At 45.9% G+C, this 1,153,433-nt stretch overlaps 2 protein-coding genes and 2 pseudogenes across 12 annotated transcripts in view; 1 reads left to right on the top strand and 3 right to left on the bottom strand.

The window, feature by feature from the left end:
- The first annotated feature begins 368,630 nt into the window (after positions 1-368,630).
- Positions 368,631-850,735, top strand: LOC144830993 (solute carrier family 26 member 10-like). Of its 2 annotated transcripts, XM_078688958.1 has the most exons (18): positions 368,632-369,033; positions 521,342-521,452; positions 529,087-529,244; positions 530,455-530,619; positions 595,738-595,890; positions 606,745-606,827; positions 607,313-607,460; positions 639,891-640,004; positions 640,279-640,356; positions 645,612-645,707; positions 706,292-706,398; positions 751,072-751,141; positions 751,502-751,681; positions 753,411-753,471; positions 803,267-803,349; positions 814,788-814,842; positions 815,912-816,018; positions 849,850-850,735. In XM_078688958.1, exons 1-18 carry the CDS (start codon positions 368,763-368,765, stop codon positions 849,886-849,888), a joined length of 2,079 nt encoding a protein of 692 aa, XP_078545084.1. In that variant the 5' UTR covers positions 368,632-368,762; the 3' UTR covers positions 849,889-850,735. The 2 variants fall into 2 exon arrangements, with proteins under 2 accessions (XP_078545083.1, XP_078545084.1); XM_078688957.1 differs by lacking the exon at positions 815,912-816,018 and having other exon boundaries at positions 368,631-369,033.
- Positions 391,822-393,057, bottom strand: LOC144813347 (uncharacterized; annotated as a pseudogene).
- On the bottom strand, positions 518,821-518,939 carry LOC144777168 (5S ribosomal RNA; annotated as a pseudogene).
- Positions 850,736-1,065,790: 215,055 nt separating the features above from the next.
- The window catches only part of B4GALNT1 (beta-1,4-N-acetyl-galactosaminyltransferase 1), a 702,884-nt gene continuing 615,241 nt past the window's right edge, over positions 1,065,791-1,153,433 (bottom strand). For 9 of the 10 annotated variants that reach the window (XM_078688946.1, XM_078688950.1, XM_078688948.1 and 6 more), the window contains 5 exons: positions 1,142,222-1,142,317; positions 1,139,589-1,139,779; positions 1,114,667-1,114,807; positions 1,097,631-1,097,868; positions 1,065,791-1,070,921 (listed from right to left, as the gene is read on the bottom strand). In XM_078688946.1, coding sequence (XP_078545072.1) covers positions 1,070,713-1,070,921; positions 1,097,631-1,097,868; positions 1,114,667-1,114,807; positions 1,139,589-1,139,779; positions 1,142,222-1,142,317 — 875 coding nt within the window. In that variant the 3' untranslated portion in view covers positions 1,065,791-1,070,712. Of the gene's footprint in view, positions 1,070,922-1,070,961; positions 1,072,806-1,097,630; positions 1,097,869-1,114,666; positions 1,114,808-1,139,588; positions 1,139,780-1,142,221; positions 1,142,318-1,153,433 lie in introns of those variants that run through there. The other variant, XM_078688955.1, reaches the window with a different exon arrangement.

Below are 1,153,433 nucleotides of genomic sequence, written 5' to 3'. Positions count from 1 at the left end.
GAGGAGATACAGGAGGTTTTTAGAAGCTACTACGGTAACCTATACGATTCAAGTATAGGGAACGTGGATGGAGAAATTACAGACTATCTGGCGGGAATACAGCATGATATATTAGACACTGCAGCCAAGGAAGAATTAGATTTACCACTAACACTACAGGAGATCAGGGAGGCCGTAAGTCATCTACCGGGGGGGAAAGCCACAGGACCAGATCAGATCCCGGCAGAATTTTATAAAATCTTTTGGGAGCAACTGGGAGGGGATATGCTAGAAACTTTTAGACAGGCACAAGACGGGAGCTCGATACCACGGTCATGGGCAGGCGCAGACATAATAGTGATTCTCAAAAAAGACAAGCCTCCGATGGAGCCAGGGTCTTACAGACCAATCACACTCCTAAATGCAGACACAAAAATCTTCTCAAAATCATTAGCTCAAAGAATTAGTAAAATCATAGAAGGGTTAGTTAGTACTGCACAGCATGGATTCATTCCTGGAAAAGGCACGACCCAACACACTAGGCAGATGATAACCATTCTGGATGCAGCTGAGGTATTGCGAGATCCTGTCGCAGCCATATTTCTCGATGCTGAGAAGGCCTTCGACAGGGTCTCGTGGGACTATTTATGGAGGGTTATGAAATGGTTCGGGATAGGAGAGGGATTCATTAAGGCAATTCAGGCTCTCTATGAAAACCCAATAGCCAGGATAAGAATAAATAGAAACTATACGAAGGAAGTTCAGATCAAACGAGGGACCAGGCAGGGCTGCCCAGCGTCGCCGCTGCTGTTTGCTTTATATTTAGATCCCCTGCTTAGAAAACTTGAGGCTAATAGGAGTATCCACCCAGTGATACTGTACGGGAGGGAGTATAAACTATTCGCCTATGCAGACGATGTGGCCATTATAACACCAAAACCAGGGAGGGCGCTAGTTGAAATAGAGCAGGAGGCTTGGAAATTTGGCATGATTGCAGGATATTCAATTAATAAAGGCAAAACCCAGATCGTTCAAAATAAATACACAATACACCAAGACAATAGAATTGTTCCCGTAGCTACATATCTAGGGATAAAGGTGACTACTGACCTTGATAAATTAGTAGAAATTAATATGACCCCATTAATAGATAAAGTTAAAAGGAACACCGAAAGGATTCACAACCTACACCTGACGCTCATGGGGAGAATAAATGTTATTAAGATGATCACCTTCCCAAAATTCTTATACATTTTTAGAGCGATCCCATTATTTTTTGAACAATCATGGTTTCGGAAACTGGAAGCAATACTTAATAGGCTAATCTGGGCCCAAGGGAAGACGAGAAGAGCGTATCGGTACATGGTTCTCCCAAGGGAGAAGGGAGGGTGGGGAGCTCCGGACTTTAGACTTTACTATTGGGCAGCAACATTGCAATACGCACAAGGGATGTTAGGCGGTGGGAGTATTGAGGAGCAGGACACAAATGTATATAGAGCACTTATTGGGGATGAAGCCAAGAATGGCCTGCTGAAAACAGTGGATTATAACTATTTTAAACACACTAAGTTTAAGACTTTACAAGCGGTTTATAAAATCTGGCGAGGGGTGGCAAAGAAGCTGGGGCTCGGCAGATATAACCATTACACACGACTATATAATAATCATTCATTACCAGGGGAAATATTCAGCGATTCAATTATGAAGGAATGGGATAACAAGGGGATTAGAAAGATAGGAGATCTTATGGATATTGAGGGGACAATTAGACAATTTCAGGACTTACGGGGGAAATATGACATAAGAGGGAACAATTTTTTTAAATATTTACAGCTAAGAAGTTATCTAGCAGATAAAAGAGGTGGACCAATAGGGTTCGAATCTAATAGGATCATGGAGTACATAGAGAAGGCGGATAGATGCACAATCAGACAGCTTTATGCAGAATTGTATACATTAAAAACCGACGATATAGATAAATTTGCCACTAAATGGGTGGAAAAGGTGGGTGCCTCCATGGAGGACTTACAGACATCTTTGAAGTTAGGCCACACAGTTTTATCTTCTGCAACATTACAATCGCAGCATTATAAAACTATATACTCTTTATACCACACGCCAGCAAGAATTGCACAATGGGGGGGGGTCAATGGAATCACATGCCCACGTTGCAACTCATCAGAGGCGGATATTGTCCACATGTTTGCTCAATGCCCACAACTTCACACAGTAAAAGGGGCAATTGAGAACTTCTTGGAAAACTCGTTGGGAATCACACGAAAGCTGACAGATGGTATTATAATCTTAGGAATCGCGGGCGAAACAGAGGAGCACCATATAGAATTTATGTTTATGGTAACAGCGGTGTATCGAATTGGAATCGCGAGAGCATGGCTTGACAAGGTTCCCCCCACTTTTGAACTCTGGATAGCAAGGTTGATTTCCACTTACAATCTGGAAAAAGCTATTTATGAAAGAAAGGGTAGGAGGGCGAGAGTGTTGGGGGAAAGAATTTGGCAACCACTAACCCGCTGGAAGCAGAGTAAGGCTCAAGGCGGGAGTGAGTAGAAATGGATTAAAAGTCAGAAAATAACGCTTAGGATAGGTTTGCACCAGGTTGTACTATGGTATGCAGATAATATCAAAACACATAAGAATATGAGTATTTGTATTACTTTGGGTTCTTTTTTTCGCTTAATATTTTATGAGATTGAACTGCATGATTTGCTCTTCTCTTTTTGGTTTTTATTACTCTTCTTTTCTCTCCGTATATTGATTGTCTTATGTGCTATTTTGGTGTACATTGTAAAAATGGGTTAAAAAATCTTTTAAAAATAAAAAAAAAAAAAAAAAAAGGAGTGTACTCATTAGGAGGTTCCTCTATTTTATAATAGTGGAACTCCTTCGTTACAGCATTTGCTGCTGGAAAGTTTATCCATGAATAGAATACCTCTGTCTGCCGATATTCGTGTGCCTCAATTACGAATATGACTGTACCACCTCTTGGTGTCAGTCCATTGTCTATAAGTTTTAACATTATAGATCTTCTTATGTTGACCGGGATGAGTTTTATATCTGGGTCTGCTTCTTGCATAGTATTATCAGCTTCTATTAGTTCAGCTGCTAATCTAACTCTCTCTCTTTCATCATCACTTTCTGACATTTTACTGTCAGGAAGGTTATTCTGTTTGTTTGCAGATCAGGTTCCTTATGGAAACAAAGATTAGATGCACAATATTTTGGAACAGTGTATCCTTCAACGTTGACTAAACCAAAAACCATACATAGGAGTTTCCTCCTGCGAGGTTTGGCGGATATTACCTTTCACCCACTCCAGGCGTCTTTGGAGTATTATAGGAAAAAAGGGTCTGAGTGAAAGAGCACGACTGAGTTACTCTAATGTCTTGCGTTAGTTTTATCGCCTTTCCAAACGTTGGGCGCCATGTAGTGTAGTTCCTATTATCCCAATAGGCTCTGCGCATTGGAATAATACCTTCAATAGTATAGGCCTAGACCAGACGTTAACTAGGTCTTCTATTGTCGATATTAGACTTAAAGTTTTGGGTTTGCCAGCTAGCTCAGAGTTCACTAGAAACGTTCTCGAATAGGCAAGGAGGAGTTGAACCTCCCTGGATAGACAAGAAGGGATTTAGTTTCTGACAACCATAGAACATGACAACTTTGCTCTCTCCTAATCAAGAGTGTATCTCTAGAGTCGTGTGAAAACAAAAGACAACTTATTTTACTCAGTCAGTACGTGCATTCTTAGTTTCACCAGTTTGTAGAGAAAAGGAAGAGACGGGCGTGTTCAATAAAAGATGGTATCAGTCTCTTTTCTCGTACAAGAGAAATGAATCGATATTATTGCAATACTTATGGTTAAGTAAAGTGCATACAATAAAAGCAGAAGTATAAAATAATACTGTAAAAACATTTATATGGTTTCTAAGCCATATGGTGGTTTAAAATGGATAAAATAGATACATACGTATAAACATTTGACTAATCGTACTCAACTGGTGCTTCTAACTACGCCTACCCCAGTGTACCTGACCTAAGCCTAATACGTGGGCGGGGATAGAAAGTAGCAGTTTAAGTTAAGTTTGTTTTGCCAAGTGACTGATTCAAGAATTCTCTGCAAGGGGTTATTCAGTTCCGTACCTTGAATCTAGGATGGTTGAGGGATGGTATCTCTCATCTTTGGTCTCGATATTCCAGGCTGCCTGCAAGGGCTGCTCGGAAGCGCCGGAGCTGGATTTCTCGGCAGGAGAAAGGCAGCGTCTCGTTCTCAGCGCGTCAGGAAGGCGGGGCAGCGCCAGTGGGCTTCGCTCTCTGCTGGGCTTCGGCAAGTCTCGCTGCTCCGATCTCGTCACCACCGCGTGTGTTTGCTTAAGGCAAAATCGTTAATATTTATACATGTAAGGTGCCGAGATTTACCAAGCAGTATCTGCGAACACTTCCAGTGCACTTCTAGAAGGGCTGGTGCAATTGCGACCTGGATGTGGCATGTAGTAGGAGCCACTGAGAGCACAAATACTCAGCAAATAAGTATGCCAACCAATGAACCAATGAGAAACGAAAACACACCATGTCTCTTTGATGCACAGTTGAATGGCAAATATTAACTAGCAAAAAAGTTTGCAATTAAAAATGTGTCAGTGAAATTCACACATTTTGCACCTTGATATGTTACAAGGTTTTTAACCTTCACACAACTTTTCCTTTCCCCCAAAAGAAAATACGTTTTATCGAATAATTTCGCTTGGTAAAAGTGGATATGGTGAGTTCTCCTCAAGCTAATCACATTTATTTTCAGACAGTCAGTCAATAAAACTTTATTCGGCAATAATAGCCACAAAAGTTCAACACAGCGAAATGCAATCATTCATTGCATAATGCAATACATTTGATGAAGCTAGGAATAATAATTCCTATTACAACATTACAAATCCACCATCAAACATACACTAATCAATTGATCCGTAGAAAAGTCAACATAAAATTTCCTAATAGCAATTTCTGCTAGTTAAAAAATCTCACGTGGCTGTCTTACAACAATATTAACTTAAAATTGTATTCTGAAATAATGAGTATCTTAAAACTACCAATTCTTCGGTTGAGACGCCATACTTTTTCCTCCCTTTAAAGAACATCTTATAAAACTTATCACAGCACAACAAATTTCAGGAGATCTTAGGGGGTGATTACGATGGGGGGCGGACTCAAGTACACCCGCCATCGTAGCGGTGCCTGGGACTGTCCGCCTGTAAGACGGCGGTCCCGCACCCCACTTAAGGATGCAACCGCCACCATGGCTGTCACATGCAGGCACTTCAACATTGCGGCACCCGCTCCAATGTGAAATTGCCATTCCGTGCATTTCCCTGCACTACCTTACAGGCACCACGCGGTGCCTGCCACTTAGTGCAGGGAAATACAGGGGGGTACAATGGGTACCCACCAGAGCACCACCACCTCCCCCAACACATGGGGGAGCCGCAACAAGCCCCCGAAACCAATCACCAATCTTTCCATGGCGGTTCATTTGGTGGACGGTGCCTGCTAGGCACCGCCACCATTTAACAGCTGCAGACCGCTCCACCAGGTAATGCAGATCCATGGCGGGCGGTCTTTTTGACCGCCAAAGTCGCGGTTCGATTCCCCCAGCCATCCTAATTTGGCAGGGGGAAAATTTCTGTCCTATGGCGGAGGGCCCGCCACCGCACGTCTGGCGGTGGCGGACCCGCCGCCATCGTTATCACCCCTTAGTTGTTTCAGGTGGATCAGGCCAATATTATAAGTTCTAATGTTAGCAGTTCGTTTGTTGGAAACTAAAACACATGATTACCATGTGCTATACAATGTGCAAAATGGCATAAAGTGAGCAGTGCTGTGATGAGACTGATAGTCACAGGGACAACGTGGGGGAGCTGTGTACCATACTCCTTGCAAGGGAAATTCTACAGGAAAATATAAAGTGCAGAGGCGCAGATGAGTTAAATATAATCCATATTGTAGATTTTGTGTAAATGTTAAATACATTCCAGATTGTATGCAAGGACCAGGAAAAAGTAATTTGCTACTGATAACAATTGTTGGGATTTAACATGATGTTCATTAAATCAGTGGTCTATAAAGCTCTCTTTATCCCTCCCCTAGCTCAGGGTTAGAGAAAAGCCCAGAGATTCCCATTTTCACAAAGCTCTCCTTGACATAAGGGAGCCAGGGTACTCTAGTCACGTTATCCAGGAGCAAATAGTCTTTTAAAATCAATCTTGAAAAGGACGCCTCTCCGGTGTGTGCCAGGTCTTGAGCCATAACCACAAGGTGGCAAGGCATATGGTGTCCTTCATGTATTTCATCCTGACCTCAATATGGCAAATATATGTTGTACTGCATGGGGAAATGCTAAAGAGTGTCCGCGGGGAACCATTTTCAACTTTTTTAAAACAATGTCAGGGTTGAACTAGACCATCTGGGAGTACAGATGGGCACAACTAGGTGCACCTGAGAGAGACGCACCTTGAGGCAAGTCTGACAACTGGGGTCTCTGCACCATTCGTCTCCCATGGGGCATATAGGGTATTTACCAAGGGCTTGATGAGAGTCCTATTCCTTGGTGGTGTGTGACAAAGGTCCTCCCACCAAGTGGTACCTTCTCACCACTAAGGTTGGTAAGAACGGAGCCCTTTCATTGATCCTGATGAATGGCACGGATCCTTCTGGGCCAAACGTCAGAAACATGTTGACCACCTTCACTACGGTGAGCGGACAATAATTTCCCCATGCTCACCATCTACATTATTTTAATACCGTATACCTACCTTTCCTATTAAAAATGTAATTGGTAACTGTAATGGTTTTTAAACTTCACTCACTTATCACAGGCCCCTACTTAGCTTTAGAGGTGCCTCTCCGTCTTCAGGTGAAGGCTCGCCCTCTACCAAACCAAGTTTCTAGAGGACGAGGACTGCTGATGATGAAGCATGGCACCTGGTGGTGTGTGAGGACAGTCCTTCACTTTTTGTGAGATGCCAACACTCACAGCTTAGGTTTAGAGCACCTTTGGTTACTGTATTAGGAGCAGCTTTATTTGTGTTTAACATTTTGTGTTGGAGGCTAGCTTGCTCCTAGTGCCCTGCTACTCTAGTTCCCTCCCCCTGGATTTCCCTGGGGTTATTATGGTTACAGGGTTGAACTAGCCCCATACTCTTGCTTTGTAAACCCCCATTGGAATATACTTAGACTTATAAACAAAAGTAGCAACTCCCTGACAGGCCCCATTTAAAAGCAAAACGAAACAGAGCTTCAACAACTCTGGAGAGATGTTGCGCTCTCAAAGTCAATAAAAAAAAACCACTTATGGGCCAAATGAAAAGGAATTCCAAAATAATTAAAATTTTCAGCTTTGACAACTAGTACCTTGTCCATGACATGGGCCTTGGTTTAAGTATGTTTAGGGTTATTAGTCAAGGTAAAAAAGTTAGGGCCTGATTACAAGCAAAGTTGCTATGTAGCACACCTGGTAAATAGGGATATCCTGGGGTTCATTATTTATCAGGTGCGATATAGCACCTATCATGAGTTATTAGGGGAATAGCACGCAGATTTTAGCATATAAAACATAAAAATATGCATGGTATGGAAAATACCGTACACAATTCCCCTGTTAAATTTCGGCAGGCTTGACCTGGTGCATTTAACGAATTTTGTGGTTGTTTAATGCATCCAATAATTATCACATGCGTTAAATAAATCCAAACTCGTAATTCCATCCCGTGCGTAAACAGGCATTTAAGCACAGGATGGAATTATCCGCCCAACTTGTAATCAGGGCCTTAGTGCAATTTACCTTCAAATCCAAGTTTTTCACAAAAGCAAAGAAACATCAACCAGGATTTGCAGTACATTTTAAGTCCTTGAAATGAGAACCGCATAGGCATAAAACAGTTTCCTAGTTTTTCAATTGTCCTTCGCATGTGAGAGTAAATAACTCTCTAACCCATTTACATCGATTAAAAATGAAAAAGGGGCCAGAATACATCCCTGCCAGACACCCCAGATACAGTTTATTGAATTAGAACACTCTCCATGTGGATCATATTTAATCTTGTCAGCGGTATCCCAATGTAAGAGTGAAAATAAAGTGACTAGTGCTTTTTCAACATCCATCCATTCTAGCATGGACCATAGTTTAGATTAATTTACATTATGAAAAGCTCTTGAAAGGTCCATAAACCCCATATGTTCAGCGCTCTACTTTACATGTACATACTTTCCTACCAGAAGTGATAGATTTAAACACTGTTCTACAGTTACAATGCCTGATCTAAAGCCAAATTTAATGTCAGAATATTATTGCTCTCTGCCCAGCCTTCCAACCTCAAGAGGGGAACCCTGCCCAATTCTTTTAGTGTAGAATCCAATAGGGATATAGGGCGATTACAGCACAGTAGAATTCCGTTCCCTTTTTTTTAAATTGGAGCAATTATTGCCTCTTACCAGGATGGGATTAATGGGGCCACTATTGCTGTCCAAATCACATTTATAAATAAGGGGACCTAAATCTCAGTGTTTACTTTAAAAATATCCACTGGAACGGCATCGGAACCCGGGGCTTTTCCCAATGAGCTTTTTTGATGTCTGTTACACTCTCCTTTACATTGATAGAAGTACTTAGTGCCAGATGTACGACCATAGCATTGCGACTCGCAAATTGCAACAAATTGTGAGTCGCAAAATGCTATGTACAGCAGTGTCTGAGACACTGTTTGCGATTACCAATGGGGTCGCAAATTGCATACCTCAATAATATTAATGAGGCTGTTGCAATTTGCCGCCCCATTGGGAATGGCTGGCACTCCCAGGGATGGTGGCCTGCTGGGGTCAGCAGACCACCATGTCTGGGACTGCTTTGTCAATAAAGCAGCTTTTTTTTAAATGCAGCCCGTTTTCCTTAAAGAAAAGCGGGACGCATTTAAAAAATAAAAATTAATCATTTCACTTTCATTTTTTAAGGGCAGGCAGTGGTCCCTGGGACCACTGCCTGCTCTTAAAAAACATATTTGCACATGCACTCCCAAAGGGGAAGGGGTCCCCTGGGGACCCCATCCCATTTGCGAGTGCTTTACCACCCTTCTGAGAGGGTGGAAAACTGCGAGTGTTTTGCGACCGCAATTGCGGTTGCAAAACATTTATACATGGGTTATGGACTCGCTATTACGAAGGGACGCCCTTGCACGCCCCTTCCTAATAGTGAGACGCTAACCCTATTTTGCGAGTTGTTAATTGATTAGCGACTTGCAAAATAGGGTTAGTACATTGCCCATCCGTTTTTTGCGGTCACAAAAGGGCCAAATAGCCCTTTGTGACCACAAAAAACGATTGTACATCTGGCCCTTAATTCCTAAGCTTACTGCCCCATCCTTCATGCAAGGCAGTGCCCCCTAAGCAACTAGATGTGCATGAAGGGTTACTAAAAGAGCCATGCACATTACAACAGTTAGTAAAAGGAAAGGAAGAATGGGTAAAAATCCATGTTCCGGTGTAACATAAAAGAATTAGCAGGGGTTAACAAGAACAAAACAAATGTGAAAGGAGGAACAACGAAGCTCTAGGAATCTCAGACGAAACAGACAATACATAACGTATGTCTATTTTTGTGGGTGAAAGTAACTGCTCACATGTTAAAGATCTCACGGGTCAGGACAAACGATCAGCGGTCATCATCAGGGCTAGTGGTAGATAAAGGATTGTTCTTTGTCTGTGGTCAATGTTGTGTATACTATCCCTGCACCAGGTATCAACACTCCAAATCCTGTCATTACGTTGTCTTCCCATTCTGCTGTCCTTCTAGTTCTTCCTGGGTGGTACCCCTGGTACTCAGCCTGTACTAGGTCATTGAAATGAGTCATTTGGGGTAGGATGGAAGCAAGGTACCAACCAGATAGAAATATGCCCCTTGAGATCAATTATTAAATTTACCTTTTCTCCAGGCTCTGGCATGGAGGTAGAATCCAAATCAAATGCCTTTGAAAAATGTGAACCCCAAGTGTCAACTAAAATTACACATTCGGCCTTTGGAGCAGAGCTATCCGAGAAAAAGGAGCGATTCACTGTTTCTCAAACCAATATACTATTTCTTGCGGCTTCTAAGTCATCCCAGGCTAATCTCATTTCCACATTTCTGTCCTTCAAAGCTGCCTTGCAAATTTTACGAGCTTGTAGAATACTTTCTCTAATTTGTGGGGGACAGTTAATAGCTAGCTTTAGTTTCTTGCGTGCTGGAAAACAGGCAGAATTAAGCCATTTCCAAGGAAATTCCTGATTTGCTGTAGGTTTAGCCGTAAGCGACTGGGAAATCGAATGACAGAAATCACCAAAACTATTGATTATGGAACATGCAAGTGTATATACAGAAAGCCTGCAATAACTTCTGTGTCATTTAATATCAAATGTTCCATTAATATTGTCGGATTAATGGCATCCCATTTAATTATTTTACCCTTATTTGCAGAATACTCTATCATAACGCCTTCCTTTGTAAAAGTTCTGGGCACCCTATTTAAATTTATAGAAAATGTCAGGTGATTATGATTGCTATCACAATTTGCCATAACTTTGAAATCAGATTACCAAAAAAAAGGTCTTTTGATAATATAATACAATCGATTGTACTAGAATAGCCCATACCAGTGTATGTTGGGATCATAGGGTCGTGTATTAGGGCCATATCAGTGGCAAAAAACATGTTATTTTTAATGATCAGCCTGTTTAGAGAATTTCTATAAGGGTTACGATGGAAATGGGTAACCTCAACACCATCAGTGTCTTCAAGACGACAGACTGGGTAGCCACTGTATGTACATAAACATGGATTAAAGTCCCCAGCCCATACTTTACAGAAGGGGCAACCAGTTACCATAATGAAATGAGAATTACAATCATCCAATCTATCTACTACCTCAGTGGACTGCTGGTCAATAATATTACAATAAAAATTACGAGTGAAAGCCATCAGTATAAAAGTATAAATCAAATATCCAGGTATCTGGAAGGCAACTTATATAAAATTAGTTTAAAAACATTAATCAATCAGCATTTGTCAGTTTAGATTGTACTGCTGCTGTGTTCCATGATAAAAATGTACACCTTCCAGAGCCTATCTGATTTTTTTATGTTAGCAGTTGATTTTGTCTGGCTCTCCATCTTTTGAGGCAATTAGGACTCAACACCCACTTCAGCAACGCAACCCTCAGAGAAAATACACATCTGAGGGACATCCTTAACTTAGGGGCCGATTACGATGTTGTGCAGAAACGTTCCACCCAAATTCCTTGTTGGAATTGGTTCCGACGGACTCGCGATTGGCGGTTCCGCCCACCCATTACGATTTTTCTGAACACCGATTGGTCAGATGCCCACTTACATCTATGGGAGCCCGTGTTCTGACCCCCAACACTGGATCCAATGAGGAAAATGGGTGTTTGCGGAAAACCTTGCAACCTGTTGTGGGCACCCCATGATGCCTGCCACACAGTGCATGGTTTTACAGGGGTCCCTTGGGTACCCCCACGGCCCCAAACCAGAGGCCTCAACAATGAAGGGGGGTCTGCTCGGGGCCCCAAAGGCCAGTTTCCCACAGCCATTTCGCATCGGACAGTCTGAGTTTGATAGGCTGTTGGAATCCGACATTGTAATTGCTTGGTCAGAAACACTGTCCATAGAGCTGTACGATTCAGCTCAGACCAACACGAATTCTCTGTGAGCTGATAGAAACTGATTTGGAATGTCTGAACAGTTTCCCTTCCGACCGCGAACATAGTAATCGGTTGGGCAGATTGGATTCCTACCGAGTGGAGTGGAGGGGTTCCGACACGGTTTAGGGGAATCCGACTGTCGGTCCAAGGCTTTCTGCACAACATCAAAATCCGCACCAAACAGTCAATCAATGTCCTGAAGCTCAATGAAGGTAGAAAAGTGGTTATACCCTTCCCAAGTCAGGGAGAGCATTTTTGTACTTTTCTCAGACCTGCCCCTGCTCCTTATGGGGGGACTTCTAGATGAATTTATTCAAGGACTCATAAAAATATCCCAAGGGATGGGCCTTGATATTTTCAGACATACTAACTATAGTAGAAACTAGTCCTAGGACACTTGTTTCCAGTCCAGGGAGGAACACGCCTGGCAGTTCGGTCTGGACTGTTCCCATGGGGCACAGAGTCAAGACTGATTTGCATATGTCTGGGTCCAAACTGGGATGGCATAGTGGGCAAAAGAATGCTGGATTTAACCCAGATCTTTTGACTGGTGGAGAATGTGTGCATTATCAACATTTCGTCCATCATTTGTTTGCTGTAACACTTTTTGCTTTAAGTGGGATGGGTATGCCCAGACGTGGGTCCCTTGCTCACTGTACCACTGAATTCAAGCTAGCCTGGCTGAAGAAGGGTGACATACCCTGAAAACGGTCCCAGGATGCTTGTTTCCGGTCCAGGGAGGACCTGGCCTGGCAGTTCGGTCTGGACTGCTCCCATGGGGCACAGGGTCAAGACTGATTTGCATATGTCTGGGTCCAAACTGGGGTGGCGTAGTGAGCAAAAGAACAATGGATTTAACCCAGATCTTATGACTGGGGTAGAATATTTGCATTGTCAGCATTCCGTCCATCATTTGTTTGCTGTAACAACTAAATAATTTAGGCAGAGAAGCAAATCCTCCACTGTAGATTTTCTAAAGGTTATAACACAGTCTCCTGAGGTAAGTTGTGGCACAAATCAACCCCTGCCACTCTCCTCACTGTGACTATCTCTCTAAAAAAGTTGCCTGACCAACCTGAGTTTTCTTTCAACCAGTGAACCACCGTGGCTTTAAGGTTAGTCCAAGTCTCCTTCTTGGCAGATATTGGAGGAACTTCCTCTAAGACAATTACATATGGAGTGCACTCAGGTGGTAAAATAAATATTGGGCAAACAATTTAGTTGCGTGTCATCTATGTGGACTATGTCTAGGGAATGGCATGTTTATGAGGGGGGGAAACATCATTTACAACTCACGAGTTACAACGTGTGTCATTACAACACATTTTTACATAGCAAAATCCATTACAACACTTGTCATTATATCGCATAACCCATTACAACGCATTCTCCAAAGTAACGCCCCAGCGGAGTTAGAATAGTAATTGCGTTGTAATGGACATGCGTTGGAACGACATGCATTGTAATGACACACGTTGTAACGCATGCGTTGTAATGTGTCATATTCTTATGAGGGTGATATAGAGTTGTTTTGGTGCTTTCCCTGGGGAGATGGATTTTTATTCCGACGGATTAAACCAACAATATGGGGATTTAAAGTGGTACCGGCTGGCATCAGAAAAATCACTAAACCTAGTGACTTTAGAAGAGGGACTACTCATTAATCTGGAAGGACTGGAAGAACCGGTTAGTTGTTCTGTAGCTTTGGTGTAGTGTGTTAAATAAGTAACTTTGTCTTTCAATACTTTAATCTTCCCTTGGATATCAACACAGAAATCCTTCAACAGTGCCTCTAAATTTGAGAAAAAGAACGAACAATAGACAAGAAGAGCACTTTTCAATGTATCCAAGTCTGGAGTTTGCTGTGAACCTTGAGTCAAAAGACGGGGCCAAATGTTTTTATTCTCTAGAGGTGGAAGACTGCTTTTCCCTTCATTGACTTTATCCTTTGATTAACAATTGCCCAATTCTCCTCTTTCTTTTAAATGGCGGAGGACTTGTTGCTGATTGAAAGGTCTGTTAGCACTTCAATGTTATCAATATTTGGCTTAGAATGACATACAGATTTTTAGCAGAATTGATGGTGTAATTGGGGCTCTTTCTCCCATCATTAAGACTGCGAAGACCACTCCCCTCTACCTCGGGATTGGATATTAAAATTGGAAAGTTTATCTTGTTTGTCGCAATAGTATCCTTGGAAAGAAGGCTGCATCTATTCTCTCCTCCACTAATCCAGTCACTGAATTTATTACCGTCATAATTGAACTAAGATAGCTGTTGATTATTGATGTTATGGAGGCAATGGAGACTTGCCGCCTTTCAAAGAAGAAGCTTTCCTTTTACCAAAAGCACCCAATCAGTCAACAGTGACAGATAAAACCTGATTCTACCTTTATAGTTACTGACCTTTCTTGGGGGCGCAATGTAAAGAAACCAAGGAGGTGGCCTTGCCCTGATTCATCCTGGTGATGATGGGCGCAAGACGGGCTTGTCCCTGGCCCAAGATCTCCAGCGCACGGTCTGCACAGTGGAGAGAAGTCCAGGGCTATGTAGCACATGTTGTGGCGTGACGCTGCCCCCTCTTCTGGGCTGCGCCGCCTCCTGGGACGTATAGTTCCTCTGAAGCTAATGTGGGCATCCTGTACAGCAAAGAGAAGTCCATCACTATTTAGTGCGCGTTGTGGTGTTTCTCCGCCCCCTCTCCTGGGCTGAGCAGCCTCCTGGGATCTATAGTCCCTCTGTAGCGAATGCAGGCGTCCTGTACTGCAGGCAGAAGTCCAAAGCTTTGTAGCACGCGCCATAGTGTGGCTCTGCCCCCTCTCCTGGGCTCAGCATCCTCCATGGGCTTATAGTCCCTCTGTAGCTAATGCGGGCACTCCAAGCAGCAGGGAAAATGAAAGTTGTCCCAAAATGACTAAGAGGCCTTAACCCCTTCGCTGCTAGGCCTTCCCCTCCCAGTGCTAAGCCTTTTTTTGCCTATTTAGGGTAGTTTATGCTTAGACCCCTGTAATGTTTTTCCACATAAGGTATTCACACCAAATTTTTGTCCTTTTTTTCCAGTATCCTGAGGATTCTAAAGGTACTCAGGGTTTGTGGAGTCTCCTGCAGGGTACCGAGAAATTGTCCAAAATACAGCTAAATATTGGATTTTTGGGACAAAATGAGAAAGAAATGCTGCAGAAGAAAGCATCTGTTTTTTCCCTGCAAATTGAATCAACAAAGGGTTTGTAGTGCTAAAATCACCATCTTCTTAGCTTTCAGGAACATGTAGATGTTTGTCAGAAAACCAAAAAGTTCTACACAGTTTTGCCATTTTACTGGGACTTAGCCTCTTTTTCAGATTTTTTGTGCTTTCAATCTCCTTCCATTTAGTGGTAGAAATGGGATTGAAATAATTAATGGATCCCAGGCAGCTATTCATTTCCTAAAAGTAGACGAAAACCTGAATTTAGCAAGGGGTCATTTGTGTAGATCCTTCAAGGTTTTCCTATAGAAACTAACAGTTGAAATAAAACAATATCGAAATTAAGTTGAAAAAACAGTAGATTGTGGCAATGCTTTCACCAATAACTTCTTGTAAATATGGCAGATTTTTTAAAGCAATATACCTTTATATCTGCTGGATCTTTCTGGTTGCTGGTATATATAGGACTTGTAGGATCAACAAGTACCTGAGTTACCTAGAGCCAATAACTGAGCTGCGTCTTGCAAGGGTTTTTCATTGTGTACCGGGTATGTAGCAATTCATTTGGTAAAATGTAAAGAGCAAAAAATAGGTTTCAAGGAAACCTATGTATTTCCTATATGGGAACAAAATATAGAGTTTAGAGCAGTGTAATTTGCATATCTCCAAAATTGTCAATCCTGTACTAGCATGTGAATTAGAGGACATTTTTTTAAATGACTTATTTTTTAAACATTGTCTTACATTTGGGAGGCAGAAATGCATAGAAAGTCAATTGATAATAACACTTGTTCTACTATTCCATGTTCCCCAAAGTTTCCAGACAGAAATGGTGCCTCACTTATGCAGGTAGGCCTAGTGCCCATGACAGGAAATAGCCCAAAATGCAACATACACCCATCATATTTTTGCTATGAAAATGGATCCTTTTTTTCACAATGTGCCTACCTGTGGATTTTGGACCCTAGCTCAGGCGGCAACTAGGGAAACCAAGCAAACCTGTACATGGTTGAAAGCTAGATACCCAGGGAAATACAGGTTGGCGTGACTTGTGCAGCACTCACCAGGTTCTGTTACACTGAATCATTTGCAAACCTCAAACTTTGATGTTAAAACACCTTAGCCTCGCTTATCTGTGATGGAAAGTTCAGGAATCTGTGGGAGCCACACACTTCCACCCACCCAGTATTCCTCCAAGTCTCCCAATAAAAATGGAACCTCACTTGTGTGGGTACACCTAGTGCCTGTGACAGGAAACGGCCCAAAACGCAACTTGGGCACATCACATTTTTCAAGTGAAAATTGACCCTTTTTTCCCAATGTGCCTAGCAGTGGACTTTTGACTCTTGCTCAGTCGGCTTCTAAGGAAACCTAGCAAACCTGTACATTTTTGAAAACTTAACCAGGATGGGGTGACCTGTGTGGCTTACAGCAGGTTCCGTTACCCAGAATCCCTTGCAAACCTCAAACTTTGTCAAAAAAGCAAATTTTACTCACATTTGTATGATGGAAAGCTCTGGAGTCAGCGGGGAGCCACAAACTTCCACCCACCCAGCATTCCCCCCAATCTCCTGATTAAAATGGTACCTCACTTGTGTGGGTAGGCCTAGTTACCGTGACAGGAAATGTCTCAAAAAGTATTGTGGAGACTTCAAAATTATCGATCACAAAAAGACTTGGTTTTGCTAGGGAGACACCTGCGTTTTTGGACCTGGGCTTGGCAGCCATATAGGGAAACCACCCAAACCTAGACATTTCTGAAAAATAGACACCCGGGGGAGTCTAGAGGGGTTAGGCTTCTGTGGATTTGCCAACATTTTCCTACCCAGAATCCCCTACAAACCTCAAATTTAGCTAAAGAAATCATGTGTTCCTCACTTTTTTGTGTGGGAAAATTGTGGTATCACCGGGCCTCCACAAATGTCCTACCACCCAGCCTTCCCCTACGTCTTACAATAAAAATGATACCTCACTTGTGTGGGTGAGCCAAGTACTTGCAAAAGGGAAAGGCCCAAAACGTATTGTGGAGACATGAACATGATCTATCACAAAACAACCTGGTTTTGCAAGGAGGTCATCTGCATTTTTGGTTGCGAGTTCGGCGGACATCTAGAGAACCTACCAAATCCAGACATTTCTGAAAATTTAGACACCAGGGGGAGTCCAGGGAGGTGTGGATCCCCCAAAATGTTCCTACTCAGAATCCCCCGCAAATCTCAAATTTAGCTAAAAAAAATCAAATTTTCCTCACATTTCTGTGTAGAAAGTTTGTCGGATGATCGAGCTGACACAAATTCAGAACTGTCTGGGTTTGGTAGTTTTCCTAGATGGCCGGCGAGCCCTGGATCAAAAATGTAGGTGACTTCCTCACAAAACCATGTAGTTCTGTGATCGATAATTTTGAAGTCTCCACACTACATTTTGGGCAATTTCCTGTTGCAGGCACTAGGCCTACCCTCACAAGTGAGGTACAATTTTTATTGGGAGACGTGATGAAATGCTGGGTGGTAGGACATTTGTGGTGGCCCCGTGATCCCACAACTTTTCCACACAGAAAACTGCGGAAAATGTAATTTTTGTAAGCTAAATTTGAGGTTTGCAGGAGATTCTGGGTAGGTAAATGTTGGGAGATCCACAGAAGCCGCATCTCCCTGGACTTCCCTGGGTGTCTAGGTTTCAGAAATGTAGGGTTTGATAGGTTTCCCTAGATGTCTCCTGAGCCTGAGACCAAAAATTCAGGTGACTCCCTTGCAAAATCATCTAATTTTGCGATCGATAATTTTAAAGACTCCACAGTACGTTTTGGGCCATTTCCTGGAGCGGGCACTAGGCCTACCCACACAAGTGATGGTACCATTTTATCTGGAGATCTGGAGGAAATCTGGGTGGTAGGAAGTTTGTGGCAGCCCAGTGATCCCACAACTTGTCCACACAGAAAAGTGAGGAACACATGATTTTTTCAGCAAAATTTGTCTGTTTCAGAAATTACTTGGTTTCCTAGGCTTCACTAAATGGCAGCAGAGCTAAAACAAATCATGATTTCCTCCGTCATGCGCAGTGAAGTAAGTGCATCTACCACTCCCCTCAGTCACCCTCCTGGCCCTACCCCCAAGACTAGACAAGGAAGGAATAATAAAACAAGTGTTTTTCAACATTTTCGGGTGAGGCAATGCTCCTCTGCCATAGCGGAGGAGTCTCTGCTGCACACACCGCTAGCGAAGCGCCATCCACACTCAACGCCAGCCAGGCACCATCCACACACACCGCATGCCAAGCACCATCCATGCACACCATTAGCCAAGCACCAGTCTACGCTTACCGCCAGTCAAGTGCCAGTCCACGCACACTGCCAAGCAAGCACCAGTCTATACACACCACCACCAACCGCTAGTCCACACCACCACCAAAGTGCGAGCCCACACACACCACCAGCAAAATGCCAGTGTACACACAGTCAGCCAAATGCCAGCGTACAGAGTTTGTCAGCATAACTCCAGTTCACACACACACAGAAATGTTCCCTAGTAATTAGTGGTTTTCAGCTCCCCTTGGAGGGTCAGTTGAGCCTAAAAATATTGCTGATCTGACCCCCAAGGTGGCAGAAACAGCAAAAAAGTATCCCTAGAAAAAAGGGGAGCAACCCTTGTCTATGAGGCCTCTCTCTGACATGCACATAAACAGATCTCTGGTGTCTCGTGGGCTGTCTGCCCCCCTGTGGGGCACATCAGTAGTAATAACCCTTAACTGGTCCCCAAGAGGGGCAGAAAAGTCCATCTAATTTGTGTTTGGGGGCACTGACATGTATATTTTGGGCCGCCCACGCACCTATGCATAAAAAAGCATAATCCTTGGAGCCTAGTGGGCTTTTGGTCTCCCAGGGGGGGCAGATCAGGGGCTATTATCCCCACCGGCCCCCCAGGGGAGGCAGAAAGTCTAACTGTATGCACAAATGTTTGGGGGGAGCCCAAGGGGCTGCCCTTCATCCCTGGTGCCTAGTGGACCGATCACTGCAGTGGCAAAGGGAGCTCAATTATCAGATGGAGGCTCACAACTCCAATATGATATTCCGGACTAGGGTGCTGTAGGACATTTACACCAAACTGTGCAGAGCTTTCCCGGTACCCTCTACCACTTTGTGTGGTCCTACAACATATTGCCGATCTACATCTGCCACAGCCACAAGAAGGGATGCCCTTCCACCAGAAGAACCACCGGCTTCCACTACAGGCCCTTCAATTGTGGATCCTCACAGCTCCCAAAGGAGTGGACGTCCACGTATACTACCAGGAGATGAGGGGTTCACTGACAAAATATCAGTGTTAAAATATAGAAGTTAAACATATTGAGACGGGGGCGTGGCTTGGCGGGCGCGCATGGCGGTCGCAGCCTAAACGAGCTCCGTCCTGCCCTCACATAATCCGGCAATAAATCCTGTTGCCCCGACCCTGGCCGCTACCTAAGTCGACGAGGTGGGGTGCTCCTAGTCCCGGCAATCCTCCGGTGGTGCTCCCCGGGCGCTGAGACCTCCCGGAGCCAAGTGGCGGCGGGAAGCGCACTACGGCCTAGTTGGTCACGGCCGAGCCGGGACCTCGATTTTGGCACCCCCCGAGCCGGAGGCACCGCAGGCGGTCGCCACCATCGCGACCGGGCCCGGGAGTACGAGGGTGGCCCAGCTTGTAGTGTAGTTCCTATTATCCCAATAGGCTCTGCGCATTGGAATAATACCTTCAATAGTATAGGCCTAGACCAGACGTTAAGTAGGTCTTCTATTGTCGATATTGGACTTAAAGTTTTGGGTTTGCCAGCTAGCTCAGAGTTCACTAGAAACTTTCTCGAATAGGCAAGGAGGAGTTGAACCTCCCTGGATAGACAAGAAGGGATTTAGTTTCTGACAACCGTAGAACATGACAACTTTGCTCTCCCCTAATCAAGAGTGTATCTCTAGAGTCGTGTGAAAACAAAAGACAACTTATTTTACTCAGTCAGTACGTGCATTCTTAGTTTCACCAGTTTGTAGAGAAAAGGAAGAGACGGGCGTGTTCAATAAAAGATGGTATTTATTGATCAGTCTCTTTTCTCGTACAAAAGAAATGAATCGATATTATTGCAATACTTATGGTTAAGTAAAGTGCATACAATAAAAGCAGAAGTATAAAATAATACTGTAAAAACATTTATATGGTTTCTAAGCCATATGGTGGTTTAAAATGGATAAAATAGATACATACGTATAAACATTTGACTAATCGTACTCAACTGGTGCTTCTAACTACGCCTACCCCAGTGTACCTGACCTAAGCCTAATACGTGGGCGGGGATAGAAAGTAGCAGTTTAAGTTAAGTTTGTTTTGCCAAGTGACTGATTCAAGAATTCTCTGCAAGGGGTTATTCAGTTCCGTACCTTGAATCTAGGATGGTTGAGGGATGGTATCTCTCATCTTTGGTCTCGATATTCCAGGCTGCCTGCAAGGGCTGCTCGGAAGCGCCGGAGCTGGATTTCTCGGCAGGAGAAAGGCAGCGTCTCGTTCTCAGCACGTCAGGAAGGCGGGGCAGCGCCAGTGGGCTTCGCTCTCTGCTGGGCTTCGGCAAGTCTCGCTGCTCCGATCTCGTCACCACCGCGTGTGTTTGCTTAAGGCAATATCGGTAATATTTATACCTGTAAGGTGCCGAGATTGACGTAAGGATGGACATAGATACGTCAATAAGGATGTCATACGAACTGGTCGTTAGCACATTCTTATGCTGAAGTTCTCGGTGAAATCAAAACAATGGCCGCAGGGTTTTTCCCAGGTTGTCATAGGTTTGATTTGTTTTGAGAACTCCGTATGCCTTATCAGGGGCTGGAGGAATATTGCTTGTCTAATTAGATGGCAAGCGTTATGACCTAATCAGATAACGCGTTCCTGTGCCGTGGTGTGGCTTAATCAGATAACGGTTTCTGCATCATGGGATGGCTGCTAGTTAACTTGTTAACCAGAAGAGGGTCAGGAATAGGGGGATCGATACAGAACCTATAGGAATACATCACACCCACTCCACGCTAACTATGGCCATATTTACGAATCTAGGCATAGTAAAACACACTGTAGAGTATCGTGTATACCTTACCACCCCAAAATACACATAATGCATTTCGAAATTATGTAATATACGGGAGAAAAAAAAATTAGTCACATGTACTATATGCACTCAAGCTGTAGAGTAATGCTAAAGTAATCACGCATATGTATACATTATTACTAATTTGTATATTAGAATTACACATGAAATGGCTCTTAATACAGAAGAAAGGTTCGAGACCACTTCATCACAGTTCAAAAAACATTTACGAACATACCAGCGGGCAGCTAATGTCTATGAAGTTTCTAAAAACAGAAATTAGTTCTTTAAGAATAGTTCCTACTTTAAGCAGAAGATAAGTGTCCCAGAAAAATCGTAAAAAAATATTTGGGGGCTGCTAAAAAAATTGCTGTCCGTGGACTGGAGGAAATGTTGATCTTGCTTACTTTATTATTAAAGTTGAAGGCCAAATTCAAGGTGTCGGGAACGCCGTGTGCTAGCCTGTTCAAGAGTCATTATTTCTGCTCTGGTGAGAACATCATATCATTGAGACTGCTGAAAAAGCTGTCAACAGCTTCCTGTGAGAGTTCCACTAACTCGGAAAAAGATGTAACCATGCATTCGTGTGCATGATTGTCTCCATTGACGTTTTGATTAGTATTGCTGACAGAAGGTCGTACCTGATCGATGCTGCTTTCATCTTGAACTTCACTACCCCTTAATCGTAGTGGTGAAGTTTCCACGAATGCCGTCATCAGGATTGGCAGCCGTTGAGGGCAGCACAATGCATGAGCCGTTACCGGACCCAACAATGTTTCTGCATCCATTGGCGCATCCGATTGTAGCGTCAGACAGGTGTCCAACACGCATTCTTCTCCGCACAGCATGCACCTTAGTACAGGTAAAACACATCTTTGCCATATCGGCCGAAATGAAAGAAACCAAGTCATGTTCAGGTCTCTAAGCCGGGTTAGTCCCAGGATTTTTGATATCTGGTCCCGGTATCCAATGGCTCGGATTGTTTCTTCCCTTGTCGCAGGTGTTTTGTCTGTGACATGGTTTGCCATAACGAAATATAAGGACTAAGAATAGGATTCCTGCAATTAGTCCCAAAATGAGGGGAAGTCCGCCAAAAATCGAATGGACGAAGTCTGGAAAAATACCCAGTATGGCTTTGAATGGTGTTAATGCCATCGAAAATACTGTCTTAAATACATTTGAGACTCCACTGGTATCAGAAATATTTAAGATTTCATTCAGGATTTCTGCAAAATGTATGGGGGAATTAGTTGATAGCAATGAGTGAATCTCTGCAGTCGTCCTTGCGACTAGGAGATCATACGTTTCTTTTGATGACGTGAGCCTGGTCGGCGTCTGAAGAAGCACTGTTTTCATTCTGCTTAAAGTATCAACTCGAATAGAAGTAATTTTCAAGTTAGGCCATGCCCTTGCCTCCCTGTCTGGAAAGGAGCTGGGGAACAATAAGCGTCCACAGCACATGACCTTCGCAGTCGTACTTATGAGATAAGGAACCCCGGGCAGTAGACTACAACATCTGCGATCCACAATTAGAACGTAACTCCCGTTATAGAGTCTTTTAAAGAATGGTTCTATCTCTGTTGCAGGTGCGCCTAGCTGGTGACATGAAAGGTTATTTGAGTTCCCTTCACAGGCTCCATGCAAACTAATTCCATTACACAGAAGTATACCGCTTAGTGACATCGCACAATTATTGCCACTAAGAAACACTTTCTGTCCTTTATTACTGACACATGCATGTGAATAGGGCAAGTTCCATGTTGTCTTAATGTACCCTTTTCCCAATTTTTCGTACATGCCAGCCTGTATATATTTTTGGCAGTATTGAAACCTGAAAGTCGATATTGGAATATTAATTATCCCATGTATTATCCATTCAATGACAGGTCGTTCTGACATTGTCAATGGTAATCTCTCGAGTTTCTCAATGCTCAGGATTGTATAATCAGCACCCTTCTGTGCCATACTGATTTGTTTATCAGTAAGGTTAAAGATATTGAATAGTGACGTTGTGTTGATTAAACGCCAAGGCACATAGCCTGAACGCAGGTTTTGTAACGTCCAGCCAAGCTGTACAATAGAACGCAATTGAGACTGACCGTGTTGTAACAACAGTAAGTCTTGCGATATTATGTCGATTGCTGAAGACACAATACTGTCCAATAAAAAAATTCTGGAGGACAGAGTCATTAACCCATTGTCCACTACAGAAAGCAATTTTTCCAAATTAATACGGTCAATTTCCCGTATACTTTCTGCTGTCTCAATTTGAGTTATTTTCCAGGCCTCGTTGTAAGCTGCATATATAGAGGCTGCTATGAAGCGTTTTTGACGCTGTTTGCGCGGTCCCATAATGAAATCACGCAAGTCAGCACCATCAGTAAGTAAAGTTAGGTGTTGCTTAATTTCTGTCAGTGTGGAAGTTTGTAGCCATTGAAGGCAGAGTTTTCCCACACTGTAGGTGGTGATTATCCCTGGGTGTTGTCTTTGGGAATATCTAGGGTCTGGCCTGGTCAATGTGAACCCCTGTGTTTTGTTCAGGAATCTGTCTTGACAGTTATTAGTATCTGTGGGCCAGATTAACCATTGTTTCCAATCAGGATTTGTTCTGTTTTGGTTTAATACATAGTTTACGTCTATCTCTTCATCTGTAGAGTTATTGCTGTTCATAGTTGGCTTTGGAATAGACGGTTTATTTAAGTCTTTGATTTTGGCTAATCCAAGACAGGTAGTTTGTTGAATAGTGTCATTCAAGAATATAATTTGTTCTGGGATCATGCAGGCTCTAAACAATGATTCTATACCCTGAACTTGCCATTCTCTTGTACCCCAAACACTTTTTTCTTCCACATTTTTGTCCCAATAATCAAAACCAAATGTATTCATTTGTTCAAAAAATGAGTCCGAATATATCAATTTTGTGTTTGTAAGCATGGCTTTTGTTCCTGTCTTATTTGACAATTTAAAATAAAATGTTTCAGCTTTACTTGTATTGAACCCTGAAAAATATGAATATTTGTCATAAACAGTTCTTGAGCTTCCTTTTGGAGGGGTTGCACAATGTTCCCATTGATTATAATTTAAAACATTTCTAGGTTGTGCAGATTTATGTAGAAAATGGTTACCATAGTGGTTGTAGCAGTACATACTATCATAATTAGACGAACCCTGCAAATAATCATGTTTGGTAAATTTAGCAGACATCACTAGGTCAGACATCATGTCATTAATACTTTCAAAGTCCCAATCATCAGCAAATGAGTTTGGTTTTACAAAGTCACTCAACGAGATCTTGATTTGGTGTGGATATTTGAGGATTTCAACCGGACCATAAATTTCATAGTCAGTATTGTCCCATGCTACCCCACCTGGTATAGGATTGGCTGTGAAGTTGACTGAAGAAAGTTCTCTTTTCTCGAAGTGTGAAGACATGTGTGGCTTGAGGATCAAGTTGATTTTCTGGCTTGCTGTGTCCATTTTTGCATATTTTCCCTCAATGAAGCGTCCCAAACATAGTACCATGATGAGCCAAAGTATGAGGATAAATACACCAAAGGACACCCAAAATTCAATCCATGGAGAAATCAGATAGGTTTCTTTCAGTTGTTTCAAAAGTTCCTTAGCTTTGTCTTTAAGGGTTTTTGTTGATGGCTGTGTCTTTGATTCACTGAGGTCTTCAGAGGAATCATTGAAGTTTATGAAGTAGCCGGATGCTGTTCTATCAATTGTTCCAATTGTTTCAGGATTACTGTTTCTTGCATATTCATTTGTTACTTCATTGTAGGTTGGTGTGTCTCTACTAAACGTTTTTATTTGGGTTTTCAGAGGTGTGAGTTCCATTGCATTGTTGCATAGTCCTTGTTGTTCTTCTGTAGGCGTTTCGAATGTGATTAGCCTTTTAGTTAGCACCTCTGTACTTGTAGCAAACCTCGGTGTTCTACTACTTATCGGGAGTCCACTTGGCCTACTGTTTGTTATCGGCCACATGATTGTGGTTTTACCAGGTCGATGGATACAACTCGGTTCTCCTTTTTACCAGCAAGCGGCGGTAGTACAACTGATCTTGTCCCGTTGATGGACAAGACAGGAACTGCTTTTCTGTAAGAAGGCCCAAATTCCTTCTTTACCGCGATCTTTTCTCTGACTAGATCCCCGACTTTTGGAATCCAGACAGGTCTTGCTGGGACAGGTGGTGGTTCTTCAGTGGTTGTTGGCTGCTGTTTCAACTTTATGTTGCTCAGGTCTTTTCTTGTTTCGTTTAAGTCCTGCAAAATAGCCAAACAGTCTTTGATATCAAAGCCTTTTTCTTTCACCACTGAAGTCTGACTGTCAAGATCTAAGACTAACATCCTAGTTCCAAACAACAATTCGTACGGACTGAATCCCTTCAGAGAATTTCTTGGCAAGTTGTTTAGACTACGTTGGACACTTATTAGATGTTTGACCCACCCAGCTCCCGAACCTAATACCTTAGCTGTTATAGATTGCTTTATGTCGCGGTTTTTTCTTTCAACAATTCCGTTTCCCTCGGGATGAAATGGACAAGAATACCGCAATGCAATGCCCATGCTGGTCATGGCCTCCTTATAAGTCCTAGAGCTAAAAGCAGGACCCTGGTCAGAATGCAGCACGCCAATTGTGTATGTGCCGATAAAGATTTGCAAATCTTTTATAACAGTTCTGGCGTCAGCCGATCGCTGGGGCCACATCCATATGAATCTCGTGCATGAATCCACTGCGACCAAGATATATTTATAGTTACCATCCCTTTGTAAGGGACCACAGTGGTCCAGGTAAACACAGGCTAATGGTTTATCCGAGATTAGAAGGGGCGTCTGCGCTGGTCGTCTCACTGTTGATACTTTCATTCTTTGACATATTTCACATTCTAGAACATAGTTCCTGGTTTGTCTTCTCATTTGTGGCCACCAGTATCTCTGTTTTAATAACGAAACTGTGGCTGAGACGCCAGCATGTACAGAAGCAAGTCCTTCGTGTGCCGCTATGATGAGTCCTGACCTATGTTCCATGTTTGGAATTACTCTATCCCCCACTCCAGGGATTCGAGCAAATGGAACATTATTCGCATCAGTTATGTATGAGTACTTTACTGGAAAGCCTTTCGGGAGTGTTTCTATCGCATCTTTTACTGTAGCGCTGACAGCTTGTAATATATCGCTGTCTATTTTTGTTTTTGACCGGGTGATGGCAGCTACGGAAGCCGTTTGCACAGCTGCCTTTGCGGCCTCATCAGCCAATGAATTCCCTGCAACGTGAACGCCATCACGTTGATGACTCAGTGTATGTATCACGTGAGTCTTTGGTAGTTCTTTCTGTAAAAGAACTACTTGTTCCCAGAGCATTTTATGCTTTATTGTGCCTCCTTTTGCATCCTTAAAACCATTCTGAAGCCAGATCTGTAAGTATTCATTGTAAGACTGAACGCAATAATACGAATCACACACTATGAGTGTGGGGAATTCCCGATCGGTATTTTCAAGCGCCATCTTGAATGCCAGTAGTTCTGCTCGCTGAGCTGTACAATCTCCTAGAGATTGTGTTTTAGTGACCGCTGGTTTGAATTTCCCATCGTGCCAGCGACCTTTTACAATCGCACACGCAGCACTGTAAGCTTGTTTACCCCCTACTGCGGGTTGTGCTGATCCGTCTGTATATATTATACAGCCGTAATGTTCTAGAGGCAGAATTTCGGTCGGCGGCGGACATTCGAATTCATATTGGAGAAACTCTTGTGTTTTTAAGTTAGGATCAAATTCGTATGCCACGTCTGTTGCAGCAAGAGAATTAGCCCATTGTATCCATCTCGGATGGAGCGCTTTAGCATTCGGTATGCTTGCTTTCGTTACAGCCTCTAGGGCTGGTATCGGTGTAACGATTATTATTCGTTTACCTTGTGACAGGGCTCGTTCTTTTGCTATAGCAGTCTGTGTTGCAGTAAGAATTTTTTCCGTTGGGCTAAATTTTATTTCAGCTTTAGTGTACAAGTGTGATTTGAATGCAATATAGTACCTTTTCTCCCTCATTAGAGGTCAGGTATGTGAATCCGCATCTTCCTGGGATGACTCGAATCACAAGGTTGCGTGTGTTATCACGTGTTTCTAATTTTGTTTTAATTAACATATCTGTTTGTAAGGATCTCAGAATATCTGTGTGTTTTTGAGTCCAATTGGTTTTTTTAAAATCTGGTTTTATTAGATCATAAAGGGGTTTGACCCTTTCTGCGTAATTTGCAATGTATGTTCTTCCAAAATTTAGGAAACCTAGAATTGACTGTAGGTTTTTTAGTGTTCTAGGTGCTTGGAGTACGGCACATTTCTCTAGGAAATTGTCAGCCAGGCTTTTGCCTTCACTTGATAACTCATATCCTAAGAACAGGACTGTTAGATGGGCAATTCTAGATTTTTTAAAGTTGAATTTGTAACCCTTTGCTGCGAACCCAAGTATTATGGTGTTCACTCTCTTCAAGTGAGTATCCAAGTCATCATCTGTTAGGTATATGTCGTCGACATAAGATAATGCTTCGTCATCATAGGTTTGTAGCAACTCTGTTACCCTCGCTGAGAATAATCCTGGGCTGTTCTTGTACCCCTGGGGTAACCGACAGAATTGTTTTTGAGCGCCATTTATTGAGAACGCAGCCAAGTATCTGCTCTCTGGTGCTATATTTTGACAAAAGAATCCATTAGAGATGTCTAATGTTGTTTTATATTTTTTGCGCACTATGTTATTCATTAGTGCAGCACTATGCGAGTTTTGTACTGCAAAAGTTTTGCAACATGAGTTAAGGTGTCTGTAATCCAAAACTAGACGATATGAATTGTCTGGTTTGGAGACAGGAAACAAAGGGTTGTTCATTTGTGAGGTGCAAGTTTCAATCAACCCCTGGTATTCTAGTTGATCTAGAATTTCTTTTACCTGTTTTTTAGCTTCTTGCTTGATTGGATACTGCCTTTGTGCAGTAGGTTGTGATTTTAACTGGATTTTGTGTGGAGGAGATTCCTCATCCCATCCCACATGATTTTTATATAAAGCAGGAGCTTGAGCTACTGCCCACTTTCTTGCAAGTGTATATTTTTTATGAATTGGAATATGGTTTGAGAAGGCAGGCATAATTATTTCTTCGCCATGTGGGCACTCCCTGACAAACTCTGGTGGCCAATCTTTTTCAGCTAGAAGGATGTCATAGCCCTTGGAGAGATTATCCCAAAAAAGGCCCCTTATTTTTCTAGTCTTATCCCCTTCTATACGTAAAGTTATTTCATATATTTTGTGAGGTTTGCTAACTCTGGTGTCTGCAGTTTCCACTTGAATGTATTCATTCGTGTCCACTGTCTCCAGATGATTCATAAGGACTTTGCGTGCTATGCTCACTTCTGCTGCGCTGTCTAGCATTGTCTGAGCCCACTCTCCGTTTCTCAGCTGTGTCCTCAGTATTCTCGGCATTGTTGAATACTTTAATGCTGGCTACCTTCTTCTTGGGAAACTGTAATTTTTTATTTGGATGAGCAGGTTCCTTGTCTTTGGACTTGACGTGCCCTTCCCTGGGTTCCGATCGTCCTCTTCTTTCCGATTTCTGCGAGGAAGTCTGAAAAGATTGAGAGGGACGTGTATCAAAATCTTGATATCTATCCAGTTTCTTTATGTTATCCCTATTTCTAAGGTTGTATCTTTTCACAGAGGGCTCCCTTTGGGGAGACTTGGGTCCTTGGTCCGGAGATCTTTCTCTCCGCCGAGGAGACCTTCCTCTGGACTGGAATCTTTTTTCTTTTGGATTGGATTGTTTGTTTCCATCCCAGTTCTTCTTTTGACTGTTTAGATTATTTTTAATAAATATTTTTTCAGGACTTTCAATTAGTTGGGGCTTCACTGGTATTCCACCCAAACTATCTCTACCTAGTTCTTCATAGGATTTTTCTATAATTCTGGCAATTTCAGCTGGTTGGTCTGCTATATCTGTCTCTTTTAACCTCTGGCGGATCGCCACATTCGCTGCTTCTCCTTTTATGTTGGCTAGTAATATTGCCGAGACCTGCTTGAAGTCTTTTAGTAATTTCATACCAAGAGTTAAAGCGGGTTCTGGACCGTATTCGTCTTGAATTTGTTTTAGCACATCTGGTATTACTGACATGGATGGAACTCCATGTGTTTTTGTGTAAATGGAAGCAAAGACTGTACCCCAAGTGTCACAGTCCTCCACGTGTGGTGCGATTCCCATTGGAAGACAGATAGTCAGAATCCTGTGTTTATCCACAGGGGTGGTGTCTGGAAACACCGCCTCTATTTGGGTGATATTTTGTGCTAACCAGAATGGTATTTGTTCCCGTTTAGCTGGTACTTTACCTAAGCAGGACTGTATGTTCTGTGGTGTAATTTTATTTGTGTTCCCCTGATGAGGGGTCAGCTGTGAATTTTTAATTGCTGGTTGGATTGTTGAAGTCCGCATTACATATTGGACTAGTTGTCTATATATTTTAATTAATTGTTTTAGTTGTACTAAAACATCTGCTGCAGACATTCTTTCGATGTCTGGATGTGGTGTGTATCCGGCTAGGACCGGCCACGTTGCTCCTGGTCTACCTAGTGGACCGAGCCTGGTCATGTGATTATTATGTTTTAGGGCGCCATTAAACAAGAGCAGGTGCTCTTGGAATTTAAGTGGTACTTCTACTTCCTCGAAAGGAGTGTACTCATTAGGAGGTTCCTCTATTTTATAATAGTGGAACTCCTTCGTTACAGCATTTGCTGCTGGAAAGTTTATCCATGAATAGAATACCTCTGTCTGCCGATATTCGTGTGCCTCAATTACGAATATGACTGTACCACCTCTTGGTGTCAGTCCATTGTCTATAAGTTTTAACATTATAGATCTTCTTATGTTGACCGGGATGAGTTTTATATCTGGGTCTGCTTCTTGCATAGTATTATCAGCTTCTATTAGTTCAGCTGCTAATCTAACTCTCTCTCTTTCATCATCACTTTCTGACATTTTACTGTCAGGAAGGTTATTCTGTTTGTTTGCAGATCAGGTTCCTTATGGAAACAAAGATTAGATGCACAATATTTTGGAACAGTGTATCCTTCAACGTTGACTAAACCAAAAACCATACATAGGAGTTTCCTCCTGCGAGGTTTGGCGGATATTACCTTTCACCCACTCCAGGCGTCTTTGGAGTATTATAGGAAAAAAGGGTCTGAGTGAAAGAGCACGACTGAGTTACTCTAATGTCTTGCGTTAGTTTTATCGCCTTTCCAAACGTTGGGCGCCATGTAGTGTAGTTCCTATTATCCCAATAGGCTCTGCGCATTGGAATAATACCTTCAATAGTATAGGCCTAGACCAGACGTTAACTAGGTCTTCTATTGTCGATATTAGACTTAAAGTTTTGGGTTTGCCAGCTAGCTCAGAGTTCACTAGAAACGTTCTCGAATAGGCAAGGAGGAGTTGAACCTCCCTGGATAGACAAGAAGGGATTTAGTTTCTGACAACCATAGAACATGACAACTTTGCTCTCTCCTAATCAAGAGTGTATCTCTAGAGTCGTGTGAAAACAAAAGACAACTTATTTTACTCAGTCAGTACGTGCATTCTTAGTTTCACCAGTTTGTAGAGAAAAGGAAGAGACGGGCGTGTTCAATAAAAGATGGTATCAGTCTCTTTTCTCGTACAAGAGAAATGAATCGATATTATTGCAATACTTATGGTTAAGTAAAGTGCATACAATAAAAGCAGAAGTATAAAATAATACTGTAAAAACATTTATATGGTTTCTAAGCCATATGGTGGTTTAAAATGGATAAAATAGATACATACGTATAAACATTTGACTAATCGTACTCAACTGGTGCTTCTAACTACGCCTACCCCAGTGTACCTGACCTAAGCCTAATACGTGGGCGGGGATAGAAAGTAGCAGTTTAAGTTAAGTTTGTTTTGCCAAGTGACTGATTCAAGAATTCTCTGCAAGGGGTTATTCAGTTCCGTACCTTGAATCTAGGATGGTTGAGGGATGGTATCTCTCATCTTTGGTCTCGATATTCCAGGCTGCCTGCAAGGGCTGCTCGGAAGCGCCGGAGCTGGATTTCTCGGCAGGAGAAAGGCAGTGTCTCGTTCTCAGCGCGTCAGGAAGGCGGGGCAGCGCCAGTGGGCTTCGCTCTCTGCTGGGCTTCGGCAAGTCTCGCTGCTCCGATCTCGTCACCACCGCGTGTGTTTGCTTAAGGCAAAATCGTTAATATTTATACATGTAAGGTGCCGAGATTGACGTAAGGATGGACATAGATACGTCAATAAGGATGTCATACGAACTGGTCGTTAGCACATTCTTATGCTGAAGTTCTCGGTGAAATCAAAACAATGGCCGCAGGGTTTTTCCCAGGTTGTCATAGGTTTGATTTGTTTTGAGAACTCTGTATGCCTTATCAGGGGCTGGAGGAATATTGCTTGTCTAATTAGATGGCAAGCGTTGTGACCTAATCAGATAACGCGTTCCTGTGCCGTGGTGTGGCTTAATCAGATAACGGTTTCTGCATCATGGGATGGCTGCTAGTTAACTTGTTAACCAGAACAGGGTCAGGAATAGGGGGATCGATACAGAACCTATAGGAATACATCACAAGCTGTCCTAGTGACCATGAGGAGGCGTCCGCGGTCACGTGCCGAGCCTTGCCGGTGGGGCGTGTGAACCCCATACACGGAGGAGAAGCTGCAGACGCTGTGGAACGACCGGGCCTAGCGGTGCGAGCGAGGCCTGGAGCTCGATTTGGGTGACGCCGAGGAGAGGCCTGGAGGACGGCGCCCATGTTCAGCTACCGTGGGGGCAGCGACCCTGGATGGTGCCTGGTGGTGGACGACTGATGCAGAGCCCTGTGGAAGACGTGAGCGAACAGTGATTCGCCGATAGGCTGCGACGGCGGTAAGGGGCCCCCGGGGAGCGACACTGTGGAGAGGGAGCTTGGCAGATACTAAGTGGGGACTGTGCCCTGTACAACATGCTCACCCCCCGAAGCCAGCCGGTACTGGACTTTGCTGTGGTGGGGCCGAGAGGGCCGAAGCCCAGTGGGAGTGGAAGAAGGGGCAACCTGCGGCGTCGCCGCCGCTACTCTGCCGACTACACTGCGAAGCTGGGGGGCAGATCAGACCCCGAAAGAGGTGGCGGGAGCGCATGTATCCAGTGCAGTGAACGCAGTGGACCCTAGGGTCAGAAGAAATCCGGAGGCACACACAGACGCCTACTCGGAGTGGGGCCCGGAGCTCCCCAGTGGAGGCCATCGGGGACCCCAGAGGCGGGTGCAGTGAAGGGTCTGGACGACGAGCCGGCACTGGCTAGATCCTTGGAGCATAACACAGTACTCTAATCACCTGGTGTAGGCGCTCCGAAACTCGGACGATTCCTCCCGTGCCCGGCGTCCCGGCCGCAGCTCACGATGACAAGAGGCGGGAGCGGCGGTGGGACCTCAAAACAGGGTCCCATAGACAAATTCACAAGGCCGAGTGGGAGTGCTGGGGCCGCGGGGGGCCAACAGAACTCGGGACCGGACAATGCAGCCCTGATGGCGGCGATCACTCAATCCCGGGATATGCTAGACGCGAAGATAGGCGCTGTGGGGGCAGATGTTACACTACTACGCCAAGACCTGCGGAACGCAGTGGCCCGAATCACAGAGGCCAAAACACGGATCTCGTGTGTGGAAGACGACGTGGCGACCCTAAAGCGGAAGGTAACAGCCATGGAGGGGATCCAGAAAGGCCTAGCACTCCGGGCGGAGAATGCCGAAGGGAGGGCCCGGAGGAACAACCTGCGATTTGTGGGCTTTCCGGAAGGATGCGAGAAGGGCAGTATGGAAAAGTTTCTGACCCAGTGGCTGGAGGGCTGGCTCCCGCTGGACTCCCTCTCCAAATGCTTTGTGGTTGAACGTGCGCATAGAGCCCTCACACAGAAGCCGCCGGAAGGAGCACGGCAGAGACCAGTGATCGTAAAATTGCTGAACTATCATGATCGGGACACTATCCTACGCCAAGCTCGTGTGAAGGAACCCCTTATGTTCGAAAATCGACAGATTCTGATCTTTCCGGACTATACGCGGCTTGTGCAGCAACAGAGACGATCCTTTACAGCGGCTAAGGCACGACTGCGTGATCTCAAGCTTCCCTATGCTCTGTTATTCCCAGCCCGTCTACGAGTGGTATATAGGTCCCGCACACACTTCTTCGACACCCCGGAGGAGGTGTTCCATTGGACAGATGAGACAGTGAGAGTGAGAGCGCATACTCCGTCGGGTCGCGACTCAGATTTCTCCTCAAGCGGGACACGGAGACAGGCCCCCAGACGCTCACGAAGTGCAAGCAATTGGAGGTCCAGATCTAGGAAGGGCTCCGTCTCAGGAGAAGCAGCAGACGGGAAGAAGAACAATTCAACTCCACCACAGACTGATCCTTGAACTTCTAGACGATGCCTCCATGGTGTGGTGGCAGATGTGGACATCGGTGGTGCCTGGTAGGAAGGGACTACATTGATACGAAATGCTGGCACTGTCTGGAGTGCTGGACAATGACTGCTGCATCACTGAGACGATGCCTGGTAAAGGCGGCAGCTAAGTGTGGGGGGGTAGTTATAAGGGCGGATAGATCCCCCCTTGATAGAAGGTCGTTTTTGGGGGGGTTGGTGGGAGTTGGGGTGGACAGTTCATGGGGAGCCATTGGGGTAGGGGGACCTCGGCCTCCCGTTGGGGGCTGGGCACCTGCTGTCCCGCGACAGGTACTTCAATGTTGTTGCTGAGGTATGGGGGGGGGTGGTGGTGGGGGAGTTGATGAAGAGTTGCGGATGGGGATGTTTCAATTGATTTGCCGGGGAGGGGGGAGACGAGAGGTTGAGGGGTTTCGGGGAAGGGAGTTGTTCTGCACATGGATGTCTCGAGCAGTGCTGCTACTGTGTTCAAGCCCGCTATGCCCGTTGCTGTGCTTGATGTTGTGTTTGCGTCGCGATGGCGGTTGAGGCTCCTGTGCTGAGGCCTACGGGTGCCTCCGTGAAGGTGTTGAGCTGGGATGTACGAGGCATGCTTGATAAGATCAAGAGGAGTGCAGTGTTACGGCTGGGAAAGAGGGAGAAAGCAGATATTCTGCTGTTACAAGAAACGCACCTACTGGGCAACAAAACGCTCAGCCTGCAGAGATATGGATATGACCAAGTCTATCATGCGGGGTTCACGAGGGGATCACGGGGGGTGGCAGTACTAGTGTATCGTAGATTGTACTATGTCCACACAAAACAATGGCTTGACCCACAGGGTAGATATGTGTTCGTGCAGGGGATGCTGGGCACAGAGCCGGTGATAATTGGGAGTGTGTATGCCCCGCCCCCGCTACAATGTGCCTTGATTGAGAAACTATTCACGATTTGGGCCGATATCCCAGAGGGGCTGGTGGTGATTGGGGGGGATTGGAATGACGTTATGTATAGCCGAGTGGACCGGTTGAGGCCCGGGGGCGAACCTACTACAGACACTCCCACCAAACTGAGTAACATGGTACAGGGCATGGGATGGGTGGACACATGGCGCTACCTCCACACACATGAACGTGAATACACGTATGTCTCGGCGGTGCACAACTCGTTCTTGAGACTGGACTACATATTTGTCCCTACCACCGCGATACGCAGGGTTATCTCGGCGTCCATCCTACCGCGTGGACTGTCAGACCATTCCCCGGTCGGGATAGAGGTTACTCTTGGCAAAGAGAGGCAGCCGTTTAGATGGCGCCTCTCGCCTTCGACCCTACAGCAGGAGGACTACCAGCGGAAGATGGGGAGGCTATTGCACGTTACTGGGACGAAAACCTAGGTTCAGTATCGGACGTCAGGATGGTTTGGGAGGCCCTAAAGCCAACGCTTCGAGGGGTGGATATAGCCTGGTGTGCGGTAGCACGCCGAGGACGGAAAGAGAAACTAGTACAGGCCGCAGCGAGCGTTGAAATGTTGGAGACCCAGTGCGGAGTGGCGGGTCGCCAGGAGGAAGTGGGTCAGCTCCTTCTGGCGCAGCAAACGTATGCGTCACTGCTGATGGACAAGGCTCGGCAGGTGTGGCTAGCAACGAGGAACAGGATATACCAGTGGGGCGACAAGTCTAGCACGATGCTATACAGACTCTGCCAGGCCACCTTCCAGACTCAGGCGCTGCCGGGCCTCAAAGATGATACTGGTGCCACGATCTCAGCCCCGGGGGACTTGGCGGGGAGCTTCGCGACCCAATATGCCCCGCAGGAGCGTCTCCCAGCGTCAGACGTTGACAAATTCATAGCGGACCTTCCACCTAGAGCGCTACCAGATGATGTACGGGAGCGCCTCGAGATCCCTCTGTCGGTGGAGGAGCTGGGTACTGCATTGGGGGAACTCAACACCGGTAAAGCCCCAGGACCTAATGGGTTCCCATGCGAATTTTTCAAACAATACCATATCCAGCTCGGATCACATTATAGGGCGGCACTGGAGGCGGCGAGGGAAGATGGCCTACTGCCAGCGGACTGGAGGCATGCAGAGATAGTGGTGTTCTGCAAGCCTGGGCGGCCCCCTGAATGTCATGAGTTTTACCGACCGATTTCCCTTTTAAATACAGAGGCCAAGATATTGGCCAAAGCGCTTGCGAATCGCCTCCTCCCCTATATCACAGACCTGATCCACCCAGATCAGGCGGGATTTATGCCCCATAGAGGGCCGAGACACAATATCAGGCGGGCCCACGTGGCAATAGAGGCGATGGGTAGGACCGGGGATCAGGCGGCGCTATAACTGGCCGATATTGATAAAGCTTTCGATTCTTTGAGCTGGACATACTTGTTCGCTCTCTTGACAAGACTCAACCTGGGACCACGCTTCCTATCATACATACGATTGCTGTACACCGATCTGACAGCCTCTGTGAGGGTGGCTGGAGTGACTTCAGCAGCCTTCCCATAAGGACGAGGCACCCGACAGGGATGCCCGCTCTCGCCCTACCTGTTTGCTCTCGCTATGGAGCCATTGGCAGCGTGGGTCCGGGTAGACGCGCAGCTGAGGGGTTTCGAATGGGAAAAGGGACCGTCTGACAGAATTGAGTTGTATGCAGACGACGTCCTGTTCTTCCTGACCAATGTGAATAGATCTGGGCCTAGGGTTCTGGAGATAATGAAAATCTTTGGAGAGGTTTCGGGATTGTATCTCAATCCCCGGAAATCCACCCTTTGGCTGCTAGATAACCGCATGGAAATTGGGCCGTGGGCATCGCCACTGCAGATCGCTATAGGAGGTCTCCAGTATTTGGGGGTATTCCTGACGGTCTCACCGACAGTTGCTTGGGAACGTAATGTCGCCCCAGTGTGGGATAGGGTGCAACAGGATATGAAGAGCTGGTCTCGTATGCCCCTTAACATCTACGGCAGGTCGGCCATCTTTAAGATGGTTGCCCTCCCGCGCCTATTATATCAACTACAGAATCATCCATATTTTATCCCGCAGCAATGGTTCCGACAGGTCAACTCAGCATTGGGCCGATTCCTGTGGCGCTGGAGCGGCACAGGTGGCCTTGCGTACCGGTTTCTTGTCCACGTACTGTGGGGGCTTGGCGACAGCAGATATGCTGTCATACTATCAGGCTTCCCACCTTGTCGTTTTGAATGAATGGTGGTATAATGATAGAGGGGACCCCGCATACGCCCTAGAGAGATATCTGATGGACCCAGACACACTGCACACTGTTCTGTACTCGGCGAGGCTGCGAAAGAGGCTGCCAAGGGCGACCCAAGTGGTCTTCCAGATATGGCGGCAGGCACTGCGCCGTATGGGATGGTGGGGGAAGCTGACGGGAGAGACCCCACTATGGCACAATGGGCGACTACCGGCACTGGCACAACTGTGGGGCTTCCAAAGATGGGACCTGATAGGGATATCCACACTGGGGCATGTCTTGAGGGGCACAACGCTAAAATCATTTCAAGAACTTAGTGAGGAGTTTTGTATGCCCCGAACACAGTTCTTCAGATACCTACAATTTAGGCATGCCATCACACCCGCACTGGAGGGATTGGACACCCTGCCCGAATTCAGCCCAATAGAGGCAAAACTGTTTATGGAAGACCTGGGAGAGAAGAAAATCTCCAGAATCTATCAGACCTTAGTTATACACTGCTCTTCTGATTTACAGTCACTGCGTGATCGCTGGGCGAGAGATGTGGGGGACATAGAGGAGGAAGACTGGAGAGAAGCCCTTGAATCCCCCAGGGGAGCAGCTATAGCCATACGCCTGCGCTTCATACAATTTAAATATCTCCATCGCGCTTATTATACTAGAGAGAGGTTGTGGAGGGCAGGGCTGATTGAGTCCCCGACGTGTCTGAGATGTAATCACGAAATAGGGTTTTTTTTGCATACAGTGTGGGATTGTGCTGGTCTGGTGAGATTTTGGACGGGTGTATGGAGCTGTTTGTCGGAAGTACTGGGCTGGCACCTTCCCCGTACCCCCAAGCTAGGCCTGCTCCATGTCCTTGAAGGGGTTGGGGGCAACATCTATAAGAGGCACCTGCTCTTGTTGGGACTTACAGTAGCGAAAAGGGATGTGGCCCAGGCGTGGAAGGATCCCAATGCCCCCAAAGTGATTGTGTGGAAAAAGGGCCTGGACTTCTGTATGGGTCTTGAGCGGCCGATATTTGAGGCCAGAGGTTGCCCCACAAAACATTATAAGATCTGGAAAAGATGGGCAGACTACAGAGGCTTGTGGCTGGAACCTCCGGCACCAACTAGAGACGTTGAAGGGGCAGAGGCGACGGGCACATAAGGGGGATGCTTAACATCTAACGGACATGTATATACACAGGCTGCAGAGCGAGAGAGACGTCGTGCAGGGGGTCGGTGGGGGAGGGGGTAGGTCGGGATGGGGGGGTACGGGGTTGGGGGTTGGGGTGTTCTTTTCCTTGTTTAAATACTACTGTAAACTGAATCGCTGATCATTCTGTACTGTATTTGCCACAGTTCCTCCGGGGTGTGGAGAGCTGTATCATCTATGCGATCTGTCAATAAAAAGAGTTGAAAAAAAACCATATTGAGACAAAAATATAGAATGCAAAAATGTTGAATCCCTATACTTAAACAGATAACAACAAAAAAAAGAAAAAAAAAGTATCGATGTAAAAAATTTAGTTGTACAAAATATCGAAATTTTATGTATATATAAAATAAAATAATACATATTAAATATGTTGAATAATAAAATGTATGTAAAAAATAAAGTAGACTTAATATAAATTAAGAAAATATAATAAATACACTTAATTAAAAAAGTTAAACAAACATACATAATAATACATACTAATTCATATATATTTACTTTAAAACCAATACTAAACTATTAATTTTGATTTATTTTATAACTTTAAAATTATATACAAATTTACATATATATATGTATATATATTCACAATCCCGGGAGCTCCTCCTGGGAAATCCGCCTGTGGTTGGGTGGCACGAGATGCCGGTAGAGCTGAAACGGCGTTACTATGCCCAACCAGATTCAAAGAAATCGCGCTCTCAAGATTAGAAGAAAGGGTAATTTTATTGCTCAAAGTTACGTGTTGCGAAAGAAAACTTTCTTGATCACTCAATGAACATTGTGAACAGCGTGCAATAACTAGACTGGGTACTGTGGCCATAAACATGAAAAACGGACTGAAAGTACAAGTCGTAATTCCCTGCATAGTGAATATGGCGGCCATTTTAGAATTGACATATCTATACATTGAGTCATATGTATGCATACCTTTCCTGTGAAAGAATGTGTTTTATATACTGTTGAATCACAATATGCATACATTATTGAAAGAGTATAATGCGAAACACAGACAGAAAGGGGAAGGAAAAGAGTAAAGATTAACTCCAGTATGTCAGCCAAAAAAGAAGTCTGGGAAACTAGTTTGTTAACCTAACCCATTGTTCCGGTTCCGGTTGCATGGAGGGAGTGGTCCCAGAAGTATTTGTTTGTCAAAAAATGAAATACGTCTTAATGTAGGACTAACACAAAATACCTTACGAAATGAGGAGGAAATTCTCACACCAATACCCTCATACTGCATCGTACAGCAGGAATTGCACTAAGTGCATGTGCGCAGAATGTACATATCATGGAAGTGAGGTCCGACAAGTACACCAATAACCCCCAATTTAATATGGCGCGTGCTTGATATATACAGTGCAATAAAAACCATGGTACTGAGTACAGTGACAATGGCCGACGTAACACATTGGAAGACAATCAATCCAATATATAGGCTAACAACATGGTCGGAACAACGTAATCTACACTTCCAAAGAAACATGGCCCAAACCAGTAACTATGCAGATGGAAGCAATACTAGTGCCAAGAGGCAAAATGATCGCGACTCATAGTCACAAGTACCATCAAAGGACAACATAATATTAACAGTGAAAATAGGTGAAAAAGTTCTTATCTATCAGTAGATAGTGCACTCCCAGAAGAGGGGAAGAAAAGGGTAGGTGGCCCGTGGGATGCCCATAGTGAATCGGAGGGCCCCTTCCTTTCCTCCTGTGAAGTAAGAAAAAAGAAAAGAAAAAAATAGGATTAAAAAGTACAGGTGAAAATACAAGTGTATATTACAATGTGCACTTTAAAAACATTACAGTCAGTGTATCAGTAGGGAAAGTGTTGGATAGCGGAGGGGTAAAAATTACTATTCCCACTCCAGTGAGTGCAACAGTAGGGAAAGTGTTGGATATCGGATGGGAAAAATTACTATTCCAACTGCATTGAGTGCAACCGTAGGGAAAGTATTAGATAGTGGAGGGGTAAAAATTACTATTCCCACTCCAGTGAGTGTAACAGTAGGGAAAGTGTTGGATAGTTAAGGGGTAAAAATTACTATTCCCACTCCAGTGAGTGCAACAGTAGGGAAAGCGTTGGATAATGGAGTGGTAAAAAGAGCTATTCCCACTCCTGTGAGTGCAACAGTAGGTACATTGTTGGATACAGGAGGGGTAGAAATTACTATTCCCACTCCAGTGAGTGCAACAGTAGGAAAAGTGTTGGATAGCGGAGGGGTAAAAATTATTATTCCAACTCCAGTGAGTGCAACAGTAGGGAAAGTGTTGGATAGCCAAGGGCTAAAGATTACTAAGACCACTCCAGTGAGTGCAATAGTACGGAAAGTGTTGGATAGCCAATTACTATTCCCACTCCAGTGAGTGCAACAGTAGGGAAAGTGTTGAATTGCAGAGGAGTACCAATTAATATTCTCACTCCTGTCAGTTGAAAATTAAAAAAGAAACAACATTTTAACAACAATAAAAATATTTAAAAAACAAAATAAATTAAAAAATATATAAATATGTACAAAAATTCAAATACAAATATATTTAATATTAATAAAAAAATCATAGTATTGTTAAATCCGTATAACAAATACCCACAAATATTATATTAAATAAAATAAAAAATAATTTTCAAACAAATACATATTTTTAATGACAAATTATTTAGAAACAAAAACATTAATTATTACATAAATTTACTTTTTTACATTTCCTGCCCTATAACATCTCACAATTCACAACCCACATCTAAATAAAAACAAAGTGTACTTCCTCATGAACATAAAGGATTGCCAATTAAAGAAATATTATTAATTAAAAAGCAAATTAAAACTCATAAAATATTTAACTTCCCACATTTTACCACTATAATCCACACACCACCTAAAACTAAACTGTATAAAAATGTATTACACAATTAAAAAACATTTTCAATAAAAAAACTAACAGTATTTAACAACTAATTATAAAGTAAGTAAAATAAATGTACTCCTCTTACTGTACCCCTACAACAATAAAACACACACACAAAAATATAAACAAATGCCCTAATTAAATATGAATTAATTAATTAATGATCATCTAATTTTTAAAAAAAACATTTTTTTAATATTTTTTTTTCTTTTTTGTCTGACATCAGTACAGTATCATTTCAAACATAACCAGACAAAAATGCAAGGATTAATCACTTCAACATAAGAACAGCAAAGATGCAGAAGCTGGTCAAGGAGACCATCAAGAACAAAACAATACAATACATTAAATTTAAAGGGTTCGTGGGTCCATCTAATAAGAAATACATCCAAGAAAGGAAAAGAAATGAAAAAAGACAAGAATAAAGAGAGAAAGGGAAAGACACAAAGGAAAAGGTTCCATTATAACATTTTAAGAGAGAGACACAAGATTGCTTTGCCACACACCTCATTTACAAATCATATTCACCAACTTAAGTCAGCCTGGTCCCACTACTATTAATTTCCATTAAGCTGCTGCCTTCCATCTTATAAGAGGAGCCCAAATTTGCTGCCCCAACAATTTTGCTTTCTTTCCCTTTCTTTCATATATCGCTCTCTCCAACGTAAATGTTGCGAGCAACCGAGCTAACCACTGCTGAAATGTAGGGGGGAGGGGATCAAGCCAGGCGTAGGCAATGTTGATCCTTAGCACTGCCATAGATACAAAAAGAAAGAGATCAACAGTACGAGTCTCACTCATGCTACTTACCCCCAACAAAATTATTTCATGGGTTTATACAACTTTTTCCCAGAGTGAGCGATCAAAGTATTCCATAATTGATTCCAGGATTCCCTGTAACCGCGGGCATGAAGCAAACATATGAACTAGATCCGCCTCTAGCCCACCTCATCAGGGACACATGATCCCCGACACTCCACCCCATTGTGCAATTTTGGCCGGGGTATAGTATAGGGAGAAAGCCGTTCTAAAATGTTGGGCCTGAAGGCTAGCAGAGCATAGCACCAACTGAGCTAACTCCAGAGATTTCGAAACTGCGTTGGAAGCAGCGCCCACACGCTCTGCCCATTTGACATCATGTTTAAGCAAATCATCCAGTTTTAAATGTATTAATTCTCCATATATTGCCTTGATGACCCCCTTAGTCCGGCCTCTGATGGTATCAATTATTACGCTACTGCCAGACCCACTTATCCCCCCATTTTTATTTCCCAAAAAGCTAAGCAGCTGTAAGTATTTGAAAAAGTTAGTCCTGTCTAGCCCAAACTCCATCTGTAGATCGCTAAATTGACGAAACCCTACCTCGTTAATTAGATCACCAATCTTTCGGATCCCCTTTCTGGTCCACCCTGCCATAGTCTCATCTGAGAAGATTCCTGTAAGTGTAGGATTCCTATATAAAACCGTATAATGGTTGAGTCTCCCTAAACAAATCTTTCTTTTTACTCCCCCCCAAATTTTAAAGGCAGCAATCAGAGTCTTAAATCTTGTCCTCTTGTAGTAACTTGGCTCTGTAAACTTAAAAAAGCAATTCTCTGTATTATCTCCCAATAATAATTTATAGACATCGGGAAGATCAATTTGGCCTTCAACATCCATTTCTCCTGAGCTTGTTCCAACCAGTATCCCCATATATTGTAAGGCGGCTGCCCAATAATAGTTTTGAAGGTCAGGAAACGAAAAAAAAACCTTTTCCTGTGATAGAGACATAAATCTAAGTGCCCGCCTAGTTTTCCCCTGTGCCCACATAAATCTATTAACTAAACCCTCCAAAGTAACAAACCATGATCTGTGGAATTCTAATGGAATTGCCCTAAAAAGATACAATATCCTTGGTAAAAACAGCATCTTAATGATGTTACATCTACTGACAAGAGACAGATGGAGGTTGTTCAATCTATCAAAATCCCCTCTTGCTTTCCTTACTACTGATTCAGTATTCATATCTACCAGTTTCTCCAGATCTGCTGTAATCCTTATACCAAGATATACTGCTGAGTCGACCACACGTAGGTCTTCAGAACTTATCCACTGGTTCTTTATTATTTGACTCTTTGAGGTGTTTAATGCATAGCCTGAATACTTGCCATACTCTGTGGCGATAGACTCAACCGATTACAGTGCCATAAGTGGATCGGCAGTGGTTATAGCCACGTCGTCCGCATAGGCAAGGACTTTTGTTTCCAAACCCTGACTTATAACCGGACGTATTCCATTATTTTGCGGGTTTGAACAGTTAACATATGTGGGCTTAATGACCAGCATAAAAGGAATAAGGTGGCTATATGGTTGATAACTCTCCGGTTAGACTTTTTGTGTATACAGGAGATGCATGTAGAGGGCTGTAGAGCTCGTATTATGGAACAAATTGAGTTTAAACTTTTGGCGTTCACAACACAGGGTTCTCGCACTCGGGGTGGCAATTTTTACTCGGAGGAACGATATCAGGGTTCTCAAGAAATCAGTGGATCCGTGGTGGCGTTGGGCTATGATTGAATACTTGGTAAATAATCAGAAGTTTACACTTTGCTCAGTGTACGGCTCAACGTGCGATGATCCAGAGTTAATAGAATATCTAGAATCCAGCTTAGCGATCTGGTATCGTCCGATAAATGTGTGGAGATTTTAATATAAATGGCTTAGGGATACAATGGGGTGTTTCAGGAAAATATTATTATCATATTTAATTTTCAATTAATTAATATTTATTAAGAAATAATTATTAATGAATTAAAAATAAATCACATCCCACCCTTTACCCCATAAACCACACAACCCACACCTAAAAATATCACACAATTACCATAACTATTTATGAATTAATTAGTTAATATATTTAATAACTAATTAATTATTAAATAAACATAAAGTACTTCCCACCCTTTACCCCTATAAACCCCACAACCCGCACCTGAAATTAATAACACAATTTCCATAATACATTTTCAATAATTAATATTAATTAACAACTAATTATTAATTAATAAAAAAAAAATAGTTCCCACCCTTTCCCCTATAAACCCCACAACCTGCACCTATTTTTTACACAATTACCATAATTAATTATCAATTAATTAATTAACAACCAACTAATAAATAATTACAAATAATTTACTTCCACAGTTAACGCTATAAAATCTAAATTAAATAAAAAATAATCATTCATTTATTACAATTAAATTACTTCCAACCCTATTGCCCTATAAACCCGTAACCCGCTACGGAACTAAAAAATGCAAATTGTAATTAAAATAAAATTCCTAACAACTTGAAATGTAACACATATATTAAAAAACATTAACAATACTTATACAAAAAATACATTTAAAATATACATTCAAAATATAAACTAACATACATAACATTACTTAAAAAATAGATATTTTAGACATCAATATTTTTGCAAACACTATTAATGAATTTTATAATTTTTTAAACAATATTTCTCACCTTAAATTTGAAATTCTTTTTTTTTTTTAATAAATTCTTTTTTATTGTGATGAGATTAAGTTACTCAGTACAGTGGCCCTCTCGAGGGAACAAGAAGCCAAATGTCCATATCCATGCAGCAAAGTACACAGCTGTTCAGCCCACATCCCGGGGGCCGGGCGGCACATCAAGAACCTTCCTCAAACCACTGCTGCATGGGAGCATCTCTAGCCAACCGTATCTCAAAATCAATGCGGGAATGATCATCACTTTTTCTGTTTCCCCCCGCCCCCAAAACGTTGTTTCTCAAAGAAAATATAAATACAGTATCCCGTGTCAACACGCAACCATGAACTTACAAAAACTAGCAGCAACACTTCTACCCCCGTCCCCTTCCACCTCAGAGCTCAACGATCCCTCCCCTAATAGGAGTCACATGAGTTCAGAGCCATTGGCACCTCTTGTAAAGAACTTGGATCATCCCAACCCTCTCCCCGTTTCCCTCCCCCAAACACAGTGGCCAGCCCAGCACTTATTCTCTACCCTCACAACCCCCCGTCTAGTCCATGGTGTTGTCGCCATTTTGCCCAGACTCTACTGAATTTCTTGGGGCACCCCCTTGCTTTGTACGTCACCCTTTCAGCTGCCATATAGAGGTCCAACCCTCTCCTCCACTCCTCTATGTCTGGTGGTTCCGGTGCCCCCCAATATCTTGCAATGTCTCTTTTCGCAACCACTAGCGCCAAAACCAAGAAGGTGAGGAGTGGGCGCGGGAGATCCACATCATTTGTCATTCCCAACAGCGCCAACTTTGGCTCTTGTTGCAGTGGGACCCCTAAAACCTCTCTTAATTCCACAAATATGCTTGACCAATAGGTTTGTATCGTGGCGCAGGCCCAGAGAGTGTGATAGAAGTCCCCCTCCTGCTGTAGGCACCTAAGGCAGCGAGAGTCTTCCACTTTGCCCATACGGTGGAGACGTTTTCTGTCATAATATGTTCTATGTAGTACATTGAATTGGATCAGGCGTAACCTAGACTTAATCGTCACCTCCCTGGGATGCATCAGGACTATCTCCCAGTCTAAGTCCTCCATCTCCCATACCTCAGTCTCCCATATGCCCCTAAGTTTCGCTAGATCCCCCAGCATGTTGTTTGTGAGAGTTTTGTAGGTGAGTGATACTGCCTGTCCCACCATCTGTTCCTGGGGAAGTCGCCCCTCTAACGGTGCGTACTCCAGGATATCTGTTAGCAGAATCCCCTGGGCCCTCCATGCACTACAGAACTGCAAATACTTAAACATCTGTGACTCATGGAGGCCGAAATCCCGCCGCAGAGCCCCAAAGGACTTCAGTTCCCCCTTGGCTATCACGTCTCCGATTGTGGAAATGCCTATATCATCCCACCTATTGAATCCGCGCAATTTATGGAGCTCCGCCAGCCAGTGACAATGCCACAGCGGTGTTTGTCGTGTGGGCTTCTTTTCCCACCCCGTGCGCCTTGTGGCCCCGATCCATGCCTTGAGTGTAAGGACCGTCGCCGGGAGGAGCGATGCCCGCCCCGGGCCTCCGTACAGATAGGACAGTATGTTCCTGGGTGACAGTTTCCCCCTTTCCAGGGCGTAGGTCGGGTGCTCCGCTGAGGCGTGAATCCAGGCATTGATCGGCGTCAGATGTTCGGCCCAATAATATGCCTCTAAATTTGGCAGCGAAATGCCTCCACTGTATTGATGCCTCTGAAGCGTGGTTAGGGCTACCCGGGGTTGTTTTCCCAGCCACAAAAAGGCCGTAAATCAGAATGGATTCGGGCGAACACCGCCTTGGGCAACGGATAGTATTCATTTTGCAGAGCATATAAGAATTTTGGTAGGACAATCATCTTGTACATGGCAGCCCTGCCAAGGAGCGTAAGTGGAAGCTGCCTCCAACAAGCCATGTCCGCCACCGCGTTCACTATTACGCGTTCCAGATTTCTCTGGAACGATGAGGCTGCATCCAGTGTAACGTATACCCCGAGGTACTGGAAACCGTCGGTGGTGGTCAATAGTTGCTCCGGAAGCCGTCCCAATCTGGCTCGCCCCCTCGGATCGTAGAGGATAGATTTATGCCAGTTTATGGTGTGTCCCGCCCGCCCGCTGTATCGTGATAATTCCCAGAACAGCTCCGGGACAGTGGTCTCCGGTCTCGTTATGTAGAGGAGGACATCATCCGCGTATAGCGAAATCTTTTCCTGCGCCTGCTCCCCTCCCGGCCTCGTAAAGCCAGAGATGCACTCGTTCTGTCGGATCCTGGCTGCCAGTACCTCGATGGTAAGCGTAAAGAGGAGCGGGGACAGGGGGCACCCCTGATAGGTACCCCTCTGGATCTGAAATTCCCGGGACAGTCTACCGTTTACCCGCACCCTCGCCCTGGGATTAGTATAGAGGAGTTGAACCCACTTTTGGAAGTTCTGGCCAAAGCCAAACCCCTTTAGTACCGCCTCAAGAAACGGCCAGTGTACCGCGTCAAACGCTTTTTTAGCGTTGAGGGAGAGGAACCAGTGGGGTTCCTCCCGCCCCTTCACCTCCTGTAGCCAGTTGTGTGCCCTCCTGAGATTTAGTTTGGTTGCCCTGTCTGGGAGGAAGCCTGATTGATCCAAATGTATAAGGTCCGGGATGGCCCCTCTCAGGCGGTCGGCCAGGATGGTTGCCAGGACCTTCACTTCCGTGTTAAGGAGGGAGATAGGGCGGTAGGACGCACAGTCCTCACGAGGCTTGCCCTCTTTGTGGATCGGCACTATCGTGGTCAGGGAGGGGGAGTTCCCCTTCCTGTAGCGCGTCATCGAAAAGGCCTTTAATGTGACGCGCTAGGAGATCCGTCGTGTGCTTAAAAAATTCCGCGGGGAGGCCATTAGGCCCCGGGGTCTTACCCGGTTTCAATTTTGCAATGGCCTCAGATACGTCATCCACCTAGATGTCCGCCTCCAGGCCCACGAGATCTTCTGGAGACAACACCGGTAGGTCCATCTGGGACATGTAGTCCAGCGCCTCTTCGCATGTCCCCAGGGCTCGTGCTGTATAGAAGTTTTCATAATACGCGGCAAACACATTACTGATCTCCTCGTCCGTGCTGACTAGCTCACCCTCAGGGTTTCTAATACTATCTACCCACCTCGCCGCCCTCTCCTTCTTGCTAAGCCATGCCAGCAGTTTGCCGGACTTGTCCCCCACGTCTTACAGTCGGTGGAGGGTGGCCAGGGACTGTGTCTTTGCCTCATTGGTTACCAGCTCTTTATATCTCCTCTGGGTGTCTAACAGTTGTCTAAGGGTCTCCTTATGTTTATTGTTATGGTGTTCCCTCTCCAAGTCTAGAATCGTTTGTTCCACTGACGCCACCTCGGCCAAGTCCCTACGCCTCTCTTCCCCTAGCCTGCTCTGTATCCTATCTCTCAGGACCGGTTTTAAGGCTTCCCAGAAGGTGACACCGGAATCCACTGTGCCCTCATTTTTGGCCAAGTACACCCTAATGTCCGCTCTTACGCCATGGACTATCGCCGCGTTCTGCAGATCCCAGGCCGCGAGGCGCCAGGAGGCGCCCCTGCCTCCTCGGTCTCGTCCCACTCCCACCAGCAAAGGCGAGTGGTCAGGCACCCCCCTTGCCCTATACTCTGCCATATCAAGCGCTCCCAAGTATTGCCTGGACATGTAATCTAGCCTAGAGAATACCCTGTTTGCCCCGGAGTAATAAGAGTAGGCCCTTTGGGTGGGATGTATTCGTCGCCATATATCAATCAATCCTAAATTATGCATGTGGCGTGATAGCGCTGTCTGACCCCCCCCTATCTACCCCCCCAGATCGGTCCAGCTCCGCCTCCATGACATCATTGAAGTCCCCGCCTACCACTTGGATGGTATCAGCTGTGTCTAACAGAAGGTTGGCGAGGGCTGTCATTGTACGTGCCTGCAGTTTGGGTGGAGCGTACACCGAAATTATCGTGTAGACACCTCTCTTCCATGTCCCCTGAACCCCCACGTAGGTTCCCAGCGGATCCACCCAGGTGCGTGTAACATTGAAAGGTGAGGCCTTTTTTATTATGACTGCCACCCCTCTAGAGTCTGATGTATATCCCGCATGGGCCAACACTCTATAGCGGCCCCTGGCTATGAACGCACAATGACTGCCTTTTAAATGTGTTTCCTGGAGGAGGGTTATGTCTGGGTCCGCCCTTTTGATGTAAGCGTTCACAAGCCCTCTCTTCACCTTGGCACGCAGGCAATTGACATTCCACGTCAGGATGCTAACTCCTCTGTCACCCATTCGCAGTGAAGCATGCGTGTGAGCCATAGTGTCTAAAGTATTCGTATGTATGCACTTTCCTCTGCATATGTGTAAGCCCCAGGCTCCGCCTGATTCGCTGTGTCCTCTTCAGGAGGCTGCCATATCTGCGCAGAATCAGTCTCTGGGGTGGCCTTGTGGTGTGTGGGTTCAAAGTGTCCTGCTGCGTCTTCCCAACTGTTACTCCCCTCCCCCACCTAACCCTCCCGCTCCCCAACTTGAGAGAGTTTGAAAAACCTCCCCCCGCTCCCACCCCCCTCCCCACCCCCCTCCCCACCCCCCTCCCCAACTCCCTCCCCTTCCAGTCGCATCCTAACGTAGGACCAAACTATCCGCGGGAGAAGGCCTGTCGCCCTCCCACGCATCCCTCCCTTCACAAACCAGAGAAAGAACAGAAAAGGGCGTGTCAACTTGCGTGCTCCCATGTGTCGAGCTGCCATCTCCAAAGTCCCAGAGCACCATCGTTCATGAGTGTGAGTCTTGTGTGTCCATTGCGGGAGCGCTGGTCTGCCCTGAAGAGTCATGCTCCAAATGTCGAATTGCCTCGACTAGTGGGTGGACAGAGTACCCCCCTCCCTCTTCTCCCTCTCCTCCAGATGCGCGGCCTTCCGATTCCTCCTCGCCGTCTCCTTCTGAACGGATTTCATTCCGCAGGCAACTGAACCTGGAGCCCGCCAGGGATTCGTTTCCCGGTGAAGCCGATCTACCTCTTCTCTTGCCACCCGTGCCATGGCCCTGGTACGGCGTCGCCGGTGTCTGCTTCCTCACCCTTCGCGATTTCCGTCTCTGTGGCTTCGACATCTCCCAATGAGACCGTTCCCGCATCGATCTATCCAGCTCTTCTCGCCCCACGACCTCTCTGCTGTTCAGTATAGGGCGTTCCTCAAGCCACTGCCACGCTTCCTCCGGGTGAGAGAAAAAGATGGACTTGTCTTTGTATAGCACCTTGAGCTTAGCGGGGAAAAGGAGCATGTATGTGATGTTCAAGGTCCTTAGCTTTGCCTTCACTGAGTCGAACGAGAGGCGCTGTTTTTGAACTTCCTGGCTGTAGTCCGGGAATATCATTATAGTCGCATTCTCCGAACGGATCTTCCCCATTTTTCTGGCCTCTCTCAAGATCAGGTCTCTATCCGCAAAGTTCAAGAAGCGCGCTATGACCGGCCTCGGTCTCGCCCCTTCCGGAGGTTTAGCCAGGAGGGCCCTGTACGCTCTTTCAATGATAAAACAAGGGGAGAACTGTGCTGCCGGGAAGGTGGTCTTCAACCAGGCGTGGAGGAATGAGGACATGCTCGTCCCCTCAATTCCCTCTCTAAATCCCACGAAACGAAGGTTGTTGCGTCTGGATCTATTTTCAGCATCGTCCACCTTCCACTGCAGTTGGCGGTGCGATGCCTGCAACTCCGCCATATCTCTCTTCAAGGGGGATATCGAGTCGTCATTTTCGCTGATCCTCGTTTCGGTCGCCGTCACCCTATCGGATAGTTTCCGAAAGTCTTGCCGCAGCAGTGTTACCTCGGAGCCCGCTTCCCCAATCTTAACCTCCAGGGCCGCCCGAGACTCCTGTATGTCCGTTCTGGATGCCTGGATAGCCTCCATCAACAAGGCCGTGTCCGTCCGCACCCCGGATGCCGCAGACTGAGGCTCCGCCGTGTGTCTTGGCGCCGCAAAGTTGTCCATGGGCCCTTGTTTCGTAGTTTTAGGGATCGTGTCTCTTTTCCCCATGGCTGTCCACTCCTCAGGGGAGGACCCCCGTATCAGATCGTATGCCTCAGACTTCTGGCGCGCCGGTCTTGTGGCAGGTGTACCGTGAGTTTTGTACAGCCCCAGCCTCCTGTGTCGACTTCCCCCCCGCTGGCAGTGATCGAGGCCCCCTCTTTATGCACCTGTCACCTCCACAGTCCTCTGGGCCCGCTCTTGGGTTTCCCTGCAGGGGACAGGTGGTCACGGAGCGAGAGCGACCCCTTGGCACTTTCCACCCAGCCGAAGAGGGGTTCAGTGCCGCCAAATACCAAGGCCGCCCTCACCAGTCTCTGCTTCTGGCTCTCCGGGTCTCTCCCAAAACAGCCGGTGTATAGGGGGTTCGAGCGATCAGCCCTCCAGAGGGAGGTGGGGGGGGCGAGCTCAGGTCTCTCACCGCCGGGCCCCACCTTCACCGGTCTCCAGGTGCCCCCGAGGCTCTCGGCCCCTTCAGATGCCTTTCTAGCACCGCCGCCATGTTGGTAAAGGCGTCAGGGTCTTCTCCAAAGGGCCCCCTGCTACACCAATGTCTCTCGGCCTCTCATGGGACAGCGTCCCTTCGGGGATCGTGCCGGCGCTCTCTCGCTCTCCGACCCCTCAGTCTGCTGATCACACGGCAGGGGGGATGGTGATGACGGCCCTCGGTTCCCTCTTACCGGCTCAAGTTTGCACCGGCCGCCATCTTGGTAAAGGCGGCCGGTCTCCGGTATGTCGCTTTTCTCCATTCCGGGCTCCGGGCTCCCAACACCGCGGACTCCCTTGCGATGTGGCTCCAGGCGGCGGGTTTTGGCACAGCTGGGTCCCGGGCGGGCTTCTAGGAGCTCCGACGACTGCCGGGCGCTGCGGCCGCCATCTTGGCCACACAGGGTCGCGCCGGGTCGGCGATCCGATCTGTTAATTCTACGTGCCCCGGTGCAGTTTCTTCACTGGAAACACCCTCGCCAGCTCCCGGGACGTTGCGGCTCCCGCTGGTAAGTTTTGTGCCCCGGGGGGGATAGTTTTAAGGCGGATCTGGGTGCAGCTCGACAGGAGCTCCGGCAAGGGACTTCCTAACCGGCCATGGTGCTGGCCACGCCCCCTAAATTTGAAATTCTTGACCACGATAATCTTGCTGGCGATATTTCTAATTCACGATATTTCCAACTCGATATTTGTGTAAGTCGACATTTCCAACTGGATATTCTGTCTCTGCAGCAGATGAGGATGGCAAGATCTCAGCTTCAAATCAAATATTTATATCTTCAAGTCTGGCTAAGGAAAACTAGAAAAAGAAGCTTTATCTGACAGAAAAAAAGAGTATTTATTAATTGTAACACAATGTATGTTTTGTGAAGTCTAAAAATGTTTTGTTCTCTCTAGAGATTTGGCTGAATAATATTTGTCCTGATGAAGACACTACTACGTGTCGAAACGCGTTGACAGACAAAAGCCCCCCTCATACAATCTGGGATGACCTTATTGTTCCTCTAGTATCATTATCAGAACAAATGTCTTTTTTAAAATAATAATCAGATTATTTTATTGTATCAAACATATCATGTATATGGGATTATATATGTTTAATCTTTTTTTATCAATATAATTAAATTTGTATATATCAGTACAGTTCCTTGTGTTTCTGTTTGTGAATATCTTGGTTTTTGAATAGCCAGTTCTTGTTTTGTATTTCTGCCTGGGCTTATACCTTTGCATTGAAGATCTCTGCCACCACCAGCAAGAAACCTTGACCCTAATTTCCTCCAGTTGTGCCTACTCTTTACTTGGTGGAATATTTCTGGACACATTTGCCTTTCTGATGCCAGTTATATTTTAGACATTGGACTTAAAACTATTTTTGTGCTCTCATTATTGTTTCATTCAATATAACTGACTTCCTCACTTTTTGGTTTGCCTTTTCATTTTCACCCTGTTTAATTCTTTATGTTTAGTTCAATAAATTCCCAACTCAATGACTCAGACTGGTGTGGTATTTGTTGTCTTCGACCATAACTACAATGACAAAAATCAAAAGATTGTATAAAAATAGATAATTTGCAAGTAGGTTATGTTTATCTCAAGTTCCCAACCATGACTCCCAAAAATGTCATACCATTAAATCATCTTCTGCTATGTTTATTTTATTTCAGAAATAGTTCTCTGGCAACAGAACAATCCAAACATGTCACTGATAGTGTCACTTTTCACATTTCCAGGTCCAGATCTTGCCAACATAGAAGAAAGTGATATATCCAAAGCAATAGGATTGAATAGGCAAATGATCATTGAGTCATGTTATCAGCTGGAGACAGATCTTCTGGCTTACATAAGGAATCCCACATCAATAACACAAATAGACAAAAACATGGTAGTACTACATTTGGTAGACACAGGATCATTCCATTCTACTGTTCAAGTATCTAGCAGAATGTCACAACCAAGGGGTCTATTACGATGGCGGGTGGACTAAGTCCGCCCGCCATCGTTTCGGCAAATGGGACCGCCCACTATGTGTGCGGCGGTCCCGCAAATCCAATTAGGATGCAACCGCCACAATGGTGGGCGCATCCCGCATTTTTTAACATTGCGGCTGGTTGTGCTTTCAGCAGCACCTGCCGCGATGTTAAAAAGGCATTTGTGCATTTGCATGCACAACGTGGCAGGCACCACGCGGTGCCTGCCACGTTGTGCATGCAAATGCAGGGGGTACCATAGGTACCACCCATGTGCACCCCCAACACCCTGGGGGCCCCCACATGCAGACTCTGCATGCCTTTCCATGGCGGCGTTGGCACATCACCGCCTGCATCTTGATATGGATGGCGGTGTCTTGCAGACACCGCCACCATATCAATCCCCTTTTCCACCCGGTCTCCTGTTTGACCGGCAGACAACTGGCAGACGGTCTTTCTGTCCGCCGGGGTCCCCCCCGCCATCCTAATATGGCGGGGGAAATGGGAGGTGGGAGATGAATAATGGCGGGCAGATTGCCACCGCAATACGGGCGGTGGCAATCCGTCTGCAATTATAATAGACCGCCATGTTTCAGTGGTCTGCCCTAAGAAGTATGCTTTATACTGATGAGACACATCAACAGCAACATACCATTACACACAATGAGGATTTTGCCAATGTAAAGGGAGAGTAGCATGATTTTCCCCTCTACCACATGTGGTTTGAGCTAATGATAGCACACATAACCTTAGTGCCCACACACAACAGATTACAAGTCCAATGTAAACTTCAAATCATCCATTCAATCCCATTGTAAATTGCATTGGTACAAGATTTGCACACCCAAAGTCTGTGTCTGTCCTTCCTAGGATCAACCCATGTTCCCTTTGTACTTTGAAACAGCACCATATACCTACATGTCACAACTCTGGAATGTCCAAATGAAGATGATATGGTGAAGGAACCTTAAATAGATAAAAACATAAAGATTACCAATCAAACACAACATGACAGATGAATCATAAAATCAACTTTTGGAGAGCACAGTTTCACAAAACAATCAGAGATAAACAATTTAACTGAACACAGTAGTTAGTGCATCAATACTTTGAACACCAAACACCTTTGGCCTAATTGTCCATCAAAGTGCCCTTCCTAACAAATAACCACCACATACTTCTCTGCATCAGAGATATATCAAATCTCAACAGACAAAACGGAGGTAATGGAGCTCGGGACTGGGGCTCCACTTTGGGATCAATCTTGGTGGCAGGCAGAAGGAGGTCACTGCCCAAACCCTTCGGTAAAGGTTAGGAACCTAGGATTTCTGTTTGATGTCCACCTAAACTTTGCCAGACAGATCAATAATGTGATATCATCCTGCTTCTTTCATTTGAACATCCTGTTTAAAGTCCTACCTTTTATCCCTTTAGCCCTCAGAATATTGGTGATAGTCACGCTAGTTCTCTCCCGTATCAACTACTGTAATGCACAAACGCCAACTGCTAAAACTTTATTCTATGCAAAATGCAGCAGCTCGAGTGCTGCTCAATATTACAAAATACCATCATATCTCAAGTAGCATTAGGGAGCTTCATTGGCTACCGATCAAGCAGCCCATTGAGTTTAAGGCTCTATGCCTTGTGCATAAAGATCTGTATGGTGGAGGGGCTGGGGACCTACAGAAACGTTTTCAGTGGTAGTTACCAAATTGGAATCTTAGATCTGCTAATAAAGGATAACTTCAGGTCCCCAAAATCCATAAGGCCAGATGGGAAGGTAGAAACCTCTCATACTGAGCATCGAAGCTCTGGAATGAACTACCAGCCAGCATTAGGTTTCAGACTTCCAGACCCCGGTTCAGGAAAATGCTTAAGACCTGACTTTTTCCTGTACTGGAATGAAGTCATTTGCACCTGATCATTATTTGCTGCCCTGCTACACATAGCACCAAGAAGCCTTGGCATTCGTGTGCTCTACAAGTTTATTACTTACTTTTACTTACTTACTTTCTCTCATCATCACATCAATAGTTGGTGTAACGGTGAAAGTGATAACATGTAAGATATACTTACACTCACAAGAAGAAGGTTTCAATGGCTTCATGACATAAGACAACTCCTTCCTTTTCACCACTATCATCCTCATGTGGCATTTCAGAATCCTCACCCGGTGGGTCTTCATGGCCTCCATCCTCTGCGATGTGAGGGATGTTCCATCACAAGGCGATGTTGTGGAGTTGTGGGACAGGTATGCCCAGACATGGGCCCTGTGCTCTCCATGCCACTGGAGTCAAGCTATCCTGGCTGATGAGGGGTTAAACCCAGAAACGAGTCCTAGGATGCTTGTTTCCAGTCCAGGGGGGACCTGGTCTGACAGTTCGGGCTGGAATGTTCCTATTGGGCGCAGGGTCAATACTGATTTGCATATGGCTGGGTTCAAACTGGAATGGCATGGGGAGCAAAAAACAATGGATTTAGGCCCAGATCTCTGGACTGGGGTGAATGTATGACATTTTTCTGCATTCTGTCCATCAGTTGTTCTTTTTGCATTTGTCACCCTGAGTGGGACGGGTATGCCCAGACGTGGGTCCCGTGCTCTCCATGCCACTGGAGTCAAGTTAAGCTGGCTGATGAGGGGTGAAACCCCAAAACCGGTCCTAGGATGCTTATTTCCAGTCCAGGGAGGACCTGGCCTGGCAGTTTGGGCTGGACTGTTCCCATTGGGCGCAGTGTCAAGACTGATTTGCATATGGCTCAGTTCAAACTAGAATGGCATAGGAAGCAAAAAAACGATTGATTTTGGCCTAGATCTCTGTACTGGGGTGAATGTATGTCATTGTTCTGCATTCTTTCCTTTAATTGTTCTTTGAGCTCGCAGCAGGCCATGGTGATTGTGCACACCTTATCAGGTGAATAGAGGAGGGCTCCACCAGTTTTGTTCAGACAACCTAATCTTGTCTGTCGGAGCCCAAAAGCCCGCTCCACTGGCCGCCGTGTTCATCCATGGGCCTCATTGAAGCGGACTCACCCCTGGCATTGTTGGATTTCTTAGCGGTGCCAACAACCATGGTAGGTTGGGATAGGATTAGTCAGACATAAAAAGTGCAAAAAAGTAACACAATTTCAGATTATTCAACTAGAAATTCCCAAAGCAATAATATGAAAGATTGTACTGACTAACAAGCCAGGCCCTCTCAGGTCCAAGTTGTGACATTTGTAATGGTATGGATCTGTCTCGTAGTACTACGGAATTATAGGCAGAGCCGGGGAAATGCATACAGACATGTGTGATGTACAAATCCTGTAAGCAGATACCTGGTTCGTTGATTGAATGGGAGTGTAGTTGGAGTTGCTGACATAGGGGGTCCTCTCCCTGTATGGCCAGATGGATGGATCACCGGAGGAACAGGTACAAGTCTGAAATATTTATGGAAATCTGTCCAGCTGTTTTTTTCCATTAACACAGACTTAATGTCCCTTTGAGTTCCTGAGTGAAGTGTAGTTAGTGACATGAACTGTCATATATTTTGTTCCTTACAGAGGGCAATGATGTTGGGGATTTCAGAGCATTTTACAATGTTAAAAAACAAACATATTACAATGTGTTGTGTGTTTACAGCTCTAGATTTGAATTGGTGTGTATGGAGAGATATATCTAGAAATATATGTTTGAATTACATATGCTACATTGAAAACTCACATCATGGAAATCAGAAAACACATTACATACGTTTTGCAACTGTACATAAAATTGTTTACTTTACAAGCAAAACAAAAATGTTGTTGGATATGTGAATGGTCCCACAAACCACTCAGCCTATATCAGGGCTTTCCAAACAGTTGTATGGGAGCTATCAGTAGCGCCCAGACCCCTTTAGAATAGAACACAGTCATGAGGTCATTTGTTAGATGTGCACAAGGTCATTTTTGCATGTAAAAGTTAAGGGAAGGCTGTGTTCATGTGATATCACGATCATCAGGTTGCATATAACAAGGTTTGGCAACAAGCACTGCTCAGTCAGGATAAAAGGCCAGCCTGGGCCAAACGTCACATGGACAAACAACTGAAGCACTGAGGTACATCTGTCATAAACATATGCCATTGCCAGGTCACTTTTTGAGGTGTGTTTAAAAACATTCCCCTGAATGTATTAAATGGATGACAGTACAATTGGAGAGTTATCTAACTTTTTAAGCTAAAACTTAATTTCATTTCACTTCCACTACTATGTGTGCCATGTCCATCTGCAGGACCCTTACTCACAGTAGCCATATACACTGTGCCATAAGTAATAAGTTTAGACTTCAGTAGTTCACAATCTTTTTCACTGATCAGAAGTAGGTAACATAACAGAATTTGTAGGCACCCCCTGGGATAGATGATATCACAGGCCTGGATTGGTGAGTTTAGACCATGGGATGAGGGTAGGCAAAAAATCACTAGAAAAGTGTTTATTAAGATATTGCTTTTGGTTAGCATGTGACAATACACATGTTGTATGCTACTCATGAGTGATGCTAATGATAGATGTAGAAACATTTTGTTACATCAATACAAACAAACAAAAAGTCACAAAACCATTGTTTTTTCTTTCATTTCTTCTATCCATACAGGTCAAATCCATTCAGAAGTGGGACATATGGAAGTCCATCGCCAAGAAGGTTTGGACCTTGGGGGTCTACAAATATATGCAGCATCCATAACCACAAGAGGTCGGAGGATCTACGACGCTGGACCTGAAAGTCAGCTGAATCCAGCTCTGGCAGTCCTCCCAACATGACCTCCCTAATGGCCTGTATTCTTTTTGTTATAAGCATAGGGGTCCCAGACTGGACAAAAGATTATTTATATAAAATTTGCAAATATTTAGGCAAACGGATGGAAACAACAATTCAAATAAATACAGTGTTTTTATTTTCACTGCACTTTTGTTACCATTCAATGGTTAGATGATATGTATCAAAACATTTATATTACAATATTCAATACGCCCACAGAGGGAAGAGGAAGGGGGTGCAAGGAAACAGTTTCAGATAGTTGTAAATCACTAGTCAGTAATTATTAACATACACATAAATTCATGTATATAATCAATTAGTACTAAATGGTCCCCACGAGGGAGGCCACACAGAAAATACGCACAAATCAAAACATTTTTGTGACAATCATAATCCTAAACGGCTGTATGAATCATGCTGATGTTAGGAATTGATAATGTAGATAGCAGTCTACGTTTCGACCCTGAAGTTGTAGGATAGTAGATCCTTACTGCGCGGGTCTTCGTCAGGACGTGTGGGAAGGGGTAGGAAGGGGGCTGATTCCTAAATTGAAAAGGAAAACGAAAGCTAATTAATCAAACCGGTCTCAATAGAGTCCCGTAGTGCCGTAGCGGAAAAACCGCTCGTTGCATGGATTTAAGATACTAAGAGGACTGAGGAATATATACTAAGGGAGAGCCACATACTGTGCTCAGAGACGTTGCAATTATCACAATTACCTGTCGTCTTGGCGGGGCGGAAAGATGTCAAGTGCGGCCAAACGTGGTCCGTAGACAATCTATGTGATCAAGAGAGTCTAATGAAACTCATTTCATTGGGTATAAGGGAACAACACAAGTAAAAATAAGTAAATAAAATTAAATTATGTAAAAGTAGTGACTGGTAAAAGGTTTACCTGTAGAAATGGAGAAACAATTGATATTAATCAATCAGCTGTCCGTATCTGAAAAACGGAAAATTGAGGGCCAGTCTTTTATTTGGACACAATTGCAGGAAAAAGGTTCTAGACATGATTAGCACAAAGCGTTCCGAAAGGCTTACCCGATGGTTCAAGATTACGGGACTATTGTAGAAACTCAGGGCGACTGTCCCCAGCGGCCCCTGTAGCCGAGCAATGCTACCGAGGGGAGGCGTGTGCATTCAAGGCTCAAAGCGGATCGATCCGCTGTCAGTATCTGCAGGATTAGAAATTTAAGGACCAGTCACTACTGGGCACAGCTGTGCGGTGGTCGATCTCTGGCAAGTCCGCACACGGCGTGTTGAAAAACTTGCGGGTAGGTTCACGCATAAAAAATGAACATCTTGTATATGATGAAGGCCCGGGATTGACGACCTATCACGCATTTGAGACATGCATTTCATTCATCTTTTTTCATTTGGTGCGTTTCTAACCTTACACCTTGTAGATGATAATATTCCTTTAAAAATTTGGCCGCTAAGTACCAAGCTATAATTTCTAATCGAATAGGCTATCCAGTAACGCTAGGGGTTACTTAGCAACCATCGCCGCGTAGTCTTTCCTCACTGTTATTCACCGAGCCTTGAATGCTACCTCGTTTCCCCACGGCAGCACTTCCTGGTTACAGGAGACGCGCATAGACGCCGCCCTGAGCCCTCGGAACAGTTCTAATCCTGATACTATCGGGTAAGTTTTTCAACAAGCCTTGAATGCACACGCCCACCCTCGGTAGCATTGCTCGGCTACAGGGGCCGCTGGGGACGGTCGCCCTGAGTTTCTACAATAGTCCCGTAATCTTGAACCATCGGGTAAGCCTTTCGGAACGCTTTGTGCTAACCATGTCTAGAACCTTTTTCCTGCAATTGTGTCCAAATAAATGACTGGCCCTCAATTTTCCGTTTTTCAGATACGGACAGCTGATTGATTAATATCAATCGTTTCTCCATTTCTACAGGTAAACCTTTTACCAGTCACTACTTTTACATAATTTAATTTTATTTACTTATTTTTACTTGTGTTGTTCCCTTATACCCAATGAAATGAGTTTCATTAGACTCTCTTGATCACATAGATTATCTACGGACCACGTTTGGCCGCACTTGACATCTTTCCGCCCCGCCAAGACGAGAGGTAATTGTGATAATTGCAACGTCTCTGAGCACAGTATGTGGCTCTCCCTTAGTATTTATTCCTCAGTCCTCTTAGTATCTTAAATCCATGCAATGAGCGGTTTTTCCGCTACGGCACTACGGGACTCTATTGAGACCGGTTTGAATAATTAGCTTTCGTTTTCCTTTTCAATTTAGGAATCAGCCCCCTTCCTACCCCTTCCCACACGTCCTGACGAAGACCCGCGCAGTAAGGATCTACTATCCTACAACTTCAGGGTCGAAACGTAGACTGCTATCTACATTATCAATTCCTAACATCAGCATGATTCATACAGCCGTTTAGGATTATGATTGTCACAAAAAAAATATTTTGATTTGTGCGTATTTTTTGTGTGGTCTGCCTCGTGGGGACCATTTAGTACTAATTGATTATATACATGAATTTATGTGTATGTTAATAATTATTGACTAGTGATTTACAACTATCTCAAACTGTTTCCTTGCACCCCCTTCCCCTTCCCTCTGTGGGCGTATTGAATATTGTAATATAAATGTTTTGATACATATAATCTAACCATTGAATGGTAACAAAAGTGCAGTGAAAATAAAAACACTGTATTTATTTGAATTGTTGTTTCTATCCGTTTGCCTAAATATTTGCAAATTTTATATAAATAATCTTTTGTCCAGTCTGGGACCCCTATGCTTATAACGATTACTCACCCAGGTCCCTTTTACTATATGGGTCTAACCCATTTATTTATAACATGTATTCTTTTTGTGGCATATCCTAAGCTTGATCGGTAGTTGTGGGCTCAATGGCAGCAATAAGCGGGTAAGTTCTTATCAAAGTTTCACATGTTAGATGGTTTATTATTTGTTACTGCCAGGATTTTTAACATCTACATTTAGGGCGACCATATGTCCAACGCACAAGAAGAGTTCTTGAAGGTGTAAGTTTTGCACAATGTGTACGATGATGAGCTTTGTTCTATTAAGTTGTTGAAAAGGATCCCACCTGATTCCTGTTCACAAACAATGGACTGTTCTGAGCAGACACATGGCTGACTAAACTCCACATATACATCATGTTGTTTGATGTCATCAGGGACAGTTGTACCAAACAGGCCAATAGTGTTTATATTGTCAGATGTGATTCTCCTTCACCATTGTGGATGGTGTAATGGAAATCCATTATATGGGACATAGCATACTAGGCACTTATGATACAATGCATGTACCAAACGTCACATTGGTAAGCTGGTATTCTACACAAACAAGAGTATCCAAAATGACTAGTTAAATCAGTATTAATACCTACATTTTATAATCAAAATATATCTAAATTGTGGCTAGCATCAGAAATACCGTTTCAGACTTGTTAAAAGTGACAGATTAGCATGGTATCTTACTCCTTAACAAATATGTGTATGTAAGCCAGTCTTGGTTTTGACAAATAATTGTGATAGGCATACAATTACTGTTGAATCACCGGCAGGCAATGTGTTCACATTGGTGACAGAGTAACATATACCCTAACCCATTTCTTAATGTCCTTTTTCAGGTCCATATGATAAAGCTATGATGGAGATAAATGGCAAACTTAAAGGGATCTTGCAAGGTGGAATGTTCCATCACATATATGCAGGAGTATCCCATTAGGAAAACTCAAGTTCAGGCCTAACTCATGACTCATTAGGCAATTGTTGAAACGCAACATGGTGTAATATGTTGCATATTGTGATTTACATGTGAATTTTTAAAGCAAGTATTATATATGAATTAGTGTATTTGATAATTAATGTGATGTTCTACAAATGTTTTACTCAATGAACGCCTGCATATTCAGTGAATCAATTTCACTAAGATACAACAAACATCAAATAACTGGGTGTATTTAGGGGTAAAATGTGAAAAAGTGTTTTGCTCTGTACTGATGTGTATTAGAAAAGTTTCAAGGGCTATGTATTTATTAATACTAAATACTTGTTTCTGACTGTCTTCAACAGCAGAGGTATCTACATTCTATGTGATACATTGCTAAACTACTTCAATGCAGAATTCATTTGAACTTTTTGAAAATTGACATATACTTTAGTGACTTGAAGTAAGTGTTAGCATGGTGAAATGCCCAAACAATGGTAACCTGCTTTCAGTTTATGCTAATATTGGTACAACATTTCAGTATTTGTTGACACTCATTTTCATATTTTGCACATTGAGGATGAAAAGTATGCAGATTTTAAGTTCTGCTCCAGGTTCCTGGAATGAGGGGCTCGGGGACTGGACGCACTGGTGATAAATTGGCCGAGATTTCTTCTCTATGCGTTCCCTCCTTTTCCGTGATCCAGAAGGTTCTCTCCAACTTCCAGCAGGAGAGAGGGGACTTGATATTTGTGCTCCCGTATTGGCCATGGAGGTCATGCTTTCTGCTTCTGAAGTCCCTGGCTCTTCTTCCTCCTAGAGCGCTGCCGAAGTCTCCATCTCATCTCAGAATACTGGCCCTGCCCTTCCAGTTCCAACTCACTCTATCGGTTCAGAGATTAAGAAGTCTGAACTTCCAGCCAAGGATCTTTCCCCTTCCATGGTGAAGGTGATTCTGCACTCCAAAAGGCATTCCACTTTGAAGTCCTACTCAAAGTCCTGGAAATCTCTTGACACATGATGTTCTGCTCACAATCATTAAGCGCCCACCTGTATTTTCACTGATGTTTTGCACATTCACCTGAATGTTTCTCTTTTCACTCGAAGAGCTCAATTGTTTGCGATTAAGGTTTTTAGGGACTTTTCTGAACCTCCTTCTGTGTTCAATCATTGGTGTCTAGAATATTCAGGAGGTTTTCTGTGGTAAGGCCAATAGAAGATCATCTCTCTCCAGCTTGGGATCTACCCACTATTTTGCAGGCTTTACAATATCATCCCTTTGAGCCACTAGACACTGTACACTTAAAGTTTCTTTCCTATAAGGTTCTTTTTCCAGTGGATATGACATCAGCCAGGTGAACTGGGGAAATGGGAGCCTTAAAATGCTGCCCTTCGCTCGTTTTGTTTCTGTATGATAGGGTTATTATGAGACCCAACCATGCTTTTTCTCCAAGTAACTTTATTTTGCATAGATCCCAGGAAATATTTTGATTTATGTTGCCAGGTCTCATCGGTTCAGGAAAACTGGTTCCTTGTTTGTGACTTTTGGGCAGTCTGGTAAAGTCAAGATAGTGACCTCTATGACTCTGAGTAGATGGGTTCAGTCTGCAATTTTGCTGGCCTTACATGACATTTCAAGCGATCTTCCAGTTCATTGAAGCTCAACACATCAAGTGGCCACCTCCTGGGCCGAGGTCCAGGGTGTATTGATCCAGTAAAGCTGTAGGGCATCATCTTGATCCTCTGAACATACGTATGTCAAGCATTATCATCTTAATAATGTTTTCTGGTTTGCATACGAGTTTGGGTACAGGTGTTTTGAACTCTGCACTATAATCACTATATTCTCATTTTGTGTTTGTTTCTGGTATTTGCATGTATTAAACCTAAGGTGTTGCATTAATATAATGATTCTTTCCTTTCAGTTCGTGAAAGGACAATTGGCTTTTGTATGCCTCAACTTGTAATGATTGGGACGAGAATGAGAGACGTCGGAGTAATGCCCCGGTTACTTATCGGTAATCTTTATTATCCTTAGCACATCTCGTCCTCATCACTGGTATTACTTCCCGCCCATCCACCCTCCTGTCAGTCCTTTGATGAGGGCTTGAATATGTAAAGGAGGTAAAGGAGGTGCCACGAGTGCCAGCCCCCTTTATGGCACCCAGTTTGGGTGGGAGGGAGATAGCCTTCAAAGATTCGCCTGTTCTCTGTTCCTCTCGCGAGGTGACATCACCTCATGTTGTAATGACTGTGACGGAGACAAGGTGGTCTAAGGGTAATGGAGACTACTGATAAGTGTCCAGGGCATCATTATAGATGTCCTTACATTCTTGTCTATCATTCTTATTAAGGAGCATCCCCTCTTCTCCCTAATTAAAAAAATGCCATCATTTTGCTCCGCCCAATACGAGTTCACCTCCCTCATCATTTGACCACAATTACTGGTGGGAGGTTTACCTGGGGATAGCTGAGAGTCCCTGTAGGGATCACTATATTTGAACTGGATTTAGCTGCTACCAGGGATAAGTGTACGCAGGTATAAACTCACCAGTCCATCCACCAATTTCTCATCAGTTAACGATAACTCTAAGCAATCATATAGGCTTTCATTGGAGGAGTGGAGTTTTGCTCTTAAGATATCTGGATGAATTACTGAGTAGCATTGGCGAATGCTCCGAATTCAATGTATGGATTAGTTAATTAGTCAGTTTTCATGCTCCTTTGCCGTTTAAACACATTACATGAAGAGGAGTCTGATCAAATTATTGAAATTAATTTGGAATTATATTCGCTGACACAATCCTCACATTTAGGTTCAATATCTAATATAACCGATTGTGCTTGACTACCTTCTTAGAACGATTAGGAGGGCACTCAGCTTTTGCTTTAATTTTTTTCTGGTTGAAAAGGAATTTCAGACTACGTATCAGTTGTATGAATTCTGTTAATTTGTTTCTTCTTGTATATATTTGTGTACATATGTATGTATATATGTGTATAATGTAAATTTGAAATTTATGCAAAGTGGAATATTTCCTTTGATCACTATAAATACAATATGTAATCATGTCTTCAAAGATATGTGATGGTGCTTGCATTTATATAATATTGAATTAGTGGACAGTGTCCCTGGTAGAGGAGAATTAATAGTCCCCTATTAGAAAAGACTCCAGATATCTATCCCTCCTTTTCCACATTTGTTCTTGCTTGTTTAGGGCAATTTGGCAACAATAATCTTAAAACCGGATCTACCACGTAGAGGTACAACTTGCTCGGACACATTTTTTAAAGCAGGATGATGTTGCCGTCCTGGGTAACTATCCCTGCTATGTGCTGTCTGCCTTACGTTTAGGGTAAAGGCAGTAGGGCAATTATTATCAGGGCTGATTGTTGCCAGATTGCTGCAAGAGTTTAGTTCCCTGCCCATCACCATTGAGCTTCTCTGTATGCCAGGGATTTGCAAATGGAGACGGAACAGTAATTTTTGCACATCCATCTGCAGATTTGTGCGCACTGGCATATGTAGGGCACCTTGATTCAGTCCTACCCTTTGCTTATTTCCTGGGGTTTTAATTTTTTTCTCGAGTACTGCAGAACCTATTTTTAATAGACAAGCTGCTTTCACAGAGCTCGTGTTTTAACCACTGCCTAGGCAATTGGCATCCTTTGTTACTAGTGCAGTGGTTCTAACAAGGGCACATATAATTTGCCTTAAATATTTAATTTCATCCTTTAGCTCAAATATTATTGCAATCAAGGGGACCTCCATTATCATCTGTCTTTATCTGATTATTCCCCTCCAGGCTGGGTGTACTATAATTCTAACCCCCCCCCCCATCCCCCATCACTCACCCACTGCGCCACACACAACTACAGTGTCTAATGGCATAAATCTATTTTTACAAATACCATTTATTTCGAGTGTGTGTGTGTTGTGGGGCACCTTAACTGAGAACCTACATCTCCAAAGGGTTCCGGTACAGCAGAGCATCCATTAAAGCTGACAACTTAGCTCGTTTGCTGGAAAGCAGTGTATATGATACTTTTGTTTAAAGATCTTCTGTATCGAGGTTTGTTTTTTGGCTGATTACTTTAAAGGTCCTCGTTCAGAATAAAGGATAGAGTCGACTTCTTCAATTAAAACTTCCATTTCGTCCAAAGTTCAACTATCTGAATGTGGTTCAGCTGTTTTTTTCCCATCTGAACAACTGTAAAACTGATTGATAGCACACTTATCATGCACACAATCCAGGTCAGTGTTAAGCTTGCTAGGAATCTTTTTTTAAGTTTTCAAAAGATAATGTTCGAGGCATGTGGGCTGATGAATTCATATCTGTGCATAGATTGTCGCCTAGCGTTGGGTCCGGATGATTGCACTTTGTTGTCCTGGAAGAGTCTTCGAAGTATCACGAGATAGGTGACTCCTCCCCTGGACTACAGTGCCCATGGGCATCCTTTCCATGCTCAGATTGTTTTTTTCCGCCATTGGGTTCGGATGCAAACTCCTATACTCCAACTCAGAATCAAAATAAAACTCTTCTAAAGGCCAAAAGGCCTTCGACTTTGTCGGTATTGTTCTCGTTCGGTACCTCTCTACTCCATACAACCTTCCATCTCGAATCAGTCGTCGACGCGGGCCGTTGGGACTTTTCGACGCCACGTGAGCCGACCGTCGATGGAAAGAAGCCCCTTCAAAAGGTGCCCACAATGCAACTCAAAGTTCCCCCATACTGATAAACACTCAGTATGCAACAAGTGCCTTTCCCCAGACCATAGGGAAGAAACCTGCCCGGCCTGCGCCCAGTTCCGGTCGAAAAAAATAATACGGATCCGACGGGCCGCTAGGCAAGAAATGCAGCGACAGGCACCGGAACCCGACTACATCTTCGATGATGACCAGGACCTACCGGACGCTCCAGACTTGGACCTAGAGATCGTCACAGTTGAGGACTACTCCTACTCCGACGACGAACTCCCGTCGGGCCAAATCGTGAGTACACTGCCCCCGACACCAATTGACCCCTCACCAAAGGCATCGCCATCAGGCCTTAGCCAAGATCCTAAAAAACTTTCAACAGCCCCCCCTTCAGACTCGGCTCCGAAAACGAAAACGAAACCGAAACCTTCAGACACCCCAGGACCTAGTTACCTTGCCCCAACGAAGGTTCCAGAGCCAAAAAAGGTCACCGACCCGAAGGGCGTCGATCCAAAAAAGGCCGTACAGCCAAAGAGCGTTGAGCCGAAAAAGACTGTCGACCCCGCAAAGACCGCTCAACCAAAAGCCGTCGACCACAGAAAATCGGTCGAGCCGAGCAAGGGAGCACAGCCAAAGAGCGCCGAACCAAGGAAGGTCGCCGACCCGACCAAGCCTGCGGTTCCAAACACCGTCGACCCGGCATCCAGTGCCGTACCGAAGCCATCGAAGGCGGACAAACCTGTCGACCCAAAAGTAACAGCTCCGAAGACACCGGTCAATCCAAAAAAGATCGTCGATCCGGTGAAAGACACTCACCCAAAGAAGCCTACGGAGCACAAACAACATGTCGACCCGAAAGTTCCCGTCGTCCCGAAACCACGAGTCGAGCCTAAATCAGGGCCCAAGCCGAAAAAATCAAGCAAAACACCAAAGGTCATCGAAAAACCTGCCTTTGTCGACCCAAAAAGGTCCAAGCCTAAACCCAGGACTGTAGAAGAAGAACTATTCCACCCAGATCCATCCGAGGACCAAGCAAAAATTTACATTAACCCAGACACTGGTAAAGTTACCATCCTGCGTAGGAAAAAGAGACCTTTGGACTTTGCACCTGATTCATCTATCCCACTCAAGAAAAAGGACTTTGGCACTTCTCCCACTAGACCCTCACTCCCTTTTCAACCTATTATGCCCTCCACACCACTTGCACCTACCTCACCTTCTAACCACGATGACGATGAGGGGGACACAGGGTATGAACCACAGCACCTATATGGCTTTCCTCAAAATCCAGATCAAGAGGAACCTTGGGAGGAGCCAACAGACCCTTATGATACACATCCTATCCCTGATGTGCCCACTTATCCTACTAAACCATCACCCACTGATGACACAGTAGTATTTAACCAACTCATAGACAGGGCAGCACAATTCCACAACGTGGACATGCACAGTGACCCTGTAGAAGAGGACTTCCTCTTTGACACTTTCACTACTGCAGAGAAAAGTGTCAAAACACTTCCTATGTTGAAGGGAGTTCTAAAACATGCCCCTGACATATTCAAGGACACAGCCAGGGCACGGGTAATCAATCCCAGAATAGAAAAAAAGTATAGACCGGCTCCTACAGACCCCATCTATATCAAGGGCCAGCTGCCACTAGACTCCCTAGTGGTTGCTAACGCACGAAAATGAGCCAACTCTCAGACTACAGGGGAACCAGCTCCCCCTGCTAAAGAGTCCAAAATCCTAGAGGCATCGGGCAAAAGGGTAGCGGCACTGGCATCCAATTCTTGGAAAACACACAGGCAGTACTGGCTCGTTACGATAGGGCACATTACGATCAGCTCGAGAGCCCTATGCAACATTTGCCCGAGCCGTTTAAAGCACAAGCAAATGATCTTATTCAGGAGGGAAAGTTCATCTCCAATTCCTCCATTAAATGTGCGCTGGACGCTGCAGACAACGCAGCTAGATCCATTAATACTAGTGTCCTCCTCCTCAGACATGCATGGCTGCGGGTTTCAGGTTTTAAGAATGAGGTGCAGTCCACCATTCTAAACCAACCTGTTAACCCAAATTTTTTATTTGGTCCTGCGGTAGACACCATCTTGGACAAAATGAAAAAGGACACAGAAACAGCAAAATCCATGGGTGTACTGCAATTTCTGCAACATAGGGGCTCCTTTCGGCGCTCCTCATACAGAGCAAACACACGAGGAAATGCTTCACAAACATCTACCTCCTACAAAGGTAAAACACAAGGTTCCTTCACAAAGAACACCAACAGAGGTGGTTACAGAGGTAACAATCCTAAGGGAAGGGGGCGGGGAGGCAATAACACCAGAGCCTCCGCCACCACAAAAGAGTGACTTCATTACGCTGCCTCCGGAACACTTAACACCAGTGGGAGGCAGACTACAACAGTTCCTACCTGTCTGGCACGCAATCACCACAGACAGGTGGGTAAGAGGAATTATCCAGTCTGGTTATTGCCTAGAACTGACTTCTACGCCACCAAACATACCACCCAGACATCATCCTATGTCCATAGAACACATCACCCTACTTCAACAAGAGGTGAAAAGCATGCTGGAAAAGGGGGCCATAGAGCCAGTCCCTTTCCACCAGCAAGGGACAGGAGTATTCTCCCTATACTTCCTTATTCCCAAGAAGGACGGTTCCCTCAGACCAATACTGGACCTCAGACCCCTAAATCAATACATACTGTCGGAGCACTTCCATATGATCACACTACAGCAAGTGCTCCCGTTGCTGCAACAAGGAGACTTCCTAGCAACACTGGACCTCAAGGATGCGTACTTCCACATACCCGGCCATCCAGCTCACAGAAAATACCTCAGGTTCACAATAGAAGGGCAACACTACCAATTCAAGGTTTTGCCCTTCTGGGTTACCACGGCTCCAAGAGTGTTTACAAAATGCTTAGCGACAGTAGCAGCGCATCTCAGGAGGCAACACGTCCATGTGCACCCTTATCTGGACAATTGGCTAATACAAGAAAAATTGTACCACAGGTGTGCAGCACACACGCCCCACACTATCCAGTTGCTACACAGCCTAGGCTTTTCAATCAACTACACAAAATTGTATCTGCAACCTTCCCACATACAGCAATACCTGGGAGCCACTATAAACACCTCAGTGGCAAAGGCGTACCCAAACACAGCAAAGATAGCCAGCATGCAGATACTCATCTGCAAATTCCTGCCACAGCACTCCCTGCCAGCCCAATTTTTCATGCAGCTCATAGGCATGATGGCCTCCTGCATATTCATTGTCCCCCATGCCAGACTTCAAATGCGCCCGTTACAGGAATGCCTAGCACGGCAATGGAACCAGGCTCGTGGACACCTAAAAGACCTAGTGTTGGTGGACAGTCGCACACACAAATCTCTGCAGTGGTGGAACCCACAAAACCTTTCACAGTGGCGACTGTTCCAAGAGCCGGTTCCACAACTAGTACTAACAGCGGACGCATCACTGACAGGCTGGGGAGCCCATCTCCTTCAGTACACAGTACAAGGACTCTGGACAAACAAACAAAGAAGGCTGCATATCAATCAACTAGAGTTGCTAGCGATCTTCCTAGTCCTAAAAGCCTTTCAAAAATACGTGTACAACAAGACGGTGTTGATCCGGACGGACAACATGACCGCATTGTACTATATCCAGAAACAGGGAGGAACCCACTCTCCACAGCTGTCCCATCTGGCGCAGAGCATATGGAAGTGGGCAATTCAAAAGAACATCTTTCTCCTAGCAGAACACCTCCCAGGGAAGGACAATCAGATTGCCGACCTGCTCAGCAGGCACAGCCAACAAATACACGAATGGGAGATTCACCCCCAAGTTCTCCAACCATTCTTTGAGGAATGGGGTCTCCCTGAGGTAGACCTCTTTGCCACAAAAGAAAACTCCAAATGCCAGTACTTTGCCGCCAGATTCCCACATCCGTTGTCACTGGGCAATGCGATATGGATGAACTGGTCAGGCAGATTTGCGTACGCTTTTCCCCCAGCACCGTTGATCCCGCTGGTAGGACACAAAAACTGCGACAACACTCACTCACCCTAATCCTGGTTGCTCCCACATGGGCGAGACAACCTTGGTACACAACGTTCCTCGAACTTTCAGTAGTTCCTCATCAAAAACTATGCCTTGCTCCACATCTTCTAACCCAGAACCATGGAGAAATAAGACACCCAGATCCCAATCAGATGAACCTAGCGATCTGGCTCCTGAGGTCTTAGAGTTCGGATACCTTAACTTGCCCCCAGACTGCATGAACATCATTAGGGAGGCAAGGAAACCGACCACACGAGCGTGCTATGCAGCAAAATGGAAAAGATGTGTTTTTTACTGCAGCAATAACCAAATCAACCCATTAGATGCTTCCATACAAAACATTATATGCTACCTGCTGCATTTACAAAGATGTAACTTAGCATACTCTTCCATTCGACTACCCCTCGCTGCTATAGCAGCATACCTTCAGAACAGGCAACACCTTTCGCTGTTCAGGGTACCAGCAATTAAAGCATTTATGGAGGGCTTGAAAAGAGTGATCCCTCCAAGACACCCTCCTTCCCCAGTCTGGAATCTAAATATAGTGTGTATCAGACTCATGGGACCTCCTTTCGAACCTCTACACTCATGCGAATTGCAATTCATAACGAGGAAGGTCGCATTCTTAGTTGCCATCACCTCACTCAGAAGGGTGACCGAATTGCAAGCACTGACAATTCAAGAACCCTTCATGCAGGTACATGCTAACAGGGTAGTTCTTCGATCAAACCCTAAATTCATGCTTAAAGTTGTATCCAACTTCCATATTAATTAAGCAATTGAACTGCCGGTATTCTTTCAGAATCCACACTCAGTAGCTGAAAGAGCCCTGCACACACTAGACGTTCTAAGAGCTCTACTATACTATGTGGACAGAACATAGGGCCCGATGTAGGTAAAAGTCAATTTTAAAATACCGATTGTTACCGAATCGGTATTCTGAAATCGGAAAATGAGATGTAGAGAAAAAAATCGGTAGATACCGAATCGGTAATGACAATACAAGCCTATGGGCCAAAAGTGCCATAGGAATGCATTGGAAAAACCGATTCGGTATTTACCGATTCGGCAAATACCGATTCGGCAAATACCGATTCGGTAAATACGGAATCGGTAAATACGGAATCGGCAAGCAAGTAAAAGTGAAACCAATTAAAACAGCCAATGAGGTGGAACCACCCTCCCCCACCCTACCAGGGAGTGGCTACCCAGGCAGGTGCAACTCATCAGAACTTTCTGGAGAGGCAGCCAGAGCTGAGCAGTGAGAGGGAGCAGCAGAGAGAGTGGTAGCTGATTTTGCAGACAGTGGAAATGGCAAGCAGCTCAGAGAGCCAGAAGGCTGAGAGGAAGCGCAAAGTGAAGTTTAGCAGCATGGAGCTGCAAGTACTGGTGGAGGAGGTGGCGAGGGTCCACAGGCAGCTCTATGGGAGGCTGTCCCTCACAGTCCCAGAGTCTACCAAGAGGAAACTGTGGAGTGCCATAAGTGAGAGGGTCAATGCTGTTGGTGTGACCCCCAGGAGCCTGGAGGACCTCAAGAAGAGGTTTTATGACATCCGGAGCCTCACCAAGAGGAAATTGTCAGAGCTCCACAAGCATGCAGGTCTGGTGGCCATCGAGACGGAGAGTGTGGTGGGAGTAGGGGATATGGACAGCTCAGCCAGAGCTACAGCAAAAGGTAAGAAGCATGCCCAGCATGACACACCCAACCAGACACCTCCCCTATAGCCTCAATGTACAGTCAAACCCCAGTCCAGTACTGCTAGCACCATACATGAGCAATGCATAATGGGAAATGTAGTCAGCTAATGTAGGAACATTTGTCAGTGCACATTAATTTGCAAGGCACTTGAAAAAAGAATCAGAGTAATGAAAGTGACATGTGCAATGCTTTTATTGTAGTGACTGTAAGACATTTGCACTCAGTTCACAAATGCTTCTTTATACCTAGGGGCAACATCAGGCAGTGCAGGCAGTGGAGCATCAGCTGCACAAGCGACAGCTCCAGCGACGGCGCAGAGTGTGGTGGCAGGGCCAAGCACCGTGGATGCCTCGCAGGAGGAGGAGGACAGCAGTGCCATGGTCAATGAGGACGACCCTGTACATGCCCTCGTATTTCCCCACTCCCCCCAACTATCACAATCCCCCCCATTGGTGTTCTCAGCTGAGAACTCCCGCTCACGGTCCCAGCCAGCACCTGCCACATCACCAGCCAGGAGGAGTATTGTGGCCCCAATGACAATCATGGCGGGAGCTGCGGGTCAGGCACCAGCACCCACACCAGTGACACCTGTAGCACAGCAGCCCACCCAGCAGGCCAGCACCAATCGCCGCCCACGCACTCCCAGCAGTGCATGTCCATCAGGAGAGGGCACAGTGTTCCAAGGCCTTGAGGGGAGCATGGTGCGAATCCAGCGCCTGCAGGCAAAACCCATCCTGGCATGCCACCGCCAATTGCGTGCACACAACCTGCAAATGGTAGAAATGGCAAAGGGCTTTGGTGAGTTGGTGCAAGCAACAAGGAGGTGGCACAAACAAAGAGAGACATTGCCACAGGAATGGGACGCATGACAACCGCCATCACACAGCTTTGTGCCAAGATGGAACATACTGAGCACACAAGGCGCAGGGATGCCCGTGTCCAAAACAGGGGAATTAACCGGCTTGCCGCCGCAACGTCCCAGCTATGTCGCCGAGGGGTAAATTTGGAAGAGAGCCTGACACAAAACACTGCGGAGGTGACCAGGGGCATGGCCAGGATCACCAGTGCCATGGAGGCCCTCATCATATCTAATACAGTGGTCAATCCTGCCCTGGACGTGGCCGAGGCTGGGGACAGCAGCAGCCGCAGCAGCCCGGCTAGCGCTGTGTCAGAGCCGCGCAGGAGCAGCAGGCGCTCCGCAGAGGCAGCAGGCCATGCTGAAGGGGGTGATCAGCATCCCAGTGGCACTGTGAAGCGCTTCAGAAAATGACTCTGCCAGTGTGGGTGAGGCAACCCGGGGCATTTCCAGTCCCCAAATACAATTTCATATTTTCACTTGTTGCACATCAGTGCTTGAACGTTCTTCCAACATTAAAAAAAAAAATTCACATCCATAACCTGTGTGTTCATCTGTACTCACTCAGAAATAGTTGTCTGTTATTTCCTCCCGTCTGTATCTGCCATCACTTGCTGTTGACACTCCAGCAGGTTGGGTTTGTGGCACAGCAATGTCGTCGTCATGGTCCTCGTAGTCTGACAACTCTACCTCAGTGCCCTTCTTGACCGCAAGGTTGTGCAACATTGCACAGACAGCAATCATCTTGCAGCAGGTGGTGGGGGTATACTGCCTTGCACCTCCACTCTTGTGCAAGCATCTGAACCTGCTTTTCCAGATGCCAAAGGTCCGTTATACCACATTCCTTGTGCTTTTGTGGGCCCGGTTATACCTCCTTTGGCTGGGTGTTGAGGGGTTGAGGTAGGGGGTGAGTATGAATGAGCGGAGGGCATATGCACTGTCGCCTAGAAGAAAAAGAGGTAACATTACTCACATGCATACATGTACTTCACACTGCTATTTTTGTTATGGGGGTCTGACAATGTGTCTCACCTAGGAGGTATCCTTCACCAAATTCCCCTGCCGTCAGCCGTGCATGGATGTCGCTGCTTTGGAAGATGTAGGAGTCGTGGGTACTCCCTGGGAATTTTGCAACCAGGTCTGTGATGACGCACTTAGCATTACAAATCACCTGCACATTTATGGTGTGCGTTGACTTCCGATTACGGTATATGTATTCTGTGTCAGCAGGTGCAAATCGGAATGTGCGTGCCATCAATGCAGCCAATGATGTGGGGGAATCTTGCCATCTGGTAAAAGTCTGCTTTAGTTTGTACCAGTTCCGCATGGGTTGCAGGGAAGGAAATGTATTGGTCCATCCTCTGTATCATGGCGTCAAGGAATTTGTGGAAAAACCTTGACAGGCTGCTCTGGGTCACCCCTCCTGCCACAGCAACTACACTTTGATAGTTGCCAGACGCAAGCAGGTGTAGGCTGCATAGCACCTGCACTTGTGTTGGGATTGCGTGTGCCCTTGGGGTGTGGTGGTCCAACAGTGGTTGGAGGTCCCTGATAAGGTCCAAAATGGTGTCTGAGTCCAGCCTGTATCTCTGTAGGATCTCTGCTTCTGTGAGCATGCACAGGGTCACCCTCTGCCTGTAGCTCCTCTCTCTGCCATTCCCTCTCTCCTTCCTCCTGTAGCCGTAGCCGTCTTGCAATGACATAAAATGCCGCCATAGTGCAAGAAGAATTGCATTTTGGGTCCGTTTTTATAGGTTGCACCTGGTTACCACCTGATTCCAATCCATGGTAAATACAGACTCTTAAATACCGATTTTTAGGCAAATTCAGTATTTCTGAGCTTACCTACATCTCACTCTTCATTTTTCACACTTCTTATTTACAGAATCGGCATTTTACCGATTCGGTAACTTTACCGATTCTGTAGAATTACCGATTCGGTATATTTTCCGATTCTGTATGTTAGCGAATCGGTAAAATTACTGAATCTGTGTTTTTTCCGAATCGGTATTTTACCGATTCGGTATAATTACAGATTCGGTATATTTACCGATTCTGTATGTTAGCGAATCGGTAAAATTACCGAATCTGTGTTTTTTCCGAAACTGTATTTTACCGATTCGGTATAATTACCGATTTGGTAATTTACCGATTATGACGGATTTCGGACTCCTACATCCCGATGGTTCGATTCCGCTCGGTAACGGCCGAAAATCGGTATTTTCGGCCGTTACCGACCGACCTACATCTGGCCCTTAAATCCTTTAGGAAAAGAAAACAACTGTTTGTTGCTTTTGCACCACAGCACAAGGGAAATCCTATTTCAAAGTCAGGAATAGCCAGATGGATAGTTAAATGCATTCAAATATGTTATCTAAAAGCTAAACACACTTTAACAGTCCCCCCTAGAGCCCACTCTACACAGAAAATGGGGGCATCCATGGCTTTCCTAGGAAATATTCCCCTCTAAGACATCTGTAAGGCAGCCACATGGTCCACCATACACACTTTCACTAAACACTACTGTGTAGACGTGCAAGCAAAACAGCAAGCTGCTGTAGGCCAGGCTGCCCTCAAAACTCTTTTCCAAACTGCTGCAGCTGGCACAGGTGGCCACCGCTAGAGGAGATACTGCTATTCAGTCTATGCACAGATATGAATTCAGCATCCCACATGCCTCGAACGGAAAATGCTACTTACCAGTATGCATCTGTTCTTGGCATGTAGGGCTGCTGACATTCATATCGCCCGCCCTCCTCCCCGGCGCCAGTCGCAGCTGCAGCATTATCTCTAGCATGGACATCTCTTACTTTCCTATCTCCACCTCTGCCACAATGGCGAAAAACAATCTGAGCATGGAAAGGATGCCCATGCGCACTGTAGTCTAGGGGAGGAGTCACCTATCTCGTGATACTTCGAAGACTCTTCCAGGACAACAAAGTGCCATCATCCGGACCCAACACTAGGCGGCGATCTATGCACAGATATGAATGTCAGCAGCCCTACATGCCAAGAACAGATGCATACTGGTAAGTAGCATATTCCTTTATTGGGAAAAATAACGGTGTTATTACAGTATATGAAACTCAAAAACAAATCGTACATGACGATCATCCAAAAAATTACCACAATAACAATATATGAAATGGGCGTAAAATATAATCAGGAAAGCAACATATTTCAGTGGATAAAGTAAACAATAGGGTAATGAAGAAATAAAGAACGCTTAGGGGATTCAAGGAGGTTTTAAGACTTCTTGCTGACTAGGGTGCAGGTGAAAAGAACGACTAGCACAGACATCAAGATACATTGTAACGGGTAACCACAGATCTAGTCGTTTGGCAGCCATATGTAAAGGGTATACAAAAGAGGTGTCCAATCTGTGATTATGGCAAACATTATACCACCAAGCTCTAAAAGAGATTTTGGAAAAATCTTTCCTATTGACCGTAATTTGCTGGAAAGCACCTGCTATTAACAAGTCAATGATTTTCACATTAAGCGTAGTAATTTCCCAACAAGAAGAAAGACTTCCCAAAAAAATATGAGTAAAAGAAAAGGGAAGGTGAGTATGAAAAATCAGATTCATTTGGGACCATACCTGTTTCCAAAAATTATGAACATGAGGACATGCAAATAGCATATAAATGAAATCTGCATTCGGAGAGGAGCATGTCCAACAGACGTCTGGTATTGTAGTAAATCTTGTGGCGTGAGAAGAAGTCTGTTATACAGGAAGAACAGTGTTTGCGTTATAGTAGCAGCCCTAGATGCTTTCCGAATTTTGACCCATAATGTATTCCATAGGGACACTGGCCAGGAAGTAGCAAAGTCACATTCTCATAACTCCTCTGTTTTGGACTTTGACCGGACAGTGTCAGAGTTAGTATTATGAAGATACTTGTATATAGTGGAAGCCTTAGAGGTAGTTCTCAGAAAATTATGTAGTTGTGTTACAGAGTTAGGAGTAGTAAGAGATACAGGTGTTGTGGATATCTGAGCATATGTTTTCAAAACCGCTTCTTTGAGTAGAAAGTATTTGTGGATGAAGGAAGTAGGTAAATGGAATCATTGGCTTGGTGATGAGAAAGCTAAGAATTGTGACTGTGAAAATAATTGATGTATCCAAAATAACCCCCTCTGACGCCAGGATTTCCAATAAAAAGGCTTGTTTATGATGAGTAAACTTTTGTTATGCCAAATGGTGGAATTTAGAAAATCATCTACAGAATCATAAGTGGGGGAGGAAGAGGATAAACGTAGTTTAGATGTTAATTTAATTATGGGTGTGGATAATACCTGTGGTTTACGTGAAAAAGAGAGGTACTCAGCAAAGGTAAAAGGGGACAAGAAGAGACGTTCAATTGTAGTCCATAAAGGACAGTCCTCTGCGGGATCTCGCAACCAAAGAGAGGCTTGGCGTAAAAGGAAAGCCTTCTGATAGGCCGGAAAATCCGGAAAATTGACTCTGCCATCCGACTTAGGTCCCACTAATCTGAAAAGGGACATTCGGGATTTCTTTTTATTCCACAAAAAGGAAGAAATAACAGAATTAATCCTTTTTAAAAATGTTATGGGAATGGGAACCAGGATATTAGAAATAGTATATATGATTATAGGAGACAGCATCAGCTTTATAGTATCAAGGCGACCCCACCAAGATAAGTAAAGAGGGTACCACCTGGCAGTCAAATCTGAAATCTTTTGAAAACATTTATTCATGCAAAGCGACACTGTGTCTGAGATGGAGGAAGTGACATGTAAACCCAAGTATTTAATGTGAGTGGAACTCCAAGTAAGTTAGAGGCACAGAAATCTGATTTGAAAGTGTATTTGGTTAAGGGTAAGATCTCACATTTCTAGTTATTCAATTTATACCCTGAAATTTTGGAGTATTCACAAACCTCATCCAAAAAAAGCAGGTACTGAGTCTTCAGGTTTGGAGAGAAAGAGTAAGATGTCGTCAGCGTAAGATGCACGTTTGACATGGGAGTGCATCGATTGTAATCCCTGTATGTTATGATTTTGGCGCAATTTAGAAAGAAAAGGTTTCAAAGCTAGGTTTAAAAGGAAGGGAGATAGGGGACAACCTTGGCGCACACCCCTACCTAAATCAAAGAAAGGGGATACCAAGCCATTAGTGCAAACTGCTGCACGAGGGCTAGAGTAAAGAAGGGAAACAAGGGATATAAATTTAGGGGCCAAAACCAAACCATTTAAGAGCATAAAACAAATATGGCCATTGAACTCTGTCAAACGCCTTTTCGGTGTCCAGAACAATCGCTTCAAGAGAGTGGTTTAAATGTGAGGATTTAGATAGAATGTTGAAAAGGAGTCTAGTATTATCCGTTATAAAACATCCTTTAACAAACCCAGATTGTTCCTTGTCCAACAAGTCAGGCAAATAGGAGTCCAACCGAATCGCCAATGCCTTGGCAAAAATGTTGTACTCGATATTCACCAAGGAGATGGGCCTGTAATTTTCACAATGCTTAGGGTCCTTGCCTTCTTTGGGTATAAGGCATATGTGTGCTTCGGAGAAGGAACCCGAAGAATTACCCAATGCGGTGAAAGAGTCTAAGAGGGAATGTAATCTAGGCAGGAGAAGTTTAGAAAAGTGGAGGTAAAATTCTACTGTGAAACCATCTGGTCCAGGTGCCTTGTCAGTTTTAAGGCATTGGAGGGCTTTAAGTAGCTCCTGCAATGTGAGGTCAATTTCCAGGGGGCAAAGATCAGGAGACAAGTGTTGGGGCTTATGGATGCTAGAGAAAAAATGTGATAAGGATTGGGTAGTAGGTTGAGTTTCAGAGGTATACAGAGTTTTGTAGAGAAGAGAAAATTCATGTAACATATCAACTTCTTTGCATTGCAAATCAGAGTTCGTGTTGTAAACAGACTCAATATTCAACGTATTATGTTTAACCTTTAGGTAGTTAGCCAAAATTTTCCCCACTTTATTTTTACCCCCGTAACATTTCGTACTAGATTTTAACAAAAACAAAGAGGCATCTTCTGTAGACTTCTTGTTAAATTGCATTTTGGCATTGATGAGGGCTGTTAGGCAGTCTTTAGATTGAGAGGTGTAATAAGAGTGCTCCAATCTCTTGATTTTCTGACGGAGATCCCCAATACATTTGCGGGCGATTTTACATTTTTTTGCAACAAAGCCAATTACGAAGTCTCTTGCAACAAATCTTTTTTAATAAACTATAGGATGGCCTGTCCTCACTTATAAATAGCACACATATCTTGCGAACAAACAAAGGGGGATGGGGGCTCTTTTGGTGAATGACGGGCGAATAGGGGCCGGTCCCTCGGCCAGTCATAGTCCAGCCCCGTCCCCCTCTGCAGGAGCCGACCAACGCTTTTATGTCACTGGTTAAATGCATCCCCCCTCTGGCACAGGTGCACCTGGTTGAATCCTTGTTCCTCGAGTCCCTCGTAGATGACAGAATGTCGGGGAATATTATCAAGACAGGCGATAAATTTAGCAGCAGAAAACTGCCACTAAAACAGCGATAATGGTCTTGATAATATGCTCTATGGAATTCCAATTGAAGCCCATGTTAAATGTGAAGGACATCTAACCTGAGCTTCAATTGGAATACCATAAAGCATATGATCAAGCCCATTATTGCCGTTTTAGCTGCAGTTTTCTGCCGCTAAAGCGGCGATAATTTTATCGCCTGTCTTGATAATATGCCCCCCCTTGCGCTGTTGGAGCCAAGCAGCGGTTTTATGAAGCGGGGTGGGCTGGAACGCCTTCCTATGAAAGAAGTGCAGATGGGTCAATCCTTGGGACCTGGATTCCCCATGTATCTACCAAGGTTGTGTGGATCGTCCACCTCTCCTGTGTTCAGTGAGTGGTAACAATTGCCTTGACCACGGCTCCGTAAGTCTAAACTGGCAGTATGGTGAGAGTTTTCTTCTAGTAGTTTGGTACCTGCATTCCTAAAATGTAGCAGTTGGGGAAGTAGGGAGCCGTACAGACCACTGACACCAGGGGCCTCATTTATGAGAATTGACGCATCACTGCGTGAAAGCAGCGATGCGTCACTTCTCAGTGCGCACTCCTTGCGACATACGTGATGCGTCATATTTACTGTATGACGCATCATGTCGCAAGGAGTTACAGATAAGTCAGTATTTCTGACGTATCGGTGTAGCACAAAAGTGACGCATTGCTGGAGTGTGTCACAAAAGTGACGCCACTCCAGCAATGCGTCCTTTCACATGGGGCAAGCCCCATGTGAAAGGGTCTGTGTCAGTCTTATGCCTGCTGTGAGGCAGGCGCAAGATTTTGACGCAACAGCATCCTAGAAGTGATGCAGTGAAATCTCATAGATTTCACTGCGTCACTTCTACGAGGCTTTTTGCGGAGGAACGCCCCCCTCTGCATACATTATACCTGACGCAGGTATAATGTAGCGCAGGGGTTTACAAAGTGACGCATCTGCTTAGATGCGTCACTTTGTAAATAGTGCGCAACAGAAGGCATGTTTTACGCTGCCGATGCATCACAAAAAGTGACACATCAGAAGCGCAAAACTGACGCAAGGCTTCATAAATGAGGCCCCCGGTTTGTGTGGAAAAGGCTACTTTATTGAAACAGGTGCACATCACAAAACGACCCAGGCCTTCGCCTTACAATACTACAACCTCACTATACAAAGTTAAAAGCCTATGGTAAAGTATACCCCACCCCTAATGTATCCCTCCCACCATCATAACAACTTAATACATCAATATTGTATATTATCAATGGCTGGTCCAATGTAACTAAGACTTCTAAAATCCTGCGCCCGCCGCCATAAACAAAGGGTGGTGGATTGGGTGGGGTCGCATGGGAGGGGTCGCGTGGGGGGGGGGTGTTAGAAATAAAAACAATTTTTAAAAGTACCTTTTGCCGCCATTCACCTCCAGAGCCGTGTTACGTTCGCCACCTCGCCTCTTTCTGGGTCCGAGCAGCCCCTGGGGATTGGTCTGAGCAGGCAGGAAAGATGCTCTGGTCAGACCAGGGAGTCTGTGAGGTTTCTTTTGCCCCGCTGCTCAATGCAGCTGGCAGTACAAACCCTATGTGTGCATACTTCTCTGCCAACTGCCAGACAGAAAAAGGAGGGCAGAGCCAACAGAGCTCCATCCCACTTTTTTGTCTGCCCCATACCTCATGAGGTGGGACACACGTTTAGCTGTTAGTAAGCACCTTTGCCAGTAAAGCTTAATCTGCAAGTGAAGCACTATGCCAATGAATAACAAATGGACTCCGTCCATGTGGAATATTTCCACGTCGTCACAATGGAGGTCTGAATGCTCTATCATACCCATCCTGAGGTCCGTACAGAAGGAACACATTTCCTTATTCAGGTTCCTCTTAGCTCTGTCTATAGCTGTACAAACTCAGTCCATATCATGTGGCAGCCAGCCCAAAGCCTGTGGATCTCTTTCAAATTCGACTTCATGCATTTTATCAGTGCTAAACACTTCTGTGCCACTAAGTTGTTCTCGCCTGAGTGAATCAACTGTATATCCAGGCTTTTTCCGCCCGCTATGAGCCTGTTCAGACAAGGAAGGAGCTCACCCCATCTCTCTGCCCACTTGACAAAGGAGTTTCCCACCATTCATATCTTCAAACCTGCAGCCTGAGACCCAGGAATGGAACCTGAAATAGAAACAAAAGTTGACAACCTGCACAATCACATAGCAAGACCCCTCCTACCCTCTAATGTATCTCCTAAAGAAATTGGATGACCACCTACCCACATTCATCATACACACTTGCTCCCTACTTTGCCTACAGCTTCTGTAACCATGCCCATCCCAAAAGAATAAGTACCATCGCCTTGTGAATCCTCGCCGACTGTATCTAGTGCCTTGCGCATCAGCACCTGCAATTGAAAGGAGGTGACTGGTCTACCGTCCTTGTGTTGAAAAGCCCTTCCCCTCCCAAACACTGCCCCGTGCTGAATGGTTGGCCCCCAGCGGACTGGACGTAGGTATGCAAACGCAGACCCTCTAGCTGTTCACTGACCCCCTCCTGTAGAACACCTCAACACCCACTACCTCCCGGCAGTTCAGAAACCCAGAAAGCTCTAAAGAACATCCATGACATAAGAGTTGAAAATAGCGCTAATTCGCTACCCGATGCACATACTCTTTGAAGGGCCTCCATCACCCTACTGAAAATGTCTAGTCAGTGGACTCATCATGGGCCTTCGAAGCCCTGCTTCCTAGACCCCAACCCTCCAAAATGCTGTTACCGAGCTCAAGCGCTGACAGGGCGTAACCCCATAAGAGCTTACCCATGAATGCTATTCCCTCCAATTGGCCAGCGATAGTCACCCTCGACTGCCGTTTTTCTATTATAGAAATTATGAATTGAACTACGTTCTTTTTCCTGTCCCAACCTCCTTGTCACCTACTGGCCCCGCCCGCTTACAATTTAGACCAGGCCTGTGCATAAGCTGTCTTTGTTGCTACCACTAGAGAACTTGCTACCAGCTGAAGCAACCTTGCTCTTCTATGGACCAAACATCCCACGGCACCCAATTCCAGTGTCTGTCCTCTCCTGTGGCCAGCCCATGGAATCTCTCCCACTGCTAACGAGACAAAGCATCCGCATTGTCATTGTCCGCACCTTGCACATGTCTGGCCCTTAAAATTATGACATGATGTAGACATTTTAGTAAAAAGACCCTCAGCAATTTCAACTGCAGGGCGTCCCTCGCTGATTGCCTATTCAAAGTCTGTACTACTGATATGTTGTCAACTCTGAAAAGGACACTTTTGTGAGACTGCTGGTCTCCCCCACAGAACCAGCACTACAATCAGAGGGGGGAATTCTAGGAATGCAATACTACCGCCCCCAGCTTCCACTCTGATGGCCGCTCTTCTGCACACCAATGTCCTTGCCAAAAGAGGCCAAGACCTGACCCCCCTGCTGCATATGAAAATATCTGAGCATCCCAGTCCAAATCTTTCAATGCTGCAATGGTAATCTCATTAAAGGATTGTAGGGATGACCTCCACATCTGTAAGTACTCCTTGACCCCTGCTGAGAGCCTGTTGTGATGATGCAGTAATGCCAAACCTGACAATTACATGCCCAACCTCCGACAAAATGTCCTCCCTACTCTCACCAGCCCAAAAGCAAAGTTTAAATGCCCCAACAGTACCTGTACCTCTTTTATGGTGACCTTTGCCTTACCTAACAATGTATCCAAGAGCTGCTGCATTTTATGTTTTTTCTCCTATGGTAAACTAGCCTCTATTGCCTGCGAATCAATCTCGATATCCAGAAAAGACAAGACCGTGCTGGGATCTATTGTCTTCTCTGGCGCCAAAGGCACACCTATGTCACACATGAGCTCCTGGAAACTTACCAGTACAGGCTGGCAGTCCGTGGAACCCGGCTTCCCTACAAAGAAGAAGTTGTCCAGATAGTGAGTTACCAGTGTACCATGCCGGTGTACCATGAACAAACCCACTGTAAGAAGGTGCTGAAGTACTCAAAGAGAGAACAGGAGATCGAACAGCTCATTGGCAGCTCTTTATTCTAGTGAAAACAGCCTTCAAACTGTATGCCCAGCAGGCAAAAATAAGCACGGTGTACTGGCAGCAAACAAAAAGCTGACTTAATGTCGCTCTTAGCCATAAGCGTCCCCTGTCCTACTCAGTCCTCCAATGCTAGGGCAATATCCACTGAGGAATACGTCACAGAGACTTGTATTGCGGGTATGTAAACATTGACTGACTGACCTTCTTGCCAAGAAAGATGTTAAATCAGTCGAAACTGACATTGTTCTTTTTTAGGAACCACCCCAATCAGAGACACATTAAGTGTTACATATACGGCTCATTGAAGGGACCGCCATCCTCCCTTCTTGAATCTCCTTTATGAATTTGGCCTGCACAATTTGCCTGTGCTGCGTGGCCGTTTTCAAATTATCTGCCAAACGACGCAGTCTCAGGCCCTCGTAGCCCAGTCCGAAACCCCACTTGAACCCATTCTACAGTAGCTCAGCATCATCAGATTGATCGTAGTGCGAAAGTCAGAATTCTAATCTATTCGGTTTAATAGGCATACAAGCCTTTCCCTGCTGATCCCTGTCCCCTCTCCCAGCCTTGTAGTTATCACCCTTGCCATGCTGCTGCCTTCCTGTAACCCAGTGCTGTTGTCCTCCTGCGCTTCCCTGCTGATGTCCATATCCCCTGAATTGGATGCCCTCCCCCAAACCAGTTGCCTGCTTGCATATTTTTAACATTCATGGGTAAATTTACAGAATTCCTTCTTGCAGACTCCCTTATTGTAATCTCAACAGGCTCCAAAGTGGCTAGAGTGTCCTTTACTTGTAACTTCCACCCATCCCGGTTAGGGCAGCCTTGAAAGGGCTGGTACTTAATCAGCAATCACTTGGTCTGGCCCATCGTATGCTGCCACAAATCTGTGTCTAGCTCACCCCATTGCACTTCCGGGTCGACCACCATTCCTTGTCATACTGCACCCAAGGGTACCCTCCGTAATTTAACTGTGCCTTTCTAATTACATGCATGTATTTAAAAAGTGCAACGGACCTCCCTGGGTACTTTTCACAATGCACCCTTGCAAATATGAGGAAACCTGTCATGCAGTTCTTAATGGTTACCAGTACTATTGGTCTCTTGGAAAGTTACAGCTCCTCTTCTTTTGATCCCGCTTTAGACCTAAGTTCCCACATTTCGGCATATTTGCCCTTCCATATCCTCTCTTAAGTTGCTAACATGAGGTGAGCCCCTAACAGTTTAGAAGTCCCCATGTAAGTCAACTTTTTGACAGGTAAGAGCGTTGGGGCCGATTTGAGGGGGGGATTCGACAGACAACCATGAGGGAACCTAAAATAAATAATTCATTTTCACTTGTCGCCGTCCGTCAAACCCCCCTACCTCCGCGGCCCCACCGTCCCTCTGCACGGGCAGCGCCTGCTTTTTTTAATTTATTTTGTTACTCTCCAGTTTGTCCAGCTTTGCAGATTCCTTCACCCCATCCCCTTGTGTCTCCTCTGCAAGCTCCTAACTTGTACCTTTGTCTTCCTTGCTGGATGACACAGACTGCTCCTTACCTAAGTCGCCCGCAGTCATTTGTAACTTCCTGTTTGCTCCACTTGTTGTTATTCAGCAAGTGTCTCCTGCTATGCCACCGTCAGTGCCCACGCCAGTGTCTTTTACATATAGACCTTTCTGGAGGTAGTCCTCCTCACTCTCCTCAGGCTCTTTCACCTCAACTCCCACTGATGCCATGCAAGAGGGGTATGAACTGCCATACCAAATCTTACCATGCCAAGGTTGATACCCGCTTGGGGCCAACTGCTTCACTACCCTCTCGTGTCACCAGGTTCTACTCCGTCCTCCATGTTGCTGCTACGTAACTGAGTACTACAAAACACTAGCGACATAGCGGTTAGAAGAGCCTCTGTGCCCTTTTGCCACCAGACAGACTCCTCTGCCTGAACCTCATCTTCATCCCTCAACTCTCCTTCTTCTAAGCTTTCAACATCATAGTCAAGTGGTGTTTGCTGTCTAGCATATGTTCCGCTCTTGTTCTGAACCTCATTGCCCGCTCAGCTTTGCAAAATTTACCGACCTGCACAAAGATATCTAAAGCCAACTTACGTGAGGGGCTGTACTATGTCCTCCCCACCGCTCCACTAATTCAGGACGAGCTGTCCTGTGTGTTCCAGTGATAGAGGTTGCTCACAAACCTTCCGCGTGTTGCACTGCTGAGCCCACACCTGACCTTCTTGGGGCAGTGGTGTTGCTGTCCATTGCAGATGTCCCGCTAGCCACCCGGGGCTGTACCTTTTCTTCCACTCGGGACCATTGAGCCATATGAAGCTGTCCCTAGTTAGTCCCTCTCTCCAATGTCAACCTGCAAGAAAGAGGACAATCCCAATGTGCTGGTGAAATTACTAGGTCGCTGCACTTCCCGCTCTGTCCCCTCTGTGATGTCGCAAGACACCTCGCACTTCAACTGTGGAGCAAAAAGACCCTGGGATGCAGAACCCCTAACACACCTTCATGTAGGTGGAACCTAACCGGATAAACAACAAAAGAGAGGTTTATATAAGTTTCAAAAGCCACAGAAAGGAGCAATACACTGGGGAATCACACACCCACTTTGGGTGGTTTAGAAGGCCCTCACACACCGACCTGGTCAGTGTCATGCTTCATCATCGGGCCCCACAAAAGAGGCCGAGTGCTCCTTCCGTGTCCTTGCCCCAAAACTCTGGAATTCCCTCCCTTTGAGCATCAGAAGAATCCAAAATCATGTGGCATTCCGTAAGGCAATAAAAACATACTTCTTTCCTATGTAATCAACTTCCTTTCCTGCTACCCTCCCCGCCCCTCTGTCTGTTTGAGATTAGCGCTGGGATGCCCCTTTGCTGGGGCAGCCATGCGCTTTACAAAAACTATAGCATAACATAACACTATAGAAAATTAAACAGTCACACATGCACTTTTGTGACGCAAAGTGCACAAAGCACAGGATTAATATACAACATTGGTCCTAAAAAATACAAAACTAAATTGGACTGTTCCAATAGTTTTCCTGTCAACATATGTGCCTGAAAGCCGTGATTTAATGGCTTTCACAGTGCTAGGAGCCCAGAAAACATTCTATAGGCTTTCACCAGGGTATAAAAACAGTCCAGGTCTGTTTGATGCCAGATTTACATCAATTGTACAAGAAATTGACTCCGAAGCTTTGACATACATTGATGACATTTACTTCACATATGATGATTTAAACACGCATTTCATCAGGGTGGATCTTATAATTTTAGCATTTGCTCAACATGGCTATAAATTAAAATTTCCAAAATCTAAAATTGTCTTTATCAGTGTCCTGTTTTGGGGGTATGAGTTATCAAATGAAGACAAAAGCCTAGCACCACATATCTTAGAGAAATGTGCTGTCTTGCAAACATCAAATACATTTAAAAAAACGTCAATCTCTTTTGAACTTTCTAAACTTTGGAAGAACATACATACCAAATTATGCACAGCAGGTTAAACCATTGTACGATTTAATTCATCTAGATTTTTCTAATAAACATTGGAATACTGAGCATACTAATATTCTCAAAAACTTACAGACGGACATGCTTGAGTCTAAACATTTGCACACTTGTGTTAACACAACCAACTTGGCAATCCACATAAGTGTGCGTTCCATTGGATACAATTATGTTTTATTCAATGAAGTAGAAACAGTGCTGATTGCTTATAAATCGCATTTATATTCCAATGCGGATATGCGTTTTGCACTGACAGAACATTTTTTGACTGCAATTCAAACAGCTGTTCTGAAGGAACATCCATTGTCTCAGGCAAAACCATAATTGAGGTATCTCCCATTCCACCCTTAGAGGCTGTCGCCAGTGTTCCTAACCCGAAAGCCTTACATCCAAGCTGGATCTAGTGGACCACTTCCTTGACTGCTACTGATGTAGATTATGTTTTTGATTGTACCTTACAAACACAGGAAAACCTCCAGTATGAGAATACCACATGTCTAGTGAAATTATGCCTCTAGATCAGTATGATTTTATAATCTATACTGATGGTTCAGCGCAGTCCGCGGTTGGTACTAAGTACAACTATAAAGCAGCTTGTGCTACAGTGAAAGTTGTCATGAAAGGTGGTGTAATTCAGGGAAAAAAAATGTAAACAGAAACTTTAAGTGACTATACTGCTTAGCTGGCTAAATTGAAAGCTTTGGTTCTGGCTCTTCAGAATACAGATCCAGAATTCCCCACACTTATACAGTGTGAATCCTATTACTGTGTCAAGGTCTTTAATGATAATTTACCTTATAGGTGCTTGAATCGATTCACTGATATCAAGGAAAGGCTATCAAGCATTAATTGCTTTAGGGCAAGGCGGCGGCACTTAAGGATGCTTTGCCACAGGCTCATGTTATTCATATATTGAGTCATCACAGTTTTGGTATAAATGTTGCGGGTAATAATTTTGGCTGATGTAGCTGCCAAGGCAGTTGTTCAGACAGTTTTTGTATCTCTGATTATTCGTTCATGAACTGCGATCGATGTTACCATCATGGATGTGGTCACTGCTTTGGCTAGCGGTCAACTCTTGCCTTGAGGCTATTCAGCAAAATACTCCTGTCTACTGAGGCCTCAACATATCCTGAGTCTGAATTTCCGGGGTGGGTGATTGAGGGATACCCAACAGGGTCTTCCGGTTAGATTTAATATTAGCTGCTCATTAGGGATTAGCGTCTTCCCATGCAGGTGTGGCGGCTTTAGTTTCTTTACTACAGAAACACTACTGGTGGCAGGGTCTTTACAGACAGACTAACAATTATGTCTTTACTTGTGACATTTGTCAGCAATTTAAAACCTCCACTGATGCACGCCCACCGAAGACACCTCTTTTAGTTTCCAACAAACGCTTACAATGTATCTATTTGGATCATTGTGGATCACTCTATTCGGATGGTGCGTTTAAATTTATCTTAATGGTTGTTGATTCTTTTTCACAGCGATCAGCTGATGCTCAAACTATTATTAAAGATTTGCAAGTCATAGGCTATCATTAGCATGGCGCCCGACCGGCGTTGGCGGTCCGCCCGCTAAAAACACCCCGCCGGATGGCCTTTTAACCCCGCCACATTAGCATGGCGGGGGGTACCGATGCAGATGGAAAGACCGTCCGCTGCTTTTCCTCCAGTAGGCAATCGTCAAAATCGCCTACAGGGCGGAAAAGGCCTATAATATGGTGGCGGTGCCTTGCAGGTACCGCCATCCATGTTATGATGTGGGCTGTGTTATGCCTTTCCATGGTGGAGACTCCGCCATGGAAAGGCATGCAGGAATCACTTTGGGGGCCCGTTGTGGGCCCGGGGGTGGGGGCTGCACTTGTAGGATACCCATGATAACCCCCTACATTGGCATACACAAGGTGGCAGGCACCTCGCGGTGCCTGTCACGTTGTGCATGCCACTGCACGCCATGCATTTTCTACATTGTAGCGGGCGATGCTCACAGCACCGCCCATCACAATGTTGAATATGCGGGATACGACCTCCAGGGTGGCAGTTGCATCCTAACTGGCGGTGCTGGTCCGCCGCACCACTGGCGGCCGGTCCCAGCACCACTAGGGTGTCCACCTGCCATCCTAATGGACCCCGTTGTTATTACATATGTAGTAGCAGCATTTCATTCGGACCAGGGGCCGGCTTTCGCCTCTAAGGACTGCTAGGATACTATGGGCACCCTGGATGCAGCTGTGCATTGTTCTCCCCCCCTATCATCCTGAGGGAAATTCAATAGTGGAACGGAAGAACCGCGACCTTAAAGCAGTCCTTCACAGCTAGAGTATTAGGTTCAGGTCGTAGTTGGACCCATCACCTGTAGGAGTCCAGAGAACATTAAATGATCTGCATAGAAGGGCTTTGGGTGACCAGACTCCTTACAAATTTCTCTATGTTCCAGATCTGATAACTTTGGCACAGTGGCTAGAGATGCGTGTTTCGATGTCTTACAAGAATTACTAGACTGCCGAGATGAGCACTCTAATTTGAGTTCTAAACATTCTGTGAATGAGCAACCAGTGATTTCTGGCTTGATTCCTAAAGTCAAAGATCTAGTCGGAGAGAATATTACAGATAAAAAAGAGTTTAGCCCATCATACCATACACCGATTCCTGTCCTTACTGTCAGAGGTACTCGAACTGTGATTTTGACACTGCTTGCTGGTTGTAAATACAACAGACTTGTTTGAATTGATTTGATTAAGCCACAACAAATGGCCAACCCTATATAGAAGGCCACTGGGGTTTTTGGGTAGATCCTTCACACCTCTCCCTACCATGCACAATATCTTTTTACATGCATTAAGCAGTCCTCATATTTCTACACCCCAGCTGGGGTCCACAGAGGTAGAACATTCAATCATACCAGTTAATGATGATAACACAGGATGTGTTCTAACATGAGTTTGCAATTTCCCACTGCTGCTTTTTGCAATGAAGCTACATACTATCAACCACTTTTGGAGGTACCTACCTGCTCTCCTTTGCCCGCTGAGGTGTCTGTTTGTACTCAGACTGCCTCTGGTTATTATGTTTACATTGATGATTTTGCTTCTGACTCTTCTAATACCTCTATACGCGGTATACATGCAATATATGCATTTTTTCTTTGGCTGCATCAGATGTATTTGTTTCCTCTATGGTCCTACTGTTAGATTTTTCTTTCATTATTTTTTCTGTTCCTCTGAATCAGATTTATAACGGCATTCTTCCTACTCTTGAATGGACATTATCTGCCAGAACATACTTCACCAGAATGTGTTGCTGAAGGTGCTTGCGCCCTATTTTTCTTCACATAAGATCCGAAGAGACTTGTCCCCGGTGAACATTACTGCTATTCCTGTACATGATGGTATTGTTTGGGATAAAAACCCCTATGACATTTTTGTTCCAAATGAACAATTGTAAATTCAATATGTTTTTAAGGTTGCTATGGATGACGTTCTCTCCACAGGTCTAATTTCTGATGAATGGGATGTTATGACTGCTTCTAATATGCTGTCTGAATTAGAATCGTACACTGTATTTAAGAATGAGGATTTTTGTATAAATTCTGCGAATTATGGTGAAATGTTTTGTTACCATGATTATGCATATCACTATTTACACAGAGCTAGTACTTCACATGCTGTATTTAACTATACACAGTGGGCAATGTGTGACACCACCTGTGGGTAGTCTTAAACATATTTTTAAAAAGTCCCTTATTTTTCTCGTCATGTCCCCACAGATTATGTTTCTTCTTATTGTAATCTTACACCTTCGTCAGCGAAGAAAAATATGCTCAGCCAATGAATATTGGAAAGACAATGTTGAGCTTAAATCTGATTGGGGAACACAACACTGGTAGGTCCACAGCACTGATGCTTTATTTATGACTTGTCAGATCCCAGACAAATTATTTTTCAGGACTAAATAGTACAACAGACTACATGCCTTGGTTTGGCTAATATTAAAAATGGCACTATGCCAAGCATTCCCACAGTTGCAAAAGTTGATGATTAGCTACTGTTTTTTAATTTCACAGAAACACAGCTGAATGCTGTGTGGAGAAGTGTCGCTCAATGGTTGGAGCGGCAGACCCTGATGCAGAGGTCTAGCCCGGAACCAGGGTTCAATTCCCCGCCTCGGCGGGTCTTGGGCTCAATATTCCACGGACCTGATAATTCTCGCCTCGGTGCCTATTCCAATCATGGAATCCCACTCTGCAACTCTGGGCAATAGCTTGCTTAATCTCCACAACGGCCCCCACAACGCTAAGGATGCCTGGCCTCCACCTTGGGGGTGCCCAGGAGTGGACATCTCACAGGGAAACCAATGTGAATACAAAATCCTAGGACATCCACAGAATAAGTGACCATACACGCTGGAACCAATAGAGAAAAAGAATTGTCGGGAGATAATGTGTATATTAAAAAATATATATATTTAATTAAACATAAAGTAAAAATCATATAGAGACTAGAGTAATAAGTCAAACTATATGATGCAATAAGACATTAACATATTAAAATCTTAAACACAATACATCAAATACATTCATTGAAAAGCAAATACATCATAGTAAAAGCGTAAATCCTGGCTAATTCAAACAATTATATACAAGAGGAAGTGTTTACTGAAACAACAATTGCATCTATTACAAATTAATTCAATAGACTCGACGCGCGTTTCGGCAGTAGGAGAACTGCCTTCTTCAGGAGTCGTTGATTAAACTCTGCAAAAAATATTATAGGGAACAATGTTATACATAACCGTACGTATATCTTTTTACAATTTTATTACATTTATCTACTCACATACCTAGTAGTTCATCACAAAATGAAGACTTTTTAACAATTCTATATCTCATCTAGAGGTCCAGACATTTTGATTGGTCACTTAACGTCATATAATAGACTGATATATGTACAACAGTAGTGCAAACCTCAGCTCGACATAAAGAAACGTGTTATAGGTACACTTAATTGTCACAAACACCATTCCTAGATGATTTCATGATTAGAGACTCAAATATTAGGCTGTTCATACATGATGCATTGTGATCTCACTCCTGGATACATACATATTAAATCACTTACATGGCACAAGAATCGATGATAACTTCCTTGGTAAATTAGAACGGAATGCCAAAAATCACGAATACAGGGACACTTGTTAGAGTTGATACCTGATTTTAAACAGAAATTGTGATGAAACAAACTGTGTAGTGGAAAGGAACAGAGGACAGCCAGGATGGTTTCCACAGCGGTATTCGTACAAGTGCCTTGAGACCCTTGCGGGTGAGTAGTGCGCTATACAAGTATCAATTTACATTTACAATGATATGGTTAACAATGGAACTTACAATTTGTCCTTTTCTAATTCAGGTGGATGGTTATTATGGCCGTTAACACCAATGGCTGCAATGCCCATTTTTTAAACTCTTCCAAGGGCTATACTGTAAGCAGGCCAGACCCCCGGTATGTTAATTTGCAACAATCGGCAGTGACTACTACATATTGCGTAGGAAAGTTATGCCAGCAATCTTTAGAACATTCCACCTTGTCTGCAGCGAAAGATAACTTATCACTCCTCTCTTATAGTACAGATTTACAAGATTTTTTATTAGGTCCCAGAGCGCCTTCTTCAAAACATTTTATTTATGCCACTTACAATTTAATTTGGAAACATTTTCAGCAAGAAGCTGCAGAAAGGTTAAGACAAATTGATAAGGAAAATATTGAAAAAGCATTGGCAGTTGTCGATAATGGAATTACCTCATTGGCTACACATATTTATTTCTTGAATAACATTGGTTCATCTGCATTTGATACTATACGGGATGATACGTTTATACTTCCACAAGGTCAAAGTCAGTTGAGATTGATTTTAAAGTTAAGTTGTTTTTTTGAGTTTTGAAATCTAATTGAATACCATGGAAATATTTAAATGCTACTGAATTGACTATATAATTCGACACGTTTGCAGAAAATCATGTCTAAAAAGGAATTGACTTGTACAATGCTTAACAGGCCACTCCTTCTGTTGCAGGTAGATAACACTTCATGTTGTCGGTAATGCCTCAATGGCTAATCTTGCCTGTTATTTGAATTGTGTTGGCCCTGACATGATCCCAGACTTGTTGGAGATGTCACATTTTAATTTGAATGCCTCCTAGACCAGCTGCGGCCGGTAGTGGGAGTACCAGCCGGGCGGTGACGTGGGGAGGTGGAGGGGCAGGGTGGGGGTAGTAATGTATGGATTACGGACTTTAAAAGGTAAGTAAACATAACAATAAATAAAACGAATTTCGTTGCACACACTGCATCACCAAATGAGATGCGGCGTGTGCTACGAAATTCGTTTTATTTATTTTTATATTTACTTACCTTTTAAAGTTCATAATCCATACATTACTACCCCCCCACCCTGCCCCTCCCCACGTCACTGCCCGGCACTTACTCCCATTACTGGCCACGGCTGTCCTAGACACAATAATTGACTCTTTGTTTTTATAAAATTCTTTTCTTAATTTTTTTATTATTGTGCATGTTTTTTAATGGCCCTTTTTAATAGCTTTTAGCATCTGCTTGTTGTGTTACATTTTTTATGTAAAATGCAAGGCTTTAAATTTCTAGGACACAACCTTTTATAGATTTTATATACTATTGTTTATTTCTTTTTGAGTCGTCCATTTTTCGCCTAATCAGAGGGTGTTATGCGGCTTGCATTTAGCTTCCATTTTAGTTTTTCGTTTTAACTTAGCCTCATTTTTTAATAGCGGTTTTGCACATGTTTTTCTATTGTGAGAATGGGCCTTGCATGCATTTATTCCTTATAGACATTGTCGCCCCATAGTTAGTTCTAGGGTCGCATGATTTGAGAACGTGAGGCATTGTTTTATTTTTGATGCCCGCAAGGAGACGACTACTTTGGTTTAATTAAAACACAGTTTTGCTAAATTGCCACAATATGACATGTTTGCCGCTTTGTTATATAAACCGTATCCGCCCAGAAGTTGGTCTGCCGAAGTCATTACAAAGCACTGCTGTAAGATGCATTCCTGCTGTCCCCGACCTTAATCTTGAGAAATAAGATAACTGTACTCTCAATGGTGCGTCCGCGGAGGCACGGAGCCTAGCTTCCTGACATTAGTACCAAGGTATGGGGTTAGGTCAATCCAACAGGCCTGGCAGATGGGTACCCCCGATATGCTCTCTTTAGCATAAAGGCTAGCAATAGATAGGAGTAACTTTAGTAAAGTTAGGAACAATTACCAAGATTGAATTGTTTGTGTATTTCAGTATTCTAATAATGCTAATAATAATACACCAATGTGCAGCAAATCACAAAAGGGTTTGGCTCTTAATCCGTAAGGCCGGGCCAATAAACAAGAAACCACCAAGAAGAATGACAATGCTGATACTCATTCATTCATCCTTTCGTCCAAAGATCAAAAGATCTAATCAATCTGATCTGAAACAACTTTTCATTTTGATCACTTTTAATTAATTATGTTCTTTTTAAATAGTTTTTTCAGAAAAAGATTCTTTTTTGAATTTTCTAACATAGACATTTAAACATATTAAACATACACTGAGAACACACCAACATAAATCATTAAATAACACAGAATATTGTCAATATACAAACAAATCACATTACATTACAAACATATAAAAAAAAATTTTTTGCTCTGGTTCTGTATACTTTTTTATCCACAGTTTCCTAAACCCACATTGCCTCTGACAATCAGCTATATTGATCATTTTTCAGCTTGTTTCAGAGGCCAGGGCCAATTGGTGACCTTACTCTGCTCACTTTGTGTATATAACAATTACAAAGCAAGTTGGTCACCATTGGAGTAAATGGGTTATTACTTGTCGAAAACTCATGTTTTAAGGTTTTTCTTGTGCTGTTTTAGCCATAACAGTCTCTGTTTTGATCCGCCCGCCATCCCGTCGTACAAAGGGACCACCCATAAGGGCGGCAGAACCGTGGGTGCCATTAGGATGCGCCCAGTACAGAGGAACCCCATTAGGGGAACCCTTCCGGCTGCACAACCAAATTCTGGACTATTATGAGATTTATTAGCAACATCCAATGCATTTCGGGAATATGTATTCCCTTCGTCAGGGGTATCTACAAACCGTTCTTAGTTTAAATTCTTTAATGCAGCCTTTTAACAGAAACTAGTAGAAGAATCATGTTTACTGATGGTGACCTTTGATCTTTTGCTTTGTAGATACCCCTGACGAAGGGAATACATATTCCCGAAATGCATTGGGTGTTGCTAATAAATCGCGACATGTGGAAACGTACACTCCTTCCTTGTTTGGGTCATTTTTTGCAGTATTGTAGATACCCCTGACGAAGGGAATACATATTACCGAAATGCATTGGGTGTTGCTAATAAATCGCCACATGCGGAAACGTACACTCCTTCCTTGTTTGGGTCATTTTTTGCAGTACAACAGACAAATGAGTAAAATAAATTGATTATAAAATGGAAGAAGTGGTTCGAGTACATGAAAAAGAGTACAAAGAAGAAGAATTGACTACTTGATTTATTGGACTCATAATAGTCCAGGATTTGGCTGTGCAGCCGGAAGGGTTCCCTAATGGGGTTCCTCTGTGTTGAGTTTACATTGTATGCGCAGTGGGACAAGGTGCGGACCGTGCTTGCACGCCTTCATAAGTTTAAACCATTTAAGAAGACGAATATTCATAATGACTTTAGAGAATACAAGGTGTGCATCACACAACTTTCCACTGTTTTTCACATTAGGATGCGCCCACCACAGTGGCGGGTGCATCCTGCATTCCTAACATTGTGGCGGGCGGTGCACTCAGCACCTCCCGCCACAATGCCAAGAAGGCATGTTGTGCACTTCCATGCACAACGTGGCAGGCACTGCACGGTGCCTGCCATGTTGTGCATGGAACTGCAGGGGCGTACCATAGGTAACCCCCATGTGCACCCTCCACCTACCCAAAGTCCCTGGGGGACTACAACGGGCCTCCCAAGCAGACTCCGCAAACCTTTTTGTGGCGGAAATGCTGCCACGGACAGGCATTTCAAACCCCACATTCTAATATGGCTGGCGATGTCTTTCAGACACCGCCACCATATTGAACCCTTTTCTGCCCGGTCAAAGCGGCAGGCGGTCTTTTCGCCCGCCGCGGACCCCCCAGCCATTGTAATATGGCGGGAGGTCATTTTGCATGGATGCAGGGCGGATTGCCCCAGCCGGGCCGTCGGTGACTTCCGCCGGCCCGACGGGGGCGATCCACCCCCGATCCTAATGGGGCCCTTAATCTTAAAAATAAGCTAATTGGTCAAAATAGGAGAACACGTGAAAGTATTGATCTGATACTCTGGCTCACTCAACAGAGAAAAAGTGGAAAATCAGAACAAGAAAAGGCAAACCTGAGGTCGCATTTCCCATTACACATAAGCACTCAACTCAGCCAACAAATTTTTTTAATTAATTTTTTTATTTTGACTTAGGTTGACATGACGTGGTAGTCTAAACAGTTTATTTTGGACATTGTTTTATAGTGGTGGATGGTGGATAGAAACCAGGAGATTGAAGGCTGGTTTAAAGAGACTGAGGTAAATGAACTGGAATAATTGGGGTCCAAACGGACAACGTGTAAATGTGATCATCATTTTTGAAATTACAGTAATTTTTCTTTCTTTAAATTTTCAGCTCTATATTTGTTCTGTGTCATGAGGAGAACCACTCCACTCTACGGATTGTTTTTGGCTGAGGTGGTTGTTTGCGTCTCGAACAAGCGTGCATTGAAGACACGTCCTTCATCTTTTTTGGAATCTATCCAGGAAGTGCTGTCCGGATAGTGAGGTCTTATTGGTTGAGATCAGTTCCAAGTCAAGAAAAGATTCTGAGACAATTCTTCCTTCACAACTCCGTAGATCTGATCACCCCAATAACCCTGGGGCACCCTTATTTGCAATAAAACATTTTTCCTGATGATGGTCATAGAGACTACAGCTACAAAGACCGAAATGTCGACCTGCACACCATCTCCTAAGAAATTTATGTCTGGAAGAGCTATAATGATCCATGCTTTTTAGTTGCTCTCACCTGATTAACAGGAGTGGTTGTTTTGTTATGAATTGTTTTGTTGAATTGATTTATACATTCTTTCATGACATTTTACATTAGATTTAAGATTTTATGTATCCCCTCGAATGAATTTGCAATCCAGCATGTAAATACAGAATATATATTTTCTATATAAATAGGCTCTTCCGTGTGTTACTTTTGCTTCAAGAGATTCATAAGTGTTGTTCTGTGGACACCTGCGAGATAGTTCATGTATGTCAATCTCACTGATTAAGGTTTCAACAAGTAATGTGAATGATAGTGGTCAAACAAATCCCTTGTAGACGACTTTACCTTGTACTATATGAGGAGATCCTGGCAAGAAATTGAAGTGGGTTTGAAACAAGTCAACTGTTTTATTGTTGACCAAATAGGTGCTCATGTGGATGAAATACCACTTGTGCTCCCCAAACACCTTTGCTTTGTAATTGTTATATACACGAAGTGAGCAGAGTAGGGTCACCATTTGGCGTTGGCCTCTGAAGCAAACTGAAAAACAAGCATTGGCATAGCCAATAGGTCTCGCTTTTGGGACCTTAGTGAATAGCCATGCAACAGTTGATGTTGTCTAATCTAGGATATTGTGCTGGATAACTAAACATTTCTAATGTCCCAAAGGCGAGGCCTATTGGCTATGCATTGGGGGGCCTTATAAGTGTTTAGGTAGAGCTATTGACTTTGGCAATGTTTCTAAGCTGTGCAGCATGCTGAGAAGTTGTAAATAAAAAGTGTAAGAAGCACTGAGTCATGCTGTGGTGTCGTTGAGTGATTGCTGTGCTGTCCCTGAGTTATGCTGTGGTGGCGTTGAGTGATGCTGTGCTGGTCCTGAATGATGCTGTGGTGGCCCTGAGTGATGCTGTGGTGGTGCTGACTGATGCTGTCGTGGTGCTGAGTGTTGCTGTAGTTGCGCTGAGTGATGTTGTGGTGGCGCTGAGTGATGTTGTGGTGTCCCTGAGTGATGTTGTCGTGGTGCTGAGTGATGCTGTAGTGGTGCTAAGTGATGCTGTGATGGCACTGAGTGATGCTGTGGTAGCGCATAGTGATGCTGTGGTGTTTCTGAGTGATGCTGTGTTGGTGCTGATTGATGCTGTGGTGGCGCTTTGTGATGCTGTGGTAGCACATAGCGATGCTGTTGTGGTACAGAGTGGTGCTGTGGTCTTCCTGAGTGATGCTGTGGTGCTGAGTGATCCTGTGGTGAAGGTGAGTGATCCTGTGGTGGCCCTGAGTGATGCTGTGTTGGTGCTGAGCGACACTGTGGTGGCGCTGACTGATGCCGTGGTGGCGTTGAGTGATCCTGTGCTGGCCCTGAGTGATGCTGTGGTGGCCCTGAGTGATGCTGTGGTGGTGCTGACTGATGCTGTGGTGATGCTGATTGATGCTGTGGTGCTGCAGAGTGATGCTGTGGTGCTACTGAGTGATGATGTGGTTTACCTGAGTGATGCTGTGGTGGTGCCGAGTGATGTTTTGGTGAAGGTGAGTGATGCTGTGGTGGTCCTGAGTGACGCTGTGGTGGTGCTGAATGATGATGTGGTGGTGCTGACTGATGCTGTGGTGGCCCTGAGGGATGATGTGGTGTCGCTGAGTGATGTTGTGGTGAAGGTGAGTGATGCTGTGGTGGCCCTGAGTGATGCTAAGGTGGTGCTGAGTGATGATGTGGTGGTGCTGAGTGATGCTGTGGTGGTGCTGAGTTGCTGTAGTTGCATAGAGCAATGCTGTGGTAGCACTAAGTTATGCTGTTGTGGCCCTGCACAATATTGTTGTGTGCTTGAGTGACGTTGTGGTGGTGCTGAGTGTTGCTGATGTTGTGGTGCCCCTGAGTGATATTGTCGTGGTGCTGAGTGATGATGTGGTGGTGTTGAGTGATGCTGTGGTGGCATTGAGTGATGCTGTGGTAGCACATAGTGATGATGTGGTGGTACTGAGTGATGCTGTGGTATTTCTGAGTGATGCTGTGTTGGTGCTGAGTGATGCTGTGTTGGTGCTGAGTGATGCTGTGGGGGCGCTGTGTGATGCTGTGGTAGCGCATAGTGATGCTGTGGTGGTACTGAGTGATGCTGTGGTGTTCCTGAGTGATGCTGTGGTGGTGCTGAGTGATGCTGTGGTGAAGGTGAGTGATGCTGTGGTGGCCCTGAGTGATGCTGCGGTGGTGCTGAGTGATGATGTGGTGGTGCTGACTGATAATGTGGTGGTGCTGAGTGATGCTGTGGTGGATTTGAGTGATGCAATGGTGGTACTGATTGATGCTCTATCACACAGTACTGAGAAACAGGCCCAGCAAATTCATTAGTCAACAAAAAGAAATGTTTTCAGAGATTTCCCAAAGCACAAGTAATGTGCAATGAGGTGAAGCGAGAAAGGGGGAGATTTCCATAACCTTGCTGCTGCAACAGGAAAAAACACTGCGCCTGATTCTGCATCATCTTCTTTATGAAGGAATGAATGAATGAAAGGCGACTTTTATTGCGCAACTTAGCCCAAGGGCATCAAGGCGCAAAACAGATCATCAAGATGTAATTCCCGTAATGCACCATTACTGGTAAGCCTCAGTAAAAAACCAGGTCTTCAAAGCTTTACGGAAAAGCACAGATGAGGATTGTCCTGTATGTTCAGAGGGAAGAGAATTCCATAATCTGGGAGTTAAGATGGAAAAAGCTTTACCTCCCCATGTAGCTTTTGTAAATCTGGGGACTAGGAGAAGATTTTTATTAGATGAGCGTAGAGATCTCGTGGGGATGTAAGAATGGAGGAGGGACCTAATATCATCTGGACCAGTCCCATACACCGCCCCATGCGCAAGACATAGAATCTTAAAAGAGATCCTAGACTGGATGGGCAGCCAATGCAGGTTTCTTCTCGCCAAAGATGCTGAAGATAATCTGGGAAGACCAAGAACCATCTTAGCCGCCGCATTCTGGACTATCTGCAATTGGTGGATAAGACTCTTGTTAATCCCAACATACAGTGCATTGCAGTAGTCCAGTCTTGAAGAGACAAGTGCCACGGCGGCTTGCTTCCGAGCATCAGGGGAGAGATAGTGGGCGATCTTTCTGAGGATCCGAATGATACCGCAACAGGTGGAAACCATCCTGCTGACCTGACGATTGAAAGAGAGAGAGGTATCTAAAAGAACCCCTAGATTTCTAGCAAATTGGCAAGGAAGTGGGCATTCCCCAAGGGAAGCTGGCCACCAGTCCTTAGACCAGATGTCCTGCTTTCCCCCAAAGATCAAGACCTTCGTCTTCTCCCCATTTAACTTCAGAAAGTTCTGGATCATCCAACTAGAGATAGCCTCCACACAGTTCCTAAAGTTCAGGGCAGAGTCCCTCACTGACTGGGTAAGAGAAACCATAATTTGGGTGTCGTCTGCATACAACAACACCTCAAGCCCAAAAGATCTCACAACCCTAGCAAGGGGGGCCACATAGATGTTAAAAAGTGTGGGGCTTAATGCGGAGCCCTGGGGGACCCCACACTGCACAGGTTAAGATGGAGAAAGGAACTGAATAAGGTGCTGTTGCCTTTTGCTTTATGACAGATACATTGGCTTTTGAATTTGATGCCTTTGTGAACAGGAAGCTAATGTAATTGATGCAAGTGGCTGGTGATAGGTGCCCATCTTGGAAAGCCAAGGAAAACTCAGCGCACATTTTTTTTAAAAATAATTTGAAGCTTTTGAATTTGGTAGTTGTATAAAACCAGATACATATGTTTCAGTAATCAAGACACAATCCCACAATTATGATGTGAAACTCGGTTAACCAGTATCTATGTGCTCACAGTCACACATGGCAAGCGTAACAGAAGGGATAATCGTTTTGCCGTAGTACATATGTGCATCAAACTGACTTTGGGAGCTACCCTTTTCAGATGGTGCCCCAGAACGCCATGCAAACCGGAGTGCTTCATAAACTCGCAGGGTATATGAAGCGCTATATAAATAGTGCAATAGGACCATCCTAAAAGTGGTTTGGGCTTTCAAAGGGTAAGAAAGAGCTTTACAACTAGCAGTACAATACAATCATCCATTGCTGGAACCAGAGGCTTGTGTGCATGTATTGATGTTATGATTTACACGGCTAACTCTTACTAATTGTAACTGGACTTTTGTTTCCTTAATTTAGAAACAGCCACTTTCACCTCAAATCTAAACTGTAATGAAGAAAATATCAGTCACACTTTTCCGTCTGACCTTTAGTGACCAGAGATTTCTGACACAGCTTGGCCATAGCAGTAAATACAAGCACTGAACAAGAAGCTGCTCTGATCTGGAATGAAAGGGGCATATTGGAGGATTAGCATCACTAAGAAAACACAATAGAGGCATGCTTTAGGACAAAAGTGAAGAGAAGCAAGGAGAATTTGTTTAACTGAGGTGAAATTAGTACCAGTGAGGAGTGTAACATCCATTCTCCATTAGTTGCACCCATGTACCTCCATGGGATAAACAAGTGGACAGAGTAGAAATATCTGGATAGAGGAAAATAGAGGACTGTGGGGCCTGTCCTCATTGAGCGCGATGGATTTCATGGTTGGAAAAGACAGTCTAGTGACGATGCATAGGATGGGAAGGCAATGCCAACGTACACAAAGTTCAGTTGTAATAGGAAAGGAAAATCTAACATTGGAGACTAAGGCCCCCATTAGGATGGCGGGCGGACTTTGCCCGCCCGCCACCCTTGCGACAAAACGGGACCACCCGCCTTAAGGCGGGAGCATCCCTCATTTCTAACATTGTGGCGGGCTGTGCTCACTGCACCGCCCGCCACAATGTCAGAAATGCATGCATGCATTTGCATACACGAAGCGGCAGGCACCGCCTGGTGCCTGCTGCTTTGTGTATGCAAATGTTGGGGGGTACCACAGGTACCCCGTGTGTGCACCCCCGACCCCTCCGGCCCCAGAGTGAAGACCGATGCCACCACGGAAAGCATCTGAATTGGCCCATCGTAATATGGCTGGTGGTGTCTATTAGACACCGCCACCATATTAAGCCTTTTCCACCCCGGCCGCAAGGCGACCGGGGCGGAAAAGCGGCGGACGGTCTTTCCGTCCATCGCGGTCCCCCCTGCCATACTAATATGGTGGGGGGAATTCACTTGCGGATGTCAGTCGGATTGCCCCCGCCAGGCCGGCGGTGGCTACCGCCAGCCTGGCGGGGGCAAACCGCCCGACATCCTAATGGGCTCCTAAGTTGGACCGAGTTGGGAATAATGAACAAAAATTCTAAACACTGAAATTCATCAAAATGAAACTGGAAATAATCCGCCAATAATCAATAATCAAGCCAATCGCAAGCAAAGTTTTTAACTTTCACAATTTTGTCTTCATTAAAATGCCAAGCAAAGAGGAAGAAAGTGCCCGACATGGGAGAACGTTAACAGAGGGGCACACTTCACGGGCCTGCATGACAAAAAGTGAAAGTTAAAAAAACAAGCCCAGGAGTTGTGTGCGCGCACGCACCAAAATATATATATTTTTTTAAAGCAAGCGAGTGGTGCGCGCGCGCGACGGCAAAAGTGAAAGTAGACTGGCGAGTGGTGTGCCATGTGAGCACACCATGATGAGAGAGGAAAGCCAGATGGTGCCTCTGCTCGTCATTGTGCGCGTAACTGCACGCTCTATGCCAGACAAAAAGCTGTGGTTGGCTTTTTAAAGCCCACACACTAAATGTCTCGCCAGACAGCGCATGCGCTGGCTCAGGCGAGACCTAACAATCAATATAGATAATTGTTAGAGGCAATGTGGGTTTATGAAACTGTGGATAAAATAGTATACAGAACCAGAGCGAAAAATGTGTTCTATATGTTTGTAATGTAATGTGATTTGCTTGTATAGTGACAATATTTTGTGTTCTTTAACGATTTATGTTGTTGTGTTCTCAGTGTATGTTTAATATGTTTAAAGGTCTATGTCAGAAAATTCAAAAATAATCTTTTTCTAAAAAACTATTTAAAAAGAACATAATTAATTAAAAGTGATCAAAATAAAAAGTTATTTCAGCTCAGATTGATTAGGTCTTTTGATCTTGAGACGAAAGGATGAATAAATGAGTATCAGTATTGGCATTCTTCTTGGTAATGCAATAATGTGTCACATCACGTTTACAATCGCACTTCATGTTTTATTTACAAAGCTTAGAGTTTTTCAATAAATGTTTGAAAATGTAATATTGTATCTTTTATTTGTGAGCACTTTGTGCATGCGAAAGTGACAAACAAAAGTGTTAGATCTGTTTTCACAATTTCCTTAGGAATTGTTCTAGGTTACTGACAATATCTATAACTCTGTAGGTTTGCAAATTTATATGCAGTACAGTGAGCTAGCCGAATAGACCAAGATTTACTGATTATATAAGAAGACTCGGGCCAGAGTCACATAAGGCCTCCACACTCTCTGAAGAGGCCTGCGGTGGTAGCTGGACCTCTGTACTGCAATTACCCATTGCGGAGGTCCAGCCACTAGTGCGAGCCCTGGCCACGGCTGCAGGGCCTCTGCCACTGGCCAAAGGCCCTTTATGAATTGGACCTGCAGTCTCTGTATTATGAAGATTTGTTGTTCTAAATACACAGACCTACTAGATTAGTAAGAACTGCATATTATTTGGGGCAATAGTATCCTTCTGTCCCCTAAAGGCAGTTAGGAGGCTTGTCTCAACTGGGGAGATTGCCCTAAATCTGCTTCCTAGTGGGATAGAATGCCGACTAATTACCAGGGACTTTGTATCTGAGGCAAAAGAAACGGGTGCAGGTATTGCACTCTGGCATTGGCCATACCCCCACCCCAAAACCAGTCTTTCTGTCCTCCCCACAGGGGCACACAGGGGGTTTGCCCCCAGTTGGCCCCTTGTGGGGGGCAGAAAGCCGACTGGACACCAGGATTTAAAAATGGTGCCAAAATAAACTAAAGGATGGGGTGGCCTACACTGGCATCAAGCCAAACTCCTCTCCATGTAGGGGCAATAGCTTCCCCCCCCCTCCCCCCCCCCCCGGACAGATAGGAGGCTTGTCTTATTTGGGAAGATTTCCCCAAATGTGGCCCCTGAGGGGTTAGAAAGCCCAGTAGTCACCAGTGATTTTGTTTTTGGGGCACAAGAAAGGGGTGCAGGTAATGCATTCTGGCATTGGCCATGAAAATGCTACCCCACTTTGTGTGGCTGAGGCTAGTGGTGACTGATACAGAAACGGATTAATTGAAGTCCCACAACAGAAATCCAATTTACCTTGGTTTGATTCATTCTTATTGTGACACTAGGCCTAGTCACAAAAGTGAGGCAGCGTTTTTATCGGAACAAATGGGATTACACTTGGTTCTATGAATTTTGTGGATTCCTGCTTATTCTGGAAGTTTATATCATTGACATGTATGGAAAATGGCAATTGTTGCCACAGCTGGAGGTTTGCAGGGCATTATGGATAGGAAAACCTTGTGGGACTCCCGGAAGGCACACCACAGTGGCATACCCTGGGTGTCTAGTTTTCCTAAATTTCTTTCGTTGGAATGTTTCCATGAGTGGCGGCCCAGTTCGCCGTGGTGATTTCTTGGCCCAGTCTCACAAGTGGAGTACCGTAATATCAGAAGATGAGTGGGTATTCTTGGTGGTGCAAAATGTTTGCATTCCCACAGATTCCCGAACTTTCCTGTACTGAAATATGAGGGAATGTGTGTTTTTAGTCCACGTTTGAGGTTAGCAAGGGCTTCTCGGTGAGAAAACATCAGACGAGCCATGCCACTCACCCCATCCTGATTTCCACTAAGTGTCTAATTTTAAAGAATGAGAAGGTTTGGTAGGTTTCCCTAGGTGCCTACTTATTAGGGAAAAAACAGCTAGCCCTATTGCAAAAAAAGGGGCTTATTTGAGAGAAAGAATTTGATGTGTTTACGTTGCATTTAAGGCCCTTTCCTGTTACGCACAATAGCCCTACCTGCACAAGTGAGGTATCGTTTTTATTAGGAGACTTGGGGGAATGCTAGGTGGTGGGAAATGTGTGACTCACATAGATTTCAGAGGTTTTCCTCACAGAAATTTGAGGAAAATGTGTGTTTTTACTCAAAGTTTGAGGTTTGTAAGGGATTCTGGGTATGAAAACCTTAGGAGAGCCATGCAAGTCACTGCACCCTAGATTTCCCTAGATGTAAAGTTTAAAAAATGTACAGCTTTCCATAGGTGCCGGCTAAGCTAGGGCTCAATATCCAGAGCAACACATGTTGCAAAAAAAGGGTCAGGTTTAGAGGTAAAAAATGTGATGTGTCCATGTTGCATTTGGGCCCTTTCCTGTCACAGGCACTAGGCCTACCCACACAAGTGAGGTACGATTTTTATCAGGAGACCTTGGGGAATGCTGGGTGATAGGAAATGTGTGGCTCACCCTTGGTTTACAGAAGTTACACAAAATTTGTACTTTGCAAAGACTTCTGGGTAAGGAAATCTGCCGCAGGTGTCTAGTTTTTAGAAATGTGCAACTGGAAGTAGGTTGAAAGCCCACAAAATTGGAGAAATGGACTACATCTTTGACAAATGCCAAAACTTAGGTTATAAATACGTTTTTTTTAAAATTCAGCTCGCCATGTTCCTGAAAGCTGAGAAGATGGTGACTTCAGCAACGCAAACCTTTCATTGATGTAGTTTTAGGGAAAAAACAGACACTTTTTTGCGGTCAATTTGTTAAATTTTTAACAAAAACGTACCTATATTTTGCCTATTTTTCTGGTACCTTCCAGGGAAAATCCACAAACCCTGGGTACATTTACAATCCCTAGGATTTTGGAACAAAGGCTGCAAATTTGTTGTGAATATCTTATGTCGAAAAATGTAAACAAAAGAGAATAATAAATGGGCAGCAGAAGTCGCTCATTTATAGATCACGGCTCCTTCAAGGAGTTGCCCATAATACCCTGCAATGGCTATTTACATATTCTTTTTACTATGGTGATGTCCCTAGAAGGGGCAGAGACACCACAGTGTATTTGTTTTAATGTTGTGGGGGGCTTCAAGGAGTGCAGCAGCATCCCAGCAACATTACAAAAACATGGTAAGTCTTCTGGGCCATTACATTATGACCCAAGCAGAGCTTACCATATTTTTTGAAACACTCCTAGCAGGGGCTCTATGCTCTTCAGCTAAAGTACAAGACTCTGTTGTGTTTTTGTTTATGATTATGTTTTGTGGGCAGAAATTTTTTAGTAGAAACGCGCAGAGACTTGGTTTTGTTGTTTTTTGTTTCTTAAAGTAAAACAAAATATTTCTGAGTATTTTTTTTTACATTTTCAGCCCACAAAATGCAATTATAAAAATGATGTTCGAAGAAAGACTCAGACATGTTTTTTTTAATTAAAACTTTATTAAACATTTTTATAATAATCACTGTTATTAAACAGTGCATTGTGTGAATTACTAAAATATACATTTGATCATAGGGCGCTCATAGGGGGCTGGGAGAATGGCTTCAGGGTCCAGCATCTAACCCCATGCCACAGGGCCCAACCACACGTTGGTCTGCCTGGTCTGCCTGCGGAGGTTGGTCTGACCGGTGGACAGACCCTGTGGCCAACTCCGACTGCACATGGACAAAGGATGTGCGTTGCGGTGGGTTGGCTTTACGTATGGTAATAAAATATTACTTTATGTGAAACAAAAACTTAGAAATTCACTGAACAAAAACAAAGATTAAACCAATGTTATAGTTAGGAATTGTAATGGCATCTTAGTTAAAAAAAAATTAAAAACTTTTCAACTCACTGGAAAAAAAACAAAGGTTAAAGTAGCGTTATAGTTTGTTGAAGATTACAGTAACACTGAAAAATTTTAAACTAATTAAACACAAGAAATTCTAACTCTTGCCCTAAAGTAACTATGACTTGCGCCATCACCATGCACTACTAAATATACACTGTGAGCGTCGGTGTGACTCACAGACGGGGTCCTGGTGGTTTGATAAATAAAAGAAACTGACCTATAAATCCTGAGTGCCGCGTAATCTTGTTTAAATAAATAAATAAAGAAATAAATATATACTTTTGTCCGCAGGTAGCCCGACCTCACCAGGGCGGCCTTGGCGCATGGGGGCAGAACACCCCATTAACATCCAACAACAACCTTTACCTCCATCGGAAAGAAGGGCGCCACACACCAGATTTCAGGAAACTTCAGCACTTTTACTATGCGTAGTAACAGCCTGCTTCTTAAACCTAACGCGTTTCAGCTACTATGATAGCCTTGATCACAGGTGAGCACAATCATTGAATTTGCGGTGTGACTACGTCATTTTATACACCTTAGTCAAACTACTTTCTTTCCGGTAGTCTTAACATCCTGCAAGTCCCAGAATGCACTTAGGCAGTACAATCTCCGTAACCAATGTATTCATGCAAACCTTTTTCCCTTAAACTGTAAATGAAAACGGTACATTTGCAGTAACATTTTACATGTAAGAGTCCTTCCAAAGTGTTTGCATATTCCTCATGACAGAGCGCTGCTGTTACAAAAGTTCCATTCATTAGCAGTACCTGTGCGTCCTGAAATCCTTGGAGTAAAGACTTGTGTCCAAAAACTCTCCCTTGCCTCACAGTGACACACAACATATCCCGGCTTTGTGTGTGCATGAATACATTGGTTACAGAGACTGTACTTCCTAAGTGCATTCTGGGACTTGCAATAAAGTTTTGAACATTTGGTAAAAAACTGAACACTAGAACTCCAATAATGCCACTTTAAGGCTGAGATGGGTAGTATAAAAGTGTATAGCGGAAAAATGCTCACTGACTGTAAAAAAGCTGAGTTAGGCTGAAATGCGTTGGTGGAGTGAACGTTTGCTAATGAATTAAGCAAAAAACTCTTTTTATTGCACACTTTGTAGTAACGATATCCATGTCAAAATGGCCGCGCCGTTATACACTACTATATTATACTATATTTCACGCGGTGTATTGTGAGTCCTTCCATCATGTTTAGTAAGGATGTGTATAAGGATGTGCAAACTGGTTTGCTTTACAGCGTGATCAAGACGTAAGTCGAAACGCGTTGCTGTGCAGTCTTTGTATTAAATTTCCTGCAATCCATTCGAGGTGTCCGTGAGATTTTCTTAAGTGGAAATTGTTGGTGGTGATATTACGCAGGGCTGCCGGTGCCCTGATCACGGACCGCCCTGTTAGACGGCCTCTTTCACAACCGGAGCTGTTGTCTTCTCATATATATATATATATATATATATATATTCATCAAAGGTGCCTCTTGATCTTGAAAACGCACTCCCAAGGCTGCAGGTTTCCAACCTCTTTTATTTCGCAAGCGGCGTACTACTGTTGTTCTAATGAATTTGTCCGACGTGTTTCGAAGCTCACGCTTCTTCTTCATGGGACGGCAACTGCTGAAATTGACGAAAGGCTGCAAATATTTTTATCCATTGCGCATGCGCTCCCCAGTGAGCAGCATGCTGGTAGTTGCAGTGAATTGATTCCCCTTTAGTGGAGTCCATTTACTTCAGCCCAGTTCTCGTTGTTTTGGTGTGAATAAAACCCACTACTGTACCCCCTTTAGCTTTGAAGAAATTCCGATCATTGGCAACCACACTTGTAAGACGGAATACGCTGTGTACGTCCTGACGTGCACCTGTGGCCTTAATTATATAGGCAGCACCAAGCTACAGGTGCACGTCAGGATCTTACAACATCTCTGAGCTATTTTACATAGCGATCCGTCTTACCCAGTGGCGCGCCATTTCCAAAAATAAACATAAAAAGGATGTGAATTGTTTAACGTACTATGTAGTGGGAGCAGTGCCAAAACTCCGCAGGGGAGGCAATAGAGAACTTAAATTAAGACAACTGGAGTCCAGCATGATCCTCGAGTTTGATAGCATGTGGCCCAATGGGCTGAATAATACCGAGGACTTGCGTAACTTTCTATAATGGGACTGCCCAGTTACAGACTTCTTTACCCATGCCTTTGATATGCGTTCTGTGACCCCGTGTAGTCAGGTTCCCTGTTGCCTGGGGGGATAATCTCTAATGAAATGATTTTCTGATCCTCTATTCTGACAACAAGATTCCCTATGGCTAGTCAGGTTCCCTGTTAGCCAGGGATCCGTGTCTTCCAGTTCCTCAGTTCCTTTAAGTAAATTTATTTAATATCCTGTTTTTCTAGTAGATCCTTTTTAGCACTTTTTAATACACAGGGTGTTTTTATCACTTTTAAATGATAAACTCCTAAAACAATATGAAATGTTTTTATCATGCTTTTTATCTGACAAAATGAGGTTTTATCTTAATTGTTTAGATAGCATTGATTTATCATATATATACAGGTTGTTTTATCATTCACTACAGCACTTTATCCCGATTTATTGCACGTGTTATTCAGCTTCTTGCACTTTAGACATGGACTTTTTGTCACTTTTAGCAGCACGTTAAGGTTTACCTGCCTGTCCAAGCAACAGATCCCCTACTTCGACATACTGATGTTAATGCATGATGTATTATACAGTAATGAGATGCTTTATTTTGCACAGCCAAGGATTTATCCGGTGATATCTGTAAATTAGAAATATATATAATTTTATTTCTAAATGTTGAGTATGTGGTCGCTTTTAAACGGCAAACTCTAAAGTTATTTTTGCGTATTTGCACATAGAATTATATTGTATAGTATGTTGTCCATGTTCATGGTCACATGACCTGGTCAGAGGGTGGTTGTAGGCGGGCTACCAAGCATTATAAAATCAAAAAAAGTTACAATCAGTCATTGCATGTGAACAAGGGCTTGCTCAGCCCGAAATGCGTCGTGCACTTTCCACCAGCTGAACTGAAATAACAAAGAACCTGTAACTCGATCCAGTGATCCAGTGGTCCGTCTCCTGCTTTCTGCTTCGTTGATCCGAGTGGGGATTAGAAGTGGCGTTTTGGAGTTTCGTATATATATAGATATGTATATATATATATATATTGCGCTCAAAACCCTCCACATCGAGGAGCTTGGCGGGCATCCGAGATGGCCGCGTGAGCACAGCGCTCTCCGGACCCTCGCCGCTCCCGGCATTTTATCCTGGCTGAATCCTGATTTCTTGCAAGAATTCGTGTAGGGGACGTTTGGCTGATTACCCTGGCACTTTTCGGAAATTGATTTGGATCTCGTAATCCTGAGAAATGATGCTCTGAACTTTTGGGCTCCGCCCTTGAGGTGCGCCCGGGACGGGGTGCGGTTCTGTAGCCGTCCTGCAATTGAACAACAACGGCAGGAGATCTGGCCTTGTGGGTCCCCCCTTCCTAAGTTTCGGTTTCGATTCTGTTCCGACTTGGGCCACGGGTGTGGATGTCGTGTTGCCGCTGAGACTTGGAGGCAGATCGGCTGTTGGACTTTCATGCGACCTATTTGCTGGCCTGGCGACCTCTACCCGAGTTGTGCCCCCTTTTTAGTGTACTTTTGATCCTGTACTTTGGGTGTCGGGCCCGTCGACTCTGGTGGCTTGTCCTGTGACGCATCTTCAAAATGGCGGGCAGAGGGGACAGAGAGACGCGCAAGACGAAAACACCTCTGCGCGGAGCTCCGGTTCAATCGAATGTCATGGACCGTTATACCCATTCTAAGGGGTCCCCCGGAGCTGCCCTGCCTGGTTCCAGTATAGCAACCGAACGAGTTTTGGAAGAGTCGGCGGAGCCCTCCCTACAGGATATCATGGGCGCCATCTCGGGTGTGAGGGAATCCATCGGCCTACAGTACGAGGCCTTGGCCCATAAACTTGACACCGTGGCTATTGAGGTGAATCTGATTCGTGCTGATCTCGGCAAGACGAATGAGAGGGTACAATCATTGGATGTTAAATCGTCTAGCCTTACGAAGGACGTCTCGGAGCTCCAGACAGAGATCGGAAATCTCCGTCGGGGGAACGACTTCATGACCCGTCGCCTGGAGGATTTTGAAAATAGGGCGCGTCGCTGCAATGTTCGCCTGGTTGGTGTACCGGAGAACCCTGAACCCCACTCGGTGGATCTCCTGGTTGAGGATCTGGTCTTGAACCATCTGGCCCCTTCTGGTCTTACAAAATTTTTCACGGTGGAACGCGCACATCGTGTTCCAGGGGGCAAATTCAAGCCGGGAGCCCCGCCGAGACCCATTGTAGCGAAGCTTTTTCATTATAGAGACCGGGACGCTATCCTGCAGGCCTCGCGGGTGAAGGGCCCGGTGGCCTTTGAGAATGCTACGGTGAACTTTTACCCGGACTTTTCTCAACAGGTTCAGAGACAACGTATGGAGTTTCGTGGTGCCAAGAAACGTCTTCGGGATCGGGGCCTACGTTACGCCATGCTCTTTCCCACCAGACTTCGGGTCGAATACAATGAACGTACCCTTTTCTTTGATCGGCCAGATGTTGTTAATGACTGGCTGGACTCGTTGCCTGATCGTCCTCCTGAGACTGACTCCGCCGCTCACCCGGGTGGTGCCGAAGGTGGTGCGGAGATCTAACTGTTCGGCTCTTATGTCTTATTTTGAATACACTGTCAGGAGTGTTGGCCGACCTCCCTCTGCATTGTGATTATTTTGTCTTTCATTAGTTATTTTTGTTCTTGCTGAGGTCGGGGGGAGGGTGGAACGGAGACCTTTCCTCCTCCGGGGTCTTTGTGTAGAATAGGGGTTCTTGGGCGACAGGCACACTGCAGGTTGGGGTGGCTCTTTAGCTTTTTGCAGGGGTGCAGGGTGGGGGGTGTTTCTCTTCAGTTTGGGGGAGGGGGGTTGGGAAGTTTTTTCTTTTCTGTGTGTTGTTTTCAAGGCGAGTTGCTCCTGTGTCTGCTGCTGTTTCTGATGTCTAGCTCATGGACGAGGGGTCTTGGCTCGGGCGGCTGGGATGGGGGGTAGAGGGTTGAAATTTCTTTCCTGGAACGTTAATGGCCTGGGAGATCGTATTAAGCGCAGTGTTGTCTTAAAATGTATACGACGTCTGTCACCGGACATTGTTTTTATGCAAGAAACCCATTTGATTGGTAATGTTTGTTATGCAATGAATAGATGGGGCTACCGCCTTGTGGCGCACTCGGGGTTCACCTCCGGATCTAGGGGTGTGGGTATTCTTGTTCGAACCTCCCTTCCCCTGGCGATAGATGAGGTGATTCACGATGATCGTGGGAGATATACTGTCTTGGTGGGTAGATATGAAGGCCGCACCCTATCTCTCTTCAATGTTTATGTTCCCCCGGGTTTGCAGGCTTCTACTTTTACTGATTTGGGCCGTGTTTTGTTAGATCTCCCTGATAGTACTCTCTTTCTGGCCGGTGATTTTAACTCGGTGCTTTCCGGCCTTCACGATCGCCATCCCCCTAGAGATACCCCGCAGGCTCAGCAGTGGTTGGGTGGGTTTCTAGATACCTTTGGCCTTGTGGACTGCTGGCGACTGTTGCATCCTACTCAGCTCCAATACACCTTCCATTCTGGGGCTCATGGCAGTCTGTCTCGGCTGGATTATTTCCTGATGCCCGCCGCCCACTCATCGGCGGTTCATGAGATTTTACATTTGCCAAGGGGTATTTCTGATCACTCGCCGCTCTGGCTTCGTTTCGAGGTTGGGGTAGAGGCGGCGGGCCGAGTGGCTCCCATTAACCCGTGGTATCTTTCCTCCCCTGAGACTCGTACCCTCTTGCTCAAGTCCATGGATGCATATTTCCTGGAAAACGAGGGGTCGGTCTCTTCGGCTGTGTCCCTGTGGGAGGCATTTAAAACTGTGATTCGTGGACAGGCCCTTTCCCTGATTGTTGAGGCTAAGAAGGCTGGGAGGAGGGAGGTGGTGGACCTCGAGGGGGAGATTTCTGCTTTGGAGGACGAGTTGGAGTCTGGCGTCACGCCTGAGAAACTCCATGCCCTGGGTCTGAAACAGTTTGCATACAAATCCTTGGTCACTGACGCTGCAAAGGTGATGTTTCGTGAGCAGCAGGGCAGATTGTATGATGTGGGTGATAAAGCGGGCAAACTCCTAGCGTGGTTGGACAAGAAGGAAAGAGTTAATCGTGTGGTGCCCGTGATTCAGTCTGCGAGTGGTGAGAATGTGATTGATCCGACTGCCATTGTTGATCGTTTTGCGGAATACTTCCGTGTGGTATATGCTCCCGTGTCTGTAAGGGATGTTGCCGACTCCCGCCTTCTTCTACGTGATATCACTTTGCCCTGTGTCACCGACTTGGACCGTATTGCTTTGGACTCCCCTTTTACGAATGATGAGATAGCCACTGCAGTTCGTTCGCTCCGTTCGGGCAAAGCATTGGGCCCGAACGGTTTGCCTATTGAGTTGTACAAGTTGCGCCCCGATAAGGTGGCGCCGTATCTTCGCGCCATGTTTCTAGAATCTCGTGAGCGGAAAATACTTCCTTATGATCAGCGTCTGGCGACAATTGTTGTCATCCCCAAAGAGGGTAAACCGCGTGACCTCTGGTCCTCGTATAGGCCCATATCCCTATTAAATGTTGAACCTAAGGTGTTGGCTAAACTTTTGGCGACCCGTCTCCTTTCGGTTCTTGGGGATTTGGTCCATCCGGATCAGTCTGGCTTTATCCCGCATCGAAACACTGCTCTGAATTTACGTCGCCTCCACGGCGTGCTGGCGAGGGCGGGGCTTTTGACTGAGCCGGCCATTTTGGCGTCCCTGGATGCCTCCATGGCCTTTGACACTGTGGAATGGCCCTATTTATGGGCGACTCTTGAGAAATTCGGATTCGGGTGCGAGTTTATTAGCTGGGTTAGACTATTGTACGCGGAACCTCTGGCACAAGTTGTAGTGAACGGTAGAGTGTCTGCTCCCTTCTCCTTGGGCAGGGGTACCCGTCAGGGTTGCCCCTTGTCCCCTCTGTTGTTTGCGCTCGCTCTTGAACCGCTGGCGGCCTGGCTCCGTTGGGAACCATCCCTCAAGGGGATTCGTTGGGCCCCGGACTTCGAAGACCGCGTCTCGCTTTATGCGGACGATATCCTCTTGTATCTTACTTCCCCTCGCAAGTCTTTATCTGTTTTATTTGACGTTCTTGCATCCTTTGGCGCTAACTCAGGCCTCGTCATCAACTGGTCCAAGTCCTGTGTATACGTTTTATCTGGTATCTTGCCTCCGTTGCCGAGTAGGCTTCCTCTTCAGGTGGTCCGGGATGGCTTCAAATACTTGGGGGTTTTTGTTACCCTGGACCCGTCCCTTCGTTTCGATCGTAATCTCCTTCCCCCGTTGCTTAGGCTCCGTTTGGACGTTGCCCGTTGGCGCAAACTTCCCTTGTCTCCCCTGGGTCGGGCGGCCCTGTTTAAGATGATGTCACTACCGCGGTTTCTCTACGCTCTCCAGAATTATTATGATCCTATCCCTAAGGCCTATTTTCGGGAGATTGAGAGCCTTCAGAGGCAACTTATTTGGGATGGGCGACCGCGCATTGCTCTAGCGAAACTTTCCATCCCGTGGTATGATGGGGGCATGGCGCTCCCCGACGTTAAGAGATACTACTGGGCTTCCCATCTGTCCGCTATTAATCACGCTATGTTCTCGCCAGGTCGTAATCCGGCGTTTGAGATGGATAAACTTCAGCTTCCGGGAGGTGACTTTAATAGAGTGCTCTATTCTCGCTCCGCTGGGCGCCATCTTGTGGGACCTACTTTGATTGCTTTGTCGGTGTGGCGTGCCGCGAATGTAAGCCTGGGCTGGGAGGATCGCTTGACGTTGGCGACGCCGCTTTATGCTTCAGAACGTCTGGGCGGTCTTTGGTCCTCCAAGGGTTTTGACCGTTGGGACTTGATTGGGATCTCTAGGGTTGGGGATGTGTACTCTAAGGGTTCTGTGCGCCCGTTTCAGGCCCTCCAGGCTGACTACGGCCTGAGTAGTCGGGAGTTCTTTCGTTATTTACAGGTCAGGCACGCTTTGGTTTCGGTATTTGCACCTGGTGAGATTCCGCCTGACTCTTCCCCCCTTGAAGACCGTATCCTTGACGAATATCTTCCTGATAGCACTATCTCCCTGATCTATAAGAAGTTGATTAACAATCGGACTGACTTATTGGCCCGACTTCGGGAACAGTGGGTGGGAGATGGGTTGGAACTTGATGATGAGGACTGGCAGTCGGCCCTCTCCTCCCCGAAGGAGGTGGCTATCCCGGCTCGACTCCGTCTGGTCCAATTGAAGATCCTTCATCGGGTGTACGTGACGGGACCGCGACTGATGGTGATGGGCTTTTCCTCAGATGGACTGTGTAAGCGTGGATGTGGTTTGCGTGCTACTTTCCTGCATATTCTTTGGGAGTGCCCGTTGGTGGCTGCTTACTGGGTGGCTGTGCTTGATCTGATGACTGTGGTGACAGGGATGTCCTTGCGTCCGGAACCTCGTCGCTGTCTTTTGAATGTTTGGGAGCCCACTGACTATTCGGTGGCGCAAACTAGGTGGGCCACCCTGGGCTATATGATTGCGAAGCGAGATATTGCGCAACTCTGGGGGGCCTCCAGGCCCCCTGCCCTCTCGCAATGGGAGGATAACATGGACTGGTCCATGTTCCGTGAGAAAACCGTCTATGTGGCCAGGGGCAGACCCGGGGCATGGGTGAAGGTGTGGGGTCAATGGAATGAATACCGTGGCGACATTTGTACTCCTCCCCTTGTGGACACTATTGAGATTACCCTGTCTCCTTAGGCTAGCGTTCTCGGAATCTTCATATAGGGACTGAGCTGGAGCTTCCGGCTCTCCCCCCTTCTTCTTCCTGATCTCTGCGCCCCTTCCCCCCCCCCCCCCTCCGAACTCCTTAGTGCTTAGAATTTTGCTACTGCACTTCCTTTGCTGTCCCCCCCTTGCGTCCCTTGGGCTGACCTTCAGTGATACACTCTCGCCTTTTTGTATGTTTGTTCTTTTATATACATAAAACCTGTTTTTTGCTCTGTATATAATGTGGAGTATAGCATTGTAGATTGACTGTTACCTCTGCGGGCATAAATGATATGTGTCTACTCCTTTTTAGCGGCTGGCCCGTGTGGTTGTAGGCCCATCTTTGTACCTTCTTGCTTGCTCGAATAAAGGTTTTAAAAAAAAAAAAAAAAACCCTCCACATCGGGAAAGGAAACAGCACTCCGGTGGTGACAAATAAACAGCGAGTTAATTTATTTGCAGCAAACAAACGTTTCGGCAAAAAGCCTTCCTCAGTGTTTCAACCATTTACACATAGTTCCGGTTTAAATAAAGTCATGTGTGCAAGCATGGACATCAACAAGGGACCAGCCCTTCCTGTACCAAAATTAGCGCCATCTTGGAATGGGTTCCTAACATAGGAACTAATGCATAATAATACCATGGATTGGTAAATATATATACAAAAATGGGTAAGAGAGCAATCATATGTAAATATAAATATAAACACAATAAGGCCGTGGATCGGCAAATGCCCCTTGACAAAAGATGCACATCAAGCAACAGATAAATGTCACTATACTAGGAACTATGTACATAAGTTTGGCATATTCCATTTAACGATAATTCATTGTAGTCATAATGACATCAGTTCAAAAAATCAATTAATCACTAATTCGAAACAAAAGATAACCATCACAACACTAGAGACGGTCAAACATCCGTCCGGCATGAGACGAAGATTGCCATGTATAACAAACATACTTGAAGGAAAAACATTTCTCCTAAAGATATCTTAAGTTAGTTCATAATAATATGTAGCATAATATTGATTGATAATACAGTTCATACAGAAAACCAAATATATGTACCATAAAGACACGAAAAGTGGAAAGTGCAAAAATGCAGGACACGTTCAAAATAATCGTGAATGATTTCAACAGGTCGCACGATCAAGTGGTGTCCCAAGAAAGGATCCAACTATATAAGAAGGTAGGCAAGCATGGATAATTTCCTACTCATAGTTTCATACATAACAAATAGCTAATAAATAGCAATAGTATCAGGACATACAACAGATGGTAGATGGTGTTATATACATTTTGCTCTAATGCGCCTCAGGTCATCCCATATCATTTGCCTAGGTGGACTACCATGTCCTCCCCGCTATTCATACCCTTCGGGTGCTTGGTGGACAGGTCAATGATATATCTTGACTCAAGACGTCTAAGTCTTCTTAATCTGTCCCCGCCCCGTGGATTGTATGGAACATGGTCTAGCCCAAAGAAGCGTAATTTGTTCCTGTCTTTATTATGATGTTCAGCAGAGTGCCGTGCTACTGGGTAGGCAGGGTCCACTCTGTCTATAGCCCTAAGATGTTCCAGCATTCTTAGTTTGAGTTGGTTGATAGTGCTCCCTATGTATCTCAAGCCGCATGGACATATTAAACAATACACAGCATAGGTAGTGCTACAGGTAATACATTTATGGATCTTGTTCGTTCTACCTGCATCAGGGATATCATAGTGAAGAACCCTCCGGCTATTAGTACACGCCTTACACTTCCCACATGGGAAGAACCCACTCATGTTTTTTAGAGTATTAGGCTGGGTTGTCAAGGGTTCTAGATGACTGTGTACCAGCATATCACCCAAGAACCTAGCCTTGCTAAAGGTCACTATTGGGTGTGGTGGCAAATCTTCTTTTAACACGTCATCCGTGAGCAGGATGTGCCAATTCTTGCGCATCATTGCTCTAAGACTATCAGCGCCCATAGAATATGGAGTAATCATCCTAAAGACAGTCTTTGCGTTGGTATCAGTCCCACCCAGTTTCTTTTTAAGTAGATCCTTTCTAGGAATCTTTTTCACCTTCCTCAAAGTGTTCAATAGAAGTGGTTCATCATACCCTCTGAGCCGGAAACGGGATATGCAATCCGAGGCAGCCGCCTCGAATTCACGGTCTTGGGTACTATTCCTCTTGATTCTTAAGAGTTCCCCATAGGGGATACTCCTAATAAGTTTTGGTGGATGAGCACTTTTAGCAAAGAGAATAGAATTCCCCGCTGTCTCCTTGCGGTACAGCGCGGTATGGACATGGCCGTCCTCAATGTACACTCGTAGGTCCAAGTAGTTGGCTGCCACCCCGATAATTGTCCCAGACAGGTGCACATTGTAGATGTTGTTATTAAGAGAATGGATATATTTCTCGGCCAAGTCCTTGGTCCCCTGCCACACGATGAACAAGTCATCAATGTAGCGGTACCAATGTACCACCTTCCCTTTATCTATGCCTTCATGGTAGCTCCTGGGAACCTGCTCCTCCCACCAGCCAACGAACAAGTTCGCATAGCTGGGGGCTAAGCAGGTGCCCATCGCTGTACCCGAGGTCTGCCTGTAGAGCCTATCCTCAAAAAGAAAGATGTTGTGAGTTAAGCAGAATTGCACAAATTCCATCAGCATAGTATTATGTTGTGCAAAACGAAGTGAACGTTTGCTTAAATAGTACTCAACGGCAGCCAGTCCATGGGCATGATCAATGATAGTATAAAGACTGGTGATATCCATCACTAAAAATAGATAGTCCGGTTGCCAGTCCATATCGGTCACTTTGTTCAAAAAGTCTTTGGTGTCTTGAACATAAGATTCCAAATTAATAACAAGGGGGAAGATGTAATTATCGACAAATTTTGACATATTTTCTGTCAGTCCACCGATAGATTCCACAACTGGTCGACCTGGAGGGAAGATGTTGTTTTTATGTAATTTGGGCAGATGGTAAAACGTTGGTGTCATTGGGTTGTTACTGCGTAGGAAAAAGTGTTCATCCTTTCCTAGCATGGAAAGGTTATACCATTTCAAAATCAAATTGTCATACTCCCTGATACTAGATTCATACAGGTCTTTGGTAGTAATCATATAATACTTAGTATCAGAGAGTTGCCTCATAGCTTCTTGATGATAGTATTTTCTTGTCATTAAAACGACATTCCCCCCTTTGTCCGAGGGTTTTATAATGATTTGTTTGTCGTTCAATAATTCTTGTAAGGCTTGCTTTTGAGATTGAGTGATGTTCCTGATGTTTGTATGGGTAACCTTTCTTTGCTTAACCAGTTCCATCATCATGGCCTCTGAAAAAGCATCAATGGCATCCCACGGAGATTGGGGAATAAACGTAGAGAGGGGTTTGAAATGACTGCTATCTCTTTCTTGTTCAATCCCTTGTGCTGCTGCCCTCTGTACCATATCCATGCCAGCCGTGTCCGTATGTTCAATTTCAGTTCTCAAGGCTTCCATTGCTTCAATGCAAGGCATGGGTTTCCCAGTCAGGGTGTCAGTGGCCGTTAACCTGATCCCAGGTTTTGGTGGTCCCTTGGTATGTGGTCTCATTTTTAAATGCTTATGTAACTTTAGTTTTCTGGTAAACTTGAAAAGATCGATTTTGGTTTGCGTGAATTCGAGATCTGTGTTAGGACAAAAGGTGAGTCCCAGGCTCAGGAGTTCATGTTGTTCATCAGTCAAAGGTTTACTCGTAAGATTGACCACAGTTAGGTTGTTCTCCTTTGTCTGGTCTATATTTCTTACTTCCTTGCTTTGCGGCTGGGCCGGGTTTGGGGTTTTGGTTTCCCCCTTCCTCTTCCTGTTGCTGCCACCCCCTGATCTCCTGGTTCTCCTTCGTCTTGTCGCTCTGGGGGCTTGTTCTTTCCCCCCTCTCAGCCAATTTTGCCGGATTAGTTGGAACTCGGTGTGAAAAGGAACAGTGATTCTTCTACGTTCACTCCTCTGATCTCTCTGTTCATCACCCGATTCATCCGCAGTTACTTCGGACTCTGAAGTTGGTGCACTCGAACCAGTTGTTGTTATTGTACCTTGGTTCATAGCTTTTCTTGGTGCATCATACTTTTTTGCGAACGTTAGGATACGTCCCTGGCGATAATCGTTCTCGTCGCGCTCGAACTTTTTTTGTTTTCGCGCCATTATCTTCTGTTGGTACTTTACCAGGCGTTTTTTCATGGCCTCCTTAAGTTCATTTACTTTGGCTGTATCCTCCTCTGCATTGATGATATCTTCCAGGGATTGAATTTCAGCCAGTGCCTTGTCCCTATCGCTCCACGCATATTTCACTAGGAGTTTAAGAATACCCTCACAGTACGCTTGGGTTTGCTCCTGCCAGTCCGTTAGTAATTGGGGATCTGGATGCTCATAGGCGGGTACAGTATACACCCGCAGTCCCCTCGGTACCATTTTTACATCGATGTAGCTGCTAAGGCTGGAGGCCTCCCACCATTTGCGAATCTCTCGCTCATGTAACTTTTCAAGTTTGTGTATTAGCTCATTCAATTTATTGCTTTCATTTCCTGCCGTCGAAGATGAGGCCGTCACTGTGGATTGTTTATCACGTTTTTTTAACATATCTCGTGCAAAAGCACGTCGTTCATCCTCGCCAAACATATCCATATTGAAATGCAATTTTTTGGTCAATTTCACTAGTTTTAAATGCTCGCGCTCAAAACCAACTTGGTCAAGCCTCGCTGGATCTGTCACCCTCCTGGACGCTCTGCCGTGAATCGCTGCGCTCCCTCACAAATGCGAATAAGAAAGAAAGTGCTCACCGGTGAGACGCGTAGTAGTAGCCCTCATTCGGCGGGTAGAGAGAGTATTCCGGCGTTGCTTCAAAAGCCGTTCCTCTCCAATGCCCATACGCAGTCGCGGCGGTGCTCGGGAGATACCAAAGTCCCACGCTCAAGTCTCTACGAAATTCTCGAACACTCTGGAGCGGGTGCTGCTCAGCGGGCCGTAGACTCCCGCAATATAATGCGCTCAAAACCCTCCACGTCGGGAAAGGAAACAGCACTCCGGTGGTGACAAATAAACAGCGAGTTAATTTATTTGCAGCAAACAAACGTTTTGGCAAAAAGCCTTCCTCAGTGTTTCAACCATTTACACATAGTTCCGGTTTAAATAAAGTCATGTGTGCAAGCATGGACATCAACAAGGGACCAGCCCTTCCTGTACCAAAATTAGCGCCATCTTGGAATGGGTTCCTAACATAGGAACTAATGCATAATAATACCATGGATTGGTAAATATATATACAAAAATGGGCAAGAGAGCAATCATATGTAAATATAAATATAAACATATATATATATTGAAGCTCACTAGTCCGTCTGCTCTCCTTCACTCTCGGCCGGGTGCTCTTGACGGCGGGTGACGGCACCACGCAGGTCACAGCCTGACAAAAGCTCTGTTGCAAAGAAGCATGCAGCACTCGCGGGGACAATTCCAATATATATTTATTGGACAAACACTCTCGCAAGACGCGTTTCGGGCACCGCCTTTCTCAATTAGAGGCCGGCGCCACCTTCAGGCAGAATTTAAATACAGCCAATCAACAAAATAAAGGAAGGACATATTTTGTGCACTATCAGCCACCATTTCTAAGTGGTGTAGGTTCAGTTTCAGTCACTGTGTAATTGTGCCCTGGATGGGCAAATAAGTTTCATAACACACAAATTATATAATAATTTTAAAATTCAGCCCTGAGTGGGCATATCCACAGAAATATATAAGCACATTATTAAGAACATCTTACAGTTTTAAATTTAAGAAAAAATCATCAATGCAGGAGAAAATCAATGTAAAAGAGAATCATAAATGGACTGCTAGCTCCTCCCCAGCGTTCAGGCCACCAGGTTTCTTAGTTTTGTTCTCAATAATGTAACAAGACTCTAGCCTTGGTAGCTGGAGTGTCGCGATTGAAAGCAGCGCAAGAACACGCAAGCGCCACTAACCTTACTCGGAGGACCAGCAGAGACGACAAGATGACAGTCCTTACGACCTCTCTCCACAAACACCAGAACAGTGGGTATTCCACCACGGTCGGCGTGTATGAGGATAGAGGGCGCGAGGTGGATAGGCCACAAGGACTCCGGAAGTGTCTCGGAGATCGCAGGTGAAAGGCTACACAGGAATACACTGGTGCTGCAGCACTGCAATTGGAGTAGAAGACAGAGGACAGGCTATTAGTACCACCAGTCGTTGTCACCTGTTCTCAAATCCCCCCTGTCGCTGCACTCACCGTTTTCCCCTTCTTGTAGGGCCTTGACGGACGTAGGAAGTCTAGGAAGGAGATGACAGTCTACAGGTTTGAGAAGTTGACTCCACTTCTCAATATCAACATCCACCTTGTTCAGGATAGTGATGAAATAGCAAGTGATCTGACTACTAGACGTTAATATGTCACGGCTAGTAGAAACCGCAATACTCCTTGCGGTACAGAGAATTTCTAGGTTATGAGTCCTGGACGAATACGCCACTATTTAGGCGGATCGAAAAGACTTGCGAGAACCCGAGCAAGCCACAAAGCAAATATAGTACAAGACAGTCAGAAAAGCCAAACGACCAAGAAAGGAAAGAACAAAAGACAAGTTTTGGGAGGCGAGTCCGCACTCCTCTAATATACTTGCAGTTACAGGACACGACTTGTACCGACAGATCCAAGCAAACACTGACCGCGCAGGCTCTTTGTCGACGGGCTGAACACACAGTCTCTGACCGCGCGGGCTCTTCGTCGACGGGCTGAACACACAGTCTCTGACCACGCAGGCTCTTCGTCGACGGGCGGGACAAGCAAACACTGACCACGCAGGCTCTTCGTCGACGGGCTGGACACACAGTCTCTGACCGCGCAGGCTCTTCGTCGACGGGTTGGACAGGCAAACACTGACCACGCAGGCTCTTCGTCGACGGCTGGAAATATTCCGAGGGCAAAAACTGGGACCAAGTGAAGTGCTCTGAATTCAACATTGACAAGCACTGTTCTGGGATATGGGAGGGGGCTATATAGAAACCGCCCACTTCCCTGATCTCTGGCGCCGCACAGCTTTCTGGTAGATTTAGTGCTTCCGTGCGGAACGCCCAACAAGGATTCTCTTTCTCATCATTGCGCCTGCATGCGCGATCGCTACAGAACCCCCTCTCGAGGACAGCCGTCCCGGCGGTCGACCCGGTTTGCCCGGGTGAGTTGCATGGAATTGTGCCACCAAGTCAGGGCAATGGAGATTGCCCACAGGTTCCCAGGAGCGGTCCTCAGGGCTGAAACCTTTCCAATCGACCAAATATTGGAGTCTACCACGCACCAAGCGCGAATCCAGGATAGACAAGACCTCGTACTCCTCATGGCCCTCTACCTCCAGAGGCAGGGGGCGGTCCGGCAGACGAACACCCGGAAGGCATGGACGAAGGAGTGACACGTGGAATACAGGATGAATAGACCATGACACAGGTAGAGAGAGTTTCATGGCCACAGGATTGATCACCTCACAGATACCATAAGGACCAACAAACTTAGGCCTCAGTTTATTGACCCCCTTCAAATGCAAGTTTTGGGTGGAAAGCCAGACTTTGTCCACAACCTTATACTCAGGTTCCAAGGACCGTCTTCGATCAGCAACCTGCTTTTGGGCAGTTTGGGCCGTTTCCAGACATTGTCGAGCGTCAAGAAGGATCGCTCTGAGATGGGCGTGATGTTCATGAATGGTAGGAACCAAAGAGGTAACAGGCCACTCAAAGGGAAGCATGTTGGGATGAAATCCGTAAAGGCAAAAGAAAGGGGAACACCCCAAGGTGGTATGCACAGCGTTATTGTAGGCAAACTCTGCCAACCACAAAAGGGTGGTCCAATCAGCGGTGTTTTGCAACGTGAAACAACGGAGGTATTGTTCAAGCGTTTGATTCAAACGTTCCGTTTTACCGTCGGTTTGAGGGTGGTAGCTAGAGGACAGGCGTGCATCGATTTGGAGGATGGTACAGAGAGCCTTCCAGAAACGGGACGTGAATTGCGTGCCACGATCCGTAATCAAAACACTCGGGAGTCCATGCGCTCTTACAATGTGTTGCAAAAAGACTCTAGCCAGTTCCCAGGAGGTCGGTAGACCTGGCAAGGACACGAAATGTCCCATTTTTGTGAGATGGTCAACCACCACTAGGACAACAGTCTGGCCTTCACAGGGGGGCATCTCTACAATAAAATCCATCGACAAGGTATGCCAGGGTTTGGGCGGAATCGGTAATGGGTGTAGCAGACCCGATGGTTTAGTATGACTGGACTTACCCTGGGCACAAACAGAGCATTTCTTTACGTAGTCCTTCACGTCTGCTCGGATACCAGGCCACCAAAAAGACCGTTCTATAGAGGCGGTGGTTTTATAAATGCCCATGTGTCCTCCTAATACAGAATCATGGGCCCAGCGTAACACCTGTAGTTGTAACTCAATCCGAGGTATATACATAGCATGGTAATGGTATGCGAGTTGATCTTTCTCGCATCGATGTGCTGGGTCTTCCTGGATCCAGGTGGGAATATCCAGATCTGATAAGGCAACTTTGACGTCCTCTAGGAAATCCTCGGAAGTGATCAAGGCAACAGACCTGTTCGAATGCCCTGTTTCTTTGAGGATTAGAGGAGGTTCCGTGGAGGTTATTGTCTCTTCATTCCCCAACCTAGAAAGTGCATCCGCCTTTCCATTGCGAGTACCGGGTCTGTACTTAATCACAAAATCAAAGTCGGAAAAAAAAAGAGTCCACCTCAACTGACGGGGAGTCAAAGCTTTAGCCGTCTTTAAAAACAGCAGGTTACGATGGTCCGTATACATTTCCACAGTATGTAAGGCCCCTAGCAGATAATGTCTCCACTCCTCGCAGGCTCTTTTGATGGCAAGGAGTTCTTTATCTGAGATAGTGTAATTGACTTCACAGGGCGAGAGTTTCTTGGAATAGTATGCCACTGGATGTAGCTGCCCAGTGGAAGGGTGTCGTTGCGACAGAACGCCACCGAGGGCAAACTGGGATGCATCAGTTTCCAAAATGAACGGCAGTTGAGGATCAGGATGCCTAAGAATGGGAGCTTGTGTGAACTTCTCCTTAAGAAGTCGAAACGCTTCTTCAGCTTTTTCCCCCCAACTGAATGGAGCATTTTTTCGCAAAAGGGCCGTAATGGGATGAACTGTCTTGGAGAAATCCTGAACGAATCGTCGATAATAATTGGCAAAGCCAAGAAAGCTCTGCACTGACTTGACGTTTCTTGGCGTCTTCCACGATAAAATGGCCTCCACTTTACTCATGTCCATCCTGAACCCTTGGGCGTCGATAACATATCCCAAAAAGGCCACCTCCTGTACATGAAAAAGACATTTTTCCAACTTGGCATACAGGGAGTTCTGTTGCAACCTTTCCAACACGGTCTTTACATGTGTTACATGTTCCGAGTAAGACGCTGAATAAACCAGGATGTCATCTATATACACTAGGCAAAAGGATTCCAAACACCCCCGTAACACCTCATCCATAAAGTACTGGAAGGCGGCAGGGGCGTTACAAAGGCCAAAAGGCATCACCCTGTACTCATAGAGACCAAACTTGGTTCTGAAAGCGGTTTTCCACTCATCCCCCTTCTTTACACGTACGAGATGGTAAGCCCCACGGAGATCTAGTTTGGTGAAAAACCGGGCTCCCTTTAACTGGTCCATCAAGACGGGAATCAGGGGAAGAGGGTACCGGTTCTTCACTGTCACCCTGTTAATGGGTCTGTAGTCGATGCCGGGTCTCAGTTCTTCGCAGTCCTTCTTTGGAATAAAAAACATGGGCGAAGAGGCAGGAGAGGTGGAATGTCTTATGAATCCCGTAGCCAGGTTCTCTTCAATGTATGTCTTTAAATACAGTGTCTCTTTCTCCGTTAAAGCATACACCCTACTGCATGGGATGTCTGCTCCCGGGACAAGATCTATACGGCAATCATATGCACGATGCGGAGGTAGTTGGGTGGCTTTCTGTTTGTCAAACAGAGAGGTGAATTCACAGTACTCTTCTGGCAGAACCGTGGCACAACAAAACAGATCAACAGTACATGCACCAGCAAGGTATGTGGCAGGTGATGGGTCAAGCGGAGAGCTACAAATCGCCTTATCCTGACAATGCTCCCTACAATAATCGGAAGTCATACGGACTGTTCTTGCTGACCAACTCACCACAGGATCGTGTAAGGTGAGCCAGGGCATACCCAAGATCAGACGGAATTGCGGAGCGTCAATGAGATCGAACTGAATAAGTTCACGATGGTCTTTCCCAAACTCCATCAATAAGGAAAGGGTGTTATACACTACAGGACCAGAAGAAAGGACCGTTCCGTCCACGGCCTTGACGGTTTCAGGCGTATGTTTCTTTTCGTAAGGAATGCCCATTCGAAAAGCGTAGTCTCGGTCAATATAATTTCCTGTAGCCCCTGAATCCAACAGGGCATCGATACTTAAAGGGTTCTGGGGAGTCACCCATAAAGACACGCGGACGTTCATATGGGCGACTGCAGGGTGAAGGGTATTCGCCAAGACAGGGGAGACCATGGATAACGGGGGTCTCAAATCAGAGGTCTCAACCTGATCTGAGACGACTAGTTTTCCGCCGGTTCATTCATCTTCATGGTGGCCTGTATTCTGGGAAGGGGATTCCGTCCTGGAACATAACTCCTAGCTCTGCAATCGTTAACGAAATGACCCCCTTTGCCACAATACAGACACAGTTTGAGTCTTCTTCTTCTATCCTTCTCTTCCTTAGTGAGAGGACCACGTATTCCCCCTATCTGCATTGGTTCAGGGCCTTCAGTAGTCTTGGGTTTTTCCTCACCTCCCTGTCGGGGCCGGACCACAGGATACGATAACCTATAGTCTCCTCTGTTTCTGTCACCTTTTCTTTCCAACAATCTATGATCCAATTGGACAGTTAAATCGATGAGTTCCTCACAGGTAGAAGGCAATTGCACCACCTGAGCTAACACGTCCTTCAGTTCACCCCTCAGGCCCTGATAAAACAATGAAATTCTTTTCTGTGCTGGCCAATCCGTTTCTACTATGAGGCGATTGAAAGTGGTGATATAGGACAACAGGTCTTGCTATCCTTGACGTAAGGTCATCAATTCACGGTCCAAGGACATCATGTGAGACTTCCTGTCAAATAATTTCCTTAATTCAAGACAGAACTCAGAGAAATTCCGCAACACGGGATCATCTCGTTCAAGCAAAGGAATCGTCCAACTGGAAGCATTCCCTCCCATATAGGACATCATGAACGCTGTTTTTGCAGCCTCGTCCTGAAACACCATAGGTTTGCATAAGAAATGGAGACGACATTGATTTAGGAAAGTCTCAAATTTTTTAGGGTCTCCATAGTATCTCTCTGGCGGAGCCAGGGGTATACCCTGATTCTGGATGACGTGTATGGTGGGATTGGTCTCAGTTGAAGTAGAAGGAGCAGCGTAAGAACCCCCTGGTTGGAAGGAAGGAGGTGGGGGCAAGGTTGCTGGTCTTATCAATGGTTTAACCACGGGTTCTTTAAGGGCAAGATCAGACATCTCTCTACGCAAGTCAGACACTTCTTTATAAAGGGCTTGGTTCTCTGCTCGAGAGGTCTGCACTTCTTGCTGTAATTCCGATAAACTCTCCAATAAGGAGGCTAGGACTGTGTTCGTATCCATCGTCTAGGCTGGGCAGTATTCTTGGGCTTGTCAATCTGTCGCGATTGAAAGCAGCGCAAGAACACGCAAGCGCCACTAACCTTACTCGGAGGACCAGCAGAGACGACAAGATGACAGTCCTTACGACCTCTCTCCACAAACACCAGAACAGTGGGTATTCCACCACGGTCGGCGTGTATGAGGATAGAGGGCACGAGGTGGATGGGCCACAAGGACTCCGGAAGTGTCTCGGAGATCGCAGGTGAAAGGCTACACAGGAATACAATGGTGCTGCAGCACTGCAATTGGAGTAGAAGACAGAGGACAGGCTATTAGTACCACCAGTCGTTGTCACCTGTTCTCAAATCCCCCCTGTCGCTGCACTCACCGTTTTCCCCTTCTTGTAGGGCCTTGACGGACGTAGGAAGTCTAGGAAGGAGATGACAGTCTACAGGTTTGAGAAGTTGACTCCACTTCTCAATATCAACATCCACCTTGTTCAGGATAGTGATGAAATAGCAAGTGATCTGACTACTAGGCGTTAATACGTCACGGCTAGTAGAAACCGCAATACTCCTTGCGGTACAGAGAATTTCTAGGTTATGAGTCCTGGATGAATACGCCACTATTTAGGCGGATCGAAAAGACTTGCGAGAACCCGAGCAAGCCACAAAGCAAATATAGTACAAGACAGCCAGAAAAGCCAAACGACCAAGAAAGGAAAGAACAAAAGACAAGTTTTGGGAGGCGAGCCCGCACTCCTCTAATATACTTGCAGTTACAGGACACGACTTGTACCGACAGATCCAAGCAAACACTGACCGCGCAGGCTCTTCGTCGACGGGCTGAACACACAGTCTCTGACCGCGCGTGCTCTTCGTCGACGGGCTGAACACACAGTCTCAGACCACGCAGGCTCTTCGTCGACGGGCGGGACAAGCAAACACTGACCACGCAGGCTCTTCGTCGACGGGCTGGACACACAGTCTCTGACCGCGCAGGCTCTTCGTCGACGGGTTGGACAGGCAAACACTGACCACGCAGGCTCTTCGTCGACGGCTGGAAATATTCAGAGGGCAAAAACTGGGACCAAGTGAAGTGCTCTGAATTCAACATTGACAAGCACTGTTCTGGGATATGGGAGGGGGCTATATAGAAACCGCCCACTTCCCTGATCTCTGGCGCCGCACAGCTTTCTGGTAGATGTAGTGCTTCCGTGCGGAACGCCCAACAAGGATTCTCTTTCTCATGATTGCGCCTGCATGCGCGATCGCTACATGGAGCAACCTGTTCCCTCCCCTTATGTCTGCTGGCACCTGATCCATGCAGTAAAAGCTAAGGAGTTCTCGGTTGCTTTGGTGAGACACTTCAAAGTGTCTCGCCACTGGGTGCGTGGGATCCTTATTTTGTATAGCCCTCAGGTGTTCTAAGATCCTGTTCTTAGTTGGGTGAGTGGTACTCCCGATGTAACGCAGCCCACACGGACATACAAGACAGTACACCGTGTGGCTTGTGTTGCAATTCATTAAACTAGTGATCTTTTTGGGCTCCTTCATCCCTGGTACTTGGTAACTAGTCACCTTTTTACTGTTCTTACACGCCTTACATTTAAGGCAAGGATAAAATCCTGTCAGTTTCCCAAATGGTGGAGGTTTCTCCTCTTTCCTACAGTGGCTTTGTACAATACTCGAGCCCACTGATCTTTGTCTTCTGAAAGTTATTAATGGAGACTTGGGTAAATCTTTACCAATGATCGGATCAGATTTAAGTATGCGCCAGTTCTTCACACACTTTTTTCTGATATCCTGGGCATCCCTGGAATAGTTCATAATCATCCTCATACTGTTCTGGTTAGTCTCCTGTCTCTTGGGTGCCTTTGTACTATTCTTTGAGATTAGATCAGATCTCAATTTCTTATCCGCTTTCAATTTTGCCTCCTGTAATACCTCCTTACTCTATCCTCTCACTCTGAACCTCAACATACTGTCACTGGCCGCCTCTTCATAATCACTTTGTTGTGTACAATTTCTTTTAATTCTCAGCAGTACGCCATAGGGTATACTAGATATGGTTTTCCCCGAATGGCAACTCTTCGCGTGGAGCACAGAATTTCCAGCTGTCGGTTTCCTGTGCAATGCAATACAGATTTTCCCTTCAGCTATGAACACTTTAAGGTCCAAAAAATTGACGGTTTCTGTGCTGATTTCTCCAGTGAATCTGAGATTTAAATTGTTCTTATTTAGTACCTCAACATATTCCCTAGCACATTCTATCGTACCTCTGAAGACGATGAACAAATCATCTATGTATCTGTTCCAAGATACCACTCTCTCTGTCCATGCAGCGTTATCTGCCGCCCAGGCCACCTGCTCCTCCCACCAGCCAACTAAAGATTCGCATAGCTGGGGGCAAAGCAGGTGCCCATCGCGGTGCCACAGATCTGTGTATAAAATTGATCCTGGAACAGAAAAATATTGTTACTTAAGCAAAATATATAAACTCCAGTAACATTTCATTGTGTGCCGTCAAATTAATGGGCCGTGTCTCCAAGTACCATTTTACAGCTTCAGCCCCTTGGAGGTGATCTATACTGGTGTAGAGGCTCGAGATGTCAAGTGTCATCATTACCCAATCATTAGTCCAGTTCAAATTGTCTATTTTAAGGAGAAAGTCAGTTGTGTCCTTCAAATATGATCTTAACATTGTCACAAAATCGTAAAGAAAATAGTCCACGAACCTCGACAAATGCCCGTCAGGCTCCCCATAGAAGAAACAATCGGACGTCCTGGAGGACATGTTGCATGCTTATGCAGCTTAGGAAGATGGTAAAAAGTCGGTACCTTTGGTTGCTTACATTCCAGGAAGGCAAATTCCTCTTTACTTAGCATCCCCTTATGGTACCACTTGTTGAGTAGGGAACGGTAGGCAAGGACGCTCTCATCAAAAGTCTTTTTTGTTACTTTCATATAGTTCTTCTGGTCCTCCAATTGGGATAGGGCTTCCTTGACCTAGAAATCCCTCGTCATCAGAACGACATTTCCGCCTTTGTCGGACGGTTTGCACACGATTTTATCATCTTTTCTCAGATCCATTATTGCTTTCCTTTGTTTTTGTGTTATATTTCCATTGCCAAATTTCTTCTCTTTTGTTTCGTTGCAATGGCTCCAAAGGTCTTTGATCATCACCTCCGAGAAAGTGTCGATCGCATCAGCCGGCATCATGGGACAGAATAGTGATTTCGGTTTGAAAGGACTGTCTGGTTTGGTTTGTGTCACCCCAGGCCAACATCCTGCTTATAGAAGGTATTATTGCCATAGGGTCTTCTTCTTACGCTAAGTCATTCATAACCGCAAGTGCTTCAATATTGCCCGCGTTTAGAGCTGGTATTTCTTCAGCAGAAGATATGGGTTAATCAAGGCGTGTCTTGCCTTTGAAGTATTTGAGCAGTTTAATCTTTCTACAAAATTTGAAGAGGTCAATCCTTAGTTGAGTATATTCTGAGTTGTTATTTGGACAAAAATTCAATCCCAGTCGTAGAACCTGTTCCTCGTCCTCTGATAATCTTTTTGACGTGAGGTTAACGACCGTTAAGTTCTGGATTGTCTATCGTCTGTTCCAGAACTTCTGCTCCTGGTCATCCTTGGAGATGCGTCGCCGACGTTTGCTCCACCCGCCACGCCTTGTCCTACGTTTGCTTTCTTTTTCCTTTGTGGCTTTGGTTCTACTGGCTTCCCCCTTCCCCCTGTAGTCCGTGTTTCCCTTATGACCTGAAACTCGTCTAAAAAAGGGACCGATGTGGAGGCCTCTGTGGATGCTGTTGCCATGTCCCTAGATGAACCAGAAGGACCGCCCTCTTCCTCGCTTTGTTAATTTTCTGTGACCTCTGATTCAGAGGTCACTGCTGGTTCCGTGATTTTGTGACTCAAAATCCTTTTCCTAGGCTGATCATACTTCTTTGCGAAAGTAAGAATCCGACCTTGCAGATAATCCCTCTCGTCCCTCTCAAACTTCTCTTGTTTTCGTCGTTTTATCTTCTTTTCGTATGCCTGGAGGCGTTTTTTCATTGCCTCTCGTAGTTCAATTTGCCTCTCCTTGTCTGCATTTTGTGCGATCTCGTCCTCCAATTCTGCTATCTCGTGTAGTGTTACATCCCTATCACCCCACGCAAATTTTATCAGCAGCATCAGCATTCCCTTTGATGAGTGAGTGGATAATTCTGCCCATTCCTTCAGCAGCTGTGGATTGGGGTTCTCGTAAGCCGGGACAGTATATATTCTCAAACCCCGTGGGACTCGGTTGCACTCCACATACTTCTGGAGTGAGGTTGCCTCCCACCATTTGCGGGTCTCCCGCTCGCACAGTCTCTCAAGTTTAGTAAAGAGATCTTTTAATGCATCACTGCTTACTTTTTGTTTGTCTACAACATTCCTTTCTTTGCGAGACTGCGCTCCTGCACCCCTCTAAATATTTCTGTGGCTGCCACCAGCCGCGCCTCCTCGTCAAACATTTTCCGTGATATATTTTATTTATTCTTTCACAATTTTCATCGAGTGTTGCCTCCTCGGTCTGCCAGGTCCTGCTTCGTGCGCACTTCGTGTTGCAAGGCCGATGATTGTATCGGAAACGCCAGAGAATCCATCCCGCGTTTCACTGGAGCCGCTCCACTTCAAAGTGCCGCTCCGTCCCAGGATTGCAACAATGTGTCTCAATGTTTCTCAGCTTTCTCAGCTTTCCGTATTCCTCTTCACCGGTTGATTTAGCTGTGAAACGCCGTATCTTGCTCAGGCGTATAGACGCTGTCTAAGAGGCCAGATAGCTATGAAGTTCGTGCAGCACTGAAACCAGTACAGGGCGGTGAAGGAGAAGTAATATTGAAGCTCACTAGTCCGTCTGCTCTCCTTCACTCTTGGCCGGGTGCTCTTGACGGCGGGTGACGCCACCACGCAGGTCACAGTCTGACAAAAGCTCTGTTGCAAAGAAGCATGCAGCACTCTCGGGGACAATTCCAATATATATTTATTGGACAAACACTCTCGCAAGACGTGTTTCGGCCACCGCCTTTCTCAATTAGAGGCCGGCGCCACCTTCAGGCAGAATTTAAATACAGCCAATCAACAAAATAAAGAAAGGACATATTTTGTGCACTATCAGCCACCATTTCTAAGTGGTGTAGGTTCAGTTTCAGTCACTGTGTAATTGTGCCCTGGATGGGCAAACAAATTTCATAACACACAAATTATATAATAATTTTCAAATTCAGCCCTGAATGGGCATATCCACAGAAATATATAAGCACATTATTAAGAACATCTTACAGTTTTAAATTTAAGAAAAAATCATCAATGCAGGAGAAAATCAATGTAAAAGAGAATCATAAATGGACTGCTAGCTCCTAATATATGTATTCATCAAAGGTGCCTCATGATCTTGAAAACGCACTCCCAAGGCTGCAGGTTTCCAACCTCTTTTATTTCGCAAGCTGCGTACTACTGTTGTTCTAATGAATTTGTCCGACGCGTTTCGAACTCACGCTTCTTCTTCATTGGACGGCAACTGCTGAAATTGACGAAAGGCTGCAACTATTTTTATCCATTGCGCATGCGCACCCCAGTGAGTAGCATGCTGGTAGTTGCAGTGAATTGATTCCCCTTTAGTGGAGTCCGTTTACTTCAGCCCAGTTCTCGTTGTTTTAAAATGTTCAAAGCCCTCCAGTGGGCTACAGAAGTAGTATTCAGCTTGATTCTCTGGCTGCCAAGCGCTGTAAGTAAACTGTCCGATGACAGTAACTCAGACACGCTACCTCATTTCCAGCGGGTGGTGCGATTTGCATGGCAGGGGCCGCCACGTCAAACATTCATCAAAGGTGCCTCTTGATCTTGAAAACGCACTCCCAAGGCTGCAGGTTTCCAACCTCTTTTATTTCGCAAGCTGCGTACTACGGCTGTTCTAATTAATTTGTCCGACGCGTTTCGAAGCTCACCCTTCTTCTTCATGGGACGGCAACTGCTGAAATTGACGAAAGGCTGCAACTATTTTTATTCATTGCGCATGCGCTCCCCAGTGAGCAGCATGCTGGTAGTTGCAGTGAATTGATTCCCCTTTAGTGGAGTCCGTTTACTTCAGCCCAGTTCTCGTTGTTTTAAAATGTTCAAAGTCTTCCAGTGGGCTACAGAAGTAGTATTCAGCTTGATGCTCTGGCTGCCAAGCGTTGTAAGTAAACTGCCCGATGACAGTCACTCAGACCCACTACCTCATTTCCAGCGGGTGGTGCGATTTCCGTGGCTGGGGCCGCCACGTCAAACATTAATCAAAGGTGCCTCTTGATCTTGAAAATGCACTCCCAAGGCTGCAGGTTTCCAACCTCTTTTATTTCGCAAGCTGCGTACTACTGCAGTTCTAATGAATTTGTCTAACGCCTTTCGGAACTCACGCTTCTTCTTCATGGGACGGCAACTGCTGAAATTGACGAAAGACTGCAACTATGGGACGCCATAGAATCAAGCTGAATACTACTCTGTAGCCCACTGGAGGGCTTTGAACATTTTAAAACAACGAGAACTGGGCTGAAGTATCATACAATAGTAATGTTTGGGTCTCCACCGCTGTGAATTTTTCCAGTCCCATTAATTTCCATAGCTTGTGTAGCCAGTCTAGGGGCCCCATCAGGATAGCGGGCGGAAAATCACCCCGACCACCATGGAGGCGGAAAACAACCTCCCGCCGGGACCGCGGACAAACCGGCGGTCAAATTAGGATCAACCACCAAAAAAGACCGACCGCGGCGGTAGCGGGCTAACAAAAACCACCCGACGCGGGCGGTGACGTCCAAAAACCGACGCGGCGGTCGGAAACGCAGCGGAAAAGCTACAACCCGCCGCTAGCAAAGCGGAGACACCGCACCGGAAATTAGGATTTCCCCGATGTTCCAGCGGTACGATCCGCAGTTTCCGACCGCCGCGGTCGCACACAGGAGTGCATGGGAGAGACAGCGGAAGAGCTGCAGCCTAGCCACCGCAGCGGACGGTGCATGAAAAAAAATGGCGGACGATGCCAAAATACCGCAACGATGCCTAACTGAGCACAAATCAAAGTAGCCATGCCCTACAAATACACAAAACACATACCAATGATAAAATAAATGCCCAAAAATAAAATACAATTCCCAGGACAACACCCACAACACACCTTACAGCAAAAGCCCATTTGGACACACCCACACAGCTGAGTATAAAACCAGCCCCTTTACTGACCACAATCCTTTGCAACACTCCAGAAGAGAAGGGCATACACATCTGACAGGAGAGGCAAAACAACACAACACACACCCCACCTACGCCACCACCACTATCACCATAACTGCCACCATCACACCAGCACCAACAATCCCCCAGCACACAACACACCTCACACATCAACACAACACCCACAACACACACCCCTGCACCCACAAACACTGCAAACACCACTCACCATGGCAGCACAGAAAATGCCAAAATTCACAGAGGGTGAGTTGACAGTCATGGTCAATGAGATAGTGAGAGTGGAACCACAACTGTTTGGTAGCCTGGTCCAACAGACACCATTAGCCACAAGGACACAAATGTGGGAAAGGATAGTCCAAAGGGTCAATGCAGTAGGGACCACCCCGTGATCCAAGAAGGAGATCATGAAGCGGTGGCATGATCTGAAGAGGGTTGTCAAGGAGAGGAGGAGCAATAACTGGGAGCTGGCTAACCTGACTAGCAATTGCCCTGCCATCCCACACAAAACATTCACACCATGGGAGGAGAAGGTGCTTGCCATACTGCATCCAGAGAGTCTCACAGGAGTATCCGGGAGAATGGAGGCTGGTAAGTACAAACAAATGGCAACCAACACACTGATAGGTACTTCCTTGCACAACCCAAGCACCATTGCATTGTTCACTCTCACCTAACAGGTAGCTAGCCATCTTGCTTGTGAGGCTTGTTTGGGGGTGGGAGGCCTGTACCACGACTCCCACCATGCCCCCTGTCCCACACCTGAGCAGGATAGAGGCCTCCCCCCACACCACCCAGGAGCACATGGAAGCCATTGTATTGTTCATCAAACAAACTTACAGGTAGGTAGCCATCTTGCTTGGGAGGCCTGTTTGTGGGTGGGAGACCTGCACTCCTATTCCCTTCATGCCCTCTGTTCCACACTCTAGCAGCATGGAGGCCTCCCCCACCCAGGAGCATATGTCAGCCATTGCACTGTTCTCCCTCACCTAACAGGTAGGTCGCCATCTTGTTTGGGAGGCTTGTGTGGGGGTGGGAGGCCTGTACCACGACTCCCACCATGCACCCTGTCCCACACCTGAGCAGGATAGAGGCCTCCCCCACCCAGGAGCATGTGTCAGCTATTGCACTGTTCACCCTCACCTAACAGGTAGGTAGTCATCTTGTTTGGGAGGCTTGTTTGGGGGTGAAAGGCCTGCACTACCACTCCCACCATGCCCCCTGTCCCACACCTGAGCAGGATAGAGGCCTCCCCCACCCAGAAGCATGTGTCAGCCATTGCACTGTTTACCCTCACCTAATAGGTAGATTGCCATCTTGCTTGTGAGGCTTGTGTGGGGGTGGGATGCCTGTACCACGACTCCCACCATGCACCCTGCCCCACACCTGAGCAGGATATAGGTCTCCCCCACCCAGGAACGTGTGTCAGCCATTGCACTGTTCACCCTCACCTAACAGGTAGGTAGCCATCTTGTTTGGGAGGCTTGTTTGGGGGTAGGAGGCCTACACTACCACTCCCGCCTGTCCCACGACTCCCACCATGCCCCCTGTTCCACACTCCAGCAGAATGGAGACCTCCCCCACCCAGGAGCATGTGTCGGCCATTGCACTGTTCTCCCTCACCTAACAGGTAGGTAGCCATCTTGTTTGGGAGACTTGGGTTGGGGTGGGAGGCCTGTACCATGACTCCCACCATGCACCCTGTCCCACACCTGAGCAGGATAGAGGCCTCCCCCACCCAGGAGCATGTGTCAGCCATTGCACTGTTCACCCTCACCTAACAGGTAGGTAGCCATCTTGTTTGGGGGGCTTGTTTGGGGGTGGGAGGCCTGCACTACCACTCCTACCATGCCCCCTGTCCCACACCTGAGCAGGATAGAGGCCTCCCCCACCCAGGAGCATGTGTCAGCCATTGCACTGTTCTCCCTCACCTAACAGGTAGGTAGCCATCTTGTTTGGGAGGCTTGTTTGGGGGAGGGAGGCCTGTACCACGACTCCCACCATGCCCCCTGTCCCACACCTGATCAGGATAGAGGCCTCCCCCACCCAGAAGCATGTGTCAGCCATTGCACTGTTCTCCCTCACCTAACAGGTAGCTAGCCATCTTGCTTGTGAGGCCTGTTTGGGGGTGGGAGGCCTGCACTACTACTCCCACAATGCCCCTGTCCCACTCCCAGTAAGATGGAGACCTCCCCCCACACCACCCAGGAGCACACGAAAGCCATTGCATTGTTCATCAAACAAACTTACAGGTAGGTAGCCATCTTCACTGGTCTGGCTGTTTGTGGTTGTGAGACCTGCATCACTACACACTGCACCAATTGCATGCAATGCATCGATACCTGACATGTATGATTAATTGATGTTCCTCTGCACTATGTAATAACACCCAGTATTGCATTTAACAATAATAGTGAAGTTGTTTCAATTGTGTAGTGCACAGACAGCGGATGACATGCAGCTAACAGAATACTTGCACATTGCCCAACACTGACCATTCCCCATCTAATCCACAGGTGATGAAGATCTCGCTGCTTAGGACAACAATGACCAGCAGAGCCAGTCTTCACCCCCGGTACATGGACTCTCGGATGTTGACTCCCAGGATAGTTTGGACGATGAGCTCCGGGCCGGCCCATCTGGTGTGCCAAGGACCAACAGGTCCCAGGACCCCATCCTCCCCACCACCACGTCTGCTGCACCAACAACAGCACAGCAGACCCCTGCAGTCACGGCCTGTGCCTCCACCGATGCCACATCGGCCACCACCACCACCAGCACCCTCCCTGTCCCAAGGGACGACCAGGATACACCACCAACTGTGGAGGGCAGGGAGAGTGTGCGTGGACCACCGTGGAGAGGCAACAGGTCCTTGGCAGCAGGGCAGGTGGGAGGGCCAGGGTCACCCCCAGACCTCAGGAGGTTGGCACACCATCCCTTGACCACTTCACCAGAGTCATCGGTGCATATGAACAGGTCCAGGGACAAAGTGGCCGGTCTGACGAACTATTACGTGAGCTCATCCTGCTGATGAGGTCCATTGACACACGCATTGGTCAAATTGTGGACCTCATGGCCCAGCAAGTGGCGTTGCTGAAGGACAGGCCTGCGTCCCAAACAACACCTCCGCCCCCCACTGTTGTGCTGCAGGATGACAGTGCACCATCCTCCCCTGCGCCAACAGAGAGGGATGAGTCCTCAGACGCCGCTGGCCATGCAGCAGGCCCCCCCGCCCAAGCGATCAAGGGGGCGTCCAAAGAAGAGCCTGGGAGTCTCTGGAGGCAAAGCACCAGCCACACACCAGTCACGGAGCCAGCCCTGGTGGCAAGCCTCTTACCCACTGCATTGACTGTTTGGACTGTCCTTTCCCACACTGCCTTGTGAATGGCACTTGTCTGTTGGACTGGATCACCACATCCATGTGGTGTCTACTCTTGCATCTCATCTACCATGACTGTCAACTCACTGCTCCATCACCACCATCATGTAAATATGCCCGCACCCCTCACATGTCCACTTTGCAAATAAAATATCTTACGCACTAGAATTTGTGCTGTTTTGTTTTAGTGCAATATTTACAGTTTTGTAAATGTCCATGATGTATCCAAAAGATAGTAATCAAAAAAGGAGGGAGAAAGAGGCTAAGGCTAGGTTCGGCCTCTTGATTCTAAAGTATAACACTATAACCCATACTCAATGGATTGTGAGAAGCTAGCCTGTCAGAAAAGGAAGTAGCAGGTCCTACAAATTTGGATGTACCTGTTTGGGAAAGAAAATTCCTTTCTTTAGTCCCCTCACTCACCAGAGGTTGCCCTTAGGTGACATGCTTCATCATGGGGGCTTCCCAAGCATCTACTGCTTGGGGCGTGCTGTGACTTGCGAAGGATATGTAGGAGCACTTTTTAGTGAAACTATGTGTGGTGCAGTGTATGGTGGAGTGGTGTTTAAATGTGAGTTAAAATACCTAGCTAGTAAGCCAACACATTTATTCTTGCCTCTAGTTAATATAACAAAAAGGGGTTAGATGTAGGAATTAGATTGTTAATGTGGTCAAAAAACATAACTATCTCGTTGACATGTTTCAAGGTGTCCACTACACCTTTTCTTCAGGACAACATGGGGGCCAGCCCCATGTTTGCCACTCCGATTGTAAACCTATAATGAGGTTGACAAATAAATAGAAAGACACACCTAATGTGTGTATCTATCATGTATACATGCGGCCGCCCGAGGGATGATTAGGTTGGAAAAAGACGGAGGGATGCTGAGCTAATGGTACACAGGCCCCTCCACCCAGGCGGACCATGGGGCATATTACTGCTAATAACTAAATACTACGGATTCTTCATTAACCGTATGTATACACGATAGATGGCCACAGCACATCCTGTTAAGGATGTCACACAAAAACAAAGACTGCCATGAGAGATGCGTGGCACACCAGGTTACATGGGTGGACATTTGAGACACACAGAGGGCACACCTCTCCATTTACAATACACAAGTGCCGCAAACAACACAGGGGTCAATGGGAATGCACACATACAGAACACCACATCCCACATGTGCACGCTTCATACCGTACCATCCACAAAAGTGTGTCAAATGAACATGACTGGCTCATACCCGTCTGCTGTACCTGTCACACCTCAATGCATCATGTGAACTTGGCACACATCAAGAGCCCAATGATCACAGTATCAGGAAAACTGTCACTTGTGTGCATGAGCTGATATGGTAGCACAAGTAAGTAACAACACCATACAGTGAGACAAGCCTTGCCTAGGTCAGCACTGACCCACAACACATTGATTTGTCACACTTCATTGACATTAGCTTAACACTGTGAAGCTTCATCAAAAATCAAATGCATAAGTGACATTGCAGGCACCACAGACCAATGTGCGTCACATATAACGTGCAACCACCTGTGCATTATATTGAATAATGGTCCCCAGAAAGTAGGTGAATATATAGGAGCAATAAATACAGATCAAGAATCGATTCTATATTGCCTGTCCAGCCAGACAATGTTTAATAACATATATTTAGGTGTGCAGTCAATAATCTATACAGTATCAAGTGGGACATGGCCTGTTTCCAACTACCATAAATAGACAAGTGTGACATACATAGAGGGTGGGGTTTAGGCAAGAGGAAACAGTCTGTCTAGAATCCAAATTAGCAGACTAATAATTCATGATTACACTATTGTGACTTTTCTAATGATACAGTCAAACATATAGTGTAGGGTGTTGACGGCCAATGAGAGCGATGATTGTGGTGGCATGATGCACATTTGAAAATCGCAGAAGGCGTGCTCCGCTGATAGAGCGCGCAAGTCACCCGACTATAATTTTACCATATACACATTGGGCCCATAAATTCAATTCACCATATTTATTAATCGGGTAACCTTACACTCTACTACCAGTAACCCAGTTCCTTCCTATTTATTTCCAATGTACCCAACTTACCAATCCACTCTTACGGGTACCTATGATCACAATGGATCAGGGAGCTAGCTGTAAAAGAAAGGCAGACAGCAAAATACAAATACCATTTACTATATTTGCACTCATATAATAACCAGAGACAAGGAAAGTTTTCAAAGTCTTTATCTAATCTTCTTCAAAGTCAGAAAGTAAAAGATTTACAGCAATTAAACTATCAATAACCAAGAGCATGAATATCGAGTAGCTATGCAAGTAATAGATTAGGCCAACCATTTAGAATTCTAACGGGAAGGTAAGAACAGGGAACATGCTAGTAATTATTTCAGAAATTAGACTTGGTATGGTGTGTCCAAAGGACGGGAAAGATAAGGAACATGCTAAAATATCACAGTTGAATACCCCTTCAAGGTGGGTAAGGCAAAATAACTTTAATCAGTCTATAGAAAATTCGAAGGTAACATGTAGCTATAGGGAGGGTAAAAATGGAACACGCTATATACTTCAGAGTACCCACATTAATCAACTAAAGGAATGGGTAAAGAAAAGGAACATCTATATTTCATGAACTGTATGTAGGAAATGTACCTATAGGATGGGGAAGAATGGAACATGTAAGATTTTATCATTGGTCAGCACAGGAAGGGTAAGAAAAGGAACAATGAGCAAGTACGATTTTATTAAAAGCAAGGATAATAGAGAATGCGAAATGGGTTTCCTCAGATTTATATTTAACTAGAACGGTGTGGAGACCAACCCTGGCCACGGGTCAGTTAAAGACAGGAGAAACCCCAAGGAAAGGACAGTCACCAGTAGGCCAGCAGGTGCAGAATGGACACCCAGGACAGGACAGGAAAACCAGATTAGGATCAGGACAGGACCACCAAGGAAAAACCAGCACCCGCAGTTCGGTAGCAACGCCTGCGCTACACCCTCTCTGCAGCTATCAGTCAAACCCCGATTGGGTTCTCGAATTCCTTGCTGGCCGTGTCCGTGTCAGTAAGAGGGGATGAGTTACATTCACACCTGGCACCGCTGAGCCTGCACCTGTCCCCCCTGCTGCCCTCAGTGCTAAGTCTGTTGAGCTCCTGCGCCAGCTTTGTGTGGGCCAGACCGCCCTGCTCAATGCCTTCAGTGACCATGACAAGAAATTAGGCCAGGGGGTTGCCTACATGGAGGGCATACACTCTGACGTGGGTGGGCTGCACCGTACAGTCCAAGCTTTGTCATCCGCTGTGACGTCTGCCCTTCAACAAGCACCTGCTCCCATTCCTGCTCAGGTGCCTTAGTCCACCCCTCAGTCAGTGGCCACATCAGATGACAGTGACCACGGTTCGCATGCGTCACAGACACGATACAGCACAAGGAGCACACAGCAGATACAACCCAAGCAGTCCCGGCCACAGACACCATCCCACAGAAGAGCAGAGCCACCCCAGAATGCAAGGACAACTGGCCGTCAGGGAAGATCAAGGCCAAAAAAGCAACGAGGCTGTCATCAGGCTCACATGCCTCAGAGGCTTCACCATCAAAGGACTCTTCAGACCCTAAAACTTCACGCAGGGCTAGGCGTGCAGTGTTTATGACCACTGAGGAGGTGTTGTATAGCAAGGGCACACCTAGGAAGGGCACAGGGCCACATCCCCCCACCACATCAACTCCAATTCCAAGCCCAGTGAAGCAGAAGGAGGAAGGCACTGTAGGGCCACCCCTGGCAAAGAGGCAAAGGAAGACACTGTAGGGGCCACCCCTGGCAAAGAGGCAAAGGAGGACACTGTATGTGGGACACCTGGCAAACAGGCAAAGGAGGGCACTGTAGGGGCCACCCCTGGCAAAGAGGCAAAGGAGGGCACTGTAGGTGGGACACCTGGCAAACAGCGGAAGGTGGTCCAGAGGCGTAGCCAGACAAAGGGTCCACAGGATCCATCACATCACCAGAGGTAGTGCCAGTGTCTGCACCTGATGCGGGACAGTTGGTGTGTGTGCCTGTTGTGTCATCACGAGTTCCCATTAACCCCAAGACAGGGAAGCCATTTCGTATTCCCAAAAAGGGGAAGGGCACCACTCCAACCTCTCCCACCCACACTGTGTCACAGGTCTGCATGACACTACCTCCATGTGCCACTATGCCACCTGGTCCAAACAGCCCTCCAGCTTCACAGACAACAGGTAGCCCTACATCACCTGTGCCTCTGTCTCCACACTCAAGTGTTCCTGCTGTCCCCGACACACAACCAACTCCAAGTCCGCCTGACAGCCAAATGTGAGTGGCAGTCCCCCTCATACACCTGCCTCGCATACAGGTGTGCTAGTCTTGCCCATTGTTTGCCACCTGGGTGTGTTGCTGGTCATGGAAGGGTACAGTCAAATACACTCACTGTGCAGCTTCTCATGTCCTAATTCCACATTTCTCCCTGGCCACTGTTATTGACACTCACTGCTGTGTTGTACTCTCCCCTGTGCCCTGGACATTGGCCCTGTTGCTCTGCTGTGTTGTACTCTCCCCTGCGCCATGGACACTGGCCCTGTTGCTCTGCTGTGTTGTACTCTCACCTGTGTCATGGACACTGGCCCTGTTGCTCTGCTGTGTTGTACTCTCACATGTGCCATGGACACTGGCCCTGTTGCTCTGCTGTGTTGTACTCTCCCCTGTGCCACGGACACTGGCCCTGTTGATCTGCTGTGTTGTACTCTCCCCTGTGTCATGGACACTGGCCCTGTTGCTCTGCTGTGTTGTACTCTCACCTGTGCCATGGACACTGGCCCTGTTACTCTGCTGTGTTGTACTCTCACCTGTGCCATGGACACTGGCCCTGTTGCTCTGTTGTGTTGTACTCTCACCTGTGCAGCCTCTCATGTACTTGCTGTGCCACCTGCCATGGACACTGGCCCTGTTGCTCAGCTGTGTTGTACTCTGCCCTGTGCCATGGACACTGGCCCTGTTGCTCTGCTGCGTTGTACTCTCACCTGTGCCATGGACACTGGCCCTGTTGCTCTGCTGTGTTGTACTCTCCCCTGTGCCATGCCCACTGGCCTTCCTGTTTGTAGTTTGCTTGTGCAGATTATCTTGCATATGGTCAGCATGTTGTGCCTTGCTCTTGTCCACTGTTGTTATACTGTCACATCTGTGCAATATGTGAATAAAGACAGTTACTCCGGTTGTGTGTTTTGTCAGTGTCCTTGCTGATTACAGTTATTGTGGTGTATGCATTTGGTTGCCTGTGCCCCATGCTCTATGTGTCACTTAAACATTGTCAAGCTCTTTGCCCGCATCACATTTCTAAACAGGGGTGACAGGGTCATCAGTCCATTCAAACACTGATACTTGTGTTATCTGTGTTGGCTCTTTTACCTGTGATGCAGTTCTCTTTTTAGTGGTTTGCTATTGTTGGCTATGTTGTTGCCATTTCAGGTTGGGGTACACAGCCAGCACAGGGTGTGATGCTGTGCAAAGGTTTGCATGCATGCTGGGCAATGTCATGATGTATGTGTGTTATTCCTGTATATGTTCCCAGCTGTGTATGTGTATGTTCATTTTGTGTTGGCCCTTAGTCCTGGTCCCCCGGCCTACATGAGATGTGTGCTCTTGGGTGGTGAGGAGGTGTGCAGTGTGAAGGGTGTGACTTTGTAGTGGGTGTGGGTGGGTATGTGCCCCTGTATTGTGATAGACACACATGTGTCAGCCAGGAGTTGTGTGCCTGTAGCTTGGATTGTCCTGCACTGTGTAAATGATTGTATGCACTTGTGTGAGTTGTCTTTTGTGCACTGTGCAGTATGTTGGTGTGTCCATGCAGTTCCTTGTGACTCCTCCTTGTTGGTTTGGTCACTTATGAGTGTGCAAAGTGTGTAACTTGCACATCAGTGTTGTGTTTGTTTGATCATCAATGTGTCTTGAGTGTGTTTGGTTATACTGTGTGGCCCTGCTGCTCCTCACTGGCATTGTGTTTGTGTTTGTCATGCATTGCAGCCACATGGTGCATTTTCTCCTCCTGTATGGCATGGTGTGTGTGGTGTGATGCCATCCCCTATGTGTGCCACTTGTGCCTAGCCATTGTGGGTCTGCACTCCCTCTAGTTGTGTATGGTACACCCCTTACATGTCGACTACTGACATGCAAGTCGGTTGACTTAGATGTCAGCTGTCCCCTTTGTTTACATGTGTATGTGCCTCCCCATCACTTTATTTGTGAGACTGTGCCTTGGGGTGCAGTTCTTGGGCCAGGAGTGATGTTGCACTCTCGACATTGCCCCAATGGTTTATATGTTGTGTTTTTGAGATATTTATCAGTGAGGATTGCCCATGTGCACTTGGGCTGTGTGTGCTGCCCAGTGCTCTGGTGTAGGTGGTTGTGCTCTTGTATCCCAGAGTGTAGCATCCTGTTGTTGTTGTGTTGGATGTCTGTGTGTTGGCTGTGGTATTGCTTCACTTTCTGGGTGTGCAGTTGTCTTTGTGCTGTGCTGATTTGTGGTGTTGTGTTGAGGTTGTGTAAGTCATGTCTGTGTGTACTTGTTGTGCTTGGTGTGCACACACTGCTTGTTGTGCATACAGTGCTGTGTGTATGTGGGCTTGACATTGCCTGATGGGCATCCCCTGATGTCCTGTGGTGTTTGATGATTTGTGCTTTCATGGGCATCTGTGGTTGGTTTGATGTGGCAGTGTAGGTCTGTGCAGGTGCACTTCTTGTGTGATTTGTGGTATGTTGAGTGTGTGTTTTGTTCTTGAATGATGATGTTGTGTACTCATGTTGTGTTTGTGCTCCCATTGCCTTTCCACAGTTTGGCTGACAGGGTATGTCTGTTTCTGTTGGGGTTCTGTGTGTGTTCCTGTAGTATTTGTGTGTTGTTTTTGGGCAGGCATCTGTTCAGGCATCCCTGTGTGTGTGTTCTGTTCATGGCTATACCGAGGGTGTGTGTTTGTTTGTGTGTATATGAGCTGGGAAGTATTGGCAGCCTTCAGTGTGTGAGGCACTGGTGTTGTGTGTTCCTTGTCAGACACTCCTGCAGTGGCTGTCACCCTAGTTGTTTGTTGTGTGGTTCAGGGTGTGTATTGTGTTTGCTTGTTGGTGTGCATGGGGGTGCACAGGATGGGCACCTGACCTGTGACTTGATGAGGTGTGTTGATGTGTGTTTGGGGGTGGTGTGTCCCTGTGGTCTTTGTGCCCCGCCCATGCCTTGTAGTGGCCCTGCCTTCTGCCTTCTGCATTGTGCGCATGTGTTGACCGCTGCGGTGGCGTGACCGGGAACGGGACGTTGCTGCTAGTTCGTGGATGATGTGTTTCCCGGATGCAGAGGGGTGACTTGTTGGTAGGTGAGTAATGTGTGGGTGCCCTTGTAGATGTGTTGTCACCCCCAGCAGGGTGTCTGATGTGGAATTGGACCCTGTGTCAGTCCGTGTGTTGTGTGTTGTATTTGTGTATTTGCATACCTGTACCTGCGGCGGCGTCCGTGGCGGCCCATTTGATGGTAGTGCTGTAGCAGGTACATGACCGGATGCATATGTAGAGCTGGGTCCATGGCGTTCATGACCGGGTGGAGAGGACCGGGTCGCTGCTATCGTGCTCCGCTGTCGAGTTTCCGCCGTGTCTGGTTGGGCGGTGTCTCCACTGCGGTGAGTCTGCCTGTTTGGGTCATCCTAATTTGTGGAGCGGGGAGGACGTCATTCCGCAAGGCGTTGAGTCTCCATTGGCTCCCACCGCCGCGGGCGCACTTTGATGGCAGTGCTCGTCGCTCCGCGGCGGTCAGAAAATGACCTATGTTATGTTATACTAATATGGCGGACGTGAGTACCGCAGCTCGCTGGCGGAAAAAGGCTTCTTTCCGCCCGCCAACACCGCGGTGGTGCCACCGCCCGACATCCTAATGGACCCCTAAGTGTGTTGGGATTGCCTCGGAGCCTCAGTCCAATACTCCAGGAGCCCTCACATCATATGCATTAGTCAGGTGCTGTTCCAGAAACAGCACCCCGTGAGAAAAGAAGATCGGCATCTGCCTCATTGCAGAAAGCGGACAGCAGGGCTCCAAAAGATCACTCTCACTCAGGCGCCATCTTGGTCCACTGGATCAGACTTTTACTCCAGTCTACAGTATTTGGTGTTAAGTGTCAGATGGTGTGATTCAGCAATTATTTTCCTGTTGATATTGTGGTTTGTAAATAAGAAGTGCAAATATCAATAATCACAACTTCATTTTTGTTGAATTTTGTATTGTTAATTTTGCAGTATTGACTGGAAGGCACAGGACAACCAGATGCCCCTCAAAAAATAGACTAATGACCTTGCGCCAGATTCACAGAGGTAAACTTGCACGTTTGTGTAAATGTACTACTTTTCGGAATTCACAAAGTTAAACTTAGATCAAAAGTCTCACTTTACTACTATTTGGCATTCATAAAGGTAAACTTAGACCAAAAGTCTAACTTTACTTCTTTTTCGTATTCACAAAGGTAAAATTAGACTGAAAGTTACATTTTACTACTTTTTGTTATTCATAAGGTAAGTTACTACTAGTAAAGTTAGACTTTTGGTCTCAGTTTACCTTTGTGAATACCGAAAAGTAGTAAACTTATACAAAAGTATAAGTTTACCTTTGTGAAGTGGGCCTCTTGTGTGTAGTCTTATACTGTGTTAAAAACAATTGCATACTTAAAATATGATTGCCACACTAGGCTCTCAGTCTCACTGATAGGTAGCAGTTCTGCAATGAGATCCCAGTTTCACTTTTTGGACCAGAGTTTTATATCTTCTAAGTCTCACTCATTAGATAGGACTGCCACATCTTGGGCCGCAGATTTACACATTAGGTATGAGTCTTACACCATAGATCACACTTCATCACCCTTCACTTCCGAACCTAAAGAAATTATCTGAGGAGTCCCACAAGACTCATCTCTATGCTCCACTCTTTTCAACATTTACATGATACTGCTGGCCAACATCGTCAAATCCCACGGACTCAACATAATCTCTTACTTCAATGACACACAGCTCACCCTCTCCCTCTCAGAAGATCCCACCAACAGGAAAACTTCAAAATGCATGACCAGCATCGCAGACTGAATGAAGGAAAACTGCCTGAAGCTCACACAGACAAGAAGGAAGTGCTGATCTTCGGAAACAAGAACTCTGCTTAGGACTTCACCTGGTGTCCTTCAGAGCTCGACCCCACACCTACCTCGACTGAGTTCACCAGAAAACTTGGAATCATTCTTGAAAGCAAACTTACCATAGGCTCACTAGTCAACGCCATAAAATCCTCTTGCTTCTTTATCCTGCGCATGCTATGCACTATCTTCCAGTGGCTCCCCCAGGATGCAAGGCACAGCATCACCCAAGCCCTTGTCACAAGCAGCAGCGGCATCTCCTCCATTATGGCAGAGGAGTTTCGGCCCGCCTGCTGTGAGCGCAGGAGGCATACACATTAATGAAATGATAATAAATATTATTGTATTATCGTGTCCCAGGCTCGTGCTGGTACAGCGCGAAGGCAGGGTCAGAGCTGGTTAGTGCAATTGAACTATTAATGCAGCCTCCTGCCAGTGCGCATTTGAGTTTGGCCGGCTGTCTACAGCTGGCCAATCTCACATACGTACTTCAAAGCCTGAAATCCTAAGGCTTAAAAACAGCAGCGGGATTGCAGCTGTAGGCCCCCAGCCTCAAAATGTGCTCTGGGTGAACCTGCTCCAACCAAGCCTGGAGCTGCACCGGTTGGTTTCGGTTTACAGGGGAAGAAGTTCCTCCCTTTCCGCCAGAGGCAGCACCATGGAGGAGAGCGCCAGGAGGAGAGCGCTAGGATGGAGACCTGTAGCCAGCCCATGTGGTGAGCGTTTTGGGCATTGCACTGCACCATTTTGTAATGTTGCCAGCCGCCTCTGACAAATGCAAAAAAAACTGTTGATGGACAGAATGCAGAACAATGTCATACATTCACCCCAGTACAGAGATCTGGGCCTAAATCCGTCGTTTTTTTGCTCACCAAGCCACCCCAGTTCAGACATGGGCATATGCAAATCAGTCTGACCCTGTGCCTCATAGGAACAGTCCAGCCCGAACTGCCAAGCCAGTCTTCCCTGGACCGAGATTAAAAGCATCCTAGGACCGGTTTCTGGCTATCAGCCGTCATCAGCCAGGATAGCTTGACTCCAGTGGCGTGGAGAGCACGGGACTCACGTCTGAGCATACCCGTCCCACTGGATGGATGGATGGGTTTTTATATAGCGCAATATCACCACCAGGTCTCAAAGCGCTTTGCATTGGGAACCCGTCCTGGTTTTTCCCTGTGAGATAGCCCCTACTGGGTATCCCCAAGGTGAAAGCCAGGCATCCCGCAGCGGGGGGGCCATAGTGGAGATTAAGCAAGCTATTGCCCAGAGTTGCAGAGTGTGAACCTGTGATTCGAGTAGGCACCGAAGCGAGAATTACCGAGTCCATGGACATTTTGGGCTCAAGACCCTGCCGCGTCGGTAATTGAACCCTGGTCCCGGGTCTGATCTCAGCATCCGGGTCTGATCTCAGCATCCGGGTCTGCCTCCTCTAACCAGTGAGCCACACTTCTCCACTTGGGGTGACAAATGCAAAAAAAACTGTTGATGGACAGAATACAGACCAATGTCATATATTCACCCCAGTACAGAGATCTGGGCCTAAATCCATCATTTTTTTGCTCAAGCAGACACCTTCACTCTACCTCTCTCTCTCACGCAAGTTCCCTGCATGCGCAGTAGCAAAGATGGAGGTCAATCCTTTTAAATATTGTTTATTTCAATTTTTATTTGATTTGATGTTTTAATAAATACGGCCGGGGTTTGTACGACCCCCGCCTCCAAAGAAATCCCTCACATGTCCATCTTTAACCCCCTGGCTGCGGCCGGAATTCTGTGCCTGTGCGGCACATTCCGATCGCGGGCGTGGTCATGACGGCTCCCGGCCGTCATCAGCACACGCCCACCGTAACTGATGACGACTGGGAGCCGTCATCAGCACTGAAGGGGTTAATAAATGTTGGTTAAACACAAGGGGGTGGAGGGGGATGTTCGGTAGTCCCTGGCCATATCCCACCTGGCGGCGAAGTACTAGAACGACCTCCCTCTCCACATCAGGACCTCCACGTCACTGCTGGAATTCGGAAAGAAGACCTGGCTCTTCGACTGGCTCTCTAGTCCCTCCGACGACCACCACAATACTCAGTGCCTAGCATCCTGATACTCTCACAGATGACAAACAGTGCTCAACAAATCCACATAGCATAACATAACGCACGCTCAGACACTGTCCCACACATACGAGCACTGTCTTGTTAATGAATGGCTATGCACCATACACAGATGAACACAGCCCTACTCACAAGATGTGAGTCTCACTACTGGGACCACAGTCTCGTTTAGTAGTTGTCAATCTCAAACTTTGGACAATGGACTCGCGCAATAGGTGTGAGTTTCACACCTTGAATCACAGTTTCAATCATTAAATATGGGCCTCAAACACTGGAGGTCAGTTTCGCTCAGCAGGTGGAAATCAACCACCATGGAGCAGAGTCTCACTCTTCAAGTGGGTGCCAGGCTTTCAACCCTCAGCCAGTGGACTGCTGGACCCCACGCCCCCTAGATCTGATGATGCAGGCCGACAGAAAGCCGCGTATCAAAACAAGGTCTAGGTCTCCTTCCATAATCTGAGGGATGCGACTGAACATAAATGTCTTCGCACTATCTCAGCGGATGCATAAACCCGCTGAGCCTCATGCCTGCCTCCCACACTTCCTCTGAACCCGTAGACGAAGAAGATTGTATTCAAATGCTGAGAATCAAAGTGCAGAATCAAGGCTTGCTGCGCACGGAGTTCGCATGCAATGGCTTTTGTTCGTGTGGATGCCAGAAGCGCTCGCTAAAAATACTTTAAAAGGCGCTTCGCTCCCGTGGGTTGGGCTGTCTGGAGTGTATAAGGAACACAAAGACATTTTCAGGAGCCAGATCTTGGTTGTTAGTTTTTTTTCCCTTCGTTAAATTGCCTCCTGGTAATACAGTATTGTTTGTATAAAAAGTCAATTCCGTGCCCCTTTGCGGTGCGAGGGCGGATGGGGACGGGCCCTTCTCTAGACTCTTCACAATGAGGTTCGAATCTGAGGTGAAGGCTGGGCTTTAAGTGGCATGAAAAAACTGGGGGGATCTCTCAAAGGGGCGGGGCCGATGTAATTAAGGGCGTGGCTTAAAACCATGTAAGCTAAAAATCTGTGGTTAGGATAGTGTTCCACCCAACTTCTTATTTGCTGTTTCTGGTATTGCATTCAGATATATGATACAACAAGGAACGTCATACCTACAACAAGTCAGGACTATTGGCTTTGTCATTGGTTGTTAGTTGTATAAGATAAATAGGCAGCAGCTACGGCTCGTATATATTATTGAAAAAGCTTCCACTTCAAGCCCTGGTGACACCACAGCCATGTTGCTGCTCCTGAGTTTCAAAAAGAGAAGGGAAATCCAGACAGAAAATGACTCTCTTTAAAGCATTTCCCTTCCCCAATAAGGCTCTCCTGGCATGACGTCTTGCCATCACTTCTCCAATAGTGAGAAGTGAGCAGTGTGAGCACACGCACACTAGTGAGAAGTGAGCAGTGTGAGCATGGCTGTCACTGCAGTCTGGAAATAAACGGACCCCAGGGCACAAAACAGAGCCCGATAGAGACCCGTTTCGAGGCCCCCTTTAAATAACTGCCGGTGCTCAGACCCGGAGAGACCCGGCCCACTTAAAGCCCTGGGTGAAGGCCGTCTCCTTCGCAGTTGCAGAAGTTTGTTGACAGTTGTCTTTTATGCATTTCTTAAAGGGTGTGGAGTATAACAGTGTCCTGCTCGTGTGTGGATCAGTCACTTCCAGGATATCAGTATGGTCCTGTTTTTTCTTTCTTTTCTTTTCATTGCCTCTTTCTCTCTGTGTTACTTTCTTTTCTTGCAGTCTTGCTTAATCATCGTTTCTATTTCTTTTCTTTCAATTCTATTTTTCTTCTTTAGTTCAATTCTTTCTTCCTATGTCTCTTTTTCTTGAATGTTTATTTCCCTTCTTTCCCGTTCTTGTCCTACTTTCTGTTTATTTTCTTTCTCTTCTTTCTTGAAATGTTCTTTATCTTTACATTATTTATCTTTATTCTTTCTTGTTTTCTTGCTGTTTGCCTTTTACTTTCTTGCTTTTATCTTATGGGCTTTACTTCTTTCTCTCATTTTTTTATTTGCTTCTTTTATTTTTTCAACCTTAATTTTTGTGTTTCTTTTCCTTAAACTTACATTTCCTTTCCTTTTCTTTTTCCTCGTTTTGTTTCTTTTCTTGGTACTTTTTCCTTTTTTTAAATTCTCAGGTACATACCAAAAACATATGCAGACGACATACATACAATTGCTCATGTGCAGTCTCACCAAATACAACACAAGGTGAACAAAAACATGCGTTGTGATTCGTAACAAGAGAATATACATTTCTTATTTAAATTATTTAAAGTTCTGGGGATAGGCTTCTAGACCCTGTAAGGGTCACAACACAATCTCAACTCTACAGTAGACAGTTTACAGAACAGTCATTGCCGAGGTACACTTAATGACAAGAAGGAGAGGCTTATACAATAATAGGGTGAAATCAGAAAAGAAAGCATAGCGACCACCAGTACAAAAATATGTGAGACCTCAGACGTACTCGTACACACTTTAATAGAACCAAATGTATTAGGTCTGATTTAGTAAATGATTTGTATACTTAGATAAGACAATTGAGAGTGTGGAAGCTAATCTAATATCCTTAAGGAGAGTGTTCCATATCCCGATGGCATTCCCTGACGTGCGTTTGAACATGGAATTTGTTTTGAAACACTATGGGGCATATTCGCAAGGATTTATCGCCGAGTTATCGTCACTTTAGCGCAACCAAAGTGGTGACAAATTTACCGTCCCATTCACAAGCTGGTGCTAACAGCCCTTATCACCAGTTTACCTGCGATAGCAGCCGCAAAAAACATCGGCACAGATGAGCCTGGCAACTAACTCTAATAAGATGCAGAGTTGGCGTTCCTGTGTAAAAAGCTGTGACAACACCACACCGCAACATTCTCAATGACCAGCCAGATCGGCGATAGGATTACAAAACAGGAAATAAGGTGCATTAGCAGCAGGAAATTAACACATGCTCTGACCTAGTGTAAAGTCAGACAACAACCTGCAACATAAAAGGGAGGCCAGCCCAGAGCCACACCTGAAGATCAATAGATGCCATGGAGCTACTGATCATGCAGCTTGGAGCCCCAACAGGGCCACAACACCCACCGCCACCACCCCAAGGCCTGCCAACCCCCCAGAACCCCCTGCCAAGCCCCCCCCCCCCGGAACACCACAGAGGCAGCGCAGACAAAGACAGCGGACCTTCCGGAAAGGCACCAGCCTCACAGACTTAACACTAGAGAATGTCACTTCCCACTACAGGCTCAAAAGGACAACCATCCTCCGCATCCTGAACATCATTGCCCACAGGCAGACGGTACCAACACAGCGGACAACCAACTTCCCACCTCAGACAAAGCTGCTGGCTGTGCTGCACCTGTTGGCCTCTGGTATCTTCCAACCAACAACCACCATAGTCGGAGGAGTCTCACAGCCAGCCCTATCAAAGTTCCTCACACCTGTACGGGATGCCATCATCAGCTTGGTACCCCAGTACCTATACTTTCCCCACACTGCACAGGAACACCTGGAGAGCAAGCAAGGCTTCTACGCCATAGCTTCCCTCACGTGTTGGGGACAATTGACTGCACACATGTCCTACTTGTGCCCCCAGCCTACACTGCACACAATTACCACAACAGAAAGCACATGCATTCTATCAATGTGCAGGCAATAGTGGACCACCGTGGACTCTTCACCAATGTCGCCAACTACCCAGGCAGTGTGCATGATTCCTACATCTTCAGACAGTCCATCATCAACCTGCGTTTCCAGGCTGGCACCTACGGAAATGCGCTGCTCGTTGGTAAGTACCGAATGAACACACCACACACCTCAAATCCACAATCATCCAAATCACAACTCTGGGAATGCACGCTTTGCAAACTCACATACAACATGCCAAACAACATGCCTTCCTACCAGACACAACAGCACCACTTACTGTGGAAACCTGGGCCGGCCGTGTACATAAGCCATCAACGGCATTGCACCTCAGCCACACATTAGCAGAATGTGGGGAGAGGTAGGAACCAGGAATGTGCGAAGGAGGCAAGTGACCGATGAATAAGAATGTACACAATGCCAAGTGTGGCATGGATGTGCTGGACAGACTGCAGTATGCAGACCACAGACATATCCATGTCGACATACACTGCTGGTGGTGGTAGTGTAGTGGACAGTGGACGCAACCATGTCACCCCAGCCAGTGGGGAGGTTCTCCGAAATGTAGCTTGTTATGTCCCCCCTGTAAGCGTGTGCAGAGTGGGCTGGCCCTAGCGTAGGGGTGTGAATAAAAAGCACGTAGCCCTGGGCATGGTTCTCTTCTGGAATGGCCAACGTCTCTGCCAGGGCGGCACCTCTCAGCCTGCCACAAAGCCGATACCATGAGCGGCGGTGCCTATGATCCTGTGCCCCTGCCACAGCCCGGGCCGCTGTTCTCCAAACCAGTCTTGCCCACCCCTGTGCATCCAGGCATCACAGCTCACCTGCCGACACCAGCATGTGTCACAGAGGGCCTACCACGTGCCGGTGCAAGCTCCAAGCCCGTGACCTTGACAGCCTCTTCAGACCATAACGACCTCCACGAGCAGGGCCCGCGGTACTCCTTTCTCGTTGACGTTCTCCACCGGCAGACACAGCGGACAAGTAGGTCACACATTTGGAACGGAGTCTTGATTACACAATGGCAGAGCACATATTTCATGGCAGAGTTTATATCACTTTACTCCCTGCGATGTGGTGCCACCAACTCTGTGCATAGCATTCCAACCACACATGTCTGTGTTTTTATTATTATTATTTTTACTACCCTTGCTGACTTCGGCCTTTGGCCTACACGGTGATCCTGCCGGCCCTCACACCAATTCAATGCAGTCTGTACCAGGCAGGACACGGCATCGTTGTAGGCTGCACACCCGCTCAGCTCTAGTGCCATTACCTTCCTCAGCCACAAATCTTCCCCACATGCCATTCCAACTTCGTGTGTTAGAGATCCAGGAGGAGCTGGCTGGACAGCGGTTGACCCACGCTGACCGCTGTCTCTGGCCTACATTGCGGTCGAGTAGGTCACACAATTGGAACTGAGTATTGATCTCTTCATGGCAGAGTTTATATCATTGTACAGGCCTCATCGCAGACTGCATCCACTTTCAGCTCTGGTGCCACTAACTCAGTGCCCTTAAATTCATGGGCACTCTCGTTGAACTTTGGTGTTGTCTGAGTCTATGGCCTGGGGGTTGTCTTCATCATCATGTAGCTGATACTGACATGGTGGTAAAAATGAGTCTGTAGCATTCAACTCCTCCATATTACCTGTTTCTGCTTGCTTCTGCCCTCTGCATCATGCTCTGGAAGGACACCTTCCACTGTCCCCCGAAACACTCTATGAGATTCTCCTTGGACATCAACAAGAACCCGCTCAGCTCTTGTGGCCCTAGCTCAGTGCACCGCAAGTCACCGTCCCTTGACGGTGTACCTGTGCCGGCCATTGTGCATCCGGGGTCACTAACTCTGTGCAGCTCAAGTCATGGACCCATGCTGTTTGAACCTTGAACTTCTGATTGTCTGATCCCGGTTGTAGTTGTTGCCAGCACCAACCAACCCCTGAGGGGCGGCTTACACTACCCAACACACATCCAGCACAGGCGTCACTGGATATGTGACCCTGGCAATAAAAAGGGCCAGGCGTACGTGCCCGTAGCCAGTTCCACATACTCACTCAGTGTGTCTGTGTGGTCATTATGTATGCATGAGTGCCCTGGGCCATACCACATTACATTGTGAAGTGTACAGCGGGCGCAACCTTGTCACCTCAGGCAGTGGGGTTGACCTGGGACATGTAGCTGTGTCGTACCTCCCTGTGAGCGTAAACTGAGTGGACCGGCGTACGGCAGTACAGCGAAGGGGTGTGGTTCTTCAACAATTGACTCTGGGCATGGTTAAGTTTGGGCCTTGACAAGGAGGGGACTAATGCATGTGTCTCTGTTGTTGTGTCTGCGCCACCCGTCCCACAATGGACAATATTGTTATGTGGCATGCCCCCGGAGTGCGGGTTCGGCCGAAGGGCTACACGAGGGAGCTCATGATCACACATGCCAACTGTTGTGTGTGTTGCTATTAGCGCAGCATAAGCCAAAGGTCTACCCTCAACCGCATGGCGAGGTCAGCCAGGCATGTGCTCAACATCTGTGTCCGCCGTGTCCTTACCATAGACCTACACCCACATAGCCGGCCACCATCAGCGCACAACTTCACTGTGTCGTAGTCAGGCTTGTGGACATGCGCAGGCAGGCATGACAATGGTGTGCCGCAGGGGTGCAAGTGATGCAACCGCACTGCACACACTAGTGGATATGCTCGGGAGAGGGAGGTGCAGCAGTGAGGCTACTTAATACACATTGTTGCCGCTCATTTGCAACAAGCAGTACATGTCATACAGGACTCACTAAGTTATACATATCACTCACCAATGAACCAGTGAGCCTGCCAACACATCATGCAGTACGAAGTCTTTACTCATGTCTCTCTGCACTGTCACAGGTGATCAAGGATATGCACTCTGCGCTTGGATGATGACACCCCTCCAATCCCAGAACACACGGGCCCAGAAGCAGTACAATTTGGCCCACAAACGTACCAGAGGCATCGTGGAATACACATTTGGCATGTTGAAATCATGTTTCAGGTGCCTGGACATCACAGGTGGAAGGCTCCTGAGCAGGCCAGAAATCATGTGCAAGATGATCGTTGCATGTGGTGTGTTGCACAACATATGTATACGTAGAAATGCCCATGGATACAGATGCCAGATGCACAGGACAATGATGATGAAGATGAGGCAGGTGAACCACACCCCACTGCAGCCGCAGAAAGAATAGCCCGTAGGAACACCATCATTGACAATTTCTTCTCATGTTAACGTCACATTGTGACTGTTCTTAGCAATTATGGGACAGTACGATAAATGAAGCAAACACAAGGAGATGATGGACGGAGCGCTGAAACTTTTCAGACACTCACACCCAGTCACAGATCTGAGTTGAATCCATCATCATTCTTTTGCTCACTTCGCCACCTCAGTACGATGAATGACCACAGGCACAGCATGTGCAAATAAATGCATTGCTAGATACCATTCCCTTTGTGCATGTCAATCATCTGTACAGGCACATCACTCAGACAAGTGTGAGTGCAACATGTTATGCTAGCAATTTTGAAATTTGTTAATGGATGGTGTTTGTGTCACCTCTGTGCAGAGAGGCTGTTTAGGGTGTCTTGTATTCGAACTGCTAGTTCTGTGTGTCACAGTTAGTACGGTATCCCACTCTTCGGCGTTTCACATGTGGCCCATCTCATTCCATTTTAGCTGTCATTTGTGGCCTACAAGTGGTTAAGGGCTTCTTTTGTGCTCAGATATGTACCGCCATGATGCAGGGATGCACCCTGGGACTCAAGTGCCACAACATGGGCAACATGTACGTAAGGGGGAGTCACTGCCCCTACATTCGTCCATGCTTTCATGATTGTTTAATCATGGACATGGCACGCCTGTGTGCAGGAGGTGTTGATTGTCCCTCTGCAATGTGAAGGGGTGATGCGGTTTCACAGTGTGTTCCATGTATGTTTTCGCATTAGCGGAGGTTACATACAGAATGCATGTCAATGTACATTGTGACTATTTGTGAGGAGATGCCTATCTGATGCGGGGCAATGGTCATTTGTTCTACGTCATGGCTGTGGGGTTGTGCTCGTACATTGTCATTCATCATTTTTTTACTCTGCTTTTATGGAGCATTTTCCCGCATGATGCGTGGGAATCGCAGGCCTATCACTGGTGATCGCTGATGTTTGTATCTCGATTGGCCTCATCGCACCTTTAGTTACGTTCGTGTTTCGCATTTTTGCGGTGTGGCATTGACTTTATCGTGGACATTTGATACGTTATTTGAGCCTATTGCATAGTACTGCTGTGTTGAGAATACAACGTTAACACAGCGTTCTTTTCCCGCGATAGACTGGGAAGTGAAGAGTTGCATTGAGCTAATTTTGCTGTAATTATCACATGTTCTTGAGAATATCCCCCTTTGTGTTGAAACTGGGAGTGAGGCTGTTAGGATTCTATTTTTGCTAGACAATTCTAGTTTTTAGTGAGTGAGACAGTGAAAGAAATGTAGGTGTAAGGCTCTTTCTTTGAGACATGCAGTCTTATAGGTACACAGTACCAGGTACAGCCTAGGTGCTGAGTGGAAAATGGCTTTGAGGTGGGCAATGCGGGTATTCAATAATCCAGTTAGTAGAACATTCTCATACTTTATGATGGATAGTTCAGGGCACTTTTGGTTGAAGTTTGCATGTTTGGTGACGTTTCAAGATTGGGATATCTATACAGCGCAGAACCAAGAGATTAAGCTAATGTAACCATCTTGGAAAATATGGTTTAGGCTTGCAAATTATCAATCAAGTCTGGTGCGAGCACCCTGGAACTTGTTGATAAAAGAAGATAAAATTAAGTTTTTGGTTCATTTAGCTTGAGTTCCATCAGTGACATCCATTAACTGATGTCTAAGATCCTTTGGGTAAGAGCATCAATGTTTTCAGTGCAAGTGATTTTTAGGGACAGCGCCAGGTCATCGGCATATTGGCGTAAGTCGATTCCAGCATTGGAAAATATTTCTCCAAGAGGTTCATCATTCACATGGATCAGTAGGAGAGTCACAACGGAACCTTGAGGTTCATCAAACGGGACAGCAGAAGAGGCTGACAGAGATTCAGGAGTTTTGACCCATGTTGGAAAGATAGGACTTGAAACAAATTAAGTAAGGAACTGTCAAAGCCCTTTCTGTTCTGTTGAGTATAGAGGAGGATCTTGTGGACAATAGTATCCAAGGCACCTGAAAGAATGCAGAGTACCAGGATGCAGTGTTTGCCTTTATCACAGATTCGAACAGATTAATCTATAATTATGAACTAAGAGGTTTCAGTACTATACCAAACCCTAAAGTCAGCTTGGCGGAAGCCCAGCAGCAGGTTGCCATAAAGAAATGTTCTGGTTGAATAGTGGCACATTTTATAATTTTTGCAAAGAAAGGTAGACCAGTAATGGATTTGTAGTTGTCAGGTGTGTTTTGGTCTACATTTGGTTTTCTTAGGAACAGGCGGAATGGCCCACCATGAGATTATCAGGAAACATACCTTGCACAAGGGAGGAATTAGTGATGTAAAGCCATAAAGCAGTAGGGCATCTGTATTTTCTTTTTATAAGCAACGGAGGCTGGAGGCAATGTGCCTGTCGAGTAAGATGATGGCACCTCTTCTGAGAGGGGATTGTTGCCAAACCCTGTGGCTGCCTGAGAAGGGGGTAACAATAATCTTGGGGTGCTAGGCAGTGCACGCATTCTACGATCTTCTGAACCTTTGGTTGAAGTACTTGTCTAGTGTATTGCTGGTTGGGACTAGAGTTAGGGGTGTAATTTTGTTTTGGGACTGCTTGTGTACAACTGAAAAGCTCTGTGGGCCTGTTTAGAGCCTCTTGATTTTGTTGCTACTTGAGGATGTTGCTAAATAAAGAGGATTTATGGGTCATTTAGACCCTAGTGGATGGTCTGTTGATCTGTCAGGAGACTGAGGTTATGACCTCTGTCAACTTGGCTGTGGACCATCCATCCTATTTAGAGATTCCTGTTTGTCTAACAAGGTTCTCTACGCTTTAAAGGGTGCTGCCACATTGCAAAACTCCCTTTACAGTTCTGAAGGTTTGCCTAACAGATGCAATGTTTTAAGTCCCCATTCATTAAGCTTTTTGTAAAGAGAAAACAAATGGCCCTAACATGCATGGAGTTTTCACCCTGTACATGGGCTCATTCTTCATTTTTCCTCCCTGTTCTCACCATGCACGGCTAGGCGGACACAGGCAGAGAAATTGAATAACATCCATAAAGTTCAATTCATCAAAATGTCAGGGGTAGCAGAAGTGACATCACATGCCATGTGACACCCTCCTGCACAGGAAGTGACATCACACGAAATCTGACCTGGTGATATCACAGGAAGTCGCATCACCTGCCCTTTGACCCACCCAGTGATGTCACCGGAAGTTCAAACGCAAGGCATTGACCTCATGACATCACAGGAAGTGACATCACAAGTCCTTTGGACCCCATGAAATGTAAGGAAGCAACATTGATGACCTTTAGCTTTTTGCTATCACAGGAAGGGATGCATCTAATCTTTGTTTACTTATATCACAAACAGAGGCTGGAAAATCTCTACAAATACAAAAGAAGTATCCTTTAAACAGACATAATTCAATTCCTATTAAAAATGCAGCTGCATACATTGTTTCAGGTAGTATCTTCAAATATACAATTAAGATAATGTAGAATTGAGGTGCACTAGAAAGCCCACAGCAAGATGGCCGCACAGTAGTGTAGCTCTGTCGGCCGGGAATCCACTCCACCAAGTATCTGTCCTTAAATGAGCCATCCATGTTCCAGCAAGGAGGATACACATTTTAACAATACGTTACACCAGATGTGTACAATGTAACGCTAAGAGATGCCTTAGCAGTGGAGGAAAACAAGGCATGTCATTCATAACCAAAATGGTGGGTGGCAGCTGGTGAGGATGGGGCTGGGGGACGAGGGGCACCGAGGTCGGGGTAGCCGCTGCAGAGCTGAAGCAATGTGCCGATTTCTGAGGTGCCGGCCTCCGACTGTGGGACTGTGACGGCTGGCTGATTGCTCTTTGCCCACATTGTTGTGCTCACTCTCTGGAGCAACGTGTTTGTCGAGCTTGAGTGGTAGGGACTGCCGAGCAGACCAAAGATCTGAGGCCGGTGGTGACGACATCTGCTACATTGGTGGCGCACCATATGTGCCTTGGAGAACCCTGAGTGCTGCGTACCCGGAGGTAAGCGGAGGCAACACAGAGCGTGGAGCTGACCAGCAGTGAGGACTGGAGTACCTGCGGGGATGGCTGGTGGTGCTTCCAGAGCCCTTGAGGCCTTGAAGGGGAGTGTTGTTGCCGCACTGAGTCTCCCTGCGGCTTACGTCCACAGTGGTCTGCAAGTCAGGCGCAGTGGCGAGTCTGACTGAGCCACCTTCAAACTAAGTGATTAACCACCATTGAGGAAGGTGTCACTGGCGAAGTTAAAGTTGCCGCCACGTGGAGCCCAACAATACGATCTGCGGGGGAGGGGATAACTATAGAAGCATCTACAAAGAACAAGCCCTTGGCTGTGCAGCCTTTGGATACCACTCACAGCCTTAGAGTTAGAGCTTGCGTGTTTTGAGCTACTGCATAGATAATTCGTGGACCTGGCTGATGTGGCGGGTAGTCCATTGGGATGCCTGGTTCTGGTGATTGCATCATACCATGCTTTACGTGCACCGTTAGGAGATACGCCTTGTAGAGTGTGTGCCAATGGTAGAGTTTCTGTTGTCCAGAAGCGCCCCTCATTATATTGTGCATTGGTAAGATATTAACCATTGACCAGCATGGGCAAGACGGACAAGAAGCAGTCCCGCCTCACTTTCGAGTCCAAGCGGACACCCAGACCTTCACAGCATGTGCACTCAGACTCTGAGTAGGAGCTGCCACTTCAGCCTAGCAATTCATTGGAGAGCACATTACTTGCCATGCAGCAGAGTATGCCACACACCTCACCACACCTAAAAAGTGCATCTCTGGTGCGAAATATGATTTGCAGGCCCTCAACTGCAAGCAGCTAAATATGGACAAAATACTAGCTATCATCCAAGCCAAAAATTGAGGACCTAGAGGTGCGCTCACTCCACAGTAGTTTGTGCATAACGGGCATCTCAGAATCCACTAATGCGGGCCGGCTCAAATGTTATGTGGAATCCATGCTGAAAGAGGTTTTCGTAGTGAGCAATTGTCCCCAGTGCTTATAGTGGAATGCGCTTTCAGGACTCTGCAGGTGCGGCCTCCTCTGGGACCCCCTGAGGCCGATTATAGCAAAGCTCCTAATTTACCGATATCGGGACGCTGTGCTGCGCCGCACTCGAGAAAAAGGCACTACCCAATACCAAGGCAAAGAAATCGCCTTTTATCCGGACTTTACTGCAACAGTGCAAGCTTCTTGGAGAAAATACATTTCAGTGAAAAAGAAACTGCAGTCCTTGGGGATCTCGTATGCCATGCTATACCCTGCCCGGTTACGAGTGGGTCATGATGGCACACAAACGATATTCCCATCACTAAAGGCAGTCATGGATTTTTTAAAGTCCCTGAGCCGCTTCCCTTCAGGCCCTAATCCTGATGCTGTGGATACTGGGGACTAATTGTAGCCGAACAGTTTATTCGTAGGTTCCTGCAGATAAGTAAAAATGCTGGATGTGAATATGCTATAAGGTTTGCAGGTTATGGTAAGTATTTGATGTACGCCTTTGTGGTTCCCTGCGCTTCTTAGGGGCCTCCTGCAGGGCATCACTATACCATACTGCATGCTATGTATTATGCAAGTTGTACTAGTTAGAAATGTTGCTTAATCTAGATAGCAGTGGTTGGATGCCACCGTACTGACTCTACTAAAGCCAGCTGAGCCCAGCCTTATTCCCGGTCCCCTCTGTTCAACAGGAGGGTAACTGACATTTCACTCCCCCCCTGATATCTTTAGAAGAACCCTCTTCTCCCCTTGTTCTTTTTTTGTTTTTCCTTGGATTGTGCTTAATGTTTGATTACAAATATATTTGAATTACTCTTTTGTAACTGGGATGGCTACGGCAAGTTCTTAATGCTAGAGTGCGTGGGGGGTAGGTATATTGTTAATTTGTTTGGACTCCGTGCACACACACCCTACATTTTGGTCTGAATTCTATGTTTTCGTGCCCCACAGCCCTCCTCATTATTAGCATGTGACCGGCTTATTGCATAATGCCTCATTCGGCTGGTTGGCTAAACCTGCTTACCTGGAATGTACGGGATTAAATAATCCCAAGAAGTTTAGGCAGGTGCTTGCATATTTGGGCCGTCATCAGGTTCACGTAGCATTGATACAGGAGAAACATCTAGCGGCGCAGTCAACCACTACTATTGGGGCGCGATGGGCACAAACAAGATTGAAATCCTTCTACTCCTCAATGGGGGTCCTTATTTTTGTTAAGAAAGGTATTCCCTTCACTACAATATATTCCGAGACAGATAACCAAGGCAGATGCATTATTTTGAAGGAAACTGTGGGTGAACTGTCCTTAACATCATTTATCTATATGACCCCAGTGTTGATGACCCTGAGCTGTTTGCCAAACTATGTGCTCAACTGTATGATTTAAAACCCTCCATCATACTTTGGGTGGAGACTTCAACGGCCTACTTGAGCCAACTTTGGATAGATCCGCTATTGATGCATGGCAAGTTAAGCTCCAGACTCATGCACCACAACACTTTCAATCGAGGCTTTACGCCTCAGCTTTATTGAACGCGGTGTTCAGGGATGGGGTGCGCACTGCATGAAACAATATTTTGGAACTAACAACTGGTCAGTTGAGGGGGCAGAAGTGCTATGGGAAGCATTTAAGGCCACAATTAGCGGATGGTGCATTGGGCTCCAGGCTGGGTATTACGCTCCATTCGCTCTCATTTTGCAGTTCCTTGAAAACCCGTTGCGTAATTTGGAAAAAACTTATGTGACCCACCCTGACCCGCAACATTGGCAAATATCAACAAACACCTAACTGAATATAACAAAGCAGAGGAACAAGAGGTTCAATACCTGTTGAACCTGCCAGTGCCTGACCCAGTAGTTCAAGGGTGTATGGTGAGGGGGGGATAATCATATAGTGACCATCACTGCTCCTGATGGCGAACACTTTCATGATACCACCGCTATCCTGAGAAAATTCATCAGTTTTTATGCCCAGCTATATAGTGCCCACTCATCAGCAAATGAGCATGAAACGGCCACGTACTTAAATTATATTGTCCTTACCTGGCTGTCAGCGGGCAGAGAGAATTCCTGGTCCAGCCCATAACTGAGGAGGAGGTGAGGAATGTTATATACCTGCTCCCAACTGGAAAAAGGACTGGAAGGCGATGGCCTTCCTAGTGAATTTTACATGATGAATTCGGATTTATTGGTGCCTCACCTTATGGACATGTATCAGGAGGCCTAAGAGAGACATTCACTGCCACCCACTTTGAAAGAAGCACTGTTAATCACGCTGTAAAAAACAGATAAGGCACCCGAGAGGTGCGACTCTTACCGCTCGCTACCATTGATAAATACGGATGTCAAAATTCTTGCTAAAATCCTTGCTACTCGATTGCAGCCGCTGCTGCCATCGCTGATCCCCTCCAGATCTATTGCCCCTAATCTTCGTGTGCTATTCGCAGTTCTGCACCAACTATTCCCCTCAATCCCGGCTACAATGGTATTCCTGGATGCCACTAAGGCGTTCAATTCCATCCAATGACCATATATGTTTGCCGTGTTGGCTAGAATGGGGATGCTCCAGGCCTTTCTGCACTTGATTCTGTTGTAGTATACGGATCCTATTGCCCATGTGAATGACGTAACATCGGGGACGAGACAGGGATGCCCACTAGCCCCAATATTGTTCACCCTTGCACTGGAGCTGCTAGCCTGTGTCATTCAGCAGAAACACTCTGATGCGGCCCTGCAATTTCGCCAATTTCTTGTGGCCATAATATTATATGCGGACGATATGGTGCTGTATGTGAGAGATGAATATGGCCCCAACAGTTTGATAATATGTAAAATATGAATGGCACTCTGGGCTGAGCATTAAGTGGGTAAAATCAGTTATATTTCCTCTAACTCCGTCCACGAAACTTCATGCTCTAGAATATCCACTAGAGTGGTGTCTTGATTCCCTAAAATTCTTGGAGGTGTGGGTACACCATGACCCGGAAGTCGTAATGCGTTAAAATTATGGCGTCGCCATCTCTAAATTGCAGGACCTGGTGGGTTGTTAGGCCTTTCTCCCCTTGTCGCTGACAGATAGGCTAGCAATTATGAAGATGATTGTATTACCTAGATTTGTATGTCTTTATCAATATTCCCGTCTATTTGATGCAAACATTCTATAAGACACTCCAATCCTGCAAGACGACTCTAGTGTGGGCCCGTAAGGAGCCTAGGATTAGCTGGCAGACACTTACATGTCCTTACACACAGGGAGGATTTGAAGCACCTGACTTTTACTTGTATTATCTGTGCCCATAAGCTCACTTTGCACATTACTGGTGCTACCTCCAGCGCTATGTGCCACACACTCCATTCGAGTACGATGCAGCTCATCTCATCCCTCTGAAAGCCATATTATAATATACTCCTGCGATGAATGCATTTAAAGAGGTTAGCTCACTCCACAGTACACCGAAAGCCAGCAGGCACTCACTAAGCGATTGGTCAACAATCCACTATATGCCCCAACACTCCCATTGTTACATCATCTGTCCCTCAGGAGCCTAGAGCACTCACTATATTACAGGAAGCAGGATTGCAGGAGATGGGTGCGGTCTTCCTCTGGGAATCCTATATTACGCTCACACACTTTCTTGGAGATCGTGATCACACACCCCTACGTGGCTTCATCTATTATAGATTGAGAGCGGCCATGAGAACACAACACACTTCTTTTCTGCAAGAACCGGTAAAACTGGGGTCCCTGCAGATATTACTCACATGTCCATATGATAAAAAGCTTATAGCAAAACTATACAATGCCTCTCAATGTGAAAGGGATGGGTCCACCGACTCTGCATTTGACAAATTTAATTACATTTTTTAACTTATTTTGAAGGTTTTATATAGCGCGGACAAGACCCTTGCGGGTATCAGAGCGCTTTACAGGGTATACAAAAGGAAGCAAAACCAGCATAGAGAAATAGGAGTATGTCTCTTACAAGATAAATATCATATAAACACAAGTATAACGTAATAATAATATTTCTCCTAAAGATTGAGAATTGTATACAAGGTAATATACATGGATCAAGTAAATTTAGCCATTAGAAGGGTTTTCACTTCTTTTTTTAAAGAAGCCGTAGAGGAGTTCAGTCTGGTTTCTGGGGGCAGTGCATTTCAAATCCTGGGTGCCATCCCCGAGAAGGAGCGGTTGTAAGTTTTCTTCTTGGCAAATCGTTGTGGTTTTGGTAGAAGGTTACTGGAGCTCCTGGAGGCTCTGTTGCAACACAATGGCACCAGTTTCTGTGTCAGGTAACTCGGGGTGTTGTGATGTTTGGCTTTATGCATCTCACATGCGATTTTTAGTTGAATTCTGGCTTCGAAGGGTAGCCAGTTAAGGGCCATGAGGTTGGGGGCGATATAGCAGTTTCTTTTAGATCCACATGGAATGCTGTCTTGGACAGCCCACTGACGCAGTCTGATTGGGAATTCTGCTGTGTCCTGCTGGATAGACAAACCTACAATTGCAACCTAAGAATCATACATTTTAAATATCTTCAACAAGCCTACTATTCTCCCCTCCGGTTGCATAGATTTGGGTTGAGGTCAGACGCAGCCTAATTTCGCGGCAGGGGCCTGTGGCCTTGTAGCACAATACAGGTCGCAAATCACACAAACTCTATTGAGTATGATTATGGAACATGTTGAGTCAACCCCAAGAGTGTGCCTTTTAGCCCTTATAAAATCGCTTCAATGTACAAATGGAAATTTGGATCAGTGTCATTACTAAGTGCTAAACGTAGAGCGTCAATGTGCTGGGGCGGGAGGAAGGCCCCTAAACTTGCAATTGGCTCCAATATATGGTGTACTGCAGGGATCAATTAGAAACCTATGAAGAGGAACTTCCACGGACCTCAAGGCCAAAGGACTTCTGGGGTCCATACGTCGCTCATCTATTGCCTAAGGTTGATGTCAATTTGGGTTGAATAGTGCCATCTATAGTACCGTGTGTATGGGGCGTAGGGGAGACGGGAAATGTGCATATTGTATTGTCTTTGGGATTGGAGCATCGGAGTCTGTGTTGTACTGTTTCATGTATAATGTGTCTTATTGAAATCAGAAATAAAATTATAAAAAAATAAAAAAAGATAATGTAGCATTAATCAAGAACATTAGTCAAGCTGAAGTCAGCCATTATCAATATCAAATAACTTATAAAATGGGAAGGTTAATGGGCATATAATGTTCAAAAGAAGTTCACTTTATCATTTGATTTAGAAACTAAGACTGCCATGTAATTTAATCTCAGTCTTGAAAAGTAGATAACAGTGCTATTTAATGCAGGTCAAAATCTCCCAACAACCTTCCTTTCAATGACATAGTACACATAATTCTAAACCTGTGGAGTCATTAAACCTTTCCAGGTTTACTATCATTAATTTCCTCTACAGAGAACATTCACTTCACTGGTACAGTACTTGTGTTGATCAATAATATGCTTGTTCTGAATGACCATGTTTAGAGAGTGTTAAGAAAATTTGGCAGATTTTACTAACATGGAGAAAGATACTGACGGTCATGTTGATATTGCATTACTGATAATAAGAGATGTTGCTGCTCATCTTCCTTGAAAAGGATCAGGCGCTGCCTGGGTGGATAGAAAGAGGCCAACAGTTCTAGTGATGATTTGGGGGTAACTTAATGCTCAGCTAATATGAAATCCAGAATAGGCTGACAGTGCCACAGATACGGTATACAGATCTCTAAATAGGATATTGGCTGGTACAAAGAATATTTGCTGTGCTGATAATTGCCAGTCTTGATGAGAGAACAAATAGGTGGACAGCAAGTGCTTGGCTGCTGGAAACCAAGGTGGCTAACAGTGCTTTATAATATTGTTTCCATATTTCTACAAATGGCAAGCTGATATGATGAGGCTGCATATCCACTGTGACAGAACGAAACGAAATGGAAAGCAAGTTGGTGCTTTGCCAATATGGTTTAGAAGCATGGTGTCTGCTCTCTTTTTAACTTGCATACGTTACCTTTTCTACGATCACTGGCAGATATTTTCATGTGGCATAGGCCTCAAGGAGAATTGGGACTGCCTGAGGAGTAACTGTTGTTTGCCTGTCCATCAAGAGAAGGCTGATACTGCATGGCAGCGTGGCAGATGCTGTCCTCTTTCCCCTGCAGAGGATACTTTCTTCTGTGATCACTGGCTGATGCTTTCTGACAGCAAATTGTTTAAGGTAAAAACAGATTATGTGGAGAGCAGCAGTAGCTTGCCTGGCCATAATGAGGAGGTGGATATACTTGGCAGCATGCTAACTTATGTCTTTATGCCCCTGCATAGATTACTAACTTCTGCGATCACTGGCGGATATCTTCAAGGGGTATATGCCTCAAGGTGAGAAGAAGACACTGACTGGGAAATAGCTGTTGCTTGCCTAGCTATCAGGAGAAGACTGATACTATTTGGTAGCGTGATCGCTTCTGTCTTCTTGCCCCTGCATAGGGTACTGGCTTTTGAGACTTTACTGGCAGATTTCTTCAGGTGGCATAGGCCTTAAGGGGAATAAAGACTGATTGAGCAGTAACTGTTGAGTGCCTGGTCATCCAGAGAAGGCCGATACTGAATGGCAGTGCATTAGATGCTGTCTTCGTACTCCTGCATAGGGTATTTGCTTCTGTGAACAATGGCAGATGTCTTTAGGTGGCATAAGCCTCAATGTTAGAGGAAATTGACTTAAAAGCTCTGTTGCAGGTCTGGAAATCAAGGAGGAAGCTTATAGTGACTGTCAGAGTATTATAAGTAGTTTAAATATTCACTTGGTGCTGCATAGGTTGAAGCAGTACTGATGCTGCTTGTTTGCCTTCATGAGAAGATTAATAAAATACAAAGTGTGAGGCTGATTCTCTGAATGAGGGAAAGGACCAGCTCATTTTTTAAGAGGAAACCTCCGGTGGTGCATTTCAGCAAATCTGTCAATGGCTTCATTCAAATGTAGCTGCTTAAACCCATTAGGTTCCTAAGCCATTATTAGATCACTGAGTCTTTTTTCTCCACATTTCTTGCGCAAATTCTGTTTTACCCTTTTCATACAGGAGTACTATCTATCATTTGTAGCAGTAGTAAGAGGTAATGTAAGATCTAGATTTAAAAGATCCGAAATCTGCTCCTGGTAGATACACAAGAAACTGCCTGACCGAGTGAATACGTGGTACATTCTGATCTGAACGATACGATTTTGCAGTTTTCAGTTTGGATTGTAGAGGACTTTGGTCTTCTGCAGCCTTTGGATATTTGTAAACAATAACTAGTGCAGAGGAAAACTCCAAACAATGTTCAGCTTTTCGATTGAACATTCCAACAGCAGACACGAGACCCATGTTGTCTGTAAATCGAGCAACAAACTCATTTACAAATCTATACAAAGTTGAGAAATAAACTTCCTGCTTTAAGCACCCAGACACTGGATTTTGACCTTCGGAGACATCAAAATGGCTGGATCTTTTCCCTACGTAGGTACTGAGAAAATAATCTGTCAGTTTGTTACTCAATTTATGGTGTCTCAAAGGTGGAGCACTTGGATTGGATTTTTCTTGAATCTCAATTCCACACTGCTTTGCTAAGTCCTTAGCCTGACTTAACAATCCAGTCCACTGACTGTCTTGATGGAGTTTCAATAATTCACTACTTGATGAATTAATTAGATCACATGTTCTTGGCAAATCAAGGTCTTTGCTCCAAAGTACTTCGGATAGACTGTGAATCTTTCAGAGAATGAGTTTCATTTGCTGCAATGTAAGGAAGAAACCAAAGTTTTCAGTGTTCTTAAGAGGTCCTTTGGCTTCTCCTTGTCACGTTGCTGTGATTTTATTACACAGAGAACAAAAATAATAGACTCAATTGCATCTGCATTTTCCACCCAGGAGGACCAGTAAAACCACCTCATACCTGAGAGTCTTTCTAGCTCCATTACATATGTTATGTTATGTTAGCGCATATTTATAAAGTATAGCACCTTGGGAGTAATAATCAAAAGTTGGGATGAAGATCTCAAGGTGCGCTGAGGGAGATAAGGTTGGAATCTATTCCTAAAATAGGGGGCTCCAATCTTGGGGAAGGCTTTAAAAACCAGAACCAGGGCTTTAAACTGAATTATTTTCCGTAGCGGAAACCAATTAAGTGAAGACAGGAGCTGGGTGGAATGGGTTCTAGATCCTGTCAGAAAAATGGCTGTAGCCGCTGCGTTCTGGATAACTTGTAGTCGACCCAAAAGATATTCAGGAAGGCCGAGATACAAGAAATTAACATAGTTCAATCTAGACATTATTAAAACCTGAACCACTGTCTTCCTATGGGAATAGAGAGCAAGGGGAGAAAATTCTGTAACATTCTCAACAACCCGAAGCAAACCCCTGCCACCGAATGCATTTGGGCCTTCAAAGAGAGAGTTGAATCCAACTTGATTCCCAGATTTTTCACGGTGGAAACGGCCGACACAGGCGGGGGGGGGACATATCCTGGGTACACCATGCATGCCAAGTATCTAGTGGCCGAGGGCCAAAAAATAGATAATCTCGGCCTTCTCGGACTTACATTTTAGATGGAGGAATCACTGTCGAGAAAGGAGGAGACCAGATGGTCGAACGCTTGTCAAGATCTAGCAGGCAGTCCCTGCTGTAGGCAATTACCTTGGGCGGCTCCAGAGCAAAACCGGCAGCATGGCCGGCCCCGAACCCTTCCGGGATGCTGACGGGCGCAGACGGGCTTGCCTTAGGCATGCCCGCTGCGCGCATCCGCTGCGCGCTTGCGCAGCATCTCGTTTTGAAGGGGCCAGTGTGCAACCACTAGACAGAAAAGGCTAAAAAGGCAAATAAAGTGCAAAGTGCTCTTGTTTTTATCAGCGAGTGAGGGCGAGATGACAAGCAGTTACTAGGACTGATGAGCTGGCGCAACGTCTCGTTTTGAAGGGGCCAGCGTGCAACCACTAGACCGCGCCGAAGTGAGGAAAATGGTGGCTAGCGGTCACGAAGCTACAAAACTAGGTTGCTCTCTTTCTAACCTTTCGCAAAGAGCTCATGCCTTGATAAACTTTGTGAAAGAAAAACATTAAGTGCTTGTAATGTTGAAAAGAAATGTTTTAATGGTTATATCTTAATTACTGTTTGCACTAACGCAAGGTTTAGGCGATGGGCATGGCAGTGTATATAAATTGCTTGTGATGTGATCTCTCTGATTTTTGCTTGGACACAATCAAAACAGCCACTCATAACGGATGTTCCATTGTAACACTGTGCAACACATTTCTCCCAGTCAAGTCAAGCTTTCTTCATTGCTTCAACAAAGGCTACAGAGAGACTGGAGGCATCTAACTTCTCCATATGGTAACACCCTAGAGCATTTTACTGAACATTTCCATCACAATCAACAAAGCAGATATTAAAACTCAGCTGCTCTTTATGTGAGAAATCTTTGTTTTCATCAACTAGCACCACAGAATATTTTGCCACTTTGTTGACAATATGCTCACGGACAAGTGTTGCCACCAGAGATATCATGTCATTTTGGTAATCAGGAGAGGTATAGTGCCCATACCTCCTGGACATTTTTTCGTTTTAATCTCTCATCTTTATGAGAAATTATCTCTAACAATTCAATGAAATGTCCCAAATTGTGAGAATCCTCAGTTTCATCAGTGGCACGAAATGCAAGCCCTAAACGAACTAAGAAGTATACTACCTCAAGCAGCTGCTCCACATGTTGACTATTTTCCTCAATTTCCCGCTCCGCACCAATGTGAAATGAACACTCAGCACTGTCAGCATGTGAAAAAATATCCCTATGTCAGCAATGGCAGAACTATCACCAGCACAGGGAGAAGCAGCTGCAGTGGCGGATGATGTTTCAGAAATGTCATAAGAATGTTAACATATGCCTTCACTGCTAGATAGAGCATCATCAGACAACTTTTTTGTTCTTTTGCTGCCATTAGAGCCTGTAGGAGAGACCTCGGTACTTGCACTCCCTTTTTTAGTGAATAATTCCAATATTGATTTTTGTTTTGGATCTTGGAGTTTTCTTGTAGGGAAAGACATATTTTTCTTTGTTCCTTTGTTTGCAGCCGAACTCAGCAGTTCTACTGCTAAAATGTCAAAAATACAGAAAAAAGGGTTAGGGCATGGCATGGCACACTGCGCATAATAGTGAGGAAACACAGAGAGCCTTACACGCACATGCATGTGATATTTTTTAACAGCCATTTTGTTAATAAACAGTATACAAGAAATTTTGTATTGCATATATTATTTTCTGTGTGTTAACAAAGTTTATTATTGTATACACAACCATGCAATGGTTACTGTAGCATACCTCCACATTTTGACTGTTTAATGGTGTCATTTCCTTATTTTGTGGCACAACACCAGTGAAATCAATGGAGATACAAAGGGGTGTTGCCTCTGAGCTGGGCCAAGTCCTATTTTTCCAGGGCAGACACAATTGAGTCTTTCAGTGGGATTTGTCATGTTTTGAAATGGAGGAAGTGCCAGAGGGTGGTGGCTCCTTCATTGAAGATGAATTAAGAGGACTGATCTAGCTTTCATACAGTTTTTATAATACATCAATAACAAGTTACTGATATTAGCAAAAACTTTATTTATGCTAATAGACTAGCCCTCATTCTTACTCAACTTTTCATGCTGCGCTCAAGTTTGTGGGAAGCAGACCTATTCCTGCATTTCTGTTTGTACTTACAATAGAAGTCCTGTTAATTCCAATACATTAATAAGAGTTAGGAAATGGTCGCACTCCTTTTTCGGAAAACAGTTAAAGCAACGTATCCAAGTGTATGGGGGCTATGGAGTGTCACCTCCTGATCATGAGGTGTGTTAACGTAATAAGATATAGTAAGTCCTTCACCACGGGAAGGACAAACTCATGTAAGCACTCCTATGCGAAGAATTCGCATTACAAAGTCAACTTTTCATTTGCCGTTTTCAACAATAGTTTATTCAGCAGAATATTCTAATAGTGAAATATCAATCCGTTTTCATAATTAGGTTCTCCATTTCAAGTTAGCATCATAACGTGTAATAATCCACTGTTTACTTCACAGGATTTTTTTTTTTAAACAATGCATTTCGGGTCTAGTCCTTCTTCAGGGGGTAATCCTTCTAAGGTTTCGACCGCCGCGTCTGTGAAGGGCCCTTCACAGACGCGGCGGTCGGATTATTACACTTTATGATGCTAACTTGAAATGGAGAACATAATTATGAAAACTGATTGATATTTCACTATTGGAATATTCTGCTGAATAAACTATTGTTGAAAACGGCAAATGGAAAGTTGACTTTGTAACCCCAATATATTGCCAGTGCCAACATGCAAAGATAGCATTTGCTACATTAGCTCCATCATTAACATACGATATTCAACAGCCCTACCTAATGGATTCCAAGCACAAACTGCTCTTTTTACTGCCTTTTAGATGTACACTCACTGTGCAACCTAGATAAAGGTGAAACATAAGTGGCCATCTAGCATTTCCAGTGTATACTTTTAGTCTGTTCTATAGCTGTTCTACTTTCAAGAATTTGCGGTAAAAGAGGAGCTGTCATTCTCATTGCCCTGCCTCCACTAGCCATACTGAGGCACTCACACCTCTGCCCTGGACTTTGATGGTCAACAGGGCTCTGCAGAAAAAGACATCCTTTGTTGATGCAGCGCATCTGTTGATCTTCCTTACTACCCTCTCAATGCACTCCAGTACAAACCACAAAAGGAATTTTAGACTAATCATGGCAATTACAACCAAAATAAGGCAGATTCAAGTTTTCTTTATACTCTGGGAGTTGTTAAACCATTAATATTAGAAAATACAATTTTATTCAAAGAAAGTGTATGCTTCTTGTTGCATGATACACGTTCCTTTCATATGTATGTGCTGTCCCACCAAGCTTAGTCTCTTAAAAAAACATGGTGCCTCAAAAGCAGATCAGAATTAAAGGCAGCATAACATAGTGTGCCTAATAGAGAATCTTGTTTGAAACATAACTTACCAGCAACAAACATCTTATCTAGCAACCAAAATGCCCAAATGCATGAATGCTTGCTTTACAAATGCATTTAAAAATGACTCAATTAATCATTGCTCCTATAGAAAAACGTTCCAGATGTTCAAAACCCATTACCCATACATACAGAGACAATGAATGATATGTGTTTAACTAAGTGTATAGATAATGTTACATAAGGCAAAGTAGACTGCTGGGTGTAGAATTCACATGTCATCCATACTGGTAGGCACTTTTTAAGAGTGCTTGTTCTGGAGAAGCACAAGCTTACGATTCAGAGCATAGCACAGCGGTTAGGTTTAACTTTAATAATAAGTATTTATTTATACCCAAACATACCTTTCTTAGAAACAAAAGTATAGAAAACTGGGGAAAAAACATAACTTCCTAACCTGTACCATGCAGCTTGCATGCAGCTCTTTAATGGCAGTACATAGCACACTGTGCTAGATTATGGATGTAACTTATGAAGTGCACAGTAGCAACAAAAGCAGTAACCCACAAAGCTATCCACATAAAATGTTGTTCTTTGATATGCATGGTACACGTTCTTTGCAGCAGGCGTATTAACCCTCTGCGCTACCTCAGATAAGTGAAACTGCCACTAGACAAAACTCCCATATCTCTCTAGTAGGTACATTAATAAATCACCAGAGTTAATTTGACAATTTATTGTTGCCTGAAAACTGCTGAATATACAAGGAACTTTGCAGTGCTTTTAAAACTGCTGCATTGCTACAAAACTGGCCCCCATTAACAAAACCTACCCTCACCCTTCCAGCCTTCTGGGGAAATGCCCACCCATCACCAGATGCATGGTACTGCCATTCCGGCCTTGGTGGTTGTTGGACCCGGCCCTTTGGGCAGGTTCACCCCGAGACTTTTTGCTTTTTCCTAGCCTGTTCCTGGAACCTGGGTTGGTGATTTTAGGCCTCTGCGCACTTTTTCCACTGTGGTACGGTGTAAAGTGCGTGTGCTCTCTGTGTATGTGTGGTGAGTGACCTGCCCTCCCATAGGAATGAATGGGGAGTATGTATGCCCATGGTAGTTCCTGATGTGTGGGGAGTGCAGGGTCGAGTTTGATATGTGTGAACTCGAGAGATTGAATGCTGCGTAATGGTGTATGCAGCATGGTTGTGTCTAGTCTAGAAGTGCCACTTTTAGAAGTGGGCATATTTGTGTAGTGAGTCTGCTGGCGCGTGATTGGCTGGTGAGCCTGGCCCAGGAGTGCCTGGGCCTGCTTGTGGATTGACTGTCTGGTTTGTGTGTGACAGGGGCTGCAGAGCCCCAGGAGGTTGTCTGAGTCAGCCCGTGGATGAAAGGCAGCATCTGCTGCCAAGGAAGTGGGTGGAGATCGCACCTGATAGTGAGTGAGGCTGTGCCTGCCTGCCACAATGCTGGCTCCACCCCCCCGCTGGGCGACTGTCACCTCTGTCCCTGATACTGAAGGGACTTCCCTATAACCAGTCCTAGCTGGTTCTCACACTGCCTACACAAAGACTTCAAAGACTTTTCTGGGTATAAGAAGGGGCTGTGTCCCCTTCCAAAATTGTTCTTGTTTCTTACTTGAATCTACCAGGGGCGGGCGCTGCCCAGCCCCTGGATGCCTGGAGGACTTATGGGGGACCCCTCTGCCCTGCCTGGGCTGATGGAGGGACTTGGCTTTGCCTTGGATTCCTGCTGTTCTCCTGGACTCTGGAGACCCTTTTGCTGGGTCCCCTTTGCTTCACCTTCCTAAAGGACTTTATGGAGGACTTTTGGGGGCCTGGCGCCTGAGGAGCGCTTGGATTGTGCTTTTTGCTGGACTGGTGACCTTTGGTTGCCTTTTAGCGCTAGGAGCGCTTTATTTTTCTGTTGTAGCGCTTGACTTGCTATTCTAGCGCTTTGGAGTGCTTTATTGCCCCCAAGTGCTTGAGAGCGCTTTATGTGTGCTTACAGCGCTAGGAGCGCTGTACTTTGCCCCACGCGCTTAATAAGCGCTTTTATTTTTATATTTATTTATCTCAAGGGAGCCCACGCCTCGGATAATGACTCCCCGCCTGCCTGCCTAAGCGGGGCCGCTGTGCTGCCCGCAGCGACCCGGAAGTGGTTGGCCGGCCGGCCGGCCAATCCCAGCGCGACCGGCCGGAATTCCCGCCCCTCAGCCGGGAAGAGAGGAGGAAGGCGCCGGGGAGATGGCGGCTGATGTCGCCGGTGCGGGCCTCCCATTGCTGAGGGAGCCCCGGAGGAGCGGAGCAGTAGCGGAGGGGGCTCGAGGCACATTGCCGGTGCCTGCCCCCGCCGCGGAGAGAAGAGAGCGGTAATGGCCGCCCGGGGCTCCTATTGTCTGGAGGGAGCCCCGGGAAAGAGAAGAGAGGAGGACGCCGCAGAGAGACGGCGCGACGATGGAGCCTCCCCGCAGCAGGGCCGGTGAGTGAAGGGCTGCGGGGGGGGAAGCTTCGTGTGGTGCCGGTTTGAGGCACTTGAATCAGGGCGGCCCCAGATGGCAGTGGGCCGCCCCACCGCATTCTTGTTTGGCCCACGAGGGCCCCGGGGGCATTGTTGGAGGTTCCCGAGCCCTGAGGGGCTCCGTGGCAGTTCTTAGAGCCCCGAGGCTCCAACGATTGTGCACACCAGTGTTTGCAGAGTCCCCAGTGGGGGACTCCAACGATCGGGAGCAGTTGTGCGAGACCCTCGAGGGTCCCAGGGGGCATTTGGTTCTCGAGCCCCCCGAGGAGGGGCTCCAACGACCCCCACAGTTATCTAGGGGGGCATAGTTGGAACAGCAGGGCGGCCCCGGTTGGCAGCGGGTCGCCCCAACGTGAAGTAGAGCCCAGAGAGGCTCTGAAGGGGCATTTGATTTACGAGCCCAGCGAGGCTCGAGGGCCATTTTGTGTTTAGAGCCATGGAGGCTCTAGGGGGCTCAGTTGTTTTGAGATCCTTGGTGGCTCCAGCGACAGGCGCAGTTTTGGTCGCAGTTTTGAAGTTCCCAGCTGCCCAGCAATTAGTGGGCAGCTGCACCGTTTAGGTTTTGTGTGATTCCCAGGTGCCCAGCAAGTAGTGGGCACCTGCACCGTTTAGGCCCCTGACATTGAGACTCAGGGCGTTCTAGCCCCAACAAGGCCAGTTGGCCTAGGGACTGCCACAGGTGGTGGCTTATGTAAGGTTGTGCGCAATTGTATGGTTTTTATTCCTGCACCTCTGAATGTTTTTAGACATCATGTGACTTTTGCGCTATTGTATGGTTCTGGTACCTCTGAATGTATTTTTATTGCATCATGTGCTTTATTCTTAACACCGCTGAATGTGTAGGTTTATGCATCATGGGTAATGTGTTCTTTGCTGATACCCCTAAATGTATTTTTCTTAGGTGGTTGTTCTTTTTGATACAGGTGGTCCTAGTGAGGTCCTGGTCCCCTGCGTGACATTCTCCTAAGGTGTTTAGGGTTGCGTAGGTGGTACTTACCTGTCCCCAGTAGTTACTGGATGTGATTTACAACTGTTATTCTTTTTGCTATACTTATTCTAAGTTCTATAAGTGCTATTTCTATATCTACAAAGTGTTGATTCTGACAGTGGCCCATGTGGCCCTGTCCTGTACATAATCCCTTATGAATGTTGCCCGTGCCAGTTGGCACAATGTACATGTGTGATTTTTATCTGATGTGTTTTGACAATACAAAAGTTATTTTAATATAACCTTGTGTGGATTTCCTTTTGTGGTGTGCCTAGGATGTTGTTGCTGTTGTGTGCTGGCGCAAATGCTTTACACATCGCCTCCGAGTTTAGCCTTACTGCTTGTGCCAAGCTACCAAGGGGGTGAGCAGGGGTTATCTTGGCGTGTGACTTCCTTGCCCTGACTAGAATGGTGGTTTCTGCCTGGCTTTGGCGTCAGCCTTAGCCTACATGAAATAGCCAGTTCTAACATTGGTGGGCAGCGGTGCGGATTTGGACTTGTGTTTGCGCAGTGCCACAGCGACAGCTGGCTACATTACAAAGACTCGGCAATTTTTTTTCAGATAGTCACATGTTTGCGATTATTGTTTTTGGTTTTGTTTTTCCTCAAGAGTGTCATTTTCAGATGGTGTATCTGCGCTTTATGTTTAGTGGCAGATGAGAGAAAATGACAGGGCGGGACGCCAGTAGAGAGGGGAGGTTCCCATAGATTAGGAATCCCTTGCTGGGTCCAGTGCCCAATCCCTATTTCTGTCCCTGTGTGGGTAGATGGAAGAGAGGGAGTGTGGAGGAGAAGTAACTTGCTTGGGAGGGTGGTTATCCCCTGACTGTAGTGTGTGTGTGTCTGGATTCCCCAGTATGGTAGGATCCAGTGGTGGCAGCTTAAATGTGTCCAGTGCGTGAATTCCCATTCCCAGTTCCCAGAGTATGGTGCCTGGTGCTCAGTAAGAGGGTGACAGGTTGAGAGTCAGGGGCAGTGAGGAACTGTCCCACCAGTCTGGAGGGGGAGTGTGTGGATGAGTGGTGTCTTGAACTGGAGGAGTTGGTGTGAGGTTTTTTTAAGGAGCTTGCACGTGAGGTGTACCTCTGGTGGTGTGCAGGAGGTCCTGCAGAGGCACTGGACAAGAAGGTGGATGTCTGGCGGTGTGCTAGATGTCTTGCAGAGACATTAGGGAGTGATTCTAAAAGTAGTGGCTTGTGTATCTGATGATCCTGTGTAGGTGAAGAGGTTCATGTGTAGCCCAGCTAGGTCCCATTAGGATGGTAGGGGTGTAGGGGCTCACGCCCTGTCTCAGTGGAGGCGGAGTGAGTGTGGGACGGTGTGTCCCACGGTGGCCCGAAACCCTGTCTCTGGGCCTGGAGGTTTTCCTAGGGGAGCGCCAGGTCAGGGGCCTAGGCTGTACATACAGGTCATTTGAGGAGGATCTTCCTATGTCTAGAGGACGGGGAGTTTCTATAATCAGAACTCCGGCGGTCCTGGTGTTGGGCTGTACCGCTCCTAAGTGGAGGGTGCAGAAGTCCTGGTTCGCTGGGCATTTGACCGTCCAGAGTGCTTGACCATTTTTTTGGGGCCTCTGGAGGTCGTTCCCCGAGGAGGGGGGAGGCCAGGTTCAGGTTCAGCCTGACCTGGAGGGAAGGGCATCTGTAATCAGTGTCCTGACCTGGTGTTTGGCTTCTAGGGGTACCGCTCCAAGGTGGGAGGGTGCAGAACTCTGGAAGGGGGTGCAGAGGGACGGTGTACTTCTGACCCCGGTGCTACCTGAGGGTTTAGATCCTAGGTTGGGAGATTAGGAAACTTCCAGGTCAAGAAGGAATCTCTGCCAAAGGAGATCAGCTGAAGAGATTGAGGGGGCTGCCCTTGCTGTGTGTTCTGGGGCCCACCTGCAGTTTGTTGTTTCCAGTAAGGTAGAGGAAAAGGGGCTTTGCTGTGTGCTGTGTCCCCACACCTGCTTGAAGAGGGACTGTGCTGTGTGCTTTGTACCTCAGGGGTGAAATAGTTTCCGGGTGGTAGACCAGTGATGGAGTGAGGTCCTGATCTGGTAGGTGAATTGTGTTCTGGTGGGTGCTTCCCTGTGAGGGTGCGGATCCCAGAAGTAGAGGTAGGGTGGGGCATGCTTGCCCGTGACCTCTGGTCAGACTGGGTGTGTGGACCCTAGGTTGTTGGATCAGTGGTAGTTGTAGCTACACTGAGAGGGAGAGTGGAGAAGGGCTATTGTGTGCCAGGGGTTACTGCCCCCCACTCTGTGAAGTGGTTCGGACCTGTGACATTTGGATGGCCTAGGGCCTGGTCCTGGCTGTGGATGACTAGTGTGTACCAGTGGGGTACCCTAGTTGTGCCAGAGAGCTTTTGTTGAGGGAAATCTATGTGGGTTCGGAGTGGCGAAAAACTGGAAGGTGTCCCTGCCGTGCGGGCCCGCGTCCGTGTTTTGTCGCCCAAAGCAAGGAAGCCCATCAGTGGAGTGATTGGTCTACCCTGCGTTTTGGCTGGAAGGGGGTTGTGTTGGACCCGGCCCTTTGGGCAGGTTCACCCCGAGACTTTTTGCTTTTTCCTAGCCTGTTCCTGGAACCTGGGTTGGTGATTTTAGGCCTCTGCGCACTTTTTCCACTGTGGTACAGTGTAAAGTGCGTGTGCTCTCTGTGTATGTGTGGTGAGTGACCTGCCCTCCCATAGGAATGAATGGGGAGTATGTATGCCCATGGTAGTTCCTGATGTGTGGGGAGTGCAGGGTCGAGTTTGATATGTGTGAACTCGTGAGATTGAATGTTGCGTAATGGTGTATGCAGCATGGTTGTGTCTAGTCTAGAAGTGCCACTTTTAGAAGTGGGCATATTTGTGTAGTGAGTCTGCTGGTACGTGATTGGCTGGTGAACCTGGCCCAGGAGTGCCTGGGCCTGCTTGTGGATTGACTGTCTGGTTTGAGTGTGACAGGGGCTGCAGAGCCCCAGGAGGTTGTCTGAGTCAGCCCGTGGATGAACGGCAGCATCTGCTGCCAAGGAAGTGGGTGGAGATCGCACCTGATAGTGAGTGAGGCTGTGCCTGCCAGCCACAATGCTGGCTCCACCCCGCCACTGGGCGACTGTCACCTCTGTCCCTGATACTGAAGGGACTTCCCTATAACCAGTCCTAGCTGGTTCTCACACTGCCTACACAAAGACTTCAAAGACTTTTCTGGGTATAAGAAGGGGCTGTGTCCCCTTCCAAAATTGTTCTTGTTTCTGACTTGAATCTACCAGGGGCGGGCGCTGCCGAGCCCCTGGATACCTGGAGGACTTCTGGGGGACCCCTCTGCCCTGCCTGGTCTGATGGGGGAACTTGGCTTTGCCTTGGATTCCTGCTGTTCTCCTGGACTCTGGAGACCCTTTTGCTGGGTCCCCTTTGCTTCACCTTCCTAAAGGACTTTATGGAGGACTTTTGGGGGCCTGCGCCTGAGGAGCGCTTGGATTGTGCTTTTTGCTGAACTGGTGACCTTTGGTTGCCTTTTAGCGCTAGGAGCGCTTTATTTTTCTGTTGTAGCGCTTGACTTGCTATTCTAGCGCTTTGGAGCGCTTTATTGCCCCCAAGCGCTTGAGAGCGCTTTATGTGTGCTTACAGCGCTAGGAGCGCTGTACTTTGCCCCACGCGCTTAATAAGCGCTTTTATTTTTATATTTATTTATCTCGAGGTAGCCCACTCCTCGGATAATGACTCCCTGCCTGCCTGCCTAAGCGGGGCCGCTGCGCTGCCCGCAGCGACCCGGAAGTGGTTGGCCGGCCGGCCGGCCAATCCCAGCGCGACCGGCCTGAAGTCCCGCCCCGCAGCCGGGAAGAGAGGAGGAAGGCGCCGGGGAGATGGCGGCTGATGTCGCCGGTGCGGGGCTCCCATTGCTGAGGGAGCCCCGGAGGAGCGGGACAGTAGCGGAGGGGGCTCGAGGCACATTGCCGGTGCCTGCCCCCGCCGCGGAGAGAAGAGAGTGGTAATGGCCGCCCGGGGCTCCTATGGTCTGGAGGGAGCCCCGGGAAAGAGAAGAGAGGACGCCGCAGAGAGACGGCGTGACGATGGAGCCTCCCCGCAGCAGGGCCAGTGAGTAAAGGGCTGCGGGGGGGGGGGGAAGCTCCGTGTGGTGCCGGTTTGAGGCACTTGAATCAGGGCAGCCCCAGATGGCAGTGGGCCGCCCCACCGCATTCTTGTTTGGCCCACGAGGGCCCCGGGGGCATTGTTGGAGGTTCCCGAGCCCTGAGGGGCTCCGTGGCAGTTCTTAGAGCCCCGAGGCTCCAACGATTGTGCACACCAGTGTTTGCAGAGTCCCCAGTGGGGGACTCCAATGATCGGGAGAAGTTGTGCGAGACCCTCGAGGGCCCCAGGGGGCATTTGGTTCTCGAGCCCCCCAAGGAGGGGCTCCAACGACCCCCACAGTTGTCTAGGGGGGCATAGTTGCAACAGCAGGGCGGCCCCGGTTGGCAGCGGGTCGCCCCAACGTGAAGTAGAGCCCAGAGAGGCTCTGAAGGGGCATTTGATTTACGAGCCCAGCGAGGCTCGAGGGCCATTTTGTGTTTAGAGCCATGGAGGCTCTAGGGGGCTCAGTTGTTTTGAGAGCCTTGGTGGCTCCAGCGACAGGCGCAGTTTTGGTCGCAGTTTTGAAGTTCTCAGCTGCCCAGCAATTAGTGGGCAGCTGCACCGTTTAGGTTTTGTGTGATTCCCAGGTGCCCAGCAAGTAGTGGGCACCTGCACCGTTTAGGCCCCTGACATTGAGACTCAGGGCGTTCTAGCCCAAACAAGGCCAGTTGGCCTAGGGACTGCCACAGGTGGTGGCTTATGTAAGGTTGTGCGCAATTGTATGGTTTTTATTCCTGCACCTCTGAATGTTTTTAGACATCATGTGACTTTTGCGCTATTGTATGGTTCTGGTACCTCTGAATGTATTTTTATTGCATCATGTGCTTTATTCTTAACACCGCTGAATGTGTAGGTTTATTCATCATGTGTTTCCCTTTACTACTCCTCTGAATGTATATTTATGCATCATGGGTAATGTGTTCTTTGCTGATACCCCTAAATGTATTTTTCTTAGGTGGTTGTTCTTTTTGATACCGGTGGTCCTAGTGAGGTCCTGGTCCCCTGCGTGACATTCTCCTAAGGTGTTTAGGGTTGCGTAGGTGGTACTTACCTGTCCCCAGTAGTTACTGGATGTGATTTACAACTATAATTCTTTTTGCTATACCTATTCTAAGTTCTATAAGTGCTATTTCTATATCTACAAAGTGTTGATTCTGACAGTGGCCCATGTGGCCCTGTCCTGTACATAATCCCTTATGAATGTTGCCCGTGCCAGTTGGCACAATGTACATGTGTGATTTTTATCTGATGTGTTTTGACAATACAAAAGTTATTTTAATATAACCTTGTGTGGAGTTCCTTTTGTGGTGTGCCTAGGATGTTGTTGCTGTTGTGTGCTGGCGCAAATGCTTTACACATCGCCTCCGAGTTTACCCTTACTGCTTGTGCCAAGCTACCAAGGGGGTGAGCAGGGGTTATCTTGGCGTGTGACTTCCTTGCCCTGACTAGAATGGTGGTTTCCGCCTGGCTTTGGCGTCAGCCTTAGCCTACCAGAAATAGCCAGTTCTAACAGTGGTGTTCAAAACAGACAAAGACTTGTTGACCAGTTCACCAGCACTGACCGGCGTTTGCAAGCTGTGGCTACACGGATGCAGTGTTCGACATAAAAAAAATGGCAATTAATGTGTTATTCACATTACCTAAACCATGGCTATACCACTAGAAGGGTTGAACCTGAAATGTGTGCTCTTTAACATTCCTTTTTAGGTTTCGCTGGAGGGCGGAGCTCTTAGCTCCGCCTCCAGAGAAATCTCTTGATTTCCAGTAAGGAAAATGGAATACGCCCCCCTGTCCCATTGGCTAGCTCCATAAATGGAGGCTAGCCATTGGAACAGAGATCTGTCCGTCATTCACGGACCAGATTCGTGGGCGTTCCCTCGATTTTTTCCCTGGGTGGAGTTACGTTGTTTCCCGTTCCCTCCCCTTTCACTAAAAGTGATTTCAGATGCGATGTACATTCCCGCCCCCTCCGTGTGCCTTTCCGCCCCCCCCTCGCTGTCCTGTGCACGTTTCCCGCCGTCCGTGTCCTCTCCCGCCCCCTCCCGCCGTCCGTGTCCTCTCCCGCCCCCCTCCCGCCGTTCGTGTCCTCTCCCGCCCCCCTCCCGCCGTTCGTGTCCTCTCCCGCCCCCCTCCCGCCGTCCGTGTCCTCTCCCGCCCCCTCCCGCCGTCCGTGTCCTCTCCCGCCCCCTCCCGCCGTCCGTGTCCCCCCCCCCCCGCCAACGCCAGCAACCACCCTTCCCACAAGGCTGTCTGGTGCGGTCTGGCAAGAGAAAACACACAGTGGCGCTTTAGCTGTGGGATAGTGGGGGCCTTTAAGTCCTTCTTTAGTTGCGGCGCCTCCTCCCTGTCTCGTTGAGCGCGTCATTTCCTGACAGTTCATCTCTACGGCTACTGGTGAAGATGGCGGCGCTGTGCGAACCTGCTCGGCTGGAGAGAGGTAAACACTGTCCCCGTTGACTCTATTGTCTAGTTCCTTGAGACGTTGCTCTTTTTGGGGAAACCTCTCTTTTTTACTTCGAATTCAGAGTGTCATGAGTGAAGCTGCTTTCCTGAGGGACAGGATGACCAGTACGTGTTTAGATTTCAGATCCCTGCAATGCCCCACGCTGTGCAGGCGACTGTCAGGTTACTTGGCTAGGAGCACAGGGCCAACGTGTGGCCACTGTTAAAGATGCAGGATATTCATTCTGTGTGCGGCATGGCCCTGGCTGGCAGCTGTGCTGTACTCTGGTGGATGCGAAGCCATGTTGCCCGTGACGATCCTGAACTGTGTTTGTGGGGCATGATCAGTGTTTAGATAGCCAGGTTGGAGCAGGATGAAGCACGGACATGTTGTCCTGAGACGATGAGCGGCGGATTTTGGATTGAAATGTTGGTGCAATGGGAGTGTCCTAAACACTGTTCTTTAATTTGTTGCAGGGTGTGCTGCACTTGTAGTATGGGCCAGTGCTTTAAATAAGCCGGTACTGTCCGGACCGCAGTGCCGGCATTTTTTTTATTTTCAGAGAGAATATCGGCACTTCTCAGAAACAAGTAGGTACTCTGATATGGAGTACCTGCACTTCTATTTTCCCATTTGAAGCACTGAGCACGGCGTCAGGTTGCGGAACATAAATACTTTACAGTTGATATGGCTTACGGTTTGTGCGACACTCTTCATACTGCCACTGGAGTTTGTGAGGTTGGGATACAGCCGTGTTGTCCTTAAACCATGAGTTGGAGGAGCTGTCCACTGTTGGTTTGCGTTTAGGGCTTGACGCCTATTTGTGAGGTTGATTTGAAGGCATTCGTGCTTTTGCTGTGGTTTGTGGGTTTGGGATGGATGTGGTTGTGATATACAACCTGGTGCTTCAGTTCTTCCGCCCGGGCGTGTTACAGCGTTAGAGGAGGCCAAAGACCCGATTCTGTGGGACTGGACGTGCTCTGACAGGCCTATGGATCCTATGGAATGTGGGACTGGGTACTGCTGCAGCCCTTTACGTGGGTCTCGGTGCTGCAACGTGTTTTTGCATTATTTGGTATGCGGCTCTTCCTGCCTCTCGTGCCTTCAGGCTACATTTTGATCCTTCCAGACTCGAGCTGATAATCCAGAGCTGCTCACCAAAGAGCTTGTCCTGGAGAGGGGTTAATTCCTGCGCTGGGCAGCTGGCGAGGGTCCGGCTCCCACACTGCAGACTTCGCTCTGCCTTTCTTGGCTGGGGAAGCTGGTCGCCTCTGCGGCCCTCCGTGCTGCTGTCAGCAGAGCCAGTGGAAGGTAAGACCTCTGTGCTGGATCCCCTGTTGTACTGGGTTCTCTGCTAGCATCAGTCCAGACAGGTGGTGCAGGGCACCATCTCTTCTAGTCCTAGCACATGTAATGGCAGGGTCCCTACTGTGTCAGTGTCCTGGGCAGGTGATATAGCAGCTGGCAGGCATTGCAGACCCCCTGCTTTGTGACCCATGGCTGAATACTGCATAACATGTTGTGCTCCTGTCTACAGGCAGTCATTTGTCCTGCCCCCTGGTCCACACGCGGTATTATACAGTGTTCGCTGTACTCTGTCCAGTGGCAGGTATCATGCAGTTTCCCTTGTCCTCCGTTTCATGGACAGGAATCGCAGAACCCTAATGTGCTTGGGTCCATGGGCTAATATTAAAGGGTCTAATCTCACCGAACCACAAGCATGTCTTACTGTCCGCTGATCCAGGGCAGGGTTACAGGGCACCTGGAGTGCTGTCACCCGTTGCAGGTATTATAACCGGCACCTGCTCATCGGTACATAGGTGGGTGTTAATGAGCCTTGCTGTGCCTCAATCCATGGGAAAACACTGGCGAGGCCCAGCTTTGCTACAGCTGACCCGTGGTTGCTTGTGTTCCCATACAGAGGGGTTGTTCAGATTGGAGCAGAACGAAGGCCGGTTTGCTTAGACCTAATCCCTATCAAGAGTGTCACAATAAGCAACAAGCATTTACAATGCAACGGTTTCGCCTTTGGAAAAGTTTGAGCTATTGGCATTGTAAATGACAACATTTGTATTTATGTGTTGGTTTTGAAAACAGATAAATAAATGGCATTGTCATTTACATTGCAAATAGCTTTAACATTTCCAAAGGCGAAACCGTTGCATTGTAAATGCTTGTTTAAGTTTTGCAGTGCATTTGAAAATCTTGTGTCAACTCCAAAAACATATAATCTTATCTTACCTTAACTGTTGCTTTTTTTAGAGGTTTCCCAGGGCCCGCAGATGACAGGAGTTACAGCGACCAGCACCACCATCAGGGGAGCCGATATTCTAAATGACTCAGTCAGTCTCACTGTAACACTACCTGCTCTGCAGCCCAACCTAGGTCCGACCATCTGACTCATTCAGACAGTGGCAATTATGTGAAGCAAGTCACTCACGGCCCGGTCGGGACTGGAAGGCTGTTCCTGAACCTGCTTTAAAGTCAGTCACTTACTCTAGAGACTAGTGACACCCATCGCCCACGCATAAGGCATTAGTCTGACTCAGAAGACATGGGGCATGCCACACGTTCTCTGCAGCAGGCTTATTAACCCTCTGCGCTACCTAGATAAGTGAAAACTGCCACTAGACAGAACTCCTCTCTCTCTCCTGCAGATACATCAATTAATCACCAGAGTTAACTTGACACTTTGATCGTGGTACAAAACTGCTGAATAGACAAGGAACTTTGCAGTGCTTTTAAAACTGCTCCACTGCTATAAAACCGGCCCCACTAACAAATCATGCGCTTCACCCTTTCAGCCTCCCAAGGAAATACCCGTCCATCGCCCAATGCTTGGTACAGCCATCCCAGCCTTGCTGGTGTTTAAAACAGACAATGTCTTGTTGGTCAGTCCACCAGCACTCACTGACTGGTGCACAGAAGCTGTGGCTACCTAGATGCAGTGTTTGACATAAAACAGTGGCAATTAATGTGTTTTTCACATTGCCTAAACGATGGATAGACAGCTAGAAGGGTGTAACTTGAAATGTGTGCTCTTTAACAATCATTTCTGAAGTTTTACAGGGAATTTCGAAAATCTTGTGACAACTCCAAATACAGATAATATTATCTTACTTTAAATTTTGATTCTCTTAGAGGTTTGCCCACGGCCCGCAGATCACAGGAGTAACAACAACTGGTGCCACCATAAGGGGAGACGAGAGCTGAGACTCTAGTCGAGTCGATGTGACGACTCACTCTGTCTCACTCTCACACGACCTCACCTGCCCCGTGGCCCACCCAAGGTCTGACCATCTGACTCAGTCAAGGAGTGACAATTAAGTGAAACAAGTCACTTACGGGCAGGTCCCGAACTTATGTTGATTCTAGTCAGTCACTCTAGAATCTTGATATCCAGCACCCACTAAGCAGGCATGAGTGCAACTCTGAGGCCGTGCCGCGTTTGAGTGGATTTTGCTGCCACGCGGGGCTGGCCAATACTTTTTGCCAGGGCCATCATCATTGTTAGCGTTTTCGCGCTACCCGATTGATGGCCCTGGGACCTGGTCGGTGGTCCCAAACTTGACCAGGCACCACACGCTCAGCTAGGGTAGGGTGCAGCAGGTGCGCGCGCTTGCACTTACACACACATGCTGCTAGCTGTGCATGTTTAGTTAATCACTGTCCAATCATGCACAGCCATGCTGCACGCTCTTCGCTCTGGCTGATTTTATGCCACCAGAGTGGTTGCCAAGGCTGACAAACAGCCAGGGGTCGCAAGCAATGTGGCAGGGGTTACAACTGGTTGCTTATGGTATGCAGTTGCGACCCCTAATTGACGTCCATGATTCACTGCACTATCACTACAGTGGATGTGTGACCATCCATGTGGCCCAGCAGTCCTAAGCAAACAGACTGTTTGGTCAGGAGTTATCATTGGTGGAGCCAGCAGAGGTTCTGCTAACAGTGATCAAACACTTTCCCAGACTCTAAATAGAGCAGGGAACTGGGGATTTTGTGGAATAGGAATAGTACTTGTTTATGCCATTCTTCCGACTTCGCCAACACCTAAAAAAATTATTTTTTGTAAGCTTTCCTTTACTTATGGAGGGGCGAAAGATTAGAGGGGTTGGGGGTTTTGTAAAGGCATTCCTTATTACTTGATTTCTGTATTGAATCTGTGTGCAGGCTTGTTGTCTTTATATCCTTGTTTGATTTCAGCAGGGCCTTATTGAAGATCCCAGCTAACTCTTCTGTATAGCTGTGTCATAAATCAATGGTGTCTAGTGCAGGACATTTGACATTTCTGACAGAGAATACCATTGAGTCAAGTAATGTATGTCAGTGGGTTTATGTCATGAACCTTTGTTGACACCTTCTCAGTGTTAGTATATTCAAACAGAGGGGTGTCTAGACTATAGCGTGTTCATGGTCGAACCAGTTTATAGGGGTAGCGTTATGCAGCAGATACATTTCATACATTGATTATTGTGAAGAGCAATGTCTATACAATTGAAGAAGCTCACAAGGCTTGCCTTGTTTAATAAAGTATTTCCAATCCTGTGATTTGAAATATAATTCAACTTCTTATGTGAAAGAAAAATTAAACCACTTTGAAAAAATTGTTTCTAAAAGAATTATGTTAGCAAATAACATGCAATAAAATATTGAAAGTGCCCATGAAACTTAACTTTACTTTCAATTAGTTTTATTATATAAAAGAAGATAATTCACTAACAGTAAATGCCTAACAGCACTAAGACAGTCAATTCACTCACAGACTTCCACAAAAGTTATACTGTAAACTAGGAGTGGATGGTAAAGTTCTCTCCGTTTTACCATAACTTGAGTGCCAGCAAATGCAGTGTGTGACAATTCCAAGATTGGTGCCTCTCTTAACTTCATAAATAATTTGCTATAGAATCCGACTAAATTACTCGCAGAACAGATCCCTACAAGCGGAAGAATCAGTTTCCCCCTAGCAGTGCTCATGTAATCACTTTCATAGTTCTTGAGCACAAACTTGTAATCGACTCACTTTTAGGTTGTAGAGCGCCACGAATGGTTTGTTTTGCTGGTTATTCAGAGTTATGACTAACTTCTGAAACTTTGTGGCAGAACTTTAGTTAACAAATAACATCAGCATGTTCTGTGGATGATGCTGCTAAGTACTAGATGCTGGGGCAGGGTCATGGAGAAGAGGGGCGCTTGTGTCATGCCAACACGCACTGCAATGCGGCGTGAGTACCACTGTCTCCTAGACAGCCCAAGAATGAACGGGATTTTCAACCCCATGGGCCTTATGTATGAGGCCTTGCGTCAGTTTTTCACTGTTGTTGCGTCACTTTTCGTGACACATCAGCGGCGTAAAATATGTCCCCTAATTACAAAGTGACGCATCTAAGCAGATGTGTCACTTTGTAAACCCCTGCGCCACATTATACCTGTGCAAGGTATAATGTAAGCAGGGGGGGTGTTCCCACGCAAGTAAGCCTCGTATAAGTGAGGCAGTGAAATCTATGGGATTTCACTGCGTCACTTCTAGGACGCAAATGTGTCAAAACCTTACACCTGCCTCATGGCAATCGTAAGGTTGACGCAGTGCTATATCCATAGGCCTTCCCCTGCATTGCTGGAGTTGCGTCACGTTTTAGACACAACTCCAGCAATAAGTCATTTTTGCGCCAACAGACACATCAGTAAAACTGACGTATCTGTCATTCCTTGCGACATGATGCGTCATGAAGTAAATATGGCACATCCATCATTTCGCAAGGAGGGCACAATGAAAAGTGACGCATCGTTGTATTCACGCAGCGATGCGTCCCTTTTCATAAATGAGGCACCATGTTTGTTGTTCCTGCCCAAACATTATCGCTCCGCTGATTACATCAACGTACTATTTACCTGGCAAGCTAGGGACCCGCTTTCATAGCAGGGTGAATTGCAATGACTCAAATTTTACTACCTCTACTGTGTACATTTGAACATTTAAGTCAGAGACGATGTTCGTTTGGAGTCCAGTGAGGTTCGAACTGTTTATCAAGTTTCTCCCAATGCCCAGCTTACTGCACTCTGACCATTTTTTGCAGCCTCTCCTCTTCTCTACATCATGCCAGCATATGGTTCTATCCTAAATCAAAAACCCCCATACAAGGGCCATGAGCTCTGCTTGCCGGTGTTGTTTACCGGGAGGGCAGTTGGGTCTTCCTGACTCGAAAAAGGCAATTGTTTTTGAAACCTTGGCTCTGCTTGGCCAAAAGACTTTTTTACATTCTCACCATTCGAATGGTAGGTGCTGAGCTGTCTCAGAGGCTAGTTTCACCAGAATCAGGAGATTTGATTTTGGAGTAATTAGGTTTTGGGAGAGGAAACCTGACATTGTAGTCTGTCTAGTAACAGTCTTGGATGTCAAGAGAGTTACATGAAATGTTGCGATCTGTGAGTTTAAAATGAGCAGAGCCGGAGCATACGTTGTTCACCTGCCCCGAACCCAAAGGTTTTCAGTCGCTTTGTTTGTTTCTTTGTAAAGTGATCACAAGTTGCCACCTCAGTCCTCTGAGGATTCCGGGAGCCTGAAAACCTGCCGCTATTCCCTTGTTCTTCAGAGGAACCGGGCACACTATTCAGGTTGCATTGATCAATCTGCGCCCTAAAATAACAAGCATTGGCATAGCAAATAGGTCTTGCCTTTAGGACCTTATAAGTGTTTAGCCATGCAACAATTGATGTTGTTGCACCAAGGATATTGTGCTGGATAACTAAACACTTATAAGGTCCTAAAGGCGAGACCTATTGGCTATGCCAATGCTTGTTAAACTTGGTAACACTGTATGGGCATTGGTTGCACCTCATTAGTACCAATTTAACACCCAAATACAGCAATAAACAACAGAAAGATGACCAGTCCAGCTTTCAAAAGGGCCTTCCACTGTGTGTCAACCTGTGTTGCAACTATTTTGTAACTTTTGAACTGTTCGAGCTAGAAACACATTTTTCATTTTTGTAAAAATCTTCAGATTATGTGGCAGATGATGGATTATGTGGCAAATGTGGAAAATCTATAATTATGCAAAAATCGTTGCGGCCGTACAATCACATAATTCCAGTGGCCCTGAGAATAGGAAGTGGGCACAAGTGGAAAGTGTGGAGTAGGAACTTGTGGACAGTGTGGGGATTTGGAACTAATGGCTGGTGCAAGAAACAGACACTGATTGGCAATGAGGCATAGGCACTGGTGGGCAGTGCGAAGAGCTACCATTGGTGAAAAGTGATGAGAGGGCACTGGGTTCGGGGTGCACACTCATGAAAAGGTCTTCAGGCCCCAGTGTTGTCACTCTGGTGCCTTTCACAAGCATCGAATTCACTCCTAATATGAATGTAAATGTTGGGTTGGACAACTCAGGGAGACTGACACAGATGGAGGAGATTAAAATTCACACAATAAGTCATTAAATCTGAGACATTCCCAATTCCTACCTGCTTGTTGCGATAGTAGCCAGACTGACGAAATAAATAGTGAATTGCAATATTGTGCAGGCCCAGTTTTCTGAGTTTCATATTGGTCACATCCTGTACATTAAAACATTAATTCAAAACTTTCGCTCGCATTGGGTCTGCACTATGATGCATCGCCTGACAAGGTTTTGTGCCAAACGTGACAAGTCATATCACACGTCGTCCTAATGTCTTTATTGTCTCTGCCTTTTGAGTCTCATCTCTTTCCTGTGTGGAAGAAACCGCTGAGGTTGATCCATAATCGCAATTTCACTTTACGACTGCTCGATTAGAAAGGGAGTTTTACTGTATATTAACATTTGAGCGTCTGTTAAAAGTTTTGTGTGAAATGTTTCAAAATACCCTGTGACTGGAAGTTGCTCATGCTCTGTTTTCATGCCGCATCGCCATGGCAACGTGAAAACTCTGAAGGAAAGCACGCTCGGGTTCAAAGCTGAGGCAGAGCGTGACGTGAAGTGGGGTAAACCAGTTTGCAGCCTGTGTATCATACAAGGGGAAGCGAAACCAGCTGGTGGATTCGTCTGGGTACCGATGCGTCCAAAGAAATACAAGAACCAACCATATGCAACTCAGTTTAGACCATATCTGAAAATAAATAACGCAGTCAGAATATCTGGGTCACATGCTCCGTGAACTGTAACACAAGCCACACCAGACCTATTTCACTTTTGTTGCCCTAATTGGTGGTTTGAAGTCCGGACCTCCTGGGTGCGTTACTTAGATGTTTGGATCAGAACACAGCAGAAGTAAGCCAAATGTGCATAGGACCCCATGAATTTTGAAACACTTAAGTAATTCTTAATAATCAAGCTTCATGAATCAGCTCTGGGACCTGAGGTATGAGAACATAGTGGCGCAGAGTGCGTCAGTTCTGCGCTGGCATGGTCAGGGTGGCCAGCATTGCATTTCGTTTTTCGTGCTGTGCGAAAAAAATGCTCCAGTCCAAAATATCCTACAAGTGTGGGGACTCATGTGAACGAAGGGGAGTGCAAGTGTCATTTCTGTGGGCAATTTGCATTTAAAAAAAGGCGAGACAGTAGAGACTCAAGTAAAGGGAAGATTTAGGGAAATTTGAAGTAATTGCAAGAGAAGTGGCAACGAGCATAAAAAGAGAAGAAAGAGATAGGTGTCTTGAAAGAAAAGCAAAAGGGCAAATTAAGCTGCAGGGAAACAAAAAAAAGACGAGTAGGGGCAAACAAAATGAGAATGTTAGGAGACCTGACTTAGATTGAAACGGTAAAACGAAAGGGAAATAATGACATGACCGGGAGTGGTGCGCGCGCGTGTGCGCTCTAAAAGGACTTTTTAAAAAAAGCATGGTGAAGGTGCGTGCGTGCTTGTGCGCGCACGCTGGGGAGAGCTCTTTTTCAAAGCACATACTCATGCTTGTGGCGCGCAGCTCCGCACTCCTGCAAGCTGTATGCCGCCACAAGCACGAGTATGTGCTTTGCAAAAGAGCTGAACGACGGCTAAATGTCCTTTTATGTAGCGCATGCATGCTGCATAGGCGAGACCTACAAATGTATATCACACGTGTGGAAAAGTGCTTCTGTGAGTCTGTGTGACCAACAGGTCGGAAAGACTTAAATCGCAGCTCATTTGTGCTTCAATGCGTGCTCTCTCTTGGGGTACACCACAGCTACAACCCTCTGCCACCTGACCCCCACCCCCTCAGAGTTGTCCTTTAACATGTCAGATTTTCACTAGGGTGGGCAGAACCCTGCTGAATCTTGCACTGTTTTTATGTAACTCCGTGGAATTCAGTGGAGTAAAACACAGTGAATTCCGGCCACCCCTAGTTTTGCATTGTATTATATAGCTATTTATATTGTGCTTTCCACCCTCATTGCAAGGCCTAATCTATTTTCCTGGGTTGTCCACTTGTTGTATTTATATAGCACTTCATCCACCTAGTGAGGCTGTCAAGGGTTCCACTTTACATGGAGTTCCTGGGTGCACTTTGTAGTGCATGATTGTAAGAGTGTTGTTTGTTGTTTGCCATATTTGAGCCATGTTGATGAGGTGTTTGAGGTTTGATGATGTAGTGTGTGCACAGTGCACTGGGTATCGCTGTACATAAGCAAAGGCGTTGTAGAGAGTGTATGAATAGATGCAGCCATGCATACAGATACTTACATTCGTTTGGATGGTCAGTATCATACATAGAATTCTATGACGTGCATCAGTGTAGTTGATTGTGGTACATGGAGATCACTTAGTGGCACAATAGCAGCCAAACCTTTGGCAGCACTGTTAAGCCACCACAGAGCTTCATAAGGAGTCTACCCGGAGTGGCAGAAGATCAACCTATTGGAGGCACAGTTAAACTACCATGGCTCATTATAGAGAGTTTTCTCAGGAGTGGCAGAAAAGAAATTCGTTTTAGGCACTGTTAAACCACCAAGCACTAGAATATTGATAGCATGACAGCCAACCTGTTGGACATACTGTTAAGCTATCAGAGATATTACATTGAGTTTACTCAAAAAGGTAGAGGAGCAATCCATTCAAGACACAGTTAAACCACCAAGGAGTATTACAGAAAGCCTTTGAGGGAACACGAGAGAAGCAACAGAAAAGCCACTGATTAGAGGTGCTGCTCAAAACATCAGTAAAAGACGAACAAAAATGACCAAGAATGAGACTTGGGGTGTTTAAAAAAGAAAGTATAGTGATCAGAGGAGAGACCCAGAACAAGGGCAAGAGAAGCAGACATGTACAGATCGTTCCCTGCCGGCCATGAAAGAAATTTGAACCGAGGAGAGAGATGGACTCATGGGAATGACAACAAGAGGGATGTATGGGCCTAGGAATAAAGAAGAGGATGAGTTGGAAAAGCTTAACAATATCCAGAGCAGTGGTGTAATAGAGGCTCAGTAGCCCCTGTGGCCTAAGGGCCCATAACCACTGAAGGGGCCTTCTTTCTAACCAGAGACCTTTGTCTAAAAAGTGGCCTTACTAAAGACTTTGTGGCCATGTGCCAGGCATAACAAAACCAAAATATGCGCCGAAGCCATCAGATTGGGCGTCTAGAGTCCCTTTTGGTGTGGGGTAGGTCAGAATGAATCTTTCCAAATGATGTCATTCGTGGCTGGTTCAGCATCCTGTGATAGAGACATTCCCAGGTAGAGAGTGTCTGCCTTGACTAGAGAGCACAGTGTGCCCACTCCCTGGCCTTCCACTCTCTGTCTGGAATATGGAAACAACTGCAGAGAAAGCAAACTGAGTTGGAATGTAAGAGTACCTTGGGCCCAGTCTCAGCCTTGGTGGGGTTGATCAGGGTGCTGTGTTTAGAGGTCATTGGTACAACTTTAGTTTGGCTCTTTCGTTGACTCATGAGAGGTAAGGTGGTTGTTACAATGAATGATGGGTTATCGTACATTATAAAAGAAGTAGGTTTATTAGTTTAGTTGTAGGTGACAGATAAAGCACAACCAGGAGCAGTATCCTGCTCCTCAGCCCTTCTCACCCCAATTCCCACTCATCCAAGAACAAACCCTCTCCACATTCCAACCATACAATGACCTCACTCACAAGCTGAGCAGCAGGGAACATCAAGACTGTGGGGAGAATGCAAGAGACCACAACAGTGGTCATCAGTAATTTCAGCTAGGCTACACAGTGGCTACTTGCCATTTGCCCTCATGCTATCCTCCAGAAGAACAGTAATCTAAAACAGCAATATTGTCCACTGGATGCATGAAACGTGTGATATTTGCTTCTGAATGAAAGCAACTCCCTTACAGTAGATCCCTCTCAGCTTAAACTGGAGACGGAATATTTTTACAGCAATGTGGGTTCATTAGCTGCAAGTGGTGCTGTGCATCTTTAACATTTGATTTGTACACGGGCGGTTCCTCCGTTGTGCCGGAGGAGCATTGCCCTCTCCTACTGAAAGCCAGCAGAGGCAACCAACAAAAATAAAATGATAATAAAACTTTTTTATTATCAATTTATTTGTTGCCCTACAGGCTCGGCTCGAAAGAGGGGCCATTCATCCTGAGGCTGCAGCTGCAGCACTAGTGAGGAGGGGGAGTGGTGAGTACTGCCAATTGGCCATAATGAATTAGCAGGCCCTCTAGGGCCAACCAAACCGTCATGCACACTTAGCCTTTCTCCACCTAACCGTGTTGTACAGCTGGGTGGAGAAACCAACACAGGTTCCCAGTTCAAGTCTGATCTCCGAACCGAGGCGCTCAGACAAATCCCAGCGCTGCTCACATGCTTGGAATAGGGAGGTGGGAGTGGCTGTGGGAGGTGGGAGTGGCTGTTGGAGCAAGTAAGTGTAATTTTAATATTTAAATATTTTTTCTTTAGTTTGCATCCCCCTGCCCCCAAGGCCCTACCTCTCGGCTCACCACTTCACAATACATATGACCCCTACTGGATCCGCAACACATAGCAGGTAGTGACCCAGTGGATTCATAAAAAGAGCCAGGGAAATCATTTACATGAGGCCCTTTTCTCCCCCCGCACTGTAAAGACGCAGAATTTGTAAACCCCGAGTTTTTACTTATTTTTTTTGTCGGTTTTTAAGTTTTTTTAAAGAATGCTTTCTAGGTCATGTCATCCCCAAAATCTTCAGGATTCAAATCCTATTTAAACAAACCGAGATGCAGATAAGTGTTAGTTGTGCTCAGTGATGGACATCACCGACTGTGCGCCAGCTCACAAGGTGAAGAGGGGGGCATGGACCCTCAGTCTTGCTCTGGTACACCTGCGGAGCCCCTGCCTTGGTCAGGATAATTGCTTTTTGGAAATGAAATGAAGAAATTTTAGTTTCTTAATTTTAATTTTAGGGCCTGATTTTTCAAATGAATTAATTCCATTTTCGTATCAAAATGCACCATATTGCCAGACTTTCATGAAGAGTTACTGTCGGTGACAGACTGTTAACTGTGCAGTTTTTTCAGCTTAATTGGTCCACAGAGGAGGATGGTTTCAGGGGTGGAAGAGCTGTGTCTCCTCATCCAGCCCTCAAACAGCATCCATGTTAGCCCTGCAGCCTGACCGAGGGTGTTCCTATTTTGCAGTCTAAGTTCTGAACACCATACTGGGCGACAGGAAGGTGATATTCTTCTATTGAAGTTATTTAATATTTATTTCGAGAATGTACTTTACATGCACCTGCTGAACAAGACTAATCCCACCTGCCCACAGTATCTGTTCCATGGGCCTCTCTTTACTAAGAAAACACTTGCATGGCAATTGTGTCATACTTGAAACTACTTATCAGGGAAAACAAGCCCACTTCAGCGTACGGCAAACCTAAAAATATGTGGTACATTAAATGATTAAATTAAACTCAGTCACAGGCAATTACTTGAGTCTGCATCCCATCATCTTTTTGTCCATTATGCCACCTCAAAGTAGACTCTGACATATAAAAATCAGCTCTGTTCATGCTCCAATTGGAGCAATGTAGTCCAAACTGCTTTTCTGAACTGGAACACAAGCAACTAAAGACCAGTTCTGGCCTATTATGGCCTATTAGGGTAGTTAGGTGCAGCGTTGTTCCAGTGGCACACTGAGCATGGAACCTATGGATGGACATACCAGTCGGGTGTCACAATAAAAAACACAAAAAAGTGATGGCTGGAATGTTTAAATAAATTCAGCCACTGGTAATTACTTGGGCTACACCCCAGTCCATCGGTTTTTGCCCACCATAACACCTCAGATTAGACCCAGCCATATGCAAATCAAACTTGGTCCTTCTTGCAACAGAAACAGTCCGGCCTGAACTGCCAAACCAGGTCCTCTCTGGCCAAAATCCAAGATTTTTTGGCTTATTTGGCCTCTTCAGTCAGCTGCAGCTTAATTCCAGTCGGACAGTGAATACAGGACCCACATCTGGGCATACCCGCCTCTTGGCAGACTGGTCCCATAGCAGGCTCGGTACTGATTTGCATAAAGCAGGCTTTTGTTTAGAGAGGCGTGGTGGGCAAACAATAATGGACTAGAATGCGACACGAGTGATTGCCAATAACTGAGATTATTTCAAACATTCCATCCATCACCTTGTTATTGTTTCATTTGATGCCCTGAGTGCAACAGTTATGCCCAGATATGGGTGCCGTGCTCACTGTGCCGTAGGACTCAAACGACATCATATTGACAAGCTTCAAATCAGGTGAAAGGTGTGTGGTTGCTTGTGGTCCCTTCTGGAGGGTTCCTCACCTGGTAGTTTGGACAAACTGTTTACTTGATGGGCAGCCGCTGTACTGATTTGCATTACACAGGTCTTCGCCCAGAGTGGCATGGTGGACATAAATCATTGGACTGGAATGTGGTGTGCCATTGCCAGTGGCTAAGATTAATGTAAGTACTACACAACTCACATTGTTGTTTCATTACAGCATATAGCAGCAGACAGTTAGTAAGCGGACTTCAGCCATAACATACCGGTTTTAACAATCCTTGTGTATGAATTGATATCTGTATTGCCCCAATATTTAAAGCAACAGAATAATCAAGTGAATTTCCACCTCAGGATCTGCCCCACTGTAAACAGGCTGTTACCGCCCATAGATACAGCATCACAAGCATGCTAGTATTTGCTCAGTGTGGTCAGCACCCCAGCAAGACCTTTGTCTACAAATCCTAGTATGTCAAGAGGCATGGCCAAGCTAGTAAATAACTGATTTGTAAAGCACCTTATTCAGGGTACTATTGGGACAGTGTGTAAAACCCACAACTACGACACTAATGTACCAGTCAGTAAGAACCTTGGACTGGAACAAAGTGGGGTGGTTCATATCCCACTTTCATACACATTTACCAGATAGGGGGTATGGACCCACTGTTTCGAGTGTCAGAGCCAGTTTGGGTCAGAATTTCCTACATGTCTCCTTGTCAAGCTGTTCTACAGACACGGCCTTTGTGTCCAGGCACAGCCTTTGTGTAAAGTGATGCTTTTCACAGCAGGTAGTGTTGTGGCTGGCTCCAAGTAAGAGCACACACAACAAGGCCACAATGGTTTATGAGTTTTATGCACATAGCTCTCATAAGCCTTCCAGAAGCAATAATCAGAGACAGTAAAATTGTAGGCCTGGTCTAAAAGCTTCCTCACCATGAACAATAGAAACTGAAGTTCCACCCTTCCCCCCATCATTTATCAAATAGCTGTCCTCAGGAAGAACACATCAGCAGCCCTATGCCTACAAAGTCTTTAAGTAATTTCTAAAGGTAGCTCTATCTCCATTCTCCTCAGGTCAATGTATGAGTCTCCACTCTTCAGCCTTAGAAAACCAGGCAATACACTCCCATGTTACGGGGAAGCTACCAACACCTTCCATCTTGTGACATACTACATTGAGGGTGTCAGAATCCCTTTCAAAGTGCCACAGGACTTGCAGGAGCTCCTGAGCCCAATCACAGGGACTGAGGCTCTTTACTCCTGATGTCCCAGGGCCTGACTGACTATGCATCCTGAGTAACTGGGCCAAGTACTTACCTGTCAAGCACTTGATACTCAGTGGTTGTGAGTCAAGCAGTCAAAGGCTTTACATGGTATGTACGTGCTTGGCATACTCAGGTCTATAAGTCATCACATGCACAGTACCAGCAATAAGATGATTGTTCAGACAAATATTATCTGTTATGAAACAAGCATTGGCTAGGCCAATTGTTTTTGCCTAAGTGAGATCTATTGGCTTTGTCAATATTTTTTCAGACAGGTTGCAAAGCAGTGTAAGCTGCTGTGCAACATGGCTTAAAGTTAAGAAAAAAAGCACTATGCTGCGGCCAGTGTTAAGCACATCATAGCACGTTTTTTCTTTACTTTAATCGATGTTGCACAGTAGCCCATGCAACATGCCAGAGTTGCGGGGCAGAAGAGTGAGGGCACCAACTACGGATAATGGGAGGAGTAAGAGGGGGATAAGCAACACAAAGGTAGTGCCAGGGAGGAGGGCGGGAGCTGCAACACAAGGCATGTGGGAGGAGGGCAGGCGGGACCTCTTGGCCACTTTCGACACTGTCTTCCACTGCACCCTAATCATGAGACTCCACGACGTCGTCATCCATGACAAGGCACTGGACTGGATCCACTCCTTCCTCACTGGCTGGACACAGCGAATCAGACAACCCTCGTTCCTCTCAGAATCTACAGGGAACAGCTGCAGAGTGCCCCAGTGTTCCTCCATGAGCCTCACCCTCTTCAACATCTACATGGCCCCCCTCGCAGACACCGTCAGAAGCCACGGACTCATCATCTCCTACACCAACGACACCCAGCTGTTCCTCTCTCTCACCAATTAACCCACAACCACCAGAACCAACTTCCACAGTGGAATAAAGGTTGTCGCCACCTGGATGAAAGACAGCAACCTCAAGCTCAACTCGGACAAGACCAAAGTACTCATCCTGGGTCGCAACCCTTCAGCCTGAGACAACTCCTGGTGGCCAGAAAATCTGGTACATCTTACCACCCCTACGGACCATGCATGCAACTTTGGCAGCATACTGGCCTCATTGCTCTCAATGAACCATCAATGAACCACCAAATCAGCTCAGTTTCCTCAGCCTGCTTCTGCACACTCTGCCGTCTTTGAAAGACATTCAGATGGATCCCTACAGAATCCAGAAAGACTGTCACCCAAGCAGTCATCACCTGCAGACTCGACTAAGGCAACACACTCCATGCTGGCGTCACCCAGAAACAACTCAAGAAACCACAGAACGTTCAAAACACCACAGTCAGACTGGTCCTCAACATCCCCCGCAGCAGCCACATCACACAACACCTGCGACACTTCCACTGTCTCCCGGTGAGGTACTGGGTTTTAAGAAACGGCACAGAACCGGTAACCCAGCGGTGCCAGGGAATCAACACCCAGAGACCTCGGGTTCTCCTGATCCAGACCTACAGAAACTTCAGAGTCTTCTAGGTGAAGTCAAAGATTAGTTTATTGGCTGCAACCAAGGTAACAGGTGTCCTAGAAGTACAATACGGGTATGTTCTCAGGAGACTGCACACTTTTACAAAGTCAGGCTTCTCTTTTTATACATGATTCTAGGCCCTAGGCAAAACATTCTTGGTTGTAAAGTAAATAGTTAACATATTCTGGTTCAAAGAAAAAGCAGAGTCATGATGACATGTCCATATTTCACTTCGTGCTGCCTACAACAAATCATTTGGCAAGGCCCAACATTTCATCAGATATCACTGGACCCCTAATAAAAACGGGCACCTCCCCACCATAAAGTAAGTGAAGCAAAGGAGTGGAGAAAGATGTGAGCGAGATATGGCAGGTGTGCGCGCTGAAATGGTTTTATGGCTGGTTGAGCCTAGATGCTATCTTGCTCGGCCACTGGGAGGGAACTGACCTAACGAGTTCGGCCTGGGGCAATGGTTCTAACTTGTACTGAGGTCAGGGAAAAGTCGATTAAGGAGTATGTGTCCTTGTGGAATCAAATTCAACTGGATTAAGGCCTATGTAAAGGGCAACATATAAATGGGAGCCAAGGGTTCAGAATGTAAGTGACGATTTCGAGGTGAAATCGTCACTCGAACACGCCGAAAATACATGTACATGATGTACTCGTCATACTCGGTCTTTTGATACCAAATTCGTCATATTTCTCGAGTCCAGTATAATTATATGAATCCAGATTTTCCGAACCACAAACCCTCCTTTTGCCCTTACATAGGCAATTAATCTATCCTCATGTTAGTCTGAGTCCAGATCTATATTCCTAAAGTCATTGAGATGTTGCTGTAACATAATTCTAGTACTTAGTTCATCTCTTGACACAGGCTTCCTTACACATGATGTGACACAGAGGCCACATATTGCAGGAGCACACTGTATGCACAGACAGAACAGGAAAAGAATGGCTAAGACCATCCCAATGACCATCAGAATTTTCCATCCCCAGGCAGATATCAGTTCCCAGAACCATCCCATTAACGACCAATCTCCTTTATCCACATGAATAGATTCAGAAATCTTATGTAGTTTGGAGATGGCCCTGTACACTGTTGGAGCATTATCTGGGATGAAAATGCAACAACTAGATTGGATCAATTTGCATACTCCACCTCGGTCCGCAAGTATTACATCCAAAGCGACCCGGTTCTGAAGGGTCATAAGTCGATCCGACTGGAGCTCAGCAGTCAGGTTACTAAGGGCACCAGTAGTTTCAATCATGGTGGATTCAACTACCCTTGTTAATTGCCTTATGTTTCTACTGTTAGCCATGGATCCCCAGAACGGCAGAAAACCCTTTGCAAAGTCCCCAAATTCTTGACCTGCAGTGTCTTCTTTACTCAAAACACCTCTAACTACCCTTGTCCGATGGTAATCCGCCGCTGCTGTGTAGGTGGGAGGTAACAGGAATGAAACAAAACATGAGCCCGAGAAGTCAGGGGGCAACCATGTATAGGCTCTATCATGGCAGATGAAATAAGTACCCTTAGCGGCTAAAAACGCAGGGGAAGTCTGAGATCCAAAAACATAAGTTTCTGTACAGATACTCTTCCCTAGCTGAGCTCTGGGATTCTTCGTGACCGGGAGTATAACCCAACGACTTTTTCAAGGCTGTAGAAGTTCAAAATAAACAAATATGTAGCCATTTCAAGTACACTTCCTTTAACATACGGTATACTATTATACCAAAATTGCACAACTCATGTGGCCCTTGTCATGCAAATTTCTGCTCTTAAGTGTCCAGTTTGGTACCTTACAAGCCGTATTATACACATTTTTTCTCCTCAGTGAATAAGTGTGATCCACATCTTGATAAGGTGTCACATTGACAATGTCCATATATCCACATATCTTTGGTATAAAATAATTTTTTGTTTGAGTATCATTTGAGTAATAGTTAACACATAAAGTACCTCATTATCTTTATAGAGGTCTATGATCCCGTATGATCTGGAGAGATCTAATATCTATAAACCTTATTAAGGCGTGGGTTTCATATCTAAATTTGTGTCGTGACCGACATGCTCTTGATGTGTATTTAGAAACACCCCGGACCTACACCATGTGTCAGGTATTCTCTTCTAAAGTACCGTGAGGTGATTCGTGCCTATGGTTGTCTTAAGTTTACACAACATGTGGTGGTATGTGATTGATATTCCAACCATAAATACCTATTTTCAAATCCGTTTTCTTTTACTGTAAAATAAAGTCATTATTTTGAATTATATATATCAATTTTATAGATGAGTAGCATATTACCATTAATTTTACATTTATTCGCAATGATTAACTTACTTAGTATGCGGTGATAATTCCAACCCGCATAGGGGTTCTACGGGGGTCTTCTGTTATAATGTCCACTCTATTATGTCCAATGGACTCCACTTCACACTTTGGTTAAGTTTGGCTGAAAGGAAGTTCAGTATCCTGTATTAGTATATATTAAGATGCCATTAATATTAAGTAAACTCTTTTATTTCCTTGTACTATTTAAATGGAAAAGATTCCACCCGTTCCCGGAAGGATCCCCTCCTTAATATTCCATCTCATGACAGGTTATCGATATTTACCCGAATAACATAGCATTCGCTAAAACCCATATATAGTTATCTGTAACAATAACTATTTTTACAATGTTTCCCTATTATACTTCGGCCTTATGAGAAATGTCCACTGGCGTGTTAACACGCACTTGTCCTTATTTAACAGTATTGGTGCCACTAGTTTCTTTCCACCCGCTAAGGAGTATCCATTTTATATATTTAAACACCCAAGTCACTGCGGTGTATAAGCGCATTCTTCCCTTAGTACTCGCTCCGTTCCGCGTACCTTTCGCCTCGATAATTTTTTTCTCCGGTGCCCCCGTTCAGGATTAGCGTGTTCGCTCAATCATTATTCTTTTCGAATGCCCCGCGTCTTTATTTAGAAACACTTCCGTGTTTCAAGCAGAGGTACCCGATTGGTTGTTACGGGTCATATGATCCCCGTTTCACACATCTCTATCAATTGGTCCAGAGTAGTCTCGTGGGTCTATCTAAACATAACTTTCCGTGGTGAATTAAGGCGCCATCTTATAATATTCTTTTTGAATAGAATTTTGATTGTAGACATGTAGTTAATAGAATATATCAGTAGTTATGAGGTTTTTCGAGACATACCTCATAGTTTCTATTAGATATTCTCAATTATCCTATCCATCAGATTTATTTAAATGGTTTGATCGTTTAAAACGAGTTTTAGTTTATACTTATTCGTTTTCTTATTGTACCCAATTTATATGTAGCACCACTCATTTTTATGAAAGACATTTTGGCGACTAATTTAATTAAACTAAACGGATTTATTTAGGTTGTTCTTTTAAGTTCAGTCAGAAAATTTATTTATTCCTTTGGTTCATGCGGGCCTAATTAGAGCTATTAATTATTTTGTACATTGGATCAGTTTTCGTGTTCTATAGAAACATTGAGTTGTCATATTCTTCGGGTTTCACAGAAGCACGCAATCGTGTCCCGTGCAGTAAAACATATTATGAGAGGCCACGTCCCGGTTGATAAATGAGATGAATTACGGACCGCTTATTTTTATGTCATGCATATTACCCACGTCGCCCCTATAATTAATGTGCTATTGTGAGTGTTTTGTTTGGGTGATGCTACTTCCATTCAATACTTACCAGTATTCTCAAACGTGTATGATTAAAACAAGTCGTAAAATGTGCCCATATGTGTTCATAAGTGTTTCTTAGTGAACTATTGATCTCTCCAACATGTAGGGTCAGTACATGGTCATGGTACTCACATTACCGGATAGTTATTTTGTCACATCTCATATACATACATCATCAGGAATACATTTTTTATATACATTGGAAACATAAGTGACATTATCAGGAATCATCTTCTATTTTATACTGTCCCCATGTATCTATTATGTCCCTAGAAAGTAGTGTAGCTCATGGTCAATATTTAAACCATGTTCCACACTGCGCATTTTCATGATCCAGAGAGCCTCTCTCTGTCTCAGTGTTAGCTCCCTATTTCCGCCTCTAGGGTGTCTAGGTGTATGCTCTATTCCAAAGAATTCAAACATTCGATGTGTTTTTTGTGCGGGGCAGATTGACATATGGGCAGCCACAGGGTATCGCATATCCCCCTGTTTAACCGCCCTGATGTGTTCATTGATTCTTTCCCTTAACATCCGTATAGTACTGCCAATGTATTTTTTACCACATTTGCAGACAAGGATGTATGTCACGAATTTTGTCATACAGTTGATATTGGTGTGAATGAGGTATTTTCTCCCAAAAGGACCCTCAAATTCTGTCACTTTTTTGCAGGCCCATTTACACGCACTGCAGTTGTTACAACCATAAAATCCTTTTGAATGTTTATCCAACCAACTGTCTTGGGTTTTTACGTTTGGATAACTTGGGCTTAGTAAGTTTCTGATTGTTCTCCCTTTTCTATAAGTCAGTGTTGGTCTTTCAGATATGTAATCCTTGACAACAGTATCTGTTCTAAGCAGATGCCAGTGTTTGGTCAAGCTTTTCATTAGTATTCCAGACCAGTTGTTATAGCTTGTTACTAGTCTTATCTTGTCATCTTTCTTTTTGTTCCTTGACTGTTCTTTTAAAGTATCTGCTCTTTTGATTTTATTTATCCTTAGTTCTGCTTTTTTTAAGATTTTCATATTATAGCCACGGTTCTTGAATCTGTTCAGAACTCCCTTTTTATTGTGTTCAAATTCCTCATCTTTACTGCAGTTGCGTCTGGTTCGTATAAGCTCACCATATGGAATAGCTCTTATTTGGTGTGCAGGATGAGCACTAGACGCATGCAGGAGTGAGTTGCACGCTGTCGGTTTTCGAAATAGTCTGCTGTGGATTTTGTCATTGTCAGCAAAGAGTTCTATATCTAAAAAAGGTATTTTAGTGTTACTTGATTCCATTGTGAACTTGATGTTAAACTCATTGCTGTTTAGATACACATGAAATTCAAGTAGTTTGTCTGGAGTTCCCGTCCAGATCATGATACAGTCGTCTATGTACCTGCCCCAGTAAAGAATTGAGTCATTCCATTCTGTGCCCAATAGGCCCAAGATCATCAACTCCTCGAACCAACCCATTACTAGGTTCACATACGAGGGTGAAAACCTGGAGCCTATTGCTACACCTTGTTTTTGTCTGTACCACTTATCTTTGTATAGGAACACATTATTGTCCAGTATAAGTTCTATAATTTCTACAAGCATCTCGGTATGTAACCAAGAGCTGGCAGATCTTTTGCTTAACATTTTCTTAACTGCCGTTAAGCCTATTTCTCTTTTGATGCATGTATATAATGATACCACATCTAAGGTAACTAATGACATGGTATCTTCCCAGGCTAAGTCGGCCATTATACCTAAAATATGTTTTGTATCCCTGATGTGGGACCAACGTGGCCCGAGTACATCAGCACAGGGAGGACAATCTACAAGAAATGAAGGTCTAAAACAAAAATTCATCAGATTAGAGAGACTCAGAATGAACGAGTTGTCAAGGTGGTGGGATGCGGCTACCTTGAAACAATACTTTAAAGTTAAACGCATCCCTAGAGGGCTAAGATCTCAAATTATCCCCACATACGAAGATTTGGAGCCTGACCTCCTTCTAGATTGGGAAAAGGAACTCACGGACAATTCTAACAGATTAATGAATATACTGATTACTAACTGTGAGAGAAAAGTCACTCTTTTACAGAAGGATATAGAGAAACTGGAGTCAGAGATTAAAGATTTAAACTTACCTGACGCAACTGAAAAAAACTATGCAATCTTAAAAGATATTTTACAGCGTCATGTTGCTGACATTAAGGAACGTAAGAGCAGGAAATTAAGAAGGGATGAGAAAGACTATACCAGTGGTCGAATATTTACCTTCGCAAAAAAGTATGATCATTTAGTCAGCAAAACTACCACCCAAAATGTAGGAGCAAATAGATCTGCCAGCTCTAGTACTTCATCTTTAAACACTGTACATACTAGTGGAAGTGAACAAGAAGATGCAAGTGGTGCTAGTAACACCAACAATGAAACCAATAATTTTTTATTGGAGATACGCAGAATAAAAACAGGGAACAGAGAAAACCGCAGACAGGCTACCCCAGGAAGACAAGGAGAGGCAGGAGAGGGGGAAACAAATACAGGTCGACCAGGAATGAGAACCAGGTCATGGAATGCGAATCAGAAGAAATAGACAATGTTACTGTAATGAATCTAAGTGATGCTGTTTTGACTGAGGATATGATCTCTGTATTGCAGAAGGGTATGAGCTTTTGTCCTAATAGTATTGGGGATCTGTGTACCACTAAAATAGATTTGTTTAAATTTATCCGACGTCTTAAACTAAAGAAACATTTTGATTTGAATAAGACTACAAATAAAGATCTGCAACCAAATCTTGGTGTATTGATATGTAATGATCAATCAATTGAGGATATTCAAAACACTAGATTATTGTTATCCATTGCTAATTGTGAGGTTGAGGTTAACACAATGGAAATGGTAATGAGAGATTTAGACATACATATGGATTACAATATATCAAGCAATCTTAAAGATAAGTCCAAGTGGACACCGACTATAACTGCGGGAAATAGCATTGATGTATTTCACAAGCTCGTATCTGCAGATTTGGATAAACATGAAGTCGAAGAAACAGCATCACACATACAAAGAGACAATTTAACACATAGGGAAAGAATAGCATTAAAGGAACTGAGTGAGAACGAAACTCTAACGATCAGGGAAGCGGACAAAGGGGGCAACATGGTGGTCATGAGTACTAGTGACTACGAAACAGAAATATCATCACAATTAGCTAACCCTGAATGCTATGAAGAATTATCACATAACCCTATGTGGAAACTCACTGACTACATCGACTTACATCTAAAACAAGCATTTGCAATGCAATAGGTCTCGCATTTGTGAGAGTTTGAGCTATTGCCACTGTAAATGACAATGCCTTTAATTTATGTGTTTTGAAATGCTGCCAGCGGTGCATAAACACGCAAATTTCTTACTTATAGTCCTGTAAGTACAAACTTTTTGATCTACAACACATCTAAAATGTGGTCTCTAATAAGTTTTAATGCATGCGCGGCTCTATACGAGACCTAAACATGAAGATCCGCCCCTTCCAGATACAGCTGGTGCATGCAATCAATAGTGCATTCATGCTTGGTTGAGAGGCTTAATGGTACATGCTACACGTATGAATTAATGACAGACATTAATGATGTAGGATGGCCTCGTGAGTGACATCATCAGGCTGAGGCTGCCGGAGAGGCTTGTGCAGACAGTGCCGTTTACCCCCAGTGGTTGGCATCGGAAGGGCTGTTAGAGACAAATATTATGTAGAAGCCCTCCACGCGTAAACTCAACCCGTAGGTATCAGAGCGCTTTAGGTGAGCACCAGTTACATTACAGACAGACACATTAATTTTTAGGCACGGGGAAAATAAGTGATTTGTCCAGAATCAGAAGATGTTTGAGTCTCCCGCCGGGATCGAACCCGGTTCCCCATCTTCAAAGTCGTCCGCTCTAGCTGTTGAGCCACATCCTGATCAAGTGAGCCTCGGACCCTGCATGGATGTCGCAGTCAGCTTGCCGGGATCATCATGTCAGGCGGCCTCTGCAGACAGATACAGTGGGGTGTCTGATAGAAAGCACGACAGCCAGACATCCATCCAATCTATTTTGAGGCTGTAGGTATGTGTCACACAGTTAATGAGAAGGCCACCCGACGCATGCGCAAAAGAGGAGTTCCTGCATCTCAGACCCAGCGGCAAGTTGGACCACGAAGCGAAGAAATAAAAGCCTGTATGTTTGAATGTTAGTATATTTTTGATTTAGATGACCTAATGCACGTCTTCACAATGATGTGCGGACCCTGCATCTATTTATTATTAAAGTGGATGTGTGTATAATCTAACTTTGGCCTGGTCGGTAGGCCTATCCGACGACATGCAATGTCTGTGTGCATGGATATTGGATTGTTACAGCAAAGGCCTTCATTTCAGTAATTACAGAGCAGTGGGCCAGGAATAATATTTTATGCTGCCATCTGCTGTGTTGTCAATGCCACTGTGTCGACAGAGAGGGGCTTTGAAGGACGGAGAGGCAACAGGCAGATCAAAGGATGGGTGGGAGGGGAAAAAAACGCATTAGCGAGTGAGAAAAGCCAGAAACACCAATGGGGGCGGGGAAGCAGATTGCCTTCAAGCTTTCAAGCGAGTGGGAGGGATTATGTGAGATTAGCTTCTGAACTCCTGTTACAAATGATTAATAAGCAGTGGCTAGAAAATGGTGCAGACACTTTGGGGAAAATGGCTTCTTCCATGTACATGGGCAATGTTAGGTTTTTATCCTTTGTGGCCAAATCCATATAGATGTCAAGATTCTTTATATTGATAAACGGAGAAGTTACCCTTGCCTCATGCCACTTGTGTGTTTCAATACATCTATCAATTCATCATTGTTCCCATTTCTAATTAAAGTTGCAGGTCAGTGTGTGCTCTGATACAAATACGTTGTAACAATGGTAACATTCGTATTGCATCATTTTCAGGCTAGAGCAGCTCACACTTTAACCCGGTTTACTCAATCAAATCCAGACCCGAGGTTCACGCGCCCTAGATGCATTGTCCACTTGCTATTCCGAGTATGTTTGTTTATTCATTTGAAGCTCTCTAAGCCCAGGACACACCAGGAGGATGACAGCGCCCTTTAAAGTTTGACAGGGTGAACGGAGCTATTGTGTGCTATCAACGATGCTACTGTGCGCACTGCATGTATTCCTATCCTATTATAGGGGAGAAAGAGAGAAGAAAGCTGAGCAGGGAGGGTTTAGGAAAAAAGAGTGGAGGAGTGGGGCTGAAAAGGACGAGAGGTTGCGGTACGGAAGGAGAGGAGGGAGGTATGGTCCGGGAGAAGCTGGTGGGGGAAGCGGAGACGGGGAGAAAGAGAGAAGAAAGCTGAGCAGGGAGGGCTTAGGAAAACAGAGTGGAGGAGATCAAGGGAGCAGCAGGGCAGGGGGAGAAAGGAGGGGTGATTTTGCGAGGCTTCTGGCGGGGGGAGAAAGGAGGGGCAGCGGAATGCGTGCGAGGGGAGGAGAAGTGTGGCAGGCAGATGTGCGGCCTGGTGAGGGGGCGGGAATGCGAGCCTGGTGGGGGCAGGCGCATTAGGGAGATGCTCGTGCTTGTGTGGTCACGTGACCCGCTTTGTGGCCACGTGACCTCACATGCACTTGGAAGAAACGCCAGTGGTTTCACTAGCCGATCAAGCACTACAATTCTCCCCCATTTCCCATTGCTTCGCAATGGTAAAGGACGAGACCTAAAAATGGCATGGTTGAGGTCTCCTGGACGATAATGAACACATGTACCTTAGAGTTGACCGTCCAAGGTACCCGTGTATATATACCCTCCCCAAAGTACACAAAACAGACAAATTTCCCCCGGGTAGACCGATCATATCAGGTATTGGTGGACCCACGGAAAGGTTATCTGAATATGTAGATATTTTTTTAAAACCACTGGTAGGGAATCTCCCATCCCACATCAGGGATACAAAACATATTTTAGGTATAATGGCCGACTTAGCCTGGGAAGATACCATGTCATTAGTTACCTTAGATGTGGTATCATTATATACATGCATCAAAAGAGAAATAGGCTTAACGGCAGTTAAGAAAATGTTAAGCAAAAGATCTGCCAGCTCTTGGTTACATACCGAGATGCTTGTAGAAATGATAGAACTTATACTGGACAATAATGTGTTCCTATACAAAGATAAGTGGTACAGACAAAAACAAGGTGTACCAATGGGCTCCAGGTTTTCACCCTCGTATGCGAACCTAGTAATGGGTTGGTTCGAGGAGTTGATGATCTGGGGCCCATTGGGCACAGAATGGAATGACTCAATTCTTTACTGGGGCAGGTACATAGACGACTGTATCATGATCTGGACGGGAACTCCAGACAAACTACTTGAATTTCATGTGTATCTAAACAGCAATGAGTTTAACATCAAGTTCACAATGGAATCAAGTAACACTAAAATACCTTTTTTAGATATAGAACTCTTTGCTGACAATGACAAAATCCACAGCAGACTATTTCGAAAACCGACAGCGTGCAACTCACTCCTGCATGCGTCTAGTGCTCATCCTGCACACCAAATAAGAGCTATTCCGTATGGTGAGCTTATACGAACCAGACGCAACTGCAGTAAAGATGAGGAATTTGAACACAATAAAAAGGGAGTTCTGAACAGATTCAAGAACCGTGGCTATAATATGAAAATCTTAAAAAAAGCCGAACTAAGGATAAATAAAATCAAAAGAGCAGATACTTTAAAAGAACAGTCAAGGAACAAAAAGAAAGATGACAAGATAAGACTAGTAACAAGCTATAACAACTGGTCTGGAATACTAATGAAAAGCTTGACCAAACACTGGCATCTGCTTAGAACAGATACTGTCGTCAAGGATTACATATCTGAAAGACCAACACTGACTTATAGAAAAGGGAGAACAATCAGAAACTTACTAAGCCCAAGTTATCCAAACGTAAAAACCCAAGACAGTTGGTTGGATAAACATTCAAAAGGATTTTATGGTTGTAACAACTGCAGTGCGTGTAAATGGGCCTGCAAAAAAGTGACAGAATTTGAGGGTCCTTTTGGGAGAAAATACCTCATTCACACCAATATCAACTGTATGACAAAATTCGTGACATACATCCCTTGTCTGCAAATGTGGTAAAAAATACATTGGCAGTACTATACGGATGTTAAGGGAAAGAATCAATGAACACATCAGGGCGGTTAAACAGGGGGATATGCGATACCCTGTGGCTGCCCATATGTCAATCTGCCCCGCACAAAAAACACATCGAATGTTTGAATTCTTTGGAATAGAGCATACACCTAGACACCCTAGAGGCGGAAATAGGGAGCTAACACTGAGACAGAGAGAGGCTCTCTGGATCATGAAAATGCGCAGTGTGGAACATGGTTTAAATATTGACCATGAGCTACACTACTTTCTAGGGACATAATAGATACATGGGGACAGTATAAAATAGAAGATGATTCCTGATAATGTCACTTATGTTTCCAATGTATATAAAAAATGTATTCCTGATGATGTATGTATATGAGATGTGACAAAATAACTATCCGGTAATGTGAGTACCATGACCATGTACTGACCCTACATGTTGGAGAGATCAATAGTTCACTAAGAAACACTTATGAACACATATGGGCAAATTTTACGACTTGTTTTAATCATACACGTTTGAGAATACTGGTAAGTATTGAATGGAAGTAGCATCACCCAAACAAAACACTCACAATAGCACATTAATTATAGGGGCGACGTGGGTAATATGCATGACATAAAAATAAGCGGTCCGTAATTCATCTCATTTATCAACCGGGACGTGGCCTCTCATAATATGTTTTACTGCACGGGACACGATTGCGTGCTTCTGTGAAACCCGAAGAATATGACAACTCAATGTTTCTATAGAACACGAAAACTGATCCAATGTACAAAATAATTAATAGCTCTAATTAGGCCCGCATGAACCAAAGGAATAAATACATTTTCTGACTGAACTTAAAAGAACAACCTAAATAAATCCGTTTAGTTTAATTAAATTAGTCGCCAAAATGTCTTTCATAAAAATGAGTGGTGCTACATATAAATTGGGTACAATAAGAAAATGAATAAGTATAAACTAAAACTCGTTTTAAACGATCAAACCATTTAAATAAATCTGATGGATAGGATAATTGAGAATATCTAATAGAAACTATGAGGTATGTCTCGAAAAACCTCATAACTACTGATATATTCTATTAACTACATGTCTACAATCAAAATTCTATTCAAAAAGAATATTATAAGATGGCGCCTTAATTCACCACGGAAAGTTATGTTTAGATAGACCCACGAGACTACTCTGGACCAATTGATAGAGATGTGTGAAACGGGGATCATATGACCCGTAACAACCAATCGGGTACCTCTGCTTGAAACACGGAAGTGTTTCTAAATAAAGACGCGGGGCATTCGAAAAGAATAATGATTGAGCGAACACGCTAATCCTGAACGGGGGCACCGGAGAAAAAAATTATCGAGGCGAAAGGTACGCGGAACGGAGCGAGTACTAAGGGAAGAATGCGCTTATACACCGCAGTGACTTGGGTGTTTAAATATATAAAATGGATACTCCTTAGCGGGTGGAAAGAAACTAGTGGCACCAATACTGTTAAATAAGGACAAGTGCGTGTTAACACGCCAGTGGACATTTCTCATAAGGCCGAAGTATAATAGGGAAACATTGTAAAAATAGTTATTGTTACAGATAACTATATATGGGTTTTAGCGAATGCTATGTTATTCGGGTAAATATCGATAACCTGTCATGAGATGGAATATTAAGGAGGGGATCCTTCCGGGAACGGGTGGAATCTTTTCCATTTAAATAGTACAAGGAAATAAAAGAGTTTACTTAATATTAATGGCATCTTAATATATACTAATACAGGATACTGAACTTCCTTTCAGCCAAACTTAACCAAAGTGTGAAGTGGAGTCCATTGGACATAATAGAGTGGACATTATAACAGAAGACCCCCGTAGAACCCCTATGCGGGTTGGAATTATCACCGCATACTAAGTAAGTTAATCATTGCGAATAAATGTAAAATTAATGGTAATATGCTACTCATCTATAAAATTGATATATATAATTCAAAATAATGACTTTATTTTACAGTAAAAGAAAACAGATTTGAAAATAGGTATTTATGGTTGGAATATCAATCACATACCACCACATGTTGTGTAAACTTAAGACAACCATAGGCACGAATCACCTCACGGTACTTTAGAAGAGAATACCTGACACATGGTGTAGGTCCGGGGTGTTTCTAAATACACATCAAGAGCATGTCGGTTACGACACAAATTTAGATATGAAACCCACGCCTTAATAAGGTTTATAGATATTAGATCTCTCCAGATCATACGGGATCATAGACCTCTATAAAGATAATGAGGTACTTTATGTGTTAACTATTACTCAAATGATACTCAAACAAAAAATGATTTTATACCAAAGATATGTGGATATATGGACATTGTCAATGTGACACCTTATCAAGATGTGGATCACACTTATTCACTGAGGAGAAAAAATGTGTATAATACGGCTTGTAAGGTACCAAACTGGACACTTAAGAGCAGAAATTTGCATGACAAGGGCCACATGAGTTGTGCAATTTTGGTATAATAGTATAACGTATGTTAAAGGAAGTGTACTTGAAATGGCTACATATTTGTTTATTTTGAACTTCTACAGCCTTGAAAAAGTCGTTGGGTTATACTCCCGGTCACGACGAAACACGTGTCGGCTGTGAGGAGAACGTGCAACATTCAAGAATAAAATTGAATACCTGTATTAACAAGGACTACATATTGTAATTGTGTCAATTGAGGTGGCAACACCAATATAGAACTATATTGTGATATACGTGTGCTAAGGAGTCTGTTTCTATTTGAAGCGTAAGCTCGTTATTGGAAGGATTAGGTGGTTCCTTCTACCTTGTAGCACCGTGAAAGATAAACATTTGAATCTGGATAAAACTGTGAGACTGTCTAAGTGGCGCCAGTTAGCCTATACCAAACCACTAAACTGGATAAAACTCTGGGATTCTTGCCAATACCTTGCAGACACAGGTGACCTTGATGGGGTACGATCCAGATAGGGGACGATCTTTTGGCTTGCTGTTTCTCACTTAATGTAGTGCCATATCCGGTCACGTTCCAACCTACATATGCAAGTATCTCATCATCCGGAGTATCTTCATAGGAAGTTACTTCCTTGATCATGTCAACTATACCTTTGACTAGGGCGCTAGTCTTGAGGTTGTCTTTTACAGAACGTAGGGGTTGGATTTCTCGTGCATATATGAACATTGTCCTATATGCCCATACTGAACCATTGTGACTAAATGGCAGGACCAAATAGGGGATACCTTTATCCGTTGTGTGAGGCATGAGACCACACACCCAACAGTTAGTTGTGTTCATTACTAATTGGTGTTGGTGTAATAACTGAACAAAGGAGTTATTAATGAATTCTAATCTCCTATTCGATTCGTGGTCAGGCAGAGGGTGGAAAGAATGAGAGGAAATAGTAGGAGGAGGTATGGGTGATGTAGTAGGCGCAAATGTTACATGGAAAGAGAATAAAACATAACTTATCAAAAAGATCATTACGCTTGATAGCATAAAAATACACAATATTATGAAACTTTTCTTCGCCATCGTGTTACATAATCTCTGCTTAAAGTTCATTTGTTTGGCAGGTCTCTCCACATCAGGAAACTCCATCCTCTCTAAGGTGCTGCCCGCGACGAGGAGGTTGATTCTGCTAAGGAGTGCTTCTGTCAGTCTAGGGCAACTCCCTTGGACCGACCAGAACCACCGACCTAACGTCGTTGGCTGCACTTCCGAAGACTTTAACCAATCGCGGCCCTAGCAGCGGAACCCGGATGGCGGTTCGAAAAACAAAAATAAGCAAGTTTCCTAAATGGGAGATCTGCACTTTCAAAAATAGGATTTGGGGAAAAAGATACGTTTATTAGTCCATAGGTCTTGGTCTCAGATCATAAAAAGGAATCACTTTTATTAGTCTGTTTTTCTCGGTCGCAAATTGTAGCGTCTTTTTCCTGGTACTGTCTGGTCCTGAAACAGGAGTTCAGGTTCCAAAGAGTTCAATTGTTCTGGTGGTGGCACAGTTTCTTGAAAAATGTTCTCGCTTTCTCATTCAGGGTTAGTTTCTTTTACACGGTCATCAGTTGTGAGCTCTGAGTCAGTGCCACCTTTCTGGACCCATTGGTCATAGGGCAGAGGGAAGGGTACTTTTTTACAATGGATCCCGTGGACCCAGTTGGCCTTCCCCTCCACCCGAACAGCTGACCTTGTAGACAGAAGGACGAGATGAGGCCCGGTCCACCTGGGCTGGTCGTTTCTTGTTCTTTGAAAGTTGCGGACGAGAACCCAGGAACCGGGGTCAATGGAGTGACCCGGAGTCTCAGAGACCGGAGGCAAGGTGTTGTGGACCTGTTGATGTAAAACACGCAATTTAGCCGTCAATTCATACAAGTAATCAAGCAAAATAGGGAGTTGCAGCTCGCTGAACTTCGTGGGCCTAGGCACTCCCCATATGTTGGCTGGCCGGCCAAAGACGATTTCGTAGGGGCTGAGTTTCACTCGCGAATGCACAGTCATTCTGGTGGATAGGAGTGCTAAGGGTAGAGCGTCAGGCCATTTAAGACCTGTGCTCGCTTGGATTTTGGCCAATTTAAGTTTAAGCGTGCCATTGTAACATTCCACTAATCCAGCTGATTGGGGGTGATTTGCAGCGTGGAACTTCTGCCTAATGCCTAGCCCTTCACACACTCTTTTCATCACACGACCCACAAATTCACTTCCATTGTCAGACCAGACCATTCTAGGCATTCCGAACCTGGGGAAGTACTCTTTTACAAGGGCTTTTGCTGCGGACAAGGCAGTATTGTCTTTTAGGGGATAGGCTTCTACCCATCTTGAGAAGGCACAAACAACCACGAGCACGTATTTTAAGTTGTTGCACCTCTCCATGTGTATGAAATCTAGCTGCAAAACCTCGAACGGATACGTAGGAGGTGCAAAATGACCAGCTGGAGTTGGGGTTCCCCTACCAGGATTGTGCTTCAGACATAGCATGCAATTCTTGACAATATTCTCTGCACACTTGGGAATCCCTGAATTCTTCCACACTGGGGCCAACAACTCGCAAATCCCTTTCGTGCTGATATGAGCCATTCCATGAGCCATTGTAACCACTACAAGCACATATGCATCGGGTAACAACCATCTCTGATGCTCTGTCAATTCAACCCAACAACCATTTGCATCCATTCTTCCTGTACTCTCTCTCCACGTGCTTAACTCTTTCTCTGTGGCCTCAGCTTGGATGGACTTCACACTTTCTATCGTGTCCTCACATATTCCAACCTCACCAGTCCATCTTTCAGGGCCTGCAACATACATTCGGCTTATTACATTCTTTGCAGTTTCCTTAGCGGTCTCATCAGCAAATGCATTTCCACGACCAAAATCATCAGTCACCTTCTTGTGAGCACTACATTTCACAATCGCCATTTGCAGGGGCAAGGTCAGTGATTCAAGAAGCTCATTCACCAACTGACCATGCTGAATCTTAGCTCCATGCGAAGTCAGGAATCCACGTTCTCTCCACAATCGTCCAAAACTGTGAGCCACTCCAAACGCATACTGACTATCAGTGTAGACAGTCACTCTCATTCCACTAGACAATACACATGCTCTCGTAAGTGCGACTAGTTCTGCGGCTTGGGCTGAACCATGTGGTATTCGCGCAGTTTCAACGACTGTGTGCAAAGTTGTGACAGCATACGCTGTAGTCACATTCCCATTTGGGAGCTTAAAGCATGAACCATCTACCCATAATGTACCATTACATTCAGCAAGAGGAGTGTCAAATAAATCCACTCTCCCTTTTGTCTCTTCCTCTGTTGTGAGGAAACAATTGTGCTGTTCTAAAGCATCTGATTCTTCTGCAATTGGTAACAACGTGGCTAGATTCAGGGTACTGCACCTTTTTATGTGCACATGGCTTGCTAGCAGCGTCAATTCGTAACTGGACAGTCGAGCACTAGTTAAGTGCTGTGTCTTGGTCCTATTTAACAATGTGTCTACTGCATGCGGGACCATCACGATTAGTGTATTATTCATTACTAGACCAGCAGACTGTCGAATAGAAACAGCTGCTGCTGCGGCCCTTAAACAACTCGGCAATGCTTGTGCTACCGGATCCAAAGTGGCCGAAAAATAGGCGCATGGCCGCTGTCTATCTCCGAATAACTGAGTCAACACAGACAATGCACAGCCCTCCTTCTCGTGGACATACAATGTGAAAGGCTTACTGTAGTTGGGGGTACCTAACACAGGAGCCGAACATAATGCTGTGCGTAATTCGAGAAAACTTTTCTGACACTCTTCAGACCAAGGAATGGGATTGGGTGTATTTTTACACGTTAGTGCCACCAAGGGTTTGGCCAATAACGAAAAATTTGGAATCCACTGTCTACAGTACGATGTAATGCCCAAGAAAGCACGCACTTCTCTCTGTGTTCTTGGCACATTCAATTTCGCTATTGCCTGAATTCTTCCTGGGGTCAGCTTCCTTCCCTCCTTCGATAAGAGGTGACCTAAGTAGGTCACTTCTTGTCGGCAATATTGAAGCTTGGAAAGTGACACCTTGTGATGCAGATCACACAGATGACGCAATAATGTCAATGTGGCCTGTTTACAAATTTTCTCATTATCTGCAGCAATGAGCAAATCGTCCACATACTGTACAAGAGTGGCACCTTTAGGCAAAACAATCGTGTCAAGCTGAGTTTTCAGAGCTTGACTGTATATTGAGGGGCTTTCACAGTAGCCTTGAGGAGCGCGTTTAAAGCGGAACCTTCGACCTCCTAAACTAAAGGAAAAAATGTCCCTGCTCTCCTCAGCAATTGGGATGCTGAAGAAAGCATTCTTTAGGTCAATCACTGAAAACCATGAAGCAGAAGCTGGAATCATAGTCAATAATGTGGTAATGTCGGGCACAACTGGGAATTGTGGCACGACTATCTTATTTACTTCTCGAAGATCAATCACGAAGCTGTACACAGGTGGCTGAGAAGGGTCAGTTCGTTTTAAAACAGGCAGAACAGGACTATTGCAAACATTGCCTCGTGTTTCTTCAATCACATCCTTTTCAATTAGTTCGTAGACAATCGCTAGCAAAGCTTTTTCACCCTCATTAGATATTCTGTATTGGGGAATTCGTGGCATTTTGACATTAGATTTCAATGTTACAACATATGGTGGAATTTCTAAAAGACCTACATCATTAGGACCAGTAGCCCAAAGAATATCTGGGAGAAGTGCTAATTCTGCTGGAAGTGCATCTCTCGACAAATACATGGGAGAAACCACTTTCTTACCTAAAGTGAGTTGTACTCCTGAAGGAGAACAATACAAAGTCGCATACAATCTTTTTAGCAAATCTAATCCTAGCAAATTTTCACCACAACCTGTTGTCAGAATAAGGGGTGCTTCGAATTCACAAGGACCAACAGAAAGAGATAAAGGGTCAGAAATCGGATTTCTAACTGGGGCGCCGGGAAAACCTCCAGAAACGTTTATTTCGCCAGACAAAGGTGCGCCAGGGAGTTTGGAGTGCATAATAGAACTCTTTGTAGCACCAGTATCCAACAGAAAAGGTTCTGACACACCTGATGTAATCACCTCAACGTAAGGTCCACTCTGATCTACTGGAACTGAAACAACTCCCTCTCTTTGTCTATGGCTGTCCTAGCAGTCATCATTCTCCCACTGTTCATTTTCTGTGTAATAATCTTCAACATAGTATTGAGCGGTCCTGTCAGATACGTTATTTTGCTGATCAAACCTGTTCATAGAGTTTTGTGGTGGAAGGGGACGTGTGTCCTGAGTGGCGTTTCCACGCCCTCTACCTCTAGGCGCTTGCTGACTGCCACGACCTCTTACACCAGAAACTCCATTTGCACGTTGTGATAGGGCAGGACAATTATACTTGTAATGACCCTCTTGTTTGCAATATAAACACTGGTTGGGACCTACACGGGGTTGAGTGTAATCGAATCTTTGCGAGTTTCTCTGATACTGTTGAGGCTGCTGAAAGGTATTCTGGTAGTGATTCTGGCCATTATTATGTTGATTACCACCACCACGTGGCGGATAGGCTTGCTGTAGCAAAACCTTCGTTTTGAGTTCTCTAGTTTTCTTTTCTACTTTATCTTTCTCATCTTTGTCTCTATTCTCGTAGTATTGTGCAGTAGCTAATATCTGGGCTGAAGATGAGACTGCCCAAGAACTTTCTGAATCTTTTAATTTTCTACACAATTCTGGAAGCAGATTGTGCACGAATTTATCGACAAACAATCTCTGACCACCTTCTGTGGTCATATCTTGACCGCTGTGGTCAATGAATGTTTCTTCAAATCTGGTGAAGAAATCTGAAACAGTTTCTTCTTTCTTTTGCTTGCATGCAGACAACTTATCCCAATTTACGCGTATTGCAGGCATTATCGTTTTCATGTAATCTACTATTCTACCAGGGAGTTCTGCTATCAAAGGCTCAGGCTTGGCACCACCAACTTGGCGGGCATCTGCAGCAGTAATATTAGCCCATGTATCACCCAATTCCTGGTCATGATCTACATGACGAATTTTACCCCATAAAGGCTGTGGAACAACATTCCCAAATAACATGTCGATATCGGCTAAATTCATTATACATGACCCAGCAGTTTGTGACAATTCTTTATAGTACCCTGCAGGATTTTTACGTGGATCTGGTAATGTTTGTTTGAGTGCTAAAACTTCAGCTCGCTTCCATGGGACATGTACCCATACACGCTGGAAGTGTGGCAGAACAGGTGGGACAGCAGTCGTGTCACCCTCTCTCCACTGTGGGGGAACTTCTCTCATAGGGTATTGTCACGCCTTTTTCCTACTGGATGTATTAGATTCAGATGGTGACCCTGAACTGCCTCCCTTACTCCGATATGATAACAACATTTCAACTGCTTTTTCCACATCTGGACCTACAATCATACCCTCTCCAAACCTAAATCGTACACGACACATTTCTTGTGGGATGCAGTCTTGATCATTATCTTCTAAATCCTCGCCAAGAAAAACACACATCTGTTCGAAAACATATCTCTGTGTCGCTGCTTCCCATTGATGGAAGACTTCCATGACTGACTGTAAATCATATTTTGCAGTGTCCATGACCCATTTCCGAGCTAAACTATTCAGTGAATCTCTCTCTTGATAATCAGGCAGTTGACTTCGCAACTGTCTTCTTCCTATGTTAGGGGTCGTAGCAGGCGACCCGAAAAGAAGTAAAAGAAGATTAGTAACAGTGCTGGCCATTTTCTGCCGAATGGAAGGTGAAACTGAAGGACAAACAGATGGAAAAACGGGGTGAGATAAGGCGGGGCTAGCGGAAGAGGTATCAGGGAAAATAGAGGGGGCACTAGGCAAAATCGTAGAGGAAGCATTAGGAGATGTAAAAAGTACAGTAGGCAAAATCGTAGAAAACACAGGTGAAACAGAAGTGGTCGGTGGGCCTGGAGGAGGCTGCACCAAAGAAGTAGGAGCCAGCTGAAGAACAGCTGGTGGGTGCTGTTGAGGAGCAGGAGGCGCAGCTTGTGCAACTAAAGGTTGCGGGGGTGCTGTGGCATTCTGCGCATAGGGGGGGGGTGAATTTAGCAAATGTGACATTAATGGGTCTTTTTCACGCTCTTTTGCTGCCTCTTGCTGAAGAGACGGCAAAACTGGATAACACTTATCTATTGCCAGTTTACGTTGCCTGTGCAACTGCTCATTCATCTGCTCTTCCTCATTATCTTTAAACTGCACAGCAGCTTGCATTACTGAAAGTCCCCCTTCTCTCTTATTTTTATTAGCTAATTTAATTTCTTTTTGTTTGGCTTCTTTACGCCATAAGCGGAAGGAGTCAAACATTGCCGGCCGGGCTTTCTTTTTGAAGAGTTTAACTTCAAGGTTGTCTAAGATTTCAGAATCAAAACTACCATATTGGGGCCATTTTAAAACACCATCTTTCCTGGTGTATTTAACCCATACTTCGTTGTAAGTGATGGGGCCTACCCCATGTTTTACGTATAGCTCGTAAGTCGGAGTTCCAACTGGAGGAACCGGACATGAGTCCTCCAATCGGGAGTCCTTATTATTACCACCAAGACAAAATAAATTCCCAAGTCTAAGACTAGGCATCCTCGCTCTCTAGTCTAGTTCCAAACTTCAAAGGATTATCGATTACGATATTTCTCGTGAATACACGAGTCCTTCGGTTATGGTGCTTGCAAGTACCAATACAAAACCTTTTGTATCCCAAAGATACCACAAAGTAAGTCCAACTAAGGACTGGGAGACGCTCCACTTATACTTAACTGAAAATATCTCGATGACGTCACCAGAAGACTCGTCTCAGTGTTTCGCTCTACCAAAAACTTCAAGGGTCCAAATCAGGGCGATAGCCAGGGCAGCAGTCCTTGTAGCCGTCGGGAAGCGGGGAACCTCGCAGCAAAGACCTTCGGACCACGTCGACATGCAGGGGTCGATGAGGTGGTTGGCCGTCCTCCGGAATTTCCACACGAAGCTCCTCACGATCTTCTGGCTGACTGGTACCACTGGAATCGCCCCAAACGTTGGGCGCCAACTGAGGTACTGGGTTTTTAAGAACCGGCACAGAACCGGTAACCCAGCGGTGCCAGGGAATCAACACCCAGAGACCTCGGGTTCTCCTGATCCAGACCTACAGAAACTTCAGAGTCTTCTAGGTGAAGTCAAAGATTAGTTTATTGGCTGCAACCAAGGTAACAGGTGTCCTAGAAGTACAATACGGGTATGTTCTCAGGAGACTGCACACTTTTACAAAGTCAGGCTTCTCTTTTTATACACGATTCTAGGCCCTAGGCAAAACATTCTTGGTTGTAAAGTAAATAGTTAACATATTCTGGTTCAAAGAAAAAGCAGAGTCATGATGACATGTCCATATTTCACTTCGTGCTGCCTACAACAAATCATTTGGCAAGGCCCAACATTTCATCAGATATCACTGGACCCCTAATAAAAACGGGCACCTCCCCACCATAAAGTAAGTGAAGCAAAGGAGTGGAGAAAGATGTGAGCGAGATATGGCAGGTGTGCGCGCTGAAATGGTTTTATGGATGGTTGAGCCTAGATGCTATCTTGCTCGGCCACTGGGAGGGAACTGACCTAACGAGTTCGGCCTGGGGCAATGGTTCTAACTTGTACTGAGGTCAGGGAAAAGTCGATTAAGGAGTATGTGTCCTTGTGGAATCAAATTCAACTGGATTAAGGCCTATGTAAAGGGCAACATATAAATGGGAGCCAAGGGTTCAGAATGTAAGTGACGATTTCGAGGTGAAATCGTCACTCGAACACGCCGAAAATACATGTACATGATGTACTCGTCATTCTCGGTCTTTTGATACCAAATTCGTCATATTTCGACGAAGTTTTATTTCTCGAGTCCAGTATAATTATATGAATCCAGATTTTCCGAACCACACCGGTCAACAAAGGAAATCACCTTCAGGCTCCTCACACATGCCTACAAAGCTCTCCACAACATAGGACCAGCATACCTGAACCACCACCTCACGTTCCACGTTCCACACCGGACAACTCAGCTCCGCCCATCACGCCCTAGCCTCCAAACCCAGTTTCCACAAAACTAGAACAGGTGGCAGTTCCTTCTCCTACGTCGCAGCCAAGACCTGGAACACCCTGCCCCGCCACCTCAGGCAATCCGAGTCGCTGACCCAGCTGAAGAAGGACCTCAAGACCTGGCTCTTGCAATGATTCCCCACATTCAGAAGGACCGGCAGCCCCACGCCCCAGCGCCTTGAGACCCTCATGGGTGAGTAGTCGCACTTTACAAACCCCTGATTGAATGACTGATTGATTGATGTTTTGCTGGACACCCAGATCCTTATATTTTGCTGCAGAGTGTGGGGGGGAGGCCTAGGGCCCCCGTGGCCCCACTGACTCCCCTACCAGCACCCATCGGGGGTACCATCGGGAGCCAGCAATAAATATTTGTGAGGTTGCATGCTACCTCACTCCCCAGAACCTTTAAAAGCCCCTGGGACCCCATCCCCCAGGGTTGTATTCCAGTGGTGGCTGCTGCCTAACTAAAGTGGTAGGGCGACCGCGGTGGAGAAAGTGGTGGGATGGGGAGGGAAGAGGGAAAAAATATCAAATATCCGTTAAAAAAAAAGACTTACCTGCTGCTCCACTACACTTCTGCCTCACTGCTTCTCTCGTCGCCATCGAGACAGAAGGGAATGGGCCCTCAGGGCACAGGCTCCAAACCCAATCCAGACCCTGCTCTCACATGAGAGCAGTGCCAGGATTGGTCTGAGTGCAAGAGTGCAGACAGAGAAACAAATGTCTACTCCCACCCAGGGGGAGAATTTTTGCAGCCCCCACTAGGTGGGAGCAAACAATGTTTCCATGCCAGCTCGCTTGTGGGCAGAAAAGCAGTGCTACGCAGTGGGCTCCCCGGGACACATCATTGGAGTCAGCCAAGGGGATGGGATCCCTGTGGCCTTTAGTGATTCAGGGAGGACAGCCCTGCACCCCCTCCCTCATAAATAAATCCGGTCTGTGAGATGGATCCCTGGGGCCTCTGTGAGGCTTGGGTATGGAGGCTGCATGCCATGCTCCTCTTTACCATAATTTTTGCACCAGGGGATGGGGTGTCGGCCCTTTGGAGGCTCTGGGAATGGGGCTGCATGCTCCACTCCCCTTTGATTTTGTGCCGGCCCCTGGGATTTGGGGCCCAGGGATCTCTGAGAGGCTTGTGGAGGAGGGACTGTGTGCCCCCTTCCCTTGATTTTATAAGTGGTCCCAGGGGATGGGGATCCCAGAGAGCCACCCCCTCCGGGTCCTGGCCCACCCCTGGAGATTAATATGTTTTAGGGGTGGGTGATTAACTCTGGTCCGCGGAGTTTGCAGAATTTTGCTACTCCGTGGTCCACTGCCAGCACGGACCTCGGCATGAAAGTCTTATTCTTCCGTGTGGCCACCTTCCACCCCTAATTTTCATATTCAAATGTGGTGTGATGTCATCAGCCCAGAATCCTGTCGATCTTGGCAGGGCAGATTTGTGCACTTGGCACTTGGCACATGCTGCATGGAAACAAGGTGTAATGTAGGGCCACTCTAACTGAAGCACAATTTGCAGAAACAAAACCTATGCGAGCAAAAGGAATGCAGGCGGGCGTCTCTTCTTTGAATTCTGGTAACTGCAGGTTCAACGGCAGACGATCATTAGTAGGGTAAAAATAGACAGAGCTGCATAGAGAATGACACGGAAAAAGAGAGTGAGGCAAGAAAAAAGGGTGGGCAAGAGACAAAAGGAGAGGAAGAAAACGGATTTGGAGCTAGATACAACAAGAGAGAGGGAATGCGGCAGCGAGTGTTGATTGAGAGATGGCAGGGAATAGGATACAGAGAGAAAAGAAAGAAGGAAAAACAAAGGCAGGATGAATCTTATTTCATGATGTTTTGTACTATGTTCTGGGGGGTTATTATTAAGTGCTCACTTTCCACTGTGGTGGTACCTCATGGCGCTGTACATGACAGGGTGGGGTGCCTTGATGCAGCCAGTCCAGCTCAAGACTTAGCCTGAGTCAGATAATATATTTAATGCCCAAGCTGCCTTGAGGTACACTGATAGGCAACAACAGGAAACTCTTTTAGTCCCGACAATAAACAATCCAACTGTGCATCACGTCAGAGGCTTAAACAGTAGGCGGTTGAGAAATGACGGTCTCTTACCAATGAGAATCTGAGATTGGACAAGAGGACGGTTCGTTGCGCTGTATCGTGCATGAGCGCACGCTGTCTCAGTTGTCTGGGACTGCGCACAAGTTCTGCTATTGGCTGCAGACAGTTGAGTTGTAATGTTCAGCTGAGTTGCTCTGGGAGATATGTAATGCTGAGACAGTCCTGCCTCCGACACCCTCCTCCTTCTTTGACATAAAAAGGCTGCTCCTTTTCCAGAGTACTGCGGTGCAGCTTTCTGTTGGAGGCCTGGCATGTGCCCATATTGAGGTAGGGGTTGAGTGGACCTCTAAAAATTTTATTGTTTGATACCAAGGCATTAAGTGAACACAGTGGTGGTGAAAATAGGGCAGAGCGGAACTCCGCGGAATTCCACTGAATTTTAATGCAACTCATCGAAATTCCATGTAGTCAAACTCCGTGAACTACGCCCACCCCTAATTTAATTTCAAGTGCAGGAGCCTATGCTTATTTTTAAGTTTCACAGCGGATTTCCGTATCAACAATGAATTCGAGGTAAGATTGAAAAAAATAAAGGGTTTTGGTCTTAGAACACCCTTTGGTACCCCACTCACCAGGCCTAGGGTGGCAGGGTGTGCCTACCCTGCCCCCTTTTATCTTTTTTATGCTTTTTCTAAGACTCTGGACTGAGAACCGAGTCATAAGATGACTGCTGCCACATCATTGTCAATGTGGTGGAAACCAATGAGGTCTCATTTTGAGATTTGTCGGCTCTGCAGATCCTCCACAGAGTGAAATCTCAAATTTTTACCCTACATTTCTCTAAAGGTTTTCTGAACAAAGATCTAGCTTTCTGCCAAATTTGGTATAAATCCAGGGTTTTTGCTGTAGCTGTGTTTAACATTCCTATTGAAATATGAATGGGGAAAACGTGTTTTGGGACCCCTTCCTTTTTCTCCTCACCACTTTGAAGGATCACCCCAAAGTTTTCCAGCTAGGAGCTGAGGTGGAAGAACTTTTTTTGCTGCAAAGTTTTGTGAAGATTCGGCAGAGGACGCCAAAGTTAATAGGAATATATATGTTTGTGTGTGTGTATGTATATATATATATATATATATATATCAAACAATTTTCAGGAGGCGTTACAGATACCAGTGTTTCTTCATTCAAGAAAAACAAACGGATCATGCCACTCCTCCAATGCATTTCGGCTGGTGTATAAGCCCTGCCACCCTTCAACAATAAATGCCATCCTGGCATTGACACAGACGAAACACTACATATATCTTACGGACCATTTTTTCTCAATTGGTTTTAATGGTACACAGTGATTCTTTTATGCTCACCCCAAATCCAAAAGTGCATGTAGAATAGAAAAATATATTTGCGCAAAACATACAAAGCATTAAAATGTCAATCCATGATTAAAAACTAAATTTCATACAGATTATGAAATCCTTTCAACAATTTAGGGCTTTTCTAGCTTGTTTGGGGACATCATTTTAAAGGAATGTATGATGATGCAACACAAACAAAAACAACGCACATCATAACATCGCATTTTTCACATCGCATGCACCGTTAGATTGCATGCATCTACCATGCAAACCATTACATCGCACCCAGCGTTCACATGGATGCAAAAGACCTTTACAACTAACACAAAGACCACGCATCCTATTACACTGCAAAATTCTCCCTAACGTCCCCCAAAACACACTACGACGCCCTAAGCCTAAAACACTACCATATACTACCATGTACGACCCTTAACCCTAAGCTCTAACCCTAAAGCCGAAAACACTACCATATACAACCCTTAACCCTAAGCCTTAAACGCCCTAACCCTAAAGCCTAAAACACTACCATATACTACTATTATCCCTAAGCCCTAAAGCCTAAAACCCTCCCCTCCACTACACTCCCCATCAACTACCCTAAACCCAAAAACACTATAAGTACAGCGTCGTCCTTACTAATCCTGGGCGTAGTGGGGCTACGCAAAGCTACGCAAAGTGGGCGAGAAACTACCCTCACCTGCGCACTTCGCGTAGCCCCACTACGCGCCGCATGCCCCCCTCCCCTACATACCTAATTTTATAAAATGGGCACATAAAAATAAATAAAAGGCACTTACCTTGTCCGCAGCGTCCCGGGGCTCCCTCTACTCGTTCACGCCGCCGTCTTGATAACCAATGCGCATGCGCGGGCGGCCGGGCATGCGCATTGGTTAGCAGACAGCGGCGTGAACGAGCAGAGGGAGCCCCGGGACGCCGTGGACAAGGTAAGTGCCTTTTATTTATTTTTATGTGCCCATTTAATAAAATTAGGTATGTTCGGGAGGGCAGGAGGGAGGCGGGTGGCGGGCAACTTCGCTACGCCCACTTACACACACTTTCATTTTTAGGCACGGGGAGATTAAGTGACACTTTCATTTTTAGGCACGGGGAGATTAAGTGATTTGCCCAGAATCACAGGAGGTTTTGGCGTCGTTATCGAGACTCGAACCCAGATCCCCAGGTCCGAGGTCGAGCACCTTAGCCGTTAGGCCAACTCCTCTCCCCACTTAGTGATAGGCTTATCACTGAAACGCGCCTGCTTTAAAAAGTGCATGATTTAATTTTTGGAGCTTAAATATATAGAATGTGAGTGCTACTCTCATGACCATAGAGTCCCCCGCCTTAAGCGTTCAGCAGCTGCATGTGGGACCGGAGACGTAATTGAATTTTCATGCTGGCAGAACCGTTGTTGAAAGATTCTCCATCGATCGAATAGTCATGGGTTATTCTAACTCATGGTATGCAGTAATCTGACTGTTGCCTGTGAACCTATCTTGGCGTATCAACCAGCGGCTTGGCCAGGGGTACACAGCGCACAGCAAGTTCGTGGCAGTCCCTGTAGGACGAAAGTGCAAGAAGAGACTGCTATATAGTGTGGAAGTGAGGACAATGACTCATGCTTACCTATTGAAATAGAATGTTTTATTGTCGCATCAAAGGTGGTATATCATTGTAAGAACTAGTACTAAGACATTGACTCTCCAACATGGTGGCCGATATAGAAGGAATATGATTACAGTTCTCTCTTGTTTGCCATCACTTTGAATTCACCAATGAGGAGCATCTGCTTACTATTTTAATGAACACAACGCTGTGTGCTATGTACATACATTTTAAGCACTGAGGAACGCATTTCCTTTAAAACATGTATGATTTAATGTAGGATTTAAGCAACCCCACGAATGCCCCATAATTGTAGGAGTTTGTATATAGAGTGGCTGTGTGTGTGGCTATGTGGATGAGTGAGTGGATGTAACAGTGGTGTATGTGTGAGTAACTGGGTATTTTGAAAGGCTATATAGGTAAGTGATGGGGTGTGTGAATGACTGTATCGGGAGGTGAGTGGGGGCATGTGTGGTGTATGGTTGAGTGAGTGACTGTAAAGGTGAGTGAGTGAATGTGAGAATGGCTGTATGGGTGAGTGTGGGCTTGTGTCAGCGACTGTATAGGTTATTGAATACATGTGTTAGTATCTGTATGAGTACGTGGTTGAGTGTGTGAGTTACTGTATGGGTGAGTTAGTAGCTTTATGAGTGACTGTATGGGTGAGTGAGTAGCTGTATTGGTGACTTACTGTATGAGTAGCTAGATGGGTGTATGAGTGGGTGTTAGTGTCTCTATGTCTGTATGGCTGGATGTGTGAATCGCTGTATTGGTGAGTGAGTGTGTGCATGAGTGGCTGTATCTGTGAGCTAGTGGTTGTGTGAGTGGCTGGATGAGTGCATGGATGTGTGAGTGGCTCTATCAGTGAGTGGGTAGGTGAGTACTTGTATGGGTCTGTGAATAGGTATGTGAGTGGTTGTCTGAGAGTGGGAGTGGGTGTATGAGGGGTTGCATAGGGGTGTGAGTGGGTTTGTAGATGATGTCATCAGTGATGTCATTTGAGATGTCATCAGTAATGTCACTGACCATGTCATGAATAATGTAATATGTGAGGCCATAAGCAGTGCATTGCGGGGGCCTAAGTTCTAGTTAGCTCATGTAACTCTAACTGCTCAATGTCACTGGTTTTGTACGAGTGAAATGCGAGCTTAACTATAACGTCTCGGTTACCTTTGTTTTTTTCACTGAAGTTCTAAGGGTTTCAGTTCTATTTCCTAACTATAACATCCCTGTAACCTTTGTTTATTTCAGTGAATTTTTAAGGTTTTTAAATTCAATTTCCTAACTATAATGACCCTGTAACCTTTGCTTTTTTCTAGGCTTGGGCGTAAAATTTTGCTCCGCTAGCGGAGTTTGCGGAATTAGGCAACTCTTCATTTCATGGAGAACATGGAGTTACCGATAAACTCTTCAGTTCTCAACGGAGCAGAATTTATTTTCATAGACACGCTCCTCACATCATTTCCCACACGCGGGGAGCACGACAAGCCTTGACGGGTGCTCCCCAGTAGCCGGGCAATCTTTAGCTGCCTTGGGGAGTTCATCCGCAAACCAGTTGTGTGCCAGGAGGCCCATTTGCAGATTCTTTGAGAAAGAGGGCGTGGCCTCCAAGGAGGTATCAGCAATCCAGGTGTGGGGGGACTTACTTGTCGCATCAATAGGGGTTCTTGGCCCTCAACAACCCTCAGCAGCCAAGGGGAGTTTACCCCTCAAACAGTAGTAGGCCAGGAGGCCCCTGTGCAGAGTTGTTGAGTTGGGAGCAGGGTCTTCAACAGCGGCTCTGCAATCCGGGTGTGGATGACTTACTTATCCCAACAATCTGGGTTCTTGGTCCCCAACAACCCTCAGCAACCAAGGGGAGTTAATCCCCGACACGTAGTATGCCAGGAGGCCCCTTTGCAGAGTGGTTGAGAAGGGGTCAGGGCCTCAGATAACGTCTCAGCAATCGGACCCCAGGGCCCGGTCATTACCAAATGGGGGAGGGGGGCTGGGTGCCTCCCCTCCGATAGCCAATTTTGGTCCCAGTGAACTCATTCCCCGGGGCTCAACCATTATCAAATGGGTGAGGGGGCCAGGCGGCCCACCTCTTCGGGCCAATTTTAAGCCTGGGATCTCCTTCCCCCTGGGCCTGACCATGATTCTCTGGGTGCCCCAAGGCCAGCCAGTATGCATTGGGAACGTGGCCCCCAAGGTCCCTGCATCCAGCGGGAGCCGGCATTACTCTCCCACACTGAAAGCGGCTAAACATTCAGCCCCCGTTGTGTGAAAGCAATTTGTCTGTTTCCCTGCTCACTTGACAGCAGGCTTGGAAATAGATGAATGTTTAATTTCCAGCAAACAAGATCTTTTTCACTGCCGGTCCTGGGGGTGGCGGTCCCCAGGGCCAGCCATCGCTAAACGACGGGGGCCATGCATCTCCCCTCCATTCTAGTACCAAGCCCTGGGGAGGTGGTGGCCTCCGGGGCTGTGGGGGCCGTTCTCTCCCCCTTGAAATTTAATGAATTACCATGGGGAGATGGCTGTCCTCAGGGCTGTTTTTCTAAACATTTGCCCCTGGGCACAAGAGTGCTACGTGGGCACCCCTGCATACATAAAATCAATGCCCCGGGGAGGTGGCAGTTTCTGAGGCTTTCATAAGCCCTAGGAAGGGGATCTCATGTGGCCCCTTCTATTTTTATGATATGTCCCCGGACCTGGCCGGCCCCAGGGGTTATTTAAAAGCAAGCACAGAAGTCCACACCTGTTTTTTCCCCCCACTAATATCGCAATTTCGCTGCAATTTTGTTTTTTAATGCTTTTTAGCATGGTGGGGTCCCACAGGCCCCCAAGACCATTTCCATGCACGAGCTCATTATTTTTCACAAAGTCATCGCACACACAGTTATCACTAACTGTGTTTTCTTACATTTTTCAACAACTACTGAACAGATTTACACCAAATATCAAAAAACACAGTCTGCGGACCAAAAGATAGCTTTCTGCCAAATTTGATTTAATTCTATCCAGCAGTTTGGGCCGTAGCCATGTTCAAAAGTCCTTTTGGAATACACATAACCCCCTTTTTCTCGGTCCCCGCTTGACGGATCACCCGAAGCCTTCTATGTGCAACAAGAATCACCAGCACACTTTTTTTGGGAAAATTTGGTGAAGACTCATCAAATGGAGCCAAAGGTATAGGCCAGTGGTTCCCAAACTTTTTTGACCCGTGGCTCACCCGACCGGGTTGGCGGCTGGCTGCGGGTCCTCACCATTTTTTTGCCAGTGGGTCAGGCAGCGCACTGCGCTAGGCACGGATTTTTGGCTTGAGTGTTTTAGGCCACGCCCCCTGTTCCATCGGCCACGCCCCTTTGAACCCCCCCATCTCCCCCCGGCTCCCTTCATCCCACTTGGGGCCCTGCATTTGCATGGATGTAGGAGTGCTTCACCCGTCGTGCTGGTGGATGATTCAGGTGGTGGCAGCTCCTGCAGTCCCTTGGGGTTTCGGTGACAGCGTGGGCAGCTTTATCTCTGAGGCTCCCAAATAACCATGTGTGTGCTTGTTTTACATTACGCTGACAGCGCTAGCATGATTTAGATGCTGGCACCGATGTATTTTTAAAAACTTGTCCCTTACCAATTTTAATATTGTTTTTGAGCACATCACTGCCAGAGCACTTTCTACCTCTCTGCGGCTTCCCTCGCCCTGTTCCACCGCGGCTGATTGTGTGGAGGGCGAGGCGCCATTTTGGGTTGTGTCCCGAAGCTAGGTTGGGCCGGAGTTAGCGGTCTAGCTTATCGGGGGAGCACACCATATAACGACAGGCTGCACAGGGCTCTCTGTGGATGATTCAGGTGGTGGCAGCTCCTGCAGTCCATTGGGGTTTCGGTGACAGCGTGGGCAGCTTTATCTCTGAGGCTCCCAAATAACCACTTGTGTGCTTATTTTACATTATGCTGACAGCGCTAGCACGATTTAGATGCTGGCGCCGATGTATTTTTAAAAACTTGTCACTTACCAATTTTAATATTGTTTTTGAGCACATCACTGCCAGAGCACTTTCTACCTCTCTGCGGCTTCCCTCGCCCCGTTCTACCGCGGCTGATTGTGCCGATTGTGTGGAGGGCGAGGCACCATTTTGGGTTGTGTCCCGAAGCTAGGTTGGGCCGGAGTTAGCGGTCTAGCTTATCGGGGGAGCACACCATATAAAGCACATGTGTCCCCGTGCGCGCAGCAGACGCGCGCAGCGGGCGCGACGGTGGCGCGCCGAAGGTGCGCCTAAGTTAAGCCCGTCTGCGCCCGTCCACGCATCGACAGCGCACAGAGCCAGAAACGCTGGATCTAATGAGTCAGGGGCTGGGGTCAACATATTAGGCTACAGCCGTGAGTCGTTGCTTATGTTTAACAACAACTCATTGTGAGAAGTTGGCCTGATGTATGATGTCTTCAATTCTGGGGGCACCTTATATCAGTCCAAACAATCCCTCATGGTGATGGTTGTAAGTCAACCTTAAAGACAAGCTATCCTAGGGGTAGCATGGACTAAGCAGCCTAAAGGCTTAACTCAAGAGGACATGTGAAGCCAGCTGTTTTACCATATGCAATCCTGTAATATCAAATGAAAGGACACCACACAAGTTATATATTATAAAAATATATGTATTTATTCTCAGAATAATCCCCAATACTCTTTATGAGTAAAGAAGCACAAGCGTTTAAACAAAAGCACAATATAACATATGAAAGTTGCACGTTTATGGATGAGGCCGGTGGCCACTCAAACCATATATCAAAAAAGTGGTATAAGTATCACTATTCGATCAGTGGTAAGGCCTAGGGCCTTGGGAATCGCTGGGACTACACTGGACTAACAGCAGTTAGGACGGGAGTAGCCCGCGGAATTCGGGTGCAGCGCTAAAAGCACACGCATGCACCAATGCAAAGTCAATAGTGCGTAAAACTTATCGAGTTACAGTTTTAAGAGTCTTCCGACTGGACTAGAAGGACAAAACTTTAGACTTAGACACTAGAGGTGTAAACCACTACATGAGCACCGGCGTTCAAGGGTTACCTCACCCACAGGAAGCGGGTGCACAGGTGCAAAGGTGTGTCGGGTTTCGTCACGAAGATCTATGGTGCCTGGAGATGAAGATGCTGCAGGCGTCCAGAAGAGAAGTGTCCGGTGTGATCCAAGGGTGGATCGAAGATGTAGAGTACCTGAAAGCAGAGGGGACAGAGTCTGGGTCACTAGCCAGTGACCAGGAAGGAACTAGGAAGGAACCAGGCAATGTCGGGCGCAATCAGGTGCTTGTTGCGAAGCTTGTCTCCGCTGCCACGTGGACTCTAGGGCACCGAGGATGTCCAGGAGTGGATCACGAGCTGTCCCACAAAGGCTCTCGCTGTCGGCGGTGTTGGCTTCCTGATTGGAGTTAAAAAGCCTTGGCAAGGGCAACCCACGCAGGATTCGAATATTGCTTCTTACTCGGACCAGCAAGGTCAGAGCGAGGGCCAGTCTTGAGCAACCAGACTAGCAGAGCAAATTTAAAGGTTCGTCGGTACTGGGGCCGCTAGCCAACGGGCAAACGACTGGACCAACACGTCGAGCAGGAAAATGCAAAAGGGCCCCACGCAGCACTCGATGAGTGTGGAGGGGTGAGCTTCAGTGCAAAAGCTGCTCGGGGCTGGAGCTTCTCAAACTCTAATGCACAGCTTCGAGGGAGCCTCGGGAGCTGCACGGTCAGTGCTTCGTAGTTTTTCCAAGATGGCCGGCCCCACGCTTCAGGTCGCCTCCACGGGTCTCAGCTTTGCAGGGACTGTGGATCGGGCTGTTAGAAGGCAGGCACGCTGGGTCTTGTTGATCTCTGTTGCTCGAGTTCCGGCGGGAACTGCAACAAAGCAAACATTGAGGTGCTGGATGGTGCCTGTTTGCACAGGGTGGTCACTCCTTGACCACAAGGGAGATTCTTCAGTCTTCTACGTCGAGTAGGATGTCTAAGGGTCCAGAGTTTCGTTTCATAAGTTTCAGTCAGGATAATCTGATGTGCATCTGCACAGCTCCTACCTTTATTCCAAATCAAGGGGCTGGATTACCTGCTAGGTCCCTCCTATGGGTGGGACCCAGGAAGGGGGTGGTTACACCCCTTTCCCTTTGTCCAGTTTCACGCCAGAGCTGGGGCTGGAGTGCCCCAGAACCGGTTTGACTGGATTTTGCATGGGACACCTTGTGTGCCCCAGGCAGTGTCTAGTTTCTTTCAACCCACCCTGCTCCAATCCACTATCCCCTGTCTGGGGAGGTGTAGCACCTCCCAGTGACAGGAAACCCTTTGTCCAGGCCTCCCCTGCCAAGTTTCGGTCAGCAGCAGGAGGTCAGACTTGTATCGGGGCAGCAGCATCCATTTTGTGATGCTGAGGCTCTGGTTAGGATTAACCGCGTTTTAAGTAAAGTAACATGTCTTCTCCCTCTAGAAGGGTGGAATGCTACCCCCGTCGCCAGAACTGGCGAGGGGGTAGTATTCCAAAGTGTATGACACCAAACACGACATGTTTTGATAAAGCCAAACCAAAGTTAGCATTAACCGCGAGGATTATAATGCACTTAAGAGTATATGGTATGGCAGTATCACTGGAATAGTAGTAAGGAAATGGTTCCGAGCACTGCAGACAGGCTCAGCTCATGCTAGAGCACCATCTCACATAAAACCAAGCACTCTGCCTCCAGGATTGTTAAGGCCTGCCATAGGAGTGACTTATAGGTCTATATGTGTCCAGATATAGGTTTAGACATAGGTATACTATATCTAAGCAAGGGGTGATTACACGACCTTGCCCCAGCTGAGTGATCAGCCAGTTGTGTCAGTTTGGATGGCCAGCCAGGGGTGGCAAAAGATATGCTGCAGCCCCTGGTAGGCCTTGGATGCACCTATGCCCAGGGTACCTATAGTACACTATACAGGGGCTGATAAGGTGACCCAACCAAATTTAGTTATGCACCTAGGGTACATGGAGTCCATTTTAAAGAGAGAGCAGATAGCCTGGGGCTCTGAATAGCAGGGTCCCAGGCCAACTAAGTCGAAAACCAGCTAAACACAAGGCAACAAATCTGGGGTAACCATAGTCAGGTATCCACCCTCCTACACTCATGTACCACCAATAAGCACTGGGATGTATTGCATTCTATGTCACGGACCTGCCCCTTTTGCCACTTTCACTTTAAGACATCACCTTCTGCCTCGCCCTCTCCCGCTCGCATTGAACACAATATTCGCGCAGCGCTTATCAATGCACGCTCGCTGGCTAAACATACAGAAGATGTACATGAGCTGGTTGTGGACGAGGAGCTAGATCTCCTCTTTATTACGGAAACATGGTTACATGACTTTTGTGCACCAGTGATTGAACTTGCAACTCCACGGGGGTATAAGATCACCAGACTTGATCGCAAGTCAGGCCGAGGAGGCGGCATTGCCGTGATCTTCAGGGACAGGTGGACATTGTTAAAGGAAGGTACAGGAGAAATTCTTGAAGGGGAAGCGCTGGAGTTCTCTCTAGCCCTATCCCCGCATTTCACTTTGGGTGGAGTTCTGATCTACCGCCCCCTGGCCCGTCAGGCACCTTTAATAAATCCCTAGAGGAAGTCATCTCCCGAGGGGCGATTAGGTACTCAAGGTTCTTGTGCTAGGCAACTTTAACATTCATTTTGAGAACCCCCTGGCACCGGGGACAAGGGATATGTCTGACCTATGTGAACTAACCCACCTTACCCAGCAAGTGCGCCATCCCACCCACACTTGTGGCCACATTTTACACTTAGTTTGCTCTAACTTTAGTCTTGATTCGGGGGATCCGCGGCCAGTGACGTGGTCGGACCACCACCTGGTCAGTTTTTCGTGGGATATTAGCAGTCCCTCCCCGCCGGGCGGGAAAAAACCTGGCCCTCCTCCAAAAAAGATTAACATCCAAGCCCTGACCACAGCCTTGGCTCTGACATCCCCTGTCAAAGCCTCCAATTTAGAGGGTGCAGTAGAGAGATTATCGGAATAGATTAGCAGGGCCATCAATTCTCTCCCGCAACCTTCTGTGAGTGGTCGCATACGGGACCCTCCATCGAGACCATGGTTGACCGATCACTTAAAAACATCGAAGCTAGGATGCAAAAAATTGGAACGGGCTTGGCGTCGGGAATACTGCCCCCGAGCTAAGGCTGCTCTTCGCACTGCACAAAGAGAATACTATGCTGCCATTAAGGTAGCCAAAAGTAATTTTTTTGCAGAGAGAATTTCCAGAGCCAACAATAACAGTAAAGAGATCTTTGCTGTTGTTCGCAGCTTTATGTCACCGGTGGCTGAATCATCTTCTGCCCCCATCTCTGCTGAGTGGTGCGAGGAGTTGTCTACCTTCTTTATTGATAAAATTCAAACAATTCAGGCAAGCCTACGGCTTCCTAACCTGGCTCAACACCTCCCTACTTTGTTGTCACCACAGAATAACATGCCGAGTCAGCTCTTCGCGCATTTCGACCGGGCCGAAGATAAGGACGTCCGGTCCATTTTGAAATCCCTAAAATCGGGGTCACCAGCGGACCCTTGCCCTGCGAGGGTTCTGAGCGGGGTGGTGGAAATAATTGCACCTGTGGTGGGGGCCTTGATTAATGAGTCACTTCAATCAGGCATATTGCCCCCTCAATGGAAACACGCCAAACTCCTGCCCCTTATCAAAAAACCTACGGCGGATCCGCTCCTACTATCCAACTACCGCCCCATTTCCCTTTTTCCAGCCCTGGCCAAGGTGTGTGAAAAGGTGGCCTTCAGACAGTTGGAAAAATTTGTGGAATCTTCGGGTGCATTGCACCCTGCTCAATCGGGCTTCCGAACATACTTCAGCACCGAGACAGCGTTCGTGGAGGTTACTGAAGCCATTAGAGAGTGTCTGGATGGGGGCGGCAGAGCGGCATTGATCCTGTTGGATCTCTCTGCCGCGTTTGACACGGTACCCCACCTCCAGCTCCTCGCCAGGCTGTCAGATATTGGTATTATGGGCAGAGCCCTTGCCTGGGTCAAGGCATTCTTGGAAGATCGGTCCCAACAAGTATGGATGCCCCCCTTTAACTCAACTGACAGTAAAGTAGCTACAGGGGTCCCGCAAGGGTCAACGCTGAGTCCCTTGCTATTCAACATTTATCTGACCCCCCTTATTTATCTGGCGGAGAGAATGGGGGCCAAAATTAGGGCTTACGCCGATGACACCCAACTCCTCTTCACCTGGAAGGGTGACGACCTCCAGACGGCTGAGGCCCAGCGTTGTCTATCCTCGGTCTTTGAACAACAACACTTAGTTAGGACCAAAGGGAATTTTTAAGACCAGGCTCTGATAGGTTCCCTACACATATTGAACAACACAAAAATTATATCAGAGGGTCTATTGAGAGAAAGAACTAATGTGTATGCAGAGCGTAACCCAACAGGAAAACCTAGGTATCCCTACCATGTATGCATCTATCTAGGGTCATCCCTTTGACAAATCCACATAGTGATCTGGCAAGGATGCCCATCAGTCACCACACGGAACCGCCCCTCATCATTTGGGATTCCTTCAAGACCACCACTAGGGGTGGCGCTTAGCTTTCACGAGTAGGGCCCAGATGCTAGGAGAGAGCCCTCAACCGGTCAGACAGGTCTTACTATTGTCTTGCTACTCAATTATGAGGATATTGGCACAACAGGGGGGACTGATGTCGCAGTGCACAAAAGGTGTGTAAAAAGTAAGAAAAAGTGTCATAAAATTGGATGAGGGGGTACTGAAAATGATTTATTCTGGTGCTACCCACTCTTCCAACATTAAAAAGTAATCAGTGGGGGGCGTGGCTACGAGCCGACCGCGATGGCTGCGTAGTGAGAGAGCTCTAACACCGAGACAGCTCCTTCGACATTAATCCGATACAAAATCCGCCTCCAGTGTACCACCGGCGACGGATTCGGAGTGAGGCAATCCAGCGACGCCGGCAGGCGCTTCACCGGTCGAAATTGGACTCGAATAACCGGTGGGACGTGTGTGGTTCGGTGGCGGCCCTGCTGGGTGAGAAAGCACCGGCCTGCCATGACGCTGCCCCCCGCCCGGAAGTGGCCGCGAGACGGGCGGCTATACCGGAAGGAGGTGCTGACGGCGGCGATCCTCCCCAGAAGTGTTTGCTGTTCCCCCACCGGAGCTGAGCCATAGCGAACGAGGGTTCCCCGACGGAGTGACCCTCCTACTAGTCCGGACTGCCCTGGAGCGTGGAGGCTCCGCGTGTGCACTGTGACCGGCTCTGCGGGAGGTACGAGGCCAGGACGGGGAGAGCGGGAGCGGAGGGCGCCATTGACTGTTGGAGCTGTGGGGCTGAGTACTCGGCGGGCATTGGGTGCATTGCTGCACCTGCACAACAGACTACCGGGCAGCGGGTAGAGCGTCCTACGACGGAGGGTGCAATAAACTGGCAGTGCGGGGGAGCGTGGGGTGCCCCTGACCCCCAGGGCTGAGAGTGGCGACAATTCCTGGCACTGAGCCGGAGTCCCGGACTTTTGGGCACGAGAGCAGCACCCCCTGGCCTGCGCCACAAGACTTGGTGCTTCCCTGAAGCCTCCGCGCCTGCAGCTGCCCGGCTCTGATTCTGGCCGTGATAGGGAGGAGGCTGTGGCGACAGCTGCCGACTGGAGCGACACAGGAGCCTGAGTTTCGGGGTCCACCAGAGGCCCTCGCACGCCGGAAGAGTTCACTCTGACCGCTCCCCCCTGCCCAACGACATTCTCGTGCAGCATACCCGGAGGAGTGGGGAAGTGTAGGAAGGTGGCTACCTGACTATGGTTACCCCGGATTTTTTGCCTGTGTTTAGCTGGTTTTTGACTTAGTTGACCTGGTTCCCTGCTAATCAGGGCCCCAGGCCATCTGCTCTCTCTGTAAAATGGATTCCATGTACCCTAGGTACATACCACAAATTGGAAATGGACTCCTTGTCAGCCCCTGTATAATGCACTATAGGTGCCCAGGGCATAGGAGCCACTAAGGCCTACCAGGGGCTGCAGCATATCTTTTGCCACCCCTGGCTGGTTCTTAAATTGACACAACTGGCTGATCACTCAGCTGGGGTAAGGTGGTGTACACACCCCTTGCTTAGATATAGTATACCTATGTCTAAACCTATATCTGGACACATGTAAACCTGTGAGCCACTCCTATAGACAGGCCTCACCAATCCTGGAGGCTGGGTGCATGGTTTTTATGTGAGATGGAGCTCTAGCATGAGCTGAGCCTGTCTGCAGCCGTCGGGAACAAATCCCTAAGCTGTTTCAGGATAATGCCATACCATATACTATTAAGTGCCTTATAATCCTCGCGGTTATTTAGCAACTTTGGTTTGGCTTTATCAAAACATGTCGTGTAAGGTGTCATACGCTTTGGAATACCATCCCCTCGCCAGTTCTGGCGACGGGGATGGCATTCCACCCCTCTAGAGGGGTAAGACATGTTACTTCACTTTAATGCGGTTGATTTCTCCAAAGGCCTTAAGATCCACAAAATGGATGCCTCTGCCACAGACAAATGTCTGGACCCCTGGAGCTGACCGAAACTCAGTCAAGGGGGTCCTGGACAAAGGGTTTCCTGTCACAGGAGGGTGTCACCGCCCTCCAGACAGGAGATAGTGTATTGTAGCAGGGAGGTTTGAAAGACACCAGACACTGCCTGGGGCGCACAAGGCTGCCCCTTGCATAATCCGGCCAAACCGGTTCTGGGGCACTCCAGCCCTCGTGCCAGGGCGGCCTGGATCAAAGGAAGGGGGTGTATCCACCCACTTCCTGGGTCCCACCCATAGGAGGGGACCTAGCAGGTAATCACGCCCACCAGATTCGAATAAGAGTGGGAGCAGTGCCAATGCACATCAGATTTCCTGGAAGAAACATTTGAAACGATATTCTGGACCCTTCGCCCTCCATCTCAACGTGGAAGCCCGAAGAATCTCCCTTGTGGTCAAGGAGTGACCACCCTGCAGCAGCAGGCACCATCCAGCCCTCGACGTCTACTTAGTTGCAGTTCCCGCCGGAACTCGAGCGACTGAGATCGACGAGATCAAGACTGCCCAGCTTCTAACAGCCCGATCCACAGTCCCTGCAAAGCTGAGACCCGTGGAGGCGACCGGAAGCGTGGGGCACGCCATCTTGAAGTGACCACGAGACGCTGACCGTGCAGCCCACGAGTGACCCTCGAAGCTGTACACCGGGGTTTGAGAAGCCCCCACCCTGAGCTACTCCTGAGCCGAAGTTCAGCCCTCCACACTCGACGAGTGCTGCGTGGGGCCCTTTGGCACGATTTGGCTCAACGCGTTGGCCCGGTCACTTGCCAGCTGGCTTGTGGTCCCTGTGCCGACGAACTACCTAAAAAGACTTGTGATTCTGGTTGCTCCAGATCCACACCAGCTCCCCTGAAAAGGAGCCCCGACTCTGACCTTCCTGGTCCGAGTGAGAAGCAATCTTCCGATCCTGCGTGGATTGCTCTTACCAAGGCTTGTTTGCTCCAAACTTGAAGCCGACTGCACCGACGGTGAGAGCCTGCGTGGGACAGATCGTGACCTGCTCCTGGACGTCGCAGATGCCCCAGAGCCCACGTGACAGCGGAGAGAAGCTCCTCGACGACCACCTGATTGCGCCCGACATTGCCTGGTTCCGTCCTGGTTCCACCCTGGTCACTGCTGAGTGACCCAGACTCTGTCCCCTCTGCTTTCAGGTACCCTACAACTTGAGTCCACCCTTGGACTCCACCGGACACTTCGTCTTCACCCTGCCTGCAGCCCTTTCAGCTTCAAGCACCAAGAGCCTGCGTGTCAAGACCCGACGCCACTTCGACCCTGTGCACCCACTTCCTGTGGGTGAGGTAACTTTGCTCCGCCGGTGTTCCCACACTGGTGCACACCTCTAGGGTCTGTGTGTTAAGTTTTGTTCCTCTAGGTTCAGCGGAAGTGTCCTTAAACTTTAACTCTTTGACTTTTACGCACCATTGGTTAACATTGGTGCATGCGTGCGCTTTCCGCACATCTCCCGAATCCCGAGGGCCATTCCCGACTTCAGCATTGCTTGTCCTGACTGCTCCCAGCGATTCCCTAGGCCCTAGGCCTAACCACTGCTCGAGTGGCCTTTCTTATACCACTTGTTTAGTATATGGTTTGAGTGGCCACCCGCCCTCATCCATAATTGTGCAACTTGTATGTTTAAACAGTGCTTTTTGATTTAACGCTCGTGCCCCTTTATTCATAAAGAATACTGGGGATTGTTTTTAGTAATAAACACATATATTTTTATAATATATACTTGTGTGGTGTCCTTTCATTTGGTATTACAGGATTGTATGTGGTAAAACAGCTCGCTTAACACGACCTCTTAAGTTAAGCCTTTAGGCTGCTTAGTCCATGCTACCCCTAGGATAGCTTGTCTAATAAGGTTGACTTACAACCAGACACCATAAGGGGATTGTTTGGTCAGGTAGTAGGTGGTTCCAGAATTGGAAACATCCCCTACCAGGCCAACTTCTCACATTGGTGAGCAGCGGTGCGGATTTGAGCTTGCTGTTGTTTTACCATTGCAATCTTTATATCAAATTGAAAGATCACATCAAGTACCTCTAGGTACATATAAAATCAAAAGCTTAGCATATTAAGTTCTACTGAACTTAGTAGTTGTAGGTTGAAGGGAGTAGCACACCCCTGACTACAACTCACTAGCAAGGTCCAGTAGGAAAACACTTAGTGTAGGTAAGTGCACCACTTACACCTCACTAGTAATCATGTCTGACACAGGAAAGGCCTCAGGGTCTAGTCCTGTGACAGTTGACCCTACCCAGGCAACTTTTGGATATGACAAACTAACCCGCAGAGACTTGATTGCCTTGTGCAAAGCAAGAGGGTTAAAAAGGGGCAGAAGCCCCACCTGCCTAATCCTGGTAGAAATCCTAGAACAGGATGACTTAGAGAAGGCAAAAGCAGCTTCCCTAGATACAGGAACTGGAGGGAACCCCCCTGCAGTTGATCCCCTTGAAGAGGAGGATGATGATGACTTGGATGAGGACTCAGATGTTGAGGACTTAGGAGTACAGGATCAGGGTAGCCAGGTTCCAGTTGGTAGGCTTAGCCAGGCCAACTTGGACCTACTGGGGAATGGAGAGGGCCAGCACCTCCCCCGAACCCAACATATGATTCCCCCAGGCAACAGAAGAGTGAGATCTCCCTCAGGGGACTCTCATGTTTCTAGTGCCTCCAGAGAATCACAGAGAAGCATGGGTGCTTCTCAAAAGCTAGAGCATAGGGCCAGAATGAGGGCTGTCAAACTCCAGATAGAGAGGGAGGAGGTAGCCTTGGCTCAAGCTAGACTTGCCTTGGCAAGAGAGCAAAAATTGTGTGGCTTAGGTGCCACTGGTGGCAGCAATATTCCTAAAGAGAAACCCAGGTCCTATGATAGTAGAAACCTGACAAAGATTGTGCCCCCCTTCAAAGAAGGGGATGACATCCACAAATGGATGACTGCTCTTGAGAGAGCCTGCATGGTACAGCAGGTTCCTGAGGAACAGTGGGCAGCAATCTTATGGTACTCCTTTTCAGAGAAAGGGAGAGATAAGCTCCTCACTGTTAGACATGAGGATGCAAACAATTACAAAGTCCTGAAGAGTGTTCTGATAGATGGGTTTGGCTTAACCACTGAACAGTACAGGTTGAAGTTCAGAGACACCCAGAAGACACAGACTCAGGACTGGACTGATTTTGTAGATTGTGCTACTAAGGCTCTGGAGGGTTGGCTACATGGCAGCAAAGTACATGACTTTACAGGATTGTATAATTTGATTATGAGGGAGCAGATCCTAAGTAACTGTCAGAACCAGCTCTTACACCAGCACCTGGTAGACTCTGATCTGACCTCTCCCCAAGAATTGGGAAAGAAGGCAGACAAATGGGTCAGAACCAGGATTAGGCCTAAGAATCAGGACAGTAACCAGAAGAAGGAGTCTACCAAGCCTCAAGATAAGGGTGGGGATAAAAGTAAAGAAAAGACTTCCCCAGGGCCCCAAAACTCCAAGGATGGGGGTGGGTCCCAAGACACTTCTTCAACTGAGAAAAAGCCCTATTGTTATCCCTGTAAACAGGTGGGGCATTACAAAACAGACAGCTGTTGTCCCAAGAATAACAATAAAGAAAATATACCTCCAAAGCCAGCTTCAACACCTCCTGTTACTGTCAGCAGTAATCCCCCAGGAAGTGGAAGCACACCCAGGAATCTGGGTGGGTTTACTTTTGGAAATCAGGTGGACCCTGGCCTATCCAGGTCCCCATCACCCAATGATCTTGTTTATGAGGCTGGCATGGGGTTTGCCAACTTCTCTGCTTGCCCAAATACTTTGAGCAAGTATAGACAAGAACCCATCATCAATGGTTTAAGAGTTGAAGCTTTTAGAGACACAGGGGCTAGCATCACCATGGTGGCTGATGGCATAGTCCCCTCTAAGCAACTTTTACCTGGTGCCACATACCAGGTAATAAACATTGATGGCATCCAAACAAATCATCCCATGGCAGTAGTAAGTCTCAGCTGGGGAGGTGTCACTGGCCCAAAGAGAGTGGCAGTGTCCCCAAACTTGCCTGTAGACTGTCTACTGGGGAATGATTTAGAAATCTCAGCCTGGGCTGAGGTTGAACAGGAAACCCATTCTAGAATGGTGAATTCGCATGGAAAGGTTAGTGAGGCTGTACTGGCTACAGCCCCAATCCAAGATGTCCTTCCTGAAAAGGTTGGTAGGGCTGAGAAACTCTCTGCCCCATCTTTAGTAAAAGCTCTTCCTGAACAGAATAGCAAAGCTGTTATGATAACAGCAGAAACCCAAACTGAGTCTCCTCCTGAAAAGGTTGGTGGGGCTGTGATGGCCACAGCCCAAACTCAAACTGACATGTGTGTTGTGAAACCTGAAATGATGGATAACTCCACACAAACTGAGAGCATGGAGGAGGAAGAGAAATCTCCCCCTCACCAGACTTTAGGACAGGATCAGCCTCCTCAGGGAACTGATCTTACCCCTGATGAAGGAGCTGCCCCAGAGGTGGTTGGGCCTAGCCTGACAGAACCTCTGATGTCAGCGGACCCTTCTCAGGTGGGACCCAGTCTGGAGCAGGTAACCTGCCCCTCTCTACCTTGCCTTAGCCAGCCCAGGGCTGCAGAGGACAAGAAGGACAGTGAGACCCAGAGGGCCCCCTGTCAAATAAAGCACCCCCATCAAAAGATTAGGTGCACCAAAACTAGTAGCCCTAGTAAGGTGAAAACTTTAAAAACTCCTAAGGGAGCCCCCTTAAAAACAGTTAGGGACCTCCCACAGATGGATTCTGTTGGGCTCAGCCAAACCTGGGACCCAAAGGGCCCAAACCTGAACTGTCCCTCCAGCAAGCCAAACAGAGGGACCCAGCCTCCAGCTTTAGGTAGCCAGAGGTTGACCCTGAGAGCACAGTGCAACTCAGTTAAAGAAAGAAAGGCACACATGGTGGAAGATAATTGGAGGAAGCCAAGCCCTAACTTAGTAGAGCCTCACTTCAAAACTCCATATCCAAACCAGCCTTTAACTTTGCATAAACACACCCAAGGTAGTGATTCCCTATGGTGGAGACCCTCTAATACCCAAAGGGTGAGGGACTGCTTAGTGGACCATGAGACAGGGGGTACCCATGCTAGTGCAGGTACTTCCTTATATGGCCACTCAGGCAATATAGGCTTACCTGGCCAAGGATAGCCTTATCTCCTTTCGTTTGGGGGGGGGTTATGTAGGAAGGTGGCTACCTGACTATGGTTACCCCGGATTTTTTGCCTGTGTTTAGCTGGTTTTTGACTTAGTTGACCTGGTTCCCTGCTAATCAGGGCCCCAGGCCATCTGCTCTCTCTGTAAAATGGATTCCATGTACCCTAGGTACATACCACAAATTGGAAATGGACTCCTTGTCAGCCCCTGTATAATGCACTATAGGTGCCCAGGGCATAGGAGCCACTAAGGCCTACCAGGGGCTGCAGCATATCTTTTGCCACCCCTGGCTGGTTCTTAAATTGACACAACTGGCTGATCACTCAGCTGGGGTAAGGTGGTGTACACACCCCTTGCTTAGATATAGTATACCTATGTCTAAACCTATATCTGGACACATGTAAACCTGTGAGCCACTCCTATAGACAGGCCTCACCAATCCTGGAGGCTGGGTGCATGGTTTTTATGTGAGATGGAGCTCTAGCATGAGCTGAGCCTGTCTGCAGCCGTCGGGAACAAATCCCTAAGCTGTTTCAGGATAATGCCATACCATATACTATTAAGTGCCTTATAATCCTCGCGGTTATTTAGCAACTTTGGTTTGGCTTTATCAAAACATGTCGTGTAAGGTGTCATACGCTTTGGAATACCATCCCCTCGCCAGTTCTGGCGACGGGGATGGCATTCCACCCCTCTAGAGGGGTAAGACATGTTACTTCACTTTAATGCGGTTGATTTCTCCAAAGGCCTTAAGATCCACAAAATGGATGCCTCTGCCACAGACAAATGTCTGGACCCCTGGAGCTGACCGAAACTCAGTCAAGGGGGTCCTGGACAAAGGGTTTCCTGTCACAGGAGGGTGTCACCGCCCTCCAGACAGGAGATAGTGTATTGTAGCAGGGAGGTTTGAAAGACACCAGACACTGCCTGGGGCGCACAAGGCTGCCCCTTGCATAATCCGGCCAAACCGGTTCTGGGGCACTCCAGCCCTCGTGCCAGGGCGGCCTGGATCAAAGGAAGGGGGTGTATCCACCCACTTCCTGGGTCCCACCCATAGGAGGGGACCTAGCAGGTAATCACGCCCACCAGATTCGAATAAGAGTGGGAGCAGTGCCAATGCACATCAGATTTCCTGGAAGAAACATTTGAAACGATATTCTGGACCCTTCGCCCTCCATCTCAACGTGGAAGCCCGAAGAATCTCCCTTGTGGTCAAGGAGTGACCACCCTGCAGCAGCAGGCACCATCCAGCCCTCGACGTCTACTTAGTTGCAGTTCCCGCCGGAACTCGAGCGACTGAGATCGACGAGATCAAGACTGCCCAGCTTCTAACAGCCCGATCCACAGTCCCTGCAAAGCTGAGACCCGTGGAGGCGACCGGAAGCGTGGGGCACGCCATCTTGAAGTGACCACGAGACGCTGACCGTGCAGCCCACGAGTGACCCTCGAAGCTGTACACCGGGGTTTGAGAAGCCCCCACCCTGAGCTACTCCTGAGCCGAAGTTCAGCCCTCCACACTCGACGAGTGCTGCGTGGGGCCCTTTGGCACGATTTGGCTCAACGCGTTGGCCCGGTCACTTGCCAGCTGGCTTGTGGTCCCTGTGCCGACGAACTACCTAAAAAGACTTGTGATTCTGGTTGCTCCAGATCCACACCAGCTCCCCTGAAAAGGAGCCCCGACTCTGACCTTCCTGGTCCGAGTGAGAAGCAATCTTCCGATCCTGCGTGGATTGCTCTTACCAAGGCTTGTTTGCTCCAAACTTGAAGCCGACTGCACCGACGGTGAGAGCCTGCGTGGGACAGATCGTGACCTGCTCCTGGACGTCGCAGATGCCCCAGAGCCCACGTGACAGCGGAGAGAAGCTCCTCGACGACCACCTGATTGCGCCCGACATTGCCTGGTTCCGTCCTGGTTCCACCCTGGTCACTGCTGAGTGACCCAGACTCTGTCCCCTCTGCTTTCAGGTACCCTACAACTTGAGTCCACCCTTGGACTCCACCGGACACTTCGTCTTCACCCTGCCTGCAGCCCTTTCAGCTTCAAGCACCAAGAGCCTGCGTGTCAAGACCCGACGCCACTTCGACCCTGTGCACCCACTTCCTGTGGGTGAGGTAACTTTGCTCCGCCGGTGTTCCCACACTGGTGCACACCTCTAGGGTCTGTGTGTTAAGTTTTGTTCCTCTAGGTTCAGCGGAAGTGTCCTTAAACTTTAACTCTTTGACTTTTACGCACCATTGGTTAACATTGGTGCATGCGTGCGCTTTCCGCACATCTCCCGAATCCCGAGGGCCATTCCCGACTTCAGCATTGCTTGTCCTGACTGCTCCCAGCGATTCCCTAGGCCCTAGGCCTAACCACTGCTCGAGTGGCCTTTCTTATACCACTTGTTTAGTATATGGTTTGAGTGGCCACCCGCCCTCATCCATAATTGTGCAACTTGTATGTTTAAACAGTGCTTTTTGATTTAACGCTCGTGCCCCTTTATTCATAAAGAATACTGGGGATTGTTTTTAGTAATAAACACATATATTTTTATAATATATACTTGTGTGGTGTCCTTTCATTTGGTATTACAGGATTGTATGTGGTAAAACAGCTCGCTTAACACGACCTCTTAAGTTAAGCCTTTAGGCTGCTTAGTCCATGCTACCCCTAGGATAGCTTGTCTAATAAGGTTGACTTACAACCAGACACCATAAGGGGATTGTTTGGTCAGGTAGTAGGTGGTTCCAGAATTGGAAACATCCCCTACCAGGCCAACTTCTCACAGGAAGCTTTCACGTTTGGCGCCATTTTTCTGTCACGAAGGTCCTCTGAAGCGGCCCCTCACGTGCTGACGATCTACAGTCATGGCAAACAGAGGTCACAGAGGCGCAGCTGCTCAGGCGAAGCTGGAAAAATATGCCTTCGAAAAAAGTGCCGCACATCTCTCAGAGAGTCGTCCCTCGGGGGGCAAGAGTCCGGTAGGTGAGGGCACCAAGAAAGTGACTTTGGAGGACCTGATGAAAATGCTTACGAGCGTGCAAGCGACCGTGGGAGCAATCTCTACTGTTGTTGGGCTGCTGAGGGCGGATTTCCACAAAATGACGGAGCGGGTGGCACAGGTGGAAGTGGTCACTAAATCGCTGGTGGAGGACACCTCTGAACTACAGCTGGCCACTGAGCGATTGGAAGCGATTGCCAAGAAGCTACAAGACCGCCTGGATGATCAAGAAGGGAGGTCACGAAGAAACAACGTCCGCATCCTGGGCATTCCGGAATCTGAAGGCAAACGCTCGATGGATTTGTATGTGGAGGAGCTAATCACGACAAAACTGCAGCCGAAGGGTCTCTCCCGATTCTTCTCTGTCAAAAGGGCGCATAGAGTCCCGGGGGGGACGCCAAAACCTGGGGCGGCGCCACGACCGGTGCTGGCTAGACTCTTTAACTTCAGGGATAGGGATGCCATACTCCAATCGGCCAGGAATTCCGCCCCAATCAAGGTGCTGAACTCCACTATAGCGTTCTTCCCTGATTACACAGCTGAGGTGGCCCGAAGACGTAAGACTTTTATAGACGTCAAGAAAAGCCTGCGGGACAAGGACATACCATACTCTATGTTATTTCCGGCACGACTGAGGGTCGTGGACAATCACAGGGCATGGTTCTTCGACACACCCGAAGCGGCGAGGGAATGGCTGGACGGATGGAGGCGAGTGGAGGCACCTAGGCGAGATGGTAGATTTCAACGCGACAGAGGCTCCCTGCAACAATCGGACCAGGAGCCTTCCCAGGGCCATAGCCAAGACCTGTTTGCAGAGCCGGGTCTGGAGGAGAAAGAGTATTCCGAGGAGTGAGGGCCGACGATCGTGTGTCATGCATTGCCTGTGGACACTTGGGCCCTGTACTGGGCCGGGCGGCTGAGGTCGCTTGGAGCTGCCGTCGGGTTGAAGAGCTTCGCACCCCCGACAAGCAAGTACAATGGGTTGGGATGGGGCAAAGCGCTCTGCTAAGTTGGGGGAGGCGGGCGGTTTCAGACCCGTACAGCAGGGAGGCAGGGAGGGGGGTGGGGGGGGTTGGATGGTTGTTTTAGCTCTAGGTTTTTTGTTTAACTGTTGTGTTGTTTGGCACAGCACAAGCTACACTGCACCGAATGAGGGCGACCTGTTCATAGGTGACGTTGCTCCACTAAGTTCATTCCTCCTGGACTCATACCACACCCTGATAGATGGCGACACACTCGCAGGGTACACCTGAGTTCCATATGACACGCCCCTCCCGCTCTCTATCACTGACGGCACTCACATGGAATGTTCGAGGATTGGGTGATAGAGTGAAGCGATGCCTAGTGTTACAATATTTGAAACGCTGTAAACCGGCGATAGTTATGCTGCAGGAGACCCATTTAGTGGGCACGGCCTCGAGAGCGATGGACAGGTGGGGGTACAAATTCGTCACTCATGCGGACTTCTCGTCCGGTTCTAGGGGGACTGGAATCCTTATAAGGAAAAATTTCCCATTGATATGCAAATAAACTAAGGTAGACACTCAGGGCCGCTTCGCAGCAGTAACAGTACAGTGGGAAGGCCAGCTCTTTAATTTCGTGTCTGTGTACATCCCGCCTAACCTGCACACCGAAGCTCACACTGCACTAGCCTCCTTTCTCCTGGCATTACCGACAGCGACTCTGGTTTTAGGGGGAGATTTCAATGACGTGGTGGACCATACCCTTGATAGACACCCACAGGCTGCGACGGTACGGGGAGGCGGGCGACTCTCCGGTCTGTTAGACGCCTTAGGACTGACGGACTGCTGGCGATACAAACACCCCCACGACAGACACTACACATACTACTCAGCAACACACAATTGCCTCTCGCGAATTGACCATGTGTTCATGTCAGGTGAAGGGCTTTGTGGGGTCGAAGAAGTGGCCATCTGCCCCAGAGGTATCTCCGACCACTCCCCTCTCCTGCTCACGTACACGAGTCACCGCGCGCACAGGTGCCGTACGTTTCCGATTCATGCGAGTTATCTGCAACATGCCCCTTTAAAAAAATCACTCACCATGACTGCCGAGCGCTACTTTCGGGAGAATGTGGGCTCGGTGGACTCCCAGAGTACTCTATGGGAAGCGTTTAAAACGGTGCTGCGGGGGCAAGCGATTGCATCGGTAACGGCCCACAGGAGAACACAACAGCAAGAACTCAGCGCCCTGGAGGAGGCCCTTACAGTGGCCATCTCTAGACAGGATTCCAATCCGTCACTGGGAGCCGCACAGGCGGTTCGGCTGTGCCGCATAGAATGGTTGGCGTACCAGAGGGAATCGGTTAGGACATCAATCCAGGCCACCCGCCATAGAGTCTATGAACTGGGCGATAAAGCGGGAAAGATGCTGGCCTGGCTCGATAAAAAGGAAAGGGCAGGCAGGGTTATTGCTCGACTGACGCTGCCTGACGGACGGTCGACCTCTGACCCCGGGGTTATTGTCGACCTGCTGGCAGATCATTACGAAGCGGTCTACGCTCCTCAGGCAGGGTTCTCGACGGAGGAGGCATATGACTACATTAAGGATCTGACGATCCCCTGTCTCTCTCCAGAGGCGGCACTTTTATTGGAGGCCGAGGTTACCGTGCAGGAAGTAAGGGACGCGACAGAGGCGTTGGCGTCTGGGAAGGCCCTGGGACCCAACGGCATCCCGGTGGAATTGTACAAACAAACGTCCCAGACGACAGCCCCCCATCTTCTTAACATGCTCGTGGACAGCCTAGAATTGGGTATGCTGCCGAGTGACCAGCGCCTGGCCGCTATCATCCCGATCCACAAACCTGGTAAAGTGGCAGAGGAATGCACTTCCTACCGCCCCATCTCCCTGCTCAACGCGGAGCCAAAGATCCTCGCCAAGTTGCTGGCGTTGCAGTTGACCCCCCACCTTGCCACTCTAATACACCCGGACCAGTCCGGCTTCATGCAGACTCGTAATACCTCGCATAATTTGCGGCGTTTACAGGCGGTCCTGGCTCGCAGGGAGAGTATACGGGAACCAGCGGTACTGCTCTCCCTGGACGCCACTATGGCGTTCGACACGGTGGAGTGGCCTTATCTCTTCGCGGTGCTCCGACGCATGGGCTTTGGGCCCCGCTTTTGTGCGTGGGTCCGACTGCTGTACGCTGGCCCCCTGGCGCAGGTTGTGGCGAATGGCCACATCTCTAGGACCTTCCCGCTTGGGCGTGGTACGAGACAGGGTTGTCCGTTGTCTCCTCTACTGTTTACATTAATCCTTGAGCCGTTGGCAATTTGGGTGAGATGGGAACCATCAATTAAGGGTATCCGGTGGTCACCAACGTGGGAAGACCGGATATCGCTGTACGCCGATGATGTCCTGCTCTACCTCACCGCCCCGCGGAAATCGGTCCCGGAGCTGCTCAATGTCTGCGAGAAGTTCGGGAGAGTATCCGGCTATAGAATTAACTGGACGAAGTCAGTTCTATTCGTTCTTGTTGGCCACCCCCCCCCCCCACTTCCGAGGGGCTGTCCGTTAGCATACACTGCTGCCCCCTTTAAATATCTAGGGATTTATGTTACTCCTAGTCCGGACGTATTCCACGCTTTGAACCTAAGACCCCCCCTGGAGCGGTTTGTTTGGGATGTCAAGGTGTGGCGCTCCCTTCCACTCACTCTCCTGGGCAAAGCCGCCCTGTTCAAAATGATGGCTCTGCCTCGTTTTTTGTACCTCCTGGAGAATACGCCGTTTCCGGTGCCCCCCTCCTACTTTAAGGCCATCACGGCGGCAATTTCTAATCTGCTCTGGGATGGGAAACCGGCCCGCATTGCGCAGAACAAGCTGGTGAGGGACTGGTACGATGGGGGGATAGCACTCCCTAGTATTGAACTATATTACTGGGCTGCCCACCTTAAACAGATCAACTACTGGCTACATGTCCCACACACGGACCCAGCCTACATGGCGGACAGGCAGAATATCGAACCCAGAGGTCTGCTGAGAAACCTATATAGTCGCACCGTCCCGTCTGAGCTACAGGGCCCGACACGTCATACGATCCAAATCTGATATAAGGCACACAGGCACCTGCACTGCGCGCACACTGTTACACAAATGACACCCCTATGGGACTCACACAGGTTGGGTTACATGGGCAATACCAAAGGGTTTAAGGCATGGGACGACATTGGAATTTCAGTGGTGGGGGACCTCTGGAAAAATCACGGAATCGTGGATTTTGGGTTTTTACAGACCAAATATGGTATGGGAGAGTCCGAACGGTACAGATTCATGCAGATACGGCACGCGCTGGGGGCAGCCATTCCGGCGGGTGCGACTTTGCAGGAGTCTACCCCTCTTGAGGACCGACTGCTGACCGAGCACATGCCCCAAAAAGCCACCTCATACACGTACCGGAAACTAGTTAACAATCTCCCTGACATGTTGTCCAAGTTGCGCTCCAATTGGGTGGCGGAAATAGGTGACCTTGATGACTCGGAGTGGCAGGAGGCGATTCCCTCCAGACTTAAGCTGGTGCAACTGAAAGTCCTGCACCGTACATACTATACCAGGACGGTGCTGTACAAAATAGGAAAGGCTGATCAGGAGTACTGCCTCCGCGGATGCGGAGAAAGGGGGACGTTCTACCACACCATTTGGGATTGCGGGAGGCTGGCAGGGTATTGGACAGCGGTGCTACGCACTATCTCACAGACTGTGAATGTTTCCCTGCGGTTAGACCCGCGCTGCTGCTTGCTGAACATATGGGAGGCCACGGACTTGACCCATCGACAGCAGGACTGGGTGGTGTTGGGCCTGATGGTTGCGAAGCGCAATGTGGCTAAACTGTGGGGGTCTCCTGTAGTGCCCAGACTGAGAGAATGGTGCAATGATATGGATGACGCAATGGTGGCAGAGAAGGCGGTGTTTGTCCGGAGGGGTTGCCCCAAGAAATGGGGTCTGATCTGGGGGGCATGGAACGTATACAGAGGAGACATCTGTGAACCACCGAGAGAGGATTTGGATGAGGGTTTGTCGGATTGAGATTTAGAATGTTACTGAGGGAATGTGTGCTGATGAGATCTGCAGCCTTGGTGGACGCCTGAATATTGTAGGAGAGGGAGGAGCCGGGAGGGGTCCTGGACTACGTCACTATTGTTACGATGATTCGATGATGGATACAAGTCTATTTGCCCTCTGGGAACGCTTTGTGGTTTTATTCAACGGCTGTGCTCTTGTTGTTTGGTACTGTTTGGTTCTACGGTTAAAAGCGGACCTTTATATCTCCCGACAAGATTGCCAAAGTAATGCTGCACGCTAGGAATGGTTGCCGCCGGGCCTCAGGGATGCCGGCTAAACGGCTGTGTAAACTTCCACATTCCAACATTATCACTGAAATGTTTGAGGCCGGCCCCAGAGGTTGTAGGCATTCAACTGTGTCTTGATTTATGTGTGCCATAAAGGTCTTTTAAAAAAAAAAAAAAAAAAGTAATCAGTGACAGTCACAACAATTAAGACTGCCTAGGTGTACTATAAGGTCAACATGTTTCAGCAATTTTCGGCACGTTCTGTCATTGCTTTCTTCAGGACCGAGTTTACTGATAGCTACTGCAACAAAGTGATGATGAAACCAAAAATTTGCTCAAAACCAAAAATAAAACAGATACAGAAATCACCTGAATCCACTAGGTGTTCGCATCGTTTTCTTCACTCTTCTAAGTCATGTGAATACATTATAGAAACAGTGAAAACGTGAAGGTCAAAACTAGGTGCCCTGTAGATAGACACCGCATGCACAACTTAATTCATGACTATATACACAGTTACTATGTAACAATTTTAGTATTCAGTGTCAACATTATGTACACCAGTAGCACTATAAAACTAGTTGCTAATGTCTCAACATTGGATCAAATTTTAGAAATGCCAATACAGCAAACAGAAACCGTCTTACCATACTTGTAAGAGGTACAGACCTCACCCCACCTGGCCACTGCTCAGGAAAGAGGGGAAGCACCGCTCTATGAGAAAAGAAACAAGTACACAGCACACTGTGAAAACAAGTCATTCACTATTGTTTAAAATAATCCACTCAGTGTCAATCGAACCAACCATGACCTCACTAGCCGCTGGTGAAAGTGATGAAAATAATATGACTCTGAATAGGAAGAGTCACACATCTCATCACGCAACAAAGTCTTAAAGAGCAAAAGGGCAGTGCCTCTATGAATTCGCTGAAGGTTCAAGTGCACACAAAGTTAGAGGCAAAAAAGACGAAAAAAGACCCGTTGTCACCCTCAGAGCCTACCTGTCCGTCGGTACTTCGAAAATCGGCGTCCGAGCCGATTGGGGAAGTATCGAGGCAAAGCACGACTCGGGTTTTGCAGCCTTTCAGGGGAAAACTGTAGTGGTATGGTAATTATCACACAACTTGTAATTTCAATTCCTGTTCAAAAAGGCATGTAGGAATCTGAATTTAGCCCCGAACTCGTAATTGGGCCAGAGACTGTATTGTTGATGGAGATTACTTTCAGGGATTTAATAGTCATTTGTGGGAAAAATAATTTTTCTTTTTTGTCAAGTTAAGCACAAATTATAGGACCTGGTAAGGACCCATTTCAAAATCAGTTTTTAGTTAGTGTTGGATCTAACCACCCGAAGAAAGGGAGACTGTTTAATGCTTCCAGCAATTAAAGAGTGTAGTGTAGTAAATACCACACAACTCAGAATTTCGACTTCTACAAAGAGGTGTTTGGAGAGGAATCGGAAACCGCAATCAAACTCTTAAATAGGGCTGATCAGGGGGCAACTGGGCGGGTGTGTTAATTATCAAATACCTCGTGAATCCCATCCCTGTGCAAACACTTATTTTCATCAAAGCCCGGAATTTCGCCTTACCTTGAAGTGTTAGCCAGTGTGTGCATTTTTATAAAACTTTAAAAATAAAGACATTGTTTTGATACAAAACGCAACTTTCGTGGTACCTGGATGCTGAAAGAAGGATGCATTCTATATGTGCCAAAAACACAAACGGTTTGTCGAAGTATTGACTTATGCGTAGTCGATGTCCCATCATGTGGTATGCGTGCCATCTTTCAAATGGCAGAGGTGTAGTATAAGTTCGATTGTTAAAGATGACTATGTTATGCCGAAAACAAATGATTGAGCTTTTTGCTAGCGGTTAACGATCTTGGTTGTGTAAAGACCTATTTCTGTACAGTTCGTATCAACATAAAGCTCCCTCGGTTTCCTGACAGGAAGAGTCATTTAAAAGTCACTCTTCAAATATTTTGTTATTGCTCCAGGGAGACCGCTGCATTCTATTCTGAAGCTTGCAGAACTTTCTTCGTTTATGCTGAATTGGTTTCCTGTCTTAATACAATAGCCTTCGGGGTGAGGTGTGGGGGCTAGGGGGAGGCCATTAGCTGAATAGAAGACTCCGTGTAATTAACACCACCCTCTGGTCACCCATGTGGCATGCTGCACGCCAAGTGGCACACGCCCAATGATGGTCCTTTGAGGACCCTGTCAATCGCCGGAACCCATCCTCGAAAATTCCTTTTCCAGCAGAACAATATTATCTCGAGGCGAGACCGCAGGAGGGGGATCTCGCCGAAGCAGACCCAAACACTCTCAAGACGCGGAGTCCATGAGGAAAGACGCCAAGAGGACAATGGAAGGATCAGACAGGCGCGCGACCCGTCCAGCGCCGCCCTCGCTGATGGAAGATGGAGGCGGATTTGCTGTAGGGGGGGGAGGTTGTGGCTTAACGGTCAGAGCTGCCGACCTTGGAACTGGGGAACCAGGTTCTAGTCTCAGCGTAGGCTTAACATCCTGTGATTGTGGGCAAATCACTTAATCTCCCTGTGCCTACCAAAAATGAATGTATCCTTGTGTAACTTAACTGGTGCTAATGCAAAGCTCTCCAATACTTTCAGGTCCACTTCGCGCTACATAAAAGTGGCAAAAAGAAAATAACAACTCACATGAATTTCGCTAACACAAGCTTTAGTTGGAGTAGAAGGCGGTAAAAAATATTGCCCTGAAAGAACCATTGTTGGCATCTTTGCTGTGGTCCAAGCCCGATGGATTCTTAATGACTGCCAGCAAAATGAGCCCTTTATAGGGCCACCAGTCGTGAACTGGCAGCAATGTGCGACAGGCATCAAGCCTGCATACCTGATATCCTACACCAGATGACTGGATAGCCCTTAAATGTATGGAGTATTATTAGTCCCTCTGACCACCCGAAAAACGTATTTATGTGGTAAAACATATGGCTGTTTTTAGAGGTAGTCTTTCAAAGAGAAGTTATCAAATGCACTGTCTATCCACCAAGATATGTTTTAATATGCCAAATGGCATTACCTGAAATATGTCTTGACTCTATTTGAGAGTTTGTTAACATATCATAATTCAAACTGGGAGGACCATTCACTTGAACATAGCCTTGTCCCCTGCTCAATCTTCTCAGTCCAGAAGAGCGCACACAAGCATAGAGTGGATTTTCAGGGAGTTGGTTAATCAAGTAAATTGGAATTTAAAAAGAGCTGGCAATGGACTACGGAATTGTTAAACCTTGCTGCTTCGGGAAAGGTCATCTTATAGCTGATTTTGATTACTGTGGCTACTTTACTAGCTTTGGTTGTTCAAGATTATACCAAATTTACTGCCATTGCTGTGACTACAATTATCTCTGTGTCATTGAACCTCGGTATATTCTTTTAACAAGAATGTTAAAAACTGTTGATGCATATCATTATGAGTCATGTTTGTAATTAAGAACATTTCATTAGCCATACCAAAGCTCAATAAAATAACAGAAGTGGACGTGTGGAACCTTTGTAAAAGTCTCAGCCACTTAAAATCCCTCTGGTCGGCATTCCAGTCCAACATGTTTTTTGACTCCCTCCCACTACAGAGGGGGAGCAAACACATGCAAATCAGTCACAGTGTTATTTTAGTAGCAACAGTCCAGACTGAATTGCCATCCTATGTCCTCTGTAACTGTGAGCACATGCAACCCCAGTCCAGTTTCAGTTTTATTGGACCTCATCATTGGTATGCAGCATGGCACAGTGAGCACAGGATCCACATGTGCCCGAAGCCCTGGCAAAAAGATTGGTGTGCCTGAGAATACGCAAATACCACCACCAAATTGAGCCCTTGAGTGCGGAGCCTACAAGTGCGGCACTCAGTTCAGTTCAGTAATTCTTTATTCGATGATTAAAAAACATCATAAAAGTACACATATATACAAAGTTAAAAAAATTATTAAAATACATCTGAACTACATCTTGATTACATCTAAAATCAGATAAATAATATATATTCTTCCGAGATCCAATCATTAACCCTCTCCTCTTGTATTTCTTAATCTCACTGCAATCTTAATAAAATTCATAATACAGCACAGTGTCCATGGGTCATTTGCTCTCTGCAAAAAAAGTAAGGCAATTTTAGCTTGACAAAACTTCTCTTTTTATAAAATCTCCACCAGGAATTTACACCTAGGATACTTAAAAAAGGGACACAAAAGTACAAAATGAAGGGTATCCTGCGGAGATCGGTTGTCGCAGCCGCAGGCACCCTTCTGCACAATCGTCAGAGTAAAACCTAGCGGCACAGCCAGTATGTGAGATAATAAATTGAGCCTAAAACAAGTCATTAAAAACCTATCCTGTGCGTTGTGCATCAAATACAAATATGGCTCCATTCCCTCGCTGTTCTTTGTAAGGTTATGTGCAACTACAGAGTGTTTGGTCATCTCCCCTTCTGCTCTACGTGAGGAGAACTGATCAGACAGTATTCTTTTGATTTTCAGTTTGTCTGAGGGTAAGATACTGCTGGGATTAATGAAAAGATCCTTCCGGTCAATACCCTCCAGGGTGGCCTTAATGTACTTTAACCATGGTATGTGTAACCCTTTGTCCCTGCGCAGACAGTCTCTCACAATTTGTCTACTTAGGTCTACTTAGGTCCGCCTCAGGGTTTACCCAGATTTTTAACCAAGCCATGATGGGTCTTAACTTGATCTGGTCCTCTATGAAAGGTCTCCCCAGTTCCCTATGTACAATTGCGGCTGGGGTACTCTGAGGGACTTTTAAAATCCTTTGCATAAATTTGTTTTCCTCCAGTTGCAGTTGTTCCACATTAACATAGCCCCACACTTCTGAGCCGTACAAGACTTTTGAACAGCCTATCGAACTATAAAGGTTAATGACCTGTTCTGGGGACCAGCGACCCAGCCTTCTGCCAAAATTCGCTATGGCCCCATTTGCCGCTATTAGTTTTGTACAACGGTCCTCCACTAGAGATCTGAATTTTAGTGCTTCGTCAAATAACAACCCTAGATAAGAGAAAGACTGGACCTTTTCTAGGGTGTGGTTCCCTATTTTGTATGTGAGCCTCTTACAGGGTTTAGTTCCAGCCAACATCACGAAGGACTTGGTCAGGTTCACCGACAGATCCATGGTAGCCATGAACGTAACAAATCCGTCGAATAAGCATTGCAGACCCCCCGGGGGCGGGCAAGCAGGACCACGTCATCCGCGTTTAAAAGCACCGGTATGTGGCGCGGACCGACTCTTGGGCAATCTGTATTTAAGTTAATCAGAGCCTGCTCTAAGTTGTTAATGTAGAGCGAAAATAAGAAAGGGGCAATAATGCAGCCCTGTCTCACTCCGCTCGTACAAGGGAATGGTTCTGTATTCCCCCCGCTGTGTTATGGCGGCACTCATTTCTGCCCTAACTAGGCTGACACCTTTGACTTCCATTTGCAGGTTGCTGTGATTTGGTGTCCTCTCTCACCATTTGGAAGAAACTGAAAAGCCTCTCATTTCTGAAGGGAGGTTAAATACAGAGTAGAACCCAACAGTTGAAGTTCCTCCACAGTAGTATCCTAATGGTGGAGGAAATACAAGCAGTAGACTTTACTCTAAATTCGAAGTTTTCTCCAGGAAGTAGAAGATTTTCAGTTCCCTCCAAACTCTAAAAAAGACCCTTGAAGGACCTCTTTTTAAAAAAATGTTTTACATATTTTTATTGGCATTTTATGAGTTTATCACAATTACATGAGCAGTATTTGCAAATATATTCAGTATAATTTGTATTTATCACTTAGACAGGGTTACATAAATTTCAATCCTGGGGTAGTGCATAGTTTCACATATCTCGTACGTAACCTTACTGACCACCAACCTTTGCATGCCCACTGGCCCACCGCCTCAGTTTGCTTGCGATTTCCGTAATCCCTGCCTACTGGTTCTGCCCTGCCCTGTCTCGGTGGGTGGTTCCGGCTGCAGCCCAGGATTCAGGTAACGTCCTCATCAATGTTACTCGTAGACCAGTAAACATAAACATTTAAACCAATAAAAGGAAAAAAGAAAACGTCAAAAATTCGGCATGCATAGGGGACAGGGAAGCATCTGATTCCAAGGATGCACTTATTAGTCCTATTAATTACATGATATATTCTGTACAGTGTGCATATCTCCCGGGGGGGGGAGGTGTGACTCCTCATCCACAGACCTCATTCTCTCACCTACCGCATATCTTTCCCACTACTAGGGCTACTTGTTCGCCTTTCTATAGTTGATAGTCCATGCATGCCCCCACCCTGCGGGCCAAGACCTTCAGTGCGGGAATGTGCAAATCACTCACTATCACTCCCTGTCTCCTCCCCAACATCTTGTTCCCGCTCTGGTTTTTGCCAGGTCGCCAGCACTTCTTTTCATAAGTCTGCTATCGGTGGTCTCCGGATGCCCCTCGCTTCCTCCCAACTCAGGGCTCTGCCCTCCGCTCCTGCCCAACTAATAACCTCTCTGTTCCAACTGTCCACTTGTGGCCCAGAAGGGGAATTCCACACCAGCGCTATCCATCTCTTAGCTGGGCCTAAGGCCAGGTCTATAAATTGATTCCCCACCTTTCGTTTGGGAGGACGTGGGAAGAGCCCTAGCAAACAGACTTCTATAGTCAGCGCTAGATCCCTCCCCAGTACATCCTTTATCTTAGCCAGGATTCCCTCCCAATACACTTGCACGACGCCACAACTCCAAGTCATGTGCATAAACCCAGCATCCACAGAGGCACACCTCGGGCACTTTCTCATTTCACCACCATAAGTAATATTGAGACTATGAGGTGTCATATAAACCATATGGATGTAGTTGTCAGTGTATATTTAAGTCTAGTGTTTTCTTAAGGGACCTTATTACCTTCCCCATCAGTGAGTTCCCTGTCTATCGCCCTTTCCCATTTACCCCGGAGAGCCCCCATAGGACTAATAGCAGCGGAAGCAAAAGCTTCATGGTACCACTTCACTTGGTGTCCCGCAGTGCCCATAGTGATCAGCGCATGCAGCATCGGGTGGATCGCCGGCTCCTCCCTACTTCATCCCATAGCTGTCCAAAGGTACAAACCAAAGCTTCATACTACAGGAACTGGCCAGGTGGAAGGCCGTAGCTCTCTATCAAATCCGCAAATGGGACTACAGAGCCTTCTTGGTAGCAGTCACCCACCGTATCTAAACCCACCTCTGTCCATGACCCCAGCTGCTCAATCGTAAACACTGTCACCGGATCACCATGGGGGAGCCCAACCAACGGCAGCGTGGGGGAGTACCACGGGGTCCCACCCCGCCTACATACACAGCATTTCCAATTGTGTATGGCTGTACGTTGCAACACCAACTTGTATGGGACAGTGACTGCCGGTCTCAATAGCTTGGCCAACAATGTATCCAGTTTACCGTTTGGTTCCATCAGCCAGGTTCCCGCCACATTCCCTCCCTCCACCCACTGCGCCAGCCACTGTAGCTGGGCAGCCATCATGTACAATTCAAAATCATGGCACACCCAGGCCTCCTTCCGCCATCAGGCGCTGCAACGTCAGCAGGGAGACCCTTTGTCTGTCATCCCCCCATATCAAGTCCCTCACCAAGGTATTCAAAGGTCTGAACCATCCCGGGGCATCAGGGTCGGTAAATTGACAAAAAAGTACAACAGTCTCAGTAACATGACCATCTTGAGTAGGGAGATTTGTGCTATGATCGGCAATTGCAGTGAGCAGCAGAAATGTACACAAATCCGGAGCAACCGTAGCGCCCTGTCCAGGTTCCCTTCCCTTAGGTCCTCCAGAGAATGAGAAACGTGTATTCCAAGATATTTAAATGAGTGGGTAGCCCAGTTAATGTCGGTCTGCAGTATCCCCGGCCGGTGTTCCAGTCCCAACAGAGGGAACAGGTAGGTTTTTTTCTTGTTTACCCGTAAGCCCAACAGTTCCTCAAACCGCTCCAGGAGTGCAAGCACAGACGAGGTGCCAGGTACCAACTCTCCCAGGTATACCAACAGATCATCAGCATAGAATTAAATCATATGCATCAGCCTGTCTAATCTAAGTCGTATCCCTGCTTCACCCTGAAGGATCAGCTCTGCAAGTGGTTCAATTGCCAGGGCAAATAAAAGGGCAGAGTTCCCTGCTGTATCAGGTATTGGGAGGTCACGGAGTTCCCGGTTCCGACCCGTGCAGTCAGCGATGCACACAACAGTCGAACCCACTTCACTCAACCCTCCCCATGGACCAACCATAGCACAGTCTCAAAAAGGTACTCCCATCCTACCGTGTCAATGGCCTTCTCAAGATCGACTGGCAGGGCAGCCGCGGAGGGCATGGATCTCGTCTCCTCGTGAAACAGAACATAGTACAACCTGCACAGATTATAGGAAGTAATATGGGAGGGGATGAATCAGTTTTTGTCAGGTAGCAGAATGAGGAGCTGGCCCGGGGCCAGTGCATAACTTCACATAAAAGGTACAGTACAGGGTATTGATGGCATCAGGGTCATGAACCAATTCGCCGGAGACCGTCTGGACCTGCGTAATCTGTGCCCTTCTACTTTCAGGCTTAATTAAGCACGCCAATAGACGGCCGCCCCTCCTCTCCTCTTTCTGCACTCTGTCTAGGTATTCCCTATGACTGTGGCACCTCAGCCTGTCTAACGCACTACTATAACAGGCGTGGGCCTCTTGTAAATGCTCAGCGGAGTTGGCCTCCTGCCCCTGAACATTGTCCAGTTGCTGAATCTGAGACTCCGTATCCAACAATTCTTGCCTAATTTCCTGCTGGGCACCAACCAATTGCCCCAGACAGTGCCTCCTCACCGCCACCTTAAATGCCTCCTATTTCACTAACACAGAGGATGTAGACTCAGCATTAATTGGGAAATAAGTCTCGATAAGAGCCGTCAGGGAGTCCCGGAAAGGCAAATCTTCTAACGCAAGTGGGCTCAATCTCCACAGCGGAATCGGGGGCCATCTTCCAAGAGGTTATTGAGTCAATAGCAGAGGGCTGTGATTCGAAAGGGTCCTACCCAGATATTCCATTTGCGTAGTGGATGCCCTAAAGTCTGGCGTGCACAGAAAGGCGAGTATTCCCTATCGGTTGCATGTTGAACCCTCCAGATATCTTATAGACTCCAATGACTCATCCAACTTCGGAACCCCGCTGCCACCCGGTGTGTCTGTGATCCCAGAAGGAGAGGGTGCGATCACTCTGCCTTAGTATCTGCCACACAATTAAAATCACCCCCAATGACAGCATGTCCCCCCATATAATCAACCAGCTGAGCCGAGAGGGTGGTGCGGAATATCAACTGATCTACATTTGGTGCATACACACTCCCAAACATCACCTCTCTTCCAGCCAATCTCCCTGCCACCAAAACATACCTACCCTCACTGTCCACCTTAGTGCGGGTGTGCTCCCCTGGCCTCACCCATATTAAGACCGCCCTAGCAAAGGCAGAGTAGGTAGGAGCATATATCTGGCCCCTCCAGATACTACGTATCTATCCACTTCACCACTAGCCAGATGGGTCTCTTGCAAGAGGGCTAGATGTACGGCTCTCCTCTTTACATGTGCGTATATCTTATATCTTTTGGACATGGACCCCATCCCCCTTATGTTCCATGTAAAGAACTTGAATGTGTTATGAATTGATTGAGATGATATCCAAGCCCTCCCTCCCAAAGACCCCCACCGCACCCCTGGCTGCTAATACTCCAGTCTTCACTCCTCCGCCCCGTCTGCATGCACAGAACAATAATCAATAACAAACATCCCCAATAGGACAACTCCCCAACTCCAAAGTGGTGTAGTGATGACCTTCCGCCCAAATTGCAGACAAAACTGCATCAACTAGTAAAGGCCCAAAAGCTGCTAGTGCAAGGACCTAAGGGGGAGCGTGGCAACCACAACAGGTGACCAACGGAGGCACAAATATTCACCCATGGTGCGTCAGCCCTGGCTGGCCGCTCTGACCTACACTCAGGGACGCACCCGGCCACCCACCCCACCCTCCTCGGGGACCCAAGCGGAAGGAGAGAAGGCTAGGTGAGGGGAACAGGGAGGGGGAGCGCAGCACAAGAGAAGAAGGGGGAAGAGTAACAGGAAACGGAATTAACAGCCCACAGATCATATAATCTCCTCGGCAGTGTGAGGAGTCACATCTGGCAGCTGAACACGGCCGCTACGGGACATGTCCGATTCTGACCTGTCAGTCCCTCTCTTTGATCCTGAGCCCCTCTCCGATGACGATCGCTAGCCCTGCATCATGACTGCCACTGCCTGTAGCGCCTCCGCTCTCTCCTTTTCGGTCTGTGACTGTCATTCTCTAGGCTGGGCCTCCTTTTTCTGCGTCACAGGTAGTCCCTCAGTTTTGTAGACATCAATCCATTCCCATGCTGACTTGAGATCTTCGCATAAGTGAATCTTCCCGTCCAACATTATCCTTTTAACCTCAAGAAAGGAGGTGCGGTGCGTCTGAACCTCAAGGGTGTAGTCATGAAACAGCGACATCTTACTGTTTTCAACCACATACGGCTCATCTGAGCGCACTTTCTGTAATAACGCATCTCTGTCTTTAAAGTGGAGCAGTCTAGCCACCACAGTGCGCGGGGGTATCCCCAGGGCCGGCGGCCAAGCGGCCACGTGGTGTGCTCTCTCCAATGTGTAGAACTGGGACAGGCTCTCTGGCGCCACCACCTCACGGAGCCAGCCCTCCAAATACTTGATGATGTCATTGCCTTCCACTCCTTCAGGCAAACCAAGGACCCTCACATTATTCCTCCGGTTCCACCCCTCTGCATCCTCAGCTCTCCTTTCCAATATGCTAACTCTGCTGGATAATTTCACCACCTGGCTGGTCAGAGCTTGTTGCGCCGGGGTAATAATCGCTAGGGAGGATTTCGTCTGTTTCACCCTATCTGTTAGTTTAGCATGTTCTGTCCTCAGCAAGCCCAAGCCCACTGCCACAGTACTGATATCTTGGTGCAGTGTCGCCTTGGTGTCAGCAATGGCTTCTAGTATTTTAGCTAGCTGCTGCTGTACAGGGCTTACTGAAAGTTCAGCCCGGCTCCTTTTGCAACTGGTCAGGCGTAGTATCCTCGTGTTCTGGGGGAGGCCCCACCTGTTTCCCTCTGGGCTATCCCATCACCAGGGGATTGTGATATCCAACTGAGGATCTGGTTCGCCCCTCTCTAGGGGGTCGGGGAGCAGCCACCAGAATCTCGGCCCCACACTACTCCAGCGTTAGGTTGCAGCATCTCACGCTGTGGCTTCCTTGTCCCCACAACCTTCGCCTTTTAAACAACCCCTCACCGCAACAGTTCAGGAATCCAATAGGTCTCTCTACTTGTGCACTTCCCCAAAGTCGTGCACATGCGGCACCTGAGCTCAGACCCTGCCACCCAGTCAATGGCTCTTCTCCTTAGCAAACTCAGAGGGCGCCATGTAGTTCAGCAGTTTTTCCCGGCTCCTCTGTGCATGGGCTATGCTTTATAGTTCTAGCCAGGGACCCCTCTCAGTCTGGCCTACCTGGACCTCAGACCGGTATGTGACCTCTTCAGTCCTCTGGGGCTCCCGGCCGCTCCCCGGTTGCCTCTGCTCAATGCTGCCACTCAATCAGACTCCTACCTGCCCTTCAGAGCAGTCGTCTTCTGCTTCTGTTCAGGGTGATCCACCAGGTTCACAGGCCATTATAGTGCCTCCTGGTTGGTCTGCATCACCCCAGAGTTCTCCGCCGCTCCCCCCCGGCCAGGGGACATGATTCGCAAAACAGTGCCCACCGGCATGGTCAGCTCCACATTCGCCTGGCTTCTGGGTGCTGTTTCAGGTCCTGTTACAGGGCTCAAGTCCGCTCTGCTCTCTCCAGCCCTGCCGCAGTTTCCCGCAGGGTGGATCGTGCTTCAAACACCTAACCAGTGACCTCGTTCAGTCTCAGATCCTCACTATGAGCCTCTCTGAGCCCTAGACCAGTCTGCGGCATTCTCCGTCACACAGGGCACCCAAGCAGGTCACCGGCCGCCTCTGGTCCACACCCCTGTGCAATCGGCCTCCAGCCCACAATTGGTGATGTCATCTCCTTCCTCCTTTCAGAGTGACTCACTGGGGTGTAAGCCTCCGCAGTGCCTCCTGCCTCGCCGGTATCCTCCAAGGCTCCTTCGCGGATCTCCTCCAGCCGGTGGGCACAATCCGCAGTCCTGTGCCCTCCGGCTCAGTCTGACCCACTTTCTCTTAGCCTCCGGATGTGGCTGCAGTGCATCTCGCGAAGTTCCCGGCCAGGGCGGTTCCGCACCACTCTCCGGCTCTCGTACAGCCCCCTGTGAGGCCACGGTCTGCCGATGCCACCCTAAGCTCTGGAGTCCACCGCCAACAAGTCACCTCTTCCACAGTGTTTTGGTCTTGGCTCATCTCCTACTCCCCCGCCTCGACAAGGCCTCAGGCCGCAATCTTGTCCTGGCCTCGGCAGTCCATGAACTTTCACCGCTCTGCTCCCCCTTTGCCCCCAGACCTCGAAGGAGCGAGATTATGCTCCAGAGCACCTCCGGCGGGTCGGGCCTCCAGTAATGCACCCCCCAGCCCTGGCCGTCACCATAATAATCAGGATAATTTGCTCAACTGGCACAGAGCTCTCATCTCACGGGTCCACCATTGACAGCACTTAGGTAACCCTGGGCAAAGAACTACCCTATGCTCACGTAGTTTGCGAAGTTTGCGCTACTTCGCACTACGTGAACTGCACGTAGCACAGTGCAAACACGCGTAGCGAAGCGTAGTGCAGCGGTCATTTTTTGCTTGCTCGCGGTCCTCAACGTCAAGTTGGCGACCGCGAGCAAGCAAAATGACATCCCGGCGAGGCTTTTTCCTTGTTCGCGATCAGCAACAACAAGTTGCCGATCGCGAGCGTGGAAAATAAACCTCCCAGCGAGATTCTCAACGCGGGGAGGTCAGGTTTCTCATTGCGAGTGGTCGCGTATGCTCGCGACCGCTCGCGAGGAGAAACTACCAGTCCGCATTGAGAAAGCTTCCGCTCGAGTAAAAATCTCCTTGAGCGGCGGAAAACTACAGCTCGCACTGTACAAGATGCCATTTTCAATGATTGCACAGTGCCGGATGCTTGTCCGCACTGTGCAATCATTGAAAACAGCATCTTGCACAGTGCGAACAGGGTAATATGCAGTTCGCGTAGTGCTACGCGTAGCTCGCATAATGCGAAGTGCACTTCGCGTACCTACGCGTAGCGCTACTTCGCGAACTACGCCCAGCCCTACTCTTAAGCCATGCCAAGCACTTCCTTCTTCTGGTGCATAGTGCTGGCCACTCCCACCCCCACCCGCCAGCTCTAATGATTTGAGGCAACAGAATACAGATCATGGTTCTGACATGGTTCATGAGGGTCCTAGGCAAAGTTGAGGCTGGATGCATTGGATGGCAGACACTATGAAATTGCAGCAGTCTAGGACAATGCCTTTTAGAAATGGCTGGGTAATCAAGGCCGTTCTAGAATCCTGCGACAATTGAACAATTGCAATTCTGTCATGTGGAGCAATCAATCAATCAATCAATCATAGCATTTGTAGAGCGCACTACTCACCCGGAGGTTTTCAAGGTGCTAGGGGGGGGGGGGTCCGCTACTGCTCGAACAGCCAGGTCTTGCGCTGCTTCCTGAAGGCGAGGTGGTCCTGGGTCAGGCGGAGGTGGGTCGGGAGGGAGTTCCAGGTCTTGGCGGCCAGGTAGTAGAAGGATCTTTCTCCTGTGGTGGCTCTTCGGATGCGGGGGACGGCGGCGAGGGCGTGGCCGGTCGATCGAAGCTGGCGTGTGGGAGCGTAGAAGTTGAGGCGGCTGTTGAGGTATCCTGGGCCTTGGTTGTGGAGGGCCTTGTGTGCGTGGGTGAGGAGACGGAAGGTGATTCTCTTGTTGACCGGGAGCCAGTGCAGATCTCTCAGGTGTCTGGAGATGTGGCTGCGACGGGGGATGTCCAGGATGAGTCGAGCTGAGGCGTTCTGGATCCGCTGGAGTCTCTTCTGGAGTTTGGCGGTGGTTCTGGCATAAAGGGAGTTGCCGTAGTCCAGACGGCTGGTGACGAGGGCCTGGGTGACCATCTTCCTGGTCTCGGTGGGGATCCACCGGAAGATCTTACGTAGCATGCGCAGGATGTTGAAACATGACGAGGAGACGGCGTTGACTTGTCTGGTCATGGAGAGGGAGGAGTCCAGGATGAAGCCCAGGTTGCGTGCGTGGTCTGTCGGTTTGGGTGCGCTGCCCAGGGCGGGGGGCCACCAGGAGTCGTCCCAGGCGGAGGGTGAAGATCCCAGGATGAGGACTTCCGTCTTGTCTGAGTTCAGTTTCAGGCGGCTGCTCATCATCCACTTGGCTACGTCTGTCATCCCTTCGTGCAGGTTGGCTCTGGCGGTGGCGGGGTCGTTGGTGAGGGAGAGGATCAGCTGGGTGTCGTCGGCGTAGGAGATGATGTTGAGGTTGTGTTGGCGTGCGATGGCTGCGAGGGGGCTCATGTAGACGTTGAAGAGGGTTGGGCTGAGCGAGGAGCCTTGAGGAACGCCGCAGATGACATCGGTGGCTTCTGATTTGAACGGGGGGAGGCGGACTCTCTGTGTCCTTCCGGCGAGGAATGAGGTGATCCATTCCAGTGCCTTCTCCTGGAGGCGCTGCACTAGGGTGCGGTGGCAGACAGTGTCGAAGGCCGCGGAGAGGTCTAGGAGGATGAGGGCCGCTGTTTCTCCGTTGTCGAGCAGGGCTCGGATGTCATCGGTAGCTGCAATCAGGGCGGTCTCGTGCTGTGGTTGGCCCGGAAGCCAGACTGCGAGGGGTCGAGGGATCCGTTCATCTCGAGGAAGGCGGCCAGCTGCTTGTTGACGGTCTTCTCGATGACTTTTGCAGGAAACGGGAGCAGCGAGATGGGGCGGTAGTTCTTGAGGTCGGTGGGGTCGGCTGATGTCTTCTTAAGTAGAGCGCTGAGTTCAGCGTGCTTCCAGCTCTCCGGGAAGGAAGCGGTGTCGAAGGAGGTGTTGATGATGTCTCGCAGGTGGGGTGCGATGACTGCGTCGGCCTTGTTGAAGACGTGGTGAGGGCAGGGGTCGGTCGGAGATCCGGAGTGGATGGAGTTCATCGTGCGGATGGTGTCTTCGGTGCTGATCGGGGTCCAGGCGCGGAGGGTGATGGCGGGGGGTGGCGGTTCGGTCGTGGTGCGCGCCGGTTGAGGGCTGAAGCTGTTGTGTATGTCCGCGATCTTGTTGTGGAAGTAGGAGGCAAGGGAGTTGCAGAGGTCTTGCGAAGGAGTGATGTTGTTGTTTCCGGCGTTGCGGTTGGAGAGCTCTTTGACGTTGTTGAAGAGTTCCTTGCTGTTGTGGGCGTTGTTGTCCAGTCGTTCCTTGAATGCAGTTTTCTTGGTGGCGTGGATCAGTTGGTGGTGTTTTCGGGTGGCGAGCTTGAGGGCAGTCATGTTGTTCGGTGAAGGGTCTCTGCGCCAGGCTTTCTCGAGGGCTCGGCAGTTCTTCTTGGAGCTCTTGAGTTCGTCGGTGAACCATGGGGCTTTCTTGCTGCCGGGTCTGCTGGGCGGGGTCTTCAGAGGGGCGAGGTCATCTGCGCAGTTGCTGATCCACTTTGTGAGGTTGGTGGCCGCCTGGCTTGGGTTCGTTACGCTGGTGGGGTGGTTCAAGCTCAGGGAGGTCGCGAGCTGGTCGGCTGTGATCTTGTTCCAACTTCTGCGTGCGACCTGTTGCTGGTGGTGGTGGATCGTGGTCATCCTAAAGCTGAAGTGGACCCAGCTGTGGTCCATCCAGTGGAGTCCGGTGGCGTGGCTGAAGGCGATGTCCTTGCTGGATGAGAACACGGGGTCGAGTGTGTGTCCGGCGTAGTGGGTGGGGGTGGTCACCAGTTGCTTGAGACCGAGGTTGGCGAGGGTGTCCAGCAGGGTGGTGGTGTTGCGGTCGTTGTTGTTCTCCAGGTGGAAGTTGAGGTCCCCGAGGAGGATGTAGTCAGCGGAGGGGAGGGCGTTCGGGCTGATGAAGTCGGCGATGTCTTCGCTGAATTGTGTGCGTGGTCCTGGGGGTCTGTAGATGAGGGTGCCTCTGAGGGTGGTCTTGGGGTTGATGTGGATCTAGAAGTGCAGGTGTTCGGCGGGTGCGAGTTTGTCGTCGGCGTTGGTCGTGATGCGGATGGAGTTCCTGTGGACGATGGCGATGCCTCCTCCTGTTTGGTTGACGCGGTCCCTCCGGATGATCTTGTAGCCGTCTGGGATGGCGATGGCGATGTCGGGCGCTGAGGAGGCGTTCATCCAGGTTTCCGTGAGGAAGGCGACGTCTGGGGCTGTGGTGTCGAGCAGGTTCCAGAGCTCGACGGCGTGTCTGTGGACGGAGTGGGTGTTGAGCAGGATGCACTTGAGGTGGCTGCTGTTGGAGTTCGGCTTGGTCGGTGCTGGTGTGGTGCAGGTCTGGAAGCAGGTGAACTTGCAGGAGAGGCAGCAGAAAGGTCAGTGGGTGCGTCTCGGGGTGGCTCGGTAGCAGCCCGGGATTCTACCGGCGTTGAGTGCGTAGAGTTCGGTGGCGTCGTAGGTCCGGCGGGTGGGCTGGTGTCTGCGGGTGCCAGGGGTCCTGGCACTGGGCGCGGTCCAGGCGTGGACGGGCGCAGACGGGCTTACCTTTGGCGCGCCTTCGGCGCACAATCGGCGCGCCCACTGCGCGTCAACGCTGCACGGTCGCCATTTATGGCGAAGTGCGAGGGAGGGGGGAGCAGCTGGGAGGCGGGAGCGGGGAGGGCACAGAAAGAAAAGGGGGCGTGACCAACCTAACGGAGGCGGGAAGCGGGGAGCGGGGCGGGAGGGCACAGGGGTCAACAGAGGGGAGAGCAGCACAGGGGGACAGGCAAAAAATAGACTCTAAGCACAATGGGGCAACAGAAGCAGAAGAGGGGGCACAAATGCCTAAGTAGGTAACAGATAATCACATATACTCAGACCGCAGGAGACCACGCCGAGCGACGGCATGGGGCGTGGTCAGCCGGCAGCAGGCAGGGTCAGCGAGGCAGGCGGGGGGCACACGCAACAGCTGGTGGCCGTGCGGCACGGGGGTGTCCTAGGAATAGGTCACACTCACCTGCGCCGCACGGTCGCCATTTATGGCCAAGTGCGAGGGAGGGGGGAGCAGCTGGGAGGCGGGAGCGGGGAGGGCACAGAAAGAAAAGGGGGCGTGACCAACCTAACGGAGGCGGGAAGCGGGGAGCGGGGCGGGAGGGCACAGGGGTCAACAGAGGGGAGAGCAGCACAGGGGGACAGGCGAAAAACAGACTCTAAGCACAATGGGGCAACAGAAGCAGAATAGGGGGCACAAATGCCTAAGTAGGCAACAGATAATCACATATACTCAGACCGCAGGAGACCACGCCGAGCGACGGCAGGGGGCGTGGTCAGCCGGCAGCAGGCAGGGTCAGCGAGGCAGGCGGGGGGCACACGCAACAGCTGGTGGCCGTGCGGCGCGGGGGTGTCCTAGGAAGAGGGCGACCAGAGGGCAGTGACTTGTGGTGGAGCTTGGTACAGCTGGGAACTGGGGCCCTGAGGAGTGAAGGTAAAAAGCCAGATTGTGGTGGCAGGCGTGGGACCCAAAGGTTAACCTTCCAAAAAGTCACCTGGGTGTGTGCAGGTTGTCTGGGGTCCTGTGCCAGAGCACAGGGATATAGATCACCATTTGGAGCACAATGGATTTAGGTGGCAAGAGGACCCACATGTTCTGCATTCAGGCAGAACTGAGTGGGGTGTAAACATAGGAGGAGGCTACTTCTTTTCTGGCATTGCTGGTGGTCTGCACTGACCAAAAACCACCACCAGTTTAAGATACTGAAGACTGCATGCTACACTCCAAAGCCACTGAGCACTCAATCCTCTTCTTTTCAAACAAATTAGAGAGAATGAGAGACATGAATGATCTCGACAAGGCCAGAAATTGACCATGGATTTTTTCACTGAGATTTGTTGTGGGGCTTGGCAGAAGGGCCTAACATTCCGATCTGGTAGTAGATATCTTACAAATACCTAGATTACTGTGGCGGGTGCATCCTAATTTGGTGCACGGGACCTCCGCCATTATGGCGGACGGTCCCTTGCCACGACGGGATGGCGACAGACAAAGTCAGTCGGCCATCCTAATCGGCCCCTTAGTTTTTTAAGGTTAAAGAAATTTTTATAAAGAGCCCTCGGTACTAAGTGTAAGAAACTTCCCTGATGTTTGGATGACGATTGACCACCTAATGAGTTACTTACTCGCTGCGCCCTGATGAAGGAATTGTGGGTTTCTGATTCCACTCCGAAACGCGTGTCAGCGCTTTCTTCTTCTTTTTTTGCTCTATGTATCTATTAAATAAATTATGATATGCATTGATGTGTTCAGTTCAGCAATGTCATGAAGTACGATTGTGTTGTGTATGATTGTTGGTTGTGTGTCTGGTGGTGTTTGACTGATTCCTGGGATGCTTATTTAACATGCTCTTGGGGCTCAAATCTTGTTGAGATTATGTAAATAATTAACACTGAAAGTAAAAGAATATTTTTATACATCTATATAAAAAATAAAATAAAAATATATTTTTGATAAATAAAAAGATGAATAATCAATGTAGTAGTGGGACAATGTATTTTTGATCATGGATGCATCACCTGAATATTAATCGAATGTTAAGGAGAGGTTCTTTGTTGTTATTGTTCATTTGTACCCTGCTTTCCTCTCCTTACATATAGTGGTTCAGGGACCCTCTCATGTTTTAGGTCTCGCCTGTCGATGCGCATGCGCATCGAGCAAGCGAGACTATGGGGGCTTATCCACTCTTTGTCCAACTTGCAAGGAATCGTGGCGATTCCTTGCAGTGCCCGTGACTTTTAAGCTCAATGCGCATGCGCATTGAGCTTAAAAGCGCGTGCACATGCCCCCAGCCGCCTGCCTTGCCTACTCTCCCAGCTGGTGCCGCTCCACCCCCTGCGGCATCAAAGGCTTTCACGGCCGGCCGGCCATGCTTTCAGTTTCACGACCGGCCGGCCGTGTGAAGTGCATTTCAAAGCCCGCTCTCCCTGCTCCGCCCCCTGCTCCGGCCGAGACGCATTTCTCCTCCCTCCTCCCCCCTCCTGGGTCAGGTTACCCTGCTTTCTCTTTCGCTTTTTTTTCACTAGTGATTAACTTTTCCTTCGCCTTGACGCCGGTGGATGCAGCGTTTCCTCGCTCCTAGGTAGGTGTCTGGCTTTTGTGCAGTTGGAAGAGCTTCTCTGCAGCAGTTTTCTTTCGTTTCCTGTGTTTCTGTTGGCTCCTTTGAAGTTGGAATGTCATTGGAGTTGGGTGTTTGTGACTTTCTTCTCGGCTGGGTGGTGTTTTAATGCGGGAAAGGAATTGCGTGTTGTTTATTTTTATTTGTATAGCCCCATACTCTTTTCATGTTCGGTATGGTTACTTCTTGTTGGTCTCAAACTTAAACTTTCGCACAGAAGTGTCTGTAAAGTGAAGTAGTTGTTCTAATGTAGCTGTTTGGATGGCATCGCGGTGCTAGGCGCAGGTGAATTCAAATCAAACCAAGTAATTAACCCAGTCGAAAAACATTTAGGGTACTTTGTATTTAAATGATTTATCAATGCGTTTTCTTTCAGATAACTGAAAGGTGCAACACAGCATTTTAATGATGTTTACATAATCAGAACTGCATGTATTACGAACAGTAAATGCTGTGTGTTGAAATTCAAGTTCCGCTAACAAAGGTGTGCTATATGCTTTAACAAGTACCGCGCTACATGAAAAGCTAACACAGCATGTGAAAATAACTTTACTTTTCAGGAGCACAGAGCTCAGCGCGCGTGGTCGGTGCGATAAAAACTTCACTTGTTCATGCACACTAATTGCCTGCCAGCGCCGAGTTATTTGCAGACAGACTGTACACCGCACCGCAGCCGGGTGCTTCATGCCAAAGTGTGCTCTGCAGAGTTTAACATGCTCATTCTCGCGTGGTAGCATGTAGAGAAGGTGCTTCTTGTGTATGTTGTCATGTATTAACATTAATAATAAATCGTATTTCGGAGACTCCAGCATACCTGGTACACAGGTGATTTGCAAGACACGTTTTATTTCTCTCCCAAACACAAACGCATGCAGACAGACATGCTGTTGCTGCAGAGGTCGATGAAATCTCCATAAAATTATCGAAATTAAATATAATTCACTGTTCCTTTGGTTTATCAACTCCTTTACACTTTTGAGTTGCGAATGTGTACCATTAAAGAAAAGAAAATACATTTAAAAAAAGTTCAGAGTGCCTACTTTCTGAGAGGTGTGAGGGCTCCAACAAATAACTTGAAGTAGAAGCTGGTTTTCTGTGTGATCTTGTTTTTTCAAGTCGTTTTTAGGTCTCACCCTCACCCACACTCACCCTCACTCTCACTCATCCTCACTCACCCTCAACCCCTCACCCTCACACTCACTCACCCTCAACACCTCACCCTAACTCACCCTCACCCTCACTCAACCCCTCACTCACCCTCACTCACCCTCAACTCCTCACCCTCACTCACCCTCAACACCTCACCCTCACTCACCCTCACCACCCTCAACCCCTCACCCTCACCCTCACTCACCCTCACCCTCACTCACCCTCACTCAACCTCAACACCTCACTCACCCTCACCCTCACTCACCCTCAACCCCTCACCCTAACTCACCCTCACCCTCACTCAACCTCAACACCTCACTCACCCTCACTCACCCTCAACCCCTCACTCACCCTCAACCCCTCACCCTCAACCCTCACTCACCCTCACCCTCACTCAACCTCAACCCCTCACTCACCCTCACCCTCACTCATCCTCAATCACCCTCAACACCTCACCCTCACTCACCCTGAACGCCTCACCCTAACTCACCCTCACCCTCACTCACCCTCAACCCCTCACTCACCCTCACTCACCCTCACCCTCACCCTCAACACCTCACCCTCAACCTCAACCCCTCACCCTCACTCACCCTCACCCTCACTCACCCTCACTCACCCTCACCCTCACTCACCCACACTCACCCTCACCCACCCTCACTCTCACTCACCCTCAACCCCTCACCCTCACTCACCCTCAACCCCTCACCCTCACTCACCCTCACCCACCCTCACCCTCACCCTCACTCACCCTCAACCCCTCACCCTCACACAGTGCAATAGGTCTCAGACCATTTCAGTTAGAGCTTTTAGAAAGGTTTATGGCTTTTTTTATTTGTAATTCTTTAGCATAGGCTACAGGAAACAAAAATGCTAAACATTTACAAAAAAAACCCATAAACAATTCTAAAAGCACTAACTCTAATGGTGCGAGACCTATTGCATTTCCAATGCTTGTTTGATTAAGTTCCCTGGTCATACAGCATAGGTACAGGAAAGTCATCAGGTGCAAGCAAAGATAGCCTTGCATATAAAACAAGCAACACCCTTGCAGCAGCATCTAAGCTTATTTCAGGTACATATAGAGGAGGGTGAGACCCTGAAGGCATGAGCTAGACCAACACTCTGGTTCATTTTGAGGTCCTCTTGAGCCCTCAAGCCTAAATGAGCTGTACTTTCTTATGGCGTCTGTCTGCTACCCACTCTGTAACCTTATGCACCCTGAACGAAAGACAAAACAAAAAACTTTGATGTCAAAAAAGAGCAAAAAAGAGATACTGATCTAGAAGCTGAATTACACAATGTGTGATCAGGAAACCTGGGATCAATCCTGGCTTGGCCACTTAACAAAATTGTGTGAGTTTAGGAAGTTATTTTATTTTATTGTGCCTTCTTTTTTCTTCATTATTCCATATGATAAAACCTTTAAAGTCGTTAGGAAGTGTATTATATAAAAATCTCTTGTGCTTGACTTAATGGACTATAATGTTGCTCTGTGTAAAATAATAATATAGCTCACATACAGAGTAGGGTGCACATGACAAATGACTTGCCTCTTAGTTCACACACGGTATTGTAATTGGACTGTCGGTGTGGGGTGGGGGCATGGATGTTTTCAAGTTCATGTTTAAAATCTATTGCTTTTAATAAACGCCTCTCAATTCAGTGATATATTCTGAAGTACTATGGTAAAACACTGGTAAAAGAAATATACTATTTTGTATTTTGAAGAAACTTTATCAGATTTTTATATAATATTTGTTGCATGATTTCTATACCTACTGCTCCCACGGCTCAGCTTGTGCCTGAGCTCTTAGAGCCGAGATGGGCTTTTAGAGGCACAACAGACCCATAACTTTAACTTGGCTCTCCCTGTTCATTTGTTTACTTGCCTACCTCTACTACAGTACTGTGTAGAACAGTTACTCAAGTTCCCTCTCTCTCAGTCGTTTTGGGGAACCAACATTTTGTTTTCTGAGATTCTGGCCTGTTTCCAGAGGTTTTAGAAGAAGGTAAACCATTCCCACTTCTGGTTTTAATAAGGAAGAATTGTGTATTTACAACTCCAAGAAGTTGCTCTAAGTTACCTGTGCATTTTTATTAGCATAAAATGAAACAGACCACTCAAATCATTCATTTCCCCAATATCAGCACTCTGTCCATAGGAGGCCTATGTTCAGTTGCTAACTACCATTGTCTGCCCTCCAACGGTCGGGTTGAACGCAGTTATTACTGTGACTGTTTTGAGAAGGCACCCAGCAGCATGGGTATAACATCTTCCTTGACTTCTGCTGTGGTCAGGCAGCCAGGGCTGAATCCCGCACTCTGCATTTACAAAAATGAGCATGCGCACCTCTTGGATATACAGTGCACAAACTGTGTGGCTTTCGCAGTGCGCCCACATGCACTTCAGTGGATTCTGCTGCTCAGAGACAGACTCCTGCAGCAGAGGGAATTGAACAGAGCTAACAGCAAGCTCCCAGTGCTGTAAGAGCTTCTGTAGCCCTAGTAGACAGTTGCACTGGAACAATTTTCAGACTAGTGGTGCAGCCATCCACGTTACATCACTGAACTCATAAGGGGTTCTGAGAAATCCAAGCATCACACATAGAACAAGTGTCATAATTGAGCTACGCCCATTAAGCAGCAGAGTGGTAAGGGTATGGTATGTAATTGGTGTTGCATTTAAGAGCGCACTGTAGTGTAGTTCCTATTATCCCAATAGGCTCTGCGCATTGGAATAATACCTTCAATAGTATAGACCTAGGGCAGAGGTTAACTAGGTCTTCTACTGACGATATTAGACTTAAAGTTTTTGGTTTTGCCAGCTAGCTCAGAGTTCACTAGAAACTTTCTCGAATAGGCAAGGAGGAGTTTAACCTCCCTGGATAGACAAGAAGGGATTTAGTTTCTGACAACCATAGAACATGACAACTTTGCTCTCCCCTAATCAAGAGTGTATCTCTAGAGTCGTGTGAAAACAAAAGACAACTTATTTTACTCAGTCAGTTCAGTGCATTCTTAGTTTCACCAGATTGTAGAGAAAAGGAAGAGACGGGCGTGTTCAATAAAAGATGTTATTTATTGATCAGTCTCTTTTCTCGTACAAGAGAAATGAATCGATATTATTGCGATACTTATGGTTAAGTAAAGTGCATACAATAAAAGCAGGAGTATAAAATAATACTGCAGAAGCATTGATATGGTTTCTAAGCCATATGATATTTAAAACTGATAAAATAGATACATACATATATACATTTGACTAATCGTACTCAACTGGTGCTTCTAACCAGGCCTACCCCAGTGTACCTGACCTAAGCCTAATACGTGGGCGGGAGTAGATAAGTAGCAGTTTAAGTTAAGTTTGTTTTGCCAAGTGACTGACTCAAGAATTCTCTGCAAGGGGTTATTTAGTTCTGTACCTGAGATCTAGAATGGTTGAGGGCTGGTATCTCTCGTCTCTGGTCTTGATATTCCAGCTGCCTGCGAGGGCTGCTTGGAAGCGCCGGAGATGGATTTCTCGGCAGGAGAAAAGCAGCGTCTCGTTCTCAGCGCGTCAGGAAGGCGGGGTAGCGCCAGCGGGGTCCGCTCTGTGCTGGCCTCTTCGGCAAGTCTTGCTGCTCCGATCTCGTCACCACCGCATGTGTTTGCTTAAGGCAATGTTGGTAATATTTATACCTGTAAGGTGCCGAGATTGACGTAAGGATGGACATAGATACGTCAATAAGGATGTCATACGGACTGGTCGTTAGCACATTCTTTACTGAAGTTCTCGGTGAAATCAAAACAATGGCCGCAGGGATTTTCCCAGGTTGTCATAGGTTTGATTTGTTTTGAGAACTCCGTATGCCTTATCAGGGGCTGGAGGAATAGTGCTTGCCTAATTAGATGGCAAGCGTTATGACCTAATCAGATAACGCGTTCCTGTGCCGTGGTGTGGCTTAATCAGATAACGTTTTTTTTGTACCGTGGGATGGCTGCTAGTTAATTATTAACCAGAACAGGGTCAGGAATAGGGGGATCGATACAGAACCTATAGGAATACATCACAGCACTGTCACAAATGTATTGCTAAAGCATGGTGTGGTGGAGTCTGTCATTTACAGACAGTACATTTTCCATTGAAATGAAAACTAAATTTGCATATACGTACACGTTTTCTGATAAACCTATCTTGTGCACAAACGATAGTGTGTGGAAATAGGGTTTCAGCGAATATTTGTCATTTGCACATCACCAAATACAGTTTCTTTACTTGTTTTGACTCTATTAAAATCTTTGTTTCCATCACATTTTAGAATTAGAAAAAAGTGCTTAATTTGTGTTTTCCTTTATATTTAGTTTGAAATATTTGTACTGTTCATTTATAGCTGTTTCAGTTTTGTTGTGTGTTAAAAGATAAAACCCTACAACCTTTCCTTTAAAACCAGCAAGCTTTTCACATAGTTCACTTTAAAAATCCTTATACTTCGCAGTATGCAAAAGAAAAGAAAACACTAGTCCCCATTTTTTAAGAATAAGCAGCAGTTTGTCAGAAGAGAGACTGAGGTTTGACACCTGTCTTTGAACTTACAGCAAATATGACAAGATGAAGGCAACATTGAAAGCCATTTTTAATGGTTGTTCACCTTCCGAACTCCAGCATGGTTACCTAGGTGCCCTCACATGGCTCAAGGGGCTGTTACAGTTTGGACCACACCCACCCCTGGGCTCAGGTGCATTGCAACAACTGCACCACCGGTAGCTAAGTCACTGATGACCAGCGGGCTCTGCAGGTCCTTGACTGCTATGTAGAGCCCTACCAGGCTTTTCTACATAGCACCTGCTGATTGAGCGAACCAGCAGGGAGAAATGAAGCAGGATCCACTGAGGGTTCATCCATGAATGAACCAAAAAGGAGAAGAAGGGCCAAGGCAGTTTAGGGGAAGGAAAAACAGTGCATTTGTTTGCCTCTTGACTTTCTTCAAAGTGAGAAGGAACTTTGGCAAGTAGTAATCTGGATCTTGGAGGGCTTCATAATATAGTGGGGAGATGGCTGCAGGCTGAAGAACTTTCTTCTTGGTAGCACCAAAATGAATGCAATGATGGGCTATGGCACCCTGTCTAGACCCACTGAAGTACATTGAAAAAAAGAAAAAGCTGTGATGGAGCCACAGGAGGCTGATGTGACACATAAATAATCTACACTTGTAGATGTGCTGCAGCAACCTCAAAAATGTTTCACACAATAGAGAGAGGAGAGTAACCTCCATGGATGCAGGAGGTGGTATGGGTTACCTTCAGCATAGACAGCAAGGAGACAAAAAAAGCATATGTGGGCTTCCAGAACTGTGTAGAAAATTTGGAGGTGCAGCTCAAAATAAAGCAGAGTACCAAGTGAACCTGCTTATGGTATTTCATATTTTTAGTTGCCCTTATTCACTTCCTGATTCTCATTGCATTGTGTTTGCTGTAGCTATATTTTAGAAGTTTATCTGCTTCATGACCATTGTTTTCAGTGTTGGCATAACAGCCCAAACATTAAAGCAGTCGTGTTAGGGAACTGTATAAAACCAGTCACTCTCTGCAAACTTTTTCTTGCCAAACTATGATGTTAGCGACCTCTTATTTCTAGTTTTATCTTTTTAACCCCCTATTCAGTGCACTAATTCATATCTACGGTGACCTGGAAATGTTTCTCCTCATTGTCTGCAGACATGGTATACCAAAAGGCACTTAAGAAGTTAGCTTGTCTCCAAAATGTAATGCTATCTGTAGTACTTTTAGACATTAGTGAGCCTATAGAATTGAAAAACAATTGATTTCTCAGATAGCACACTGTTTTCGAATCAATGAAAGATGCAGAAAGATGGTGTCAGAAGAATTTGAAGTGCTCTTATTGACATGATGAATGAACAGGGAACTATGACGCATTAGAAGGGAAAAACATATTATCCCCAAGTTTTTAAAGAAAACGGTATGCTATTAAATGATTAGAAAACAATAAATTTCTCATAAAAATATTTGAGAGTAAATATTAATTCCCCAGAAGGGATAATCTCATCAATTCTGGTGCCTATTGAACCTGGTTATGGCTTCTATTAGTACCAGTCCGGAATTCATTGTTTCTGAATATAAATGGCCTGCTTATTTAGTAAAGGTTTATTATCACCATCACATACAAAAGGGAGGAAAAGTACACTTGCCTAATCAGTCTTTGTGGGAGTCGGCATATAGTACGACTGTAGCGTAAAGAATTGTTTATAAAAACTTGTCTCATGCTGCACGTTGAGCCTGCCTTCTGGCTTTAACCTATGGTTAAAGCCCTGACTGGTGGACAAAAAGACTTCTTCCCCTTTATTGACGGCTGTTGTTGAATGATAGGGGTCCTGTTCTTTAAAAGGGACAATGGTTAAGCGCTTTTTTGAGAGGGTAATAGAAACAATCCATAATGCTACAGATTGATGTTGCTGATGGACATGGCTTTAGACATTTCCTCAAAACTAGTATTGGCTTGTTTAAGTGAATAGACCACAGAAAATTGATTAATTACAGAAGAGCAAGCTAGTTTTCAAAGGGCCCAGACAACTATGGACCATTAATTTGTTCAATAGCTATCTGCCAGACAACCCATGAATGTCACCTTTTGACTCTGTAGTCATTTCTAAACTTTGGGCTGCACTGAAATAATGGAATATCCTTTTAGGCCTCAGTTATTCCCCTACTACACTCACAAATTATTGCTCTAGAGTAAATATTTCGTTATGGAAACTACCCATCGGAAATGGTAAAAACAAGGTTTTCTTCTTGCCTCGTAATCATTCTTTTTTTGGCAGATTCACCGGAATCAATATCACAAATTCTTACTCTCCCTAAGTGGTTGGTCTGCGTGTAGGCTCTTCCCTCTTTGTGGATGATCTTGTAATGCTGGATGCCACACCCATTCCATGCAAAGAAAAATGAATGCTCTACATTTATTTTGTCAAACATAGGCGAACTATACACAGAGATTAAACAAAAGTAATGCATTTTTAGAAAGAATGCTCTCCCATTATCTACTTTGAATGGCACAAAGGTTAAAATTGTCAATGATTATCAATACCTCAGATTGACCTTCTCCGACAATGTATCATTGGGTCTGCATTGGAGAAAAATTAGTGCCAAAGCTCTTAGTACTATACATGCATTGTTACAATTTGTTATACTGAGGCCTTTTCTTAGGATCTCTTTTATTAGCTTTTATATGTAAGGTATTCCCTATGGTGTTATATGCATGAACAATTTTAATATTGGACAACTGTCACCTGTTATTGTAGTTAGAAAATGAAATAGTAAAGATACATTTTCTGCCCTCAACGGTGAATCAGGGAATCAGGATTGAATTAAAGTAATGTTAATGAATTTACTAGCAGAGAGTAGGTTTTTGCAAAGCCGCAAGGAACTGATAGTTTTAAATTTTTAGATGTTACTATAATGCAATCCTTAATAATAATTTTGAAAAATATGCTTTAAGCAGGAAGATGATTCAGGAAATTCCGTAGTGGTTTCAACTCCGCTTGGCATTACTCATGATAGTAAGATAAATACAATAATAAATATAGTATTGATTGAGAATCTCAGTACTGATAGCTCATATTTCGAACTTTCCTCGACAGTATATTTAGTCAGACCTTATATGGGCTATTTGATGCATTAACTTATGTTGATCTTTTTCCGAACCCTTTATGAGGGATAATCTTTTATGATTGAGAATAATAATTAACATTGGTTGGAACAATAGAGGTTTACTTCTAGCTATAATTATCTAACAATGGAAGTGTTTTTGTTTATTAATGGGTCCTTTTTTTCTCGAGAAATTCTTCGGTGTTGCCTATTTTTAATCTTTAGGAGGAAAATGTTAAGACTTCTATTTTTTAAATATAAATGTTTGACACGTCGATCTTCAGTTGAGCTGGTATGTGAAATTAACTTTCCAGACATGGCTTTTGCTTTTAGCGATTTTATTTGTTCTTTGAAAGTGGTTAATATTTGATGTTATTTATTTTATCTGTATTTCAATGCCTTGCTCTAAAAAATAAATAAAAATAGAAACTTAATAAAGGTTTGTGGCTCCCTTTTGGACTTTGGAAAGAGAGAAAATGGTGGTTTAGCAAATCCATGCTTGAGGATGCTTGAGGATGCACTGCAGGAACCTCAAAAATATAATCACACTATAATGAAAGAAGGGTGACCACCTGGGAGACTCGAAGTAAAGCGACACGGAGGAGAAATTCGGGGGTAACCCCCAAAACAGAAAACATGGAGCCAGAGAAGACAAAAGGGAGAAGCATTTGCATAGGAAATCTAAACTACGTACGAAATCTAATGGTACAGCTCAGCAAAAAAGCCGCGTCCCAACCTAGCAGTAGTATATTTTATTTTCAGTAGTCCTTCTTCACTTTCTGATCTATCATTGCATTGTGGATCACTCATCACCATTGTATTAAATCTGTGGCATAACAGCTTGTACTCTCAAGCACACATACGTCATGGTGAACACTGAGCAGTCACTCTCTGGAGCTCCCAGCCATGCGTGGCAACACGTTTTTAAAATAACAGGCAAAATGCTTCCTGTGCACTGATGGCCTCTTTCACTTGGTTGGGTCGGGGTCACTGAAGCATTTCCGTTTACTAGGAGAGGCTGAGATGGATGAATCTGCACAACTTAAAAAACAAACTTAAGACACAGAAAATCTAATTAAATGGTGACAGATAGAGGGATCACTTTTCGTGTCTCACTTGAGACACATATGGTGGCAAAAGGTACTTGTAGCAAAGAAGCAGCTCTGGTGCTGGATAGCAGAGACCTGCATCTCCTCCCTGGTATTATTAAAAAACAATTCATTCGTACATGTGAACGCGGCACTTATACTATTTGAGAATGTTAGAAATGAGAATGTGACCCAACTTCGGCCAACCCTCTGCGACGACATATCAGGAGTGCTGTGCTGCAAGCGACCAAAGACACTGAGGGGCAGATTTACTACTTCTGGCGCATCTCTGCTAATCAGCAGGGATGCACCAGAAGAGTTGCGACGCATCTGCCCACCAGTGGGCCACCACTGATGCGCCATATTTACAATGCGGCAAACCATGGCGCACGGATGGGCTGATGCATGTTGCATCCCCCGGCGGAAAGGCAGCGCATTGCTGGAGTTGCGTAAGGGTCTTGTAAATTTGCCCCTGAATGAGAAGCTGATATCTTTAGGGAATGAATTGATGAGTTGGTTACCCCGGGGTGTGCCAGTTGTTAATTTGTTACTTACCCAGGAGACCTTGAACGGCATGCAGGAGAAAATGGGTTGAAGGGAAATATCTAGAAGGGTAGAGGTAGGGATCGAAGCTAAAGGTGGAGTAGTCAAGAAAGGGAGGTACATGAAATAACGATTGGCAAAATGTATTGATTAGCATGGTGCTTTATGGAATGATTAACAGATATAACAGACACAGTTTGGGACCTGTTGTTTCACCTAGTTTACCAGCACGTTTATTAATGGATACATAATGGATTTGTAACAGTTAAAACATACATTTCCAATCTTTATTTCGACCATTAGGTCATAAAAGATATACATACAATAAAATCACATGGATTCTGTCAATTTTAATAAAACATCAATACATGATTTTAAGATCAACACCCACAATAAAAACAGTTATTTTTTAAAAATTGAAGCGGTTCTAAAGTCTACCCAGCATTTTTTAAAAGACAATTACGCGTATGCCAAACATTCGTAAAGAATTTGGAAAGTGCAAAGACGGTAGGGCCAGAAACATCGGATTTTAAAATCCTGTACATAGGTGTGTATTCCCTGCCACCCAGATTCTTAATCAAGGGAAGCAGCCAATACTTTCTGGCTGCCTTGTAGGCTGGGCAGAAGAAGACCACATGCAGATCATTTTCCTCTTTATCAACGCAAAGAGGACAGTACTTGGTGGAAGGAACTTGTGACCAAGTGCTTGAAAAGGACCGGAAAGGCAATGTGCCGTATCTCCACTGGAGAAATAACTTTCTGGTAAGTATCGGATATATGGGATCGAAAGCCTTCTCAAATCTGTAGAGATCCTTGGTTTGCAGGAATATGGAAGAAAGGGACCCCTCTATCTGGGTAGCTAAGGCCCTTGTCCTTTTGTGTTCGTGGTACAGAATCGCCAGGGATCTTTTAGAGATTCCTGGTGCTGCATTTGCTGGTTCAGTCCACAACTCAGGGAGCCCCAGATCAGTGCAAGTTGACTGGATGTTTTGGACCCAGGGAATACTGAGCGCCTTGGGGTGCTTTAATAGTTCGGCCAATTCCGCCCTATAGTCGGCGAGATCATCGCCACTCCATAGCCTACGCCAGAAGGCAATGGGTCTTAAACTTATCTCGTCGGCAAGTGGCCGTATCCCTAGATCGAGCCTCAAAGGAAGGAGTGGGGTGGTAGGGGGAAGTGCGGTTATTTGTCTTATAAACCTATTTTCCGTAGAAGACAGGTTCCGACATGGGATGTGACCCCACAGTTCAGCCCCGTACAAAATCGCCCCCCTGGCCTGGGCCTTATATATCTGGATTAAGGCCCCCAGTGGGCGGTAAGTCGAACCGGTCATCATCCGGGATATACCCCCGGTAATTTGAACTAATTTAAGGTTAGCCCTGCTCTGATGGGTCACCCAGGTCATATTTTCGTTGAGCGTCACGCCGAGATATTCAAACGTGGATACTCTTTCCAGCCGCACTGCTCCCAATTGGGGATTCGGGCGCTGTTTGGGGCTCGGATTCAATACCATATATTTGGTTTTTGTGGCGTTGATTTCCAGCCCTCTATCCTGACAGAAGGCCACAAAGGCATCGAGTATCCTTTGGATGCCCATGGGTGTTTTAGAAATCAACAGTGTGTCGTCCGCAAACATTATTGCGGGCACACTGTTGCCATTTAATTTGGGGGCATCTGTATTATCGATAGTATTAAGATGGGCGATTACCCCGTTGACGAAGAGGCAAAACAGGGTCGGCGCCAGCACACAGCCCTGTCTTACCCCTCTGCCAACGGGGAATCTATCAGTCAGTTCCCCCGACCTTCCACACCTCACCTGGGCATAATTATTATGGTGCAGCCTCTGCAAGGTCAATAAAATATCTGGTGGTACGCCCATCCCTGCCAAGATGATCCAAAGTTTTCCCCTGGGCACGAGGTCGAAGGCGGCCCGTAGGTCCACGAAAATCGTGTACAGACTACCGCCCTCGAACCTCACTGTCCTCCAATAGACCAGATTCAATCTGAAGACCTGATCCACAGTCGATACCCCTTTCCTAAATCCTGCCTGATAGGGACTCAGGGCGCCCACCTCTTCTATCCATTCCTGAAGCCTATTCAGGAGAACCCTGCCGAACAACTTCTGTGCTACATCTATCAGGCTAATGGGTCTGTAGTTGGCTGGGAGGAGGGGGGATCCCTTTTTAAAGATCGGGACCACCTCCGCCCCCAGCCAAGTACTAGGGATTTCCATCCCACCGAGAATACCGTTGAAAAGAGCGACGAGGTAAGGCGCCCAAACGGTGGGCTCCTGCTTGAACAGATCTCCAGGTAGCCCATCCAGTCCAGGCGCCTTCCCCGAAGCCAGGCCTGAAATAGCAGCAGTGACCTCACTCAATGTTATTAGGTCCGCCTGAGGGCCCAGCCTCTCAGGTTCAATTAACGCAGGAAGTTCTCCGGACTCAGCACTATATAGGGACTGGAAATGGTCCTGCCACACTCCAGGAGCTATGTTAGGCTCCACTGCCGAACGTAGACTCCCTGATCCCCCATTCACAATCCTCCAAAACAGGCGTTGATCTTGTATTGCTAAGGCCTTTGTGAGCTCTTCCCACTGGTCTTCCTCCCATTCTATTTTGGCCTGAGCGAGAAGCTTCTTGTACGCTTGCCTGCATTGCTTAAGGCGTTCCCCTCCTGTACCCTCCTTAATTACTCCAAGGAGTTCTGTTTTGGCCCGTCTACAGGCTGCATTGTACCATTGTGTTTTACCTTGGCACCTCGCCCTTGGCTTTCGTAAGTTACGAGTGAAGTGGGGCGCCGCAACTTTTATGAGCTCCTCGTGGGCATCAAACAGTTTGCTCCTTATATCTATTTTATTTGCCACACTGTCAAGATCCCCAACAGTTTCCAGGATAGGAGTAATCTCTGCATAAAACAGTGGGAGTTTGTCCTTGTTTGTGACCATTTGCTCCCACCTGATTCTTTTCCTACTGTTATCTAGGAGGAGCGTGGGGCGATTCTCTTCCTCATAGGACACTGGGGCCTGAGGTGCTGGGTGGACAAGGTCTAACTCGAGGACATTATGATCACTATCCATCCTGTCTATTACCCTGAAATCCTGTATTGTTGGCCACCTCGCTAATTGGACCAAGACATAGTCCAAATGAGACTCTCTTCCCCGGCGGTTGTAAGTGATTTTGCCTGGTCTGTCGGACTTGATTCGCCCATTACATGCTCTGAGTCCGAACCTTAACGTCAGGGCAGTAATTTGCAGTGCCAGTGGGGTCCAAGCTTTCGGAGATGGCACGTCAACCCATGGTACTGCCCACCTGTCTTCTTCCTCTGATAAGAACCCTTCCTGGATGCCGGGGAGTGGCTCATAGTGAGAGTTAAAGTCCCCACCCACCACATAATATGAATCATCCGACAGGCCAGATAAAAAGTTCGAGAGTTCATTAAAAGTCGGTGATTCTTTTGCCCTTCCCATCGGCCTGGAATAGATGTTAACCAGCAGGAGGTTAGCTTTGTTTGGCCATGTTAATAAGACCCCAAGGATATCATCAGAATTAGATGGGAGCCGTGTAGCCACACAGCCCAGGTGAGCAGCAACCCACGTCGTGAGGCCCCCTGATGGGCGGCCTTTGCCTTCCCACCTTGCGGAGATGTAAAATGATGAGTAACCTTGGTGTCCATAGTCCTCTCTGGCCCAGGTTTCCTGGAACATACATATGTCACCAGTCTCTATGTACTTTGCCCAGGCCGGGTCTTCCAATTTGTTAGATAATCCCGCGATGTTCCAGGAGATTATCTTCAAATGTTCTGAGGTGGCAGATGCCATACCATGAGGGTTGGAAGAGATGAGTCCAGGCTCCACTTCAGTATCGGGGCCTATAGCGAGGGCAGCAAAAGCTGCATGTGGCACCGGGGATTTCGGCACACCGTTGCCCACAGGAAAAGGAACCATAGTTGTCCCCTCAACAACAGCTACCCCATCAGTGGCTAGGTGAGAAGATTCGGTTCTGCCGTGGTCTGAAGCAGCCGGGTCATTCAGCGGGCCAGAATTTGGACAGGGGGACACAATGGGTAGTTCCAGGAGGCCACGGGGGCCCGAGACCCGAGGCACTGTCTTACAGACAGTAAGTCAATCGACCCCATCCAAATCGTTCAGACAGTTAAAGCGATTAAAATCGCAAAAAGGTGTGTCCGGCGGTTGGAAGTACGGGCGTTGTACAAAGCCTTTGTGTTTGCGTCTGTATTCCACCCTTGTCCAGTCATCGTGTATTGGAACCTGGTGCCTGGGAATAGGTGGAAAGAAGAAAGATACTGGGAGGGTCTGTATGGTGGAATCGAGGGAACGATTCATGCCTCCACAGATGTGTCGGACCGTACCCGGATCCTTAAAGGTTACCATGATGCAGTCCCCCACTATGGTTTTCCTGGTCTTCCCTAGCCATGGGACCCTTCTCACCATAATGATTTCGTTATTAAAGTGGGATGGCAGGGGTCGATTCCAGTTAAGCCATTTGATTACCTTTTTCTTAAGGGACTGATAGTCCTCATTTTCCCCAGATCTTAAATGGGGGGCACCAGCTAAGACCACCATTAATCTATTAGCTTCGGGCGGGAGGTCTGGCCTCCGTGGTCTTGGAATTGGGCCAACGGGCGTGGGTGGAGGGGCATTAACCTGATCTTGATGTGTTCCAGAGGACTCTGTTTGAGCGCTATGGGGGGCTAGATCCAGTGGGTGGATAGGTCTATTGCTTTGGTTATTATGTCGTGCCTGAAGTTGGATAGCCATAAGAGGTTGCAGAGGGGGGGCAGGTTGCGGGTTTCTGGGGGGGGCTTTATTGGCATTAGTTGCAGCTTCTGCTTTGGATGGATCCCCAACAGAGGAGTGGGTTCCCACTAGCTGTGTCTGCTTACTTACTAGAGTGTTCAGAGTGGTAAGAGAAGTTTCTAGCAGGGTGAGCCTAATCTCGACTTTTTTTAAGCTGTCGGTAATAGGCTGCAAAAGGGAGCGGAGTAGGAATTCGATGCTCCCCTTGGCAGAGAGTGGAAGGTTTAGGTTTGACGCAATAACCTCTGGTTCTTTAGTATTGGCAGTTATACTGGGGTTTGGGGGCTTAGGAGGAGGAATGGTAGGCACTATCTCCGTAGGTTTCCCCGGTAGGACGGAATTAGTGCGTTTCTTGCCAAAGTCAAGATGTGATATTTTAGATTTCCCCCACCCCCCCATTGATTTCCGAGCACGTTTACTAGGTGGGGGCCTATGTAACTCCACCACTACATTTAATTTGGACTTGCTCTTATTAGCCAATTGCATAGGTGGGGTTTGGGTTAACAGATTGACAATAGTGTGGGAAAACTCTTGAGGGGCTGACTCTGTGTTTTTTCCACCCGCTAGCCCTGGGGTCGAAGGAATTTCCCTTAATAAGACGGGAAAGTCCTCGAGTGTCGAATTAATTAAACTGCTAGGTGGCGTACCTTCCTCTTGAGTGATGGGGTAAGGGAAGATATCGGTCGAGAGCCTGGTTTTCATAGATTCTATGGAGCGCCTGCGCTCCACCCTACGTTTCTCAAGCGAGCTTTCCTTGTCCACCTCTCCTTTAGTAGCTTTAAAATAGTTATCCAAAGTCCCAGAGCAGGAAGCGCCATCCCTTGAGGGAGTTTCCCGTGATGGGGGCGAAGGCATTACCTGAAATGTCCAGTAAGTGGGATCAAGAGAGTGGGCCCAGCCCAGCCTCCTTCGGCCTCTGACGGCCAAAGACGGTCCCGCCCTTGTCCCGGGCTTCTCCCGGCGTCCTCCCGCGTGCTCCCGCGACGCGGGAGTCGTGTTCTATCTTATTCACTATCAGTGTCTGTCATTGGTTGGTGGACAGGGGGGTGTGGCCAGCGGGGAGAGCAGCCCAGGTGTATGGAATGGGCGCGCAGGGGCTCCTGGAGACTGGAGTCCCTGCCTATGCTCGCAGCCCCGCCGGCTCTCTTCCTGCCCGCTCCTCCGCCGATAGTCTCACTGCAGCAAACAGCAGCCTGGGTTTCTAGGCGCTGCGGGACCCGCGAAGCGGGTCCGGCGAGGTCAGAGAGTCCTTCAGGGGTTAGGAGTAGAAGCAGAATCCCTCAGTGCGGTCGCACGCCCAGCCAGCAGCACGGGAATACAATTAGGCAGTTCAGGTGATCCCTGTTAAAACACAAATCTCAAATTTGGTGCTTCTTTTTTTGCAGAGTTTTATATAGCGCAAACTTGACCCGAATCGGGTATCAGAGCGCTTTACATAGCACCAGTTAAGTTACATGCGTACACGCATTCTTGAAATTAATATGCAGTTCGTGATGCATAGAAGTCGGGGTGGAAATGCTTATGGCACTTCTGTTGGAGTCAAAATACTCAAGTTCAAATGCTGCTACTTAAAGAAGTGGGAAATTCACTACAGAAACCATTGTTGATGGAGTGTTGGAGGTCTCCCTATTATTGGATCTTTAAACCAAGGTTGCGTAACATGCTTCGTAATGGTCAATCCTCTCTAGAGACAAGTGTTATATCGTTTCTTCTATCTTTTCTAAAAGATATGGTCGCATCTATTGTACTTAGAGGAGCCATGGCATGACTTCACTGAAAGGCCAAGGGTAGTAGAAGAGACATTATACAAACTTCGATTTAATATTACATAGCAGCGTTAACCACGTGACCCTTTCTTCACCCCTCAAAAAAGTCCCGAGTGGTAATATTGCGAATGTTGAATTACCTTGGCAGGAATATTATCTTGAAAGCGGCTCTTCACATTCAAGAGTTGCAATGCGATAATGCCAAAACCCATGATCCTCCCGGATCGTCCTGCAAATGTGCAATAGCAGTGTAAACCCTTCGTTGGGGTCAAGCAAAAGTTAAGGGCCACGCTCAAGTATATGTAACTGTTTCTGGCTGAATGGAAAGTACGTCATGCGGGAAGACCTTCATTGTATGAGACCCTGGAGAGTGCTTGGGAGTTGGCAGAGGAATACAAACTGTTAATTGGCGGGTAAGCCTCAGGTGATGAAATAACCTTTGCAACTGCATGTCGAGTCTGGCAGAAAACAATGCACAAAAGCACAGGAGGTGACTGTAGAAATGGGGTGTCTGATTGGTGAGCTTATGAACCTAAGCCAGGCAGAACCCACCACTCTAGTCAGGGTAAGGGAGTTACACACCCAAGATAAACCCTGCTCACCCCTTGGTACCTTGACACAAGCAGTCAGGCTCATCCCAGAGGCATTGTGTAAAGCGTTTGCGCAACACGGTTCACTGACATAACATCGATGTCAATCATATTGTTGTAAAAAATAGCGATGAAAAACTATAGACCACAAAAATATCGACTCCCTATACATAAACAGGTAAGCACAAAAATATCGACAAAAAAATACTGATGTATAAAATATAGTTGTACGAAATATCGATTTTTATATATATATATAGCAAATAAAATAATAAATAATTATATTTAATAATTTTTTATATCACAATAAATAAAATGTAATATACATTTTCGCAAAATATAACAAATACACTTAATTAAAAAAGTTAAACACACAAACATAATAATGTATATATATTTACTTTAAAACAATTATTAAAGTATTATTTTAATTTATTTTATAATGTAAAAACTATATTGTGGGAAGGAGTGGTTGAAACTTTATTCACGGCACTGCCCGAGTGCCGGTAGGAGCTGCACCACCAATCAAAACGACACAGTGCCGCCTCTAGGATCTGGAATAGGTGGCATGTGTCAACGCAGATTCACTGTGTTCTCTGGGCCCTTTTACGACACACAATCAAAGTCTCTAAAGGGAATACTGGCTTCAACTATGGTTGTTATTTTTTCACAGACCATGAACATTTTCGAAAGATTTAATTATAACAGACTCCAAAGACCAAAATACATCACTCCATTGGGAGCGGCCCGGATGAAGGGTTATATATATCGTGCTGGTTGGATTACTGTGGAGTACCGCAAGAACATTGTAGCTGTTTCCCGTAAACAAGGGTAACTGCCGAAACGCGTAGGGAGCATAACAGCATTAGTCCCGTGCATCTTTTAATAAAGAAAATTGCCATGTGTTCGTGTGCAGCTCATGCTTCCTGGGGCGTCGTGGGTAGGAGTGGTTGAACATATATGTATATATGTATATATATATATATATATATATATATATATATATATATATATGAGGCATAAAACGTCTTCAATAGTCAGTTTTGACAAGACGAGACGAACCCGCAACTGGTGCAAATATTCTTTTATTGTAGCCCAAACACCAAGTCCACCATGACGCGTTTCAGCCCACGAAGGGCCTTGATCACATGATGCTGAGGCGTGTTTCATCACGGAGCCCTCCCTGCTCTATACTGGCCCTCTGTAAGTGCGTCCTACCCGGTGGGCGAACCCTTTCTTTATATATATATATATATATATATATATATATATATATATATATACCAAATGCCGATTTAAAAAAATCCAGAAACAGCATGCCGTGGCCCTTTTTCATTCAATAGCTTGACACACTCTATGCGTTTCGGGGAGAACCCCTTATTCACAAGTAACTGTGTGCATTTTTTTAGAGGTTTAAATAACGTACCATGTGATCAACTTAACATAGTAAAAAGACTTTCACTGACATATTCGAGTTAACCTCCACTCGAAATATACAAAAGATGAATTAACAATTTCAAAACAGATCATATTGTGTTTCATGATTTAAATTTCATACACTTCACGTCGCTTTGTATTCACAGTGAAAAGAAGTGTTTATGAGCTATTTGTTGTTGAATCAGAGGAGAGAGTGAGGACTAGATAAGCTAGTCCGAATCCCCGTTGTTATATGTCAAAAATCAAAAGAGGACTAGCTAAGTTACAGGAGAAAGGGACTCAATGGGGTACGTGTGTCGGCAAACCAGTAGGTTTTTTCAAAAAGCCCTCACCCACCAACCTAGTTGGTGGCATGCTTCATCATCGGGCCCACCACAGTGACACCTAATGTGTCCCGGGTGTGCTTCAACGCCAGATTACTGCGGAGCTGGTATACTTGCTGAGTGTGCAGTGTAGTGAGTGAGATGGTGAAAGTTAAAAAACCATACAGATGGTCCCAGTACCCGAGGGTAAAACAATATTTTAATTTACTGGGCCCCTGTTGGTTATTTAAAAGGCAGACGGACGTGTTGGAGTATGGATTATGACCTCCAGCGTCCTGTGTGGTCTACATGTTTCAGCCTGGCCTTTTTTAATTTGAAACAGGCTTTCCTCAGGACCAAGTGAGTATGTGTAAAAGGTGTAAATTAAATAAATAAACTAAATTATAGTGATTGTGTTGTTTTTTCTATGTGTAGCACTCTCTAAGGTGCTGTATGGGTGAGAGGGGGATTCCCTCTCGCTTTGCTACACAATAACATAAAGGGGACACAGACAGACGTACAGAGTAGAGTCACATTAGCATGATTTTGCAAGTTAAGCATCATTCAGCCGTCTTATAAGGTGAGTGATTGAACTATGTTTGGCTAAAGTGTGGTCATGTCAGTGACAGGACCTGTGTGGTTTTTTATCTAGAAGCCGGTTGTAGTGGTGGGCTAAAAAAGCGAGTTTTTTTCAATGTGAGGTTCAGGTAAGTAAAATAACATTATCCTCACACAGTCTTTTTTCTGTATAAAGCTTCCTTGGGTCACCTGGCAGAGAAAAAGACCCTGAAAGAAGGTTGTGACAGTTTTGAATTGTATCCGACCTGTAAGGAAAAAGACCTCAACACCTTACCCCAGTAGTTGCTGTAGTGCGCAGTCCATTTACTCACGGAATTGCCGGTCTGGTTCCTCCTTGGACCTATCGTCCTTCTGCGGCGCCCGAATGTGAAAGGAGGGCTTTGCCGATCGTGTTTAAATAGCTTCGTTTATCATTTTCACCTGTGTGAGTGTAGAGATAAAGGAGGGGTGCAGTCGCGCAAAACGCCATGTCATTGCCGCCGGGCGCATGCGCAGAGGTGTAGTGGCTCTTGCTGGGCGCATGCGCAGTGGTTTAATGATTCTCGCGCATGCGCGAAGTAGCACTGAAGGCGCACGTAGGTGTGCTCATGCGCGTGGTATAGACAGAGGTTATGATGTCGGAAAAACACCTCATTGGGATAGCGTGTCTCTGCTGCGCTTGTTATAGGGGCACATTCGAATGTGAGGGCCAGTTTTGAGATGTGAATTGGGGGACATTCCCAATTGGGGAGTTAATAAAAACGGTTGCACATTAAGCACAGAGATGGGAAGTATGGACTGGGTGAGAGAGAAGGGAAAAGGAACAGATTGTTTAGAATAAATCTCAGTTCAGTTTCTTAGTGAGTTCCAAGGTATGGAATCATTCAGGCCTCCAATATGGGTGGACAACCTGTATATCCAGCGTTGTTCCTTTTGGAGGAGGTGCTTGTCATTGTTTTCTGTTGTGTCAAATTGTTCTATGACAGTCCAAGTAAAATCATTGGGAGTGTGGTTGTGGGACAAAAAATGGTCTGTTAATTTACTTATGTTTTTACCACACCGGATGGTGCTCCTGTGTTCTGTCATTCTGGTTTTTACCTTGCGGGTAGTCATCCCAACGTATCGCAATCCACATCTGCAAGTCATTAGGTATACCAGGTTGGAAGAATTGCAATTGGTAAACTGACGTTGTGTCCATGTTTTACCTGGTTCCAGGTCCAGGGTTTTGGATGGAGATGTTAAAAGGCATACGCTGCAGTTGTTGCACGGTTGGTGTCCTGTAAGTTTTGGTAAGCCCCATGCGTTGAGGATTGTGTTGTCTCTGGGAGCATTGTCAGGTCGAGGTCTTGTGTGGACTAGTGAGTCTTTTAGGTTTTTTGCTCTTTTGTAGGCAAACCTTGGTTTTTCCCAATTTCTAGTGCCTGAGTTAATAATCCTCCAATTTCTGTTGATGATGTTGGAGACCTGATTTGATACAGTGTTATATGTGGTAACACAAGTGAGGGTGGGTTCTTCAGGCGGTCTCGTGGTTGTCTCAAGTAGTGCCTCTCTGTTTTGGTTCCGTGCCCTTTTGCAGGTGGTATTCAACATCCTGGTGGGGTATCCTCTGCCTTCCAGTTTATGGATTAAGGCGGTTGATTGTTGTCTGAAATCCTTGATCTGACTGCAGTTGCGTCTGAGGCGCAAAAACTGACCATAAGGGAGGTTTTCCCTTAGAGGTCTGGGGTGGAAGCTATCAAACCTCAGGAGGGAATTCCTTGATGTGGGTTTGTAAAAGGTTGTAGTTGTTAGGCCATTCTGGTCTGCTTTTATGTTGAGGTCCAAGAAGGCCAGTTCAGATGGACTGCTGGTGCTTGTGAATCTTAGGTAGTTGTCACGACTATTGATCCACATGAGGAAATTGTCTAGGGTTTCTTGATTCCCTTCCCAGATGATGAGGATGTCGTCGATGTAGCGACGCCATAATTTGATGTTGGCTGTGTAGGGGTTGGTGAGCGTTTGTATATGGGTCTTCTCAAAATGGGCTACGTAAAGACCGGCTATGCTGGGAGCGAAAACGCTCCCCATGCTGGTCCCATTGGTCTGTAAGTACAGTTTACCTTCATATTCGAAGTAGTTGTCCTTTAGTGCAAGAGTTGCACATTCCATGATGAAGCTGCTGGGGGTCTGGTGGTTCCAGATGGTACCCATGAGGACCTCGTGTAGTACTTCGTCCCACCACCTGCAAGCATCCCAGTAGAGATTGCTGCGTTTGAACAGGCGGTATATACAGAGGTAGAAAATATACAAGAGAAGGACACCTTCAACAACTTGTCCCATCAAGAACGCGAAACGATCAAACGCCTACAGAATAACCCATCGCTTGTCATCAAACCTGCAGACAAAGGTGGGGGTATTGTCCTAATGGATAAACAGGACTATGATAACGAATGTCGCAGACTCCTGAGCGACACCAGGAATTACAGGTGTCTCAAGAAAGATCCCACCGAGGAGCTACGCAACAGGATTCATACTCTGGTAAAGAACGCCCGAGATACAGAACATATCTCCAAACAAGAGGCTGACTATCTATGCACCAGAAATGCTGGAACCCCGTATTTCTACACAGTCCCCAAAATACACAAAGGGGTCACCCCTCCACCGGGCAGACCGATTGTGTCTGGAATCCAATCACTCTTAGAGCCATTGTCCCGCTTCTGTGATTTCTTTCTGAACCCCTTAGTTCAAGAGACACCATCATATATAAGGACACAAAACATCTCCTCAATGTAATCAAAGAAACAAACTTCGATCCAACAACTCAACTCCTTGTCGGACTAGACATTGAGAGTTTATACACCAGCTTGCCACAGGATGCCACATTGGAAGTACTACACGAGGTCCTCATGGGTACCATCTGGAACCACCAGACCCCCCGCAGCTTCATCATGGAATGTGCAACTCTTGCACTAAAGGACAACTACTTCGAATATGAAGGTAAACTGTACTTACAGACCAATGGGACCAGCATGGGGAGCGTTTTCGCTCCCAGCATAGCCGGTCTTTACGTAGCCCATTTTGAGAAGACCCATATACAAACGCTCACCAACCCCTACACAGCCAACATCAAATTATGGCGTCGCTACATCGACGACATCCTCATCATCTGGGAAGGGAATCAAGAAACCCTAGACAATTTCCTCATGTGGATCAATAGTCGTGACAACTACCTAAGATTCACAAGCACCAGCAGTCCATCTGAACTGGCCTTCTTGGACCTCAACATAAAAGCAGACCAGAATGGCCTAACAACTACAACCTTTTACAAACCCACATCAAGGAATTCCCTCCTGAGGTTTGATAGCTTCCACCCCAGACCTCTAAGGGAAAACCTCCCTTATGGTCAGTTTTTGCGCCTCAGACGCAACTGCAGTCAGATCAAGGATTTCAGACAACAATCAACCGCCTTAATCCATAAACTGGAAGACAGAGGATACCCCACCAGGATGTTGAATACCACCTGCAAAAGGGCACGGAACCAAAACAGAGAGGCACTACTTGAGACAACCACGAGACCGCCTGAAGAACCCACCCTCACTTGTGTTACCACATATAACACTGTATCAAATCAGGTCTCCAACATCATCAACAGAAATTGGAGGATTATTAACTCAGGCACTAGAAATTGGGAAAAACCAAGGTTTGCCTACAAAAGAGCAAAAAACCTAAAAGACTCACTAGTCCACACAAGACCTCGACCTGACAATGCTCCCAGAGACAACACAATCCTCAACGCATGGGGCTTACCAAAACTTACAGGACACCAACCGTGCAACAACTGCAGCGTATGCCATTTAACATCTCCATCCAAAACCCTGGACCTGGAACCAGGTAAAACATGGACACAACGTCAGTTTACCAATTGCAATTCTTCCAACCTGGTATACCTAATGACTTGCAGATGTGGATTGCGATACGTTGGGATGACTACCCGCAAGGTAAAAACCAGAATGACAGAACACAGGAGCACCATCCGGTGTGGTAAAAACATAAGTAAATTAACAGACCATTTTTTGTCCCACAACCACACTCCCAATGATTTTACTTGGACTGTCATAGAACAATTTGACACAACAGAAAACAATGACAAGCACCTCCTCCAAAAGGAACAACGCTGGATATACAGGTTGTCCACCCATATTGGAGGCCTGAATGATTCCATACCTTGGAACTCACTAAGAAACTGAACTGAGATTTATTCTAAACAATCTGTTCCTTTTCCCTTCTCTCTCACCCAGTCCATACTTCCCATCTCTGTGCTTAATGTGCAACCGTTTTTATTAACTCCCCAATTGGGAATGTCCCCCAATTCACATCTCAAAACTGGCCCTCACATTCGAATGTGCCCCTATAACAAGCGCAGCAGAGACACGCTATCCCAATGAGGTGTTTTTCCGACATCATAACCTCTGTCTATACCACGCGCATGAGCACACCTACGTGCACTTTCAGCGCTACTTCGCGCATGCGCGAGAATCATTAAACCACTGCGCATGCGCCCAGCAAGAGCCACTACACCTCTGCGCATGCGCCCGGCGGCAATGACATGGCGTTTTGCGCGACTGCACCCCTCCTTTATCTCTACACTCACACAGGTGAAAATGATAAACGAAGCTATTTAAACACGATCGGCAAAGCCCTCCTTTCACATTCGGGCCCGCAGAAGGACGATAGGTCCAAGGAGGAACCAGACCGGCAATTCCGTGAGTAAATGGACTGCGCACTACAGCAACTACTGGGGTAAGGTGTTGAGGTCTTTTTCCTTACAGGTCGGATACAATTCAAAACTGTCACAACCTTCTTTCAGGGTCTTTTTCTCTGCCAGGTGACCCAAGGAAGCTTTATACAGAAAAAAGACTGTGTGAGGATAATGTTATTTTACTTACCTGAACCTCACATTGAAAAAAACTCGCTTTTTTAGCCCACCACTACAACCGGCTTCTAGATAAAAAACCACACAGGTCCTGTCACTGAAATGACCACACTTTAGCCAAACATAGTTCGATCACTCACCTTATAAGACGGCTGAATGATGCTTAACTTGCAAAAACATGCTAATGTGACTCTACTCTGTACGTCTGTCTGTGTCCCCTTTATGTTATGTGTAGCAAAGCGAGAGGGAATCCCCCTCTCACCCATACAGCACCTTAGAGAGTGCTACACATAGAAAAAACAACACAATCACTATAATTTAGTTTATTTATTTAATTTACACCTTTTACACATACTCACTTGGTCCTGAGGAAAGCCTGTTTCAAATTAAAAAAGGCCAGGCTGAAACATGTAGACCACACAGGACGCTGGAGGTCATAATCCATACTCCAACACGTCCGTCTGCCTTTTAAATAACCAACAGGGGCCCAGTAAATTAAAATATTGTTTTACCCTCGGGTACTGGGACCATCTGTATGGTTTTTTAACTTTCACCATCTCACTCACTACACTGCACACTCAGCAAGTATACCAGCTCCGCAGTAATCTGGCGTTGAAGCACACCCGGGACACATTAGGTGTCACTGTGGTGGGCCCGATGATGAAGCATGCCACCAACTAGGTTGGTGGGTGAGGGCTTTTTGAAAAAACCTACTGGTTTGCCGACACACGTACTCCATTGAGTCCCTTTCTCCTGTAACTTAGCTAGTCCTCTTTTGATTTTTGATTTATGAGCTATTTGCCAGCCAGCTTCGATCGGAGGAGGAAAACTTTATTGTTCCCCTCTCAGGCACAAAATGACAGTACCCCTTGAGCAGAGTTTTTTACTCGACTTAGTAAAGTAACTCCATTTACATCACAGTTTAAAATCACTATTTAAAAATATTTAAACTTAATGGTCTCCAACCAGCTGACCACCTTCCCTTCACCCCTCACACCACTATTTGACAATCCCGAGTTTCAGCCTGGAACAGTTGCTCATGCCTTCAGGGCGTGGCGCTCTTCTTCCTGTAGGTCATTGGGCCAGCTCTTCGACATAGATGGCATAATTCCATTCCCACAGCTCAAGGAGGACTATGGCCTCACGGAACTAGAGTGTTTGCCATTTCTTCAAGTCAGACACTGGCGCTGCATCCAAATGTTAGACCACAGGCACAGCATCCCTTGACCCCATACGAAAAGTGGCTCGTATCGCGCACCTCTGACAAGTAAATTATATCCGATCTTTATAAAATGCTGCTAACTACCACCACACACACACATAATGCTGGCCGTTCTCAATGGGAAAGAGACCTGGGGAGAACATTGAGTCACAAAGAATGGGAGAGTATTTACCATAGGGCAAGGCACTCAGCGTACCACATGGTCTTCACGGATACCTTGACCAAGATCGCCACTTACTGGTACTACACGCCTGAGAGCATACACCGCTTTGACCCGCGCCGGAGTGAGCTGTGCTGGAGGGAATGCGGAGAGGTGGGTACTCTAGAGCACGTCCTCTGGAGCTGTACTTGTATACAACCATACTGGACCCAAGTTCTTGACGGGGTAGATTTCCATTTCGAGACACAGATCCCACGTTTCCCTGCTTACATCCTCCTGGGCCTACCCAATCCATTGACATATCCACTTACGTCGCGGAAAGGCCAGTTGATTACTATAGCTCTAGGAGCGGTGACACCAAACATCCTGATACACTGGCGCTCTACCCAACTCCTGACACACACAGGCTGGCTCTAACGATTGTGGTCGGTGTTGGGCATGGAGGAACTCACTCTTACATTGGCTGGCAGAGGGTCTGAATTCCCTGAGTTGTGGCAGCCCTTCCTCACCTCTCTCTCCGACTCCTTCGCCTTCCAGACACACAGATCTGATTCCAAGAAAACCCGCAAACCAAGACGTTGAGCATAAGCTTGCTTCCTTTCTCTCCTTTTTTGTTGTTCAAGGTGGACGAGGGTGAGGGAGGTGGGTGGAAGGGGAGGGTTGGGGGTTCTTTTACATGTTTTCGTATTTTGTTAAGTTCCGGGGGCCCGCTCCATGTTTATTACCGTTGGTAACAATATATATGGTGACCTTGTGGTCCCCAATGCACTGACTTTACGGAGCTGAGTGCCTTGTCTTTTCTCTCTGTTTTAAAATCAATAAAAAATATTTAAACCTAAAAATATTTAAACTTAAATTTCCCAATACAGTCAGTGCAACAGTAGGGAAAGTGTTGTATAGCGGGGGGTAAAAATTATTATTCCCACTCTAATGAGTCCAACAGTAGGGAAAGTGTTGGGTTGCGAAAGGGTAAAATTTGCTATTCCAACTCCAATGACAGTAGCAACAGTAGGGTAAGTGTTGGATAGTGAAGGGATTAAATGTACTATTCCAACTCCATTCACTGCAACAGTAGGGAAAGTGTTGAATAGCGGAGGGGTAAAAATTACTATTCCCACTCCAGTGAGTGCAACAGTAAGGAAAGTGTTGGATAGCAAATGGGTAAAAATTGCTATTCACACTCCAGTAAATATAACAGAAGGGAAAGTGTTGGCTAGCAGAAGGGTACAAATTACTATTCCCACTGCAATGAGTGCAACAGTAGGGAATGTGTTGGATAGTGGAGGGAAAAAATTTACTATTCCCACTCAGTGAGTGCAACAGTATGGCAAGTGTTGGATAGCAGAGAGGTAAAAAATACTATTCCCACTCCAGTGAATGCAACAGTAGGGAAAGTGTTGGATAGCGGAGGGATAAAATGTACTATTCACACTCCAGTCAGTTCAAAAATAAAAATAAAACAAATGTTTAAAAAAAAAAATAGAATGAATAAATATGTAAAAAATTAAAATACAAATATATTTAATATTAAAAATAAAAAAAAACATATTATAATGGTAATTACATATGTTAAACAACTACAAATATTATATAAAATAAAAAATTAACTTCAAACAAATTAATAGAAAATATTTACAAACATGAACATTAATTATTACGTACATTTATTAATTTTATTTCCTAACCTATAACACCACACAAATCACAACACACATCTAAATTAAAAATAAAAGTGTACTTCCATGATTAACTTAATTAATTACCAATTAAAGAAATAGTATTAATTAAATAAAAATACAACTAATAAAAAAAATTTTTTAATTAACTTCCCACATTCTAACCCTATAATCCCCACAACACAAAGCTAAAATTAAACTGTAAAAAAGTAAATACAAAATTAAAAAGTATTTTCAAATAAAAAACTATTACTATTATTTGTCCGCTGCCTTCGACACGGTGTCGCACAAAATCCTTCTCGACCGCTTGAAAGGAGTGGGGGTAAAAGGGACCGCCCTTGCGTGGCTTGATAGCTTTCTTGCAGATAGACAACAGGGTGTGAAATTAGGCTCCCACAAATCTATCTGTAGGCAGCTCACTAAGGGAGTGCCACAGGGCTCATGCCTGAGCCCCACGTTATTCAACGTATATGTGGCCCCCTTAGCGGAAATTATAAGATCTTACGGGTTCTCCCCAATCTCCTACGCTGACGACACTCAGCTGTTATTTCCCTTCCAAACTATCACACCTGCAGTCATGCAATCCTTTCAAAATGGCATGAGAGCCGTGGCAGGTTGGATGGCCCAGAACTTCCTCCAATGCAACGTGACTAAAACCAAAGTCATGTTGTTTGGAGGGGCCACCCTGCTTTGGTCCCCGGATTGGTGGCCACTTGAGCTAGGACCTGTTCCTGCGCCCAAACAGACCATCAAAAACTTGGGAGTACGCCTGGACCAAACACTGATTTTAAAAGACCATGTCAGTCAAGTCACGGGAACATGTTTCCGAATAATTGGTCTCTTACGGCGCATTTTCCCCTTCCTGCCAGACATCCACAGGAAAACGCTGGTACAGGCACTAGTACTCGGGCGGATAGACTATTGCAATGGTCTACTCATCTCCGCTAATCAAGAACAACTATGCAGACTGCAGGTGGTACAGAACACCGCTGCTAGACTCATCTTGAATGCCCCCCCCCGTACCCCATCACGCCCCCTCCTTTCCCACCTTCACTGGCTTCCAGTGCAACAACGGGTCAATTTCAAACTTTGCTGCATAATGCATAAATGCATCTATGGGTCCGGTCCTAAATATTTAAAAGACATTTTTGCTCTTTACTCTCCTGGACGTGCTTTGCGCTCCAGCAACACCATGTTGATGCATGTACCTAAAGTCACCAGAGCGAGACAAGGTGGCCGAGCACCCTCTTTTAAAGGCCCCCTGTTATGGAACTCCCTCCCACCACAACTGAGATACATCTCTAATCTACTCTCTTTTAGAAAAAAATTAAAAACATTCCTATTTACCCAAGATTAACTCACTTTGCCCCTCATTCTGCCATCCCCCTCAATAAGCATTCGACTCATACAGAAGCTACGCGCGGAGATACCCCTTCGGGGCTGATTCAGGCGCGCTACAAGAATATAAATAAATAAATAAATAAATATTAAACAACCAATTAAAAAGTAAGTAAAATGTTATTAATACCCACACTTTACCCCTTTAAAAGTAAAAAAACACACACACAAAAATAAACAATTACCCTAAATAAATATCAATTAACTAATTAATATTAATTAACAACTGTTTATTATTTATTGAAACACAAATTACTTACCAACATTTACCACTATAAACCCCACAACAAACACCTAAAAGTTTTTACACAATTTCCATATTTAATTTGCAATTATTTATTTATTATTAATTAACATCTAATTATTAATTAATTAATTAATTAAACATAAATTACTTCCCACCCTTTACCACTATAAACCCCACAACCCACACTTAAAATTAATTACGCAAATGCCACAATTTAGTTTACATAAGTTAATTAATATCAATTAACAACTAATTATTATTTAATCAAAAATACATTTCCTCCCACCCAATAACCCCAAAACACGCACCTAAAATTAACGACACAATGACCATAATTAATATTCAATAAATTAATTAACATCAATTAAAAGCGAATTATAAATTAATCAAAAATAAATTACTTCCCACCCTTTACCCATATAAGCCCCAAACACACACCTAAAATGAATTACACAATTACCATGATTTAGCAACCAATTATTAATTAATTCATTAATAATAAATTACTTTACACAATTAACACTATAAATTCTTGATTAAATAAATATTAATAAACAAAAAATAATAATTAATTTAATATAATTAAATTACTTCCCACCCTATTCCCCTTTAAACCCACAACCCAATACGGAACTAAAAAAACACAAAAACCAATGAAAATAAAATGAATAACTACAAAAAATGTAACACATGTTAACAATCAATATTTTAAACAACTATGTTTTTGCAGGCGATATTACTCACTTCCAATGAAGGAGCACAGGACGGCTACCAAACCCTGCGGGGGCTTGCTCACCCTCATGCCTGTAAGGGAATGGCAGCACTTACAAGGTCGGCCCGGCCAAAGAAGCCTCTTGAAGCCTGGCCTGTCCTACCCCTAGTAATGCAGAAAAATGTCCTGGGGCCCCCTCGGTGAAGCACACTCCAGGCAATGGAATCCACAACTCATGGGGCAGCCAGAGGGGTTCCTCCCTTTTCAGCGCTGAACCCGGATCCACGGAGGTGAGTGCAGGGAGAGAGTGTAGTGATCTCGTTCCTGGACGGTAAAAGGCGGGTGCAGCCGTCGAAATGTTGGAGGCAGTCAGGAAGGTCGGGCCACACATTCACGTCAGCGACACTCGCTGCAACATAATCTCAAGCGCTCTACATGTGCTGTTTTAAAAAGATCCCTAGGGCCTGACTCACGAGTCCCATGGCCAGTTCAGGGCAGCTACTGGAATGCTTCCAGCCCCCACAGAGCAGAGAGGGGTAGCCACCAGCCCCCTGAGACCACTGGGGAGCACAAGGCACAGGCAGGCAACTGGCCAGCACACTGGGTTTCTTAGCAAAGTGGTAGAGTCTCAAGCTGGCAAGCAGGTCAGCACAAGGAGAAAAAACAGTCCAAGTGGTGATCTGTTCTGTCAACACAGCAGTCCTTTGATGCAGCAAGTAGAGCCAGCAGTGTCTGGTTATACGTCCCAAGCAGTGTCTAAAATCGTGGGGTCAGATCTTCTGTACTTATAGTTAAAATGTCTTTGATGTGGAGGTAACTTAAAAAGAAATCTTAGAAGTGCACAACACCCCCTTTCAACCACAGCCGTGACTCCAGCCATCAGTAGGGGTAATCAAGCCCTTTGTGTGAGTGCAGGACACAGACTACCTCTCTCTCAGCCTAGGAAGACCATTCATTATGCAGATGTAACCCTGCTACACCCATCCTCCCTGTGTGATGGCTGTCTGGAAAGTATGCACAAAGCATAGCTGTCACTCTGCCCTAGATGTGGTTTGGAGTCAGGCTGCTAAGCACACAGAAATGCCCACTCTCTAAGAGTTGCATTTCTACAATAGTAATGAAAAATCTACCTACACCAATAAGCAGGGTTTATCACCACTATTCCAAACATGGCAGCGCTACTCCTTTCAGATCACAAATGACCACTGAAGAACATATCAGAGAATGATAAAACGAAATCTTCCAAGTGCTGCTAAGCACTTAGCAGCCACGGCCGGTGGTAGGTGTAACTGCAGGGCGGTGACGTAGGGAGGGGGAGGGGCAGGGTGGGGGTTGTATTGTATGGATTACGGACTTTAACAGGTAAGTAAACATATAAATAAATATAACGAATTTCGTTGCACGCACTGCATCGCATTTGGTGATGCAGTGCACACAACGATATTCGTTTTAATAATTTAAATGTTTACTTACCTGTTAAAGTCTGTAATCCATACATTACAACCCCCCACCCTGTCCCTCCCCCTTCCTACATCACTGCCCTGCAGTTACACCTACCACCGGCCGTGGCTGGCGCTTAGAGGAAGAGTCAAGCAATAGGAACCATAGAAAGTAAACTTAGCTCTAGTGCCCGAATTCCTTTTGGTTGCTGCTCTCGCCTTCATGGCCCTGCTTGCAGGCCAGATCACTCCCCACCTGCCGCACAGCTCCACCTGTGGGCCAGAGCCTCCCTCGCTGCCGCTACCGCATTGCCGTGAGTTCGATCCTGCTGTGCCCCGCTTCTGACTGTCTGTTGTGCCCAATTAGTTTAATATCTCTGTTTTGTGCCTGTATTTTGTGAATTGCTGTACTGTCTTTGCCTTCGTTTTGCCCTTGCTGTACTGTTCTGCACTTGCGTCCGCTCGCTCTGCTCGTCCCCCCTCCCCCTTTTCTCCTCTGTTCCCTTGGCCCGTTTCCCACCGCTGCTCCCCTGCGGCCCCGCCCCCTCGCCGTCCATTCGCCGCCCCGCTCCCGCCTCCCAGATGCTCCTCCCTCCCTCCCAGCCTTAAATGGCGGCCGCTGCACGGCAGTGAGAGCGACCCCTGACCCTGCTTGCAGGCCAGGTCGCTCCCCACCAGCCGCACAGCTTCACCTGTGGGCCAGTGCCTCCCTCGCTGCCGCTACCGCATTGCCGTGAGTTCGATCCTGCTGTGCCCTGCTTCTGACTGTCTGTTGTGCCCAATTAGTTTAATATCTCCGTTTTGTGCCTGTATTTTGTGAATTGCTGTACTGTCTTTGCCTCCGTTTTGCCCTTGCTGTACTGTTCTGCACTTCGTCCGCTCGCCCAGCTCGTTCCCCCTCCCCCTTTTCTCCTCTGTTCTCTTGGCCCGTTTCCCGCCGCTGCTCCCCTGCGGCCCCACCCCCTCGCTGTCCATTCGCCGCCCCGCTCCCGCCTCCCAGCTGCTCCTCCCTCCCTCCCCGCCTTGAATGGCGGCCGCTGCGCGGCAGTGAGAGTGACCCTTGACCCTGCTTGCAGGCCAGGTCGCTCCCCATCTGCCGCACAGCTCCACCTGTGGGCCAGTGCCTCCCTCGCTGCCACTACCGCATTGCCGTGAGTTCGATCCTGCTGTGCCCCGCTTCTGACTGTCTGTTGTGCCCAATTAGTTTAATATCTCTGTTTTGTGCCTGTATTTTGTGAATTGCTGTACTGTCTTTCCCTTCGGTTTGCCCTTGCAGTACTGTTCTCCACTTGCGTCCGCTCGCCCAGCTCGTTCCCCCTCCCCCCTTTTCTCCTCTGTTCCCTTGGCCCGTTTACCCCCGCTGCTCCCCTGCGGCCCGCCCCCTCGCAGTCCATTCGCCGCCCCGCTCCCGCCTCTCAGCTGCTCCTCCCTCCCTCCCTGCCTTAAATGGCGGCTCAGCAGCGGGCGCGCCGCTGGCGCGCCAGAGGCAAGCCGTCTGTGCCTGGACCGCGCCCAGCACCAGAACCCCTGAACCCCGCGAACACCACGCGCCAGACTCAGCTACGACGCTAGCACTCTCCACGCACTCAACACCAGCCAAAACCACAGCTGCTTCCAGGCCGCCCCAAAACGCACCCACGGACCCTTCTCCTGCCACACCTGCAGCTTTACCTGTGACAGAGCCACCAAACCTCCAAAGACCGGGCCCAACCACCTCCGCTGCATACTCCTGAACAACCGCTCCGCACGCAAACACTCCGTCGAGCTCTGGAACCTGCTCGACACCTCCGTCCCTGACGTTGCCTTCCTGATCGAGACCTGGTGGACCTAGTGGAATGACTCCTCGGAGCCTGATATCGCAATAGCCATCCCGGACGGCTACAAGATCACCCGCAGGGACGGCACCAATAGAAGCAGAGGAGGAATAGCCATCATCCACAAGTCCACCCAAAGGTCTCCACCCACTCAGACGACACCCTCAACACCGCCGAACACCTGCACTTTCGGATTCACACCGACCCCAACACCACCCTCAGAACCCTCATCTACAGACCCCCCGGACCCCGGGCACAGTTCAGTGACTCCATCGCCGACCTCGCCAGCACCCACCCACTCGCCTCCACGAACTACATCATCCTCGGGGACCTGAACTTCCACCTCGAGAACAACAACAACGCCAACTCCGCCACCCTGATCGACAACCTCGACAACCTCGGCCTCAGAAATCTCGTCACCGCACCCACCCATGCCGCCAGCCACACGCTTGACCCCATCTTCTCCACAAACACCCACGTGTCCTTCGACCACACCACCGAACTTCACTGGACCGACCACCGCTGCATCCATTTCAGCTTTAAGAAACCCACCACACACTACCGAACCCAACAGTTGCCCCGCCGATGCTGGAGCAAAGTCACAGAAGAACAGCTGAACACCAGAACCCGCCAACCAACCCCAACGACCCAGACGCCGCCGCCCGCAACCTCAGACAGTGAATCGACGACTGCGCCAACATCTTCGCCCCTCTCAAGAAACCCCCCAACAGCCTCACCAGCAAGAAAGCCACCTGGTTCATCAAAGAGCTCCAGACCTCCAAACGAGCATGCCGGAAACTGAGAAGAAATGGCTACATGAACGAACATCGGACAGCCATCCAACCCACAAGGACGCCACCCGCAGACATCACCACCTCATCAGATTAGCCAAGAGATCTTCCTTCAAAGCCCACCTGGACAACAATGCACACAACAGCAAAGAGCTCATCAGGATTTTTAAGAACTCTTCCACCCCAGCGCCGACGCCAATGACATCCCGCCCTCACAAGAACTGTGCGACTCGCTGGCCACCTTCCTCCACCGCAAGATCGCTGACATCCACGACAGCTTCAAAACTTCGACCACCCCAACAACGCCAGTCCTCACCCACCCGACAAACACCACCCGCATCAACGGCCTGACCTCCTGGACCAACGTCAACAACAACGAGACACGCAAGATCATGAACTCCATCCACTCAGGATCACCATCAGACCCTTGCCCATACCACATATTCAACAAAGCAGATGCAGCCATCGCACCACAACTACGGAAGGTCATCAACACCTCCTTCGAGACAGCTACTTTCCCAGAAAGCTGGTAGCACGCCGAAATCATGAGAAAATCGTCAACATGCAACTGACCCGCCACCTCGAGGATAACCACATCTTAGACCCATCTCAGTCCGGATTCAGAAGAAACCACAGCACTAAGACAGCCCTCATCGCCGCCACAGCGACATCAGGAGCCAACTAGACAACGGCGAAACATCAGCATTCATCCTCCTGGACCTGTCAGCCGCCTTCGACACGGTCTGCCACCGCACACTAAAGACACGCCTCCAAGAAGCCAGAATCCAAGAGAGCCCTCGACTGTACCACATCCTCCCTCACTGGCAGAACCCAGAGCGTCCGACTCCCACCCTTCTGATCCGAAGTCACCGACATCATTTGCGGCGTACCCCAGAGCTCTTCCCTCAGCCCGACGCTGTTCAATGTTTACATGGTCCCCCTCGCACAAGTGGCCCGCCAGCATGATCTCAACATCATCTCCTATGCCGACGACACCCAACTCATCCTCTCCCTCACCGAGGGCCCGCACACCGCCAAAACCAACCTCCACGAGGGAATGAAGGACGTCGACGAATGGATGAGGAGCAGCCAACTGAAGCTGAACTCAGACAAGACAGAGATTTTCATCTTTGGACCGACCCCCTCAGCCTGGGACAACTCCTGGTAGCCGACCACGCTGGGAACAGCACCAACACACACTGATCACGCACGCAACCTAGGAATCATACTCGACTCCTCCCTCTCCATGGGGAAACAGGTCAACGCCGTCAACTCCTCCTGCTACAACACCATCTGCATGCTCCGCAGGATCTACAAGTGGATCCCCACCAAAACAAGAAGAACAGTGACACAGGCACTCTATGCAGGAATCCCTGCCAAACACCTGCGACAACTGCAACGCATCCAAAACGCCTCAGCTTGACTGATCCTCAGCATCCCTCGCCGCAGCCACATCACCCCCCACCTGAGAGACCTACACTGGCTCCCCGTCGACAAGAGGATCACCTTCAAGCTCCTCACCGACGCACACAAAGCACTCCACAACACCGGACCAGCCTACCTTAACAGCAGACTCAGCTTCTACACCCCCACCCGCCAGCTCTGCTCCACCAGCCTCACCCTTGCCGCTGTCCCCCGCATCCAACGAACGACCTCCGGTGGCAGATCCTTCTCCTTCCTTGCCGCCAAGACCTGGAATTACCTGCCTACCCGCCTAAGACAGACCCAAGACCTACTCACCTTCAGAAGACTCCTCAAGACCTGGCTCTTCAAGCAGTAGCGGCACCCCCTCCCCCAGCGCCTTGAGACCATCACGGGTAAGTAGTGCGCTTTACAAGTACTGATTGATTTATTGATTGATTGATTGTAGAAAGGGTACTGCCAGGCAGACCAAATGGTTAATATTAAACATGAGGTTGAACAATCTTACTGATTCAAGAGACCTGCATTTTCTTGGATCACCCCGAATATTTATAATTATGTGCAGAATGTACTCTCCTGTGGAGGTAACGTGTGCTGCTCAGATATATAGTGGGTATATCTATAAGGGTGTTTAAGGGATGGTAAGATAGATAGATAGACAAACAGACTGTCAGATGGACAGTCGGACAGACGGGTGGGCGACTTACAGACAGACACAAACAGACACAGACAGACAGACACAGACAGACAGACACAGACTGACAGACACAGACACAGACACAGACACAGACTGACAGACAGACACAGACAGACACAGACTGACACACACAGGCAGACAGACACAGACAGAGACAGACAGACACAGGCAGACAGACAGACACAGGCAGACAGACAGACACTGACAGACAGATAGACACAGGGAGAAAGACACACAGACAGATACATAGATCACATCAATAGGCTAATGAGGCGCCCTGCGACTTTGCAGTCTCATTGTAGAAGAGGGACTTCAGCATGGAGAGAGTTTAATCTGGCAGCGGAATTATCAGCGGCCTCATTGTTATAAACAGGATCCTCAAGAGAAAGCTTGACTCCAAGCCAAGACCCTCATAAAAATACACGTAGAGGAAGTAAGCAGACTAAGAATATTGTTATTAGATGGAGACAGCAGCTGTGCCAATATGACTCTCAGTGCGTGCTATTCCAGTTCCCCGTCAGGTCCACAAGGAGCAGAAATACTCTTGTTTTCACTGCTGACTTCACCAGTTCCTATACAAAATGTTGGATGTAAGGAAAAAGAGAAAATAGAACCCACTCTCGTAGTCTCTGTTGGAAAGGGGTGTCTTGAATCTTGATCTATTTGCCAGGAGCCCAGATGTTAACATCAGTTATGTGTTGTGGGTCCTACCACCACTCTAACAGCATTCTTCTACCCTGTCAGGCCAAGTAAGAAATAGGTCATGAATATTGACATCTGGTTGGGGTTACATTCAGCTACAACTACCTTCCTTCAACAAATTGCAGTTTTGAAAATTATGTGAAAGAATGAAAAACGTGAAGTTAAAATTAACTATTATGATGCCAAAGAGCAAGTTTATTGAGGGGTCATCATAATGTCAAGGTTAAAAATAGTGTTAGATAGTATAAACAAATGGTAACTATCATGTGATGATTAGGTAGGTAGGACCTACCTAATCATCACATGATAGTTACCATAACTATAGTTACATAATTTTCAACACTGCAATTTGTTTTTCAGCACCACTGCATCCTCATTTTGGCTGTTCCACATCACTGGCGGATCCTCACTAGGATATCTCACGATAACAACTAGTGAGACACCTAGTAGAGATACCAGTTTGCCTTTACAAAAAATCCCAGATGATGATGCTCCGCCATCGGGTGGGCTGATGGGTTTTCTGTACATTGTGGAGACACTCACATAGGACACAGTCTACGCCACTTCAGTTTCTTTCATAGCCACATACTACCTAACCACTAGTATCCCAGTTTGTTGTTAGTAATAATTTTTCTTGCCATTTTATTTCCAACAAAAGCCAAAAGGAAGAAATCAAAACACAATATTAAATTTCCTATGAACCTCAGGAAAATGGTAGTCTATCAATAAGAACAAATCTCAAACCATTTACTCCTATTATGTAATCCACAAAGTGAATCCTTCACCCTCTTTCTTCGTGTGATGTTAGTCTCCCGATCTGAATAGTTCCTCCTCATTCCTGCTTCGTTCTGCACCTGCGCCAGAGAACACATCCTCTTAGTGATTTCAGAAATGCTTCAAATTCTCATACAGACCACACCAACAATTACCAGATAAATAGTAGTGCAATAAAATTGATATAAATACGAAATCCAAAAACATCTTACCTACACTTTAACAAATCACTCTGGATAGAGTATTCGGAAACAGAGTTATCCTTCCCTATAATCATGTTAGCGACAGATGCGAAAATCCTTGCCTCCATTTTCTTAATAAATTGAAACTTTTCTTTTCAATAGCTAAGACATTTTATATTCTATCAGGACCTGTGGAGAAGATTATGCTGTTTGATAGCTTGCTTACCAGCAGTGGAGCTACAACCGCTTCTGACTTAAAGTAAAATTGATTGAAGGTGGAATTGGATGACCAGCCTCCTGCATTCATAAAATTGTCCAAGTAAGCATGCAAAGTGAATATCTCTGACGATATTGCTCCTGTGGCCCAGTGTGCCCAAAATATAGGTACATCTATGCCTACTTCCTTCATTCCCCCTCTCCCCTCATGCTATTGTAGGTGACCATTCGAGGCAGAATCTCCTCCATAATTTGTTTGTTTGACTTTATGCCCTGCACCACACATTACTTTGGCGAATCTGTGAACACTGGTTGTGATATCACTCAGGTATTAGGCTTGCTATGTCTGCTGATAGCTCTTTCCAAGCTGATATATATTTCACTGCCATGAGAGGCTAACGTCTAGATTATCTCAGCTCTTAAGGTACCTAAAGCTAAGCTCCTGTCGAAAATCTGCATATCATAGGATTCTCCCTCACTGTGACATCATCCACCAAGTGTGCCCTGCCAAAATGGCTGGTCTGAAGGTGTTTACTGGCCTGTACGCCTTACCCTCTGCGGCCGCTTCTGATAAAAAAAATCATGTAGACAAGCTGGGACCACATTAGATCCAGACCCCGTTCCGTACAACAACGGGCCCATTTCCTCCAAGAAGACTCACCTCTCGACCATACTATTTGCCCATGTTTTTTAGATGAGTTCTTCATCCTGACCGGAAAGATCAGGGATAGTCCAAAGTTCTCTGTAATACTCAAAGCCATGAGGTGGAGCAAGCCCTCCTTCACCAGCCAATGGAAGTAACTTCATCAATCAGACAGGGAAATTGCATCAGAACTGGAAACCATGCATATGATATCTAGGTTTGGGGAAACTAAATATGCCTGTTGTCTCCAAACATAAGCTTTCACCCTTGCAATCATGGTGAAGGGTGGAAAGGCATAGTTGCCTCTCCTGCTCCAGTATTTAGAAAAGTATCTGTCACCACAGTCCCCGGGTCCAGTCTCTACTTGAAGTACCTCCTGGACTGATAGTTCAGGCGAGAAGCAAAAATATTGATCAAAGAGGGGCCTCATCATTCCACGAGAAGTCAAAATGCCACTGAGAGAATGTTCCACATGCAGCAATCCTGAAACTATCTTGATTGCCTGTCCACTATCATAACGATCCCCTGGTAGGTACTCCTCTGCCACAACCACCTAGTTTTCTAGACAAAACTGTCAAAGGTTCTAGGCTAGCTACAGCAGAGCTTTAGATCATGCTTCCCCGCAGGTAGCTTATGCAACTTTCAGCTGAGATGTTGTCCATCTTCAGCAGAATGCAGCACTTCGCTTTCTATTTAGTACGGAATGTGAACATGAAGTATATGTATAAGTGTAAGTATATAGGAGTTCCAAGTGTCATGTGTAACATCCTTTCTGTCCAGTAGAACTCAAGTAGTAGCACCTGATCCATTTGTGTCCAAACCTTTTTACTCTTGTGTGGCGTACCTCATATGTCCGCACTTAGCCCCAGGTTATAAAACATCTACGTAAAACCTTTGGCCTCCCTTATCAGATCAATCGGGCTGGATATTGTGTCGGACGAGACACAAATCGTGGTAGTCTTATCTGCTTCAAATCATCAGGCAGCATTCACTTTCCATGACTGCATGCCTGCAGTTGGAGACTTGATGACTATGAATTGCTTTAAATTAAATGGCGATAAAACTGAGGTTATCATGTTTGGAAACTCCCCCTCCCTATGGACATCAGCCTGTTGGCCAATAGAACTAGGTTAACTCCCTGAACCAGTATGTAAAGTTAAAAATCTTGGAGTAATAGTTGATAAGCTGACCTTCAAACCACAGGTAAATGCTGATACATCATCAATATTTTATGTTGTAAGGATGTTAAAAAAGGTTTCCCTTTTAACCCACATAATGCCCAAAAAACTGTAAGTACCGCTTTTATACTTTCCAAAGTTGACTACTGTAATACGTTATATTTAAAAATGCAGCAGCAACACTTGAATAGGCTCCAGGTCCTGCAAAATGCAGCAGCAACACTACTTTTGGGAATCAGTCAGTCATACAGGCCATCAAAGGTCTTCACTGGTTGCCTGTCAAACAGCTCATCAGATTTAAAGTCCTTTGCCTTGCCCATAAGAGCCTTTAAATGGTTCATCCCTGGAAGGTACCTAAGATCTATGAGCACTCACAAAGTAGTTGTGTACAGATTCAAACAATCAAATTGGGGAGGAAGACATTTTTATATTTCACAGCTAAAGAATAGAACGCCCTTCCTTCCTCCATCGGAGCAATCCGAAATCTATTTGCATTCAGAAAAAGCCTAAAGACACAGCTTTTCCCCTATAGCGCGCCTTCATTTTCCTTACTAACGGCAGCTTGACCCACTATCACTTAATCTTACCCCAAATCTGTTTAGATATTTTCTTAGCCTTAATTCCTGGATTTGTAATATGCGCCCCATGCTGCAGCACCTAGACACCTACTGATATTTGTTGCCGCTTTAAAAATTCATATAACATATGATAACATAGGCCCCAGACAGGGAACACCACCATTTTACATGTTCACGTTTAAAGTTGACATCGTTCCATTTTCAGTTGTATAGCCCTTTCTTTACCCTTGTTCTTTATATTGACGAGAAAAAAAAATCAAAGTAAGGATGTTGTGTATTGATTATGCAGATGTCTCTGGGGTTCAGAGCCCTGCTCTATATGAGCCATTTGATGAATAAAACTTGTTTAAAAAAAACAATTTGACATCTTTCTTAAACGTTGACTCTTGGCACATATTTGCATACGCACCCATATACAGGGCCGGACTGGGAACTACAACCGGCCCTGGCAAAGTGCTCGGCGCCCCCCCCCCCCTCTCAGGGGAGGGGGCGGGGGGCGGGGGGTGAAGGTGCCTCCGAGCTCTTTGCCGGAACCAGTTTTCGCCCGATTTTCATCCAGGGACGATTTTGCAGCTATGCTGCAAAAACGGCCCTGAAACAAAAACGGCCCCCACCCGTGCGGTGCACCGGGGGATTGCCCGGTGCCCGCTATGGCCATTCCGGGCCCATTCCGGGCCTGCGCATATAGGATAATACTATCTGAACTGGATTTGCTTACATTTACACTTCTCTGTAGGCATACTATCAGGGCCTTGAACATTCTGTTCCAGGCTTAAATTCACTGCACATAATGTTAATGTTGTTTGTTGTTGTCCGCTTGGCGACGGCCCTATAAGGAGTAGAACCAATAATGGGAGCCTGACTGGACACCGGAATAGCAACAGGAGTGAAGTTTATTATATAAACAACACCAATCCTGTGTTTAGACAAGAGGAGCATTTTGCTGTCACTGTCGAGGTCAGCCCATGCCGGAATTCCAGTCCAGCTGAATCATGTTTACTGTCCTGAGCAGGACAATGGTTTGCTCTTCAAAAGAATGGGCTCCCAGATGAAACATACCCAGAGGTAACTGGGGAGTTAGATCACCCTAGGGTATTCTGGTAGATTCAAATCCCCAAAGCCCACTAGGTTAGGAAGCGCTAGATAAGAATATAGATATGATTACACATGTAAGATTATAATCAATGTAACAGCACAATGGTGGAATTGTTCATCTTTTTTTTACCATTCGAGTAATGCTGATTACTCTGGTCTGTTTCCTTCTATTAATAATGACAGTGCACGTATTTCACACAAGAACCATAATGCTTCAATAAATTGTCTCCCTTTGGGCATGCATGAGTCACTAACAAAAGGGACTGATCTGTTTCCACAATTTCCTTGAGGAGTCAGAGTTGTCATGTTCTGAGGTTGCACATACTCTCTGGTATCTTATATGGTTTAGAGGCCTAGAGGGTGCACTGTGACCCAGCCAGGACTAAGGCCAACATAGCCTGATGGTGCGCAGGGAGTCAGTCTCACACCGTTTTGACGTTTTATGTTGTCCAAACACCCAGTTTTACTGACATAGTAGGAACCGTATGACATGGCTCTACCAACGTACTAGCTTGGCTACTTTTTTAATGGGTCACTGAGTAGTTTTTCATTTGTGTGCCCAAAGACTTTACTCATCAGTTAACCAGAGATGTCCTTGGTGTTAGGGAAGACATCCTCCCCAGCAAAGTAGGGAACACCTATTTCTGACTGTAGGCTGTCCATGCTTGATCTTTAAAAGGATCACCCCACCTGAATTCCAGATTATCACATGGGTAATCCAGCACAAGTGGCTTTGCGGCTAAATTGCAGGCATGCACTAACACAAATGTTAATATACCATGGGCTCACCCTGACGGGAGGGGGTTTTACCTTCATGGTAGAGGGCCACAAAGCGTATAGAACAGAGGTATTCTACTCAAGGACCACATTCCCGGCAACGAATACTAACACAGGGAGTTTTCACACATACACTGAAGAACAACTACCAAACAACTATAGACCATTTGAGGATTTAGAAATCCCAATGACATATCAGGAACACATGACTTGGTTCCTAGGTGCCCTACCACACACAATAGAGAATTGTCAGACTAGGTTCCTTCAGTAATTAGGGACCAACGTGGCCAGCACTAGCCTGTTACACACCTTATCCAGATATAAGAAACCTTCTGGCTGCAGAGCAACATGTAGCATACACCGGTATAGTTACATTACATCAACGACTATTCTTTTTGCAACCATAACAGCAAACCTAGCAAGGGCTGTTCAATCTGCTCAATCACAATTGGCGACGCCTAGAGTTTGTCCAGTAACTATTATTGCAGTAATGGGTAAAGTTCCTGTCCTGTGGGATGAGATTCTTTTCTGCATTGCAGAAAAGACAAATCAGCTTGAAGCAGTGTTTCCCCATATGGGACCCAGAAAAACATAATTCTCACAATGTGCCTACCATTATGGATGGTTCCCTCGATGGAAGAATACGCCACTTGGGGCACTGTCTTTGCTGCAGTCTATACCATAATACCTGGTACACAATCATTATCAGTCTTGCCAGAGGTACTAAACAAGATTCAAAATTAATATGGTGCAGGCTCTGCCCTGGATATGGGAATGAAATTGAATGGCAACTTTGCTACAGTATCCTTAATGGTATTAAGTAACATAAAAGGGAAAAAGTAGCAATGGCAATATTCCATTGACTTGCCTAATTTGCTCTGGTAGACCGAGAGCGCAAACTACCTAAAATAATTGCAGAAACCTATTACTTAATAAGTCGAGATAATTTGGTAGCCAGGCCTAAAAAAACACAACTTAAGGGTAATTCTGAAAAGGATAACCTAAACAGGCACCAGAGTCTTTGGGAAAATAAGAAAAATAAAGAAAAAACTAAACAACTGGGTGATTCTCATTAAAATGAGTCCTCTGAGAGCGGTATAGCTTGTGCAACTGTGATACAATTAAACAGCCTGATAGGTACCAGGATACTGATACATGTTCGTCTCGTTCCTTTCAGGAATCATCCAAAAAACGCTTAGAGAAAGGAGAGTGATCAAAGCACAGATCAGAGGAGTTCTTGAGGCCAACGAACTCCTAGTGCTCTTCTGACTTCATAATAAAAAAGGAAGAATAACTTTCATAGCAAAAGCCTCAATTTAAAGAGGAGAGAGTGGCTGGGATATAAGTTAAACATGCCACAAATAATGAAGACTCAGCTTCTGGAGGAGGAGTGGGCTCTGAGTCTGCTAGACAACATGGCAAAAGTGACAATAGTTAACCAGAATCTTAGGGAGTGTCTGGCTGCAGCAGCAATTGACTACATATAGGTGGAAACATCAGACCAGAGAGTAAGGGCCTGATAACTATGTCGGGCGGACATTGCAGCGGTCTCGGGACCGGCCAACCTCAGGTCGTCAGTCCTGACACCACCATTACAATGCGACCGCACATGGTGGGTCGCATGCTCCAATTTCTCTATGAGAGCTTGTGCTGCGGCCGTATACCAGTCGTAGCATAAGCTCCCATTGGGAAATGGGAGATTCTGTTCATCCATCACAGAGTAGCAGGCACCTCAAGGTGCCTGCCACACGGTGCAGAGATTAACAGGAGGCACCATATGTGCCCCTTTGGCCCACAACCGGAGACAGTGGAGGAATGGGGGCCATAGTGGCTTTCCGACAGGCTTTCCTTGTCAGAAAGCCGGACATAGAAAGCCTGTCGGAAACTGACATCATAATCCCAATGGCAGCAACGCCATACTAAGGGATTACGGTGAGGCCTCCTACTGGTTGAGCAGCTCCTTAAGCCCATCGAAATCCAGCCAGAATGACCGGCCGGTTTCACTTTCAACTGCCGGCATTGTAATGCAGCGCTTGAAAGTGAAACCAAAGATGTTGGTCAAAAAGCCTCCGATCACAGGTCTGAGGCTTTCCGACCAACACAAAATAGGGCCCTAAGTGTTTCAAGTCAATTATATGAACTACAACTCCAGATGAATGGGGATATAACACACACTATCAATGTTCTCTTTTAGGAGAACTTGTATTTGGCTATGACCTTCTCTTGGCTCAAAAAGATTGGCTACCAGCAAGATGGAAGAAATATAGCACATGCTTGAGGTTCTGATGTGACTCCCTCCCTGAGAGACTGGAAGAGGGATAGGGGCTAACGAATGGTGGCGGAGAAGGCGGTGTATACCAGTAGAGGATGCCCACGCAAATGGAGGAAGGTCTGGAGTAAATGGAATGACTTTAGAGGAAACTCATTTACGGCGCCAGAGCCTCAGAGGAGGGTGGAGGAAATGCAGGAGGGAATTGATTGAGGATGGAGTAATGGAGGAACAACTTGCCAGTGGGACTGTAAGGAGTGTCAAGAATGTTAAAGATGTAATCAGGGGAAGTGATAGTATACTCATTTGTGGCAAATGTATCTGCTTGTTGGTTCTTGAAATAAAAAGATTTAAAAAAAAAAAGATTGCCCACCAGAGTTTGCTAGAACTGTCCCACAAGGAGAAACAGCAATACTAGAGGGGCTCTAGCTCAAGCCCCAGCGTTTCATCACAGCCACTTAGGTTAGGAAGAAGGATCCTTTTATCACATCATGTCCATACGGTCCCATCCACAAGCACAACTATATATCCCATTAAACATGAAGCAAAACAACAAGTTAAAAAAATACTCACACAACTTGAATATCAGGGTGTTATAGAAAGCTGCACCCCACCAATAAACAATCCTTTGTTTCCAGTAATAAAACCAGAGCATTTATATCACTCTGTCTTAGAATATAGATATTTAAACAGTGCTACACACACATTTGCAGTACAAAACATGCATGGCAGGGCACTAATGACCAATGTAGTGAGCACAAAATATAAAACCACATTTGATAACTCAAATGGTTTTTTTTGCCAAAATATAGCACCTGAAAGCAGGTATCTGACTTCCTTTTGCGCCCACAGTTATTAAAAACAATTTTGTTTGTTGTGATTGTGAAAGGTGTCTATCTTTATGTTTTGTCATGAAATGTTTATGAAAAACAAAATGCTTTATCTTATGATGTAATATTGACATTGTCACAGAACAAAGAGTTTAGAAAAGTGGACAACTGTGTTCGAAGAAGGTGGGGAGAACGGCGCTGATTGTGCTCCCTTGTAATTATGCGGTCCTGGTCTAGTGTTTCCAAACAGTAAACAAGCATTTGCAATGCAATCAGTCTCGCATTTATGCAAGATTGAGCTATTGACATTGTAAATATCAGTGCCTTTTATTTTTGTTTTTAAAACATAAATAAAAGGCATTGTCATTTACAATGCCAATAGCTTAAACTCGCGGAAATGCGAGACCCATTGCATTGCAAATGCTTGTTTAAAAATGCTTCCCACCAAGTGCAGAGAAAATCCAGACTCACTTAAAAATACCGATAGAAACCAGTGAATGGGGGAGATATATATGTGTGTGTGTGTGTGGGGGGGTGTATATATGCGTATATTTTCATTCAATATTATATATATATATTTCGCTGTTATCCTCACAGCTTGTTCACGGGTGACATTTTTACAAGTGAAGTGCATATTTAAAGATACAGAGATCAGTTCCGCTTTGTCATCATAAACATAGTAAACATACTACGTTGCAGTCACTTATTACATATTTGTTTAGTGAACTTGGAGGAGTATAAGATTAACACATTCTGTTTCAACTCAACAAACCAATTCATTTTGCAATAAAGCATTAAGACAGGAAAATAAAGCTGTAACATGATTTTCTCACTGGCTTTAAGTCTATTACGCCCCTGTGGGCAATTAGACCTCTTATGTGTCCGTTATTCATGAAAATTTATAATCACAATTTTTAAACACAGTTTTTGCGTTTATGATATTTTCTAGAAAATACAACGCTGCATTTTGTTTTACTCATTATTTGGCCCCAGTGGGCAAGCCTACGGCCTTACTGTCCAACAATATAAACTTAGAATTCATCAGTCCTGCTCAACTGAGCCCTTGTTCGACAAGTCCTCCAACGTTCACAATCTTCAATTTTCATTCATCTCTGCAACAGAAAAGACACATATACTATCTATTACAAAATTGCTTGACTGTCTCTTCTTCAAAACATAAAAAAACCTTGTTAAAAACTCTTAAAAGATACATAGTAAGCGGAAGACCGACTGTGGACCAGGTACTAACCGAGCCCGCTATTGTTCTTATCTTAGATGTATCGACATCTCTTCATCAAAGTTCAGACCGAAAGGTATCGGTGTATTAAACTTGATAATCATTTTGGATTCGAGTTTACTTAGTTCGATTGTGCGGCTCCCTCCTCTGTCTCTTAGGGGTACTGAATCCAGCACTACAAACTTTAGAAGTTTTGGTTCTGGCTGTGTTTCTCATTGAAATGACGAGCAACCGAGTATTGTCTGTCATTTTTCGCTATAGCTCGCAGGTGCTTAAGGACCCGCAATTTAGCCTTTTTGGTGGTGCTCCCAATGTAGTATAGATTACAGGGGAATTTCAGCGCATAAACTGCGAACTCTGTGTCGCAAGAGAAATGTCTCATAATCCTAAACGCTGGTTTATCTTTGCATAGTTTGACTGATTTACAATTCTGGCTGTATCTGCACGCTTTGCACTTAGTGCAAGTAAAGAAACCCTGTATGGGATTTGACCTTCTGGCTTCCTTAATACTGCTTGTCATTAATGTGTCTTTTAATGACTTACTCCATCTAAATGTGATAGATGGGTGTGTCCCCACATGATTACTTAAATCCTCATCTGTTCTCAGAACTTCCCAGAATTTTTCTAAGCTCTTACGCACCTCCCAAGCCTGGCTGTGGTACGCCGTTATGAATCTTAATTTGTTATTCAACTCTTCAGGTTTTTTGTTCTTATTGAACAGCTCTTCCCTTTTCAATTCACTCACTTTGTCAACTGCTATTTGTATAGTTTTATTACTGTAGCCCCTATCTTTGAATCTGGTGATCATAGTTTGTTCTTCTTTCCTATAGTCATCTTCTGAGCTACAATTACGTTTCGCCCTTAGCAGTTCCCCAAAAGGGATACTGTTGACTAGATTTCTAGGGTGACAACTCTGTGCTAGTAATAGGCTATTGCCGGCCGTTTTCTTTCTGTGCAGTTTGCTACTGATTTTGTCATTCACAATTTGCAATTCCAGATCTAAGAATACCATTTTTTCTGGGATTGTCTCACTTGTAAACTGTAAATTACAGTCATTTGTGTTCAGTTTTTGGACAAACTTGTCTGCCTGTTTTTGGTCACCATTACAGATGCAGAAAATGTCGTCTATGTACCGTGCCCAGAGGACGACATGGTCTTGGTACTGGTTGATGTTCGGGACCACCTGCTCCTCCCACCAGCCGAGGTAAAGACCTGCAAAGCTGGGGGCGAAGCAGGTTCCCATTGCCGTCCCCTGGGTTTATTTGTATAAAGTTTTATTGAAAAGAAAAAAGTTGTTCTTCAAACAGATCGTTATCATTTCCAGTACCATTTCTGTGTGTACTAGAAATGATAAGGACCTTCCCCTCAGAAAGTGCCAGCAGGCATCCACCCCAGCATTCTGTGGGATGCTGGTGTATAGACTGCATACATCCATACCCAGGAGAAGGTACCCTTCTTTCCATTCTGTGTCCTTTATCATTTGTAAAAAATCACCAGTATCTTTTACATAGGCTGGTAGCCCTTGTACAAAAGGTTGGAGGAAATTATCCACGTACTTGGACACATTCTCTAATGTACTTCCAAGTGAGGACACGATAGGTCTCCCTGGTGGCACAGTGAGGTGTTTGTGTATTTTTGGCAGGAGATACAGGATAGGAATTTTTGGATCTTTGCAATTCAAAAATAGGTATTCATTCTGTTCCAAAATACCTTGATCCCGCCACCCAATCAATTTTTCAGACACAAACTTATTCGATGCATCATATTCACTTTTCGCCACCACACTGTATTTAGTACTATCTGATAATTGTTTTAGTCCTTCATCTAGATACATCTGTAGTGGCCAAACCACCATATTTCCTCCTTTGTCTGCTTTTTTAATTACAAAGTCTCTATGTTCCTTTAGAGTCTCAATGGCATCTCGTTGATTTTTTGTCAAATTTTGCTTACTTTTGCATCCTTTTTTATCCAAATGTTTTAACTCTTTAATCATCCCTCTTTCAAAGCAAGTTATTGCATCGTTGTTTATTTGTGGGACAAAGATGGATTTTGGCTTGAAGCTACTGCCACCACTCATCTCAATATCCATCTCTGTGTTGATTAAGTTAAAAAAAGGATCATCAATAAAATTCTCTGGATCACCCAATTCCTGGACCATATGTAATGTTTCAATGTCATGCACATTTAAACTCGTAGGAACCTTAGAGACTTTATCACCTGTTTTACCTTTATGAGTTGCAAACCATTTTTTTAGTTTCAAGTTTCTGGTGAAATTAAAAAGATCAATTCGTGTCTCAGAGTAATTAAAATTCGCCGAAGGACAGAAGGACAATCCTTTAGATAAAACATCCAGTTCTACATCAGATAATAAGTAATTAGAAAGGTTTACCACAGTCATGTTGTTGTTCTTCATATCTTCGCTTTTCTTCTCCTTGTTAACATTCCCACCAGGGTTTCTCCTGTACTGCTTGTGGTATAACCTTTCCCTCTTCCTCCTCTGCCTCCTCGTCCACGATTTTGTCCTGGACTTTCGCTTTCGGCTTGGATATTTTGTGCCCTTCCTTTCGCCATTAGCGTGATCTCCTTTAAAAATCTCTCTTTTACCCCATCCAAATCATTCGGGTTGCTATTTTCACTTGTTGAGGCTTGAGGGTCATTTATTTCATTTTGTTCTGTTACTGTTCCAATTGTTGGAACCGGCCTTGTATCTTCTTTATTTTTGTCAGTTGATTCTTTTCTTAAATGGTCTAACTTTTTACTGAATGTTAGTATCTGTCCATTCCGGTAATCGGCTTCATCTCGCTCGAATTTTGACAATTTTTTGTTTGATTTCTTCCACTATTTTCAATAATCTTTTATTCATTTTGTTCATTTCTAGTTCAAATTCCTCTGAACTGTAGAGGTCCTTTAATTTCCCCACTAGCTCATCTATTTCTGCATTTAGTTTATTGCACTCTTTTTCTGCATACTTGATGAGGATCTTCAACATGTTTTTGGAACATTCCTCATTATTCCCCATCCACTCGCTTATCATGTCTGGATCAGGGTTCTGGAATGTAGGGATAATATAAATTCATAGTCCTCTAGGCACTCTTCCGATTTCCACATACTGGCTCAGAGCCATTGCCTCCCATCCTTTGGATCGTTCTTTTTTCAATGTTTTCCACAACGCGTCCCAAAGTTTACGCTTATCATCCGGTACATTGATTCCGGGTTGGGCTCCTGTTGAAGCAGTTCCCACTGTCGTTGTTCTAGTAAACAGCCTATTGGCTGCCTCCTTCCGCTTACTGTTCCTCTCCGTTGCCATTTAGTAAACGCTCAATGTTTCGCGTATTACACTTGCCGTTTTTGTCAGCATTTGCCAAAGTAACTTCACAATTAGCAGCTGTCTGTTTCTCCTTCGCTCGAACGAGACTGTTCCGACTTCGTACGTCGATTTACCCAATCGTCGAGGCTCTGCTCTCGGGTGAAGAAAAAGTCCTCTGACCTTCCTTGCACCTCTGCGAAGCCGCGACTTCCAAGGCAATCTTCCCGACTTTGACTCCCATCACTCTCTTGTGCAGGGCTGGCCCAGATTCAGTATTTCAAATCCAAACGTAAGTCTCTGCAAATTCCGAGCCACTGCCACGGCGGGCAACACGGCAGGGACGCCACTCCCAAATATACCAACACAATCCAGTAACGCCATTATTCAAAATAACTCACTGGTGCCGTGGCCTCATTTCAAACGGTGTTTATTGTCTCAACAACGGGTGCCCAACGCGTTTCGCTGTTAACCTCACAGCTTGTTCACGGGTGACATTTTTACAAGTGAAGTGCATATTTAAAGATACAGAGATCAGTTCCGCTTTGTCATCATAAACATACTACGTTGCAGTCACTTATTACATATTTGTTTAGTGAACTTGGAGGAGTATAAGATTAACACATACTGTTTCAACTCAACAAACCAATTCATTTTGCAATAAAGCATTAAGACAGGAAAATAAAGCTGTAACATGATTTTCTCACTGGCTTTACGTCTATTACGCCCCTGTGGGCAATTAGACCTCTTATGTGGCCGTTATTCGTGAAAATTTATAATCACAATTTTTAAACACAGTTTTTGCGTTTATGATATTTTCTAGAAAATACAACGCTGCATTTTGTTTTACTCATTATATTATAGTATATATATATTGAATGAAAATAAAGGGCCGATTAAATCTCTTTTCTTTGATTTTAAGCCTGGTTTTATGTTTGAGCCCTTCCTAGATTATATCAACCCACCAGCTGCAAAGCAACTTTATTTGTAATTTCATTATGGCATCCTACCTTTATTGCCCTTATTAGCCAAGTGGAATCATCAATCCTTTCCGAGCACTATATTTCCAGTTTGCCAGCGGGCAGAGGAATCGCTGGTACATTTTATGTTCTTCTTCCCCTACACCTGTCCCAGAAAAGTCTGGATTCTTCCAATGTGCAGACAACTCAGCGGCAGGTTGCCATATGGCTGCTCTGCATTGATCCTCTGCAGACGGTTGCCTGCTCAATGTCCAAATATCTCCTCTGGAGCTGGGACCATTAGATGTAAAGCAGTGGAATGTGTTCTTATATACCAGTCCCTATCATACTTGGTTTTACACATTTTTTTAGACCTTATTCTCATGCTTTTATCTTGAAATATATTGTATTCCTTTCTTTTATGATTATTATTGTTTTTATCATTATCTTCTAACCAAAGTATGATGTACAGATTGATGAAGCTCACTTTTCATGCCTTGTATTGGTGCTATTAACATCTTTTTACTAATTATGTACATATTGATAAGGTCTTTGGTGACCCATTGTGGTAGTTTTTGCCTAACCCATCTAAGTTTGTATTTATCTGACATTGATAAGTATAATTATGTACTTTTATGGAGGAAAACACTGAAAAAGTATTTGATTATATAATATATATATATATATATATATATATATATATATACATATATATATCTATATCTATATATATATATATATATATATATATTTATATATATAGATATAGATATATATAGATATATATATATATCAGTGAGCTTTCTGCCGAGTGTGGAGTGACCTTACCTCATTAAACTCGCTGGAATGACGAATCCTCATGTGCGTGTTCCCTTTTCTTACGATGGAGTTGAGATTTGCAGATATATATAGAGAAGCCCATCGCTGGATTGCAGGCCCGTGATGTAGCCACCCGGTTTTCATCGCTACAGGAGGTGTTCAATGTGACAGCCGTCACTGACTGCAGCTAAAGCAGCTTCACTGTTACCAACCCACTTGGGTAACATTTCATTTTATTCTATGCACACCGTACAGACTCACTGGAGAAACACGCACTACGAGGACCAAGAGGCCATGGTGATGGCCACGCTCATTGCAGCGGGGTTCCCGGTTTACAAAGGTGCAAGAAAGACTGTAGGGTGATTGCAGCAGCGACGCCATCGAGAAAGGGAAGCTAATTCTCGAAACGCGTCTGGCGTACCTGGACTCACTTTTGGTTAACCCTGAAGTTCCATGCTTGCAGAAAGCTGTCCTGAAATAAATTCGAGTACTACAATGACCATTACCTTCACCCTTTTGTTCAAACCTACCGTCGTACCTACAAGATACAAGAGATTATTTGATGTTGATTGAGCCTGTTCAATGGGATGAGAGCATGTGGCTGTTGACACTAGATGTCACCAGTCTGTATACTTGTATACCTCACAATTTGGGCCAGATAGCCAGTCAGCACTTTCTGCAACAACGAGAGGGTCAACAAACTGCACATACCAATATGTTGTTAACCATGATGCAGAATTGTCTCAGGAATAATTTTTTCCTGTTTAACCACAACATCTATTGCCAGTCCCGGGGGACCGCGATGGGAACATGCTTCGCCCCCAGTTACGCAGGATTATTCCTGGGCTGGTGGGAGGAGCATCTGGCCGTTAACATCTTGGCCTTTTCCCAGAACGTGGTCCTCTGGGCCCGGTATATAGATGATATCTTCTGTATCTGGAGAGGCAGTAAAGAAATAGCATTACATTTTGTGGAGAATCTGAATGTGAACGATTTTAACCTTAAGTTCACATGCAATTTGGACAAAAAGTCGTTGGAGTTCCTTGATGTATTGGTATATACAGATGAGGGTAGGCTGAGGAGTAAGCTGTTTCGGAAACCAACAGCAGGCAACTGCTTGTTACACGCGGCTAGCTGCCATCCACAAAATTTGATTAAAAGCATTCCATTTGGCGAATTATTACGGGCCAGACGTAATTGTGCTACTAACAAAGACTTTGAGGAAGAACTGTCGAATATGAAGGTACGATTTAAAGAAAGAGGTTATCCAGACAAAATGATTGACCAGGCCTGTCTTAAAGTGAGAACTGTTGACAGGTTGGAATTGTTACACCCTAAGGTGACAATTCCAGATGATAAAGTACCCATTAGGTTTATTACAGCTTATAGCAACCAATCGTGGCAGGTGAGGAGAAGTTTGAGAAAGTACTGGCCAGTACTTAATCTTGATCCAGTACTTAAAAAATATGTGAGCAGTCAGCCACAAATCACATTCAGAAAATGCACAGCACTGAAGGACCTGTTATGTAACAATAACCCCAAAGATAAAACTAATGTTAAATCAATAAAAGGCTTTTATACTTGCCGAGCGTGCAAAGCATGTAAGAACAGCACTAATAGGAAAGAGTTAAAACTCTCTGATACTCAAAAACCTTACAAAATAGACAAACACTTAACGTGTAAGTCAGATTTCATTTTATATGCCTTGTGTTGCCCGTGCCCAAAGGTGTATATAGGAAGTACAATACACCAAGTCAAAAAAAGAGTCCTGGAGCATACACGAGCAATAGTAAATGAGGATAAGAATTATCCCATTGCTAAGCATTTCAAGGACTGCCATAACATGGATATCAGCCTTTTACAGTTTTGTGCCCTGGACAGGGTACCAATTTCAGAAAGAGGGGGAGACAGAGTGAGGCAATTGCGCCAACTCGAGTCAAAATTCATAATCAGGTATGACACAGTACAGCTGAAAGGGCTTAATAAGGATGAGGAAATGGAAGTACATTTGGGCTAGTGGGACAACTATAGCTTATAAAAGTCATACATGATGTAACATGATTCTGTATATTTAATGTGAAGCAGCGGTTTTTAATTTGCACTGAACACTCTAGTGATTGCACATTTATTTATTTTGTAGGAGACATTGCTGTCTGCACACTGTGAGAAGGAACGACTGAACGACAACTTTAGGAAATACACCGATCAATTTTCTGTGAAGATTGTGGTCATCTGATTTGAGTTTAACCAGCCCACTGGGGCATGACTTTCTTGAGAACATTAATGATATATTCCAATGCTCACTTGGGCAGAATCTGTGTATTATAGATAATAGGAATAGAAGCCTGGGGGCACTATCCGACAGACTTTTGACTGGAAATATCAAATGTTACTATGATGTAATAGTTGTAACAGATATGACCATTGTATACCACACGTATTGCAAAACACTCCAAGATGTCTGCCAGTGTTCGATCAATGTAACAGTGTTTGGGACAGGTAGTCCTACTTTTATTTTTATTGTTTAAACACTTGATAATGGAGGCACTGAGCAAACTGATTTACCCGTGACCAAGGTGCGGCTGCACCGAAACGCGTTGGGTGTTTCTTGACACTGTTTATGAATAAATAGCACGCTTGAAGAATTTGGGCTCGAGCTTGGCTGTTTTTTACCAAGAATAGCACTTGTCGAATATATATATATATATATATATATATGAAGCTCAAGCTCCCTCTTACTCAAGAAAGAGCGTGACACAGCTCCGGTGGAATAGGTTAAGATTTATTGATTGTCTTGCGCCGGCAATAATGTCCCTGAAACGCTGGGCAGACGCGTTTCAGCCATCCATTGGCCTCATCAGTGCCCGTCTCAGCTGCCTCCTCGCTGTTTCTGGGGGTCCGTTATGGCGATGTTAAAGTCCGTGACCACTCTTGATCATGTGATCACTGGCCCCACCTTTTGCCTCACAGGTGTAAGGCATCTCGCGCTATCCTACAGTCCCATTGCATGCTGGGCGTTGAAGTCCTCCGTAAGAGCCCATGCCGTGAAAGGATTTCTTAAACACCAAGTGGTGCTTCCACAAATTGTCTTGGAACGGTGCTTCCACGCCACTGCATCCGGATTTGCAGATCTTTGGAGGATTTATATATATATATATATATATATATATATATATATATATATATATATATATATATTTAAAACACAAGAATTCAACGTCGCCACTCCTCCTTCCCCGGGTGCAATCTCCTGCAGTGGTGAGCCGTTATGAAGAACTCCACTTGAGCAAACCCATTCCTGTTGGCATGCAAAAAGGGAGAGCACTCATGGGATATTGATTAAAGTGCTGTTTTAATGTGCTGGAACCTCCCCCCCCACACTGACGTGTTTCGGCACTCTACCTTTATCTATGTTAGTGTATACAGTTGAAAAACACCATTTTTAAGTGAAATAGTGCATGACGTGAAACAAAACCTTTGACAACAATGACGGCCTAATACCATTACTACATAATGTAAAATCCATGGCGGTCATCTTTGAACATGTTCCTGACAATTGGATGTTACCCATAGTATCGAGTACTCCACTTAAAAACATATAAATTCAATCAATATATAATGAGAAAAAAATGGTATATATGTCTATTATTGGATATTTATTACATTCCAAGTTCATACCAAAAATTTTAATCATAATATCAAAAGATATATTTCATCATTTGTTTCTCATAAATCAATAACAATGTTTTTGGTTTTAAGGAGTACCGAAGGTTCCTACAATTGAGCCCTGAATTGGCGAACCTACAAAAAGGAAATAGAAGAGTGTGAGGCCTAAGCATGGGCGTAAAATCCGCTCCGCTCGCGGATTTTTCGGATTTTCGGCAAATTCGCAATCCGCGAACTCTCGCGAATTTGTCGAAAATCCGTGAATCCGCTCGCGGCGGATTTTTTGCTTGGTTGCGGCGCGCGGCGTGGTGCACGGCGTTCCCTTTCCGTCATTAAGCGTTTGCCGAGTTGTTTTTCTCGATCATATTTTGCGAGTGCCGCACATTTTGGATCTTGCTGCGTGATCCCGCGGGAGTTTGGCGCCCGCGAATACGTAATCGCGGCTTGCCACCTTGCACAGCACACCTCGCGAGAGTTCGCAATTGCGAACACGTAGTTGCGGCGGAAAGGAACAATCTCGCACTCGCACTCGCGAAATAGAGATTTTGCAATTCTGCACAAGAAATCCACCAGCAAACAGGATAAACCTTCAGAAAATGATGATTTTTATCAGAATCACTCCTCAGGTTGACATTTGCATGGCCTTTTTTTTGCAAGGAGTCCATTTTTTCGGGGGGGAGGGAAGGAAGTGCCCCACAGTCTCCAACTTCCTGTTCCTGTCCAGCAGGCTCCTCCCAGTGCTTTGTCCAACTCCTGGTCACTTTCATTTGGATCTGGAGCTGGAAGGATTACTTTTTGTGGGTGCTGCTGGATATTTGGATTTGAGGCCTTTTTGACTTTCTTTGGATCACTTTTGGATTAGAAATCAACTTTCACAAGTAAGTTTGTTTGGGGCATTACAGTTGCTGCAACTACAATTTTTTAACTTTTTCAGAACATTAAATAAATTATATTGTGGGTAGCCACAGTATCCAGTAGGACCAGGGTTGGTTATGGGTGCATGATACAACTGTTTTGTTGAATTTAAACACCATTGAGGCCATGGATGGGCTGGGATTGTGCTGATTTTTGTTGTTTTTGTCGTTTTTTTGGGGCTGCTGGTGGGGCCCTTTGCCCAGGGGTGGTGAGTGTTGCATGGGCCTAGTCTTTCTGTGGGGTGTCTTCTTGAATTTAAACATCATTGAGGCCATGGATGGGCTGGGATTGTGCTTATTTTATTGTTTTTTGTCGTTTTTTGGGGGCTGCTGGTGTGGCCTTTTGCCCAGGGGTGGTGGTGCATGGACTGAGTGTGCCTGTGGTGTGGTCTCACTCTCTTTAATGTAAACATCATGGATGGCATTGGATTGTGGTGATTTCTGGCTGTTTTTCTGTTTTTTGGGGGTGTACTGTTGATGTGGACTGGCCATGTGGGTGGTGGTGGTGGCCATCTTGAGTGCTGGCTGGTACAGGCAACATGTGCTTGGGGTGCAAGGGGCCATTTTGAAGAGAGGCAGTGTCTGAGGCCTGCACTTATTTTGCCTACTTTTCATCCATTATGCCCAGGGGTAGTGAGTGTTGCATGGGCCTAGTGTTTCTGAGGGGTGTCTTCTTGAATTTAAACACCATTGAGGCCATGGATGGGCTGGGATTGTGCTGATTTTATTGTTTTTTGTTGTTTTTTTGGGGCTGCTGGTGGGGCCCTTTGCCCAGGGGTGGTGAGTGTTGCATGGGCCTAGTCTTTCTGTGGGGTGTCCTCTTGAATTTAAACACCATTGAGGCCATGGCTGGGCTGGGATTCTGCTGTTTTTTGTTGTTTTTGTCGTTGTTTTGGGGCTGCTGGTGTGGCCTTTTGCCTAGGGGTAGTGGTGCATGGACTGAGTGTGCCTGTAGTGTGGTCTCACTCTCTTTAATGTAAACATCCTGGATGGCATTGGATTGTGGTGATTTTTAGCTGTTTTTCTGTTTTTTTGGGGTGTACTGTTGATGTGGACTGGCTTGGGGTGTAAGGGGCCATTTTGAAGAGAGGCAGTGTCTGAGGCCTGCACTTATTTTGCCTACTTTTCATCCATTATGCCCAGGGGTAGTGAGTGTTGCATGGGCCTAGTCTTTCTGTGGGGTGTATTCTTGAATTTAAACACCATTGAGGCCATGGATGGGCTGGGATTGTGCTGAATTTTGTCGTTTTTGTCGTTTTTTGGGGCTGCTGGTGGGGCCCTTTGACCAGGGGTGGTGAGTGTTGCATGGGCCTAGTCTTTCTGTGGGGTGTCCTCTTGAAGTTAAACACCATTGAGGCCATGGATGGGCTGGGATTGTGCTGTTTTTTGTGTTTTTGTCGTTTTTTTGGGGCTGCTGGTGGGGCCCTTTGCCCAGGGGTGGTGAGTGTTGCATGGGCCTAGTCTTTCTGTGGGGTGTCTTCTTGAATTTAAACATCATTGAGGCCATGGATGGGCTGGGATTGTGCTTATTTTATTGTTTTTTGTCGTTTTTTGGGGGCTGCTGGTGTGGCCTTTTGCCCAGGGGTGGTGGTGCATGGACTGAGTGTGCCTGTGGTGTGGTCTCACTCTCTTTAATGTAAACATCATGGATGGCATTGGATTGTGGTGATTTCTGGCTGTTTTTCTGTTTTTTGGGGGTGTACTGTTGATGTGGACTGGCCATGTGGGTGGTGGTGGTGGCCATCTTGAGTGCTGGCTGGTACAGGCAACATGTGCTTGGGGTGCAAGGGGCCATTTTGAAGAGAGGCAGTGTCTGAGGCCTGCACTTATTTTGCCTACTTTTCATCCATTATGCCCAGGGGTAGTGAGTGTTGCATGGGCCCAGTGTTTCTGAGGGGTGTCTTCTTGAATTTAAACACCATTGAGGCCATGGATGGGCTGGGATTGTGCTGATTTTATTGTTTTTTGTTGTTTTTTTGGGGCTGCTGGTGGGGCCCTTTGCCCAGGGGTGGTGAGTGTTGCATGGGCCTAGTCTTTCTGTGGGGTGTCCTCTTGAATTTAAACACCATTGAGGCCATGGATGGGCTGGGATTCTGCTGTTTTTTGTTGTTTTTGTCGTTGTTTTGGGGCTGCTGGTGTGGCCTTTTGCCTAGGGGTAGTGGTGCATGGACTGAGTGTGCCTGTAGTGTGGTCTCACTCTCTTTAATGTAAACATCCTGGATGGCATTGGATTGTGGTGATTTTTAGCTGTTTTTCTGTTTTTTTGGGGTGTACTGTTGATGTGGACTGGCTTGGGGTGTAAGGGGCCATTTTGAAGAGAGGCAGTGTCTGAGGCCTGCACTTATTTTGCCTACTTTTCATCCATTATGCCCAGGGGTAGTGAGTGTTGCATGGGCCTAGTCTTTCTGTGGGGTGTATTCTTGAATTTAAACACCATTGAGGCCATGGATGGGCTGGGATTGTGCAGAATTTTGTCGTTTTTGTCGTTTTTTGGGGCTGCTGGTGGGGCCCTTTGACCAGGGGTGGTGAGTGTTGCATGGGCCTAGTCTTTCTGTGGGGTGTCCTCTTGAAGTTAAACACCATTGAGGCCATGGATGGGCTGGGATTGTGCTGTTTTTTGTCATTTTTTTGGGGCTGCTGGTGTGGCCTTTTGCCAAGGGGTAGTGATGCATGGACTGAGTGTGCCTGTGGGGTCTCACTCTCTTTAATGTAAACATCCTGGATGGCATTGGATTGTGGTGATTTTTGGCTGTTTTTCTGTTTTTTTGGGGTGTACTGTTGATGTGGACTGGCTTGGGGTGTAAGGGGCCATTTTGAAGAGAGGCAGTGTCTGAGGCCTGCACTTATTTTGCCTACTTTTCATCCATTATGCCCAGGGGTAGTGAGTGTTGCATACTTGCATGGCCCTAGTCTTTCTGTGGGGTGTCTTCAATGTAAACATCATGGATGGCATGGGATTGTGCTGATTTTTCTGTGTTTTGTCGATTTTTTGGGGTGTATAACTGAACTGATGTTCCTCTGTCTTCCATTGCTTTTAGGTGCACAAGACTCAAGAGAACCACCAGTGCCAGGAAGAAGTCCTGCAGCGGTGTGTGTGTGCAGCATAACGTCACGCGATGTCACGTCTGGACACAGACAACTCTGCAACTCGTGCAACTGCTGCCTGCTGTTCTGACCTGCTCTGAAGAAGATGGCCCCAAAAAAAGTTACCCGTAGCTCCTCTAGCAAGAAAGGTGCCAGTAAGGAGCAGAAGAAGCAAGTTACCAAGGAGACTGGTGTGTGCCGGCCGCCCCTTTTTTTGGGAGTAAAAAAAAAAGTATGCCTGCAGCAGCAGCGGGATCTGCTGGGGACCAAGCTGGGAGCAGCACCCCCGCTCCATTGGGCTCAGTGCCACCACCACCACCACGCCAACTTAAGTCCAAGCCCTTGAGTGCTGCAGAGGCAGCCAGTATAGTTGTTCAATCACCATCGACCAGTGATGTTGGCTCATCGCAAGAAAGCAGCAGCAATGTCCCTCAATCAACACAGGTTGTTGTAGCTCATCTGATGAGTGTTGAACAACCACAGCCGCAACAACTATCACATGTGCAAGTACAAGCCCAAGCACATGTGGAAGGAGAGGCAGCGCAAGGAGATGCGCAAGCAGAGGTGCATGGAGGGTCACAAGTGCCCACAATAGTTGTTCCTCCCGAAGTAGGGGCACATCAGGAAATCGACAATCAAGGCGAGGTATCATTTGAGGAAGACACTCCTCCTGATGATCATTCATTGTCTTCCACACCCCTAGCAAGGAAGAGATCAAGGGTGGTGTCTACATCTTCTTCAAGCACACCTCCTTCTGATGATACGGATCAAAATTGGGAACCAGCACCACTGCCGTCTGAGAGTGAGGCACACCATGATCTGACAAAGGTAGTTAAGCGTAAAAGGAAGCTCGTCCAAAGTCTCAGAGTTATGGAGTGTGATGATGAGGCTGAGCAAGAAGTGGCGGATACTGCTGCTGATGAAGACTCTGACAACGACGACCCAGTCATCATAAAGGTAACTGCAGCCCCAGCGGGCATGCAGCAAACAGACATTTTGACCCTAGCCCGAAAAGCTGCTGAGCGTGATGATGATGATGTTGTCGACGAGGAGGCAGTGGAAACACCACCACAATCATTGGAGTTAAGTAGTACACCAACTCGTACCGCTTCCATATTTCTTTCTGGCAAGAAGGGACCTCCATCCACCTCGACCTTAATTAGTGGCGGTGAAAGTGCACAACGTACAAAAGTTGGGCAATCCAGATCCTCCACTTCATCTGGCATTAGCAGCATGACCACCACCACCAGTATCGCCGCCTCCTCCAGGCCCCACAGACACTTCAAGTCACCAGTTTGGGACTTCTTTACTGTTTGCCCAAAAAGGGAAAAGTTCGCCATTTGTACCCTTTGTAAGGTTGCAGTTAGTCGTGGTAAGTCAGGTACCAACTATGGTACCGGAGGCCAGAGAGGTCATCTTAAGAGACAGCACACTGTCCAATGGTTTGCGCACCTAAAGGCGATCAAGGAAGCCCGAATTGGAAGTCAAGAAAACGTTGATGTTTCATCTGATGATGACGAGGAGGAAGAAGACGTGTCAAACACTTCACTTACACCCAGTACCCCTGTCAGCAGCACACCCCATGAGAGGCACACTAAGCGTGTTGGAGCGAGTGAGACACCAACGCGCAAAAGTTCACCAGCAAGCATAATTGCGTCAACGAAGTCATTATCATCCCGTAAATGCTTGGTCCAGGGCAACATTAGAACCATGTTTTCTTCAGACGCGCCATATAAACGCAACCACCCACTGACGCGTCTGTATAACACTAAGCTGGCTAAAATGCTAGCTGTGGACCTTCTCCCTTTTTCTTTTGTAGAAGCGGTAGGTTTTCTAGAATTAGTGGTAACGCTCTGCCCTAAATGGAAGGTTCCTAGCCGGTTCTATTTTGCCAGAGTTGCGGTTCCAGCACTACATGAAGATGTGCTGGAGGCGATTGGGGCAGCTTTGCAGAAGAGTGCTGTTCACACTATACATCTGACAACAGACATGTGGACCAGTGGCGCAGGCGCTGATTACATGTGCATCACTGCACACTGGGTCTCTTTTTCAGGTGTTAAAGCAAAGCTAAACGCAGGTGTTGACCCGGACCAAGTTTTTAAAGCTGCTCGGAAACATGCAACACTAGCCATGTTTGGCTTGGAGAAAAGTCACACAGCAGAAAACATTTTGGACGAGTTTAACAAAAAGGTCTTTCACTGGCTGTCCCCAAAAAAACGCCAGATTGGTTATGTTTCCACGGATAATGGCGCCAATGTAGTTAAGGCCATGGCGATGGGTGCATATTTCAGAGTGCCGTGTTTGGCGCACTGTATCAACCTGGTAGTTCAAAAATTCTTGAGTGATAGAGACAGTACAGCGTTCGAGGTAATGGCCACCTGCCGCAAAATGTGCAACCATTTCAGCCATTCTTTTAAGGCCCGGAAGCATCTGAGGAGGCTGCTACTTGAACGTCGAATGCCAGTGAAAGCACTCATCCAGGAGGTGGCAACACGTTGGAACTCAACCTTCTACATGCTTGAGCGTCTGTATGAGCAGTATACGGTACTCGATCACTATTTCTTAACAGAGGGTACAGCTCAGAAGGACCTGCGGATGGGTGCGGCGCAATGGGACATAGTTAAAAGCCTGACAGACATGCTTCGTCCTTTTGAGTTCCTCACGCGTGCAGTCAGCCAGGAGGACTGTAATTTGGGACAAGCTATCCCATTGTTGTGCATGCTGGAGCACCAACTGAAGGCGGTGTCTTCTGAGTTAGAAAAAGATGAAAAAAAAAAGACCCTTTTATTTTGTCGGAGAAATTATTAGACCGCCTACGTGGTGATGAACGTCTTAAAAAGATCAACTCAGAACAGCATTACATTTGTGCTACTATTCTGGATCCACGCTACAAAAAGGCGCTGGCAGGCCAAGCATTCTTTCCTTTTGCTGATGAAGATGTTAAAAAGTACAAACGTTGGCTAGCCTGGTCAGCCAAGAGGTTTGAAAAAGAACGGCAGGATATTGAAGGAGAAGGCAGTACATCAGCATCAGCATCAGCAGGCCATCCCCAGTCAAAAGAATCCACTTCTGCTCCTGTGGCTGTGGCACAAGTGACCTCTCAGCCGTTAAAGACACCGGCAACCGGATCATCTGCACCACACACAACAGTAACAGTGGCTGCTGTAGAGGATTGGCTAACTTTGCTTGGGTATGGTTCTCGAAAAAATTTCACAGGCACAGCAAAAAGTAAGCAAAGTGGAGGAACCGTTGAGGACCTTGAGTCGATGGTGCAGGACTATCTGAATGACTCAACAGAGGTCTTTCTTAATGATGAGCCATTGCAGTATTGGCATGGGAAAAAACAATTGTGGCCACAGCTCTCCAACCTGGCTATAAACTATTTGTCTTGCCCACTCGCAAGTGTCTCTTCTGAACGTGTTTTCAGTGCTGCTGGTGGCATTGTAACTCCCAAACGGAGCCGCCTCTCGCCCAAAAATGTGGAGCGGCTGACAATGATCAAGATGAATCAGCACCTCATACCACCAGATTACAAAGTACGAGAAAGCACGCCGCATGAAGACGAGGAGGAAGGCAACGTAGATGAGGGGATTTGTTCTCTGTTCGGTGACACTGACCTCATCCTGCCTGAATTCGCAGAGTATGATGGTGAAATCTTCTTCTTATTCCCTGACACCGAGCCCTGAAAATGAGACAATGAATCAATAACTTTCTTTTTCGTCCTTATTCACTTTTATTCCTGTGTGTCTGTCTTTCTTTGTTTTCCACAGTTAATTTAATTCAAACTTTAATCACCTAATCCCAAAAACAAGCCCATCAGCAGAACTGTCTTCACTTGTTTGCTTATTGATTTGAAGGTGCCGCAGTCTACATTCCTCAGGTTCACAAGTTCAGAAGAACATGCTCCTCTATCCTCCTCCTCCTATTTCCCTCAAAGCAGAGGGCTGGATTACGCCCAATGAAGAAAGACTAAGCACTTGTGGGGGTGTTCTACTTCTTTGCGGGTGAGTTGACGGCTCTGGGCCCATTGCTGTGAAGCTCTAATAACGGATAAAAGTGTTTAGGACCAAATATGAGGCTGAAATTTCTTGCCGTTTTTGCTGACTTGCTTGCCTTTGAGGTGCTCTTTGGCGGGGTTCCTGGTGTTTGTGGGTGAATTTTGGGGTCTGGGAGCACTGCTGCGACAGTCTAATCTTGATTGCATTTCCTTTTCAGGAAATCCGTGGTGGAAAACAGGAGTTATGATGATGATGACCTAGCTGCACAGCGCGTTTGGACCGAAGGCCGAGAGATATTGTAAGTATGAGATTTTGCTTTTTGGCTGTTTGGGGGTGTTGTCGCGTGCTTTTTTGCGGGTGGGTTGGCGGGTCTCTTGGGGCATTCCTGTGAAGGTCTAATACCGGATAGAAGTGGTTTGGACAAAATCCATAAGGAAAAGCCTTTTTTTTGCTATTTCTTCTGACATCTTGCTCAATGTAGCGTTTTGGGGGGCTTCCTGGTGTTTGTGGGTGGGTTGCGGGGTCTCTGTCGAAGCACTGCTGCGACAGTCTAATCTTGATTGCATTTGCTTTTCAGGAAATCCGTGGTGGAAAACAGGAGTTATGATGATGATGACCTAGCTGCACAGCGCGTTTGGACCGAAGGCCGAGAGATATTGTAAGTATGAGATTTTGCTTTTTGGCTGTTTGGGGGTGTTGTCGCGTGCTTTTTTGCGGGTGGGTTGGCGGGTCTCTTGGGGCATTCCTGTGAAGGTCTAATACCGGATAGAAGTGGTTTGGACAAAATCCATAAGGAAAAGCCTTTTTTTTGCTATTTCTTCTGACATCTTGCTCAATGTAGCGTTTTGGGGGGCTTCCTGGTGTTTGTGGGTGGGTTGCGGGGTCTCTGTCGAAGCACTGCTGCGACAGTCTAATCTTGATTGCATTTCCTTTTCAGGAAATCCGTGGTGGAAAACAGGAGTTATGATGATGATGACCTAGCTGCACAGCGAGTTTGGACCGAAGGCCGAGAGATATTGTAAGTATGAGATTTTGCTTTTTGGCTGTTTGGGGGTGTTGTCGCGTGCTTTTTTGCGGGTGGGTTGGCGGGTCTCTTGGGGCATTCCTGTGAAGGTCTAATACCGGATAGAAGTGGTTTGGACAAAATCCATAAGGAAAAGCCTTTTTTTTGCTATTTCTTCTGACATCTTGCTCAATGTAGCGTTTTGGGGGGCTTCCTGGTGTTTGTGGGTGGGTTGCGGGGTCTCTGTCGAAGCACTGCTGCGACAGTCTAATCTTGATTGCATTTGCTTTTCAGGAAATCCGTGGTGGAAAACAGGAGTTATGATGATGATGACCTAGCTGCACAGCGCGTTTGGACCGAAGGCCGAGAGATATTGTAAGTATGAGATTTTGCTTTTTGGCTGTTTGGGGGTGTTGTCGCGTGCTTTTTTGCGGGTGGGTTGGCGGGTCTCTTGGGGCATTCCTGTGAAGGTCTAATACCGGATAGAAGTGGTTTGGACAAAATCCATAAGGAAAAGCCTTTTTTTTGCTATTTCTTCTGACATCTTGCTCAATGTAGCGTTTTGGGGGGCTTCCTGGTGTTTGTGGGTGGGTTGCGGGGTCTCTGTCGAAGCACTGCTGCGACAGTCTAATCTTGATTGCATTTCCTTTTCAGGAAATCCGTGGTGGAAAACAGGAGTTATGATGATGATGACCTAGCTGCACAGCGCGTTTGGACCGAAGGCCGAGAGATATTGTAAGTATGAGATTTTGCTTTTTGGCTGTTTGGGGGTGTTGTCGCGTGCTTTTTTGCGGGTGGGTTGGCGGGTCTTGGGGCATTCCTGGGAAGGTCTAATAACGGATAGAAGTGTTTTGGACAAAATCCATAAGGCAAAACCTTTTGGCACTTTTTGTAACTTAGGGTTCGATAGGGTTAGCCCTAGCAGCAGGATTGCATGTGTTTCGGGGTGTTCTATTGCAACTCAGTTCTGGGGTTTTAGAGCACTCTTGGAGCGATGCTGGCTATGGATACTTTTGCTTGCTTGCAAGTGGTTTGAATACAATCCACGGTGGGTAAGGGTGTATTTGGGCCTACTTTTACTTTTAAAGTACGTTTTGTCACCATTTTTCTGCTAGGCCTCGTTTTTTGAGATCTGATTGGGGTCTTCTACCTTTGCGACTGGCTTTAGTAAGGGTCTTGGTGGGAGCATTGCTGGGAAGGTCAAATTTTGTTCTAAAACACAGTTTACAGTACACCTACCTTGAGGGGAAAGATCCGCTATAATATTTTGGCCATACTTATTTATCCTTAAAAAGGTGACTCTGACAGAGTACGCAATTTCAAAAATATTGTACTGTCTATTAGGGAAATCAAAGTGTGACTTTTTGCACCACACAGCGTACATACCTTATATTTATTTATCAGTGGTATTGTAATAGCACTTCCTGTTTTCCGTTCAATAATTACAGGCCGGGTTTCAGTCAACATCCGCCAGGCAGGCAGTGGACAGGGTGTCTTCTGTCAGTGGTCACCAACATTGATGGACGAAGCGTCAGCTGGAATGGAGGAGTGCCGCTAATAAGAGGAATTGTTTGCTGCATGCAACTTACTTACCAAATTCAACAGGACAACTCCAACAACATACAGAATACAGATACAGTATCCATTGTTTTGTTCTATGAGTGTGACTACATTTGGTTAGCTTTAGTTTGTACCCAAATATTTCTTTATCTTCAATTATTGTTTGTCCATGCTGTGCTTTTTTTTTCTTCTCTCAACAAAACCTACCCAAAAAGAAACCCCCATTCCCATCCATTTTCCAAACCCTAACCCTCTTCCCCCGGGCTGTGTGGTTTTGCTTGATGTCTGACTAAATGACATCAATAATTCCACACACTTGCTGGGGAGGATAAGGTCATAGCAACAGGCTGGTGAAGGAATACGAGGATATATTCTAGACTTACTCAGCTTTAGTACTATTTCTTGTAGTAGTAGGAGCCAATGTCAAATAAATTCAACGCAAGTACTAGTTATACTTGCAATACTTTACCATTTGTTAGGCTACATTGTGGCACTGTTCTAGTGTACTGTCACCTGCTATATTCTCGAGCGTACCGTAACCGTTGTAATGCTACAGTAAGGACAAACCAGGTTTCGTTTTCTTTTTTTCCATAGGCATGCAACTGCCACTGTGTCACACCACTAGTACCACCGCAATGAGGATATTTCATCCGCCAACCTTATTCCCCATTTCACGTGGAGCCAGCCCTGGGCCTATCCCTAATTTCTAACACAAATTACAGGTAAGATAAGCGTTTGGTGGGAGGTAGTATAATGGAGTATTAGGACTAGACGAGAGATTGATGGTAGTACTACTAAAGTCCTAGGACTCTTCAGGAAAACAAACTTACTGTTACACCCCCACCCACCAGACTGAAAAGCAGTAAAAAACAGGTATGGTCAGATAAAGTTTAAAAAAGTATATTTATGTAGCCCTAACAAAATAATCTCCCTCAAGACCCTCCCTAACCCCAACGATTGTCTTTGAAAAGTCCCAAAAAGCACCCAACTCCCAAATCCCACCCCCCAAAAGTCTCTAAAAAAAGGGCAAGGGACACTCCACTACTGGGGGGTGCTGGTGAATTTTGCGGCCAGGGCATCATACTCCTTGCGGAGGGTGGCATGCTCGAAGCGGAGGCCCTCCACCAAGTTCTTGTACCTATGGACCTCCTGCTCCAGGTAGGACATTCTCACTCCTAGGCGGCGCTGGCGTGCCTTGCAGCTCCTGTGGGGGGCAGCTGGTCTTTTTGCTGCTTGGCGGTGGCGGTTGGCTTTGTTAGCCCGGCTCCGTACCGCTGGAGCACTGCGCTGGCTGGCAGCCCGTGGGGTCACGGAGGAGGATGCAGCTGTCCCAGTCGAGGATGTTGTGGTTGCACCGGTCGACTGCGTGTCCTCCGACTCCTCCAGGGCCACCAGCCGCCGATATTCCGCGACAGTGGCATCCAGCCTCCGTTGCCGGGCCATTCGAGCCTGCTCCCTCCGTGATGTCGATTTGAAAGGAGCAACTATATGAAGAAAGAAAGACATAGTCTGTAACCAATGCTCCTTAACATTAATAACACAAAGTGATTGAGACGAAAGTTGTGTCACAGTACAAGTAGCAAATTGAAAGCACAGTACATAACTATTGAGGACAGTATCTATCTAACCTCCCACTTCTGCATCCTTGCTCTAACATTAGTGGTAGTTTAATGAACAAATTCTACGACCACTATGGACTTCCATTACAGTCGACTATGACAGTACACCAGTCTTATTCTTCTTTTTCTCTCTTGTTTCGGAAAATTGGTACGTTATCTTATGCAAGCCGGCAGAATGCCAGCGCAGTGAACTTGCACCCGAGAAAAACAGACGCACACCATGATGAGTGAGACAGACTTGCGTTACTGTACCGGTCCAGTACATGCAGGTGGTGAAGCTATTACTTTTCTATTACGGGTGGCACTGAGAATACTCTGTTACAAGGGCTACTGCTTAATTAATTTACCTTTCACCCTACAGTGCAAATAAGTACTAGAAAAGGAAAATGAAGAAGCTAAATAATTAGATTATCTATCACTTCACATGGGATGTATTTGTTGACATATGGGATGACTTTAGGTGCTTTGCTTATTATTGAGTGAACAGTGATACACCCACACATGAATGACGTACTACTACAAAAACTAAAGTTATTAAGAGAGGTACGGAGTGTCCACCGTAATAACCGGATATATGCTGTGCTTGCAGTTGCAATACAAACTATTGCTACTATTCATGGTAGTATTGGACAAATTTACAATTTCTTTTCCTTGCCTTCCCTACACTGGAACGGACGTGCGGGTGCGGTGTTACATGCTCTTCAAGGTAACACTTAGTTCATCCAGTGACCATCTACTCTCTCTAGATACACATGTGCTATCTAAGAGTCAGATAATACCATGCTCCAGGCATCCATCCATTCAAAGTATATGCACACATACAGTTTATGTTTCACCCACCCAGGCTGTTGTCCTTCCACCCATCCTTGCTTCATCATTGACCCAGCCATGCACCATACCATATTCTTTCCTTCCCAGCCACCTCGGGGGCCAAGCAAACACATATCATTCTTCTTTGCCAGCCATCATAAAATTTCTCGTCCTTCCACACTTACTTACACCCTTCTTTCACTTTTCGAATATATAGCTTACCTGTGCCCGCCACCACCGTGTCAACCCTCACAGGCACATTGGTGTCGTCCGCCACTCGCACCGCCTCCTCCCCAGAAGAGTTGTCCTCCTCATCCACCACCTCCGCACTGGCCCCGCCACCAGATGTTCCACCTACAAAGTAAATTTTTAGAATGTTAGAATACACCACTCACTACTGTATAATATTTGGTCTAAGAGGAATAAAGAAAGTTAAAAAAAACGAAATACAATGTAATAATTTGTAACTGTATACTCTACAGTAAAAATGTCCCTTTTTCCTGGGAAGGCTGTTGTCTTGCTGCACTTTTTGGCACAACTGATGAATGCTTGCTTTTTATTTTTAACACACCACACTTTTTCTCCTAACAGAAGCTTGACTTCTAAGAACACGATCAGGGTCAAGCTCAAGTTCAAACCAGGTGAGAGCTCAGCTCGACCACAAGAAATGTGTCCAATTAATCGTTAGCACTAAGCACTTTTCCATTTTCAGTTAAACGTTTACTTTTATGACAAAGTTGATTTTAATAAATGTGTTTAGTTTTAATAAAGCTTTTAAACTTAAATAGACTCTGTGGTTTTTGGTCCTCCAGACTAGAGTGGATGAGCTAAAGGTTTTGGAATTTTTGCAAGCATGAGTGCCTCTGACACTTCTTGACTGTGACTCCGTACTCTTGCCCTGCGTAGGATAATCTAATGATCATTGGGGATCAATCATCGGTGACTTAGGGAGCTAAATGACTCTGCCACACTATCTAGTCAGTAAGGAGATTGGGGGTTCTTCAAAGTCTGATATCACTGAGGTATGTGGAAAGAAAGTCTACCTGCGCCTATTATAATTGATAAACAATGCACTATTTAGTGTTCATAGTTCGGTTTGTGCAGATTTGTCCCTGCAACAGTAGTAGAATGGATTGTCCCCCTATCCAAAACAAAAGTAAAGTAGTATCTTATTCTTTCTTGGTGGTCATTCACTTTTTTATTGTTGGCAATTGTCAAAGCATAAACATTTAGAAGACTTGAAAAGACATTATGGACAATCCCAGAGGACTGCACTCAGTGCATAGAGCTATTGCTGACTAGAATGGGAGTCCAATGGAATTGCCAAATGTGCAATCTTAGTTAGCTACACAAACAGACTAATAAGAATAATCTAGTAATACCACAGGGAGTCATAGTCGAGGCAGGATAAGAATTTAGATCCAGTCTACAAGAAGATCAAAGACGATTTAGAAAAAATCGAATGAGGAAAGCTAGGAAAAAATAGGTACTCTTTATTAAAATTAAAACTTACTGGGGCCAGCAAAGGAGCCCTCGCCTGCCCGATCCTGGCCTGCATCCACCTGAACAGCACCCTCCTCCTGTGTCCTCTTGCCCTTGGGGGGAGCTGATGTACAACATGAAAGAAAGAAAGACCAGAAAACATGGATGAGATTTGTCAACCAAATCAAACATTTCAAAAGAACTATAACAAAATATTTTGGAGAAATAGCAAATAGATAGACAACTATTCCACGGGATATATTGACCTATCTCATATGGTATACTACGTTATTCGTATTGCCTGATTTGCGGACCGTTGACTTTCAAAGTTCCTATGTAACTCAATAAACAGACTACTAAAAAGGTTTGCCTAGGCCTGGCAGGCAGAAGTCCGCAGCACGCAAAGTGACAGACAAAGTCCACCCTGCTTGCAGATCAGTGAATACTCAAACTATCAATCCACCGACCACCACCACTATTTCTTCTTATAGCCATGTGTCTAAAGGAAGGACTGGACTTCAGTCTGTTGGGGCTGATTTAGAAGTCCCTTGCGGCTCATTTTCCTCCATTGTTGCGTGATTTTTGTGACGCAGCGGCAGAACAAAAGTGTCGCCATGGTGCGACGTATATATTAAAAAAAAACGCATATGGGAGATGCATCACGTTGTAAAGCCCTGCACCATCAGGGGGCGTTCCGGCGCAAGGGAGGGCGTCCTGCGCAGGAACGAATCCTAAAAGTAGCTGAGGGAAATCTACAAGATGTCAATCAGTCACTTTTAGGACAATGATGCGTGACTCAAACCCTGCGCCTGCTTGAAGCCGACGTATGGCTTGATGCAGCATTGTGGAGATAGGGCACCCCAGAGCATTGCTGGAGCTGCGCCATCGTTGGCACGCAACTCCAGCAATGCGCCGCCTTTACACCACAGATGCGTAAGGCTTCTGTGATGTTTTGGGCCAATGGGTGGTGGTGGCATGGCGCACAATTACTGCCGCATCCCTGCTACTTTGCAGGGATGAGCCGGTAATTGAAAATATGACCCTTAGTGTCTCATTACGCAGTTCTTTACACTACACTCATACATAATTTCTCAGGCCAATGAAATGAACACAAAATACAAAACAAATAGGCATAGTAGCAAGCAAGGCTACTGAGAAGGAGAGCAGTGCACCTGAAATGCATAGAAGATTTTGAAATATAATTTACCTAATGTAATCGGCAGCATTATTGCTCTTGGTAAAGAACAAAGATTTGCAAATAACAGAGCCGGATAAAACAGATTAGTGATGAAATAGCTAGAAATGGCTACTACTACTCACCAAGCCCGGGGACCTCTAAGCCGAGCGCGTCCAGCAAGTCCCGTTCCCGGTCCATGACATCCGTCCAGCGGTGGGTGCCCTGGCTATAGGTGCGCCGGACCCCAGAGAGCTTAAACATGGACCGGCACACCTTCTCCCACCGCTTCCGGCGCTCCCGGATGCCATAGCCGGTTGCGATCTTGCCGCCTCCCAGGATCGTCTTGGGGAGGCGGCGCTGGACGTGGAAGATGAGTGCGGCCACCTCCTCCGCGCTAAAGATCTCCTGTGGCATCACTTGCTCCCCCCTCAAACGCCCGCACGGGAGCCGGGCACGGGGTGCGGGACCCTTCCCCTTCTCAGGGTGCTTCCCGGCTCCCTTTACCATGGTCTGGGCAGAAATTAGTTAAATAATAAAGAAGAAATAGAATAGGGAAGAAGAAAATAAAAGAGTTTAAAAAAGTAGCTTAAAATTAACAAAAAGTAGCAGAAAACACAAAAATATAGAGCTAGAAAAATAGAGGGATAGATAATAAGTAAAATAGATCAAATAAACTTTAAAAAAAGCAAAGGATGGCAGAGATTCAGAGAGGATACAGAAAGCATGCCCAGAACCATAGCAATGATTGAGAAACAAGATGGCCGCGCCCATTCACGACCGCGTGGGTAAGTTTGCGTGAGATTTTCCTCGCGAGCACGTGCGAAATTGTACTAGCGAGCGGCACACTTTGCGAGATTACACATAGCGGCCGGAAACGGAATTACGTCACGCAAACAAGATGGCTGCGCCCGTGTACGACCGCTAGGGTAACTTCGCAAACGTATAGCTACAAGCGCCTTGCGAACACGAAAAAAATCACGCGAACATACACGCCGCAAAAAAAAAAGTGTATTCGCGGCTTCCGAAATCGATCTCGCACGGATTCGCGCCCCGCAAATGACGCGAAATTGCAGAAAAACGATTTTTGCTAAACTGAAAGCAATCAGCAGGTGCAAAAGTTCAAACTTAACATTAGTAACCATTCACTCTAGTGCTTCCTGAGGGGCCCCTCCAGAGTTCAGTTGCCTATTTGCAACTATTCCATGACCCTGCTATGACCCAAACAGCAGGCTCATAGAATAGCTACAAGTAGACCATAAAGGTCCTGTGAAAAAAAATTGCACTGCAACAGAAAGCAAATTACAGATAAGGAAGGAAGCAGGTGCCAGCCAGACTGGAAGTTTCTAAATTACTGACACATTAATCCCCCCCTAATTAATTCATGGCAGTTGAAGAAGGGCAGGTGTGCTTGCTTTCACTGCAACAGAAAGCAAATTACAGATAAGGAAGGAAGCAGGTGCCAGCCAGACTGGAAGTTTAAAAATAAGTGACACATTAATCAACCCCAAATTAATTCATGGCAGTTGAAGCAGGGCGGTGTGCTTGCTTTTTTTCACCCCCATAATCTACAGTGATAAACAAACCTAATGGGTGGCAGTCAGGATGTACCAGAGGGTGGCATGGGTGTACCAGAGGGTGGCAGTGGTGAAACAGAGGGTGCTGTGAACCTGTGATGATAAACCAGACGTAGAAACAACATAGTCGCGGCCGTTGCGAGCCGAAAAGTAAGTTCGCAATTGCGAAATGGTCCACAAATCCTCGCGAACGCTCGCCAACAAAAAAACGGAAAAATCCGCTAATCCGCGAGAGTTCGCGGATTTTGCGGATTGCGAATCCGTAAATCCGCAAATTCGCGTACGCGAGATCCGCTAGATCCGCCCATGCTTAGTGAGGCCCCATTTCTATGTGGATGCACATATAAACCTTGATATCTTGAACAAATATAACATTGGAAAGGAAAAGGAACAGCGGAACAGATGTAAGTCAGGCATCATATAAGATTCGTTCTAGGTGAGCCCATAATTCCTCATCATTATTAAGGCCCAGAGGAGCTTTGGTCTGTAAGTCTGTGATATATTTAGACTCAAGTGCCCGCAAAAGTCTTGTTCTAGCCCCACCTCTTTCATTTTTAGGGACCTGATCAATACATAAAAAATTTGGTAAATCGCAGTTACTATTATGCATAGTCTCAAAATGGCGAACTACAGGATAGGTGACATCTTTCTTTAAAATAGCACGCATATGCTCAAGTATGCACTTTTTTGCCGGGTGGATGGTACTACCCACATATCCTTTTGAGCATGGACATTCCAGGCAGTATACAGTAAATTACGAATTACAATTAAGGAGTCGGTTGATGCTTTTAGTATTTTTCGTACCACTTTCTGAAATGCTGTAATTTGTTACCTTGTTGATATATTGACAAGCTTTGCATTTCTAACAAGGAAAAAGCCGCCTGTCACCTTCTCTGTTTTATATGGAGTGGAACAAAAGTGGCTGTGTACCAAATGGTGTACATCCATCTCCAATGGATTTACAGCGCTTTTAAGTTATCAACAGATACATGGGGATTACTTTTTTAAGGATATTATCAGGCTGGAGAATATGCCAGTTTTTCTTGAACATTTGAACTACTTCAGAAGACTTTGCATTATAGCGAGTAATCACTCTAGCCGGGGTAATAGTAGACTCAGTTTCGATATTAGAAGTTTTTAGTACCAGAAGCTGAAGTTTGTCTACTTTTTCTGCTTTTAAGTTGGCTTCGCGAAAGACATTAGGGGAGTACCTGCTAGCTTTAAATCTATTAAGGGCATCCTCTCTTGCTCTGTAGTACTCTGCCTGTGTTATGCAGTTCCTTTTAATATGAAGGAGCTCCCCATAAGGGATATTATTAACCATGCTCCTCGGGTGGAAACTCCTAGCATGTAAAACAGCATTTCCCGCTGTGGGTTTTGCATACAGACGGGTGAGAATTATTGACACCTCAATATAGAACTCTAATCTAGGTAGCAGTTACTGGTGTTACTGATATTACCAATTAATTTTTGATTGAGATTATTGCAGTTAAGGAAGGCTACATACTCTTTAGCCGAAGAGTGCCTGCACTTCCACACAATGAACAAGTCATCAATGTAGCGGACCCATAATGTTACATTGTCCATCTATCTCTCTGGTGCATCTCTCCAGGCCACGTGCTACTCCCAACAGCCTACAAAAAGATTTGCATAGCTGGGGGAGAAGCACATGCCCATTGCTGTCCTGCGTTGTTGCTTGTATAATTGGCCCGAGAAGATGAAGATGTTATTTTCAAGACAGAATGTCAACATTGTCAATAACATATCGTTGTGATCCAGAAACCATTTCCCAGCCTCTATGCCATCTTCATGGTGGATGCAGGTGTATAAACTAGTGATGTCTAACGTGATAAGTAGCATGTCATCCTCCCAAATAATCCCTTCAATGTCTAAAAAAATCGCCTGTGTCCTTAACCCCTTGCGTGCTGCCGTCGGCCGTTGGCCGATGGCAGCACTACCTTCCTAGTGCTGCCGTCGGCCAGCGGCCGACGCAGCCCCGCCCACTCTTCAGAACGCCCGCACCGCGGCGGAAAAACCACCGTGGTTAAGGCGTTAATATAAGAACTCAGATTTCTAACCCATGGCGCCAAAAAATGTGTCAATGTAATTGGAGCAGTTCTCTAGCAGACTATTGATTGAAGCAACAATGGGTCTCGCTGGTGGTCTATTGGTGTTCTTATGAATCTTGGGGAGGAGATAGAAGGTAGGGACTACAGGATATTCACAGAATAAAAAATTATATTCACCAGTATCAATAATACCCTCCCCCCTCCAAGACGCTAGGTATTGATAAAATGTCTTGATGCAATTAGCGTAAACCGTTCTCTTTGTTGGCAAGTAACACTCCTTGTCCTCAAGTTGGCTCAAGGCTTCCGCACTATAGTGTTCCTTTGAGAACAAAACAATATTCCCCCCCTTATCAGAGGGTTTTATTACTATGGAGTCGTCGTTTTTCAATGATAGTATAGCCTGCCACTGTTTAAACTGAATGTTATAATGTTTGTTGCTGTCAGATTTGTTCTTCTTTAAGTTCTTTAGGTCCGCAATGATCACATCATTGAAGCCGTCAATGCCATCAAAAGATGTGTGAAGCATTGTTCTTGATTTTCTTTTGAGTCCGCTTTTGCCACTCACTTGTGAAATTCCTGCTAGGGCTAAACAATTCTCAGTGCCTGGCCGATGGTTAACATCTGTTTTAGGCTCGGAGGATTCCAAGAGTTGTAGAGTAAGGAGAGTGTCCAGATTAACCCTGGGCAAAGCACTACGCTACGCTCGTGTAGTTTGCGCTACTTCACAATACGCGAATTGCACGCAACACAGTGCAAACACGCGTAGCGTGGCGTAGCCTAGCGTAGTGCAGCGGTCATTTTTTGCTTGCTCGCAGTCCTAAACGTCAAGTTGGCGACAGCGAGCAAGCAAAATGACATCCTGGCGAAACTTTTTCCTCGTTCGCGATCAGCAACATCAAGTTGTCGATCACGAGCTTGGAAAATAACCCCCCGGCGAGATTCTCAATGCGGGGAGGTCAGGTTTCTCATTGCGAGTGGTCGCGTATACTCGCAACCGCTCGTGATGAGAAACTACCAGTCCACGTTGAGAAAGCTGCCGCTCCAGTAATAATCTACTCGAGCGGTAGTAAAAGACAGCTCGCACTGTGCAAGATGCTGTTTTCAATGATTGCACAGTGCGGACAAGCATCCGGCACTGTGCAATCATCGCGAACAGCGCACTAAGCAGTTCGCATAGTGCTACGCGTAGTGGGAAGTGCACTTCGTGTAGCTTTGCGTAGCGCTACTTCGCGAACCACGCCCAGGGTTAGTTCAGATCATTGCCAACAAGTAAATCAGTTTCATTTTGAATATCAGTTTCTTTAGTGAAGGTTATCTGTAGACGCAGTAGATGGATTTTCTGTAGCTTCAATACCTGGTATATTTGAACAGGTCAATTCTGGTTTCAACAAAATCAAAGTCTGCAGTGGGGCAATAAGTCAGTCCCAACTGTAATTCTTGTGTTTCTTCGTCACTAAGTATGCTGTCTGAAAGATTGATGATTGCTTTTTGTGTTACCATCTGCCTCATTCCCCATTGCTGTATATGTTTGTGTGTGGGGATGGGTCTGGGGGGGTTGTTTGGGTGTGTATATATATATATATATATATATATATATATATATATATATATATATATATATATATATATATATATATATATATATATATATATATATATATATATATATATATATATGTGTGTATGTATTACCTAGTGGCAGTCACCCCTTGCTACTTACAGTTAGGTCTGCTTTTCTGTAGCAAGAACGTTTTTTTGTTTGCTAATTATTTTGGCCCTGTTTAACAAATCCTGACAAAACTTTCCAAAAGAAAAGTTCACCCATGTTAGCTTCTTCCCGGACACTTTCAGGATGGTGCATCAAGTGGAGCCTGAGTAAAAACGGGGGTCCTAAAATGCAAAATCCGCATGCACTCTCCATAGACTTCTTTAGACAAAGCTACAGCAAAAAACTGCTGAATGGAATTATACCAAATTCAGCAGGAGGCTAGATTTTGGTCCGCAGGTTGGGCTTTGTGTGATATGGTGTAAATCCATTCAGTAATTTTTGAAGAAGTAAGGGTAAAATATAATTGTATATTTTGACAGTTGGCTACGCGAGAGCCTTGAGAGACTCTCTCGGGAGAGCAAATTCAAAGCAGAGCATTCTGATTGGCCCACGGAGCTTTATTTTCCTTGGGCTATTTCACTCCCACAGGAGTCAGACTCTGTGAGTGCTCTGATTGGCTGCCAGTAACATGAGAAAAATTATGCTGGCAGCCATTCCAGGACTTGAGGACTTAGGGCTAGATGTAGGTAATCCATTTTACCGACTCTAAAATACCGAATTTTACCGATTCGGTATTTTAGAATCGGTAAATGGGATGTAGGTAAAAATTCGGTAATTTTTACCAATTCGGTAAAATTCGGTATCAGCCATTCGGAATTTACCGATTCGGTATTTACTGAATCGGTATTTACTGATTCAGTAATTCCCATTTAATCCTATGGACCTTTTGGCCCATAGGAATGAATGGGAAATACTGAATCTGTAAATACCGATTCGGTAAATACCAAATCGGTAAATACCGAATCGGCTAGAAAAGAAAATTGAAACTCAGGAGTCAGCCAATCAGGTGCAACCACCCCCCTCCCAACCAGGAAGTGTCTACACCCAGGCAGCTGGACGCAATTAGAAGGTTCTGGAGAGGCTGTGAGAGCAGAGCTGAGTCCCTGAGCTTTGTGTGATATGGTGTAAATCCATTCAGTAATTTTTGAAGAAGTAAGGGTAAAATATAATTGTATATTTTGACAGTTGGCTACACGAGAGCCTTGAGAGACTCTCTCGGGAGAGCAAATTCAAAGCAGAGCATTCTGATTGGCCCACGGAGCTTCATTTTCCTTGGACTATTTCACTCCCACAGGAGTCAGACTCTGTGAGTGCTCTGATTGGCTGCCAGTAACATGAGAAAAATTATGCTGGCAGCCATTCCAGGACTAGAGGACTTAGGGCTAGATGTAGGTAATCCATTTTACCGACTCTAAAATACCGAATTTTACCGATTCGGTATTTTAGAATCGGTAAATGGGATGTAGGTAAAAATTCGGTAATTTTTACCAATTCGGTAAAATTCGGTATCAGCCATTCGGAATTTACCGATTTGGTATTTACTGAATCGGTATTTACCGATTCCGTAATTCCCATTCAATCCTATGGGCCTTTTGGCCCATAGGAATGAATGGGAAATACTGAATCTGTAAATATCGATTCGGTAAATACCGAATCGGTAAATACCGAATCGGCTAGGAAAGAAAAGTGAAACTCAGGAGTCAGCCAATCAGGTGCAACCACCCCCCTCCCAACCAGGAAGTGGCTACACCCAGGCAGCTGGAAGCAATTAGAAGGTTCTGGAGAGGCTGTGAGAGCACAGCTGAGTCCCTGAGCCACAGGAAAACGTTTGTGCTTTTAAATTTTGAAAATGGCAAGCAGCAGTGAAAAGGAACTTCCAGAGAGGAAGAGAAAAATTAAATTCAGCACCATGGAGCTGCAGGTCCTCGTGGAGGAGGTGGTGAAAGAACACCACAAATTGTTTGGAAAGCAGTCCCTGACTGTGGCTGAATCTGCCAAAAGAAAGATTTGGCTGGAAATACAGTCCAAGGTGAATGCAGTAGGAGTGACTCCACGGGACATAGATGACCTGAAAAAGAGGTGGTACGACCTCAGGAGCTTGACTAAGAAGAAAATTGCAGAGCTCCACAAAGAGGCAAACCAAACTGGAAGAGGGAAGAACCGTGCACCTCAGGGCCGGCGCTAGGCATGGGCAGCATGGGCGGCTGCCCAGGGCCCCGCGATCAACCCATCAACAGGGGCCTCGCAAAAGTGTTTCCTCACCACATCTTTGGCCTCGCGCCTGTGGTGAGCACTGCGTGGCCCAGGGAAGGGCTGCCTCTCCCTTGGGCTTCACAGGCTTGTGTAGGAATAGCGGAAGATGCCCCCCTCCCCTGTGCCTCGCAGCCCTTGGCAATGGCTGTTGACCCCCAGGGAGGGGGGCCCTTTTCCCCTGGGCCTTGCAGCCCCACGTGTCGCGCGAGGCCCGTCTGCATTTGCCAGGTTTGACGTCCACTTCCCACTCCAGTGCCAATTAGCACGCATTTTGGGGCCTGACAGTTTTAACATTTATAAAGACAAGCAACTCTCACTCTTTCAGATGCTGATGAGCTGCGAAAGAGATGCTTGTCAGTGGCAGAAAAGAAGGCGTTGTAGCACACGAGGGGGGCATGCACCATGAAGGATCAGGAGCACCTTCCGTAATTTAAATGCAAATAGCTTTCAATGTGTAAATGAAACCCGTTTTCTTCTGTTTTTTTTATATAGTGCAAACTTGACCGAAAGGTATTGGAGTGCTTTACGTGAGCACCAGTTACGTTAAACATGGACATATTCCTTTTTTTAGGCACAGTGTGATTAAGTGACTTGCGAGGATCGCAGGATGAGACACAGTCAAAATTCAGCAGCCCTGAAGTAACGCCACATCTTTTCCCCACCTCTACCTCTCCGGGGAGTAATCTTTGAATGTCTATTTCTCACATGAAAGCTGTTTCAAAGTGATGCCCTGCTGTCAAATCAGTGGACGGGGCACAGAGACAAAATTATTTGCCCAGAATCAAACAGTTGGTTAAATCAGTAGAGCCAGGACTGCAGTGCACTCCTACTTGGAGCAAACCCTTTATATTTTCCACTGTACTGCATTTAGGTGACTATACCATGGGTTGTATGAAGTTACAAAGCATACTTTTACAACGCATGCCTTTACCACACATTTTTCACATCGCAACATCCTTTACAACACATTCCATTACATCGCATGATACGGCATCGCATTTTAAGAAACTACATTTACAATGCATTCCATTACATCGCATACTACCTTTACAACGCATACCATTACAACACATACCACTACATTGCATTTATGGTAAGTATTGGATAGTATAGGGGTAAAAATTACTATTCTAACTCCAGGTGGGGCAACAGTAGGGTAAGTGTTGGGTAGTGTAGGGGTAAAAATCCCTATTCTAACTCCAGGGGGTGCAACAGTAGGGTAAGTGTTGGATAGTGTAAGGGTACTATGCGTTGTAATGGTATGCGTTGTAATGGTATGCATTGTAATGACATGCGTTGTAGTGTGATGCATTGTAGTGTCATGCGATGTAATGGTTACGTTGTAATAGCATGCGATGTAAGGGATGTTGCGATGTAATGACTGCGTTGTAATGGTAGCGTGATGTAAAAGGTGCGTTGTAAAGGTTGTTTCCCATACCATGTGACTGGGAACCTCACTGCTTCAAGGTAATATTCAGTCCATTTATTAAATCTCACGGACTGGTAGTTTTTACACAGACTCAAAATACTCCCAATCTTCCCATAAAGGGAGCATCAGAGCAATACATTCAGAAAAGTGATTGCCCAAGAGCATGCAATTTGGGGCCGGGATTAAAAACTTAACCTCCTGGTTCCACATTTCCAACTAGTCAACCAGGCCACAACTGGGGTGTCAGTGATTCTGAAGGCAAGACGAAGGGTCTGCCCCTCCCAGGGAATTGTTACTTTGATGTGGGCCCTGCCCAGCTTTAGAACACAGTGTTTATTTCTATCATAAATCTGAGATTAGTTGCCAAATATCCATGTCTAATATCCTGGTCCAGTGTAACCACCGGACCAGGTCCTGTGGCAGAGGGTACCTACTGGACTTCGTGGTAGCTATTTACCACTGGTGTTTCAAACCTAGAGACTATTTTATTCTAATTGGATACCAGAGTTTACTTTCTAAACTCAAAATTTGCAACAGCGAGCAGTCAAGGCTCACTCCAAGAGGTGGTAAAGGGATACAATCACAAGTATAGTATGAAAATAATCAAGTTCGATATACTCAATCTCCAGCTGCATTATCTTTTTACAGGGCTTGCTTTAAGGGGAGGGATTTAGATTTAAAAAAAAAAAAACACTATGTGACTCATAGTGCCCCTATTTTCCAAAGCACATTGTCTGATGCCTCTACACACGCAATATGCCCCCATACCTGCAATGTGTCTCCAAAAGAAAAAACTGACCTGTGAAGTGATAATGGAAAATTGATCACCTTACTTGGCCCTCACAGCGATGGCTTGGAACTAAGAATGTGAGGCCCCGGAAAAGGGACTCTCCTCTTCTGGGCCTTGCAGCACCAAACCATAGATTGGATGTCAGGGGCAGTAGACCAAATCCTATCCCATTGCATCACTAGACAATAGCTGAAAGGCCAAGGGGATGGAACCACCCTCCCCTGGGCCTTGCAGCTCGGGCTCATGGTGGGGGGGTCCACATCTTGAAGCCATGGTGTAGCACTGAAAGGCCTTGCAGAGGGCCACTCTCCCCTGGGCCTCATAGTCATGGTTCAGTGCTGATAGGCCTATGGATCTATCCTAATCCTCTCAATGCTACACCATGGCTGAGAGGCACAGGAGATGGGCGTGCATTGTGTGGGCCCCAGCCCTGGGTCCAAATACATTTTTCTCACAGTGCTGGACCCTGGCCCTGTGCATGTGTCTCTAACAGAGGAATAGCAATCGGTAGTGCAGCAGGTGGCGTGACACCAGGCTCAAGCATATTAAGAGCTCAATGTTTCCCGTATTATGCTTTACTTTACTGTGCAGCCGGTGGACGAGGGTGAGAGATGCTTCCACTTTGCACCATGGCACCACTGGTGTGCTACAGCCCTCTCTTTCATGGGCCTCGCAGCCATTTTACAGAGCTGTGAGGCCTGCGAGAGGCCCTCCCTCCCATGGGCATCACAGCCATGGTTGGACACTCACAAGAGGAGGCACCCTCCTATGAGATAAGCAGCACTGGGACATGCCTATGAGGCCTATGGGTCCTCTCTCAGGGGGTGTAGTTAACAATAGTGCAGCAGGTGCAGTGGCACCAGGGCTCTTTTTTGCATCACGGTCCATGGCAACATTACGATGGCACTGGTTCCTTCTCCCATGCACCGCACAACCATGATCCAGAACTGCTGTGCAGCCCATGCAAGGCCCACCCTCCCCTAGGCCTCACTGTCATCGTCCAATGCTGAGAGGCAGCACAGATTCATGAATTCCATGCTTAGGGCAAGAGGCAACATCTGAAGGGCATAGCTATCAATAGTGTATAAAGTGCAATGGGACCGTGTTCTTGTAGGGTTATGTGTCCAATGCACCCAAATTATGGCTGTATTTTACTGCTCAGTCAGTGACCAGAGGGTAATGGGGAGTCACAATTTGCCTTGTTTGCACGACAGCTGGCCTGCTCTCCAACACCTTGCAGCCATGATCCTGTTTTACGATGTCCAAATGCCATTCTCTCCCTTGGGCCTTATGTTTTTTTACTATATGTGTTGTGTTTTAAACTTAACATAATTCTGGTGAGTAAAGAGCCTACACACAAAAAAGATTGTCCTACGTCTCTTAGCATGTGTGGGATACTGATGAGAGGATTTTTTTTAATAACAGATTAGGAAGTATTAATGTCATCCTAAGGTAGCACAATAATGGCACGGAAAGATAAGGGGGCCTTCTGAAATGTGCAATTATATCCATGGTGCGAGAGGTTTTCTCTTGTGTCATTTTATATTTTGAATGATCCCGCCCCTCATTACCTCACAGTATCTCCTCCCTTTATGAGGCAGAACTGGAAATTGTATCATGCACTCATCTCGAAACAATCAGTTAACGAGGAGTAAATAATATACGTTTGTGAGACCTGCACCTAGCTTTTCCATCCAACGTGACAAATGTAATCCATTTAATACAGATTTAAAATATATGGACTTATTTCATTTGCATATTTATCTTTTTGTCCATGTTGTTACTGATATCCACGTTAGGTCTCTTCAGGGATGCCAAATAAGATCAATAGTCCGGCGATGTAATTTCAAAGCTCTTCCACTAGGGCGGAGGAGCGTTGCCCCACTGCTTTCTCGCAGTGCGAGAAGCAGAAACACAAAATGCAAAAACTGCCATTTTATCTTTCTGCTACGCGCACTGCAAGGAAGCAGAAGTGTTTGGTTGGGGGCGGGCGGGTCTGCTTTAGGGCAGGGGAGGAGTGCCTTGCCCACTGCTATGGGCCCTGACTGTTTGGTCTGCCCAGGGCTAACCAAACCAGTCATGCACACTCTAGCCTTTCTCCATGTAGGCACCAATGCACCCTACATGGACAAAATGGCCTCCCCATAGGCGCCTGGCTGGTCGGCTGACATTGCAGCGTTGTGATTGGCTTAGAGGAGGGAGGCTGCCTGCTTCCTGTTCCTGCTAGAGGCAGGAAAGAAGGAGAGCAGGTCAGGAGCAGAGATGACGCGAGACCTTGGAAGGTAAGTTTATTTTATTTTTAAACTACCCCCCCCCCCCCACGCGAACCCCAACGAGACCTCCCACCCGTGAGTCATGCTGGCCGCAACTGGATTTTACATGCAAATTAGAGGGGCCTCACAACTTCCCTTTCACCCAGGGCCCCAGAAGTTCTAGGACCGGCCCTGGTGCACCTCCCCTGACTGAGCTGGAGGAGCTGGTGGAGTCCACCATAGAACCAGAGAGCGTCTGTGGACTGGGAGATGCAGACAGCTCAGCCAGAGCTGCCACCAGAAAAGGTAAGAAGCATGCACAGCAATCACCCCCACCCCATCACCTTCCATTTCCCCTATGTGGCAGTGTTAACTCCACTCCAGTAGAGGTAGCAGTATACAGGAGCAATGCATTATGGGAGATGTAGTCATTGAAAGACATACCATGTCATACAGCACACCAAGCAACAAGTTATGTAAAACATATCAGTCATAATCAAGCTGAGGCAATATATACAGTGTTTCAGTGAGAATTCAATTGTATAAGCAGTGAGGCAGGAGCACAGAGCTAATGTACACTTTTATTTCCACAGGCGAGACATTTCGCAGGCGTAACAGGGAGAAGGAAGGCACTGCTCCACAGAGGGATGACAGCCAGGAGGCAGGCACAAGTGCAGGGAATGTCACAGAGGACACTGGTGCACCAACAACACAGCCACCATCCCAAGAGCTTGAAATGTCTCCACAGCTGCAGTCCTCCCCAGAGCGTTCAGGATCCCCTCTGCTACTGTCCTCACCTGAACTGCCTGCGTCACTGCCGCAAACAACACCTGTAGCTCAAAAGAGTAGGAGGCATACAGTTGCCCCACTGGTTGAAATGGAAACATCAGCAGGTGACATGGAGGGGGATGACACTCCAACCTTGGCTGGGGAAGGAAGCACTGCCACACAGCAGTCCAGCGCAGAGGGTGCCCACACAGGTACCAGACGCCGCAGGCCCAGATAGCAGTGCTGCACCACATGTGTAGAGTCCCGGTGTATTCTGTGGGCTGGAGGACAGCATGTTAAAGATTCAAAGAATGCAGGGGAAGGCCATCCAGTCTGTTCAATGCCTAGTGAGGCACCTGAATGCAAACATGGAAAACATAGGGAAGGGCATCAGTGCACTTCATTGATGAGAACAAAGACATGGCATCAAGTATGAGGGAGATGGCTGCAGGGATGCGGGAGATGGCCACAGGGGTGCGGGACTTGACACAACCGGTGCAGCTTCTGTGCACAAAACTGGACCAGGACAGGTCAACAAGGCGCAAGGACAGGCAGCAAGCGTAGCAACACACTAAGGCAGTGAACCAGCTGGCCACAGCCACTTCCCTTCTATGCAGACGATGCGTCAACACGCAAGAGGGACTCACACAAAGCAGCAATGAGGTGTCCAGGGGCCTTGCAAGGGTGATGAGTGCTGTAGAGGTGCTGCTTAATGCCCAGTCAGCACATACTGCTGCTCTGGATGTACCTGAAAGCGAGGAAAGCACCAGTAGGAGCAGCATGACAAGCCCCCCTGTTGTTGAGACACGGAGGAGCAGCAGGCGCCATGGGGATCCAACAGCCCACACACCCAGTGAGGACAGCCAGCCACTTTCATCTGGCACCGGTAGGCGTGGCCGTAAATGACTTATGCTGCCCACACTCCATGACCTTTAATGGGGAAGTGAGCCAGGACTACCATTATTACATGGATAACATTTGTGTTGCACATTTGTGCCCTTGAGTACCTGGGTAGTGCCAATGATTAAACTACGTTGATTACATACTCCACCTGTCTGTATCTCTTTACTTACTCAAAAGTAGTTCTGTGTGATCTCTGCCTGTCTCTGTCTGGCATCTGTTGCTGGCCCAACTCCTGCTGTGTTGGGTTCAGGCAGTGCATGTTCATCAACGTGGTCCTCATAGTCGCTCAATTCCACCTCTGTGCCCTTCTTTGTAGCAAGGTTGTGCAACATTGCGCAAGTTGCAATCATCTTACAGCAGATGATTGGTGAGTACTGCCGTGCCCCTCCGCTTTTGTAAAGGCAGCGGAACCTGCTTTTTAACAGCCCAAAGGTGCGCTCCACAACGTTCCTAGTGTATTTGTGTGCCACGTTGTATCATCTCTGGCTCGGGGTTGAAGGGTTGAGGTAGGGTGTCAGGATGAACGAGCGGACAGCATATGCGCTATCCCCTATTTGTAAATGAGAGAGCCATTAATCACATGCACACAATCACATACATCTGCAATATCTATCAGGGTGTGTCAGTGTTTTACCTAGCAGGTATCCTTCTCCAAATTCCCCCGCTGTCAGGCGTGTGTAGATCCCACTGTTCTGAAAGATGTAGGAGTCGTGGGTACTTCCTGGGAACTTGGACACTATGTCTGTGATAATGTTATTGGCATCACAGATTACCTGTACATTGATAGAGTAGGTTGACTTCCTGTTTCTGTAAATGTACTCTGTAGCAGCAGGTGGGCATATTGGGATGTGGGTGCCATCAATACAGCCGATGACGTGTGGGAACTGTGCAATTTGATAAGTCAGTCTTGGTCTTGAGTAGTTCCGCGTGTGTGTTAGGGAAGCAGATGTAATGATGCATCCTCTGCATCATGGCCTCTAGGTACTTCCTGAAGAAACGGGACAGGCAGCTTTGGGACACCCCACCTAAAGCAGCAATCACCCCCTGGTAACTCCCAGATGCAAGCAGGTGTAGGCTACAGAGCACCTGCACATGGGGTGGGATGGCATGCACCCTTGGGGTTGGGTGCTCCAAAAGTGGGTGAAGATCCCTGATCAAGTCTAGGATGGTTTGGGGGTGTAGCCTGTACCTTTGCAATATCTCTGGCTCAGTGAGTTGAAAGAGCGTTATCCTCTGTCTGTAGACTTGCTCCTCTCTTCTCCAGACCCTCTCTCCTGCTGCCTGTAACCGTAGTCGCCTTGCTATCACGTAGAATGCCGCGGTTCTGGTCACACTGTTGCATTTTGGGGCCTTTTTTATAGCCTGCACCTGGTTATCACCTGCTTTCAATCCATGGTAATTACCGACTCTTAAATACCGAATTTCATGAAATTTGGTATTTTAGAAGTTACCTACATCTCAAAACTTTTTACAATTTCTTATTTACCGATTCGGTAAATTCCGAGTCGGTAATTTCCGATTCGGTAAATTACCGACTCGTATTTAATGAATTGGTCTTTTTTGGGCTCCGACATCACAAAAGCCCAATACCGGTCGGTAACGGCCGAAATTCGGTATTTTCGGCCGTTTCCGACCGGTATTTGCCTACCTACATCTGGCCCTTAGTCCTCTGTCCTGAAGTTATAAAAAAATAGATATACTGGGGCAGGATAGGGATACACTGACCCCTAAGGCCCCGTAGAGGGACCGCTCCCGGAGCCAAGGAAGAAAGAAAATGGCAAAAAATGGTGTAATATTTTATGCCCTGGTGCACCTAGCCCCAGGGGTGATTTCATTAAGGGGTGGGGGCTGTGGTGCCCAAGCTCAGCGTCGAAATTTGCGAAAATGGGGAGGAGGCAGCACACATCGGGGGCAGAAAAGATTTTGTATGGGGAGGGGAGATGCATGGCCCCCTTCCCAGAGCCAGCAGAAATTAGTTTATGTGGGGGAGAAGGCCTCCCTCCCCATGCCTCAGGAGGCCCCGGTAGCCCACCCCCAGTGCCCACATTACTTTTATGTAGAGGGAGGCCACACATCCACCCTCCCTCAAGAGGCCCCGGGGAGCACGACCACAGGGTTGGTTACTTGCTAGGAGGGGGCTGTGCGACCCACCGAACCACCTCAGATGCTATGTCCAGGGGAGACCACCCCGGGACATAGCAGGTTCCCTGCCGACAGCGGCATGAGCAGCAAAACCTGTGTTTGCTCTCACTTGGTGGAAGCATTTTCAAATCTCCCTCCAAGCGGGAGCAAACACCAAGTCTACTCCCATCTGCCGGGAGCTTCAAAATGCTCCCACCCGCTGGGAGTGGACGTTTGATCTGTTGTCCCTGCTCAGATCAAAATATTACTCCCAAACAGAGGGAGCAGCATTAGGAGCTGCTCCCTGAGGGCAAGAGAGATGCCGTATCCTGCTATATGTGGCGAGCCGACTGGAGCTGCGGGGCCTAGGGGCTCACCTATGGCTTCCAAAAACAGTATGGTGGGTGCCCTGGGTGGACACAAGGTCACCTACCTTTCACAGTATGGACTCCTGGGAATGTAGCACTGGGAGACGGGTTGCATGTCCCCTATCACTGAAAAGCACACTGGGGTCTGGGGATCCTGGAGCCAAAGTCAGCCTGGGGAGGGGGGACCTTGTGCCCCCATCCCTAAACATAACAGATGGCACTAAGGGCTTGTGTCCCTGTAGCCATAATCGGCCTGGGTAGGAGGGCTGGTTGCCTTCTTCCCTAAACATAAAGCAGTGGCAAGGGCACTCAGCCCTAGATATGGACGATTGCGAGCACAATTGGATTGAGTGCTTAACGGAATAGCCTAACAAGCAAATTACAAATAAGTTTTGTTTTGAAGTGCAGCAATAATAACACTGCTTCGTTACCACAGCTACTGCATAAAGTGGGATTAGATGCAAGTTTAATTTTTCTGGCACTCAGCCACAATTAATAACGTAAGAATATTTGCATAGTAATGCAAACATGAGAAAAATGGAAATGTCCTTTTGTAATGCTGCATTTAAGAAATGAAATTATAACTATGTTTGTTAAAGATACCACTTTAATTTGCCTGAAACCACATATCCCACAATGCACTAAGAATGATTGCACACTATAAATAATGGAAAGTAAAGTAGGACAACTGTGAAAAACTGCCGTGACAATGAACCATTCTGGTTCGAAACGCGTAGGCTTTACAGTGCTGAATAAACATCATTTATTCTAACAAGCGGAGTGCTGGAGTATATCTTCTTTGAGTGGAAATATTTACCGGGACCCCGCTCCTGGTCCCGACTCCAGCACCAACTTTAAAGTTGCTCCCTCTGCGACAGGGCGGTTTGTGTATTGATATATATATATATATATATATATATATATATATATATATATATATATATATATATATATATATATATATATCTTTATATATGTGAATGTAGTAGCTTAAAGAATAAGTACTTTATCAATCAGAGTGACCATAGAGTGGGAATAAGTGCTATCTGAGGCAAAATATTTATTTTGTCCCCATAAATGGGTGCATGAGAAAGCACCTACTCTGTGCATATGTGTTTCGGACAGTATCCCTTCCTCTATACTGAGTCTTTCTAGTTCTAATGGTATTAGACATCACTTCTTAATGTTGTTGCCCAACCCTCGCACATTCCACGTCACTGCCTTAATCAGTCCCATTTCTCATTGTGCAGCACAATATAAAAGAAAAAAAGAGAGGATGGTTTCTGCAACCCAGCTATGAAGTCCAAGTCATCAATCGCCATTTTTACTTTAACACCATTAACACTACCTTTGTCCGAGTGACTAAGAAAAAATGAACCCCACTTCCACACTGAGGGCCTCAACTTTCAGCGCATCAACATCAGCAGCGGCTGCCTCCTCCTCCTCTTCTACCTTGAGCACCTCCAGCTGACGGTACTCCATTGCAATTGCCTCCATTTTCAAGAGGTACAGTCGAGCGACTGTGTCCCACCAGAAGTGAGCCTCTTGGGCAGGTTCTCCAGCAGAAGTAGCTAGATGATCCAAAGTCAAAAAACATGAATTGCAGCCCTAAACCTATTATTATTAAATGAAATTTATAGGTAGCGAAACTAAACCCGTAGGCATCAAGGCGCTGATGATGGTAAACGGAAAGCTCAGAAATCACCTACGAAGGAATTATGGATAGGCTTCTTGAAAAAGTCAGGTCTTAAGGGCTTTGCGGAACAGAGTGTGGGAGGAGATCACCTTGAGGTCGCTGGGGAGTGTATTCCAAAGTCTGGGTGCAAGGAAGCGGAAGGACCTTCCGCCCCATCTGGCCTTGACTATACGAGGGACACCTAGCAGGCTTTTGCTGGAAGAGCGGAGTGCTCTACCAGGGGTATAGTAGGCCACCAGAGCGCGAATAGCCTCCGGACCGGACTCATTGAGGGCACGATGAGTAAGACATAAGGCCTTAAAGTTAATCCTCGCCTGCATGGGGAGCCAGTGCAGATTTTTTCTGATAGCCGTGCCCGAGGAGTGTTTGGGGGCATCCACAACAAACCGGGCAGCCGCATTCTGCACAGTCTGGAGGCGATGGACCAGACCATTGCTAATGCCAAGGTAAAGTGCATTGCAATAGTTCAGTCTAGAAGCAATGAGCGCCATTGCTACCTGTTTGCGTGACTGAGGAGAGAGATAATGAGTAATTTTTCTTAAGATCCTCAGCGCATTGCAACAGGTGGACACAGTCCTGCTGACCTGCTTGTCTAGCGAGAGAGCGGTGTCCAGAATGACCCCAAGATTGCGGGCAAATAGGGAAGGCAAGGGGCAGGTGCCTAGCACAGAAGGCCACCAGTCCATGGACCAAATCTCACTTTTTCCCCCAAAAATGAGGACCTCCGTTTTGTCCCCATTAAGCTTCAGGAAGTTCTCAACCATCCAGCCGGCGACCGCCTCCATGCAGTTTTTAAAGTTAAGAGCAGTTATGCTCACAGATTGAGAAATGGAGGCCATAATCTGCGTATCGCCGGCGTAGGAGAGAACTTCCAGCCCAAAGGATCTTATAAGCCTGGCGAGTGGGGCAACATAGACGTTAAAAAGCGTCGGGCTCAGTGAGGAGCCCTGAGGGACCCCACACTTCACCGCCTTGATAGATGACATATACTCGCCTAGCTTGACCCTTTGCTTCCGTTGGTCAAGGAAGGATGTTAGGAGGCTGAGAGCAGAACCCTTGACTCCCAGCTTACTGAGTCGGCTAGCCAGAATGGTAGGGGACAGGGTGTCGAAAGCAGCCGTAAGGTCAAGTAACACCAGCAAGGAGGTCTGACCGGTGTCGACCTTAGAACGGATGCTGTCGACAACCACTGTGAGCGCCGACTCAGTGCTGTGAGTCCTCCGGAAACCGTGCTGCGAAGGATCAAGGGAGTTGGAACTGTCAAGGAAAGTGCTCAGATGGAGGTTGAGATGAGCCTTTAGGAGTTTGTCAGGGGCAGGGAGAAGGGAAATGGGACGAAAGTTCTTCAATATCCCAGGGTCCAAAGTGGGTTTTTTCAACAGAGGCTTGACAGTGGCCATTTTCCAAGAGAGGGGGTAAGTCCCCTCTGAAATGGCCCTATTCATAACCTCCATCAAAGGGGGCAGAATAGTCTGTCTACAGTCCTTAAGGACCTTTAAGGGGCATGGGTCTAACGGTGACCCGGACTTTAGTTTGTCCAGCAGCGTGTTGAGATGTATTGCAGTAATGGGAGGAAACTGGGAGAGGGAGTGGGAAGGGGCAAAAGCTTGGTCTTCAGAAATAAAAATCGGTGAGGTGGCAGGTTGGGAACTGGAGTTAAGGATTTCTAGGTCAGTGTAAATGTCCGAGATCTTTTCATGGAAAAATGTAGAGATCTGGTCACACAATACCTGGGAGGCTGTAATAGGGTCAGGAGTCTGAATAAGGGAAAGATTATCCACTATCTTAAACAGATCGCTAGGAGATTTAAGCGAGGATGTAAGCTTGGAGTAATAGGCCTGTTTTTCTGTGAGGACCGCAGCTTTATAGCCTTTGAGAAGGAACTTATGTTTTTCCTTCTCTACGGGATCCGGGTGTGTCGTCCAGAGCCTTTCCTGCCTCCTACATCCTTGTCTGAGAGTCCTGAGGGATTCAGAATACCAGGGGGCCGAAGGCCGTTTCCTGGCAGAATAGTGTTGTCGGGCCGGGGCAAGCGAGATGACAGCCTCCGTCAAAGTATTAGAGAGATCGAGGGCAGCAGCATGCACATCCCCGGTAGATCGGAGTTTGAGAGTGGCTAAATAAGGAATGAGGGAGTCGTTGGTGATGTCCCCAAAGTTCCTTCTCAATGCCCACTTGGTGTAATCAGACCGAAGGCCAGTGGGAGAAGAGCAGAAAAAATCAAAGGGGACAACAAGATGGTCTGACCACGACAAGGTGAAGGGAGTACCAATTTGAAGACGGGGATCGTTACTAAAAACTCCGTCCAGGGTGTGCCCAGCTGAATGGGTAGGCCCAGTCACCAACAACGGCAGGCCATAGGAGGATAAAGAGTCCAACAGATGGGCCGTATCAGGGGAGCTATAATTTTCCAAATGGAAATTAAAATCCCCTAGGATGGTTAAACTGGACCCCTCAATATAGGGCTCTAAGATCTTGAGAAGTTCTGAACTGAACGTAGACCTAGGACCAGGGGGTCTGTAGACCAATATTCCAGTAAAGGAGATCGTGGGGGAGGGATTGAGGGTAAAATGCATTGCCTGGAGGCGTTCGGACGGAGAGGACAGATGGACAGTCAGGCATTTTATGGAGCTGAGGTACAATATCCCCAGACCGCCTCCCACTCGACCCACTCTATCCATCCTGGCCAGCGAATACCCCTCGGGAATAGCATTTAGCAGGTCCGGTTCAGACGAATCCGAAGCCCATGTTTCAGTGATGAAAGCCCATGTGGGCTTTCTCTGTGAAATAAGATCCCTAAAGGAGATGTTATTTTTGATCAATGAACGGGAATTAAGAAGGAGACCCGCGTTACCAACGATAGGCGATGGAAGTACCCTCGTGGGAGGAGGGCAAAAGTTAGCCGTATCCAGGGAATTATGTGTGGTGGCTGTATAATTACAACCGCATACTAGGCCATCTGATGGCACGTATAAATGTTCTGAGCCCATTTTGGATGGAGAATACGATATTAATAGTGACTGGCCCAATGCAAAACCTATAAGGAACAGTAAAAATATCACAACACCTAAGCACGATTGAAATCACGGGAGGGGGGATTTAGCCACCTCCGATTTGATGCCCTCACGTGTGAAATACAGGATCTAGTAGATGGGGGCACAATGGAAATTGGAATATTACCGGTAACACTTAAAGCTCGTAAACTATTATTTGTGTGAAGGGAGATATCCATCTAGCAAGATTAAAACAAGGACAGCGTTAAAACATAGAAATAACTAAAAGATTGCGACATACATATTGAGCGGGAATTACAAATTGAATACATCCCATGTTTAGGAAAATAGTAAATATATTTAATATATATTTTAGTACCCAAAAAGAGGAAGACCGTGGGTAAACCACAATATGCACTGACTCCATTAAAGCATCAGGAAGTCTAAAATGGCTGCCGTAGTTGCAGCTAAGAATAGCAATACCGGTAACAAGCTTCTGAGTGAAGCAACCAGGAAGTGACGCCTGCCAGTAATGGGGCAGCGCTTCCAAGTTAAATATGCGGCGCCAGTCTTTCAACACAGACGCTGCATCTTATACGAGGCAGGCGGGACGGATTTACTCCCGGTTGATAACAACGAGCAGGTAAGAGTGGAGAGCGCGAATGTTTAAACTAACTAGGGCGGGTCCTCACGCTAGTGTGTGAGACCCGGGTGAAACGCGGGGGCAGGTTAGAATTACTAATGAATGTAAAAGGAAGCCGAATATACTGACATTGGGTTTAAAATAAGGACATGGGGAAGGATATGTGGGGAGCACCATGGAGTAAATGGAAATACGAAAACTATGCAGCGACGAGCAGATCGGGGCACGAGACGGGGAGCACATCCACGATTGGCAAAGCACCTCGCACTCTTAAAATAGCATGGCAATGTTAACAAAATACCTCCTAATGGAGAGCATTACACGGTATATATTACTTATATAAGTGGGAGACTTGAAAACAGACTGGGAACACCGTTTGTCAAACAGTGGGCCAACCCAATACATAAAGGGCGAAAAGATAATATTACTAAAAGACAGCGCGAGATTAAATTAAGTCAATTTAAGCCGGATAGGCATAAATCTGATATATGAATTATAATTTACAGATAGAGAACCATTATTTTGGTCATCATATCATCAAAGCTTGAATAGCACCCACGATATCCACACCAGAACCCCTTGAGGGTTGGAAGTATCACCTCAACTAACGTGAGTAAAAGTTCAAAATCCCTTAATTAATAGCACTTGTATGGTACTAGAAGTTCCAAACAGGATTTACATTATGCTTCCATATTTCCTCACACAGAACGTGAAACAGCAACAGAAGATAGGTACAAAAATGCATGGTTCCTAGTTAAGCATGAACCCACATTTTACTTCACAAAAACAATCACAATTAGAAGAACCTTGCATGTCACCCCCAAAATAGTGATAATGACACCATCACCGGTCTCTCCATACCTTATAATGGGCTCATAATCTCTAGGTTGTTAAGAACAATCACACTGCAAATGAACCTTTATCAATATCATGAAGCTTGTATTAAAAGTGGGAACGGATAATGTCACAATACAAGCATGCTTACTATGAATGCAAATGGAAAATTGCACTACCACCTAAATTGTAAAAAAGTAAAAAACCACCTAAATGCTATGTTTAAACAACAGATCAAATGTTATGACCTAAAGTAATGTGCTACAACATTACCATTTTCTTTAAACAGCCTTGAAAAAGTCGGGGGTTACATTCCCCAGTACGACGAAACACGTGTTGGCTGTGACGTCTTCTTCAATAAACAGCGACAAACCCTGAACAAAAGGATTAAGACATGTTATTTTGTTGATGGATGATCTGTATTGTGGAAACACGTGTATTTAACATTATCATTTAATAACGAAACGTGTGCTAAGGAGTAATATACATAGGCGTTTGCAAGGGTTTTAGGAGTGAGAGAGTAATGGCAGGACAACTTAGAGGGTTTCAGTGCTCGCAGGGCAGAGGAAGAGTATAGGGGTTCACCTGAGGCAGCATGCCTGGCTCCTGGCGCCTCCTTGTCGCTGACGGGCGCAGATGGGCTGGACTCTGGCTCGACTCCGGCGCGAATGCGGCGCGACCGCTGATCGCGTCCGCTGCACGGAGTCATAACCAGTTGTTTAAATACTGGCGACTAGAGCGCCGACCCACGAGTGCCCAACCAAAAATGGCCGCTGCAGATTTTCACCGCCCGGGAGCCTCAGCCCTTAATTCGGCTGAGAGCTAGCCTGGGTGCGTGAGAAAGGTTAATTAAAAATTGTCAGCGGAGCAGAGTGCAAGTTCTGCGAAATCCGTGATACAACAGGTACATTTTATAACGGGGGAAGCGCCACGATAAGATCCGTGAGCGCTGGGAGATAGGAAGGGGGAGGGAGCGGACACAAAGGGTCAATAACAAGCGCAAGATAAAAGATATTTTTTTTAAAACGCTATCAGGGACAATGCCTCCCGGCTTCTGCCTCAGGAGATAAACAAGCAGCAATCTCGAGCCTGCTTTCGGGGGCTGTTTAAATACTGGCGACTAGAGCGCCGACCCACGAGTGCCCAATCAAAAATGGCCGCTGCAGATTTTCACCGCCCGGAGGCCTCAGCCCTTAATTCGGCCGAGAGCTACCCTGAGTGCGTGAGAAAGGTTAATTAAAAATTGTCAGCGGAGCAGAGTGCAAGTTCTGCGAAATCTGTGATACAACAGGTAAATTTTATAACGGGGGAAGCGCCACGATAAGATCCGTGAGCGCTGGGAGATAAGAAGGGGGAGGGAGCGGACACAAAGGGTCAATAACAAGTCCAAGATAAAAGATATATTTTTTAAAACGCTATCAGGGACAATGCCTCCTGGCTTCCGCCTCAGGAGATAAACGAGCAGCAATCTATTGTACAGTATCCATAAAAGTGTTGTTCCCCTAGGCCCTAGGGCCTAGGGACATTGGAATATTTTTGATGTGATTCTCTGCCAAAGGACATTTTTCCATACATACATCCCACACTGTAGTAATTGTGCGTGTTATGAATTAATCCATGATAAATATATATTTTTACTAAAAAAGGATAAAAATTGCTCCATGTGGTGAGAGCAACATCTGTAACAAGCGCTTAATGTGTGTTAATTTATAAATGAAATGCCAAATATAAATATGCTCTTGCGATGGCAAGTGTTGTGTTACTTGTTCTGGTTGCGGGAAACCCCCATCTGGTGGTGTATGCAAAGCTGCACTCTCCCCCACTTCAGCCAATACTCTGCTAAGATGTTGCCCTGCCACTGCCAGTGAGGGGGAGGTGATGCTGCAAATAAAAAACTGATGCCACAACCCCCGTCTTGCTAAAAATGTGGTGGGGCGTCATCCCTTCGTGCCGCTGTCAGCCTCAGGAGGTGCAGGACTCGGCGGTACTCCCTGCCTCTGCAATAACTCGGGCATAGTTGGGCAGGATGGGTAAAAAACACAGAAACACACTAACTGGGGCAAATAATGTAAAATAAACTCACAGTGGAATCAGAAACTTATAAAATAGTGAATATATTTTTTTTAAAAGGGTGAAGGGTGGGGCAGGATTGGGTTGGACGGGACCTACAAAGCAGAAACACAAGGGTATGTCTAGACAGGAGAAGGCCTTAGAAAATAAAATGGCTAAGCACTTGCTCACTAGGAGATTCCATTTGTTTAATTAGGGCGAAAGCTGTCGCCTGCGTCATTTTTCTGGCATGACGTGCATGAGATACTAAACACATAATTCTGTATAATCATGCAGAATTTCTGGGTAAATATGCCTGATCGCGCTATGCAGATTTAAGCGAGTTACTCACACCCCTAGAACAATTCGACTTCAGCTTCTTGATGGCCTATGAAAAACTTTGTATGAGGTATTCAGTGAGGCTCCATCTCCAGCACAGTCCAGCACACATCTATCAAAGAAATGTTGGTATCCTGGCAGCAATAGCAGCCTGGGCTAAAACACATGATGTCGGTGGTTTATGTAGCTCTTTTGACCCAATGTGTCTTTTCACTCTTCTGTATGTGCTTCCTTCAGTCTCTACCCCTTCGCCATCCACTCTCTCCGCACCTCCATCACAGACTTTCTATCCATGAGCGAATTAATACAAATGTGACCATTGCTCCTAGTGCTCTACAGAGAGGCCAAGGACTGGATGAACAACTTTTTGTCCCACTGACACTATGTAGAACTTGCACTGTCTTCAGGATCAACTCCAGAGCGCTCAATCTTGCCCCATCATGCACATCCATATATGCTCCTGACATCTAGAGGCGACTTCTAGGCTTCAAAATAAAGGGCCTCACCAAACCTGCGGTGGCGTGGCAGCTACTGCCATAGAGCAACTTCTATGGTTGGACCGCTATGGGAACGCTGCAACAGCTGGGAATCCGCGATCCCTTGGAGCTGGCTCGGCGGCCTGGGGCAGCAATATGCTGGCGGGGCCACTTCGGCTCCGCCAACCATAACATGACGTTACTGACTGCCACACTTTTCATGGCAGTGATCCCGCATGAAAGTGTGGTGGTCAGGAAAGTAAGAGGGCCCTACAGGGCCCCCTGGTGCCCCTGTGCATGGGGGTGTATGCAGGGGGGCACATGGTGTGTCCCCCTGTGTGCATGCACCCAGTTCCTGCATGGCATGGACTACAAAGTCCATGGCGTGCAAGAACTTGCTTTGGTGCTCCCTCAGCGCTGAAGTTCAAAGGCTTTGAACTGAACTGCCGCCAGACGACTCGCCAATCGCTCGTCAGACCACAAAATTACATCTGGTGTGTGAGTAGCGGTCGAGTTTGGGGGGCTTGGAGCGGGGCTCTGGCTTGGCAGCCTGCTGCAAGACTGTCAAACTCACAATCAGTCCCTAATACGCTGCAGAAAAACATAAAAGAAACCCATCTGGTAAAAGCAATAAGGAATAAGGGCAGATATACCATGCAACGTGAAGTATATTTAAGAAATATAGGCAGGGATTGCAAAGCTGACTCGATTTGCCTTCAATAGATTTCAGTGTTACTTTTTTCACTGCCGGTGCTGAGCACTGGCAGAATTGCCCCCCTTAAAGCTCTCGCTTATCGAGTGCTAAGGTCCGAAGACGAGGCTCACCAACCACGACCAGCCCCCACGCCCTCACCCCGAGGCTTCATACTACGGCCAGAGAGGGCTTTTACGAAACTCTTCAGTCTTTCTTGTTAGAATTCCTCACCTCGCCCGCTGCCGAGGGGGCGGCAGCCACTCCCTTTCCTTCACCGGAATATTGGCCTGTTGGCCTCGCTCCCAAGAGTGGAGAAGGTGCAGTCGGTCCTGCCGGCTACTCGAGCACTATAAGGAGAGGGCTTGCGCAGCCAGGAGCACTCGGCAGCGCCATGAGCTCCGGGGTATCGGTGCGGAGAGGAGTCCTCACCGAGGAGCAGTTCTCACAGCTCTTCGGCGAGGAGGGTGATGATGACGCAGCGCCGGCGGGGAGCCTGTGGGAGCGCGTGCGGCGCAGGTGCAGCTGTTCCGCTGAAGAGCTGCGCCGCGCGCTGGTGGCGCGGGTACCTGTGGCCGGGTGGCTGCCGCGCTACAAGCTGCGCAGGTGGTTGTTGGGTGACCTGGTGGCCGGCCTGACGGTGGGCATCGTGCATATTCCGCAAGGTAAGACCGGAGAGGGGGTCCTTGAGCCAGGCAGGCCCTGCTGCCGCCCCGTGGGCGCCCCCTAGTCCAGAGAAAAATGCAAAGATTACCCTATACCGGGGCGGCGGGTTAGAGGCGAAATAGTACTTCGGCTTGGGTGCCAAAATATCTAGCAGTAGCCCTGGGTGAGATGTCAACCAATGCCATTACAGTGGTTGGGGATATACTAGAAGCATTCATTAATTTCACCGCTTAGAAACGACAAACGTACAAAATTAGGCGGTAGACACGAATTCTTCTTCTATGACATTGAATTCTACGACGACGAGAAGAAAAGAATTAACCGGCAAAGGGGTCCAAAGGCTTAAAGTTGACAAAAAAGATGAGACTGACCCCAGGAAAGCTAGAGAAGTCGCACTAGAGAGAAGGGGTTAAATGGTGTTCCATTCATTTGCAAAAAAACTTCTTTTGTAAAATCAAAGCACTTCTCCATTCTGACGGTTTCTACTGGTACAGAGTTGTGTTCTCATTAAACTTGACAATATGCCCCATGGAAAACGTCACTGTGTAATTATTAGCGGAAATCCACTGAATAATTTGCGCACATGTAACCTTTAGCAACACTCACTCTATAAAACGCATCCTGGAGCTTCACCCATTATTACTTAACCCGGGTGTACGATGTTTTATTGACTTCTGAATAGTAGAAGGCAAAGTCTTCCCTGCAGACTTCTCCCCCTTTCGCTAAGGTCTAACCCTACTCTCCTGCTTTTCCGCAAAGAACTGAAAACATTCTTATTTAGAAATTAACCTTCTCCTCATCCTTTTCCCTCCTTCTCCCACCCCTCAGAGCTTCTTTCCTACTTTTAGCGCTTGGACGCCCTCGGGCAACAGTCGCGCTCTATAAAACTCCTTCACATTCACCGTCACATTCACAGGACTAGTCAGAGCTGCGAAAATGGGGTTGAACACACAAGGCTGTCTTTAATGCTAAAGGGGCTGAACATTAGTTATTTCCTTCAAGGGCGTTAGAACCAGGGGATACTTGCTCTGTAAGTTAGGCGGACGCTGAGGAAAGGTGGTGTGTGCATGTATTGTATTGTATTGTAATTGCATTTTTATGTGCATGTGTGTGCACCAGTAGTTTCTGTCGTGGTGAAGTGATTACATGAAAAGAGGCAAAACAAATATTCTTCCTATTATTACTTTTGTGGCATGCCAGGCCATGCCGTCTGTCAGGGTCTGATTTGCAAAGATATTTGAACACTTAAGGAAAGAAGACACTCAATACGGTTTCATCCTTTGGACTTTGACTTAAAGGAGGTCCATTGATTTGGGTTATTAAAGCCACTTGTTATGTACCGAAATGTTTGTTTGAAGCTCTATGTTAGCGCATTAAATGGTATTTAAAATAACCAGACTGTTTTAAGAACAATTATAACTGTAAAAAATGACGTGTGGTTGATACTTTCTGAGTTCTTTTTTTTCTTTTTTTATTCAAGTTTTTGTATTTTTAATAAACAGCACAAAATTATATAGCATACTAAACTGTGAGGTTAAATCCAGACTTTTTTTAACAATCAAAAAGAAAATAGGCAATAATTCATCATACTTCAAATTACAATTAAGGAAGAGCTCAGCCATATATCAATTCATACAGCAGACTATGAAAATTACAAAATTTACTAACAGATGTCAAAACAAATAAATTCTCCTGCCCCTCTCATCATCTGGTTCAGGGGACATTAGCCATCTATGACTCCTTCCACCTCACTAAAGGAGCCCCGATGCGTAAACCCAGGAGTCTCCCTCTTTTACCCTTTCTCTCCTAAATAGCTCTTTCCAGGGTAAACATTGAGAGCAACCGCGGAAGCCACTGCTGAAATGTTGGGGGTACCGGGTCTAGCCAGGCAGAGGCAATACATATCCATACCACAGCCATAGCCAGGAAAAGAAACTGATAAGATGGGTCTTGTGCTTCATTGCTGCCTACTCCAAGAAGTAACTACAAACCTAGTGTCAAATCGGCGAATATGCTGTGTTGTTCCCCGCCCCATTATAAACCTGTGTTAACAGGGATTCATTATTTTCCTCATAATGCCATTTAGTCTTGTTGCCATAGCCTTAGAGAAAATTTTAACATCGCTATTTAAAAGAGTTATTGGCCTATATGAGCCTGGCTCCCTCCGTGATTTGTCTTTTTAAAAATAAATTACAATATTCACCCCTGCCCATGACTCTGGAGCAGAACCACCCTTTTGAGCTTGACGGATAACCTCCGTCAGGTCAGGTCCAATTATATCTGCCAAAGTTTTATAAAACTCTAGTGGGATCTGATCTGGGCCTGCAGCCTTGCTAGATAGTAAACTTTGCAATGCACCCATTATCTCCTCCTGAGACAAAAAGGCCTAGAGTTTTTATTTTTATTTATTTTTTTGCAGAGTTTTATGTAGCGCGAACTAGAACCGAACCGAATCAGTTATCAGAGCGCTTTACATAGCACCAGTTACGTTACATGAGGACACACTTTCTTTTTTTTAGGCACGGGGAGATTAAGTGATTTGCCCAGAATCACAGGGGGTTTTTGGCGTCGTTACAGAGACTCGAACCCAGATCCCCGGGTCCGAGGTCGAGCGCCTTAGCCGTTAGGCCAACCCCTCTCCCCTATGAGTGTCTCCTTATCTACGGAATCAATCCCCTGCAAGGGTATTTTATCTAGAGACTCTTGAATTATATTCAACGCCTTCGAGGGTTCCTTACTATAGAGCGGTTGATAAAATTGCCGGAACGCCTCCTGAATTCCTGAGGAATCAGCTACTATGCTCCCATTATTATCCAAAGTTTCCGATAGCTCTACTGCAGTAATCTTTTGTCTTAATCTTACCACAAGGGTATGCCCCACCCGCTCGCTAATCTCATGGCAGTGCTCTCTTTTTGCCAAGAAGGTTTCTGCAGCTTTAACAGCAATCCTTTGTACAGCATCAGCCTTATTTGAGGCCAATTGAAGCAGCATATCCTCAATTGGTCTACCCATATTAATGGCTAAAGCAAGATCCTCCTCTATCCTAATCAAGTTTTTCCTAATCACCTCCCCTTGCTGTGCCGCCTTCTTCTGCCGGTACATGCTATAGCTCATTGTTTCCCCTCTGACCCCCGCTTTAACCCCTTGGGCGTGGCCGCAATTCTGCACCTGTGTGGCCGTTTTAATGAGTGGGCGGGATCATGACGGCCCCCAGCCGTCATCAGCACACGCCCACCGTGATGCATGACGGATGGGGCCGTCATCAGCATGGAAGGGGTTAAAGGCATCCCAAACTATCCCTGTGCATGCGCTCTCCCTATTAAAATCCCCAAATTCTTTAATCCACCCCTTCACATGTTATGTTACTGCGACTTATAAAGTGCTACAGCTGCCCCAGCAAAGGAGCATCCCGACGCGGAATCAAAGGAAGACTGACAAGCGGATGAAACAGACAAAGACTATGGAGCAGGAAAGAGGTAGGTCTTAATGGCCCTCCTAAATTCTAAATAATTACTAAGACCACGAATATGCCTAGGAAGAGCATTCCAAAGGATGGCCGCTGTACTACGAAAAGAGCGTCCACCAACGCGAACTCTTCGTGTCCGGGAACTACCACCAAATGCTGCTCCTGTGAGTGGAGATGTCGTGAGGGGACATAAGGCAGGAGGAGGTTGGCCAAAATAGCGGGGGTGGCCAATTTCAAAGCCTTGAAGGAAATGCATAATGCTTTAAAGTCAATGCGCCTGGCCACCGGTAACCAATGAAGACGGCGGGTGGCCTCAGTCACAGAGCAAGATCTACGCAAACCTAACAAGGTTCTAGCTGCTGCGTTTTGTGCCCTTTGCAGCCTCCGAGCCTCCGCCTTGTTAGACCCCAGATAAAGAGAACAGGCATAATCTAGTCAGGACAGTCCAGACGCCTGAATGATAGCCTGATGTGTAGGTGCATCAAAGAAGCCCAACAGGGGTCGAAGCCCCTGTAGGATTCCAAAGCATGTGCCTGCCGTCTTTTTGGTTTCGACTCAATAGTTAAGAGATGAGTCCAGCCATACCCCTATGTTTTTCACTGCCTGCTTGGGGGAGGGGGCCCTGCCCAGACTAGCTGACCACTAGAGCTCACTTCACTGACCATGATCATTTCCCACCAACAATACCCCTGACTTGTTAGAATTCAGCTGGAGACAGTTGGTGGTCATCCACCCGGCCACTGCCACAAGGTCGCCCTGAAACTACAGGGCTTTCCGCTCGATGTTATTTGAGAGTGCCACCACCAACTGTGTATCTTCAGCGTAGGAGACCATGGTCAGACCCCTGCTTTTGGTGACTGCAGCCAACGGTTGGACATAGATTTTAAACAGCAGGGGACTAAGAAAGGAACCATGTGGTACCCCTTGTTTAACCCCTTCCATGTTGCCGTCGGCCATTGGCTGACGGCAGCACTACCTCGCTGGTGCTGCAGTCGGCCAATGGCCGACACGGCCCCGCCTGTTTTGCGGAAGTGCCGCACTTCTGCAAAATCGCGGCCGCGTAGAAGGTGTTAACAAAGTGTTTGCCAGAGGTAAACGGGGGGGGGCTATTACTGAGAAAGACCTCTCACGCAGGAATGAAGCAAACCACTCCAAGGCTGAGCCGGTGATTCCCATTTCCTCCATACGTCTCAACAGTATGTCATGAGACACCGTGTCGAACGCGGCGTTCAGATCCAACAGGATCAGCGCCGATGTTTGCCCTGCGTCCAATGCTGACCAGAGATGTTCTTTCACAGCCAGGAGGGCTGACTCCATGCTGTGACTGGGTCGAAAGCCATTCTGAGAGGCGTTCAGGATGTCATTAGAAGTCAGGAAATCCGACAGGAGAGAGTTCAAATATGCCACTGTGATCTTGGCCACCCAAGGAAGCAGGGAAATAGGGCGGTAGTTCTCTGATTTGGCCGGATCATGCGCCGTTTTTTTAAGCAAGGGGATTACCTTGGCCTGTTTCCATGCCCTAGGCACGGTGGCCGTGGCAAGAGACCCGTTTATCACCTGCCTCAGAGAAGGTAGAATAGTAGGAAGTACTTTCCTGAATTGGACGGGCATAAGTGGGTCGGCGGGGGATCCTGATTTAATCCTACTGCAAAGTGCTAACATCTTATCTACAGGGATAGGCGTAAAGGTATCTAAGGTATTCACTTTTTGATAGCACAGTGCAACCGGCAGGTTACTGTGTGAAGCCGGAAAGGACCTGTAGATGTCCTCCACCTTTTTAACAAAAAAGGTGGCAAGGTCCTCACACTGCTCATTAGACTTAATCGTAGACCCTCCGGTGGTCTGCTGGGATTGCAAGCTGTCGAGTATTGAGAAGATGCTTTTAGAAGGATTATCACTCTGACTAATTTGGTTGGCATAAAAGGCCGCTCGTGCTGAGTGTATCGCCCTGTGATACCTCTTAATTGCCACGCGATAGATATCCTTAGTAGCAGAGTTAAAGTCCCTTCTCCATATCCACTCCAGCCTCTTACATCCCTTGCGCATAATGGCAAGTTCATTTTTAAACCATGGACGTGTTTTTGATTTGCGTTTGACAGACCATTTCATAGGGATTAGGCTGTCTAACTGCTGGTTTATCCACTCAGAGAACACCCTGTGAGCCTCATTAGAGTCCTCAGGCAGACTTGGACAGGTAGCCGAGAGGCAGGCATCAAATTGCTCCCAATTCAATTTGCGCCAGGGGCGTTTGAGGGAAGTCATCTGATACTCAGGCAGCATAGAAATTGGGCCATGAAATGACATTGAGACCAGAAAGTGGTCCGTCCATCCCATCATAATAGGTGCATGCACAGTGACCGCTGGTATATTAGTAAAGACAGGGTCTAATAAGTTGTATTGCTTTGCCCACTTGCGTAATCTGAACTTACGCACACCACTTACTTACATAGAAACTCCAACCCTCCACTGGAGGTAAAAATGAGCTTTATTAATGTTGTAGGCAAAGGCAATAAGTCACTGAAACTAATAAATTCTTAGGCACCGAATGAAAGGCAATAACAAAAATGAATACACCACACTAAATATATTAACATTTGAAACTGTGAATACAGGCATATAAACAGTTAATGTACAAAGCACCTCACCAGATGCTTCCGCACCGGAGAATCCAACATCCCTGGCCAAGCACTGAACACCAAGTCGGGAACCCTGTAGAGACCGGGGGCTCAGGAAGTAATCTCTCCAGGCACCAAAGTTGTCCTGCGAGTGCGTCCACTCCAAGACTGAGTTCCTGAGCTCCACCCCACAGACACCGCTTTTTATAGTTTAAATCAATATGTTCGAGAAGCCTCTAGCAGGCGCTCTCACCCATCTATTCGCAAGTGCTGGCCTCATCTCTGCATCAGACCCACCCAGACAGACCTGGCCAGATTCTATCTGGGCAGTGCAGAGGCACAAGACATTCCTTTCCCACTCTCCGGCCTTGGAGACTTGCACAGCCATCCTCCCTCTGTCCTAGAGATAAGTATGGAATACATGAAAACACTCTGAAGGTACAACATAACCTCACGAGGCATCCTCACGAGATGCCTTGCATCTGCTTGTACTGGTTTACGTGAAAAACATGTTTATGTTACTGCTGAAGTTTAACTCCAGGTCAAGGCAGCACAAAATGGAAGTGCGATGCAACAAAATGGAAGATCAGAGCATTGCATGGAATCAAGGTCAACATGTGATTTAGCACATGTAAAATGGCAAATGCAGCACATTCCACCCCTTGACCTTCGATTCACCTATCATACCCCATTGGCCTAAACACCATGGATCTGGGCCTAAAAAGGGAGAAAAGATTAGGAATGCATTGAATGCAACAACATAATGAGATAAAAACACAAATAATGACTATAATAACACCCAAGATATACCGAAGCTGTCCAAAATTAGGCAGCCACCCAAACAACCAATCCCACCATGCTTGGTCAAGGTCTTGGGTAACCCCTTTCATTAAATCTTTCAAAGCATTAATATGTGCATGGATAGACGTAGAATGATCAGATAATTTAAAACAACAGAGCCCATCAAAGTCCTCGCAACCGTGGTTATGTTTTAGCAGCAAATAGTCTACAGCTGCCCTATTTTGCAAAACAGCTTTTCTTGTTGCTTGAACATCTAATAATAATTCAGCTAAAGCGGCAGAAGTGTGATTGAGATTCTTCACAATTAAACAGGCAAGCTTAGCAATCGTTCTGGCATTATAAACGGACAGTCCTGGCACTCCTACAATGGACAAAGCCAAATTAGTATACTCTGTTCTGGAAAGCAAATCAATATCAGAGTCACAATCCTCAGGTAATTGAATAGCGGCTCTAGAAGAGCGAATACGTGTAACAGAATGCATGGGAAAAAGCATAAGACTTAATCGTGATAAGGCACAAGGTCCTCCAGTTATGTTAGCTGGTATGTAAGTGTATGAAAAATTAGCACACGAGAACAACCATCCTTTTGGTAATTTCACATGGTTAACATGGCTAGCGGCTAATACGGTGTGATTACAAACCATATAATTGGTAACATTACTACAAGAACTGTCATGTCATGACTGACATAATGTTTGTTGATCAGGGGTCAATTGTTTGCTTTTCTCGAGTTTTAATTGGCCACACTTGCCAATCTTGGTAGGGTCACAAGTTAATTGATAGCAAATGTCTCCAGTAGAGCTATTGTAGGTACCAATACTTGTCATGTTCCTCCAGAGGCTAATTGTAACCTCCGGTCAAAAGCGACAGTACTCATAAAGACTCAGATGTGTTTGAACATCACTTTCCTTCACTACCCCATCAAAGTTAGTTTGGTTGAAAATGTGCAGAAGCACCTGTGCAGGGGTAGGTACGGCAACAAGACACGTTGATATCATATCAGCTGTACTCTGAAGATTTCTCATACAGAAGCGGGAAGTGTTCAGCACATTCCCGGCCAAGTAGGTCCAGATGTTGTCTCTTAGAAGCATGGGTGACTTATCCTCTTTTAAAAAGGGACTAAAAACTCATCTTTTCCCAAGGACATTGTAATTACAGCTGCCACTATAATATCGTGCTCAGGCCATTGAGGATCACAGCACCAGGATACCCGTGGGGTGACAGTTGCACTCTATAAATGTGCCATACAATACAATACAATACATGTTATCCGGTTGCTGCAACAATGCTGTCATCCGACTCGGGCGATTGATCCCCTTCGGCATCCCCGGGCCCTCCCGGACTCCTCCGGACACGCCCAAACACTGACCACACAGCGCAAGCATCGCAGCGGCAAGCCATACTGTGATCTAGAAATAGAAAACAAACTGGTATAATCACTCTTGCAAATAACATTTTTCAGCAGGTACATTTTCCCACTTTTCCTGTCCAGGTTTCATGATGACTAGGATGTTATCCTTGCCCTTAGCGATCAATTCGGCAGGTTCAGGAGGTTTGTTTGGGGACTCCACCCACAATTTTGCCCCTGGGTTCTTGTCAGTAGATCCGAACCTGCCCTTTCCTCGCACAGTTAGAAGGGCTGGGGCCGTCCCCTTCATGACATTTCCTCCATAAACCGTCATGATGACCATTTGGGCAACACGGTCACCGGGTTGCACAATCAGATCATTGTTTCCACTGTTCAATAGGATAACTTTGATCTCTCCCTGGTAACCGGCATCGACCACCCCTCCCAAAACCTGGATACCTTTAAGGGCAAGCCCAGATCGAGGGGCGATTAGCCCGAAATGCTCTGGGGGAATTTGAACTCCAATTCCTGTCTCAATCAAAGTAATGTCTCGTGGTTGCAATCGATAGAGTTTCAAAGCATGTAAATCAAGACCGGCAGCTTCTGGTGTGCCACGATATGGAGCCAAAGCTCCGGGAGCTGTCTCCCAATACAGAATTGTGTTTGTGGCCACATGGGGCTTAATCTGCAAAGCTGGGGTCAACATGCGCATCAAAGGAGTCTCTGCATCAGCAAGGGGTCAGTTATTTAAAATCTGCAATGCATCAGACAAATTATCCCTCCACCCCTTCAATGACCCATCAGACAACTTTTTCAACTGCTCTTTCAGCAAACCATTCATTCTCTCCATCAAACCTACTGCCTGTGGGTACTAGGGTATGTGATAGATCCATTCAATGTTATGCTGCACACAAAAATCTTGCACCATCTTTCCTTTAAAATGTGACCCTTTGTCACTAAGGACCTGCAATGGAATTCCGTAATACAAGATCAACAAATTCAACGTTTTCAGAGTGTTAGACTGGGTTGCTGTCTTGCATGGAAAGGCGATGAGATAGCCAGAATAGGTATCCACCACTGTGCATGCATACTGACATCCTCGACTCATTGGCATCGGCCCGACGAAATCAATTTGCCATATCTGCCCTGGTTACTTCCCTCTGCCTAACTGGCCTCTCACTACCTGCGGAACTGGTCTGTGCTGAGTATGCTGACATACAGGACAGTGAATGATTGCAGTCTTAAACAAATCTAGGGGAATATACATCCCTCTACTTTCAGCCCACCTGCTAGTGGCTCGCTCGCCCAAATGTCCACTTTTCTGGTGCGCCCATTTAGCCATGCCCACCAAGACAGAATCCTGCATCTCCACCTCAGCTTCATGAATCTTCGCTTCTTGGTCTGCAAAGGAATTGCACCAACGCTCTAGTGAGTCAGTCGGGCAATGAGCATCGACATGATAAACTGTAACTGTACTCTGGGACAACAATTCCCAAATTTCCTGCCACAACTCCTTCCCCCTAACCTCTCTATTGTGAATCATCCAATTGTGAGCATGCCATGTTGGAAGCCAAGTGGCTAACCCATTGGCAGTAGACCATGAATCAGTGTAAATGTGACATGTACCAGGGAGCTCTTGCTTTAATGCCTGGTAAACAGCATACAATTCTGCAAACTGACTACTTCTTCCCTCTCCAGTAGTTGACAACAACTTTTTGGTCACCGGATTATATGACACTGCCTTCCAATGTCTCTTGGTCCCCACATATCTGGCTGAGCCATCTGTAAACCACACATGCTTTTTGTCCTCCGCGGACAACTCTGAAAAAGGCCCACCCCATTTCACCGGGGACTCTCACACTTTAGGTACATCTTGCAACATTTCTGCATCTGCTACAGGAGTCTGTGCCACTTGCTCATGCAGCACGGCGGTACCCTTAGGACCAACTCGTGCTCTGTCTTGTATGTACCACTTCCACTTTATGACTCTAGCCTCCTGTGCATGCCCAATCCGGTGTGTCTTGGGTGAGCTCATCACCCATTGCATGATAGGTATCTCAGGTCTCAAAAACACATTGTGCCCTAGGGTCAACTGCCCGGTATCCACCAGAGCCCAATAACATGCCAACAACTGCTTTTCAAAAGGAGTGTACCGCTCTCCAGCATCAGGTAATTTCTTTGTCCAAAACCCTTGGGGCACTTTCTGTCTCCCCTGCTTTTGCGGTACTACTGGTCAGAAGGGATTAGAGAGTGTCTGCTTTCTCCTAAAGAGTGTGTGTAAAAGCTGAAAGATAGTAGTGAGAGCAGATAAGAAAACTCACCAGCCCACCCATTGGCGGAATTTCGTCATCTGGGATTTTTTGAGCGAGTAAGCTGGTATCCACTAGATAGCTCACTGATTGATTGTGTGTAGATTCTAGTAAAGGATCCGCCAGCGATAGAGAAAGATGGTATAAAGAGCTGTGGGCAGAGATGTTGCAGTGCTCAAAAGGTATGTGCTAGTGAAAAGAGTGAAGTGTTAAAATTGACTAACATGGTGCCTAAGGGTAACTTTTATTCTGGTGGTCACCATGATGACAAGGTTAAAATACAGAGTGTGGATAGAATCTCAGCAAATACTGCTATCCAGGTGGTAACTGGTCGACATGTTTCAGCCAAACATGGCTTTCTTCAGGACCTATGATGACAACACTACTGCAACTATTACAAACTAAGTGTAGTGAGAAGTTTACATACCATGCGTGGATGACCTACCAACTGTCAAATTAATGAGTGGTGGCTCCAAGAGTCATGGGTATAAAATCACCTCTCCTAAAGAAAAAAAACTGTGTATACAGACACAATATAGCAGATGAAAGTAGCAAATTTAAGACAGACATATAACATCCAACGAGACATTGCTCATGTATTATTACAATTATTCACTTACCCAGAAATTTGTTTGGGAGTAGCCTCACCTCGCCTGGCACTCGCTCAGGTGATGAGGCTCGCTCTGAAAGAAATGGAAACAAAGGAAATACCAAGGGAGTCACTTGTCTGGTATTAGTTCCACTTTGTGACAAATCCCCTATTGTAGAACAATGGGCATAGACAGGACAATGGTACTCAGCAAGCCTAGTCAGCTGATAATGAATGATGGTAAAAGAAAAAAAATGTTTTGGGTAAATGCGCATGGTTTTTAAAGCGGCAAATAAAGAGAGGCCACTGCACATTTATTGAATCTCTCAGGTACTCTGGGTATTTGCTCACGCACAGTGATTTTGTCTTGTTTTTGTGGGTGACAATGTCTCGCTTTTCATTTAATATTAATCAATCAATCAATCATGTCATTTGTATAGCGCGCTACTCACCCGGAAGGGTCTCAAGGCGCTTGGGGGAGGGGGCCGCTTACTGCTCGAACAGCCAGGTCTTGAGTTGTCTCCTGAAGGCGAGGTGGTCCTGGGTCAGCCGAAGGTGGATGGGGAGGGAGTTCCATGTCTTGGCCGCCAGGTAGGAGAAGGATCTGCCTCTGGCGGTGGCTCTTCGGATGCGTGGTACGGCGGCAAGGGCGAGGCTGGCGGATCGTAGCTGGCGGGTGGGCGTGTGGAAGGTCAGGCGGTCGTTGAGGTACTTGGGGCCCAGGTTGTGGAGAGATTTGTGTGCGTGGGTGAGGAGCCTGAACGTGATCCTCTTGTTGACGGGGAGCCAGTGCAGGTTCCTCAGGTGGCCAGAGATGTGGCTGCGTCGAGGGATGTCTAGGATGAGTCGGGCGGAGGCGTTCTGGATGCGTTGTAGTCTTTTCTGTAGCCTGGCTGTGGTTCCGGCATAGAGGGTGATTCCTTAGTCCAGCCGGCTGGTGACGAGGGCCTGGGTGACCGTCTTCCTGGTTTCGATCGGGATCCATCGGAAGATCTTGTGGAGGGTGTGAAAGCATGAAGAGGAGACGGCGTTGACTTGTCTGGTCATGGAGAGGGAGGAGTCCAGGATGAAGCCCAGGTTGCGTGCGTGGTCTGTCGGCTTGGGGGCGGTGCCCAGGGCAGGGGGCCACCAGGAGTCGTCCCAGGCGGAGGGTGATGGTCCAAAGATGAGGACTTCCGTCTTGTCTGAGTTCAGTTTCAAGCGGCTGTTCTTCATCCATTCGGCGACGTCTTTCATCCCTTCGTGGAGGCTGGTTCTGGCGGTGTCGGGGTCTCTGGTGAGGGAGAGGATCAGCTGGGTGTCGTCGGCGTAGGAGATGATGTTGAGGTTGTGTCGGTGTGCGATGGCTGCGAGGGGTCTCATGTAGACGTTGAAGAGGGTGCGGCTAAGTGATGATCCTTGCGGGACGCCGCAGATGACTTCGGTGGCCTCGGAGCGAAACGGGGGGAGGCGGACTCTCTGTGGTCTTCCAGCTAGGAACGTGGTGATCCACTTCAGTGCCTTCTCTTGGATGCCGGTGTTGCTGAGGCGCTGGACTAGGGTGCGGTGGCAGACAGTGTCTAACGCGGCGGAGAGGTCCAGGAGGATGAGAGCCGCTGTTTCTCCGTTGTCGAGAAGGGCTCGGATGTCGTCGGTGGCTGCGATGAGGGCGGTCTCGGTGCTGTAGTTGGCTCTGAAACCGGGCTGCGAGGGGTGGAGGGATCCAGTCGTCTCGAGGAAGGCGGCCAGCTGTCTGTTGGCGATCTTCTCGATGACTTTGGCAGGAAAAGGAGGGAGCGAGATGGGGCGGAAGTTCTTGAGGTCGGTGGGGTCCGCTGTTGGTTTCTTCAGTAGGGCGCTGAGCTCGGCATGCTTCCAGCTCTCCGGGAAGGTAGCGGTGTCGAAGGAGATGTTGATGACGTCTCGGAGTTGGGGTGCGATGGTGGAGTCGGCCTTGTTGAAGATGTGGTGGGGGCAGGGTCAGTCGGAGATCCGGAGTGGATGGTGTTCATTGTGCGGGCTGTGTCTTCGGTGGTCACTGCGGTCCAGGTGCGGAGGGTGGCAGTGGGGTGCATTGGTTCGGCGGTTGGGTGCGAGGATGGTGTGCCGAAGCTGTTGTGGATGTCGGCAATCTTGCGGTGGAAGAACGAGGCGAGGGAGTCGCAGAGATCTTGTGAAGGGGTGATGTCGTTGTTGCCGGTTCTGGGGTTGGAGAACTCCTTGACGATGCTGAAGAGTTCCTTGCTGTCGTGGGCGTTGTTGTCCAGTCGATCCTTCAGTGATTTCTTCTTGGTGGTGCGGATGAGCTGGTGGTGCTTGCGGGTCGCGTGTTTGAGAGCGGTCATGTTGTCAGTGGTCCGGTCGAGGAGCCAGGCTTTCTCGAGGGTGCGGCAGGTCTTCTTGGAGTCCTTGAGTTTGTCGGTGAACCAGGGGGCCTTCTTGCTTCTGAGTTTGCTGGGGGGGTTCTTCAGTGGTGCGAGGTCGTCTGCGCAGGCGGTCAGCCATTGTGTGAAATTGCGGGCTGCTTTGTTGGGGTCCGGTGTGCTGGCAGGTGGGTTCTGGCTGAGGGAGGTGGTGAGCTGGTCGGCGGTGATCTTGCTCCAGCTCCTGTGAGGAACCTGTTGCGGGTGGTGGTGGGTGGTGGTTTTTCTGAAGCTGAAGTGGACGCAGCTGTGGTCGGTCCAGTGAAGTCCAGTGGAGTGGCTGAAGGCGATGTGCTTGCTGGATGAGAAGACGGGGTCAAGCGTGTGGCCGGCATAGTGGGTTGGGGTGTTGACCAGTTGCTTGAGTCCGACGTTGGCGAGGTTGTCCAGCAGGGTGGTGGTGTTGCGGTCCTTGTTGTTCTCCAGGTGGAAGTTGAGGTCCCCTAGGAGGATGTAGTCGGCGGAGGGGAGGGCGTGTGGGCTGATGAAGTCCGTGATGTCTTCGCTGAATTGTGTGCGTGGTCCCGGGGGTCTGTAGAGGAAGGTTCCTCTGAGGGTCGTCTTTGGGTCGGTGTGGATCTGGAAGTGGAGGTGTTCGGCGGCGGTGTAGGTGTCGTGGGCGTCGGTCGTGATGCGGATGGTGTTCTTGTGGACGATGGCGATGCCTCCTCCCGTCTGGTTGACGCGGTCCTTCCTGATGATCCTGTACCCATCCGGGATGGCGATGGCGATGTCGGGGGCTGAGGAGGCGTTCATCCATGTTTCAGTGAGGAAGGCGACGTCTGGTGATGTAGTGTCGAGCAGGTTCCAGAGTTCGACGGCGTGTCTGTGGACGGAGCGGGTGTTGAGCAGAATGCACTTGAGGTTAGGCTTGGCGGGCGCGGTGCATTTTCGGAGGCAGGTAAACTTGCAGGTTGTGCAGGTGAAGGGTCCGTGGATGTGTTTCGGGGCGGCCCGGCAGCAGGCGGGGTTCCGGCCGGCATTGAGTGCGTTGAGGGCGGCGGCGTCGTAGGTCTGTTGGGTCGTCTTGCGTCGGAGGGGGCCAGGGGTCCTGGTGCTGAGCGCGGTCCAGGCGCGGACGGGCGCAGACGGCTAGCCTTTGGCGCACCTTTGGCACGCCTTTGGCGCACAATCGGCGCGCCCGCTGCGCGTCCGCGCGGTCGCCATATAAGGCTAAGTGGGAGGGAGGAGCAGCTGGGAGGCGGGAGCAGGGAGGGCACAGAACACAAAGGGGGCATGGCCGGCGGCGGGAAGCGGGGAGCGGGGCGGGAAAGGCACAGGGGGGGAAAGACGAGCAAGATTTACAGAAGGCAAAATACAATTTAAACAAAAGGCACTACAGTCACAATACAATTTAAACAAAAGGCACTACAGTCACACAAGTCTGAAGGACAACAAAATACAGTGCAGAACCAGCGGAGCTGCGGGGGCAACGAGCAACGAGGCGGGCAGCTAGGGCGGCAGGCACACGGAGCAGCGAGGCTGCGAGCAGCGGCGAGGGCACACGCACACACAGCTGGTGGCCGTGCGGCGCGGGGGTGTCCTGAGGGCAGGTCACACTCACCTGCGCCGCGCGGTCGCCATATAAGGACAAGTGGGAGGGAGGAGCAGCTGGGAGGTGGGAGCGGGGAGGGCACAGAACACAAAGGGGGCGTGGCTGGCGGCGGGAAGCGGGGAGCCGGGCGGGAAAGGCACAGGGGGGGAAAGACGAGCAAGATTTACAGGAGGCAAAATACAATTTAAACAAAAGGCACTACAGTCACAATACAATTTAAACAAAAGGCACTACAGTCACACAAGTCTGAAGGACAACAAAATACAGTGCAGAACCGGCGGAGCTGCGGGGGCAATGAGCAACGAGGCGGGCAGCTAGGGCGGCAGGCACAGGGAGCAGCGAGGCTGCGAGCAGCGGCGAGGGCACACGCACACACAGCTGGTGGCCGTGCGGCGCGGGGGTGTCCTGAGGGCAGGTAATATTTATCCATCGTTATAGACACGTCGCAAATAGGTTAAATCAGTGTTGTTTGCGCATACTTTTTAGACTTGAGAGTCTCTCCAAGTGGGGACTCGATTGTCTTGGGGGCATCTGATTCTAACAGCAGACTCGTTTTTTCAAATTCAGTATTCCTCTTGATTCCACTAACTGATATACTATAACTGGGACTTTATGATGCTAAACGAGTGCAGTACATAATTCTTAGAGATTCAATAAATGTGCAGTGGCCTCTCTTTATTTGCCACTTTAAAAACCATGCGCATTTACCCCCCCCAAATTTTTTTCTTTTACCATCATTCATTATCAGCTGGCTAGGCTTGCTGAGTACCATTGTCCTGTCTATGCCCATTGTTCTACAATAGGGGATTCATCACGAAGTGGAACTAATACCAGACAAGTGACTCCCTTGGTATTTCCCTTGTTTCCATTTCTTTCAGAGCGGGGCCTCATCACCTGAGCGAGTGCTAGGCGAGGTGAGGCTACTCCCAAGCAAATTTCTGGGTGAGTGAATAATTGTAATAATACATGAGCAATGTCTCGTTGGATGTTATATGTCTGTCTTAAATTTGCTACTTTCATCTACTATATTGTGTGTCTGTATACACTGTTTTTTTTTTTTAGGAGAGGTGATTTTATACCCATGACTCTTGGAGCCACCACTCATTAATTTGACAGTTGGTAGGTCATCCACGCATGGTATGTAAACTTCTCACTACACTTAGTTTGTAATAGTTGCAGTAGTGTTGTCATCATAGGTCCTGAAGAAAGCCATGTTTGGCTGAAACATGTCGACCAGTTACCACCTGGATAGCAGTATTTGCTGAGATTCTATCCACACTCTGTATTTTAACCTTGTCATCATGGTGACCACCAGAATAAAAGTTACCCTTAGGCACCATGTTAGTCAATTTTAACACTTCACTCTTTTCACTAGCACATACCTTTTGAGCACTGCAACATCTCTGCCCACAGCTCTTTATACCATCTTTCTCTATCGCTGGCGGATCATTTACTAGAATCTACTCACAATCAATCAGTGAGCTATCTAGTGGATACCAGCTTACTCGCTCAAAAAATCCCAGATGACGAAATTCCGCCAATGGGTGGGCTGATGGGTTTTCTTATCTGCTCTCACTACTATCTTTCAGCTTTTAAACACACTCTTTAGGAGAAAGCAGACACTCTCTAATCCCTTCTGACCAGTAGTACCCCATTTGTGTTTTTTACTAGGTAGATTTTGGGGATAGGGTGCACTTTGGTCATTAACCACTTGGCTGCTAAGGGGTTTTCCCCTCCCGTGCTGCAGATTTATGTTTCCCATTATACATGACGAGTTGACCTTGTCATGAGCACAGCTCCAGTGTGCCTCATGACGAGTTCACCTTGTCATTAGCATGCAAGTGGTTAAACTTTCTTTCCCCTTAGACCCTCGTTTATCCTTGTGTTTTTGTGTCCCCTGCTTTTGCCACAGGCTCCAGGTTGCATACTGATCCTGAACAGTTACATTTAAATCAATACTTCCCTCTCGTATGGGCCATAAATCCAAGGCACGCTGTATAGCCTCCTTTGCTGACTCAAACGCCTGTTGCTGTGCCTCCCCCCACTCAAACTCATGCTTCTTCCGCGTTACCTTGTACAGAGGGGCCAAAATCTGACTCAAATGGGGAATGTGCTGTCTCCAAAACCAAACAATCCAATGAAGCGCTGCGCTTCCTTCCTGTTTTTTGGCACGGCATACTCTTTGATCTTTTGCATCCCTTGTGGCAGCACTTCTCTGTGTCCCTGATGCCACTGAATGCCCAAAAACTTCACACTCTGAGAGGGTCCCTGCACCTTCTCGGGTTAATCCCCCACCCTTTGCTTTGCAAGTGCTCTACCACTCTGTCTAGCTGAGCCTGCACCTGTTCTTGGGTCTCTCCTTGAATCAACACATCATCAATGTAATGACAAAGTTGTACTCCAGAAATGATTGACACCTCGTCCAAATGCTCTGCCACCAGCCGGTGACAGATCGTGGGACTATGTAAATACCCCATAGGAAAACATTGAAACGAGTTCTGCCTACCACTCCATGAGAACGAGAATTGTTCCTGGCACTCAGGGGCAATTGGAATTGTGAAAAAAGCATTGGCAATATCAAGTGCCGCATACCATGTCCCATTGTGTTTCTGAATTTTCTCAATCAAGGTGATGGTGTCTGGGACCGCGGCTGTCAACGGGGGCGTATGCTTATTACGCTCGCGGTAATCAACTGTCATGCGCCAGCTTCCGTCAGGTTTGCGCAAGGGCCACACGGGGTTATTCCACGCTGTGGTAATTGGCCTCACCACCCCCACCTCTACCAAGTCCCGAATGGTTGCTGTAATCTCATCATGTCCCCCTGGAATCCTGTACTGCTTTATATGAACCACTTTTGTTGCTCGGGGCACCTTCACTGGGGGAATCTTCAAGCGCCCCACCCTCACAGCAGCTACCGAGAAGTACTGCTTTGACCCAAACTGATAGCATCCATCATCTAAGAATAGGGTCATACCTTTTAGAATGTCAATACCAATAATGTACTCAGGAATAGGCACAATCAAAACAGTGTATGCTCTCTTGGGAAGTCTGCCAATTTTCATTTGAATTACCATTTGCACTGCTGGTGTTTCCTGTCCTCCCAAGCCTGTGATAGTAAAAAATTGTCCTTTAAATTTTCGTGGATTGCCATGTATCAATGTGGCCTCCGCTCCCGTGTCTACCAAAGCCCGCACCTCCTGAACATTTCTATTTTTCCAATAGATCTCAACCCTCACATGTGGTCTATTATCTTTGCGAGCCCATCCCTGCACCGGAGCTTGGCCAATTTCCTAATCTAATTTTCGCCTGCGCAGCTCTGTATCTGCCCGGCGCAGGTCCCGGCGCAGATCTGAATACAATGTTGGGTAACCCTCAGGGAACAACTCCTCCTCTCCCCAAGCTCTCCCAGTTCACGGACTGCCTCAACTTCTTCTCCTATGGTATTGCCAGTTTGATTAATTAACAAAGTCATTACCAAGGCTTTGTATGAGGGGGCGCCAAACGAATGATTTTGTTCCGCATTGACACAGTCATTAACTGACCCATTAAATTATGCGCCTCGCCTACAAGAACAGCCAGAATCATCCCTTCCTCCTTAATTCTCTGCGAAGCATCTCTTAGGGTAAACCATGGTTTTTCATTCCCAGGCCAGTCAGAATCTGTGGGGTACTTGTGACCACACCCCCGCGCAGCTAGCTGCAACAGGGTAGTTTGGTCATCACCATGGAAGGGCCGAAAATATCCCTGCACAGTGGGATCAGTATTGAGAGTCCAAAATTTGCCAGCATCCCCCCTCATCTAACATGACCCCAGAAGTGCCGTGATCATAGAGGCGCACCATCCAAGCTAATAGCGTCTCACCGGGCTTCTGTCTAAACCTCGCTAAAAGATCACTTATTTCCTGCTGTGTAAAATCCTCCAAACTATTCAACATGACTCCATCTGGGTTCCCTGGAGCGATTTGAAGTTTCCGTCTTAGAATGGGCTGTGCTTCCACTCTCTTAGCATTTTTTCCTTGCTCGTCTCTTCCCTCCTCTTGCAAGGGCAGCTCTCCTTCTGAGGAGAATTCTGACGATTCCCAGATGTTGGAGTCCCAATTTGAAGGGTCAAAATCTAAGCCTGCTTTGGCAATCGCTAAATGAACCTTCCGTTTACTAACTCGCCCTCTCCTCTTCCTATATCTGTATTCAGCAACACGAACTGAAGCCCGCTCTGCTATCGTCTGGTATGTTTCTAACTTATCTTGTAATAACTTATTCTGACAGGATAGCATCGTAGAAATATTCTTAGCTTCAACAAGTTGTTTTTCTAAGCCCAACTGTTCCCGCTGCAGAGATAAACATTTGTCAAAAACTTGACGGTAGGCATGTAAGAGAGCCCAACCTCTGCGACCCACTGTACATAATTCCTTTCCTTTCTCCACAGGAACCTTCTGTAAACAATTTAAAACATCTTCTGGCGTTGCTTTGCCCAGACAGTCAAACCAGCTCTCACTTAATCCTGAGCTTTTAGCATACTCACGCGCCAGCGCGGAGTACGGCGTCGCCTCCCATCCAGGAATTTGCATGGGGGCTAAAGGGATTTCACTCGGTGCCAAAGAACCAGAACCACCTTTCGTCTTTTTAAACATGTTCCTCCCCGCGTAATTTACGAATCCTGCCGACTACGCCAAAATGTATTGCTTTGCCCACTTGCGTAATCTGAACTTACGCACACCACTTACTTACATAAAAACTCCAACACTCCACTGGAGGTAAAAATTAGCTTTATTAATATTGTAGGCAAAGGCAATAAGTCACTGAAACTAATAAATTCTTAGGCACCGAGTGAAAGGCAATAAACAATGAATACACCACGCTAAATATATATACATTTGAAACTGTGAATACAGGCATATAAACAGTTAATGTACAAAGCACCTCACCAGATGCGTCCGCACCGGAGAATCCAACATCCCTGGCCAAGCACTGAACACCAAGTCGGGAACCCTGTAAAGACCGGGGGCTCAGGAAGTAATCTCTCCAGGCACCAAAGTTGTCCCGCGAGTGCGTCCACTCCAAGACTGAGTTCCTGAGCTCCACCCCACAGACACCGCTTTTTATAGTTTAAATCAATATGTTCGAGAAGCCTCTAGCAGGCGCTCTCGCCCATCTATTCGCAAGTGCTGGCCTCATCTCTGCATCAGACCCACCCAGACAGACCTGGCCAGGTTCTATCTGGGCAGTGCCGAGGCACAAGACATTCCTTTCCCACTCTCCGGCCTTGGAGACTTGCACGGCCATCCTCCCTCAGTCCTAGAGATAAGTATGGAATGCATGAAAACACTCTGAAGGTACAACATAACCTCACAAGGCATCCTCACGAGATGCCTCGCACCTGCTTGTACTGGTTTACGTGAAAAACATGTTTATGTTACTGCTGAAGTGTAACTCCAGGTCAAGGCAGCACAAAATGGAAGTGCGATGCAACAAAATGGAAGATCAGAGCATTGCATGGAATCGAGGTCAACATATGATTTAGCACGTGTAAAATGGCAAATGCAGTACATTCCACCCATTGACCTTCGATTCACCTATCATAAGTAAGTAAGTAAGTAAAGAATTTGTATAGCGCACTGCTCACCCGGAGGGTCTCAAGGCGCTTGAGGGGGGGGGGGGTTCGTTATTTATTAAATAGCCAGGTTTTTAGTTGTTTTCTGAAGGAGAGGTGGTTCTGTGTAAGGCGGAGGTGGGTGGGGAGAGAGTTCCAGGTTTTGGCCGCTAAGTAGGAGAAAGATCTTCCTCCCATGTTGGTTTTTCGGATGCGTGGAATCGCGGCGAGGGCTTGATTGGACGATCGTAGTTGGCGGGTGGGGGTGTAAAAGGTTAGGCGCGTGTTGAGGAATTTGGGTCCTCGGTCGTAGAGGGCTCTGTGCCCGTGGGTGAGGAGACGGAACGTTATTCTCTTGTTGACGGGGAGCCAATGAAGGTCTCTCAGGTGGCCAGAAATGTGATTGTGGCGGGCTAAGTCTAGGATGAGTCTGGCTGAGGCGTTCTGAATGCGTTGGAGTTTTTTCTGTAATTTGGCTGTGGTTCCGGCGTAGAGGGTGTTTCCGTAGTCCAGTCGGCTAGTGACAAGTGCATGGGCGACCGTCTTTCTTGTTGATATTTTTGAGCATACGCAAGAGGTTAAAGCATGATGATGAGATGGCGTTGACTTGTCTGGTCATCGAGAGGGAGGAGTCTAGGATGAATCCTAGGTTGTGAGCATGGTCCGTTGGTTTGGGCGCGTTGCCTAGGGCTGGTGGCCACCATGAGTCATCCCATGCAGAGGGGGATGATCCTAGGATGAGGACTTCCGTCTTGTCTGAGTTCAGTTTTAAACGACTATTCTTCATCCATTCGGCTACGTCTTTCATCCCTTCATGTAAGTTGGTTTTGGCAGTGTTTGGGTCTTTGGTGAGGGAGAGGATCAGCTGTGTGTCGTCAGCGTAGGAGATGATGTTGAGGTTGTGTTGGCGTGCGATGGATGCAAGGGGGCTCATGTAGACGTTGAAGAGGGTGGGGCTGAGCGATGATCCTTGTGGTACGCCGCAGATAACTTCGGTGGCCTCTGATCTGAAGGGGGGAGGCGGACTCTCTGGGTTCTTCCGGCGAGGAATGATATGATCAAATCCAATGCTTTTCCTTGTATCCCGACGTTGCTGAGGCGTTGTACAAGGGTGCTATGACAGACAGTGTTGAATGCTGCGGAGAGGTCCAGGAGGATAAGGGCAGCTGTTTCCCCGTTGTCGAGTAGTGTTGGATGTCGTCTGTGGCTGCGATGAGGGCGGTCTCGGTGCTGTGTTTGGCTCGGAAGCCGGACTGTGCGGGGTCGAGGGAGTCGTTGGACTCGAGGAAGGCGGTGAGCTGACTGTTGACGGCCTTCTCTATGACTTTGGCATGGAAAGGGAGGAGCAAGATGGGGTGGTAGTTCTTAAGTTCAGTGGGGTCTGCTGTAGGTTTCTTCAGGAGGGCACTGAGTTCGGCATGTTTCCAGCTTTCCGGGAAGGTAGCGGTGTTGAGGGAGCAGTTGATGATATCCCGGAGTTGGGGTGCTATGTTGGAGTCGGCCTTGTTGAAGATGTGATGGGGGCATGGGTCGGTTGGGGATCCAGAGTGAATGGAGTTCATCAAGCGGATGGTGTCTTTGGTGCTGATCGGGTTCCAGGCGCAAAGGGTGGTGGTGGGGTGCTTCAGTTCGGTGGTGAGGGGAGTGGACTGGTCGCCTAAGCTGTTATGTATGTCAGCGATTTTACTGTGGAAGAACGAGTCTAGAGAGTCGCAGAGGTCTTGAGAGGGAGTGATGTCGTTGGTGTCGGCGATGGGATTGGTAAGCTCTTTGACGATGCTGAAGAGTTCCTTGCTGTTGTGGGCGTTGTTGTCGAGTCGATCCTTGAATGCAGATTTCTTGGTGGATCGGATCAGCTGGTGGTGTTTGCGGGTGCCGTCCTTGAGTGCGGTCATGTTGTCTGTGGTTGGGTTTTTTCGCCAGGCTTTCTCGAGGGTGCGGCAGTTCTTTTTGGAGTTCTTGAGGTCGTCGTTGAACCACAAGGCTTTTTTGCTACCTGGCTTGTTGTGTTGCTTTTTCAAGGGCGCTACTTCGTCAGCGCAGTAGGTGATCCATTGTGTGAGATTGATGGCTGCTTGATTAGGGTCCGATGATTTGGCGGGAAGGTTTTGGCTTAGCGAAGTGGTGAGTTGGTCATTGGCCTAAACACCATGGATCTGGGCCTAAAAAGGGAGAAAAGATTAGGAATGCATTGAATGCAACAACATAATGAGATAAAAACACAAATAATGACTATAATAACACCCAAGATATACCGAAGCTGTCCAAAGTTAGGCAGCCACCCAAACAACCAATCCCACCATCCTTGGTCAACGTCTTGGGTAATCCCTTTCATTAAATCTTTCAAAGCATTAATATGTGCATGGATAGACGTAGAATGATCAGATAAATTAAAACAACAGAGCCCATCAAAGTCCTCGCAACCGTGGTTATGTTTTAGCAGCAAATAGTCTACAGCTGCCCTATTTTGCAAAACAGCTTTTCTTGTTCCTTGAACATCTAATAATAATTCAGCTAAAGCGGCAGAAGTGTGATTGAGATTCTTCACAATTAAACAGGCAAGCTTACCAATTGTTCTGGCATTATAAACGGACAGTCCTGGCACTCCTACAATGGACAAAGCCAAATTAGTATACTCTGTTCTGGAAAGCAAATCAATATCAGAGTCACAATCCTCAGGTAATTGAATAGCGGCTCTAGAAGAGCGAATACGTGTAACAGAATGCCAGGGAAAAAGCATAAGACTTAATCGTGATAAGGCACAAGGTCCTCCAGTTATGTTAGCTGATATGTAAGTGTATGAAATATTACCACACGAGAACAACCATCCTTTAGGTAATTTCACATGGTTAACATGGCTAGCGGCTAATACGGTGTGATTACAAACCATATAATTGGTAACATTACTACAAGAACTGTCATGTCGTGACTGACATAATGTTTGTTGATCAGGGGTCAATTGTTTACTTTTCTCTAGTTTTAATTGGCCACACTTGCCAATCTTGGTAGGGTCACAAGTTAATTGATAGCAAATGTCTCCAGTAGAGATATTGTAGGTACCAATACTTGTCATGTTCCTCCAGAGGCTAATTGTAACCTCCGGGCAAAAGCGACAGTACTCATAAAGACTCAGATGTGTTTGAACATCACTTTCCTTCACTACCCCATCAAAGTTAGTTTAGTTGAAAATGTGCAGAAGCACCTGTGCAGGGGTAGGTACGGCAACAAGACACGTTGATATCATATCAGCTGTACTCTGAAGATTTCTCATACAGAAGTGGGAAGTGTTCAGCACATTCCCGGGCAAGTAGGTCCAGATGTTATCCGGTTGCTGCAACAATGCTGTCATCCGACTCGGGCGATTGATCCACTTAGGCATCCCCGGGCCCTCCCGGACCCCTCCGGACACGCCCAAACACCGACCACACAGCGCAAGCATCGCAGCGGCAAGCCATACTGTGATCTAGAAATAGAAAACAAACTGGTATAATCACTCTCGCAAATAACATTTTTCAGCAGGTACATTTTCCCACTTTTCCTGTCCAGGTTTCATGATGACTAGGATGTTATCCTTGCCCTTAGCGATCAATTCTGCAGGTTCAGGAGGTTTGTTTGGGGACTCCACCCAGAATTTTGCCCCTGGGTTCTTGTCAGTAGATCCGAACCCGCCCTTTCCTCGCACAGTTAGAAGTGCTGGGGCCGTCCCCTTCATGACATTTCCTCCATAAACCGGCATGATGACCATTTGGGCAACACGGTCACCGGGTTGCACAATCAGATCATTGTTTCCACTGTTAAATAGGATAACTTTGATCTCCCCTGGTAACCGGCATCGACCACCCCTCCCAAAACCTGGATGCCTTTAAGGGCAAGCCCAGATCGAGGGGCGATTAGCCCAAAATGCTCTGGGGGAATTTGAACTCCAATTCCTGTCTCAATCAAAGTAATGTCTCGTGGTTGCAATCGATAGAGTTTCAAAGCATGTAAATCAAGACCGGCAGCTTCTGGTGTGGCACGATATGGAGCCAAAGCTCCGGGAGCTGTCTTCCAATACAGAATAGTGTTTGTGGCCACATGGGGCTTAATCTGCAAAGCTGGGGTCAACAAGCGCATCAAAGGAGCCTCTGCATCAGCAAGGGGTCGGTTATTTAAAATCTGCAATGCATCAGACAAATGATCCCTCCACCCCTTCAATGACCCATCAGACAACTTTTTCAACTGCTCTTTCAGCACCATTCATTCTCTCAATCAAACCTGCTGCCTGTGGGTAATAGGGTATGTGATAGATCCATTCAATGTTATGCTGCACACAAAAATCTTGCACCATCTTTCCTTTAAAATGTGACCCATTGTCACTTTGGACCTGCAATGGAATTCCTTAATACAAGATCAACAAATTCAACATTTTCAGAGTGTTAGACTGGGTTGCTCTCTTGCATGGAAAGGCGATGAGATAGTCAGAATAGGTATCCACCACTGTGCATGCATACTGACATCGTCGACTCATTGGCATCGGCCCGATGAAATCAATTTGCCATATCAGCCCTGGTAACTTCCCTCTGCCTAACTGGCCTGCGGAACTGGTCTGTGCTGAGTATGCTGACAAACAGGACAGTGAATGATTGCAGTCTTAATCAAATCTAGGGGAATATACATCCCTCTACTTTCAGCCCACCTGCTAGTGGCTCGCTCGCCCAAATGTCCACTTTTCTGGTGCGCCCATTTAGCCATGTCCACCAAGTCAGAATCCTGCATCTCCACCTCAGCTTCATGAATCTTCGCTTCTTGGTCTGCAAAGGAATTGCACCAACGCTCTTGTGAATCAGTCGGGCAATGAGCATCAACATGATAAACTGTAACTGTACTCTGGGACAACAATTCCCAAATTTCCTGCCACAACTCCTTTCACCAAACCTCTCTATTGTGAATCATCCAATTGTGAGCATGCCATGTGGGAAGCCAAGTGGCTAACCCATTGGCGGTAGACCATGAATCAGTGTAAATGTGACATGTACCAGGGAGCTCTTGCTTTAATGCCTGGTAAACAGCATACAATTCTGCAAACTGACTACTTCTTCCCTCTCCAGTAGTTGACAACAACTTTTTGGTCACCGGATTATATGACACTGCCTTCCAATGTCTCTTGGTCCCCACATATCTGGCTGAGCCATCTGTAAACCACACATGCTTTTTGGCCTCCACGGACAACTCTGAAAAAGGCCCACCCCATTTCACCGGGGACTCTCGCACTTTAGGTACATTTTCTGCATCTGCTACAGGAGTCTGTGCCACTTGCTCATGCAGCACGGCGGTACCCTTAGGACCAACTCGTGCTCTGTCTTGTATGTACCACTTCCACTTTATGACGCTAGCCTCCTGTGCATGCCCAATCCGGTGTGTCTTGGGTGAGCTCATCACCCATTGCATGATAGGTATCTCAGGTCTCAAAAACACATTGTGCCCTAGGGTCAACTGCCCGGTATCCACCAGAGCCCAATAACATGCCAACAACTGCTTTTCAAAAGGAGTGTACCGCTCTCCAGCATCAGGTAATTTCTTTGTCCAAAACCCTAGGGCCACTTTCTGTCTTCCCTGCTTTTGCCACAGGCTCCAGGTTGCATACTAATCCTGAACAGTTACATTTAAATCAATACTTCCCTCTCGTATGGGCCATAAATCCAAGGCACACTGTATAGCCTCCTTTGCTGACTCAAACGCCTGTTGCTGTGCCTCCCCCCACTCAAATTCATGCTTCTTCCGCGTTACCTTGTACAGAGGGGCCAAAATCTGACTCAAATGGGGAATGTGCTGTCTCCAAAACCAAACAATCCAATGAAGCGCTGCGCTTCCTTCCTGTTTTTTGGCACTGCATACTCTTTGATCTTTTGCCTCACTTGTGGCAGCACTTGTCTGTGTCCCTGATGCCACTGAATGCCCAAAAACTTCACACTCTGAGAGTGTCCCTGCACCTTCTCGGGGTTAATCACCCACCCTTTGCTTTGCAAGTGCTTTACCACTCTAGTTGAGCCTGCACCTGTTCTTGGGTCTCTCCTTGAATCAACACATCATCAATGTAATGACAAAGTTGTACTCCAGAAATGATTGACACCTCGTCCAAATGCTCTGCCACCAGCCGGTGACAGATCGTGGGTCTATGTAAATACCCCATAGGAAGACATTGAAACAAGTTCTGCCTACCACTCCATGAGAACGCGAATTGTTCCTGGCACTCAGGGGCAATTGGAATTGTGAAAAAAGCATTGGCAATATCAATTGTGTTATTGAATTTTCTCAATCAAGGTGATGGTGTCTGGGACCGCGGATGTCATCGTGAGCGTATGCTTATTAAGCTCGCGGTAATCAACTGTCATGCGCCAGCTTCCGTCAGGTTTGCGCAAGGGCCACACAGGGTTATTCCACGCCGTGGTAATTGGCCTCACCACCCCCCCCTCTACCAAGTCCCGAATGGTTGCGGTAATCTCATCATGTCCCCCTGGAATCCTGTACTGCTTTATATGAACCACTTTTGTTGCTTGGGGCACCTTCACTGGGGGAATCTTCAAGCGCCCCACCCTCACAGCAGCTACCGAGAAGTACTGCTTTGACCCAAACTGATTGCATCCATCATCTAAGTATAGGGTCATACCTTTCAGAATTTCAATACCAATAATGTACTCAGGAATAGGCACAATCAAAACAGTGTATGCTCTCTTGGGAAGTCTGCCAATTTTCATTTGAATTACCGTTTGCACTGCTGGTGTTTCCTGTCCTCGTGATATGTAACAAAAGGGACACCCTGTTACTGCTAGATAGTTCCTAGGTCAGGGCACAAATATTATATAAATAACTTATCCTAGGCAACTAATAGGTCCTGAGGGAATAGCAGGTACTGTAGAACATCAATTCTTGTAGCCAAACAATAGATCACCTGATGTAGTGCACATCAAAAAAATATATTAACAATAGAAAAAGGTGTTATTCATGATTAATTTATTAAAAATACAAAAAATATTTAATCAAATCACTGACACAGTTAAAAAATCATACAATTACATTCTCATGAATGTTACAAATAACAATATTACAAATGACAATCATTTCAATTTGTACACATATTTAAAAAACAAGTAAAAAGATCAAACAAGTGGAGTTATTGATTTGTCTCTACGCGCGTTTCGGCGTATTCACGCCTTCATCTGGAGAACCACTTGATATTTCTAAAAAAAGAATAAAATATATTTACATCTGTATATAGAGCATATGATTACAATTTATGTGCACTACATTTACAAACTAAAGGCTACATTCATTAACAACATGAGGCTCTGGAGCACATTGCTCAGAATGCTGGCTGCGACATATTAAGGTACATATTATATTCTATTTATGGACATTTATAGATGTCACCTATATCTATCCTATCAGATTAATGTATCTATAAATGAGAGGGTATTTTGTTAGTCTCTGTAAAGTCCTAACATATATAGTTCAAGATCCAAAGAACATATAGTTGGATATAGCTATGGATCTTAACTTTCACAACATTTTACATGAAGTTCTTACCCCCAAATGATTGTGCTTGTAGATAAATCTGAGTCTGAGTTCTATCTCTGTATGTGGATGTATAGGAATAATGTCGTACCCTTTAATAAAAGATAAACAGAGAAATGGAAATAAAGTTGTAATATTCAGGATGTGTGTACATTACTATTTTGTAAAGGGATGCATATTTTGTATGATTACCTTAACAATAGAAATCCAAGCCTTTAATTTATTACTCTATATTCATTGGATCAACATGCGAGATGTATTGATCTGCAGGGTTTCGTCGTATGGTACTAATTTCGAGTGGTACACACTGCAGAAAATAATATGCTGTTGTTAGGCTTTCTGACTGGTTGTTTTAAATCTTTGATACTACCTAGTACTTTAGGTGGTTAATACCTTTTGCGCAAGGGCCACACGGGGTTATTCCACACTGTGGTATTCGGCCTCACCACCCCCGCCTCTACCAAGTCCCGAATGGTTGCGGTAATCTCATCATGTCCCCCTGGAATCCTGTACTGCATTATATGAACCACTTTTGTTGCTTGGGGCACCTTCACTGGGGGAATCTTCAAGCGCCCCACCCTCACAGCAGCTACCGAGAAGTACTGCTTTGACCCAAACTGATAGCATCCATCATCTAAGTATAGGGTCATACCTTTCAGAATGTCAATACCAATAATGTACTCAGGAATAGGCACAATCAAAACAGTGTATGCTCTCTTGGGAAGTCTGCCAATTTTCATTTGAATTACCGTTTGCACTGCTGGTGTTTCCTGTCCTCGTGATATGTAACAAAAGGGACCCCCTGTTACTGCTAGATAGTTCTTAGGTCAGGGCACAAATATTATATAAATAACTTATCCTAGGCAACTAATAGGTCCTGAGGGAATAGCAGGTACTGTAGAACATCAATTCTTGTAGCCAAACAATAGATCACCTGATGTAGTGCACATCAAAAAATATATTAACAATAGAAAAAGGTGTTATTCATGATTAATTTATTAAAAATACAAAAAATATTTAATCAAATCACTGACACAGTTAAAAAATCATACAATTACATTCTCATGAATGTTACAAATAACAATATTACAAATGACAATCATTTCAATTTGTACACATATTTAAAAAACAAGTAAAAAGATCAAACAAGTGGAGTTATTGATTTGTCTCTACGCGCGTTTCGGCGTATTCACGCCTTCTTCTGGAGAACCACTTGATATTTCTAAAAAAAGAATAAAATATATTTACATCTGTATATAGAGCATATGATTACAATTTATGTGCACTACATTTACAAACTAAAGGCTACATTCATTAACAACATGAGGCTCTGGAGCACATTGCTCAGAATGCTGGCTGCGACATATTAAGGTACATATTATATTCTATTTATGGACATTTATAGATGTCACCTATATCTATCCTATCAGATTAATGTATCTATAAATGAGAGGGTATTTTGTTAGTCTCTGTAAAGTCCTAACATATATAGTTCAAGATCCAAAGAACATATAGTTGGATATAGCTATGGATCTTAACTTTCACAACATTTTACATGAAGTTCTTACCCCAAATGATTGTGCTTGTAGATAAATCTGAGTCTGAGTTCTATCTCTGTATGTGGATGTATAGGAATAATGTCGTACCCTTTAATAAAAGATAAACAGAGAAATGGAAATAAAGTTGTAATATTCAGGATGTGTGTACATTACTATTTTGTAAAGGGATGCATATTTTTTATGATTACCTTAACAATAGAAATCCAAGCCTTTAATTTATTTCTCTATATTCATTGGATCAACATGCGAGATGTATTGATCTGCAGGGTTTCGTCGTATGGTACTAATTACGAGAGGTACACACTGCAGAAAATAATATGCTGTTCTTAGGCTTTATGACTGGTTGTTTTAAATCTTTGATACTACCTAGTACTTTAGGTGGTTAATACCTTTTGCGCAAGGGCCACACGGGGTTATTCCACGCTGTGGTATTCGGCCTCACCACCCCCGCCTCTACCAAGTCCCGAATGGTTGCGGTAATCTCATCATGTCCCCCTGGAATCTTGTACTGCTTTATATGAACCACTTTTGTTGCTCGGGGCACCTTCACTGGGGGAATCTTCAAGAGCCCCACCCTCACAGCAGCTACCGAGGAGTACTGCTTTGACCCAAACTGATAGCATCCATCATCTAAGAATAGGGTCATACCTTTCAGAATGTCAATACCAATAATGTACTCAGGAATAGGCACAATCAAAACAGTGTATGCTCTCTTGGGAAGTCTGCCAATTTTCATTTGAATTACCGTTTGCACTGCTGGTGTTTCCTGTCCTCGTGATATGTAACAAAAGGGACCCCCTGTTACTGCTAGATAGTTCCTAGGTCAGGGCACAAATATTATATAAATAACTTATCCTAGGCAACTAATAGGTCCTGAGGGAATAGCAGGTACTGTAGAACATCAATTCTTGTAGCCAAACAATAGATCACCTGATGTAGTGCACATCAAAAAAATATATTAACAATAGAAAAAGGTGTTATTCATGATTTATTTATTAAAAATACAAAAAATATTTAATCAAATCACTGACACAGTTAAAAAATCATACAATTACATTCTCATGAATGTTACAAATAACAATATTACAAATGACAATCATTTCAATTTGTACACATATTTAAAAAACAAGTAAAAAGATCAAACAAGTGGAGTTATTGATTTGTCTCTACGCGCGTTTCGGCGTATTCACGCCTTCTTCTGGAGAACCACTTGATATTTCTAAAAAAAGAATAAAATATATTTACATCTGTATATAGAGCATATGATTACAATTTATGTGCACTACATTTACAAACTAAAGGCTACATTCATTAACAACATGAGGCTCTGGAGCACATTGCTCAGAATGCTGGCTGCGACATATTAAGGTACATATTATATTCTATTTATGGACATTTATAGATGTCACCTATATCTATCCTATCAGATTAATGTATCTATAAATGAGAGGGTATTTTGTTAGTCTCTGTAAAGTCCTAACATATATAGTTCAAGATCCAAAGAACATATAGTTGGATATAGCTATGGATCTTAACTTTCACAACATTTTACATGAAGTTCTTACCCCAAATGATTGTGCTTGTAGATAAATCTGAGTCTGAGTTCTATCTCTGTATGTGGATGTATAGGAATAATGTCGTACCCTTTAATAAAAGATAAACAGAGAAATGGAAATAAAGTTGTAATATTCAGGATGTGTGTACATTACTATTTTGTAAAGGGATGCATATTTTTTATGATTACCTTAACAATAGAAATCCAAGCCTTTAATTTATTTCTCTATATTCATTGGATCAACATGCGAGATGTATTGATCTGCAGGGTTTCGTCGTATGGTACTAATTACGAGAGGTACACACTGCAGAAAATAATATGCTGTTCTTAGGCTTTATGACTGGTTGTTTTAAATCTTTGATACTACCTAGTACTTTAGGTGGTTAATACCTTTTGCGCAAGGGCCACACGGGGTTATTCCACGCTGTGGTATTCGGCCTCACCACCCCCGCCTCTACCAAGTCCCGAATGGTTGCGGTAATCTCATCATGTCCCCCTGGAATCTTGTACTGCTTTATATGAACCACTTTTGTTGCTCGGGGCACCTTCACTGGGGGAATCTTCAAGAGCCCCACCCTCACAGCAGCTACCGAGGAGTACTGCTTTGACCCAAACTGATAGCATCCATCATCTAAGAATAGGGTCATACCTTTCAGAATGTCAATACCAATAATGTACTCAGGAATAGGCACAATCAAAACAGTGTATGCTCTCTTGGGAAGTCTGCCAATTTTCATTTGAATTACCATTTGCACTGCTGGTGTTTCCTGTCCTCCCAAGCCTGTGATAGTAATTGTCCTTTAAATTTTCGTGGATTGCCATGTATCAATGTGGCCTCCGCTCCCGTGTCGACCAAAGCCCGCACCTCCTGAACATTTCTATTTTTCCAATAGATCTCAACCCTCACATGTGGTCTATTATCTTTGCGAGACCATCCCTGCACCGGAGCTTGACCAATTTCCTAATCTAATTTTCGCCTGCGCAGCTCTGCATCTGCCCGGCGCAGGTCCCGGCGCAGATCTGAATACAATGTTGGGTAACCCTCAGGGAACAACTCCTCCTCTTCCCGGTCCCCATCTGAATCTGTGCAGTCTCGGTCCCAACCTTTCTCTTTTGTCACTCTCACATGAGATTCCCTTTCTTTCTCTCTCTCCTGACCTGCTTTTGCAGGCTTCTCCTCAGGCTCTGCATCCCTGCGACTCACTTTCTTGTTATCTTTTCTATTCACATGCCTACTCCCCTCCTTCCTATCCAGTCCTCACTTACGGTACATCTCCCACATGCTTTTCGTCTCAATACCATCAATCTCACTTCTTGACACCCCATCCTTTAACAGCGCCAAAAACATATCACGTCTGGTCACTCGGTTGTTATCAGTACGGGACTCTGAGCGCGAAGCCCTGTCTGGCTTGGCCCATTCCCCAAGCTCTCCCAGTTCAAGGACTGCCTCAACTACTTCTCCTATGGTATTGCCAGTTTGATTAATTAACAAAGTCATTACCATGGCTTTGTATGCAGGGGGCGCCAAACGAATGATTTTGTTCCGCATTGACACAGTCATTAACTGACCCATTAAATTATGCGCCTCACCTACAAGAACAGCCAGCTTCATCCCTTCCTCCTTAATTCTCTGCGAAGCATCTCTTAGGGTAAACCATGGTTTTTCATTCCCAGGCCAGTCAGAATCTGTGGGGTACTTGTGACCACACCCCCGCGCAGCTAGCTGCAACAGGGTAGTTTGGTCATCACCATGGAAGGTCTGAAAATATCCCTGCACAGTGGGATCAGTACAGAGAGTACAAAATTTGGCACCATCCCCCTCATCTAACATGACCCCAGAAGTGCCGTGATCATAGAGGCGCACCATCCAAGCTAATAGCGTCTCACCGGGCTTCTGTCTAAACCTCGCTAAAAGATCACTTATTTCCTGCTGTGTAAAATCCTCCAAACTATTCAACATGACTCCATCTGGGTTCCCTGGAGCGATTTGAAGTTTCCGTCTTAGAATGGGCTGTGCTTCCACTCTCTTAGCATTTTTTCCTTGCTCGTCTCTTCCCTCCTCTTGCAAGGGCAGCTCTCCTTCTGAGGAGAATTCTGACGATTCCCAGATGTTGGAGTCCCAATTGGAAGGGTCAAAATCTAAGCCTGCTTTGGCAATCGCTAAATGAACCTTCCGTTTACTAACTCGCCCTCTCCTCTTCCTATATCTGTATTCAGCAACACGAACTGCAGCCTGCTCTGCTATCGTCTGATATGTTTCTAACTTAGCTTGTAATAACTTATTCTGACAGGATAGCATCGTAGAAATATTCTTAGCTTCAACAAGTTGTTTTTCTAAGCCCAACTGTTTCCGCTGCAGAGATAAACATTTGTCAAAAACTTGACGGTAGGCATGTAAGAGAGCCCAACCTCTGCGACCCACTGTACATAATTCCTTCCCTTTCTCCACAGGAACCTTCTGTAAACAATTTAAAACATCTTCTGGTGTTTCTTCGCCCAGACAGTCAAACCAGCTCCCACTTAATCCTGAGCTTTTAGCATACTCACGCGCCAGCGCGGAGTACGGCGTCGCCTCCCATCCAGGAATTTGCATGGGGGCTAAAGGGATTTCACTCGGTGCCAAAGAACCCGAACCACCTTTCGCCTTTTTAAACATGTTCCTCCCCGCGTAATTTACGAATCCTGCCGACTACGCCAAAATGTATTGCTTTGCCCACTTGCGTAATCTGAATTTACACACACCACTTACTTACATAGAAACTCCAACACTCCACTGGAGGTAAAAATTAGCTTTATTAATATTGTAGGCAAAGGCAATAAGTCACTGAAACTAATAAATTCTTAGGCACCGAGTGAAAGGCAATAAACAATGAATACACCACACTAAATATATATATACATTTGAAACTGTGAATACAGGCATATAAACAGTTAATGTACAAAGCACCTCACCAGATGCGTCCACACCGGAGAATCCAACATCCCTGGCCAAGCACTGAACACCAAGTCGGGAACCCTGTAGAGACCGGGGGCTCAGGAAGTAATCTCTCCAGGCACCAAAGTTGTCCCGCGAGTGCGTCCACTCCAAGACTGAGTTCCTGAGCTCCACCCCACAGACACCGCTTTTTATAGTTTAAATCAATATGTTCGAGAAGCCTCTAGCAGGCGCTCTCGCCCATCTATTCGCAAGTGCTGGCCTCATCTCTGCATCAGACCCACCCAGACAGACCTGGCCAGATTCTATCTGGGCAGTGCCGAGGCACAAGACATTCCTTTCCCACTCTCCAGCCTTGGAGACTTGCACGGCCATCCTCCCTCTGTCCTAGAGATAAGTATGGAATGCATGAAAACACTCTGAAGGTACAACATAACCTCACGAGGCATCCTCACAAGATGCCTCGCACCTGCTTGTACTGGTTTACGTGAAAAACATGTTTATGTTACTGCTGAAGTGTAACTCCAGGTCAAGGCAGCACAAAATGGAAGTGCGATGCAACAAAATGGAAGATCAGAGCATTGCATGGAATCGAGGTCAACATGTGATTTAGCACGTGTAAATTGGCAAATGCAGTACATTAGTGCCCCGCAGTATGTGTTGGACCCGAGACCAGCTGAGCCAACTGGCAAGCAGCAAGATCGGCCACCAGATTAGCCATATCAGTGTCCTCGAGTTTGTCCAAATGCAGGTTCAAATCCCCCAAGACTGTGAAATTTGCGGTATTAACCGCCAATAAACTGACTGTTTCTACAAGAGTTACTCAAAAATCAGAAGATGGCCAAGGAGGCCGCTAAACTAGGAGCCCTGACATCGTATAGTTTGGGCTCAGAGTAACGTTAAAATAAGCACGTTTGCAGCCAGTTACCACCTGTTTAACGAAGGTACATGGGTAGCAAGTTTTAAAGATAACCGCTATACCCCCACCTCTAGACACCCTGTTAAGAGAGAGGATGCTATAGCCCTTGGGAAGCGCAAGGCCTGGCTCAGCTATCATGACATCGGAGAGCCATGTTTCAGAAAGAAAAAGGGCATTCGGAGTAGCATCCTCTAAAAGATCATAGATATCAGCATAATGTTTCGCTAATGAGTGACAATTAAGACTGAGAATGCTAAAATGCTTTCTAGATCTGGAGCAGTAGTGGCACGGAGACAGCTTATAAGTTGCCTCAAAACCACATTGTAGACAACAAAAAGGGCCCTCCATTGCATCCCCACAAACCTGAGTACAACTGCTCACCACATTTCTAAGCCACAGCAAATCATTCCGGGTGTATGTTAAGCCATTCATGAAATGAGCAGAGTGTCTGGCGGCGATCTGGCGGGACCGGCGCTGACTGGCTTGCCTTTGGCGCACCTTCGGCGCGCCGCTGGCGCGTCCGCAGCACATCAGCTCCATAGCCCTTTATAAAGAAATGCGAGAGATCGGGAGAGACTAGACCATCACTCCCCTAAGATGGCCGCCTCTGAAAGTGCCACGGGAAGTTGAGAAAGCAAAATCCTAGGTCGAGATACCTCCCTCCACACAAACAGCACAAGCTGCGGTGGACCGGGGAGGGAAAGTGACCCAAAGGTAAGCAAGTTTTGAATTTTAAAAGAGCGCAATGTAACACAAGATCACAGATAAAAACGACCAGAGCTGTCCCAGAGTGAATCAAAACACAAGTAGGCACATGAAAACCACTCGCACACTGCTGACACTGCCAATATCACTTGCACATGTCAGCTTACCTGGTGCGCGTCGGCGCATTAGCCCTTTATAAAGAAACTAGAAGCCCGTCCCGACGTTGTCCGGGTATGAATTGCTGCCGGCCAGTAGTATATTGTTTTGTAGGATTTCATTTCTTATCTGTGACAGGCCTGTGAAACGCTCCGATTCACAGTGCACTGCTGATGCACTTAAGAGTGCGCGTTCAGTAGTGTGTGAACTCGAGTTTCCCTACTTTATTTTTCCTTGCAATATTATATGGCGCAAACTCGACAACATGGCATGAGCACAATTTACATTACAGAAGAACACATTCATTTGTGGTAGGCATGGGGAGACAAAGCGATTTGCCTGGAATCACAGGATGTTGAGCTGATGACGAGATTCGAACGTAGCTCCCCAGCTCTAAAGTTCGCAATTCTAGAACTTGTGGCGTGAGGTGTGTCTAAAAGTGTATGTCGGTGCTGGCCATCAATGAGAGAGACCTGTGCATTTTTCAAATCGGTGTTGAAAAAATATGAGTATGTTTCTGGAGATGTGGGCTGCCATGCCACCAATGTACTTACCGGGGGAGGGTAAACACCCATTATTCCGCAACTTTCTTTCCGCATACCATGACTCCGCATACTTTCATTACGAAAGTACCATGACTCCGCAATGCCATTATAACGCATGGCATTACATTTTATATGCTTTTACCAAGCATACATTTACAACGAAATTCGTTGTTAATGCATTAATGGTAAAAGCATGTTTTTTTTTAATGTGTGGGTAAGGTAAGTATGGGTATAGTGGTATATGTTTTGGGGTACTGAGGTATATGTTTTGGGGTGTTTGGGTATTTTAAGGGTTCAGATATAGTTTTGGGTTATGGGGCACAGGGGTAGTTTTAGGGTTTAGGGATATGTATGGGTTTTGGGGTACAGGGGTATTTTTAGGGTTCAGGGCTAGGTTTGGGTTTTGGGGTATAGGGGTATTTTTAGGGTCAGGGGTAGGTTTGGATTTTGGGGTACATGGGTATTTTAAGGGTTCAGGGCTAGGTTTGGGTTTTGGGGTACAGGGGTATTTTTAGGGTTCAGGGGTAGGTTTGGGTTTTGGGTTACAGGGGTATTTTAGGGTTCAGGGGTGGGTATGGGTTTTGGGGTACAGGGTTATTTTTATGGTTCAGGGCTAGGTTTGGGTTTTGGGGTACAGGGGTATTTTAGGGTTCAGGGTAGGTTTGGGTTTTGGGGTCCAGGAGTATTTTAGGGTTCAGGGCTAGCTTTGGGTTTTCGGGTACAGGGTTATTTTTAGGGTTCAGGGGTAGGTTTGGGTTTTGAGGTACAGGGGTATTTATAGGGTCATGGCTAGGTTTCGGTTTTGGGGTACAGGGGTATTTTTAGGGTTTAGGGATAGGTTTGGGTTTTGGGGTACAGGGTATATTTATAGGGTTAAGATGGGTTAGTGTTTAATGGTGTTGGGGTATTTTTAAGAGTAAGGGTGGGTTATGATTATGGGGTGCAGGGGTATTTAAAGGGTGCAGGGTGGACACCCGGAGCTGAATGTACAGAACCTGGGAAGAATAAACAATGAAATATTGGGCACAACGCTCGCTTTTTGTCCCGTAATCCCGTGCCCCGCACACGCCCCCAGCACACGCCCACAGCACACGATATGAGACATGGCATGAAAGGCGAAACGTACCACACTCCCCCAGCGTTTGTCATGCCCCCAGCACACGCCCACAGCACAACGCAGACACGCCCACAAGGGACTACTTTGCTGGCACGGTTCTTTTACCTTTTATATGTATATGGTGGTCGTCTGCATAGCCTATGTCCTTCTGCTGCAACTGCCCTTTCCAACTCTGTATTGGGTGTTGTGATCGGTGCTGTGGTTCCTGAGATTACCCGGCTCAAAGGTTTGGGCTCTCTCTTTATTATATTAGTATAGATGTGGGAGATCGGAAGAGACTAGACCGTCACTCCCCTAAGATGGCCGCCACTGAAAGTGCCACTGGAAGTTGAGAAAGCAAAGTCGTAGGTCAAGACACCTCCCTCCACACAAACAGCACAAACTGCGGTAGACCAGGGCGGAAAAGTGATCCAAAGGAGAGCAAGTTTTGAATTTTAAAAGAGCGCAATGTAACACAAGATCACAGATAAAAAATTAGCAGAGCTGTCCCAGAGTAAAATAAAACACAGGTAGGCACATGAAAACCACTCGCACACTGCTGACACTTCCAATATGATTTTTTTTTTTTATCAACAGGAAGGGAGGTAGGGTAAGCGATCAATCGATCAAGCGGACACTATTAACCACACAGAAGGGTGGGAGGTCCAGTAACAGCTTGTGTCCGTGTCTAGAACTGTACAAGCAAAAAGGGGGGTTGCTGAACTGTTCCTCATAAAGAAAAAGGGAAAATATAAAATTGTTAGCTGGCGTGACCAGAGGTGTTGATGTGGCACCTCAGGGCATCCATTTTGTTGGACGTGTTTGCCTCACACACCCAGAAGGGTGTCATGCTTCATCATCGGCGTTTGCTCCTCGTCGGGGAGGCGGTGCAATCCCCGACGGGCTCACCTCAAAGAGGGGCTCTTTCGCGGAGATCTTTTTGTCCAACAGCCTTATGGTGAAGTGGGGGTGTGTGGGCAAGGTGGTATAGTGCTTATGATAGGGCAGTTAAAATGTAGCAAGGGGTACCGGAATTGACTTTATTCTGGGGGTCTCCTGGCTGCAATTAAAAGGTGGGGCTAGCTCGCTAGGTGTCAACAGGCTAATTCAAGTGATCCTAGAGGAGACTAGAAGTGGAAGTGGTCGACATGTTTCTCGCAGAGGGGATAATCACCCGCGATTCATCAGGACCTTTACAAAAAGTGAGAAAAGGGGAAAACTTAAAAACAATCACTACATGCTAGTGTCATGTGTTGTGTATGTTACCTCAGTGGAAATTCTCCTATGCCTAATAGTCAAAGACTAATTGCCACATGAGGGGTCGGCGGGGCTGAACATCAGGGATGAGCCCAAAGTAGCTCTAATCGCCAGTGTCCGCGTGGGGAGACCTACCCTTCACCGCCGAGCTCGAGTATGAGACACATATTCTGGATCATGTAAGTCCCCGTTCAAAGGTCCAAACCTGTTCTTGCCCCCCCCCCCTGACCCCCCAGTGAGAGTGGCTGTGAGAACGAACGGATTGTGATCCGGAAGTATCTGAGGATACTTCTCTATCCTAAGCTTTGAAAAAAAATGGTGCAACACAAAAAAATAGTCGAGTCGTGAGATAGCCTTATGAGGTGCTGAGAAAAAAGCACTACCGGGGTCTTCGGATTTCAAATAAGCCCATGCATCAGTGAGGCCATTGTTACTAATTAAGTTCGTAAGAGCTGCAGAGACCCTTTTTTCCCTACCATAATGTCCACTTCCCGAGTTACCCCAGCGCACACCCAGCCCATTAATGTTAAAATCCCCACAAACTATTACTGGCATGGGCCAAGTTGCAAGTTCAGTATCCAAAAATTCGAGAGCCTCAGGGTCATCACCAGTTGATCCATACACAGAGCAGATTCTGAATATTTCACCACCCACTGAACATTCAGCCATGGCCCAGCGGCCCCATCTATCAGCTAGCTTTCTTTTAACCTTTATATCACTCCTGCGAGTAAGAATTGCAACCCCTCTTGTACGGGTGGCTTGTTTGGTGTTCACCATAAGCTTATATTCTAGCTGTTCAAGGTTGCTGCCTCTGGTGCCCTCTATGTGAGTTTCTTGAACACATAGTATATCGATTCCTAAAGTTTTAACCAAGATTGCCGCCTTTAGCCTTTTACCTTGATCATTTAACCCGCAAACCTTAACTGAAGCTATTCGCAGACTCATTATGTTATGCTTTGACAGTTCCTACGCAAAGCCACCAAAACTCCCAATATACTTTCGCTTTTTGATACATCAACATTTATTCTTACAGAGCTAATTTTCTTCCAATCCTATTCCCAAAGCTCTTCTCCAAAATTTCCCTCACGTATTGTACTGTGCAGTGTTGTGCTGTGCCCTTACTCACCCCTCTCTTACCCCTCTCCCCATTAAGAAAAGTGCACCCCACCTCCCCTAAAACCCTTACAGGCAGATAGGTCAAGCATGACCTATGTATGGCAGCCAATCTCACATCTCGAGCCACGACAGTCCTCCCACCCTCCAGAGGCCCCCTGAACCCATGGGATCCCACCCCATATGCCATCTAAATCTACGACAAAAAAAAGCTATATACAAAAAAGACAGGATATTGGACCAAAACAAGTATTTGCTTCACGTCCCCAGAACCTGAATCAAAATCAATCATCATTCAGCAGTTGAACCCCCATGCATAATATGGGCCGTTCCACTCCTCCCCCTTGTGTCCTTAATCTCAGTAATGTATTCTTGTGCTTTGATTTCGGAGGAAAACATTCGCACCCACCCATTCAGGATAACCTTGAGCCACGCGGGATATAACAGAAAAGCCTCACAGCCCAACCCCTGAAAGGGAGCTATCAACTGCCGGTGTCTCCACCTCCGCTTGACTGTAGTGTGGCAAAAATCAGTTTAGGACACCCCCGCGCCGCACGGCCACCAGCTGCTGCGTGTGCCTCCCGCCTGCCTGCCTCGCTGCCCCGGCCGCCGCCGTGTGACCACGCCCCCTGCCACCGAGCGGCGTGGTCTCCTACGGTGTAGCGCTGTGCTCGCCTGACCTGCAGGCTCCTGTACCCCGTTCTTTTGCTGTGTGCCTGTTGAGCTATTTTGCTCATTTGTATTGTATTGTGATGATTGTATTTTTCGCCTGTTTCTCGCTCCCCCCGGTCTCCTCCCTACCCGCTCCCCGCTTCCCGCCACCGCCGCTAACCACGCCCCCTTTTTCTTCTGTACCCTCCCCGCTCCCGCCTCCCAGCTGCTCCGCCCTCCCTCGCACTTGGCCATATATGGCGACCGTGCGAACGCGCAGCGGGAGCGCGCAGCGGGAGCACGCAGCGGGAGCGCCGATTGTGCGCCGAAGGCGCGCCAAAGGTAAGCCCGTCTGCGCCAGTCCGCGCCTGGCCCGCGCCCAGTGCCAGGACCCCTGGCCCCCACCGACAGAAGCCAACCCGACGGACCTACGACGCCACCGACCTCAACGCACTCAACACCGGCCGAACCCCGGGCTGCTACCGAGCCACACCGAGACGCACCCACGGACCCTTCAGCTGCCACTCCTGCAAGTTCACCTGCACTCGGACCTGCCCCGCCCCAGCACCCGCCAAGCCGAACACCAGCAGCAACCACCTCAAGTGCATCCTGCTCAACACCCGCTCCGTCCACAGGCACGCCATCGAACTCTGGAACCTCCTCGACACCACAGCCCCTGACGTTGCCTTCCTCACAGAGACCTGGATGAACGACTCCTCAGCACCCGACATCGCCATCGCCATCCCAGAGGGATACAAGATCACCCGAAGAGACCGCGGCAACCAGACTGGATGAGGCATCGCCATCATCTACAGGGACACCATCCACATCACGACCAACACCGACGACACCCTGACAACCGCCGAACACCTGCACTTCCAGATCCGCACCGACCCGAACACCACCCTCAGAGGCACCCTGATCTACCGACCCCCGGGACCACGCACACAATTCAGCGAGGACATCGCCGACTTCATCAGCCCGCATGCCCTCCCCTCCGATGACTACATCCTCCTGGGGAACCTCAACTTCCACCTGGAGAACAACAACGACCGCAACACCATCACCCTGCTCGACAACCTCGCCATCCTCGGACTCAAGCAGCTGGTGCCCACCCCCACCCACCTCGCCGGACACACACTCAACGCCGTCTTCTCCTCCAGCAAAGACATCGCCTTCAGCCACGCCACTGGACTCCACTGGACGGACCACAGCTGCGTCCACTTCACCTTCAGAAGAACGACAATCCACCACCACCAGCAACAGGTTGCTCGAAGAAGCTGGAACAAGATCACAGCCGACCAGCTCGCCGCTTCCCTGAGCCAGCACCCTCCCGCCAGCTCTGCGAACCCCAGCCAGGCCGCCGACAACCTCACGAAGTGGATCAGCAACTGCGCGGACGAACTCGCCCCACTGAGGACCCCACCCAGCAGACCCGGCAGCAAGAAGGCCCCATGGTTCACCGACGAACTCAAGAGCTCCAAAAAGAACTGCCGAGCCCTCGAGAAATCCTGGAGAAGGGAACCAACACCGGACAACATGACCGCCTTCAAGCTTGCCACCCGGAAGCACCACCAACTGATCCGCGCCACCAAGAAAACTGCATTTAAGGACCGGCTGGACAACAACGCACACAATTGCAAGGAACTCTTCAACATCATCAAAGGGCTCTCCAACCCCAACGCCGAAAACAACGACATCACCCCATCGCAAGACCTCTGCAATTCCCTCGCCTCCTACTTCCACAACAAGATCGCGGACATTCACAACAGCTTCAGCACCCAACCGACGCACGCCACGACCGAACCACCGCCCCCCACCACCACCCTCCGCGCCTGGACTCCGATCAGCACCGAAGACACCATCAGCACGATGAACTCCATCCACTCCGGATCTCCGACCGACCCCTGCCCTCACCACGTCTTCAACAAGGCCGACGCTGTCATCGCACCCCACCTGCGGGACATCATCAACACCTCCTTCGACACCGCCACCTTCCCGGAGAGCTGGAAGCACGCCAAACTCAGCGCCCTACTCAAGAAACCTACAGCGGACCCCACCGAGCTCAAGAACTACCGCCCCATCTCGCTCCTCCCGTTCCCAGCCAAAGTCATCGAGAAGACCGTCAACAAACAGCTGGCCGCCTTCCTCGAGACGAATGGATCCCTCGACCCCTCACAGTCTGGCTTCCGAGCCAACCACAGCACCGAGACCGCCCTCATCGCCGCCACCGATGACATCCGAGCCCTGATGGACAACGGAGAAACAGCGGCCCTCATCCTCCTAGACCTCTCCGCGGCATTCAACACTGTTTGCCACCGCACCCTAGTGCAGCGCCTCAGCAACGTCGGAATCCAGGAGAAGGCACGGGACTGGATCATCTCCTTCCTCGACGGAAGAACACAAAGAGTCCGTCTACCACCGTACAAGTCAGAGGCCACCGAAGTCATCTGCGGCGTCCCTCAAGGATCCTCGCTGAGCCCCACCCTCTTCAACATCTACATGAGCCCCCTCGCGGCCATCGCACACCAACACAACCTCAACATCATCTCCTACGCTGACGACACCCAGCTGATCCTCTCCCTGACCAACGACCCCGCCGCCGCCAGAGCCAACCTTCACGAAGGGATGAAAGACGTAGTCGAGTGGATGACGACCAGCTGCCTGAAACTGAACTCAGACAAGACGGAAGTCCTCATCCTGGGTTCCTCACCCTCCGCCTGGGACGACTCATGGTGGCCCCCCGCCCTGGGCACCGCACCCAAACCGACAGACCACGCACGCAACCTGGGCTTCATCTCGGACTCCTCCCTCACCATGACCAGACAAGTCAACGGCGTCTCCTCGTCATGCTTCAACATCCTGCGCATGCTACGGAAGATCTTCCGGTGGATCCCCACCGAGACCAGGAAGACGGTCACCCAAGCCCTCGTCACCAGCCGACTGGACTACGGCAACGCCCTCTACGCCCGAACCACCGCCAAGCTCCAGAAGAGACTCCAGCGGATCCAGAACGCCTCAGCCAGACTCATCCTTGACATCCCACGACACAGCCACATCTCCGGACATCTGAAAGACCTGTATTGGCTCCCCATCAACAAAAGAATCACCTTCCGCTTCCTCACCCACGCACACAAAGCCCTACACGATCAAGGCCCGAGCTACCTCAACAACCGCATCAACTTCTACGCTCCCAAACGTCATCTCCGTTCAGCCAGCCACGCCCTCGCCGCCGTCCCCCGCATCCGAAGAACGACAACAGGAGGAAGGTCCTTCTCCTACCTGGCAGCCAAGACCTGGAACTCCCTCCCGACCGACCTGCGCCTGACCCAGGACCACCTCTCCTTCAGGAAGAAGCTCAAGACCTGGCTATTCGAGCAGTAGCAGCACACTCCCCCCCCCCCCAAGCGCCTTGAGACCCTCCGGGGAAGTAGTGCGCTCTATAAATGTCTGTGATTGATTGATTGATTGAAATCAGGCTGAGCGAAGAAAGTGTGGCCCTCATAATATCGTTTCGAGGCTGGTCTGGCCCGATCAATTATGGCCTGCCTTAGAAGAAAGTCCCCAAAATAGATCAAAATTGATCTGGGTCGCTCCCCATGGCTGGTTGCGTTAATCCTCCGAGTCATTGGAAAGCGATGAGCCCACTGGACCTCCATCTCCCAGTTCCAATGGGCAAGGAGACGACAAAGGCTATAATCTTTTCCCCTTCCACATTTTCTGCCAGACCGAGTGAGCGTACGTTATTTCAGCGTTGCCTGTTTTCAATCAATCAACCAATCATTTGTAGAGCGCACTACACACCCTTGAGGGTCTCAAGGCGCTAAGGGGTGAGGGGGTGGGGGAGGGGGAGGCAGCTGCTGGTCGAACAGCCAGGTCTTGAGACATCTCCTGAAGGTCAGCAGGTCCTGGGTGTGGCGCAGGTGGGCGGGGTGGGTGTTCCATGTCTTTGCGGGGATGTGAGAACAATGATCTGCCGCTGGATGTCATCCGGCAGATGAGTGGGACGGTGGCGAGGGCGAGGTCGGCGGAGCGAAGCTGGCAGTTCGGGGTGTAGAAGGACAGTTGTTCTTTGAGGTATGCTGGTCCGGTGTTCTGGAGTGCTCTGTGAGCGTGGGTGAGGAGTTTGAAGGTGATCCTCTTGTTGACCGGGAGCCAGTGCAGATCTCTTATTGTGGTTGGTGATGTGGCTGTGGCAGGGGAGTCTGAGGATGAGGCATGTGGAGGCATTCTGTATGTGTTGAAGTCTCTTCTCGAGTGTAGTCTTGGTTCCTGCGTAGAGGGCATTGCCATAGTCCAGCCTGCTGCTGACGAGGGCTTGGGTGACCTTTCTCCTGGTTTTGGTGGGGATCCATCTGTAAATCTTGCGGAGCATTCGGAGGGTGTTGAAGCAGGAGAAGGAAACGGTGTTGACTTGCTGGGTCATAGAGAGCGTTGAGTCCAGAATGACGTCCAGATTGTGTGCGTGGTTTGTGGGTGTCGGGGCACATCCCAGCGAGGTCAGCCACCAGGAGTCATCCCAAGCGGAGGGGGTGGGGCCGAGGATGAGGACCTCCCTCTTGTCTGAGTTCAATTTCAGTGGGCTGGTCTTCATCCAATCCGCGATGGCCTTCATTCGCTTGTGGAGGTTGGATTTGGCGATGGCCGGGTCTTTGGTGAGGGAGAGGATCACCTGTGTGTTGTCTGCGTACGAGACGATGTTGAGGTGGTGTGCTCGGACGATGTTGGTGAGCGGTGCCATGTAGATGTTGAACAGGGTCGGGCTGAGGGATGATCCTTGGGGTACGTTGCAGGTGATCGTGGTGGCTTCGGATCGGAACGGGAAGAGGCGGACTCTCTGGGTTCTGCCGGTGTGGAAGGAGGTTATCCAGTCCAGGGTTTTGCCTCGGATCCCTGCGTCGTGGAGGCGTGTGCGCAGGGTGTGGTGGCAGACAGTGTCGAAGGCGGCCGAGAGGTCCAGGCGGATGAGGTCCGCGGTTTCGCCCTTGTCCAATATAGTCCTGATGTTGTCAGTGGCGGCGATGAGGGCGGTCTTTGTGCTCTGGTTGCTGCGGCAGTGGATTGGGAGGAGTCCAGGAGGTTGTTCTCCTCCAGGAAGTGGGTCAGTTGTCTGTTGGTGGTCTTCTCAATGACTTTTGCCGGGAACGGGAGCAGGGAGATGGGTCGCAAGTTCTTGAGGTCCCTTGGGTCTGCCTTGGGATTCTTGAGGAGGGCGTTGATCTCTGTGTGTTTTCCAGCTCTCTGGGAAGGTGGTGGTCTCGAAGGAGCTGTTGATGATCTCTCGGAGTTATGGTGCAATAATGGAGCTTGCCTTGTTGAAGATATGGTGGGGGCAGAGGTCGGACGGTGAGCCGGAGTGGATGGTGTTCATGATGGTGTTCATGATTTTAAGGGTGTCTTCGTCGTTGATGTTGTTCCAGGAGAGCAGAAGATCGGTGTTTTTGGTGGGTATTGGATCGGGGGTGTCGGCATCTGTCATCAGTGCCTGGGTGTCGAAGCTGTTCTGGATGTCTGCGATCTTGCGGTGGAAGAAGGTAGCCAGGGAGTCGCAGAGTTCTTGTGACAGCGGTATGTCATTGGAGATTGAGCTGGAGGTGGCGAGTTCTTTTACGATGTTGAAGAGCTCTTTTGCGGTTGTGTGCGTTATTGTCAATACGCTCCTTGAAGGAGGTTCTTTCGGCGGCTCAAATGAGTTGGTGGTATTTGCGTCTGGCGTTCCTGAGGACTGCGTGGTTGTCTGGTATCTGGTCATTGCGCCATTGCTTCTTGAGTCTTCTGCAGGTGTGCTTGGAGTTCTGGAGGTCGGTGTTGAACCAAATGGCTCTTGTGTCAGTGCCCCTGTTGGAGGGTTTCTTGATCGGGGCGAGGGTGTTGGCGCAGTCGTCGATCCATTGCCTGAAGTTGTGGGCTGCTGCGTTTGTCTCGGAGGGCTCGGGTGGAAGGTCTCAGGCAAGTGTGGTGATGAGCTGGTCTTCGGTGACTCTTTTCCAGTTGCGGTGTGGGATGCATTGCGGTTGGTTGTGTGCAGTGTGTTTCTCGAAGGAGTAGTGGATGCAGTGGTGGTCGATGCAGTGGTGGTCGGTCCAGTGGAGTTCAGTGGTGTGCCTGAAGGTGACATGGTCACTGGCGGAGAAGATGGGGTCGAGCGTGTGTCCAGCGAAGTGGGTGGGAGACGTGACTAGTCAAAATCTTCGAGCTTCCAACACATATCCAAAGATTGCTTTTTCTGTGATTCCTTAAATATCTGAAGCTTGTCGACTTCCACCTCCAAGGCAACAGCTCTCTCTTCCACCTGGGTTACCAGTTCAGTTATGTCACTGCACAGCTTGTTTTGTTGACTTTGCGAATAGACCCCTGCAGTTTTTTAGTAACCTGGAGTGACTTCAGCTCTCTTGTCTGGCGTACCCCTGCATCTGCTTAAGGGTTGCGTACAGTAGCTCTAGTGTGGGTGGGGAAGCCGCAGATTCAGAGTCATTAGGGCCGTTAGAACCACTTTGCACGATATTCGCTGAGTTGGATCCATAAACCATACTCGTGGTCATAGTTGCTGCGGAATAATTCCATTCAAGCTTGCAAGCTGAGGCTGAATCTAATTTAGAGGATCTAGCTCTGGACCTTGCCTGTCGCTTTGAATTGAAAGATCTACTGCAATGGGTTTTGTGGGTATTTTGCGTAGCTGACGACTTCCCCGAGACAGTTTTGTCAGATGTATTAGGATCACTGAGCCAAGATGATTCAGAGTCGTCGTTTAATGACTAGAACCTATCTCCCTCTGGGGACAATTAGGGTGCACTAGACCACGATGGGGCCGCGATCTGGCCAGTGAAGCTGCAATCGGCATTTCTCACAGCGATATCCAAGATCACGGGCGGTGCATCCGATGGCATATCAGAACAAACAGAGGAGACACTGCAGTTCTGACCTCCAGCCTCTGTGGATGCAGGCTCGCTGTCAGCTGTCTTGCTAACCAATGTACTGATATTGACCTGAGAGGAAAAGTTTTTCCTCCATGATCGTAATCTCAACCAATTCCCCGGATAGCCGCTGTAGTTGCAGACCCACCACAGAGTTCTCAGCATTCTCGGTCTCCTGATTCCTAGGACAATTTGACTCCAGTCGGATTGTGAAACCAGCCCAACAGCAAACTGGAGTGGAGGAGTAAGCTGAATCGAGCTCTCGTCCCTGACCGCAGCCCCGGCAGCCACAGTGGCTGCCGGGTCACGTCCAATGTCCGACGCTATACCCTCCATGACGCTGGGGGATTTCTGAGCCCCTGGAGTGACGGAAAGGGTGTAGGAGGCCGTTGCTGACCTAAATGCCTCAATTACAGTCGGCTGCCATAGGGAGCCCTCCACGGCCGCCGCCGCCCGAAGGCGAGTGCCTCCCGCCACACCAGCTTCTTTCATTTATGTCGCGCTATCATCCCCCTTCTTTGCTTGACCCCCTCGCCGACCTTGACTCGAACCTCACACCGCATCTGTTGGGGAATCCTTAACAGCCTCTTTGACTGTCTTGTTTGATTTGGGAGCCATGATTTGCCGGCGGTACCTGCACCACCCCCGATGTAGCATTGAAAACAGCCGGAGAGCCAGACCGAGCACCCTTGACCACAGCAGCCGGAGGGCCAGACCAAGCCCCCTTGACCTCAGCAGCAAATGTCCGCAGCTCCCGGGTCCCAACAATCGAGTCTCCGAACCGAGCAGGTGAGTGCACAAAACCATATTATGCTGTCAGCTTGTACATCCTCAGGTGCCTCAGGAGGAGTGAAAGTTGCCGCGGCTCTCACTGAGGTCAGTCGGCGGCCATCTTGCCCATTACTTTCGGGCCCCCCGGCCCCCATCTTACAAGGACATCCAGCGATACCCAGGCAGAGGGATTACAGTCCCTGATCGGCAAACAAGCGCCGCTAGACACCCGGAGAGGGAGTACTCCGCGCCGTGCCCAGCCCCAAAACATACATAAAACACACCCGCCCATCACAAGGCAACAAATCCCCTCATTTCCCGCTGCCCTACGAAGGCACACACCTATAGGTCAGACGAGGCTGTACAATACCTCCGCCCGTAGGACCATGAAGAAAAACAGCCGAAACGAAACTTTATTAACAAACCGAAGGACCACTGACCACATACCCGTGGCAGAAGCCGAACGGGGAGCACCAGCGCCGTGCCCACAACACCACCGAACCGCAGAAATAGCACACAATATTAATAAAATCAATAATCACATTTCAAGCCAGTATACCCCAGCTACCGTCGCCCGCTAATATGCAGGCGAAGGGGGTCAAACGCTCACCTCGGTCCAAGCGCTTCTTGGGCACAACGAAACAAACACCCGGGGCTAGATTGCGCCGCAGGACAAAGCCCCCTCGGAGCAGACTGCTCGCATCGCCACCTAAGTGCACCACCACAAACCTGGGCAGATACCGCATAGGTAACACTGCTAGTAGTGGAGCACTCACCATACACAGCTCCTGCCCACGACCGAGGCGACGACGATGAAAACAAAAGGGGGGGCCCCAATGACGTAAAATGTGTGTCCCCCCACGAGGACACTGCGACGCGTCCGGTGCGGCAAAGAGGCAGAGAAAATGGCGAGGGGGACTTAAGTACCCCTCGCCCTGCCTGCCGCACCGGACGTGCCACCCAGCTCCTCCTAGCTCCCCTCGGGACTCCGCCTGCCCGGGGGAGAAGAGAGGCTAGAGAGGGGCGGGGGGAAGCCCTCAGTGTCTAAGGGGCCGCCCTCTGTACAGAAGGTTATTATTTTTAATTTTTTAAAGGAATTACTATAGCTCTTCGACTATCAATGTTATTAATCAAAAAAGTTTACAGATACACTCCGCACCAAGAACAGCATCAAAGTTGCATTTTGGAACTTGTAGTCTTTGATTCCTATTAGCAGTTCTTAGGTCTTGCCTACTTGACCGGCCAAGCGCTGTCTCTTGCGAGAAGCATTGTTAGCTTACAGTGAGCCGAGAGCCCTCCCATTGCTGCTATTGGTTGGTTTCATTGCCACTCTCATTTCCTTGCTTATTCATTAGCTGGTGCATGTTTTCCTTTATCGTCTTGTGTTTGTTCTTCACCTATAGCATGGATACATTACTTGCGACCTTCCTCTCCCCATTTTTCAGATGCTACTTTTTCTTTAATTTAAGCACTCCCCAAGAGTGCATGTATTTTCCAGCTGTCACCTTAATTCGCTTCTCTTCTCCCCTCCGCCCTCTGTGTTGTTCTCTCTTTCTTGCCCATGTGCTTCTCTCCTGTATGATCCCTTTGCTCTCTTGCACTTTTACTTTTACTCCCTCATGTACAATGTACTCTTTCTCCCTTTCAGTTTGGTTTTCTCCCTGCTTCCTTCATGATCCTTCGCCCCTCCATACCCCCATGTTACTACCACCCCGTCGCTGTCTTGCTACCCCTGGCCCGCCTGTGATTTACTTCCACTCTCATCCTCTGTGATTCCACACCACCCGTCCTCAGTATTGCTTCTACCCCCGCAGACTACACTTTGATGGTTCTCACCATGTTTCTCCCTTTACACTTGACTCCCAAATACCTCATGATATTTGGATCTGTCTCACCAGCGAGCAAATGACCTGCAAAACTTTTGAATCAACTTTGAAATCAACTTTTAAGGGGAAGAAATATTACTGTGCAACTTCAAAAAAGGTGCTGTTGCACCAAGAGTTCTGGACCATACAGTCATGGCCTTGAGTGTCATAATGGAGGAAGTCAAACTCATCTTTCCTTTACTGGTGTGTATGACTCCTCTGACCTGAAACACCAGATGTTGCCCTGTGGTCTCGTAAAATGTTGCAGAGTGAATTCTCCTTTTTTGTCCTCCACAAGTTTTAGATTTGACTCCTGTGACTCAACAGTTTCACAATATCGCAATATTTAGGTCACACTTATAAGACACAATTTAGCTTTGTGTAGAAAGAAGCTTATTGTGGACCACTGTGGCTTAACTAAGATGAAAAAGGTGGGTGGGTCTCCAAAAGTGGCCTGGCCTCAGTAATTAAGGGTATAGCTGAATTGTGTGAACTACAATGCTGTGCTTTACACTGCATGCTGCCCGATCAGCATTTAGGTGCCTTTCTGTGAGTTTTCTGTTATTGCATCCATACATATCAAACAACAACAAATATATGTCTAAAACAATCCAGACCTATTGGATTTGTGAGGCTTGTTAGGAATTTAATATAAGTAACAACAATGCTTTTGTTATAAATAGTTAGAATTGGCAATTGCAAGTGGCACAAATATACCATCACTATGTACACACTAGAGAGGCCTGGGATTGGATGAGCATGTAATCTGAACACTGTTATGGCCCACTGACTCACACGGCCTTCAGCCACCGTCTCCAGATCTCTCAAAGTTTGCCCCAATCAATTTTCAATCAATCAATCAATTTTATTAATATATGATTTGGAACTCGATGATTGAGATCCACATATAAGCAAAGCATAAAAAAACAACAAGAATTACATAACATAAAATCCTTAAGATACATTCTATAAACACAGAAGCTGAAATATGGAAATCATATCCGTTAATAGAATTCTAAGAAACATTTAAAAAAATAAAAAATTCTATAACAAAACATTTCATTGGGGGGGTTAAGGATAGCATCTATTAAAGATTTGGCAGATAAAATGCTTAATTGTAAACAAATTGGTCTCACTCACTTTCGGCGATGAGCCATTAGGGCAGGGCATATGAAAAGGATATGGGCAATATCTTGGATCGAATTATTGTTATTACATAAATTAGGTATACACCCATTACAACGGATCTTTTACTCCGCAGACCCATTACAACGCGACCATTACTCCGCATACCATTACAACGCATTGCGCTGGGGGGCGCTCTAGGATAGGGGATAAGTATAATTTACTATCCAACACCTTCCCTAGGGTCCACGGGGACTGGAGTTAGAATAGTAAATTATACTTACCACTATCCAGCGCCCCAAGGCGCTATGCGTTGTAACGGTATGCGGAGTAAAAGTCGCGTTGTAATGGTCTGCGGAGTAAAAGTATGCGTTATAACGTCATACATCCCATAAATTACATTTATCGGACGAACCATACCATCTAGCTAGTAATTTATTTAAAGGGAGGAGATCTTGCCTCAAGAGGAACCAAAAACGGCGTAGGCCGTGAGAGAGGTTCCAAGAGGCATAAGGTTGTATGTGTTTGAATAAGTAAGAATTGACAACCTGCGTAACACCTTTCTTTGTAATGATGGCATCTCTGTCCCTCCTAAAACTTAGCTCCCATGTAGCCAGTCTTAGGGTCAACTTTAGCTGATGTGAAGATAGCAAAAAAAGAGTTGATTCCTCCAATTCCAGTAATGTGACAGCCCTTCTGAAAATCTTTATAAGTAATGAATATTCTTTTAGGGAACCCAGTAATTCTTTTTTAATAAGGAATCTTAAAGTGGGCGGTTTACCCTTGGCTAGGCAAGAGACCCAACGTATTACTCCCGCCAGGGCCTGTATCCAACTACTTTGTATGCCGAATTCAAGTCTAAGAGATTCCACTGTACAAGCATTATTGACCGTAGTTAAATGTCGCAAAAGTCTGCCCTCAATGGTATCTAAAAACCCCATTGCCCCAAATCAATAAGCTCGATGCCATAGAGCAGAGAAGCTGGAATTTTTGCTCGGAAGGCCTCTAGTAAATGGACAAAATGTCTTTTGCTGGTGGCTTTATAAAGAGCACTCAGTCCATTTCCCTGTGTCTTGGCCTTCCAAATGTTGTTATCTATGTGAGCCTTATCGCTCAAGTTACCGCATACTATTTTCCCCAAGAAAACGTAGGATTTTACAATTTCCAGCTTCTCACTGGCTAAAGACCAACTAAATTTCCCAGATTTCGATTTTTTCTTCCCCATCATACACATTACCTTGCTTTTAGAGATGTTGATCTTCAAATGGTGGGACTCGGCAAATACATGCAATGCATGCAGACGATTATTAAGTCCTTTCAGAGTAAGGTCTAAAAGTAATATATCATCTGCATACATTAAGCATGCAACCGGTTTATCCCCTAAAGTGGGGGCAATTCCTTCGCTTAAGGATAAGGTCTGGGGGAGGTCACAAACATAAAGGGAAAACAATAGTGGACCTAAGAAACAGCCCTGTTTAAGACCATTGGCTGAGGGGATTGCTTGGGATAGGCCTCTCTCTCCTCCCAACAATACTCTGCACCAGGTATCGGAGTGGAGGTCCTGAACTAGATTTAGCAGCCGAGCTGGCATACCAAAAGTAAATAGTTTCTTCCAAAGCAAGGGACGATCAACTTCATCGAAAGCCGTGGAGAAGTCTATGAAGGCTGCATAGACTCTCCCTCCTCTGACCCTGATATATTTATCGGTTATTACTTGCAGAGCTGTTAAGTTATTCATAGTGCCATGGTTCTTTCGGAATCCCGTCTGTTCAAGGGGAAGTATATTAGCTTGATCCACCCAATCATTAATTCGTTTCAAAAGGCATCTTGCAAAGACTTTGCCAATTGCATCCAAAAGGGCAATTTGGTGATAATTTTGGGGAGATAGCCGGTCACCCTTTTTAAAAAGGGGCACCAGAATACTCCCTTTCCACGAGGGAAGAATCTTTCCGCTGGAAAAACAAGTGTTAAACACGGGGCATAGCAATTTGCTCCATTTTGCACTACTTTGCTTTAGGACAGAGATTGGAAGTTCATCCGGCCCCATTGCCCCGGAAGAACGCATTTCCTTAATTGCTAATTCAATATCCTTTTCAGATAAAGGGACCAAAGGCTGACTTTTCTCAATAAAACCTATACGGGGAACCGCGGCTCCATTACTTGCGTAAAGGGCTGTGACATAATCCACCCATATTTGTTCTTCAATGGGGATAGGAAGCGGTCTTGTTCTTGCTCCACAGCCCTCACCTATGAGGGACCAAAACTGTCTCATTTCTCCATTAAAGGCAGCCTCTCTTAATTTTATCCAAATAATATCCTCCCCTTCTTTTCGTAATTTTGCCTGTAATAAGGCTACTCTTCACGATCCTTCTGCCGATTTACACAGACATTGTTCCCTTACTAACTTATTTATTTCTATATTAAGTAGACGCAGGGGACTAAAGGGTATTGCAAAACACCTTTTCTTATTTGTTTTTTTATCCACCGAAATCACTACCTTCATAAAGTCTAGGAAGCACACAATTTCAGAACCGTGCCAAATAGCAAGGTCATTAATTGCAACATCAAGAACACTCTCCAACTCTCGTTCAGCTTTTGTGTTCCAATAGCACCTTCCTGATTTCGCTCCGAAACTTACCAGATCACTATTAAGTGACCATTGGTCGGATTTGGGAGGGTTTATATTCACAGAGGTAGAAAGTAATTTGTGGTCGCTAAAGAGGGTTTCGATAACCCTAAGATCCTTTAATAAGGCAAAGGTAGAATTCTCTACTATCACAAAATCTAATATGGATTCTGCCTGATGAGATTTATGAGTAAAATTTGCAGGGGAATCAGAGGGGAGCCTTCCATTTGCTATGATCCCGTCCATATCGGACAGTTCTTTGAGAAGTATCTTCCCTCGCTTGTTTGTTTTAATATTCTCAGGGAAGAGAGCTTGGGGGATCTGTAATGATTCTTCTTTATATTTATTACGAAACAGGCTCATACTTAAGTTAGAGACTTTACAATTCAAGTCACCTACTAGGATTATATTAGGAGGAGGAGATTTCTCCCTAATACTCTGAATATAGACAAAAACCCTTTTTAAAGTTGCGTTAAAACTAACTTCGGGGGGAATATAAGCGTTGATCAAAACTAAAGGTTTAGGCGCATCCACAATGTCATAACTAAACAACGTTACAGCCTGAAAAAGGTTACAAGGATCCAAATAGTGAGAGAAATTCAATTTTATCCGATTGGATAATAAACAGGCAATACCCCCACTAGCATGGCCTCTCCTGGAGGGGACAGCGCAACCCTCCAGTAAAAAATAATCCCTTCCTATCTGAATTTTCTCCGAACACCACGTCTCCTGGAGACAAATCACACTGGCTTTTAAGGACAGGAGGAATTGAATTTTTTCAGGGCAATTCTTCAACCCAGCAGAATTCCAAGATAGTATCGTTATATTGTCGCTAAAGATGAGGATGGAGCGGGTACTTAATAGTCAATTTCCTTGAGAGAACACCAGGTAACCAGTTCCAACGGAGATTTTCATCCACAACCTTATCCTGGGGGGGGGGGGGACATAGGAGGATTAGAGTAAGATACAAGACGGAGATCTTGTGATATACAAATTTTCAAATCATCAAAACCACCAGACTGTTCTACATTTCCAGAGGCTACCTGCAAGATAGATAAAGAGGACCCTAAAGGCCTAGAAGACTTTAAAGGTCTACCAAAGGTGAAATTCCCCCAAAAGGGCATAACGTCGATCCCTCTACTCTGGAAATCTTCCGACCGTTGTAGAATTAGATTTACCACTAATTTAGAATAGAACTTTACCCTCGTTAGATATCCACCCTTTGTCTTCAGAATCCGTACTAGATCTATATCTGCAGTTTGTAGTAATTTCAGATTTGCTGATTCCTGAAAATATTTAAGGAGTAATGATCTATTTAAGATGCAATCAGCATCAAATAGGGGGAAGAAATCAAGAGTAAGGGTATCGACACTTTCCTCCTTAGGAAATTTGGGAGGTTTTTGACAAACCACTACTCCTTCCCTTTTATCGGAGTAGGGACTGGCCAAAGGGTTAAGAGCTGAGGATGCAGAGCCAGTAAAAATAATCTCGTTTTTCTGAGGAACTGAGTTTAACAGATCCCCTTTAACCGTATAGGGCCCACCAAAAGAGCAAGGAATTAAAGGTAGGGGGACAGATCTTTGTACTACGGGGATTGAGGTATCCACAGCTCCGTTTACGTCCTCACTTTCATCCTTTAATACTGACAGAGAGACCTGATGTAATTCTTTATTTGAGAGCGTTTCCAGGTTTTCTCCCAAAATAATTTTTCTCCGCCTATTTTTTTCAATTCTTCTAATTAGTCTCCTCTTTTTTTCCCCATTCTTTTTATCGTTCCCTGAATTTTCCTTTTTTCTATTGCCTTCTGGTTCTGGAACCTCCTTGTCTCCCTCACTCTGCTGTTTATTAAAGATCGGGAAGAGTTCTTTGCCTTCCTTCGGATCCGTTTCGTGTAGATGCTCTATTGTTGGAGGAAGTTCTGTACCTTCCTTTGACACCATTCTGTGTAAGACCTCTATTACTGGAACAAAATCAACTATACAGATTGAGACAGGGGTTCTCAGTGGGAGAACTAATTGTTCCCCATCGTTAGATAAATGGGAAATATTAGAAGTCCCATTATCTAACTTAGGGACTTTCGGCTCTACAAGATCTTGTCCATCAGCCTCTAAGATTGGGCTGATTTTCTTCTCGTGTCTGTTGTGCAATAAGACCTTCAGTATTTGGGTGACTGTTTCCAATACACAGTCGGAGCCCCCAACAAATTTTTCTAATAATGACAAAATAGAAGAAAGCAAATGTTCAAGAGAAGATAGGCAGTCCGAGACAGGTTTATCCAACCCAGGGTGAAGCATGGCATCAATACCAGTTATGTTAAGGTTAGAGCTCGTCAAAGTATTTGACTGGGAAATATTCGAGGGAGTACTGCTATAAAGATGGAGAACAGGTGGAACTGATGTTACAGGAGTTTTTGTAAAATCCCTAACCTTATCAGTATCAACCTCAATATATCTCCTACAGAGCTCTATATCCAAATCAGAAGAGGATAGGTCATTATTATACACTCCTCTAGGAGAGGAAGGGCTAGGTTCATGGTGTTTAGGTGGAGGCTTACTAATTTTAGGGAGGGAAACATGTTCTATCACCCCCGCCACTTGTAAGATAGCTTCAGGAGGGGTTTGTAGGGGAAGAAGGGATTGTTTATTTTTATCCTTTGATGCATACAAGGGGGGAGACACACAATTGACCGAAGAGGCCAAGCCTTCCGTTGCTGGAACTAGTGTAATAGCTCCCTTTTCAATGTTATTCTTATGCACCAAACCCACAGTAATCAATCCCATCAGAGAGGTGGGGGCTTTTACCAAGTCATCGTGAGTAGGCTCTGTAATTGTAGCTCTATTCTTCCCCCTTTCCCAAAGGTTAAATAACTGACAAGTGCCCTTAAGTTGCGCAACATGATTAACCTTATTACGAAGGGGATTCGATTTTGTTTTGGAACATGACCTTCCGACGAATAGTCTCCCAGACCTTAATTTTTTGGCCGTCATTTCAAATAAATCAAGAGAGGGCACAAAGAGTCGCGGGAACAGCAATACACACTAAAACAGTCACCGACCTTCAAAATGACGTTATAACAAATAGAATATTCTTTAAGGAGGGTGGGCACAGCACAGCCTTCTTCAGCCTCAGAGGGCCTCAGAGGGCCCGCCCTTTGCCCGGGCTTAGCCCCGTGCTTCGTCCCGCGCGCGTCCCGCGTGCGCATTTCAATTACTCCTTTAATTGAAGGGGACCCAGGAGGGGCGGGAAGAGGACCAGCTGCGGCCGATCAGCGCCGCTGAGCAAGCTGGTCCTCGCAGTCCCGCCTCTGTCAGTGTGTAGGGCTGGCCGTTCAAGTGATGTCCTTTGGGTCCCTGTCAGACTGGACAAACAAAGTTCCGGCACGAACGAGCGGCTCCCGCGAAGCGGGGGCCGCGAGAGGTAGCGTGGTGAGCAGTCAGGCAAGCAAAACGGTAAGGGCCGTGAAAGCAGCAATCCTCATAAGGCTCCTACCGAAAACACAAACTGCAGATATTCTTAAGCAGGAGGGGGCGGGAAGAGGACCAGCTGCGGCCGATCAGCGCCGCTGAGCAAGCTGGTCCTCGCAGTCCGGCCTTTGTCAGGGTGTAGGGCTGGCCGTTCAAGTGATGTCCTTCAGGTCCCTGTCAGACTGGACAAACAAAGTTCCGGCACAAGCGAGCGGCTCCCGCGAAGCGGGGGCCGCGAGAGGTGGCGTGGTGGCACGGTGAGCACGGTGAGCAGTCAGGCAAGCAAAACGGTAGGGGCAGTGAAAGCAGCAATCCTCATAAGGCTCAGTCACTACACAGCCCTGCCCAACCCCCTGATCACGGTCTTACAGTCATACAGACTTAGCGACTATCTCTCTTATATGCACTCTCGGACGTGAGGTGCGGTAACAATACGGGTCCCGCTATCAATCACCGCTTTTAGCTCCACTGTCAATCAGCTTACCGGGGACACCGCTGTTTGATGTATTGTATTGGGATTAGCGCTTGGTGCTTTTGTGCAAATAGCAGCCAGTCGAGGCCCGCTGAGACCGATTACCGGTTGTCACCACTCACCGGTTGACACTGGTCCGTAGGCCGCTAGACGGCTGCTGCCACCCGCCGCCAATTCCAATCACCAGGGTAACAGATCACCAAATCGCCAAGGTAACTCCCTCTTTCTCACGGGAGCTGGGAGCCAGAGCCGACAGCCAGGAGCCGGCAGCCAGCAGCCTGGAAGCCGGGAGTCGGGAAACTCGTACAAAGGCAACACAATGTTGCAATGCTGGCTTCTCCACTGTCCCGTCCCGTCCTTGCTGAGAGCCAAAATTCCCTATGCCAAATTACGGACTTCGGTGGGCCTGTTTTCGGCGGGGGAGATCCTGATGTAACTCCGGGCCAAGAAGCTGCTTGCCGCTGTGCACCGCTGAGAATGGCGACTGGCGTTCTGACGTTCTGCTCGTGTCTACAACTGCTCGCCACTGCTCTCTGCTGGCTCCTCAACATTTATAACACACAATCAATGTCCAGTGTCCAAAGTTTGCCCCATAATAAACACCTCCCTACAACTAGAAATTACTCAAATATCTAAATGCAACTCAGGTCACATGTACCATGCAAGTATTCGAAAACCCAATAGATCAGCATTTAAGAGCCCTGCCCTCTTGTCTTGCCAATACTTAGTAAAGTACATTACAATTACAACACAAAATTGCACTAAAGCAAAGAAAGTTTGTACATAATAACAAATCCAAAGTCTTTACCTTAATAAAATATGCAATGTATATACAGTAATCAGGCCACTGGAATTTTAAGTCTCATTTGCCACATTATCCATCATCTGGTGTACAATTTGCAGATTTTAACAAAAAAATGTAGTTTTTAGATCAAATGGATCAAAACTTACTAAAAAAGCTGCAACAATTATTGTAGTGCATTGGAAGACCCTTCGCAGTGGGTGCCTGGCACCTTTCGGTTGCTTATTATTATATTTGGGTGTTAAACTGATTCTAATGAGGTGAAACCTATGTCCAAGCAGTGAGAAGAAGTGTAGAAATGACAAAATGCTACCACACAAAATGTGCTGCATTGTGCCACATAGTTTGCCTTTTCTTCTAGCATATTTTAATCAACCCTGCTGCATAATTTGGTCCTCCCCTGCTGCATAATTTTAGTGTCCCTGACTGTAACAATTTGCTAAAACTATTGGCAAAGCCAATAGATACCAAAGACGAGACCAATTGGCTTTGCCAATGCTTTTTTTTTACACTTGTCAGCATGCAAACTACAGTCTTCTAAAAAGGCCTAAGTTGTAAATGGCTTCCTGCAAGACATGAAGCCACATGGACATCACTGATGATTCTAAGCTCAGTGGTGCGACTAGACACACTTGCCCCAGGTGCATTTAGAAAGCACAGCCAATATTGCAGCCACACAACTGTCAAGGTAACATGTAATATGCATTCCCGGTGTATACAGATATCTCAGGGATTCTAGGTTTCATCTGCATGGTTTGAAAATTAAACAATGTAGGAAAAAAAAGCTGTTTTCAGCCCCAAAATACCTAGATTTCTAGTCCAAGGAAGAAGACCATGACATACATACATTATCAGCATCTTTTTTTAGACCTCAGCAAAATTAAAATTTCGACTATGCAATTTTGAAAAATTCATGTTATGCTTTTTATGTGAAATTCCTAAGCTTACATCACCGTGCGTAATTACATGTCATTTGAGAAAATGTTTTACAGCGGACTTGCCAATAGCTGTAAAAATGCTTGGAAAGAACAGAGTGTCTGTTGTTCAGTGTGCTTTTGCTTTTTTGCGTTTGTTTTTTGTGTGAAATGCATCTTTGCATGCGAAATTGACACATGGGTGCATTTCGAACTAAATATATATATATATATATATATATATATGTATATATATATATATATATATATATATATATTTTTTTTTTTTTTAACTTTATTTCTGGTTTTTACACAGACAAATAGCAGTGATTATACAATGCAGTTTATAATAACAGTAGCGACAGGAGGAGAGTCAAGACATTAGCCAGCCAACCTGCCACCCCCGGAGACACCAACCAATAGTCGATCCTTGTCCATGTGTTGTGGTACCCTGAATAATGAGTGTAATCCGGGCGGTGCGTATGAAGTAGTAGTTCAACATCGATCAAGGAAAAGTGTACACATATCTCCCTGAGAGTTTGACGGGAACGGGGCTTAGCGTCAGGGGAATCAGAGGTGCTGTCTCTAGAAGGATCCAACAGGAGGTTAAAATCCCCCCCAGCACCAAAAGACCGGGATCAAACGAAAGGAGCCATACCTGCAAGGCTTGAAAAAAAGCCGGTGAGTCCACATTAGGGCCGTAGATTGCAACCAAAGTGACCCTCTGCCCCATTAATGAACCAGTGACTATCAGGGTACGGCCCTAGGGTCCTGGAGTGTGGTATGAGGGGGAAATTGGACTCGTTTATGTATGAGGATGGCGACCTCTCTAGCATAGCGACTGTAATTTGAAAAAAACCCTATGTGAACCCCAACTCGCAGCAATAGGAGCCGAATCTGATGTGGACAAATGTGTCTCCTGCATAAATACAATATCGACCTTGTGTCGTACAATATAATTGAGAACCTGTCTACGCTTTCTTGTGTTATTTAGTCCTCTCACATTCCATGTCATAAGTGAAAGTTCGGAAGGACCGGGCAAGTTACCTAGTTGTACCATTGAAAAATCCCTACTACAAAAGCCTCGCCACACATGTCTGATCCAAACCACACTGCAATCATTAAATCGAAAAGACTGTAAATACCATTCAAACTGTACCAACATACCCCCCCACCACCACCCAGCCTCTCACCAACCCCAAAGAGGCCTACCCCTGGATAGACAACTAAGCACATGTGCAATAGAGACCTTAGCATACCTGCAGGAGCAAATGGAGCACATTGTAAAGCTGGAACAATAGTAAAGAACATAACGGTATTCACCATGGGACATGGCAACGCCACGCCAATCGGGCATCAGAACACTCAACAATATTACAATCAAAGGGACATGTCTAATAAGAAATAAAAGAAGCCTATCAGGACACATTTGAAAGCACATAAAAAGAATCTATCAACCCGTCCCAGGCTGGGAGAAGAGCTCCACACTCGTCTGCGAGTCCCCCTGTGGTGGGGAAGCGGATCCAGGCTTTCCAGACGCCCTGGTATGATTCTTCTTATAATCTCGGCAGAACTCCTGCGCCACAGTCGGAGTATCGAACACCCTGAACCCACCATTTATGTCTACCTTGAGCCTTGCCGGGTATAACATGCCATAAAGCAGTCCCAAATTCTTCAACGTTACCTTGACCCCCTGGAAATTGCGTCTCGCCTCCTGCACCACGATGGTAAAGTCCGGGAAAAAGGCCAGCTTATTCCCCTGCTACTGGACGTCCTCCATGTCATGAGCCGCACGGAGAGCGGTGTCCCTATCACTGAAGTTCATAAGCCTGGCGATGATTGGTCTGGGGGGCAGGCCCGGTCGAGGCCCCAGCGATCTATGGGCACGCTCAACTACGAAGCCCTATGTGAAGGCTTCCCTGCCAAATAATTCCGTGAGTAGTTGTTCCACAAACTTGTCCATCCGGCCAGTAGCTGTCGTCTCCGAAACGCCAATAATTCGAATGTTGTTTCGGCGACTCGGGCCTCCAAATCCTCATTCTTAATAGCCACATATTTGAGGATCTTCTCGACTCTCTCCAGCGCTTCAAGGAGGATGCAGCACCGTCCTCTACGTCAGACACTCTGGATTCCATGACGTCCAGCCGCCGATCGTGAACTTGGATCTTGGAACCCATATCCGCCAGCCTCTTGTCCTGGTCATCAAACCGGCCATCTAGTGCTTTGAATCCGGCTCTCATTTCAGATAGCACTGCTGTAGCTAGGGAGGCCGGGCCCTCGGCATCCTGTAGGCCGGTGGACTCCGCGGTCTGATCAGCTGGAGCGTCGGACGCCGCTCCCAACGTCGTGTCAAACTGCAGCTTGGTCTGCTTAGGGTCTTTTTTCACCATTGTGATGGATTTCCAAAGGGGGCCCAGTGGGGATAAGTGCGAGGCAGGCGCCACTGTGCGGACCCCGTGACCAAGAGAAGAGCGCCAAACAAGCAGCAGCAACCGGCAAAGATCGAGGAGTTGCAAGAGCAAGTATTGCAGTGGTAGTAAAAAGAGACAAGCAATCCATTGATCACGATGTGGGGCCAACTATGTATGACCACGAAGGGATCAGGTGAGATCAAGGAGAGCGGTCGTGCAAGTGCAGTAGTCGTGTTTCTGCAAAGCTGGAATCTGTGGAGACACGATGCAGCAGTGGCAGCCAGACTCCTCAAGGACATCACAGGCAGGCGGACCAGCAAATCAGGAGACCAGGCCTAGGCACGGCGTCAGGCACCACACATTGAACGAGTGGTCGGGGCAATCCATGGGCACAGCATGACATGCAGTGGCTCCCCAATCAAAGGCATAGGCTCCAAAAAGCCAGCAGGACCACAAGCCAAGTAGCATCCGAAGGAGGGAATCAGAGGCCAGTAGCAAGGATGATATGTTCTCCTTAGGCAGGCACCTCTCGCATCATGAGGGACCCAATGCAGTCAGAGCCCCCAAAGAGGTCCCAGCCCAGGACGAGGCCAAGCCCGCGCCGCAGGGAAGAGAATCCCCGGCGAATGCCCACATGCCCCACCAGTACTGGAGCCCCCCCAGGGGGCTGAGGGGGGAAGTCAAACCGCCTCGCCCCACCCCACGCCACCCCAGCCTTCGCCGAAACCCCAGGGCCTACCCGCGAGACCAGGGGGCCTACACGGAAGGGCAGCGGGGAGCGAGCGGACAGCAGGGGGCCGTCCGGTAAGACGAAAGGGACAGACAGTGCAGCGGGAGGGGGGGAACGGGCGCAGAGTCACCGCCCAGCAGCACACCTCCGCAGCGATATCCTGGGCCGGGGCGCCGCTTCCATTCACAGGCCCCGCTCACGCTCGCTCTTCTCCATGCTCGGCGCCGCCACGTTCAGACCTCAGCCGGAGCTCCGCTTCTTCCCGGCTGCGACAGGATGGTGTCCAGCGAAATTTACCGCCCCTACATCGAGCTGGATGGAAGTTCTTGAGCCCGATCGGCGGAGCTTCAGACGGATGCGGCCATCTTGGTCGCCTCCGTGGCCACGCCCCCATATCGAAATGTGAAATTATGAATTTGTATTTTGCTTAATCAGGTGTAATTTCACTTAATTTCACTGGAATTTTGTATAATTAAGCAAAAGCAAATAATGCATATATTGCACATCCCTATGTTTTTCTCTTGTCGGGTCCGCCCCGCCACCGCACCGCCATGGTCAGACGCCCACCAGATTAGGAGTTTCCCCCTGTATGGCAGGCTTTGTTTTTGACGTTCCAAAAGAGGTGCCCTGAAAATGGGCACTGCAATGGGAACGCCAGAAACAGTTCCTGCACGGCATGGTCTGAAAAGTCCCTGCCGTGCAGGAACTGGTGTGCATGAACACAGGGGTGCACATGGTGTGCCCTCTTTGTGCATCCACAGGGCATGAGACACAAGGGGGCCTGTGGTGCACCCTTTGTTTCCTCTCCGCCACAGTTTTCATGGTGGTGGCACCGCCATAAAAACCGTGGCGGAGAGGAAACTTGTAAAATGCTTTGTGGGACTGCAACGGTCCCGCCAAGCATATTACTGCCACCTGACCAACGCAAAACTGCCATGGAACAGCTGTTCAATGGCGGCTGTGGCGGCTGTGGCAGTCCCACCATCATATTGTAACAGGGTGGTCAGGAGACTACCATCACCGCGCCCATGTGAGTCTGGCGGTCCGTAGACCGCCAGGCTTGTAATAGTGCCTTTGTGTCTGTGTGCTCTGGACACAATTGTTCTACTCTTCCACTTCACAATCAGTTTTTACAGCAAAGACAGAAGGAGGTGTGTAGGAAAGGGGTTACATTGGGACACAGGGAATACTTGATACAAGATCCAGTAGGACACACTGGGTTAATCGATACATCCCAGTATCTTAAACTTTCTTTGGTGATATTAAAACTGTGCTCTCTTATTAATAAAGACCACTTAAATTACTGCACATTTCACCTTCTATATGTGCTTACAGTCTAGTCCATCTCCTAGACTGCATTGAGTCCCCACGTATGCCTTCCCTATCATTCTATGATAAAGCACACAGACGCACATCCTCTCTCTCTAGCTGTCCCTCTCCAGATGTCACGGACTCCTGGGGCCTCTGCACCTTATTTGCTATAGTACTATGATTACCTTTTATGTACAGAATAGCTAAGCAGTTTGGAGGGGGGCTTATTTTTTAACTTTTAACCGTGTACAGCGGACAGTATAGCATCCTACCCATTCATCTAGGTTATCCTACATATCTGAAAGTGCCACTTTATCTTCTTTACTCTTCTTTGCTTCACCCAGTGCTTATGTGCTGCAACCTATTTGCTGCAGCATAATTGCTGTGCCTTTGCTAAACTCACACATCCCTTTCCACAGAGGCCAACCTTCAAACTTACACTCTACCAACCATATACAACAAACGGGGAAGCCTCTTAGAAGGCATCAACTACTGTTTTGTGGGTGGAATGTGCTACCTAAACGCTACAATACAGTATAAAACTGGGAGAGTATTTGGCACCTGCTACACTGATGAGCAGAATGAAGGAAGTTTTATTTAGAGAGCCTTGCATTCTAATGTTCAATGGGGTGTTAGGCTCCGCTCAGGGGGATGTAAACAGGGATGTGGTATAAACTTATGCTGTAGTGTAGTTCCTGTATCAATAGGCTCTGCTCATTGGAATAATATATAGACGTAGGACTGAGGTCGACTAGGTCTCTACCGAATATATTAAACTTAATTGTGAGTGTCAGCTAGCTCAGAGGTCACTAGAAACTTTCTCGAAATCACAAGAAGGGATTAGTTTCTGACAACCGCATAAACATGACAAACTTTGTTTCCTAAGAATAAGAAATCAATCTCTATAGTCGCGGAAACAATAGATAGCTATTTTACTCAGTCAATCATGCATGCTTTGTTTCACCAGAGGTGCTGAGAAATAAAGAGACGGGCGTTTTCAATAAAAAGTATTTATTGAACAGTCTTCTTTCTCAAGCATAAGAAATGTACTGCTACAATCGTAATGCTGGTTATAAAGTACAATGCGTACAGCACGACGAGTATTATAAAATAATACTGTAAAAGCATGATATGGTTTCTAAGCCATAATACATAAAATACATACAGTGATAAATAATGACTAAAAGTACTCAACTGATGCTTCTAAAATACGCCTACCCCGGGGTACCTAACCTAAGTCTAGTACAAGGGAAGAAGTAAGTGAGGTGTAGTTTAAGTTTAGTATTCTTTGCCAAGAATCTATTCCAAGAATTCTCTAAGGGTCTAATCAGCTCAGTACCTTGGTTGTAGAATGAAGGAGGTCTTGTATCTCTCTCAGGACTCGATTTACCAGTAACCCGCAAGGGTAGCCTGGAAACACTGGAGCTGGATTTCTCGGCAAGAGAAAAGACAGCGTCTATCAGTGTGTCAGCTGGAGAGTCGGCCTCCTTCGGCACTTGCTGCTGCAGGGCGCGTCGGGCAAGTAGATAGTCGAACTGCTCCAAACCGCCGTGTGTTTGTCTGGGCAAATGTAGGCATATTTATACCTTGAAGGTGCAGAGTTTGACGTATGATTGGACATAATAACGTCATCAAAGACTCAGTTCTTTGAAAACTCCATGATTTCCTAGATAAATTAGTATTCAGGCAAGGGGGAGTCCCTAGCTGCTGAAGGCGGGTTTTTCTAAGAAATCGTTGTTGTTTCTCGGAACTTAGTGGAAGTAGCCATGCCGTATTTGGGCTGCATAGGCTCAGTCTAAATGTGGTAATGATTTCTATGCCTATATAAGGATCGGGTAATTTATACCTATATATGGGCATAAATCGGGAAAATTACACTAGGGTCCTAGATTCCTACACAACAATGCACAAAACATATAGGGCCCGATTCACAAAGGGACTTGCCTGTATTAACAGTTACGAGTGCAGATTCTCTGTACTCGTGCGGTAATTCCACCCTGAGTGCAGAGATTCCGCTACCAGTGGCAAGTCAAGGCACTCATAACTTTTTTTTTTACGGAGTTTTATATGGCGCGAACTTGACCTGAAGGTATCAGTTACCAGAGCGCAAGTTGCAGTACATGAAGACGCATTCATTTTTTTGTTAGGCACAGTGAGATTAAGTGATTTACCCAGAATCACAGAATGTTGCACGTTCTTGCCGAGACTCGAACATGGTTCCCCAGATTTGAAGTCACCTGCTCTAGCTGTTAGGCCAACCCCTCTACTTTACTGTAGGTGAGTGCCTTTGTAACTCAGGCCCATACAGTTTTAGCCTCTGCAGAACACAGCCATGTACAGACAGGATTCGAACAATAAAAGGTATATCTCATGTAACGTCTGTTCAATTTTTTAAAATTGCCCCCTAGAGGTGTCGTGCATGGTTTATTTACTGAGCATGCATAAGATTGCTGGAATGTACGCATTTTTTAACACCTTCGCTGCGGAGTGTTTTCCCCCCGCTGTGCGGGGGGAGGGGGGGCCGCGCGAGGCGCCGCTGTGCTGGTGACGATCTCGGCTCGTCATGAGGCACAGTGGAGCTGCACTCATGACGAGCAGAGCTCGTCACGACCATATCCGTTTTGGAACGTTCAGCACAGCGGGGAAATTATCCCCGCGTGTGACCGTTCCAACGGCTGTGACAAGCTCAGCTCATCATGCGTGCAGCTCAACCGTGCCTCATGACGAGCTGAGCTCGTCACCAGCACACAACGGGTTAATAACCTGCCCATCATCACAGCTGCAATAACAGCTAAATATTTATTGTGTGTGCATGTGGTATTTGTAGAGTCCAAACTCAGCAAAAAGGCAGTGGAGTGCTGAACAGAGTCAAAGGCAAGCATGAACGAGTGAATGGAGAGGTAGCTGGGTTCTGGCAGCAGAAGTGGACTGTTAATGCAGGGATGTGGAATTCCTATAGCCCGACACCCAGGACATATTGTTTGGGGTCAAGGGCAACAAGTTTTAATGTGTATTTTGTCCTTGGGACAAGTAGGCCCAACCCCCTGCGTACAAGTAGGCCCAACCCCCTGCAGCACAAACCCTTTGACTGCCAGTTTGCAGTACCACATTAAGGATCATGGACGGGTACTGCCTGTAGTTAAGTTAATATTTGTGTGCATGTGTTAATGCTGTTCAAACTTGTATTTATGGTTTATTAATTGAAAGCCTTTATTATTAGGGTGAGCGCTCTAAGTAAATGTACTTTCTGACTGCACTACTGACAGTGGTTCCAGTATGAAAATGTGTACACACGGTTTCAAAGTTTAGCAAGATGAAGCTATGCATGATGCTCACAGAACACTCTCTGATTTGATGCAAATATTTGCAGAAGCTTGAAAGCAAGATTAATGTTTCTTTGCTTTCAATATAAAATGCTTCTAAAAAATGAAAGTAGGGAAGAAAACATTTTGCTAAACTACTGTAAAATTTCAGGTAACCATTTCTTTGCAGCATCATTTAGTAAAATGTGTTGATGCATGCTAGTATTTCCCTAAAATATTCATATTGGAAAATTTGTGCAACCTGTTTCAATAAGATTATGGAAAACAAAAATAAACAAGCCTTGGCAAAGCCAGTAGGTCTAACATTGGTGGTGAGCTTTTTAGTTTTGGCAATGCGTGACTTGTTTTGCCATGGCTTTTGTAAAACCTTATTGATGTGAGAGCTGTCGGGCCCTCACCATTATACCAAACATTGGCAAACGCAAAAATTGTTTTTGGTCTCAAAAGAGAACTCACTGCCACATTGGTTACTGGCACTGAACAAAACTACTTTGTGTACCCATATTCTCTTTATGAAAGAGCAGGATGCTGTCACTCACAGTGAAGCCAGCCGATTCTGAGAACGAGAGAATTTTAATAAACACAAAAGGTCCTGGTTAACACCAGACCAAATTATGGGCCCAATTATTAAAGAAAGTCTCAAAAGTGCTCCTTTGGTATATGGCTTTCGTGAATTCACAAGAATTTACATTAGAAGGGCAAGAAATTGTACTTCTACAAAATATTTGTGAACTGCATTTTAGCATGAGCAAATATGCATATGTAGATTTGATCATGTGAAAACCTGGATGTTTGAAAGTTCATTTTCCCTCCAATTACTTTTTTCCCCCACTCTGAAAGAAGGTTACGTCTGCCACTCTCAGGAGTAAATTTCCACCATTTCTCAGTATGGGAAGGATTAGAGAAGATTTGTTGAAAACCCTTAAAACATGCAAGTTAGTAGGTTTGCACAGACTCAAAAGGGCATTCCAACCCTGGAACTACTGCTTACCACCATCTTCAGTCCTAGTATGTAGAACTACCGAAACGTGGCAACATAAAACTATTACTAGTATTCAAACACTACTATGGTATATGCCCTGGCATAATCAGAGAGGCTATATAAGAGCTCTTATATAATGAGATTGCTGCCATAATTTGTGGCAGCACTACATGGCACCAAAGGGACAAGTGGATTTTGTTACAGTACAAGTAGATTTATGAAGCAACCTGTCCCATGGACAAGGAGATATTTTAATAAATTCCACACCCCTGTAATGCATTGTGATGCAGTGTCTTTAGAGAGAAGGGTCTTCAAACCTTTCCTAACATGGAGTGGCTTTTGTATAGTCCTGATGGATGTTTGGATGTTGTTCCAGATCCTGGGTGCATAGATAGAAAAGGTCTGCTGCCTTGTGTTTTTTTAAAAATGTGTCACTTTTCAGTCTGCATTCTTATGGTGTCCTAAGAGATAATAGAAATGCCTAACTTGCCTGCAAGATTCGCAGGAGGGTCATGACAGCTTGTAAATAACGCAGTGGTTTTGAAGTAGGTCCACAGGCAAGAGGAACCAATATAATTCCATCATGGATGGATGGTCTGGGAAGATAATGATTTCCACAGAATCACAGGAAACAATGTTGAGCTTGCACTGAGACTCAAAACAGGTTCTCATGTTCCAAAATCGGTAGCTCTGGTCGTTAGCCTACGCTTCCTCTCTACGTGGAGAGTCTCTCAGCGAAGCACTTTGAAATGTGTGCGATAAAAATAAATCGTACACTAGAAATAGGTGTAAAATCTATGGGACTCAATCTTCCACGTTCCACCTTTGCTGTTAAGAGACTATTTTAGATTGGCAACGCCAAGAAACAGCCACGCATGTGCACTTTGAGATCAGTGACGACCGAGCGCCATCTAGGGAAAGTTCAGACTCATAGTTTACGTGAGGACTATATTCTGGATACTCCTTTGCGAATGTCTTAATGCAGCTGGCAGATCACACTGCAAACTGGAGCTGTGACGTGCGAATGTCTGAATGCAGCTGCCAGATCACTTTGCAAACTGGAGCTGTGACGTATCCACCTCAAGGGCACATTTTCCACTGAATGAAGCGAGAGGGGTTAATACACAGTGAATGAAGTTTAATTTACAGCACATGGTTAAGCTTTTTCTTGCTTTGTATTAATATAGTCCAATGAATTACAACTCCATATTTTTTTTGCCCGCATGTTTTTTTTAAGGCGGAAACTCTGAAGGTTGTCCTCCCCTAAAGTAGTACTTTCAAGTCCCCTATGTAAGAGGAAGATGGGTATCCCTCGAAGTTATTTATCATTCACAGATAGGTTTGCCTTGTTTGCTGTGGCCGTCCTGTTTGGAGAGTACAGGAGCCTCGACGACTTGTGAGAAAGATAAAGGGAAAACAAACTCGATGTTATCATATGTGATGGCGACATTCCTAATATTAAATAATCTAAACTACACGTTCCACGCCCCCACCTTGCGTGAAGGATTTACACCCAGATACACGCAAAGTCTCTACTGTCTTTTTCTTAAAATCTACTTGAGCTAAACTGTGGCTGGTTCCAGTGAGAACCAGCAATGTTTAGTAGGAGTGGATCCAAGCCTGATTGGAAGAATGCCTATCCAATGACTATGTAAAAAAAATCTACCTTGGATTTATTTTAAGTAAATCTATAATAGGTGGGTATGCTAAAGGTTTGGCATTGGTCCAGCCTTCGTAGAAAAATGTTGAACCACAATGAATTAAGCTAATACATCTTTTTTGTTTCAGTAATAATCAAGTACATATTCTTACAATGCTAGCCAGAGGTGTGCATAATTCTATTTCCAACGGCCAGATTCGGTAAAGACAACAGCATTTTTTACCATTTTGAGAATTTTCAGTACATTTTGCTTCTTCACTGCTAGTTCTAGTTGAACGTGGGGGTTGTTGCAAATTGTCTCAACGAAAAATGTAAGCTGAAGGTTTTGCTGCAAAGAAAAATTATATAAGCAATACCTGTCAAAGAATATCGTACTCTTACTTTTACAAAGTAGTAAAGTTATTGACTGGCTGCATTAAATCACTGAAATGAGAGCCTTGCACCACCCTGTGGCAGAATTGTAAACTGCAATTTGGTTTTTAAAGATGCCAGTCAGGGTGGTCCAAGTGTTTGCATACTTCCAGTTACAAGCAAGTATTCAGGACAAAATGAAATGAGCACCACATGAGAAATTGGTGACGGTATGTGAGAAGTTGGCCTGGTATATGATGTCCACTAATTAAATAGCCTCCACTGAAGATTCATTCATACAGGACAGTACCATCATCATGCAAAAATTCGCAAAAAGAGGCTACCCACAAAGGATCATCAACACTGCATATCAACGTGTTACAGCTATAGCTCGGTCAACTTTACTGCAACCCAAGACAAGAACAAGCTCGGACACACAACCCAACGTGTTTGTATCCAAATTTTCCACCAAAAGTCACTTGATAAAAAAAACTATCAAAACCCACTGGCAAATGCTACAACTAGAACCAGACTTCAATAAGGTTTTCAACGATATGCCCATATTCGCATACCAACGTTCCAAGAACCTACGGTCTCTGATCAAACCTTATAACATTGAACCCACAATATTCAAAGGAACCATTCCATGCCATAATTGCCAAAACTGCCATAACATAATTCCAGGGACTAACATCAACCATCCAAGCTCTGGTAAACAGATTTCACTCAGAACTAATGCTACTTGTGATTCCACCAACGTGGTGTATCTCTTAAAATGTCCATGCGGACTGCCATATGTTGGTAAAACGGAGCGTAAAATAAAAACACGCCTAAACGAACACAGAAGCAACATTAGAAACAGAAATCTCAAATCATGTGTGTCCGCACATTTCACGCAAGAAAAACATACGAACAGTCAAATCCGTTTTCTGGTTCTGGAAACTGTCCTCAAACCGGAGGGCATAGACCCCAAAAACACTTACTACAAAGAGAACTATTCTGGATTTTCAAGTTCGGAACGATTGTGCCACAAGGTCTCAACGAACGTCTGGAATTCAGCAGCTTCCTTTGACATGAAGAATGTACATGGACTACCTGTTGTCTGCTGGTCGATCAAATCTTTGTGCATGCATTTACCCTTTGAGCAATTCCATTGGTTGTATATTCATGTTCTTTTTTTTGTGTACCTCTGCACTCTATCCTTGTTTCCATTGACTTCTTGTTCCGTTTTATTGCATCATTATTATTTTTTTCTGCCTTCACAGGCTCTTTATTACTTTCTCTCAACTTAGCCTGTCAGGCCACACACTTCACTTTACCATTCTCTCCCCTATACACTCCCAACACTATTCACTTCGCTCATTCACCCTTCCGTGATGTTTGTTTTCCTTGGTCCTTCCTCAGTGTTCACTAACGTGGTACCATTGCGTAGTCCGTTCTCTATCGCTTTAACCATCTCAAACGCATCCGCGTCTTTCTGAATTTGTTTCACCCGCGGGCTCTGGCGTTCTTGTTGCCGGTTCACCTTGATGACCTGTCTTTACATGCCTTTCCTCGGTAAGTCGGATGATGCACAGAGACTTAATCACGATCGCCTAGCGCGTATCACTAACTTACGGGGTTTGAACGTTAATTTCAGGTTTTTAAGTCCACATGCACGTTTGGTGACGGTGTCTTTTTTCATTTTTCTTGCACAAACGGCTAACCCTCAGAACACGATGGATAACCCACCACCCCACACCCTTGTAACTCCCCGTTTTTGGCACGAGTCTCTCACACACACCACGCTTCTCCTTTTCTTTTAATGCACGAGCATGGTACAGCATACGTGTGTTGATTCTCCTATTTTTCCATCTATAAATTTAGTTAGTAGTTACTCACCTCCGGTTCCCGCCTGATACAACTTTCCTTTACTCATTTACAGCGCATACCCCCTGACGAAGAGCCCCTTGGCTCGAAATGCATCGGGGTGAGGATTCATGTATTTGATGTTACCGCATTGAACTTGATTACTTTGAAAAGTCACATAAAACGAAAACATTATCTTCAGTTTCTACTACATGTGGAATACCTGGGATACTATCGTGAAGATATTTACCATGTGAAATAGTGAATAAAACTTTTTTGAATTCTACCTTTGGATTACCCTGTGCTTATTATAGCATATAGGTGTGCTCAGGTCCTCCACCTTGTGCCTACAAGGTCTACTAAGTACTTTTCACGTTCTACCCTTCCCGGACAGCAAGGGTAATACCCTGAGCACCCTAAAAGACCTCACCTTCTTTGCTTGAACTTCTTAACAGAACTTTGGATTAACCTAGGAGTGCAGCGGAACTTTCATCTTTTTTCAGTCATCGCCTCCTGTCCATCCGCTTTGGCACCCACTTATTGAAACCATGTCGTACGCCGACATTGCAAACTTGACATCAAACAAAGCTGACACCTTTGAATTCTCCACAGAGGATACGGAACGAATCTACACTTTAATTCAGGAACCGGAATGTGTGAGTTCCAGTACAGGATCAGTACAGTCCAATATACGCCAACTACTTTATGCAGCCAAAAGGGAGATCAACCAGCGCCTACATGCTAGTACACTCATTCGCTATCATAAAGTGTCACGAATACCAAGAGGTTTACGCATTCCATTAAAATCGACGTTGTGCAAGAACAACATTAAATTCACAGAAAGATGGTATGGGATACTTAATAAGTGTTCACTCGATTTGATCTTACTCATCGTTGAAGAACTCTCAAAAATGTTAGAAGATTTGACCACCGAAGTAACACAACTCAAAGAGGAACTCAGTAACAAACTCACTGGAGAAGAATTAAGACAAACTTTAGAAGACATCAATACTCAATTGGAAAAATATACCAAAGAAATAAATTAACGCAAACTACGCAAATTTAAACGGGACACCGTAGATTACAAGCTTGGGGAGGTTTACAATTGGGCTGAAATCTATGCAGCCAGACGACAACAAAGAACACAGTACAACAAATCCACTGAAGGAGATACATCTTCCTCAGACGGTTCAACCCGTTTTCAACAACCCAGACAAGACGCCAGACAACCACTTCATCCAACTACAAACCAACAAGGAGGCGTCTCGGCCAGCCAACCACCGCAGAGTGCGGCATCTACAAGCCACATCACAACATCGAGCACTGGACCGGTGCCTTTTTTAGGGGTAGGCACAGATGCAACCGGAGATCCCGGAGAACAAAATACAACAGAGCAACAACGTCCCATAGCACAGTCAACGAGGAGCCACAGAACCTGATTATAAACATCTCAAACACATCTATTTCATCTACTCAAAACAAGGTTCTGCAGAAAGGGATTTCATTTGTTCAAACTAATAACATGGATGACCTAGAAATCCAAACCAGTTTGTATAAATTCATGCGAAATTTACGTTTACGACATTTCTTTTCCAATGTTTGTCCTACTCCCCTTACCACCGGGGAACATACAATTTTGGATTTACGCCCCAAAAGTACCTACATGGCTCCTGTGAGCCACAAAACTCTGGACCTGTTTGAAGCCTTGGTACAGAAAGACTTTGAAAAAATCCGCAAATTGCCTACAAGACATAAACCCAATTTGAATAAACAAGAAAAAATGGCTTTGAAACAACTAGCTACCAACGATACCATCAGGATCTGCCCTGCTGATAAGGGGGGATCGCTTGTGATCATGGATTCCCAATTTTACCTTGACAGTGTACAAAAACATCTCGAAGAGACCAACACCTACATGGAAATTCAATTTGACCCTACAAAGGAGTACGCTGCCATCCTCCAGGCAATCGTTGACAGAACTGTGTCTAGTGGAACCATCACTACCAAAGACCGTAGCTACCTCATTAAGAATCATCCTTGTGTTCCATATCTATACATGATTCCCAAAATCCACAAACACCCAACAAAACCGCCATTCAGACCCATTGTCAGCACCATCAATTCTATTCACGAACCGATTGGGACTTACATTGACCGTCACCTACAACCATCCGTGAAACTCATGGCCAGTTTCCTACAAGACACGACAGATTTCCTAGCCAAACTCAGTCAAGTCATCATCAATCCACACACACCCACTCTGTTGTGCACCATAGATGTAAATTCACTTTACACTTCCATTCCCCACAACCTAGGAATACAGGCAGCAGAGGCGGCACTGCTCAAAACGGACAAACCACTCAACCTACAAGTTTTTCTGATGGAACTAATCGAATTCACCCTCTTGCACAGTTACTTCCGATACAATAACAAATTCTACAGTCAACTATCCGGTGTAGCTATGGGCAACTGTGCTGCTCCGGCATATGCCAACCTTTTCATGCAGGATTTTGAAAATGAACACATCCTTTTCAGACCTCATTGGAAAAATCACCTACAAACTTACTATCGTTACATTGACGATATATTCGTTATCTGGACAGGCACGGAAGAACGATTAACCTTCGCAATCACCAACCTGAACAATGTTGATGAAAGAATCCAGTTCACCCACCAGTACAACAGTTCCAATATCACCTTTTTGGATGTTAAAATCATCATGAAAGATAACAAACTTGAAACATCCATTTACACCAAACCCACCGACCGCAATAACTATCTACACTATTCCAGTTTCCACCAACCTAGTCTCAAAACTCATTTACCATATTCACAACTCCTCAGAGCCAAAAGAATAGCCTCCACTGAAGATTCATTCATACAGGACAGTACCATCATCATGAAAAAATTCGCAAAAAGAGGCTACCCACAAAGGATCATCAACACTGCATATCAACGTGTTACAGCTATAGCTCGGTCAACTTTACTGCAACCCAAGACAAGAACAAGCTCGGACACACAACCCAACGTGTTTGTATCCAAATTTTCCACCAAAAGTCACTTGATAAAAAAAACTATCAAAACCCACTGGCAAATGCTACAACTAGAACCAGACTTCAATAAGGTTTTCAACGATATGCCCATATTCGCATACCAACGTTCCAAGAACCTACGGTCTCTGATCAAACCTTATAACATTGAACCCACAATATTCAAAGGAACCATTCCATGCCATAATTGCCAAAACTGCCATAACATAATTCCAGGGACTAACATCAACCATCCAAGCTCTGGTAAACAGATTTCACTCAGAACTAATGCTACTTGTGATTCCACCAACGTGGTGTATCTCTTAAAATGTCCATGCGGACTGCCATATGTTGGTAAAACGGAGCGTAAAATAAAAACACGCCTAAACGAACACAGAAGCAACATTAGAAACAGAAATCTCAAATCATGTGTGTCCGCACATTTCACGCAAGAAAAACATACGAACAGTCAAATCCGTTTTCTGGTTCTGGAAACTGTCCTCTAACCGGAGGGCATAGACCCCAAAAAACACTTACTACAAAGAGAACTATTCTGGATTTTCAAGTTGGGAACGATTGTGCCACAAGGTCTCAACGAACGTCTGGAATTCAGCAGCTTCCTTTGACATGAAGAATGTACATGGACTACCTGTTGTCTGCTGGTCGATCAAATCTTTGTGCATGCATTTACCCTTTGAGCAATTCCATTGGTTGTATATTCATGTTCTTTTTTTTGTGTACCTATGCACTCTATCCTTGTTTCCATTGACTTCTTGTTCCGTTTTATTGCATCATTATTATTTTTTTCTGCCTTCACAGGCTCTTTATTACTTTCTCTCAACTTAGCCTGTCAGGCCACACACTTCACTTTACCATTCTCTCCCCTATACACTCCCAACACTATTCACTTCGCTCATTCACCCTTCCGTGATGTTTGTTTTCCTTGGTCCTTCCTCAGTGTTCACTAACGTGGTACCATTGCGTAGTCCGTTCTCTATCGCTTTAACCATCTCAAATGCATCCGCGTCTTTCTGAATTTGTTTCACCCGCGGGCTCTGGCGTTCTTGTTGCCGGTTCACCTTGATGACCTGTCTTTACATGCCTTTCCTCGGTAAGTCGGATGATGCACAGAGACTTAATCACGATCGCCTAGCGCGTATCACTAACTTGCGGGGTTTGAACGTTAATTTCAGGTTTTTAAGTCCACATGCACGTTTGGTGACGGTGTCTTTTTTCATTTTTCTTGCACAAACGGCTAACCCTCAGAACACGATGGATAACCCACCACCCCACACCCTTGTAACTCCCCATTTTTGCCACGAGTCTCTCACACACACCACGCTTCTCCTTTTCTTTTAATGCACGAGCATGGTACAGCATACGTGTGTTGATTCTCCTATTTTTCCATCTATAAATTTCGTTAGTAGTTACTCACCTCCGGTTCCCGCCTGATACAACTTTCCTTTACTCATTTACAGCGCATACCCCCTGACGAAGAGCCCCTTGGCTCGAAATGCATCGGGGTGAGGATTCATGTATTTGATGTTACCGCATTGAACTTGATTACTTTGAAAAGTCACATAAAACGAAAACATTATCTTCAGTTTCTACTACATGTGGAATACCTGGGATACTATCGTGAAGATATTTACCATGTGAAATAGTGAATAAAACTTTTTTGAATTCTACCTTTGGATTACCCTGTGCTTATTATAGCATATAGGTGTGCTCAGGTCCTCCACCTTGTGCCTACAAGGTCTACTAAGCACTAATTAAAGTGGGCACCTTGCACCAGTCCAAACAACCCTTATGGTGATTTAAGAGGTCTAAGATAACCTTAGAAAGCTATCCAAGTGGTAGCTGTGAAGAGTAGCTTTTAGGCTTATTCTTGAATGAATGTTAAGAAGCTTGCTTTACCAGAATGCAACCTTGCTGTATTGGTTAAATGAAAGGAGAACCACACAGTGGTTATAAAAATATGTATTTATTATTATAACACATCTTAAATACCTCACAGTATCTGCTACACACAGGTAAACACAAAGCACACAATACTGTAGCACAGAAACAATCATAAGTAGCACTAATACACAGTGGGGTCAAGTGGGAGACCAAATAATATACTAAAATAGTGGTATAAGTACCACAGCTCGAATTAAGACAGTTTCTAGAGGTTGTAGAATCGCTGGGACCCCAAGGAACCACCCAAGGTGAGTAAGGAAGGACCCCATGGAGGACGGGTGTAGTGTGAGAACACAACCGCGTGCTACGTAGATTCAATGGGAGAGTCGCGGTTGCAGTTTTAAAGTTTATGGACCCTTCACAGTGGAACATGAAGAAACCCTTTAGAACATAGAAGGTTGGAGAGCCACCCCACCTGTGGATACCAAAGTACCAGAGTTACCTATCCCAGGGAAGCCGGGTGCATAGGGCTAAAGTGGCATCGGAAACCGTTGTCGATCTCAATGGGAGCCTTCAAAGAAATGCCACTGCTGGAAAGACGAAAAGTGTCCGGTAGAACCCACAGGTGGATTCTTGTTGGAAGGAACCTGAAAGCAGAGGGGACAGAGTCAGGATCACTCAGGAGTGACCAGGGGCTTGGTAGACGATTGCCCACAGATGTCAGGTGCCTTAGGTGTGAAGAAGGAGACCTTGACTCTGCAGCCACGGGGACCAGGACACATTGAGTATGACCATGAGTTGGATACGAGCTGTCCCACGAAGGATGTCCAGTGCTGAGGGGTCGGTGTCCGGCGGGAGCACCAAAAAGCCTTGGCAGCGGCAACCCACGAGGAAGGAATAATAAGGTTACGATCTGGCCCAGCAAGGACCAGGAGACTCACCACAGCAAGGGGAGTCAGGGCAGGCCTGGAGCAACCAGGGGTGCCCAAGAAAAGCAGTGTTGTCCCTCAAATAAGCCCACAGGCCAGAGGCACAGGAGTCGCGAGGGGACCTCTAGCAGTTTCACAAAGTAACAGCTTGCAGGGCACAGAGTGTGAGGAGGCCAAAGTCCTTTGTACAAAATGTGCGCAGAGCTTGGGGCTATTGATAGCCCAATGCACTTGTTTGAAAAATGCCAACAAGCATATGCACTTGCAAAAGTATGTGGTGCACTGGGGTTCAGGTTATGCGGTTCCCATGGGGGATACTGGCCTCAGACTTGGTGAGAGGGCAGCTTGATCTCAAGGAATGTAGAAAATCATCTCCTATTTTGCTGGAACCTTTGGAGTCTGCAGGAGCTCAGGATCAGCAGATCAGTCAGTTGCATTGTGGTGCGTGCGAATGCAGGGGAGTGATTCCTTCACCCCAAGGAAGATAACTTCAGTTGTCCTTAATGCTCCATAGGTCCTGCACAGAACCTGTATGGTACACAGGCACAGACAATGCTTTGGATGGAGAGGAAGATGAAGTCGGGCCTCGTCGAAGTCCAGCGAAGTCCACAGTGTCCTGACGGCCGAAGATCATTGGTTTGTTGTTCAGAATATTGTCCATGTCAAATTTAGGGTCCTACAGCCAGGTAAGCCCTTTTGTACCCACGGGAGAGGGTTAGACAGATTCAAGGGACCCTCCGAGGGGAGGGTCAGGACAGTGGGGAGGATACTCCCATGTCCTTTGTCCTGTTTCGTGCCTGAGCAGGAGCCAACAGCGCCCAAGACTGGTCTGACCTGGACTATGCACAGGACCACCAAATGTGCCCCAGATGCTGACTTTCAGGCACTTTGGAAGTGCACTCACCCAGCCCTAATACACTAAATCCTGTCTGGGAGGTGGTCACACCTCCCAGTGACAGGATGCCTATTCTGCCTTCCCCTGCTCTAGCTTGGCTCAGCAGCTGGAGGGAAGAAATGTATCTCTGGTTGGCCGCAACCATTTTGTGCTGCCCAGGTCGAGAAGGCTGGTACCGGGAAGACCAGGGACCCCACGAAGCTCACTTTAGAAGGATGGAATCATAGCTGTGTGGAGGTATGATTTCAATGTGTTTGATACCAAACACAACATGTTTTGTTGCAGCCGTTTTTGAGATACCATTTTACGCGAGCATATAATGCACCTATACCTATATGTCTGGCTGCGTCACTGACAACCCGGGAGAATGGTTTCCCAAGGCCGCAGGGGTGCTCTGCTCATGCAGGGGCACCCTCTCACGTAAAACCCAGCACCCTGCAGTCTGTACTCTTATTACATATCTATGCCGCTGTTCACATCCCCAACTTCCCACCCCACCTCCCAGCCCCTAACCACCCTCCCCTTTTCCTTACCTCCTGGTACCTTGACCACCCACTCCGCCCTCACCGTCACTCTCCCCTTCCACCCATTCCTCGGTCACTCCCCCTGCTCACCCTTTGATTGCTCTGTATATACACCTATGTATAATGTATCTTTCCTTTGCTAACTTCATTCTAAAAGTACAGCTTTAAACCTGTTTGCATAACCAATGTATTATGTTTCTTAATTTGCCATTTTCTGTATATACACTGATTAGCGTCATATGGTTGCTTCAAGGATATGTAGTTATCCTTTTTTTATGTTTTTTTATTCAATAATTGATAACTATTCATATAGTTCATCACCAAGACTCTGTCTGGTACTCTAATTTAATTCACTGTTGAATATGATGCATACAGATGTCTGTATTCATCATTGCAGTTTAATTTATTGAATTCCTCTCATGCTCGTATTCGGTGCCTTTAACCTTCTTCCCTCTAGCGTGTTCTCCCATATTCCCCCCGGGCACCAGCCACGGCGATACACCACCCGGTCTAGGTTCCTGTGCCCAGGTGACCTACGCTGACCCATATCTCTTCCGGCCTTCCTTGCCAGTTCACAAGCAACTCTCGTTAGGAACCAGGGTGCTTCACTCATCCTCCTGCACGTCAGCGGTAATCCTCCCGCTTGCCTCCAGATCGGATTCCTGCTGCCCTGGATAGCTTCTCTCCCCGCATCATGGGAACAGCCCTTTATGCCCTTTCAATCGCTGTCCACCTTTCTTCCCCATCAGGGCCTGACACCCCTTCCCTCTTTGCCCATTTAGGTCGCGTTCACCTCCGGAACCATCGGACCCCCCGCCTGAACTACCTTAAACCAATAAGTCAGGTATGTTCCCCACTACACCGATCCCCTGCATCTTCCCTGTATATGAGTCATGCAGCACCTATACCCCAGCTCCTGCTTATCTCCACAGGTTCCAGGCCATTTTCTACCCACGGGAGAGGGTTGGACAGATTCAGGGGACCTACCCAGGGGAGGGTCAGGACAGTAGGGAGGATATTCTCATGTCCTTTGTCCAGTTTCGTACCAGAGCAGGAGCCAACAGCTCCCAGGACTGGTCTGAACTGGACTATGCACAGGAACACCAAATGTGCCCCAGATGCAGACTTTCAGGCACTTTAGAAGTGCACACACCCAGCCCCAATACACTAAATCCTGTCTGGGAGGTGGTCACACCTCCCTGTGACAGGATGCTTATTGTTCTGCCTTCCCCTGCTCGAGCTTGGCTTAGCAGCAGGAGGGAAGAAATGTGTTTCTGGTTGGCTGCAACCATTTTATGCTGTCCGGATCGAGAAGGCTGGTACCGGGAAGACTAGGGACCCCACGAAGCTCACTTTACAAGGGTGGATTCATACCTGTGTGGAGGTATGATTCCAATGTGTTTGATACCAAACATCACATGTTTTGTTGCAGCCGTTTTCGAGATAGCATTTTACGTGCGCATATAATGCACCTCTACCTATATGTCTGGCTGCGTCACCGACAACCCGGGAGAATGGTCTCCGAAGGCTGCAGGGTTGCTCGGCTCATACAGGGGCACCCTTTCACATAAAACCCAGCACCCTGCTGTCTGTACTGTTATTACATATCTATGCCGCAGTTCACTTCCCCGACTTCCCACCCCCCACCCCACCTCCCAGCCCTAACCCCCCCCCCCCACTTTCCTTACCTCCTGGTACCTTGACAGCCAACCCCGCCCTCACCGTCACTCTCCCCTTCCACCCATCCCTCTGTCACTCCCCACTCCCCTTGCTCCCCCTTTGATTCCTCTGCACATACACCTATGTATATTGTATCTATCCTTTGCTAACTTTATTCTGAAAGTACAGCTTTAAACCTGTTTGCATTACCAATGTATTATGTTTCCTAATTTGCCATTTTCTGTAAATGCCTTGATTAGCGTCATATTGTTGATTCAAGGATATGTAGTTATCCTATTTTTATGTGTCTTTATTCAATAATTGATAACTATTCATATAGTTCATCACCAAGACTCTGTCTGGTACTCTAATTTAATTCACTGTTGAATATGATGCATACAGATGTCTGTATTCATCATTGCAGTTTAATTTATTGAATTCCTGTTATGGTCGTATTCAGTGCCTTTAACCTTCTTCCCTCTAGCTTGTTCTCCCATATTCCCCCCCCCCGGGCACCAGCCGCGGCCATACACCACCCGGTCCAGGTTCCTGTGCCCAGGTGACCTACGCTGACCCATATCTCTTCCGGCCTTCCTTGCCAGTTCACAAGCAACTCTCGCTTGGAACCAGGGTGCTTCACTCATCCTCCTGCACGTCAGCGGTAATCCTCCCGCTTGCCTCCAGATCGGATTCCTGCTGCCCTAGATAGCTTCTCTCCCCGCATCATGGGAACAGCCCTGTATGCCCTTTCAATTCTTCCCCATCAGGGCCTGACACCCCTTCCCTCTTTGCCCATATAGGTCGCGTTCACCTCCGGAACCATCGGACCCCCCCCCCTGAACTACCTTAAACCAATTAGTCAGGTATGTTCCCCACTATACCGATCCCCTGCATCTTCCCTGTATATGAGTCATGCAGCACCTATACCCCAGCTCCTGCTTATCTCCACAGGTCCCAGGCCCTTTTCTACCCACGGGAGAGGGTTGGACAGGTTCAGGGAACCTACCCAGGGGAGGGTCAGGACAGTAGGGAGGATATTCTCATGTCCTTTGTCCAGTTTCGCGCCAGAGCAGGAGCCAACAGCTCCCAGGACTGGTCTGAACTGGACTATGCACAGGAACACCAAATGTGCCCCAGATGCAGACTTTAAGGCACTTTAGAAGTGCACACACCCAGCCCCAATACACTAAATCCTGTCTGAGAGGTGGTCGCACCTCCCTGTGACAGGATGCTTATTGTTCTGCCTTCCCCTGCTCGAGCTTGGCTCAGCAGCAGGAGGGAAGAAATGTGTCTCTGGTTGGCTGCAACCATTTTATGCTGTCCGGGTCAAGAAGGCTGGTACCGGGAAGACTAGGGACCCCACGAAGCTCACTTTACAAGGGTGGATTCATACCTGTGTGGTGGTATGATTCCAATGTGTTTGATACCAAACATGACATGTTTTGTTGCAGCCGGTTTCGAGATAGCATTGTACGTGCGCATATAATGCACCTCTACCTATATGTCTGGCTGCGTCACCGACAACTCGGGAGAATGGTCTCCGAAGGCTGCAGGGTTGCTCAGCTCATACAGGGACACCCTTTCATGTAAAACCCAGCACCCTGCTGTCTGTACTGGTATTACATATCTATGCCGCCGTTCACTTCCCCGACTTCATACCCCCCACCCCACCTCCCAGCCCTAACCCCCCCCCCACTTTCCTCACCTCCTGGTACCTTGACCACCCACCCCGCCCTCACCGTCACTCTCCCCTTCCACCCATCCCTCCGTCACTCCCCACTCCCCTTGCTCCCCTTTTGATTACTCTGCATATATACCTATGTATATTGTATCTATCCTTTGCTAACTTTATTCTGAAAGTACAGCTTTAAACCTGTTTGCATTACCAATGTATTATGTTTCCTAATTTGTCATTTTCTGTATATGCACTGATTAGCATCATATCTTCGATTCAAGGATATGTAGTTATCCTATTTTTATGTTTCTTTATTCAATAATTGATAACTATTCATATAGTTCGTCACCAAGACTCTGTCTGGTACTCTAATTTAATTTACTGTTAAATACGATGCATACATATGTCCGTATTCATCATTGCAGTTTAATTTGTTGAATTCCTGTCACGCTCGTATTTGGTGCCTTTGACCTTCTTCCCTCTAACGTGTTCTCCCACATTTCCCCCCTGGGCACCATCCTCGGCCATACACCGCCCGGTCTAGGTTCCTGTGCCCACGTGACCTACGCTGTCCCGTATCTCTTCCGGCCTTCCTTGCCGATTCACGAGCAACTCTCGCTAGGAACCAGGGTGCTTCACTCGTCCTCCTGCACGTCAGCGGTAATCCTCCTGCTTGCCTCTAGATCGGATTCCTGCTGCCCTGGATAGATTCTCTCCCCGCATCCAGGTACAGCCCTGTTTGCCCTTTCAATTGCTGTCCACCTTTCTTCCCCACAAGGGCCTGTCACCCCTTCATATTTTACCCTTACAGGTCGCATCCACCTCCCGAACCATCGGACCCCAGCCTGAACTACCTTAAACCAATTAGTCAGGTATGTTCCCCGCTACACTGTGCCCCTGCATCTTCCCTGTATATGAGTCATACAGCACCTATACCCCAGCTCCTGCTTGTCTCCACAGGTCCGAGTACCTTGATACCATAAAGATCGCCGAACATTGATAGCCTTTGCCGGAGTACCCACAGGTATCCTTTACCTCTGCCCCTGTCGCCTTTATTCCCAGTCGACCTTCACTGGTCACTCAGGGTCCATTCTTCACACCTTTCTCCCATTTTCCCACCAGTAGTCTTTCAGTGACCCCCCACCTTACCAGATCCTTAAGCCCTCCCTTGACGTCTGGATTGTTGCGGTACTAACAATTCAGGTAGTTTTTCATCCTTCCTGCTACCCTTCTACTGTCAACTATTATCATTTATCTGTACCCGGGTCTTCATTTGCCCTTCTTTCCCTGTTTTTCTGTACAGTACTACTCTGAAATTAGTAACCATTGTCATGATGATGAACTGGAATTGAACAGGTCGAAACGCCGTCAACTACTCAGTGCGAACTGTGCTGTTATTGTGGTCAATCAATTGAGTCGGAATCGGGATACTTGTTTTGTACATATCTGTATTGTATCATTGACTGCATAATCACCTGTTTTCACTAATTTTTCACCACTCACGCTGTTATCTCACCCCTGTGTCACTCTGCGTTCACCGCCACTAGCACGCTCAGTGGAGTGCACACTTGTGTGTTATGGTTACTGTGTATAAAATTGGACTGTATTGCTGTTACAAATATTACTCTATACCCTACGAAATCGCTTTGTGGTCCCCCTTTCTTTATTCTCCCCCTACTTGGAGTGATTTATACTATCTCTATAATTGTTCTCCTTAATGATTTAAACTTGAGACACTGTTGTTTTGTTACATACTCCACCCGGTCTCACCTGGGTTAACGGGTTTACTCCTGTACTCTGTTTTTCTGCTCATGCAGAGGCACCCTCTCACGTAAAATACAGCACCCTGCCTTTAGGATTGTCAAGGCCTGCTAGTGGGAAGACTGATAGGTTTTAAGTGTAGTGACCTATAGATACAGTAAACCTATATCTAAAGTAAGTGGTGTATGCACCATCTTACACAGGCTGCAATGGCAGGCCCGTAGTTCCATTTTGCATGGCCTCTCCTGGGTGGCATAATACGTGCTTCACCCCATGGGAGGCCTCTGGGGTACCCATGCCCTAGGTACATGTGCACCATATACTAGGGACTGACAAGTGTACCCCAGTATCCAATCTGGAGTATACCTATGTACATGCATTACATTTTAAGGAGAAAGCAGATAGACACGGGTCCTGATTAGCAGGATCCCAGTCAGACTAGTCAAAAACAGTTTAACATCAAGCAAAAAGTGGGGGTAACCATAAAAAGCAGATCCTACTTTCCTACAGGGTCTAATCTGCCTGCCTTACACATGTACACAAGTCTTGGGCTGATCGGAGAACACATGTAGGTAACCCAATACGTGTTATCCTCCAGGAAAGGCCTCCACTTTCAAGGATCCGCCTACCCTACCAATTGACACCCTAAATATAGATGTTCCTGGCATTGCTCCTTTTCCCTTGAAACATATTCTTTATCCTGCTTTTAGTATGGTTTTCTAAGCTTGCTTTTTCTCATATATTTGATCAGAGGTTTTCACTGGTGTACCCCAACTTGAAAATCCCCCTTTTCCAGTACCATTTTTGTTTGGTGTCTTTGTTGATGGGATTGGCACCGTAGATGAGAAGGAACAGGTCAGTCACAGATTATCAAGATACTCACTTACACAGGAAATCCTGCATGAATGGGTTCTGTTTAGGTTCACTGCATGTAAATATGTTTTTTGTGATTAGCTTGAAAATCTGGTCTGAATCTGTCCTTCTTAGATCTACTTCAGGCACCCCTGCTGTATAGCATTGAAACCAACTCTTCCATTGCCTAGACCTTCCTTCAGTTCATCTTCAATCGTCATTGCTACCTCTTCCGGTGTCACACTCTTCTCTGTTATATATCAGATATTTCCTGTTTCTTAATTACTCACAACACTTTGGAACGCCGTCCTCCTCAGATGTAAAAATAAAAAAGAATCTCATCTACTTTCCAAAGTTTAGTCTTGAACTTTAGTTTCGAAGTAAGGTCAGCAATTTTTCTTTGGATTCAGAATCATTTAATTTTGTGCATTCTACGATCTATCACAACTGGCTGATGGGTAGGATCAAATGCAAAATATGCAAATAACAGGGGCAGGTGGTACCCTTTGAAAGTGGTGCGGCGAGTGCAGTGCCCCACCACTTCACAAAAAACAAAATAACCCCCCCCCCTCCAAAACCCCAAAGTAAACCACCACTCCTTCCAAAAGCTCAAAATAATACCCCCCCCTCCCCAAAAGCCTAGAATAAAACACCCCTCCCCCCTGGAAGAAAAAAACCCCAATAGAATAACATCCTTAATAAATAAAACAAATAGCACTCCGTCCTCCTCGGCGTTCCACTTCCGAATCTTCAGTCGAGTTCCCCTAACCAATCTAGACTCTGTTCTCATGCTGTTAACCAGCATGGGAGTGTCACCTGGATTGGATGGAGGAGGCTGGCTGGATGCTCCTTTAGGCCCTGTAGTCCTGTGCTTGGTCTCCACCCAACTGTCTAAGACAGCTGAGTGGAGAGCTTCAAAGTGTGTATGCCACTTTGACCAGTGCAAGGCAGCCGGCCAAAGTGAAATGCGCACTTTGAGGCATCCAGCCAGCCACTGCTGTGCTCATATCGGAAACATAAAATAGAAATGAAATCTTTTCATTGCCATTTTATTTTCCTTGCATGGTTGGCAGCGGGCGGCAGGGGTTATGCTCCCCCGCCCTCGTGCAGAAATCAGGGGCAGCTGGTACCCTTTAAAAGGGGTGGGGTGAGTGAAGTGCCCCACTGCTTCACAAAAAAACTAAATTATAAAATACCCCCTCCTTGGTCTCGTCATAACGGCTCCGTTCCGCCCACGCGCAATTGATTCCCCGCCTGTGCGGGCGAATTAATCAGCGGGCGGGGTTGTGACGAGACCAGCTCGTCATGAGCACAGCTCCACTGTGACTCATGACGAGCTGGTCTCGTCACGAGCACCGCAGCGCTGCGCTCATCCCCCCGCCTTCCCCCGCACTGTGGGGGAATTGCCCCCGCAGGGAAGGGGTTAAATAAATAATAGTTACCCATGGCGGCAAGTCCTCCATCCTCCTCAGTGTTTCAATTCTGAATCTGCAGTCGAGTTCCTCTAACCAATGAAGATGCTGCTCTCATGCTGTTAACAAGGATGAGAGAAGTGCCCGGATTGGATGGAGAGGGCTGGCTGGGTGTTCCTTCGCGCCTGTAGGCCTGTACTTGGTCTCCACCAAGCTGTCTAAGACAGCTGATTGGAGAGCTTCAAAGTGAGCATGATCCAGAAAAATGGAAACGCCATCTAGAGCATTCCCCCCCTGAACTTGTCTCCAACCCGATTCACGCCGACGCCGAGTTTTCGACTTGGATAGGCGAAAAACTGGACAAAACGTTACCGAAAAAGTCTTCCTGTAAGCCTCGGGGTAAACCTACCTCCCCATGGTTTACTCAGGAAATACGACTTTTAAAAAAAGCATGTAAAAAATTAGAAAGAGCCTGGAGGAAAAATTTCGATCCATTAAAAAAACTGAATACAAACAGACCATTCTCAACTATAAAAAGGCACTTAAAATCGCCAAGCCAAATATTTCGAGGAAAAAAATCACCTCATCCACCAACTCTTCACGGGAGACGTTTCAAATTGCTAAGAAACTTCTCAAAACACCGGACCCTCCCCCTCTTGTAGAGCCGTCAGTCACCCGATGCAATGAACTTGCAGAATTTTTTGATTCAAAGATAAAAACCATAATTAATTCCCTCCCGCCGCAAATATCTGACGCTCCTTCCAATGCCTATCGGCCTTGTCCTGCACCTCATGTTACAACACCTCAATTGTCTCACTTCACTCCCCTGACAATAGATACTCTTCTTCCAATACTTAATTCAATTAAAAGTGGTTCCCCCACTGATCCCGCACCACTTAACATCCTCAAGTTAGTTGCGCCCACCATTCTTCCCTACCTGACAAAACTGATTAATATCTCATTTACCCATGGCATTGTCCCCCCCAGTTGGAAGAAAGCAATCGTCAAAGCAGTCATCAAAAAATCGCACCTGGACCCCCTAGAGCTAGGCAATTATCGGCCGATTTCCTTGCTCCCAGGCATTAGTAAAATAGCCGAGAAATATGTCAACAAACACCTCTCTGAGTATCTCGAAACCAACGGGCTCCTGGAGTCGTCTCAGACAGGATTCAGGCCCGGCCAGAGCACAGAAACTGCGATGTTGGCGGTTGTCGAAGAGGCAAGGAAAATCATAGGATCAGTGGCAGTGATCCTCCTGGACCTGAGCGCGGCCTTCGACACCGTCAACCACTCGACACTGTTCGACAGGCTCAGAGAGCTGGGAATCGCAGGAACAGCCCTGGCCTGGCTGGAATCCTTCCTTAACGATAGATCCTTCCAGGTAGCAGATGGTAACTTCACCTCTAGGTCCACTGCCATCAGCTGTGGGGTTCCTCAGGGTTCGTCCCTGAGTCTGACCCTTTTTAATATTTACATGTCCCCCCTTGAAAAGATCGTCACCCCTTTTGGGATCAAGCTTTTAACCTTCTCTGACGACACTCAATTGGTAGTTTCTTTAAGTCAGCAAGACCAATCCCTCCCCAACCTCCAAAAATGTCTAAGCACCATAACAAAATGGATGAACCTCTCACATCTCAAACTGAATAACGACAAAACAGAGATAATGATCCTAGGCAATCAATCGCTCTACCAACCTAAATCTCTGTGGCCGCCCTGTATGGGGACACCACCCAGTCCGAAACAGGAAATCAAAAGCTTAGGAATTTGGCTGGATGAAGGCCTCAATTTCTTCACCCAAGCAAGAAAAACGGCGGGTGTGTGTCATGGCCTCCTACGGACAGCCAGGAAAATTCTGCCCCTACTCCCAACACAGTCCCAACAACTCCTGATCCATGGCCTAGTGTTGTCTCGCCTGGATTACGGCAACGCCCTATATCTGGGGGCCCCAAAAAAAGTACTATCTAAACTCCAGACAGTACAAAATGCTGCCGCCCGCCTCCTCACAGGAACTCATCGTCGCTGCTCAGCCAAACCTGCCTTGAAAGCCTTGCACTGGTTGCCTATTCAGGAGAGAATACAGTTTAAGGCACTGTGCACGACACATAAAATCCTGCATAGTAAGGCTCCACCTATTTTACAAAACCTTATCACACCCTACACCACCAAAAGAACGTTACGATCTTCAAACCGCAACTTGGCATCTGTCCCTAGAATCAAAAAAGCCCGCTCCGGTGGTCGACTGTTTGCATACAACGCTTCCAAACTGTGGAACACGTTGCCCCCAGACATCAGAGCCCAGCCCAACCTTCTCTCATTCCGTAGGGCACTCAAGACATGGCTGTTCCCCTAAAGGCTCCCTCTGCATCTGGTTCTCTGTCACTAGCGCTGGGACGCTCACGGGCAGCCATGCGCTCTACAAATCTGTAAAATAAATAAATAAATAATAAATGTCACTTTGAGCAGCTGTTAATAAGTATGATACTTTTTCATACAAAGGAGGCCATAATGGTTTTCAGGATGATCAAATATCATACTTTTACCCCGATTATGCGGTGAAGGTTAACTCCGATCCCAGTGAAAACAAGAGTTTGTACAGGGACCAACATTTCATGTTGTGCAATAATTACAACATCCCTACTTTTTCCCTGCCACCTTTCTGCTAGTCAAATTTGTCAAAGTTTATCAGGAGAAAAGGCAACACTTGTGATGTCATAGTTAGGCTCAGATTTCACTCATACAAAACCAGTGAAATTCAGCAGTTATAGTAAACTGAGCTATTAATAACTTACGCCCCACAATGCACTGCTTTTGACCTCAAATATTACATCACTCATGACCTGGTCACTGACGTCACTGATTTGATTTGATTTGAAAATTTGTAGAGCTCCCGATTGCCCAAGGGCGTCTAGGCAGTAAAGTTGGGCTATTTTTTATATCGGTCTGGAGTGAGTTCCACAATTTCACTGTCCCTAGAACAAAGCTTCTTCCACCCCAATGCGCCTGGTTGAATCTGGGTTTTGTAGGAGTTTGCAGTGTGCTGACCTTAAATTTCTGGCAGGCGAGTACCAGGTAAAGTGTTGTTTTAGGTACTGAGGACCATTCCCATGCAATACCTTGAACGTTAGGCATAAGGATTTACATTCTATCTTTTTTTTCAACTGGGAGCCAGTGTAGCTTTCTCAGACCATAGGAGACTGACTGGAATTTCGGAATATCCAGCAGCAGTCTGGCAGCTGCGTTCTGCCGACGTTGCAGCTTAAGCAGATGCTATTTTTGCAAGCCCTTATAAAGGGCATTACCATAATCGAGTCTGGACAGGGCTAGAACTGTCACCAGTGTTTTCACAGACTTTGGTGGAATGAAGGACCTAACTTTTCTAATTGTTCTTTAGAATAAGTAAGACCGTGGAAGAAAGCTTGTTGATCTGATGTTGAAAATGTAGGTTGTCATCAAAGATGATGCCCAGATTCTTCACCTTCCTGACTGGTTCCGGGGAATCACCCAGACAGACTGGCCACCAGCTATGCGACCAAAAGGAGGTGTCAGAACCCAGCAGGAATACCTCTGTTTTTACCGCGTTCAGCTTTAGGCAGCTCAAGCTCATCCACTGATTCACACGGGACATACATCGGTTAAAGCGGTCAGCTGTTTCCTCCAAATTACTAGAGATGGATACCACTAACTGGGTATCGTCCGCTTAGAATATCACAGAGTAGCCAAACTGCCTAATTATATCAGCCAAGGGGGTCACATATATGTTGAATAATGTGGGGCTAAATGAAGAGCCCTGAGGTACCCCACAGGGAAACATGAAGTGCTCTGATGAGGATGTTCCGAGCTGAACGTACTGAAGCATATTGCTCAAATAGGATTTAATCGGTTTAGGGCAGAATCCTTTACCCCTGCCTCTGAAAGCCTTCTGATCAGTATACCATGATTTACGGTGTCAAAAGCCGCAGATTAATCCAATAGGATCAGAGCGGCCTTGGCACCAGTGTCCCGGATTACTCTGAGCTCTTCGGCTGCCATGACTAAGGCTGTTTCCGTGCTATGCCCTTTCCGGAAACCCTATTGCGAGGGATCTAGCAGATCCGCCGATGATCTGGAGGCTGTTAGTTGGATGTTTAGAATTGTTTCCAAGATCTTAACAGGGAACGGTATCCTGGAAATTGGTCTGTAGCTGCTGGTGTTGTTTGGATCTAAATTAGGTTTCTTTAAGAGAGGTAGGATTGAGACTGTATTCCAAGAGTCGGGAAAGGTACCAGAACTAATGATCTCTTTGAAAGTTATACTGAGTTGATCACTGATGAGGTCAGGTGTCAGCTTAGATATTTTTGGGGGGCAAGGGTCCGAAGGTGCTCCAGACTTTAATGTTCTGACCACCTGGGATATCTGTTCTATGTTTGGTGGGTCAAAGGACACCAATAAATTGTCTGGTGTGGGAGGTTTACCGGCTGATGTATTGCTAATATTTTCGGTGACCTTGTTGGTAAGGGATCTGTACACGGCCTCCACCTTATCCTTGAAGAACTGAGCTAGTGAGTTACAAAATTCCACGCTGCTGTCCACATTGGTTGTTTCTGGTATTTTAACTAGACTTTTTATTGTTGCAAAGAGTACTTTGTTAGAGTGGCTAGCTACAGAATTCTTTCTGAGAAATACTTGCTTTTTTTTTCAACTATCATTTTCTTGTAGTCAGTCAGTGTTTTTGCATACAGTGTTTTATCTACTGCACTGTAATACCTTATCCACGGTCTCTCTGACTTTCTACATAGTTGTTCCTTTACTCTCAATGCGTCCCAGAACCATAGTTCAGAGGGTTATTTCACCTGGTAGAGAAGGTTTTTTTCCAGGGCTAGGGTGTTTGCTACTGCTTTGATCCAGTCGGTAAATCTACCGGCCGCCAGATTAGCCTCTGTTGTCAAATTTGGCTTTGAGTTGGACAAAGATGACTGCAGTATCTGAGGGTCGATATTCCTCCAGTCGCGCCCTTTTAGTGATCTGCGCTGATTGTGGGGATGAGGTAAATGATGTGTGGTAGTTACTGTAAGCAGTATGGCTTTATGGTCTGACCAAGTGATTGGCAGAACCTTGCATTTTCAAACAGGAATTAGATTTAAAAATGCCGTCTAATATGTGTCCTGCAAAAAACACAGTTGATGGACAGAATGTAGAACAATATCATACATTCACCCCAGTACAAGGATCTGGGCCTAAATCCATCGTTTTGTTGCACTCCACACCACCCTGGGTTAGACACTGGCTATATGCAAATCAGCTCTGACCCTGTGCCTCATGGGAACAGTCCAGTCCGAACTACCAAGCCATGTCTTTCCCAGTCCGGAATCAAGCATCCAAGGACAGGTTTCTGGCTATCAGCCTTCATTCAGCCTGGATAGCTTGACTCCAGTGGTGTGGAGAGCCTTGGACTCACGTCTGAGCATCCCCAGCCCACTCGGGGTGAAAATTGCAAAAAACACAGTTGATGGACAGAATGTAGAACAATGTCATACATTCACCCCAGTACAAGGATCTGGGCCTAAATCCATCGTTTTTTTGCATTCCACACCACCCTGGGTTAGACACTGGCTATATGCAAATCAGCTCTGACCCTGTGCCTCATGGGAACTGTAGGAAGGTAGATCCCTGACTATGGTTGCCCCCAACTTTTTGCTTGGTGTTTTGCTGGTTTTCTGACTTAGTTGACCTGGGGCCCTGCTATTCAGGGCCCCAGGCCTACTGCTCTCTCTGTAAAATGGATTCCATGTACCTTAGGTACATATCTAAATTGGATACTGAGTCACCTTATCAGTCCCTGTACAGTGTACCTTAGGTACCCAGGGCATAGGTGTACCCAGGGCCTACCAGGGGCTGCAGCATGTATTATGCCACCCCTGGCTGGCCATCCAAATCTGACACAACTGGCTGCTTGACAGCTGGGGCAAGGTGGTGTAATCACCCTTTGCTTTAGATATAGTATACCTATATCTAACCCTAAAATGGACACACAGATCTCCTATCAGTCACTCCTATGGCAGGCCTTAACAATCCTGAAGGCAGAGTGCTTGGAATCGTGTGAGATGGTGCTCTGGCATGAGCTGAGCCTGTCTGCGGCGTTCGGGATCCATCCCTTAGCCGTCTCCATGATATCGCATACCATATACTCTTAAGTGCATTATAATCCTCGCGGTTATATGCCAACTCTGGTATCGCTTTATCAAAACATGTCGAGTAAGGTGTCATACGAATTGGAATACTAACCCCTCGCCAATTCTGGCGACGGGGTTAGCATTCCACCCTTCTAGAGGGACACGACATGTATGTAACCCCTAACCCCGGTTAAAGTCAAACAGAGCCTCAGCTCCACAAAATGGATGCTGCCACCGAGACACAAGTCTGCCCTCCTGCTGCTGGGAGTCCTCCCAGAGCAGGAGATAAGGACAAAGGGTTTCCTGCCAGGGGCGGTGCCAGCACCGTCCCAGACAGGGTTTTGTGTATTGTAGGTAGGCAGGGCTTTAGAGGAAGGTGACTGCACGTGGCACCCCGGTGCTCACTGTGCATAGGCTGGCTGGAACCAGTTCCAGGGTCACTCCAGACCCTGTGCTGGGGAAAAGCCCGCCAAGGAAGTGGGTGTAACCACCCCCCTCCTAGTCCCACCCCTAGGGCAGGACTTAGTCGCGTGCCAGCCCCTTTTTACAGGATAAAGGTAGGAACTGGCCCCCTTCCAAATCAGATCATCTTTGAATCCTGAAACTACTTTCCACGAAAGGAACTCAAGACTTCTTCCTAAGATTTCTCCCTTGTGACTAAGGAGTAGTCACCCTGCATCCGCAGGCACCATCTTAAGAACACTGCGGTCTGCTGCAAGTCTCTCCTCCGGATCAAGACTGCCCAGCTCGACGAGAACCGGCTTCCCTGGCACCTCTGACCTCTACCTGCATCATCAGTCACGCTGAGATTCGTGGGTGTGACGAGACCTCGAGGGACCGGCCATCTTCAAGACTGCACGACTTCTTTCCAGCAAGCCCGCCGAGTGAATTCCTGGTGAGTGCTTTGGGGTCCGAGAAGCCCCGACCCTGAGCAGCTCCAGCACCGAAGTGCAGCCCCCCAGCATCTCCACGATCTGCGTGGGGCCCTTCTGCTTTTGGCTGCTCACCGCGTTGTTTGGCTACTAGCCCGCTGGCTTGTGGCCTTCCCGACGACGCCCGACGACATTTCTGCTGCTGGTCTGGTTGCTCCAGACTGGCCCTTGCTTCCCCCCATCGGAGAAGTACCCTGGACCCTCCTGGTCCACCCAAGACGCCATTTTAGGTCCACCGCGTGGGCCTTGCATTTGCCAAGACTTGTTGCCCAATCCTGGGTCCAGCGACGTCGACAGCAAGAACCTTCGTGGGACAGCTCGCACCTCCATCCTGGTCGCCGACAACGCCTCCTGGTCCGAGAGACTGCAGAGCCCAGCAGCGCCCACTCACCTGACTGCGGTGACTTCGCCCGGTGCCATCCTGGTGCCCACTTAATCACTGGCTAGTGATTCAAGAACTTGGTCCCCTCTGCTTTCAGGTTTTCTTCTTCCTTGATCCAGGCTTGGATCCATCGAACTTTCCTTCACTGGTCGCCTGCCAGCAACTTCTTCCTTCCAGGCTCCTGGTCCGGCAACGAGATCCCCGACGTCTTTTCAGACCTATGCAGCTGCAGCCCCTGGGCTAGGTAACTTCGGCACTTCGGTGTCCCAGCATAGCCTCACTATCCTAGGGTCAGGATCCACTGTCGTTTTCTTCCCACCAGGTCGGGTTCGCCCGTGAACACTAACTTTGCCTTTACTAGCCTCCATAGACTTTGTCCCGCATCCCGCGTGAGAGTGCCCACTCTGCACCCGAGTCCCCTAGGTCTCCTAGAAGTAATCTAACGATTCCCTAGTTAAGTCCTAGCGATTCCAAAGCCTATTAGAACTGTTACTTACCTGCTAGTAATTCGCATTCCACTTTTAAAGTATATGGTTTTTCGCGCCCCTCGGGCATTTGTGTATAACGTGCTAACTTAAGTATTTTCGTAAGAGTTTTGTTGTGTGCCTAGCACCCTGTCCTCATAAAGAGTACAGGGTTGTTGTGATTCTAATAAATACACTGTTTATTTTCATAACACTTGTGTGGTGTCCTTTCACTGGGTGTTCAAGGGGTAATGTGATGGTAAAACAGCTGGCTTAACACGCCCTCTAGAGTCTTAGCCTTAGACTGCTCGTATCCATGCTACTAGGATAGCTGGTCTATAAGGTTGACTTACAACCAATCATCAATAAGGGTTGTTTGGACTGATATATAGTGATCACTAGAATAGTGAGCACTGCACATCAGGCCAACTTCTCACATTGGTGAGCAGCGGTTGGGATTTGAGCTTGCTGTTGTTTTACCACACATGCCTTAAGAATATCTTGTGAAAGATCACATAAGTACTAAAGGTACATATAACTTAGCTTAGAATACTCTGAGTTCTACTGAACCAGCTGTTGTAGCTCCTAGGGCTTAGCACACCCTAAACTACAACTCTAGCAAGGGATCAGTAGGCAAACATATAGTGTAGGTAAGTGCACCACTTACACCTCACTAGAAAAGCATGTCTACCCAGGGAGATTCTACTGAGACTCCCCTGGTCAGTGTTGACCCTCCACAGGTCACTTCAAGATATGCAGCTCTCAGTTTCCAGGAGATGAGACAGATCTGTGTCTCCAGAAAACTGAAGCAGGGGTCTAACCCCACCATTCCCTTTCTGATAGGTCTCTTAGAGACATATGATGCCAGAAAGCTTTCTCAGTTACATGAGAACATGCCAGCCTTAGAGGGAACCTCTGGGGATCCAGATCTCCCCAACATTGCTACTGCAGTTGAGGAGGAGGATCAAGAGGAACTCTCTGGGGATGAGGTAGACAAAGGTCTTGAGGTAGTCAGAAGGCTAACCAGGGCCAACTTAGACTTACTTGGGCTAGGATCTGGGGGACCCCCAGTACTGACCCGAAGTGGGCCTAACCTTGGAGTTAGGAGAGATAGATCTCTTTCTAGGGACTCCAATAGATCTCTGCACTCTAATGCCTCTTCTCAGGGGAGAAGGAATCCTCCACAGAGGAGATTTACTTCCCCTCAGAGAAGGGAGCATGAAGCTAGGATGAGACAAGCTGAACTGAGGATTGAAAGGGAAGAAATTGCCCTGGCCAAAGAGAAGCTTGCCCTGGCAAGAGAGCAGCAGATGAGTGGGCTAGCTCCCACTGGTGGCAGCAATCTCCCAAGAGAAAAAGAGAAGGGTTTAGATACTAAACACCTGACTAAGATAGTGCCCCCCTTTAAACAAGGGGATGACATCCAGAAATGGATGGCTGCTTTGGAGAGGGCCTGCACTGTGCAGTGCATTCCCCAGAGTCAGTGGGCAGCTATACTGTGGCTCTCCTTTGATGGTAAAGGTAGAGATAAGCTCCTCACTACAAGAGTGGAGGATGCTAATGATTACCAGGTCCTGAAAAATGCACTGGTTGATGGGTTTGGCTTAACCACTGAGCAGTACAGGTTGCTGTTCAGAGACACCCAGAAAGCTCAGTCTCAGGACTGGTCTGACTTTGTTGATTGTGCCACTAAGGCTTTGGAAGGCTGGCTACTGGGTAGCAAGGTTACTGACTTCACAGGATTGTATAATCTTATTATGAGAGAGCAAGTCTTAAATAATTGTCAGAACCAGTTATTACACCAGCACCTGGTAGACTCTGATCTGACCTCTCCACAAGAATTGGGTAAGAGGGCAGACAAATGGGTCAGAACCAGGATTAGGCCCAAGAACCAAGGTGGTGACCAGAAAAAGGAATCAACCAAGCCTCAAGAGAAGGGTGGGAATAAATCTACAGATCAAACCACATCAGGGCCCCAAAAATCCTCTGAGGGGGGTGGGTCCCAGAATCCTTCCAACAACCAGAAGAAACCTTATTGTTATCCCTGTAAACAGGTGGGTCATTTAAAAACTGACAGCAGTTGCCCAAAGAATAACAATAAGGAAAACATACCCCCAAGTAACATTCCCAAACCTCCTGTTACTACTAGTAGTAATCCCCCAGGTGGTGGGAGTGCCCCCAAGAATTTGGGTGCATTTACTTTGGGAGTTCCTGGGGACTCTGGCCTAACCAGGTCCCCAAACTTAGATACTCTTGTCTGTGAGACTGGCATGGGGTTTGCCAACTTCACAACTTGTCCCAACACTTTGGGCAAGTACAGACAGGAGCCCCTCATCAATGGTATAAAAGTTGAGGCCTATAGAGATACAGGGGCTAGCATCACTATGGTGACTGAGAGTCTAGTCCCCTCAAGGCAACTTTTACCTGGTGCCACATACCAGGTGACCAATATTGATGGAGTACAGAGAGATCATCCCATGGCAGTGGTCAATCTCAGCTGGGGAGGTGTCACTGGCCACAAGAGAGTGGCAGTGTCACCAAACTTGCCTGTAGATTGCCTACTGGGGAATGATTTAGAGCTCTCAGCCTGGGCTGAAGTTGAGCAAGAAACCCATTCTAAAATGGTAAACACCCATGGTAAGGTTAGTGGGGCAGTGATAGCCACAGCCCCAGTCCAAGATGTCCTCCCTGAACAGGTCAGGAGGGTTGTGCCAGTCACAACCCAATCTCAGACAACTTCCTTCCCAGAACAGGTTGTCAAGGCTGTCATGGTAACAGCCCACACCCAAACTGAGCCCCCTCCTGAAAAGGTTGGGAGAGTTGTGATGGCCACAGCTCAAACTCAGACAGATGATAGTGTTGTGAAGCCTGAAACTATGGATCACTCCACTCAGACAGAGAGCATTGAGGAGGAAGAGAAATCTCCCTCCCACCAGACTTTAGGAAAAGATCAGCCTCCTCAGGGAACTGATCTGACCCCTTGTGAAGAACCTGCCACAGAGGTAGTCAGGCCTAGCCTGGCAGAACCCCTGATGTCAGTGGACCCTTCCAAGATGGGACCCAGTCTGGAGCAGGTAACCTGCCCCTCTCTCCCCTGCCTCAGTCAGCCCAGGGCTGTAGAGGTCAGGGAGGCCAGTGTTGGACCCCAAAGGGCCCCCTGTCCAAAAGAATCTCCCAATCAACAGATTAAGGGCACTGAAGCTAGTAGTCCTAGCCAAGTGAAAATAAAACACACTCCTGAGGGATCCCCCTTAAAATTAGTTAGGGACCTCCCCCAGATGGACACTGCTGGGCACAGCCAAACTTGGGACCTGAGGGCCCCAGACCTGACCTGTCCCTCCAGTAAGCCAAACAGAGGGACCCAACCTCCAGCTGTAGGTAGCCAGAGGTTGACCCTGAGAGCCCAAAACAACTCAGTCTTGGAAAGAAAGGCCTCTTTGGTGGATGATGATTGGAGGAAGCTGAGCCCAAAATTAGTGGAGCCTCACTTCAGTACTCCATCTCAGCACCAGCCTTTTTCTTTGACAAAACACACCACAGGTAGAGATTCCCTATGGTGGAGACCCTCAGACACCCTTAGGGTGAGGGATTGCTTAGTGGACCATGAGATAGGGGGTAACCATGCCAGTGCTGGTACTTCCTTATATGGCCACTCAGGCAATATAGGCTTACCTGGCAAGGCTAGCCTTATCTCCTTTCGTTTGGGGGGGGGGGGTTATGTAGGAAGGTAGATCCCTGACTATGGTTGCCCCCAACTTTTTGCCTGGTGTTTTGCTGGTTTTCTGACTTAGTTGACCTGGGGCCCTGCTATTCAGGGCCCCAGGCCTACTGCTCTCTCTGTAAAATGGATTCCATGTACCTTAGGTACATATCTAAATTGGATACTGAGTCACCTTATCAGTCCCTGTACAGTGTACCTTAGGTACCCAGGGCATAGGTGTACCCAGGGCCTACCAGGGGCTGCAGCATGTATTATGCCACCCCTGGCTGGCCATCCAAATCTGACACAACTGGCTGCTTGACAGCTGGGGCAAGGTGGTGTAATCACCCTTTGCTTTAGATATAGTATACCTATATCTAACCCTAAAATGGACACACAGATCTCCTATCAGTCACTCCTATGGCAGGCCTTAACAATCCTGAAGGCAGAGTGCTTGGAATCGTGTGAGATGGTGCTCTGGCATGAGCTGAGCCTGTCTGCGGCGTTCGGGATCCATCCCTTAGCCGTCTCCATGATATCGCATACCATATACTCTTAAGTGCATTATAATCCTCGTGGTTATATGCCAACTCTGGTATCGCTTTATCAAAACATGTCGAGTAAGGTGTCATACGAATTGGAATACTAACCCCTCGCCAATTCTGGCGACGGGGTTAGCATTCCACCCTTCTAGAGGGACACGACATGTATGTAACCCCTAACCCCGGTTAAAGTCAAACAGAGCCTCAGCTCCACAAAATGGATGCTGCCACCGAGACACAAGTCTGCCCTCCTGCTGCTGGGAGTCCTCCCAGAGCAGGAGATAAGGACAAAGGGTTTCCTGCCAGGGGCGGTGCCAGCACCGTCCCAGACAGGGTTTTGTGTATTGTAGGTAGGCAGGGCTTTAGAGGAAGGTGACTGCACGTGGCACCCCGGTGCTCACTGTGCATAGGCTGGCTGGAACCAGTTCCAGGGTCACTCCAGACCCTGTGCTGGGGAAAAGCCCGCCAAGGAAGTGGGTGTAACCACCCCCCTCCTAGTCCCACCCCTAGGGCAGGACTTAGTCGCGTGCCAGCCCCTTTTTACAGGATAAAGGTAGGAACTGGCCCCCTTCCAAATCAGATCATCTTTGAATCCTGAAACTACTTTCCACGAAAGGAACTCAAGACTTCTTCCTAAGATTTCTCCCTTGTGACTAAGGAGTAGTCACCCTGCATCCGCAGGCACCATCTTAAGAACACTGCGGTCTGCTGCAAGTCTCTCCTCCGGATCAAGACTGCCCAGCTCGACGAGAACCGGCTTCCCTGGCACCTCTGACCTCTACCTGCATCATCAGTCACGCTGAGATTCGTGGGTGTGACGAGACCTCGAGGGACCGGCCATCTTCAAGACTGCACGACTTCTTTCCAGCAAGCCCGCCGAGTGAATTCCTGGTGAGTGCTTTGGGGTCCGAGAAGCCCCGACCCTGAGCAGCTCCAGCACCGAAGTGCAGCCCCCCAGCATCTCCACGATCTGCGTGGGGCCCTTCTGCTTTTGGCTGCTCACCGCGTTGTTTGGCTACTAGCCCGCTGGCTTGTGGCCTTCCCGACGACGCCCGACGACATTTCTGCTGCTGGTCTGGTTGCTCCAGACTGGCCCTTGCTTCCCCCCATCGGAGAAGTACCCTGGACCCTCCTGGTCCACCCAAGACGCCATTTTAGGTCCACCGCGTGGGCCTTGCATTTGCCAAGACTTGTTGCCCAATCCTGGGTCCAGCGACGTCGACAGCAAGAACCTTCGTGGGACAGCTCGCACCTCCATCCTGGTCGCCGACAACGCCTCCTGGTCCGAGGGTATACACCCGTTACAACGGATCTTTTACTCCGCACTACCATTACAACGCGACCATTACTCCGCATACCATTACAACGCATTGCGCTGGGGGGCGCTCTAGGATAGGGAATAAGTATAATTTACTATCCAACACCTTCCCTAGGGTCCACGGGGACTGGAGTTAGAATAGTAAATTATACTTACCACTATCCAGCGCCCCAAGGCGCTATGCGTTGTAACGGTATGCGGAGTAAAAGTCGCGTTGTAATGGTCTGCGGAGTAAAAGTATGCGTTATAACGTCATACATCCGGTCCGAGAGACTGCAGAGCCCAGCAGCGCCCACTCACCTGACTGCGGTGACTTCGCCCGGTGCCATCCTGGTGCCCACTTAATCACTGGCTAGTGATTCAAGAACTTGGTCCCCTCTGCTTTCAGGTTTTCTTCTTCCTTGATCCAGGCTTGGATCCATCGAACTTTCCTTCACTGGTCGCCTGCCAGCAACTTCTTCCTTCCAGGCTCCTGGTCCGGCAACGAGATCCCCGACGTCTTTTCAGACCTATGCAGCTGCAGCCCCTGGGCTAGGTAACTTCGGCACTTCGGTGTCCCAGCATAGCCTCACTATCCTAGGGTCAGGATCCACTGTCGTTTTCTTCCCACCAGGTCGGGTTCGCCCGTGAACACTAACTTTGCCTTTACTAGCCTCCATAGACTTTGTCCCGCATCCCGCGTGAGAGTGTCCACTCTGCACCCGAGTCCCCTAGGTCTCCTAGAAGTAATCTAACGATTCCCTAGTTAAGTCCTAGCGATTCCAAAGCCTATTAGAACTGTTACTTACCTGCTAGTAATTCGCATTCCACTTTTAAAGTATATGGTTTTTCGCGCCCCTCGGGCATTTGTGTATAACGTGCTAACTTAAGTATTTTCGTAAGAGTTTTGTTGTGTGCCTAGCACCCTGTCCTCATAAAGAGTACAGGGTTGTTGTGATTCTAATAAATACACTGTTTATTTTCATAACACTTGTGTGGTGTCCTTTCACTGGGTGTTCAAGGGGTAATGTGATGGTAAAACAGCTGGCTTAACACGCCCTCTAGAGTCTTAGCCTTAGACTGCTCGTATCCATGCTACTAGGATAGCTGGTCTATAAGGTTGACTTACAACCAATCATCAATAAGGGTTGTTTGGACTGATATATAGTGATCACTAGAATAGTGAGCACTGCACATCAGGCCAACTTCTCACAGGAACAGTCCAGTCCGAACTACCAAGCCATGTCTTTCCCAGACCGGAATCAAGCATCCAAGGACCGGTTTCTGGCTATCAGCCTTCATTCAGCCTGGATAGCTTGACTCCAGTGGTGTGGAGAGCCTGGGACTCACGTCTGAGCATACCCAGCCCACTCGGGGTGAAAATTGCAAAAAACACAGTTGATGGACAGAATGTAGAACAATGTCATACATTCACCCCAGTACAAGGATCTGGGCCTAAATCCATCGTTTTTTAGCACTTTTTTTGCATGACATTGTTCTACATTCTGTCCATCAACTGTGTTTTTTGCAATTTCACCCCGAGTGGGCTGGGGATGCTCAGACGTGAGTCCCAGGCTCTCCACACCACTGGAGTCAAGCTATCCAGGCTGATGAAGGCTGATAGCCAGAAACCGGTCCTTGGATGCTTGATTCCGGTCTGGGAAAGACATGGCTTGGTAGTTCGGACTGGACTGTTCCCATGAGGCACAGGGTCAGAGCTGATTTGCATATAGCCAGTGTCTAACCCAGGGTGGTGTGGAGTGCAAAAAAACAATGGATTTAGGCCCAGATCCTTGTACTGGGGTGAATGTATGACATTGTTCTACATTCTGTCCATCAACTGTGTTTTTTGCAATTTCACCCCGAGTGGGCTGGGGATGCTCAGACGTGAGTCCCAGGCTCTCCACACCACTGGAGTCAAGCTATCCAGGCTGATGAAGGCTGATAGCCAGAAACCGGTCCTTGGATGCTTGATTCCGGTCTGGGAAAGACATGGCTTGGTAGTTCGGACTGGACTGTTCCCATGAGGCACAGGGTCAGAGCTGATTTGCATATAGCCAGTGTCTAACCCAGGGTGGTGTGGAGTGCAAAAAAACGATGGATTTAGGCCCAGATCCTTGTACTGGGGTGAATGTATGACATTGTTCTACATTCTGTCCATCAACTGTGTTTTTTGCAATTTCACCCGAGTGGGCTGGGGATGCTCAGACGTGAGTCCCAGGCTCTCCACACCACTGGAGTCAAGCTATCCAGGCTGATGAAGGCTGATAGCCAGAAACCGGTCCTTGGATGCTTGATTCCGGTCTGGGAAAGACATGGCTTGGTAGTTTGGACTGGACTGTTCCCATGAGGCACAGGGTCAGAGCTGATTTGCATATAGCCAGTGTCTAACCCAGAGTGGTGTGGAGTGCAAAATAACAATGGATTTAGGCCCAGATCCTTGTACTGGGGTGAATGTATGACATTGTTCTACATTCTGTCCATCAACTGTGTTTTTTGCAATTTCACTCCGAGTGGGCTGGGGATGCTCAGACGTGAGTCCCAGGCTCTCCACACCACTGGAGTCAAGCTATCCAGGCTGATGAAGGCTGATAGCCAGAAACCGGTCCTTGGATGCTTGATTCCGGTCTGGGAAAGACATGGCTTGGTAGTTCGGACTGGACTGTTCCCATGAGGCACAGGGTCAGAGCTGATTTGCATATAGCCAGTGTCTAACCCAGGGTGGTGTGGAGTGCAAAAAAACGATGGATTTAGGCTCAGATCCTTGTACTGGGGTGAATGTATGACATTGTTCTACATTCTGTCCATCAACTGTGTTTTTTGCAATTTCACCCCGAGTGGGCTGGGAATGCTCAGACGTGAGTCCCAGGCTCTCCACACCACTGGAGTCAAGCTATCCAGGCTGATGAAGGCTGATAGCCAGAAACCGGTCCTTGGATGCTTGATTATGGTCTGGGAAAGACATGGCTTGGTAGTTCGGACTGGACTGTTCCCATGAGGCACAGGGTCAGAGCTGATTTGCATATAGCCAGTGTCTAACCCAGGGTGGTGTGGAGTGCAAAAAAATGATGGATTTAGGCCCAGATCCTTGTACTGGGGTGAATGTATGACATTGTTCTACATTCTGTCCATCAACTGTGTTTTTTGCAATTTCACCCCGAGTGGGCTGGGGATGCTCAGACGTATGTCCCAGGCTCTCCACACCACTGGAGTCAAGCTATCCAGGCTGATGAAGTCTGATAGCCAGAAACCGGTCCTTGGATGCTTGATTCCGGTCTGGGAAAGACATGGCTTGCTAGTTCGGACTGGACTGTTCCCATGGGGCACAGGGTCAGAGCTGATTTGCATATAGCCAGTGTCTAACCCAGGGTGGTGTGGAGTGCAAAAAACGATGGATTTAGGCCCAGATCCTTGTACTGGGGTGAATGTATGACATTGTTCTACATTCTGTCCATCAACTGTGTTTTTTGCAATTTCACCCCGAGTGGGCTGGGGATGCTCAGACATGAGTCCCAGGCTCTCCACACCACTGGAGTCAAGCTATCCAGGCTGATGAAGGCTGATAGCCAGAAACCGGTCCTTGGATGCTTGATTCCGGTCTGGGAAAGACATGGCTTGGTAGTTCGGACTGGACTGTTCCCATGAGGCACAGGGTCAGAGCTGATTTCCATATAGCCAGTGTCTAATCCAGGGTGGTGTGGAGTGCAAAAAACGATGGATTTAGGCCCAGATCCTTGTACTGGGGTGAATGTATGACATTGTTCTACATTCTGTCCATCAACTGTGTTTTTTGCAATTTCACCCCGAGTGGGCTGGGGATGCTCAGACGTGAGTCCCAGGCTCTCTACACCACTGGAGTCAAGCTATCCAGGCTGATGAAGGCTGATAGCCAGAAACCGGTCCTTGGATGCTTGATTCAGGTCTGGGAAAGACATGGCTTGGTAGTTCGGACTGGACTGTTCCCTTGAGGCACAGGGTCAGAGCTGATTTGCATATAGCCAGTGTCTAACCCAGGGTGGTGTGGAGTGCAAAAAAACGATGGATTTAGGCCCAGATCCTTGTACTGGGGTGAATGTATGACATTGTTCTACATTCTGTCCATCAACTGTGTTTTTTGCAATTTCACCCCGAGTGGGCAGGGGATGCTCAGACGTGAGTCCCAGGCTCTCCACACCACTGGAGTCAAGCTATCCAGGCTGATGAAGGCTGATAGCCAGAAACCGGTCCTTGGATGCTTGATTCTGGTCTGGGAAAGACATGGCTTGGTAGTTCGGACTGGACTGTTCCCATGAGGCACAGGGTCAGAGCTGATTTGTATATAGCCAGTGTCTAACCCAGGGTGGTGTGGAGTGCAAAAAACGATGGATTTAGGCCCAGATCCTTGTACTGGGGTGAATGTATGACATTGTTCTACATTCTGTCCATCAACTGTGTTTTTTGCAATTTCACCCGAGTGGGCTGGGGATGCTCAGACGTGAGTCCCAGGCTCTCCACACCACTGGAGTCAAGCTATCCAGGCTGATGAAGGCTGATAGCCAGAAACCGGTCCTTGGATGCTTGATTCAGGTCTGGGAAAGTTATGGCTTGGTAGTTCGGACTGGACTGTTCCCATGAGGCACAGGGTCAGAGCTGATTTGCATATAGCCAGTGTCTAACCCAGGGTGGTGTGGAGTGCAAAAAAATGATGGATTTAGGCCCAGATCCTTGTACTGGGGTGAATGTATGACATTGTTCTACATTCTGTCCATCAACTGTGTTTTTTGCAATTTCACCCCGAGTGGGCTGGGGATGCTCAGACGTGAGTCCCAGGCGATCCACACCTCTGGAGTCAAGCTATCCAGGCTGATGAAGGCTGATAGCCAGAAACCGGTCCTTGGATGCTTGATTCAGGTCTGGGAAAGCCATGGCTTGGTAGTTCGGACTGGACTGTTCCCATGAGGCACAGGGTCAGAGCTGATTTGCATATAGCCAGTGTCTAACCCAGGGTGGTGTGGAGTGCAAAAAAACGATGGATTTAGGCCCAGATCCTTGTACTGGGGTGAATGTATGACATTGTTCTACATTCTGTCCATCAACTGTGTGTTTTGCAATTTCACCCCGAGTGGGCTGGGGATGCTCAGACGTGAGTCCCAGGCTCTCCACACCTCTGGAGTCAAGCTATCCAGGCTGATGAAGGCTGATAGCCAGAAACCGGTCCTTGGATGCTTGATTCAGGTCTGGGAAAGACATGGCTTGGTAGTTCGGACTGGACTGTTCCCATGAGGCACAGGGTCAGAGCTGATTTGCATATAGCCAGTGTCTAACCCAGGGTGGTGTGGAGTGCAAAAAAACGATGGATTTAGGCCCAGATCCTTGTACTGGGGTGAATGTATGACATTGTTCTACATTCTGTCCATCAACTGTGTGTTTTGCAATTTCACCCCGAGTGGGCTGGGGATGCTCAGACGTGAGTCCCAGGCTCTCCACACCACTGGAGTCAAGCTATCCAGGCTGATGAAGGCTGATAGCCAGAAACCGGTCCTTGGATGCTTGATTCCGGTCTGGGAAAGACATGGCTTGGTAGTTCGGACTGGACTATTCCCATGAGGCACAGGGTCAGAGCTGATTTGCATATAGCCAGTGTCTAACCCAGGGTGGTGTGGAGTGCAAAAAAACGATGGATTTAGGCCCAGATCCTTGTACTGGGGTGAATGTATGACATTGTTCTACATTCTGTCCATCAACTGTGTTTTTTGCAAAGTCTAATATGTGTCCAGCACTGTGTGTGGAATGCCTGACCACCTGTCTCAGTGATGACATCTCAATTGACATCACTGATCACATCATCCACAGAACCACTCACATACCCACTCACACCCCCATACAACCTCTTGTATGCCCAATCACACATCCACATAACCACTCACATACCCATTCACAGACCCATACCAGTACTCACAGACACACTCACTCCTCCATAGTGCCACTCATACACCCACTCACTCACTCCTACAGCCGTTCCCACAACCATTCACTCACCCATTCAATTACTCATACAACCAGTCACTCAGCCATACAGTCCCTCACACAGCCACACACTCAACAATATAGCCACTCACACACCCACTTATTCACCTACAAAGTCACTCACACAACCACTCACTCACCCATACAGTCATTCATACAAACACTCAATGTCCACACCAGCCACTCACACAGTGAGCTCAAGAAAGATGATGGGTTCAACCCAGATCTCTGATTGGGGGTGAGTGTCTGAAAAGTTTCAGTACTCTGTCCATCACCTCTTGTGCTATATGAAGTGCTTGCTTTGTTCGCTCTAAGTTGGTAGGGTATGCCCAGACGTGGGTCCCTTGCTCACTTTGCCACTGGATTCAAGCTAGCTTGGCTGCTGAGGGGTGTTACCCCAAAACCACACCCAGGATGCTTGTTTCCGGTCCAGGGAAGACCTGGCTTGGCAGTTCAGGCTGGACTGTTCCCATGAGGCACAGGGTCAAGTCTGATTTGCATATGGCTGGGTTTGAACCGGGGTGGCGAAGTGAGTTAAAGAACGATGATGGATTCAATCCAAAACTGGGACTGGCGGTGAGTGTCTGAAAAGTTTCAACACTCCGTCCATCATCCCCTTGTGTTTGCGATATCCTGGAAGGTAAAACACCTTCATTCCGCAAATTTTACTCCGCATACCTTCACTCCTCATACCATTATAACGCAAGTAACTTTACTCAGCAAAATATTACAATGCATGCCATTACATCTTATATGCTTTTACCACGCATGCTTTTACAACGAAATTCGTTGTAAAAGCATGAATGGTAAAAGCATATGTTTTTAATATTTAAGTGTAAGGTAAATATATGGTTTTAGTTTGGGGGTGTTGGGGTATATGTTTTAGGGGTTCAGGAGTATTTTAAGGTTGGTTTTGGGTTATGGGGTACAGGGGTATTTATGGGTTAAGGGATAGGTTTGGGTATTGGGGTATAGGGGTATTTGTAGGCTTTAGGGCTAGGTTTGGGTTTTGGGGTACAGGGGTACTTTTAGGGTATAGGGCTAGGTTTGGGTTCTGGGGTATAGGGGTATTTTTAGGGTTCAGGGCTAGGATTGGGTTTTTGGGTACAGGGGTATTTTTAGAGTTCAGGGGTAGGTTTGGGTTTTGGGGTACAGGGGTAATTTTTTAGGGCTCAGGGCTAGGTTTAGGTTTTGGGGTACAGGGTTATTTTTAGTGTTTAGGGCTAGGTTTGGGTTTTGGGGTACAGGGGTATTTTTAGGGTTCAGGGGTAGGTTTGGGTTTTGGGGTGCAGGGGTATTTTTAGGGTTTAGGGCTAGGTTTGGGTTTTGGGGTACAGGGGTATTTTTAGGGTTCAGGGGTAGGTTTAAGTTTTGGGTTTCAGGGGTAATTTTAGGGTTCAGGGCTAGGTTTGGGTTATGGGGTTCAGGGGTATTTTTAGGGTTCAGGGCTAGGTTTGGGTTTTGGGGTACAGGGGTATTTTTAGGGTTCAGGGGTAGGTTTAAGTTTTGGGGTACAGGGGTAATTTTAGGGTTCAGGGCTAGGTTTGGGTTTTGGAGTTCAGGGGTATTTTTAGGGTTCAGGGGTAGGTTTGGGTTTTGGGGTACAGGGGTATTTTTAGGGTTCAGGGCTAGGTTTGGGTTTTGGGGTACAGGGGTATTTTTAGGGTTCAGGGGTAGGTGTGGGTTTGGGGGTACAGGGGTAATTTTAGGGTTCAGGGCTAGGTTTGGGTTTTGGAGTACAGGGGTAATTTTAGGGTTCAGGGCTAGGTTTGGGTTTTGGGGTACAGGGGTATTTTTAGGGTTCAGGGGTAGGTTTGGGTTTTGGGGTACAGGGGTAATTTTAGGGTTCAGGGCTAGGTTTGGGTTTTGGGGTACAGGGGTATTTTTAGGGTTCAGGGCTAGGTTTGGGTTTTGGGGTACAGGGGTATTTTTAGGGTTCAGGGCTTGGTTTGGGTATTGGGGTACAGGGGTATTATTAGGGAACAGGGCTAGGTTAGGGTTTTGGGGTATAGGGGTATTTTTAGGGTCAGGATGGGTTAGTGTTTAAGGGTGCTGGGGTATTAAAAGAGACTAGGGTGGGATTCGTTTGTAGGGTGTAAAGGGTAATTATTAATTAAAAAAAATTAAATATATATGAAAATATATATGTATTTATATGTAATATTAATATAGATATACATATAATACAATCTAAAAGAAATAATGTTTCATTAAAAATATATATATATGTGTATATATATATATATATATATATATATATATCAAAACAAAACCCTTTCAGGCATAGAGTGACGCATAAATTATGCAAAAAAGAAGGAGAGAACTCTGGGTAGGTCTCAGTTTAGGTGGAAAGCAGCTCCTGTTAGAGCACTCTCAACACCAGCGACACTCTAGATCTGCTCACCTCAAATGTCTGTTTTTCTATCAAAGTTTTTAAGCATAGGATTAGGCAGTGCTATCCATGCCGAGATAGAAAATGACAAAGTCTTTCGCCATTTAAACAGCAAAGTCTTTAAGCATAGGACTAGTACAGTGCAGTCCTTGCCGAGCTGTCAAATAACAAAAGCCTGGAGTGATAAATGGCTTTTGTTATTTGACAGCTCGGCAAGGACTGCACTGTACTAGTCCTATGCTTAAAGACTTTGCTGTTTAAATGGCGAAAGACTTTGTCATTTTCTATCTCGGCATGGATAGCACTGCCTAATCCTATGCATAAAAACTTTGATAGAAAAACAGACATTTGAGGTGAGCAGATCTAGAGTGTCGCTGGTGTTGAGAGTGCTCTAACAGGAGCTGCTTTCCACCCAAAAACTGAGACCTACCCAGAGTTCTCTCCTTCTTTTTTGCATAATTTATGCGTCACTCTATGCCTGAAAGGGTTTTGTTTTGACTTAATACTGGGTGCTCCCTTGTGTCTGGACAAAGCTATACCTCTCTGAAGAGCTCTAATTAGAGCGAAACACTGTGTCAGGGGTTGCTTTTATTCATTTCAGGTTGGCTTGAGTTGGTATTTTACCAATTCAAAGCTGTAATATTGTGCCTGGAGTGATAAATGGCTTTTGTTATTTGACAGCTCGGCAAGGACTGCACTGTACTAGTCCTATGCTTAAAGACTTTGCTGTTTAAATGGCGAAAGACTTTGTCATTTTCTATCTCGGCATGGATAGCACTGCCTAATCCTATGCTTAAAAACTTTGATAGAAATACAGACATTTGAGGTGAGCAGATCTAGAGTGTCGCTGATGTTGAGAGTGCTCTAACAGGAGCTGCTTTCCACCTAAACTGAGACCTACCCAGAGTTCTCTCCTTCTTTTTTGCATAATTTATGCGTCACTCTATGCCTGAAAGGGTTTTGTTTTGACTTAATACTGGGTGCTCCCTTGTGTCTGGACAAAGCTATACCTCTCTGAAGTGCTCTAATTAGAGCGAAACACTGTGTCAGGGGTTGCTTTTATTCATTTCAGGTTGGCCTGAGTTGGTATTTTACCAATTCAAAGCTGTAATATTGTGCCTGGAGTGATAAATGGCTTTTGTTATTTGACAGCTCGGCAAGGACTGCACTGTACTAGTCCTATGCTTAAAGACTTTGCTGTTTAAATGGTGAAAGACTTTGTCATTTTCTATCTCGGCATGGATAGCACTGCCTAATCCTATGCTTAAAAACTTTGATAGAAAAACAGACATTTGAGGTGAGCAGATCTAGAGTGTCGCTGGTGTTGAGAGTGCTCTAACAGGAGCTGCTTTCCACCTAAACTGAGACCTACCCAGAGTTCTCTCCTTCTTTTTTGCATAATTTATGCGTCACTCTATGCCTGAAAGGGTTTTGTTTTGACTTAATACTGGGTGCTCCCTTGTGTCTGGACAAAGCTATACCTCTCTGAAGAGCTCTAATTAGAGCGAAACACTGTGTCAGGGGTTGCTTTTATTCATTTCAGGTTGGCTTGAATTGGTATTTTACCAATTCAAAGCTGTAATATTGTGCCTGGAGTGATAAATGGCTTTTGTTATTTGACAGCTCGGCAAGGACTGCACTGTACTAGTCCTATGCTTAAAGACTTTGCTGTTTAAATGGCGAAAGACTTTGTCATTTTCTATCTCGGCATGGATAGCACTGCCTAATCCTATGCTTAAAAACTTTGATAGAAAAACAGACATTTGAGGTGAGCAGATCTAGAGTGTCGCTGGTGTTGAGAGTGCTCTAACAGGAGCTGCTTTCCACCTAAACTGAGACCTACCCAGAGTTCTCTCCTTCTTTTTTGCATATATATATATATATACATATATATTACCTACTGGCGGTCGCCAGTAGGTAGTTATAGTTAGGATTGATTTCCATAGGGAAATCGCAACATTCTATTGGGAATAACTTTAGCGCCGGTTGAGGAATCTGCCTGAATTTTCCAGCAACTTTGCCTCGCGGCTCTCCGCTCCTTCCCTGAAAGTTTGGGGGGGATTCGACAAGCGGGGGCCGAGATAAAAGGGGGTCCCAAAACGTGTTTTCCCCATGTTAATTTCCATAGGGCGGTCTGTCGCACTTTTAGCTCGAACGGCTGAATGGATTTTCACCAAACTTGGCAAAATTGTAGGGACTGGTAGCCCGATGTACCTTTGCTATGTCTCAAGATATGTGCTCCAGAGTATTTTGAGTCATTTAGGTTCAAAAAAATGTATATATCTGTAAGCGCGCCCCGGTGCGCGTACCGGGGAGCGCTCCGGGCGCGCCACGCGACTTGCGCACGGAAAGCTGATTGGCTCTCGGGTGTCTGTAAACATTCGAAACAGTCCGCAGCGGCCGCCATCTTATGTCTCGGTAGGATCGAGACACAAGAGGTGGCAAAAAACAAAGGGGGAAATGACCAAAAGGGGGCAGGGTACACCCCCCCTCACCCCCTAGGTTTGATGTGGGGGCTATAAAAGGGTCCCTCGGGTAAAAAAAAAAAAAAAATGTTTTCGATTTTCGCGGGGGGAGCGCTCGGTACGCGCACCGGGGAGCGTACCATGGAGCGTACATTGGTGAAATTTCAATTTTTTTTTTTTGGGGGGGGCGCGCCCCGGTACGCGTACCCTAAGGACAAAAAATTGACAGAGATCCTTTAAAAGTATAGGTTTAATTTTATAAATGGGAGGCAGTTCTGAAAATAACTTTTTTTATTGTGTTTGTTGTTTTATATTTTTTTTAATATTTTACTGAACATTTTTTTTTGTATTTTTGAACAATGTTATATATTTTTTTGTGTTGTTTAAAGGAACAAACAAAAAACAGGGAAGTGGAAATGGCTCAACAGGAGCAAAAAAAAGAAAAGAATTAGTGCTTCCTTTTCTTGTTGCATTGGTGGTTGTCCACAGCATAATTTATTAAGGTGACACTAAGTTCACCATAACATAATGTTTTGCCACAGAAAATGCAAACATGTTTTATGGTGCCAAATTTTGGTTGTATATTTGGCACCATTTGGCGTGCTTCAGGACCAGAATATGAGTTTTCAGTAGCTATGAGTTTTCAGTAGAGGAGGTGCTGGCCACAGGGGGTAGGTTGTTCTGAAGTTCCTGTAGTTCAGCGTGGGCTAAGTTATTTGGATGAAACCTCTCCATGTGGCGGATCATGGTAAAATTACCAAATGAATATTTCTTAAGGGGGTTGCCCCTGGAGAGGACTGAGCCACAAATTAGACAGGTGACTTTGTGGGCGTTCACCTTTTTTTGGCCTTCAGGGATGGAAAAGAATTGCCAAACATAGTGCACTTTAACGTGCCTTTGCCTTGGTTGTTCAGGCAGGAAGTGCCTTGATTGTTGCTCCTCCTCCTCTTCTTCCTCTTCTTCTTCTTCTCCTCCAAGGAACTGTGGTGGTGGACCTTCTTTTCTTGGTGGTGGTGGTGGTGGTGGGGGTGCACCAGCTGCAGCTACAAGTGATGCCATTGCAGTGATCAAAAATAGCTCTTGCTCTCTCAATAAAGAAAGTTAGAATGAGGAAAAAAGGAGGGGGCTTTCATCATTTGGAGAAAAAAAATGATGAGAACCAATGAAAAGTGTTATTTTCAGGTCACATGACCTGACACATGACCCGGTGCGCTTACGTTACGCGCTCCGGCGCGCTTACGCTACGCGCATCGGGCCGCGCCGCGGAGCGCTTCCGGGTGCGTTTACGAAGCGCGTCATAAGACACATTGCGCGGCAACGCGATACGTCACGCTTACGCGATGCGTCACAATGTGGTTTTTTCAATCGCGGCAATAGCGCTAACGGGACGCTCCCCGGTACGCGCCCCAGGGCGCGCCGTAACATTGCGCTTACCCGTGCGTTCACCGGTACGCGCCCCGGGAGCGCCCCAGGGCAAAAAATAAAAAAAAATAATAAAAAAAAATGTACATAATTATACAATATAAAATTCGTTATAAAAAATATTACTTTTCATACCTATAGAGATGTGCTATTAAAAAACCATTGAAATTCACTGAAAAAAACATAGGTTTCACACCAGTTATAGTTAGGAATTAGCATTTAAAAAACCTATTAAATTCACTGAAAAAACCATAGGTTTTACACCAGTTATAGTTAGCTGGAAATTTTACTCGCATAAAACCATTGAAATTTCCACATTATAGTTAGTTGGACTCACTATAACTTGCGCGTGCAATGCACTGCTGATGACGTCACATATTACATCACTCATGACATGGTCAGTGACATCACTGATGACACCATCCTTGTGACAGAGTGACAGACCTCCTTTCACTGTAATGTAACCCTTGAAATACATATTCAAAAATAGAAAGTAACATTTTCAAAAAAATGGAGATACCCATACCAGTTACAACAACCAATTCAATAATTCCACCATCTATATACACATCCACTCATTCACCAACAGTTCTATATAGTCACTCATACATATACTCACTCATCATATGTAGTGATACACCTATACATCCTGTTACACACCGACAGTCATCCAAAAGATACTCTCACACATACTCACACATGCAAATAAACTATTGAACATCTATTTATTTGCATATACAGATATACACCACTACCACTTTACTTCTAAGGAAACTTACGCATTCTTACTCTCTTAAACAATCACTTATAGAAACACATACTAATTTAAACAGGAACTCTTACAATCCCTCACTCTCACATATACTCACTTATATACATCAATATTCACATATACTAGCTTAAAGCATATGTATCCGAAAAGGGGGTGGTGATGAACAGAGTGCCTGAATTAAGCAGACCACTCTTACCCAGTCCAAAGATCAGGGCTTGATCCATCACCGTTTTTTAGCTCACTGCACCATCCCAGCTCAGAACTTGGCTATATGCAAATTAGTCTGTTCCTGTCCCAGTGCATGATGGGAACAGGGCAAACCAAACTACCAAGCCAATTCTTATACTGGGAAGGCAACAAGCTTCCGGGGACCGGTTTCTGCCATTTCAGGCGTCGTCGGCCCGGCTTGCTTGAATCCTGATGGTGCAATGAGCAAGGGACTCACATCTGAGTATACCCTTCCACGCTTATGGTGGACAAAATGATTCAGAAAAGGGGGTGGTGATGAACAGAGTGCCTGAATTAAGCAGACCACTCTTACCCAGTCCAAAGATCAGGGCTTGATCCATCACCGTTTTTTAGCTCACTGCACCATCCCAGCTCAGAACTTGGCTATATGCAAATTAGTCTGTTCCTGTCCCAGTGCATGATGGGAACAGGGCAAACCAAACTACCAAGCCAATTCTTATACTGGGAAGGAAACAAGCTTCCGGGGACCGGTTTCTGCCATTTCAGGCGTCATCGGCCCGGCTTGCTTGAATCCTGATGGTGCAATGAGCAAGCATATGTAGTTACTGATAAAGACACTAGTGAGAAAGTCATTCACTCACTAACACACACATATACACACTCATCCACCCATACAGTCCTGCACATATGCTGTCTTCAAAACACATACAAAGAGAGAGTCAGTCATTCATGCATCCATGTGCTAAGTAATACCCCCACAAAACCATACAAACACTCATACTGATACTAAGAAAAACATCTAATAACCCATATACATACACATGTAGCTACTCAGCAACCCATGCAGCCACTTATACACAAAGTGAAACACTAATACATATATTTAAATATTTAAACATTACTCACTAATATTTATTTTTCAGAAAGACACACATTCACTGGATGGTGTCATCAGTGATGTCATGAGTGATGTCACTGACCATGTCATGAGTGATGTAATATGTGACGTCATCAGCAGTGCATTGCACGCGCAAGTTATAGTGAGTCCAACTAACTATAACGTGGGAATTTCAATGGTTTTATGCGAGTAAAATTTCCAGCTAACTATAACTGGTGTAAAACCTATGGTTTTTTCAGTGAATATATATATATATATTGCAGCACATTTTCAACTTGGTGTCGTCGAAAAAACGGCAAGCACGCAGGTATCCAATTATTCCAATGTTTATTGCAAACCCCCTCACCCCTGACAGACGCGTTTCGCTATTCCAGCTTCGTCAGTGTCAGTTTGTGTCTAAAATCAATCGCCATTTTAAACCCCACCGATCACTCTTTAGTTCATCAACATAGAAGATGGTAAATGTTGCAAATACGGTGGCCATCTTTAAATATATGTGTCCACATACATTACAATTGTTTAGCCTGGCGAATAATAAAGTGCTTAAGTGCTCAATTAAAAAACTGTTGTGACATCAAACAATTAACAATTCATGTACATACTGACAATATAATTAAAAGGGGAATTCTGACCTGGTCACATATGGCATAATACTGGTGTCATGTTATTGTAATTTATTACATTCAGTGGGTGTATCCCCATATTTGTTCTTTAATTTTGTGCATATGTTCCCGGTCCGTTCCTAGTCATTCCTACTAATTTATAAAGCCCTGAATGGGCGAACAATTTATCTCATGATCCCATGAGTCGAATTGTCTACTGTGGAGCCAACGGGTATTGGGAGATTGCATTAATACTGCAGTTCTAAATCTGTTACCAGGTCATCAGGACTGATGTTACACATGATCCCATGTGCATATTCAGAGGTGGACCCACATTTCCTCATCGTTATTAAGACCCCATGGTGTCATAGTTAGAAATATATATACATATATATATATATATATATATATATATATATATATATATATATATATATATATACATATATATATATATATATATATATATATATATAATATATATATATATATATATATATATATATATTACCTACTGGCGGTCGCCAGTAGGTATATATAGTTAGGATTTTTTCTCTATGGGATTTTTGAAAATTCTATGTCTAATAACTTTGGCGTTTGTGGACGGAATTGGCTGAAATTTTCAGGAAAATGGAACATTTTGTTTCTGGGTAGGCCCTGAAAATTTGGGGGGGGGTTCGTCAAGGGGGGGCCGAGAAAAAAGGGGGGTCCCAAAACGCGTTTTTCCCATGTTAATTTCCATAGGGCGGTTGGCCTCACTTTTAGCCCGAACGGCTGAATGGATTTGCACGAAACTTGGCAAAATTGTAGGGACTGTTAGCCCGATGTGCCTTTGCTAGGTCTCAATATATGTGCTCCAGTGGATTTTGAGAAATTAACGTTCAAAAAAAGATATATATATCTGTAAGCGCGCTCCGGGCAGCGCCCCGGTTCGCGTACTTGACGCGTAACGGAACTTCGCGAAGCGAAGCTGATTGGCTCTTCGGTGTCTGTCAACATTCTAAACAGTCCGGAGCGGCCGCCATCTTGTCTCTCGGTAGGATCGAGAGACAAGAGGAGGTCAAAACAAAGGCGAAAATGACCATAAGGGGGCATAGTAGATCCTCCCTGACCCCCTAGGTTTGATGTGGAGGCTTTAAAAGGGCCCCGCGGGGCAACAAAAAAAAAAAAAATTGTTTTTTTTGCGTGGATAGCGCCCGGTTCGCGAACCGGGAAGCGGCCCGGGGAGCGTACTATGAGGAAAAAAGAATGATAGACTTTTCAAATACTGTATGTTAATTGATTGTTGGTTTTGTTGATTATTATTATTTTTTTTTTTTTTAAGCAATTATTTATTGTGTTTCAAAATTTAATAAAATGTCTAACATTTCACTGTCTGAAATGTCGTTATTTTCATTGAACATAGCTTGTAATGTTTGAGTGTGTAAAATGTCCTCATTTTCAAGGAGGACATCTACTGCTTGCACACATTGCAGTAGTTCTTGGTCCCAAGTTTCATCCATAAATTCTATATAATTTGGATCAAATATTTCTTGGTTGGTCTCTTGCAGGACAATTTCAAATGAAACTTTGTGTTCGCCTTCCATTTTGTCTGAAATTTGGATAAAAAATATATTAGTAGAGATAGGGCACTGTTGGGATTAATTTTAGATAGGCAGTTTTTAACAGTGAATTTATCTTTGGGCAGTGTATAGTATCAGAGTGGAAGTAGGAATATAAAAAAGTGTATGTGATTTAACGTAAGTAAATTCAGAATTATACAAGAAAAAACCTAACTCCATCCATAACTATAACAGAGAAGTCTATCTAAATCTATAACTACTACAGAGGGATAGTATATAACTATCAGAAAAAGTTTACCATATTAACTTATAGTGCACAATATACTTCAGTTTTTAAAATAACAACTTACTTATAGTGCACAATATACTTCAGTTTTTAAAATAACAACTTACCTTTACAAAGAAGTTGAAGTGATTAGTGAAAATCCTATTGAAATGTACACCAGGAAGTAGTAGTCAAAATGGCTGTGTTTCCTTCTCTTCCTTTATATATATTCAGGTACATAACCAATCAAATGTCAGGTAAAAAAAAAAATAGAAAATGAAAGTAACATTTTAATTGGTTGTGAATTCCAACACTTCAGATGTGTTTTGTGAAGTAATTTACCTCAGGGTATTTAGAGAGGTCTACAGGCTAAATGGCTAAATGGAATTTCAACAAAATTTGTGAAAATGGTAGGGATTGGTATGTAGTATGAGCAAATCTATATTTGGTGAAAGTGTCTCAAGGGTTTCTTCTGTAAATTACTTTCCCACCTTTTTTAATGGAGCGCTTCTCAGGGAGCGCCCCGGTACGCGAACTGGCGAGCGCCCCGGTACGCGAACCTTAAGCGTTACGGGAGTCCACCATTTTGTGTTTCGGTCGAATTAAGATACAAGATGGAGGGCACATAATGTTCAGAATGGGTAGAAGGGTACACGGTAGACGTATTTTGACCCCCTAGGTTTTCTGAGGATGGCTGAGGAGGCCCATATGTGCGAAAAAAAAACATTTTTTTTAAAAATTTCGCGCGGTTAGCTTCCGGTTCGCGTACCGGGTAGCGCTCCGGGGAGCGTACTTTGTTGAAAATTAGTAAAAAAAGTTAGAGTAAAATAATAATTGTGAGTGATCAGATGTAGGGTAGCTCTGAGAAGAGCTTTTGGGTTTATGGTACATTTAGGTACTTATAAGTAGGTACCAATGCACATTTTTAAATTCAGAATGAAAACTCTGTTCCCTTCATCTGAGAAGTGAACTCCATCTCCTCTGTAGATATCTTGCATGTAGTAACGCAAGTTATTGTTGTACACGGAGCCCATTCCATGGTCTCTCATGTAAGCTGAAACAGATTTGTTTACATGCTTCCTCGACTTCTCAATTTGTGGACAAAATTGGTTCGACCACCTCCATTTCTGTCTTTGGCATATATTTGAATATACCAAGGCAGTTTGAGGAAAAAGTGCCATTAATTGCTCAAAGGTGTCCTTTAAAAGCATTTCCAGACCTACTCCAGTCAAAGTGCCCAAATCATTACCTCCACAGTGCACAATTAACAGGTCAGGTTTTGGCAAATGCATAAAGGTTTTCACCAATGGTATCAATTGGTGACATTGTAATCCTCTGTGGCCAAACCACTTAATTTCCACATCTTGTAAATTGAGGTTAGGTAAATTTCTGTTCTCAGCATACCTCTGAGCCCAGTAGATGTAACTATGTCCAACAATCCAGACAGAAAACATGGTGAGAGAAGGTTCTGCTGCAGTCAGATGAAGTGTGGTAATGAAATGGCAGTTGAAAAAATAAGAGTTTAAAATGAAAAAAACTGTGGAGTTTCTGTGTTAATGAAGCAGTAACAGTGATTGGTGGATTTTGATTGCTGAAAACAGAAAGTTAGGGTGCATGGATGAGTTCTTTGAAAGATGTAATTTGAATGGTCAAAAAAAAATCATTTAATGAAAGATTGCACTGGATACGCAGGTGCACTGAGAGTTCAGAGTTCAATTGAAACATTGTTGTGTGAACTTGCAAACACCAGAGGTCTTCCAGGAGGTGGTTGCTATGCAAAAAAGGCAGAAAGGGCAGAGGGGGGAAGGGTTTTGATTTGAAAAAAGTGAGGGAAGAGTTTTGATTGGGTGACATGAGAGATATGTGTGAAGAATTACAGCATTTCTGTGCTTTCTATAGCTGCAGCCTCTGGAGTGCATACCCTTTGTTCTGCTGAAGACAAATTGGTGTATTTCTGAGACTGTTGTGAAACTCATAAAGTATTTGCTAAGGTGAGAAAAGATTCATTTAATTTAGATAGAGAATAGTATGGTTTAGGGAGAAAATTATGAAGAAAGTTGTGTATTTAAAATGTTGCTTTGTGTCAAGTGTTTTACAAATAGATTTTGTTTCTTTGAGTTACATAGCCATGTTAAAAGTGACCCTTAAAAAAACGCTTTCATGTGTCTTAGGGCATTGTAAGTCATGTCCCGATGAATGTAGGTATAAAATTGATTTCTATGATGTGTTTAAAATCGTTTTTTGAAAAATATTAGGTTTCTTGAAATGTACTGTTAGAGCTTCATAGGTTGCTTGGGGCATATTTATAAGGCATTTGAGTCTCTCTGATTTTATTTTTCCCATTTTAACTTAAGACCTTTCCCCGTGGAGCAAGGTCCTTGTAAATATGCCCCCATCTGTGCTTGGCAAATTTAGATTTTAATTCTTTGACTAACATAGCCATGTTAAAAGTGACCCAGAAATGCGTCATTCAAATGCATATGATGGCTGTGCGCCTCTTTTGCGCCGCTGTGGGTCACTTTTGGGTAAAAGATGCACCATGTTGCAAGATAGGTTTCAGTTCATCTCCAGTAAGATACCATCAGTTTAAAATGTATATAATTAGCAATGTGTAGGGGGCATGCAGAAGCTGAAGCTTTTGTAAGTGTCAAAGTTGTTGCATGCAGTGCTGCACTTCTGGGTACTGTTTCATATGCTGGACTACATCTGCACTATGAGATACCTAAGCAAAGGAAACACAGGTGATGTGATTGTGAAATGAGGAAAAGAAACTCCACATTTTTCAATTACATCACCTGTGTTTCCTAAGTTTACGAATGACATTGTGCAGATGAAGTTTAGCTCTGTCCACGGACACAAAAGAGGTCTGGCCTTTGTTCAAGAGTGAAGTGGACATGACTTACTTCATTGGTAGGCTTTCACATGTATTATCTCCTTTGCATTCTTCAACAAGCGTAAATTTGATCTGCAACTCTGAGTAGGCCTCACCTTAAACAAACCTCTGGAGAGGCCACACCTTATCGTCATCCTGAATTAATCATTTAAAATGTTAGGGACAGATTTATGATAGGTGTATGCCTCTTTTGCGCCACTGTGCGTCACTTTTGTGACGCAGTGGCGGTGGAAAAGATTTGCTATGAGGTGACAAAATTACAAATTGATGCATCTAGGCAGATGTGTCATGCTGTAAAAAACCCGTGCCACATGAAACCGATGCAGCAGTGATGCAAAAGATGCACCATGTTGCAAGACAGGCCTCACTTCATCTCCAACAAGATAAGAAGCTTAGGGGCAGATTTATGATGACTGGCGCATCCCCAGGGATGCGCCAGTCATCCTGCGCCACATTTACAATGCAAAAACAACAAGTGATGGACTGAATGTGGATCAATGTCACACACTCCCCCAGTCAAAAGATCTGGGCCCAAATCCATCGTTTTTTTGCACTCCACACCACCCTGGGTTAGACAATGGCGATATGCAAATCAGCTCTGACCCTGTTGCCCCATGGGAACAGTCCAGTCCGAACTACAAAAGCCATGTCCTTCCCAGAACGGAATCAAGCATCCGAGGACCGGACCGGTTTCGAGGTAACACCTCTCTTCAGCCCGGCTAGCTTGATTCCAGTGGTGTGGAGTGCCTGGGACCCACGTCTGGGCATCCCCAGCGCACTTAGGGCGGCAATTGCAAAAACAACAAGTGATGGACTGAATGTGGATCAATGTCACACACTCCCCCAGTCAAAAGATCTGGGCCCAAATCCATCGTTTTTTTGCACTCCACACCACCCTGGGTTAGACAATGGCGATATGCAAATCAGCTCTGACCCTGTTGCCCCATGGGAACAGTCCAGTCCGAACTACAAAAGCCATGTCCTTCCCAGAACGGAATCAAGCATCCGAGGACCGGACCGGTTTCGAGGTAACACCTCTCTTCAGCCCGGCTAGCTTGATTCCAGTGGTGTGGAGTGCCTGGGACCCACGTCTGGGCATCCCCAGCGCACTTAGGGCGGCAATTGCAAAAACAACAAGTGATGGACTGAATGTGGATCAATGTCACACACTCCCCCAGTCAAAAGATCTGGGCCCAAATCCATCGTTTTTTTGCACTCCACACCACCCTGGGTTAGACAATGGCGATATGCAAATCAGCTCTGACCCTGTTGCCCCATGGGAACAATCCAGTCCGAACTACAAAAGCCATGTCCTTCCCAGAACGGAATCAAGCATCCGAGGACCGGACCGGTTTCGAGGTAACACCTCTCTTCAGCCCGGCTAGCTTGATTCCAGTGGTGTGGAGTGCCTGGGACCCACGTCTGGGCATCCCCAGCGCACTTAGGGCGGCAATTGCAAAAACAACAAGTGATGGACTGAATGTGGATCAATGTCACACACTCCCCCAGTCAAAAGATCTGGGCCCAAATCCATCGTTTTTTTGCACTCCACACCACCCTGGGTTAGACAATGGCGATATGCAAATCAGCTCTGACCCTGTTGCCCCATGGGAACAGTCCAGTCCGAACTACAAAAGCCATGTCCTTCCCAGAACGGAATCAAGCATCCGAGGACCGGACCGGTTTCGAGGTAACACCTCTCTTCAGCCCGGCTAGCTTGATTCCAGTGGTGTGGAGTGCCTGGGACCCACGTCTGGGCATCCCCAGCGCACTTAGGGCGGCAATTGCAAAAACAACAAGTGATGGACTGAATGTGGATCAATGTCACACACTCCCCCAGTCAAAAGATCTGGGCCCAAATCCATCGTTTTTTTGCACTCCACACAACCCTGGGTTAGACAATGGCGATATGCAAATCAGCTCTGACCCTGTTGCCCCATGGGAACAGTCCAGTCCGAACTACAAAAGCCATGTCCTTCCCAGAACGGAATCAAGCATCCGAGGACCGGACCGGTTTCGAGGTAACACCTCTCTTCAGCCCGGCTAGCTTTATTCCAGTGGTGTGGAGTGCCTGGGACCCACGTCTGGGCATCCCCAGCGCACTTAGGGCGGCAATTGCAAAAACAACAAGTGATGGACTGAATGTGGATCAATGTCACACACTCCCCCAGTCAAAAGATCTGGGCCCAAATCCATCGTTTTTTTGCACTCCACACCACCCTGGGTTAGACAATGGCGATATGCAAATCAGCTCTGACCCTGTTGCCCCATGGGAACAGTCCAGTCCGAACTACAAAAGCCATGTCCTTCCCAGAACGGAATCAAGCATCCGAGGACCGGACCGGTTTCGAGGTAACACCTCTCTTCAGCCCGGCTAGCTTGATTCCAGTGGTGTGGAGTGCCTGGGACCCACGTCTGGGCATCCCCAGCGCACTTAGGGATTGTTGTTTTTGCAATTGCCGCCCTAAGTGCGCTGGGGATGCCCAGACGTGGGTCCCAGGCACTCCACACCACTTGGAGTCAAGCTAGCCGGGCTGAAGAGAGGTGTTACCTCGAAACCGGTCCGGTCCTCGGATGCTTGATTCCGTTCTGGGAAGGACATGGCTTTTGTAGTTCGGACTGGACTGTTCCCATGGGGCAACAGGGTCAGAGCTGATTTGCATATCGCCATTGTCTAACCCAGGGTGGTGTGGAGTGCAAAAAAACGATGGATTTGGGCCCAGATCTTTTGACTGGGGGAGTGTGTGACATTGATCCACATTCAGTCCATCACTTGTTGTTTTTGCAATTGCCGCCCTAAGTGCGCTGGGGATGCCCAGACGTGGGTCCCAGGCACTCCACACCACTTGGAGTCAAGCTAGCCGGGCTGAAGAGAGGTGTTACCTCGAAACCGGTCCGGTCCTCGGATGCTTGATTCCGTTCTGGGAAGGACATGGCTTTTGTAGTTCGGACTGGACTGTTCCCATGGGGCAACAGGGTCAGAGCTGATTTGCATATCGCCATTGTCTAACCCAGGGTGGTGTGGAGTGCAAAAAAACGATGGATTTGGGCCCAGATCTTTTGACTGGGGGAGTGTGTGACATTGATCCACATTCAGTCCATCACTTGTTGTTTTTGCAATTGCCGCCCTAAGTGCGCTGGGGATGCCCAGACGTGGGTCCCAGGCACTCCACACCACTTGGAGTCAAGCTAGCCGGGCTGAAGAGAGGTGTTACCTCGAAACCGGTCCGGTCCTCGGATGCTTGATTCCGTTCTGGGAAGGACATGGCTTTTGTAGTTCGGACTGGACTGTTCCCATGGGGCAACAGGGTCAGAGCTGATTTGCATATCGCCATTGTCTAACCCAGGGTGGTGTGGAGTGCAAAAAAACGATGGATTTGGGCCCAGATCTTTTGACTGGGGGAGTGTGTGACATTGATCCACATTCAGTCCATCACTTGTTGTTTTTGCAATTGCCGCCCTAAGTGCGCTGGGGATGCCCAGACGTGGGTCCCAGGCACTCCACACCACTTGGAGTCAAGCTAGCCGGGCTGAAGAGAGGTGTTACCTCGAAACCGGTCCGGTCCTCGGATGCTTGATTCCGTTCTGGGAAGGACATGGCTTTTGTAGTTCGGACTGGACTGTTCCCATGGGGCAACAGGGTCAGAGCTGATTTGCATATCGCCATTGTCTAACCCAGGGTGGTGTGGAGTGCAAAAAAACGATGGATTTGGGCCCAGATCTTTTGACTGGGGGAGTGTGTGACATTGATCCACATTCAGTCCATCACTTGTTGTTTTTGCAATTGCCGCCCTAAGTGCGCTGGGGATGCCCAGACGTGGGTCCCAGGCACTCCACACCACTTGGAGTCAAGCTAGCCGGGCTGAAGAGAGGTGTTACCTCGAAACCGGTCCGGTCCTCGGATGCTTGATTCCGTTCTGGGAAGGACATGGCTTTTGTAGTTCGGACTGGACTGTTCCCATGGGGCAACAGGGTCAGAGCTGATTTGCATATCGCCATTGTCTAACCCAGGGTGGTGTGGAGTGCAAAAAAACGATGGATTTGGGCCCAGATCTTTTGACTGGGGGAGTGTGTGACATTGATCCACATTCAGTCCATCACTTGTTGTTTTTGCAATTGCCGCCCTAAGTGCGCTGGGGATGCCCAGACGTGGGTCCCAGGCACTCCACACCACTTGGAGTCAAGCTAGCCGGGCTGAAGAGAGGTGTTACCTCGAAACCGGTCCGGTCCTCGGATGCTTGATTCCGTTCTGGGAAGGACATGGCTTTTGTAGTTCGGACTGGACTGTTCCCATGGGGCAACAGGGTCAGAGCTGATTTGCATATCGCCATTGTCTAACCCAGGGTGGTGTGGAGTGCAAAAAAACGATGGATTTGGGCCCAGATCTTTTGACTGGGGGAGTGTGTGACATTGATCCACATTCAGTCCATCACTTGTTGTTTTTGCAATTGCCGCCCTAAGTGCGCTGGGGATGCCCAGACGTGGGTCCCAGGCACTCCACACCACTTGGAGTCAAGCTAGCCGGGCTGAAGAGAGGTGTTACCTCGAAACCGGTCCGGTCCTCGGATGCTTGATTCCGTTCTGGGAAGGACATGGCTTTTGTAGTTCGGACTGGACTGTTCCCATGGGGCAACAGGGTCAGAGCTGATTTGCATATCGCCATTGTCTAACCCAGGGTGGTGTGGAGTGCAAAAAAACGATGGATTTGGGCCCAGATCTTTTGACTGGGGGAGTGTGTGACATTGATCCACATTCAGTCCATCACTTGTTGTTTTTGCAATTGCCGCCCTAAGTGCGCTGGGGATGCCCAGACGTGGGTCCCAGGCACTCCACACCACTTGGAGTCAAGCTAGCCGGGCTGAAGAGAGGTGTTACCTCGAATCCGGTCCTCGGATGCTTGATTCCGTTCTGGGAAGGACATGGCTTTTGTAGTTCGGACTGGACTGTTCCCATGGGGCAACAGGGTCAGAGCTGATTTGCATATCGCCATTGTCTAACCCAGGGTGGTGTGGAGTGCAAAAAAACGATGGATTTGGGCCCAGATCTTTTGACTGGGGGAGTGTGTGACATTGATCCACATTCAGTCCATCACTTGTTGTTTTTGCAATTGCCGCCCTAAGTGCGCTGGGGATGCCCAGACGTGGGTCCCAGGCACTCCACACCACTTGGAGTCAAGCTAGCCGGGCTGAAGAGAGGTGTTACCTCGAAACCGGTCCGGTGCTCGGATGCTTGATTCCGTTCTGGGAAGGACATGGCTTTTGTAGTTCGGACTGGACTGTTCCCATGGGGCAACAGGGTCAGAGCTGATTTGCATATTGCCATTGTCTAACCCAGGGTGGTGTGGAGTGCAAAAAAACGATGGATTTGGGCCCAGATCTTTTGACTGGGGGAGTGTGTGACATTGATCCACATTCAGTCCATCACTTGTTGTTTTTGCAATTGCCGCCCTAAGTGCGCTGGGGATGCCCAGACGTGGGTCCCAGGCACTCCACACCACTTGGAGTCAAGCTAGCCGGGCTGAAGAGAGGTGTTACCTCGAAACCGGTCCGGTCCTCGGATGCTTGATTCCGTTCTGGGAAGGACATGGCTTTTGTAGTTCGGACTGGACTGTTCCCATGGGGCAACAGGGTCAGAGCTGATTTGCATATCGCCATTGTCTAACCCAGGGTGGTGTGGAGTGCAAAAAAACGATGGATTTGGGCCCAGATCTTTTGACTGGGGGAGTGTGTGACATTGATCCACATTCAGTCCATCACTTGTTGTTTTTGCAATTGCCGCCCTAAGTGCGCTGGGGATGCCCAGACGTGGGTCCCAGGCACTCCACACCACTTGGAGTCAAGCTAGCCGGGCTGAAGAGAGGTGTTACCTCGAAACCGGTCCGGTCCTCGGATGCTTGATTCCGTTCTGGGAAGGACATGGCTTTTGTAGTTCGGACTGGACTGTTCCCATGGGGCAACAGGGTCAGAGCTGATTTGCATATCGCCATTGTCTAACCCAGGGTGGTGTGGAGTGCAAAAAAACGATGGATTTGGGCCCAGATCTTTTGACTGGGGGAGTGTGTGACATTGATCCACATTCAGTCCATCACTTGTTGTTTTTGCAATTGCCGCCCTAAGTGCGCTGGGGATGCCCAGACGTGGGTCCCAGGCACTCCACACCACTTGGAGTCAAGCTAGCCGGGCTGAAGAGAGGTGTTACCTCGAAACCGGTCCGGTCCTCGGATGCTTGATTCCGTTCTGGGAAGGACATGGCTTTTGTAGTTCGGACTGGACTGTTCCCATGGGGCAACAGGGTCAGAGCTGATTTGCATATCGCCATTGTCTAACCCAGGGTGGTGTGGAGTGCAAAAAAACGATGGATTTGGGCCCAGATCTTTTGACTGGGGGAGTGTGTGACATTGATCCACATTCAGTCCATCACTTGTTGTTTTTGCAATTGCCGCCCTAAGTGCGCTGGGGATGCCCAGACGTGGGTCCCAGGCACTCCACACCACTTGGAGTCAAGCTAGCCGGGCTGAAGAGAGGTGTTACCTCGAAACCGGTCCGGTCCTCGGATGCTTGATTCCGTTCTGGGAAGGACATGGCTTTTGTAGTTCGGACTGGACTGTTCCCATGGGGCAACAGGGTCAGAGCTGATTTGCATATCGCCATTGTCTAACCCAGGGTGGTGTGGAGTGCAAAAAAACGATGGATTTGGGCCCAGATCTTTTGACTGGGGGAGTGTGTGACATTGATCCACATTCAGTCCATCACTTGTTGTTTTTGCAATTGCCGCCCTAAGTGCGCTGGGGATGCCCAGACGTGGGTCCCAGGCACTCCACACCACTTGGAGTCAAGCTAGCCGGGCTGAAGAGAGGTGTTACCTCGAAACCGGTCCGGTGCTCGGATGCTTGATTCCGTTCTGGGAAGGACATGGCTTTTGTAGTTCGGACTGGACTGTTCCCATGGGGCAACAGGGTCAGAGCTGATTTGCATATTGCCATTGTCTAACCCAGGGTGGTGTGGAGTGCAAAAAAACGATGGATTTGGGCCCAGATCTTTTGACTGGGGGAGTGTGTGACATTGATCCACATTCAGTCCATCACTTGTTGTTTTTGCAATTGCCGCCCTAAGTGCGCTGGGGATGCCCAGACGTGGGTCCCAGGCACTCCACACCACTTGGAGTCAAGCTAGCCGGGCTGAAGAGAGGTGTTACCTCGAAACCGGTCCGGTCCTCGGATGCTTGATTCCGTTCTGGGAAGGACATGGCTTTTGTAGTTCGGACTGGACTGTTCCCATGGGGCAACAGGGTCAGAGCTGATTTGCATATCGCCATTGTCTAACCCAGGGTGGTGTGGAGTGCAAAAAAACGATGGATTTGGGCCCAGATCTTTTGACTGGGGGAGTGTGTGACATTGATCCACATTCAGTCCATCACTTGTTGTTTTTGCAATTGCCGCCCTAAGTGCGCTGGGGATGCCCAGACGTGGGTCCCAGGCACTCCACACCACTTGGAGTCAAGCTAGCCGGGCTGAAGAGAGGTGTTACCTCGAAACCGGTCCGGTCCTCGGATGCTTGATTCCGTTCTGGGAAGGACATGGCTTTTGTAGTTCGGACTGGACTGTTCCCATGGGGCAACAGGGTCAGAGCTGATTTGCATATCGCCATTGTCTAACCCAGGGTGGTGTGGAGTGCAAAAAAACGATGGATTTGGGCCCAGATCTTTTGACTGGGGGAGTGTGTGACATTGATCCACATTCAGTCCATCACTTGTTGTTTTTGCAATTGCCGCCCTAAGTGCGCTGGGGATGCCCAGACGTGGGTCCCAGGCACTCCACACCACTTGGAGTCAAGCTAGCCGGGCTGAAGAGAGGTGTTACCTCGAAACCGGTCCGGTCCTCGGATGCTTGATTCCGTTCTGGGAAGGACATGGCTTTTGTAGTTCGGACTGGACTGTTCCCATGGGGCAACAGGGTCAGAGCTGATTTGCATATCGCCATTGTCTAACCCAGGGTGGTGTGGAGTGCAAAAAAACGATGGATTTGGGCCCAGATCTTTTGACTGGGGGAGTGTGTGACATTGATCCACATTCAGTCCATCACTTGTTGTTTCCACATTTACAATGCGGCGCACCATGGGGCAAAAACGGCACAGATGTGTGACGCATCTGTGCCGTAAAGGTGGTGCATTGCTGGAGCTGCATCACAAGCGCGACGCAGCTCCAGCAAGGCTCAGGGGTGCCCCATCTCCACAATGCTGCGTCAAGACCTATGCCTGCTTCAAGCAGGCGCAGGGTTTTGACGCAGCATTGTCCTAAAAGTGACTGAGTGAAATCTCATAGATTTCACTGAGCCACTTTTAGGAGGCGTTCCTGCGCAGGAACGCCCCCCCCTGTGCAGGAACGCCTCCTTATGGCGCAGGGTTTTACAACGTGACGCATCTCCTAGATGTGTCACGTTGTAAATAGGGCGCATTGTTTGCGCCGCCGTTGCGTCAAATAAAGTGACGCACCGGCGGCGCATGGGCCTTCATAAATCTGCCCCTGAGTCTTCTGTAAATGTCAAAATTGTTGTATACACTGCTCAACTTCTGTGTACTCTTTGATATGCTACACTCCATCTGCACTATGAGATACCTAAGCAAAGGAAACACAGGTGATGTGATTGTGAAATGAGGAAAAGAAACTCCACATTTTTCAATTACATCACCTGTGTTTCCTAAGTTTACGAATGACATTGTGCAGATGAAGTTTAGGTCTGTCCACAGAGACAAAAGAGGTCTGGCCTTTGTTCAAGAGTGAAGTGGACATGACTTACTTCATTGGTAGGCTTTCACATGTATTATCTCCTTTGTATTCTTCAACAAGCATAAATTTGATCTGCAATCCTGAGTAGGCCTCACCTTAAACAAACCTCTGGATAGGCCACACCTTATCGTCATCCTGAATTAATCATTTAAAATGTTAGGGACAGCTTTATGATAGGTGTATGCCTGTTTTGCGCCACTGTGCGTCACTTTTGAGACGCAGTGGCGGTGCAAAAGATTTGCTATGTGGCGACATATTTAAAAATTGATGCATCTAGGAAGATGTGTCATGCTGTAAAGTCCCGTGCCACATGAAACCGATGCAGCAGTGATGGAAAAGATGCACCATGTTGCAAGACAGGCCTCATTTCATCTCCAACAAGATAAGAAGCTGAATCTTCTGTAAATGTCAAAATTGTTGTATACACTGCTCAACTTCTGTGTACTCTTTCATATGCTAGAGTCCATCTGCACTATGAGATACCTAAGCAAAGGAAACACAGGTGATGTGATTGTGAAATGAGGAAAAGAAACTCCACATTTTTCAATTACATTACCTGTGTTTGCTAAGTTTACGAATGACATTGTGCAGATGAGGTTTAGGTCTGTCCACGGACACAGAAGAGGTCTGGCCTTTGTTCAAGAGTGAAGTGGACATGACTTACTTCATTGGTAGGTCTTCACATGTATTATCTCCTCTATAGTCTTCAACAAGCGTAAATTTAATCTGCAACCCTGAGTAGGCCTCACCTTAAACAAACCTCTGGATAGGCCACACCTTATCGTTATCCTGAATCAATCATTTAACATGTTAGGGACAGATTTATGATAGGCGTGTGCCTCTTTTGCGCCGCTGTGCGTCACTTTTGTGACGCAGCGGTGGTGCAAAAGATTTGCTATGTGGCAACATATTTAAAAATTGATGCATCTAGGCAGATGTGTCATGCTGTAAAGTCCTGTGCCACATGAAACCTGCGTCAGTTTTCATATAGGTGTTTTGTTGCAAGGTATGCATTAATTTGCAAGAAAGCCCTGTAAAACTAACATAGTGAAATTTAGAAGATTTCACTGAGTCAGCTTTATAGCATTGCTGAATCAAATCCTTACGCCTGTTTGAAACAGGCATAAGAAGTGATACACCATGCAATGTGAGGGTTCCTCCTGTGCATTGCAGTAGACATGTCGCGTTTATGACGTGATTCCTGCAATGTGCTGCTTTTGCGGCACAGATGTGTGACGCATCTGTGCTGTTTTTGCTCAATGGTGCTCCACATTGTAAATTCGGCACACTATGGCTGGCAGAGCAGCGGTGCACATTAACTGGTGCATCCGTGGGGATGCGCCACTTAGCATAAATCTGCCCCTGTACATTTAAGTATGAGCAGGGGACACAGAGTCGGTGAGGCTTATCCAAGGTTAAGAAGAGATGAGTCCTGTTCACTGAAAACTTGGACATAGGCCTCACCTCCTCAGCATCGCTGGACATGGATAAATAATAGCTGCAAAATGTTACTCTTGTTAAACAATTGTACTATTATAATCTCTGAGATTTGTCTTTTACTCTGCAACATCTCATTGTTGTTATCTTTCTTTAAAGATAACGACAACATCAACATGAGCGACAATCCGCAATCAGTTGATCTCGACCTCATCATTGAACTCATAATTGAAACATCAGTGAAAGTAGATCCCTTGGATGATTTAAATCCTGAGGATGAAGAAGAACATGATGAGGATGCAGATTTGTCAGAATTGTATGAAATAGGGTGGGAAGCTGACCTGCTTGAGCCTATGGAACTATAAACATTTATTTTTAAAATTTACAATAAATGAAAAGTAAAAATGTAAACTGTTTAATTTTAAATTAAACACACCTTCAAAAACAGGTTATGTGTAGTGTCTTCAATAAAATGTTAAAATATGCTCATAAAATTAGATCAGATTCACATATAAAACAGGACAGGTAAATGAAGAAGAATTCCATTTCTTTTCTGCTATTTGTGTATTCTAAATTTGCCAACGCACTAAAAAATATTCTATGTAAAAATGTCAAGTAGTGTGTTAAGTTTTTGACGACTGTTATTGATTTACTGTTTGGTAATAGTGGTTAATAACATTTTTTATTATATTTTACCACAGATTCAACTGCAGACCATTTCAAAATTTGAAAATGCCACCTAAGGCTCGAATTAGAAAGGCTACAAAACGTCAAAGACAGCAGGTGTATCAAATACTGCAGCAGTCCTCTACAAAAAAAAGTTGTCAAGTCACCAAGAAAGCACCGGGTAAGACCACGAAATCATTCATAAGTAATATTTGTAGTAAAAAAAGTATTACTACAGAAAATGTTTCAGTCCAGAAAAAGAGAAGCAATTTAAACGGAAAGGAAAGGCCAATGAAAAATGTTACTGCTAGAGCAAGAGATAACTCTGTGCATGATAGTAGAAGGAAACAACAGTTTAGGGACATTCGTAAACGAATGTTCCGCAACAGGATAATTGGCAATTTGTTAAAAAATATTAAGAAAGGTCAACAGAAAGTGGTTTTTTATAAGAGAAAAAAAAAGTTGAGAAAGTTATTGATCAGGCATTTGAGATTAAACGTAAGTTATTTATTTTGATAATCAATAGAATTAGGAAGCTAAACAAGGCAATTTATGATTTCAAAAGAAATAGTAGATGGAAGAGAATAGTTAATCGTAGTAATTTTTGTGAAGTTTTTTCCGGAGAATGGATGCATAGTTCAAGTTGTGAGGCATTTTTCAATGAGGAGAGTTATTTCCAGGATAATGATTTGGTGCATGCAGTTGACACCAGCGGTCGAGCTTATGAGGTGAAAGATGGTTGTCCAGTTGAAAAAGAAAAAATTGTGACAACAGAGACAGAAGAGGTGTTAGGTAATGAGGTTTTAGGAAGACGTCCTAAGGGTCCTGTGTACACCTGGAAGTGTAGTAGTATTTGCAGTGTGCGACAGGATTCCATCAATTTGCTTTGTGATTTTGTACGGACATTTAATAAGAAAAGTTTGAAGCAGAAAATGAAGTTGTTGCAAGAATTAGATCCTTGCAGAGTGAGAGAAGTGACAGGTTTGCATGGTCATTCACTGGCTTGTCTTTCCAGGAGAGTATGCCAGAGTGTTTTTCATCATTTCAGGATGCTAGCAGTGCATCATAATAAAGTGAGGAAATTAGTTAGAATGTTGTATTATGCTAAGAGTCCAGCAATTATGCTTAAACAATTATGCGCTGCTCTTTTGCATGGTTCAGAAGTAGATGTGAAGAATATTTGTGCAGAAATTGAGTTTTGTTACTTTGGAAGTAAAGAGGAGAATGTTGAAATTGACCAAGAAGAAGAGGGTAATGTGGAAGATAGTGTACAGGTTTCCAGTACAGATAATTTTCAGAGGGAAATTGCGATGTTTCAGGTGAAATCAAGTGAGAGGCCTAATTTCACTTGCGTGTGTTGTCGACGCACTTATTATAAGAATCAGACTAAGTTAGTGGATTTATATGCAAAAAGTGAAAGGGGAAATAATAGTGAATGGAAGGATTTCACAACATACTTGATGGTAGAAAATTGTTTTGATTTGGGATCGGATCAACGTGTGTGTACTTATTGTTGTAACAAATTAAATCAAAACCAGATGCCTGCTAGAGCAGTTCATAATAATCTGGAATTGGTTGAGATTCCTTCTGAATTGAAGGATTTAAATACTTATGAATCTATTTTGATTCAAAGTATCCATCCCTTTCAGGCTATTGTAAGAATGGAGCCAAAGACAGGGAAATTGCCTCCATCAGATTTACAGAGAGGATTAAAGGGAAGAGTTGTTTATTTGCCTCTAGATTTGAAGAAAAACATTAACACAATTGGAGTAGAAAAAGTGGAAGAGGAACCTCTGGTTATCTTAGTTAATGGGGTTCCGACAAAGAATAAGAAAATATGGCAAGATTTAGTGGATGTTAGGAAAGTCAAAAAGGCAACATTGTATTTGAAAAAAAATAATAAGTACTATAAGAATGTATATGTTGCAGAAGAGGAAGTAAGTGAGGAAGAGGATAGCGATTTGTGTGCTGGTCAAATTGAGAAAGTAGAACCCTCTACTAGTGAAGAAATATATGAACATTATAGTGTTCATCCTTTGCATTCCAAGGAAGTCATGGGGAATGCTATTGAGTTGTTTCAAATGAAACAAGCCAAAGGGAGTCCCATTAGTGTTTGGGAGGAAAGTTTGGAAGCTCTGTGTTTCCCACAGCTTTTTCCAACAGGTCAGGGAGGAAGATATGATGAGCGACCTCATCAAATTCCTGCTTCTGAATACCGGACTTTGCGATTGTATGCAGGAGATGCTAGGTTTTGACAATGTATTCCCTATTTGTTTCATCTCCTGTTTGAAAGCGATCTGTCTGGACTGTCATATGCAGTGAACCACATCTTGAAAAGTGGTATACACATGCAAAACATCTCGGCAAGTGACTTTATGGATAAAGTCAATGTCCAAGACAGTATTTTGGATTGTCACCTGATTAATCTCATGGCGTGTCAGCGTGGTACTAATGAGTACTGGTACCGTCGCCATGTTGATTTAAAATGTATGCTGAGGAACTTAGGAAGTCCCACATGGTTCCTCACTCTGAGCTGTGCCGAGTATGGCTGGGAAGACTTACTTGAATTTCTACGAGAGGCAAATGGAAACATTGAAAACATCGAATTCAAGACACCCGGAGAACTGTGCTCTTTGGATCCAGTCAATGTATGCAGGTACTTCAATCATAGATTTGAAGCTATGATGTCTTTCATCATGAATAAGAAGAATCCACCTCTTGGAGAGGTGTTGGATTTCTTCTGGAGAAAGGAGTACCAAGCAAGAGGTGCTCCTCATATACATATGCTGCTGTGGATCAAGGATGCACCTACATTTGGAACAGATCCAGAAGACTCAGTGATGAGTTTCATACAACAGTATTCTACGTGTGCTGTTCCAAACGCAAAGGAGAAGAAAAGCCTAAGAGAAAAAGTTCTACGTTTCCAAAGCCATCGTTGTGGAAAGTACTGTCGTCGTAAATTCCGAAACAAGGACAAGTTCTACACCAAATGTCGTTTCGGCTTTTCACGTCCGGTGATTTCTAAAGGAAGAGTAAACAGTTTGATGTCTTCGCTGCGACATAATGTGATGAAGAAATCACCTAAAAACACATACAATTTGAAGAGGAACGAAGAGTCCAAGTACATCAACGACTACAACCCAGTGATTTTGTCCATGTGGAATGCTAACATGGATATACAGTTTGTGGCTGATAACTGTATGGCTGTGGCTCGGTATGTGACATCTTACATCACCAAAAAAGAAAAGACAGAATTGAAGGATATGTGGGAGGACATTTCCCATGAAAAGAGCCTCAGTAAGAAGTTGTACAGTTTCAGTCTGAAGATGTTGTCGCATCGAGAAATCGGAGCTTACGAATGTTCTGACCGGTTGTCTTCAGCAAGTCTCTATGCCAAATCTAGGAGTATCGTTTGGGCGAGTCTTGGTCTTGCTGCAACGTGTAATCGAGTTCTGAAACCTGTGCGGGAAATTGAGTATTTGGCGGAAAAGGAGCCAAACAGTACCGACATTTTGAAGACCAACATGTTGGATACATATTATCCAAATCGAAGCAGTCACCTCGAGAATGTTTGTCTGTATGAGGTTCTACAAAATTACATATTCAAGAGGAACATCAAAGAAGATACTGAGAAAGGAGTGTATGCTGTAATTGGAAGTGAGGGATGTCTGGTCAAGCAAAGAAAATGCCACTTGGTAAACCATCGAAAATTGAGTGGTGAATCTCCTGAAAAAAAGGAGTAGCACTTTTGCAACTTTTCAAGCCTTGGCGTGCAGAAGAGGAACTGCTTGGAGATTTCCTCTGTTACGAAGACTCTTTCACTGCCGCCAAGGAGACCATAGAATGTCCTGCTTTTCCCAAATATGTAGAAATGTTGAATGCGGAAATCGAGCAGTAAGCAACGATTGCAGCCGAGATTGCCAGAGACAGTTCTCAGGACAGTCAGAGTTCTGTTTCATTGAGTCAGGATCCACTAGGAGGACCTGTTATCGAAAACGAAGCTGCCACTGTCATGAATGAAGTGGAAAGAGCCATGGCACATGCTCAGGAGGATGCGGTTAACTTAGAAGACTTGGAAAGACAACTCAACGTTGAGCAGAGGAAAATATATGACGAAGTTACCAAGCAAATTGATCATGGATTAAGTCATGAGAAGAAAGAGTGCTCATGTACGTCGTTGAAGCCTGTCCGACTGTACGTGAGTGGAGAAGCGGGAACTGGAAAAAGTTTCCTCATTAAAGCAATTTCATGTTATTTGCAGGAAAGGACTGAGTCATCGCTGTCTTGTGTTGTCACCGCTCCAACTGGACTGGCAGCATAACAACATTAAAGGGATTACTTTACATCTTTTACTGATGCTGCCAGTGGAGCATGACAACAAATTACAATATCACAAGCTATCTGGAGATGCTTGTTGTGAAGTTTCAAGAGTCTTGAGGAAAATGAAACTTCTTATCATTGACGAAGTAAGCATGGTTTCCAATGTCATGCTTGCCTTTGTGCATTTGAGAATGCAAGAAGTTCTCAAAACAGAGTATGATGTGTTATTTGGTGGCAAACACATCATTGTTTTCGGAGATCTTCTGCAGCTGACACCAGTGAAAGGACAACCTGTGTTCAAAATGCTCACGCATGAAGATACCAGGAAGTGCCTAGGGAGCATTGGCAACGTCAATATATGGTTAAACTTCAATTATGCTGAACTGCATGAAAATATGCGTCAGGCGAAGGATGAAGTTTACAAGAATATTCTACAAGATGTTAGAATTGGAAAAGTGACCGAGCATGGGAAAGAAGCTTTACATGCACGATTACTGTCAAATTTATATCCAGAACAAGATGTTGTGCCTGAGAATATTTTTCAGAAAATTACTGAGAAGAAATCTGGAATATGTTTGATGCCAACTCTTGCAGAATGTGCCATCTTCAACAACAAAATGTTGCATTTAGAAAACCAAGAGATTGTGAAACTGGAAGCTATTGACAGAGTAGAGCATATGGGATCAACAATTATTTTGTCTGAGAATTTGAAATCAAAATTGGATTCATTAGAGAAGACTATATCTAAAACTGCAGGTTTTGAAAAGACTCTGAATGTGTGCTTAAACTGCCGTATAATTTTAAGAAGGAATTTACATGTTGAAAGAGGTCTGGTAAATGGATCAATGGGTAATGTTGTTGATTTTGTGAAATACAGAAATAGAGATGGAATTGAATTTTTAAAAATTAAATTTGATGGCATTGAGGAAGTACAGCTAATTGGTCGTTGTTCTGCTAGATTTTTGCTTGTAAAAGACTTATATGTTCGCCGTAAGCAGTTTCCTGTTTGCTTGGCATATGCGGTGACAATCCATAAATCGCAAGGTTTAAGTGTAGACAGTGCATTGGTGAATATTGGCAGTTCTGTGTTCAAGGAGGGTATGGCATATGTGGCATTGTCACGAGTTAGAACTTTATCGGGATTGTACTTGATTGAGTGTGATGTCACAAACATTTGTGCGGATCTAGATTGTGTTAAGGAATACAATAGGTTAAGAAGAGAGTATGCGCCACATTTGCCTCAATATCCTTTGTTTGAGAAACGTGTGGTAGGCCGGAAACGAAGAAATGTGACCAATAGTAGAGAGGTTGTAGCAAAAAGACGAAAAGTCGATGAACCTGAAGTTATAAGCAGAAAGAAAAAGGATTCTGTTGAAGATGTTGTTGGTTTTCAATTTGAAAACAGTTCTGGTGTCAACTGCTATGCTAATGTAGTGGTTAATGTTTTGTTTTCTCTAGAAAATGTAAAAGAAGAGATTGTGGTCAATTCGGATCAAAGATTTTGCAGTTTGTTGAATTCTGTGTTAGAGAAATGTAGCACTGATAGAACAAAAATAGAAAGTGTGTCTGAAATTCGAAATCTGTTAGACAGATGTTCAGGTCAAACACAATTCTCTCAAAATATTCAGCAAGATTGTCAGGAGTTTTTAATGTATATGCTTGATGTATTGCATGCTGAAGGTGTAGATGTAGATCACCTGTTTGGGCTTTCTTATCAATGCCAGCATGACTGCGAGAACTGTAGGGTATCAAGTACTACTAGTGTAGACTCAGAAAGATTTATATATTTAACTTTGCCAGACAGTAAATCAGTGTCCTTTAATAAGCTAGTAAAAGCAGCTGATCACAACATGGAGTGTAGCCAATGTAAGTCTGCAATGCTGTCCACATTATTTATACGAACATGTGGCCAGTATGTCATTTTAATGTTCCAACGATGTAGGCCTGATGGAACAAAATTGACAACTTTAATTAAAAATTTTGTGGCTTCACAGTTGTCAGTATCAGGAAGGACTTTTGTAACTGCAGCAATTATATATCATGACGGTCCTTCAATAACATCAGGACATTACACAGCTTATTTAAAGTCTAGAAATGGCTGGTCATTCTGCAACGATTCTGTTTTAACTTTAAAAAAAAAATTGCCGTATGACCTTAAAAATTCTTACCTGGTGATTTTAAAACCAAAATTTTAGGGAAAGAATCTCGGGATGTGCTCTGAGGAATTTCAAGAGGTTCTAATGGCTCCTACACGATTTGGCCTTGAGGATAAGTGTAGTACAGAGACATAACTTCTTACCATAACACTTGACGTCATGGAAAAATAACTGCACTTTGAATGAGTTCAGAAAAACTGTTTCTTTTTATAAGCTAATTGAAGCAGCCAATCAAAACATGGAGTAGAGGGAATGTAAGTCTGCAATGCTGTCTACTGTTTTATATTGCTTTGTGATTAAAAGTGACGTACAGAATTAAATAATTGTAGTAGTCATAGAGGTAGTGTAAGTCTGCTTCATAGTAAGCAGTATCAGTGTCATAGGAAATGTAGAACATGAGTGAGCAAGAAGGGTAAGATATTACTAGTCCAGGATTGTGAAAATGATCTTCAACATTTTAATTCTGAAAGTTGCGGAAATACAAAATGACGGGATTGGCTTACAAGAATTCCAAGAGTTATAAATGGCTCTTACATGATTTGGCCTTGTGGAAACGTGTGGTAGAGAGCGAGAAGTCATTTATTGTATGTAACATTTTTTTCAAAACGATGGAGGTTTTCTTTCAGAAAGTGGCGGGCTGAAAGTAATAACAGCACAACAGAGTGTAAGCTGTTCATAGGACATCCTTCGACGTCATGGAAAGTAAGTTAATTTTAAGGAGTTCTGAATTCTGATTTGTTATGTTGAATGGGTTTTTTAAACACAATCATTTTGATTGTGTTTTTTTTCCCGCTGTTATATGATGAATACCTTCAAGTCACTGTTTTTAGTGAAATTTGATACATTCTGAGAACAGCAAAAATAAACCATTTAACATGTATAATTAATTCTGTACTGTTTGCATTTATGATGTACATTTAGAACTGTGTATGAGGCATGGAGAAGGAGAGGCTTCTGTAAGTGTCAAAGTTGTTGCATACAGTGCTCACATTCTACGTAGTCTTTCATATGATAGACTACATTTCCACAATGAGATACCTAAGCAAAGGAAACACAGGTGATATGATTGTGGAATGAGCAAAAAAAATTGCACGTTTTTCAATTATATTACCTGTGTTTCCTAACATTACACATCATATTATGTAGATGAGGTTTAGGCCTGTTCCAGGAGACAGAGGAGGTCTGACATTTGTTCCAGAGTGCAGTGGACATGACTCACTTCAACAGTACATATTAGCCCAGCACACTTTGAACACAATTTGTTACAAATAGATAGGTCTCAAAAAAAATTTTTAGTTCCACAAGAAAGTCGATGTTTTCAGTTTTCAGTTATTCTTTATTATTCAATCTTTAAAAGCTTTTTGACAGCATCACTTTTGGAACCGCCAACGCGTTTCGTCCCATCCAGGGACTTCTTCAGGGCTACAAAAGTACATATAAAAAGGAACTATTTACAATTATATACAGAAACAGAATAAAACAACATACATCGACTTCAATACAATTTATAAGGCAAAGTCTTCTGACACTACCATACTAATATTCTTTACACAGTACGTTTTTCACAAAAGGAACAGGGGGGGGAGGAACAGCAAGGCGGAGGAAGCAACATTCTATTCATAAAGCTAGGAAGTATCAATATATACAGTCTATGGACATACCTTGAACAATTCGTATGATCTACACTTCCCCATAACAAAGTATCTGATCACATTTTCTGCATTTAATTACGGCTTCATTAAAAGCAGACTGAATATTAGGGATCAGCTTTTCTGGTCGCCCCCTCACCGATGTAGTTGGTCCTCCGGTTGAAGTAGAGGCACCATCCCTGGGAGCCTCTCGTGCCAGAGCCCTGACACTCTCCTGGGCATAGTTCTGGGGGTGCCTCCTCTCGACGTGGCGAATCATAGTGGAGTTTCCAAATGAATATTTTCTGGTGGGGTCACCCCTTGACAGGACAGTGTGACAAATCCTGCACTCCACCTTTGGAGCATTTACTTTTTTTTATCATCTGGAATGGAAAAAAACTTCCATATGAAGTGTTCTTTAACCTTGGGCTGAGGAACCTCTTCATGTATAAATCCCTCTGTGTCATCTTCGCTGCTGGATGCTCTGGCAGCCATGGTAATCCAAGAAAGATTCGAGAGCAAAAAGACAGGTCTTGCAGTCACAAAAGTGAAAGAAGAAGTGAAGGAAATGGGTGGGGATTTCATTCTTTGGGAAAAAAAATGTTAGCAACCAATGAAAAGTGTTATTTTAGGGTCACATGACTTGACGCGCTTACGCTGCGCGCACCGGAGCGCTTCCGGGGGCGCTTACGCGGCACGAACGTAGGCGCTTCCGGGGGCGCTTACGCGGCGCGCCTGAGTGACGTTTTGATAGCTTTACGGAAATGCAAAATCATTTTCATTTCGTAAATCAAAAATACTGCTTTTATAAGTATGGTACTAAATGTCTTGCATTATTATTTACTTTTCATACATATTTTTTTTTTACGAACGCAGAAATAGCGCTCTCGGTGCGCTCTCGGGAGAGCTTACCGGTGCGCGCACCCTGAGCGCACCAAGAAATGCCGCCCAAGCCTCCTTCTATGAGGAGAAAATCAACGCTGCCGCCAATTGCCCTAAAGTAATTTTTCAAATTGCGAAAACTCTCTCCAACATGCCCCAAAAACAATCCTCTGAAGGGGCACTCACGCAACCTGGCAGAATTCTTTCAACATAAAATCCAAAATATCTTTATGTCTTTCCCAGTTTCTCATTGTGTACACCAAGCCCCTCATACCCCAGCTCCACCTGTCAAATCCCTAACCTTGCTTAGCCGATTCCCCCTGCTGGACTCAGCCTCACTGGACTTACGCATGGTGAAAGGTACCTCAGGCTCTCCATCCAATCCAGCTCCCCCTCAGTCCCTTAAACTAGTCGCCAACATTGTCCGTCCAGTAATTCTTGATCTTCTAAACTCATCTATACTTTCTGGCATGGTCCCCTTGCTTGGAAATGTGCCCTGGTCAAAGCCCTTTTAAAAGAAAAACAACCTTGACCATGCTAATCTAGTTAACTATCGCCCCATCTCCCTCCTCCCCGGGTTGAGCAAAGTACTAGAAAAGCACATACATTTCATTCTGGTTGACTACTTGGAATCCAATGTCCTCCCCCACCACTCCCAAACCAGCTTCCGTCCCCAGCTGGAGACCGAGACTGCCCTTCTCTCTGTAACTGAGGAGGCCAGAAGTATTCTGGACCAAGGAGGCACCGCTGCAATCATCCTCCTTGACCTCAGTGCTGCTTTTGACACTGTCAATCACAAAATCCTTGATCCTCCATCTTAAGAGCTTAGTAGTATCCGGCACAGCACTAGCATGGTTCCAATCCTTCCTTAGTGACCGCTTCTTCCAGGTGTTTGAAGGAGATGTTGTCTCCAATCGGCTGCCGCTCAGTTGTGGGGTTCCCCAGGGCTCCTTCTTAAGCCCCACACTTTTTAACATCTATATGAGACCCCTGGCGGAGATTGTCCATCCATTTGGCATAAAGATCATCACCTATGCAGATGACACACAACTCGTGGTAGCACTAAATCATCCCGAACGGTCATCTAGCACCCTAGGCCCCTGCCTAGAGGAGGTTGCCAAGTGGATGGAACTCTCCTGTCCCAAACTAAACGGAGATAAAACCGAGCTAATGCTTCTCGGCAATTCCCCCTCCTCTCAATCCTGCAGTGCTATGGCCCCCCTGCCTCGGCCCGGCCCCAGACTCTAAGGACCAGATCAAGAGCCCCGGCATGTGGTTTGACCACTCCTTTAGCTTCATCTATCAGGCTAGTAAGCTCTCAGCTTCCTGTTTTGGCTTGCTGAGGATGCTCCATAAGATCCTCCCCCTTCTCCCATTTCAGGCGAGAAGAATCCTGGTTCAAGCCCTCATCCTCTCTCGCCTGGATTATGGAAATGCTGTTTATCTCGGAGCCCCTCTGTCCACCACCTATAAGCTCCAGATCATCCAAAATTGTGCTTCAGATTCCCCGCAGACATTCTGACAAACCAGCTTTAAGGAACCTTCATTAGCTCCCCATCAGGGCTAGGATACTGTTTAAAGCCATGCGCCTGGCACACAAGGCCTTTTGGAAACATGGCCCCAGCTTCTCCCAATCCGTCGTTACACCTTATCACCCTGCCAGGAACCTCCGCTCCAGCCTCACCTTCTCTACCATTACGCATTGAATACAGCGAGCTAGATGGGGTGGGCGCTCCTTCTCCTTTAATGCCGCAAACTCCTGGAACTCCCTCCCCCTCCATATGCGGAAGGAGTCCAACCTGATGGCATTTCGCAAACTCCTGAAAACGTATCTTGTTAACATCCCTTTCTAACACCTGCTCCTGGCTCACTTGATCCGTCCACAGCACTGGGAGGCCTCAGGGTAGCCATGCACTATAAAAGTCTCATTTCATTTCATTCATTCATAACACCACAGGTTTTGAATATGGTTTGTTGAGAAAATGGTCAGCTCCCCTATATTTGTGATGTGTGTAGCAGTGTTTTGCATTTATAGGAAACAAATGCACAAAGATTCAATCAGGAGTATGTTGACCTTTAGAGTTGAGTGCACTCTTAGCATGCGTCAGTATTTGGATCTTTAGAGTTGTATTTAGATGTTTGGAGTTGAGTGCACTCTTAGTGTGCGTCAGTAGTTGGATCTTTAGAGTTGAGTTCACTCTTAGTATGCGTCAGTATCTGGATCTTTAGAGTTGAGTGCACTCTTAGCATGCATCAGTATTTGGATCTTTAGAGTTGCATACACTCTTAGCATGCATCAGTATTTGGATCTTTAGAGTTGAGTGCACTCTTTGTATGCGTTAGTATCTGGATCTTTAGAGTTGAGTGCACTCTTAGTATGCGTCAGTATCTGGATCTTTAGAGTTGAGTGCACTCATAGGGCCTCATTAGGATGGCGGGCGGATTGCCCCCGCCAGGCCGGCGGTAGTCACCGCCAGCTCGGCGGGGGCAATCCGCCCGCCATCCCTGTACAAAAGACCCCCTGCCATATTATTATGGCTGGAGGGTCCGCGGCGGACGGAAAGACCGTCTTCCGCTTTTCTGCCCGGTCGACATGTCAACCGGGCGGAAAAGGGTTCTATATGATGGCAGTGTCTAATAGACACCGCCAGCCATATTAGAATGTGTCTTAACAGATGCAGGCATGCGGAGTCTGCTTGGGGGGCCCGTTGCGGGCCCCCAGGGACTCCGGGAGGGTGGGGGGTGCGCATGGGGGTACCTATGGTACCCCCCTGCAGTTCCATGCACAACATGGCAGACACCGCGCGTCAATATCTGGATCTTTAGAGTTGAGTGCACTCATAGTATGCGTCAGTTTCTGGATCTTTAGAGTTGAGTGCACTCTTAGTATGCTTCAGTATTTTGATCTTTAGAGTTGAGTGCACTCTTAGTATGCGTCAATATCTGGATCTTTAGAGTTGACTGCACTCTTAGCAAGCGTCAGTATTTGGATCTCGAGAGTTGAGTGCACTCTTAGCATGCGTCAGTATTTGGATTTTTAGCTTTGAGTGCACTCAGCATGCATCAGTATCTGGATCTTTAAGGTTGAGTGCACTCTCAGCACGCATCAGTATCTGGATCTTTAGCTTTGAGTGCACTCTCACCATGCGTCAGTATCTGGATCTTTAGCATTGAGTGCACTCTCAGCATGCGTAAGTATCTGGATCTTTAGCGTTGAGTGCACTCTAAGCATGCGTCAGTATCTGGATCTTTAGGGTTGAGTGCACCGTTAGCATGCATCAATATTTGGATCTGTAGAGCTGAGTGCACTCTTAGCATGCATCAGTATTTGGCTCTTTAGAGTAGTATTTGGATCTTTAGAGTTGAGTGCACTCTTAGCATGCGTCAGTAATTGGATCTTTAGAATTGTATTTTATCTCTAGAGTTGAGTACACTCTTAGCATGCCAAAAATAACAATTCCCTTGGAATCTTACAATCTACAGTATAACTCAGTAGTTCAGTAGATCGCGAATAAATCTATATTTTCTAGTAAAAACTCTTTTGGGGTCTTTCAGAATTATGGGGTGTTTGCATTGATAACTATGGGATTTGCACCTTTGTGGCACTGAGTATGGATGTAGTATGAAGTGTGAACTATGAGTGTGACTGTAGATTGTAGGATTCCAAGGGAATTGTGATTTTTGACATTCAATTTGTTGGTACCCTGTCCCTTGGATAGTTGGGTCATTCCCTTTTCTTTCTGACACTCTTAGCATGCGTCAGTATTTGGGTCTTTAGAGTTGAGTACACTCTTAGGGCCCGATGTAGGTAATTTAATTTTACCACTTCTTAAATACCGAATCATACCGATTCGGTATTTAAGAAGTGGTAAAATGGAGGGGTGGGGGATGTAGGTATTTCAGATTCGGTAAATACCGAATCGTTGAGATTCGGTATTTACCGATTCTGTAAATGCCAATTCGGTAATGCCCATTGATTCCTATGGGCATTGAAGCCCATAGGAATCAATGGGCATTACCGAATCGGTATTTACCGATTCGGTAAATACCGATTGCAGCAAGGGTGCAGGGGGTGTCACTTTGACACCCTCTAGCACCCCAAATACAGGCATGTGTGCCATGTGGCACACAGACATGCCCTAAGGGCATGTCTGTCTGTCACATGGCACAGGTGTACATGCACAGATGTGCATGTACATATAATTAGAAAAAAGGGGACCCCTATATGTAATCTTAGCACCTGCTATACATAGGGAACAAACAGAGTTAGGGAAAGTCTATAGCTAAGTGACACATACCAATTGTACTTAAGTTAATACAGTCTAGATATATAATTGAAAATAGAAAGTCCAACTGTATAATGATAGTCTCCAAACATTGGAAATTTCTGTTATGATTTTATTAGTATGTATTATTCATATCAATCAATTTTTTTGGGAGAAATTACATATTTTATATAGTTTTTTGGTGTATTTCTCTTTTGTTTTTGTTTTTTTAGGATTATATTTCAATATAACAGATAGTCAATTAAAAACATATTAGAAAAAGGACAAAACCAATAGACATAAAGCTGAATGCATTGTTGAAGGCAAAGCGGTAGATGTCACACAACGCGCGTTTCGGCTCTTGAGCCTTCCTCAGGTTACCGTCTACTGCTAGAATAAGGGCGAACTCTGATCTGGTTGTTAACTCAGACGTAATTGGTGCATCTTTATTGAAAATCTCTGTTATCTTGAGGAAATAGTGGATGTCATAAATCTAGTTGATGGATAACGTTGATGGCCACAAATCACTAGTGTGGATCCTGTTCGTTTTATACAGTATTTATGATATTCAATATAGTGTAGATATGGACTGTCTTATCTGGAGGTTTATAATAAACGACGATAATGATGATACATGATAAGATCAGCAAACAAGACCAGTCAAGTTCTGGTCTTATATGGAAAATCGATTTCCAGGAGAAGGATCTGTCTAACTGATAGAATTGGGTGATAAAATACCGAATTCTGAGAGCCTGTAGCACTGTAAACAGTGCTACCTACATCTGGAATTTACCGAATCGGTAAAATTACCGATTCGGTATTTTACAGAATCGGTAAATTTACCGATTCGGTAAATTTACAGATTGTGCAAAATATTGCCTCCTACATCTCAATCACCAAATACCGGTCGGTAACGGCCGAATTCGGCCGTTACCGACCGGTATTTGGTGACCTACATCGGGCCCTTAGTATGTGTCAGTATTTGGATCTTTGTGTATCACACGCTTTATGTAGCAGTGTTTGGGGATGTTTTGTGTAAAAGGAGTTTGTTATGTCAGAAGTATCATGTTTTCCGAAACATTTGGCTAACTAGCAGTGTTTTGGCTAATCAGTCGTCTAGTGTTTGGTGATTCATGTAAAAGTGTTTTGGAATGTCAGGAGTATTATGTTCATGAATTATCAAGTAGTGATCCTTGTAGAAGCGTTTTATGTTAGCAGCAGTCCAGTGTTCAACTTTCATATATCACTGCTTTGGCTTATCAGGAGTTTGGTGTTCATGAATCAACTAGCACTGTTTTAGATTGTTGGAAGTGTAGTGTTCATTGATTTATGTAGCAGTGTTTTGGATTGTCAGGAATCTCATAATCATTGAATTTTCTAGTAGTGTTTTAGTTAGCTAAGATTCTGGTGCTCAGTGATTAATGCACCATTGTTTAGATCATCAGGAGTCGAGTGCTCGAAGGTTCGTGTAGCATTGCTTTGGATCTTCAGATGTCTAGTGTTCGGTCAGTTATGTAGCAGTGTTTTGGATCCTCAGAAGTTTACAGTTTGCTGAATCATCTAGCAGTGCTTTATATCATTGTTAGTGGGGTGTTAGGTGATTCATGTAGCAGTATTTTGACTCCTCACTGATCTAGTATTCAGTTAATCATTTATTAGTGTTTTTGATTATTAGAAGTCTAGTGTTCACTGAGTCACATGGCAGTGTTTTGGATCATCAAGAGTCTAACATTTGAAAATTTGCGTAATCATCTTTTGGATATTAAAAGGTCTTGTTTTTAGTGATTTTTGTTGAAACGAATTGGGTCATCAGGAGTTTAGTGTTCAGTGATTTTATGAAGCAGTCTTTTGGACTGTCAGGAATTTAGTGTTTGTTGATTTGAGTAATAATGCTTTGGACTGTCAGGAGTATATTGTTCAATAATTCAAGTGGCAGTATTTTGGATCTTTACTCTTGAATGTTTAGTGGTTCATTTAGAAGTGTTTTTGAGTATTCAGGAGACAAATGAATATACCTTTCGATCAACAGAATCTCATATAATTATAAATCCTCCAATGTAAATGATCAAACAGTTGACTTAGAAAATCATAACTGCAGAAATCACAAAACAGATTTCTGAAAACCATAATACTACTATACAGTTAAACAAAAATATATCTATTGAAGAGACAAATGTACAGCTCCACTAATCACCATATGCTTCCAGAAGCTTCACTTCAGCCCAGAGGCCTCTTGAGTCTCATTTGACCCTTCACCCAAGAGTGCATTAATATGCACCTTTTGTAACTTCTCATTATATCCCGAAACTATTCAGGTGCTCTGCTCCACCGGGTGTGCTCCCTCGGGAGACATGCTAGGGAGCAATGTGAAACCAGTGATGCATCCCGGCTAACAGCAAGTTTTGATTTACAGCCTCAATGTGCTCTACCTACCCAGACATCAGCACCATCTCTATGATGTTGTGGTGGACCACAAGCCAAATGCCATGTTTCTTAAAGAAGCTTGGCTCCATGAGGCCTCTATGCAGGATGTGATAATGGCTCTTCTTCAAGGCTACTCCATCATGAGGAGAGGTAGACCCAAACAATTAGATGGGGGGATTGACATTATGTTTAAAAACATATATCAATGCAAAATTCAAGAACTGTTTGCCCCAGCCCGCAAAGAAGTCTCCTTCTCACTGTAATTAACTTCCAAATTTACTATCTCCAGTGCCCTAATATATATCGGCCCCCAGGGTACACAGGGGATTGGAGCACGATGCTGCCTGACATACTGCCCCCCCTTATTCTTAAATCTCCTAACTCTCTTCTTTTAGGTGACTGAATATTCACCTAGAGGATATTCTCTGTAGTGTTGGACAGACTTTGATTGAGGATCTTAGAGCCCTGAATATGGAACTTATTAACTCCACCCAAATCATACAGCAGGCCACCTTCTGGACCCAATCTTTTCAAGTGGTGCCATTCACTGTCTCGACTGGGTGGTCCCTCGTAGAGACAGGGATAGACCTTTGGTCAGGACTAGAGCCTGGTCATGGCTGAATACCTCAGCTCTCAATCTCCAACTGAGGAACACAATGCCTAATTTAACCCATGTGGCCATTTGTGATCAGCCTAGAATTGACGCCTGGCTGCAGAACTCATTGGACACTCCTGTCTTTTAAACTCACCCATCGTCCCAAGACTTACCCTCCGGCTCCTTAGTTCACTGAGGTGCTTCATGCTGATAAAACCAGATAAAAAGGTTTAGAGAGAGCCTGGAGGCTCAAGTATGACGAAGAAGCAAACTTGAACTATAAAAGTACATTGAAAAACTACCGTGGGCTTTGCAGAACTGCTCGTGCCACCTTTTATTTGGACCAAATTACCTCTACACAAAACTGCTAAAACACTGTTTAGGATAGTGCAAGTAATCTCTGACCCCTTTAAGGCTGCTCCCTCCCCCAGACTTTCCCAGACTCAAGCGATGAAGTGGCCCTTGTCTTTGTTAAAAATGTGGAGGATATTCAGCTCTGATTAAAATCAGGAGTGGCTCAGCCTCAGTTGTGCCTTAATATGATGCCCTTGACTACGGAGGACCCCATCTTTTTAGTTATAGCTCCCACCTCTGCTCCTCATATTTCCTCCATGCAGAAATGTAACCCATAGGACATACTAGACCTGCCGTTACTCAGATCACTGATACAGTCTATAAAATTGAGCTCCCCTATAGCCCCTCTTCCTCCAGCTAAACTTCACATTCTGGATCCTGATATTTTGCAGCTACTGTTTGACCTTCTGAATTCCCTCTTACAGACAGGGTGCATTCCTCAGCCTTGGAAACATGCCATGGTGTTGCCCCTCCTGAAGAAATCTAACCTGGATACTCTGAATTGGTCCAATTATAGACCAATCTCCATTCTTCCCATCATGGCTAAAATCCTAGAAAAGCATGTCAACAGATAACTTTCTGTTTTTGTGAAGACCCATAACCAGCTACACCCCTCGCATTTGGGGTTTAGAGCAGGTCGAAGTATGGAATCTGCCTTATGGGAGTCAGAGAACACCTTAGACAGCTCCTAGATAATGGCGAGACGGCTGCGCTGATTTTGCTAGATCTCAGCGCTGCTTTCGGTACTGTCTCACATGCTATGCCGTTGGAGAGACATGTTACCATAGGTTTATAAGGTACAGCCTTATCCTGGGTTACAGCTTTCCTGAGTGGCTGTACCTTTCAGGTCTCTTTAGCAAATGCCTCCTTCACACAACACACCCTTACACCAGGGATTCCTCAAGAATCAGTCTTAAGTCTGACCTTATTTAACATCTATGTCCAACCTTTGGCTAACCTGGTTGAAAGCTTAGGCCTGACCATATTCTCCTATGCGGATGACACACAAATGATCTTATCTCTGTCTTCCACACAGGATCATACCTCTGAGGCCCTGAATTCCTCCCTGGTTAGTGCTGCCTCTTAAATGAGCTTGAATTCCCTGAAACTGAAAGGGGAAAAGACTCAGAAATTGGTATTGGGAAAGAACCCAGTCCTATAGAGACAACATCACTGGTCTCAAAAATAATGCCTCACTTCCTGTGCCGGCCCAAAAGATGAACAACCTTGGGTTCCTGCTGGATGAAAAATTGTCCTTAAAGCCTCAGGTTGCCAAGGTGGCTGCCACCTGTGTTGGTGTCCTAAAATGGCTGCAGTGAATCCTTTGGATTCTGCCTTTCTCAGCCCAAAGGACAGTCATTCAGGCCCTGATTCTATCTAGACTGGACTATGGCAATGCCTTCTATCTGGGAAAAGATAAAGAGGGCGGCATGTAGTCCAGAACTTGGTGGCCAGGCTATTCTACAGACTCCCAAAACGTTCTTCTGCTTCTTCTCTCCTGAGGGAGTTGCACTGGCTCAAGGTGGAGAAGTCAATCAAGTGTAAAGCCCTGTGCTTTGTGCACTGAGCTAGTTCAGGAGTTGTCCCGTACTATCTCCATGGACTTACAAGATCTTATCTTCTGACACATTACAGTCCAGTGATCTTTCCTTATGCGCAGTTCTGAGAGTCAAACGGACTTACATGCGAGGACGGTCCTTTGCTCACCATGGCTCCAAGATTTGGAACAACCTCTGTAGACTTTGAGATGTTTTACCTCACTGTCTTTTTTTGGAAACTTTTGAAGGCGTTCTTGTTCTGAATTAGCGAGCTCTGACTCTACCCTACTGGTCTCTATGCACAGGGAAACCCCATTAGCGGTTAGCTATTGCGCGATATAAGCTCTCTTGAAAAAAAAAATCTTAAAATACACTACTTCTGTATGAATCACTAAATACTCAATTCTGGAAGAACCAAAATACTGCTATGTGAATCAATAAAACCTAGCCTCCTGAGAAGTGTCATATATGGACAATCTTTTAGCCGCATTTTTGTTCTTAAATAGCTGATTGTTTAGTGATTCATTTAGCAGTGTATTTAGAGCCTTCAGAAGTAAAAGTTTAGTAGCATGTTGGATCATTGAGAATTCAGTGTTTTGTGGTTTGTGTAATAGCCTTATGGATCTTTCAGATAGGAATGTTTAGTGATTCATGTAGTACAATTTTGGATCTTCTAGGTTGGTGATTTGTGCAACTAATATTTAGATCTTCCAAAGTCAAGTGCTTAGTTATTTGTGTAGAGGTGTTTTGTCTCTTCCAGAGCAGAATGTTTGAGGGCTGGTGTAACATTGTAACTGCATCTTCAGAAGTCTCTTAATGAGGTTATTCAACAAAAAAGGAGATACAAACTTTGCAATTCAGCCAAGTCTGATATGGACCTTAAGACTACTTCACCTGGTATTCCCAGAAGGGCTTCCAACCAGGTACAAAGCAGGCCTGACCCTGCTTAACTTCTGAGATCAGATGAGATCAGGTGCTTTGAGGGTGGTACGGCTGTAGAACCTACTTTAGGTTCAGTTGGGCCACGATTGTCCCTTGCATGGTTTCGCATGCATGCATGCATGCTGTGAGTCACACAACTACAGCTCATTATGGCCCATTGGTATTTTTGTCTCCTGTGTATGACAGCCATATGTGTGCACTGGGACAAAATTTAGTGCATGGCACTCAAGGTCCACAGCGGGGTTCTGTGGTATACAGAAATGCTGAAAGTGTACCTTACATAGACATGGACATCTGTCCTCGTGCCCAGTCTTACAAGCTTGTTTTCCTATTTTTTTATGAGACTTGATTTGATAAACAACTTGTAATGCTTTCGATTTCAGGGTCTGATTGCGAGTTTGACGGTCTTGGAGCGGGCCGCCACGCCAGCGCCCCTCTTCAAGACTGCCAAACTCGTAGTCAATCCTCCTGCTGGATTACGAGCTGTAATCCTGGTGGGCGGTCCCATGGCGGTGCCTTTCTAAGGCTCATAGGAGAGACATAGAAAGGCAGCGCTGTGGGAGGGCTGAAACACGTTCCTGCAAAGAAAGAAATGCACCATGTTGTGCATTTCTTCCTGTGCAGGAACTGGGGGTGCAGACATGCAGGGTGCACAACATGTGCACTCTTGCATGTACCCCCCTACACAGAGGCGACAGGGGGCCCAGTAAGGGCACCCTCAGGTACCTCTCCATCACCGTTTCGATGTCAGGCTCACCAATGGATCGGGTTGCAGTGAGGCAACTCGTAATATGCTCCCTAAAATGCCCCTAGTTCCCGGGGCATTGACTACAATCTAGTGGGCAAAGGACCCCATTTAAGTAATGGCAGCAGTTTTTCAGTGGCTTTTAATTGTCCCAAACCGTTGTATAACAGTTTTATGCATTATAAATACTAGATCTTTTAGAACACTGTTACCTACAACGTTGCCTAAAGGTTTGTGTAAAGTATGCTTTACCTTTAACTGTGCAATTTAAGGTCATATTCCGCACAAGCACTTTCCTAGAAGTTATTCTTAATGTTCATAGAAGTATGGGATGCCCTTGACTTATTTGTAGTCTTAATGATTATTGATCTCCTTTGATTTTTAGATAATGGAAATATGCGACCTTGTAATTGTTCTAATATGCACTCTATACACATCTATTGCAACTAGTGTACTCGTAATTTTAAATATGTTGAACTGTATTTTAAAAACTGTGCTTTTATGAATTTTTCTGAAAATCCGAATAAAGATTTTGAACTGAACTGAACTGAGCTCTGTAGTGCCGCATCAGCATCTCCAAAATATTGCAGCCTCTGACCACTGCAACATGATCCCCTGTGGTTGCAGCAGTCCATTGGCAGTCCGACTGCCAAACTCGTAATACGACTTAAGGACTGCCAGTGCGGTGGTGGCCGCACCGCCACCACAAGGTCAGCGGTCCATCGGACCACCAAACTCGTAATTAGGCCCTTGGTGTCTTAGTACATATTTTACCTTCATCTTCATAAAAATTGTAACTGTATTGTACTTCTATGCCATTATTGCCGAATAAAGTTTATGATTGTGATGATCATATGGCGCTTTGAAGATGGCAGTCATGGGCATTGCTAGAAAGGCAACATGCCAAAGTAATTGCACATTCATTTTATAGAATAAAAAAAAGTATAAAAGTATGACTTAACAGACAGTGATAAATGTACCAAGGGACACCCCCAACAGAGGCAGATGGGCCGGCCCTCTAAAAGAGTTTAAATATTTTCATTTCCACGTGGCCCTGTGCCTCTTAATAGCTGGTAGGGCAGGAGAAGATGAATATTGAGGTGGGCAAGGATTAACACGCCCAAGCCATATGGGATGATTATCAACCATCTGCACACAGTTGTTTTTCAAGTTGTGTCTAACATCCAAATCAGCACATGGAAAGCAAATTTGTGTTTGTCTATATGGAGACTGTACCTCCCCTTTTCCCTGTTTTATGTGAATATCCTTTGCATCGTTCATTGATTTTTTGTGGTCTCTGTCTCTCAGAGCTTGTCAAGAGGGGTTACTAAGGGTGTGATACATCTAAGACGTGTAGCATCTTGACGGTATGCAGTGTAACAAGCAAAAAGCACACGTGGATATCATCCTAACCCATCAAATATATTAAAATCGCTTTTCAAAGGGCGATGTCCATACAAAGGCTCTGCTTGTTTAATATTGTGCATAGTGTCTTAAATGGATGTTATATGTAAACAACTAAACTGTATTTTCAATTTGCATATGGGTTAGACAAGATAGTGATACTTAGGTAACCTGTTTAAAGGTTTGCATCTCCGTTAAAGTAAATGTCTTTCATGTCCACTAACACACCTGAATTTCAACCAGTGGTGTTTCTGAGTTGGCTTGCACATTGGTGGATTTACTTTTGTATCTGTCTTTGTTTTTTTGTCACAGGGATGGCATTTGCTCTGTTAACTTCAGTGGCACCCATTTATGGCCTCTATACTTCCTTCTTTCCCGTGGTGCTATACATGATCTTCGGAACTGGACGACACGTGTCCACTGGTAAGTGTACATTTTCATCCTTTCAGTCTTAAAGAGCATAGGAGAGTTCCTACGACTTGGGAAGTGGATCCCAGAATTCTCAATTACATTGTTTATGTCTTTTTACAAGCGCCAGGTTCACAGTTTTATGATCCTTAAACAGGGCCACTTGAATTATGCGATTGTGTGGGGTGATTTTTGCATAATTGTAATTTTCCGCATTTGCCACATAATCTACCATCTGCCGCGTAATCTGCAGTATTTAACAACTACATTTTTGTTTCTAGGTCAAATATTTCAAAAGTTAGCAAAAATTCAATGACCGGTGTTGCCGTGCAGTGGAAAGACCTTTGCAGAGGTTGACTGGTCACCTTTCTACAGCTTTTTGCTATGTTTGGGTGTTAAACTGGTACTAATGAGGAACACAGAATCCTCAGACAGCGTTAACAAGTTAAAAAATGAATAAATAATGAAGTAATACTATCACAAAATGTGCTGCATAATGCCTCACGATTTGGCTTTTCTTGCCACATAATTTACTCAACCCTGCCGTGTAATTTGACCCTTCCCTGCTGCATTATTCCAGTGGCCCTGTCCTTAAGTGAGACCCACTTTCCTTGAGAAGGGTGCTCATCCGTGGAGAATGGAACCTCACACCAGTATACTATTCTATCTCTTTTCTTTTTTTTTTTAAACTTTATCCATTTCTAAACAATAAAGCAGTGATGCATCTTTTGTTACATAATATAGCAGAGCGTGCGATCAGGCCAAAAACATCACATAATATGTAGTTCAGGTAGGTAATAGACAGTGAATTATACACTTAAAGGAATCAGTGGAACAAAAGGCGTACAACTGGACACAGTGGATAAAACGTGAAAAAGCAGCAGTAATGCAGCAAACACATGCAATCATGTTCACATTACATCCTATGTTTAATAGTTAGACAATCAAGTCACTACTAAAAAAAAGGGGGTTTTATCAGGTGTAAAAACCAAGGGAAAATGAATGCAGAGTCAAATGCATCTTGCACATATGCGTGCCACCTCAGCCGACCCCCTCAGGCAATATTTGACTTATTAACTGCGACTGTCGAGCAGCAGTGATCTTGTCTATGTACGAGCGATAAGGCCCGCATATGTCAGTAGGTCTAGACGAAGAGGGGACGAAAGTAGAATACTCCACACTGGTAATATTGCAAAATGCCAGGCTCCTGAGCCACGCTTTCACCTTCGGAGGTCTTCTATCACACCATAACAATGCAACCTCTCTCTTTGCCAGCAGGAATCCCAATGCAGCAAGTTTGCGGACAGTGCGTGGGAAGTTAGAGGCATATCCCAATAGCGCAATTTCCGGTGTAGATATCAGATTCATGCCTAAAATGTCGCTGAAAGTGTGGTGTATCTTAGCCCAATAATCATGCAGCAGGGGACAAGTCCAGGCATGGTGGGCGAAATCGGCGAATGGGGCCATGCATTTGGGGCAGTGATGGGAACGACTAGGGTCTATTTTATGTGAACGTTTTGGCGTATGGTATAATCTACGAAGGAATTTAAAATGGATGAGTTTGTGTCTACTGTTCAAGGAGATTTACTTCTTGGCTCTGCAGCATTGCTCCCACTGAACGTCAGAAATAGGTTTTCCCAGATCACCTTCCCACGCGGCCCGCACTTTAGTGTCCAAAGAGGGGAGCGAAACACTACACAGCCTGTATAGTTTGGAAACCATATGTGCCCCGGACGTATGTTGAATTAGAAGCGTGAGCGGGGGAGCAGGGTCAGGGGCCAGTGGGAATGTAGAGAATGAAGCTCGTAACATGGACCGTAATCTGGTCAAAACAAAAGAGTCCATGAATGAACGTTCAGTGAAGCGAGGGTCTTCAGATAAAGAAAAAGCGTGGCCTTCAGGGAAAAGATCGCCAATGGTGTCAATGTGAAATTTAGCCAACGTGTTCTTTACAACTGTTTCCCCGGTGATCGGGAACCAAGAGGCGTAGGGCAAAGGAAGGGCCGGTGAGTATAACTGGTCCAGCCCCAGGAGCCTGTGAAGTCTATCCCATGCCCAGCAGGTTGATGAGACTGTTTGTGTGTCCCGTGGGTCCCGCGCAAGACCTCGAGGCAGGACAGTAGAAAGAGGTTCAGGGAGGACCAATTCAGCTTCGGGTTTCAAATACAGAATGCTCGCATCGGGGTGGAACCAGGAGTGCGCAAAGGAACATTGTGCAATTAAAAAATAAAGATAGAAATCGGGAACTCCGAATCCACCGCGCTCATATGGAAGAGTCAAAATACGCCAGGTGACACGTGGGTTTTTGTCACCCCAGACCAATCGCAGCAATAAAGAGCGTAGCTGGGAAAAGAAAACCTTGGTAAGCGGTATCGGAATATTATTAAAGAGGTACAAAAAACGAGGTAATACGACCATTTTAATTATGGCAATTCGTCCAGCCATAAACAGAGGTTCAGGGCCAAAGGTGTAGATGAGGCCGGGGCAGAGGCGAAATAGAACTGGCGGGGCCGCCACAGTGAAGGAGAGGCACCTACCCCCACAAGAGTCGCCGCGGTGCGCCGCCGCGGTGCCCCACCGCGGCCTCTGGAGCGCCCACACCAGCCCCACCCGCCTGCCGGCAGGACCACTACCCCAGTCCCTGTTCCGGGGCTGCGGAACAGGCCCTAAAGCTGACCGCAGACCGCAGCAACCAGGCACGGGACGATCCAATCCCGCAGGCGATGGAAGGGACAGACAGGGAGCCCACCGAGCACCCAGTAGCAGTGCAGCGTGCCGAGCAGCCACCGCAGGCACAAGACTCACCCCACAGCCGGGCGCAGACCGATGGTTCGAGGGAGAGGGCAGCGAGGCCCTCGATCCCCTCCATCATTCACGCACCCCTCACGCTCGCCGAGCCCAGCTCAAGGCCTGGAAGGCTGCCGAAGGGTTCCGATGTAGGATGGAGACAGTTTGCTGGGTAGAGGATTGATTATTCCATCCTAACTTTGGCAATTAGAAGCCCGACCGACGGAGCTTCAAGCGGAGGCAGCCATCTTGGTTGCCTCCGTGGCCACGCCCCCTTCTATCTCTTTTCTTAATAGTCACTCTAATGATGGTTGATGAGTTGAGAATGTAAGTAATGCATGGTTCAATATATAGGAACAGGTGGGATTGTGAAGTTATATGCAACAGTTTCAGTGCCATTGCGAAGTGAAATGGTGATACAGAAATAGTTGCTCTTGGGGAAAAGAGATAATAGAGAGCAAGTGAGTGAAAACATTGTGAATGCAGACTCAATCAATCAAGACACTTATAAAGCGCACTACATACCCGTGAGGGTCTCAAGGAGCTGGGGGGGTGCTGCTACTGATCGAAGAGCCAGGTCTTGAGGAGTCTTCTAAAGGCAGTAGGTCTTGGGTCTGCCGTAGGTTGGTGGGGAGGGTGTTCCAGGTCTTGGCGGCGAGGTGGGAGAAGGATCTGCCTCCGGCGGTTGTTCTTCGGTTGCGGGGGACTGTGGCGAGGGCGAGGCCGGCAGAGCGGAGCTGGCGGGGGTGTAGAAGCTGAGACGTCTGTTGTGGTATGCTGGGCCGGTGTTGTGGAGAGCTTTGTGTGCGTGGATGAGGAGCTTGAAGGTGATCCTCTTGTTAATGGGGAGCCAGTGCAGGTCTCTCAGGTGGGGTGTGATGTGGCTGCAGCCGGGTTTTCGAAGATCAGAGAGGCCGAGGCGTTCTGGATGCGTTGCAGTCGTCCCAGGAGCTTGGCCGACGTTCCTGCGTAGAGGTCGTTTCCGTAGTCCAGCCTGCTGGTGACGAGGGCCTGGGTGACTGTTCTTCTAGTTTTGGTGGGCATCCACTTGAAGATCATGCGGAGCATTCGGAGGGTGTTGAAGCAGGATGAGGAGACGGTGTTGACCTGTTTAGTCATGGAGAGGGTGTAGTCGAGGATGCCCCCTAGGTTGCGTACGTGGTCTGTGGGTGTCGGGGCTGTTCCTATTGTTGTCGGCCACCAGGAGTCGTCCCAGGCTGAAGGGGTGGAGCCGAGGATGAGGACCTCCGTCTTGTCTAAGTTCAGCTTCAGTCGGCTGTTCCTCATCTATTCGGCGATGGCCTTCATGCCTTGGTGGAGGTTGGTTTTGGCAGTGTGAGGGTCTTTGGTGAGGGAGAGGATCAGCTGGGTGTCGTCGGTGTAGGAGATGATGTTGAGGTCGTACTGTCAGGCGACGTGTGCGAGAGTGCAATGTAGATGTTGAACAGCGTCGGGCTGAGGGAAGAGCCCTGGGGTATACCGCAGATGATCTCGGTGGCACTGGAGAGGAAGGGGGGAGGCGGATGCTCTGGGTTCTGCCGGAGAGGAAAGATGTGGTCCAGTCGAAGGGCCTTCTCTTGGATTCTGGCATTGTGGAGGCGTGTACGTAGTGTGCGGTGGCAGACCGCGTCGAATGCGGATGACAGGTCCAGGAGGATGAGGGCCGCGGTTTCTCCATTGTCAAGCAGGGACCTGATGTCATTGGTTGCGGCAATGAGGGAGGTTTCAGTGCTGTGGTTGCTGCGGAATCCGGACTGGGACAGGTCCAGGATGCTGTTCTCCTCGAGGTAGCGGGTCAGTTGTTTGTTGACGATTTTCGCGGTGACCTTCGCCGGGAACAGGAGCAGGGAGATGGGTCGGAAGTTCTTGAGGTCCTTGGGGTCTGCCTTGGGTTTCTTGAGTAAGGCGTTGATCTTGGCGTGCTTCCAGCTTTCCGGGAAAGTTGCTGTCTCAAAGGAGATGTTGATTACTTTCCGGAGATGGGGTGCGATGGCTGTGCAGGCTTTGTTAAAGATGTGGTGAGGGCACAGGTCTAGCGGTGATCCGGAGTGGATGGTGTTCATGATCTCGCTGGTGTCCTCGTTGTTGATGCTGGTCCAGGAGAGCAGGCGGGTGCTGTGGGTGGTGGTCGTGGGGGCGGTGGTTGTCAGGGCGGTCATGGTGTTTAAGCTGTCATGGATGTCGACGATCTTGCCGTGGAAGAAGGTGGCCAGCGCGCCGCACAGGTCTTGCGAGGGCAGGATGTCATTGGTGTTGGAGCTGGGGTTGGAGAGTTCTTTCACAATGTTGAAGAGCTCTCTGCTGTTGAATGCGTTGTTATCTAGGCGGTCTTCGAATGAGGCCCAGTTCGCGATTCTGATGAGTTGATGGTGCCTTGCAGTGGCGTTCTTGTGGGCTGCGTGGCTAGTTTTCGGCATGTTCGTTTGGAGGCCTGAAGGTCTTTGGTGAACCAGGTGGCTTTCTTGCTGGTGTGGCTGTTGGAGGGTGTCTTGAGTGGGGCGAGGGTGTTGGCACAGTTGTCTTTCCATTGTCTGAGGTTGCGGGCGGCGGTATTCGGGTCGGTGGAGTCGGCGGGTGGGTTCTGGGCGAGGGTGGTGGTTAGCTGGTCTTCAGTGACTTTGCTCCAGCTACGTGGAGGCATCTGTTGGGTGCAGTGGTGCGTGGTGGGCTTCCTGAAGGTGAAGTGGATGCATTGGTGGTCGGTCCAGTGGGGTTCGGTGGTGTGGTTGAAGGTGACGTGGTGGCTTGCGGTGAACATGGGGTCGAGCGTGTGGCCGGGTGTTATCGCGAGCTGTCTGAGTCTGAGGTTGGCGAGGTAGTCAATCAGGGTGTTGGAGTTGGTGACGTTGTTGTTCTTGAGGTGAAAGTTCAGGTCCCCGAGGAGGATGTAGTCCGTGGAGGCGAGGTTGTGTGTGTTGATGAAGTCATTGATGGAGTCACTGAACTGTGGTCGGGGTACGAGGGGTCTGTAGACGAGGGTTCCTCTGAGGGTGGTGTTGGGGTCGGTGTGGATTTGGCAGTGCATGCGTTCGGCGGTGCTGAGGGTGTCGTAGGTGTTGGTCGAGACTCTGAGGGTGTTCCTGTGGACGATGGCGATTCCTCCTCCAACGCCGTTGGTATGGTCCCTGCGGGTGACCTTGTAGCCTTCCGGGATGGCTATGGCGATGTCGGGAGCTGAGGTGGGGTTCAGCCAGGTCTCCGTCAGGAAGGCGACGTCTGGGGAGGTAGAGTCGAGAAGGTCCCAGAGTTCGACGGCGTGTTTGCTGGTGGAGTGGGTGTTGAGTAGAATGCATCTGAGGTAATTGGGTTCTTTGGTTGGTGGTTTGGTGGGCCGGATGCTGGTGAAGCTGCAGTTCTGGCAGGTGAAGGGTTCTTGGGTGCGCTTCAGGGTGGCCTGGTAACAGGTGTGTTCTTGTCCGGGGTTGAGTGCATGGAGGATGCTGGCATCGTAGCGGAATCGGGCGTAGTGGTGTTCGCGGTGGCCAGGGGTCTGGTTCTGTTCGCGGTCCAGGCGCGGACGGGCGCACCTTAGGTGCTCCCGCTTCACGCACCCGCAATAAGAAGGGGAGGTGGGAGGGAGGAGCAGCTGGGAGGGGGGAACGACGAATGGGCGAGCGCGGGGCGGAGCCACAGGGACGCAGTGGCTGGGAAAGTGGCAGAGAATGGCAAGCGGGGAGAAACGTTCACAGAAGCAGATAAATACACTACAATAAAGACGGTCACAGAAGAAAATGGGGCACAATACAAAATACAATACAGATGCAAGACTGGAACGACGAGAGGGCGAGCGGGGGGCGGGGTCGCAGGGGACGCAGCGGCGGGGAGAGTGGCAGACAATAGCACGCGGGAAGGATGGTCACAGAAGCAGATAGATACTGGCACAGAATACAATAAAGGACGGTCACAAAGCAGAAGGGGCACAATACAAGTACAATACAGAAGCAAGTCTAGAAAAGGAAAGCAAACCTACGGCCTACCACTGGCTACCAGGGATAAGGCGCAGGTGGTAGCCAGTGGGTGGAGGCAGGCCTCGATTTCCCTCAGCAGCGGCAGCAGCTGGGCAGACATGGGCGGAGACACGGGCGCAGTCAGGTGGGGTTGCGCGGCGTGGGGGGCGACCTCCCTGCAGACAGGGTCAAGGGTAGCTCTCACTGCCGCACAGCGGCACCATAAGAAGGGGAGGTGGGAGGGAGGAGCAGCTGGGAGGGGGGAATGACAAATGGGTGAGCGGGGGCGTGGCCGCAGGGGACGCAAGGGCGGGGAAAGTGGCAGGGAATGGCAAGCAGGGAGAAAAGGTCACAGGAGCAGATAAATACACTACAATAAAGATGGTCACAGAAGCAAATGAGGCACAATACAAAATACAATACAGATGCAAGACTGGAACGACGATAGGGCGAGCGCGGGGCGGGGCCGCAGGGGACGCAGCGGTGGGGAGAGTGGCAGACAATAGCACGCGGAAAGGACGGTCACAGAAGCAGATAAATACACTAAAATAAAGACGGTCACAGAAGCAAATGGGGCTGCGTGGCGTGGGGGCGACCTCCCTGCAGACAGAGTCAAGGGTCGTAGTATTGAAGTGTACACAGATGATTCCACAAACATAACCCCTCAGCGATGTGTTCAGGTTTACAGTATTAATAACCAATTTCAAAATTGAAATTCATGATTAAGGGGAATCATGGAAGAGTCCTTTGTCTACATGTCTCATCTGTAGGGTGGCCTAACAACAGCATTCTGAAAAGATATCTTTCCTCTCAGGATTTGGCCAATAATGTCCTGTTGAATTAAAGATTAATTTCTCCTGGTTTCTACTCAGTTGCAACAGTTCCCTCATGCTCCCCGTTTTCTTGTGTGCTCAGGTACGTTTGCCATTTTGAGTTTGATGACAGGTTCAGTGGTTGAGCGCCTAGTCCCTAGACCTGCTAATCTAAACTACACCAGCGGTCTCCTGGAGGCATTAGAGGAGCGACGCATCGGGGTGGCTTCGGGCATCGCCTTCCTTGTTGGGATCATCATGGTGAGTATTTTATATCTAATCCAACAATGCCTAAATCTGATACATTCCATTGCCTCAATCTGGGGATCTTTAGCTGAGTCTTCTACCAGTCAGGGTTCAAAAACGGTCCGTGGTTGGAAAAAGACACCTGATCCTGAGACGGATTCCAAATCTGTGTCAAACGCCTAAAGGCTGAGAATTCCCCGGAGGTAGCGTACGTCAGGTACCTCTGCTAGTTCATCTAAATTCATTTCAAAGAAAATGCTTTGTTGTAAATCATTTCAACAAAATGCATATTTTGCTTTGTCTTGAACTGACATTTGCATTTCACTGAAAACTACTTGCAAGAAAAATTTAAATAATCTTCTCGCCCCATTAAAAATATATATATATATTTGTTTATTTTTCTAAGATATTAAAAGAATGCCTGAAAACCTGTGCCTGAATACCTATGCTAAACTGTGATTCTGTCCTGGAACTCTGACCAAAATCTTAAATCTTATCTAACCCAACTGTTAACTCACCCAAACTTTATTCCTAACCCTATAATTGACTCTAACTCTATTGATAACTAATTTTAGAAACTGAATTGTTAACCCCGGTTGTGGCCCTAATCTTACCTGAATATCACTATGCCCCCAACATACTGATAGCGTAATATTGACATTTACTTTTATCCCAATAATAAACATAACCAGACAGAAACCCAAACCGCAGTCATTACCCTAATACCTAAATCTCACTTTAAGCCTAATGTATACCTTGACCCAAATGTAACCCATACAATTAGCCCAAGCTTATAATTGACCTAATATTTACCCTAAATCTAACTTAAATCCGAGCACGTCTCTAATATTATCATTGTCCTAACCATTGTTTTATAATAGAAATGAATGTCAGAAAGGTGAAGATATATTTTATTGGTCCAACACAAGTAATATTAATTCAATCAATGCATAATAACCTTTTGAGACTCAAGACTTCACTCATTCTGATACCAAATGAACTTGGAGCAGCAGAACACAAATTCCTTCTCACCCCCAGCTTTCTTTCCTGTTCTCAATGTGAAGCCTCTGGGACTCTTGTTTCTGAAGCATTGTAGGACACCATCCTTGCCTGCTGGGTTAGCACTGTGCTCCGCAGCAATGTCAGGCGGGCATTCTCCGCTGCTGCAAATGCATGGATGTGTAGAGAGTTGAACTGACTCTGCTGGCTCCACTTCTCTTCCCAGGTGGCCATGTTCATCCTGCAGCTCGGCTTTCTCTCCACCTACCTGTCAGAGCCCATAGTGAAGGCCTTCACCAACGCCGCCGCTTTCCACGTGATGATATCTCAGATCCAGAACATGCTCGGACTCCCCCTGCCTCGCTTCACTGGCTCGTTCACCATATTTAAGGTATGTCACCAACACATCAGTGCCTGAGTTCCAACAAAAAGACAGAGACACTTTATAGTTTCAAATAAAGAACCGCTTTACTTTCTCTGTTTTAATTATTCATGTTTTTTCCCCTTCACCATCAAATGCAAATGGGTGCAAATCTCACATATTGTGCATGTTACATTATGGTACGGAAATGACATTCGTATAGTGCCCAGTCTGCCACAGGTATTAACTTATAGCACTAACAGGAGTTCAAGTGTCTGCCAAGCTTGTTGTAAGGAATCCATCACACACTTGAGTCCGAATCCTCTTGCGTTGATGTGCCATCATTTATGTGCTTGGGTCTGTTACTATATTAGACAAAGCTGTCATAATCAGAGGATTGATTCTGAAAGTCGTTGGTGTTTGATGGGTGAGACTGGAGGGCTGTACTCAACTGCTTGTGCATCTTCTAGTTTGGTAGGCATGCCCCTCGCCCAGCAAATACATTTTTATGTAAGGCCCTTGGTGAAGGTGAGTGTTGTTGGGTACAGGAGTAGCCAGTTATTGGCATATTTGAGCCATGTTTGATGTATGTTTTACGAGTTCTGTCTTAATGTGGTCTGTTGTCGAATAGGTATGATGGGGCATATTCTGAAGGTGAGTGCTGCTCAGCTACAATGCATGGTGTCTGCCGCGGATGTATGATGCTACATCACAAACGTTTACATCGCATGGCATGACATCACAGTTTTCCCATCGCATGTTCTTATATATAGCAAGTATCCACAAAGCAAACCATTACATCGCATTTCCATTTAAATGCATACAAAATACATTTACAACGCACACAAACACCCTGCATGCTTTGACACCTCAATTTTTACCCTTAGGCCCACTACCCTAAACCCGAAATTCTAAAACCTTTATTTACACGAGGAACCCCTGACCCGACCCTAAACCCTGAAGCCAAAAACAATACCCTACAGTACGACCCCCTAACACTTCCCTAAACCCTAATACAGTACCCTACAGTAAGACCCCTTAACACTACCCTCAACCCTAAGCCCTAAGCCTACCCTACACTACGACCCCTAACACTTCCCTAAACCCTAAGCCCTAGGCCCTAAACCCTACTACAGTGCCCTACAGTAAGACCCCCTGACACTACCCTCAACCCTAAGCCCTAAGCCTACCCTACAGAACGACCCCCTAACACTTCCCTAAACCCTAAGCCCTAAACTACACTCTAAGCACAATCCCCTTTACCTCTCTCTCCTCACGTCGTCTCTTCCTCGCCTCTGTCCCGGTGCTCGTTCTTCCTGGTGCTCGCCCGCCTCTGTCCCGGTGCTCTGCCTCGCGTCCATTACACCAAATTTGATTTAAAAGCGCATGCGTTTTAAAAGTGCTTGCGATGTAATGGGACACGTCGCAATGTGTACGCGTCGTAACGTCGCTGGAGTTGTAACGCATACGAAGTAAAGCCAGCGTTGTAATGGGTGTTCGCCATCTGCCACATAGTGCAGGGTTTTACAGGAGGTACCCTAGGTACCCCCTCGATCACCAACCGTAGACCCCTGCTAGGGGCCCCCAAAGTCGCTTTCCTATAGCCTTTCCTCGTCGGCACGGAAAGGCTATGGAAACCGACATTGTAATCTCGACGGTGAAAACTCCATCCATAGGGGATTATGGTGTGGTTCCGACCTGCTGTAAGACTCCGAGAGCTGGTCAGAGCAAAGTAGGAATGACCTGCTGGATTACGTTCCAACTGCCAACATCTTAATCGGGCAGTCGGACCGCAACCCGACTGTGTTGGTCGGAAAGCTTCCGACATCATAATGTGTAATAATATGTAAACTCAATATCTTTGTTGACGGTATTTTTAAAATAATATTGTAGTCACTCGCTATTGTTGTTCTCGATATTTGTGTCATACAGCCATAATTGTGTATATCAACTGTCGGTCCTGAGGCCAGTTCTAGGCATTTTTGGTCATTTTGCTTATTCCAGGCAAGGGTATTTTCGCAAGGTGCTAGCAGGAAGGGGGGAAGATAGAACTAGGAGCCTTCTGTCAAGGGGGTCCAAAAAATGGTACAGAAGTTAAAAAGACTGTTCCACTTAACTACCTGCAAATCTCTAGGAGATACATTTTATCTGAACAATAGACACTATTTGCAGTGACAGCACCATTTGGATTATTCCAAAACTATCGCAAATACATTTTTAAACTACATGTGGAAATGATGATTCCCTGCATTTGCACAACCACTCCTCTTGCCTAACTTAGCTCCAGCCCGATGTTTGTCTAATTAAGTATTTTGCACCACTTTGTGGTTTTTTTCTTTCCCGCCAAACTATTCTCTTCTCCAGTATTAGGGTGTCTTTCATAAATCCACATGCTTGAATATTCCCCGTCGTCGGAGTGGGAGTCCCACGGTAAATAAAATAGCAATAACATACCAATAATATGTATATGTAAAACATAACAGATGAAATACACATTAGAAAACAGGCAGTAAATGCCTAGACATAATTCCTCATAGGAATACATGAATAGAGAAAAAAAACACTTGTAGCCTATTCCTGTCATTATGTTGGTCCAAACTGTAGCCAATCAGGCGCCAGCAGCCCTCCAGAACCTTCTCCTCAGAGCTCAACACCTCAGATTTTCTACCGCACGTCGTGTGTAAGGGAGTCTCCCTGAGCTCTGCTCAGTTTTCTCAGTTTCTTCAGGTTTTCCTGCGCTTTTCAGAATGTCTACAAGTAAGAAATCTCTCTTCAGACCTTTATCTTCTTGTGGAAAGCTGCGTCTTTATTCAGAGGATCCACACAGTAAGTGTATTTACTGTCTTTACCCCGACCATGAAGTGGGAAAGTGTATGTTCTATAGTACTTTCTCCACAAAAACTCTAAAGGACAGGGAAGGCCACCTTCTGTTATGGCTTCAGAGACTCAAAGACAAGGATGGTGTACTTTCTGATGCCGAAAGTTTCACTTCTGGTCGTTCCCAAGTAGTATCTAAACGTAGTAGTGTGCAGGAGTTGCCCTCACCTTTCATCAAGAAAAAGAAGATGTCCCTTTCTTTGGCCCCTGCGGTGTCTTCACCTCTACCTACTACATCCACACCCACGAGACCTGGCTCTGAGGCGTCTACTGCATCTTCTGCTCATGTTTTTGTGAAAAAACATGTTTCAGCGTCAACGGAAACGTCAACAGTCGTTCCGACGGCGAAATCTGCCGTCTCTGGATCATCGACGACGACGGTGATGACGACGTTTGCTTCTGGATCGTCGACGACTGTCTCGTCGACGTCTTCGTCGTCGACGAAGATAACACTTAGCTTCAAGACTGTACCGTCTGTCATTCCGATTGCATCGTCGTCGACGAAGAAGCCTCCCCTGTCGACGACCAAGTAATTGACGACGAAGGGTGTGAAGAAATCACACTCGTTGACGTCCGCACCGTCGACGACCGCACCGTCGACGACCGCACCGTCGACGACCCCGTCAACGACTGCTCCGTCGACGAAAAAGAAGTCATCTTCATCGTTGCGTCGACGAAGACAACGTCGACGCCATTACCGTCGACGGCGGTACCGTCGACTATACCGGATTCTGCTAGTGTGGCTCCATCGGCGACTTCTTCTACGTTTGCTTCACTGCCAATGTTGCCATTGTCGTCCAATGGATATGCCGATGTTGAATCTCTTCACGCAAGGTGCCTGTGGACCAGATTTCCATCACCAGTGATCCACAGCCTCCCTCGCCCTTGTTTGCCACGGATTCGGAGCAGGACTCAGAAGAAGATGTTCACGAGTCATTTAGAGCAGCACGTAGTCCATCTGATTTGGTCATCAAGTGCCAAGATTATAGTAACGATGATGAGGACCAATATTTCCAACAGGAAACTACGCCGGTTCAAGCTCCTACGGCGACGCTACCCTTGTCGCTCATCTCTAATCTTCAACATATGTTGGACGACTATAACAGACGTTTTCCGTCATCTCCACAAGTGCCTGCAGCCCCTGCTATTCTGCCACCGGTTACTGTGCCGGCTCCGGCTCCTCTGGCACCTCTGCCTACTTCTGCTCCTCAAGTTCAAACATCTGTTCGGATACACACGACTGTGTATGCCGACGATGAGGATGAGGTTTCTCCTGACCGCGAAGATGGTGAGGTTCGTGATGATGATGATGACGATATGGCGGAGTGGGATAATTACCAAGTCCAAACACCGTCCCCATCTCCGGTCACACCAGGCGATTCTCCTCCTGTAGATATTGCGAGTTTCAATCAGCTGATGGATAGGGCAGCCCAACGCTTCAAGTTGTCTAGAGTCCAGACAGAGGAGGATTGTTTTCTCTATGTCTTTAAAAACCAGCCATTCAAACAAGTCCATACTGTGCCCATAATTGACTTTATTTGGGCCGAAGGAGTAAAATTGATGCAGACCCCAAATACACTTCTGGCTCAGATGCCCAGGTTGGAAAAGAAACACAAGGCACCTGTCGGCACTCCAGCGTGCCTCATTGGACAGCCAAAACCCGATTCAGTGGTTACACAAGCAGCTCAGCGTCGTTCGCGGAATCCTGCATCTGCTGTTACTGCCCCACCAGATCGCGCAGGTCGTCGCATGATTGCCATAGGCCGCAAGTTTTCTACGATGGCTTCCACCACAGTGAGAGCGGCCAATGCTTTGGCCATTTTGGGGCGTTACGACCGCCAAATGTGGGCGGACATGACAACTTATGTGGCCTTAATTCCGGATGCTTCAAAGGCGGAGGCTTTGCAACATCTCCAAGAAGGAGAGAGTGTAGTGTGTTTATCTAGGTACCTGAATCGATATTCCTATTCTTTGCCCTTGTCCGGTTATAAATCAATAATATCCCTACAACGGCATAGAAACCCTTTTCATAATTCAGTCATAGCGCATGCTGTCACATTAAGCAAGCCTATTCCTCCAGCCCCCTAGAAAGCACACCAAATCCAAGCCTCCAGCAACCTGGGAAATCCCCGCTGCTTTGTTTTGATTTTGTCCGAGAACTCCTGTAAAGCACTGTAAGAACGACCAGTTCTTAGTGACATATTTATACGTCTTATGTCCAGCCTTACGTCAAACCCGGCACCTTTCAGGTATAAATATACGAACATTGCCTTAAGCAAACACACGGTGGTAATCCTGGAGCAGAGCAGCTATCTACTTCCGAAGAGCCCAGCTGATGCGAGAGCCCACGGACGCTGCCCCTCCCTTTTGACACGCTGAGAAAGACGCTGTCTTTTCTCTTGCTGAGAAATCCAGCCTCCGGCGTTTCCAGCCTACCCTTGCGGGTGACTGGGATACCGAGTCCTGAGAGAGAGATACCAGCCCTCCTGCCTTCTAAGACCCAGGTATTGAACTGACTAAACCCTTACAGAGAATTCTTGAGTTAGATTCTTGGCAAAACAAACTTAACTTAAACTGCTACTTACTTCCTCCCTCCCACGTATTAGGCTTAGGTCAGGCACACCGGGGTAGGCGTAGTTAGAAGCACCAGTTGAGTACGATTACTCAATGTATATATGTATGTATCTATTTTATCCATTTTAAAGTATCATATGGCTAAGAAACCATATCAATGCTTTTACAGTATTATTTCATAATCCTGCTTTTACTGTATGCACTTTACTTAACTATAAGTATTGCAATTGTAGCAATTCATTTCTCTTGTATGAGGAAAGAGACTGCTCAATAAATAACACCTTTTATTGAAAACGCCAGTCTCTCTTTTTCTCTGCAATCTGGTGAAACTAAGTACGCACTTATTGACTGAGTGAAATAGCTGTCTTTTGTTTTCACACGACTCTAAAGATATACTCTTATTCAGGGAGAGCAAAGTTGTCATGTTTTATGGTTGTCAGAAACTAAATCCCTTCTTGTCTATCCAGGGAAGTTAAACTCCTCCTCGCTTATTCGAGAAAGTTTCTAGTGAACTCTGAGCTAGCTGGCACAAAACTTAAGTCTAATATAGTCAGTAGAGACCTAGATAACCTCAGTCCTACGTCTACACTACCGAAGATATTATTCCAATGCGCAGAGCCTATTGGGACTATAGGAACTACACTACATGGCGCCCAACGTTTGGTAAGGCGATAAATCTAACGCAAGACGTTAGAGTAACTCAGTCGTGCTTTTTCACACAGACCCTTTTTCCCGTAAATACTCCAAAAGACGTCTGGAGTGGGTAAAAGGTTAAAAATCCGCCGGAACTTAGTAGGAAGAGATTTCTATGTATAGTTTTTGGTTTATTCAACGTTGAAGGATACAGTGTTCCAAAATATTGTGCATCTAATCTTTGTTTCCTTGAAACTTGATCTGCAACAAAAACCTTTCTGTCTGTAAAAATGTCAGAAAATGAAGAAGATAGGGAGGCAGCTAGAATAGCAGCTCGACTCCTAGAGGATGACAATAGTCTCCTGCAAACCGACCCGGATGCAATACTCATCCCGGTCAACATAAGAAAAACTATAACTATTAAACTTATAGAAAATGGACTAACATCGAGAGGTGGTACAGTCATATTCGTAATTGAGGCACATGAATATCGGCAGACAGAGGTATTCTATTCATGGATAAACTTTCCAGCAGCAAACGCTGTCACACATGAGTTCCACTATTACAAAATAGAGGAACCACCGGATGACTACACTCCTTTCGAGGAGGTGGAAATCCCATTAAAATACCAAGAGCACCTGCTCTGGTTTAAAGGCGCCCTAAAACATAATAATCGCATCACCAGGCTCGGTCCACTAGGTAGACCAGGAGCAACGTGGCCGGTTCTAGCCAGCTACACACCACATCCAGACATTGAAAAAATGTCAGTACCAGAACTTTTAGCACAGCTAAAACAACTGATTAAAATTCATAGACAATTAGTCCAATATGTAATGCGGATTTCAACAGTCCAACCAGCTATTAACATTCCACAGCTGACCCCTCATCAGGGGAATACAAATAAAATAACACCACAGAACATTCAGTCATGTCTGGGTAAAGTACCCATAAAACGGGAACAAATTCCATTCTGGTTAGCACAAAAAATCACTCAAATAGAGGCAGTATTTCGGAATACTACCCCTACTGAGAAACACAGAATTCTGACTATCTGCCTTCCAATGGGGATCGCACCACATGTGGAGGACTGTGACACTTGGGGCACAGTCTTTGCTTCCATTTACACAAAAACACATGGTGTTCCGTCCATGGCGGTAATACCCGATGTGCTAAGACAGATTCAAAACGAATACGGTCCAGAACCTGCTTTAACTCTGGGTATGAAATTACTGAAAGACTTCAAGCAGGTCTCAGCTTTATTATTATCTAACATAAAAGGAGAAGCAGCATCTGTGGCGATCCACCAGAAATTGAAAGAAACAGATATAGCAGAACAACCATTTGAACTTGCCAGAATCATAGAAAAATCCTATGAAGAACTAGGAAGAGATAGTTTGGGTGGGAAACCAGTAAAACCCCAACTAACTGAAAATCCTGAAAAGATATTTATTAAAAATAATCTAAACACTCCAAAAAAAAGCTGGGATGGAAATAAACAATCCACTCCCAAAGAAAAAAGATTCCAGTCCAGAGGAAAGTCTCCTCGGCGGAGAGAAAGATCTCCGGACCAAAGACACAAGTCTCCCCAGAGAGAGCCCTCTGAAAAAAGATACAACCTTAGAAATAGGGATAATTTGAAGAAACCTGATAGGTATCAAGATATTGATACACGTCCCTCTCGATCTTTTCAGACTTCCTCGCAGAAATCGGAAAGAAGAGGACGGTCAGAACTCAGGGAAGAGCACGTCAAGTCCAAAGACAAAGAACCTGCTCATCAAAGTAGAAAATTACAATTTCCAAAAAAGAAGGTAGCCAGTATTAAAATAATCAAACATGCCGAGGATCCTGAGGACACAGCTGAAAAACGGAGAGTGGGCTCAGACAATGCTAGACAGCGCAGCAGAAGTGAGCATAGCTCGCAAGATCCTGATAAATCATCTGGAGACAGTGGACACGAATGAATACATTCAGGTGGAAACTGCAGATACCAGAGTTAGCAAACTTCATAAAATATACGAAATAACATTACGTATAGAGGGAGATAAGACTAGGAAAATAAGGGGTCTATTTTGGGATAATCTCTCAAAAGGCTATAACATCCTTTTAGCTGAAAAAGACTGGCCACCGGAGTTTGTCAGGGAGTGCCCTCATGGCGAAGAAATGATTATGCCTGCCTTCTCAAATCACATTCCAATTCATAAAAAATATACACTTGCAAGAAAGTGGGCAGTAGCCCAAGCTCCTGCATTATATAAAAATCATGTTGGATTGGATGAGGACTCTCCTCCTCACAAAATACAGTTAAAATGTCAACCAACTGCACAGAGGCAGTACCCAATTAAGCAAGAAGCTAAGAAACAGGTCAGGGAGATCTTAGATCAACTTGAATACCAGGGGGTGATTGAAACATGCACCTCACAAATGAACAATCCTTTGTTTCCTGTCTCCAAGCCAGACGATTCATATCGTCTAGTTTTGGACTACAGACACCTTAACTCATGTTGCAAAACTTTTGCAGTACAAAACTCACATAGTGCAGCACTAATGAATAACATTGTGCGCAAAAAATACAAAACAACATTAGACATCTCTAATGGATTCTTTTGTGAAAACATAGCACCTGAAAGCAGGTATTTGACCGCTTTCTCAATAATGGTCTCGCAGAAAAAATTCTGTCGACTCCCACAGGGGTTCAAGAACAGCCCAGGATTATTCTCAGCAAGAGTAACAGAGTTACTACAAATGTATGATGATGAGGCATTATCTTATGTTGATGACATCTATCTAACAGATGATGACTTGAATACTCACTTGAAAAGAGTGAACACCATAATACTTGGGTTCGCAGCAGAGGGTTACAAATTCAACTTTAAAAAGTCCCGAATTGCCCATCTAACTGTCCTGTTTTTAGAATATGAATTATCAAGAGAAGGCAAAAGCCTGGCAGACAATTTCTTAGAGAAATGTGCTGTAATCCAAGCACCAAGAACGCTGAAAAACTTACAATCAATTCTAGGTTTCCTGAATTTCGGAAGAACTTACATTCTAAATTATGCAGAGAGGGTTAAACCTCTCTATGAACTAATAAAACCAGATTTTAAAACAATCAATTGGACTCAAAAACACACAGAAATTTTGAGATCATTGCAAACAGACATGTTAGCTAAAACAAAATTGCAAACACGCGATAACACACGCAACCTTGTAATCCGAGTCATCCCAGGAAGATGCGGATTCACATACCTGACCTCTAATGAGGGAGAAAAGGTACCAATAGCATACAAATCACATTTGTACACAAAAGCTGAAATGAAATTTAGCTCAACGGAAAAAATTCTAACTGCGGTTCAGACTGCGGTAGCAAAAGAAAGCCCTAGCACAAGGTAAACGAATAATCATCGTTACACCAGTACCAGCTCTAGAAGCGGTAACAAAGGCAAGCATTCCAAATGCTAAAGCGCTACATCCTAGATGGATCCAATGGGTTAATTCTCTTGCTGCAACAGACGTGGTCTACGAATTTGATCCTAATTTAAAAACACAAGAATTTCTCCAATATGAATTTGAATGTCCTCTGCCCACCGAAATCTTGCCTCTTGAACACTACGGCTGTATAATATATACAGACGGATCAGCACAACCCGCAGTTGGGGGTAAACAAGCTTACAGTGCTGCGTGCGCGATTGTTAAAGGTCGTTGGAACAAAGGGAAATTTAGACCACTGGTCACTAAAACACAATCTCTAGGAGATTGTACAGCTCAGCGAGCTGAACTACTAGCATTTAAGATGGCGCTTGAAAATACTGATCACGAATTCCCCACACTCATAGTGTGCGATTCATATTATTGCGTTCAGTCTTATAATGAATACTTGCAGAATTGGGTTCTAAATGGTTTCAAAGATGCAAAGGGTGGCACAATCAAGCATAAAACGCTTTGGGAACAAGTAGTTCTTTTACGAAAGGAACTACAAAAGACTCACGTGATACATACACTGAGTCATCAACGTGATGGTGTTCACGTTGCGGGGAATTCATTGGCTGATGAGGCCGCGAAGGCAGCTGTGCAAACGGCTTCCGTAGCTGCCATCACCCGGTCAAAAACAAAATAGACAGCGAGATATTACAAGCTGTCAGTGCTACAATAAATAATGCGATAAAAACACTCCCGAAAGGCTTTCCAGTAAAGTACTCATACATAACTGATGGGAATAACGTTCCATTTGCTCGAATCCCTGGAGTGGGGGATAGGGCAATTCCAAACATGGAACATAGGTTAGGACTAATTATAGCGGCACACGAAGGGCTCGCCTCTGCACACGCTGGTGTCTCGGCCACAGTATCATTATTAAAACAGAGATAGTGGTGGCCACAAATGAGAAGACAAACTAGGAACTATGTTCTAGATTGTGAAATATGCCAAAAGATGAAAGTTTTGACGGTAAAAAGACCAGCACAGACGCCCCTTCTGATCTCAGATAAACCATTAGCGTGTGTTTACCTGGACCACTGTGGTCCCTTACAAAGGGATGGCAACTATAAATACATCATGGTCGCAGTGGACTCCTGCACGAGATTCATTTGGATGTGGCCCAGCGCTCGGCTGACGCCAGAACGGTTATAAAAGATTTGCGAGTCTTTAAAGGCACATACGCAATTGGCATGCTACACTCTGACCAGGGTCCTGCTTTTAGCTCTCGAGCTTATAAGGAGGCCATGACCAGCATGGGCATTGCATTGCGGTATTCTTGTCCCTTCCATCCTGAGGGAAACGGGATTGTGGAAAGAAAAAACTGAGACATAAAGCAATCTATAACGGCAAAGGTATTAGGTTCGGGGGTTGGGTGGGTCAAACATTTAATAAGTGTCCAACGTAGTCTTAACAATCTGCCAAGAAATTCTCTAAAAGGTTTCAGTCCGTACGACCTATTGTTCGGGACTAGAATGCATATCCAGGATCTCGATAGTCAGACATCAGTGGTAGAAGGAAAATGCTTTGATATCAAAGATCGTTTGGCTATTTTACAGGACTTAAATGAAACAAGAAAAGACCTGAGCAACATAAAGTTGAAACAACAGCCAACAGCCACTGAAGAGAAACCACCTGTCCCAGCAAGGCCTGTCTGGATTCCAAAGATTGGGGATCTGGTCAGAGAGAAAATCGCGGTGAAGAAGGAATTTGGGCCTTCTTACAGAAAAGCAGTACCTGTCTTAGCTGTCAACGGAACAAGATCAGTTGTACTACCGCCCCTTGCTGGTAAAAAGGAGAACCGAGTTGTATTCATCGACCTGGTTAAACCACAATCATGTGGCCAATAATAAGTAGTAGGCCAAGTGGACTCCCAAGAAATAGCAGAACACCAAAGTTTGCTACAAATCAAGAGGTTCAAACTGAGAGACTAATCACATTTGATAAACCTACAGTGAATCAACAAGGACTATGCAACAAAGCCATGGAACTTATGCCTCTTGAAACCCAAATTGCAACAATTCGTCAAGAAACACCTGTCTACAACGATGTAGCCACAGACTATACTAATGAAACAAAGAAAAATCCAGAAGCAAATCCAATAATTGACAGAACTGCATCAGGCTACTTCATCACTTTCGATGACTTTTCTGAGGATCCGAGCGAACCTGAGGAACAGCCAACAACAACAAAAACTTTTAAAGACAAATCTAAAGAACTCTTTCATCAACTACAAGAAACCTATCTGATTTCCCCATGGATTGAATTTTGGGTGGTCCTAGGTGTACTTTTCCTCCTGCTTTGGCTCATCATGGTGCTATGCTTGGGACACTTCATTGAGGGAAAATAAATTACAATGGACACAGCAAGCCAGAATATCAACCTGGTCCTAAAGCCACACAAGTCTTCACACATCGAGAAAAGAGAACTTTCTTCAGTAAACTTCACAGCCAATCCGATACCCGGTGGGGAAGCATGGGACAAAACAGATTACGAGATATATGGCCCGGTCGAGCTCTTGAAGTATCCTCATCAATTTAAGGTTTCATTAAGTAACTTTGTAAAACCGAGTACATTCTCTGATGATTGGGATTTTGAAAGTATTAATGATATGATGTCAGACTTAGTTATGTCAGCAAAATTTACAGAACATGATTATTTACAAGGTTCATCGAATTATGATCAGATGTACTGCTACAACCACTATGGTAACCATTATTTGCATAAATCTGCTCAACCTAGAAATGTTTTAAATTATAATCAATGGGAACATTGCGCAACTCCACCAAAAGGTAGTTCAAAAACATTTTACGAGAAATTCCCATACTTCCCAGGGTTTAACACAAGTGAAGCAGAAACATTTTATTTCAAACTGTTAAATAAGACAGGAATGAAAACCATGCTGACAAATACAAAATTAATCTATTCAGAAACATTTTTTGAAAAAATGAATACATTTGGTTTTGATTTTTGGAAAAATAACATTGAGACAAAAACCATCTGGGGTACTAACGATTGGCAAGTGCAAGGTACAGATTCATTATTCAGAGCCTGCATGATCCCAGAACAAATTATATTTTTGAATGACACAATTCAACAAACAACCTGTCTTGGCCTAGCCAAAATTAAAGACTTAAACAAACCGTCTATTCCAAAGCCAACACCTGACAGTAATAGCACTACAGATGTTGAGATAGACGTATCCCATATTTTAAACCAAAACAGAACACATCCTGATTGGAAAAAATGGTTGATCTGGCCCACAGACACAAATAACTGTCAAGATAGATTCCTGAACAAAATACAGGGGTTCAAATTGACCAGGCCAGACCCTAGATACTCCCAGCGACAACATCCAGGGATAGTAACAACATACAGTGTAGGAAAACTCTGCCTCGAATGGCTACAGACATCCACACTGGCAGAAATTAAGTAACACTTAACTTTACTTAAAGAAGGTGCTGACTTGCGTGATTTCATTATGGGACCTCGCAAACAGCGTCAAAAATGTTTCATAGCGGCCTCTATATATGCAGCTTATAACGAAGCCTGGAAAGAAACTCAAATTGAAACAGCAGAGAAAATACGGGAAATTGACCGTATAATTTTGGAAAAATCACTTTCTGTTGTGGACAAGGGGTTAATGACTCTGTCTTCCAGAATATATTCACTGGACAGTATTGTATAATCTGCAATCGATATAATAGAGCAGGACTTACTAATGTTACAACATGGTCAGTCCCAATTGCGTTCTATTGTACAGCTTGGCTGGACGTTACAAAATCTGCGTTCAGGCTACGTGCCTTGGCGTTTAATCAACACAACGTCACTATTCTCTATCTTTAACCTTACTGATATACAAATCAGCTTGGCACAAAAAGGAGCAGAGTATACAATTCTGAGCATTGAAAAACTTGAGAGATTACCATTGACAATGTCAGAACGACCTGTCATCGAATGGATAATACACGGAATCATAACTATTCCGATAACAACTTTCCAATTTCGATACTGCCAAAAGTATATACAGGCAGGCCAGTATGAAAGGTTGGGTAAAGGATACATTAAGTCATCATGGAAATTACCTTACGCACACACATGTTATAGTGAAAAAGGACAGAATGTATTTCTTAGTGGTGATAATTGTGAAAAATCACTAAGTGGTATACTTCTGTGTCAGGGTAAAAAACCAACATGGGGCCTGTGAGGGGACTTCAAATAACCTTTCATGTCACCAGCTTGGCACACCTGCAACTCGAATAGAGCCATTCTTTAGACGGCTTTCGAACGGGAGCTACATTCTAATAGTGGACCACAGATGTTGTGGCTTGGTGCCAGGAAAAGCTTATCTAGTAAGCGTTTCGTCCATGGTCACTTGCTGTATGCAAGTATTGTATCCGAACGACACTCCAGACAGGGAGGGAAAAATTTGGCCCAGTTTGAAAATCTCTTCTATTCGAATTGATACTTTAAGCAGAATGAAGTCTGTTCTTCTACAGACGCCTGTGCCCTTGACGTCATCAAAAGAAACGTATGATCTCCAAGTTGCAAGGACAACGGCAGAGATACATAACCTTATATCAGCAAATTGCCCCTTACACTTCGCAGAAATGCTAAACGAAATGTTAAACATTTCTGATACGAATGGTATCGCGAGTGTATTTAAGACAGTTTTTTCGGGACTGTTGACACCTTTCAAAGCAGTCCTGGGCATCTTTCCTAATTTTGTCCATTCAATCTTTGGCGGCCTTCCACTCCTGTTGGGACTCGTAGCAGGCATTTTATTTTTGATACTCCTGCTTCGTTATGGCAAGCCATATCACAGACAAGACTCCAGCAACAATGGAAGAAACAATCCTAGCTATACGCTATCGGGACCGCATAACTAAAGTCCTTGGATTAGCCCGGCTAAGAGATCTGAATATGACCTGGTTTCTTTCATTCAGACCCATCTGGCAGAACTGTATCTTACCTGTGTTAAGATGTATGCTGTGCGGAGAAGAATGCGTGTTAGACGTCTGTCTTACACTACAATCAGAAGTACCATTGGATACAGATACTTTGCTAAGTCCAGTAAAGGCTCATGCATCGTGTTGTCCCCAGCGGTTACCCATCCTGATGACGGCATTCGTTGAGACTTCACCACTGCGATTGAAGGGTAGTGAAGTGCAAGATGAGAGCAGCATCAACCAGGTACGACCTTCTGTGAGCACTGCTGATCCTGTCATCGATGATAGCAATCATTCTCATGACTGCACAGTTGCGGCATTTTCCAACTTGGTCGAACTTTCACCTGAAGCGGTAAACTGCTTTTTTGAAAGTCTGTCTGAAATGATGTTCTCCCCTGAACAAAAAGAATAAACTTTTAAGCAAACGAGCACTCAGCGTTCCCTGAACTCTGAATTTGGCCTTCAGCTTTGAAAAACAAAAGCTTCTGAAAATATTTGGAACTGTTTTGACTTCTTCCATTGAAAAACGAAATTATTTTTTTCCCGATTCCAAAATATTTACTTTTTTTTGGCACTCATCCTCTGCTTAAAGTAGAACTATTCTTAGAGAACAGAGCTTCTATTTTTAGGTACTCTAGAGACAATATATTACCTCAGCCTCTAGCATATTTACAAATAACTGTATTTATATGTGATGGAATGGTCTCGCACTTTTCTTTTCTGTATTAAGAGCCATTTCATGTGTAATTTTCGCAAATCATTCATGCTGATATATATACGCATCCTTTTTAATGAATGATTACACTGCTTGAAAGCGTACAGTACCTATACTCATTTTTCGTGTATTTCGTCTATGCCATTTCAGATGCTAAATAATGTATTTTGGGGTGGATCGGAATACACATGCACCGTTAGATATGTTTACTATTGCTTAGTTTAGTAATTATGGACATGAATTCATGGAGTGGGTGTAGTGTGTTTATCTAGGTATCTGAATCGATATTCCTATTCTTTGCCCTTGTCCGGTTATAAATCAATATTATCCCTACAACGGCATAGAAACCCTTTTCATAATTCAGTCATAGCGCATGCTGTCACATTAAGCAAGCCTATTCCTCCAGCCCCCTAGAAAGCACACCGAGTTCTTAAACAAATCCAAGCCTCCAGCAACCTGGGAAATCCCCGCTGCTTTGTTTGATTTTGTCCGAGAACTCCTGTAAAGCACTGTAAGAACGACCAGTTCTTAGTGACATCTTTATTGACGTCTTATGTCCAGCCTTACGTCAAACCCGGCACCTTTCAGGTATAAATATACCAACGTTGCCTTAAGCAAACACACGGTGGTAATCCTGGAGCAGAGCAGCTATCTACTTCCGAAGAGCCCAGCCGATGCGAGAGCCCACGGATGCTTTCCCTCCCTTTTGACGCGCTGAGAAAGACGCTGTCTTTTCTCTTGCCGAGAAATCCAGCCTCCGGCGTTTCCAGCCTACCCTTGCGGGTGACTGGGATACCGAGTCCTGAGAGAGAGATACCAGCCCTCCTGCCTTCTAATACCCAGGTACTGAACTGACTAAACCCTTACAGAGAATTCTTGAGTCAGATTCTTGGCAAAACAAACTTAACTTAAACTGCTACTTACTTCCTCCCTCCCACGTATTAGGCTTAGGTCAGGTACACCGGGGTAGGCGTAGTTAGAAGCACCAGTTGAGTACGATTAGTCAATGTGTATATATGTATGTATCTATTTTATCCATTTTAAAGTATCATATGACTAAGAAACCATATCAATGCTTTTACAGTATTATTTCATAATCCTGCTTTTACTGTAAGCACTTTACTTAACTATAAGTATTGCAATTGTAGCAATTCATTTCTCTTGTATGAGGAAAGAGACTGCTCAATAAATAACACCTTTTATTGAAAACGCCCGTCTCTCTTTTTCTCTGCAATCTGGTGAAACTAAGTACGCACTTATTGACTGAGTGAAATAGCTGTCTTTTGTTTTCACACGACTCTAAAGATATACTCTTATTCAGGGAGAGCAAAGTTGTCATGTTTTATGGTTGTCAGAAACTAAATCCCTTCTTGTCTATCCAGGGAAGTTAAACTCCTCCTCGCTTATTCGAGAAAGTTTCTAGTGAACTCTGAGCTAGCTGGCACAAAACTTAAGTCTAATATAGTCAGTAGAGACCTAGATAACCTCAGTCCTACGTCTACACTACCGAAGATATTATTCCAATGCGCAGAGCCTATTGGCACCTCGACTACTTTTCGAGGAGGAAACACTCAATACCATTCCTACAACCAAGGCAACCAACGCTATTCAAACACCCAGCAGCAGTCTTCCCGACAGAAGTCTTCTAAAACCTATAGAGGGAGATCTTCTAACAGAGGATCTGCTCCCAAGCGACAATGATTTGCCTTTACCCCCAAAAAGTTGGAGGTCGAATCTCCCTGTTCTGTTCTCAATGGTCCTCCATCACTTCGGACCGTTGGGTTCTGGACATCGTAGAGAAAGGCCATGATCTGGAGTTGGTCAAACTTCCTCCGCCCACTCCACCCTCCGGCCCGCCACCAGCACACATCAGGGAACTATTACATCAAGTTCGCCTTATGATACAGAAGGGTGCCATCGAAGTGGTGCCAAAGTCTCAACGGGGAATGGGATTTTATTCCCGTTTTTTCCTTGTCATAAAGAAGACGCTGGATTGGAGGCCGATATTGGATTTACGAGCACTCAACAAATATCTCAAGTGCCAGTCCTTCCGCATGTTAACGCTGGTGGAGATCTTACGACTACTCTCAGTGGGGGATTTCATGGCAACTATCGACCTCCAGGACGCCTACTTCCATGTCCCTATTCTACCGCGACATCGGAAGTATTTACGTTTCCGCGTGGGACGGAGGGATTTCCAGTTCAAAGTACTGCCTTTCGGCCTACGTTCAGCCCCTCACGTCTTTACGAAGGTCTTGGCTCCTGTGGTAGCTTATCTACGTCTTCAGGGTGTACAGATTTTTCCTTACCTGGACGACTGTCTCCTAAAATCTCAGTCTCGTACACAGCTGCTTCAGGACACTCGCCTTTGTCAGGATGTGTTTCGCTCCCTCGGTCTATCCATCAACATGGCCAAGTCCCAATTGCATCCAGCAACCTGCAAGAACTTTCTAGGGGCCACGTTAAATACGGCTCTTGTAAAAGCATTTGTGTCTCAGGAGCGACAACAAAAGATTCTTCAATTGGTGTCTCTTTTGGGCACAAGACAGTCCGTTTCTGTGCGAGTATTAAAATAATTTCTAGGAATGGTGTCATCGTGCATTGCATTGATCCCAAATTGCAGATTACGGACATGTCCCATTCAAGAAGAACTGGATGGACAGTGGCGCCAGGTCACCGGTTCCTTCAACGACATAGTCTGTGTCACCGCTCGCATGAGAGCGGCCCTCAAATGGTGGGCGCAGCCATCCAATCTTTCGACAGGGTCGTTGTTCCTTTCCATCACTTCGGAACTTACTCTGACGACGGACGCCTCGTTGGAGGGATGGGATGCTCATCTTCAAGGCCTGTCCATAGAGGGCAAGTGGACTTTGCCTCAGAGAGCCTGGCACATCAACAGGCTGGAGCTGATGGCCATTTTTCTGGCGCTCAAGTCTTTTCATCTCTTGATCCAAGGAGAGTCAGTCCTTATTCAGACGGACAACACAACCAGCATGCATTATATAAACAAGCAGGGTGGAACAAAGTCTCCAATCTTGTCGCATCTGGCGCAGTCGATCTGGGACTGGGCTCTAAGTCATCAAATCACTCTCACTGCAGTCCATCTACCAGGAGTTTCCAACATCCTAGCGGATTCCCTCAGCAGGTCCACGTCATCGACCCACGAGTGGGAGTTGCACCAACAATCACTCAAGCTGATTTTTCGGAGATGGGGCATCCACCGCTGGATCTCTTTGCCACACCACAGAACCGCAAATGCCCATCTTATGCAAGCTGGCATCCCCACCGAGGGTCACAGGGCAATGCCCTTTTGATGAATTGTTGCAATCTGTTTGCTTACGCTTTTCCTCCAATCCCTCTGGTGCCTCGGGTATTGTGGAAAATGCGGAGACAGCCTTGCCACATTCTTCTGATCGCCCCCAGATGGCTTCGTCAGGCGTGGTTTTCAGAGCTACTTCTTCTGTCCCAGTGCAAGCCCATCCGTCTTCATCCTTGGGTGGACCCTCTCACGATGGACAGGGGTCAGATTTACCATCCAGACCCCTCCTCTCTGAATTTGTCAGCTTGGAACCTGAGCACCTTGAATTTGCTCACCTAGCCATCCCACCAGACTGTAGAGACATTCTCGCTCAGGCTAGAGCTCCATCAACTGTTAAAACCTATAAACTTAAATGGAAGAGATTCTGCCATTGGTGCGCAGCTGCTGGGATCCATCCCATTCATTCCACGCCTGCACAGCTCCTTCCATTCTTTTTGCAACTTGCTCAGTCTGGACTTTCGCATTCAACTTTGAGAGTTTTTCTGGTGGCAATTTCCCGCTTCCGTCAGGATATCGTCACTTACCTTTGTTCTTCCACGATAATACGCCAATTTTTCAAAGGACTATTTCGCAAGTTCCCACCGATTCGGCGCCCTCCTCCTACTTGGCACCCTAACATCGTGTTGTCACAACTTATGAAAGCACCTTTCAAACCTATACACAAGGCAGACTTGAAGTTTCTCACTTGGAAGGTTGCTCTTCTCCTTGCGCTGACATCTTCTCGTCGCGTAAGTGATATCCATGCCTTCACTATAAATCCTCCATTTCTGCAGTTTCAACCTGACTGTGTAGTGCTTCGTACTAATCCCACATTCCTGCCTAAGGTGCCTTCAGATTTCCACATCAATGAACCTGTTTTCTTGAAGACTTTCTTTGCTAATCCACAGTCTCCAGTGGAGCAGCGTTTGCACTCCTTGGACATTAAAAGGTGCTTAAAGTTTTACATCAGCAGAACAGCCCCTTTTCGTAAAGCTGGTTAACTGTTCATAGCTTATGGACGTTTCCACAAAGGGTGTCCAGTTACCAAACCTACAATTGCTCGTTGGGTTTCCTCGGCCATCACTTTCTGCCATCAACAGGCAGGCAAACCTCTTCAGTCTTCAGTGAGGGCCCATTCGACCAGGGCGATGTCGTCTTCAACTGCCCTGTTTGCCGGTGTGCCGCTGCATCAGATCTGCAGAGCAGCTACGTGGTCAAGCAGGCACACGTTCACGAAACACTACTGCCTGGGTGCCATCAACGAAGCAGACACTGCAGTGGGACAGGCTGTGCTTCGCAATCTTTTTCAATAAGGTGAGCCTCTGTCTTCCCTCCTCCATTATGGTTTACCTTATTACTGTATGTTTTGCATGACTATACGCATATTGGTTTTATAAGTCTATGCATGTGTATCATGACTGGGAAGCTTCTTCCGATTTTACTGCTTTCTATTCTATATTCAAGCATGTGAATCTATGAAAGACACCCTAATACTGGAGAAAAACAATTGTTACTTACCTGTAAACAGGTGGTTCTCCAGTATTGGTGTCTTTCATAGATTCACATGCGACCCACCCTCCTCCCCTCAGAGGCTCTCTTCTCCTCATAGACTCTGTGGTCACTCTTGTGCTACGAAAATCTGAGGTGTTGAGCTCTGGGGAGAAGGTTCTGGAGGGCTGCTAGCGCCAGATTGGCTACAGTTTGGACCAACATAATGACAGGAATAGGTTACAAGTGTTTTTTTTCTCTATTCATGTATTCCTATTAGGAATGATGTCTAGGCATTTACTGCCTGTTTTCTAATGTGTATTTCATCTGTTATGTTTTACATATACATATTATTGGTATGTTATTGCTATTTTATTTACCGTGGGACTCCCACTCCGACGACGGGGAATATTCAAGCATGTGAATCTATTAAAGACACCAATACTGGAGAACCACCTGTTTACAGGTAAGTAACAATTGTTCTTCTCACCTAGTCACACATATCACTGGACAATTATTGCACAATTTATTTCACGTTTGCTGTGGTGCTTGTATAGTCACTAATGAACATGGCAATTATAACAGTTTAAGCAACACTGTAATTAATGCTGAGTACCTCCAATACTGTTCAGTAACAGCCATGAAAAGCCCCAGGCATGTGAGCCCACTTAGGGCAAAACACGTGGTAGGTGACCTTTCATTGGTGATGCACAAAGAATGTCTGTAACTTGGAATGACTATGAACCCTGATTACTAATTATTTGGATGAATGCTTTTCTGGAGTTAGCTACAAACAATGTTCTAACTTCGATCCATTTATGTATTGATGAACTCTTTATATATTAAAGCATCTTTCATTTAATAGAGAAGAATTTGTACCACAATCACAACCTTTAATCTTGTTTTTAATTTATTTACATAAATTCACTTGGTTCGCATATGGGATACAATAGATAATGCAAAAGTAACTTACATGACAAAGAGGAGATTTCTAAGTGTTGACACCCTCCTCAATTTTTCTACTACCTGTTGTCTGGGATATGGAGTACACTCAGTACGGGGAACTATCAAAGACACTACTAAACTTGTTTATAATAATTATCAGGCCACTGGAATTTCCAGGAGCTGTGAGGTCCACCCTCCAATGCATACACATTTTCTGTCCCATAGATGTTGTAGAAGAAGGGAGGAAGGTCTACCCCACAAGGTTTCCCTGTTTCCTGGGTTGTAAGTGTGGTATGTTCTGGGTCAGGAGTAGGCATCTGTAAAATTCACTTACTTTGGATTTGCGTACTTACTCAAAATTTCTGTAAAATTACATGAAATTACATGTCTTTGCAGAATCCAAACTCGGCATTTAGTGCTATATTTTGGCATAAAATCTTTCTTCACATCAGTTTTTGATGTGAGGATGCATTGTTATGTAAAAAAAACAAGTAGCAAGTAAAGCACAAATGTCACGAGCAACAGCTGTTTGCATTCTATCTGGTTTTTTGGTGCCCTTCTGCCCTCTGTGCCACTCGTATTTCCCTCGTTTTTGTGCCCCTTTTGCATTCTGTTCCACTTGTTTTTTGTGCCCTTCTGCCTTCTATGCCACTTGTTTTTCCCTCGTTTTTGTGCCCCTTTTGCCTTCTGTTCCACTTGTTTTTTGTGCCCTTCTGCCTTCTATGCCACTCGTTTTTCCCTCGTTTTTGTGCCCCTTTTGCCTTCTGTCCCACTCGTTTTTTGTGCCCTTCTGACCTCTGTTCCACTCGTTTTTTTGTGCCCTCCTGCCCTCTGTGCACTCGTTTTTCCCTCGTTTTTGTGCCCCTTTTGCCTTCTGTTCCACTCGTTTTTTGTGCCCTTCTGCCCTCCGTTCTACTCGTTTTTTTGTGTCCTTCTGCCCTCTGTGCCACTAGTTTTCCCTCGTTTCTGTGCCCCTTTTGCCATCTGTTCCACTCGTTTTTTTGTGTCTTTTTGCCTTCTGTGCCTCTCGTTTTACCGTCCATTTTTGTGCCCCTTTTCCTTCTGTTACCTTCGTTGTCCCCCACCACCTTCGCCGCTGGGTCCCCTTCGGCCCCGCCCCCCCTGACTGCCCACTGCCCATTCGCTGCCCCCGCCTCCCGTCTCCCATCTGCTCCTCCCTCCCACCTCCCAATATATGCCAACCGCTGCGCTGCAGAAGGCGTGTCTAAGGCGAGCCCGTCTGGGCCCGTCCGCACTTGGACCGCGCCCAGCGCCGGATCCTCTGGCCCCAGCATCCGCCACGATGACCGCCGCCACTACGACGCCAGCACTCTGCACGCTCTCAACTCCGGACGGAGCCACACCTGCTTTAAGGCCGCCCCAAAACGCACACACGGCCCCTTCACCTGCCGGAACTGCAGCTACACCAGACTCAGAGCCGACGAACCACCCGCCAAGAAAGACCCCAACCACCTCCGATGCATACTACTGAACAGCTGCTCAGCACGCAAGCATGCCGTCGAGCTCTGGGACCTGCTCGACACAACATCCCCGGACATCGCCTTCCTAACAGAGACCTGGTTTATTGACTCCTCCGCACCCAACATTGCCATAGCCATCCCAGACAGCTACAAGATCACCCGCAGAGACCACACCAACGGAGTCGGAGGAAGAATCACCATAGTCCACAAGAACAGCATCAGGGTCTCGACTAGCACCGACGACGCGCTCAGCACCGCCGAACACATGCATTTCCAGATCCACACAGACGCTAATTCCACCCTCAGAGGCACCATCATCTACTGACCCTCCGGACCCCGCCCCAGTTCAGCGACTCCATCGCCGACTTGATCAGCACACACGCCCTGACCTCCACCGACTACATTCTCCTCGGAGACCTGAACTTTCACATTGAGAACAACAACAACTCCACAACCCTGATCGATAACCTCGCCAACCTCTGACTGAAGCAACTCGTCACAACGCTCACCCACTCTGCTGGCCACATGCTCGACCCAGTCTTCTCCTCAAGCCCGTACGTCTCCATCAGCCACACCACCGAACTCCTCTGGACCGACCACCGCTGCATCCACTTCGCCTTCCAGAAACCCACCACACACCACCCCACCCAACAGATCCCCCGCCGCTGCTGGAGGAAAATCACCGAAGACCAACTACACACAAACCTCGCTCTCAGCCCGATCACCGACCCCTTCAACACCGACGACGCTGCCCACAGCCTCAGACGCTGGATCGACGACTGCGCCAAAACCCTCGCCCGCTCAAGAAACCCCCCCACAGAGACACCAGCAAGAGGGCCAGCTGGTTCACCCCAGAACTCCTAGCCTCCAAGCAAGCCTGCCGGAAACTAGAGATGAAATGGCACAGTGAACAAACTCCGGACAGCCACGCAGCACACAAGGACGCCATCTGCAACCACCACCACCTCATCAGGATGGCCAAGAGGACCTCCTTCAATGACCGCCTCGACAACAACGCACACATTAGCAAGGAGCTCTTCAACATCGTGAAGGAACTCTCCAACCCCAGCTCCAACATCAACGACATCCTGCCGTCGCAAGCCCTGTGCGACTGCCTCGCCACCTTCTTCCACCGCACGATAGCAGACATCCATGACAGCTTCAACACCCAGACAGCCCCAACAGACAACAACACAACAGACCCTCCGTACATCATCAACCACGACCCCCTGCTAGCCTGGGCCAGCATGAGCATCGATGACACCTTCAAGACCATGCGCTCAATCCATTCCGGCTCTCCGTCGGACCCATTCCCGCACCACGTCTTCAACAGAGCAAGCAGCTCCATTGCACCCCACCTGCGCAACGTCATCGATCTTTCCCTCAAGACCGCGACCTTCCCAGAGATCTGGAAACACACCGAGATCAACGCCCTACTCAAAAAACCTAAGGCAGACCCAAGAGACCTTAAAACTTACGGCCCATCTCTCTGCTCCCGAGAAAACGAGAAAACCGTCAACAGACAGCTAACCCGATACCTCAAAGAAAACAGAATCCTGGACCCTTCCCAGTCAGGGTTCTGCAGCAACCACAGCACCAAGACTGCCCTCATCGCTGCCACCGACGACATCAGGACCCTGCTGTACAACAGCGAGACCGCAGCACTCATCCTCCTAGACCTCTCTGCTGCCTTCGACACCGTCTGCCACCGCACACTACGCGCCTAAACGCCTCCGGGATCCGAGACAAGGCTCTGGATTGGACCACCTCCTTCCTCTCCGGCAGAACCCAGAGCATCCGCCTCCCCCCATTCCGTTCCAAAGTCTCCAAGATCATCTGTGGCGTACCCCAGGGATCCTCCCTCAGCCCGACGCTGTTCAACATTTACATGGCCCCGCTCGCACACGTAGCCCGACAGCATGACCTCAACATAATCTCCTACGCCAATGACACTCAGCTGATCCTCTCCCTCACCAAGGACCCCATCACAGCCAAAGCCAACCTCCACGAAGGAATGAAGGCCGTCGCCGACTGGATGAAGACCAGCCGTCTGAAGCTGAACTCAGACAAGATGGAGGTCCTCATGGTCGGCTCCAACCCTTCAGCCTGGGACGACTCCTGGTGGCCGACGGCACCAGGGGCAGCCCAGACACCCACCGACCATGCACGCAACCTGGGAATCATCCTCGACTCAACGCTCTCAATGACCAAGCAAGTCAACGCCATCTCCTCCTCCTTCTTCAACACCCTCCGCATGCTACACAAGATCTACAGATGGATCCCGACAGATACAAGAAAGAGTCATCCAGGCCCTCGTCAGCAGCAGACTCAACTATGGAAACACCCTCTACGCGGGAGCCCCGACCAAGCTCATCAAGCGATTACAACACATCCAAAACGCCTCGGCAAGACTGATCCTCGAAGTACCTCGCCACGGCCACATTACCCCCACCTGAGAAACCTGCACTGGGTCCCCGTCAACAAACGCCCCCCCCCCAGCCTCTTGAGACCCTCGCGGGTATGTAGTGCACTTAAAAAATGATTGATTGATTGATTGATTTGAGTTATTCTCATGAACTTGATGGTACAATTTTGCTGCTAAAGTTGCGTACATATGCAATGTGGCATAATTTGGTGCAACAAGCGTAAAACGAAATTCTCAAAATTAGCAAAAGCTGCCATCATTTATAATTCACCCAAGCATATTATAGAAATGGTGTAGCCAGAAAAATGTCAGCGCATACCTGAATAGTGCATACAATAAACAAGTAAATTAAAATATCCATCAGTTGTATAGGTGATCGTGGATACATAGAAAGTAGGGAGAGCAGCCACTGCCTTACTCTCCAAGTTAGAAAATATTTTCCAATAAGTCATAAAAATATCTACCTGCATACCACTCTTCAAACTACAGATTATCAACAGTCCGTCATTCTAGTCTTCTTTTATTCAGTGTTTCTTTTAAAAAAAAATCTTTGTATTTGTTTTCACATTACATATTGTATGAAAGTAGGATCTGCTTTTATGGTTACCCCCACTTTTTGCCTGATGTAATTCTGTTTCTGACTAGTCTGACTGGGATCTTGCTAATCAGGACCCCAGTCTCTGCTTTCTCCCCTAAATTGGTATGGTAAGTACTCAGGTACATCCCAGATTGGACACTGGTATATGGTACTAAGGTATCCAGAGCAAAGCTACACCAGGGGTACCGCATGGGGTGAAGCATGTATTATGCCACCCATGGAAGACCACTCAATTTGTAACTACAGGGCAGCCTGTGTAAGCTGGTGCTAGCACCGCTTACAAAAGATATATGTTTCCCTCAATCTAAGGTCACTGCTCTTAAAACCTATAAGCCACCCCTAAGGCAGGCCTTTCAATCCTGAAGGCAAAGTGCTTGGTTCTAAGTGTGAGGTTGCCTCTGCCTGAGCAGGACAGCCCTACAGCCTACGGAGTCAATTCTACCGGGTTGTGACACAGCCATATAACATATAGAGGAGCACCGCATCATTACGCAATGACCATCTCGAAACTGGCTGTATCGAATCCTATCATGTTTGGTATCAAACATTTTGGAATTAAACACCCCACTCAGGTATGATTCCATGCACTGTAAAACTCCTCCGGGAGGCCCTCAGTGCTTCCGATACCAGTCTTCGAGACCCGAACTGCACAACATTAATGCTGCCGACTAGAGGCACGATTCTGCCCTCCTGCTGCTGAGTCAGGGGAAGGAAGAACAATAGGTATCCTGTCACTGGGAGGTGTGACCACCTCCCAGGGTTTACTGTATTTGGGCCGGTTGGGAGCGCTTGCTAGCACGAGTTAGTCCGCTTGAAGGGCACACTTGGTGCCCTACTTGCATAGTCCAGTTCAAACCAGCTCAGGGAGCCGTTGGCTCCAGCTCTGGTGCGAAATCGAACAAAGGACATGGGAGTATCCTCCCTACTGAATAGAAAATGTGGTCACAAGATCACAAAGGGTGCGCTCCTTTAACTTGAAACCAGAGTGGTTTCTCCTTACGTTAAACAATTTTTAAATCTTGTTCTCATAAAAAAGGCTTTTCCAAGACATTAGGTTCTTGATGATTGTTTTTATTCATGAGAAGATTCATTTTAGGTTGAAATCGATTCCGTTGGGTTATTCATTATATTCATGAAAACTCCAAAACATTACATGATGCCCAATGCATTTCGGGTTGTACATGAACCCTTCATCAGGGGCCTATTGAAAAAGGAAACATACAAGACCTTAACATTCAAAAGGAAAATTATTCATCAAGTTCTAATGAAAATATACTGCGTTTTACTTGACTGTAAACTTTTTCGATACCCTTCCATTATTAAATAATGCAGAAACAATGGTCTCTCAAAATTTGTGTTAAAACAAATGAAAGTACGAGATAGGTTCCAAAATAGTATAAGAATAGATCAGCTGAAAGGACCTCTAGAGTCTAAGAGCAAGACATAGCGTGCAAAGCAAAAAACTTACTGTTAGTAACTAGCGTGAGGTGTAGTGCCGGCGATCCGAACGCGGAAGCGTTGGAATGATTTATCAGCCTATCTGGTGGATTCTTATTAGGATGTGACGAGGTCACGTGATAATGTGAAAATGTTAGTACGATCGATATAAGTGGCGTATTCGAGGATTAAAGTCCACATGATGTGCAATATTATGAAAACGAAGCAGTGGAACATATTTACAGTGTTGACAAAAAGTCAACTGCGTGTGAAGGAAATGATGATTAAAAAGTTCCGATCACGTGGTGGGACTAGAGAAAGGATGATAGGTTCTAGTTGGGATGTGACGATGGTCACGTAACAGTGTGAAAAAGTAAGTACGATAGATGTTGTTAAACTGTTTGTGGATTACAGAACAGAACACGTGTTGAACAATATTGTGCAAACAAAACATATTTACAGTGTTGACAGAAGGGAGTGGAAAATGAAAGTTCCGATCACGTGGTGAGGCGTAACGGTGTTCGGATTGGTTACAGGTTCTGATCACGTGGTGAAAGATTGAGAAAGGATGATAGGTCTGGAGTTCCGGTCACATGGGTGAAAGTGGGAGATGTATGTTCCGAATTGAAGTGTAGAAAAAAGAAAAAAGACTATGGACATTGTATACAGTAAATATTAAAGAAACAATAAAATGAAGTTAAAACGAGTCTAGTGTCCAATTAATGAAAACTATTAATTTACATAATTCAATCGAGGGTGGAGTCAGCCACAATAAACCTGGTGTTGTGCAGTGTAAATAACAGTCTATAAGAAACATGACATTTCAATTCTATCATTAATTCCAGTTGGTTGAAGAGTATTGAGGTTCTTAATCCAAAAGAATTCTGCTTGCAAGCGTTGTTTAGTTGGATCCATGTCGCAGCGTTGTGGGAGTATCTCAAGTATAGTGAATTTTAATTGAGCTATTTGGTGGTTACAGTCCTGCCAATGAATGGCTACTGCTGATTTCGTGTTCTTGGTACGAATGTTGCTTTTGTGTTCCGATATTCTTACCTTTATTTTACGCTCTGTTTGCCCAACATATATTTTGCCACATGGGCATTTGATAGCATAGATGACGTTTTTAGAGTCACAAGTACCTGTGTACTGTAGATTGATTTTATGACCTTGAGTTGGATGCATAAAGGTTTTTCCCGTCATTACGTTATTGCAATGTATGCAATTTTGGCATTTGGCCATTCCTTTGTGTTGTGGGTTGGCTGATTTTTTAGTGTTCAGGATTTCTTTTAAGTTTTGGGATCGTCTGTATGCAAAAGTTATGTGATCACTATATAGGTTTTCTAAATCCGGTTCTGATTTGATTAACGACCAGTGTCGGTTAATGATTTTTTTGATCTTCTTGGTATCTGTGGAAAACTTCAACACACATACTGTTTTCTGATCTACAGTTTTTTCGGTTGCTTTCAGCAAGTTTTCTCCTGGTAATTTGGCCACTTTCTTGATCGATTCGTTAAGAATTTCTTTCGGATAACCTCTTGTGAGGTATTGTTGTTGCTGTTCAATCAGTGAATTCTCAAGTGTCTGAGTATCAGAGGTGATTCGTTTCAAACTGATGAATTGTGATGTTAGTAGGTGGTTTTTTAAGGTTTCAGGATGAAAACTTTGGTAAAGTAAGCAGGAGTTTCGATCTGTACTTTTTTTGTGTACTTGAGTTTGTATCTGGTGATTAGTAATCAAAATTTGTACATCCAGAAATGATATAACGTTTTTATTGATGGTATGTGTGAATTTGATTCTGGGGTTCAGTTGGTTCAGAGTCTGAATGTTGGTTACAAGTTGTTCTTTGTCCCCCTTCCAAATCAGGAATAAGTCGTCGATATATCTTTTGAATGTTATCAAATTTGCAGTCCAATTAGTGTTGTTCAAGATGTGATCATGTTAGAATTTTGTCATGAACAGGTTAGCATATGAGGGAGCCCCCCCAAAACCCATTGAGGTGCCATTACATTGGTTGAAGAAAGTGTTTTGCCATTCGAAGTAACTGTGGTATAAAGCAAAGTGCATCAATTCGAGCAGAAAGATTTTAGTGGCTTCACAATTTTCCTCTCTTAGTAAGTTCCACTCTAGTGCTTCTAGACCTTCGTTGTGTGGAATTGAGGTGTAGAGTGATACTACATCTACAGTGCATAGCCAGTATTCAGTGTTGTCTTCCAGTACAATGGTTCTTAGTAAATTTAAAAATGCTGTTGTATCTTTGATGTAGGTCTGAGTTTTTTGTACAATGGGTTGCAAATACCAGTCTACATATTTTCCTATACTTTCCGATATTGACCCACAAGCTGACACAATGGGTCTGAAAGGTGGTATTCGATCGTTCTTATGGATTTTCGGTAACATGTATAATCTAGGTCTTCGTGGATATTTGGTTTCTAGAAATTTTTTTGTTTTTTCGTCAATCCATTGCAAGTTCAGTGCATGGTCAAGGATAGTTGAAAGAGTTTTTTGGTACTCTTCAGTAGGATCAATGTTCAGAGGAATGTAGGTATTGATATCCTTCACATGTTCGTTTACACTCATTTCATAAAAGCTTGTGTCCATTATTATTAGAGCCCCTCCTTTGTCGTCTCTTTGGAATGTTAGTTCTGTGTCATTAATTAGATTAGAGATAGTGCTCCATTCTGCTTTGGATAGATTGCCTTTGTTGGATTTCCGAAAATTGATTTTTTGAATATCAGAAATTGTTGCTCTTTCAAAAGTTTCAATGGTTTTATGTGAGTAAGGTGCACAAAATGTACTTTTGGGTTTGAAAATTTTTGCATGATCTGTAGGATTGGATGGTGCGTCTTTGAAAAAATATCTTAATTTCAATGTTCTGAAAAATTTGAAAAGTGCTATTTCGGTTTCAGGTAGATTGGTTTTGTACGTTGGGACAAAAGAATTTCCTTTGTTTAGTACTGCCAGTTGTGCCGTGGTGAGTTGTTTGGAAGAGATGTTAATCCTCCCCACTGTCAGACCCCTCCTCTGGGAGGGAACCCTGAATCGTCTTACCCTTTCCTTAGGGTACTTAAGGACTTACCTGAGGGTGGGCCCCTACATTCATTGTGGGGCAAAATTAATTTCAGAAACCACTTCTTTTTCAACGGTCTGGGCACTCTGGACTTCGCTGAATTTCGCTCTGGGCATCAAAGCTGCAAATGGAAAGACTCCTGCTGCTCCTGATTTTGTCGCCCTGCTCGTCTGCTGCAACGTCCATGTCGGTGCACCATACAGGAACCTTCCAAGGCCTGTGGGCATCCAAGACACCTGAAGGAATCTCCCTTATAGTGAAGGAGTCTCTTCCCTGCATCTGCAGGCACTGTAACTAAGCTGACCGGATTGCTGATCTTGAGCTTCTCCAGACTCTGAAAGGCTCAGCAGCACAATGGTGCTTTTTCACTTGCCTTGAGGCCTGCCCTGTCCTCTCACCAAGTTTGAGGTCAATATCCCTCATCGGAGCTGCAGGAACCGAAGCCATGTGTAGTGAGTTGACTTGCAGTTGCAAAGGCTTGTTGGCTTCCTTCCACCAAGATTTTTAGGTTCCGAGTAGCCTCAACCTCAAGCATCTCCAGTGGCCAAGGTCTTTGTCCTCACCGCAGCACTTGCACTGTAGGCCTGCATCTTTGGTGAGTGCTCGAGGACTGCTTGCAACTCCAGTGCACCTGGCCTGTGGGCCCTCTTGAGGGTCATCTTGATTTATGTGGGCTCCCCTGATTGCTCAGGGCCTGCCCTGACTCCCCTGCTTGTGGTGAGCCACCTAGACCTTGCTGGTCCCGACACCGCACATTCTTCGCTTCCCACATTGTTTGCAGTTACCAAGGCTTGTTGGGGCTCCCAACGGACACCGACCCCTCAAATCTTGACATCTGAGGTGGGATAGCTCATGAACAGCTCCTGGTCTTCCACAGCATCCTCTGGTCCTCACAGCTGCAGCTCCAAGGTCACCGTCATCTCTCCTGCAGCACTTGACATCAGTGGGCATTTGTCTTCCGTGAATCCTAGTCACTCCTAAGTGGCATAGGCTCTGCCCCCCCTGCCTGCAGGTACATCTCAATTTAAATCCACCTTTGGGTTCCACCCGACACTTTGACCTTCCCCAGCAGCGGCATCTTCCTGAAGTCCTCCATTGGGTTCAACTGCGATTCCGGCGCCACTTCAGACCTATGCACCTGGCTTTACTGGATGTCGGTATCCTGGTTCCTAGGTTATCCACGGGTGGGGTGGCTCTCCAACCATCTGTCTCCCACGGGGTTTCTTCAGGGTCCACTGGGAAGGGTCCTTCTTCTTTAAAATTGCAACCACGACTTACCCATTGACTTGAATTGATCCCGTTGTGGTGTTCCCACTCTGCACACGGCCTCCGTGAAGCTCCTGGATACTTCCCTTAGGGTGGTCCCTTGGGTTCCCAGCACTTTTACGTCTTCTGGGTATAGTCTTGACTCGAGTCGTGGTTGGCATACCACTATTTTAGCATATGGCTTGGTCTCCCTCTGGTGACCACTGTGTATTACGTGCTACTTCCCTGATTCTGTTGAAAAGTATTGTGTGTATTGTGTATATCTCCGGCTAGAAGACAACTGTATGTGTTAGTGAGTGTCTTATAATTAGGCTTTACTGTTTTCAGTTTCTATTTTTGGTAAATTCTGGTGGGGTTTTTTCAGGGTTTTCCAGTGATTTCAATAACTTTATAAAACTGTGGTTATCAGTAGTTACACATTTTCTCGCCATTAAAAACAACAGAAACAGTGTTTTTCTGGTGTTTATGGAACGCTTTACTTTTATTCCTTGCTTTCTGCACTGATAGTGTGTGGTATATAAACAGCGTACCTACTGTGTATATGAGGTTCAAATACATTTCTACAAATCAAACTTATTGTAGTACACCATGCAATACTTCTTCAGTGAGTTTTGGGCCATGCGTGCTCACTCTTTACTTCCCTTGTAAACTTTTATCTGTGAAAAGGCCCTCTCAACATTGGCACTTGAGACGGGCAATGCCAAAACAGCCAGTTCACAATTTGCTAAATCTGGCCACTGACATAGCTTTCCATGCCAATACTGGTGCACCTGAAGATTGCGATTCTCTGGCACAGGTTCTGTAACATATGTGTTGAACTGGGCCCTCAGAGTTATTGAAGAGGTCAAAAATGAAGCCGTACGTTTCAAATTCCCCTTTACTGAAGGGATCCAGAACTTGTGCGGAGTACCAAAGGGAGGCTTCATTGACTTCAAATATAAGCAATAAGTATTTCCCTCTTTGACCGTAATAATTCAACAATGAGATACTTCCTTTTCTATTTTGCAATCCATCTCAGAAGTACATAGGTGACAGTCACAATTGATTCATATTATAGTTTATTATTTATTCAGATACTTTTTTTCCCTTTTTTTAAAAACATTTTATATTTTATATTTCATTCTTTTTATCTCAAATAGATTGTCAACAGAGTGATATAAATTTTCATGACATGAATCCATTATCAAGTAATTGACAAATAAGAAATCATCACACAATGTACAAAAAAATAAGGATAATTGCCAAAAATTGACAATTCACCCAAAAATAAAACATTAACACAAATGTATAAAACCCCCCTGGATACACACCATTCTCACACCAATCATACTAACACACTTACACCCTCACTATACGCTTTCCAACAAAATCTGTACAAGGATGGGAACTGATTGACAAAGATTTTATGTGCCAAAAAGTGAATCTCAATACACAAGATGGGATTCCGCACTAGGTCGACGCGCGTTTCGGTGGGACAAAAGCCACCTTCCTCAGGACCTCTCCAGATTTTATCATACAATTCCATGGGGACATTAAAAAAGGCAATAAGTCCTTTCTCCAAAGTCAGATACAAGACACCGCTACAGAGTCTATGTACAGGATAAAACCTGTAAGCTCAGAAAGCCTTTATATGAGTTATCCAAAGTTGTCACACGATCATATTCAAAAAATTTCTAAGTGGTAGTATCCATCAATACAGCACACTGGAGCATGAGTCATATGCACTTTTACTTAAGGGCAGATCTTCTCAATCCTCTTCATCTTTTAAGAATGTAGTCTAGTCATCTTACACGGACCAATGTTGTAGTACCGAGTTACACAGGTGTAACCGATACGCTTTAGACAATGCTAAAATGCTCCGTTGTGTCGGCCGTCCTCTAGACACGTAGCACGGTAAAAATCAAAGATCATTGACTTCAAATGCCATGGTTGGTGAAAGAGACATTTATATGCAAGCCATTTCTCGTGCATTGTAAAATAAAATTTCCAGAATTGTTCCTCAACATTTTTTTGCTTACCAAGTAGAAGGCATTCAAACATGGAACCCACATGGTATCACTCTTCTAGACCGTCCTTGCATACTAACTAATAACTTGTATTAGAGTGCATTTTTATGTAAAGTCTTAGGATAGTGGCTCATAGGAGTCAGTCTTAGGGTAGGTATCTAATCTTATCCTGGGACCTGTTAATGCCTGATACTCGCAGTGGTAACTATGAAATTTGATCTTGACAATGCTTTCTTGCTAAAATTATTCTTTGACTGTAATGCTAAATACTATTCCAATAACACATTTTGGACAAATCATTAATGCTCTTTATTGTCTTACACAGTCTCTAGTGTTGGGCCTTCTATTATAGTGGGTTATGAGGGAGTGATGTGTATTTCTGTAAACACTGTAGGCATGTTACATTTAGAACTTTGGGAAGGGGAGGGTTTTGGGAACTGAAAAACACCAATTCAATGCCTCGTCAGGGGTCGTAGATGCTATATAGATACAATAAAAAAATATATATATATATATATATTCCGCATATCTGCCTTCCTCCCATCTGTGCTGCTGTCAGAGAACAACAAGTCACTTAAATTATCTATGTATTTAATGTAAAGACAGTGGGACAGGAGTAATTGCCTGGGCTGATTCGTTAGTGCAAGGTAACTTCTCTCAGGGGTTGGAGGAGGAGGGAGCAGGCCGCCTGGTTCAAGTTTGGTTTTTTTAAGCACCGTTGGGGCAGCATGGGTTACAGTATGTACTCTGTACTGTGAGTCAGCTGTTTTTACTATTGATTTCCCTGAAAATGCCACACACATTGAATGCAGTAATCACGCCCTGCCTGGTAAAACACTTGGGAATCCAGGCGCCCACACGTATAGGAGGGGATGTTTGCTAGCAAATACATTTGGAGCGCAGCGTGCGATCCTGACCAGACAGTATCCACACACATGGTCAAGGCAGCCTGACCTCTGCAGACAGTCAGGGGAAAAGGGCACCAAAGAAGATTGCAATATGGCAGTGGTGGTGAGTATTGTAGTCAGGGGTACATTGTGTATTGTGACTGGTGTTCATGTAAAGCTCTCTCATACCTTCAAGTCGAGTTTGCGTCATATGAAATGTTGGCTGGATGGTGGTGAGATATTAACCACACCCTATAAATACGGACACCCTAGGGTTGTACAAGTTTTCCTTTGGAAAATGGGGGGCTAATGTGTGTGTTACACAAGAATTTGTTTAGAGGAGGAACCTAGGGAAAAATTTAAAGACCTGCAAAGGATTACACCCCCAATTTATGACTTAACTACAACATAGAAAATCCTGGGGTCTCTCGTGAAAGAAATAAGTGAACAAAGCCACTGACAAAAATCACACAGACCCAACTGTGGGATAATCCCTTTAAGGACGTAATCCCTCACCCACCAGAGGTGGCATGCTTCATCATATTGGATTCTCCTCTTGGTGAAAACACCTAGTTCCTCCAAGGGCTACAACCCCCTCTCTGAGAGGGAGGAGCTCAGGGATGTTTTAGAGCCTACTCTAACCGGATATTCTAAATCCCAGAGATGAGAGAAAAAATGGTTTGTGGTGAGGGCGCAGCACAACAAAAACATTTTACTAAATGTGTAGGGAGTGATTAAAACTAACTAGAGAGAACAATAATGCACTTTATTCCTGTGTTCTCGCTTTCAGGGTTTAAAACAATGCACTTGCGGTATAGATTTAAACTGCATGTGGCAGACAAAATGTGAGGTCAACATGTTTTAGCCGTGATGACCAGCAAGGTGTCAGGGCTTTCGTCAGGACCTAGAAGATGCTGCTGCTAATGGTGTACAAGTGATAAGTGAATACAAACGATTATTAAAATACGGAACCAAAGTTGCATCCATGGGACAGAAGTCTTGAGTTCCCTTATATTGACCAAGACCAGTAGGCCATCTGTGTAGAGCGAGACTTGATCCTCACGTCCATCTGGCCAGCAGAATCTGCAGAGTTGCACATCTCATCAGATCCATTCCGCCAGATGCTCAATAGCAAACACAAATAAAAAGAGTGACAGGGGACAGCCCTGCCTTATGCCTCCTGCCCCTGGGATGATCTGGGAGGTTATGCCATTTACGCAGACCTTTGCCCAGGGCTCGGAGTAAAGCACTTGGACTCAGCGGCAGAAGTGAGGGCCAATGTTCATGCAGTCCAACAAATGGAATTGGAACTGCCAGCAAACAGAGTCAAAGGCCTTCTCGAAGTCAATCGAGATGAGGGCTAGACAGTCTGTGCTGTCCTCAGACAGGGCAATCGTATTATGCACCCATCGGAGGTAATGGTGTGTGCTGTGTCCCAGCATGAATCCGTTGTGATCCAGGTGAATTAGGGAGTTAAGGTCTTTCACCAGCCGGCTTGCAAATACTTTGGCTAGAATTTTGGATTCCATGTTTAGGATGGAAATATACATATTCCACCCACAGTCTCGCTGGGGTTTTTGCGGTTTAAGAATAACAGGCATATTGGCCGCCTCAGAGGCTATGGGGTCTGAAGCTCACCCACCTTCAGCGAATCCTCATACATTGCGAGCAAAGGAGTGGTAAAAGACGTGTACTTTTTATAGACTTCCAGTGGGAAGCCATTCAGTCCTGGTGACTTCCGTTTGGGGGGGAGCCCCGATGGACTCATCAATCTCAGCCACCATAATGGGTTCCTCCAGTTCCTGTTTGTTGGGGTCAGACAGGCTGAGTAGGAGCACTATGGCACTGAGATGCTTGGCCTCGGGTACTGGGCAGCTGGATTAGAGGTGTGAGAAGTAGCGTTCAAATTCCTGGGCAAGCAGTTAAGATTCTGACACCTCTCGGCCTGCCTCTATCCCCAGGGCAGGAATCAGGTGGAGGGCTAAGTCCCTACTTGCTAGCCAGTGTAGGAGCTTTCCATCCTCATTGCCCTTCTCCTAGTTCCTACCTGATGAAACAAGGTGTGGGAAGGTTGAAATGTCTAGCTGCTTCTGGCAAAGCGCCAGCCTCTTCAGGTCCGTGGCATGTCTCAGCTGGGCGCTAGGATTTGCAGCATGGGCCTTCGGCGCCAAGCGCAGTTTGTGTGTGAGGAACACAACCTCCTTGAATCTGCAGGTCAGGGCAGCTGAATGGTATGGTATTATCTGGCCACAGAGGGTTGCCTTCAGATCCTACCATAGCTTGGTAGGAGAATCAAATGAGTGTGTGTTGGCTATCAGCCACCATGCGCTACGGCACCAATGGCATATTTGCTGATGTCTAGAGGACCGGAGGACCAGTGTTATTGGAGCATGGTCTGTCAGCATGAGTCGGAGGATCCGTGGACGGTATAAAAAGATAATCAAGCTGGGCACAGGAGTTATGAGAGTGGGTGTAGAAAGCATACTCTTTAGCCTGGGATGAAACAGGCCACGTGTCGGACAGAGCTAAAGAGAAGGATATATGATGTTACCACGCATACTTTTACCACGCATACTTTTACAACGCATTTTTTACCACGCTAATACTATTACAACGCATGTAATTACCACGAGTACTTTTACAACGCAATATAGTGTAATAAAAAGAAAAGTACTATTACAACGAATACGATTAAAACGCATACCATTACAACGCAAATGAAATATAATTTTATTTATTTTTTTAGTACAATAACCACTGGGACGGGATGTAGGGAAAATAGGGGTTTTGGGTGGGGAAGTGTTTTAAAAAATGTTGAAAAAACTACAACGCATTAATTAAAATATGTGTAATGTCAGCAAAATTAATACTCGAGTATTAAAATTAATACTCGAGTATTAAAATCAATACTAAAAGATTTAAAAATTATATATCTAATTATTAAAATTAATTAAATTTAAATAAATTAATTAAATTAAATTATATTAAATTACATAAATTAAATTAAATTAAAGAAATTAAATAATTAAAATTATACAGTGAACCAAAATGACTATTTTTAATTTTACTTTGTTTAAAAAAAAGAAACGAAATACAGAATAATTAGAGTTTTTGGGTGGGGAAGTGCTTTAAAAAATAGTAAAAAAAAACTACAACTAATTAATCAAAATATGTGTTTTTTTACCAAAATGTATAGTCGAGTATTAAAAATAATACTCGTTTATTTAAAAGCATAATATATTTCAATACTCATTTCAACAAAAGGATATACTTTATTACTAAAACAACGCATGCAGAAATAAATTAATTAATGTACTCATTTAAATATTTCGAATTATGAAAAATAATAATAATTAAGTTAACATATTTCATTGTTTACGTTTCGAAAAGCTATCGCCATTTTAAGTAAGTAAATCAAAGAGTAGTCCTACAACAATTTCAATGATAGTAAAATCATAACAGTACTTACAAAATGGATGCCAAAACGGCACAAATAACCCGATTTACGTTTCTTTAAATAAAAATAAAAACTATATGTTTACACAGAAATATATTAGTTTTAAATTTTACATTACAACGTTGTGTTTATGTGAAAAAACAGAAATAATAACCCTAAACATATAAATACGAGACAGACACCATTTTAAAACCAGTTGATCCGCAACTATCAGAGTGACCAGACGCCAAACCTGACTCTCTCACCTTTTCACCTCTTCAAAAGAAAAATCAAATCTCCGGAGTATAATTGTGCGATTTAAAAGTAAGTAAATAAAATATCTAACAACATATGCAAACAATTAATTATTGATATAATCCCAAAATAAAAAGGTTTATATATATATATATATATATATATAATCAATTAAAGCGTATAATTTAATAATTATATTATTGGTATACATCTATAAAACTATCCAATAAAATAATGAAATAAATGACTAAAAATTAATATTAATATTTTAAGTTCAAACATTTTTCCTCAAACTTTATTTTTCCCATTAGTTGAACAACTGAAAACATTGACGGAAAGAATTACAGCTACCAAACTGTGCTAAAAAAATTACGAGGTAAAAATGAAATATTATTATACATAATTTCTAATCTTCTGAAACGCAAATAAAATTATTAATAAAAATATTTTTCAAATTTTATTCAGGTACAATATTTGACCAAAAATACTACTTTTTACAAACATCGAGAATTTCAAGGTCTTCACCTTATAAGGTAAAAGAAAAAAATATATTATTGTATTAATGTTTAATAAAATTAGAGTAAACATAATTATAGAAGGCTTAGTAATATTTTAATGTACAATAAGTGAAAAAATTAGTGTCAGTGCTGTAAGAATGTGGTCGTGCTTAAAATGTAGGATACTGTAAAGGTGGGAAAAGAGTGAATAACGTAGTAGTATTTTACAGTTAAGAGTACAGTTGGAGTTGAGTAAAGTGAATAGCATAGTAGTAGTTTTTTCTAGTTAATGATAGAATTAAGGTGACAATGGTATACATGGTGAAAATAGTATGCATACATAAGTATTATATTAAGTTTTTATTAGTATAAATTTAGAAATAGTTTAAGTACTGTCTGTACTGTACCTATACTGTGTGTGAGGGAAGCTGACACTGCTATTCCCTGTGCTGTACCTGCTCCGTGTGTTATAGAAGCTTGCACTGTTACTGCCTGTGCTGTACTAGCTCCATGCGTAAGGGAAGCTTGCACTGGTGCTGCCTGTGCTGTACATGCTCCATTCGTGAAGAAAGCTTACTCTGTTGCTGTCTGTGCTGTACCTATTCTATGTGTATTGGAAGCTTGCACTACTATTACCTTTGCTTTACCTGCTCTGTGTGTAAGGGACGCTTATATTGCTCCTCCATGTATGAGGGAAGCTTGCACTGCTACTGCCTTTGCTGTACTTGCTCCGTGTGAGACGGAAGCTTGCCCTGCTTCTCCCTGTGCTGTACCTGCTCCGTGTATGAGAGAATTTTGCACTGTTGCTGTCTGTGCTGTACCTATTCTATGTGTGTTGGAAGCTTGCAGTGTTCCTGCCTGTGCTATACCTGCTCCATGCGTGAGAGAAGCTTGCACTATTGCTGCCTGTGCTGTACCTATTCTATGTGTGTTTGAAGCTTGCACTGTTGCTACCTGTGCTGTACCTGCTCCATGCGTGAGAGAAGCTTGCACTGTTGCTGCCTGTGCTGTACCTATTCTATGTGTGTTGGAAGCTTGCACTGTTGCTACCTGTACTGTACCTACTCCATACGTGAAGGAAGCTTTCACTGCTGTTGCCTGTGCTTTACCTATGCTATGTGTGTTGGAAGCTTGCACTGTTGCTGCCTGTACTAAACCTGCTCCATGCATGAGAGAAGCTTGCACTATTGCTGCCTGTGCTGGACCTATTCTATGTGTGTTTGAAGCTTGCACTGTTGCTACCTGTGCTGTACCTACTCCATGCGTGAGAGAAGCTTGCACTGTTGCTGCCTGTGCTGTACCTATTCTATATGTGTTGGAAGCTTGCACTGTTGCTACCTGTGCTGTACCTACTCCATGCGTGAGAGAAGCTTGCACTGTTGCTGCCTGTGCTGTACCTATTCTATATGTGTTGGAAGCTTGCACTGTTGCTACCTGTACTGTACCTAATCCATACGTGAAGGAAGCTTGCACTGTTGCTGCCTGTGCTGTTCCAATTGTATGTGTGTTGGAAGCTTGCACTGTTGCTGCCTGTGCTTGACCTGCTCCATACGTGAAGGAACCTTGCTCTGTTATTTTTAATATTAATAATCACCATTTCACTCACTTATTTTACAGAAACCGAACTATATATATATCGCCAACCAAAGATAACAACAAACAAAAGAACAATTTGACCGCATTTTTCAAGAAAAACAAGCAGCTACCATTAAGGTAAATAAATTTATAAAGTGCAATTGTAGTTAAAGTGCTGGATAGAGTAATGGTATTAATTATTATTTCAACTCCAGGTAAGTGCTGCATTAGGGAAAGTGCTGGATAGTTTAAAGGTATTAATTACTATTCCAACTCCAATAAATTGTAGCAGTAGAGAAAGTGCTGGATAGTGTAAGGGTATTAATTACTATTCCAACTCCAGGTAAGTGCTCTGCAGCATATATCCGTGCTGCAGTAGAGAAAGTGCTGGATAGTGTAAGGGTATTAATTACTATTCCAACTCCAAGTAATTGCTTCAGTAGTGAAAGTGCTGGATAGTCTCAGAGAATTAATTACTATGCCAACTGTAGATAAGTGCTGCTTTAGATAAAGTGCTGGAAAGTGTAAAGGAATTATGTACTATTCCAACTCCAAGTAAGTGCTGCATCAGAGAAAGTGCCGGATAGTGCAAACATGTCAATTTTCCACAAATATACATTGAAATATTGTACAATTGCAAAGAATAATTAGTTTTCCATTTCCAAATTAACAGACACAATGTTTAAAAAAACAATGAAATAACTGAATAATAATCATCAACATTTCTCTCCCTTATTTTAGAGAAAGAAAACAACATATATACCGCCAACCAGATAACAACAAACCAAACAACAATCTGACTACTTTTTTCATCAAAAACAAACAGCTACCAATAAGGTAAATAAATTCTTAAAGTTCTATTCTAGTTAAAGTGCTGGATAGTGTAAGTGTATTAATTACTATTCCAACTCCAAGTAAGTGGTGCAGTAGGGAAAGTGCTGGATAGTCTAAAGGTATTAATTACTATTCCAACACCAGGTAAGTGCTGCAGTAGGGAAAGTGCTGGATAGTGTAAGGGTATTAATTACTATTCCAACTCCAAGTAAGTGGTGCAGTAGGGAAAGTGCTGGATAGTCTAAAGGTATTAATTACTATTCCAACACCAGATAAGTGCTGCAGTAGGGAAAGTGCTGGATAGTGTAAGGGTATTAATTAGTATTCCAACACCAGGTAAGTGCTGCAGTACAGAAAGTGCTGGATAGTGTAAGGGCATTAATTACTATTCCAACACCAGGTAAGTGCTGCAGTAGAGAAAGTGCTGGATAGTGTAAGGGTATTAATTACTATTCCAACTCCAAGTAAGTGCTGCAGTAGAGAAAGTGCTGGATAGTGTAAGGGTATTAATTACTATTCCAACTCCAAGTAAGTGGTGCAGTAGGGAAAGTGCTGGATAGTCTAAAGGTATTAATTACTATTCCAACACCAGGTAAGTGCTGCAGTAGGGAAAGTGCTGGATAGTGTAAGGGTATTAATTACTATTCCAACACCAGGTAAGTGCTGCAGTAGACAAAGTGCTGGATAGTGTAAGGGTATTATTTACTATTTCAACTCCAAGTAAGTGCTTCAGTAGTGAAAGTGCTGGATAGTCTCAGAGAATTAATTACTATGCCAACTGCAGATAAGTGCTGCTTTAGATAAAATGCTGCAAAGTGTAAAGGAATTATGTAGTATTCCAACTCCAAGTAAGTGCTGCATCAGAGAAAGTGCCGGATAGTGCAAACATGTCAATTTTCCACAAATATACATTGAAATATTGTACAATTGCAAAGAAGAATTAGTTTTCCGTTTCAAAATAACAGACACAATGTTTTAAAAAACAATGAAATAACTGAATAATAATCATCAACATTTCTCTCCCTTATTTTAGAGAAAGAAAACAACATATATACCGCCAACCAGATAACAACAAACCAAACAACAATCTGACTACTTTTTTCATCAAAAACAAACAGCTACCAATAAGGTAAATCAATTCTTAAAGTGCTATTGTAGTTAAAGTGCATGGATAGTGTAAGTGTATTAATTACTATTCCAACTCCAAGTAAGTGGTGCAGTAGGGAAAGTGCTGGATAGTCTAAAGGTATTAATTACTATTCCAACACCAGGTAAGTGCTGCAGTAGGGAAAGTGCTGGATAGTGTAAGGATATTAATTACTATTCCAACTCCAAGTAAGTGGTGCAGTAAGGAAAGTGCTGGATAGTCTAAAGGTATTAATTACTATTCCAACACCAGGTAAGTGCTGCAGTAGGGAAAGTGCTGGATATTGTAAGGGTATTAATTACTATTCCAACTCCAAGTAATTGCTTCAGTAGTGAAAGTGCTGGATAGTCTCAGAGAATTAATTACTATGCCAACTGTAGATAAGTGCTGCTTTAGATAAAGTGCTGGAAAGTGTAAAGGAATTATGTACTATTCCAACTCCAAGTAAGTGCTGCATCAGAGAAAGTGCCGGATAGTGCAAACATGTCAATTTTCCACAAATATACATTGAAATATTGTACAATTGCAAAGAATAATTAGTTTTCCATTTCCAAATTAACAGACACAATGTTTAAAAAAACAATGAAATAACTGAATAATAATCATCAACATTTCTCTCCCTTATTTTAGAGAAAGAAAACAACATATATACCGCCAACCAGATAACAACAAACCAAACAACAATCTGACTACTTTTTTCATCAAAAACAAACAGCTACCAATAAGGTAAATAAATTCTTAAAGTTCTATTCTAGTTAAAGTGCTGGATAGTGTAAGTGTATTAATTACTATTCCAACTCCAAGTAAGTGGTGCAGTAGGGAAAGTGCTGGATAGTCTAAAGGTATTAATTACTATTCCAACACCAGGTAAGTGCTGCAGTAGGGAAAGTGCTGGATAGTGTAAGGGTATTAATTACTATTCCAACTCCAAGTAAGTGGTGCAGTAGGGAAAGTGCTGGATAGTCTAAAGGTATTAATTACTATTCCAACACCAGATAAGTGCTGCAGTAGGGAAAGTGCTGGATAGTGTAAGGGTATTAATTAGTATTCCAACACCAGGTAAGTGCTGCAGTACAGAAAGTGCTGGATAGTGTAAGGGCATTAATTACTATTCCAACACCAGGTAAGTGCTGCAGTAGAGAAAGTGCTGGATAGTGTAAGGGTATTAATTACTATTCCAACTCCAAGTAAGTGCTGCAGTAGAGAAAGTGCTGGATAGTGTAAGGGTATTAATTACTATTCCAACTCCAAGTAAGTGGTGCAGTAGGGAAAGTGCTGGATAGTCTAAAGGTATTAATTACTATTCCAACACCAGGTAAGTGCTGCAGTAGGGAAAGTGCTGGATAGTGTAAGGGTATTAATTACTATTCCAACACCAGGTAAGTGCTGCAGTAGACAAAGTGCTGGATAGTGTAAGGGTATTATTTACTAATTCAACTCCAGGTAAGTGCTGCAGTAGAGAAAGTGCTGGATAGTGTAAGGGTATTATTTACTATTTCAACTCCAAGTAAGTGCTTCAGTAGTGAAAGTGCTGGATAGTCTCAGAGAATTAATTACTATGCCAACTGCAGATAAGTGCTGCTTTAGATAAAATGCTGCAAAGTGTAAAGGAATTATGTAGTATTCCAACTCCAAGTAAGTGCTGCATCAGAGAAAGTGCCGGATAGTGCAAACATGTCAATTTTCCACAAATATACATTGAAATATTGTACAATTGCAAAGAAGAATTAGTTTTCCGTTTCAAAATAACAGACACAATGTTTTAAAAAACAATGAAATAACTGAATAATAATCATCAACATTTCTCTCCCTTATTTTAGAGAAAGAAAACAACATATATACCGCCAACCAGATAACAACAAACCAAACAACAATCTGACTACTTTTTTCATCAAAAACAAACAGCTACCAATAAGGTAAATCAATTCTTAAAGTGCTATTGTAGTTAAAGTGCATGGATAGTGTAAGTGTATTAATTACTATTCCAACTCCAAGTAAGTGGTGCAGTAGGGAAAGTGCTGGATAGTCTAAAGGTATTAATTACTATTCCAACACCAGGTAAGTGCTGCAGTAGGGAAAGTGCAGGATAGTGTAAGGATATTAATTACTATTCCAACTCCAAGTAAGTGGTGCAGTAAGGAAAGTGCTGGATAGTCTAAAGGTATTAATTACTATTCCAACACCAGGTAAGTGCTGCAGTAGGGAAAGTGCTGGATATTGTAAGGGTATTAATTACTATTCCAACACCAGCTAAGTGCTGCAGTACAGAAAGTGCTGGATAGTGTAAGGGTATTAATTACTATTCCAACTCCAGGTAAGTGGTGCAGTAGAGAAAGTGCTGGATAGTGTAAGGGTATTAATTACTATTCCAACTCCAAGTAAGTGCGGCAGTAGAGAAAGTGCTGGATAGTGTAAGGGTATTAATTACTATTCCAACATCAAGTAAGTGGTGCAGTAGACAAAGTGCTGGATAGTGTAAGGGTATTAATTACTATTCCAACTCCCGGTAAGTGCTGCAGTAGAGAAAGTGCTGGATAGTGTAAGGGTATTAATTAGTAATCCAACTCCAAGTAAGTGCTGCAGTAGAGAAAGTGCTGGATAGTGCAAATGTATTAATTAGTATTCCAACATCAAGTAAGTGCTGCAGTAGACAAAGTGCTGGATAGTGTAAGGATATTATTTAGTATTTCAACTCCAAGTAAGTGCTTCAGTATTGAAAGTGCTGGATAGTCTCAGAGAATTAATTACTATGCCAACTGCAGATAAGTGCTGCTTTAGATAAAGTGCTGCAAAGTGTAAAGGAATTATGTAGTATTCCAACTCCAACTAAGTGCTGCATCAGAGAAAGTGCCGGATAGTGCAAACATGTCAATTTTCCACAAATATACATTCAAATATTGTACAATTGCAAAGAAGAATTAGTTTTCCGTTTCAAAATAACAGACACAATGTTTTAAAAACCAATGAAATAACTGAATAATAATCATCAACATTTCTCTCCCTTATTTTACATAAAGAAAACAACATATATTCCGCCAACCAGATAACAACAAACCAAAGAAGAATCTGACTACATTTTTCATCAAAAACAAACAGCTACCAATAAGGTAAATCAATTCTTAAAGTGCTATTGTAGTTAAAGTGCATGGATAGTGTAAGTGTATTAATTACTATTCCAACTCCAAGTAACTGGTGCAGTAGGGAAAGTGCTGGATAGTCTAAAGGTATTAATTACTATTCCAACACCAGGTTAGTGCTGCAGTAGGGAAAGTGCTGGATATTGTAAGGGTATTAATTACTATTCCAACACCAGGTAAGTGCTGCAGTACAGAAAGTGCTGGATAGTGTAAGGGTATTAATTACTATTCCAACTCCAGGTAAGTGGTGCAGTAGAGAAAGTGCTGGATAGTGTAAGGGTATTAATTACTATTCCAACTCCAAGTAAGTGCGGCAGTAGAGAAAGTGCTGGATAGTGTAAGGGTATTAATTACTATTCCAACATCAAGTAATTGGTGCAGTAGACAAAGTGCTGGATAGTGTAAGGGTATTAATTACTATTCCAACTCCCGGTAAGTGCTGCAGTAGAGAAAGTGCTGGATAGTGTAAGGGTATTAATTACTATTCCAACACCAGGTAAGTGCTGCAGTACAGAAAGTGCTGGATAGTGTAAGGGTATTAATTACTATTCCAACTCCAGGTAAGTGGTGCAGTAGAGAAAGTGCTGGATAGTGTAAGGGTATTAATTACTATTCCAACTCCAAGTAAGTGCAGCAGTACAGAAAGTGCTGGATAGTGTAAGGGTATTAATTACTATTCCAACATCAAGTAAGTGGTGCAGTAGACAAAGTGCTGGATAGTGTAAGGGTATTAATTACTATTCCAACTCCCGGTAAGTGCTGCAGTAGAGAAAGTGCTGGATAGTGTAAGGGTATTAATTAGTAATCCAACTCCAAGTAAGTGCTGCAGTAGAGAAAGTGCTGGATAGTGCAAATGTATTAATTAGTATTCCAACATCAAGTAAGTGCTGCAGTAGACAAAGTGCTGGATAGTGTAAGGATATTATTTAGTATTTCAACTCCAAGTAAGTGCTTCAGTAGTGAAAGTGCTGGATAGTCTCAGAGAATTAATTACTATGCCAACTGCAGATAAGTGCTGCTTTAGATAAAGTGCTGCAAAGTGTAAAGGAATTATGTAGTATTCCAACTCCAACTAAGTGCTGCATCAGAGAAAGTGTCGGATAGTGCAAACATGTCAATTTTCCACAAATATACATTCAAATATTGTACAATTGCAAAGAAGAATTCGTTTTCCGTTTCAAAATAACAGACACAATGTTTTAAAAACCAATGAAATAACTGAATAATAATCATCAACATTTCTCTCCCTTATTTTACATAAAGAAAACAACATATATTCCGCCAACCAGATAACAACAAACCAAAGAAGAATCTGACTACATTTTTTATCAAAAACAAACAGCTACCAATAACGTAAATCAATTCTTAAAGTGCTATTGTAGTTAAAGTGCATGGATAGTGTAAGTGTATTAATTACTATTCCAACTCCAAGTAAGTGGTGCAGTAGGGAAAGTGCTGGATAGTCTAAAGGTATTAATTACTATTCCAACACCAGGTAAGTGCTGCAGTAGGGAAAGTGCTGGATAGTGTAAGGATATTAATTACTATTCCAACTCCAAGTAAGTGGTGCAGTAGGGAAAGTGCTGGATAGTCTAAAGGTATTAATCACTATTCCAACACCAGGTAAGTGCTGCAGTAGGGAAAGTGCTGGATAGTGTAATGGTATTAATTACTATTCCAACACCAGGTAATTGCTGCAGTAGGGAAAGTGCTAGATAGTGTAAGGGTATTAATTACTATTCCAACCCCAAGTAAGTGCTGCAGTAGGGAAAGAGCTGGATAGTCTAAGGGTATTAATTACTATTCCAACTCCAAGTAAGTGCTGCATTAGTGAAAGTGCTGGATAGAGTAAGGGTATTAATTACTATTCCAACAGCACTTAAGTGCCGCAGTAGGGAAAGTGCTGGATAGTCTGAGGGTATCAATTACTATTAATACTCCAAGTAAGTAATTCAGTAATTAAAGTGGTTAAAAGTGTATATGTATTAGATACTATTCCATTTCTGGGAAAGTGCAACATTTTAGAAAGTCTTGAATCTTAAAAATAATTGAGTAAATATTCTAACCCTGAGTAAATAATGCATTTTTAAATTAGCAACAATCTCTAAACGTATTACTCACCATTCATACTTCTCACAAAATGCTGTAGTATAAAGCTAAATGTTGTAAAAATAATTATAATTTTTATAAATACACAAAATTTCATAAAAACTCTTTTTTTCCCCCTCTAGAACATGACTACTCATCCAACTGCAAATTTTATTATGTCCCGAAAAGGAAACCGACTATTAAATCATGGAGGATACATTTATTGTAGGGAAAGAATACGTTTAACAAGGAATCATTGGAGGTGCGTGAATTACTTTTCAACCCGTTGCTTGGCAGAGCGGTAACGGTTGATGATATTATTGTAAGAACAACTGACCATAACCACTCTGCCTCTGCAACGGAGGTTGATGTAAGAGAAACGGTAAATGAGATGAAAGTAATGGCAAGCACCTCCAATGATTCCACAGGAACAATTTTAAGAGAGGTTGCTCAACATGTCCCTACACATATAGCAAGTAATATGCCTACCATCCATAATTTGCGTAGAATAATTCAACGTCAAAAGCAGGCAAGTAAAACCCAAACTAATATACCACATACCTTTTCAGACATAGTTATACCTCATGAGCTTACAATATCTTTTTCTGATGAATCTTTCCTTTTGCACGACAATGAAAACCCTCAGAAACGTATATTAATATTTAGTACTCCCCGTAACCTTGTAAAACTAGAAAGCAGTGAAATTTGGATGATGGATGGGACGTTTAAAAGCACACCCCATCCATTCACCCAAATTTATACAATACATGCTAAAATTAACAATAGTGTAATCCCCCTAGTATATAGTTTGCTGCCTGATAAAACTTCTGCAACATACACAGAATTTTTGTCTGTTATTAAATCCAAAACTCACCAAAGTCCTAGGAAAATAATTATTGATTTTGAATTGAGCATGATCAATGTGATGTCCAAAATGTACACGGATACCCAAATTCAGGGGTGTTTTTTCCATTTTTCCCAGGCATTCTGGCGTAAAGTACCAAAAACCCCCCTTGTTACAGAATATTCATCAAACAGCAAACTACAAGTTGAAATAAAAAAATTAACTGCTCTTTGTTTTGTCCCTCCCGAAAGTGTAGACGAATACTACACTGCCATTATAGAATCTGAGTATTATTTAAGAAATGAAGAAATATTGGCACCTATTCTAAATTATATGGAAGACACATGGATTGGACACCTAAGCAGATCGGGTCGCAGGAGGAAGCCACGTTTTCATGTGGAGTGGTGGAACTGTTATTCGAGTTGCTTACAGGGAGAGGCTAAAACAAATAATGCCATAGAGGGATGGCATAACTCCTTCAAACATGTAATTGGCAAACACCACCCAAATTTCTACTCTTTTTTGGAAACTTTGAAGAAGGAGCAAAGTTTCCAAGAAATGAGAATTTCTCAAACTCTCACAGGTAAACTAAACTCACGGATTACTCAAAAAACAAAGGAAATGTCTGAACGACTATTGGCAGTACTGCAACAGTTTTCGTTGTGCGTGGCTTTGGATTTCCTGGAAAATCTTGCAAACATTCTCTCTTTTTAGTTGTTATTATGACATTACTTTCCTGCTTTGCCCCAAAATTAATTCCTCATAAAAATTGAAATTGGCCTTTTAATTTTTAAAAAAATCTATTTTTTCCAAAAAGAAGTCGGGGTTCTTTTTTTTACTCAAATATTTTTTACACTCTATAAAACAATTTATTTGAGTGTTTTTGTACTATGTAGTGAAGATTCCATTTAGTTTAAAAAAAATTGTTTTTTTTTTACTGTTGGATTTTTTTAAAATGCATTCTTGATAAAATCTGTAAACTATTGTTTTCTTTCCTATTTCTCCTAAAATTGTTTTAATAAAGCTTCTACAAAGATCCTTTTTGTAATGGCAAATGGATTATATTCATAAAAAGGTTGTTATATTCAAAGATGTGCGAAATTAACGAAGACTTTTTTTTCTGACATTGGCTAAACATTTTTTTTTCAACAGATTGGAAATTTAATTTTTAAAAATTTGGAAACTATAATTTTTCAAACAAATTATACACATAGTATTCTATATTATTCAGATGATGTAAATGCTTGCATATTATTGTAAAATATTATCGCATTACTAATTTATTAAGATGCATAATATTTAACAAATATTTTCTTAAATGAATAACTATTCCTAATCATTTCGAAGATCTCAGACACATATTTCCAAATTTCAATCTCATTTTGATAATTACATCTCTCAAATATTTCAATCATAATCGCTCTCCAAAAATAAATCCAAGACAAAGAAACATAACTTTCTATCTTTCAACTTTTATCACCGAAATTATCCAAACTCCAACAAAGTTTGCTAATCTATTTTTACGTTTTCAAAAAACACGAACCAAATACCCAATCCATTTGCCTAAATCAAAACAATATCAAGCATACTTTTTCAAAGAAGCTTTTAGAAACAATAAATTAACCTCGAATTACTCTCTTTGATTTTCCGTAATGTTTTGGTACATTCAAAAATGCATTTTTAAACAAACAATTGATCAAAAATAAATGCAGCATAAATATAAAGCATATACAAGTTGCATAAACGTAAACATCTATTTACATATTTAAAATGTAATGTACTGTTGTTATGAAATATACATATCGATATTTTTGAACATGGAACCCGACTTAGACATATTCTCGATATATGTTTAGCGACATGCATTTTTAAGTTTATTTACATCTTTTTTTAAGAACAACCTCGACTTATTCTTCCCTTATAATAAATGTATTCCATTATAAATATTTTAGTTTATAATAAAGTTTAAAAAGTTTCCTACCTGGACGCAGATCTGCTTCCTGCTGCTTCCTCCAGCGATGCTCTTCAAAATGGCCGCCAACGCGCACTTTAACGTCATGACGTCGTGGCTGCCTACAACGATCAACAAGGGACTACTTTATTTGCAGAATAATATTTCTCCAGTATTAAGGGTGTCTTTCATAGATTCACATGCTTGAATATCCCCCGTCGTCGAAGTGGGAGTCCCACGGTACATAAAATAGCAGTATATATGCATGTATACATGAAAAATATAACTAATAAAATATACATACATATAGTGCAGTAAATTGTAAATTCCAAAAGTACCATAGAACACAATAGGCCCATTGAAAAGCCTAAGGGAGAACTCACTTTAGTAGCATATCAGAGTCATTATGTGTTGGATCACATTCCAGCCAATCAGGCTGTAGCCTCCTCTAGAACCTTCTCCTCAGAAGCCCAAGTCCTCAGATTTTCTACCGCACGTCGTGTGAAGGGAGTCTCCCTGAGCTCTGCTCAGTTTTCTTCAACTTTACCTGTTTTTTCTTCAAGAAAATGTCTTCAAACAAGAAATCTCTGTTTAAAGCCTGCCCTTCATGTGGTAAACTGCGCCTTTTCCACGAGGATCCACACAGTAAATGCATTTACTGTCTCTACCCAGACCATGAGGTGAAAAACTGTAAGTACTGTCGTACTTTCCCTCCTAAGACTCTGAGAGATAGAGAGGCCCGTCTCCTTCTGTGGCTACAGAAGTTGAGAACTTCGGAGTCTGTGGTTTCTGATGTGGAGAGCCTGTCATCTTTTGCTTCAAAGTCCTCTCAGAAGCGTGGGTCTGAGACCGAGGCTCCTTCTCCTTTTCTCAAGAAGAGTAGACTGTTGGAGTCCTCTAAGATTGTCTCCCCACAGGATTCGCTTCAGGGCACGTCTACGGGACCTGGTTCTCTGACGTCTGCGCCCAAAGCCTTACCTACCAGTAAGAAATCTGGTTTTGGCTCGTCGACGGGCTCGTCGTCGCGCCCGTCGACGTCTTCAGCGTCGACGAAATCCATTTCTACCACCTCCACGTCGACGACGACATGTTCCATGTCCACCGGCGCTACGTCGACGACGACCACCTCGTCAACGGCGACCTCGAAGGTGAGACCCATCTCTTCAGTGGTGAAGATCTCGTCGACGACCGGCAAGGATAGACCGTCGACGACGAAGCCGTCGACGCATACACCGTCGACGAAAACCAAGCCTCCACTCAGCGCCCCGTCGACGACGATGCCGTCGACGCACCCTTCGTCGGCGCATCCATCGTCGACGAAGACCAAGCCTCCACCCAGCGCCCCGTCGACGGGCCCGTCGACGGTGCCCCCGTCGACGACGTCTTTGTCGGCCAGCATTACTTCATCGACGGCCTCGTCGACGACTCTCATATCGTCGACGCCTTCGCCGTCGACGGCGAAAGCTCCACTCTCGTCGGCGAACAAAGCCCCGCACCCGTCGACGGGCTCGTCGACGAGCAAGGAATCCTCGTCGACGAAGAAAATCCCGTCCAAATCGCCTCAGGGCGTTGCTGACGGTGCCGCATTTACGCCAACGGGCTCGTTGGCGTCGCACCAACCTCTACCGAAGACAGCTTCCATCTACACAGTGGTTACTGCTTCTTCTTTGCGGACCATACCACTCATCCAACTGAGTCCTGTGAGGAGTGGTGCTCGTCTTCCAGACAAATTATTCCAGTCTGCTGGGGAAGAATCCGGAAACGATTCGGAAGTGGAAGGATTATTTAAACAGGCAACAAGTCCTTCGGATTTGAACATTAAGTGCCAGGAATATAGTGACGAGGGTGAGGTGTTGGACAATGTCGAAGATGGGACTGAATTGTTTCCTGTTGATACGTCCGAACCGGTGCCTTCAGAGCCTGTTACCCAGATACCTCTGTCCTTGGTGATGAACCTTCAGCACATGCTGGATGATTACAACCGCAGGTTTCCTTCTTCTACTCCTGCTTCTCCAGCACCACTGCCTCCTCCGCAGCCTCAACCGCACCTTCCTCAGGCACCTACACCAGTTTCACCGGCTTCACCGGATGGTACTCGCCCTGACACTGGAGATGAGGATCCGGATCCTCACAACACAGATGACGACGATAATGACGCCGACATGGCTGAGTGGGACGATTATAGGGCTCAAACACCTTCCACTCCGCCCACCTCACCTCTACATTCGCCCCCAGTGGACATGGCACATTTCCACAATTTGATGATCCGGGCTACAAAACGGTTTCATCTCAAAGTCGAACAACAACAGCACGAAAGTGATTGCTTTCTATACGACTTTAAAGACATCTCACAGAGGCAATCCCACACTATTCCAATCGTGGAATATATTTGGAAGGAAGGCCTTAAATTGATGGAACGTCCCAATTCTGTTCCTGCGGTCTTACCCAGATTAGACAGGAAATACAAAGCACCGGCGTCTTCTCCGGCCTGCTTAGTGTCTCAACCGAAGGCAGATTCGGTAATTACTCAGGCTGCGCAAAAAAGATCGCGCAATCCTGCTACGCCACTCACGTCTCCTCCTGATCAGGAAGGCCGCAAATTGGATTCCATTGGAAAAAAATTCACGACCATGGCGGCTACTACAGTGAGGGCGGCGAACACTCTGGCTATACTGGGCCGTTATGACCGCCAGATGTGGTCCGAGATTGCTGCATTGATTCCTCAGCTGCCTGAGGCAATCCGGACAGAGGCACAAGCGATTATCCACGAGGGAGAGTTGATTTCTTCCGAAATCATTGAGTGTGCACTCGATATTTCCTCCACGGGATTTCGACAATTGGCGGGGGCTGCAGTCTTGAGGCGTCAAGGCTGGCTGCGCTCTACCACTTTCCGTCCTGAAGTGCAGGCAAGAGTCCTAGATTTACCTTATGACGGACAATTATTGTTTGGCAAACATGTGGATGATGCCCTTGAGGCAATAAAAAAGGACACTGACACTGCGAAATCCCTGGCGAGCCTACAATACAAGAAACGGCCTTTTCGGGGTGCACGGGGTAGAGGCGGAGGCTCCTCTACTTTTCGTGGCTCAAGTCAATATCGTTCATTCAACACCTACAACGATAACAGACAGCGGGGTGCCTATCAATCTCAAACTCGACAATCCACCTCCAGGCCTTACCAAAGGAAATCCACTTATAGAGGTGGATCAAACACCAAAAAGCAGTGACTGCCTCAGACCCTTCCTTTTGCCGACCGTACATCTTGGAGGTCGCATCTCGAAATACTTTTACAAATGGTCTACAATCACCTCCGACCAATGGGTCCTGGACGTTATATCCAAAGGACATACCCTGGAATTCACCAAATTTCCACCCAATCATCCACCTTCGGGGCCACCACCCCCTCATTTCAAGGACCTTCTGGCCCAGGTGAATTTAATGATCAAAAAAGGAGCCATCGAACTAGTGCCGCAAGGTCAACGCGGCAAGGGGTTCTATTCCCGCTTTTTCTTGGTCAAGAAGAAATCGGGGGAATGGCGTCCAATATTGGATCTACGAGCTCTAAACAAATTTCTAATTTCAAAAACATTTCAGATGTTAACCCTGCTCCAAATTCTGAATTTTCTCAATCCAAGCGAGTTCTATTCCACAATCGACCTTCAGGACGCTTACTTCCATGTGCCAATCCACCCCAGACACAGGAAGTATCTCCGCTTCACGGTCGGACAGCTACACTTCCAATTCAAAGTCCTGCCATTCGGCCTCCGCTCGGCACCAAGGGTTTTTACCAAGATCTTGGCCCCTGTAGCTGCCTTCCTACGTCTCCAAGGTATCCAATTTTACCCATACCTGGACGACTGCCTCATCAAGGCAAGCACTTTTCACCAGACGGAGCAGCACACTCAAGTTTGCGTCTCCCTTTTCCACGCCTTGGGGTTTTCAATCAATTGCCAGAAGTCACATTTTCAACCTTCGCAACGGAGAAATTTTCTCGGAGCCTTGCTAGATTCTCGGCAGGGAAAAGTGTACGTTTCCCAGGAAAGACAGGACCGCATGTTAATGATGGTGCGCTCCCTCCAATCAAAGCTGTCCGTTTCTGTCCGAATGTTCAAATCATTCCTTGGCATGGCATCCTCGTGCATCCACCTCATTCCAAATTGCAGATTGCACATGAGGACTCTCCAGGAGGAACTGGACAGGCAGTGGAAACAGGTGTCGGGGTCCTTCGAGGACAAGGTCCTTTTAACACCTCGCATACAGAAAGCGCTGGAGTGGTGGGCTCACCCTCCACACATATCTGCAGGCCGTTCATTCCAGGACGAACCCCCAACTCTGACGCTTACAACAGACGCGTCTCTCGAAGGCTGGGGAGCGCATCTCGACGGCATGTCTGTGAAAGGGAAGTGGACAGCAATCCAACGAACTTGGCACATCAATCGTCTGGAACTCTTGGCGATTTTCTTAGCCCTCAAATCTTTCCAGAGGTTAGTGCGGGGACACACTTTGCTGGTGAGGACGGACAACACCACCAGCATGCACTACCTCAACAAGCAGGGCGGCACGAGGTCTCTTCCACTTTCTCAACTAGCACAAGAAATATGGGATTGGGCGATCCAACGTCAAATTCATCTCACAGCCATTCACGTGCCAGGCGTGGCCAATGTTCTGGCGGATTCACTCAGCCGAGCGTCATCAGACAATCACGAGTGGGAACTCAATCAGCCCACGGTCGAGTACATCTTCCGGCGGTGGGGCCAGCCACGGATGGATCTTTTCGCGACTGCTGTCAACAAGAAATGCCCACGCTTTGCAAGTCGGCATCCCCACAGAGAGTCGAGCGGGAATGCATTTTCGATCGATTGGTCGAACGATTTCATCTATGCTTTCCCTCCACTTCCTCTGATCCCTCGTTTGTTACACAGGATGAGGTTCCAACCTTGTCGCATCATCCTGATCGCACCCAAGTGGCCGAGACGTCCATGGTTCACGGACCTGCTCCTCTTCTCGCAGTCCGATCCGTTGCCACTCCATCCTCTGCCGCACCTCCTCACGATGCAGCAGGGACAAATTTGTCATCCGGATCCAGCATACCTTCAACTCCATGCCTGGAACCTGAGTACAATGAATTTGCACGGTTGACTATTGACAAGGACTGCAGGGAGGTGTTAGCGCGGGCTCGCGCTCCCTCCACCATAAAAACGTACCAACTCAAGTGGAAACGTTTCTGTGTCTGGTGCCGCACCAAGGATTTGGACCCAATGACTGCAAAACCTGAACAAATTTTACCTTTCTTTTTATCCCTGGCAAAATCAGGTCTTTCCCACTCAACTCTTAAAGTGTTTCTGGCGGCGATTTCCCGTTTCCGCCATGATGGTTCCACATCTTTATGTTCTTCAAGGATCATTAAACAATTTTACAAGGGCCTTTTTAGGATGTTTCCACCTATCCGTCGCCCTCCGCCTGCCTGGCGTTTGAATTTGGTCTTGTCTCAACTACTTCTACCACCATTTGAACCTATTCACTCAGCAACTCTTAAATTTCTCACGTGGAAAGTTGCTCTTTTACTCGCCTTAACGTCCTCAAGACGTGTCAGTGACATCCAGGCGTTTACCATACAGCCTCCTTTCTTAAAATTCTCCAAAGAGGCTGTGACATTACGAACTAATCCTAAGTTCATCCCGAAGGTTCCCAGTGACTTTCATCTCAACGAACCTGTAATTCTGAAAACTTTCTTTCCTGCTCCGCAAACTCCAGCTGAGCGGTCATTGCATTCATTAGATTTGAAACGTTGTCTCAAATTCTACATTCAACGAACTGCACCTATCAGAAAATCTGATCAATTGTTTGTGGCATATGGTCCAACTTGCAAAGGACAACCTGTTACCAAGCAGACTATAACCAGGTGGATCTCCTCTACCATATCCTTCTGCCACCAACGGGCTGGAAAGCCCCTTCCTGCTCCTGTTCGAGCTCATTCAACTAGAGCAGTGTCTACTTCGGCTGCCCTTTTTGCGGGGGTACCCTTACGCCAGATCTGCAGAGCTGCTACTTGGTCGAGCAGCCATACTTTTACTAAGCACTACTGCCTGCAATCAACAGACGCCGCGGATGCGGCAGTGGGTCAAGCGGTGCTGCGGAATCTTTTCCAGTAAAGGTGAGCCTCTGTTGCTACCCACCTCCAGTCATAAAGGTTTTGTTTTCTAGTAATAATGTTTTGGTATTTATTGTTTATTACCATATATATTTACCTTCTTTGCTTGATGTATTACCTTTATGACTTATGTGATCATTTACTGCTTTCTACTCTATTCAAGCATGTGAATCTATGAAAGACACCCTTAATACTGGAGAAGAACTATAGTTACTTACCTGTAAACTGTGGTTCTCCAGTATTGGTGTCTTTCATAGATTCACATGCGACCCTCCCATCCTCCCCTCAGAGGCTCTCTTCTCCTCAGGCACTTTTACTTACTCTGTGCTACGAAAATCTGAGGACTTGGGCTTCTGAGGAGAAGGTTCTAGAGGAGGCTACAGCCTGATTGGCTGGAATGTGATCCAACACATAATGACTCTGATATGCTACTAAAGTGAGTTCTCCCTTAGGCTTTTCAATGGGCCTATTGTGTTCTATGGTACTTTTGGAATTTACAATTTACTGCACTATATGTATGTATATTTTATTAGTTATATTTTTCATGTATACATGCATATATACTGCTATTTTATGTACCGTGGGACTCCCACTTCGACGACGGGGGATATTCAAGCATGTGAATCTATGAAAGACACCAATACTGGAGAACCACAGTTTACAGGTAAGTAACTATAGTTCTTCTTTGTTTTATTGTTAAAATTTTTTACGTGTGGTGCAAAATGTTCAAAAAATATGTAATAAATGTAATAAAAAAAGTACTTTCATTGAAAAAGATATTTTTTTAAATAAAAAATTTCCAAATACATTTCTGCCTCTGTTGTTTGTATAAATTTTTTTATACTGTTTATTATTAATTAACTACATTGTATATATATTAACTATAATGTCTCCTTACCTGTTTTCTTGCTTCTTTTTCTTTCTTTTCTCACTCTATCCTCTTCATTTAATCATCCTATAACTGTATTGCGGGACCTATATGCAATGTCATTGAAATAAATGAAGGACAATTCCTACCATAGGAAACAATGTTAAACCGTGGGAACCAAAATTTCCAATATATTTTTGATTAATTTATTAATGTTAAATTTACATAAAATATTGCTAAATATTACAAACATTTTCTTTATTATTTTAAATTATAAACATTATTTTTTTAAATAAATTTAAAAAAAATTTGATTTTTTTATAAAAATTACATGTAAGTGATAAAAAATTAAATATAATATCAATAAAATCACATAAATTAATACCAATATATAGTAACTGATTTCATACTGACTTTTTTAAAATATTCCATTATTTCTAAATAAAATAAATAAATTATTAATTAAATAAATATAATTTTAATAAATTAATTAATTAATACATGTCTGGCATTATAAAAATAATAATAGGGAAAAGAGCTATAAATAAAGTATACTATGTAATATAATAATATATTATTTTATTCAAAATTAATACTTGAGTTTTAAATAATTAAATTATTATTTAAATAAATATAGTTTAAATTAATACATGTTTGCAAAATTAATACTCGAGTATTAAAAATAAACTAGTAATTGTTATCATACTTACTTTGTAAAAGATTCCAATTGTATTAAATAAAATAATTAAAATATTAAATAAATAAATTAAATAATTCTTAATATTTAATATTCCAATTTTAGTAAATAAAATAATGTATTTATTATTTAATATTCCAATTTTAGTAAATAACATAATTAATTGATTAAATAAATCAATATAATGTAGCAAAATTAATACTCGAGTACTTTTACCACGCATACTTTCAAATTAATTTATTCTTGTATGTTATTATAAAAATAAAATTATATTTAAAAATAATATTATAAGTAATATTATTAAATATGATTTTAGCAAAATTAATACTCGAGTATTAAAAATACAACTCAATTATTTATTTAATTTATATGAATATTAATAAACAAAAATAAATATTACACATTAAAAAAAACGAAATTAATATTAATTAAAACATGTCAATTAATGCGTTGTAAAGTACATGCGTTGTAATGATACATGCGTTGTAAAAGTATGCGTTGTAAATGTATGCGTGGTAAAAGTATTTGCGTGGTAAAAGATGCGTGGTGATGGTATTGCGTGGTAAAAAATGCGTTGTAATAGATGTATACCAAAGAGAAGGCCCATGCTGTCAAGTCATATGTGTGATGTGCAGAGGGGTAACTGCAGTCCATCTGAGAGGTCTAGCATAGAGCCCAGGAGGCTGAGACCATGGAGGGATTGAAGAAGTAAGGGTGCAAACACATGCATTATATGGGACACAATCATTGGGGGACGTTGACAGACACAATCATTCAGTGGATGCCCTCCACACCATCCTCCAGGAGGACAAAGCTGCCCAGGAATCACAATGGGATATTGTGACAAGCAGGAAGAGCTGTTCGTGCAGGAGGATAGCTGTGCCCCCGAGAGGTGGCAGTATAGCTGGCAAGGTAAACCAGGGTGTAGCCCCCTCGCTGTAGGATGGGGCAGGCCTTGTAAAGCAGGTGGGTCTCCTGCAGGAGCACAACGAGAGGGGTGTGGTGTTTAAGGGTACTGGAACACAGTCCCATGTTTGATTTTGTTATTGAGGCCATTAAAGTTCCAGTAGAGGGCAGTGAGGAACTCAACAGTATTTGTCATAGGGGATGAGTTCTAAAGGAGCGGGCAAGTGGGATTGGGTAGGATGTGCAGCTAGCAACTGAAAGAAAAAGCAGAACAGAATGCATAACCATTGGAGCAGTAGAACACCCCAACATAACTCCCCCCACCCCACACTACCACCCCAGAAGCATCTGTTGCTTCGTTACACAACACAACAACCAATTACAATGCAGAAACAAGTCAAAAGAAACCCAACTGAACAAAAGATGATAAAAGGATACAGTGGTGCTGGTGATAGCAATGTGGAAAGGAGACAGTCAAAGTCACAAGGTTAGGTCAGGCAACAGCTGGAGGGCCTCGGGCGTCCAGAGAGCCACTAGTCAAGGAGGGCGACATGGATCTTTACATACCCCCCCTTTGGGGACTGAAGAGGGGTACCTTTGGGAGTTCTGTCGATCGCATGCACTTCCTGGGGGTGGGGGCTTCTTTCCCCCGCATAAGTAGAGCCCATTGGGGTCGATGGAGCTTTGCATTTAAGTGGAGGTTGTTCCATAGTCCAGGTGAGGGCCTCCACTGGGGTCAAGAAGAACCAAGAATTTGAGTCATAGAGCACCTTGAGCCATAGAGCACCGTTGTTGCACTGCACAGGTTTAGTCCAGGAAGATCATCACAGGACTTCCCTGAAAGTGGAGTTCCCCCATCCCTCGGACCCTTCGAAGTATAGTGTCCCAGTCATTGCAGTTCAGGAATTTGGCTATCATGACCGGACCCCCCCACTTCTTTAGAGAATTTCACAAAGCACATGTTTCATCGGTGGGCCTCCTCAGCTCAGGTGTCCAGTGCCTCCAACATCATTGAAAGACGATGGACCGTCAACTTGGGCTCCCTGACGTGTCCTCCAATTTAGTGACTCGGGCCCCGTTTCCATGACCGACCACTCCCTTAAGGTCTTGGCATAAAAAGGAGACATTCACTCCCAGCTCGCTAATATTGGTTTTTAGGGCAGAAAGCGAGGCTTGGATGGTCTGTAAGATGGCACCGGGTGTTGTCAGGGTTTGGAGGGAAGGCAGGTCAGTTCAGCAAGTTTAAGGATCCCTGGGCGGCCGTGGAGGGGGCTGTGTAGTGGTCAATCCTGGTCTGTGACTAAGGGTCTAGGGTTTATTGTGGCCCATGGTGGCCATGTGAACTAGAGGGGGTGAACCCATCCAACAGGTAAGTTTCAGGTGCATCCATGGGTAAGTGGGGGAGGGAGAAGGCAGTCCTGAAGGAGGTATTACAGGGTGACGGATCGTGTTCTCCTCAAATCAAGGGTAGGCCACCAGGAGACTAGGGGTCCTCCGGTGTTGACCCAATCACCAGGCTCATGCAGCACCAAGTACAAGAAGGGATATGCTTTCAAGATAGCATGTGCAGACCTTGAAGAATCTTGTTTGCCCCATCCCAGCCTGCTTGACCCCCACAAATCCAAATGGGGGTAGCAAGAGCAACCAGGCTACAGTTCCCAGGGTGGTGAACGTATGAGAAGGGCTGAGGAATGGGGGAGGCATAGTGTGGCAATGTCCCTCAGGGGGTCCGAGTCCCGGAGATAAAGGGCCGCAGGCAGGGTCCTCTCCCCAAGCCCATACAGTGAGAGACCAGTCAAAGTAGAAGACCAGGGCCATGGCTGGGGTGTCATCAATTGAGCCCAGTCTCAGCCCTCCTGTGATCCCGAAGGTGGAGGAGGGAGCCCGGTTAATGGAGAGTCCACCGGGAATGCAAGGGCACCCTGCTTTCCCCCTCACAGGCTGCTGTTCCTTTGTGTGCCCCCTTCTACCGTGTTCCTCTGCGGTTAGGTCCCTTGTTAAGCTCTCCCCACTGCTAGTCCCCAGGCCTTAGAGAGTTGGATGGGGAGGTCGCCACCACCGCAGCCAGCATTGGTGATGAGTGCAGAGGCATGGGTCATTGTGCAGCTCTGAGGCCCACCTCCTGCATGGCCTGAGCTAGGCCTCACGCACGTGGCTTGATAGATGCTTCTGGTGCAGTTTGCTGTTGGGTGCCTGGTTGTGCCAAGAAGCGGGCTGGATACTACTCCTGGCATGGGGGGAGTAACGAAAGGAAGGGTGAAGCCCGAAATCTCCACCAGCACCGAGGATTTCTGCCGATTCGGCGATGTGGCTGGGCACTGCAGATTCGCTAGGCAGGATGATTTCAATGCCGGTAGCCCTGAGATGCTACGCCTGGCTGAGGTCCACTGGCTTCTAGGGCAATGTCCAATTGACTCTTTTGGACATGCCCTTTGATGGCCGTCGCTTGTTTGGTGACAAGGCAGATAATGCGCTTTAGCGCTTCAAGGACTCTAGAGCTATGGCCAGATCCTTGGGCCTCGTTACCACCACTCCCCCAAAGCACTCTGCTTTTTGCCCCTTTTGTGGCTATGGAAGGGGTGCCCCACCACGTTCTGACCAGAGCCACAGGCCTGTGCAGGCTGTCCAGCCTCTGTAAGGCCGAGGACGTGGGACCCACGGGCGTGGGTCTGGGGGCCAGCGGGCAGGCCTGTCCACCAGTGCCCCCTCTGCAGCAGCCTCCAAACCTTCCTAGACCAACCTTTCAGGGCCACCATTTGCCAGAGGGTGGCAGGATCGGCCATCACCTCCCCTACTGGCACAACATCACATCAGATAGGTGAATTTTTCAGATAGTCCAAAGGGGCTACTCCCTCCCCTTCAAGACTACCCTTCCCTCCATGCCACCTACATTCCATCGCATGTCAGAGGATCCCCTGGCCCTTCTCCGTCAGGAAGTTGCAGCTCTCTTGGCCAAGGGAGCCATTGAGCGAGTCCCTGTGCCAGAAGTAGGTCGTGAATGCTACTCTCACTACTTGCTGGTGCCCAAGAAGGACAAAGGCCTGCATCCTATTTTGGACCTCAGGGACATCAACCTCTTCCTCCAGAAGGAGAAGTTCAAAATGTTGATGTTGACTCAGGTCCTGTCTGCCCTCGACCCTTGAGACTGGATGGTAGCGTTGGACTTGCAGGATGCTTATTTTCAAATCCCCGTCCTGCTGGCACACAGACATTACCTAAGGTTCACGGTAGCCACAAGCATTTTCAGTTTACTGTGCTCCCTTGGGCCTTACCAGCGCCCCTCGGGTGTTCATGAAAGTGATGTCGGTGATCGTACCTCATCTGCGCAGATCAGGGGTTTCAGTCTTCCCCTATCTTGACGACTGGTTGTTGAAGGCGAGCTTGCCCCAAGCTGTCGTCACCCACCTCCAGATTACGGCGGACCTCCTGCATTCGCTGGGGTTCACAGTCAACGTGCCGAAGTTGCACCTGAACCTTTCTTAGAAGCTTCTTTTCATTGGAGCAGTTCTAGACACAGTGCAGTTTCTGGCCTGTCCTCCCGAACATCAAGTCAGGGTATTCAGGCTATGATAGCAATGTTCCAGCCTCTATCCCGGATTTCGGTGTGAATGACCCTGAAGCTTCTGGGCCTCATGGCCTCCTGCATCCTGTTGGTGGATCATGCCAGGTGGCATATGCGGGCTCTGCAGTGGGACCTGACATTCCAGTGGGCACAGCATCAGGGGAATCTGTCCGATGTCGTCCAGATCTTGGCGTGGACTGCACATCAGTTGCAGTGGTGGCTCACGAACCAGGATTGGGTCAACAGCAGATCCCTCTCCCTTCCCCACCCAGATTTCACAGTGGTGACAGATGCGTCACTCATGGGATGGGGCGGCCACATGGTAGGTGGAGATCAGAGGCCTCTGGTCTCCGGCGGAGTCTGGGCTCCACATCAACCTTCTGGAGCGATTTGTCTTGCACTGAAGGCATTCCTTCCCTCTGTCAAAGGAAGAGTAGTGCAGGTGTTCACAGACAACACTTCCGCCATGTGGTATTGCAACAGACAGGGCAGAGGGGTCGATGACCCTCTGTCAGGAAACCCTTCGTCTCTAGAAGTGGCTGAAACATCAGAGCATGTCCCTTGTGGTTCAACACCTGGCAGCTTCCCTGAACGCCAGGGCGGACGAACTCAGCCGCCGGTGCTTGATGGATCACAAATGGCGTCTTCACTCAGAGGTGGTGCAGGTTTTTTTTCAGCAGTGGGGAGAACCTTGGTTAGATCTGTTTGTCACCGAAGAGAACGCGCAATGTCAGCAGTTCTGCACGTTGGAATTTCCAGGGCGGCACTCGCTAGGTGACGCTTTTCATCGCGAGTGGAGTTGCGTTTTTCTACACTCCTTTCCACCTATACACCTTCTGCCTAGAGTGCTGAAGAGGATCAAGCGTGACCGGGCCCAAGTAATTCTTGTGGCTCCGGACTGGGCACGAAGAGTCTGATATACCGAGCTCTTGAACATGGCCATCAATCCTCCGATCAGACTGCCCCTTCGGGAGGATCTTCTGTCACAGCAGCAGGGGACGGTCCTTCACCCGAACCTGTCCAGCCTCCATCTTCTTGCGCGGAGATTGAGCGGCGACTGTTGACAGCTTTTGACCTTCCTCCTGAAGTCTGTAATGTTATCTTGGCAGCCAGTAGTCCCTCTACTAAAACAGTATATGCCTGTAGATGGAACCCATTTGTGGCATGGTGTGCAGCAAAGGCTGTGGATCCCCTTTCTGCCCCGCTTTCTGAGGTTCTCCTCTTCCTGCTTTCTTTGGCCCAGCAGGGCTCTGCTCTGGGCACCTTCAAGGCTATCTTTCGGCCATTTCGGCCTTTCTTCGCCTTCCTGATCTGCCTTTTATTTTCAAGTCCCCTATTGTAAATCATATCCTTCAGGGCATTACTCACCAGTTTCCTCCTAATCCTTTTGTAATGCCCCAGTGGGACTTGAACCGTGTTCTGACTTACCTTATGTGCATTCCCTTCGAGCCGCTACATAATTGTCCTCTCAGACTCTTGACCTTAAAGACTGCTTTTCTGGTTTCCATCACTTCTGTTTGCAGGGTGAGTGAGCTTCAGGCTCTTTCTTCTAAGCCTCCTTTCCTTGCTGTTCATCCATACAAGGTTGTCCTTCGAACTCAACCTTCTTTTCTTCCCAAAGTGGTTACCTCTTTCCACAGAGAACAGACCATCACTTTGCCCAACTTCTTCTGGCCCGCATCCTTCTAAAGAGGAGGTGAGGCTCCACCGTCTGGATCATAAACGTGCGCTTTCATTTTATCTGGATCGCACAAAACAATTCCGGGTGGATGATCAGCTCTTTGTTGGCTACGTGGGCACCAAGAAAGGTTGGGCCGTGCAAAAACGAACCATCTCTTGGGTCGTTCTTTGCATTCAAATGTGTTATTTCTTGGCGAAAAAGGAACCTCCAGTAGGGTTGCGCCCCATTCCACCAGGGCGATGGCAGCCACTACTGCTTTGGGATGTGGAGTCCCCCTTCATGACATCTGCCAGGCAGCCACGTGGGCTTCATTGCACACGTTCACTAAACATTATTGCCTGGACAACCAAGTCCGGAGAGACGGCTTCTTTGGCCGCTCCATTCTTCAGGTCTTCCTGGTATGAACTTGGTTCACAGACTCACCTCCGGGGTTGGTATTGCTGGGGTATCTATTCTAAGGTAAGGAATCCATAACTAATAGTCTCTTTTAGATGAACAAGTTACTTACCTTCGGTAACAAAATATATCTATAAGAAACATATATTAGTTGTAGTTATAGATTCCTCTCCCCGTTCTGCGAACTGACTTCTAGAGTAAGGAACTCCCTTTCAGGGCCCTAGTTTTATGCACCAGTGGTCTGTGTCTTGCATGGCTCTGCGCTTCTGTCGTGCAATGTCTTGTAAAGAACTGACGTCAGCACACAGAGGTGGTGTCTAAGTAGATACCGCAACGTCATTCCGGCGACCACTACTCCAATGACGAACGCGGAGTCGACCAACGCCACCTACCGACGTGCAGGGGTACTGCTAAAGAAAAATTCTCCAGATCCAGTCCAATGCCTTGGGGTAATGCTAAGGTAAGGAATCCATAACTAATATATGTCTCTTACAGATATATCATTACTGAAGGTAAGTACCTTGTTCTTCCCACTGAAACACCATCTTAACTGCCAGCAGCAAAGATGCACAGCAGAGGCGGCCCTCGCCTCTTTTTGATGACAAGCTGATCTGGGCTGACCAAGCAAGTACTGGAGAATGAGCGCAGCCCTAACACTGGCTTCCAGTATTTGCATTTCCCCAGAAGCCTGTCTCCATCTGCTCTTCTTCATCGACAAGTAGGTCTCCCCCTCACGCACTGGATGCAGATTAGACTTTTTTTAGTTGCTGAATGTACAGTAGGACTCCAGAGGGACGCTGCTACATGACGTGGTGCTAGCTAAGACTTAACTTGAAGTTTGTGTACAAGATTTATTCTGATTACTTCCGGTCTCATCTGCCACCACCATGTGTAGTGGTGTCTCACAGGGCTCCCCTGCTTCCTCAGGTGAAAAGGTTGTAAATTTCGGAATCAAGGAACTAGATTTCCTACAACAAAACTAATTAATTCTGTCTCTCTCTTTTTCCAGACCTTGGCCTCGGTCTTCAAAGCGCTATCCATGACAAACATAGCAGAGCTCGTCATTTCCTGCCTCTGCCTGGCGGTGTTGTTACCCATCAAGGAAATCAACACAAGGTTCCGGAGCAAGCTGCGGACACCCATCCCAGGGGAGATTGCAATGGTGGGTATCACAGCCGTGCTTAAAGCTGCACTTCTATCTAGGATCTCAGAAACAACAGGAACCTGTAGATCCTATACTACAAACAGCACTGCAGATAAAATAATGCTGGCCACCTTATACACTCTAAACCCAGACCTATGCTTATAAACAAAAGATTATGTATTACCAATAAATCCAGTGTTTAACCATTCTCCTGGGAGTAATGAAGAAGCTGCTTGTTTGGCTCCTTGCTTTAAGCTGTATACATCCACTAATTTGTTCATTGTAGTGGCATCAGCAGTGTTGTGGAAAAGAAAAAGAAAAATGTATGGTTGGGACGCTTGAATCATTCTCAGTCACTGGGGATTTACCAGTCTTTTGTTTTTTGGTCACTGCCATCACTAAGACTACCCTCATGAAACTTACACTTAGTCGAATCCCAAAATGCCCATCCAGCCTGAGTGGCTGGACCATGCTCCCTTTGAACAGGATAACATACCAGTGAGGTGGAGCTTGTAAGGTACCTGCTGCCCGTACCTGTTTACAAACATTGGTAGACAAGAATTTTTGCCGAAATATTAGGTTTCCTTGAGGTAGTCGTAACAAGGAAAACATTTTCATTTCTCCTTGTTTTCCCAACTTTGCATCTTCACTGCATTGTACAGCGCACATGGAAAGTGAGAAAAGCCTTAAAGCATAGTTTTGTGCTGGAAGGGCCCCCTTCCAGTGCAAAACATATGCTTCAGAGAATGCACATACCCTTGCACTATGGGCCAAGGGTGTGAGCATTGGTGCATGGCTGCCGAAAGTGCGCCAGCACACGGGGAGAGAAAAAAGGCACAACATCTTTTTAGAAAAGTGGTCTTTCTCTTTCTTTGACACAACTTTGGTGCAGGATTGCCTTGTATCAAAGAATACAAAACCTGTGCCTCAGTCTCACACAATCTCACTCACTACATGTCATGTGATTTTCACTCGCGTTAACTTACGCACACATGCTTCCACATAAAGACACACTTACACACACATACGTACACTCTCTCTCACTTAAACGCACTTTCACTGACAAGCATGCATACAACATACACTAAAAACGGGGTTTGTTTACCACATCTGCCACTAAAGACCCTAAGTTTGCATAATTTTTTATTACACTGAGAGTCAATAATAGAATATTATTCACTATTAATATAATGATAATCAGGCAGGTGCTCATGAATGCGGATCCACCCCTGTATTCTTGCACTGATTTTGCCACCTCTAAGGCCGGGGATCGCAAAGTCAGTACCAGAGGTTATTTTATTTTTTATTATTTATTTATTTATTCAAAGTTTTATATAGCGCGAACAAGATCCTTACAGATATCAGAGCGCTTCACAAAGACAGGGTAGGGGCAGTAGGAATGAACAGAGATAATAGAAGCAATATAATAGTCACTGACATGGTAGGATAATAATAACATACATAAAACATATCAATATACAAACAGGTAAACAAGTAATATAAGACGGCACCAGTCATTGACCCCACTACAGAGGTGTTCAGGTACACCTTGGGTGTGTGGATGGCTTATACCAATGTCTTAGTGTATAGAGAACACTGAGTGGGGGCATCGGGAGAGTGAATCAGTAAACCAAAGTGTAACATATATTGGTCGGTATTAAGAGAGTAGCGTAAAAGTGTCCCCCATCAAGTAGAAGTATAGTGCCAAAGGACAAGGTGAGCAGTGATACAGAGCAATGCAGAGTCTCTGATCCAGCACCTATAAGGATCAGGAGATCTTGGCCAGAAGGATGGTTTTCACCTCTTTCTTGAATAGTGCGGTGGAGGAGATAAGCCTGGTTTCAGGAGGGAGCGCATTCCAGATCCTGGGTGCCATTCCTGAGAAGGAGCGCTTGTATGTTTTCTCTTTCCGGAATCTACGAGGTTTCAGGAGTAGATTTTTTGTACTTCTATTGGATCTCGAACCTCCTGATATAGACAACTTTTGAGCGAGGTAGTTGGGTGCCTTGTGGTGCAAGGCCGCGTGTGTCATAACAGCAATTTTTAGCTGTATTCTGGCTTCAAAAGGCAGCCATTTTAGAGACTTTAAATCTGGGGATATATGCGAGTGTTTTCTTGAGCCAGTAATGAGTCTCGCGGCAGCGTTCAGTGAGGCTCTTAAGGGTGCTGTTGTGGATAGTGGGAGTCCGCTGAGGGCCACAATTCCGTAGTCTATTCGAGGGATGACTAAAGCTTGTACAGCAGTTTGGAAGTTTGGTTGCAAGGGGGAAGACAGGGGTCGCAACTGCAACCCCATGGGGACAACTAAATGGTGTCCATGAGGGTGAGTGACAATCAAAGTAAAACATACACTGGTTTAATTTGGAGCGAGTCAAACTCACAACGTGAGACTAACAGGCAGGAGAGAAGAGAGAATCATGAGGACCACTCAAAATATGTTTTCTCTGATAGAGTTATCAATGCGAGGGAAAAGGAGGGGCATAGCTATCAGAGATGCAACTGGTGCAGTGGTACTACGGCTAGGAGATGGGATGGGGTCCAGCCTGCCCTGCACCAGGCTGCAGTTATATTAAAGGCCACCACTCAAAATGTATAAACCACAGCCGACCTGGGGCCTCGCTCTATGTTTACTTTTCAGGGAGGTTGAGTGGGATACAAGGGGCGAAGGGGAAAAGAGAGAAATGGAGTAGAGAAAGGTATAAAAGCAGCGGATTTAAGATAGGGGAGACGAAGAGGAAAAACATTCAGAATGGGGAAGGGAATACCGCATAACGAGGAGAGAAAAAAAGAAAGGAAAGGAGAAGCAAACGGTGCAAAGGAAGAGAAAGCGCCACAATTAAGTATCCTGGGAGAAGGGGATATTAACGAGTAAGGGACAGAAAAAGGGAAGCAAAACACAGGGTAAGGGGGAAAGAGGATAGGAAAGTCCCACTTCATTTCAATCTCTGTTCTCTCTTCTACTAAACATAGTGTTGGATCTTCTTAATTCTTTACATGCCTCTCATGCATCTTCTCCTATTATCATTGGTCTACCACAACTCCTAACCTCTCCTCCTAAATCCTCTCTTATTTATAAATGTATTTTACTTCAAAATATATTAAAACCCAAATCTAACATTGAATTGCTTTGGGAGAAGGACTTTGGTCTTAATTAGCCAGTCTCTTTTTGGGATAAACTCTAGCTAAAAATTAATAAAAGCCTCAAGGACAGTCACTACTATGCAGACCTTGTTTTTATTTATAAAAGGCTTCATATCACTCCCTCTGTGTCTGCTAAATTTTCTCAAGTAACCACTAATGATTGTTAGTCAAGTGATGAACCTAATAGGAATTTATTGCATATGTTATTTTGTTATCCACCTACTTTTCAGTAGTGGCCCGTGGTGGGAGTGCTGCCGGGCTCTGTAGTGGGGTGGGGGAGGGGCAGGGTGAGGGGTAGTAAAATCCAGAATACGGCTGAACAGAGGCAAGTAAACAAATAAATAAATAAAATGAATTTTGTTGCGCATGCTGCATCGCATTTGGCGATGCAGTGCGCGTATGGAAATTCAGCTCATTCCTTGGTCCCTGGGGGTGGATCTTTCTGGCCCTAATAATGTTTCTGTAGGTTTTTCTGGTGTACTGGTTGTAAGCCCCATTTCCAAACCTCGTGTGTTGACTATCGGTCCTTTCACAGTGGATTCGCCATTCTTGCTGACATCCAATTGTGGAGAGAATTTGATGGGTTTGGATCTATTGAAGAAATTGCATGCCACAATTTATTGCTCCCCAGAGGGTGTCTACATGACAATGGGTCCAAATGTTGTGTGCGCTATGCAGTGCCTATCTAAGGATGCACCTCTCCCTGCTGAATATAAAGATGTGCCACCCACACTGTGGGCAACAGGCGACACAGATGTGGGTTTGTTGCAGATATAGCCTGTTTCAATTTGTGTCAAGGACGGTGCTATGTTACCCCGCATTCCTCAATTTAAGATATCACAGGCAGGTGAGCGAGCTTTGATTCAAATTGTGCAAGACTTTATTGAGAAAGGAGTGGTTGAGGAGACGAATGCTAATATTTGTAATAGCCTTATTCTTCCGATCCTCAAACGGACGCCTTCGGGTTCCTCTGAGTATCATGAAGATGTTTACCGTTTTGTGATTAATTTGCGTGAAATTAACAAAATAGTGATTCCTCAGTTTCCGGTGGTTCCTGACATTACAACTCTGTTGACGATGATTTCTTCTTCTGCTAAATTCTTTTCTGTCATTGACTTGAAAAATGCATTTTTCAGCATTCCCATTCATCCCAATAGCAGATATCTGTTCGGGTTCACCCTAGCTGGTAGAAGTTTTATATCCTGTTGCGCTCCTCAAGGCTATACAGAAAGTCTGAGTATTTATAGTCAGGCATTGAAAAGCCAGCTGGATTCCTTGTCACTCCCCACAGGTTATGTATTACTCCAATATGTTGACGACCTGCTCATCGTTTCAGACACAGAACAAGGTTGCAAAGATAGTACGGTTAAACTGTTGCTTCATCTAGCTGACAATGGTCATAAGGTATCCCTTTCCAAATGTCACTATTGTTGACAGGAGGTCACCTATTTAGGTCACCTACTGTCAAAGGAGGGTAGAAGATTGACCCCTGAGCGCATCAGTACCATTGTGGAAATGCCTATTCCGCAGACTCAGAAAGATGTGCTTGCTGTCATAGGTATCACTTCCTATTGTAGGCCGTGGATACCTGGCTACTCGCTGCTTATTAAGCCCCTGCTTGCCCTGACACTAAAATATGTGCATGAACTCCTGCCTTAAATGCCAGAGTGTCAGTAGTCTTTTGAACAATTAAAAACTGCGCTTTGCTCGGCTCCAGTGCTTGGTACCCCTAATTATGCAAAATGCTTTGTGTTGTATGTCCAAGAGCTGGGTGGTTGTGCGCTTTCTGTTTTAATACAAACATTTTGGGATAAGCAATGACTGTGTGCTTATTTCTCTGCCGTGCTTGACCCTGTCGCCCGAGCCCTCCCGAGCTGTTTAAGAGCCGTCCCGGCCGTGGCGTCTCAATAAGACAATCGGCTGGACTCGTACTTGATACTGACCTCACAGTTATGGTACCCCATGCTGTGGTTACACTTTTGAATAAGAACAAGACACAGCACCTCACCAGTACGTGTCTGACCGGTTATGAGCTAACGCTCTTTCAAAAGCATATTATGATCAAATGCTGTGTCACTTTGAATCCAGCCATGTTACTACCCCTCCCCTCTGAGAATGAGGAATTTGACATACATTAATGCATTTTTCGTTCGGAGGAAGAGACAATGGGACGGGTAGACCTGACTGATGTTCCCTTATCTGAACCCCAAGGAAAAACATATGTCGATTGCTCTTGTTTCAAATTACCAGATGGCACCACCACTGCAGCATACGCAATTACTATGCTACATACGGTAGTTGAGACCTCATGGGTTCCCTATCAGTCCGTCCAGGCAGCTGAGTTAGTCACCCTTATTCTAGCCTGTGAGTTGAGCGAGGGAATGGTTGTTAATATTTATACTGACAGCCAGTATGCCTTCGGGTCGCCCACAATTTTGGGCGGCTCTGGGCAGAGTGTAGGTTTCTTACTTCCCACGCGGCACGCATCCAGCATGGTCCCCTTATACATAGGCTTCTGTCCGCTTTGACACTCCTTAAGAAAGTGGCCATAGTGAAGTGTAGCACCCATAAGAAAATTACTGATGTTGTGGATAGGGAAAACACTTTCGCAGATCAGATGCTAAGGAAACAGCCCGAACGAAGATGAAAAGAATGTTTGTAGCAGGTAAATGTAAATGTGTTTGTATTTATATAGCGCACTTCTACCCAGAGGTCTCTTAGCGCTGTATTCATACCGCTGTGGAACCCTTCCTGGCTTTCCTGTGAGATGTCCACTCCTGGGCACCCCCAAGGTGAAGCCAGGCATCCAAGCGCTGCTGGGGCCGTTGTGGAGATTAAGCAAGCTATTGCCCAGAGTCACAGAGTGGGACCCATGATTAGACCAGGCACCGAGGCGAGAATTATCAGGTCCGGGGAGATTGAGTCCAAGAGCCGCCGAGGCGGGAATTGAACCCTGGTTCCGGGCCAGACCTCTGCATCAGGGCCTGCCACTCTAACCATTGAGCCACGCTTCTGCTAGGTGGGTGCCCAAGGCTTCCATGTTTGAGGATACACTCGAGATTGTCAAAGAAATCTAGAGTGAGTCCACAATGGAGTAATTAGCATTTTGGTAAGAGAGTACAGCACATTTGAATGAAGAGGGATGTTGGATAGATAAGTCAGGGAATCAGAGAAGGATGTTGCCAGATGCATATGTTCTTCCTGTAGTGACAATGGCCCATAGCCCAGCTAATATCAGTGCTAAGGGTATTTGCAGGTTGTTAGACCCCGTATGGCAAAATAACAGCATCTCCAAGACAGGTAAGCACTTAGTAAAATAGTGCATGGTGTACAATCCTGGCAAGGGTACCCCTAAACCACCCGGTAATTTTGCTCCGCACACTTTCCCTTTTGAGGTCCTTCAAAGGAATTCAATTGAAATAGACAGGTTCAATAATTTCAAGTATGTGTTGGTGGTTGTTTGTGCATTCAGTAAATGAGTTGAGGCTTACCCCACTAAAGAGAATATGGCCATTGTGACTACAAAGATACTCCTGAAGGAGTTCTTTCCTCGCTTTGGCTTGCCCCATTTGATCTGGAGTGATAACGGAAGTCATTTCAAAGCCAAGGTTATTCAACTAGTTTGCGAGGGCCTATACATCAGACAGAAGTTCTATGCTGCAAATCACCCCCAGTCAGCAGGTTTGCTTGAGAAGTACAACGGTGCTCTCAAACTGAATTTGGCAAAGATTCAGGAGACCACAGCGTTGCAGTGGCCAGATGCTTTACCATTAGACCTTTTGTCCACAGGAACAACAGCACATTCTATGACAGAATTGTCACCTTACGAGGTTGTGTTCGGGTCCCCGCTGAATGTCTGGGGCGTCCCGCCACCGCGTAAGTTCTCGGAAATTGTGTATCCTTTGCTGACAGATTACCTATGTGAGTTAACTAAAAGTATGCGTTCTATTCACCAACAGATATATGACTCCGTGCCACCTGTACCCAAGGGGCCAGGACGTAATATTAGCCCGGTGACTTTGTCTTGGTGAAGAATTTCCAGCGGAAAAAGAGTTTGGAGCCCTGCTGGAAGGGACATTCCCAGGCCCTCCTTGACACCCGCACAGCCGTAAAAGTCGCTGGCTGAAAGAACTGAATCCATACGCACCACTGCTGCAGAGTACCCCTGACCTTGCCCTATGATCAGTGGATAAGGGAGGGTATTGGGGACTCAGAACATGAGAAGGTGCCCCAGTTCATCGCATTCAGCGATGCGGTTTTAACATGGACCCAAACGGATGCCGAAAATAATGAGGTGCTGAATGCGGCAGTGTCCCCGGAGATCAGGGCCATTCAGTAGCGCCTTTCCACCGACCCCTCTGCCTGAGTGCCTTGTCATTGACCCCTCTGTGCCTGGAGTCACAAGGTACAATTTGCCCCCTCGAGCGAAGGACAGTTCACCAAAGGAGAAGTTAGATTAGTTAGGTATGGACTGCGTAAGTCAAGGTGTACTTTGCCTACAGTACCAACAGTGTTAGTTTAGGGAGAGGTGAGATTGGTGCATTGTTCGGACATTGGACAGAATAGATCGAACGTGCTCCCTTGGAGAAGGGGGCATTATCCTGGATAACGTGGAATTCATCTAGCGCTAGGACTGAGCAGCTCCACTGCCGGTGCTCAAGACCGCCAACGATGATGAACAATAGGAGTCTACCAGTGAGGCTCTGACGGACACTGGGAACACTTGCCCGGGCCATCAGTTTTATTGCACTCCTTTTTCCTTGTTTCATAATGTATCCATTTGGTCGGCCCATTGAGGAAGAGGAGCAACCATTTGCAACACCGCGACTAGCACAACAGGGCTGGTCCAAAAAGAGTAAGATAGTTTTTGCATCAATATTTGCGATTGGGTTAAAAACTGTACTGGAGATATGCTGGTTTCTGGAAGAGGAGTATCCTGTGCATTCCCTGGTTGGTACAACACTGATTCCTCCTGAACACATGTTTGTCACTTTGGCCCCTCACAAAGGAAAGCACCAAAAGTCTTATAAGGATAATGTATTCATACAAATGTTGCATCAGGCTCATGAGGTGTCTCATACAACTAATTGTTGGGTGTGTGGATTACTTCCCTCAGTGAGTCATAAAAGTGATAACTTGTTGTACATGCCACTGTCATACATCAGTAGTTTCGAGGGTTGGTTTGCATTGCTTAGTATGGTGTGCCCCCATCCCCAATTCGATACTCTGGATAGGACACTTGCTGATTCTCCCACTGTGGTACAGAATGTACATTTCCATCACATGGCTCTCACTGGCGGTTTGACAGGTCAAGAGCAGTTTAGTAGCTTGTTTTAAGGTTGTGTATGAACGCATATAAGAGTGTAAAGAAAGGGACATGGTCTCAAATGGAAATAGCTGATTTCCTAGGGTTTAACACGTCAGAGTATTTCCAGTCTTTCCAGGCTTGTAATGTTACTGAGGACAAGCCAATATCAGTGTCAGTGGTCAACACAACAGCTAGTTTCTGTGTCCAGGGCCCCGGTAGGATAAAAGTGGGGGAGAGCAGATGCAATTCCACATATAGGTTGAGAACGACTGATAGTCCGCCTTTAATACCACCCCTTAATGTCTATTTTGTCTGTGCATCCCAAGCTTGTCTGACTCCCGGAGGGATGGTCGGTCAGGTGTTATCTCTCTTTTCTCCTTCCCCTGTGTATATAGCTTCAACCAATTACCAGAAAGACCATCAGCTGCAGCGTAGGAGTGTACACTTGCCCAAAGTTAGAAGGGTTATTGATACAGAAGATATAGATCAGACAGATACCACTTTGCAACAGTTTGAAGATGCCATGAAGGGTATTGTACCCTTTTGGGGCCCCATGTCCAATAACCTTAACATTCGTCGGCTCACAAGAGTTGTGGAAGGGGTTATTAATACAACAGCAGTGATGCTGACCAATATCACTGCTGAGCTCCAGGCTCTTCACCTTCGAAAACAGGATGGTGTTAGATGTCATCCTTGCTGATCAGGTAGGGGCATGTCACGTTATTTGCAGTAGCTGGTGTGTGTACATACCTGACCACGCCCCTAATGTGTATGCTGCCATACATAAATTGCATAGACTTTCATCTGACATACCCCAAACAAATGGTTATTGGACTCTCACTGGGTGGGTCTGGGACATGTTCACGTCCTGAAATTGGAAGATCCTTATCTTTCTAGCTGTGATTGCCGGTATATTATCTTCACATGTTGTCTTTGCATACATTGTCTCCCTACCTGCTGCACTTACTGCATAGGCGTTCTCACTCCTAAATCAAAAAAGGAAGCTCCTGACACTAGCATTGCCATCATGTTGCAAAAGGATATTGCTGACATGATGCAGATTGACGAGGGCATTTTTGGTTCAACATTACCCCTTGCAATGTCAATTTCCGAATAACAATAAGTGTTGATGTCTTTTGTTTCTCCGCATATTACATCTTTTCTGTTCCTAATTCAGCAATGGTTTAGCAAATGCTATAAGGAGGGTCTGTTGGAATAAAAATGTTTTAGCTGTACTGTTAATGCATTGTACGTGTTAAGTTAGAATTTGCAGCACCATTTTAGGTGCAGCCGCCATTTTGAATCATGTCGCTAGCTATGTATTCCCTGACTCAAGAGGCAGGCTTTGGAAATTTTCATTTCTCCAAAGTTAGGCCTTGCTCTGCTAACAGATACACTGTTCCAATTAGTACATTCCTTTGTCCATAGATAGAAGCTTTCTTGCATTAACCTGGCTGTAGACATGAACAGAATAACCTTGGCAAGTAGATAATGTGTGCCCGGTCCCAGAGTCGAAACACGTCCTAGTGTACTCCTTTGTTTTAGTGGCACCTGCTAGTAGATTTCCATTAGGGGCGGACGTTCTTATTTCAGAAAGCATACATATTGTATCTCTCTGTTTACTGAAGTCAGTCCCTCTGCAGCATTCCAAGGAGGTTGGTCAGAGTGGACTCCACTTGAGTGTACCTGAATAAAATATACTTGGTTTGTATTCTCTACTGTCTGACCGACTCTTCATTTGTGTGGAAGGCTGAGAGGTGGTCGCGAGTGACCCGGGTGACCCTAATCGGTTCACTTCCTTCATAATGCCCCACGGTGTCCCTGTTGGGGCACAGGCAAATGCATTCAACTGATTTCACTGTCCTCTACTGACATCAAAAATATGTGTTTGGAGGGGGCAATACATTGGGGGTGGGCAGCAGGGTTCTTCCGATTGCCATTTAAGCTACGGGTAATGTGCCAGCTGTTAATTACCACTAAACGTTATTGTAGGGCGCTTTGCTGATGGGGGTAAGTGCTTGTGTTTGCAAATAGAATCAACATAAAGTGCAATTATAGGGTTGTACATTGGTCCCGACACCATACAGACAGAGAAATTATAAAATATCCGCGCTGGCTGTATGGCATAGCACCTGGTAAATAAACTACGAAAACAGAGCTGGCAGCTTCTGTTCCAAGGCCCTGTCAATATACTGAGCGCTTCAGCGGACCTAGGATTCGCCAACTAGGACTCAAACATGAAGTACAGTATCTAGAAGGGGGTGTTCTTAGTGCAGCACTGATTGGTTGACCTTATCAGATCAGAGGTCACCCAACATTCAGAGTTCTGTTTGGCGCCTAGAAGTAATCTGTCTTGTATGAGACACCCTTCAAGTGAATGCAGGCCCACCCATGCTATCTCTTTCTTGTGCCCCCCCTCACAGGTCCTGCTGGCAACTGGGATCACCTTTGCCTCCAATCTCGAAAGCCGTTTCGATATTCAGATCGTGGGGCAGCTGCCGGCTGGGTAAGCGGTGCTGGACAGAGGGTGTCAGGGACCTGCGTCTTTGGTGTCAGCAGTCGTCTTTATGTAGATACGGTTTGTGCAGAATGGGGCCTGGTGTCTGCAGTTCCAGTCAGGTCCATAGCAACCAATGTCTTTAATGACACATCTGAAGGTAGTGATTCAAGGCCCTAGTGTCGACAGTTCTGCTTATGCAGGTGTGGCCTGTAGGGTCCTGGAGAATGGTCATTGCTGCAAAGTATGGTGGGAAGGTATATGGAACCCTGATGCTTGTCAGTAATGCCATGTCTACAGCTGTGTAGTCTAGCACCTGCAATAACAAACATGTAGCTAGGTCTGTATGAGTGTGAGCGTGTGTGAGGAAACAAACACCACCCTTGGTTTTAAGTCTGGGACAGATCTTTGAGTTGCGATGCCTTTTTGGTGTTTATGCATTTGACTGTCTCGTTGAGGGGTGCAATCAGCCATCTCCCCTCTTTTTTATCCAGATTCCCTCGCCCAACACTCCCCTCCATGGAGGTCCTGCCAGACGTCCTGGGCGACACAGTGGCCATCACATTCGTGGGCTACGCGGTTTCTGTCTCACTGGCCATGATCTATGCAGAGAAGCACAGGTACACCATTGACCCCAACCAGGTAGGAATCTAGTGCAAGTTTGTGACAAAGGCTTGCTGAGATAAAATGCGGGTTCAGATGCAGTGGGGAACTTTCATCCGAGATCCCTTGCCAGGTCTCACTGCTGTGCCTTGGGTAAGGGTGTGCACGGAACCAGGTAGGAGACAGTGGGCACTAGAATGTGGACACGTCTCATAGTTGCGATAAGACTATATTGGCAGCTGAGCAGGGGCAGTGGGTGGAGGGTCAGACCCAAAGCAGTGGTCCTGGACATGCGAAGGAGAGGAGCAGGTTTGCTGCCCTCATACAGGTCAGTCATAGAGTCTCACTCATTTATATTGCTTCACTGTTCCCCCCCACATGCATTTGTAACCCCTTTTTTATTTTAGGATGGGTTACTTCATATATGTATGTTTTATTTTATTATTTACTATTTTAAAAAAATTGAGAAAATGTGCTGCCTTTTCTAGGCCTTAGCTTTAATAATCGGAGAGATTTATTTATCTTTGCTAAAGAAGTGTTCCGCGATTCTTCACCAGAGGCAAAGACAATCAGTGCTTTTGAATTTAATAATGATACCTGTAATGGTGAACTGGCGTCACAGGAAACTAACTTTTCCATTTGCAACATTAATAGTTCATAGCTTGTTTGAAGCTAGACGAGCTATTACCATTTGAATGGATAGGCAAATGGCATTTTTAGGGTGACAGATGCATTTCGCGAGTATGCTCAACTGTATCTTTTTAGCCATAGGATTTATGAACAGCAGCATTTCTTTGCTGAAATCGGAATATGCAGCTGTTGACCAATTACGTGGCAGCTGTTTAAAATCCCAAAGTATGTTCTTTTTTCATTGCTGGAAGATTCTAGTTGCCTCACTATTGCTATTTTTAAAAAGACGAAAATATTGAATTTTGGAGCAACAAAGGAGAACTCTGTCTACAAATAGGCAAAATGGGGTTTCAAGAGGGCTAAAAAGAAAAAATTATTGTCGACTAACCGACATTCATTGAGCTATCAAATTTGGACTATCCATCCAGTTGAGAAACATTTCTATAAATATTATGCTGTTGCGTCTTCAACACTGCAGTATTCTTTTTTTTTTTGTGAAAGTGCTTTATTAGGTTTTACAGAACATTCAAGAGACTTAGGGCCAGATGTAGGTAAATATTTTTTTCCGATTCATAAATACCGACTCATACCGAATCGGTATTTTAGAATCGGAAAACGGGATGTAGGTAAAATTCCGATAAATGTTACCGAATCGGTATCATTCGGAAAATCGAATCGGTATTTACCGAATCTGTATTTACCGAATCGGGAAATACCGAATCGGTAAATCACATACATTCACATGGGCCCTCAGGCCCATAGGAATGAATGGGATTTACCGATTCTGCATCTTCCGAATCGGTAAATACCGATTCGGTAAATACCGAATCAGCAGTTTTGAAATTGACATGTGAGCCTGCTAACCAATCAGGGACACCCTGCACACCCCACAACCAAGGCCCAGAGTAACCAACCAATCAGAATGAAGCACCCCTCCCCAGTACCTGGGAGTGGCCACACCCATGCAGGTGCAGAGCAACTGAACAAACAGAAGAGCAGAGGTGAGAGGAGCTGACTATCCAGAGCAAAGCAGTTGAACAAAATGGAGTCTCAGGAAGGGCAAAAGGATGGTGGTGACACGGGTGTGGAGGAGACTGAAGCGTCCACCAGCAGGAGTGGCTGCAGCACACCTGTACCAGAGGTGCGCAGGAGCGTCAGGCGCAGCAATGCTGAGTCAGGCCCCAGCCAAGATATGGAAACCCAGCCACGTAAATCCCGCAATGTAGTGCGTGGCCGTAAGCATTGAACATTGCCTGAACTCCACAGGACTACTCACAGTGACGGCAACTGAGCACACGCAGTCATGGACACGGACATTGATGGACAATGGCTTTTATTTCTTTACATGATGTAGTGATTATTAAACTACACTCTTCAGACACTATACCTGTCTGTGTGTCATACATTACCTAGAAATATCGACGTGTGATCTCTGCCCGTCTCAATCTACCATCTGTTTCTGCTGCTCCTGTTGCTTGGGGCTCTGCCTGTTCTTGGTCATCATCAATGTCCTCGTGATGTGTCATCTCCACCCCTGTGCCCTATTTGCTGGCAAGATTGTGCAACATGGCACAAGTCACTATTATCTTGCAGCACAGGATGGGGGTGTACTGCCGTGCACCTCCACACTTGTGAAGTCAGCGGAACCTGCTTTTGAGTAGCCCAAAAGTGCGCTCCACTACGTTGCGAGTTGACCTGTGAGCCACATTGTAACGCCTATCACCCCTGGTAGTTGGATTGGGGTAGGGTGTGAGCACAAAGGAACGCAGGGCATATGCACTGTCGCCTATGGGGGAAAATAGAGCACCATTAGTCACATATGCATCACACATACATCTGACATGACTATCAGGGTGTGTCACTGTTGTTTACCTAGAAGATATCCATCGCCAAATTCTCCAGCAACAAGCCGTGTGTATATCCCACTATTCTGGAAGATGTAGGAGTCATGGGTACTACCTGGAAATTTGGCCATTATGTCTGTGATGATGTTGGCAGAATTGCATATCACCTGCACATTGATGGAGTGCATTGACTTACTGTTTCCGTAGATGTGTTCAGTGGCTGCAGGTGGACAAGGTGGAATGTGGGTGCCATCTATGCAGCCTATCACTTGAGGGAAGTGTGCCAGTTGATAGAAATCAGTTTTTGTTTTTGCAAGTTCCACAGGTATGTCAGGGAACCGGATGTAATGTTGCATTCTCTGCATCATGGCCTCTAGGAACTTCTGGAAGAAACGTGATAGGCAGCTCTGGGACACACCACCAACTGCAGCAATCACACTCTGGTAGCTCCCAGAGGCAAGCAGGAGTAGGCTACAGAGCACCTGCACATGGGGGGGGGGATGGCGTGGGCCCTGGGTGTTGGGTGATCCAGGTATGGATGGAGGTCCCTAATCAAATCCAGAATGGTTCTGGGGTGCAGCCTGTACCTCTGCAGTATCTCTGGCTCAGTCAGTTGAAATAGGGTGATCCTCTGCCTGTAGACCTGCTCCTCCCTCATCCAGACCCTCTCTCCTGTCGCCTGTAGCCGTAGCCGCCGCGCAATGACATTAAATGCCGCCATTCTTGCAGTACTGTTGCATTTTGGGGCCCTTTTTATAGGCTGCACCTGGTTACCACCTGCTTTCAATCCATGGTAAATACCGACTCTTAAATACCGAATTTCATCGGATTCGGTATTTTTTCCCTTTCCTACATCTCGATGGCCCTTTTTTACCATTTCTTATTTTCCGAATCGGTAAATAAGAACTCGGTAAATAAGGATTCGGAGAATTACGATTCGGAATTATACCGACTCTTATTTACCGATTCTGAACTTTTCTGGCACCTACATCTCAAATTCCAAAAACCGGTCGGAAACAGTCGAAATTACCAAATTTCGGCCGTTACCGACCGGTATTTGGCGACCTACATCTGGCCCTTAGTCCTTTCCATATGGCAATTACAATGACATTTGGTATACAGTCAACATACATCACAGTTCAACAGATTAGCAGGCTGTTGATGTCCAATTATTGTAGATTAACGGACATTCATTGAGCTATCAAATTTGGACTATCCATCCAGTTGAGAAACATTTCTATAAATATTATGCTGTTGCATCTTCAACACTGCAGTATTCTTTTTTTTTTTTAAAGTACTTTTTTTAGGTTTTACAGAACATTCAAGAGACTTAGTTCTTTCCATATGGCAATTACAATGAGATTTGGTAAACAGTCAACATACATCACAGTTCAACAGAGTAGCAGGCTGTTGATGTCCAATGACATCATGTTATTGGTCCATCCCCACTGCGGCCCCACGTCCAACTCACCCGTCTTACACTCACTTGCAATAAGATCCCGTAGTTGTCAACCATAGTCACTCCCCCACCGTATCAGCTCACTACACCATAAGATTTTGAGAACACCAGGCCTGCCCCTATACTACTGTTCAGCAGGACTGTCCGCCCTCCCCTCTCGGTCAGCAGCGTCAACTGATGTAGTATCCCCATCTCTAGTTGCCATATATGTTTTGTACATCTCCCCGAAGTTCTTAGGTCTACTATGTGGTGGGAGAAGGTCACTGAAGGTCTCAGTTTGTGTGCTACAGTACATCATGTGTCTCGACCACTGAGCTATCGTGGGGATTGGGACTCGTGACCAACCCATCGCTACCCTGCGCCTAGCTAGTAGCAAGCCCATGTCAACCAACCTGCGGACCCCTTTTGGTACTGACTTGGAGTAACCCAACAGGGCCAATGCAGGCTCTGGGGAAAGTGTCACCTGTCCTAACTCCTTAAAGACTAAATCCCAAAATTTGGATATCCCCGAACAGAGCCAGGCCAAGTGAAAAATATCAGCCGTCTGAGCACTGCAGTCTTTGCAATCCACCCCATCCCTCAGTCCGTATCTACATAATCTCTCTGGAGTGTAATAGACCCTATTTAGATACTTAAAGTGAATCAATCTATGCCTACCATTTAAAGAAATGTGCTTCGTGCTGTCACAGTGGTACCCGGGATATTCAGCAATGCTTGCCTTGTTCTGTGGAACTGAAACAGTGAGGAGGGTTACTTCGGAATTTCCGGCCCCCATTTCCGCCCAGCTCTTAGCTGTGCTTCCCTCAAACAGGTTCCTTATTGTCTGCGCTCCTATTGAGTTAAGAACTCGCATAACTCCCTTCTCTCTGCACGGAGGTAGCCATTGGCACCAATCCAGCAGTGCTGATGGGGAGTACAAGATAGCACCCACCTGCAGCTTTAGCAGGTGATGCCAGGCATGTTTGGTAGCATTCACTTAGTCGAGGATCCCCGTCCTACGATCCGCAGGTGTAAACAGCACAGCTGGCAATGGGAGCGGGGATGCTACTACCGTCTCTATGCGTAGATGAGGCGTATCTGCGGAGCCATGCATCCAATGGTAAGCGTGTGCGCTCTGTGCTGCCCTGTAATATAGGTCCAGGTCTGGCGCGGTCAGCCCTGCCATGTGGCACAGTAATGTAAGCACGTTCCATCTAACCTGCACTTGTTTGCCGGCCCAAGTTAATTTAATCATCAACGATGTAAGCTGATGAAAAAAGGAGCTAGGGAGTACCAAAGGTATGTTAGTAAAGAGAAATAGAAAACGGGGCAATATTACCATTTTCATAAAGGAAACTCTACCCAGTAAGGACAGTAGCAGTCGAATCCAGCTCTCCATCTCATCTTCTAATTTGCTGAACGCCACCCCGTAGTTTTCCCTGAATACCACTTCAGATTCAGTGTGGATTTTGATACCTAGGTACCAAAGCGGTTCCGTTGACCATCGCAACGGGTAGTCAGGCTCGAATGGGGTCGTGGCTGGTGTGAGGGGGAATATTATAGACTTTGGCCAATTAACACGGAGTCTAGACGCCACTCCAAATCTCACTACTTCTCTCAATACTGGGGAGAGATTACATTCTGGGTGGCGCACATACAGCAGCGTATCGTCCGCGTAGGTGGATACAATTAACTCGTAACTCGTAAATCTTATACCCCTATATCTGTGGTATTCGCGTAGCGCACAAGCTAAAGACTTGAAAACCAAAGCATATAATATTGGTGACAGTGGGAAACCTTGCCGCTTGCATCTAGTCACATATATAGTATCCGTCACCAGATTGCCAATTTTGACTCTAGCTGTGGGAGCATTATATAACACCCCTATCATCTGTAAAAAGACACTCCCCAGCCCTATCCTCGTCAGGACCTGCAGCATGAAGGGCCATTCGACAGAGTTGAAGGCCTTCTCCATGTCGATGAAAATTGCCACCGCCTTTACCTCCGGTCGAGGGTGTTGTATCGTACCAAACACCGTTCTCAAATTGTATGTTAAATTTCTACTTGTAACGAATCCCGCCTGCTCTGGAGCAACCAGCAGCAGAAACAGAGGGACTAACTGATTCACCAGTATTTTCGCAAAAATGTTAGTGTCCACATTGATCAACGAGAGTGGGCGATAGGTTGCGTACTCGTCCGAAGGTTTGTCTGACTTCAAAATCACAACAATAATCGCCTCCCTCATTGAGGGGGGCATCACACCTGTCACACACATTTCTTCAAAGAGTGTGACTAACTGCGGCACTAGCAAGTCCTTGAGTGCTTTGTAGAACGTTACAGTGAGGCCATCCACTCCAGGCGCGCTACCTGATTTCATGTCTGACAGAGCCATGGTGATTTCATCTACCTCCAGAGGCCGCATAACATATTCAGAGTGTTTGTTCGTTAGCCAATATTTAACAACAAGGGGTGGTGATGGACAGAGTTTCTGAATTAAGCAGAATACTCTCACCCAGTCAAGAGATAAGGGCTAGATCCAACACCGTTTTTTAGCTCACTGCGCCATCCCAGTTCAGAACCTGGCTATATGCCAATTACGTGGCAGCTGTTTAAAGTCCCAAAGTATGTTCTTTTTTCATTGCTGGAAGATTCTAGTTGCCTCACTATTGCTATTTTTAAAAAGACGAAAATATTGAATTTTGGAGCAACAAAGGAGAACTCTGTCTACAAATAGGCAAAATGGGGTTTCAAGAGGGCTAAAAAGAAAAAATTATTGTCGACGAACCGACATTCATTGAGCTATCAAATTTGGACTATCCATCCAGTTGAGAAACATTTCTATAAATATTATGCTGTTGCGTCTTCAACACTGCAGTATTCTTTTTTTTTTGTGAAAGTGCTTTATTAGGTTTTACAGAACATTCAAGAGACTTAGGGCCAGATGTAGGTAAATATTTTTTTCCGATTCATAAATACCGACTCATACCGAATCGGTATTTTAGAATCGGAAAACGGGATGTAGGTAAAATTCCGATAAATGTTACCGAATCGGTATCATTCGGAAAATCGAATCGGTATTTACCGAATCTGTATTTACCGAATCGGGAAATACCGAATCGGTAAATCACATACATTCACATGGGCCGTCAGGCCCATAGGAATGAATGGGATTTACCGATTCTGCATCTTCCGAATCGGTAAATACCGATTCAGTAAATACCGAATCAGCAGTTTTGAAATTGACATGTGAGCCTGCTAACCAATCAGGGACACCCTGCACACCCCACAACCAAGGCCCAGAGTAACCAACCAATCAGAATGAAGCACCCCTCCCCAGTACCTGGGAGTGGCCACACCCATGCAGGTGCAGAGCAACTGAACAAACAGAAGAGCAGAGGTGAGAGGAGCTGACTATCCAGAGCAAAGCAGTTGAACAAAATGGAGTCTCAGGAAGGGCAAAAGGATGGTGGTGACACGGGTGTGGAGGAGACTGAAGCGTCCACCAGCAGGAGTGGCTGCAGCACACCTGTACCAGAGGTGCGCAGGAGCGTCAGGCGCAGCAATGCTGAGTCAGGCCCCAGCCAAGATATGGAAACCCAGCCACATAAATCCCGCAATGTAGTGCGTGGCCGTAAGCATTGAACATTGCCTGAACTCCACAGGACTACTCACAGTGACGGCAACTGAGCACACGCAGTCATGGACACGGACATTGATGGACAATGGCTTTTATTTCTTTACATGATGTAGTGATTATTAAACTACACTCTTCAGACACTATACCTGTCTGTGTGTCATACATTACCTAGAAATATCGACGTGTGATCTCTGCCCGTCTCAATCTACCATCTATTTCTGCTGCTCCTGTTGCTTGGGGCTCTGCCTGTTCTTGGTCATCATCAATGTCCTCGTGATGTGTCATCTCCACCCCTGTGCCCTCTTTGCTGGCAAGATTGTGCAACATGGCACAAGTCACTATTATCTTGCAGCACAGGATGGGGGTGTACTGCCGTGCACCTCCACACTTGTGAAGTCAGCGGAACCTGCTTTTGAGTAGCCCAAAAGTGCGCTCCACTACGTTGCGAGTTGACCTGTGAGCCACATTGTAACGCCTATCACCCCTGGTAGTTGGATTGGGGTAGGGTGTGAGCACAAAGGAACGCAGGGCATATGCACTGTCGCCTATGGGGGAAAATAGAGCACCATTAGTCACATATGCATCACACATACATCTGACATGACTATCAGGGTGTGTCACTGTTGTTTACCTAGAAGATATCCATCGCCAAATTCTCCAGCAACAAGCCGTGTGTATATCCCACTATTCTGGAAGATGTAGGAGTCATGGGTACTACCTGGAAATTTGGCCATTATGTCTGTGATGATGTTGGCAGAATTGCATATCACCTGCACATTGATGGAGTGCGTTGACTTACTGTTTCCGTAGATGTGTTCAGTGGCTGCAGGTGGACAGAGTGGAATGTGGGTGCCATCTATGCAGCCTATCACTTGAGGGAAGTGTGCCAGTTGATAGAAATCAGTTTTTGTTTTTGCAAGTTCCACAGGTATGTCAGGGAACCGGATGTAATGTTGCATTCTCTGCATCATGGCCTCCAGGAACTTCTGGAAGAAACGTGATAGGCAGCTCTGGGACACACCACCAACTGCAGCAATCACACTCTGGTAGCTCCCAGAGGCAAGCAGGAGTAGGCTACAGAGCACCTGCACATGGGGGGGGGGATGGCGTGGGCCCTGGGTGTTGGGTGATCCAGGTATGGATGGAGGTCCCTAATCAAATCCAGAATGGTTCTGGGGTGCAGCCTGTACCTCTGCAGTATCTCTGGCTCAGTCAGTTGAAATAGGGTGATCCTCTGCCTGTAGACCTGCTCCTCCCTCATCCAGACCCTCTCTCCTGTCGCCTGTAGCCGTAGCCGCCGCGCAATGACATTAAATGCCGCCATTCTTGCAGTACTGTTGCATTTTGGGGCCCTTTTTATAGGCTGCACCTGGTTACCACCTGCTTTCAATCCATGGTAAATACCGACTCTTAAATACCGAATTTCATCGGATTCGGTATTTTTTCCCTTTCCTACATCTCGATGGCCCTTTTTTACCATTTCTTATTTTCCGAATCGGTAAATAAGAACTCGGTAAATAAGGATTCGGAGAATTACGATTCGGAATTATACCGACTCTTATTTACCGATTCTGAACTTTTCTGGCACCTACATCTCAAATTCCAAAAACCGGTCGGAAACAGTCGAAATTACCAAATTTCGGCCGTTACCGACCGGTATTTGGCGACCTACATCTGGCCCTTAGTCCTTTCCATATGGCAATTACAATGACATTTGGTATACAGTCAACATACATCACAGTTCAACAGATTAGCAGGCTGTTGATGTCCAATTATTGTAGATTAACGGACATTCATTGAGCTATCAAATTTGGACTATCCATCCAGTTGAGAAACATTTCTATAAATATTATGCTGTTGCATCTTCAACACTGCAGTATTCTTTTTTTTTTTTAAAGTACTTATTTTAGGTTTTACAGAACATTCAAGAGACTTAGTTCTTTCCATATGGCAATTACAATGACATTTGGTAAACAGTCAACATACATCACAGTTCAACAGAGTAGCAGGCTGTTGATGTCCAATGACATCATGTTATTGGTCCATCCCCACTGCGGCCCCACGTCCAACTCACCCGTCTTACACTCACTTGCAATAAGATCCCGTAGTTGTCAACCATAGTCACTCCCCCACCGTATCAGCTCACTACACCATAAGATTTTGAGAACACCAGGCCTGCCCCTATACTACTGTTCAGCAGGACTGTCCGCCCTCCCCTCTCGGTCAGCAGCGTCAACTGATGTAGTATCCCCATCTCTAGTTGCCATATATGTTTTGTACATCTCCCCGAAGTTCTTAGGTCTACTATGTGGTGGGAGAAGGTCACTGAAGGTCTCAGTTTGTGTGCTACAGTACATCATGTGTCTCGACCACTGAGCTATCGTGGGGATTGGGACTCGTGACCAACCCATCGCTACCCTGCGCCTAGCTAGTAGCAAGCCCATGTCAACCAACCTGCGGACCCCTTTTGGTACTGACTTGGAGTAACCCAACAGGGCCAATGCAGGCTCTGGGGAAAGTGTCACCTGTCCTAACTCCTTAAAGACTAAATCCCAAAATTTGGATATCCCCGAACAGAGCCAGGCCAAGTGAAAAATATCAGCCGTCTGAGCACTGCAGTCTTTGCAATCCACCCCATCCCTCAGTCCGTATCTACATAATCTCTCTGGAGTGTAATAGACCCTATTTAGATACTTAAAGTGAATCAATCTATGCCTACCATTTAAAGAAATGTGCTTCGTGCTGTCACAGTGGTACCCGGGATATTCAGCAATGCTTGCCTTGTTCTGTGGAACTGAAACAGTGAGGAGGGTTACTTTGGAATTTCCGGCCCCCATTTCCGCCCAGCTCTTATCTGTGCTTCCCTCAAACAGGTTCCTTATTGTCTGCGCTCCTATTGAGTTAAGAACTCGCATAACTCCCTTCTCTCTGCACGGAGGTAGCCATTGGCACCAATCCAGCAGTGCTGATGGGGAGTACAAGATAGCACCCACCTGCAGCTTTAGCAGGTGATGCCAGGCATGTTTGGTAGCATTCACTTAGTCGAGGATCCCCGTCCTACGATCCGCAGGTGTAAACAGCACAGCTGGCAATGGGAGCGGGGATGCTACTACCGTCTCTATGCGTAGATGAGGCGTATCTGCGGAGCCATGCATCCAATGGTAAGCGTGTGCGCTCTGTGCTGCCCTGTAATATAGGTCCAGGTCTGGCGCGGTCAGCCCTGCCATGTGGCACAGTAATGTAAGCACGTTCCATCTAACCTGCACTTGCTTGCCGGCCCAAGTTAATTTAATCATCAACGATGTAAGCTGATGAAAAAAGGAGCTAGGGAGTACCAAAGGTATGTTAGTAAAGAGAAATAGAAAACGGGGCAATATTACCATTTTCATAAAGGAAACTCTACCCAGTAAGGACAGTAGCAGTCGAATCCAGCTCTCCATCTCATCTTCTAATTTGCTGAACGCCACCCCGTAGTTTTCCCTGAATACCACTTCAGATTCAGTGTGGATTTTGATACCTAGGTACCAAAGCGGTTCCGTTGACCATCGCAACGGGTAGTCAGGCTCGAATGGGATCGTGGCTGGTGTGAGGGGGAATATTATAGACTTTGGCCAATTAACACGGAGTCTAGACGCCACTCCAAATCTCACTACTTCTCGCAATACTGGGGAGAGATTACATTCTGGGTGGCGCACATACAGCAGCGTATCGTCCGCGTAGGTGGATACAATTAACTCGTAACCCGTAAATCTTATACCCCTATATCTGTGGTATTCGCGTAGCGCACAAGCTAAAGACTTGAAAACCAAAGCATATAATATTGGTGACAGTGGGAAACCTTGCCGCTTGCATCTAGTCACATATATAGTATCCGTCACCAGATTGCCAATTTTGACTCTAGCTGTGGGAGCATTATATAACACCCCTATCATCTGTAAAAAGACACTCCCCAGCCCTATCCTCGTCAGGACCTGCAGCATGAAGGGCCATTCTACAGAGTTGAAGGCCTTCTCCATGTCGAGGAAAATTGCCACCGCCTTTACCTCCGGTCGAGGGTGTTGTATCGTACCAAACACCGTTCTCAAATTGTATGTTAAATTTCTACTTGTGACGAATCCCGCCTGCTCTGGAGCAACCAGCAGCAGAACCAGAGGGACTAACTGATTCACCAGTATTTTCGCAAAAATGTTAGTGTCCACATTGATCAACGAGAGTGGGCGATAGGTTGCGTACTCGTCCGAAGGTTTGTCTGACTTCAAAATCACAACAATAATCGCCTCCCTCATTGAGGGGGGCATCACACCTGTCACACACATTTCTTCAAAGAGTGTGACTAACTGCGGCACTAGCAAGTCCTTGAGTGCTTTGTAGAACGTTACAGTGAGGCCATCCACTCCAGGCGCGCTACCTGATTTCATGTCTGACAGAGCCATGGTGATTTCATCTACCTCCAGAGGCCGCATAACATATTCAGAGTGTTTGTTCGTTAGCCAATATTTAACAACAAGGGGTGGTGATGGACAGAGTTTCTGAATTAAGCAGAATACTCTCACCCAGTCAAGAGATAAGGGCTAGATCCAACACCGTTTTTTAGCTCACTGCGCCATCCCAGTTCAGAACCTGGCTATATGCAAATTAGTCTGTTCCTGTCCCAGTGCATGATGGGAACAGGGCAAACCAAACTACCAAGCCAATTCTTACACTGGGAAGGAAACAAGCTTCCGGGGACCGGTTTCTGCCATTTCAGGCGTCGTCGGCCCGGCTTGCTTGAATCCTGATGGTGCAATGAGCAAGGGACTCACATCTGAGTATACCCTTCCACGCTTAGGGTGGACAAAATATTTAACAACAAGGGGTGGTGATGGACAGAGTTTCTGAATTAAGCAGAATACTCTCACCCAGTCAAGAGATCAGGGCTAGATCCAACACCGTTTTTTAGCTCACTGCACCATCCCAGTTCAGAACCTGGCTATATGCAAATTAGTCTGTTCCTGTCCCAGTGCATGATGGGAACAGGGCAAACCAAACTACCAAGCCAATTCTTACACTGGGAAGGAAACAAGCTTCCGGGGACCGGTTTCTGCCATTTCAGGCGTCGTCGGCCCGGCTTGCTTGAATCCTGATGGTGCAATGAGCAAGGGACTCACATCTGTGATGGATCAAGCCCTGATCTTTGCACTGGGTAAGAGTGGTCTGCTTAATTCAGACACTCTGTTCATCACCACCCCCTTTTCTGAATCATTTTGTCCTCCATAAGCGTGGAAGGGTATACTCAGACATGAGTCCCTTGCTCACTGCTCCATCAGGATTCAAGCAAGCCGGGCCGACGCCGCCTGAAATGGCAGAAACCGGTCCCCGGAAGCTTGTCTCCTTTCTGGTGAAGAATTGGCTTGGTAGTTTGGTCTGCCCTGTTCCCATGATGCACTGGGCCAGGGACAGACTAATTTGCATATAGCCAGGTTCTGAGCTGGGATGGGGCAGTGAGCTAAATAACGGTGATGGATCAAGCCCTGATCTTTGGACTGGGTAAGAGTGGTCTGCTTAATTCAGACACTCTGTTCATCACCACCCCCTTTTCTGAATCATTTTGTCCACCATAAGCGTGGAAGGGTATACTCAGACGTGAGTCCCTTGCTCACTGCTCCATCAGGATTCAAGCAAGCCGGGCCGACGACGCCTGAAATGGCAGAAACCGGTCCCCGGAAGCTTGTCTCCTTTCTGGTGAAGAATTGGCTTGGTAGTTTGGTCTGCCCTGTTCCCATGATGCACTGGGCCAGGGACAGACTAATTTGCATATAGCCAGGTTCTGAGCTGGGGTGGGGGCAGTGAGCTAAATAACGGTGATGGATCAAGCCCTGATCTTTGGACTGGGTAAGAGTGGTCTGCTTAATTCAGACACTCTGTTCATCACCACCCCCTTTTCTGAATCATTTTGTCCACCATAAGCGTGGAAGGGTATACTCAGACATGAGTCCCTTGCTCACTGCTCCATCAGGATTCAAGCAAGCCGGGCCGACGATGCCTGAAATGGCAGAAACCGGTCCCCGGAAGCTTGTCTCCTTTCTGGTGAAGAATTGGCTTGGTAGTTTGGTCTGCCCTGTTCCCATGATGCACTGGGCCAGGGACAGACTAATTTGCATATAGCCAGGTTCTGAGCTGGGATGGGGCAGTGAGCTAAATAACGGTGATGGATCAAGCCCTGATCTTTGGACTGGGTAAGAGTGGTCTGCTTAATTCAGACACTCTGTTCATCACCACCCCCTTTTCTGAATCATTTTGTCCACCATAAGCGTGGAAGGGTATACTCAGACATGAGTCCCTTGCTCACTGCTCCATCAGGATTCAAGCAAGCCGGGCCGACGACGCCTGAAATGGCAGAAACCGGTCCCCGGAAGCTTGTCTCCTTTCTGGTGAAGAATTGGCTTGGTAGTTTGGTCTGCCCTGTTCCCATGATGCACTGGGCCAGGGACAGACTAATTTGCATATAGCCAGGTTCTGAGCTGGGATGGGGCAGTGAGCTAAATAACGGTGATGGATCAAGCCCTGATCTTTGGACTGGGTAAGAGTGGTCTGCTTAATTCAGACACTCTGTTCATCACCACCCCCTTTTCTGAATCATTTTGTCCGCCATAAACGTGGAAGGGTATACTCAGACATGAGTCCCTTGCTCACTGCTCCATCAGGATTCAAGCAAGCCGGGCCGACGACGCCTGAAATGGCAGAAACCGGTCCCCGGAAGCTTGTCTCCTTTCTGGTGAAGAATTGGCTTGGTAGTTTGGCCTGCCCTGTTCCCATGATGCACTGGGCCAGGGACAGACTAATTTGCATATAGCCAGGTTCTGAGCTGGGATGGGGCAGTGAGCTAAATAACGGTGATGGATCAAGCCCTGATCTTTGGACTGGGTAAGAGTGGTCTGCTTAATTCAGACACTCTGTTCATCACCACCCCCTTTTCTGAATCATTTTGTCCGCCATAAGCGTGGAAGGGTATACTCAGACATGAGTCCCTTGCTCACTGCTCCATCAGGATTCAAGCAAGCCGGGCCGACGACGCCTGAATTGGCAGAAACCGGTCCCCGGAAGCTTGTCTCCTTTCTGGTGAAGAATTGGCTTGGTAGTTTGCTCTGCCCTGTTCCCATGATGCACTGGGCCAGGGACAGACTAATTTGCATATAGCCAGGTTCTGAGCTGGGATGGGGCAGTGAGCTAAATAACGGTGATGGATCAAGCCCTGATCTTTGGACTGGGTAAGAGTGGTCTGCTTAATTCAGACACTCTGTTCATCACCACCCCCTTTTCTGAATCATTTTGTCCACCATAAGCGTGGAAGGGTATACTCAGACATGAGTCCCTTGCTCACTGCTCCATCAGGATTCAAGCAAGCCGGGCCGACGACGCCTGAAATGGCAGAAACCGGTCCCCGGAAGCTTGTCTCCTTTCTGGTGAAGAATTGGCTTGGTAGTTTGGTCTGCCCTGTTCCCATGATGCACTGGGCCAGGGACAGACTAATTTGCATATAGCCAGGTTCTGAGCTGGGATGGGGCAGTGAGCTAAATAACGGTGATGGATCAAGCCCTGATCTTTGGACTGGGTAAGAGTGGTCTGCTTAATTCAGACACTCTGTTCATCACCACCCCCTTTTCTGAATCATTTTATCCACCATAAGCGTGGAAGGGTATACTCAGACATGAGTCCCTTGCTCACTGCTCCATCAGGATTCAAGCAAGCCGGGCCGACGACGCCTGAAATGGCAGAAACCGGTCCCCGGAAGCTTGTCTCCTTTCTGGTGAAGAATTGGCTTGGTAGTTTGGTCTGCCCTGTTCCCATGATGCACTGGGCCAGGGACAGACTAATTTGCATATAGCCAGGTTCTGAGCTGGGATGGGGCAGTGAGCTAAATAACGGTGATGGATCAAGCCCTGATCTTTGGACTGGGTAAGAGTGGTCTGCTTAATTCAGACACTCTGTTCATCACCACCCCCTTTTCTGAATCATTTTGTCCACCATAAGCGTGGAAGGGTATACTCAGACATGAGTCCCTTGCTCACTGCTCCATCAGGATTCAAGCAAGCCGGGCCGACGCCGCCTGAAATGGCAGAAACCGGTCCCCGGAAGCTTGTCTCCTTTCTGGTGAAGAATTGGCTTGGTAGTTTGGTCTGCCCTGTTCCCATGATGCACTGGGCCAGGGACAGACTAATTTGCATATAGCCAGGTTCAGAGCTGGGATGGGGCAGTGAGCTAAATAACGGTGATGGATCAAGCCCTGATCTTTGGACTGGGTAAGAGTGGTCTGCTTAATTCAGACACTCTGTTCATCACCACCCCCTTTTCTGAATCTGTTCGTTAGCCAAGGCAGCTTTATGTGTGTTAGGTAGTCCAAGATTTCTGCTTCAGTGTCACCGCTGCGAGAGGTATACAGTTCAGAATAATATTGCTGAAACCTGTGTGCTATGTCAGTTTCTTTTGTCAGCGTTTCTCCCTCAGCTGTTTTGACCTCAGCTACTATTGATTTGTCCCGCCGCCTCTTTAGAAGTTGAGCCAAGATTGAACCTGGCCGTTCACCCTCACCATACGTGTGCTGTGGCATATTCACTGAGGTGCTTTATTTCGGCTTCAGCTGCATCATAATATTCTCCTAATTGTGTTTTAAACTCCTGTGCGATATTATCGTCAGCCCTTACCAGGAGTTGTTCCTCTAGTTTAGCAAGCGAACGTTTCAGATCTGAGAGTCTCTTGCGTAGCGCTCTGAGTACCCCAGAGTGCTTGGTCATGGTGCTACAGCGGATATACACTTTGAACGCCTCCCAGACCACGTGAAAACTGTCCACTACAGGCAAAGAACATTTCAATCGCCTCCACCAGTTCCTTCTTGAAGACAGTGTCTAGTAGAGAGTAGGGTGGGAATCTCCACGTAAACGTGGAAATAAATTTACGTGGGGTTTCTAGCACTAGCAATATTGGGGAATGATCCGAAAGGATGCAAGGAAGTACCTCGCAGACTCTGGTCTCCTCTCGCAACTGCCTGGCTGCTACCCAGCAGTCTATACAGGTATGTAAGTCATAATAAGCTGAGTAACGTATATCCCCCCCTTTTTCCGGGTATCTCTGACGCCACACATTACTCAAGTCAAACTGAACCATTGCATCTTCTACTGCGCATGTTGACGCCGTGACCTGCCTCACCGCCCCCGGGTCTGTCCTGCAGTGGATTCATTACTATATTGAGGTCGCCTCCCCAAAGTTGCTGCCCTTCCCCACGTGTGCGAACTTTGTCTGACAGTGATGTGTAAAAATTGGGATTGTCAAAGTGCGGGCTATATATATTAACTATAAGTAGGTCCATTCCTTTACCCCTACATCTGGAATTCACATAGCACCCTTCCTGGTCTGTGTCTAATGGTTTGAGCTTAAGGGAAGCCTTCGGGGTAAGCACGCCCCGCGCATGTGTGGTGAAGCCTGCTGCATGTATATTTCCCTGCAATCCTCTGCTGCGCAGCATATGGCTAGTTAGGGGAAGGTGTGTCTCCTGCAGGAGTGCCACATCAATAGTGTGTCTTACCAAGTAAGCCAATACCTTTCTAAGTTTCCTTTGGCCATTGAGGCTTCGCACGTTCCAAGTTAGCGTGTGAACCGTGCTACATGCTGCTACAGCACTGTGTTTACTAATGTCCTTCAAGGGGGTGTGTAGATTCTGCACAATTTTACCTGCCGCATGTACACATAGACCATGTGATTACCTTGAATATGTGTGAATACAGTGCGAAAGTTGCCGTACAACCGCAGTCTCAATGCCCTCCCTCACACCCCAGGCATGCCCCAACGGTGCTGTGGCGAAATTCCATCAAATATTCCCCATTCGCCATCCAATGTTCAGCTAATCAAAACAGAAAAACACTGAACTGAACCCCTCCCCCCCACCCAATATCTCTTCCAAGGTGTGTAGTACACTCTTGGGCGGATGTTGCTCGTCCAGCAGTGTAACTAGACTTAACAAGACTGGGTTCCCCCCCCTCGCCAACAGTCAAAGTTAGTGCATCTGCTATAGGATACCACCGCTCCTCGGCACCGCTATGTTGTTCCTTGCAAAAAGTAACTTATCGTGACTTTAACTAGATAGTGGCTACTCTATTCATAATACTGTTGCACAACTGACTTTTTGGGGACTCTCTAAATGTCCTTCTCACATCTAATCATTATGGATTTGCTATGGCAAACCCTGCTTGTCTTCTCAGACACCCCGAGTAGTAGTTCTCTTATCTGTAGTACATGTAGACCATTGTTCAGTCCTGATCGTCCATTTCACTGCCAGTTGCTTCCTCTAAGGAGTTCCGCTCCGGGCTGCACGCTTTTCTTTGGACCACTTCTTTAGGGATTTCTGCAGTGCTTTAGGGTCTGTAAAGATGTGTGACAGGCCCTGCTGATTGACTCGGAGTCTCGCCGGATACAGCATGGCGTAGTCCTAATTTTGATCTCATAGTTGACGCTTCTCCAGTATTAGGGTGTCTTTCATAGATTCACATGCTTGAATAATTCCCCGTCGTTGAAGAGGGAGTCCCACGGTAAATAAATAGTAGTACGAAACATAAATATATAAAATATATACATATGTATACATATAAATATATACATATATATAGATATCGAAATATACATAATAAAAAATAAAACCTTAAAGTACCATAGAACAACATTGGCCCATAGAAAGCATTGAGGGAGAAATCACTTTAGTAACATATCCATGTCATTATAATAGTCCACATTCCAGCCAATCAGGCTGTAGCACCCTCTAGAACCTTCTCCTCAGAAGCTCAAGTCCTCAGATTTTCTACCACACGTCGTGTGAAGGGAGTCTCCCTGAGCTCTGCTCAGTTTTCTTCGTTTTTTCTAACCTTCAGAACTTCAAGACCATGTCTTCAACTAAAGATACTTTATTCCGACCCTGTTCTGCCTGTGGAAAACGTCGTCTTTTCTCTGAGGACCCTCATAAAAAATGCATCTACTGCTTATACCAGGACCATGAGGTGAGAAGTTGCAAATTTTGCAGAACATTTTCTTCTAAGACCCTAAAGGATAGAGAGGCCCGTCTCCTTCTGTGGCTACAGAGGTTGAAGACTTCAGACAACCCTGTGTCTGATATAGAGAGTGTGTCTTCCTGCCATTCTAAGACCTCTCTGAAGCGTGGGTCTGAGACTGAGATTCCTTCTCCTTTTCTAAAAAAGAAGAAGCTTGTGGACGCTCCAAAGTCCGTCTCCCCACGGGATCTTCCGGCCTCTTTGCCTGCGGGACCTAGTTCTCTGGCGTCGCAGATCCACACTGTGCCCTCGTCCTCCAAAACGAGTGCCAGCTCATCTACGAGCTCGTCGACGACGACGGGATCCGTCGACGTTATACCTACTTCGACGACGACGACTACATCGTCGACGATGGTCCAGAAGGTCCGGCCTATTTCGTCCATTGTTAAGATTTCGTCGACGGCGAAGAAATCCGTCTCCTCGACGACCCTCCCGAAGCGTCATTCATCGACGAAGACTTTGTCGATGCGTCATGTCTCGTCGATGCTACCTGTTTCGTCGACGGTACCCTTGTCGACTTCGAGTACCCCGCCGACGACAGTTTCGTCGACAGTGGCTCCGTCGACCCTGAAGACTTCGTCGACGACAACAATATCTTCGTCAGCGCCAACGTCGTCGATGGCAACCTCTTCGTCGACGCCTGGAACATCGTCGACAAAATCCTCGATGACGACTCCGACAACGCGGTCGTCGACGGGACCGTCGACGGCGCATTATTCTTTGGCGACTGCGACCACCTTCACAGTGGTGACAGCTACAACTGTTAAACATCCTGCTCCGTTGGTTTTGAGCCCTGTTCAACATGGATCAGGTCCACCTGCTCAACTATTTGCGTCTGCAGAGGAGGACTCTTCAGATGGCTCATATGCAGATGACACCTTTCGTGCTGCAAGTAGCCCGTCAGAGCTACATATCAAATACCAGGACTATGATGATGATGAGCGGGAGTCACACATCTCAGTTCCAGATGACCCACTTGATGCTGACCATGATGTTCCTATGGCTCAGTTACCAATGTCTATGATCACCAACCTTCAACATATGCTGGACGATTATAATCGTCGTTTTCCACCTTCTTCGCAGGCCTCTCCACGCCTCCTTCAATACAGGCGCCACTTCAGGTTGCACCGGCCCAGTCACCAGTTCCTCAGTGCCCTGATAATGATGATGACAATCACAACGATACGGACCAGGATGATGATGCTGTCCTAGCAGATTGGGACAATTACCAGACTAAGTCTCCGTCCCCTCCTCCTGCATCTCTTCTGGCATCTCCTCCAGTGGACATTGGAGGTTTTCACCTTTTGATGGCGAGAGCCGCGAAGCGTTTCCACTTGCCTATGGTTGTCAGACAGGAGGACTGTTTTCTTTATGACTTTAAAGATCAACCTCTAAAACAAGTGCATGCCATTCCTATTATTGATTTCATCTGGAAGGAAGGACTTAAACTCATGGAACGGCCTAATTCTGTTCCGGCCGTACTCCCACGCCAAGACAAAAAATATGAGGCTCCAGAAGATTCGCCTGCCTGCCTTGTTTCTCAACCAAAGCCAGGCTCCGTAATTACGCAGGCTGCCCAAAAGAGGTCGCGCAATCCGGCTTCTCCTTTAACATCCCCGCCGGACCAGGAAGGTCGTCGCCTGGATACCATTGGCAAAAAGTTCACCACAATGGCTGCGACTACAGTCAGGGTGGCAAATTCCTTAGCCATCCTCGGCCGAAACGACCGACAAATGTGGTCGGAGATCGCAGCTTTGGTCGACCTGATTCTTGAATCCTCCAGGGCGGAGGCACAAAAGATCCTGCAAGAGGGTGAGAAAATTTCATCGGAAATCATAGACTGCGCAATCGATATTTCCTCTACAGGCTTCAGACAACTGGCAGGCGCTGCAGTCTTAAGAAGGCAAGGCTGTCTTAAAACTACGTCCTTTTGGCCTGAGGTGCAAGCTAAAATACTCTACTTGCCCTTTGATGGAGAGTCCCTCTTCGGCAAGCATGTGGACGATGCCTTTGAGTCCATCAAGAAGGATACGGACACTGCTCGCGCCCTTGGCTCTCTCCAATACCGGAAGCGTACATTTTGTGGAGCACGTGGCAGGGGCACGTCCTCCAATTTTCGCGGCACCTCCCAATACCGCTCCTATGGTGAGAACAGACAGCGTTACACCAACCAGAGTCAGACTAGACAGACTGATTCCAGACCATATAGGAGGAAATCCGCCTACAGAGGAGGTAACTCCTCCAAAAACAATGACTTTCTAACCGCCAAGTCTTATCCTGCTCTGAAGATTGGAGGTCGAATCTCCCAAAACTTTTACAATTGGTCAAAAATAACATCAAAATCGTTGGGTCTTGGATGTGGTTTCAAGAGGCCACGCTCTCGAATTTCTCAAGTTTCCTCCCAACCGCCCTCCATCTGGTCCTCCTCCAGCACACTTCAAGGAACTGTTTGCACAAGTTGCAGTTATGATTAAAAAAGGAGCAGTCGAAGTGGTTTCTCGATTACAACACGGGACGGGCTTTTATCCCCGATTTTAGACCTCCGAGCCCTCAACAAGTACATCAAGTCCCAAACATTTTGAATTCTGACTCTGTTGGAAATCTTACAGTTCCTAAACCCAGAGGAGTTCCTCTCCACAATCGACCTCCAAGATAGGGACCTACTTTCATGTGCCGATCCATCGAAGACACAGAAAGTACCTCCGTTTCAAAGTAGGAACAAATCACTTCCAATTCAAGGTTCTACCTTTTGGCCTTCGTTCCGCTCCGAGGGTCTTCACAAAGATCATGGCTCCAGTAGCGGCTTATCTACGCCTACGGGGCATACAAATTTACCCCTATTTAGACGACTGCCTGATAAAGGCCCCAACCTTTCTCGCAGCACAACAACACACTCAGACTTGCCTGTCAGTCTTCAACAACTTGGGTCTTTCCATCAACTACGAGAAGTTGCATGTCCTTCCGGCACAACAAAGAGTCTTTCTGGGAGCATTAATCAACACAAATCTAGCAAAGGTGTTTGTTTAGCTAGAGCGCTGAGCTCGCATTGCCAAATTGGTGGCTCTTCTACGCTCAAAAAAGTCTGCTTCTGTCCGGATATTAAAATCCTTTCTGGGCATGGCCTCGTCCTGCATACCATTGATCCCCAATTGCAGGTTACGCATGAGAGTACTGCAAGAAGAACTAGACAACAATGGCGGCAAGTCTCAGGAACGTTCAACGACAAGGTCTACATGACCCCTCGCATTCAGGAAGCGTTGGAATGGTGGGCTCACCCTCCCAACATTGCACCAGGGTGAATGTTTCAGGAAACAGCCCCCACGCTTACCCTCACAACGGACACTTCCTTAGAGGGTTGGGGCGCACACCTCGAAGGGTTGTCAGTCAACAGCAAATGGACTGCGGACCAACGCAGGTGGCACATCAATCGCCTGGAACTCTTGGCCATTTTTCTCATCCTGAAATCCTTCCGTCTGCTGGTGGAAGGAGAGTCACTGTTGGTGCGTACGGACAACACCACCAGTATGCACTACCTCAACAAGCAAGGGGGTACGATATCTCCTCTGCTCTCCAGACAGGCACAGCAGATCTGGGAATGGGCAATACAACATCGAGTCCATCGGACTGCTGTTCACGTACCGAGCATCTCCAACGCCCTTGCAGACTCTCTCAGCAGATCTGCCACGGACAACCACGAGTGGGAACTCCATCAGCCAACTCTGGAGTATGTCTTTCGCCAGTGGGGCCACCCGGAACTGGATCTTTTTGCGATGCCACTCAATTGCAAAAGCCTATGCTACGCAAGTTGGCATCCCCACAAAGGGTCGAGCGGGAATGCATTTTCGATCAACTGGTCGAAAGAATTCATATACACTTTCCCGCCGATCCCTCTCATACCTCGCCTCCTGCACAGAATGAGAGCACAACCATGTCACATCCTGTTAATTGCGCCCAGGTGGCCGCGTCGACCATAGTTCACGGACCTTCTTCTGCTTTCTCAGTGCGTTCCGATCCCTCTTCGGCCCCTGCCTCACCTTCTCACCATGAACCACGGACAGATCTGCCATCCAGACCCGGTATCTCTCCAGCTTCACGCTTGGAACCTGAGAACCATGAGTTTGCCCATCCGAATATTACTCCTGACTGTAGAGAGGTCCTTGCTCATGCACGGGCTCCTTCAACCTTCAAGACCTATAAATTGAAATGGAAACGGTTTTGTGTTTGGTGCCACTCGGAAAACATTGATCCTATGCTCGCCACCTCTGAGCAAATCTTGCCTTTTTTCCTCCTTTTGGCGAAGTCGGTACTTTCACATTCCACTCTCAAAGTTTTCCGGCCTGCACTTTCACGCTTTCGCCATGATGGTTCCACATCTCTGTACTCCTCTCGGATCATTCGCCAGTTCTTTAAAGGTCTGTTCCGGATGTTTCCACCTATCCGGCGTCCGCCACCTTCTTGGCGCCTGAATCTTGTCTTGGCCCAGCTTCTCAAGCCTCCATTCGTACCAATCCACTCAGCGGATTTGAAATTCCTTACTTGGAAGGTTTGCCTCCTCCTCGCACTTACGTCTTCCAGGCGAGTGAGCGACATACAAGCTTTTACCATTCAGCCACCATTTCTTCAGTTTTCAAAGGACGCTGTTATCCTACGTACAAACCCTAAGTTTATACCAAAGGTTCCATCAGACTTCCACCTTAACGAACCTGTACTACTCAAAACTTTTTTCCCTAACCCTCAGTCTCCCGCTGAGCGTACTCTTCATTCACTCGACTTGAAGCGATGCCTCAAATTCTACCTCCAACGCACTGCTGGCTTTCAAAGGTCAGACCAACACTTTGTGGCCTATGGGCGGATGCGCAAAGGACATCTGGTCACTAAACAGACCATCACTCGTTTGATTTCTTCTGCCATCTCCTTCTGCCATCAACGAGCTGGCAAGCCTCTTTCTGCTCCAGTGCGAGCACACTCGACGAGAGCAGTAGCATCCTCTACTGCCCTGTTTGCTGGAGTGCTTCTACATCAGATCTGCAGGGCGGCAACGTGGTCCAGCAGGCACACGTTCACGAGGCACTACTGTCTGGAGACAGCTACCGCTGCGGACGCTACTGTGGGTCAAGCGGTGCTGCGAAATCTCTTCTAATAAAGGTGAGCCTCTGTTGCTTCCCGCCTCCTGTCATAAAAGGTTTTCTTGTGCAATTAATGCAATGTTTCAAATGTGTATTTATATGATTGCCCTTTTCATTATTGCCTTTTATAACTCTACTTGTTATGGCTTACTGCTTTCTATTCTTATTCAAGCATGTGAATCTATGAAAGACACCCTAATACAGGAGAACAAAAGTTAGTTACCTGTAAACTGTGGTTCTCCAGTATTGGTGTCTTTCATAGATTCACATGCGACCCACCCTTCCTCCCCTCAGAGGCTCTCTTCTACTCATGCACTCTTGGTCACTCTTGTGCTACGAAAATCTGAGGGCTTGAGCCTCTGAGTAGAAGGTTCTAGAGGGTGCTACAGCCTGAATGGCTGGAATGTGGACTACTATAATGACATGGATATGTTACTAAAGTGATTTCTCCTTCAATGCTTTCTATGGGCCAATGTTGTTCTATGGTACTTTAAGGTTTTATTTTTTATTATGTATATTTCGATATCTATATATATGTATATATATTTTATATATTTATATATCTTACTACTATTTATGTACCGTGGGACTCCCACTTCGACGACGGGGAATTATTCAAGCATGTGAATCTATGAAAGACACCAATACTGGAGAACCACAGTTTACAGGTAAGTAACTTTTGTTCTTCAGTGGTGCAAACTGTCTGCGCGCTTCCTGCACTCGGGTCGTGAAGTCCGGGTATAAAGAGATACTGGAGCACTCGTACTGCAGTGTTTGTTTCTCCCTGGCTACTTTCAGTGCCAAGTCCCTGTCCCGGTAATTCAACAGCAAAACGCGCTTCGAAGAAGATACATTTTCTGCCACTATTGGTTTTTATTGTGTTTTTTTTATAAAAATGTCATTCATTTATTGAATATTACGGTCGATCTAAGATTGCATTTGATGTTTTTTATGAATGAAAATCATTTTTTATAATTGAATTCAATCAATTTGAAATTAGAAATACCTTTTTATCCAGTATTAGGGTATCTTTCATAGATTCACATGCCTGAATCATTCCCCGTCGTCGAGGCAGGAGTCCCACAGTAAATAATATATATAATAGCAGTGCCTAAAATTTCTTGTAGTAGGCTGGAAAAGCCCAAAGGCCTAACTAGGCCTCAAAACTTAGCAGCCTATCTACATCATTATGTAAAAAGACCTGAAATAGTAGCCTCAGCCAATCAGCTGTCCTCACCCTCTAGAACCTTCCCAGCCCAGGCAGTTCTCCTCAGATTTTCACCGCACTTCGTGTGTGCCTACTCAGTTTTTTGATCTTCAAACCTTAAAATGTCGGAAAAGAAGGCTCTTTTCAAACCTTGTGGGACCTGCTTCAAGAAGAGAGTCCATGTGGATGACAAGCACTCGGACTGTATTTATTGCCAGCACCCTTCACATGTGGTGAAGGACTGTCGAATTTGCCGTACCTTCCCTCAGAAAACCATCAGGGATAGGGAGGCAAGGGTTCTTTTGTGGTTGAAGTCTTCATCCACAGATGATGAGGACAAAGCCTCTACTTCTAGCAAGAGAGCTAGATCCACAGAGAATGCTTCTCCTGAGAGACAGAAAAAGTTAAAAACCTCTCAGAAAGCTTCAGAACCCTCTAAGAGTGCACCGGCTTCTTCAACTGTGAGTACAACCCAGGCTAAGACTATCTCTCTGGTGTCTGTACCTACTACTACTTGGACTTCTACCTCCTCTTCTACTTCTATGGTTACCACTTCAGCTATTACGTCACCTTTGATGTCTGTACCACCATTGCTGTCTAAATCCAAGTTACCGTCGTCGAAATCCTTCTCAACGAAGGCCCCGTCGACTAAATCTACTGCTCCGTCGACGACCACAAGGCCGTCGTCGACGAAACCATTGACGTCAAAGGACTCGTCGTCGAAGCCACCATCGACGGCCTCGTCGTCCACGAAGACATCATCGACGGTCTCGTCGACGAAGAACTCGTCGACGAAAACTCCAACGTCGGACCCGTCGACGAAGGCCTCGTCGACGAAGACACTATCGACGGTCCCGACGACAAAGGCCTCGTCGGCGAAGACACCATCGACGGTCCCGATGACGAAGGACTCATCGACGAAGATACCATCGACGGTCCCGACGACGGGGGACCCGTCGACGACATCATCGACGGTTCCGACGACGAAGGACTCGTCGACGAAGACATTATCGACGGTCTCGACTACGAAGGACTCGTCGACGACGATACCAGTGACAGCCTCGTCGACGGCAAGATCTTTTACATTGACAGGACCGTCGACGGAGAATCCGTTTACCGGGACTTCTGCTCATCTAATGCATGGTTCCCCTCCAGCAAAGATACAATTCACTCATTTTCAAATGAAAACGTATAAAAGGCAGGATTATTCCCATATTTCTCCACTTTTGCCATCGCACATTTTGGAGACATACATGCAAGAAGAGTCGGATGAAGGGGAAGAGGATGATGGTCCCTTTGGGATTGCCCGTCACCCTTCTCAATTAAATATTAAATATCAGGAGGATGATGAAGAGGAAGTTCAAGAACAATATATGCATGACGTTTATTCAACACCATATCAGTCACCTCATACTAGACCCCCTCGGTCGGAGGACACGACACATTTACCAACTTCCTTAATACAGGATTTGCAGGCTATGTTGGCAGATTATGGCCAGAGATTTCCATCCAATGAAGGTGCGCCCGCTGGGTCACCTGTTCCAGTTGCTGTGCCAAGACCTCCGTCGCCAAGAGCTCCATTGTCGCCACAACAACATACTGCTCCACTTCCTCAAGTTGTAGACAGTTCTTCCAATGATGGTGAAGACAGCAGGGAAGAGGGAGAGTTACCGGATAACACTCCGGTGGATCCTTGGGAGGATTATATCATCCCTACGCCTTCTCCACCTCCTCCCCGTCCTTCAGACTCTCCACCTGAAGATATTGGGGGTTTCCACAATATTATGCAGAGAGCTGCTAATCGATTTGAGTTAGTAGTCACAGTTGAGCAGTCGGACTGCTTTTTACATGACTTTAAAGAGGGATATCGGAGAGTGGTCAGGGCCATACCTATTATTGATTATATATGGAAGGAAGGTCTCAACATAATGAAAACTCCAGCTTCCATTCCGGCAGTCTTGCCAAGGATAGACAAAAAGTATCGAGCACCATCTGATACTCCTGCTTGTTTAATCGGTCATCCTCGACCGGATTCGGTCATTTCTCAGGCTGCGCAGCAGAAGTCCAAAAATCCTTCTGCTCCCATTTCAACGCCACCTGACAAAGAGGGAAGAAGGCTTGATGCAATTGGAAAGAAGTTTTCGGCAAATGCAGCAGCATCCATTAAGGCTGCTAATTCATTAGCTATCCTGGCTCGTTATGATAGACAAATGTGGTCTGAGCTCACAGAATATCTTGAATTGATCCCGGAGGATCAACAGATGGAGGTGCGCAGAATTGTGCAAGAAGGCGAAAGGGCGGCATCAGAAATTATTGATTGCGCCCTGGACATTTCTAATACCAACTTTAGACAATTGGCTGGAGCAATTGTGCTTAGACGTCAAGGTTGGCTCAAGGCAACCACTTTCAGACCTGAGGTCCAAACCAAAATCTTGGACATGTCATTCGATGGTGAGTCATTGTTTGGGAAGCACATTGATGACGCTTTATTGGCTATTAAAACTGATACCGATACAGCTACATCTCTTGGAACCCTGCAATACAAGAGGGGGTCCTTTAGAGGAGCAAGGGGCCGTGGTTACTCATCAAGAGGCAATTATTCCAACCAACAAAATCGACAGTATCAATCTAACTACAACAAGCCCTATTACCAATCTTCTTACAGGCAGCCTGCCTCTGGTTCTTTCTCTCGGCAAGGAGGGAAACGGCGCTCAGGCAATCAAGGGCGAGATTCTAACAAGCGCCAATGAGCTTTGCCGGATGTCAGCCACTCACCTTTCCCTTCCCGTGGGCGCCAAGATTTCCGCCTTTTACCACCAATGGCGGAAGATAACTTCAGATCAGTGGGTCCTGGATTTGGTCAGCAAGGGACACACTTTGGAGTTTTTGCAGAAGCCTCCAACAACGCCGCCCAGGGGTCCCCCTCCCCCTCGTCTGCGCTTACTCTTCAAAGAAGCCTTAAAGATGCAACGCAAGAATGCGATAGAACGAGTCCCTCCTTCTCAAAAAGGGATGGGGTTTTATTCTCGCTTCTTCCTCGTGGAGAAAAATTCGGTAGAGTGGCGTCCGATATTGGATCAGCGCAAACTCAACAAATATCTAAAGAAACAGAGTTTCCGCATGGTGACGTTGAAGGACATTCTGAATTGTCTCAACGAAGGGGACTTTCTGGCTTCTCTGGATATGCAAGACGCATATTTCCACATCCCTATTCACCCGAACCACCGCAAATTCCTAAGGTTTCAAGTGGCCGGCGTCCATTTCCAGTTCAAAGTGCTCCCGTTCGGCCTAAAATCGGCCCCCAGAATATTCACCAAATGCCTGGCTCCAGTGGCTGCAATGTTGAGGTCCCTGGGAATGTAGGTGTTCCCATACCTCGACGACTGGCTGTTAAAAGGTCCAACCAGAAAATCGACAATGGAAGCGGTCAGCAGAACGCTTTCACTTTTCTCGAATTTAGGACTGACCCTCAATTCAAAGAAATCTCAGCTCCAACCTCGTCAACAATTGACTTTTCTGGGTGCAGTCTTGGACACATGCCAGTGCAAGGCATACCTGACACAGGAGCGACAAAACAAGCTCGTAAAACTAGCAAAACAGATATCCGCAAAAAAGTCACTTTCAGTTCGGATATATGCTTCCCTTCTGGGGATGTGTTCATCTGCGATCAACCTCATTCCTATGGCAAGACTCAGAATGAGACCGTTGCAGGAAGAGTTACTTCGTCAGTGGAAGCAGGTCGAGGGATCATTCGACGACCGCATCAAAGTCACTGTCAAAATGAAACAGGCTCTTCTCTGGTGGTCAAAGGCACACAACTTGTCGCCGGGCCTCACCTTTCTCCAAGAGATTCCGGAGTTTACCCTGACTACGGATGCGTCCATGGAAGGTTGGGGAGGTCACCTTCAGGACCTTCGGATCCAGGGAAGATGGTCTCATCAGTACCAACAGATGCACATCAACATCTTGGAACTAAGGGCCATTTTTCTTTCCCTACAAGCTTTTCTACCAAGGATTGTGAATTCGTCCGTGCTGGTGCGTACGGACAATACCACCAGCATGTTCTACATAAACAAACAGGGAGGGACGAAATCTCTTACCCTGTCACTGCAAGCTCAGGAGATGTGGGAATGGGCCCTAAGTCACGGCATATCCCTCAGGGCACAGCATGTACAAGGGATTCGCAACTCTCTAGCAGACAGTCTCAGCAGAACGTTTGTGGGCTGTCACGAGTGGGAACTCGAACAACATCAAGTAGAGAAAAATTTTCGGCTTTGGGGGAAGCCGACGCTGGATTTGTTTGCCACACAGCAGAACAGCAAGTGCCTGTTTTATGCCAGCAGATTCCCGGGACGGGGGTCAAGAGGAAACGCCCTCCTGATGAGATGGACCGGAATGTTTGCGTACGCTTATCCTCCGATTCCGCTCATTCCCAGGGTGCTGCAAAAGATGAAGAGGGAACACTGCACTCTCATCCTCATTGCTCCACGTTGGCCAAGGCAATTTTGGTTTCAGGAGCTTCTCCTACTATCTCAACAACCTCCGTTTCGGCTCAGACCGACAGTGTCGATGCTGACAAGAGAGGGAGGTCAAATCCATCATCCAGATCCTCAATCGCTGCACTTGCACGCTTGGCTCCTGACTTCCTAGAGTTCAAAGACCTAAACATCTCCTCGGACTGCAGGGAGATATTGTCGCAAGCATGTGCGCAAAGTACCATCAAAACATATCGTTTCAAGTGGAAGAGGTTCTGTTCATGGTGTGGAGATAATGAGGTTCATCCACTTCAGGCTCCTCCTGAAGCCATTCTTCCATACCTACTGTCATTGGCTAAGTCAGGTCTAGCCTTTTCTTCTATTAAAGTGCATCTGGCAGCAATATCCAGATTCAGGAAGAATTCCAACAAACCATCCTTATGTTCATCCTCTTTGATCAAACAATTCCTTAAAGGACTATTCCGGGCTATCCCTCCAGTTCGTCCTCCTCCTCCGGAGTGGGATCTTAATGTTGTTCTTTCCCAACTTCTGAAAACACCTTTTGAACCGATCCATAAAGCGGAACTGAAGTTTTTGACTTGGAAAGTTGCAATACTGTTGGCTCTTACTTCTGCTCGCAGAGTTAGTGAAATACAGGCATTCACTATTACTCACCCTTTTCTGCAATTCTCTAAGGACTTTGTTACGCTTAGGACCAATCCGAAATTCATTCCGAAAGTGCCAACTCAATTCCACATTAATCAACCGGTCAAACTCAGAACCTTTTTCCCGGATCCAAAAACTCCTGCAGAGAGGGTTTTACATTCTCTGGATGTGAAAAGGTGTTTGAAATTTTATCTGCAGAAAACAAAAGACATCCGTAAATCTACACAACTTTTTGTTGCCTATGGAAGAACCACCTTCGGTCAAGCTGTCACAAAAGCAACTATTGCCAGGTGGTTGTCTTCTACGATTACCTTCTGTCATGACAAGGCCAACAGACCTTTATCAAGGAAGGTCAAAGCTCATTCCACAAGAACAGTGTCGACATCTACGGCCCTTTTCGCTGGAGTGACGCTGGAGAACATTTGCCGAGCTGCTACTTGGAAAAGTGTCCACACTTTTACCGAACATTACTGTCTGCAGTCGGCGGTTCAGGATGACACAGCTGTTGGTGATGCAGTGTTGCAGCATCTTCTTCACTAAGGTTGGATAGCTTATAGTCTTTCTTATACTGCTTTAAAGTTTTCAGTTTTATAATGCTGTCCTATCAGTCATATTTTGAAGGTTTTGATGCATATGTTATGATAAACAGGTTTTGTACTCTATTACCTTCCTGGTTGAGTGGGGATAGATATATGTTTTTTCTTTGTCTCCCACCTTCCTCTATCGACAGACATGTTGTTACTGCTTGCTATTCTGATTCAGGCATGTGAATCTATGAAAGATACCCTAATACTGGATAAGAAAACGAGTTACTTACCTGTAACTACGGTTATCCAGTATTGGTATCTTTCATAGATTCACATGCACCCACCCTCCTCCCCGGTAGGGCAGTTCTTTCTATGGATACTAATTCTCACTTGTGCTGGGAAAATCTGAGGAGAACTGCCTGGGCTGGGAAGGTTCTAGAGGGTGAGGACAGCTGATTGGCTGAGGCTACTATTTCAGGTCTTTTACATAATGATGTAGATAGGCTGCTAAGTTTTGAGGCCTAGTTAGGCCTTTGGGCTTTTCCAGCCTACTACAAGAAATTTTAGGCACTGCTATTATATATATTATTTACCGTGGGACTCCCGCCTCGACGACGGGGAATGATTCAGGCATGTGAATCTATGAAAGATACCAATACTGGATAACCGTAGTTACAGGTAAGTAACTCGTTTTCTTATTGCTTTTTTTCTCTCCTTTGGCTTTACACTGAGTCTTGTTTTAATGATTACCCATTTTGCCATAGTATAATGTTTGACAAGCTTAATATTGCATAGTAATTTATTTTCGATTGTAGTGGCTTTTCCAACCCTGCCACGGTTCTTCACACGGCACTGCAGCAGGTCTGAGCTGCCTCCGCGTTTTCGCCCACAGAGAAAGCCTTCATCAGGCCCGGCGCCAGATTACATGCCGCTCGTCCGTCAAGCTGCTTGCGCGTCTTGCGCTTACTCCTTGCTGCCGGCCACAGCACTCAGCAGGGTCACCGCTTTCCCAGCAGCAGAGCGCCCCGCAACTGGTACCTGCTCCGTTGGCACACTGTGTTGTCAACCCTCCACCAGCAACGCCCTGTAACACAACCGCTGCTAGATGTCGGAGCTCCGCCCACCACCTATGGCAGTCCAAGGATCGCGGCCCAAGTCAGAGGTACACCAGGCTGAGGCAGCCAGCTCGCTCACTTGCAAAGTGTGAGGCTTCAAATTCGCTCACAATGCTCCTGTTACATTCCGGAGCTGGCGGCAGCTAATAACAGGTTTAATTGACCGTGCAGATGCAGGATTCCTGTAGGATTGTGTGATGGCGATACGGAGCGTACAGATCAAGCAGCCATCTTTGTTGCAAGCAAGCTCCGCCCCCCAACACTGCAGTATTTTTAGTAACCTCAACGAGAAGCACACACATTTCACAGTGTTGCTTGTTCCCCATTCCACCTATTCTTGTAAAATTCTTACGAAGGTTTAGCAGACTTTTAAATCAGAATCAGAAAATGTTATTTTTTACTTCCTGTTGACAATCTTGGTGCTCAGCTGCATGTCAAATGTGCATTGTGAAATCTCTCAGTTCTTCCAATTTCTCCTGATTGGTTTTCTCAATATTTCAAATTTGTCATGTTAGTTTATGGAGACTCCTAATATGCCACTGGAGGTTTTCTAAGTAATGTCATTAGTACTGTAAAATCTAAAGATTTGTCATTGGACCAAGCCACATCCTTAAAGAAAATGTACCGAACCCTCCCCTTTTCTGGCAAAGCCCCTGTCAGCCTCCGTCTTGCTGAAGCCTAATCATTTACTGCGTAACATATCTTAGTTTTTGTGATTTTGTCTCTTGACAGGAGCTGCTAGCTCATGGGATTTCCAACCTTATTTCTTCTCTGTTCAAGTGTTTTCCCAATTCGGCAACACTAGCTACCACCAATATCCTGGAAAGCGCTGGTGCCAACACCCAGGTGAGCAGACAGAAAGCCAGAAAAGATTTTCTGCAGTCTCGTCCACACTATTGTTCTGAAAAAGAGACAGATCTGTCTAAATGAAAGTTGAGACCATTTTCATTTTTACAAATGGTACTGAATATTAAAGGTCATTTACATGGATTCAGACCCTCTGGCAGCCCTTTTAAATTATCCTGATGACCAACATTCCAGTTTTACTCTGATGTCTGACTTTGCCAATGCTGAGCTCTGTTTACTTTCTCAGCATTAACGTATTTCCTTATTTCCTCAGCTTTCAGGGTTCTTCACGGCTATAGTGGTCCTTGTCGTGCTCCTATGGGTCGGCCCTCTCTTTTACTATCTTCCCAAGGTAAGACACACTCCTCCACTCCATCTCCTCACTCAGTTAGGGTTGGGTTGCTACACAGTAACATGAACAAGACATAAATGGTACCTCATGAATTTAGGTGGAAGGTTAATTTAGTTCGTAAAGAGATGCAAAAGACCTAAACACTCCTTCCTGACCTTAAGATGGTACTTGCTTTCATTCAGCAAAATGCTAGCTCCCAATAACCCTGAAATCACCCTGTATCACCTAGTTGACTGCTGCCAAACAGTAAGAAATACATTTATTTATTTATTTTATTTATTTTATTTTTTATTTAAGTTTATATAACAGTGCACAGCTACCCCAAGGGGTTTCCCGGCGCTGACAGTGAACAACAGGAGGAAAAAGGAACTATTGGCTGAAAAGCCAAGTTTTTATAGATCTGCGAAAAGACAGAAGGTCAGATTGTAGATGGAGGGGCAATGGGAGCTACCTCAACTTGCCTCCCGACTGTATGGATATCATTAGAGAGGCAAGAAAGCCCACCACCAGAGCATGTTATGCGGCAAAATGGAAGCGGTTTGTCATTTATTGTGCAGACCACAACATCAACCCGCTAGACGCATCTACTCACAACCTCATTTGTTATCTGTTACACCTATACAAATGCAATCTGGCATATGCTTCCATTCGTATACATTTGTCCGCAATAGCAGCTTATCTACAAAACAGGCAGCATCTCTCACTTTTTAAGAGTGCCTGCCATTAAAGCCTTTCTGGAGGGACTCAAACGAGTTATTCCTCCCCGGACCCCACCAGCTCCTGAATGGAACCTAAATGTAGTCCTCACCAGGCTGGTGGGTCCACCTTTTGAGCCTCTACACTCATGCCAAATTCAGTTCTTGACGTGGAAAGTGGCTTTCCTGATAGCGATCACATCGCTGCGACGCGTTAGTGAACTCCAGGCACTAACTATCCAAGAGCCATTCATACAGATTCACTCCAACAGGGTGGTACTTCACACTAACCCTAAGTTTCTTCCTAAAGTGATCATTGCTGGGGTAAAATTGGCAAATCAGAAACAGATATGTAATGCTTTAAATCTTTAGTACTAACCCATCTCTTAAGGTAAGAAAAATCTTCCCCAGCTTCGTCATCAACTGCACTGCGGAGATGTGTAACTAAAAAGGAAACATTTCTTAGACTATGACTCACAGAATTAGCACACCTACAATGGAGCTTCCAGCAGAAGTCCTTAAAAATGATACTTTATGTACACGATGGAAGCTTCATTCACAATACACACTCCTGACACAGTTGTCCATTTTTGACATCATTCACTTGGCGCTGTGCGGAATAAGAGGAGAGATGCTTGCAGCGGGACACTGTTTGGGATGGGGGATGAGCAGGCTCAATATGAGCATGTGGCATAACTACTTCACAGTATTAATTACACATCTAAGTGACATAGTAAGTTTGTTTCAAGTGCAGCATAATTAATTCATTGATTATGACTCTATACATCATTAAAACCAATAATTCGAAAATAATTTTCACATTGAAAAAAAAGATACCACAAATCATACCTCATCTTGTAACCTAGTGATGACCCTATGTTCTCGAAAGCACCTTTCATGAAAAGAAAGAATGGATTCGCTAGGAGCATTTAATTGATATTCACTCAACAAATTTGAAAGCCTGCCTATTTGGGAGTCCTTACATTTTTTTGAAAATTCTAGACATTTTAACCCCTTGCGTGCGTTCATCAGCCAACGGCCATCCCGAGCAGTACCTCGGTAGTGCTGCGCACGTCCGTTGGCCTACGTGGCCCCGCCCACGCAATGGAACGCTCGCACTGCGGCAGAATTGCCGCTGCGGTAAACGGGTTAATACTTAAGCACTAAACCTAGTTGATTTCTATGACGAAAACATGGAAATTAATAAGTATGAAGTTTACAGTTTTATATAGAGTGAACTTGGCGCAAGAGCAATAGAGCTCTTTAAATGAGAACCAGATTGCATTATACATCTTTTAGGCATGGGAGATTAAGGTCCTGATTACGACTTAGGCAGTCTTACCGCCAACCCATTGCGGTGGTAGTTCAGAAAACACCACCAAGCCGGCAGTATCCCGCCTGCTGTATTATGAGTGTCCAGCAGGGCTAGCGATGTTTACGTGGCGGGTCATGGCGGGTGAACACTTCGGCTTTGGAAATGAGCCGGAAGTCAATGCCAGCCACACTGCAGTGCCTCCAGCCATTCGGGGTTTCCTTGCATTCTGTTGTGCAAGTGAAACATTGTGTGAACCCAGGCTGAAGGCATTGGAAGGCACTACATTAGTTCCCGTCAATTGAAATGGACAACCCAACCTTGGTGAGTGCTTTCATTTTGAACACGGTTACATTTTGGTACTGAATAATGTGGCAGATTCTTAGTAGGAAGCTAAAGATTCAAACACCCCCCTCCCCAACTGATGTATGGCCATTACTTAGCCTTAAAGGATATCTGGCACAAATGTCGAGATTTCATACCATTTCACACAGCGTTCTCTGAACTCTGAAATTCGGCCTTCATTTTTCAAAACAATCTACTAATTTGAACTTTCTTCCAAAATAAGAACTTTTGGCACATAGTAATCTGCTTAAAGTAGAACTATTCTTAGAGAACAGGATTTCTTTTGAAGAACTTCCAAAATGACTATATTTGGCCTAATAATCAGAAACAAAAAGGTCTTTTAAAGTATGATAGGGGATGGTCTCGAAAATCTATTTTTCCATTCTGTAAACAGCTTCAGAGACATTTCATGAATATATTTTACAATTATAGAATGTATACTATGCTTCATGTCTATAAAGACCTGCTTATTCTATACTCATTACATTCAAACAAGCCTTTTCAAATGCAATTTTGTATGTTGTATTTTGGGTGGGATTGTATACACCAGCTTTAGATATGTTCAGTGCTTACAGGTTTAGTTTAATTTAACTTAAGATCGTGGAGTAGGTGTTGTAAATGAATCTAGGACCCTAGTGTAAATTTTCCCGATTTATGCCCTTATATAGATACAGATTATCCTATCCTTATATAGGCATAAAAATCATTACCATATTTAGACTGAGCCTATGCAGCCCAAATACGGCATGGCTACTTCCACTAAACTCTGAGAATCCACAACGATTTCTTGGAAAAACCCGCCTTCAGCAGCAAGGGACTTCGCCCTGCTTGAATATTAATTTATCCAAGAACTCCTGGAGTTTTCAAGGACCTGAGGCACTAGTGACGATATTATGTCCAATCTTACGTCAAACTCTGCACCTTCAAAGTATATGCCTACATTTGCCCAGTCAAACACACAGTGGTTTAGGAGCAGATCGACTAACTACTTGCCCGACGCCCTGCTGCTGCAAGTGCCGAAGGAAGCCGACCCTCCTACTGACGCACTGAGAAGACGCTGTCTTTTCTCTTGCTGAGAAATCCAGCTCCGGTGTTTCCAGGCTGCCCTTGCGGGTTGCTGGGAGATCGAGTCCTGAGAGAGAGATACAAGACCTCTATCATTCTAAAACCAAGGTACGGAGCTGATTAGACCCTTAGAGAATTCTTGGAACAGATTATTGGCAGAAAATTACTAGTCTTAAGCTACACCACACTTACTCCTCCCTCGTACTAGACTTAGGTTAGGTACACCGGGGTAGGCGTATTTTAGAAGCACCAGTTGAGTACTTTTAGCCACTATTTTATCACTGTATGTATTTTTTGCATTTTATGTATTCTATGTTTATGGCTTAGAAACCTTATCATGCTTTTACAGTACTATTTTATAATACTATTCGTATTATATGCATTGTACTTCTTAACTAGCATTTCAATTGTATCAGTGCATTTCTTATGCTTAAGAAATAAGACTGTTCAATAAATACTTTTATTGAAAATGCCCGTCTCTCTATTTCTGAGCAACTCTGGTGAAACGAAGCATGCACATCTGACTGAGTGAAATAGCCGGCTATTGTTTCCGCGACTCTAGAGATATGTTTCATTCTGGGGAAACAAAGTTGTCATGTTATATGGTTGTCAGAGACTAATCCCTTCTTGTACTTTCGAGAAAGTTTCTAGTGACCTCTGAGCTAGCTGGCACTCACAATTAAGTCTAATATATTCGGCAGAGACCTTGTCAACTTAAGTCCTACGTCTAAGCTGCAGGATATATTATTCCAATGCGCAGAGCCTATTGGAAATATAGGAACTACACTACAGTATTTGTGTTCCCAGAATTCATCTCTTAAGTATGTGTAATAAACAATTGAGGCTATTAGGGCGCTATCGTGTTTCCCCATCCTATAAGGTCACCCAGTGGCATAGTGAGGCCAGCATACCAGTGTTTTCATGCTTTAGTAGCGTGAAGTGGACTCTCAAGTTACACAGTTTTCTATTGCACCACCTAAAAACTATGACCACATTTGTTTACATTGCTGCTCTGAAAAGTCATTTCAATAAAGGAGGATTTACAAAAAGGCACTACATTAGCACTTGCTACATTACACATGGGCACATTTGCCCTCGAGCCATTCATTCAGCTTATTTCCTGCTTTTCTGTTGACTCTCACATGGTGGTATCCTCGCCAGGAACAGGTATGTGATAAGGCAGGCCCTGATTGGGCTGGTGGTGAGCTGCAAGGGAATCACCTTCATGGGCCGCCTCTGCCGTAGTGGGAGGAGAAATGTGAGCAGAGGTGGCCGTCCTGGGGCGGAGTTCGTGCTCCCTTTCATGATAGGGTGATCCGACCGCAAAGGAAGCACGTGGGAGGACCACCAATGATGGGACTGTTCCCACCATCATCGTAATCAGGTCTTAAGTGATTTGACCAGAATCACTGCATGTGAAGCAAAGGTCCAGATTAAAACCTGGCTCCCAGTTCCAAAGCCAGTATCTCTAGCCAGTAGTACATATCTCCTCCCCAGGATTCTCTCTATGGTGCTCAAGAAGTCTGAGAATTAAAAAAAATGTAGACCAGCCAATCACATTTGTAAGAGCTAAACTATGAGAAAACACAGAGAACCTCAGAGAGATGTTCTTGAGAAAAAATGGTTGTCAGACAGTTTACAGTTCTTTGTGTGACTTCACCCTTACAGTGATACTTTAAACACACTCTAAGAATTTTCTAGAGGTTTCTGAAATTTTGGCTCCTGCGATTAGACATTTTCTGGATTTTTATAGGTATTTAAATCAGTCAAAAAGACCCCGCTGAAGCAATAACACCACACTGCATATCTTGTAATGTTACCCCTGTTCTTCTTTGCAGGCAGTTCTTGCATGCATCAATGTGGTGAGTCTGCGGCAAATGTTTCTGCAGTTCCAGGATCTGCCACAGCTCTGGAGGATCAGCAGAATTGATTTTGTGAGTTCTTGCTTTATCTGACACACCTATCTGCTTCATCATTGAAACATATTATAAAGTACATCCACACTTAAGCGTAATTTAAACAGGTGATCCAAAAGATCCCAGTAAAGATGTGGAACAGCCATTCAGCAGGGGAGGTGGCTTTAAAATCAGTAAAGGTTAAAAGGGATTGGGACAAGCCAAGAGGAATAAATATAGAGGAAAGTAAGCTAAAGGTGTAGAAAAATACCCCAATTACGAGTGGTGATATTCCACCTGGAGAAGTACCTCCAGGTGTAATTTCGTCACTCGCCATTATGAGTATACCAGTGTCTTAGGATCCAGAATCTCCAGGTCCACAAATTTCATATGCGTAATCCCCAGTCCCCAGTCCTTATCCAATCATTCCAGACTCTAGTGTTACGAAGCTCAGTTTCATCTTGTGTGGGTGCGTATCCAGTGAATCCTTTGCAGAAACGGGGCAATGGGTTAGGGACATAGCACAACCTGGTTTCCGCCTAATCCCTGCAGCACCATAGAAAGTTCATAGAATAATCCCCGTAGTTTGGCCCATGCCCTCCCTGGATCTCCACTCCCACAACCCTCCAAAGCTGCATGGCCAGGTAAAAGTGTGCATTCAGCCACATTTAGAGCCCTGGGCCAGATGCCGTGGTCTGGGACCCCCCTCTTCCCAAAACCTTAACCCAGAGAAATCAGATGACATGTTACCAAGCCCCTCCAAAGTCTCATTCTAGGAACATAACTTGTAATTAGCAGTCACCAGTTGTAATTACCTGTTTTAGGTGTTGATATACAGTCTGTAATAAGAGTTTATGCCACTCTGTTCTCTAACCATTCATCAAAATCTACAGTAGTCCTATTCAGGCCCTTAGTAGAGCCTGTGGAGTTACAGCAGGACAGCAAAATGGAATACTGTCCCTTTACCATGCAGGTAAGCACCATGCAGGTTAGTATGTCTACCTGTACCAAGTATTACTTTACCAAGAAGGTATTTCTTATTTTTTATGTTATGTAAAAAGTTGTTTAGGTATGGGTAGATGTAAAGGAAAGTAAGAGCGATTTTGCGGTTCTGAGGTGGGTAGAGGTAAAGGGAGGTAAAAGGGAAAGTAAGGGTCATTTTAGGGTTTAGGAATGGGTGGAGGTAAAGGGAGGTAACAGTGATTTTATGGCTAAGGGCAGGGTAGAGGTAATGAGAGGTAAAAAGGAAGTGTCATTTTCAGGATTGATGGTGGGTAAAGGTGAAGGGATGTAAGGGCAATTATATTTTTCAAGGGAGGGATGTGGTAAAGGGAGGTAAATAGTTAAAAAAAAAAGGACCCCTCTCCACAACAAGTATATATACATATATATATATATATATATATATATATATATATATATATATATACCTCCTGTAGTCCATAGATGTCGGCTACAGCTCCCATAGTTCTTTGCAATGGTAGAGGCAGTGCATGGGGATATGACACAAATGTCCCAATGTTCAGGATGAGGTGAGTAATATTTTGATGAAAGGCACGGTTTTGAAATGATGAACCCTTAGCTTCATCGGGTCCCCACTGACGTTCCAACCCCTCTTGGGATATATAGGAGCCCGTCCCGACGTTGTCCGGGCACTTACATGCCACACACCGCGTCAGTGTCCGCTCCCGCCTGTACCGACGATGTCCGGGCACTTACATGCCACACACCGCGTCAGTGTCTGCTCCCGCCGACGCTAGAAGCACACAAACACGCGGGGCACTTACACGCCACACACCGCATCAGTGTCCGTTCCCCCCGACGTGATAGAATGCTATCCTGACGCCGATGCTGCAGGCGTGAGTATCAGACCGCACACGCCCACAATGCTAAACGACACGCCCAAAACACTATTCGCGACGTGATAGAACGCTATCCTGACGCCGATGCTGCAGGCGTGAGTATCAGACCGCACATGCCCACAACGCTAAACAAAACGCCGAAAATGCTATTTGCACGCTGTATAATGGCTTTTCACACGCCCACCTCTGAGCTGGTGCCACTCCTACGGACTACTTTGCCCCACAATGTTTTTTCCCCTTAAACAGTATATGTTGGGCTGCTGTATAGCCTATGTCCATCTGCTGCAACTCCCCTTTACAATGCTGTATTGGGTGTTGTGATTGGTGCTGTACTTCTTGAGCTTACCTGCCTCAAAGGTTTCAGCTCTCTCTTTATAATAGTAGTATAGATATATAATATAAAATATATGGGCAACGCAATGCTTAAATCAGATTTAAAAAGCAATGCAAGGCCACCATGGGTGGCCCTACATTGATCGCAAGAAATGTAAGGCACCGCAATTCAATGTTTTGTGTCACTCGGTACACCATAATCTACATTGCTGCTAAATTTCACATACATCCATGTGCCACTCCATGACATGTCACTACATTATACACCACTTCACTCTATGGTATTCCAGTATAATATACAACTCCAGTGTATACGATTCCTTTCTACATCACTCCACTCCACTCAATGCCACGCCACTGTACTCCACCCCAACATACTATATTCCTCTCTACACCACTCTACCCTATTACACTGTACACAACTCCACTGTATGCCACTACACTTTACACTTTTACACTGTACGCACCTACACTCTATGCAACTCCAGTCTACGCTATTCCACTGTATGCCATTCCAACAGACGCTACTCCACTATACGGTATTCCACTCTACGCCATTCCACTGTATGCTACTCCACTCTACACTACTTCACTATATTCCGCTCCACTCCACTCCACTCTACCATGCTCCACTCTGCAATATTCCACTGTATACACTACTGCACTGTACGCCACTCCAGTGTATGGCACTTTGCTCTACGCCACTTCATTCTATGCTATTCCATTGGACACCAATCCAATGTATGCCACTCCACTGTATTCTATTACACTCTACCCCGCTCCACTGTATGCCACTTCAATCTACACCACTCCACTGTATGCTACTCCACTGTCCGCTATTACACTGTACGCCACTTCACTATACAACACTCCACTCTACACTATTACATTGTACCGAACTCCACTCTATGCAGTCCACTGTACACTATTACACTGTATGCAACTCTACCTATGCTGCTTCAGTGTATGCTACTCCACTATATGGTATTCCACTGTCCACCATTCCACTGTATGCCCCTCCACTCTAAGCTATTACACTGTATCCCAATCCACTGTAAATCACTACACTGTATGCTATTTCACTGTATGCCACTAGACTGTACGTTATTGGACTCTACACCACTCCAATATTTGCCACTCGGAAGCAAGCAGCCTTTCAGAAAGCATTTCAAGACTTGGTTCTTCACCCTCGAATCTGACTTCCTGTGCCTTTCTTACATTCTACTCAGCGCCAAGACACAGAGTAGCCGTGCACTTTAGAAATACCTGCATTAATTCATTTGTTCACTCCACTCTATGCCACTCAATTCTACACTATTCCATTGGACACCACTCCACTGTACACAACTCCATTATATGCTATTACACTGTACACTACTCCAGTATAGGCCACTCCAGTCTACACTACTTCACTATACATCACTGTACTGTACGTTACTCCTATTTACGCTTTTCCACTCTACGCCACTCCACTCTATGCTATTCCACTGTATGTCACTCCATTATACTCTGCTGCACTCTATGCCACTCCAGAGTATGCCAGTAAACTCTATACCACGCCATTCTATGCTAGCCCATTGGATTCTGCTCCACTTAATGTCATACCACTGTCTGCTATTCCACTCCTCTCCACTCAATAGTCAAAATAACCTTTATTCGGGTATTACATTATCCATAAAAGTGTGCACGTAGTTACATACATGGTCAAATGCAAGGATCACCATTAAACAACAACAATATATACATAGGGCATATATTTAACAACATATGCTAAACACGTATTTTCAAATGAACATAAAACGTACATCCTAATTATTAAACAATCTAAGTAAAAGGCACAATATGATAGTACCCAGGGATCAGAAGGTTAATTATTAACTATATCTCCATATTTACTACAATAGTGACATATAAAGGATAATTATCATCTTTACAAATAGCAGCATAGGTTTTAAAGTGCCGATGTGCAAAAGTGCAGAATTCCAAAAGTGCCAGTGTGCAAAAAGTGCAAAGAGACCTACTTCCAGTCTTGATAACATGGCATAGCAATATATACATAGAGCTTATCTAACAGAATTATATTGAACACCAATTTTCTAAAGTGCATACAGCATACATCCAAGTTATAGGATTATCTTAATAAAGTGCATCGTGTAATAGCAGCCAGAGATCAAGAAATTAATTGATATCTATGTCTCTATATTACTACAGTACTGGCAAGAAAAGGGAGTATTCATATATTTACAATAGCAACATCGATTTATAGTGTGCAAATATGCGAATGTGCAAAGAAACATCCTCCCAGTCTGTTGGAATGACACCATTCATATAAAAATTAATTCATAGAAGTGCGCGATCGTACGGCCATTTTTAAAAAGGTACATACACGAAATGTTAATCCATCATCTTTAAGCTGTAAAACAGACTTATATGCCACATTAAAATCGTTTATGCCTTTAGCTCTAAAAAATGATATCAGGAGGGGCTTGCTGTATTTTTGGTAATAGGAACAGAAGAACAAAAAATGCATTAGTATTTGCTTTCCAGCATTCTGACATGGGCAAACCAAACTCTAGATGTTACAGTGATATCCCAAGGGAAAACACAATAGGTGTGTTATAGATCCTGCTCTCAAGCGAAACAAAAGGCTACGCTCCCAGTATGTAATTTCTTTAAGGAGGTAGCCAGCTGGTGTAAGTGAGGTAAAAACAATATCACCTTCTATTTGGATATAACGCTTTACAGAAGATTTCATTGATTCTGCATTGTATCTAGTTTCCCCATAGTGCTTATAAAGGATGTTCCGTATTAACTTCACGTGAGTCCCCTCTAGCCCATCTGGGTTATTACATATGTGCCCAAGGTTGACTGCTGCCAGGCTTGCCTGAACTTCGGCAAGCCATGGGATTTGTTACCCTGATCACATTTTAGGCAGTCAGCCAAAATTTCTCTTGTCAGAGAGGCTTCGGGGTTTTTCCACACCTTAACCTAGAACAACGCAGGACGTGCCTTGATGTAATCCTCCAAATAAAACAATTTTAGTTCGTTATGGCATATAAAGGTAGAGGATGAAATTGGTAACCCCAGGAGCCTTCTGCAGAATCTATTTTCCTCTGCCTGGGTATTTTTTAGGTTTGAATATCCCCAGATTTCGGCCATAACAGGGGCACATTGTGTCTTATAAATTTTGAAATAGGGGCTGGACCACCTCAGATCTCCTTGGCTTAGGAAGAGAAAGTACTGAGTTTATGGCCTTAATAAATTTAGTCCTGCCATATGCCAGGTGGGGGGACCAACAGCCGTTGTCAGAGAATTGTAAGCCCAGATAGGGGAAAGTGCGAGTGCATAAAAGTGATCCCTGGTCTAAAACAATCTTATTAATGTGCCGTTTTTTGGGGCCGCAACACATTAAAAACGATTTTTTAAAATTAGTATTAAGATCAAGATTGTACATAAAATCCACAAATACCCTCACTAAAATCCTCAGGGCATTAGGTGTACTACCCATTAAAACTGCATCATCTGCATAGAGTAGGGAAGGGAGTTTGGCGCAGTTTATTATAGGGACATCGGAGGTTAAAATAGACAGGGCGTTATGAAGTTCGTTAATGTATAAAATAAATAAAAGAGGGGCAAGGACGCACCCTTGTCTGACGCCTCTGCCAACCGTTATGTCTCCTGACACTGCTCCATCCATACTTATTCTTACTCTGGCTTTTAGGTCTCTATGCAGGTATGCCAGGAAATATACCAGGTTGTTATCTAGGCCGTAGTCCAGTAGGCATTGCCAGAGTTTCGACCTGTTGACAAAGTCGAAAGCGGACGAAAGGTCCATAAAAGCCAGGTACAGTGGACTGTGTCTGGCGATAGTATTTTTTCCTATAATTAGGTTCAAATTCAAACACTGTTCCACTGTACCCAGGTGACTCCGGAAACCTAACTGGCATTTATTTAAAATATTTTCTTCTTCAGCCCATGCCCTGATTTTGTTAAATAAAACTCTTCCCAATATTTTGAGGGTATTGTTAATTAAAGAGATCGGCCTATAGCAGCTAGGATCCGATCTTGATCTTTTTTTAAAAATAGGTACGATTACAGAAGTTGACCATGCCTTGGGAACATCAGCAGTGGTTAAGTTATTAAAAACATTTAATAATAGGGGGGGCCAGAATTCCTGTTCTGCTGTTATGAGGTCTATTGGTAGGCCATCCGGGCCTGGGGCTTTATTACCCATACTTTGGGATATTGCCTCCTCAACCTCGCCTATAGTTATTAAAATCTTGGACGGATGCATAATAGACGAGGAATTATCACGATGTAATGGAGGGGCATATATTTTGGAGAAATGGGTAACCCATGCTTCATTAGAGATGTTACAATCTAGGGGTGTGGAGGGATTCCCAAAAGTTCTTATAGATTTGGTAGCAGACAAGAAGATAGTTGTACTTTTGGTGTTAGCAGCGCAAACCAGCTTATCCCACTGTTCTTTTAAAACAATTTCGCGCCTAGTTCTCAAGACCCTCTTATAGTTTGTCCTTAGGGTGCGGATAAGCATCGGATCTCTAGTATCTGCTGTCAGAGCCGCTCTCAACTCCCTATTGGCTCTGGAGCAGATATTATCAAACCATTTTGGGTCGGGGTTACGGGTGCCCACTGGTTTGGAGATCAAGTTTTTTATGCCTTCGCATAATTCTGTAAATGCAATGACTAAAGAAGGATTGGGGTCTGATAAGACCAGACACGTTTTCCATAAAGTGGGGTAGGTTTTTATCATCCTACCAAAAAGTTCTTTGTAATCTAAACCTCTCCATTTCACTCTCAGTGTGTCAGTGGAGAGGAGTAAATCATTCGCTCCTGGTTCCCTCTTAAAAATGTTGCCACGTGCTACCTTTAATAGAACAATTATGGGATTGTGGTCTCCATAAGAAGATCGCTTTACCTCTGCCCCTAAGAGGTAATTTTGTAACGAGGGTGATAAAAAAACGTAATCAATAACTGACCCTCGTCCTAATCCTCTATAAGTGGGCGTTGGGTTCTCATTATTATTAATTGGGGCGATATCCATAACGTTTAGGAGGATTGAGTTAATTAGATGGTTAATCAGCTCATATCCCCGTTTACATGGGTTATGGGTGTTTTGATCACAGGGGGATCCATTGGGGCCTCTTCCAATCCTTGCGTTAAAGTCACCCCCCAAGAAAATGCCCGCCAAATTATATTTCCCTAATAGGTTATCTTGATCTATGATAAAATTAAAAAGTTGGACAAAATTGGGATTCAGAATTGTTAAAAAATCATTATTATAAAAATTGATAAAACAAATAGAGGGACCTCGTGTATAGATTAGGGATTGAAAATTCGCGTGACCTGTTGGGATTAATTTTATTCTTCCTCCTAAAGCAATTCTGATCCATATTGATAGTCCCCCTATCGGTCTGCCATGGCTGGGGGTTGCGGGGATAGTGTTAAAACATTCAATTCCTTGAGATATAATTCTTTAGGGGCCCAAGTCTCTTGAAACAAAAGGACATCATATTTACTAATCACATCCACCCACTCTGATAGTTGTAACTTTGAGGCCAAGCCTGCCACATTCCAGCTCAAGACCTTCAATATAGATTCAGATATCTCTGCTTTAGAAGGGATGGGCGCTTCAAGACTGACAGGGACAGACATGTCCGTGTTCCCATGCACCAGCGAATTATTAAGAATAAGTGACTTAGATGGTCAGTCAAGTGTGTCCAGATCAGACAGTGCCAGGTATTGATTTGTAAGCTGCGGGAAACTAGGGGCTGGGTAGTGTAACAGTGGACGTTTGTAGAAAAACCCCAAGGGCAAGGCGCAGATGTTAGTTTCACCGGAGTCGCTCATTATCCAGTATTATGGGTGTCTTTCATAGATTCACATGCCTGAATCATTCCCCGTCGTCGAGACGGGAGTCCCCGGTACATAGAAAAGTAATGTCCTATAGACATACATAGAGAAAGTAGGCCTAAGGGCCTTGCCTTAGTAGCCTATCTATGTCCTTTTGTAAAAAGGACCAAATTCTAGAAGGTAGCCAATCAGCGACCACCTCACTCTAGAACCTTCCTGTCAGGAGCCTCAGTCTCTCAGATTTTCTACCGCACGTTGTGCTAGGGAGTCTCCACCTGAGTTCTCCTCAGGTTTTACTAGTTTTATCTCTTTTCCTCACAGAATTTGGATATTTCTATCAAAAACCAACTATGGCTGACCAGCAGAAGAAGGGTCTCTTCAGGGCATGCTCTTCTTGTGGTAAGAAGAGGCTCCACGTCGATGACAAGCATGAAACCTGTCTGTACTGTCTTTATCCTGACCATTCTCCCAAAGAGTGTAGAATTTGTAGAACCTTTTCTACAAAAACACTGAAAGACAGAGAAGGTTGACTGCTGCTCTGGTTGAACAGGCTTAAATTCAGAGACAACTTGGAGTCTTCAGAGGACGGTGAGATGGCTTCAGTTTCCTCTAAAATATCCTTGAAGAGGCCAAGGGTTACTTCCCCTAGCCCTACAGACGTTCCTCCTAAAAAGACTATGAAAAAGTCTTCAGAAGAAACATCTACAACGTCTGACAAGGAGGTTCCTGCCTTCAGGAAGCCTGCGCAGTCGTCATCGACGGGCTCGTCGACGCTACCATCAGTGCTGAAGAAAACCGTCTCTACCGTCTATGTCTCCACATCGACGACGACGGTATCGACGACAATGGCGGTCGTCAGCATTTTCATCGACGACGAAGACTACTCCATCGTCGACGGCAGGTAGGCCAGTGTCATCGATTGTCTTCCTTAAGAAGCCCTCGACGTTGATCAAAATCCCACCGTCGACGTCGACGACATCAACGTCGACGACGAAACCGAAACTGTCGACATCTGCACCGTCGACGAAGACGCCATCGTCGACCTCCGCGCCGTCGACGAAGACATCGACGACGATAAAAGCATCCTCGTCGATGAAGACACCATGGACAAGTGCACCATCGACGACGAAGACGCCGTCGGCGAGCGCACCGTCGACGATCACACCGTCGACGAGAGTACCGTTGACGAAGATACCATCGACGAAATCACCATTGCCAATCGACACCCAGTCGACGACGACACCGTCGACAACGCCACCACAAACGCTCTGGAAACAATCCGGCTTGATTTCCACGTAGCCGTCGACGCTTGCATCAGCAAAGAGGCGTAAAATACCCATTACACCGGATTTAACCTCTCCAAGCAGGGTGCACAAATCACCACCAGCTTGTTTACTACAGGGTGAGGACTCTGAGGACGATCAATACGATCAGGCCACCAGTCCGTCAGATCTCATAGTCAAGTGCCAAAGCACTGATGAAGAAGGCGACGACGTGATTTATACAGAGGAGTCTGTGGATACGCAGGTTCAAACGCATGTCACACCGATGGTATGCCTTCCGGTGTTAATAGTGTCAGACCTACAATTCATGATACAAGACTATAAACAGCGCTTCCCTGAATCGTCATCAGCCCCATCAACGGAGAAGAATCCACCTACTCCAGGACAGACCACATCCTCAAAACCTAGACAGTCACCTTTGGTGGTCCGCCTAGAAAGGGAACAAGTTCACCATGTCCCGTCTTCTGATGACGAGGACGAAGGACCGGAAGAAGGGGAGGTACGGGACGACCAGTCAGACCACAGGGACGATGAGGACTACATCGCTCCTTCCCCAGCCACACCTGAGCCCACTACATCAGATTCGCCGCCAGCGGATATTGGCGGTTTCCACAATTTGATGGAGAGAGCGGCCACACGATTCCACATGACTATGGAATCTCATGAAACTGATTGTTTCTTGTACGACTTTAAAGACCCTGTCAAGAAAACCTCCAGATCAATTCCCATCATTGATCACATTTGGGAACAAGGAAAACAGCTCATGCAGACACTGGCCTCGGTTTCCGCTATGGTTCCAAGGCTAGACAAAAAGTATAAGGCACCGTCGACAGCTCCATCATGCCTTACTGGACATCCTAAGCCAGATTCTGTGGTTACCCAAGCGGCCCAAAAGAACTCTAGGAATCCATCATCCCCTTTGTCAGCTCCACCGGACAAGGAAGGAAGGAAATTAGACGGAATTGGCAAACGATTCTCTACTACATCGGCCATGACCGTTAAGATAGCTAATGCCATCTCGCTACTAGCCCGTTACAACAGGCTACTGTGGGAGGATATTGCGCCATACCTCACAGAACTGCCTGATGATCTCAAAGAGGAAGTCCAATCACTCCTTAAAGAAGGCCAAACATCGGCATCAGAACTCATTGACTGTGCTGTAGACGTGGCAATGACCGGCTTCAGACAGCTGGCGGGAGCCGCGGTCTTGAGAAGACAAGGCTGGCTAAAAGCCACATATGACGGCCAACACCTCTTTGGCGAGAAGATCGACGAGGCCTTACAAACCATCAAGAAGGACACAGATACGGCACGAGCACTGGGCACATTACAATTTAAAAGCCAGTCCTTTCGAGGGAGCAGGGGCAGAGGTCAGCCCTCTTACAGAGGATCGTACCAAACCAAAACCTCTTACTCTTATAACCAAGGCCGATCGCAGTACCAACAGCGACAACAGCCACAGGGCCGCCAGACCTCGTACGGAAGGTCTAACTACAGGGGAAAATCTCAGAGAAAGGCCACTGGCGGACGCCAATGACCGTTTCCTCCAGCCAGTCCCTCTACCATCTCGTTCTTTCAAACTTGGAGGAAAACTAACACACTTCCTCCACAATTGGAAATCAATAACTACAGATCGGTGGGTACTCCAATTGATCCAATTTGGACACTCACTGGAATTCAACTCAATTCCCCAACAACCCCTCCTCGCCAACTACAACACAAGCATGTACGATTGCTCCTTCAAGAGGTATCTTCCATGTTGAAGAAAGGCGCGATAGAACGAGTTCCTTCAGCTCACAAAGGGAAGGGATTATATTCCCGCTCCTTTCTCATACGGAAGAAGGCGAAGAAATGGAGGCCCATTCTAGACCTCAGGGCACTCAATACATTCTTGAAGAGTCAATCATTCCGCATGGTGGTTATCCAAGAGATCTTGGGGTCGCTGGAGGAGGGAGACTTCATGACGTCTTTAGACCTGCAAGACTCATATTACCACATCCCTATCCACAAACGCCACAGGAAATTCCTCAGATTTGCAGTCGCAGGTCAGCACTACCAATTCTGCGTCCTCCCATTTGGCCTCAAATCGGCACCTCGAATTTTCACCAAGTGCCTCTCCCCTGTGGCAGCTTTCCTACGTCAACATGGACACCAGGTGTTCCCTTACCTGGACGACTGGCTGGTGAAAGCACCATCTTTGACAGACGCAGACGAGTCCTCCAACGCCTGTCTCAATCTTTTCCAGCACCTGGGTTTGACACTCAATTACCAAAAATCTGCCTTGCAACCTTCCCGAGTTCTCACCTTTCTCGGGGCAACCTTGAATACGAAATGCTCCAAGGCATTCCCATCACAAGAAAGGACACGCAAACTTATCTCGCTGGCTACCGCAGTGACCCCGAAGGCATCCCTACGGGTCCGCACTTACAAGTCCCTCCTAGGGATGATGTCCTCGTGTATCCTACTTGTCCCACACTGCCGGCTCAAAATGCGCCCTCTGCAGGAGGCATTGGCCAGACAGTGGACCCAGAGCAAGGGCTCTTTCGACGATCACATGGTCATCACTCAGCAGATCAAGAAAGCCTTGTTATGCTGGATGTCGCCCAGGAACCTCTCGCAAGGTCTACCATTCCTGCTGCCTGCAACTCCGCACGTCATAACTACGGATGCCTCCCTCGAGGGATGGGGAGCGGTCCTTCAAGAATTGGAGATCAGCGGCAAGTGGACGGACCAGGAACGTCAGCTCCACATCAACCTACTCGAACTAAGAGCAGTATTTCTATCCATGCAAGCCTTCCTTCCGCGCATCAGGAAATCCACAGTGCTTGTCAGAACAGACAACACCACAACAATGCATTACCTGAACAAGCAGGGAGCAACGCGTTCGCTAACACTATCTCGCGAATCGCAAAAAATTTGGAACTGGCTTGTGCTCCAGAATATCACCCTAACCGCGGAGTATGTCCCAGGCAAGGACAACCTCATAGCAGACGCTCTGAGCAGACGGAGATCGCTGTCCCACGAGTGGGAACTTGAACAAACAGTGCTGAACCACATCTTTTCAGAATGGGGAAGACCGCAGATAGACCTCTTTGCCATCAGGGAGAACGCCAAATGCCGCAACTTCGCAAGCTGGCATCCCCAATCGCGGTCCCTCGGAAATGCATTTTTCATCGCCTGGCGCAACGTGTTTGCGTATGCATTTCCGCCATTTCCCCTGATCCCAAGGGTCCTTCGGAAAATGAAGACGGAACACTGCACCCTAATTCTGATTGCACCGTTCTGGCCGAGACAGCACTGGTTCACAGACCTCCATCGCCTTTCAGTCCAACCTCCAATCCGTCTCAGCCAACATCCATCTCTTCTCACGATGTCCAAAGGCCAAGTACTTCATCCGTGCCTGAACTCACTCAAGTTATCGGCATGGCTCCTGAGTACAGAGAGTTCTACCAACTAGACATTCCGCAGGAGTGCAAGGATGTCCTCGCAAAAGCAAGAGCAGATAGCACAAATAAGACCTATTCCTTGAAATGGAAATGCTTGTGCATCTGGTGTAGGGACAAAGGTCTCCATCCATTTCAAGTTACCCCAGAGCAGTTGCTCCCATACCTCTTACAACTGGCACTATCGGGTCTGGCTCATGCTTCTATCATAGTGCACTTGGCAGCAATCTCCCGGTTTACCAGAACTTCAAAAGGACCCTCTCTCTGGTCCCACAGGTTAATAAAGCAATTCCTTAAAGGGCTCTACAGATCCTTTCCTCGTCCAAGGAAAGTTCTACCATCATGGCATCTCAACGTGGTGCTCAACCAGCTGATGAAGCACCCCTTTGAGCCCATCCATAGGGCTGATATCAAATACATCTCCTGGAAAACAGCCCTCATACTTGCCCTGACCTCAGCCAGGAGGGTCAGCGAACTGCAGGCTCTTTCCATACAAGATCCTTTCATGCAATTCAAGGAAAATAGAGTGATTTTAAGAACTAATCCTCGATTTATTCCTAAGGTCCCGTCGGACTTCCACCTTAATGAACCTCTGGTCCTCCGTTCATTTTTCCCAAATCCCAGCACTGCAGCGGAAAAATCCCTGCACTCTCTGGATCTGAAAAGGTGCCTCAAGTTTTACCTAGACAAAACAAAGAACTTCAGAAAAACTAATCAGCTTTTCATCGCCTTCAGCAGGCCTAGAAAATGCATGCCACTTTCCAAACAAAGTATCTCACGATGGATATCTTCGGCAATTGCCTTTTGCCACGACAAGGCCGGACGGCCATTACATTCCAAGGTTAGAGCTCACTCTACAAGAGCCGTGTCCACATCAACTGCGCTATTCGCTGGAGTGCCGATACTGGACATTTGCAGGGCGGCGACCTGGAAATCGCTGCATACCTTCACCAGGCATTACTGCCTGGATACGGAGCTGATGCAGGATGCGGCCGTGGGCCAGGCTGTGCTTCGCCACCTATTCCAGTGAGGTGAGCCTTCCTCCTTCCCACCATCCTTCACTGGTATGCACATTTATTTACTTACTTCTTGTTATTTATTGATGGTTCCTAGTCGCATGATATGTATTATCTCAGACTGCTTATGATGTTCCATCAGAAATGTGCATAATGTATTGCTTGCTACTCTGATTCAGGCATGTGAATCTATGAAAGACACCCATAATACTGGATGAGAAATTCGTTACTTACCTGTAACAGCAGTTATCCAGTATTGGTGTCTTTCATAGATTCACATGCAACCCTCCCGCCTCCCCTGGAAGGTCTCACCTCTCTCTCTCTAACATGTATTACGCCTACCTAGCTTAGTGCGTACGAAAATCTGAGAGACTGAGGCTCCCGACAGGAAAGTTCTAGAGGGAGGTGGTAGCTGATTGGCTACCTTCTAGAATTTGATCCTTTTTACAAAAGGACATAGATAGGCTACTAAGGCAAGGCCCTTAGGCCTACTTTCTCTATGTATGTCTATAGGACATTACTTTTCTATGTACCGGGGACTCCCGTCTCGACGACGGGGAATGATTCAGGCATGTGAATCTATGAAAGACACCAATACTGGATAACTGCTGTTACAGGTAAGGAACGCATTTCTTTCCTTAACTTCAAGTATTGAACCAGCAATCCTCGGGTGTGAAAAATTAATAACAATGCAGTCCCCTTTGATTGTTTTTGGTGCGTGGCCTACCCAGCCCACCCTGCGGACCATTAAGATTTCACTCATGTCAGGCCTTTTGAACCTTTTATGTTTAGCCAACCAGCCCATACATTTGTTTCTAAGCTGAACCCATGACTCAGGTTTATTTCTCTGTAGGGGGGGAACCCCTGCGAGAACTAAAACGTATGGGCAAGATGGAGGTGGCAGGTTCAAAATATCTTTGTTGGGTTCGTCAGGCGCTTTGTTCGTAGACACAGCTGTGTTGGCGCTATCTATCGTCCTGCTATGAGCAGGATTTGTATTAGTGTCATGTGATAGGCTGGGGCATGTGGGAGTATTACAATCAGTGGTGACTAACACAGATTTTGTGATTTGAATTGATGAGGGTATTTATGCAGACAGTAGTGTCCCTGAGGGCTTAGATGCTACAATTTTAGATGTTAAGGGCGGAGGGAGTGTCGATTGTTTCCCTGGCATATGTTTTTTCCGGGGGTTAACAGAGTTGGTAGGTTCGTTGGCTTCCTTATTAGACAAGGTGGGTTTCGAAATTAAACTTTCCAGGCGATCCAGTCGTTTCCACAACCTATCAAAACTAGAGTCTATCAGTCCTTTGATACGATTGCAGACTGTATCGACAATGATGTCGATAGCTGTGTCCCCGAGTGTAAAGTCAGAAAAACCAGTTTGTGTGGATTGTGTTTCTTTAAAATTACATTGTGGGTCCTCCCCTATTACTGTGATTGGAACAGTGATGTCACTGCATCCGTTGCCAGTTTGGACTTGGTCCATAGAGTGTTCGCGATTGATGGTGAGATCGGTGCTAGTAGAGTTGCCCTTAAACCATCTCTTTAGAGTTCCTCGTTGAGGTTTCAAACGGGGTGGCTGTATTCTTTTGGGGTTAGGGCAGGGTTGTTTGGATGCCTTCCTTTTCTTTTTGGTACCACATAATTCGGGGTCAGGCATGATGGATACATTCGCCATAAGTTAATCGTCAATTTGGCTTGGGTCGGCTTCGGCATTGACAACCGGGCTATTCAGTTCTGACCCTACCAGTTCCAAAGAGTTATCTCCTATTACGGTTTGGGGTGGGTGTACAATAGCCATATGCGACGAAGATTGAGCTGTGGTGTTATCTAAAGTGCCAAGAAGGTTTGTACCTGGTGGTTTAGTGGGACCCACGGACAATCTTTTTTTTGCCATTTGAATTTCATTACTCACCAGGGTCATAGCATGCTCCAGTGCGGTGTCGATAGCGTTTAAGTTAGTCGCAGTGGCTATGGCACCATTCTTTCCCATTATAAATTACAAGTCAAAATCGGGAAGAATTATAAGTGTAAAGGCACTCACCAACCGTATGTTAGGGGAAACAAAATGTCAGGGATATGGCCCAGCCCTGCCTCCTCCTGCCCCAGACGGCCACAGACGGCCCGCCCTTTGCCCGGGCTTTGCCCGGCGCAGACCCGCGCGCGATGCCGCGACGCCGGGCCTGCAGTGATTTTATAGCGCCTCCGGGCGCCAAGCAGGCAGAGTTACTTCCCGTGCGGGGGCGCTGGGGAGCCTGGTACTTGTGGTCTCCCTCCGCTCAGCGGCCGCGGGATGACGTGCTGCGGCGGCGGGAGGGAGACATGGCAAGGCAGCAGAGTCACCAAGGGGCCAGGGGTCCAAGCAAAACAGCAGCAGGTACGTGATGCCCCCAAACAATCTCTCCACCCGCTCCGCCGGGGCTGCAGTGATTTTATAGCGCCTCCGGGCGCCAAACAGGCAGAGTTACTTCCGGTGCGGGGGCGCTGGGGAGCCTGGTACTTGTGGTCTCCCTCCGCTCAGCGGCCACAGGATGACGTGCTGCGGCAGCGGGAGGGAGACACGGCAAGGCAGCAGAGTCACCAAAGGGCCAGGGGTCCAAACAAATCAGCATCAGGTACGTGATGCCCCCAAACAATCTCTCCACCCGCTCCGCCGGGGCTGCAGTGATTTTATAGCGCCTCCGGACGCCAAGCAGGCAGAGTTACTTCCGGTGCGGGGGCGCTGGGGAGCCTGGTACTTGTGGTCTCCCTCCGCTCAGCGGCCGCGGGATGACGTGCTGCGGCTGCGGGAGGGAGACACGGCAAGGCAGCAGAGTCACCAAGGGGCCAGGGATCCAAGCAAAACAGCAGCAGGTACGTGATGCCCCCAAACAATCTTTCCACCCGCTCCGCCGGGGCTGCAATGATTTTATAGCGCCTCCAGGCGCCAAGCAGGCAGAGTTACTTCCGGTGCGGGGGCGCTGGGGAGCCTGGTACTTGTGGTCTCCCTCCGCTCAGCGGCCGCGGGATGACGTGCTGGGCGGCGGGAGGGAGACACGGCAAGGCAGCAGAGTCACCAAGGGGCCAGGGGTCCAAGCAAAACAGCAGCAGGTACGTGATGCCCCCAAACAATCTCTCCACTCCTCTGTATGCCACCCTAGTCTACGCCACTCTACGCCACTCCACTCCACTGTACACTATTACACTGTATGCTATAACACTCTAAGCCACTCCACTGTACTACCCTCTACGTCATTCCACTGTACGGCACTCCACTCTATGCTATTACACTGTATGCATCTTCAGTCTTCACCACTCTACTGTATGGTATTGCACTCTACCCCACTCCACTATATGCCGCTCCATTCTGCGCTATTCCACTCTATGCCACTCGATTGTATGATATGACACTGTATGCTATATGTATGCTATAACACTCTACACTGTGTGCTATATGTATGTTAGAACATTCTACACTATGCTATAACACTCTAAACTGTATACTATAGCACTCTAAGCCACTCCACTGTGCGACTGTACTACCCTCTACGTCATTCCACTGTACGGCACTCCACTGATGCTATTACACTGTATGCATCTACAGTCTTCGCCACTCAACTGTATGGTATTGCACTCTACCCTTCTCCACTATATGCCACTCCATTCTACGCTATTCCACTGGACATCACTTCACTGTATGCTATTACACTCTACCTCACTCCACTGTACAACACTCCACTCCACTCTATGCTACTCCACTGTAGTGTTTGGACAAAATAGTGGATTAAAATATTGAGATACAGAAATATTGTATCAAGAATATTGGGATATATATATAGTGGACAGGACTATCAAAGGTACAAATATCGTTTTTACAGTTGTTTTTAATATTGTTGTGAAAAATATCGATGTAGGAAATACTGTTGTATATATTATTGTTTATTAGTCTTAATTAGTATGTAATATGTTGTCTTTATTTTTATTATATATATTCATGTTTTTAATTTGTTTTCACTTTAGTTAAGTTTTTAAATATTTAAAAGTAAAAACAATTATTTTTAAATGTATTAACGTTTTTGATAAAAAAATGTAATATATTTTTTAGTAGCAGGAGGTTGGGTTGTAAGGCAATAAGGGTTGGGACTTTTAAACATTTAATGTAAATAATTGTAATAAAGATGTATTGTTTTTAATAAAAAAATATGTTATTATAATAATATGTTTTTAATTAATATTTTACATTAAATAATTTGTAAAATATTAGGGGTATATATATATATATATATATATATATACATATATATATATACACACAACCAGTGCTCCTTCCGACTTCCTGCTGCCCCGAGGGAATTGGCGTATACACACCGGCGGAGCACGCCGGTAATTATTTCAAAAAGTCTGTAAAGGTACTCCAATACGCTCTCAGTAAACATCCACGAGTCAACTATTAATCCAAGGGTGTTTATTCCAAAAGAAAGTTTCTTTTGGAATAAACACCCTTGGATTAATAGTTGACTTGTGGATGTTTACTGAGAGCGTATTGGAGTACCTTTACAGACTTTATATATATATATATATATATATATATATAAATGTTTTAAGTATTATTTTTGCTTTTCTTTGGATATTTTATTAGAAATATATACTTAATAGGCAGCCAAGGTCCATCCTTACAAAAAAAGGATGTAACTTTTAATAAACTTGTAGAGGACTTTATTAGTACTAAACTTCAGAATTGTATAGCTACATTAACGCAAAGCTAGAACTCCTGACTACCTCTTGAGCTACTTTGTGCAATATCGAGCAAGATATTGTGGCCTGAGCGATTCTCATTGCAGGCTGTCATTACTATTATTTTTGACTGATGATAGTCCACTGAAAGGCACAACCCAACAGGGAAATGTCTTGTGCAGCTGTGACTCACCCAATGGCTAATTTTAAGAGTACTGAAGGATCATCAGCTAGTCAAGAGCCATTGTTGGTTGGATGGTTCTTTCTCACAGTGGTGAGATTTGTATAGAGTTGTCTGCGGTAGGCCAAATGGGTCCTGTGATCAAGTGCGCCATGGATACTTGGGTCCAGCAATCTATCTCATCGACTGGTCGCACAGGTTTGTCAAATAAAACGGAGTTTGGAGGGGTTGCGTTGGAGAAATCAAACCTCGTCTTCACCCTGCAAGAGACATTAAAGGTTTTTTTTGGGCAAAAGGCCCAAGGCCCAATGGCATTCTGTCCGACTTATACACTTGTAACACACAATTATGTACCCCGAAGCTGACTTTGAATGCTCCTGTAAGGATGGCCCCTCCACCTTATTTGTCATCATCTGTTATATGTTATGTATTGTATTTATATGTATAGTATTTATATAGCGCACTTCTACCCGGAGGCCTCGTAGCGCTGTATTCATACCGCTGTGGAACCCATCCTGGTTTTCCTGTGAAATGTCCACTCCTGGGCACCCCCAAGGTGAAACCAGGCATCCAAGCGCTGCTGGGGCCGTTGTGGAGATTAAGCAAGCTATTGCCCAGAGTCACAGAGTGGGACCCATGATTAGACTAGGCACCGAGGCGAGAATTATCAGGTCCGGGGAAATTGTGTCCAAGAGCCGCCGAGGCGGGAATTGAACCCTGGTCCTGGGCCAGACCTCTGCATCAGGGTCTGCCGCTCTAACCATTGAGCCATTGACCCATTGAGCCACACTTCGCTATATGTTGTGGAAGAGGTGTGTCGCAGCAGCCAGGGCGGCAGACTCCAGAACACCGGGGATCACGGTTCGATCCCTGGTGCCAGTGTCTTGACAACCTTAGGGGTAATTGTTCGCTCTTTACAAATACTGGTATTTCATTTCATTTATAGTGCCCATCTTTAAAAAGGTGAATATAGATAATCTGCACTACTACAGGCCTATATTGTTTATGGACTCGGCCGTTAAGGTTCTGGGGTGAGTGATACTAGATAGACTTAGAAGTTGGGCAGAAGAAAACAATATCATTTCAGACTCTCAATATGATTTTCAGTCGGGAAAATCCACCATTGATTAATGCATGAATCTCTAAATAGATATGAAACAGTCCACCTGGCCTTTATGTACCTTACATCCGCGTTTGACCCAGTCATTTGCGATAAGTTGTGGAGGTGGGAGTGGACCCAGATATAGTTTATTTCTTGCAAGACCTTCATGCAGATACCACCGCAATCATCAGATATTCAAATAGCTTCAAAACGAGTCCTTGGGTCAGACAAGGGTATATCCTCATACCTTCCTATTTTCCCTTTATATTAATGGGCTGGAACAGGCTTTTATTACCACCAATGCAGATTGTCAAATCATTGGTCTACGCTCCCTTCCAGTGCTTTTATATGCAGACGATGCTGTACTCATGCCGTGGACGACTTACGGCCTTTAAAGTCTCTTGAACTACTTTGACTCCTTTGTGAGGGATTTAGTCCTGTCTGACAATCTTACTAAATCATATATGATGGTGGCGGGGCCTAGGTCAACTAAAACAAAGACCTTTACCATGAATCACCAATATATCGGCAAAAGTCAGGAGTTTCAATTACTTGGGGGTGGTATTTGAATCTAAAATTCATTGAAAACTCTTGGTTATGTCCAAAAAGCAGGAGTTTAGGAAGCCTATTGGTGCTGTTTTTAGTTTTGCATCCAGCTTGGGAAGTAGACCACTTAAAGGGCTTGTTAAGATCTATCAGGCTAAGTGTGTCTCTAAGGCACTGTATGGGAGCGATATCTTAGGCTTCCTGGCTTCTAATGAGCTCCAGATGGAGGAAAATAAATTCCACAGGCGTGTACTGTAGGTCCCACTAAGTACGTCGACTTCCTGCGTGCACGAGGAGTTAGGGGTTAAGTATTTAAATGATCATATAGTCCTCTGTCCATTATAGAGCTGGATCAGGATTTGGTCCAACTGAGGAGCTGAGCCTCAACTGCTTAATAACGAGGGACTGTCTTTCACCTGACTATGCCCTACAAATACCATGGCTTAGATACATAAGGGACTTTGTCTTTAAACTTGGGAGGAGGGTATTTTCAAACCGAGAGGGAATTTGCAGAGGGGATTACCAATGGGTTAAGGATTATTTTATGTAAAGGGAGATGTTATCAGGGAAGAGGCAGAGTTGATGAAACCTACTGTTAGGAAATATGTCTTGGTAACTACTACGAAGGATATAGAGACCTATTTAACTTTTAGAAAAAAATAGGAACAGACACCTGCTTGCAAGATTCAGATTTAAACTGTTACACCTGATTTTAGCTTCCCTAAGAGGCTGTTAAGACTTTAAATCCCTGGCCCCCTGCAGCTGTAACAACAGGTCCCCCAGAACACATTGCACTTTATAATGATTTGCGAATCTTATAAGGTACCCAGGAGATCTTTTATTGTCCGTCTGCTTAAAGAGAGAGGCTTTCAACAAGTTCGTCCTGCTCTTTTATATTTACAGATTTTACCAGCCAAGTTTGTTCTTGCAAATGTTGTATGTTTCTTAAGAGCTATAGTTTCCATACGGAGTTCACAGGATGATTAATCATGTTTTAACAGACTCTAAGGGTGTCATTAGTATGGCGGGCAGACTTTGTCCGCCCGCCATACCCCCCGGAATCGGGACCGCCCGCAATGCTAGCGGCAGTCCCGCACCCTCAATTAGGATGCGCCCGCCACAATGGCGGGCGCATGGCGCATTCGTAATATTGCGGCGGGCGGTGCTGAAAGCACCGACCGCCGCAATGCCACAAAGGCAAGTTTTGCCTTTCAATGCACCACGTGACAGGCCCCGCGCGGTGCCTGCCACGTTGCACATTGAAATGCAGGAGGGTACCATAGGTACCCCCATGTGCACCCCCACGCCTCAGAGTCATTGGGGGCCCGCAACGGCCCCCGCAGGCAAACTCTGCATGCCTTTCCGTGGCGGCACCGAAAGGCATGTCTCCGCCCCCATTGTAATATGGCTGGCTGTGTTTAACAGACACCACCACCATATTTGATTTGATTTAATTTGATTTGATTTATAGATTTATAGAGCGCAACGAATGCCCGGAGGCGTCTTGTCACTGTGGGCACAGGGAGTGTGGCACTAGTGACAGGTGAAAACTAAATGTCGGTTTGGAAGAGCCAGGTTTTTACTTTTTTCTGAATACTAAAAGGTGTGAGCTATCCTTGATGGGGAACATCCTTTACAACGCGGATTTTACTCCGCAATGCTTTCACAACTCGTCCGTTACAACACAAGTCGTAACCACGACTTGCACTGGAGGGCGCTAAAGGATTAAGAATAGTATATTTACTTTTCCAACACCTTCCCTAGTGTCCATGGGGACTTGTGTTAGAATAGTAAATTATACTATTCTCAATCCGCGCCCCCAACGCAAGTCGTGGTAACGACTTGCGTTGTAAGGGACGCGTTGTGAAAGCACGCGTTGTAATGGAACGCGTTGTAATGTCGTACATCCATCTTTGATTGTTGGCGGGAGAAGGTTCCATAGCCTGGCAGCTCCCAACAGAAAGCTCCTTCCTCCCCAGTGACTCTGTCTGAACCTAGGCACTTGCAACAGCCTGCATTGTGCAGATCTAAGTCTCCTAGAAGGGGTGTGGTATTTTATACGTGAGGTAAGGTAAGCAGGACCCTTTCCCTGCAGTGCCTTAAATGTAATGCAGAGAGTCTTAAATACAATCCTCTTCCTAACCGGGAGCCAGTGCAGGGCTCCCTGATGTTGTGCAACTGATTCGTGCTTAGGGATGTTCAGTATCATTCTGGCTGCTGCATTCTGCAGGCGTTGCATCTTTTTCAAGAATTGGGTTTGGATCCCTACATATAATGCATTGCCATAATCCAGTCTTGAGAATTGTAGTCACCAGCGTTTTTACTGCCTCCGGCGGCACAAAAGGTCGCATCTTCCGGGTCATTTTCAGAATTGACCGAAAAACTGGATGTAAGACAATTGGTTTGACTATCAAAGGTAAGCCTACCATCAAACATAATCCCAAGATTTTTTGTCTTGGCGACCTGTGTAGGACAGTCCCCTAGAACTGTAGGCCACCACCTCCGCGACCAAGACAAAGGATTGGCGCCCAGAAAGAGCACCTCGGTCTTGCTGCCGTTCAGCTTAAGGCAATTTGATTGCATCCATGAATTGACATGGGTCATGCAGATGTTAAAACGATCGGCTACCTCCTATGGATGGACACGACAATCTGTGCGTCGTCTGCATAAGAGATAACCGAAAAACCAAACTGCCTGATCAGGGTAGCCAGCGGGGAGACGTACAAATTAAACAGTGTAGGACTCAGCGACGAGCCCTGTGGCACGCCGCCCTGGAGATTAAAGGTTTGGGAGCTAGCCTCGCCCAATTCCACATGAAAAGATCTTTCTGTGAGGTATGATGTAAGTAGGGCGAAGGCGGAATCTTGAACGCCCATCGCCGCTAGCCTATTGGCAAGGATTTGGTGGTTAACGGTGTCAAAGCGCGGCCGATAGATCGAATAGTATCAAGGCGACCTTCCCACCCATGTCCAGAGTCTTCCTTAACTCTTCACTAGAAGCAATGAGTGCCGTTTCCGTTCCATGACCCTCTCTAAACCCAAATTGGGAATGGTCCAGCAAATCGTGGGCTGAAACAAAAGCAGTGAGCTGGGTGTTAAGTAGCTTCTCCAAGACCTTAGTGCAGAACGGGATTCTGGAATTAGGCCGATAGTTATTGGGCTCGGCAGGACCTAAGTGAGGTTTTTTTAGTAGGGGAAGTACCGATGCCAACTTCCAAGGTTCAGGGAATTAACCATACTGTATTATTCCTGCAAATAGATCACTCAATTGTTTACCAAGGGTCTCTGGGAAGAGATGGAAGACCCTTGGAGGACAGGGATCAGAAGGAGCCCCTGATTTTGTGCCCATTATAGTTTAATAATTTGGTCCAGCGATGCGGGGGGAAAAGGTGAAGCCTGGAGAACTCATCGTAGGAGTGCTCCTTAGAGATATAGATTCAGCAGGAAGCTGAGTAAATGTTTTGTATACTGATTCCACCTTCTCGGCAAAGGCCTGACCCAAAACCTTACACAATTCCATTTTATTATCTGCCCTCTCCTTAGTCGGGAGTTTAGTGAGTATTTTTAAGGTATCAAAAAGAGTTTTACTTGAATTTTTAGATGTCAATATTTTCTTAGTGAAGTAGTTACTTTTTTCTTCCACAATTAGCTATTTGTAAACAGCTAAAGTCTGGGCATACTTCATTTTTGAGCCCTTGTTGTAGTTAAGCCTCCACATATTGAACCCTTTTCCGCCCGGTCGACTTGGGGATTTCCCAGCCATCGTAATATGGCGGGGGGGGGGGTGTTTGCTGCATGGATGGTGGGCGGATCGCCCCCGCCGGGCCAGCGGTGACTACCACCGGCCTGGGGTGGGGCGATCCGCCCACCATCCTAACGGGGCCCATAGTTTTTACCCGCTATTGAATACAGTGATTTTAAGCAATGCTTTTGTGTATTTTTGCACCTTATGCACTGTTTTCATGTATTGTATGAAAGATTTTATGTTTTTTAACAAAAACAAAATAACGAATTAATAAAATAAATAAATACTGAAATGTTAGAATGTTAAGTAGTAATTTTGTATTTTTTAATTTATAATATTTTGGGAACATAAGTATTAATGTGAATTGGATTCATAATTTTTGAAGATTACAGTGTCCAACTTCAAATTAGTATAGATTGGAGTGAGAATAGTAAATGTCACTCCTTCAGTATCCAACACTTTCTCCAAGTTGGTTTAGATTGGAGTGGGAATAGCAAATGTCACCCCTTTAGTGTCCAACACTTTCACCAAGTTGGTTTAGAGTGGAGCGGGAATAGTAAATGTCACTACTTTAATGTCCAACAACTTCCAACCATTGGTTGATATTGGAGTGGGAATAGTAAATGTTACACCTTTTTTGCCCAGGACTTTCCTTGAGTTGGTTTACATTAGAGTGGGAATAATAAATGTCATTACTTTAGTGTCCAACACCATCCCCAAATTGGTTTAGGTTGTTTAGGTTGGACTGCGAATAGTAAATGTCTCCCCTTTAGTGTCCAACTTTTTCCCCAAGTTGGTTTAGATTGAAGTGGGAATAGTAAATATCACCCCTTTAGTGTCCAAAACTTTCCCCAAATGTATTTATTTTGGAGTGGGAATAGTTAATGTTACCCTTTTAGTATCCAACACTTTCTCCAAGTTGGTTCAGATTGGAGTGGGAATAGTAAATGTCACCCCTTTAGTGTCCAACACCTTTTTCAAGTTGATTTAGGTTGGAGAGGGACTACAAAATGTTACCCCTGTAGTAACCCAAGCTTAGCATTTTAAAAAATGAATAACATTTTTTATATATTTACAAACAGTTTAAAATATATTTTTTAAATATTATTTTTATTACATTATTTTTATTACATTTTATACTATTATTTAAAGTATGCATTACAAATTGTATAGCAATTTGTACAACATTGTTTTGAGAAGTTTCACATCTAAAAAATGTATTACCATTTTTTAAACATGTATTAAACATTTTTACTATATTTCCCATTAATTTCTATGGGAAGATAGTCTTTTTTTAGTTTCTTTGGTGGCTATTTTAGGTGGTCTATGTAAAAAGATAAAAATTAGAGAATTTATGTGTAAAATTATATTTTATTTTAATAACAGTTCATCTTTAGTTTACATATATGTATTACTTACTTGAAATTGTAATTATTGAGATGATTTCTTTCTATATTAATCATTTCTTGTGAGAATTTGGAAGAGTTTCCTCCTCTTGGAGCTTTTATCATTTTTGGAATATTTAGTTTTTTTAATTAGTGTGCCTTTTATTTTGTTGGCTCGTTTGTTTTATTTTATTTGTTAAAGTTGTTTATAATGTTATTTTGTGGGTTGGTTTAGTAAACTTAGATTTTATTTAATCATTTGAGTCCTTGTTTGGTAAACGGTAATTTATGCTTTATTTTTGTAGTATAATGTATAGTTAGTTTTATTTATATAGGAAATATATTGTATACATATATATATATATATATATATATATATATATATATATATATATATATATATATATATATATATATTAATTTGTATTAATAAATGTATATCTTTATAATGAATAATAATTGTTTTGGTATTTTTAAATATATGTGTTTTAGGTTTATGATTTTGTGGAGTGTTTGATTAATTGTTGGTTAATGTAAAATATTGTTTTTCTATAATAGTTGTTTATTATAAGTTTTGGGTTCATTTGAAGTAATTATTTTAAGTTAAATTTGTCTTTTTGGATTTATTTTCGAGAATTTGTAAGTTTTGTTGGTGATAATATTGTGTTAATCAATATTTTTGATATGTTATATGTAGGGGTGGACAGATCTCGCTGAGTTTTACTCTGTGGAATTCTGCGGGGTACCATAAAAACTCTGCAAAATTTCATTGAGTTCCGCCCACCCATGAGGTTAAGCTGCGTATGAGTACAGGGTGTGCATATGGCACAGAGAGCGGAGCACTGCTGCTGGGCATTAAGTGTGTTGAAAGCTGGTGTTCACACCACATAGGCTGCTCGGAGACATGAGCCATCGCACTGATAGAGAGGATATGAATATGGACCCCTTGAACCCGCCAGTCCTCAGAAGTGAGGCACACATCAATCCTTTTGATATGGTTCCTAATGTTGAGTGCCCTTAGCACACAATTTCACCAACATGTTTGGGGTGTGGTAAGCTTCCTAAAATTTAAATGGTCCCCTCCAACCCAGAGAAGATTTGATATTACTTACAGACATCCGTGATATATTTGTAAAATCAATGTACTGAATATGTGAGTATCACACTCTGCAGAAAGCATTTGTATGGCTCCACTGTTACACGGCAGTCCTCTAGCTGGGGCCCGGGCCTACACTCAGACACCCGACTCCAGCAGAACACCTTGGACCTACAATCAGACACCCGGCTCCAGCAGAACACCTCGTACCTGCACTCAGATACACTGCTCCAGGAGAACATCTCTAGCGCCCTAAGAGTACAACACAGAGAGCATTCAGAGAGCGGAAACGATATAATAACCCAAAGAGAATTTGGCTGTCAGTCTTCTGCCAGGTAACAAGAGCACCTTTAACCCGCAGAAAACGGCAGCTCTGGCACAGCCCGAGCACACACTCTGAGGCACTACAAGCTGAAGAACGACCCTGCTTGAAGGAGTGGGCCTGCTACGACCCGTGCCAGAGACAAGGCAATTGGCCTGTTGAATGGGGCTACTCACCAGAGGCCTGTGCACACAGTAAGGGCATCTGTCAGCCAGGGGGTGTGGCCACTGTAAAAGCAGTCGTAAACGGGTTTGTACTCACAGTAAGTGGAGATCTAAACAGAAAACTGTGCCCACTGACTGCAAGGCCAGCTCTAAATGGGAGACTGTGCCCACTGTAACCTCAGCTCCAACTGGGAGTCTGTGTGTCCACAGTTAGCACAGTTCTATATATGAGCCGGCGCCCACTCTAAAGGCAGATCTAAATGGGAGACAGTACAAAGTGAACCCATCTATGAAAACACCACTGACTGCCCACGCAGACAAAAAGATTAGACTGGCCACTGCAAGGGCACTGCCAAGGACAAGATTGCTGTCGGTAGGCACAGTAAAGCGCAGCAGAGCTTTGCACATATGTAACTTACCAGCATATGAGGCTACAGAGACTTGCAAATGCATTTATGAATGAGAATATAGTACCTCCAGCCGCCTCCTTCAAGCAAACTTTCATCACTCACTAGGTAAAATCTCGGTAAGCCAGCAGTTAGTTCACAAAAATAAAATATCCAGAACTGAAAGGCACACTCCATCATGGTGAACTTCATGGCGAGGGGGTCGCTAAGATCACTGCAGTCACCACTGGACCATTGACTACCCGGTGCAGTGGCGTCACCTGGAAGGTAGCTTTAAAAACTCAATGTAGTGTCCAGGGCACAATCCAAGCACAGCAAACACACACAGAGTCTGGAGGATAATGAATCCAGTGGGTAGGGGCACGGAAAGCCAGCTGAGGAAGTAGGAGAGCTTCCTCTGCAAGGGGAACTCGGCCTCCTCCACTGCTGTTACTCTTGAGCGCTGGAAAGGTGCCCTGGCTGCCCTTAGGGACATCACAGCAAGGCAGCTCTGGCCTTCCTTTCAGACAGCAAGGCGTTTCTGACTAATGGTGGCGGAATTGGTGCGTTGGAGAAAGGTGACACGAGGATCTGGAAAGCACCTGGTCCCCTGGCAGCTAATAAAAGCAGGCAGCACAGCGCTGACTGGTGTCTGCTGCTAGAGCAGTGTTGCAAGGTCTGGAGCATAAAACAAGCTCCTTTCCTCTGAAAATAAACCCAAACCCACACAAAGAAATGAGCAGCAACACAATTGATTAGACTTGACATTAGGTGGGCGCCGGAAAACTCCACCATGCAGTAGTTGTTGCAGTGTTACCTCTGTAACGAAGTTAGCAGTCCAGTAGCTGGGGTGGGCGGAGCTAGGTGGGCAGAGGGGAAGAGGAGGGGACAGGATAGGAAAGGGCAGTTAGAGTAGGGACGGGGAACAGAGTAGACGCAAGGAGAATAAAGGGGTTTGAATCAATACCACAGTGTCTGCGTGTTACTTGTAGTAAGACACTACAGCTGGCGACGAGGGCGGGATGCAGAAGCTAACCCACCTGAATGAACCCCGTCCCGCAGCGTAGAGCGTTCAGAGCTCCGCTGTGACCGTGACCCGCAGTGCCCCAAGCGAGGCCACCCAGAGCGACCTGGCGGACCCTGGAAGCGGGAAGAGCCGTGAGAGGAAGAAAGCGCCAAGTAAAAGCGCCGGAGCGCCAGAAGACAAAGTGCCGAGTGAAAGCGCCAGAACACCGGCAGAGAGAGAGCCGGTTGCGCTGGACGCAAGAGTCCCATGGGCGCGAAGACCCACCGAGGACATAAGTGAAGGTCGGGAGCTCACCCCGATATTGCCCCCATCACCCCTGAAGCTCCGTGGTTGTGGAGTGCGGCGCGCTGCGAGTAAACGCAGCGGAAAGTGCAGCCAGCGCGATCGCGCGCCAAGAAAGTATTTGAATCTCACCCTGAGCGTGAGTCCGGGAGAAGACGAAGGACGCGACGTCGGGAGCTCACCCCGGTCGCGCCTGTGCCCCTCGCTGTGGCGGTGGATGCGGTGACAGCCTCTGTGCCCTGGAAGGAGTCCCCTCGCCCGGTGAGTGCAGTGAATGGACCCGAGTGGATGAGGCAGAGAGAGAGATAGAGAGCCAAACCTCGTGTGACCTGAGGCTCCACAGCGGCGGCCATCTTTAAGTCAGGCAAGCCACAAGGACACCCCTGTGAAAATCGGGAGCGGCCATCTTTAAGTCAGGCAAGCAGTGTCTGAAGACAGGAACTGAAAAAGGACACACAAACAAGCAGTGATAAAAGCAAGGGCTATACAAACAAGCATTGGTGGCGAAGCCAGCTAGTATAACGAAACAAATAAGCATTGATAGCCACAAGAGAACAATCCTTGGAAACGCGCGCCAGTCGCTGACGCAAGAAGCGGACGTGAGCGCCAAAACCCATCGCCAAGATGTCTAACCCTCCCGCGCAGAAGGACGTCAAGGGAGGCACCCACCTGCGAGCCCCGGAGCCATTGTCAGTCACGACAGGAAGCAGCATGGGACTAAAATGGCAAGAATGGCTAGAGGACTTCGAGGACTATATTGAGGGGTCCAAAATTGAGCCAGACAAAGACAAGATTATAGCCCTTCGCAATCTAGGGGGGCGTGAAATAAGCAAGATCGTACGAGAGATCCGAGCCACAGATGGTGACACCTATGATAAAGTAAGAACTGTTCTAAATAACCGTTTTCTGCATAAGAGAAACGTCGACTACGAGAGACACAAGTTCCACCAGCAGCGCCAAGGAAAGGAAGAACCACTGAGTTCCTTCATACATCGGCTGCGGCGGCAGTCCCAACACTGTGACTTTACCAACTTCTCGCCGGATGCGGCCATCAAATCTCAGATAATCACTGGGTGTCACTCGGAGTCACTGAGACGGCGACTGCTGAGAAAACCACAGGAACTAGCAGAGATCGAAGAAAACTCCCGACTATATGACCAAGCTGAAGAAAACGCGGCGGAGATTGAAACAGGACCCAGTACCAGCCGTGAACACGCCAACCGTATCACTGAGAGACGGCAGGGACGACAGGATCGGCGCGACAGTGGAAGACGTCACCCGCGGGACAGATCGCGACGCTCCAAGTACTCGCCCAGGCGACGCCCAGACTACAGGCAGAAAACATCCGAAAGGAGAGATCGCCGACCTGAACGCACGAGGCGATGTTTCAGGTGTGGATACGACTACCCTCACATCGACTCCTGCCCTGCCATGGGCCAACGGTGCAGAAAATGTGGACGATCCAACCACTTTGAGGCCATGTGTGGGGATTACCACAAAGAAAAACGCAACGATGGTGACAGACAGGAGGGGTCGCAACGGCCCTCACGATCAGAGGCCAAGCGTCATCACATCAGAGCAGTTCAAGAAGAGCCTCCTAGATCCCCCACGTCCTCCCACTCCAGTCGCGACTCTCGGCGCTCCCGATGGGACCGTCGTTCTCCATCAAGAGACTCAAGATCGTCCTCATCCAGGCATTCATCCTACACCACCGAATATGTCAACTTTGCTGACCATGATCAGTTCAAACGGTATCCACGCCTCAACATCAAAGTGGGCAACCATGCCGCCAAGTTCATGATGGACAGCGGAGCCTCGCTCAACTACATATCAGTTGCCGAACATGACCGAATGGACCCCAAACCACGCTTACATTTCGCGCCCGTCCGCGTCTACACCTGGATGGCGAAGAAACCTCTCCAATGCTTGGGCAAGTTTGACACCACCCTCACGCATGGCAAGCTCTCTATCCCAGCAGTTATCCATGTAATTAAAGGACCCGAGGCAGACTGTCTGCTGAGCCTCCCCACGGCGGAACGTCTTCAGTTGGTGCACATCCTCTTCAACGTCCATGACATCTCGGACTGCGCCGGAAAATTCCCTTCCCTCTTCCGAGGTCTGGGGAAGCTGAAGGGCCGTCAAATCCACCTGCATATCAACGAGCAAATCAAACCAGTAGCTCAACACCCGCGAAGAGTGCCATTTCACCTGCAATCCGCGGTTGAATGTGAACTGCAGGAACTTCTGGACGCCGACATCATTGAGCGCACTGCGGGCCCCACTCCATGGGTGTCCCCGGTGGTTATCGTCCCCAAGAAGGGTTCCCAAAACAAGGTCCGTCTCTGTGTGGACATGCGTCTGCCGAACACTGCCATCGAGAGGGAGAGACACCCAGGCCCACTCCTGAGCGACATGATCACGGCCCTCAACGGGGCTACCGTGTTCTCTAAATTGGACCTGAACAAGGGCTACCATCAGCTCGAGCTAGACGACAGCTCTCGCCCCATCACGACGTTTGCCACCCATCTTGGTCTTTTCCGCTACAAACGTCTCAGTTTTGGCGTCTCATCAGCCGCCGAGATCTTCCAGGAGGCCATACGTCTTGTCATCCACCACATACCTAACGCCCTTAATTACAGCGATGATATCTTGGTCTATGGTTCGGACACGCAGGAGCATGACACCGCCCTCGATCGTGTCTGCCTCGCTCTGATGGAAGCTGGGTTGACCCTCAACAAGGACAAATGTGAATTCCATCAGTCGACCCTGAAATTTTTCGGACACATCTTCTCAGCGAGTGGCATGAAACCGGACCCAGACAAAATCGCAACGCTCAACAACACCAAGAGTCCGGCAGATGTCAACGACTTGCGTTCCTTTCTTGGGATGGCAAGCTACTGCGCCCGCTACATTCGTGACTACGCCACCGTAAGTCACCCTCTGAGGCTCCTCACGAAAGCTGGCGCGCAATTTGTGTGGACTCCGGAGTGTGAGCGTGCCTTCAAAGACATCAAACACGCCGTGGAATCAGCCAAGTGCCTCTCCTATTTCAATCCCAAGAGGAAAACGGAAATCACCGTGGACGCAAGCCCCGTGGGCTTAGGGGCCATCCTGGCACAGTACGACCATGAGTCGGATCAGAGGAGGATCATCGCCTATGCCAGTCGGAGCCTAACGGACCCTGAGAAACGATATTCCCAACCGGAGAAGGAGAGCCTGGCCGTCGTGTGGGCGTGCGAACACTTCCACATCTTCATATTCGGGAAACACTTCACACTCGTAACTGACCATCAGGCACTTGTCACGATCTATGGCAATCCCAAGTGCAAGATGCCCCCCAGGATCGAGAGATGGGGCTTGCGGCTGCAAGAGTACACGTTCTCGATTATTCACAAACCGGGGAAGGATGAGAATCCAGCTGATTATATGTCTCGCCACCCCCGAGACTCATCGGAGACTGCACCCTCCATTGCGGAGGAATACATTCACTTCGTGGCCAATCATGCTCGTCCACCAGCCATCCCCATGCATGCCATTCGGGAAGCGACCAACCAAGACAGCATCCTACAAGAAGTGATAAAGCGCACCCGAACCAACAGATGGAGATACCACCCGCAGGAGGAAGAGGAAAGCCCCGCTGTCAAGAAAGAACTCCAAGCCTTCCGGCATGTCTCCGACGAACTCTCTGTAACCGGTGACGACCTCCTCCTCAGAGATCACAGACTAGTTATACCAGCGACACTGAGACAAGGAGTAATAGATTTGGCCCACGAAGGTCATCGAGGAGTCGTCTCCACCAAAAGAGCACTGAGAGAACGTGTCTGGTTCCCAGCTCTCGACCAGATGGTCGAGGACACATTGAAAGACTGCCACCCATGTCAACTGACCAGCCACAGTAATCCACCTGCACCCCTACAGATGACCCCATTGCCTGATGGGGTATGGCAAGAAGTTGCCATGGACTTTTATGGCCCCTTGCAATCCGGGAAGTATGTAGTCATCATCTTGGATGAATACTCCAGGTTCCCAGTGGCCCAGTTTATATCATCCACCAGTGCTGCCTGCACCCTCAAGGTGCTTGAGGAAGTCTTCGCTACTTGGGGTGTCCCCAGGGTCATCAAGACGGACAACGGGCCCCCATTCAATAGTCATGAGTTCAGCGACTTCGCGAAACACATGGACTTCCAACATCGCAAAGTCACGCCACTCTGGCCTCAGGCTAACGGCACTGTGGAAAGATTCATGTCCACCATTAAGAGAACATTCCAGCAAGCCACGGCCGAAAAGAAAGATCTTCAGTCAGCACTGAACGAGGTCCTTAGTGCCTACAGGACCACTCCTCACTCTACGACGGGCCAATGCCCTGCGACTCTCATGCTTGGGAGGACAATGAGGAATCGGATCCCCACATGGGACGGAGCCCTGAGAAAACCTCCGTCGGATCAACAACACAGAGACATGGTCATAACAGATCGACACCGCAAGGACAAGATGAAAGAGTATGCGGACCGCAAGCGAAGGGCCCGGTCCCCCTCCCTGAAAGAAGGCGACAGAGTCGTTGTCAAGCAGGAACAACGCCAAAAGACTGATTGTCGTTTCAAAGATGAGCCCCTGACAATTACCCAACAAAAGGGCACCATGGTGACAGCAGAATCAGAGACACGAAGAGTCACCCGCAACGCTTCTCACTTTAAGAAGTGCTCTCCTGAAGTCCACGAAAGTACACCTATGGTCCCCACACCTGAGTGCAGGGACAACCCTGAGACTGTCGCACCCGACACCGGACCTTCACCTACAGAAGAACACTCGCCTGAAGATGTGTCCACACCAGCGAGACCCCGCCGTCACGTGCGGCCTCCCAAGAGACTGATTGCAGAGATGGACTAATCTCTATTTTTTTCATTTGTTACTTTATTAAGAAAGGGGGAGATGTAACGAAGTTAGCAGTCCAGTAGCTGGGGTGGGCGGAGCTAGGTGGGCAGAGGGGAAGAGGAGGGGACAGGATAGGAAAGGGCAGTTAGAGTAGGGACGGGGAACAGAGTAGACGCAAGGAGAATAAAGGGGTTTGAATCAATACCACAGTGTCTGCGTGTTACTTGTAGTAAGACACTACAACCTCCATACTCCAAGTGGAGTGCGGAATGGCAAAACTCCATGAACTTTTCTGGTGGAGCAGCGTTTACTGCCCACCCCTAATTATATGTTTATTTAGAGGCAACAATATTAGTGTTTTCAATATTTTTGTTATCGATATATGTAAAAATTGGTCACTCCCTTTTTTAGTGTCCGTCTTGCATACCCATTGACAATCTAGGAGCCTGGTTTTCTACACCAATGCTCCCAGCGCTATCTTATGAATCCAAGAACCTTCGACATACCGTATTTGCGATACAACGTTGTTCTATTAGGTATTTATTAAGCTGTTAATTCTATCTCATTTTGGTGATGGATCTCACAACTTAAAAATACACCTCTTTAAAAGTGTACCAGAAAGTGGTCTGTCTTTTGGTGATTGGGACTTTCCTGACTTGATATTTCTTATATATCTTCCACATAGTGTTTGAATAATGCACTTAGGTGGTTTTCTTTTAATGATACTGGGTTACTCTTACAGTAATCTGAATTTTGTTAAACCAAATACAAACATTTTCCCCCTTTTTTCTAAATTTCTTCTAAAATGTTTTTAACTGTTTATAAAGGGAAATAATAAACTAAAATGCAATTGTATTATCTTGTTAAACAGCCTTGAAAAAGTTGTTTTAAGACGAAACACGTGTCAGCTGTTCTTTTGTTGTCTCTATGTGTCAACATTGGTGAAGATATGACAATAAAATTCTTGCTGCTTACATCAATGGAGTTGTGCCACTGTTGCTTAACGAATTGTTGACTCATTAGTGTAACTTTATTGTGTTGTTCTCTGTCAACCATTTTAATATATCTAAAAATTGGTTTAATTATAAATAGGGCTCTTGGTTTTATGGTATTTCTATTTTCAACATTTCTGTCTGTATTTATCCTCATTTATTTTTTGCCCTTTTTTCTGTGTTTATTCATTTTTATTTTGTGCCACATTACGATGTCGGTTGGACTTGCGTTCGACTGACACTGTGGCATGAAAGGTACTGCCCGACCATAGGTCGGCAGTTCCGACAACCAAATTGAGATGCGACCGCACATACTGCACCACATTATCCGCATACACTCCACTGTAAAACTCTATACTCCACTTTATGCCCATAGACTGCAGTGTACAAAATGTTATTTCAGTATAAAGCTGTATTCTATACACCACTACACCCCACCCCATTCCGCTCTGATTCACGATTCTCCAGTGCACTCTATTATACTTTACTCCACTTTATCTCACTCTACACCATTCAGCAACAATCTACTCTGCACAGCTCCACTGTTTGACACACTATTATACTCAATGCAACTCCATTCTACAGCACTCTACTACACTTTATTCCACTCTCTAACACTTTACTCCTATCTATACTGCCAACACTCCACTATACGACAGTGTACTAAACTGTATGTCTCTGTACAACACTCTAATCCACTTTATGCCGCTGTATGATACTCTTGTCCACTTTGCAACACCATACACAACTTTTTGTAGACCACTGCACCCCACTATTCTTCACTCTACTCTATGGAACAGTACCCCACTGTACTACTCCACTATTCCATTGTATGCCACTCCACTTTGCGCCACTCTGTGTCATTGTACTCTATAACACTGCATGCCAATACACTATAACACAATGTACAGTGCTGTACTGTACACCACTTCACTCTACAAAACTTAACTAGACTGTATGCCAACCCACTCTACTCTGGTCTACATAACTGTACACCACTGGGGGGGGCGTGGCTAGCAAGCCACGATGGTGGACAGAGGCAGCTAGAGCTCCATGCTGCCTGGAGGTTGCCAGCTTGCAGAGCGCTTCTGGCGGACCCCGGACCACACCAGTGAAAGGGGCCCTGCAGCGCCATAGCCCCGGAGCCTCTTGGGGGGACTAGGTGACGCGGAGAGCCGCGAGACGCCGACAGCGGACTTGGGCCTGTTGCGGCATTTCTCCTGAGCGCGGCCAGGGACTGGAGTACGGAGCGAGCCTGGACTGCTCCGGGCTAGCGAGGCCTGAAGTGCCGGAACCTGGACCCCGAGACGGCGCGACGCTCGTCGGCACGCCAGCACACGAGTCCCATGTGACGGGGGCTGTGGATACGCCCCTAAGGTCCCGCCGCCCGCGGGAGAAGGACATCATCGGGAGGCGGACCTGCTGGACCGAGGTGGCCGGGAGCAGCCGGCCTGTGAGAGAGGCTGGATCCTGGAAACCTGACACCCGGACCACGGCCCTGAGGATGGGGGCCTGGAGGTAGGGGGCGAGGTGGGCGACACCTGGGGGGAGAGATCCCCTGCTGCCCCCTTTCTTCTTCCCCCCTCCCCCCCTGCTAAAGCGGCGCTGCGGGAGGATGGCCGCAGCACGTTGGATGTTGACCCTGAACTGAGCCGGGGCGTCGCGGAAGAACCAGGCGAAGCACTGAGGTCTCCTGGTCCCCATTTTCCCCCACGCCCCTTGAGGGGGCGCCCTGCTGGCATGTGAGCCGGGGACACACTTGGATGTTGCCTAGATGGCGCACAGGAGACCTGAGGACAGCGAGGAGAACGGCTGCGTGGTCTTGAACACGGGAGACTGTCGCAGGAGGGCTGTGGAGGGTCTCTACGGGGCACACTGCGCATTGGCACAAGCAGAGACTGCGGAGTGGTGTGAGACAGAGCTGGCCACAGAGAGTACCCTTAATTATAGGGCCGGAACTGGATGGTCTACTCGAACAGTGTGTGGGGTGCCAGTGAGTGAACTGACCATGGTCCGGAAAGGGTCGAGAGCGTTGGAGGGCCGAGATGGCCCGCCTGCGATGCAGCACACTCAGGACACTGAATCAGGAGAAGCCTTATCAGGGGCAGCAGAGTTGAACCCCACGGAGGGGCAAAATGTGGACAAACTGGACTTGATTCTAAAAGAGATCAGAGACTCCAGGTCAGCAATGGAGTCACAGCTAGGGGCTCTTACCACCAACCTCTCCTTGCTCAAAGCGGATCATTCCAAATTGGCTGACAAGGTCAAGGATCAAGGAGTAGTGATAACGGACCTAACCCCGACGGTGGCGATCAATACTAACTCCATCCAACAACTACAACAGCAGGTTGCCACTTTGATGCACCGCGTGGAGGATGCAGAAGGTCGTAATCGACGCAATAACATCCGCGTGATTGGCCTTCCGGAGCGCTGCAAGGTGACCCACGCGGTGGCCTTCATGGAACAATGGTTCCGCGACCACGTCACCACAGAGGGCCTGTCGCCACTTTTCTGTGTGGAGAGAGCGCACCGCATCCCCACCGGGAGGCCCAGACCGGGTCACCCGCCGCGCCCCTTGATTGTTCGGATACTTAACTATCGGGACAGGGATGTCCTTTTGCAAAAGGCAAGGGAGAAGTCTCTTATAGAATATGAGAATCGCCGCGTCTCTCTGTACCCGGACTATACCAATGTTGTACAGAAGCAACGTTCTTCATACCTAGAGGTCAAGAAAAGACTCCAAAAGGCCAAACGGCGCTATGCATTACTGTTCCCGGCCCGACTAAAGGTCGTGTACGACACAAAAACACACTTCTTTGAATGTCCCGCTGACGTAGAGGAGTGGCTTGAGGTGATGAGCATTGAAGGTAGCCAGGAGGCCACTCAGGACACGTCTGGTGGCCAATCCCTGAACGACTCGGGACGCAATGAAGGAGACTCTCTTGGCCTAGGGAAGAGATCCGGACGACGCGGACCCTCGCGGGAGCAGCAGAAGGAAGACCAGCTGGGAGCCGTTGCTTTAGTGGCCAACTTTAGGGAGGATCGGGAGAAGATTAACACGGACACGGACAACAGCACGCTCCACTCGGACTCGGAGAACAGTGTGGTTTTATTCCCAACTGTGACACCCAGGGCGGCAGACGACATGCTGGACAATTGAAAGGGGATGAGACTCTACGAGAACTAGATGGCTCCCCTGAGGACCTTTGATATCCTTTTTGTAACACCTGGTGGCTAATAGTGGCTGTAGCATATGAGCGGGTGCTGGGGAGGCGGCTGGACTATTTATACTTAAGATTCTGTATGATAAGCCCCAGGGCAAACGAGCTTTACTAAAGAGTGGGTCCAGAAGGTGGGTCCACCATGAATGCTGGGGCCCGCTAGACTCTATAGTCCCCCTGTTGGGGTCCTCCAGAAGATAACTGTGAATAATCTCCTTATAATATCACCCCTGGGCTGGCATACCGTTGAGCCAGCTGCGTTCGAATGGACAGCTTCAATGAATAATACAGTGCTAGGCCACCCCCCCAGTGGCGTATGCACCAATACTTGGTTTGTTTTGTTTAGAATTTTCTTGTTCGGCTCAGTGATGTTCTTAGGCTGCGCCAAGTTAGTTTTGTTCTGGGGTGGGAATGGATGCGTCTCCTGGTTGTTTTTAACATTATGCATTAGGAAGGGAACAGTAACACTCAGAACACACTCTGGAAACGGCTATGTCTGACACAATAGGGAAATATAAGTTGGCTACCTGGAATGTGCGTGGGCTTGGGGCCATACAAAAGAGACAAAGGGTCCATGCATTTTTACTGCGGCACCATACACAGATCACATTCCTGCAGGAATCACACTTAACGGTATCTGAAATACACACACTGAAAAAGAGATGGAGGGGCACTATTTACTCTACTTCTTACTCCGCCTTTTCCAGGTGGGAGACCATTTGGGTGCGTCACGGGACACCCTTTGTAGAAATAGAAAGGGAGGTTGACGACCAGGGGAGATATATCCTGGTGAAAGGCACACTGGATGGCACGCTACTAGTTCTTGGCAGTATTTACGCCCCGAACTTCGATGAGGGTGAATTCCTTACTAAGGTGAGACGGGCATTGTCAGACTGGGTGGACATCCCCTGGGTTCTGGGGGGAGACTGGAACATGGTGTTAGACGTAGGCCTGGATAGGTCGCACCCACCTCTCCAGATGGCTGGGATAACTAAACTGGCTGAGACGTTTCAAACATGGGCTGCGGAGTGGGGGCTAGTGGACACCTGGCGTGCACTAAATCCGACCCATCAAGAGTACTCTTATTACTCCCCAGTACACGACTTACACACGCGCATTGACAGATTCATGTGCTCTAGTTCTCTACTGTCTAAGACCGGTACATCAGAATACCTGGCTAAAACTTTCTCCGACCACAGACCGCTAACATTTGACCTTCTCTGGGGTAGGGTGCCTGCTCCGGTGCCCACCTGGAGACTTAATCCGATGCTGCTGGAAGATGCCCCCTTTCGCACATTCCTTTCTGGTACTTTAGATACTTATTTTAGAGAGAACTAGGACACCGCGACGTCCAATTTGATAGTGTGGGATGCCATGAAGGTTGTCATACGGGGTGCTACTATTAGACAGTTGGTGGGAGCCCAACAGGAAATCCATAAGAATCTGTGCGAGGTAGAAAGCCGCCTGAAGGTATTAGAGGGGGTGGCGAGCTTAGTCCCGGGACGGAAAGGGGAATTAAAAGCGGGGTACATAGAAACGCTGAGGACCATAGACCATAAAGAATACTTACGCCGTCAACAAGCCGAAGCGGATAGGTCGGGCGCCCTGTTGGCCTGCCTGGTCCGAGATAGTACTGACCCCCCGGTAATCACACAAATCCGTAACAGGTCGGGGGACGTAGTGTCCACGCAGTCTGAGATTAATAAGGCATTCCATGACCATCTGCAGACATTATACGCTCCCTTCCCCACAGAGGGTCCAGGTGCAATCGTGGAATTCCTGCAGGACTTGCCCTTCCCAGCCCTGTCTCGGGACGTGCAGAAGGAAGATGACGGCCCCATCACGCACCAGGAAATTAGAACGGCTATCCGATCTCTCAACCGTAATAAAACGCCGGGCATGGACGGGCTCACAGTAGAGTTTAACCAGACATATTCAGAAACACTGGTGCCCATACTCGAAAAGGTATATAGGACGTCATTTGAGGAAGGTCATCTACCCGTATCGACGATGCAAGCTCTGGTCACATCCATACCCAAACCTGGTAGAGATACGCTCGAACTGTCTAACTATATGCCTCTCTCGATGCTATCTACGGAATACAAGATACTCAGTAATGTCATAGCTCTAAGGGTACAGCCCCATCTCGCCGCCCTGATACACCCAGACCAATGTGGCTTCCTCCCGGGCAGGAGTACGTCCCAGAATACGCAGAGACTCCACTCCCTAATGGCTGCCACACCGCAGGATCTTCCACAGGCTGGCTGTATAGCGCTGGACTTCAGGCAGGCGTTCGACTCTCTCTCATGGTCGTTCATGTTTTAGGTATTGCGACGCTTCGGCTTCCCGGAGTCTATATTGAAATAGGTGTGTTTGTTATACACGGACCCTTTGGCCCGGGCACGCACCGGTCGGTATATTTCGGACAGCTATCTGGTATACAGAGGAACCCAGCAGGGTTGCCCTCTATCGCCCATCCTATTTGTCCTAACGCTGGAACCCCTGGCAATAGCCCTTCGGGCTCGTGAAGACAGGATGGGTATCACCATTGGTGGGACGCATAATCTAATATCAATATATGCAGACGACATCTTACTGTATTTCCGTGATCTGGAAGAAGATCACTCGGACATAGCCGACATCTTTACACGATTTGAGATCATATCAAGCTTAGCTATTCACCCCGAAAAGTGTACCGGTTTTTACTTCAGGGACTTACAACACCCCCCTCTCATTCAATTTGGAAGGTACCTGATCCCAGTAGCCCAGACGACGTTCAAATACTTGGTCATTCAAGTCTATAGAACGCCTGAAGACCAGATTGAGGGCAACATTAGAAGGGCCATTAATAGCCTCCGCAGCAGTGTAGGGTTCTGGACGTCTCTGCCCCTGTCCGTCATGGGTAGGATCGCCGTCTCAAAGATGGTCATGCTCCCTCGCATGCTATACTATTTTGTTAACCTACCGGTCATCCTTCCGCAGCAGATATTTAACACGTTGAATACGATTCTAATAATTCTTGTCTGGCGGTCCGGATGGAGACGTATCAGCCTCCGGAAACTTCAACTAAGCACTAGATCGGGTGGTCTTGGAGTGCCGGACCTACGTGGATACTACTATACCAGTCAGCTCCAATGGCTGTCACGATGTGTGGCGGGCAGAAATCTGCACAAGATTAACTTTACAATAGGCAGATTAGCGAGCGGGGAGTTACACTATCTGTTACTGCCTAAGACCAGGATTCCTCAGGATTGTCACCCTCTCCTGTGCACAGGTTTGTTGTGCTGGAGGAAGGTTTTGGCATACACGTCTACGACCTTGCCCTTTGCAACGAATGTTCCCTTGTTAGGCATTCCAACGCCGCACGGATGGCTTAACCATTGTAGGCTACTGCCCTGGACGGAAGCTGGGGTGGAATATGTAGGGGCCTTTTTTGGGGACAACACTTTACTAGACCACAACTCCTTTCTGCAAACCACTGGGGCCCCCCCAAGGGTTATTCCTTCTGCATGCCACTGTGTCACACTACATAAGACGCACATGGGCCCCACAGCGGATTGAACCTGTACAACATGAACTGGTTCACCTACTTTATTATATGGGGACAGGGGGCCACTTGGTGAGATGGCTTTACACTGGGATCAGGGAACATGTAGCCATCTTACTCGACACACTTCGAGAGGCCTGGTCACTAGACACGGGGAGGTTTTATCGGATAGGGACTGGAAAATTATCCTTGAGCACCCCAGGAAAGAATCCAGGAATGTTAAATTTAAATTTACCCAGGTTATGGTGTTGCATAGGGCGTACCTTACCCCCCATAGGCTACATAGAATGTTCCCGGACTCTCCCCACCATTGCCCTCGTTGTAAGACGGACGAGGCTGGCCTTCTTCATATGCTCTGGGCATGCCCGCGATTTCTCGGATATTGGGGGGAAGTCTGCAACACACTGCGCACAGTCACTGCCTTGCCGGTGTTGGAGAATGCGCTATATTGTTTAGTGGGGCACCATAAACGTCCTAAGCACCATAAGGCCCAACTGAGATTCTTAGATCTGGTTCTATTGATAGCAATCAGAGCTTTAACAATGAGATGGAAATCTCCCAGACCCCCCGGACCAACAGTGTGGCACTCTGACTTGCTGAAATGGGGTAGGGCAGAAGGAGCAGCCTTGCGTAGAGAGGAGCAAAGAGGGCAGCGAAAACATCCAATTGCACTAGATTGGGAACGTATGCTACTAGAACTAGAAGAGATGGAATTAGGACTATCACAAGTAGTTGGGCCGTAAATGGCTGACTTAGTAATGGGTGCAGCGGATGCGATGCGAACGCATAGGATCCCAGAGCCACGCAGGGTTGAACTTCATAGACTCTGCATGTTCTTTGCTGAGCCACTTGAAAATTAAGTTATGGGATGTTACCCCCTAGATTGGATATACCAGGAGACGTGCGGGGTGGGGTGGGAAGGTTGAGGGGGAAGGGACGGGTTAAGGGCTTGAGTTACTATGGTCAGTCCTGAATGACTTGTGCATACTATGATGCGTTGCATAATGATGAGAAACAAATTGATGCCTTCCTGCACATAGTATACGGATGCATTTAAGTTTCGGTTTTTCTACTTCTTAAGAAATTGTGCTTGTTCAGTCACCATCATTTGGCCTGTTGGGATATGTTGGGGGCGTTAAAAAAAATAAAAGTACAACACTGTACTCCAGTTTATGACTCTTTACTAGACTGCATGCAATGCCACTCCATTCTACTGCTCTCCACACCACTATAGTCAATGACACACCACTCCACTCTGACACTTTACTTCACTCTATGCTACCCCATTCCAGTGTAGTCCACTCCACTATACTCCACTGTGCTACACTTTATCGCACTCCACGCCACTGTACCATACTCCACTCTGCACGGCTCCACTGTCCTACACTCTACTCCGTTGCATGCAACTTCACCCTACAACACTGTACCACACTCTATGCCTCTCTACTCCATTCTATGCCCATCCACTCTAGGCCAATTTACTACACTGTATGACATGCAATGATATGCCACTCCACTTTATGGCACAGCACTCCACTCTACAACACTCTTCTCCACTGTACTCTCCACATGATACTCCTCTCTATGACACTCTGTTTCACCCTACTCCACTCTAAAACATTCTGCTTCACTCTGACAGTTTATGACACCCTACTCTACTGTATGACACACCAGTCCACTGTACAACTCGTTGCTCCCGTCTACGATACTTGACACCGCTATATGAGACACCATGCCACTACACTGTACAATAAGCCACTCCACTCTACTCTACTCTATTCCACTCAACAGTACACTCTACGACAATAGACTTTACAACACTCTCTTCCACTGTATTGTACGACACGCACAAAACAATACTCCATTCGATGACACTGATCTCTACGATTTGAAATACATTATTTATTCAAAATATTTACTAAACATTAAAATGCAATGAAAAAACCCAAAGGTCAAATGCCCGTGAACAAGGAGCAGCAACTCCGAAACACATAGGGCAGAAAGTAAACATCCGAGTGCATATGCCGGTTTTGAATAAAGGATCCTGTTGGAAACTGCAGGACCCGCCTTTCTTCGTTTGTGTCTCTAATTGTTGGACGAAAATATATATACAAATATATATGTATATATTATATCTATGTATGTGTGTGTGTGCGTGTGGGTGTGGGTGTGTGGGTATAAATTAGGGGTGGGTACAAATTGCGGAGTTACTTAATAAGTTTGCGAGATTCTGTGAAGTTCAGCAAGCTGGCGGAATTCGGTACATTGCGCTGGCACCAGGAGCTTGTTCTGTGCAATAAAATCAGTCTAATGGCACACTTGCCAAAGGGCACTGCTTCTTTCTGCTACTTGAGTAGATATTCTACTGGAGCAGCAGCTTTGTCAAAGCGAATGGTAGCGACCTGCCGCGACCACCCGTGTTGAGAAATCTAATTTGGAGGCGTTCTAATGTTAAAAAATTACAATAGAGGGCAGAAATTATCGCTTGTGCTTGCCAACTTAGGGGGTCATTAGTATGGTCATTAGTATGTCTGGCGGATTTCCTCCGCCAGGCTGGCGGTGGCCACCGCGAGCCTGGCGGAGGCAATCCGCCAGACATCCATCCCTGAATTCCCCCCGCCATATTACAATGGCGGGGGGGACTGCAGCGGGAGAAAACACCGCCCGTCTGTTTACCGCCCTGGTCGCCTTGCGGCCGGGGCGGAAAATGATTAACATGGTGGTGGTGTCTATTAGACACCGCCAGCCATATTAACATGGGCTGTGTTTCATGCTTTTCCGTGGCGGCAAGGCATGCGGTGTTCACTCTGGGGGCCCCGTGCGGAACCCCAGAATGAAGCAGAGTGGGGACATGCACACGGTGGTTCTTGTGGTACCCCCCCCCCCCCATTTACATAAACAAAGCAGCAGGCACCGCGCTTTGTTTATGTAAATGCTGCAAAGCATTTTTAGTATTGTGGCGGGCGGTGCAGAGAGCACCGCCCGCCACAATACTAACAATACAGGATGTGCCCGCCGCTGTGGCGGGCACATCCTAATATCCCCCACGGGACCCCCGCCCTTATGGCGGGCGGTCCCATTTACCACGAGGATGGCGGGCGGGCAAAGTCCGCCCGCCATCCTAATGAGGCCCTTAGCGTTGGTGAGACGCGTGTGAGAAAAAACAGTGCAGAGTGGCATGGAGTAGGTAAAACTCTGCAACCTCTGCCATTGGAGTGGCATGTTTTCCCCACACCTATTGTATAGTATACAAATATGTAATAAAGCTCCACAATGTAATGCCATTGTTGTAAAGGTCAACACATTGTATTACATGTGTGGTAAAGTCATGTGTGGTAATAGCAAGCACGGTGATGACATACAACCATCTGGAATCATTCCATCCCTCCCACACAGAGCTTGGGCTTGGTCTTTAGACAGGTTCATTCTTTATGAGGCTGGTACAAAGCACAGGCCGTCTCAGGCTGCAAACACCCCATGGCAGGGTTTCTGCAGCAAGATACCCTCAGGCACTTGTGTTAGTGAGTGCTACTCTAGCTCTACAGGAAAACCTCGTATAGCTGTCAATAATTTTCCCTCCAACTCCTGTAACTTCATGACATGTTGACATTCCTGAGAACATGGGCTTCCACCAGTGTTAAAGTGCATTAGGTGTGGATCCCCTCCTTCCTCACCGGCAGAACACATTTCTCTCTGAGGGTGTATTGTAACTGTTTAATAATTTAGCTAGTGGGCCTGGTTTAACCTGAAATGCTCTGATTTCTTCGATCAGAGAATGTATATGCTCTCTGCTTCTTCTGTCATATAACCTTTAGTTTATGCCTGATTGGCTGTTAAGTGCGCAATCTCATCAAAATCCATAACTCTGGTTCTGGTTATCAAATGGGGGTAGAAATGTATCTAAAACAACAGAAGGATAACCTGCACACCTGATAAAGTACTCAAAAACAGTTTTATCTCATTAACTAATTTGTAAAACGTTTTTTTCAATGTTTCCAAAAAATGGTGCATACCCTAGAACAACCTGACTATCCCCCTTGTGATGTATTCTTATAGGTTCTGTATCGATCCCCCTATTCCTGACCCTGTTCTGGTTAACAAGTTAACTAGCAGCCATCCCATGATGCAGAAACCGTTATCTGATTAAGCCACACTACGGCACAGGAACGTGTTATCTGATTAGGTCATAACGCTTGCCATCTAATTAGACAAGCGATATTCCTCCAGCCCCTGATAAGGCATACGGAGTTCTCAAAACAAATCAAACCTATGAAAACCTGGGAAAAACCCTGCGGCCACTGTTTTGATTTCATCGAGAACTTCAGCAAAAGAATGTGCTAACGACCAAGTCGTATGACATCCTTATTGACGTATCTATGTCCATCCTTACGTCAATCTCGACACCTTATAGGTATATATATTACCGGTATTGCCTTAAGCAAACACACGCGGTGGTGACGAGATCGGAGCAGCCAGACTTGCCGAAGCCCAGAGCAGAGCAGACCCCGCTGGCGCAGCCCCGCCTTCCTGACGCGCTGAGAACGAGACGCTGCTTTTCTCCTGCCGAGAAATCCAGCTCCGGCGCTTCCGGGTAGCCCTCGCAGGCAGCCTGGAATATCGAGACCAGAGACGAGAGATACCATCCCTCATTCATCCTAGATTCAAGGTACAGAACTGAATAACCCCTTGCAGAGAATTCTTGAGTCAGTCACTTGGCAAAACAAACTTAACTTAAACTGCTACTTTCTATTCCCGCCCACGTATTAGGCTTAGGTCAGGTACACCGGGGTAGGCGTAGTTAGAAACACCAGTTGAGTACGATTAGTCAAATGTATATGTGTATGTATCTATTTTATCCATTTTAAACCACCTTATGGCTTAGAAGCCATATAAATGTTTTTACAGTATTATTTTATACTTCTGCTTTTATTGTATGCACTTTACTTAACCATAAGTATTGCGATAATATCGATCCATTTCTCTTGTATGAGAAAAGAGACTGATCAATAAATACCATCTTTTATTGAACACGCCCGTCTCTTCCTTTTCTCTACAATCTGGTGAGACTAAGAATGCACGTACTGACTGAGTAAAATAAGTTGTCTTTTGTTTTCACACGACTCTAGAGATACACTCTTGATTAGGGGAGAGCAAAGTTGTCATGTTCTATGGTTGTCAGAAACTAAATCCCTTCTTGTCTATCCAGGGAGGTTCAACTCCTCCTTGCCTATTCGAGAAAGTTTCTAGTGAACTCTGAGCTAGCTGGCAAACCCAAAACTTTAAGTCTAATATCGACAATAGAAGACCTAGTTAACGTCTGGTCTAGGCCTATACTATTGAAGGTATTATTCCAATGCGCAGAGCCTATTGGGATAATAGGAACTACACTACATGGCGCCCAACGTGTTTGGATAGGCGATAAAACTAACGCAAGACATTAGAGTAACTCAGTAGTGCTTTTTCACTCAGACCCCTTTTTTCCCATAATACTCCAAAGACGTCTGGAGTGGGTGAAAGGTCATATCCGCCAAACCTCGCAGGAAGAAACTCCTATGTATGGTTCTTGGTTTAGTCAACGTTGAAGGATACACTGTTCCAAAATATTGTGCATCTAATCTTTGTTTCCAAAGAAACCTGATCTGCAAACAAACAAAATAACCTTCCTGACAGTAGAATGTCAGACACTGAAGAAGAAAGAGAGATAGCTAGAGTAGCAGCTGAACTCGTAGCAGCTGATAATACTATGCAAGAAGCAGACCCGGATTTAATACTCATCCCGGTCAACATAAGGAAATCTATAACTTTAAAACTTATAGAAAATGGACTGACACCTAGAGGTGGCACAGTCATATTCGTAATAGAGGCACACGAATATCGGCAGACAGAGGTATTCTATTCATGGATAAACTTTCCAGCAGCAAACGCTGTAACAAAGCACTTCCACCGTTACAAAACAGAGGAACCTCCTGAAGAGTACACTCCTTTCGAGGAGGTGGAAGTACCACTTAAATTTCAAGAGCACCTGCTCTTGTTTAATGGCGCCCTAAAACACAATAATCACATCACCAGGCTCGGTCCACTAGGTAGACCAGGAGCAACGTGGCCGGTCCTAGCCGGATACACACCACATCCAGACATCGAAAGAATGTCTGCAGCAGATCTTCTAATACAACTAAAACAATTAATAAAAGTACATAGACAATTAGTCCAATATGTAATGCGGACTTCAACAATCCAACCAGCAATTAAAATTCCCGAAAGGCTTTCCAGTAAAATACTCATACATAACTGATGCAAACAATGTTCCTTTTGCTCGAATCCCTGGAGTGGGGGATAGGGCAATTCCAAACATGGAACATAGGTTAGGACTAATAATAGCGGCACAGTATCATTGTTAAAACAGAGATACTGGTGGCCACAAATGAGAAGACAAACAAGGAACTATGTTTTAGAATGTGAAATATGTCAAAGAATGAAAGTATCAACGGTGAGACGACCAGCGCAGACGCCCCTTCTAATCTCAGATAAACCATTAGCCTGTGTCTATCTGGACCACTGTGGTCCCTTACAAAGGGATGGTAACTATAAATATATCCTGGTCGCAGTGGATTCATGCACGAGATTCATATGGATGTGGCCCCAGCGCTCGGCTGACGCCAGAACTGTTATAAAAGATTTGCGGGTCTTTATCGGCACATACGCAATTGGCATGCTGCATTCTGACCAGGGTCCTGCTTTTAGCTCTCGAGCTTATAAGGAGGCCATGACCAGCATGGGCATTGCATTGCGGTACTCTTGTCCATTTCACCCTGAGGGGAACGGAATTGTAGAAAGAAAAAACCGTGACATAAAGCAATCTATAACAGCAAAGGTATTAGGTTCGGGAGCTGGGTGGGTCAAACATCTAATAAGTGTCCAACGTAGTCTAAATAACCTGCCAAGAAATTCTCTGAAGGGATTCAGTCCGTACGAATTATTGTTTGGAACTAGGATGTTAGTCTTAGATCTTGACAGTCAGACTTCAGTGGTAAAGGAAAAAAGCTTTGATATCAAAGATCGTTTGGCTATTTTGCAGGACTTAAACAAAACAAGAAAAGACCTGAGCAACATAAAGTTGAAACAACAGCCAACAACCACTGAAGAACCACCACCTGTCCCAGCAAGACCTGTCTGGATTCCAAAAGTCGGGGATCTAGTCAGAGAAAAGATCGCGGTAAAGAAGGAATTTGGGCCTTCTTACAGAAAAGCAGTTCCTGTCTTGTCTATCAACGGGACAAGATCAGTTGTACTACTGCCGCTTGCTGGTAAAAAGGAGAACCGAGTTGTATCCATCGACCTGGTAAAACCACAATCATGTGGCCGATAACAAACAGTAGGCCAAGTGGACTCCCAATAAGTAGTAGAACACCAAGATTTGCTACCAATACAGAGGTCCAAACTAAGAGGCTAATCACATTCGAAACGCCTACAGAAGAACAACAAGGACTATGCAACAATGCATTGGAACTTAAACCTCTGAAAACCCAAATAAAAACATTTAGTACAGACACACCAACCTACAATGAAGTAACAAACGAATATGCAAGAAACAGTAATCCTGAAGCAATTGGAACACTTGACAGAACTGCATCCGGCTACTTCATAAACTTCGATGATTCCTCTGAAGGCCTCAGTGAATCAAAAACACAGCCATCAACAAAAACCTTTAAAGATAAAGCTAAAGAACTTTTGAAACAACTGAAAGAAACCTATCTGATTTCTCCGTGGATTGAATTTTGGGTGGGCTTTGGTGCATTTATCCTCATACTTTGGCTCATCATGGTACTAACTTTGGGACGCTTCATTGAGGGAAAATATGCTAAAATGGACACAGCAAGTCAGAAAATCAACTTGATCCTCAAACCACACACATCTTCACACGTCGAGAAAAGAGAACTTTCTTCAGTCAACTTCACAGCCAATCCTATACCGGGTGGGGTAGCATGGGACAATACTGACTACGAAATTTATGGTCCGGTTGAGATCCTGAAATATCCACACCAAATTAAGATCTCGTTGAGTGACTTTGTAAAAACAAGCTCATTTGCTGATGATTGGGACTTTGAAAGTATAAATAATATGATGTCTGACTTAGTGATGTCTGCTAAATTTACCAAACATGATTATTTGCAGGGTTCGACTAATTATGATAGTATGTACTGTTACAACCACTATGGTAACCATTTTCTACATAAATCTGCACAACCTAGAAATGTTTTAAATTATAATCAATGGGAACATTGTGCAACCCCTCCAAAAGGAAGCTCAAGAACCTTTTACGACAAATATTCATACTTTTCAGGGTTCAACACAAGTAATGCTGAAACATTTTATTTTAAATTGTCAAATAAGACAGGGACAAAGACCATGCTAACAAACACGAAATTGATATATTCAGACTCATTTTTTGAACAAATGAATACTTTTGGTTTTGATTATTGGGACAAAAATGTTGAAGTTAAAAGTGTTTGGGGTACAAAAGAATGGCAAGTACAAGGTATAGAATCATTGTTTAGAGCCTGCATGATCCCAGAACAAATTATATTTTTAAATGACACTGTTCAACAAACTACCTGTCTTGGCCTAGCCAAAATCAAAGACTTAAATAAACCGTCTATTCCAAAGCCAACAATGAACAGCAATAGCTCTACAGATGAAGAGATAGACGTAAACTATGTATTAAACCAAAACAGAACACATCCTGATTGGAAACAGTGGTTGATCTGGCCCACAGATACTAATAACTGTCAAGACAGATTCCTGAACAAAAAACAGGGGTTCAAATTGACCAGGCCAGACCCTAGATATTCCCAAAGACAACACCCAGGGATAATAACCACCTACAGTGCGGGCAAATTATGCCTTCAATGGCTACAAACTTCCACACTGACAGAAATTAAGCAACACCTAACTTTACTTACTGATGGTGCTGACTTGCGTGATTTCATTATGGGACCGCGCAAACAGCGTCAAAAACGCTTCATAGCAGCCTCTGTATATGCAGCTTACAATGAGGCCTGGAAGGTTACTCAAATTGAGACAGCAGAAAGTATACGGGAAATTGACCGTATTAATTTGGAAAAATCACTTTCTGTAGTGGACAATGGGTTAATGACTCTGTCCTCCAGAATTTTTTCTTTGGACAGCATTGTGTCTTCAGCAATCGACATAATATCGCAAGACTTACTGTTGTTACAACACGGTCAGTCTCAATTGCGTTCTATTGTACAGCTTGGCTGGACGTTACAAAATCTGCGTTCAGGCTATGTGCCTTGGCGTTTAATCAACACAACGTCACTATTCAATATCTTTAACCTTACTGATAAACAAATCAGTATGGCACAGAAGGGTGCTGATTATACAATCCTGAGCATTGAGAAACTCGAGAGATTACCAGTGACAATGTCAGAACGACCTGTCAGTGAATGGATAATATATGGGATAATTAATATTCAAATATCAACCTTCAGGTTTCAATACTGCCAAAAATATATACAGGCTGGCATGTACGAAAAATTGGGAAATGGGTACATTAAGACAACATGGAACTTGCCCTATTCACATGCATGTGTCAGTAATAAAGGACAGAAAGTGTTTCTTAGTGGCAATAATTGTGCGATGTCACTAAGCGGTACACTTCTGTGTAATGGAATTAGTTTGCATGGAGCCTGTGAAGGGAACTCAAATAACCTTTCATGTCACCAGCTAGGCGCACCTGCAACAGAGATAGAACCATTCCTTAAAAGACTCTATAACGGGAGTTACATTCTAATTGTGGATCGCAGATGTTGTAGTCTTATGCCCGGGACTCCTTATCTCGTAACTACGACTGCGAAGGTCATGTGCTGTGGACACTCATTGTTCCCCAGCTCCTTTCCAGACAGGGAGGCAAGGGCATGGCCTAACTTGAAAATTACTTCTATTCGAATAGATACTTTAAGCAGAATGAAAACAGTGCTTCTTCAGACGCCAACTAGACTCACGTCATCAAAAGAAACGTATGATCTCCTAGTCGCAAGGACGACTGCAGAGATTCACTCATTGTTATCAACTAATTCCCCCATACATTTCGCAGAAATCCTCAATGAAATCTTAAATATTCTGATACCAGTGGAGTCTCAAAGGTATTTAAGACAGTATTTTCGATGGCATTAACACCATTCAAAGCCATACTGGGTATTTTTCCAGATTTCGTCCATTCGATTTTTGGCGGACTTCCCCTCATTTTAGGACTAATTGCAGGAATCCTATTCTTGGTCCTTATATTTCGTTATGGCAAACCGTGTCACAGACAAAACACCTGCGACAAGGGAAGAAACAATCCGAGCCATTGGATACCGGGACCGGATATCCCGGCTTAGAGACCTGAACATGACTTGGTTTCTTTCATTTCGACCAATGTGGCATCGATGTGTTTTACCTGTATTAAGGTGCCTGCTGTGCGGAGAAGAATGCGTGTTGGACACCTGTCTGACGCTACAATCAGATGCGCCAATGGATGCAGAAACATTGTTGAGTCCAATAAAGGCTCATGCTTTGTGCTGCCCTCAACGGCTGCCAATCCTGATGACGGCATTCGTGGAAACTTCACCGCTACGATTAAGGGGTAGTGGAGTTCAAGATGAAAGCAGCATCGATCAGGTACGACCTTCTGTCAGCAATACTAATCAAAACGTCAATGGAGACAATCATGCGCACGAATGCATGGTTACACCTTTTTCCGAGTTAGTGGAACTCTCCCAGGAAGCTGTTGACAGCTTTTTCGACAGTCTAAATGATATGATGTTCTCACCAGAGCAGAAATAGAGACTTTTTAGCAAGCTAGCACACAGCGTTCCCAACACCCTGAATTTGGCCTTCAACTTAATAGCAAAATAACATGAACAATTTTCCCTCCAGTTCACGGACAGCGATTTTTTCAGCAGCCCCAAAATATTTTTACGATTTTTCGGGACACTTATCTTCTGCTTAAAGTAAGAACTATTCTTAGAGAACTAAAATTTCTATTTTTAGAAACTTTATAGACATTAGCTGCCCGCTGGTATGTTCATAATTATTTTTATTCTGTGATGAAATGGTCTCGAACCTTTTTCTTCTGTATTAAGAGCCATTTCATGTGTAAATTCTCATATACCAATTAGCAATAATGTATACATATGCGTGATCACTTTAGCATTATTCTACAGCTTGAGTGCATATAGTACATGTGAATATTTTTTTCCATATATTACATTATTCGAAATGCATTATATGTATTTTGGGGTGTTAAGGTATACACGATACTCTACAGTACGTTTTACTATGCCTAGATTCGTAAACATGGCCATAGTTAGCGTGGAGTGGGTGTGATGTATTCTTATAGGTTCTGTATCGATCCCCCTATTCCTGACCCTGTTCTGGTTAACAAGTTAACTAGCAGCCATCCCATGATGCAGAAACCGTTATCTGATTAAGCCACACTACGGCACAGGAACGTGTTATCTGATTAGGTCATAACGCTTGCCATCTAATTAGACAAGCGATATTCCTCCAGCCCCTGATAAGGCATACGGAGTTCTCAAAACAAATCAAACCTATGACAACCTGGGAAAAACCCTGCGGCCATTGTTTTGATTTCATCGAGAACTTCCGCAAAAGAATGTGCTAACGACCAAGTCGTATGACATCCTTATTGACGTATCTATGTCCATCCTTACGTCAATCTCGACACCTTACAGGTATAAATATTACCGGTATTGCCTTAAGCAAACACACGCTGTGGTGACGAGATCGGAGCAGCCAGACTTGCCGAAGCCCAGAGCAGAGCAGACCCCGCTGGCGCAGCCCCGCCTTCCTGACGCGCTGAGAACGAGACGCTGCTTTTCTCCTGCCGAGAAATCCAGCTCCGGCGCTTCCGGGTAGCCCTCGCAGGCAGCCTGGAATATCGAGACCAGAGACGAGAGATACCATCCCTCATTCATCCTAGATTCAAGGTACAGAACTGAATAACCCCTTGCAGAGAATTCTTGAGTCAGTCACTTGGCAAAACAAACTTAACTTAAACTGCTACTTTCTATTCCCGCCCACGTATTAGGCTTAGGTCAGGTACACCGGGGTAGGCGTAGTTAGAAACACCAGTTGAGTACGATTAGTCAAATGTATATGTGTATGTATCTATTTTATCCATTTTAAACCACCTTATGGCTTAGAAACCATATAAATGTTTTTACAGTATTATTTTATACTTCTGCTTTTATTGTATGCACTTTACTTAACCATAAGTATTGCGATAATATCGATCCATTTCTCTTGTATGAGAAAAGAGACTGATCAATAAATACCATCTTTTATTGAACACGCCCGTCTCTTCCTTTTCTCTACAATCTGGTGGGACTAAGAATGCACGTACTGACTGAGTAAAATAAGTTGTCTTTTGTTTTCACACGACTCTAGAGATACACTCTTGATTAGGGGAGAGCAAAGTTGTCATGTTCTATGGTTGTCAGAAACTAAATCCCTTCTTGTCTATCCAGGGAGGTTCAACTCCTCCTTGCCTATTCGAGAAAGTTTCTAGTGAACTCTGAGCTAGCTGGCAAACCCAAAACTTTAAGTCTAATATCGACAATAGAAGACCTAGTTAACGTCTGGTCTAGGCCTATACTATTGAAGGTATTATTCCAATGTGCAGAGCCTATTGGGATAATAGGAACTACACTACACCCTACAGGTGAAAATATATTCAATGGTCAAACAGAACCTGCTTGGTGGCTAGGGTGCACTGTTCACAAGCCCAATTAGGTGCTAAATGTATTGTATTTTTCAAACCATTGTGATGTCTTAATGTCAGACAAAATCACTGATTCTTGTGTGAGAGATAAGTTTAGTTTAAAATGACTTTCTCACTTCAACATTCTCCAATGGTTAAGTATGGGCGAATTTTGCGGATCTATGGTCCGCAAAATCGCAAAAAAATCCGCGAACTCGCGGATTTTCCCGCTAACTTGCGGATTTTTTTGCGATTTGCACTCTACTCAACTGGAGTACTCTACTGGCTAATCAGTAAGTGCTCCCTCGTTGGGTAAATGTATAGTGCTTTTCCTACACTGCAGCTGCGTAAAGGGCCAGAAGATTTGTCACCACTGACCATGTGTGCCTGTAACTTTGCCACCGCGCCATTAAGGCGTCGAGGTTCCTTGAGTGAGCTGTCCATCATAGTTGGGAAAGGGCGGGAAGACGTTTGATACCGCTAGTGTGTGGTGCTGGGCTTCTATGCGTGTCAACATGCCTCTTGTGTATAAAGGGTCAGAGAGCGAGCAGGGCAGTAGGTGAGGAGAAAGCAGCCTCCTGGTCACAGGAACTACACGGGGATTGCGCTCGAGAAACTCATGGAAGCACAGACCTCCCTCAAGTATTACAGCTAATTTTCGACGGCAGATATGGGGTTAAAGCACACTTGCACAGCCTCGACCGTGCTCACTAATGTTTTGGGCTGATTAAAACATTACTGAATTTGAGCTTCAACTCGGGCACCTGCTTTATATCTGTAAGTGCTTCCTGTTGAGGTTTAATTTTTGTCACAGGAGCCTTGTGCCAGATGAATCCTGCCCTGCATAGTTATCCACGAAGATGCCCTCGTTTTGTGCAATACCTCTACTCAACTGTAGTACTTTCTACTGGCTAATTAGTAAGTGCTACCTCGTTGGGTAAATGTATAGTGCTTTTCCTACACGGCAGCTGCGTAAAGGGCCAGAAGATTTGCCTCCAGTGACCATGTGTGCCTGTAACTTTGCCACCACGACAAAAGGCGCCGAGGTCCCTTGAGTAAGCTATCCATCATAGTTGGGAAAGGGCGGGAAGACGTTTGATACCGCTAGTGTGTGGTGCGGGGCTTCTATGCGTGTCAACATGCCTCTTGTGAATAAAGGGTCAGAGAGCGAGCAGGGCAGCAGGTGAGGAGAAAGCAGCCTCCTGGTCACAGGAACTACACGGAGATTGCGCTTGAGAAACTCATGGATGCAAAGACCTCCCTCGAGTATTACAGCTAATTGTCGATGGCAGATATGGGGTTAAAGCACACTTGCCCAGCCTCGCCCGTGCTCACTAATGTTTTGGGCTGATTCAAATGTTACTGAATTTGAGCTTCAACTCGGGCACCTGCTTTATATCTGTAAGTGCTTTCTGTTTAGGTTTAATTTTTGTGACAGGAGCCTCGTGCCAGAAGCAATCCTGCCCTGCATAGTTATCCACGAAGATGCCACCGTTTTGTGCAATACTTCTACTCAACTGGAGTACTTTCTACTGGCTAATCAGTAAGTGCTACCTCGTTGGGTAAATGTATAGTGCTTTTCCTATACTGCAGCTGCGTAAAGGGCCAGAAGATTTGCCTCCGGTGACCCTGTGTACCTGTAACTTTGCCACCGCGCCAAAAGGCGCCGAGGTCCCTTGAGTGAGCTGTCCATCATAGTTGGGAAAGGGCGGGAAGACGTTTGATACCGCTCGTGTGTGGTGCGGGGCTTCTATGCGTGTCAACATGCCTCTTGTGAATAAAGGGTCAGAGAGCGAGCAGGGCAGCAGGTGAGGAGAAAGCAGCCTCCTGGTCACAGGAACTACACGGGGATTGCGCTCGAGAAACTCATGGATGCAATGACCTCCCTCGAGTATTACAGCTAATTTTCGACTGCAGATATGGGGTTAAAGCACACTTGCCCAGCCTCGACCGGCTCACTAATGTTTTGGGCTGATTAAAACGTTACTGAATTTGAGCTTCAACTCGGGCACCTGCTTTATTTATATCTGTAAGTGCTTCCTGTTGAGGTTTAATTTTTGGCCCACAGGAAGCACTTACAGAGTTAAGGCAGGTGCCCGAGTTGAAACTAACTTTGTAAACATTTTAGAATGGCGCCGGCAAGCTGCCAGAGTTGAAGTTCCAACTTCAACTCTGGCAGCTTGACGGCGCCATTCTAAAATGGTTACAAAGTTAGCTTCAACTTGAGCACCTGCCTTAACTGTAAGTGCTTCCTGTGGGCCAAAAAAAATTCCGCCTGCGAGCGGATTTGAAGATTTTTTGGCAATCTCGCGAGATTCGCGGATCCCGAAATTGCCGAAAATCCGCAAATTCCGCGAGTGGAACGGATTTTTGGCCCACGGTTATTCTCCATGACAAGAGGTTAAACATGTTTCAGTCAACAGAACAACATTGCAATCTATGCAAAATAGGTAATAACAAAATAGGTAATACTATTTTCTTTTTTTTTCTTTTTAAACAAAATGATCAATAATCAATAATCCGCATAATTGTTGCTGTTTTATTTGCAGTTTCCAATATTCAATTCACAATTCTTCAATCCAGCGTCTGACAATTCCCAATGCATTTCGGTGCTGGCACCTTCCTCAGGGGAACACTGAAAACATATGTATATACAATCCATGTATTCCACGACAAATAAAGTTTTTCAAAATCATAAACAATTCTTGTTTATCCAGCTCGTGTATAAACAAAATTATGTAAAACCATCACTAGCCAAAGTGGAAAACATGAGATTTGCTGTGACATTTCTGACGACCCTGAGTATCCAAAAGTGTCCATGTGACCAAAACAATAAAGTTTTTATTTACAAAAAGCCAACACATGATTTATCAAAAGGAGCATCTGTTTTTCCAAAAAGACACGCCAAGTGGAATGAAATGGTGAAAAGGTTTCCCAAGGTATACTATGTGAAAAGGTGCACGCGTGAAATACCAGACCACGGAAAGTGGCGTGCTTAATGTGCTGAAAAACGTGCGAGAACTAGAATGTCCGATGTCACTCACCTACAGTGTGTGTAAACACAGCTCAATATGTAATAGGCTTATGCTGCCAACACGACATCCACGTGTTCTGTATCAAAATAATAAGCCAAGCAAACAATATCCAAGTTAACCAAAATCGTATATGAGCAATGTTTTAAAACACCAAACTTCAAATAGAATAATCCACGTCTCTAACTTACATGTGCCGGTGTTTGTATTCACCAAATGCCAATACTTTTCTTCTGTCTCTCTAACTCGTGATTCCGATAATGTGGTTCATGCTGCCAATAAAAGAGACATTTCGGTCAATGACTGGACCTGAAGCATAACAATCTAATCCTTATGGAATATGGACTACTAGGCTCACATTCTTTCCAATAGTCTGAAAAGTGTCCATGCCTCCGTGGTCGAACACGCCATAATGGTAGTAAACACCAAGGCGTCCTACACGCTCATCTTTCTACTTCCGCATGGATGCGACGCTCACAAAATCATAGATAAAAACAACAGACTCCCGCCGTACATACACTAAACTCCAACAAAAAACAGACTCCATACTCCACCCGAATTCTAGGTTGACAATGCTCATCTAGGACGCTACACTATTGCACAAACCATCTGCAGAATACCCCATAAAAAATGTTTTAAACAAAAATAGGTGATATAAAAGAGTGATGAAAACACAAGACCACGGTTGAAAATATTGAAATGTTTGCCCCAAACATCATAAGGTCACATTTTTCAATTGAATCAAATACCAAACTACATGGGTTTAAAGCCACATCGTGTATATTGAGACATCATAATTCTCATACTCAAAAAGCATGAAATAATGAACTTAAATTGAGAAAATAGCCCTAACAGTTCACCCTTATGCCTCCATGTGTGAGAACCAATGCTATGTAATTCGAGTTTTGCATGTCTATAACTATATATTGCGGTCACATGTGAAAAGAACCATATGTTGATTGTCTGAAACATCCATCTGAATTGAACATAAAACATAATAAAAAGGTCATTATATGAAAAAAACATCTCCAGTGTTATATATGCCTATTTACAAAAAACACATACATTCAATTTTGTCATTCAACCCACAAGGACTCATGTTTTTTACAAATCTAATCCAAAATGTTTCTCTTAGCGCCAGATGTGTAATTGTATCCACATGTGACTGACACCTGCTCTAGTATGGTGAACCGTAATTGGGGTATGGTATGTTTCTGCTCCCTCCAGTGTAGTGCTAAACATGATTTCACATTAGCAGTTCTGATCATACTTTTGTGTTCTGTCATTCTAATTTTAACTTTTCTGGTTGTTCTTCTGACATAGACAAGTCTTCAAGGACATATATAACCATGCTGGAGTTACAGTCGGATGTGTGTTTTAGTTTAATTTGCTGTCCTGTGTGAGGATGTGCAAAGATGTCACCCACCATCACATTGCCACAGTGACCGCAGTTGTGACATTTTCGCATCCCGTGTGTGATATTCGACACATCATCTGTGTTTTTTTTGTTAAAGCATTTTTGTATTACCTATTTTGTTATTACCTATTTTGCATAGATTGCAATGTTGTTCTGTTGACTGAAACATGTTTAACCTCTTGTCATGGAGAATGTTGAAGTGAGGAAGTCATTTTAAACTAAATTTATCTCTGACACAAGAATCGGGGATTTTGTCTGACATTAAGACGTCACAGTGGTTTGATAAATACAATACATTTAGCACCTAATTGGGCTTGTGAACAGTGCACCCTAGCCATCAAGCAGGTTCTGTTTGACCATTGGACATAGTTTGTTAGTTTGGCTCATTTTGCAATGCTTCTATAAATTTGAAGAGCATAGGTTGGGTTCTGCCTAGTGTGGATTGGAAGGCTTTATGTCCTCCTTCTACTGCATTCTTTATTTTGTCTTCCTGTGCCAAAGTACTGTCATAGACATTCCACCTTGGTATTTGGAAATTAGGTTGGTGTCTCTTACCAGAGCAATTCAGCCTGCCACCCCACGTGTCTTCGAAATAGACAATTAGAGGACTAAGTTTGTCTACATTTTGTTGGTAGGAATGGCTTTCTATTTGTAAACTGTAGTGGTTGGCTACCTCTGTGACGAGGACATAGGCTAGTGCTATATATGTTTCAAGGCAAATTAGCTGTTTGTACAATCTTCCACATGTCCAGATGTTTGGAGGTGTCTCCATGGACTTTGATTGAAATGATAGTAACAGCCTTTTACGGTTGTATGGAGGCACATTTTTAGAATAGTTTAAATAATGGTTTGCTCAAAGTCATTGATCACTTTATTGGGGTAGTAGTTATTTGTTTTATGTTTTATATAGTTTGAGGTTGTAGTAAGTGCTGCATTGTTTATTTGGTAGTCAGGCATATATATATATATAGGATATATATGTTTTGATATTTACCATGCATGGTGTATATCTGAGTGAATAGTTTGGAAAGCATTTTGAAGGTTCCATCCATCATACAAGGTTGATAGGGGCTACGTTTTACTAATTTGTCTGCTGTAGAGTATATTGAGTTTTGTTTCTGATTATTTAGGTTCTCATGTAAAGGGAAAGGTTCCTCATTATGTGCAATTGTTAAAGTGTCAGGTATGAGTATATCTTGGTATCTTCTAGGGACAGGTGGAGTATCACTGGTGGCTTTTTTAGTTTGTGCAAATAAATATTTTAAAGTGGGGATAGGTGGAAGTTGCCCTGTTATGTGTGTCGAGACTCTAAGTAGTATGGTCCTAATTACGAATTTGGGGGTGTGGCCGTGGGGCCCATGCCATTGCCCTGCTTCCATACCACCAAAGCCATGTGAACACTGCTTGCCAGATTACGAGGTTGCTCGTGTCTGGTGGGCGGTGCATTTGCGGCCCCACAGCGGTGCCTATTAAAAAGGCACCGCAATGGCTGTTTGTGCATGGCATGGATGCTGCAGTCCATGACATGCAGGAAAGGGGGTGCATACACACAACATGTGTCCCCTTGCATGCATTCCATGGCCCTATAGGGCCCCCATTGTTTCCTCACTGCCAGAGGTTCACCACCAATAAAACTGTGGCGTTGAGGAAACTCAGAATGCAGGTACTGCCTTTGACGTTCCCATTGTGGTGCCTATTTTAGAGGCACCGCCCTAGGAACGCCAAAGAACCACCATCCAGATAAGAGAAAACGCCTGACCTGGTGGGCGGTGCCTACATGGGTTTGATGGTACGGGCGGGGCGGTCCCTCTCCTGCACCGTCAAACTCTTAATAAAGCCCTTAGTGAGTAATTCTCCTCAAAATTTGGTGTGGCTGATATGTGGACACCTCTGTGATGTGAACAGAGAATGGTGAAGGTTCCTCTAGACATGCACTGTCATCTTTCTCTCCAGGATCCATCCTTCAGTTCTGACGTTTGGAATTTCTCCCTTCTTTCAGGCAGTGTGGATCATCACATGGCTGGCAGTGATTGTTCTGAATGTGGAGCTCGGGTTGGCAGTAGGTGTGCTGTTCTCTATGATGACCGTCATCTGCCGGACGCAGAGGTACAGAGCTGTCTACCTGACTATATTTCAATAATTGTTTTGCTCTGGGGACTGGTTCCAGGTCTAAGCTACTTTTGCAACGTTGTTCAATTTTAATATCAAATATCCTTGACATAATAATATGGCAAAATAACAAATTGCCAAAATCTCAAAGAAATCAACATCCCTATCAAAATCTCTTGAAATTATCCAATTTTGCCTGGCTGGGCTAAAATTATTTAGAACTCTGAAACACTGTCATGAAAGCATGGTCTCCAAATACATCGCCAGTGAAATAGCACCCCAAACAGTTTGCCATGCCAGTATAACATTATTAAAAAATGTACCAAGTGAAAATAGAGTTCACTATTTTCGAAATATGTAAGCAAAAACAGGTGCCAATATGAAGGTAGGCATCATAAGGGCGTATGAATGCGAGATATTCTGCATTATTTACAAACGTGCAACCAGGATTAGTGAGCAAAACACAGAAAGAAGCAAACCGGAATAAGGGACTCATTCACAATACACAGCTTGGTATAGTGTGCACCAAATAGATAAGTGCTATCCTTAATGGCATGCTGAACTACAAATATGTAATCATTTATTGTAAGCCAGGAAAGTACAATGTTATCATGAACAGTGTGTTAGTATGAATGTACATAATGAGATATGATGTGTATATATATATATATATATATATATATATATATATATATATATATATACAGCCCGTCCCGACGTTGTCCGGGTATGAATTGCTGCCGGCCAGTAGTATATTGTTTTGTAGGATTTCGTTTTGAGAATTTCTTATCTGTGACAGGCCTGTGAAACGCTCCGATTCACAGTGCACTGCTGATGCACTTAGGAGTGCGCGCTCAGTAGTGTGTGAACTCGAGTTTCCCTACTTTATTTTTCCTTGCAATATTATATAGCGCGAACTCGACAACATGGCATGAGCACAATTTACATTACAGAAGAACACATGAATTTATGGTAGGCACGGGGAGACAAAGCGATTTGCCTGGAATCACAGGATGTTGAACTGATGCCGAGATTCGGACGTAGCTCCCCAGCTCTAAAGTTCGCAATTCTAGAACTTGTGGCGGGAGGTGTGTCTAAAAGTGTATGTCGGTGCTGGCCATCAATGAGAGACCTGTGCATTTTTCAAATCGGTGGTGAAAAAATATGAGTATGTTTCTGGAGATGTGCCACCAATGTACTTACCGATGGAGGGTAAACACCCATTATTCCGCAACTTTCTTTCCGCATACCATCACTCCGCATACTTTCATTACGAAAGTACCATGACTCCGCAATGCCATTTTAACGCATGGCATTACATTTTATATGCTTTTACCACGCATACATTTACAACGAAATTCACCCCACCATCTGCTGACCATCTTCCCCCCGTCAACACCCTTAACGCCTGGAACCCAATCTCCACTGAGGACACCATCCGCCTGATGAATTCCATCCACTCTGGATCCCCCACAGACCCATGCCCTCACCACATCTTCAACAAAGCAGACTCCGTCATAGCTCCGCACCTCCGAGACGTCATCAACTGCTCCTTCAACTCCGCTACCTTCCCTGAAGACTGGAAACACGCTGAACTCACCGCCCTTCTGAAAAAACCAACAGCAGACCCCACCGAACTCAAAAACTACCGCCCCATCTCGCTTCTTCCATTCCCGGCCAAAGTCATCGAGAAAGCTGTCAACAACCAGCTCGCCGCCTTCCTCGAAGCCAACAAATCACTCGACCCCTCACAATCTGGCTTCCGAGCCAAACACAGCACTGAGACCGCCCTCATCGCAGCAACAGACGACATTCGAACTCTACTGGACAATGGAGACACAGTCGCCCTCATCCTCCTCGACCTCTCTGCAGCATTCGACACAGTCTGCCACAGCACCCTTTTACAACGCCTCAATAACATCGGAATCCAAGGAAAAGCACTTGAATGGATTACCTCGTTCCTCACCGGAAGAACCCAGAGAGTCCGCCTTCCACCATTCAAGTCAGAGGCCACTGAAGTCATCTGCGGCGTACCACAAGGATCCTCACTCAGCCCCACCCTCTTCAACGTATACATGAGCCCCCTCGCGGCCATCGCCCGCCAACACAACCTCAACATCATCTCTTACGCGGATGACACTCAACTGATCCTTTCTCTCACCAAGGACCCCAGCACCGCCAAAACTAACCTACACGAAGGAATGAAAGAAGTCGCCGAATGGATGAAACAAAGCCGTCTGAAACTGAACTCAGACAAAACAGAAGTCCTCATCTTAGGTAAATCCCCCTCTGCATGGGACGACTCCTGGTGGCCGGAAGCCCTCGGAAAAGCACCCATCCCGACAGACCACGCACGGAACCTTGGCGTCATCCTGGATTCTTCACTCTCAATGAACAGACAAGTCAGCGCCGTATCCTCTTCCTGCTTTAACATTCTTCGCATGCTCAGAAAAACATTTCGCTGGATCCCCTCCGAAACCAGAAAAACAGTCACCCACGCTCTGGTCACGAGCCGACTGGACTACGGAAACACCCTCTACGCAGGTACCACCGCTAAACTCCAGAAGAAACTACAACGAATCCAAAACGCCTCAGCCAGGCTCATATTAGACATCCCACGCAACGAACACATCTCTGGTCACCTTAAAGACCTCCACTGGCTACCCGTCAATAAGAGGATCACTTTCCGACTGCTTACCCACGCACACAAATCACTCTACGACATCGGACCAGATTGCCTCAACTCTCGACTGTCCTTCTACACCCCCTCCCGCCAACTTCGCTCTTCCAGCCAAGCCTTCGCCACTGTACCTCACATCAACAAGACCACCATGGGAGGCAGATCCTTTTCATACCTGGCTGCCAAAACATGGAACTCACTCCCCGCTTACCTTCGCCTCACCCAGAATCACCTAGCGTTCAGAAAGCAGCTTAAAACGTGGATATTTGACAAATAATCCTCCTCCCCTTCCTAAGCGCCTTGAAACCCTCTGGGTATGTAGTGCGCTATACAAATTTTATGACTTGACTTGACTTGTTGTAAATGCATGAATGGTAACAGCATATTTTTTTTAATGTTTGGATAAGGTAAATATGGGTATAGGGGTACATGTTTTGGGGTACTGAGGTATATGTTTTGGGGTGTTTGGGTATTTTAAGGGTTCAGATATAGTTTTGGGTTATGGGGTACAGGGTAGTTTTAGGGTTTAGGGATAGGTATGGGTTTTGGGGTACAGGGGTATTTTTAGGGTTCAGGGCTAGGTTTGAATTTTGGGGTATAGGGGTATTTTTAGGGTTCAGGGGTAGGTTTGGGTTTTGGGGTACAGGGGTATTTTAAGGGTTCAGGGCTAGGTTTGGGTTTTGGGGTGCAGGGGTATTTTAGGGTTCAGGGGTAGGTTTGGGTTTTGGGGTACAGGGTTATTTTTATGGTTCAGGGCTAGGTTTGTGTTTTGGGGTACAGCGGTATATTTTAGGATTCAGGGCTAGGTTTGGGTTTTGGGGTACAGGGTTGTTTTAGGGTTCAGGGCTAGGTTTGGGTTTCGGGGTACAGGGGTATTTCTAGGGTTCAGGGCTAGGTTTGGGTTTTGGGGTACAGGGGTATTTTTAGGGTTCAGGGGTAGATTTGGGTTTTGAGGTACAGGGGTATTTATAGGGTTCAGGGGTAGGTTTGGGTTTTGGGGTACAGGGGTATTTTAGGGTTTAGGGATAGGTTTGGGTTTTGGGGTACAGGGTATATTTATAGAGTTAAGATGGGTTAGTGTTTAAGGGTGTTGGGGTATTTTAAGGAGTAAGGGTGGGTTATGATTATGGGGTGCAGGGGTATTGAAAGGGAGCAGGGTGGACACCCAGAGCTGGAATTTACAGAACCTGGGAAGAAAAAACAATGAAATATTGGGCACAACGCTCGCTTTTTTTTTCGTAATACTGCGCCCCGCGCATGCTCACGCTCCCAGCACACGCCCACAGCACACGATATGAGACATGGCATTAAGGGCGGAACTTACCACACACCCCCAGCGTTTGTCACGCCCACAGTACACACCCACAGCACAACGCAGACACGCCCACAAGGGACTACTTTTCTGGCACGTTCTTTTACCTTTTAAATGTATATGGTGGGCGTCTGCATAACCTATGTCCTTCTGCTGCAACTGCCCTTTCCAACGCTGTATTGGGTGTTGTGATTGGTGCTGTGGTTCCTGAGATTACCCGCCTCAAAGGTTTGGGCTCTCTCTTTATTATATTAGTATAGATAGGGAGTGGGAAGCAAACTACTCACCTCTACCGGTATGAAGACTCGAATGCAGTGTTTTAGCAAGCAGGAATAAAGAAATAATCGTGAAGAATATAATGCAGAATGCTGCAATGCCACGGAAGACAAATGGTGAAATCAGGTGTGTCTAAAAAAGTGGCTGTGTGTAATAAAGCGATGGAGTTTGAAAGTTATATAAAAAGTGTCTTTATTTAAGTGACATAAATGGACCCACTGGTGCAAGAGCAAAGGCATCCAGCTGAGGCAAACTCCAACCTGTTCTGCTGTATTCAAACGTAAGCTCCTGTATCAGTGAATTCCACATTACATGTTACAGTTCCATGTGACATAAACATTACCTTTTAGACTTGAATGACTCTAAATTCCATAAGGAAAATAAAGGTAGGATACCATTACCACATGTATCCTTTAAGAAATCAAAGGGTAAAAAAAGAAATTGCAATATGTAATCATCAAACTTTTTAGGTACCCTGGTACTGTTTTTTTGTAACACAAAATTATCAACAGTAGAACAGTCAGCAATCTGTTGTAGAGTAGATTCAATCTGGTGCGTGTCAGAATTGGTATTAGTTCCACCCACATTGGAACTTTGAGGAGGAATACAAGCATTGCACTTCTGAGAAGCACATTCTGTACCTGTCTGATCAAACCATACATTATTGTCTTAAGCTGTTTAAAAAAAATACATTCTTGTGTAGAGAGCTAAGGCATCGAGCTGAGACAAACTCCAACCACTTCTGCTGTATTGAAACCGAAGCTCCTGCATCAGTGAATTCCACATTACATGTTAGTTCCATGTGACATGAACAATAGCTATTAGACATGAATGACTAAATTGTCTAATGAAAATAAAGATAGGATACGATTACCACACTGTGGCAACCAGTTCCTAAACAATGTTGTGTTTTTTGATCTTGATCGCCAGCTTGTTAGCACAGGTTGAGGAAGAGTAAATTTGTGTGAAAGGGCTTCGTGAATAACAGGCAGGCAGAGAGACGTGAGCACAAAGAATAGACATGGTTTAGGCTAATTTAGCAAGTAAATAGCGTATTTGCATGGGCCATACATCACCCATCCCTGGTTAGAGTGGAGACGTAAGGGGCAATAATGAAAACAGAGTTGAAATGCGTGAGCATACTTAGAAAGTTATTATATGAAAGTAGTACAACTGCAGTGTATTAAAATAAATTAAAGGAAAAAGTCAAAAAGGATAGAAAAAATCAATCCAAGAATAACATGAGTTTCTTACAAGTCTTGGCGATTGCAGGCCGGAAGTTCTTCAGCGGCTTGAGATGCGTAATGTTCCAGGAGGTCATTGCTGCCATCATGTGAGAAAAGCGAAGCGATCCAATTCATATCCTCAAAGGGACAGTAATGTTTCTTGAATGTTGGAGCGGCAATTTGAATTGTCAGGCAATCTGCGATGTTGGGTCGCACGTTACAGGAGATCTTTCGTGGCTGCACAGAAATCCAATTTCGCCACGATACCTTTTTAGGTCTCGCCTATTACATCCCGAAGGGATGATAGGCGAGATTATAGTAAGCGGTCCGAAAAGTCTACCTAGCTGCGGATCGCGTACAGTTCATGTGAGCCAGGCGCGTGCACATCATCGCCAGCCACATCACACATCACACACCACCATTTGTCTGTACCTCGGCACCAGACTTCAAAGGCTGCCGCTCCCCTGCCCCCGCATCAGACTTGAACGGAATGCACTCCCCCGCCACAGCAATGCCGAATGCTTGTTTGAAGTGCCTGCTCCTTGCACAATACACTGCCCATCCCTCTTTATATGCCACCCACCTTACTCCGCCTCCACCCGCATCAGCATCAGGCTATGCTCTCCCACAAAGTTTGTTATTTAATTAGCCCAGCAGCCTCCTTACTAATAATGGCTCCAGCCTTTTCTTTTGTTTCCTTGAGATGCACGGTTGCCATGATTCTTCAAAAGTAAAGAAATGGAAAATCTTTTTTTATTTCTTTACTTTCCCTAAATCATATGTCATTTCTCCGCAGCCCCAGCGCGTGTGGTGCCTCCCTGCTTGGCTTTCCAGCAGCAGCTCAGCTCCTGTGTCAGACCGGGCTCCCACAGCCCCACCTCTGAGGGATGCGCTCCCCGGTGAACAACCTTTACAACGAAATCCTAACAAAGGGGTGCCATTACAACGCAAGTTTTAGAACGAAAGTTGTTACAACGACTTTCGCTGGAGGGCGCTCTAGGATAGGGAATAGTTTAATTTACTATCCAACACCTTCCCTACTATCCACGGGACTGGAGTTGGAATAGTAAATTAAACTATTTACTATCCAGCGCCCCCCAACGCAAGTCGTAGTAACGACTTGCGTTGAAAAACCTGCGTTGTAACGGTACGCATGGTAATACCACGCGTTGTACCGTCATACATCCGCGCTCCCCCGCCACAGCAATGCAGAGAGCTTGTCGTATTTAACTTTTGAGGCAAGCTTGTTTCAGTTTCACGCGAGGCAATTCTTCCCGTCCCTCCCCCTCCATCAGTCCGAGGCATTCTAATTCGCCCCCCTCCCCGTTCGTGCCTTCAAATGTTTGTTTTCTTCAGAGCCATGACGTCGCGGCTGGCCCCCCACCCCCACTGAGGCCATTTACAAACTTCTCCTTGTTTCGTTTATTTAAAGTGCGAGCTCTAGTTTTCCCTTTTACTGCTGGCGACCTTGATTTCCACTTCTTTCATGTGGTTGCTGGACAGGAACATCTGAAGTGAATAATTGTTTCCTTTTCTGTGGAGCACTCCATTAGAGCGGTGTGTTTTTGACCCGTCACACTTGTGTACGTTGCTCCGTGTGCACTCATTGTTGCTTCCTGTTGCCCAGCTTCTTCTTCCAGCCCTCTTTCCTCGTGTGCCCCCTGTTTGATTCTCCCCATTGCTTCCCCCCCTCCATTAGAGCGGTGTGTTTTTGACCCGTCACACTTGTGTACGTTGCTCCGTGTTACTTCCTGTTGCCCAGCTGCTTCTTCCAGCCCTCTTTCCTCATCTGCCCCTGTGTGATTCTCCCCATTGCTCCCCCCTCCATTAGAGTGGTGTGTATTTGACCCTTCACACTTATGTACGTTGCTCTGTGTGCACTCCATGTTGCTTCCTGTTGCCCAGCTGCTTCTTCCAGCCCTCTTTCCTCGTGTGCCACCTGTGTGATTCTCCCCATTGCTTCCCCCCCTCCATTAGAGCGGTGTGTTTTTGACCCGCCACACTAGTGTACGTTGCTCCGTGTGCACTCCCTGTTGCTTCCTGTTGCCCAGCTGCTTCTTCCAGCCCTCTTTCCTCGTGTGCCCCCCTGTGTGATTCTCCTTATTGCTTCCCCCCTTCATTAGAGCGATGTGTTTTTGACCCGTCACACTTGTGTATGTTGCTCCGTGTGCACTCCATGTTGCTTCCTGTTGCCCAGCTGCTTCTTCCAGCCTCTTTCCTCGTGTGCTCCCCTGTGTGACTCTCCCCATTGCTTCCCCCCTCCATTAGAGCGGTGTGTTTTTGACCCGTCACACTTGTGTACGCTTCTCCGCGTGCACTCCGTGTTGCTTCCTGTTGCCCAGCTGCTTCTTCCAGCCCTCTTTCCTCGTGTGCCCCCCTGTGTGATTCTCCCTATTGCTTCCCCCCTCTCCATTAGAGCGGTGTGTTTTTGACCCGTCACACTTGTATACGTTGCTCCGCGTGCACTCCGTATTGCTTCCTGTTGTCCAGCTGCTTCTTCCAGCCCTCTTTCCTCGTGTGCCCCCTGTGTGATTCTCCCCATTGCTTCCCCCCTCCATTATAGCGGTGTGTTTTTGACCCGTCACACTTGTGTACGTTGCTCCGTGTTCACTCCGTGTTGCTTCCTGTTGCCCAGCTGCTTCTTCCAGCCCTCTTTCCTCGTATGCCCCCCTGTGTGATTCTCCCCATTGCTTCCCCCCTCCATTAGAGCGGTGTGTTTTTGACCCGTCACACTTGTGTACGTTGCTCCGTGTGCACTCCGTGTTGCTTCCTGTTGCCCAGCTGCTTCTTCCAGCCCTCTCTCCCCGTGTGCCCCCTTGTGTGATTCTCCCCATTGCTTTTCCCCCTAATTCTGGTGTTGCTTTTGCTCTTGTCCTCCACATTTGCATCCTTTCCAACCCTTCACCTTTGCTTGTGTCCACTTCTGTGTTGCTTTGGCGCCCCCTTCTACCCTTGTGTAGCAATGCTGTTCCCAACCATTCCCTGTGTTGCTTTCTTAGTTACCGATCCAACTCTTATCAGTAACAAAAAATATATTAAGAGCTCCTGCTAATTTTTGTAGGAGCGCACTTGTATGGTATGCGTGGCAACTAAGTATGGGCAAATTTTGCGGATCTGCGGTCCGCGAAATCGCAAAAAAATCTGCGAATTCGCAGATTTTCCCACGAACTCGCGGATTTTTTTACGATTTGCATCTACTGAACTGGAGTACTTTCTACTGGCTAATCAGTAAGTGCTACCTCATTGGGTAAATGCATAGTGCGTTTCCTACACTGCAGCTGCGTAAAGGGCCCGAAGATTTGTCTCCACTGACCATGTGTGCCTGTAACTTTGCCACCGCGCCAAAAGGCGCCGAGGTGCCTTGAGTGAGCTGTCCATCATAGTTGGGAAAGGGCGTTAAGACGTTTGATACCGCTAGTGTGTGGTGCGGGGCCAAAAGGGCGGGGCTTCTATGCGTGTCAAAATGCCTCTTGTGTATAAAGGGTCAGAGAGCGAGCAGGGCAGCAGGTGAGGAGAAAGCAGCCTCCTGGTCACAGGAACTACACGGGGATTGCGCTCGAGAAACTCATGGATTCAAAGACCTCCCTCGAGTATTACAGCTAATTTTCGACGGCAGATATGGGGTTAAAGCACACTTGCCCAGCCTCGACCGTGCTCACTAATGTTTTGGGCTGATTAAACCGTTACTGAATTTGAGGTTCAACTCGGGCGCCTCCTTTATTTATATCTGTAAGTGCTTCCTGTTGAGGTTTAATTTTTGTGACAGGAGCCTTGTGCCAGAATGAATCCTGCCCTTGATAGTTATCCACGAAGATGCCACCGTTTTGTGCAATACCTCTACTCAACTGGAGTAATTTCTACTGGCTAATCAGTAAGTGCTCCCTCGTTGGGTAAATGTATAGTGCTTTTCCTACACTGCAGCTGCGTAAAGGGCCAGAAGATTTGCCTCCAGTGACCGTGTGTGCCTGTAACTTTGGTCCCCTGAGTGAGCTGGCCATCAAAAAAAAAAAAAAAAAACACCCGCGAGAGAATATGCGAATTTTGCGGCAATTTCGCGAGATTCGCGAAATTGCCGAAAATCTGCAAATTTTGCAAGCGGAACGGATTTTTGGCCCATGCTTAGTGCCAACTAGATAACTCTGCTGACCGCATCAAAGAATTTGTAGTGGTTTTTATTTGTGGATATTTTAAACTACTCATGCTGCCCATTGTAGGTGCTGTGCAGCCTGGTTAAAAACCTTGGTAAAGCCATTGGTCACGAAGGAGAAACCTGTTGGCTTTTCCCATTGTTTCTTCTAAACTGCAGCCAAGAAGAACGAGTTTTCAACTTGAATGTGTGTGTTCCAGACTTGTCTGGCTAGCTCTCAGTGTTTATCTTCATTTTTTATTTTAAACTTTGAAATCTCTAGTAATCGTGATGTATAACTGGACGATCTTAAACCTCCATATATTTGTATCTATTAAAAACAAATGGGCCACTGGGTGCATTGTCATAAACACACACCCTCCACACACCACCACACACACAACCCCACACACACAACCCCACACACACACACAACCCCTCCACACACACAACCACTCCACACACACAACCCCACACACACACAATCCCACACACACAACCCCACACACACAACCCCACACACACAACCACACATACACACAACCACACACACACAACCACTCACACACACACACACACACAACCACACACACACAACCACACACACAACCACTCAAACAACCACACACAAACACACACAACCACAACCACACACACATCCATCTATCTATCTATCGCACTCCCTCTATCTATCGCATCACCACAGCATCACTCACCACCACCACAGCATCACTCAGGGGCACCACAACATCACTATGCTCTACCACAGCATCACTGAACGCCACAGCATCACTCGTCGCCACCACAACATCACTCAGCACCACCACAGCATCAATCTGTGCAACCATTCAACAACAACTGGTTCAAATATGTTCTCTCAATGTTTCAAGCTTTATTACAAATGTCACAAAAAAAAATTATATTTCAGGACCAGCAAGGCGGATTCTGCGCCGGCCTCCAAGGGGAACCCAGTGACGGCCATGTGGGGCAAAGTGGGAGCGCCGGCGGCCAGTGGTGGTCCGCCTGCGGAGATGGCGGATTCCCCCCTGGTCACACAGGCGTTCATGGCCGCCTTCATGACCGACCTTAAGACGGAGATCGGGTCCCTGCGGTCGGAGGTCCACTCGTGTGTCACGGAACTTCGGAAAGACGTCACGGAATTGGGGGACCGTGTGGACAGCCTGGAGAGGACAGCGGACACGCGCACCGAGGACCAGGAACATCTGTGGCAGCGCTTAACGGCCCTGGAGCAACAGAACATTGAACTCCAAATCAAGCAGGAGGATTTGGAGAACCGGGGCAGGCGGAACAACCTCCGCATCCGCGGCGTGCCGCTCGGTGAAGAAGGGGAGGACGTAATGGACTTTGTGGCGCAACTCCTCCACGAGGTGCGGGGCGACGAGGATGTATCGCCCCCCACGCTGGACCGGGCTCATCGAGTGGCGGCGCCTGCGGGGAGATCGGGGCTTCTCCCGGACATCATCACGAGGGTGCATTTCTTTGTGGAGAAGGAGGAGATTTGGAAGCGTGCTAGGGACAAGCCAGACCTGCAATACAAGGGCCACAAGATTCAGATCTTTCAGGATTTGGCGCCCAACACCCTGAAGCGACGACGCGCTTTCCACCCAGTGACGGAGAAACTGCGGTCCCTGAACATCTCGTACCAATGGGGCCATCCCTTTGCACTTATCTTTCAATGGGAGGGTAAGCGTCGATCCCTGCGATCCTACGATGAGGCGGCACGTCTCCTCAACATAGCAGGCTCTCATCCAGGGAGCCCCTCCAGACACCCTCCGAGCAAGAGGACGCCGCTTACCCCGGACTGGACCACGGTGCCGAGGAGACAGCGTGCGACGCCTGTTGACGTGCCAACAACGAGCCAAGCCAGGCAGGAGGTCATCGCCCACATTAGAGCGCTGGAAGAGGCAGCGATCGACCGTGCAGACCGCTCGCCTACGGGACGGTCCTCCGCATCGTGAGATGGACAGCATACCTAAGTCACTCTACCTGAGGTACTGTTCTCTTATATCCCTCCGGAGGGCGGGGATGGTTGTGGGACGGGAGGGGGGTTGCTTGGACTCCTGAACTCCTTGTGCCGGGCCTAGGAAGGTGGGGGCTCCATACCCTCTAGTGTTCCCGGCCAGTCATGTCCCACCGAGGCTGTCTCCTGGGGAGTGACATCCCGATGGACATTCAAACCCGAGGGTGTAGGATGCCCTACTCTGGAGACAGTGTACTTTGGCCCAGTTGGCCACGTCTTTGCGGCCTAGGCCGTTGGTCCTTCAGATTGCTGAATGTTTGGCTTTCTTGTTCGACTTTCCTTTTTCTCTTTTTTCTATCTTTCCTTCCTTTCTCTGTTTGCTATGGGGGGCTGGGGATGGGGGATGGGGTGGGGTGCGGGGGTGGGCCCTCTGGGTGGGGCTTTGAGATGGTGGGTGCTCTGCTGCGCGAAGCTCTGCGTACTGATCTTAGGGACCCCCATGATGGCGAGTGATTTAGCCAGACCCCTTAAGATTTTATCACTCAATGTTAAGGGCCTTAACTCACCCAATAAGCATCAACAGCTCTGGCATTACTTCCTGCAGCATGACCCGGACATCATTTTCATTCAGGAGACCCACCTTCTCCAGGCAGATACAAAGCGCATGGCGCACCCTAGATACCCCCTCCAATTCTGGGCTACAGCAGATACGAAAACGGCTGGAGTGGCGGTTTTGTGCAAAGCTGGCATCAGGCGGGGCTCTGACAAGCTCTTCCGGGGTGGTGACGGTCGCTTCCTCAAGGTTTCGGTCGAGGTAGGCTCCCGCCGTCTTACGTTGTGCAATGTGTATGCGCCCAACCTAGCACAGGATCGCTTCCTTCGGGACCTTTTGCATGCTCATGTCCTTCGGGGTGGACCCTCGATCATCTTGGGGGGCGACTTTAATCTGGTGTGGTGCCCTGCGCTGGACCGAAGTGCGGGCTCCTTTCACGGGGCGGGGGCGATGTCCTCAGCGCTGCGTAAACAGTTGGGCGACTTGGGTCTCTTCGACGCTTGGCGCTACTTCTTCCCCGACAAACGGGACTACTCTTTTTATTTTAGTGCTCATCGCTCTTATTCCCGCATCGATCACTTGTTCGTATCGCATGACCTGATATGTGACGTGGTGGATGTGGACATGTCGGACATCTCCATCTCGGACCATGCGCACGTGGAGTTGCACCTCAGAGACCTGCGGAGTGGTCCCCCTAGGGAACGAAAGTGGCGCCTGCCCCCACACCTCCTCAGAGATACTGCGGCGGTAGATGACATTCGCACGGCCATCACCTCCTACTTTGAGTTCAACGATCTGCCGGAAACACCGTTCCCGGTGGTGTGGGACGCCTTCAAGGCTACTATTCGGGGTCATATCACCTCTCTCGAGATAGCGAGAGCGCGAGAAAGACGGGCAGTGGAGGAGGGCCTGGTGGTGGCCTTAAGGGAGGCGGAGGCGCGAAACCAAGAGGAGTCCACTCTGAAGGCGCGGAGGCACCTAGCGAACCTGCGGGGGCAATTGCGCATGCTACGTGCGAACCGAGCGGAGAAATCTCTGTTGGCATTAAAGCGCATACATTTTGACGGTGGGGACAAAGTGGGGAAGCTTCTGGCGAGACGTCTGAGGGTCAAGGCGGCCAGATCCCACATAGCGAACGTGCTGCTCCCGGACGGGTCTCGGGCAACGGTGATGGAGGCTAAAATGCAGGCGTTCAGGGACTATTACGCCTCCTTGTACACGGCGGATCCGGCCGGCGCTACCCCGCCGGAGGAGGTCTTGGAGCACTATGGCGGGACGCGCTTGCATCCCGACGTGGCGGAAAGGTTGGAGGAGCCGCTTTCACTTGCCGAGGTGACTGAGGCCATCAAGGATCTGAACTTGGGGAAGACGCCGGGCCCTGACGGCCTACCGCTTTCCTTTTACCGAATATTCCGGGAACAGCTAGGTCCTTATCTCCTCAGACTCTTTGCTTCCTTCGATGGTGGCCAGGGTCCCTCTCCGGACATGGGGATGGCGGAAATAGCTCTAGTCCCTAAGCCTGGGAAAGATCCGGCGCTTTGCTCGTCATATCGCCCGATTGCGCTGCTCAATACTGATTTTAAAATTTACACGAAGATGCTGGCTAAGAGACTTGACCCCCACATGCCGGACCTCGTTGACCCTGATCAGGTGGGCTTCATCCGGGGCCGCCAAGGGGCAGACAATGTGCGGAGATTGGCACACTTGGTAGGGAAGGTACATCATTGGCACATTCCGGCGTGCCTCCTGTCGTTAGACGCTGAGAAGGCGTTTGACCGCGTGGATTGGGGGTTCCTCCAGGCGGTCCTCTGTAGGATAGGACTCGGCCCAAGGATGGTGGCCAGGATCATGGCACCTTATGTGGAGCCGAGGGCGAGGGTCAGGGTGAATGGGAGGTTGGTGGATCCGTTTGCCATTGGCAGAGGGACACGGCAGGGCTGCCCTCTATCGCCATTGCTGTTCGCCCTGGCGATTGAACCACTGGCGGACCTGATCAGGCGAAACCCGAACATCTGCGGCGTTCAGATGGGGGGGCAGTCCCATAAAGTGGCGTTATACGCAGACGACCTTATCCTCACTCTGACGGAACCGCAACGGTCCTTGCCGGCGCTGCATGAGGTGCTCTGTTCCTTCGAAAGCGCCTCAGGTCTGAAAATTAATCACGATAAATCGTGGGTGCTTAACCTCACGATCCCTCCGACCGAGGTTCCTCCCCTGGAAGTGCTGGGCCCCTACCGGTGGACGGACCAACATATCCGATACCTCGGCCTCTCCCTGACTCCCTCTTTGGACGGCTGGTCGGCGCTCAACTGGGCGGAATGCCGCAAATCCGTTCTCGCTGATCTGCAACGGTGGAAACCTCTTACCCCCTCTTGGCTGGGCAGACTGAATGCGGTCAAAATGTCTATCTTGCCTAAAATACTCTACCTGTTCCAATGCCTTCCTACGCCTATCCCTCTGCCGAAGATTAGAGCCTTGCAAAAGGACTGTACTAAATTCTTCTGGGGGGCAAGAGACCCCGCTTCTCCCAGGCACTCCTCATGGCCCCGCGGGATCGTGGAGGGCTGGGGTGCCCGAATCTGGTGGACTATTATTGGGCCGCCCACTTGCGGTTTGTCATCGAGTGGGGGATTAGACGGAGTGAGAAGGGGTGGCTACATCTGGACCGGGCGGTCACGGGTCGCACGATCTGGAACCTCGCTTGGACCCATAGGGCGGGAAGGGCCCCTAGTGCTTATATGGCGGTTCCCACTAGAACGGTCCTGGACGTGTGGGACAAGGTGGCGGTGCGAAAGGGCCTGACGACTTTCCCCTCGCCACACACCCCCATAGAGGATAATCCGTGGTTCCCTCCGGCTAACCACACTACCGCCTTTCGCAGGTGGACACGAGAAGACTGCAAAGTCCTTACGGATCTCTTTGACGGAAGCTCCATTAAGTCCTTTGGCCATTGTAGAGAGGAGTTCCATCTTCCCCCAGAGGCTGAATTACAGTTTTTGCAGTTGCGTCACTGGGCCCTGTCGGATGCGATGTACCCGGGGGCCACTCGGGCCTTCACCCCATTCGAGAGGCTGGCCCGCTCCGGTGCGGGCGCGAAGGGCCTTATATAAAAAATGTATCAGATTCTGCAACATCCTTCTACACCCCCTGCTCACCCGTATCAGCGTCGTTGGCAGGAGACTCTGGGTGCTGATATTGATCATGCGCAGTGGTCCCGCCTCTGGAGGGATGTTCCTAAGGTATATCGCAGTGTGCCGCAACAGGAAAATGCGTACAAGGTAATGACGCTGTGGTATTATACGCCCCAACGCCTGCACAAGATGTTTCCCTCTGTGCCGCCCGGTTGTTGGAGATGCCATCATGTGCCAGGTGACTTCATGCACATTTGGTGGACCTGCCCTGTAATCGCTATCTTTTGGAAGGAGGTGTTGAGCCACATTCGGGGGGTGCTGGGATTTCCCCTGCCTGATGCTGCTAGCACGATACTGCTGGGACTCAAGCCTGTTGACCTGCTGGCCCTGACCCGCAGTGACTGGACCTTAGCGATGCAAATGTTGGGTGCCGCCAGACAACTTATCGCTCTGTACTGGAAGAAGGTGGAGGCCCCCCCTCTAGCTGTGTGGTTCGGCAGACTGTGGCAAGTCATTCCTATGGAATTGCTCTCGGCCAGGCTGCAGTCTCGCACGACCCGCTTTGAAAAGGTTTGGAGGCCACTAGTGGCTTACCTTTGCAGGAGCGAATACGCTAGGAATATGCCCCCATCGCTGCGAACATTGCAATTGGTGGAAGATGCGGTGCTCCCCTATACCCCTCGCAACTTGTAACGCCCCCGCCGCGGTGACTGTCTCCCCTGTCTCCCCTACCTCCCCCTACTCTTCCCCTGCTCTTCTTCTCTTTTCCTTCTAACCTCTGCTTTACTCTTTTGACGGCCTTCTCTTAGGCCTCTGGTTGACTGTTGGGCCCCTAGGGCCGGTTATTTGTTTCTGTTTATTATGTTTGTACCTACCCGCTCCGCGGGACGATATATAAGGCGGGGTATCAATGGGATGTACCGGGCAGCGCTTTTTGGCCCCCTTCTTGACTGACTTCGTGGGATCTTGATGGACTTTGATGTGCAGATCGACAAGTGTGATTGGACATTTCGATTTATGCAGACTTCGCACCACGAACTCTTTCACGCGGCCGGCCCCATGAGGGTTGTAGGCTTATCGCTGTGTCACTGTGACCCTTTTCTTATGTGTGTCTCCAACTGAGGCTTAATAAACAGATGTTGAAATAAAAAAAATACACTGTACATAATCTTCACAAAAGTTATTTACAAAAGTTTAAGCTATTGCCATTATAAATTACAATAACTTTTATTTAAGTATTAATTATGAAAAAAAATTAAAAGCCATTGTTATTTGTAATATCAATACATCTAAGTCACGTAAATACAACACATATTGCATTACAAATGCTATAGGTGTCACATTTGCGAAAGTTATAACTATTGGCATTTTAAATGACAAAGCTATTAAATTCGCTATTTTCAAAACAACACATAAATACAAAATTTGACATTTACAATACCAATAGCTCAAACTTTCCTAATGCGAGACCTATTGCATTGAAAATGCTTGTTTGCGTTGCATTCGCCATTGCTCCAGTGCCTGAACAATCAAATTCATGGTTTTCAAGATACTCCATTACCTGCTGGATATCGAGAGCGATTGTTTAGATGTTGGCAAGGCATAGATCTATTCGCCAGTCGAATGGGCAAGTTTTGCAATAAAAAGATGGTTGCACTCAGATTGCATATGTGTAAATAAATGTCATGTTGTAGCTGGCTCCGATAATAGATAGAGGCAGGCAGCCGAAAAGTAGTTCCATTTTTTCACGATATTGAAGTAGCTTTGCGTAGAGGCGTATTCTGTCTGACATGGTTTTTGCCATAGGGAGCACAGCCATATTTTACAAGCAAAAATAGTAGTAGGAGGGCCTCAAACAGAGCGAGAATTATGGGCACTGTTCCTCAACTGTATTGAGTTAATGCATGGTCATGCTGTCTTACTGATAGTAGTATTCTTTCCTCATTGTAACTAGTCCTGACAGGTTCCCCTGTCTTTTTCTCCCAAATTCATTACCCCACAGGCATTGTGTTAAGCACCAGGCACTTTATTTCCATAGTCCAGATGATGATCCCTGTATCCTAAGAGCTTGAGATTGAAACATCGTCGACAAATGATTCAGTGCCATTGCTTTATGATCTGTATGAAAAATGTGGTTACTGTGTTGGTTAGCTTGCTTGATTCTATGATTATTACAAGCTACCATAGCTCTATTGTCTATTGTTGCCTGAAAACTCTTTATCTTCTATGTTTTATGTTTGTTCATTCTTTCTCCCAGATCGGGTGCAGGATTTTGCCCCATTTTATTTTGTGTTGCTCCCCATGTATACTATTTTCTGATTATGTTTCACATTAAAAATTGTCTCTCCGGCTGGACACCGAATGTTTATAGTGCCCATTCAGGTCTATATGTTATTTGTACCTTGTACCATTTACCTAAGGATTATTGTTCTCAAAAATCACAAACCAAACATGGCATTGCACCTCTGTTACACAATGCAGAAGGTGGGGAGAGATGGGAGCAAAAGTATGTGCAAAGGTGGCAAGTGATTCTCGGTTATAAAAGTATACAAGGCAAAGTGTTGAGGGGATGTGCTGGAGAGACTTGAGTATGCAGAGCACAGACATGTACATGTCAACATACAGTGATGGTGTATTGAATGAAATGGATAGTGGACGCTACCATGATAGTACAGTCAGTAGGGAGATTACGGAAACATAGCGCATACGTGCCCCCTCCCCCCCAAATCTTTAGCGTAGTGGGCTGGTCATTCGTACACAAGCCTAGCGTAGGGCTATGAATAAAAGGCACGTTTCTCAGGGTGTGGTTCTCTTACGAATGACAAACGTGTCTGCCAGGTCTGTGCAGCTTACACTTCCCCAAGGTAGTCCACGTGAGCGAAGCTGGCTGCGTGAAAGATGCTCTCAGCGTGCTAGAATTTGAATTTGAATTTTAATAAATTTATAGAGCGCACTGTTACCGGGGCGGTTTCCTGGCGCTAGACAGCGATGAACCAGAGGGGTAGGGAACGAAGACTATACTGCTGGAGGGCTGGGGAACAGAAAAGTTTTGAGGTGTCTGCGGAATTCAACATATGAAGTAGAAGCTCTGAGGGCAAAAGGGAGGGAGTTCCAGAAGGAGGCGGCTAGAACCGCAAATCTCGTCCCCCCGGACCTCTTCTTCTTGAAGCGTGGAACTGTCAGAAGAGCCTGGTGGGAGGAACGAAGCTCTCTAGCCGGGAGATAAGGGGATATAATCTCACAGAGGAAAGCGGGGGCAGTACCAGATCTAGCCTGGTAGGTCATGCAGCCCAGCTTGAAGAGAGCCCTTTCCTTCACCGGAAGCCAATGCAAAGACTGCAACAGAGGGGTGGCGCGGTGAAACTTGGGAAGTCCGTAAATCAGGCGAGCGGCCTGATTTTGTATCTGCTGCAGTCGATGGATCAGGTAGTCAGGGGCACCGTTGTAGACCACATTCCCGTAGTCGAGGCGCGATAGCACCATGGCCATGAGAATGAGCTTCAGGGCAGAAACAGAAAAAAAACGGGAAACCTTACGGATAGTGCGGAGGGAAAAGAAACAAGAGGACACCACCGATGAAACCTGTGTGTGAAGCGAGAGCTGGGAATTAATGAAAATGCCCAGGGTTTTGACCTTGGGAACAGGGGAGGGGGGGGAACCAAGTGAGTCAGGCCAAAAAGACGGAGACCAAGGACTGCAACCACCCCCGGTCAAAACCAACTCGGTTTTGTCGGGATTTAACTTGAGGTGGTTGCAGTTCATCCAGTTTTGGATGAAAAGCATTACCCTCTGAAAATTCCGGGCAGAGGAAGGGGAATGGGAAAGGTTAAAGATTAGTTGGAGGTCATCGGCTAGTACTTGGAAACCGTCATGGCCGCTGCGACACATACATGCCGCACAGTTCAGCATTTTACAGCGTCGTATGTGAAAGAGGGCCCACCACATGCCGGCGGAAGCTCCTGGGCCGAGGTCTGCGAACTCGGAAGGCTCCTGAGAAAAACGCTGGCTACCGCGACACAGGAACACAGTGCCCAGCCTGAGCCCCAGCAGCGTGGAGTAGTCTGTATACTACTAACACAATAGTCAAACAGGTACCAACAGTGGAACGGTGTCTTAAGCCCACAATGGACGATGTTAAAAGTGCATCTGAGAGTGGAGATGAAGGTACTCCCTCCGACCAGGTGCAACCAACTCTAGGTCCCAACAGTGGAACAGTGTCTTGATCCCACAATGGACGATGTTAGAACTGCATCCAAGAGTGGAGATGAAGGTACTCCCTTCGACCAGTGCAACGAACTCTAGGTCCCAACAGTGGAACGGTGTCTTGATATTACCTGCTGCTTGCTTTTCACAGAACTCCCTCCATTGAGGTGCATCAGACTCTGTGCTTCGATAGGTAACTACTGTACAGGATTATTGGGCTTGGTTGACGGTAGTCGCTGGACTACACCGTGGTACAGCAGGTCCGAACAGTGAAATGGGGGCTTGATTCTATGATTGAGGATGTCAGAAGTTAAAGTCGGTGATGATTTCTGTGTACCCCCTCCAACCAGGTGGCTCTTGATCCCACATTGGACGATGTTAGAACTGCATCTGAGAGTGGAGATGAAGGTACTCCCTTCGACCAGGTGCAACCAACTCTAAGTCCCAACAGTGGAACAGTATCTTGATCCCACAATGGACGAAGTTAAAAATGCATCTAAGAGTGGAGATAAAGGTACTCACTTCGACCAGTGCAACAAACTCTAGGTCCCAACAGGGGAACGGTGTCTTGATCTCACAATAGACGATGTCCGATATTACCTGCTGCTTGCTTTTCACAGAACTCCCTCCGTTGAGGTGCATCACACTCTGTGCTTCCGTAGCTAACTGCTGTACAGGATTAATGGGCTTGGTTGACTGTAGTCGCTGGACTACACCGGGGAACAGCAGTTCGGAACAGTGAAACGGGGGTCTTGATTCTATGATTGAGGATGTCAGAAGTTAAAGTCTGTGATTATTTCTGTGTACCCCCTCCGATCTAGTGCAACCAACTCCATGCTTTCTAATTTAACGGTACGTGGCTGTGATGCGTTAATGAATACTGCCTCTGGCCTACACTTGGGTCAGCAGGGCTCACAATTCAGATCGAGTGGTGATTGTTTAATTACAGAATCCAGTAGTCAAGTACCTAGAATGTCTATTGAAATATACACAATATCGTTTTAGTATACTTGGTTGAAGACATTTTTTTAGATGACATAGGTTTACTACAATGACCAAATTTATCTTGCAAGTCCAAAGGAACACTGAATAGTCTACACTGTGGACAGCAGAATCGCAATTCAAATTGGTTTGATTTATTTATTGCAGACTTTTCTGTAATTTATGTTGCCGTATTTTGTGAAGAGGAAGTGAGAAAAAGTATTAATGGTTGTCTGTGTGAGTACTGCATTCAATTAACACTGCAGACAGCAGTGTTCACAATTCAGATCGAGTCGCTATTGTAGATGACGCTGTCCTGTAGGAAAAGACATTTCTCCAGTGCTCACTGTCTGCACCATCATACGTATCATTACACGCTCCGCACACATTTTTTTTGCTTCACTTATGACAGACTGGGAAGCTCAAGTCCATGTTACGTAGCTGTGGGCTCTTGCTGACTGCTCTCTCTGGCCTATACTGCAGACAGAAGTGTTCACAATTCAGATCGAGTGGTGATTATTTAATTACAGAATCCAGTAGTCAAGTAACTAGAACGTCTATTGAAATATACACAATATCCTTTTAGTATACTTGCTTGAAGAATTTTTTTAGATGACTGATAGGTTTACCACAATTACCAAATTTATCTTGTAAGTGCAAAGGAACAATGAATATTTAAATTGTGGACAGCTGAAATCGTAATTCAAATTGTTTTGATTTATTTATTGCAGAGTTTTCTGTAATTTATGTTGTTGTATTTTGTGAAGAGGAAGTGAGAAAAAGTATTCATGGATGTCTGTGTGAGTACTGCCTTCAATTAACACTGCAGACAGCAGTGTTCACAATTCAGATCGAGTCCGTATTGTAGATGAGGTAGTCCTGTAGGAAAAGACATTGCTGCAGTGTGCTCTGTCCGCACCAGACATACGCATCGCAGGCTCCGCACATGCTTTTTGTTGCTTCGCGAATGACAAACTGGGCAACTCAAGTCCACGTTACGTAGCTGTGGGCCCTTGCTGACCGCTGTCTCTAGCCTACACTGCAGGCACCAGTGTTCACAATTCAGATTGAGCTGCTATTGCAGATGATGCTGTGTTGATGGCAACAGATATTACTCCTGGTACGGCCCACCCGCAGCACGCATCATCGCTGGTTGTGCACATGTTGAATGCTTTTGATGTGGCTATGTGAGTGCACTAGCACTGATGGACCCTTTATGATAAAATCTTTTTGTGTATTATTTCAGATCTATTGATTGTGTCTCAGTATACCACAAGTTGTAGTTCTTTTACGATATAATTTTTTCCTGTATTATTTCACATCTACTGTCCCAACCTTACTGCAGCACAAACTATTGATTCTTTTATTATTGAATGTCTGTGTGTGATACAATGATTACTGTTGTATTGGATGATAGCAGCAACCATTCCCTGAGGGCTGGTTTACACTCACTCCACACACATCCACCACAGGCACCACTGGATATGTGACCCTGGTAATAAAAAGGTGTTGAGCGCACTACCCCGTACCCACTTCCACTATCTCTCTGTGTGTCCATGTGTTCATTATCTGTGCATGATACTGCCCCTGGGCCGTACTACATTACATTGTGCTATGGACAGCGTATGCAACCATGTTACCTTTGGTAGTGGGGGAAACTTCGGTTGTGTAATTTTTAGGTGTATAGCTATCACAGGTGGAAGATGTAGGTGGGACTCTTCTGAGTCCCAAAGGCCTTACAGATTTGGTATTTTACCACCCAATCCAATTGGGTGCTAAAATACCGAATCCAGGTGTGCATGCACATGTGTGCATGCACACCTATGCCATGTGACAGACAGACGTGCCCTTAGGGCATGTCTGTGTGCCACATGGCACACATGCCTGTATTTGGGGTGCTAGAGGGTGTCAAAGTGACACCCCTGCACCCTTGCAGGATTCGGTATTTACCGATTCTGTAATTACAGAATCGGTATTTCCCATTGATTCCTATGGGCTTCAAAGCCCATAGGAATCAATGGGAAATACCGATTTTGTAATTACAGACTCTGTAAATACCGATTTTTACACAATCGGTATTTCAAATACCGATTTCACCTACATCTCCCACCTTCTATTTTACCGATTCATAAATACCGAATCGGTAAAATTCGGTATTTATGAGTCGGTAAAATAGAATTACCTACATCTGGCCCCTAGTCAGTAATGGAAATAATGAATCAGTACAGTTATACACATACCACCTCTCTTATTTAAACATATACTAACACATAGTTTCACTCTAAAACAATAACTAATACAAGCACATACTGGTCCATTCAGGCACTCTCACAATCACTCACTCTCTCATATTGTCATTTATACAGTCCAACACTCACATGTACTGCCTTTGACATATGCAGTTACTCACACATGTACCACTGAGGAATCGATTCACTCACTAAGACATCCATACACAAACTCACCCAGCCATACAGAAGTTCACAGATATAGACTTGAACACATATACACAGTGAATTATCCCACCGACGCACACAGACACTCAGGCACCCATACAGATAGTCAGACAAGCAATCAATAGCCCATATAGATCCTCATTTAGCTGCTAACCTAAACATTTAACCACCTACACACCATCTGACAACCTAAACTGTGTGAATTTCTGTATCAATCGCTAACGCATGCCTTAAGCAAGACACAATTAATCACTCACTTATACAGTCAGTCTTACACCCTTCTCGCCCTCCCCCTTGCACCCTTCTCCCCCTTGCACCCTTCTCCCCCTTGTACCCTACTCCACCTCTACCTTGCACCCTTTTCTCCCTTCCACCATTATCCCCTCTGCCTTGCACCATTCTCCCCTCTGTCTTGCACCATTCTCCCCTCTGCCTTGCACCATTCTCCCCTCTGCCTTGCACCCTTCTCCCCTCTGCATTCCACCCTTCTCACCTCTGCCTTGCACCCTTCTCACATCTGCCTTGCACCCTTCTCCAATCTGCCTTGCACCCTTCTCCCCTCTGCCTTGCACCCTTCTCCTCTCTGCCTTGCACCCTTCTCCTCTCTGCCTTGAACCCTTCTCCTCTCTGCCTTGCACCCTTCTCTCCCTCCCGCTTTCACCCTTCTCGCCCTCCGACTTGCACCCTTCTCCCCTCTGCCTTGCACCCTTCTCACCCTCCTCCTTGCACCCTTCTCCTCCTCCCCCTTGCATCCTTCTCCCCTCCCCCTTGTACCCTTCTCCACCTCCGCCTTGCACCCTTTTCTACCTTGCACCATTCACCCCTCTGCCTTGCACCATTCTCCCCTCTTCATTGCACCCATCTCCCCTCTGCCTTGCACCCTTCGCCCCTCTGCCTTGCACCCTTCTCCCCCTCCGCATTGCACCCTTCTCCCCTCCCCATTGCACCCTTCTCCCCCTCCGTCTTGCAACCTTCTCCCCTCTGCCTTGCACCCTTCTCAGCCACCCCCTTGCACCCTTCCCACCCAATGGAGGGGGCTGCCACCTGGAACAATGGCACCATTTCAAAAGCATGATAGACTAGGGCCGCCCCTGACTGGGCCCACACCGGATGCACTGGGGGTGGGGGGGGGGGAGTGCCCCCCTTTCCCTCCCTGCGGACACCCATGTGTGAGCCTCGACATTGCAGAAATTGGGGTGCAGCCATTCAGGTGAAATATTGGTACTACATGTCCCAGCAGGCACAGTAACATTCGGACTACCTATTTAGGGCGTGCCATAATGTATGCTGTATTTTTGGAATTGCCGATCCTGCACTCTTTTACCTTGCCTCTGAGGAAGAAATACAAATTTCAAAACATGTCAGGCTTGAAGGTAACTGCTTTCAATGAACAATGTTTGCTGCTGCACGTACTAATAAAAGGCTGTCAAGCAACGCGTGAGTCTGTGTGCATCTTGTTGCAAAGGGCAACTTTGAGCTACAAAATATATATATGAATATCTTTGCAATAAAGAAACATCCAAGTCACAATACGTCTAAAATTATGTGTAAATTAGGAATGTAAAGAATGACAGCAGACAGTGAATAATAGATAATACTCAAAATACCAATAACTTCAGACACTGTCTATCTATCTTTTCCCCATCTCAAAACCGATCTGTCTGAATTGTCGTAAATCCCTCAGCTCTGTAGATCAAAACCCAAATGTAGCCATGTATATATGCAACTCAGTGTGACTCATCACCTAATAGCCCGTGAATCATGGACCTCATTCTAAGTGGGCCCATAGCTCCTCGTCGTTGTTCAAACTCTAGGGGGGCCATGGTACCAAGTTCAATGATATACTTAGACTCTAAGGAACGCAATCTCTTGACCCTGTCTCCCCCTCTTTCATTTTTGGGGATCTGATCTAAACAATAAAAGGTTAAAAGATCACAATTGCTTTTATGAGTGTCTTCAAAATGGCGAGCCACAGGATAACTACTATCTTTTTTGGCAATCGCCCACTTGTGTTCCAACACGCGCTTCTTGGCAGGATGCACAGTACTGCCGATATATCTTTTCTTACAGGGGCATTCGAAACAGTATATGGTGAAATCAGAGTTACAGTTGAGTAATCTATTGATGTTACTAATGGATTTTGAATCTTTTCCTGGTATCTCATAGGTGTTCTTCTTATGACTATACTTGCAAACCTTGCAGTTCATACAAGGATAGAACCCAGGGTTCTTTCGGTCTAGTACTAGATTGGAAATGACTGGAGACTAGGAGATCCTTGATGGATTTAGATCTTCTTTACGTTATCAAAGGCTGAATGGGAATTTGGTTCTTGAGAATATTGTCTGTTTTAAGGATGTGCCACTTTTTTCAGAACTTCTGGACTATTTTGGAAGACTGCGTGTTAAAACGTGTAATCATAAGTGTTGGTTCAGTTTGTTGAGTGGTGTTACTTCCTCTGATAGTTTTTGGAGCTTAAAGTTCTTCTCTCGATATCCTTTCAACTTTTGTTGCTGCTGTACAGAGGGAATTATTTGAATACCAATAAGCTTTAAATCGACTACATGCTTCATTCTTCAGTATAGTATAGTCCTCCTCTGTGGAACAGCTGTGCTTCATGCGCAGATCATACTTTTTGGATGGAAGCTTTTGACGTGGAGCAAAGCATTACCAGGTTTCCTGTACAATCAGGTTAAAATCACAGCATTATTGACATAGATTTCTAGGTCCTGATAGAAGACCTGAGTGCTGCTTATATGACCGCTAAATACCATATTGAGGTTGTTGGAATTAAAAAATGATATAAACTCCTCAGACGAGCAGTGTGAACCCTTCCATACGATGAAAAGATCATGGATTTAATGGGTCCAAAATGTGACCTTATCCAAACACCTTTCCGGCACTTCCTGACAGGCCATATGCTCCTCCCACCAGCCAACGAAAAGGTTTGCATAGCTGGGGGTGAAGCACATGGCCATGGCGGTAATGCGTTATTGCCTGTATAGCCGCCCTGCGAAAATAAATATATTATTTTCTAAACAAAATGCTAGCATTTTAAGAAGCATCTCATTATCTTTTTTTAACTTAAGTGGGCGCTTGTCTAAAAACCATTTAACAGAAGCAATCTTTTGGTCATGATTTATACAGGTGTATAAACTGGTAATATCCAGCATAATGAGCAGCATGTCAGGTTCCCACTTAACACCTTCAATTAACCCTTAAAAAGTCTTGCATATCTCAGATATAGGAGCCAAGATTTATTACCCAAGGTGTCAAAAAGAAATTCAAATAGATAGAACAATTTTCAAGAAGGCTATTTATGGAGGCAATTATAGGTCTTCCAGGGGGCCAATGAATGTCTTTATGGACATTGGGAAGATGGTAAAAAGTAGGCAACATAGGATATTCACATAAGAAAAAATATATATATAAAAGTATCATTGTTTTTAAACTCAGCCTTCACACCGGAAGTTAATCTGGATTAAGCATGGGCGTAAAATCCGTTCCGCTCGCGGATTTTGCGGATTTTCAGCAAATTCGCAATCCGCGAACTCTCGCGAATTTGCCGAAAATCCGTAAATTCGCAGGCTGCGGATTTTTTTGCTTGGTGATACAATATTGCGGCGTGGCGCACGGCGTTCACTTTCCGTCATTCAGCGTTTGCCGAGTTGTTTTTCTCGATATTTTGAGAGTGCTGCGCCATTTTGGATCTTGCTGCGGGATCCCGCGGGAGTTTGGCGCCCGCGAATACGGAATCGCGGCTTGCCACCTTGCACAGCATGCATCGCGAGAGTTCGCAATTGCGAACACGTAGGTCCGGCGGGCAGGAACAATCTCGCACTCGCGAAATAGAGATTTTGCAATTCTGCACAAGAAATCCACCAGCAAACAGCATAAACCTTCAGAAAATGATGATTTTTATCAGAATCACTCCTCAGGTTGACATTTGCATGCACTTTTTTTGCAAGGAGTCCATTTTTGGAGGGGGGAGGAAGGAAGTGCCCCACAGTCTCCAACTTCCTGTTCCTGTCCAGCAGGCTCCTCCCAGTGCTTTCTTCATGTGCTGGTCACTTTCATTTGGATCTTGACCTGGAAGGATTACTTTTTGTGGGTGCTGCTGGATATTTGGATTTGAGGCCTTTTTGACTTTCTTTGGATCACTTTTGGATTAGAAATCAACTTTCACAAGTAAGTTTGTTTGGGGCATTACAGTTGCTGCAACTACAATTTTGGAACTTTTTCAGAACATTAAATAAAATATATTGTGAGTAGCCACAGTATCCAGTAGGACCAGGGTTGGTTATGGGTGCATGATACAACTGTTTTGTTGAATTTAAACATCATTGAGGCCATGGATGGGCTGGGATTGTGCTTAATTTTGTGTTTTTTGTCGATTTTTTGGGGCTGCTGTTGGGGCCTTTTGCCCAGGGGTAGTGAGTGGTGCATGGACTGAGTCTGCCTGTGGGGTCTTTTTAATGTAAACATCCTGGATGGCATTGGATTGTGGTGATTTTTGTGTGTTTTTCGTTTTTTTTGGGGTGTACTGTTGATTTGGACTGGCCATGTGGGTGGTGGTGGTGGCCATCTTGAGTGCTGGTACCGGCAACATGTGCTTGGGGTGCAAGGGGCCATTTTGAAGAGAGGCAGTGTCTGAGGCCTGCACTTATTTTGCCTAGCTTTCATCCATTATGCCCAGGGGTAGTGAGTGGTGCATGGGCCTAGTCTTTCTGTGGGGTGTCTTCTTGAATTTAAACACCATTGAGGCCATGGATGGGCTAGGATTGTGCTGAATTTTGTGTTTTTTGTCGTTTTTTTGGGGCTGCTGGTGGGGCCTTTTGCCCAGGGGTAGTGAGTGGTGCATGGGCCTAGTCTTTCTGTGGGGTGTCTTCTTGAATTTAAACACCATTGAGGCCATGGATGGGCTGCGATTGTGCTGAATTTTGTGTTTTTGTCATTTTTTTGGGGCTGCTGGTGGGGCCTTTTGCCTAGGGGTAGTGGTGCATGGACTGAGTCTGCCTGTGGGGTCTTTTTAATGTAAACATCCTGGATGGCATTGGATTCTGGTGATTTTTGTGTGTTTTTTGTTTCTTTTTGGGGTGTACTGTTGATGTGGACTGGCCATGTGGGTAAGTTCGCACGAGATTTTCCTCGCGATCACACGCGAAATTGTACTAGCGAGCCGCACACTGTGCGAGATTACACATAGCGGCCGGAAACGGAATTACGTCACGCAAACAAGATGGCCGAGCCCATGTACGACCGCTAGGGTAACTTCGCAAACGTTGTGCTACAAGCGGCTTGCGAACACACAAAAAATCACGCGAACAAACACGCAGCAAAAAAACAAATGGTGTATTCGCACGAATTCGCGGCTTCCGAAATCGATCTCGCACGCATTCGCGCCCCGCAAATCGCGCGAAATTGCAGGAAAACGATTTTTGCAAAACTGAAAGCAATCACCAGGTGCAAAAGTTCAATCTTAACATTAGTAACCATTCACTCTAGTGCTTCCTGAGGGGCCCCTCCAGAGTTCAGTTGCCTATTTGCAACTATTCTATGACCCTGCTCTGACCCTCACAGCAGGCTCATAGAATAGCTACAAGTAGGCCATAAAGGTCCTGTGAAAAAAAATTGCACTGCAACAGAAAGCAAATTACAGATAAGGAAGGAAGCAGGTGCCAGCCAGACTGGAAGTTTAAAAATCAGTGACACATTAATCAACCCCAAATTAATTAATGGCAGTTGAAGCAGGGCAGGTGTGCTTGCTTTTTTTCACCACCATAATCTACAGTGATAAACCAACCAGAGGGTGGCAGTGAGAATGTACCAGAGGGTGGCATGGGTGTACCAGAGGGTGGCAGTGGTGAAACAGAGGGTGCTGTGAACCTGTGATGATGAACCAGACGTAGAAACAACATAGTCGCGGCCGTTGCGAGCCGACAGGTAAGTTCGCAATTGCGAACTGGTACACAAACCTCGCGAACTGGCAGAAACCCTTGCGAACACAAAAAAACACAAAAATCCGCCAATTCGCGAGAGTTCGCGGATTTTGCGGATTGCGAATCCGTAAATACGCACGTTCGCGTACGCCAGATTCGCAAAATCCGCCCATGCTTAATCTGGAGGCCCCACATAGAGAAAAGAAAAAGGTAAAGCAATTATAGTGGAAAATAAATACCAATAGAATAGAAATATAAAATTGAAAGGATACAAATTCAAAAACAGAAACAAGAGTTCTCATAAAGTTACTCATTTAAAAATACAAGAATAACTCTAGGAAACTTAAAAAAATAATAGAGGAAACAAAAGTGTTCCAGAGTCCAGGTTCTGCTGTTAGAGAAAACTAAGTGGAAGCACATGTACATACAAAAAATGCAAGGCTATCTAGGTGAAGCATGTACCTTGCTTTTATTATTCCTATTCTCCAGTAGTTTTACTTCCAAATGCACGGAATAACATCAGAATATAATAATAATAATAATATTAATAGGTCCACTCATAAAGCGCAATGGTTACACTTATGCCAGTGTGTCCCCGCTCTGCAGTAGAGTTAGCCAGGATTCAGATGCCCACTACCCTCACCCTACTATACTTGGGGAAAGAGAAACATTTTTAATTTTTTCCTGAAACATCTCTCCTGGGCCTCCATCTGGAGCTCCACGGGGAGAGCATTCCATTGCTTGGCCGTCAATAGGCGGAAGGACCGACCTCCCATCCTGGCTTTCTTGATAGCAGATACGCACACCAAGCCTACCCCACCTGACCTCAGCTGATGTGTGGGGACATAGGGGGTCAGGAGATCCGACAGATACGAAGTGGCCTTGCCCTGCAGGATCCGGTGACAGACACAAAGTGCCTTGAAAGTGACTCTTTCTTTTATAGGGAGCCAGTGTAACGCAGCCAGAGCTGCCCTAGCCGATGACCTTCTCGGACGCCTCAGGATAAGGCGGGATGCCGCATTCTGCACTCCCTGCAGGCGGAGCATACACTTAGTTGTCGTGCCAAGATAAAGGATGTTACCATAGTCCAGGCGCGACGTCACCAGAGCATGAACCAGAACCTTCCTAGCCGCCACAGGGAGTAGGTCCAAGGTTTTACGCAGGACCTTCAAGATCCCAAAACAGGCGCCTTCCACCCGCCTGGTTTGGTAGTCGAAGGAAAGACTGGGATCTAACCAAACTCCAAGTTCTTTGCCTGCACACAAGGCGTAGGTGTCACCCCCAAATTCTGGGGCCACCATGCCGATGACCACACAGTCGGGCCCTTCCCACCACAAGCACCTCTGTCTTGTCGCCATTCAACTTCAGGCAGTTCTTAGCCATCCATGCAGCCAATTCTTGCATGCATGCCATGAAGTTGGAGGCAGCCGACTCCAGTGCCTAGGTCAGGGAGACCACCAGCTGTGTGTCATCGGCATAGGATACGACCCTGATCCCAAACCCCTCTGCAATCTCCGCCACGGAAGCTACATAAAAATTAAACTGGGTTGGGCTCAGGGTCGAGCCCTGTGGCACTCCCTGGTTCAGCTTGATGACCCTGGAATAGTGTTCGCCCTGTGTCACCTGGAAGCAGCGACCCGACAGGAAGGATTTTAGCCAATGCAGGGCACTGCCAGACACCCCGCCCTTCCTCAGACCCTGCACCAACGTGTGATGGGCTACAGTGTCAAAGGCGGCACTTAGATCCAGCAGGATCAAGGCCGCCGTTTGACCTGCGTCCACAAGTTGCCTGATGGATTCAGTGGCAAAAAGCAGAGCTGATTCTGTCGAGTACCTAGCTCGAAAGCCGGACTGGGTGGGGTGCAGAAGATCATATTACTCAATGTAGGCCGTTAGCTGTTCATTCACCACTTTTTCTGCCACCTTTGCAAAATACGGCAAAAGTGAGATTGGGCGTAGGTTATCTAATTGATCTAACCCAATATGCGGTTTCTTAGGGAGCGGCAGAACCACAGCTTCCTTCCAACATCCGGGGACATGACACGTTCTAAAAGAAGTCGCCACCAGATGTCTTATGAAGGGTTCCAGGCATTCCAAACTCCCTTCTAGCCTTTTCGGAGGAGCCGGGTCCCTAGGGGATCCAGACTTTATGCTGCTGCAGATGTTAATCAGTTGTTCCGGGAGGGGCATTGAGAATTCCTTCAAACCACCTCTCTCCCCTACAAGGTCTCTTTCTTCCAGCCCTTCCTCTTCCGTTCTAGCCAATTCTGGGTAAGTGGAATACATTTTTTCCACCTTCTCGGAGAAGAATTTGGCTATCCGATTACAGGGCTCCTCTGAGCTCACAACCGGTGCAGCCAAGCTAGTGATGGAGGTTAGCTCCTTATAAACCTTAAATAGCTCCCAAGTGGAGCTGCTGGCTGAGTCAATTCTCTCCACAAAATGATCAGCTTTAGCCCTTCTAATAAGCTTATGGTAGTTCCTTAGCGCCTCTTTATAGTGTTCTTTACCCTGCTCTGAGAAGTCTACCTTCCAAAGCATTTCCCGCCGTTTGCACCCCGCTTTTGCTGCTCTCAGGGCCTCTGAGTACCACGGGCCGATTTCTGAGTTCTGTACTGTTTCCTCTTAGCCCAAGGGGCTGTACAGTCCAAAGCCACCGTGATACGTCTCTTCAAGTTCCTACATGCCGATTCAACATTGCTGCCCCCCGGCGGGCCATCCGGCACCAGGGCCTTGCTAAAGAGTCCCTGCGAGAAACACCCCCACCTCCGACAGACCGCTATCTTATTGCCGGGTTCCGGTCTCTTAGGCCCAGGGCGTGTAATCATAAAAGGCACTACGTAGTGATCCGTCCATACAGCAGGAAGAGGGGGGTGAGCCACAATATCCTCCCAATTCATAAACAGCGGGTCCAGTGCAAATTGCAGTGAAGTCATTTCCTGACAAAATTCAGTGTCCATGGGGCATGCCCTGTCCTCAAAATGCAAATTGAGGTCCCCGAGCACGTGAATTTCTCATATCGCAGGGCTGATTGCGCAAGGTAATCCAGCACACTGGATACAAAGCCCTTGGCGTGGGCCGGGTTTCTATAAATTAGAACCCCCTTTACAATATAGCTTTGGTCTACCACAAGCGTAAAAGTTCCCACCTCACAATCGGGCAGATTGATCTCCTCCAGAGTGCAATGGACGTGATGTTTATAAATGATCGCTATGCCGCCCCCCCCCCCCCCCCTGCCACCTCTCCTATCAAGATGGCTAATCGCATAGCCCTTGGGGACAGCTTCTACGATATCCGGGGCCGACTCCTCGTCCAGCCAGGTCTCAGTAAGAAACACAATGTCGATCTGGTCGTCTGCCAGTTGGTCGTAGACCTCCAGTCTGTGTTTCCTGAGGGACCGGCAATTCACTAAGCAGCACTTGAGCTCGCTGGTAACCTCCTCCACCTCCCCCCTTCCTCCGAGAGTAAATGAACAAAATCTGCAGCCTCCCCTTCTGCTGTCACCCACCATACTATGTTTATAGCAGTCTTTGATGTGGGTGCGCAGCTCATGTCGTTTTTGGGAGCCATACTAATATTTTATTTTGCCTCGAGCAGGGGTTCTGGCCCCGGGCCCCTGTCTGGCCACGGACGTCGCAGACGGGCGCAGACAGGCTTGCCTTTGGCGCGCCAGGGGCGCGCCCGCTGTTCGGTCGCGGAAGCATCTCAATAAGTAGCTGCCTTTCCAGCAACTAGACCGCTAACCGGCCCCCCGGAAGTGCCTGGATCTCCCTACCCCGCCCTCCGCACAACGGTACTGGTTACCGCGTCGGACCAGAGCAGGTAGGAGTGACGATCGAGCCCAGGACACAGCCTCAAGGTAAGGATTGCCCCCAACTAAATTCCAAGGATTTTTCAAAGATTTTTAAAAGCTCGGTGCAGGAGCTAGGCACCGCAGTGTTAACACGCTCTCAAAATTAAAACAAGCCAGTATTGCAAAAGCAGCAGCAGGGCTCTGCCACCGCCCAAACTCACTCACCTATATAAATTTACATTTATTATTAGTGTGCCAATACAGTATGTAATATGTAATCAAGACAAGAACAAGAAAACTCCTACAAATTGATGTAAAAGAGTCTGTGCTGAAACAGTCTGCTGAGTATTTCAGATTCAATAGCGCCACTGCGTCCGAACAAATAGTCTTGGAGGGACCTACAACACAATACTCAGCTAATTGACTGGGATTCCATTTTTAGGTTGACGGGAGGAACCCTTACTAGGTGCAAATATTACCAGTTGTCAGCCTGGTGGGCTAGTATATCATGGGCCTCAGAAACCTTTGAACCCAAGTTGGATCTAGTAAATATAAAGGGGAGATGGAAGAAAGAGGTATCTTTTTGGTATGAGGCCATGCTAGAGTTGGATGGAATCACAGAACAAGAACTCCAAAAGATGTGGGGAGGGACAGAGACCTTGGAGGAGGACAACATAAAAGTCTTGTGGGTCGATTTTTTTACGATGTTAAATGCTGTAGTCAAGGCGGCACCCCTCAAAGAAACCATCTATTTACTCTACATCGAGTTTACATCTCTCCCAAAAAATTGGTTAAGATCACCAATTTAGAACACCACTGTCCAAGATGTAAAGCTCTCACGGCTGACGACCTTCACATGTTTGCGGAATGTCCCAGACTCACAGATTTTTGGTTCAGAATAGAAGACTTTATAACTGAAGTATTGAGAATACAATTTTTAATTACCCCTACAACAATCCTGTTTGGTTTAACTCCAGAATATCAGCCCAATGACTTGATAACCAAATGTATCTTTTATGTGATGGTCTTAGCGAGGCGGGAAATATGTAAGGCTTGGAAGGACCCTATGCCCCCCACGTTTTCTGACTGCCTGAAAATATATCATATATATAAGCGAATCTGATATGTCCTGTGATAGCTCTAGCCAGGACAAGATCTGGGCGGCCCTAGTGGCTTGGCGGAACCGATGAGACTACTCTGGTTATATTTCGATGATTTCACCTGGGCACTGTTGGTGTCGGCTCTCCAATTCAATCCAAGGGCCATGTAGATACTGAGAATTGGAGTGGAGCTAGCAAACAGTTGAAACTAGAGGGGTATCCATATCTCTTCCTCTCCTCTGCTGGAATTGCGGAGGTCGGAACATCGCTGCATTGGAGGGAAGAGGTGGATTTCCCCATCTAGAATGCCCATTCTTGGTATACGAGGAATACAAAAAAGAAAGACAAGAACAATAATAATGTGCAAATGTAGGCATGCTATCTGTAATAGTTTTCGATTTAAGAATTTGCAACCATATATATTTATTTATTTATTTATTTATATTCTTATAACGCGCCTGAATCAGCCCCGAAGGGATATCTCCGCGCGTGGCTCCTGAGTGAGAGGGACAAATTATATAGAGGGAATAACAGAGAGAGAAGTCAGGTTAACCAGATGTGAACAGGAAAGTTTTTAGTTTCTTCCTAAAGGAAAAAAGATTGGAGATTTGTCTCAGCTGCGGTGGTAGGGAGTTCCACAACAAGGGGCCTTTTAGGGAGGGTGCTCGGCCTCCCTGTCTTGCTCTGGTTACTTTCGGTATATGTAGCAACATAGTGTTGCTAGATCGCAGAGCACGTCCGGGAGAGTAGAGGAAAAAAATATCTTTTAGATATTTAGGACCAGATCCATAAATGCACTTATGCATAATGCAGCCCAGATGTATTAATAGTTCACATAGCACAGCAAGAAACGTTGCTGCACTGTGGTGCGTGAACTGGAGGGAGCAGAAGTGTGCCGTAGCTACAAGGAAATGGTGCAGTTCTGTTCAATCCCAGCGCCAGCACGGTTTGGGCTGTCTAGTTCAAACGCAGGCCACCTTACATCATAGTCCAAAGGTGAGAGCACTATGCTCAGGATAGTTTGTGTGCTGGAAGGGGTACTTTTGTGCACAACACTCTCCTTGCAAGCATTTCCTTATTTGTATGTATGCTTGCAGGATAAATATATGTTCCCTTGTTACGCCAGCCTCAGGTAGGTGCCCCATTTTGGCACCCACCCGTGTCTACAACTCTTTATTAATTTGGCTCTGCATCAAATTCCATTTGTGGATGAATGGAAATTCCTCCCAGATGCAAAATAATGTAAGCCAGTTCAATGCGATCCACTGTTTTCCTCTCTTCTTTTTTGCAAAGCAACGCATTCACCATTTGCTTTGCTTTGTTAATACCAAATTGGATTTTTTTATCAGCCTTGGCTTTTGACCTGATGTCATCTATAACTTAGCAAAACCAAAGGGGGTGATGGACGGAGTGTGGAACATTGCAAGCACTCACCCCCAGTCAACTGATCTGGGTTTAATCCATCATCATTCTTTAGCTCACTCCGCCACCCCAGTTCAGACATGGCCATATGCAAATCAGTCTGACCATGTGCCTCATGGGAGCAGCCTAGCCCAAACTGCCCGGACCAGAAACAAGCATCCTGGGACCGGTTTCTGGCTAATCAGCTGTCATCATCCAGGCTAGCTTGAATCCGGTGGCAAAGTGAGCAAGGGACCCACGTCTGGGCATACCCTGCCAACTTAGGGCGAACAAAGCAAAACCAAAGGGGATTATAGACGGAGTGCTGAACATTGCAAGCACTCACCCCTGGTCAACTGATCTGGATTTAATCCATCATCATTCTTTAGCTCACTCCGCCACCCCAGTTCAGACATGGCCATTTGCAAATCAGTCTGAACCTGTGCCTCATGGGAATAGTCCAGCCCAAACTGCCAAGCCATGTCTTCCCTGGACCAGAGCCGGTCCCAGGATGCTTGTTTCCTTTGTGCCCCCTTTGAGCTGCCTTCTGTTTAACTCCAGCTGTAGTTTGGGAAGTAGCCTTAAGTGGGCCCCAGCTTTTCCTTTTCTTCAGGGGAGGCTCTCCTTTGTCAGCCAGCATTGCTTTCTTAGCCCTTGTTATAACCATTGGAAGGCCTGAGTTAGTAACTGTGGGAGAAAGAGAGTCAGATGAGGTATTTGAACTCGAAGTGAGGTGGCTTAGCATCGTTAGAGGAGGGGTGGAAGGTATATCTAAATGTGTTAGATCAGGGTGAGGAATTACACTACCATTGGGGGGTGGCAACAAGGGTTCTAAGGATAACCTGCGTTCAGTTATTTGGATCTCATGGATCAATGCAGATTCCGCCCTTGACAAAAAAAATCAAGCGTTTCACAGCCCCCCTCCCACCCCCGTCTTGCGCTTGCAAAAGGGACCTATCCCAACAGGAGGCATGGCCAAGGATCAATTAGACCTGGGAAACCTTACTAAAGATAATAAAATAATTGTACATAAGGTGGCACAGCCCAACTTCTGCCAGTCTCGGACGGGCTCAGACGGCCCACCCTTAGTCCGGGTTTTGTCTGTGGTCGTCCCGCGCGCGTCCCATGCTACGGGGGAGAGGCAGTGCTTAAATGCACAAGATCAATACAGTGCCTCCCCCTTGTTAGCGGCAGGCGGGTGGAGCGCTCTGCACTCTGGGTGGTGTAGTCCTTGGCAGTGACACCAGCGGCAGTATCTAAACCTGGGACCACGATCTCACTAGGGTAAGTCCGGGTAGCAGTGAGGCAGAAGCAACACCAGGACACAGGGCAAAAGAAACCATACACACAAAGTTTATCCCGTCTGGTCCTGGCTTGCTCTTGGGCTTGGTCTTGGCTAAGTCCCGGCTTTTCCAACACCCCCGTACCATAAGCGGACTAGCATCTGGGCACACGTGACAAGATGTAGCAGGATGTAAAAATGTGATGTGTGCCTTACGCTTCGTTGGTCTCTCTCATTTGGGTCCTGTGGGTCCTAAGAGCGCTTCTAACTGCGCCCAGGGGCGGTGCATCCATTTGGGCATACGGGCGTAGCCCCCCTCGCCCGCAGCTGCTCCCTCGGCATCTCTGAACTTAACTAAACTCTAAGTTTACTTAAGTTCAGAGACGCCGAAGGAGAACTGACAATCATGTCAGTCAGCATGACGTCGGACCGCCCAACCCCTTCAGAGTCTGAAGGGGGTGGGTGGTCCGACATCATGTTGACTGACATGATAGTCAGTCAGACGTCACCAGGGGCATGCAGCAGCACAAGCGCGCATGAGTGAGGACGGAGAGTGAATTTTTGCACCGTGTCCACTCATGCGCACTAGTGTCTGCTCTGCTGGCACATGCCCATTAGGAGAGCGAGGGTTGTGCAAAGGCTCAAACCTCGCTCTCCTAATGGGCAGTCGGGCGAGTAGTAACCGTGCCCTCAGCCAATCCTGGCGCTGCTGGCTGAGAGGGGTTTACCACTTGCCAGAAGTGATGCGGCTGTTCCTGTTGGCGCCAGAACGGACCCGAGGCGGCGCGGACCTTGTCAGGTAGGAATTTTTATTTTAAAACTATCCCCCCCACCCAGGCCCTCACCCCCGCGCCCTCCCTGCACCCCAGCCAACTGTGCCTTTTCCTACCATGGCGGATCTCGCCTGACTATCTGTGCCACAGTGCCAGGAGTGGAGACCTGCTCTGCTAGTCTTATGACAGTTTAATTTATTTTGAAGGCAATGCCAGTACTTTCTTTTTGTTGGAATGTTGACTTTACAAAGTGGATTTCTGCACAGATGGTTTAACGCCGCTCCTCGAGAGAAGGGGCTGGACCTACGTATTATTTTTATAAACTATCTTGTGATGAAGTGTTTTTTGTAAAACAGTTCGGTAAGTTAATGCTTCTGCTATACAGATGGCTGTAACGCGCAGGTCAAGGTTCGAAGCCAAGCAGCAGATGTGCGCGGTCGATAAAATGAGTGCCATTCAGTGGTGTACTCCGAAGTATAAAGCACTACAAAGCTGAAGGGGGGAGGGGGCAGAAAGCACTATATGACTGAATTGTGTTTACGTTCATCTTAGAAGAGGCACAGAACAACTATTGAAAAAGTATTTCTTGCCAAGTTTTGTTAAAGTTTCCATGAATGTGAAGGGTGTTGCTCTTAAATGGTTCCAGGCCACATAAGGGAGGAATGCTCAGATACCAGCTGGGAAGACCCTAGTACCCTATAGGAACCAGGCCTCGTAAAGTAAGGGAGCCTCACACTGACCAAGCTATGCTCGGGAATCCTGGCATACCAGGGGACCTTAGCACATACCTGCTGGTAGAGCGCAGCCTACTATCTCGACTAGTCATCACAATATGTAGGGCTGCCTCAGAATCCTAAGGGACCTATCTCTCACAAGCCAGTCAGAAATACCATCGTTCTATGGCCGCTAGCCCTCACAAACAAGCATATGTTAAACCCTCAAAATCCTATGGGACAGGCTCTCTAAGGCCAGCCAGGACGTCCCAGCATCACACGGAACCCGGTCCTCACAAACCAGAATATGTAGGGCAGGCTAAGATTCCCATGGACCTACATCTCACAAGCCATCCAAGAAGTGAGAGCATCTTATTGCAACTAGTCTTCACAAACCAGCATATGTCAAAGTCTCAAAATCTTTCCAAACTAGCGACGCACCTCAGCACTATAGGACACCTAGCAGTCACAAGACCAGACCCACAGGAGTAGCTGATTCACAGTGACCACACATTGGGAAGGATTTTCATATAGAAGTGTTCTTAGCATTTGGGACCTCATTCTTTGACTATCACAGAGCAGCTACACGGGCACGGCTCGGGACCAACTATGGCCAGGTAACTTCACACCCGTGATTGGACACAGTAAGGAGCCGGCAATGCAAGTCCCAATCCTGTTAGTCTCTAAATGAGAGAAATGTTGAGGACTTGCACACATAAACTCCCAAAACATTTAAACCAATGGAGGGGAAAAAAGCGGAGAATGTCATTGTTCGCTGAGGCAAGTCTCGCTAAACAAGGACTTGTGTTGACCTGTGTCCTGCAGCCGCATTGGGCCTCTGCTACTGAGCAGCTATCATAAGTGCCAATGGGTGACACCAAGCCACCTTTACACCTTCTGGACTTGCAAAGTGGGATGGTGAAATCATAGAGCACTCCTCCTACAAGATGCCCGTAGATACTGCAGGAAGATCTCACAGAAGCCTTTAAAGAGGACCTTGGTATTCATCCAGTCATATCCTGTCCCTCCCTTTGTTGTGACATTGTCGGAATATGTCATGACGGAAAGTGCCCCCGCAGTGGTTGAAGAAAATAAGGAACAGTCATAGGCCCTGTTTACGAGTTTAGGTGTTATTGATTGCTTAGGATAAATAACGAAGCCATGGTGTACGTTATTTATCGAGTGCAATAAATAACAGTTGTTACGAGTTGTTGGGGAATAACGTGAATTTTAGTGTTCAGTGCACCAAAATCTGCACGATGCAGTAAATACTGTATAGTTTTCACCCGCTAAATTTCGGCAAGGTTTACCTGCTGAATTGTAACGAAAGTTGGGTTTTTTTAACACAGCCGATAATTACAGGATGCGTCAAAACTAAACCGAAACTCGTAATTCCATCCCATGCATAAACTGAGGGTACTGTACGCACGACACAGAATTTAACAAGCCACTCATAATTAGGCCCTAATGTCGTACAAAGCTGAAGCTAGGACTAGGGTTTTTGTAATGGTCTGGTTTAAATTAAATGTTACTGCACAAGACACAAAAATAGAGATGGTTAGGCTTAAAACCTAGGTAAAGAGTACTGATACGCACTAGGGTGTAAAAAAAATAACCATGAAGGTGTTCAGGTGAGGGGAAAAGGACATCATTTGTGTAGTAGGTTTGTAATTCTGCAGTCTGAAATGCTAGTTTAATGTTTAATGTTATGAATTCTTAATCATGAGGTAGAAAACACATTACACTGCAGATCAGCTTTTCTCGTAGCTTCTTATAAACTATGCCTTTCACCCATTTGCCAAAACTCCAACGCACTTAGTCTTACTATTGTTCGTAATAGTCACAATAAAAGCTGTAAAACTCCTTGTATCCTGATTTGTTTGGTGGAGGGAGGGAAGTGGGGGGCACACTTCCTTCTAGGCCCACGTACAAGTGAAGGCTGATCCATTCTGTGAAAGTTGCACTGAGCATCTCTGCTGCTTAGTATTGCTAAATCTGAGCGGTCTTGGAGAAGGCCTGTGCCAGGTCTTGGAGAAGGCCTGTGCCACCAGGGGCGGTGCGTCCATTCGGGCATTCGGTAGTGCATTGAAGGAATTACGCTCCTTGTGTCCTGTATATAGTCCAAAACTCAACATTATTTGTTTTACAATGGGTCCTTGAGGCCAAAGTGTGTTTTGAGCGACTGCACCTTCTACTCAAATTTAAAGCATTGTCATGGAACGGTGGTAGCAAAAAAGTGTGTATTGAAGAGCGTTAAGCCCAGTGATGGGCTATAGAATACTATCGGTGGTTTGTTGTTGATTCCAAAGGACACATTTGCCTATGTTTGAGACAATAATGCAAGAAAATGAAGTATATTTAAAAGAGTGGCAGTGGCTTAGGTAATGTATGTTAAAATGTAGTTAAAGTAACTAAATGTGCTGCTGTGGTCTTGTGATAATTAAAAAAATAATTCATTATTGTTTGTTGGCGACTAAGTACGAGTCGGCTCCGTATGCCAGTCTTCGAAAGTCACACTGAGCTCCAGGTGGCACCGCCCCAAGGGGATGGGGCGAAATCCGAGGTGCAGGGCCCAAAGCCAGCCCACGGCCAGTGTCCGCACAGATGGGGCCAGCCCCTCCACGCGTGGAGGAGTAGGGGGTTCAATGACCTGGCTACGCATTTATTTGCATAGGTTGCATGTTATGTTGTTTTACACACTACTGTGTTCACCATTTTCACCATGGTCATGCAATGATTGCAAGGGTCACCCTTCACTAACCCAGGGTGTGCTGCTCTAGTGGTGGTCTGTGCTAATTTTAGGGAATGTATGTCGTCACGGTGAAGACAGCTCACTTCGTGCCTCGAGGCGCTGCGAGGCAAGAGAGCGCGTCTCTTGTCCTTCGTGTTGGGGAGCACTGCAAATATATAATTGTATATTATGTTGCGGTACACTTTTTTATGCTTGTGTTATTGTGCGCTATTGATATTGTATGTGATACCACTGCATGTTATTAAAGGCATTGCATGTGATACCGTGAGATGTCACCATATATTGTCTTTTGATTATGATGCTCTTCTGGTACAGTCCACACTGAGCCCCTTCGGTATCTAGAGCGGACCACCCTTCTTATAGGTGATCCCTGCATTCCACTCATTGCTCCAGGGTGGGCTGCAGTCAACGGGAGACCCCCTGATATCAGCACGCATGAGGGATGCAAGCATAATGCACTGACATCATGCACTGGGGACTGAAGCCACTACCCCATCATTGAGCACTGTCGTGAAGTACTGCAGCGCGCAGTACACCATCAAGCACTGTAAAGGACGCCATACTGCCATAAAGTAATGTACTGCAGCGCTTATTGTTTTATTAATTCAGTGTGCATGCATAATATATTCACACTGTGAGCTAGGGTAACAGATCTTGTTTCAAAAATGTACATTATATAATTACAAAGTATGCATTAAAGAAGATTTTAAATGGTTACAATAAGCAGGCCTTAGTAGGTGACGTGCTGCCGACCGAGTGGTAGATTTCCGATTTGTCAAGACGAGGGTTAACATTGTGTATTGTATGTTGTGTTAAAGGGTTGCTCGAAGCCACCTTTTGTTCTGAAGCCCCTGGTCTTGTTGTCCTAGCTAGTAGTAGGAGTCCCATATATGGTTGAAATTAGTTGGGCTAGCACAAGCAGTTGCATTGTCACTCCACTTTTCTAAAGTTGTCAGAATGTAAGGATTTGAAATAAAAAATGGACAGTTACATTGTAAATGTGTCCCATTAACGCCTTGGCTGCGGCTGTTATTTCGGCACAGTGCTGGACGTTCCAAACAGTGGGTGGGGCCGCGTCGGCCGTTGAACGTTCGCAGAACCAGCCAGGTAGTGCTCCGAACGTTCAGCAGCCGACGGCAGCAGCTATGAGGATAAAGATCGCATGATACGTAATATAATAGTGTGTTCCCTTTTGCAGTGTATCTTTTAGAGACAGAGCTTCTCATCTGTGTTTCTTTCCCCGGTCTTCAAATGCTTATGGTGTGTCTTTTTGTGTTTCTCTATTACTGTTCAGTTTATTTACTTTTGTATTAAGTGTATTGTGTTTTTATGGTACTCAAACAACCAGCTAGTTGCTTCAAAGAATTCGTTAAGGGGACGAGGGTCAGGAATTACCATTAAACAAGGTGAGATCTGCAAGTAGGATTGGGTGGCCAGCCTATCAGTGTCTAAGATGTGCTGTGATGAGGAAGTTGTTGATAAGCCTGTGAGGGCAGTTTAGGCCCAGCACTAATTGCTTTATTAACTTTCCTACTTCTACAGATTTGCTTAAAAATGCACCGTTTGTCTACTCTTTTTTTCAAAATTTTAATGGGGGTGAATCCCCAAACCCCCCGTAGGTTATTCGTGCTTGCTCGCTACGTTCGCTCGCTCGCCGCGGTACAGTACGACAATAATGTTACGCCTCACCACTTTCAAATGTCACCAGCCACCACTGACTGCGCCTTAACGCTACCACAGCAGCAATGCCACAGCAGTAGTCTCCTCGGCGTCCCAGTGCCACCGCTGCACTACTGTAGCACTCCTTTAACTTCTTTAACTTGACTTGGTCTTGGTTTAGACCTACTGCTTACACTGCACCAGCCCTCACTCCCACTGCCAAAGGTGCCATAGCCCTCGTCGCAGGACTCATAGCCACACGTTGCTCGCCAGTTCAAAGTGGTTCCCACTCTGCGGCGCGGTGAGACTCTGCAGGTGCGGGTGCTATCGGCGGGCGCTCGAAGGGACTCCAGCTCCGGCGCCCTGCTCTCTGCTCTCTGCTCCCCGTTCCCTGTCCCAATCCCGCTCTGGCGGGTTAAATATAAATAGGATTGTGATAATGTCTGTTGGGACGTTGGGAACCTAGTACCGAGGACTGCGACCTTCCCCCCCACCACCACTGTGTGAAAGTCAGCCAGGAGTCAACCGAGTGCCTGGCGGTTCGGCGGGCACAGTGTCTTCTTTCCCACGTCCCACTCGCGATCCATATGCAAATCAGTCTTGATCCTACTCCAATAAGAACAGTACATCCCCAGATCCTTTTAAGACGAGACCACACGCAACCCCAGTCCATTTGTAGCCTTCATAGTGAGGTATAGCTCTATACGTCATCACACTCTATAATTAAATAACACGTTCTACATACACCTGGGACCGAGATCCATGTTTATCACTGAAAGCTTTACAGGATCCACCAGGTACCTGTGCAGTGTAGTAGTTCAGTTGCCAAATTAATTATTGCTGAAGATTCCTTCAATTCCCTCATCAGCAGTTTCAACACATGCCCACCGCCAGCAACCACCTGCACAAATAAAGCATTGCCACTACCACGCATATGTGATAGTACTGACCAAATGTGAATTTTACTTTTGAGAGTGGGGAATAACAACAAGATTTTTTTTGCATACTGATTCCCTCATAATTTCCTTACATTCAGGATCCTATCGCCTGCACATATTTCATCAGGGGTTTCCTTTACAGCTGAATCGAGATTATCACCATTCTCATAAAGAGGGTTCAAGTAATAATGGAGGGTTTGTTTGTGGTTTCTATATGTAAGCAATAGGTAACTTTACTTCCTCTAGCACTACTAATAGTATAAGATCCATGTCCATTTGCACTTCACAATATCCTCACAAGAATATCATAAGGGGGCAAGCCTGAAATATTTTTGTCCATTTGCCGTTGTCATGGCTTCCTTCCAGGAAAAGTTGTATTCTCTGCACAAAAACACATACATATTTAACAGATTACCTATTTGAAAACATTCACTGCAACATAACCTGAAGATACATTAAGAAACCTTATATAAAAAGTTGGATGATAGATAGGATGCTTGCAAAAGTCTCAGCAGATGCAGTTGCCGAGGGCCACATTCCAGTCCACAGTTTTTTGCTTTTCATACAACTTTCAGACAGAGGCCAGTCATATGCAAGTCATACTTGATCCTACTACAATAAGAACAACCCAAGCTGAATTGCCAGACCAGGTCCCCTCTGAATAACAGGCAGCCTCAGACCAGTTTTGGTCTATTTTGGCCTTGTCAATGAGGTATAGCTTGAGTTCTGTGCACATCAAGCAAAGGTTGCACGTCTGGAAATACCCATCACATTTACGGCATCTCACTGAGGAAAACACAAAGGTAATGGGTGGAATGTTTGCAAAAGTCTCAAGCACTACAATCACTCGGGCCACACTCCAGTCCATCATGCCATTTTTGGACAGACCATCCCTAGGCAAATCATCCTTGGTCGAGCGTCCAATACAAATAGTCCAGTCCAAACTACCTCAACAGATCTACTCTGAAACAGAGCACACACAACCACAGAACAGTGGATGATATTGATTCAAGCATTCCACTCATCAACGTTTTGTTTTCATCAGGGTGACTCCCTAAGTTCAATGGGTGCATTAGGGTGGATCTTGTCTGGAGTAGCAGTATTGGCAAAACCAATGTACTAGAGAGTGACATATTGTACATACCAGTGAAATTAATTCAAGCATTCCAGCCTTAGTATATCTTAACTAGCTTACTAGGAATCACTTTAGAACAAAAACATAGCTTGTATGTTTTTGTATGCACCTTAGTATTTCTTAACTAGCTTACTAGGAGTTACTTAAGAGCAGTAACATATCGTGTATGTCTGTATACAGTATGATGTTTCCTCTCGTCTGTGAGATATGCTGCACCATTAATCTAGCAGCTCCACAAATGTCCTGTTTTTGTTGTTTTCCAGGGTTGAATGTGCTGTTCTGGGAAGGGCAAGCAACACTGAAATCTACAGGCCAGTGCAGCAGAACGGAAAGGTGACTTGTACTGTTTATAACTGGGGGATCTGCCATGGTCTCAGGTTGTACTGCGTGCAAATACTCTCTTTTGTTTATGACTCGGCCATTTGCAGATTCTCTCACAGAACTGATGGATTAGCAAAACAAATTTTAGCAAAAGCTTGCACCTTCAAAGAGCTCTCATGTCACTATCTGCCAGTAGAGCCATAGCATTCCTTGTAGTCCTACAGGACACAGGCTCTAACGTTCATATACGTCCATTCGCTCTAATTCTCCTAAATCACTTTAGCATCTAGCACATCTTATTTTGATGTCACAACAATTGATGTATAAGCGCATCTATGAGTGATTGATCCTTTCTTTACCATCTGCCTGCAGTGCTCTGAGATCCCAGGCCTGAAGATTCTGTCTTACAATGCCCCCGTATACTACGGCAACAGGAACTTCTTCAAAGAAGCTGTGAGCAGGCTGTTGGGATTAACCCAGGAGAAGATCAGAAAGCGGGAGAAGGCCCAGAAAGCCCTTGAGGAGGGAAGAGCTGACGACATCAGCATAATTGTAAGACTCGGAACCCCTGAGAAAGTTCTTTAGATCGCACTGATGTTGCTGTAATTCAGATGATCCGTGGTCAATCACTGATGATGCCTGTGCTGCAATTTATTGAATGAGAAGAGTGCTAGGTACTCTAAAGCTGAATGATCTGAAGAGAAAGCACACATGCCTGATATGTGACTCAGCCCAATCAACAGTAATTATTCCCAAATGGAAAGGCAAATAAGACTTGTAGAGCCCATCCCAATGGTTCACAACATATATAGACGATGAAGCCAGTTGTCTCTTTCTGCTTCTTGTCCCTGTTGACACTGTTATTGAACCTAGAATGTAGACAAACAGCAGTAGTGCACACATATATGCTAAGAATTCTCATTGGCTGAGAGATTCTCAGAATTCTTTATTGAATACTAATTTAAATGGTTCTATGTGAAGGTAAAGCAGGCCAAAGCCATGAAAACTTTTAACTGGACCCCAAAATCAAGGCAACCATATTACAAAATCATGGCCTGATTTAGAAGTTGCTCCATCATAAACGTGACGGATAACCCATCCGCGTTTTTACAAGTGAATTATATCCTACGGAACTTGCAATATGGTTGATGGGATATCCGTCACCTTTGTGACAGGACACCCACAAACTAAACTCTAAATCAGGCCCTTTGTTTCTTTCTATTGGAAGTGTTCGAAATATTAACTCTTAATAACAAACACAATAACTGTGATGACAGATAAAATTGGATAACTTATTTTTACAATTTTTCAATACTTTTTTGCCACCATTTTTTTGAGTTTTTTGGGGTGGAGGGCAAGTTCAGTGCTCTTCTCTCCACAGCAACAACACCATTTCACGCTTCACTTCTTTGACCTGTTTTCTCAGGCTTTTTTTCAGCAAGTACCCCTAAACATCCTCTAAACCCACTTCTTCCCTGCCCCCACTCCCAAAACGTCTTTGTATTGTCTCATTTTACCCCAACCAGAAGTAAACTATCTTTAATTATTTTAATAGGGCCATTCAATGTAACGAAAACAGAATTCTCTTTACACAGGTCTGCATCACTAAAGATTACCAACAACCGGCGTTCTAGAATGTTGCTTTGTTTGAAGATGTCAACAGAGGGTTTGATACATATTGTGACATAATTCACTGAATGGCTGTTTTAAAAAAAAAATCCTCTTTTCTTTTTTTTTGATATTGTGTAAATTAATTTAGTTACTATATCTTTTTTATCAAAATAGTTTGTTAAATTGTTCAATCACCATATATTGCAGATGATAAGGCAATATAGCAGCAATGATTTAGGTAGCCCCCCCATATTGAATTATGAATATATTTCTCCTCTATCTCCAGTGTGTAATATTTTACTTTATTTTTCCACTTTCAAAATGATAGCTATAGTTTTCTTTGTGTTTTCGTGGGTATGGGTTTCCTGGTTTTTGATTAGAGATTTTCACATATTGCTAATGTGTATTGATTTTGGTAGAAATCAACCTTTTTCCTTTGCAAATTTGAGAAGGAAAAGAAATGTTATTCAATTTGTCACAAGACCATTAGCCAACTTCTCCACATATTCACCTATTATTATCACTTTACCCACTTTGTTTTAATGTCAAGCTTAAGCGTCCGAAATAGCCCAGTTCAAAATGGCTGTTGTATTATTGTGTGAATGATGTTTAAGATACATGGTCCAACAACTACCTCTCATAGGGGATTTATTGTTTTCTTTCTCTGTAGGAAAATGGAATAGCCAATCCTGTGTACCTTCCAGATAGAGATGTCCTCGACTCAGATTCAGGTACCCATTATGCATCCATTTTTAGGTCTCGCTTGAGCCAGCGCATGCGCTGCTCTGCGAGACATTTAGGAGTGGAGTTTTAAAAGTCTGACCACAGCTTTGTGTAGCATACGGTGTGCGGTTACGCGCACAGGCACGAGCAGAGGCGCCATCTGGCTTTCCTCTCGCTCGACCGAGCGCGCACGCCTCTCTTCAATGCCCCTTCCCCTCCCCCACCACAGAACGCATCTCGCAGCTTGTGTTTTTTTAACTTTTAGCGCGAGGCGTGCGCGCTTGTTCTTTTTGGTTAAGCACTTCACAAGAATGCGTGTTTCCCAGCTGTCACCCTGATGTACTTCTTACCACCTGCACTCCTTGTTGCCCACTGTTGTCTTTTTGCTTTTCTCCACAATCCTTAATGTTGGAAAAATTTCTTTGCCCATGTGCTTCTCTCCTTGCCCGATTCATGTTGCTCTCAGCTGATTCTCCACACCCTCCTTATTGCCTCCCACTCCCCCCTCCTTCTGTCACCCATTGCTTGCTTCTTCACCCTGCCTCCACCCTCTGTGTTCATTTCGTCCACCTCCTCTATGTGTTGCTTCCTCGCAACCCCACTCTCCTCTGTCACCCGTTGCTGTGCTTCACCCCACTGTGTGGCTTCTCCTCCCACCACGCAGCTTTGCTTCCCATCACCAGCAGCAGTCTGTGTTGCCCCATCCGCAACTTCCATTTTGCTCCCTTGCTCTAGCTTTAAAAAAATGCTTTTGCACATTTTTTCTTTTTCGTTGCTGATGCAACTCTAAACAAGCATTGGCATAGCCAATAGATCTCGCTTTTGGGACCTTATAAGTATTTGGTTATGCAGCACAATATCCTTGGTGCAACAACATCAAGTGTTGGATGGCTAAATACTTATAAGGTTCCAAAGGCGAGACCTATTGGCTCTGCCAATGCTTGTTCTATTTTCTTATGCAGGATCATTTCTCCATCTAGGAGAAACAACGAAAAGACTTTCACCTGCAGACCTCAGTAGCAGACCAGACTTGACTTAAAGAAGAAATTAGTATTCTAAAAGCTTAGGCCTTTTGATCTTCATTCATCCAAGCAGACCTTATCACATGCTTATTCAAGACAGCATACATGGTGCTCATTTGCATGATGCAAAGCTGGCTAGGATATAACAGTTAGTGGAGTAGCCTGGGGCTTATGGGCATTATTGCAAGCAGTGAACCTAGATGGCTTAGCCGATAATAATATATTGCTATAAATGAGGTGCAGCCTCACCTCATTATACAGCTGGGCCTCGGTGTCACTGTACCTGCTACACTAACATAATTTACTGGTCTCCAAGTTGCTAATCCTACTCGTCTTTCCTTCTCGCCTCCCTATCTCCATTCCAGCCTCTCATTTCCTTCATCCATTAAATTTTTTGGGGGGAAATCTCTTTATTAGAATTTCATGAGAGCAAATATAGCATCACTGCCTAGCAAGGAAGTACAAACATCAACAAACATCAAAGCTCGTGTGATTTACTGACCCCTAATCATATCTTGTCGTGGGCTGCTTGTATTGTACAGTGACATCATCAAGCTATAAAATGTAAAAATACATGCATATCACTCATTTTCAGACATTGAATTTTCCTGGGCTTGCGATTGGAGGTATTGACGCAAAGGTTCCGAAATGTCCTTGGGCTTAGAAGACGAGGGAAGCTCTTCTGCATAAAGTTAGAGGTTTTCTTTACAATACACTAGATCCTTAACCCAGTGGTCTGGACAGGGAGCTAGAGTACTGTCACACGTCAGTGCCACCCGACGCTTTGCCATCAGCAATGCTATTCTGACAAATCTGCCTATTGTTCCTTTCAGTTGAGGTATATGGCATAGCAAACAAATCTGTGGCATACATTGCATTGGGACCCCAGACATAACTTATTTGCGCCGCACTACGTCCTCCCAGTACATAGACACCAGCTTACATTGCTGCAGTGCTTACCCAGAAATATCACCAACCTAGGGTCCAGGTCACTCCGATCGGGCCCATAACACCGAAGTACAACACACCTAGTCACACACACTTTTACCCCAGACCCTTGCAAATATACATATAAAAAATAATGGGTTGAGTGAATTCGCTCCTATGACAGGATACCTTTAAGCACAGATTTTAACACCAACATTAGTTTTCATCAATAATTCTACTAAACTAATCTATGTATCAATGTACCCCGCCAGTTATGTCGATGGACTAATTAGTTGTGTAAGTTGATGGTGATTGTCAAGACCAGCTTAACCTCACTACAACAATACATTGATTTGCATAGGTAAATGACTCTGAAAGAATCACGAACACCTAAAATCATTTAAAAGATTTTATGTAATTAATTTGCATAAAAGAAAATTATCATTTACTCTGTCATTGTTAATTCTCACTGAGCATTGCCATTTATTCAGGAAATAAATCAAGAAAACTGTTAATAAAAGATATGAAGAGAAAATTCAGGTTCACATTAATTCCATTATTCTCTAAAATAAACATCAATCAATCCTAGGTCATGTAACTGAAAGAGAAATTCTTCATGAAAAAGATCAGAGAACCATAGTTAAAACGCATTTAATTCTAAAGATTTCTACACTAAAACTTTCCCAGCACTAAAAATCAAACTATACTTACTAACCCAGGCCTCCTCGGGCGCAATTTCTTACACAGGCTAGTGTCCCGTAACAATCTCCAACCTACAGGGGTTATCAGTGAGCGTTCTGGCATAGTTTCAGGCTCCCAGCATCTCCGCAAACAGCTGAAGTGCAATCAGCATCTCTCTTCGTTCAGCTTGTCTCTCACAGACAGTAAACCCCAATTTTGGTCTGATATTCGTGGAGAAGTGTGGCTCAATGGTTAGAGTGGCAGACCCTGATGCAGAGGTCTGGCCCGGTACCAGGGTTTAATTCCAACCTCGGTGGGTCGAGGGCTCAATTTCCTCGGACCTGATAATTCTCGCCTCGGTGCCTATTCTAATCATGGGTCCCACTCTGCAACTCTGGGCAATAGCTTGCTTAATCTCCACAATGGCCCCAACAGCGCTGGGATGCCTGGCTTTACCTTGGGGGTGCCCAGGAGTGGACATTTCACAGGTAAAAGCCAGGAAGGGTTCCACAGCGGTGTGCGTACAGCTCCAGGAAACCCCAGTTGGGGTATAAGTGCGCTTTACAAGTACAAATTAATTTCATATTTATACTGTATTTGCTGGCTCTCTACCCTCAAATGTTTCAACTCTTGCCGTTTCACTTTCTCTGATTGGTCATGACATTGCAGTTCTTAGCTCTCAGGATGTCCGTTAATTGCCAATGTATTTTTTAACTTTCAGGATGTCCATGAATAGCTTCCCTATTAAAAAGCTGACAGATACAAATTTGACTGTCCATGCATTTCTGAACTTCCAGGATGTCCGTGAATAACTTTGTTTGACAAACTGATAAATACAAGTTCGACTGTCCGCATTCATCATTAGGCATTTAAATGTTCATTGGCAGTGATTCAGCTGTTTTCACGTGGTCTTTTTTTTGGAAGGCATTTGACTTTTCTCCTTAGCAGGCATTCTGCTGTTCTCGTGGTTATCATTTTGGCCCACAGCCACTCACCGGCATTCATATCAAATGGCCTCGAACATAGTCAGCTGAGGTTGCAAAGTTTTCAGTGAAGCACCAAGTTCCAAAAGTCTGGCACCTAACTGGCCGCAGCGCTTGCATTTGCTTGAGGTTTGAAGGCTAAACCTGTGCAGTAAAATGGTGTGTGGTACACTTGGTGAATATATTTGAAATGGATAATCCTCAGAAAGCCATTTGGAGTGAGGGTGCTGGTGAAATTGCAGATGTGCTCCTGTTCTAATTATGTCAGCAGAAGGGTGAGCCTGTCATTCCAGTTCGTAAGTTATGGGACGTGGATCTTTTGGGTATGAAACCAGATTGGTCTGGTAAGACCAGACTTGGCATTAATGCCTGGAGTTTAGAAGCAAGGATTTTAGCCAATATTTCAGCGTCCAAGTTAATCAGGAATAAGGGGCGGTCTGATTCACATGAAGAGGGCAACTTATCTTTTTTAATGAAGTGAATCAAAGCTTGTCTAAGCAACGGTGGAAGTCGCCCCGTCTCGTGTGCCTCACCATATACCTACAGAAAATAGGGAGTCAGGAGCTCAGCATATTCCTTATAGAATTCTGCAGTGAAGCCATCCGGCCCTGAAGCTTTTTTGTTTGGCAAAGCATGTATTGCTGCCTGAATATCAGAAGCTTCGATTGGCTGACTTAAGTTTTCACGATGTCCATTCGCCAGCCAGGCGCATGCAATGTTGAAGAGATACTCAGCCAGAGCCAAAGAGTCAGTGCTCCCCCGAAATTTGTGCATGTTAGCATAACAGTCCCGGAATTGATCCACTATGGCCTGTGGTGTGTAATGTTCCCCACCCTGCACACCTATGATATTGGTGATGTGTCGGTGCTCTGATTGGAATTTGAGCTTAGCAGCTAAGTTACCGCCTGGCCTGCCACCCTCGCCATAGGCTCGTGCTATGTGTCTCCTAGATAGGTATCGTATTTCAGTTGTTGCTATTTCGTCATACTCTAAAATCAGCTTCTGTATGCGAAAGAGAGTGGTTGTAGAAGGCCTTGTTTCATATTCTCTTTCAAGCTCCAATAGTGCCTTCTCTATCCTCGTGAGCTGTCCCCTGATATCTTTTAAAATACCTGCAGTGGTGCTAAGGCAGACTTCACTAACAGTGGCCTTGAAGGCCTCCCAGAGGGTTGCAGCTCTGTCTACAGTGCCTACATTTAAGTCAAAATATTGCCCTATTGCTTTTCTGATAGTGTCAGAATAGGTAGGGTCTAAGAGGGCCTCCAAGCAGAGTCTCTATGTGAACAGGTGATGGGTATTGGTGGGAATAGTGAGTAGGAGCCAGTAGTCCAGGCGAGACCAGCTGCCGTGCGCTGGAAGTGCGTGTGTGCCCTCCGATGTAGCCGGACTGCGAAGTCGCCAGACATCAAGGAGCCGAAACTCCATGATGCCATCTCTGATGCACTGGGCAGCCCTCGGATCGCGTACGCCCTGTTGGCTAGATTTATCCCTGCTTGGGTCTAAGTGCATGTTAAAACCACCCCCCCCCCCCACACACACACACACACACAATCCCAGCACCCGGCCAATCTCGTAGGACACTAAATATTCGAGCAGACACCTCGGGTTTGTCCGGAATGAGACTGTAGATATAAACAATAGTCAGTAACGAGGCCCCTAGCTTGCCATGCACCATGGCATATCGACCGTCTTCATCTGTACATGTTTTTATTAGTGTAAATATTAGACCCCTTTTCAGCAGGATAAGAATTCCTCTGGCATAGGACGAGTAAGATGAGGCGAGTTTATACCCAGCCCACTTGAGTGCAACCCGCAGTCAACTTGGTCAGGTGTGCCTCTTGGAGGAGAGCTATCTGAATCCCATGCCTATCTAGATAGGTGAAGACCTGCCAGATTTACTTGGGGGAACTTAGCCCTCAGACATTCCACGTTAAACATGTGAACTTATCATCCTTTGAGGTCACTGAAAGTGATGAGCATAAGCATAGTAGGCACCCAGTTGCCTGATATCAAACCTGAACACATATACCATAGCCCGAGCATCAGACCAATCACAGTTAACAGACCCCACATTGCAGAATTCAGTCCCCCCACCCACTTTAGCATATTCAAAGCCATCCCTTAAGTAAAAGGCATACCCCATCAAAGTTAAACATGTGCTAAATGTGATATGGGATACACACTTTGGGTAGTGATGTGGCACATCCTACTCCCTAGCTGACAAGGGAGGTTGCCGACTAGTATAAATGCACTCCCTAGACCATCCATCAGCAAGAGTCATTATGCATAAGACCAGAATGACAAATATGACAGTATATCACCCGCACTGACGCTGGGGGCACCAAAATGCAAAAGGGATACAGATATCCGAATACGGGACAGCAGAAACACGCACCTCCGCTGCAGGAGAGCACTTCTAACAATACTGTAAAGAACAGCAGGTACTACTAGGAGAGACAGTTAGTTGAAGCACAGCGCATTACACTTGAAATCTTAGCCTACATCTTTCGAGGCAGAGAATAATGGGCATTTGCCGCAGGATGGGACAACAGTCAACCACAGTACATTAGGCGATGCTTCATGAGGTATAGAAATTACAGTATATCTAGCGGTCAGACTTGTAAGCCCTAAAGCACAAAAGGATACAGTTATAATAGTGCTACGCGGCAGAGGCACCGCGGTTCAGAGTCCAGCATACCAGTGTTAATTTCTGACCATTGCAATGGAGGTACTGCAAGAAAACCAGATAAACGGAACGCAAAGCACTGTTCAGTACCCCTTAGCCTTCATCATCTGATGCATCGGGAGCTGCCTGTTTCCTGTGCAGGAGAGTTTGCGGACTCCATGGCCTGCTTCGGATTGGTGAAAATTCTGGCTTTGTCGTCTGAGCCAATACGCAGCTGGGCATAACATGGCATACTGTACATTCTTGGCAATCAGGAGCTTCTTCACTTGCTGAAATTCCTTTCGAGCCGCCTGGACCACTGCAGTGAAGTCAGGGTAAAATGCCACTGTGTTACCGTGATACGTGATGGTGCCTTTCTGTCGGGTTATGCGGAGCACCAAGTCGCTGTCCATGTATTTTAAGAGATACGCAATAATTTACGCTTTCTGGGTGGAGCACCCGGGGTCAGGCGAACTGACCGCGAGCAATAGGTTCTCTCGACAGTAAGCAATTTAGAGAGATTTTCCGCACCACAGATGTCCCAGAGCATGTTCTCCACATATGTCTCCAGCCTACCCACATTTGTGGACTCCGGCAGCCCCATTATACGCAGATTATTGCACCGGGATCTGGCCTCGAGGTCTTCATTTTTGGCCTGGATGACAGCCAGAATCTTCTCCATATCCGAGACTCTGGTAGTGACTTGGTGCAGACCGTCCTCGGCGTCAGAATACACTGCTCCGCCCCACCAAGCCTGGTAGCTTTTCTATCCAGTTTGGCTGACATGTGGTTCATACGGCCACTGAGGGCTTGAATTTTCCCATCGCTTGACTGCAGACTGGCTTGGATGGCAGACAGTGTCTTTTCCAGGGTGGAAGGATTCTCAGTGGTAGTGTCCAGCTCGGAATCCGAAGTGGCCCTCTGTTGAGGCTTGCCAGATTTCCGTAGGTCAGAAGTAAGTGGCAGCTGATCTTTTTCCGTTTTGCCCATAGCAACAGTCTTGTGGCAGCATGGGCAGTGTAAACACCGTATAGGCCTACCACGAAGCCCCAATCCATGCACCCGCCGTTTACCTCGTGTAAGTAACCCACCACAAACACAATGACGGAAGGGCCAAAGATTCAAAGCTGCACAACACTGGGAGGGGTGCCTTTTACATCCCTGGCGCCTGCTGTTGTGTGATAAAATGGTGCAGGCAAACAAATGTCAGGAAGGTGAAGTGAGCCCAGCTCCAAGCTGACTCCAGAATGACAGTCCGGCGTATCGCACCCTGCCCTCACCGCCGCACCAGGGCCCCCGCAGTGATCACCATCAGCCTGGCCCAGCCACTCTCAAAGAGCTGAGGACACAGCCTTGGAGGCTCCAGGGGGGCAGCGACCACAGGAGCTTGATGTTCTGAACAAGAGCCCCCGGCAGTGCAGAAAGAGTCAGCCTCACCACACTGGGTCCCCGTAGAGCCTTACTTGATTTCCCTTCGGGGGCAGTGCGATTTGCTTGGGGTGGGAACGCAGGGGGGCGATCTGCCGCTTTTCCAAAACTCCGGCTCGCAAGTGGCAAGGAGGGGTTCGCCGCCAAAGTGGAAGCCGCATGCTCCGCCCAATCCCCAGTGTCTCACAGCTGGTTCACGGAAGGCCCGATGCAGGCCTCACGGGCACCCTCCAGTCAAAGCAATTCAGAGATTATGGCCCCGCCCCCCACCACACCAGGAGCCCTCCTTGTTGATGCACTTTCACAAGGATGATGAAGTAGCAGGAGCCAGTAGGTAGGCAAAGCAGTGCGTTTGATCAGCGGAGTCGCAGGTACTCCAGGCCTCACAACAGGCCCAGGCGCTTGTTCGCCATGCCCCCCGCAATGCTCCACCAGCCGGCACCCGCAGCTCAGCTTCTCCATTGTCCTGGGTCAAGCTACTCACAGGCCCCAGTCGAGGCATCGCAGTGCAATAGGGATCGCCAGCAGTTCACGCAATGAACGGCCGCAGTGGGTTGCCGACGCCGCTGTGCCGGTGCCGCTGTGCCTGCACTGCGCCCCTCACCTGGCTGCCTCATTGGTCACTTCGTCGGTTGGCGCTGGGGGGTTTATTTGCACAGACGCTCGGAGACACTATGAGGGTCTATATGGTTGTCTAACGTCGGGCCCCACAGGCTCGCCGATAATCACTGGGGTACTCCAGGCGCTGATCTCTTGCGGCCGCCATTCATGCGGTCACCATGTTGCTTCCAGCACCGGCTCTCCGCCAATAAACTTTCATACTTCCCGGGGCCAGCGACTGCACCCAAACACGCAAAATTGATTCCTGGCAGGTAGCTGTCTGTCGCCACCGATTTTTATGCTGGGATGGTATCTAGGGAGCAGGATAGATGCAGGATGAAGCTGTCGGCTGTCGGAGCTGAACTACGGCGCAGCCATCTTGCAGTGCGTCCTCTAGTGCCCCCCTTCCTTTATCCATTTAATGCTCTACCCCCTTACTCAGTCTCTCTCTTCCCCCACTTCTGTCTCTTACTCATCCTCATATTTTTCCTACCGTTTCTCCTTATTTCTGGTTCCTTTCTCTTTCTTGCCCACTTTGCTCATCCTTTTCTCCTTTCTCTTTCTCACTCAAACTTTATTATCTTCTTTCTGTCACAGTTTTCTCATCTTTTCCCCATTCTTTCACCCTGTTCTTTTCTTTCATCCCCTTTCTGTTTCATCTTTATTTTTTTCTTATCCTCTACTACCTCTATGCTCCTTCTCCTGAAAAGTGAATACAGCCATGCTCCTGGCAGGCACTGTGTCTAATCACAAATCAGACTGGGCAGCTGCTGACCTCACATCAGCTGGTGCAGGGCAGACTTGGCCTGCTCCCACCTCTCGCCCCCAGTGCATTGCTCTGGCTGCACCAATGGTAGCTACCCCCCAGAAACAGTCACAATGACTTTCTGAGTTGCTTCTGATTATTGGACCTGCTGAAAATATAACTATAAACTCTACGTGCTACATCACCACTTTTTAAGAAAGATCTTTGCTATTCCTTGATAAATACAATCATGAGAGCATAAAGGTGTCTTAAACAATTGGAAGTCACCTGGTGCTTGACCTATGATATCAGCACCCACAATTTTCCACCTTCGGTTTCCACATTTGATTTTAAAGGTAGTATGACAGCCAGTTTCTTTTCTGAGAAACACAATTCAAGATTTCTAAGAATGTGTTAAGAAAGACAGGACAGTGGTTGAGTATCTGTTTAACAGATTTATGATTCTGGCAGCTGTGGTCGCTGCAGGTGAGAGCGGTGGGGTGGGGGGGCCGGGTGAGGGGGGATTTCGAGAGACGACCATGAGGGAAAATGTATCAATTATTTAATTTTCCCTAGTGGTCGTCTCTCAAAACCCCCCCTCACCAGGTCCCACCGCCTACCACTCTTAGCTGCAGCGGCTGCGGCTGGATTCTGAGCATCCTACTTAAGCTGCTGATGAGTATAAGGGACAATCTTTGAGAAGTCCGCAGATCAGGTCTTAGATCCACATTCCCTTTTCCCACCCTCCCCCTCGACTCCTCGCATGCACACATACATTTGGGGCTAGAAAGCTTCAGAATGGTATGAAACACCAACTTTCATAGGGGCAATTAACAGGGGTTGCAACATTTTTAGGAATAACATCTGAGAATCTGTGTTTCTGCGACAATTCCCATAGGTTTTTCTCTGGTCTTTCACATGGATATATTGCCATGTGAAAAACAGCAACTTGTAAATTCCTCTGGGTCCAGTACCTTTAGGGCTACTTGGAAATGTGGCCTAAATAGAAGTGATTTTTACCAGATACATTTTCTGTGCACTGAAGAGATGCGGTCGAGATTGAATTTCTTGAAGGGTAGTAGTAGAGTATTTCACTGAAAGTGCTCCTAAACTGCCAGTGTGCACTCTTTCATTCTTTGTTTCTACAAAACAACAGAGGATTTCTGATGCAGAGTCGATTTGAAGAAGAGGAAGTTTGCTTTACTTAATCGTAAATTTATATAAATTCCTCTAAGATTAGAAGAAGGGTCTATCAAAAGGTTTAAAACAGCAAAAAAAAACACACAGCTAATGGCATCAATAACAAACTACCTAAAGTAAATTACAACATTATAGAGAATTTACCAATGCTGAAGCGCTAAAACCTATTCTAATTCGTAATTCAATTCAATTCAATTCCTTTATTCGGTTTTCATAAAATATAAAAAACCATAAAAGTACAGTATAAAAAGAACACATTGTATGTCAGATTTTAAATTTAATTTTCTGCTTGCAATAAATTGTTTAAAATATTTACACAATCAGGAATTGAAGTACATTTTGCCATTAAAATATGCAACCGGGATTGACAAAATCAATAATTGAAGACAACTAGTAGCTAATTCGAACGTAAGTGAAGAGAACCATGATCACACTCCGAGTATACAGCATCAATATCTATTCTAGGTTTTTCCTATGCCTGATGCAAAGCTTCAGAAATCGAGCAATGTTGTTCGCGAAGCACTCAGTATCCAGAAATCGTAATTCAAAAATTGTACAATTTGTAATACAATTGCTTTTAATATCAGAGAGAATCACTCAGTGAAAATGTGTTGTTTTAGATGACATAAGTTAGAATCTCGGCAAGGCAGACCCAGCCACCTATCCTTCTGAAGTCAATAAAGTGAGTACCATAAATTGTCTAAGAGTAACAACTGTCATTTACAGAGCTTAGAAACTGCAGGAGTGGAGTATAAACGGTTATATACTAATAATATTAGACATTCGTATCCATTCCATACCATTCAACTGGATCCACAGAAATCATCTTTGACTTTGTTCAATGCAGACCCTTAGGAGGAAATAGCCAAGTTATGCCATCATTACAAGTTCCCCATTAATTTTGAAGGGCTCTATACCATTGATTACTTTAGGCCGCCCTGAATAAAAGCCATATCCTATAGGATCCAAGTATCTACTCTACTTGTGGAATCATCTTGCATTTAAAAAAGCCTTCTTGGCCTGACCAGTAACATAACCACCTTCATTCCCCCTTCACTACCTGATCCCACAATGATTATTCATGTGGGTACAACACATAAGCCTGTCTTTGGAGTATTGAGCAAAAGGCCGGATTTAGATCAGCAATGGTGTTCCCTACCCGCCAAGATTATGGTCAAGGTTAGGCTCTCTATCCAACAGTCTAATTTAGATGGGCAGACATGTAGCTGTTTTGAATGTCAGTCACTGCCAGGAAAAACGTGGCAGTAAAGGCCACTGAAAAGTGCTCAATGCCCCCCTTGCCATGGGAGGAAATTTCCTTGTAACTTTGCCGTACAGCTCCGTTATGTTTGATGGGGTGGCCCGGCAAAGTTACAATGCATTGGCAGGAACAGTTGGAATGGTGGTTGCTGTCAATTCCTGAACTGTTCGTTGGACCAGTGGAGGTTTTATAATTTGGCGGGCGGCAACTCTGTTCGAGTCAACGGAGCAATTTACTATGCCACCCTGGTGGAGCATGGACTATCTGCCAAGGTACAAATCAGACCCTTACTCAGGAACCTCCGGATCCCCATTGCAGAAATGAGCCAAACAACCTTAAATTTAGGGGATTTCTTGAAACCAAACCTTTCAATACATCACTTACCTAAATTCACAGTGCTGAAAACTTGAGTTTTACAATAAAATAAATGTGGCTCATTCATGGGAATTTAGCTGCTGGTGACTGTATATGCTTTATAGTGCTCTGACGTCTGCACAAAAAAACACAAACGTGATGCAAAGTTATCAGAAGACTGCAGCCCCCTTTTTACAAATTACCTACATAAACGACCAAACAAATAAATTCTGGACACAAAATGTGTTCATTTGGGTCACGTGTTTCCCTGTACTGGAAACAACACTTTCTCCAGATGCACAGTTGGTCTATATAAACCAGTGGAGTCTAACTTTTTTTAAAGTGGGCCAGGTTATTGTTTTTTTCCAGTCACTGAGCCAGAGAAAGCACCACAGGAAAAGAGCTGATGAAACATAAAGAATTGATGTCATGTGACATTTTATTAGAAGGACATCACAGGAAATGATATCCCGGAACATACCGTGAAATGGCTCGAGAAATCTTAACATAAAAGAACATGCCTTCCAGAATCATATAAGTGGTAATGATTCACAAATACTAGAACTTGACTAAAATAGGAACAAAATGGTTGTCATTTTATGTCAGGAATAGGAAAATTGAATACATGTTTGCACTGTCTCATCTCAGGCGCCTCAAGGTGCATATTAAAGCACAACAAAAAGAAGTTCAACAACCTGTTTGACATGAACAAAGTGCTTTCGCTCCCTGGGGCTTACATAAATTATATGACAACACTGGCTTGCCGTATGTTATATAATAAAACGTGATCATGTTATTCATGGCTTTAAAACATACACCCCAACCAAGAAAATACCTACATGTTATCATCTAAATTTTAGTATCCGAGTCCTCCATTCATCACCAGCCTCCTGGTTCTCCTCCTAGTCCTCCTGTTTTCCTTTTTTCCTCCAACCCTTGGTTCCTCTTCCTGGCTTTCTACCAGGTCCTAGTTTTCCTTGATTATAGTCTTTTTTACTCTCATCTAGCGGTGGGCAGTAAACTCCGCTCCGCGGGCGAAGTTTTGCCACTCTGCGCTTTGCTTGGAACACAGAGTTCTTCAAAAACTCAGCCAACCCACTGGCGGAGCAGAGTTTACCAGCGTGCTAACCCCTAGTCTCAGCAATCCCGCAGTGGGCGACTTACTTGTGGCAACATTAGGGGTTCTTGGCTCCCAACTAACCTCGGCAGCTAAGGGGACTTTATTTCTCAACCAGTAGTGTGCCAGATGGCCCCTTTGCAGAGTGTTTGAGCAAGGGGTTGGGGCCTCGGATGACATCTCAGCAGTCCCACTGTGGGGGACTTGTGGCAACAATAAGGGGTTCTTGGCCCCCAATAATCCTCAGCAGCCAAGGAGAATTTATTAGGCATGGCCGAGCAATACTCTGCCCGCTCACAGAACTCCGTGAACTTTGGCAACGTTTTTCGGCCACTCCATTGAATTCCAGGGAGGGAAACTCTGCGCCCTCCAACCAGACCTACTCTCAACCTCCTTTGTCTAGTCCTCATGGTTTTCTTATGAGTTCTGGCCCTGTTTGTGGTCCAATGTCAACAGAAATCCCCTTGGGAACCGTTAGAACTCTTTAATCATACGTCCAACCACATCAATCATCTGGTCATTCTATACTCACACACCAACAGCCATAATGTGAACCAAGGAAACTAATCAGTACAAAATTAATTATAAAAAAAATGCTTACAATTTATTATGCATGTTGTATATATAGCAACTCTACACCATTAAAAGCACATTGTACAATACAACAAAGTTAAAATAACACATTTGTGAAAAAGTGGGACAAAAAAGACAGCAAGAAGAAATAATTTCAAGTCAGGAAACAACATGGTAATTCGTCATGTCAAAATGTATGCACAACTTTTACGCAAAACGAATAGTAGAAAACCAGATCTTTGCATTAGTCAAGTATCCGTGATAGTTCCCATACCACTAGGGCATCGACGCGTTTCGGTGGCTCCAACGAAAATAACTCCCCACCTTCTTCAGGAAAGAAAACTTCTTCCCACTTTGTAAATAAAATTCTGATAAGAATATAAAAACATACATATATTAGGATTTGGACTGACTTGGTTCAATGGCTCACACTACATATAATCACAAACCATACTCACATACTTCTCTTTTCAGGACTTTCCTAAATTAATACACTAGACACTCACTCTATTTATATTTATGGCCATGCATAGATTATATTGTGCATTGGCCACCTCTTGTATGAGAAATTCCATTATATTAATTTATTATCTATGGAATCTAGGGTGAAATGAATGCAACATTCAGTCGCTCTATATTAAAAAAGCCATGCCTAAATAATATTGTGCATTGGCCACCTTTTGTGCGAAAGATACCAGGGTATTGATATATCTAATTTTGAGTTTTCCTTTCATAGAATTATACTAAGGCTAAGATATTGGCTCTATCAGGAAGACTATAACTTTATATAAAAGATACAAAGACGAAAAGAAATCCCTCATAGGCTCATTTCATCAAATATTGTTTGGTAAAATTGGTTATGAAGAAATTAACATGTCGCCTCTCTCAACTAAAAAGGGAAAAGAGTCAGAAACAGTAATCACTTTCCCTACCATGCCAACTATGCTAAGAATTGTTCATGTCACGCTCTGCACAATATACCTTGCAGTCTCAAAAAGGACATGAAAAGTGGCTGATGCAATTCTCCTTCTTAGTTAAAAAGAAGGACGTAATACATTCCACGTGCCAACCGATACTGCTAGTGGAGGGATGTGGCCAATCTAAAGAAAGAGAAAGGTCCGTATACATTAACACGGGACACTATCCCCAAATACCACGCACAGCCGTACATCCGACAAGTAAATTACCTGTAAAGATGTAAAACTTGCAATGGATTTTGCTGTCGTCGAATCCGAGAGAACACTTTCTCCACGTTTTTCTAAAACCGTATTGTACAATGATTTCTCTCTAAGGGTAGGAGCGGGGTAAACAGAAATTAAAAATTAAAAAGTTTGCCCCCATAAACAGATCGCAATTTAGATTGCCAAATAAAGTAAACTAAACTCATGCCCAGAACCTACACCCTTAATCTATTTAGAGCGTCACCCGATTTACCCGGAATATCAAAATCGTAGCAAGTTCGCTGGGAGTCTGACACAGGGTGGAATGCCTCCGTGGGCGTCTATCCCTCATGAAAATCCCAGCGCATTATATAGCGGAAATTACCTGCGCTAGATATTGTCAATAGCTAACAGGTGTGGTTTTCGAAAGGGTCACATGATACGAACTCCAAATGGCGGGCGACATCTTTGACTGCCTAACCCAACCATGAAAGCCTATCCTAAGAATGGGGATCATTAATAATGCCCGAGTGCAGACCTTATAATTTGCAATATTTTATGCACCCGGGTATGAGTAAACCGACAAGGAAAAGAGTATTTGTCTAAATGGCCCAAAAAGTAACTCGAGATCGGTAAATCCGCCATCTTACAATTGGCGACCCCCAAACTAAGCCAGTGACTCACTGGTTACACAAGTTAAACAGCCATCTTGTGTTTGGCATCCTATAAATAACAGAAAAGCAGTATGTACACTGCCCGGTCGCTAGACCAATAGAAAACCAATAGTGGCTAACTATTAGAAGAGAAATCTATTTAAAAGGAAACTTATATGTTCACACCTAAAAAATGTATATAAATATAAAGGGGACATGCGTGTCAGTAGAACTAATATTTAATTCACAGTTTTATTCATATTGGGGGAACAAAAACTACATCCCTAACTACCAATTCACAGAGTACACCCAGAAAAATGTCTTATTCTTCTCTAGAGTTAAGGCCCTTACGCACAGTATCCAAGAAGGAAATAAACCATTGTTCACAGTTTTTCCTCTTCGTATTAAGGTTTCCCCCTTGTCTACCGATGGTCACCTTGCCTAATATGAACCATCGAAAGTCATTTTCTTTATGTCCTTTCTCGAGAAAATGGAAAACCAAAGGTGCGTTTTCTTTTTTGGTTTTACTAGTAGACCTATGCTCCTGAATTCTAACCCTTAAGTCCCTGCTCGTTTCACCCACGTAGCCGAGGCCACATGGGCACAGAAGCAGATAGACCAGATTTTTACTCCTACAGTTGTTAAGGGTTTTTGGCCTAAGTGTTTTATTATTATACTCAAATTCTTTACCTTGTATATGTTACAGTCAAAGTGTGAAATCCCGCATTTTATAGAATGCCTAGGTAATGTATAGAATGCCTGAAAATGCCTGAAAATCAAACGTCAAAATATGAAATGATTGATATTTTATACATTGCCTAGGCATTGTATACTTTGCCGGATTGTCTGACGCAAAGTATATAATACGCCTAATCCCGCCATTTTCTTCCCGCCCGGCAATGTGTGAAATCCGGCATTCTATAGAATGGCTAGGTAATGTATAGAATGCCTGAAAATCGAACGTCAAAGTATGAAATGATTGATATTTTATACATTGCCTAGGCATTGTATACTTTGCCGGATTGTCTGCCAGCAAAGTATATTATAAACCTAATCCCAGAGACAGCACAAGTTATCAGCTAGCAAGGGGCAGAGACAGCACAGGTTATCAGCAAGCGAGGGGCAGAGACAGCACAAGTTGCCAGCAAGCGAGGGGCAGAGACAGCACAAGTAAACAAGCAAAGAGCAGTGGCAGCCGTGCGGTGGTGTGGGGAGCGACCTGTCTGCAAGGAGGGTCAGAGGCCGTGTATAGCATCCGGCTAAGGTTCCACAGATGCTCTGCCGTCATCCTTTCCCGTGGTTCTTGTACCACCATGTCGGAAGGGAGTGTAGTGCCAAGACAGGAATCTCGCCATGCTGACATGCAACAACGGTTCTAACAAGTACTTCAATCTCAGTTCTGCTTTCATTGTTTTCCGGTAAGAATACCCTGTGCTTTATATAATGCCTAGGAATTGTATAGAATTCCTAGGAAAAGTATGTAACATTTTCACAAAAAACTTATATTTCCTAGTTTGCCTCTAAACCATCAGGCATAATGTACATTACCTAGGCATTCTATACAATACCGGGATTTCACACTTTGCCGAATGCCTAGGAATCTCATCTTGTGGCCTTTTAACAGTTTGCGTAAATGGCACTGGTCATTCTGTATAATGCCTAGGAATTGTATAGAATGCCTAGGAAAAGTATGAAACATTTTCACAAAATACTTATATTTCATAGTTTGCCGAAAACCATCAGGCATTCTATACATTACCTAGGCATTCTATACAATACCGGGATTTCACACTTTGACTGTAACATATACACAGGTAACAGACATTACACGATCCGCATTTAGCATTGCCAATAGCTCTAGTTAGATCAAGAGTCCTTTGGCTTTCTTGTTGGTCCTCACGATAGGTATGTACAAACTCATTTCTGAGGTTTTTGTTGCGCTTGAATTCAAACAGCGGTTTCTCAAGTTTATTCTCTTCCTCATAGTTAAGAATGTGCCAGTTTTTATTAACACTAATCTTCTCTGTACCAAATAAAAAAGTTGTTGTCAATGTAGTGGTACCAACCCGCTACATTCTCAAAAAAGGGGGCGAGATCATTAAAAATGTGCTTCTTTTCGAACTCCCCAATGTAGAGACAGGCCTGACTTGGGGCACAAGTGGCCCCCATGCTGGTGCCCTTCTTCTGTTTAAACAGTTGAACACCAAACAGAAAGATGTTGATTTTTAGGATCATTTTTACACAGTTAACAATAAAATCTTTGTTGACCCCCTCCAAGTCAACCTCCGCAAGTAGTGCACACATCATCTCTATAGTATCATCTTGGGGAATGTTAGTGTAGAGAAACTCAATGTCCTGAGTGACTAGACACTGAGTCTCTCCACAAAAACGCTTTCCCTCCAGAAGTGAGAAAATGTGTGAGGAATCCTTGACCTAGGACTTAAGACCACTGACCAGCGGTTGCAAAAAGAAGTCGACATATTTGCTAAGTGGTTCTAGCAAAGAGTCAATGCTGCTTACAATGGGTCTCATAGGAGGGTTGTTAGCATCTGTATATACCTTAGGGAGGCCATATAAAGCAGGAATTTTAGGATCAACATTATTTAAAAATGTATATTCCTCCTCGCATATCCAATTATTGCTTTTGGCTTCATTTTTGGTCCTCCAGGGTTGATCCCACTGATCTTTGTCCTCCTGGTACATCACCTCCTCACCCTGACCCTCCTCCTGATCCTCCTCCTTCTGGTCTTTCTTTTCCCAGACCTACTCAGCATCCTTTTATCTTGTCTACTGGTCTTTCTCTTCGTTCTTTGTCTTTTCCTCCTCCTGGTCCTCCTCATTTTTTTTAACCCATCTTTATTGAATCTTCACAGTATTTACTACAGCATTGATGGCAAGTATCATCAATAAATCCATAAATTACTGTCAGTATGCTGCGTTCCAGGCATAACAGTTGTTCCCGGATTTCACAATGGCATGAATATGCATAGCTAGTATAACACAAACCCAACTGTAAGCCTATAAACCCATATTGAAGACAAACAGTACTTGAGTTCTGCAGCGCTAATTGGGGACCACTTACAGCAGGGGCAGTGATAGGACCACTTTGTGACTTTCACGTGGGTGCTGTAGAGTCAATGCATCAACACCCCAACTGTATTATATGCACATGTGCAATGCGGGGTCGGTGGGGAAGAGGAGGTATACTTATGTGGGGAGGTGCTATCGGAAATGCACTCACTGTGTCAAGTCATTCAGAGCTCTAGTCTCCACCAGGGGTTCCCTGGAGGGCAAAGAGCAGTTCATTCCACGCAACTGCAATGGAACACTTTTTCAATCCCCATATATTTTGCTTTGTAGCGCAGCGACCTTCACCATATCCCACTGGACAGTCAGTCTCTGGCAGTGCGCCACAATGAGCTATGTCAGGGACTTCAAATGCATAGCAACGGCCCTCTTGAAGAGCAGCAACTCCAGGTCAGTGAATCGATTGGATGCTCTTCCTGCTTTACAGAGCTTATAGAGGCCCAGTAAGCAGCCAGGCATGCAATCCAAATCTTTCAGGCCTGTGCCACATGAGATAGTGTTGCAGACCTCCGCCCACAGCTTGCGAGCCAACAGACAGCTCAAAAACATATGCATGATGTCTGCCTCAGGGACTTGGGAGTCAGGGCATTCCAGAGATGCAGTAGGGTACATCAAATGTATCTTGGCCAGCATTAAGGAGGCTCTTTGTAATATGTTATATTGTATGTATTGAAAACGGGCACTGCACAGAACCTTTCTCGGGTATATCAGCACCCTGTCCCATTTCTTTTGGGCCAATACATGGCCTATGCCTTGCTCCCAGGTTTGCTGAAAGTTTCCCAGAGGATCTTGAGTTTTATATGAGATGGCTTAAGTGAGCCAAGTAATAAGTCTCTGCTCATTGCCCATTGTGTAGTGTATCTGTGTCAGGGGGTGTGTCGCTTACACCTGTCAGTAATGTTCCAGTCACTCCATCTCCAGCCGGAAAAAAATGTAAAGCGGATGAGGTCCACATCATGGAGCAAGTCATCCTGTGTAACCACCCCCCTGAGTCCAAGAGTGCCACCCCCTCGGGACCTACAGCTGTTCGGAGAGAACTAATTCAACATAGGGGGATCTCTGAGGCATACAATTGCAGCCTTAGTGGGATTATCAGCGCTCTACGATGGCACTCATGTGCCACCTGAATGAGGATGTTCAAGGGTATGAGCAGTGCCGATCTGGGGAGAAACAGTTCTTGCACAAGCCTCATTGCTCTTGTTGCCAGTCCCAGGCACACCTCTATTAAATGTCGCCCAGCCAACCAACGAGTTGGCCATTGGAGCTGTGCTGCCACATAATAGTGTTTAAGCTGTGCTGCCACATAATAGTGTTTGAACACTAGAGTTGTACAGTATTGAATTTTTCATAGATTCACATGCTTGAATTTTCTCGTTGCCGAGGAGGGAGTCCTGTGCTAATTATAACTAGTAGTAAAAATCTTCAATTTAGATAGACTATAATTACACTTCCTGATAGAATTAAGTAGCAATCCATATCGTATTGTTTCCCAACCAAAGTTCGACCAATCAGAGCAGAGCTTGCACCCTTTTCCTCCTGTGCAGTGACTTCACACATCAGATTTCTTAGCGCACCTCGTCGAAGTGGAGTCTCCCTGTGCTCTGCTCAGTGTTTTTTCTTGAGAACCTGACTTTGTACACTGGTGTCCTCCAGGTGAAGTTAGATATTTATTTAGATATTTATTTGGCATTTGCTTCATACTGTAACAGATTCTACCATCATGTCAGATGGCTCAAAAAGGGTTTATTTTGGCCATGTAAGACTTGTGGGGAGATAAGACTCTTATAAGAAGATACTGATGAAGAGTCCTTGTACTGCCTGCACCCACACCTTAAACAAAGGACTGCAAATATTGTAGAACATTTTCAGCTAAAGCTCTCAAAGATCGAAAAGCAAGACTTTTGTTATAGCTGCAGAGAAAAAAAGCTATTAAAACTCCAGCCTCTGGAGGGGAAGGGCCTTGCCCTAAAGTGAAACAGTCTCTAAAGAGACAGGTAGACCTGAAAAAAACCTAAGTGGACGACCAAAAAAGACTCAGAAAAAGGTGGACAAGAGAAAGCCAACACCTGAAAAAATTACCCCTCCAAGACCCCAGAAAAATGTCACAAGTGGGAGTTGACAGACTAGCAGCTCAGAAAGATATACTGTAATGGCGAAATCCTTCCCTAGATCTATTTGCAACCTCAACAAACAAGAACTGTTGGCACTATGCAATCAGATTCCTACACAAGGGATCATGGGGGAATGAACTTCAGATGTCTTGGGCAGGCATGCTCGCATATGCATTTCTGCCAATACTTTTAATACCACGCATCCTGAACAATATGCAATGGAAACCGTGCAGGATCATCCTGATAGCGCCTGCATGGCTAAGACAATTCTGGTACACGGAGCTTCTCCTAATGTCAGAACAGCCACACACTCAACTCAAACCAGTCCTGGGTTTGCTATACAGAGACAGTGGACTGGTGATACATATGAACCAGGAATCTCTCAATTTAGCTGCTTGGATCCTGAATACAGTGAAGTCCATCAGCTAGATATTTCCCAGCAATGCAGAGAAATTCTAGCAAAAGCTAGAGCAGACTCCAGAAACAAGTCCCACAAAGCTAAACAACTAAGCCCTTCAGAAAGTCTGATCATGCACTGATTTCATTGGCACATCCGAAAAAAGGTCAATCAGTTTCAAGACCGACTACAGCGAGATTTGAATCGTTGACTATCGCACTTTGTAATGAAAAAGTGGAAAGACTACCTACATCCAAGGTACGCTCCCACTCTACCTGGAGTGCAGCAACCTTGGCTGCCAGAGTATTTTTGTTGTACATATGCCGAACAGCCACCTGGTCTAACAGGGATATGTTTACAAGACATTTGTGTCTGGATGCTGCTAACGATGAAGATGCAGCAGTGGGCTAAGCAATGCTTGAAAACTGTTTCAATGAGGTGAGCTTATTTGTATTTATTGATAAGTTAGTACTTTATACTCTACATAATGGAAAACCAGTCAATTATCACACCAGTAGCTGGTAGGGCTTCAGGGGGCAACTCTAATGTGCCCTCTGTGTGTATGTATCTATAAATCCAACACTGGCAGCAGTGTGGGTTTATTAATATGAGATTTTTGATACCAAAAATCCCTATTTTCAGTGAAACCATCATGTAGCTCGGGAACTGGTTTTCACCAATGTCCAGCACGTGTACTCAAAATGGCTTCCCTGTTCACTTGTACTGGCCACAATAGAGCTGACCAGCACATGGGCATATCTGCTCAAGCAGATAGGCCTTCACATGTAGTACAGTGCACCCTGCTTAGGGCTGTAAGGTCTGCGGTAGGGGTGTCTTTCCTATACTGCATGCATAGTCTGTGGACATGGCACACAGGAATGTATCGTCAGGACCAAGCACAGGGTGCACAGTACTGAAAGAACTTCACAGACAAATTGATTTAATTAATTTCTTTCTTGTTTTAAACCATTTTAATCATTCCTTTTCTCAGTTTATGATCGATACTTGTTTAAACATATTCAGTCTTTTAAACCAAGTTCGACGAATGCCTATACAGGCCTTTAGATACAACAACTGGGTGTTCCCCCTTCCTTAGAACATTTCTGTACATACCTTGTGCGCATTGACAGAGCGTAACTCAGAGTCGCGCAGCATTATCATTAAAGATTTTGAACTTTCACAAAACATTAGCAAGTATGGAACACGGTGTGCATTCTGCCACATCTTTATGAATTTACGCATTCTTTTCCGATCCTTTTTGGGCAGTTCGCACCCTTGGATAAAACCTTTTGAAAAGGAATTATGGTCCAACGAACAGTTAATGGAGAACACAATACTGAAGGTTCACTTTTCCACCATAGTTTGATGCACTAAAAGCATCAGCAGTCTTTATTTTCAGAATATTGTCATTTGTTGGAGAGAATGCGAACGTTGATGAATTTAACATCGTTCTCTTTAAAAACTGATTATTGCTTGAACTTATTTATGTATATATTCCAGTTTCATGTATACTTTATTAATATTGTAATTGCGTGTGTTGTGTTTCTTATAGCTCACGAGCGTGAGATATAACAGTGTAATTCTTAGTGTTTTGTTTAGTTTCATGGTTTGCATGTCAGTTGATTTGGTTCAATCAGGTGAATTGATTTAAATGCACCAGTAACGCTCAAGTTCATTTAGTCAGTACATTCACTTTGATGAGCGACAATGTTTGGCGTGCGTGGAATTAAAGGTAATACTAAGGCCCCCATTAGGCCACCCTAGCCGTGCTGGGACAGCCCGTCAATGGTGCGGCGGTCCCGCACTGCCAATTAGGATGCGACCGCCTCCCTGGAGGTCGCATCCCACTTATTCAACATCGTGACGATTGCCTACCGGCGGAAAAGTGGTGGATGATCTTTCCGTCCACCGCGGTACCCCCGCCATTCTAATGTGGCAGGGGGTAAATGGCCCTACGGCGGGGTGTTTTGGTGGGCGGATCGCCACCGCGGGTGGGCAGTGGTGATCCACCCGCCATGCCAATGGCCACCTAGTTTGCTCAGTGTGGGTGGTTTGAGGGCACTTTTCAGTTCTTTTGGTTTTTATCATAAGGACACGATTTTGGAAGTTATAAGTTTATTCATCTTGAGTAAGGTTTGCGTCACAGAGCATGCTTTTTTCAGCATCAGTTTCAGTGTGTATGTTTGATTTTATTTTTCAGGTTTAAGAAACTTGCACACATTTTTGGCATGTTTTATTAACTATTAACTTTTAGGTTTATTTATGGGCTGCATGAAAACGTTGGTCAGTTTAAATGACGAAGTTAAGCATCTCGTAGCAACAGTATAATTAAGAATAGGATGGGCATTGGTAAAATATATGTAATCTGTTTGTTTGCAGTTACCCCTGAGGAATGGCAAAAGTTGCCCGAAATGCATTGGGTCGTAAAATAAAATCTACCCCATGTTATAAAGAAGGGGGTACCCCCATTTGTTGTATCGAAAAGCCTGGATAGGCATTCAAACTTGGTTTAAAAGACTGAATATGTTTGGACAAGTATGGATCATGAACTGAGAACAGGAGTGAATAAAATGGCTTAAAGCAAAGCAGAAATCAATAGAATTAATTTGTCTGTGAAATTCTTTCAGTGCTGTGCTCACTGTGCTGGGACCTGACGAAGCTCCACTGTTTCTGTACATACCTTGTGCGCACAGACGGAACTCATTTCAGGTTCTCATGCTGTAATCATTAAAGATTTTGAACTTTCACAAAATATTTGCAAGTATGAAACATGGTGTGCATTCTACCACCTGTTTTTGAATTTACGCAGAGACCTATGCCATGTCATGTTTTTACTTTTGTCTGCACCAAGACATGCAGCCTGCAGTGGCAGTCTGTATGTGTTTGGTGAGTGGTCCTTTAGGGTGGCACAATTTATGCTGCAGCCCTAAGGGTCCCTTATTAGCCTCCTTGCCCTAGCTACCAGCAGTAGCGGTCGGCAGTAGGTGTTTCTGTAGGGCAGTGACGTGGGCAGGGGGAGGGGCAGGGTGGGGGGTAGTAATGTATGGATTATGGAGTTTTACAGGTAAGTAAACATTTAAATAAATAAAACGAATTTCGTTGCGCGCACTGCATCACATTTGGTGATGCAGTGCGCGCAACGAAATTCGTTTTATTTATTTAAATGTTTACTTACCTGTAAAACTCTGTAATCCATACATTACTACCCCCCACCCTGCCCCTCCCCCAGCCCACGTCACCCCCCAACAGAAACACCTACTGCCGACCGCTACTGGCTACCAGAGACACCACTTACTAGGGACTTACAGGGACTGTTAAAGATATTGCCAATTGGGGTACAATTGTACAGTTTTTAGGAAAGCGATCTGGCACTGGCGACCTGGTTAGCAGGAACCTAGTGCACTACCAGTCAAAATCACATCAAATACCAGGCGAAAAGTGGGGGAGGCCATGTCAAAAAGAGCACTTTCCTACACCAAGTATCTGAAGGTGTGTGGTTCTCACTTAATGACGTGTGCACTAACCTCTATCTTATGTGGGGGCAGTCTGATGTAGTAGAAACAGAGAGGTCTTATGCCAATTTACTCCCAGCCCCGAGACGATTTTGAAAATGCTTAAAATATTAGTAATATCATTGATGTTGTTGTTGATATCCCTTGTGTACACAAGGACATCATCCACATACAGAGAGATGGTGTATGTTTTGCCACGATGGGTATGCCCCAGGTTTGTCCAAATTGATGACGCCACTGTGTGAGAGGCTCCACCGTCAGGGTAAAAAGCTGCAGAGAGAGAGGACTATCTGACACGTGCCTCTCCCGACTGGCAGAGGGGTGGAAATGCGCCACCCTATTTTGAGTCACTCCGAGGGCGCAGTATAGAGAAGTCTGATAATCCGCAACGCCCAGCCTTCAATGCCCATTTTTTGTAAGACAGCGAACATGCAGCCCCAATCTAGGGTGTCAAAAGCTTTCTCGAGATCTAACAAGAGGCGGCCCGAGAGGGGCCATTGCTGCAGAGCCTCCACCAGCAATCTGTGTAGTCTACAGATAGTAAGAGTTGTGGATCTGCCTGGTATGAATCCATTTTGGCCAGGGTGGATCAGCACCCTGGCCAAAATTCTGGGACCCATTAGTCATTGCCACAAGGACCTTGCTTAAGTTCTTGTAATCGCTGCCCATCAGAGACAGTGGGCTGTAGGAGGAGTCCTTGAGCAGGTCTTGTCCCGGCTTCAGAAGCAAGACCAGAAGTGCCTTCTGCATGAACTGGGGCAAGTGAACCACAGAGAGAGCAGTTGCATTGACTTCAAGCAGTTTTGGGGCCTGTCGGGCTTTATACGTCTTATAAAATTCAACAGGTAGGCCGACCAGGCACAGAGCTATATAAGTGGGAAAGTGTTAAGGAACATCGGATTTCCTGCTCTGCAAGAGGGTTGTTCAGGGCTTCTCTCTCCCTGGGAAAATCACTGGCAATGTGATGGCGATGAAGAAATCTTGTCTACTGGACAGTCGAACCGGTACTGGGTTGTATAGGGCTTGGTAATACGCACAAAAGGCATCATGTATTGCCCCCTGGTAGTGGCAACTGAAGACTGGGAGAAGTGGATAGTCGTCACCTGCTGCACATCGGGCTCCACATCTGGCATGTTTTAAGAGCCACTCCAAGAGTTTACCTGGTTTTTCACCCTCTTCGTGTCACATCGCTTGATATGCCCTGTTCATCTGAGCAAGCTCCTGGCTGAGGCCACCACTTACCCCAATCCCTGCATGTAAAGAGTGGCGTTGCATCCTGTTTTTAGAGCCTCCCACTGTACTTGTCTCGTGTGGCTGGCTCACTATTTTCAGCTATAAAATTGCCTAGTGTTTCTCGAGGTTTTTTTGCAGAACAAGGGGTTCTCAAGGGCCGTGGGCTGTAAGCGCCAGATGGTACAGGCAGAGTAGGCTCTCTCCACTCAATGTGTAAAAAAAGTGGCTTATGGTCAAAGAGGGTTCTCCTTGGTATTCTGCCCTATGACTTTGAGCTGTATGGCGGAAAGACAGAGGAAAAGGTGAAAGTGGACATGGAGATCGTGTGGTGGGGAGTGATGGGAATTTTCACTGGCAGCCGGGTATAGTGCCCACCAGCTATCAATTAAAGATAAATAAGCGAGCCACATTGACAAATAGGATGCAGTGTGCTTGGTTGTAGAGCCGCGGAGGGGAGTGTATGATCTATCCAACGCAGGGTCTAGCACACAATTAAAATCCTCTCCTATTTTCCAGGATAAATAGGACCATTTGGTCAATAGTGACAACACAATGGCCAGACACTGCGCTGTACAACATTTTGCAAGTATACACTATCCAGCAATACAGCTGTTGCTTCCAGTTGGCCCTTCACAAACACATAACGACGCTCCGGGTCCATCTCAACAACCACACTCCTGAAGGGGACTGATGGCCATACCCATATGAGCAACCCCTTCTCATTGCCTGAATAGATTGTGCACAAGCATCTGCCCCTCCAACACCTTTAAAGCCTAAGTTACTCCCCCTTTGCTTTGTGGGTTTCTTATAGGAATGCAACATAGACCCCTCCCTTTTAATATATTGATGAAAGGAGTGACGCTTCTTGGCCGTATCCATACCCTGACATTCCAGGTTAGAAACAGCAACTTAGATATTCAGTAGCTACTGACACGGAAATATCAGGGTGAAAGCATCAGTGGATAGGCCCCAGCCATAAAGAGTAAAGGCTAATGGACAGGTCCTACTAAAAATGCAGTGCATACATGATGTAATTCTCAATTACAGCAACAGAACAGCATACCAAACTCCCTTTCCCAGGGTGGCAGGGTACCTCTTGGCTATCCAAACAGTGACCTGTAAATTCTATAAACTTGGGTCTCTTGGTGCGCTCTACAAGAGCCCCAGAGTGCCCCATATGAACTGTGGGGGTCATGGCTCAGAAGACCAACTGTGCAGAAAATGTACAGTACCCGGATAGGGAGAGGGGAGACCCCTAGCTGTGCAAATTGTAGGAAGAATCCAGACTGGCAAAGGGGCACCCAGTCACCGGAGTACTCACTGTTGCGGTTCAACAGTCCAGGGAAGGCCCCCCGGAAGGTCGCCGGGAAGGTGTCAACCTCATCCGTAATTAAACATTGCCATCTGCAGTTTGTGGTGCAACTCTAGGCAACAAGACTGAGGCTGCACTACACCGCAATGTTACCAAATCCTTCTCTGACAATTCCCCCTCTGAGTCATCTGTTGCAGGAGACATACCCAAGGTGCTGACTCCAGCCACAGCAGCCTGGGCCTGTATTTGTTCCAGGCACTAGTTTTGCTTGTGTCCACAGTCGCTGCGCCTTGCGTTTGGGACGGTGCAGCGGGCACTGTCCAGCAGCACTGGGCTCTGAGTCTGACGGTTCATAACGTCTTTGTTCCACCTAATTCCCAGATGCCCACCAGCTCTGTAAAGAAATAGGTTTTTTGATGCGCAATAACTCAAAGAAAGCAGTTAGGTTTGCCGCCTCCGGGAAGACAGTTATGCAGAGGTTATTGTTCTTGATATCCCTTCTGCATCTGTTATTCTGCTCGCCAGGAAGCAGACTGTGTTATTAATCTCCGTTATTCAGCTAAAAGTTTATCAGTTGCAGGTTGGAAGGCGTGTATAGTCGCTTGAGCCTCTGTCTGACAGCTTATGCTGGTCATCTCTCTAGAGGCCTTGTTATACCTCCACCACGCCCCTGTGACATCAAGATCCAGATGTCTGTAATCGCAGCAAGGATTTTATTCTGCTTCGCCTCCATAAGGTCAGATGGTGTAGAGGACGATGTTGTAGCTGTTTCCTGAGCAGGGTGTGGTGCTTGATCAGTAGTTCTAACGGGGGCCCTACTCACCCCGTGGCGCCCCTGCCCCTACACAGCCATGCAGTCCACAACAGTATTATCACAAGCTGGGGAGTCCAAGGAAAGGATCCGCCATTTCCCCATGCCGCCAGGATGGTGTGATTTGCCGTGTACTGTGTGCTAGCGGGGGTGCCTCCAGAGTCTGGGGCATCAGTCATCGGCACGTAGCTCCTTAGTTTAGTCAGTCCCTCACGGGGCCCGACTTTGAGCAATGTTCCAAAATGCACTGAGCAGTAGGGTATGGGAGTCCACCTTACCACCAGTGCCGTGGCAAGAGTTAAGACCTTTGGGAAGGCACGAGCAGCCAACCCCCTTTGTGCTCTGTGAGAGGTTGCAACCTCCGCTCCACAACCAGCGACAATCTTGTAGTGGCCCTTCACAGGCCCCGGGCCGATCATGCAGTCACCATCTGTCACTGAAGCATCCCCTCTTGCTGTTCAGACCTCAGGTATGAATTCGAAGGGGGCACGGAGACTCTGTAACGTGACAATCCCATTGCACTCACCCCCTCCAGGAAGAGTCGCTAACAGTGTGGTGCTGCTGTGCCCGGCTGGTGGTGCAAGCCCAGGTATCACTGGTGCTCCTTAACCACCACCAGCGCCCCCGATGAAGCCTGCTGCACTCCTCAGCACCATGGGGAGGGGCAGAAACAAGGGCCACTTTGCCCCCGATCCTAATAGCACACATACCAGCAATCCCAAGAGGACAGCATCCCAGCGATCGGCCCCCTAGTCAGCTGCGGTACCTGGGATCAGCCTCTTCGGCAACCTCCCCCAGTTGGGCCTCGATCTTTAGTCCCCCTCATCGTTGCCGGCGGCAGTCGTCCCTGCAGCTTAGATGGTGTTGGATATTGGGTCCACCACAGGAGCAGTGTTAGAAGGCATCCATTACCTTGCAGCTCCAAGCCATGCCCTCCTAGGCCTCCTCATACTCCTACTGTGATCCTCCACCTGCTCCTAATCCTCCTGGTACTCCTCCTGCTCCTGTCCTAGTCTAACTGATCATGGCCCTTTTTTTCCTGTTCTTGATCCTACTGCTTCTTCCCTCCGTATCTTGGTTTATTCCTCCTGTTGGTGCTCTTATTCCTTCTAGTGGTTCTCATTTTCCTCTCTCTCACTTAGATGTGCCTGAATGGGCCATCACTGGCAGGACGGGATGGTGTAGCTAGGCCAGCCTCCACACAAACAGCTGTTTAACACTTGTAGTTAGACTCGAGCCATAGCTGGGGGGGTGCAGGAAACCTGTGCACTTTAAAGGGAAACCTCTAGAAGCTTTTTCCACTTCAAAGGAGGCATCTGGTAGAAATATTGGAACTCAGACATCAACACTTCTGCACACTTCTGGACCTGTGGAGACTCTGCCAAGAAGAAGGAATGATGTGCTGCTGAAAGGGCTGTCACTCTGATGGACTAGTGCCTTGCTGGACTGCTGAATTGCTGGATGGTTGCCCTGCTGCTCTCCTGTCTGAGTCAGAAGAATTTGACCTGCACCTGAACCCAGGACTCCCATAGTGACTCCAAGGGCTAATCTACTGACCTGCTCGGAGTCACATGGACATAACAGGTTCCCAACCACCCGAACCAGCACCTAGATCCAGCTGAAGTAAGCCCCTGACCCCAAGGGGTGCCTATAGGTCCTGGATCCTTGGTGTGGCCTCACTGGAACTGAATTGAAGTTTTTGCTACTGCCAATGGGCCCATTGGCTCTAAAACCTTGTCGTTCACACAGCCTGCCAACACAAATTTCCCCCAACTGGACCCTTCACATTCACAGCATTGACCGCTCGCAGGGAATGCCATTGTGAAGCTTTGGCCCGACTGCCTGCAATGACAACAGGATCTGCGCATTACATTGATGACCGTCCGTTACGCCAGGTCAGCTCTCCGTGCTACTTCGACAACCGTCCGCAACGTTTCCCTGCTCCTCGAGGTCCTCTCCACCACAAATGGGACTCTTTGAGCTGGACTGAGGAGGTAACATTTCAGCAGTACTAACTTGGTCCCTGTATCCAGCCCGCACACCATTGCAGGTAGACTGAACTGGTGACTTTCTCCCGTTCTTGCACGACCACATAGCTACGAGTGACAATTTGGTCTTTTTGGAATTCTTTTCACTTAAGTCTTTAAAATTATTAGCTCTAATTCTACTGATTGGATTCTTTTTTTTTTCTTGATGTATCCATTACATTTTGCTCACTTTTTCTAAACTATTGTGGGATGTTTCTTGTGTTGTGTTCTCACTTTATTACTGTTTGAAGTGCTGCATAAATACTTCATGCATTGCCTCTAAGTTAAGCCCGACTCCTCTCTGCCAAGGTACCAGAGGACACAGCACAGGTTAATTTGGGGCTTTCTTGTGCCTTCACCCTGAATAAGGATTGTGGTTTCTGTTTGAGGAGGGTTTCACCCCCTCAACCAGTAACCCCATTTCTTAAATGTATTGTGCACTCTTTTTCCCTGTATGATGTATTATGACAGAGAGAGGCAGCATATACTGCACTGTCAATGAGGTTTGTGTGAGGTTGCAATTAGAGGAAAATGCATTTTGTATTTTTTCTCCAATTCTGAGCCTGTCGGGGCAGAGTCCCAGAATGAGTTTGTGCTATTGTTTCACCCACCTGCCTAATCACAAAACAGCTTGCAGAAGTCACAGCAAAGAAAAACAAAAAGTCAATAGGTCTGGCAGAAAGCCTTTTGGCCTTGTCAATGCTCATTTTGTCATAGTTTAAAAAAAATTATTGTTGGGAGAGATGCTGGGCCCACACCAATATAAAGAAGCATTGGCATAGCCAATAGGTCTCGCCTTTGGGACCATATAAGTGGTTAGCTATGCAGCACAGAAGCTGTGTGTTTACAAATATTAGAAAGAAGACAGAGCAACTAGTCACATTTCGTTTAACAGTGGTAGTTGCTCTGGACAATTTTCTACTATATGTGCTTGAAGCTTCGCGCTTATAAATTGATCTTAATTTTAATTACATATTCAGCTATTTTTAAGGGAATTTATCTGTACTAGGGCATTGGTAACCTGTAAAGATGGTGCCTGTAAAAAGCAGTGGTGCACTATATTTATGACCTTAATGCAAAAGTATAGTCTTATGGAAGCAGGTCGCCCCTTTAATTATTTTGCAGACATATGAAGTAGAAGAGCTATGATTTAAATAGTTGATAGTAGGCCTTCAAAATTTCTGCTTAGTCCACATATGTCTCACATTGAATGGATTGAGAGTTACACTAGACCATAGAGTTTTAAGACGAAACAGTGGCTTTTAGCATAAACACAGGTTTCAACAGCAGGAATTATTTATGTGTATTACGTTTCCTTATGTAGTTTTAAAAAGGAAAATAAATGAAGCTTGTAAGTTTTACTTTTAGTCTGATGATAAGCATTGTGATGCGGAGTTGTGTCCATGCTGAAGATAGTGCAACACCTGTGGAATTATAGCAGAGGAAGCAGCAAACGTGGAAAGAAACATTGGCCAGTGAAATTATACCAGAGCAGCATAGGAGGATGAAGGTTAGTCCGTTAGTTAGTCTGAGTGTGAGAGTTATTTTGGTATTGAGAGAGAGTGAGAGTAAGTTAGTTAGTGAGAGATTTAGTAAGTGAGTGATAAAGTTAGTTAGTGCGAGAGAGAGTAAGAGAGTTAGTTTGTTAGTGAGAGAGTTAGTTATTCAGATAGTGACTAAGTTAATTAGTTAGTGAGAGAGTTAGTTAGTTAGTGAGCCAAAATACAGGATGCAAATGTGTTAACTGGGCCCTCTACTGTGGGTCACCTTCAACCCGCTGAAGTTTGAAGTACTATTGGTGAAAAAGGCAGAACATGCAGCTACGGGGCAGCTAGTAATTCTTAAAATGGGACAGAAAAGTTCCACCTCTGCTATGAATAGTGTAAATGGCCAATTATGAAGCAGCAAACTGTTATAATGAAGAAAGAAGTGGTGACAAGTCGTGTAGAATAGGATCACAGCTTTATTAGATGTTAGTCAGATCCATTGTAATGCCCCACCAGGAGCAGGCTCTCCACAGCTCAGCCCTTCCACACTAACTGACATACTCTTCTAAACCAAACACTATCAACATTCCATTTGACATCATCAGTGGTTGAGCAGTAGGGAGAGAACTTTTGCAGGGAGGGTGTATTAAGTAAAAGTACATTATAACACATCCCCCTTTCATAATGATAGAAAACAAATAACACATGTGAAGATGGTAAAATACATCTTCCTACAAAAGAGGATGTAATAATAAGAAAAATTATACATCATCTCTATATTAAAAATGATCATAACAACAAATGTATGAAAGTTGCCAAACATACATATGAGGACAAAGGAAAATGGATGAGAACTCAGTTGCTACACCCATCTCCCTTTCATAATGATCACAAACAAAAGAAAGCTAGTTAAATAAAAATATACATCAAAACCAGTGGAAACTATCCACAAAACCTACGTCCCAAACTACGGGCACAATATGAGTAGCCAAATGCACCACAAACTAAGGCACAAACCAAGGAAAGAACCAGGTCTACCAAAAAGAAATGGAATAAGACACAACCCAAGCTAAGAAAGGGTAATAAAACCTCCCAAACACTCTAAAAACCAATATGGGTATCCCTTAACCCAAAGCAAACATATCCTGGTTTGCTAAAACCCAAAGCAAATATATTAAGAGAAAATCGAAACCCAACATGCACAACCAAAATGCACAGTCAAAAACATAAAACAAATCCAGGGTATCCCTTAACACAAAGCAAACATATTATAGGCCTGCTTAAAACCAAAGTAATTATATCGTAAAAATCCCCAAACTCAACGTACACAACCACAATGCACAGCCCAAACACCTACTTGGAGCATTAACCATATACAGGGTAAAAACAAAACCAAATGGAAGAAGTTACACAAGAGGTAAACTTTCCACGTCCATATCAAAGGTAACTCTCTACGTGTGTACCCGTCACACACAATCTATGTAGCGTATAAACATATTATAAAGCACACCAAAACTTAGGGTATCCCTTAACCCACATGTGTAGTCATCACACATAACATGCATACATACATAATGCAGGGCAACCCAAAAACCTATGGCATCCTCAAAAATGTAGGGTAATCTTTACCCCACAAGACACTTTCGCTAAACTAAGGATAAGTCTAAACTTATGGCAGCCTCACAAAAACTATTATCACAACATACGCAACACAACAAAGTCAATTTTGGAATAACTACCAACCTCCAAAATTATATATGTCCAACATTAAAAGAAAACCATATTAAAGGATAATTTCTCTGTTGTACATGCCATTTTCGAACCATGTATGCAAGACACCCTTTTTTGCATGAGGTGAATAGAAAAAGAATATTCAATATTAATATTTAAACATTCTAGAAGAAAATAAAAGGCTAAAACAAAAATGTTGTTACTGTGGTCTTAAAAGTATACAACAGGATGGCTTGTCTGTTTCTCAAATTGTCTCAGCCGAGGTCATCAAAAACCCATGACGTAATGTAATAAAAACTGGTGCTCGATCTATGCTCCCGAGTATGGCAAGACATTATGCAGACAATAGTACCTTCAAGTAGAGTGTTTTCAACAAGTTCATAACGCGATAAGTAACTTGTTGCTGCCATATTCGTAGGGAAATGCTGCCAATGTTCTTTGCAAACCGCCGATATTCTATGCAGCTCAAACGTTTCACTCAGACTCTCAGAACTCCGCGCATGCGCAAAATGAGAACCTTGCACATGCGTAGAAATAAAAATGTTATCGAGAGACCAGAGTAGGTGAGAAGCGTTCTGTTGACCACTTCCCTCTAAACGTTCTATGACGTGAGAATTTCACCAACACTCCTTAAAGATTCTGTGACGTAATCAGTCACTAACTGAGATGGCAGGGGAAAGATGACTCCAGACGGGAAACTGTCAACTGTCACACAGGACCCAGACGTTTTTAGACGAAGGCAGGACGAGCAGGGAAGCAGGTAACACATTGTTTTCACGAAGGCAAAGCGAAAATTACTTTGTAGTATGTGGTAGAAAACACATCAGCACCACCCAGTGCTAGAAGTTAAGTATTTCTCTTCTCGTGGCTTGATTTTTTTTTTTCTCCGGTCACATACAATCCCGGCAGCAGCTGGTTTTTATCTACTACACACTCTGAGGCTCGATTTTTTCATCGGCACACATAGTGGCTGGTAATCATCTTTCAATCTACACGGAGGCTCGATTTTCAGTTCCTGAACTACAAGCCATTCAGATCGGTATGATCTCGATTACTAAACAAAGAATGGCAGGTATAATTGACTCACTTCTCTATGAGGCCCGATTTTGCCTCTGAGCATAAGCTAAAATCACTAAATCTTTGTATTGTCACTCTCATTTAAAAATTACTCTCTCTTTGTCAGGGACATAGCACAGCTGTAGTCAAAATTCGGTTATTGAATAATTTCACTGCATAGTTCAAACAAGACTCTAGAATCGATGTCAAGAGTGTCTCAATTCAGTAATTATATAGTCTCAAATTGGGAAGAAACTGACACCAAGCTTTGAGGGCGACCGTTGACAGGGTCACTGGTGGGGCGTATGGGGTGCCTAGTTTCATCCATTCCACTTACTTGATATCTTTAAGTCTTTAAGTCCCAAATCTTTAAATTCTTTTTAAAAGCACTTCTTGTTCTTCTTAATCAGCTTCTTTTACTTCTGTTACACAAGTCAAATCCAAACAAGGTAGCTCCATGGGTTCTTTGCATCGTCGCCAGTGTTATAATGAAGAAAGAAGTGGTGACAAGTCGTGTAGAATAGGATCACAGCTTTATTAGATGTTAGTCAGATCCATTGTAATGCCCCACCAGGAGCAGGCTCTCCACAGCTCAGCCCTTCCACACTAACTGACATACTCTTCTAAACCAAACACTATCAACATTCCATTTGACATCATCAGTGGTTGAGCAGTAGGGAGAGAACTTTTGCAGGGAGGGTGTATTAAGTAAAAGTACATTATAACACAAACATTCAGCACAGGAGGCATAATAAAAAATGTTTAAATACATTAATCATCTTCTCTAAGCACCTTGGACAAAATCTGATACATTCGTAGCCTGATTTTAATGGACCCACAGCACTGCAAGCATGACCTACAGCATGAGTAATAAATGCCATTTAAAATGCACTTGTAAGTTTTATAGGAGTATAACCCATAGACCAATTCAGGACTGGGTAAGTGAGGTGCATTAAGAAACAATGTCCATAAGATTTTTCAATTGGTCGTTGAGCCACAGAAGAGAAGTACGCCTATTAGTACGCTGTTAGGTCGACGGCGTTTCGATCCGTGTTAGTTAGGATCGTCATCAGGACGGGTTGTCAAAGTTAGGGTGTGCTGGGTTTAATTCCGTGCGTAGGGAGCTCTGACTTTAATTTGAAAGTCCCATACGTCGTGGGGGGGGAGGCAATGAAGGATTCTGGTTCATAACGCCGCGATCTATTCCGAAGACAGCACGCAGATTCCTACAGTTGTGCTGACATACCGGCTGATTATAGACGGCCGCTTCAAGCACCGCTTCAATCAGTGCCCTTGAGCTGATCTTGGATCGCCTTAACCCGGGGAACCAGAATCCTTCATTTCCCCCCCCCCACGACGTATGGGACTTTCAAATTAAAGTCAGAGCTCCCTACTCCCTCTTCTGTGGCTCAACGACCAATTGAAAAATCTTATGTATTGTGATATCACGTTGTCACTTACTTTGGAGCCACTCACTGTAAATAATTTGCACTTCGTCACAGTGCGCCATCCTTGCTGTTCACTTATTTCACTTGCGTCGCTACCTTCACCACAATCACTTTTAAGCACCAAGTGTCCTATGGTTGTCTTCAATTTATTTATGCAGTGCTGCCTTAACTGTGTTTTCTACGACCATAACTCATGTGACAATTTCTGTGACTATATAAATATGACTAACTATCTTTGTTCAAATTAATGTGGTTTCTCCTTTCCTTGTGTGTAATGCTGGATGCATGCATGATTAACTGCCTATACATTTTTACCTATCAGGACATTGTTTTTTAATGCACCGCATTTAAAATGCACAGCTCACTGAAACAAGCAACCAAAACCTTTAAGTGCTCGGAGGAGATAACATAAAAAGGCAGAAATGACTTAGCTGCATGCTGCGATACCAGGCCCGGCATTTTTTCTTAATGTCTCAAGCTGCAGGACACATTTAGACTTGTTAAACACAGGTTGTGGCGACAACATCCTTGATGTGGTCGACAAACGCCGTGTTTCCTACCAGCACTCGGAGCTGTGGCCGCAGAAGAACGGGATCTGAAGCCAGAGCTTCTCCGGGGCGCAGTCGGAGCCGCCAGCTGCCACGCACTCGTCAAAGGGCCGGAAGGAAGACAAAAGCAGTCTTTGAGGTACGGGCCGCACTTCAGAGCGGCAAACATTGCAATGCCATCAGCTGTTCACGGACGGGCCCCGGGAGATGCCAAGTTAGGAATACAAGTTGGCACAGAGGCCTGGAGCAGATTGCCACCAATTATTTTGCCATTCACTCGTGCCCATATCTCCTCACGAATGCATGTAATCGTCTATCGGGCATATGTTCAACGCACAGCATATGCATTTAAACCAGGTCGCCTCCTGAAGCTGATAAGCTTTCGAGACCGTCCTATAATACACAAATGGCGGCCTGTTACATTTAGAAGCACACAGCAAAATAAAATAACTTGCGCGGCCGCGTACGAAAGTGAAAGCACACCGGCAAGGCGACCGCCAGCAGGCTAACAAGGGAAACAGTCCAATTAATGTGTAGGAGAATAGCGCCCAAATCCATTTATTTAACTGTTTATTTTCAATTTGTAGGCAAAGTTATTGCCCACAATATGGGTATATTGGCTTTAGGAGAATAAATGAAGTACGAAGGTCAAAGGGAATGCCGCGAATGAAAGTGAAAGTGCGCCGGCAAGGCGACCACGAGCAGGCTAACAAGCACTCACGTGTCCCCAATTACAAACATATGGCCAAATGAAAACAGTTGTTTTCAAGCACTCATGCTTGTGCTGGCATTGCGTGAGCGAGCAGCGGCGCACGAGCCATCTGTTTTCAATTAGCTTGTGTGCTGCTGCTCGCTCCCGCAAGGTGGATGCCTGCACAAGCACGAGTGCTTAAAAAGAGCTGACCAATTTCTAAAGGTCATCTCCTAGTGCAGCGCATGCGTGCTACCTAGGCGAGACCTAAAAATTATCAAAACCAAAAATATTTTAGGGTCTGGAAAAGCACACATTTACATAGTAGTCCCTAGCACTGAAGAGAACCACTTTATTGGTTGATGTTCTTCTTGTTAATTATAGCATTTACAACAACACTTAAGACTCCATAAATCACATTTTTCGAGAGAACACAACGTATGTTGGAGTGGCAAGTTATAGTTAATGTAGTGTGGCTACTGAGTTCAGTACACTGTGTGGAGGTGCGCAAGTTTTAATGATATGAGTGTTTTGCCTTCATTATTAATTAAAGGTATAAATATAAATTTAGAATGTATCATTTTTAGGGGTGGGCGTAGTGCGCGTAGTGGGGCTACTCAAAGCTCCGCGAAGTGGGGTGGGCGCTACGTCCACCCAGACACTTCGCGTAGCCCCACTACGCGCCGCCCGCATCCCTCCCGCCCTCTTCTACAACTCCATTTTGAATATTAAATACACTGAAATTAACGCGCCGACTTCTTCAGACAAATGTGCATGCGCGGGAGCATTTCTTGTGAGAAATGCGCGGGCGCCTGCGCATGCGCATTTGTCTGAAGAAGTCGGCGCGTCAACAGGAAGAGGGAGCCCCGGGACACCGCATGCAAGGTAAGTTCTTTTTCATTAATTTTAGTACATTTAATATTAAAAATGGGGTTGTAGAAGAGGGCGGGAGGGAGGCGGGCGGCGGGCAACTTCGCTCCGCCATGAAGTGTTTGTAGTGTTGCCTACTACGCCTACTTTGCGAATCGCGAAGTAGGCAACACTATGTGCACTCCGTGGGCGGAGCGAAGCACTGCGCCCAGGGTTAATCATTTTTGTATAGTTTAAGTTTGGTTTGTAAATAAGGAATAAATAACGTTGTAGTAATGCAAAAGTGAGGAGTGAATTATAGGTTTACTGTATAAGTATAACTTTAGAATTTGTAATGTATGTGTAGTTTAAATTTGGTTTGTATAGAAAGAATAAATACAGATTTCCGAACTATAACTACAATTTAACCTCTGTTTTTTTAAATTGAATTTGAATAAAAATGGGTTTAAAATTGAATAGTCCAGTGTCATCGAGTTGAGTGTCATTAAGTGGACTATCGTGCAGTAGAGTGGAAGAGAGTGTCATGCAGTGTAGTGCCTTAGAGTGTAGGAGCGTAGAGTGGAATAGCGCACAGTGTAGTGGCATAGAGTGACGTTGCATAGAGTGAAATAGTGTAGATTGGAGTGGTTGCATACATGGAACAGCGTAGTGTAGAGTGGCTTAGTGTAGAGTGGCTTAGAGGGACGTGACCAAGATGGCCGAAGAGTCGGACGTGCAGTGAGCGAGCTCTGCATGCTGAGCCTTTATAGAAGGCAGCCTGCACCATCATGGAACCTCCCACTCCCCCCTTGCTGGCTTGTTGATTGGGAGAGGCTTGTGTTGCCTCCCTTCTCCCGCAATTGTGCCTCGGGGCTCCGCTGCAGCGCGGCATGAACTGGATGGTAGGGATCGGCTGCAGATGGGCTTGAAACCAGGGCCTGCCTTCTGGCACGGGCCCGTACCCGCTCTCCTCCCTAGATTTGGTTGCAGCTGCTGAGTGCCTGGCGCTGCCCAGGTGGGTGCAGTGAGGGGGCCTGAGCTGGGCAGGCCTCTATGCTTCCTACCAGGGAGCAATTGCAGCTGTTGCAGGCCACATGGGATGTGCGGACCTGCGGATGACTCCGGAGTGGTGGAGAAGGCATTCTGGAAGGGTGATTCCTTCCTTACCACCTCTCGAATATTGTCACTTTGGGCCACCCTGCTTGGGCCCTGTGACGTCTTGTTGTGGCGGCAGCGCTGAAGAGGACCTGCTCGACTAAATGTGACTGCTGCCAGTGATGGATGCAGGGTCTGCAGGCCATTTTGACTGTTGAGTGGATCTCCCTAGGCTCGTAGCTCTTTGGGGCCTATAGGCTGTCATGTTAGAGTGGAGGGGTGAGTTGTTCCTCAGTCGAAGCCCTACTGAGGGGGTTTATTCATTGAGGATAACCCCATTTTTCCTTCTCCTCTCTCCTTATCACCAGTTGTTCAGATGCAGTGGCGATCTCGGCCAGGCTGGAGTGGGCTCAAATGTTTTGCATGATGAACATATTCCTCCCCAGATGTCGCCAGGGGCCATGTGCCTATGGAGCAGCAGGCTCCATTAGAAGACTATTGAATGCCTCATACTGATTGGGGTTGAGACCTGTGGGTTACTGCAGAGACCACTGTAGAAACTGTCCACTCTTCCCCCCTGGTGCAGTTGGTGCATGGTGGTGATGCTCACTGGCACCTAACCACAAGTACTTGGTACCCTGACTTTGGCCTTACTGGGAATGCTCTTATTGCATTTATCAGCTGGAATGGGGTGATGTGGAGGCCGGAGGGGACTGCCCTCTGCCTGTTGGTTTCCTGCAAGTGCATCCACTGGGGAGTGTATTTTAACAGTGCCCTCTATGCCATCGGGGCTGGGCTTGTGCCCTGTCTCTGCCCATTTATCACTTTCTGGGCACTGGACTGTATCACTAGGGCAACAGTCCCTACTCGCTTTGCCTCTTGCCTGTTGCTGGGTCCTCTCCTCTTGGTGGGACTTCGCCAAGAGGGATCGTGGATGAGGGCTGTGTGCTTGACCACGCACCGGCGAACATCTTAGGGGACACGTCGGGGGAACCCCCTCTGATCAGGCTGAGGTGAGCATGGTTAAGCAGTGGGGTCCAAAGGGAGGCCTCAAACAGAGTGTGGGGAGGTCTCAGCCTCCACAGAGTTTGGACCCATCAAGGTGGCATGGTGCCCAGGCGATGCCTGCTGGAGCAGCCACCATTAGCAATAATGGGGTAACCCTGTGTCCCTCAGAACCTGGGTATGTATGTGTAACGGTCGTCCCTAATCCCACGCCTACAGTATGATATATAAAGAAGTGGTTCTGTCGGGAGATTGACAATTTTTTTGTTCAATGTAATTAATATATTCTGAACATTCAATTTTAAGTAGCAAATATTACAAACTTTATGAAAGCTACTGCTTCAACAACACTTTTCAAGGACCAAATGGAAATACGCGGAACACATCACAAAGACAAACTATATTTTTGGTTAAAAAATTACGAATGTATTGTATGGGTATTATGTACACATATTAATGAATATGGCTGTCAATAAAACAATACAATACACAGCGATAGAGTGATTGAAGTGCAGGAAAAGTGACTTGTGGTGATAAGTGAAAAAAGTGCTATACATATACTATACAAATAGCTGACACATAAGGCAAATAACTGTTATGTTGTACTGTCCATTCCTCAATGCATGAATACACGACCCAAATGTGACTTTATATTGGGGTCAGGGAAGCTGCATGGACTAATTTGACTGCCACGTCGACGTTTCGACGCTGGGCGGAAGAGCAGCTTATTATGTGTCAGAAGCAGATCTTCATCAGGACTGGGGGGTAGGAAAACCAATTGTTGACAGCCGCAAGGAGTAAATGCCAGGGATCCTATGAGGTAAGTGGTTTAGCATCCAAAAAGATTCTAATTTTGACGCAGTAAATACCAGGGATCCTATGAGGCAGGTAGACCTACACAAGGATGTTGTAGTCTGAAAAAGCGATGTTCACTCATGCATGCTCCACCAGCCAGTTGTAGACGAGTCAAATAATGATTTAAAACGCCGCACTCAAGTGATCGTTATGATATGGAAAGACGTTACCTATTCAGTCTGCTTCTGCTTTGCTATGAACAGGTTTGACAAACTATTGGGGGCCATCAGGGATGTCAAGGCCACACTGGACCCTAATCTGGATGCCCTTATGACCAAGATGAGCCTGCTGTTGTTAGATCAAGCTAAACTGAAATACTGAGTGGAATACAATAAGATGGCCCTGGTGGATGCATCATGCTTGCTGTGTCTGATGTGCAGTCCCAGCTACAGACTCTCCAAGCAAGAGTAACATTGCTATGTGCCTGTGTGAATTATGTGGAGGGCAGGTCAACTTGCAATAATATTTGCTTAATTGGACTGCTTGAGGAATGGGAGGGCCCTAAGATAGATCTTTTCTTGGGGTATTGACTGCTTGACTGACAGACATCGATCCACATTCTCCTCAGTAGAGCGGGCGCATTGAGTGCCTGGCAGGCTGCCGCCTCGCCTCGGGGGTCGCCCCCAAGGCCAGTGGTGGTGACTGTTTAATTTCTGGGATCGAGATTATATCCTGCAAGTTGCACATGCTAGGTGCCCATGGCAGGTGGAGAACAGCCACGTGAATATTTATCCATACCATACCGCAGAGATACAATCGCAACGTGGCTCCTTCATGCCTGTCAAACGCCAACTTCAGTAAGTGTGTTACTCTCTGATGTTCCCAGCAAGCTGTAGGCAGTGGCCTCTGACATGGCTCACTTCTTTACACACCCCGCCAGAGGTTGAAAATTATTAGAGAAAAGGGGGAGTCACCTCCACTACAGGACCAGCGGCGTGGTGTAGAGTGGAGTGGAATAGAGTGGAGTTGGTTAGAGTAGAGTGGAGTTGTGTACAGTAGATCAGTATAGAGTGGAGTGGTGTATAGTGGGATGAGGTAGAGTGGTTTGGCATAGGGTGAAATAGCGTACAGTGGAGTGCCATACAAGTGGTGGCGTAGATTGGAGTGGCATACAGTGGAATACTAAACAGTGGAGTGGTATACAGTAAAATGGCGTAGATTTGAATACCATAGAGTGGTGTGGCATAGACTGGAGTAGCCTGGAGTGGAGAGTCATATAGTGGAAGAGCGTACAGTGGGGTGGCATACAGTGGAGTGGCGTAGAGTGGAGTTGTGTAGAATGGAGTAGCATAGACTGGAATACTATAAAGTATTGTGGTGTAGAGTGTAGTTGCATACAGTGAAATAGCGTATATTGGAATGGTTTAGAGGGGAGTGCGGTACAGTGGAGTGGGATAGACTAGAGTGGCATAGAGCAGAATAGTGTAAAGTGGAGTTGTGTGGAGTGGCGTATAGTGTGGCGTATAGTGGAATAGTGTAGATTGGAGTGGCACACAGTGGAATAACATACAGTGGAGTGGCGGAGAGTAGAGTGGGGTAGAGTGAAGTGGCGTAGAGAAGAATAGCACAGAGTGAAGTGGTGTAGAGTTTAGTTGCATACAGTGGGGTGGTGTAGAGTGGAATAGCATACAGTGGACTGGTGTGGAGTGCAGTGTGGTATAGTGGATTGGCATGGAGTGTTGTGGAGTGGTGTAGAGTACAGTACATTAGAGTGGCATAGAGTGGAGAGGAGTAGAACGGCTTGAAGTGGCTTAGAGTAGAGTGGTGCAGACTACCGTAGAGTGTTGTAGAGTGGTGTAGAGAAGAGTTGCATAAAGTACAGCGGCATACAGTAGAGTGGCATAGTGTAGAGTGGTGTCAAATTAAGTGGGGTGGAGGGAAGTGGGAGAGTAGAGTGGCATAAAGTAGAGTTGCATAGGGTAGAGTGGAATTGTGTCGATTGTAGTTGAATGGAGTGGTATGGCATAGAGAAGAGTGACGTAGATTAGAGTACAGTGGCATAGAGTGCAGCGGTATACAGAACAGTGGCCATGAGTGCAGTGATGTAGAATAGAGTAGAGTGGCGAAGTCTGCAGTGGTGCAGAGTAAAGTGCAGTGGCGTACAGTAGATTGGTACAGAGTAGAGTAAAGTGGCATAGAGCAATTGTAATTGCATTTATATAGTGCTTACTACCCCTGACAAGGCATTGAAGTAACCCTGGGCTTAAAACTTCACTTCGATGACGGAGCATGCAAAGTTAGCATCTAATTGAACAACATTCTCAGATGCTTTGAAAAAGCAATTTTACATGTTTAACAGCTTATAACCAAGGTAATGAGAGAGCTGATGATTTTGGGATCCCCCCTAACCTAGGGGGAGCACCAAGGAGATGCCTTGAACACAAAGAGCATAAACAAAAAGCACATTTTGTTGAATTTCAGTGGTGATCCCATCATTTTAGGACTACCCCAAGCACAGTTATTGGCAGAAAAACAATCCCAACCAAAGACCCTGCAAAGCATTATGGGACAAGATTAGCAGTGGCAGTGAATATTATAGTATCCAATATCAAAATAATTCTACAAAGTTCCACTGGTTGGGAATGTTTTTTTGCCAATAACTGTGTTTGGGTTTGTCCTAAGAGGATGGGACCACAACTAAATTGTTCAATAAGATGTGCTTTTTTGTTTTCAAGGCATCTGTTTGGTACTCTCCCTAGGTTAGGGAGGATCCCAAAATCATCACATCTCCCACTGATTGCCAACTTATTCAGTTGCACCTTTGTGAAAGTACTATATGCACTTTAGCATATAAAGATAGAAAAGCTTATTTTATCATATCTGGTCATGTCCAGGAAGCTTTTTGCAAATATTTTGCAATTTAGGCACAGTACAGACAAGTACACAGTGCCTTCAGCTAAGACTACGTGTAAACTACCCCAGGCTTACATTGAAGCTCTTTTTCAGAAAGTAGCATGTTACTCCGGAACCCAAAAAGAATTAGTGGTGAAATATTATAGTGAAATATGAAATTAATTTTAGCTCTGGACATGTTAGTCTGTTATTTGGATTGAAAAAGGATAGAGGAGGGATAGAAGAGTGAAGGGCCTTGAAAGTTGCTTTTTTGTATTGAGTTCGTAGCAGTAGGATGAGGTTTGGGGAGCGTAAAGGGGAGGTGGAGTGGGAAGAGTTAAAGGTAAGGGTTTAGATAGGCTCGTTTGGGAGATTTGAATTTGATGCAAGGTGTGGTAGAGGAGAGAAGGGCCCAGAAAGGGTTATTTTGAGGATCATAGTAGTGGAATGGGGTTTGGGATGAGTGAGAAAGTGGAGGTAGAGGATATATTCAGAGAGGTATAGGGTAAGGAATAAGGTAGTGCATTGGAAGGAGTAGTAGGTTTACGATGAGTCAGAGTTGAGGTAGAGGATATATTGGGAGAGGTATACAGTGATAAATAGGCTAGTGCATTGGAGAGAGAAGTAGAATTCATTTTGAGATGAGTCAGAGTGGAGGTAGAGGCTATATTGTGAGAGGAACAGAGTCAGATATAGGGTAGTGCATTGGAGACGCTGAATTAGAATCAAAGGAATAAATATAAAGATACATAAGTACATGGAAGGTATACATGTATAAGGAAGGTAATATATGTAGATTTAAGTTGTGTTTAATAAACTCAGACTTTTAAGTGCAGCTGTGATTTAAGTTATTTTGTTTGTTATTCAATAGTGATGCAATTGTATATAGTTATGGTAAAAAATCTACTGATTTATGCAGCCACCTATATACATGTTAAACAGAATAATATAACTATATGTAATATGTAAATTTGCTATGCAGAGCTAACTAATCTCTATATATTTAAAAACATAATTATTAAACACGTTTATCCAAAGCAATACACATATGTAGGTACATATCTCTAGTCCAAATACATGCTTATATACAGAGGGATATGCTGTATATTTATGTTTGAGTATGGTGGTTATGTGGGGAAGGGCCAACTCTTGAGCAGTCTTCTGAAGATAAGGTAGTTATCCGTGGATCTCATGTTCTGGGGTAAAGAGTTTTATGGTTTGTCTGCTTGAACAGAGAAGGATGTGCCACCTATGGTTTTTCTTGTCTTGTGTGATTTGGAGGTGAGGTGCCAATATAGAGGGGAGGTTCCTTTGTTAAATGTATTTGGTGATTTTATTCCTGATGAAGAACTGTCCTTTTCCATGTGTCGCTTTGTGGGTGATACAAAGCTACTTGAATGTGGATCTTCTGGCAACTGGTAACCAATGTATGGCCTTCAAGGCCTAGAAAAAATCAAAATCTGCCATTGAAAAGTAGGCAGAGAAATTTAAACTAAACCCTGGCTTCCCCCTCCTCTTGCCCACGTCTGACGTGCAGTGTGTGTGTGCTGCAGCGAATCTGTGCTCGTGCCCGCCCACCCAGCTGACAATCACTGCTGTTCCAGATTGAGATGTTTAGTTGGAGTGTGGCTGCAACGTCGCTAGCCCGAATATAGCAGTCTCCCCTGGCAGCAGTTCCAGGTGACAAAAACAGACCCTCGCTGTAACCCCCCGCCTGAGCCTGAAGGAAGAAACGCATTGTGTGCTGTGATACTGCCAGACCCTGAAACAAACACACACTTCCTGTGTGCCATGCCCATACACTATATATACTATATGTAAGTCACCCTTACAGCAGGCCTTAGACCCCTAAGGACGGGTGCGTTATATTTGAGGACATATCTGCATGGATAGATATGCTCCTGTGATGTCTGGTACTATTGCCATAACATTGCAAGTGTTCAGGAAGCCATCTTAAACATATGTACTGGACACTGGTGATTATGATTTACCCAGCTACATAATGGTTACACTAAAAATAATGGTTTTTGGTATCAAACACCTTGCCTTAATAAATATGAAATGTTGCCAGAACCAGACTTAATGAGACATGCACCCAAAAGGCACTTTAGAGGTGCCCTTGAAAACCTACTAGTCATTTAGTGTGTTGGCTGACTGGTATCACCCAGCCTGCCACCACAGACAAGCTTCTGACCCCCGGTAGGCGAGAGCCCACGCTATTCAGAAGGCGTGTTCACTCTGGGCTAGTCACATCCCTAAGGTGGGCTACCTGGAGTGGAAAATGAAAGAAGAGTTCCACAATCTTGTTTTAAGTAGAACTAGGAACTCTGGGTCTGGTTTATGCCCACTCTCCACAGGAAGAGACCCATTGGCAATTACCTTACACTCCCCTTAGCATCCCTAAATGCAGTATTCAGGTGGCCCCCTGACACCATGAACTCAGATTCGACTACTGGGAATTGAGGAAGTACACAGAAAGACAGACAGAGTGAGAACAGAGGACCTGCACCAGAGATTGGTGCCACACCCTGCCTGGCTACTTGCCCCTCGACAATCACAGCGACTGTTGTCCAAAAGCTACACATCCTCCCCAAATCCTTGGCGGACTGTCCAACATCTTAATAACAGGCAAAGAGCTCCCTTAGGGTGGAGGAGCCACTCCCCTGCATTGCTAGGCACTGACTGCACTAGCCCGGTTCAGCGTTTTTCTGACCCCCAGGTCCACCGAGGGACCAACTCGCCAGGAAGAGGTCACTGAGAGTCCAGGAGGTCAGTCACATCGCTACACCAAGTGGCATAGAGTGGTGTAGAGTGCAGTGGTGTGCAGTGGCGTAGAGCGGTGCAGAGTAGTGTACAGTGCATAGAGTGCAGTGACGTAGACTAGAGTGGCGCAGAGTAGAGTGTTGTAGAGTACAGTTCCATAAAGTAGTGCAGAGTAGAGTATAGTGGTGTAGAGTCCAATTGTGTTCACTGGTGCAGAGTAGAGTGCATTGGCATAGAGTGCAGTGGCGTAGTGTGACACAGTTGAGTGGAATAGAGTACAGTGGTGCAGAGCAGAGTGTCACACAGTGCAGTGGCACACAGTACAGTGGTGTAGAGTGCAGCGGCATACAGTAAAGTAGTGCAGAGTAGAGTGGTGCAGAGTAGATTGGCACAGAGTGCAGTGGGGCACAGGACAGTGGAGTGCAGTGCAGTGACATAGAGGGCAGTGGCGAAAAGTAGAGTGATGAGGAGCATAGTAAAATGGCTTAGAGTGCAATGCAGTACAGTGGTACACAGTAAAGTTCAGTGGTGTAGAGTGCAGTGGCATAGAGTGCTGTGACATCGAGCACAGTGGCATAGAGTACAGCGGTACAGAGTTTAGTGGCACATAGTGCAGCAGCGCACAAGGGTGCACACTACAATGGCGTAGGGAGCAGTGGTGCAGAGTACAGTGGTGTACAAATCAGGGCGTACAGTGGTGTAGAGTGCAGTGGAGTAGATTGCAATGACGTAGAGTGCACTGGTGTAGAGTGTAGTCGCATAATTTTTTTATCATTTTTGTGGTACTTTGATACTTTCAAGGTTCGTTAACTATAAGTCACCACTCTACCATACACTGTGTTTGAACAAATAATGTGATTTGTGATGCCATAAGTGTTGTTATAAATGGCATAATTTTAGATGGTATAAGTGATATAATATGAAAAGGTATAAGCAGTGCACGGAGAAGGCGTCAGTTATAGTTTATTTATTTATTTTTTATTTTGAAAAGTTTTATATAGCACTGGCTAGACCCAGAGGTATCAGAGCGCTTTACATGAGGAAGAACATTGTTTCAGAACATAGTTACACAGTTACATCAGTTGCTGGAGCATAGTTACATGAGTTACATGAGTTACAAAATCATAGCTTAGGCATAAGAACAAAGCAGGCAGGGGGAAAGACATACAGGGGGAGAGGAAAGGAATAGGGGCGGTAGACAAAGAATGAAGGAGGGAAGAGGTGGGGGAGGAGTTAATGTAGTGTGGCTACCAAGTTCAATACACTGTGTATGGAAATGCGCCAGTTAAAATAATTTGAATGTTATGCATAAAAATAAATTAAAGGTAAAAGTATCAGTTCAGAATTTATCCTTTTTGTGTAGTTTAAGTTTGATTCCTATTGAAAGAATAAATAATGTTATAGTAATGCAAATTGGTGTGTAAATTATAAGTTGTAATGTTTGTATAGTTTAAGTTTGGTTTGGATAGAAAGAAAGACATATGTATGTGTAAGGAAAAAAAACAAAGGTGAAACCATAAGTACAGTGCTAAAATTAGGAAAACTTTCTTGAGATATATATATATAATACACAAATATCTGTATATACATGTTTATATATTTACTGCTAGATAGATAGATAGATAGATAGATAGATAGATTTTAGTAAAATCGAAAGGCATTGGCTCATGACAGACCCAAAGCCAAAAGAGGGATACACACATAATAATGGCTTGCCAGGCCACTTGAAGTTCAGTGGTAGGGGTACATGTTGTCCAAGCGGTCATACATTGAATAATAAACAACAAGAGAGGTACCAAGAGTCTATACACGGGAGCCTAAATAGTACTCACTCTGTAAGACAAAACCAACAGGTTAATGTACAAGTCATCAACGATTGACAAATAATAACAGGAGAGGAGAGAGGAACCAAAAGAGAAAAGAGAGCCCCAGAGGTACTGGAGAAAATCCCCATCAGCCCGCTCAGTAGCGGAATATCGTCATCTGGGTAGAATGGTTGACAAAAGTAATGTCCAGAGTGCCCTTCCTTAGGATCAACCCGAGGCTAGCATAACTTGGACTATTACGTTGACCCTCAACCAACAAAGATGCAGACTGAAAAGGGTTAAATTGCAGTGCTCATAAAGATGTGAAAAGAGGAAAAGAAACAAAATTCTACTGCAATAAAGAATAATAGTAATAATAATAAAAACTTACTGGATGGGAAAATCTCAATAAGTGGTTCAGTACCCCTTAAAATAAGGAGTCAGAAGTCTTCTCCCAAATTTAAGGGAGGAAAGACCTCACCTCACCTGGCACTTGCCTCGCTCAAGACTGTGAGCCGAGGGGGAGGTCCCCCTCGGCTCACAGTCTTGAGCGAGGCAACGACGGAGAGTGCGTGGCCTCCTTCACTGTGAGCAAGTGCCAGGTGAGGTGAGGTCTTTCCTCCCTTAAATTTGGGAGAAGACTTCTGACTCCTTATTTTAAGGGGTACTGAACCACTTATTGAGATTTTCCCATCCAGTAAGTTTTTTCACTATTATTCTTTATTGCAGTAGAATTTCATAGGTCCTGAAGAAAGCCTGTGAAGGCTGAAACATGTCGACCATATAAGATTTATGATAAAATAGCAATTCCTTGCATGCTATTTTGTTTCACTCTGCTTTTAACCATACCACCTTGATGGTCAGACCCAATAAAGTTTTTTTATGACATCAATGTAGGTATTTTTACATCACTTGGATTATGAATTTTGTTTCTTTTCCTCTTTTCACATCTTTATGAGCACTGCAATTTAACCCTTTTCAGTCTGCATCTTTGTTGGTTGAGGGTCAACGTAATAGTCCAAGTTATGCTAGCCTCGGGTTGATCCTAAGGAAGGGCACTCTGGACATTACTTTTGTCAACCATTCTACCCAGATGACGATATTCCGCTACTGAGCGGGCTGATGGGGATTTTCTCCAGTACCTCTGGGGCTCTCTTTTCTCTTTTGGTTCCTCTCTCCTCTCCTGTTATTATTTGTCAATCGTTGATGACTTGTACATTAACCTGTTGGTTTTGTCTTACAGAGTGAGTACTATTTAGGCTCCCGTGTATAGACTCTTGGTACCTCTCTTGTTGTTTATTGCTTAGTTGGGGGACAAGGTACCAATAAGTCTTTAAACACTTCTCCCCTCAGGCCCTCCCCTACCTAGTTTGGTTCATACATTGAATAAGCCATGCATTTCCACCTAGATAAACATGGGTTTCTCTATGTAAACACTGACGTAAGATTCGCAAACCTTTTTCCGTGAGTAAGTTTCACTCCTAGAAATTCAGGAGCCAGTCAAACCATATAATTCTAAGCCATAGCTACTCAAAGACAAAGCTTTGGGAATCGAGGGAAGTGGTCATATGGGGCAAATGTTCCTTCTCGCATAGACTCGATGACGCCAAACAAGAGGTTCCCTCTGGCCCACGTACTGTTCTCACCACAACAATGAATGCATTTTTATGAAGTTGTGGTCCCTCAGATTTACCTTACTCCTGGACAAGTCCTGAATGGTTTGGTCATGATAAAATTCAATGTTAAGACTTCATTAATTCTGATTCTATCCTAATCCAGGACCTGAAGACATCAAATCTGTCATTGTCAACTGCAGCGGCATCATCTTTATTGACGTGGCTGGCGCCAGGCTATTCATTCAGGTAATATACTGATATTTGATGAGCATTGAGCCAGTAGAAGTTCCAGTGAATAAGAAAATCTGCAATGGTTCACTAGATAATTTTCAAGGCAGTATGGTTCTTTGAGGCCACTCACTGGAGTATTGTAATATGCTGGTTCTGGAAAAAGCCCCACAAAATCAAAACAACTGTTTCAGAATTAAGGCTAGGTATCATTTATCCAGTATTGGGGTATCTTTCATAGATTCACATGCCTGAATCATTCCCCGTCGACGAGGCGGGAGTCCCACGGTAAAAAATATATACAATAGCAGTGACTAAACATTGTTTGTAGTAGGCTGGAAAGGACTATAGGCCCAACTAGGCCCAAAACTTAGCAGCCTATCTACCTCATTATGTAAAAAGAACTGAAACTGTAGCCTCAGCCAATCAGCTGTCCTCACCCTCTAGAACCTTCCCAGCTCAGGCAGTTCTCCTCAGATTTTCACCGCACGTCGTGGGTGAAGGGAGTCTCCCTGAGCTCTGCTCAGTTTTTTCTTCAGCTTTACATCTTTTTGGAATTATACTTCATTTCTCGAACCCTTTTAAGGCAGTAATATGGCAGTATGGCAGTAAACAAGGTAATAGACTATGATTTATGTCTAACCTTTTCCTCAATAACTCTCACGTTCTGAGAGATGAGGCTATTTTGGGTCAGAGACTTTAACCTGCCACTTCTGAGGAGGACAACGAGGATAAGGAGAGGTCAAAGGGAGAAGTCGCGCCAGGAGCTTATAGAGGGCGCGCATTAAAGCCATAAGATTCACTTTGAGTCTTTATAGGCATTTCTCGCAGAGGATGCAACTCCCTTTTATCCCTGACACTACATCAGGGAAGTCCTCTTGACCTGACATTAGGAGTATATATCATAACTCCATGTCTACTATTACTGCCTTCACCTTTTAAGGTCCTCATCTACGATGATCGTCGACGACAGCCTCATCTTCGAGGGTCGTCGACGATGGCCTCAGAGAGTCGTTGACGATGGCTTCATCTATGATGGTCGTCGACGACGGGCCTCGTCTACGATGGTCGTCGACGACGGGCCTCGTCTACGACGGTCGTCGACGACTGGCCTCGTCTACGACGGTCGTCGACGACGGGCCTCGTCTACGACGGTCGTCGACGACTGGCCTCGTCGACGACGATTCTCGTCTGCGACGGTCGTCGACGACGGGCCTCGTCTATGGCGTTCGTCGACGACGGGCTTCGTCGACGACGGTCGTCGACGACGGGCCTCGTCGACGACGGTTCTCGTCTACGACGGTCGTCGACGGCGGGCCTCGTCTACGACGGTCGTCGACGACGGGCCTCATTCATCTATGTCGGTCGTCGACGAACAACGGTCGTCGACGACTATCTCATCTAAGGCGACCGTCTATGACTGCTATGATAGTGTCATCTACAATGGCAATGCCTAGCTACGACGGTAGTCTATGACAGCCTTACCAAGTTAGCCTCCTATACATATGGCCTCATCTGTGAATGGCCTACGCTACACTTGTCACCATCTATGAATGGTATCATCTATGGATGGCCATCATTCAATTGCCTCATCTATGAGTACCTATCACCTATTTTAACCTCATCTATGATGGTTTTGTTACGACTGTCTTCTATGACAGCATCTTTCTCTACCACTGGCCTTGTCAACCAATGGCCTAGTCTACCAATGACATAGTCTACAAATGACCTAGTCTACCCCAATGGCCTCGTCTACCAATGGCCTCGTCTACCAATGGCCTCGTCTACCAATGGCCTCGTCTGCCAATGGACTCGTCTGCCAATGGCCTTATCTTCCATTGCCCTCATCTAGCGATGGCTTGATCTGCCAATGGCCTCATTTACAAAGGGCGAATGGTGTCTTTTATGTTACCCTTATCTACGGATGCCCTCATTTAAGATTGCCTCATCTTCAATTGCATTGTGTATGGTGGTCATCTATGACAGCCTCATTTAGGATGGTTGCTCATGACGGTTTTCTATGCCGTCGTTCTAGTCTGCAATAACCTCGCCTATATAACCATGTTTAAAAAAAAAAAAAATCTATGTTGGGATTGGCTGCGATGGCCTTAGCGGTAACAGGAGCATATATACTTTTAATGCAGTGGGCAGCAGCTAGATTTTGACTGCCAGCTACACGTGAGGAGACAGAATATCTCCTTCATGGTTTCGAGGAGACATGCAGGAAGATCATGAGAGTGGTACCTATAATAGACCAAGTCTATTCCAGCAGTGTTTCTGTGCATAAAAAGATATTGTGTACCTACTAGTAGCCCATCCGGTCTGGTAGCCCACCGTTCGGCCACATCACAGGCCGTTCAACGGCAATCTAAAATCCTGCAGCGCCGATCACCACAACGCCTGACAAAAAAGGATATTGTCTTGGGCTTATGGGGAACAAATTCTCTGCTTTGGCAGCGGCCTCTAGTAGAGCTGGCAATCCTTTATCCATGATCGGCTGTTATGACCGTCAAATGTGGTCAGACATAGCGAGTTTCAATGACCTCATTACTGAGGACCGAAGGCGGAATGCAGGAAAGTTTCTGTTGAAAGGATGCAGAATCAGAAACTTTAGATTGCGCCTTAGACATTGTGACCACCAACCCCCGTCGCTTAGCAGGGGAGGCACTGCTTGGACGCCAGGGATGGCTTAAACCCGCTACCTTCAGACCTGAGCAAAGATTCTAGGCATGCCTATGATGAAGAGTTTTTTGGTTGGTAAACATTTTAATGAAGACCTCTTCGTTATAAAATCTGGCACTGATACTGCACGATCATTAAGCATCCTTCAATATGGGCGCTGATCTTTCAGAGGAGCTAGATGAAGGGGTTTTTTCATCAAGAGGAGGATACCAAAACTTACTGAATAAGCAGTATCAATCTCAATACAGCCTTGCAGCTGGACAACATGCCGTAGATAATCTACGTCTCGTTTTCCCATCAGGGTGGTCGAAAGAGATTTCAGTATCAAGCCCGAGACGCTAACAGGAAACCATGATCTCCACAGGGCTCCAACCATTTTACCCTCTTCTCGCATGGGCCCGGAGATTCCAGGTTTTTGTTTTCAAGTGACAGGGAACTATGTCAGGCCAATGGGTTCTAACCTAGTAACCAATGGTCACTCCCTGGAATTTATCAAATTGTCATGTACTACTCCGCCCAGGGGTCCCCCTCCCCCTCGTTTTTCACAACAATTAAGTTATTTAAACGAAAGATATTTTAGGGCTTGTGTGGATAGAGAGGATGCGAATTTCCACATACCTATCCACCCCAAACAGCACAAATATTTTCGCTTTCAGGTGGCTGACGCACATTATAGGTGCAAAGTGCTCCCGTTTGGGCTGAGATCGTCACCAAGAGCTTTTCACGAAGTACTTGGTACCAGTGGCAGCAGTATTGAGATCTTGAGGAATGCAAGTATTCCCCGCTCTAGACGATTGGCTGTTCAAAGGTCCTTCAGAACACGAAACCAAGATTGCCACGGTAGATGTACCCATCTCGTCTTTTCTCTGGGGTTGATTCTCTACGACAGCACATTGCTGTTAAGTCCTCTCCGAGTAAATGTATTTTCGCGGAGCAGGGTTACACACCATCCAGAACAAAGCATTCTTGTCACACGACCGCCAGTTGCGTTTTCAAAAATTGGCAAGGTTAACTTCAAGGGTCAGTTTCAGTTCAAATATTTGCTTCGTTCCTGAGGATGTGCTCTTCAGCGATACGTCTCATACCCTTAGCATGACTCAAAATGAGATCTTCTCAGGAAGGACTACAGTCTATGGATCAAAAGGCAATGGGTTCGTTCGACGACACCATCAAGGTTACACTGTGCATGATAAATTCTGTACATTGCTGGTCGCAGACCAGGAATATAACCCAGGGTCTCACGTTCCTGCAAACCCTTCCAGGGTTAGTTTTAATGACTGATGCCTCCATGGAAGGATGCGTAGGGCATCGGCAGGAATTGCAGAATTCAAAGTAAATGGTCTCAAAGACAACAGCAAATCAACAGGCTTGAGCTCCACAACGCTGTTCGGTCCCCCCAAACATTCCTCCTGAGCTAGTCCAGGCCGACAATACCATCAGCGTGTATTATATCAATAAACAATGGGGAACTAATTCAGCTACACTCTCGCAGGAGGTTTAGGAATTGTGAGAAGGTGTCACATTTCACAAGATGTCTTGAGAGCTGAACACGACAAAGCTCTCCACAATATTAATAATAATAATAATAAAAAACATTTATTAAGCGCCTGGTTGCACAAGAGCGACTTTGCGTCCCCGCTCAATGCTCTGAGCATGTCTCAGTCGGATTGTCACGAGTGGAAGCCGTAAAAGGGTCAGGTGAACCCAGTGTTCCAAGTTTGGGTTAAGCCGGCACGGGATCTATTTGCATTCTGAGAGAACAAGGATGGCCGATATTATGCCAGCAGGTTCCCTCAACAGGGATCAAGAGGGAATGCCCTGTCCATGCAATGGTCTGGGATTTGTGCGTACGCTTCTTCCCCCAATACCATTGATTCCGAAGGTGTTCTGTAGAATGAAGCTGGAAGGTTACCGTCTACTTCAGATTGCACCCCGTTGGCCAATATTGGTTCTCAGAACTTCTGCTATTGTTTCCAGGCAAGTCAGGGGACGGAGGCCAAGTGGTTCGTCCGGACCCACAGGCACTGCACTTGCACGTACAGCTTATCATTTGTTAGAGTTAAAGGGCATCAACATTTCAAAGGGCATCAACATTTCGAAGAACTGTTGTGAAATATTGGGAAAATCTCGTGGCCAGGGCACAATCAAGGCTTATCGCCTCAAATGCAGGCGATATTGCGGTTGGTGTGAGGTGAATGCTATTCACTCAATTACAGTTACTGCAGAACAAGTTCTCCATTATCTGCTCTTCTAGCCAAGTCTGGGCTTAGTTTTTAGTTGGTCTAAATGTGTCTTGATGCTCTTTCCAGATTTAGGAAATGTTAAGATTTCCTTTTTTCTGCTCTTTGTCACTTGCCAAACAGTTTATGACAGGGGCTTTTTCGAGCCTTCTCTCCAGTGCGAGCATCCTTCCAGAATGGGAACTGAGCATTGCTAGCGCAGTTAATGAAGTGTACATTGGTCCATTCCTAGGGTACCAACACAATTTCACTTTAACGAACCGGTAAGATTCAAGACATTCTTTCCGGATCCATCTGCTCCAGCTGAAAGAGCAATACGCTCACTGGATGTTTAACGCTGTTTTAAAAATTCTAACTGTAGAAAACTAAGGATATTAGATGATCCAGCCAGCTGTTCGTGGCTTATGGTCAAGCAACTCTTAGCACGGCTGTAACAAAGGCAAGAATAGCCAGATGATTAGCATCTTTTCTGCCATGACAAGGCTAACAAACCTTTGCAGAGGAAAGTCAAAGCTCTCTCCGACTAGAGCAGTATCAACGTTTGCAGCTTTATTGGCTGGAGTAATTCCAGAAGTTATATGGGGCTGTGACATGGGAAAATGTCCACACGTTCACGAGACATTACTGCCTTCAGTCTGCATGTCAAGAGGGTTCGGCAGCTGGGCAAGTTGTCCTACGCTACCTCTTTTTGTTAATCCCTGTTTCGGTGACCCTTTGGTTTTTTAAATATTATCTATGTTTGCCATTATTCATGATATGCAAAAGGTTATGCGATTTTAACATGTTATATTTATATATACTCTAGAATGTATATCGGATGTGTATGAGACTTACATATTCAAGTATGAACCTTACTATGCATGTCTCTTTAGTTCTTATAACTCATATTTTAACTTTGAATGTTTGCATTCTCAAGCCTCTGTTAACAAATAATGGATGCAACTGAGAGTTTATTAGCACAAGTCTATAGTGTTGTACTATTTTTCAAAGCTGTCTTATTTTACACTGTATTATATGAAGGTTTTTTATGCATATGTTATGAAACGGGTTCGTGCTCTATAACCTTCCAGGTTGTGTGGGAATATGTGCATTTTCTTTGTCTCCTACCTTCCTCTACCGACAGACATGGTATTACTGCTTGCTATTCTGATTCAGGCATGTGAATCTATGAAAGATACCCCAATACTGGATAAGAAAACAAGTTACTTACCTGTAACTACAGTTATCCAGTATTGGTATCTTTCATAGATTCACATGCACCCACCCTCCTCCCCGGAAGGGCAGTTTCTTTGTTATGGATACTACTTCTCACTTGTGCTGTGAAAATCTGAGGAGAACTGCCTGAGCTGGGAAGGTTCTAGAGGGTGAGGACAGCTGATTGGCTGAGGCTACAGTTTCAGTTCTTTTTACATAATGAGGTAGATAGGCTGCTAAGTTTTGGGCCTAGTTGGGCCTATAGTCCTTTCCAGCCTACTACAAACAATGTTTAGTCACTGCTATTGTATATATTTTTTACCGTGGGACTCCCGCCTCGTCGACGGGGAATGATTCAGGCATGTGAATCTATGAAAGATACCAATACTGGATAACTGTAGTTACAGGTAAGTAACTTGTTTTCTTATGGATCTTGACTATCCTATTGACTTTTCAGAAGTATTTGACTGTTGGGAAATTGCCTTGACGTTTGAATGCCTTTACCCAATACTAGCTGGCCTTTCACAGGTATTATTCTCCTGTTGAGGAATGGCCCTGTTTCAAGTGCCACCGATGTGTTCATATGTTCATATTTTTTCCCGATTCAGCAAATATTTTCTCCATGCTAACAACCATCTGCATTTTAAGACATTTAGGGGCAGAGGTACGCAGCATTTCATAGCTCGGGCCATTTGCGAATGGTAAAATGCTTTTTGGCATCTACCAAACCGGTACCGTGATGGAGTAAGGACGTCAATCAGATTGTCTCCAGTCGTTTAAATTATGCTGTGCCCCGATTGCCTGATTCGTTCAGCAAACTCTTGCCACACATACGGGCCTAAATATTACGTTCCGTGGATGCTCTGGGCACCACCCTCATGGTTGCTACAGAATAACGGGATTTGTACTTAGTTGGCCCTTGCCACTTTACGGGCATTGGTGTAACCAGGTTTTGGACTCCAATTGAGCATTGCAAGATTGATGAGGGTCACTTCACCTGTCCACTTGTCCTGAGGAAGATCTGAATGGCTGAGGTATTAAAGTCCCTCGGTTGCCGATAAGCCGGATCAAAATTTCAATGCTACCCCCTACCGCACCTGGACCAATTCCCCTTCTCCATTAACCCTGTTTACAGCCTTAAGGAAACTATCCTTACAACTTTAGAAAATATAATTCACAAGAATAATTTGCATGTGGCCAGGTGGCATCTAACTGTTTATTGGATATCAGTTTTGTACAGTCTTGTAAATATATGCCCTTTACTTTTCCAAACAATTTGAGCTCTCTTGACTCCTATATATACACTTGAGCACTCTTTCTTACACGTTCCTTAGAACATTCTCCTACCTTCTTCACCCTCTAATGATTGTTCCTTTAAATGACTAAATAAATATATTGTAATCAATGTACCCTCTAATTTCTTTCCTCTGTGTGCGGCAGTGGAGTGTCTCTGTGCACTGCAACCATGGCTATGTGCGCCAGGAACCAAACCGCGCGTGTCTGCGGCGCCAAATGGCACTCAAAACGTTTACTTTAAAAAATGAAAAAATGGTGCATTTTCACACATACAGAGCCACAATAAGAGTCTTAAGGGCAGTTTGCAAATTTATTGTATTGCCTGTATTTTCATTGTTGTGTCTCTGACTGCTGTTGTCTGTCTTCCCCGCTGCCTGTACATGGTCCGTGCCCCTTTTTCTTCCCTCTGTTACCCTCGCCGTCCCCGTGCTCTCTCTGCCCGGTCTTTCCTTCTGTACCCCTCGCTGCCTGTGTCTCTGCCCAGTTTTCCCTCCTGTTCCCCTCGCTGCCCCGTTCCTCTCTGCCCGTTCTGCCTTCTGTTCTTAGCTGCCCCTATATTTCTGTATTCTGTATTTTGCCTCTGTGCCATTAGTTTTTTGTGCCCGTCTGCCCTCTGTGCCACTCATTTTTGTGCCCCTTTTGCCTTCTGTTCCACTCGTATTTCCCTCGTTTTTTGTGCCTTTCTGCTCTCTGTTGCACTCATTTTTTGTGCCTTTCTGCCCTCTGTTCCACTTAGTTTCCCCCTAGTTTTTGTGTCCTTCTGCCCTCTGTTCCACTCGTTTTTAGTGCCTTTCTGCCCTCTGTCCCACTCATTTTTTGTGCCCTTCTGCCCTCTGTTCCACTCAATTTTTGTGCCTTTTAGCCCTCTGTTCCACTCGTTTTTTGTGCCCTTCTGCCCTCTGTTCCACTCGTTTGTTGGGCCTTTCTGCCCTCTGTTCCACTCGTTTTCCTGTCGTTTTTTGAGCCCTTCTGCCCTCTGTTCCACTCGTTTTTTGGGCCTTTCTGCCCTCTATTCCACTTCGTTTTCCCCTTGTTTTTTTGTGCCCTTCTGCTCTCTGTTCCACTCGATTTTTGTGCCTTTCTGCCCTCTGTTCCACTCGTTTTTTGTGCCCTTCTGCCCTCCGTTCCACTCGTTTTTTGTGCCCTACTGTCCTCTGTTCCACTCGTATTTTGTGCCTTGCTGCCCTCTGTTCCACTTAGTTTTCCCTTCATTTTTTGTGCCCTCTGTTCTACTCGTATTTTGTGCCTTTCTGCCCTCTGTTCCACTCGTATTTTGTGCCTTTCTGCCCTCTGTCCCACTTCGTTTTCCCCTCGTTTTTTTGTGCCATTCTGCTCTCTGTTCCACTCGATTTTTGTGCCTTTCTGCCCTCTGTTCCACTCGTTTTTTGTGCCCTTCTGCCCTCTGTTCCACTCTTTTTTTGTGCCCTACTGCCCTCTTTTCCACTCATATTTTGTGCCTTGCTGCCCTCTGTTCCACTTTGTTTTCCCCTCATTTTGTGTGCCCTTCTGCCCTCTGTTCCACTCGTATTTTGTGCCTTTCTGCCCTCTGTTCCACTCGTATTTTTTGCCTTTCTGCCCTCTGTCCCACTCGTTTTTCCCTAGTTTTTCGTGCCATTCTGCCCTCTGTCCAACTCGTTTTTTGTGCCTTTCTGCCCTCTGCCCTACTCGTTTTTTGTGCCTTTCTGCCCTCTGTCCTACTCGTTTTGTGTGCCTTTCTGCCCTCTGTCCTACTCGTTTTTTGTGCCTTTCTGCCCTCTGTCCCACTCGTTTTTTGTGCCTTTCTGCCCTCTGTCCCACTTGTTTTTTGTGCCATTCTGCCTTCTGTCCCACTCATTTTTTGTGCCTTTCTGCCCTCTGTGCCACTCGTTTTTTTCCTTGTTTTTGTGCCCCTTTTGCCTTCGTTTCCGCTGGTTTCCCCAGCCACTCTGGCCTTTTGTTTAAGTATTGCTGTTAATCAGAGCCCCTTCACGGGCTCCGATTAACAGCAATACTTAAACAAAAGGCCACAGTCTGGCCCGCGCTTTACTAACAAAAGCATAGAGACAGTACACGCTGTGTTTAGAGACTGTCTCAACGCTTTTGTTATTAAAGCACGGGGGAACAGTGATTGTAATAATACTTAGTAGGTTTTTTGCACATGTTTGTTTTAATTATTTTCATGATTTACAGATGTTTGTGAGCTGATTAATGTAAGCTTAAGCTGTTAATCTAACTCTTCCTTGAAGCATTGGTCCAATACCATTGTTTCTTTAAATGTATTTAAAAACAGTCACAGACATGGTGGTCTGCTGATTCCAGCAGGCCACCATGCTTGTGAGTGCAGGCCATTCCCAATGGGTCGCAAAGCGAGACATACCTCATGAATATTAATAAGGTAGGTCTATTTGAGACTTTCTGGGAATCGCAAAATGTGTCTAAGACACATTTGTACATGCGTGTTTGCGATTTTCTAATTGTGAATTTGCAATTAGGAAATCGCAAATAGACTTTTTTATACATCTGACCCTTGGGGCGACATGTAGGACCATTTCATTTTGCGAGACTCTAATTGCGACTCACAATTAGAGACTCTCAAAATAAAATGTACTAATGTGTCTCAGACACATTATCGATTCCCAATGGGGTCACAGTGGAACTGCTGCATCAATATTCAATACTCATCAATAGGGGAGAGGATGTAACCTGACGGCTAGAGCGTTCATCCTCGAAGCTGGAAAACCTGGTTTGTGTCTCAATAGGGACGCTCAACATCCTGTGATTCTGGGCAAATCAGGTAATCTCCCCCGCCTAACAAAAATGAATGTGTCCATCTGTAATGAAACTGGTGCTCATAAAAAGTGCTCTGATACCTGATATCTTCGAGTCGAGTTCGAGCTATATAAAACTAAAAAAAAATAATAATTAAAAAAATATTCACGAGGCAGGTTGCAAATTGCAACCCAAATGGGAATGGGTAATAACTCAGGGATGATGGCCTGCTGGGGACAGCATACCACCATGTCTGTGATTGCTTTTAAATAAGGCAACTTTTATTTTTTTTAAATCCAGCCCATTTTCCTTGCATTTCGAAAAGAAAAATGAAACGTTTCTGTTTAATTTTTTAAGTGTAGGAGGTGGTCTGTGGCAGTGGTTCACGGGAACACTGTCTGCTCTTAAAAACAGTTTCGCTGCCAGTCACAAATGGGAAGGGGTCCCATGGGCACATACTCGAAGTAGGCAGTAAATTGCCATTGTTTTGCGACCTCATTCCGGTTGCGAAACAATTGTACATGTTCTTGCGACTCTATATTAGATAGGGATGCCCTTGGCATGCCCCTCCATAATAGCAATTTGCAAACTCTATTTTGGGAGTTGCTAATAGCTTCCCAACTCGCAAAATAGGGTTGATACATTGCACATGCCATTTTAATGGTCGCAAACGGCCTGATTCTCCGTTTACGAGCGCTAAAAACGGTCTTACATCTGCCGCTTTGACCTGAAATGTCCTGTGTAATAAACTAAAAAAGATGCATGCTACGTCTTAGGCCTCAAGTCCTAATTCAGTTTGTTCTTTTTTAAGATACATTTTGCTAGCACCATCCTGCTAAAGACATAGCAATGTATCAATTATATCATAATAAACTGATGTCAGTGATGGAAGTGAGTGGGCACAGAAGAATATCAAACTACCCATCTGGGGCCTATCCTCTCTTAAAGGACATTAAGAAAATTCAAAAATCCTGCGCTTCCCTAAGGAGGTATGAACTGAAGCATTAAAAAAGTGTCTGCATTGTCTGGTGGGGTTATGCCTTCTCCACAAGGCATTTTGAAAAATCTGCCCCTTCACTGTTGGCACGAAGTGGGTAAACTCTCCCGTTGGGTATTTTAAGCAAATACACAATACACTTGCATCTGGAATTTCTAAAGGTTTGGAAGGCCTATACATTTCTGAATCAGTTTAATATTAGTTAATTCAAAATCGGATAAAATGTTCACTCAGGATTAAAGGGGTCACAATGCCATCTCCTTACACTTTCATTAATGCCCGTGTCCTCTTTTTTGCAGATGTGCATTGAATGCAATAAGGCTGGCATTCGTCTTTACTTAGCTGGGTGTAACGGTAAGAAGATTTTTATTATTGTAACTGAGCTACATTGTTCAATGATTTTATTTAGGCATGTTTATAGTGCAGACAACGTTTGCGAGAGAAACAAGATGCCATATGCAGAGGTGTGTCAAAGACATAAACAAACTTTTGTTTATTGTCCTTCATATGAAGGAACGAGAGGAAGTATATTGACTTGAAGTGGGTCATTAGGAGAAAAGCAGTACTGAGTATGCCAAAAGCCTCTTAAGAATCCAAGCTATTGTGAATATGTTAACATCTCTAATAAACCATGATTACAGTGGAGAGTTCAAATGCCTTCGAAGAATCCAGGCTAGAGTCAAGAAATCAGAATTCCTACTGGAATCCGAACAAGAGCCAAGAGATCAAAACCAATTGAATAACCAAAATTAATTTCGAACCCTACAAGATTTCTGTTATTTTTCAATTAGGTCGCTTTGAAGTCTTAACTGCAATTTAGACTATTGAGACTGTGAACCATTTGAAACTAGTTGACAATCTTCGTGGCCTTTGATTTCTCGATTTTAGTGGGGATACTTTGATGTCTTTTAACCACTGAATGTAAGATCTGCTTGTTCTCGAACTTTTAATTTTTAACTCTAGACACGACTATTCATGGGCTTTTGACTTACTCTCCCAGATCTAGCCTTTTCAGACTTTTACATTTCCTGACCTGGGCAGCTGTTAGGGATTTTTAGCACCTGCAACTTAAGGTTTCTCCCCTAGGGTTTTGAATTTCTTGTAAACTTGAACTGTACGTCATGCAGGCCTTTTGTGTTGTTTTTAGTTCGTTGCAGCGCATCGATGGCCTTTCACCTTTCAACTCTATGTGAAGCTCTTTTAATACTTCCATACTATCGCACATGCCATACTTGAGACATTTTGTCAAAAAAGGTGATTTACCTTACAGCTAAACATTATTCTATCACGAAGACAACCAAGAGAACTGAAGGCATGTTACAGCTGTTGATGCAGCTTGAGATGTATAAATGGTGCAACAAACCTTTTGCTGATCATATGTAACCTCTTTGCTTAACATGCCTACCATTCTCTGCTCCTACAGACAGTGTCCTGAAAACCCTGAAGTGCAGCGGGCTCATGGAGCACCTTAGCGCCCAACATGTCTTTGTGACGGTTCATGATGCTGTCGTGTATGTGGAGCACACCACTGTAAGTGGGAATACTAAGACCCCTATAGATCAGTTCTGGAAGCCCCCCAGACAAATAGAGAAAATGCTCAACCACAAAACATGCGCCTTTTAGGATGGTTATGCAAAATATGACATTGCTTTTTTTCAAATTATCTAATAAACATACTTTTAGTTTCTGGATACATTTCGGTAAGGCCTTTTCTACCATTAATTTCGCAACACAACTTGATCTGCGACAAATCTATCATAAATAGGTAATTTGTTCCGTAAAAATACTTAATTTACCTGCAGACTCCTTTGTCACACCCATGTCAGTCAACCAGAGACATCAAAATAGATTAAAGTCCGTTTAAAATTCGTGAAAAAAGCAATTTATTTTTTGACTGAAATTTGTAAAAGAAAATGTTAAAAATAGTCGCTTGTAAAAGAACATTACTTTTTAATATGCGTCAATTCCATCATTTTATTCATATTGTATTTTTATAGCTACAGTATCTCAATATAAATTCAGCAGAAATTAGATCGCACAAGACCATACAAAAGTATAAATCAAAATAAACAAGGGCTCCTTATACCAAAATAAACAACTGCAGAATAACAAAATAAATCAGTCAGAATAGTACGATTAGTATGCCTTGGTAAATTCAGACCTTTCACACAACTTAAAAGCCGTGTCGCATCCATTTACAAATTTTGTTTCTGAGTGCCAGTCTACAAGACATGTCCCTGGCTGAATTTATTGGGGTGACTGCTGCAGCCCATGCAGGAAGAAGCAGTTTCTGGTAAGGATGTTGGAGAGAAGATAGGGTTGAAAACTTTCAAAATGAGCGAAACCAGAAATTCTAAAGTGTATGGAGTGTCGGTGCTGATGTAATGTGACTAGTCATTGGGAGCATCAATGATGCCTATGCTCTCGAGTTTGCTGGTAAGAATGATGGGGCTCCTGGGCAAGCAGACTTTGGGTGAACTTGATATCAAAAGTGTTGATGCCGAGACTGGCCTGGAATTGTGAAAAGATTGTAGTATAGGTTGTAATACAGAAACTCACTGTAGAGCAGATAACCAAAAACATGTCTCTCCCAAGGCCAAATACCTTCTTATCTATTTGGTGACAGGCATGAATAGATGGATGAGATTTCCGCTCTATGTTTTGTGACCTATTCACAAACTGCATATTATAGTACATTAGTAATACACCAATAGTACTACTAACATACTACAAAATGCTATTCACAAACCTATTTGCGGAGATCTTTGCATCGGCTGCAGAGATCTCTGCACATGTACGCTTACGTTTTAGGAGTAAATGTGGTAGGGACAGTGGATTAGTTGGAAAATGCACAATACATAATGCTAAATGGCAGTGGTTAAGGGAGGATTAACGAGGGGTTGATGAGAGAGAGGTTCAAGGAGGGACATGCACCCAACCGAAAGAGTAAGCCCAATTTTATTCACAAACCACCTTTCTGTAGTTACTACAGCCAAATCGAATCCAAACCTGTAGTAAATGTTATCGAGCTCTGAGCTGGAGTAATTACAGCATCATACATAGCTAACTACTGGTACTGAAACACCCTTGCATAGAAAATAATGAAGGTAGGGATTAAAAAAAAACATATGGGAAATAATGTTAAAATACATTATATTATTTAATCTATTTAAAATTATAGATACATTTTATTTAATGTTAAAACAATAGTCCATAAATAAAACCTCATCATTATTTTATTTTAAAATATTTATTGACTTATTTTACATTTAAAAACGAAGGTAATATTGTTATTATGTTTAACTACCCATGTACATCACATTTAATACTTTTAAATAAATAATCAAAAAAATATAGGAATGGTGTGGCCAACGATCATGGCCCTGTAGACGTGATCCACCGAGACTCCGCAGTTTTTTTACTAGATCTGGGACGCCTGAAGCCAATGGCCTCGGCCTACCGTTTCCAGGGATGTGGGGGCGGTGAGGACACCGGGGGTGCAGCGGGGGCTGTGGAATGAGTTTGTGAGTAGTGGCACCGAATCGCAGCCTTGCTTAAATTCCACGTGAATGTTGGAGGCTGTCAGGCTTGATGCGAGTGCCCGCAACTGTGGCACCGGAGGAAGATGGTGAGAAGCATTTGGGTAGGGGTGGCGTCCAGTGGCTAACCATTTAAACATTTGCCTAACTATGCCCAGACGTGGGTCCCGTGCTCACCATGCCACTGGAGTCAAGCTATCCTGACTGATGAGGGGTGAAACCCTGCAACCGATCCTAGGGTGCTTGTTTCCAGTCCGGGGAAGACCTGGCCTGGCAGTTCGGGCTGGACCGCTCCCATTGGGTGCAAAGTCAAGACTGATTTGCAAGTGGCTGAATTCAAACTGTAATGGCATGGGGAGCAAAAAAACGATGGATTTAGGCCCAGAACTCTGTACTGGGGTGAATGTATGACATTGTTCTGCATTCTGTCCATCAATTGTCCTTTTTGCAATTGCCTAACTTCAACGTGGCGGCCGTTCCTAGATACTTTGGGGACACAGCACTTGCTGAGGAGTGGTGGTTGAGCTAAATGAGCTCCTGCACATCATTCATTTACAGAGAGCAGCTTCATCTATCATGATAGTCGTTTCCTGCTCTAAGAGCCTCCGTATTACGCAGGATGGCTAATGAAAGACTCTTGAAATGTCGGAAGCCTGTGGCTTGTGATAAACTAGTGCAGTGGACGGCAGGAAAGAGATGTGACCTCAACATTTTGTTGTCTGGCGGACTCCATAGTGCTCATTGGGGGCAGGATAAAAGACCGCTTGGCAACCATTACTGGCGGGGGACACGTTACCCCAGTTTAGTTACTCTGGCCCGATACAGGTGGCTCCTGACACAGAGGCTTGGTCTCTTTGCAACTCCAGCACAGCTTCTACATCCTTGACTTACAGGGAGGAGGGTTGATCTAGACTATTTTACACAGCTCCTAGAAAGGTAGTCCTCGGTGATTGGCCCCTGATGCTCCTTACTCCGCGCTTCACTACAGTCTCTATGCCTTTGAAAAAAAGGGCAATCTAACAGGGTGTCAAGTTATTTCAGTCCAGCTGAAGCAAGGGTCTCTCGCAGCACCACCATGTGCGGTGATACAATGGCCTTACTTAAGGAAAAACTCCTTTCCTCCCTTCAGGAATTTAAGAGCGAGCTTATAGAGAAACTGAAAGCAGATCTTGCCTCCTTTTAAAACTACAAAACTGACATTAACTCCAGGCCCACTTCTTTACAACAAGATGTGGACTCGGTAGGCACCTAAACCCTGGATCTTAATTCTCAATACCAGAGACAGAAACAGAAAGTTGGATGGATGGAGGGCGCTACGGATCAATTGCGGACCCAACGCCACTCCACCCTTTTGAGGTTTGAGACAATGTTCGGATTCGTAATTTGGAAGAAGGGGTTGAAGGTCCAGACCTGGAAGGTTTTGTAGTGGACATGTTATCCAAGCTCCTGGGGGAGAGCTGTGCTGGGACGCGACTAGGTCCGGTGCACAGAGTTGGTCCAGTAGCTGTTGGAGGGGGATGAAGGCCTGTGATGTATTAGCAAAATTGCATTGCTTCAAAGTTAAATAATCAATCCTATAGGCCGCCTTAAAACTGATGGCAATCTCGTTCCAAGGAGCAACACGTTCTCTCTTCCAGGACATTGCTCCTTCCACACTGACCCACTGCCTACAATTTAAACCAGTTGCAGACAGAATCCGCAGAGACCACATTATATATAGATGGACCTACCCCTTTGGCCTCTCTTTTGACTACCAAAATAAGTCTCACCACTTTGTAGAGCTGGGTGATGCTGCAGCCTTTTTGAGGTTACCACTTTCTGAGCTCCAAGGATCTGACGGGGAAATGGGGTAAACGTTCACCGAACCTGCGAGCTGCTCTGCCAAAGGACAATGGCAATCACAGTGGTGCATGACTTGCAAAGGGCATAATGGACCTCGAGCTGAGTAGCACCCGACAGGAATGCAGTCCCTAAACAGAGACCTTTGTAAAGACCACTCTTGTTTATGAATTCTTGCCCGGCATGTAAGAAACATTACTGTGAGAAACAGTTGCTACAGCGGGCTAATGGGATTTTGGATTCTTGGAGCAAAGCTTTGCAATCTGACCTCCCAGGCACTCCTTTGCATACCCAAAGTGCTATCAGGTTGCCAGGCTACCTTGAAAAAACATTTGCATCTTACAGAATATTATAGTGGTATTTGACTGAAATGCCTAAGGGCCTCATTACGAGTTTGGCAGATAGGATATTCCGTCACAAATGTGACAGATATCCCATCTGCCGTATTACAAGTTCCATAGGATATAATGGTATTGTAATACAGCAGACGGGATATCTGTCACATTTGTGATGGAGTATCTCATCCGTCAAACTCGTAATCAGGCCTAAATCTAATTTGTCAGAAGTAAGTCTAAATCTTTGTTGGGGGAACTGGGGGGCATATTACCAACCAATAGAGATAATTTTTGTCTCTAACTTATTTAGAGACAAAAATTATCGCCGCAAATCGGCGATTTTTATCGCAGATAAACCTTGCTATTAGCAAGGTTTATCGCAAATGCGATAAAAAACGGCCGCAATGCATGAATATCACTGAAAAGTCAGCGATATTCATGCATTATCGAGCAAATGCTCTTAGCCATGTTATCCACCTCCCATTGGATAACATGGCTAAGAACTGCTCCTGGGCAAGTGTTAGCTTTTGGAGATATTCGCGCTTAGCGCGAATATCTCCAAAAGTTGGTAATAGGAGATAGCGATGTTAGCGACTGTTTTCAGTCGCTAACATCTTGGCACGCCCACTTTGCATGTCATTAGTGATAAATATCACTGACATGCAAAGCGGGGCCCAAGATGGTCACTATCTCCTATTAGCTGTCGCTAACTGGTGTTAGCGACAGCTTGGTAATAGGGAGATAATTTTATCTCCGCTTTCTTGGCTTTTAAAGCCAAAAAAGCGGAGATAAAGCCCCTTGATAATATGCCCCCTAGGGGCATATTATCAAGGGGCTTTATCTCCGCTTTTTTGGCTTTTAAAGCCAAAAAAGCGGAGATAAAGCCCCTTGATAATATGCCCCTAGGTTTCCAGGTCTTATTGTTTTGCTGTTTTGGTTTATGTTGCGTGAGTGGATACAATGCAGTACAAAGTGGGGGAGGCTGCAGGTGGGGACAGGGATGGGAGTCTACAACAGTTATTACCAGTCGGAATGGGGCTGTGATTGTACTGCCACTTAACGTTAGATTTATGCTATAGAGTCCAGCGTTAATGTACCTACTTCATGGTGTTAATTACATTGTCATGGAATGTCAAAAGTTTTAACTCTCCGGGTAAGCGACACAAAATCTGGAAATAAATACTTGACCGGAGTCTCGATATAGTGGCATTAAAAGAAACACACCTCAAGCGTAGTGAAGAACACAGGCTACAACACAAGGCATATCCCCGATATACAAATCTTCGGCCACCATTAAACATAATGAAGTGTCCCTCCTTTTGTACTCTTCTCTAAAGTTCCAATTGACAGGCAGGAAGTCAGACAAAGAGGGGAGGCTAGTGATGGTCAAGGGCAGCATTAATGGATGGAAATGTACGGTGGCCTCGATCTACATGCCCAATATGGGGAAGCTGATTTTACTCACTCTTTACTATCTACAGTGGGTGGATTTGCGGAGAGAGAGATTATCTCGATGGGTGATTTCAGCCTTTTCTGGGATCCCTCCTTAAATAGCACCCACTCACATAGAACTCAAACTGGGAATTTTTTTAAGGCCCTGAAGCAAGCACTCCCACACATAGGCTTGATAGATGCATGGAGAACCACTCACCCTACAGCCCGAGATTATACTTTTTTCTCTGACTCCCACCGCACATACTCTTGGCTTGATTACATTTTCATAAATCAGTCCTTAAAACATACAATTGCAGAGGCCAGATTTCACCTTATTACACTTTCGAACCACGTTCCAGTGGAGATCGTAATTGAGTGTTACACCCCGAAGTCCAGATGGTTCTTTCCTATACCTCTCACAAGGTACTGTCTCTTCCGAGGTGAGCTTTGTAAGGTCATCAGGGAATATTTTAACTGAATAATCCTCAAAACACGGACCGCTCCACTGCTTGGGATGCTTTTAAAGTGGTTAGAAGATGAAAATGTATCTCATTAATGTTTACCCTGTCACAGCAGGTGGCTCGAGATAGGTTGACACTCAAGGCCGAACTCCAGCTAACTGAGCAAGCCATAAGGCCTCCCCCACTCTAGCCTTGCAAATAAATATTGTGCATACGAGACAGGCTTTCTGCCATATGCACGAATAGAGACAAGCTGACCTTACTGAGTCTTAAAAAAACTACGTATGAACAGGGGAATAAGGTTGGGTCACACCAGGCATACTAGCTTTGAGCAAACATGAAAAAGAATACGCTAGTTAACTGCATCTAGACTCCTGGGAGGTCATTACTACAGAGGAGGACAAGGCCTTGGCTTTTCAAGACTTTTATAAACAATTATACACCTCTGAACCCACAGACGAAAAGGAGAAGTTGGTTTATCTAACTGGGTGGAGCTTTCCCGGGTGACAGCCGACTAAAACGAGCTCTTGGAGAGTCCATTAAGGTAGGAAGAAGTACAGGCAGCCACTAATGCCCTTAAACTCCATAAATCACCTGGGCCCGAAGGGTTTACAGCACCATTTTATAAAACTTAAAGTTCAGATCTGGTACCTCACTTGACTTCTTTATTTAGTTGCATTTCTTACTCCCATAGTGTGACACACACACAGTGGGTGAGGCCTTAGTCTCCGTTATACCGAAACCTAAGAAGGACCCTCATTTTTATGCATCCTATCGACCTATTGCATTGTTGAATCTAGATCCTAAACTATATACAAACATATTGGCTACAAGGTTGGAGGACATCAGGCGAGAAGAGATCTACCAGGAGCAATTCAGTTTTATTAACGGGCACCAGACACATGACAACCTGCGGAGGGTGGTCCACCTGGTCGAAAAAGTTACAAAAAAGCGTATTTCTGCTCTGCTGTTGACACTAGATGCCTAAAAGCTTTCGACTGGGTCAACCCTCTCTTCTGTACGCTACATGAACTCGGCTTTGGGGAACGATTTATAGCCATGGTTCAGCCCAACTATGCTCACCTACGGTCACGTGTACTAGTAAATGGGACTGGTTCTGAATTTTTCAACCGCGAACGTGGCACGAGACAGAGGTGTCCAGTGTCCCCGCTTTTTTTTGCTCTTATTTTTGAGCCCCATGCAGCTAGAGTTAGATTTGAGCAATCCATTTATGTTATTTATTAGGGCTGGGCGTAGTTCGCAAAGTAGCGCTACGTGTAGCTACGCATAGCACTACGCGAACTGCGTAGTACCCTGTTCGCACTGTGCAAGATGCCATTTTCAATGATTGCACAGTGCGGACAAGCATCCGGTACTGTGCAATCATTGAAAACGGCATCTTGCACAGTGCGAGCTGTAGTTTTCTGCCGCTAGAGTAGATTTTTACTCGAGCGGCAGCTTTCTCAACGCGGACTGGTAGTTTCTCATCGCGAGCGGTCGCGATCACGCGCAATGAGAAACCTGACCTCCCCGGTTTATTTTCCATGCTCATGATCGCCAACTTGATATTGAGGACCTCGAGCAAGCAAAAAATGACCGCTGTACTACGCTACGCATGTTTGCACTGTGCTACGTGCAGTTCGCGTAGTGCAAAGTAGCGCAAACTTCGCAAACTACGCGAGTGTAGCGTAGTGCTTTGCCCATGGTTAGTTATTTTATGTGGCTCGGTAGACCACAAATTCTTCATGCTCAAAGACAATGTTCTACTGTCCCTCATTCCCCCGCAAACTACTCTGACTGCCCTGCAAACTGAGCTTAAAGCTTATGAGATGGTGGCTGGTTTTCGTATCACTCTACACAAGCCCTTCCTTGTCAACCTGACCTTATCCACTAGTGAGATGGAAGCAATAGTGGGATCTACCCCCTTTAATTGGGCTAAGAAAGAGCTACTTCATGTGGGAAGCAAGATCACTCCAAGAGTGGCCAACCTCTGTAGAGCAAACTATCACCCTCTCTTAAAACAGCTTATGGCCGACCTCAAACGCTGGGCCCCTCTACATCAATCATGGCTTGGACGCACAGCTGAGGCTTTAATAACTTTTTCAAGGACTTCCCACTGAGATAAAACGGGATTTCTTCCTTACCCTTCGATCCTTGATCACTTGCATTTTTTGGTAAGACCATAGAGCTTGACTTCCCTATAAAGGATTGACACTACCTGGAGAGGATTGTAGTCTGGCCTTATCCGACTTTACACTATACTATAAAGTGGCAAACTGAGGGTAATATCTGAATGGTATGTAGTATAATCTTACAAACACTGGCTCCACATGGACAGAGCCTGGTTGATAGACATATGGGATGTTCTGTGGAAACCAAAATCGGACACGCCACTTAATGCTTATCTCAGTACCCTTACCAAGACCACCCTTAAAGTCTGGGAAGAAGTAAACTGGTCTGCTGGGTGGGCAATATTCCCCCCACCCTACACCCCTATATACTTTAACCCAGCCTTAACACCAGCACTGCCATTGGGACCCGCGCATGCGCATTTGTGAGGAAGAAGTCGGCGAGAAACCAGGAAGAGGGAGCCCCGGGACGCCGCATCTCAGGTAAGTCGTTTTCATTAGTTTTAGAATGTTTTAAATGATTTTAAGGGCATTTAGAAGAGGGCGGGAGGGAGGCGGGCGGCGCGTAGTGGGGCTACGCGGAGTGTGTGGGTGTGCGTAGCTCTCCCCCACTTCGTGATGCTTGGCGTAGCCCCACTATGCCCACTACGCCCAGGGTTAATCACTACGCAATTACATTTTACTGCCCCGTCCCAATCTATCTGCCCACAGTTACCTCTGGCACACAGCAGAAATCTAGGAATTGGAGCAAACTGGATATGAACGCTTTCAATAAGCTCCTCTCTGATAATTCCCCCTCTATTCCTTATGTCTCAATTTCTTCCTCAAGCATAATCCATAGTTGGATTCTTAAAGCAATTGACAACTGCCTTCCAGTGTCTACTAAAATGACATATAACCATCGTTCCCCTGCCCCATGGTTCACGGAGCAACTAAAAATAGAAAAAAGCAAATGCAAATCCTTAGAAAGACATTGGAGAAGAAACTACACTACAGACTCCAAAGTAAAATATAAAAATGCCCTAGAAAAATATCAAGCCCTTTGCAAAGACGCTCGCGCAAGTTATGTTGCATTCACCATTTCCAATGCACAGAACTGTTCGCCAACATTGTTTTCAATGGTTACAAAACTATCAGGCTCAGATACTCAACCTACGCCCCCGCCTTAGATGGTTCACAGTGCGATGACCTCACCAATTTCTTTGTGAACAAAGTTAAGCATATCCATTCCACACTTAGTAGCTCTCTGACAGCCATGACCATGCAGCAAAACATTAGTCTTGAATCCACTGACAGGGCAGAATCCACCAACAAACTGCAATCCTGGTCACCACTAGACATAAACTCATTCAAAAAAATCTGGGGTGGCATCAAGTCAGGTTCACCTTGGGACCTTTTACCCTCTATGGTGCTGCAACAACTTGACACACCCTCCCTCGAATTAATTTTGTATCTTCTTAATGCCTCCATACAGGAAGCAATTGTTCCACCTGAATGGTAACATACTATGATTCTTCTGCTCCTGAAGAAGGCCAACGCAGATCCCGCCCAACTTTCCAACTTTAGGCCCATTTCCCTACTTCCGATATACTCTAGAATTTTGGAAAAACATATAAATTTCCAGCTCACACAGTTTGTTGAATCTTCTAAATTCTTACATGACTCCCAGTCCGGTTTTAGAGATGGTTTCTCAAGATAGACAACTCTTCTGGGCGTTCAGAGATGCTGAGACACCACCTGGATAAGGGGGATACAGCAGCCCTCATACTACTCGATTTGAGTGCAGCTTTTGACACGGTGTCTCACACCGTGTTAATAAAATCCCTTCAATCCCTCTGCATCTCTGGCTCAGCTCTGAACTGGTTGACATCTTTTCCTACCAACCGCACATTTCAAATTTGTTCCTTTGCTGCCACCTCCAAACTTCACTTCTCCGATTGTGGAGTCCTCCAGGGCTCTATTCTTAGTCTATTGCTTTTCAACAGTTATGTCAAACCATTGGCGATCATTGCAGAGGAGGCCGGGCTGTCCCTTTTTTCATACACGAATGACACCCTGGATCATCTTCTCACTTTCCACTGAGAAGGTGTTTGGTCCATCAGCTCTTCAAAACGGCCTAAGGAAAGTTGCAGCATAAAGGCAAACGAACATGCTGAGACTTAACCCCTTCCATGCTCATGACGAGCTCAGCTCGTCATGGCATATACCTCTCAGGTGCTCATGACGAGCTCAGCTCGTCATGACCACACCCGCTTTCGTTGCTGTCCAGCACAGGAGGTGAAAGCACCAAGCAGCGATGTGGTTAATGGCGACAAGACCAAGGTTCTCATTCTGGGGAACAAAAGTAAACTATGGGGCCCCCAGCACTGGCCTACCGAATTGGGAATTCCACCCCAGCCAACTCAACAGGTCCGTAACTTGGGCTTCATTATTGAATACCCGCTGTCCATGAGACAGCAAGAAGTAAAGGTGACAGCTACCTGCTTCACTTTATTAAAATGGCTAAAAAAAGTTGTCTGAATGCTCCTTTGCTCCACCCATAGAACGGTGAGCCAAGCACTTGTGACCTCGAGAATAGATTATGGTAACTTTCTCTATCTAGGGGCCAACAAAGATATACTACAGAAGCTACAGGTAGTGCAGAATGCTGCAGCTAGACTACTATGCTGAATTCCCAAAGCCACTTCCATCTCTAGCTATCTATGCGATCTCCATTGATTGAAAGTGGAAAGCTGTGTTAAGTTCAAAGCCTTGAGCTTTCTACTTAAGATCAAGTCCGGCACTGCTCCCCAATACTTGCAAGCCCTAGCCCAACCTTATCAACCTCAGCTACCCAGGAAATATTTGTGGTACCCAGGGTTAGACTCTCACGGATGCGAGGTCGCTCCTTTACCTTTCTCGGCCCCATTCTGTGGAACACTCTGCCTGTATCTCTTCGGCATGAAACAACTTCGCAAACTTTTGCAAAGGTCTAAAGACATGGCTGTTTAACCAATAATACCATACTTTTATTTCCATCCTTCAGGCTGGCGCTGGGAAACCCTTTTTGGGTAGATGTGCGCCTTACAAAAACAATTTAACATAACATAACATAATATGGAGCTCAGCCTCCTGTAAGCCTTTCTGCCAATACCACTCCTGCCAGGAGTTCTCAAGAAGATCAAGAATGACAGGGCCCAAGTCATCCTTGTGGCTCCAGACTGAGCATGGAGAGTCTGGTATCCCGAGATTCTGAACATGAGCATCGATCCTCCAATCAGGCTGCCCCTTCGGGAGGAGCTCCTGTCGAAGCGGAGAGTCATCCACTTGAGCCTGTCAACTCTTTGTCTTCTTGCATGGTGATTGAGTAGCGTTAGTTGATAGCTTTTGACCTTCCTTCCGAAGTCTGTAATGTTATTCTGCCAGCCAAGCGTCCCTCCACCAAGACAGTATACGCCTGCTGATGGAAAAAGTTTGTATCCAATTGTACTGAAAACTCTATTGACCCTTTTTCTGCCTCCCTTTCTGGTATTCTACTTTATATTTTGACCCTTGCTCAGCAGGGCTCTGCTCTGGACACTCAAAAAGGGTATCTTTCTGCCGTGTCTGCCTTCTTGCACCTGCCTGACCAACCTGATGTGTGCTCCCTTCGAGCCTTTACACAGCTGTCCCCTCAGGCTGCTCACCATCAAAATAGCCTTTCCGGTGGGAATTGCATTGGCCAGGAGGTTATTGAGCTGCAGGCTTTATTATCCAAGCCCCCCTTACTATAAGTTTTTCCTAACAAACTGGTGCTTTGCTCTAGGGCCTCTTTCCCGCCAAAAGTGGTAACAACATTTCATGTTGGCCAATCTATCACCTTGCCCACTTACTATGCTCCCTCACATTCCTCTAAAAAGGAGGAGTGACTCCACTATATGGTCTCAAAAAGAGCATTGTTGTTCTACCTTAACCGCACATGAGGTTTTAGGGTGAATGACCAACTCTTCATGGGGTATGCTGGTGTGAAGAAAGGCCGAGCGGTGCAGAAAGGGACCATCACTTCGATTGGTCGATCTCTGCATCAAGATCTGATATGCTCTGGTGAAGAATCAGCCTCCTGGAGGCTTAAGAGCTCATTCCACCAGAGATAAGGCTCTGACCACTGCGTTAGTCCTTGGAGTTCCCGTCCTGGAAATCTCCCACTTGTTTACCAAGCATTACTGCCTGGACAGTCAGGTCCAAAGGGATGGGCACTTCACCTGTTCGGTTCTGCAGGACTTCTTAGTTTAAATTTGTTTGCAGACCCACCTCCGGGATAGTATTCCTTGGGTATCTATTCAAAGGTAAGTAATCTGCAGCTAGATGTCTCTATCAGATGAACAAGTTACTTACCTTCGGTAACATTTTATCTGGTAAGGACATTATCTAGTCACAGGTTCCTTCTCAACCCACCCATCCTCCCCACTCTGCGGACAGATTTCTAGGGTCATGGCTAATCCCTTATAGGTCACTATATTGGACACACCAGAGTCAGTGCACTTCATGGCTCCGCTCTTCTGGCATGGAAAGTCGTGAAAAGTAACTGACGTCAGTGTACCAAGCTGGCGCCTATAAAGGTGTTGTGGGTGTCGCTTTCCTCGCAGACGACACCGACAAGGTCACGTAAAGCTAACCAATGCCACCTACCATCACGCAGGGGTACTGCTCACGAAAAATCTTCCTGATCCAGTCTGATACCTCGAGAATTCAAAGGTAAAGAATCTGTGGTTAGATATTGTCTCAACTAGATAAGGCTTTACCAAAGGTATGTAACTTGTTCTCATAGTATATATAGCATATAATTATATACAATTAATTAACATTTCTATTTAATCTAAAACTGTTTTTCTAATGTTTGAAAAAGTTTCATAAACTTTTAAAGTTTTCCCAGTAATGTACTATACGGAGATGTCCATCCCGGTTGAGAAGGTCTCCGCCAAGTGTGCAGAACATCAAATATGGTTGTAAAATCAGTACTAAAAATAACTTTATGGTTATTTTTGGTATTTTTACTTACTCCACCCCATGTTTCAGGGAATGGGAGCATGTAAGTGTACACTTTTGAGTCATTTTACACTCATAGATTGGTGAGTAGCCAAAAGTACTAAAGATACTCAACCATGTAAGAGTACATTCATTTGCAATAAATCCACACATGCAGGTTTAGCTTGTGAATAGGCCCCTTAATGTCTAGTAAAATGACAACCAAATTAATGAGCTTGACAGACTCATCAACTCGTTTAGCTTAATTGTATACTGACACAGTGATGAGAGAGCATGGTGTTGGAAGTACAACATTAGCTGGTGAGATGGCTGGTAGTAAAAAATATTTGACGGGTGGCAAAGAAAAGGAAACAGTCAAGAGCATACAAACAAGTTCACAAGAAGTAGACCAGACTTAGGAAGGTCTTATTGAAGAAGTGTTTCCCTCAGAATGTGCAGTGATAGGATTGTGAACTGTGACATTGCTCTGCTAATTTGCTACTTGGGTTCCAGGTTGGTCCGAGGTCACTGGTCATACAAAAGCTGTGTCTGTTTGTTTAATCTAGACTTGATTTAATAGATCTTTAAGAAGTTTGTGTGTCTTATCCTTAAAAGAGTAATTACCTTTCCTTCAGGCAAAAGGGGTTATCTTTCCTACAGTTAAATTATTGAATGACGTCGAGGGTGAAGGGATTACAGAAGGCACTTTGCACGCCAGAAGATATTAACCAAGCATATTTTTTTTTGCACAGCAGGTCATAGACTGCATGCTTAAAATCATTCCACTTTTTGGAAGTATAAATTCTCTGATTCCTAAAATGTGGGCATAAATGACTTCTTCAACAAAAGTGGAAGTGAATTATTGGGTTATGGCCCAAGAGGAGTCATTCTGATTTATGTTGTTTTAATTGAGAGAGCAAAACAGAAAAGAGAGCAGAAAATTGCCTTTTTAGATTAGTCTAGGCACAAGGAGTAGGGGGTAAGGACTTCGAAAGAAATAAAACTGGGCATCCATCAGTTTCAAAATGCTTCTCAAGTTTAAAATATTTAATTCAAAATATAAAGACAATGCAATCTATGCAAGTCTTTCACTTCCCGGCTCATGTTATTGGAGCTTTTAATCTTTTTTTAGCCTAAAAATAAATGGAAAGTCATATTTAAGGAATCAGTTGCAACTTTACACACAGTCATTACAATATGCTGGTCCCGAAAACAAAATGGCAGCTCTGTATTGTTCTGCTGTTGCCTTAAACTCTGAATAACAGGAGTAACCTGTGTTGACGACTTTGTCAACTCCATATTTAACCCGTTTGCTGCTTCGAACGTTCCGCACCAGTGCGTAACATTCTATTAAGCGGGCGGGGCCGCGTCGGCCAACGGACGAGCGCAGCTCTGCCGAGATAGTGCTTGCGACAGCCGTTGGCTGACAGCAGCAGCAAACGGGTTAAATAAGTATTGTATTGCCTCAGTGTGGGGAGAACACAAATCTGTTTTTAAAACAGTAGGATTCCAAATTGGCAGAGTATCACTATTTAGATAATGTTCCCCATTCTTTTTAGTCCTGATGAAAGCACTCAGTATGATGTGCAAATGAGACGCTGAAACTAGTCAACTTTTTCCTTGAGTCATTAATCAGATAGATAATATCAGGCGCAAGCATATGATTTTATACCTTGACCAACAGACAGCACATGCTGTCTGTTTTCAAAAGACCTAATCTGAGCTTGCAAAGAACCAGCCGCGGCCGGTAGTGGGAGTACCGGCCGGGCGGTGACGTGGGGAGGGGCAGGGTGGGGGCTAGTAATGTATGGAATCCGGACCTTAACAGGTAAGTAAACATAAAAATAAATAAAACAAATTTCGTTGCGCGCTTTGCATCGCATTTGGTGATGCAGTGCGCGCAACGAAATTCGTTTTATTTATTTTTATGTTTACTTAACTGTTAAGGTCCGGATTCCATACATTACTAACCCCCACCCTGCCCCTCCCCCTCCCCACGCCACCGCCCGGCCGGTACTCCCACTATTGGCCGCGGCTGCAAAGAACCTATTGCTTTGTTATGTTATAGAAACCTATAAAGTACACTTATACCTAACGGTGTCCTGGCACTACACTCTGACTCACCGGAAATCAAGAAAGGGGTGCCTTAAACTGAATAACCATGTCTTCAACCCATTTCTAAAAGAAAGGCGCTCCGAGTCATTCCTGAGTTGCCACGGCAGACTGTTCCAGGCTTTCGCCGCACAATGGGAAAAGCTGTTGCCTCCCCAACTAGCTTTTTTATACTGGGAACAGCCAGTAGTTAACTTTCGTAGGATCGCAACGCTCTCCCCGCAACGTACCATTCAAAGCATCTGCTCAGGAATTCCGGGCCAATGCCCCTCAGTGACTTAAAAACCGTGCACAGAGCTTTGAATTGTGCTCGTTTTGTCCCTGGCAGCCAATGCAATTGCCGGAGTCCATCTCGAACAGAGGCAAACCTTGGTATGCCTGTTAGCAGTCTAGCCGCTTCATTTTGTACTAGCTGTAGTCTGTACAGATTTTTTTTTCAAGTTCAGGTACAGACTATTACAGTAATTCAGCAGAGACAAAATGAGGGCTGAGACTGCTATCCTAAAACCATCTGCTGGAAGGAAAAATGTTATTTTCCCAAATATTCTGAGGAGGTAGAAGCAAGTAGATACAACTCCGCTGGCCTGGTCACCAAAATCAAGTTTGTGATCTATGATCACACCCAAATTCTTGGCTTTACCTGCGGGAGCTGGTAACTTTCCCATCACTTCAGGCCACATTGGGATTGTTCTCGAATATAATGCCCTCGGTCTTGCCTGCGTTCAATTTCAGGTAGTTGGAGGCCATCCAGCCAGAGATCTCTTTCAGGCAGTCATGACGTCTGGAGGCCATTGCTTCCTCAGTCCCTCGTTGTATGGACAACACAATTTGTGTGTCATCTGCATTAGATGTTAGTTGCAGTCTGAAAGAAACTATCATGCCGCCAACAGGCTGATATAAATGTTAAAAAGCGTAGGACTGAGGGATGACCCTGCGGCACCCCGCATGGGAGGGCAAAAGGCTCAGATTTATCCTGCCACACATCTACTGTTTGGATTCTGTCAGCCAGGAAAGATTTCAGAAGGCTCCAGGCCCTAGCTACCACCCCTGCCTTCGACAATCGGTCCATCAACACATCGTGATGGACCATGTAGAAGGCCGCCGACAGATCCAGTAAAATCAGGACTGCCACCCCTCCCTGATCAACCGCTGCTCTAACCTCCTCCGTGGCCTTGATAAGGGCCAATTCCGTGCTGTGTCCTGCACTAAAACCAAACTGCGTGAGGTCGAGTGTATTGGTCCTCAGAAAGAAAGAGCTGAGTTGCCTATTGATGGCCTTCTCTAACATCTTAGCCGGCAACGGGAGTCGAGATATGGGTCTGTAACTGTTGGGATCGTTTTTATCCAGATTTGTTTTTTTAATAGGGGAGTATCGAAGCGGATTTCCACGATCTGAGATATTCGCCTAAGTCTATTATGGTATTAAACAAGGGTGTAAGGGTGATTGCAACAACCTCAGGAACATTTTTTAAGCACCGCAGCTGGGCAGGGGTCCCTAGGGGACCCAGACCAAGATGCCCGCAGAAGGATTATGACCTCCGAGGTCTGTAGCAGATTAAAACCCTCTAGCCTATTGTGGTTATACAGTCAGTTTCACTTGCTTGCTTCTTATTCAATGGCTTGCGTTGGCTTGCCTTATTCATCTTTCCCTACTGTTGTGTAGATTGAAGTGGGACTGGTAAATCTAACTCATCTGGTGTCCAACACTTCCCCTATTGTTGAGTAGATTGGAGAGGGAATAGTAAATCCTAATACCTCTGGAAACCAACACTTCCCCTACTGTTGAGTAGACTGGAGTGAGAACAGTACAACAAACCACTCTGTAGTCCATCACTTTCACTACTGTTGCTTGGATTGGAGTGTGAATACTAAATCTAACCCCCCAAAGTCCATAACTTTCCCTACTGTTGTTTAAAATGGTGTGGGAATAGGACATATAACCCCTCCAAAATCCAACTCGTACTGTACTGTTTTACAGGGTGTAGTGGGAATAGTAAAATATTACTATGTAAGGTAAATACTTTTAGGTATTATTTATTAATCTGCATTAATAGTATTTATTTTAGTGTTGTTTAAAATTGTTTGGTTAAGTTTTTATATTATTTTAATTTGTTGGTGTTTATATTATTTAAATGTTTTTAAAAACATAATTTTTCTATTTTTATGATATCAGTTTAATTAATTATGTTATTTTGTTATATATGTTTTTATAATTGTTTTTGTTTCTGTTGTTAATATTTTGGGGGATTTTTGTAATTGGCAATATGCTGATATTTTCATATATGTGTGTGTGTGTGTGTGTGAGTGTATGTGCATGTGTCTGTGTTTCTTTTTCTTTTTTACATTTTGTTTATTAAAGTGTTAAATGAAACAATTTGTATATGTTTATGTTAATTTTAAAAATGTGTTACAAATTTTTTGTCTTCTGTGGGAGTAAATATCCTCCTTATAAAGATTCTCAAAACGGGACAGAAGGCAGTTCTGCATAACTGCGGGCTCACTAGATTTAGTTCCCGCGTTATCGATTATAAGTTGAATGACAGTATTTTTTGCCCTATCTATCCTTGCCTTCCATGCCAATAAAGCACCTGCTCTCTCCCCATACTGAAAGGTTTCCATATTGCGAACCTTCTACTGAGCCTTATATTTCTGATCCAGATAGGAATGTAGATCTCATCTTGCCTCCTCCAGTTTTTCCTCTATCTGTACCGATTCTCTAGAACTGTCCTGGGCAATATGACTTCTTTCTTCTTCATAAGAAGCGATTCTTCCCTCCAGAGTCTGCAGTTCTAAAGCATTATTCTTATTCCTTGAACTTATTAAACTACATAGGCACCCCCTGAAACCTCTTCTGAAGTGGAACCAAGATTAAAAAAGAAAAACTCCAAAGAGGACTTTTTAATTGTCTGGATAATTCCAGGATCCACTAACATTGTCCTATTTAAGGTCCATCTAGCTTGTTGAGGCATGATCTTTGTAGAATATAAAAAAACTAGGGGTGCATGGTCAGATAGATGGCCTGGGGATACAGATATTCTGAAGACATTTTCTATATTCTCTCTATTTACCAGAACATAATCGATTCTGGAAGAGTGATGGTTCTTTTTACAATAAAATCGAAATCCATCCGCATCCCCTGTCTTTGCTCGCCATAAATACACTAAGTTGATGTTAGAAAGTAAGTTTTTCATAACCCTGCGAGATCTCGGGGTCCCTTGAACACGACTTACATTGGATCTATCCTTCACTGGGTCAAGCCGAACATTAAAATCCCCACCTATAATAATTGGGTGATTTACCATAATTTGACTAGAAAGGATGAGTCATCCGTATTGGGGCCATAGAAGGAAGAACAGATCAACTTCAAACCTTCAAAGTCTAACAGTACTATAATCCATCTGCCTGTTTGATCTGTCTGAACCGATCTTATTGTGCAGGTGATTCCCTTTTTTCACCAAAATAGTAACTCCAACGATATTCAATACTTGCTGGGAGTAGCAAAAACATTGAAGCCAAGGAATTTTTGAAAAAACAGATTCAGACTGTCCTATTCAAATGGGTTTCTTGCAACAAACACACGTGTGCAGGAGACAGCTCTAAATATTTAAATATTATTCTTTGCCTCCTTGGACATCTCAGGCCATTCAGGTTCCAGGAGATGAATTTAATATCCCTTCATTTAATCCTTACAGAACTTAAATGAGTCTTATCTAGCTGTTGGAGTTGTTCTCTGAATAATGTAGTCATAGAGGAATCATTTAATTTGTGAGATGAGGAATTTTGTTTATTTTTGCTATCACCCTGTGCTACCTTCAGTGCTCTCCAGCCCTTTCCCTCCGAGAGCCCGCCCTTCCCTCCCAACCCCCGTGCCCCCCAACCCTCTTCCACCCTGAGGAACCCTACCTTCCAATAGGTCAATACCGATTCGGAGCCAACCTCCCTCCAGGCTCTATACGTTAAAAAAACGAGTAAACTAGTAAACCATTGCGATGGGGAACCGAACTCTCATCATAGCTAGTACCCCCTACAACCCCCCTGTTTCTCATGCTTGATCTTGTCTATCAGTGCATCTGCTTCATTAGTGGTCCGAATCATATGCATATGGTTGTTCCATATAACTCGCAGTGTAGCTGGGAACCTTAGTTGAGCTTTTGCTCCAAGACTATTTAATTCTGCCAGTCTCTTTCCCAACTCCCACTGTCTTTCGGCTGTTATGTGCAAAATATCGGACCTGATGGAGAAGGTGAATGGTGTCTTATCAGAGAAAGGAGAAGATATAGCCCCCGCTTTTAAGGCTGCAGATAAAATCTGTTCTTTGACCGAGTATAAAAGAAAATTGACCTGTATCTTCCGTGGTTTCTGCCTTCCCGGTTTTCTTTTAAAGGGGTCTCTGTGTACCCTCTGGATTTCATTTTTTAAGTCTACATTAAGGAGACCCTCAGAGACCGTACCTTTCAATAGTGAAATTACGAACCCCTTTATGTCCTCTCCCTCGATCGCCTACGGAACATTCGAAAATGTCAGATTGTTTTTCCACAAATGATTTTCAAGTCTTTCCAGATCGTCTTTAAGCTCTTTGTTCTGCATAGCTAACTCCTCCAACCGAAAAGAGGAAGATTCTATTGCACTCTTCATCTTCGGAATCTCAACCTCAATTGCCTCTGTCCTTGCGGTAACGTCTTCAAGCTCATCAGCTAGTATCTCGCACGAAGACTTGATGGCAGCCTGATTCGCCTCCAAGACTAAGAACCTATTTGCCAGCTCTGCTTGATTTGCCTCTGAAACTGTGAATCTATTTGCCATTTCATCTTTCAGAGCGAGAAGAATGTCTACCAGGGAATGAGAGCATAGATCAAAGCCAGAATCAGAGCTTGACGTCAGAGTCTCTTGAACCTTCGGAGGCTCTTGAACCTTCGGAGGCAAACAGGGAACGGATTTTGCTAACCATGCTATATGAACAATCTTCCATTGGTTCATTTTGACTCCCTTTGCTCTTCTCATGGCTCCCTTTTACAGCCCTGTTTTTGCCACCCTCATGCACCTGGGTAGTCCCCAACTCTTCCCTATTATCAGGGACAGAGACGCGAGCATGAACAGGGACTGGGACAAGAACAGGGACTTTCACTGTTGTTATATCTGAGCCCTTTCCTTGGTCTAATACCGAATACCTGTTTGAGAGGGCTATAGCTGGGTGGACCTCTAAATTAATGTCTGATATCATAGTGAGGTCAGTGGCATCTGCTAGTTCGTCCGAGTTGAGAGTGGTGGCATTTTCCAGGAAACACTTTTGCTTAAGCTGATTTTCCCCCGGGCTCATCACTCTTGAGGTCGTAAGGGTGGGCAAAGATTTTGAAGAGACTACTGGAGCCACAATAGGTTGAAGATCAGACTCAGACATACTTTCCGGGTTTCCTTCCACTTCAGGGGGTGGTGAGGGTAAAGGCAATACTTTAGTAGTGGACAGAGACATGACAGAAAGTTTTCAGCGACACGGTTATTTTAGATTTGGAAAAGGTGTGTTTTTTTGTCCTGTACTTTCGCCTTACCTCTCAGGGCCTTAGGCTTAGCTGGGGTAGTTGGTTGGCCCACTCTCCCCACCTGTTTTGATTGTTTTGCTGAAAGCTTCCCTTCAGCCACTGGGGGAGATATTCGCTGTGGCAAACTCGATTGAATAATCAAGTTATTTGAGGCAAAGTGAGCCGCCCTTGCCCGCAGTGAATACTTTGTTAGTTGGGGGGGAGATGTTCCCCCTAGCAATTCAGCCCCCTTCTCCTTACAGTCCGGTAAGACTTTACAATAAATACCCTCAGGCTCGGTTATCGGTGCAGCTTTAGCATGTAGCTCTAAATGTGGATGTAAATCTGAGTGCGGGTGCTTACTTGAACTCTCTACCAATTTGTTTTCTCAGCAGTCCTTCCCAAGGGTTCCATACCATCCCTTAACCTCTTCTCCTAACCTGTAAAGAGTATAATTTGTTCTCCGGTCTGTGTATTCTTCCTCCTGCGCTGCTCAGTGACCAAAACAGGGGCCCCCTTCGCCTCTGCTCACTAGCGGCGACCTTCCACCTCCAGCCCGATCTTCAGCCCGATCTCAAGCTGCTAGGACAGAGACCGAGGCAAGTGCCAGCTCCGGTGCGGCGCGCTGGTGCCAAAAAACTAGAGCGTTAACCGCGCCTGCGACTGCCGAATTCACTGCAGGCAGCTCCCGCATACCAGCCGCAGGACGTGAGGACGCTGAAAACACTGAGATGGAGATGGAGCTAATCCAGGCTGCAGCAAGAAACAAAAAAAAAGCAGGTACTATCTGATCACATTTTACCGTGAGTTAGACACTTGGAGCACAGAGAATTCAGGGTTTCAGGCTCGTTCAATTTCAACTGTGCTTCATATCCCCACCGTCATCTGGAGCCATGGAGAAGTGCGTCGGTGACCGTTCACACAGCGGCCGCCATGTTCCTCGTGGCTGATGGATAAAACTATTCCTGCCCTTACGGATACAACAAGAGATCTCCTAGATTCACCTATTTCTATGGAGGAGATTAAGGAGCAAATAAAGAAGGCAAAAACTAAGAAGGCCGTGGGCCTTGATGCCCTTCCAAGTGAAATCTATACAGTCTTGCTGGATGAGCTTCTGCCGCCTCTCCATACTCTATTTAATATGGTATATAGTCCTGCAGGGAAGATCCCTAGTTCATTGAAGGAGGCCACGATAGTGCTGATACTGAAGCCTGGGAAGGATCCCCTGTTGCCTGACTCTTACCGCCCAATCTCCCTGCTGAACGCTGATTACAAGATCTTTATGAGCATTTTAGCAGGAATATTGGGTAAATTGGCACCTAGCCTGATTAACACCGACCAGAAGGGCTTTATGCCCGGGAGAGTCATTCAGGAGCAAATCCAACTGGTAATTGGCAACATCGATCTAGCTGAAAACAGGGGGGACCCCTTGGCAGTGGTGGCATTAGATGCCGCTAAAGCCTTTGATCGGGTCTGTGGGAAATATCTATGGGCGGTGTTGAAGGGCATGGGTATGTGTCCGACCTTTGTTCAAACCTTAAAGAATTGTTATTATGGGGCATCGGCAAAGATCTTATTAAATGGCTCTCTGACCCCTAGCTTCGAAATTCAGAGAGGGACGAGACAGGGGTGCCCCCTGTGCCCCCTCCTGTTCAACATTTATATTGAGCCCCTTGTGCAGGCGATCAGGCAGGATATTACTATAAGCTCCTTTAAGTCAGGAAACTACCAATCTAAAATTGCTGTGTATGCAGATGATATTATAATCTATACTGCAGATCCGAATATCTCTATTCCTCATTCAGAAAATCTGTTGTTGGAGTTTGGCAAGATTTCAGGGTATTTGGCCAACCCGGATAAAGCTGAGATTATGTGTTGGAACTCGGTGTATAGTCACAGCCCAGAAAGCATAGAGTTCAGGTACTTAGGTATAAAAATAGTAAATAATTTAAATAAAATACCTTCGTACAATTGGAAAATAATCAAAAAAGGTATAGACAAGTAAGTTTTTCATAACCCTGCGAGATCTCGGGGTCCCTTGAACACGACTTACATTGGATCTATCCTTCACTGGGTCAAGCCGAACATCAAAATCCCCACCTATAATAATTGGGTGATGTACCATAATTTGACTAGAAAGGATGAGTCATCTGTATTGGGGCCATAGAAGGAAGAACAGATCAACTTCAAACCTTCAAAGTCTAACAGTACTATAATCCATCTGCCTGTTTGATCTGTCTGAACCGATCTTATTGTGCAGGTGATTCCCTTTTTTACCAAAATAGTAACTCCAACGATATTCAATACTTGCTGGGAGTAGCAAAAACATTGAAGCCAAGGAATTTTTGAAAAAACAGATTCAGACTGTCCTATTCAAATGGGTTTCTTGCAACAAACACACGTGTGCAGGAGACAGCTCTAAATATTTAAATATTATTCTTTGCCTCCTTGGACATCTCAGGCCATTCAGGTTCCAGGAGATGAATTTAATATCCCTTCATTTAATCCTTACAGAACTTAAATGAGTCTTATCTAGCCGTTGGAGTTGTTCTCTGAATAATCTAGTCATAGAGGAATCATTTAATTTGTGAGATGAGGAATTTTGTTTATTTTTGCTATCACCCTGTGCTACCTTCAGTGCTCTCCAGCCCTTTCCCTCCCAGAGCCCGCCCTTCCCTCCTAACCCCCGTGCCCCCCAACCCTCTTCCACCCTGAGGAACCCTACCTTCCAATAGGTCAATACCTATTCGGAGCCAACCTCCCTCCAGGCTCTATACGTTAAAAAAACGAGTAAACTAGTAAACCATTGCGATGGGGAACCGAACTCTCATCATAGCTAGTACCCCCTACAACCCCCCTGTTTCTCATGCTTGATCTTGTCTATGAGTGCATCTGCTTCATTAGTGGTCCGAATCATATGCATATGGTTGTTCCATATAACTCGCAGTGTAGCTGGGAACCTTAGTTGAGCTTTTGCTCCAAGACTATTTAATTCTGCCAGTCTCTTTCCCAACTCCCACTGTCTTTCGGCTGTTATGTGCAAAATATCGGACCTGATGGAGAAGGTGAATGGTGTCTTATCAGAGAAAGGAGAAGATATAGCCCCCGCTTTTAAGGCTGCAGATAAAATCTGTTCTTTGACCGAGTATAAAAGAAAATTGACCTGTATCTTCCGTGGTTTCTGCCTTCCCGTTTTTTTTTTTAAAGGGGTCTCTGTGTACCCTCTGGATTTCATTTTTTAAGTCTACATTAAGGAGACCCTCAGAGACCGTACCTTTCAGTAGTGAAATTACTAACCCCTTCATGTCCTCTCCCTCGATCGCCTACGGAACATTCGAAAATGTCAGATTATTTTTCCACGAATGATTTTCAAGTCTTTCCAGTTCGTCTTTAAGCTCTTTGTTCTGCATAGCTAACTTCTCCAACCGAAAAGAGGAAGATTCTATTGCACTCTTCATCTTCGAAATCTCAACCTCAATTGCCTCTGTCCTTGCGGTAACGTCTTCAAGCTCATCAGCTAGTATCTCGCACGAAGACTTGTTGGCAGCCTGATTCGCCTCCGAGACTAAGAACCTATTTGCCAGCTCTGCTTGATTTACCTCTGAAACTGTGAATCTATTTGCCATTTCATCTTTCAGAGCGAGAAGAATGTCTACCAGGGAATGAGAGCATAGAGCAAAGCCAGAATCAGAGCTTGACGTCAGAATCTCTTGAACCTTCGGAGGCTCTTGAACCTTCGGAGGCAAACAGGGAACGGATTTTGCTAACCATGCTATATGAACAATCTTCCATTGGTTCATTTTGACACCCTTTGCTCTTCTCATGGCTCCCTTTTACAGCCCTGTTTTTGCCACCCTCATACACCTGGGCAGTCCCCAACTCTTCCCTATTATCAAGGACAGAGACGCGAGCATGAACAGGGACTGGGACAAGAACAGGGACTTTCACTGTTGTTATATCTGAGCCCTTTCCTTGGTCTAATACCGAATACCTGTTCGAGAGGGCTATAGCTGGGTGGACCTCTAAATTAATGTCTGATATCATAGTGAGGTCAGTGGCATCTGCTAGTTCGTTCGAGTTGAGAGTGGTGGCATTTTCCAGGAAACACTTTTGCTTAACCTGATTTTCCCCCGGGCTCATCACTCTTGAGGTCGTAAGGGTGGGCACATATTTTGAAGAGACTACTGGAGCCACAATAGGTTGAAGATCAGACTCAGACATACTTTCCGGGTTTCCTTCCACTTCAGGGGGTGGTGAGGGTAAAGGCAATACTTTAGTAGTGGACAGAGACATGACAGAAAGTTTTCAGCGACAGGGTTATTTTAGATTTGGAAAAGGTGTGTTTTTTTGTCCCGTACTTTCGCCTTACCTCTCAGGGCCTCGGGCTTAGCTGGGGTAGTTGGTTGGCCTACTTTCCCCACCTGTTTTGATAGTTTTGCTGAAAGCTTTACTTCAGCCACTGGGGGAGATATTCGCTGTGGCAAACTCGATTGAATAATCAAGTTATTTGAGGCAAAGTGAGCCGCCCTTGCCCGCAGTGAATACCTTGTTGGTTGGGGGGGGGGGAGATGTTCCCTCTAGCAATTCAGCCCCCTTCTCCTTACAGTCCGGTAAGACTTTACAATAAATACCCTCAGCCTCGTTTATCGGTGCAGCTTTAGCATGTAGCTCTAAATGTGGATGTAAATCTGAGTGCGGGTGCTTACTTGAACTCTCTACCAATTTGTTTTCTCAGCAGTCCTTCCCAAGGGTTCCATACCATCCCTTAACCTCTTCTCCTAACCTGTAAAGAGTATAATTTGTTCTCCGGTCTGTGTATTGTTCCTCCTGCGCTGCTCAGTGACCAAAAAAGGGGCCCCCTTCGCCTCTGCTCACTAGCGGCGACCTTCCACCTCCAGCCCGATCTGCAGCCCGATCTCAAGCTGCTAGGACAGAGACCGAGGCAAGTGCCAGCTCCGGTGCGGCGCGCTGGTGCCAAAAAACTAGAGCGTGAACCGCGCCTGCGACTGCCGAATTCACTGCAGGCAGCTCCCGCATACCAGCCGCAGAATGTGAGGACGCTGAAAACACTGAGATGGAGATGGAGCTAATCCAGGCTGCAGCAAGAAACAAAAAAAAAGCAGGTACTATCTGATCACATTTTACCGTGAGTTAGACACTTGGAGCACAGAGAATTCAGGGTTTCAGGTTCGTTCAATTTCAACTGTGCTTCATATCCCCACCGTCATCTGGAGCCATGGAGAAGTGCGTCGGTGACCGTTCACACAGCGGCCGCCATGTTCCTCGTGGCTGATGGATAAAACTATTCCTGCCCTTACGGATACAACAAGAGATCTCCTAGATTCACCTATTTCTATGGAGGAGATTAAGGAGCAAATAAAGAAGGCAAAAACTAAGAAGGCCGTGGGCCTTGATGCCCTTCCAAGTGAAATCTATACAGTCTTGCTGGATGAGCTTCTGCCGGCTCGCCATACTCTATTTAATATGGTATATAGTCCTGCAGGGAAGATCCCTAGTTCATTGAAGGAGGCCACGATAGTGCTGATACTGAAGCCTGGGAAGGATCCCCTGTTGCCTGACTCTTACCGCCCAATCTCCCTCCTGAACGCTGATTACAAGATCTTTATGAGCATTTTAGCAGGAAGATTGGGTAAATTGGCACCTAGCCTGATTAACACCGACCAGAAGGGCTTTATGCCTGGGAGAGTCATTCAGGAGCAAATCCAACTGGTAATTGGCAACATCGATCTAGCTGAAAACAGGGGGGACCCCTTGGCAGTGGTGGCATTAGATGCCGCTAAAGCCTTTGATCGGGTCTGTGGGAAATATCTATGGGCGGTGTTGGAGGGCATGGGTATGGGTCCGACCTTTGTTCAAACCTTAAAGAATTGTTATTATGGGACATCGGCAAAGATCTTAATAAATGGCTCTCTGACCCCTAGCTTCGAAATTCAGAGAGGGACGAGAAAGGGGTGCCCCCTGTCCCCCCTCCTGTTCAACATTTATATTGAGCCCCTTGCGCAGGCGATCAGGCAGGATATTACTATAAGCCCCTTTAAGTCAGGAAACTACCAATCTAAAATTGCTTTGTATGCAGATGATATTATAATCTATACTGCAGATCCGAATATCTCTATTCCTCATCTAGAAAATCTGTTGTTGGAGTTTGGCAAGATTTCAGGGTATTTGGCCAACCCGGATAAAACTGAGATTATGTGTTGGAACTCGGTGTATAGTCACAGCCCAGAAAGCAAAGAGTTCAGGTACTTAGGTATAAAAATAGTAAAGAATTTAAATAAAATACCTTCGTACAATTGGAAAAAAATCAAAAAAGGTATAGACATAATAAAAGTCTGGCCGCAAAATTAATAGGGCCCACAAAAGACAGTTACGGTATACGGCGCAGGCAAAATTGGGTTGGAAAAACACTATCACCAAACTCACCCCGTTGTGGGACACCAAGGCGCTGGGAAAATTGAGGAACAGCAAGGGTTTTACACAGTGGGACAACATTGGGATCTCCACGGTGGGCGACATGTGGGATAAAGGGACAGTGATCCCCTTTACACAACTCCAGCAACAGTATGACCTGGGCCAGAATGAGTTGTATCGATACGTACAGATTCGGCATGCGTTATTAACGGCATTCGCAGCCGACACAGACGTTCCAGAAGCCTCGCCATTGGAGGATCGCTTACTTACAGATTTCATGCAACAACGAGCAACATCCCTCACATACAATAAACTGCTTAGTAACATGCCCGATCCCACACTTAAACTCCGGGAAAAGTGGGTGGAAGAAGTGGGAGATATGGATGATACTGACTGGCTGATGGCGCTGGTGTCACCTAGAGAGGTGGGCATATCGGCTAAGTTCCGACTGGTACAACTCAAAATAGTACATCGCGTTTATTACACTAGAAGCACCCTAGACAGGATACATCGCGCGACTCACCCCTTCTGCCTCAGAGGATGCGGGAAGGAGTCCACGCTCTTCCACACCTTGTGGGAGTGTCCAATCATAATCGAATACTGGGGCCAGGTTTTGCGCACTATGGGCCAGATGTAGGTAGGCTTTTACCGGGTGGTAACGGCCGAATTCGGCCGTTACCACCCGGTAAAAGCAATTTGACATGTAGGTCCCTGTAATTTACAGACTCGGTAAATTTACCGGTAGGTAAATTTACCGAGTATGTAAAATACCGAGTCGGTATCATTACTGATTCCGGACAATTGGTATGTAGGTGGGACTCTTCTGAGTCCCACAAGCAGTACCACATCGGTATTTTACCATCAAATACTACTTGATGGTAAAATACCGTTTCTGGTGTGCATGCACATGTGTGCATGCACACCTATGCCATATGACAGGCAGACCTGCCCTTAGGGCAGGTATGCCTGCCACATGGCACCCGAGCCTCTTTTGGGGGTGCCAGAGGGTGTCAAAGTGACACCCCCTGCACCCTTGTGACAGTCGGTATTTTCCGATGTGGTAAATACCGAACGGTATATGCCCAATCAATCCTATGGGCTTCAAAGCCCATAGGAATGCATGGTCATTAACTGGTCGGTATTTACCACATCGGAAATTACCGACTGTTTCCGATTCGGTAATTGCACATCTGCAATTACCTACATCTCGGTATTTTTATTTTCCGACCTCTTAAATACCGAGTTGGTGTGACTCGGTATTTAAGAGGTCGGTAAATAAAAATTACCTACATCTGGCCCCAGGTCACAAACATTGGGTGTCTCCCTCACACCTGAACCCCGTAAATGCATCTTGAACATATGGGATCCAACAGACCTCACTCGACAGGGACAGACATGGGCTACACTCGGTTTCATAGTGGCTAAGAGGGATATAGCGCAGAAATGGGGAGTGGCTACCCCCCCACGCTGGCATTATGGTGTAGAAATGTGGGTGTCATCATGGTAACGGAGCACACGGTCTACAAAACCAGGGGAAGCCCACGTAAGTGGAACAAAATCTGGGCGCCTTGTAACACATATAGGGGGGACATATGCGACTTACTACCGGAAGACGAAGCGGGTAGTTCAGATGAGGAAGATATAGAGGCGTAGTGGTGCAGCGTGTGGAAAGAATTGTCTATTTCCATAGAAAATGTATGACATGCGGCCTGTCTTGAGAATAATCAAACTGCTCGGCCGGAATGGTTGTGTAACCTACTGTCATGTGCAGAAAGTGCTTGCCTATGTTACGATATTCAATCGCATTTGTGACTGTAATTATTGCTGATGATGCAACTGTTTTTCTTAGAGGCGTAATGATGCAAAGTGTGGAAAGAATTGTCTATTTCCATAGAAAATGTATGATATGCGGCCTGTCTTGAGAATAATCAAACTGTTTAGCCGGAATGGTCATGTAACCTACTGTCAGGTACAGCAAGTGCTTGCTTATGTTATGATGTTCGATCTCATTTGTGAATATGATTATTGCTGATGATGCAACTGTTTTTCTTTAATAAAATACATTTAAAAAAAACAAAAAAAAGATATAGACTTTCTCTTTGCCAGGTAGAAAAACCTCCCTTTATCGATCTATGGGAGGGTAAACCTGGTGAAGATGTCGGTATTACCCAAACTGACCTTCCTTTTCAGTGCGGTCCCTCTTACTTTTCCGCAGGATAGCATCAATAAGTTTCAGGGGAAGATAGGCAGCTTTATTTGGGGGCAGAAAAGCGCCAGGCTATCCTGGAAGAAATTAAGAAGGAAGCTGCTGAAAGGTGGCCTGGCACTCCCAGATATAAATTTATACTTAATGGCTTTTCAATTCAAGGGCATAAGGATGCTCCTCTCCATTCCTGTGGAAACTTCTTGGGGCAGACTTTTGGGGGAACTTGTATTAGCAGAGGGTAGCAATGGGCAGATCGGATTTTTATATAAGTTTGGGGCCCTCAGATTTTTCAAAAGGGTACGCCTGAATGTTTTAAAAGCTGCCTTGCAGATATGGTATAAGTTAAGGCGTATCTGGGGTATTGGCTATTTGTCCCCTTTTTCACCAATCTGGGATTCACTGGGGACTCCTATCTGTCTGGGCGATAGTTTAGCAATCCCGATTAGAAGAGCGGGTCTGGAGAGGTGGTCGGATCTGGTGGACTCGGACGGGGCTCTCCCTTGGGAGATATTGGTAGATAAGATTGGTCCTGCATTTTCAAGGTTTAAGTACCTTCAGTTAAGGTCATGGTTTGAGGCGGAGACTCGAGATACAGTGGGGAACTGGGAGCTTGAGCAGCTGTTTCAAAATTCATGCTCGAGGAAGAAAGAGGTATCATTGTGGTACATAAGTCTTTTAGAAGCAGTAGACCATGAGGTTCCCCCATAGCAGTATGGAACTTCATCCCACTCCCCCAAGACACTGAAAACCTTTTCGATTTTTCTATCAAGCTAATGTATAAATACATTAAGCCCGCGAACTTAAAGAAAAATCATTTTTTCGTGCTAAATAGGCTTTATTATACCCCAGCCAAAATTGCCAAATTTATATCTCCAACTGCCTCAGTTCCAGTTTGCCCGAGGTGTTCTATTAATAAGGTGGATGATATCCATATGTTTTTCGAATGTGCGGAATTAGCTGGATTCTAGAAAGGGGTGAGGGATACCTTGGCAGATATCTTTCATAGTATAGAGGTGGATCTCTGCTTGGTGTTTTTTGGCCTGTATAATTATGGTACTAGGTTGATCTCACAGTCCCAGATGGGCCTGCTTCTCTATCTTGTGATCTTGGCTAGAAGAGAGATCTGCATTAGATGGAAGGATCCCCCCCCACCCACTAGAGAAAGTTGGCTTAAAGCTGCCCCACGTATGGCAAATTTAGACCATGAGGAATTGCTCCTTAACATCTGGTCCCCTCTGCTTACTTAGGGGCGTAGCCTGCACATGATTAACGGCTGAGATCCTGTAATCAATATGTTTGTCTAATGATTACACCAGTCCTCGGGATAAAGAGGAATGCCATGGTAGGCTATACAAAAGCAGTGAGTCGAGTGGCGCCCAGTTAAGTACAAATCAACTTGTTAAAACTGCTGGAGTTAAGGACAAAAAAAAAATGTTGTCAAATACAATTTTAAAAAAATTCATTAACTTTACTTTTACCATGTTACTTTTACATTTGAAAAATGGTTTATTTATTGTTGTTTTATATATAAAACAACAGTAAATAAAATGTATTTAAATGTAAAAGTAGTATACACACACACACATATATACGTAAACATTTGTATATATATATATGAAATGTATTAAAACTATGTAGTTTGAATTGTATTATTTTGAACAACAATAATATGTTAAAAATATTATTTTACAGTTTACATTTATTTAAAGAAAAACAATATTCTTACCTTGTTTTGGACAATATTACCTTTCACAGTTTGTTATCACTACATTTTTGTCATTACTATATTAAGTATAGGATGACAATATTAGTGTAAAGAATATTTTCTACATATTTATGTACCTTTTTTGTAGCAATTATTTTTATTAGCATGAATAAAGTTCATAGGAACAACTGTGAAAACAGTGACATGTAAGTCCAACATTGACCCAAATTGAGATACAAATGTTGATTGTGGCACATGCACTGATATCCAATAATAATAGTATATGAGTGCGAAGGGAAAAGAGGGAATAGGCTACAGAAGGAGGAGAAACAGCGAGAAAAGGAAGAGGGGGAAATAAAAGAAGGGAGGGGAGACAAAACAATGAAATGTGGGAGATAGGAGGAGGGTATAGTGAGGTGGCGTCCGGGGGAAGTAAAACAAGGGTGGGGGAAGATGCAATGACAGGCTGGGGGACGTCAGAGAGGAAAAGTCATGAGTCAAGGAGAGTTTAGGGAGTCGTCCCACAGAAAGGGTCCATTTAAGAAGAAAAAGATCTGCTTTGTCTATGAGTTTGTAAATGAGCTTTTCAGTGGTTGCAGCCTTGTACATTGCCGTGGGCCATTTCTCATCCGATGGCAGTTGCGAGGAACACCAATGTTGCAGGATACAGATCTTGGCAGCCGTGAGGGCGGTGATGAGTAGGGAGCGGGCAAGGCATGTCAGCTGAGGGAGGGCTTTCAGGTCATGGAGAAGAATTAGGTGTTCGGGAGCAGCGAGGGCACATCCATAGATTCCCGAAGCATGGACCACACCACCATCCAGAAGGGGCGGATGGAGGGACAGTTCAGTAAAATATGAACAATATCATAGGGCACATGATCACACAGCCAGAATGTAGAGAGAAGCAACAACCCACAGCCTGAAGCCGTTCTGGCATCCAGTTCCTATACTGGAGGATCTTAAAAAGACTCAGCAGCATCCAAGCTTCCCAGACTCCCCGGTCATGGCCTTCTCGGAGCTGTACGCAGTCCTCCTCATCATACTCCATCTGCAGGCGAGTTTGCCAGGTCATCCTGAGACTGGCTATTTGCAGTTGAGAATAGAGTTGATGGACTAGGAGATTGTAGAATCCAGCCATTATGCCTTTAAACTGATCCCCAGGCATCAAGGTAAGAGAGCACTGTAGAACGTGGGATGATCCAGAGTTGGGGACCTAGTTTGCTCATCAGGCAGTGACAGAGATGTGTACAGTGCCACTATTGGGTTCGTTGCTGGCCAAATTCGTCCTGTAGCACCCTAGTCAAGCATGGCCCCTCCTAGGCGGATACCATAATTGTTCCAGACGGGAGCCTTGTCAGGGAGGTGTGTGTCCACTGAGAAGAGCTTATGGGCCTTTGCCCAGGTGACATACATGACCTTCAGTACGGGGTTGAGGCTCGCAGTGGCGGCGGAGCCAGGAAGATAGGGGGTCTGTGATATTTATATGCCTTGGTATTTTTCAACACAATATTTTGTCATGGAACCATCAGGAGATCACAATGCAGGTGCACAAGGTTTTACATGATTAGGACAAGCTTATACTAGATGTTACTTATTAATGGAGTAGTGTGGCTCACTGGTTAGAGGCGGCAGGCCTGAGAGCAGAAGTCAGCCTGGGACCAGGGTTCAATTCCCGACGCGGCAGGGTCGTGGACCTTGGTCAGCGGACTCGATAATTCTCGCTTCGGTGCTTACTCTAATCAGGGGTTACACTCGGCAACTCTGGGCATTAGCTTGCCTAATCTCCACAACGGCCCCACCAATTCCGGGGATGCCTGGCTCCACCTTGGGGACTCCCAGCAAGGGACCATCCCACAGGGAAAGCCAGGACGGGTTCCCCAGAGTTATACAGCGCCGGGACGCCCCGTTGCTGGGGCAGCTGTGCGCTTTACAAGTATACTACATTTACATTTACATTTACATTTAACTAACAATAAAATACTACCCGGTAAGCTTACAAGATATTAAGATACTTTGAATGAAATAACCAAGATGCTGAGAGGATTTGGAAGTCTTTGGGGAAATGTATCTAGCACAGGATCCCAGAGCCTAGTAACAAAACTAAACATGGAAAACATCGACAATCTGCCCATGATTGAGAGAGGGGCAACACTCACTTGTTTCAAGCAGTGTCGTTTCTGCAATTAATACATATATAAATGGAACACGCAAATGCCCCAATGAACTGTGGACCACTAGTGTGCAAAAGATTAAAGAAAGTGTAAAACACAGGATATTTTTTACTCTGTAGGCTCCCTTTCCAACTCTTCTTTCAGAAAACGACATGCTTTGTGAAGTCCATTGATTCCTAAGAGCAGGATGAGCAGAAAGTGTTTCTCAGTGTAGGATTCCAGTCTCTGTTGGAAGGCTTACAGCTCACTATTTTAAGAAATGACCTTATCTACCACCAACTGAATAAATATGGTCTGCTACATTTAACAGTAACCCAATACCATAAAATACCAAAATTATTTCTCAATATAACACCAAGTAATTAGACATTTGAGTGAATATGCCTGCATGCTGCTCATTGGAGACTTCTACCATCGCCCAAAGTTATAATGCCCTTTCCCTGCAGTTCATGATGTTCTCTGTTGACACCAATAGTTTACTGGTATTTTCTTTTTCCAGGAGGCACTTGACCAGAAGACTTCGACAGTTTGGGTATGAAAATAAAAGTGGGATTTACCTCTGTGGCAGCCATTGGGTCCCCGGTGCTTGTCAGAACCATCAATCTCAGCAACACAGATGGAGCAACATTACTGACAAGGTGTCTGCCGAGTCCAGCATACAGTCAGGACAGTGAAGGAAGCTGTACCTGAGAAACCGCACTGAGTTTAAGAGAATATAACTCCAGTGACAAGCTAAAGTGGGGGTACAATGCCTTCTACTGGACATAACATGGAAAAGGGCATTGAATACGTGAGAATTCCGATTCTATATCAAAGACAAAAGCTTGAAAAGTTCTGGTGATTTACAAACTTCAGAATTTCTTTTCATTCTTTTCTTTGTCGGAACTGTGCAGTTGCGTTTACACTGGTTTAAGAATTCACCCTCAGATTCCTTTCTGCCCTCCCAACAATCTTATGCTATTTCTTTCTCGAAATCGATGGAAAAATTAACTCCCTCCTACAGGAAAGGTGCAGCCATCCTTCCATCGCTGTCACTCTCCACAAGTCCTAGTGGATTTTTCAAAACCGCAGGCCTTCTAAGGAATAATCCTACTGCGGTGTTGATTAGTGTGCCTGTAAGTTAAATTAATCATAAGCAAGACATCATGAGTTTAAAACGTGTTATTGGACTCAAAAATGTGTGCAGTCAAAAGGGGTCTTTTGGGTGGATTGTCAATTTCAGACACCATCTTTATTTCTAGTCGTGGAGGTAAATAGGATTCAATGGATACGCCCATTTGTAACAGGGCCTACTATAGATCGCCAGCAGCGTGACATATGGGCGGCAAATGTGAAATGTATATGTTGATTTTATCCTACTGCAATAAAATGACCCGTAAAACGTGCTTTCAACTAAAGTTAATCTGCAAATGTTTTGAGAAAAATAAACAATGGCAACATTTCAAGTGGCAGGAGGAATCCAAAAGTAGAGTAAACCATTTGCAGAGCCGAACACGGTGAATCTACTTATCTGAACGAACAGTGTGTTACCGACCAGTGATTTCATTTCACCAAAATACTTGGAGTAATAGCACACTTAACTTTACTTGTCCTTTGACTGCCACAATGACATCACAGGACGTGACATGCAAATACAGGCTAATACAGTTTTTCATAACAATATTTTATTGGAAATAAGTTGCAAAATGTTTATAAATAGGATTTTGGTCAAGAAACACCAACCAACCAACATCTTAAACTAGCAAAAGTTAAAAGCATACTTAATTATAAAAGGGCAGTAGTCACGGATACAGGCAACAACATCTTGGGGCCAAATGTACGACCTTCAGGGTTTGTAACTCTTTACGAGTCACAAAACCTGATCTACAACAGTGTCTGAGACACTGCAATTCCCAAATGGGTCACAAGGGACCTGCCTCATTAATATTCATGATCCAGGCTGCAATTTGTGACCCAGTGGGAATGGCCGGCACTCACAGGGATGATGACCTGTGACTAATTTAAATAAAGCATTTTTTTAAATGCAGCCCATAATAAGTTGCAAAATGTTTATAAATAGGATTTTGGTCAAGAAACATAACCAACCAACATCTTAAACTAGCAAAAGTTAAAAGCATACTTAATTATAAAAGGGCAGTAGTCACGGATACAGGCAACAACATCTTGGGGCCAGATGTACGACCTTCAGGGTTTGTAACTCTTTACGAGTCACAAAACCTGATCTTCAACAGTGTCTGAGACACTGCAATTCCCAAATGGGTCACAAGGGACCTGCCTCATTAATATTCATGAGCCAGGCTGCAATTTGTGACCCAGTGGGAATGGCCGGCACTCACAGGGATGATGACCTGTGACTGATTTAAATAAAGCATTTTTCTAAATGCAGCCCATTTTCCTTAAAGGAAAACGGTAAGCCTGGGCGAAGCACCTCGCTAAGCTCGCGTAGTTTGCGAAGTTTGCTCTACTTCGCACTACGCGAATTGCACGTGGCACAGTGCAAATACACGTAGCGTAGTGCAGCGGTCATTTTTTGCTTGCTCACGGCCCTCAACGTCAAGTTGGCAACCGCGAGCAATCAAAATGACATCCCGACGGACTTTTTCCTCATTGGCGATCAGCAACATCAAGTTGCTGATCGCGAGCGTGGAAAATAAACCTCCCGGCGAGCTTCTCAACGTGGGGAGGTCAGGTTTCTCATTGCGAGTGGTCGCGTATGCGCGCAACCGCTCGCGAAGAGAAACTACCAGTCCGCGTTGAGAAAGCTGCCGCTCGAGTAGAAATCTACTAGAGCGGCAGAAAACGATCGCTTGCACTGTGCAAGATGGAATTTGCACTGAGTGCACAGTGCGGACAAGCATCCGGCACTTTGCAATCAGTGCGAACAGCATTTTGCTCAGTGCACTACGCAGTTCACGTAGCTCGCGTAGTGCAAAGTGCACTTCGCGTAGCTAGGAGTAGCGCTACTTCGCAAACTACGCCCAGGGTTAGAAAACAGGATGTCTTTCAAAAAAAGAAATGAAAAGTTTTCTTTTAATTTTTTTAGAGTGGACAGTGGTCCGTAGGACCAATGCCTGCTCTGAATAAATGTTAGCCCTCCATTCACAAAGGGGAAAGGGTCCTTTGGGGACCCCTTCCCATTTGCGAATGGCAGACCACCATTTTTAAATTGGTGGTAAACTGCAAATGTTTTTCGACCGTATTCATGGTCGCAAAACATTCCTATATACCAGTGCGACTCGCTATGAGGAAGGGATGCCCTTAATTTGGGAAGTCAGCAATGATGTCATCAGGGATGTGACTGGCCATGTCATAAGTGAAGTAATATGGGAGGCCATAAGCAGTGCATTGCGGGGGGAGTAAGTTATAGTTTAGTTTAGTAATAGATTTGTATTGCGCGCAAATACCCTAAGGTGTCCCTGTAATCTTTGGTTTGTTCAGTGAATATGTATATAAAACAGATTTATCACCTTTCTCCTAAAAGCCAATATTTTTAATCAAATGCATATTTCAGTAATTCACACAATGCAGTGTTTAATAATAGTGATTATTATAGAAATGTTTTAAAAAGTTTTAAATAAAAAAGTCTGTGAGTATTTCTTTTAACATTGTTTTTATGATTGGTATGTTGTGGGTTAAAAAATGTTAAAAGAAAGACTAAGAGACATGCGGTTTGGTTTTTAAAGAAAACGAACATGTCTCTGAGTCTTTTTTTTAAACATTTTTTAGCCCACAACTAGCAAACATAAAAACAACTACAAGACGGGCTTGCACTCCAGCTGAAGAACATAGAGCTTTATGGGAAGTTCTCCTCTGGTCATGTATTTAATGATCCAGGAGACTTACTATTATTTTTAATGTTGCAGGTGGGCTGCTTCACTCCCTGCAGTCCCCACAACATTGGTGGTGTCCCAACCCCTTCACCAGACTTATCAGAAAAAGTTTAAATAACCCTTGCAGGGCATTATGGAGCACTCCTTTCAGGAGCAGTGATTAATAATTGAGTGTCTCCTGCTGCTCTTTTATTATTATTAAAAAAAATTGGGTGTCCCAATGCCCACCCGGAACACCTTTTAAAAAATATATATATATTGAGGAACGGGCGTGCAGCCCCCTGGCCCAGCCTTTACTGGCACTGGGCCCCCCATCCTTGGGCTGTAGTCATTTACTATGGGGAAGGGGGTACGTGCCAGGCTTCAACGTGCTCTGGGGACTCCTACCCATGGTGCAATTTTTTTTATTTTGGGGATGGGGGCACTTGGTCCCCCTCCCTGAGCCACTATAAACCCTGAGGACCACATCCCCCAGAGCCTTTTTTTATTAAGCAGAGGGGGACACGCAGCGCCCTGCCCCAAACTTTACAGCCCATGGGACGCCCATGCCCAGGGGTCTTAGGTGGGTACCCCGGTCCCTACCCTGGGCCCTCATATAACAATATATTAGGAGTGCTCCCAGGCCCCCAACGGCTCCCCCCATGCACCCATCCTCGGTGCAGTGGGAGCCGGCATTGCTCTTTCCTTGCAGGAGCAGGTATTTTTCACTGCTCCCACTGAGTGAGAGCAATCTGAGTTTCACAGCCTGTAGGAGCTGGGTCAGGTAACAAATGTCTGCTCCCACCTGCTGGAGCATTTTTGTAGTTCCTGCCAAGGTGGGAGTAGACAAGTGTTCCCTGCTTGTGCTTTTGCAGGCAGGGAAAGAGTTTCCTGCGAGTTAGCTCCCGGGGACACCACAGAGGAACTGGGCCCAGAGGATGGGGTCAACAGGGTCTTAAGAGCCTCAGGAAGGAGGGCTGTGCACCCACTCCCATTTAATTTTAATGCCAGATCCCGGGGAGGAGGTGCCCAGGTTGGTGATCAGCTCAGGGAGGTGGGGCCTCACGCCCCTCCCCTTTACTATTTATGCAAAGCCCTTGGGGATGGGGTCCCTGGGCCGTGATTGTCACAAAGTAGGGGCCACGCTCCCCCTTCCTCTTTGATTATTATACTGGGGGTTGGGGTCTCCAGGGTCGAGAGAAGCTGTAATACTGTGCCTGGAGTGGTGAAAGGCTTTTGTCATTTTTCAGCTTGGCATGGATGGCACCTCCTAATCCTATGCTTACTGACTTTGCTGTAAAAATGGTAAAGGGCTCTGTCACTCTGTAGCTCAGCGTGGATGGTACTGTGCTAATCCTATGCTTAAAAACTCTGTTAGAGAAACAGACAGTTGAGGTGAGCTGTTTCAGAGTATAAATGGCGTTGAAGGGTGCTCCATATAAAAGAGCTGCTCTCCACCTAAACCTGGGATCTACCCAGAGTGCCCTGCTTCCTTTTTTGCTTTATTTATACGTGTGTGTGAGTTTCCTTTTTTGAATTATTTATGTGTGTGTATGTATAGTATTAGTTAGGATCCAGTTATATATGAAATGGCTGGCATGGTTTGCTAATAACTTTGGCACTGTTTGACGAATCATCACAAAGCCTTCCATAAAAAAACGTCATCTACCTCAGCTCTTTCTTCAAAGGTTTTCGGGTGATCCGTCAAGAGGTGGCCAAGACAAGGTAGGATCCAAAAACAATTCTACATGCATTTTCCATTGGGGATTTTAGACACCACTACAGCCAAAACAGCTGAATGGAATTACAGCTGAATGGATTCGGCAGAAAGCTAGATCTTTAGTCAGAAAGGTGTTTATTGGCATTTAGTTAGACTATTTCTGCTCCATGGCCTGCTGGCAGTATGTTTTCTATAATAGAAAGTGTGAAGTTCTTAAACGACACACACAAAATGCTGAATGCCACGTGGCAGCTCACTGTCTAACCTGACATGCTTTGTCGCAATTGTTATCAACAATATGGCATCTTACTTGAACGTAAACATGAGGATAAATCTGAAATAGTTTCACCACGTTATTTTAGTCTGAGCTCTATTTGATTTTGAAAACATGAGATAGAATCAGTAATCAAATGCTACTATACCCAGGATTTTACTATTCGATTAGACAAGTACAGAACAAGCACGGAGCTAGCTGCATCACCTCTGAATATATGGATGAAATTAATGTGGAGTTTTGAAACAGCCTCATCAATCATTCTGGGCAATATGCAAAGAGAAGCTGCAGTTTTGGACATTCACCAGAGTTTCGGAGCAGTTCCTGCTCAGGACTGTGAACGGGAACTACCGAAAATAATTTCTGAAACATATACACCTGAGGGCCATGACACCCTGAGATCACAAACCATCAAACCCCACCAAAAAATAAAAGACGAAGTTAGGAGTTCAGGTAAAGAAAAAACAACACCTGCAACTAAAAAGAAAGAACACCATAGGGTGAAACTGAAAAAACAGACTGGATCTCCTTCCGTTCAGGACTCCAGCAGGGTACAATTTGAGGCGCTTTGATAAAAGGAAAACGCCGGATCATTATCAGTATGCTAATAGCCATTCTTCCCGTTCTTTTCAGGATTTAGGCATAAATGGACAGACCGAGTTCCACAGAAAAAAGGACTATAGCAATCAGAAAGGTGATTCATGAAGTGGATTAAATAAGCATGAGAGGGACCCTGAGAAAGACCTATTCGTAAGGAACACCCCACCAGGGGAAAAATAAAATGTACTATATGACATGAAAGGCTTGAATCCACACATCCACACATCCAAGAATTCTATTCTAGATGAGCTAGTGTTGATACTGAATTTGAGGTGTGGGTCACAGAGATTGATCCAAAGACTAAATTCATGGAGTTGTTCCTCAGGGCCCTTCCAAATAAAGAAAATATCGTCGATATAACAATTGTAGTTAGTAACATTTTCAAAAAATGGGGCCATCTCATTTTAAATACATCTTTCCTCAAACACACCCATATAGGCATTCGCCACATTAGGGGCACAAGCTGCGTCCATGCTGATGCTATGGACTTGTTGATAAATGGTTTTGTCAAACTGGAAAAAAATTCTCTTTCAGGACAACGGCCAGGCACTCAAGGATGAACAGTTTCTCAGTTTGACAATCTGATCTATCTAACATCTTCGTCACTGCCTGTAATGCTCCATCCTGCGGGATATTAGTATAAAGGGCCTCAATGTCCATTGAGACCAAAATATCCGTGTTGGCATTAAAACTAAGTCCCTCAATTTTAGTAATGAGATGCCCAGTATCTCAGACATAGGCAGGGAGACAACAGACCACAGGGGAGAGACAAGCATCCACAAACTTTGAAAGTGGTTCTGTTAGTGAACCAATTGTAGCGACAGCGGGTCTATATGGAGGAGTCCGAGTGTTTTTGTGCATCTTCGGCACACCATACATAACTGGAATTTTGAAAAAGGTTTTGTTAAAAAAGTCAAACTCCTGGTTGCAGATGGACCCTCGTTCGAGGGCTGTCTGAGTGACCTCCAAAATCTCAGTTTGTATTCTCTTCGAGGGATATAACCCCCCTGTCGATAGTGTTCAGGATGGTTGAGCATATCTAATATTTGTTCCTTGTAGTCCTGACTATCTAAGAACGCAATGCCACCACCCTTATCGCTGGGTTTGATAGTAAGGTTGTGATCAAAAGAAAGTCTTTTTAGGGCCTGATACTCATCATAGTTGAGATTGTAAGCCGGCTTAGGGACAAACTTAGTCATACTTTGAATTTTAGCATACACACTCTTTTCAAAGATACCGACTTCCGGGCCTACTTGTTCCAGCATGGGAGTGAACACTGAGGTAGGTCGAAAACCTGACACATTGTCATTAGGAAGATAGTCTTGTCCTGAAAAGAACTTTTTCAATCTAATTTTACGGAAAAAGGCCTGAATGTCTTTATTAAACTCAAGGCATTGAAAGGTGTGCTAGGTACAAACGATAAACCACGTGATAGAAGATTAATAGTAGGTTCATCCAGAGGTTTCTTAGACAGGCTGAAAATGGGAAGAAGGTTAGAATCATTAGATGGCTTTATTCCCTCCAGTGCTGGTTCCTTCTCATTTCCAGGAACCGAGGGTGGTTCTCTGACTGTTGATACCGACCCCTCTCCTGAGGTCTGAATCTGGCCCGTGAGGAACCCCGGCGGTTCCCTAAAAAACGATTATAATGTTGGGGGCCATCAAATTGAGTGCGTCTATTGGAGTAGTTATCTGAGGAACTTGATACACCTTCATTATCTGACTCAGAGGTATCTGAAAAGGTAAGAATTTTCTTATTGGACCAATTTTGTTGGTCCCCTTGTTGGTTCATATCTCTAGAAGAGTAGTACTGAACATTGAGATATGGATAGACTTTCTCTTCTGAGAAATAGCGGTTGTCTTCTCTTAATTTGTCAGTTTTCCTCTTGATGAGATAGTCATTGAAGGAGTCGAGTTCAGAGTTAACCTCCTCTAACTTATGTTTGGCATCCTCCACAGCGTTGTTTTTAAGAAGAGATTCCTCAATTTCTGAGATTTCTTTAAGAAGACCCAGGACAACCTCTCTGGCTGTTTCAATGATAAGCATCATAAGGTCCCTTGAACATCTGTTAGCAATGTGGGACAATCTCTCCAGAAATAACAGAATCTCCACAAACAAGTCTGGAATGTTTCTAATACGAAGGCCATTGGGTATAACCCCTGCCTTAAGATATTGAATCATGAATTCAGCATGTGATTCTGTTCTTCTGGCTTTCTTTTTAAGATTTAAAAGTTTAAGGCATTCATTATTAGAACCCTTATTCAATGAAAAGGGAGGTTCACAGACCAATGGGTTTGCCCCAGAAGTCGGGTAAAATCCTCATCGGAGAAACCAAAGGTTTTTTTTTTTGCATCCATACCACTCTCCAAAAAGAAAAAAGAAAAACAAGATAGGAAAAATAAATAAAAAGTCAGTGCAGGGGGCGTGGCTTGGCGCGCGGCAATGGCGGTCGCAGCTTTCTAGAGCTCCCGCTTGCCCGCTAATTATCCGATAGTTTATCCTGACCCCCGGACCTCTTACTCTCACCCAAAGTGAGGCGATTGCCGCTGCAAGTGCCTCGTTTCTTCCGGCGGGGTCGGCGGAGCCCAGGGGTGCCGGATCGCGGCAGAGAGACGGCGAGGAGTGTGCGGCCCGGCGCTCCGCTGGGAACCGGGAGACTCCATTTTGGCGCACCCGAGGCCGGTGCTGCCGGTGTGGCGTGGCCGCCCAGCCGCTTGCCGGGTGCTGACTTGACCCGGCGGGATACCACTCATCCAGCGCTACCCCCCTGAGAGCCCGGCGGGGCACCTGGGGATCCAGAGGGGCGTGGCCTCGCCCTGCAGTGTGCTGGGGCCTTGTGGAGCCGGCCGGACCGGGGCCTCGGATTTCGTGACTCCCGCCCGGGGCTCGCTGTGGGCTGCTGCGGCCTCCGGGGTCGGACGGGGCCTCGTCGCTAAACCTGGCGGAGATCCTTCCTGCTGCCCCCTACACGGCGGACGGCCTGGAGCGCCGTGGGTCGACGGCCTGGGGACCCTGTGGCGATCTGTGATTACCTGCACCTGTGCATAGCGAGGTGAGGCCTGGCATTCCGGGGAGGCGCCGGGACCTCGATTTTGGCGGTCATCGGCTGGGAGGCCTGTGGGTGGGTCGGCTGGCCCGCCGCCCGCCTTTGGACTTTGGCAGTGAGACAGGCGATTCTCTCCTCCTGGGACCCTGCGAGAAGGGTGTGTGTCCTGGCGCCGCTGCACTGCCTGCTCCGCTGGGGAGCCGAGTGATCGGGCTGCGGCCGAGGCTTGGAGGGCTGCGCTCCCCCATCGATTGGACCTGCGCCTTCACTACTTGGGGCCTGGTGGTACTTGGAGCTCCCCTGCCCTGGGGCTCTGGCGGTGGCTGGACGGCGGCGAGCGGATCGAGACGTCCTGGCTTGCCGGGTGCCCAGAGTTGATCCGTGAGTACCCCCCCCCCCCCTTCCCCCTGGGTCCCCGGGCCCTGCCGGAGTTTGGGCGGACGCTGTAGGGGCCCGGGGGCAGTTTGGAGAGGCCGCCTGGCGGCCCCCTTCCCCCTGGGTCCCCGGGCCCTGCCGGAGTTTGGGCGGACGCTGTAGGGGCCCGGGGGCAGTTTGGAGAGGCCGCCTGGCGGCCGGGGGGGATTGGAGGTCTCTGATTGTCGGCGGGTGGAGTGCTGGCCTCGGGGCCTGTCAGGACTTTGCTTGGCCAAGGGGCTTCGCCACAGAGACAACTCACTGGGCCCCGCTGAGTGACCAACTGCCGTCGTGCGGCCTCATTCCCCTGCTATCCTTGGTGAGGGGGCTGGGAGTCCCTGACGGCTATTCCCACATACGTGGTGTATACTACACGAGAGACTTGCAGCCATGACCAGAGGGGGTGGCGGTCCTGCCAAGCAGGTGACAATCGACAAGTTCACAGGGCCAAGTGGGGGCCCTGGTCCATCGGGAGGTGGACAGCAGCAGGGAGGTGGACCCGACAATGCGGCACTAATGGCGGCCATTACCCAATCAAGAGATGCGCTCGATGCCAAGATCGGAGCGGTGGGCGCAGATGTCACCCTCTTGCGACAGGACTTGCGGAATGCTGTAGCGAGGATCACTGAAACTGAATCCAGGGTGTCGGTTGTGGAGGACGATGTCGACACGCTTAAGAAGAAAATGGCGGCGATGGAGGCGACGCAGCGGGGCCTGGCGCTTCGGGTGGAGGACGCTGAAGGGCGCGCGCGCCGCAATAACCTTCGCTTCATTGGCTTTCCAGAGCGATGTGAGAAGGGCAACATGGAACAATTTCTCAAGCAGTGGCTGGAGTCCTGGCTGCCCCCAGAAGCGTTATCTAACTGCTTTGTTATTGAACGCGCGCACCGCGCCCTATCGCAGATGCCGCCGGAGGGTGAACGTCCTAGGGCAGTGATTGCTAGGCTTCTGAACTACCATGATCGAGACGTCATTCTACGGGAAGCGAGATCCAGAGACTCTCTGCTATATGAGAATCGTAAAATAATGATCTTCCCTGATTACACGAAACTGGTACAGCAGCAGCGCCAGTCCTTCACGAATGCCAAGACGAAATTGCGCGGCCTTAAACTTCAGTACTCTCTGTTGTACCCAGCGCGCCTGAAGGTGATTTTTCAATCTCGTACTCTGTTCTTCGATACTCCTGAGGACCTCTTCAAGTGGACCGACGAGACGGTTAGGGTCCGGCCGAACCCCCAGCCGGGGCTGAATCCGGGGCCCTCGAGGGAGGTCTCACAGGAGAGGACCAAACCCAAGAGACATCGACGATCCAGGTCACGTAAGCGCTCGGCCTCCCTCAGCAGTGTCCGGGCCGGTGGTGGGACGGCAGATTCCGACCAATCTGAGGTGGATCATGGCACGGCCTGATGGTGTTGAGCTCATCTGAACAGTGGTGACTGCAGGTTTTGGCCACAGGAGTGCGAGAACTCGAGGCTCAATGGACTAGTGGCGTCAGTGCTGCCTTGAGATGGCTTTGCGGCTGTTTACTGAACGTGAAAGGGGTTGTGGGGGGGGTTCGGGGGTTACATATGAGGGGCTACTGTTCTCCTGCGAATGTGGGAGCTTGAGGGGGGGGAGGGTTGTGACTAATAGTTCTGGGGGAGTTGGGATCCATTGGCATGGCCGGCTCGGGGCTCCCTGTTCTGGACCATGCCGCGACAGGTACTTCATGGTTTTTTGAGGTATAGGGTGGGGGGTGGAAGGGTGTGGGTGGCTGGAGGCGAGGCCACTGTGTTGGGACTGTACTTTGATGGTGACTATGATCACATTCATTTGATGGTTAATTCTGGGGTTCTGGGTGGGACGGGAGTAGCTCGTCGTGTTTTGGGGATGTTTGGGGGCAGGGGGGTGGGTCTGCACGTGTGTTTTGCTGTGGTGTTTTTCACTGTACATGATGAGTGGCAATGGCAAGGACACTCTATTGGATGGGTCCCCCTGGACTATGGCTGAAGAGACACGTGGCCTTCCTGGGGCAGCTCTGCGGGTGATCACGTGGAATGTCAGGGGGATGCTTGACAAGATTAAGCGAGGGGCAGTGTTGCGATGGGGAAAAAATGAGAGTGCTGACGTCTTCTTGCTCCAAGAGACCCACATGATGGGCTCCAAAGTGCTGGGCCTGCAGAGGTTTGGCTACCACCAGGTGTTCCATGCTGGTTTTTCCCGGGGATCCAGGGGTGTGGCCATTCTGATTCATCGCCGGGTGGCATACGTCCATGAGAAACAGTGGGTTGACCCGCAGGGTCGATTTATTTTTGTCAAGGGCATGGTGGGTACTGAATCTGTGGTTTTTGGGAGTGTCTATGCCCCCCCTCCCCTGCAATGGGCCCTGGCTGAGAAACTTTTCACGGTATGGGAGGACATTCCTGATTCCTTGGCGATGATTGGTGGTGATTGGAACGACGTACTGAATGCGAGTATGGATCGCCAGCGGCGCCGGGATGTGAATGTTGCTGCCCCCCCCCCTGTCCGCACCAGACTGCATGCTTTGACTGAGGGACTGGGTTGGTCGGATGCCTGGAGGCACATGCATCCTACCGCGCGTGAGTATACGTATGTCTCCGCTGTGCATGGCTCCTACTCCAGACTGGACTGTATGTTTGTGCCTGGTGGCTGGCTGTCTGTGCAGAGTGAAGAGTGCTGATATCTTGCCTAGGGGTCTGTCCGATCACTCCCCGGTGTCGGTTAGGGTGGAACTCCGCCGTCAGCGCCAACCGTTTCGGTGGAGGATGTCCTCGTGGCATCTACAGCAGCCGGCCTACGTGACACACCTACGGGAAGTGCTGGATCTCTATTGGCGAGAGAATCTTGTAGGGGACGTGGATGCCGGGGTGGTGTGGGAAGCCATGAAGCCCACTATCCGTGGAGTAGACATTGCGTGGTGTGCCGCAGCGCGTCGGAAGCGGAGGGAACTGGTTACGGCCGCGGCCGCGCGGGTGGCAACTTTGGAAGAGCAGAACCGCGTGGGTGGAGGTGAAGCCGGGTTGCGACTCCTTCTTCAGGCTCAACAGGCCTATGCATCCGTCCTACTGGATGAGGCTAGACAGGCGTGGCTGGCCACACGTAGTAGAATATACCAGTGGGGGGACAAATCATGTACGATGCTTCATAGACTCTGCCAACGCCATCTCCAGCCGCTTACGCTGCCGGGACTCACATCTACCGACGGTGGGGTCATTACTGACCCACTAAAACTGGCGGCGAGTTTTGCTGCTTACTTTGCTACCCAATACGCCCCTTGCGACCGCCTGTCCGCTGACGAGGTGATTAAATTTATTGAGGACCTGCCCCCCAAGGCAGTGTCTGAGGAAACTAGGCTGGCATTGGATACACCCCTTACGGCTGAGGAACTAGGGGATGCCCTGGGACAGCTAAATACTGGAAAGGCCCCTGGTCCGAGTGGCTACCCGAGTGAGTTTTTTAAAAAGTTTCATGTACAGCTGGGGCCCCATTATCACCGCGCGCTTGAGGCTGCGCGTGAACGGGGCTCACTGCCCCAGGACTGGAGGCACGCAGAAATTGTGGTCTTCCAGAAGCCGGGTCGACCCCCGGAGAGGCATGACTCGTATCGTCCCATTTCCTTACTCAATCTTGAGGCTAAAGTTCTGGCCAAGGCTCTGGCGAATCGCTTGTCCCTACATATCACAGATCTTGTACATCCGGATCAGGCCGGGTTTATGCCCCATAGAGCGACGCGACATAACATCAGACGCGCACAGGCAGCGATTGACGCAGTGGGAACCACGGGAGAGCGAGCGGCTTTGTTGCTTGCGGATATTAATAAGGCCTTTGACTCTGTCAGCTGGACCTACCTCTTTGCGCTATTGCCCCGACTCAATCTAGGCCCGGTTTTCCTGTCCTATATCAGGCTGCTATACACTGATATTACGGCCTCGGTGCGGGTTGCGGGGGCAGTGTCGGAGACTTTTCCGATTGGTCGAGGGACTCGGCAGGGGTGCCCACTCTCCCCCCTATCTCTTTGCTTTACTCATGGAGCCACTGGCTGCCTGGGTGCGCATAGATGCGCAAATGCGGGGGTTTGTATGGAATGACAGCTTAACGGATAGAATTGCGCTGTACGCGGACGATGTCCTTTTCTTTCTTACTGATCTGCAGCGCTCGGGACCGCGTGTACTGGAAATTATGCAAATATTTGGGGAAGTCTCAGGTCTCTTTCTGAATCTGCGTAAGTCTATCCTCTGGGTGCTGGATGGAAGCGATGTGGTGGATCCTTGGACGCTGGAACTACAAGTGGTTACACACGGCCTGAAATATTTGGGGGTGTTCCTGTCGACATCGGCAGACGTTGCTTGGGAACGCAATGTCGTCCCAGTTTGGGATCGAGTACAGTCGGATGTCAAAACTTGGTCTCGGATGCCCCTCTCGATGTTTGGCAGGTCCGCCATTTTTAAGATGGTGGCGCTTCCACGTCTCCTTTACCAGTTGCAGAACCATCCGTATCCGATTGCACCCCAGTGGTTCCGGCAGGTTAATTCGATCTTAGGCCGTTTTCTATGGGCTGGGGGGACGGCCAGAGTGGCACTTCGTACGTGCTTCTTGTCCACCTATTGTGGTGGCCTGGCCACCTCGGACCTGTTGTCCTATTACCAAGCCGCACATTTGCTTATCCTGAACGACTGGTGGTATAGCGACAGGGGGGATCCGGCGTATGCCCTGGAACGCTCCTTGATGGGCGACAACCCACTCCACACGATACTTTACTCGGCCCGCCTACGGCGGGATCTGCCGAGAGTAACAAGCCTTGTTTTTGCCATATGGAGACAGGCCTTGCGCCGCATGGGCTGGTGGGGTCGCCTGACCGCGGAAACGCCGCTGTGGCGAAACGGCCTATTACCTGAGTTGTCGACGTTGACGGGATTCGATGGCTGGGATGCGATAGGGATTTCGCGACTGGGAAATGTGATGTCCGGTACGACGCTCAAGTCCTTTCAGGCACTTAGGGCTGAGTTCGATATGCCCCAATCCCAATTTTTTCGGTATCTACAACTGCGCCACGCATTGTGGCCCAGCATCGCCAACTTGGATTCCCTCCCCGATTTTAGTCCCATCGAGGCGAAAGTCTTTATGGGGGATCTGGGAGAGAAAAAGGTCTCTCGCATCTATCAGACTTTGGTCACTCATTGCTCCTCCACCCTTCTTCCGTTAAAGGCGACTTGGGAAGCTGATGTTGGCCCCCTCGATGACGATGACTGGAGGGAGGCTCTGGAGTCCCCTAGGGGAGCAGCCATTGCTATGCGGCTTAGGCTCATTCAGTTCAAAATTCTCCATAGGGCCTACTTCACCCGTGAACGATTGTGGAAGGCTGGCCTGATTGAGTCCCCGGAATGTTTGCGCTGTGGAAATGCAGTGGGCAGTTTGCTTCATACATTATGGTCATGCCCGAGGCTGGTGGGCTTCTGGAGCGGTGTGTGGGGCTGCCTGTCGGAGGTATTGGGTTGGACTCTTCCTCGCACCCATCGCCTAGGCCTGCTTCACGTTTTAGAGGGAGTTGGTGGAAATGTATATAAACGGCACTTGCTGCTTCTGGGTCTGGTGGTGGCCAAAAGGGACTTGGCCCGAGCCTGGAAAGATGTGAGGGCCCCTCCCCTGGGTGCTTGGAGGGCCGAACTAGACTTTTGCATGGGTCTGGAACGGCCGATCTTTGAAGCACGCGGTTGCCCCCGTAAACATTTCAAGATATGGAAGAGGTGGGCCGAGTATAGGGGGTTGACTCTTGACCCTCCAGAGGCACTGGAGGAAGACCTCTAGACTTATGTTGTTGGCTAGTTCTTGCATTATGCTACAAATGTTATTTCATGATGTTACACAGCGGCGAACAATACACACGTGCTAAGGGGTGGGGAGGGACGTTGGGAGGGAGTTGGGAGGAATGGGTAGTTTGGGTTTTTAAAAGGTGGGGGAAGGCATAATAATGTTCCTATATATCTGTCATTTCTGGATTGCTTGGCTGAACACTTAGTTTTGTACTACAATGGAGAATTGATGCTTGGTGGTGATCTCCTGATTGTGGGGAGCCACGCATATTTCCTGCTTATTCCTACCAATAAAATTTGTTGTGAAAAAAAAAAAAAGTCAGTGCAGGAAAATACAAAATAAATTTAAATGTGACAACATAAATCTACAACATACCTTACATCCATGAATCTTGCTCAAAAGACCATAAAAAGCATAGCACAACCCTCACGGCAACGTGCCGGGAACAATTAAGTAAACATGAGAGGGACCCTGAGAAAGACCTATTCGTAAGGAACACCCCACCAGGGGAAAAAATATATATTATATGACATGAAAGGTGTGTCCCAAAATATGTAAAAATAGGACAAAAGTTCCAAAATGTATGAAAAGTAGAAAATACAAAATTACACCCACAGAACAACTCACTTTAGTTTCATATTTATTTTTCATTTCATTTTTTTTCATTATGATATTTTCTTTTTTATATATATGATATAAAAAGTAAGATGAAGAGAATATGAAGCAAATCACTTACAAGAGTACATTTAAATAAAGCATCACAGTGACCTACTAATCCTGAAAAAAATTATATTATTTTAAGACAATGACAAAAAGCAACCCATAAATAACAAAATACAAAAATATATGATTGAAAGTTCACACAATTACGGTTCAGTAAACAAGAAAAATTCACATAAAAAAGCGGACATAAGGTTCAAAATTACATTCAAGGACATAAGACAATATAAATAACACAGTAGACAATTTTAAACAAACACGGGGGAAAAGCGCCGACGCGCGTTTCGGAAAATGCCAAAGACAGCAATTTTATAAAAATTCCTTCATCAGGGCGCACATCTTATGTTTCTTAGACTATTAGTGACCCAGGATACAGTCATCTAAGTATAAAATTCTGAACCAATGAGAACATCAGGGTTGCCCGAGCATATCTGTGGGTGAGAAGAAAATACAATGTATTTCTGAGTACAAAAAGGAGGAATAAGGGTCTAACTTTGAGCAAGACTATCAGCAAAGAAAGTCGTACCACATTCATACAAAAGGTGAAGTGAAAATGAAAAAGAACCACTCAAACATTATTCACCAAATTGTTACACCTTATACCCCGTGGGAAAAACGAATGCAATGTGTAGAGACATGGGTGTATGTACTTTTGGACTAATGACCAAAAAAGCTAACCTCGGTGGTCTGTAGCCAAGAGTCAAGAATTGCCTTTAATCAATGTAATTCCAACAATGGATATCCATAGCGTGGCAGAAATCCTAAGTGGATAAAATAAAAGTTAAACCCTATAGTGCACTGGAGTCTAATTAATACACTGTGGTGCATAAGGGCGCAATGGGCTGGCTGCACAGTTGGGTGATGTATTAGAAGCATAAAGGGATATTCTCGACAAAAGGGTCTGGCTGTCTATTATTAATATAATCTCCCTGTAAATCATAAGTAGAAGGTAGAAAAAACAACGGGGATAATTCTAGCGCAATTAGCTGTCCAGGGCACTAAACAAAGAGAAGAGAGAGCGGAGGCTGCATCGCTCACCTATATCGGCCCAGGGTTGGAGACAATCAGGAAATCTCTTTCTCTACATAGTTATGGCTCAACGAGGCATGTGAGAAAATCCAGTTCTTTAAAAATCACGATGGTAGAGTCTACAGCTGTAGAAAAAGGAGATACGGTACATTTGCTAAGGAAGTGCCAGTTTTGAATCAAAGGTTAAGAGGATCGAAAAAAGTTCACATGACTAGCTAAACAGTCCATAAAAGTCCCTCGCGATGTCGGCTTACCCAGTAGTGAATTCCGGTAAGATGTATCCTTGTAGTTAAAATTGAAGTGAATGGGAAAAGCAATGGGGTCGGGATACTTGTAATTCCTACAAAGGCATGAAGAAACAACCAGAGAAAGAATCAGGTCAAGACCTTTGAAACAAAAAGAAATACAAAACCTTGACTAGTGACTTGGTGACTTGGTGACTTGTATAGCGCACGGCTGCCTCAGCAAAGGGGCGTCCCGGCGCTGCGGAAGGACAGTGTACAGTGAGGTGGAGACGCTAAGGACGAAACTATTGTTGGAAGAGGTGTGTTTTGATAGCCTTTCTGAAGACTAGTAAAGTACCAATTAACATAAAATGGAAAGTTATATAGTCAGAAATACTGCCATTAAATCGCTTAGCAGCCCAAGGTGTTCCTCACGATGTGGGCTTACCCAAAGGAGAATTCCAATGAGGTGAATCCTCATAAGTAGAACTGGAGGGAATAGAGAAGGCTTACTAGTCGGTGTGGTTGAAAGTCCTATGTGAGCGGAAAGAAAACATATCAAGCATTGGAAATGCAATAGGTCTCGCATTAGAAAAGTTGGAGCTATTGGTCTTGTAAATCTAAGTTCAAGAGAATCGTGCATGGGAAGCCCGATGCCACTATTCGAGTTGACAAAGCATATATGTTGGTTCCCAAACTGTATGCTTGTTGCGTGGCGCCCCAAGTTACTTTTCACGGAGCACTGTAGTGCTGTGACACACACATTGTGAATCACTGTAGCGTTAATTTTCATTGACAAAAAATCAGCCAGCTCGAAGGGGTGATGGGGTCAGGCAAGCAGTGTTATGGGAGGGGTGAAGGGGTCAGCACGCTTAAAGCAAAAGTGAATAATAAAAAACGAAGTCTGATGTTGCATGAAGCGAGGGTCAGCTGGGGAGGGGGGAGGGGAGCGCTGGGGAAGCAACAGATGCATGTATTCATGTAGAGTGTTAGAAAGAAAGAGACAGAGGAAGACAGAACCGTTTTAAAACTTAAAGGGACGGACAGAAGCGATGGAGTGCGGGGCATGCAAGGGGGTGTGACACGAGGATGAGAAAACAGTAGAGACGCGAACGAGAAGTGAAAGCAACAAAATGTATGCTTGTTGCGCGGCGCCCCAAGTTACTTTTCACGGAGCACTGTAGTGCTGTGACACACACATTGGGAATCTGTGGAGTGGGGAGTGTGGAGTGGGGAGGGGAGCCACCTTTGGTCACGCATTTGCCTGTATGGCTTTTACTGCAGGCCATTAGGCAATGTGTGTGAATTATTTTCGAGCATGCACTGCCCTGCAGGAGGTGTGACTGGGCAGGACAGCCTGTTTCTGAAGTACCCAGACATCAAGGCGACAAGCGCCGCTCAAAGGAGAATGAGTGATTCATTCAGACGCTCTTCTGCAGTGATAAATATCCTGATCAGAGGCAAAGTTGATAAAAAAATCACTGTAGTGCTGTGACACTACAGTGAATCACTGTAGCGTTAATTTTAATTGACAAAAAAACAGCCAGCTCGAAGGGGTGATGGGGTCAGGCAAGCAGTGTTATGGGAGGGGTGAGGGGGTCAGCACGCTTAAAGCAAAAGTGAATAATAAACAAGAAAGTGGAAACGAACAAGTTAAAAGAAACGGGTGAAAAGGAAAGCAAAACAAGTTTAAAAAACAAGTTAAAACGAGACACAGCCTGGCGGCCGTGAAAGTGAAATTACAGCCGGCCGGCCGTGAATAATTAGGGGAGGAGATATGCCTGAGGCAGAGCGCACGCTGGGGGAAGCTTGTGGGAGGGAGGCTGGTGGCTTTGATGCGTGCACGCGCTTTTCACGGGCACTGCATGAAATCGCCTGTTTGGTTAAGCTCTGGTTAAGCCCCTATATCTCTCGCCAGCAATGTGCAAGCGCATTAGCAGGCGAGACCTAAAAAAAGGATCGAGTCAAAGCCTCTGTATTTAAGCGAGAAGCTGAAAACCAAGTAAAACCCGAATACCTCGCCCCCACTGACCTGATATGGGAATTCCTCCTCATGGTATCGGTATAACGGAGCTATTGTCACGAAACAAACAAGCCGAACGGCCTCCGAGAACCGAACCTCCTTAAATATTGCGGTAACCAGTCAGGTGCAGGTGGAAACGGCGCGGGTTAATGACGCAGTGTTGATTGTCAAAAAATAAGCTAGACTGCTAGCAAGAATACCGTGGCAAAAAAAGGGTCTTTATTCAAACAAGTTGGTTGAGGATGGAAATAAAGGGTGGTCTAAAGCTCCCAAAGAGTTTCGGCCATATTGGACAGTCGTTCATAAACAAGAACGAGATTCCTACTTCATAAAAGAGTGTTAAGGAATAAGTAACGATGCCCAGACCCACCATAATAAAGGAAAAGGAACTGTCACCGTTGGCACTCGGTAGAAAACCAACCTATTGAGGACAATGAAGCGGGAACAAATAAAAAAGGATGAAAATACAGAAAATGTTCTTGCATACCAAACAACCACCACAGAAAATGGTAGTAAAGAAGATAAAAAGAAAAAAAAATAACTGAGGGGCTAAAAACTGATGAACTGAAGGAGGCAGGGACCCAGCAAAAAGAAAAGATAATGATCTCCTCAAATTATAGCATTTGCCCACAGGAGGCATTCATTCAGACCTGTCACAGCTGTCTGAAGAGTAAAAATCCAGAATACCTCCCTTTTGCCCCTAAGGGCATCAGAGTTTCCATCTTTGGGGCAGTTGACATGTTCCAAAATTAGCCATTTAAGATCTTCAATGGTGTGTTTAAACTCCTTCCAGTGAGCTACAAGCAGGGCCCCAACGCGGTAATTGTGAATGGCTGACTTATGTTCGCAAAAACACGTCCGAAATTGTCTTCCTGTTTCACTAACGTAGCCCTTGTGGCAGGGACAGAACAAAAGGTAAATAACGTTGGTGGTGCGGCAGTTAGTCATTTCTTTGAATTGGAACTTTCGTTTGCCCCAAACAAGTTCAGGGGTGGTCATTACAAAATCGCATGCGTGGCAATTGCCACATTTGTGACTACCTTTGATGGGGTTAGGCCCTGAAATAGATCTTTGAATTAAACCTGGTTCAGCCGGTATGGACGCTTTGACTAGAGCGTTTCTCAAGTTTTTATTGCGCCTGAATGCGAAAATGGGTTTAGCTAATTTTTCCACTGCTGAATCAGTGTTCAGAATATGCCACTGAGAGTTGATGATATATCTCAATTTGTCATTAAAATTCGAATAGGTGGTCACTACTACCAGCTTAGGATCCTTATTTTCCTTGTTAGGATTCAAAAGGGCATCACAATCAAAATATTTGGCTCTTTTGTAAGAGTCCCTAACCAGTCTATGATGGTATCCCCTGTTCAGAAACTCCGTTTTAAGTTAGGAAGCATTTATCTCAAAATTACCAATATCTGTACAGTTGCGACGGAGTCTTAAAAACTGACTAAACGAAATACTGTTCTTCTGACTCCGGGGATGGTAACTGTCATATAAGAGAAGAGTGTTGCATTCCAAGGTTAGTGCAAGGTTAGTGCAAAAAAAGAAGAGAAAGGTCCTAACTCAAAGACACGTTTTAAAAAGAAGACAGCAGCCAGACTAGCTAAGAAACATGCTGTGCAATTACCTACGGATACTTCTGCGGAACAGGCGTTGGGAGACAGTGCTGCAAGACAATGCAGCAGAAATTATAATAGTGCAACAGACTGTCTAGAAATTTCTGGTGGGGAATCTGACTATCGAATATATTAGGCCGAGACCCCGATAGACATTTAAATACTCCAGATAGGGTTTATAATGCAAAAATAATGATTTAGGGTGACATACTGGCCAAAAATAAAGCAGTATTCTAGATGCATTTATCTGATGCTTAGGACATCATCCTTGAAGGGGAGACAGGCCTCCAGTCTTTATTAGTTATACACCTCGAGGTGAGGAGATTATATAAATTGCATTTTCCTCCTTCGTACCTGAAGATGTCAGGGAAATATATGCACATGAGTGGGCTTTGATATAAGCTCCACCCAAACTAAGTGGGATTGGTTAAAACTCTATCCCACATGTCATTCCTTTAAGGACTGCGCCTCAAATACAGGCTCAATATCCTCTAAAGCAAAGTGCACCATAAAAAGCTATTTCCGATCAGCTACAATATCAGTGCATATTCTAGGTCAACAATAAATATGCATCTTTTTCCCTCTTGAAACCCAATGGATCCTATAGAATAGCCTTTGACTATAGAAATCTAAACTAACGTACACATAGGTATGCAGTTCAAAACTCCTCCAGCACAGGTCTCACGATAAAACAACCTTGCGGGAGCGTGCTTCAAGAGAGAGCCCAGTCCATATGGAACCATACCTTCTCGCTTCCCTAGGCTGTCCACTCCGGTATGAAGCAAAGATGCGATGCCTAGTAATACTCAAACAGATTAGGGCAGGCAAGCCCACCCCTATCTGCGGGAGCATAAGGATTTTGCTGGAGAATCGCGGTCTCTTTCCTTCCCATATGAACGCAACAAGTTCGCATTGGAGGCCCTGAATTTGATGTTCTGGGATGGGCATGGGCAGGGTCTGGAATAGGTAGAGTATCTTCGGGAGGATTGACATTTTGACTGTATTGAGGCGCCCCAGCCAAGAGAGCGGCAGAGACCTCCATGCCCTTAGGTCAGCTAAGATGGCAGATTTATATTCTTGCCAGTTAGCTTGGGACCAGGTGGCCAAATCAGGGGTCAGGTTAAGTCCCAGGCATCTAATAGAGCTGGTCGCCCATTGGTAAGGGACAAGAGCTTGCAGGGCCGCAATTTGGTCCGTCGAAATCGTGAGGTTGAGAGCCCATGATTTCGTATGATTGATTTTAAGCCCTGAAACTCGCTCATATGATTGGAGCAGGGTGTGCACCGCTGGCAGCAAGCAACGCGGATTGGACAATGTGAGAAGTAGGTCGTCCGCGAAGAGAGCAATCTTGTGGTTGATGCCCCCGAGGGTAAGACCATGAATGTCGGGTGGTTGGCGGATCATGATGGCAAGCGGCTCTACTACAAGGGCGAATAATAGAGGGGATAGGGGGCACTCCTGAGAATGGAGATGGGTTACGTGAGTTGGCCATTGACTCGTACCCTAGCAAGAGGTGAAAGGTACGGGGCCATGATGCGTGCTATCATCTGTGGGCCTAGCCCTATTTTCTGCATGACGGCTCGGCGAAACACCCAGGACACTTAACCAAACTCTTTCTCAGCCTCAAGTGAGAGTAGGCAGGAGGGTATCCTCCAATGGTGCGCTTTTCCAACCAGATGCGTGACTCAATGCACATTGTCTGCCCCTTGGCGGTGGTGAATAAAGCCCACCTGGTCTTGTTCAATGAGGCCGGGGAGATGTGTGCTGAGGCATTTAGTGAGTATTTTAGTATAGAGTTTAAGATCCGTATTTAGTAGGGCAGTGGGGCGGAAGGAGGAGTGTGGGGTCTTTCCCGTGCTTCGGAATTAGGGCAATTTCAGCCATAGCCATATCTGCGGAGGGCCCAATTGCGTCTGTAAAGGAGTTAAAAAGGCGTAGCATGTGTGATTGAAGTTGTGGCAAGAAGGCACGATAAAATGAGACTGGGAGTCCGTTTGGGCCTGGCGTTTTGCCAAGTGGGAGTTCCTTAAGGGTGTCGGTTAGCTCCTCAAGTGTGATAGGTTCTTCTAGTAGTTGGGAGTGGTATGTGCTAAGAGGGGGCCATTTGCAGACATCTAAGGTAGCTGATATTTGATCAGGATCAGGCGTGTCTCGCGTGTAAAGGGATGCATTGTAATTGTGAAATGCTTGAAGTTTAGCGGTTTCTGTAATTGCCCAAGACCCATCTCCTAACTTTAGTTTAGCAATGTGCACTTTAGCTGCCCTCATTTGCAGGTGGCACGCCAGGACGGTGCCCACTTTGTCCCCTCCGTCGTTTTAAGGCTGTGGCAATGCAAGAAGAGCATGTTCGGCCTTATTAGTTCTGTGCACCCGGAGCTGGCCCCTAAGTATAGCTAAACACCTCTTGTATATCGCTAAGGGACGCTCCTGGTCTAGTCTCAAGCGTCTTTTTTTCACGTGTGAGCTTGTCTTCGTACAAGCGGGCCTCCCGAGTCCGGGCAATAGCGATGGATGTGAGGGTTCCATGAATCGTAGCCTTGAACATGTCCCAAAGGACAGGAAGCTGCATTTTCCGGAAGATCGTTAGTCTCGGAATAGGACGAGATCACGGTCTGGAGTTCTGCCGTGTCTATGGGATCCCTAAGGATGTAGGCAGCCGCGGCGCGACAAGGGAGTTTGGTGGGGCAGCGAGGCGGTGCAAGGGAGGGGCAGGGTGGACAGTGATGAACAGCGGAATATGGACAATTGCAGGTAAGCAAACAATTTAATAAATAAAACGAATTTTGTAGCGCACCATGCATCGCAAAATGCGATGCAGCTCGCGCTATGAAATTCGTTTTATTTTTTAAACTGTCCACTGTCCACCTTGCCCCTCCCCCGCAACGCCTCCCTGCCCCGCTGAACTCCCTCCATGGTCCGCGGCTGGATGTAGGGGGGGAACCGCCATCTAGTAGTTTGCTTGGGGCAAGAGAAGCTTTCATGGATAAGAAGCTCAACATGTGCGTGGTCGGAGATCGAGCTATCGGACATAGTGGCTGAGAGAGTGTCCTTAACCAGGGAATGTGAAACAAAGAGATTGTTGATGCGTGAGTAGGAGCGGTGAACATGTGAATAATAGGAATAGTCACGGGAATAGTAACGCCAAATGTCTACAAGACCCAAGGTAGTGAGACATCTCTTTGTTGCCGCCGACATGGCACCCACCCCATGGAATGAGCCCTCGCTGTGGTCAAGTCCCGCGTCCCATACTAGATTAAAATCACCCCCCAGTATGAGGTCTGAGTCTACGTGTGCTATGTGTTCCCACAACAGCTCTTGCAGAAAATAATCTTGGCCCTTGTTTGACACGAAAGTGTTGCCAAGGGTGAGAGTGCAGTGCCCCATCTTGACCACCACTTTAAGAAATCTGCCATCTGCACCGCGGATCACTTTAGTGTCTCCCTGATGGATACCTGCCAGACAGAGGATAGCTACACCCACTGTCCTAGTGTGTGCCAAGCTCCAGAATTGGAGAGGAAATCGTGGGTGAGTCATGCGTGGTATGTTAGCCCTGATGAGGTGGGTCTCCTGCAGGTAGACAATGTCTGGGTTTTGTAATAGTAGATATCTCCAAATCTGGCGCCGCTTGTTGGGAGAGTTGAGACCCTTCACATTAAGGGATAAGAGCTTCAAGCAGGCTTAAGAGGTCATAGTCACGTATCGTCAGGAGCAATCGCTGTCCCAAGCAGGACCCTCGGGGTAATGTGCAAGGCAGGCTGACTGAAATCCAATAAGAGGCCAAGGGCCCCCAGGATTGTGATGGTCGCTGCAGAGTAGTCGAGTGGGAAGGGGCAGGTCGTCCAATGTGGATCTCTCATAGTATGTATGTATGTATGTATTTGAGCTTGTAAAGCGCACTGCTACCCGTCCGTAGGTTTCCTGGCGCTGTATAACTCTGGGGAACCCGTCCTGGCTTTCCCTGTGGGATGGTCCCTGCTGGGAGTCCCCAAGGTGGAGCCAGGCATCCCCGGAATTGATGGGGCCGTTGTGGAGATTAGGCAAGCTAATGCCCAGAGTTGCCAAGTGGAACCCCTGATTAGAGTGAGTACCGAAGCGAGAATTATCGAGTCCGCTGACCCAAGTCCACGACCCTGCCGCGTCGGGAATTGAACCCTGGTCCCGGGCCGACTTCTGCTCCCGGGTCTGCTGCCTCTAACCAGTGAGCCACACTACTCCACAGCCACACTACTACACTACTAGTGTCTGAAGGGCCCCCCTGCCTTGGGCATGGATAGGAGAAAGGGAGAGAAGGAAAAGGACAAGGGTAAGCACCCTGAGGGTGACTGACCTGGATCATATATGTTGGATTATGTCTTATTTTTCTTGGGGAGAGCTGCATCATTCCCGGGGGGATGGATGTCTGGCATGGTGCACCGTGGTCCACTGTGGTCTCCGCGGGATTCGAGCCTTGGGAGGCATGAGTGAAGGACTTGCCAGGGGAGTGTCAGGGATCTGAAGTAGTTGGGCCACCTCCCTATAGGACCACAGCACACAGCACCTGGATTCCCACTGAAATATAAGAGCAAAGGGATGTCCCCATTGGTAGCGGATATTGAGCTCCCAGGGTTTGTCGGTGATGGGTCGGAAGTCCCTGCGGCGTCGAAGTGTCGTGGGGGCCAAGTCTTGAAACAATTGGATGGGCATGCCCTTGAACAGGATCTCAGGCTTGACCCTAGCGGCCTTGAGGATAGCCTCCTTCTCGGTAAAGAAATGGACCCGAGCCGATGTTAGGTACGAGGCCAGGCCTCCCAGAAGGGCCAGATACCCGGTGCACATGGGCGGGGAGGCATTGTCATCTCCCCTAATGTCGTGGAGCAGGTCGGCCACGAAAGTCATTATGTCAGAGCCTTCTGCCCCGGTTGGAATCCCCCGAAGGCGTATGTTGTTCCGGTGCCCCCTATTTTCCAGGTCCTCCTGTTTGATCTACAGCTCAATGTGTTGCTCTTCAAGGGTGGCCAGCCACTGCCATAGGTGTTCCTGGTCTTCCGTACGGGCATCCAATGTCTTCTCAAGGTCGTCTACTCGTCCTCCTAGTACCCCCACATATTTCCGGAGTTCCTTGACACAGGCTTGGACCGCTCTGCGGCGAAACCCTATTTCGGATTTGAGTTCATGCATAAAGAGGGTCATGAAAGATTGTGTGACCCGTTCCGAGGGCCCCCGGTTGCAGACGCCGTGTTAGATGCTGGGACCGATCCCGGTTTGTTCCACAGGGCCATGACCGTATTATCCTTAGGGGCTGTTGAGGGCTCTTTTACAGTCTTTGAGCAAGTCATGTTTGTTTAGTAGAGGTATCTTGTGCCGTGGACCCCGAGGAAGGCGCCCCCTCGCCAACAGCTGGCTATTCCAAACAATGCCTGTGCTCTCAATTCCAGGGGCCTGGAAGCGTTGAGAAAGAGCGTAGCAGGGAGAGACTAGGCACAGTTCCTCAGTGGTTCAGGGTGCCACTTCCGGGCCCTTCGAGTAGATGCAGGGTCTGAGCGAGAGTAGGCCGCAAATGGAGCAGGGCCCAGGCCAGTCAGGCTGCAGTGTCGTCCCTGCATTCATACGAAGCCAGTAGGGCCCAGTCTGCCCCAACCGGGCTATGCCTTTCAGTGCGCTAATCGCCCTCGGGAGCATCAAGGGGAATCTATTAGAGAGCAGAGAGGCGGCCGCTGAACTGTGCTGCAATGTGGTGACCACTCTAGTGCTTAAAGAAGGACAAAACAGAGCCTCGTGTCTCTCGATCCAGTAGCCAGTATGTAGGTGCGGCAGTGGTGGCAGTGCCGGTGCTTAATGTCAGTGGGGATGCGCAGAAACACCTTCAATGTCGGGGCAGTATGTTGGAGGGCTCTGTGACACCTCAGGGAGTTGTGCAGGCGTAAACGTCTCAGGTAACTGTGGGGCCCGCTGGCGGGAGCCTAGAGCCGACAGGTCCTCTTTCAATCTGCAGGGATACTCCAGATGATCAGCACAGAGCTCCCAGGCAAGTCTCAATGTCTCACATTGTCTCAATTACGCCCTGATACCCCACAGAATTAGAAGATGTCGGAGGGGCGCTCTGGGAGGCCTACCACCTCTGCCGCCCACTCGGCGGCTGCAGCCGGCGTCACTGCCCTCCCGCGATGACTCGGTCCGCACCAAGCCCTCCACTGGTGACACGGGGGCGGTAGGCAATGGGCCCCAGCAGGTTTCAGGGGCGCAGCAGAGTCAATGTCCAGCGGGGAAGCTGTGTCTAGGTTTGGTGTAGCTATCTGACTAGTCCCGTAGGTCAGAGCAGTTGGATTGGGGAGGCTGAGGGGTTCTCGCCGAGCAGTGTAGGGGTGCCGTCGCCGGGGTATGTCCCAGGCCACAAGGGGACAGTAGGCTAGTGAAGTCTCAAATGGCCCAGTTCTTCAGGGTATTCCCCACCCAACGGCGTCAGCACCTCCCAGCCCTTGTACCTTTGTAGCCTCAGCGTCCATGGATTCCGCTGCTGGAAGCCGCCCGTCCAGGTCGAAGTGAGGCCTGCGGCACCCTGGGGCAGCAAAATGGCGGGCTTACTCCCGCCCGCTGGCGTCTGCCTTTCCTCCACAGAGCACCGTCAGACAGGCTGGGTGACCCTCAGCTCCAGGCCCCTTCCGGGCTACGATCACGCCCCGCTAGTGCTGTTCGGTCGTGGGGACGCACCCCGGCGCCACTAATGAGCCACCAGCGCAGTCCCACAGGGTTATGATTGCCAAAATGGTGGGCATCTTTTGCAGCTTGTCACATTGTGTAGCCCGGATAGGGGTAGCTGAGGGTTGGCGGCGTCGGGTCCTCCCTGAGCCGCGGTCACACCTCCCAAGAGCTGTGTAGTCTCTCCGTTGCCCCTGGGTGCCACCAGGGGTAACGGTCGCAGGTGCGTGGGATGGGCCGGGACGTTTCTCCCTCGGGCTTGAATCTCCGCCGTCCACAACTTCAAGTGTGTTTCAAGCCCCTGGGCAATTGCTTAAGCCACTCCACTAATTAAGCACAGCCAGCCAGAGCACTTTTGGAGCCGTTGTGCCACTTATTATTGCTGATGATATCGGCGGCAGCCCGGAGCTCAAGCGGTATGCGTCTCACTCCATTTGCAGCAAGACCACGCCCCCATGTTTTCTCTTTTAACAGACAGTTAAATGATTACCTATGGCCTATAAGAATAGCCCCAGCTTTTTTGCTGCAAATCGCTCCCTTGAATGTGATTTTCCTTGACGATGAATTGTCCAGTGAGGGCAAGGGTCTCGCACCAGACTGTCTGCAGAAATGTGCTACCTTGCAACCTCCAAATACATTAGGCAACCACAAGCCTTGATGGGATTTCTTAACTTTGTAAGAACTTACGTGCCACACTATGCTTACAAAGTTATGTCTTTGTATGCTACAATTTCTGCAATATTCTGCAAAACAATGGACTGAAAAACACAACTATATTGCATGCACTTCAAGCAGATATGCTACAGTCAAAATAAGGGAGTAATTTTATAAAAATGCAATAGCAATTTACACAGTAAAATAAGCAATTAATACTAAGCATGGGCGGAAAATTCGTTCCGCTCGCGGAATTTGCGGATTTTTGGCAATTTCGCGGTCCGCGAATCGTGTGAATTTGCCCAACAATCCGCAATTCGCTAGTTGGCGAATTTGTTTTGCTTGGTCGCGCTTCAAAAATACTATTTTGCGCACGCGGCGTTGACTTACCGTGATTCTGAGTTCGCTGAGTTGTTTTCCTCCCGGTTTGCGTGCGCTGCGCCATTTTGGATCTGGCTGCGTGATCGCGCAAGACTTTTCGACCGCGAGTACGTCATGGAGTCCCACCATCTTGCACTGCGAGACTTTGAGAACGCAAATACGTCATAAGGGCCCGCGATCACGCATGGCGAGAGTAAACAATTGTGAATACGTAGATGCGACGCGCAGCTGACATCCGGTGGGAGATTTGAACAGCTCGCTTTCCCAAAGTCGCAAAATTTGCAATTCTGCACAAGAAATCTATCGCTGGCAGCATAAACCTTCTGAAAATGATGATTTGGAGCAGAATACCTCCTCAGATTGACATTTGGCTGCACTTTTTTGTGCAAGGAGTACATTTTTGGCCCCAGAGTCTCCAACTTCCTGGTCCTGGCCAGCGGGCTCCGCCCAGTGCTTTGTTCATGTCCTGGTCACTTTTCATTCGGATCTGGAGCTGGAAGGATTACTCTTTGTGGCTGATGCTGGATATTTGTATTTGAGGACTTTTTGCTTGGATCACTTTTGGAGTTGAGATTTTACAAGTAAGTTGGTGTTGTTTGCTTGGGGCATTGCAGTTGCTGCATTTACAACTTATAAACTTTTTCACAACTTTAAAAAAATATATCGTGGGTAGCCACATTATCCAGTAGGCCCAGGGTTAGTCATGGGTGCATGATACAACTGTTTCTTTGAGTTTTGTTGAACTTAAATATCATTTACGGCATGGATTGGATGGAATTGAATAGCTCACTGTTATATGTGGAATTTTTTTTAATTTTGGGGTGCGTGTTAAAGCCACACTAGCCAGTAGGCCCAGGGGTGGTCAGTGGTGCATGGACCAAGTCTTTCTGTGGGGTCTCTTGAATTTAAACATCATTAAGGGCACGGATGGCATTGGATTGAGGTGATTTTTGTGTGTATTTTGATTTTTTGGGTGTTGTTGGGGCCTGGTCCAGGGCCTGGCCATGTGGGTGGGGGCCATTTTGAGGCCTGGTCCAGGGCCTGGCCTTGTGGGTGTGGGTCTAGGGGCCATTTTGAAGCCAGGCAGTGTGCTTTGTGCCATAGGCCTGCACCCAGTCTGCCTTGCTTTCAGCCATTACAGTGGTGCAAGGATCAAGTCTTTCTGTGGGGCCTCTTGAATTTAAACATCATTTAGGGCATGGATGGCATTGGATTGGGGCGATTTTTGTATGTATTTCGATTTTTTGGGTGTTGTTGGGGCCTGTTCCAGGGCCTGGCCATGTGGGTGGGGGCCATTTTGAGGCCTGGTCCAGCGCCTGGCCATATGGGTGTGGGTCTAGGGGCCATTTTGAAACCAGGCAGTGTGCTTTTTGCCATAGGCCTGCACCCAGTCTGCCTTGCTTTCATCCATTATGCCCAGGGGTAGTCAGTGGTGCATGGACCAAGTCTTTCTGTGGGGTCTCTTGAATTTAAAGATTATTTAGGGCATGGATGGCATTGGATTGGGGTGATTTTTGTGTGTTCATTCGATTTTTTGGGTGTTGTTGGGGCCTGGTCCAGGGCCTGGCCATGTGGGTGGGGGCCATTTTGAGGCTTGGTCCAGGGCCTGGCCATTTGGGTAGGGGGCCATTTTGATGCCTGGTCCAGGGCCTGGCCATGTGGGTGGAGGCCATTTTGATGCCTGGTCCAGGGCCTGGCCACGTGGGTGGGGGTCTAGGGGCCATTTTGAAGCCAGGCAGTGTGCTTTCTGCCATAGGCCTGCACCCAGTCTGCCTTGCTTTCATCCATTACAGTGGTGCATGGACCAAGTCTTTCTGTGGGGTCTCTTGAATTTAAACATCATTTAGGGCATGGATGGCATTGGATTGGGGTGATTTATGTGTGTATTTCGATTTTTGGGGTGTTGTTGGGGCCTGTTCCAGGGCCTGGCCATGTGCGTGGGGGCCATTTTGAGGCCTGGTCCAGCACCTGGCCATGTAGGTGTGGGTCTAGGGGCCATTTTGAAGCCAGGCAGTGTGCTTTTTGCCATAGGCCTGCACCCAGTCTGCCTTGCTTTCATCCATTATGCCCAGGGGTACTCAGTGGTGCATGGACGAAGTCTTTCTGTGGGGTCTCTTGAATTTAAACATCATTTAGGGCATGGATGGCATTGTATTGGGGTGATTTTTGCGTGTATTTCGATTTTTTGGGTGTTGTTGGGGCCTGGTCTAGGGCCTGGCCATGAGGGTGGGGGCCATTTTGAGGCCTGGTCCAGGGCCTGGCCATGTGGGTGTGGGTCTAGGGGCCATTTTGAAGCCAGGCAGTTTGCTTTGTGCCATAGGCCTGCACCCAGTCTGCCTTGCTTTCATCCATTATGCCCAGGGGTACTCAGTGATGCATGGACAAAGTCTTCCTGTGGGGTCTCTTGAATTTAAACATCATTTAGGGCATGGATGGCATTGGATTGGGGTGATTTGTGTGTGTATTTTGATATTTTGGGTGTTGTTGGTGCCTGGTCCAGGGCCTGGCCATGTGGGTGGGGGCCATTTTGAGGCCTGGTCCAGGGCCTGGCCATGTGGGTGGGGGCCATTTTGAGGCCTGGTCCAGGGCCTGGCCATGTGGGTGGTGGCCATGTTGATGCCTGATCCAGGGCCTGGCCACGTGGGTGGGGCCATTTTGATGCCTGATCCAGGGCCTGGCCATGTGGGTGGGGGTCTAGGGGTCATTTTGAAGCCAGGCAGTGTGCTTTGTGCCATAGGCCTGTACCCAGTCCGCCTTGCTTTCATCCATTACAGTGGTGCATGGACCAAGTATTTCTGTGGGGTCTCTTGAATTTAAACATCATTTAGGGCATGGATGGCATTGGATTGGGGTGATTTTTGTGTGTATTTTGATTTTTTGGGTGTTGTTGGGGCGTGCTCCAGGGCCTGGCCATGTGGGTGAGGGCCATTTTGAGGCCTGCTCCAGCGCCTGGCCATGTGGGTGTGGGCCCAGGGGCCATTTTGAAGCCAGGCGGTGTGCTTTTTGCCATAGGCCGGCACCCAGTCTGCCTTACTTTCATCCATTATGCCCAGGGGTACTCAGTGGTGCATGGACCAAGTCTTTCTATGGGGTCTCTTGAATTTAAACATCATTCAGGGCATGGATGGCATTGGATTGGGGTGATTTTTGTGTGTATTTTGATTTTTGGGGTGTTGTTGGGGCGTGGTCCATTTTGAGGCCTGGTCCGGGGCCTGGCCATGTGGGTGGGGGCCATTTTGATGCCTGGTCCAGGGCCTGGCCATGTGGGTGTGGGTCTAGGGGACATTTTGAAGCCAGGCAGTGTGCTTTGTGCCATAGGCCTGCACCCAGTCTGCCTTGCTTTCAGCCATTACAGTGGTGCAAGGATCAAGTCTTTTCTGTGGGGCCTCTTGAATTTAAACATCATTTAGGGCATGGATGGCATTGGATTGGGGCGATTTTTGTATGTATTTCGATTTTTTGGGTGTTGTTGGGGCCTGTTCCAGGGCCTGGCCATGTGGGTGGGGGCCATTTTGAGGCCTGGTCCAGCGCCTGGCCATATGGGTGTGGGTCTAGGGGCCATTTTGAAACCAGGCAGTGTGCTTTTTGCCATAGGCCTGCACCCAGTCTGCCTTGCTTTCATCCATTATGCCCAGGGGTAGTCAGTGGTGCATGGACCAAGTCTTTCTGTGGGGTCTCTTGAATTTAAACATTATTTAGGGCATGGATGGCATTGGATTGGAGTGATTTTTGTGTGTTCATTCGATTTTTTGGGTGTTGTTGGGGCCTGGTCCAGGGCCTGGCCATGTGGGTGGGGGCCATTTTGAGGCTTGGTCCAGGGCCTGGCCATTTGGGTAGGGGGCCATTTTGATGCCTGGTCCAGGGCCTGGCCATGTGGGTAGGGGCCATTTTGAAGCCAGTCAGTGCGCTTTGTGCCATAGGCCTGCACCCAGTCTGCCTTGCTTTCATCCATTATGCCCAGTGGTACTCAGTGGTGCATGGACCAAGTCTTTCTGTGGGGTCTCTTGAATTTAAACATAATTTAGGGCAGGGATGACATTGTATTGGGGTGATTTTTGTGTGTATTTCGATTTTTGGGGTGTTGTTGGGGCGTGGTCCAGGGCCTGGCCTGGCATATTGAGGCAAGGCAGTTTTTGCCATAGGCCGGCAAGCTTGCAGTTGCGTAGCAGTAGGCCTAGGGTTATATGATGAATGGGTACATGAAACAACTCTCTCTGTGTGGTCTCTCTTCTATTAATTTAAACATCCATTTTTGATTAGAATTGCAATTTTTATTTTGGGTCTTTCCGTTTTTGGGTGTGTTGTGTTAATAATTATAAATGCCTTGTTTCAATAGTATTAATTGAAGCATGACATATGCAACATTTATTTAACTGATGTTCCTCTGGCTTCTTTGCTTTTAGGTGCACAAAGACTGAGAACAAGGAATTATCCTCATCATCATCACTTGTTGTAGTGCCAGGAAGAAGTCCTGCTGCGGTGTGTGCACAACGTCACGAGACGTCACGTGTGGCCACAGACAACTCTGCAACTCTTGCAACTGCGTCCTTCTGTTCTTACATCTGAAGAAGATGGGCCCAAAGAAAGGTGGCCGTAGCTCCTCTACCAAGAAAGTTGCTAGTGCCACTGCCAGTAAGAAGGAGCAGAAGAAGCAAGTGGCGCCACTTACTTACCAAGGAGACTGGTGTGCCGACTGACACTTTTTTGGGGAGAAAAAAACTACGCCTGCAGCAGCGGTGTCCGCCGAGGACCAAGCTGGGAGCAGCACCTCCGCTTCATTGGTCTCAGTGCCACCACGCCAAGTTAGGCCCAAGCCCATGAGTGCCGCAGAGGCAGCCACTTTAATTGCTCTTTCCCCATCGACCAGTGATGTTGGCGTTGACTCATCGCAAAGTAGCATCCAATCAACGCAGAGTGTAACTCATCTGACGAGTGTTCAACCACAGCCGCAACGACATCCACAGGTGCAACAAGGAGAGGCGCAAGGAGAGGCGCAAGGAGAGGCGCAAGGAGATGCGCAAGGAGAGGTACAAGGAGATGTGCAAGGAGAGGCACAAGGAGAGGCACAAGGAGAGGCTCAAGGAGAGGCACAAGGAGAGGCACAACTGGCCACAATGCTTGTTCCACCAGAAGTAGCGACACATGAGGAAATCGAGATTCATGCGGAGGTATCAGCCGAGCAAGCCACTCCTGATGATCCATTGTCTTCCAGATCCCCAGCAAGGAAAGGAGGGCTACTAGTACAACTTCTTCTTCAAGCCACCTTCCGTCTGATGATCTAGAGCTTGATTGACACCCACCAATTCAGTCTGAGAGGGTGGCACGCCATGAGCCGACAAAGCTACGTAAAAGGAAGGTTCCCGCAAGGCTTTCAGTTATGGGTGATGACGTTGAAGAAGTAGAAGTGGTGTATTCTGCTGCTGATGAAGAGTCTGACGATGACGACCCAGTCATCACAGTCGTCACTCCAGCCCCAGCGGGCATGCAGCAGACAGACATTTTTACCCTATCCCGAAATGCTGAGCTGGATGTGGGCGGCGTGGCACTGGTACTACCACTAACACAGGTAACTACTACACCAACACGACCTACAGCTTCCATATTTTCTCTTCAGAAGGGCCGGCAGGGACCTCCATCCAGCTCGACCTCCATTACCTCAAGTAGTGGTGCTGTAAGTGCACAACAGAGACAAATTTTGCCACGCCCATCCTCCACTTCATCTGGCATTGAAAGTGGCACCTCCACCACCACCACCAGAAATCTCAACTTCCCAGTTTGGGACTTCTTTAGTATTAGCAAAAAGGCGGAAAAACACGTTATTTGTTCGATTTGTAAACAAGTAGTTAGTTGGGGTAAGCTTGGCACCAACTATGGCCGGCGGCCAGAGAGGTAATCTCCAAAAACACCACAGCATCCAGTGGGAGGCGCACCTAAGTAACATCTGGAAAGCCAAAAGTACAAATCCAAATGTAGCCATTGATATTGCATCTGGTGATGACAAGAAGCTGATCGTGCAGGGGGGAGGTGAAGAAGTGAGAGACATTTTTCCTGGTACAACCACCCAATGGTATAATGCAATGCTGGCTAAAATGTTAGCGCTGGACCTTCTCCCTTTTTCTTTCGTGGAAGGGGTGGGTTTTCTAGAATTTGTGGCAACAGTCTGCCCTAAATGGAAGGTTCCTAGCCGGTCCTATTTTGCCAGAGTTGCGGGTCCAGCACTACATCAAGATGTGCTGGACGTAATTGGGGCAGCTTTGCAGAAGAGTGCTGTTCACACTATCCACCTGACAACAGACATGTGGACCAGTTGCCAAGCCGTTGATTACATGTGCATCACTGCACACTGGGTCTCTTTTGCGGGGGTGAGAGAGAAGATAGCTACAGGTGTTGACAGTGTCACAATTTTTCAAGCTACTCGGAAACATGCAACAGTAGCCATGTTTGCCATGGAGAAATCTCATACTGCAGTAAACATTTTGGAGGAGTTTAACAGTAAGATCTTTGAAGGGCTGCATCCAAGAAAGTGCATGATTGGTTATGTTTCCACGGATAATGGCAGTAATATAGTTAAGGCCATGGCGGCTATTTCAGAGTGCCGTGTTTGGCGCACAGCATTAAGATTATTGTTCAAGATTTCTTGAAAAAAGAAAACACAGTCAGCAAGTTACTGACCACCTGCCGAAGAATCTGCACACATTTCAGCCATTCTTTTAAGGCCCGGAGGCAGCTGAGGATCATTCAACGTGACCGTAGAGTGCCAGTCAGAGGACTCATCCAGAAGGTGGCAACACGTTGGAACTCAACCTTCTACATGCTTGAGCATCTGTTTGAGCAGTACTTGGTAATCAATGAGTATGTCTTTCACGCACGGGCTGCTTCTACCTGACCTGTCCCTGGTCTGTGAAGGTCACTCCACCCGCCGTGCGGATCCCCCTGTGTGTGCCCGGTCCCCCTGACTGCCTCGCTCGATCGCCACTGCCCTGGGACATAGGTTTTTTGTCTTTTGCCTTGTGACCTGTGACCGTCGTCCCCTGTGCGTGTTTTCTTCCCCCTTGTGCCCCCTGCTTGCCCCCTGTTTGTGTTCCTCGCTCCTTGCCCCCTCATGACCGATTCCCGCCAGTGCCCCCTCCCCGCTCCCTGCTGCTGCTCCCCTGCGGCCCGCCCCCTTTTTTCCTTCTGTATCCCCATCCCCGCGCCACCCCGCTCCCGCCTCCCAGCTGCTCCTCCCTCCCACCGGCTTTTTAGGGCTCGCCCGCGCAACGGTGAGCGTGACCTGACCTGACCCTGGTCTGTGAAGGTCACTCTTCCCGCCGCGCGGCTCCCCCTGTGTGCGCCCGGTCTTCCTGACTGCCTCGCTCGATCTCCACTGCCCTGGGACATAGGTTTTGTCTTTTGCCTTGTGAACTGTGCCCGTCGCCCCCTGTGCGTGTTTTCTTCCCCCTTGTGCCCCCTGCTTGCCCCCTGTTTGTGTTCCTCGCTCCTTGCCCCCTCGAGACCGCTTCCCGCCAGTGCCCCCTCCCCGCTCCCTGCTGCTGCTCCCCTGCGGCCCGCCCCCTTTTTTTCCTTCTGTATTCCCATCCCCGCGCCACCCCACTCCCGCCTCCCAGCTGCTCCTCCCACCCTCTTCGCCATTTATGGCGGGGACCGCGCGTACGCGCAGCGGGCGCGCCGATCGTGCGCGGAAGGCGCGCCAAAGTCAAGCCCGTCTGCGCCCGTCCGCGCCTGGACTGCACCCAGCGCCAGAACCCCTGGTCCTCGTCGATGCCAGCGCACCCGACGAACCTACGATGCTGCAACCCTCCATGCACTCAACGCCGGCCGGAACCCCGCCTGCTACCGAGCCACCCCGAAACGCACCCACGGACCCTTCACCTGCCAAGCCTGCCAATTCACCTGCCTCCAAACCTACACCGCATCCGTCAAACCGAGCCCCAGCAACAACCGCCTCAAGTGCATCCTGCTCAACACCCGCTCCGTCCACAGGCATGCCGTCGAACTCTGGAACCTCCTCAACTCAACATCTCCAGACGTCGCCTTCCTCACTGAAACATGGATGAACGCCTCCTCAGCACCCGACATCGCCATAGCCATCCCGGAGGGTTACAAGATCATCCGGAGGGACCGCGTCAACCAAACTGGAGGAGGCATCACCAACGTCCATAAGAACACCATCTGCATCACAACCAACTCCGACGATACCCTCACTGCCGCCGGGCACCTACACTTCCAAATACACACCAACCCCAAGACCACCCTCAGAGGCACCCTCATCTATAGACCCCAGGGACCTCACACACAATTCAGCGAAGCCATCGCCGACTTCATCAGTCCGCACGCCCTCACCTCCACAGACTTCATCCTCCTAGGGGACCTCAACTTCCACCTGGAGAACAACAAGGACACCGCCGCCCTGCTGGAGAACCTTGCCAACCTTGGACTCAAGCAACTGGTGAACACCCCCACCCACTACGCCGGCCACACACTCGACCCCATCTTCTCCTCCAGCAAGCACATCTCCTTCAGCCACTCAACCGGACTACACTGGACAGACCACAGCTGCATCCACTTCAGCTTCAGAAGAACCACGACCCACCACCATCCACAACAGGTTCCCCGCAGAAGCTGGAGCAAGATCACCACCAACCAGCTCACCACCGCCCTCAGCCAGAACCCGCCCACCAACACGACAGACCCCCAACGAAGCAGCCCGCAACATCACACAGTGGCTCATCAGCTGCGCGGACGAACTTGCACCACTGAAGAACCCTCCCAGCAGACCCGGCAGCAGGAAAGCCTCGTGGTTTACCAACGAACTCAAAAACTCCAAGAAAACCTGCCGCACCCTAGAGAAAGCCTGGCGTCACGACCAGACAGCAGAACACATGACCGCCCTCAAGAACGCCACCCGCAAACACCACCAGCTGATCCGCACCACCAAGAAGGCAACATTCAAAGAACGACTGGACAACCACACCCACAACAGCAAGGAACTCTTCAGCATCGTTAAAGAGCTCTCCAACCCCAGCGCCTGCAACAACGACATCACACCCTCGCAAGACCTCTGCAACTCACTCGCCTCATTCTTCCACCGCAAGATCACCGACATACACAACAGCTTCGTCGCACAGACCACGGACCCAACCACCGAACCAACGCCCCCCACCACCACCCTCTGCACCTGGACCCCAGTCAGCACTGAAGACACCACCCGCCTGATGAACACCATCCACTCCGGCTCCCCTACCAACCCTTGCCCACACCACATCTTCAACAAAGCCGACTCCACCATCGCACCCCAACTCCGGAACATCATCAACAGCTCCTTCGCATCCACCACCTTCCCGGAGAGTTGGAAACATGCCGAGCTGAGCGCCCTCCTGAAAAAACCCACTGCGGACCCCACGGACCTCAAGAACTTCCGCCCCATCTCGCTCCTCCCCTTTCCAGCCAAAGTCATCGAGAAGGCCGTCAACAGACAACTCTCGGCCTTCCTCGAGACCAACGGATCCCTCGACCCCTCACAGTCCGGCTTCTGAGCAAACCACAGCACCGAGACCGCCCTCATCGCAGCCACCGATGACATCAGGTCCCTGCTCGACAACGGAGAAACTGCCGCCCTCATCCTCCTGGACCTCTCAGCAGCCTTCGATACCATATGCCACCGCACCCTGGTACAGTGCCTCAGCAACACTGGAATCCAAGGAGCGGCCCTGGAGTGGATCATCTCGTTCCTCGACGGAAGAACGCAGAGAGTCCGCCTTCCCCCGTTCTGCTCCCCGGCCACCGAAGTCATCTGCGGCGTCCCGCAAGGATCCTCACTCAGCCCCACCCTCTTCAACGTCTACATGAGCCCTCTCACAGCCATCGCACGCCAACACAACCTCAACATAATCTCCTACGCCGACGACACCCAGCTGATTCTCTCCCTCACCAACGACCCCGCCTCCGCCAAAGCCAACCTCCAGGAAGGAATGAAAGACGTCGCGGAATGGATGAAGATCAGCCGGCTGAAACTGAACTCAGACAAGACGGAAGTCCTCATCCTCGGACCATCCCCCTCCACCTGGGACGACTCCTGGTGGCCCCCCACCCTGGGAATCGCACCCAAGCCAACGGACCACGCACGCAACCTAGGCTTCATCCTGGACTCCTCCCTCACGATGACCAAGCAAGTCAACGCCGTCTCCTCATCCTGCTACAACACCCTGCGCATGCTCCGAAAGATCTTCCGATGGATCCCCACCGAGACCAGGAAGACGGTCACCCAGGCCCTCGTCACCTGTCGCCTGGACTACGGGAACACCCTCTACGCTGGAACCACAGCCAAACTACAGAAAAGACTCCAGCGCATTCACAACGCCTCAGCGCGACTAATCCTGGACATCCCTCGCCACAGCCACATCTCTGCCCACCTAAAAGACCTGCACTGGCTCCACGTCAGCAAGAGGATCACGTTCAGACTCCTCACCCACACACACAAGGCTCTCCACAACACGGGCCTGAAGTACCTCAACAGCCGACTCACATTCTACACACCCACCCGCCAACTCTGCTCCGCCAGCCTCGCCCTCGCCTCCGTCCCACGAATCCGCAAATCCACCGTCGGAGGAAGATCCTTCTCCTACCTGGCAGCCAAGACATGGAACTCCCTCCCCACTCACCTACGGCTGACCCTGGACCATCTCTCCTTCAGGAAACAACTCAAGACCTGGCTGTTCGAGCAGTAGCGTCCCCCCCCCTCAGCGCCTTGAGACCCTAACGGGTGAGTAGCGCGTTATACAAATTCTGTTGATTGATTGATTGATTCTATGAAATACATGAGACTAGAGGTGGAGGAATGGGACCTAGTTAAAAGCCTGACAGACATGCTTCGTCCTTTTGAGGTCTTCACCCGTGAAGTCAGCAGGGAGGACTGTACTTTGGGAAAAGCTATCCCATTGTTGTGCATGCTAGAGCACCAATTGAAGGCGGTGTCTTCAACGTTCAGAGTTGATGCTGAAAAACAAGACGCATATCGGTTGGTGGAGAGCTTAATAAGCCGCCTAGTTGACAATGCAAGGCTCAAAGCAATACATTCAGAACAACATTACATTTGTGCCACTATTCTGGATCCACGGTACAAAAAGGCACTGACCAGCAATACATTCATTCCTTTTTCTGAAGCAGATGTTTCCAAGTACAAACATTGGCTAGCTCTGTCAGCCACTCGATTTGAAAAAGAGCGGCAGGAAATTGAAGGAACCACCACAAGTACTACTGAAGCAGCAGGCCATCCGACGTCAAGGTCCACTTCTGTGGCCGAAGGCAGCCACTTCCCCTCTTAGCCGTTACCGACACCAGCAACCGTATCATCATCACCTGCACCAGGCCCAGCCATAATATTGTCGGAAGCGGATTGGATAACTCATCAAGGGTTTGCTTGTTCCAGTGTTGATGCAAAGGCAACAGATGGTACGCAAAGTGGAGCACCCCTGGAGGACCTTGAGTGGATGGTGCAGGCCTATCTGGATGACCCAACAGAGGTCTTCTTTGATCAGAACCCATTGGTGTATTGGTATGGGAAAAGGCCTTAATGGACACTGATCACCAAGCTGGCTATAAATTATTTGTTTTGCCCACTCGCAAGCGTGTCTTCTGAACGTGTTTTCAGTGCTGCTGGAGCCATTGTAACTTCAAAAAGGACCCGCCTCTCGCCCAAAAATGTGGAGAGGTTAACAATGATCAAGATGAATCAGCACTTCATACCACCAGATTACAAAATACGTAAATCCACGCAGGAAGAAGAGGACACCGACTTAGGTGACGGAAGTTCTTCTCTGTTAGCTGACCTACTCCCGTTTCAATTCACAGAGTTTGAGGACGAGCTCTACTTCCCTGACACCTGGGCTTGAAATACTTACTTTTTTTCATCCTTATTCACTTTTATTTCTGTGTGTCTTTCTTTGTTTTACAACTTTTAGCACAACAAAACTCTAATCACAACAAATCCATCAGCAGCACTGTCTTCGTCTTATTTCCATATTAAAGCAAGGTGCCGCTGTCTACATTCCTGAAGTTCACAAGTTCACAACTCAGCCATGCTCCTCTATCCTCCTCCTCCAGACTCCCCCTATCCTTTTCCCTCAAGGCAGATGGCCAGATTACGCAGAATTAAGAAACTGTCGCTTTGTAGACGAGTCCCCTCAAAAGAAGTGGGACTTGACTGACTGACTATGCTGACTGTTACTTCTGAAATTGACACGAGAGGCTGCCCTGTGGCCCTTTACTTAAGAATAAGATGCTGACAAAAAGTGGAACATGTAATGAATGATGAGATGGCATGCAGTGGACAACACTGGCTGTCTGGCTCTGATGAAAGCAATTGCTGTTTGTTTCTTCTGCATGAAATTAATCCTATGTGTTATGTTATTATTTAATCTTTTACACACTAAATGTAACTCAAGTCTACTCTGTTTACCTTGTTTAATGCAAATTGTACTTCTACTGCAGGGGCCACTACGTTGCATTTCTTAATATGGAAAATGTCCTTGCACTCACTGTGTGTAGAGTAGACTGTGACTCCATGAACAACATTGAGTTTGCCAGCACCATCATGATGATGAGTCATGATGACCAAAGTTGCATAATATCTTCACAGTCACTCATTGGGATGGATGGATCATCATCGTCGATTTACGGAAGAACTATGGCCATTTTGTGAGTGGCAAACAGGTAAACAAGTCAACAACAACCACAGCAGAACTACATGTCTGTCTAGTCGTGGTATGGAGTGGTCAATCCAGTGTAGTGTTATGCCAGAGTCCAGACAGCGGTTCATGTAAAATTGCGTCTATGTGGCTTGCTGTATAAAATTAGATCCGCTTGGTCTGTCTGTGTCAAAGAGGTATGCTACATGGAGGTTGGTTCACTCGTTGGTGCATGCCTTGATCGTCTGCATGGCCCTGGCCTGCTGTGTGCTAATTATTATCCTGGAAACAGAGACTCAGAGTAGGCACTTTAGAAATGATGCATGTATGTAATACTGTCGCCTCTGAAAGTGAAAGTGTTATTTTTGCACTACACACCGTACCTTATATTTTTCCTCTGGGGTGTTTTAATATCCCTTTCTGTTTTTCCATGGACAATTACAGGCGGTCACTTACCCTGTGCGATGGGAAAAACATTACCTCAGGCTTACCATAGCAATCCACAATTCCGCATCCGCCAGGCAGGCTGTCGACAGTGTGGTCACCAAGATTGATCGACGGAGCGCCCAATGGAATGGAGGAGTACCGCGAATAAGAGGAATGGCTGGATGCATGCAACTTCCCAATTTGACCAGGACAACTACAACATACAGCATACAGTTACAGTATCCACTTCACTTGTGCTTTTCTTTTAAATAATGTTATTGTTGTGAACTTCTATGAGTGTGACTCTGTGCGTTTGCTCTCTGCTTCAAATTCATCCCTAGAGCTATTTGATAAGTTTCTTTGCTATTTTTAAAACTAATGTTATGTACTACTAAGTGTTTATTCTCTCTGAGGGCAGATAGGCAAGTGAAATTGCATAATTACTGCAGCCCTGTACTGTTTAATTGTTTAGTACTAGTTAGTAAGTTGTAGTATAAGTACTACTTTTCAGTAACCTAACCATCCATTTAGCAAACAACTTCGTGTTTGCGCTTCCTTTATGTCCCTTAAAAGATTTATGGATATGTTCGTATCCAAAGAATTTTTTTTCTTCATTTGTTGTCTGTCCATGCTGTGGTTTTTTTTCTCTCTCCAAAAAACTTTCCCAAAAACCCCCATTCCCATCCAGTTTTTCAAACCCTAACCCTCTTCCCCCGGGCTGTGTGGTTTTCATTGAGGTGTGACTAAATGACACTAATAATTTCACACTCTTGCTGGGGAGGATAAGGTCAAAAGCAACAGAAAATCAATTTCAAGGCAGGTCATGGAATCCAAGGATATATTCTTATTCTGCTTCATACACACCCATGAGTATTTGCAAATCAATTCAGAATTTCATGTCCTCCATTGAGTGGATTCATCAACAACAACTTCCTCATACACGTGACGAAAGCTTACGCTGCTGTGTCCTTCAGTACTAGTTCTTGTAGTAGCCATAATCCACGCAACTAGTAGTTAACTTTTGATTGAATACTTTAGCATTGCTTAGGCTACAATTTATGGCACTGTTCTTGTGTACTGTACTAAGTACTATTGTACTGTTCTAATGCTCCTCAGGCCACTCAATGTCTCAATTCCTTTTTTTTCATATGCTGCTACTGCCAGTGTGTACCACTACTACTACCACCACAACGATGCCATTTCATCCGTACCGGATTCCATAGCCAACCTTAATCGCCTTTTGCCATGCAGCCAGCCCTGTGCCTAGCCCTATTCTCAAACACGAATCACAGGTAAGATAAGCATTTTGGGGGAGGAAGAATAATGGAGTAGGAGGAGAGGAGAGACTGACGGTAGTACTAGTAAAGTAGTAGGACAATTGAATTCGCTAACTCTGTCACTGGCACTTTTGTACAAATTTGGGCGATTACTTAGACAATTTGAACCAACCAGCCAGTTAAGTTTCAGGAAAACAAACGTACAGTAACCCCCCCGCCTCCCCCACAAAACAGTAAAAACGCGTATGCTATGTTTAAGTGGAAAATAAATATTTATTTCGACCCTAACAAAAAGAAACTATCCCACAAGACCCGACCCACGCCCCTCCCTAACACCAACCAATGTCCATGAAATGGCCCGAAGAAAAGTTCCAAAACCCCAACGCCCAATTCCCCCCCCCAAAAAAGTCTTTAAAAAATGGGCAAGGGACAGTCTCTCTCTACTTTGGCCGGCGGTGTCCTGTGGCCAGGTGGTCACGCAGCTCTCTCCGGAGGGCCTTGAGCAGGGCTTTCTGCCTCTCCACCTCCTGCTCAAGGTAGGCCACTCGCAGGGTTAGTCGGTGCACACGAGCCTTGCAGGTACTGTAGAGGGCAGCTGTTAGTTTCGCTGCTCAGCGGCTGCGGGTGGCTGCCGGACCACGGTGCCGTACCGCTGGAGGATTGCGCTGGCTGTATGACCCAGGGGCAGCAGAGGAGGATGTAGCTGTTGTTGTCGATGTTGACTGAGAGTCATCCTCCTCCTCCTGAGCCACCAGTCGCCGATATTCGGTGACAATTGCCTCCAGCTTCCGTTGCCTGGCCCGGATAGCCAACTCCTTCCTTGATAGTTTAGAAGGAGTATCTATATGAAGAAAGAAAAAAATACTGTAACCAATACTCTTTAAGATTAACACAAAATAATTCAACAGAAAGTTGTGTCACAGTAGCACTAGCAACTTGCAATCACAGTACATAATAGATGTGGCATGTATCTATCTAACCTCCCACTTCGTCGGCCTCTGCTCTAACATTAGTGGAAGTTTCAGGAATTCTACTAGCACTATATGGACTCACTACATTTGACTTAGACAGTACACCAGTCTTCTTCTCTCTTGTTTAGCAAAATTAGTACGTAAACTTGTGGAAGCTGGCATAATGCCAGCGCAGTCAGCTTGCACCCAAGAAAAACAGACGCAAGCCATGATGACGCAGACTCGCGTTACTGTTACCAGTGCAGTACATGCAGGTGGGGAAGCTCTTACTTTTCTATTACGGGTGGCACTGGCCATACTCTGTTACAAGGGCTACTGCTCAATTAATTTAACTTTCACCCTGCCCTGCCCCTGACACTGATCACCAAGCTGGCTATAAATTATTTGTCTTGCCCACTCGCAAGTGTGTCTTCTGAACGTGTTTTCAGTGCTGCTGGAGCCATTGTAACTTCAAAAAGGACCCGCCTCTCGCCCAAAAATGTGGAGAGGTTAACAATGATCAAGATGAATCAGCACTTCATACCACCAGATTACAAAATACGTAAATCCACGCAGGAAGAATAGGACACCGACTTAGGTGACGGAAGTTCTTCTCTGTTAGCTGACCTACTCCCGTTTCAATTCACAGAGTTTGAGGACGAGCTCTACTTCCCTGACACCTAGGCTTGAAATACTTACTTTTTTTCATCCTTATTCACTTTTATTTCTGTGTGTCTTTCTTTGTTTTACAACTTTTAGCACAACAAAAGTCTAATCACAACAAATCCATCAGCAGAACTGTCTTAGTCTTATTTCCATATTGAAGCAAGGTGCATTCCTGAAGTTCACAACTCAGCCATGCTCCTCTATCCTCCTCCTCCAGACTCCCCCTATCCTTTTCCCTCAAGGCAGATGGCCAGATTATGCAGAATTAAGAAACTGTCGCTTTGTAGACGAGTCCCGTCAAAAGAAGTGGGACTTGACTGACTGACTATGCTGACTGTTACTTCTGAAATTGACACGAGAGGCTGCCCTGTGACCCTTTACTTAAGAATAAGATGCTGACAAAAAGTGGAACATGTAATGAATGATGAGATGGCATGCAGTGGACAACACTGGCTGTCTGGCTCTGATGAAAGCAATTGCTGTTTGTTTGTTCTGCATGAAATGAATCCTATGTGTTATGTTATTATTTAATCTTTTACACACTAAATGTAACTCAAGTCTACTCTGTTTACCTTGTTTAATGCAAATTTTACTTCTACTGCATGGGCCACTACGTTGCACTTTTTAATATGGAAAATGTCCTTGCACTCACTGTGTGTAGAGTAGACTGTGACTCCATGAACAACATTGAGTTTGCCAACACCATCATGATGATGAGTCATGATGACCAAAGTTACATAATATCTTCACAGTCACTCATTGGGATGGATGGATCATCATCGTCGATTTACGGAAGAACTATGGCCATTTTGTGAGTGGCAAACAGGTAAACAAGTCAACAACAACCACAGCAGAACTACATGTCTGTCTAGTTGTGGTATGGAGTGGTCAATCCAGTGTAGTGTTATGCCAGAGTCCAGACAGCGGTTCATGTAAAATTGCGTCTATGTGGCTTGCTGTATAAAATTAGATCTGCTTTGTCTGTCTGTGTCAAAGAGGTATGCTACATGGAGGTTGGTTCACTCATTGGTGCATGCCTTGATCGTCTGCATGGCCCTGGCCTGCTGTGTGCTAATTATTATCCTGGAAACAGAGACTCAGAGTAGGCACTTTAGAAATGATGCATGTATATAATACTGTCGCCTCTGAAAGTGAAAGTGTTATTTTTGCACTACACACCGTACCTTATATTTTTCCTCTGGGGTGTTTTAATATCCCTTTCTGTTTTTCCATGGACAATTACAGGCGGTCACTTACCCTGTGCGATGGGAAAAACATTACCTCAGGCTTACCATAGCAATCCACAATTCCGCATCCGCCAGGCAGGCTGTGGGCAGTGTGGTCACCAAGATTGATCGACGGAGCGCCCAATGGAATCAAGGAGTACCGCGAATTAGAGGAATGGCTGGATGCATGCAACTTCCCAATTTGACCAGGACAACTACAACATACAGTTACAGTATCCACTTCACTTGTGCTTATCTTTTAAATAATGTTATTGTTGTGAACTTCTATGAGTGTGACTCTGTGCGTTTGCTCTCTGCTTCAAATTCATCCCTAGAGCTATTTGATAAGTTTCTTTGCTATTTTTAAAACTAATGTTATGTACTACTAAGTGTTTATTCTCTCTGAGGGCAGATAGGCAAGTGAAATTGCATAATTACTGCAGCCCTGTACTGTTTAATTGTTTAATACTAGTTAGTAAGTTGTAGTATAAGTACTACTTTTCAGTAACCTAACCATCCATTTAGCAAACAACTTCGTGTTTGCGCTTCCTTTATGTCCCTTAAAAGATTTATGGATATGTTCGTATCCAAAGAATTGTTTTTCTTCATTTGTTGTCTGTCCATGCTGTGTTTTTTTTTCTCTCTCCAAAAAACTTTCCCAAAAACCCCCATTCCCATCCATTTTTCAAACCCAACCCTCTTCCCCCGGGCTGTGTGGTTTTCATTGAGGTGTGACTAAATGACACTAATAATTTCACACTCTTGCTGGGGAGGATAAGGTCAAAAGCAACAGAAAATCTATTTCAAGGCAGGTCATGGAATCCAAGGATATATTCTTATTCTGCTTCATACACACCCATGAGTATTTGCAAATCAATTCAGAATTTCATGTCCACCATTGAGTGGATTCATCAACAACAACATCCTCCTACACGTGACGAAAGCTTACTCTGCTGTGTCCTTCAGTACTAGTTCTTGTAGTAGCCATAACCCACGCAACTAGTAGTTAACTTTTGATTGAATACTTTAGCATTGCTTAGGCTACAATTTATGGCACTGTTCTTGTGTACTGTACTAAGTACTATTGTACTGTTCTAATGCTCCTCAGGCCACTCAATGTCTCAATTCCTTTTTTTTCATATGCTGCTACTGCCAGTGTGTACCACTACTACTACCACCACAACGATGCCATTTCATCCGTACCGGATTCCATAGCCAACCTTAATCGCCTTTTGCCATGCAGCCAGCCCTGTGCCTAGCCCTATTCTCAAACACGAATCACAGGTAAGATAAGCATTTTGGGGGAGGAAGAATAATGGAGTAGGAGGAGAGGAGAGACTGACGGTAGTACTAGTAAAGTAGTAGGACAATTGAATTCGCTAACTCTCTCAGTGGCACTTTTGTACAAATTTGGGCGATTACTTAGACACTTTGAACCAACCAGCCAGTTAAGTTTCAGGAAAACAAACATACAGTTACCCCCCCCTGCCTCCCCCACAAAACAGTAAAAACGTGTATGCTATGTTTAAGTGGAAAATAAATATTTATTTCGACCCTAACAAAAAGAAACTATCCCACAAGACCCGACTCACCCCCCTCCCTAACACCAACCAATGTCCATGAAATGTCCCGAAGAAAAGTTCCAAAACCCCAACGCCCAATTCCCCCCCCCCAAAAGTCTTTAAAAAATGGGCAAGGGACAGTCTCTCTCTACTTTGGCCGGCGGTGTCCTGTGGCCAGGTGGTTACGCAGCTCTTTCCGGAGGGCCTTGAGCAGGGCTTTCTGCCTCTCCACCTCCTGCTCAAGGTAGGCCACTCGCAGGGTTAGTCGGTGCACACGAGCCTTGCAGGTACTGTAGAGGGCAGCTGTTGGTTTCGCTGCTCAGCGGCTGCGGGTGGCTGCCGGACCACGGTGCAGTACCGCTGGAGGATTGCGCTGGCTGTATGACCCAGGGGCAGCGGAGGAGGATGTAGCTGTTGTTGTCGATGTTGACTGAGAGTCATCCTCCTCCTCCTGAGCCACCAGTCGCCGATATTCGGTGACAATTGCCTCCAGCTTCCGTTGCCTGGCCCGGAGAGCCAACTCCTTCCTTGATTGTTTAGAAGGAGTATCTATATGAAGAAAGAAAAAAATACTGTAACCAATACTCTTTAAGATTAACACAAAATAATTCAACAGAAAGCTGTGTCACAGTAGCACTAGCAACTTGCAAGCACAGTACATAATAGTTGTGGCATGTATCTATCTAACCTCCCACTTCGTCGGCCTCTGCTCTAACATTAGTGGAAGTTTCAGGAATTCTACTAGCACTATATGGACTCACTACATTTGACTTAGACAGTACACCAGTCTTCTTCTCTCTTGTTTAGCGAAATTAGTACGTAAACTTGTGGAAGCCGGCATAATGCCAGCGCAGTCAGCTTGCACGCAAGAAAAACAGACGCAACCCATGATGACGCAGACTCGCGTTACTGTTACCAGTGCAGTACATGCAGGTGGGGAAGCTCTTACTTTTCTATTACGGGTGGCACTGGCCATACTCTGTTACAAGGGCTACTGCTCAATTAATTTAACTTTCACCCTGCCCTGCCCCTGACACTGATCACCAAGCTGGCTATAAATTATTTGTCTTGCCCACTCGCAAGCGTGTCTTCTGAACGTGTTTTCAGTGCTGCTGGAGCCATTGTAACTTCAAAAAGGACCCGCCTCTCGCCCAAAAATGTGGAGAGGTTAACAATGATCAAGATGAATCAGCACTTCATACCACCAGATTACAAAATACGTAAATCCACGCAGGAAGAAGAGGACACCGACTTAGGTGACGGAGGTTCTTCTCTGTTAGCTGACCTACTCCCGTTTCAATTCACAGAGTTTGAGGACGAGCTCTACTTCCCTGACACCTAGGCTTGAAATACTTACTTTTTTCATCCTTATTCACTTTTATTTCTGTGTGTCTTTCTTTGTTTTACAACTTTTAGCACAACAAAACTCTAATCACAACAAATCCATCAGCAGAACTGTCTTAGTCTTATTTCCATATTGAAGCAAGGTGCAGCTGTCTACATTCCTGAAGTTCACAACTCAGCCATGCTCCTCTATCCTCCTCCTCCAGACTCCCCCTATCCTTTTCCCTCAAGGCAGATGGCCAGATTACGCAGAATTAAGAAACTGTCGCTTTGTAGACGAGTCCCCTCAAAAGAAGTGGGACTTGACTGACTGACTATGCTGACTGTTACTTCTGAAATTGACACGAGAGGCTGCCCTGTGGCCCTTTACTTAAGAATAAGATGCTGACAAAAAGTGGAACATGTAATGAATGATGAGATGGCATGCAGTGGACAACACTGGCTGTCTGGCTCTGATGAAAGCAATTGCTGTTTGTTTGTTCTGCATGAAATGAATCCTATGTGTTATGTTATTATTTAATCTTTTACACACTAAATGTAACTCAAGTCTACTCTGTTTACCTTGTTTAATGCAAATTGTACTACTACTGCAGGGGCCACTACGTTGCATTTTTTAATATGGAAAATGTCCTTGCACTCACTGTGTGTAGAGTAGACTGTGACTCCATGAACAACATTGAGTTTGCCAACACCATCATGATGATGAGTCATGATGACCAAAGTTACATAATATCTTCACAGTCACTCATTGGGATGGATGGATCATCATCGTCGATTTACGGAAGAACTATGACCATTTTGTGAGTGGCAAACAGGTAAACAAGTCAACAACAACCACAGCAGAACTGCATGTCTGTCTAGTCGTGGTATGGAGTGGTCAATCCAGTGTAGTGTTATGCCAGAGTCCAGACAGCGGTTCATGTAAAATTGCGTCTATGTGGCTTGCTGTATAAAATTAGATCCGCTTTGTCTGTCTGTGTCAAAGACGTATGCTACATGGAGGTTGGTTCACTCATTGGTGCATGCCTTGATCGTCTGCATGGCCCTGGCCTGCTGTGTGCTAATTATTATCCTGGAAACAGAGACTCAGAGTAGGCACTTTAGAAATGATGCATGTATGTAATACTGTCGCCTCTGAAAGTGAAAGTGTTATTTTTGCACTACACACCGTACCTTATATTTTTCCTCTGGGGTGTTTTAATATCCCTTTCTGTTTTTCCATGGACAATTACAGGCGGTCACTTACCCTGTGCGATGGGAAAAACATTACCTCAGGCTTACTATAGCAATCCACAATTCCGCATCCGCCAGGCAGGCTGTGGACAGTGTGGTCACCAAGATTGATCGACGGAGCGCCCAATGGAATGGAGGAGTACCGCGAATAAGAGGAATGGCTGGATGCATGCAACTTCCCAATTTGACCAGGACAACTACAACATACAGTTACAGTATCCACTTCACTTGTGCTTATCTTTTAAATAATGTTATTGTTGTGAACTTCTATGAGTGTGACTCTGTGCGTTTGCTCTCTGCTTCAAATTCATCCCTAGAGCTATTTGATAAGTTTCTTTGCTATTTTTAAAACTAATGTTATGTACTACTAAGTGTTTATTCTCTCTGAGGGCAGATAGGCAAGTGAAATTGCATAATTACTGCAGCCCTGTACTGTTTAATTGTTTAGTACTAGTTAGTAAGTTGTAGTATAAGTACTACTTTTCAGTAACCTAACCATCCATTTAGCAAACAACTTCGTGTTTGCGCTTCTTTTATGTCCCTTAAAAGATTTATGGATATGTTCGTATCCAAAGAATTGTTTTTCTTCATTTGTTGTCTGTCCATGCTGTGTTTTTTTTTCTCTCTCCAAAAAACTTTCCCAAAAACCCCCATTCCCATCCATTTTTCAAACCCTAACCCTCTTCCCCCGGGCTGTGTGGTTTTCATTGAGGTGTGACTAAATGACACTAATAATTTCACACTCTTGCTGGGGAGGATAAGGTCAAAAGCAACAGAAAATCAATTTCAAGGCAGGTCATGGAATCCAAGGATATATTCTTATTCTGCTTCATACACACCCATGAGTATTTGCAAATCAATTCAGAATTTCATGTCCACCATTGAGTGGATTCATGAACAACAACATCCTCCTACACGTGACGAAAGCTTACGCTGCTCTGTCCTTCAGTACTAGTTCTTGTAGTAGCCATAATCCACGCAACTAGTAGTTAACTTTTGATTGAATACTTTAGCATTGCTTAGGCTACGATTTATGGCACTGTTCTTGTGTACTGTACTAAGTACTATTGTACTGTTCTAATGCTCCTCAGGCCACTCAATGTCTCAATTCCTTTTTTTTCATATGCTGCTACTGCCAGTGTGTACCACTACTACTACCACCACAACGATGCCATTTCATCCGTACCGGATTCCATAGCCAACCTTAATCGCCTTTTGCCATGCAGCCAGCCCTGTGCCTAGCCCTATTCTCAAACACGAATCACAGGTAAGATAAGCATTTTGGGGGAGGAAGAATAATGGAGTAGGAGGAGAGTAGAGACTGACGGTAGTACTAGTAAAGTAGTAGGACAATTGAATTCGCTAACTCTGTCAGTGGCACTTTTGTACAAATTTGGGCGATTACTTAGACAATTTGAACCAACCAGCCAGTTAAGTTTCAGGAAAACAAACGTACAGTAACCCCCCCCCGCCTCCCCCACAAAACAGTAAAAATGCGTATGCTATGTTTAAGTGGAAAATAAATATTTATTTCGACCCTAACAAAAAGAAACTATCCCACAAGACCCGACCCACCCCCCTCCCTAACATCAACCAATGTCCATGAAATGTCCCGAAGAAAAGTTCCAAAACCCCAACGCCCAATTCCCCCCCCCCAAAAGTCTTTAAAAAATGGGCAAGGGACAGTCTCTCTCTACTTTGGCCGGTGGTGTCCTGTGGCCAGGTGGTCACGCAGCTCTCTCCGGAGGGCCTTGAGCAGGGCTTTCTGCCTCTCCACCTCCTGCTCAAGGTAGGCCACTCGCAGGGTTAGTCGGTGCACACGAGCCTTGCAGGTACTGTAGAGGGCAGCTGTTAGTTTCGCTGCTCAGCGGCTGCGGTAGGCTGCCGGACCACGGTGCCGTACCGCTGGAGGATTGCGCTGGCTGTATGACCCAGGGGCAGCAGAGGAGGATGTAGCTGTTGTTGTCGATGTTGACTGAGAGTCATCCTCCTCCTCCTGAGCCACCAGTCGCCGATATTCGGTGACAATTGCCTCCAGCTTCCGTTGCCTTGCCCGGATAGCCAACTCCTTCCTTGATAGTTTAGAAGGAGTATCTATATGAAGAAAGAAAAAAATACTGTAACCAATACTCTTTAAGATTAACACAAAATAATTCAACAGAAAGTTGTGTCACAGTAGCACTAGCAACTTGCAAGCACAGTACATAATAGTTGTGGCATGTATCTATCTAACCTCCCACTTCGTCGGCCTCTGCTCTAACATTAGTGGAAGTTTCAGGAATTCTACTAGCACTATATGGACTCACTACATTTGACTTAGACAGTACACCAGTCTTCTTCTCTCTTGTTTAGCGAAATTAGTACGTAAACTTGTGGAAGCCGGCATAATGCCAGCGCAGTCAGCTTGCACCCAAGAAAAACAGACGCAAGCCATGATGACGCAGACTCGCGTTACTGTTACCAGTGCAGTACATGCAGGTGGGGAAGCTCTTACTTTTCTATTACGGGTGGCACTGGCCATACTCTGTTACAAGGGCTACTGCTCAATTAATTTAACTTTCACCCTGCCCTGCCCCTGACACTGATCACCAAGCTGGCTATAAATTATTTGTCTTGCCCACTCGCAAGCGTGTCTTCTGAACGTGTTTTCAGTGCTGCTGGAGCCATTGTAACTTCAAAAAGGACCCGCCTCTCGCCCAAAAATGTGGAGAGGTTAACAATGATCAAGATGAATCAGCACTTCATACCACCAGATTACAAAATACGTAAATCCACGCAGGAAGAATAGGACACGACTTAGGTGACGGAAGTTCTTCTCTGTTAGCTGACCTACTCCCGTTTCAATTCACAGAGTTTGAGGACGAGCTCTACTTCCCTGACACCTAGGCTTGAAATACTTACTTTTTTTCATCCTTATTCACTTTTATTTCTGTGTGTCTTTCTTTGTTTTACAACTTTTAGCACAACAAAAGTCTAATCACAACAAATCCATCAGCAGAACTGTCTTAGTCTTATTTCCATATTGAAGCAAGGTGCAGCTGTCTACATTCCTGAAGTTCACAACTCAGCCATGCTCCTCTATCCTCCTCCTCCAGACTCCCCCTATCCTTTTCCCTCAAGGCAGATGGCCAGTTTACGCAGAATTAAGAAACTGTCGCTTTGTAGACGAGTCCCCTCAAAAGAAGTGGGACTTGACTGACTGACTATGCTGACTGTTACTTCTGAAATTGACATGAGAGGCTGCCCTGTGGCCCTTTACTTAAGAATAAGATGCTGACAAAAAGTGGAACATGTAATGAATGATGAGATGGCATGCAGTGGACAACACTGGCTGTCTGGCTCTGATGAAAGCAATTGCTGTTTGTTTGTTCTGCATGAAATGGATCCTATGTGTTATGTTATTATTTAATCTTTTACACACTAAATGTAACTCAAGTCTACTCTGTTTACCTTGTTTAATGCAAATTGTACTTCTACTGCAGGGGCCACTACGTTGCATTTTTTAATATGGAAAATGTCCTTGCACTCACTGTGTGTAGAGTAGACTGTGACTCCATGAACAACATTGAGTTTGCCAACACCATCATGATGATGAGTCATGATGACCAAAGTTACATAATATCTTCACAGTCACTCATTGGGATGGATGGATCATCATCGTCGATTTACGGAAGAACTATGGCCATTTTGTGAGTGGCAAACAGGTAAACAAGTCAACAACAACCACAGCAGAACTACATGTCTGTCTAGTCGTGGTATGGAGTGGTCAATCCAGTGTAGTGTTATGCCAGAGTCCAGACAGCGGTTCATGTAAAATTGCGTCTATGTGGCTTGCTGTATAAAATTAGATCTGCTTTGTCTGTCTGTGTCAAAGAGGTATGCTACATGGAGGTTGGTTCACTCATTGGTGCATGCCTTGATCGTCTGCATGGCCCTGGCCTGCTGTGTGCTAATTATTATCCTGGAAACAGAGACTCAGAGTAGGCACTTTAGAAATGATGCATGTATGTAATACTGTCGCCTCTGAAAGTGAAAGTGTTATTTTTGCACTACACACCGTACCTTATATTTTTCCTCTGGGGTGTTTTAATATCCCTTTCTGTTTTTCCATGGACAATTACAGGCGGTCACTTACCCTGTGCGATGGGAAAAACATTACCTCAGGCTTACCATAGCAATCCACAATTCCGCATCCGCCAGGCAGGCTGTGGGCAGTGTGGTCACCAAGATTGATCGACGGAGCGCCCAATGGAATGGAGGAGTACCGCGAATAAGAGGAATGGCTGGATGCATGCAACTTCCCAATTTGACCAGGACAACTACAACATACAGTTACAGTATCCACTTCACTTGTGCTTATCTTTTAAATAATGTTATTGTTGTGAACTTCTATGAGTGTGACTCTGTGCGTTTGCTCTCTGCTTCAAATTCATCCCTAGAGCTATTTGATAAGTTTCTTTGCTATTTTTAAAACTAATGTTATGTACTACTAAGTGTTTATTCTCTCTGAGGGCAGATAGGCAAGTGAAATTGCATAATTACTGCAGCCCTGTACTGTTTAATTGTTTAGTACTAGTTAGTAAGTTGTAGTATAAGTACTACTTTTCAGTAACCTAACCATCCATTTAGCAAACAACTTCGTGTTTGCGCTTCCTTTATGTCCCTTAAAAGATTTATGGATATGTTCGTATCCAAAGAATTGTTTTTCTTCATTTGTTGTCTGTCCATGCTGTGTCTTTTTTTTCTGTCTCCAAAAAACTTTCCCAAAAAACCCCATTCCCATCCATTTTTCAAACCCTAACCCTCTTCCCCCGGGCTGTGTGGTTTTCATTGAGGTGTGACTAAATGACACTAATAATTTCACACTCTTGCTGGGGAGGATAAGGTCAAAAGCAACAGAAAATCAATTTCAAGGCAGGTCATGGAATCCAAGGATATATTCTTATTCTGCTTCATACACACCCATGAGTATTTGCAAATCAATTCAGAATTTCATGTCCACCATTGAGTGGATTCATGAACAACAACATCCTCCTACACGTGACGAAAGCTTACGCTGCTGTGTCCTTCAGTACTAGTTCTTGTAGTAGCCATAATCCACGCAACTAGTAGTTAACTTTTGATTGAATACTTTAGCATTGCTTAGGCTACAATTTATGGCACTGTTCTTGTGTATTGTACTAAGTACTATTGTACTGTTCTAATGCTACTGTTCTAATGCTCCTCAGGCCAATCAATGTCTCAATTCCTTTTTTTTCATATGCTGCTACTGCCAGTGTGTACCACTACTACTACCACCACAACGATGCCATTTCATCCGTACCGGATTCCATAGCCAACCTTAATCGCCTTTTGCCATGCAGCCAGCCCTGTGCCTAGCCCTATTCTCAAACACGAATCACAGGTAAGATAAGCATTTTGGGGGAGGAAGAATAATGGAGTAGGAGGAGAGTAGAGACTGACGGTAGTACTAGTAAAGTAGTAGGACAATTGAATTCGCTAACTCTGTCAGTGGCACTTTTGTACAAATTTGGGCGATTACTTAGACAATTTGAACCAACCAGCCAGTTAAGTTTCAGGAAAACAAACGTACAGTAACCCCCCCCTCCTCCCCCACAAAACAGTAAAAATGCGTATGCTATGTTTAAGTGGAAAATAAATATTTATTTCGACCCTAACAAAAAGAAACTATCCCACAAGACCCGACCCACCCCCCTCCCTAACATCAACCAATGTCCATGAAATGTCCCGAAGAAAAGTTCCAAAACCCCAACGCCCAATTCCCCCCCCCCCCAAAGTCTTTAAAAAATGGGCAAGGGACAGTCTCTCTCTACTTTGGCCGGCGGTGTCCTGTGGCCAGGTGGTCACGCAGCTCTCTCTGGAGGGCCTTGAGCAGGGCTTTCTGCCTCTCCACCTCCTGCTCAAGGTAGGCCACTCGCAGGGTTAGTCGGTGCACACGAGCCTTGCAGGTACTGTAGAGGGCAGCTGTTAGTTTCGCTGCTCAGCGGCTGCGGTAGGCTGTCGGACCACGGTGCCGTACCGCTGGAGGATTGCGCTGGCTGTATGACCCAGGGGCAGCAGAGGAGGATGTAGCTGTTGTTGTCGATGTTGACTGAGAGTCATCCTCCTCCTCCTGAGCCACCAGTCGCCGATATTCGGTGACAATTGCCTCCAGCTTCCGTTGCCTGGCCCGGATAGCCAACTCCTTCCTTGATAGTTTAGAAGGAGTATCTATATGAAGAAAGAAAAAAATACTGTAACCAATACTCTTTAAGATTAACACAAAATAATTCAACAGAAAGTTGTGTCACAGTAGCACTAGCAACTTGCAAGCACAGTACATAATAGTTGTGGCATGTATCTATCTAACCTCCCACTTCGTCGGCCTCTTCTCTAACATTAGTGGAAGTTTCAGGAATTCTACTAGCACTATATGGACTCACCACATTTGACTTAGACAGTACACCAGTCTTCTTCTCTCTTGTTTAGCGAAATTAGTACGTAAATTTGTGGAAGCCGGCATAATGCCAGCGCAGTGAGCTTGCACCCAAGAAAAACAGACGCAAGCCATGATGACGCAGACTCGCGTTACTGTTACCAGTGCAGTACATGCAGGTGGGGAAGCTCTTACTTTTCTATTACGGGTGGCACTGGCCATACTCTGTTACAAGGGCTACTGCTCAATTAATTTAACTTTCACCCTGCCCTGCCCCTGACACTGATCACCAAGCTGGCTATAAATTATTTGTCTTGCCCACTCGCAAGCGTGTCTTCTGAACGTGTTTTCAGTGCTGCCGAGCCATTGTAACTTCAAAAAAGACCCGCCTCTCGCCCAAAAATGTGGAGAGGTTAACAATGATCAAGATGAATCAGCACTTCATACCACCAGATTACAAAATACGTAAATCCACGCAGGAAGAATAGGACACGACTTAGGTGACGGAAGTTCTTCTCTGTTAGCTGACCTACTCCCGTTTCAATTCACAGAGTTTGAGGACGAGCTCTACTTCCCTGACACCTAGGCTTGAAATACTTACTTTTTTCATCCTTATTCACTTTTATTTCTGTGTGTCTTTCTTTGTTTTACAACTTTTAGCACAACAAAAGTCTAATCACAACAAATCCATCAGCAGAACTGTCTTAGTCTTATTTCCATATTGAAGCAAGGTGCAGCTGTCTACATTCCTGAAGTTCACAACTCAGCCATGCTCCTCTATCCTCCTCCTCCAGACTCCCCCTATCCTTTTCCCTCAAGGCAGATGGCCAGATTACGCAGAATTAAGAAACTGTCGCTTTGTAGACGAGTCCCCTCAAAAGAAGTGGGACTTGACTGACTGACTATGCTGACTGTTACTTCTGAAATTGACACGAGAGGCTGCCCTGTGGCCCTTTACTTAAGAATAAGATGCTGACAAAAAGTGGAACATGTAATGAATGATGAGATGGCATGCAGTGGACAACACTGGCTGTCTGGCTCTGATGAAAGCAATTGCTGTTTGTTTGTTCTGCATGAAATGAATCCTATGTGTTATGTTATTATTTAATCTTTTACACACTAAATGTAACTCAAGTCTACTCTGTTTACCTTGTTTAATGCAAATTGTACTTCTACTGCAGGGGCCACTACGTTGCATTTTTTAATATGGAAAATGTCCTTGCACTCACTGTGTGTAGAGTAGACTGTGACTCCATGAACAACATTGAGTTTGCCAACACCATCATGATGATGAGTCATGATGACCAAAGTTACATAATATCTTCACAGTCACTCATTGGGATGGATGGATCATCATCGTTGATTTACGGAAGAACTATGGCCATTTTGTGAGTGGCAAACAGGTAAACAAGTCAACAACAACCACAGCAGAACTACATGTCTGTCTAGTCGTGGTATGGAGTGGTCAATCCAGTGTAGTGTTATGCCAAAGTCCAGACAGCGGTTCATGTAAAATTGCGTCTATGTGGCTTGCTGTATAAAATTAGATCTGCTTTGTCTGTCTGTGTCAAAGAGGTATGCTACATGGAGGTTGGTTCACTCATTGGTGCATGCCTTGATCGTCTGCATGGCCCTGGCCTGCTGTGTGCTAATTATTATCCTGGAAACAGAGACTCAGAGTAGGCACTTTAGAAATGATGCATGTATGTAATACTGTCGCCTCTGAAAGTGAAAGTGTTATTTTTGCACTACACACCGTACCTTATATTTTTCCTCTGGGGTGTTTTAATATCCCTTTCTGTTTTTCCATGGACAATTACAGGCGGTCACTTACCGTGTGCGATGGGAAAAACATTACCTCAGGCTTACCATAGCAATCCACAATTCCGCATCCGCCAGGCAGGCTGTGGGCAGTGTGGTCACCAAGATTGATCGACGGAGCGCCCAATGGAATGGAGGAGTACCGCGAATAAGAGGAATGGCTGGATGCATGCAACTTCCCAATTTGACCAGGACAACTACAACATACAGTTACAGTATCCACTTCACTTGTGCTTATCTTTTAAATAATGTTATTGTTGTGAACTTCTATGAGTGTGACTCTGTGTGTTTGCTCTCTGCTTCAAATTCATCCCTAGAGCTATTTGATAAGTTTCTTTGCTATTTTTAAAACTAATGTTATGTACTACTAAGTGTTTATTCTCTCTGAGGGCAGATAGGCAAGTGAAATTGCATAATTACTGCAGCCCTGTACTGTTTAATTGTTTAGTACTAGTTAGTAAGTTGTAGTATAAGTACTACTTTTCAGTAACTTAACCATCCATTTAGCAAACAACTTCGTGTTTGCGCTTCCTTTATGTCCCTTAAAAGATTTATGGATATGTTCGTATCCAAAGAATTGTTTTTCTTCATTTGTTGTCTGTCCATGCTGTGTTTTTTTTTCTGTCTCCAAAAAACTTTCCCAAAAAACCCCATTCCCATCCATTTTTCAAACCCTAACCCTCTTCCCCCGGGCTGTGTGGTTTTCATTGAGGTGTGACTAAATGACACTAATAATTTCACACTCTTGCTGGGGAGGATAAGGTCAAAAGCAACAGAAAATCAATTTCAAGGCAGGTCATGGAATCCAAGGATATATTCTTATTCTGCTTCATACACACCCATGAGTATTTGCAAATCAATACAGAATTTCATGTCCACCATTGAGTGGATTCATGAACAACAACATCCTCCTACACGTGACGAAAGCTTACGCTGCTGTGTCCTTCAGTACTAGTTCTTGTAGTAGCCATAATCCACGCAACTAGTAGTTAACTTTTGATTGAATACTTTAGCATTGCTTAGGCTACAATTTATGGCACTGTTCTTGTGTACTGTACTAAGTACTATTGTACTGTTCTAATGCTCCTCAGGCCACTCAATGTCTCAATTCCTTTTTTTTCATATGCTGCTACTGCCAGTGTGTACCACTACTACTACCACCACAACGATGCCATTTCATCCGTACCGGATTCCATAGCCAACCTTAATCGCCTTTTGCCATGCAGCCAGCCCTGTGCCTAGCCCTATTCTCAAACACGAATCACAGGTAAGATAAGCATTTTGGGGGAGGAAGAATAATGGAGTAGGAGGAGAGTAGAGACTGACGGTAGTACTAGTAAAGTAGTAGGACAATTGAATTCGCTAACTCTGTCAGTGGCACTTTTGTACAAATTTGGGCGATTACTTAGACAAATTGAACCAACCAGCCAGTTAAGTTTCAGGAAAACAAACGTACAGTAACCCCCCCCGCCTCCCCCACAAAACAGTAAAAATGCGTATGCTATGTTTAAGTGGAAAATAAATATTTATTTCGACCCTAACAAAAAGAAACTATCCCACAAGACCCGACCCACCCCCCTCCCTAACATCAACCAATGTCCATGAAATGTCCCGAAGAAAAGTTCCAAAACCCCAACGCCCAATTCCCCCCCCCCCCAAAAGTCTTTAAAAAATGGGCAAGGGACAGTCTCTCTCTACTTTGGCCGGCGGTGTCCTGTGGCCAGGTGGTCACGCAGCTCTCTCCGGAGGGCCTTGAGCAGGGCTTTCTGCCTCTCCACCTCCTGCTCAAGGTAGGCCACTCGCAGGGTTAGTCGGTGCACACGAGCCTTGCAGGTACTGTAGAGGGCAGCTGTTAGTTTCGCTGCTCAGCGGCTGCGGTAGGCTGTCGGACCACGGTGCCGTACCGCTGGAGGATTGCGCTGGCTGTATGACCCAGGGGCAGCAGAGGAGGATGTAGCTGTTGTTGTCGATGTTGACTGAGAGTCATCCTCCTCCTCCTGAGCCACCAGTCGCCGATATTCGGTGACAATTGCCTCCAGCTTCCGTTGCCTGGCCCAGATAGCCAACTCCTTCCTTGATAGTTTAGAAGGAGTATCTATATGAAGAAAGAAAAAAATACTGTAACCAATACTCTTTAAGATTAACACAAAATAATTCAACAGAAAGTTGTGTCACAGTAGCACTAGCAACTTGCAAGCACAGTACATAATAGTTGTGGCATGTATCTATCTAACCTCCCACTTCGTCGGCCTCTGCTCTAACATTAGTGGAAGTTTCAGGAATTCTACTAGCACTATATGGACTCACTACATTTGACTTAGACAGTACACCAGTCTTCTTCTCTCTTGTTTAGCAAAATTAGTACGTAAACTTGTGGAAGCCGGCATAATGCCAGCGCAGTCAGCTTGCACCCAAGAAAAACAGACGCAAGCCATGATGACGCAGACTCGCGTTACTGTTACCAGTGCAGTACATGCAGGTGGGGAAGCTCTTACTTTTCTATTACGGGTGGCACTGGCCATACTCTGTTACAAGGGCTACTGCTCAATTAATTTAACTTTCACCCTGCCCTGCCCCTGACACTGATCACCAAGCTGGCTATAAATTATTTGTCTTGCCGACTCGCAAGCGTGTCTTCTGAACGTGTTTTCAGTGCTGCCGAGCCATTGTAACTTCAAAAAGGACCCGCCTCTCGGCCAAAAATGTGGAGAGGTTAACAATGATCAAGATGAATCAGCACTTCATACCACCAGATTACAAAATACGTAAATCCACGCAGGAAGAATAGGACACGACTTAGGTGACGGAAGTTCTTCTCTGTTAGCTGACCTACTCCCGTTTCAATTCACAGAGTTTGAGGACGAGTTCTACTTCCCTGACACCTAGGCTTGAAATACTTACTTTTTTCATCCTTATTCACTTTTATTTCTGTGTGTCTTTCTTTGTTTTACAACTTTTAGCACAACAAAAGTCTAATCACAACAAATCCATCAGCAGAACTGTCTTAGTCTTATTTCCATATTGAAGCAAGGTGCAGCTGTCTACATTCCTGAAGTTCACAACTCAGCCATGCTCCTCTATCCTCCTCCTCCAGACTCCCCCTATCCTTTTCCCTCAAGGCAGATGGCCAGATTACGCAGAATTAAGAAACTGTCGCTTTGTAGACGAGTCCCCTCAAAAGAAGTGGGACTTGACTGACTGACTATGCTGACTGTTACTTCTGAAATTGACACGAGAGGCTGCCCTGTGGCCCTTTACTTAAGAATAAGATGCTGACAAAAAGTGGAACATGTAATGAATGATGAGATGGCATGCAGTGGACAACACTGGCTGTCTGGCTCTGATGAAAGCAATTGCTGTTTGTTTGTTCTGCATGAAATGAATCCTATGTGTTATGTTATTATTTAATCTTTTACACACTAAATGTAACTCAAGTCTACTCTGTTTACCTTGTTTAATGCAAATTGTACTTCTACTGCAGGGGCCACTACGTTGCATTTTTTAATATGGAAAATGTCCTTGCACTCACTGTGTGTAGAGTAGACTGTGACTCCATGAACAACATTGAGTTTGCCAACACCATCATGATGATGAGTCATGATGACCAAAGTTACATAATATCTTCACAGTCACTCATTGGGATGGATGGATCATCATCGTCGATTTACGGAAGAACTATGGCCATTTTGTGAGTGGCAAACAGGTAAACAAGTCAACAACAACCACAGCAGAACTACATGTCTGTCTAGTCGTGGTATGGAGTGGTCAATCCAGTGTAGTGTTATGCCAGAGTCCAGACAGTGGTTCATGTAAAATTGCGTCTATGTGGCTTGCTGTATAAAATTAGATCTGCTTTGTCTGTCTGTGTCAAAGAGGTATGCTACATGGAGGTTGGTTCACTCATTGGTGCATGCCTTGATCGTCTGCATGGCCCTGGCCTGCTGTGTGCTAATTATTATCCTGGAAACAGAGACTCAGAGTAGGCACTTTAGAAATGATGCATGTATGTAATACTGTCGCCTCTGAAAGTGAAAGTGTTATTTTTGCACTACACACCGTACCTTATATTTTTCCTCTGGGGTGTTTTAATATCCCTTTCTGTTTTTCCATGGACAATTACAGGCGGTCACTTACCCTGTGCGATGGGAAAAACATTACCTCAGGCTTACCATAGCAATCCACAATTCCGCATCTGCCAGGCAGGCTGTGGGCAGTGTGGTCACCAAGATTGATCGACGGAGCGCCCAATGGAATGGAGGAGTACCGCGAATAAGAGGAATGGCTGGATGCATGCAACTTCCCAATTTGACCAGGACAACTACAACATACAGTTACAGTATCCACTTCACTTGTGCTTATCTTTTAAATAATGTTATTGTTGTGAACTTCTATGAGTGTGACTCTGTGCGTTTGCTCTCTGCTTCAAATTCATCCCTAGAGCTATTTGATAAGTTTCTTTGCTATTTTTAAAACTAATGTTATGTACTACTAAGTGTTTATTCTCTCTGAGGGCAGATAGGCAAGTGAAATTGCATAATTACTGCAGCCCTGTACTGTTTAATTGTTTAGTACTAGTTAGTAAGTTGTAGTATAAGTACTACTTTTCAGTAACCTAACCATCCATTTAGCAAACAACTTCGTGTTTGCGCTTCCTTTATGTCCCTTAAAAGATTTATGGATATGTTCGTATCCAAAGAATTGTTTTTCTTCATTTGTTGTCTGTCCATGCTGTGTTTTTTTTTCTGTCTCCAAAAAACTTTCCCAAAAAACCCCATTCCCATCCATTTTTCAAACCCTAACCCTCTTCCCCCGGGCTGTGTGGTTTTCATTGAGGTGTGACTAAATGACACTAATAATTTCACACTCTTGCTGGGGAGGATAAGGTCAAAAGCAACAGAAAATCAATTTCAAGGCAGGTCATGGAATCCAAGGATATATTCTTATTCTGCTTCATACACACCCATGAGTATTTGCAAATCAATACAGAATTTCATGTCCACCATTGAGTGGATTCATGAACAACAACATCCTCCTACACGTGACGAAAGCTTACGCTGCTGTGTCCTTCAGTACTAGTTCTTGTAGTAGCCATAATCCACGCAACTAGTAGTTAACTTTTGATTGAATACTTTAGCATTGCTTAGGCTACAATTTATGGCACTGTTCTTGTGTACTGTACTAAGTACTATTGTACTGTTCTAATGCTCCTCAGGCCAATCAATGTCTCAATTCCTTTTTTTTCATATGCTGCTACTGCCAGTGTGTACCACTACTACTACCACCACAACGATGCCATTTCATCCGTACCGGATTCCATAGCCAACCTTAATCGCCTTTTGCCATGCAGCCAGCCCTGTGCCTAGCCCTATTCTCAAACACGAATCACAGGTAAGATAAGCATTTTGGGGGAGGAAGAATAATGGAGTAGGAGGAGAGGAGAGACTGACGGTAGTACTAGTAAAGTAGTAGGACATCTGAATTCGCTAACTCTGTCAGTGGCACTTTTGTACAAATTTGGGCGATTACTTAGACAATTTGAACCAACCAGCCAGTTAAGTTTCAGGAAAACAAACATACAGTTACCCCCCCCTGCCTCCCCCACAAAACAGTAAAAACGCGTATGCTATGTTTAAGTGGAAAATAAATATTTATTTCGACCCTAACAAAAAGAAACTATCCCACAAGACCCGACCCACCCCCCTCCCTAACACCAACCAATGTCCATGAAATGTCCCGAAGAAAAGTTCCAAAACCCCAACGCCCAATTCCCCCCCCAAAAGTCTTTAAAAAATGGGCAAGGGACAGTCTCTCTCTACTTTGGCCGGCAGTGTCCTGTGGCCAGGTGGTCACGCAGCTCTCTCCGGAGGGCCTTGAGCAGGGCTTTCTGCCTCTCCACCTCCTGCTCAAGGTAGGCCACTCGCAGGGTTAGTCGGTGCACACGAGCCTTGCAGGTACTGTAGAGGGCAGCTGTTGGTTTCGCTGCTCAGCGGCTGCGGGTGGCTGCCGGACCACGGTGCCGTACCGCTGGAGGATTGCGCTGGCTGTATGACCCAGGGGCAGCGGAGGAGGATGTAGCTGTTGTTGTCGATGTTGACTGAGAGTCATCCTCCTCCTCCTGAGCCACCAGTCGCCGATATTCGGTGACAATTGCCTCCAGCTTCCGTTGCCTGGCCCGGATAGCCAACTCCTTCCTTGATAGTTTAGAAGGAGTATCTATATGAAGAAAGAAAAAAATACTGTAACCAATACTCTTTAAGATTAACACAAAATAATTCAACAGAAAGCTGTGTCACAGTAGCACTAGCAACTTGCAAGCACAGTACATAATAGTTGTGGCATGTATCTATCTAACCTCCCACTTCGTCGGCCTCTGCTCTAACATTAGTGGAAGTTTCAGGAATTCTACTAGCACTATATGGACTCACTACATTTGACTTAGACAGTACACCAGTCTTCTTCTCTCTTGTTTAGCGAAATTAGTACGTAAACTTGTGGAAGCTGGCATAATGCCAGCGCAGTCAGCTTGCACCCAAGAAAAACAGACGCAAGCCATGATGACGCAGACTCGCGTTACTGTTACCAGTGCAGTACATGCAGGTGGGGAAGCTCTTACTTTTCTATTACGGGTGGCACTGGCCATACTCTGTTACAAGGGCTACTGCTCAATTAATTTAACTTTCACCCTGCCCTGCCCCTGACACTGATCACCAAGCTGGCTATAAATTATTTGTCTTGCCCACTCGCAAGTGTGTCTTCTGAACGTGTTTTCAGTGCTGCTGGAGCCATTGTAACTTCAAAAAGGACCCGCCTCTCGCCCAAAAATGTGGAGAGGTTAACAATAATCAAGATGAATCAGCACTTCATACCACCAGATTACAAAATACGTAAATCCACGCAGGAAGAATAGGACACCGACTTAGGTGACGGAAGTTCTTTTCTGTTAGCTGACCTACTCCCGTTTCAATTCACAGAGTTTGAGGACGAGCTCTACTTCCCTGACACCTAGGCTTGAAATACTTACTTTTTTTCATCCTTATTCACTTTTATTTCTGTGTGTCTTTCTTTGTTTTACAACTTTTAGCACAACAAAAGTCTAATCACAACAAGTCCATCAGCAGAACTGTCTTAGTCTTATTTCCATATTGAAGCAAGGTGCAGCTGTCTACATTCCTGAAGTTCACAACTCACCATGCTCCTCTATCCTCCTCCTCCAGACTCCCCCTATCCTTTTCCCTCAAGGCAGATGGCCAGATTACGCAGAATTAAGAAACTGCCGCTTTGTAGACGAGTCCCCTCAAAAGAAGTGGGACTTGACTGACTGACTATGCTGACTGTTACTTCTGAAATTGACACGAGAGGCTGCCCTGTGGCCCTTTACTTAAGAATAAGATGCTGACAAAAAGTGGAACATGTAATGAATGATGAGATGGCATGCAGTGGACAACACTGGCTGTCTGGCTCTGATGAAAGCAATTGCTGTTTGTTTGTTCTGCATGAAATGAATCCTATGTGTTATGTTATTATTTAATCTTTTACACACTAAATGTAACTCAAGTCTACTCTGTTTACCTTGTTTAATGCAAATTGTACTACTACTGCAGGGGCCACTACGTTGCATTTTTTAATATGGAAAATGTCCTTGCACTCACTGTGTGTAGAGTAGACTGTGACTCCATGAACAACATTGAGTTTGCCAACACCATCATGATGATGAGTCATGATGACCAAAGTTACATAATATCTTCACAGTCACTCATTGGGATGGATGGATCATCATCGTCGATTTACGGAAGAACTATGGCCATTTTGTGAGTGGCAAACAGGTAAACAAGTCAACAACAACCACAGCAGAACTACATGTCTGTCTAGTCGTGGTATGGAGTGGTCAATCCAGTGTAGTGTTATGCCAGAGTCCAGACAGCGGTTCATGTAAAATTGCGTCTATGTGGCTTGCTGTATAAAATTAGATCTGCTTTGTCTGTCTGTGTCAAAGAGGTATGCTACATGGAGGTTGGTTCACTCATTGGTGCATGCCTTGATCGTCTGCATGGCCCTGGCCTGCTGTGTGCTAATTATTATCCTGGAAACAGAGACTCAGAGTAGGCACTTTAGAAATGATGCATGTATGTAATACTGTCGCCTCTGAAAGTGATAGTGTTATTTTTGCACTACACACCGTACCTTATATTTTTCCTCTGGGGTGTTTTAATATCCCTTTCTGTTTTTCCATGGACAATTACAGGCGGTCACTTACCCTGTGCGATGGGAAAAACATTACCTCAGGCTTACCATAGCAATCCACAATTCCGCATCCGCCAGGCAGGCTGTGGACAGTGTGGTCACCAAGATTGATCGACGGAGCGCCCAATGGAATGGAGGAGTACCGCGAATAAGAGGAATGGCTGGATGCATGCAACTTCCCAATTTGACCAGGACAACTACAACATACAGTTACAGTATCCACTTCACTTGTGCTTATCTTTTAAATAATGTTATTGTTGTGAACTTCTATGAGTGTGACTCTGTGCATTTGCTCTCTGCTTCAAATTCATCCCTAGAGCTATTTGATAAGTTTCTTTGCTATTTTTAAAACTAATGTTATGTACTACTAAGTGTTTATTCTCTCTGAGGGCAGATAGGCAAGTGAAATTGCATAATTACTGCAGCCCTGTACTGTTTAATTGTTTAGTACTAGTCAGTAAGTTGTAGTATAAGTACTACTTTTCAGTAACCTAACCATCCATTTAGCAAACAACTTCGTGTTTGCGCTTCTTTTATGTCCCTTAAAAGATTTATGGATATGTTTGTATCCAAAGAATTGTTTTTCTTCATTTGTTGTCTGTCCATGCTGTGTTTTTTTTTCTCTCTCCAAAAAACTTTCCCAAAAACCCCCATTCCCATCCATTTTTCAAACCCTAACCCTCTTCCCCCGGGCCGTGTGGTTTTCATTGAGGTGTGACTAAATGACACTAATAATTTCACACTCTTGCTGGGGAGGATAAGGTCAAAAGCAACAGAAAATCAATTTCAAGGCAGGTCATGGAATCCAAGGATATATTCTTATTCTGCTTCATACACACCCATGAGTATTTGCAAATCAATTCAGAATTTCATGTCCACCATTGAGTGGATTCATGAACAACAACATCCTCCTACACGTGACGAAAGCTTACGCTGCTGTGTCCTTCAGTACTAGTTCTTGTAGTAGCCATAATCCACGCAACTAGTAGTTAACTTTTGATTGAATACTTTAGCATTGCTTAGGCTACAATTTATGGCACTGTTCTTGTGTACTGTACTAAGTACTATTGTACTGTTCTAATGCTCCTCAGGCCACTCAATGTCTCAATTCCTTTTTTTTCATATGCTGCTACTGCCAGTGTGTACCACTACTACTACCACCACAACGATGCCATTTCATCCGTACCGGATTCCATAGCCAACCTTAATCGCCTTTTGCCATGCAGCCAGCCCTGTGCCTAGCCCTATTCTCAAACACGAATCACAGGTAAGATAAGCATTTTGGGGGAGGAAGAATAATGGAGTAGGAGGAGAGTAGAGACTGACGGTAGTACTAGTATAGTAGTAGGACAATTGAATTCGCTAACTCTGTCAGTGGCACTTTTGTACAAATTTGGGCGATTACTTAGACAATTTGAACCAACCAGCCAGTTAAGTTTCAGGAAAACAAACGTACAGTAACCCCCCCGCCTCCCCCACAAAACAGTAAAAATGCGTATGCTATGTTTAAGTGGAAAATAAATATTTATTTCGACCCTAACAAAAAGAAACTATCCCACAAGACCCGACCCACCCCCCTCCCTAACATCAACCAATGTCCATGAAATGTCCCGAAGAAAAGTTCCAAAACCCCAACGCCCAATTCCCCCCCCCCCCAAAAGTCTTTAAAAAATGGGCAAGGGACAGTCTCTCTCTACTTTGGCCGGCGGTGTCCTGTGGCCAGGTGGTCACGCAGCTCTCTCCGGAGGGCCTTGAGCAGGGCTTTCTGCCTCTCCACCTCCTGCTCAAGGTAGGCCACTCGCAGGGTTAGTCGGTGCACACGAGCCTTGCAGGTACTGTAGAGGGCAGCTGTTAGTTTCGCTGCTCAGCGGCTGCGGTAGGCTGCCGGACCACGGTGCCGTACCGCTGGAGGATTGCGCTGGCTGTATGACCCAGGGGCAGCAGAGGAGGATGTAGCTGTTGTTGTCGATGTTGACTGAGAGTCATCCTCCTCCTCCTGAGCCACCAGTCGCCGATATTCGGTGACAATTGCCTCCAGCTTCCGTTGCCTGGCCCGGATAGCCAACTCCTTCCTTGATAGTTTAGAAGGAGTATCTATATGAAGAAAGAAAAAAATACTGTAACCAATACTCTTTAAGATTAACACAAAATAATTCAACAGAAATTTGTGTCACAGTAGCACTAGCAACTTGCAAGCACAGTACATAATAGTTGTGGCATGTATCTATCTAACCTCCCACTTCGTCGGCCTCTGCTCTAACATTAGTGGAAGTTTCAGGAATTCTACTAGCACTATATGGACTCACTACATTTGACTTAGACAGTACACCAGTCTTCTTCTCTCTTGTTTAGCGAAATTAGTACGTAAACTTGTGGAAGCCGGCATAATGCCAGCGCAGTCAGCTTGCACCCAAGAAAAACAGACGCAAGCCATGATGACGCAGACTCGCGTTACTGTTACCAGTGCAGTACATGCAGGTGGGGAAGCTCTTACTTTTCTATTACGGGTGGCACTGGCCATACTCTGTTACAAGGGCTACTGCTCAATTAATTTAACTTTCACCCTGCCCTGCCCCTGACACTGATCACCAAGCTGGCTATAAATTATTTGTCTTGCCCACTCGCAAGCGTGTCTTCTGAACGTGTTTTCAGTGCTGCTGGAGCCATTGTAACTTCAAAAAGGACCCGCCTCTCGCCCAAAAATGTGGAGAGGTTAACAATGATCAAGATGAATCAGCACTTCATACCACCAGATTACAAAATACGTAAATCCACGCAGGAAGAATAGGACACGACTTAGGTGACGGAAGTTCTTCTCTGTTAGCTGACCTACTCCCGTTTCAATTCACAGAGTTTGAGGACGAGCTCTACTTCCCTGACACCTAGGCTTGAAATACTTACTTTTTTCATCCTTATTCACTTTTATTTCTGTGTGTCTTTCTTTGTTTTACAACTTTTAGCACAACAAAAGTCTAATCACAACAAATCCATCAGCAGAACTGTCTTAGTCTTATTTCCATATTGAAGCAAGGTGCAGCTGTCTACATTCCTGAAGTTCACAACTCAGCCATGCTCCTCTATCCTCCTCCTCCAGACTCCCCCTATCCTTTTCCCTCAAGGCAGATGGCCAGATTACGCAGAATTAAGAAACTGTCGCTTTGTAGATGAGTCCCCTCAAAAGAAGTGGGACTTGACTGACTGACTATGCTGACTGTTACTTCTGAAATTGACACGAGAGGCTGCCCTGTGGATCTTCACTTAAGAATAAGATGCTGACAAAAAGTGGAACATGTAATGAATGATGAGATGGCATGCAGTGGACAACACTGGCTGTCTGGCTCTGATGAAAGCAATTGCTGTTTGTTTGTTCTGCATGAAATGAATCCTATGTGTTATGTTATTATTTAATCTTTTACACACTAAATGTAACTCAAGTCTACTCTGTTTACCTTGTTTAATGCAAATTGTACTTCTACTGCAGGGGCCACTACGTTGCATTTTTTAATATGGAAAATGTCCTTGCACTCACTGTGTGTAGAGTAGACTGTGACTCCATGAACAACATTGAGTTTGCCAACACCATCATGATGATGAGTCATGATGACCAAAGTTACATAATATCTTCACAGTCACTCATTGGGATGGATGGATCATCATCGTCGATTTACGGAAGAACTATGGCCATTTTGTGAGTGGCAAACAGGTAAACAAGTCAACAACAACCACAGCAGAACTACATGTCTGTCTAGTCGTGGTATGGAGTGGTCAATCCAGTGTAGTGTTATGCCAGAGTCCAGACAGCGGTTCATGTAAAATTGCGTCTATGTGGCTTGCTGTATAAAATTAGATCTGCTTTGTCTGTCTGTGTCAAAGAGGTATGCTACATGGAGGTTGGTTCACTCATTGGTGCATGCCTTGATCGTCTGCATGGCCCTGGCCTGCTGTGTGCTAATTATTATCCTGGAAACAGAGACTCAGAGTAGGCACTTTAGAAATGATGCATGTATGTAATACTGTCGCCTCTGAAAGTGAAAGTGTTATTTTTGCACTACACACCGTACCTTATATTTTTCCTCTGGGGTGTTTTAATATCCCTTTCTGTTTTTCCATGGACAATTACAGGCGGTCACTTACCCTGTGCGATGGGAAAAACATTACCTCAGGCTTACCATAGCAATCCACAATTCCGCATCCGCCAGGCAGGCTGTGGGCAGTGTGGTCACCAAGATTGATCGACGGAGCGCCCAATGGAATGGAGGAGTACCGCGAATAAGAGGAATGGCTGGATGCATGCAACTTCCCAATTTGACCAGGACAACTACAACATACAGTTACAGTATCCACTTCACTTGTGCTTATCTTTTAAATAATGTTATTGTTGTGAACTTCTATGAGTGTGACTCTGTGCGTTTGCTCTCTGCTTCAAATTCATCCCTAGAGCTATTTGATAAGTTTCTTTGCTATTTTTAAAACTAATGTTATGTACTACTAAGTGTTTATTCTCTCTGAGGGCAGATAGGCAAGTGAAATTGCATAATTACTGCAGCCCTGTACTGTTTAATTGTTTAGTACTAGTTAGTAAGTTGTAGTATAAGTACTACTTTTCAGTAACCTAACCATCCATTTAGCAAACAACTTCGTGTTTGCGCTTCCTTTATGTCCCTTAAAAGATTTATGGATATGTTCGTATCCAAAGAATTGTTTTTCTTCATTTGTTGTCTGTCCATGCTGTGTTTTTTTTCTGTCTCCAAAAAACTTTCCCAAAAAACCCCATTCCCATCCATTTTTCAAACCCTAACCCTCTTCCCCCGGGCTGTGTGGTTTTCATTGAGGTGTGACTAAATGACACTAATAATTTCACACTCTTGCTGGGGAGGATAAGGTCAAAAGCAACAGAAAATCAATTTCAAGGCAGGTCATGGAATCCAAGGATATATTCTTATTCTGCTTCATACACACCCATGAGTATTTGCAAATCAATACAGAATTTCATGTCCACCATTGAGTGGATTCATGAACAACAACATCCTCCTACACGTGACGAAAGCTTACGCTGCTGTGTCCTTCAGTACTAGTTCTTGTAGTAGCCATAATCCACGCAACTAGTAGTTAACTTTTGATTGAATACTTTAGCATTGCTTAGGCTACAATTTATGGCACTGTTCTTGTGTACTGTACTAAGTACTATTGTACTGTTCTAATGCTCCTCAGGCCAATCAATGTCTCAATTCCTTTTTTTTCATATGCTGCTACTGCCAGTGTGTACCACTACTACTACCACCACAACGATGCCATTTCATCCGTACCGGATTCCATAGCCAACCTTAATCGCCTTTTGCCATGCAGCCAGCCCTGTGCCTAGCCCTATTCTCAAACACGAATCACAGGTAAGATAAGCATTTTGGGGGAGGAAGAATAATGGAGTAGGAGGAGAGGAGAGACTGACGGTAGTACTAGTAAAGTAGTAGGACATCTGAATTCGCTAACTCTGTCAGTGGCACTTTTGTACAAATTTGGGCGATTACTTAGACAATTTGAACCAACCAGCCAGTTAAGTTTCAGGAAAACAAACATACAGTTACCCCCCCCTGCCTCCCCCACAAAACAGTAAAAACGCGTATGCTATGTTTAAGTGGAAAATAAATATTTATTTCGACCCTAACAAAAAGAAACTATCCCACAAGACCCGACCCACCCCCCTCCCTAACACCAACCAATGTCCATGAAATGTCCCGAAGAAAAGTTCCAAAACCCCAACGCCCAATTCCCCCCCCCAAAAGTCTTTAAAAAATGGGCAAGGGACAGTCTCTCTCTACTTTGGCCGGTGGTGTCCTGTGGCCAGGTGGTCACGCAGCTCTCTCCGGAGGGCCTTGAGCAGGGCTTTCTGCCTCTCCACCTCCTGCTCAAGGTAGGCCACTCGCAGGGTTAGTCGGTGCACACGAGCCTTGCAGGTACTGTAGAGGGCAGCTGTTAGTTTCGCTGCTCAGCGGCTGCGGTAGGCTGCCGGACCACGGTGCCGTACCGCTGGAGGATTGCGCTGGCTGTATGACCCAGGGGCAGCAGAGGAGGATGTAGCTGTTGTTGTCGATGTTGACTGAGAGTCATCCTCCTCCTCCTGAGCCACCAGTCGCCGATATTCGGTGACAATTGCCTCCAGCTTCCGTTGCCTTGCCCGGATAGCCAACTCCTTCCTTGATAGTTTAGAAGGAGTATCTATATGAAGAAAGAAAAAAATACTGTAACCAATACTCTTTAAGATTAACACAAAATAATTCAACAGAAAGTTGTGTCACAGTAGCACTAGCAACTTGCAAGCACAGTACATAATAGTTGTGGCATGTATCTATCTAACCTCCCACTTCGTCGGCCTCTGCTCTAACATTAGTGGAAGTTTCAGGAATTCTACTAGCACTATATGGACTCACTACATTTGACTTAGACAGTACACCAGTCTTCTTCTCTCTTGTTTAGCGAAATTAGTACGTAAACTTGTGGAAGCCGGCATAATGCCAGCGCAGTCAGCTTGCACCCAAGAAAAACAGACGCAAGCCATGATGACGCAGACTCGCGTTACTGTTACCAGTGCAGTACATGCAGGTGGGGAAGCTCTTACTTTTCTATTACGGGTGGCACTGGCCATACTCTGTTACAAGGGCTACTGCTCAATTAATTTAACTTTCACCCTGCCCTGCCCCTGACACTGATCACCAAGCTGGCTATAAATTATTTGTCTTGCCCACTCGCAAGCGTGTCTTCTGAACGTGTTTTCAGTGCTGCTGGAGCCATTGTAACTTCAAAAAGGACCCGCCTCTCGCCCAAAAATGTGGAGAGGTTAACAATGATCAAGATGAATCAGCACTTCATACCACCAGATTACAAAATACGTAAATCCACGCAGGAAGAATAGGACACGACTTAGGTGACGGAAGTTCTTCTCTGTTAGCTGACCTACTCCCGTTTCAATTCACAGAGTTTGAGGACGAGCTCTACTTCCCTGACACCTAGGCTTGAAATACTTACTTTTTTTCATCCTTATTCACTTTTATTTCTGTGTGTCTTTCTTTGTTTTACAACTTTTAGCACAACAAAAGTCTAATCACAACAAATCCATCAGCAGAACTGTCTTAGTCTTATTTCCATATTGAAGCAAGGTGCAGCTGTCTACATTCCTGAAGTTCACAACTCAGCCATGCTCCTCTATCCTCCTCCTCCAGACTCCCCCTATCCTTTTCCCTCAAGGCAGATGGCCAGTTTACGCAGAATTAAGAAACTGTCGCTTTGTAGACGAGTCCCCTCAAAAGAAGTGGGACTTGACTGACTGACTATGCTGACTGTTACTTCTGAAATTGACATGAGAGGCTGCCCTGTGGCCCTTTACTTAAGAATAAGATGCTGACAAAAAGTGGAACATGTAATGAATGATGAGATGGCATGCAGTGGACAACACTGGCTGTCTGGCTCTGATGAAAGCAATTGCTGTTTGTTTGTTCTGCATGAAATGGATCCTATGTGTTATGTTATTATTTAATCTTTTACACACTAAATGTAACTCAAGTCTACTCTGTTTACCTTGTTTAATGCAAATTGTACTTCTACTGCAGGGGCCACTACGTTGCATTTTTTAATATGGAAAATGTCCTTGCACTCACTGTGTGTAGAGTAGACTGTGACTCCATGAACAACATTGAGTTTGCCAACACCATCATGATGATGAGTCATGATGACCAAAGTTACATAATATCTTCACAGTCACTCATTGGGATGGATGGATCATCATCGTCGATTTACGGAAGAACTATGGCCATTTTGTGAGTGGCAAACAGGTAAACAAGTCAACAACAACCACAGCAGAACTACATGTCTGTCTAGTCGTGGTATGGAGTGGTCAATCCAGTGTAGTGTTATGCCAGAGTCCAGACAGCGGTTCATGTAAAATTGCGTCTATGTGGCTTGCTGTATAAAATTAGATCTGCTTTGTCTGTCTGTGTCAAAGAGGTATGCTACATGGAGGTTGGTTCACTCATTGGTGCATGCCTTGATCGTCTGCATGGCCCTGGCCTGCTGTGTGCTAATTATTATCCTGGAAACAGAGACTCAGAGTAGGCACTTTAGAAATGATGCATGTATGTAATACTGTCGCCTCTGAAAGTGAAAGTGTTATTTTTGCACTACACACCGTACCTTATATTTTTCCTCTGGGGTGTTTTAATATCCCTTTCTGTTTTTCCATGGACAATTACAGGCGGTCACTTACCCTGTGCGATGGGAAAAACATTACCTCAGGCTTACCATAGCAATCCACAATTCCGCATCCGCCAGGCAGGCTGTGGGCAGTGTGGTCACCAAGATTGATCGACGGAGCGCCCAATGGAATGGAGGAGTACCGCGAATAAGAGGAATGGCTGGATGCATGCAACTTCCCAATTTGACCAGGACAACTACAACATACAGTTACAGTATCCACTTCACTTGTGCTTATCTTTTAAATAATGTTATTGTTGTGAACTTCTATGAGTGTGACTCTGTGCGTTTGCTCTCTGCTTCAAATTCATCCCTAGAGCTATTTGATAAGTTTCTTTGCTATTTTTAAAACTAATGTTATGTACTACTAAGTGTTTATTCTCTCTGAGGGCAGATAGGCAAGTGAAATTGCATAATTACTGCAGCCCTGTACTGTTTAATTGTTTAGTACTAGTTAGTAAGTTGTAGTATAAGTACTACTTTTCAGTAACCTAACCATCCATTTAGCAAACAACTTCGTGTTTGCGCTTCCTTTATGTCCCTTAAAAGATTTATGGATATGTTCGTATCCAAAGAATTGTTTTTCTTCATTTGTTGTCTGTCCATGCTGTGTCTTTTTTTTCTGTCTCCAAAAAACTTTCCCAAAAAACCCCATTCCCATCCATTTTTCAAACCCTAACCCTCTTCCCCCGGGCTGTGTGGTTTTCATTGAGGTGTGACTAAATGACACTAATAATTTCACACTCTTGCTGGGGAGGATAAGGTCAAAAGCAACAGAAAATCAATTTCAAGGCAGGTCATGGAATCCAAGGATATATTCTTATTCTGCTTCATACACACCCATGAGTATTTGCAAATCAATTCAGAATTTCATGTCCACCATTGAGTGGATTCATGAACAACAACATCCTCCTACACGTGACGAAAGCTTACGCTGCTGTGTCCTTCAGTACTAGTTCTTGTAGTAGCCATAATCCACGCAACTAGTAGTTAACTTTTGATTGAATACTTTAGCATTGCTTAGGCTACAATTTATGGCACTGTTCTTGTGTATTGTACTAAGTACTATTGTACTGTTCTAATGCTCCTCAGGCCAATCAATGTCTCAATTCCTTTTTTTTCATATGCTGCTACTGCCAGTGTGTACCACTACTACTACCACCACAACGATGCCATTTCATCCGTACCGGATTCCATAGCCAACCTTAATCGCCTTTTGCCATGCAGCCAGCCCTGTGCCTAGCCCTATTCTCAAACACGAATCACAGGTAAGATAAGCATTTTGGGGGAGGAAGAATAATGGAGTAGGAGGAGAGTAGAGACTGACGGTAGTACTAGTAAAGTAGTAGGACAATTGAATTCGCTAACTCTGTCAGTGGCACTTTTGTACAAATTTGGGCGATTACTTAGACAATTTGAACCAACCAGCCAGTTAAGTTTCAGGAAAACAAACGTACAGTAACCCCCCCCTCCTCCCCCACAAAACAGTAAAAATGCGTATGCTATGTTTAAGTGGAAAATAAATATTTATTTCGACCCTAACAAAAAGAAACTATCCCACAAGACCCGACCCACCCCCCTCCCTAACATCAACCAATGTCCATGAAATGTCCCGAAGAAAAGTTCCAAAACCCCAACGCCCAATTCCCCCCCCCCCCAAAAGTCTTTAAAAAATGGGCAAGGGACAGTCTCTCTCTACTTTGGCCGGCGGTGTCCTGTGGCCAGGTGGTCACGCAGCTCTCTCTGGAGGGCCTTGAGCAGGGCTTTCTGCCTCTCCACCTCCTGCTCAAGGTAGGCCACTCGCAGGGTTAGTCGGTGCACACGAGCCTTGCAGGTACTGTAGAGGGCAGCTGTTAGTTTCGCTGCTCAGCGGCTGCGGTAGGCTGTCGGACCACGGTGCCGTACCGCTGGAGGATTGCGCTGGCTGTATGACCCAGGGGCAGCAGAGGAGGATGTAGCTGTTGTTGTCGATGTTGACTGAGAGTCATCCTCCTCCTCCTGAGCCACCAGTCGCCGATATTCGGTGACAATTGCCTCCAGCTTCCGTTGCCTGGCCCGGATAGCCAACTCCTTCCTTGATAGTTTAGAAGGAGTATCTATATGAAGAAAGAAAAAAATACTGTAACCAATACTCTTTAAGATTAACACAAAATAATTCAACAGAAAGTTGTGTCACAGTAGCACTAGCAACTTGCAAGCACAGTACATAATAGTTGTGGCATGTATCTATCTAACCTCCCACTTCGTCGGCCTCTGCTCTAACATTAGTGGAAGTTTCAGGAATTCTACTAGCACTATATGGACTCACCACATTTGACTTAGACAGTACACCAGTCTTCTTCTCTCTTGTTTAGCGAAATTAGTACGTAAATTTGTGGAAGCCGGCATAATGCCAGCGCAGTGAGCTTGCACCCAAGAAAAACAGACGCAAGCCATGATGACGCAGACTCGCGTTACTGTTACCAGTGCAGTACATGCAGGTGGGGAAGCTCTTACTTTTCTATTACGGGTGGCACTGGCCATACTCTGTTACAAGGGCTACTGCTCAATTAATTTAACTTTCACCCTGCCCTGCCCCTGACACTGATCACCAAGCTGGCTATAAATTATTTGTCTTGCCCACTCGCAAGCGTGTCTTCTGAACGTGTTTTCAGTGCTGCCGAGCCATTGTAACTTCAAAAAAGACCCGCCTCTCGCCCAAAAATGTGGAGAGGTTAACAATGATCAAGATGAATCAGCACTTCATACCACCAGATTACAAAATACGTAAATCCACGCAGGAAGAATAGGACACGACTTAGGTGACGGAAGTTCTTCTCTGTTAGCTGACCTACTCCCGTTTCAATTCACAGAGTTTGAGGACGAGCTCTACTTCCCTGACACCTAGGCTTGAAATACTTACTTTTTTCATCCTTATTCACTTTTATTTCTGTGTGTCTTTCTTTGTTTTACAACTTTTAGCACAACAAAAGTCTAATCACAACAAATCCATCAGCAGAACTGTCTTAGTCTTATTTCCATATTGAAGCAAGGTGCAGCTGTCTACATTCCTGAAGTTCACAACTCAGCCATGCTCCTCTATCCTCCTCCTCCAGACTCCCCCTATCCTTTTCCCTCAAGGCAGATGGCCAGATTACGCAGAATTAAGAAACTGTCGCTTTGTAGACGAGTCCCCTCAAAAGAAGTGGGACTTGACTGACTGACTATGCTGACTGTTACTTCTGAAATTGACACGAGAGGCTGCCCTGTGGCCCTTTACTTAAGAATAAGATGCTGACAAAAAGTGGAACATGTAATGAATGATGAGATGGCATGCAGTGGACAACACTGGCTGTCTGGCTCTGATGAAAGCAATTGCTGTTTGTTTGTTCTGCATGAAATGAATCCTATGTGTTATGTTATTATTTAATCTTTTACACACTAAATGTAACTCAAGTCTACTCTGTTTACCTTGTTTAATGCAAATTGTACTTCTACTGCAGGGGCCACTACGTTGCATTTTTTAATATGGAAAATGTCCTTGCACTCACTGTGTGTAGAGTAGACTGTGACTCCATGAACAACATTGAGTTTGCCAACACCATCATGATGATGAGTCATGATGACCAAAGTTACATAATATCTTCACAGTCACTCATTGGGATGGATGGATCATCATCGTTGATTTACGGAAGAACTATGGCCATTTTGTGAGTGGCAAACAGGTAAACAAGTCAACAACAACCACAGCAGAACTACATGTCTGTCTAGTCGTGGTATGGAGTGGTCAATCCAGTGTAGTGTTATGCCAAAGTCCAGACAGCGGTTCATGTAAAATTGCGTCTATGTGGCTTGCTGTATAAAATTAGATCTGCTTTGTCTGTCTGTGTCAAAGAGGTATGCTACATGGAGGTTGGTTCACTCGTTGGTGCATGCCTTGATCGTCTGCATGGCCCTGGCCTGCTGTGTGCTAATTATTATCCTGGAAACAGAGACTCAGAGTAGGCACTTTAGAAATGATGCATGTATGTAATACTGTCGCCTCTGAAAGTGAAAGTGTTATTTTTGCACTACACACCGTACCTTATATTTTTCCTCTGGGGTGTTTTAATATCCCTTTCTGTTTTTCCATGGACAATTACAGGCGGTCACTTACCGTGTGCGATGGGAAAAACATTACCTCAGGCTTACCATAGCAATCCACAATTCCGCATCCGCCAGGCAGGCTGTGGGCAGTGTGGTCACCAAGATTGATCGACGGAGCGCCCAATGGAATGGAGGAGTACCGCGAATAAGAGGAATGGCTGGATGCATGCAACTTCCCAATTTGACCAGGACAACTACAACATACAGTTACAGTATCCACTTCACTTGTGCTTATCTTTTAAATAATGTTATTGTTGTGAACTTCTATGAGTGTGACTCTGTGTGTTTGCTCTCTGCTTCAAATTCATCCCTAGAGCTATTTGATAAGTTTCTTTGCTATTTTTAAAACTAATGTTATGTACTACTAAGTGTTTATTCTCTCTGAGGGCAGATAGGCAAGTGAAATTGCATAATTACTGCAGCCCTGTACTGTTTAATTGTTTAGTACTAGTTAGTAAGTTGTAGTATAAGTACTACTTTTCAGTAACTTAACCATCCATTTAGCAAACAACTTCGTGTTTGCGCTTCCTTTATGTCCCTTAAAAGATTTATGGATATGTTCGTATCCAAAGAATTGTTTTTCTTCATTTGTTGTCTGTCCATGCTGTGTTTTTTTTTCTGTCTCCAAAAAACTTTCCCAAAAAACCCCATTCCCATCCATTTTTCAAACCCTAACCCTCTTCCCCCGGGCTGTGTGGTTTTCATTGAGGTGTGACTAAATGACACTAATAATTTCACACTCTTGCTGGGGAGGATAAGGTCAAAAGCAACAGAAAATCAATTTCAAGGCAGGTCATGGAATCCAAGGATATATTCTTATTCTGCTTCATACACACCCATGAGTATTTGCAAATCAATACAGAATTTCATGTCCACCATTGAGTGGATTCATGAACAACAACATCCTCCTACACGTGACGAAAGCTTACGCTGCTGTGTCCTTCAGTACTAGTTCTTGTAGTAGCCATAATCCACGCAACTAGTAGTTAACTTTTGATTGAATACTTTAGCATTGCTTAGGCTACAATTTATGGCACTGTTCTTGTGTACTGTACTAAGTACTATTGTACTGTTCTAATGCTCCTCAGGCCACTCAATGTCTCAATTCCTTTTTTTTCATATGCTGCTACTGCCAGTGTGTACCACTACTACTACCACCACAACGATGCCATTTCATCCGTACCGGATTCCATAGCCAACCTTAATCGCCTTTTGCCATGCAGCCAGCCCTGTGCCTAGCCCTATTCTCAAACACGAATCACAGGTAAGATAAGCATTTTGGGGGAGGAAGAATAATGGAGTAGGAGGAGAGTAGAGACTGACGGTAGTACTAGTAAAGTAGTAGGACAATTGAATTCGCTAACTCTGTCAGTGGCACTTTTGTACAAATTTGGGCGATTACTTAGACAAATTGAACCAACCAGCCAGTTAAGTTTCAGGAAAACAAACGTACAGTAACCCCCCCCGCCTCCCCCACAAAACAGTAAAAATGCGTATGCTATGTTTAAGTGGAAAATAAATATTTATTTCGACCCTAACAAAAAGAAACTATCCCACAAGACCCGACCCACCCCCCTCCCTAACATCAACCAATGTCCATGAAATGTCCCGAAGAAAAGTTCCAAAACCCCAACGCCCAATTCCCCCCCCCCCAAAAGTCTTTAAAAAATGGGCAAGGGACAGTCTCTCTCTACTTTGGCCGGCGGTGTCCTGTGGCCAGGTGGTCACGCAGCTCTCTCCGGAGGGCCTTGAGCAGGGCTTTCTGCCTCTCCACCTCCTGCTCAAGGTAGGCCACTCGCAGGGTTAGTCGGTGCACACGAGCCTTGCAGGTACTGTAGAGGGCAGCTGTTAGTTTCGCTGCTCAGCGGCTGCGGTAGGCTGTCGGACCACGGTGCCGTACCGCTGGAGGATTGCGCTGGCTGTATGACCCAGGGGCAGCAGAGGAGGATGTAGCTGTTGTTGTCGATGTTGACTGAGAGTCATCCTCCTCCTCCTGAGCCACCAGTCGCCGATATTCGGTGACAATTGCCTCCAGCTTCCGTTGCCTGGCCCAGATAGCCAACTCCTTCCTTGATAGTTTAGAAGGAGTATCTATATGAAGAAAGAAAAAAATACTGTAACCAATACTCTTTAAGATTAACACAAAATAATTCAACAGAAAGTTGTGTCACAGTAGCACTAGCAACTTGCAAGCACAGTACATAATAGTTGTGGCATGTATCTATCTAACCTCCCACTTCGTCGGCCTCTGCTCTAACATTAGTGGAAGTTTCAGGAATTCTACTAGCACTATATGGACTCACTACATTTGACTTAGACAGTACACCAGTCTTCTTCTCTCTTGTTTAGCAAAATTAGTACGTAAACTTGTGGAAGCCGGCATAATGCCAGCGCAGTCAGCTTGCACCCAAGAAAAACAGACGCAAGCCATGATGACGCAGACTCGCGTTACTGTTACCAGTGCAGTACATGCAGGTGGGGAAGCTCTTACTTTTCTATTACGGGTGGCACTGGCCATACTCTGTTACAAGGGCTACTGCTCAATTAATTTAACTTTCACCCTGCCCTGCCCCTGACACTGATCACCAAGCTGGCTATAAATTATTTGTCTTGCCGACTCGCAAGCGTGTCTTCTGAACGTGTTTTCAGTGCTGCCGAGCCATTGTAACTTCAAAAAGGACCCGCCTCTCGGCCAAAAATGTGGAGAGGTTAACAATGATCAAGATGAATCAGCACTTCATACCACCAGATTACAAAATACGTAAATCCACGCAGGAAGAATAGGACACGACTTAGGTGACGGAAGTTCTTCTCTGTTAGCTGACCTACTCCCGTTTCAATTCACAGAGTTTGAGGACGAGTTCTACTTCCCTGACACCTAGGCTTGAAATACTTACTTTTTTCATCCTTATTCACTTTTATTTCTGTGTGTCTTTCTTTGTTTTACAACTTTTAGCACAACAAAAGTCTAATCACAACAAATCCATCAGCAGAACTGTCTTAGTCTTATTTCCATATTGAAGCAAGGTGCAGCTGTCTACATTCCTGAAGTTCACAACTCAGCCATGCTCCTCTATCCTCCTCCTCCAGACTCCCCCTATCCTTTTCCCTCAAGGCAGATGGCCAGATTACGCAGAATTAAGAAACTGTCGCTTTGTAGACGAGTCCCCTCAAAAGAAGTGGGACTTGACTGACTGACTATGCTGACTGTTACTTCTGAAATTGACACGAGAGGCTGCCCTGTGGCCCTTTACTTAAGAATAAGATGCTGACAAAAAGTGGAACATGTAATGAATGATGAGATGGCATGCAGTGGACAACACTGGCTGTCTGGCTCTGATGAAAGCAATTGCTGTTTGTTTGTTCTGCATGAAATGAATCCTATGTGTTATGTTATTATTTAATCTTTTACACACTAAATGTAACTCAAGTCTACTCTGTTTACCTTGTTTAATGCAAATTGTACTTCTACTGCAGGGGCCACTACGTTGCATTTTTTAATATGGAAAATGTCCTTGCACTCACTGTGTGTAGAGTAGACTGTGACTCCATGAACAACATTGAGTTTGCCAACACCATCATGATGATGAGTCATGATGACCAAAGTTACATAATATCTTCACAGTCACTCATTGGGATGGATGGATCATCATCGTCGATTTACGGAAGAACTATGGCCATTTTGTGAGTGGCAAACAGGTAAACAAGTCAACAACAACCACAGCAGAACTACATGTCTGTCTAGTCGTGGTATGGAGTGGTCAATCCAGTGTAGTGTTATGCCAGAGTCCAGACAGTGGTTCATGTAAAATTGCGTCTATGTGGCTTGCTGTATAAAATTAGATCTGCTTTGTCTGTCTGTGTCAAAGAGGTATGCTACATGGAGGTTGGTTCACTCATTGGTGCATGCCTTGATCGTCTGCATGGCCCTGGCCTGCTGTGTGCTAATTATTATCCTGGAAACAGAGACTCAGAGTAGGCACTTTAGAAATGATGCATGTATGTAATACTGTCGCCTCTGAAAGTGAAAGTGTTATTTTTGCACTACACACCGTACCTTATATTTTTCCTCTGGGGTGTTTTAATATCCCTTTCTGTTTTTCCATGGACAATTACAGGCGGTCACTTACCCTGTGCGATGGGAAAAACATTACCTCAGGCTTACCATAGCAATCCACAATTCCGCATCTGCCAGGCAGGCTGTGGGCAGTGTGGTCACCAAGATTGATCGACGGAGCGCCCAATGGAATGGAGGAGTACCGCGAATAAGAGGAATGGCTGGATGCATGCAACTTCCCAATTTGACCAGGACAACTACAACATACAGTTACAGTATCCACTTCACTTGTGCTTATCTTTTAAATAATGTTATTGTTGTGAACTTCTATGAGTGTGACTCTGTGCGTTTGCTCTCTGCTTCAAATTCATCCCTAGAGCTATTTGATAAGTTTCTTTGCTATTTTTAAAACTAATGTTATGTACTACTAAGTGTTTATTCTCTCTGAGGGCAGATAGGCAAGTGAAATTGCATAATTACTGCAGCCCTGTACTGTTTAATTGTTTAGTACTAGTTAGTAAGTTGTAGTATAAGTACTACTTTTCAGTAACCTAACCATCCATTTAGCAAACAACTTCGTGTTTGCGCTTCCTTTATGTCCCTTAAAAGATTTATGGATATGTTCGTATCCAAAGAATTGTTTTTCTTCATTTGTTGTCTGTCCATGCTGTGTTTTTTTTTCTGTCTCCAAAAAACTTTCCCAAAAAACCCCATTCCCATCCATTTTTCAAACCCTAACCCTCTTCCCCCGGGCTGTGTGGTTTTCATTGAGGTGTGACTAAATGACACTAATAATTTCACACTCTTGCTGGGGAGGATAAGGTCAAAAGCAACAGAAAATCAATTTCAAGGCAGGTCATGGAATCCAAGGATATATTCTTATTCTGCTTCATACACACCCATGAGTATTTGCAAATCAATACAGAATTTCATGTCCACCATTGAGTGGATTCATGAACAACAACATCCTCCTACACGTGACGAAAGCTTACGCTGCTGTGTCCTTCAGTACTAGTTCTTGTAGTAGCCATAATCCACGCAACTAGTAGTTAACTTTTGATTGAATACTTTAGCATTGCTTAGGCTACAATTTATGGCACTGTTCTTGTGTACTGTACTAAGTACTATTGTACTGTTCTAATGCTCCTCAGGCCAATCAATGTCTCAATTCCTTTTTTTTCATATGCTGCTACTGCCAGTGTGTACCACTACTACTACCACCACAACGATGCCATTTCATCCGTACCGGATTCCATAGCCAACCTTAATCGCCTTTTGCCATGCAGCCAGCCCTGTGCCTAGCCCTATTCTCAAACACGAATCACAGGTAAGATAAGCATTTTGGGGGAGGAAGAATAATGGAGTAGGAGGAGAGGAGAGACTGACGGTAGTACTAGTAAAGTAGTAGGACATCTGAATTCGCTAACTCTGTCAGTGGCACTTTTGTACAAATTTGGGCGATTACTTAGACAATTTGAACCAACCAGCCAGTTAAGTTTCAGGAAAACAAACATACAGTTACCCCCCCCTGCCTCCCCCACAAAACAGTAAAAACGCGTATGCTATGTTTAAGTGGAAAATAAATATTTATTTCGACCCTAACAAAAAGAAACTATCCCACAAGACCCGACCCACCCCCCTCCCTAACACCAACCAATGTCCATGAAATGTCCCGAAGAAAAGTTCCAAAACCCCAACGCCCAATTCCCCCCCCAAAAGTCTTTAAAAAATGGGCAAGGGACAGTCTCTCTCTACTTTGGCCGGCAGTGTCCTGTGGCCAGGTGGTCACGCAGCTCTCTCCGGAGGGCCTTGAGCAGGGCTTTCTGCCTCTCCACCTCCTGCTCAAGGTAGGCCACTCGCAGGGTTAGTCGGTGCACACGAGCCTTGCAGGTACTGTAGAGGGCAGCTGTTGGTTTCGCTGCTCAGCGGCTGCGGGTGGCTGCCGGACCACGGTGCCGTACCGCTGGAGGATTGCGCTGGCTGTATGACCCAGGGGCAGCGGAGGAGGATGTAGCTGTTGTTGTCGATGTTGACTGAGAGTCATCCTCCTCCTCCTGAGCCACCAGTCGCCGATATTCGGTGACAATTGCCTCCAGCTTCCGTTGCCTGGCCCGGATAGCCAACTCCTTCCTTGATAGTTTAGAAGGAGTATCTATATGAAGAAAGAAAAAAATACTGTAACCAATACTCTTTAAGATTAACACAAAATAATTCAACAGAAAGCTGTGTCACAGTAGCACTAGCAACTTGCAAGCACAGTACATAATAGTTGTGGCATGTATCTATCTAACCTCCCACTTCGTCGGCCTCTGCTCTAACATTAGTGGAAGTTTCAGGAATTCTACTAGCACTATATGGACTCACTACATTTGACTTAGACAGTACACCAGTCTTCTTCTCTCTTGTTTAGCGAAATTAGTACGTAAACTTGTGGAAGCTGGCATAATGCCAGCGCAGTCAGCTTGCACCCAAGAAAAACAGACGCAAGCCATGATGACGCAGACTCGCGTTACTGTTACCAGTGCAGTACATGCAGGTGGGGAAGCTCTTACTTTTCTATTACGGGTGGCACTGGCCATACTCTGTTACAAGGGCTACTGCTCAATTAATTTAACTTTCACCCTGCCCTGCCCCTGACACTGATCACCAAGCTGGCTATAAATTATTTGTCTTGCCCACTCGCAAGTGTGTCTTCTGAACGTGTTTTCAGTGCTGCTGGAGCCATTGTAACTTCAAAAAGGACCCGCCTCTCGCCCAAAAATGTGGAGAGGTTAACAATAATCAAGATGAATCAGCACTTCATACCACCAGATTACAAAATACGTAAATCCACGCAGGAAGAATAGGACACCGACTTAGGTGACGGAAGTTCTTTTCTGTTAGCTGACCTACTCCCGTTTCAATTCACAGAGTTTGAGGACGAGCTCTACTTCCCTGACACCTAGGCTTGAAATACTTACTTTTTTTCATCCTTATTCACTTTTATTTCTGTGTGTCTTTCTTTGTTTTACAACTTTTAGCACAACAAAAGTCTAATCACAACAAGTCCATCAGCAGAACTGTCTTAGTCTTATTTCCATATTGAAGCAAGGTGCAGCTGTCTACATTCCTGAAGTTCACAACTCACCATGCTCCTCTATCCTCCTCCTCCAGACTCCCCCTATCCTTTTCCCTCAAGGCAGATGGCCAGATTACGCAGAATTAAGAAACTGTCGCTTTGTAGACGAGTCCCCTCAAAAGAAGTGGGACTTGACTGACTGACTATGCTGACTGTTACTTCTGAAATTGACACGAGAGGCTGCCCTGTGGCCCTTTACTTAAGAATAAGATGCTGACAAAAAGTGGAACATGTAATGAATGATGAGATGGCATGCAGTGGACAACACTGGCTGTCTGGCTCTGATGAAAGCAATTGCTGTTTGTTTGTTCTGCATGAAATGAATCCTATGTGTTATGTTATTATTTAATCTTTTACACACTAAATGTAACTCAAGTCTACTCTGTTTACCTTGTTTAATGCAAATTGTACTACTACTGCAGGGGCCACTACGTTGCATTTTTTAATATGGAAAATGTCCTTGCACTCACTGTGTGTAGAGTAGACTGTGACTCCATGAACAACATTGAGTTTGCCAACACCATCATGATGATGAGTCATGATGACCAAAGTTACATAATATCTTCACAGTCACTCATTGGGATGGATGGATCATCATCGTCGATTTACGGAAGAACTATGGCCATTTTGTGAGTGGCAAACAGGTAAACAAGTCAACAACAACCACAGCAGAACTACATGTCTGTCTAGTCGTGGTATGGAGTGGTCAATCCAGTGTAGTGTTATGCCAGAGTCCAGACAGCGGTTCATGTAAAATTGCGTCTATGTGGCTTGCTGTATAAAATTAGACCTGCTTTGTCTGTCTGTGTCAAAGAGGTATGCTACATGGAGGTTGGTTCACTCATTGGTGCATGCCTTGATCGTCTGCATGGCCCTGGCCTGCTGTGTGCTAATTATTATCCTGGAAACAGAGACTCAGAGTAGGCACTTTAGAAATGATGCATGTATGTAATACTGTCGCCTCTGAAAGTGATAGTGTTATTTTTGCACTACACACCGTACCTTATATTTTTCCTCTGGGGTGTTTTAATATCCCTTTCTGTTTTTCCATGGACAATTACAGGCGGTCACTTACCCTGTGCGATGGGAAAAACATTACCTCAGGCTTACCATAGCAATCCACAATTCCGCATCCGCCAGGCAGGCTGTGGACAGTGTGGTCACCAAGATTGATCGACGGAGCGCCCAATGGAATGGAGGAGTACCGCGAATAAGAGGAATGGCTGGATGCATGCAACTTCCCAATTTGACCAGGACAACTACAACATACAGTTACAGTATCCACTTCACTTGTGCTTATCTTTTAAATAATGTTATTGTTGTGAACTTCTATGAGTGTGACTCTGTGCATTTGCTCTCTGCTTCAAATTCATCCCTAGAGCTATTTGATAAGTTTCTTTGCTATTTTTAAAACTAATGTTATGTACTACTAAGTGTTTATTCTCTCTGAGGGCAGATAGGCAAGTGAAATTGCATAATTACTGCAGCCCTGTACTGTTTAATTGTTTAGTACTAGTCAGTAAGTTGTAGTATAAGTACTACTTTTCAGTAACCTAACCATCCATTTAGCAAACAACTTCGTGTTTGCGCTTCTTTTATGTCCCTTAAAAGATTTATGGATATGTTTGTATCCAAAGAATTGTTTTTCTTCATTTGTTGTCTGTCCATGCTGTGTTTTTTTTTCTCTCTCCAAAAAACTTTCCCAAAAACCCCCATTCCCATCCATTTTTCAAACCCTAACCCTCTTCCCCCGGGCCGTGTGGTTTTCATTGAGGTGTGACTAAATGACACTAATAATTTCACACTCTTGCTGGGGAGGATAAGGTCAAAAGCAACAGAAAATCAATTTCAAGGCAGGTCATGGAATCCAAGGATATATTCTTATTCTGCTTCATACACACCCATGAGTATTTGCAAATCAATTCAGAATTTCATGTCCACCATTGAGTGGATTCATGAACAACAACATCCTCCTACACGTGACGAAAGCTTACGCTGCTGTGTCCTTCAGTACTAGTTCTTGTAGTAGCCATAATCCACGCAACTAGTAGTTAACTTTTGATTGAATACTTTAGCATTGCTTAGGCTACAATTTATGGCACTGTTCTTGTGTACTGTACTAAGTACTATTGGACTGTTCTAATGCTCCTCAGGCCACTCAATGTCTCAATTCCTTTTTTTTCATATGCTGCTACTGCCAGTGTGTACCACTACTACTACCACCACAACGATGCCATTTCATCCGTACCGGATTCCATAGCCAACCTTAATCGCCTTTTGCCATGCAGCCAGCCCTGTGCCTAGCCCTATTCTCAAACACGAATCACAGGTAAGATAAGCATTTTGGGGGAGGAAGAATAATGGAGTAGGAGGAGAGTAGAGACTGACGGTAGTACTAGTATAGTAGTAGGACAATTGAATTCGCTAACTCTGTCAGTGGCACTTTTGTACAAATTTGGGCGATTACTTAGACAATTTGAACCAACCAGCCAGTTAAGTTTCAGGAAAACAAACGTACAGTAACCCCCCCGCCTCCCCCACAAAACAGTAAAAATGCGTATGCTATGTTTAAGTGGAAAATAAATATTTATTTCGACCCTAACAAAAAGAAACTATCCCACAAGACCCGACCCACCCCCCTCCCTAACATCAACCAATGTCCATGAAATGTCCCGAAGAAAAGTTCCAAAACCCCAACGCCCAATTCCCCCCCCCCCCCAAAAGTCTTTAAAAAATGGGCAAGGGACAGTCTCTCTCTACTTTGGCCGGCGGTGTCCTGTGGCCAGGTGGTCACGCAGCTCTCTCCGGAGGGCCTTGAGCAGGGCTTTCTGCCTCTCCACCTCCTGCTCAAGGTAGGCCACTCGCAGGGTTAGTCGGTGCACACGAGCCTTGCAGGTACTGTAGAGGGCAGCTGTTAGTTTCGCTGCTCAGCGGCTGCGGTAGGCTGCCGGACCACGGTGCCGTACCGCTGGAGGATTGCGCTGGCTGTATGACCCAGGGGCAGCAGAGGAGGATGTAGCTGTTGTTGTCGATGTTGACTGAGAGTCATCCTCCTCCTCCTGAGCCACCAGTCGCCGATATTCGGTGACAATTGCCTCCAGCTTCCGTTGCCTGGCCCGGATAGCCAACTCCTTCCTTGATAGTTTAGAAGGAGTATCTATATGAAGAAAGAAAAAAATACTGTAACCAATACTCTTTAAGATTAACACAAAATAATTCAACAGAAATTTGTGTCACAGTAGCACTAGCAACTTGCAAGCACAGTACATAATAGTTGTGGCATGTATCTATCTAACCTCCCACTTCGTCGGCCTCTGCTCTAACATTAGTGGAAGTTTCAGGAATTCTACTAGCACTATATGGACTCACTACATTTGACTTAGACAGTACACCAGTCTTCTTCTCTCTTGTTTAGCGAAATTAGTACGTAAACTTGTGGAAGCCGGCATAATGCCAGCGCAGTCAGCTTGCACCCAAGAAAAACAGACGCAAGCCATGATGACGCAGACTCGCGTTACTGTTACCAGTGCAGTACATGCAGGTGGGGAAGCTCTTACTTTTCTATTACGGGTGGCACTGGCCATACTCTGTTACAAGGGCTACTGCTCAATTAATTTAACTTTCACCCTGCCCTGCCCCTGACACTGATCACCAAGCTGGCTATAAATTATTTGTCTTGCCCACTCGCAAGCGTGTCTTCTGAACGTGTTTTCAGTGCTGCTGGAGCCATTGTAACTTCAAAAAGGACCCGCCTCTCGCCCAAAAATGTGGAGAGGTTAACAATGATCAAGATGAATCAGCACTTCATACCACCAGATTACAAAATACGTAAATCCACGCAGGAAGAATAGGACACGACTTAGGTGACGGAAGTTCTTCTCTGTTAGCTGACCTACTCCCGTTTCAATTCACAGAGTTTGAGGACGAGCTCTACTTCCCTGACACCTAGGCTTGAAATACTTACTTTTTTCATCCTTATTCACTTTTATTTCTGTGTGTCTTTCTTTGTTTTACAACTTTTAGCACAACAAAAGTCTAATCACAACAAATCCATCAGCAGAACTGTCTTAGTCTTATTTCCATATTGAAGCAAGGTGCAGCTGTCTACATTCCTGAAGTTCACAACTCAGCCATGCTCCTCTATCCTCCTCCTCCAGACTCCCCCTATCCTTTTCCCTCAAGGCAGATGGCCAGATTACGCAGAATTAAGAAACTGTCGCTTTGTAGATGAGTCCCCTCAAAAGAAGTGGGACTTGACTGACTGACTATGCTGACTGTTACTTCTGAAATTGACACGAGAGGCTGCCCTGTGGATCTTCACTTAAGAATAAGATGCTGACAAAAAGTGGAACATGTAATGAATGATGAGATGGCATGCAGTGGACAACACTGGCTGTCTGGCTCTGATGAAAGCAATTGCTGTTTGTTTGTTCTGCATGAAATGAATCCTATGTGTTATGTTATTATTTAATCTTTTACACACTAAATGTAACTCAAGTCTACTCTGTTTACCTTGTTTAATGCAAATTGTACTTCTACTGCAGGGGCCACTACGTTGCATTTTTTAATATGGAAAATGTCCTTGCACTCACTGTGTGTAGAGTAGACTGTGACTCCATGAACAACATTGAGTTTGCCAACACCATCATGATGATGAGTCATGATGACCAAAGTTACATAATATCTTCACAGTCACTCATTGGGATGGATGGATCATCATCGTCGATTTACGGAAGAACTATGGCCATTTTGTGAGTGGCAAACAGGTAAACAAGTCAACAACAACCACAGCAGAACTACATGTCTGTCTAGTCGTGGTATGGAGTGGTCAATCCAGTGTAGTGTTATGCCAGAGTCCAGACAGCGGTTCATGTAAAATTGCGTCTATGTGGCTTGCTGTATAAAATTAGATCTGCTTTGTCTGTCTGTGTCAAAGAGGTATGCTACATGGAGGTTGGTTCACTCATTGGTGCATGCCTTGATCGTCTGCATGGCCCTGGCCTGCTGTGTGCTAATTATTATCCTGGAAACAGAGACTCAGAGTAGGCACTTTAGAAATGATGCATGTATGTAATACTGTCGCCTCTGAAAGTGAAAGTGTTATTTTTGCACTACACACCGTACCTTATATTTTTCCTCTGGGGTGTTTTAATATCCCTTTCTGTTTTTCCATGGACAATTACAGGCGGTCACTTACCCTGTGCGATGGGAAAAACATTACCTCAGGCTTACCATAGCAATCCACAATTCCGCATCCGCCAGGCAGGCTGTGGGCAGTGTGGTCACCAAGATTGATCGACGGAGCGCCCAATGGAATGGAGGAGTACCGCGAATAAGAGGAATGGCTGGATGCATGCAACTTCCCAATTTGACCAGGACAACTACAACATACAGTTACAGTATCCACTTCACTTGTGCTTATCTTTTAAATAATGTTATTGTTGTGAACTTCTATGAGTGTGACTCTGTGCGTTTGCTCTCTGCTTCAAATTCATCCCTAGAGCTATTTGATAAGTTTCTTTGCTATTTTTAAAACTAATGTTATGTACTACTAAGTGTTTATTCTCTCTGAGGGCAGATAGGCAAGTGAAATTGCATAATTACTGCAGCCCTGTACTGTTTAATTGTTTAGTACTAGTTAGTAAGTTGTAGTATAAGTACTACTTTTCAGTAACCTAACCATCCATTTAGCAAACAACTTCGTGTTTGCGCTTCCTTTATGTCCCTTAAAAGATTTATGGATATGTTCGTATCCAAAGAATTGTTTTTCTTCATTTGTTGTCTGTCCATGCTGTGTTTTTTTTCTGTCTCCAAAAAACTTTCCCAAAAAACCCCATTCCCATCCATTTTTCAAACCCTAACCCTCTTCCCCCGGGCTGTGTGGTTTTCATTGAGGTGTGACTAAATGACACTAATAATTTCACACTCTTGCTGGGGAGGATAAGGTCAAAAGCAACAGAAAATCAATTTCAAGGCAGGTCATGGAATCCAAGGATATATTCTTATTCTGCTTCATACACACCCATGAGTATTTGCAAATCAATACAGAATTTCATGTCCACCATTGAGTGGATTCATGAACAACAACATCCTCCTACACGTGACGAAAGCTTACGCTGCTGTGTCCTTCAGTACTAGTTCTTGTAGTAGCCATAATCCACGCAACTAGTAGTTAACTTTTGATTGAATACTTTAGCATTGCTTAGGCTACAATTTATGGCACTGTTCTTGTGTACTGTACTAAGTACTATTGTACTGTTCTAATGCTCCTCAGGCCAATCAATGTCTCAATTCCTTTTTTTTCATATGCTGCTACTGCCAGTGTGTACCACTACTACTACCACCACAACGATGCCATTTCATCCGTACCGGATTCCATAGCCAACCTTAATCGCCTTTTGCCATGCAGCCAGCCCTGTGCCTAGCCCTATTCTCAAACACGAATCACAGGTAAGATAAGCATTTTGGGGGAGGAAGAATAATGGAGTAGGAGGAGAGGAGAGACTGACGGTAGTACTAGTAAAGTAGTAGGACATCTGAATTCGCTAACTCTGTCAGTGGCACTTTTGTACAAATTTGGGCGATTACTTAGACAATTTGAACCAACCAGCCAGTTAAGTTTCAGGAAAACAAACATACAGTTACCCCCCCCTGCCTCCCCCACAAAACAGTAAAAACGCGTATGCTATGTTTAAGTGGAAAATAAATATTTATTTCGACCCTAACAAAAAGAAACTATCCCACAAGACCCGACCCACCCCCCTCCCTAACACCAACCAATGTCCATGAAATGTCCCGAAGAAAAGTTCCAAAACCCCAACGCCCAATTCCCCCCCCCAAAAGTCTTTAAAAAATGGGCAAGGGACAGTCTCTCTCTACTTTGGCCGGCGGTGTCCTGTGGCCAGGTGGTCACGCAGCTCTCTCCGGAGGGCCTTGAGCAGGGCTTTCTGCCTCTCCACCTCCTGCTCAAGGTAGGCCACTCGCAGGGTTAGTCGGTGCACACGAGCCTTGCAGGTACTGTAGAGGGCAGCTGTTGGTTTCGCTGCTCAGCGGCTGCGGGTGGCTGCCGGACCACGGTGCCGTACCGCTGGAGGATTGCGCTGGCTGTATGACCCAGGGGCAGCGGAGGAGGATGTAGCTGTTGTTGTCGATGTTGACTGAGAGTCATCCTCCTCCTCCTGAGCCACCAGTCGCCGATATTCGGTGACAATTGCCTCCAGCTTCCGTTGCCTGGCCCGGATAGCCAACTCCTTCCTTGATAGTTTAGAAGGAGTATCTATATGAAGAAAGAAAAAAATACTGTAACCAATACTCTTTAAGATTAACACAAAATAATTCAACAGAAAGCTGTGTCACAGTAGCACTAGCAACTTGCAAGCACAGTACATAATAGTTGTGGCATGTATCTATCTAACCTCCCACTTCGTCGGCCTCTGCTCTAACATTAGTGGAAGTTTCAGGAATTCTACTAGCACTATATGGACTCACTACATTTGACTTAGACAGTACACCAGTCTTCTTCTCTCTTGTTTAGCGAAATTAGTACGTAAACTTGTGGAAGCCGGCATAATGCCAGCGCAGTCAGCTTGCACCCAAGAAAAACAGACGCAAGCCATGATGACGCAGACTCGCGTTACTGTTACCAGTGCAGTACATGCAGGTGGGGAAGCTCTTACTTTTCTATTACGGGTGGCACTGGCCATACTCTGTTACAAGGGCTACTGCTCAATTAATTTAACTTTCACCCTGCCCTGCCCCTGACACTGATCACCAAGCTGGCTATAAATTATTTGTCTTGCCCACTCGCAAGTGTGTCTTCTGAACGTGTTTTCAGTGCTGCTGGAGCCATTGTAACTTCAAAAAGGACCCGCCTCTCGCCCAAAAATGTAGAGAGGTTAACAATAATCAAGATGAATCAGCACTTCATACCACCAGATTACAAAATACGTAAATCCACGCAGGAAGAATAGGACACCGACTTAGGTGACGGAAGTTCTTTTCTGTTAGCTGACCTACTCCCGTTTCAATTCACAGAGTTTGAGGACGAGCTCTACTTCCCTGACACCTAGGCTTGAAATACTTACTTTTTTTCATCCTTATTCACTTTTATTTCTGTGTGTCTTTCTTTGTTTTACAACTTTTAGCACAACAAAAGTCTAATCACAACAAATCCATCAGCAGAACTGTCTTAGTCTTATTTCCATATTGAAGCAAGGTGCAGCTGTCTACATTCCTGAAGTTCACAACTCAGCCATGCTCCTCTATCCTCCTCCTCCAGACTCCCCCTATCCTTTTCCCTCAAGGCAGATGGCCAGATTACGCAGAATTAAGAAACTGTCGCTTTGTAGACGAGTCCCCTCAAAAGAAGTGGGACTTGACTGACTGACTATGCTGACTGTTACTTCTGAAATTGACACGAGAGGCTGCCCTGTGGCCCTTTACTTAAGAATAAGATGCTGACAAAAAGTGGAACATGTAATGAATGATGAGATGGCATGCAGTGGACAACACTGGCTGTCTGGCTCTGATGAAAGCAATTGCTGTTTGTTTGTTCTGCATGAAATGAATCCTATGTGTTATGTTATTATTTAATCTTTTACACACTAAATGTAACTCAAGTCTACTCTGTTTACCTTGTTTAATGCAAATTGTACTACTACTGCAGGGGCCACTACGTTGCATTTTTTAATATGGAAAATGTCCTTGCACTCACTGTGTGTAGAGTAGACTGTGACTCCATGAACAACATTGAGTTTGCCAACACCATCATGATGATGAGTCATGATGACCAAAGTTACATAATATCTTCACAGTCACTCATTGGGATGGATGGATCATCATCGTCGATTTACGGAAGAACTATGGCCATTTTGTGAGTGGCAAACAGGTAAACAAGTCAACAACAACCACAGCAGAACTACATGTCTGTCTAGTCGTGGTATGGAGTGGTCAATCCAGTGTAGTGTTATGCCAGAGTCCAGACAGCGGTTCATGTAAAATTGCGTCTATGTGGCTTGCTGTATAAAATTAGATCTGCTTTGTCTGTCTGTGTCAAAGAGGTATGCTACATGGAGGTTGGTTCACTCATTGGTGCATGCCTTGATCGTCTGCATGGCCCTGGCCTGCTGTGTGCTAATTATTATCCTGGAAACAGAGACTCAGAGTAGGCACTTTAGAAATGATGCATGTATGTAATACTGTCGCCTCTGAAAGTGATAGTGTTATTTTTGCACTACACACCGTACCTTATATTTTTCCTCTGGGGTGTTTTAATATCCCTTTCTGTTTTTCCATGGACAATTACAGGCGGTCACTTACCCTGTGCGATGGGAAAAACATTACCTCAGGCTTACCATAGCAATCCACAATTCCGCATCCGCCAGGCAGGCTGTGGACAGTGTGGTCACCAAGATTGATCGACGGAGCGCCCAATGGAATGGAGGAGTACCGCGAATAAGAGGAATGGCTGGATGCATGCAACTTCCCAATTTGACCAGGACAACTACAACATACAGTTACAGTATCCACTTCACTTGTGCTTATCTTTTAAATAATGTTATTGTTGTGAACTTCTATGAGTGTGACTCTGTGCGTTTGCTCTCTGCTTCAAATTCATCCCTAGAGCTATTTGATAAGTTTCTTTGCTATTTTTAAAACTAATGTTATGTACTACTAAGTGTTTATTCTCTCTGAGGGCAGATAGGCAAGTGAAATTGCATAATTACTGCAGCCCTGTACTGTTTAATTGTTTAGTACTAGTCAGTAAGTTGTAGTATAAGTACTACTTTTCAGTAACCTAACCATCCATTTAGCAAAAAACTTCGTGTTTGCGCTTCTTTTATGTCCCTTAAAAGATTTATGGATATGTTTGTATCCAAAGAATTGTTTTTCTTCATTTGTTGTCTGTCCATGCTGTGTTTTTTTTTCTCTCTCCAAAAAACTTTCCCAAAAACCCCCATTCCCATCCATTTTTCAAACCCTAACCCTCTTCCCCCGGGCTGTGTGGTTTTCATTGAGGTGTGACTAAATGACACTAATAATTTCACACTCTTGCTGGGGAGGATAAGGTCAAAAGCAACAGAAAATCAATTTCAAGGCAGGTCATGGAATCCAAGGATATATTCTTATTCTGCTTCATACACACCCATGAGTATTTGCAAATCAATTCAGAATTTCATGTCCACCATTGAGTGGATTCATGAACAACAACATCCTCCTACACGTGACGAAAGCTTACGCTGCTGTGTCCTTCAGTACTAGTTCTTGTAGTAGCCATAATCCACGCAATTAGTAGTTAACTTTTGATTGAATACTTTAGCATTGCTTAGGCTACAATTTTTAGCACTGTTCTTGTGTACTGTACTAAGTACTATTGTACTGTTCTAATGCTCCTCAGGCCACTCAATGTCTCAATTCCTTTTTTTTCATATGCTGCTACTGCCAGTGTGTACCACTACTACTACCACCACAACGATGCCATTTCATCCGTACCGGATTCCATAGCCAACCTTAATCGCCTTTTGCCATGCAGCCAGCCCTGTGCCTAGCCCTATTCTCAAACACGAATCACAGGTAAGATAAGCATTTTAGGGGAGGAAGAATAATGGAGTAGGAGGAGAGTAGAGACTGACGGTAGTACTAGTATAGTAGTAGGACAATTGAATTCGCTAACTCTGTCAGTGGCACTTTTGTACAAATTTGGGCGATTACTTAGACAATTTGAACCAACCAGCCAGTTAAGTTTCAGGAAAACAAACGTACAGTAACCCCCCCGCCTCCCCCACAAAAGAGTAAAAATGCGTATGCTATGTTTAAGTGGAAAATAAATATTTATTTCGACCCTAACAAAAAGAAACTATCCCACAAGACCCGACCCACCCCCCTCCCTCACATCAACCAATGTCCATGAAATGTCCCGAAGAAAAGTTCCAAAACCCCAACGCCCAATTCCCCCCCCCCCAACGTCTTTAAAAAATGGGCAAGGGACAGTCTCTCTCTACTTTGGCCGGCGGTGTCCTGTGGCCAGGTGGTCACGCAGCTCTCTCCGGAGGGCCTTGAGCAGGGCTTTCTGCCTCTCCACCTCCTGCTCAAGGTAGGCCACTCGCAGGGTTAGTCGGTGCACACAAGCCTTGCAGGTACTGTAGAGGGCAGCTGTTAGTTTCGCTGCTCAGCGGCTGCGGTAGGCTGCCGGACCACGGTGCCGTACCGCTGGAGGATTGCGCTGGCTGTATGACCCAGGGGCAGCAGAGGAGGATGTAGCTGTTGTTGTCGATGTTGACTGAGAGTCATCCTCCTCCTTCTGAGCCACCAGTCGCCGATATTCGGTGACAATTGCCTCCAGCTTCCGTTGCCTGGCCCGGATAGCCAACTCCTTCCTTGATAGTTTAGAAGGAGTATCTATATGAAGAAAGAAAAAAATACTGTAACCAATACTCTTTAAGATTAACACAAAATAATTCAACAGAAAGTTGTGTCACAGTAGCACTAGCAACTTGCAAGCACAGTACATAATAGTTGTGGCATGTATCTATCTAACCTCCCACTTCGTCGGCCTCTGCTCTAACATTAGTGGAAGTTTCAGGAATTCTACTAGCACTATATGGACTCACTACATTTGACTTAGACAGTACACCAGTCTTCTTCTCTCTTGTTTAGCGAAATTAGTACGTAAACTTGTGGAAGCCGGCATAATGCCAGCGCAGTCAGCTTGCACCCAAGAAAAACAGACGCAAGCCATGATGACGCAGACTCGCGTTACTGTTACCAGTGCAGTACATGCAGGTGGGGAAGCTCTTACTTTTCTATTACGGGTGGCACTGGCCATACTCTGTTTCAAGGGCTACTGCTCAATTAATTTAACTTTCACCCTGCCCTGCCCCTGACACTGATCACCAAGCTGGCTATAAATTATTTGTCTTGCCCACTCGCAAGCGTGTCTTCTGAACGTGTTTTCAGTGCTGCTGGAGCCATTGTAACTTCAAAAAGGACCCGCCTCTCGCCCAAAAATGTGGAGAGGTTAACAATGATCAAGATGAATCAGCACTTCATACCACCAGATTACAAAATACGTAAATCCACGCAGGAAGAATAGGACACGACTTAGGTGATGGAAGTTCTTCTCTGTTAGCTGACCTACTCCCGTTTCAATTCACAGAGTTTGAGGACGAGCTCTACTTCCCTGACACCTAGGCTTGAAATACTTACTTTTTTCATCCTTATTCACTTTTATTTCTGTGTGTCTTTCTTTGTTTTACAACTTTTAGCACAACAAAAGTCTAATCACAACAAATCCATCAGCAGAACTGTCTTAGTCTTATTTCCATATTGAAGCAAGGTGCAGCTGTCTACATTCCTGAAGTTCACAACTCAGCCATGCTCCTCTATCCTCCTCCTCCAGACTCCCCCTATCCTTTTCCCTCAAGGCAGATGGCCAGATTACGCAGAATTAAGAAACTGTCGCTTTGTAGACGAGTCCCCTCAAAAGAAGTGGGACTTGACTGACTGACTATGCTGACTGTTACTTCTGAAATTGACACGAGAGGCTGCCCTGTGGCCCTTTACTTAAGAATAAGATGCTGACAAAAAGTGGAACATGTAATGAATGATGAGATGGCATGCAGTGGACAACACTGGCTGTCTGGCTCTGATGAAAGCAATTGCTGTTTGTTTGTTCTGCATGAAATGAATCCTATGTGTTATGTTATTATTTAATCTTTTACACACTAAATGTAACTCAAGTCTACTCTGTTTACCTTGTTTAATGCAAATTGTACTTCTACTGCAGGGGCCACTACGTTGCATTTTTTAATATGGAAAATGTCCTTGCACTCACTGTGTGTAGAGTAGACTGTGACTCCATGAACAACATTGAGTTTGCCAACACCATCATGATGATGAGTCATGATGACCAAAGTTACATAATATCTTCACAGTCACTCATTGGGATGGATGGATCATCATCGTCGATTTACGGAAGAACTATGGCCATTTTGTGAGTGGCAAACAGGTAAACAAGTCAACAACAACCACAGCAGAACTACATGTCTGTCTAGTCGTGGTATGGAGTGGTCAATCCAGTGTAGTGTTATGCCAGAGTCCAGACAGCGGTTCATGTAAAATTGCGTCTATGTGGCTTGCTGTATAAAATTAGATCTGCTTTGTCTGTCTGTGTCAAAGAGGTATGCTACATGGAGGTTGGTTCACTCATTGGTGCATGCCTTGATCGTCTGCATGGCCCTAGCCTGCTGTGTGCTAATTATTATCCTGGAAACAGAGACTCAGAGTAGGCACTTTAGAAATGATGCATGTATGTAATACTGTCGCCTCTGAAAGTGAAAGTGTTATTTTTGCACTACACACCGTACCTTATATTTTTCCTCTGGGGTGTTTTAATATCCCTTTCTGTTTTTCCATGGACAATTACAGGCGGTCACTTACCCTGTGCGATGGGAAAAACATTACCTCAGGCTTACCATAGCAATCCACAATTCCGCATCCGCCAGGCAGGCTGTGGGCAGTGTGGTCACCAAGATTGATCGACGGAGCGCCCAATGGAATGGAGGAGTACCGCGAATAAGAGGAATGGCTGGATGCATGCAACTTCCCAATTTGACTAGGACAACTACAACATACAGTTACAGTATCCACTTCACTTGTGCTTATCTTTTAAATAATGTTATTGTTGTGAACTTCTATGAGTGTGACTCTGTGCGTTTGCTCTCTGCTTCAAATTCATCCCTAGAGCTATTTGATAAGTTTCTTTGCTATTTTTAAAACTAATGTTATGTACTACTAAGTGTTTATTCTCTCTGAGGGCAGATAGGCAAGTGAAATTGCATAATTACTGCAGCCCTGTACTGTTTAATTGTTTAGTACTAGTTAGTAAGTTGTAGTATAAGTACTACTTTTCAGTAACCTAACCATCCATTTAGCAAACAACTTCGTGTTTGCGCTTCCTTTATGTCCCTTAAAAGATTTATGGATATATTCGTATCCAAAGAATTGTTTTTCTTCATTTGTTGTCTGTCCATGCTGTGTTTTTTTTTCTGTCTCCAAAAAACTTTCCCAAAAAACCCCATTCCCATCCATTTTTCAAACCCTAACCCTCTTCCCCCGGGCTGTGTGGTTTTCATTGAGGTGTGACTAAATGACACTAATAATTTCACACTCTTGCTGGGGAGGATAAGGTCAAAAGCAACAGAAAATCAATTTCAAGGCAGGTCATGGAATCCAAGGATATATTCTTATTCTGCTTCATACACACCCATGAGTATTTGCAAATCAATTCAGAATTTCATGTCCACCATTGAGTGGATTCATGAACAACAACATCCTCCTACACGTGACGAAAGCTTACGCTGCTGTGTCCTTCAGTACTAGTTCTTGTAGTAGCCATAATCCACGCAACTAGTAGTTAACTTTTGATTGAATACTTTAGCATTGCTTAGGCTACAATTTATGGCACTGTTCTTGTGTACTGTACTAAGTACTATTGTACTGTTCTAATGCTCCTCAGGCCACTCAATGTCTCAATTCCTTTTTTTTCATATGCTGCTACTGCCAGTGTGTACCACTACTACTACCACCACAACGATGCCATTTCATCCGTACCGGATTCCATAGCCAACCTTAATCGCCTTTTGCCATGCAGCCAGCCCTGTGCCTAGCCCTATTCTCAAACACGAATCACAGGTAAGATAAGCATTTTGGGGGAGGAAGAATAATGGAGTAGGAGGAGAGTAGAGACTGACGGTAGTACTAGTAAAGTAGTAGGACAATTGAATTCGCTAACTCTGTCAGTGGCACTTTTGTACAAATTTGGGCGATTACTTAGACAATTTGAACCAACCAGCCAGTTAAGTTTCAGGAAAACAAACGTACAGTAACCCCCCCCGCCTCCCCCACAAAACAGTAAAAATGCGTATGCTATGTTTAAGTGGAAAATAAATATTTATTTCGACCCTAACAAAAAGAAACTATCCCACAAGACCCGACCCACCCCCCTCCCTAACATCAACCAATGTCCATGAAATGTCCCGAAGAAAAGTTCCAAAACCCCAACGCCCAATTCCCCCCCCCCCCCCCCAAAAGTCTTTAAAAAATGGGCAAGGGACAGTCTCTCTCTACTTTGGCCGGCGGTGTCCTGTGGCCAGGTGGTCACGCAGCTCTCTCCGGAGGGCCTTGAGCAGGGCTTTCTGCCTCTCCACCTCCTGCTCAAGGTAGGCCACTCGCAGGGTTAGTCGGTGCACACGAGCCTTGCAGGTACTGTAGAGGACAGCTGTTAGTTTCGCTGCTCAGCGGCTGCGGTAGGCTGCCGGACCACGGTGCCGTACCGCTGGAGGATTGCGCTGGCTGTATGACCCAGGGGCAGCAGAGGAGGATGTAGCTGTTGTTGTCGATGTTGACTGAGAGTCATCCTCCTCCTCCTGAGCCACCAGTCGCCGATATTCGGTGACAATTGCCTCCAGCTTCCGTTGCCTGGCCCGGATAGCCAACTCCTTCCTTGATAGTTTAGAAGGAGTATCTATATGAAGAAAGAAAAAAATACTGTAACCAATACTCTTTAAGATTAACACAAAATAATTCAACAGAAAGTTGTGTCACAGTAGCACTAGCAACTTGCAAGCACAGTACATAATAGTTGTGGCATGTATCTATCTAACCTCCCACTTCGTCGGCCTCTGCTCTAACATTAGTGGAAGTTTCAGGAATTCTACTAGCACTATATGGACTCACTACATTTGACTTAGTCAGTACACCAGTCTTCTTCTCTCTTGTTTAGCGAAATTAGTACGTAAACTTGTGGAAGCCGGCATAATGCCAGCGCAGTCAGCTTGCACCCAAGAAAAACAGACGCAAGCCATGATGACGCAGACTCGCGTTACTGTTACCAGTGCAGTACATGCAGGTGGGGAAGCTCTTACTTTTCTATTACGGGTGGCACTGGCCATACTCTGTTACAAGGGCTACTGCTCAATTAATTTAACTTTCACCCTGCCCTGCCCCTGACACTGATCACCAAGCTGGCTATAAATTATTTGTCTTGCCCACTCGCAAGCGTGTCTTCTGAACGTGTTTTCAGTGCTGCTGGAGCCATTGTAACTTCAAAAAGGACCCGCCTCTCGCCCAAAAATGTGGAGAGGTTAACAATGATCAAGATGAATCAGCACTTCATACCACCAGATTACAAAATACGTAAATCCACGCAGGAAGAATAGGACACGACTTAGGTGACGGAAGTTCTTCTCTGTTAGCTGACCTACTCCCGTTTCAATTCACAGAGTTTGAGGACGAGCTCTACTTCCCTGACACCTAGGCTTGAAATACTTACTTTTTTTCATCCTTATTCACTTTTATTTCTGTGTGTCTTTCTTTGTTTTACAACTTTTAGCACAACAAAAGTCTAATCACAACAAATCCATCAGCAGAACTGTCTTAGTCTTATTTCCATATTGAAGCAAGGTGCAGCTGTCTACATTCCTGAAGTTCACAACTCAGCCATGCTCCTCTATCCTCCTCCTCCAGACTCCCCCTATCCTTTTCCCTCAAGGCAGATGGCCAGATTACGCAGAATAAAGAAACTGTCGCTTTGTAGACGAGTCCCCTCAAAAGAAGTGGGACTTGACTGACTGACTATGCTGACTGTTACTTCTGAAATTGACACGAGAGGCTGCCCTGTGGCCCTTTACTTAAGAATAAGATGCTGACAAAAAGTGGAACATGTAATGAATGATGAGATGGCATGCAGTGGACAACACTGGCTGTCTGGCTCTGATGAAAGCAATTGCTGTTTGTTTGTTCTGCATGAAATGAATCCTATGTGTTATGTTATTATTTAATCTTTTACACACTAAATGTAACTCAAGTCTACTCTGTTTACCTTGTTTAATGCAAATTGTACTTCTACTGCAGGGGCCACTACGTTGCATTTTTTAATATGGAAAATGTCCTTGCACTCACTGTGTGTAGAGTAGACTGTGACTCCATGAACAACATTGAGTTTGCCAACACCATCATGATGATGAGTCATGATGACCAAAGTTACATAATATCTTCACAGTCACTCATTGGGATGGATGGATCATCATCGTCGATTTACGGAAGAACTATGGCCATTTTGTGAGTGGCAAACAGGTAAACAAGTCAACAACAACCACAGCAGAACTACATGTCTGTCTAGTCGTGGTATGGAGTGGTCAATCCAGTGTAGTGTTATGCCAGAGTCCAGACAGCGGTTCATGTAAAATTGCGTCTATGTGGCTTGCTGTATAAAATTAGATCTGCTTTGTCTGTCTGTGTCAAAGAGGTATGCTACATGGAGGTTGGTTCACTCATTGGTGCATGCCTTGATCGTCTGCATGGCCCTGGCCTGCTGTGTGCTAATTATTATCCTGGAAACAGAGACTCAGAGTAGGCACTTTAGAAATGATGCATGTATGTAATACTGTCGCCTCTGAAAGTGAAAGTGTTATTTTTGCACTACACACCGTACCTTATATTTTTCCTCTGGGGTGTTTTAATATCCCTTTCTGTTTTTCCATGGACAATTACAGGCGGTCACTTACCCTGTGCGATGGGAAAAACATTACCTCAGGCTTACCATAGCAATCCACAATTCCGCATCCGCCAGGCAGGCTGTGGGCAGTGTGGTCACCAAGATTGATCGACGGAGCGCCCAATGGAATGGAGGAGTACCGCGAATAAGAGGAATGGCTGGATGCATGCAACTTCCCAATTTGACCAGGACAACTACAACATACAGTTACAGTATCCACTTCACTTGTGCTTATCTTTTAAATAATGTTATTGTTGTGAACTTCTATGAGTGTGACTCTGTGCGTTTGCTCTCTGCTTCAAATTCATCCCTAGAGCTATTTGATAAGTTTCTTTGCTATTTTTAAAACTAATGTTATGTACTACTAAGTGTTTATTCTCTCTGAGGGCAGATAGGCAAGTGAAATTGCATAATTACTGCAGCCCTGTACTGTTTAATTGTTTAGTACTAGTTAGTAAGTTGTAGTATAAGTACTACTTTTCAGTAACCTAACCATCCATTTAGCAAACAACTTCAAGTTTGCGCTTCCTTTATGTCCCTTAAAAGATTTATGGATATGTTCGTATCCAAAGAATTGTTTTTCTTCATTTGTTGTCTGTCCATGCTGTGTTTTTTTTTCTGTCTCCAAAAAACTTTCCCAAAAAACCCCATTCCCATCCATTTTTCAAACCCTAACCCTCTTCCCCCGGGCTGTGTGGTTTTCATTGAGGTGTGACTAAATGACACTAATAATTTCACACTCTTGCTGGGGAGGATAAGGTCAAAAGCAACAGAAAATCAATTTCAAGGCAGGTCATGGAATCCAAGGATATATTCTTATTCTGCTTCATACACACCCATGAGTATTTGCAAATCAATTCAGAATTTCATGTCCACCATTGAGTGGATTCATGAACAACAACATCCTCCTACACGTGACGAAAGCTTACGCTGCTGTGTCCTTCAGTACTAGTTCTTGCAGTAGCCATAATCCACGCAACTAGTAGTTAACTTTTGATTGAATACTTTAGCATTGCTTAGGCTACAATTTATGGCACTGTTCTTGTGTACTGTACTAAGTACTATTGTACTGTTCTAATGCTCCTCAGGCCACTCAATGTCTCAATTCCTTTTTTTTCATATGCTGCTACTGCCAGTGTGTACCACTACTACTACCACCACAACGATGCCATTTCATCCGTACCGGATTCCATAGCCAACCTTAATCGCCTTTTGCCATGCAGCCAGCCCTGTGCCTAGCCCTATTCTCAAACACGAATCACAGGTAAGATAAGCGTTTTGGGGGAGGAAGAATAATGGAGTAGGAGGAGAGTAGAGACTGACGGTAGTACTAGTAAAGTAGTAGGACAATTGAATTCGCTAACTCTGTCAGTGGCACTTTTGTACAAATTTGGGCGATTACTTAGACAATTTGAACCAACCAGCCAGTTAAGTTTCAGGAAAACAAACGTACAGTAACCCCCCCGCCTCCCCCACAAAACAGTAAAAACGCGTATGCTATGTTTAAGTGGAAAATAAATATTTATTTCGACCCTAACAAAAAGAAACTATCCCACAAGACCCGACCCACCCCCCTCCCTAACATCAACCAATGTCCATGAAATGTCCCGAAGAAAAGTTCCAAAACCCCAACGCCCAATTCCCCCCCCCCCCCCAAAAGTCTTTAAAAAATGGGCAAGGGACAGTCTCTCTCTACTTTGGCCGGCGGTGTCCTGTGGCCAGGTGGTCACGCAGCTCTCTCCGGAGGGCCTTGAGCAGGGCTTTCTGCCTCTCCACCTCCTGCTCAAGGTAGGCCACTCGCAGGGTTAGTCGGTGCACACGAGCCTTGCAGGTACTGTAGAGGGCAGCTGTTAGTTTCGCTGCTCAGCGGCTGCGGTAGGCTGCCGGACCACGGTGCCGTACCCCTGGAGGATTGCGCTGGCTGTATGACCCAGGGGCAGCAGAGGAGGATGTAGCTGTTGTTGTCGATGTTGACTGAGAGTCATCCTCCTCCTCCTGAGCCACCAGTCGCCGATATTCGGTGACAATTGCCTCCAGCTTCCGTTGCCTGGCCCGGATAGCCAACTCCTTCCTTGATAGTTTAGAAGGAGTATCTATATGAAGAAAGAAAAAAATACTGTAACCAATACTCTTTAAGATTAACACAAAATAATTCAACAGAAAGTTGTGTCACAGTAGCACTAGCAACTTGCAAGCACAGTACATAATAGTTGTGGCATGTATCTATCTAACCTCCCACTTCGTCGGCCTCTGCTCTAACATTAGTGGAAGTTTCAGGAATTCTACTAGCACTATATGGACTCACTACATTTGACTTAGACAGTACACCAGTCTTCTTCTCTCTTGTTTAGCGAAATTAGTACGTAAACTTGTGGAAGCCGGCATAATGCCAGCGCAGTCAGCTTGCACCCAAGAAAAACAGATGCAAGCCATGATGACGCAGACTCGCGTTACTGTTACCAGTGCAGTACATGCAGGTGGGGAAGCTCTTACTTTTCTATTACGGGTGGCACTGGCCATACTCTGTTACAAGGGCTACTGCTCAATTAATTTAACTTTCACCCTGCCCTGCCCCTGACATTGATCACCAAGCTGGCTATAAATTATTTGTCTTGCCCACTCGCAAGTGTGTCTTCTGAACGTGTTTTCAGTGCTGCTGGAGCCATTGTAACTTCAAAAAGGACCCGCCTCTCGCCCAAAAATGTGGAGAGGTTAACAATGATCAAGATGAATCAGCACTTCATACCACCAGATTACAAAATACGTAAATCCACGCAGGAAGAATAGGACACGACTTAGGTGACGGAAGTTCTTCTCTGTTAGCTGACCTACTCCTGTTTCAATTCACAGAGTTTGAGGACGAGCTCTACTTCCCTGACACCTAGGCTTGAAATACTTACTTTTTTTCATCCTTATTCACTTTTATTTCTGTGTGTCTTTCTTTGTTTTACAACTTTTAGCACAACAAAAGTCTAATCACAACAAATCCATCAGCAGAACTGTCTTAGTCTTATTTCCATATTGAAGCAAGGTGCAGCTGTCTACATTCCTGAAGTTCACAACTCAGCCATGCTCCTCTATCCTCCTCCTCCAGACTCCCCCTATCCTTTTCCCTCAAGGCAGATGGCCAGATTACGCAGAATTAAGAAACTGTCGCTTTGTAGACGAGTCCCCTCAAAAGAAGTGGGACTTGACTGACTGACTATGCTGACTGTTACTTCTGAAATTGACACAAGAGGCTGCCCTGTGGCCCTTTACTTAAGAATAAGATGCTGACAAAAAGTGGAACATGTAATGAATGATGAGATGGCATGCAGTGGACAACACTGGCTGTCTGGCTCTGATGAAAGCAATTGCTGTTTGTTTGTTCTGCATGAAATGAATCCTATGTGTTATGTTATTATTTAATCTTTTACACACTAAATGTAACTCAAGTCTACTCTGTTTACCTTGTTTAATGCAAATTGTACTTCTACTGCAGGGGCCACTACGTTGCATTTTTTAATATGGAAAATGTCCTTGCACTCACTGTGTGTAGAGTAGACTGTGACTCCATGAACAACATTGAGTTTGCCAACACCATCATGATGATGAGTCATGATGACCAAAGTTACATAATATCTTCACAGTCACTCATTGGGATGGATGGATCATCATCGTCGATTTACGGAAGAACTATGGCCATTTTGTGAGTGGCAAACAGGTAAACAAGTCAACAACAACCACAGCAGAACTACATGTCTGTCTAGTCGTGGTATGGAGTGGTCAATCCAGTGTAGTGTTATGCCAGAGTCCAGACAGCGGTTCATGTAAAATTGCGTCTATGTGGCTTGCTGTATAAAATTAGATCTGCTTTGTCTGTCTGTGTCAAAGAGGTATGCTACATGGAGGTTGGTTCACTCATTGGTGCATGCCTTGATCGTCTGCATGGCCCTGGCCTGCTGTGTGCTAATTATTATCCTGGAAACAGAGACTCAGAGTAGGCACTTTAGAAATGATGCATGTATGTAATACTGTCGCCTCTGAAAGTGAAAGTGTTATTTTTGCACTACACACCGTACCTTATATTTTTCCTCTGGGGTGTTTTAATATCCCTTTCTGTTTTTCCATGGACAATTACAGGCGGTCACTTACCCTGTGCGATGGGAAAAACATTACCTCAGGCTTACCATAGCAATCCACAATTCCGCATCCGCCAGGCAGGTTGTGGGCAGTGTGGTCACCAAGATTGATCGACGGAGCGCCCAATGGAATGGAGGAGTACCGCGAATAAGAGGAATGGCTGGATGCATGCAACTTCCCAATTTGACCAGGACAACTACAACATGCAGTTACAGTATCCACTTCACTTGTGCTTATCTTTTAAATAATGTTATTGTTGTGAACTTCTATGAGTGTGACTCTGTGCGTTTGCTCTCTGCTTCAAATTCATCCCTAGAGCTATTTGATAAGTTTCTTTGCTATTTTTAAAACTAATGTTATGTACTACTAAGTGTTTATTCTCTCTGAGGGCAGATAGGCAAGTGAAATTGCATAATTACTGCAGCCCTGTACTGTTTAATTGTTTAGTACTAGTTAGTAAGTTGTAGTATAAGTACTACTTTTCAGTAACCTAACCATCCATTTAGCAAACAACTTCGTGTTTGCGCTTCCTTTATGTCCCTTAAAAGATTTATGGATATGTTCGTATCCAAAGAATTGTTTTTCTTCATTTGTTGTCTGTCCATGCTGTGTTTTTTTTTTCTGTCTCCAAAAAACTTTCCCAAAAAACCCCATTCCCATCCATTTTTCAAACCCTAACCCTCTTCCCCCGGGCTGTGTGGTTTTCATTGAGGTGTGACTAAATGACACTAATAATTTCACACTCTTGCTGGGGAGGATAAGGTCAAAAGCAACAGAAAATCAATTTCAAGGCAGGTCATGGAATCCAAGGATATATTCTTATTCTGCTTCATACACACCCATGAGTATTTGCAAATCAATTCAGAATTTCATGTCCACCATTGAGTGGATTCATGAACAACAACATCCTCCTACACGTGACGAAAGCTTACGCTGCTGTGTCCTTCAGTACTAGTTCTTGTAGTAGCCATAATCCACGCAACTAGTAGTTAACTTTTGATTGAATACTTTAGCATTGCTTAGGCTACAATTTATGGCACTGTTCTTGTGTACTGTACTAAGTACTATTGTACTGTTCTAATGCTCCTCAGGCCAATCAATGTCTCAATTCCTTTTTTTTCATATGCTGCTACTGCCAGTGTGTACCACTACTACTACCACCACAACGATGCCATTTCATCCGTACCGGATTCCATAGCCAACCTTAATCGCCTTTTGCCATGCAGCCAGCCCTGTGCCTAGCCCTATTCTCAAACACGAATCACAGGTAAGATAAGCATTTTGGGGGAGGAAGAATAATGGAGTAGGAGGAGAGGAGAGACTGACGGTAGTACTAGTAAAGTAGTAGGACATCTAAATTCGCTAACTCTGTCAGTGGCACTTTTGTACAAATTTGGGCGATTACTTAGACAATTTGAACCAACCAGCCAGTTAAGTTTCAGGAAAACAAACATACAGTTACCCCCCCCTGCCTCCCCCACAAAACAGTAAAAACGCGTATGCTATGTTTAAGTGGAAAATAAATATTTATTTCGACCCTAACAAAAAGAAACTATCCCACAAGACCCGACCCACCCCCCTCCCTAACACCAACCAATGTCCATGAAATATCCCGAAGAAAAGTTCCAAAACCCCAACGCCCAATTCCCCCCCCAAAAGTCTTTAAAAAATGGGCAAGGGACAGTCTCTCTCTACTTTGGCCGGCGATGTCCTGTGGCCAGGTGGTCACGCAGCTCTCTCCGGAGGGCCTTGAGCAGGGCTTTCTGCCTCTCCACCTCCTGCTCAAGGTAGGCCACTCGCAGGGTTAGTCGGTGCACACGAGCCTTGCAGGTACTGTAGAGGGCAGCTGTTGGTTTCGCTGCTCAGCGGCTGCGGGTGGCTGCCGGACCACGGTGCCGTACCGCTGGAGGATTGCGCTGGCTGTATGACCCAGGGGCAGCGGAGGAGGATGTAGCTGTTGTTGTCGATGTTGACTGAGAGTCATCCTCCTCCTCCTGAGCCACCAGTCGCCGATATTCGGTGACAATTGCCTCCAGCTTCCGTTGCCTGGCCCGGATAGCCAACTCCTTCCTTGATAGTTTAGAAGGAGTATCTATATGAAGAAAGAAAAAAATACTGTAACCAATACTCTTTAAGATTAACACAAAATAATTCAACAGATAGCTGTGTCACAGTAGCACTAGCAACTTGCAAGCACAGTACATAATAGTTGTGGCATGTATCTATCTAACCTCCCACTTCGTCGGCCTCTGCTCTAACATTAGTGGAAGTTTCAGGAATTCTACTAGCACTATATGGACTCACTACATTTGACTTAGACAGTACACCAGTCTTCTTCTCTCTTGTTTAGCGAAATTAGTACGTAAACTTGTGGAAGCCGGCATAATGCCAGCGCAGTCAGCTTGCACCCAAGAAAAACAGACGCAAGCCATGATGACGCAGACTCGCGTTACTGTTACCAGTGCAGTACATGCAGGTGGGGAAGCTCTTACTTTTCTATTACGGGTGGCACTGGCCATACTCTGTTACAAGGGCTACTGCTCAATTAATTTAACTTTCACCCTGCCCTGCCCCTGACACTGATCACCAAGCTGGCTATAAATTATTTGTCTTGCCCACTCGCAAGAGTGTCTTCTGAACGTGTTTTCAGTGCTGCTGGAGCCATTGTAACTTCAAAAAGGACCCGCCTCTCGCCCAAAAATGTGGAGAGGTTAACAATAATCAAGATGAATCAGCACTTCATACCACCAGATTACAAAATACGTAAATCCACGCAGGAAGAATAGGACACCGACTTAGGTGACGAAAGTTCTTTTCTGTTAGCTGACCTACTCCCGTTTCAATTCACAGAGTTTGAGGACGAGCTCTACTTCCCTGACACCTAGGCTTGAAATACTTACTTTTTTTCATCCTTATTCACTTTTATTTCTGTGTGTCTTTCTTTGTTTTACAACTTTTAGCACAACAAAAGTCTAATCACAACAAATCCATCAGCAGAACTGTCTTAGTCTTATTTCCATATTGAAGCAAGGTGCAGCTGTCTACATTCCTGAAGTTCACAACTTAGCAATGCTCCTCTATCCTCCTCCTCCAGACTCCCCCTATCCTTTTCCCTCAAGGCAGATGGCCAGATTACGCAGAATTAAGAAACTGTCGCTTTGTAGACGAGTCCCCTCAAAAGAAGTGGGACTTGACTGACTGACTATGCTGACTGTTACTTCTGAAATTGACACGAGAGGCTGCCCTGTGGCCCTTTACTTAAGAATAAGATGCTGACAAAAAGTGGAACATGTAATGAATGATGAGATGGCATGCAGTGGACAACACTGGCTGTCTGGCACTGATGAAAGCAATTGCTGTTTGTTTGTTCTGCATGAAATGAATCCTATGTGTTATGTTAATATTTAATCTTTTACACACTAAATGTAACTCAAGTCTACTCTGTTTACCTTGTTTAATGCAAATTGTACTACTACTGCAGGGGCCACTACGTTGCATTTTTTAATATGGAAAATGTCCTTGCACTCACTGTGTGTAGAGTAGACTGTGACTCCATGAACAACATTGAGTTTGCCAACACCATCATGATGATGAGTCATGATGACCAAAGTTACATAATATCTTCACAGTCACTCATTGGGATGGATGGATCATCATCGTCGATTTACGGAAGAACTATGGCCATTTTGTGAGTGGCAAACAGGTAAACAAGTCAACAACAACCACAGCAGAACTACATGTCTGTCTAGTCGTGGTATGGAGTGGTCAATCCAGTGTAGTGTTATGCCAGAGTCCAGACAGCGGTTCATGTAAAATTGCGTCTATGTGGCTTGCTGTATAAAATTAGATCTGCTTTGTCTGTCTGTGTCAAAGAGGTATGCTACATGGAGGTTGGTTCACTCATTGGTGCATGCCTTGATCGTCTGCATGGCCCTGGCCTGCTGTGTGCTAATTATTATCCTGGAAACAGAGATTCAGAGTAGGCACTTTAGAAATGATGCATGTATGTAATACTGTCGCCTCTGAAAGTGAAAGTGTTATTTTTGCACTACACACCGTACCTTATATTTTTCCTCTGGGGTGTTTTAATATCCCTTTCTGTTTTTCCATGGACAATTACAGGCGGTCACTTACCCTGTGCGATGGGAAAAACATTACCTCAGGCTTACCATAGCAATCCACAATTCCGCATCCGCCAGGCAGGCTGTGGACAGTGTGGTCACCAAGATTGATCGACAGAGCGCCCAATGGAATGGAGGAGTACCGCGAATAAGAGGAATGGCTGGATGAATGCAACTTCCCAATTTGACCAGGACAACTACAACATACAGTTACAGTATCCACTTCACTTGTGCTTATCTTTTAAATAATGTTATTGTTGTGAACTTCTATGAGTGTGACTCTGTGCGTTTGCTCTCTGCTTCAAATTCATCCCTAGAGCTATTTGATAAGTTTCTTTGCTATTTTTAAAACTAATGTTATGTACTACTAAGTGTTTATTCTCTCTGAGGGCAGATAGGCAAGTGAAATTGCATAATTACTGCAGCCCTGTACTGTTTAATTGTTTAGTACTAGTTAGTAAGTTGTAGTATAAGTACTACTTTTCAGTAACCTAACCATCCATTTAGCAAACAACTTCGTGTTTGCGCTTCCTTTATGTCCCTTAAAAGATTTATGGATATGTTCGTATCCAAAGAATTGTTTTTCTTCATTTGTTGTCTGTCCATGCTGTGTTTTTTTTTCTCTCTCCAAAAAACTTTCCCAAAAACCCCCATTCCCATCCATTTTTCAAACCCTAACCCTCTTCCCCCGGGCTGTGTGGTTTTCATTGAGGTGTGACTAAATGACACTAATAATTTCACACTCTTGCTGGGGAGGATAAGGTCAAAAGCAACAGAAAATCAATTTCAAGGCAGGTCATGGAATCCAAGGATATATTCCTATTCTGCTTCATACACACCCATGAGTATTTGCAAATCAATTCAGAATTTCATGTCCACCATTGAGTGGATTCATCAACAACAACTTCCTCATACACGTGACGAAAGCTTACGCTGCTGTGTCCTTCAGTACTAGTTCTTGTAGTAGCCATAATCCACGCAACTAGTAGTTAACTTTTGATTGAATACTTTAGCATGGCTTAGGCTACAATTTATGGCACTGTTCTTGTGTACTGTACTAAGTACTATTGTACTGTTCTAATGCTCCTCAGGCCACTCAATGTCTCAATTCCTTTTTTTTCATATGCTGCTACTGCCAGTGTGTACCACTACTACTACCACCACAACGATGCCATTTCATCCGTACCGGATTCCATAGCCAACCTTAATCGCCTTTTGCCATGCAGACAGCCCTGTGCCTAGCCCTATTCTCAAACACGAATCACAGGTAAGATAAGCATTTTGGGGGAGGAAGAATAATGGAGTAGGAGGAGAGGAGAGACTGACGGTAGTACTAGTAAAGTAGTAGGACAATTGAATTCGCTAACTCTGTCACTGGCACTTTTGTACAAATTTGGGCGATTACTTAGACAATTTGAACCAACCAGCCAGTTAAGTTTCAGGAAAACAAACGTACAGTAACCCCCCCTGCCTCCCCCACAAAACAGTAAAAACGCGTATGCTATGTTTAAGTGGAAATAAATATTTATTTCGACCCTAACAAAAAGAAACTATCCCACAAGACCCGACCCACCCCCCTCCCTAACACCAACCAATGTCCATGAAATGTCCCGAAGAAAAGTTCCAAAACCCCAACGCCCAATTCCCCCCCCCCCAAAAGTCTTTAAAAAATGGGCAAGGGACAGTCTCTCTCTACTTTGGCCGGCGGTGTCCTGTGGCCAGGTGGTCACGCAGCTCTCTCCGGAGGGCCTTGAGCAGGGCTTTCTGCCTCTCCACCTCCTGCTCAAGGTAGGCCACTCGCAGGGTTAGTCGGTGCACACGAGCCTTGCAGGTACTGTAGAGGGCAGCTGTTAGTTTCGCTGCTCAGCGGCTGCAGGTGGCTGCCGGACCACGGTGCCGTACCGCTGGAGGATTGCGCTGGCTGTATGACCCAGGGGCAGCAGAGGAGGATGTAGCTGTTGTTGTCGATGTTGACTGAGAGTCATCCTCCTCCTCCTGAGCCACCAGTCGCCGATATTCGGTGACAATTGCCTCCAGCTTCCGTTGCCTGGCCCGGATAGCCAACTCCTTCCTTGATAGTTTAGAAGGAGTATCTATATGAAGAAAGAAAAAAATACTGTAACCAATACTCTTTAAGATTAACACAAAATAATTCAACAGAAAGTTGTGTCACAGTAGCACTAGCAACTTGCAAGCACAGTACATAATAGTTGTGGCATGTATCTATCTAACCTCCCACTTCGTCGGCCTCTGCTCTAACATTAGTGGAAGTTTCAGGAATTCTACCAGCACTATATGGACTCACTACATTTGACTTAGACAGTACAGCAGTCTTCTTCTCTCTTGTTTAGCGAAATTAGTACGTAAACTTGTGGAAGCCGGCATAATGCCAGCGCAGTCAGCTTGCACCCAAGAAAAACAGACGCAAGCCATGATGACGCAGACTCGCGTTACTGTTACCAGTGCAGTACATGCAGGTGGGAAAGCTCTTACTTTTCTATTACGGGTGGCACTGGCCATACTCTGTTACAAGGGCTACTGCTCAATTAATTTAACTTTCACCCTGCCCTGCCCCTGACACTGATCACCAAGCTGGCTATAAATTATTTGTCTTGCCCACTCGCAAGCGTGTCTTCTGAACGTGTTTTCAGTGCTGCTGGAGCCATTGTAACTTCAAAAAGGACCCGCCTCTCGCCCAAAAATGTGGAGAGGTTAACAATGATCAAGATGAATCAGCACTTCATACCACCAGATTACAAAATACGTAAATCCACGCAGGAAGAATAGGACACCGACTTAGGTGACGGAAGTTCTTCTCTGTTAGATGACCTACTCCCGTTTCAATTCACAGAGTTTGAGGACGAGCTCTACTTCCCTGACACCTAGGCTTGAAATACTTACTTTTTTTCATCCTTATTCACTTTTATTTCTGTGTGTCTTTCTTTGTTTTACAACTTTTAGCACAACAAAAGTCTAATCACAACAAATCCATCAGCAGAACTGTCTTAGTCTTATTTCCATATTGAAGCAAGGTGCAGCTGTCTACATTCCTGAAGTTCACAACTCAGCCATGCTCCTCTATCCTCCTCCTCCAGACTCCCCCTATCCTTTTCCCTCAAGGCAGATGGCCAGATTACGCAGAATTAAGAAACTGTCGCTTTGTAGACGAGTCCCCTCAAAAGAAGTGGGACTTGACTGACTGACTATGCTGACTGTTACTTCTGAAATTGACACGAGAGGCTGCCCTGTGGCCCTTTACTTAAGAATAAGATGCTGACAAAAAGTGGAACATGTAATGAATGATGAGATGGCATGCAGTGGACAACACTGGCTGTCTGGCTCTGATGAAAGCAATTGCTGTTTGTTTGTTCTGCATGAAATGAATCCTATGTGTTATGTTATTATTTAATCTTTTACACACTAAATGTAACTCAAGTCTACTCTGTTTACCTTGTTTAATGCAAATTGTACTACTACTGCAGGGGCCACTACGTTGCATTTTTTAACATGGAAAATGTCCTTGCACTCACTGTGTGTAGAGTAGACTTTGACTCCATGAACAACATTGAGTTTGCCAACACCATCATGATGATGAGTCATGATGACCAAAGTTACATAATATCTTCACAGTCACTCATTGGGATGGATGGATCATCATCGTCGATTTACGGAAGAACTATGGCGATTTTGTGAGTGGCAAACAGGTAAACAAGTCAACAACAACCACAGCAGAACTACATGTCTGTCTAGTCGTGGTATGGAGTGGTCAATCCAGAGTAGTGTTATGCCAGAGTCCAGACAGCGGTTCATGTAAAATTGCGTCTATGTGGCTTGCTGTATAAAATTAGATCTGCTTTGTCTGTCTGTGTCAAAGAGGTATGCTACATGGAGGTTGGTTCACTCATTGGTGCATGCCTTGATCGTCTGTATGGCCCTGGCCTGCTGTGTGCTAATTATTATCCTGGAAACAGAGACTCAGAGTAGGCACTTTAGAAATGATGCATGTATGTAATACTGTCGCCTCTGAAAGTGAAAGTGTTATTTTTGCACTACACACCGTACCTTATATTTTTCCTCTGGGGTGTTTTAATATCCCTTTCTGTTTTTCCATGGACAATTACAGGCGGTCACTTACCCTGTGCGATGGGAAAAACATTACCTCAGGCTTACCATAGCAATCCACAATTCCGCATCCGCCAGGCAGGCTGTGGACGGTGTGGTCACCAAGATTGATCGACGGAGCGCCCAATGGAATGGAGGAGTACCGCGAATAAGAGGAATGGCTGGATGCATGCAACTTCCCAATTTGACCAGGACAACTACAACATACAGTTACAGTATCCACTTCACTTGTGCTTATCTTTTAAATAATGTTATTGTTGTGAACTTCTATGAGTGTGACTCTGTGCGTTTGCTCTCTGCTTCAAATTCATCCCTAGAGCTATTTGATAAGTTTCTTTGCTATTTTTAAAACTAATGTTATGTACTACTAAGTGTTTATTCTCTCTGAGGGCAGATAGGCAAGTGAAATTGCATAATTACTGCAGCCCTGTACTGTTTAATTGTTTAGTACTAGTTAGTAAGTTGTAGTATAAGTACTACTTTTCAGTAACCTAACCATCCATTTAGCAAACAACTTCGTGTTTGCGCTTCCTTTATGTCCCTTAAAAGATTTATGGATATGTTCGTATCCAAAGAATTGTTTTTTTTCTTTTGTTGTCTGTCCATGCTGTGTTTTTTTTTCTCTCTCCAAAAAACGTTCCCAAAAACCCCCATTCCCATCCATTTTTCAAACCCTAACCCTCTTCCCCCGGGCTGTGTGGTTTTCATTGAGGTGTGACTAAATGACACTAATAATTTCACACTCTTGCTGGGGAGGATAAGGTCAAAAGCAACAGAAAATCAATTTCAAGGCAGGTCATGGAATCCAAGGATATATTCTTATTCTGCTTCACACACACCCATGAGTATTTGCAAATCAATTCAGAATTTCATGTCCACCATTGAGTGGATTCATCAACAACAACATCCTCCTACACGTGACGAAAGCTTACTCTGCTGTGTCCTTCAGTACTAGTTCTTGTAGTAGCCATAACCCACGCAACTAGTAGTTAACTTTTGATTGAATACTTTAGCATTGCTTAGGCTACAATTTATGGCACTGTTCTTGTGTACTGTACTAAGTACTATTGTACTGTTCTAATGCTCCTCAGGCCACTCAATGTCTCAATTCCTTTTTTTTCATATGCTGCTACTGCCAGTGTGTACCACTACTACTACCACCACAACGATGCCATTTCATCCGTACCGGATTCCATAGCCAACCTTAATCGCCTTTTGCCATGCAGCCAGCCCTGTGCCTAGCCCTATTCTCAAACACGAATCACAGGTAAGATAAGCATTTTGGGGGAGGAAGAATAATGGAGTAGGAGGAGAGTAGAGACTGATGGTAGTACTAGTAAAGTAGTAGGACAATTGAATTCGCTTACTCTGTCAGTGGCACTTTTGTACAAATTTGGGCAATTACTTAGACAATTTGAACCAACCAGCCAGTTAAGTTTCAGGAAAACAAACGTACAGTTACCCCCCCTGCCTCCCCCACAAAACAGTAAAAACGCGTATGCTATGTTTAAGTGGAAAATAAATATTTATTTTGACCCTAACAAAAAGAAACTATCCCACAAGACCCGACCCACCCCCCTCCCTAACACCAACCAATGTCCATGAAATGTCCCGAAGAAAAGTTCCAAAACCCCAACGCCCAATTCCCCCCCCCCAAAAGTCTTTAAAAAAGGGGCAAGGTACAGTCTCTCTCTACTTTGGCCGGCGGTGTCCTGTGGCCAGGTGGTCACGCAGCTCTCTCCGGAGGGCCTTGAGCAGGGCTTTCTGCCTCTCCACCTCCTGCTCAAGGTAGGCCACTCGCAGGGTTAGTCGGTGCACACGAGCCTTGCAGGTACTGTAGAGGGCAGCTGTTGGTTTCGCTGCTCAGCGGCGGCGGGTGGCTGCCGGACCACGGTGCCGTACCGCTGGAGGATTGCGCTGGCTGTATGACCCAGTGGCAGCGGAGGAGGATGTAGCTGTTGTCGATGTTGACTGAGAGTCATCCTCCTCCTCCTGAGCCACCAGTCGCCGATATTCGGTGACAATTGCCTCCAGCTTCCGTTGCCTGGCCCGGATAGCCAACTCCTTCCTTAATAGTTTAGAAGGAGTATCTATATGAAGAAAGAAAAAAATACTGTAACCAATACTCTTTAAGATTAACACAAAATAATTCAACAGAAAGTTGTGTCACAGTAGCACTAGCAACTTGCAAGCACAGTACATAATAGTTGTGGCATGTATCTATCTAACCTCCCACTTCGTCGGCCTCTGCTCTAACATTAGTGGAAGTTTCAGGAATTCTACTAGCACTATATGGACTCACTACATTTGACTTAGACAGTACACCAGTCTTCTTCTCTCTTGTTTAGCGAAATTAGAACGTAAACTTGTGGAAGCCGGCATAATGTCAGCGCAGTCAGCTTGCACCCAAGAAAAACAGACGCAAGCCATGATGACGCAGACTCGCGTTACTGTTACCAGTGCAGTACATGCAGGTGGGGAAGCTCTTACTTTTCTATTACGGGTGGCACTGGCCATACTCTGTTACAAGGGCTACTGCTCAATTAATTTAACTTTCACCCTGCCCTGCCCCTGACTACTACAAAAGGAAAATTAGGAAGATAATATGATCATCTATCCCTTCACAGGATATTTGCTTATATAAGGGATGACTTTAGGTGCTTTATTTTTATTGATTGAGTGAACACCGATAGGCCACACATGAATGACACAGGTGAAAAAAATTATTAACATAGGTAGTGAGTGGTCCGCGTAATCGCCGGAGGAAGGCACTTGTGACTTGACTTGATAATGTGAACTATACAATATAGATACACAATATATGCTGTGCTTGCAAACTACTGTTAGCCAAGGGAGTATTCTGAAAATTTACAATTTCTACTTTCCTCTGCTTTGCTACTCTGGCACGGACGTGCAGTGTTACATGCTCATCAAAGTAACACTCTTCATCCAGTGACCGTCTACTCTGTCTACTCTACATACACCTATACTATCTATGAGGAAGATACCATCCAGGCATCCATCCATTCAAAGTAAATGTCAATCAGTCAGTCAGTCAATCACTTTTATTCGATTTTTGACAATCATAAAAAGAAACAGGATACAGTTCATGATATACACAAGACAAAAGGTAACTACATAGTATATCTACACAATGTATCATACATCAAATCATCAGTTTACATAAAAGTTTTAAAATAGTATATACAAGTTCTGTGTCACAGTACAATGTGGAAAAAATTTCATAGAAAAAAGGATTAAAAGATCAAAACGTCTATTAAAAATACATTAAGACATTTCGTTTATAATTAGACCTTTGATTCCTTTACTACGCAATTTGTTAATACGGACACCTGCTACTAAAATGTTTGCAACATGGAAAGTGATTCGTGCATTATGCAAAAGTTGCAGAAATAAGAGCGCTGGCCTAACCTGTAGGAAGCCAGCCTCTCGGAGGATTGGAACAAGATATTTCCTCCTGATTTGAGCATAATGGTCACAGAACATAATAAAATGTAGAGTGTCCTGAGATGAAAACTGATCACAATCACATGGCTTAGTGTTATCGGGTGTATCCCATCTATAGTAGGTGCCCAACAAAAAGTGTATCAGGTTTAAAGGAAATCTAATTAAAAGAAAGCGATGAAATGATTTATTTACATACACCAGGTAGGGTTCTGGGCCTGGGACAGTCTTAAGCACAAAATTTCTTCTAACCATTGTTTTTTTGAGCTCTATTTCCTCCCGCTCTGCTGTAAAGAGGTTTATCAATGATGTCTTTATCATCTTGACATCCTCCTTTTGAATGCCATCTGGGCAGTTAAAGAGATCAATACGGGCCACCTGGGTTAACATTGTTTTTACATACATCAGCCATGGAATCTTTAAGGCTCCATCCATGCTCAGGCAGTCTTTGAGGATTTTGTCAATCATTCTTCTTAATGTCTCAACTGGACAAACCTTAAGTTTTCTCACCGAAAAACACCCTTTTTATTTTATAAACCGCCACCCATTCATCCGTGCTTGACTTGAATTTGAATTTGACCCAAAGGATATATTGTGCACACATACAGTTTCTGTTTCACCCACCCAGGCAGTCCTCTTTTCTTTCTCCTTCCACCCATCCTTGCTTCAGCCTTCAACCGGCCATGCATCTGATTCCCAGCCACCTGTGCCTGCATTCAAAAACACGTATCATTCTTTGCCAGTCATTAATTTAACTCGCTCGTCCTTCACAGCTGAGTTTAAGTCACATTTAGAGGAGGCCATTGGTTACTCGTCAACTCCCGCCGCTAATGCTATTGCTAATGCGAAGTCAAGGGTGACTGTCTTCTACCTGGTTGACAAAAACTTAGTTCTAAATTTGTAAGTCTTCTTAACAGTAAAGTGTACTTGTACTGTACAACATATACACCCCTGCAGCGAGCCTACTCTGCAATCTCAATAAGTAAGGAATATATTAGCTTACCACTGCCCACCACTACCAAGCCATCCCCCACAGCAGTTCCTGCAGGCACCGCATCCGCCTCTGGAGTGACCACCTCCGCGCTGGCCCCGGCACTGGTGGTGGGCTGTGCCGATGGTGTTCCGCCTAGAAAATACATTTAATATTTTTAGCCATATACACCACTCCCTATTTTGTCTAGGAATGAAAAAAAATGTTACTACATAAACAAATTTAATTATTTGCGACTCTCTAGTCTAAACTAAAAATTCCCCTTTCGGAAGGGGAGGATGTTTTTATTTATGCTTAGCCATAACATGCTACACTTTTTGGCACAACTGATGAATGCTTGCTTTTTAACGCACATCTTTTTTCTCATAACAGACAGAAGATTCCCTTCTACGAACAAGAGCAATATGTTACTCATCATCACCACCAGTACTTTAAGTTCCAACCAGGTGAGGGGTCTCCCACAATTAATGTGTAAATCAGCCGCTGTTCAGTTTTCAGGAGTTCACCGTTTCCCTTCTAGTATGAAGTTGATTTCAATAAATGTTTTTATATAATGCACAATTGAAAATGAATATACAGAGTACACACAGAGCTAGTTGTTTTACTTTTAATAAAGCTTTAAAACTTACATAGACTCTGTGGTTTTTGGTAATGAGTGAGTGAGCGAAAGGGTTTGCAATTTGCAAGCATGATTCCGTGACTCTGAGAGGTCGGGACTCTGACTCCGTAGTCTTATGTTCTGGGTTGTATAATCATTGGGGATCATCGCTGCATTCGGGAGCTAAATAATGACTCTGACACACTAGCTAGTCAGTAAGGAGATTGGGGGTTCAACTTCTGTTATGACTGAGGTATGTGGAAAGTCTAACTGCGCCTATTCTCACCAATGCCCTATTTCTTGTCCATAGTTCTGTATGTGGTGGTGAGGAAATGGAAGAACATCAAGAGAGACAAAGTGGTAGCACAGCTCCTAGCGAATCCACCCCAGCATCCGCTGACGACTAATCCGGATGTTCTCTGTAGTAATTTGGATGATAGACTTCGTAGGGCGATCGATCATGTGGCGCCAGCACGTAGGGTCAATTTAGTAAACAGAGGTGCTGGATCCCCTTGGTACAACGACTCTCTCAGGGAGAAGAAGAGGATTTTACGTAAGGCGGAGAGAGCTTGGCGTAAAGCCTATGACACTAATGCGCGAAGGCTGTATTTGCTAGAATTAGCGACGTACAAACGGCAGTAATAGCCAGGAAGGCCGAGTTCTATGAGGAAAGGATCATCACAGCCAAAGATCCACAAAAAGAAATCTTTAGAGTTCTAAATGAACTCAGAAAGATAAAAGAGCAGAGGCCGGAATTCACTCTTGAGGACTGTCAAAGATTTCAGGACTTTTTTACCAACAAAATTACTGACATCATCTCTGAAATTGCTCGTACTCCTATGCATGCCTGCCCCCTACAGACCACTTTGGCCAGGAAGCAGGTGGATAGTCCTCTGGATACTCTACCCTTGATTGCGAAGGATAGATTGGCATTGCTGTTAGGGCGAGTTAAGTCTGGTTCGCAGGCTGACCCATGCCCTCCTGAAATATTTAAACTAGCTATGCCAGGAATAGAAGAGGAATTCTTGGCCCTCCTGAATTCATCCCTAGCATTAGGCAAGGTTCCGTCAGCTCTTAAGGAGGCACGACTGATTCCTCTGTTAAAAAAAACAGGGGCAGACGTGAAATGCCTGAAAAATTTCAGGCCTGTCTCCCAGATTCCTTTCCTCGCCAAAGTCCTTGAACAGCATGTTTTGTCCGACCTGTCCGATCATCTGGAAAGGAATGGTTTGTTGGAACCAAACCAATCGGGTTTCCGTGCGAATCACGGCACGGAGTTGGTCATGCTGTCTATCATGGATGAGCTCAGGAATAGGGCTGATAGGAAGATGCCTGGTGCCCTGGTGTTGTTAGACCTCTCCGCGGCGTTTGACACCGTGTGTCATAAACACCTTCTGTCACGGTTGAGGGATTTTGGCATTCAGGGCACAGCCTACGCCTGGTTTGCTTCTTTCCTACAAGGGAGAACGCAAAGAGTACAGCTGGGAGAGCTGCTCTCTACCGCAACACCAATTTCTTGCGGAGTGCCGCAGGGGTCGGCCTTGTCGCCCCTTCTTTTCAATATATACCTTCAACCATTGATTGCACTCCTCAATCAATTGGATTGCCAGGTGTATAATTACACTGACGACACCCAAATTATTATCCAAATGGATGATGCTCCTGGGTCGTCAGCAAGGCTGCAAAACATTCTCAAGCATACTGCTAACTGGATGTCTCGGAACTCCTTAAAAATCAACCCCGATAAGACGGAGGTCCTACCAACCACCATCGCGAGTAATCCTTGGAACGACGGGTTCTGGCCAAGAGAACTAGGGTCGCCCCCAGAACCTGCAACGGTCGTAAAAAGTCTAGGCATTCATGTGGATGATAAACTATCCATGCAGAAGCAAGTCACCATGGTGGTAGGAACATGTGTCGGTCTTCTTCGGCAACTCAGGAAAATCGCGCCACTCTTGTCCTTCTCCACCTTGAGGCGGGCTGTGTCCGCAATGATATTATCAAGGTTGGACTACGGCAACTCGCTTTATTTAGGCTTGCCCCAAAAACTTTTGGACAAACTTCAAGTGGTAATGAATGATGCTGCCAGGCTCATCTTTAAGAAGCCAAGGAGTTCGCATGCGTCTCCACTTCTGCGCGCTTTACATTGGCTGCCAGTAAGGCAGAGGGTGTTCTTTAAGGGGCTTTGTATTGCTCACAAATCGCTCTATGGAAAGGCGCCAAGTTATATTAAGACCCGCCTGATTCCATACAAACCGGGTAGGTCGCTAAGATCTTCTGAAGCAACTCTCCTGACCCAACCACGATTTAGAATGACCACAGTGGGTGGTCGCGCCATCTCCAACACCCTCCCAGCAGCCTGGAATAATCTACCGGTGGATCTGCGGAAGGAATCCAACCTGATGACTTTTCGGAAGAAGTTAAAAACTGTTCTCTTCCAGCAAGCCTGGGATGGGCTATAACTTTTAGAACGGTTTCTTGGGAACTCTGCTGTGCTTACCTGTCAAGCGCTTAGGGACCCCTGGGTTATATGCGCTATATAAGTCGAATCAAATAAATAAATAAATAAATAAATGTGCAGAATAGTCCCTGCAACAGTAGTAGTATGTCCTCCTATCCAATCAAAAAGTAAACTAGTATCTTATTCTTGGTGGCCATTCACATTTTATTGTTGGGAATTGTCAAAGCATAAACAGTAAGAAGACTTCAATAGACATTATGGACAACCCAGAGGACTGCACTCAGTGCTTAGAGCTATTGCTGAATAGGAGTTTTGTTTAACACCTTTTGCCAACTGTGCAAGCTTAGCTAGCTACACAGACAGACTAATAATAATAAATAGTAGTAGCACACAGAGTCATAGTAGAGGCAGGATAAGAATTTAGAAACAGTCTACAAGAAGATCAAAGACGATTTTGGAAAAAATAGAATTATGATGAACGTTTGGAATAAATAGGTGCTGTAAAAGTTAGGAAAGTATCATTATTAATATTAACAGGAAAACTTACTGGGGCCAGCAGAAGAGCCCTCGGTGGACCAATCCTGGCCTTCCTGCTCTGCCGGCGCCACCACCGCCACCCCTGTCCTCTTGCCCCTAGGAGGAGCTGATATTCATGAAAGAAAGACACAAACATGGATGATTGTTGTCAACGAAATCAAACATTTCAAAAATACAATAACAAATTATTTCGGGGAAATAAACAACAATTACACTAAATGTATTGATCTATCTGATGTGGTCTACTAGGATATTAGTATTGCTGGATTCGCGGACCATCTACTTGGAAAGTTATGTAACTCACTAAACCAACTACAAAAAGTTTCGACTAGGACTGGCAGCACTCAGCAGCACGCGAAGTGACAAACACAGTCCGTCATGATTGCAGACCACTAAAAAATGTCCTACTACATAACAAGTCATAATATACTCAACCTATCAATCCACCACCACTATTTCTTCTTAGTGGCAGGAGTACAAAGGAAGGACTGGACTTGAGTCTCTAGTCTCTCTAGCATTACGCAGTTCTGTAAAGTACACTCATACATAATCACTCAGGCCAAATGAGCACAACATTGAAAACAAGTAAGCATAGTAGCACCGCCACTGACTGAGCAGGCGAGCACCTGCAATAACAGAAGCTTTTAAAACATAATTTACCTGCAATGTAATCAGCAGCATTCTTGCTCTTCGGAAAAACATATATTTGCAATATAACACAGAGCAAAAGAAAACAAAGTAGTTATTAAATAGCTATTAGTACTCACCAAGCCCAGGGATCTCGACGCCAAGCAGGTCGAGCAGGTCTTGTTCCCGGTCCAGGGTGTCGGTCCACCGGTGCGTCACCTCGTTGTAGGTGCGCCGGACCCCAGACTCCCGATACATGGCCTGGCACACCTTACCCCATAGCTGACGACACTCCTGGAGGCCATACCCGGTACCGGGCCTGCCGCGATGGTCTTGGGGAGGTGGCACTGCACAAAGAAGACCAGTGCGGCCACCTCCACCACGCTGAAGATCTCCCTGAGACTTACTGATTCCCCCCTAATCGCCCGCAAGGGAGCCGGCTACGGGGTGCGGGACTCTTCCCCTTCGACTTGCCGGCTCCCTTTGCCATGGTCCTGGGTCAAAGAAGAAAGGAAAATAGGAAAGAATAGGGAAAAAAAGTGAATAAAAGAAAAGAGAGAGCTAAAAAAAAGTAATTATTAAAGTAACAAAAAGTTGAAAAAAACAAAATATAGATGTACAAAAATAGAGAGATAGATAATGAGTAAAACAGATTAAAAAAAAGTTCAAACAAACAAAGGATTACAAAGATTGCAACAGGATAGAAAAGGCATTTCCAGAACCATAGCAATGAATGAAAAACAAGATGGCCGTGCCCATTGCAACCTCGTGGGTAAGTTTGCGCGATATTTTCTTCGCGAGCACGCAAAAACACGCGTGAACACGCAATTGCGCCCCGGGGACATGAAATGCACAACGCGAGCATGCAACTAGCACCCGGAAACGGAAATACGCAAAACGAACAGTGAAAACAAGATGGCCGCGCCCATGTACGACCGCATGGGTAACTTCGCGGTAGCCGTGCTGAAAAAAAATCCAGCGAACAGGCAAAATTAAAAAAATTCGCAATCTCTTGAAAGTTTGCGTATTTTGCGGACCACGAGTACGCTTTCACGTGAATTTGCGTACCGCGAATTCGCAAAATTCGCCCATAGTTAATTAATACGTCCTGTTGTTAACCAATCAATCTAACACAAATTGTTATGATTCTGCATATCAAAGTTATGGACCTCAGAGACATATAATGCTATAAGGACAAGCCTAATTTGGAACAAATTGTTTGTCGCAGTATGTACCAGCATTGTGTCCTCATGGTTTACCAGATATTGTATTCACTCACACATAGGTGTAGTATGTGAGGTACTAAGCAGTGTATTGCAGGTATTTAAGTTATAGTTAGCTCAGGTATCTATAACTGCTGAATTTGTTATGGTTTTGAGTATGTAAAATTTTAGCCTAACTATAACATCCCTGAAACCTTTGGTTTTTCTAGCCAGTAGGTAGTTATAGTTAGGACCACATTTTCCATAGGAATAGTGTTTTTTGTTTTGCAAATAACTTTGCCACCGCTTGACAAATCTTGTCGGAGTTTTCACAAAACGTCCCTTTTTTAGTTAAGCTGCTGTGGTTAAAGTTTTGGGGTGATCTGGAGAGCAGTGACCGAGAAAAAAGTGTGGTCCCAAAATATGTTTTCCCTATGTTATGTCTATGTGGATTTTTAATTTTTTTAACACCACTAAAGCCCGAACTGCAGACGGAATTAATCAAATTTGGCAGAAAGCTAGAAGTTGGCCCAGAAAGCGTGCTTTTTGTGATTTGGTGTAAATCCGTTCAGTAGTTTTTTAGATATTTAACTTCTAGATATCTGGGGGCGTGAGTCCTTGCAGTGGACTCGAGGATCCAACTCAAATTTGATTGTCTGCCAACACTTTCACCAGGAAGTGTTGGCACCATCTTGGAACATGGCATAAAGCCGAGTCACAGAAAAAAAGTAAAAATATAAAGAAAAGGGGACAGGGTAGGCATACCCTGATCCCCCGGATATGGTGTCGGGGGAGATCCCCCACCCGCTGGCATTTAAAAAAAAGAAGAAATTCATTTTGCTGCTGTGGATTCGGGTTTGGATTCGCGAATACGTGATAACCTTTTTTTTTAAAAAGGCCCCAGTGGGCCAAATTCCGGAGACTGAAGGTAATGAAAGAGTGGGCTCATGGGGCCCCCCTCCTAGACCTATCCAAATGCTCAGGGACCACCACCTCCCAGGCAGTGAACACTAGAAATGCAGGGGGCCTGCTCGCCCCCCCCCCTGCTGCCACGGGGACTGCCACCTCCCTGGGGCACAGTGATTTTTTTTTAAGAATGGCAGGGGGCCCTTGGCCTTCCAGCTTCCCCAGGCACTGCCACCTCCTTGGGGCACAAACACAATAATTATGGTGGTCCATTGTGGACCCGCAGCCCCGGGGACCACCACCTTACTGGAGCTACATGAAAGAAAGGAGGGGGCTGTATGGCCCTCCTCCTGGAGCCATAGATGGCCATGGGACAGCCAGCCCCCAGGGCTTGCTCCACCAATGTCCCGGAGTTCCCACCCCTGGAATATTGCAGTATTCTATTGCTTGGCGGGAGCACTTCACCCAACAAGCCAAAGCACTCCTGGTACCTCCTGTATGTCCTACACAGCGGGATTACTGAGAACTGGTCGGAGGCCAAGCCCCCTTTCTCCACCACTCTGCAAACGTGACTACTACTTAAAAAAAACATAGAAATTCACTGCCAAAGCAAAGGTTACATCCCTTCGTTAAAACCTTACAAATTCATTGAAAAAAAACAAGGCTACAGGGACGTTATAAGTAGGAAATGGAATTGAAAACAACATAGAAATTCACTGAAAAAACCTGAGGTTAAAGGGACGTTATAGTTCGGAAATGGAAAAAAAACAAACTTAGAAATTCATTGAAAAAACCAAAGGTTCCAGGAAAGTTTTTTGGTTTTTTTTGCTTTATTTTCAATTTTGATACACAAAGATCGATAAGTCAGGACTTTAGCCGTACATTGTTAGGCGATCCGTCATACAATAATAATGCACTGTGATACCCATTAATCAAATATAACATCAATCATAGAAGACCAGCTGTCAGATCAATGCAAATCGTGAAGGGCTAAGCGATATGTCACAAGTCCGATAATCCAGAGCAATCAGTCATTACATGCACACTTCCAAATGCATAAACTGTAATCTGGAAGCGTCCCGGAGGACAGTACAGTACATAACAGAAATACATTATACATCATTGACAGGATTATCCACCACACCAACCACCCATTCAGCCCATCTCCTCAGGGACAATTCCATTCTCCACCTGCGTATCAGAGTCTCTAATTTGAGCCGCAAAATAAGTTCTATATGGGCCCCAGATATCTTTGGGGCGTGCGGAGCTGGGCATCAGGGATGCATATATTTCACAATTCACATTACAATACGCTAGGCTCCGAAGCCATGACTACAGTGTAGGTCCCTGCCTCTTACCCCACATTAATGCTATCTCCCATTTGGCCAACAGGAACCCGAGTGCAGCAAACCTCCTAACTTTCTTGGGGAAGTTAACCATGTAGCCCAGTAGTGCAATTTCCGGGGTGGGGATCAGAGACAGGGAGAGCATGTCCCCAAGTGCGGCGTGTATCTCTTCCCAATACAATTGTAGTCTGGGACAGGTCCAGGTCAAATGTGCAAAATCCGCATGAGGAGCTGATCATTTCCAACAGTGATGTGGTCTAGATGGATCTATCCTGTGGGACCAGGCGGATGTGAAATACATTCTACAAGAGAATTTAAAATGCAGGAGTTTGTGCTTGCTATTAAGGGACACCTCTTTAGTGACTCTGGAACACTGTTCCCACTGGTCATCCGAAATGGGCCGGCCCAGGTGTTGCTCCCAAGCTGTGCGAACTTTCATGTCAGAGAAGGGGCGGTGAATATGCACACCTTGTATATTTTTGATACCAAATGTGAGCCCGAGTCACTTTCGATGACTAACGTCAATGGGACAGTAGGTTCAGGTGCAATGGGAAATGTGGGACAAGTGGCTCTCAGTATATAATGCATGAGCTGCAATATGAAGGCGTCCATGAATGAGCGGTCCTGAAACCGAACATCCTCAGTCATCGAGAAAACGTGATCATTTGGAAAGAGGTCACCAACCATTTGGATCCCAAACTTAATCAGAGTGCATTGTACCAATGTTTCGCCCATGATGGGGAGCCATGAGGGGTTGGGGAGCGGTAGAGCCGGTGAATATAGTAGGTCCAGTCCCAAAAATCTCCGCAGCTTCACCCACGCCCAGCTAGTGGTAGAAACCGTCTGTATATCGGACGGGTCCCTCGGGATCCCCTTGGGTAAAATGGTGGATAACTTCTGCGGAAGCACAAAATCTGCTTCTGGTCGCAGGTAGGGGATCCTGGCGTCCGGATGGTACCAAGAAAACGAGTAACTGCACTGCGCCGTTAAGTAATATAAATACATATCTGGGACACCAAAACCACCCCTCTCGTAAGGGAGAGTCAGAGTCCGCCAGCTTACCCACGGCCTCTTGCCACCCCACACCAATCTTATAAGGTGTTGTTGCAGTTGTAAGAAAAAGGACTGAGTGAGGGGAATGGAAATATTATTAAAAAAGTATAAAACCCTCAGAAGGACAACCATTTTAATAATGGGAACTCTGCCCGCCATCGACAATGGGAGACAAAGCCATTGCTCTATTTGCGATTCCAGTGTGTTAATTGCCCTACCATAATTCAACCTGATGATAGTAGCAGAGTTGATGTGTATTTGGACACCAAGGTATTTGACATTGTCATGACATCATTCAAGTGGATACTCACAGTCCCAAGGGGTAGTGCAGCGTGTTAGAGGGAAAATCACAAACTTGTGCCAATTAATACTGATTCCTGAAAACCGGCCAAACCGCAAAATCTCCCTAATAATAGGACCTAGGTTAAGTTGTGGCTGTCTCACGTATAGAATAGTGTCGTCCGCATATAGAGATACCAGCAAGGGACCAGTTTTAAACTGCAGACCGCTGTGTAAATGGCGCTCCTGAACGTGTCTGATCAGTGGGTTCATTACTAAAATTAATAATAAAGGAGACAAGGGGCAACCCTGTCCCGTGCCGCGAAACAAACGAAAAGGCTGGGTTATCGTGCCGTTGAGTTGTAGTCTGGCAGATGGCCCTGTGTACAAGAGGGCGGTGGTGGAGACAAATCCCTCGGGCATGCCCATGCGAAGCATCACCAAAATAAAAAAAGGCCATTCTAAGGAATCAAAGGCCTTTTCGGCATCAAGCAGCAGCACAGCCGCAGGCGTCTCGGGGTCTATCCTATGAAGTACCGCAAACAGGGTTCGGAGGTTAAGGGAGGTGGAACGATGAGGGACAAACCCAGACTAAGCCGGGGATATAAAGAATAAAGAAAGACGAATTGCGATTACCTTGGCCAATATTTTATAATCCAGGCTCAATAGTGAAAGGGGTCTATATGAGACACATATCGAAGGATCTTTACCCGGTTTAGGGAGCAGAATAATGACGGCTTCTCGAAAAGTGGGGGGAGAATACCCTTCTCCAAGGCTTCCACATAAACTTCAATTAAACGTGGAACTAAAATATCTTTGTATGCTTTGTAAAAATCTGCAGAGAACCCGTCCAAACCTGGTGCGGAAGAGACCCGGAGCACCTCAATGGCTTCCATTATACTTTCCTGGGTTATAGGAACCGCAAGAAATTCCTTCATGTATTTTTCTAGATAGACTAACGCTATTTCAGCGAGATAATCCTCTTGAGCGCTTAGATCGTTAGCTATCGGAGAGGAGTATAGTGTTTTTTAAGTAGGACAGGAATGTATCGCAGATCTCAGGGGTAGAGTACACCAATTTGTCCTCTGAACCTCTTATTTTGGTAATGTAAGCTCTGCTATACGTGGGGCGGAGGATGTTTGCTAATATTCTGCTGGGACGATCACCCTCCCCGTATTTCCTGGCCGTGTGGTGTTTTCCCAGGAACAATATTTCCCTCTCTGCAGCATCACGAAAGTGAACCATCAAGGTCAACCGCCAATTCTCCACGTCAGCAGAGGCCCGCCTAAGCAACTCCGAGTCCAAGGCCGCTATCTCCTCTTCAATGCGAGATAAAGTAGTACGTAAGTTCCTCAAGACACTCGCCTTTTTAGCAATGCAGACCCCCCTAATATACACCTTAAAACCCTCCCATAACACTGCCCATGTATCCACTGACCCCGTGTTGATGTCAAAGTAGTCATCTATGGCAACTCTCACTTCTTCAAGAAACACCTGATCTTATAGTGCCCCACCAGGAAATCACCATTGACTTTCGAAGCCACCTGGACGAGGGACATCAAGCCGCAATACAACACGGGAGTGATCTGAAAAGGTCTGCGGCAGTGTAGTCAATGTTCGGAACCAGCCAGCAATTCCCGGAGATACTAACCAGTAGTCGATTCGAGTCCAGGTGTCATGGAACCCAGAATAGTGCGTATATGCAGTGAAAGTTAAGAGATGTGTGCGTTCTATGTCAACTAGGGATAATTGATGGCATATATCCTGCAATACAAGTCTGGAGCGGTGTTTAGTGTCCGGTGAGGTGGCAGTGCTGTCCCTAGAAAGATTCAATAATGAATTAAAATCCCCTCCACTATAAGCAGGCAGGGGTTTAATGGAGACAAATGTGTTTGCAGCGTATGGTAAAACTCTGGGGAGTCGACATTAGGACCATAAATACCTATTATTGCGACAAAATGGCCCATCAGTGTGCCGACAACAATCAACAAACGGCCTTCACTCTCAGCTATTACCCGGCACAGGGAGAATGGGACCGTTTTATGAATAAGTATGGCAACCCCTCTAGCGTATCTACTATAACTGGAAAAATATCAGTGGACCCCCCAACTCGCAGCCATTGTAGGGGAGTCGGATTTGGACATGTGGGTCTCCTGCAAGCAGGCTATATCAATATTGTGACGCAATATGTAGTTGAGCACCTGATGTCTCTTGCGGTTGTTGTTCAGGCCCCTGACATTCCATGACATCAGAGTAAGACTGGAGGGACCGGTCTCCCCACGGAACTGTGCCATACAAGAATCAGACCTTTGATCATGAAAACGTACAAGTTAAACAAGCGCCATAAGACAATGACCTATATACCAACATCAAACAAACAATAAACAAACTATGAGTGTAACCCCCACCACCCCCATCCACCTCACCCCTTCCCTAGCGAGGCAAATCCCTACCCCATGTACCATCTGTCGGTGCCACTGAAATGTAACTGTAATAGTGTGTACCACCCATAAACACCATAAGCTTAGTACAATCCAATAACAATACCAGGTATACACCATGGGACGCAGCAACACCACGTCGGCCGGACTACCAAATGTAAACCGCACACAAATAACAGCAAATCAGAAACAGAAATATACGTTACAGAAAACTCAAAGTTCAAGGAAGGATCATCCAGTTCTAGGGTTAGACAAGAGTTTCATGCTTGCATCCGAGCCGCTTGGGGGAGGAGATACTACAGGAAAGTTATAGTTAGGCTTAGATGTCACTCGTACAAAACCAGTGAAAGTTGGTCACAAATATTTTTTGAAATCATTAATGTTCACAAGTTATAAAAACATATATACGTGTCAAATGACAGGATGGCGCACAAGAAAAATTAAATAATATGAACAGTTGCTACATATAAACTAAAGACTGTACAACCATGTAAACAACCTGGATAAGACTTAAAAAACACGCAGGAAGTGCATTGATACCTTTGCCCTCTGTGTTCCCCTCGTGCCTGCCATTGAGAAAAGGAAACTCTTTCAGAAACGCGTCTGGCACAACAAGGCATTTGGACATTTTAAAATCACGAGAGCTGCCGTTTTTGAGTTCAGCATGGTGTCAATAAAGAAGTCGGCAAACACGCAACGTGAGGCTTTCCAATTGTTTGGTTTTGCATATGGAAATATTTAGTGGCCTGCCTCGGTCACGGAAAGTCCCATTGCTACCTGCGCGAGTCCTGAGCACCGATGTAAGTGAGTGGCGCCTATGGAGTTGCATGTGACAATTGACACTGTCACAGAAGGCTGAATACTTGTACGGAAAGCTACCTGGGATCCTAAAAAGGTAAACAAAAACAGAGGAACGGAATGAGACTCACCCACGAAGGGTTGATAATAACGGACTCCAATTACCAGATGCACTTAAGCCACGCCCACTGTGATAAGACTTAAAAAACACGCAGGAAGTGCAGTGATACCATTTCCCTCTGAGTTCCCCTTGTGCCTGCCATTGCAGAAAAGGAAACTCTTCCAGAAACGCGTCTGGCACAACAAGGCATTTGGACATTTTAAAATCACAGGAGCTGCTGTTTTTGTGTTCTGCATAGTGTCAATAAAGAAGTCAGCAAACACGCAACATGAGGCTTTCCAATTGTTTAGTTTTACATATGGAAATATTTAGTGGCCTGCCTCGGTCACGGAAAGTCCCATTGCTACCTGCGCGAGTCCTGAGCGCCGATGTAAGTGAGTGGCGCCTATGGAGTTGCATGTGACAATTGACACTGTCACAGAAGGCTGAATACTTGTACGTAAAGCTACCTGGGATCCTACAAAAGGTAAGCAAAAACGGAGGAACGGAATGTGAGGCACCCAGAAGGGTTGATAATAACGGACTCCAATTACCAGAATGCACTTAAGCCACGCCCACTGTAATAAGACTTAAAAAACACGCAGGAAGTGCAGTGATAACTTTGTCCTCTGTGTTCCCCTCGTGCCTGCCATTGAGAAAAGGAAACTCTTCCAGAAGTGCTTCTGCCACAACAAGGCATTTGGACATTTTAAAATCACGGGAGCTGCCGTTTTTGTGTTCAGCATGGTGTCAATAAAGAAGTCGGCAAACATGCAACGTGAGGTTTCCAATTGTTTGGTTGTGCATATGGAAATATTTAGTGGCCTGCCTCGGTCACGGAAAGCCCCATCGCTATCGGTGCGAGTCCTGAGCGCCGATGTAAGTGAGTGGTGCTTATGGAGTTGCGTGTGACAATTGACACTGTCACAGAAGGCTGAATACTTGTACGGAAAACTACCTGGGATCCTACAAAAGGTAAACAAAAACGGAGGAACGGAATGAGAGGCACCCACGAAGGGTTGATAATAACGGACTCCAATTACCAGAATGCACTTAAGCCACGCCCACTGTGATAAGACTTAAAAAACACGCAGGAAGTGCAGTGATACCTTTGCCCTCTGTGTTCCCCTCGTGCCTGCCATTGAGAAAAGGAAACTCTTCCAGAAACGCGTCTGGCACAACAAGGCATTTGGACATTTTTAAATCACAGGAGCTGCCGTTTTTGTGTTCAGCATGCTGTCAATAAAGAAGTCGGCAAACACGCTACGTGAGGCTTTCCAATTGTTTGGCTTTGCATAAGGAAATATATATATATATATATATATATATATATATATATTTTTTTTTTTTATGACAGAGCTATTAATCTACATGACCATAACTGTATGTTTTTAACCATGATTGATTGTGCCTGAAAAAATAACTTTTTCTTGTTTAACAAGGAGTAATGATAAGGACAGTGACATACAAGCGATAAGGCTAGTGACCACCTATAGCAAACAAGAAAAAAAGATTTGCAATATTATCTACACCCAGTGGCCTATTGTCCTGACAAACATTACTTTAAAATCTATCCTGCTGTTAAGACCTTCTATTACATTCAGGCGAGCACCCTCGATGAGGGATGCTCTTGTTAAATCTAGCCCGGAATTCACCCCGAAATCCACTTGGCTTTCTAAACAGTTTTTTAAATGTAAGTCTTGTCGGGCATATAAGTTTGGTGCGAATGTTACTGAATATACAACTGCTTTCAGCACCATACCAGTGCCCATAAAAGATCACCTCACGTGCCCCACTGAGTATGCCGTTTACATGTTGGAATGCTCCTGTGAGCTCAAATATGTTGGCAGTACAAAACTCCCAGTGTTCAACAGAATTTTGCAACACCTGTGTGCCATTATCAACTTGGATCCCAACTATCCGGAAGCCCGCCACTTTAAATTGGTGCATCAAAATAATATAAATGAACTGAAGAACTCTGTATTAGGGACAGTTCCCGTATCTCAACGAGGAGGGAAGAGAGAAAGGAAGCTGCAACAGTAAGAATCACATTTTATCTTGACCCTTGACACCAAGATGCCCAATGGGTTAAAGACAAGTGAGGATTTACACAATTTCCTTTAAGAATTTCCAACTCAGAATAGGTATCCTATAGATCAGTGGGCCTTGGTGTCAAGGTCTGATTCACAGTCTCTTCCTTTTCCAGAGGTTCCCTCTTTCTACTTTTTTCCACCATTGGTGGTAAACTTGTCTGTTTTCATGTACTGTAATTTATCACTAGAGAGTAACAGATTGTTGCGAACTGTAAATAATTGATTGTTGATCTGACACTTGCACTTTATAGAGACTAGCACTTGCACTTTCCATGGCAATTAGTACCAGCAATCCAGTTTACCAGCACCTCTGGTCAGCCTCATCAACTTGTTTATAAGTGTACATTTATTGGTTTTTAGGTTTTTAGCATTTCATGCTTCACTCATGCGTTTGTTTAGTTTTAATATTCACTGCACTTTAAAGACTATTCGATTATCTGGGAATGACGAATATGTAACAATGTGGTGGTACACCAAAGAGGCTTTATTGATTGGTATTTCAGTTAGGCACTAGCCGTGGAAGAAGATCAACAGGTTGTGAAGCATATGCATATCATTATTGGCCGTCTATGTTTATATAAGTAGCAGACGTAGCACTTTAATACATTGTCTTATTGATGACATCAATCATGATCTTACGGCATAATGTTATTTTATAAAATGCATATTTGGCTTTTCAAACCTGATTTTCTCCATATTCTGTAAATACCAGAATTTAAGGCAATTTGGGCCCGATGTAGGTGGCTCATTACTGGTCGGTAAACCCGGAATTCGGTAAATTTCAGGCTTACCGACCGGTATAGAGCCATTTCCAATGTAGGTGATGATTTGGTAAATACAGTATCGGTATTTACCGATTCTGTATTTACCGAATCGGGCATGTAGTGTTCAACAGAATTTTGCAACACCTGTGTGCCATTATCAACTTGGATCCCAACTATCCGGAAGCCCGCCACTTTAAATTGGTGCATCAAAATAATATAAATGAACTGAAGAACTCTGTATTAGGGACAGTTCCCGTATCTCAACGAGGAGGGAAGAGAGAAAGGAAGCTGCAACAGTAAGAATCACATTTTATCTTGACCCTTGACACCAAGATGCCCAATGGGTTAAAGACAAGTGAGGATTTACACAATTTCCTTTAAGAATTTCCAACTCAGAATAGGTATCCTATAGATCAGTGGGCCTTGGTGTCAAGGTCTGATTCACAGTCTCTTCCTTTTCCAGAGGTTCCCTCTTACTACTTTTTTCCACCATTGGTGGTAAACTTGTCTGTTTTCGTGTACTGTTATTTATCACTAGAGAGTAACAGATTGTTGCGAACTGTAAATAATTGATTGTTGAACTGACACTTGCACTTTATAGAGACTAGCACTTGCACTTTCCATGGCAATTAGTACCAGCAATCCAGTTTACCAGCACCTCTGGTCAGCCTCATCAACTTGTTTATAAGTGTACATTTATTGGTTTTTAGGTTTTTAGCATTTCATGCTTCACTCATGCGTTTGTTTAGTTTTAATATGCACTGCACTTTAAAGACTATTCGATTATCTGGGAATGACGAATATGTAACAATGTGGTGATACACCAAAGAGGCTTTATTGATTGGTATTTCAGTTAGGCACTAGCCGTGGAAGAAGATCAACATGTTGTGAAGCATATGCATATCATTATTGGCCGTCTATGTTTATATAAGTAGCAGACGTAGCACTTTAATACATTGTCTTATTGATGACATCAATCATGATCTTACGGCATAATGTTATTTTATAAAATGCATATTTGGCTTTTCAAACCTGATTTTCTCCATATTCTGTAAATACCAGAATTTAAGGCAATTTGGGCCCGATGTAGGTGGCTCATTACCGGTCGGTAAACCCGGAATTCGGTAAATTTCAGGCTTACCGACCGGTATAGAGCCATTTCCAATGTAGGTGATGATTTGGTAAATACAGAATCGGTATTTACCGATTCTGTATTTACCGAATCGGGCATGTAGGAAGCCCATTTAAGAGTGCTTATGTGCTTTAATGATTCGTTATTTACCACCAGCTACAAGTTGGTGGTAAATATCGAAAACCTTTGAAAAAGCAATTTTGTGCTTTTTCAACAGTGCGATGTGGCAGACATACATGCCCTTAGGGCATGTATGTGTGCCACATGTGCACACATGCACGATTCAGGGGTGCAAAAGGGTGTCAATGTGACACCCTGCCACCCTTGAATGTGATCTCCCTATTACCAATTCGGTATTTACTGAATCAGTAATAGTGAATGGCTTCCCATTCATTCCTATGGGCCTCCAGGTCTATAGGAATTAATGGGAATTACCAAATCGGTAAATACTGATTCGGTAATACCGAATATTACCGAATCGGTAATATTTACCAAATTTTTTGCTACATACCATTTACCGATTCTGAAATACCGAATCGGTAAAATTCGGTACTTTAGAATCGGTAAATAGTATTTACCTACATATGGCCATTTGTGATTTTTACCATCGTATCTTTACAGCTATTTATACTTGTATTAATGTCATACCCCTGGATATTTCTTTTTTATTGTAACTTGTATTTCTATTTTTAACACATTGCCCTATCAGTCCTTTTTAAACCGATTGGTCATTCATTGTATTTAAGTTTGAATTTGTCAGTAGCGTGTCAGGTGATCAAGACCTCGCTGGAGCGATCGAAATGCGTCATGGCGGACACTGGTCTGTTTTGCACTCTGAGGTGTTATCAGGATTAAAAATAAAAGAAATTTGCAAGCAACTTTTATAGACTGAAGGCGTTTTGTGGTCCGTACCTGGAAGGAACCCCCTGAGCGAAGAAGGAGGGCCAGGATTGTTGAAATCTGTGTGTGAGTGTATATATATATATATAAAACCTATTAGCGGTTGCAGTAGGTAGTTATAGTTAGGACCAAGTTTCCATAGGAAGAGCATTTTTTATTTTGCTTTTAACTTTGGCGTTGTTTGATGAATCTTTATGAAAGTTTCAAAACAAATTCTTTGTTCATATTAGCTCCTACGTTAAAAGTTTGGGGGTGAATTATCAAGGGGGGCCGAGATAAAGGGGGGTCACAAAACATGTTTTCTCCATGTTCATTTCCATGGGAAACTTTAGACAAGGCTATAGGTCGAACGGGTGAACGGAATTACCCCAAATTTGGCAGGGAGAAGGGTCTTGGTCTAGAAAGCACGCTTTTGTTTATTTGGTGTAAATCCCTTTAGTAGTTTTTGAGAAATATCGAAATTTACAAATATCGATGTTTGGGAATTCTGCCATCTGATTGGCTGAGGCGTTTGAGCACAAGCTTGCTGCTGATTGGCTGCATACGGTGCAAGCTGTTGCAACTAGGAAGTGTTGGCCACCATTTTGTGATTCCATTGAAGCGAGTAAAGGGGAAAAAAGGACAACAAAAGTGGGAAAGAGGAGGGTAGGAGCACTGTAACCTCTGTGGGGTGTTTAGGGTGCGCTATAGAGGGAGGTCTGAAGCGAATAATTCACCCCTACCAGTGTGTAAGTGGTGTTCTATGGAAATTAAGTGAGGTATTGCCTAGAGTGTGCTGCTGCTAAGGTGAGCTTGTGCGGGACTCGAGGATTAAAGCATGAGCCCAAATTGTGTGTCTTATGATGTGAAGTATTGTGCCCTGGCTGCTGCACTACAGCTGTGGAAGTAGTGTCAGCATGTGTTTATACCTACTACAATGAACTACTGACCCGTACAGGTCTGAAAGTCCTGGGGTACGATAAATATGTGAGGTATTGTCTAGAGTCTCATGGAACTGGGAAGTGTTGACCGTCATTTTGTGATGCCGTTGAAGGGTATAAGGGGAAAAAAGGGCAAAAAAGTAGGAAAGAGGAGGGTAGGAGCACTGTAACCTCTGTGGGGTATTTAGGGTGTGCTATACGGGGGGTGCGAAGCGAACTACTCATACCTACCGGTCTGAAGGTGCTGGGCTACGGAAATTAAGTGAGGTATTGCCTAGAGTCTGATGTTGCTTAGGTGAGCTGGTGCTGGACTCGTAGATTAAAGCGTGAGCTCAAATTGTGTGTGTTATGCTGTGAAGTCATGTGCGTGGCCGCTGCAGTACACCTGTGAAAGTAGTGTTAGCATGTGTTTATACCCACTAGGATGAACAACTGACCCGTACTGGCCTGAAAGTCCTGGGGTACGGAAAATATGTGAGGTACTGTCTAGAGTCTCATACTGCTAAGCTGAGATGCTGCCGGACTTGGGGATGAAAGCGTGAGCCCAAACTGTGTGTCATATGCTGTGAAGTCATGTGCTCTGGCAGCTGTGCCACATCTGTCCAAGTAGTGTGAGCATGTAGTTATACCTACTTGGATTAACTTTTGTTTCGAACATTGTAACTTGTGTATGGTGCTTAGGGGGTGTTATACAAGGAGTACGAAGGTAAATTCAAACATATCAAATAAATTCGGTATTTGTGAAGTGCAAACTACTCACTCCTACGAGTCTGATGGCGCTGGGTGCGTAAGCTGAGCTGCTGTTGGACTCGGGGTAAAGCCGTTGAACTACTCACCCCTACAGGTCTGAAAGTGCGGGATACGGAAATTAAGTGAGGTATTGCCTAGAGTGTCATGCTGTTAAATCGAGCTGCTGCTGGACTTGGGGATGAAACTGTGAGCCTAAACTGCGTGTGCTATGCTGTGAAGTCATCTGCTCTTGGCGCTGTGCCACACCTGTCCGACTTGTATATGGTGCTTAGGTGGTGTTGTATAGGGACTGCGAAGGTAAATCAATACGGAATATTTAAAGCGATAACTACTCACCCCTATGTGTGACTAGAGCCGGGGATCAAAGCGAGAGCTCTGTGATGCAGAGTGAAATGGTGTGGCAGCTGCACCACAGCTGTGTGGAGAATACATTTTGGCGAAGGTCCGGGTGTTGCCATTACCTGGCCCTAAAATAGCAGGCCTAAATTGTAAGGTATAGGGTGGCTCTAAAAAGAGCCCTTGTGTTCATTAGTTGAATCTACATATAAGTGCAGATGCACAGCTTCAAGTTATTCAGGAAAACTCGATTTCCCTCATCTGTGAAGTGTACTCCATCACTTCTGTAGATATCAGCCATAGCAAAACGTATGTTGTTGTTGTATATGGACCCCATTTTGTGGTCTCTGAGGTATGCAGACACAGCTTTGTTGACTTTCTTCCTAGATTTTTCAATCTGAGGACAACATTTTTTGACCATTTCCACTTCTGTCTTTGGCATATATTGGAATATACAAAGACAGTTTGAGTCAAAAGTAACATCAATTGTCCAAAGGTGTCCTTCATAAGCATTTCCAAACCTACCCCAGTCAATGCGCCTAGGTCGTTTCCACCACAGTGCACAATTATGAGGATAGGGTGTTGGAGATGCAAACAGGTTTTAACCAAAGGCAACAATTGGTGCCACTTCAATCCTCTATGTGGAAACCATTTAATGTCCACATTTTGTAAACAGATGTCCAAGTCAATACGTCTCTGTTCTGCATACCTCTTGCACCAGAAAACATAGCTATGTCCTATGATCGACACTAGCATTTTGAAGGTATGGCTGGAAGGTATAGAAAGATGTCTGTAGCTCATGCAGTTCCTTCGTAGGATAAGAGATATGTTCAAAGATGGGGAACTAGTTTTTTTCACATAGAAAACGATACCTGACTGGGAGATGAAAAACATTGTTTTTTATAAGTAGGGTGCACATTTGTTTTGTGGAAAAGCATCTTTGTGATTGGTTAAGAAAAAGCAGTTTGAATGTAGAGAACATATTATAGGATAACATTTGCTCAACTCAACCACACCTGCTACTTGCATTTGGAAGGCACTGTTCGAACTTAAAACAATCATGAACTTTTAACCTGCATGTGTCGTTAAATGTTCGAGAAAATGTTGCAAAAAAATATTTAGGTTTGAAAAAAGTATGAACTTTTAACCTGCACGTGTTGTAGAATGTTCTAGAAAGTGTGTTGATAGAATACGTTGCACTGCTGACTTCGATGTGTCGTTGAATATGAAAAAAACTGTTTATGTGGAAAATTAAAAATAAACTAATAGAGAGAAGTTTTGAAACGTAAAAGAATCAGGGAAGTATTCTAATTTGTTCTTTACATGTATTTATGTGTGGAGGAGCAAAATTATAGAAACAACAGCACCAGGAAGAGGAAGAAGCAGGGAGTGGGGTGACGGGGGAGATGGGCACAATGGCACACATGTACAATCAAGTACAGCACAAGTATAGACAACAATGGCGAAAATGAAACACACCAACAACGAGCATAAGTCACACAACCCAGCAACATCAAACCACTGAACAAGCATAGAAGTGAAAACCACGCTGCATTCATACAGGATGTGTACAAAGGTCGGTCGTGGGTGTTGTGGGATGTCTGCGACCGTGGTCATCACGGATGAGATGCCCACCACATGGCACATGGGCGGGTTCACTGTATGTTACGTTGCCAAACAGCTGCTCCTCCCTCCCATGAGCCCCCTCACTTTTTTACAGTGCGCTGTTGTATCCGTGCACTCGTATGGCACAGCATTGTAATGCCTATTCCCGCATGTCCTGAAGCATTCGAACAACACCATGAGAGCGCTGTTTGGTGGTGGTGTATGCCACTTTACAACATCGTCTGCTGCAGCCCTTGTGGCTGGCCACACCAGAACACAGACACACTTACCGCACTTCCTGCACACGGACATGTTTGAGAAACCCCGTTTCACTTGCCGGATAGGCACACCCCTGCACTGACCTGTGTAGGCGAGACCCGCACACCTGTGTTGTGCTTGCAGGAGGATGCCTACGCCCACTGGGGGGCTTGTTAATTAAACAGTCGGAAATGAACAGTAAAGTGTTTCCCAGTGTCATTTTTGCAGCCTCTGAAGACGGGGTCTTTGACCCTGAAACGCGTCAGGCAAGCTAATCTAAGTGGAGCTGGAAGGCATGCTTGTAATGAAGGCTGGAGGGTCAGAGCAATGTCGAGTGCTTTGGCAAATGCTGAGGGCATTTTGATGGACGATTTCTTGCACGGCGGCCTGGTCGTGGCCACTGCACCATTGCCTGTTGGAAAAAACAACTTCACTCAGCAGTGCGAGGCCTGAGTCTAAAACGAATTTGGATTCCTTGGCACATTACTCTACATGAATGCAGCATGCTTGAATGTGACACAACCTGCAAATGAAAGGTATTTTCTAAAAAGACAAGCACAATATGGAAATGTACACTGGGACTTACTCAAAGCAAGAATTACCTTCACTTTACGGACTACAAGTCCCATCAATCACCAGAGTGACGATGCACTTAGCATACGCCCACTGGGGGGCTTGTTAATTAAACAGTCGGAAATGAACAGTAAAGTGTTTCCCAGTGTCATTTTTGCAGCCTCTGAAGACGGGGTCTTTGACCCTGAAACGCGTCAGGCAAGCTAATCTAAGTGGAACTGGAAGGCATGCTTGTAATGAAGGCTGGAGGGTCAGAGCAATATCGAGTGCTTTGGCAAATGCTGAGGGCATTTTGATGGACGATTTCTTGCACGGCGGCCTGGTCGTGGCCACTGCACCATCGCCTGTTGGAAAAAACAACTTCACTCAGCAGTGCGAGGCCTGAGTCTAAAACGAATTTGGATTCCTTGGCACATTACTCTACATGAATGCAGCATGCTTGAATGTGACACAACCTGCAAATGAAAGGTATTTTTTTAAAAGACAAGCACAATATGGAAATGTACACTGGGACTTACTCAAAGCAAGAATTACCTTCACTTTACGGACTACAAGTCCCATCAATCACCAGAGTGACGATGCACTTAGCATACGCCCACTGGGGGGCTTGTTAATTAAACAGTCGGAAATGAACAGTAAAGTGTTTCCCAGTGTCATTTTTGCAGCCTCTGAAGACGGGGTCTTTGACCCTGAAACGCGTCAGGCAAGCTAATCTAAGTGGAGCTGGAAGGCATGCTTGTAATGAAGGCTGGAGGGTCAGAGCAATGTCGAGTGCTTTGGCAAATGCTGAGGGCATTTTGATGGACGATATATATATATATATATATATATATATATATATATATATATATCACCGAACCTTCTCCTTTGACAAAGAAGCAGGGGCCACACAGGGGAGACAGTGGAAGCTCTCTTTAATTAATCTGCGGCATTATGCATTTCGGCCTGGCGGCCTTCCTCAGATGCCTAGCAATGTTCAGGCGACTGCATCACTCGCTACTTAAATGTCCTGCTGGCCCTTATTGGTCAGAGTTCGCCCTGCCCCCAATTAGTCATGTGCTCACCACTCGCCGCCGGTACTGACCATGAGTCCCAGAATCCCCTTCTCTGGTAAGTGTTGCACGGGGACATTTCCATGTGGTTAGGCAAAATTCAGGCAGTTTGCGATGTGCTGACAGTCTATTTCCCGTGACTTTAGATCAAAGAAAACTTCCTCTGGTCCCCAAACGTTCCTGCCATCCAGCATTCAGTGTCCACAGGGTCGGGGAAGATAAGACAGTTCAATCTCCCCTCCGTGAAGTCACGGACTGTACTGCAGCTGCCCTTGTGTTGTCTGTGCTGTGTGGCGTGATCCGGGTCTTTCCAATACCTTGGACGAAGAAGAAATCATGCCGGAGCATGCACCAGTTTGACCCGGGCCAACCTTGAAGAACGGGACCCCTGTAACGCGCTTCTGGCATCCGCGCGTAACATCTCACCGAACCTTCTCCTTTGACAAAGAAGCAGGGGCCACACAGGGGAGACAGTGGAAGCTCTCTTTAATTAATCTGCGGCATTATGCATTTCGGCCTGGCGGCCTTCCTCAGATGCCTAGCAATGTTCAGGCGACTGCATCACTCGCTACTTAAATGTCCTGCTGGCCCTTATTGGTCAGAGTTCGCCCTGCCCCCAATTAGTCATGTGCTCACCACTCGCCGCCGGTACTGACCACGAGTCCCAGAATCCCCTTCTCTGGTAAGTGTTGCACGGGGACATTTCCATGTGGTTAGGCAAAATTCAGGCAGTTTGCGATGTGCTGACAGTCTATTTCCCGTGACTTTAGATCAAAGAAAACTTCCTCTGGTCCCCAAACGTTCCTGCCATCCAGCATTCAGTGTCCACAGGGTCGGGGAAGATAAGACAGTTCAATCTCCCCTCCGTGAAGTCACGGACTGTACTGCAGCTGCCCTTGTGTTGTCTGTGCTGTGTGGCGTGATCCGGGTCTTTCCAATACCTTGGACGAAGAAGAAATCATGCCGGAGCATGCACCAGTTTGACCCGGGCCAACCTTGAAGAACGGGACCCCTGTAACACGCTTCTGGCATCCGCGCGTAACATCTCACCGAACCTTCTCCTTTGACAAAGAAGCAGGGGCCACACAGGGGAGACAGTGGAAGCTCTCTTTAATTAATCTGCGGCATTATGCATTTCGGCCTGGCGGCCTTCCTCAGATGCCTAGCAATGTTCAGGCGACTGCATCACTCGCTACTTAAATGTCCTGCTGGCCCTTATTGGTCAGAGTTCGCCCTACCCCCAATTAGTCATGTGCTCACCACTCGCCGCCGGTACTGACCACGAGTCCCAGGATCCCCTTCTCTGGTAAGTGTTGCACGGGGACATTTCCATGTGGTTAGGCAAAATTCAGGAAGTTTGCGATGTGCTGACAGTCTATTTCCCGTGACTTTAGATCAAAGAAAACTTCCTCTGGTCCCCAAACGTTCCTGCCATCCAGCATTCAGTGTCCACAGGGTCGGGGAAGATAAGACAGTTCAATCTCCCCTCCGTGAAGTCACGGACTGTACTGCAGCTGCCCTTGTGTTGTCTGTGCTGTGTGGCGTGATCCGGGTCTTTCCAATACCTTGGACGAAGAAGAAATCATGCCGGAGCATGCACCAGTTTGACCCGGGCCAACCTTGAAGAACGGGACCCCTGTAACGCGCTTCTGGCATCCGCGCGTAACATCTCACCGAACCTTCTCCTTTGACAAAGAAGCAGGGGCCACACAGGGGAGACAGTGGAAGCTCTCTTTAATTAATCTGCGGCATTATGCATTTCGGCCTGGCGGCCTTCCTCAGATGCCTAGCAATGTTCAGGCGACTGCATCACTCGCTACTTAAATGTCCTGCTGGCCCTTATTGGTCAGAGTTCGCCCTGCCCCCAATTAGTCATGTGCTCACCACTCGCCGCCGGTACTGACCACGAGTCCCAGAATCCCCTTCTCTGGTAAGTGTTGCACGGGGACATTTCCATGTGGTTAGGCAAAATTCAGGCAGTTTGCGATGTGCTGACAGTCTATTTCCCGTGACTTTAGATCAAAGAAAACTTCCTCTGGTCCCCAAACGTTCCTGCCATCCAGCATTCAGTGTCCACAGGGTCGGGGAAGATAAGACAGTTCAATCTCCCCTCCGTGAAGTCACGGACTGTACTGCAGCTGCCCTTGTGTTGTCTGTGCTGTGTGGCGTGATCCGGGTCTTTCCAATACCTTGGACGAAGAAGAAATCATGCCGGAGCATGCACCAGTTTGACCCGGGCCAACCTTGAAGAACGGGACCCCTGTAACGCGCTTCTGGCATCCGCGCGTAACATCTCACCGAACCTTCTCCTTTGACAAAGAAGCAGGGGCCACACAGGGGAGACAGTGGAAGCTCTCTTTAATTAATCTGCGGCATTATGCATTTCGGCCTGGCGGCCTTCCTCAGATGCCTAGCAATGTTCAGGCGACTGCATCACTCGCTACTTAAATGTCCTGCTGGCCCTTATTGGTCAGAGTTCGCCCTGCCCCCAATTAGTCATGTGCTCACCACTCGCCGCCGGTACTGACCACGAGTCCCAGAATCCCCTTCTCTGGTAAGTGTTGCACGGGGACATTTCCATGTGGTTAGGCAAAATTCAGGCAGTTTGCGATGTGCTGACAGTCTATTTCCCGTGACTTTAGATCAAAGAAAACTTCCTCTGGTCCCCAAACGTTCCTGCCATCCAGCATTCAGTGTCCACAGGGTCGGGGAAGATAAGACAGTTCAATCTCCCCTCCGTGAAGTCACGGACTGTACTGCAGCTGCCCTTGTGTTGTCTGTGCTGTGTGGCGTGATCCGGGTCTTTCCAATACTTTGGACGAAGAAGAAATCATGCCGGAGCATGCACCAGTTTGACCCGGGCCAACCTTGAAGAACGGGACCCCTGTAACGCGCTTCTGGCATCCGCGCGTAACATCTCACCGAACCTTCTCCTTTGACAAAGAAGCAGGGGCCACACAGGGGAGACAGTGGAAGCTCTCTTTAATTAATCTGCGGCATTATGCATTTCGGCCTGGCGGCCTTCCTCAGATGCCTAGCAATGTTCAGGCAACTGCATCACTCGCTACTTAAATGTCCTGCTGGCCCTTATTGGTCAGAGTTCGCCCTGCCCCCAATTAGTCATGTGCTCACCACTCGCCGCCGGTACTGACCACGAGTCCCAGAATCCCCTTCTCTGGTAAGTGTTGCACGGGGACATTTCCATGTGGTTAGGCAAAATTCAGGCAGTTTGCGATGTGCTGACAGTCTATTTCCCGTGACTTTAGATCAAAGAAAACTTCCTCTGGTCCCCAAACGTTCCTGCCATCCAGCATTCAGTGTCCACAGGGTCGGGGAAGATAAGACAGTTCAATCTCCCCTCCGTGAAGTCACGGACTGTACTGCAGCTGCCCTTGTGTTGTCTGTGCTGTGTGGCGTGATCCGGGTCTTTCCAATACCTTGGACGAAGAAGAAATCATGCCGGAGCATGCACCAGTTTGACCCGGGCCAACCTTGAAGAACGGGACCCCTGTAACGCGCTTCTGGCATCCCATCAATCACCAGAGTGACGATGCACTTAGCATACGCCCACTGGGGGGCTTGTTAATTAAACAGTCGGAAATGAACAGTAAAGTGTTTCCCAGTGTCATTTTTGCAGCCTCTGAAGACGGGGTCTTTGACCCTGAAACGCGTCAGGCAAGCTAATCTAAGTGGAGCTGGAAGGCATGCTTGTAATGAAGGCTGGAGGGTCAGAGCAATGTCGAGTGCTTTGGCAAATGCTGAGGGCATTTTGATGGACGATATATATATATATATATATATATATATATCACCGAACCTTCTCCTTTGACAAAGAAGCAGGGGCCACACAGGGGAGACAGTGGAAGCTCTCTTTAATTAATCTGCGGCATTATGCATTTCGGCCTGGCGGCCTTCCTCAGATGCCTAGCAATGTTCAGGCGACTGCATCACTCGCTACTTAAATGTCCTGCTGGCCCTTATTGGTCAGAGTTCGCCCTGCCCCCAATTAGTCATGTGCTCACCACTCGCCGCCGGTACTGACCATGAGTCCCAGAATCCCCTTCTCTGGTAAGTGTTGCACGGGGACATTTCCATGTGGTTAGGCAAAATTCAGGCAGTTTGCGATGTGCTGACAGTCTATTTCCCGTGACTTTAGATCAAAGAAAACTTCCTCTGGTCCCCAAACGTTCCTGCCATCCAGCATTCAGTGTCCACAGGGTCGGGGAAGATAAGACAGTTCAATCTCCCCTCCGTGAAGTCACGGACTGTACTGCAGCTGCCCTTGTGTTGTCTGTGCTGTGTGGCGTGATCCGGGTCTTTCCAATACCTTGGACGAAGAAGAAATCATGCCGGAGCATGCACCAGTTTGACCCGGGCCAACCTTGAAGAACGGGACCCCTGTAACGCGCTTCTGGCATCCGCGCGTAACATCTCACCGAACCTTCTCCTTTGACAAAGAATCAGGGGCCACACAGGGGAGACAGTGGAAGCTCTCTTTAATTAATCTGCGGCATTATGCATTTCGGCCTGGCGGCCTTCCTCAGATGCCTAGCAATGTTCAGGCGACTGCATCACTCGCTACTTAAATGTCCTGCTGGCCCTTATTGGTCAGAGTTCGCCCTGCCCCCAATTAGTCATGTGCTCACCACTCGCCGCCGGTACTGACCACGAGTCCCAGAATCCCCTTCTCTGGTAACTGTTGCACGGGGACATTTCCATGTGGTTAGGCAAAATTCAGGCAGTTTGCGATGTGCTGACAGTCTATTTCCTGTGACTTTAGATCAAAGAAAACTTCCTCTGGTCCCCAAACGTTCCTGCCATCCAGCATTCAGTGTCCACAGGGTCGGGGAAGATAAGACAGTTCAATCTCCCCTCCGTGAAGTCACGGACTGTACTGCAGCTGCCCTTGTGTTGTCTGTGCTGTGTGGCGTGATCCGGGTCTTTCCAATACCTTGGACGAAGAAGAAATCATGCCGGAGCATGCACCAGTTTGACCCGGGCCAACCTTGAAGAACGGGACCCCTGTAACACGCTTCTGGCATCCGCGCGTAACATCTCACCGAACCTTCTCCTTTGACAAAGAAGCAGGGGCCACACAGGGGAGACAGTGGAAGCTCTCTTTAATTAATCTGCGGCATTATGCATTTCGGCCTGGCGGCCTTCCTCAGATGCCTAGCAATGTTCAGGCGACTGCATCACTCGCTACTTAAATGTCCTGCTGGCCCTTATTGGTCAGAGTTCGCCCTGCCCCCAATTAGTCATGTGCTCACCACTCGCCGCCGGTACTGACCACGAGTCCCAGGATCCCCTTCTCTGGTAAGTGTTGCACGGGGACATTTCCATGTGGTTAGGCAAAATTCAGGAAGTTTGCGATGTGCTGACAGTCTATTTCCCGTGACTTTAGATCAAAGAAAACTTCCTCTGGTCCCCAAACGTTCCTGCCATCCAGCATTCAGTGTCCACAGGGTCGGGGAAGATAAGACAGTTCAATCTCCCCTCCGTGAAGTCACGGACTGTACTGCAGCTGCCCTTGTGTTGTCTGTGCTGTGTGGCGTGATCCGGGTCTTTCCAATACCTTGGACGAAGAAGAAATCATGCCGGAGCATGCACCAGTTTGACCCGGGCCAACCTTGAAGAACGGGACCCCTGTAACGCGCTTCTGGCATCCGCGCGTAACATCTCACCGAACCTTCTCCTTTGACAAAGAAGCAGGGGCCACACAGGGGAGACAGTGGAAGCTCTCTTTAATTAATCTGCGGCATTATGCATTTCGGCCTGGCGGCCTTCCTCAGATGCCTAGCAATGTTCAGGCGACTGCATCACTCGCTACTTAAATGTCCTGCTGGCCCTTATTGGTCAGAGTTCGCCCTGCCCCCAATTAGTCATGTGCTCACCACTCGCCGCCGGTACTGACCACGAGTCCCAGAATCCCCTTCTCTGGTAAGTGTTGCACGGGGACATTTCCATGTGGTTAGGCAAAATTCAGGCAGTTTGCGATGTGCTGACAGTCTATTTCCCGTGACTTTAGATCAAAGAAAACTTCCTCTGGTCCCCAAACGTTCCTGCCATCCAGCATTCAGTGTCCACAGGGTCGGGGAAGATAAGACAGTTCAATCTCCCCTCCGTGAAGTCACGGACTGTACTGCAGCTGCCCTTGTGTTGTCTGTGCTGTGTGGCGTGATCCGGGTCTTTCCAATACCTTGGACGAAGAAGAAATCATGCCGGAGCATGCACCAGTTTGACCCGGGCCAACCTTGAAGAACGGGACCCCTGTAACGCGCTTCTGGCATCCGCGCGTAACATCTCACCGAACCTTCTCCTTTGACAAAGAAGCAGGGGCCACACAGGGGAGACAGTGGAAGCTCTCTTTAATTAATCTGCGGCATTATGCATTTCGGCCTGGCGGCCTTCCTCAGATGCCTAGCAATGTTCAGGCGACTGCATCACTCGCTACTTAAATGTCCTGCTGGCCCTTATTGGTCAGAGTTCGCCCTGCCCCCAATTAGTCATGTGCTCACCACTCGCCGCCGGTACTGACCACGAGTCCCAGAATCCCCTTCTCTGGTAAGTGTTGCACGGGGACATTTCCATGTGGTTAGGCAAAATTCAGGCAGTTTGCGATGTGCTGACAGTCTATTTCCCGTGACTTTAGATCAAAGAAAACTTCCTCTGGTCCCCAAACGTTCCTGCCATCCAGCATTCAGTGTCCACAGGGTCGGGGAAGATAAGACAGTTCAATCTCCCCTCCGTGAAGTCACGGACTGTACTGCAGCTGCCCTTGTGTTGTCTGTGCTGTGTGGCGTGATCCGGGTCTTTCCAATACCTTGGACGAAGAAGAAATCATGCCGGAGCATGCACCAGTTTGACCCGGGCCAACCTTGAAGAACGGGACCCCTGTAACGCGCTTCTGGCATCCGCGCGTAACATCTCACCGAACCTTCTCCTTTGACAAAGAAGCAGGGGCCACACAGGGGAGACAGTGGAAGCTCTCTTTAATTAATCTGCGGCATTATGCATTTCGGCCTGGCGGCCTTCCTCAGATGCCTAGCAATGTTCAGGCGACTGCATCACTCGCTACTTAAATGTCCTGCTGGCCCTTATTGGTCAGAGTTCGCCCTGCCCCCAATTAGTCATGTGCTCACCACTCGCCGCCGGTACTGACCACGAGTCCCAGAATCCCCTTCTCTGGTAAGTGTTGCACGGGGACATTTCCATGTGGTTAGGCAAAATTCAGGCAGTTTGCGATGTGCTGACAGTCTATTTCCCGTGACTTTAGATCAAAGAAAACTTCCTCTGGTCCCCAAACGTTCCTGCCATCCAGCATTCAGTGTCCACAGGGTCGGGGAAGATAAGACAGTTCAATCTCCCCTCCGTGAAGTCACGGACTGTACTGCAGCTGCCCTTGTGTTGTCTGTGCTGTGTGGCGTGATCCGGGTCTTTCCAATACTTTGGACGAAGAAGAAATCATGCCGGAGCATGCACCAGTTTGACCCGGGCCAACCTTGAAGAACGGGACCCCTGTAACGCGCTTCTGGCATCCGCGCGTAACATCTCACCGAACCTTCTCCTTTGACAAAGAAGCAGGGGCCACACAGGGGAGACAGTGGAAGCTCTCTTTAATTAATCTGCGGCATTATGCATTTCGGCCTGGCGGCCTTCCTCAGATGCCTAGCAATGTTCAGGCAACTGCATCACTCGCTACTTAAATGTCCTGCTGGCCCTTATTGGTCAGAGTTCGCCCTGCCCCAATTAGTCATGTGCTCACCACTCGCCGCCGGTACTGACCACGAGTCCCAGAATCCCCTTCTCTGGTAAGTGTTGCACGGGGACATTTCCATGTGGTTAGGCAAAATTCAGGCAGTTTGCGATGTGCTGACAGTCTATTTCCCGTGACTTTAGATCAAAGAAAACTTCCTCTGGTCCCCAAACGTTCCTGCCATCCAGCATTCAGTGTCCACAGGGTCGGGGAAGATAAGACAGTTCAATCTCCCCTCCGTGAAGTCACGGACTGTACTGCAGCTGCCCTTGTGTTGTCTGTGCTGTGTGGCGTGATCCGGGTCTTTCCAATACCTTGGACGAAGAAGAAATCATGCCGGAGCATGCACCAGTTTGACCCGGGCCAACCTTGAAGAACGGGACCCCTGTAACGCGCTTCTGGCATCCCATCAATCACCAGAGTGACGATGCACTTAGCATACGCCCACTGGGGGGCTTGTTAATTAAACAGTCGGAAATGAACAGTAAAGTGTTTCCCAGTGTCATTTTTGCAGCCTCTGAAGACGGGGTCTTTGACCCTGAAACGCGTCAGGCAAGCTAATCTAAGTGGAGCTGGAAGGCATGCTTGTAATGAAGGCTGGAGGGTCAGAGCAATGTCGAGTGCTTTGGCAAATGCTGAGGGCATTTTGATGGACGATATATATATATATATATATATATATATATATCACCGAACCTTCTCCTTTGACAAAGAAGCAGGGGCCACACAGGGGAGACAGTGGAAGCTCTCTTTAATTAATCTGCGGCATTATGCATTTCGGCCTGGCGGCCTTCCTCAGATGCCTAGCAATGTTCAGGCGACTGCATCACTCGCTACTTAAATGTCCTGCTGGCCCTTATTGGTCAGAGTTCGTCCTGCCCCCAATTAGTCATGTGCTCACCACTCGCCGCCGGTACTGACCATGAGTCCCAGAATCCCCTTCTCTGGTAAGTGTTGCACGGGGACATTTCCATGTGGTTAGGCAAAATTCAGGCAGTTTGCGATGTGCTGACAGTCTATTTCCCGTGACTTTAGATCAAAGAAAACTTCCTCTGGTCCCCAAACGTTCCTGCCATCCAGCATTCAGTGTCCACAGGGTCGGGGAAGATAAGACAGTTCAATCTCCCCTCCGTGAAGTCACGGACTGTACTGCAGCTGCCCTTGTGTTGTCTGTGCTGTGTGGCGTGATCCGGGTCTTTCCAATACCTTGGACGAAGAAGAAATCATGCCGGAGCATGCACCAGTTTGACCCGGGCCAACCTTGAAGAACGGGACCCCTGTAACGCGCTTCTGGCATCCGCGCGTAACATCTCACCGAACCTTCTCCTTTGACAAAGAAGCAGGGGCCACACAGGGGAGACAGTGGAAGCTCTCTTTAATTAATCTGCGGCATTATGCATTTCGGCCTGGCGGCCTTCCTCAGATGCCTAGCAATGTTCAGGCGACTGCATCACTCGCTACTTAAATGTCCTGCTGGCCCTTATTGGTCAGAGTTCGCCCTGCCCCCAATTAGTCATGTGCTCACCACTCGCCGCCGGTACTGACCACGAGTCCCAGAATCCCCTTCTCTGGTAAGTGTTGCACGGGGACATTTCCATGTGGTTAGGCAAAATTCAGGCAGTTTGCGATGTGCTGACAGTCTATTTCCCGTGACTTTAGATCAAAGAAAACTTCCTCTGGTCCCCAAACGTTCCTGCCATCCAGCATTCAGTGTCCACAGGGTCGGGGAAGATAAGACAGTTCAATCTCCCCTCCGTGAAGTCACGGACTGTACTGCAGCTGCCCTTGTGTTGTCTGTGCTGTGTGGCGTGATCCGGGTCTTTCCAATACCTTGGACGAAGAAGAAATCATGCCGGAGCATGCACCAGTTTGACCCGGGCCAACCTTGAAGAACGGGACCCCTGTAACACGCTTCTGGCATCCGCGCGTAACATCTCACCGAACCTTCTCCTTTGACAAAGAAGCAGGGGCCACACAGGGGAGACAGTGGAAGCTCTCTTTAATTAATCTGCGGCATTATGCATTTCGGCCTGGCGGCCTTCCTCAGATGCCTAGCAATGTTCAGGCGACTGCATCACTCGCTACTTAAATGTCCTGCTGGCCCTTATTGGTCAGAGTTCGCCCTGCCCCCAATTAGTCATGTGCTCACCACTCGCCGCCGGTACTGACCACGAGTCCCAGGATCCCCTTCTCTGGTAAGTGTTGCACGGGGACATTTCCATGTGGTTAGGCAAAATTCAGGAAGTTTGCGATGTGCTGACAGTCTATTTCCCGTGACTTTAGATCAAAGAAAACTTCCTCTGGTCCCCAAACGTTCCTGCCATCCAGCATTCAGTGTCCACAGGGTCGGGGAAGATAAGACAGTTCAATCTCCCCTCCGTGAAGTCACGGACTGTACTGCAGCTGCCCTTGTGTTGTCTGTGCTGTGTGGCGTGATCCGGGTCTTTCCAATACCTTGGACGAAGAAGAAATCATGCCGGAGCATGCACCAGTTTGACCCGGGCCAACCTTGAAGAACGGGACCCCTGTAACGCGCTTCTGGCATCCGCGCGTAACATCTCACCGAACCTTCTCCTTTGACAAAGAAGCAGGGGCCACACAGGGGAGACAGTGGAAGCTCTCTTTAATTAATCTGCGGCATTATGCATTTCGGCCTGGCGGCCTTCCTCAGATGCCTAGCAATGTTCAGGCGACTGCATCACTCGCTACTTAAATGTCCTGCTGGCCCTTATTGGTCAGAGTTCGCCCTGCCCCCAATTAGTCATGTGCTCACCACTCGCCGCCGGTACTGACCACGAGTCCCAGAATCCCCTTCTCTGGTAAGTGTTGCACGGGGACATTTCCATGTGGTTAGGCAAAATTCAGGCAGTTTGCGATGTGCTGACAGTCTATTTCCCGTGACTTTAGATCAAAGAAAACTTCCTCTGGTCCCCAAACGTTCCTGCCATCCAGCATTCAGTGTCCACAGGGTCGGGGAAGATAAGACAGTTCAATCTCCCCTCCGTGAAGTCACGGACTGTACTGCAGCTGCCCTTGTGTTGTCTGTGCTGTGTGGCGTGATCCGGGTCTTTCCAATACTTTGGACGAAGAAGAAATCATGCCGGAGCATGCACCAGTTTGACCCGGGCCAACCTTGAAGAACGGGACCCCTGTAACGCGCTTCTGGCATCCGCGCGTAACATCTCACCGAACCTTCTCCTTTGACAAAGAAGCAGGGGCCACACAGGGGAGACAGTGGAAGCTCTCTTTAATTAATCTGCGGCATTATGCATTTCGGCCTGGCGGCCTTCCTCAGATGCCTAGCAATGTTCAGGCAACTGCATCACTCGCTACTTAAATGTCCTGCTGGCCCTTATTGGTCAGAGTTCGCCCTGCCCCCAATTAGTCATGTGCTCACCACTCGCCGCCGGTACTGACCACGAGTCCCAGAATCCCCTTCTCTGGTAAGTGTTGCACGGGGACATTTCCATGTGGTTAGGCAAAATTCAGGCAGTTTGCGATGTGCTGACAGTCTATTTCCCGTGACTTTAGATCAAAGAAAACTTCCTCTGGTCCCCAAACGTTCCTGCCATCCAGCATTCAGTGTCCACAGGGTCGGGGAAGATAAGACAGTTCAATCTCCCCTCCGTGAAGTCACGGACTGTACTGCAGCTGCCCTTGTGTTGTCTGTGCTGTGTGGCGTGATCCGGGTCTTTCCAATACCTTGGACGAAGAAGAAATCATGCCGGAGCATGCACCAGTTTGACCCGGGCCAACCTTGAAGAACGGGACCCCTGTAACGCGCTTCTGGCATCCCATCAATCACCAGAGTGACGATGCACTTAGCATACGCCCACTGGGGGGCTTGTTAATTAAACAGTCGGAAATGAACAGTAAAGTGTTTCCCAGTGTCATTTTTGCAGCCTCTGAAGACGGGGTCTTTGACCCTGAAACGCGTCAGGCAAGCTAATCTAAGTGGAGCTGGAAGGCATGCTTGTAATGAAGGCTGGAGGGTCAGAGCAATGTCGAGTGCTTTGGCAAATGCTGAGGGCATTTTGATGGACGATATATATATATATATATATATATATATATATATATATATATATATATATATATATATATATATATATATATAGATAAAATAAACCAATAAACAAAATTTACAAATATAATAGAGAACAACAAGGTGGAAGACTCCTGGCGATACAGGTGGGGAAAATGGCGGCCGCCGGTTAGCGGCGGTCGGAGACTCTCTCTGCTAAGGCATTCTAAGTAGCGAAATAATCGATGGGCTCACCTCTTTGAAGGGTGTCTAAGGAGAGACATTTTTTGGGAATCACACTAAGATTTCCAGTGCGGGCTTTGTCATTCTGTGGATCGGCGGAAGATAGCAGCTGTCGGACGGTGTTAAACGGCTGCGGCCGTCACTCTGCACTGGTGCTCGAAGGTATTCTTTGGAGGTTTCAGGTGGTTGCAGGAGGATCCAGGCAGGGGGTGGTGGTGCAGGATTGTTTGGCGGCTCCGTGGGTGGATTTCCAGTGTGCCGGTGTGGCCAAGGTTCCCGGCTTAGCAGAGGTGCTCTGAGATAGGATCAGCAGGGAGTGTGTGGAGCGGAACTGCTCTCAGCGGTGCACGGAAGGACTCCCAGAGCAATTTTTTTTTTTTTCCAGCTCTTGGAAGTTCAGAGAACTGTGGAGGGGGTGGACGCGTGTTGAGGCTTTCAGAAGATTTCTGGGAAGTTTGTGCAGTTTCAGGAGCCTTTGAAGGGTGCATAGTGGTACTGTTTTCGGTTTCAGGTAGGCTCAGGAGGGCGTGGATCGGGTCTGCAGTGCAGATTGTAGGAGGTTTTTTTAGTTTCCAGTTGGCCGGTGAGGTGCTGGGGGTTCCTAACTTGGTGCCGCAAACAAGAGTACAGAGGTGGCGGTCTGGGGGAGGCGGCGCCGCGGGGAGGACGCTGGTTAGAGGCGGCTGAGCAGATCTCGAGTGGGAGACGCGCTGTTGCCGGAATTGGTTTTTGGTGCAACGATAGTCAGACACCTGCCTCTATTTTTTTGCGCTGGAAGTCCCGGACAGGGGTATTAACCCCAGATGACTCACAAAACATCAGCACAGAGAGACAACTGACTGAGGGCAAGGAAAGATATCTGCTTGATCTGAAGGAAGCAGTGTCCGACATATGGCCATCACAGATGACCCCGGTAAGGAGGAAGGGGCGAGATTGGGGGCCTAAACTGAAGGCTGAACGAGGGATGTCAGGAGAAGAGAAGCGAGAAGAGGGTCTAAGTACAAGCCCCAATAGATTAAATAGATACACACTTAGAAGTAGGGATATTTGGGGGCAAAATCTTTCCCCCCACGAGACGGACAATAGAGACCTGGTGTCTGCAATTCAAGCTAAGCCAACACAACCTGAACATCATCTCCTACGCCGATGACACCCAGCTGATCCTCTCCCTGACCAACGACCCCGACGCCGCCAGAGCCAACCTGCACGAAGGGATGAGAGAGGTAGCCGAATGGATGACGACCAGCCGCCTGAAACTGAACGCAGACAAGACGGAGGTCCTCATCCTGGGCTCCTCGCCCTCCGCCTGGGACGACTCCTGGTGGCCCCCCGCCCTGGGCACCGCACCCATACCGACGGACCACGCACGCAACCTGGGCTTCATCCTGGACTCCTCCCTCTCCATGACCAGACAAGTCAACGTCGTCTCCTCGTCATGCTTCAACATCCTGCGCATGCTACGGAAGATCTTCCGGTGGATCCCCACCGAGACCAGGAAGACTGTCACCCAGGCCCTCGTCACTAGCCGACTGGACTACGGCAACGCCCTCTACGCCGGAACCACCGCCAAGCTCCAGAAGAGACTCCAGCGGATCCAGAACGCCTCGGCCAGACTCATCCTCGACATCCCACGAAACAGCCACATCTCCGGACACCTGAGAGACCTGCACTGGCTCCCGGTCAACAAGAGGATCACCTTCCGCCTCCTCACCCACGCGCACAAAGCCCTACACGACCAAGGCCCGAGCTACCTCAACAACAGGATCAACTTCTACACTCCCACGCGCCTCCTCAGATCAACCAGCCACGCCCTCGCCGCCGTCCCCCGCATCCGAAGAGCGACAACAGGAGGAAGGTCCTTCTCCCACCTGGCTGCCAAGACCTGGAACTCACTCCCGTCCGACCTGCGCCTGACCCAAGACCACCTCTCCTTCAGGAAGAAGCTCAAGACCTGGCTGTTCGAGCAGTAACGGCACCCCCCCCCTCCCAGCGCCTTGAGACCCTACGGGTGAGTAGTGCGCTATACAAATGACTTGATTGATTGATTGAAAAACTACCCAAAGCACAGCCTTGGCTCAGAACACAAAGGCTTCTCTGGGAAAAACTCCTCTTAGCAAAAGGCGAAAGAGACAGCCTAAAGCTAACACAGGTAGCTCCCGTGTTACACCCTCACTTAGGTCATATTTTAAAATCCAGGATAGACTCGATATACCAAACACGCTAATGGAGCCTATAGGGCTATAGTAGAGAATAGATTCGATCTTCTAGCCCAATTGGCCGATGAAGGTGGTAGTGCTAGTATCCCCTCACTACCCCTGTCTGGAAAAGACAACATGGCGACTCAACGTAATGGAGTAGAGATTCATGCCAATGGCAGTGGTATTGAGCTACTAAACCCCCCTCAAAGTGACAAACTAGGAGTATAAGAGCTGGAACCAAAAAGGACTCTAAAAACAACAAGCTTTACAGGAGCTCTCTACGCCACAGAGGAGTTACTAACGACCCTTCTAACAGAAATAAGAGACAAATTTGCTGTCTCTGAGAGTAACCAATTGAAAATACAAATGGTTTGCAAGACACTAGAGGCCAAAACATATCTGAAAGAGTAGGGGGTGTGGAGCTAGCCATAGAGGAACTTACAAAGCAAGTAGACGAAAATGCACAGGAAATTCCTACGATAAAAAGAGGCGATGACATTTTGCTGGAAAAGCAGGAAAGTTTGGAAAACAACGCAAGGAGAAAAAATATCAGGCTCCTGAATATACCAAAGGATGTGGAGGGTGGAGATATTAGAACCTACATAATCAACCTCCTTACAGAATTACACCCCGAAATTGAGAAATAATTCCTTGAAGATGATATACAAAGAGTGCACCGGGACCCATTCACAAAAAGACCTGGGGAAAAAATTCAAGAATGATTTTAGTGAATTCTAAAACATATGTACGTACTCAAGGAGAAAATCCTGGCAGAAGGGTTAAAAGTAGGGATGTATAAGAAAGCTGGTTGGTCGTTCCGCATTAGGTCAGACATTTCCCATATCACTCAGGACAAACAATGGGAGTTGGGGAAATCAATGTAGGAATTAAGAAACTTGGGTGCCACAGCAAATTTAAAGTGATGTGGAACAGGAAAATGTTTAATTTCAAGGATCCGAAAGAAGCAAATGCTTTAATAAACCAGATAAAGAGCATATCCAAATGAAAAATACTGGACCTAAGCCTGACCAGAGAAAGAGCCTCAAAATCAGAGGTACCCAATTTTACCTTTAGTAGTAGTAAGGGAGAGTTCCCTAAGGGAGGGGGGGGGGGTTACACATAAAATGGAAAATTTAAAATTTTTACACATAGGGTGGGGGAGCAAGTGGGAAACAAGCAAAAGAATTTCCTCATTTATTTATTTAAGGCAGAGAGTAATATGTAGGTCCTGGTGTCCTCTCTTAAAATATAAATGCCAGTAGGGAATTCAATGTGCCCCGGGCCGGCTTCTAATAATGATGGGAAAGTAAATAAAATGAGAATCATGTAATGGAATGTTAACGGGTTAAGGGTTCCCTCTAGAAGAAAAAGAATATTAGAATATTTAAGATTGTCAGAGTGCAATGTCTTTTTGGTTCAAGAATCAGAGTTATTTAAAGAGGAGTGGGAGGTGGTTTTAAAACACCAAAAGTGGAGTGAACACTGTATTTGTACAACACAATCCTGTACAGTAAAAGGGGTTGCCATTTTAATTACAAAATCTGCCCATGCTATGCTAGGGGAATGTACGGTAGACCCCCTGGGAAGGTGGTCAATCGCTAGAGTTAAGATAAATGGCATTTGGATAACTTTTGCAAGTTATTATGGGCAAAATCGAGATTGCCCTGCCACTTTACTTTTTCACCTATAGAAAATAAACTATTGTATTATTTTAGGGGGCGACTTTAATTTTGTTCTTTACCCAAGCCAAGACTCCACCTCAACCAGAGTAGGAGTTAATACTCAGAAAATGAGAAGTGCTCTGAGACAATTAATGTCTGACATTGGGCTTGTAGACATTTGGAGAGAGAGGGCCCATAAATTTAAGACATCCGGTGGAAAGTTCACCTTTTATAATAAAAAGTGTGGACATCGCTCCAGAATTGACTGCTTTTTAGTTGATGCCGCCACAAGTAGGAATATTATTTCAGTTAGTCGTGTCCCGGAACACATGTCTGATCACTCGGCAGTTGTGTTAGAACAGGTAATGGAAGCGAGCTCTCCCCCCGGAGATGGACTATTAACCGGGTATTATTACAAGAAAATTAAGTAATTGATCAATTGAAGGTGTAAACAAAGGAATTTTTTTATTTTAATATTAATTCAGCCTCTCCTCAAATAATTTGGGATACGTACAAGGCCTATTTAAGAGGCTCTTTAACAGACATATTGTTCTCCCAGTCTAAGAAGGTGCAAGAGGAGACAACAAAAATTGGAAGCTGATATACATAAGTTTCAGGAACATCTAGAACAAGATCAGGAGAACCCTAATATTCTTACAGAATTAAAAATTGCGAAGCATAAGCTCGCTGATTTTCTAGAAATTTTGATTTTAAAAAAGTGGGATGCCAGCAGATTAGCGCACCATGAGTGAGGCGAGGGTTGCAGAAAACTCTTGGCTTGGAAAACTAAGGTAGATCAAACAAGAAATTGGATTAGGCCCTCCATTGCTTGAGTGCTGGTAACATTATTTCGGATGATTCCGAAATTGAGGAGGCTTTCTTCCAATTTTGTCAGACTTTATACACTGATGAAACTCTACTTGATGAAGATAGAATGGAGGAATTCCTGTCAGAACTAGCTTTTCCCACACTCAATTGAGATGAAAAAGAGCAACTAAATCACCCTATATCAAGGGAGGAGATTATTCAATCGATCAGTCCCCTAAAAAGAGGGAAAGCCGCTGGCCCTGATTCTATCCCCAATTAATTATGTATTATTCTAAAAGAAGAACTTGCTCCTTTTCTCCTTCAATTATTTAATTATTGCTTTATTGAAGGTCAGAGCCCCCTGGTGTCGTGGGAAGAGGCCACAATAACAATCATATTAAAACCAGATAAAAATCCTAGACTCTGTGAGTCTTATAGACCCATTTCACTCTTGAATTGTGATCACAAGATTTACACCCAGATTATTACTAAACGCCTAGACAAAGTAATAGGTAGTTTAATACACCGCGATCAAAAAGGGTTCATGAAGGGGAGGCAACTTAGCGAACTGACTCAGGACCTAATTGCCGCAATAGATATGGCACAGACCTATAAAATTCCTTTTGGCAGCAGTGACATTCCACACTGCCAAAGCTTTTGATTGGGTCAACTGGTCTTTTTTGTTTAAAGTTATTCAACATCTTGACTTAGGTGAAAAAACCTTTTGTCAGCAATCAAAGCCATTTATAAAAATCCCACCACTAAAATCCTGATCAATGGGAAACTAACTAGGTCAATACAAATAGGAAGGGGTACTAGACAGGGGTGTCCCCTGTCCCCTTTACTTTTTAACAATTTTATTGAACCTCTAGCATGCATATTGAGAGCCTGCCAGAACATTATCCCCTTCAGTTGTAATGGATGGGAGAAAAAAATTGGGTTATATGCAGATGACCTTATAATCTACACCAGCAATTTAGAAAGATCGCTTCCAGAGATATGGTCTAAATTAGAGAGTTTCGGAAAGGTTTCCGGGTATAGCATTAACCAACAAAAAAACGAACTAATGAAATGGAATATTAATTTTAGGAGCACAGATACAAAGAAGGAGATCAGATATCTTGGCATCCAAATAGTCCAAAACATTGAAAAAATAGCTATGGTTAATTTTGAAAAAGTTAGAACACAATTGCAATCATGGGGGGAGGCTCTCACTTTCATTATAAGGTAAATCAAACTTATTGAAAATGTTGATTTTGCCAAAGTACATGTTCTTATTTAATTCTATCCCCTTAGATTTTCCCAAAATGTGGTTTAAAAAGGTGCAGGGACTTTTTTTAGGTTTTATCTGGGGAAACAAAAATCCTAGAATTTCCCTAAAGAAACTTAGAAAGAAAACAGCTTATAAAGGCATAGCAACACCAACGTATTTTTTATATTTTTGCGTTTTCCACCTAAAAAAATTTGGCAATTGGGGGGCGTGGCCTGATGGCGGCTAAGATGGCCGCGTAGTCCCGAGGCTCGTCCGGGGGTAGGCAAGAAGGCCCCATAAATTCATACTTGATCCTGCTGCCTCTCCTATCTAGCTGCGGGACCTGATCGCGAACGAGCTCCGTAGCCGGCGGAGCCCGCTCCGGTCTCCCTCTGCCCCCGCAAATCGTTGCGGCGGGGTCTGACGAGTTAGGCCTTGCAGAGGCCTGCAGTCACTGTGAACGGCGAGAGCAGCCCCGGCCTCGCGTTACGCGTATCTGCGAGGCTGGCTTGAAGTGGAGTGCGTCGGCGGCGCGCGGCATTGAGTGACGGCGGCCAGGGCGTGCCGCAGATCGGCGGTCCCCAATTGGCCCGCCGCTCCCCCCGGACCCTCCGCAGAGGCCAAGGAGGTGAACCTGATACTGGGGGCAGTCCCACTGTAAATACAGCAGGGATCGAGCGGCTGGAGAGTTTGAGGCCTCCCTGGATGGGAGAGGGACGACGCTGTGTGTGGCCCTGAGGGGCACCGGAGGTGGATGCTGGCTAAAGAACCCCCCCCCGCTAAACTCACGGGGGAGAGAGAACACCTGGAAGTGCCCTTGTCAGCGTGGAAGACTAGTGAGGGCGCCAAGCGTGCCCGGGGCCCGACATCCTCTGGGTGGAGGTACCGGCCGGCTAGGGGGACTCTATCCTGGTGCGGAGAACTACCACAGCGGTGTGGATCCTGCAGCGGAGGTTGGCAAACGGTGGAGCGGGAGGGGTTCTGGAGCCCCCCGGGCGGACGACTGAGGCGGAGAGGACTGCGGGGTCCTGAGAGAGCTACGTGGCGTGTGGCCACCCCTCGTGGGGCTAGTGTGGTGCTGCGAGTTGGCGACGAGGGCCCGACACGATGGGACCGGGAGCACGGAGCCGGACGGTAGGGGGCGATGCTTGTGGGCTCGGGAGCTCGGAGTGGCACTGCCACTGCCCCTGGACTGCAATCCAAAAAAGTGACCAAATCAAAGTCCTCCAAGGCTGTCCAGGCCAATACAATCGATAAATATACGGCCCCGGCGGGCGGAGGGAGTGCCGCCACCCCTGGGAAGGCAGTGGAGGGGTCGGAACCATCCTTGTCTGCCATCATGCTGGCAATACAGTCCCTGGGCACAACGTTCGAGTATAAAATCGATACGGTGGCCATCGAGCTGGCCCTGCAGCGAGCGGACCTCAACAAGATGTAAGAGAAAGCCTCTCATAACGCCACGGACATTGGAGAGCTCCAGCGAGCCACCAAACAGTTTCAGCAGCAGGTCCAGCATCTCACCCACCAGCAGACACTCACAATGGCACAGCTGGAAGACCAGGAAGGGAGGGCCTGAAGGAACAATATACGGGTGGTGGGTGTTCCAGAAAAAATGGAAGGGCCGAGCATGGACCTATTCTTGGAAGACCTCATCCTACAACATCTTCAACCTAAGTGGCTGTCCAAGTTCTTTATCATCAAGCGAGCTCACCGTGCCCCGGTCACCCCGCCTCACCCGGGTGCCCCCGAGAACTATCATCGCCCGGATCCTGAACTTCATTGACTGGGACGCCATTCTGCAGGTGGCCCGTCAACATGGAGACCTTCGGCTGGAGAACGCGGTGATCCGGTTCTTCCCTGATTTCACCCTGAAGTTCCAACTAGAACGTCGCTTGTTTGATGGAGTTAAAAAGGAGCTCCATGCACGGGGCCTGAAGTACATGATGTTCTTCCCAGCACGCCTCAAGATCCTGGCCAGAGGTAAATCCTTCTTCTTTATGTCCCCAGAAGACGCCATGGCATGGCTCGAAGAATCGGAGCACCCTTCGCATGGCCCGCGTGGAGAGGGTGTATGGAGAGATACCGGGGCTCGGTCCCCAGCGTCGTCGCCGGTTTCAGGAGGAGGCGAGCCTCGAGAACGTGGTGTTCCTCGGACACCGGACAGAGTGGGATCACGCAGTTTATCGGCCTCGCCGGACTTGGGTTGATTCAGAAGGGCAAGGCCCAACAAGAATGTAGCTGGACATCGCACCAGGTGGTGAGATCACTGCCTGGGAATGGAAGTTGCTGGGCGACGGCCGGGTTGGGACATGCTGCAAACTTGTGCAGAGACCGAGGCATCATTGCCATGGCGGCCATGTGGTAATGTATTGGGGGATGGGGGTGACATTCGTGGGGAGGGAATGCGTTGTAGAGTATGTTCGCATCTGCACTTGCAGTTATGGAGAGGTGGACTACATTAATAGACTGGGGCCGGGCAGTACCCTCGGACTGGCTTTTTGGTTGCCACTTTGGCCCCTAAGTTTTTCGTTGCCTGGGCGACAGGCGCTTGTTGGGGTATGTCGGGCCCGTTTGGCCTGCGAAGCAGGGTAGCAGGGAGGGGGGGATCCGGGTGTTGGGGGAGGGGGAGTCCAAGTGTTTATTTACAACTGTAAAGTTGAGTTCAGACAAAATTCTTTTAGCTCCAGAGACACGGGTGGCGGGGAGTGGAGGAGTGTGGGTACACCCCGAGCAGTCTGCACTGCTTTACATTTATGATGCATAAGTCAAAGGCACAGACGGTTACTGTATTATCCTGGAATGTTCATGTCTTGCAGAATAAGATTAAACGTACTATGGTTTTGCAGTATCTGCATAGGCATGGCCCCGACATAGTCCTGCTCCAAGAAACACATCTAATTGGGAATCATTATAAGGCCCTCAATAGATTTGGTTATACGCTGAGGGCGCACGCCGGCTTTACCACAGGTTCGAGAGGTGCTGGGATACTAATTAAAAATTCCCTACCACTGGTGATCGGACAACATTGGGTGGATCCCCTAGGGTGCTATGCAGCTATCACTGGACAATGGGAGGGCCTGACCCTTAATATTTGTTCACTCCATGTTCCCCCATGATTACACGGTACTACCCTTCCCGACATTGGGAAATTCCTCCTAGACATGCCGGCGGGCATCCTGCTTCTGGGGGGGTGACATGAATAAGGGTTATGGCAGAGGACATGGATAGGTCAGCGGGTTCGACATCCAGAGGGAGGGTGAGTCATCTCAGAGATTTTGTGCAGGCGATGGGTCTGGTGGACCTCTGGAGGGCACATAACCCCCACACTCGTCAGTATACACATATATCTGCGGCGCATGGGTTGGGTTCTAGATTAGATCACCTATTCACACAGGTTGGGGGCATGAACTCCTTTCACGGAGGGAGCCATAAGGCCAGAGGCATTTCGGACCACTCCCCAGTGGAAGTACAGCTACTGGGCCCTGGGAGGGATTGGAGTGCTCCCCCAAGACTGGACACTTTCAAGTTCAAAGATCAAGAGTTTCAGACACAGTTTCGTAAGAGGGTGGATCAGTACTTCGCTGACAACGTCGGCTCGGTCCAGTCACACAGCATAGTTTGGGAGGCCTACAAGACAGTAGTGAGGGATTTCGTGCAAGCGGAGGCGGGCAAACGAAGGAAGGAAAAAACAGCGCAGATTGACAGACTAGAATTGCAATATCTGAAATTGGAGAAGGACAGGGAGGAAACTCGGGAGCAACAGCAAGATAGGCGTCATAGACTATGACTTTTAGAGAAGGGAATGCATGATGTGTTGGCAGATCAGTCGCGATCACGAGCGTTGGCGACCCAGCGGCGGGTGTATGACCTAGGGGACAAGGCCAACAAAATGATAGCGTGGCTGGAGAGGAGCGTCAGGGAGCGAAACTGGGTGCCAGGGATTAGGACACAGGAGGGACAGCTACAGACCACGAGTGCAGGCATAGCGGAAGAGTTTGCTAGCTATTATGAAACGGTGTACAGGTCCCACACTCAGCGGACTGAACGAGAATGTGAGGATTTCCTGGCCCCCTTGCAGTTGCCCACCTTGGAGGAGACAGACAGAGATATCCTAGACTCTGACATTACAGTAGCGGAAATAGAACATGCTATGAGTGATTTACAAGTCGGGAAAGCACCGGGGCCTAATGGGTTCCCGGTGGAGGCGTTTTGATGTGTTGCTAGTAAAATAGCGCCCCATATGCTGCGCATGTACAAAGAAGCCCAACAGAATGGACGATTGGCAAAGGGCCTTTGTTCAGCGACGATTGTGGTGATCCACAAGTCTGGTAAGCCACAAGACCTATGTAGCTCATACAGACCCATATCACTCATTAATTTTGAGAGGAAAGTCCTGGGCAAGATCCTGGCCACCAGGCTGGGAGCGGTGATACAATCTCTGATCCACCCGGACCAGTCGGGCTTTATGCCACATAGGAACACCCGGCTTAACTTGCGATGCCTCTATGGGGTAATACAGATGACGTCGGCCCGACCGAACGTACCGGCGGCCCTACTGTCGCTCGACGGTCATATGGCCTTCGATAGTATAGAATGGCACTATATCAATGCAGTCTTGGCCAGGATGGGGTTTGGGGACAAATTCCAAGCATGGGTACGATTGTTATACACCGACCCACTGGCGAGGGTCAGAGTGAATGGATCCTTGTCCAGGGAGTTCCAACTAGAGTGAGGCACGAGGCAGGGCTGCCCGCTCTCCTCGACCCTCTTTGCCTTGGCCCTGGAGCCTTTAGCGACTTGGGTGTGGGCGGACCCACTGGTGTGGGGAATAGATCTGGGTGGCGGGTTGGAAGAGCGTATTTCATTATACGCTGACGATGTCCTGCTGTACGTCCAACGTTCTGAGGCTTCCACCCGGAGACTGTTGGAGATTCTCCATAGGTTTGGCGCCTTCTCAGGCTACCAGATCAACTGGGGTAAATCCCTGGGTCATGTACTTGCAGGCCTCATGCCGAGTGTGACGGATGAATGCGGCGGGCTTGTATGGAAAGAGGTGTTTCGGTATCTGGGGATCTGGATATCGAAGACAGAGGCAGAATACATGCGCCTGGACGTGACGGCTCAATTGGAGCGTCTGCGTGGCGATGTTGTGCATTGGAAGACCCTCCCGCTGTCCCTAATGGGACGCGCGGTCTTATTCAAGATGATGGCCCTCCCTCGTCTGCTCTATGCGTTGCATAGCGTGCCGTTCATGGTGTCGGAGCAGTTCTTTCGAGCGGTTGAATCGGAACAGCGTTCATTGTTGTGGAGCGGGGGCTGTCCTAGGATAGCTCTCAAGAAGTTACAGAAAGGGGTGTATGAGGGGGGCTCGCGGTCCCAGACGTCCGCCTGTATTACTGGGCGTCCCACCTTGTCAATGTTAATGGTTGGGTGTTCGCACCTGTGGAGGAACCGGCGTACAGAGTGGATTGTATGGTCTTCAGAGACGCGACCTACCTGGCTGCCCTCTACCATAGAGGCAGATGCTGTAGGACCCTCCTGCCTCAGACGAATGCAGTGGTGGAGGTGTGGAAGAGAGTGACGAAATTGCTGGGATGGGGAGCGAAATTAACTGCCCAGACCCCCTTATGGGCCGGGAACTTTCTCCTGGCAGTGGCCAAACTGCAAGGCCTTCGCGCTTGGAACCTTATCGGCATTGACAGACATGGGGACATTTGGAAGAGAGGAGACATGTTGGAATTTGCGGCCCTACAGACGGAATTTCAGATGGGAACTGGAGAGTTCCTGCATTACCAGCAGCTTAGACATGCCATCCGGGGCCATTTGCAGTCGGGGGAACACCTACCGGAATATGCTCTGCTTGAGGACCAGCTGTTGATGGATCCAATGATAGATAAAGCAATCTCCCTCACTTATGAAAAACTGATCAACAATCTGACTGACCCCCTGGGCCCTCTGAGGGAAAAGTGGGAGTCAGACGTAGGGCAACTGGAAGACGCCGACTGGAGAGAAGCATTGCAAGGCCCAAGGAAGGTGGCGATTCGGGCTCAGTTCAGGCTGGTCCAGCTTCGTAAATTTCATCGCTCTTACACCCCTCGCACGACACAACACCGGATAGGCTACGCAGATTTGAGGTTTTGCCTCAGGGGTGCGGGGAAGAGGCCACGTTCTTCCACATACTGTGGGATTGCACCAAGATCAGGGCTTATTGGTCCAGGCTGTCTGATATCATGGCGGAGGTAATGGGGGCAGACGTTCCGCTCGAAGCTCGATGGCATGTCTTGGGGGTAACGAGTGACAATACATGGCCGAAGGGTGACAAGATTTGGTTGGCACTAGCAAGTATGGTTGCCAAACGGAATATAGCAAGGCTCTGGGGGAGTGAGGCGGTGCCTACGGTGGAAGAGTGGGAAAGGGACCTCGATTGGTGCCAAAGGGCGGAAAGAGTTATTTATAGGAGTAGGGGATGCCCAAAGAAATGGGAGAAAGTGTGGGGGCCATGGAGGCGATACAGAGGAGAGTCAGTAGTCACCCAGGCAGATTCTGAGTCAGATTAAAAGCTAGAATGGGCCCAGAGTCCCGCTCGCTTCTCGAGGGGGATGGGGTTGGATGGGTGGCATGGGAGGGAGTAGATCGGGTATGGGAGGGGTGTGGTACTTCAGTACGCAGTGATATTCAATCACAAAAATGTCACCGGTGTGCGCCCCGGACATTCATGGTCAGGGTTGGGAGGGATACAGGGGGTTTGATTTTTCCTGCTGGCCGTGATGATGACATGCAATGTAAATGATGATGACTTTTATGTATCAATGTATTACTACTGCCGACCACTGTGTGATCTAACTGGAGCATGTTTTACAATAAAAAGATTTTCCCCCCCAAAAATGTTTTCGTCAATTACTATTGGAAAGTGAATTCTTCTCTCCACTATATAAGGCCCTTACAACAGAGTTCTCTCAACAAGCGGGGTGTTTTCTTTTAAAATTTGGACACCCAAAATATTTTAAGAAGGTTAAATTAAAGATGCTGGTCTCAGCTATGAAGCTTTGGTTTCAGGTTAGACGCCTTCTAAAGATACCTTATTACAACGAGGTAGCACCCATCTGGGATTCCCCAGGAATGCCTTAGTGTCTGGAAGATGCCCTTGCAAACCCCCTCCACACCTGTGGCATCACTATGTGGGGGCAATTGATTGTCGAAGCAGAATTGATTTCCTGGCCCCATTTCTCGGTGGTTTGTGAGAACTCAGTCTCAAAGTTTAAATATTATCAGTTGAGCAGATGAGCAAGATCTGTTGGTAAAGAGTTAAAAGGGAACACGGGACTGGCTTAGAAAATCTGTTCTTACAAAACAAAGCCAAAAGAAGTATCAGAGAGGTACTGTTTATTAGCCCAAAACTGAGAAGATATGCAGGCCTCATTCAACAAGATTTGGAAGAAGGACCTGCCGGATGAAGACCTCAAAAATACTGGGCAAGTATCCATGTCTTTTTTATGGTCTTATGTAAATGCTGCACCTTTAAAATAAACCACCTCTTCATAGTACACAAAGTCTACTGAACACCCCAGAAATGATCGAAAATGGGAAGTCAAGAGATTAAGAAGTGTCCAAAATGTGGAGAAGATAAAGCAAATGAGGTGCACATGTTGTAGACTTGCCCGGTAATACACTCCTATTGGCAGAAAGCAGGTAAGACTATTTCAAATGTTATGGGGTTTAAAATAAAATTAACAACGGTGGCTATAATATTTGGGATACTTACGAGGGATTTAATCTGTGTTTTTTTTAACATAAAAACACAGAGCACTATGGGGCATATTACCAAGCAGTAGCGATAATTATCGCTATTGCTTGGTTAGAGACAAAAATTTACCGCTGAGCTGCGGCGATTTTTATCGCAGATAAACCTTGGTATTACCAAGGTTTATCGCAAATGCGATAAAAAACGGCCGCAATGCATGAATATCGCTGAATGCTCTTAGCCATGTTATCCACCTCCCATTGGATAACATGGCTAAGAACTGCTCAGGGCAGGTGTTAGCTTTTGGAGATATTCGGGCTTAGCGCGAATATCTCCAAAGTTGGTAATAGGAGATAGCGATTTTAGCGACTGTTTCCAGTTGCTAACATCTTGGCACGCCCACTTTGCATGTCATTAGTGATAAATATCACTGACCTGCAAAGTGGGGCCCAAGATGGTCGCTATCTCCTACTAGCTGTCGCTAACTGGTGTTAGCGACAGCTAGGTAATAGGGAGATAATTTTATCTCCGCTTTCTTGGCTTTTAAAGCCAAAAAAGCGGAGATAAACCCCCTTGATAATATGCCCCTGTGTTTTTACTCTGATACTTCTGGCACGAAGAGAGCGGTGCATCAAATGGATTTTAGCCTGCCCACCTATAGAAGATGAGTGGATATACTCCATTCTGTGGGTATCAAATTTGGACCAATCTGATACAAAGTTGAAAAAAAACAAATTTTGGGAAATCTGGGATAGGTGGGTGGAAGGGAGTTCTTCGGTTTAGATTTAAAAACTTTGGGTTGGGGTCTATTAAAATTTTTGTCGATATTCAGACTAATTGTTTTCTCTACACACATATTTTGGTCACGTTGCGGGGCATGGGTACAGTTTACTTTTTGTGTTATTTGGTCCAATGATTACAAAATATGCTATAAACAGACCCCAATGGTTGGGGAAGCCTCTGGAGCACCTCCATTCAAGAATCAAGATTGGGGTTGGACCCACCATAACAAAGCCGAAGGGGTAGCTTTCCGGAGATCCATGAAATCTCTTCTCTCCATATGGAGTGACCGGAAACCCCCTAAATATCTGGCTATCTGTGTTGGGCGGAAAACTTCCATCCTTGAATTTAAAGCATATTTGAAGATAAATGAGGACTAGAAAAAAAAAAAAGGTGGAAGACTCCTGTGGGGACCATGGATGTCAACGACAGAGCCTGGAAAATAAAGCACAAAATAAGGATGTGTATAATGCGCATATCAAAGGACTGAGAGAGAGAAACAGAGAAGGAAATACCAGCCAGAGGAAAAAGAGAGGGAATGAAAGAAAGGGAGTGAGAAAGGGAGAAGGGAGAGAGAGATAGAAGGAAAGGAATGAAGAGAGGGAGAGGGAGAGAGAGAGAGAGAGAGAAGAGAGGGAAGTGAGAGAGAGAGGGAGAGAGACTGTCGCCTCTGCGCATCCATGAGTAAATAATTACCTGGTGCCATCGGAGTGTGCAGCAGTGGGCGGACTGCACGTGCCCATCAAAACCCCGCCGATCTCAGATGTGTGGCTGAGTCCTGAGTCCTGAATGGCAGAGACCACATCAGATTCTACATGGATCTTACAGATGTCGCTGAGTCCTGAATGACGGAGACCACATCAGCTTCTTCGCGGACCTGACAGATGTCGCCGAGTCCTGAATTGTGGAGACCACTTCAGCTTCTCCGTGGCCCGGCAGATCTCACACATGTCGCTGAGTCCTGCGTCGTCAATGACGGAAAGCGCCTCAGGGTTTGGTGCCGCTAAGCCTGTGGAACTCAAGTTCGTGGCACGTGGTGGTAGACCCCTGATGGCCACATGAGTTTGAGGTGGCACTAACCCTATGCATATGAAGTCCGCGCCAAGAGGATGGTAGGCCGCTGACGGCCATACAGCTGAGGATGCGACTAACCTTTTGCGCAACTTTTTCGTGGACTCTTTATGGTTGAGACCCGTGGAGCGTTTGCCAGCTAGTCAGCACCGACAATAAAGGATGTGACGTTGTCAATCAATTTTATTTGCGTGTTCACATGGCCTGTGCCGCATGTGCCGGATGGGTGTGGTGTGTTGCAAACCTGCCCTAAGGGAGTGGCCGTGAGATGTTGAGAACTAGACCACTGACTGTGCGCACTAACAGTGAGTACACCTGCAACAGGTAGATATGTGGGGCCAACATTGTATCGTAATCGGAGTGGCATGGCGTGCGACGGAACAGGGCAAGGATAGACACAATGACGCGGACGGCTCGTAGTACTGAGTCTGGGAGTCGAGCGAATGGGCTGCAGCTGTAACTCTGCGAGCCTGGGTCCGAACTGACTGAGTCTGGGAGTTGAGTGAATGCGCCGCAGCTGTCCCTCTGCGAGCCTGGGTCCGAACTGTTCATAACTCACACTACATAAGTATTCAAAAAACATTTTGTGATTCAGTCCGTCAGCTGGCATCTGTCCGAGGCATTTGTGAAAACATATCGAAGTTCTTTCTGTGAGTGATACCCGTTTGACGCTCCCTCTCCCCACATAAGAAGGTAATGTATCCTCTTCCCACATTACCAACATACCCCCAACAACCTTCTTGGGCCCAGAAGTATCCCTGTGCGGTTGGACAAAGAAGAATCTTAGTCATGTATAGATTTACATATAAAAAAAAATATTTAATGGAAAGAACAACAAATAAGACTGAAGGGAGTCTGGTGCTGTGGTCGCTGCCACGAAGTTGGGGTCACTGCCATTCAGGACTCAGGACACAGTTACATATGTGGGATTGGTTTGTGTTAAATAGGGTTAGTGGTAGTACCAGAAGCATTGAGACTGTTTGAACCTGTGATGATGCTTGATGTGGACGGGTCGCACTGGGAGCAATGTGTCTTGCCTGCTGGACTGCATCATGTGGAATCAGGACTGTATCTGAATTGTGTGGCCTGATGACCATGGTGTAGGCCATAGGTAGCAATGGGGAAGGGCCCACAGCCATGTGCATACATTGGTGGCCCCACTGGCCTGCGTAGTGCAGGTTCAGTGGCACCACTTGTCGGCAGACTTCAATCTGCAAATACTCCTCACTAATCGAAGGGAGTGCGGTGCTGTGGTCGCTGCCACGAAGTTTATTTATTTATTTATTTATTTATTTTTGCAATTTGTTAAGCGCGAACGTATGCCCGGGGGCGTCTTGGCGCTGAGAACTTAACTCATGTCTCTCCCCATGTGTTTGCTGCATGATTTACTGGGCAAATAGCCAGGTCTTCACATCTTTACGAAAAGAGTACAGGGAGTGGCTTAGTCTGATTGAGAGTGAATTCCACAGTCTGGCTGCCGTGACTGAGAAACGTCTGTCACCCCAGGTGACAGTCTTAGTGCGGGGCTCCATTAATTGGTGCAAGGTCATGGATCTTAATTGCCTTGCAGGAAGATAGAGTCGGAATTGACTCCTAAGAAACTGCGGGCCTAAATGATGCAATGCTTTGAACACCAGACTTACAGCCTGATTCATGTACATGCCGTTTTGCGTGTCCCTAATAGCGAATCATAGCGATTCGCTATTGAGGACACGCAAAACGGCATTCATGTAGGAATTGCTACTTAAATAGCGATTCCTACATGTTCTTTATTTGCGAGTAGCAAATTGCTACTCGCAAATACTCCCCATTCATTCCTATGGGCCAAGAGGCCCATAGGAATGAATGGGGATTTGCGAGTAGCAATTTTCTACTCGCAACTAAGATAGCGATTTTAAGGGTGCCAGGGGTGTCCAAAGGACGCCCTGTAGCACCCCTAAAATGTACTTTTGGACAGGTGTTGCGCACACACATGTCCAAAGGACATGTGTGTGTGCTACATGCAACTTTGAAAAATGCTTTTAAAAGCATTTTTCTGAGTTTTTGCAATTTACCGACAGGTCTGACCTGTCGGTAAATAGCGGCCCCAAAAGTCCAAAATCGCTATTTTGTTTTGTGTCATGAATAGCATTTGAGGAATCTCTATTAGAGATTCCTTAAATGCCATTCCACGCAAATATGCGACTTCTTACATAGCGATTTTTGCATTTGGTATCATGAATACCAAATGCAAAAATTGCACTCGCAAAGGGCCAGATTCTCAGAATCTGGCCCTTTGCGAGTGCAATTTACCTACATGAATCAGGCTGATAGTGTTTTGAATTTTATACGCTTTTTTATTGGTAACCAGTGGTAGTTCCGAATAATGTGGGCAATAGAATTGAATTTGGGTGTTTTGGATAGTACTCTCGCTACAGCATTTTGAATTGATTGCATTTTGTTAATAACCCGAACATGAGCATTGGCGAGAATGCCATTGCAGTAGTCGAGTGAGGATAGTACCAGAGTACTAACCAATGTTTTGCCTGCACTGTCAGGCAGGAACGCCATAATTTTTTTTATCAGTTTTAACTTGTAAAAAGCTGTCTGATTAGCATGAGTGGAGAAATTGAGATGTTCATCAAACATAACTCCCAAATTTCTGACCTTTGAAACAGGGTTGGGCAGGGTTCCAAATGATGCAGGCCACCAAACAGAAGACCAACGAGGGGAGAGTTTTTCGAAAATAACCACTTCGGTCTTCTCGGAGTTCAGTTTCAAGCAGCTTGAGGACATCCATTCTCCGATTGCTTGCATACCCTGCTGGAAGCGCTCCGCCACCTCTTCCTCGTTGTTGTTGATGGCGAGGACTAGCTGGGTGTCATCAGCATAGGAGGTAAGGCCCATCCCATATTGCTTGATAACTCTGGCTAGGTCCGACACATAGATATTAAATAGTGTCGGACTCAGGGATGAGCCTTGGGGGACCCCGCAAGGTAATGACAACCCAGCTGATTGAAATGGCCCTAGCGTAACTGTCTGAGTTCTGCCGGACAGAAAAGATGCTAGTAGGCTTATGGCTCCCGATTGTAGGCCCATCCTTCCGACACAGTCGACAAGGATGGAATGATCGACCTTGTTGAAAGCCGCAGAGAGGTCCAGCAGTACAAGTACTGCTGTGCCCCCTTGGTCTCTAAAGTTGGGGTCACTGCCATTCAGGACTCAGGACACAGTTACACATGTGGGATAGGCTTGTGTTAAAGACGGTTAGTGGCACCATGTGTTAATGGTCTTCCACAGTGTAGGTCAGAGGTAGAGGTGAACAAGGGCCCATAGCCATGTGCATACGTTGGTGGCCCCACCGGCCTGCGTAGTACAGGTTCAGTGGCACCACGTGTCGCTGGCTTTCCATATGCAAATATCCTTCACTGATTGAAGGAAGTCTGGTGCAATGGTCGGTGCCACGAAGTTAGGGTTGTTGTCATTCAGGACTCAGGAACCAGTTACACATGTGGGATCGGCTTGTGTTGAACAGGGATAGTTGGCACCACGTGTCACCGGTCTTTCACAGTGTAGGCCGGAGGCAGCACTCAGCAAAGGCCCACAGGCAGGTGACGCTGACTTGAGCTGCACAGATTGGGAGTATTTGGTCTTCTTAACACATTATAGTCTCTTACACAATTTACTTCGCTACTAATCTTGAATTGTGAACCGTGTAACCCCAGTGTATGGCGCAGGCAACCGTCAGGATGGGCGCACAGCCACGTGGTGTTGAGTTGAGCTGCAAAGTTAGTGGCACCTGGAGTACTCAGTGTGTGCGCACTCTACGATGATAAGTGGTCCCGGGGGGCCACACTGGGAGCAACGTCTTGCCTTGATAAGGCCATGTGGCGATGACTTATGGTGCAGTGAGTTAGTTGCACCTGCAGTACACAGCGTGTGCACATCCTGCGATGATGCCTGCTCCCGGCGAGCCGCACTGGGAGCAACGTGTCTTGCAAACTGGACTGCGTCATCTGCAATCGCTACTGGATCTGAATTGTGAGCCCTGCTGTTCGCAGTGTAGATCGAAGGCAGTCGTTAGCATAGACATCGAGGAATGCTTTTTGTCACTTCTTCTTGACAAAATCCGAGGACATAGAGTACATTTCTCTGTGCAATTAATAAATCAAGGCTGAATTCAATATGTGAACCCTGTTGTCGGCAGTGTAGATCGAAGGACGTAGTCGGTACAGACATAAGTCTGTGGTGCTGTGCCGCTGGGTTTGCAGGGGGCTTGTGTGGAGGAAGCCCGCGGTCATGGCGGCAGCCACGTGCCAAGGTGAGGGCCGCCGCTCTACATCCTCATTGGTATTCCCACAAGTGAACCTCGCCCAGAGCCTGTCCTATTTATTTATACTTCTATGCTGGAGTGGCGTACGTTGGACCTGCCCACTACGCTTCTGTTTCCAGGGGGGGGAACAACACAGCTACATGACCGAGATCTCCCCTACTGCCTGAGGTAACATGGTTGCGTCCACTGTGCACTACACTACAAGTATCAATAGTATATCTCCACATGGAGAGGTTTGTGTTTTGCATAGTGAGGTCTGTGCAGCACATCAGTGTTACACTTGGCATTGTGTGCATTATTAATGATGGGTGACTTGCCTCCTTCACACATACTTGGTTGCCACATCTCCCAACATTCAGCTATTGTGTGGCTGAGGGGACAAGGTATTTTGGGAAGGTCCGTTGTCCTGTTTTGCGCTGCTTCGATGTTAGTAGCGGGGGGTGGTCTCGGGGGGAGGTTCTGGTGGTGTTGGCGCTGGGTGTTGTGGCCTTGTTGGGTGTCAGAGCTGCATGATCAGTACCTCTATCACGTGTTGGTCTTTAGATGTGGCTGTGAGTTGGGTGTAATTCACGCAGTAGTTAGTCAAACTCCTTACACCAGTTAAAGGTTGATGTTAATTTGTTACTAGTATGTCGGCCTATCGCCTGTTTTTAGATCAAATTGAAGATTAGGCTGGTTCTTGAAAATGTGGGGAAGTGGTGTTTTCGTGTTTTTTTTGCACGGGAATGCCTAGTTTGCATATCACTAGCGTTAGTTGTGGCTCTGGTTTGTGGCGATTTTGTTGACGGAAGGTATCGATGGAAGAGTGGTGAGATTTGCAGTTTTCACCAGGTTGAGAAAGGGATGATAATTAAAAAACGCAAAAAAAAGATATGTTTAATTAACATTATAATTAGAAATTAGCATTTAAAAAACCTTTGAAATTCACTGAAAAAACCATAGGTTTTACAGACGCTATTGTTAGGCATTAGCATTTTAAAAAAACTTTGAAATTCACTGAAAAAACCATAAGTTTCAGGGACGTTATAGTTAGTTGGACATTTCACTGAATGATGTAATATGTGATGTCATCCGCAGTGCATTGGGGGTGCGCGAGTTATAGTTAGCTCAACTAACTATAACAGGGGAATTTCTATTGTTTTGTATGAGTGAAATGTCCAACTAACTATAACGTCCTTGAAACCTATGTTTTTTCGGTAAATATATGTTCTCTCTGAGGGAATAAAAACATGCTAATTGGAACCATCTGTGAGCCTTTCCAAATGCAAAGTGACCTCGGAAGAAGAGGCGGCAGCCTCAAAACGCGGCAGTTCTAGTGAAAAGATGACCGTTGCATCCTGTTGCAGGTTCCCGGTTTGAAAATAAACCCGAGTTGGTTTTAATTGTTGTGGGTGTATTCCTGAAGCTTTTGGGCCATTGTTTAACATGAATCACACGGCTGCCCTGCCGTGAGGAGTAGCACCATCCTTACGCATCGGGGGACCGTGCAGGAACTGTATCCTGATGCAAATATGCGGTACGGCAATTATGGAAAATTGAACCTGAACAGAGTTCCTGGGCCCACAGTGGGTGAATTGAAATAACTAAAAATGCTGTTTAAAGTGGGAAGTATGCGCTGAACCTACAAAGGGTGAACACTAATTCCGGAGGGACTACAGGTCCCAGCATGCAGGCCCACTGAGGGAATAAAAGCATGCTAATTGGAACCATCTGCGAGCCTTTCCAAATGCAAAGTGAACTCGGAAGAAGAGGCGGGAGCCTCGAAACGCGTCAGGTCTAGTGAAAAGATGACCGTGGCATTCTGTTGCAGGTTCCCGGTTTGAAAATAAACCCAAGTTGGTTTTAATTGCTGTGTGTGCATTCCTGAAGCTTTTGGGCCATTGTTTAACATGAATCACACGGCTGCCCTGCCGTGAGGAGTAGCACCATCCTTACACATCGGGAGAATACGCCGGAACTGTATCCTGATGCAAATATGCGGTACTGCAATTATGGAAAATTGAACCTGAACAGAGTTCCTGGGCCCACTGTGGGTGAATTGAAATAACTAAAAATGCTGTTTAAAGTGGGAAGTATGCGCAGAACCTACAAAGGGTAAACACTAATTCCGGAGGGACTACAGGTCCCAGCATGCAGGCCCACTGAGGGAATAAAAGCATGCTAATTGGAACCATCTGCGAGCCTTTCCAAATGCAAAGTGACCTTGGAAGAAGAGGCGGCAGCCTCGAAACGCATCAGGTCTATAAAAAGATGACCGTGGCACTCTGTTGCAGGTTTCCGGTTTGAAAATAAACCCGAGTTGGTTTTAATTCCTGTGTGTGCATTCCTGAAGCTTTTGGGCCATTGTTTAACATGAATCACACGGCTGCCCTGCCGTGAGGAGTAGCACCATCCTTACACATCGGGAGACCGCGCCGGAACTGTATCCTGATGCAAATATGCGGTACGGCAATTATGCAAAATTGAACCTGAACAGAGTTCCTGGGCCCACTGTGGGTGAATTGAAATAAAAAAAAATCCTTTTAAAGTGGGAAGTATGCGCAGAACCTACAAAGGGTGAACACTAATTCCGGAGGGACTACAGGTCCCAGCATGCAGGCCCACTGAGGGAATAAAAGCATGCTAATTGGAACCATCTGTGAGCCTTTCCAAATGCAAAGTGACCTCGGAAGAAGAGGCGGCAGCCTCGAAACGCGTCAGGTCTAGTGAAAAGATGACCGTGGGATTCTGTTGCAGGTTCCCGGTTTGAAAATAAACCCGAGTTGGTTTTAATTGCTGTGTGTGCATTCCTGAAGCTTTTGGGCCATTGTTTAACATGAATCACACGGCTGCCCTGCCGTGAGGAGTAGCACCATCCTTACACATCGGGAGACCGCGTCGGAACTGTATCCTGATGCAAATATGCGGTACGGCAATTATGGAAAATTGAACCTGACCAGAGTTCCTGGGCTCACTGTGGGTGAATTGAAATAACTAAAAATGCTGTTTAAAGTGGGAAGTATGCGCAGAACCTACAAAGGGTGAACACTAATTCCGGAGGGACTACAGGTCCCAGCATGCAGGCCCACTGAGGTAATAAAAGCATGCTAATTGGAACCATCTGCGAGCCTTTCCAAATGCAAAGTGACCTCGGAAGAAGAGGCGGCAGCCTCGAAACGCGTCAGGTCTAGTGAAAAGATGACCGTGGCATTCTGTTGCAGGTTCCTGGTTTGAAAATAAACCAGAGTTGGTTTTAATTGCTGTGTGTGCATTCCTGAAGCTTTTGAGCCATTGTTTAACATGAATCACACGGCTGCCCTGCCGTGAGGAGTAGCACCATCCTTACTCATCGGGAGACCGCGCCGGAACTGTATCCTGATGCAAATATGCGGTACGGCAATTATGGAAAATTGAACCTGAACAGAGTTCCTGGGCCCACTGTGGGTGAATTGAAATAACTAAAAATGCTGTTTAAAGTGGGAAGTATGCGCAGAACCTACAAAGGGTGAACATTAATTCTGGAGGGACTACAGGTCCCAGCATGCAGGCCCACTGAGGGAATAATAGCATGCTAATTGGAACCATCTGCGAGCCTTTCCAAATGCAAAGTGACCTCGGAAGAAGAGGCGGCAGCCTTGAAACGCGTCAGGTCTAGTGAAAAGATGACCCTGGCATTCTGTTGCAGGTTCCCAGTTTGAAAATAATCCCGAGTTGGTTTTAATTGCTGTGTGTGCATTCCTGAAGCTTTTGGGCCATTGTTTAACATGAATCACACGGCTCCCCTGACGTGAGGAGAGTAGCACCATCCTTACACATCGGGAGACCGCGCCGGAACTGTATCCTGATGCATATATGCGGTACGGCAATTATGGAAAATTGAACCTGAACAGAGTTCCTGGGCCCACTGTGGGTGAATTGAAATAACTAAAAATGCTGTTTAAAGTGGGAAGTATGCGCAGAACCTACAAAGGGTGAACACTAATTCCGGAGGGACTACAGGTCCCAGCATGCAGGCCCACTGAGAGAATAATAGCATGGTAATTGGAACCATCTGCGAGCCTTTCCAAATGCAAAGTGACCTCAGAAGAAGACGCGGCAGCCTCGAAACGTGTCAGGTTTAGTGAAAAGATGACCGGGGCATTCTGTTGCAGATTCCCGGTTTGAAAATAAACCCGAGTTGGTTTTAATTGCTGTGTGTACATTCCTGAAGCTTGTGGTAAATAAATAAATAATACCCTATTTTTGACTAGACTTATAGCATAACAGATAGCTCAATAAATAAGAGTCAAGATTCGAGGTAGTAGGAGTTTCTGCAGGTTTATTACAGCATAAGGACAGGATCAGGACAACCTGCATGGGAATAGGACAATAAGGCCCGGCAGCTGCCGGGGCTGGGTCTGGGATGAGCGCGCTAACATTTAATAACAAAACATTGACTTATATACATAGCGCAAACACATAGCATTACATTGCAGTAGGCGTAACAGTAGGTGGAGTAGAAGGCGTGACGCGTAGCAGTCGCGAGAGATAACAGAAATAAGAGGTGTAACTGGGAGTTTACTTAGACATGTGATGCAAACGTAACAGAATATGTCATGAATGGGCGGAAACATTGGAGGGGGCTACCTAAGGAGCCGGGACCTCTAACCTAATGGTGCGCGAAAACTAGCAATGACGTGTTACTAGGAGAAGCTGGGGGCTACGAACTCTGTGCTAGGAGCAGAGACTAGAGTCTGGAGGGTCGGAGCGACATGTACCTAAACCCTATCTGGTATCTGATGTTTAGGGAACATGTTGATATAAACTAGAAGTCATGAGGGGAAAAAGCTAACTTGATTCTAAGACTGGACCATGCATTATTCTACATGTAGTGCGTGATGAAGAATATTAAATGACCATTAAATACAGTATTTCTCTAACGTGGAGACGAGAAGGCTAGACAATGACGGAAACTATTGATGCAGTTCAGTAGCTCAGGAATGCAGAGGAGGAGGACTGAACTGATAACTGGAACTATAACATACTTTTGGCAGACTCAGAGGCAGAGCCGGGGTGCACCGGGCACTGCAAGGCAGGAAGTGAGTGAAGGGTCGAGGATACAGGTGGGGGCTGTATCGCTCCTTAGCGAGGCTTTCAGGAGACAGGAGCTGAATCTGTGGTCCGGGCCCTTTTGAGGCCTGGAAACGGAGACTTTATAATTGAATAACGTGCACACTGAGAAACGTGGCAACATTACTTACATAGGCCTGATATTCGTAGTATTCACGAGGACTGGAAAATAGCATACTAGAGGTGGACACAACTGGAATTGCGTCATTAATCGGACATGGGGAATAACACATGCATATTGATCATGCACACATAACATATGATGGATGAGGCGTAGGGACACAGAACATGGCAAAATTTACTTTTCCACATTCCCTCCTTGTCACTACGTTTCCATCAGGAAACATCAATTTTCATGATACCATCTATCATTTCATACAGTACCATTTGCTCGTCTCGAATTGTCTTGGAACGGGATTTAGAACGGGTCTTGGGACTAGGAATACAAGAGGTAGCACACATGCTGCAAATCGCAGGGCCACATTGTATACAGAGGCAGCAGCTAAATACGATCGCTACTGCAATACCTAGAAAGGACAGGACTTTCCATCCCCATGCGGAAATTATATTCCAGAACCAACCGGACCATGTCCAGGTGCCTGGATCTTGGTGTAACAGATGGGCAATTTTATGGAGTCTGGTTATAGCTGAATAAACAGACGGCGCGTTATTTGGAATGAAAATACAACAACTGGATCCGAGAACTCTACAGGCCCCGCCCCTATCGGCCAGTATGACGTCAAGGACGAGACGATTCTGTAAAACGACAATTCTCATAAAGGATTGCTCTTCAGTTAAGTTACCTAGAGCGGAGGCAGTCTCATCTACTACTGCTTCAAGGGTTCTTGTTAACCTACGAATGAGCTTACTATTTACAACTGTACCTAAATAAGGGAAAACACCTTTATCTATATCAATGAATTGCTCTGCGGCGGTTTCAGTATAATCGACAATCGGGAGATTTCTCTTGTGTCTAGTGTGTACTAAGAAAGAATTCCTATGATAGTCAGGTGGGGCTAGAAAAACAGGTGGCAGTAGGAAAGCAATGTAACAGGTTCCCTCCCAATCGAGGGGCAGACGGACATATGCAGTTTGACCACAAATAAAATAAGAATGACGTGAAGCTTTAAAAATAAATTTCCTACCGTCACCATACTGGATAACAGTAGTACATTCACTATGACCTATATGTACAGAACCATAACTACGGACACATAATTCGCCTTTGACTGGTAGTACTGAAATAGCGGGTGAGTCTGGAGTAGTATCAGACTGAACATTCAGGACCATGAAATTCGACGAATAATTTCCTAAATTATATACTTCATTTTCTAAATCTAAACCTGTTCTGTGGGGGAGACCTTGCTTGTCTGGGAAACATGTACTGTTAAGAAAAGACATATCTGTTGAGGATGACGTTAACGTGGACCATGCTCCACACGAACCATTGTGTGAGAATGGATAAGGAAAAAGTGGCAGAACTCCCTTCGGCGTCTGGAAAGGGGGGAGTCGACCACACACCCAACAATTGTGGCATTGCTGGTCTGGTGTGAATAATGTAACATACGGATAAATGTGTTATTACGCATAGCGAGGCGGTATGAATATTCGTGAGGAGGCAGATCACTAAACGTGTGCTCTACTGTAGCATGAGCAGACATATTTACATGAGGAACTGAAAAACACAGATAGAAAGCATAGCTGGTGCAGGAAGCCATTATGCTGATGAATAATACGAAACTCAGAAAAACGATACATTTGATTGAACTTTGACTGACTCTCTCACTATGGGGGTCTATTTTATACATGTCAGAAACAGTCTAACCGTTTCACCTAGGGGAGGACTTATACAATCAAACTGGCTGACTTATTAGACCAGAGCTTTAACTTATACTCCTGTTGCGGAGTTTTCTCTAACAAGGGAGGGGTTGTAATAATGTCTTGTGCGGGACAGTCCTTTAAAACAATGTTCTGGCAATCCTTCGAATCCTGGGAAATGTTCTTGGAAATGTTTTTGAAGACTGGTTTCGATCCTTTGAAAAGTTTTACATGAGAAAGGTGGACCCACCCCTTCCTGCCTTCCAACTTGATGGCAGTTCGGGTGGTCAAGAGGACCTGACGTGGCTCCTTCCAACGTGGTTCCAGCGGACTTGATCTGTCAAAATTTCTGATCATCACAAGGGAGCCTGGAACGATCTCGTGCGGTGCCACCTCGGTATTGTCTGGAAATGCGGCGGCAACCTGTGAACGACATGAGTTGAGGGCAGACATCAAGGAAGCTAGGTAATCTGTCAGCATATTACATGAAACATCGGTAATACTTCGGGGTCTAGGAGTACCCCACATGTTAGGGGGGCGGCCGAAAACGACCTCATACGGGGACAGACCTGATCTGGAATGTGCGACCATACGCATGTAAAACAGAGCGACTGGCAAAGCTACTAACCAGTCCACACCCTTGTCTTTACAGACTTTTGCAATGCGGATTTTCAGAGTCTGATTATGCCTTTCGACTAGTCCAGCTGCTTCTGGATGGCGTACACAATGGAACTTCCACTGGTACCCTAACAACAGGGAAACATGTTTCATGAGTTCAGATGAGAATGGCTGGCCGTTATCAGAATATACGACTCTAGGGAGTCCGTATCTAGGGAAAAATTCACGAACCAACTGCTTGGCAGTGGTCGCGGCTGTGTAATCTGGGACTGGATATGCTTCTGTCCATCTGGACAAGGCGCATACAACTACAAGGACATACTTGAAACCTCGACATCGCTCCATTTGAATATAATCCATCTGGAGGACCTCAAAAGGGTGGTCAGGGGGCTGGAAACCACCTTGTTCCACCGGGACACTTTTACCTGGATTAAACTGACAACATATCATACAGGTACGGACTTTCTGCTTGGCTGCAGCTCGTAAATGTTTGTTGAACCAAATGTTCTGGATACTGTCTAACATAGCTTTTTCTCCTAAATGTGCTGGACTATGTGCGGTATTGATAATGACTTGAACCATAGAATCGGGGAGAAACCATGTGGCTCTACCCTTCGTTAACCATCCTTGATCTGTCTGGACCCCTCCTTGTTCAGACCATTTCTTGATTTCATCGGGAGTAGCATGTGACTGTATATCTATGACATCTTGTGTAGGGTCCTTAACTGTCATGCATGTAATCGGATCTGGAGTATGTGTCATGTTAACTGGAATGTCTGGAGTCTGTGCTGTAAGCTTGGCTGTGCGGTCTGCTAAATCATTACCTTGGGAAATAATGTCAGTGACTTTCGTATGTGCTTTGCACTTCATGATAGCAATAGATGTCGGTAAATGTATGGCATCTAACAGGGCTTGAATAAAGAGACCATGCTGAATCTTGGTTCCATGAGAAGTCATAAAACCTCTCTCCTGCCAGAGCACTCCGAAGTCGTGTACAACTCCGAATGCGTAACGTGAATCTGTGTAAACATTAACCTTCAGGTTCTTGGCATGTATACAGGCTCCTGTACTAGTTCTCATACATGAACCATCCACATAAAGTGTCAGGTCAGGATCTGGTAACGGAATATCTGTCAGGTCTTGTCTTGGCTTTGTCGTAATGTTAACTACTTCCACACAATCATGTGTGTCTGGATTTGAACTAACTGATGGTAACAGTGTAGCAGGATTCAGGACGTTGCAGCGTCTAATTTCTATGTGTGGCTGGAACAGTGTCAATTCATAACCTGTTAAACGTGCAATTGTCAAGTGCTGAGTTTGTGTTCGGTTTAAAAGAACTTCTACTGAATGTGGGACCTGTACTGTCAGGGAATGTCCTAAAACTATGGAATCACTTTGTCTGATAGCTAGTGCTGTGGCTGCAACTGACTTGAGGCACGCAGGCAACGCCTGGGCGACTGGATCTAATGTGCTCGAAAAATAAGCACAGGGTTTGTATTGACCTGCTTGATCTTGTGTGAGAACAGATAATGCTGTACCTTTGCGTTCTGTAACGAAAAGTGTAAAAGGCTTACTGTAGTTCGGTGTAGCTAGAACTGGAGCTTGACATAGGGCTTTCTTTAACTCGTTGAAACTAAGTGTATGGTCAGATGTCCAAGGGAGGACAGTCGATACGGCTGCCTCCTGTGTCATTAACTGTATCAGTGGCTTGGCTAGAAATGCATACTGGGGAATCCATTGTCTACAATAAGAAGTAAGGCCGATAAAGGCACGTACCTCCTTCTGGGTTCTGGGCTGGGGAAGACTCGCTATTAACTGGATACGGTCTGGTGTCAACTGCCTACCCCTCTTGGACAGCAAGTGTCCTAAGTATACCACTTGCTGGACACAGAATTGAAGCTTCGAAGGTGACACCTTGTGCCCCATCTCGGCTAGAAAATACAGAACTGTAAGTGATGCACGCTCGCAGTCACGTTCAGAACGGGCTGTGATCAGTAGATCATCGACATACTGGAGCAGGGCAGTGTCAGTTGGCATGTGAATATTGTCTAGTTGTCTCTTGAGTGCTTGACTGTAAATACTAGGGCTTTCTGTGAAACCTTGAGGAGCGCGTGTAAACATATAGCTCCTTCCATTTAAACAAAATCCGAAAAGAAACTGGCTGTCTGGATGAATTGGAACACTAAAAAATGCATTCTTGAGGTCAATAACAGTGAAAAACATGGCTTCGGAATCAATGGCTGTTAACAGGGAAGAAATGTCTGGGACAACTGGGTACTGAGGAATAATACATTTATTAAGCTCTCGTAAATCAATCACTAATCGATATACTGGGGGTGCATTTGGATCAGTACGTTTCATGACTGGAATGATCGGAGAATTACACACATTGGAGTCAGTTTCTACAACTACTCCTTGAGCCATGAGCTCGTCAATAATTTTGGATAAGGCTGCTACAGCCTCAGGTGGCAATCTGTACTGTCTGATTCGGGGTAACACTACACCTGGTTTGAGAGTCACACGATGGGGTGTGATTTGCATGTAACCTACATCAGTTGGACCTTGCGCCCATAAATGCTGCGGAACATTAGACAATCTTGAATCAAAATCTCGTAATACATAGTGACCCTTAAAGTCACGTAGGAACAGACGTATTCCCTCTGGGGAACAGCAAATAACTGCACCTAACTCTTTCAGTGTCTTAATACCTAATAGATTTTCTGGACATGACTTAGTAAGTAACAGATCAGTAGTACGGGACAATGGACCTACTTCTAGAGTAACTGGCTTTGATATCTCATTAACTATGGGTTTTCCTGAAAATCCAAGGGAAACATTTCTTGAGCCTGAGAGCGGAGCCCCTGGAACTTCGGCGTGACTAATTGTGGTCCTACTTGCCCCTGTATCGATCAAAAACTTTCTGTCTTTCCCTAATACTTGACTATGAACATAGGGACCTTCTTGGTCTACAGGTATCTCGATGAGAGGCAAGCCTACCTCCCTCTCTAGGCTGTTTCATGAATATGACTGGTACTCTGGATACTCGGACTGTGCATACTGGTACATCTGTGATGTAACGTGCTGTGTTGCAGCAATAGGCTGCGGTACTGTAACTGTCTGTGGTGCATTCTGTGACTGAGGAGTCTGTGAAACTTGTTCTTGTCTCGGCGGACGTGGTCTTTCTTTAGTCTTACCAGTAGCTATGTTGTGTTTCAGAACTGCACACTCGTTTATAAAATGACCTGGCTGTTTACAATAATTGCAGTTCCCTTTAACGGGAGCCGCAGGATGACTGGCTTGATTCGGACCCCTCTTCTGACTGTCTTGAGGAATAGATTGTGCAACTAGCACTTTCATTTTCGTGTCTTTCATACGTTTTCTTTCGTGTTCTTGCTCTTCTCTGATTCTATTCTGGTGATACTGGAGCATCTGGAGCATCTGGGACGGAGTATTTGCTTGCCAGGTGCTTTCGACTTTCAAAACTCGGTTTTTAATTTGTGGACTTGAATTCTCGACTAATTTGGTAACGAAAAGATGAGGGTATGACTCACTACTTGTCTTGAGACCACTGTTAATACTGAAACATTTTTCAAATCTAGAATAAAAATCACTAATATCCTCGTCTTGTTTCTGTTTACAGGCTGAGATTGCATCCCAGTCTTCTTTCCTAGTTGTCAATAATCTGGGTAAAACTTGAATCAATAATTCTGGTAATTCTTTACATTTATCTCCAAGACCGGTACCTGGTACTCGTGCCTTGTCTTCAGCTTCTAGAGCTGTCCAATCGATCTTTTTCTCTCCCACCTCCCATTCTTTTTCCTTTAACTTTTCATACACCCCTGCGGGTAGCAGGACCTTTAACATTTTAATGATATCTGGGTAAGTGTATTCTCCCATACGGAGCATGTCTTTTAATTCTCTATGGAACCCTGCTGGATCTTTGTCATGACAGGGAATTAATTTCTTCATTTCAAGAAGTTCCATCTTTGATATCGGAGTGTATACAAACACTCGTTGCATTACGCCACCCGCCCCTTGGACTGGGTGGACTTCTCGTAACGGATTCTGTCTGTCTATGTAGAATGATTTACTTTCTGGGGGTGAGACATGAACAAAATGCGGGTTCAGGAACGTTCTATACTTGTGACGCTGTTCTAGAATGACACTTATTAAATCGGTACCTAGACCTCTCCATCTATACTGGAGTAACTCGTTCAGGATATCATGTAACGGGCCTGGATCAGAATGTTGACCCTCATACAGGGTAATGAGGTGCTGGATCATATACATACCCACCAGTCGTTGCTCGGCTGGGGGCAGTTTCAGAAACATTTGTGCCACTATTTCGTCTGGAAAAGTGGTAGAATCAGTAATCCATCGGACTGCTGATCGGGCTAGTTCTTGTTCGTGCATGGTACTTAATTCGCTATAACCGACTCGTGATTTCAGGATGTGATCGGTAGCTTGAAATACTTGTTCTAGAGAGCCTCGTTCTGGTGCTGGATGATGAAAAATAGACTTAGGTTCTGGACGTAAATGGCGATCTGGAAATCTGGATTTTCCTACATACGCTATTCTGGCGGGATTCTCGTCTTCCTCTTCAGGATCAGAGATACTTTCTTTCTCGCTTACTTGTGCTGCTTTACGCTGTTCGTGTAACCTTATTATTTCTTTACGAATTTTCTTGTACATACTTTCCATGGCACTAATGGTCTTGTGCTTACCCTCGGCTATATTATCACTCCACCTTGTTAGGATTCTCATTTCGGCGGGATCTTTAGACGGGTAATCTTGTTCTCTTATTAGACAATTGATCAGGAACTTTAATATCATGAGCTGAATCTCGGCTTTCCTTTGAGACATAATCTCGCCAATACTTTCTGGATCATCCCCTGTACGGATGAAACGATATATTCTGTCTAGATCTTCTTTCATATTTGGTAAGGTGACTAGATACTCGGTCACTCTCCTTACACGTAAGGAATATAAAACCATATTATACTCGCCTGGGACTGTGTCATAGACACATTCGGCAAGGGCTTGTCTGATTTCTGTAACAGACTTATTACTTTTTGGAGTACGCTGTGATGCTTGAGCATGTAATTCGAGTGCTGATAAACGCTTGTGTGGCGGCGGGGTTTGAGGAGGACCTCCTCCTGCGGCCCCTATACTAGAATCGTCGACTGACATTCTTCGTGCTTGCAGGGTCGGTAATTGTAACGTGGGCTGAACTTGTATGGCAGGCTGACCCGGGGGTACCGTAACAGGTACTCCGGTGTCTGGAGGAACGGGAAGTGCCTGATTTACAGGGACAGGTGGAGCGCGAACTGGATTTGCATATTCTGGAACTGTGTCGTCCAAATAGGACGAAATAAAAATATCAGCTGCGGTCGGTTTGTGACGTAGCTTGGTCGGAACTAATGGTGGCGGGAAATTACTGGGTGCCTCTGGGGTCGCTTTTGGCAAGCCTTCGGCAAGGAGAGGATACATACCCTTAATAAGGGCATGCCTCTGTCTGTCTGACTGTTCGGCTTTGACTTGTTCACCTATCTCGATTAATTCTCTTTCTTGGGCTCGTTCTTGGGATTCTCTACTTAACTCTGACTTTCTGACTTCCTTTTCCGTTCTTCTATGCGCTTCCTTACGCCATAACTCGATGGCATCTTTCTGTGACTGTCTGGCTTTCTTTTTCCATAATGCTTCTTCTACTCGCATGATACATTCGGCATCCCATGTACCCGATACGGGCCATCTATACTTTTCTTCTAACTGTTTGGTATACTCTACCCATAAATCTAGATACAATATGGCGCTTATGCCATGTTTCTGATACATAAAGTGACCTGGACTGTCCCTAGGCGGAACAGGAACTGCTGCTTCCAGCAGACCCTTTCTAGTTTTTAACTGACGTAACTTGGAAAAGAGCGGCATTCTAAACTTGAATCGGAACACAATACAATACACGAAAAACAATAACAATTGGGAAAACAATTCAGGCATACCACGACATTGGAAATACATTAAACAATATCATAACATAACAGTTCGAACAGAATACTACCTGAAAATACTGAAAACAGAAACAGAACAGAATTCTCGAGAACGGAACAGACTAGAGTTACTGGATGCACTGCTGTAACAGTACGGAACATACCGGTCCCATAAAGGAACGCATCAAGACCCGTATCCACCTAGGTGAACACTTCGTTTGTGGGCTTGGGTACCACCAACCCACGGACCAGGAGTCAATTTAGACTGACCCTGTCTAGACACTACCCCAGCAATGGTACTCACCGGGCAGCACGGAACGGAAGGCCTCGGACGGGACTGGACTACGACGACAAACTTCGGACTTCGGACTTCAGTTACGGGTGGGCCTCCGGATACCTCGGACCTTGGACTCTCGGCTTGGGCTCTGGTCGGGACTCGCCGCGTTCCTCCACCGTCTCGTTCGGATGCTGGACCGCCTCCTCCGTCTCCTCCGTGGGCCTGAGGGATACTTGGAGCAGAAATATCTGCCAGTGCACGGTATGGTTCCGTCACGACTGCAGAGGGTCAGGGGGTCGGCGTGGCTTCACCGACGCGTGGGGAAAGGGCAAGTCCCTATTCGAGCGCCATTATGTGGTAAATAAATAAATAATACCCTATTTTTGACTAGACTTATAGCATAACAGATAGCTCAATAAATAAGAGTCAAGATTCGAGGTAGTAGGAGTTTCTGCAGGTTTATTACAGCATAAGGACAGGATCAGGACAACCTGCATGGGAATAGGACAATAAGGCCCGGCAGCTGCCGGGGCTGGGTCTGGGATGAGCGCGCTAACATTTAATAACAAAACATTGACTTATATACATAGCGCAAACACATAGCATTACATTGCAGTAGGCGTAACAGTAGGTGGAGTAGAAGGCGTGACGCGTAGCAGTCGCGAGAGATAACAGAAATAAGAGGTGTAACTGGGAGTTTACTTAGACATGTGATGCAAACGTAACAGAATATGTCATGAATGGGCGGAAACATTGGAGGGGGCTACCTAAGGAGCCGGGACCTCTAACCTAATGGTGCGCGAAAACTAGCAATGACGTGTTACTAGGAGAAGCTGGGGGCTACGAACTCTGTGCTAGGAGCAGAGACTAGAGTCTGGAGGGTCGGAGCGACATGTACCTAAACCCTATCTGGTATCTGATGTTTAGGGAACATGTTGATATAAACTAGAAGTCATGAGGGGAAAAAGCTAACTTGATTCTAAGACTGGACCATGCATTATTCTACATGTAGTGCGTGATGAAGAATATTAAATGACCATTAAATACAGTATTTCTCTAACGTGGAGACGAGAAGGCTAGACAATGACGGAAACTATTGATGCAGTTCAGTAGCTCAGGAATGCAGAGGAGGAGGACTGAACTGATAACTGGAACTATAACATACTTTTGGCAGACTCAGAGGCAGAGCCGGGGTGCACCGGGCACTGCAAGGCAGGAAGTGAGTGAAGGGTCGAGGATACAGGTGGGGGCTGTATCGCTCCTTAGCGAGGCTTTCAGGAGACAGGAGCTGAATCTGTGGTCCGGGCCCTTTTGAGGCCTGGAAACGGAGACTTTATAATTGAATAACGTGCACACTGAGAAACGTGGCAACATTACTTACATAGGCCTGATATTCGTAGTATTCACGAGGACTGGAAAATAGCATACTAGAGGTGGACACAACTGGAATTGCGTCATTAATCGGACATGGGGAATAACACATGCATATTGATCATGCACACATAACATATGATGGATGAGGCGTAGGGACACAGAACATGGCAAAATTTACTTTTCCACAAGCTTTTGGGCCATTGTTTAACATATATATATATATATATATATATATACACATTCACCTATATACTTGCCTTAACTATACTCACCATGCTTGGTAAAGGCATGCATGGTAAAGGCATATGTGTGTTAAACATCTGTGTTGTAGAGGCTGCATTGTTACAACTCAAGCAATCAGTCAGTCTTGTATAGTGCAGCTTGTCACCCCGGGGGGTTTTTAGGCACCGAGGTTCTGTGAGTCTTGGTTAAAAAGCCATGTCTTGAACTTCTTCCTGAATTCTTCAAGGGAAGGAGTGGTTCGCAGGTGGAGGTCGTTCCAGGACTTGCCAGGCAGGCAGGAGATGGAACGACCTCCACAGCGGCTCAGACAGATGTGGGTGGTGTGCGCCTTGGCACCGGTGGAAGAGCAGAGCTCCCTGGTGGGCTGGTACAATGCCAGGAGGTGGTTTATGTAGGCAGGTCTGGAGTTGAGGAGAGCCTTTTAGGCGTGAGCCAGGAGTTTGAAGAGGCAACTTTTCTGGATGGAGAGCCAGTGGAGGGCTTTGAGGTGAGGGGTGGTGCTGGTTCTTCTGGGGAGGTTGAGGATGAGTCTTGCTACGGGTGTTCTGGATGGTCTGGAGGCGGTTGAGGAGTTGTTTGGAGGTTCAGACGCAGAGTGCATTGCCGTAGTTGAGGCAGCCGGAAACAAGGGCTTGGGTAATCGTTTTCCTGGCAGACATGGGGATCTATCGGAAGATCTTGCGGAGCATTCAGAGGGTGTGAAAGCAGGATGAGGAGACGGCATTGACTTGTTGCTTCATAGTCAGTTGACTGTCCAGTATGATTTCAAGGTTGCGCGCATGGGTGAAGGGGGTTGTTGGGGGGCCGAGTGCAGTTGTCTGAGGGAGAGGGTTTTTTCTTGAAGAGGAGTACCTCTGTTTTGTTCAAGTTGAGCTTGAGGCAGTTGGTCTTCATCCAGGAGGCGACGTCGGGCATTGTGCTTTGGAGGTTTGCTCTGGTGGTGTTGGTGTCTTCTGTAAGGGAAAGGGTGAGCTGCTTGTCGTCGTCTTATGAGATGATGTTGAGTCTGAGGGTGCAAGCGATGTCCCTTAGTGGCATTATGTGGGTATTGAAGAGGGTGTGGCTGACAGAAGAGCCCTGGGGGATGCCAGAGATGATGCTTTTGAGTTCAGAGGAGAAGGGTAGTAGATGGATCCTCTGTGTTCGACCAGAGAGAAAGGAGGGGATCCAGTTGAGAGCGTTGCATTGAATGCCAATGTGGTGGAGTCTGGTGATGAAGGGTGTGGTGGGAGACAGTGTTGAATGCCACCAAGAGGTCGAAAAAGATAAGGGCTGCTGTTTACTCTTGGTTGAGGAGACATCTGATGTACTCACTTGCTGCGATCAGACGGTCTTACTGCTGTGGTTGGACCGGAAGCCCAATTGGGAGACGTCTAGCAGGTTGTTTTCTTCGAGGTACTCCTTGAAGTGGCAGTTGATGGCTTTTTCCAGGACCTTGGCAGGGAAAGGGAGTAGCGAGATGGTGCGAAAATGCTTGAATTCACTTACGTGGGCAGAGGATTTTTAAAGGAGAGGATTGACCTCCGCGTGCTTCCATGCGTCGGGAACCATAGCTATAATGATGGAGGTGTTTAGGATTACTGTGAGGTTGTTGCTGATTTCTTTCCTTCCTAGGTTGTAGATGTGGTGCAGGCAGGGGTCCATGGGTGAACCAGAGTAGATTGAGTTCATGATGGTGGTGGTGTCTTGGATCGCGAGATGATTTAGTCAGTGAGCCGGTGGATGTGGGTAGCGTCGGTTTGTTTGAGGAGTTGGTTGAGTTTGGTGGGTTGGTGGTCAAAGTTACTGTAGATGTCTGAGATTTTGTGGTGGAAGTAGCCCGCCAGGGTGTTGCAGAGGGCCTTTGAAGGGCGGGTCATGTTTTCAATGGCGGCTGGACAAGGGAACTCTCTTACAACATTGAAGAGTTCCTTGGCGTGGTTGGTGCTTGCTTCGATGCGGTTGGTGAGGGCGTCTTTCTTGGTCTCCCTGAGGCAGTGATAGTAGTTGTTGAAGGCGAATCTGAAGGTGCTAAGGTCCAAGGGGTTCTTGCTGGAGCACCAATATCTCTTTTGAGGGTCTGCAGTTGCGGGAGTGAACCAGTTGGAGTGCTTGGCTGGTGGTGTTCTCCATGGGGGCAATGGTGTCAGCGGCGTTGGAGATCCAATTAGAGAAATTCTGGATATTACTTTTGAGGGTGTTGGAGTGGATAAGCCTGGTTTGTTTGAGGGAGGAGATCCAGAGGTGTTCCGTGACTTTGCTCCAGCTCTGGTGGGGCTGATGGGTGAGATGGTCAGGGGTTCTGGGCTTGCACGATGCTGTAGTATGTCCAGGTCAGCTTGGTTGCTTGAAAGAACTTGATTTTGTCGCTGGAGGAGAAGATGAGGTCCAGTGTGTGGCCCGCGATGTGTGTGGGGGTGGCAACCAGCTGAGTGAGACCGATGCTGCTCATGTTCTCCAGGAGGGTGGTAGAGTTGTCGTCGTTGGGGTCCTCAAGGTGGAAGTTAAGGTCTCCCATGAAGATGTAGTGATTGGAGTCGAATGCCAGGGGGTCAATGAAGTCTGGGATGGCATTGCAGAATTTTGGACAGGCAGCTTGGGGTCTGTTGGTGAGGGTTCCTCTGATGGTGGTTTTGGCATCTAATGTGATCTGAAAGTTGAAATATTCCGTGATCGGTGTACTGTTGTTGTCTGAGGTGGTGCATTGGAGGGTGTCCTTGTTGATGATGGCAATACCGCCGCCGTGTCTGCCGGGGCGGTGGTGGTGCAGCATCTTGTAGCTGGGGGGCGTTGCGGTGGAGATGCCGGGCGTCGATGAGGGGGTGAGCCATGTTTCTGTGATGAACATCATGTCGGGTGTGAGAGTGGTTATGATGCCCCAGATTTCCGTGGCATGCTTGGAGAGGGATCGGACGTTGAGAATGGTGCAGTGAAGTGTTGGCCTCTGCTCGAGTGTCCGCTGGGTTGGCGTTGTAGGGGTCTTGACGTTGCAGGTGAAGCAACAGTGCTGACATGCGATGGGTCCTTCAGTGGGTCTTCACGAGGTGATGCAGCAGTTGGTGGGGTTGAGGGACCATAGCTCGATGGAGGTGTATTGTGGGAGAAGGGGGGGCAGGGGTCCTGGTGCTGAGTGCGGTCCAGGCACAGATGGTCAGAAATGGGGTTGCATGCGGCCATCATTAAGTAGGCCCTGGGGATGGGATGGGAAGGGCACTGGAAGGCGATAAGAGTGGGAGGCGAGAAGGGCAGGAAAAACGGCGGGAATGACAGGTAGAAATGCAGCACGAAGGGGAGGGGCAGAACTAACTAATACAAAAAAGAAAGGTTCCCTAGAAGGGCAGAACACAAGGCAAGAGTCTACATCCCTATATCTGTAAACCTTAGGAGGGAGGCAGCAGGAGGCACAGAGCAATAGAGAGGAGCTGGTGCAGGACCAGCATTGTAAAGGATGTTTCCCTTGTGTTGTTGCACAGGCCAAGCATGACTTTCCATCTTAGCTTTGACACTGTTGTAAAGTGTAGCACATTGTTTCTAGATCTTTCCTTTAAGTCAAGAAAAAATAACAGTAAGGAGTGGCCAACCTAATAGGGTGTCACCTCCCCCGGAGGGCTGCGGGAGGCAGGATTGTTGGAGCAGAGAGGATGGTATGAGATGCAGAGATCTTGGTGGGCCAATCATTACACCATTTACATGTACACTTGGGATAATGAGAATGAGTCTTGTTCCCGATTCAGATAACACAAAGCATTGAACACACTGACACGCTGGCTAGTTTGCTGCATGACATCTTCTCTGCTCATTATGTTTGGAAAGTTTTTGACATTAGCACTTTTGGATCCATCAGAGCTAGGTTTATTTTAGTTGTGAGGGAGGTAATGTATTATTGGGTTCTTTTTGTTCAGTTGTATATAACAATTTAGAAGGCCATAATTTCACATTACATTTTTCTCATATTATTGATTTTGGTTTACCTTTATGTCGATCTGCTAAGTGCCTACACATTTATTTTTCCTACATTTATTTAAAATGCTAATTATAGTTTTTTTCTATTTTCTCTATTTATTATTAAATTTAATGTCAAGTGTTAACCCTCCACCTGAATGAATATAAATATATATATATATATATATATACTAGCAGCCCGTCCCGACGTTGTCCGGGGGGGCGCACCCGCCACCTTCAGGGCCCCTAATTAGCTGCACACAGTTCACCGCTCCTCCCCTCGTTAACGGGCCGGGCCGCTCCTCCCCTTGCTTCACCTACCTCTTAGCAATAAACCTCATCTCCGGACGACCAATGCCCTGTGCAAACACGCACACATGTCTCTCTTTATTATTATGTTATTTTGCGTTCCACCTCTTAGTAATAAACCTCATCTCTGGCTGACCAATGCCCTGTGCAAACACGCACACATGTCTCTCTTTATTATTATTTTATTTTGCGTTCTGTCTTTTATTTCCGTTGTGAATGTGGTACCACATTGGAGACTTCCCGCAGGCGTGTGTGAGCGCTAAGGGGCCGCTTCTCCCCTTGCTTCACCCACCTCAGCCCGAGTCCTTTCCTCCGCTCCTCCCCGCGTTCCTGTCAGCCTCACATTGGAGACTTCCCGCAGGCGTGTGTGAGCGCTAACGGGCTGCTCCTCCCCTTGCTTCACCCACCTCAGTCCAAGTCCTTTCCTCCGCTCCTCCCCGCGCTTCACTCAGCCGCACACGTTCCGATCCTCCCCGCGCTTCACCTACCTCAGCCTGAGTTCCTCGCTCCTCCCCGCGCTCCTGTCCGCCGCTCCTCGACCTCCTCGCGCTCCTGTCCGCCACTCCCCCACGCTAGATGATGTCAGCACGCACGTTCACGTCTTTAGCGCACACGCCCGGCGCTACTTCCAAGGGACTACTTTTTTATGAATGTATATTTTTTATAGAACGTATATTTTTTGGGTATATATAGCCTATGTCACTCTGCAGACCCAGACTATTCTAATGATGTATCATGTGTTTGGATTGGCGCTGTGGTTCCCGAGTTTACCCGCCTCAAAGGTTCAAAGTTCTTACTTTATAATAGTAGTATAGATTTTATTTACTCATTCCTTTCTGTATTTTATCTAAATAAAAAAAATATATACTCCAAGGAGAATTTCAACACTCCGTCTGTTTTATTGAAACGGAGTTAACATCATGTTTAGATAAGACTTTTCTTATATTTTTCACTCATAATCATTGTTTATGTCCTTTATCTTTGGACAGTACTGAGTAGTCTTTTTAAGCCACTTGCCGTCAGTATGAAATCTTCCTCACGGAATTGAAATTGACTGTACAATACCTCATTTGACCGCAATATGCCACTAGCGCGAGCGTATTATGTAAATAGCAAATATCTTGGAACAATCCATCATTAGGACACTGTGTCAGGTCTATTTCACGCATAGTATATTTTCACTAAGGTCTATGAGGGTTCCAATAGCCGTATCAGCTCACTGACGGGGTTACGCAGCGCAAGCTCCGCTCAGTAATCTAGAGTCAGTTTCTCTCCGTCGCATGCACATCCTAGCCAATGCACTTTACAGTCTATAAGCGCTTTCATTTTGTCTTCCCGCTATTATTTATGAGTGTGGTTTGCGCAGGTACACTTATGGTGTTTCACTTGATTTGAATGTTATATAATAACAATGATTTTACTTGCATAAATGAACTGTGTACATATATAACATGATGTGCAGACAGGTATATGATTTGATTTATATCTTGCAATGTTTTGACGTTCAAAGATGGCCGCCAACTTACTTGCAAAGTTTCCTGTCCTCTTTTGACTGCCACTACTGTCACTATGTAAACCCACAATATGCACTGGGTTCCTCGTGTGATCAAGGAAGTCCGCTTCCGAAACACGTTACCCTTAAAATAAACTCTTGTTGTACGAGAATCTGAGAGCGCGTGTTATTGGGATAGTTGAAGGATTTGAATGCCGGTTTTGCACCGCCGGCGGTCATCGCGCCACTGGTCGACGGGCGGAGCTTCCAGGAGGAGAGCCTGTTGTTGGGATATATATATATATATATATTACCTACTGGCGGTCGCCAGTAGGTAGTTATATTTAGGACCAAGTTTCCATAGGAAGAGCTTTTTTTGTTTTGCTTATAACTTTGGCGTTGTTTGATGAATCTTCATTCAATTTTCAAAACTAATTCTTTGTTGATATCAGCCCCTATGTGGAAAGTTTGGAGGTGATTCGTCAAGGGGAGGCCAAGAAAAAAGGGGGGTCCCAAAACGTTTTTTCTCCATGTTAATTTTCATAGGAAACTTTAGACAAGGCTACAGGTCGAACAGGTGAACGGAATTACCCCAAATTTGGCAGGGAGAAGGGTCTTGGTCTAGAAAGCACGCTTTTGTTTATTTGTTTCAGTAGTTTTTGAGAAATATTGAAATTTACAGATATTGATATTTGGGAATTTTGCCATCTGATTGGCTGAGGCGTTACAAGCTTGCTGCTGATTGGCTGTGAGCGGTTGCAACTAGGAAGTGTTCGCCACCATTTCGTAATTCCGTTTAAACGAGTAAGGGGGAAAAAGTGGAAAAGAGGAGGGTAGGAGCACGGTAACCTCTGTGGGGTGTTTAGGGTGTGCCATAGAGGGGGTGCGAAGCGAAGTATTCACCCCTACCGGCGTGAAAGTGGTTGGCTACAGAAATTAAGTGAGGTATTGCCTAGAGTGTGATGTGGCTAAGGTGAGCTGGTGCGGGACTCGGGGATTAAAGCGTGAGCCCAAACTGTGTGTCTTATGCTGTGAAGTTATGTGCCCTGACCGCTGCACTACAGCTGTGGAAGTAGTGCACCACAGCTGTGTGGAGAATACATTTTGGCGAGGGTACAGGAGTTGCCGTTACCTGGCCCTAAAATAGCGGGCCTAAGTTGTAAGTTATAGGGTGGCTCAAAAAAGAGCCCTTGTGTTCATTAGTTGGAACTACATATAAGTGCAGATGCACTGCTTCAAGTTATTCAGGAAGACTCGTTTCCCCTCATCTGTGAAGTGTACTCCATCACTTCTGTAGATATCAGCCATATCAAAACGTATGTTGTTGTTGTAGATGGACCCCATTTTGTGGTCTCTGAGGTATGCAGACACAGCTTTGTTGACTTTCTTCCTAGATTTTTCAATCTGAGGACAAAATTGTTTTGACTATTTTCACTCTGTCTTTGGCATATATTGGAATATACAAAGACAGTTTGAGGCAAAAGTAACATTAATTGTCCAAAGGTGTCCTTCATTCGCATTTCCAAACCTACCCCAGTCAATGTGCCTAGATCGTTTCCACCACAGTGCACAATCATGAGGTCAGGGTGTTGGAGATCCAAACAGGTTTTAACCAAAGGAAACAATTGGTGCCACTTCAATCCTCTCTGTGGAAACCATTTAATGTCCACATTTTGTAAACTGATGTCCAAGTCAATATGTCTCTGTTCTGCATACCTCTTGCACCAGAAAACATAGCAATGTCCTACAATTCACATTAGCATTTTGAAGGTACGACACTCAGAAATGGTGAATAGAGAGGCAAGATGGCGGTCTGTCCGTAGACCGTGAAAGCAGCATTCTGTCTAAGTTCCGCATGCTAGCGAAGTGATTGAGGGATAGCGACAGCCTTTGCAACTTGCTGAGCAGCCTTGGATTACTACCTACCGTCACTGAATTGGTCAAGGCGAAGAAAATTTCTATGCTTCTCTTCGAAATTCATGAGCTTTACGAGCGGCTCCCGTCCTCCAGTATACCGGGAGCCTCGCTCAATTACACCGCAGAGCCGCGAGTGTTCATTCCGACACTCCCAATCTCAGCTGCAGCCTGCTTCTCAAACTCGATACTGCAGGGCGGGGCTCGCTTCCAATTCCTGATTCCGCTGCGGAGTCAATTACGTTCGGATTTCACCGACCAAGGAAACATTGTTACAGCGGGTTGTTCTCTCGACTGCGACTCCAATCCCGCAGCAGTGAAACTGTACGGAGCAGCTCCCCTGACTCAGATAATCACTACGATAGCTGAGACGAAAATATCCGACCTCGATTCGGGCTTGATTAAAAAAATGCCGGCAAAGACTTCTGCCTCCGCTGCAGCAACTAGAGCACGGGTCGCTAAGGCAGCTCGGATACTTCACAAGGAAGCCGAACGTCAGCAGAATGAACAGCTCGAGGAACTGCTTGATGAAGCTGAAGGAACTCACTTACTATCTAATTCCGGCAAATCTAAAACGAGAAACCAACCATCTACTGCCGACCTAACAGCAAGACAAGACCTTCATGCCGCCCGAAGGAAGCTTAATTCAACCGGTGGCACTGTTTTGGACCTATTTCTTAAGAAAGGACTTCAGAGTGGGTCCAAGAAGAAAAATGTGACAAAAGAGACTAACAACGATGCAGCACATACCTTATCTAATGAAGAAAATACCGGTACCATACCTCCTATCTTATTTCCAACTACTAGTAAGATATTAGAACATGAGCTGGGACAATCCTCTGAAACCTCACCGATCGATGTAAATGGAGATATCCCTTCCACGATTTGTGCAACTCCTGTTTCAGTACAACCTCCTCCAGTGATCACCGAAACTGTAAGTAACATTGAAGAAACAGTTCAGATTCCTATCCCTGTTATATTGGAGGCCTCGATTGCTACTGTTCAGAGTCAAGAGCCAGAGGGACAATGTATGTCTTTCTCAGGGGCTGGGGAAAATGTTTTGGGGGTACAAATAGACTCAATCCCACTGGGGACGGCTCAATCCATTCAATTATCCCCTACTGGGCTCCATACAACTACAACACCGTTACCGCTTCCCGAACTTTTGATCACATCCCCCTCACAGCATTCTACTAACTGCTCAGATTTGCTGGCTGGGAGCCACTCATTGGGTCAAATAGCGTCAGAGGAAAGCTCTTTAAAGACTCATCTACCTGAAGAAAGAGAGAAGGAGCCTAGCGAATTCTACTCTTTCTCCGATGAGAATGGTATAAATGTTCAGGAGGAGTGGTCTGATGAAACAGATTCTTTGGAGGGCTCAGTAGACTCAGAATCTGAGTCGGAACTAGTGCTCAGCTCCTATGCTGATAGTTCAGATGAACAAGACTCAAACATCAATACAATTAGAGCCAAACCTAAATCCGCAACTAGGATATTACAGAAGGGCCAAAAGGAAAATCACACGGTCCTTAACACACTGTCACAATCAGCTGCAACGCCAAGTAACTCATCTAATCCGGAGGTATCGCAATCAGCTGTAGAGACTATTTTGCAGGCTATAGCGGCTCATAGAGAAGAGACAGCTCAAGACAGTAAAAGATCCCGAGCCGCGCTCCGCAAAATGCAAGGAGTCGTTAGGAAACTTTCTAAATCATGCACTCTGATAGGTGAAAGAGTCACTGAGATGGAGGCTAGGGTTGTGACAAACGAGAAAGAAACCATCTTGAATGCTGAACGAGCCAAGCTTCAAGAAGCCGAGCTTGTTGATATTAAGTGGAAGCTGGAGGAGTTTGAAAATCGGCAACGTCGTAATAACCTCCGCATTTTAGGCGTCCCGGAGAAACTTGAAGGGGGCGACACTCGAGCCTTCATAAACTGCTTGAAGAGTCCCTTCCTGCCCTCAAAGATTGGAACCTGAATGCAGAAGTCCAGCGAGCTCACCGGATGCCCTTTAATATCCCTACGAAACCTGGGATATTTCCCAGAGCTATTTTAGTCTATTTTGGGAACTTTTTGGTACGACAGATCGTTGCCGATAAAGCTAGACCTGACCTCAAAGTAAAGTACAATGGCTTTTCCTATTTTTCAAGACCGGACTTCTGCCATGTCACTGTGGAAAGGCGATGGCGGCTTCGTTCCTTGATCAAACTGTTTCAAGATAAAGGCGCACAAGCTTATCTCAACAACCCCGCGAAGTTAAAAATAGTACACGGCGGCATCACAAATTTTTTTCAATCAGAAATCAAAGCAAAGGCTTATTTAGATCAGATTTCTTAACATTTCAGAATATTAATGAGAATAGTAAATGTACTCGCTCTTTTGTAAATATGTAGTAATTGTGCTGCTATGTTAAGAAAAGGAGTCGTTTAACATAATTTAACTAATTTAACTAATGGCTTAATACATCTTAGTTGATGTTATATATGTATAAATATTTGCACTACTACAGGTTTCCATTACTTCCAATCTATCACTTCTAATCTGCAAATTTTTCGCTTTCCTTCTCACTATTTTTTCTATTAGTTAAGCACCTTAAAAAGCGGAAGCATAGACGCTATGCTGTGACTCCATCACCCAGACTCTGCTTGAGTCTGATTGCCTACTAAATGGGGGTGGGGGGGTGTTCTAACGGGGGGTTCAAGGGAAGGGTGGGGGGGCCGCTAAGGGGGGGCAAGGGAGGGTCACTTAGGGGGGGTGAAAACTCAAAAAGAAAAAAAAGAACCAGGATTCTCAGCTAAAGACTTACTTAAATGGGTACCAAATAAAACATTAATCGAGTCAGATATTTGTTGTATAATAAAGTTTTATATGCTTGAGGTGATGCTACAACTATTTCCTATAAATAATGGGTAGATTAGGTATCCAAACTTGGAATGTTGGAGGGCTTTTAACAGGGGATAAGCAAAGACGTCTGGCTGAGCTGCTTAACTTAAACCCAGTAGATGTACTCTGTCTTCAAGAAACCCATGTACCATGGACTAAAAAATCGTGGTTAAATATGAATGGGTACAATCTTCTGGTTGCCTCCACACAATCCTCGAATATAAGGGGGGTTGCAATATTAGCCAAAAACAATCTTGGACTAGGGCTACGACACCTTTCAGATCCTCATGGCAGATAGGCAACGGTTAAACTTGCTTGTGGTATAACCATTTGTACCGTTTATGGTTCAAACCAAGATGATCCCACAATTTTTGAGGAACTAGAGATCGAATTAGCCACCTGGCAAGGCCCGTTAGTCTTGTGTGGTGATTTTAATATTTCACTAATACCACCATTATCTAACATCTCTTCCAAAATAAAATATTGAGGCCGTAAACCCAGGGTATATAAAGCTGTTAGGAGGCTTATAGCTAACCTTGGTTTAACTGATACGTGGTTACAAAACAATACGCACGATCAAGGATTCACCTACTTTTCTCATCCTCATCAAAAACACGTTCGAATCGACTATATGTTTGTTACTGGGGAGCTTGCGTCACAATCGAATTTTAAAAAAATCCCAAGAATAATTTCAGACCACAATGCATTAATTTTTTTAATTATAGTCATTCCTCTATTTACCCAACAACGGTCTTGGTCGTTCGATAGGAAATTACTGTCCAATAATGAATTTATATCACACATTAAAAAATGGACTGAAGAGTTTTTTAATATAAATCGGTTCAGCGCGTCTAGAAACGTAGTTTGGGACACATAGAAATCTGCCCTAAGAGGAAAGATCTCTAGCTTTCAATATGCCGCGCGAACCAAAATAAGAAATCATTATGAAGCAAAGGTATATGAACTGGCTAAAGCTGAAATAGAGCACACCTCCTTGATTGTACAGGGCAAAGAAGCCAACAATCAATGGCTTCAGGTAGCCGTTTTAAAAGCTGAACTTAATACTAACCTTAGCCAGAAAGCTGCCCAAACCTACAGAGCTTATAGAAAGAAAGCTTATGAGAGTGGGGAAAAAATAGGTAAACAATTGGCATTACGAACCCGTCAAAAAAATGTTTCAAATAATATTACCACTATTATAGATGGTGGACAGACTTATGTGCAATCGGCAGATATTATTCTCCAATTCCAACAATATTATCAAAAATTATATTCTGAAGAAGTGACTAATTCTGAAGATGATATCGATAAATTTCTGGCTGGTTTTCTTAATAATTCGGCAGCTACCAGTTTATTAGACGATGTGGCTAGAGAAGAACTTGAAGCCGAGATTACATTGGCTGAAGTAGAGGCAGCTTTATCGCTATTATCGTCTGGTAAAGCAGCAGGTCCAGATAAACTGCCGATTGAAATCTACAAAACTCTTAGTTTTCAACTAAGTCCCCTATTACTGGATTTGTTTTTGGGTGTTCAGTTCAATGGCATTCCCCCATGTTCTTGGGATGAGGCTAGTATTATAGTATTTCCTAAGAAGGGAAAACCACCCGAGCAGTTGACCTCATATCGCCCAATTGCTCTGATAAATTCAGACTCCAAATTATATGCCAAAGTGATGGCTCTCAGACTCAGCGGGATCATTGGGCACCTCGTCTCTCCATGGCAGCATGGCTTCGTTCCGGGAAAAGGAACCACCGATCATACCCGTCGGGCTATCGCCCTCTTTGACGCCATGTCGGTCACAGGGGACCAGATGTCTATGATCCTGCTCGACGCTGAGAAAGCCTTTGATCGTGTCTCATGGAACTTTTTGTGGGTTGCCATGGCACGTCTTAATTTCGGCCCTAAATTTCTCAAATCTATAAAATCTATGTATCGACACCCTAAAGCAAAAATATCAGTGCTAGGTTTGGAATCCGGATACATTAATATTGCAAGAGGTGCAAGACAGGGGTGTCCTTGTTCGCCCCTGCTCTTCACCCTCTATATTAATCCCCTTATTTTAAAATTGTTAGAAAATAATAATATTAAGCCAATTCTCTGTAATCAATTTGAAACAAAAGTATTGGCATACGCTGATGACATCGCGGTATTAACATCTTACCCGATGGAGGCGATGCACGAAATTGAACGACTGTCCCTGCAATATGGCAACTACTCGGGCTATTCTCTCAATAGGGGAAAAACCATTATATTGTGCACCAATAACACTCTTTGTTCAGATACAAGAAGAGCTAAAACAGCTACATATCTTGGAGTGATCATGTCTACTAATACCAAGACCCTAGTAAAAAACAACTTTGATCCACTTATAGATAAGATCAAGACCTATCTGGATAGGGTAAATGGACTATATGTTTCCATTATTGACAGGGTGAACTATTTGAAAATGAACATATTAGAGTGTGGAGTAGTGTGGCTCACTGGTTAGAGGCGGCAGGCCTGAGAGCAGAAGTCAGCCTGGGACCAGGGTTCAATTCCCGACGCGGCAGGGTCGTGGACCTTGGTCAGCGGACTCGATAATTCTCGCTTCGGTGCTTACTCTAATCAGGGGTTCCACTCGGCAACTCTGGGCATTAGCTTGCCTAATCTCCACAACGGCCCCACCAATTCCGGGGATGCCTGGCTCCACCTTGGGGACTCCCAGCAGGGACCATCCCACAGGGAAAGCCAGGACGGGTTCCCCAGAGTTATACAGCGCTGGGACGCCCCGTTGCTGGGGCAGCTGTGCGCTTTACAAGTATACTACTACTACAATATTACCGAGATGTTTATATCTTTTTCGTACAATTCCTCTAATTGTGGATCCTAAGATACTTATGTCGATTAACAAACTTATGTCTAAATTTGTCTGGCAATATGGCAAAATTAGACGTTCACTCTCCTACTTATCTATTCCATACAACAGAGGTGGGCTTACGGCACCGAATATTATGTTGTATCATTGGGCAGCCTTTCTAAAACATCTAAAACCAATGGTTCTAGAACCACCGCCTGTTTTTGGGACAACTATTACCCCAATCCCCACAATATATGAACTCGTACTTGGCCAAGAAGCTAGTGGCCTTCTATTAAGAAAGACTGAAGCTACCCAATACAAACATATCAAGGGTGAAATCATAAAAAGTGCTTGGATAATTTGGAATAAGGTACTTAAACACATGCAGATAGGCAAAATCACCCGGTATACGCCTTTGCTCCAATCCACTATTACTTCTGGTCTTGATTTTGATCACACGGCTAAGAAATGGCAAAGATTGGGTATAAGAACAGTTAAGGATGTTTGGGTAAATGGCTCACACACTGTTTTTCAAGATGTAAAAATAAAATTCGGTCTTTCCGAAGGGGACTTTCTTAAATTTGCCCAGCTTCATGCTGAATTAAATGCTAAAAGTGATTTAATTAGTCTCCAGAAGATTGATCTAATAGAAGCATTTACTACGTCAAAAACCAGAATAGGAACATTCTATGATATACTTTTAACTAATATTAGCGATGATATTGAGAAAACAGAAACTAAATGGGCGGTGAAATTCAACAACCCTGATATTGATATAGATAAAGTACTCGATATGAGCAATCATTTGTTTATGGCCAGCAATTTAAAAGCTCAGCTCTATAAAACAATATACGATCTATACTTTACCCCGGCCAAATTATTCGCGTGGGGTAAAAGAGATACCGATTTATGCCCACGTTGTTCACTAGGTCCAGCGACACTAGTTCATATGCTTAGCAGCTGCCCCAAACTTTTTCTCATAAAAAGCATGATTGCCTCATTTTGGGAGAAAATCTTCCATCATAAACTTCCTGAGTCTGACATCCTATATGTTCTGGGTTATGATGGATCTTTGAATTTAACCAAATCTGAACAAAGATTAATATTTATAGGCACAGCTGTATTCAGATTAATTTTGTCTGCTCGCTGGAAGGATGATTTACCACCTAGCTTTCAAATGTGGTTAACTCGCTTCCTGGCTGTCTTTAATTATGAATCTGCAATATTTGCCACTAGGGGAAGCAAAACAAAGCTCCGTGGTGAAGAACTATGGAGCCCAATTTCTACTTGGAAAGAAGGTTTATTTCCCAATGGAATTGGTTGAGATAAATGAGATTCTGTATTTTAAAGTATTCATGTCATTAGCCTTTCTGTTAGTGTCCTCCATCACAATTGCTCTCTAATTCTCGTATATTATTACTGTTAAGCTTTATGTTATCATTTTCTTTGGTCCCTAGTGTATATACTTTATTCAGTGTTTCTAAGCTAATTGTATTGTCTTATGCTGATACTGGTTCTTTAATAAATTTTTTTTTTTTTAAAAAGCATTTTGAAGGTATGGCTGGAAGGTATAGAAAGATGTCTGTAGCTCATGCAGTTTCTTCGTAGAATAAGAGATATGTTTAAAGATGGGGAACTAGTTTTTCACATAGAAAACGATACCTGATTGGGAGATGAAAAGCATTGTTTTTTAAAAGTAGGGTGCACATTTGTTTTGTGGAAAAGCATCTTTGTGATTGGTTAAGAAAAAGCAGATTGAACGTGGAGTACATATTATAAGATAAAATTTGCTCAACTCAACCACACCTGCTACTTGCATTTGGAAGGCACTGTTCGAACTTAAAACAATCATCAACTTTTAACCTGCATGTGCCGTTAAATGTTCGAGAAAATGTTGCAATAAAATATCTTTAGGTTTAAAAAATTGTATGAACTTTTAACCTGCACGTGTTGTACAATGTTCTAGAAAGTGTGTTGATAGAATACGTTGCACTGCTGACTTCGATGTGTCGTTGAATATGAAAAAAACTGTTTATGTGGAAAATTAAAAAGAAACTAATAAAGAGAAGTTTTGAAACATAAAAGAATCAAGGAAGTATTCTAATTTGTTCTTTACATGTATTTATGTGTGGTGGAGCTAAATTATAGAAACAACAGCACCAGGAAGAGGAAGAAGCAGGGAGTGGGGGGACGGGGGGAGATGGGCACAATGGCACACATGTACAATCAAGTACAGCATAAGTATAGACAAACAATGGCCAAAATGAAACACACCAACAACGAGCATAAGTCACACAACTCGGCAACATCACACCACTGAACGAGCATAGAAGTGAAAACCACGCTGCATTCATACAGGATGTGTACAAAGGCCGGTCGTGGGTGTTGTGGGATGTCTGCGACCGTGGTCATCATGGATGAGATGTCCAGCACGTGGCATATGGGCGGGTTCACTGTGTGTTACGTTGCCAAACAGCTGCTCCTCCCTCCCACGAACCTCCATACTTTTGTACAGCATGCTGTTGTATCCCGTGCAATCGTACGGCATAGCATTGTAATGCCTATTCCGGCATGTCCTGCGGCATTCGAAGTACACCATGAGAGTGCTGTTTGGTGGTGGTGTATGCCACTTCACAACATCGTCTGCTGCGGCCCTTGTGGCAGGCCACACCCAAACACAGAGACACAATTACCGCACTTACTGCACACGGACATTTCAGAGACAACCCTTTTCCCTTGCTGGATAGGCACACCCTTGCGCTGACCTGTGTACGCCGGACCAGCACACGTCTGTTGTGCATGCAGGAGGATGCGTGCGTAGCTACATGTCCAAAGTCACTGCCAACGCTGAGATGAGATGGTAACGTCTACTGAAGACAGCACACTGTGATGTTTCAGGGCCCGTGCCTATTATGCTAATACAATGACCACACGGACACACTTGCTGAGATGTGGGTTTGGGGGGCGTTGGTGGTCCTGGGGTTGTTGCGATGAGACTTGTGGCCCTCATGGGTATCCCTGTATCGTGATCATTGAATCTATGGCACCTATGGGGGTTCTGGTGTAGCTCTTGGCTGTGTTTCCTTTCATGCTGCAGGTAGTCGTCCTGCTTAACACCAGCAGAAAGCAGATGTACAATTCCTGGTGGTAACGTGGGTTATCACTGGAATTAATTTCGCATTGCAGTTGTGATGACATTTCTTCGTGTGCAGAACAATATATGAACTGAGCAGTGTATCCCGTCAAGATCCAGCACCTGACACACTATTCCTAATCAATATAAATACAATGAGATTTCTTCTTTGATTTTGTGTGTACACTTTAAGTGCAGGCAATACCTCAGTGCAATTCAATACAGGATTTTGGTATTTAGAATAAATCGCAAAGGTGCACCTCGTGTCTTTTTGCACGGGCACGGCTACTCCGCAAGTCACTATCAGCACTTTAATGCAAGTAAAGTTGAGATAAATCTAACACAGTATTCAGAAGTTGCAAACGGCAGAGATCACCAGTATTCCCGCGATCAGTGCTATAAAATTTAACATCATGTGGATACCAGCAAATAACATTAAAAAGAACAAGAAAGAGTCACACAGCAGTTAAGAAAACAACCGAAAAGGTTAATAATTTTTTTTGGTCAAACTTTGTTTTTTTATAAACCATAAACTATTTTTAAACTTATTTTTTTATTAATATACATGCAAGAAATAAACCAATAAACAAAATTTAACAAAAATAATAGAAAAAAAAAAAAGGTGGAAGACTCCTGTGGGGTCCATGGATGTCGTCGACAGAGCCTAAAAAATAAAGCAGAAAATAAGGACGTGTGTAATGCACATATCAAAGGACTGAGAGAGAGAAACAGAGAAGGAAAAACAAGCCAGAGAGAAAAAGAGAGGGAAGGAAAGAAAGGGAGTGAGAAAGGGAGAAGGGAGAGAGAGATAGAAGGAAAAGAATTAAGAGAGTGAGAGAGAGAGAGAGAAAAGAGAGGGAAGTGAGAGAGAGAGAGAGAGAGAGAAAGAGAGAGAGAGAGAGACTGTCGCCTCTGCGCATCCATGAGCAAATATTTACCTGGTGCCGGCGGAGTGTGCAGCAGTGGGCGGACTGCACGTGCCCGTCAAAACCCCGCCGACCTCAGATGTGTTCCTGGGTCCTGAATGGCGGAGACCACATCAGATTCTGTGCAGATCTTATAGATGTCGCTGAGTCCTGAGTCCTGAATGGCGGAGACCATATTAGCTGTTCAGCGGATGTGACAGATGTCCTGGAGTCCTGAATGGTGGAGACCACTTTAGCTTCTCCGCAGCCCGGCAGATTTCACACATGTTGCTGAGTCCCGAGTCGTCAATGGCGGAGACTACTTCGGTGTTTGGTGCCGCTAAGCCTGTGGAACTCAAGTTCGTGCCACGTGGTGGTAGGTTCCTTATGGGCACATGAGTTTGGGGTGGCACTAACCCTATGCATACGGTTGAAACCCGTGGAGCGTTCGCCAGCTAGTCAGCACCGGCAATAAAGGATGTGACGTTGTCGATCTATTATATTTGCGTGGTCACATGGCCTGTGCCGGATGGGTGTGGTGTGTGTGCAAACCTGCCCTCAGGGAGTGGCCGTGAGATGTTGAGAACTAAACCACTGACCTGCACACCAACAGCGAGTACGCCTGCAACAGGTAGCTAGGTGGGGCCAACGTTGGAACGTAATCGAGTGGCGTGGCATGGCGTACGACGGAACAGGGCAGGGATAGACACAATGACGCGGACGGCTCGTAGTACGCATCTGGGAGTCAAGCAAACGGGCCGCAGCTGTCCCTATGCGAGCCTGGGTCCGAACTGTTCATGTCTCACACTACATAAGTATTGAAAAACCATTTTATGATTCAGTCCGTCAGCTGGCATCTGTCTGAGGCATTTGTGAACAGCTATCGGAGTTATTTCTGTGAGTGTTACCCCTTTGACGCTCCCTTTCCCTACATTAGCAGGTAACCTACCCTCTTCCCACATTACCAACATACCCCCAACAACCTTCTTGGACCCGGAAGTGTACCTGTGCGGTTGGAGAAAGAAGAATCTTAGTCATGTATAGATTTACATGTAAAAAAAATTATTTGAAAAAAAGAACAAATAAGACTGATGGGAGTCTGGTGTTGTGGTCACTGCCACGAAGTTGGGGTCACTGCTGTTCAGGACTCAGGACACAGTTACACATGTGGGATTGGTTTGTGTTAAATAGGGTTAGTGGTACCAGAAGCATTGAGACTGTATGAGCCTGTGATGATGGTTGATGTGGACGGGCCGCACTGGGAGCAATGTGTCTTGCCTACTGGACTGCATCATGTGGAATCGGGACAGTGTCTGGATTGTGAGGCCTGCTGACCGTAGTGTAGGCCAGAGGTAGCGATGAGTAAGGGCCCAAAGGCATGTGCATACGTTGGTGGCCCCACCGGCCTGCGTAGTGCAGGTTCAGTGCCAACACTTGTCGGCAGACTTCAATCTGTAACTACTCCTCACTAATTAAAGGGAGTGAGGTGCTGTGGTCGCTGCCACGAAGTTGGGGTCGCTGCAGTTCAGGACTTAGGACACAGTTACACATGCGGGATCAGCTTGTGTTAAAGAGGGTTAGTGGGACTACGTGTCGCCGGCCTTGCATATCGAAATATGCCTCACTGATCGAAGGGAGTGTGGTGCTGTGGTCGCTGCAACAGACTAGGGGTCAGTGTGATTCAGGACTCAAGACACAATTACACATGTGGGATCGGTTTGTGTTGAACAAAGTTATTGGCACCAAGTGTCACAGCCGTTGCATATGGAAATATGCCTCACTGATCGAAGGGAGTCTGGTGCTGTGGTTGCTGCCACGGACTTGGGGTCACTGCCCTTTAGGACTAAGGACGCAGTTACACATGTGGGATCGGCTTCTGTTGAACAGAGTTAGTGGCAGCACGTGTCGCCAGCCTTCCATATGGCAATATGCCTCACTGATTGAAGGGAGTCTGCTGCTGTAGTTGTCTCATGGAGTTGAGGGTCACTGCTATTCAGGACTCAGGACACAGGTACACATGTGGGATCGGCTTGTGTTGAAGACGGTTAGTGGCACCATGTGTCGTGGGTCTTTCACAGTGTAGGTCAGAGGTAGCGGTGAGCAAGGGCCCATAGTCATGTGCATGCGCTGGTGGCCCCACCGGCCTGCGTAGTACAGGTTCAGTGGCAACACGTGTCGCTTGCCTTCCATATGCAAATATCCTTCACTGATTGAAGGGAGTCTGGTGCTGTGGTTGCTGCCACGAAGTTGGGGTTGCTGCCATTCTGGACTCAGGAACCAGTTACACATGTGGGATCAGCTTGCTTTGAACAGGGTTAGTTGGCACCACGTGTCGCCGGTCTTCCACAGTGCAGGCTGGAGGCAGCGGTCAGCAAAGGTCCACAGTCATATGACGTTGACTTGAGCTGCACAGATTGGGAGCATTTGGTCTTCTTAACCCATTACAGTCTCTTACACGATTTGCGTCGCTACTAATCTTGAATTGTAAACCGTGTAACCCTAGTGTAGGGCGCAGGCAGCGGTCAGGATGGGCGCACAGCCACGTGGTATTGAGTTGAGCTGCACAGTTAGTGGCACCTGGAGCACTCAGCGTGTGCACACCCTGTGATGAGACGTGGTCTCAGTGGGCCGCACTGGGAGCAATGTCTTGCCTTGATAAGGCCACGTGGACATGACAAGGTGCAGTGAGTTAGTAGCACCTGAAGCACACAGCGTGTGCGCATCCTGCGCAGTCCCGGCGGGCCGCACTGGGAGCAACGTGTCTTGCGAACTAGACTGCGTCATCTGCAATCGCCAGCGTATCTGAATTGTGAGCCCTGCTGTCCGCAGTGTAGATGGAAGGAAGTAGTTAACATAGACATCGAGGAATGCTTTTTGTCACTTCTTCTTGACAAAATCAGAGGACATAGAGTACAATTATCTGTGCAATTAATAAATCAAGGCTGAATTCAAGTTGTGAACCCTGCTGTCCGCAGTGCAGATTGAAGGCAGTAGTCGGTACAGACATAAGTCTGCGGTGCTGTGGCGCTGAGCTCGCAGGGAGCTTGTGTGGAGAAGGCCCGCGGTCATGGAGGCAGCCACGTGCCAGGGTGAGGGCCGCCGCTCTGGCAGACTAGTTGGTCTTCCCAGAAGTGAACCACGCCCAGGGCGTGGCCTATTTATTCATACTGCTACTCTGGAGTGGCGTACGTTAGATCAGCCCACCCCGCTTCCACTTCTAGGGGGGGACAACACAGCTATATGACTGAGATCTTCCCACTGCCTGAGGTAACATGGTTGCGTCCACTGTGCACTACACTACAAGTATCAATAGTACAATTGTTACATTATAAGTTCAACTAATCTGCAAGTTTATGCTATCAATAAAATGTCATCTCACAGTCCATCTGCATCTCATTAAGAACATTTTACAAGTTAATGCCATAAAAGCCTTGTACAATGTGTTTAGCAAATTGTTTAAATTATAACATTAATAGAGTCTGGTGGAAAATCAACACAGGCGGAATTAGAACAGTTAAGCTTTTATCTGGTGACTAATTCAATTTTGCACAATTGTTCCTTCTGGGCAATCTGAAAACAAACACATGTTCCACGTACACATCTTAAAATGTTTGCTGAATGTATGACTAATGAATTTGTAACAGGCAGATTATAATCATTGACTCCTAAACATGTAACAAATAAAATTTTGTCTGAAAGGCCCATAAAGCATCATTAAGAACTGTGCAAGCAATCAAATCAATCACATTACTATAAATTAATCAGAGTGAATGTGACTAGTGTTCAATTAACATTCACTTTAAATTCTGCTAGTCTTACTCGAGTCTTCACAATCATTGCCGTTAGTATTTAGATATTGCTCACAAAGAATACCACTAGTCTTCAAACAGTGGTCACAATCAATGAGACTAGCCTTCATTTGCTCATGAAATAGCATGTGAGCCGAAAATAAACCCTAACAGAATACTACTAAGCTTCAAATACTATTCTTCTAGAATACTACTATTCTTCTTTTAGCAATCAATTGAAGTGTTCATTATATATTGGAAGGGTAGTTGGGTAGAACTAGTATTCCCTCATTTGCATATTTCGGCTTGTGGGAATACTAGTCTTCATGCATACTGAATAAATACTATATTTTAATAGTAAATGAATACTGCTGTAAACACTGGAATTACACTAAGTGAAGATCTTCCATTTTGGTGAGGGTTATGCTTCTCTATAATGCCCATAGCTCTCAACTACTCTCCTTAAAGAATTCTCGGAAACTTTAATTGACTTTATCACTTCACAGTCTTCATCTTTTATTCTCAGGGATTTTCATATCCCTTTGGACAACTTAAATGACCCTCACACTTACTTTTCTTTTCAACCTGTCTTCTCCCCTCTCTTCTTATCGACTTATATTCTCCAATCTTGCTTTTTCTAAGTTTATAAAAAGCAGCTAGTCCTGCAGTGGCGCATACTTTCGGCCTATTTAAAGGCTATGAAGACAGTCCAACTTACAAATGATACCCATAGTTGTTTGACAATCATTTACTAATCGGTAATGGCCATCACAAAAGCTCATCGAGGACACCACCTCCTCAGAAGAGACAAGTTAGAGCATAGCTTTAGGTCACTCACAACTCGATTAAACCTCTCCTTACCAACAGTTTAACACACAGATAATGCACATCATCTCTTTCTGAGAAATACACTATCTATTGTTCCTTAATTACTTTTTTTCTCTCTCTTCTTCACAGACAGGTACTGGCCTCATGATTTCTCTTCATTTTTTCTTTCTATGCATTACTTCTGTTCAAAGCTATACTCCCCTGTTGGGTTTTGATTTTTTTGTGGTTACTAATTCGGAATTTTACTCACAATTATCCAGTTTGGCAAAAAGTTGAACTCTCATTCGAACTTGAACTCTGCGTTCTAAAATTGCCCCCCTTCTTGTGCGTTCTCCGATCAAGGGAGGGTGTCGTGAGGGCAGACCTCTGCTTGCGCACATTGCTATGTTAGCATAAGCTTATTAGAAGTTTAAACGCCATTTTGCCATTTTGCACACAATACTGCAGGTAGCTGTTATTGTAAGTTTGAATTTGTGAATCTCTTCACATGAGAATGGCTTGTTTTCAACATACCTAGACTTACATCACAACCTTAGACTGCACAGTGAGTTCTGAAGCCTCCAAGGTTATCATAACAATGTTTAGCTGTTATTCGGGCTGATCGGCTCACGCTTAGACACAACATACACACAGCTGCAGTTAACTGAAATTCTGGCGCCTTTAATATGGCACTGCATACAAGATTTCACACACTTGGAAGAATTCTGTTTTACAGAGAGACAGAGAGCTTTTGCAGATCCTGGTGTGATTCACTCTTGCTGATCTTGGAGGTATAGGGTCCCCTTCACAAGCCTAAGAGACTTTCTATATTTTATAAAACATAGTTCCTAGCTAGGGAGGGGGATACACTAGGCACTATAAGACCTGTTTTCACCATCATTGTAATATGAATCCTCCTTTTGTGTTTTATGGAATTGTAACAATGCTGATCATATTATTTCTAATCATATGTCTGCTTATGTTAGGAAAAATACTGCATCTTAGAGCACGTTGATAAAATAAATATTTTAACCTATCCCGTGTCTCTTTTTACTCCTGTTGTGGAATGGTATGAGAATAACAAACGAAAGAGTGTTCTTGATTCCCACCATTCCTGAGTATAACCTAAGTCGCATGTTCTGGGTTGTCTAATCATTGGTTTCTTTGCTATAGGACGAAGAGCTAATGTGACACTGATGCTAGTCGGTTAGGGGTTCTAGGTACTAAGGTGAGTTTTTTGGTCCACTACAATTCACTGAGGTCCTGGGTCTCAGTGCACAGTTCTGTGTATGAGCAGAATCCCTGCAACATGGCAAAACTATATGTCACTTCAATCCAACAGCATATAGGCACAGTACGTTGCAACCTTAATTACCTTTGCTCAGGACAAGGCCACTCCAATGTAAACACCCACATGTGCCTTGTAAATTCCTTCCTTGTTTTTTCGAGGGCTTACACTATCTAAAGTTGACCTCTAAAAGAGCAGCGAGAAAAAGGAGACATTCTTTGATACTCTTGACAAGAACTTTTATAAGACAGAATTTCACAAATATACAGCTGACTTTAAATTTGCTAAAATATCCTATTTTACATATAGAATACCTTCAGCTGCCAACAAAGGAAATTAACTATTCTCAATCTTAAAATAACTAGCTGACACTGACCCTCTCTCCTGCTACTAACTATATTTTTGTGAGGGGTTAGCTAATTTTTTATAAGTAACATTTCTGAAATCAGAGTCTATTATCTCCTTGGCCCAACTACATCACTAGCTATACAATGTTGCACCCTATCTTATAATAGTGGTTTGAATTTGAGCTTTTAGCCTTGCCCACTCCCCATTCTCTGTTAACATAGTGAACATTATGTTCGCTTTTGGATCCTATTCCTATTAAACTTATTACACAACTGAGTCATTTCTGGATATTATTAACAGCTCTGTAAGCAAAGGTAATGTCCTGATCACCTTAAAAGTGGAATTGAGTTACTTCGTTTGAAGATAAACAACCTGGATCTTTTAGTATCAATTATCATCCAATAAGGCTTTTGCCAGCCTTAGCAATGATTCTCAAAAGCGTTTATTGCTGCAAAACGTACCATCTACCTTGAATCCCACAAATTTTGAGATGACTCTCAGGGGGGTTTCTGACCTCACTATAGCACTGAGCTCTGTTGGCCGTGCTGGATGATCTTTAACTTCCTTCCTGTCAATAAAAAATTAGTACCACCATCTAATTGGATTGCGGGTGCAGCATTCAACGCGATTGACATCGCTTTACTTATTGACCATCTCCATAATACTGGCATCAGTGGGTTGGTGCTGAACTGGTTTATTTCCGTTCTTTCTGGCAAGAGTCACCGGGTGATGTTGGGACCTCACCTCTGATCACCTACTTGTAGAGTTCCTCAAGCCTCGTTCCTCTCTCTAATTATTCCACATATATCTGAGATCTCTGTCAGCCATTGTTCATTCTTACAGTCTGAAACTATACTATACTCCCACGAAGACCATACATGAAGTTAATCTTTAAATTGTTTTTCTGCATTGACGACCCGCTGTATCCAGAACTGTCTTGTCCATATACATCAATGGATGTACCTATATTGGCTTGAATTAAACACTGATAAAACAGGATTCTTTATTTATTAACTTGATTTTTAGGCAATCTAATTTTTTGCCGCCTCTTTCGGTCTCTGTTTCAGCCCCACAACGCATGTTAAAAACCTTGGCGTGAAATATGTCATTGCACTTTATGTGGATGCTCAGGTTTCAAACATTGTTTCCTCCTGAGCTCTCTATCTCCACCAATTTCGTTCACTTCTTTCCTGTTTGTAGCTGGACAACAGACAAATACTGTTCTCCGCTAATTTCGGAGAACGGATTATTGTAATAGTATTTACCTTAACATAAAATCTTACCTTTCACCATTTGCTAGCCATTCAAAGCTAGGCAGCAAGAGTTGTCATAGCTCTGCTTCTCCTATTCTGCATGCTTCATCGGTCACTTTACAATAAGACTTCTGATTTTATCAGTAAATGTCTTGCAAGGCAACCTCCTTCCAGAAAAATGCGATCCACAAATCTTTTGCTCCTCCAACTCCCATGATATGGAAAAACCGGTACCGTTTTTTCTTTATTTGTGCTCCTCAGTTGTGGTATAATGTCTCGGTGAAACGCCAGTGGTGCTCTAACCACTTCTTTCAAAAATGCCCTAAAAATACTGTCCTTCTGTTAACCTTTTGGGAATTGTACAGTAGCTAACCTTCAGTTTCTGAAACTACCATTACTGTTAAGCATCAGAAGACCCTTTTAGTGAAAGAGCGTTATAAATTATAGTAGCATATAACATAATATAACCCATTGAAGTACAGACCAAAGCTTCGCTGGAGTGACTGGCTGGTGCTAGGTTTTGTGACCAGGTTTCCCTGTCCAGGTGCCAGCTAACTCTGTAGGTGTTTACTATGCACTACCTCTTATGCACCACACACTCCCTCACTCACTCAGACTTAAAGATCAGTGGCTCTCATACACTCAGGATAGTGTGTGGATGTGCCCCCACCACCCTATGGCAGAACCCCACCTCCTAGCATAAAAGAGTAAAAAGACTTGCCAACTGAAATGCCCATTTGTAAATCTTTTCTTCCCTTTTTAAATGAAAGAATATAAAAAGGAAGCTAATACTTATTTAAAAGATTTTTTTATTTCTTTTGGAACAGAGGACACAAATCAATGAGGCTGTCAGAAAGATTGGAAACCATGAAAAAGTTACGAAATTCAATATGGCACGAGATATGTACCGGAAGAAAGAAAGGAAAGAAAATTTGCTCAGAGGGTGCACTCAAGGCAACGGCTCACTGAGAATTGGATTGTAGGGTACATCAGGTGATAACTCCAAAAACACAATGGTTGAAGAACTTTTATTAAGCAAAAATAAAACCACAATGTGTAAACACTATCCAGTAGCAGAACAGGAACTTGCGCAGAGAAAGAGCTGTGTAAACTGAGTATGGCATTGTCAAACGTTTCCCCCTTGGGGACACAAACTTGGCTCCCTTTGAGGGATCTAGCCCGGCAAAGTGGTTCAAAACCTCATCTTGGTCCTATAAAAATGAGAAAAAGAAGTCAAATTGAAGTTGCTTTCTCATCTTCAGGGTTGTCTGCTGGTGTTTGGGAGTGCTTCTTTCATTCCCTCAACCATCCTGGAATACATTGAAAATGTAACACCCTTCTGTCATTTTCATTATAAAAACAGATAAAAGGGTAAGAAAGAGATTCATTCTATCAGAACACTTTTTCCAGAGCACTAAGCAATCTGTGATGCAGTTGGTACAGTCCATTCTGAGTTAACTCTTGTACTTTTCAAAAGGAGCAGTTGACCATTGAATATGACGAACAGAACTTAAATGAATAACGTTGGCTATTTCGACTGCACCCACCTCAAAATAGGTAGTCAGCTAATTATTATTATCCAGTGAACTTGAGAGAATTGGAGGCTGAGTCAGCCACCAAAAGCACTTTTGCCACGCTCATCTGTCCTGCTGTCTATAGAGCCTGTCCTTTGCATTGATGCTTCTGCTTAGCATTGTGGGAAGGTGCTCTGTACAAAGCTGCAAAGAAAGACATGAAAAAACATGCTGTACAAATATCACTCTTATGAAGGTTCTGGAGGAGATTAGGGAAAATGTGTCCAGTGCATAAAGGTCAAGTTGTTCTCTTAAGACCAGTAAAATTCACATTCATATACTAATTTAAACAAACCGCACTTGCAGGTAAACAGGCATATACGCATGAGGAAGGTTTGGTTACTTCTTGAAAATCTCAGTGAAATCACCGCTGTGGGGAGGTGATAGTGGGTAGAAGGGAGCCAGAGCTATGCCAGATTTTTAGGACGTTCTACATGTATCACAAATTGTTCCTTCTTTTTGCGCAATCAAGCGCATGCAACTTGATTTGTGAACTGAACAATCTACTACTTTCAATTAATTAACCATTTGATATCAGCACTCTGGGAACTGCTCCTTATCTCCCCTTGTAACATGGGGCAATTTTATCTGCACAGTCTACATTTTTTTCTTTAACACGAGGAGGTATCCGGTATACACAAGCATAAAATCAGTAAATAGTTTGTACGTGAATTTATCATCAGTTTTGTCCACATTTTAAAGATACGGCAAAATACATCTCAGACCGCTATTTACATTAGACATAGTTCTATAAAGCTCGTATGTATCAACACTATGGGCCCCATTAGGATGGCGGGCGGACATAAGGGTGTCGGTCCCGTGGGGGCCATTAGGATGTGCCCGCCACACTGGTGGGCGCATCCCGCATTTTTAACATTGCGCACTTCAATGCACAACGTGACAGGCACTGTGCAGTGCCTGCCACGTTGTACAGTGAAGTGCAGGGGGTACCATAGGTATCCCCCATGTGCACCCCCACCCCCCGGAATCCCTGGGGCCCGCAATGGGCCCCTACAAGGCATTCCTGCATGCCTTTCCGTAGCGGCAACGCCACCACGGAAAAGCATGTTCCCGCCCACATCCTAATATGGATAGCGGTGTCTAACAGACACCGCCACCATATGAAACCCTTTTCCGCCCGGTCAACTCGTTGAGCGGGCAGAAAAGCGGCGGACGGTCTTTCCGTCCGCCGCGGTCCCCCCCACCATAGTTATATGGCGGGGGTAAATGGGTAGGGGGCGGGGAAGGATGTTAGGCGGATCGCCAACGCCCGCATGGCAGTGTCGATCCGCCCATCATCCTAATGGGGCCCTATGTCTCGAGAATTTTCCTATTACCCACTTTCTATTTACCCTGCCCTGCTGAGGTTGAGAGAGCTGTGCTACCATCAATATATATCCTTATTGATTGTTTGCGCAATAATCCACAGTACCCAATAAAATGTGACGTATATTATGTTATCTTTTTAACACATGCATTAAACAGTAGTACTAATGCCACACAGGTGATGGACGCAAAATATTGGGTCATTTCGAAAATGGTGGCGGCCCACTTGCCTGCCAGGTCAGTGAAGGCTATGTCCTCTGTTCTTTAGAAATACCAGCGGTGGTGCAAAAAATGAGGGATTCCCCCTACCGAATATGATGAGGGGGTACTGAGTCTCCAATATCTCACTGATATTGAAAGGCATTGAGCTGAAAGGGGGAGAGGCCTGAATGGGAGGGTCTCCCTTCGCACCGCAGGAGCTGAAGGGGCTTGAGTTATGCTTCCATGGCATGGATTTCTAAAGCCTTTAGTGCAGTCGCCAGAGATGCGAGTGCACTAACAGCAAAGCACCTTGATAACAGGGTGTGCGTTGGTTGTTTTGCCCTCCCACAAAAGTTTTTTTCTGTTTTCCAATAAACTCCCAAACCAGAATCTTGTATAACGCTGACATGCTGGAAGTTTTCTCCTTACACCTGCCTGGTCATTTCTGTTATTTCCTCCCTTGAACCATCAGGCTTTTCCTGTAAAAACCCAAAGAAAGGCCCACTCTCAATAATGCAAACCTCCTGGTGGAAATTGACCAAGGGCTATGTGGGGAGGGACCCATGGTCAAAGGATTCCAGTGGCAGCAGAGTATCTACTGATGGAAACCTAGGGGCATATTTACAAGGAGCTAGAGTTGCTGCAGCGTAATCTTTTTAATCAGCGGTGGCGCAATCAGTATTCCGCACAACTCCATATTTACAAACTGATGCATTGGGCCCAATGCATCACTTTGTAGAGTCCGGTATCACATTATACCTGCGCCAGGTATAACACATGAAGGGTAGGTTTCCATGTTAAAAGCCACGTACAACTGATGCAGTGAAATTTACAACTTTCTACTTTGTCACTGTATGACTTGACTGTGTCAAAATCCCTACGCATGCTCAAACGAGGCATAAGGGTTGACGCAGAGCTTTTAACATGGAACTCGCCTCTGTGTTCTGACACATTGTTGGAGTTACGTCAGTCTTACGACCAACTCCCGTAGTGCGCCACTTAAGCACCCTGCGGCAAAGAGCACTGTAACGTAAATGCAGCGCATCCACGATGTCATTAGGGCTTTTGTGGTGGGCCCAAGAAATCTGCCACATCGATGCTGATGCGTCAGTTATTGTACATATGCCCACTAGTGCTCTGGCCAACACTGAATGGCTTTATTGGCAGATGCTTCACATCCACCAGCCTCTAAATAAAGTTCTATGATTTGAATTTATGACGGTGTAAACAGGACATTTGAATGCGTTAACTCCTTGCGTGCTCAGGACAGCCCCCGGCCGTCCTACGTCACGCTGGGCGTGTCTCAGGACGGCCAGTGGCCATCCGAACGCCGATTCCCCAGCGCTGCGCGAAATACGCGTCTGTACGGGGGAATTAATTAGTGGGCGGAGTTCGGCCGGCACCCGGCCATCCTGCGCACATGCCCAATGTTACGTAGGACGGCCGGGGGCCGTACTGAGCACGCATGGGGTTATGGCCCCTAAATACATCCACGCACCGTGGCAAAGTTATCGCCGCAGTGACGGGGTTAAAAGATATGAAAAAATATATAACTTTTTGTTACTATAATTATGTAATTGCCTATGGAAACGGTAAGTGCCCAAGTGTCCTCGTATAAATGGTGAAACATTAGGAAGTGAAAAGCACACAAATCAAGTCACCTGCAGTTGCTACCTAAGAAAGAACAATTTGCACCTGACTGTGAGGTGCGACCATGCACACACACACACACACACATTGTTTTCAGACTGCACGTGCCCCCGTGGAGTTACTCGAGGCGCATCGTGATTTTTTTTCAAATATTTGGACTTTTTGAAGCGGGATGATCCCCCTCCCTCCCCCCTCCCCCCTCACACTCTATAACTCCATACATGCTGAGTAGATGTTTTGTCTCCTCAAAACTGCCTAAAGACTGTACATTACACAAGGTAGTGGAGAGTTATGCAATTTTCACAAAGACTTGGGACACGGCGTACTTTCTCCAGTCTCTTCTTCACAGCCACTTGGACACCGAGTCCACGAGAGCTCAGCTGCCACATGTCACACAATTCAAAGTTTATCCTGACTGAGGTACGCAGGTGCCAAACGGAAGCTACACGTTGGAAATAAATAAAGTATTGGGGATTCCCTTTTGTTTTACCCATGCCGACATAGCTATGCTTTTAAGCAGGCGCATGCACGGACAGTCCGCGGGAGTGCACCCTCGGTGCAAATTGCACCCAATCTCCGCCGTCTGATTCATTCCGTTACTGTAAAGATTCCACCTTCAATCTGCGTGGGCTCCGTCGCTGAGGAACTCCAAGCCTTTCAGAGTGTAAAATGGTTTCTTCCCTGAGACCACCAAGGCACCAGCTCCTTCGCGCAATTGCGCCAGTAAACAGTGGCGCTGCTGCTGCGCGACAAATTGCGTTTTTGATATGAACAAGGAAGATCAAAAACAAATGGGTTTTTTAACATTTTTTGAAAAAGAAGACCGTTCATTCTTTCAACTTGTTGCCTATAAAAATGTCCATTCTCACTTATTTTTTTTCCATAAAAGGTTCATATAAATAAAAAGTGCAAAAACGTATTTTTCCTTCAATGAACGCGTCAGTTTCTTTTTTTGGCAACCGTGTCTCTAGTTCCCTGTCATGCACTGGAACCTGTTCTTAAAGTAAAAAAGTCCGTGCCTGAGGGTGACAGTGTTATCCTTCGGGTAACGGAACTTGCTGTATTCTTTGCCTTTCTCATCAGTTTTCCATGGCAGCTTGATCTTGGATGCATGATCTACGATGACGTCATCACAGGAGCCCACGTGCAAGAGGCCCAAGCCATCGATGAAAAACTCTTCAAACAGAAATGGAAAATAATACAAGAGAAACAAGGTCAGAAACATTTCCATCAAAGGGGAGATTTTTTTTTTACTTCAGATTTTATTGGTTTTAACATTATACAAAAGTAAACAACATGCACAACGCACGCAGATCAAAGGGGAGATGTTAGGCAAAGGAGCTGGATGGTGGGGGTTTGGAGGGTGCTGCAGCACCCCCTAAAATAACCATGCTGGAGTACCGCAGATTGAGCCTTAAAGATTACTATACATGTTTTTATCTTGTCAGATGTGCTGTTGGAGTTCAGAGAAAGAGGTCCAATGTCAGGCTAGTCTTCTTACACGACTACTTTGTCTTTTTACATAGAGATTGGTGTTTACCTTTCTTTCTCTGACTGCAAAGTGAGAAGGATTGGTAAAGTGAACTGGTGTGAAAAGCAAAAGACTGTAGGATGTACTTACTTCTAACAGAAAACTAAATTTAAATACCTATAAAAGAACTGTAGAAATATTTCGGAATAAATTAGCAGGGAAGCACAAATGAAGTGTTTTTTTTTAAATTCTGAAGTGTGATGGAAATACAGAATTAAACAGGATCAAAAGAAATCAAGACAATTCACTTAGTGAAGCACAAATGGCAAATATTCTCTGACACTCGATTTCCACACTTGTTTGTGCACTATGCAGTTTTATCAGTAACAATATGTTTGTGCAAATGTAGTGATTATTTCAGTGGAAAAATGTGCGGTCTGGAAATGACAGTGCACTACCACAACATGATTTAGTGATATATTTGTGACAGAGTGCTCCAAAATTCACCCACACCTTTCTTTTGCTGAATGGGCGTGGCTCATTTGCAACACTTGTTACTTATTGTGAGATGCTTGGATTTTTCAGAATTCCTATGCCTTCAATGATGTAACATTGATGGCAGCACCCCACTCTGAAAACTACTCAAGCAACCCTGATTTTAGAGGCATTCTCTGGCTGCTCAGCAAGCATTAGTGCCCTCTCCTTATGGTGTCAACAGTGTTTAAGGTCTTCAGCACAGCCATGGATGTCAATTAGGGGTTGCCAGAGGTCACAACAGGGACCCCTAAGCCACCTGTTGCGACCCCTGCCACCTTGCATGCAACCCCTGTTTGTCAGCCTTAACAATCGCTCTGGTGGCATAAAATCAGCCACAGTGTGAGTAGCGCTTGATTGCACTGCTATGCTGAAGCTCTGCCTTCAGAAATGTCATGATGGCCTGCAAGCTGAGCCTGGGTTAGGGGAAAGAACTCATCTCATTTGTTGCTATGGTGACCCTGGATCGGGCCAACCGGTGCAGTCCTTGATTTGATACATTGTATGCAGCTGCTGTGGGCCTGGATCAGAACGCTGAGTTAATGAGCACAAAGTGTGCGCAGCATGGATGGGCATGAATGCACAGTGACTTACTACACATGCTGCAGCTAGGAGCATGTGTAGTTAAAGAGCAAGTACACACTTGCTGCACCCTACCCTAGCTAAGCACATGGTGCCTGGTGTGATATGTGTAGCACTGTGTTTGTGACCGCCGACGGGTTCCAGGGTCATCAATCTGGTAGCACAAAAGAACTACCAATGATAACCACCCTGGCAAAAATTATTGTCCGGCCCCCGTGCAGCAGCAAAAGCCATGCTAACGCAGCCTTGGAGTCGAGTCGGACTCGTGTCTGCTGCGTGGGTGCAGTGTGTCAGGACTTAATTGTCACTTTCTGACTGAGTTGGAAGGTCAGATTTCAGGCAGGCCACAGGTCAGGTGGTGTGAGAATGAATCTGAGTCTTCACATCGACTGGATTATAATCTCGACCCTCCCACTCCACTTGTGGTGGTGCCGGTCATTGTGACTCCTGTGAGCTGCGGGCCCTGGGCAAATCTATAACAGAAGCAAAAAGTAAAGTAAGATAAGATTCGCTGTTTTTAGAGTTAACAAGATTTTCAAATGCCCTGCTGCAAAACTTCAAAAATGATTGTTAAAGAGCACACATTTCAGGCTCAACCCTTCTAGCGGTCTAGCTATTGTTTAGGTAATGTGAACAACAATAATTGGCACTGTTTTATGTAGAACACTGCATCCGTGTAGCCACAGCATACACACGCTGTTCAGTGCTAGTGGACTGGCCAACAAGACATATCATTGTCTGTTTTGAACACCACCAAGGCCGGTCGGGCAACAGGCGGCGGGTCGAAGGGTGGGGGCAGGTTTTATTAGTAAGGGCTGGATTGGTAGCAGAGCAGTAGTTTTAAAAGCACTGCAAAGTTCCTCTGTATTCAGCAGTTTTCAGGCAACAATAAAAGAGTCAAGTTAACTCTGGTGATTTATTAATGTACCTACGGAAGAGAGATGGGAGTTTTGTCTAGTGGCAGTTTCACTTATCTAAGGTAGTGCAGAGGGTTATTATGCCTGCTGCAAAGAACAAGTACCATGCATATCAAAGAACAATCTTTTATGTGGATAGCTCAGTGGGTTATTGCTCGTCACAGAGATTCTGTTGTTACCTTGCAGTTCATAAATTACATTTGTAATCTAGCACAGTAGGCCATGAACTGCCATGTAAGAGCTGCATGCAAGCTGTCTGGTACTGCTTAAAAGGTTACAGTTTCCCGTCTTTCTATCCTGATATTGCTAATAAAGGTCTGTTTGGATAGAAATACATTTGTATTATTATTATTATTAAAGTCAACCCTAACCACTGTGTTATGTTCAAAATCCTGAGTTTTTGTTATGTTCTAAATCTTGAGTTTGTGCTTCTCAAGACCAAGCACTCTTAAAAAAGTGCCCACCAGTACGGATGACAAGTGAATACTACACCATGGCGTCTCCTTTCCCTTATGTGGCCTTTTTTATACACTGATTGACACACGTATGATTCATTGTCTCTCTATGTGTGTGCGATGGATTTTGAAAATGTTGAAGGTTTTGCTTTAGAAACAGTGATTAATGGAGTCATTTTTAAATGCGGACTGTAACATCTGCAATTGTAAAGCAATCATTCATGCCTTTGGGCATTCTGGCAGTTAGATAAGATGTTTGTTGCCGGTAAATTAAGCTAATGCAAAACAAGCATCTTATTGATCAACACAAGTACTGTACCAGTGATGTGCATGTTTTCTGTAGAAGAAATTAATGATAGTAAACCTGGAACAGTTAACTGGCTCCACAGGTTTAGAAGTATGTATACCATGTCATGGAAAGGAAGGTTGCTGGGAGAACTTGACCGACATTAAATAGCACTGTTATCTAAGTTCAAAGACTGTGATTTAATTACATGGTACTCTAAATTTCCTGGCTGCATCTATTTTTACCTGCCTGCCAAATAACGGTAACCTATACACATGTGCCTTTCAACATTTTATTGCTTTTATTGTATTGCCTGTATTTTCATTGTTGTGTCTGTGACTGCTGTTGTCTGTCTTCCCCCGTTGCCTGTACGTGGTCCGTGCCCATTTTTCTTACCTCTGTTCCCCTCGCTGTCCCCGTGCTCTCTCTGCCCGGTCTTTCCTTCTGTACCCCTCGCTGCCCCGTGTCTCTGCCCGGTTTTTCCTTCTGTTCCCCTCACTGCCCCCGTGCCTCTCTGCCCGTTCTGCCTTCTGTTCTTAGCTGCCCCTATATTTCTGTATTTTACCTCTGTGCCATTTGTTTTTTATGCCCGTCTGCCCTCTGTGCCACTCATTTTCCCTCGTTTTTGTGCACCTTTTGCCTTCTGTTCCACTCGTTTTTACCTCGTTTTTGTGCCTGTCTGCACTCTGTTCCATTCGTTTTTTGTGCCTTTCTGCCCTCTGTTCAACTCGTTTTTCCCTCATTTTTTGTGCCTTTCTGCCCTCTGTTCCACTCGTTTTTTGTGCCTTCCTGCCCTCTGTTCCACTCGTTTTTCCCTCTTTTTTTTGTGCCTTTCTGCCCTTTGTTCTACTCGTTTTTCCCTCATTTTTTGTGCCTTTCTGCCATCTGTGCCACTTGTTTTTCCCTAGTTTTTTGTGCCTTTTTGCCCTCTCTATTCCACTAGTTTCCCCTCGTTTTGTGTGCCCTTCTGCCCTCTGTTCCACTCGTTTTTTGTGCCTTTCTTCCCTCTGTTCCCTCATTTTTGTGCCTTTCTGCCCTCTGTTCCACTCGTTTATTGTGCTTTTCTGCCTTCTGTTCCACTCGTTTTCTGAGCCTTTCTGCCCTGTTCCCCTTGTTTTTCTCTTGTTTTTTGTGCCCTTCTGCCCTCTGTTCCACTCGTTTTTTGTGCCTTTCTGCCCTCTATTCCACTCGTTTTTTGTGCCCTTCTGCCCTCTGTTTCACTCGTTTTTTGTGCCTTTCTGACCTCTGTTCCACTCATTTTACCCTCGTTTTTGTGCCCTTCTGCCCTCTGTTCCACTTGTTTTTTGTGCCCTTCTGTCGTCTGCTCCACTCATTTTTTGTGCCTTTCTGCCCTCTGTTCCACTTTGTTTTCCCCTAGTTTCTGTGCCCTTCTGCCCTTTGTTCCACTCATTTTTTGTGCCCTTGTGTGCATTTTTTGTGCCCTTCTGTGCCTTCGTTTTTTCCTTGTTTGTGTGCCCCTTTTGCCTTCTGTTCCACTTGTTTCCCCAGCCGCTGTGCCCCTTGCAGCCCCGCCCACCTGACTGCCCACTGCCCATTCGCTGCCCCCGCCTCCCGATTGTATTGTTGTGGTCTCGCCGCCCCTGCGCCAACATTCACAGCTCTTGTGTGCTGTGAGGACGCATGGACGTTTCATTTTTCACTATGACGACAGGCACTCGAGTCCTGCGGACCCCCTGGGAATGTCTCACGGACCCCTGGGGGTCCGCGGACCACAGTTTGGGAAACGCTGGGTTAGATTATTAAACTATTTGCAAAGGTACAAAATGTAGCAGGAGAGAAAGGCATAGCACGTAATAATGTGTTAGTAGTTTTTCTATTTAAGGTGAAAAATAGTATACCTGTGATGTGCCAGGTGTATATGAACTAAAATAGCCCCTGTTTCTCAAAGTGTAAAGTTATGTAATATAAAATGTACACTGTGCAGAACAAAATGTAGGTAACCTTAGTTTATCAAGTTTGTCCAGTGTGGTATTGTATGTATGCTGTTAGACCTTCTTCAGGACAAAGCAGTTGACAAGCTACACTGACAGAACTGGGTCTTATAACACAATCAGGTTATATAGATTTAAAATCTCACCAATTTGGAATGTGGAGTCAGAAGTAACATCATATTCATTTACTACAATTAACAACCCTTGAAGTAGTGGATTTATAGAGGGACAGCAGGGTGTGCTGCATTGGACTCGACAAGAATGTGACAAATGTACGAGTTACTTACCTTCGGTAACAATGTATCTGGTAGAGACGATTCTAGTCGCAGATTCCTTAACGTAGAATTATCCCCAGGCGTGAGACTGGATCCGGAAAACTTTTTTGCCACAGCATCCCTGCGCGCCGGGGGGACGGCATCACGCAACTCTGCCCAGGCATCTTCTGAGTACGTGACGTCAGCGAGGTCACATAAGTCCCACCCAGGCGCGCCTACGTCAGTTTTCTTCTGAGAACTTTTCCGCGCCACAACGCGGAGCCACCAGACAAACTGTGGGAGCATGGGAACAGTGTGCGAAAGAGCAGAACAAGTGCAAAGAGGAATGGTGACGAACAACACCATAAGGAGCAGTGCCAACACTGCAGTGCCCAAAGGCAGGGAAAGAGGAAAGAACAGAGCACAGCCCTGAGCTGCCGCCCTGCCAGCATGTAGAAAGTACCCCCCCTTCCCCAAGGCAAGGAACATATGTAAAATGTCATGACATGTAGCAGGAGTATAACCCCAACCAAGAACACAAAGGGGTACCAGTTGTTCCAAGACAAACAGGGAACGACAAACCTCCAAGGCAACCCCAGCAAAAAGTATGACAACCCCCCAAAAAAACAAGGCAAGGCACGGGCAGTTGACTCCAACCCATAGGTCAGCAGAGGAGCCAGGACCCTTAGTAACAAAGAGGGAGGGAGGGGAGGAACGAGAGTAAAGGCAAGCCTCAACCCCAGAGCAACCAGAGCAGAGGGGCACAAGAGTACCAATAGACCCATGCTCCAAAGTGCCAAAGAGGAGGAGAGGAACAAGAAACAAGACAATCATCCTGTCAATAGAACGAACGAATGCCCTCGCAGAAGACAAGCCACCCACCGGGGAGGCGAGTGCAGAAGCCAAAGGTCCTCGCAGAATGGGGAGGAAGGGCGGGCCATGAAGGAATCACGGCTAGAATCGTATCTACCAGATACATCGTTACCGAAGGTAAGTAACTCGTACATCTGATAGAGACTACTAGCCGCAGATTCCTTAACGTAGACTAGATACCCTAGCCATACCCACCGGGAAGGAGGGTCTGCGAAGGACCCCATCAGCCTGGACATAACAGAGGGCCCCACTGGGGACTAGCCCAACAGACAGGGCGGGGAGCCCCACCCTCCAGGCAAGGGGAACCTCCACAAGCAGAACACCACCGACCCCAGAGGGGTGTGGGAGAAAAAAAAAAGAGAGAGGAAGCCCATTCACACTCAACAGAGGAACCAAGGGCAGGGCCGGGGGAAGCCGAAGCACCCCATGCCCCTACAAGCCACAGAACCTCATCCAACGCCAGGGCAAGGAAGAGGAAGAAGAACGACCTAGAGTGCCTAAGGAGACGAGGGAAAAGAAGGCGAAGAGGAGCCCGGACACCCCTCAGCGAGGGTCCGAGCGCACAACTCAAAGAAGCAGAACCAGAGCCACAATGCCAGGCCGCAGGCAGTAGGCCAGATCCGGCGAACCACACTACGACCCCGGAGAAGGACACCCCAGGGCGCCACCAAGGCGTTCCAATCCAGCAAGAGAGTTGCATCTGCAACATACATAAACACCACGGAGAGCAGAGGCCCGAAGGCAACCACAACCCCCTAGCACAGCGCAAGCTATATAATGGCTACCACTACCCCACATAGGGTACGTTAAGTCCCAAGACATGGGAACCCTCTTTGGAAGGAACATCCACTGCAGAAAAAGCTGCAGTGCAAAAAAAACCCCGCAGAAGGCTTGTCAAGCAGCCCAAGAGCAAACAGAAGGCATAATCTCAGGGACAATCTGTACAGATAACTCAAGCAAAAACACACACAGGCAACAAGGGCTGTCCAGCAGCCAACAAGTTACAGTCTCAGCAAGGAGGACTCGAGCACAACAAGGGCGATTCGCCCAAAGGAAGGTCCAAGAACCAGATCAACTCACCAGTCACTGAAGGGGAAAAGAAGGAGGAGGAGGACGAAGACCTGCCAAGAACCTCTGGATGGCTGAGTCTGCTGGGGCATGGAATAACAGAGTGCCATCGAAGGGAAGGTCAACCAGCCGTTCCCAAACATTCTACGGGAACACACCGTCCCTAAGCCAAGCATGGCGGCGAAGGGCCACCGAAGAAGCCATGGCATGACCCAGCACCTCAGATATGTCCAGAGAGGAGCGAAGAATAAACGCCACTTGCTCCCGGCCATCCAACACATGGTGCCGCAAGTCGATCTGAACAGACTCCTGTGAAGCGGCGGATCCCAAGGGCTCGGCCAAGTCCCACAAACAAGAGGTGGTCCTAAGTGTTAAGAGCCCGCAGAGCAGAGCTAGTCGATGCGAACATGTTGAGCCCCCAAAGTCCAGCCAGTGGGCCTCCCGGGACGGCGGAGACAACAGTGGCAGCAAGGAAGAAAGGCAGTCCGCAAAAGTGGGGTGGATGCAGAGCAATGGAGGGAAAGAAACGCCAGGTCACGCGGCGTAGGAAGGTGCCGGTGCAGGAGGTGTTGGGGCACCGGGTCCCCTGTGGTGGGACGCCCCCAAGTCCCCATCAGGGAAGAAAGGAGCAAACCTTCAAAAGGAAGCAGCAGCTCCCTCCCACCAGAGCCCTGGTGGAGAACCTCCAGCAGATGATCCGCAGGGAAATGGGCAGCTGGATCACCCATGCGCAAAATACCCACAGCCGTGGACACAGCGCGAGCCAAGGGCGCACCCGCCTCCGTAGGGCCCCGCAGTGGAGAAAACAACTCCTCCGTGGGCGACAACTGCAAGCTAAAGCAGCCGCCCCGAAACCAAGCGGGGCAAGCAAAGGCCAGACCTGAAAAGTAGAAAGAGGGACCGAGGAGTGGGGAACCTGTCGCTTCTCTGGCGAAAACCGCAGCCTGTGGACAGGCGGGGAGCCGCCTTTTGATGACGCCGGGGAAAAAGCCACCACGCAGTGGCCCGTCTTCGGTGAGGACGACACCAGCAGGCACCCGACCTCCGGAGAAGAGGGAGCATCCAATGACGAGTCCGCAAATCGACGCCTGTCCGACGCCGTAGAGTCCGCCGCCTGAGGCAGGACGTCATCACCGTCTGGCGCCGAAGGAGACGCCGGACAGGTCTCCCCAGCGGTGAGCCGGGGCCGAAGAGGTCAAACGGCGGTTCTTGATGGTGTTACCTCCCTCAGGGGAAGAAACTCATCCAGTTGACCTGATACGATCGAGTTAAAATCGCTGCCAATCAGGAGCTGCCCCTTGGGGAGGGCAAGTAACAGATCGCCCAGGTCCCTGAAGGCTGACTTGTGGGGGCCCAGCGGAACATATACGGACACTAGCATTAATATACAGCTTTCTCATCTCCCAGTGATTGCCGTGAACCTACCCTGCTTGTCCGTCTATGTGCGGTCAATTGCTATCGGGAAACTTTTCCTGATCATAATTCCTACTCCCCTTGATCCGGAGCTGAATTCTAAATGTGACACAAGCCTGTATCTTTGGGAATTAGTTTTATTTACATTGAGGTTGCCCCGTTTTATGAGTCTGTATCCTTGCCGGCTGGTGAGAGAATGCTATAAATGAGCACGATTCTACGACAGAGATCATCTCCTCAAATCAGCCAAGGAGCCTACAACTAATCAGTTGGTATGTGTTACTAAACATTCTACCCTTAATACCAAAGGTAAACACATTAATAATTCAATTTGGCATATTTTGAATTGTGATCCTGACCAAAAGAGAAAACTTGAGAAACCTTTATATGCATATCGTAGAAACAAACACCTTAAAGACATTATTGTCCATTCATGTTTTGATTCCTAATTGCTGAGTCAACCTTTTATTCAGAAATCTATTAATGGCAGTGCACCCATCAAAGGACCTGTCAAATGTACCACCTGTAAATCTTGTGAGACAGTGATAGAAGGAGAAACTATGACCCACAATAGGTTTAAGATTCAAGCTACCCAAATGTGGAACTGCAACACACAAAATGTTATTTATTTTATCCTCTGTCCCTGCCAATTAGGCTACGTGGAGAAACATCTAGAGCGATCCAAACTAGAATTACAGAACATCGTTCTGCTATTAGAACAGCTCATTTAACTGCACCCCATGTAAAACATTTCTTAGAGTTGCACCACAGACCAGAAGAAATTTGATGGCAAATTTTTAGAAAACATTAACCTTCAAGATGAAAACGGTGGTCTGAAAGTACGTAAGAAACTAGAAGTCTACTGGATTTTCTCACTTAACACATTCACAAATGGGTTAAATAATGAATTGCCATGGGAAAATGCGATCACCTGAGAAATTTAATGTAAAACAGGATTAGCATAGAATTCTGTTGATAAGCGTGGGAGAGAAATTTAACATATATTATGAAGAATCTGGAATTCCGACTAGTATGCAAGTGATTTTTGCCTTAATAATCAGTACAGTTATAAATATATTATTTTAAATGTTATAGTGGCAATTGTTAATTATTTGCCTTAATTTTATATGTTATATCAATAATCATGTTGCCATGTAGAATCCACGTCAATTTCTGTTATGAAGTAAGAGCTACGGCAATTGCCAATGGCAAGGTTAACAGTCTAGTCGTTTTTTACCTGTTCCGGTATTAAATAATGCAACAACTTACGAGATTGGTCACCCGTCAACCTTTGTGTCATTAAGTCAAGCCGTCATCATTCTGTGACCGCTTTTCGTTCAGACGCCTCAAATATTTAAGACTATAGAGTATCTAGGTCAGACTGCTAATACAATCGCGACTGCCTAGACGCCGTAGCTCGTCGGCACAGAATCTTTTTCGCAAGGAGATATCATTGAGGAGGTAAGAGTATATTAAGCTACCATACGTAATATCAGAGTAGCCCTCTCTTTTTAAATACACATGGCTCTAATTATATGTATAGGGTAAGACCCTTTTTTTAGTTTGATGTGTTTCTTTCGTATATCTTTCTGAATATAATAATTTATCAGGCTGCTACATTTAAGATTGGAGTAGCCCCCTTGCTTTCTATAAAAAAATACACAAGTTTTTATTGAAATTTGTAGGCAGAGACCGTTTTTAGTTTGACATCTCCTGTTATTTGCTTCAAATACAGGAATTTATCCCCACTAACCGGTTGTCCGCCATCAATGCGGATTACCACACTTAATTTTAGCGTGACACGTAATGTACCAATATCAGGTAAACTCATTTTAGACATAGACCAGTTTACCATTTGGCTGAAACTATGCGGAATTATATAATAAACTGTAGTTTTTTACCCCATAGACTATCCACAAGTTCACGTTTATAAATAGAACAAGGGATAATATATATTAAGAGGTGGTGATTACGGCGCTACACCTCATAACTGTCCGCGAATATTAAAAGGTAATATCCTTAAAGAAGCATATGATTGATACTGAGGCAACTGTAGTGAGTTGTCGCCAGAAGGTTTACTAATGTAATTTTATCATTTTTATCCACAGATTACTAAATACAGGGAAACTCAAATTCAGCGAGACCCTTGCCAGTAGTCCATATGTATAAAGTAAGCTATTATATAGGAAGTTTTATCACATTGGTGGCGAACAAATAGAAGTGGGACTTTTGGCTCTTATCAAGTTCTATATTTCATCTTATACTTCATGTATCCATCCTCTTTCTCTTTTAATTTTCTTTTAGTTTATTTGGTTCATATGAAGGCAGTCAACATTGTAAACAAAGAGTTTTATGTAGCATGTTCTTCTCAGTGTAACGTCGAGTAGGGAATTAATTTAATTTAATGTGAATTGTCTCTTAGTATATTTTTTTATTATTGTCAGGTTATTTGTGGCATTTCCTGACGAAGGCGTACTTTACGCCGAAACGCACGTCGACGATTCATTATTCTGCCACTTTTTGGGTTTTTAATTGTGATTTCATTTAATTGTGATTCCATGTATGAAACAAGTTGTGATGCTTTTTAAATGTCAATAAATGTGTGCTTTTAGTTTACAATTGTAACAATGTCAACAGAGCATTGAATAACTGTTATTAAAATACATTTTGCATTTTTTATACTTTGGTCGTAACACTGAGTTCATTATTATAATATACATAAATCATAATGATATAATTAGGTTGCCTGGGAATTTATTTTTCATTGTGTATTACCCTGTCCTTGGAATTGTACTTACAATTTGTCAGGGGGTCCTTGTTACTCACATGACACAAGCCTGTATCCCCACCTGGTCAGTGCCCCGCATGCATTCCTTATCAAATGTGTCTCCTGCAGAAGGACCACATCTGGTGAGTGCCGCTTGAGGTATTGAAGTACTATCCTCCCCTTGAGCTTGTCTGCCAGTCCATTCACGTTTCAGGACAATAGCCTAATACCCCGTTTAACAGACGGCTCAATTTCTGCTGCAATGAGTTGCCTGTCGTGATGCGGGAGGTCCCGCGAGAGTTACCTGTCTCTCCCCCGTTGCAAACAATACTCCTTTTCCAGATAGTGCTTGATTATTGTTGTAAAGTGTTAACAAATGGAGCAAAGCCTTCTTCTGTTGTGAATTTGTGTTATCTAAACTTTGTGTGAAACTTAACAAGAACCCCGGTCTCCACTCCCTGCGTCCCTGCAATCTGGACTTAGAACTGCCCTTGTCCCCAACTATGGAGAGTGCCTGTCGCCCCATTAGAGAACTATACTAATGTGGTGGGGGGTGCAATCTCTATACCTTTACCCACCACTTTTACCCTTCTAAAGGTGATTATTTCCATGCAATTACAATAGTTTTGAGATTAACAGTCACGTAGCCGGTATTGCAGAAACTTGTCATTAGGCTACCTTGCCATGCGTGTTGGTCCAGTCCCACTGGTTCCGACCAATCATCTCATAGATCCCCAAGGCCGGGCTACAGTTCTAAATATCTAGACCTGTTCCATCTGTTGACTGGCCTGAGTGAGCCCCGGGGCTCAATTGTCATCTGGGGGACACCGCTCTCTTCTGTTGGAACCCACTTCCTCTGGCTGGCGTCCACCCGTCTAGCCATTCTTGTGCCGCTTCTGGAGTGTCAAAGAACCATGCCTTTGGAAAAACAGTGGACCCCTACTAATAATGCGTTCGCTACACGTAGGGAATAGTAATCATTTGAGAGAAGGGAACTGCAGCAAACAAATTATGTCTTATACGCCATTTCCTATAAGGTGGACTTCTGTATCAACACAATGTACACAACAACATGAAAAAGCAGACAATAGCTAACTAATTTTTATAAAAATATATTCTGTTTATTTGTTTTTTCTTAATTTGCCTTCATTTAAATATATTTGATATCATTTTAAACTCAATGTGATCAACAACAAATAAAGACAAACCATACAGAAAAAAACATGAATCAATAGCAAATGACAAGTTGGTTAAAGGACTATTGAAGTTGGCAATGCGGTGAGTTGGAACACTACGTGCGTTTCGGCTACTGCCTTCATCAGGAGACCGTCATTTGCGACAAAACAAAAAAAGGGAAAACATTTATGTGTTTAAAAGGGAAGTATTTGTATTCCTATGTATATTGAATGTACACGTGACAGGTGTGGGGATAGTATATGCCCACATATGCCTTCACAGAGACTTATTTGTTTTACAAAAGGCAGACACTCATTTTCAATTGTTTCATAAATTTTATTTAGTTCTGGCCCCAAGAGTTTGTCGGTTTATAAAAAAATCGAAGAATTCAGTATTTCAGAATAGTTGACTTCTTTTTCGTGGAAATTAATACGATTTCATTTGATGTCAGTATAGTGTTTCGCGGCAATTGGCAAGACATCTAGTCACTGGGTAGAATGATGAAGCGTCCAGACTGTTACTTCGTCAATTTAATTTTTAGATTAAAAAGGATGGCTTCCTGAAATACACAAGAAATGAATATCAACGTCCAGCGTGGTGTTATCCCAACAACTAAGACGTGTTTGAACGCGGTGTCAATCCGGCTACGACGCAAACCGGTAATCGCTAACCGGTAATCGAGTGATAGGTTTAAATACCTTGTATATAGTAATTGCCAGTGTTAAATGAAGCTTCATCTAGGGGTTGTTTAACCACTTGGCTGCTAAGGCACCTGATGATCTTCCATTGACTTTCCATTGAAATCAATGGAATGTCCATGACGAGTTACCCTTGTCATTAGCGCTGAAGTGGTTAAGGATCGCCGTTGTATATCAAGGCCATCGTGTAAATCACAGGAATCTAAGGATAGAGTACGTAGTTCAATGTAGCCGGAATTCTATATTCGAGGCGCTGCCATCCGCGTTCAGGGAAAGAACCAAGCCTTTCCTTCGGCCTCTATCCGCAGTCGTGCCGGGAACAATATAGAGTATTTAAAACCTTTGTCTCTGAGCCTGCTTTTGATTCCCTGGGAGTAGCGTCTTTGCTTCTGCAAACTTACAATGAACTCAGGGAAGAAAGTCACCAAGCTATTTTGAGTGTGGATAGGTGGGGCAGTGCGGGCCATTTGCAGGACAATGTCGCGACCTCTGAAATTGAAGAGTCGCGCCAGTATAGGCCTTGGGGAAGCCCCAGGTTTTAGTCTGCCTCTTGGAATTCGGTGCGCCCTTTCACATGAAAAGAGATTGGATAGGTTCTTAGGCTGGAGATGTTTGGTGATTAGTTCTTCAACAAAGAGGTAGGCCGTGGGCCCCTCTGCTTGCTCCGGCACCCTAAGGATCCTGACATTATTGCAGCGAGACCTTCCCTCATAGTCGTCCAATTTGCTTTCCATCGCTTTACTCACTGCCCGGAGGTGCTTGATCTGTTGCTGCATGGTTTTGGATTCCTGGCAGAGATCGGTTGTGACGCCTTCATTGTTTTTACTTTATCGCCCAACTTCTGAAGGTCTGCCCTGATGAATGTTACTTCAGTCGTTATTGATGCATTCTGCTTTTGAATGAGGCTCCCACTTCTGTGATGGGGTCTATGATATCTTTTAACGTAGGGTCTTCTGTCTCTCGTCGCTGCCCCAGCGGCACCTCAGTCTTGGATGTTGCGTCTGTGTCCGCGGTCTTTGACATGGCGTATTTGTTGTGCTTCGTTTGGTGGGTGTTTCGTGCTCCTTTGGTCCCGGGCATTGCACTTTTCGCAGACAATAGGATGGGGGGAAGAGAAAGTCTTTCTGCTCCGAAATGCCCCCTTCCCCCGGTATACTGCCCGTTGCCTGCCTATGAAGCGTGGCTCCTGCCAACTCCAAGCAGCCTTAGGGGTTTCTCGTAGGGAGGGGTTTACGTAGGTGCGCTGGTTCTGGTGGGTTCTCTGCCTTTTTAGGTCTCGCCTGTCGATGCGCATGCGCATCGAGCAAGGCGAGAGTATTGGGACTTATCCGCTCTTTATCCACACTGCAAGGAATCGTGGCGATTCCTTGCAGTGCCCGTGACTTTTAAGCTCAATGCGCATGCGCATTGAGCTTAAAAGCGCGTGCACGTCCGTCTTTGTTTACCCGCTCCGCCCCCTCCCCTTCCCGCCGTCTCGCATTTCCCCTGTCGCACTTCTCCTCCCCCCTCCCCTCTCTTCCCTCCGTCTTGTTTATTGTACCCGCTCCGCCCCCTCCCCTTCCCGCCGTCTCGCATTTCCCCTGTCGCACTTCTCCTCCCCCCTCCCCTCTCTTCCCTCCGTCTTGTTTATTGTACCCGCTCCGCCCCCTCCCCTTCCCGCCGTGTCGCATTTCTCCTCCCCCCTCCCCTCTCTTCCCTCCGTCTTGTATTTTAGAGCTGCTGCTTGCACTTTTAAGACCTTTAAAATGCTTCCAGGTCACAGCTAAATTGCATCATGCCTCAGCTTGCATTGTAACTTTCCAGTTGCGCTATCTGTCCCCGTTTTCTTTGCTCCTTCCCGTTATCCGTGTTCACTTTGCTACGTCCCTCTCCCCTTGGTAGTTTGTGTTGCCTTTCCAGACCCCCACCGCCCGTTGTCCCCGTTCAATTTCTTCCCGCACCCTCCTGTTTGTGTTTTTACCCCAGTACCCCTCTACCCCTCGCATTTTCCATGTTGTCTTCACTCCCGCCCATCTGGTTACCTCACAGCGCTCGAAGTTACCTCGTAGCGCGATTTTTGTGTAATACGAGTGCGTCTGATAAAAGTAGCCCCTCTGCAATATCACGTTTATGTTGTTTTTTGGACGGAACAAAATATTGTGTAGGTATGCGTGTGTATTTGAAGATACGTATATGACCATTTGTAACTGCGCTTTTATCTTTCTGCTTTTGAACGCACTGATGCTTACAGTTACATCGCTGTTTTTCCGTCTGTTACTGGCATTTCTTGTTGTTTATTTTACCTGCCGTGTCTCCGATCCTTTCGCTTGAGGAGAAAATAACGCTAATATACAATTGCGGCACAGTACACGTGAGCCTCGCCGAGCTCAAGCGCCCCAATGCTGACAATCAATGCATCACTTCACTCGAAATGGCAGAGCAAACACCCGCCCCCCAGCACGCACCACCAAAAGGAATGCTGTGACCCCCAACGGAGCACCACAATGGCAATTACCTCGTACAAACAGCAGCCGCCAACACACAACTCTGAACGTAAACCCGAACAACACGCATGTGCCATCACCAGGCTATCAAATCCACCCGTCATAAGTCAACCAGCAAAGGCCAGAGCACACTGACAAAAGAGAAGGCGGCTGCTCCAGACTGGGACGAGTCTGCACAAAATGCTCCAATGTCCGACATCCCATACAGAACCGCACCACCGTCAGCTCAGCCGAGCTGGTCGAAAAGGGCGAGCTGGTCCACAGAGCCCCACGACAGCGATGCAGCCGCCTGGCTCCATGGAATTAAATGGCCAGCAGGACTGCAGTGCACTAGCACACGACAAATGCTCTTAGACTGTCGTGTCTCCGATCCTTTCGCTTGAGGAGAAAATAACGCTAATATACAATTGCGTAGAATGGTTTGGTTTTTCATTTTTACTCACAGGTTTACTTTACTGGTGGCACTGCCTTTATAAGAGGCCTGCTAAATACTGCTGCTGCTCCAAGAACAGTGCCCGCCTCCACGTCGTGCTGAACTCTGGCGGAAATGACTCTTGCGGTGCGTGTGCCGGGGCGTGGTCACGTGGAATTTAATTTGGAAAAAAAAGGTTACGCAGGCTGTTGTAGACTGCCCCTACCCCCCACAGGACCAAATGCAGTTATTTACTTTGTATGACGCCACATGTAGTGAGTTTGGAAGCGTCCTGCTTAATGTGAGTTCAAGTTGGCAGACTAGTATAGTGTAGACCCGGCCCAAACTGAGTTTTAAAATGACGTTCGGAAGCCCCCCCACCGTTCACTTCTGAAAGATATTGAGTCATTTGACACACAAAAATACTGACTGGAGCACAGAAGTGTGTTTTCACAACAAAGAACAGACGTTAATTGTTACAGCACTGTAGTTTTGCAGCAAAATTGAGTTTGCGATGCACTCGCTATTTTGGAGAGTTGCACTACAAAAGCAGAAAAGCTATGTTAGTGCAGAAACTGTAGCTGTAAAATTAGCTTGTTGTTCACCCCACTCACCCACACTGTACTAGAAACAATTCCTCATTAAAACATGAACTCCAACAAGCAATGTGGCGGCAGAAGGCAAGGCAAGGTGTGGACTACAAGATTACTGGCATGGCAGGCACAAATGATGCGTAGGTCTTTGAGTCTTTGCACATACATACCTAGAAGATCACCTCACACTCACTCACCCTCTACCCTCACTCACCCTCTACCCTCACTCACCCTCAATAGCTCACTCACCCTCACCCTCTCTCACCCTCTACCCTCACTCACCCTCAATCCCTCACTCACCCTCACCCACCCTCACCCTCACCCTCCCTCACCCTCACTCTCACCCTCACTCACCCTCTACCCTCACTCACCCTCACCCACCCTCACTCACCCTCACCCTCACTCACCCTCACCCTCACTCACCCTCACCCTCACTCACCCTCTACCCCCACTCACCCTCAATACCTCACCCTCACCCACCCTCACCCTCACTCACCCTCACCCTCACTCACCCTCACTCACCCTCAATCCCTCTCACCCTCACCCACCCTCACCCTCACTCACCCTCACCCTCTCTCACCCTCTACCCTCACTCACCCTCAATCCCTCACTCACCCTCACCCACCCTCACCCTCACTCACCCTCACCCTCACTCACCCTCACCCTCACTCACCCTCTACCCTCACTCACCCTCACCCACCCTCACTCACCCTCACCCTCACTCACCCTCACCCTCACTCACCCTCACCCTCACTCACCCTCTACCCCCACTCACCCTCAATACCTCACCCTCACTCACCCTCACCCACCCTCACCCTCACTCACCCTCACCCTCACTCACCCTCACTCACCCTCAATCCCTCACTCACCCTCACCCACCCTCACCCTCACTCACCCTCACCCTCACCCTCACTCACCCTCACCCTCACTCACCCTCACTCACCCTCTACCCTCACTCACCCTCAATACCTCACCCTCACTCACCCTCACCCACCCTCACCCTCACTCACCCTCACCCTCACTCACCCTCACTCACCCTCACCCTCACTCACCCTCACTCACCCTCACCCTCACTCACCCTCAACCCCTCACCCTCACACAGTGCAATAGGTCTCGGAGCATTTGAGTTAGAGCTTTTAGAAATGTTTATGGCTTTTTTTTTTTAATTCTTTAGCATTGGCTACAGGAAACAAAAATGCTAAAGATTTACAAAAAAACCCATAAACAATTCTAAAAGCACTAACTCTAATGCTGCGAGACCTATTGCATTTCCAATGCTTGTTGTATCTACTCTTTAATCCAGAGAGGGGCCCAGTTCGTTCTCTTCCCGTTAAAGAGTACCGTGTCATTGGCTGTGTGCTCGAGGTCGTGCCGGTCGCACTTTTCAGACAGAGTTGTTGTAGAACTGCTGGGGTGTCGGATCCACGTTTGCTTCACTGCTGGTCCACACGGGGGGCGATATATCTCCCAGTCACACCGTTACTGCGTTCCCTTTGGCAGCATTGGGGCACCCTAGACCTGGTCACTAAGAAAGAGGGGCCCACCTGTGCAGTCCAAGGCCACTGTCCCACCACTAGGCATCTTCAAGGCCGGCCTCTTGTGGCCCCTCAAATGTCCTCCCCAGGGGGCTCCGTTGAGGTGATGTTGTCATATAGCTCTTCGCCACTGTTTGCCTTCTTCTTTCAACGTGTAGGCGGTCGCCTTTGGCCTCTGATCACTGCAGCATACCGACCACGGGACTGATTTCTCTCTGGTCCCGTGTTTCACCCCAAGCGCAACAGTCCCAGGCAGGAGTCACTTGGGATGACAGCTGTTTATTGGTGAGTCGCTTCCAAGATTTAATAGGGGGTCTCTCCCCTCCCCCAACCACCGCTCTGTCATGCCTTCTCGCTCACGCCAACGCCCATGGAGCAGGGGCGAGTGATTTCCATATTCACCACTCAAGTCAGGCTGCCTGGGCGAGGTCGACCCGGCACGCCAATACTGGCATAATCCCTCAGCCGACCCCCCAGGCGACTCCTGCTGTTCCTGTCCACTTATTTTGGGGCTGCTGATGTATGTAGGCTTGCTGTTACTGCTTTGGGGTCAGGCGTGTGCGGGCGTCCGCACGACTCACCGCAAATCACCTTGAGACCCTCATGGGTGAGTAGCGCGCTTACAATTCCCTGATTGATTGATTGATTGAATCCTGATGCCTCCTCGATGATTCACTCGAGGGCCTCTGGCAACGCAAGTCCGTGGCCTCCTGCAATGTTTGGGCCCTGCAGTTCTGCTCGATGTTGATCCTCTGTCCGGGTTGCTTTCCTGCTTTTGGACGATACGCTGGGTTCCCGGCAGTAAGGGCTACACGTTTCGGTGCATGGATCGGAGCTGTGTGACGGATTAATGAGCAGCGGAGGTTGGAGTGTTAGGGAGCTTCTTTAGCGTGCGGCCATCTTGGTCGATGCTTGGCCACGCCCCTCCTGTCGTCAGAAATGGAAAATGCTACTTACCAGTATGCATCTGTTCTTGGCATGTAGACCTGCAGAGTTGTACACTGTGCATTAGATCGCCACCTGGTGTTGGGCTCGGATGATTGCAGGTTGTTGTCTTCTTGGAAGAAGTCTTTGTAGTCACGAGACCGGTGACTCCTCCCTTGGACAATACTACGCATGGGCATCGGCTTCATCCTTAGATTGTTTTTCGCCATGATGGGAAATGATGGAGCTAGTAGAAGTAAAGAAAGAAGGATGTCCATGCGTGTGCATCTAAATAAGATGAAAAACTGGAACGGATACAAGTCCCGGGGAGGCGGGAGGGCGTATACAACTCTGCAGCTCTACATGCCAAGAACAGATGCATACTGGTAAGTAGCATTTTCCGTTCAAGGCATATGAGCTGCAGATTGAACACTGTGCATTGATTGTGCAGCAGTATCTCCCTTAGCGGTGGTCACCTGTATCCGTTGCAGTGGTTTGAAAGAGAGTTCTAAGGACAGTTTGGCCTACAGCAGCTTGCTTCTTGGCTTGCACATCAACACAATAGTGTTTGGTGAATGTGTGTGGTGTAGACTATGTTGCTGCCTTGCATATGTACTCTAGGAGTATGTTTCCTAAGAAAGCCATAGAGGCTCCTAGTTTGCGGGTAGAGTGCGCCCTAGGAGGAACTGTTAATGTACGTTTAACTTTAATATAGCATATTTGTATACACTTTACAATCCACCTTGCAATCCCACCTTTTGAGATGGGGTTGCCTTTGTGTGGAGGAGAGAAATATACAAACAATTGTTTTGTCTTTCGAAAGGATTTAGTTCTATCTATATAGTATAAGAGAGCCGTCTTAACTTCTAATGTGTGTAAAGCCTTTTCCGCTACAGAGTCTGGGTTTTGGAAAAACACCTGTAACTCTACGGATTGATTTAGGTGAAAAGGAGTGATAACTTTTGGAAGAAATTTTGGATTAGATCTAAGAACCACTTTGATAGGATGTATTTGAAAAAATGGTTCTTGTATAGTGAAAGCTTGTATCTCACTTACTCTTCTGAGAGAAGTAATGGCAACAAGAAAAGCTGTTTTCCATGTTCGGAATTGCAATTCACATTTATGTAGCGGCTCGAAAGGGGGCCCCATGAGTCTTGTAAGGACAAGATTGAGGTTCCACACAGGAGAAGGTGGCAATCTGGGTGGGATTATTCTTTTTAATCCTTCCATGAATGCTTTGATTGCAGGTACTCTCAAGAGAGACAGATGTTGCCTGTTTTGTAAATAGGCTGCAATTGCTGCAAGGTGCAGGCGTATGGAAGAATATGCCAAATTAGACGTTTGTAAATGTAAAAGGTAGCAAATAATATTTTGGATGGAAGCATCCAGGGGATCAATTTGATTATCGTTGCAATAAATGGCAAATCTTTTCCATTTAGCGGCATAACACGCTCTGGTAGTGGGTCTCCTAGCCTCTTTAATGATGTTCATACAGTCTGGTGGTAGGTTTAGATAACCAAACTCTAAGACTTCAGGAGCCAGATCGCCAAATTCAGTTGGTTTGGGTCTGGGTGTCTGATTTCTCCATGGTTCTGTGTTAACAGGGAGGGTGTGAGCCGTAGCTTTTGATGTGGAACTAGAGAGAGATCTAGTAGTGTGGTGAACCACGGTTGGCGTGCCCATGTGGAAGCTACTAGGATCAGTGTGAGAAACTGTTGTCTGAGCTTGCGCACTACTAATGGAATGAGTGGGAGAGGCGGAAAAGCGTACGCAAATCTGCCTGACCAGTTCAACCATATCGCATTGCCTTCGGACAGTGGGTGTGGAAACCTGGCGGCGAAGGCTGGGCATTTTGCGTTTTGGTGTGTGGCAAACAGATCTATGTGTGGGTGCCCCCACCTTCAGAAGAATGGCTGAAGAACTTGTGGATGTAGTTCCCATTCGCGAATCGGTTGTGACTGCCGACTTAACAGATCTGCTATCTGGTTTTGAACCCCTGGAAGGTGTTACGCTAACAGATAAATGTTTTGAGGAATGGCCCATCTCCAAATGTTCTGTGCAAGTTTGGACAATTGCAGAGAGTGTGTACCCCCCTGTTTTTTTATATAGTACATGGCTGTCATATTGTCCGTCCTGATTAGGACAGATTTGTTTTGTACTTGAAGTTGAAAAGTCTTGAATGCTAAGAATATTGCTAGCAGCTCTAGATGGTTGATATGGAGCAGTTTTTGTTGATTGGTCCATTGACCCTGAGTTGTGTGATGTAAGAGATGGGCTCCCCACCCCGTGAGGGATGCGTCTGTTGTGAGCACTACTTGTGGAACAGGCTCGAGGAACGACCGCCCCTTTGTCAAGTTTTTGGTGTTCCACCACTGCAGAGAGCGTTGCGTGCGGCTGTCTACCAACACCAGGTCTGTCAGTTGACCTTGAGCTTGTTTCCACTGTTGTGCTAGGCATTCTTGTAATGGGCGCATTTGCAATCGTGCGTGTGGTACTATGAAGATGCAAGATGCCATCATGCCTATGAGTCTCATAAACACCCTGGCTTGCAGAGATTGTTGGTGTTGAAAAGCTGTGACTAAGGCTTGAATGCTCTGTATCCTTGATGGACTGGGATACGCTAGAGCTGTAGACGTGTTTATTGTAGCCCCTAGATACTGATATACATGCGAAGGCTCCAGGTGCGACTTTATGTAGTATATTGTAAACCCTAAGTCGTGCAATGTTTGAATTGTTTGATGTGTGTTTTGGACACACTGATTGAATGACTTGGCTTTTATGAGCCAGTCGTCCAGATAAGGGAAGACATGTATTTGTTGTCTTCTGAGATGTGCTGCTACCACTGCTAGACATTTTGTGAATACTCTTGGTGCGGTTGTCACTCCGAATGGGAGGACTTTGAACTGGTAGTGTTGCCCTTGCAGTACTAACCTTAGATACTTTCTGTGGGCAGGATGTATGGGGATATGGATGTAGGTGTCCTTTAGATCTAGTGTTGTAAGGAAGTCGCCTTGTTGCAGCAGTGGAAGCACTTGTAGAGTGATCATATGAAAATTATCCTGATTGTATGTAATGGTTGAGGGGCCTGAGGTCGAGAATTGGCCTTAGTGTTCCGTCCTTTTTAGGAATTAGAAAATACAGCGAGTAAACGCCTGTTCCTTGTTCTTCTATAGGAACTATCTGAATAGCATCTTTTTGTAGAAGTGATAGAACCTCCTGTTGAAGCAGAGTCAGGTGGTCTGTAGACATTGGACGCTGCCTGGGAGGTATGTGTGGAGGGGTTGCTGTAAGTTCCAGGCAGTAGTCATTTTGGATAGTCTGTCTTACCCACTTAACTGTTGTAATGGAGTTCCAGACAGGTAGGAACTGTGTTAATCTGCCCCCTACAGGAGTGGAATGCCGTGGGGGGAGCAGAGGGAAGGCACTGTTTTGTGGCGGAAGAGGATCGGTTGTTATTGTTACCGCGACCTCTTCCTTTGTTATTATTGCCTCTGTATTCTCCTCTAAAGTATCCCTTGTTAGAGGATGTTTGGGATTTGAAAGATGTTGTAGTGTCTGCTCCAGTTTGTTTGGAACCTCCTCTGTAAGAAGAGCGACGAAAGGAGCTTCTAGCTGGTATGGACTGTAAAGCCCCCATAGACTTTGCGGTGTCTGTATCTTTCTTCATTTTTTCCAGCGTAGTGTCTACTTCTGGGCCAAATAACTGGTTCTGATTAAGCGGTTGGTTTAAAATGGTGGTTTGCACTTCTTGTTTAAACCCTGAAATGCGTAACCACGCATGTGTACTGAGTATGACACTGGTGTTTACAGCTCTAGATGCTGTGTCTGCGACATCTAGCATGCATTTTATTGAGGCATTGGATATTAACTTGCCTTCCTGTATAAGGTCAGTTGCTTGATCTTTGTACTGATCTGGTAGGTGCTCAAGTAGTTTTTATAATTGGTCATAATGAGCCCTATCGTAACGAGAGAGGAGGGCTTGTGTATTTGCTATACGCCAGATGTGTGTAGCTTGTGCAGCTATTCTCTTACCTGACGCGTCAATTACTTTTGATTCTTTGTCAGGTGGGGGTGCTTCGCCAGAAGTTTGAGAGTTTGCCCTCTTCCTAGCATTGGCCACAACTAATAAGTCTAGTGGCAGATGTCCTTTAATGTAGACAGGATCTGTGGGTGCTGGTCTATATTTTTTCTCGATTCTAGGGTTTAATATTCTAGAACGTACAGGGTCTTTAAATACCTCTGGAACCTGTTTTATAAACCCTTTGATCATGAGAAGAATTTAAGCAGACCGCTGAGACTGCTCAAAGGTATCTAGGAGAAAATCTTCTATGCTATCGGAATGCATAGGGACTCCATGGTAAACCGCAGCTCTGTTTAACAGCTGACCAAAACCAATGGTATCTTCTGGAGGGGAAGGCTTTGATGGGTATGACTGAGGTTCAGGGATGTCAGGCACATTTTGTGGGTTTGAAAAATCCCATATAGGTAAATTTTTTGGGTTTGCATGTCCTCCCCTCCACCCAAATTGTATTCTTCATCATTCTGCTGCGGGGAATGTGATGATAATGGAGAATGTACAGGAGAGATTTGAGGTGATATGTGAAGAAAAGCAGGAGAAGGAAAGAAAGGTATAGGAGAGGAAGGGTGCATAGGAGATGTTGCACAGTCCTTTTTGGCAGGAACCACAGGTGTGGTTGGTGCATCTGCTGGTCTCTTCTTGTTAGGTGTAGCACCTACATGACCTGTTTTTGGGTCTATGTAGATCTTCTTTTGTCGAGGATCTGGCCTAAAAAGTTCTCCCTGCTCTACAACTTTCTTGGGCGTCGATCTTTTCGGTTCCAGAGGAGGTGGTCATGTGTCTTTAGCCTTGGGAGGTGTTATAACGTCCTGTGGCATATTTTTTGGTGCCGAAGGCATTGTTTTCGGCTTTGTAGGCATGTTCGAGGATTTGGGCACCTCGGAATCAGACTTTGAGTTTTTCGGCGTTGAAGGTGTAGAAGTAGACAGCTTCGGAGCAGGTGCTTCTTTCGGTTTCGGTACCGGTACGTCTTTATGTTTTGGTGCCGGTACTGGTTTAGGCTTCGATGCCGACGGGTCTTTTGGCTTCGGTGCCGAAGGGTCTTTTGGCTTCGGTGTCGAAGGGTCTTTTGGCTTCGGCGCCGAGGCGTCTTTATTTTTTGGTACCCATGGCAGAGGCTTGCTCGGTGTTGGGGCACTAGAAGGCTTAGTTGGTTTCTTCGGAGCCGGGCTGGAAAGCGGGGCTTTCGAAGCAGGTATTCGGTCTCGACTGGGCCCTTTGGGCTGAGTGCTGACCTTTGCCTTCGGTTTGGGCAGAATATGTAGTGCAGGGGCAGGAGTACTCACGCGATGACCCGATGGAATGTAGTCATCGGAGTCGTCCGCCTCTGATATGATCTGGAGATCAGGTGAGTCTTCTTCGGGAACGAGGGGAACCTCTTCGTCGAAGATGTCTTCCGGTACTGGAGCTGATCTCCTCATTTCGTGTCGACGTGCTCTCCGATCCCGGATGGTTTTCTTCAAACGGAAGGATGCACAAGCTGTGCAGGTCGACTCGTCGTGTTCCGGCGATAGACAGAGGTTGCAGACCTCGTGGTGGTCGCTATATGGAAACTTTGCTTGACATACCGGGCATCTCTTGAACGGAGTTCTTTACATGTGGTGTAGGCCACACGGCCCACTTCGATGACCGGAATGGAAACAATGGCGTCGAAAAGTATTGTAGTCGATGTTGAAGGTAGTTATTGGAAGTTTGTGTAAGTTCTGCGCCTCGAAGTTGCTGAAAAAAATTTTTCTGGTCTGAGCGGAGAAACTTTCATCCGAACCCAGTGGCGGAAAAAAACAATCTAAGGATGGAGCCGATGCCCATGCGCAGTATTGTCCAAGGGAGGAGTCACCGGTCTCGTGACTACAAAGACTTCTTCCAAGAAGACAACAACCTACAATCATCCGAGCCCAACACCAGGTGGCGATTTAATGCAGTGTACAATCTGCAGCTCATATGCCTCGAACATTAAGGGGCCCATTATGATGTCGGGCGGATTGCCACCGCCAGCCTGGCGGGGGCAATCCGCCCGACATTCACACTTGTTTTCCCCCCTGCCATATTAGTATGGCCGGGGGGACCTCGGCGGACGGTCTTTCCGTCCGCCGCTTTTCCGCCCCGGTCGCCTTGCGGCCGGGGCAGAAAAGGAATAATATGGTGGCGGTGTCTATCAGACACCGCCAGCCATATTATGATGGGCGTCTGTGGGAGCCTTTCTGCGGCAGTGATGCTGCCACGGAAAGGCATGCGGTCTTCAGAGTGAAGGAGAGGTGGGGGTGCACATGGGGGGGTACCTGTGGTACCCCCCTTCATTTGCATTAACAAAGCGGCAGGCACCGCGCGGTGCCTTCCGCTTTGTTTATGCAAATGCATCAATGCATTTTTAGCATCGTGGCGGGCGGTGCAGAGAGCACCGCCCGTCACAATGCTAAAAATGCAGGATGTGCCCGGCACTGTGGCGGGCACATCCTAATACCCCCCACGGGACCCCCACCCTTATGGTGGGCGGTCCCGAATTCCGACAGGATGCCAGGCGGACAAAGTCCGCCCGCCATCCTAATGAGCCCCTAAGTTTGCATGGCCTCATTTTCAATCAGGCAACTTTATCTACAGGAAAAAGCAAATTAATATCCTGGCACAATGCAAAATTATAATGACTTTTTCAAAGATTGATGAGCGGCCTCTAACGTGTTATTTTGATTGGCCGCCTCATAGATGTAAAGGGACTGCCACGTGCTTCTGTGAAGATTGAACCCCTCTGGAGCCTCATGCATCTACGTTAGGCCCCTGGATGCAGATGCTTCATTACTAAAGTTATATGTCCAAATTTCATGGCACCAACAACTATCCTGGCATGCAAGGACTGCCTTCAGAGACAAGAGATGAATTTGAAGCACACCAACAAGAATGGCCTGTCTGTATGGAGTCAAGGTAAAAGGAAAGCTTATACTTGTAAAGATGTGTACTTTGGTTAAGGGTGGGAAGGGGTGGCAATAAATCACCTTTAACACCTGGTTAATGTAAGCTTTCATAGAGAAGTGCAGCTCTAAGCGGAATCAGGGGAGCTAAGCAGGAAAATGGTGAAGCTTCAAACAATGGGTATCCACCTGCACTGTGATGCTCTGAAGAAATCTCCTCAACAACGGACTACTTTTAACAGATGATGGCACCTGTCGGTACTTCTCACTGCGTATTATCCACATATTGACGCAAGCAGACTCCAGCTCCTCCACCAGATACACCAGTGGCTCTAAGTAAACCACGAAGTCCAGGGCCATCAATGGTGGGAGCAAAGTGGCACTCACGTTTACAGTAAGTATGAACTATATATTTTTGTTCTCAAAACAACAAGTTCAAATAAAAAACTCAATACGAGCTAAACTAAATAAATTTACAAAAGACAGGATGGACTATCTTGACAGTGCTTACCTAAGTGCGCCACACGACTAAGACGAGGGTCGAATCCAACCTGCAGTATTTTCTCAGTCCGGGCAAGGAAAAAGTTCACCACACCATCAGTGACCACACAGTGCGGAAATCCCTCAATCTTGTGGTGGAAGCCACGGCGCGTGCGCAGGCAGTCCCCGTGCTCGCCGCCGGACTGGATGCTGATTTGTTGACGATATGTTGTGGAGTAGCCTGTGATCTCTCGTACAGCACCGCCAACCTGCAGTTCAGAGGAGGGAGAACCGGTCGAGAAAAAGAATGTAAGTGAGCCCTCAAAGGCACTGCAATTTCAAAGCATCACACGCTCGCTCACAAAATGACGAAAGCTTTGAGACAGGCATTTAAAAAAAATTGCAAGTACTTTTTGCTCTTATTAATCAAGGAAAAGAAAAAAGCAAAGGAATAAAGATCAGGAAATAATTTCGTTCAAAAGGAATACTAACATTAACGACATTCCTAAAGTCATATAACAAGTGACCAGTTATCTATCATGGTAAAATAAGCTGATTAAATTCTTCATGGTTAGATTTAGGTTGAAATACAGATCAACAAGCTAATCACGCCTGGCTGTATTTATTTTTGCATTTTTCTTCAACTAACATACTTTCAACGAAAAAGCCTCTGCTGTTCGTTTTTAAAAACATATAGCAAACTTTGAACATTTTAGCAAGATTGTGTAGTTTCAAAAAAGAGCTTTAAAGGGTATGGAGAAAGAAGCTTTGCATTATCGCACACCCCTGTGATCGTCCACTGGATGCATTTTGGACTGTCTGCAGCCCTTATGGTTAGAATCTGGTTTGCCTACCATGGAGGGGGATTACTACATTTGAGTACGGGAAAATGATGATCGGTGCCTCTGTTTTATGGTAGTTTAGAAGAAGAAGAGGCTATAATTTGCTTCATAATTTCATCATACCTGTAATGTAGTGGGGCCCTAGGCCCCCATACAGTAATAAAGATAAAACAGACACTGGAATATGCTTAGTGTAACTGGCCTAGGGCACGTGCACCCGGCCCCTTTGATTGCCAGGGTCACATGTCCTATGACGCCTGTGTTAGATGGGTGTGGGGTGTAAGCCAGCACTCGGGGAGTGGCTGGCACAGCAAACACTAGACCAGTGACCAGCAGGTCATTACATCCCTCCCAAGCGTTATTCAAGCTGGAACAAGTCCAACCTGTGGGAACGAATAAAACAATAAGAGAAAACTTCCACTGAGTCTATTCAGCTGCCTACAGAACAAGAGGATGGTACAACTGCAGCCAGCATCACAGTTCTACTTGGCAGAATTCAAGGGTGAACTGCGGATCCAGTTCTCCCTGGACTCAAGGCGTGGAAGTTGACATCCAAAGTCTCTATATATACAGTTCTCCGTGACGGTGCAGGTGGAGTGATCTTAAATCTGGCAGATGTTACATTTTCACAAACTACGTCCTGGCTCCACGAACATTAAGCCTCCGATGACGGATGACATTGTTGTTGTTGTTAAATCATTGCCAAGGCAACAGTGCTTCCAGCTGCTGAGTACTGGAATAGTTACAGACATCCTTCTCTCACTAGCTTGCACCTCACCTGGGTGTTCCCCTCTCAAGGGATGTCCCGGAGGGTATCTTCACCAGACTCCCACTGGGCTGGGTGTACTTCGCCATGTCACTCCAGGACAACCTCTAGGTTCGTGGAAGAAGAGTTACGAGTCCCACCTTCAAGTCCCTCACTCCACCTAGAGGGTAGTTGGTTCCAGATAGCAGTACTCCTGCCACCTACACTATGGTGCATTGGCATTGATGGGATGGCCTTTAGAAGACCCAGATTACTACACTAGATCTTCGTCTTCCTGGCACCTGCGGGGGAGCTGCTGTAGACTCATCTCTCGGGGTGGAACCCTCTCTCACCGGCCGTCCCTTTGGCCTTTGCCCTGGATCACCACGGTCTGGTGTGGAGTGGTCAGATCATCTTCTAGACCCCACGTCCGAGGCCACTCAGGATGTCCGAGCAGTCTCACAATCCAGTCTCTGGTGCGACCCCAAAGGTGGATGTCACAAATGGTCCAGGTTGCTCACATTTACAGTCACCAAGTTTGCTTGGTGTTACCCAAGACTTCTGGACAGCTAGCCTCTCATAGTGCCACCAATGTTACCTAGGTACTGTGCTTCACTCCTGATGTTCTTGCACTCAGATGCCTTCTGTATCTTGCGGTGTGCCAAGTGTCTGATCACACACTCCTCTCTTTCTATTTTCTCTTCTTCTTTGAACTTCTTCTGCAGTGGCCTCATGCCACACAATTTCCTTTTCCTTGTTCTTTCACTTCGCGACGCAGTCTGGTCCCATCTTGTCGTACTCATCTTCTCTGCCCAGGCCTCTCCATGTGACGTGCGCTTCACACGGGTCTCCCTGGCAATGTCCTACCCCTAGGACAACGCATTCTCTTCACCCGGTGAGCAGGCCTGTCGTAGTGACCTTCCTCCATTCATGACCTCTCCTAGGCCTTCAAACTTTGACTTCAGGTCAATCTTGTCAGACCTCTGGCAGGTCATCTTCTCTGACCTCTGGCAGGTCATCTCTTTCTGACCTCTCCCAGGTCATCCTCTTGTAGGTTATCTTCTGACCTCTGGCAGGTCATCTTCTCTGACCTCCCGTATGTCTCCTCTTTGACCTCTTGCCGGTCTCTTCTCCTGAGGACGCATTTCTGGTGCCTCAATGCCACGCCGATGTGGCTCTCTCTCTGCAGCCTCCACTCGGGCGACTTCACCAGATCTGTCACGCTGTGTGACATCACGGGCCCTCTTCCTAGCCGGTCACTCACTCCTGGGCTCCATACCGGACAACCAGCTTCTCTGACATTGTTTCTGCCAGCCAGTGACTTCTCTTGCACATGCACATGGCATTACAACCTCCCTGGTCTTTTCTGTGCACTCGTTTTCCTTGTCCTCATGGCAGCTATCTTGGCATGGAGAGGCTCAAGCTACTTTGGGGTCCTCCGGCTACTAAGGAATACCGTCCATCCTCATTTCCACTCTGCAGCCCACATGGGTCAAGTGGCCGGTTCTTGTCTTGGCCGTCACTTCCAGTTGGTCCTGTTCCCAACACTTGGTAGTCCACTAGGGGTATGTTGCATCCTCTGTTCAGTCTTTTTCTCAGCTCATACCCCCTTGGTGCTGACCATCATTTTGTTTTTTCAGGGCCACCTCTTCTTCGCGCTGCATGATTTCCCTCACAGGATTTTATCTTTGATAGTAACCACCTATGGCCATTAGGTGGCACTGCAGCACCATTTATGGTCCACCATAGCTGGGTCCTATTTACCTTCCTCCTCATTGCTGCCACTTTAACAATGCAGATTTTGGTGTCTCTCCAGTGCCGCCAGGTGGTGCCTCAGCCATCCTTCACCCTCCACGGCAATTGTCCATTCCATCTTGGGTACAACCCTCTTATCTGCAGGCGCTGAGAGCTACACACGCTCGTGCAGCAGGACGAGCTCTCCCTGCCATTCAGGTAGGCTGCGTTGCTATCTCCAATACAGGGGCCATTGCAGCATTTATTTATTTTTTGTCCCAGAGCAACCAGCCTCTCTCTGGCGCTGCCACTGTCCCTTCGGCTCTGGCAATCTCTCCTTTTTAAGCCACGTGGGGGTCTCTCACCTGCAGAGAAAAACCAGCTACCGGCTGCAAGGTCACATCACGGGACGTCCTCCGTCGGTCCACAGCTCGGTTCTCTTGCATGGGGCTCACCGACATGAGGGCGGCCATGCCAGTGTCTGTCCACACATACCCTCATTTGCATATTTTTATCTGCACTGCTCACCGCCCACTCACAGTGCCGCCGACAGCTGCGCCCTCGCACCTCCATTGTTCTCACTCCTCAGCAGCAGCCTCTCTCACAATACGGGCTGCCACTATTGGTGAAATTTTAGTGCTTGGTGTCGATACTCTACGGGCCCAGACATCGGTCAGGGGTGCTGACAGATGTTCCCTCTTCAGGCCGGGAGCAGCCTAATTTCTTCAGGCCCTCCGCCGCAATGCTGCTGACAAACACCGCTCCCTCTTCTTCTGCAGCCACCCATCCTCAATCCGGCTGTCCTCCTCTACAGCTGGTACTTCAGATGACAGGTGGGCTCCCAGTCATCTTCATGTTCAGGGTTCTTATATCAGACCTGGCACTCCACCCCTTCTTGCATAGGGGGGAACACCACCGCTCGCTGCACCTACTTCCCCACCAGGGCTCACCTTATGCCCACAGGGCAGGCTGATGTAGTGCTACAGAGGCACTCTTGTGGTGTGACACCCTGTGATGACCTTTGACTACCGTTATTTTAATTGACTTTGGTGTGTTATTTTATCCTAGCCTGAATGTACAACATACTGCATATGCCGGTTTCTCTCAAAAGTTTCTTTCTTGTAATATTGCAGTCTTTCAGTGGGAGCTGTCACGGATTAGGACAGCCTTGCCATGCACAGAACGTGTGGGATGTGCATTTGAAAGCATGAGAGAGCGAGAGAGCCGTGTGGAATGTATTTTTTGGTTTCAAAATGCAGTGTTATGAGCAGTTGTGCACAAATGTGCATTGTATTGTACAATGGAAGTATTTTGAAGTTCTTACTATTGGCTTTGACATAGACTCATGTCATCCTGAATTCTGACTCTGCCTGGCTTGAGCTTTATCTGCGCACACAGCAATGTTTGCAAGTTGCTTGGGTTAATCACGTTCAAGGATTGTTTTGTGAGACATTGTTTAATGTACCCTGGAAGGCTTTCGTGAGCTTCGTCAAGATAAAGGCTGGAACATGTCAGATTGGAGAGGGAACGTGAGCGCTCCTTCCTGCCATTGGAATGCTTGCTTTGAAGCTGGCCAGTTCTGGTAAGATTCCTTTGGCTCACGGGGGGAAGGTTTCTCTCAAACCTTCTAGTGTGTTTGGAGATTATAAATCTGAGGGTTGTTGACTTAGAAACTGGGATTTTGGAATCCGAAGGGTGACGGACGCGTCTACTTCGGAATGGAACTCTGCCTGCTGAGGCTCTTAACCACGTCTGTTAATCCCCCGGTGAGGAGTGGGCTAAGATGCAGTGTTTGCACCAAGTTAAGCGTTGAGTTTTGATTATTGCCATTGTGATGTTTGGCCAGTGGCTTTGATCATTTGAGGTGTTTTCTTTGTGATGTGTGAGTGAGTTGAGGTGTACATCCAAAGTAATCATTTAATGTATCTAGTGTATATATATCTTTCTGATCCATCCAGCATATTATTTTTCTTCAGTGTTATCTCATATTATTGGCTGCTTGTTTATTCATGGTATTATTCATGCATTTAACTGCTGCATTAACCAAGTATGTTATTATTGCATGCATATCAACATATATATCTCTATGTTTATTTGAATATTCTGTATTTGGCATCTGGGAAAGCCTTTCTGTTACAGTGCATTGTATAAAATAAAACCCCAAGCCTTATTCTAAAAGAGAGAGAGTCTTTGCATTTTGTAAAATAAAACCCTTTTCTAAAGATGTTATTTGCTTTGTGTTAATGTCTCCAACCTCGCCGAGTGTTGAGTCACTGTGTGGGAGCTGTATTATCTGAAAGGCGAAGCAAGACAACTGGTGCTTCACCTGCTCTGCACCAGCTTTTCTGGGGTTGCGACAGACCGCATACTTTTCCTGCATGTGCCTCCTCGAGTCCGGGGACATTCCTCTTGGTGCAGGCACTGATTCACCGCAGTAGACTGTTGCAGAGTCCTGCGCAGGCGGGCACCATCTGATTCGCCCCCGTTCTGCATCATGTTGGTAGGAGAGCCCTCGACATGGGCACACCTTTCCCCCTGTTTCCAACTCTCAAGGCGGTAGCCCCCGCGGATCCAACCCGCTCGTCGCCAATGTAATGTAGTGGGGCCCAAAGCCCCCATACAGTAATGAAGATAACACGGACACTGGAATATGCTTAGTGGAACTGGCCTAGGGCACGGGTGTCCTTGACCTCCAAGGCTGCTGTGACTCTAACGTCCAACTACGCCATGTTGTGAAAATGTGCCTGCTGAATGGGGTGTCGTAGGCGAGAGGAGCCACCCTGTTGGTGGTGCCTCCAGGGCACCCTCGCATCATGAGCCGTAAACCCCCTCCTGCAGGAGAGGTGGTTTCCCATCAGCCCCTGCGATGCCTGACCCGATGGAAGCAAAGCTGGACAAGATCCTTGCTGCCATCTCTGACACCAGGAGCAGCCTCAGTGGATGCAGTAGCGGTGGAACTGGACATCTTCAGGGAGGACCATGTGAACTTTCAGACAGAGTCTCCAGGAGTCGGTCGTCCATACAAGCCAACTTGTTAGCAACTGAGGAAATTGCCAGCTAAGTTGCAGAGCTTACTCGCACAGTCCACCTTCTGAAGGGCAGAGTAAAGTATGCGGTGGGGAGATCGAGGCGTAATAACCTCAGCATTGTTGGCCTCCTGGAGGGGACGGAAGGAACAAACCCCACTACTTTCTTTGAGACTGGGCTCTCTGCCGCTGTGACTCTCGCGGAGTTATCTCCCTACTTTGCATTGGAGCTATCCCATCGGGTGCCTGTGCTGCGCCCTCAGCCAAGGTTCCCCACCGCAGACAGTGGTGGCACAGCTCCTGACCTTTAGAGACAAGGACTGATACTCGGAGCTGCTAGATAGTCCAGTCATCTTGCCTTTAAGAATGCAATAATTTCTTCTTTTCCTGGACTATAAGCTGTTGGTACAGCGCCAGTAGGCTTCCTTTTTGAAGGTGAAGCTGAAACTGTATGAAGCAGGCCTCACATATTCATTGCTATTCCCTGCAAAGCTTAAAGTGGTTGCGCACCACAAAACCTACTTTTTCACTGAGCCAGCAGACAAATGGGATTGAGTGGAGCAGAGGCAGTAAGTGCTGTCAGGATCGGAGCCCGCTGCTGGGGATTCGCCCTCATATCGTCCTGCGTTAAATGCAAGAGACCCAAGCTGTGGAGACATACCGTGCCGACTGCCGACACCCCGACCCCGACGGAGGCACAGAAGGAGTGGATGGAGGCACTGGTGGCTGTGGCTGGAGTTTCTGACCAGTCTCCTCTCAGGGTTGCCTCAGGAGTGGTTTTGTCAGGTTGCGAATCACACTCTTCACGGTCTAGTGTCACCTCATGTTTCCCTGCCAGAGTTACACCGCAAATGGCTGATGACATTGACTGATGGAGACTGAGAGTAGCAACTTCTTCTTCCCCCTCACCCCTGTTTCGCAGCTCCTGCAGGCCTAACTGCATCAACCAATCTTTGTACTGAGGCTCTGTTACTCTACCGCGATCGGGCACCCCTATGCCTGCTTAGATGTGACGATTGTCCTTACAAGCTATTAACCTCCGGTTCTCCTCCTTTTGGCCTGGTTGCTTACTTCGGCTTTACTGTTGGACTACTAAGCCATGACCCCCACGTTGCTGTTCACATGAACCACTCTGTCACATTTGTGAAGGGCCCAGAAGACTTACAGTTCACTGTTTGGGCAGTCAGATGTTACCCTGCCGCCCTGGGGTTGGGAGTTGTTTTTTCTATTTTGTTGGTGATCTTGAGTTTTATATAATGGGTATTGCACAGCCAGGGTGCAATCAGTCAGCTTTACCAGTCCTTCACAAGCCAGGCTGGAAGTGCCTACAGAATGTAGGGGTTGTCATTTTTAACCTGGAATATCTGGGATATGGGCACAGCCAAGAAGCATCAGTCCATCTATCAATACATTAAAATGCAGGGGGCCCATATCGCTTTCTTACAAGAACCCATGTGGCAAAGGGAGAGGAACTAAAACTTCAGAGACGTTGGAGGGGACTTGCTACAGTACAGTATTCGGACTATGCGAGGGGACGCTAATATGGGTGTGACTTTTTGGTACCCTTTCAGCGTGTAGCAGTTGAGGTGAACCCGGAAGGCCATTATGTCTTTGTGGAGGGCCGGCTGGAGGGCTCTGAGGTTCTTCTGGGGACTGTTTACTTACCAAATACTGAGCAGGCGCACTTCCCGGCCCCATGTGTCATCCTTTTTGATCAGATGGGCTCATCTACTTTGGATACTGGGAGGGGGGGGGGTTTATTGCATATTGAATCCTGAGTTCTGAGTTCAATAGATCACACCCGCAACTCCCACTGTGCGTGCTGCATCCTATTTGTCACAGTGGCTGATGCAATGGTCCTTAATTGATTGCTGGAGGGCGCTGTACCCAGATGTCTGGTAATATTCCTACTACTCCCCACCCCATAAGTTACATGTCCAACTTGATCACTTCTTCTCTCATGGTACCCTTCAACTCTGGGTTATGGTGGCGGAGTACTTGGGGAAGACCCTCTCTGACCATAGTCCGCATCTGCTGCACACTGTGTAGAGGGAGCCTACACTGCTTGTGCCCACTGGGAAACACCCACTACAACACAGTCACTACAACGCACTACCTTTACAATGCAGTCATTACACCGCTACTGCCTTTAAATCGCATGCCATTACAGCACATATCACTATTGTTTTATTATTATTAATATATATATTATAAAAAAAATAATAATTAATATTATTATTGCCATTACAAAGCATACCATTACAACGCATTGCATTACAATGCATTATAAGGTAAGTAATGGAGATTTTTTGTTTTAGGGCAAGTATTGGTTTTGGGGTACAGCGAATAGCAATTTTTACCACTACACTATCCAACACTTTCCCTACTGTTGCACTCACTGGGGTGGGAATAGTAATTTTTACCCCAACACTATCCAACACTTACCCTACTGTTACCCTCACTGGACTGGGTATAGTCATTTTTACCCCTACACTATCCAACACTTACCCTACTGTTGCCCTAAAAGCATTATGCGTTGTAATGGTATGCCTTGTAATGTAATGAGTTGCAATGGTGGTTTAAAAAAATGCGTTGTAATGGCATGCGTTGTAAAATCATGCTATGTTAAAACTGCATTGTAAAAGCATGCATTGTAATTGTTTGCATTGCAACGTCATAAATTTGTGCCCACCTGGCACTTACAACCTCCGGCCCTGAAGGACCCTGTCTTTCATGAAATAACTTGAAAAAGTGTACTACCATGTGACAGAGTGGGAAGCTCTCAAGACAGTGGTGCAGGCCACTGATACATGCAATCATCGGGGCAAGGGTAGAGATTGGTGGAAAACTCAATCAGGTAGTCTTCTCCATAGGAGGACTTGAAAAGGCTGCAATGGCAGGGGATCTGGCCGGTAACAACTGATTGAAGCAAGGGACCGTCATTCCCGGTTCCTTCCTGTGTCTAGATTACACGGCGTATCAGGCGAGGAGACATGAGGAGGGAAACAAACCAGGTCGCCTTTTGGTATGGCTTTTATAGAGCGCAATGGATATGGAGTCAATACCTGCCATCTGCCTTTCCTCGACAATGGTCACCACCCCTCAGGGGGCAATACACGTTGCTTTCTGTGCTAATTTTTGGACCCTGTACAACCCAGTGCGGCGACAATCTAGTATTTGTGACTTTTTATAAAATGCATGAAGCACTATTGGCCCCCAAACTCCTAAAGGTTTATACTAATGCCCTCAATATGGGGTAATCTATGCGTGAGGTGCTTCTAGTTTTACTCCTGAAGCCAGGTCGGGAATCCCTAGAGGTATCTTCTTAAAGACTGCTATCTTTGATAGGAAGCGATAATAAGATACTTACTAAGGATATGGATTGGCCGTCGTATCTCTGCCCTACTACTGGTGGGCAGAGGCTCACACCAGGGTTGCCCACTCTCCCCACCACTCTTTGCCCTGGCGGTGGAGCCTCCTGCACAGTGGCTTCAGCAGACTGGGCAAGACTAAGGCATACCAGTCGCCGTTGTCACACATGCCATCTCTCTGTATGCGGATGATGTCATTGTGTACATCAGGGATATCCGTGGTGGCATTGGAGGTATCCTGCGTATACTGGTGGACTTTAAGACCTCATGGGGCCTGCGAGTGAATTGGCATAAAACCTGTCTTTTTCCACTACGCTCAGACTGCCTTCCGCATCCCATAACAATTGGTGAACAAGTTGTTTGGGTATAAATATGCATCATACAACTCAGGATATCCTGTATGGCAATCTCAAGAGGGTGATCTCCTCCTTATGACCACAAATTACTGTCTGGTGCTCTCTCCCCTTGACGGTGCAGGACCGAGGTTGCCCTCTCTAAAATGGTTACGCTTTCGAGACTCTTTTACTTCACTAATTTACCAATCATTGTCCCTTGAAGCACATTTATGACACTAAATACAATGTTGGGAGGCCTTGTGTGGAATAAAGGGAGAAGTTGAGTAGCACTGCCCAAACTACAACTGCCAACGGTGCGTGGAGGACAGGAAGCTCCTGTGTTTGAACACTACTGCCTCGCAGCACAGCTCCAGTGGCCAACCTGTTGGCAGGCTTGTCGCCATCTATCAGAGATGTGCTCAGGGTCAGAGCAGGGGAATTGAGGCTGATGCGAGAACTGTGCCTGCCGGGCTCAGCACTGCCAATGTCTTCAAATGCCCTCCTTCAAGTGACGTATGACTGCCACCATAGAGAGCTGAAGGTTGCGGCGGGATTGTGATTATACACTCCAGGGATCCCACTGGGCGTCATCGGTTCATTTCGAACCAGCATGGGTAGGAAGGGACCGGCACTTTGGGAACCAGTGTTGTGGGTACATTGGGGATATATTTCCACAATAGGGCCCTGATCCCCTTTGACCTCATGGCTGAGCAGACCGGTCATCAGGCAAGGTAATTTCTGGCACCCAGGCGTCTTATGAGGATGTAGGAGTGCATGTGGGGTGGTACTGATCGAGAACCTGAAACGCACCCCCTAACGCAGGTCCTTTATACCATGGGTAAAAGCAGGGCCAGACTGAGCATGGCTGGCACTAGACATTTTCTTGGTGGGTTGGAGGGGCATGGGCCGGTTTTGTGCTTGTGGGGGCCGGATTTATCACAGGCACCAGTTTTGCATCAGTGCTCAAATATCGGCCCCCTGTAGCAAAAGTTGAAGCATGCAAAATGCAATGCAAAATAGATTTGTTACACGTCCCCTTAGAGTCAGATGTACAAAGAATAGTAATAGCGTTTTCCAAATAGCGATTGTTTTGCAAATTGCTATTTGGTAATTGCTATTACTAATGTACAAAGGGGTTATTTAGGGCCACCTGTATCAAAAATCCATTTTACATTCCCTAAATAGCGAATTTTAGGTAATTGCTATTTAAGAATGCAAAACGGTTTGTAAAAACATAGCGATTACCTAATAGCGATTCCTACAGAGTCGCGATTGGAATTAGGTTATCGATATTAGGTTATGCTACTCCATTCATTCCTAGTGGAGAAGTGTGGCTCAATGGTTAGAGCGGCAGACCCTGATGCAGAGGTCTAGCCCGGGACCAGGGTTCAATTCCCCGCCTCGGCGGGTCTTGGGCTCAAGAAAATTCCACGGACCTGATAATTCTCGCCTCGGTGCCTATTCCAATCATGGAGTCCCACTCTGCAACTCTGGGCAATAGCTTGCTTAATCTCCACAACGGCCCCCACAACGCTAAGGATGCCTGGCCTCCACCTTGGGGGTGCCCAGGAGTGGACACCTCACAGGGAAAGCCAGGATGGGTTCCACAGCGGTATTCGTACAAGCGCCTTGAGACCCTTGCGGGTGAGTAGTGCGCTATAGAAGTATCAATTTACATTTTTTACATAAAGGCTCATAGATGCAAATAGTTTTGCAGAACTTAATTTGAGATTAACTATTTAGTAATCCCAAATTAAGTAATACAAAACCAAGGGTGCCTAGGTGCCTAAGGCCCCCCCCAAAAAAATGTGCACATGTAAAGCGCACAGACATGTGCGCGCTACATGGCACTTTAAAAAATGCATTTTTTCAAATTTGGCACATGGTTACCATTGAGTTGGAGTCGATGGTAATAGCATTTCCAGAATGCACAATTTGCATTTAGAAAATGCTTGGTACATGTGTTTAGAGAATCGCAAATTGTGATTCCCTATTTGTAGTTTCAAGTGTAGGTAGTCACAAAAAATTGTAATTACCTAAAATGCACTGCCAAAGCCTTTCAAACATCTTGAAACGCTATATTGCATCATCTGCGAATGCACAATAGGTTGATAGATGTGGCCCTAAGTTCTGCCAGACCTCAGGCCACAATGGGGAGGCTCCACCATACCTGCTTGTCAAGGAGAACTCCCATTCCCTTTATTCAACTACGACTGAAGCACAGAAGAATCTGGTTAAGAAAGTTTCTGAGTAGTTCACTGAGGGACCACCCAGAAGGAAGAAAGAATGTTGGGTTCAATGTATTTTTTTTTGCCAGCGATGTGATTATCTGATCTCATGAGTGACATGACATGGGATTCCACCGTATTCTAGAAATCGTAGATCGAGGCAGTGAGGAGATAATGTTTTTCAGTTTCCCAGCATGTTCACCAACTGGTCGCTAGAGGCCACCCGTGTTACAAATATAACTCGTTTCTATAGCATAAGGACCTCAACAAAGCTGACTGTGCATGAACCGTTAAAAATTGCGGATATGTATGAAATGGAATTTGAAATCATTTCATCCTATAAAGTTTTCGAAACTAAACAATAAAAACATTAGTAAGTTATGTGCTTTCTTGTCTATTAAAAAATGTCGGCGGTACAAGTGTCATTCATCACTTCAGGGCGCAACTGATTAGTAGAACATTCCCTCCCTCGGCAAAGCAGTACTCAAACAGTGGCTGCCAATACTGTGCTCGTCTGTCAAGAATCAACAAGACCTAAAATGCGGAGTTAGGTCATTTTCTGTCAGCATATCCGACATACCAATCATCCACTGTATTGTAATCAAAGATGATGCGTAGTCAGGGTCTAGTAGTCCATTAAGTATATTTATTCACAAGTACAGGAAGATGGTAAGTCCAGTAAATATCTCAGTAATTGTCTAAATGATTGCCCCACCAGGAGCAGCCTCTTGGCTGCTCAGCCATCCAGATCCAACTGACACTCCTCTCATTCTAACCCACTCCAACATTCTGCATGACCTCATCACATGTTGAGCATGTAGGCAGAGAGACACTATAGAGGGAGTGCAATCAGTAGAGTAAGACTACAACACATCTCCCTCATTATAATAATGGAAAACAAAGAGAGAGAGTGTGAAGCTGTTGGACACACGTGAAGCAAAAGAAGGAATAACAGTCAAACGTAAGGTAATAGTATAGTGGAACAAAATAGTGTAGCGGAACAACAAAAGAGAGGAAAGAAAGATGCATGAAATAAAGCAAAGCAAACATGCCATGCCAACTGCAAATGAAAAACAACAACCCAAACAAACACACAGCGAGCTAACTCAGCCCAAAGGCAACTCACCCTGGGCACTCCTTGACCCGAAGGACAACAAAATAAGGGAAAAGAAACAATCCCAAGTTAGTCAAAGTTTTGGGAATTACAACACTCAAAGGAAAACAAATTGATGAAAATCGCCATGCCCATGGCAAACATCTGATAGGTTTCTTTAGACCTAGAGCAAACAGACAAAATAATGGAAAACGCCATTCCCATGGCAAACATCAGATAGGTTTCTTTAGACCTAGAGCAAACAGATTTAGGGAAACTGAACCCAAGGAAAACAAAATGTGGATACTAAAGACCCACGACAAGCTAAAATAAGGAAAGGAAAACTTATAAACCTGTGACACAGACGTACAACTGGATGAGGGACACTCCACCAGAGTCAAAAGAAACAGCACATACATTTAACATCTACTACTCCAGGAAACAAAAAGACAAACTACAAATGACCAGCAAAATAAGAATGTCTCATGCTCTAGTGAGCTGTCTAAAACAAGGAATGTTGTGAATACGGGAAGATTCGCGACGTCTTCCACGAAAACACAACACTTCTGCCAACTTCATAACAAACATACAACTGTAACATGTCCCTATCCAGATGTTAAAATCACAAGTAAATAGAACATAACAAACTAAAACAATAAACGTGGTCACCGTAGTCTAAGATGAGCGATACCTCACCCGAAAGTCCAGTCCAATGAAGATGAGCGATACCTCACCCGAAAGTCCAGTCAGCAAAACAGAAAGTCAAATCCATGGAAGTCTAATTCAAATATTCATTCATCCAAAATCCAAATGTAGCAGGTAAGTTGATAATTGCGCCACAAACAGCACCATCAATGCGAGAGTTCCCCTCATGGTTGAGCGTGGAATCACCATGAAATCTTCTTTAGCGCATGTAAATCCAGAATAGCGTTTGTAATACTAGGTTTGCCACAACTATAATAAAGTTAGCCTTCAGGTAAATAAGATGTTGGCAAGAGTAAACATCACTTGCCTGCGATGTATCTGTTAGTCAAATTTGGAGGTGAAACGTCGTGAAACTCAATGTAATAAAGGGATTTATCCCAATGTCCCAAAATGGCCGCCACAGCGTCGTTTGTCGTCATTTTCTACAGAAAATAGACCTCGCATGGACGCTGAACCAGACGTTGTCACAGGGGTCAAAGGAGACTTCCACCAATACCCCGGAGGATTCCCACGACGTCATCAAAGCAAATCAGGTAGGCGAAGTGGAAGGAGCTCCTGAGGCCAACCGTCAAAACGGTGAGTCTGCTAGCATTGCAAAACGCTGGCTCTATTTTAAAAGTAAAAGTCTCTTAAAGCCTATAAGCGCGTTGTTGAACAGATTCAAAACGGGTAATTTGAAACTGTGGTATACAAAAACGCCTCCTCCCACAGCGCTGCATGCTGTACTCTTGTTGGCTCGATTTTGTAAGTTAAAAAGAAAGTCATTTAAGCCAGAACGCGCTAAAGTCTCTTTACAGCTATATCGCCCTGTATGTGTTGGTACACCTGGAAAGGTACTCCTCATGCGCTACTTTTAAACTGCTGCGTGTTATTTCCAAAAGGGTAAACATATGTATTTTAAGTCTTTCTCACAAAAAAAACGACGTTGCTTTTATACTAGTCAGCTTAAAGATCACCATTCTTCACTTTATCAATATCAGGGTTTGCAGGCTGACTTAACATGTTGGGGAAACAGTCACCACAGTCCAGTACTTTCAAGGAGCTAAATCATACGTTTGTGGAAAAACAACACTCACCCAAGAACAACAAGCACTGGCACATCCACGTTGGGGCCGACCGATCTTTGGTCACTGGTGGGGCATGTGGACAGCCAGTCTGCTTCTCTTTCGTGCGTTTCTTCTTTTTCTAATGTTTCTTCAGTTTCAGCTTCTTCTTTGCTTGTGCTTCTTTAGTTCCATATGTACTAGCCCATAGTTGTAGGGTAATCCTTCAGCCTTTAGCCACGCGTAGTCCTTTTTATCTCGTCGCCAGTATTGTAATCAAAGATGATGCGTAGTCAGGGTCTAGTAGTCCATTAAGTATATTTATTCACAAGTACAGGAAGATGGTAAGTCCAGTAAATATCTCAGTAATTGTCTAAATGATTGCCCCACCAGGAGCAGCCTCTTGGCTGCTCAGCCATCCAGATCCAACTGACACTCCTCTCATTCTAACCCACTCCAACATTCTGCATGACCTCATCACATGTTGAGCATGTAGGCAGAGAGACACTATAGAGGGAGTGCAATCAGTAGAGTAAGACTACAACACACTGGAATTCAGAAATACATTTAATACATTATCTTCTATTTGATGTTCTTTGTGCCAGCATCCCCGGCGCTCCCTTCATCAAAGCGTCCTCGAAGCGCTCCGCATAAAATCCATGCCATGCTTCCCGTATGTAAAGACTGAAATGATTTCTCTTGTAAAAGATTAAGAAAGACAAAGACGTCCCAGGAAGCTGCTGACATGATGTGACCTCTTGGGACTCTTCACCCAATAGCTCTTCTATGCTAGGGAGTAGCTTGGGCAGTAAGATTGGGTGGGGACTATTTCTCAAATGTTGTAGTTAAAGGAATTAACATTCTCTAATATGTATATATAAGTGAATGCTTGAGAATGTCCCTGAAAATAAAGTACAACATTTTCAGTCCTCAAGATGGAGGTTAGGTATTGCAATTATTTCACTCTTCAGACAATATTTAGAGAACCTTGGCACATGTGGGGATGTCCACACATTGGTATTTACATTCTGCACCCCGCAATAATGAGTTTCAGCAAATGTACTTTTAAATGGGGGAATAACATTTAGATGAGAAAAGACTTGGAACCATATCAATTAAGTCTGAGAAACCTCTTGGGGCCAAAGTTTTGAAGGTTCTCCGCCCAGAAAATTAGGAAGTCACAAGGTTACATGTTAAGATTACCTACTCAGTTTTCTCTTCTGTCAAGGTTTACAAAATGGTGTACACTGATTGTAAATTATTCCTTAAATCTTTCAATTACTCCATGTATTTATTATGTAGCAGCGTTCCAAAAAGTTTGATCCTAGGCATATTGCTGATTTTTTTTTCAACAAGATTAGAATTATCTGCCAATAAAGCAAACAGTCATTCTACCTTGTTGAAAAGTCCAAATTCTCTACGTTGCTCTTTAATAGCGAAAAATGCAGTCTGGCAATAAAAAAAGAACGTTACAAATTATGCTAAACAGGAAAATTCAATTTAACAACACCAGAGCAGGACATGGCAGCAACTACATGCTCACGCCAAGAGTGAGTCTATCTTCACGCTACCTGCATCCTCCACAGTCATCTCTCATTTATACTAAAAAAAACAGGGTGCAGGATGTAAAGATTCTTTTAATTGAGAAGCTCCTTAGTATATCAAATATTTTTTGTGTAAGTTCTCGGGGCCAGCAGGCCCATCGACAGAGATCAACAAACTACAATTTTTCCTACAAAAAAGACTTACTGGTGTTCCAGAAAATCAAAAAAAGAATCTATAAATACGTGTAGGTACTTTAAATAATATAATCTGTGTATTATGTTTGTTTACATCGTATCATAAGTGCTACATGTTCAATGTATAGTGAAGAGGAATGAAGAGACTTCTGCAAGTCTGACCAATTCTTCAACTCCACGATGATCATCGATGAAGTCTAACTCACCAGGTCTAGTGAGGTTTTCTCCAGGATGTCCACTAACTTCTCCACCTTGGTTCGGGGGCAGAAGATAAAGTCATCGTCCACCCATAAGACGTATTTAGTGGTGACTTGAGAAATTGCCAGGTTTCGGCCAGCAAACCACCCCTATAAGTTGGAGAAAGAAAACAGGATATTTAGAATAGTAATGAACAGATATCCTCCTATCAGTGTGTCGCAGGCTCAAGGTATATAGATGCATATGTGGACCCAGCTAAGTCAGCAGAAAAGTACAAAGTCTCTTGGCACTTTCACCAGGAGTATGTTCTTTCCAAACCTTTCCAACCTTCATTCATCTGGGGAAGATCACTATGTGAGGTCAGCGGGGTCCCCTGCTTAATTGCAGAAGCCACTTACTTCCCATTTATGTTCCATGTAATTGGACTCTGCTGAAACATATTTTATCAATATGTGCCCTGGATACCTGTATTATTCTGTTTGTAGTTGATCAGTAGTAGCTAAGCAGCCCTTTAACTCCAGCGGCCAGAGCATCATGGGTTTTTCCTTTACCTACGTCTTTAGATCTGTGCTGTATCAAAGCCAAATTAGTTATTCCTTCGGTAGAATTGGTACTTGTGTTCTCTACCGGAAGTAGTCCATCTATTCTTACACCAAATCTTACTCCGATATTCTTTTTATTAATTTAATTGTAATAATGTCAAACAACGATAATAATAATGCTATTAATAATAAAGCCAATGATAACATTAATATCAATGATAATCATCATCATAATGTATGTTATGAATATTGACTTATTATTGCCACATTGGTGATATTTAGTCTCTATAATATGTGGGCGATATATGGTTCTGTTCTTTTTTCTTATTACAGGCCACCCGTTGCATGCAAAGTAAGTGGGGCATCATACAAAGAGAGTTAAGGATGCACTGACATTCCTTTTTAAATGACAAAAGGCCCTCACCCACCTTTAGGTGGCATGCTTCATCATTGGGCCCCTCCTTACTCTAGCACAGAGAGCGATAGTGCGAGCTACTACCCTCCTAAAGCAGAGTTAAAGAGGTGCTTTCCTAAAGCAGATGCAGTAATAGGGGCCAGCTTCCTGTCTCAGTACGACCCTGTGTGCGCTCTATCACCAACAGACGGAAGAGCTTGTCAGCTCCAAAGATGTAAATATGTCTTCTCCATATGGTCTGCAGCACACCAAGGATGCAAAGTTTGTTGCGTCTGGACCTGACCTGCAATTTTACATTTTTAGACTTAATCAGGTTCTGAACCTCTCTATGTTCAGGAGTTTTTCATATTTTCCAGCATACCATCCTCCACATCAGAAATACATTGCTCGGTTTGGAGGCGTGGCTTGGACGGCAATGAGGAGGTTTGGGGGCGTGGCTTGGACGGCAATGAGGACGGGCGGCTAGGTCCGTTACCTCCATAACCCTGAGGCTCAAATTAGCAAAATACACTGCGAAACTAGCTCAGTCCGGTAACAGAAAACCAGCAAAGGACATCGGAATACCAGGGCTACAATAAGAGCAAGGAATAAAAGCCGCCGGTGACAGACGGAAGGTGCTGTGGGTCAACATCCACCCCATAGGAAGATCGGGAGAGGAAGAGGCAAGATGGCACCCTAAAATCAGAGAAGGAGCGGAACGGAACAGAAAAGCAATCGATCGTCTCGACCTGGTCCGGTCCCCAAGGCTGCCACCTCAGAGTGCGGACTACTACCAAGACCTTGGTTGTGTCTATTCTAGCCAAGTAAGCCCATTTGAGAAACACAAGCGCAGCGGCAGCGGCGGGACCAGAAGTACAGAGAATCGAAACCGGAGCAAAAGCGAAACCCCACATGGGGGCCGCCATCTTAACATCCTTACAGCCAAAGTAGTGGAGAGGTGCTGGAACACGAGGAGAAAGAACACGGGGCAAACCACGACTTCGATGACGACCATTCATGCCAAGTAGATCTACTGTGGAACGCAAGCGCAAAGGTAGCGGCAGGACCAGGAAATAAGGGAACTCTGAACTGGAGCAAAGCAAAACCACACCTGGGGGCCGCCATCTTAACATCCGACCATCCAAGTAGCCGAGAAGGGCGCGCACACGAGGAGAGAAGAGGAGAAAGAACACGCGCTGGGAGAACCTACAAACAGCGGGAAATCTGCAATCAGCCAAGCGAGCTCCGCAATACGAAAGAGGGGAAAACGTAAGCGCGCTCAAGGGCCCGCCATATTGGAACCCAGATTGCCTCACCACACGGGGGGCCGCCATCTTGGCATCCAAGTACGCTGAGGAACGCAGCACGGCGGCAGAATCAGGGCCAGTGACACGGTGAACCGAAATAGGACCAAAAGCGTAAACACACCTGGGGGCCGCCATCTGAATACTCGCACACACAAGAAGGGTAGAGGTGCTACCACAGGAGGAAGAAGAAAACGGGGCATACCTGTAAAAAACGGGGAATACTACAGCAGAGCAAATGCAAGACTACGATAGAAACGAAAGCGGAAACAGAACGAGGGAGCCGCCACCCTGAACTCTGACTGCAGGCCCAGCCAACGCGAACAGAAGGGAGGAGCAGCACTACAAAGCGTCAACAAGGGCATCACGGACGCGAAGCGAGACAGCCCACCATCCAGCCTGACACAACAAACCTGACACAAGGGAAATAGTTGCATGCGCCTACACAGCAGCCAAACAAACGCAGTGGGCACAGCCGAGCACACAGAGCGTCAAACAGCCCTGCAGGGCCCAACTGCGCAACATCCAGGCAAACCAGAACCACCCAACAGTCACGAGGTGTGCTGCGCGCGGCCAAACCACGCTACATCCACCCAGCAGTGCAATCCTACCCAATCCACCACCAGATCGCGCTGGCAAGTAGAGCGGTTCGTAGCCCGCGAAGGGCAGCGCAGTATAAACCACAGACAGCCAGAACGGCCAAAGGGACACAACAACAGAAGATCTGGCAGGGGCAAAGACCAGAACAAGAACCATCAGAGGGCCCAGCTGGTTCAGACTGTATAGCCAAGACACAGTCAGTGGTGAACCAACCCAAAACAAGGCTACATCAAACCCTGTTAGCGCCCAACAGAAAGACGGGAGACTAGTAAGCTATCAGGTCAGAAGAGATTTCGCTGCAATGGCTGGTCATGACAGCAAAATAACCAACGACATCAAGAAGTACAGGAAAGAAACCCCTGAATCGCCGCTAAAACAACAAAAAAACGAAATAACCCTGGACATGATCCTCAAAAGAATCAACGATGGCAACGATCTGGGCAAGTCAACAAAACAAACATTGGACAACATGCAACTGGAGCTGGCAGCCATAAGGGCAGATCAACATAAAACGAACTGCAGGATTGAGGCAGCGGCAGAACGCATTAGCAACATTAAAGATGATAACGCTCAATCAAATAAACGCCTGCACTTCATAGCAAAGACCTCATCTGCCATCCAGAAGCAGCTAGCGGAACAAGAGGACCGCAGCAGAAGGGGGAACATCAGGATACTTGGGATCCCACAAGGAGAAGAAGACAAGCCCGGTTCTTGCACAAATTTGATAGAACTGCTACCACTATTAACAGGCATCAAATTCGACAGACAATTTGAGGTGGACAAAGCATACAGAGTGCCTGCAACGAAACTTCCTCAAGACCGTGGTCCAAGACCGATCATATGCAGACCACTGAGAACAAACAAAACAGAAGCTATCTTTGCAGTAGCCAGGAAAAACCCGAACCTAAGATGGAAAGGACACAAAGTAATAATAACGCAAGACTTCTCAAGGCAAACAGTTGAAATCAGGAAAGGATTCCTGGCACTAAGAGAAAGTATGCGGAAAGACAATGTCAACTTCAGCTTCGGGGGTCCAGCGAAACAGAGTCACTGACAAAATGAGAACCCAAATCTTCGAGGATCCCAACGACCTAAGAAGATACCTCCAGGGCCCACCGCTGGAGGACATGGAAGCCAAGAACGCTGGAGCTGGAAAACGGAGAGCATCAACAAGCCACGCCGAAACTGAGGGAGCCAAGGTGGACTGAAATTATTAACTCCTACCACTCTACCTCTAAACAACAACGATCTACCTCAAGGACTAGAGTTTTTTGCAAAGACACGAACACAGTGGAAGCCAAGCACGTTGCTGCAGCAAGAACTAGGCCACATTTAAGACTTAACACACTAGTTGCATCCATTCTACCTCGAGGGACAACCACCTACCTCAAGGACAACAGAAGCTCGCACATATCCTTTAATGAACATAATATGCTTTGGACTGAGCGCAATACAAGCCTCAGGGGATAACGGAGGGGAGGAACTTTGCTTTCGCATGCTCGTAATGCAAGTAAAGGGGAGTGGGGGGCGGGGTGGGCGGGGGGCGAGGGAGGGAGGTGGGGCCTCCGAGTACAGACATATATGGTTTACATGCTTTCCTTCTTTCTTCTTTCCTTCTCTTTCCCCACAATCTCTATCCTGGTCGCGGACAGACCTAGACGCGCGCAAATCCATCAAGCTAGACACAAATTCCTATACAGGGGAGTAGCAACATCGAGCAGTAATGAGTACCAACTAAGGCGCCCGAGAACAAATCACAACACCACAATGCACAGCGACACATCACCCAAGGGATGACTCCCATCACACCCATCAAATCACTCACAAATACTAAGGTAGTTTCTTTCAACGTTAAGGGGCTCAACTACCCGGTCAAGAGGAGGAAAACCATAGACTACCTAAGCAAGACAAAGGGAGACGTATGTGTGCTCCAGGAAACTAAACTGTCAGTAGAAGACGCACAACGACTGAAGGCCAACTGGATAGGCCACATACTTTGCTTGCCTGCAGTCCACAAAAAGAGGGGGGTCATCACACTTATAAACAAAAAATCCAAGCTCACAGTCCTGGACACCTACGCAGACGAGGACGGGAGAGTTCTAATAATCAGCCTCAAGAGGGGGGAGGACACAATACACATTGCAAACATATACGGACCCAACGCAGAAGACAATGCATTCTGGAGCAGTGTCGAGGACAGATTGAGCAGGCTCCCAGACGAGGACCTCCTGATAGTAGCAGGTGACCTCAACCAAACACTAGACAGCACACTAGACAGGCACCCACCAAGAACCAGCCACTGCACGCCAGGAAACAAAACCCTAGGTAATCTGTGCGCAAGACTCAGCCTCAAAGACCCATGGCGACTACAACACCCAAGTGAAAGAGACTGCACATTCTACTCTCATCCACACAATTCATATAGCCGTATTGATTGCATCCTTATCTCCGCACCACATACTCATCTTATATACCACATGGACATTGCTCCCAGAACAATATCTGACCACTCACTCATCAGTCTAACACTCAGCGGGCGCCACAAGGAACAGACGAACCGGAGATGGAGACTAAACACTGACATACTTAGAAACCCGAGCAATGTTACGGAGATAGAAGAGACTATAAAAGAATACCTATCTTTCAATGACAGCCCAGATATTGACAGAGACACCCTTTGGGACGCACTGAAAGCCACGGTCAGGGGAAAACTGCTTAGCATCAAGGCAAGAATGAATAGAGAAAGAAACAAAAAAGTAGTGGAGCTTGAAAGCCAGATTAAAGACCTAGAAAGAGACCACTGCACTAACCTAAAGAACAAAAACACTCTGACAGAACTATCCAGGAAAAAATACGAGCTTAACAAAATTCTAAGCGAAAGGGCAGGCATGTGGATAAACAGATTCAAGGCAGTCAACCTATGTGAAGCGAACAAAGCAGGGCAAGCACTGGCCTCCTACCTCAAATGCAAACAGAGACAGCACACGATCGCAGCGATGACTGACAGCAATAAGACATCACATACGTCAAACAAAGAGACCCTTAGAGTCTTCAAGGACTTCTACGAAGTCCTATACAAAGAAGACAAAAACCTCAAAGCAGATAATGGCGCCAGTCTCCTCGCCAGGCTAAACCTACCCAGACTAACGGAGGAGCAGCGTAAGACATTAGAACAAGACATTACAGGGGTAGAAATTGAGAGAGCAATCGCGGGCCTGAAGGATAACAAAGCCCCGGGTCCGGACGGTTACACAGCAAGGTTCTACAAACAATTCCTTCACATACTCAAGCCCACAATGGAGGAGGTGCTCTCACACTGCTTCCACAAAGGTAAAATGACAAACTCGATGACAGAAGCCAACATAATAGTAATACCCAAAGAAGGCAAGGACCCACAATATCCACAGAACTTCCGCCCCATCTCGCTAATAAACGTAGACTGCAAGATCTACGCCAAGGTCCTCGCTGCCAGGCTGAACATGCAACTCCCAACCCTAATACACAACTCGCAGGTGGGCTACCTCACAAACAGGCTATCCCAAGATAACACAAGGCTGTTATGCCACCTAATTAATCACGCCTCCGCCAAGAGCGAACAAGCGGTGATGATAGCACTTGACGCCGAGAAGGCGTTTGACAGAGTATCTTGGCCTTTCCTGGACCAATGCATGCAGAGGAACGAACTACAGAAGAATGGTGATGGCACTATACAACAAACCAAAGGCCTGAGTAGTAGTAAATGGGTGCTCCTCAGATCTGCTACTACTGGAAAGAGGTACTAGACAGGGGTGCCCACTATCCCCAGCACTGTTCCTACTTTCCATAGAACCACTGCTGTGCATGATCAGGACCAACCCAGAAATACAAGGGATCCAGATTAAGGACAAAATCGTTAAGCTAGCTGCCTATGCAGACGACATACTCATAACTACAGAGAACCCAGGCACCTCGATAACAGCACTAATGTCCACCATCGAAGAATTCTCTCAAGTCTCGGGCTATAAGCTCAATAGAGACAAATCAGGGTGCAAACCTCTAAACGTGCACACCTCTAAGGCAGTTCTAAGTAACTCGGGACTGAAATGGCAAAAAGGCGCTCTGAAATACCTTGGCCTTCACTTCGAAAAAGATCTCAAAACGACACTAGACCACAACGAGAAGACATTCCTAAACAAAGTAAAAGAGAGACTAGATTCGTGGTCCCCGAAATATGTAAGCTGGTGGGGAAGGGTCCAAACAATTAAAATGATGATAGCTCCCCTGATTAATTATCTGCTCAGCATGCTACCATTAATAACTACAGTAGACTTCCCAAAAAACTAGACACCCTGCTAAACAAATTCTCATGGAAGGACAAGAAGCCCAGAATAAGACTCCAAAAGCTAAAACTGCACAAGAGCCTAGGAGGTCTCAACCTCACCAACTTCAAAACCTTCCAGACGGCATGCCTAGCCAAACAAGGGCTACACTGGCTTACGCCAGAACAGGAGTACACACCGGTGTGGCTAATGCTGGAAAGAGCTATGCTAAACGGACTGGACCCCCTAGCCCTACTAACCGCCAGCAAACATCCCGAGGCGAGCAACCCCATACTCAAAAACACCAAGAACGCCCTCCTCATGGTGGACAAAAGAATGGAGAACACAATAAAAGGCACCAAATGGGAATCCATCTGGTTTAATACAAGGATAAAATACAGGGACAGAATACTAGACATGCCCTCCTGGTATGAACGGGGCATCTCCACCCCCAACCAAATAGAAAAACTTTCCACCCGCTGACATTTGACACCCTAAAACACATCCACAAATTGCCAAACATAGAATTCTATAACTTTCTCAAAATAAGAGCAGCGCTCACCAGGGCTGCGCTAAACAGTTCAACCCATCAATCTTGCAATACTCAGTCAACCTAAATAAAGTAGGCCACCAAACTTCGCACCTGTACAAACTACTAAGCCCCAAAACAACGAAACTGAACGACAAGATAGGAGAGTACTGGGAAGGCCAACAAAACAGACGCTTAACATTCTGGAACAAAATACGAGACTTCATAACAAGCTTAATGGGGTTCCGTATACAAGCAGACTTTGCAGGGGGTGGTGGCAGGATTCTTGACTCAGCAGGCCCAGTCTAAGGATGACAGCGAACCAATGGACATCCTACTTACAGCGGCAGTCAAATCAATCCTAGCAAGCTGGAAAGACACAGGGAAAGCAACCTTCAAGAGCTTGTTCAACTGGGTCATCTTCCTCAGAGGGGCAGACAACATAACATCAAAACACACACCAGACGCCAGTAGGAAAGGAGAGAAGACGCCAGTAGGAAAGGAGAGATGTGGAACACCCTAGACAAATATCTAGACTCACACAAACCTCCTTAGACAACATACTGGACCATAGATTCTCGCACTCCCGACTCACACACAGGAAGAACCCTAGCAGGCTGGCTCCAAAACAAGGAGCATCAACCACCCTGTCCGCCTCTCTCTCTCTCTCTCTCTTCCTACCTTTTCTCTTCCCCCTTGTGGAGGCAATAGGCAATAAAGCTTAGCCCTAGCACGCCGAACCATCATAAAGTATACCTGAACTGAACGAACGAGCCGGCCAGCAAGTCGCCAAAGGTAACCTCACCGGCGCATACCCGAGCTGTTATTGCCTTCACCCGGTCTGTACTGTGTCTGTAAATCTCTTATAATAAAATCTTTTGAAATAAAAAAAAAAAGAAATACATTGCTCTGCCGCCATCAGGTAGTGTTCTTGTTTATCCATTTTTGAATTCATGAGTGTCAGCCTAGATGTGAGCGAATGTATTATACTGTCTGCCAATGGATGAAAGTCTTTGCTGCATCACTTTCAGGAGTGATTTTACATCTTGGTTTTCATCATCTACACCAGCCCCCTGCGAGCCGCGCCCGCTCCCTCTGGCATCTGTATTCAGCCATTTGTGCATTTTGAGACTCAAAAGGCAGCTTGAAATGCCTATGGTCCTATTTGCCCTTCACTGTGAATCAAGTGGGGGTCTAAAGTAAAAGAAGTACCTAAACTGATACAATACTAACAAATGCTCAAATCATGGGTCTTGTGACACTCACCAAGGAGGCAACGGGGCTCTGAAGGTCATGCCAGTCAATGTGCAAAGGTCCAGGCTTCACAGGCCTTAGCATACGAGCTGACCACCAGCGTTTCCACACACATGCGCTACGAATCACTACAACCAGGTCCGCCACTAGGTGACCTCATCTGTGAACCAGCCATCAGTTGAAGGCAGCGGGTAGAAGTCCGACACCAAGGCACAGGGTGACTCTAAGCAGATGTTTAATTGGTGGGGCAGTTAAGATAATGCTGAGAAATGTTTTGCCAAATCCAATATAACTGTAGTGTCCTGCGGGACACGTTCTAGCGTCCCAGTAAATACCCTTTGTAACCAGCCACTCGCCAAAGGCTGGCTTCCATACTCCCCCCATACCCATCCATCACAGGTGTCACTGGTCAGGTGATCCTGCTAATAAAAGGGGCTGGGCGCACGTGCCCTGGGCCAGTTCCAGTTACTATACCTTTGTGGCGTCCTTCGAAGCCACCACACCACAATACCCAACCGTGTATAGCTATGCACTGAGTGCACCGTGACCTAGGAGGAGGCACAGATCCCGCCCTTGCCTCTCAGCAGGTCCCAGGCCCAGCCCATTACCTCCTTGCATCCTGCTGGGCAGCGCCCAGCCCATGCCCCAGGAATATGCGTGGAAGGAGGAGTCTGCTTCACTACACGCCCTCATTCAGCAGATCACACCAGAGGCTTTACCCTGCCCCAGGGCACTAATCCTGTGTGGGCTGTCCCTCTGCAGCACCCGTGCCGCTGCAGCGTACACCCTCACCCGGGCTCAGCTCAGGATTACTTGGCGTCTGGTGGTCTCTACAGCACGCCGGGAGTGAGTAGCGAAGTAGCACCAATCCCCTTGGCTCCCAAAAGGCCCGCTGATACACTTGCTAATCCTCTCTGCTAGCACCTCGGCAGCCATGCCCAGGCAGGTCCAGAGCCCAGAACTTCACGTGGGAAGGCCTGGCCCAGCTGCACCGAGATGCAGGAGAGCCCCAGGAGCACACAAGGGCAGGATTGCGGCTCCCTAGGTTGTTATCTCACACACCCAACGACTTATTCCAATATTGTCCGCTGTAAATTAAATATCTGTGGACGATTGTACTGTCTGGCCTCCAGAGCTCTTCTAAAGGGTGGCCCTCCTAGAGTCCAGCACTCTGGTGCCCCCACACTATATCGTCTTAACATCACCAAGTAGGCCACATGTTTCATGGATGAGATATTGAAATTTGCAATTCAAGCATTAAAGCCCCTTGCATAAGATAATAACAGTCTTGATTCCGGCTACCTGTACAAACCTCTTCCAGGAATCTCAGGCCAACATGCATCATTGTAGGAATTTGCGATTCCTAAATTGCGAAAATTAAGGAATCGCAATTTAGGAATTGCAAATTCCTATGCATCAATAAATCGCAAAAGTTTTTGCGATTTCTTAATTTTCCTTATTTGCGATTCCTTAATTGTGAATCGCAATTAAGGAATCGCTTTACATTGATTCCTATGGGCCTAGAGGCCCATAGAAATCAATGGGAAGGCATTCTCATTTTACGAATTCGCAATTAAGGAATCGCAAAATGAGAATGCAATTTCAAGGGTGCAGGGGGGGGGGTCCAAAGGATCCCCCCTGCACCTCTGAAATGTCACTTAAGTACATTTTACTCACACACATGTCCCAAGGGCATGTGTGTGTGTAAAATATAAGTTTCAAAAATGCACTTTTGTGCATTTTTGAAACTTTTCGCAAATTAACATGAAGGTTTACTTCATTGCAATTTTTCCCTTCATAAATGCGAATTCGCAATTTTATTAAAATCATGCATAGCATTTAAGAAATCGCAAAATTTGTGAATTCTTAAATGCTATCGCAATTCCAAAAATCGCAAAAAATTGCGATTTCTTAAATTGCGAAAAATGAAAAAAAATGATGCATCCCAAAAAAGGTTTTTGCATTCGCAAACGGCCGAATTATGCGATTCGCATTGTTTGCGAATGCAAAAACGCTTGATGCATGTGGCCCTATAGGTTTAGCAGAAAGCCACAGCTATCTCATCAACTGCAGCCTTTTTAATTCATCTCTTGCAATCCAGTTTTTCTTCATAGATTTAGCGCCCAGAATGTGTGTAACTTTGGAATAAAGACTATCAGTGGCAAGACCCTATCAATGCCAAGCTGATATTAAGTGTCCAACAAGTCTTGAGGACTTTTCCCCTCCTTGTTCTGCACACAAGAGATTAGAAAAAAGCATGAGGGGTGAAGTGGGTGCTACAGATCAGATATTTGCACCAGCTCCCATGATCATTTATGCCTCAATTACGTAAACAGGGATTCAAAACACAACTCTGCATTACCATCTGCAAAAAGAGGAAAATGGTTCCTATGATGGTCATTATAGCCATACCGCACTCGTACAGAGTTCAGTATGACAGTGGATCCAGCTCCACCTGCTATTACCTACTTCTGATAACTGCCTTAAAGACCCCTCTCACTTTTAGAAAGACCACAGAAAGATCTTATGACGTTTTGATTCACGCTCAATAAGTGAGATAACGAAGTACATGTTGTGGCTTAACTGCCAGAGCGGCCGCCTTTTAAGCTGGAGAACGAGGGGACAGATTTACACTCCCCCTGCGACACATTTACGCCGCCGTTGCGTTACTTTTGTGACGCAGCGGCGGCGTAAACCATGCGCCACGTTGCGCCTTATTTACAAAAGTGACGCCTCTAGGGAGTTGCGTCACGTTGTAAAGCCCTGCGCCACATGAAACCTGTGTCAGGTTTCATGTGGGCATTCCGTCGAAGGAACGCCACGCAAAAGTGACACAGTGAAATATACAAAAATTACCGGAGTCACTTTTACGTCCATGCTGCGTCAAAACCCTGCGCCTGCTTGAAGCAGGCGTAAGGAGTGACGCAGCAGGTTAGTCATAGGGTGCCCCTGAGCATTGCTGGAGCAGTACCGCGCTTGCGACACGACTCCAGCAATGCGCTGCCCTTACGCCACGGGATGCGACACGCATCTGCCCATCCATGCACCACGGCGCACCGCATTGTGAATGTGGTGCATCAGTGGTGGCACATGGGCAGTTTTGCATGTTGCAAGTTTTCTGGCGCTTCCCTGCTGAGAGATGCGACTTGTAAATCTGCCCTGAGGTTCGAGTCTGGTGGAGGCTCAACATCGTGTGATTCTGGGCAAAGCACTAATCTCCCCGTGCCTAAAGAGGAATGCGTCCATCTGTAATACAACTGGTGCTCGTGTAAAGCGCTCGGATACATTCGGGTTGAGTTCGCTCTATATAAACTGCATTACAAAAATGTGTTTACCGGACTGGCCGGGTCTGTCATATGGACCATGCGCCTCTCTATGCCAGGAGCTGGTTGAGTAAGTCGGTGCATATTAAAAAGGTCAGAGGGGTCATCTCATAGAAGGATCAGCGGGGGAGAGAGACCATTTATAGACACCCATGACCAAGCACGGTGCCTGGGAGGCCGGAACTTCTCCCGAGGCCGAAATAACGTTAAACACTAACCAAGAAATGGAAGTCCATTAGCTCACTGTTCCTTGGAAAATGCCGCCATGAATCATGTCTGGGGCACAGGGACATTTCCCACGCCAATACAGGTATGCTGTCCTCAACATCCGAGGCAATGAACACGAGGGCGGGGAGCTGCTCGGGACTGGGTGCACGAGGGAACACGAGGAGGGACTCGAAGGTTATACAGGTTGGTAAAATGTGGTCCAATTCTGTAATTGATCCCTCTAAAATGCGACTTGTGGTTCTTAGTTTTAGATTTAAATCTGGCATCAGCCCAGACATTCACAGGGTAAACTTTAGGATGAGCTAGGGGGTGCGCCGCAGCTGTGCCTGTTTTGCTGCTGTGCCCAAACTACTGCTTCCACTCCGTTTTGGAAATACTATGAGTTACTCTAAATGCAATTTTTTAAAAGTAGGGGTTTTCTCCTACTTTAATTGGTGTGGTGTTTTTACCTCTTAAAAAAGCATACTAATAAGCTTCAGCCGCAAGATTTCAAATGCGATTTGATACAGTGGTGGCTCCTCCGCAAAGGCGGAGGAGTGTCGCCCCACTGCTCCTTGAGCAACGCAAAATAAAAATAAAATGATAATAGCAAAAAGTTATCATTTTTCATTTTTTTGCTCCAACCAAGTCGGGCGGGGCTGGTTCACCGCAGAGGGAGCAGAAGTGATTTGCACTCCCTCCCTACATGAGCATGAGGGCTTGACCGGCCCTCAAGGGGCGTGCGGCGGCGGTGGAGAAGGTACGTTTATTTTATTTTTTCACCGCCACCCACCCCAGCACCCCGTTCAGAGGCAGCCACCACTGCTAATAAAAAGAAATTCACAGTGGACCATCTTCAGAGTGACCTCCCCCAAGTGTGTAGACATTGCAGTAGAGAGTCAAATTGCTGTGTAGGGGCCCGGGCAATGCAGAGATGACATAAGATTAAAAGCTTGAGCACTGCTACTGGAGAGTATTTCTCTACATACTAGCGCCTCAAACAGATGTTGCTTAAAGCTCTTTTACCATCACTACTCATTTTGCTAAATGTGTTGCTGACTTAGTTTCACCTCTACCAAGAAACTGTCATGTGACTAGTAGTGTCCGGACAATAGAGGTCTTTCAAAGGCACAGGCCTTTGGGACAATTATTAATGTTTCTATAGGTGGGTCTGGTTTGCTGATACCGAAAGACTACATTCAGCATATCACCAGTTACCACAATGATTCCATGGAATCAGCGACTTCAAACAGTAGTCTAGTTTTCTATTCTACAAACCTATGAAATTAAGAACTTCAGTCCAGTTGTTCAATTGGAGTGTGCTATGACCAGGCACCTGGGCACCTAGTCTGCCACTTGCCTCTGGCAATCAGTTCCTGCTAGATCCAGCCTGATTCAGTCACAGCGCCGCTGCCTGGGTTTTCCCACTCACCATTCTTCTTGCCAACAGAAGTCCCACCCACCCCAGGTCCTACATAATGCAGGCGGCAGCGCAAGTTCACTAGTAGACACCTGGGCACCAAGCCTGCCATTTACTTGTGGCCTCAAGTACCTGCTTGTTCCAACCTGGACCAGTGACACTGCCACAGCATGTGTTTTCCCGCTCACCATTATTCCCGTTAACAGATGCCCTGCCTCCCCCAGGACCTACTTAATGCAGGCAGCAGCATGATCACATGATCACACTGGTAGGCACCTGGGTACTTAGTCCCACTTGTCTCTGGCCTTCAGTTCCTGCTTGTGGTAGCCTGATCTAGTGACACCAGAGTTGGATGGGTTTCTCACCATTTGTCCTGCCAACAGAAGCCCCACCCACCCTGGGTCCTTCCCATCTGTGCCCTTCTGCACCTGTCTGCGCCTAGGCTATGCCCAGCACCATGACCCCTGGCCCTCCCGCCCCCCCACAGATACACCATGACCAAGCCCTACACCCTCGACGCTGCACAAAACACTGCCACTGCAGTGGCCCACGGTCCATGGTAGGACCATTCACCTGCCCCCACTGCCACTTCACCTTCTACTGCACACACCAGCCCACAGACTGCCGCACCCTGAGCACACCACAAACCAAACAACACGTGAACAAAAACACCAACTTCATGTGCCCTTCTCAACAAACGCTCACTATGCAAACACATCACCGAGAGTTGGGACCTCATCTCCACCCTTACGCCTCACGTCCTCTTTCTCACTGAGACCTGGCTCAATCCCACCTCTGCATACAACATTGGCAGAGCATTACCCGAAGGAGACAAGCTCACCCACCACAACTGCATCAACAAGCCTGGCGCCACCATATACAAGGAATCCATCCAATGCACCAGCATGTATGACATTACCCCAGCCATGAAACACCATGGGACACCTCAACTTCCAAATCCAAACAGACCACAAAACCACCATCAGGTGCTCTACTGTCCACCAGGACCATGTCCAGCCTTCTGCAGCTTCATCGCCCCATCGTCATAGACTCCAACAACTACATTTTCCTCTGCGACCTCAAGTTCCATCTCGACCATCACAATGACATCAATACTACCAACCTCCTCAACAGCATTAACAATATCTGACTCATCCACATCACCATGCACACCACATGACACATGCCAGACCCCCATCTTCACCTCCTGTGACCTCATAAGGTAGAGCTACACCAAGAAACTTGCCTAGAGCGAGCACTCTATTGTACACTTCAACAATACCAGCATATGGACCTCTACCCCAGTCTGCCTAATGCCCCCCACCACAGCTGGAGCAAAGTCTCAAAGGACATATGGATCAACGCCTTCAACACCACCCACCCAAGATCGCCAACATCTACAGGAACTTCAAACCCTAGCCCAAGGCCACTGACTTTTTCAAGCAACACAACAACCCGCTACCACCACAACATCCTACTTACTGAATGGAGCCAGCTCGCCCCACAGGACACTGCCTCCATCATGAACTCGGTCCACTCAGGGGCCCCAATCAACCCATGCCCTCAGCACATCTTTGACCTAGGCGAAGCCAGTCAGCCATTTACTCACCACTTTGTTCAACACCTCAGTTGCCACGGCCACCATCCCTGAGGACTGGAAACATGCAAAAGTCAATGCCCTACTAAAGAAACTATCTGCAGACACCAGCAAACTCAACAACTACCGAACCATTTCCCTGCTCCCGATCCCAGCCAAAGTATTAGAAAAGGCAATTAACCAACAACGCTCCTCACATCTGGACTTGAACCTCCTACACAACTCCTCCCAAACCAGATTCCACAGAAACCACAGCATGGAGGCAACCCGTCATTGTGGCTACTGAATACATCTGAGCCCTACTCGAGGCAGAGAGACTGTGGCTCTGATTCTCCAAGACCTCTCAACAGCCTTCGATACGGTCTCCCACCACAAACTCATCACAAGGCTGCACAGCATCGGCATCCAAGGAGCCGCTCTCAGATGGATCCCCTATTTCCTCACCAGAAGAACGCAAAAAGTCTGCCTTCATCTGCGAACCGAAGGACATCATCTGTTGAGTACCCCAATGATCCTCACTCAGCCCCACCCTCTTCTACAGTTACATGACATTTCTGGCCAGCCGCATCAAAACCCACAGACTCAACATCCTATCCTACATTGACAAAACACAACACATCCTCTCCGAAGACACCACCAACACCAAGAGCAACTTCCACTACTGCATGACAGATGTAACCAACTGGATGAAGGACAACCGTTTGAAGTTCAACAAGGACAAGACAGAGGTAGTACTGATTTTCGGAAACAAAATCTTCCCATGGGATGCATCATGGTGGCCCTCAAAACTCAGGCCCAATTCTTCCCCCAATGACCACACCAAGAACCTAGGCATCATTCTGGACAACAAGCTAATCATGATCACTCAGGTCAACTCCGTCTCCTCCTCCTGCTTCTTGATCCGGCGAATGCTTCATAAGATATTCAAATGGTGATCCCAAAGCTCAAGACGCACCATCAGCCAGGTCCTTATATCCAGCCAACTGAACTACTGCAACATTCTCTACGCAGGGATTGCAGACTAGTCCTGGTTCTCCCTAGACCGTGGGCACTCGCAAACATTTGTACAGGGGCCACAAAGTATGGTCGGTGGTGTGACAGAGGGCTTACTGAAGCCAGCAGAGTGGAGGTAGGGGGTGCAAGTGAGTCAGGGATGATGTAAGGTGGCCATAGGGGAAGCAAAGCATGTACATCTAGTGGCTGAATCTGAATTGCACAACTTGAAACCAGAAAACCTGAAATCATTCCTGGCCTTCCTCCTGGCCAAACTATGTGCTCCTTGGCACATTTTTTTATTAAAAAAAATACCTCTCAAAGGAATGATATAGTAAAACGCTTCTGCGTGTTAATCAAATACACTTTTTTTTAATGAACCACTTGGATGCTAATGACAAGGGTAACTCGTCATGGAGTGCCCATTCATTTCAATGGAAATTACAGTAAATGTCCAGGCACGGGCTTAGCATCCAAGTGGTGTTAAGGAAACCTAAACCTATTTTTACATATTTGATGCAAGATGTCTTTAAAAATAAAGGTGTTCCTAAAGTGAAGTGTTGCAGGACACCACCTAAGTTACTCCATAACCTCAGTTTGCCTGCAAATAAATGCTTGCCCGTTTATTTAAAAAAACATTCTAAATATTGGTACTCAGCAAGTAAACAGCAACCTGTGCTGCTATTCACCAGGGAAGGGGGGGGGGGCATGTAAAGGTCAAGAGGGCCACAAGCAGTCCCGGGCTGTACTTTGACTAACTCTGACTTAGACAAAGCCACATCACTCCCTACCACAGGAAACTGTACAGAAAAGATGCCAGATCAAGCTCTTGACCCATGCATACACGGCCCTACACAGCTGCAAATCCGCCTTCTTAAACCACCGCCTGAACTTCCATCAGTCCACCAGACAGCCCTCATCCCTCGAATCAGACGTAGCAGATGTGGAGGTCGCTCCTTCTCCTACCTAGCAGCGATGATGTGGATTGAGCTACCCGTCATCTACAGACCTCCCCATCTCTTCATGAGCTCTGAAAGTCCCTGAAGACGCTGCTATTCGGCTAATCAACTGGACCCTGCCAGTGTCTGGATACCCTCACGGGTGACAAGAAGCGCTCTACAAATCTACTGATTGGTTGATTGATTGATTGACTACAACAATGGTACTGCAATGGCCGCTGTTGTTCCCTGGTGCTTTAGCGGTAGTCGGGTGGCCGCAATATGCTTGGCAGGACTGCTGCAGTCCCGCCAAGCATATTACGAGTTTCCTCTCTGCCACGGTTTTCATGGTGGTTCCTCCTCCTTGAAAACCGTGGGGGAGAGGAAACAAACGTGGCCCTACAGGGTCCCCCTGTGCCTGTGCCATAGGGTGCATGCTGCCCCCTGTGGGCATGCAGCCCAGTTCCTGCACAGCATGGACTCTGCAGTCCATGCCATGCAGACACTGTTTTGGTGTACACATTGCGGTGCCCATTTTTAGGGCACCACCATCGGAACGTAAAAAAAAGCCCACCAGACACGAGAAATACTCGTAATCTGGCAGGCAGCCTGACCACGGTTTTGGCGGTACAGTAGCGGCCGGACCCGGCACGCAACGCCAGACTCTTAATCAGGCCCTGAAAGTCTTACGCCTAATTTTGGTTTCTCTGCAGCCGTGTTAACGTTTTTATCAACAGTCCTGAACAAAGGGCGTTACAGTAGTTCAGGTGAGATAAAATTGTAGCCTGGACAACTTTCTTGTTCGGTTGTTCGGGATGAATCGGGAATACTTTTGCATTCCCCATCCAGTAATATTCTAATATCATCCATCACTGAGTGATACCAGATCTGTTTCTGTGCAGCGGGATGATCTGAATCCCACTTGGGTTTTGTCAAGCATTTTATTAGTCTCCAAACTACTTTTCAGTTGCCAGTTACCAGTATTTTTGCAACGAAAGGCAATCTGGAAATGAATCTATAGTTTGATTGTTAAGAGAAGGTCCAATGAAGGTTCTTTTTGGGTTTCGCCTGCCGAAGGCTGCGCTCTGCGCAGCTCTTCAGCGCAGGTGAAATCCTATGTCGTCAATAAGGACTCCTGGAACGTCCCCCGGCTCTCATTGGTTAGCTCCATAAATGGAGGCTAGCCATTGAGTGCCGGATCTGTCCATCAAGGCTGGACCAGATTCGGGGGCGTTCCGGAGATTTTTTCCCAGGGCGGAGTTACGTTTTTTCCCGTTCCCTCCCCTTTCACTGAAAGTGAATTCAGATGCGCTGTCCATTCCCGCCCCCTCCGTGTGCCTTTCCGCCCCCCTTGCTGTCCTGTGCACGTTTCCCGCCGTCCGTGTCCTCTCCCGCCCCCTCCCGCCGTCCGTGTCCTCTCCCGCCCCCCTCCCGCCGTTCGTGTCCTCTCCCGCCCCCTCCCGCCCCCTCCCGCCGTCCGTGTCCTCTCACGCCCCCAGCGAGTGCCCACCTCGCGATTTCTGCCCGCCTGCCTGCCTAGCGAGGGCCGCCGCGCTGCCCGCGGCGACCCGGAAGTACCTGGCCGGCCGGCCAATCCCTTCGCGGCCGGCCGGAAGTCCCGCACCCGCAGCCCGGGGGAGGGAAAGGGAAGCCTTGCTGTTTGCCGCTTCCCCCTGCCTGGGGGAAGCCTTTGCCGGTGTTGCCGGTCTCCCATGCCTGGAGGGAGACCGGAGAGGAGCCTGACGAGGGTGGAGCGGAGGGGGCGCGGGGCACATTGTGGTGCCCGCCCCCACCGCAAATCCGTACCGGCAGCAAGGAGGAGGGCAGCAGCGATCAGGTAAGGATCAGAGGAAGACGTTAGAACCGTGCAGATCTCACCACCCACGTGAGCCCGTCCCCCCTCCCTGAGCCCGTGTGTAAATGCTTGTCTTTGTCCAGTAGCCGCCGCCAAATTGTAGTTTTATTTCTATGTCAAGCGTATTTCACGGCCTTACAGCACTTCCTCTCGCTTTACGGCTTGCTGTATAGCTCTGTTCGTGGCCGGGGCTCCTTCCCTCCTCCCTTTCTACGCTTCACCAAGTTGGCCGCCGGGGTAAGAGTACGGAGCTGAGGGCCTGGATTAGGAAATCGGTTGCCATCCGCCTCCGTGAAACGGGCAGCGGGTTCAGAAAAGTGTGGCGGTCACTCAGGGTAGTACAGATAGAGTATTTAGATCGGGAGACCCCGGGGGGAGGGGGATACCAGGACTCTGCCCTGTAGGCACTGCCCCAACCCTGCCACACTTCACTGCGAGAGCCGCGGACGGACAGACAAACAGTCACACACAAGCACACACATAGACACAGAGTACACACACACAGACGGCAAGGAGACACAAACACGAGCACACACATTCATCTATGCAAAGGCAGACACACAAAGAGACACACAACTGTGCACAAAGACAGACACACAAACACAAATGCACAAATAGGCACACACACAAACTCACACATACAATACCCACGTTCAACTACTGAAGTACGACACACTCAAACACAAACATACAAAGAGGCACACAGACAACAGATAGCCATGCACAACTCCTCAAACGACAGAGTCACACACGCAGACAGACAGACACAGGGGGGCAGACGCGTCCGACTACTCAGAGACAGACAGGTGCACACAGAGTCACAGAGGACAGAAACACACAGACACACCGACACCCCACACAGGTGCACACAGGCGAAGATTGCAGGATGCCTACACATCTGCACCAATAGGCAAACAGTCACACAAACACACGTCCTGCAGCGCACTGGAGCTGTGCCATTGTGCGGCTGCGACGTTTTCCGCACATTATGGAAGCGCTGCATTTGCTGCATAATTCGTCCTCTGCTCCACCATGGCATGATTCGAACAAAAAACAAATCCGTTTCTATTTCACACACTTCAAACGTTACTAAAGTCGCAGTGACAACTGATGGCGGGCAGTGGAAGCCCCTCGTAAGGTTGTCTTCTCTCCTTTCTGAGGCTTGTTGCTGTGTTTGTGTGTTAAGACGAGCTGCAGACTATTGTTCCCAGACAGTTTTAACGAGGGTAAAAATGACAAAATGATGTCATGCTATCAGCAAATGCGTTGCATGACGCTGCACCATTTGCCTTTTCTTGCCTCATATTTCAGTCAACCCTGCTGCATAATGTGCCCCCCTCCGATGCATAATTCCAGTGCCTTGAGGTTATGTCAGATAAAGCACCCAGCCGAGCCGTGGCTTAGCTGTTCATCCTTCCAATGTCGATACATTGAATATCATCGAGGTGGTTACTCGGTGAGGTGCTCTGGATTATGTAATGAGATCCTTACAATGACACAATCCAGACGGATTGGGCGTCTAGGCGCTAGATTACGCTAATCTAGGAATGGTATTCAGCGACCAGGAGTCCTCAATGCACCCAGCGCGTGTCCCAGCGCCTCTTGGCGCTTCGTTGTAGGTTTGCACTACGGACGGTGTGATTCTATGTGGTGTTTACTACTACGAGCCCGGCTGCTTCATAAAATGTTATTTAATGATTGTGGTTTAATTACACTAAAATACACATTGGTAAGCCATACCCTATCCATCCCTGGGCCCTAATAACACCTTACTGTAGCTAGCTGCCACCCTGAGCCGACCCTAAAAACGCCTTACTGCCCCTAAACACTTCCTATGAGTGACCCTTAAAACTCCCCACTCCCCGCACACTGCCCACGCATGAGGCCTACAATCTGCCCACTGCCCCTGCGCACTGCCCCTCTCTGAACCCTAAAGGCACTTTTGTGCAGTTTTAAGAAGCACAAACTTGGCCACGGCAGTTGGAGCCCTTGGATTATATAATAGAGGGGAGGAGGCATGTTTTTTAGGCCCAGGGAGATTATGTGATTTTTTTGGTCAAGAATCACACAGTATATTGGCGCAAGGCGTTCAGCTGTGCTATTTGGCACCCCATTTGTAGGGTGATTAGATTGAGTGTATTTTACCGTTAAAGGACCTAGCACACTAGTGTAACCAGGTGCTGTATGTAGCACACGGACATACCAATAAAGGGAATTTAAACTGCATAGCTGCGCTGCTCTAACTTTTCCAAAGGCGAAACCATTGCATTGTAAATGCTTGTTTAGAAAAGGGATGATTTGAGCATCCTTCCACTGTTAGGGGCAGATCTGCTATGTTAATTGACAGAATACACAGATTTGTAAATATTGGTGCCAACGTGTCCAATACCAGGTGGAAACAGGAGGCAGGACAAGGATCTATTGGCTATCCCAATTTTATTGTTAGCATTGATGCTTGTACGGTATTAATGTGTAATGTTTCAAAACATGACCGTGTCGAATGAGGGGGTGCTTGAGGGTTTATAAGAGCCATCTCCCCAAACTTATTGCAGTTTAAATTTTTACTGATGGAATTTATATTTTCATTAAGAAAACTGAGAAAGCTTCACACACGTCAATGGGTACCACAGGCTCTGACCTGAAGGAGGGGAAACATATGTCTTTTAATACTGTACTGAGCATCTGAAATTTTAATTGAGTAGTAAGTTTTCATAGTTCACCTGCAAAGTTTTTTTTAATAAGTTTTCAGTTCAAATTTATCATTATTGGTATCCTCCTTGGAAAACGTTCTTCTCCAACTTCGCTCTAGAATCTTACAGCAGTTTTTAGTAGACACCAATCTTGTGGTGTATCATGGTATTAGGGAGTGCGTCTTTTTGTCGCTTTTTATTTTTTGTGGAGCGATAGACTCCAACGCACCAGTGATCCATCTAACAGTCACCTTTGCCAGCTGGATTCCATCCCCACTGTTCTCCCTGCACAAGGGAAGGCGGTCATTCAGGGCTTCATTAAAAGTACACGCCATAACTTATGATTATGAGCGTCCAATCAACTGGGGCCTTGTAGATCATCTTGGGCTATGTTGTATTTTAACTTTCATTTGCAAAGACTAATAGTAGTCTGACCATAGCAGATTAATTAGAATTGCCACTGTCAATAAGTTGTTTCCCATAACGACTCAGTCAATAAGATGTACTTTCTTGTGTGTGGAAGAAAGGACTCGTTGCTCCAAGTTTAACGCCTTAACCGCGGCGGTTTTTCCGCCGCAGTGCGGGCGTTCTAAAGGGTGGGCGGGGCCGCCTCAGCCGTTGGACGTGCGCAGCACCAGGAAGGTAGCGCTCGCGACGTCCAACAGCCGACTGCAGCACGCAACGGGTTAATGCTGACATGAAATTAAGTAAATCCTTCATATCACAATTACTCCTAATGTGCCACCAAGTATGGAAATCCCCCATAATACATACATTGGATGACTTTAATAGATATAGGGTAACAAAATCTGCTAAGTTACTTCCAAAATTGGAGCAGTAAGTATATGGTAGCTCTATTAATAGGACAAGTAGTGGTAGCTTTCTCCGAGAGCTTTATAGACAAAAGCAGTGTTTCTGCCTGGTTAAAATCTGTCCAGTCCCCCTATGAGATTTTTAGGTGCGACCAGTAAATTATGCTAGGCCCCCGCCCGCCCATTTCTCCTAATCATCTTGTACCCCACAAGGATTGCAGCATGTCGGTCTGGACCTGACCAACCCTTGACCCAAGTTTCTGTAAGTTATAAGGGGAAACATCCTTTACCCCGCATGCGTTACTCCGCGAGCCATTACACCACATTTTTTGCACAGCAAAATATTTTACAACGCAGGGCTTTACACCGCAAACTATTACAAAACATTCCCCAAAGTAAAGTCCCAGTGGAGTTAGAAAAGTAAATTGGGTTGTAATGGAGAAGGGGTTGTAATGGATTGCGTTGTAAAGCCCTGCATTGTAAAAGTTTTTGCAGTGTAAAAACTGTGGGGTAATGGCACGCGGAGTAAAAGTGTGTGGGGTAAAATGAGTGACAGTTAAGTAACACGCCCTTTAATTTCGGGTCTGATGTCACACTATAAGCCTCCACCTTATATTCTGATGTGGTACTTTTTTTGCTTATTACTCCATTTAGCTGGTTCAATTTCTAATACATTTTAGTCTTGAGTAATTCCTCCCATAAATACCTAATATGAGGGTTTGAATGGGAAGCATGTCTGGCGCCTGGCGCTTTCAGAACGCTTAGGGGTGAAGATCAGCTTGCCTTTGGCACGATTTCCACTTGCCAGTTACGTGCCCACTGAGCTGACGCGCAGCTAAAGCTTCTAAATAGCGGAGTGGTGGGCAGCACTTGGAATACTAGCCCACCGAACAAGATGTTGGGGTTACCAAAAGAGCCCAAAAACTAATCGTGGAGAGTGGGCTTAGTCACCAATAATCTGCTTTTTGCATCCATCTTGGGCACTTCAGAAAAATAAAGTGCAAGGTGCAAAGATAATGGTAATTGGTAACCAACTCATAAAACTTTCCGTCAACTTATTGCTTTGTCATAGATCGTTACCTAATCACAAGTTATATTCCCTTTCCACACAAGTTTAAAGGTTAAACACACAACGTCAAGCTGCAAGAAAGGCAGAAACCTATGATATAAAATTCAAAAATATGTCATATCTAACATTGATTACGTTTAAGCTCCCACTGAGAGTTGAGGTCTTGAATTCTGATGTGTGGGGTAACAGATTTTATCAGGTGCATTAAAGATCCCACTCCTGTCCAGGGAAATCATAATTGGGCCCTTAATGGCCAAAGGACCCCACAAATATGTATGTATCCAGGGACTCACAAACCTCAGGATGGTTCTGGGTCACATATGCCCCCTATTCATTCGGGTGAGTTGTAGTTTCACTCCTCCAGCAAGTGTGTTCCTCTCTTTCTCAATATCCACATCTATTCTAAAGGAACATGTATTCCTAATGCTGTCTGTTATGAATCATTGTAAAGCGCAACATTACTTAAGCTCTCAGCTCTGTTTCACAATGAACTCATATTCCATTGCTATGTTTCCTCCTCTAACTCGAACCAAATCTGCCCTGTCTGTCTTCACTGTCTGCAAATACGTGTTGCATTTATTGCATGCCTAACACCGAACCTTATGGACTCATCGGGCCCAACTGATAGTACCTTTTGAGCACTTGGGGCCTTTTTAGGTGTATAAACCTGTACTCTGCATGGAGATATGGATCCAACCATGCAAGTTTTTTCTAGGGGGTAGGAGGGATTTCCCCGCAAGGAAACTGTTTATCTATATGTTGAAAATAACATATTTGTGTTCATCAAAGGTAAGCCTGCAGGCAGCATGGCTGCTGTAAACCCACAAGAAGAATAAAGTCCTGGAAACGGACTGTTCCTTGGTGACCTATAGTTTTATTCGTTTTCAGTACCTAGTTGTAGAGTTTTATGGACATTCCCGGAATTGAAAAATCTCAAAAAATAGTAGGCCACTTAAGTTTTTGAGAATAGGGATTTTAGCGTCTCTGTTTGCCCAATAGCTAGATGTGATTTTTTGCAAAGTGTCAGTGATTGTCTGCAAGGCTGAAATGTATTCCATTTGGCTCTACTTTCCTCAGTCACTGCACGTGCCAACAAGTGACATACCTTCCCAAAAGGCATGAAGTACTGCTCGATGTGAGGGCCCTCCACCTTCTCGGGCTTCTCGCTGTCATCCGCAATGATAATCGTGACCTCAGGATAAAACTTCCGGATACTCGCTATCAGCGTCCGCAACTTGTCATAGCGAAGGAAGGTTTTTGTGGCAATTGTGACCAGCGTGCTGATGTTATAATCCACTAGAGAGTGGGAAGGAAGAGAAAGCGAAAGTGTCTGAGAACCACAAATCGAAAAAATATATTTTACATTTAGAAAGATGGCCTCCATTCAAAAACCTTTCACTTCCAGGTTAACAGATAGTTACTGGCCGATGCAGAAATTAGAGGCTTACCCAGTGGTCGAAGTGGGGAATAAAAAGTAGGGGAACTGTGGGTGGAGAATCAGGGGGCAGGAATAACTGAAGATTGGATCAGTGGGCGGAGTCAGGAGTGTGGCAAGAAATCGCAAAACATACCATTTTTTTGTACGTTTATCATTTCACTGACCAGTAGCAGCTTATAACGTTATTTAATTCAAACAATGGATAAACATGTTTATTTGAGGTTTAATTCAGGAACAGCAAATAATCTTCGGAAATACAGGTTCATGTAAAGCGTGCGAAATATAAGCAGGAACAATGGCATGGGCGCAAATTCAGGACGGTGAGTGTAAAAATTCAGGACAAGGGGTCAAAATTCAGGACAAAAATTCAGGACAGGAGGTCAAAATTCAGGACAAAAATTCGGGGCAACAGGTATGCTTTGCAGACACATCAGTGGATGTCATGCAATAGTATTTAAATAAATAGGCAAGGAACATAAGTACAAGTCACTTCTCCTACCCCGTCACTGCTCATTCCCGGTCATTTCCCCTGCCCTGTCACCACTACTGCCCGTTCACTGCTCCTGCCCATTCACTGCTCCTGCCCATTCACCGCTTCCGCCCGTTCACTGCTCCTGCCCCGTTCACCTCTCCTGCCCCCTTCACCGCTCCTACCCCGTTCACTGCTCCTACCCATTCACCGCTCCTACCCATTCACTGCTCCTGCCCCGTCACTTCTACCTGCTCCTTCACTTCTCCTGCCCTGTCACTTCTCCTGCCCATTACTTCTCCTGCCCGGTCACCTCTACCTCCCCATCGACTCTCCTTTCCTGTCTCCTCTTCTGTCCCTTCATTACTCCTGCCCAGTTGACTCTGTATAACATCGATAAATTTCACATGGTGGCATAAGTTCCCCACAGTACTCTGTCTGGGGAAAGCTCCTCTGTAATCACTAACTCAGCATGATATGCCAAAGGCAGAAGGCGGCGCATTGTCATTCGAAAGGGGATAATCAGCCTTAATCGGAATGACAATGGTGCTGCCCTCAGTCTGTGCGAGCTCAGGGAGGGGCTGCTGCAGCCTCTGGAGTTCAACAGAGAAGTGCAAGCTGCTCCAAGAAGCTGAAAGAAAACGTTATTGTTTTTAAGTTGGACTATTCCTGCCGTCCCGGGATGCTTTTTTGAAATAAATAAGTAGGGGAACGGACTGAAATAATTTTTAAAAGTAGGGGCACGCCGTGCCCTTCCGATCCTGCCCACTTCTACCACTGGGCTTACCTATATGTTGCAGACATTCCAGCTCACTAGGCGCTACCTTGTGTCACACGTAATTAGCTAATATCGCAGGGCCACCTGCTGTGGAGCCGATATAACACAGGGGCATATTATCAAGAAACGGAGTTAAAATTATCGCCGGTTTAGCGGCAGAAAACTGCTGCTAAAACGGCGATAATGGGCTTGATAATATGCCCTGGAGAATCCCAATGGAAGCCCATGTTCTGGTGTCAACATGGGCTTCTATTGGAATTCTCCAGGGCATATTATCAAGCCCATTATCGCCGTTTTCTGCCGCTAAACCGGCGATAATTTTAACACCTTTCTTGATAATATGCCCCACAGTGTGCACACAATTAGCTGAAAACCCCTGCACAGAGCAGGTTTCCAGCTAATTGTTTGGAGGTTCTGCTAAGCTGATGTCCCTTACAGTAGTGGCTGGTATGTGGGGGGAACGGTGAAGCGGGGGGCAGAACTGACAACAAATAAACATTAATATATTTTTTTTAAACGTACCTTCTGCATGCTGCCTGGTGCTCTTTTCCATGTCCTCGCTGCAGCACAGGTTCCCAGCCTCCCCTGCGGCCAATCCTGACGCTGCACTTATGTTTGAAAAGCTGCGTCAGGATTGGCCTGAACGTTGGGAATTTGCGCTCCCAGAGAGACTGGGAGCCTGTGCTTTGCTTTCTCCAACTCAGCAATGCAGCTGGGTCGGCGACGGCTCAGTGTGCATGTTGATTTGGCCGGCCTGAGACAGCCGGCCAAACCAACATCTGCAACCACTCCCTCCGCCACTGCCCTTGAAATGGCCCCTCCCCCAAAACTAGCCCAGCCCTCAGAACCTTATCTGGCAATCCCTTAATGTTACTAAAGGGCAGTAAGCTTTAAAAAGAGATTTTTTTCATTTTCTAGGCAACAAGCTATTTCTTTTCATAGGAGCATTGGTTTAATGCAAAGAAAATCTCTGACATTTGCGTCTGCCCCTCTCCCATCACAGAATTTAAAAAAAGTTTAGCAACAGAGCTTGCTTCACTGCTTACAACTTACAGCTGGAGGAGGATCCTGGATTGTACAGCTTTGGTGTGGCAGGATTCCGGATTCGGATGCTGAAGGCTGTCCGATGATTCTCAGTCTCAAACTGCACTGGAAAACAAGAAAGCACAAGAAGTGGATATGAAGGCCCTCTCGACCGACAAGCACCATCCGGTGAACTAGAAGATGTGCTCTAGTGATTAAAAGGTCTGATCTAGGGTTTGACGGCAGAGTAGTCTTCATCGGGATGGTAGTGAACAATTACCTCCAGCATCCTGTCAGTACTCCCCCCCCACAAATTTCGAGATGAACACTGGCCCAGGGGTAAACTGTACAGCAAAATGAACTCTTGTAATGGCAGCTCTTTTCAATGTACTAAAAGTTTGGAGGGCATCCGCCATTGGTTTCCATAGATGCTCAACTAAAGTTTTACAATTTTGTTTTTTCAGAAACAAACTCCCAAAGCGTAAGTTTGTTTCCGCTAAAGAAAGAAGAAATGACCCCACCACCCCATACCCTGGGGGTTTTCACCCAGGGCATGGCGGTTATTTTTGTTTTATTCCCGTCCTTTATTCCCAGGTTTTTCCTGCCCTTGACGGAGTGGAAAAACAATACATTACACCATGCATCCTAAATAGGGCAGGCGTGTGATGTCCTTCTTACGACCGACCATACGATAAAGAGGAAATATTCTGTCAACTGAGCAAAGGGGGTCCTTCAATGGAATAGTTAAGTGCCTCCCAATTCTAAATGAGGCGAGAGAACCGAGGATTTGAAGGGCAGAGTACTCTGTTGCTTTTGTCCCAGAATACCTGTTAGCCAAATTGTAAATTGAGCCTCCGGTTGCCTGAATGAGGGTCACGATTTCTTATCCTGGCTTCCAAAAATTGACCAAATTGCGTGATCTTAGGCAGATCCATTTTTCAGCTTTTGTTGCCCCTCCTATTTGTTAAAACAGGGAATTATATTTTACTCTATATGCACTAGGCCTCACACTGGAGACAGGCACCTTCCCTATCTTCAAAGCAGAAGAAATGTATTTCCTACTAAAGAAACGTTTTTACTGAACTTACCTCTCCAGCCCCCCTAAAAGAAAGCTGCACCCGCCACCCACAACATTTATATTTATTTTTATATAGTGCCAGCTCGATCTGAAGGTATTGGAGAGCTTTACATGAGCACCAGTTATATTAGACAAGGACACATTCATTTTTTTGTTTATGCTTTTTTAGACATTGAGAAATTAAGTGATTTGTCAAAAATCACACGATGCGGATGTTGATATTGGTGTAAAGTCAAAGGGAGGGGCCCTACTATCCAAGGGACAGGGTGCCCACTATAGTAACAGTAAAAAAAAGGGGTTAGATATCTGCCCAATTAGAAGTCTCATAGAAGGGTGAAGGACGTACACCTGATTGCGAATAGAAGACGCTCTCCTTCATCGGTATGAATATTATGTGGAGGTATGTTTATCAATACGAGAATGATATAAGGACATATCGTTGCAATTTAGTTGCACATAGCTGATCCTATAACAATGCAGGACAACACTGTGATCATATTTTCTATATATCCTTTTTCTTTTTAAGATTTTAAATAAAGCCTAAGAGAACACATGCCGAACTATCAGCCATCGCAGGAAACATATGCTTGAATAAAATATATATGGCTGCTTAAGGAGAAACACAGCAAGGTAGGCACAATAGACACAACAGATTGAGGACCTGCTGCCCCTTTTTTGTTGGTCCAAATGTTATGTTTCATACTATCCACATGAAGTCATCCACCAGAGTGGACTTATAGGTCCTATTCTTTTTTCTTTTGCTTTGTAATAGGTTTTTATGAAAATAGAGACCCATGTATGGTCCAGGTTGACCTATCCTATTACGCACTGTAGCGTGACGACTATTGATCCAGGTGCGGTAACTTCACTTATAATAGGATGTTACTTGATATTGTCCACTATATGGAGACATAAGCTTATTGTGTTCACATTTTAAATTTAGATATCCAAAATCTAACGAAAGAGCCAAAAAATAACAAACAATCAGATATTAAGCTCTGGGTTTAACTATATTTTTAAGGTATGAGCCTTTTAAATGAAATTTAAGAAAACCTTTTAGATATAATGGCATTTACAATGATGGTCTGTTGATATAATTAAATGAAATAGACAAATAATATAAAATGTAAAAAAGATGTTAGGTTACTAAAGCCTTATCTTTAAAAATGCAGTGTGTTTGATTCTGGATTTTGGATTGAGTGGTGGGATAGATAGCTTTTATATCGAGAACCCTACTGTAATTATAAATGTAACTGTTTTTAACAATATGATGTATAGTTGTGTATAATTGGGAGGAAACAATGGTTTGCTGTACTGTTCGATTAATGTGTCATGAATTATGCAATTTTTAAATAGGGGAATATTTCGCTGATACACTGTGTGAGAAGTTGGCCTGATAGGTGATGTTTCCAATTCTGGAACCACCTATTATCAGACCAAACAATCCCTTATGGTGTCTGGTTGTAAGTCAACCTTATTAGACAAGCTATCCTAGGGGTAGCATGGACTAAGCAGCCTAAAGGCTTAACTTAAGAGGTCGTGTTAAGCGAGCTGTTTTACCACATACAATCCTGTAATATCAAATGAAAGGACACCACACAAGTATATATAATAAAAATATATGTGTTTATTACTAAAAACAATCCCCAGTATTCTTTATGAATAAAGGGGCACAAGCGTTAAATCAAAAGCACTGTTTAAACATACAAGTTGCACAATTATGGATGAGGGCGGGTGGCCACTCAAACCATATACTAAACAAGTGGTATGAGAGATACCAATCGAGCAGTGGTTAGGCCTAGGGCCTAGGGAATCGCTGGGAGCAGTCAGGACAAGCAGTGCTGAAGTCGGGAATGGCCCTCGGGATTCGGGAGATGTGCGGAAAGCGCACGCATGCACCAATGTTAACCAATGGTGCGTAAAAATGACAAAGTTAGAGTTTTAGGACACTTCCGCTGAACCTAGAGGAACAAAACTTAACACACAGACCCTAGAGATGTGCACCAGTGTGGGAACACCGGCGGAGCAAAGTTACCTCACCCACAGGAAGTGGGTGCACAGGGTCGAAGTGGCGTCGGGTTTTGACACGCAGGCTCTTGGTGCTTGAAGCTGAAAGGGCTGCAGGCAGGTTGAAGATGAAGTGTCCGGTGGAGTCCAAAGGTGGACTCAAGTTGAAAAGTACCTGAAAGCAGAGGGGACAGAGTCTGGGTCACTCAGCAGTGACCAGGGTGGAACCAGGATGGAACCAGGCAATGTCGGGCGCAATCAGGTGGTCGTCGAGGAGCTTCTCTCCGCTGTCACGTGGGCTCTGGGGCATCTGCGACGTCCAGGAGCAGGTCACGATCTGTCCCACGCAGGCTCTCACCGTCGGTGCAGTCGGCTTCAAGTTTGGAGCAAACAACACTTGGCAAGAGCAATCCACGCGGGATCGGAAGATTGCTTCTCACTCGGACCAGGAAGGTCAGAGTCAGGGCTCCTTTTCAGGGGAGCTGGTGTGGATCTGGAGCAACCAGATTCACGAGTCTTCTTTGTAGTTTCGTCGGCACAGGGACCACTAGCCAGCTGGCAAGTGACCGGGCCAACGCGTTGAGCCAAATGGAGCAGAAGGGCCCCACGCAGCACTCGTCGAGTGTGGAGGGCTGAACTTCGGCTCAGGAGTAGCTCAGGGTGGGGGCTTCTCAAACCCCGGTGCACAGCTTCGAGGGTCACTCGTGGGCTGCACAGTCAGCGTCTCGTGGTCAATTCAAGATGGCGTGCCCCACGCTTCCGGTCGCCTCCACGGGTCTCAGCTTTGCAGGGACTGTGGATCGGGCTGTTGGAAGGCAGGCAGGCTTGATCTCGTCGATCTCAGTCGCTCGAGTTCCGGCGGGAACTGCAACTAAGTAGACGTCGAGGGCTGGATGGTGCCTGCTGCTGCAGGGTGGTCACTCCTTGACCACAAGGGAGATTCTTCGGGCTTCCACGTTGAGATGGAGGGCGAAGGGTCCAGAATTTCGTTTCAAATGTTTCTTCCAGGAAATCTGATGTGCATTGGCACTGCTCCCACTCTTATTCCAATCTGGGGGGCGTGATTACCTGCTAGGTCCCCCCCTATGGGTGGGACCCAGGAAGGGGGTGGATACACCCCTTTCCTTTGATCCAGGCCGCCCTGGCACGAGGGCTGGAGTGCCCCAGAACCGGTTTGGCCGGATTATGCAAGGGGCAGCCTTGTGCGCCCCAGGCAGTGTCTGGTTTCTTTCAGACCTCCCTGCTACAATCCACTATCTCCTGTCTGGAGGGCGGTGACACCCTCCTGTGACAGGAAACCCTTTGTCCAGGACCCATTTGGCCGAGTTTCGGTCAGCTGCAGGGGTCCAGACATTTGTCTGTGGCAGAGGCATCCATTTTGTGGATCTAAGGTCTTTGGAGAAATTAACCGCATTACAGTAAAGGAACATGTCTTACCCCTCTAGAGGGGTGGAATGCTATCCCCGTCGCCAGAACTGGCGAGGGGATAGTATTCCAAATCGTATGACACCTTACACGACATGTTTTGATAAAGCCAAACCAGAGTTGCTATATAACCGCGAGGATTATAAGGCACTTAAGAGTATATGGTATGGCATTATCCTGAAACAGCTTAGGGAGTTGTTCCCGACAGCTGCAGACAGGCTCAGCTCATGCCAGAGCTCCATCTCACATTAAACCACGCACTCTGCCTCCAGGATTGATGAGGCCTTCCATAGGAGTGGCTCACAGGTTTATATGGGTCCAGATATAGGGTTAGATAAAGGTATACTATACCTAAGTAAGGGGTGTTTACACCACCTTACCCCAGCTGAGTGATCAGCCAGTTGTGTCAATTTAAGAACCAGCCAGGGGTGGCAAAAGAAATGCTGCAGCCCCTGGTAGGCCTTGGTGGCCCCTATGCCCTGGGCACCTATAGTGCACTATACAGGGGCTGACAAGGAGTCCATTTCCAATTGTGGTATGTACCTAGGGTACATGGAATCCATTTTACAGAGAGAGCAGATGGCCTGGGACCCTGATTAGCAGGGAACCAGGTCAACTAAGTCAAAAAAACCAGCTAAACACAGGCAAAAAATCTGGGGTAACCATAGTCAGGTAGCCACCTTCCTACACACTGTTTTTGATAGAAGTATTTTACTCGTTTCTAATACAGGTACACGTGATTTTTGTGCTACTTACGACAAAGAGACAATCGTAATAAAGTCCTGATGAAGGTGGTGCGTAAGCTGTTTGCACACCGAAACGCGTCGACGCTTCTGGGGTGTTAGATTCGAGGAACTATTGAGTCTAGAGATATTCCATGTGATATAACTACAACATAGATTCTATTGAATTAACGAGATTTTTGAGGATTTTTAATGTCACTTGTTATTGTCTCTTCGTGAGTGTATGATAGGAAATGTTTTTATGAATTATGAACAAGCCTTTCAGTTTTTTGACATAAATTGTTTGAACCATTGACCGACATTAATGTATATTGAATTAAAATTGTGAAATTCTTTTAATAATTTGTTTATGTTTATAATTATATGTGGGGTTATCGGCAGTATATAATTGAGAGAAGAAGCTTGTATGGTAGATGGTTGAAAGCTGATCAGAGTGGGTGAGTCAATCCAAGAGAAAAACCTTTTTTTTATTGATGTTGATATTGGGCCTCCTGTTCCCCATGATCTTGCTGATGTTGCGTGACCCTGCATTTTTTCCCATCAGACTTTTACCTAGAACTATCAGTTTTTGACTGATCATTTATGTTATCTGGCATTTCCCTTTGGGCGGCAGGCATTAGGGAATGTTTTATGAAGGTCCAAGGCCACCTCAGTAACTTGTTCTAATTCCCAAGGGTTAATTGCAGCAGTAACGGGGAGGAGGAGGGGTTTATAGGAGGTGGGAGAGAGAGAGAAGAGAGAGAGAAGAGAGAGAGGAGAGAGAGAGAAGAGAGAGAGGAGAGAGAAAAGAGAGTTAAGAGAAGAGAGATAGGAGAGAGAAGAGAGGGTGAGAGAGGCGAGAGAGAGGAGAAGAGAGGGAGAGGAGAAAGTGAGAGAGAGAGAAGAGAGAGAAAAAAGAGAAAGAGAGAGAAGAGACAGAGAGCTCACACGGTGTGGTTACCATTTTTGCTAGAGATGTTTCTGGTTCCCAGCCCGGTCATCACCGTGAGGGACAGACGCTGTGCTACATGCCTCTCACGACTTCTAGTTGAGGAGTGGTGGACGTAACACCTTTGTCATGTGGGTCTCACGCTGCTGGTCCTCTTGGTTTTTGGCTTACTTTCTCTATCGGCTGCTCCTGCTATCTGCTGTCCTTTTGGCAGTGCTTTATTTGTAAAATAATGAGTGCCGGTGCCCAGAGCTTTAAAAGGAAATATAGAAGTGCTGGTACTCGCTGTCCAGCAGTACCTGTTTGCTTCTAAGATGTGACGGGTCTCTTCCATTAAATGTTTTGCAGCAGTGCTGAGAAGTGCAGGTACTTCCCCTTTCAAGATGAATAAGTTTGGGTACTCAGTACCGGCCAGTACCTGCCCATTTAAAGCACGGACGGTGCCCAAATCACTGCTCAAAAGACAGCGGCCGGTTCTATTAAATGTCCCCGGACAAAAGACCAAGGCTGCGTAGTCCTGAATTCACCTTATGCCTCTCTAATTCACCATCTAACACTCACTGTCCCTTTATTTTACTCTTGCTGGCTCCTGCTTTCTTCCTGTTTCTTACTCGTTTGTGTGTTTTTCCCTCGCTTGCTCTCGAGCAATGTCTAAAAAAGAAAAATAGGTGCCGGTGGCCCCCACCCACCAGTTCAAATTAATCACTGCCTTTTGTCCTGCAAGGCTGAAGAAATGACCGGCAGGCAATGGTTCAAGTGGGGAGTGGTTGGACGGTGGGTTTTGGAAACAGATGGTGCTATCCCATGTTGTGCAGGTTTTTCCACTTTGCAGTTTTCAGCTCTGCACTCTTGTTCTGTTTTCTTACACATACAGACTTGCATTTTACCTCAAGTGGTTTTTACCTGATATGCATACTTCTTGACTGCTCTAAGGACCCTCAGGTTTGTGCTTCCAGAGAATTCAAGTCTCACTCACTGGGAGCCTCACAAATTTGATGATCAGCTTATGCTCTCACTGTCAGCAAGTTCAATGTCACACCTGATGAGATGGAACAGAAACTGAGCTGTAAATGTGGCTTTCTTCAGTGCTCTACTTAGTGAAGAACAGCTTCAAGAAGCGGAAAAGACTTCAGGATGAGACCACACCAAATGTGGAGCCCACCACCTGACTTTTTAAGTTGATTGGAGGAATTGCTTTGGACACATCAGAATGCTGCTCCCTACTTTTCTAAGATGCGTCTGTTTTAGTGAGGTTGTTTTGGTGTTACACTATTAATTTTACATTCATTTCTATTTTTTTATTTTCACTTCTTGTATTTTCTTGTGTTGTCACTAATGCCAATCAGTTCTCACTCACCAACATTTTCCCAGCGTGAGAGCTCATGATCTTGGGTGTTTATAGGGCAGAGCCTTCCATGGTACAGGTTACCTGTCTGTTCGGCAAAGCTTGGTGGATCCAGAAAATCTGGGGTGTAGGTCCTTGTGGTCCATCAGTTTGCTAACATTTATTAGCTATGCATTGACTGAAATGATCAGTTCTCGAAGATACTTGGTCCTTGGTTTTGGTGCCCTCTGGCACTGTGCTCGGTTGTGATTTTTGCTTCAGTTGTAAACAGTCATGGCCTCTGTGCCTCTATCTAAATTTAAAGGCAGTCGCGTGTGCCCTAATGGTTCAGGTCTCTGCTTCTTGATGTGAGGGCTTCAAGTTCTGTCTATAATGATATTTCTAAATCTTGTCTTGTCAGCTTTGTTAATGGTTGTCTGATCCTGCCAACAGACGCCCTGGAAATATCCTCAACTTGGAATTCAGTCAACAACCATTGACTCTTGTTAGCTTTTCCTCAATGTTAGTAGGAGGTGAGTCTGCAATGTTCTTTCCTAATTGCTCCACTATGTAATTTTCGGACTGCTTCATGGATTTTTGTGTACCAGCCCCCCTCCTCACATGGCGAGTCCCTTATAACTGGCTCTGCGCCCTCCCTGGCATCTTCAGCATGAGATGACTGTATTCCCGGTGGGTAAAAGTATGTGGGTGCAGCTAACAAGTTTGGCCTTGAGTCGCACCTGTTTGCTCTCTGACCCCAGACTAGCTGATGCCGCCCTCAGGATTTAGGGCAAGGGTCCTTAAGTTGGGGTTTACCCAGAAAATATGAGGCACTTTTATTGTCCCCTGTCCACTCCTCTGAGCGGTGCTTCCTGGGCCATTGTTGTGGCCTTATATTTATGAGGTTTGGCATGAGCGCGAGAATCTTCATGTGTGGCATTACGCATCTCCTTCACCTATAATTCTTCTTGCATAATTTTTTATTAAATGTCCCTTGAGGCTCAGGCTGGTCCTGTACTGATGCCGGTGGGAAATGGTGCTGGTATTTCCAGGGCAGGGGACTATTACTTCCTTTGGGTATTTGCTCTGTGCACCCCTCTTTATTGTACCTTATGCTAGGTGAGGCTGTTGAAAGGGGTCCCACTGTCTGGTTTCCTGGGAGCTTTTGCCCTTTGCTTTTTTCCCCTCCACATTTGCTACAATTGAGGGTTCAGTTTTTTTCAACTTCTATCAGTTGCCACATTGACCCAATACCCGTAGCACATGCCTCTTGCCCTTCTGGCAGGCATTGGTCTGCCGCTACTCCCTGTGTGATCCTTTCTGTCATTTCTTTTTAGATACTGACTACTGAGCCTGTAGGTTTGTAATATTTTCTGAGATATGCATGCCTCAGAGAAGCCCAGCTTTAGCGAGCTCCGTCCAAGCTTGCACAAATATGGCCCCCAAAGTTCAAAGAGCGTGCACTTTTATGTTGGCCCTTTGTGACTGTAGTTAGTTACTTCCCATGGTTCTTTCCTCTCACCACAGGATTGCAATGCATGGTATATGGAGCTCTGATGCATGGGACCTTTGCATAGGTGGGTGCCCCTCGTGGCTCATGGGTGTTCTTGCTTGTGTTCTAGGGTGTTGCTGCTTGGCTTAGCTCGTGTTGTTAGTTAACTGCATGGTGAAGGTCCAGAGTGAGCAGTATAAGCTTATAAAGATATGGCTGTGATGAGAAAGAGGGATGACGTCCTTAAGTTTGTCATAAGTTTGCCGAATTCTTCATTACTCCAAAGCTAAGTCTGCCTCATCCGAGCCCTACGCCTGACCCAGTCTTTCTATCTCCTTGGTTTCCAGGCATGCACAAGATGCTTTCTGTGGTAATGAGCGTGTGAGAGTGGTCTGTGGCCTTCTTATAACCATAAAGACAAAGATAAAAAATTGAATGGGGTTTTTAGTTTAATAGGGAAGAATCTCATTTTGTTTTGGAGCAATGAAATTGCCGGTTCCAGGGTAAGGCTTCACTGTTGGAAAGAAAAGGCTATGATGAGGAAGATTGAGTAACGTACCTACTACCTCTACCCCTCGTTTCCAAAACCCTGCAAGACTAGCTATGTCATTTTCCTGCTTTACAGCACAGATGAATAATTTGCCTTTCATTCTTGGCACAGTATGTTACATCATTGGTGGCAGGCAGAAGCCGCACAAAGGCTCAGCTTATTTTGGGCTTTAAGGCCCAAGAAGACTTAAGCTGAGCCAGAGTCAGGCATCAGGCTTCAGCCTTGCTTGAAACTCAATGGTTTGCCTAGAAGTTCTGTAAAAACAGAGTAAAAATTGGAAGTGTGTCTATTTGTGGACATTTATGATCCTACGCTATGTCTTTAACACAGAAATAGTGCTGAAAACTGCACCTATATACACTCATTTTTAAACATTTTCTCAGAGGGAGAATTTCCCCCGAGCATCCTTGAAGACAAGGGCTCGTTTGCTTTGCTCGTTCGTGTGCCAAAATGTGTTCATTTATCTTACGGCTCACCACTTTTAAATTCCACCAGCCACCTCTGGAGATACAATGAAACAAAATACTTGTCTACAGCCATTAGTACAGTGTAATAACCCTTAACTACAGGATGTAGCATGTAATGTGATTAATAAAAGCCATGCCTACTGCTTTTTTTTGTAACTTTTCATGATAAGCAAATCAGACTTTTGGTATCTGACATAACATGTTCCAAGTGAACCAATCATGGCTTCTTTCCTTTCTCATTGGCTTGTCACTATAATCAACTCAGGCCTGCTATATTGAGTATAAGCTCTCCCACCAGGCTACCACCAATTATACAGTTAAAAATGTCAAAATATGCACAAAAACTGAATTCACACTCGCAATCAAGCCATTTGGACGTGTAGGTTTGTGTTTCAGGCCCTCAGAATCTCAGGAAGTGCCTCCCACCCTTTTTTGCCGTTTTCTATAGTGCAAACTCAGGCATTGGAGTGCTTTACACGAGCACCAATTACATTACACAAGGTGAGATTTAATTATTTTAGCAACAAGGAGATTAAGTCAATTGCCCATAATCAAAGCATGTTGAGCCAACAACAGGACTTGAACTACAGTCCTCTGTTCTAAAGTCAGCAGCACTGGCTGCAATGCCACCAAAACAAGTTTGCAAACGCCTTTCCCTGGATCCCTACAGTACAAAAAACATGGACGTCAATTCACCAAAATGCCAGGTGTAGCAGAAGTGACATTGCACGCCATTTTACCTTTACTTTCTCTCACACACACATGCTTACACATACTAACACATTCCCACTCTTGGGCACATAAACACACTCTCACCCACAAGCAAGCACACAACATACATTTAACAGCATTTTGTTTTTACTTACCCTATCTTCCAGTAGGGTGATATATGCCAGCGAATGTACTCTATTTTATTATTACAGTACTAGTGAATAATATTATTCACTATTTATATAATAATAAAATTGACAGAAACTAGGCAAGTGAAGCTCCAACCAGCCTCCATTAGGAAGAGCTTCCCTGTGTTCCAGGCACTGATTTTGCCAGCTCTGCAGCCAGGGGTCGTAAAAGCAGTGCCAGGGTTAGCAAGGGACAAGCCAAGGGTCGCAGCAGCGACCCTTGGCGACCTCAAATGATGTTCATGACAAGAAGGTCAGGTTATCTTGAATTAGGATCATCTGGCCATGTGCAGTAGAAGTGCATTGCAGCCAATTATTAATAAGAGTTC

The sequence above is a fragment of the Lissotriton helveticus genome, chromosome 1_1 (genome assembly GCF_964261635.1).
Source record: "Lissotriton helveticus chromosome 1_1, aLisHel1.1, whole genome shotgun sequence".
Lineage (NCBI taxonomy): Eukaryota > Metazoa > Chordata > Amphibia > Caudata > Salamandridae > Lissotriton > Lissotriton helveticus.
This window is presented reverse-complemented; position numbering and strand designations above follow the sequence as displayed.

Bases quoted from the DNA above. Each gene is read 5' to 3' on its own strand.
- LOC144830993 (XM_078688958.1), top strand. From the start codon at position 368,763: ATGAGCTCCGGGGTATCGGTGCGGAGAGGAGTCCTCACCGAGGAGCAG. The intron at 521,453-529,086 runs GTAAGTGTACAT...TTGTGTGCTCAG, and splicing joins TGGACGACACGTGTCCACTG to GTACGTTTGCCATTTTGAGT. The intron at 595,891-606,744 runs GTGGGTATCACA...CCCCCCTCACAG, and splicing joins TCCCAGGGGAGATTGCAATG to GTCCTGCTGGCAACTGGGAT.